The 1,153,433-nt window shown below is 38.2% G+C and overlaps 4 protein-coding genes and 3 pseudogenes across 10 annotated transcripts; 5 read left to right on the top strand and 2 right to left on the bottom strand.

Moving 5' to 3' along the window:
* Positions 1 to 14,685: 14,685 nt before the first annotated feature.
* On the bottom strand, positions 14,686 to 76,184 carry KMO (kynurenine 3-monooxygenase). Its single transcript, XM_065879563.1, is given in 16 exon segments — positions 14,686 to 14,748; positions 14,751 to 14,888; positions 16,391 to 16,450; positions 16,541 to 16,642; positions 17,833 to 17,915; positions 20,105 to 20,162; positions 27,920 to 28,067; positions 29,629 to 29,750; positions 30,673 to 30,744; positions 33,570 to 33,735; positions 35,122 to 35,209; positions 38,916 to 38,964; positions 45,280 to 45,369; positions 46,577 to 46,674; positions 48,224 to 48,293; positions 76,110 to 76,184. Coding segments are annotated over 16 exon segments (1,482 nt in total).
* Positions 76,185 to 99,774: 23,590 nt separating this feature from the next.
* On the top strand, positions 99,775 to 138,432 carry FH (fumarate hydratase). Its single transcript, XM_065876951.1, has 10 exons — positions 99,775 to 99,928; positions 111,768 to 111,902; positions 119,841 to 119,951; positions 121,780 to 121,956; positions 124,825 to 125,007; positions 127,191 to 127,356; positions 128,486 to 128,689; positions 130,270 to 130,397; positions 135,376 to 135,529; positions 138,061 to 138,432. The coding sequence occupies exons 1-10, from the start codon at positions 99,797 to 99,799 to the stop codon at positions 138,201 to 138,203; spliced, it is 1,533 nt and encodes a 510-aa protein (XP_065733023.1). The 5' UTR covers positions 99,775 to 99,796; the 3' UTR covers positions 138,204 to 138,432.
* Positions 138,433 to 296,408: 157,976 nt separating this feature from the next.
* Positions 296,409 to 922,224, top strand: RGS7 (regulator of G protein signaling 7). Of its 7 annotated transcripts, none has more exons than XM_065880139.1 (17): positions 296,409 to 296,549; positions 297,740 to 297,866; positions 600,498 to 600,594; positions 738,435 to 738,485; positions 780,761 to 780,867; positions 785,528 to 785,579; positions 838,039 to 838,103; positions 838,960 to 839,036; positions 839,143 to 839,224; positions 884,778 to 884,852; positions 890,094 to 890,192; positions 891,401 to 891,462; positions 892,463 to 892,573; positions 893,817 to 893,942; positions 899,236 to 899,422; positions 902,265 to 902,354; positions 921,535 to 922,224. In XM_065880139.1, the coding sequence occupies exons 2-17, from the start codon at positions 297,789 to 297,791 to the stop codon at positions 921,583 to 921,585; spliced, it is 1,410 nt and encodes a 469-aa protein (XP_065736211.1). In that variant the 5' UTR covers positions 296,409 to 296,549; positions 297,740 to 297,788; the 3' UTR covers positions 921,586 to 922,224. The 7 variants fall into 7 exon arrangements, with proteins under 7 accessions (XP_065736211.1, XP_065736203.1, XP_065736208.1 ...); XM_065880131.1 differs by lacking the exons at positions 296,409 to 296,549; positions 921,535 to 922,224 and adding exons at positions 903,921 to 903,974; positions 904,709 to 904,783 and having other exon boundaries at positions 297,789 to 297,866; XM_065880136.1 differs by lacking the exons at positions 296,409 to 296,549; positions 921,535 to 922,224 and adding an exon at positions 904,709 to 904,783 and having other exon boundaries at positions 297,789 to 297,866.
* A 64,782-nt stretch (positions 922,225 to 987,006) lies between these two features.
* LOC136118306 (centrosomal protein of 78 kDa-like) lies at positions 987,007 to 1,002,667 on the top strand. The gene is given in 14 exon segments (XM_065871613.1): positions 987,007 to 987,117; positions 987,200 to 987,341; positions 987,344 to 987,391; positions 987,394 to 987,447; positions 991,139 to 991,155; positions 991,195 to 991,362; positions 991,454 to 991,526; positions 992,581 to 992,684; positions 995,078 to 995,252; positions 997,477 to 997,590; positions 999,333 to 999,397; positions 999,688 to 999,881; positions 1,001,415 to 1,001,607; positions 1,002,443 to 1,002,667. Coding segments are annotated over 14 exon segments (1,683 nt in total).
* Positions 1,002,668 to 1,005,182: 2,515 nt separating this feature from the next.
* Positions 1,005,183 to 1,008,233, top strand: LOC136118298 (UDP-N-acetylglucosamine--peptide N-acetylglucosaminyltransferase 110 kDa subunit pseudogene; annotated as a pseudogene).
* A 56,472-nt stretch (positions 1,008,234 to 1,064,705) lies between these two features.
* LOC136128227 (UDP-N-acetylglucosamine--peptide N-acetylglucosaminyltransferase 110 kDa subunit pseudogene) lies at positions 1,064,706 to 1,067,824 on the bottom strand (annotated as a pseudogene).
* An 81,515-nt stretch (positions 1,067,825 to 1,149,339) lies between these two features.
* On the top strand, positions 1,149,340 to 1,152,480 carry LOC136128475 (UDP-N-acetylglucosamine--peptide N-acetylglucosaminyltransferase 110 kDa subunit pseudogene; annotated as a pseudogene).
* Positions 1,152,481 to 1,153,433: the final 953 nt, after the last annotated feature.

Genomic DNA, 1,153,433 nt, shown 5'->3' with positions numbered 1-1,153,433 from the left:
TTGCATATATTGAAGAATGCTTGCATTCCTGGGATAAACCCCATTTGATCATGGTGCATGATCCCTTTAATGTGCTGTTGGATTTTGTTTGCTAGCATTTTATTCAGGATTTTTGCAACTATGTTCATCAGTGTTATTAGCCTGTAATTTTCTTTCTTTGTGACACCTTTGTCTGGTTTTGGTATCAGAGTGAAGGTGGCCTCATAAAATGAATTTGGGAGTGTTCCTCTCTCTGCTATATTTTGGAAGAGTTTGAGAAGGATAGGTGTTAGCTGTTCTCTAAATGCTTGATAGAATTCACCTGTGAAGCCATCTGGTCCTGGGCTTTTGTTTGATGGAGAATTTTAAATTACAATTTCAATTTCAGTACTTGTGATTGGTATATACATATTTTCTATTTCTTCCTGGTTCAGTCTTGGGAGGTTGTACATTTCTAAGAATTTATCCATTTCTTCCAGGTTGTCCATTTTATTGGCATATAGTTACTTGTAGTAGTCTCTCATGATCCTTTGTATTTCTGTGGTGTCAGTCGTTACTTTTCCTTTTTCACTTCTAATTCTGTTTATTTGAGTCTTCTCCCTTTTTTTCCCATTGAGTCTGGCTAATGGTTTATCAATTTTGTTTATCTTCTCAAAGAACCAGATTTACTATTGTTTCCTTCATTTCTTTTTCATTTAATTTTGATCTGATCTTTATGATTTCTTTCCTTTTGCTAATTTTGTTGTTTTGTTTTGTTTTGTTTTGTTCTTCTTTCTCTAATTCCTTTAGGTGTAAGGTAAGGTTTTTTTATTTGAGATTTTTCTTGTTTCTTGAGGTAGCATTGTATTGCTATAAACTTCCCTCTTAGAACTGCTTTTGCTGCATCCTATAGGGTTTGGGTCGTCATGTTTTTATTGTCATTTGTTTCTAGGTATCTTTTGATTTCCTCAGTCATCTCTTGGTTGTTTAGTAGCATATTGTTTAACCTCTGTATGCTTGTATTTTTTACAGGTTTTTTTTTTTCCTGTAATAGACATCTAGTCTCACAGTACTGCGGTTGGAAAAGATGCTTGATATGATTTCAATTTTCTTAAATTTACTGAGGCTTCATTTTTGACCCAAGATATGATGTCTCCTGGAGAATGTTCCATGTGCACTTGAGTAGAGACTATATTCTGTTAGTTTTGGATGGAATGTCCTATAAATATCAATTAAGTCCATCTGGTCTATTGTGTCATTTAAAGCTTGAGTTTCCTTATTTATTTTGTGTTTGGATGATATGTCCATTGGTGTAGGTGGGATGTTAAAGCTGCCTAGTATTATTGTGTTACTGTTGATTTTCCCTTTTATGGCTGTTAGCATTTGCCTTATGTATTGAGGTGCTCCTATATTGGATGCATAGATATTTACAATTGTTATATCTACTTCATGGATTGATCCCTTGATCATTATATAGTGTCTTTCCTTGTCTCTTGTAATAATCTTTATTTTAAAGTCTATTTTGTCTGATACAAGTCTTGATACTTCAGCTTTCTTTTTTTTTTTTTTTTTTGCTGTATGTGGACCTCTCACTATTGTGGCCTCTCCCATTGTGGAGCACATGCTCCAGACACGCAGGCCCAGCGGCCATGGCTCATGGGCCCAGCCACTCCATGGCATGTGGGATCTTCCCAGACCAGGGCACGAACCCATGTCCCCTGCAACGGCAGGTGGATTCTCAACCACTGCACCACCAGGGAAGCCCTTCAGCTTTCTTTTGATTTGCATTTGCATGGAATGTATTTTTCCATCCCTCACTTTCAGACTGTATGTGTCCCTAGGTCTGAAGTGGGTTTCTTGTAGACAGCCTATATACAAGTCCTGTTTTTGTATCCATTCAGCCAGTCTGTGTCTTTTGGTTGGGGCATTTAATCCATTTACATTTAAGGTAATTATTGATATGTATGTTCCGATTACCATTTTCTTAATTGTTTGGGGTTTGTTTTTGTAAGTCTTTTCCTTCTCTTGTGTTTCCTGCCTAGAGAAGTTCCTTTAGCATTTGTTGTACAGCTGGTTTGGTGGTGCTGAATTCTCTGAACTTTTGCTTTTCCTTAAAGCTTTTGATTTCTCTGTAGAATCTGAGATTCATTTTATTTTGAATTTTATTTTATTTACTTATTATACATCAGGTTCTTATTTGTTATCTATTTTATACATATTATTGTATATATGTCAATCCCTATCTCCCAGTTCATCCTACTCCCCCCACCCCCACCACTTTCCCTGCTTGGTGTCCATACATTTCTTTTCTATCTGTGTCTATTTCTGCCTTGCACACTGGTTCATCTGTAACATTTTCTAGGTTCCACATATATGCATTAATATACAATATTTGTTTTTCTCTTTCTGACTTACGTCACCCTGTATTACAATCTCTAGATCCATCCATGTCTCTACAAATGACCCAATTTCATTCCTTTCTATGTCTGAGTAATCTGAATGAGATTCTTGCTGGGTAAAGTAATCTTGGTTGTAGGTTTTTCCCTTTCACCACTTTAAATATATCTTGCCACTCCCTTCTGACCTGTTGAATTTCTTCTGAAAGATCAGCTGTTAACCTTATGGGGATACCTTTCTATGTTATTTGTTGCTTTTCCCTTGCTGCTTTTAATATTTTTTCTTTGTGTTTAATTTTTGTTAGTTTGATTAATATGTGTTTCAGCATGTTTCTCCTTGGATTTATCTTGTATGGGACTCTCTGCTTCCTGGACTTGATTAACTACTTCCTTTCCCACGTTGGGGAAGTTTTCAACTCTAATCTCTTGGAATATTTTCTCAGACCCTTTCTTTTTTTCTTCTTCTGGGACACCTATAATGTTGGCACACTTAATGTTGTCCTAGAGGTCTCTGAGACTGTCCTCCATTCTTTTCATTCTTTTTCCTTTATTCTGCTCTGTGGCAGTTATTTCTACCATTTTATCTTCCATCTCACTTATCTGTTGTTCTGCCTCAGTTATTCTGCCATTGATTCATTCTAGAGTATTTTAACTTATAGTTATTGTGTTGTTCATTACTGTTTGTTTGCTCTTTAGTTCTTCTAGTTCCTTTTTAAACGTTTCTTGTATTTTCTCTATTCTATTTCTGAGATTTTGGATCATCTTTACTATCATCACTCTGAATTCTTTTTCAGGTAGTTTGCCTATTTCCTCTTCATTCATTTGGTCTTGTGGGTTTTTATCGTGCTCCTTTACCTGTAAGATATTTCTCTGTCTCCTCATTTTGTTTAATTTACAGTATTTAAGGTCTCCTTTCCCTAGACTGCAGGGTTGTAAGTAGTTCCTCTTGCTTCAGTTCTCTGCCCTCGGTAGTGGGGTTGGTCCATTGTCTTGTGCAGGCTTCCTGATGGAAGGGATTGGTGCCTATGTTCTGATGGGTGGAGTTGAGTCTTTTTCCTCTGATGAGCAGGGCCATGTCAGGTGATGTGTTTTTGGTGTGTCTATGAGCTTAGTATGACTTTAGGTAGTCTGTGTGATGATGGGTGGCCTTGTGTTCCTGTCTTGTTTTTTGTTTGGTGTGAGATGTCCATTGCTGGAAGCTGCTGGCAGTTGGTTGGAGCTGAGTCTTGGATTCAGATAGAGGTCTCTGTGAGAGCTCTTGGTAATTAATCTTCCCTGGGACCAGGAATTCTCTAGCGGTCCAGCATCCTGGACTTGGTGCTCCCACCCTAGAGCCTGAGGCCTGACATCTGGTCAAGGGACCAAGACCCCACAAGTCACTCGTCCTGACAATAAAGGTAATTTAAAAGACTAACAAAACCCCAGACAAATGGTGAAAAGTAAAATAAAACAAACAGAAACAAGGAAACACGAACACATGCAAAAGAAACAAAAACAGAACCAAACAAATCAAAAAGCAAGAGAACAAGCAGACAAACAAAAGAACCCAAGCACAAAATGGAGCAATTAAGAAGAAAGCTCACAAAACCAAAACACAAAAGCAAAGCAGAGTGCCAACTGAAGAATGAAGCAAAGAAAGAAAACAAACCAACAAAAATGATTAAAAAATAAAAAGAAATTAAAAGGGGAAAGAAGACAGAACAACAGAAAGGCAACGTAGAAATAGAAATATAAAAAAATAAAATGCAAAATTAAAGAAAAAAAAGACAAACAAAACCCCCGAGAAATGGTAAAAACAAAATCAAATAAACAAAAACAGAGACAAGGAAACGCACACACGTAAAAGAAACAAACACAGAGCCAAATAAAACAGAAAGCAAGAAAACAACCAGACAAATAGAAGAGCTCAAAAATGAAATCAAACAATTAGGATTAAAGCTAACAGAAACACATAACCTAAAAACAAAACCAAAGCAGTGTGCCAACTGAAGAATGAAGGAAGGAAACAGAACAAACCAATAAAAATGATTTTTAAAAAAATAATAAAATGAAATAAAAAGGGAAAAATCACAGGACAACAGAAAAGCAAAGAAGAAATGGAAATATTTAAAATATATATATACATATATATACTGAAGAAAAAAGAAAAAATAAGGGAAAAGAACACAGAACCACAGAAAAGCAAAGTAAAAATAGAAATGTATAAAGAAAATTTTAAAAATATGTTATGAAACATGGAGATCTCAAGAGACTAAATTAAAAAAAGAAAAAAAACCTAAAACTCCACCACCAAATAAACAAAGAAAATCCAAAAAAAAAAAAAAAAACTAGAACCAACAACTTAACAACTCGAAACATAATAAAATTAATAGCAATAATTATGTTTCCCTGGGGTCTCCGCTGTGTCCTTGCACATGCCATGAGCCACACCCACCCCCACCTCCCGAAGAGGCTCTCCTGTGCCTCTGGGCTGGTCTCTGGACCTGCTGTGGGCCCTGTGGGGACTACTCAGACTCTGATCTGGCCCAATTCTTGCATGTGCTTACCCCAAAAGTCCACAGCTACAAGAGCTAGACCGTTTTCACTTGTCGGAACACTCACTGTCTACTCAGATATTCCATAGATGCAGGGTCTACCTAGCTGATCATGGGTATTTAATCTGCAGCTTGCACAGCTGATAGAAAGATTTTTGATCTTCTTCCTTAGTCACCCCGTCCAGCTTTGGTTTCATCCCCACCTCTGTGTGTGGTCCACCCACAGGAGTCTGGTCCTGAGGCTGCCTTGGAGCCCTTGGGTCTGTCCTTGTGAGGACCAGGCACAGAGGTGGTATGACTGCTTAGATCACAGGAGCCCCAGTGGTGTCAAATGCCCCCACTCATTTTTATATCCCTCTCTTCAGTTGCAAGGGAATGGGAGAGGTCTCTCAGGACCAAACTGATCCTAGATTCTTGTTTTCTTCCCCATCCCATTCTCTGCCTCAGGGACCTCTCTCAAGTAATAATTTTCTCTTTTACTCATATATTCAATCTCTCCCTCAGTACTGGCTGTTTATCTGTAGCATACAACCATGCTAATTTAATTCAAAAGCAAAATATACTCTCAACTCCCTCTAGTTATCACTTTATTTCTCTCCACATCACTGCTAACTCAAAGAAACATTGGTGGCTTTTGGTGCTACATCGTCACTCAATAAGCATTCATTTGACCAATATTTATTGAGCATCTAAAATGTACCAATTATTTACTGTTATGGGCTGAATATTTGTTGTCTCCCCAACACTCAATGTGATGGTATAGGAGATGGGGCCTTTGGTAGTTAATTAGGGATATATGAGAATGGAATCACGAAGGTGGGGCCCTCATGATGGGATTAGCACCCTTATAAGAAGAGAAAGAGAGAGCAGAGCTCTCACTCTCTCTCTCCACTGATAGGAGAACATGGAGAGAATTTGGCTATCTACAAGCCAAGAAAAAAGGCCTCACAATGAAACCTACCTTACTGGCACCTTGATCTTAGACGTCCCAGTCTCCAAGTCTGTGAGAAATAAGTTTCTATTGTTTAAGCCACTCAGTATTTTGTTATGGAAGTCCAAACAAAGGCAATTACTAATCTCTAAGGATACACAGTGAATAAGATATAGCCACTGCCTCAGAGAGTCTGTAGTTTAGTAAATTCACATATTTATTCCTTAACCCATTGCAAATTGGTGATTCCTTCTTCTACCACACTCTCACAGAAACAGCCTCATTAAGGTCATTGATGATCTCCCAAATGTTAGAGCCAATGGACAAACTTCAGTCTCTTTTTTTTCTGGCATCTGTGGCATTGAGACTTGTGGCATTGTTGACAGCTCCTACTTAATTGTGAGTTTCTGCTCTCAGTGTTTCTAGGACCCCATTCTCTTTTATCTGTGTTGCTGACTCTCTGGGCCCCATCGTCTCATGTCTCCTTCACAGGCTTCTTTTCCTTGGGCCTCCCCAGCATTCTATGCTTAGCTCTCATCTCATCCTGTCACTGACCATGGTTCTTGGCCTTCCTTAATCAATAGAAATTGATAAGAGGTCAGACAAGAAATTCAAGCAAGGCTTTATTGGGGTCCCTGCTACAGCAGGGAGGAGCAAAAACAAGTAACAAGTTCCCTTGCTCGCTCCTTGAGGCGGGGTCAGCTGGTTCTTTATATGGGGTGAGGGTAGGAGTGGGCCCAGAGACGGGCCAAAGGGGTGGCTTAGGTGGTTTGCCCACCCCTTTGGTGGTGTTGTGTGCAGGGGGCACGCTTTTGCTCTTGACACCCTGCTTTTGCTCCAGGCTTTTCAGAAGTAGCAGTTGGGTTTTTGGTCTTTTTGTATCTCATTGTCCATAATTTGCCCCAACTGCACATGCATGCAGTTAATTTTAGTCCCTTACAGTTTCTTTGTATTTTGTTGCTTGAGGAGACATGTGTCCAGGTGCAAGCACTGCAGCAAAGGGTCCCGGGTCCCGGGTCCCAGCCTGTCTCAATACTACACAATAGACATGGGCAATCTCATATATTGGCAGTATTTTCCTTCTAACAATAGCATGGTGACTTTGAAATCTCTACTTCTGATCCAGGTTGTTCTTATGACCTCTATCAGATCCTCATAGTCAGTTGCCTATTGAATACCTCCGTGTGGATAGTCCACAGACTTGTCAAATTCAACATGCGTGAAGATGAATTGGTCATCTTTCCCCCCAAGTCTCTACTCCTCCATTCCCTTTCTTAGTGAATGGTCATCACTCTTATCTACCTAAACCAGAAACTAAGGGGTAATCTTTGACTATTCTTCATCCATGTCTCCCTCACACCCAAACAATTATCAATTTTTATCTATCGAACCTCAAATATATTTCCATATATCTATTTTGTCCTCTCAATTTTTTTGCCTGCCAGACTCAATTCAAAAGGATCTTAGTTTTCCTTTCTTTATTCTTGCCTTCCTCTAATCCATTCTCTTCATACTGCCACCAGATTAATTGTCCTCAAATGAAAATTTTCTTATGTCACTACTCAGCCTAAAATCCTTTAAGGGTTCTATTGCCTTCATGATTAAAAGTAAGGTCCCTGAGCTGACCATGAGGTCCTGTGTGGCCATCTGTCATCTGCCTGTCCAGTCTCATTTTATTACATTCCCTCCCTCTTGCCACCTCAAGCTTCAGTCAACTACAGTATTTCTTGTCCCCAGAAATTGACATGTTCTTTTACCTCTTTGCCTTAACCCTGGAACATTCTGTCTCTCCTCCTTGTCTAAACTCCTCCTCACCTCAGAAGGCTGAGATCAGGATCTGTTTGCTCTTATCTACCTCTGAATTTGTTACCCCTACTGCGTATTCCCATAGCCCTCTCCGGTCACCTCCGTCATGGTATGTTATCACCTACGGAAATGGTGCTTGTCACCCTCACCAAATAGTGAATTCCTCAAGAGAAGAGACCCACTCTTATTTATTTTTTCACCTATAGCTGGAACAGTACCTACATGCAATAGGGACCAGTGACTATTTTTGGAAAAAATTTACAGAGGGCTTAGGAAAGGGGAGTGGTGAAAGTGCAAAGAGATTTGACTACTGACTGTGCTATAAACTCAACACAAAGCTTGGTGCAAGGAATTGCTTCTATTTCCTTATCCAGAGAGGTTATTTGTAATAGCAATAGAGACATAGCTACTCCCTTGAGAAGGACTCACAGTAAAGTCTTTGAAAAACCTACAGGTGTCTGAATCACCAAGCACTAGGCGTTGGTAATTCTGGGGAATTTGTCTTAAGTTGTTCCTCCTTTAGGACAAATTTGTGTATGTATCAATACTTTTGCTTTATTCATAACAATTCTGAAAAATATCCCCAAATGATTGGATAAAAGGGGGCAAGACATAAAGTAGAGCTCTTTATTTGGAAAATGTTGAATGAGCAGAGTAAAGGAATAGAGAGTGATGAAACAAAGAAGCCAAAGACAGATAAATGAAAAATAATCATGGAAACGTCACATATACAAACCCAAATAATCTGAAACTTTAGTCAGATCTTTTCCTTATACCAGAGGAACTGGGAAAGCATAAACCAATATTTTCTTCAATTAATTTCTCCAGTATGCATGTAATTCCAGAATGATAAATGAATTCTCTGCTTTGATAAGTGGTGAGAAATTATGGGGACTGACATTGCCCAGAAAGTGGTACAGATAAAATTGTTGGGCCCTAGATAGTGGGGACTTGAGGCACAGATCATTGACATGTGGTGTATTACTAGTTAATTGAAACTCCAAGGAGTCATAAATCATGATTCCTAATATCCTATATTATCATAAAAGTACATATGAATAAGTATGGTTGTTTCAAATATAAATACATAATCTCAAAAACAATCCCACAAAGTCATACGTGTGGAACTGGGACTCAACTTCTGTTTAATAAGTTACACATTTTAACCTCCTTTAATTGTTACTCTTAGAGAAGGTCATTGAATTGCTCAACATCACACAAGGAGCAAAAGTGGTGAATCTGGAATATGAACCCAGATCTTTTAATTCCACATCTAAAGTTTTTACTAGAACTCCACAACCTTCTTAAAATCTCTAGGGAAAAATCCTCCCCCCACCAAAATCCTGTTTTGAAAATAGAATAATATCCTATCACTTTAAATAAAATAGTTTCTTTTAAAATAGAATAGCACACACAGATAATAATAGCACCAGAAATTTAACACTCACTACCATACACACATTTCCTCTACTCTAGAAAAATAATCAACCATTTTAATTATCTATGTTTTCTTCTATTCTCTGTCAATATGAATACACAATTTAATAAGAATATAGTTTCTTAAATAAAGTTTAGATGACATCAGTGATTTAGATATATCAATTCAAATATATTTTTAAATACTATAAGCACATGTTTTAACAGATTTCTTCAGAAAATTTTTCCTTAACTTTTATGATGATGCTAGAAATAAAAGGAACACTTATAGTTTGTCGAAATGCAATAAATTTCCCAGGTTAAAATTATATATTAAGTATCAGTGGTATGCCAGATACCTTTTCTTATATCAATATATAAAGCATTTGTATTTTTGTAGCAAAATTAGCTTCTTAAGATGTCAGAAATATCCATTTAATTTACAAATATACTTTTTTTTTTTTTGCAGTACACGGGCCTCTCACTGTTGCGGCCTCTCTCGTTGCGGAGCACAGGCTCTGGACGCGCAGGCTCAGCGGCCATGGCTAATGGGTCCAGCCGATCCGCAGCACGTGGGAATGAATATACTTTTGATGTACAGGAATATTCTCTCCCTCTTCTTAATAACACGTTTATCACAATAATAGGAGGAACTTCTGTTACCAAGTCCAAGATTGTTCTGCCAGCCACATGACAGGCCAATAAATTGGGAGACAAGGCTTTGGGGCAAGGAATTAATGGCTTTATTTGGAAAGCCAGGAGTCTGAGAAGATGGCAGACTAATGTCCTAGAGAACGATCTTGTTTCTGGGGTCTGGATGCTAGTTTATTTTATAGAACAAAGAGTGGGGAGGTGAGGAGGTAAAGTTAAAAGGCCATAAGTTGTTGCAATTATTTCCTGATTTCAGCCAGACTCTGGGAAAGGATGTGTTAATTTCTTCTTTCCTGCAGCCATTTGACAGGTGGGCTGCATCAGGATGTTGTGAGCAGAACAAAGGTATTTTGGTTTAACATTCAGGCATGGGAGCAGGGTTCTGGATATGGACCATTATGTATATTTTCAGCTATTGGCAGCATCCCTTTAGTGATTAACTTGTAGCAAAAGCAGTAGAATACAAAGGTTAAAGTAAAAGAAACAGGTCTAATATGAAGTCAGATTTCTTATTCCCTGTTATACTTCTAAAGAGTTTTTTATCTGAGAAAGTCAAAGAACCTTCAGACTATAGGCCATTATGCCTAAATACTGTTAGTGGGGACAAACTAGGAGTAAAACTAGGAGTAAAAAGTTCTCTAAAATGCTGATTTTAGAGAAAATGGGCTATCTGGGCTTTACCGCGCTCTATCCTCTGCAGCTGAGCCACTGATGAAACAAACCCAAGCAAATTGCTCATCAAAACTCTACTTTATAGTCATTAGCTGTAAAGTGGAAGTCACAGTAGTTTCCAGAAAGAATTTATTTAGGAATTAAGTTTTCATCAAGACCAGCTGTAGGCTTTAACATGTAGAACTACTGACATCACATTTGCTGCCTGGTTTGAGAATTTGAGGATTATGCTCTGGATAAAAGAAATTCTAGGATTATGGAGAATTTTTTTCCAATTTATCGTGACTCTTTTTATATATTTATTTATTTGGCTGTGTTGGGTCTTAGTTGTGGCACACGGAATCTTCATTGCAGCATGGAGAATATTTCATTGTGGTATGCAGCCTCTCTCTAGTTGTGGTGCTTGGGCTCTACAGCACACAGACTCAGCAGTTGCAGTGTGAGGGCTTAGTTGCCCGGTGGCATGAGGGATCTTAGTTCCCCAATCAGGGATCGAACTCATGTCCCCTGCATTGGAAGGTGGATTCTTAACCACTGGACCACCAGGGAAGTCACTATCATGGCTCTTTCAGGCTGTCTTTTAGCGACTTGAAGATCTAGGCAAAAGAGTTCATTTTCTTCTTCTTTAAGCCAATTAGAAAACATTAAAAACCATTGAAGGATCTAAGAGGCTATTTAGTTCAATATATTATGTTAAGGTGAGGAGACTGAGGCCCAGAGAGTTTAAGGGCTGGGCCCAGCTGCAGGTCCTGGATCAGATGCCAGCCTCCCAAGGTCCTATTCAGTTCTCTTTCCATTAAGGTGGGGCCAAGAATGGTGCCTGAATATTTATTATGAAAACAACAAACAAAAATGATTTTTTCATTTTCACCCCTTTATTTTCCTTCTCTTTTCTGCAGCTCCGTTTTGTTGAAGATCTTCAGACAATTCAAACGTTCAAGATTTAAAGATATGAAAAGAAACTGGCCAAAATGTGCTTTTTCATGATATTTGCCTTTCTGATCTTTTGGATGCCTTGTGATTTGTTTCTTGGTGTTTAATGGTTATGGACACCTGTTCACTCCTACAATAATATCTACTGTTTGATATCTCTTTGCTAAATCAAGCACTGTGTATAATCCAGTTATCTATATCTTCATGATCAGAAAGGTAAGCTTTGTAATTAACTGATCATTTTCACCATGTTGGTGGGGTTGTTGGAAAATATAATACTTTTATAGAGATTATTCATAGCAGCTTCAATGATAAAAACCTAAATCAAGCATTTTATAGGAAAGTAGAGGGTTTAAGAAGAAATGTAGAATATTCCCAGAGAAAATAATAACAATTCTAAGACCTACCAATGGAGATTTGCACTTGTTAGGTAAAATTGTATTAAAATCAGTATTTAATACATCAGAAAACATTTTATGTTTAATAATAATAATTACAATCAAAGTTAATAATTTATTTAAAATTGTTACTGCACTATGCAGATTGTATCAATTATCTTTCCAAAACTCCATGGAATAGGCACTAATAGTATCTTATTTATGGATTATGAGATAGGTTCAGAGAAGTAAAAGAAGTTGTTTGCTTCAGGACGTGTTGGTGCTCGGATTTGAACCTGGTTTGCTGTTGTATATTTTCACCAACTGATTTGTAATCTTGATCCAAAAAAAAAAAAATCTTAACCTAATTAAAGGAACATTAGTGAGTACACCAAGCTGTAAACTCTACCAGGAAGGGCCTTGTCTGTCTCTGCTGCCCACAATATCCCCAGATTGTAGCACAAATTGCCTCACCTCATAGGGGCTCATTGAATATTTATGGAATGAATTAATGTTCAAAATCCCTTAAGGAAACACATCTAGCTGCCTGCATGGAAGATTCATGCAACTTGAATCTATGGCTATTATAAGGTATTGAAAGAGACCTATGTGGTAAAGTTAATAAGAATTATAATAAATAAAAGACGTTAAACTCCAGGCTTAAGTAGATCTGAGCATTACCACCTAACTCCACATCAGCTAACAAATAAAAAAGAACAACCCAAATTAAATTTACCTAATTTTCTTGAATGTCAATCCAAACTTTTACTTAATATTCAACTTTATTTCCTCCCTGCCCAGTTTCGAAGAGCCCTTTTGCAGCTCCTATGTTTCAGACTGCAGAGATGCCAGTGACCAGCTAAAGACCTACCAGCAGTTGGGAGTGAAATGCAAATCCAACTCATTGTGATGCCACAGAAAGATAGGGACAGACCAAAGAAAAAAGTGACTTTTATCTCTTCTTCCATCATTTTTGTCATCACTAATGATGAATCACTATCAGTTGATGGTGACAGAACCAGTGGGTCATAGGTCGATGTAATCCAAGTTTGTCCTTTATAGGAAAGAATAATGGTAATGAAAGATGGGGCTTTAAATCAGATACCACTTTTAGACTACCATTAAAAGAACTGTTTTGGAATCCCCATTCTATGTAATATCAACAGAACTTTTGTGGTCCAACAGGAAATCTGAATTGCTCTCTGGCCTCAAGGAGTAACTGAGCAAGACAAATTCTTTTAATTCAGCGGGTGCTCTGTATAATGAAAAACCACTTGCACAAGGTGGGCATCGGGCACCATCAACTTCTAACATATTAGAAGTTTTCACTTCAAATATATATTTTTAAAAGACTGTATTTTCCAAGGCACATAACATATTTCTCAAAAATACTTAGATCTTAAAATAACTTTGTCTCATATACTTGTGTGAAATAGCTAGAAAATCTTTAATTTTTTGTAGTGTTGGGTCCTATTCAGTGTCATGTCAAATGGTTGCTCAATCAAATTTATCAAAGAGACAATTCTTAGGATGAAAAAGAATTCCTTAACTTTATGTGAAACAAAAGACTATTGCTCTATGTATAATATGATAAAGAGGAGCTTCAGACCAATGTGCTACTGAGCAAGCTCTAGAAGATACCATTAAAAAGAAACAGAGGAAAGAAAATAGAATGTCAAGGTGGTCAAGGTTTATTGGTAATCATACATTAGCAGATGATGTACATGGTGAAGCTGATGTTAATAGGTGTCTCCATCTATTTCATTTCAAATATGAACATGGCAGGCTTAGCCCCTCCTTCTAGTAATTTCCCACAATTTTGCCAAGAATTCTATTGATAGATTTAGAAAAGGAGTTCCAGCAAAAACCAAACAAACTTACATTTGAAGAGGGATGAAAATAAGTGTAAAACTGTATTCACAAAATGTGAATATTAAATAAAAATATATAATCTTTATTGATCTTCAATCAATACACTGGATAAATAGTGGTCAGTGTTAGTGAAGAGACCATTTTTCCATGAGTCATTATTTAGTTTAAACATGGATTATTAGGACTCAAGAGTTTCCTTGACAATATAGGCAAGAAAGTGAATCATTTTATTTCCTAATTTTTATTTCTTACATGACTGTTCTACTAGTGTTGCATCTTCATAATTAATCACATTTGAAAGACTTCTAAATGATTCAGTTGGCCTATTGAAGAAGGAAGAAGCAAGAAAAAAGTTTCACTAAATGATCATTTAAACATCAAGTTTGTTGCTAGTTTTGCAGCATATAGTTCAAGAATGTTAGTAAATTGCTTCTGAAACGGAGTAAAATATGGCTTCATATTTCTATGAAAATTGTCTCCCCTTGTTTCCTTTCCACTCTTTTATGTATATAGATATTTAGTTTATAAATAAAGCTCTTCCTATCCTTCACTTAGTGTGGCTTTAATAGCCTTTTAAAAAAATCCTTAGAAGGTAATATTGCCTTTTGAAGACTGAGAAATAAAATCAATTCATTTTGAACTCTCTCGAAAGTCCCCCAATCCCTCATTTACACTTCTAGTTTTAGCAAGAAAATCTGAGCACTGTGCTTAGGTAAGTTCCATCCAGGTAATGAAAAGTGCAGTTAATATATTAGGCAAATTGCGACTTTTAGTCCCAGGTGTTAAGTCAACCCTATCATGACTTCTATTATGTCCTTTAAAGAAAAGGGTGATCAGTGACTTCATTGAGGTCTCTAGGGCCTTACTTTTTGAGGAGTGAAAGAGATCTTAGTCACTGCACTTTTATATTTAGAATGATCTGACCTAAGCATAGTGCTGTGGGGAAGCTGAGTTTTACTTAAAGTGGTGGGTTATTTTTTCAATAATTTCAGTGAGCTCACAGAGAAATTCTACATTGAATTTAACTATAAGCTGATAAATATCTTCTATTCGTGAATTAAATATGATGATGGAAACATGATTTTAATCCTGTTTTGGTTACAGAGAAATCTAATATTTGCTACTTCAGGATCTTTTTATCACTTGCTAATGACATTGGGAATTTGTTCTAGTGACTCCAGGGAGTTTACAGGGAGACATGCCCTGTGTTCTGGAAGTAAGTGACCCAGTCCCATGGTCTTCTCAAGTAGTCCAGGGGTCTCAGTGACTTGGAACGCATAAGTAGGTAAGTACCACTGACAGCTATCAGTGTTCCAAAGAAAAAGAGTCCTTTGTTTATCACCTGTAAAAAAGAGCAAGAACTTTCACTTTATTTGTGCAGTGATTAAAATCTTTCAAGTAGACTTCATTTTTAAATGACGTTTTATACAATTTCCTCTTTGTTCTTTAAACTGAAACAGTGATGTAATTGCATGACCACTAGGTGAAGTCCTGAAATATCTGGCAAGGTCAAGAATTTGGAGCTTCCTGCCTCCCTCTCTCCCTCCTCTCTCTCTTCCCAGAAACTCCTGAATCTATGTGTCTGTACAAAGAATTCTTAACAGTTAGCCTTTGTCCAGCCATAAAAAAAATTCACAGTTGAAAAAAAAAAGAACTGTTAACTCTGTCTTGAAAGAAGCCACAAATGATTCAGTCATTGCTCAGACCCTGCACAAAGTGTCCCTGAGAAGAGTGATGGGTTCATTGGCCTCTGTGACTTGGAAGACACACATTCAAAGACTTAAACATGCACCCTCACCACCTACAGTCTATCAACCGCACGAGCTGAGGCTCAGTCTAGTCTGGGTTGTGTGCACTCTCGTATCATCCTGGTCTCTTTCACTGCACTTATTGTCCTGCATTCTAACTGCCCGTCACTGTCTCTTTCCCCTTTGGACTTTTAGTTCCTTGAGGGCAGGGACCTTATTTTATTCACCTCTGTATGAATAAATCTTTATTCATTCCAATCTAGCCTCTAAATCTTTCTAAAATCCACACCTGAGACTATGAGCTGCCTTTGTCTTCCTGTTTCCCTCAAAATAATATTCAAGATGTTTCAGGTCCTACTTACTGTTGCAGCTCCACCTCTAGCCATTTTCACACATATGTGCTTCTTCCAGGTCCACTGAAATACTTGCCATTCCCATTCTGAATGTGTGAGAGGTTTCTTCAACCTCCGCACCCCCCTCCCTATGCCCATGTCCATTCCCCACCAGGGCAGTGTCTCTTCGCTGCAGATGTCCATTTCCCCCACTAGTCTCTGAGCTATGCAAAGGGTAGGGGCTGCTTTATGTTCATCACTATGCCCAGCTCAATGTTTACATACTATTTGTTTAGTGAGTGAAGTTGTAAAGTTTCCACAGTGGAAGATCAGGAATCTGAATCTCCATTTAATGGCATCTGTGAGTCAACTGCCCAAAATTAATGTGGAATAGCATCACACTGGAATTAGACTGTGTTTTATAAGTCATTTGCTCTGTCCAGTTTTGTAAATTAAACCCATAGGAGTATTGCATGAAGCAAAAGTCAATTGCTAAATAAAAGGTCGCATTGATAAAATAAAGTAGAAAGTTTAGAAATATTAGCATCAATTTCTTTTTTGAATTTCTTCTCCTCAGGGATTGCCTCTTTTTGTAATTTTGTTCATTAGGCATTCTGCCACCTGTGTATCCAGGACATTTTTTAATTTGAAAGGCAAACACCTAGTGTCTGTCACATTATTTCCATATTTGCCTGAGGTAAACATAACCATAACACTGTGAACCTCAACACATCAGATTAAAAATAAGTATAATCTGTTCCAACCTTTTTTTGCCAATGCCAGCGCAGCACTGCCTCATGGTATCTTATTCTGGAAAAGGTGACCTGTAAGAAAGTTTAAAAAGTATTCTTGTGTATTCTTTAACGGCTAAACAGAAGATTAAAATGAGGAAAAGTCTTAAATCCAGACCTTACCATGGTGTAAAGAGGGATAAAAGTAGATGGCATAATAGCATGAAGAAATCTCTCTATGTTCTTTTGGAAGAGGAACCACCTTGAGTTGACGTGTGCTCGCATCTGCAATAATGTAAGGAGTCTCAAAGAATACCTTGAACAAAGTACCTTTAATTGTTTTCTGCAACTTTATCCCTCTTTATTCCCATTCACCACAAAGCCAGACTGAAGGTAGTCAAATAAATTCTTATTTCCAATCCTTTTCAGTCAATGTCAGAGAACAATAACTTGAAAAGGTAGAGCAATTATGCAAAACCTGTTAGAGAACTCTATTTTGCATGGGGGCCAACTCTATTTCAGTAAGAGTCTGTTTGTATGGATCTGTGAGTAGTCTGTGAGCCCAAAGACTTGACTAATTTCTGTTACTTCCTGGTCAGTTTGGAACATTATTTATGGCAAGAAGAGATCTGTTTAAAACTAGGCCTGTCTTGATATACTCCATATTCAGGATAAACATTACATCGTAGTTGTCTTGTTTTCAAAGACAAGGCAAAATACATCAGTGAGACTTCCAGTATCTTATAGAACTTCCTTCACCACATATGAAACAATTCTGCTTGAGTTGAATTCTATTTTATTTCTTTCTGTCTTCAGGAGAGATGGAAAACAACTATACTCTTTTTAAAATTTTTATCTTGTAAATTTTTTCATTTGATTATTTAAAAACTATAACCACAACCATTTACTGTGAGCTTTTCATGTGACTGGCTTAAAATGGAATTGTGTTTTTCTTCTGAGTAGTAATCTACTGACTATGAATTTCTTTGGTATTACATATTTCTTTCAGTGCAAAAAACCCCAAAGGATATTCAGTGCTAATTTAAGTTTGCAGCTTATAATGTTAAGAATGGAAAGGTTATTTAATGTCTCTTAAATTTTCCAAATATGTTAACTCATATCAAAAATAATTTTTCATTAAAATAGCATATTAGTACCTCTACTAAATGTCTAAGCCTTGAGTCTATGAATTATCAGATATTGAAACCAGACATTTTGTCTTTTTTGTTACCTCCTAAATGTCCCTGAAATGTAGATGGAGGTGATGTGTGTGGGTCATTATCACTGTCTTTATAGTCAAAGTTCAGCTATGTTAAAGGAATGCTCTGTGTGTGTGTGTGTGTGCATGTTTTCTCTTGGCACCTATTCTTATGCAGCATGCATGAGACGGGGATCAAAGAAACATTAAAGCAAAGAATGTTTATTAGAATGTCAGTGCATGATCTCATTGAATAGAACCAAACATTCTCACTTGCCTCTATGTAATTGTACATGGATAGGTCTGAAATTGCATGGTCATCTGGAATTCTTAATCTTGAGAATTCAGGAAGGCACATACCTAGAAACCAAGTTAAATAATATATCTTTTCCAAAACAGTCTGTAAACAATGTGCTTGACTCTACACAGTTCAAATGAAATGGTGTATTCTCTATCAGTGGTCTCTACTAACCTTTTAAAACTCTGGACAACAAGACTGTATGACCAACAATCTATGAATACTGAGCAATAACACAGGGACATTTCCCATTACCTATGATTTAATAAAACTTATGATAAAGTTTTTATAATATATACTAGATTAGTGAATCATTATTTTTATTTCACACATGGAAAGCAGTTCATATAAATGACTGTAAATGACCCCAAATCCTTAGAATTTGCTTCTCTCCTTTTTGTTCTTCTTTGCTACACCATATACATTTGTTTCATTTTACCTAAGCCACCTTATTAGCTTAAACATACTCTGTTATTCTGTTATCTCCCAGAGGCAGGACTCATGTTATATTCATGTTTGAAAACTTAACCTGGTATATGGTAAACACTGAATAAATATTTGATAAATTAATAACTAACTAATATAACTTCACAGGGCCAAACAACTCTAGTTCTGAGGAAGCCATTTCTAAAGTCAGAGAACATGGGTGCAAGTCCCAGCTTCACCAGTTCTAGCTACTTGACTTTGGGCAAGTTACTTAACCATCTCTAAGCTTAAATTTCCTCAGTTGTAAAATAGGGACAAGAATAGTACCTATGCCCCATGTTTTTCATGAGATAATGTGATAAAAATCAGCAAGATACCTAACACATATTACATGTTCAGTGATGTTAGCTATTATTGTGATAATTTTTGTTCTATCTTCATTCTCTTGTAACTAAAACCAGTATTGACAGTATGTTCTGTTATATGAGCCCTCCATCTGTCTCCACCATTGTCATTACATGCTAACCAATCACACAAGGGCTAAGAAGGGAGGAAACAAAATACTTCTGGATCCTGAGCATCTGAGTGAGATAACTGGGAAAGAAAGGAAGAAAACCAGAAGAAATTTACCCTGGAATCTATAATCTCTTCAGATTCAGACAGCACAGTGTTCACTGACTCCCTATAACACTATAAAAAAAATCGTCACTGTGAACTTACTTTGTTCCAGGCTTTTTTTTTCTTGATGTATAGTTGATGTACAATATTATATGAGTTATGGGTGTACAACATAGTGATTCACAATTTTTAAAGGTTATACTCCATTTATAGTTATTATAAAATATTGGCTATATTCCCTGTGTTGTACAATATATCCTTGTAGCTTATTTATTTTATACCTCATAGTTTGTAACTCTTAATCCCCTTCCTCTATCTTGCCCCTCCCCCTACCCTTTTACCCACTGGCAACCACTAGTTTGTAATCTGTGGGTTAGGCTTTTTTTAAAAAAAGCTTTCCACAAATTATTGATTTAACCTTCACAACTCTCTGAAGTGGTATTATCCCCATTTTATTGATGGAAAAAATATCTGAGACTTTAAAAAGATAAAGTGACTTGTTCAAGGTCAAAGGGCTAATAAGTCAGCAAGTCAAGACTGGAATCTGGGTGTAGATTCAAAGCTGGTTCTTTAAGTCTACCCCTTACCTGAAACAGGTTTAAATTCAGAGGTGACCTTTGAGGACATGTAATGCTGAGAAGCAATAAAAGTTATCCAGTTCTCAGGCTATTATTTGCAATTTCTTTTACAGGTGAAAGTTATGTACGCTTAAATTAACTTACTTTCAGAATTATACATAAAGTTTAAAACTTCAATACTTGTAAAATTAATATATTTCTGGAATTAATTTTAATCAAAAGGCAAATGGAAGTATCAGATGCAAGCTTTGATAAGGCAAAAAGCAAGAAAATTCTGGAGCTTCTAAAAGTGTTTCTGAGGGCATGCTGTAGGGATTATAGGCATGGAGGTTAACTAGGCTGAGAGGGAGGGAAAGGAGTATATCTCTGCCAAACTTTGGTGCTCGGAACTTTTATCTTTGTATTGATCGATGCATAGACCTCCATGTAAAACTTAAAATAAACTATTTTTTCCTCTCTGGGTGTTCCTTGTCTGATATGGGCAACAACAGTGGCATAGACTGTTAATAGAAAAATTTATAATCCTGAACAGGAAATATGCATCATGGTTTGTAATCTTCCAGGATCAGAAATAGGTATACAATTAATCAGCAAGGCTAGTCTGTGCCCAGTTGAGAAATTTTACTTACTAAGGTCGTTATTGAATTTATCCATTAATTCATCAAATACCAAGCAGTCTTCAAATCCCTAAAACAAGAAAAAATAAACTGTAAATAATAAATACTTCTTAGCAATTTTGAATAGACTTTTCATTGGTGAGTATAATTCACAGGATGTTTACTCTCAACCAGCACATAACAGCTTAGCATTGAATTCTGATTAAAAAGAGAATTGACTGCATGTTTGATGGTTTTATCTTTGCCCGATTTACTCATATATATATAATTTAGAATATGATCAAAATTTTAAATTACTTGTAATTTTGACAAATCCATTGCTTCTTCAAGAAGCAAAAATAATTATATTGTTCTACCATGAGCATTAGAATAATATTTAAACTCTTCAGGGCTTTAAGATTCACATTTAGAGCAATTTAATGACAGGATAGAACTTTCATATTAACTTACTTTCTATAAGCCAAGATTAAAGCAAATTTCCAATCAACAAATCTACAAAATTAGTAAGGTACTATGCTAAATGAAGTAGGGAGAAGAAAAAAAAAGCTATGTTTCCCTGCATCCTAGGAATTCAAACTATAGTTTTAAGACAATATAAAAATATGTAAAGGTTAAGAAATAAAATATTTCTATATCAATTATACATATCATACCTGAAGCAAATAAATTTGTCAATTATATAGGCTGTTAATGCTATAGGAATTTAGAAATGAGAGATACCATATAGAGATGAGATAACACTCTTAAATTCTTTAATTAATTCATTTATTCCTGGAGAATTCCTATGAGATAGGTATATTAAAATCCGAATTTTACAGATAAGGAAGTAGAGATAAGTTAGTTGCATGAGAACATATTCTAATAAATCATGAAGCCAGACTTTGAACCAGGGAGTTCTAATTATCCACTATGCTAAAATTGATGTTTCCTTACTTTTTTAAAAATTTAAGTACAGTTGACTTACAATATTATATTTATTTCAGGTATACAACATAGTGATTTGATATTTTTATAGATTATACTCCATATAAAGGTATTATAAAATATAGACTATATATTCTGTGCTGTATATTACATCCTTGCATCTTATTTATTTTATGCCTCATAGTTTGTACCTCTTAATCCCCTTCCTCTATCTTGCCCCTCCCCCTACCCTTCTACCCACTGGTAACCACTAGTTTGTTCTCTATATCTGTGAGTCTGTTTCTGCTTTGTTATATTTGTTCATTTGCTTTATTTTTTAGATTCCACATATAAGTGAAAACGTACAGTATTTGTCTTTCTTTGTCTGACTTATTTCACTAACCATAATACCATCCAGGTCCATCCACGTTGTTGCAAATGGCAAAATTTTGTTCTTTTTTATGGTTGAGTAATATTCTGTTGTATATATATAGCACTTCTTTATCCATCCATTGTTAATGGACAGTTAGGTTGCTTCCATATCTTGGCTATTGTAAATAATGCTGATATGAACATGGGGTGTATATATCTTTTCAAATTAGCATTTTAATTTTCTTTGTATACATACCATGAGTGGAATTTCTGGACCATATGGTAGTTCTATTTTTAATTTTTTGAGGAACCTCCATACTGTTTTCCTTAGTGGCTGAACCAATTTACATTCCCAACACTACTAGAATTCCCTTTTCTCCACATCCTTGACAACACTTGTTCTTTGTTGTCTTTTTGATGATAGCCATTCTGACAACTATGAGATGATATCTCACGGTGGTTTTGATTTGTACTTCCTTGATGATTAGTGATGTTGAGCATCTTTTCATATGCCTGTTGGCCATCTGTATGTCTTCTTTGGAAAAATGCCTATTCAGGTCTTCTGCCCATTTTTTAAATTGGGTTGTTTGTTTTCTTGACATTGAGTTCCATGAGTTTTTATATATTTTTGATATTAACCCCTTATGAGACATTACATTTGCAAAGATCTCCCATTCAGTAGGTTGCCTTTTCCTTTTGTTGATGGTTTCCTACACTGTGCAAAACTTTTAAGTTTGATTAGGTTTCACTTGTTTGTTTTGCTTTTGTTTCTTTTGCTTGAGGAGACAGATCCAAAAAAGTATTACTAAGACCTATGTGAAAGCATTTCTTTTCTTCTAATAGTTTTATGGTTTCATATCCTACACTTAAATCTTTAATCCATTTTGAGTGTATTTTTGGGTATAATAGGAGAAAATATTCTAATTTCATTCTTTTACATGTAGCTGTCCAGTTTTCCCAATACCACTTATTGAAGAGACTGTCTTTTCCCCATTGTATATTTTTGCCTCCTTGGCTGTAGACTAACTGACCATATCTGCATGGGTTTATTTCTGGGTTTGGTGTTCCATTGACCTATGTGTCTGTTTTTGTGTCATTACCATACTGTTTTGATGATTATAACTTTGTAGCATAGTTTGAATTTAGGGTCCATGATACCTCCAGCTTTGTTCTCTTTTCTCAAGATTGCTTTGTCTACTGAGGGTCTTTTGTAGTTCCTTACAAATTTTAGGATTTTTTTCTAGTTCTGTGAAAACTGTCGTAAATATTTTGATAAGAATTGCATTAAGTTTGTAGATTGCTTTGGGTAGTATGGACATTTTAACAATATTAATTCTTCCAATCTATGAATACAGGATATCTTTCCATTTATTTTTATCATCTTTAATTATCTTTATCAATGTCTTATAGTTTTCAGAGTATAAGTCTTTCACCTCCTTGGTTAAATTTATTTTTATGTGTTTTATTATTTTTGGTGCAATTCTAATATTGTTTTCTTGCTTTCACTTTCTAATATTTCATTATTAGTTCATAGAAAAGCAACCGGTTTCTGTATATTAATCTTGCATCCTGCCACTTTACTGAATTCATTTATTAGTTCTAATATTTTTTTGGTGAAGACTTTAGGGTTTTCTATATATGTCATCAGCAAATAGTGACAGTTTTACTTCTTCCTTTCCAATTTGGATGGCTTTTACCTCTTTTACTTGTCTGATTGTTATGACTAGGACCTCCAGTACTATATTAAATAGAAATGATGAGAGTGGACATCCTTATCTTGTTCCTGATCTTAGAGAAAAAGCTTTCAGCTTTTCACTGCTGAGTATGATGTTATCTGTGGGTTTGTCATAAATGACCTTTATTATGTTGAGATATGTCCCCTCTGTACAAATTTTGTTCAGGGTTTTTATCAGAATGGATGTTGAATTTTGTCAAATGCCTTTTCTACATCTATTGAGATGGTCATGTGATTTTTATCTTTTGTTTTGATAATGTGATTTATCACACTGGTTGATTTGCAGATATTGAACCATACTTGTACTGCAGGGATTAATCCCAGTTTATCATAGTTTATGATTCTTTTAATTTATTGTTAAATTTATTTGCTAATATTTTGTTGAGAATTTTTATATCTATATTCATCAGAAAAATTGTCTGTAATATTCTTTTATTTTTTTGTAGTGTCTTTGTATATTTTAGTATCAGGGTAATGCTGAACTCAGAATGAATTTGGGAGTGTTCCCTCCTCTACAATTTTTGGAAAATGTTTGGTAGAATACATCTGGGAAGTTATTAGTCCTGGTTTTGTTTGTTGAGTGTTTTTGATTATTAACTTAGTTTCAATACTAATAATCAGTCAGTTCAGATAATCTATTTCCTCCTGATTCAGTCTTGGAAGATTGTATGTTTCTAGAAATCTATCTGTTTCTCTCAGGTTGTCCAGTTTGTTGGCATATTCATAGTATTCTCCTATGATTGTTTGTGTTTCTGTGATAATGGTTATATTTTCTCCTCTTTCATTTATTATTTTGTTTATTTGGATCCTCTCTCTTTTTTTCTTAGTGAGCCTGGGTAAAGGTTTATCTGTTTTTTGTTTATCTTTTTAAAAAACCAGCCCTTGATTTCATTGATCTTTTCTATTTTTTTTTTGAGGGGGTTCTCTATTTTATTTATTTCCACTCTGATCTTTATTATTTCCTTCCTTCTGCTGACTTTGGGCCTTGTTTTTTCTTCTTTTTCTAATTTCTTCAGATAAGATAGGTTGTTTACTTGAGACTTTTCTATTTTCTTGAGGTAGGCCTGAAATGCTATAAACTTCCCTTTTAAAACTGCTTTTGCCATCCTGTAAATAACAATTAAGTCCACCTGGTCTAATGTGTCATTTAAGGCAACTGTTTCCTTTTAGATTTTCTGTCTGGATGATTTATCCATTAAGGCAAGTGGAGTGTTAAAGTCCTCTACTATTATTGTATTACTGTCAATTTCTCCCTTTATGTCTGTCAATATTCACTTTATATATTTAAGTACTCCTATATTCGATGCATATATGTTTACAGTTTTTATATCCTCTTCCTGTATTGACCCCTTTATCATTATATAATGTCCTTCTTTTTCTTTTATTATAGACTTTGTTTTAAAATTTAATTTGTCTGATATGAGTATTGCTACCCAGCTTTCCTTTTGTTTCTATTTGCATGGAATATCTTTTTCCATCCCTTTACTTTCAATCTGTGTGTGTGTATTTAGCTCTGAAGTGAGTTTCTTGTAGGCAGCAGACAGATGGATCTTATTTTTTAATCCAATCAGCCACCCTATGTCTTTTGACTGGAGCATTTAATCCAATGACATTTAATGTGGTTATTAATAGGTATGTACTTATTGCCATTTTATTATTTTTTTTCTGGTAGTTCTTCTTTGTTCTTTTCTTTTTCTTTTAGTCTCTTCTTTTGTTGTTTGATGTTTTTCTTTAGTGTTATGTTTGTGTTCCTATCTTTCTAAATTTTGTGTATCTATTCTAGGTTTTTGATTTGTGGTTACCATGGAGTTCATATATGTTGACCTAAACTATACCTACTTGTTTTAAACTGATAGACATTTAAGTTCAAAAACATTCTAAAAGACCTACTTTTTTTACTCCTCCCCCATGGTTTGTGTTTTTTATGTCATATTTTACATTTTCAGGCCTATCCTTTAACTGTTTATTGTAATTATACTTGATTTTACAGTTTTTGTCTTTTAACCTTTGTTCTAGCTTATTTAAGTGGTTGATCCACAGCTCTTACCATATATTTGCCTTTACCAGTGGGATTTTTCCCTTCTTATTTTTCTTATTTCTTGTTACAGCCTTTTCTTTTTTACTTAAAGAAGACACTTTAACATTTCTTGTAAGGTCGATTTAGTAATGATGAACTCTTTTACTTTTTGCTTGTCTGGGAAACTATCTCTCCTTCAATTCTGAACAATAACCTTGCTGGGTAAAGTATTCTTAGTTGTAGGTTTTTTCCTTTCAGCACTTTAAACATATCATTCCATTCCCTTCTGGACTGCAAAGCTGCTGCTGAAAAATCAGCTAATATGATTGCCTATGGGCGTTCCCTTGTTTGTGATTCTTTGTTTTGTTCTTGCTGCCTTTAAAATTCTTTCTTTAATTTTGCCATTTTCATTGTCTTGGTGTGGGTATTTTGGGGTTCATCTTGTTTGGAACTCTTTTTGTTTCCTGTACCTGGATATCTGTTTCCTTCTTCAGGTTAGGGAAGTTTTCAGCCACAATTTCATCAAATACATTTTCTACCTCTTTCTCTCTCTTCTTATCCTGAGACCCCTATAATGTGAATGTTAGTATGTTTGATTGTCTCAGAGGTCTCATTTTTAAGAATTTGTTTTTCTTTTTGCTGTTCTGATTTTGTGATTTCCACTATTCCTTCTTTCAGATCACATATGCATTCTTCTATATCACCTAATCTGCTGTTGAATCCCCCTAGTGTATTTTTCATTTCAGTTATTATATTCTTTAGCTCTGATTGGTTTTTTCTCATATTTTCTAAATCTCTGTTGAAGTTTTCAGTGAGTGCTTTCATTCTACTCCCAAGTTTGGTGAGCATCTTTATGACCATCGCTTCTAACCCTTTATTAGTTTAATTATTTATCTCTATTTCATTAGGGTATTTTTCAAGGGTTTTACTTTGTTCTTTTGTTTGAAACATATTCCTCCATTTTCTCATTTTGTTTAACTTTCTATGTTTGTCTCTATGAAATTATGTGAAAGTTACCTGTCCTGGTCTTGAAGGCATGTCTTATGATATCCTATTCAGTCTGCATGTGCTCACTGGCTTTGGTGGGAGAGCTGCATCTGAAGTGAGCATGGGCCACACTTTCCTCTAGGGTATGCTGGCAGCCACCACTTTGGTGGGAAATAGGGCTGGATTCAGAGGGGCTAGAGCCAGATCCAGGTGCAGCCAGGGCTTCTCCTAGACTCAGTGGCAATCACTGCCCTATGGGGTAGGGTTTGAGGCTCCCAGGGCCTGGAGTAGAAGCCCCGAGGGTGGTGGGTTTCTGCTGAGTGTGATGACAATCTCTGCCTTGGTTGGGGGCATGGCCAGGTTCCTGAGGGCTTGGAGCCACACTTCTAAACTGGTTCTGCTTTTTCCCCAGGTGTACACACCTTGGTTAGAGGCAGGGTGGAGGCTGGAGGGGCTGGAGCCACACTGCTGAGCTGGTTGCATTTCTTCCCTGGTGTGTGCATGCTCATTAGCAATAGCAGCCTCCACCTTAGTGGGGAACAGCGTCAGAGTAGGAGGTGCTGGAGCAGGAGCCCAGTGCATGTTGTGGGGTACACTGGGGAAGCCCTGGCAGGCCATCCAGAGCAACCAGCACTTGTCAGTCTGCTGCCTCCATGATGGGATTGGGAGCAAGCAAGTCTGTGTACATGCTCTTCAGGAGCAGAGTATCAGTTTCTTACTGCCCCCTAGTAAGCCACAGCTAAGGAGTCTCATTTTCCTGGCCTTGAACCCCAGACCTGGGGTGTCTAATATGTGGCTCAAACTCCTTGCTCCCCAGGGAGGATCCCCAAATCTGTGATAGCCCCCTCCTCTTCTGGGTCACACACTAGGGGTGTGTGTCTTGACTAGATCAATTCTCCTCCCCTCCTACCAGACTCCATGTGGTTCTTTCTTTACAGCCTTGGTTGTAGAAGAGCTATTCTGCTAGTCTTCAGGTTGTTCACAGTGAGTTTCTCTATGTGTAGCTGTAGTTTTGATGTGTTCGTGGGAGGAGGGGAACTCAGGGTCCTCCCACTCTGCCAACTTGATCCCACCTCTCTTGTTATGTTTTTGTAAAACAAAATGTTTTTGACTACTTTGCTCAAAATATAATTGATTAGATTCATAAGCTCTTTATTCTTGGACTATATCCCATTCACCAAAACAATATAAGACTATGGTTATAAAACTATTAGTAATCAAACACACATGCACATAAAATAATTGTTTGTCTAGACAATTATTTTAGAATTCCTTAAAATTAATGTTCAATATTTGAACACTATTCATTTTCTGAAATATTTTTTAGCCAGAATGGTAAAATTTCCATGAAAGCAGCTAGTATTCAACATCTAGTCTGTTTCATCATTTTATTTAACTCTATCAATTGTGTTTTCTTTTCTTTTGGAATGAAAAAGCAGAGGGAAAAAAAAGATAATTTGGGATATTTTTCTTTTCTGATACTAACATTATAATCTCTAGAAAAAATACACTTTAAAAGTTAAGTCTTGAATTGCTGATAGTCAAGTTTCCAAATTTCAAGTCATCAATACATTTTCTAACTGAACAGAAAACTATCTTATGCTTTTTTATACACTAAATTACTGCATCAAGTAATCCAAGAGTTGACTATATTTAGAGATCAATCTAGTTAAATAGCTGGTATGGTTTTTGAGTTGACTGTTTTCTCAGAGATTATGTGAGGATAGTTTTAAGCATATTTTTTATTTAAGACTTTTTAGTTGAGACTGACCCAGAGAAATTTAAGGGACTTACCTATGGAAAAAGAACTTACCGCATTCATTCCCTGCCCAAAAAAGGGCACTATGGCATGAGCTGCATCTCCCATCAACACACAGTGTGATTTAAAGTGAAAAGAAGAGCACTTAACGGATATCATGGGCTGGGCGGGCAACAGAAAGAAATCTTGTGCCAGGGTTTGCCTTTAGAGGAAAACAATAAAAATGTAAAAATGTTAAGCTGGGTATTAAATATTGTGTAATTCTTTCAGATTTACTGGCTTTGCTAACATAATACTTCATTGAAAAGTACGTGAGAATGCCAGGAAGAAAACAGGAGAGGGAGAACTGAAGTTTCTTCTAGTTCCCAAATTCCACTGTTCTATTTATATTCTTAATTTGCAACAGTTTTAATCACATCCAAAAGGAACAAGTTTAGCTGCATTTGAATAACTTGAAATATGTCTGTGTTATATGTCATGAAAATTTTATTATCAAGCACACAGATCACACAATTTTCAACTACGTTGGAATGTTTTAGGTTTCCTTGGAGAAACTTGAGATGCAGTTGTGCATTTGATTAGCACACAACAAACCAAAATTAAGTTAATGTGAATCCATGTGTATTTGGAAATGAACAACTGTAATCAAGCTAGTATCTGTTCAAGCATCTACAGAGGTTTTGTGGAAGCTATAGGTAGAGAAGTAGTACATACATTAGAGGATCTTAAATCTAGTTGGAGAGGCAAGAAAGAGCCACAGAACAAGTTCTGAAGTAGCTAAGGGCTAAATTTTGGTGTGCAGAGATTTCCCTTCAAAGTCAGAGAAGGAGAAGCCAACACAGGCAATTGAATTTTTCTGCAGGAAAGGATGAGAACTGACAATTTTTAATAGATCTGCTATGGGTGGGCAGTGGGCTATCCCTTTTACATAATTAGCTCATTCAATTTTCAAAATAGCCCTAAAAGTTAGGTAACCTGATGTCTATTTTAATGATAAAAAATCTGAGATTCAGGGAAGTCAGGGACAAGAGCAGTATTCAAATCTTGCTCTTTCTGCAGTATTGTGCTGCCTCCATGAAGACATCGCTGGAGATAGAAAGTGAGCTGGATTCCAGGACGGAGTGACAGTGGGAGAGAGGCACTGAGTGAGACCAAATGACAAGGTCCATATGAAGGGGAAGTTGATATGGGCCAGAGGAGCTGAGACTGATAATCCAGACAGCTAATACAATTAGCTATCAATTTGGGGGAACTTTATATGTGCCTGGCCCTGTGCTGAATGATTTATAGGCATGATCCCATTTACTCCTCACAACAACCCTTTGGTGCAGGTATTACTATTATCACCATTTTACTGTGAGGGGCGTGAGACATAGGAAAGCTTATACAGCTAGCAACTGGTGGACTTGAGACTTGAGGTTGCAAGCTATTTCTGCCTTGATATAGATTTGTGTTCCCACCAGCAGAAGGAAGCACAGACAAGCCCTAAGGGGCCTGAGCGCCTGCTCAGGGTACATAGAAGGTCCAGGGACATTGGTGATTTGTCTTTCCCAGGGAAACTGGCCTGGCCTGGATTTTTTCAGAATTCCTGTTCACAGCACAAGATCCTCTTGGACTTTTGCTGTAATCTAGGCTTCCTGTCTAGGTCACTGCATGATGGTCATGTTTAACAAAAACGGAAATAAGTGCATTAGCCTTTATTTGAACTTTGAATAACTCAAACCAGTGGGGCAAAAGGCACCATTGCACATCTTGAGACTTACTTTCCAATTAGAGGGATAGAATCCGGAAAGTACTTCTGGAAGAAATTCAGCACATCACTACTAGTTTGCAGTTTTTCAAACTCTTCAAAGGGCATGAACAAAGTACACGTGAAAGATTTGTTCTGTAAGAAGAAGAGGAACAGTGTGAGAGAGATCAGGGGGCCAGGCAATGCTGGCACTAAGGCAGACCCCTAAATCACAGACTGCTTGCTGTGGCTCAGGGGCCTCTGGGAAGAATGTCCAAGCAGACAGGAAAGGCAGCCTCTCTTTCTTCCCTCACTCCCAAGGAAAAGCTCCGTCAAGTCCCAAGGTGCTCCCCAGCTTCTTGGTTATCAGGAGAATTTTATACTGTAAACTCAAGATATTTTCACCAAGCAAACATTACACTTCTTAGATTATTAATAGGTTGGTTGGATTTGATTTCTCGTCTTTTTTTTTCTTTATTGTTGTTCCATTTAAGATGTCATGATATTAAGGCATTAGACCCTAGGACTGTTAATAAGTGAAGAAAAAAAAAAGAAAGTAAAAGACCAACCAGAGAAATATCAATAGGTATACCTGTGTATATTATCTATATAGATAATATAGATAATAATAACTATATATGTATATATTATATATTAACATAGCAAAAAAAGTTTCTTTCTAATGAAAGAACAGCCATGCTCTTTTGAGATAATGTATATTCCAATGTTGTCCTACAGATATTAAGGATGAAAAATACTTCCTAATATATAACCTAAATCTCTTTGGCTTTATTTCGGGACCATTTCTTCCTGTGCTGTCTTGGGGAAGATGGCAGTCAGGTACCACCACACATAAACCCCCATTAGTCATTCATATATGTTAAATATCCTCTCCAAAGTAAATAGTTTGGATTCCTTCAGGTTTTTCCTCAGTATCCCCAGAGTTTCAGATATAATCACTAAATAGACTAAGCAATGATGAAGTTGATTACATTCATGCATACAGAGTATAAAAGTAAGTAACAAAAAACATTAATTATATATGCAAAATGACAGTTGATAAGAAATTTTACACTACCATGTTAGGAAGTGCAATCATCATAAAGGTATCTCTAGGCCAAATATGTAGATAATTAGGTTCCATGGCATACTGCAGGGAAAAAAGGTATATATAATTAGTGTATTAATGTAGCACATCTGCATTAACAAATTAAATACGATGATTCTGTTTATGTTATAATTGTTTCCACAGCAATTTAAATCGATGTCATATGCATGGTGATGTGCACATCCATTGCTACGTAAAGCAGAAGTTTTCTTAGAAAAGACTTTGTGTTCTGTCTTTATAAACTCAGGCTTAGGTGAGTTTTTGATACCATGTATAATTGAAGATTTGAGAACATGCTATAAGATTCATTTTCTCTCTCTCCTCTGTTTCCATGGACACACGCGCATATATACACATACACAAATATGTATACATACATATATAAAATATATATTATATACACACATAAGCTGTGGATGTGTGTATATATGTGTAATGTTTTTCTACTTTATTTTTTACCTTATTTGGGTACTTATTTGTATAAACAGAAAGATCCTAAGTTTAAATTTCATGGACAAAACAAAATTTTACAAACAAGCCTCTTATTGCTTGTTTACTACAACATAAATAATAGAGAGAAATGCTCCCTCTTTAGCAAAGCCACTACAGGGCAATAGCTGCCTGAGTAGGTATGTATGGCTTGGGCACATGAATTGACCCAAAGACCCAAGTGACCCAAACCACTGAGGTTCCCAGGGGTATTACATATATAAGTATATGCCATCCGTTTCCCAACTATTTTAAGTTTGTATTATTTTCTATAAATGTTTAGAGAGCACCTACCATGTATATGTCTTATGGTAGTAAAAAGATGACAGAAAGTACATCTTAGTCTCCTAGCTAACATTTTCACACTTTTTTATAGCTATTTGTGTCTTAGGAGATGAGACTGCTTCTTCCCGGCTTTTTTATCCCCAGAGCCACAAAGAAAGCCCAATACACAGACAAAGAGATGAATAAGTGAATAACACTTTGACACCAAAGATCTCACAAAGCAGTTGAATAGGCAAGATATATACATATGAAAAGCTCCCAAAAACTTATCTTTAACAACAACTCAAGTGGTAGACAAAATGATTTGGTGCCTAGGTAGAAGTTTAGGAAAGAAAAACTGGAAAGGTAAGAGGATTGTGGGTCTGGGATGGCTGAAACAAGGGACTGGTAGATTAGATAGCGGTGAAGGACAGTGGCTGCTGGTGAGGGTGAGCACACTGAGCAACGTGGAGGGGGCACAAATGAGCATGGTGCCTTACTGGTAATAGGACACCAGCCTGGATGAGGTGAGCCTCCTTGCTTCCCTCTTGCTATCTTTTGACCTATTCTACATGGTGTCGATAAAGCAAATATGATACCAAAAACATTTTGATATTCATACATATCTGATGACCCTAGAAAACAACTCTTTAAATTTTCAGGTTCTTTATTCCAAGTCACGCTCTCAATAGATATCCTTATGCAACAGCGGTCCCAAGGTCAGATTTGTCATAATTCCCATGGGTCTTCTTACTACAAGTCCCTCCACACATAAAGTCTAAGCGAGACAGTTTGCTTGCTGTGCAAAAACAGCTTTAAGATAAGCTCCCACATAATTCCCAAAAGCACTCCCTTAATATTCACCCAACTCTGTCACTCATCCAATCTCTCCCTCCTACTCCACCTGTCAGAGACGGAGTGAAAATGTCTGCTACATTAGAAAAAGAAAAAAGGAAGGAAGAAAAGGAAAAAGAAAAGAAAGGAAGGAAGAAAGAAAGAAGTGGAGAAAAAGTTTCATAGAATTGTTTTCAGGCCATGTCAAAATATTCCCATGTCTGGTCACATTACTATGTCAAAACAGCATTTCTTAAAAGAGTAAAAACTTTCTATAAACCACCAATCATTACTATTAAATAGGAACACCTTGTAAATAAATGGCTATCTTAAATCTACATTAGTAGGCATGATCTCACTCAAACTGGGGACAATTTTTCAACAAAATCCTATAATCCAGAATTATCAGATCCTGGGCCATTAGAATATGACCCACCTGAAGACCATAAAATATCATTGAAGAATTAGTAAATCCATGTTTAACCAGGAGGAAGAAATAGAAAGACAACGAAATGTTAAAATATGGATTTAACTGGCTGAGAGTTTAGTATATAAGTGGTATATAATACCACTATCCCAAACTGACAAACTATTTCATAGATGTCTGAATTTCAAATAGTATAGATTAAATCAGTACCTTAAAAATATATGTTTTATATGCAAATCAAGTATTTAACTAATGCTGTTTACTTTTCATTACTGATAAGCCAAGATCCTCATTGCTTCTGTTGGTGTTTTAATTTTCCTTATTAAATTCCTACATTTATTTGCTTATGACAATACACAATATACATACTACATATTTCCCTCCGGCCACATATGGTTTAACGTGGGAAGCAGGGAATGAGAAACATGCAATGCAAATCTCTTTGAAACAACTTGCTGTTCACTTTATTTAATAACTTTTGCATTTAATCATGAGTATAAGAACTCTGGATTGTCAGTATACATAGTTGATTCCCAACCCAATTTTTTTCTCCCAAGAGATAATAGAAAAATGATATTATTTTGTAAGACAAATCCCCTGTGTGTTTCCAATAAGGCAGTTGTAATTCCTCTCCTTCCTTCCATTCAAGAAAACATATCAAAAGGTAAGGGAGTGAGAGTGATATTATTAAAGAGATACCTGTACATCCAATTTATTATTAATTACAAAATACTTGTGGCCTTGATCAAGATATGCTATGAGAACAACTGCACTAGAATATGCTTCTATACTAATATGGGGCAGGGGGAGGAGGAGAGTTGTAGAAAGAAGAAAAGAAAGGGAAAGGACTTACATCCCCATTCTTAGGTGGAATATTCAATTCCATGAACCCATGAGGAATGTATTGTTGACTGTAATCAAAGCGGGGTTTCTTCATGAGGTGAGTTCTGACAGTGGAATAGGCTCCATCACATCCTACAATGAGGTCACAGGTGACATCTTTGGCAACGTTCTCATGTCTGAAAAGTAAAATAAATCATCAAAAAAAAAAAAAGCCTAGTGGTGAAAATGATGAAGTACCTCTATTGGGTATAAAAAGTAGTGACTTAATGGGGCCACTACTCACTTTTACCTATCTGATTTAGAGCTTTGAGTAGATAGCTATAAAATGAAGATAACAATTGTCCCAGTCATGGGTTTGCTTATGAGAATGAGGATAACACAAAACCATACTGATTAATAAAGACATGCTAGGCCACAGAAGCATGACTAAGAGTTGAGTTCCCTGCATGAAGGAAGAGAAACTTGAAAAGAAAGAAAAGTGTTTCAAATGGAGGGAATGTATGAACAACCACAGGATGTGACCAGAATCTTCTAGGAGCAACACATTTGTCTTGAACAGAGGGGATCAGAAGATGGATTTAAGAAAAGAATACAATTGGGAAGGGAGGAGAAGAGAATGAATGTTAAGACAAAAGGTTTAAATACATTATTCTGGCAAATGGGAGAAAACAATTTTTTTCCATTGGGGAGATGGTGTATAAAGAGTGGTAATTTAAGATAACTTACTTAGGAGTGGAAACATTGCAGTGGAGCCAGAGTGCAGATGGGAAAGAAATGGGGACAAGGTGACTGTAGTAGCCTGCATGTGTGGGGATGAGAGCCCAAGGATTGTGGCACTCAGGAAGAAGGAAGACATAGGCTCTGAGGCAAACAGAAAGTATGAATGATTGGTACATGTTTATAGGTCTAGTGGGAGAAAATATGGAAAGGGCTACATCAAGGATGATTTTAATTATTTGGGTAATAGTACTAGGGAAGTCAGGAATGGGAGATGCTTGGTGACAAATAGAGGATCAAGGTTTTAGATGTGTTTGAGATTATGGCAAGTAGTTGTGAAGGTGTTTAATGGGAAATTAATATTGATTAAGATTGAAATAAGGATTGAGAATGAAGAAAAAGCCCTGGCCTGGAGATGTTAATCATAGAAATGTGAATTTACAAGTAGTTGTTGAATGAACTGTGAATCTCCCACGAGTGGGATGTGAGGTTTAGAACTCTAGAGGAAATGGAGTCGGCCAAGGGGAGGCAGACAAATAGTATTCAGAAAGAGGCGAGGAGAAACAGGGCAGCGGAGGGTCATCTGTTTCAAGGGAGGAGAGTGTTTGAAGCAGAGTATGGCTACTAGTGTAGTAGTGTAGAATCAGGAAGAATCACCGGTGCTAGTATTCAGAAGGCATCTAAGACCTATTTTCAATATAAAATTACTTGATTCTAGAAACTGTTTGAATTACCCTGTTAGTAATCATTTAATTCTTTCAAAAGAGCCAGAGAACAAAGTTTACAGGTACAATTCTCCATGTCAACCCTTCACCTCTGAAGTCAAAAGGCTAACTGGTGATTACCCAAGCACTGTGATCATTCCTTCTTCAGGATTACATTTCAACAGCCTGTGGCCAAAGTGCACCTTTGCATTGGGATATTTCTCAACAGCTGAGGAAACAAAGAAAGACAACTAATAGAAATGAAATTCCAATTCTTATTTCACTTAATCAAATTGAAATATTAATCATTTTCTGAGAACAGTGTGATAGAGATACTTATTCTTACCAATGTAAAAACGAGTTAGTTAAAAGGTAATTTGACAACTATTTGGCAAATGTTCCAGGATAATTTGGTAGCAAAAGAGATAAATAAAAATCAACTATCCTCATCTCAAAAAAAAAAAAACTAATTCCATTATGCAAATTCTTATATCACTGTAATTGTTGGTACCCTAGGAAAGAAGCTGTCATCACATATTTTAAAAGTTTTCCCCAATTTAAGGCTTAATTTGTGATCGGAAATATTCAATCAAACTTCCTTTTTCATACTATGTCTGACTTTATATTTCTTTTTAGCAAGTCCTCTAGACTTCTAGCTCAATTTGTCATAAATATAGATTATTGATACTAATTCTTTTTGTAATCAAACACTGCAACAGTTAGGGGAAAATGAGTAAGAAGATTTGAAACTTAATAAGTAGAATCAAATTATTTTAGTGCTTTCTTTGCCTGCTAACAATCTATAGTGTATTTCGTTTTCTGAATTATTAAGTATGTTCTTATCATAGTAGTAAATTTATTTTTGTTCCTATTAATTCTCATGGGCAGGAGATCTATAATTAGTGGTTATTTATTATTCTTAAAGCGACAAATCAGAATGCAGATGTTAGAGCTGGAATAGACCTCAGAGATGATTTATTTCAAAACTCTTCATCTTATAAATGGAATAAACAAGATCCTGGAGGGAAAGACAATTTGCCTGAGGTCATACAAAGTTAAAAAAATTAGGAAAAATAATCCAGAGGTCTGACTTCTGTACTTATCTCTCCTTTTCATCTCAGGTTTTGTCTTTTTTTTTGTTCTGCTTTGCTTGAGTTTGATTTGGGATCTGAAGACTTTAAGATTCTTGGACATGAGATTAGAAGCTTTAGAATATTGAAATCTGAGATAAGCCTAAGACTGATCTATGTTTAAGAAACCTTTTGACAAATAACTTGGAGAAGTCAGAGTTTACCTGAACCACTCTGGGTGTCTTTTATTAATACAAACACAAAATGTGTTGGTGGAATCAACCTTTTTGTAAATTAAATTTTATTTTATTTTCAAATTAGATGTATAGTAATACATCCCAAAGAATTTTCCATGGAATACTAGTCCTGTGATATGCTCCCCAAAATAGTTGTTCTGTGGTCAGTCATTAGAGAAATGCTCATACTTTGACCCTCCTGGCTGTGCTGTCCTGGTCCCCAGATACATGTGGCTCTAGAGTGCTTGAAATGCAGCTGGTCTGAATGGAGATGTGATGTACCCACTGGGTTTTGACAACTTAGTACCAAAAAATGAAAAGAATAAAATGTCTCATGAGTAGGTTTCTTACATTGATTGTACATTGAAATGACAATATTTTGGATATATTAGGTTAAATATACATTAAAATTAATTTCACCTTTTTCTTTTTAGGTTTTCTAATGTGGTTAATATAAAGTTTTAAATTATACATGTGGCTGGCATTTGTGGTCACATCTTAGACAGCATTGCTCTAGAAAATCCACACTGCAGACTAGTAGAATAAAGGCCCTGAGAAGTACTGTAAGAAAAGACTTAAAACTAAGTTGATGCAGGGTTTATCAAATTTACCTGACCACATATACTTTTTCTGTTTGTTTTACTTAACAATTATTAATAGCCCACCAAATAGTAAACTATGAAACAATCCTACATGAAAAGCTGATTCAGGGAAATGATTTAGTTACAGTACTTTCAGAGGTGAGCCTCTTCTATTAGAAGGAATGAGCATTTATCTGTGGAATGGGTGGCTCACACATCTGATGCCATGTAAAGGAATAAGAGCTGTGTAAAAGAACTTTATATGTCAAACAAACTTCAGGAGTCAAGAGACTCAGCATTCTTTTTATCAACGTATTTATGTCATTTATGAAATTGCATGCTGTGCAGTGCACCCCTAATGAAAAACAGGTGAGCATGCAAGATTGGAGCTCCTTATTATTAGCAGGTGTTTCATATATTATATATAATACTGGAGGCAGTGACTGTAATAGTTAAAAGCATGGACTTTGGAATAGACAAACTCAAGTTCATATCCAGATTCTACTACTTATTAGCAGTGTAATCTGCTGCTCTGTGGAGCTCTCCAAGCCTCCTTTACCATCTATAAAACTGAGGTAAAAATAATTCCCACTTCACAGAGTTGTTTGGAGGGTTTTACAAATTGATGCAATATAAAGCAGTTAACATAGTGCCTGGTGCATCAGTGAATCTTTTCTATTATTTTTATCAATAAATTCATAGGATACTGTTAAGAGATTATCTTAGGTCCACTATGCTACTTTTTCAAAAATCTGTTTTGTAGTTTCTTTTCTTAAGATCAACATGAATATATCAAGCAACCTAGCCCACCCCCACCTATCTACTCATCCAAAAGTCAGTCTTACAACTACAAGTAAAGAAGTAGAAATAAGAAGAATACTAAGCCCTATTTCTTAAGTACCTGGTGAATCAGCTAGAGTGACCTTCCCTATCACTCCTCCTCCCAGTTGAATTCAATTCAACAGATATGTTGCAAACTCACCCTGGGTAGGGGACTGAGGAGAAACACAGATAAATCATTGGAACCTGTGCTCTCCAAAAATCCAAGGCTGCTGGAACGCATTGAGGGATTGATTGATTTAAAAGAAAGTAGAAATACTAATGGCATGCTTTGCATGGAATGAATCTGTTTAGTACAAATGCTGAAGAAGAGAAAAAAGTATGATAAAGGGCTACATGGAATGTGATTGGATTGATTATCCAAGCTACAAATTTAATTTGCAATCCAGGGACTTTTCAATTAATAGGTAGGTCTCTTTAGTTACATGAGCATCTTCAGGCTTATACACACCTTCCTCTTTCTCAACCTCCTAAACCCTGAATCTGTTTTGTCTCCTACAAATATCTTGAATCTATACCTCCCCCCAACCACTTGGCTATAGCTTTAGTCCAGGGCCTTGTTTTTGCACACAGGGATTATCATAATACTCTAAAATCTGCAGCCCTCTATCAGCCTTCACACTATTGCTTTTCATCTTTCTGATAAGAAAATCTAGTTGTCTCTTTGAAAATTGTTACATCTGTATATCTGTGTTCCACTAGACCATGAGTTCTTCACTGAGGAGTGAGCACTCATTCAATCCAGTGCCTAGAAAACAATAGGAATTCAATACATGCTGAACAAATGATTTTTATTTAGACCACTGATAAAATGAAAAAGAGATGCTGGAAGATGCATCACCACTACTTTTTTTTTTTTTTGCGGTACGCGGGCCTCTCACTGTTGTGGCCTCTCCCGTTGCAGAGCACAGGCTCCGGACGCGCAGGCTCAGCGTCCATGGCTCATGGGCCTAGCCGCTCCGCGGCATGTGAGACTTCCTGGACCGGGGCACGAACCTGTGTCTCCTCCATCGGCAGGCGGACTCTCAACCACTGCGCCACCAGGGAAGCCCTCTACTTTTAAAGAAACACTTTGTATTGTACATAGTCTTGCTCTTAATAACCCCCCCAAAAGGAATAGTAAACAAATCTCAGTAAATCATGTGACAATCATTAGTCTCATGTGCTTTACAGAAAGTGAAAACTGGTGAATAAAGCACTAGACTTACCAGTCAATAGATCCTTGTTTAGATTTTCTCTGCTTATAGAAAGAATATACTGCAAGAAAAATATAATAGATACTGTTTGTTTCTGAAGAATGGACAAATATGCTTCTATTTTATTCACTCAGCAATATAGGAAATATTAATCATTTAGCAGAAGGTTGCAAGCTCAGTTTTATAACCATTTAACTAAGTAACTTTTTTCTATAAACACTTTAATCAAATACATGTTATACAATGTTCACGTTTAAACTTAGGTTCGATACTATAAAAAACAAACCTTTTTCTGGTACAAAAACGTTATTTTCACTAAGAAAGATAGTTTTAACAACCAAACATAAATCTCATATATTCATCTTAAGTCTCCAAATCGAGCTGCGTAAAAAACTTCAGAAATGACAGCACTACTAGAATAAATGTACTATTTCCCAAAGAAACTACTTTGAAAGCCTTCATTTCGGTGTGAAAGGCTGTGTGTGTGTGTGGTGTGGTTGTGGTGGGGTGAGGGTTGCTAGGAGTAGGTGGAACCCAGCTGAGACATGTGTTGGTTGTTTCTGACTTCATAGGACCAACTGTTCCATGAGGCACGGTCAGAACAGTGCATAGGGCCCATGATATTTTCAGAGATTCATGAAAATATTTTAATTTTAGTTTATTTTAAAATCAGAAGAAAAAAATATAATGAGTATATATAAGAATGAATCCAGTCTGGATTATATTCAAGATTAATATAATCTTTATATCAATGCACTCATACAATCTAATTTTCAATATTTACTGTTTTATAGAGAAAGGGTCTCACAAAGGCAAAAGTGCCTATCTAGAGCTCATGAAAGTCATAATGCAGTCTTGCAATTCAGGGCAAGTCTATTGCTTTAAAATTTTAAAGCATATAATTTTCCAAATTATGGGACATTACAACATTTAACACAAATATGGTAATTTATTAATCTTCACCTCATTCAAATATAGGCATTTAAAATTAACAGCTAAATCTATACATGGTGTAAAAATAACTTGGTCATGATACAGAAGCAGTGACTGAGGAGGAGCTTCCTGTGTCTTTGCTATAAATTAAAATTAACAGGGATGTCTTCATTCTCTGCCTCATGGTTGTTTTCTAGTCTTCTACATTATTAATCATTGCATTTCCATAGAAACCACACTTGTTATTCAAAGTATATTAGGAAACATTCAAATTATAAAGGCTTATTAATGTGAGGAAAATATTCTTTCCCTTTCAGTTGATTCCTATCAGGCTTAGTTGAGATAATCTGGGAACTAATAATCTGGGAACCAACAGACATGTCGGTCCTGCAGGAAGGCCAGGGAGAGTCCCGGTCTAATCTACTCCATATCTTTGAGCAGTATCTTATTATAACCAAAAGTTAGAGTCACTCACATCAAGCTTCACTTCTCCAATACATATTCTAAAAGGCTTATCTTGTGAAGAATAAGTAAGAATAAGAACAAACAAGTCAAGAGCTATAAAGTGGCCCTTGTAACCAAACCTAAAAGAAGTAGGATAATCTCCTTTGGAGATTCGTAAGACAATAGTTGCAGTGCTGACTTTTTCAAATATGCTAGGAAAAAATGTTTACATTCTAGTCCTGAAAGCCTTCAAATGAGAATGTTTTCTAGTAAGGGGGCACCATTTCTGTATTTTGGGTATAGGAGTTTAGCAAGAAGAATTGGGGGAACTCTGACCGGCTCTGTATATTAGAGAGTATTTTGATATTTTGCAACTGGGGAGGGAAATGGGAGGAACCAGTAAGACAGTTGCCACAAGGGAGAAAGGGCAGAGAAATAACAGCTGGGGGAGGTAGGCTCAGAGAAGGGGGTACAGAAAGGATTTCAGAGGTCAAACTGTACACACTAGAAATTTATAAATTGTTTGCTGTGTCCTGTGCAAGGTGGACCTTCCATGACCCCCAAGTCTTCAGCATATTCATGTGTATTTTGAGTGAGTGCTTTTTGTATGGAAAATGGTGAAAATGGTGAGTTTCATGTGTGGCCATCATGGTACACAGCCAATACTAGAGGAGAGGGAGTGGACACCAAGAAGTCCATAGGACAGTAGGTAGGCTCCCTGAGCATTCAAAGAAATCCTGGGGTCATGGGGATGGCTTTGCACTTCCACAGTCTGTGGAATCGACCAATTCAAAGCAATTTTATATAGTTCTTAAAAGATAAGGAGACCCCATGTTCAACTCCAGTATAAAGACAGTGATGCAAAGCTATAAATTTAGCATTAACTCAATTGTTAAGAATTGAGAAATGGCAAGATTGATGGGGAAGGATCATTTCCTCCTTCCATATTGAAGGCCCCGAAATGAGAACTCCCACCAACACTTTCAACTTCCTGGGGAGTCATTGGTGATGAAACTGCTCCTCTCTCTCTCTCTCTCTCTCTCTCTCTCTCTCTCTCTCTTTCTCTCTCTGTGAGGGTAAGGAAGTCAATTTTAGCCTCAAGTCCAAGTCACTCTTTTCATCTAGCTTCCCTGTTATTTTTGAACCATATCTTACTCTTTGACCTATTCATACTTTATTGGTTCAATCTCTGGGGAAGGGATGGATATGCTGAATTGGACCTCCTCAGCACAATGTTAATCCAAGAGAAAGGTGGGATGACTATTACGAGTCGCTCTCATTTTAGCAAAAAGAAACAGTGCAACTAAGCAGTACTACCAGCACTCCTCTGAGGGCCTCCTACACCATGCTCGCTGGCTGTTGTCTGTAAGGAAACCTGTCTTGTTTCTCCCTTGCTGCTGACCTCATGTGATCATGCAGCCTGTTTCTTTCTCCAAGGTGGTTGGAGTCAATGCATCTAAAGCTGCTGATCGCTGTGAGATTCTTTGCAAGTTTTCTCATCACTGGACACACGTGACACTTAAAAATTTACATTGTTTAGAAATTTGGTCTCACCCAACGTCCCTCCATAGATAGACTGTCATTTGATTGGAACAGTGCTATTTCGCTGCCAATCTAAGATTTAAACAAAATGTCTGTTTCAAGCCTCACCTTCTCTTCTCTGAAAATGAAAGCTTTCCTCCCTCTCTGAACCATATAGCTGAGTGCCCCTGCCATCACTCAGGTGAGTTCTTTTCACAAGAACTTGATTACTATCTGTCCTCCCCAGGTTGCAAGCTCCTCTCCTGTTGCTCAGCAACTAGCACAGGGCATGGCTAGCATAGCACAGGAGGACAATTATTGCTTCCAGAAAAGATACATTTAGTTAGTATAGTTTATACTTGACTTGCATGTGTAAATCTTACTTGCCTATCAAGAAGAGGCAATTCTTTTCTTTCTTATAGCATCAAGTTCAATTTGGGGCCAATTAAACAGGACATATTAATTATCTGAAGACATTTATCTGACTATGGATGGTCAGTGGACTGTCTTTCCCTTCCTTCCCCTGCCAGGCTCATGTATTAAGACTCTGTACCTAAGTTTTCATAATGCCAAAATAAGCAGGTTATTATTTCTAAAAAGTCATTAAATAGAAAATTTTAGTCCTTCCCCACTACCCCCTCATTCCCACTTAGTCGTTGGAATGTTTTACTTTTCAATTACTGTTTTTTTTTTTGCGGTACGCGGGCCTCTCACTGCTGTAGCCTCTCCCGTTGCGGAGCACAGGCTCTGGACGCGCAGGCTCAGCGGCCATGGATCACGGGCCCAGCCACTCTGCAGCATGTGGGATCTTCCCGGACCGGGGCACGAACCCGTGTCCCCTGCATCGGCAGGCAGACTCTCAACCACTGCGCCACCAGGGAAGCCCTTCAATTACTTTTTAAACGCACACAAAATTTACCATCTTAACCATTTTTAAATATACAGTTCGATGGCATTAAATACATTTACATTGTTGCGCTACTATCAGAACCATCCATCCACAGAACTCTTCATCTTGTAAACCTGAAACTCTGTCCCCATTAAATAATAGCTCCCCATTCCTCCCTTCCTCCAGGTCCTGTCAACCACCATTCTACTTTCTCTTTCTATGAATATAACTACTCTAGATACCTTACATAAGCAGAATTATATAGTACTTAACATTTTGTGACTGGCTTATTTAGCTTAGTTTATCTAAGGTTTATCTATGTTGTAGAGTATCAGAACTTCCTTCTTTTTGAAGGCTGAATGGTATTCCTTTTTATGTTGTATAGAAAACCTACACCTCTGCTGTGTGTCTCTCCTTTACTCTCATACTATTACCACACTCACCACACTTCTGACACCATATACATGTGGGAGTTTTCCTCAAACCAGCAATTCTCTGCAACTCCAGCTGGGCACCCTATAGTTTATTCTGACACTACTAACTTGGAGATGGCGTCAGATTCCACAGGTTAAAAGCTCAGCCCTACAAGACCATTCCTCTCCTTCACACGCCAATTGCAAATGCAGTTTGTCACCTGTGCTTCTGACTAATCAGCTATAAATCAGAAGTTGCCATGGTCCCCTCTTCAAGGTCAATCAATTTGCTAGAGTGGCTCACAGAATTCAGGGAAACAGGTTACTTACATTTACCAGTTTATTATAAAAGAATATGATAAAGGATACAGATGAACATCTAGGTGGAAGAGATGCATAGGATAAAGTACGTATTTGCCATCTCTGGGTGTGCCACTCTCCCAGTACCTCCATGTGTTCATGAACCTGGAAGCTGTCTGGACCCCATACTTTTGGAATTTTTATGGAGGCTTTATCATGTAGGCATGATGGATAATTAACTCCATTTCCAGCCCATCTCCCCCCTCTGCAGAATGGGGGTTGTGTCCGAAAGTTCCAAGCTTCTAATCATGAGTTGGTCTTTCTGGTGACCAGCCCCCATCTAGGAGTCCATCCAGAGTTACCTGGAAAGACACTGCTGTCACCCAGGAAATTCCAAGGGATTTAGGAACTCTGTGTAAGGAACCAAAGACCAAATATTAGAACAAAAGATGCTCCTAGTGTTTTTATCACTTAGAAGATTACAAGGGTTTTAGGAGCCCTATGTCAGGAACAAGTGCAGAGACCTGTATGTATTTTTTCTATTATCTCACATAAGTATATACCACATTTTGTTTATCCATCCATCAATGGACATTTTGGTTGCTTTTACTTGTTGACTACTGAGAATAATGCTGCTATGATCATGGGTGTTCAAATATCTCTGCCAGACCCTGTTTTCAGTTCTTTTGAATATATACCTAGAAGTGGAATTGCTGAATCATATGGTAGTTCTATTTTTAATTTTCTGAGGAACCACCACACTGTTTTCCACAGTAGATGCACCAATTTACATTCTCACCCACAGGGTACAAGGTTCCTATTTCTCCACACCCTCACCAACACTTATTTTTTGATAGCAGCCACCGTAATGAGTATGAGGTGCTTCAGCTTCTTTAATCAGCACAAGATCCACAAAGACCTTACTCCCATGAGCATATGTGCTTTATTTCTTGCTACCCAAAGTGTGGTCTGTGGACCTGCAACATGGACACCACCTGGGTGAATTTGGTTTGCAGAACCTCAGCCTCCACCCCAGCCCTACAGAATCAGACTGTGTATTTTAACAAGATCCCAGGTGAGTCTGAGAAGTGCTGATCTACCTACAATGGATGCTCTGCAGAGGATCAGAGACTCAGAAGAATATGAACCTCACTTGGGCTCTGCAAAATGAGGCATTGCTGGATAAAGTAAGCTGGGGTTTTTCTATGGTTGATAGGTTTATGGTACATTCATTCTGTCTCTCAAAGAAATAAACATAGAAAGAAACTGTAATCAGATAAAAATACTTTGCCCAACTCTGTACATTACTATTTCAAAGATAAGAAGAAAAACACAAAGTAGGATAATGGATTTTCCTTCTTAAACACTACATCATCATCTGGCCTCTGTTTGAGAAATTATACAATGCTGAAAGCATTTCCAGTTCATTCTATAAATTCTATTATAACTATTACAACTAGAATAATAATAATTTGAGGCAAGAGAGTCGGGGGAGGCAATAGCATCATAAAACTTAAGTTTGCATAGCGCTGTTCTTGCATAGTATGCTTAACAATAAATACATGGTAATCTCTATCTAGTTGAAAGGAGATGGGAGGGAAAGGGCATCCCAGGCCAGTATGAGTGAAGCATAGAGGCATAAAACAGCCTAATAGCAATAACAATAATAACCATTATTGAATGGTTATTAGGCACTGGGCCCTTTCTAAGCATCTCATATGAATTAACTAGTATATGTTCTTGCATTCTAAACAGGCAAGCAATGTCAAAGATAGGGTTAGAGAAGAAAAGCAGGGCCAACAAGAAAGTAGCAGGTTCCAGACATTAGACTCAGTTATTACCATTTTACAAAAAAGGAATCTCCAGGTAAACCTACCTGTGACTTTGTCCCATAGGGAATTGCAGACTTTTTTCCTGAAAGAGAGTGAATCATTCTTGCTCTCATGGGGATACCTTGGGCTACAATCTGAAATAAAATCAGAAATATCAATTTCAATTTCCATAATGTGGCATCATGCAAATAAGATAGATATCAATTTTAAAATGTGATTATTCAAGTATTTTCCAAAAATCAAAAAATGTAAAGGTCCATGAGAACACAGTATGGTAGAAAATCAATAAAAACTATGTTCCTGCAAATTTTACTTTTTAGGTTTTTTTTAACCTTTAGATTTTAGAATAGATGTCAAGTTTATTTGGTCTAAAGCAAATATTACAAGCGAAGAAATGGTTCATTGTCAGAGAGATTAAGTTATTTTTCTCATGATCACAAAAGAGAGTAATGCATGAGGAGTAAATCCCAGGATTCCTGAAATCCAGTGCAATGTGCTTTCCTACACATGCCTAAGAAAAATGTGGAAATGCAAATGGCAGTTATATTGACTTATATATCATTTCAAAGACACACTGTTGCAAAAGTGCTATCAATAAAAATATATTTCTCTTCACATTTCCAAGAGACATGATAGTGAGAAGTTTGGCAACATTGAATCCATATAAGGAAAATCTGCAACAGGCACACAATCCAAACACTGAGAGCTCATTGGTTTCAGAATTCAGAAGTTTTCAAATTTTAGATAGGCAATGTAGTGCATATGTGGTTATTATATGACACACAGAGGAGTCTAGGGCAACCGCCCTATAACACAATATTTCTTTAGTAAAACACATTCACACGAAATGAGATTTTTTTTAAAAGGCTATAAAAAGCCTCACATCAGGTCAAATTTGCTGCTGAGCGGGTGATGAAAAAGCTTTCTAGTCCCAGAACTTCTGGAGTACAGAGTTGTGGATAAGAGATTATGGACCTAAGTAGTCAAAAGAACGGAGTTCGCCCGCCTCCTCTCACCCTGGATGCCATCTCAGATCACACTTCTGTAGGCAGAGGTTCACGATACTGTTGAGAGCCCAGTGTCAGAAGTGATAATCAAATTCCCATCTGATACAGTATCTGCCTGCCCCACAACCTGCTCTGGTCCCCCCAGGTGCCTCAAGTGTGAAATGTTCACCCTGTTGTGAAATTTAGAAGTTTGATAAACCTTTGTAAAATGAGCTCTCATGCAGAGGTTTTTTTGGCATTAAGTGGTGCTTTGAACTAGGAGAAATCAAGACCGTGCAGTTGTTGAAAAACAGCAGATGTTATTTTCTATAAAGAAAATGCATTAACAAGGTACCTGATCTTCCAGGCCAATGGATTTCAAGGCTTGTCGTCCTCTATAAGAAAGGGCCAAATTAATGCTTCTTCCCCGTGCAAATGTAGTCACTCGGATATCTAAGATATTGGAAGTAAACCCCATGTTACACACACTTTCTTATATCCTAATACAGGATGAGCATAGAGCACCTGAAAAACTGGTGCCATCTGGACCAAATTAAAAGACCGTGTTAACTCTTTTAAAGAAAACACGGATAGTAATATATTTGCATTAAATTAAATTTAGATAGTTGAGGTTTTTAACGAAATCTAACAGTGCATCTTTTAAATTTTTTTTCTTTTTAAAATCTAAGGAGTTGCCAACAAACAAATGAAAGGATGCTCAACATCACTAATCATTAGAGAAATGCAAATCAAAACTACAATGAGGTATCACCTCACACTGGTCAGAATGGCCATCATCAAAAAATCTATAAACAGTAAATGCTGGAGAGGGTGTGGAGAAAAGGGAACCCTCTTGCACTGTTGGTAGGAATGTAAATTGATATAGCCACTATGGAAAACAGTATGCAGGTTCTTTAAAAAACTAAAAATAGAACTACTATATGACCCAGCAATCCCACTACTGGGCATATACACTGAGAAAACCATAATTCAAAAAGAGACATGTAGGGGCTTCTTTGGTGGTGCAGTGGTTGGGAGTCCGCCTGCCAATGCAGGGGACACAGGTTTGAGCCCTGGTCTGGGAAGATCCCACATGCCGCGGAGCAACTGGGCCCATGAGCCACAACTACTGAGCCTGCGCGTCTGAAGCCTGTGCTCCGCAACAAGAGAGGCCACGATAGTGAGAGGCCTGTGCACTGCAATGAAGAGTGGCACTCGCTTGCCACAACTAGAGAAGGCCCTTGCACAGAAACGAAGACCCAACCCAGCCATAAAATAAATAAATAAATAATTAAAAAGAGAAAGAGAGAGAGAGATGTACCATAATGTTCACTGTAGCTCTATTTACAATAGCCAGGACATGGAAGCAACCTAAGTGTCCATTGACAGATGAATGGATAAAGAAGATGTGGTACATGTATGCAATGGAATATTACTCAGCCATAAAAAGAAATGAAGTTGAGTTATTTGCAGTGAGGTGGATGGACCTAGAGACTCTCATACAGAGTGAAGTAAGTCAGAAAGAAAAACAAATACCATATGCAAACACATATATATGGAATCTAAAAAAAAAATGGTTCTGAAGAACCTAGGGGCAGGACAGGAGTAAAGATGCAGATGTAGAGAATGGACTTGAGGACACAGGGAGGGGGAAGGGTAAGCTGGGAAGAAGTGAGAGAGTGGCATGGACATATATACACTACCAAATGTAAAATAGATAGCTAGTGGGAAGCAGCTGCATAGCACAGGGAGATCAGCTCGGTGCTTTGTGACCACCTAGAGGCATGGGATAGGGAGGGTGGGAGGGAGATGCAAGAGGGAGGGGATATGGGGATATATGTATATGTAAAGCTGATTCACTTTGTTATAAAGCAGAAACTAACACACCATTGTAAAGCAATTATACTCCAATAACGATGTTAAAAAAAAAAGAAAAAGAAATGTAAGGAGGAAGAAGTCAAAGAATCAGAACAACATCTCACATTATTCAGTATTGTCTTACCTTCTCTAGCTTCATATACATTAACTTGGAAATTCCTCTTGGCAAGGAAGCATGCATTTAATGATCCCACCTAGGAATCAAAGCAATTTTTTTCAAATTTTTATCTGATTCCACAAATACAGGGAATTTTTGCTTGCTAAATGCAACATCATGTGTGGTCATAGCCTCAGTCATTACACTGATTTACTCAATCACTACAGGAAAATACCATTTGCAAAAATAATGGGATTAACTCAACATTAAGTGGTATAATTTTCAAGGAAGTTTTGGTTTTTCTTTTTTTTTTACTTTTGTATGATGAGATATAACTTTCATACAGAACAATCATAAACCATGTGTACTGTTTACAGAATAATTAGAAAGCGAACACCCATATAGCCACTCTGATCAAAAAGTAGAACATTGCCAATCTCCTATATGTCCCCCAAACTCCTCCCCGGTTACAATCCCCAAACTTTCACCTAGAGGTAAACGTTCTGACTTTTGTGATAACCAATCTTTGTTTCTTTATATTTTTACCACTTAGGTATACCCCCCTAGGCAATATAATTTAATTTTGTCTGCTTTTGAATCAGATAATTAGAATCACACTTGTGTATTTTTTTGTAGATGTTTCTTTAACTCAATAATATGCTGATGAGATCCATCCATATGATCTCGCATAAAATCCATTTTCATTACTATATGATTCTTCATTATGTGAAATCTCACAGACTATTTAACCATTTTACTGTTGAAGGACATTTGAGTTGTTTCTGTCCTGAGAATATTATTTTTTCCAGTTTTATTGAGATCTAATCGATATATAAATTGTATAAATTTAAGGTATACAGCGTAATGGTTTGATATATGTGTACATTGTGAATTGATGGCCTGGGTTAATTAACAATGCTGCAAAGAACATTTCTGTACATGTGTCCTGGCACACATGTGCATGATTTTTCTCTAGGGTTTTATGCACAGAAGTGGAATCCCTGGTCAAAGGTTTATGTATCTTCACCTTTATTATGCCAAACTGTTGCAAAATTTTATACTAATGTGTTTTCCTACCAGCAGCTTCTGAGAGTTCGTCTTTGCTGCCAGCATTTGGTGTTCTCAAACTTTTAAACATAGTAGTGGTTGGGTAAGGTGAGGAGGAGTATAGGTTTAATTTACATAAATAAATAGTTATTAATAAAGAGATTGAACACTTTTTCATATATTGATTACCTATTTGCATCTCCTCTCTTGTAAAGTGTCTGTCTTGCCCATTTTCGGTTGAGTTGTCTATTTTTTCTTCTACCGATCATTTGAGCTATTCAGAGATCTGAGTACAGGGTCTGTCATTTTTAAATGTTGCAAATATCTTCTTCCATTCTGTGGCTTGTTTTTTAAACTATATAGTATCTTTAATGATGAGAATCTATTTTAATGTAGTCACATTTAAGAATCTTTTACATTATCGTTAATGCATTTGGTATCCTGCTTAAGAAATCTTTCCCTACTTTGAGATTATAACAACGTTTTTGTATATTGTCTTCTCAAAGCTTTATAGCGTTGCCCTCCTAAATAGCTTTATATAGGTTGCAGTGATTAATGCCTCACCACTAGCAACTTAAATTTAAGAATGCCATCTATATTTAATTATCACACTCGAATTTTCAGCAGCATTCAATACTGTTAACTAACCTTTCTTCTTGAAACACTAAATTTCCTTCATTTTCTGTTTTTTTCCATACATCTCTGGCCATTGCCTCTGTCTTTCACCCTTGCAAAGAAGGACAATCAAATGTTGGGGCTTCTTAAGCCTCCATCCTGGTCTATCTTCCACATCCATGGTGATGCAAAAACTTACATCTCCCACTCAGATCTCTTTTTTGAGCTCGTGTATATAGATGTTTAATTGATGTACATTTTAAATGTCTCAAAGCACCTCAGAATCAACAGATACAAATTGAAACTTGTGATCCTTGCCCCAAATTGTGTCAGTTCTCTTCACATGGGATGGATGGGATGTCTCAATGAATGACATCTCATCCATCCAGTTGCTCAAGCTAGAAATCTAAGAGTCGTCTGTGGCACCTCTCTCTCTCTCTCATTCTCCACGTCCAATCCATTCCAAGTTCTGCCAATTCTACCCTGTAATGTTTCTCCATCTATCCATCTCTTTTCATTTTCACCATTCTGCTGCTAGTTATCATAATCATTGTGCTCGATTAATGTCAAGTTTCCTTTTTATTCTACCAGCATTCATCTGACTTCTTGACCATTGATTCTCCACAAGCAGCCATTTGGTGTAATAGTGAAACAGGTCTGCTAAGAGAAAAAGAAAGCCCAGGAAGGTGAACTTGGCATTTGGAGCCACACCTAGGGTTATCTACTGATTACAGGGGAGGCAAAGAATTTCAACAGAATTTTTGATAGATTCATGAAGTTAGAGGGACAAAATCTGGAGTTTAGGACGTGTACCCCAACCTCCTGTTCAGGAGGGTTTAATAAATGCCCAGGGAGGTTGATTGGAAGACGGCGGAAGAGTAAGACGCGGAGATCGCCTTCCTCCCCACGGATACACCAGAAATACATCTACACGTGGAACAACTCCTACAGAACACCTACTGAAGGCTGGCAGAAGACCTCGGACCTCCCAAAAGGCAAGAAACTCCCCACGTAACTGGGTAGGGCAAAAGAAAAAACAGAGACAAAAGAATAAGGACGGCACCTGCACCAGTGGGAGGGAGCTGTGAAGGAGGAAAAGTTTCCACACACTAGGAAGCCCCTCCGCGGGCGGAGACTGCGGGAGGCGGAGTGGGGAGCTTCGGGACCGCGGAGTAGTGCACAGCGACGGGTGCGGAGGGCAAAGCGGGGAGATTCCTGCACAGACGATCGGTGCCGACCGGCACTCACCAACCCGAGAGGCTTGTCTGCTCACCCGCCGGGGCGGGTGGGGCTGCGAGCTGAGGCTCGGGTTTCGGTTTTGGACAGAGCGCAGGGAGAGGACTGGGGTTGGCGGCTTGAACATAGCCTGAAGGGGTTAGTGCACCACGACTAGCCGGGAGGGAGTTCGGGGAAAAGCCTGCACCTGCCGAAGAGGCACTTTTTCTTCCCTCTTTGTTTCCTGGTGCGCAGGGAGAGGGGTTTAAGAGCGCTGCTTAAAGGAACTCCAGAGATGGGCGCGAGCCGCGGCTAAAACCGCGGACCCCAGAGACGGGCGCGAGACGCTAAGGCTGCTGCTGCCGCCACCAAGGGGCCTGTGTGTGAGCACAGGTCACTCTCCACACACCTCTTCCGCGGAGCCTGTGCAGCCCGCCACTGCCAGGTTCCCGGGATCCAGGGACAACTTCCCCGGGAGAACGCACGGCGGGCCTCAGGCTGCTGCAACGTCATGCCGGCCTCTGCCGCAACGTCACGCCGCCTCTGCCGCTGCAGGCCCGCCCCGCACGCAGTGCCCCTCCTTCCCCCATCCCCCAACCCCCGGCCTGAGTGAGCTGGAGCCCCTGAATCAGCGGCTCCTTTAACCCCGTCCTGTCTGAGCAAAAAACAGACGCCCTCCAGCGACCTACACGCAGAGGCAGGGCCAAATCCAAAGCTGAGCTCCTGTGAGCTGTGAGAACAAAGAAGAGAAAGGGAAATCTCTCCCAGCAGCCACAGAAGCAGCGGATTAAAGCCCCACAATCAACTTGATATACCCTGCATCTGTGGAATACCTGAATAGACAAGGAATGATCCCAAATTGAAGAGGTGGAATTTAGGAGCGAGATCTATGATTTTGTTCCCTTTTCCTCTTTTTGTGAATGTGTACGTGTATGCTTCTGTGTGAGATCTTGTCTGTATACTCTTGCTTCCACCATTTGTCCTAGGGCTCTATCCGTCCATGGTTTAAAAAAAATTTTTTTTTCTTAATAAGTAATTTTAATTGTAATAACTTTATTATACTTTACCTTCGTTCTTTCTTTCTTCCTTTCCTTCCTTCCTTCCCTCCTTTAGACAACGAATCACCCCAAATTGAGGAGGTGGTCTCTGAGAGCAAGATTTATGATTTTTTCCCCCTTTACCTCTTTTTGTGAAGGTGTATGTGTATGCTTCTGTGTAAGATTTTCTCTGTATAGCTTTGCTTCCAACATTTGTCCTAAGGTTCTATCCGTCCCTTTTTATTTTTCTAAATATTTTTAAATTCAATAACTATATTATACTTTATTTTATTTTTACTGTATCTTCTTTCTTTCTGTCTTTTGTCCTTCTTTCCCTCCTTCCTTCCTTCCTTCCTCCCTCCCTCCCTCCCTCCTTTCTTTCCTTCTTTGCTTCTTTCTTCCTTCCTTCCTTCCTTTCCTTCCCTTCTTTCTTTCCTCATACTTCTACTAATTCTCTCTACTTTTTCTCCATTTTATTCTGAGCCGTGTGGATGAAAGGCTCTTGGTGCTCCAGCCCAGGAGTCAGGGCTCTGCCTCTGAGGTAGGAGAGCCAACTTCAGGACACTGGTCAACAAGAGACCTCCCAGCTCCACATAATATTAAACAGTGGAAATCTCCCAGAGACCTCCTTCTTAACACCAGCACCCAGCTTCACTCAACGACCAGCAAGCCACAGTGCTGGACAACCTATGCCAAACAACTAGCAAAACAGGAACACAACCCCACCCATTAGCAGAGAGGCTGCCTAAAATCATAATAAGGCCACAGACACCCCAAAACACACCACCAGACGTGAACCTGCCCACTAGAGAGACAAGAGCCAGCCTCATCCAGCACAACACAGGCACTAGTCCCCTCCACCAGGAAGCCTACACAACCCACTGAAACAACCTTAGCCACTGGAGACAGACATCAAAAACAACGGGAACTACAAACCTGCAACCTGCAAAAAGGAGACCCCAAACACAGTAAGATAAGCAAAATGAGAAGACAGAAAAACACACAGCAGATGAAGGAGCAAGATAAAAACCCACCAGACCTAACAAATGAAGAGGAAATAGGCAACCTACCTGAAAAAGAATTCAGAATAATGATAGTAAGGATGATCCAAAATCGTGGAAGTAGAATGGACAAAATGCAAGAAACAGTTAACAAGGACCTAGAAGAAATAAAGATGAAACAAGCAACGATGAACAATGCAATAAATGAAATTAAAAGTACTCTAGATAGGATCAATAGCAGAATAACTGAGGCAGAAGAACGGATAAGTGACCTGGAAGATAAAGTAGTGGAAATAACTACTGCAGAGCAGAATAAAGAAAAAAGAATGAAAAGAACTGAGGACAGTCTCAGAGACCTCTGGGACAACAGTAAACGCACCAACATTCGAATTATAGGGGTTCCAGAAGAAGAAGAGAAAAAGAAAGGGACTGAGAAAATATTTGAAGAGATTATAGTTGAAAACTTCCCTAATATGGGAAAGGAAATAGTTAATCAAGTCCAGGAAGCACAGAGAGTCCCATACAGGATAAATACAAGGAGAAACACGCCAAGACACATATTAATCAAACTGTCAAAAATTAAATACAAAGAAAGCATATTAAAAGCAGCAAGGGAAAAACAACAAATAACACACAAGGGAATCCCCATAAGGTTAACAGCTGATCTCTCAGCAGAAACCCTACAAGCCAGAAGGGAGTGGCAGGACATACTGAAAGTGATGAAGGAGAAAAACCTGCAACCAAGACTACTGTACCCAGCAAGGATCTCATTCAGATTTGATGGAGAAATTAAAACCTTTACAGACAAGCAAAAGCTGAGAGAGTTCAGCACCACCAAACCAGCTTTACAACAAATGCTAAAGGAACTTCTCTAGACAAGAAACACGAGAGAAGGAAACGACCTATAATAACGAACCCAAAACAATATAGAAAATGGGAATAGGAACATACATATTGATAATTACCTTAAATGTAAATGGACTAAATGCTCCCACCAAAAGACACAGATTGGCTGAATGGATACAAAAACAAGACCCTTATATATGCTGTCTACAAGAGACCCACTTCAGACCTAGAGACACATACAGACTGAAAGTAAGGGGATGGAAAAAGATATTCCATGCAAATGGAAACCAAAAGAAAGCTGGAGTAGCAATTCTCATATCAGACAAAATAGACTTTAAAATAAGGACTATTAAAAGGGACAAATAAGGACACTACATAATGATCAAGGGATCGATCCAAGAAGAAGATATAACAATTGTAAATATTTATGCACCCAACATAGGAGCACCTCAAGACATAAGGCAAATACTAACAGCCATAAAAGGGGAGATCGACAGTAACACATTCATAGTAGGGGACTTTAACACCCCACTTTCACCCATGGACAGATCATCCAAAATGAAAATAAATAAGGAAACACAAGCTTTAAATGATACATTAAACAAGATGGACTTAATTGATATTTATAGGACACTCCATCCAAAAACAACAGAATACACATTTTTCTCAAGTGCTCATGGAACATTCTCCAGGATAGATCATATCTTGGGTCACAAATCAAGCCTTGGTAAATTTAAGAAAACTGAAATTGTATCAAGTATCTTTTCCGACCACAACGCCATGAGACTAGATATCAATTACAGGAAAAGATCTGTAAAAAATACAAGCACATGGAGGCTAAACAATACACTACTTAATAATGAAGTGATCACTGAAGAAATCAAAGAGGAAATAAAAAAATACCTAGAAACAAATGACAATGGAGACACAACGACCCAAAACCTATGGGATGCAGCAAAAGCAGTTCTAAGGGGGAAGTTTATAGCAATACAAGCCCACCTTAAGAAGCAGGAAACATCTCGAATAAACAACCTAACCTTGCACCTCAAGCAATTAGAGAAAGAAGAACAAGAAAACCCCAAAGCTAGCAGAAGGAAAGAAATCATAAAAATCAGATCAGAAATAAATGAAAAAGAAATGAAGGAAACGATAGCAAAGATCAATAAAACTAAAAGCTGGTTCTTTGAGAAGATAAAGAAAATAGATAAACCACTAGCCAGACTCATCAAGAAAAAAAGGGAGAAGACTCAAATCAATAGAATTAGAAATGAAAAAGGAGAAGTAACAACTGACACTGCAGAAATAAAAAAAATCATGAGAGATTACTACAAGCAACTCTATGCCAATAAAATGGACAATCTGGAAGAAATGGACAAATTCTTAGAAATGCACAACCTGCCAAGACTGAATCAGGAAGAAAGAGAAAATATGAACAGACAAATCACAAGCACTGAAATTGAAACTGTGATTAAAAATCTTCCAACAAACAAAAGCCCAGGACCAGATGGCTTCACAGGTGAATTCTATCAAACGTTTAGAGAAGAGCTAACACCTATCCTTCTCGAAGTCTTCCAAAATATAGCAGAGGGAGGAACACACCCAAATTCCTTCTACGAAGCCACCATCACCTTGATACCAAAACCAGACAAGGATGTCACAAAGAAAGAAAACTACAGGCCAATATCGCTGATGAACATAGATGCAAAAATCCTCAACAAAATACTAGCAAACAGAATCCAACAGCACATTAAAAGGATCATACACCATGATCAAGTGGGGTTTATTCCAGGAATGCAAGGACTCTTCAATATACGCAAATCTATCAATGTGATAAACGATATTAACAAATTGAAGGAGAAAAACCATATGATCATCTCAATAGATGCAGAGAAAGCTTTCGACAAAATTCAACACCCATTTATGATAAAAACCCTCCAGAAAGTAGGCATAGAGGGAACTTTCCTCAACATAATAAAGGCCATATATGACAAGCCCACAGCAAACATCATCCTCAATGGTGAAAAACTGAAAGCATTTCCACTAAGATCAGGAACAAGACAAGGTTGCCCACTCTCGCCACTCTTATTCAACATAGTTTTGGAAGTTTTAGCCACAGCAATCAGAGAAGAAAAGGAAATAAAAGGAATCCAAATCGGAAAAGAAGAAGTAAAGCTGTCACTGTTTGCAGATGACATGATACTATACATAGAGAATCCTAAAGATGCTACCAGAAAACTACTAGAGCTAATCAATGAATTTGGTAAAGTAGCAGGATACAAAATTAATGCACAGAAATCTCTGGCATTCCTATATACTAATGATGAAAAATCTGAAAGTGAAATCAAGAAAACACTCCCATTTACCATTGCAACAAAAAGAATAAAATATCTAGGAATAAACCTACCTAAGGAGATGAAAGACCTGTATGCAGAAAATTATAAGACACTGATGAAAGAAATTAAAGATGATACAAATAGATGGAGAGCTATACCATGTTCTTGGATGGGAAGAATCAACATTGTGAAAATGACTCTACTACCCAAAGCAATCTACAGATTCAATGCAATCCCTATCAAACTACCACTGGCATTTTTCACAGAACTAGAACAAAAAATTTCGCAATTTGTATGGAAACACAAAAGACCCCGAATAGCCAAAGCAATCTTGAGAACGAAAAAAAGAGCTGGAGAAATCTGGCTCCCTGACTTCAGACTATACTACAAAGCAAGGGTAATCAAGACAGTATGGTACTGGCACAAAAACAGAAAGATAGATCAGTGGAACAGGATAGAAAGCCCAGAGATAAACCCACGCACATATGGACACCTTATCTTTGATAAAGGAGGCAGGAATGTACAGTGGAGAAAGGACAGCCTCTTCAATAAATGGTGCTGGGAAAACTGGACAGGTACATGTAAAAGTATGAGATTAGATCACTCCCTAACACCATACACAAAAATAAGCTCAAAATGGATTAAAGACCTAAATGTAAGGCCAAAAACTATCAAACTCTTAGAGGAAAACATAGGAAGAACACTCTATGACATAAATCACAGCAAGATCCTTTCTGACCCACCTCCTAGAGTAATGGAAATAAAAACAAAAATAAACAAATGGGACCTAATGAAACTTCAAAGCTTTTGCACAGCAAAGGAAACCATAACCAAGACCAAAAGACAACCCTCAGAATGGGAGAAAACATTTGCAAATGAAGCAACTGACAAAGGATTAATCTCCAAAATTTACAAGCAGCTCATGCAGCTCAATAACAAAAAAACAAAAAACCCCATCCAAAAATGGGCAGAAGACCTAAATAGACATTTCTCCAAAGAAGATATACAGAATGCCAACAAACACATGAAAGAATGCTCAACATCATTAATGATTAGAGAAATGCAAATCAAAACTACAATGAGATATCACCTCACACCAGTCAGAATGGCCATCATCAAAAAATCTAGAAACAATAAATGCTGGAGAGGGTGTGGAGAAAAGGGGACACTCTTGCACTGCTGGTGGGAATGTGAATTGGTTCAGCCACTATGGAGAACAGTATGGAGGTTCCTTAAAAAACTACAAATAGATTTACCATATGACCCAGCAATCCCACTACTGGGCATATACCCTGAGAAAACCAAAATTCAAAAAGAGTCATGTACCAAAACGTTCATTGCAGCTCTATTTACAATAGCCCAGAGATGGAAACAACCTAAGCGCCCATCATCGGATGAATGGATAAAGAAGATGTGGCACATATACACAATGGAATATTACTCAGCCTTAAAAAGAAATGAAATTGAGCTATTTGTAATGAGATGGATAGACCTAGAGTCTGTCATACAGAGTGAAGTAAGTCAGAAAGAAAAAGGCAAATACCGTATGCTAACACATATATATGGAATTTAAGGGAAAAAAATGTCATGAAGAACCCAGGGGTAAGACAGGAATAAAGACGCAGACCTACTGGAGAACGGACTTGAGGATATGGGGAGGGGGAAGGGTGAGATTTGACAGGGCGAGAGAGAGTCATGGACATATACACACTAACAAACGTAGTAAGGTAGATAGCTAGGGGGAAGCAGCCGCAAGGCACAGGGATATTAGCTCGGTGCTTTGTGACAGCCTGGAGGGGTGGGATGGGGAGAGTGGGACGGAGGGAGACGCAAGAGGGAAGACATATGGGAACATATGTATATGTATAGCTGATTCACTTTGTTATAAAGCAGAAACTAACACACCATTGTAAAGCAATTATACCCCAATAAAGATGTTTAAAAATAAAATAAAATAAAATAAATGCCCAGGCTTTGGGTTAGGAACCTAAACAGGTATATCTTAGAAGTAGGGTAAACTGGAAATAAATCAATGATCAAAAGGACCAAAGTAGGCTTAGGAATCATGTCTAGCCCTGATTGGATTATGTTCATCTGGGATTGTTGGTAACCACAGCCACCTGACAGAAGTAAACATAATCTTCTCAGAGAAAAATGACATCATTGTAGGCCTAAGATTTTCTCCATAATATTTTTACATTATGGAGATCACATCACTGTTCTGCCCCAGCTTTGCTAGCCTTCTTTCAGCTGCCTGTACTCAACATGCTCTCCCTCACCAAAAGATTTCTGTGGCTAACAATCTTCTTCTCTTTCTTCTTTTTCTAGTAAATGCCCATTCATTCTCAGGTCTCCACTCAGCTTTACTTCCTTAAGGAAGCCTTCCTCAGCCACTCTACCTCAAACCCCTTCTTATGAGTTCTCATAGTGCTACAGACTTTTCCTTTGAGAAATGTTAAGGGTTGAATTGTGACACCCCCAAATTCATATGATGAAGTCTTAACTCCAGTAACTCAGTGTGACCTTATTTGGAGACAAGGTATTTACAGAAGTAATTAAGTTAAAATGGGGTCACTAGGGTGCCCCCAAATCCAATATGATAGGAGTCCTTATAAAAAGGGTGATTTGGATACTGAAACACTCATAGAGGGAAGATGATGTGAAGAGACACAGGGAGAAGACGTCCATCTACAAGCCAAGGAGAGAGACCCGGAACAGATCTTTCTCTCACATCCCTCAGAAGGAGCCAACCCTCCTGACATCTTGATTTTAGGCTTCTAGCCTCCAGAACTGTGAAACAATAAATATTTATTTTTTAAACCACTTGTTTGTGGTATTCTGTTACAGCAGCCCTAGGAAACTAATACAAAGTGCTTATCACAATTGAAAGTTTACATCCTTAGGGTGATTCTGTAATCAATATCTGCCTATCCCACTAAGCTGCAAACTGTTTTTGCTCACCATTTTATCCCTGCCCAAAACCATTGTGTTTGCAACATAATCAGTACCTGATCAATATTTGTTGAATGTATAAATGAATGGTAGAGATTACATTTTAAAATAAAATTTGTAACCAAACCAAACCACATTATATTGAGCGTCTGTTATGCATGATTTAATCTGCTAGATTTTAGGGATCTAAAGATTGTCAAGCTAAGTGCTCAGGCCCACTGACACCTAATTTAGTTCAGGTGTCAATCTAGTTCAATCTAGTTTAACCTAGTTCAAGAAGAGAAAAACATATAAACGAATCAATGTTTAGTAGATTTTATATAAAAATTTTGCAGATCCCCCACAGTATCTGGATTTCATATATGGGTTGGTTAAAAAAATATATAATAAATTTAATCATAAAACATTTATATATAATTTTTAAATAATAATATGTTTTAGTCATATAATTTTATTCCATTTACCCAATGTTTCGTGCATATAGATTGAGATACCTTTCCCTGCAAAATAATTCTCAGCCCAGAGGTGGAAATCAATGTTAAAAGAAAGAAAAAAAAAAGGACTAAAGGAAATCTTACAGAACATACAAGAAAGGGATTAATTTTGCCTTAAGGGATCTAGCAGATTGTATTTTTCAAAGATGGTCATAACAATACCTCTTCTGTTATTTGATCTCAACACTCCTTCAGCAAGAAGTGGAGTTTATTTCTTCACTTTCTTGAATCCAGGAGGGCCTGTGATAGCCTTGATCAATAAAATGCAGTAGAAGCGACACCTGAGCCATTTCCAGGCATAGTCCTTAGCTGGCCTGGAAGCTTCTGCTTCCTGCCTTTTGGAAGCCAGTGATCATATAAGAAGAGTACCTATCTGGAGGCTGTTATGTGTGAGAAACCCAAGACACATGGACAGTACCCATGCAGTTGCTCTCGTTAAGAGCCTCAGCTGAGCATTTCACTCATCAACAACCAACACAAACTGCCAGCCATGGGAGTGCGCCATCTTGGACATGCAGCTTAGTCAAGCCTTCAGATGACTGCAGCCCCAGGTACATGGCAGAACACCCACAGAACTGTGAGGCGTAATAATAGACTGTTGTTTTAGGCCACTAAGTTTTGGGGTAGTTTGTTACACAGCAATAGATAGCCAGAACAAAGGGATTGGTAAAAGCTTACTGGAGAAGACTATGTTTCAGTTGAGTTGAAGAATGAAACTATTTTGACATGTAGAGAAGAAGCAAATTGATAAAGAGTATGAATCCTTTGGAATTTTAAAAACAACTTTCAAGAGATATAGAAAAATAATTATTTGAAAAATATTTATTGATTCCTAAGTATTACAAGAATCTTTGTTAGGCATTAAAAGTGATCCAAAGATAATACATAATGGCTGCCCCAAGGGAGTTCACAGTCTTGGCTGGATCTTCATTTTTTCAAATATTATTCACATATTTATTTAGCACATATATATTGATTTTTTTCCTATGTGCCAGCTCTGTGCTAGATGCTAAGGATACAACCAAGAGCAAGATATATCTAGATCTCTCAAGGGGATTACAGTCGATTATAACACAGTGATAAATAGCATGGTGGGGGAAGTACAGCTATGAGAGTACGGAGAAAGGACCCTTAACCCAAATGTAGGGTTACAGAGTAAGATAGGGTATGACTTCTCAGAAAAAAATGAAATCTAACCTGAGACTGAAAGATTGAGCAGGAGTCAGCCAAATAAGTGGGGGTGGGTCAGGAGGAAGAGGGTTCTAAGTAGAAGGAACACATGATAAAGGTTAAAAATAATACTAGAAAGAATAAAACAGAAATCCAATTAAAGAAACAATAATAATAGTGTACAAACCCAACAAGAAGTTGTTATGTATCATTCATTCATTGCTCTAACTCATTTAATCTTCTCTGCAGCCATATGAAGTAGATACTTTATTATCTTGTTTTACAGATATGGAAATTGAGGCACAGAGAAGTTAAGTGGCTCACCTAAGGTAACACAGCTAGTGAGTGCTGGAGTTGGTATCAAGATTCAAATGGATCCAATCTGTCTCCAGAACACAGGCTCTTAATCAATAAAGTAGAAGTATGGGTGAATAGCATACAGTTGAAGATTGAGACCATGAATTAAGAGTGGCCCCAAGATTTGAGGTTTTGTTATATTTTTTTCATTGTAGCACTGAACAGCTTGGATTCTATGGAGAGGAAGAAAACCACTGGAATCAAGCAGAGTGGGATCCATCCATTTGGATGGAATAGAAAGCAAGGAGTTGAAGTATTATTTGGATTGATGAACAGTAACAAGTTGGATGGGATGAAAGGAAAACAGAGAGGACTGATAAATGGGGGGAGTCGGAGTTCCCTGTGAAGAATAGATGTAGGAGAAGCAACTGAATGAGAGAGCTAGTAAGTTAGGAGGCTTTGAACAGAGAGTCCTAAATCCAACACTATTATCGTAGATGAGGCACTTCTGTGGAATGACAAGGTCGAGGTCCAAGATGTGGTCATGGGACTTGGAGACTGAAGTACGGTGGAGGTGGAAGGGATTGAAAGCACAGAATTCTAGGAACTAACAGGCTAGGGAATTGGTTGGGTCAGCAATGTAAACTTTGATAGTCACTCAGTGTGATGTCAAGGCCGGGGTATAGAAAAAAGATTATGAAGTCTTCAATGTTGGGTAGAAGTGGCCTAGAGGTTGATTGATGACAACAGTGAGGGGACAGAGGTGATATAAGTAGTATAAGTAACCTCAAATGATTTGCACATAAAAATGGAGAGAGGGCTGGAAGTTTCAGTGTAGAGTAAGGGTACCATGGCAACTCCCAATCTTGAGATACTTGAGCTGTGGGAGAAGGTTGCAAGAGAGCTGCTGTCCTCAGGTTTAAGCTAAGGCCAGGAGTCTGAGGCGAAATGCAATAAGTAAAGCGAAAACACTGGAAATTTTGCCTACCAAAAAACAGATCCAGTGGGCTCTGTGGAAGATTTTGGAAGGGAAGGGAGAAAAGAGAAGTTCAGCAGGGAGACAGGAATCACAGATATGGATGAGGGTACACCTGCGAGGACACACTTAACTAGAGGAGCTCTGAGATGTGAGGCTGCTGGGTTCTCAGCAGCCCCCAGTGGATGTGGGGATTAAGGAGAGGGGCTTGCACCTGGGCAGTGTTTAGGGGACCTATTAGTAAAATTGTAGGCACAGGAGGACCTGAGTCTTCTTCTACTATTTACTCCACATGAGTTTTTTTTTCCTCCGCTCCAAGGCAACTTAGTATCTAAGCACTTAGATATTCTTTTTCTTAATAATCTGATGGTTCAGGGCTTGTGTCTCCTCTCACCATGGATACTGCAGCCACCTAAATTTCTTCATGTTATTCAATTTCTGTAGACTGTGATGGTTATTTTGTAGTCAGTCCCTATTTAAACCATTAAGTGTGTGGAAAGTTTAAAAATTTAATTTTGCAAAGCAATTCACATATTTAATATCCTGAAAGGCCAACCAAGAAATCCATGTTGAATTATTTTGTTAAATAAATATACCAGAGGTAAGGGGTGGTAAGTAGGCAGAACATAGAGGATTTTTAGGACATTGAAAATACTCTGTATGATACCCTAATTTTATACATTTATCCAAACCCAGAGAATGTACAACACCAAGAGTGAACAAGGTAAACTATGAAATTCGAGTGATAATGATGTATCAATGTAGGTTCATCAACTGCAACAAATATACCATTCTGGTGGGGGTGGTTGATAATGGGGCCAGAGGTATATGGGAAATCTCTGTATTCCCCTTAATTTTGCTGTGAACCTTAAACTGTTCTCAAAAATACAGTCATAATAAGTAAGTAAGGACTTCCCTGGTGGTCCAGTGGTGAAGAATCTGCCTGCCAATGCAGGGGACACAGGTTCGATCCCTGGTCCAGGAAGATCCCACATGCTGCAGGGCAACTAAGCCCACGCACCACAACTACTGAAGCCTGCGCCCTCTAGAGTCCGTGCTCCGCAACAAGAGAAGCCACCACAATGAGAAGCCCGGGAGCCGCAACAAAGAGTAGCCCTCACTCACCACAACTGGAGATAGCCCGTGCGCAGCAACGAAGAGCCAGTGCAGCCAAACAAAAAAAAAGTAAGTAAATAAATAAATAAGCAAACCATTTTTTCCTGTGTAGCCACTACTTAAATTGAGAACACATTACTTGCTAACATTTGGTGTGTCTGAAGAGATCATTACAAATTGCTTCCCTCTTAATCCCTCAGTCTGAAGTGACTTCACCTTGTATTGTCATCATTTTCTCATCAGTGATCAAGCTATCTCAGCTGACAGTATGACTTGGTGCTTGGCATAAAAAACTGTGTGTCTTAATATCTTTTTCATGCCTTTCTTCACACCTTTCCAGCAAGGCCCTGGACTCTTGTGTTTCACTAATCACAGCTCCTTTGATCTTCTTTTTTTTTTTCTCGGTACGCGGGCCTCTGACTGTTGTGGCCTCTCCCATTGTGGAGCACAGGCTCCAGACGCGCAGGCTCAGTGGCCATGGCTCATGGACCCAGCCGCTCCGTGGCATGTGGGATCTTCCCGGACCGGGGCACGAACCCGTGTCCCCTGCATCGGTAGGCGGACTCTCAACCACTGCGCCACCAGGGAAGCCCTCCTTTGATCTTCTTAATTCCCTTTTTTCCTCCCCTGATTTCTTCCAGCTTATGAAAAGTTGCCTGCCTATCTTCCTTTCACGTGTGTGTTAAAGAATATCTAGTAAGGGCAATAGTAGTAAGTTGTATCAAGGAAAAGAAAAACTGTAAGCTAACTAAAGTTCATACAATAAAATAAATTTCTTCCAAAGGCTAAATTGCTCTATAACATTAGGGAAAAAAACAGAAAGGCTAGATAGAATAAGTCTCACTGAAGGAAAAGAGAAAGGTTTGTGAAACTCCTCTTTCTTTCACAGTATTATAATCATAACTGCTTCTTTTATGTTTGTGGAAAGCAGGACAGGGGAAGGATATTGATCAGGAGACCAACTGGGTCAGGAAAGTTGGAATGAGGCTAGAGGAAGTACTTTAGAAATGAGTTTTTCTTACTGGGAAAACAGACCAGGGAGAAGGACAGTAGGATACACAAGCCACGATCTAAACAATGAAAGATCAGTGAACCTAATATAGGGAAATGGTGTAACCGAGCAGGACCCTTTAGGGCCTTCCCAGGGCATGCCCTTCCGCCATGTCCTCTGCTTTAGCTGTTCTCTGAAGTACCTAGATAATAGTATCTGATGCACATTTCCTGAGTTGTTTTACAGATGTGAACCCCTCCCCCCCACCAAATGGAAGGTTAACTACTTGGTGACCATGAGCACATAGCCCCCACAACTCCTGAAGCCTATGGATTGATAATGTTAACCCCTGTGACACTGCTCTGTTACCTCACTATCAACGAACCAGAGAATTATGCATGAGCTGATCACATACCCTGCGATACCCACCCCTCACCTGGCCTTTAAAAATGCTTTGCTGAAACCCTTCAGGGAGTTCTGGGTTTTCTGGGCACGAGCCACCGTCTCCTGGCATGGCCCTGCAATAAATCTTCCTCTGCTCCAAACTCCAACATTTTGGTTCGTTTGGCCTCACTGTGTGTCAGGCAGACGAACTTGCCTTTGGTGACAATGACAGAAAAGTGGAGAAACTGAGACTCAGAAGCAAAAACTCCATTCATCTGTTTCCTGGGAATTCAACTTGAATTATAGAGTAAATGAGCTGTAACAAATGACGTACAAACAAGAGTCTCAGTGACTGGGTTCAGAACAGGCTCAGTTCCAAGCCAATGGTGGGCCAATGGTCTACTTTCATGGGTTTGTTATGTTACTTTTCTTTGACCAAAATTTGATTCCAGGATCTTGGGAGATGAAGCTGACTCAGGTGGAGATTCTCCTTCAATCCTTTCTAAGGTTGGAAGTGTTGATCCCTACCTCTCTAACACTTCTTGTGTTTACCAATTGAGCGTGTATAAATGGTTCCTCATGAGGTAGAAGGAAAAGAAGGAACCTCAGGTGCTATGGACACAATAGGGTTAAATATAATCTTGGTTCATGAAAATATCAAGGGCTAGAGAGGATGAGGGCCAATAGGATCTCTTATGCATTGCTTGCAATGATCTCAAGTTGAGTATTCACATAACTGACAAATCAGCAATTCCTCTTCAAGGCATATACCCAAAAGAAACTCCAGGAGACACATGCCAGGATATCCAGAGCCACAGTTTTCATAACTAAAAATAAACAAAATACTGGAAGCAGCCTAAATAGCCATCACAGAGGTATGGACAAATAAATTATGGTATATTTACACAATAAAATACTACAATATGAATGTATTAGTAACACTACAAGTAAAAAGAACATGTCCCAGATGACTTCATACTGCGTGATGCTCATATAATAAAGACAACCACAACTAAACCACAGATACATGTATATAACAATTTTTAGAAGTATATATTTTATAGAATTTTTTTTTTTTTTTTGCAGTACATGGGCCTCTTAATGTTGTGGCCTCTCCCATTGCAGAGCACAGGCTCTGGACGCGCAGGCCCAGCAGCCACGGCCCACAGGCCCAGCCGCTCCGCGGCACGTGGGATCCTCCCGGACCAGGGCACGAACCCGCGCCCCCCGCATTGGCAGGCGGACTCTCAACCACTGTGCCACCAGGGAAGCACCAGAAGTATATATTTTTAGGAGCATATTATTTATGTGTGTATATATATATGATCAGCATATATCATATATACATAAAACTTTTATATGTATGAAATCAAGAGAATGATAAACACGAGATTCAGGCCCATGTAATGGGTGGGAGAGAAGCTCAGAGGCTGTTATAAGTCATTCAATGTATCAATTCCAGGTTAAGTGGTGAGTTCAAAAGTACTGCTGCTTATTATTATTAATAAACACACAAAAGAATAAACAAAAATGCCTTCTCCAAGACCAGTCATAATAAGGTGTCCAATTCTGTATAACTAAGGTTTGAATAAAATTAAAAGAAAAAATATTGGTAGATGTTACATAAATTCAACTAGAAGGATTAGTAACATGGATAATAAAGTACTTTTCAGACTCTAACTTTATTTCTCCTTCTTACTTTGTATAAAATGCACTTAATCAGGAATGAAATGCCTTCTTTAGTTGTTACACAGGCAAAAAGGCTAGCAAAACATAAAGATATAAATGCAAAGGAAAATGTGTGTACATCATTCTGAGCACACCACAAACTCTCGGTTAGGGCACAGCTGGTTCCTGTAAATCAATAGGGGAGGAGGGTGGTGAGAGGAGAGAAGAAACTAGGCAGGGTTAGACTCCTGGGAGCAATCAGCAGTTTTCATGCCAGTTCTTAGAGTTAAGCCTGGACAGAGCTAAGACAGTTCTATTAATGACATGGACAATTATGAAAAATCTCTATATTTCTTTTGAAACACCAATAGTCCACAATAGTAAACAGTTTCGATCATAAAATAATTTGTAAATTAAATGTTTTATTAACAACTGGTCTAGCCTGTTTGCTTAAACAGAGCTCTGATGAGATTCCTGGGTTATGTAATTATGGATTTACCCAATTTATTGTTCTTCCATTTCTCTACTTCCTCTTGTCTTACTTCCTTCTTTAAAGGTCATATGCTTTGACTCACCCTGGCCCATTATATTGATGCCTAACTTACCAATTTAAAAGATAATTTGAAAATTTCTTTTATATAAATGTGAGTGAGATAAGCTTCTCAGCATTCAGCAGGTGTGGCTTTTTGTAATAGGATTCATTAACTTTCTGCTGATTCCCATGTGACCTCTTCAGCAATGATTGTTCAAGTGTCCAATGATCATGAGAAAACTGTACCTTTTAATTTATAAATGCTGACTTTGACAGGAAGAGGCAACATGATTATAAACATGTCATACCTTTTATGCCTTTTAATATAATGTGTTTGAAATTAATCTGATAATATAATGTTAAACATGTGTCAACTATGTTGACACATAGTGTCAACATAATGAAGCATATAAAACTCTCTCTAAGAGTCACAGAGTTTGTTTGTTTATGAGTCTGTCACCAAACAGGCTTTAGTAAAGTCTGTTACTACCTCCTACTCATGAAACTATAGCTTGATCTCTGAAGAATTTGATCTTTGAACACAGCAATGTAATGAGAAGAACAAGACTGTTAACTGTACTTACTCTGAAATAAGCAAATAAAAGTGTCTTCAGGGACTTCCCTGGTGGTCCAGTGGGTACGACTCTGAGCTCCCAAAGCAGGGGGCCTGTGTTCGATCCCTGGTTGGGGAACTAGATCCCACATGCATGCCTCAACTAAGAGTTTGCATGCCACAACTAAGAAGTCCACATGCTGCAACTAAAAATCGCACGTGCCGCAACTAAAGATCCCACATGCCGCAACAAAACGTCCCATGTGCCACAACGAAGATCCCTCATGCCACAGCTAAGACCCGGTGCAGCCTAAATAAATAAATAATGAATAAATGTATTTTTAAAAAAGGTCTTCATACTTTGTAACAATTCCATCTGCTAGAATTGTGTATGTTATGCCATTACCCTTCACTGGGACTACTACAAGTTTTCTAATAACTCTCCCTCCCCACCAGTCTCTACCTATTTAAGCCATACTTCCACCAGAGCTAGTTATCTTCTAAAACAGAAATCAAATGATGCATTTTCTTTCTTAAAATCCTTTAATGGCTCCTTAGGAAAAAGTCCCAAATTTTCAACATGGCATAAAAGACTTTTATATGGGAACCCAGCCTCTCTCTCCAGCTCATTTTTTGCTATTCCCTTGTACTATCTGTAAGAGGTATACCAAAGTCACTGTATATTTCCTGAATATGCCATGTACTTTTATACTTATGTGCCTTTGAATCTAATGTTCCCTTTGCCTGGACTATTTTTTTCTGCTTTAGCCTTCATTCAAGACTCATGTCCTCTGTGCAATTTCTCTCAGTATCTCTCCTACTCCAAAAGACTTGTCTTTTCTTCTTTAATTCCATGGATGTATATATATGTGTGTGTGTGTGTTTGTGTGTGTGTGTGTGTGTGTGTGTGTGTATGTGTGTTTTAACATCTCTCATAATTAACTAAATTATTTATTTACATTCCTGTCTGACTTTCCCACCAGGCTGTGAGTGCCCAGGGAATAATAATATGTGGTGTATGGCTTATACTTTATCAATCTTTCTATTTCTGGTACAGACCTGATACTTAGTAAAAAACTTAACATTTTTCAATAAAAAATTAGAAAATACAGATAAACATGAAGAAAAATGTAATCTCCTACAATCTTACCATTAGGGAGAACCGGTGTTAAGATTTTCTATGAATGTAAAGCAAATGATATTTCTTTTAAAAATGGTAGCAGGATATATATTTTATTTCATAATTTCCTTTAAAAAATGAATTGTATACTGTGAATATATTTCCAAGTCATAAAATATTTTAAATCATAATACTTGATAGTTGCATTACATTTCATTGTATGCAATGCCCTTATATTTGTACATTTGAGTTATTTTAATTTTTTAGGATTATAAATGATTGCATGGTGCTCACTGAGTTCTTTTGATAAAATCACAGTAATGAAATGGTCCATCAAAGCACAAGTCTTAGTGGCAGGGACCAAACTCTCAGAAACTTCTGAGATCTACACCCTCTTTCTGTCTGCCCCATTGGTTCTTAGGCCTTAGTACCAGGGAGGAATGGAATAAATATAACAGGGTAACAAGAAAGGAGGGAGAAGAAAATCTGAGATAAGTGGAGGAGATGATTTTGATTGCCTGGAGTGTGGGAGGAGTTTGCTGTATTTTCTTTGGTTTTGTTTTTGGAATAGCTGCAAAGTACATGAAAGAGATTGAGAGTGAGTGAGATTTTTAGAAGGTTTTGTTACAGGTTTTGAACATACTCCAGATTTGGTGTTTTGGGGAGACCACGTTAAAGATTCTAATGCTTTTAATTCCCCTCAGGTTGAAGGACGATCGTTCCTCTAAATGCAGTGCCTCGCTGAGGCTGACTTCGAGAGAGCTGATGCTGCTTTCCGCAATTCCCCCCTATTTTTAAGACAATCAGCATGTATTTTTTCAAATTGTCTTCCAGAAAAAAGTACCAATTTAGATTATCATCAACAGTGGAGGAGTGCTCTTTTCTCTTTGAGTAGACAGATAGATAAATAGGTGGATGGATAGATGTTTATGGACAGATGGACAAACAGAGTATTTCGGAACCAATGAAAAGGAAAGCAAAACACGTTCCTTGCAGGGAGTTAATAATACTTTGATCTGTCTAGAGTTACTGGTTCCATTCCAGGTACTGCTCATCAGGTAGCAAATGAAATAAACTCTGAGCAAGGAATTCTGTTTTATGTAGGTGAGAACAGGATTTATGAGGCACCTTAGAAGTCCATCAGGATAGCAAAACAAAAAAAAATCTCAAAATGTTAGTCTGGTGTGTTAGAGAAATATAGATACTTGAGCGAGATAGCTGAAAGAAAACTTGTTCGGTGGGAGGAAATGAAGCACAAGCAAAATTACAAAAGAGATTGGGGAAAGCTGGTAGAGTGAGATGAAAACTTGTCCCTAGCCATTGAGCAACCGCAGGATGAGGTCTGTGGTCACAAAAAAAATCCACTCTACTTCTGTTTGTAGAAGTTGCTAGATATCAGGGCAGTAATAAAGGTTTTTCATACACACATTTTAGTGCCTGAAGAGCAGAAAATAAGAGTGGAGTGAATAGAGTTTTGTTTATTTTAATATTAATAGAACAATAATAATAATAAAGGTAATTAAGTTATTTACATGGTTTGTCTCATCAATATTTGCATAAAATAAAAAGTAGACACTTGAACCAACTATATATAGACCTATATATGGAATTATATATAGACCTTGACCAAAGATTATGAAACATTTGATGGTTTATATGTGTCTAGAATATTTATTTTATAGAAAGTAAAAATTCTGGGTGACATTTGATTTCTGTTTTTACGAAGACTACATTGAGAACAAAGCTAGCGATCTGGGAGTGAGGAAGTATGAAAAAGAAGCAGCATAATGGTAGAATTAAAAGACCTAGGGACCGGCACATATATACAATGGAATATTTCTCAGCCATGAAAGAAACGAAACTGAGTTATTTGTAGTGAGGTGGATGGATCTAGCGACTGTCATACAGAGTGAAGTAAGTCAGAAAGAGAAAAACAAATACCGTATGCTAACAAATACCGTATGGAATCTAAAAAAAAAAAAAAAGATGGTCCTGAAGAACCTAGGGGCAGGATAGGAATAAAGACGCAGACGTAGAGAATGGACTTGAGGACACGGGGAGCAGTAAGTATAAGCTGGAGAGAAGTGAGAGAGAGGCATGGACTTATATACACTACCAAATGTAAAATAGATAGCTAGTGGGAAGCAGCTGCATAGCACAGGGGGATCAGCTCGGGGCTTTGTGACCTCCTAGAGGGGTGGGATAGGGAGGGTGGGAGGGAAATGCAAGAGGGAGGGGATATGGGGATATCTGTATACATATAGCTGATTCACTTTGTTATATGGCAGAAACTAACACAACATTGTAAAGCAATTATACTCCAATAAAGATGTTAATAAATAAATAAATAATAAAAATAAAACAAGTAGAAAAAAAAAAAGATCTAGGGACCTAGTTTTAGCCCATGATGAAGCAAGCGAGATGCAGAGAGGGTAAGATTTCTTGGGCTTCCAGCTGGTTGCAGCCTCTCCTCCTCCTCTGCACTGTCTTCTGCTCTTTCTGTCCAACTGAGCTGAGTGAAGAGTGAGCTCTGAGGGGAAAGATCCTAGGGAGAAAGGGCAGAAAGCACCATCTAGAGCCAATTTGGTATCAGGACTATATTGAGCCTATAAATCTGTGACAGAATTATCATCTATAGAAGTGAGACACAACCTGTCATAGAATCAAGGTCAAGCAGCTTCAAAGGCAATGACTTGAATACTAGGGGAGAGGGCACAATTAATAACAGTAAGTCATAAAATGCACAAGTCTCCTTACCCTGATGTTTTGAATGACTTTACCCTCTAAATAGCTCTTAATGGAGAAGTTTGCTGGGTCAAACATAGGGAGAATGGAGTGGGGTTGCTTGTCAGCAGGGGAGACAAAAGAAATGCTTCAATATTGCCCTAAAATACATCTTCAAAGTGTGTGCCAGAACAATGCACACATACTCCAACAGAAGGCTGCAGCTAAGGCTGGAATGCTTAATAGTCCTTTCAGCTAAAACTCTTAAACTTCAGCCAAAAAGTGAGGGCTCAGTAGCTGTAGTTGTCACTGAAATCTCTGGTCATTTTCATCATACCTGTAAACGTTGAAAATAGTCACCTCAGAAGCAGCATTTCTGAATACCAAGGATCTGAATACCTACGTATCTTAAGGACACATGTGCAGGATAGATGGCCTTTCTTTTGACTTCTCTGGCTTGTCACTTTGGGAAGAAAACACACCTCACTCTAACACAAAGTAAGGCAGCTGGTGTGGCAGTTTTTTCCGCTAGGTCAACTTGTTAGAATTGGAAAACTGTAAAACTCCTTCCAGCCTGAAAAGTAGAGATTGTTTTTCAAATTAGTCCTTCAAAGGACTGCTTTCCTTATGATTCCATTCTGATGAAAAATATTGTCTTTCTTTTAATTGCCCATAACTTCTAAGAGCATGATCCCCCATTTTGTTCTGAAAGCAAACTCATGCACACAAAATATTTTAGTGTGTTTGACAGTATAAGGCACTGGGATAACCTTCATAAAAGGAAAGGGAGCAGGACCCAAAGATAAGAAAATCTTTAGACTCATGAAGTTAAAAACCTTCTATGGGGAATACACTCTGCATATCTATAACTTTCACAGAATGCAGTCTGTGAGAAAGGCAAGCAAAGCTCTGTGTGTGTTGCAGGGGAAGGGGAGGTAATCACCATTGCAGGGGAAGGGGTTGGGAGCAGTGTTTCCCACGAGAAGGAAGATAACTAAGCCAATACAGTCATTTTGCTAAATATCCAGATTAACGCTCTTGAAAAACTGTTTTAACATCTTTTTCCACTTTTCAATAGCTCAACTTGCACCAATTTATGACCATGGTTTACAGTTTCTTTCACCTTTAGTTGCTGAGTAAGATTCTTTCATTGATCTATTGGCTCCTTCTGACCTTTTGAACTTGACATGTCTTCAAAGAACAGAAATCAACTGGTTAATCACAGAATCAGATGATCACTATACTAGAGCAAAGACAAATTCTAAGGGTAATCTTTCACTAGACAAGGCACCATTGGGAAAAAAATACGTTCACTATATTCTTTGGACTTCTGAGTAAAGGTTCTCAGCTCCGTTGCATTTTTTCCCCTGGGGCCCAGAGAGAGTCTTTAATGTAGTAGACAGTATAAAGGATTAGGATCAGTCCATGGGGAGGAAGAGTATGGGAAAGGTGGGGGAAAAAATGCAAGGGGGCTTCCCTGGTGGAGCAGTGGTTGAGAGTCCGCCTGCCGATGCAGGGGACACGGGTTCGTGCCCCGGTCCGGGAAGATCCCACATGCCGCGGAGCGGCTAGGCCCGTGAGCCATGGCCACTGAGCCTGCGCGTCCGGAGCCTGTGCTCCGCAACAGGAGAGGCCGCAACAGTGAGATGCAAGGAAGTAGATGGGTAAGAAAATAATTTTGTCCTTTATGTATTGAATTTAACCTTCTTGAATTGCTCTATTTAATCAATGTTTTTTTTCGTAATTTCCTCAATATTCAGACTTCCATCCAATATGAAATTTCTTTTACCTTCATATCATTAAGAAGAGTTTTTCATTCCTCTCATTCATTCATCCATCAAATACTAACTAAATAATGACATTAAGCAATGTTAGGCATGGTTCCAGCCATAAGAGTATATATCCTAGTTGGAGTAGATAGTTAATAAAGAGTTTACCTTTATTTACCAAAAACAAATAAAGTGTATAAGTTCAGATACTGATAAATAATACAAAAAAACAAAAACAGGGAAAAGATGAGGCCAGGCAGGTAGACAGGCTCAGTTCCTGTAGGGCCTTTGGTAAGGAGTTTGGATTTTATTTTTTTTGTAATGGGAAACCACTGGAAGGTTTTAAGCAAACAGTGATAATTCTCACACTAATGATTTAAAAGTGGCTGCTGTGTAACTGCCTGTGGATAAGAGTAGAAGCTGGGAGACCACTTAGGAGGAAATCAGGACTATGGATGAAGGATGATGGTGGCCTGGACTAGGATGTTAGCAATGGCCAGAATTGAAATATATCTTGGATATAGAGCCACCAAGGCTTACTGGTAGAGTGAAAGAGGAATGGGGTTTGCATAAAATGAAAAAAAGAACATGATTCCTAGGCATGGACCTGAGCAATAAGGTAAATAGAATTCCTTTGCAGAGGAATTTTCGTTGCTTGTTAATACACGTGTATTAATTCATGTCTTCTATTTTCTAGCACATGTATGTATGCATGCACAGATAATGACATGTTTACATGATGAAGAGTTCAAGTGTTATTCGGGGAGAAATCTGTGGATGATACCCACATTTTTATGCCTTCCAAAATCATATATCCAATCACATATTTGTTATTTCCCCTTGGACTTCTAAGACATTTTAAGATATATCACTGCTGTCACCCTAGTCCAAGTCTTGGACAAACACAACAGCCTCTTAACTGGTGTATCTGGTCTTCTTACAATTTTCCCAACTCTTCTCTACATAACAGCCTAAGGAATCTTAAAATCGCAGCTTGCTTTCCTACCTAAAATCTTCCAATGGTTTTCCATCGTGTCTAGGATAAAATCTGTCTGCCTTGCCCTCTAAGATCCTAGGATCTCTGGCTATTTCATTCTCCCCAGCCTCAGCAGCTACTCTTCTCCACTCTCATTCTTTCTGCCTTTCTGTCTGCTCCAAGAAAGTGCCCAGCCCATTGTCTATCGCCTCAGTGTTTCTCTTTGGACAGTCGTTCATCTACCCAATATGCTCTTTCCGTAGCCCTTCGCATGGTTCCTTCCTTCTCATTATTCAGGTCATATGCCTCCCCCTCAGAAAGGCTGCCCCTGAGCACACTCTAAATGGACACTAAGACACTACCGCATTACCCTGCTTGCATTTCTTTCATGGTGCTTAGGTCTCACCGAATTTATTTATTCGTTTTCTTCTCCATTGTCTTTCTCCTCCCTGAATGTTCACCACTGTATCCCTAGTACCTAAAATAATGTTAGCACATAGCTGGCACCCAATAAGATTTTGTTGAATACATGAATTCTCCTTTTATGTAAAATTTAGAAAGGAAAAAACTGGACTGAAGCCTGGTATGAAGTAATAAGAAATGACGACACATGTCACATGTATTGGCCAACATGGCATGTGGTAGCCTTCCTTAGCATTTTGAAATTTAGAACCAGAAAAGTTAGAACTGTCGTCGTACTTTGGGGAAAACACAAGAAGAAGGCAAAACAAAAGTCAGAATTAGTACAAACTGTATAACTCTATGTGCGATATAAAATATACTGATCTATATACAACCCAGAACAGTGTCTGGCACATATTAGGCCCTTAATAAATTTTTGTTGAGTAAATGAATGAATGAGCTAAAGGCCTGCAAATCATTAGACCAAAAGCAAAACCAAAATGATTAAACTTTAACTAATTGGGATATTTTTACTCCAAAATAGGAGTTCTGCTAAGGGAGGGGAAATACAGTTTAGCTGAGGCAGTCCCACGTTAAGCAGAGCTAGCTTTCATATAATAATGACAGAGCAGAGGAGAGCCCCCTCCTACATCTTGCTAAATGTGGGCCATCTCAGCCCCTTCATCTCACCGGCTCTGTGAGAGAGGAGGCCTAACTTCACCACCCTAGGACCAGCTCCACTGCACCAGCTAAATAAGGTGACTAAACAGGTTTTACTCCCAAGTACTCAGATAACTAGTGAACATTCAACATGATAGTTTTGCATTAACTTCATGTTTCTTGACCCTTTTATTCTTATTAGACAGTATAAACTGAGTTATTAACCAAAGTGGGGCAAATGTTTTGATTAAAATGACTATTTACACTAATAATCTGTTTTTAAAGAGTAGCCAATTTGGGGATTAATCAAATTCAATTTGCTTTATTTTCTATTTTTAAAAATGCTGTACTGAAAAAGCAGGGGAAAACAGACACTTTTGTATTTAATGGAAATAAAATCGCTTTTCTAGAAAAGAGCAAACTAAACTAATACCACATTTTAAAAGGTGTATTTAAATATCAGAAAAGTTTCAAAAGAAAGTGAACAATCCTTACAAATGATTAGTAATAATCATTAAAATACGTGAAATAGGTAAGGAAGATTAGAGGTACAAACTTCCACTTACAAGATAAATGAACTGTACATCGTGGGGAATATAGTCAATAATTATATAGTATCTCTGTATGACAACAAACGTGGTCAAAAAGTACAAACTTACAGTTATAATGTAAATAAGCACTAAGGGTGTAATGTACAACATGTAATTAATACTGCTATATATTATATATGAAAGTTAAGAAAGTAAATCCTAAGAGTCCTCATCACAGGAGAAGATCTTTTTCTTTTATTTTGTATCTGTATGAGATGAGGGATAATGTTCACTAAACTTATTGCAGCAATCATCTCATGATGTATATAAGTCAAATCATTATGCCGTACACTTTAAACTTATACAGTGTTGTATGTCAATTATACCTCAATAAAACTGGAAGAAAAAAATTAAAGAAGTTAATCTCTGATAAACAAATAAAAAAGAGTAATGATAATTAATATAATACTGCTAACAGGAATAATATATCCAAAGAGATTCTTACCAAGCCACCACCAATGACAGCTATAGTTTTCCTTTGAATATCAGAAGAATCCATCACTGCCAAAGTGGTTTCCATAATTTTTGCTGGTCTTGTCACGGAGAAGACTGTCTCCGGCACACTGATTTCCTCCCGGTCTTTACTCTGCCCAAAGCCCTGCATTTGTGAGCCAGCAGCATTATTTGAGCAAGGCTAATCTTCCTTGAACTTAGAAGGTAGCATTTAACCCGTTAGTTGCCCAAAGGACAATCAGCTCAACTTTAGGAAAAAAGGGAATTCATTGCAATAATCAAAATTTGAAAAATCCAGACAAGTTAAGCTACTCACTATCTTATGTGTAAAACAGAATTTTTAAAGCACAGTTTTACAGCTTTTCTTCTTCCTTTTCTAAACTGTGTATTCTTACTTTCATTTTCATCTATGACTAACCATGAATGATACTTCCCTGGTCTCATGTCCCAGAGCATCTTACACTTTTCTTAGGAAGATGGCATGGTTTCATAATTGATCTGTGGATTATTCTTGTTATTAAGACTGGTCAGGGATTTCAGCTAAATGGTCCTCATGGATTGTCTTTTTTTGCATCAAATGCTAGAAACGTTAGAATCTAATTTGTGCATTAACACTAGGGGAGATGGTTAATATTATGCTTTTTATAAATTCATTCATGGCTTCATATTATCTTTCCACTTCTTTGTCTTCTTTCACCCCATTTTAAAAGCATATTTTAAATTTTTGTGCATATTTTTGAATTGAGGGTTTCTTAAAAATGGAGCATGATGTGCAAAATAAAGTAAGAACGTAAATGAAGATGCTTTCTCCCTGGTGAGGGCAGACAGACTTCAGAACGGTTTTTCCCTGGTAAAGAACTAGAGTTAGACATCATTCAATAGTGACCCTTGTGGATAAGTATGGTTAGAGTTGCTAGAAGAAGTTGTTGTTAGGAATTTTTATTTATATATTTACAATAGGTAATATTACATTCACATGGTATGAAATACAAGAGGCACAAAAGGGTATACAGTGAATAGTCATTTTTCTTCTAATCCTGTCCCTTGGCCACCTATTTCTCCTGCCCAGAGACATCCACTGTTTTGGTGTCTGGGTTTCCCTACTCTTCTGTAAACAACACTCTCTCTCTCTCTCTCTCTCTCTCTCCCTCCCTCCTTCCCTCCTCCTCCCTTCCTTTTCATAAATAGTGGCCAATTTTACATACTTTTCCACTCTCTATTTTTTCATTTACAACATAAACTCAAGAATTCAAACATACAGAGAACAGTTTCATTTGTTTTTTAAAATTGTGGACTGTAACACAAAAAACTAAAGTACATAAAACACAAGTATAGAGTACAATAACTTATTGTAAAGCAAGCACCCATGTATTCACCACTCAGGCTACAAAAAATCATTGCCAGAACCCCAAAAGTCTACATGTGTTCGCTGCTGATCACCACCTCCTTCACAGAGGTAACCACCATTCATACAAGTATCCTTAAAATACTTTAGGTTTGCACTTTTGCCTCATTTTAAACTTTACTGTAAATGAATTTAGGTTGGGTTTTTTCTTTGAAATTTGCTTTTTTTCTCAATATTATGCTTCTTAAGATCCATCTGTGTTATTCCATGGAGTTCTAGTTCACTCGTTTTCATGTATCCATTCTACTGCTGATGGATATTTGGGTGTTTCCAATTTTTTAATATTTTGCATAATGCTGCTGCTTGACCAACCTTGTATATACGATGTAGTGCACACACATATGAGTATGTATAGGAATTACATACTGGTTATGCATATTTTTAACTTTCCAAAATAAACCACAGTTATGTTCCAAAGTATTATACTAACTTTTACTTAACACAGTGTATAGAAATTTCTCTTCTGCTACATCCTCATCAGCATGTACTTCGTTAGTACATCTAGTTTTTGCTGGTCTGGTGGGTGTGTACTGTATCTCACTGTCATTTTAATTTGCATTCTTTGATTATTAATGAAGTTGGGCATCTTTTCTCCTGTTCATTCACATTTGCTTTTTTTCCTCTGTATAGTGTTCATTTTTCTTTTGGGTAGTCTTTTTTCTTTTAACTGACACTGGATATGAGTTTTATTCTTTTTATATATTGCAAATAACTTCTTCTACTCTGTAGCTTGCCTTTTTGCTTTCTTAATGATGTGTTTTGATGGAAAGATATGCTGAATTTTAACATATCAAATGTTATCAACCTTTTCCCTTATGAGTTTGTTTTGATGGTTATTTATTTGGGGGGAGTAGGTACTCATGTTATCTAATTTCCATACAAGCATTTTAAACTGAGTGCTCAAAATTCTTTTTGAAAATTAAAAAAAAACAAAACTGCAGGAGGGAGATCAAGATGGCAGAATAGAAGGATGTGGAACTCACCTCCTCCCACAAATACATCAGAAATACATCTACATGTGGAACAATTCTCACAGAATACCTACTGAATGTTGACAGAAGATCTCATACAACCAAAGCTTCAAGACAGATTACCATGTAATCAAGTATAATGAAAGGGGGAAAAAAAGGAATTGGTAGGGGACCCGCATCCCTGGGAGGGAGCTGTGAAAGAGGAAAATTTCCCAGGAACACCCTTCAACAGCTGAGATAACAGCCAGGATACATAGGGAGCTTCAGAGGCTCAGAGGAGAGTGCAGCAGCAGAATTGTGGCAGGCAGAACAGAGCGAGACCAGCACAGACAGTCCTGGTCACCTCCCGGCACTCCCCAGACTGAAATGCATGTCTGCTGGTGTGCGGGAGCTGGCTACTGAAATTTGGGCTTTAGCAGACAGACTTGGGGAGGGGATTGGGGTTGGCTCCATGGAGACAGCCTGAGGGGGCTGGAGTGTGGTCTGAGCAGCAACAACAGGTGTACACAGGACTGGCCCTGGTCCACCATAGAAGCCCCATTGTTAACACAAGCATGAAGCAGGGACACTGCCCTGCCATAGCAGTCTCATTCTCAGCATGCTCACAGTGGGCATGGCTCCACCTCTACAAACTCTAGGAGTATGCAAGCAACAGTGGGTTGTCCTCATGCAGAGGCAGAGCTGAAATCTGAGCCAATCCCTAGGGGCTGCGTGACTTAGAAAGAAGGGTTGAAATCTGAGCCATGTGTCAGCAGCTGTGTGATCCACAGATTTATGCCACCAGTGGCAGCTTTGTGAACTCAGTGCCTGCTGGACATCCAAGTGGATTACTGGTGCTCCCGTGACTGGGGTGGGTCCAGTGATAGCAGCTGCAGTCTTTGCAAGTGGGCACATGGAGAGGCAGAGCTGGGGACTGGACTGATTCCATAGCTCCCATGGCAGGTATAAGTGCACAAGTGTGGTGGTCCCAATGCCTAACTTCAGCAAATCTGCACTGATGAATCTGCACTGGTGGCTTTGTGAGCACAGTGTCTGAAGAACACCCAGGCCAATCACCTGCATTCCCACGGTTGAGGTGGGGCTGAGGGCAGTGTCAAAAACCATGTACTTTGTGAGCCCGCACAATGGGTGACAGACACCACAGAGTGCACAGAGTGCACTTCCTAGTGGACGGCTCCTAGGGAGGAATACTCAGTGGCTCCTCTTCAGGCAAAAGTGCTCCAGTCCCACCTACCTCACACTGCAGCTGAGAAACAGATATGGGATCTTCTGCTCCAACAACTGGGGAGCAGACCCTACCCCCAACAGGGCTGTGACAACCACAGACAAAAAGGAGGCCCCACTCAACATCCAGTGCAGGCTGTGTTCACCACAACACCAATCACACAACCTATCAAAGGGATAAAGAGCAGCACACACTGAGGAAAGATATGGCAGGCATTCATACTAAAAATAGCTCTTACACAAAAAATATTAGACTCATGCATGCTACACAGGGATGCTCCCACGTAAAAACAGCCTTTCAAGAACATAGTAGATAACTGCTTCTCCTAAATTCATAGCGAAACATAAGTAAAATGAAGAAGCAGAGTAACCAGTCTTAGTTAAACAATCAAGAGAATTCCCCTGAAAGAACAAACAATGAAACAGAACTCTCTAGTCTATTAGATCCTGAGTTCAAAAAAGAGGAAACAGAAATACTGAAGGAATTAAGAAAGGCTATCAATAGAAATGCAGATCACTGTAAAAAAGAACTAGAAACTATAAAGAGAAGACAATTAAAATTAGAAAATTCATTTGCCAAAATGAAAGCTGCAATAAAGGCAATAAATACAAAACTAAATAATGCAGAAGAATGAATAAATGATCTGCAAGATAAAAAAACAGAAAACATGTAATAAGAACAGAAGACACAAAGACATATGAAAAAAAAATGAAAGCACTATACAAGACCCATGGGATAATATAGTGTCCCAATCTACACATAATAGGGATCCCAGAAGGAGAAGAAAGAGAAGAAGGGATTAAAACTGCATTTGAATAACTTATGCCTGAAAACTTCTCAAACTTAAAGAAGGAAACAGATACAGGAAGCACACAGGGTCCCAAACAAGATGAGCCCAAACAGACCTACACCAAGATGCATTGTAATTAAAATGGCAAAAGTCAAATATAAAGAGAGGATTCTAAAGGCAGCAAGAGAAAAACAAAGAGTTAGTTACAAGAGAAGCCCCATAAGGCTATCAGCTAATTTCTCTACAGAAAGTTTGCAGGCCAGAAGGGAATAGCAAGATATATTCAAAGCACTGAAAGGGAAACACTTGCAACATAGGATACTCTAACCAATGATAATCTTATCATTTAGAATAGAAGAGATAAAAATTTCTCAAATAAGCAAAAACTAAAAGAATACAGCAATACTAAACCTATCCTAAAAGAAATATTGAAAGTTCTTCTCTAAATAGAAAAGAAGCAAGAAACTACAGGAAAGAGAAAATAACAGTTGGAATGTAAATCACTCAAATAAGCCAGTACACAGATTAAAAAAAAAAAAGCAAAAAAATTCTTATGAAAGAGCAGATAACTAGAATGAACAGCAAAAGGATAAACATGAAGATGTGAAAGGGGACATCAAAATCATCAAATGTGGGGTTGGGGAGCTAAGAAAAGGTAGATTTATTTTTTAGAATGTGTTTGAGCCTATATGACTACCAGTCTAAAGCAAGTAGATATAGTAATGGGTTAACATACTTGAAAAACAGGCTAACTACAAATCAAAAACATACAATAGATTTACAGAAATCAAAAAGCAGAGAACACAATCATAATGCAAAAGAAATCCATCAAACCACAAAAGGAAAAACGAAAAGAAAAATAAAGGAAGAAAGAAAAAATACAAAATCAACTGGAAAATAAGGTTTAGAAAGGGAAGAAATACATATCTAATCAAATTTACCTTAAATGTTAATGGATTAAATGTTCCAATCAAAAAAGAGAATGGCAGATTGGATAATAAAACAAGAGCCTACAACTTGCTGTCCTTATGGCGAATGACACACAGATTGAAAGTGAGCAGATGGAAAAAGATATTTCATGAAATGGAAATGACAAGAAAGTGGGGGTAGCAAAAGTGATGTCAGACAAAATAGACTTTAAAACAAAGGACATAAAGAAAGATAAAGAAGGACACTACATAATGATAAAGGGATCAATAAGAGGCTATTACACTCATTAACATATATGCAGCCGATATAGGAACACCTAAATACATAAAACAAATACTAAGAGACATAAAGGGAGAAATTGAATGGAATATTATCATATTAGGAGAGTTTTACACCCCACTAACATCAGTGGACAGATCTTCAAGAAAAAATCAGTAAGGCAACAGAGATCCTAAAAGACACAATAGAACAGTTAGACTTGATATTTTCAGGACATTACATGCAAAAAAGACCAGAGACTCCATTTTGTGAGAGCACCAAAATCACAACTAACTGCTGAACAATCATCAACAAGAAGGCACTGGAACTTACCAAAAAAGACACCCACATCCAAAGACAAAGGAGAAGCTGCAATGAGACGGTAGGAGGGGTACAATCACAATAAAATCAAATCCCATAACCACTGGATGGGTGACTCACAAACTGGAGAACAATTATACCACAGAAGTCCACCCACTAGAGTTAAGGTTCTAAGCCCCACATCAGGCTTCCCAACCTGGGGGTCTGGCAACGGGAGGAGGAATTCCCAGAAAACTGGGTTTTGAAGGCTAGCGGGATTTGATTGCAGGACTTCAACAGGACTGGGGAAAACAGAGACTCCATGCTTGGAGGGCACACACAAAACAATGTGTGCATGAGGCCCCAAGGGAAAGGAGCAGTGACCCCGTAGGAGACTGAATGAGACCTAGCTGCTAGTGTTGGAGGGTCTCCTGCAGAGGCGGGGGGTGGCTGTGACTCACTGAAGGGACAAGGACAGTGGCAGCAGAAGTTCTGGGAAGTACTCCTTGGCATGAACCCTCCTGGAGTCCACCATTAGCCCCACCAAAGAGCCTGTAGCCTCCAGTGATGGGTCACCTCAGGCCAAACAACCAACAAGGAGGGAACCTAGCCCCACCCATCAGCAGGCAAGTGGATTAAAGATTTCCTGAGCTCTGCCAACCAGAGCAACAGCCAGCTCTACCCACTACCAGTCCCTCCCATCAGGAAGCTTGCACAAGCCTCTTAGATAGCCTCATCTACCAGAGGGCAAACAGCAGAAGCAAGAAGAACTACAATTCTGCAGCCTGTGAAAAGAAAACCACATTCACAGAAAGATAGACAAAATGAAAAGGCAGAGGACTGTGTACCAGATGAAGCAATAAGATAAAACCCCAGAAAAATAGCTAAATAAAGTAGAGATAGGCAACCTTCCAGAAAAAGAATTCAGAATAATGATAATGAAGATGATCCAAGAACTTGGAAAAAGAATGGAGGCAAATATCGAGAAGATGCAACAAATGTTTAACAAAGACTTAGAAGAATTAAACAGCAAATAAACAGAGATGAACAATACAATAACTGAAATGAAAATGAAAAACACTAGAAGGAATCAATAGCAGAACAACTAAGGCAGAGAGTGGATAAGTGACCTGGAAAAGAGAACGGAGGGAAATCAATGCCATGGAACAGAATAAAGGAAAAAGAATGAAAAGAAATGAAGACAGCCTAAGAAATCTCTGGTATAACATTAAATGCACCAACATTCACATTAGAGGGGTCCCAGAAGGAGAAGAGAGACAAAAAGGACCTGAGAAAATATTTGAAGAGATTATAGTTGAAAACATCCTTAACATGGGAAAGGAAATATCCACCAAAGTCCAGGAAGTGCAGAGAGTTCCAGGCAGGATAAACCCAAGGAGAAACATGCCGAGACACATAGCAATCAAATTGACAAACATTAAAGACAAAGAAAAATTATTAAAAGCAACAAGGGAAAAATAACATACAAGGGAACTCGCATAAGGTTAATAGCTGATTTTTCAGCAGAAACTCTACAAGCCAGAAGGGAATGGCATGATATATTTAAAGTGATGAAAAGGAAGAAGCTACAACCAAGATTACGGCACCCAACAAGGATCTCATTCAGATTCGACAGAGAAATGAAAAGCTTTACAGACAAGCAAAAGCTAAGAGAATTCAGCACCACCAAACCAGCTCTACAACAAATGCTAAAGGAACTTCTCTAAGTGGGAAACACAAGAGAAGAAAAGGGCCTACAAAAACAAACTCAAAACAATTAAGAAAATGGTAATAGGAACATACATATCAATAATTACCTTAAAAGTGAATGGATTAAATGCTCCAACCAAAAGACACAGGCTTGCTGAATGGATACAAAAACAAGACCCGTATATATGCTGCCAACAATAGACCCACTTCAGATCTAGGGACACAAACAGACTGAAAGTGAGGGGATAGGAAAAGATATTCCACGCAAATACAAGTCAAAAAAAGCTGGAGTAGCAATACTCATATCAGATAAAATAGACTTTAAAATAATGTTACAAGACAAAGGAAGGACCCTACATAATGATCAAGGGATCAATCCAAGAAGAAGATATAACAACTGTAAATATCTATGCACCCAAAATAGGAGCACCTCAATACATAAGGCAAATGCCAACAGCCAAAAGAGGAAATAGACAGTAACAAACAAACAAGGAAACAAAATTATCGACAAATAATTCTTGGGGACTTTAACACCTCATCTCAGAATAAAAGCAATATGATCATCCCAATAGATGCAGAAAAAGCTTTTGACAAAATTCAACACACATTTATGATAAAAACTCCAGAAAGTGGGCATAGAGGGAAACTACCTCAACATAATAAAGGCCATATATGACAAACCCACAGCAAATATCATTCTCAATGGTGAAAAACTGAAAGAATTTCTTCTAAAATTTGGAACGAGACAAGGATGTCCACTCTCACCACTATTATTCAACATAGTTTTGGAAGTCCTAGTCATGGCAATCAGAGAAGAAAAAGAAATAAAAGGAACACAAATTGGAAAAGAAGTAAAACTGTCACTGTTTGCAAATGACATGATACTATACATAAAAAACCCTAAAGATGCCACCAGAAAACTACTAGAGCTAATCAGGAATTTGGTAAAGTTGCAGCATACAAAATGAATGCACATAAATCTCTTGCATTCCTATACACTAACAATGAAAGATCAGAAAGAGAAATTAAGGAAACAATCCCATTCACCACTGCAACAAAAAGAATAAAATACTTAGGAATAAACCAACATAATGAGGTAAAAGACCTATACTCAGAAAACTATAAGGCACTGATGAAAGAAATCAGAGATGACACAAACAGATGGAGAGATATACCATGTTTTTGGATTGGAAGAATCAGTGTTGTGAAAATGACTATACTCCACAAAGGAATCTACATATTCAATGCAATCCCTGTCAAATTACCAATGGCATTTTTAACATAACTAGAACAAAAAATCTTAAAATTTGTATGGAGGTACAAAAGATCCCATATAGCCAAAGCAATCTTGAGGGAAAAAAGTGGAGCTGGAGGAATCAGACTCCCTGACTTCAGACTATACTACAAAGCAACAATAATCAAGACAATATCGTACTGGCACAAAAACAGAAATATAGATCAATGGAACAGGATAGAAAGCCCGGAGATAAACTGACATACCTATGGTCAACTAATCTATGACAAAGGAGGCAAGGAGACACAATGGAGAAAAGACAGGCTCTTCAATAAGTGGTGATGGGTAAACTGGACAGCTACATGTAAAAGAATGAAATTAGAACACTCCCTAACACCATACACAAAAATAAACTCCAAATGGATTAAAGACCTAAATGTAAGACTGGACACTATAAAACTTTTAGAGGAAAACACAGGAAGAACACTCTTTGACATTAATCACAGCAAGATTTTTTTTGACCCACCTCCTAGAGTAATGGAAATTAAAACAAAAATAAACAAACGGGACCTAAGTAACTGAAAACCTTTTGCACAGCAAAGGAAATGATAATATGAAAAGACAACCCTTGGAATGGGAGAAAATATTTGCAAATGAATCAATGGACAAAGGATTAATCTCCAAAATTTACAAGCAGCTCATGCAGCTCAATATCAAAAAAGCAAACAATCCAATCCAAAAATGGGCAGAAGACCTAAATAGACATTTCTCCAAAGAAGATATACAGATGGCCAAGAGATACACAAAAAGATGCTCAACATCACTAAGCATTAGAGAAATGCAAATCAAAACTACAATGAGGTATCACCTCACACCAGTTAGCATGAGCATCATCAGAAAATCTACAAACAACAAATTCTGGAGAGGATGTGGGGAAAAGGGAACCGTCTTGCACTGTTGGTGGGAATATAACTTGATATAGCCACTATGGAGAACAGTATGGAGATTCCTTAAGAAACTAAAAATAGAATTACCATATGACCCAGCAATCCCACTACTTGGTATATACCCAGAGGAAAACATAATTCAAAAAGACACATGCACCCCAATATTCATTGCAGCACTATTTACAATAGCCAGGTCATGGAAGCAATCTAAATGCCCACTGACAGATTAATGGATAAAGAAGATGTGGTACATATATACAATGGAATATTAGTCAGCCATAAAAAGGAATGAAATTGGGTCATTTGTAGAGACATGGATGGATCTAGAGACTGTCATACAGAGTGAAGTTAGTCAGAAAGAGGAAAACAAATATCGTATATTACCACATATATGGGGAATCTAGAAAAAGGGCACAGACAAACCAATTTGCATGGCAGAAATAAAGACACAGATGTAGAGAACAAACATATGGACACCAAGGGGCGAAAGCAGGGGGTGGGGGTTGTGGTGGTAGGATGAATTGGGAGATTGGGATTGACATATATATACTAATATGTATAAAATAGATAACTAATAAGAACCTGCTGTATAAAAATAAATAAACAAACAAACAAATAAAATGAAATTTAGAAAAATAAAAAAAATATCAGAAAGAAAAAAGCCCAGAATACACATTCTTTTCAAGTGCCCATGGAACATTCTCTCAAATAGACCACAAACTAGGACAAAAAATAAGCCTCAACAAATTTAAGAGGATAGAAATTATTTCAAGCATCCTTTCTGACCACACTGGCATGAAACTAGAAATCAATCACAGAAAGAGAAAAGAGGGGGAAAAAAACCAAATTACACAGGGACTAAAAAACACGGTACTAAAAAAAACAATGGGTCAACAATAAAATAAAAGAGTAAATTTAAAAATACTTCAAGACAAATGACAATGAAAATACAACCATACAAAATCTATGGGATGCAGCAAAAGCAGTCCTAAGAGGGAGGTTCACAGTGATAGAGGCTTTCCTCAAAAAACAAGAAAAATCTCTAATAAACAATCTAAACTACCACCTGAAAGAATTTAGAAAAAGAACAAATAAAACCTAGAGTCAGCAAATGGAAGGACCTAATAAAGTTCAGAGAGGAAATAAGTAAAATAGAGATTTAAAAAAATGGAAAAAAATCAATAAAACCAAGACCTGGTCTTGAAAGGGTAAAAAAATTAACAAACCATCTAGCCAGGCTCACCAAGAAGAAAACAGGACCCAGATAAACAAAATAAGAAATGAAAGAGGAGAAATAACAACAGGTACTGAAGAAATACAATAAAACCCACAAGAGAACACTATTAACAATTATATGCCAACAAATTGGACAACCATTACTTCATGGACAATTTTCTAGAAACATACAGCCCACCAAAACTGAATCAAGAAGGAAGAGATAATTTGAACAGACCAATCACTAGAAGGGAAATAGAATATGTTAAAAACAAAACAAAACAAAACAAAAACTCCCTGCAAACAAAAGTCTAGGACCAGATGGCTTCACTGAGGAATTCTACCAAGCATACAAAGAAGAAATTATACTGACCCTTCTCATACTCTACCAAAAGATTGAAGAAGAGGGAACACTCCCAAAGTCATTCTATGAAGCCACCATCACCCTGATACCAAAACCTGACAAAGACAATACCAAATAATATAATTACAGGCCAATATCTTTGATTAATACAGATGTAAAATTCCTCAATAAAATATTATCAAACCAAATCCAATGACACATAAAAGGAGTTATACACCATGATCAAGTTGGATTCATCCCAGGGTCACAAGGATGGTTCAACATATGCAAATCAATCAACATAATATACCACATCAACAAAAGAAAAGGCAAAAACCACATGATTATCTCAATAGATGCAGAGAAAGCACTTGATAAAACTCAACATCCATCATGATAAAAACTCTTACTAAAGTGGGTATAAGAGGGAACATATCTCAATATAATAAAAGCTATTTATGACAAACCCACAGCCAACATAATACTCAATGGTGAAAAGTTGAAAGTGTTCCCCCTAAAATCTGGAACAAGACAAGGTTGCCCACTCTCACCACTTCTATTCAACATGGTATTGGAAGTCCCAGCCACAGCAATTGGACAAGAAAAAGAAAGAAAATGTATCCAAATTGGAAGGGAAGCAGTAGAATTGTCATTATATGCAGATGACATGATTCTATATATAGAAAACCCTAAAAAGTCTGCACAAAAACTAATAGAACTGATAAAAAGATTCAGCAAGGTAGCAGGATACAAGATTAACATACAGAAGTCAGTTGCATTTCTTTACACTAACAATGAAATATCAGAAAGAGAATGTAAAAAAGATCCTTTTTAAAATCGCATCAAAAAAATAAAATACATAGGAATAAACCTGACCAAGGAGGTGAAAGACTTATATGCTGAGAAGTATAAAACATTGATAAAGGAAATTGAAGATGATTCAAAGAAATGGAAAGATATCCCATGCTTTTGAATTGGAAGAATTAACATTGTTAAAATGACCATGCTACCCAAAGCAATCTACAGACTTAATGTTATCCCTATCAAATTACCCAAAACATTTTTCACAGAACTAGAAAAAGTAATCCTAAAATTTTTATGGAAACATAAAAGACCCAGAATTTTCAAAGCACGGAAAGGACAAACCTGAGGAAAAAGAACAAACCTGGAGGTGTAACCCTCCCAAGACTTCAGACAACACTACAAGCTACAGTAAACAAAGCAATGTGGTATTGGCACAAAAACACACATACGGATCAATGGAACATAATAGGAGCCCAGAAATAAACCTACGGTCAATTGATCTATGACAAAGGAAGCAAGAGTATACAATGGAGAAAAGACAATCTCTTCAGCAAGTGGTGCTGGGAAACCTGGACAGCCACAAATAAATCAATGAAATTAGAACACTCTTTCATACCAGGCACAAAAATAAAGTCAAAATGGCTTAAAGACTTAAATATAAGACATGACACCATAAAACTCCTAGAAGAGAATATAGGCAAAACATTCTCTGACATAAATCATAGCAATGTTTTCTTAGGTCAGTCTCCCAAGGCAATAGAAAAAAAATGAAAATAAACAAATGTGATCAAATCAAACTTTAAAGCTTTTGCACAGCAAAGGAAACAAAACGATAAGACAACCTATGGAATATGAGAAAATATTTGCAAACAATGTGACAAACCAGGGCTTAATTTCAAAAATATACAAACAACTCATACAACTCATTACTAAATAAACAAACAAACCAATTTTTAAAAATGGGAATAAGACCCAAATAGACATTTCTCCAAACATACAGGTGGCCAACCAGCACATGAAAAGATGTTGAACATCACTAATTATTAGAGAAATGTAAAACAAAACTACAATGAGATATCACCTCACTTCTACTGTATAGCACAGGGAACTATATTGAATATCCTGTAATAAACAGTAAAGGAAAAGAATATGAAAAATAATATATATGTATAACTGAATCACTTTGCTGTACAGCAGAAATCACTCCAATCAGAATGGCCATCATTAAAAATCTACAAATAATAAATGCTGGAGAGGGTACGGAGAAAACGGAACTCGCCTACACTGTTGGTGGGAATGTAAATTGCTGCAGCCACTATAGAAGACAGTATGGAGGTTCCTCAAAAAACTAGAGTTGCCATATGATCCAGCAATCCCACTCCTGGGTATATATGCAGAGAAGACCATAGTTCAAAAAGATACATGCACCCTAATATTTATAGCAGCACTATTTACAATATCCAAGACATGGAAGCAACCTAAATGTCCATCAACAGATGAATGGATATATATATATATATATATATATATATATATATATATATATATATATAGTACTCAGCCATAATAAAGAACGAACAATGCCATTTGCAGCAACATGAATGGGCCTTGAGATTATCATACTAAGTGAAGTAAGTCAGAAAGAGAAAGACAAATACCATATGATATCACTTATATGTGGGATCTAAAATATGATACAAATGAACTTATTTACAAAACAGAAACATACTCACAGACATAGAAAACAAATTTATGGTTACCAAAGGGGAAAGGGGGTGCGGGAGGGATAAATTAGGAGTTTGGGATTAGCAGATACAAACTACTATACAACAAGGTCCTACTGTATAGCACAGGGAACTATATTCAATATCCTGTAATAAACAGTAAAGGAAAAGACTATGAAAAATAATATATATGTATAACTGAATCACTTTGCTGTACAGCAGAAATTAACACTACACTGTAAATGAATTATACTTTAATAAAAAAAAATGATGACTTAAAAAAAGAAAAAGGGCTGCAGTAGTTCGAAGCTTCAGATATCAGTATATTGCCTTAGTATTTCTGCTTCTGCCGAGTGCCTGTGGGTGATTTCCCACTCATTTGATGTGTAGAATTAGCGAGGTCTGTTTCTGAAATAGGTGTTCCCTTGATGTCTATATGTCCCTTACGAGACTAAACTAGTTATCTTCAACTATTTGCTCTCTTTCAGCCTAGGAGTTTTTTTCCACAACACTTGATGTGCCCATTTTGAACGTTATTCATCTGAAAGACAAATTCTTATGGAAGTACTCATTGGCAGATCAGTAACAAATAAGATAGCCTGAAGTTTACATATAATTCTCTGCTTGGTAACTGTAAACTTTCTCTTCTACTCAAAAAGCACATCTGGTAGTATATTATTACCTGAGTAACATTCTGACTGCTTTAATTATTTAAAAAAATAATTTAAAAATTTCAAAACCTAACTCTTCTGTATGACGTATTGTTGACCCACTTCACAAATGATCTAGTTAAAACAATGTTTTGTGACATTGAGATTAACTATGAGGATGCTGATAACTGTTATTCTATGATGTTTCTAGATCATTAATGAGGTGGATCAAGTAACTTTCCAGGTCTGAGCCAAAGAAACACACATCAAGCAAGTAGATAAGAGATTAATAATGAATCATGTGGTTCTATGCAGCCTATAAGCAACATGCTAGTGGACTGATAGGTAATGATCATTATTACTTTGGTAGCAAGTGCCAGCTCTTGTCTCAGTTCACTCTCAGTAGAACAAGTAAAATTGCTTTGTATTATTGTCTCCCAGGAATTTCCCCAGTCCCTGTAACAGGGAGAGTCAGTATTATTTGACTGTTTCTCCAGTTAGGTGACAATTTTCAAGTCTCATCTTGCCTTTTCCTTTTTTTCTCTTTTTGAAAATACAAAACTAAATGAAATTTGAATTATAAAGTAGCTACATTTCATAACACCTGAATACTGTGGATTTGATGTTCTTTGGTTTGGAGGAGAACGAAAGAGATAACTTTTTGCTTGAGGTTGGGCAGGAGGAAACAGATCTGAGTAGAGTAACATAGTCAATAACTTTATAAATTGAAGGATGGCATGAGGGCCTTGGGTGTCTGATAAGAGAAAGGGCATCAAAAGCTTGAACAAAGTTTAACTATTACAAAGCTACAATTTCGACCACGGCTACTTGTCTTTCTATTCTTCCTAAATGTCAGGTAGAAAGAGTTGCCTCAGAGGGGCCTCAGGAAACTTAAAGATGACCACACCCTTTTTCTATGGAAGGTTTTCTTGAGGGAAAGAAGGAATTAATGAATTTGTTTTCTCCCTCCTCTGAGCCTGAAGAATATGAGGCTGTGGGACAAGCTAGGGATTTATGGGGTAACTGTTGTGTCAGGAGCAGCAGCATTTCATCCTCATTGGGATTTGATTATTTGTTAATCCCTAAATCAGGTCCTTCTCCAACAGAATGACCCAAGTGGAGCATACTTTACAGTATGCTTTACTTTACAGAAGACACTGAATGTTTCCACTTTTCTCTACATATATTTATAAGTTTTAAAAATCTGCATTGTTGGGAACAATAAAAGTTTATTAAAAATTAAAATTTAGAAGAGATTAATTAATACAATATTTGCTCTGTTGTTTTCATCATTGTTATACTGTTGAAGTTGAGATGAACTCAGCTTGCTCAATAATTATTTATTCATTTCACCAGGTCTTTGGCACTTACAGCTCTATGTCTTCTTCTGTCTTTGCAGGGCTGGCTCTGCGTGTTTAGGTCTGAAAAGAAAAAAGGTGTAGTGGATGAATAGAAAAGGAAATAAATATTAAAATAAATTAATAATGTACCTTATACTCTATAATGTGCCATAAAGTTAGGAGTGTGGTTAACTTAACCCTCTCTACTTGAGGTCCACTAAAAAAATTTTTTTAACAGAAGAAAAAGGAAAGATAATCTAAGACTGAGCCCTGAGGCACTTCCTCATCTTCAAGTGAGGAGCTAGCAAAGAATAGCATGAAGGACTAGCCAATTAGATAAGGGAAGAGGGGGACATTCAATACTGCAAAGATCAGGAAAGAGATATTTCCAAATGGAAGGAGTGTCAATTGCATCACTGCTGCTGAAAATATCGGACACTGTCCATTGGATTTGCAACTTGATGGTCATTGGTGAACTTGACAAAGCAGCATCAGTGGAGTGATGTGAACTGAAGGCAGTCTCTAGTAAACTGAAGAGAGAATCAGAGGCGAAGTGTAGATGGTGAGCAAATATGCCCTAGAAATGGAGAGGTAGTTGAAGTGGGATGCAAGTTGAGGCAGTTTTGTTTGGTTTTGCTTTTAAACATGGGAGATAATACAGCAAGTTTACAGTATTAGTTTATGGCAGTGGTCCAATAAAGAGAAATAAACTGATGATGTAGGAAGAAGAGTGGAAAATTAAAGGTGCAATGTCCTTGATGGGGTGTGGAATCCAGCACATTAGTAGATTTTTTTTCTTTATTTTTCTTAGGGAATGGAGAGAGAGTTGCTTAGTTTTATATTTATTTATTTATTTTTGGTTGTTAATTTTAGTGTTTTTCAAAGTTACTGTACATCCACATAGTTTTAAAAATCAAAAAATTCTACAAGATAGCCAACATAAACGGTCATCATCCTCTTTATCTCTCTGCCATTTGTCCCTGCACAGAACCATCACTTCCAACTCCAGGGTATATATATCCGTATCTCTAAATAACATGCAATGTTATGACTTTTTGGTTGTTTTAATTTCTGGTTTTAGGTATTAGATCATGACTTCCTATCATTGAAGATGAGGATTAATGTTTTTCACCACCTTTTCTTTTCTCCCAGCACCTATACTCTTTCCATTTCTCTATCAGTATTGTTACATCAACAGTTTGGTTAGATTGATATTTAACATTTAATTTATTATAACTATGGCCTGTCAAATTTAATAATGATTATGTTTACTTTCCTGAAAAATACAACTATTTTTATTTCTCAATTTAAAAAGGTATCTTTTTCTTTGCTGAATTTTCAAGGACATCATAAATTCAATCTCCAAAATCTCCCCCATTTATCTAAATCTCTTATGAATACATTCAAGGGTTTTAGATATTTTATATTCTTGAAGAAATAGCTCCTGGATGCTCTAATTTGCTTCAATCTGGGATGGTTGCTCTCTGTGTTAAGTGCAAGCTGTCATACCCTCATCTAGGGATTTTAAATATCTATCAGATATGTTGGGGACTCTACTTCTTGAAGCCCATGACTTCCCCTTTCTTGGTTTACTCCCTATTTTTGGTGAAGCCCTTTCTCCAAGGATTTTCTGAAAAAGAGTAAGTGGTAAGTAAGTTTTTTGAGACCTTGTCTATGTGAAAATATTTTTATTCCATCCTCACATTTGATTTGGCTAGATATAGAATATTAAGTTGGAAATGATTTTCCTCCAACAATTTGAAGACATCAGTCAGCTATTCTCTAATTTCCAATGTTGCTGTTGAGAAGTCATGAAGATTCCTAATCCTTCAATCGTGACTTATTTTTCTCTCCAGAAGCCCTTCTCTCTGCTCCCAGTGTTGTTACATTTATTGATGACATGACAGATTCTGGCCTGTGTTCCCCATTGTTCTGGCACTAGTGGACTTTGTTAAACTAATTACACAAGGCAACCATTAGACCTAAGTGGCTCTAATGCTTTTGTGGCCTATATAAGCAAACCAAAACCTAAGCCTGTAAGTGCTTCAAGGTTAAGAAAGTGAAACCTAAGAATAAGCAATCACAAACAGCCAACTGGCTTTAAGCTATAGCTAATCAGATCATTTCCTTTGCTTCTGCACTTTCTCTATGTAAGTCTTTGTCCTGGCTTCTACCGGCAGATTGCTCCTAACCACTTCTGGTTTGATGCTGCCCTGTTATAATCGAGTTTTTCTCAAACAAAAATTTTAACCTGCCTCCACTTCTATTTTAACAGCTTTACTCTGAAAACTCATTTCTGCTCGTTCTAAAATATTTTCTTGAATTTGTTTAATAGTTTCTTCCTCTTTGTTTTCCAACATTATTCAGATGTTGGACATACTGAACTGTTCCTCTAATTAACTTCTCTCTCACATTTTCCTTCTCTTTGAATATTTGCTCTACTTTCTGTAGACTTTTACAGCCATATATTCCAACCTTTCTACTAAATTTTTTCTAAGAAATACCCTAGTAATCTCCCAGGTTGGGAGGTATCTTAAATTAGAATCTTCAGAGTTTTTATTTATTATACATTATTATATATAGTCCTCTATTATTATTATAGGATAATGAGAATATTTTAACTGATAAGCATAGAAACTTACTATAAATTTTGTCAACAAGGTGTTTAGATTTAGAACAAAGGAAAGAGAAAACCACTGCATTGTTCATTTGGCCTTCATGGCAGGACATCAAGTTCCATAACTTGAACAGAAAGCAAAGTCAAAGAGAAACTCAAACAAACCATGCAAATATCAACAAGAATAAAGCAGGTCAATATTGTCATCAGACAAAGTTCAAGGTAAAAAAAGAAAAAAAAGAATTAAAAAACCATGCACACAAATCTCTAAGCAAAATAAAAACGTATTTTGCATAGATAAAAGCTTGCATCCTAAAATGAAGATGTATAGTGTCAACTATTAATTTAAAGGCACTTACATTACATTTTCATTATTAAGTAACAAAAATAAATTAACTAAGTCAATGTTTCCCAAATTTCAGTCATTTGTATAGCACCTTCACAATATACTTAAAGTTTTGTTTCATCTTATGTACATTTTATTTATATAAAATGTAACATTATACTGCTGCTGGAGAGGGGAAATCAGGTTCATTGATAAATAGAAGGGGAAAATACAAATAAATTCTAAATTGTAGCTGAATTCTTCACCTGTGGATGAACTTTAGCCAAAGGCTTTCCCTCTGTTTTTACAAAAGATATTAGCAAGTGTTGGAGAAGTGTAAAATAAACATTTGCACGTACACCTAAAAGACTCTTTTTACAAAATAGAGATCGAAAATGGGATAATGGCCAATGTTACTTAATGTTGCATTCCTGGGCCATGTACAGGTGGCAATATTGGTTTATATCACACCCTTGCAGAAACTCTGAACTAGACTTAAGTCAGGAAGTTGTGGTGAAAAAAAGGAAATACAAAATAAACCAAAAGAAAATAGGAAGAAATTAATAATCAAAAAAGCACTTTCAAACTAACAAGGAAAAAAGGAGTTGACATATATTGAGCCATTATTTGATCTCTAGAAAACACAAATTGTCATGGGAAATGTGAAATGAAGTGGGCCCCTTCCCTGACAAACTCCTTGAAATGACTACCTTTTCTATACTTTGAGAAGTAGGCTCACCAGAAGTCACAGGAAATTAATAAGGTGAGAAAGATGGGTCCAAGAGGGCTAGAGCAACTAGTTGCAACTTTTTAAAAATTAATTTTATAAGTTCTATAAAGCCAGTGTGCAATATCCCCAGAAATTAAGAGGAACAGCAAACAAGGTAGAGCTGGTTCATTGGGCTTAGTGACACAGTGTGCCAACCCAGTAAAAGGCAACCAAATACCCCTGGGATAAATTGTAAACAGGGTTAAAGTGAGCAGGGAGCTACACATATGACTCCTTATATAAAGAATAAATGTAAATTGGTCTTGCTCTTCCTGAAGTAGGCAGAGACTTTGAATGGAAATGAAAATGAAGAATAAATGTAAAGTACTCCTCTCTTAGTAACATAGTACAACTATAACCACATTAGCAACCTTAAGTCTAGCCTGAATTTAAACCTAAGCAAGTCCCTTGAGTGTGGCAGTCAAAATCAGCTGAAATTCTGAAAATGGGACATAATGCTATGAATGTTGAACAAAAGATTTAATTTATAATCTAAGTTTTATACCATTTAATATTTCTGTTGCAGAAAGCTAAGAAAGAATACTGAAGAAAAGAACAAGAGCTAAAAAATATAGGAAGAGAAGGTTGCTAAAGTCTTCTGGGAAAGTTCTTTCTTATTTTTTGGGGACTGTTTCTGGAGAGACCCTCTTTCACTGAAAGTTATTACATGCAGATTCAAGGTTTGGAATTGCTGTAGCCATCTTGTCAAAATCTGAAGATGAAGCCTACACAAAGAAAAGGGCAGAATGAAGATAAGATAAGAGAGATAAAACTACAACAGTGAGATCATCTAGTCTGGAAACTGTTCTATCTGTGGATTTGTAACCAAGCAGGACCCTATGTGACCTTCCTGAGACAGAAGCGCTACCAATGTTCTCCACCTGCCTCTTGTTTTAGAAAAGCTCTAGTGTCCCAGGTTCCCCTGAGTTGCAAAAGTCTGGTTCAAGAATTAATGATTGAAAGAATGTGAACATGTAGTAACAAAAAATAGTAGTTGAGCTAGGACAACTGGTGACAATTTCAACAATAAATCAGGCATATAGCAGAATCTTTAGTTCTTCTCTGAAGGGTATAGATAGCAGTATCTGATGCACATTCCTGAGTTGTTTTACAGATACTAAAACCACCACCAGATGGAAGAAGCTAATGGCATGATGACCATGAGCATGTAGTTCCAAGACATGCTGGAGCCTGAGGATTGATAATGTTAATCCCTGTGACACTACCCTGTTACCTCACCATCAGTCAATCAGGGAATTGTGCATGAGCTGATCATGCACAATTCTCTGTGACTCTTCTCCCTCAGCTCCCCTTTAAAACCCCTTCCCTGAAACCCATCAGGGAGTTCGGGGGGTTTGAGCATTAGCTGCCCATACTCTTTGCTTGCTTGGTGCCTGCAATAAATGCTGCACTTCCCTTCACCACAACCCGTTGTCAGTAGATTGGCTTTACTGTGCACAGGTAAGCAGACACAAGTCCAGTTGGGTAACAGTTTTAGTTATGTGAGTCCATCTGGGCTGGATATCCAAGACAGCTCACTCACATGGCTGAGAATTGATGCTGGGTGCCAGCTGTGAGCTCAGCTAAGCTGTTGACTAGAATGCCTGCCTGTGGCCTCTCCAGCACAACTGTCTTAGGGCAGTCAAACTTTTTACATGGTGGCTGACTTAGCACAGGGTAAGTGTCTCAAAAGACTCATGGGGAAGTAGCACAGCCTTTTCTGACCTATCTTCAGCAGCACTCAGATTCTATTTGTTATCAGTGAGTCATAAGACCAGCCTAAATTAAAGGGGAAGATACTATTTAGACTCACCTGTGAAAAAGTCACACTGTAGAAAAGCAGATGGGATGGGAGATATTGCTGTTGGAAAATAAATTTTGCCACACCCATTTATTTATTTTTTTTAATTATTTTTAATCATTCTGCAGTGCCAAGCTCCATTTCCTGAGAAATATTAATAATGATACAAAAAAAATCCCACTATGTGCCTGCAAAATAGTTAAGATTGTGGGTTAGTTGGATGATACTGGGCATCAATTTTCTTTTCTATAAATAGGAATAATAATAGGACCTACCTCATAGGGTTGTTCTCAGTGTTAAAAGAATTAATACATATAAGTGCTAGAAAATTTTCTAGATCATAATACGTATCAATAGGTGATTGTTAAAAGGGATTAAAATAGCCCATTTATAAAACATCTGTCAGTTAACATTTTAAGTTAAAATGTATGGTGGAAACAGAAGATACACTGAAAATAAAATGAAACAGAATTATCTAAAATAAAATGAGAAACATACATCAGGCAAATAACCACTATAAAACTGGCATAGAAAACAATATTTAAAAGAATTTAAAATAACAAGTAACAGAAATAAAGAGTGATGTTCCCAATGAAGAGAGACTACCTATAAAGAAATCATTGGAGCATTGTGTATAACAGCAAAAAATTACCTTTCATTAAAAACTGTATAAATAAAAAGTTTTACATTCATTCAATGAAATACTGTTAAGTTAAAAGATTATTAAGAAAATGACATAAATAAAATGTGCTAAATTCATGTGATGGAATACTATTAAGTAAAAACATCATGGCTAGGTGTTAAAAACAGAATCCGGTTATAGAACAGTAAAACTGTAAATTTTTAAAAACTGTTGTTTGCATACCAATATGCAAACTAAAAAATACACTGGTGAATATTATATCAAAATAATGACAGTTTCTGGGAAGATGGGGAAGAAAATGCAACTCCATTATTAGTAATTTATTTTATTTTACAAAGGGTATGAAGCAAATATATCAAAATGCTAGCATTTCCTAGGAAATGAGAGTAATTATTAGTAAGTGCTTGTTTCTGTAGTTTTCTGTCAAACCGATGACAACGCTAACAATACTACCTTCACACTAAACTTTGGTGTGCTGTCTTATTCAGTGTTGTCTGTCTTTTAATGGTGGAAAGCATAACCATATGGGATGGACAGTTCATTGTTTTCTAAAACCATTCCACTGTCTTTTACTCTGAATTTTTTTTATTCTGAGCTTCTATCTTCTAAATAAATCTTGGTTTGTTTGACAGAGGGAGGAGATACTGAGATACAAAGAGGTGAGGGGGGTGGTTCTGGAATGTTTAGATGGTAGTTCAACTATTATGCTCTTTCATTTAAATTTTCAAATTTTATATATATACGAGTCAAGTTCGTAAGCCACAAAATAACAAACAGTGTTACCTAGAGGTTTTACAGAGACTAACTCTAAGAAGCTTGGCTCTGCAGGTCCTGGACTTTTGACTTCTGGACATCATCCAATGGTTCTCTTTCTTGATTAACTGTCATGTGGTTCCAAGCAGTTCAAAGAAGAAACAAGAGAAAAAATTGTGGTTCCTATGCAATTTTATATCTGTTCCTGCTTTCCTATCATCATCTATAAAAACAACATGCCTTTAATCTGAAAACATGTTATCAATGCAAAAGACTTGGAGAACCTGTATGCAAAAAATTAAAATTCCGAAATCACCTATGATTATGGACATCTTCCCCATTACATTTAAAAAGAGTTCCTAGAGTACCTACTAAGAAGAGAAAGGAAACTGTACAGACCTCAAAACAACAAGTTAAACGAACTGAGTAATTAGTGTTGGCTTTTTATGGATAATTATGATTTCATTCTCTATACTTTGTTTTCTAAAATGTCTGTACTTAAGAGGTAATCTGGAACAGATGAAAAAAGCAAATAGAAAATGTAATGTTTACATGGTAGATAAATGAATAAGTAAATTCTCCTCCCTAGGCTACACCACCAACCAAATACTGACTCATTAGCTAATACCTCTCTGTTAGGCACTGTAACACAGTAAAACCAAACCAAACCAAATAAACACTGGTTCAACGACGCCACGAACCCCCTTTCGCATCATTCGTTTCCCAGGAATCCCAGGGCTCCACAGTGAGGAAGTTAAGCCCGCCCCTCACGCTTCATTGGCCATTGGCCACTGGTCCCGCCCCACAAGCTCGTCTTTGAAGCCGTTGATTGGATATGAGTGAGGACCGTGGAGGGGACTGGTACTGACAGCCGGTGCGGAGGCGTGGCCATATCCCCCGGAAGTTCTACCCGGACCGCCGCGCTATGGATCGCGCGCTACGGCTCCTCGCGCGTTCGCGTTTCCTCTCACGCGCTCCAGCTTCCGACCCCCGCCCTGGCCCCGGCCCGGCTGGCGCGGCACTCTTGCTGCTTCGGCCTCCGAACGTCGTTCGAATGGTGAGCTCGTGCCGCCCAACCGCCGTGGCCGCCCCGCGATGACCTTGAGGCCTCCCGCCTGCCGGCCCTAAGGTCCCGATACTCGGCTGCGTGTTGGAACTTCGCTGCCGGCCCGGGGCGCCTCCTCCCCCGGGGGAGCGCCCGGGAGGGGCGGCAGCAATTGGCGAGAGCCCTGTCGGGACTCCCCGACCCCGCCCCAGCCGCACTCACTGCTTTGCCCCTGCCCACGGCGGCTGTCCTCGGAACGGTGCAGGGGTGGACGGTGTGAATTGGGGGCGGCGCCGGAATGGGACGGTGTCCGGAGGGGGCTGCTCCGCTTCTGCTTTTGATGGGCCCAGCTGGATCCAGCCCCTCTGAGCTAGCTTCTGGGGTCACAGCTCTGCAGGGAACTGTTCTTAGGCCTCCAGGCGGGTTGAAAGGTCTTGTGAACCTAAGAGATTTTACTTTTCATGAAATTGGCCATTTAGTTTGTTAGGCTGGTTTTCCCCACTTAACTTTTGTATAAACCCTGAAATGTGAAACAGGGGCAGAGTGTCCTGAAGTACGTTGGAGGAAATTACATGGACCATAACATAACTACAGCTGAATCAGCACTTTTTATTGAGAAAGACCTGCAAGGAACTTAAAGGTCCAATTTCAGGTTATGACACCCTGACTTACATGAGCCCTTTTGCGCTTTAGAGTGTCACCTTCGGTAATTTGGGCTTCAACAAGCATTAAATACGTATGCTCATATGTGTATTATCAGGAAAAGTTTGAGAAATAAATGCTAGTTTAGGAAGACTTACATTCTGCACTCTTCACTGCTGTATGAGCTTTCATTGAGAGAGATGTGATTTCAGACCCTAGTCTGCTACTCAGAGTTGGGATTTGTAGCAGGTAATATTTGTCCTCAGTGTCTGCCGGTAAAATGAAAATAATTACACATACTCATCAAGATTGCCCCTGTGAAAGTACTTTGAGTTTGGGATATGGTGAGTGCTTATTAAATGAATGCTTCCATCTAAGGTATTTCAAAGGCCCAAGACATTTTTCTGGGCTGTAAACTGTAAGATAATTTGATGACATCACTGTACTTGAAACTGCGAAATCGGGGGTGCTTTATATTTCTGCAACTCCCTGCTTGAATAATTTTAGTGCACTTTAGAGCCTTTTAAAAATTTGTTTTTCACTTATTTAGTGTTTTGTAAAAGGGAATAGAAGGCTGGAGAACTGACTCTATCCCGCTGTCAATGTCAAAAAAATAGCATTGCGTTGCATTTAATGTTGTAATGTTAGCTAACATCAGATGAGGATAGATTTTTTTTTTTATATAATCCTAAATACATCTTTTGCCCTCTGATCTTCTCAGCTCCAAAATCTCTGAGTTGATTTTATTAAAAGTTTTTCTTGTTGCTAGTGTTAAGAAATAAACTATATTCAATATCCTGTGACAAACCATAATGTAGAAGATTATGAAAAAGAATATATATGTATAACTGAGTCACTTTGCTGTATAGAAGAAATTAACACAATATTATAAATCAACTATACTTCAATAAAATTTTTTTAACAAAAACAAAGAAATTCACATAACCCTAAATGCCCTGTTACCTTTTATCTCAATTAGGAACACAAGGAAGTTCATCCAACAGGAAGATTACATTGAATGCTCCCTGTGTGTAAAACAGTCACTATGGACACAGAGTTTAGAGACTACTGAGGCATATTAAATAAGCAAAGAAGTCATGCACAGTTAATAACACTGTGGTACCGAGGAGAAAAAGTACAGTGAGAGTGAGAATATATAATGGAGACCTGCTGTGAAACTGCCTTGGTAGCATGGTGGACAAGGAAGTCCTACATTTTTTAAAGTTACTTTATTTTATGATCTTCAGGATGGCTATAAAGTCTGGAAACATAGATAATATTCTGTTACAATGCAATATCAATAAACCATTTATTACATATTTGTCAGTATTTCAAGACTTAGTGGTCACCCTATATTTTAAGAACAGAAAGACTTTTTAAAAAGTCTGTTTAAAGGAACTGAAAGCCCAAACACAATGAAGTCAAATTTTGGATTTTTATCTCTTGAGATAGTCTTTTTGCCTAGGAAATGATTTGGATTTTCTTGAACACTGAAATATTCTTTTAAACCACCTTAGGATAAGAATCTGAAAGGCATTTTATATTTTCTTTAGGAGATACCATGGTTTAGTTAATGGTTATCTTACACATGCGTGGGGATATACTATAGGCCTGAAGCCTATATTTTTTTGGCTGGCCTTTCTGATTTAGACTGGCATGCAAATTTGGAGACCACGTCATCAATTCCTGAGGTTACCGGAATTAGTGGTTGGTAATAGCACTTGGTATTTCTAGGGCTAAATAGCAATCATACTATGGTGAACACTGGACACACTATTCATTCATGCTTCTCCAGGAGGGGAAGTGATTGTGAATAAACATGCATCTCCCAGGACATCAGGAAATTGCACATTTGTGCCTGCCCCATGCCTAGCTGGTTAACTCTTTAAACTTCTCCTAGAAATTCTGCTCTCTGAATTACAGGTTATAAAGAAATGGTTTTCAAAAACACTAGTTTTTTGTGACAATGGATTATATTATATGAATTAAAAACATTTAACAGATACCATCATGACATCATTTTTCATCAAAAGCACTGATAATTTTCCCATTAATTTAGGTGAGCAGCCCTCCTCTTCTTGCCCAAGCCACTGGGAAGAGGTGACATACATTATAATGTGGGAAGGTTTTGAAAATCATACATATGTTTTTCAGACTTCAGGTGGACTTATTAGTGGGTGGAGAAATCAATGTAGCGGGCAGTTAACAGCATTGGGTTTTTGACAGAATAGCATAGAATAGAAAATAGGCGTACAGGACAGATTTTTTCATGGAATTTTTATTTCAGGTTTGTGTGCATGTACATGTGTGTTTATGTACAATATAAAGGTTTTTTCTTCTGTAGGTCATTGGGAAGAACGTTTGAAGAGATTTGGCAGTTACCTGTTTCATTGTTCCTCTATCTGTGTATATGTGCTTGTCTAACAGACACCAGCCATAGGCATTGCCTCCACTGACAGAGCCTGGAGCCTTTCAGAGTATTTTACAGCATTGCTTCAGTTTCTGATCTACAGATTTGTGCAACCTATATATTTCCTGGGTTAAAAAAAGGGAGAACTTTCTGGTTTTTTGGAATACTTTATTAGCTGGCTAAGCTGCTACAATGTTTGTTGTTGGAAATTTGGGATGTTTATTTTTATTGCTGTAAGGACAAGAAGTATATTTTTTGAAGTGTTTACTGAGATTGTGATTTCAGCCACAATTGACATCTGCCATTTTTTAACGGTCAGTGTCAAGATCTAGAATTTGATGTAGACTGTTGTTTCTTGAGTTAGAATTTAAATTTTTCTGAAGTTTAAGCTTGAAGAACATAGGTAAAATTTATTCACTTAAATCTTTACAAAATACTTTGGATATGAGTTTTATCATTGCAACCTGTTATTTAGGTGACAACATTATTCCTGTTTTATGATGAAAATTTAATAATTTTGAACACAAAAAATGATGTAAATTTAAGGAATCGAACTTGATTTCACAAATGACTGATGGAAACCAATATCCTTTCTTTGGAGCCAGTAACTATTTGCTGTCTTATAACAAGGTGATGGAGAGGAAGAAGAACCTAGCTCATGTGTCCAGTGCCACTGTTGTCATTGCTAATGTTATTGCACCAAAGTATATTTTAACATACAAGGATATTTACTTAGGATATTTAAAACAAAGATCATTATGCAAAATTTTTTTGTGCATTTGAGATATAAAACCCCAGCTGCAAGTTGGCATACGGTGGTGTCAGTGTAAGCACACTCTATTAGAGAAAAATCTAACTGTACATCTTCAGATCCTACAGGGTAGTGGTTGTTGTGGGCCAATCTGGAGTTACTTCCTCCATTTCTTGGTTTATGGAAGTGATAAAAAAGGGAATCCAAACAGCTTTTAGAATACGAAAGTCCAGGGTTTGAGTGTTTCAGGCCCTCCCTCTTGCTGTCTGGGTGATCTGCTGAGATTATTTAATCTTGTGCAGCCTCAGTGTCTCCTTCTTTAACATGGGGATGACGATAGTAAAATCTCCTAGGGTGGTTGTGAAATTCAAATAAGGTGATACCTAAAAAGTGTTTGCTACATAGCACAGTAAATGATTATTTTTATTGGCTTCTCCTTATTGGCTTCGACCAATCCTTTGCAGACTTTTTTTTTCCATTTTTATTGAAATGTAATTGACATACAACACTGTATAAGCTTAAGGTGTACAGCATAATTTGACTCACGTACATCATGAAATGATTGACACAATAAGTTTAGTAAACATGCATGATATCATATAGAGAATTACAGAAATAGAACAAATTTTTTCTTTGTGATGAGAACTCCTAGGATTTACTCTTTTAACAACTTTCATATATAACGTACAGCAGTGATAATTATATTTATAATGTTGTACATTACATCCCTAGTACTTATTTATCTTGTAACTGGGAGTCTGTAACTCTTGACTGCTTTCATCCAATTCTGCCTAACCCCACCCTCTGCTTCTGGTAACCACAAATCTGATCTCTTTTTCTATGAGTTTGTTTGTTTGCTTGTTCGTTTTTGAAGTATAATTGACCTACAACACTATGTTAATTCCTGTTAAACAACATAGTGATTTTTTAAAGTTATTTATTTTATTGAAGTATAGTTGGTGTACAATATTATATAAATTACAGGTGTATAGTATAGTGACTCACAATTTTTTGTTATGCTCTATTTGTAGTTATTATAAAATATTGGCTATGTTCCCTGTTTTGTAAAATATAGCCTTGTACCTTATTTTACACATAATCGTTTGTACCTCTTAATTCCCTACCCCTGTATTGCCCCTTCCCTCTCTCCACTGGTAACTACTAGTTTGTTCTCTATATCTGTGAGTCTCCTTCCTTTCTTTTTTTTATATTTACTCATTTGTTGTATTTTTTAGATTCCATATGTAAGTCACATTTGTCTTTCTCTGTCTGATTTATTTCACTTAGCATAATACCCTCCAAGTCCATCCATGGTGTTGTAAATGGCAAAATTTCATTCTTTTTTACAGCTGAATAGTTTTCCTTTGTGTATATATACCATATCTTTATCCATTCATCTGTTGATGGACACTAAGGTTACTTCTGTATCTTGGCAATTGTAAATAATAGTGCTGTGAACATTGGTGTGCATGTATCTTTTTGAATTAGTGTTTTTGGTTTTTTCAGGTTTATACCCAGGAGTGGTATTGCTATGTAATATGGTAGTTCTATTTTTAGTTTTTTGAGAAACTTTTTTTCTACAGTGGGTGTACCAATTTACATTCCCACCAACAGTACATGAGGGTTCCCTTTTCTCCTCATCTTCACCAAAACTTGTTATTTGTTGTCTTTTTGATAATAGCCATTCTCACGGGTGTGAGGTGATAACTCTTGGTGGTTTGGATTTGCATTTCTCTGTTGATTAGTGATGTTGAGATCTTTTCATGTGCCTATTGGCCATCTGTATGTCTCCCTGGAAAAATGTCTATCTGGGTCCTCTACCCATTTTTTTAATTGGGTTTTTTGTTCTTTTGATGTTGAGTTATATGAGTCTTTCTATATTTTGGATATTAACCCCTTATCAGATATATTGTTTGCAAATATATTCTTCCATTCAGTAGATGGCCTTTTTGTTTTGTTGATAGTTTCCTTCACTGTGCAAAAGCTTTTTACTTTGATGTAGTCCCATTTGTTTATTTTTGCTTTTGTGTCTTTTGTTTCCCTTGCCCAAGGAGTCATATACTAAAAAATTTTACCAAGACCCATGTCAAAGAACTTATTGCCTATGTTTTCTTCTGGAAGTTTTATGTAAGTTTTGGGTATTACATTTAAGTCTTTAATCGATTTTTTAATTTATTTTTGTGCATAGTGTGAGAGAGTAGTCCAGTTGGATTTTTTGCATGTAGCTGTCCAGTTTTTCCAGCACCATTTATTGAACAGGCTGTCTTTTCACCATTGTATATTTTACCTCCTTTGTCATGGATTAATTGCCCATATAAGTGTGGGTTCATTTCTGATCTCTATTCTGTTTCATTGACCTATATGTCTGTTTTTGTGCCAGTGCCATACTGTTTTGATTACTATAGCTTTGTAGTATAGTCTGAAATCAGGGAGCATGATACCCCCAGCTTTGGTCTTCTTTCTCAAGATTGTTTCAGCTGTTCAGGGTCTATTGTGTTTCCATACGAATTTTAAAATTATTTTTCTAGTTCTGTGGAAAATGCCATTGGTATTTTGATGGGGATTGCATTTAATCTGTAGATTGCCTTGGGTAGTATGGGCATTTTAAAATTATTAATTCTTCCAATCCATTTCTGTGTCATCTTTAGTTTCTTTCATCAGCGTCTTATAGTTTTTTGAGTACAGATCTTTTACCTCCTTAGTTAGATTTATTCCTAGGTATTTTATTCTTTCTTTATGAGATTGTACATGGGATTGTTTCCTTTTTCTCTTTCTAGTAGTTCATTGTTAGTGTATAGAAATGCAACAGATTTCTGTATATTAATTTTGTACCCTGCAACTTTACTGAATTCATTGATGAGCTCTAATAGTATTTTGGTGGTGTCTTTAGAGTTTTTATGTATAGTATCATGTCCTCTGCAAACAGTGACAGTTTTACTTCTTCCTTTCCCACTTGGATTCCTTTTCTTTTTCTTGTCTGATTGCTGTGGCTAGGACTTCCAATACTATCTTGATTAAATGTGATGACAGTGGGCATCCTTGTCTTGTTCCTGATCTTAGAGGAAATGCTTTCAGCTTTTCACTGTTGAGTATAATGTTAGCTGTGGGTTTGTGATATACAGCCTTTATTATGTTGAGGTATGTTCACTCTATACCCACTTTGTTAAGAATTTTTATCATAAATGGGTCTTGAATTTTGTCAGAAGCTTTTTCTGTATCTGTCAAGATGACTCTATGATTTTTGTTTTTCAGTTTGTTAATGTGGTATATCACATTGACTGATTTGTGGATATTGAACCATCCTTATATCCCTGGAATAAATCCTACTTGATCATGGTGTATGGTCCTTTTAATGTGTTGTCGAATTTTGTTTGCTACTATTTTGTCAAGGATTTTTGCATCTGTGTTCATGAGAGAGATTGGCCTGTAATTTTCTTTTTTTGTGCTTTGTCTGGTTTTGATGTCTGGGTGATGCTGGCCTTGTAGAATGAGTTCAAAAGCATTCCTTCCTCTGCAGTTTTTTGTAAAGATTTGAGAAGGATAGTTGCTACTCTTCTCTAAATGTTTGGTAGAATTTTTCTTGTGAAGACAGTTGGTCCTAGATTTTCGTTTGTTGTTGTTGTTAATTACTGATTTAATTTCATTACAGGTAATTGGTCTGTTCATATTTTCTATTTTTTCCTGGTTCAGTCTTGGGAGATTGTACATTTTAAGGAATTTGTCCATTTCTTAATGGCCATTTTATTGGTATATAATTGTTGGTAGTAATCTCTCATGTTTCTTTGTATTTCTGTGGTGTCAGTTGTAACTTCCTTTTCATTTCTGATTTTATTGATTTGAGCCCTCTCTCTTTTTCCTTTGAGTCTGGCTAAAGGTTTATCAATTTTGTTTATCTTTTCAAAGCACCAGTTCTTAGTTTCATTTATCTTTCATAATTTTTTGTCTCTATTTTATTTACTTCTGCTCTGATCTTTATGATTTCTTTCCATCTGTTGACTTTTGGGTTTTGTTCTTTTTCAGGTTCCTTTAGGTGTAAGGTTAGGTTGATTTTTGATTTTTCTTGTTTCCTGAGGTAGGTGTGTATTGCTATAAACTTCCCTCTTAGAACTGCTTTTCCTCTGTCCCATAAATTTTGCATCATTGTGTTTTCATTTCCATTTGTCTCTAGGTATTCTTTTATTTCATTAATGATCTGTTGGTTATTCAACTGCGTATTGTTTATCCTTCATGTGTTTGTGTTTTTTGCAATTTTTTTTCTTGTCATTGATTTCTAGACTCATGGCATTGTGGTCAGAAAAGTTGCTTGATATGATACCAGTTTTCTTATATTTACTAAGACTTGTTTTGTGGCCTAGCTTGTGATCTGTCCTGGAGAATGTTCCATGTGCATTTGAAAAGAATGTGTATTCTGCTGCTTTTGGATGGAATGTTCTATATAGAGCTATTAAGTCCATTTGGTCTAATGTGTCATTTAAGGCCAGTGTTTCCCTGTTAATTTTTTGTCTGGTGGATGATCTGTCCATTGATGTAAGTAGAATGTTAAAATCCCCTACTGTTATTGTGTTCCTGTCATTTTCTCCCCTCGTGTTTGTTAATATTTGCTTTATATTTGTAGGTGATTCTGTGTTGGGTACATACATATTTACAATTGTTATATCTGCTTAGATTTATCCCATGCTCATTATGTAATAGGCTTCTTTGTTTGTTGTTGCAGTCTTTGTTATAAAATCTATTTTGTCTAATGTAAGTATTACTACCATGGCTTTCTTTTCATTTCCATTTGCATAGAATACCTTTTTTCATCCTGTCACTTTTAGTCTGTGTGTGTCTCAGGATCTGAAGTGAGTCTCTTGTAGGCAGTATATATATGAGTCTTGTTTCCATAACCATTCAGCCACTCTATATCTTTTGATTGGAGCATTTAGGCCATTTACATTTAAAGTAATTCTTGATATATATGTACTTACTGCCATTTTGTCCTTTGTTTTGGGGTTGTTTTTATAGTTCTTTTTGTTCCTTTTTTCTTACTTTGCTCTCTTCTCTTGTTATTTGATGACTGTCTTTAAATTACATTTGGATTCCTTTCTCTTTTTTGTGTATCGATTATTGATTTTGGTTTGTGGTTACCATGTGGTTTATATATTGCAGTGTGTGTGTGTGTGTGTGTGTGTGTGTGTGTGTGTGTGTGTATGATTATTTTCAGCTCCTGATCTTTTAAGTGCAAAAGCACTTTAAGAACCCTGCATTTTTATTTCCCCACACACACTTTTTCTGTTTCTGACATTGTATTTTACATCTTTTTGTCTTGTGTGCCCCTTAACTTCTTATTGTGGATATAGACAATTTTACTGGTTTTGCGTTTCAGCCTTCCTACTAGCTTTGTACATGACTGATTTACTACCTTTACTATATTTAGCCTTACCAATGAGATGTTTTTTTCATAATTTTCATACATCTAGTTGTGGCCTTTTTCTCTTAGAGAAACCCATTTAAAGGTGGTTTGGTAGTGCTGAACTCTTAGCTTTTTCTTGTCTGTAAAACTTTTGATCAGTCCATTTAAATCATAATGAAAGCCTTGCCTGTTGGAGTCTTCTGATTTAGGTTTCTCCCTTTCACCACTTTAAATATATCATGCACTCCTTTCAGGCCTGCAGAGTTTCTGCTGAAAACTCAGCTGAAATCCTTAAGTTAAGTACAATTACCTTGTACTTAACTTGTTGCTTTTCCCTTGCTGCTTTTAGTATTCTCTCTTTATCTTTAATTTTTGCCATTAATTAAAGTGTGTCTTGGTGTGGTCCTCTTTGGGTTGATCGTGTTTGGAACTCTGTGTGCTTCCCAGACCTGGATGTCCTTTCCCTTTCCCAGGTTAGGGACATTTTCAGCTATTATGTCTTCAAATATGTTCTCTGCCCCTTTCTCTCTGTCTTCTCCTTCTCTGGCTCCTGTAATGTGAATGCCAGTACACTTGATGTTGTCTCTGAGGTCTCTTACACTGCCCATGTTTCTTTTCATCCTTTTTTCTTTTTCCTGTTCAATTTCAGTAATTTCCACTATTCTTTCAGCCCACTGAGCTGTTCCTCTCTGTCATCTAATCTACTGTTGATTCCTTCTAATGTACTTTTTATTTCAGTTGTTGTATTCTTTAGCTCTCTTTGGTTGTTGGCTCAGGAGGTCTTAAGGCAGCTGGCCTGCTGGTGGGTGGAGCTGTGTCCCTGCGCTAATAAGCTGTATTCCAAAATGGTGCTTTCAAGAACTGATGTCCTTGTGGTAGAACAAGCTCCCATTAGTGGCTGCCCCCAGTGTGTAGGTTCCCAGTGTGAGCTCCAGTTGCCTCCTACCTCTCCGGGAGGCTCTCCAAGATCAGCAGGTATTCTGACCCAGGTTCCTTTCAAGTTACTGCTTCTTCCCTGGGTCCCAGAGTGTGTGAAATTTTGTGTGCACCCTTTAAGAGTGGAGTTTCTATTTCCCACAGCCCTCTGGCCAAAAATGAGCCCTGCTAGCCTCCAAAGCCAAACTTTCAAGGGGCTCTTCTTCGCCCTGCTGGGGAGCCTGACATGGGGCCTGGACCCCTCGCTTCTTGGGGAGAACCTCAGCAATTGTAATAATCCTCCAGTTTGTGGGTCACCCCTCCTCTGGGGGTGGGGGGCAGTGGTAATAGGTTTTGACTTTATTGTGTCTTCCTCCCTCCTACCTGTTTTGCCGTGGTTCCTTTATATCTTTAGTTGTAGAAGGTCTTCTCTCTAATTTTCTAGCCTTACTCATCAATCATTGCTCTGTAGATGATTGTAGTTTTGGTGTGCCCATGAGAGGAGATGAGCTCAGAGTCTTCCTACTCTGCCATCTTGGCCACTCCCCTCCTCTGCAGACTTTTAGGCATAGAAAAAAAATGTACCTCATTGGATATACACCTGTATTTCTAACTAGGTACAAGGACACTTTTCTTTTCATGCAATCTAAAAGGCTTTATAATATATAAAGGGTTTTTAAATCTTTCTAGTCCCAGGGGATAACTACAAAATTAATTTTTTCTTATTCAGAGGACTGTTTACTAAAATAGGGTTACTTGGCTGGGTGTTTTTAAATCTTTTGAATCATCTGACCATGTTTATTTTATAATTAATGCAAGATGAACATTAATTAAAGTTCTGAGTATCTCTGATACTCTTAATCTCTTTAATGTAAAGTATCATATGTAAACTCTAGATTTGTATATTTTTTTTAAATTAGTGTAAGTTGATGTATTTAGTAGAGTCCTAGGTTCTCCATAAAAGGGATTTGGGGTCATGGGTTCCTATCCTGGGGAGTGGATTGGTTTCAAGATATAAACTCCTTAAAATCATATGTAAGATTTTACATATATGTATTTATGTTCATTCTTCTAGAGAGAAGATCCATAGTTTTCCTCATATTCTTAAAAGGTTCCAACACCCTGAAAAGGTTAAGAACTGATCTAGCCCATGTCCCCTTGTCTGTACATTTACTGTAACTTATAGATGAGAAAAGCTGACTTGCTGAAGGTGACACAGCTACCAGATGGTGGGCTGTCTCACTGCAAAGCCTGGACTGTTTTGTATGGCACTAAGCTATCTCTCATGCATAATATTTGTAGACCATAGTTGAGCTTTGTTTAAATATATAATTATAATATATATATATATAATACTTTCAAATTTTAAAGTATCATTCTTAACGTCATTTTCCAAAGTTCCCAGTAAAATACGCATTAACCTAAGTACATCAAAGCTTGACCAATAATAGGCATACTCCTGAATTGGAAAAGATTATTATTTTTATTTATCATTTGCATAGTGTATGAATTCTACAATCTGTCTTTAACACATGTATTAATAAATTTGTGTGACAAAAATTTCTCAAGAAAAAAGCTGGAAGTGGGGGTAGTAGAATGAGAATCAAAATGGAATTTTTTTGTCTTTTTGGTACTTATTAAGGTTTCTTTACCTGTACATGATGTATCGTTTATATAATGTTATTGTTCTTGATACTTGGTTTCTTTTCAAGCTATAACAGTGTCTTGTCTTTATCTTTAGGCAAGCCAAAGTTCTTTTCGGATAGAATATGATACCTTTGGTGAACTCAAGGTCCCAAATGATAAGTATTATGGCGCCCAGACTGTGAGATCAACAATGAACTTTAAGATTGGAGGGGTGACAGAACGCATGCCAGTAAGTGGCTTTTTTGGAAATGTTGGCTTATTTTGGATGAACTAGGCATTATTCAGTGAGTCACCTTACCTTATAAATAAGTATTTTACAGAGTTAAAATGTAGAGTTATTAGAGAACTGGCTTTGTGAATAATAAGATGTTTCTCTCTCAGTAAAGTGTCAGAACTTTTTGAAGTTTAGTATACTAATATCTTGAGCTATGTATGACTTTGAGTATTTTGGATTTTTGATAGAACTAAGTGATTTGTCTTTCATTCTTGTTTGGATTTTTCATATTTTTACTAGAATTTTGCAGTTTGTAAGCATTTTTAATTTTGATACTTAATTTTTTAACTGATTATTTAAATGATTTAAAAGAAAACCAATTTTTCTTTAATATTATACTTTATCTATCTTGGCTTCAGTTTGTAGAAAAGTATACACAAATTCATAAAAATACTATTTGTCATGATGTCTGGCATATAATAGGTAATATATAAGTATTTGTTCACTGTTAACATGAATGATTTAATGATTAGAAAACTTTCTACCATATTTCATTAAATCCTTAGATTATAACTGATCCTCAATTAGAACTGATATGTACTACTAAGAAAGAAAAAGTCTGCCAATTAAAGTTGTGACATGTCATTGATTGTAGGATGCATCTTGATTTCAGGGATGTTAAAGTGTGAAAAGAATTGATGGAATATATTACATATCCTACTGGAGCCTAACTAGGGTATGAAAAATAGTCAGTGTAGGAATACAGGATAGGCTAGTAAGCCTAGAAGGAACCAGGCTTCATCTGGTGAGATACTGTTTAACATTTATCTTCTAAATATACTTTTTATCTTACAATAAATTTAACTTCCGTAGTTTAGCTAATTACTAAGGCTTCAAGACTGAATCTTGACAGGTTCATACAATTTCCCAAGAGGCAGCTGAATCTTCTTAGAAGAATCTCTCTGTTTTTGCCACCCACAGCCAGTTTAATGGTGAGGTAAACATAGGCTCAGACTACATGGTTGGGAGACAGAGGGTAGCAGATCCTAAAGTATTCTCATATAGTTCAACTCCTGGGATTAAAGAGATTAGTCTTAACCAGTATTGACTGGAGTAAGCATGGCTCATGTTTTGAATTTCCTGCTTCAACCAGCAAGGTGTGTGGTTCTGGGAGTGCATGATTGCTGCCACTGCTGCTGTCCCGGAGATAGAGAAGTTGTTTGGATTTGGACAGGTGTCTGTGAAACATGGATACGTGGGTTATCGATTTTTCACATTTGGCTTCATCTGGATTAATTTCCTGAACTATGTTAAATGTAAAGCAGACTGTGTGCCTTAAACTAAGTAGTATGATTAAACCCAACCCTTTGTACCTCAGGTCCATAGGAAAATAAAACCAAAAAAGATTATGAACTGCTATGTGAGTAAATGAAGAATAATGAGACCCTTCTTTCATCTCCAATAATACATTTACTATTTTGTTTTAATAGTGTCCAGTGAAACTTTCTGCTGTGACCTTTGTTCATTTTCATGAGTCCACAAGCACTGTGGGATCAGTCACTCCATTCTAGTAGCCTGAGTTGATTGGCATTTGGTTGTGACTGTGGCTTGGTTGTGACTTTGGCAGTAGTTTAACCCACTGCAGTGTTCCTGTAGAAAATTAAATTCCCATTTTTTTTCATATGTAAAGTTTTAAAGCTTCTAATCTTTTGTGCCATATATCTCCATTTCATTTGGGTAAAACACTTGTAATGTTTTAATTTTGATTTCTTAAAATTCGAAGTAAAAATGTTCTGTTTTTCTTTCCTTTTGTTTGCCCTTCAGTTTATCCTCTGTGTGACCCAGGTTCAGTGTGTCTTACTCATTACTTTTTGTTGTTTTTCCACTTTTATTTTCCTCTAAGGACTATAGCTTCTCTTTTACAAATTTATCACTCTCTTCTTCACCCTTCCTTTCTTCCTTCTTTCTCATTCAAACCTGGTATGGTATCTAAATCACAGTCTATATTATTTACTTTGACAAGAACACATAATTTATTTATCTTGCGGAAAGTTACAGTACCCCAAGCCCAGTGTAGCCCTGCTTCCTGACCCAAGACTCATTTATCTTGTATTTCATTGAAACCTCATCAGATTTACTCAATTTATCCTTTTAAATTTTATGAGGTGCTTTGGAGTAGAAAGTGAAAAGATCTGAAAACTAAAAGGGTTTGATATGTGGTTATATATATCAGAAGCTATCACCTTTAAGTCTGTAGAACTCTGGGTTTTTAAAAAAAAATTATTCTGAGAGAAATGTCCAGTGATTTATTGAGTGTCAAGGCTTCACTGACTAAATAAAATATCATGTTTTTTGGCTTTGGGATGAAATGATACCCATTCAGTAACTGGGTATTTCATACTAATTAGCAGTTAAATATATTATTTCTTTTTATTATTTGTTTATCTAGTTGAGGTATAATTTACATATAACATTAGTTTCAGGTGTACAGCATAATGATTCGATATTTGTATACATTGCAGAATGATCACCACAGTAAGTCTAGTTACTAGTTACTAGTTACATGCCTAGTAACATCCATCACTATACGTAGTTACAAGAAAATTTTTTTTCTTGTGATGAGGACTTTTAAAATCTCTTTGCAACTTTCAAATATGCAATACAGTATTGTTAACTATAGTTACCATGCAATACATTGCATCCCCATGATTTATTTATTTTATAACTGGAAGTTTGTACCTATTGACCTCCTTTATACATGTTGTCCACCCCCTGCCCCTGGCAACCACCAGTGTGTTCTGTCTATGCGCTTGGTTTTCTGATTGTTGTTTGTTTTGCTTTTTAAATTCTACATATAAGTGGGATCATGTGGTATTTGTGTTTACCTGTCTGACTTATTTCACTTGGCGTAATGCCCTCAAGGTCCATCCATGTTGTCACAAATGACAAGATTTCATTCTTTTTTATGGCCAAGTAACATTACATTGTATTTTTTACCACATCTTCTTTATCCATTCATTCATTGATGGATACAGGTTATTTCCATATCATGGCTATTGTAAATAATGCTGCTATGAACATGGGGATGCATATATCTTTTCGAATTAGTGTTTTCATTTTCAAGTAAATACCCAGTAAATACCTGGAATTGCTGGATCAGACAGCAGACGTACTTCAGTTTTTTGAGGAACCTCCATACTGTTTTCCAAAGTGGCTGCACCAATTTACATTCCTCCCAACAGCGTACAATATTTGCCTTTTCTCCACATCCTCGCAAACACTTATTTGTTGTCTTTTTTTTTTTTAATTTTGGGAGTAGGAGTTTATTAATTTATTTATTTATATTTGCTGTGTTGGGTCTTCGTTTCTGTGAAAGGGCTTTCTCTAGTTGTGGCAAGCGGGGGCCACTCTTCATTACGGTGCGCCGGCCTCTCACTATCGCAGCCTCTCTTGTTGCGGAGCACAGGCTCAGTAGTTGTGGCTCACGGGCCTAGTTGCTCCACAGCGTGTGGGATCCTCCCAGACCAGGGCTCGAACCCGTGTCCCCTGCATTGGCAGGTGGACTCCCAACCACTGCGCCACCAGGGAAGCCCCTGTTGTCTTTTTGATAATAGCCATTCTAACAGCTGTGAGGTGGTATCTCATTGTGGTTTTGATTTGCATTTTTCTGGTGATTAGTGATGTTGAGCATCATTTCATGTATCTGTCAGCCATCTGTATATCTTCTTTGGAAAAATGTCTGTTTTCATCATCTGCCCATTTTTTAATCAGTTTGTTTTTTGCTACTGGGTAGTATGAGTTCTTTATATATTTTGAATGTTAACCCCTTATCAGATATATGATTTGCAATATTTTCGTTCAGTAGGTTGCATTTTCTTTCTTTTTTTTTTTTTTAAAGGCAGCAGACTCTTTATTTGATGTGGTTTTAAAATACATCAAAATCAAGTCCCTGGCTGTTCTGTATACCAAAAAGTTTTCAGCACACCTTCAAACAAATCTGGGCGGCCAGTTTGGGCCATAAGGGAAGCAGTTACAGGGACAGAAGGCAGCACCCCTCCTGGGGTTACCTCCTCTGTGCTGTGCAAGGTAATAGGGCTAGAGCACCAACTCAGCAGGCCTCGCCCTCCCCCATAGACACTAGGGCAGCTCCACTGGCCTTCTGGTCAGCCTTCCACAGGGCCACCATGATGGGGGTAGAGGAGGGGAAATAACCATCTTTACAGGCATAACATTCTCTTACAGAAAGTGCCTGAGCTCAGCCCATGGTCCAAAAACCTCACAGAAAACAAATTTTAAAAAGTACTGCTGACACCTCGTAGAATCTGGTGTACACAAAGCTCTCAGCTGGACAAGACCCTGAACGCAAATTACTGTCAGCAGATCCTCACCTGCTGTGGTCTCCTGCAGGAAAAGCTAGCAATCTAAGAACCCAATACACAACTCTTGGTCCTAAAACTGGGGCATAAGACCTGCCCCAGTGAGGAAGGAACTGGCCTTCACTCATGGATAGGCCACCTCTTCATCTGGCCCAGGACCCTGGCTGATGTGGGCAGCACCCAGGAGCCTGGGCTGAATTTGGAAAGCAGAGCACCTGTAGTGGTTGATAAGATTTGGTCAATGGAGAGGAAGAAGAAGGGGATCCCCATCCATAGCCTGGCCTGGATGCCTAGAGACAGATGGCTGGAGGTGAGAGCAGAGGTTGTACCTTGCACAGCTGGGACCACCTTGCTCACTGTAGCTCCATAGCAGCTAGACTTGGATTCTGAGCATTGCTGTCCTGTGCGGCTGTGATTTCCCACACCACACTGGACTCCAACAGTCCCCTCCCTGCCAACATTAGGACTTTAAGAGGTAACTGAAGTGGGGCAGGCAATCATGTGGGCTACTGCAAGCCTTTCTGCTGGGGGCAGGCAGAAACTTATGCCTCTTCCCTGTGCTTCGTTAGCCCAGCAAACCCTGTATGGGATTGGCAGCTCTTATGTTCCTCAGCAGAGTAGAGTAGTATCCCCTCAGCCAGGGATGGCAGATAGGTCTCAACACTTATACTGGCTGCTGGGAGAATCTTGAGAAATGAGAATATATACCAGGGATTTAGCAGGAAATACTCTGAAGCAGATTAGTGGTACCTACCATGGGGGAAGAGGGGAAGTCATGTGCCATTCATTTGCCATCTCTGGTCTAAGTCCGAACATAATTCAGGAGTACTCTTCATGAACTTAATTATCTGAAGGATTTAAGTTAAGGGCTGAAAGAGTAGGCTATTTGTAAGATAATGAATCGACTTCAAGGAAATACAGGAAGAAGCAAAAACTCAAGCATCTGATTCATCTTGGTCTGTGGCTCCCTCAGGTACACTGAAGCTGAGCCCCAGATGGAGATGGAGTTACAGTACCCCAAGCCCAGTGTAGCCCTGCTTCCTGACCCAAGACTCATTCTGCTGTTCCAGAACATTGTTCTGTACAAAGATTGGCTAATACTCTGGCAAGTTTGCAGTTAGCAGGACTTTCAGAGTATAGGGTATCATGTATAAGGGGTGGGAGAGGGGGTAGAGAAGGAACAGACATAACTGTCTGCAGCCATTTTTGTGGATTTCTGAGGCTTAGTCAATGGCTGAGTCTCATTCTTATCCATAAGCTGTCAGACAAGACCTGGGGGCTCCCACATAAGAAGAAGTAAGATGTCAAGGAGGACATAGCTCTTATTATTTGGGCAACAAGATCAGAGCAAATCTCAAAAGATTGTACACTGCGGGTATGGGTATAGGAAGCAGAAACAGACTCATAAAGCCAAGGGGACAGTTGGGCCCAGGGCCCAGTAACCGCTGCATGGAGATAGTGGTGATGGCATCGGCAGTGGCCTCCCAAGATTGAAACCACAGGTAAGCTTGTGGCAAAGCCATCAGAAGCCCTTTCCTTTTTCTTACTCTAAACAATCTGATTTCATCAAGCAGGAAACCTCAGCCCCAACATGGCAAAGGTACCAGGTGGGGTGCTGAGGGGAGTGGGGCACTAGAGGCCAGGAACCCTGGCACCACCCCTAAAACACCCCTTCTTCCTCAGAAGATCCTCAATACAAACACTGTCACGTGCAAAACAAAAACAAAGGAAACAAAACAAAACCCAAAAACCTTTAGAAAAAATCCTTTGGGTGATCTCTTGTCAATCATTTGTGCAGGCTAGAGAGGCACCTGTGAATGATAAGGCTACTGCGAAACGTCATTGGCATGTTTGTCACTACCAGAGGGCAGAGGAAGTGGTGCCTGAGGGGCTCCCTAACAGCACATCATCCCACACAGAACATTCTCCAGGTCCCTTGTCCTAGGCAGGGAAGCAGTTTCATCGCTGGCTTTGAGCGCCCAATCAACACTCTGCCTGGCAACCCCTTTTCTAAGTCAAGAGAAGCAAAGGAGCTTCCAGGGAAGCTAGGAGAGCCAGAGCTGCCCAAGTCCTGCTAACAGGAGAAACACAGTCAAGGCCTGGGTGTGTCACCTGTCGCGAGCCCTGAAGGGCAGGGAAGGAGGGACTGAGCCTCAAATCGGGCAGCGAATCGCTCAAGTCGCTTGTCCTGCCAGCATACTGTGACAGCAGCTGCAGATGACAGCTCCGCTTTAAGACTCTTCAGCTCACAGAAGAGCCACTGACTTCATGTGTACACACCCCCATCTCCAAGGCAAGCCCATTTTACACTTACAGATATGAGTGTATGAGGTCTTGCCCATATGCTATATGTATGTAAAATTGACCCACAAAATCCAAAACTGCAGAGTCAGATGCCAGCTAGGTCAGAGCACCCTGGGCCTCAGTAGTGAGAGCCTCGCACAGGCCAGGCCTGGCTGGGCTGCTCGCTCCCTTCCCAGCATGCCCCTGGTGCAGGCTCCCTCAGCGGTGGTGAAGGTAGGCTCCTGAAGCCCCGTTTGGCCTGATGCTTCCGTGCTCAGTGCTCCAGGACAGCAAGGAGCTTCTGTGGCCCTTGGGGAGCTAGGTGCTTGGACCCTAGGCCCCTCAGCACCCTGTTCCTTGGAGGCATTGGCAGCCTCTGGCCTCCACACAGGGCCACTGTCAATGAGGGGGCCCTGGCTTCCAGCACTCAGGTCCTGCACCCTCCAGCTGCTGCATTTTCATTTTTTTGACGTTTGCTTTGCTGTGAAGAGGCTTTCTAGTTTGATGTAGTCCCATTTGTTTATTTTTGCTTTTGTTGCTTTTTCTTTTGGACTCCTCCAGAAAATCATTGCCAAGACTGATGTCAAGGAGCTTACTGCCTATATTTTCTTCTAGGAGTTTTATGGTTTCAGATCTTAATGTTCAAGTCTTTAATCCATTTTGAGTTCATTTTTATGTATGGTATAAGATAGTGGTCCAGTTTCATTCTTTTGCATGTGGCCAGTTTTCCCAGCACCATTTTGCTACCTTTATTTTATTTGCTACTTTTAGTTTTTTCTAAAGAGAAGGAAAATTTATAATGTAGCACGGGATCCAGTGAGGGGAAATAATGGTGTAGGCTGGTGAAATGGTTATCATTTGTTTTTAAATATATGAAATAAAAACATATACATTATAATGTCTTATAATAAATAGGACGAATGGTATATATGTGTGAATGTGTGTATATGTGTGTGTGAGGCATACATATATATCTATGAAAAGTCATTGTATTTGCTTTTGTTTGGTTCCCTAAACAAATAGATAAATGATGATTCTTGGTTTTTATATATCTATTTTTAATCTTTCTCTAGATCCTAAACATTTTAGGGTCATAATGTTACTTAAGTTATTGTTTTATGTACCTGCATAAGATAGTAATCTTAAACTTTCATGCCTTTTTTTGTACCTGCATTTTTTTTGTACCTGCATAAGATAGTAATCTTAAATTTTTGTACCTGCATAAGATGGTAATCTTAAACTTTCATGCTTAACTAAAATTGCAAATTTGAGATATTTTTCTGATTAACTCTAGATCCCAGTTATTAAAGCATTTGGCATCTTGAAGCGAGCAGCTGCTGAAGTAAACCAGGATTATGGTCTTGATCCAAAGATTGCTAATGCAATAATGAAGGCAGCAGATGAGGTAAGAGGTAATAAGTGTGTTTACTTAATGGCATCAGACCCATATTAACTGCTGGATAATGATAAGTGCTGACACGAGGAAAGGGGCACTGTGAATTCTTTAGTTAATGAGTTTCAGCATAGGATGGCAGCATTATTATTTGGTGAGGGTATTAATATGGTGCTTAAAATACTGTGGCAAATTTTCTGGGTGATTTTATACCTTTTATTTTTAATTTTCTTTACTTTTCCTTTTAATTTATATAGTTTAAAGAAAACTTGGAAGAGATACCCTTTGAACTTATATATTTGATTTCTTGTTTTATGTATAGATGATTCCTTTGAAAGCTAGTTGGTTATTTGATACTATGTGTGGAGAATGTAATTTCACTATGTCACTAATAACATAATTAATTGCTTACGCAATTAAAGATAAGCAGTCAGAGATAACAGTTTAAAAGCCCTGAATATAATGTTGTTCATTGCAGTACTATTTATTATAACAGCTGCTTATGTAAGTTATATTGTGAAGCCATGGAAATTTAGTTTTTTAAAGAATGTCATAGAACAAACCCTACCATATAAGAAGTGGGGAGGAAAGATTGCAAAATGCATGTATTTTATGATCCTAATTTTATTTAGAAAAAATGAACAGAAAAATATGTTTTTCTACATCTACATATATACTCCCATTGCTGAAAGTAGAGACTAGAAGGTGATGCCAAAATGCTAATCATCTTTATTTCTGAGGGTAGAACTGTGATGACTATTATACTTTTCTTAGTTCTCAGAATTTTTTACACTGATCACCTGTTATTTTTATACAACTAGGAAAAAAGTTTTACTTTAAAATGAATCAGTTGTTTAAGGTAATAGATTTCTAAAGTGCATGCTGATTTTTTTTAAGCTAAAATCATTCCAGAAGGTGAAGTTAAGCACCCACTCTCTTAGAAAGCTTATAATCCAAAAATTAACAAATTTACTAAAAGGACAAAAATATGACAAAAATAAGGACAAATCTAGACCATATTTATGTCTATGCTTGGAGGTTGCTACTCATAGGACATGTGTGGGATGCAGTAGCTATTAGTGAGCTCACAGTGTTAAGTCACTCGTTCATTATCATGCTGACTCTGGCTGTAACATCTGTTGGATATTCCTGCTGAGTACCAACAGTAAATTTATCTAGACTTAACACATTTGCCAGCCTTAATGGGTGGGTGGGTCTGTCTGTATATTATTAGAGGGCAGTTGAGAAAAAGGAGAAAGATATCTTTGATTCAGTTTTCATTTGGAATCAGTGAAATTGTTATACCATTCACAATAGATAATCTTTCATCTTTTTTTTTTTTTAAATGTTGGGGGTAGGAGTTTATTAATTTTATTTATTTATTTTTGCTGTGTTGGGTCTTTGTTTCTGTGCGAGGGCTTTCTCCAGTTGTGGCAAGCGGGGGCCACTCGCTATCGCGACCTCTCTTGTTGCGGAGCATAGGCTCCAGATGCGCAGGCTCAGTAGTTGTGGCTCACAGGCCCAGTTGCTCCGCGGCACGTGGGATCCTCCCAGACCAGGGCTCGAACCCGTGTCCCATGCATTAGCAGGCAGACTCCCAACCACTGTGCCACCAGGGATGCCCCAATCTTTCACCTTTTAAAGTAGCAGTGGTTAGACTGCAGGAGCTTCAATTTGCTGGACAACCATGAACTATTTGGCACCATCACTAGCATATGAAAAAAGTGAATACCTTTAAAATAGTACTATAAATAGTACCAACTTAATCATATTTGATTTAAATAGCTAAATGAATATTTCTTATTTTTTAAAATTCATTTTGTAACATTTTGCTCTGCAGGTAGCTGAAGGTAAATTAAATGATCATTTTCCTCTCGTGGTATGGCAGACTGGATCAGGAACCCAGACAAATATGAATGTAAATGAAGTCATTAGCAATAGAGCAATTGAAATGCTAGGAGGTCAACTTGGCAGCAAGAAACCCGTGCATCCCAATGATCATGTTAATAAAAGCCAGGTCGGTATACGATCTTTTCTTTGTTATAACTTGAAAAGAATCCTGAGATTTTCCTTGTAAAATGGGCATTAACTTTTTTTTTATGAGGTTTTTTTTCTTTTTAAATTTATTTATTTTTGGCTGCATTGGGTCTTCATTACTATGCATGGGCTTCTCATTGCGGTGGCTTCTCTTGTTGCAGAGCACGGCTCTAGGGCGCAAAGGCTTCAGTAGTTGTGGCTCACGGGTTCTAGAGCACAGGCTCAGTAGTTGTGGTGCACGGGCTTAGTTGCTCCGCGGCATGTGGGATCTTCCCAGACCAGGGCTCGAACCTGTGTCCCCTGCATTGGCAGGAGGATTCTTAACCACTGTTCCACCAGGGAAGCCCCAGGCATTGACTTTTGACAGGGAGTGTTTATTCTGCTTATATTCTTTAATGGAAAGGACTTCTTCTCCTTATTTCTTTTAGGAATCTTGAGTCTGTGTCTTAAATTTTCATAAAAAGCACCTTTAGGGAAAAAAATCACTTTTAGGACACCTGAATTTAGTATATATGTATATTTTCGCTGTTTGATTTATATTTTAAAAACTCTTTCTTTTGAAATATAAAATTATTTATAAGAATTGCAAAGATACTTCAGAGTTCCTGTATACCCTTCAGCCAGCTACCCGTAATATTAAATATTTTACATAACCCTAGTACATTTGTCACACTAAGAAATTAACATTGGTACAATACTCTTAATTAAACAGGCTTTATTAGGATTTCCCTAGTTTTCTATTGATCTCCTTTTTCTCTTAACCAGGATCCAGTCCATGCTCCACATTGTATTTAGTCATCAGATCCCCTTAGTCTCCTCTAATCTATGAAAGCTTGTCTTTTGTCTTTGTGACTCTTGAAAGCAGTGGCCAGGTATTTTATAGAATGTCCCTCAATATGGGTTTGTCTGTTGTTTTCTCATGATTAGACTGAGACTGTGGATTTTTGGAAAGACTTATAGAAATGAAGGGCTCTTCTTGCATCGTATCAGGGGTACATGATAGCAACATGACTTGGTACTGGTGATGTTAACTTGAATCACTTGGTTAAGATGGTGTCTCCCTGGTTTCTCCATCTTCTATTCTCTATTTGGTAGAAGTAAGCCACTGTGTCCAGCCTATACTCCAGCTACTACACTTAAGCTCCACTTCCTAAACGGAAGAGTATCAAGACATTTTTGGACATGTGTTAAGATTACCACAGAATTAATAGAGAACTTTGAGGCTATTCAAATAGCCTCTTTCTCCTTAAACTTTTGCCTATTCATTTTAACATTCATCAGTGGATCTTGCCAATAACAACTACATTAGTGTTTCAGTAGTGATTTTCTGTTTCCCTCATTCTTTCTACATTTATTAATTGAAATTTTTCTGTAAGGAATACTGTCTTCTCTCTCCCCTGACATTTATTTATTTAATCATTTATGTATATCAGTATGAATTCATTAATATTTTTTTCTTAAGGTTATAATCTAATATTTTTGATACTTATATTGCTACTCGTATTGTTGCCACAGAGCCACAGCTTGTTGGCTCCTGTGTCCTTTGGACATGCCACCATCCTTTTTCTTTTTTAAGGCACTGATTAATTTTTTGCACTATAAGATGCTCCAGGCTTCTCATCTTGTATTTTTCCTGCCCTAGCCCTCATAAGCACTTATTTTTCCAAAGAGCTCTTGGAGGATCTTATAACTTATTGGGAAGTGATATTTAAAAATCAAGATCTGGGTTCTGAGTATAATTTAATGTATTTTTAAGTAGTGAGGAAGTTTTTTCACATAAGTCCATTGTATGAAGGATTTTGCAAACCCAAGTCTCGCCTTTAAATGTGAGTTTATCTTTTTTTTTTTTTTTTTTGTGGGCGGTACGCGGGCCTCTCACTGTTGTGGCCTCTCCCGTTGCGGAGCACAGGCTCCGGACGCGCAGGCTCAGCGGCCATGGCTCACGGGCCCAGCCGCTCCGCGGCACGTGGGATCTTCCCAGACCAGGGCACGAACCCACGTCCCCTGCATCGGCAGGCAGACTCTCAACCACTGCGCCACCAGGGAAGCCCGAGTTTATCTTTTACATACACTGAAGTCTGAAATCTACTTCAGAATAATCTAGTGTGTATGGTCAGATGGAGGAGTGAGGTGGAGTTATAGATGAAACAAGATTGGCTGTATGCTAATTGTTTGAATTCAGGTGGTAGATACATGAGTGTTCATTATACCATTCATCCTACTTTTGTAAGTAGTTTGATAATGTCCATAATACAAAGTTTAACAAATGAGTAATGAATATATTTTTTTAAATAGCATCGTAATTTAAAAGTATGGGTTTACAGTTGAGGAAAGAGCATGGAGTTTAGACTACCTGGTCAGGTCCCAGTTCTGCCAACCATAAAAATTTTGGCAAGTCACATAATTTCTTTGACAGTTTAGCTTTTCTATTTTTAAAGTGGTGACCTACCTCACAGAATTTTCCTCAAGTTTAGTAAAGGAAGAAGTGTTTGTGAAAGACTGTATGTGCTATTTAACTGTAAGATATTTGATTATTGCTATCCTTACATACATTTGCTAGTTGTACTTCTCTATGTCTTGCTGTCATTTCTTAGCAAGCAGATAGAGTAACGTATAATACATTCATTGTAGGTGGTATATGTAATACAGTCCTAAATACCTTCCACAAAGGAAATCAGGTTGCTTCTTATTTGATCCTAAGTGATTTGCCACAGGTAAATGTAATTGAGTACTAAATAGCCAAGTTTTGAGTAGTCATTTAGTGAGATTTTTAATTGAGGCATTCAAGTTTGGTTTATTTTTGCCTCTGATTTAACATTTTACATTTCTTTTGAAAATTTTCCAACAGAGCTCAAATGATACTTTTCCCACAGCAATGCATATTGCTGCTGCAGTAGAAGTTCATGAAGTACTGCTACCAGGACTACAGAAGCTACATGATGCCCTTGATGCAAAATCCAAAGAATTTGCCCAGATCATCAAAATTGGGCGTACTCATACACAGGATGCTGTTCCACTTACTCTTGGGCAGGTATATTGCATGCAATTAGATTTGGTTCAATTGCGAGCTTGGTACAAATGGCCAGCATATTACCCTCTAAATCACACTGGTTTAAAAGACCAAATTTATAACAATTCAGTTCAGTGACAGATGATTCTGCATTAACCAGTCAGTAGTTTTTATTGGTATCCACTCAGAAGAGCAGAGCATACAGGCTATGAGCCAGACTCCACATCAGTCTACTTGAGTTCAAATCTTACTTTGCTATGTGCAAACTATTGGACCTTAGGAAAATTATTTAGCCTTTCTGTGCATCAGTTTTCTGAGCTGTAGAATGAGGAAAATATCTCTTTCATAGGATAGTTATGATGTTCAAATAAGCTGATTCATGTAGAGTGCTTAGAACCGTCCCTGACACATTATAAGCACATGTTGGTGTTAGCTGTCATCATCGTCTTCATCAGTATCATTATCATAATTTCTTCCATTGTCTCTCTTACTCAAAATTAGTAAGTTCTTTAAAAATTAATTTTAAAATGATTAAATGGGGCATATCTTACTCTTTACAGTTGTTTTGGCCACATGTAAAAGAGGTATTTCTCTCTTTTCCAAAATACCAGAAAGTATTTTTATGTTTCTTTATTGATACTTTAAAGAATGCCTAATAGTATACATTGCAAAGGAAATACAAGGAACAGTTTTTGTCTCAGTTAAGTTCACTCCAGTTTGGGAGGTAGGACATATGCAAATTCTATATCAAGTATCAAAAGATAGGTATCCAATAACAGTATTTTTGTAGAAATTCAGGTGAGGGAGAGAGTTTGGCTGCTGGTTATTTGGAAAGATTTCATTTGTAGTTTTGTTCAGATGACAGCAAACACTGAAAAAAAACTTGATCAATATACCTTAACTTTATCACGGAAGGAATGAGGAAAACTGGAAGTGATTAATTGACATACAGATGATATGACTAAACTGAGCTTGCTAAATTAAGTTGTTCCTTAGGCTGTATCTTATTTCTCTTTACATCATTGGCTCTTAGTACCATGCATAATTTCTAAGGAGATACAGTATATGTTTTTGAAACTTTTGAGTATCCCTCTGGATACTCCTTTTTGTGTGTGTTACATGTAGGAAAACCATTATATGCTAAAGTCTGGTTGGGCCATTTACTCAGCCTCCTATGTAAAATCATCATTCTTCGTATTATGACAGAAAGTTTTTTTTTCTCTTTGATTTTATCTTATCAGAAGCATTTATACTTGCTTTTATTGTAATTGTCTTTTGAGGTTTTTGAGTGCAGTTTTTTTCCTCAATAAAAATATATTCCTGAAGTGAATCCAGCTGGTGTATATGTAAGTGGTGTTAGATCAGATGGATCAGGTCTACCTGAAAGGAGTTGTATCTTCTAAAACATTTTCTTTAGAGCAGTGTGAAATCCTAGTACTAATCAAAATTATTCATGATTTTTCAGTGTTTTTAGGCAGGAAAAAAAGATTTAGTGTAACCCTATATCCCAGCTTGCTCAGTTGAGTTCTAGCTTATGCCTTCTGTCCTTACATAATTCTTGATAGGGCCCTTGCTATGTTCTAAACATGATGAATTCTGTGTTTACTTTACTTAAAGGATGTTATACTGTGGGAACCAGTGTGGCATTAATAGCAGAATTAAAATGCATCTTGAAGCTATAGTCTTAACTCTAACCTGTTACCTTCTTGTGCTGTTCAGTGAGTCACGTAGCTTCTTGAGTCCCTGTAAAACATCCTCAAATTCCATATCAGGTTTTTTAACTGAAATTGTACGGAGGATATTTCTATGTTTGCATTTTTCTTGAGGGGATTCAGTTTTTTTCTTTCTCAGAGTTGTTTGAGATACACCAAAAAGTAAATAATTTACAAATAAACCAATAATTTAATCTAGTAAAGTTTTTTTTTTAATGTCCTGTGTTGTTTTTCTTTGCTTTCTATGGAAAGACTAGTTTATAAATAGGCCACATGTTATCAGTGGCATTGTCTACCTGATAGGTTTATAAATTCTCTTTCTCTCCTATACTTTGTTTATTGTATGAATCAAATAATACAGTTACCACTTGAGTAGCTTCTAATTTTGTACCTGAAACGTGTTTTTTAAAAACTTGAATTTAATGTAGTTAGAGTAACTTGTATGCCATTAGAAAATTATATATTCTCACCTTAATTTCTTTTGCTTTTCAGGAATTTAGTGGTTATGTTCAACAAGTGAAATATGCAACAACAAGAATAAAAGGTGCCATGCCAAGAATCTATGAGCTCGCAGCTGGGGGCACTGCTGTCGGTACTGGTTTAAATACTAGAATTGGCTTTGCAGAAAAGGTTGCCGCAAAAGTGGCTGCACTCACAGGTAGGTGATAACACGGTTTATTACTCATTTCCATTATACTAGTCTGTATTTTTCTGGGTGTTTCTGCTTTGAATTCTTACAAATTTAAAGTTAGAAATAATATTTTCCCATCAAACATGTACTTTGTGTCTATTTCAGAAGTTGTAATGTTAACCTTTTGCTTTTTTAAAGTTTTCCATCTGTAAGTTCATACAGCATTAAAATCTGTCAGTGCTAATTTGCTTACTATCTGGTAGTATTCAATTATTTTCCATTTAAAGCTGTTTTGAATACTCATTTTCAAAGCAGGAGGAATCAACTGATGGTTGAGAAATTCATTTGAATGACAAATATGTTAGAGATTGACAGGCTTAATTTCTTTTTTTCCTATGGCATGCTGTGACATTTCTTTGAATTAATGACCTTTTTGAATTTTCTTTCCTTTAGTAGAGTACTGTGCTCTTGATAATGATAACTGTTATTAGAGCTATTATCTCCAGAAAACTCTTATTAAGATGCAGATATTACCAGAGAGTTAGGATACAGATAATTATACAATGCTTATTATTGCTTACTAGCAGAGATTTTTTTAAATCAAATTTTAATCAAGAAGAACTGTATTATGGGGTTTAGAATATGTAGATTTTTAAAAATTTGAACATGGGAGAGATTGAGAATGTCTAACTCATTCTGGCTCCCTAATCTCTCAGAGGACCTTGTGGGTCCTGGCTAGAGAAGAGAATAGAGCACCTAAAATAGGGGCAAAATTGTACTAGGAAAGGAGTGTGGAATAAAGCAGAGTGAATTTTACCTACTTTTCCTCTTTACTCAAGCGTAGTCAGGCATCAACACAGGTGTTTGCAGTAGGATAATGTTTTTTCTTTTAATATTTTATATTTCTTTCAACATTTATTGTACTTGTTCTTTTTATCTTTTAAGTGTGCTAACATCATCAGATTTTCTACCCCTTTAGGACTTCTTGAAGAAATGTAGACAAAGCTTGAGTCTTAAGCATTTTTTTCTGAAGTAAGATTTTTATTCTGTTCTTTTTTTGCTTTTCATATACTGGCACTTTCTGTTTAACTTGCTGATATTAGAAAAATGTTGAATTTTACCTGTTAACTCATATAGGTTATTATTTTTTCTTCAGGCTTGCCTTTCGTCACAGCTCCAAATAAATTTGAAGCTTTGGCTGCTCATGATGCTTTGGTTGAACTCAGTGGAGCCATGAACACGGCCGCTTGCAGTCTGATGAAGATTGCAAATGATATTCGTTTTCTGGGTTCTGGTCCTCGCTCAGGTCTGGGAGAACTGATTTTGCCTGAAAATGAACCAGGAAGCAGTATCATGCCAGGTAATCACATAGCTGGTAAATGTCAGAACTGGAACTTGACTAGAACCCAGGCATTCTCATCTACAAAGCATATCTGCTTTTGTTTTAACGTGATCTCAAAGTGGATAGGGACATGTGTGGTGCCCTTGTTTCACAATGTCTTTGTGGGCTGCTTTTGATCAGGACTTCTGGGGACATCACCCAACAATATAGGAGAAAAGAATTTTAGTTAGCAGCATGTATTTTGATTTCCACCTTAGAAAATATGTAATAGTTTTATCTTTCACAATCCAAAGCAAATAGAATTCTAAAACAGGCTGTTAAAGTGATCTGCATGGGATGAATAAAGATGAATTATATCAAATGCCTCTTATTTCATTTTTTGCTTTAGGTTTTGGCCAGTTAGGTAAGGGAGGCTCCACAAATATGGTTGGGGCCTTGCTTTATTATATGTCTTACTTTATTTAATGAAGTTGGATTTCCTTCTTTTCTTGATGTCTGGATTCCAGTAAGTCATTTGGTGGACTCACTTGATATTCATGGAATCCAGTGGAGAAGTGTGGGCAGTACTGTTAGATGAATGTAGCTGGGTGAACAGTGACATTTAAGGAGTGCCTAATGAGTTGACTTCAGACTGGAGGGATATCTTGGCAGCAAGCTGAAGGGCTGTGCCCTTTCACCACTTTACTGGTGACTGAGGGTGAAGGTAGAGAATATGTGTTGATCATATTAGCAGATAAAGTTGAAATAGCAGTACATCAGATGACAGAGTCTAGATTCATAAAGGACTCTGTAGTTGGACTAAAACTGACAGGAGTGAAAAAGAAAGACCTGACTACAGATTCTTTTAGATCTAGGCATGTGTAGAATGAGAAAAGATCTGATTTTAAAGTATGTCATGTTGAAAAATGACATGAGTTCAGTTGATTGCAAATTCAAGGTGATTACCTAAAAAAGAGAAATGCAGAGTCACAGATAAAGAACTAATCTTCCCACTGTGTTGCTTTGTACTTGTCAGAGGAATCAGGGATGTTCGGTTCAAACTTGAGCTTGTCAGAGGAGTGTTACAGGGTGGTAGGGTTCTGGAAACACAAATAGGAAAATTCCAGCTTAACATCAGTTTCCTCTGGGAAGCCTCTCAGATGTTGGTGAGGTGCTTCTTTTATAAGTATTCCCATAGCAGTCTGCACTTCTCTGTATTGACCCCTTATCTATTATAATTGTCAGTTCTCTCTCCCTCGCCTCCGAGTTCTGTGAGGGCAGGGGCTGCATCCTTCTTCCTCACTGTTGTATATTCAGTGCCTGGCTCCATAAATATTTCTAGAGTGCATGTAAGCCATGAAGGTGAAAAGAGCTATATTTACTGTGTAGTTGTAGGTACTCTACTTATTAGCCATTGCATGATTCAGAGTTTCTGGCTACATGGTTTGTTTCATTAAACAGCACTGATGGTTGGGACATTGCTTTATTATATGTCTTTATTTAATGAAGTTAGTTTTCCTTCTTCTCTTGGTTATTTGATATAAAACCTAATCTTAAACTCATATTTGAAGCCACAAGTGTGTTTGATGTGATTTCTCTCTTTGGCGGTTTTCTTGAAGGCAAGGTGAACCCCACCCAGTGTGAGGCACTGACCATGGTTGCAGCCCAGGTCATGGGCAATCATGTCGCCATTACCATTGGAGGCAGCAGTGGACATTTTGAGTTGAATGTTTTCAAGCCATTGATGGTAAGCTTTAAATTTGATTTTTAATGTCTTTAACCAAAAGCTAGTTGTCTTGGTTTCTGTCTTTCATTAAGGTTTCCTACAGTTCTTTAGGTACTTGGATAATATACCTAGCAGTTGGAAGTTAAACATATGTTAATGTTAGAAGACTAATCCTGTATATTTAATTAGGTGACTTTTAGCTTAAGTAATTGGTGGTTTGCTTTTATAATAGGAAGAAAAATTCTGGAAGTAGGGTATAGGTTTCTTTCTTTTCCCTCACCACTGGGGATGCCAATTGTTAGAAATAAGTTCCAGTCTCCTCAGTTAAAAAAAAAAAAGAAACTCTCCTTCCAGCCTGTCTCCTTCTCATGCTGCTGCTTTCTTCCTCTCTCTGAATTCAGCCTTTTTAAAGAAATACCCACTCTCACTCTCATTTGCACTGCAGTCTGGCTTCCACCCCTGCACTTATGTTTGAATTGTTCTTGTAGCACTTGTGACCTCTTGAGTCCAGCAGACATGCCATGGCTCTCAACTAACATCTGACCTTGACTTGTTGCTCTTTGAAACACTCTTTGTCCTTGGTTTCTTCAGCACTTTCTCTCCAGTTCTCTTCCCTTTCTCAAGGCTTTCTTCCATTGGTTTTACTCTTCCACATACCTTGAAAACATTGTGTCCACTCAATCTATTCTTTTTCCTTCATCTTTCTGAAGACAGAACAAAATGGCATCATCTTTTATCCAGTTTCCCCAACTTCAGATAATGGAGCTATTATCATTTACAGTCCTTTATTTGTGTGAAGTGTTATATCTAAGTATATATTAGAGGCTTATTTCCAGTTTGTGTCTGGTGTAAAGTCTGATTTTAATTTAATAAGAATATGCAAATAACAAATATTAAGTGTATTCATTCAGTGTATTCATCAACTATTTATTGAGTACTAGTCTGTGTCAGGCACTGTACTCATTGCTAGTGATAGAACAATGAACAAGACAGATTTTTTTTTTTGCCCTTATGGAATGTACATTCTGGTGGAAAATAGAAAGAAGACAGACCAAAGCACAACTCAGACTGATAAAATTTTTTTTTAATTAATTAATTTATTTTTGGCTGCATTGGGTCTTTGTTGCTGTGCATGGGCTTTTTCTCTAGTTGTGGTGAGCAGGGGCTGCTCTTCATTGCAGGGTGCAGGCTCTAGGTGCACGGGCTTCAGTAATTGTGGCACATGGGCTTAGTAGTTGTGGCTTGCAGGCTCAGTAGTTGTGGTGCATGGGCTTAGTTGCTCCACAGCATGTGGGATCTTCCCGGACCAGGGCTTGAACTCGTGTCCCCTGCGTTGGCAGGCAGATTCTTAACCACTACGCCACCAGGGAAGCCCCAGACCGATAAGCATTTGCTTTCAGGTCAAATTCCAAACAGTTAACACCAGCTGCCTGGCAAATATATGTGCATAACAATAAGTGTCTTGCCAAATTTTTTTAAACAAAGGTCTGTTTTGTTTTTAATAGAAAATAAGTCAAGATAATCAACATTTGCCATATAATAAAGTCATTAATATCAAATTAAACCTTGAAGTTCTGTGTCTTCTACTAGAGGCCATTGTTGGGAGTCTGGTTTTCAGACCCTGGGATTTTAGACCACAGAGATTAGGATGTGGATATATATCTTAATATATATTGGAAATGTTAGCAGAAAGAAAAAAAACTGCTAAAACAAACTAATTGACTTTATACTGTTTTAAAATACTGTGTGAAAGGTTATTTTCAAGGGATTATGGAATATTTGTTTTGTTAAGCATAAAAAATGTGATCATTAAGAACTGAGAAGCCCTGATTTCACTGATTGCCTCAAGCTCACGCTAAACTTTTTTCTTTTTGAATTTTATTTTTTTCTACAGCAGCTTCTTATTAGTCATCCATTTTATACACATCAGTGTATACATGTCAATCCCAATCTCCCAATTCATCACACCACTACCACAACCCACTGCTGCTTTCCACCCTTGGTGTCCATACGTGTGGTCTCTACATCTGTGTCTCTATTTCTGCCCTGCAAACAGGTTCATCTGTACCATTTTTCTAGATTCCACATATATGCGTTAAAATATGATATTTGTTTTTCTCTTTCTGACTGACTTCACTCTGTAAGACAGTCTCTAGATTCATCCACGTCTCTACAAATAACCCAATTTCGTTCCTTTTTATGGATGAGTGATATTGCATTGTATATATGTACCACCTCTTCTTTATCCATTTGTCTGTCGATGGGCATTTAGGTTGCTTCCATGACCTGGCTATTGTAAATAGCGCAGCAATGAACATTGGGGTGCATGTGTCTTTTTGAATTATGGTTTTCTCAGGATATATGCCCAGTGGTAGGATTGCTGGGTCACATGGTAATTCTATTTTTAGATTTTTAAGGACCCTCCATACTGTTCTCCATAGTGGCTGTATCAATTAACATTCCCACCAACAGTGCAAGAGGATTCCCTTTTCTCCACACCCTTTCCAGCATTTGTTGTTTGTAGATTTTCTGATGATGCCCCTTCTAACTGGTGTGAGGTGATACCTCATTGTAGTTTGACTTGCATTTCTGTAATAATTAGTGATGTTGAGCAGCTTTTAATGTGCTTCTTGGCCATCTGTATGTACTCTGGAGAAATGTCTGTTTAGGTCTTCTGCCCGTTTTTTGATTGGGTTGTTTTTTTTAATATTGAGCTGCATGAGCTGTTTATATATTTTGGAGATTAATCCTTTGTTGATTCATTTGCAGATATTTTTTTCCCATTCTGAGGGTTGTCTCTTTGTCTTGTTTGTAGTTTCCTTTGCTTTGCAAAAGCTTTTAAGTTTCATTAGGTCCCATTTGCTTACTTTTGTTTTTATTTCCATTACTCTAGGAGGTGGATCAAAAAAGATCTTGCTGTGATTTATGTCAAAGAGTGTTCTTCCTATGTTTTCCTCTAAGAGTTTTATAGTGTCCGGTCTTACATTTAGGTCTCTAATCCATTTTGAGTTTATTTTTGTGTATGGTGTTACGGAGTGTTCTAATTTCATTCTTTTATATGTAGCTGTCCAGTTTTCCCAGCACCACTTATTGAAGAGACTGTCTTTTCTCCATTGTATATCCTTGCCTCCTTTGTCATAGATTAGTTGACCATAGGTGCGTGGGTTTATCTCTGGGCTTTCTATCCTGTTCCATTGATCTATATTTCTATTTTTGTGCCAGTACCATATTGTCTTGATTACTGTAGCTTTGTAGTATAGTTTGAAGTCAGGGAGTCTGATTCCTCCAGCTCCTTTTTATTCCCTCAAGACTGCTTTGGCTTTTCGGGGGTCTTTTGTGTCTCCATACAAATTTTAAGATTTTTTATTCTAGTTCTGTAAAAAATGCCATTGGTAATTTGATAGGGATTGCATTGAACCTGTAGATTGCTTTGGGTGGTATACTCATTTTCACAATATTGATTGTTGTTCTTTAACTTTTCTAGATCCTTGTTAAACATTTCTTGCATCTTCTCGATCTTTGCCTCCATTCTTTTTCCAAGGTCCTGGATCATCTTCACTATCATTATTCTGAATTCTTTTTCTGGAAGGTTGCCTCTCTCCACTTCATTTAGTTGTTTTTCTGGGGTTTTATCTTGTTCCTTCATCTGGTACATAGCCCTATGCCTTTTCATCTTGTGTATCTTTCTGTGAATGTGGTATTTGTTCCACAGGCTGCAGGATTGTAGTTCTTCTTGCTTCTGCTGTCTGCCTTCTGGTGGATGAGGCTGTCTAAGAGGCTTGTGCAAGTTTCCTGATAGGAGGGACTGGCGGTGGATAGAGCTGGCTGTTGCTTTGGTGCGCAGAGCTCAGTAAAACTTTATTCCACTTGCCTGCTGATGGGTGGGGCTGGGTTCCCTCCTTGTTGGTTGTTTGGCCTGAGGTGACCCAACACTTGAGCCTACCCAGGCTCTTTGGTGGGTGGGGCTAATGTTAGACTCTGGGAGGGCTCACTCCAAGGAGTACTTCCCAGACTTTCTGCCGCCAGTGTCCTTGTCCTCACAGTGACACACAGCCATCCCCCGCCTCTGCAGGGGACCCTCCAACACTAGCAGGTAGGTCTGGTTCAGTCTCTTATGGGGTCACTGCTCCTTCCCCTGAGTCCCAATGAGCACACTACTTTGTGTGTGCCCTCCAAGAGTGGAGTCTCTGTTTACCCCAGTCCTGTCAAAGTCCTACAATCAAATCCCGCTAGCCTTCAAAGTCTGATTCTCTAGAAATTCCTCCTCCTGTTGCCAGACCCCCAGGTTGGGAAGCCTGATGCGGGGCTCAGAACCTTCACTCCAGTGGGTGGACTTCTGTGGTATAAGTGTTCTCTAGTTTGTGAGTCACACACCAGCAGTTACGGGATTTGATTTTATTGTGATTGCACCCCTCCTACCGTCTCATTGTGGCTTCTCCTTTGTCTTTGGATGTGGAGTATCTTTCTTGGTGAGCTCCAGTGTCTTCCTGTCGATGACTGTTCAGCAGTTAGTTGTGATTCTGGTGTTCTTGCAAGAGGGACTGAGAGCACGTCCTTCTACTCTGCCATCTTGAACCAATCTCCTCATGCTGAATTTCTAACCTCTGCATCTTTGTTTCTCTTCCTTCTGCATAGAAGATTCTTTTTCCGTCTCTGGCTATTTAAGTGTTCTCCATCAAATAAAACTTTATCAACTCCTACAACTGGAATTTATTTCTCCCTCTATGCTCTTTAACATTCCATACTTGTATTTTATAACACCACAGACTATCTTGTGTTTTATTTATTTGTATTCATGCCTTTATACCTCTTAAAAGGGCACTTCGGTGCCCTCAGATGTTTATAATTTCTTTCATATTTGTTTTCTTGGGTATGGTGCCTTACAGGTTGTAAGAGTGCTATATGTTAATTGTATTACATACTCATTTATGAATCGCAAATAATGTGTTATTGAACAAAGAAAAAAGTTAGGCTTAATAAGTTTGTCTCTCTCTCTTAGATTAAAAATGTGTTGCACTCAGCCAGACTGTTGGGGGATGCATCAGTTTCCTTCACAGAAAACTGTGTGGTGGGAATCCAGGCCAACACAGAAAGGATCAACAAGCTAATGAATGAGTCTCTAATGTTGGTGACAGCTCTTAATCCTCATATAGGTATGTGTTTAAAGAATAATAGTGTCATTTTGAATACAGTTAAAGGCTGAAAATTTTTTAAGAGACTACTGGATCAGTGTTTGTGAACGACAGATGTCTTTTGGACAATCTCTTAAGACATTTCACATTGTGTTGAAAGACGCTATATATATATAACCTTTATGGTATCATATTGCTTCCAAAATCTTGATTGATTATGCTTCATTTTACTTGAAATGTGCTATGTTCAGAAGTAGAACTTTAAACTTATTTTAATCTTAATGGAATTCAGATACTGTGGGACGCTAAATTCAGATATTAAGTGTCCTCTCAGTTTTTAATGTCACTAGGTGGCACTGGCTGATTAACAACACTGAATGAATTCGTTTTTCTACCTTCTCTAGATGCTATACTATACTTTGTTTTTGTTGTTTTATTCAACTCAGAAATGGATTAAATTAAAAGAAAAAGGGTTATGTATGCATAGCTTATAGGGAAAGGGGGGAAATACAAATATTTTGTCTAAAACCATGGCTTTTGTGTTGCAAGCCTTTTCCAGATTTATAAATATTTCATTATGTAGATTCAAAAATGTTAGCTTGGATTATAGATTGACTAGTGATCCCCATTAAATACACTGTTTTGTCATGGATTTTGAGGCATTCATTGCATTGTTATAATGTGTTAAAAGCCTTTTCCCACCTTCTCCTTACTGCTGAGCTGAGGTTATTAACATATTCTTTGATTTTCTACATTAGAACAAGTTATGATGCAGTCATTTGGTGGGATATGATTACTGTTTTAAAACAGTCTTACTTCAATAATCCTGAACTTTCAAGGCTGATTTTATATTCTTGGCTTCATGTCAAGCTGTAATTTCAAGTCTTATAAAGTTAGAGCTCATATAACTGCTTCAGGTAGCTCTGAGCCCAATATGCTATCTGCTCTTTGGAATAGTATTAAGATTGACAGTAATACTGGGTTCTTTTGGAATAATTGTACATCAGCATTCAACTGGAGAGATATACAGAGGAACCCAAAGGCGTATGTGAGAAATGTTTCATCACATATATACTTCAGAATTTGTTACAGAAACATTTGGAGGTACTCCTAAAGCAGAATGATTGATGTCTTTCTTAGACAATTTAATGTGAGGTAAAGGCCATACAAGGATAAGTAGGCAAACCACACCTTACTGGTTGACAAAGCATGAGCCTTACAACTCCACATCATGGGTTCTGTTTGTGCTTATATATAACAGGCTGATTGGTAATCATGTTTTGTGGGGCTTGAAGAAGAGAACTGAAAGGGTTAGCATAATGCATAGACTTTAATGTCATTATTAACATAAAAGTACAGAATGTCTAATATTAACCCCAAAGGTTTGACATGAGAATTCTTTCTCTCAAAGTTAGTCTGACCAGTAAATGCCCTTTTCAACATGCTTAGCATTCACAAATTAATTTTATTAACTATGTCCATAATATGTTTATAGGTAGATTAATTGCATACTACACATAACATCTTGTAGGTGGTTGATAATTGCACATGACACATAACGTGTTGCTTGGTCAATAATCATATTGCTTCAGCAGGCTTCTTCTCTCTGATCATAGTCCTCTAATCCTGGGTTGGTTTTTTCTGTTTTTTTTTTTTTCTCTTTCACTGGTTTCATTTTTGTTTTTTCCCTTCTTTCTGGTTTTTGCCTTCTTTTTTTGTTGTTGTTAACATTAAACCGAGATAACTTGCAGAATTGCCCTGCCCCTATCTTTATTAACTGTAAAAGCAAGTAACTTTGAAGTAAACAGTAGACCTGTGATCTCTTGCACAAGTATATATTTATACTAAAACTTGTACCCTTGTAATGTCTGGAAGGAGGCCAGGGCATGGAGTGCTGAACCAGAGAGAGATGTTGGAAGCAGCCCTGAAGGCTCATCTCTCAGAGCCCTGCCAGCCCTTCCCTCATTGTGAGAGGACTCTCCTCTCTTTTCCCTCTTAGAGCCCTTTACCATATAGTTCCTGGTTGTGCAGTCCTGTATTTTCTGTAGTGCTGCAGCACTGAGCTTGTTAATGCTTTGTTAGAAAGATAATTTTTCTGGTTAAGCATGCTATTGAAACAGCACATTTATACTAGTCAGATGTATACTTTTATCTCTTGGTGCCATTATATATGTGTGTGTGTGTGTGTGTGTGTGTGTGTGTGTGCGTGCGTGCGCGTGCGTGTTTGTGTATGTGTATACATATATATCGAGAGAGAGATGCATCTATGTGGATATATTTTCCGCCTTATGAAAATATCTGGGTTAGTGGGCAATTTTAATTTAGGGACAAATCTTGTAGAAAGGGAAGTATGTATTACTTCAGAAAAGTAAAGGTTTTAGTCCATGTAAGAAATGACAACTATCAAGATAATCCACTGCTAAATATTTTTAAGATTAAAAAATGTTTACTTAAGAGACCAGTAGCATTAAGTAAATAATAACGATTACCTTTTGCTTTAGAAAACCAAGTTTCACTATTAACTCCTACATCGCCTTTAATTTTTTCTTTAGGGTATGACAAAGCAGCCAAGATTGCTAAGACCGCACACAAAAATGGATCGACCTTAAAGGCAACTGCTATTGAACTTGGCTATCTCACAGCAGAGCAGTTTGATGAGTGGGTAAAACCTAAGGACATGCTGGGTCCAAAGTGATTTAAATAAATTCATAATAAAAATTATTGTCATATAAAATAAAAAGTGAAACAGACTCCTTATATTTCTTAAACAAAAATGGATAAATGTGAAAGGAAACTGCTATTGAACTTGACTGTCTCTAGCAGAGCAGTTTGGTCAGTGTATAAAATGCCAGGACATGCTAGGTCCAAAATGAATTTTAAAAGTGTAAAATAAAATAATTAAATGTATAAAATCAAAAGGAAAACAGACTTATTTTTCTTTTATGTTAATTGACTCATATTATATAGTTGAATCTGTGAGTTTTGTGTATGGGTGTTTACCATTTCAAATGTTTTAAAAGAGCCATATCAGTTTTTAAAGAGTTGTAATTTTTTGGGGTGGTTTTTGTTTTAAAAAAATTCCCCTATAGTAAAAAAGTACTTGTTAGCTCATTCCCAAGTTAAGTCTTCAGACATCTTTTATTTTCCTGTGATTTGGGAGCATAAGCTGACCAAGCATTTGCCCTCCTAAGTGGGGTTGTGAGTGGTTTGTATGTGTGTACGCGTCATGCATACATGCATGCATATATATGGAATATATATATGTACACATATATAAGGAAATAGGATAGATTAACAAAATTAAAACATATATATCCTATGTGCTAATTACACAGACACACACACCTGATCTTATTTAAATTATCCTAGGAAGACTGAGTTAAGAATTATAGGACATGGATTAAAAAGGATAAGGGGTGCAAGCAGGAAGCTTGGAAAGAAAGGGAGGGTGTCACGGGAGTGAGTCTTGCCCATCATCTCTCTGTGCACCTCTCAGTGCGAGGATTTTTCAGCAGGAGTTCATTTGACACAACCTCAGGGAATTTTGAATTAGCAGTTCTAGGGAGATCCAGGTTAAGTTGATTTAAACCTGGAACTGAAGGCTTTGTTTAAAATAGACCCAACCTCAATTATGTAGGGAGTTGGAACAATTTGTTCTTTTTTCCCCTCCCACATGTATAATAAATAACAGGATTATGAAGAGAGTGATTCCCACTGGCTAAAGCATCTCATCTGTAAGTAGTACTCTATCAAGTGTGTTTAAAAAGAAAAAAAAAGGAATACTTACTCCTGATACTTATTCTTGGAAAATTAGGCTCATTAACACCAACTCTGCTGTGGTATTTAGAAGATAGCATATATAGCATTTTTAAAAAATAATTAAAATTCTAATATAATGTTCTATGTCAATTGTACCTCAATTTTTAAAAGTTGTGTGAGTATTGTGATGAAAAATGAAATTATATTCTTACAAATAATCTCTTAAGCTTGAGTGGATATTCTTTTTTTATTGTAAAAGGGATTTCAAACCTTTTAATGGAGCCCATAGGATCTACTTTTAACCCATGCAGTATTGTTTTTGGCAGTGTTTTTCACATGGTGATGATGTGATGCTTGTGCAGTTTGATTTCCTGTAGCCTATTTTGTTTAAAAAAAAATTATTGGAAAAAATCATAAAACAAAATCAGATTGTGCCTGGAACTCAATAACCAAACTGGCAACTGTTCTATAGTTGTGGACCTGAATGATGTTTTGCCTGAGCAGGCATCCTCAATCTAAACAAGCTGTCATTGGAGGGCTCAACTAGAAACATAACCACTTATGTAATAAAGATAATAGCAGATCAGGTTTGTAGCCTCAAACAGTCTTTGTACAGCTATCTGCTATATCCTAGCATATTATGAGCCATCATTGAATCCTTTGAGCTGACAGTCATCTTTGTGTGATGTTAGTGAAGTAAAACACTGGGCTTTATGGTGAAATCCTACATAAGCGTTTTAGGATTCCCTGTGAGAGGGTTGTACTGAAAATCAACTTCAGTATTTGTACACTGAGGACAGTGTTGTCTCATGGGACGTTTGGCAATGTCCAGAGACATTTTTGGTAGCACTGAGGAAGGAGTGCTGCTGGCATCTAGTGGGTGAAAGAGATGATGCTGAACATCCTATAATGCACAGGACAACCCCCAACAACAAAGAATTGTCCACCTCCACATATCAATAGTGGTGAGACAGAAACGTAAACCCCAAAGCTACTATCTCTGGAAATGCTCACTGTTTAGTTAGGCTTCACTGTTTGCTTGTGTGTATTTATATCCTGGCATTGCAGAGACTTTATTAATTGAAACTATGAGGTATCTTAGATGTGAGCATGAACAGAAAAGTGTTAATGAAACATTAAGTGATCACAGTGCTCATGGCTTGGAATGACCTACACCCAGCAGGGTATGCAAGGATTTGTGCTGGATAAACATAATGGGGGTGAGGGGCTGTCAAGTACTTGTGAAAACGCCAGGTAAATATGTTTCAAGATGGAGACGAAAACAATCCATTGATCCTTAGCAAACATGTAGAATGCCAAGGGGCTTACTTGAGCAAACACATTTCAGAGGAGGAAAGTCATGGGACTTACGAACAGATCAGTCTAGAACTACACCAAACTTGCCACACAGACGCAGCAGGGAAGTTCATAGAAAGCCACGGGCTAAATTTACTCATTTAACTGTTTCATTTGGTTGACAGCAAAAGTATATATTCACAAAAATTTATGAGAATATTTCATACTCAAGTATATTTTAAAGATCATATGCTTGAATATGGCTGTTATATCTCTTCAACTGTCCTATTGGTCTATAACTACAGCAGCAAGAAATCTTGGAGAGACAAATTTAATGTTTTTTTAAAAAGACAAGATTAAAACTGGTAAGCTAAAATGAATTAGTTTATTTTTAAGCAAATTCATTAAATTGGCCATTTAGCAACTGACTTTTTGAGCAACTAACCTAGAGCTGCTTCCATCTGCAAGCTGGGTGAGATGAAAGAAGCTGCTGATCATTGTCTGCCATCTGTTTTGTCAAGAAGCAGAGCATCAAGATCACAGAACAACTGTGTGAAGCCAGGCAGATGAGGACATTGTCTTGGTATCTTCAGATTACCCTGGAGATAACCTGCTGACACTTTACCCTGCTCTTCAGGGCTTTCCACAAAAGACGTAACTATGGCTACCCAGCCACAGGCCAAGATGCTGAGTACCAAAGGAGCTCATTAAAATCTATTTGCTGTATTAGCATCAAACATATTCATAAGCCTATGGAATCCGGGATTGAGAAGACCTCTGTCCCTAGGATTAAGGGGTGGGAGATAATGAAATATGTTTCCTATATAAAACACCATACTCTAATAGACAATACTCCTCTCTAGGAACTTGTGGTCTGGGACTTCCCTGGCAGTCCAGTGGTTAAGACTTCACCTTCCAGTGCAGGGGGTGCAAGTTTGATCCCTGGTCAGGGAGCAAAGATCCCACATGGCTTACAGCCAAAAAAAACAAAACAGAAGCAATATTGTAACAAATTCAATAAAGACTTTAAAAATGGTCCACATAAAAAAAATCTTTAAAAAACAAAACTTGTGGTCAAGTGTGCATCATCTTGCCTCAGTCAGGTGAGAAAGGGGTTTAGAATGAAGAGTTTTTGATGAAAGCTACACATTGTCATCAGTAACTTGGGGCTAACTGTCATATCAAGACATTTAAACAAAGGTGAAATTTGAAGCTGTAAAAGAGAATGGCCAAGGAAAAGGCAAAAGGAAAATGAGAGGTAACCACTGAATGAGATAGATGTGGCCATGGAGGTTAAATTAGAATGGTTCAGTCTAGATGCTAAGGCAGGAGAAGGGGGAAGCTGGTAAATCCAGTGGAGTTCAATTTCACCTCAGCTGCTTACTAGTCATGTTCCTGGCCACCACTTTATGTCTATAAACCCATTTCCTTATCCCTAAAATGGAGTTATTGATAACATATTTCATACTTACAAAGTACCAAGCGCAATCCCTGCCTCAATTAGCTTTCTCGGTTTCCTTCCCTGAAGAGAATGGACAAAATTACTAAGTGTTAAACAGATTTTAAAAGGTAAAATTGGATTAGCCATTTTTTCCTTCAAGAAGACTGTTCAGCCATATAATTTATCATCCAAACTGGAACACTTTGTGTTCCAGAACAAAAGGAGGTGCTAAGCTAATTTAAATCGTATAATATTTTAAAAATTTATTGACCAAAAAATTTTTATCATATTGGTGGACCTATAAATAATGCTACTCAAAAGTTAAGTTTAAAAATAGATTTTTCTCCAAAATACTAAAAACATTTATGAGTATGTGTGTACATTAAAAGGCAAAAATTTTAAACGATTATCTGAACAATAAAAATTAGAGAAGCAGGACTTCCCTGGTGGCGCAGTGGTTGGGAGTCCGCCTGCCGATGCAGTGGACCCGGTTCGTGCCCCGGTCCGGGAAGATCCCACATGCCGCGGAGCGGCTGGGCCCGTGAACCATGCCCGCTGAGCCTGCGCGTCTGGAGCCTGTGCGTCTGGAGCCTGTGCTCCACAACGGCAGAGGCCGCGGCAGTGAGAGGCCCGCGTACCGAAAAAAAAAAAAAAAGTTAGAGAAGCAGAGTGACATCAACATCATGACTGGGTGAGATGCTCTCTTTATCTCTTCCCCTTCAATCTACAACCAGTAAAACATTAACAACTCAACAAAGATTCCTCTGCCCAACACACTGGGACACTGGAGAATTCCACATATCTGTACATCTAAAGGTGGCTAAACTGGAACACATAGAGGAGGTGGAACTGGAGGAATAGCAGAGGTGGTGCCTGCAATTGGGGCCCTCCGATTGCAGCAGCTGAGCCTACAGCCCCAGAAAACCTGGTAGCAGCAGGGGAGGCTGCACACACAACTCTGGCCTCCCAGCCACAGCAGTGCCCACAGTCACAGATAACTTGGCAGCAGTGGAAGCAAAACCTGTGCTCCCATCCCTCCAGCCGAGGAGGCACCCGAGAATCTGGTACCCCGCTCCCTGACCACACTAGTGCAGCCCATGAACCTGACAACACTGGACATGGCAGAAGTGCCCACAACCCAGGCAACCCCCCAACCCTCCACTCCTCCCTATAATGGTGGAGCCTGTGGCTCAGGAAATTCCAGATGCGACATAAGCGCCCACCATCCTGGTACCCCAGGCAGTGATGCCAGAGACAACAGCAAGGCACAAATGACCCTGGAGCACAGCAACGACAATGAGGGCACTGAGCATCAACTCTGGCAAAGGCAGTGCGTGGAAAGTGCTGGCTCTCAAATATAGCCAGAAGTAGCTCAAGCAAGAGAAACCAAAAACTTGTGCTATAGCACCACCTTCTGGAAAACAAAAGAAAAGCCTCTAATTTCTAACCTGTTGAATCCTTAGACTCAAGGGGTTTTTTTGGTTTTGGGGGTTATTTTTGCGGTACGCGGGCCTTTCACTGCTGTGGCCTCTCCCGTTGTGGAGCACAGGCTCTGGACGCGTAGGCTCAGCGGCCATGCGTCACGGGCCTAGCCGCTCCGCGGCATGTGGGGTCTTCCCGGACCAGGACACAAACCCGCGTCCCCTGCATCGACAGGCGGACTCTCAACCACTGCGCCACCAGGGAGGCCCTAGACTCAAGTTTTAAAAAGCTTTGTGTAAAGGTGTTCACTACTTCAAATGTGCCTGGGGGAGGGGGGCAAGATGGCGGAGGAGTAGGAGGACATGGAGTTCATCTCTCCCCACAGATGCATCAAGAATACATCTACAGGGCTTCCCTGATGGCGCAATGGTTGAGAGTCCGCCTGCCAATGCAGGGAACACGGGTTCGTGCCCCGGTCCGGGAAGATCCCACATGCCGCAGAGTGGCTGGGCCCGTGATCCATGGCCGCTGAGCCTGCGCGTCCAGAGCCTGTGCTCCTCAATGGGAGAGGCTACAGCAGTGAGAGGCCCGCGTACCACACACACAAAAAAAGAATACATCTGCAAATGGAACAAGTCTCATAGAGCACTGGCTGAACACTAGCAGAGGACCTCAGACACCTAAACGGACAAGAAAGATCCCCGCATAACTGGGTAGGATGAGAGAAAGAAGGGAAAAAGAGGAGAGGAAGTGGGACGGGAACGGCAGCCCTTTGGGGGGCAGCAGAAGGAAAGGAGAGGTTCCTGCATCCGGGGAGACCCCTCACCGGCGGCGAGATCAGATGGGACAGAAGGGGAGCTTTGGGGGCTCTTGCAAGACAATGCAGCACCAGGTCTGTGGCAGGACAGAATGAGACCTACACAGACAGTCCGTGCCCCAGCCTGAGATGTGTGTCCCCAGTGCAGACGGGGGCTGGGCGCTGGAACGAGGGGTTTGGGGAGCAAGCCCAGGGAGAGGACTGCTCTTGGTTTCGAGGAGACAGCCTGAGGGGATAGGAGTGAGGAAATCCGCAACCAGAGAGTGTGGAAGAAACCCGACTGCCGTGGAAGTAAAGCGGCATCGTTAAGTGACACGCAAGGGGCAGAGCTGCCATTACAGTCTTTCTCCCCATGCACTGGCCCCTGCCTCCCTGGCCACTAGGAGGGGCCCCCACCAAGGCGGCTTTCTCGCGCCTGTGACCTGACGCTAGGAAGGGCCCCTGCTGGGGCCTCTCTCTCACACCCACAACTGGGTGCTAGGAAGGGCTCCTGCTGAGGACAACTCTCTCATGCCAGTGGCCACTGGCTCCACCACATACCAGTCACTGCCAGGGCTCCAGCGACCCCAGCCACCATGGTGCCTCTGCACCCCCTCCTCACCGGGGTGGACTCCTGTGCTCCAAGGAAGCCTCAGGAGCAAACCCCTGTGGGTGGCCCACAGGTGGAGGTGGGACTGAAAACACAGCTGAGCCCCAGGGACCATGCAACTAAGGAAGAAAGTTTGAAATCTCTCCTCACAGCTGCACAAACTGCAAATTGGCACCTGTTCAACCGGCCTTGTAAACTTAGCACCTACAGAACACCTAAACAGACAACAAGTGCTCCTGCAGCCAAGACAGGCTTAGCTTTAGCAGCTATAGACTTTGTGAGCACATACACATGGGGGTTGGGCCAGGCTGGAGTTGAAGCTGCCCCATAGCATGCACAGCAGGTCCAGATCCATGATTACTGCAATTCTGGGACCTGACTTAGGTGGATCTATGCTGGTGGCCTGGTGAAAACAACATCTGAGAGACACCAGAGTCAATTGCTGGCATACCCACAGTTAAGGTGGGGCCTAGAGCAGTGCCAACAACAGTGTAATCTGAGAGCTCACACAACAGGTGAAAGGCACAGCCACAGGTGAACAGGTCCAGAGAAGGAATACTCAGTGGCTTCCCTCCCAGTGGGGGTGCTCCAATCCCACCTACCTCATACCGCAGATCAGATACACAGCTGAGAAACAGATCTGGGGGCATACTCCAACAAATAAGGAACAGATCCTACCTCTGACAGGGCAGCAATAACCACAGAGCAAAGGGTAGGCCGTGCTCAATATCCAGTGCTGGCTCTGTTCACCGCAACATCAGTCACACCTCCTATAAAGGAGATAACGGCCAGCATACACTGAGGAAAGAGGTGGCAGACATCTATGGTTAAAAACAACCCTCACACCAAAAACTATTAAACCCAAACAGGCTACACAGGGAAGTTCCCACATAAAATAGCCCTCCAAGACAGTCTGAGGGTCTGGCATTGGGCAGAAGAAGCCCCAGAGCATTTAGCCTTGAAGGCCATCAGGGCTTGAGTGCATGAGCTCCACAGGGCAGGAGAAACAGAGACTCCACTCTTGGAGGGCACACATAAGATCTCATGTGCACTGGGATCTGGCACAAAGCAATAGTGCCATAGGAACCTGGGCTACACTTACCTAGGGGTCTTAAAGTGTCTCCTGGGAAGGTGAAGGTCGACTATTGCTCACTGTGAGCGCAAGGACACTGGTAGCAGAAGTCCCAGGGAATATTGATCAGAGTGAGATCTCCTGGAGGTCCACACTTCTCCACCAAGACCTGGCCCCACCCAACAAACTGCAGGCTCCAGAGCTGGAATGCCTCAATCCAGACAACCACCAAGATAGGAACACAGGCCCACCCATCAGAAGACAGGCTGCCTAAAGTGATACTGAGCTCACAGCCACCTCAAAACACACCCTTTGACATGGCCCTGCCCATCAGAGGGACAAGACCCAGCTCCACCCAAGAGACGGCAGGCACAAGTCCCTCCCACCAGGAGCCTGCACAAGCCCCTGGACCAACCTCATCTACCAGGGGACAGACACCAGAAGCAAGAGGAATTATGATCCTGCAGCCTGTGGAAAGGAGACCACAAACATAGAAAGTTAGACAAAATGAGATGACAGAGAAATATGTTGTAAATGAAGAAACAAGATAAAAACCCACAAGAACAACTAGATGAAGAAGAGATAGACAATCTATCTGAAAAAAGAATTCAGAGTAATGATAGTAAAGATGATCCAAAATCTCAGAAAAAGAGTGGAGGCACAGATGGAGAAGATACAAGAAATGTTTAACAAGGACCTAGAAGATTTAAAGAACAAACAAATAGAGATGAACAATACAATAACTGAAATGAAAAATACACTAGAAGGGATCAGTAACAGAATAACTGAGGCAGAAAAAGGAATAAGTGAGCTGGAAGACAGAGTGGTGCAAATCACTGCCACAACAGAATAAAGAAAAAGAAATGAGAGTCTCAGAGAATTTGGGACAATATTAAATGCACCAACGTTTGCATTATAGGGGTCCCCAAAGGAGAAGAGAAAGAGAAAGGGCCTGAGAAAATATTTGAAGATATTATAGCCAAAACCTTTCCCAAAATGAGAAAAGAAACATTCACTCAAGTCCAGGAAGTGCAGAGAATCCAATGCAGGATGAACCCAAGGAGGAACACACCGAGACACATATTAATCAAACTGACAAAAATTAAAGACAAAGGAAAAAATAGTAAAAGCAACAAGGGAAAAGCAACAAATAAAATACAAGGGAATCTCCATAAGGTTATCAGCTGATTTTTCAGCAGGTCAGAAGGGAGTGGCACAATGTATTTCGAGTGATGAAATGGAAAAACGTACAACCAAGAATACTCTACCCAGCAAGGCTCTCATTCGGATTCAAAGGAGAAACTGAAAGCTTTACAGAGAAGCAAAAGCTAAAAGAATGCAGCACCACCAAACCAGATTTACAACAAATGCTAAAAGAACTTCTCTAGGTGGGAAAGAGACCAGCAACGTAAAAAACATTGTACATACATAGACTGCTAAATCAAAACCTCATGAGATATGCAAACCCAAAAACTGCAATAGATACACACAAAGAAAGGAAAAGCAACCCAGACACAACACTAAAGATGGTCATTAAACCACAAGAGAAGAGAACAAAAGAGGAAGGGAAGAAAAAAGACCTACAAAAGCAAACACAAAACAATTAAGAAAATGGCAATAAGAACACACATATTGATAATTACCTTAAATGTAAATGGTTTGCTCCAACCAAAAGACACGGACTGGCTGAATGGGTACAAAAACAAGACCCATATATATGCTGTCTACAAGAGACCCACTTCAGACCTAGGGACACATACAGACTGACAGTGAGGGGATGGAGAAATATATTCCATGCAAATGAAAATCAAAAGAAAGCTAGAGTAGCCATTCTCATATCAGACAAAATAGACTTTAAAATAAAGACTGTTACAAGAGACAAGGAAGGACACTACATAATGATCAAGGGATCAATCCAAGAAGAAGATATAACAATTGTGAATATATATGCACCCAACATAGGAGCAGCTCAATATATGAGGCAAATGCTAACAGCCGTAAAAGGGGAAATTGACAGTAACACAATAATAGTGGGGGACTTTAATACACCACTTACACCAATGGACAGATCATCCAGACAGAAAGTTAATAAGGAAACAAATCCTTAAATGACACAGACCAGACAGACTAAACTGATATCTATAGGATATTCCATCCAAAAGCAGTGGAATACACTTTCTTCTCAAGTGCACACAGAATATTCTCCAGGATAGATCACATCATGGCCCACAAATCAAGCCTCAGTAAACTTAAGAAAATTGAAATCATATCAAGCATCTTTTCCAACCACAAAGCTGTGAGATTAGAAATAAATTGCAGCATTATTTACAATAGCTAAGCTATGGAAACAACCTATGTGTCCATCAACAAATGAATGGATAAAAAAGGAGTAATACATAAATATACAATGAAATATTACTCAGCATAAACAAAGATGAAATCTTGCCATTTACATCAACATGGATGGACCTTGAAGATTAATACTCAGTGAATGCTTCACTAATGCTAAATGAAATAAATCAGACAGAGAAAGGCAAATACTGTGTGATTTCCCTCATATGTTGAATATTAAAAAATAATAATAAATAAAATAAATGAACAAACCAAAACAAACATGTAGATACAGAGAACACATTAGAGGTAGCCAGAGGGAAAGGGTCAGGGGAAGGGTGAAATGGTGATGGATGGAAACTAAATTTTTGGGTGAACATGCTGTACAGTATACAGAAGTAGAAATATAATGTTGCATACATGAAACATATAATATTATAAACCAGTTACTTCAATAACAAATTTTTAAAATAACAGAAGCAGAACTATTATTCATGGTACATATTAAAGTAATTTGATCAGTGTCTTATTATCTGTCTCTAATAAAGCATCACTTGTGTTTTCTAAAGAATGTATTTTTTTCCAATAGGGTCTCATTATTTTGAATTTTTCCACAAAATTGGCTATAATCTTTAAAGCTACATTTGTGGTGAAAAATTATAAACCTTTTACATTTTCAATTGACTCTTTGTAGACTACAATATTTTTAATTGAGCAACTAGTCGTTCTACAGCTGCTGATGTACCTGATAAGTTCAGAGCAAATTCTAAATGAAAGATACTTTAAGTACTATATTTTGTTTGTTTTGTTTTTCTTTTTTTTTAACATCTTTATTGGAGTATAATTGTTTTACAATGGTGTGTTAGTTTCTGCTTTATAACAATGTGAATCAGTTATACATATACATATATCCCCATATCTCTTCCCTCTTGTGTCTCCCTCCCTCCCGCCCTCCCTATCCAACCCATCTAGATGGTCACAAATCACCGAACTGATGTCCCTGTGCTATGCAGCTGCTTCCCACTAGCTATCTATTTTACATTTGGTAGTGTATATATGTCCATGCCACTGTCTCACTTTGTCCCAGCTTACCCTTCCCCCTCCCCATATCCTCAAGTCCATTCTCTAGTAGGTCTGCATCTTTATTCCCATCTTGCCCCTAGGTTCTTCATGACCATTTCTTTTTTGTTTTTTAGATTCCATATATATGTGCTAACATATGGTATTTGTTTTTCTCTTTCTGACTTACTTCACTCTGTATGACAGACTCTAGGCCCAACCACCGCAATACAAATAACTCAATTTCGTTTCTTTTTATGGCTGAGTAATATTCCATTGTATATATGTGCCACATCTTCTTTATCCATTCATTTGTTGAAGGACACTTAGGTTGTTTCCATGTCCTGGCTATTGTAAATAGAGCTGCAATGAACATTGTGGTACATGACTCTTTTTGAATTATGGTTTTCTCAGGGTATATGCCCAGTAGTGGGATTGCTGGGTCATATGGTAGTTCTATTTTTAGTTTTTTAAGGAACCTCCATACTGTTCTCCATAGTGGCTGTATCAATATACATTCCCACCAACAGTACAAGAGGGTTCCCTTTTCTCCACACTCTCTCCAGCATTTATTGTTTGTAGATTTTTTGATGATGGCCATTCTGAGCGGTGTGAGATGATATCTCATTGTACTTTGGATTTGCATTTCTCTAATGATTAATGATATTGAGCATTCTTTCATGTGTTTGTTGGCAATCTGTATATCTTCTTTGGAGAAATGACTATTTAGGTCTCCTGCCCATTTTTGGATTGGGTTATCTTCTCAAAGTACCAGCTTTTAGTTTTATTGATCTTTGCTATCATTTCCTTCATTTCTTTTTCATTTATATCTAATCTGATCCTTATGATTTCTTTCCTTATGCAACCTTTGGGGGATTTTTTTTGTTCTTCTTTCTCTAATTGCTTTAGGTGTAAGGTTAGGTTGTTTATTTGAGATGTTTCTTGTTTCTAAAGGTAGGATTGTATTGCTATAAACTTCCCTCTTAGAACTGCTTTTGCTGCATCCCACAGGTTTTGGGTCATCGTGATTTCGTTGTCATTTGTTTCTAGGAAATTTTTGATTTCCACTTTGATTTCTTCAGTGATCTCTTGGTTATTAAGTAGTATATTGTTTAGCATCCATGTGCTTGTATTTTTTACACATTTTTTCCTGTAATTGATATCTAGTCTCATAGTGTTGTGGTTGGAAAAGATACTTGATATGATTTCAATTTTCTTAAATTTACCAAGGCTTGATTTGTGACCCAAGATATGATCTATCCTGGAGAATGTTCCATGAGCACTTGAAAAGAAAGTATATTCTGTTGTTTTTGTATGGAATGTCATATAAATATCAATTAAGTCCATCTTGTTTAATGTATCATTTAAAGCTTGTACTTCCTTATTTATTTTTATTTTGGATGATCTGTCCATTGGTGAAAGTGGGGTGTTAAAGTTCCCTACTATTATTGTGTTACTGTCGATTTCCCCTTTTATGGCTGTTAGTATTTGCCTTATGTCTTGAGGTGCTCCTATGTTGGGTGCATAAAGATCTACAATTGTTATATCTTCTTCTTGGATTGATCCCTTGATCATTAGGTAGTGTCCTTCTTTAACTCTTGTGACAATCTTTATTTTAAAGTCTATTTTGTCTTCTATGAGAATGGCTACTCCAGCTTTCTTTTGGTTTCCATTTGCATGGAATATCTTTTTCCATCCCCTTACTTTCAGTCTGTATGTGTCCCTAGGTCTGAGGTGGGTCTCTTGTAGACAGCATATATACAGGTCTTGTTTTTGTATCCATTCAGCCAATCTGTGTCTTTTGGTGGGAGCATTTAGTCCATTTACATTTAAGGTAATTATCGATATGTACGTTCCTATTCCCATTTTCTTAATTGTTTTGGGTTCGTTATTGCTCTTCTGCAGGACTGGTTCCTTCTGGGGGGCCCTAAGGAAGCCCGTGTTGCCTTGCCTTTTCCAGCTTCAGAGGCTGCCTTGCATTTCTTGGCTCACTGGCTCTTCCTTGCAATGCTCCATTGTCTTGCTTCTGTCCTCACATTTTCTACTACTCATTCTGGCAGGAATGACTACATCAAACACATCTTCCCTCTACCACTGAGTATTTTAAATTATTATTACAACACTGTCATGAACTACTGCATACTCTAAATTTTGGCCACTCTTTTACTTTTTTTCTTACATAAAGCAGTAGGGGAGAATTTGGAGGCAAAAGGGCAAGAACTTTTAGATATATACAGTTGATTCTCATTATTTGTGGCAGTTATGTTCTACAAAAGTCACAGCAAAGACTGATTTAGTGAATACTAAAGCACTGCTCCCATGAGAAATAGAAAGTTAGGATCTCACAAGCCCCTGGGCAACATATTTTCGTCAACTAATTAATATATAACCTTGTTTTATGTGTGTTTCTGTTTGAAAATCTCTTATTTAATGTATATAAGTTTGATTCATATATATATGAATATATGTATATATACATATGAATATATATGTGTATCTATGGTTGATTCATTAACACTGAACTCATGCCAACAGAGCTGTAACTCATGCCTGAACCAAGCTTATCTCATGCACATGCTTTCTCAGGAAGCCAAGTCACAGCCTTCTTGTGCTTGGGAATACTGGACAGCACTGTATTTGGGGGGCATTTTAAACAGCAAAGTGACCAACAAAAAGCATAAAAATGAGAAAAACATAGCACTAAATAGACCAAGAAAAGGACACTTGTTTACAGAATGAGAGCTAAAACAAGAAGACCAAGCTTACCTTATTTGAACTCAGCTAGGAGCATGTGTGTCAAGCAACCCAAATTTTTCACCACTCTGCACATGTTCACAAATGGACCACAAAAGCACTATCAGTATAAATTTGGGGTTACAAATAAATTTTAGTGAGTAGGTGAACTACTCACTACTACTATTTGAACTACTACTATTCTATGGAATCTGTAAATAATTAAGATTGACTGTACTACAAAACACTTTTCTAGAAAAGTTGTACAAATTTTTACAACTAGTAATAATTGTATAGGGATAATATTTCAGCAAACAATGAGGGTTTTCATTTTAAAAATTGCCCAACTAACAGTTTCTTTTTTTGACGGTATCTCATCGTTGGTTTAAATTTCTTCTGTTACTACTGTAGTCAATTTTTTAACCCATTTACTAATTTGGTTTTTTGTTCCTGAACTTTGTTAATTTTTCTAATGGGTTTTAGTGTTTTTGTACAAATTTGAATGAGCTTTGTATGTATCTAGTTTATCAAGCTTTGATATAATGAATGTAAATATTTTTCCAGTTTTTCTGTTTGCCTGATAGCTGAATTTGTAGTATATTTTGACATGCAGGGATTTTTGCATTTTTTATGGAGCACTCAAATCTGTCAACTTTTCCCTTTGGCTGTTTCAAGATATTTGGAAGCAAAAGAAAGAGACAGGGGTATAATTTGAGGGACAAGGAGAATCCAGGGAAGTTTTATTTCAGTGTCTTTGCTCTTCTTCTTTCTCTCCTTCTCTCTTGCCCTCCCTCCCTCCATTTCTCCCTCCCTCCATCCCTCTCTCCCTCCATTCCTTCTTTCCTTCCCTCCTTCCTTTCCTTCTTTTTTTTAAAATGCTAAAACTTAAACTTTTTATTGACATAGAAGTAGATTTGAAAAGACACCAAAGATACAAGAGAAAAAGTGTTGGATGGAGTAAAGTCCCAGAAGAAACAAGAATGAATGTCATGGATAGTTTAGATTTGGCAAGAAATAGGACAGAGTTTATATTTTAAACTGGGGATACAGAAGTGAGGAGCAATTAAGGAGACCCAAGGAAAGGGATCTTATTCTTTTCTGGTGTCTCTATTCTTCAGAGGGCCTGGCACATGGTTGGTGAGTGCTCAACAAATCCTTCAGGGGTTGAAGGTTTAATGTGTTAGCCGGGTTATAATCAAGGACTCTCTCCTAAACCACATTTATAAAAAGATTGCAGCTTTACTGAGGTATAACACAATTTTTTTGTACTACAATGAGTCTTTTGTTTCTTTGAATACCATGCCTGCCAAGTAAATATTTGAAAGAGTATTTTATTGACTGAAGCAATACAATAGATGGGTGCATCCTCAGCTCATTGAGATGAAAAGTCTCAATCATTATGCCCTAAAATTTTCTTTAGAAACCAAGAATGAAAGGAAAAGACTGCTATTTAGTCTGTTCCTGCTCAATAAAAGATGGATAACTGCCTTTCCAGTCAAAAAACCTCACTTATAGGACTTTACTACTGTCCTGCAGACTGAATTGCTGAGAAAACCATCACCCAGAATTCTGTGGATCAAGCCAGATTGATTTATCACATCAACCATGTCCTGTACAGTATGCAAGGAGGATGGCAAAGGCTAGTTTAAATAAAACGTGTATGTCCTTGCAATTGTCAAACCAACCAGAAAAGATGATGAAAATAGTCACTTCCTCACAACAGTAGCAAAAGATGTGTTAATTTTCATTTTAATTTAAGCTATTCCTAATGTATTTCACAGTTTTGACAAGATGAGAAGTGCTTTGCACTTTGTCTTTTATTTTAATCATTAATCATGAAAATTATCAATATAACTTATGAATTTTGATTTTGGATTATGTATTTATATATGGTTATATTTGATGTATGAATAAACACACAAAACAAAACTATGGATTTAGATTTATACTCTGTAGTTATTTTTTGGGAAGGGGGGGTTGGAATTTAAACTGATCACTTTTTATTTTTAATTGAAGTATACTTGATTTACTATATTGTGTTAGTTTCAAGTGTAAGAAAAGGGATTCATTTATATATTTTTTTCAGATTATTTTGCATTATAGGTTATTATAAGATATTAAATATAGTTCCCTTTGCTAGACAATAAATCCTTGCTGCTTATCTATTTTTATGTGTAATAGTTTATATCTGTTAATCTCATACTCCCAATTTATCTGCTCCTCTCCCTTTCCCCTTTGTTAACCATAAGTTTGTTTTCTATGTGTGGGGGTCTGTTTCTGTTTTGTATTATTTTTAGATTCCACATATAAATGACATCATATAATATTTGTCTTTCTCTGTCTTACTTCACTAAGTATAATATTCTTTAGGTCCATCTCTGTTGCTACAAATGGCAATACTTCATTCTTTATGGCTAATATTCCATTATATATATTTATATGCCATATTATATATATATGCCACGTCTTCTTAAGCCAGTCATCTGTTGATGGGCACTTGGGTTTTTTCCATGTCTTGGCTATCGTGAATAGTGCTGCTGTGAACATTGGGGTGCATGTGTCTTTTCAAATTAGAATTTTCATCTTTTCTGGACATATACCCAGGAGTGGGATTGCTGGGTCATATGGTAGTTCTATTTTTAGTTTTTTTAAGCAACATACCTACTGTTTTCCACAGTGACTGCACCAATTTACTTTCCCACCAACAGTGTAGGAGAGTTCCCTTTTCTCCACACCCTCTCTAGCATTTATTATTTGTAGACATTTTGCTGATAGCCTCTCTGACCCATGTGAGGTGATACTTCATTGTGGTTTTGATTTGTATTTCTCTAATTAGTGATGTTGAATATCTTTTCATGTGCCTATTGACAATCTGTTATGTCTTCTTTGGAGAAGTGTCTATTTAGGTCTGCCCATTTTTTGATTGGGTTATTTGTTTTTTGATACTGAATTGTATGTGTCGTTTGTATATTTTGGATATTAATTCCTTGTCAGTCACATTTTTGCAAATATTTTATCCCATTCAGTAGTTTGTGTTTTTGTTTTTGTTGATGGTTTCCTTTGCTGTGCAAAAGCTTTTAAGACCCATTTGTTTATTTTTGCTTTTATTTATTTTGCCTTGGGAGACTGATCTAAGAAAATATTGCTGTGATTTACATCAGAGAATGTTATATCTATGTTCATTTCTAGGAGTTTTATGGTGTCATGTCTTATATTTAGGTCTTTAAACCATTTTGAGTTTATTTTTGAATATGATGTGAGAGAGTGTGCTAACTTCATTGATTTACATGCAGCTGTCCAGCTTTCCCAACACCACTTGTTAAAGAGACAGTCTTTTCTCCATTGTATATTCTTGCCTCCTTTGTCACAGATTGGTTGCCCATAAAATTGTGGGTTTATTTCTGGGCTCTCTATTCTGTTCCATTGATCTATATGTCTGTTTCTGTGCCAATACCATGCTCTTTCGATTACTGTAGCTTTGTAGTATTGTCTGAAGTCTGGGAAGATTATGTCTCCAGCTTTGTTCTTTTCCCTCAGGATTGCTTTGGCAATTCTGGGTCTTTTCTGGTTCCATATAAATTTTAGAATTATTTGTTCTGTGAAAAATGTCATGGGTATTTTGATAGGGATTGTATTAAATCTATAAATTGCTGTTGGTAGTATGGCCATTACAATCCAAAAGCATGGGTTATCTTTCCATTTCTTTGAACTATCTTCAATTTCCTTTATCAAAGTTTTATAGTTCTCAGCATATAGGTTTTTCACTTCATTGGTTAAGTTTATTTCTAGGTATTTTATTTTTTGACTCAATTTTATTTATTTATTTATTTATTTATTTATTTATTTATTTATTTATTATTATTATTTGTGGTACACGGGCCTCTCACTGTTGTGGTCTCTCCCGTTGCGGAGCACAGGCTCCAGACATGCAGGCTCAGCGGCGATGGCTCATGGGCCTAGCCACTCCATGGCATGTGGGATCTTCCCAGACCAGGGCAGGAACCCATGTCCCCTGCAACGGCAAGCGGACTCTCAACCACTGCGCCACCAGGGAAGCCCTGACTCAATTTTAAATGGGAGTTTTTTTTACATTCTCTTTCTGATATTTCATTGTTAGTGTAAAGAAATGGATTTCTGTATGTTAATCTTGTATTCTGCTACATTGCTGAATTCATTTACTAGTTTTAATAGTATCTGTGTGGAGATTTTAGGGGTCTCTATATAAAGTATCATTAAACTAACCACATTTTTTATACCAAAATAATCTTAAATGAAATAGGATGAATTTCCATTCTACTGGGATGAGATGATAATAAACTAAATTCTGATTTTAATTATCTTTTGGTCATGTTTATAATTATTTAGATTCAATTTATTTAGCATATTTCTGCCTCGTTTTCTATTACATTGCTTCTAGGAATAAATTATTGTATATTTGCCAAAATGTAATTTTTGACTATAGTATTTATCTTGTATATCAAATTACAGACATATTTGAGCAAAAAGCAACTGTAACAGTGATCCTTACCCCAGTTGGTAGTGGGAGTGACACATTAGAATCTTTGGGGGAAGTTTAAAAAGTAAATCAATGTCTTACTCCATCCTCATGAATTAAATCAGTTTCTGAGGGAGGGCCCCAGGCATTGCCATTTTTGTAGAAAGCGTCCCAGGTGATTTTTATGTCTAGCCAGGATTGGTAACCACCAACCTATATAACACAATGGTATTTTTTTCCATATATAAATAAGCAATTCACTACATCCCAGATAAAATGTAGTCATTTTTAGTATGTCTAATGAATGCACATTGTGTAGTTCTTGTTATGACACTGTTTAAATCATCTGGGCAGGATTTCACATTATCAATTACTTATGTTATTTTAAATCCTCTAGTTATTTCTCCTTTATTTCCTTGAAGTCTTAAAGGGCCTTGATTATATGGGAGAAATTTTTCATTGCCATTTTATTTTATAACCAAACATTTTTCAAAAGTAATTTTTCTGTATTACTAACAGCCTTTTGGAGAGAATAGTAAAGTCACAGTTTCTTGGAATGTTGTGATACTTTCCCAAAATAAAAATTCCCCCTGCCCACCCACACACACACATGCACACACACACATAGCACATATTGTCTACTGCTATTCTTATTTTAACATAAGCAATATGTGACTTTATAAATTCATAATTGTTAGATGTAATTTTATTGAGATTCCTCACTGCCTATTTCAATACTCCCCAATCATAAATGAACATGCATTCCAAAAAATCATCCTAACTTTGTGAATACAATAAGTATATCACATAACATTTTCTCATTCTATATAACTCTACTTGTCATAGGATAGTAATAGTCAAACCTGAGCTGAAGACCAAGGTATTTGTGTCTAGTTTGCTGTGCTTAAGTCATGGAACTTCTCTATTTCTCAATTATTTACACTGAAAAAATTGGATTAAAATCTTCCCATCATCTAATTTTTCCAGCTGTTTGAATGGCATCCTAGTGTTTTCCTCACTGACTACCCACTATTTATATTTTACCTTATTTTATTGAGCTATTCATTTAGAACTATTTTAGACTTATAGAAAAGTTGAAAAAATAATACAAAAAGTTCCTTTATAGCTCTCATCCTCCTTCCCCTAATATTATCATCTTACGTAGTAGTACAATGATCAAGAACAGGAAATAAGCATTCATACAGTATTATTAACTAAACTATAACCTTTCTCACAAATTTCAGCAATTTTCCCATTATTATTCCTTCTCTGTTCCAGGATTCTATCTGATGTCCCAAACTGCACTTAGTTGTTAATTCCCTTTAGTTGCTTCCAGTCTTTAACAGTTTCTCAGTCTTTCCTTATCTTTTATGACCTTGACACTTTTAAAGTGTATTGACTATTTAAATTATAGAATATTCCTCAATTTGTATTCCTCTAATATTTTCTCATTTGGGGGATGAAATTATACAATTTTGACAAGAGTAACAAAGAATGATATGGTGTTCTTCTCAGTAACATCATATCAAGAGTTTCATGGTGTCTTTACTTATTTTTTTTAACATCTTTATTGGAGTATAATTACTTTACAATGGTGTGTTTGTTTCTGCTTTATAACAAAGTGAATCAGCTATATACATATACATATACCCCGATATCTCCTCCCTCTTGTGTCTCCCTCCCACCTTCCCGATCCTACCCATCTAGGTGGTCACAAAGCACCGAGCTGATCTCCCTGTGCTATGCAGATGCTTCCCACTAGCTACCTATTTTACATTTTGTAGCATATATATGTCAATGCCAGCTTACCTTTACTTCGTCTCAGCTTACCTTTCCCCTCCCCATGTCCTCAAGTCCATTCTCTTTGTCTGCGTCTTTATTCCTGTCCTGTTCCTAGGTTCCTCAGAAAGTTTGTTTTTTTTTTTTTATGATGCCATATGTGTTAGGATACAGTATTTGTTTTCCTCTTTCTGACTTACTTCACTCTATATGACAGACTCTGTCTATCCACCTCACTACAAATAACTCAATTTCATTTCTGTTTATGGCTGAGTAATATTCCATTGTATATATGTGTCAATTCTTCTTTATTCATCTGTCGATGGACACTTAGATTGCTTCCAGTCCTGGCTATTTATTGTAAATAGAGCTGCAATGAACATTGTGGTACATGACTGTTTTTGAATGATGGTTTTCTCAGGGTATATGCCCAGTAGTGGGATTGCTGGGTCGTATGGTAATTCTATTTTTAGTTTTTAAAGAACCTCTATACTGTTCTCCACAGTGACTGTATCAATATACATTCCCACCAACAGTGCAACAGGGTACCCTTTTCTCCACACCTTCTCCAGCATTTATTGTTTGCAGATTTTTTGATGATGGTCATTCTAACTGGTGTGAGGTGATACCTCATTGTGGTTTTGATTTGCATTTCTCTAATGATTAGTAATGTTGAGCATCTTTTCATGTGTTTGCTGGCAATCTGTATATCTTCTTTGGAGAAATGTCTATTTAGGTCTTCTTCTTATTTTTTAATTCCGTTTTTTGTTTTTATGATATCAAGCTGCATGAGCTACTTGTAAATTTTGGAGATTAATCCTTTGTCAGTTGCTACATTTGCAAATATTTTCATCACTGTGAGGGTTGTCTTTTCGTCTTGTTTATGGTTTCCTTCACTGTGCAAAAGCTTTTAAGTTTCATTAGGTCCCATTTGTTTATTTTTGTTCTTATTTCCATATCTTTAGGAGGTGGGTCAAAAAGGGTCTTGCTGTTATTTATGTCATAGAGTGTTCTGCCTATGCTTTCCTCTAAGAGTTTTATAGTATCTAGCCTTATATTTAGGTCTTTAATGTATTTTGAGTTTATTTTTGTGTATGGTGTTAGGGAGTGTTCTAATTTCATTCTTTTACATGTAGCTTTCCAGTTTTCCATGCACCACTTATTGAAGAGGCTGTCTTTTCTCTACTGTATATCCTTGCCTCTTTATCAAAAATAAGGTAACCATATGTATGTGGGTTTATCTCTGGGCTTTCTATCCTGTTCCATTCATCTATATTTCTGTTTTTGTGCCAGTGTCATACTGTCTTGATTACTGTAACATTGTAGTATAGTCTGAAGTCAGGGAGCCTGATCCCTCCAGCTCCGTTTTTCTTTCTCAAGATTGCTTTGGCTATTCGGGGTCTTTTGTGTTTCCATGCAAATTGTGAGATTTTTTTGTTCTAGCTCTGTGAAAAATGTCAGTGGTAGTTTGATAAGGATTGCATTGAATCTGTAGATTGCTTTGGGTAGTAGAGTCATTTTCACAATGTTGATTCTTCCAATCCAAGAACATGGTATATCTCTCCATCTGTTTGTATTATCTTTTATTTCTTTAATCAGTCTTATAATTTTCGGCATACAGGTCTTTAGTCTTCTTAGGTAGTTTTATTCCTAGATATTTTATTCTTTTTGTTGCAATGGTAAATGGGAGTTTTTTCTTAATTTCACTTTCAGAGTTTTCATCATTAATGTATAGGAATGCAAGAGATTGTGCATTAATTTTGTATCCTGCTACATTACCAAATTCATTGATTAGCTCTAGTAGTTTTCTGGTGGCATCTTTAGGATTCTCTATGTATAGTATCATGTCATCTGCAAAACAGTGACAGATTTACTTCTTCTTTTCTGATTTGGATTCCTTTTATTTCTTTTTCTTCGCTGATTGCTGTGGCTAATACTTCCAAAACTATGTTGGAAAATAGTGGTGAGAGTAGGCTACCTTGTCTTTTCCTGATCTTAGTGGAAATGGTTTCAGTTTTTCACCATTGAGGACAAAGCTGACTGTGGGTTTGTCATATATGGCCTTTATTATGTTGAGGTAAGTTCCCTCTATGCCTGCTTTCTGGAGGGTTTTTATCATAAATGGGTGTTGAATTTTGTCAAAAACTTTCCCAGCATCTATTGAGATGATCATATGGTTTTTCTCCTTCAATTTATTAATATGGTGTATCACATTGATTTATTTGCGTATATTGAAGAATCCTTACATTCCTGGAGTAAACTCCACTTGATCATGGTGTGTGATCCTTTTAATGTACTTTTGGATTCTGTTTGCTAGTATTTTGTTGAGGATTTTTGCATCTATGTTCATCAGTGATATTGGCCTGTAGTTTTCTTTCTTTGTGACATCTTTGTGTGGTTTTGGTATCAGGGTGATGGTGGCCTCACAGAATGAGTTTGGGAGTGTTCCTCTCTCTGCTTTATTTTGGAAGAGTTTGAGAAGGATAGGTATTATCTCTTCTCTAAACGTTTGATAGAATTCGGCTGTGAAGCCATCTCGTCCTGGGCTTTTGTTTCTTGGAAGATTTTTAATCACAGTTTCAATGTCAGTGCTTGTGATTGGTCTGTTCATATTTTCTATTTCTTCCTGGTTCAGTCCCAGAAGGTTGAGCTTTTCTAAGAATTTGTCCATGTCTTCGATATTGTCCATTCTATTGGTATATAGTTGCTTGTAGTAATCTCTCATGATCTTTTGTATTTCTGCAGTGTCAGTTGTTACTTCTCCGTTTTCCTTTCTAATTCTATTTATTTGAGTCTTCTCCCTTTTTTTCTTGATTAGTCCAGCTAATGGTTTATCAATTTTGTTTATCTTCTCAAAGACCAGTTTTTCTGTTTGTTTGTTTTTTTAAAAATTAATTAACTAATTAATTTTTGGCTGTGTTTGGTCTTCGTTTCTGTGCAAGGGCTTTCTCTAGTTGCAGCGAGTGGGGGTCACTCTTCATCATGGTGCACGGGTCTCTCACTATTGCAGCCTTTCTTGCTGTGGAGCACAAGATCTAGATGCGCAGGCTCAGTAGTTGTGGCTCACGGGCCTAGTTGCTACGCGGCATGTGGGATCTTCCCAGACCAGGGATCGAACCTGTGTCCCCTGCATTGGCAGGTTGATTCTCAACCACTGCACCACCAGGGAAGCCCAAGAACCAGTTTTTAGTCTTATTCATATTTGCTATTGTTTCCTTCATCTCTTTTTCATTTATTTCTGATGGATCTCTATGATTTCTTTCTTTCTCCTAACTTTGGGGGGTTTTTGTTCTTTCTCTAATTGCTTTGGGTGTAAGATTAGGTTGTTTATTTGAGATGTTTCTTGTTTCTTGAGGTAGGATTGTATTGCTATAAAATTCCCTCTTAGAACTGCTCTTGCTCCATCCCATAGGTTTTGGGTCGTCATTGTCATATGTTTCTAGGTATTTTTTGATTTCCACTTGATTTCTTCAGTGATCTCTTGGTTACTTAATAGTGTATTGTTTAGCCTCCGTGTGTTTGTAATTTTTACAGATTGTTTCCTGTAAGTGATATCTAGTCTTATAGCATTGTGGTCAGAAAAGATACTTGATACGATTTCAATTTTCTTAAATTTACCAAGGCTTGATTGGTGGACCAAGATATGATCTATCCTGGAGAATGTTCCATGAGCACTTGAGAAGAAAGTGTGTTTTGTTGTTTTTGGATGGAATGTCCTATAAATATCAATTAACTTCATCTTGTTTAATGTATCATTTAAAGCTTGTGTTTCCTTTTTATTTTCATTTTGGATGATGTGTCCATTAGTAAAGTGTGGTGTTAAACTCCCTTACTATGATTGTGTTACTGTCGATTTCCCCTTTTATGGCTGTTAGCATTTGCCTTATGCATTGAGGTGCTTCTATGTTGAGTGCATAAATATTTACAATTGTTATATCTTCTTCTTGAATTGATCTCTTGATCATTATGTAGTGTCCTTCTTTGCCTCTTGTAATAGTCTTTATTTTAAAGTCTATTTTGTCTGATATGAGAATTGCTACTCCAGCCTTCTTTTGATTTCCATTTGCATGGAGTATCTTTTTCCTTCCCCTCACTTTCATTCTGTATGTGTCCCTAGGTCTGAAGCAGGTCTTTTGTAGACAGCATATATATGGGTCTTGTTTTTGTATCCATTTAGCCAGTCTATGTATTTTGGTGAGAGCCTTTAATCCATTTACATTTAAGGTAATTATTAATAGGTATGTTCCTATTATCATTTTCTTAATTGTTTTGAGTTTTTATTGTAGGTCTTTTCCTTCTCTTGTGTTTCCTGCCTAGAGAATTTCCTTTAGCATTTGTTGTAAAGCTGGTTTGGTGGTGCTGAATTCTCTTAGCTTTTGCTTGTTCTTAACTTTTGCTTGTCTGTAAAGGTTTTAATTTCTCCATTGAATCTGAATGAGATCCTTGCTGGGTAGAGTAATCTTGACTGTAGGTTTTTCCCTCTCATGTCTTTAAATATGTCGTGCCACTCCCTTCTGGCTTGCAGAGTTTCTGCTGAAAGATCAGCTGTTAACCTTATGGGGATTCCCTTGTATGTTATTTGTTGCTTTTCCCTTGCTGCTTTTAATATTTTGTGTATGTGTTTAATTTTTGATAATTTTATTCATATGTGTCTTGGTGTGTTTCTCCTTGGATTTATCCTCTATGGGACTCTCTGTACTTCCTGGACTTGATTGACTATCTCCTTTCCCATATTAGGGAAGTTTTCAACTATAATCTCTTCAAATATTTTCTCAGTCCCTTTCTTTTTCTCTTCTTCCTCTGGGACCCCTATAATTCGAATGTTGGTGCATTTAATATTGTCCCAGAGGTCTCTGAGACTGTCCTCAGTTCTTTTCATTCCTTCTTCTTTATTCTGCACTACTGTAGTTATTTCCACTATTTTATTGTCCAGGTCACTTATCCTTTCTTCTGCCTCAGTTATTCTGCTATTGATTCTTTTTAGAGAATTTTTAATTTTATTTATTTTGTTGTTCATCATTGTTTCTTTACTCTTTCGTTCTTCTAGGTCCTTGTTAAACATTTCTTGTATTTTCTCCATTCTACTTCCTAATGGGTGGGGTGGTGTTCCCGTCTTGCTAGCTGTGTGGCATAGGGTGTCCAGCACTGTAACTTGCTGGTCTTTGAGTGTAACTGGGCCTTAGCATTGAGATGGAGATCTCTGGGACAGCTTTTGCCATTTGGTATTATGTGGAGCCAGGAGGTCTCTGGTGAATCAATGTCCTAAACTTGGCTCTCCCACCTCAGAGGCCTGACACCCGACCAGAGCACCAAGACCCTATCAGCCACACAGCTCAGAAGAAAAAGGAGAAAAACAGAAAGAAAGAAAGAAGAAAATAAAAAGAAATTATTAAAATAAAAAATTATTAAAAGTAATAAAAAAAGAAAGAAAGAAGAGAGCAACCTAACAAAAAGCAAACCCACCAAATATAACCAGTGCTAAAAACTATACTTAAAAAATAAATAAATAAATAAACAGGCAGCCAGAATCCTAGGACAAATGGTAAAAGCAAAATCAGACAAAATCACAAAGAAGCATACACATACACACTCACAAAAAGAGAAAAAGAAATATATACACACATATATATATATATATATATATATAATAAAGAAAGAGAGCAACCAAATCAATAAACAAATCTACTAATGGTAATAAACTCTAAATACTAAACTAAGATAAACATAAAACCAAAAACAAATTAGATGCAGAAAGAAAACCCCAAGTCTGCAGTTGTTCCTAAAGTCCGCAGCCTCAATTTTGGGATGATTCATTGTCTATTCAGGTATTCCAGAGATGCTTGGTACATCAAGTTGATTGGGGAAATTTAATCCATTGTTCCTGAGGCTACTGGGAGAAATTTCCCTTTCTCTTCTTTGTTTGCACAGCTCCTGGGGTTCAGCTTTGGATTTGGCCCTGCCTCTGTGTGTAGGTCGCCTGAGGGCGTCTGTTCTTCACTCAGACAGGACAGGGTTAAAGTAGCAGCTGATTAGGAGGCTCTGGTTCACTCAGGCCTGGGGGAGGGAGCGGTATGGAATGTGGGGGGAGCCTGAGGTGGCAGAGGCCGCTTTGATGTTGCAACAGCCTGAGTCATGCTGTGTGTTCTCCCAGGGAAGTGGTCCCTGGAACACGGTATCCTGGCAGTGGTGGGTTGCACAGGTTCCTGGGAGGTGAGTTGTGGATAGTGACCTGTGCTTGCACACAGGCTTCTTGGTGGCTGCAACAGCCTTAACATTTCATGCCCGACTCTGGTGTCTGCACTGATAACCACAGTTCGCACCGGTCTCTGGAGCTCGGTTAGGTGGTACTCTGAATCCCCTCTCCTCGGGCATCCTGAAACAATAGTCTTTTGCTTCTTAGGCAGTTCCAGACTTTTTCCCAGACTCTTTCCCGGCTAGCTGTGGTGCACTAGTCCCCTTCAGGCTGCGTTCAAGCATCCAACCCCAGTCCTCTCCCTGGGATCTGACCTCCAAAGCAGGAGCCTCAGCTCCAGTCCCTGCCTGCCCCAGTGGGTGAGCAGACAAGCCTCACAGGCTGGTGAGTGCTGGTCGGCACCGATCCTCTGTGCAGGAATCTCTCTGCTTTGCCCTCTGCACCCTGTTGCTGCACTCTCCTCTGTGGCTCCAAAGCTTCCCCTCCCCCACCGCCACCCATCGTCTTTGCCAGTGAAGTGACTTCCTAGTGTGCGGCAACTTTTCCTCCTTCACAGCTCCCTCCAAACATTTCAGGTCCTGTCCCTATTCTTTTGTCTCTGTTTTTTCCTTTTTCTTCTGCCCTACCCACATACATGGGGAGTTTCTTGCCTTTTGAGAAGTCTGAGGTCTTCTGCCAGCATTCAGTAGGTGTTCTGTAGGAGTTGTTCCACATGTACATGTATTTCTGATGTATTTGTCGGGAGGAAAGTGGTCTCCATGTCTTACTCCTCTGCCATCTTGAAGGTCTCTATCTTTACCTTATTACCAATGTTGTTTACCTTGATGTCTTGGTTAAGCTGGTGCCTTCCATGTTTCTCTAATGTAAAGTTACTATCGCTCCCTTTGTAGTTAATAAATATCTCAAGGAAGTATGTTGAAAGTATGCAAGTCCTATTTCTCTCATGAATTTTTGCATCCGCGGGTAGATCTTTTCTGCATCAATTATTATTGTGGTATTTGCTTAATGGTGGTGATTCTCTTTTTTTTTCTTTGCTTAAAGAAGAGCTGTTCTTTTCATCATTTATTACTTATTTTATTATTTATTTATATCAGTATGAAACTGTGGAAAATTACTTTTATTCTCTATGTTAAAACCAATAAAAACATTATTAATTTTGTGACTCAATTTGCTCTAAATTTGGCTATTCAGGTTAGGCTACCCCTTATGTTCTTTTGACAAGCCCTCTTATTTCAAGTGCATTTTAACTTTCCTGGTACTAAAAGATTTTCATCATTTGTAACTACATGATCTCCAAACATTTCTATGATGATCTTACCTGTGCAAAGTGTTCACTTTGAAGTAGAAAACTGATGAGTTAATGTGACTGGTAATTATCTTCTCTATTAATTAGTTCATTTTTATGTTATAACCAACACAATTGTAAAATTGAGAATTGCCTGCACCTCAGTGATACCAATGTCACATAAAGTGGGTAGATGAGTATTACCAAATACCACACATAAATGAAAAATAATAAACTGAAATCACATCTAACTTACAAAATTGTTTGTTGATGTGCATACCTCCAAATGAACTTAAGTATACTTCAGATTATTGTAGGGGTTTCAAGGGATTTGGGGGTTGTCCAAGATAAAGCATGACCATAAGATGGAAGTAGTACACCCAAGCTTTGACACTTTTTGACACTTTGATAGATGTGAATGAGGGCAAAATCGCTCATAGTATTTGACCTCCTAGAGTCTAAAGATTAGGGGGTCATCACTCACAAGGGTAGGAAGGCAAGGGAACTCTTAGGGTAGAGGGACATCAGAGATGGGATTTATGTGGACACAAGAGTGAAGTCATCTAGAAGCATGGTGGGAGTCTTTCAGTCAGAGAGTGCCAAAAGGAAACAGCATCTTGGGGTCTTTATGGCCTGGATCTTATCCTATCTATAGTTAGCATATGTTGGGTACAGTTTTTCATGAGGTACACAAAACAGGCAAGCTCTAATGGTTAAAAATCTGCTTTTTTGGACCATGTTTAAAATAGCTGGATGTGTAAAAATTTGTTTGTCTCTGGTAGGCTTTTGAGCCAAGAGGTCTTTGAAGCAGTGAAGAAATAAATAAGCTAGGGTCCATTACAAAGAAGCCATCTTTGACTCATTTATATAATAAACATAAAGTTGTACCACACTTTTCTCATGCCACATCAACTCTCAGTGCCATCAATATAATGAATGATTATTGAGGGTGAGCTGGAGGGCTAAGCCATTGTCAATCATCTGACAGAAGAGGAGGGTGAGTAATGGATAACAGTTTGTGCCTAGAGATAAAATATTCAATACCAGACAGAAAAAGATCAATTGGACTCAACCTCCAATGCCATACTAACACTTTGGGGGAAGACATAGGAATAGAATGAGTTCATACATATAAAAATTAATGAAGTAAAGGGCAAAGAGGGTGCTAGCTGGATGACTCTTGTCAGCATACTTTATGCAGCAAGAACGTTATTAGCATGGGACTGTTGAAATAGCAGTAGTTTAAAACCTGCATTACAGCTCTGTCTCTCTGGTGGGAGAAAATGGTATGCATTCAATGAGAAGCTGAAGATGGCATGCAATTCCTGAGTATCTACTTACCACATATCCAAGGGGCCCTTGGGAAGGATTTGAAGTGACTTCTGTGGTAGAGTGGACAATTCTGGACTTGGATGTCAAAGTCCTCTCCAGATCTTGAGATTGCAACTTGCTTGTCCTGATACCCTAAGTAGAGGACTTAGCTTTGTAAAACCAACTTTCTTTGCAAAACAGGAGTAGAACTTTCTAATTCACACGGTTGTTGTTTGTACTGCCATAAGTCCCAGAATGTAACTACTACCAAGGATGAACTTCTAAACGTTGTCTGGCCTGTGGTGACAGAGTAGGTGGTCGCCATACCAGACATTATTTAAATGGTCTGGAAACAGTCCCTCTCAATGCTGGCTTGAAGACCCACTACAGTATAGGGCTCCATGAATATAGTGACCATATGTATTTTGTCTACCTCTGAATATCCAACATCTTACACAGTACTTGACACATAGTAAGTACTTCATAAATATTTGTTGATCAAATAAAGGCATTATTCAAACTCCTTCTTTGAGAAAACCTTGACTCTAGGCAACAATCCCTGATAAACCAAACATTATTAAATCATTAACATTGGCTTAATCAATCAAATTAACTTCAGCCATGTAGTAATATCCTTGGGGAATGGAGCATGGTTTTCATAAATGAGGTCTAGACCGTGGGATATTATTGAGTAAGGAAGGTAAAACTATGGTGTTGGGGCAGGTGGTTGCTGAGCAGTAGGGAGCTAGAGGAAGTTAAATGTATTGAAAGAGGAACACTCAAAATTAAGAGAAGGTTTCCAAAAACAGACACTTAAAGCAAATGTGAAAAACTTCCTGGGAATAAGTTCTATGCCTATACAAATTTTAATGAGTTTGAGTCTCTATCTTACTGAGGATAAGACATTATGGAATTAATCATATCTTGAATATGGTTAGTATTTCCTAGAAGAAAGCAGAAAGGGATAGACACCCATTTTTGCAGGTCCCACAACCCAGTTATCTCTGAAGTATAGATCACATAAGGCCAATATGTACAGAGAGAACCACAGGAAAAGGAGGACAGAGGAGAGGGAGTAGGAGAAGAGAAGTGACAGGAGCATGGATTGAGTGAAGGAAGGAAGAAGCAGGGAAAAATAAGGGCTAGAAAGGAAAAATGAGATGCTAACAGTCTGAGAGCTGCCTGTCATTAGTTACCTGAACTGTGTTTCAGAGTTCCTGCTCTACTCAACCATTTCTTGGCATAGGCCAGAGCCCTCAGATAACTTTTTTCTATCATTCTCACCCACAATTTCAAGTACAATTGCCTTTGAAAGGTGTTCACCTGCTTCTCAAATGTTCCTACAGAAAGAAGTCTTTAGACTCTGAGTACTATTGTGTATCTCAGCCACCAAAAAGAACATTTATGGAGAGTAATTGGGCAAGTTGAGGGTATAAACCCCAGAAGAAACAATGTATTTGGACCAGAAAAATTGGTTGGCAAATGTTAAGGTTTTTATGAGTCATCATGATGATTTTTAAAGTAATTATAATTTGTTCCATACTTTGTCACAGTTGTTTTGATTTGTGGCTTTTATCAGTGTATAAAGTTATTTTGTTATCCTTATTTTTAGGAAGATATTCACAGTGTTGAAATATTTCAAATGCCAATGATGTTAGATTTCTTGAATATTTTCCCTTGCTAGTGCCTGATGAGTCATTGTACTATCATTCTGTCCCAAGAACATTATGGTGACACCAGTCTTAGTCATAAATCTATTACCATTGTGGAGGCGGGGTGGTAGGTTATGGGAAGAAATCTACACAATGAGAATAATCTGTTTTAATCTTAAAGTTGGAGTTTTTACTCACATTTTAAAAGCAAATTTATTTTAAAGTAGATTTCCAAGCCTACAATTGCTCAGCTAGCTGCCCTATTATCATGCTATCACCAGCTGCATGAAGTCTTGGGTTTCAAAGGTATGCCATTTGGATGCTATAGTTCATAATTCAATTTTCTTTTCACCAGCATGATGAATGGAGTTTGGGCAGATAATCCTACAGAAAGACTACATTCAACTACTAAATAGAATGTAAACCATGATGTGTCCTGTTACATCGCCTAAGGAAAAAGCTGGAACACACCTACAGATTATCTGTTTCAGTTCCTTATTAAGTATGAAACTCATAGTAACAATGCTCTGATAAACTTTCATACAGAGGAGATGAACACCAAATGTTGGTTGATTAGCAAAGCATGGCATACTATAGAAAAATCTAAACAGAAGAGCTGTTTTCAAACATGATAAATAGATCAAATAGTTCTGCAAGAATTAAAACTGGCAGCTTTCCTAGTTATGTTATAACACATCAAAATACAACACAGTATTGAGCCTTTCAGGTTTTGAGGGGGAAATGAATGCCTTTAGTTTCATTTTATAACCAAGAAATATGTGTAAAACTAAACCTTACCTCATCCCTTACCTCCATCCACATCTACAGGTATGACAGCAGGAGGGAGAAGATATATGTACCATACGGGTTCAGTTTTCTCCGTAAAATAGAAGGTTGACTTTCCCAACTTCATATCTCCAGATTGGTTAGGTCAGATCACTCGGGGAACATTATATTTGACAGATCACTCAGGGAACATTATATTTGAAATAATCTTATTTTGGGTACTATTTTGTTGTAACATTTTAGGAAGTGGATTAAGAAGTATGGTCTCTGTTCTTCAGGAATTGATTTACTTCGGTTTTTCTATTTCATCATAATTAACTAACACTTTAAATCGCTAAAGAGTTTTAGAAACAAAATAAGTTCTCATAGAAGCTCCATTAAAAATACTGTTAATCTTATTTTACATAACTTTCATACAAAGAGATTGAAAAAGATCCCTAAACATGGGATATCTAGAAAGAATGGACCATTTGATCTGTCCACAGTTCTTTCTGACAATCGGAACTAATGTTATTGTTTTTCAAGAAATTGACCAAACTTGCAAATTGTTTTGGCCTTTTGTAAATACAATGATGATATATAAAATGAGACTTTCTAACTGCTTATCTGTATGTACTTCTGTAATTCCTTCCTTTGTGTAAATTGATTGTTGAATGAGTGAAAATTATTTTACTTGGTTCTATTAACCAATAGTCAATCTTTCACTATTCATCAAAGTTGGAAGGAGGAAAATTATTTATCTGACTTTAACGACTTAACATTATAAGAAGTTTTTTGGTGCTTAAAAAATCTTATCAAAACAACATATTTTATGTGGATAGAACTGAAATTTATTGTCTTACTTAGAGGTTACTTTTATTTTTATTGCTAATGGAAATTTCTGATTCTGATGAAAATTACTTACACTATTTTATTTGTAAATTATTTAAATCATTTTACTTGTGAATTATGTAAAATGTTTCATTTTGAAAAATTTAAAAAGTAAAATATACAAAGAACTGTTAAAATTTAACAATAAACAAACAACCCAATTAAAAAGTGGGCAAAGGATCTGAGCAGACACCTTAACAAAAAGGATATACAAATGGAAAATGAGTATATGAAAAGATGCTCAACATCATTGTCATTAGGTAATTGCAATTACAACAATGATGACATACCATTACCACCTATTAGAATGGTGAAAATCCCAAACACTGACAACACCAAATACAATTGAGGATGTGGAGCACCAGGAACTCTCATTCATTGCTGGTGGGAATGCAAAATGGTACAGCCACTTTGGAAGGCAATTTGACAGTTTCTTACAAATCTAACATACACTTACCATAAAACCAGAAATTGCTCTGGTTTTATGGTGTTTATACAAATGAGTTGAAAACTTATGTCCACACAAAAACATGCACTACTTTACTCATAGTTTCCAAAAATTAGGAAAAAAAAATTCTCTCAATGAGTGAATGAACAAACAAACTCTGGTATATCCATACAGTGGAATACTATTCAGTGATAAAAAAAAATGACCTATCAAGCCATGACAAGACATGGAAGAAACTTAAATCCACCTTTAGTGAAAGGTGCTAAATGAAAGTGAAAGAAGCCAGTCTAAAAAGACTACATACCATATGAATTCAACTATATGACATTCTGGAAAAGATAAAACTATGGAGACAGTAAAAAAAAGTAGTGGTTACAAGAGGTAACAAGCATTTTTAGAGCAGTGAAACTACTCTGTGTGAAACTGTAATGATATATACATGGCATTATGCATTTGTCAAAACCTGCAGAACTATACAACACAACAAATAAACCCCAATGCAAAATATGGATTTCAGTTTATAATAATGCATCCATATTGGTTTATCAATTGTAACAAGTATACTTTCTGCTCAATTAATTAAAAATATGCAAAAGTGTACAGAATATAAATGGATTTTTACAAAACAAATACTATAGAATCACCAACTATAGAATAAGCTTACCATAGAGGACTTACAATAGACTAAGCAACTAACTAAACTAGTCGAAGCTATTGAGTGTGGCACTATGGTTGGTTTTCATCTGAGAAGTAAGAGTAGAATATGCTACCTTGATAAGCTTCCAATTTGGAGGAAACACCAGAGATTTATATTATCATATTTTAATAATTCTAAGATGCTTTAAAAAAAAGTTTTAGAGATGCATCTCTAAAACTGGATGCACCTTACAATTGATGGCATTTTATAATTGGTTAACTTTTCTTTTTCTTAGTGAAACATAAAATTTATGAGAGCTTGGAATTCAATAAAATATGGTAGCTGCTCCTTTGTAGTCTCTTAACTTACTTTCTTACTTTCTCTCTAAATTTAAAGAGAGCTAGTTCAAAGTTCTAGGAGAGCAGGTTCTAGTATGTCCATTAATTTTTCTGATCCCTGGTTTCATCATCTATAAAATGGTAGAAGTTAAAAGATCCTTAAGGTTCCTGCTAGCTCAACATTTGAATCTAGGTCACTTTGTAGTAAGGCAGGAGATACATGGGCTCCAGGCTAGACATTTACAACTAGCCTCCTGTTTATATTTCCTGAGGCAGGAAATAGAGAGACTCCAGGTTAGACGTTTACAGCCAGCCTCCTCTTTACACTTCCAGATAGAAATAACAACAGGAACAAAGTAAATAGCTGGCCTTTGTCTCCAGTGGACATGCTAAGGTAACAGTAATGGCAGGGGCAGAAAGGGACTAAACCCTGCTTGGGTAAAAGATCAAGAGGTCACATATTTCTCATCCTTGGGGTCAGGGAAACCTCGACTGCACATGCACAGAAAGACTCCTCAGAGGTCAAAAATGAATGGTCCTGAGTCAAAGAACAAAAGACGATTGACCAGAGGAAAACAAAGATTCAGAAGACTACCCCCTTATAAATGATTTAAACTTCCCAAAGGCATGACTTTTGTCCGAGTTCACCGTGTGTCTGTCGGCATGTACTCTGCTTTTGAAATACACACCTTAGACTTTCTACCTTCTATCTCCTTGTCAAAAAAAATTTTTTTTCAAGGCAGACAAGAACTGAGGCCCAGACTTTAGCCACGGACCCTCATGGTCTAGTGGCTAGGATTTGGACACTCTCACTGCTGCAACCAGGGTTTAATCCCAGTCTTGCTTCCAGCGGCTGCTCACTGCTGTCATTCCAAAACCAGTAGAACAGGACAGTCAAATTGCAAGGTAATACAAATGAAATTGAATTGTTCTTCTCTCCCTGTGAAGCACCTGGGTTGTTTCCAAATAGAAAATGCAGCTTAGTAATAGTTGTGAGCAAGAAATGTCTTAGCCAAGCTTAGTGAGGAAATAGCAGCAGAATCACAGGACTTAGAGTATGTGATCACACATTTTATATATTTGGCACCACCTTGGACTTTCATATGAATAAAAATGAAGAAGTTTTTAGTTTTTGAAAATAAAATGTTTCAGATTTGATTTGCCTCTGAATTATACTTAGAAGTAAGGGGAAATTAGCTAAATCTATAAGGAACCCTCCAACTCTCCATCTGTCTGCTCACCCCATGCATTCCCAACATCCCTCTACACTCCTAGCCCACCACCAGTGCCACCAAGTATTGTTCCCATGACCACTTCTCCAGGCATCTCCCAAGGTTCTAATTTCTGCATATAAGCCTATACTCTGCAATCTACCTTCACTACCTAAGGCCACTCTAGATTGTGGACTTTATCCTTCCAAACATTTCCCAGCAAGTCCATGAATAATACTCCAAATGTCTTAGCTAATATCAAAAGCTAGAGAGCCTCTTTTAGGTTGATTATGAAACCGTGGATTTTATGTTTATTATAGTTGTGATTTGAGAGCAAATTAACAAACCCAGAAAAGCTGCTAATATCTGCTACTTGCCTGCATGAACATGGTGTTAATAACATAATTATATGTTAATTATAATGTTTTATTATGGTAATGAACTATTGTTCTTTCAAATTATCCCCACAATGGCATTAGTTCAGCCTTTAGTCTTGCTTAAATCTATTAATTAAATGGCCAGAGGTATCTATGTAAATCTACCACTGCATTCACCACTGAAACCTGACAGCTGTTTATGTGACACAGAACTGCTGATCACTTCCTTGAGAATCTGTCTCCTGACAGTTCTGGTAAGAAAGTAAGATGAGTAATGTAATGAATAGACATCAGAAGGGAAAGTTTAGGGCAATTAACATTAAATCATTTCTGTTTTGCTGAATTGCCCACATAAAATGTGATAGAAAAATTAATACATGATTTTAAATACAGGAGACATGAAATCCTACTATTTGCTTTTTAATCAGAACTTGAGATTAGATATACAAATTTGTCTTCTTCTTCAGCTTATTGATATTTATTATTTTCATACATCTCATACTTATTGGTATCTTGGTTTTTGGAGGATAATAAATATTGAGAAAAGCCATTATTTCTCTTTTCACATCTCCCAACCTCCCTTCACAGTAGAATAAAAAAATGATCACTCACTTCTCCCTAATTTTCCTTCTTTCTTCTTCATCACCTAGTTTATATCAATAATTACTTCCTAGATTTGGATAATTATAGAGATTGTGATATATGTGAGTTCACACAATCAAAATTGATTTGATAACAGCATTCAATAAATAAGCTGACTAGTAGAGGGAGTCAAGATGGCGGTGTGGGAAGACGTGGAGTTAGCATCTCCCAGCAGCTAGAGCACCTGCCAACCACTGATGGGGGACTCTGATGCCCAAGGAGATGGAAGGAACCCCAAAGTGAACCGGTGGCTTGCAAGACCTTGGTTCATGAGCCCAGGGTCAGCCTGAAGCTCCTGCAGTGGGAGCTCTGAGTCCAAACCACTGGACTGAGAACCTCAGACCCCAGGGAATACTCATCAGAGTGAGGTCTCACGGAATTCCTCATCTCAGCACCAAGACCCAGCTCTACCCAATAGCCTACAAACCCCGGTGTTGGAAGCCTCAGGCCAAACAACCAGTGAGACAAGAACACAATCCCAATCATAAAAAAAAAAAAAAGAGATGGCAAAAAAAGTCACAGATGAAGGAACAAGGTTAAAACCTACAAGGCCAAATAAGTGAAGAGGATATAGGCAGTCTACCTGAAAAAGAATTCAGAGTAATGATATTAAAGATGATCCAGAATCTCGGAAATAGAATGGAGGCACTGATTGAGAAAATACAAGAAATGTTTAACAAAGATCTAGAAGAACAAAAGAACAAACAAACAGAAATGAACAACACAATAACTGAAATGAAAAATGCACTAGAAGCTATCAATAACAGAATAACGGAGGCAAAAGAATGAATAAGTGAGCTGGAAGACAAAATGGTGGAAATAACTGCTGAGGAGCAGAATAAAGAAAAAAGAATGAAAGGAATTGAAGACAATCTCAGAGATACCTGGGACAAGACTAAACACAGCAACATTCAAATTATAGGGGTCCCAGAAGAAGAAGAGAAAAAGAAAGGGTCTGAGAAAACATTTGAAGAGATAGGAAGAAGGAGAAGAAGGAAGCTGAAAACTTCCCTAACATGGGAAAGGAAATAGTTACTCAAATCCAGGAAATGTAGAGCCCCATACAGGATAAACCCTAGGAAAAACATACCAAGACACATATTAAACAAACTAACAAAAATTAAATTCTAAGAAAAATATTAAAAGCAGCAAGAGAAAAACAAAAAATAACATACAAAGGAATCCCCATAAGGTTATCAGCTGATTTTCAGTGGAAACTCTGCAGGCCAGAAGGGAGTGGCAGGGTATACTTAAGGTGATGAAAGAGAAAAACCTATAACCAAGATTACTCTACCCAGCAAGGATCTCATTCAGATTCAATGGAGAAGTCAAAAGCTTTTCAGACAAGCAAAAGCTAAGAGAATTCAGCACCACCAAACCAGCTTTACAACAAATGCTAAAGAAACTTCTCTAGGTGGGAAACACAAGAGAAGAAAAAGACTCACAAAAACAAACCCAAATCAATTAAGAAAATGGTAATAGGAACATACGTATTGATAATACCTTGAATGTAAATGGATTAAATGCCCCAACAAAAAGACACAGGTGGGCTGAATGAATGCAAAAAGAAGACCCATATATATGTTGTCTACAAGAGACCCATTTCAGACCTAGGGACACATACAGACTGAAAGTGAGGGAATGGAAAAAGATATTCCATGCAAATGGAAATCAAAAGAAAGCTAGAGTAGCAGTACTCGTATCAGATAAAATAGACTTTAAAATAAAGAATGTTACAAGAGACAAGGAGGGAGACTACATAATGATCAAAGGATCAATCCAAGAAGAAGATATAATAATTATAAATACTTATGCACCCAACATAGGAACACATCAATACATAAGTCAAATGGTGACAACCATGAAAGGAGAAATCGACAGTAACACAATAATACTAGGGGACTTTAACACCCCACTTACATCAATAGACAGATCATCCAAACAGAAAATAAATAAGGAAACACAAGCTTTAAATGACACAATAGACCAGATAGATCTAATTGACATTTATAGAATATTCCACCCAAAAGTGGCAGAATACACTTCCTTCTCAAGTGCACATGGAACATTCTCCAGGATAGATCACATTTTGGGTCACAAATCAAGCCTCGGAAAATTTTTAAAAATTGAAATCATATCAAGCATCTTTTCTGAATATGATGCTATGAGATTGGAAATCAATTACAGGGGAAAAAAAACTAAAATACACAAATACATGGAGGCTAAACAGTGCACTGCTAAATAACCAAGAGATCATTGAAGAAATCAAAGAAGAAATTTTAAAAATACATAGAAACAAATGACAATGAAAACATAATGACCCAAAACCTATGAGATACAGCAAAAACAGTTCTAAGAGGGAAGTTTATAGCTACAAAATCTCACCTCAAGAAACAAGAAAAATCTCAAATAAACAATCTAACCCTACACTAAAAACAACTAGAGAAAGAAGGACAAAGAAAACCCAAGGTCAGTAGAAGGAAAGAAATCATAAAGATCAGAGAAGAAATAAATGAAATAGAAATGAAGAAAACAACAGCAAAGTTCAATAAAGCTAAAAGTTGGTTCTTTGAGAAGGTAGACAAAACTGATAAACCCTTAGACAGACTCACCATGAAAAAAAAGGGAGAAGACTCAAATCAATAAAATTAGAAATGAAAAAGAAGAAATCACAACAGACAGTGAGGAAATACAAAAGATTGTAAGAGACTCCTACAAATAGTGATATGCCAATAAAATGGACAACCACGAAGAAATGGACAGATTCTTGGAAAGGTACAATTTTCCAAAACTGAACTAGGAAGAATTAGAAAATATAAACAGATCTATCACAAGTAATGAAATTGAAACCATAATTTAAAATCTTCCAATAAACAAAAGTCCAGGACCAGATGACTTCACAGGTGAATTCTAACAGACATTTAGAGAAGAACTAACACCCATCCTTCTCAAAGTCTTCCAAAAAATCGCAGAGGGAGAAACATTCCCAAATTCATTCTACGAAGCCACCATCATCCTGATACCAAAACCAGAAAAATATATCACAAGAAAAGAAAATTATAGACCAATATCACAGATGAACATAGATGCAAAAATCCTGAACAAAATACTAGTAAACAGAATCCAACAGCACATTAAGAGGATCATATACCATGATCAAGTGGGATTTATCCCAGGGATGCAAGGATTCTTCAATATACACAAATCAATCAATATGATACACCACATGAACAAGTTAAGAAATAAAAACCATATGATCATCTCAATAGATGCAGAAAAAGCTTTTGACAAAATTCAACACCATTTATGATAAAAACTCTACAGAAAGTGGGCATAGAGGGAATCTACCTCAACATAATAAAGGCCATATATGACAAACCCACAGCAAGCATCATACTCAATGGTGAAAAAATGGAAACATTTACCCTAAGATAAGGAACAAGACAAGGATGTCCACTCTTACCACTCTTATTCAACATAGTTTTGGAAGCCCTAGCCACAACAATCAGAGAAGAAAAGGAAATAAAATAATACAAATTGGAAAAGAATTAAAACTGTCACTGTTTGCCAATGACATGATACTACACACAGAAAATCCTAAAGATGCCACCAGAAAAATACTAGAACTAATCAATGAATTTGGTAAGGTTGCAGGATACAAAATTAATGCACAGATATCTCTGATATTCCTATACACCAACAATGAAAAATCAGAAAGAGAAATTAAGGAAACACTCCTATTTATCATTGCAAAAAAAAGAATAAAATACCTAGGAATAAACCTGCCTAAGGAGGCAAAATACTTGTACTCAGAAAACTATAAAATACTGATGAAAGAAATCAAAGATGACATAAACAGGTGAAATATACCATGTTCTTGGATTGGAAGAATCAATATTGTGAAAATGACTATACTACCCAAAGCAATCTACAGATTCAATGCAATGCCTGTCAAACTACCAATGGCATTCTTCACAGAATTAGAACAAAAAATTTTACAATTCATATGGAAACACAAAATACCCTAAATAGCCAATGCAACTTTGAGAAAGAAAAATGTAGTTGGAGAAATAAAGCTCCCAGACTTCAAATTATACCACAAAGCTCCAGTAATCAAGACAGTATGTTACTGGTACAAAAATAGAAATATAGATCGGTGGTACAGGATAGAATGCCCAGAGATAAACCCACGCACATTTGGGCACCTAATTTATGACAAAAGAGGCAAGAACATACAAATGGAGAAAAAACAGCCTCTTCAATAAGTGGTGCTGGCAAGACTGGACAGCCACATGTAAAAGAATGAAATTAGAACACTACCAAACACCATACACAAAAATGAACTCAAAGTGAATTAAAGACTTAGTTGTAAGACCAGATACTATAAAACTCTTAGAGAAAAACTTAGGAAAAACACTCTTTGATATAAACCCCAGCAAGATCTTTTTTGACCCACCCCCTAAAGTAATGGAAATAAAAACAAAAATAAACAAATGAGACTTAATTAAACTTAAAAGCTTTTGCACAGCTAAGGAAACCATAAACAAGACAAAAAGGCAACCCTCAGAATGAGAAAAAAATATTTGAAAATGAAACAACAGACAAAGGATTAATCTCCAAAATAATACAAACAGCTCATGGAGCTTAATATCAAAAAACAAACAATCCAGTTAAAAAGTGGGCAGAAGACCTAAATAGATGTTTCACAAAGAAGATATACAGATGACCAAGAGGCACATGAAAAGATGCTCAACATCACTAATTATTAGAGAAATACAAATCAGTACTGCAATGAGATACCTCATGCCAGTCAGAATGGCCATTATCAAAAAATCTAGAAACAATAAATGCTGGAAAGGGTGTGGTGAAAAGGGAACTCTCCTGCACTTTTGGTGGGAACATAAATTGACAAAACCACTATGGAAAACTGTATGGAGGTTCCTTAAAAAACTAAAAATAGAACTACCATATGACCCAGCACTCCCACTACTGGGCATATACCCTGAGAAAATCATACTTCAAAAAGAGACATGTGCAATGTTCATTGCAGCAATATTTATAATAGCCAGGATATGGAACCAACCTAAAGGTCCACTGACAGGTGAATGGATAAAGAAGATGTGACACATATATACAATGGAATATTACTCAGCCATGAAAAGGAACGAAATTGAGTTATTTGTAGTGAGGTGGATGGACCTAGAGTCTGTCATGCAGAGTGAAGTAAGTCAGAAAGAGAAAAACAAATACCATATGCTAACACATATATATGGAATCTAAAAAAATAAATGGTACTGATGAACCTAGTTGCAGGGCAGGAATAAAGAGGTATACATAGAAAATGGACTTGAGGACATGGAGTGGCAGGGCAAAGCTGGGCGAAGTGAGAGTAGCATTGACATATATACACTACCAAATGTAAAATAGTTCACTGGTAGGAAGCAACAGCATAGCACAGGGAGATCGGCTCGGTGCTTTGTGATGACCTAGAGAGTCATGGGAGGGAAGCTCAAGAGGTAGGGGACATGGGGACATGTGTATGCAAATGGCTGATTCACTTTGTTGTGCAACAGAAACTAACACAGTGTTGTGAAGCAATTGTACTCCAATAAAGTTTTATTTTAAAAATATATGAATAAATAAATAAGCTGACCATCTAGTAAGCTGGCTACCAGAACTGTTTCTCAGACTTTTCCTAGCATGCTTGCTACTAAGTAAATACAAAGAAAATGCTTTTGAGCAAGACGGTGGCATGAGAAGAAGGTATTTTTATTCTTGCTCCCAAATTCCTATTTAAATGAACAGTAAAATATACAAATATATTTTTAAATAACTAAAAACTAGACATGAATATTATCCACACATTAGAGGAAGTGAATACAAAACCCTAGAAGAGCTCTTCTGACAAGCTATAAATTTCAAGAACTGAAGCAAAAATAGGCCCTGGAGCTATAACTCCCACCTGCCTCTTCCCACCAATAGGATTTGTGTTCCACTAGTAAACTCATAGGTCCCTGTGTTCATTCTTGTTTCAGTCTAGAAAGTAGAGAATTAGAGTTCAGCTAAGGTTTGCTCTTTACTCTTGTGAGACTGAGGAGAAAAGTGGCTGGAGACTTCTCTCTAGTGAACTGACAGTATTAGTGGCATAGATGAATATTCATTAAGTGAAAATCTATGATTTATGTTCCGTCTCCATGTCCCAGACTGTTAGATCATGATAGTGGTTTATAACTGTAAACTTTTCTTTAAAATGTGTGGACTGAGATCAAAGGTATTCAACCTATTTCTTGCTTGCCTCAAAAGCTCACCATGAGAAGACTTCCCTGGTAACACAGTGGTTAAGAATCCACCTGCCAATGCAGGGGACATGGGTTTGATCCCTGGTCTGGGAAGATCCAACATGCCACAGAGCAACTAAGCCCATGTACCACAACTACTGAGCCTGCAATCTAGAGCCCATGAGCCACAACTACTGAGCCCGTGTACCACAGTTACTGAAACCCGTGTGCCCTAGAGCCCATGTGCCACAACTACTGAGCCTGTGTGCTGCAACTACTGAAGCCCGCATGCCTAGAGCCCATGCTCTGCAACAAGAGAAGACACTGCAATGAGAAGCCAGCACACCACAACAAAGAGTAGCCCTCACTCACTGCAACTAGAGAAAGCCCACACACAGCAACAAAGATCCAACACAGCCAAAAGAAAGAAAGAAAGAAAGAGAGAAAGAAAGAAAGAAAGGAGAAATCTCTGTTAAAAAAAAGTTCACTATGAGATGAGTTAACTGAAATATTGTAGGATGTATGAAAATATACTGCAGTACACATAAAATGGATCACTCAAAAATAATTACTTCTATTGCCTTCTTCAGAAATGGATTTTCTGCCTGATTAAGAAGGAAATTCTAACTTCTAGCAAAATCGTTAGTCCATTGTATACATATGATTTTATAATAAGTATTTGTGAAATTAAGATAATTTTAGGACAGAAAGATTACATGGAGATGAAAAATATATTTTTCGAAAACAAAAAGATGGTTAGGAGAGGACATAGGGAAAGTAAAAATTACTAATTAATAATTATAAATGAAAGGATGGTTGGGAGAAATCAAAAGTTAGTCTTTTACTCCCTGATGCGAGAATTAGAGAAAACTATACAACACTTGAAAGAAAGGTAATTTTCCAAATACAGTCCATACAGCAGAATAGGAAAAAGCAAGAAGAGAATGGATTTGAAAGAAGGAAAGAAAGAAAGAAAGAAAAGAAATTTGACATGAGTTAAACATATCAATATGTCTGACAATGTAAATGGATTAAATTCCCTTATTAAAGTGAAAAACTTTCAGATTGGTTTAAAAAAAAACAAAACAACACCAAATACCATAATATATTGTTGGGGCTCAGAGTAGGCCACACCAAAATGAGACTCAATAGCATATTGAGTATTCTGAATTAAACTTACTTAAGAAATGGCCAATGCAATGGGGACACTCTGAGTCTCCTTTCTGTTTCCCTGTAAAGCATGAAATAAATATCCCAAGTGAAAGATGCACTCCTTGCATCTGGAGGTAGAAGGGCATGCTTATCACTAAAGATATGAAGTTCAGGCTCAGAAGACTGTATAAACAAAACTTGTTACTTCTTTAAGTTACTACCTCAAGTCCAAACTCTGCTTAGATTCTTCACTAACTGAACACCCAAAACCTAAGTTTCTTTGTCCTATCAATTCCTCACAAATTTATTGTTTCTTTGTCTAAAAAGTATAAAAGCTGCCTGCTTTGGCCACTTCTGAGGTCCTATTTCTATGGAGCCTCCAGGTACATGTATTAAAATTTATTTCTGGAGTCAAGATGGCAGAATAGGAGGACATGGAGTTCACTTCTCCTCACAAGTAGATCAAGAATACATCTATAAATGGAACAAATCACACAGAGCACCTGCAGAACACTAGTGGAGGACCTTAAACCTAAAAGTACAAGAAAAATCTCCATGCAACTGGGTAAGACTAAAGAAAGAACAAAAGAAAAGGGGAAATAGGAAGGGACAAGCACCCCTGGCAGGGAGCTGAAAGAGAGGAGAGTTTCCCACACTCAGAGAAGCCCCCTCACAGCAGGGAACTCAGCTGGGACAGAGAGGGAACTTCAGGGTATCAAAGGGGAATGCAGCAACTGGTCAGTGGAAGGCAGGACAGAGTAAGATCTGCGTGCATGGTCCATGCTGCAGCCCTGAGCACCCCAGCCTGAGTTGTGCGTCTCCTGGTGTGGAGGGGGTCTGGGTGCTGGAAAGTGGGGTTTGGGGAGTGGGCAGCTGTTGGCTGTGAAGAGACAGCCTGAAGGGACAGGAGTAAGGAATTCCATGACCAGGAAAGTTTGTGGAAGAAGCCTGGGCCACCATAGAAGCAAGGCACCATTGTTGAGTAGTATGCAAGGGGTGGGTCTGCCATTGCACCCTCCTTCTCCAGCTGCTGGACCCTGCCTCCACGGGCAATGGGAGAGGTACCCATCTGAGCAGGCTCACCCACCCCTCAAGCCAAGGACTCCACGAACTGCACAGACTCCGGGGACCCACGTGCCACACCTGCCAAAGCCTCCTTGGGAGTCAGCTCTGGGCACCCCAGCCTAAGATGGGTGTCCGCCAATGCTGGTGGGGGCTGGGTGTTAAAGTATGGGGTTAGGAGAGCAGACCTGGGGAGAGGACTGCTGTTAGCTGTGCAGATATGACTTGAGTGGATGGGATTGAGGAGCTCCGCTGCCAGGAATGCTCCCAGACTAAGTGGGTTCTGCCTTGGAAATGAGACACCATCGTTGAGTGGCATGCAAAGGGTAAGACCACCATAACGGACTCTCTCCGTACATTCCAGTCCCTGCCTCCGCAGGCAGTGGGAGGAACTCCCACCAGAGTGAGCATGCCCTAATCCGTCACAGCTTCCTGCCAGCTCCTGCCTCCATAGGCTCTAGAGGGGGATCCCATCAGAATAAGCATGTGAGCCCCAGTCATGGCCACCTTATCCCTCTCCTGCCTGAGTGAGAAATCTTGCCATCTCCCCCTTTTGCCTGGGTAAGGAACAGATGCCTGAGGGTGGCCCACACACAGAGGTGGAGCCAAAACCAAAGTTGAGCCCCAGGGACTATGGGACTAAGGAAGAGTAACTGAAATCTCTCTGTGGAGCTGCACAAGCCACAGATCAAACCCCTGTGATTGGCTTGGTAAACCCTGCATCTGTGGAATATCTGAATGGACAAAAAGTGCTCTCACAACTGAGACCAGTCTAGCTTTACCAGTTGTGGAATTTGGGGGCAAGAACATGTGGGAACTGGGCCAGGTCAGAGTCTGAAGTGCCCCCACAGTGCCCACAGTGGATACAAGAGACATACCCAGAGGTCTTGGAGGGCCCCCTGGGGAAGTGGGGGTTGGCTGTGGCTCACGGTAGCTGCAAGCACACTGATAGCGAAGACCCCAGGAAAGTTTTGTTTTGTTTTGTTTTGTGGTCATTTTATTTTTTTTATTTTTTTATATTTCAAATTTTCAAAACTTTTAATTTATTTTTTGAAATTTTTAAATATATTTTTTATTTTTCTACTTTTATTTTACTTTTTTGAAGGTCCATTTATTTTTGTTTGTTTGGTTTTGTTTACTTTTGGTTTTTTGATTTTTGTTTTTTTAATTTTTTTCTGATTTTATCTTTTTTTGGGTCATTTTTGTGTGTTTTCTTTGCTTTTTTTACATTGCTTTCTGTTTTTGTTTTGTTTTTTGTTTGTTCTTTTCTTGTTTGTTTTGGGGTTCTTTGGTTGGTTTCTTGTTTCTTCTCATAGTGTTTGTTTCTTTAGTTAGTTTTTTGTTTGTTTTTATTACTTGTCTTGGGTTTTGTTTGTTTTCTTTTCTTTTTCATTGTTGCTTGTTAGTTTTGTTTTTGTTATTTGTCTTGGGTTTTGTTTGACTGTTTATTTTCTTTTCCTTTTTCATTTGTTTCTTTTTGGTTTTGTTTGTTTGGTTTTGTTTTTATTACTTGTCTTGGGTTTTGTGTGTTTCTTTTCATTTTCTTTTGTTTTTCTTTTTGTTATTTTTCTTGGGTTTTGTTTCATTGTTTGTTTCCTTGTCTTTTTTTTTTTTTTGGCTGCACCACGTGGCTTGCAGGGTCTTGGTCCCCCAGCCAGGGGTCAGGCCTGTGCCCACAACAGGGGGAAGCACTGAATTCAGGATGCTGGACCACCAGAGAATTCCTGGCCTGAAGGAATATTAATCAGTGTGATCTCACCTGGAGGTTCCCATCCCAGCACCAAGACCCAGCTCCACCCAACTGCCTGCAAGTTTCTGTGCTGGATGCCTCAGGCCAAACAACCAGCAAGACAGGAACACATCCCCAACCATCAACAGAAAGGCTGCCTAAAGTTGTATTAAGCTCACAAACACCCCAAAACACACCACCTGGCACAGCCCTATCCATCAGAGGGACAAGACTCAGCTCCACCCACCAGAGCACAAGCACCAGTCCCTCCCACCAGGAAGCCTACACAAGTGCTTGGACCAACAGGGGAAAACATCAGAAGCAAGAGGAACTACGACCCTGCGCCCTGTGGAAAGGAGACCATAAACACAGTAAGTTAGACAAAATGAGATGACAGAAGTATATGTTGCAGATGAAAGAGGAAGATAAAAACTCACAAAACCAAATACATGAAGAGGAAATAGGCAATCTACCTGAAAAAGAATTCAGATATGATCCACGATCTCGGAAATAGAATGGAGGCACCAATTGAGAAGATACAAGAAATATTTAACAAGGACCTAGAAGAACTAAAGAACAAATAAACAGTGATGAACAACACAATAACTGAATGAAAAATACACTAGAAGGAATCAATAGCAGAATAACTGAGGCAGAAGAACGAATAAGTGAGCTGGAAGATAGAATGGTGTAAATAACTGCCGTAGAGCCAAATAAAGAAGAGAATGGAAAGAAATGAGGACAGTTTCAGAGACTTCTGGGACAATGTTAAATGCACCAACATTCGAATTATAGGGGTCTCAGAAGAAGAAGAGACAGAGAAAGGGACTGAGAAAATATTTGCAGAGACTATAGTTGAAAATTTCCAGAACATGGGAAAGGAAATAGTCACCCAAGCCCAGGAAGCACAGAGAGTCCCATACTGTATAAACACAAGGAGAAATATGCTGAAACACATATTAATCTAACTAACAAAAATTAAAGGCAAAGAAAAATATTAAAAGCAGCAAGAGAAAAGCAACAAATAACATACAGGGGAATCCTCATAAGGTTATCAGCTAGTTTTTCAACAGAAACTCTGCAGGCCAGAAGGGAGTGGCAGGATATATTTTAAGTGATAAAAGGGAAAAACCTACAACAAAGATTACTTTACCCAGCAAGGATCTCATTCAGATTTGATGGAGAAATTAAAACCTTTACAGACAAGCAAAAGTTAAGAGAATTCAGCACCACCAAACCAGCTTTACAACAAATGCTAAAGGAATTTTTCTAGGTGGGAAATACAAGAGAAGAAAAAGACTTACAAAAACAAACCCAAAACAATTAAGAAAATGGCAATAGGAATATACATATTGATAATTACCTTAAATGTAAATGGATTAAATGTTCCAACCAAAAGACACAGACTGGATGAATGGATACAAAAACAAAATGCATATATACACTGTATACAAGAGACCCACTTCAGACCTAGGGACACAAACTAACTGAAAGTGAGAGGATGGAAAAAGATATTCCATGCAAATAGAAATCAAAAGGAAACTGGAGTAGCAATTCTCATATCAGACAAATAGACTCTAAAATAAAGACTGTTACAAGAGACAAGGAAGGACACTACATAATGATCAAGGGATGAGTCCAAGAAGAAGACATAGCAATTGTAAATATATATGCATCCAACATAGGAGCACCTCAAATATAAGGAAAATGCTAACAGCCATAAAATGGGAAATTGACAGTAATACAAGAGTAGTGGGGGATTTTAACACTGCACTTTTACCAATGGAGACAGACAGAAAATTAATAAGGAAACACAAGCCTTAAATAGCACATTAGACCAATAGACTTAATTTATTAGTTAAGACTTAATTTATTAATTAAGACATAATTTATAGGAAATACGACCCCAAAGCAGCAGAATACATTTTCTTCTCAAGTGCAGACAGAACATTCTCCAGAACAGATCACATCTTGGGTCAAAAATCCAGCCTTGGTAAATTTAATATCATAACAAGCATCTTTTCCAACCACAACACTATGAGAATTAGAAATCAATTACTGGGGGAAAAAACCCTGTAAAAACACAAACACATGGAGGCTAAACAATGCATTACTAAATTATCAAGGATCACTGAAGAAATCAAAGAGGAAATCAGAAAATTCCTAGAGATAAATGACAATGAAAACACAACAGTCCAAAACATATGGGACACAGCAAAAGCAGTTCTGAGAGGGAAGTTTATAGCAATAAAATCCTAAAATCAAGAAACAAGAAAAATCTCAAATAAACAACCTATTCTTATATCTAAAGCAATTAGAGAAAGAAAAACAAACAAAACCCAAAGTTAGTGGAAGGAAAGAAATCATAAACATCAGAGCAGAAATAAATGAAATAGAGACAAAAAAATAGCAAAGATCAATGAAACTAAATCCTGATTCTTTGAGAAAAACAAAACTGTAAAACCTTTAGCCAGACTCATCAAGAAAAAAAGGGAGAGGACTCAAATCAATAAAATTAGAAATGAAAAAGGAGAAATGCAAAGGACCATAAGAGATTACTATAAGCAACTATAAGCCAGTAAATTGGATGACCTAGAAGAAATGGACAAATTCTTAGAAAGTTAAAACCTTCCAAGGCTGAACCAGGAAGAAATACAAAATATGAACTGACCAATCACAAGTACTGAAATTCAAACTGTGTTTAAAAATCTTTCAACAAACAAAAGTCCAGGACCAGATGGCTTCACAGGTAAATTCTATCAAAAATTTAGAGAAGAGTTAACATCTATCCTTCTCAAACTCTTCCAAAAAATTTCAGAGGAAGGAACACTCCTAAGCTCATTCTATGAGGTCTCCATCACCCTGATACCAAAACCAGAAAAAGATATCACAAAAAAAGAAAAGTGCAGGCCAATATCAGTGATGAACATAGACACAAAAATCCTCAACAAAATACTCACAAACCAAATCAACAACACATTAAAAGGGTCATACACCTTGACCAAGTGGGATTTATCCCAGGGATGCAAGGATTCTTCAATATGTGCAAATCAATAAATGTGATACACCACATTAACAAACTGAAGAATAAAAACCATATGATCTTCTCAATAGATGCAGAAAAAGCTTTTGACAAAGTTCAACATCCATTTATGATAAAAACTCTCCAAAAGTAGACTTAGAGGGTACCTACCTCAACATAATAAAGGCCATATATGACAAACCTACAACTAACATCATACTCAATGGTGAAAACCTGAAAGGATTTCCTCTAAGATCAAGACAAAACAAGGATGTCCATTCTCTCCACTTTTGTTAAACATAGTTTTGGAAGTCCTAGCCATGGCAGTCAGAGAAGAAAAAGATAAAAGGAATACAAATTGGAAAAGAAGAAGTAAAACTGTCACTGTTTGCAAATGACATGATACTATACATAGAAAATCCTAAACATGCTACCAGAAAACTAGTAGAACTCATCAGTGAATTTGGTAAAGTTGCAGGATACAAAATTAATACACAGAAATCCCTTGCATGCTTATACACTAACAATGAAAGACCGGAAAGAGAGATTAAGGAAACAATCCCATTTACCATCACATCAAAAAGAATAAAACACTTAGGAATAAGTGTTTAGGAATAAACTTACCTAAGGAAGCATGAGTGACAAATGCAGTTCTATAAAGGGACCATTTCTCAGTGAAGGATCAGAGCTGAAGATTTCTAGAGCTGGGTCTTTGGATGAAACTATCCAAGTGAGGAGAAACCTAAACCTAAGGCTAAGGCATGGATACATTTTTAACTTCCAAGACTGTCTTAGTCAGCTGGGGCTCCTCTAACAAAGTACCACAGACTGGGTGGCTTATAAACAACAGAAATTTACTTCTTACAGCTCTGGAGGCTGGAAGTCTGAGATCAGGGTGCTAACATGGTCTGGTTCTGGAGAGAGCACTCTTCCAGGTTGCAGACTGCCAGCTTCTCTCTGTGACCTCACAGGGAGGACAGCAGAGAGGAGAAGCAAGCTCTTTGGAGATACTTGTAAGGGCACTAATCCCATTGATGAGAATGGAGCCCCCATCACTTCATCTAATCCTAATCACTTTCCAAAGGTCCCACCTCCTCATACCATCACGTTGGAGGTAGGGTTTCAACAGAAAAATTTGGGAGGGACACAAACATTTAGTCCATAACAAGGACTGAAATGCTATCGTGTCACATTTGTTATTTCTCCAGAGCATTTTCTTCAACATGGGAGAGGTGCCAGGCCTGGAGATGGCAGCCTTACCTGGAGATACCTAAATGCTTATACCCACCCCACCTAGGGAAAGCCTGCAGTCACTGACTGAGACAGTGATGTTGGGGAATAGAAGATTGGCACTGCTGCTTCAAGTCAGGACATCACTGCTGCCATTCATGCTCCTGAGCTCCCTGAGGGACCAGATGAAGCTGTGTCTTTTCTTAGCTTCTTCCTCTGCCCACTCCAATATCTCTTTGCTTTAAACGTCCTTATTGGAGTATAATTGCTTTACAATGTTGTGTTATTTTCTGGTGTATAACAAAGTGAATAAGCTATATGTATACATATATCCCAATATCCCTGCCCACTTGTGTCTCCCTCCAACCCTCCCTATCCCACCCCTCTAGGTGGTCACAAAGCACTGAGCTTATCTCCCTGTGCTATGCATCTTCTTCCCACTAGTTATCTATTTTACATTTGGTCGTGTACATATGTCAATGCTACTCTCTCACTTTGTTGCATCTTACCCTTCCCCCTCCTGGTGTCCTCAAGTCCATGCTCCATGTCTGTGTCTTTATTTCTGTCCTGCCCCTAGGTTTTTGAGAACCATTTCTCATTTTTTTTTTTTTAGATTCCATATATATGTGTTAGCATACAGTATTTGTTTTTTCTTTCTGAATTACTTCACTCTGTATGACAGACTCTATGTCCATCCATATCACTACAAATAACTCAATTTCATTTCTTTTCATGGCTGAATAATATTCCATGGTTTATATGTGCCACATCTTCTTTACCAATTCATCTGTTGATGGACACTTAGGTTGCTTCCAAGTCCTGGCTATTGTAAATGGTGCTGCCATGAACATTGTGGTACATGACTCTATTTGAGTTATGGTTTTCTCAGGGTATATGCCCAGCAGTGGGATTGCTGGGTCATATGGTAGTTCTACTTTTAGTTTTTTAAGGAACCTCCATATTGTTCTCCATAGTGGTTGTATCAGTTTACATTCCCACCAACAGTGCAGGAGGGTTCTGTTTTCTCCACACCCTCTCGGCATTCATTGTTTGTAGATATTTTAGTGATGGCCATTCTGACTGGTGTGAGGTGATACCTCATTGTAGTTTTGATTTGCATTTCTCTAATGATTGGTGATGTTGAGCATCCTTTCATGTATTTGTTGGCAATCTGTATATCTTCTTTGGAAAAATGTCTTTTTAGGTCATCCACCCATTTTTGGATGGGTTGTTTGTTTTTTTGATATTGAGCTGCATGAGCTGCTTGTATATTTTGAAGATTAATCCTTTGTAAGTTGCTTCACTTGCAAATATTTTCTCCCATTCTGAGAGTTGTCTTTTCATCTTGTGTATGGTTTCCTTTGCTGTGCAAAAGGTCTTAAGTTTAATTACATCTCATTTGTTTCTTTCTTTTTTATTCCCATTTCTCTAGGAGGTGAGTCAAAAAGGATCTTGCTGTGATTTATGTCATAGAGTGTTCTGTCTATCTTTTCCTCTGAGAGTTTGATAGTTTCTGGCCTTACATTTAGGTCTTTAATGCATTTTGAGTTTATTTTTGTGTATGGTGTTAGGGAGTGTTCTAATTTCATTCTTTTACATGTAGCTGTCCAGTTTTCCCAGCACCATTTATTGAAGAGGCTGTCTTTTCTCCATTGTATATTCTTGCCTCCTTTACCAAAACTAAAGTGACCCTATGTGCATTGGTTTATCTCTGTGCTTTCTATCCTGTCCCATTGGTCTATATTTCTGTTTTTGTGCCAGTACCATACTGTCTTGATTACTGTAGCTTTGTAGTATAGTCTGGGAGCCTGAGTCCTCCAGCTCTGTTTTTCTTTCTTAAGATTGCTTTGGCTATTTGCGGTCTTTTGTGTTTTCATACAAATTGTGAAATTTTTTGTTCTAGTTCTGTGAAAAATGCCAGTGGTAGTTTGATAGGGATTGCATTGAATCTGTAGATTGCTTTGCATAGTATAGTCATTTTCACAATGTTTATTCTTCCAATCCAAGAACATAGTATATCTCTCCATCTGTTTGTATCACCTTTAATTATTTTCATCACCGTCTTATAATTTTCTGCATACAGGTCTTTTGTCTCCTTAGGTAGGTTTATTCCTAGGTGTTTTATTCTTTTTGTTGCAATGGTAAATAAGAGTGTTTCCTTAATTTCTCTTTTGGATTTTTCATCAGTAGTGTATAGGAATGCAAGAGATTTTGGTGCATTAATTTTGTATCCTGCTAGTTTACCCAATTCATTAATTACCTCTAGTAGTTTTCTGGTAGCATCTTTAGCATTCTCTATGCATAGTATCATGTCATCTGCAAACAGCGACAGTTTTTGTTCTTCTTTTCCAATTTGAATTCCTTTTATTTCATTTTCTTCTCTGATTGCTGTGGCTTAAAGTTTCAAAACTATGTTGAATAATAGTGGTGAGATTGGGCAACCTTGTCTTTTTCCTGATCTTAGAGTAAATGGTTTCAATATTTCCCCATTGAGGACGATGTTCACTGTGGTTTTGTCATATGTGACCCCTTATCAGGTTAAGGTAGGTTCCCTCTATGTCTACTTTCTGGAGAGTTTTTATCATAAATGAATATATGAATTTTGTCAAAAGATTTTCTACATCTATTGAGATTATCATATGGTTTTTCTCCTCAATTTGTTAATATGGTGTATCACATTGATTAGTTTGCATATATTGAAGAATCCTTGCATTCCTGGGATAAACCCGATTTGATCATGGTATATGATCCTTTTAATGTGCTGTTGGATTCTGTTTGCTACTATTTTGTTGAGCATTTTTGAATCCATGTTCATCAGTGATACTGGTCTGTAGTTTTGTTTATTTTTTTCAGAAATCTTTTTCTGGTTTTGGTATTAGGGTGATGGTGGTCTTGTAGAATGAGTTTGGGAGTGTTCCTCCCTCTGCTATATTTGGAAGAGTTTGAGAAGAATAAGTGTTACCTCTTCTCTAAATGTTTGATAGAATTCTCCTGCCAGTCCATTTGGTCCTGGGCTTTTTGTTTGAAGATTTTTAATCACAGTCTCAATTTCAGTGCTTGTTATTTGTCTGTTTATATTTTCTATTTCTTCCTGGTTCTGTCTTGGAAGGTTGTGCTTTTCTAAGAATTTGTCCATTTCTATGTGGTTGTCCATTTTACTGGCATATAGTTGCGTGTAGTTATCTCTCATGATCCTTTGTATTTCTGCAGTGTCAGTTGTTATTTCTGTTTCATTTCTAATTCTATTGATTTGAGTCTTCTGCCTTTTTTTCTTGATGAGTCTGGCTAATGGTTTATCAATTTTGATTATCTTCTCAAAGAAACAGCTTTTAGTTTTATTGATCTTTGCTATTGTTTCCTTCATTTCTTTTTCATTATTTCTGATCTGATCTTTATGATTTCTTTCCTTCTGTTAACTTTAGGGGTTCTTTTGTTCTTCTTTCTGTAATTGCTTTAGGTGTAAGGTTAGGTTGTTTATTTGAGATGTTTCTTGAGGTAGGATTGTATTGTTATAAACTTCCCTCTTAGAACTGCTTTTGCTGCATCCCATAGGTTTTGGGTCATCATGTTTTCATTGTCATTTGTTTTCAGGTATTTTTTTATTTCCTCTTTGATTTCTTCAGTGTTATCTTGGTTATTTAGTAGCGTATTTTTTAGCCTCCATATGTTTGCGTTTTTTACAATTTTTTCCAGTAATTGATATCTAGTCTCATAATGTTGTGGTCGGATAAGATACTTGATATGATTTGAATTTTCTTAAATTTACCAAGGCTTGATTTCTGACCCAAGATATGATCTATCCAGGAGAATTTTCCATGAGTACTTGAGAAGCAAGTGTATTTTGTTGTTTTTGGATGGAATGTCCTATCAATTAAGTCCATCTTGTCTAATGTATCATTTAAACCTTGTTTTTTCTTATTTATTTTTACTTTGGATGACCTGTCCATTGGTGAAAGTGAGATGTTAAAATCCCCTGCTATTATTGTGTTACTGTCGATTTCCCATTTTATCGCTGTTAGCATTTGCCTTATGTATTGAGTTGCTCCTGTGTTGGATGCATATATATTTACAATTGTAATATCTTCTTCTTGGATTAATCCCTTGATATTTAGGTATTGTCCTTCTTTGTCTCTTGTGATAGTCTTTAAAGTCTATTTCTCTGATGTGAGTATTGCTATTCCAGCTTTCTTTTGATTTCCATTTGCATGGAATATCTTCTTCCATTCCTTTACTTTCAGTCTGTATGTGCCCCTGGGTCTGAACTTGGCCTCTTGTAGACAACATATATATGGGTCTTCTTTTTGTATCCATTCAGCCAGTCTGTGTCTTTTGGTTGGAGCATTTACCTTTAAGGTAATTATCAGTATGTGTGTTCCCATTACCACGTTATTAATTGTTTTGGGTTTGTTTTTGTAAGTCTTTTCCTTCTCTTGTGTTTCCTGCCTAGATAAGTCCTTTAGCATTTGTTGTAAAGCTGATTTGGTGGTGAATTCTCTTAACTTTTGCTTGTCTGTAAAGGTTTTAATTTCTCCATGGAATATGAATGAGATCCTTGCTGAATAGAGTAATCTTGGCTGTAGCTTTTTCTCTTTCATCACTTTAAATATGTCCTGCCACTCCCTTGTGGCTTGCAGAGTTTCTGCTGAAAGATCAGCTTATGGGGATTCCTTTGTATGTTATTCGTTGCTTTTCCCTTGCTGCTTTTAATATTTTTTCTTTGTATTTAATTTTTTATAGTTTGATTAATATGTATCTTGGCATGTTTCTCCTTTTTATCCAGTATGGAACTCTCTGCACTTCCTAGTTTGATTGACTATTTCCTTTCCTATTTTAAGGAAGTTTTCAACTATAATCTCTTCAAGTATTTTCTCAGTCCCTTTCTTTTTCTCTTCTTCTGAGACCTCTATAATTTAAATATTGGTGCGTTTAATGTTGTCCCAGAAGTCTCTGAGATTGTCCTCAATTCTTTTCATTCTTTTTCCTTTATCCTGCTCCGAGGTAGTTATTTCCACTATTTTATCATCCAGGTCACTTATCTGTTCTTCTGCCTCAGTTTTTCTGCTATTGACTGCTTCTAGAGAATTTTTAATTTCATTTATTGTGTTGTTCATCATTGTTTGTTTGCTCTTTAGTTCTTCTAGGTCCTTGTTAAATGTTTCTTGTATTTTCTCTATTCTATTTCCAAGATTTTGGATCATCCTTACTATCATTACTCTGAATTCTTTTTCAGGTAGACTGCCTATTTCCTCTTCATTTCTTTGGTTTAGTGGGTTTTTACGTTGCTTCTTCATCTGCTGCATATTTCTCTGTCTTATTTTGTTAAATTACTTTGTTTGGGATCTCCTTTTCACAGGCTGCATGTTCATATTTCCCATTGTTTTCGGTGTCTGCCCCAAATGGGTAAGGTTGGTTCAGTGGGTTTTGTAGGCTTCCTTGTGGAGGGGACTGGTGCCTGTGTTCTTGTGGATGAGGTTGGATCTTGTCTTTCTGGTGGAAGGACCATGTCTGGTGATGTTTTTGGGGTGTCTCTGACCTTATTATGATTTTAGGCAGCCTCTCTGCTAATGGGTAGGGTCGTGCTCCTGTCTTGCTAGTTGTTTGGGATGGGGTGTCCAGCACGGGAGTTTGCTGGACATTGAGTGGAGCTGGGTCTTAGCATTAAGACAGAGATCTCTGGGAGAGCTCTTGCTGACTGATATTACATGGGACTGGGAGGTCTCTGGTGCTCCAATGTCCTGAACTCGGCTCTCCCACTTTGGAGGTCAGGCCTGACACCAGGCCACAGCACCAAGACCCTGTCAGTCCCATGGCTCTAAAGAGAAAAAGGAAAGAAAAAATTAATTAAAATAAATCATTATTAAAAATAAATAAAATAAGAGAGCAACCAAACCAATAAACAAATCCACTAATGATAACTAGCGCTAAAACCTGAACTAGATAAACATAAAAATCAGAAACAAATCAGTCACAGACAGCAAAGCCCAAGTCTACCATTGCTCCCAAAGTCCAGCACCTCAATTTTCGGATGCTTCATTGTCTATTCAGGTATTCCATAGATGCAGGTTACATCACGTTGATTGTGGGGATTTAATCCACTGCTCCTGTGGCTGCACAGAGAAATTTCCCTTTCTCTTCTTAGTTCACACAGCTCCTGGATTCACCTTCGGTTTTGGTCCCACCTCAACGTGTAGATCACCCTCAGGCATCTGTTCCTGCTCAGACAGGAGAGGGTTAAAGCAGCAGCTGATTAGGGTGCTTTGGCTCACTCAGGCCGGGGATAGGGAGGGGTACGGTTGTCATAATTGGAATATGAGGCAAGCTTGCAGTGGCAGAGGCCGCTGTGACATTGCAACAGCCTTAGGAGTGCTGTGTGTTCTCCCAGGGAAGTTGTCTCTGGATCACAGGACCATGGTAGTGGTGGGATGAACAGGCTCCCGGGGCGGGTGGTATGTGCATAGTGATCTGTGCCTGCACATAGGATTCTTGGTGGCAGCAGCAGCGTTAGCATTTCATGCCCATCTCTGGGGTCTGGGCTACTAGCTGCAGCTCATGCCCATCTCTGGAGCTTGCTTAGGCAGTGCTCTGCCTTCTGTGGGCACATGGGAAAGGAATCCCCTCTCCTTGTGCACCCCCAAACAATGGTCCCTTGCCTCTTCTACAGACTTTTTCCTGGACTCCTTTCCAGCTAGCTGTGGTGCACTAGCCCCCTTCAGGCTGTCTTCACACTGCCAACCCCAGTCCTCTCCCTGTGGTCTGACTTCCAAAGCCCAAGCGTCAACTCCCAGGCCCCACCCGCCCTGGCAGGTGAGCAGACAAGCCTCTCAGGCTGGTGAGTGCCGGTTGGCACTGATCCTCTGTGCGGGAATCTCTCCACTTTGCCCTCTACACCCCTGTTGCTGTGCTCTCCTGTGTGGCTCTGAAGATTCCCCCCACCCCCACCGTCCATCTCTGCCACTGAAGGGGCTTCCTAGTGTGTGGAAACTTTTCCTCCTTCACAGCTCCCTCCCAGAGGTGCAGGTCTTGTCCCTGTTCTTTTGTCTCTGTTTTTCCTTTTTTGTTTTGTCCTACTCAGGAACATGGGGATTTTCTTGCCTTTTGGGCAGTCTGACGTCTTCTGCTAGCATTCAGTAGGTGTTCTGTAGGAGTTGTTCCACATGTAGATGTATTTTTGATGTATTTGTGGGGAGGAAGGTGATCTCTACATCTTACTCCTCTGCCATTTTGAAGCTTCCCTCCCCGCCCTTCATTTTTTTTTAACAGGCTCTTTCTTTCTTTTTTTTTTCTTTTTACAGGCTCCTTTTGAGAGTACTCCCACAAAAAATCACTGTGCAAGACTCACCTTCTGAGACTTCTGGGAGACCCAAATAAGACATTTGCCATGGTGTAAGTAGGGTGATGAAGTGGTCTGTTGGGCAGTTCATGGCTGGTCAGTGATATCACAACATCCAAGCCTCTGTGTAGCTGTGGTTTCATCATCATCATAATGGCTATATGTGGTAGATTACAAAAATGACCACCACTTTCCCCCCTCACTTCAAGCAGTGGAATCTCTTTGCCTAATCCCTGAATCTGTTTGGCCATGTGGTTTGTTTTGGCTAACAGGATATTAGCAAACTTGATGCAAAGACTAGGAAAGTATATGCATATTGGGCTTGCTAGTTTGCTGTTCTTGGATCCCTGGGCTACTACGTGAGTGAGCCCAGGCCAACCTGCTTGGTGATGAAATGCATGTGTCTCAGTTACCCACATTTTCCCAGAAGCAAAGCTGCCTAGCTAACCAGAATTGTACCTTAGATACATGAGTGATCCCAGCTGAGATAAGCAGTAGAACCACACAACCCAAATTGCTGATGCACAGAATCATAAACTAAATAAATGTTTATTATTTTAAACCACTAAATTTTGTTTATTTTATAGCAAATACTAACTGATACAGTGTCATAAACTATGATGGCTCATATTTATTTATACATTTTTGCTGTTTTAGGCTCAAATCGCAGTCCTACAAATGCATATGGCATGATATATGCATATAAAAATATAAAAACACAAATATATATGTTGCAAAAATATCTTTTTAAATTAATGACTTTCTTGAAATTTAGACAGGTAAATGTTGTAGTTATCAGTAATTTACATTTTGGGTAGGCAATTTATACAGTACAATGAAGGAAAAGATTCTTAACATTTATTGAGTGCCTTCCATGTGTTGGGAGCTTTCATATTTACTATCTCATTAATCCTCACAATTACATGGTTAATGCACTGTATTTATTTTTACAAGAGAAAACAACCCTTAATGCTCAGAGAGGGAATGTAACTTGCCCATGGTGAGTTGATTAGCAGATAGATTTGAAGATTAGTTTTCCTGACTTCAAAGATGCTATAATCAGGGAATTCCCTGAGAGTTCAGTGGTTAGGACTTCACACTTTCTCTGCCGAGGGCCCAGGTTTGATCCCTGGCCAGGCAGCTAAGATCCCGCAAGCCATGCACTGCAGCCAAAAAAAAAAAAAAAAAAAGATGCTATAATCAGGTACCTCCTGCAAGCCTAGGAATTTTCTTTAAGTGGTTAATTAGAAATTGGAAATGCAGGGCTTCTCAATGCAATATGTATCTTTCATAACAGTGTAAGTATAACTGGATGAATCTGTGGACCCTATTTACCACCCTTTCAATGTTGGCCTCCATGGCTTATATATAGCTCAGATTTGCAAGAAATTTTCAAGCAATTGTTATTTCCATGTTTCAGTTTAGAACAGAATTTCCCAATTTTCAGAGTAGGAGATACACCTCTAAACTTTAAAATAAACCCTTCCAGTCATCTGTCATCTAAAACATCTCCTCAAGCATAATATATATTTTATATTCAATGCAAATGTTTATTATGCACATTTTCTTTTTCAGTACGTGGGCCTCTCACTGTTGTGACCTCTCCCGTTGTGGAGCACAGGCTCTGGGCGCACAGGCTCAGCGGCCATGGCTCACGGGCCCAGCCGCTCCGCGGCATGTGGGATCTTCCCGGACCGGGGCACGAACCCACGTCCCCTGTATCGGCCGGCGGACTCTCAACCACTGCACCACCAGGGAAGCCCCTATTATGCACTTTTATGTGTCAGTCTTTGCCCTAGGCTCTGGAGAGGCAAGAAAGAGTAAAACATAATCCATTCTCTCAAGAAGCTCAAATTCTAGTGAAGGCAAAAAATACACACATAATTATAAAACAATCTAGTAAATGAAATGTAAGAGTGTTACATTGCACATTTGTGAGTCTGGGGGCTGGAGAGGTGGAGTGGTCAGGGTGAATTTCTTAAAGGAGATGATATCTAAGTCTCAGAGGAGTCCACATGGCTAGGGGTGGGAGTGGGTAGGCACATTATTAGTTAAGGGGATAGTAACTGCTGGAATGAATAAACCCCCAAATTTCAGTAGCCTAATACAATAAAGGTTAGTTTCTTATTCACATTTCAGTCTAATGCAGATGTTCCTGTTGGGGGTGGGTGTGGATGTGGATGGGGCTCAGTCCCTAAAGTCATTCAGGAATCGAGGTTGACAGAGGCTCTGACATTTTCAACACACAACCTCTGATGTCTCATTGGCATCCAGAAGAGAGAAAAGACAGGGTGTAGAAGGCACTTCTGCATCTTCTCCACTTCAATATACTTCACTTCTATAAATACTGCATGGGTCTGCATTCATGGAGTAGTCACATGGCCCAGTCACATGGCCCAGCCAAAAGGACCAGTACTTTGTTTTGTTAACTGCTGTGTACCCTGCACTGGGAGCAGTCCCTAACACATATTAAGGGCACAGCAATACTTCTTGGACTTTTTTGTGATTGAATGAATCTTTATAGCATCCAGCACACAGTGCCATTTCATGTATATTTGTAGAAATAAAATGCAGTTTCCCATCCTCCTGTTTTCCCTACCTTAAATGTAGTCAAAATGTAGTGAAAAACCTAAAGCATCAGAATATGTGGACTTCTTAGTAATGAACCTAAGCGCTGTGACAAGTTGGCAAAATTCTAGGAAATGTTTGTTTGTTGCGCATCAAAGAGGTACCATATCTCTCTAGTCAGACTCTCTCTTAGCTGGAGATTTTTTTCCTTCTGCCCTCCTTCTCTCCCTTTCTTCCATTTCCACAGGCATGAGCATATTCTACAGTGCTGCTGTCCCATATGCTTGGGGGAATACAGAGATTTATTAGACATACTTTTTCTTTGCAAAAGAAGCCCAGATACATCACCAAGAACAAGAATACAAGGCAAACAGCGACAAGCACCACATTAGAGCCATTTATAGAACTGCTCTCTTCCCTGTTCTCTGAGGCCAGGGAGGGGCTGGTTCTAGAATACTTCCCATCATCTAGATGGTTCTAGGATTTCAGCTTTACCTTTTCCCTATCTGGAGACTCTGGTACACCTAACATTCAGATGCCATCTCCCACTTCCTAGTTCTAGTGAGAGGAAAGTGGAGAAAAGATGACTGGGTGAAAACCTTCTACTGTCAAAGCCATAATTTTCATGTTAAACATCTGATGTCTCCCAAGAGAATGTTCTTGTCGTACATGTGTGCCTGAAAGTGATTCTTCCCATGAAGAATCTTTTGGTTGTCAGGCCCAAGGATTAGAATTGCACATGTCAGAAGGACAGTTTTTACCCTCTTTAAGAAGTAAGTTAACTAAAATGCATATAAATAGCTATTTCCACAGATGCAGCTGAGTTTGGAGGACACCCTAACCAGCAGAAGTTAGTGATTTTTTATGCAATCAGGAGAATTAGCTTTAAAAAATACTGCTTCCCAGTGAGACATTCATCAGCCAGTACATCAAGTCAAGCTCCAAGTTCTCAAGCACCTTATATTAAATGGATCATGAGGTTCCTCAGTAGCTTGAGGAATGTGATGAATTTGTAGCCCTAGGGATTCATACTCTGTTACAAATGTTACATGGCCCACTGATAATTCCCAAGGGCAGCAGGGTTAATGCCAAGTTAATGTCATTAGAGGAAGAATCAAAGATCTCACCACATTTCTTCTTCATGAAGAAAATTTCAGTAATGAGGCAATAAGGACATAAAATACTGTGTCTTGTTGGGATATCAGCTAAATGCTTGTTTATGTTTTCAATTTCAAAAAAAGTCATGAAGAATATGGAACATTCTCAGTTCTGGTCATATCACTAACATCTACATTGTGTGCATTTTACCAGATTTTCTAATTTCCAACTGACGACCTCACCAACTCTAGCCCTTTCTTACTCTTCCAACTGGTTGTTTGACTTCTATTTTTATGACTTTGTCTTATTAACTACATGAGCCAAATTATTGGTGTCAATCATGAAAAGTCATCTAAATGGAATTTATTTTCTTTAATATTTACAGGGAAGAAAACTAGTACCCTGTGTAGACAGACATGTTTCTAGTTCCCTGAAAACTGATACCTAAGAACCTAAAATGGTCAGTCTGGAGATCATGGGCAAACTGTAATTGCTCTGTCAAGAAAGCCAAACTGCCTTCTGCAGACCTATTAGGCAAAAGCAATAAGATATGTTAATGTCTTTAATCTTTGGCTTTACGTTACTCTTAGACCATTCTTCCTTGAACTTGTTTTTAGGTCGTAATCAAATCCAGAATTCTGTTGAGGTGGCCCTGCAAGGTCCTTAATGAATAGTCTATAAAGTATATATTTCATTAGGATTAGAAAGTAAAGCTATATTTTAGGAACAAGCATAAGTAACGGCAAACATCCAGAATCATTCATTTATTAAAATAACACTTCAGGGCTTCCCTGGTGGTGCAGTGGTTGAGAGTCCGCCTGCCGATGCAGGGGACACAGGTTCGTGCCCCGGTCCGGGAAGATCTCACATGCCGCGGAGCGGCTGGGCCCGTGAGCCATGGCCACTGAGCCTGCGCGTCCGGAGCCTGTGCTCCGCAACGGGAGAGGCCACAACAGTGAGAGGCCCGCGTACTGCAAAAAAATAATAATAATAAAATAAAATAACACTTATGTGATGATTCAGAGGCCTGAATCTGAATTACCATTCTGCCACTTACTAGCTCTCTGACATTGGACATCTCTCTTAACCATTTTGAGCTTCATTCAGTTGCTGATGCTTAAAGTGAAGATAATAATGTTTTATCATCTGACTTCAAAGTTTTTTTTTTTTTACAGTAAAAAGATTTTGAAAATACCACTTGAGATATAAAAGTTATAAACTATTATTAAAATAATCCAACAAGTAGGCCTCACACACTATTGCTTATGGGTAAGTCCTTTCTGCTTTGCATTTTAAAAAATACCTAAAGCCAGATAAAATGAACCAGAAGACCTTTTTGTTCCTATTATTTTCAGCTCAGAAGGTGTATTGAGATGGAGGAAAACTACCTTAGAGCTTATTAGATTAGTGAACAACTGCATACTGTGTTAAATGGGTTTGGACTAAACTTGAATTAATACTACTGCTAGATGTAGGAGTTTTTTAGATTCCACATGTAAGTATTTGCCTTTTTTTATCTGACTTCTTTCACTTAGAATAATGCTCTCTAGATTTATCCATGTTGTTGTAGATGGCAGAACTTCCTTTGGTTTTTTATGGTTGAATAATATTTCATTGTTTATATAGATCATATTTTTTAAATCTATCCATCCATGGAAGAACATTTAGGTTGTTTCCATATCTTGGCTATTATGAAAAATGCTGTAATGAACATGGGTATGCAGATATCTCTTCGAGATACTGATTTCAATTACTTTGGATATATACCCAGAAGTAGGATTGCTGGATCATAAGGTAGTTCAATTTTTAAATTTTTGAGGAGCCCCCATACAGTTTTCCATAATGGTGATGTAGGCCAAAGGCACAAATTTCTAGTTATGAGAATAAGTAGTGAGGATCTAATGTACAACAAGATAACTATAGTTAATAATATGGTGTTGTATAACAAAGTTGTTGAGAACAGATCTTGAACAATCTTAGCACAAGAAGAAAAAGACTTAAGTATGTGAGGTGATAGATGTGTTAATTATTTCAATCTTGGTAAACATTCTACAATGTATATGTATATCACAAGTTGTGCACTTTAAATATATACAATTATATTTGTCAATCATTCCTCAATAAAGTTATTTTGAAAATAATACTAGACAGAATAAGTGATTTGAAGAAAATATCCTGCCTTTTTATTAAAAGCTTGGACAGAATTTTCATAGACTCATAGTGTCAAGGAATACAGATGCTTGACTTTACTATCTTTAAAGTTATGAGGGCAAATCACTGCTGTTCACTAAGTTGAAGGATCTTAAAGTTAATTTCTAGATCCCTAAATGAGACCAATACAACTGATTTTCTAAAACATAAGAAGAGTAGACTTTGGTATATAATATTCTAAATGATGAATTTCACTAACTTTTAGTCACTGAGGTGACTAGTTTTGGGGTATCAGATATCTGACTTCAGTCAGAATATGAATTTGGTTGATCATAGATCAGGCTCTTGATAAAATAGAATAAACAGAAGATACAAGCCCTTTAAAAGAAAATGTTTAATCCCAAATACCAATTCTACAACTGCACATTTCCTCTGCTGTAAAGGTGAAAGTTGAGGGACTATAGAAACAAATGCTAACATGGGAAGAATCTTTGATGTATTTTAAGTTTGGGTTAGTGCTGAGTTGTGTTTTGACACTTTGAGGAGAATGTGATAGTGAACACTTCCTATGGCTTCTCTCATTTTGGAGCCAAGAACTTCATCAGCAACCTCTAATGTATGAATGACAATTGATGATTAGTTTTCTATGTGGCAGACATATCTTGATTGATCCTGGAAGGAAATATCCTCTTAACATTTGGGGAATTTGTTGATGCATTGTATTTCGTCTTAACCCATGTCAAATCATAAAAAAAAATAGATATTTTCATGGCAGCTACTTTCTTTTAAATGCAACAAAAACTTTTATTAGAACATTGAAATTATTTCATTTAATCCTTGCAAAAACTCTGTGAGCTTTCACATTTATTAGCTCCCAGCTCTCATTGAAAGGTGTGAAAACTGAGGCACAGAAATTACAAGAGAACAGTCAAAGCATTTATTGTTATATATTTGTAAGAGGAAGTTAACAAGTACCCAAGTACATGCAAGTAGTGAGCTGGCCCTGTCTGGATACATGTACAAGTGTAAGCTTCAAAAATATATGTGCAAATAACAATAGAATTCAAAAATCCATGAAGCAAAAATTTTAAAGATTAAAAGGAGAAGTATACAATTTAACAATAATAGTTGGAGACTTGAATATTCCACACTCAATAATTGATAGAGTGCAGAAAAACAGCAAGGAGTCACAAGACTTGAACAAAACTGTCAACCAACTTGTACTAATCAATATTTATAGAATACTTCAAATGATAGCAGAATATACAGTCTTTTCAGAAGCACATGCAACATTATTCAGAATAGATCATATGCCAGGTCATAAAACAAATTTCAATAGATTTTAAAGGATTAGAATCATGTAAAGTATGTAAATTAGAAATTAACAGTAGGATGAAATTTGGGAAATCCTCAAATATTTGGATATTAAAAAAAAACACTTTTAAACAACCCATTGGTTGAAGAAAAATTCACAAGGGTAGTTATGAAATATTTAAACTGAATGTAAACATTTATGGCCATGAGTGGCCATAAAATGGTACAACTACTTTGGAAAACAGTTTGGTCATTTCTTAAAAAGTTAAATGTAATCTTACCATATGACCGAGCAATTCACTCTAGGTGTTTAGAAGAGAAATAAAAGCCTATGCCCATAAAAAGACTTATACATGAATTTTTATACAGCCACTATTCATAACAGTTCCAAACTAGAAACAATCAAATGTGCACAATAGATGAACCTCAAAAATATTATGCTAAGTGAGAAAAGCCAGATGTCACATACTACATATTATATGATTCCATTTATATAAAATATCTAGAAAAGGCAAATCTACAGAGACAGAAACCAGATCAGTGTTTGCCTAGGTCTGAGTTGGAAGGGAGATTGACTCCAAATGAACACAAGGGAACTTTTGGGAGGTGATAGAAATGTTCTCAAACTAGTTTTGTGTAACGGTGCACAACTTTATAAATTTACTAAAAATCATTGTAGTGTGCAGTATGATGGGTGAATTTTATGCTATGTAAATTATATCTCAATGAAGCTGTGAAAAATCATAAGCAGCAAGGAGTAATTGGTGGACAAGTAGAGATGAAAGAAGATTGACAATGTGTTTACAATTGATTAAGCTAGTTGATTCATAATGGGTCTCATTATACTATTTCTTCTACTTTTATATATGCTTGTATATTTTTAAAATAAAAAGTATTTTGAAAGTTAATATTAAATCAAAATTAACAAAACAAACACTTGGTTTCCCACTCCTCTGGTGTCTAAAGTATATCTATCTCTTTTAAACAGTATCAATCTGGGACTTCCCTGGTGGTCCAGTGGTAAAGAATCCACCTTCCAATGCAGGGGACACAGGTTTGATCCCTGGTCAGGGAACTAATATCCCCATGCCACAGAGCAACTAAGCCCATGTGCCACAACTACTGAGCTAGTGTGCCTCAAGGAGAGAGCCAGTGTGCTGCAACTACAGAGCCCACGCACCCTGGAGTCCATGCACCACAACTAGAGAGAGGAAATCCGCATGCCACAACTAGAGAGAAGCCCATGCACCACAATGAAAGATCCCATATGCTGCAACTAAGACCCAACGCAGCCAAAAAAAAAAAAAAAAAAAGAAAAGAAATATATAAATATTAAGAACAGTATCAATCTTCAAGTGTCTCTCCAGATAATTAAAACCACAAATTAACTTAAGCCAATTTAATTTAACAAATTTTGACTGTACATCAGTTATATGCAGGATTTCATGTTGATGCTTACGGCATTTTTTTTTCTCCCAGCCAGTTCCTGATTGATTGAAGCAGATAGTCATGTCATTGTTTTTAAATTTGGTGTTTTCTGTTCCTTTTCACTGAATTTTTATTACTGTCAAGAGTATGAACTTAGAAACATTCTTTTCTATATCTCTCCCTAGATCGCCTTCCTTTCCCATATTTTATCTATAGATAATAGAGGTTTCTTATAGATAATGGAGTTTTTACCCTCACAATTCAAAACATGTAATCATAGAAGCAAAATACTTTGCAATGTGGTAAGATAATTAGGTTTTGGAAAAAGTAATTTACCCCCTCAGATGACATCCAGCAGAGACAGTAATTCAATGCCATGCTCCAAGTGACAACAAAGTCTCACTTTGTAAAACTGATTTACTTCATATAGAGATGAAATGGGTGAATTCCTCCCATCAAAGGGTAATGTACTCAGCTGAAGTAGCCAGTCCATAATTCTAGCTTTACCTATTTGAAAAATCTCAGAAGGAAGAGAGAGAATGAAGAACAGTTTTAGAATGTTTTTCATTCCCTGCTTCCCCTTAAAACAGAATCACCTATAACGGGACATTTGAGATATTGCATTCACAAACTTTATTAAGATATTTATTTTGGGACAATTGTTAGAGCCAAAGGAAGATTGATGTCCCTAGGTATGATCAGGCCCTGAACTGTCTTAACTTCTAGAATTTGGGTACAATGTCAGGAACGTCAGCACAAATTAAACAGACTAACTATGCATAGAGGTAACTTTGTGTAGCAAACATAAGAGATAAGATTATGGAAGGTTTCAAAAGCTCATCAAAGACATGGGAGAATGTCTAAAACATTTATCAAAAAAAAACTCAGGTTTTCTGAAATCTCCACACCTGTTATTGGGCCTGTAAAAAGCAGGAGCTCAGTAAAAAAGAACTGAACTGAATGTTATTTATCAGCATTGACAATGACTAATGTAAGATAAATTGTAAAACTATTAATGATGTTATGCCTCAAGTGGTAACAATATATACATATTGTGGTATACATACTCAAGGACAAAGAAAATTAAAGATATATGTATACTCTATAACATTATATATATATACTCATATATAAAGTATACATGCACACATATACATACTCTTTTAATTTTAATTTTTTTAACATGTATATATTGTGGCTAAGAAAAAAAGACACCATCTCTGAGAGATACAAGAATTTCTGTCACTACAAAAGGTGACTACAAAATAAAATAGGAAAAAATGTTCAGATTACACCACAATCTAAATGAAATGTTTTTACTGTTTCAGTCATCTGATTATTTACTCTGGAAACACTTTCCAACTTGAAAGGCATCAGGCAACAAATACAAGTATCTTGGCCCTTGAAAAAATAGCTTCCAGTGGAAACTGGAATTTTGTTTTGTAAATCAGTGTTTAGTCTTAATGTAGCTAGTATTAATTGTGTGACCTTCAGAAAATCAATTTACTTTTCTGGGTTTCATTTTCTTCACTTATACAATATAACATGAGATTAGGTGAGCATTTCCCCAATTGTCTCCCTCAGAATGAAAGTCCTAGAAAATTGCTCAATCTGCTAGAACAACTGGACATCCTCATTTATTGACTTGCCATTGATTGTTCATTGAGTCCATGAGCATTGGTTAAAGTGTATTCTATTTTATAAAAAACATATTTTCACTTTAATTTTCCTTCTGACTTCAGAGTATGAAGTACTACTCCCTCTGACCTGAGGAAGGGGAATGGTATTCCCCAGTACTGCCTCTTTTTCCAATTTCCTGAAGGTGAAATCCTTCTTTAGAAATGTCAGATGAGTATCAGTGAAGACAGATCCCCAGACTGTCAAAAAAACGTTGCTGTCCATTCTGTGCAGGACTTTCTAAAGGACTTGTGGCATCACACATCCTTATGCATCCAGGTCTCTCAATCTAGCTGCAGGACATGGCCATTTGCAATGACTTCACTGAGTCCATATTCCCTCTAGACAATTTCAACCTTCTTATTATTTTTTTGTATTTTATTGAAGTATAGTTGATTTACCATGTTGTGTTTAATTTCTGCTGTACAGCAAAGTGACTCAGTTACACATATACATACTCTTTTTCATATTCTTCTCCATTATGGTTTATCACAAGACATTGAATATAGTTCCCTGTGCTATACAGTAGGACCTTGTTTTTTATCCATCCTATTAACATATATAATAGTTCGCATCTGCTAATCCAAAATTTGCAGTCCTTCCCTCACCCACCCCCTACCATTGGCAACCACAAGCCTGTTCTCTATATCTGTAAGTCTGCTTTTGTTTCTAGATATGTTTATTTGTGTCATATTTTAGATTCCACATATATGTAATATCATATTGTATTTGTCTTTCTCTTTCTGACTTACTTCACTTAGTATGATAATCTCTAAGCCCATCCATGTTGCTGCAAACAGCATTATCTTATTCTTTTTAATGGTTGAGTAGTATTCCGTTGTATACATTTACCACATCCTCTCTATCCACTCATCTGTCGATGGACATTTAGATTGCTTCCATGTCTTGGCTATTGTGAATAGTGTTGCTATGAACACAGGGCTGTATAGCAGTTTTGAATTATAGTTTTTGAAATATACTTGAATTATAGTTTTGAAATTTTTGAATTATACTTTTTCTGAATTATAGTTTTGTCTGGGTATATGCCTAAGAGTGCGATTGCTGGATCATATGACAGCTCTATTTTTAGTTTTTTGAGGAAGCTCCATACTGTTTTCCATACTGGCTGCACCAACTTACATTCCCATCAACAGTGTAGGAGGGTTCCATTTTCTCCACACCATCTCCAGCATTTGTTATTTGTAGACTTTTTAATGATGACTGGTGTGAGGTGATACCTCATTGTAGTTTTTATTTGCATTTCCCTAATAATTAGCAATGGTGAGAATCTTTTCATGGGCCTATTGGCTATCTGTATGTCTTCTTTGGAGAAACGTCTATTCAACTTTCATATTCTTGACCTCTTTACCTCTCTCATCCCTTGGCTTAGCACTTGGTCTGTGACTATTTTGCTTTGATTATATGTTTGGTCAGGTTTTTTTGGCTCTGCATGACCAGCACTTTCAACCACAATTTTGTCCACATTAGGTCTCCAGTTCCTTCCACCACAGTCATGGGTAAGATGTGATCTTGTCTATCTTCATTCTCAGTATCCCCATTGGCCAGGCCCTCCATTAAAGAAGGACTAGAAAAGATCTGAAAGCTGCCTTTTCACCATTCTCCCAATCTCCTGCACAGTTGCTTATGACGGGAGGTTTGGGGACACACTGTGTATCTCTGCAAGTGACTTAGATTTCTCTTTTGCCCCCTACCATGTGGGGTCTCCTGTGAAGTTAGAGGGAGAAAAATGGAGAAACTCACATTTACCATGTGCCTCCTACATCAGGAACTGTGCTAGTTGTTCACTTAATATCTACATCACTGCCATTTCACAAAGGGGATAACTAAAGTTCACAGAAATTTACTTAACTTTTCCATAGCTGGTAAAGGGCAGAATTATGATTTGATCCCTATGCCTTTTTCTTTCCTCTCCGTATCAGTGCCTCACTTGAACATCTATTTATGGACATATAGCCCAATGTCTAGAGAATCAGATATAATGAAATTTGAGTTTCATATTATTTTTCCAATACCACTTAATAAATGATAATGAATATTGAACATATTCCTCTATTTATTCAAAAAACATTTATTGAATAAGTTCTATATCAGTCACTGTTCTAAGCATTTGGGATACATCAATGAAATAAAATGACAAAAATCCTTGCTTCTCGTACAGTTCACATTCTAGTGGGTCAGGGATAGAAAATAACCAATAAGCACAATAATAAATAAGTAAATTGTATAGTATATTCAAAAGTGTAAATAAACAGGAGAAAAGAAATAAAGCAAGATCAGGGGAATCACACTGTATGTGGTTTAGACAGAGGTTTATATTTTGAAATGGAGTGGTGATTGAGAAGATGACATTTGAGCTAAGACATGAAGGAGTCAAGAGGGCAACTGGATGGTAGAAGACTTTCCAAAGGCTCTGATGTGACTGAAGCAGAGTGAGCAGTATTGGGAGTCAGGGAGAGAGGAGGGAAGGAGAGGAATACAGAGACACTTGCACACAAAGGATTTTGGAAGGGTTTTTCTTTTACCTTTTTTGAAATAGGGACCCCTTGAGGGTGTCTGAGTAAAAAAGTGATTGATTAAGTTTAAAAGAGTGCTGTGTTGAGAATAGACTGAGATAGCTTAAATGTCTAATTTATCATTGTGCATTTACTATGTCTCATGCAGATTAAGACTGGATCTTAACAAGATCAAAATCATGGCAAATGTTCATTTCATTAGACTAAGATGAGCAGCTGAGAAGAGGTGGCTGTAGTCAAGCCTAGAATGTTAACAGTAATGGAGTGTAGGAAACATGGGGGCAAGTAATAACCAGAAAAGGAAAGTGTGGTCTCTGATTTAAGAATCTCGATTTATAACCCCAGGCTTACTTCCAGGATTGATCTCTTTAATGTTCATCTTTCTTTTCTCCGTTTTGTGAAAAGATTTCAGTTTCATAAATTGAATTTTCCCTGAACGATCCTATTTTCAGTTATACATAAAACTTTAAATTTCAATGTATGTGACAAAGAAAACACAAGACTTTGGGCATAATTCTTTTTTTTTTTTTTTTTTTGTATTTTTTGAGCATATGCCAGTAGCTACATGAAATTCTTTTAATACCTGTTAATTGATTCTTTTATATTCTCTGTTTTTCTTTCTTTTTTACCTACATAGTTCCCTTAAAGAATCCAAGACAAGGGACTTCCTTGGTGGCACAGGGGTTAAGAATCCACCTGCCAATGCAGGGAACACGGGTTTGAGCCCTGGTGCGGGAACATCCCACATGCCGCAGAGAAACTAAGCCCGTGTGCCACAACTACTGAGCCTGCTCTAGAGCCCGCGAGCCACAACTACTGAGCCCATGTGCCACAACTACTGAAGCCCATGCACCTAGAGCCTGTGCTCCACAACAATAGGAGACACCACAATGAGAAGCCTTTGCACCACACTGAAGAGTAGCCCCTGCTTGCCTCACCTACAGAAAAACCTGCACGCAGCAACAAAGACCCAACGCAGCCAAAAATTAATTAATTAAAAAAGAATCCAAGATAAGATGAATAGAAGAGCTTTCCAAATAAATGTGAGAATCTTCTCTCTCATCCTCTTTTGTTTTTACGAGTTCTCTCTTACTGAACTTAGAATTTAGAATGTGAAACAGATGTTCCTACTCTCAAATAGCAATTTGTATTTCTTTGATACTCTTTTCCCTCTCGTCTGAAACATGAATCATATTTATATGTATTAAATATAAGTTACAAAACATTTACCAAGCACCATTTAAATTCAAAGCACCAGTAACCCTCAAAGACTTCAGACAATACTACAAAGCTATAGTAATCAAAACAGTGTGGTACTGGCACAAAAACAGACATATGGATCAATGGCAAAGAATAGAGAGTCTAGAAATAAACCCACGCAGCTATGGTCAATTATTCTTTGACAAGGGAGGCAAGAATATACAATGGGAGAAAGACAGTCTCTCAGCAAGTGGTACTGGGAAAGTTGGACAGCTGCATATAAATCAATGAAGTTGGAACACACCCTCACACTATAGATAAAAATAAACTAAAAATTGCTTAAAGACTTAAATATAAGACATGATACCATAAAATTCCTAGAAGATAACATAGGCAAAATATTCTCGGACATAAATGGTACCAGTGTTTTCTTAGGTCAGTCTCCAAAGACAATAGAAATAAAATTTAAAAGTAAACAAATGGGACCTAATCAAACTTACAGGCTTTTACACAGCAAAGGAAACCATAAGCAAAATGAAAAAACAACCTACAGAATGAGAGAAAATATTTGCAAATGATGTAACCAACAAGGGCTTAATTTCCAAAATATACAAACAACTCATACAACTCAACAACAGAAAACAAACAATCCAATCAAATAATGGGCAGAAGGCCTAAATAGACATTTCTCCAAAGAAAACATACAGATGGAAAATAGGCACATGAAAAGATGCTCAACATCACTAATTATTAGAGAAATACAAATCAAAACTACAATGAGGTACCACTTCACACCAGTCAGAATGGCCATCATTAAAAAGTCTACAAGTAACAAATGCTGGAGACGGTGTGGAGAAAGGGAACCCTCCTACATTGTTGATGGGAATGTAAATTGGTGCAGCCAGTATGGAAAACAGTATGGAGGTTCCTTAGAAAACTAAAAATCAAATTATGCTATGATCCAGCAATTCACTCCTGGGCATATATCCAGACAAAACTATAATTCAAAAAGATACATGCACCCCTATGTTCATAGCAGCACTATTCATAATAGCCAAGACATGGAAGCAATGTAACTGTCCATTGACAAACAGATGGATAAAGAAGATGTGGTGTGTATATACAATGGAATACTACTCAGCCATAAAAAAAGAATGAAATAATGCCATTTGCAGCAACATGGAAGCAACTAGAGATTATCAGACTAAGTGAAGTAAGTCAGAAAGAGAAAAAGACAAATACCATATGACATCACTTATATATGGAATCTAAAATATGACACAAATGAACCTATCTATGATGCAGAAACAGACGCACAGACATAGAGAACAAATTTGTGGTTGCCAAGGGGGAGGGAGGGTGGGAGAGAGATTGACTGAGAGTTTGGGGTTAATAGAGGCAAACTATTACATATAGAATGGATGGACAACAAGGTCCTACTCTATAGCACAGGGAACTATATTCAATGTCCTGGGATAAACCATAATGGAAAGGAATATAAAAAAGAAGAAAAATTCAAAGTACCAGGCTGGAAATTGAAATATGAACATGGACAGGCAAACCCTCTGAGCTCCAGGAGCTCAAAATGTAGTGGCTGTCATTCCGGTGGGAACTTTGTTATGGGACCATTATTAAAAGCATCATCTAATATTTCTGCATGGCCATCTCGTGCATAGTCACACGAGATGTTAGAAATTCTTGCTAGCCACATTATAGCCCAGTCAACTTACACTTTTGGTGACTTTCTCTGCTCATTCTGGTCTTGTAAAATCACTATTGGGATTCAGAGTTGCAGGAGTACCTTATATATCTGAAAGATTTGTAAATAAATCCAGTATGCACAGATCTAGATTTAAACAATAGGTCAATTACTGATTATTCATTTTACCAAAAGATTCATAGCTAATTCCTTTAAGAAGCAAGCTCCTCTTATGTATTTAAAACTTTGATAAAATCCATTAAATATTCACAGTTGACATATTACTCTTTAGGGGTACAAGTATTAAATAGAGAGAGAGGTATATTTGTACCTTGGCAGTAGTAATAACTCCTATTAATTCCGTGAAGTGAAAAGATAACAGTATTGGAATTGGAGATTCCCTGAAGATAAAAATCTGTATCACAGAAACTGAAGGCAGTTACTTATACCAAAGGGAGAAAGGGAAGGAAGGAGGGAGGGAGGAATTCATTTGTCATTTCCTCAAGGACAGACCAAGTAGAAGAAAAAGGAAATGTACTTTTCCAGTTCCCTACTAATACAGGGAAAGCTTTTAGATGATATTTTATTTTTTAAATGCCTTTTCTATTTTCTGTTTGTGTTCATGTTGTATATGTATATTTTAAAAACTCATACTTTTGGTAAATATCACTATGTAATATATATTGTACTACTATATTCTATCTATCACATTTACCAGATCTATCTATCATCTACCTACCTATCACCTATTTATATAGCCATCTATCCTTCTACTCATCCAGCATAAAAATCTCTGCTCAAGATAACTACATTTTACAAGAAAATCTTTCCATTTCTAATTCTAGTCCACTCTGGAATCTAGAGTGATAAAAAATAGTTTCAAGAGGGAAAGATTATTGTGAGATTTTTCCTCTCTTCAATATATCACATTTCAGGGCATTCAACAAATCAAATGACAAAGTAGTCATTGCTACCTTAGAAGCTATGGAGAACAACCACACACATGCATACACATACCCCTGTCTTCTTAGAGTTTATCAACTACTGAAGAGACAGAAACCCAACATGTGATCCAATCACTGAAAATCAGCTTCTGCTACCAGCAACAGAGCACCCAGGGCAGGCAGGGGAGCTTGTGCCTAGAAGGTTCTGCAACCTTTACATGCAAGCTGAGGAGCACACCCCAAAATCATTTATTCAGTAGAGTCAAGATGTGAACATTCCTCACTCTTTTTCATGTTTTTACTTCATTTTGAAGAAAACAGCCCTGCCTAGTTCTCTTTTGAAAGAGCTGTGGTCAGGCCCAGTTTACAGGGGGCTTGTGCCCTTCACAGTCTGGCTCTTTAGCACACTTGGCTCCAGGCCACTGGTAACCAGTATAGCTCATAACCAAATGTCCTTCCCATTGCCAGGTTGTGGGAGGCCATGAAATGCTCACAGTGTGTCAATGGAATTCATCCAATGTGTGCCATACACTACCTTTCAAAAAAAATTGAAGTACAGTTGAATTACAATGTTCTGTTAATTTCTGCTGTACAGCAAAGTGATTCAGTTAAACATATATATACACTTTTTTAAAATATTCTCTTCCATTATGGTTTATCACAGGATATTGAATATAATTCCCTGTGCTGTACAGTAGGACCTTGTTTTTTATCCATCCTATGTATAATAGTTTGCATCTACTAACCCCAAACTCTCAATCCATCTCTCTCCAACCCTCCCTCCCCCTTGGCAACCACAAGTCTGTTCTCTATGTCTGTGAGTCTGTTTCTGCATCATAGATAGGTTCATTTGTGTCATATTTTAGATTTCACATATAAGTGATATGGTGTTTGTCTTACTCTTTCTGACTTACTTCACTTAGTACTATAATCTCTAGTTGCATCTATGTTGTTACAAATGGCATTATTTCATGATTTTTTTATAGCTGAGTTGTATTCCACTGTATATGTGCTTCCTGTACCTGGATTTCTGTTTCTTTCTTTAGGTTTGGGAAGTTTTCAGCCATAATTTCTTCAGATACCTTTTTGATCCCCTTTTCTCTTTCTTCCCCTTCTGGGATTGCTATTATGCGTAGATTGGCATGTTTTATATTATCCCATAGGTCTCTTATATTGCTTTTATTTTTTTTTCATTTGACTTTTTCTTGCTGTTCTGATTGGGTGATTTCCTTTATTCTATCTTCCAGATTGCTTATGCATTGTTCTGCATTATTCATTCTGCAATTCATTGCCTTTAGCTCAACTTTCTCTCTGCAAATGTGTTTTCTAATTTTTCTTGGCTCTTCTTTATAGCTTCTAGATCCTTTTTACAATAACTTTGCATTTCTGTCAATAGCCTTTCTTAATTCCTTCAGCATTTTTATTACCTCCTTTTTGAACTCGGGATCTAATAGACTGGAGAGGTCTGTTTCATTGTTTGTTCTTTAAGGGGAATTCTCCTGGTCTTTTAACTAGGAGTGGTTCCTCTGCTTCTACATTTTATTTATATTTCTCTTACTCTGTGAGTTTAGGAGAAACAGTTATTGACTGTGGTCGTAGGGGGCTATTTATAGGTGGGACTGTCCCTGTGTAGCTTGTGTGGGTTTAATATTTTTGGTGCAAGGGCTGTTTTTAATATGGATGCCTGCTGCCTCTTTCCTCAGCATGGACTGGCCATTATCCCCTTGGTAGGGGCTGTGTAGATGCAGCTGCTGGTTCTTGGCAGCAATGGCAGGTTTTGAGCTCCCCTGTAGCCCTTGAGTGCGGCTCACAACTGCTCCTGGAGGCCGGGAAGGAAGGGGCTGCCATACACTACCTTTTGATCAAAGGGATCTGTAGGAGAGAAGCAGTAACAACAATTCAAACCAAGAAAACATATCCCATTTCCCAAGGGAGAAAGAGTCACAGCTTGAGAGGACTCTTTCTTTCAGGTCCCCACAGAAAGCATTGCCGGATGGCCCCCAAAAGTGGTGGGGAAAGTGAGCAAACACACAGGGTCTACTCCTGGAGACTGCCTCAGGCAAGCGTGTGATTCATGTGCCTGGGTACTGTACTCTGAAGCTGGGGTCTTATCTTGGTGATTTAGTGGCCTGAAGGAGCTTTGGCAGCGATTACATACACTTGACTCAGGAATGAAGCGTATGCTTGGCAGAACATGACTCATTATTTTCTGATAATGTTTACATCCTGATCAGTGTCCTCAGATTAAAACTACTGTCCATTGTGCGGTGATGTCCGTGTGTGACTACAGCTCAGCACAGGGGTGCAGGCACTGTCCTGAGCTTTCACAAAGTGCCTGCTGAGCTACAGCCTCATGCGGCTACAGGCACACTGACTTGCTCTGTAGTTTTCCTCTTCTTCTTCTGTGATGCATTTTTACCCTAAACACAGATTCAGTGATTAAAATGATCAAATGATAAGAAGCACCAGTTTTTTCGTCACTCAAATCTGGATTCAAATCCTCTTTCCACTAGTTAGCAAATGGGTGAAACTGAGCAAGTCATCTAGGCTCTGAGGCTCAATTTACTCATCAGTGAAATGGGGATATTAGCATACCACTCACTGCCTTACTTTGAGGAATAAATTAGATGATGTATTTAAGCTTCTCTTCAAGGAAATTGGCATGACTAGAGTGTAAGAAACACTATTTATTACTATCGGCAAATCTGTCTCCAAAGCTGCTTCTGTGAACTGGGTGGTAGGCGACCATATTCCTGCTGATTTATTCAGTAGCTGCAGCTGAACTCAGTCCACCTGAAATAGAATTTTCTATCTGGAAGGGGATGCTGCAAGTAAGATTCTAAAATCTGGAATTGGCTGAGTGAAAGAGGTGGGACTTTGGACAGTTAGGACTCAGATATTTCAGGCTACAAATCTGGTGACCCTTATTATGTGATGGAAAAACATTTGGTCAGATTGCCACCTGCTGTTCTTTGGAATACAGACCATGTGCTATGGCAGCTTTGCTATTAGCATAAGTAGTAGGAAAAATCCAGAACCCCGGCATGAGGTTATAGACTTTTTTTCTGAAGGAGAGCTCTGTACTCAGCCTAGAGTTTGCTAATCTGTAAGCAGGGATGGGAGAGGTATTCTTTACCTGTGGCCTGCATTCTAAATTCACTGCAAAGCCTATATTTTGCATACATGCAGAATTTTAAAAATAAACGTATTCTTACCAAGCTCAGTATCTGAGTTTCTTATACACAGTCTCCTAAGTGTTCTTTAGACAAATGCCAATTAACTAAGATCATATTATGCTTGATATCTCCCCACTAATGCCTATTATATTTTAAACTACCTCAAAACATGGCCATTAAGCTATGGAATAGAGGACTTGGAAGAGCCCAGAGATCAGCAGGTGAGGGAAAGGAATCTTCAAGCTAAATATCATGTCTAGATGAAATATTTGTCTGTGGTTATTCACACATGGAATTAACTGACCAAGAGCAAAAAGATTGGAAATCTAAATTTTTTATGGAACTATATTGCCAAAGGCCATAATTATTAAACCTCTAAGTCCATTCCTGTATCCCAAATTCAAACCAAAAGAAGTGGGCCCAAAAAATCTGTGACCCCCTAAGGGAAGTTATCCTCTACAAAGCCTACTTCATATGTAGTCTTGTATGACAATGGTCAAGAGATGGTCTCCCAGGGAGTAGAATGTGAGGCTGTTGGATTGAGTAAACCCAGGAATGTATCCTAGTGATAGAGCACAGAAGTTCTGAGCTTTCCTGCCTGGCAATGTTTGGTATTTACTCTGGTAATATCTCTGCTATGTGCTTTCCATGGTTCTCTTTCCCAAATAGGAGTTAATATTGCCCTTAACCTGTTCCTCTTTTTAACCATTAAATATTGAGTGTTCTGGGGAAAGATAGCTTGTCTTTCAGTTTACCAGTAATTAGACTATGTGAAGTCCCATATAGATCTGATGGAAAGGTTGCACCCAGAGACTTTGAAGAGCTAAATGAAGCAAATAAATTAGGCTTTGAGGTTGATGCCTTTGAGGAGCAATGCTAACATATTCTGCCTTGGAAGGAAGGGTGTGTGTGAATGTTGGGTATCCGAAGGAGTTGACTATGACAGATATAACTAATTGTCTCAATAGCCATTCTCCCCTTACTTACTAAAGAAACTCTAATTTTATCTGAAGTGGCAAACAAACAATCCCACTTACCAATCAATCACCCACTTATCAATCACCTTCCACTTACCTATAACCTCCCCAGACTTCCTTGAATAGTCATCTGACCCACTTGGACTAATGAGATACAAGCAGAAATCTATTGGCTAGGTCTCCAGAGTTTTTATTTTCCTGATTAAAAAAGAATAAAGCTGTTTAGCATTTACTATTTGCCCCTCATCTTCCTCTCTTCTTTTACTTTTGGCTGGAATTAAGACTCAGAGCCTGAAGGTGGAGGAGTCACCTTGAGACCATTAAGACAGAAGCTGCATGCTGAGAATGGTGGAGCAGGTAGCTAGCAGGAAGCTAGCTCCTGGTGACTTCCTTGAGCAGTTGCACCATCTATGGATTGACTGTCAATTTCTAGATTCCTTCTTATGTTAGAAAGTCCCTTACTTGTTTAAATCCCTGCAGTTGAGTTTTTGTGTAAATACACGTATACGGCCACGTTTTACTAAACTGTGGCTTGGTTGCCAAGATAAATAAGAGATCATGGAAAAGAGAGGAAGGTCAAACATTCTTAGTTTTGGGAAGTCCATAGAAGCAATACCTGAAATGATGTAAATGGCAATGGGGTTGTGAAGGAGGCAACTGTGAGCTTTATATAGTGAGGGTGATGGTACCTAAGGAAGTTGAGGAGGCAGAAGAGTGCGACTGTGCCAGAGGTCAAAAGGAGAGGTGAGGCCAAGAGGGGGCAGTGGTACTCTCTTAGGTAAAAGACCTTGGGACAGATGAAGGCCCATGTCAAACAGAGTTACCCTGCCTGGGCCCAGGAATATAGTAGCAAGCTTCGCTAGGAATGGACATGTTGGGACTCAGAGGTGGAAGAATCAGCAGAATGATCTCCCCATCTTCTGGACATTCTATGAAGAGTCATGTTTGGGTTGTAACATGGGTCTTCTTTTCTTCCGTCATTTTCTTCTGAATGAGGACAGTCATTCAGGGGACTAAAAAGGCTGGGTTTAGGTTTTGTGCTGGCTGTTCAGGGGAGTTGTCTGGGTATGCCGCTTTCTAGCATCTGATATGCCTGAGGGAAGTTGGGGATAGATAGGCAAGGCGAGCTATCATTTAGGCCTTCAAATCACCCTCAGTTACTCCTGTTTGACTCGTAATAGCCTGGGAAGACATTTATTTGCCTTTAATATACTTTTTACCTACTAATTCCATGAGATGTGATATTAGGCATAGAGTCTCCTTGTCTAATGAATATATAACAGAATTCTAGTCAAGAAAAGTGATTACATCTTAGTTACCTGTATTATAAACATCTGAATAATTTCAGTGGTCTCTCTGATTTTTCCTGATTTCTGTTCCTGCATTTTAAGAAAATACAAAGGAAAAGGCCCTCTAAGATACAGCAGGCTTCCAAGCTTCAAGCAGACCTCAACTTGGAAGGCCTGAAATTGAAAGCACTGGTAATGGATTTGCTCAAATCAAGCAGAATAAAGTCATCCCTCCTGGCATGTATAAAAACAATCATAATCTTCAAGTAGCATGTACTACATAGATGTCGTGACCATGCCTCTCTTTTTAACATACTGATAAAGAAAACAAGAAATGGAATAAAACAATGAGGAAATCTGTCCATCCCTGCTTTTGCTTCCATTATTAGTTTTAACAGAGATTATAAGGTCATAGTGGTTTGCCCATCAGACCTGGCTCATAGGCCAGCTATGTTTGGCCCAGTGTTTTAAGAGATTTTCTAAGTACTTGTTGTTAAGCCAATGGATCAGAGACTATTAAGAACACATCTGTAGTTAAGGACATTAGGTTTCTTTATATTGTTGCCATAGGGGTGATCTCACTCTGGGGAAATTTCTGGTAAAGGGCTGTTGAAAGGGTCTTCTTTTAGAGGTTGGGCTTGTGTTCGATTTTGAGGAGGAATTGGGAAGCAGATACCAGTTCTGGATTTCAGACTACCAAGAAACTAGGAAAATTCAGGCATTGAGTATCTTAATAATTTGTACCTACAAGGTGGGATCATTATATGAGTCTAGATATACGATTGTTAAAGAAGCAGTATCCACTCAGAAATAAGAGATGTTAGCCAGAAGAGGAGTTTTAGCCATTTTTGTGTCATGGGGTGACCTCATCTATGTCTTGTTCTGAACATGGTCATGGAGTGACCTTATTTGTCTTGCTTTGAGTATTATAATTTGGGGGTAACATTGTGGTCTGGTTGTCAGTAGGGCCATTTTTTTACTTTCTCATTATCAACATTTTAAAAATCAAGAGATTTTCACCTAATCTGAATTTGTCTATTTGGGGAAAAAAATGGAAATATTGGACAATGCTGGGCTTTTATTTCCAGATGACACTAATTGGCTATTTTATCTCCAGTTTGCCACAGTCTCCACCCACTTATTGTTTGCTAACAGGCATACTTTATTCTTTCATGTTATTTTCCTGACCTTTATAGACGTGTGCATTTTAAACCTCTGGTCTAGATAATTAGCTAACCTCTGTTTTGCAATGGCCTAGGTCTTTTCAGTTATTGAAAATGTTTAATTCTCAAACTTTCTTCACAGTTATTAAAATGAAAGTATTTACCATCATTTAACTAAATCTCTATGCATTAAATTTTGGTCTATATAGGACCAAAATTCTATAGGAAAATAAAATGAAATCCTCAAAGAATATATTACTTTTCAACTGATTGATGAGTCTCTAAATGACTCAGCTGATTTATGTTGGATTTTAAAGGTAGTAAGCTAGAACACATCTTTCAAGGTAAATCCCATAGGATGCTTGTAATTTGTCCATCAGTAGGACTCTTGAATACAAGTGACAGAATAATCTCACTCAGAGTGGCTTAAACAAAAATAATTTATTGACTCACATAACTAAAAAGGCAAGGGGAATATTTGTCCATACTGCTCGATCTAGGCACATAAATAGAGCCATCTATTTACATCTTTTTAGAGTCTTTTCCATTTCTCATCTGGTCTTCTTTTGTTGGCTTCCTTCTCAAGCTCTGCATGAAAATGGCAGATATATATTAAACTATACAAATATAGTTTAATGTTTGACTCTCTTCTCTTTTTGAAAGCTGCACATTCATTTTTTTTAAGTTCTCAATTCGATTATTCCATTTCATCCCCTAGGTGAATAAATTAACAAACTTAATAAAAAAAAATCATTACTGAATGCTCTATGCCAGACACTGCTGAGTGATAGGAATGCAAAGGCAAACATAACACATTTCCTTCGTTCAAAGAGCTCAGAGTTCATTAAGGGATTCAGACAAATGGGCAAATAATCACAATCTAATGGGATGAATGCTATTATACCCATATGTACATGGTGCTAAGAGACCATAGCTATCAGATCCAACTCGGCCTGAGTAGGGAGTGGGTGGTCAGGGAAGCTTGCATACAATAAATACCCCTTGATCACTTACCATGTTCAGATAGTATGCTGAGGGATGGGGTTACAGTGGAGATAAGAAAGCCCTCACAGGTCTTACCATCCTTAAAAGAGGAGGAGGAATTTGTCAGATGGAAGATTGTTAGTGACATTCCTAACAATGTTAGTGACATTCTCTTTGACCTAGAAGTTGTCCTTCTACTGCCCCTCCCCTGAGCAACTCAAATAAACTAAAAACAATACTCACCATAGCCCTGCTGCTAATTTCATTATTGGCAACCCTAATGATCCTAAATTCACACTTCACCTTGGCCAGCATAATGCCAATCATCCTATTAGTGCTCACATTCTGAGAGGCCACACTCAGACTATCCTTACTAGTGATAGTATCAAACATATATGGCACCGACTGCATACAAAATCTTAACCTCCTCCAATGCTAAAATTTATTGTTCCTATGATTATATTAATACCCCTGACTTGGCTATCAAAAAGTAATATAATTTGAATTAATGCTACTGCCCATAGCCTGCTAACTAGCCTCACAAGCCTGCTCCTCCTTAATCACTTTAATGATAATAGGCTTAATTTCTCATTAATGGAATAATAAATAATTAGTGCTAAGACATGACTTGTTTAGAGAACTCCAAGAAGTTCAATGTGCCTGGGAGAGGGGCAGAAAGTCAAAATGAAGAGAAAGAAAAACTAAATCACAAAAAACCCTGAATGAATGAATTGTATATTGTAAAAATGAGGAGCATTTGAAGTCTTTTCATTGGGGTAGTAATGTAATCAAATTCTTATCTTATGAAGATAATTCTAGCATTGGTGTGGAAATGGATTAGAGCAGTGGCCCCAACCTTTTTGGCACCAGGGACGGGTTTCATGGAAGACAATTTTTCCATGGACAGGGTGGGGTGGGGGGCAGGGATGGTTCAGGCGGCAATGTGAGTGATGGGGAGCTATGGGGAGCGGCAGATGAAGCTTCTCTCACTCACCCACCACTCACCTCCTGCTGTGCGGTCCAGTTCCTAACAGGCTGCAGACCGGTATGGGTCTGCAGCCTGGGGGTTGGGGACCCCTGGATTAGAGAAAGCTGAGATAAGAGGAAGGAGACCAATTAGAGATATATGATAACTTTTGAGCTGAGGATTTGGATTAAAGGATGTGCAGTGGAGGGAAATTTTAAGAGACAGTCTAGAAGTAGAATTAATGAGATTTTGTGACCAAAATATAGGAACAGTCCACAAATGAAGGCTGAAGATGACTCTTGGACTTTTGCCTTAGGCATCTTGGTGATTAGTGGTGATATTAACAAAGGCAATGGAAGGAGCAGAAGATTGGTGGATGGTGTGAGGAGGGGAAGATAATGAATTCCACTTTGAAGATATTAAGTTTGAAGTAGTGGCCTGATATTAAAAATGCCAGAAAGCAATTGAATGAGTGGGTCTGCAACTCAGGAAACAGGAACTAAGATATATAGATTTATTTAGAACACATCAACCAGGGGATCGAAGACAAGAAGTTAGGATTACTCAGGGAGAATGTTTAGAAATTTTAGAGGAAGACTAGGTTGGTGCCTGGGCAAATTTGGAATGTAGTTGAGCAAAGAGAACCCATGGAAGCAGAGTGACAGGTAAAAAGATAGGTAAAAGATTTTTTTAAAGAAAGGAAAGAAAGTATTTCTGAAAGGAAAGTGTAGACAATAATGCCAACAGTTGCAGAAGTGAAGTAAAATAAAAATGAGGAGTAGATTTTAGATTTGGCACCTTGATGTCTGTAATAGTTTTGGGTATAGGTGAGGAGATAAGTATAAAAAGCCAGGAGGGTGGAGGAAAGAATGGAAGATGAAGAAATAGTGGATGTATGTTGCTTTTTCCAAAAGTTTGGCTATTAAGGAGAAAAGAATGATAGCTAGAGGAATTCTCAGAACAGAGGTTAACTTTTGTTTGTTTGCTTAATTATTGTTTATTTTATTCCAGGTGGGGAAGAACTGAATATATTTACTTATAGACAAGGTACAGCCATGGAGAATAAGTTCCTACGGGGTTGTGAGAGGATTCATGGAGCAAGAACAAACTGGAGGCAGGAGATGATGAAATTTAAAGAACAGCCAGAGGGATTAGCTCACTGGCTTTCAGACTTGTCTGTGCCTTAAATTCACCTGGAAAGCTCGAATGCAATGCCAATGCTGAGACTCTGTTCTGAATTTCTGAGACTGGGGCCAGGGAATGGATACTTTTTAATAGCTTTGCAGATAACTTCAACATATAGTCAGCATTTCCTAAAACAAATAAGACGTATCCAAGCTCATCAAAGTGTTAAAGGGTGAGGAATATTTCCAAGGCTAGAACATCATGAAGGGAGTTTGAGATGATCCTCTCTCAATTCTAGGCACTAATCAGGACTTTATTTTTTTTCTGGCATCTGACAAGTTACAGAAATAAGATATGGAGGCCATGAAAGAGGTCCAGAGAAGCACAAAAGAATAACAAAGTTGAAGTACTTGTCCTCCAGGGCCCAGGGGTGTCAAGGAATTTCTCTGGTCATATGAATGGCTTTGAGATGATGAAAACTATGTTTGAAGAGGATACTCTTTTTAGAAAATATAGAGAAAATAGATATAGAAAGGGAGTAAATGAATTCTAGGGATCTTTTTGATCCTTGGGAAAACTTCTATATTGAATAAGCCCCATAAAGTTCCTCTCATTTCTGAAAGGAAACAATAAGACAGAGCTCTAACTCCAAAACATTCCCTCAACACACACACACACACACACACACACACACACACACACACACGTACACACGTACACATGGAGAAAGGGAGCTAAACCTAAAACAAAAAACCAATATTGGGGATTTTTATGAATATGTTTGTCTACAGGCAGCAGAAAATATGACTTCACTGACTTAGCAAATAGGAACTGCTTATGTAATATGACTATCAAAGTAGCTGTTAGTGTTGGTTCAATGACTTGATAAGACACCTCATGATTCACTTGCTTTGCCTTTTGTTTTTTCATCCCACGCTCAACACCTTATGTTGTAAGATAAGCACTCCTCTTCCTGGCACCAACACACATTCAAGGCTAGGAAAGGAAGGAAGGGCAGGAGGTTATGCAGGCTGTGACTTTTCTATTTTATCAGAAAAGAAAAATCTCCCTCAGGAACTTCTGCTCCCTGGCAGAGAATGCTAGCTGCTTATCCAACATTTGTCCTCCCATAGTCCTCAATAACAGAACCCAATTTTATTTTGGGTGTCACTGTGCTCAGCTAAAAGACTATATGTCCCAGCTTTCCTTGCAGCTAGGTCTAGTCAATAAGACAACAGGGGGCTTCCCTGGTGGTGCAGTAGTTGAGAGTCCGCCTGCCGATGCAGGGGACGCGGGATCGTGCCCCGGTCCGGGAAGATCCCACATGCCATGCCGTGGAGCGGCTGGGCCCGTGAGCCATGGCCGCTGAGCCTGCGCGTCCGGAGCCTGTGCTCCGCAACGGGAGAGGCCACAGCAGTGAGAGGCCCGCGTACACACAAAAAAAAAGAGTAGCGGGGAGGTCAGCATATACGTGATTTTGGTGAAGGGGGATAAGTGTAATCAAGCACCCATTTTGGCAAAAGGTTGCTGCTAGTCATGAGGAGCAGACGTCACCATTAATGATTTTAGTGCTTTTCTAGATATGAGAAGATGCAAGAAACTGGGGTCATAAAATTGTCTTCTGAAAATACCTATCTGAAGACCTATTCAGCTGGTTTTCCCAGAGCACAGAGTGTCTCATTCCTGATCTCAGCCTTGAACTTCTTTCAGGGTGTGTTGAAGGTCAGCGACTGCAGTGGCGATTTCTTTCTTCCATAACCAAATGGCGAGCAACAATTTTTAGCTGGCAGGCTTTTTTTTTGCGGTACGCGGGCCTCTCACTGTTGTGGCCTCTCCCGCTGGGGAGCACAGGCTCCGGACGCGCAGGCTCAGCGTCCATGGCTCACGGGCCCAGCCGCTCCGCGGCACGTGGGATCCTCCCGGACCGGGGCACGAACCCGTGTCCCCTGCATTGGCAGGTGGACTCCCAACCACTGTGCCACCAGGGAAGCCCTGGCAGGCTTTTTATACATATCAATTTATTAGAGAAATTACCTACCAAGTGGTTAATTTTGGCACAATGCACATACTCTGATTGGGTTGTGGCAAGAAGTCCCTCATGAATGCCATGTTTTTCTCCCAGAGAGAGTAGCATTTGAGGGCATTGCTACATTTATGCAAAGTTGAGCAGTTTGTCAGGGTGACTGCCAAGTGACAGATCTTATCTGAGGTGCTTTTAACTATTCAGCATACTCCATGTGTCTTCATTTTAATTTAATCTTGGAAGTCCTTGTTTCTGGACAGAATGCTAAGCTGAGGGTGGGCTCTGCCCAGTGGCCTCCATTGTCACTTTGGGGTGTCTTTTCGTCATGTCACATGGCTACTGCCACTCCTCTTTCTATGGAACTATTTAAGCCTGTGAAACCCACCTCCTGTGGAACAGCTGTTTCTCTTCCCCACTTTTGTCTCCACTGAAGAGTCACTCAGCAGCTTCTGTTGATGTTTTTGAAGCTTTGGAGCCCAGTGAGGACTGAATTTTTCTCATGTTGCCTCAATCTTTTAGACTCTAAGCACAATTCCTTCTGCTCCACCTTTTCTGCAGGTGTGGGATACAGCTCTGCCATTACACTTTTCTTTTTAGAACTTCTAAGTTGTGTTTAATTTGCTGATTTTATTCATTCCTTTCTTTCTCTAAAACTGCAGGACCCTCCTGGCACAGGCTGAGATACCTACATGTCCCTGAAGTTCATTCAGCTACTCTTCAAGTGTTTAAAAACATTCAGCCTGGGCTTCCCTGGTGGCGCAGTGGTTGAGAGTCCGCCTGCCGATGCAGGGGACATGGTTCGTGCCCCGGTCCAGGAAGGTCCCACATGCAAAAATTCAGCCTTTGGATGAGCTACCTCTATTCAAGGCTATCCATTCACAATTTGCTCCTTCGCCCTGAGAACAGAATGGAATTTGGGCAGTGACTCTAGCACTTTCCACCTAAGCTTTAAATTAATAATTTAAAGGTAAATTCTCCTTAGTGTCAACATTCCAATACCTGGAATGCTGTTCATTACCTTGAAATTTAAAATAAAAAATTTCTGCTCAACAATGCCTAAAAGACCTGTATATGGAGAAATTCTCTTTGTCTTAAAGTTGAATCCTTACCTCAGCTACAAGTACTTAGAGAAATTATGCCTTCTAGTCCAAGGTCAGGCTGTGGAGATACTGCATGCTGATACTTGGCACTGTTTTCCAGAATGCTGGTACCTTCAGCTTTGTCTCCATAGAAACAGCAGTTTACTGTGGCAAAGTTGCCATAAACTCGTGTGAACCACTAAGGTGAAAAATCCAACATGGCTGAGCCTGACACCCAAAGCTGCGTACCTTGGTGATGACAGCTAAAAACTAAACAAAGGCGCAGTTGTTAAGACACAGCCACATGGCTCTGAATGGCCTCTCTAGGTTTTCAGGGTCCAAGCTGTGTACTTACTGAAGCCCACACCTAAATTCCCATGCCTTGGCCTCAGCTAAAGACTCACCATGTCTTATTTTGGTCTGGTTCTCAGATTTCTGGCCCAATCCAATAGATGTTGTACACATCTATTTTTTCCCCCCTGCCCAAGTATTGAACCACTTGAAAAAAGAAAAAAACAATAAGTTATAGACTGGATGTCTGTGTCCCCCTGAAACCTAATGCCTGAAGGGATGGTCCTAGGATATGGGACCTTTGGGAGGTGATTAGGTCATGACAGTGGAGCCCTCATTAATGGGATTAGTACCTTCATACGAAAGAGAGCCCAGAGAGCTCATAGGATTATCACAGTAGCATAACAATGAACTCTATTGTGTGGGATTTTTGGTAAATTTACATTGCATTTCTCTTGGGTAAACACTTGGAAAGTGAAATCTTGGCTAATAGGGTAGGCACATGTTCAGCTTTAGAATGTATGACCAGTTTTCTAAAGGGATTTATAATTTATTTTATTTACAATTTATCCAAAGGGATTTACCAATTTATATTCCCATCACCAGTGTAGGAGAGCTCTGGTTGCTTTACATCCACATGAACATGTTTTTTTCAGTCTTTTTAATTTGGGTCATTCTGGTGGTTGTGTAGTCATATCTCTTTGTGCTTTTGATTTCCATTTTCATGATGACTAATGATTATAAACATATTTTCATATTCTTACCAGCCCTTAAATATCCTTTTTTGTGAAGTACATTCTCAAGCATCTCCTCCAATTTTCTGGGCTAGTTTGATGTTTCTGGGTTGTTTGATGTTTGCTTATTCATTTGTAGGAGTTCTCTATACATTTTGTATTTGCATCCAGACCCAGGACATCTCTCTCAGTACCACAATGAGTCCATACATAAGCATCCTGGAGGTACAGGGAGTTATACCACCTTTTAGGGTAAAAATTTTGACCAGCAGCTGACAAGAGTTAATAGGTTAATGTGTTCCCTTTTTATCTTACTTGGACAAGCATCCTGAAAGCATGCTGTATAGTCTTAGTCAGTCCCATGGAATTGAGACACCAGTTGCCTGCATCAGAGGCCAAGTCAATAATTTACCCTTAAACTCCAATATCAAAAGCATTCTTCCAAGACTTTTTTAAGAGCTGCCTCCCCTCGGACAATTTATCCTTTTGTTGAATTTCTTTAAATATCACATAGTATTTTTTTAATGAACAGTTCAAATTTATTCACCCTTAACTTCCACACAGCAATTAATATGTTTGAAAAGGCATTTGCTATATTTACAGCACTGTGCTCAGCCCTTTATATGTATATCAGCAAATTCTCACACACACACAAAATAATTACTGGTACTAGCTCTATTTTACAGATAAGAACTTTGTAAGTAGCAGTTTAGTAACTTACTCAAGGTTGTGTAGCTAGTATGAACTGAAACAGGAAACCAAACTCAGATCTTTTTTCAAAACTCCTGTTTGAGGGACTTCCCTGGTAGTCCAGTGGTTGAGAATCCACCTTCCAATGCAGAAGATGCAGTTTCGGTCCCTGGTCGGGGAACTAGGACCCCACATGCCACGAGGCAGCCCGAGTGCCACAACTGGAGAGAGGCCTGTGGGCTGCAACAAAAAATTTCTCATGCTGTGTCTGGGACCCGATGCACCCAAATAAACAAATAAGTAAATATTTTTTAAAAATAAAGCTTTTGAAAATAAAATCCTGTTTGATTAATTACAATGTTCTGCTGCTTTACTATGATTGTAGTTCTACATCCAAACATGATAAATTTGCTGCTGATATCACATGACATAATTTTCAGTGTGTTCCCTAAGACTTCTTCTCATTATTTTCATATGTTAATGAGGAGGAGGAGAAGGATAAAGATGAGGATGATGACAATGAATCACTTAGTCTGATATCCCTTATAAAAGAAAAAGTAGGGAAATCTCTGGGGGAAAATGTCATTCACCTCAAGAGGAACAGATGGCTCAAGCTTACAAGGAGCTACGCAAACACAACTAGGAAACTGGAGCCTTTTCTAAGCATACAGTGGGCTAATAAAGAAAACAAACATTTACTAACCAGTGTTGAATGAGATAACAGGAAAAAGAACTGCAGCCATAATCATAGGGCTTTGGGCAAGCCAGGGAGAGCATAAAGGGAATCTTATCCTATAGCAACATGGTTAGTTTCCCATTTGCCCATCCTGAGAATGTTTAATCTCTATTTTACTACTGTTGGCTCACTGAAGACAGAGATTGGAGTGAAAGGATCAAAGATTTTGGGGCTGCACGTGCTTGGGTTTAATACCCGGACTTGGCCACTTACCAGCTATATGTCTTTGCGGAAGCTGCTTGATGTCTCTATGGTTCAATTTTCTCATCTGAAAAATGAAACTAATAAAAGCCTGGCTTTGCTGGGATTTTGCGGAGGTAGGTGTCTGGAATTGTTTCCTTGGCAAACATAATGAAATGATAATTTGCATGCAAGAGTTTTATTGGGCTGTTTTCAGGATCACCACCTGTGGGGAAGCAAGGGAAGCAAGTTTGGGCTGAGCAAGAAGCTGACGGCCTGGGCAGTTGCAACAGAAACCTCAGCTGATCCTGTAGGAGCTCTAGAGCTGAGATGACCCTTACGAGTTGTCCTGCCTGAGGCAAAAGGTCAGGTTTTTATACCCCACCTCTCCCTGTGGACCAGACGTTGGATGTGGGTTGTGTCCAGTGGGGAGTTTCTGACCTTGGGCTAGGTGGCTCTCTTTAGCTAAAGCAGATTACCCAAGAGCTGACACTCTCAAGGGATGGCCGAATGAGTGCTTCCGTTGTGAAGGGGGTTCTAAGTATTGGCCCACAGTATCCACTAGAGTAGGTAAAGCCCCAATCCCATGACTCAGTAGGTGCCTCTTCACCCTAACTCTCCTTCCCAGAGTCTCACTGTGCTTTTCCTTAAGACACTGTTAATTGAACTTTGAGCTGCCACCGTTGGCGTCTACCCTAGGGATCGTCCATCTTCCTGGCCCCATCCCAGCTTCCTTTCCTGAGGTGACAGCATGCCTTTGAGGCAAGACCCAGTCACTCAATTCAGAGACTGTCTTTCAGAAGTTCCTGAGAGCTACCACCTTTTAAAGCCTACATCCTGGAGCTGTTTATCTTGAGAGTCTTTGCACATTTCTGTTCAGCTCTTCTTTACTTCAGATACGAGAGTTCGATTTCCAAACATTGAACCTGGCACAAGTCAGACAGCACAAAAAAACTGCCAATAGCCAGACACTAGCCAGAAAATCAGGTAAAAATCAACAAAACAAGCCCCACTGAATGTATCTGCACAGAGGTCAGGCCATTTCCCATAATAGAGTAAGAAGAATAAGTGAACTGGCTGGGAATAGCTAGCTAGCTGACAGATGGTACACTTCTCACATGGCCCCAGGGCTGAATGAGTCTTATTTTGTATATTATGTGAACACTTCCAAAGCATCAGTGCTGGTTTGATTAGTGACAGCTAATATTTATCAAGCCCTTCCCATGGGTCCTGTGGGTTATCTCATTTTCTCCTCACTGTAACTGGGTGGGGTTCCTGTGAGGAGGGGAATACTAGTTTCTCCATTTTGTACCTGAGGAAATTGAGGCTTAGAATGAATTTAGTTTTCTAGGGTCAATGAGATTTGAATCTAGGTAATCTGACTCTTAACATCTATGTGGGAATTATGGCCTAAAACAATAGGAGAGGTGCAGAGTCCAGTAGCTGCTCCCTCAGATCCAGGAATGATCTCGTTGTGTCAAGGAGGAACACATGGTATATAGTGGGTTGAATAGTGTCCCCACCAAAATTCAAGTCTAGCCAAAACTTCAGAATGTAATCTTATTTGGAAACAGGGTTAAAATTAGCTAAGGATCTAAGATAAAATAATCCTGGATTTAGGGTGGGCCCCAAATCCAATGACTGGTGTCATTAGAAGATGAGCAGAGGACACAGAGAGACACACAGAAGGAAAGTCCATGTGAAAACAGAGGCAGAGATTGGATTGATGTGATCACAAGCCAAGGAATGCTCGGGGCCACCAGAAGCCAGAAGAGGCAAGGAAGGATTCTTCCCTAAAGTCTCCAGAGAAAACATGGCTCTGCTGATACTTTGATTTCAGATATCTATGCTCCAGAGCTGTGCAAAATAAATTACTGTGGTCTTCAACCAGCAAATTTATGTAATTTGTTATGCCAGCCCTAGGAAACTGGTACGTGGTATAATAGAAACAGACCTAAACTGGAAACCATTCTTGTTCTTCTGTAAAATGAGGAGTGTGGTTTAAATGACCTCTAAAATCCCCCTCATCTTTGTCAGTGTATGATCCTAAATCATGCCCTTCCCCAAAATAATCTTTGCACCAGCCATTTAATATCACAGTTACTCAGATCCTTCAATACACCTTTTAAAATGGCGTTTCTTCTACAAATCTCTTAAGTAAAATGTAATCTAAAATGACTTCAGTTTTGAAAATACTCTTCATTTGTTCTTGCCATCTCTTCACTTCCTAATACAGGCACTTATAGCACAGATGACAGCATCAAAAATTAATGCAAGCATTTGAATTTGCCTGAGTTTGTCGCTTTTCAATGGGTTCTGTCAGTAATGATTAGATTCTAGAGAGAAATTGACTCTCAGAAGTAATCACACCAATAACCTACAAAAGGCTGAAGGCTATGAAATGCAGGACTTTTCACAGTACAGATAATGTCCATGTAAATGTTCTTCCTTACTTAAACTTCTGCAAGATAAGACTGTGACCAACACTTCCTCATTATGGGGGCAGCAAAACTAAAACAATGCAAAAGTAGATTTCTACCCCTAAAACACTTTGCTTCTCAGTGGCCCCACAACTAAATCTAGATATGGATCGTACTCCTTCACTTTAGAGATCCTGTTTACATGCCATTGGCTGAATGCTAAAAGCAACAGGGAGCTGAAGAAAAGAAAAGTTAACTTGTCCAAGGTCACCCAGTCAATAAGTAAAGGAACCAGATTCAAAGTTAAGACAGTCTGACTCCAGAGTGTGTGCGCTTAATTCCTACTGTACTTCCACAACATCCCCGTACTATGATTTGGAGAATGGATTTGATGGAATCAAGAATGAAGAAAATGAGACCAGTTAGGAGACTGATGTCATTTTCCAGGCAAGAAGTGTTACACACTTGAATTAAAATAGAAGTAATACTGTAGAGGGAGTAGATTGCAACATTAAGGAGGTAGAAGTTAGATAGACTGATTTGCAGGAGAGAGAGGGTTGAGATATATGACATCCTTGTTTGCTTCTTGGTAAGTGAATAAATGGTGGTGTTATTCACTTAGGTAGGAAGCACAAGAGGAGAAGAGATAAGCTTGAGTACAGATAATGTGTTCAGTTTTGGACACACCAATTGTATCTCCATTCCTGTGGAGAAGTTCAGTAGATGTCTAAATGGCATATATCTTACTCCCAATTTTTACACGTCTCCAGATTTTCTTGGCTTCTCCTGCTTCCCAAGCACTTGGCCACTTTCTCAGTGGAGAACCTGAACTGCTTGCTACCTTGTCTCTCAACACTGCTGGCAGTTCCAGTCACTGTTTGTGAAGGCCAGGCTCTGGCAGTCTCCATTGTCCCCAGAACAGTGGGATCCACTGCAGCTCTGGCCTCCAAACCTGGCCTGAATGCATCCGGAGGTGATGGTTTCTCTACCACTCTGGACTCAGATGAAGTACTATCCTGGGAGATTGGCTTCCCCAACAGCTTCCCATAACCTGGAAGTATAGGAAGTAAATGGTCCAGGTGGCAAAACTTGACTAATAAAAGACAAAAAATGGAGAGAGCCATCAGATACCTTATTCTTTCTGCTTTCCCATGACAACTGTTTCATGGCACAATGGTTCCAACATCTTATCTGGAGACATCCCCTGGAGAACAAGCAAAAGAACAGTGCTTTTTTGGAGGCTGTACCAACCTGGCCATGTTAAAAATTGTATTTGTTTTCCCTTTTTTTCTTTTCCCCTCATTCTTGATTTCCTGGATTGTACCTCCTCCCTGAATAAAATATTAGCTTGTAAGCTTTGTCTTTGCCTCTGTTTTCCAGGGAGCTTTGGTTATAACAATTGGTACAAGAAGTGGCTCTGGAAAGCAGACACTTAGCATGAGGTTTTGACAATGTTCTTTCCACCTCTATAAAGTCAATAAGAAGTTACTGCTGGAGTAAGTGTGATGGCAAAACTCCTCTGGCATGTAGAACATAACAAATACTAAAGCTTTCACATGTATTTAATTGGGACAAGATGCAGGTGGAAAGGAAGGAGAAAAGAGATCAAGTACATGCTACACTATGTTGGTATAAGGGCAAGAATAATTACAAGTTGTGCTGTGAAGTAAGTACTTTTTTTCCCCCTAACTTCCAGGGCTTTATTATTTTATTTGAATTTTATTTTAACATCTTAATTGAAGTATAATTGCTTTACAATGGTGTGTTAGTTTCTGCTGTATAACAAAGTGAATCAGCTATACATATACACATATCCACATATCTCCTCCCTCTTGCATCTCCCTCCCACCCTCCCTATCCCATCCCTCTAGGTGGTCACAAAGCACCGAGCTTACCTCCCTGTGCTGTGCAGCTGCTTCCCACTAGCTATCTATTTTACATCTGGTAGTATATATAAGTCCATGCCACTCTCTCACTTCGTCCCAGCTTACTCTTCTCCCTCCCCGTGTCCTCAAGTCCATTCTCTATGTCTGCATCTTTATTCCTGTCCTGTCCCTAGGTTTTTCAGAATCTTTTTTTTTTAATTCCATATTTATGTGTTAGCATACAGTACTTGTTTTTCTCTTTCTGACTTTGAAGTAAGTACTTCTGAGAGCACTGAAGATCTTGCAAAAAATATAAACAATAAGTCCGGAGTAGTTAATTTCCATCTTAAGGAATACTGTGAATGTTAGGGTACCTTTGTGGCAATTTTAAAGGGGATGCCTGTCAACTGCAGCCTCAGGGCATGCTCTGCTGAAATATCAAGTCTAGGATCAAATTATAAGTTTGGCTGTGTTACAAACAAGGCTTAATGCATAGATTGACAGGTTTTCTATGTCAAAGTCAAGGCCCTCACAGGGAAACAGTATACCTTGAGACATGGGATGACAACATTTGGGTTGGACTAATCTGAGCATCTTATACTTGTAAACTCCCCAAGATCCTTCTAGCAAGGAATACGGCCTTCTTTCCCTTGCCAGAGAAGAATAAATTTTACTTTTCTGGAAACTGTAGAAAACATCATCTGAATGAGGTTACCTGTAATATAATGTTAGCTTCCAAGTTTCACCTCTCTACTCCTCTTTGGCTTCAGGCCAATAAACAGGGCCTTATGTCAGCACAGCCTGAGCAGGGAAACATAGCCTCTGTTTCATGAAAGATAGCCAAAGCATGTCAAAATAATCAAGTGGCATGACTACTATGTACCAGTAGGAAAGGGGAGAATATTTCTGAAAGAAGATATTTAGGGTATTATATCGTGGTATGGAGAAAGCTTGAGCAGGATGAATAGAAAAGAATTTATTGACATGGGGAGAATTCTCTCATGACTTGGGATTTAATATTCTTTCCTGGAAAAATACATGTGTGCCAATTTCATGGGGCTGGCATGTTGGTGAAGTTTTCAAGCAAAGACATTTGCTTAAACCTGGTTCTTATATTTTGTTGGGATGACTCCTTGAAGCTAGGCATGACAATGACCTTCAATAGATGAAATAGAGATGACAGAATCTCCTTGGCCCAAGATTGAGGAAGGAGTCAGAACGTTCAGGGGTATAGAGTATGAAGATGGGTTTGCATGTAAAACCCCAAATCCATCACTTGACAGTGTTGCCACAGGAGTAGTCAGAAGATGGTTGCTTCACCAAGGCAATCAAGAAGGACCAGAATCATAGGACTTCCCTGGTGGTCCAGTGGTTAACACTCCACACTCCCAATACAGGGGGCCTGGGTTCGATCCCTGGTCAGGGAACTAGATCCTGCATACCACAACTAAGAGGGTGCATGCTGCAACTAAAAGATCCAGGATGCCACAACTAAAAAAGATTCCACATGCTGCAATGAAGACCCCACGTGCTGCAACTAAGACCCAGCACAGCCAAATAACAACTAACTAACTAAATAAATAAATAATTTTTTTTTAAATGAAGGAAGGACCAGAATCTTTAAAAGGCTTGGTAGCATTCTCTTCTCTTAGTGAGGGTTGACAAAAGGGTAATTCTGCCATGGAACTGGACTTCCTTTTAACAATGAGTATGATGGGTTTCTGGAAAGTCAGAGGCCAGAAGTAATATTAAATTTCAGAAGGCAAGTAGACATATGTGTTATTTATATATTGCTAAGTGCATTTATTAATTCTAACAGTTTATCTTCAGATTCTATATATAAAATAATCTTTTCTGTACAAAATGAGAGTCATATTACTTCCTTCCCAGTCCTCATTATCTTTTATTTCCTTTTGTTGCCCTATTGCTTAGGCTTGAAACTTTACCTTTCTTACAATGCTAACATCTTTATCTCGTCCTTGAGCATGGGGGAAAATATTTCAATGTTTCACAATTAAATGTGATGTTTGCTGTTAATTTTTTGTAGATATCTATATCTAGGTTAAGAAAGTTCCCTTTTCTCCCAAGTTTGCTAAGAGTTTTTATTATTATTATCATTATTATTAATCAATGTTAAATTTTAAATCTTTTTTCTGAATTTATCACAATGATTTTCACCTTCTGTTAATGTGGTGAATTACCTTCATTGTTCTTAAATGTTAAAATATCTTTACAGGGCTTCCCTGGTGGCGCAGTGATTGAGAGTCCGCCTGCCGATGCAGGGGACACGGGTTCGTGCCCCGGTCCGGGAAGATCCCACATGCCGCGGAGCGCCTGGGCCCGTGAGCCATGGCCTCTGGGCCTGCACGTCCGGAGCCTGTGCTCCGCAACGGGAGAGGCCACAACAGTGAGAGGCCCGCATACCGCAAAAAAAAAAAAAAAAAAAAAAAATATCTTTACATTCTTGGGTTAAAATCAGTATTTTTGTGATGTATTTCTGTTTTGTATCTATGGGTTTTATTTGCTTTTTTTGTTTAAGATTTGACATCTTTCCATGAGAAACCCTGACCTTAACTTTCCTTTCTAGTACTGTCTTTGTCACATTTTGGTATTGTGTTAATACTGGCTTCAAAACAAATTGGGTAGAAGAATCAATATTGTTAAAATGACCATACTACCCAAGGCAATCTACAGATTCAATGCAATCCCTATCAAATTACCAATGGCATTTTTCACAGAACAAAAAAATTTTAATTTGTATAGAAACACAAAAGACCCCAAATAGCCAAAACAGTCTTCAGAAAGAAGAAGGAGCTGGAGGAATTGTGCTCCTTGACTCCAGACTATACTACAAAGCTACAGCCATCAAAACAGTATGGTTCTGGCACAAAAACAGACATGTAGATTAATGGCACAGGATAGAAGGCCCAGAAATAAAACTACATTCTTACGGGCAACAAAAAAAGCAGGAATATACAATGGAGAAAATACAGACTTTTCAAAAAGTGGTGAGGGAAAAAGTGGTGCTGGGAAAACTGGACAGCTACCTGTAAAAGAATGAAATTAGAACATTCTCTAACACCATATACAAAAATAAACTCAAAATAGATTAAAGGGCTCCCCTGGTGGCGCAGTGGTTGAGAGTCCACCTGCCGATGCAGGGGATGCAGGTTCGTGCCCCGGTCTGGGAGGATCCCACATGCCACAGGGTGGCTGGGCCCGTGAGCCACGGCCACTGAGCCTGCGTGTCCAGAGCCTGTGCTTCGCAACGGGAGAGGCCACAACAGTGGAGGCCCGCGTACTGCAAAAATAAATAAATAAACAAATAAATTAAATTAAATCGATTAAAGACCTAAATGTAAGACAAGATACTAGAAAAATTCCAGAGGAAACTATAGGCAGAACACTCTTTGAAAAAAATCACAGCAACTTTTTTTTTTAATCCATCTCCTAGAGTAATGGAAACAAAAGCAAAAAAAAAAAAAAAAGGTGACCTAATTAAATTTAAAAGTTTTGCACAGCAAAGGAAACCATCAACAAAATGAAAAGACAACCTATGGAATGGGAGAAAATATCTTCAAATGATACAACAAAGAGATTAATTTCCAAAATATATGAACAGCTTATACAGCTCAATAAAAAAAAAAAATTGAATCAAAAAATGGACAGAAGAGCTAAATAGACGTTTATCCAAAGAAAACATACACATGGCCAATAGGCACATGAAAAGATGTTCAACAATGCTAACTTTCAGAGAAATGCAAATCAAACCTACAATGAAATATCACCTCACACTGCTCAGAATGGTCATGATTAAAACGTCTATAAATAATAAATTCTAGAGAGGGTGTAGAGAAAAAGGAGCCTGCCTATGCTATTAATGGGACTGTAAATTGGTGCAGCCACTATGGAGAACAGTATGGAGGTTCCTTAATAAACTAAAAATAGAGTTGCCATATGATTCAGCAATCCCACTCTTGGGCATATATCTGGAAAAGAAAAAAACTCTAATTTGAAAAGATACAGGCACCCTAATGTTCACAGCAGCACTATTTACAGTAGCCAAGACATGGAAGCAACCTAAATGTTCATCGACAGATGAATGGATAAAGAAGATGTGGTATATATACGCAATGAACTATTTCTCAGCCATAGAAAGAATGAAATAATGCCTTTTGCAGCAACATGGATGGACCTAGAGATTATCATACTAAGTGAAGTGAGTCAGACAGAGAAAGACATTATTTTAGACTCCACATATATTATTTATATGTAATATAAGTAATTTATTACTTATAATATAAGTAATATATTACTTATAAGTAATATATTACATGTGGAATCTAAAATAATGATGCAAATGAACTTATTTATAAAACAGAAAAGACTCACAGACATAGAAAACAAACTTATGGTTTCCAAAGGGGAAAAGGGGGAGGGATAAATTAGGGATTTGAGATTAACAGATACACACTACTATATATAAAATAGATAAACAACAAGGTTCACTGTATAGCACAGAGAACTATATACAATATCCTGTAATAAAACATAATGGAAAAATATGCATAAGGATATATATTCTTTTACATATATTCTCTCTATATATATATGTATATGTGTAACTGAATCACTTTGCTGTACAGCTGAAACATTGTGTTGTATGCCTGAATCAACTATACTTCAATTTAAAAAATAATCAATAGCAAAAAAATAAAAACATCAAAAAGAAGCAAACTCTTTCCCTTTCTAATCTCTGAAAAATTTTGTGTGACATTGGTATTACTTCCTCTTTAAATATTTGGAACAATTCATCAATGAGACCACCTAGATCTGGATATTTCTTCATGACAAAAACTCTAATAGCGGGTTCAGTTTTGATCATTGTTTTATGACTGTGGCTATGTTCTTTTCCAATGGATATTTCCAATTCATAGTGAAAAGTTTTAGCATTAAGTTCTTGATAATATATTATTATTTTTTATTGTCTGTGGGGACTGTAGTGATTTCTCCTTTATATTCCTGAAATTAGTAGTTTATGCATTCTCTTTTTTTTCTTGATCAGTCTTGCTCAAGCCTGTTTAATTGCATTATTCATTTTGTAGACCCTGATTTTGAATTTTTTCTGTTGAACATTTTATTTCACTTAATTGATTTTGACATATATTTATTAATTTTTCTTTGATTTGATATTATCTTCCTATTTATTTTGATGAAATGTTGGATCATTTATTTTATGTCTTTTTTCTTCACTAATATATGTATTTACATCTATAAATTCTTCATTTCTAAACACTGTTTCTGCTTTATGCCATATTTTGGCATGATATATTTTCATTGAAATTAAGTTAAAAATACTTTCAAATATTTATTTCAATTCTTCTTTTGAATTATTTGTTACTTAAAAGCTTACTGATTAATATTCTTAACATTTGTAAATTTTCTGGTTGTATTTTTGTTGATGAATTTAAGCTTAATTGCACTACAATTTAAGAATGCACTTTCAGTTATTTTAATTCTTGGATATGTATTGAGGCTTGCTTTCTGATGCAACATATGAAGAGTTTTGGCAAATGCTCATGTGCATTCTGTAATTCTTGACCATAGTGTTATCTTTAGGCAAAGTATGTAATGTTCACATTTTATATATTGTTACTATTATTCTATCTCTTGGTTCTTGCACCTTTTGTAAGATATGTGTTAAAATCCCCCAAATTGATTAAGATTTATGTATTTATTTTATTCTTCCTTTCTCATAATCTCTTTGTCTGGTTTTGGTATTAGGATAATGCTGGTCTCATAGAATGAGTTATGAAGTATTCCCTCTGTTTTTATTTTTGGAAGAGATTGTAGAAAATTGGTATAATTTCTTCCTTAAATGTTAGGTAGAATTCACTAGTGGAACCATCTGTGCCTGTTACTTTCTATTTTGGAAGATTATTAATTGTAGATTCAATTTTGTTAATAAACATCAGCCAATTCAAATTATCTATTTCTTCTTGTGTGAGTTTGGTAGATTGTATCTTTCAAGGAATTGGTTCTTCTTTTAAGTTATTAAAATTGTGGATATAAGATTTCATATATTTGAAGACGCTCATAGTATTTTTTTATTATTCTTTTCCCTTTCAATGTCTATGGCATCAGTAGTGATGACCCCTTTTCATTTCAAATATTAATAATGTCTACTTTAAAATAAAACATCCAGTTATCTCACCAGCAAAGTTAGTTTATTCAGGAACAGCCAGAGAAATTGCAATTTGTGAAGCACTAGCTATGGCAAGCCATGGGTAAATACAGAGAAAAAAGGAGGGGAACTTGCTTTTATAGGGAAAAGAAGGAGATGGGAAGGTCTGTTCAAAATGAAAGTTCATTAGAGGAATGTAAGTATTCAGGGTGGCAATGGCTTCCCATTGGCTGAGTTGTGTCATTTTTCATTGGCTGAACTTGTTGCTGGGAGAGATGAAAATCTTCCTTCCTCTTCCTAGAGAAGTAGAAGCACCTTCATGTTAAAGGTGCAAGGTGCGTCTCTTCCTGTTTGAGGAAATTGACACCAAACAAAAGAGGTAGAACATGAGAACTCCTTCAACAGACTTTCCTGACCAACTTTAATTGAGGTTTAATTTATTAATTTTCACAGTCATTTGTGTCTCCTTTGTTATCTTGATTATAGTGGCTAGAGATATAACAATTTTATTGAACTTTTCAAGGAATTAGCTTTTGGATTTGTTGATTTTCTCTATTAATATCTTAGTCTTGATTGTATTTATTTCTGCTCTGATTTTCACAATTTCTTTTCTTCTTTCTACTTTGAATTTATTTACCTATTTATATTGAAGTATAGTTGATTTACAATGTTCTGTTCATTTCTGATTTACAGCATAGTGATTCAGTTATATATATATATATATATATATATATATATATATATATTCTTATGGATATTTTTTCCATTATGGTTTATTATAGAATATTGAATATAGTTCCCTGTGCTATACAGTAGAATCTTGTTATATGTATCTAATTTATACATATTAGTGTGTAACTGTTCATCTCAAATCACCAATTTATCCTTTCTCCCACACCCTTTCCCCTTTGGGAAACAACCAACCATACTGTTCTCCATAGCAGTTACATCAATTTACAATCCCATTAATAGCATAGGCAGGTCCCCTTTATTCTACACCCTCTCCAACATTTATTATTTATAGACTTTTTAATGATGGCCATTCTGAGCAGTGTGAGGTGATACCTCATTGTAGGTTTGATTTGCATTTCTCTGAAAGTTAGCAATGTTGAGCATTTTTCATGTGCCTATTGGCCATGTGTATGTTTTCTTTGGATAAACGTCTATTTAGGTCTTCTGTCCAGTTTTTGATTGGATTGTTTTGTTGTTGCTGTTTTTGTTGTTATTGAGTTGTATGAGCTGTTTGTGTATTTTGGATTTTAAGCCCTTGTCAGCTGCATCATTTGCAAATACTTTTCTCATATTCCATAGGCTGTCTTTTCATTTTGTTGATGGTTTCCCTTGCTGGGCAAAGTCTTTTAAGTTTGATTTGGTCCTGTTTGTTTATTTTTGCTTTTATTTCTGTTGTCTTAGGACAGCAACCAAAGAAAACATTGCTACAATGTGTGTCAGAGAATGTTTTGCCTATATTCTCTTTTAGGAGTTTTATGGTGTCCTGTCTTATATTTAAGTCTTTAAGCCATTTTGAATTTATTTTTGGGTATAGTGTGAGGTAGTGTTCTAACTCCATTGATTTACATGCAGCTGCCCAGGTTTCCCAGCACCACTTGTTAAAGACATGGTCTTTTCTCCATTGTATATTCTTGCCTCCTCTGTCATAGATTAATTGACTGTAGATGTGTGGGTTTATTGGGGGACTCTCTATTCTGTTGCGTTGGCCTATATGTCTGTTTTTGTGCCACTACCATGCTGTTTTGTTTACTGTAGCTTTGTAGTATTGTCTGAAGTCTGAGAGGGTTATTCTTCCAGCTTTGTTCTTTTTCTTCAAGATATCTTTGGCAATTCTGGGCCTTTTATGGTTCAAAATAAAATTTAGGATTATTTGTTCTAGTTCTGTGAAAAATGTCATGGGTAATTTGATTGGGGTCCATTAAACCTGTAGATTGCTTTGGATAGTATGACCATTTTAACAATATTAATTCTTGCAATGCAAGAGCATGGGATATATTTAAATTATTTTGAATCATCTTCAGTTTTCTTTATCAATGTTTTATAGTTATCAGTATATAAGTCTTTCAGCTCCTTGGTCAGGTTTATTCCTAAGTATTTTTTATGTGATTTTTAAATCTTTATTTATTTATGTATTTATTTTTGGCCATGCTGCATGGCTTGTGGGATCTTAATTCCCTGACCAGGGATTGAATCCAGGCCCTAGGAGTGAAATCACTGTGTCCTAAGCACTGGACCATCAGGGAATTTCCTTAATTCTTTTTTTGGCTATGTTGGGTCTTCATTGCTGTGTGTGGGCTTTCTCTAGCTGTGGTGAGCTGGGACTACTCTTCATTGAAGTACACTGGCTTCTCATTATGGTGACTTCTCTTGTTGTGGCATGTGGGCCCTAGAATGTGTGGGCTTCAGTACTTTACAAGTGGTGCACAGGCTCAGTAGTTGTGGTTCATGGGCTCTAGAGCACAGGTTCAGTATTTGTGGCACTTGGGCTTAGTTGCTTCATGGCATGTGGGATCTTCCCAGAGCAGGGATCAAACACATGTCCCCTGCATTGGCAGGTGGATTCTTAACCACTGTGCCACCAGGGAAGTCTCCCTTGATGTGATTTTAAAAGGGTGTTTTTTTTTTACATTCTCTTTCTGATGTTTCATTGTTAGTACAAAGAAATGCAATGGATTTCTGTATGTTAATTTTGTACCTTGCTACCTTACTTAATAATTTTGTCAGTTCTAGTAGTTTTTATGTGGAGTCTTTAAGATTTTCTATATATAGTATCATGTCATCTGCATATAATGACAGTTTTACCTCTTCCCTTCCAATTTGGATACACTTTCTTTTTCTTGTCTGATTGCTGTGGCTAAGACTTCCAAAACAATGTTGAGTAGAAGTGGTGAGAGTGAGCATTCTTGTCTTGTTCCAGATTTTAGTGGGAAGGCTTTCAGCTTTTCCCTGTTGAGTATTTGTTGGCTGTGGGTTTGTCATAAATAGCTTTTATTATATTGAGATATTTTCCCTCTAAATCCACTTTGGCAAGAGTTTTTAATCATTAATGGATGTTGAATTTTATTAAATGCTTTTCCTGCATCTGTTAAGACATCATGTACTTTTTGTCTTTTCTTTTGTTGATGTGGTATATCATGTTGATTGATTTGCATATTCAACCTTGTGACCCTAGAATGAACCCAACTTGATCATGGTGTATGATCTTTTTCATGTGTTGTTGGATTCAGTTTGCTAATATTTTGTTGAGGACTTTTGCACCTATATTCATCAAACTTATTGGCCTGTAATTTTCTTTTTTGGTAGTGTCTTGTCTGGTTTTAGTACCAGGGTGATGATGGCTTCATAGAATGACTTTGGGAGTGTTTCCTCCTCTTCAATCTTTGGGAAGAGTTTGAGAAGAATTGGTTTAAGTTCTTCTTTTTATGTTTGGTAGAATTCTCCAGTGAAACTGTATGGTCCTGGACTTTTGTTTGCAGGGAGTTTTTTAAATTACATATTCTATTTCACTTGTAGTGATCAGTCTGTTCAAATTATCTGTTTCCTCTTGATTCAGTTTTGGTGGGCTGTATGTTTCTAGAAACTTGTCCATTTCTTCTAGGTTGTAAAATTTGTTGGCATATAATTGTTCATAGTATTCACTTTTTTTTGTATTTATGTGGTATCAGTTTTTATTTCTCCTCTTTCATTTCTTATTTTGTTTAATTGGGTCATCTCTTTTCTTCTTGTTGAGCCTGGCCAGAGGTTGTCTATTTCATTAACCCTTTCAAGGAACCAGCTCTTGGATTTATTGATTTTTTCTATTGATTTTTATCTCTATTTTATTTATGTCCTCTCTGATCTTTATTATTTCCTTCCTTCTGCTGAATTTAGGTTTTCATTTCTTCCCTTTATAATTCATTTAGGTGGTAGGCTGGGATGTTTATTTGAGATTTTTCTTGTTTTTTGAAGAAGGCCTGTATCACTATGATCTTCCCTCTAAGGACTTCTTTTGGTACATCCAATAGATTTTGTATGGTTGTGTTTTCATTGTCACTTGTCTCAAGGTATTTTTAAATTTCCTCTTTGATTTTATCATTGAACCTTTGGTTTTTTAATAGCATGTTGTTTAGTCTCCATGTAATTGTTTTTTGTTTCTTTTCCTTTTTTACATTTCTCTTTCTGTGGTTGATTTCTAGTTTCTTGTTGTTGTGGTCAGAAATGGTGCTTAAAATAATTTCTATCCTCTTAAAGTTGTTGAGGCTTATTTTATGTCCTAGTATGTGGTCTATCCTAGAGAATGTGCACTTGAAAAGAATGTGTATTCTGTATTTTTGGATATAACGTCCTGAAAATATCAAAAGTCTAACTGCTCTATTTTATCATTTAGGATTTCTGTTGCCTTACTGATTTTTTTCCAGAAAGATCTGTCCATTGTTATCAGTGAGGTGTTAAAGTCTCCTATTATTGTATTTCCATCAATTTCTCTTTTTCTGTCTGTTAGGATTTGTTTTATGTATTTAGGTGCTCCTATATTGGATTTACATATGTTAACAGGTGAAATAACCTCTTCTTGTATTGATCCTTTTATCATTATATATCGTCCTTTTTATGGGTAGTTTTTAAAAATTTATTTTATTGAAGTATAATTGACTTACACTGTTGTGTTAATTTCTGCTGTACAGCAAAGTGATTAAGTTATACACATATATATTCTTTTTCATATGCATTTCCCTTATGGTTTATCATGGGATATTGAATTAAAGTGTTGTTCTTTATCTTTCTTTATGGCCTTTGTTTTAAAGTATACTTTTTCTGATATGAGTATTGCTACCTCCTCTTTCTTGTCACTTACTCTCACATGAAATATCTTTTTCCTTCCCCTCCATTTTAATCTTTGTGTGTCCTTCATCCTAAATTGGGTCTCTTGTAGGCAGTGTATTGTAAGTTCTTTATTATACAATACACCACTCTATGTCTTTTGATTGGCACATTTAGTCCATTGACAATTTAAGGCAATTATTGATATGTATTTATAGCCATTTTAAATGTTGTTTTCTATTTGATTTTGTATTTTTTCATTTTTCCTTTCTTTTTCCTTTTGTTTTCCTTTTGTGATTTGATGGTTTTCTTTGTATTATTCTTGTGTTCTCTTCTTTTTGGTGTTTGTAAATCTATTGTATGTTTTTCATTTGTGGTTACCCTGCTTTTCAAGTATTTTATCCCCTTACTATACCTACTTGCTTTAGACTGGTAGTCATATAAGTGCAAACACATTCTAAAAAATACCCCTATATTTTCTTACTCCCCTCCCCTACATTTTATGATTTTGATGTCCTCTTTTACATCTTCATGCTTATCCTTTTGCTGCTCATTGTAGGTATCATTGCTTTCACAAGAGTTTTTTGGGTTTTTTTTTTTGCTTTTGTTGTATTTTTTAATCTGTGTACTGGAGTGATTTACTTCCCAATTGTGATGTTCTCTTTCCTATAGTTTCTTGCTTCTTTTCTATTTGGAGAAGACCTTTCAATATTTCTTGGAGTTTTTGCTTTTCTGTGAAATTCTTTATCTCTCCTTCGATTCCAAATGATAATCTTGCTGCATAGAGAATTCTAGTTTGCAGTTTTTTCCCTTGCAGGACTTTGAATATACCTTGCTACTCCCCTCTGGCCTGCAACCTTTCTGTAGAGAAGTAAGCTGATAGCAGTATGGGGGGATTCCCTTGTAATTAACTTTTTGTTTTTCTCTTGCTAACTTTAGAATCCTCTCTTTACCTTTAACTTTTTTCATTTTATTTATAATATGTCTTGGTGTATGTCAGTTTGGGTTCATCTTCTTTGGGATCCTCTGTGCTTCCTGTACCTGGATGTCTGATTCCTTCTCTAAGTTTGGGAATTTTTCAGCCATAATTTATTCAAATGCATTTTCAATCCCCTTTTCTCTTTCTTCTCCTTCTGGGATCCCTATTATGTGTAGATATGGATGCTGTATATTATCCCATAGGTCTCATATATTGCTTTCATTTTTTTGCTTTTGTTTTTCTGTCTGCTATTCGGATTGGGTGATTTCCATTATTCTATCTTGCAGATCACTTATTCATTCTTCTGCAATATTCACTTTGCTATTTATTGCCTTTAGCTCACCTTTTGTCTTGGCAAATGAGTTTGCTCTATCGTTGTCACAGTCACGTCAGGTCAGGAGTCTTCCCCAGTTGTTGTAGTAGAAGCCCCCAGATCCATTTCTGAGCTGTGGTGTGAGGTGGGTGGGACTGGAGCACTTCTTCTGGGAGAGGAGCCACTGAGTATTCCTCCATAGGAGCTGTCCATTGGGAATTGTGCTCTGTGGTGTTGCTTGTCACCTATTGTGCAGGTTCACACAGTACACGTTGATGGCATGCCCTTGGCCCCAGCTCAAGTGTGGGGATGCAGGCAATTGGCCTGGGTGTCCCAGGCTCTGTGCTAACAAAGCCAATAGCACAGGTCTCTTGGTGCAGATCTGCTGAAGTCTGGCACTGGGACCGCAGTAGCCATGCACCTGCGTCCACCAAGGGAGGTTTGGAATCAGCACAGACCCTGACCTGCCTCCAGGTGTGTTCACCAGCAAAACCCACAGCCACTAAAACTGGACCTGCCCCAGCAGTGGGAGCACCAGTAATCTACTCAGATGTCCAGCTGGTGCTGCTCATGGAGTAAATCCATGGATCAACAGCCCTGGAACACTGCTCAGATTTCAGCCCTGGTTATGAAGTCACATGTCACCTGGGGATCAGCTCAGATTTCAGCCCAGCCTCTTTGTGTGTGGGCAACCTGCTCATGCTTGCGTACTCCCAGAGTTCATAGAGGTGGAGCTGGACCTGCTGTGAGCATACCAAGAATGAAGTTGCTATGGCTGCATCCTGCCCCTCCCTTTGTTTACAATGGGCCTTCTGTGGTGGACATGGGCTCCATCCTCTACACACACCCAGTTGCACCTCAGACCACACTCCAGCCCCCTCAGGCTGTCTCCTTGCAGCCAACCCCAGTCTTCTCACCAGGTCTGTCTACTGAAGCCCGAGTTTCAGCTCTCAGCCCTTGTAAGCACCAACAGTTGTGTCTCTTGGTCTGGGAAGTGCAGGGAGGTGGCCAGGACTGCCTGTGCTGGTTTCTTTCTGTTCTGCCTGACAGAATCCAGGCAGATTCTTCTCTGCATTCTTCTCTGAGTCTCTGAAGCTCCCTTTGTGTCCTGGCTGATCTCCCATCAGTAAAAAGCTTTCCCAGGCTGAGAGTCCCATTCCTCTTTCACAGCTCCATCCCATGGGCACCAATCCCATCCAGATTCCTCTTTTTTTGTTTTTTTTCTTTTGTCCTACCTGGTTATCTAGTGATCTTTCATGCAACTTTGGTTATATGAAATATTCTGCCAGTGTTCTGTAGGTATTCTGTAAGAATTGTTCCACCTGTAGATGCATTTTTGATGTATTTGTGAGAGGAGGTGAGCTCCATGTCCTTCTAGTCCACCATTTTCATCTTCTCTTCTTTACTTTGGATTTAATTTTCTCCTTTGTTTTCTTGTTTCTTAGAATGGAAGTTTAGATAATTGATTTTAGATCTTTTTTTCTAATGTATGCATTTAACATTATAAATTAATATTTTAGCATGGTTTTTACTGCATTCTACAAATTTTGATAAGTTGTATTTTCATTTTCATTTAGTCCAAAATATTTTTAGCTTCTCTTGAGACTTATTCTTTGACCACGTGTTATTTAGAAGTGTGTTGTTTAATCTTCAAATATTTTTGTATTTTCTAGCTCTCTTTCTGTCATTGATTTCCAATTTGATTCTATTGTAGTCTGAAAGCATACTTTGTATGATTTCTACTTTAAAAAATTTGCCGAGGTGTGTTTTCTGCCCCAGGATGCAGTCTATCTTGGTGAATGTTCCACGTGGGCATGAGAAGTATGTGTATTTTATTATTGTTGGATGAATTATTCTATAAATGTCAGTCAGATCCAGTTGATTGATGGTGTTGTTTGATTCAACTATATCCTTATTGATTCTTTTTGCCTGCTGGACCTGTTAAGTACCGATAGAGGGGAGCTGAGGTCTCCAACTATAATAGTGGAATTTTCTATTTCTCCTTGCAATTCTGCCAATTTTTCTTTCATGTATCTTGATGCTATCTTGCTAGATTTATGCATGTTAAGAATTGTTATAATTTCTTGGAGACGTGACCTCTTTAATATTACATAATATACTCTTAATCACTGATACTTTTCCTTGCTCTTGATTCTACTGGTCTGCAATTAATACAGCCATTCTCTTTTCTTTTTGTGTGCATTAATGTAGTATATCTTTCACCATCCCTTTCTTTTCTCTTATTTTTTTTATTGGAGTAAAATTGCTTTACAAAGTTGTGTTAGTTTCTGCTGTACAATGAAATGAATCAGTTATATGTATATTTATATCCCCTTCCTCCTGGAGCTCCCTCCCACCCCCCAACCCCCATCCAACCCATCTAGGTCATCACACAGCACCAAGCTGGGCTCCCTGTGTCCCACAGCAGGTTCCCACTAGCTATCTATTTTACACATGGTAGTGTATTTATATCAAACCTAATCTCCCAGTTCGTCCCACCCTCCGATTACCCCCACCCTGGGGTCCACATGTCCATTCTCTATGTCTACATGTCTATTCCTGCCCTACAAATAGGTTAATCTGTACCATTTTTCCAGAGTCCACATATATGCGATAATATACAATATTTGTTTTTCTCATTCTGGCTTACTTCACTCTGTATGACAGACACTGTGTCCATCCACATCTCTACAAATGACCCAATTTTGTTCCTTTTTATGGCAGAGTAATATTCCATTGCATATATGTACCACACCTTCTTTATCCATGCCTCTGTTGATGGACATTAGGGTGTTTCCATATCCTGACTATTGTAAATAGTGCTAAAATGAATATTTGAGTGCATGTGTCCTTTTGAATGATGGTTTTCTCAGGGTATATACCCAGTAGTGGGATTGCTGGGTCATATGGTAGTTCTATTTTTCGTTTTTTAAGGAACGTCCATACTGTAGTCCATAGTGGCTGTATCAATTTACAATCCCACCAACAGAGCAAGAGGGTTCCCTTTTCTCCACACTCTCTCCAGCATTTATTGTTTGTAGATTTTTTGATGGTGGCCATTCTGACCAGTGTGAGGTGATACCTCATTGTCCTTTTGATTTGCATTTCTCTAATAATTAGTGTTGTTGAGCACCTTTCATGTGCCTCTTGGCCACCTGTAAGTCTTCTTTGGTGAAATGTCTATTTAGGTGTTCCAACCATTTTTTAATTGGGTTGTTTGTTTTTTTGATATTGAGCTCCATGAGCTGTTTGTATATTTTGGAGATTAACCCTTTGTCAGTTGCTTCATTTGCAAATAATTTCTCCCATTCTGAGGCTTGTGTTTTTGTCTTGTTTATGGTTTCCTTTGCTATGCAAAACCTTTGAAGTTTCATTAGGTACCATTTATTTTTGTTTTTATTCTCATTACTCTAGGAGATGGGTCAAAAAGACTCTTCCTGTGGTTTATGTCAAAGAGTGTTTTCCTATGTTTTCCTCTAAGAGTTTTATAGTGTCTGGTCTTACATTTAGGTCTTCAATTCATTTTGAGTTTATTTTTGTGTATGGTGTTAGGGAGTGTTCTAACTTCATTCTTTTACATGTAGATGTCCAGTTTTCCTAGGACCACTTATGGAAGAGATTATCTTTTCTCCATTGTATGTTCTTACCTCCCTTGTCATAAATTGGTGACCATATGTGTATGGGTTTATCTCTGGTTTTCTGTCCTTTACCATTGATCTATATTTCTGTTTGTCTGCCAATGCCATACTGTCTTGAGTATTCTAGCTTTACAGTATAGTTTGAAGTCCGGTAGCCTTATTCCTCCAGCTCTGTTTTTCTTTCTCAAAATTGCTTTGGCTCTTGGGAGTCTTGTGTGTTTCCACACAAATTATAAAGTTTTTTGTTCTAGTTCTGTGAAAAATGCCTTAGGTAGTTTGATAGGGATTGCACTGAACCTGTAGATTTCTTTGTGTAGTACAGTCATCTTCACAGTGTTTATTCTTCCAATCCAATAGCATGGTGTATCTCTCCATCTGTTTGTATCATCTTTGATTTCTTTGATCAGTGTCTTATAGCTTTCTGCATACAGAACTTTTGTCTCCTTTGGTAGGTTTATTCCTAGGTATTTTATTCTTTTTTGTTGCAATGGTAAATGTGAGTGTTTCCTTAATTTCTCTTTCAGAATTTTCATCCTTAGTGTATAGGAATGCAAGAGATTTCTGTGCATTAATTTTGTATCCTGTTACTTTGCCAAATTCATTGATTAACTCTAGTAGTTGTCTGGTAGCATCTTTAGGATTCTTTATGTATAATATCATGTTATCTGTAAATAGTGACAGTTTTACTTCTTCTTTTCTGATTTGAATTTCTTTTATTTCTTTTTCTTCTCTGATTGCCAGTGCTAAATCTTCCAAAACTATGTTGAATAATAGTGGTGAGAGTGGGCAACCTTGTCTTTTTCCTGATCTTAGAGGAAATGGTTTCAGTTTTTCACCACTGAGAATGATGTTGGCTGTGGATTTGTCATATATGGCCTTTATAAGGATGAGGTAGGATCACTCTATGCCCACTTTCTGGAGAATTTTTATCATAAATTGGTGTTGAATTTTATCAAAAGCTTTTCCTGCATCTACTGAGATGATCATATGGTTTTCATCCTTCAATTCCTTAATATGGTTTATCACATTGATTGATTTGCATATATTGAAGAATCCTTGCATTCCTGGGATAAACCCCACTTGATCATGGTGTATGATCCTTTTAATGTGCTGTTGGATTCTGCTTACTAGTGATATTGGCCTGTAATTTCCTTTTTTGACGTCTTTATCTGGTTTTGGTATCAGGGTAATGGTGGCCTCATAGAATGCGTTTGGGAGTGTTCCTCCCTCTGCTATATTTTGGAAGAGTTTGAGACGGATAGGTGTTAGCTCTTCTCTAAATGTTTGATAGAATTCACTGGTGATGCCATCTGGTCCTGGACTTTTGTTTGTTGGAAGATTATTAATCACAGTTTCGATTTCAGTGCTTGTATTTGTTCATATTTTCTATTTTTTCCTGGTTCAGTCTTAGAGGGTTGTACTTTTCTAACAATTTGTCAATTTCTTCCAGATTGTCAATTTTATTGGCATAGAGTTGCTTGTAGTAGTCTCTTATGTTGCTTTCTGCAGTGTCAGTTGTTACTTCTTTTTCATTTTTTAATTCTGTCTTCTCCCTTTTTTTCTTGATGAGTCTGGTTAATGGTTTATCAATTTTGTTTATCTTCTCAAAGAACCACCTTTTAGTTTTATTGATCTTTGCTATTATTTCCTTTATTTCTTTTTCATTTATTTCTGATCTGATCTTTCTGATTTCTTTCCTTCTGCTAACTTTGGGTTTTTTTGTTCTTCTTTCTCTAATTGCTTTAGGTGTAAGTTTAGGCTGTTTATTTGAGATGTTTCTTGTTTCCTGAGGTAGGATTTTATTGCTATAAGCTGCCCTCTTGGAACTGTTTTTGCAGCATCCTGTAGGCTTTGGGTCATCATGTTTTCATTGTCATTTGTTTCTAGGTATTTTTTGATTTGCTTTTTTATTTCTTCAGTGATATCTTGGTTACTTAGTAGTGTATTGTTTAGCCTCCATGTGTTTGTATTTTTTACAGTTTTTTTCCTGTTATTGATATCTAGTCTCACAGCATTGTGGTTGGAAAAGATACTTGATACAATTTCAATTTTCTTAAATTTACCAAGGCTTGATTTGTGACCCAAGATGTGATCTATCCTGGGGAATGTTCCACGTGCACTTGAGAAGAAAGTGTATTTTGCCACTTTCAGATGCAATGTCCTATAATTATCAATTAAATCTATCTGGTCTATGGTGTCATTTAAAATTTGTGTTTCCTTATTTATTTTCTGTTTGGATGATCTGTCCATTGGTGTAAGTAGGGTGTTGAAGTCCCCTGCTATTTTTGTATTGCTGTCAATTTCCCCTTTTATGGCTATTAGCATTTGTCTGATGTATTGAGGGTGTATAAATATTTATCACTGTTATATCTTCTTCTTGGAGGGATCCCTTGATCATTACATAGTCTCCTTCCTTATCTCTTGTAAAAGTCTTTATTTTACAGTCTATTTTGTCTGATATGAGTATTGTTACTCCAGATTTCCTTTGATTTCCATTTGCATGGAATATCTTTTTCCATTCCTTTACTTTCAGTCTTATGTGTCCCTAGGTCTGAAGTGGGTCTCTTGTAGAGAACATATATATGGGTCTTTTTTTTTGTATCCATTCAGCCAGTCTGTGTCTTTTGGTTGGAGCATTTAATCCATTTAAATTCAAGGTTATTATCGATATGTATGTTCCTATTACCATTTTCTTAATTGTTTTGGGTTTGTTTTTGTGGGTCTTTTTCTTCTTTTGTGTTTCCCACCTAGAGAAGTTCCTTTAGCATAAAGGTAAAACTGGTTTGGTGGTACTGAATTGTCTTAGCTTTTGCTTGTCTGTAAAGCTTTTGATTTCTCTGTTGAATCTGAATGAGATCCTTGCTGGGTAGAGTAGTCTTGGTTGTAGGTTTTTCTCTTTTATCACTTTAAGTATATCCTGCCACTCTCTTCTGTCCTGCAGAGTTTCTGCTGAAAAATCAGCTGATAACCTTATGGGGATTCCTTTGTATGTTATTTTTTGCTTTTCCCTTGCTGCTCTTAATATTTTTTCTTTGAGTTAAATTTTTGTTAGTTTAATTAATATGTGTCTTGGTGTGTTTCTCCTAGGGTTTCTCCTAGGGTTTATCCTGTATGTGACTCTCAGTGCTTCTTGGACTTGCATGATTATTTCCTTTCTCATGTTAGGGAAGTTTTCCACTATAATCTCTTTGAATTTTTTTTTAAAACTCTTTTTCTCTTCTTCTTCTGGGACCCCTTTAATTCGACCGTTTGTACATTTAGTGTTGTCCCAGAGGTCTCTGAGATTGCCTTCAATTCTTTTCATTCTTTTTTCTTTATTCTGCTCCTCGGCAGTTATTTCCACCAATCTGTCTTTCAGCTCATTTATTCGTTCTTCTGCTTCAGTTATTCTGTTATTGATTCCTTTTAGTGTATTTTTCATTTCAGTTATTGTGTTGTTCACCTCTGTTTTTTCTTCAGTTCTTCTAGATCTTTGTCAAACATTTCTTGTATTTTCTCAATCCATGCCTCCATTCTATTTCTGAGATTATGGATCATCTTTACTATCATTACCCTTAATACTTTTTCAGGTAAGATGCCTATTTTCTCTATTTATTTGGTCTTGTAGGTTTTTACTTTGCTCCTTCATCTGTGACATATTTTTTGTTGTCTCTTTTTTCTTTTTTTTAGTGTGTGGGATTGTGTTCCTGTCTTACTGGTTGTTTGGCCTGAGGATTCCGGCACTGGAGTTGGGTAGAGCTGGGTCTTTCTGCTGAGGTGACAACCTCTGGGAGACCTCACTCCCTGGGGTCTGAGGTTCTCTGTTTGTCCAGTGGTTCAGAGTCAGAGGTCCCATTGCAGGAGCTCTGGCCCAACTCCCAGCTCATGAACCAAGATCCTGTAAACAGCATGGGGCAGCAAAAAGAAGAAAAGCAAAAAAAGAGGGACTTCCCTGTTGGCACAGTGGTTAAGAATCAGCCTGCCAATGCCAGGGACATGGGTTCGAGCCATGGTCCAGGAAGATCCCACATCCCACAGAGCAACTAAGCCCATGCACCACAATGTCTGACCCTGCTCTCTAGAGCCTGCAAAGCCACAACTGCTGAGCCTGTGTGCTACAACTACTGAAGCCCGCATGCCTAGAGCCTGTGTTCTGCAACAAGAGAAGCCACTGCAATGAGAAGCTCACGCAGTGCAACAAAGAGTAGCGCCCACTTGTTGCAACTAGAGAAAGTCCACGCACAGCAACGAAGACCCAATGGAGCCAAAAAAAAGAAAAAAGATAAGCAGAACAATAAGAAAGGGTAAAAAATAAAATTAGAAAATGAAAAGATATGTTAGAAAGAATAAAAAAATAAAAATATAGATGAAACAACAACCAGAAGGTAAAACAGAATCACAGTAGTAAAAAAGAGAAGAAAAGGAAAACAAAAAAAGCTGGAAAAGGTCTTGGTTGTGGAGGGCGGCACTTAGGCTGGGGCGGGGTTTAGGTGGTGGGCAGGGTCTATGTTTAGGCCCCAGAGGGCCAGTAAAGGCCCTCAGGAGGCTGGGAGGGGGCTTAGGCTCAATGCAGCAGGAGGGGCCCAGGCATGCCTCTGGCCTTGGAGGGTGGAGGACCAGGTCCAGAACCCAAACAGGCTCACTGGGCCCAAGTGGGCATGGGAAATGTTAGGCATGTTCCCCCCTGATCGTCCAATCCCAGAGATCCCCTCCTCATGGTCTCTCTTTTTCTTCTGCCTCCTCCCTCCTATGACCCTCAGACCCATTCAGCCAGTGGGGACCCTGGAAGGCAAGGGACAAGACCCAGAAACCCAACAGGCTCCCCAGGGTCTAGTGCATGGGGGAAACACCTACAGTGCCACCTCTGATCCCCCAGCCCTGGATATTCCTCCCATCTGCCTCTGCTCCTCTTCTCCCTTCCTCCCTTCCTCCTACTTCCCTAGGACCCCTGCATCCAGAGGGAGCCTCAGAGGGCAGAGGACCAGGCCCAGGTGTCCTGCAGGCTTCCTGGGCCCCAACTGGGCAGGAGAGATGCTAAGTGCACTCCTCCCGATCCTTCAAGCCCCCGAGGGTCCCTCCAGGCATGGGAAACCCTCCCCCTTCCCAGATACATCCTAGAGGTGCTGGTCCTGTCCAGCCTTCACTACTCTTCCCCCGTCACTCTCCCCTCATCCTACCCAGTTGCTCGGGAGTTCCTCCTGTCTCCTTGGGCGTTGAAGTCTCCCACCAGCATCCAGCAGGCACCCTCGTTGTGGGGAGACATGAACTCCGTGTCTTCCCCAGCCACCATCTTAACACAGAGTATTCCTTTACTTTTAATCTATTTGTGTTTTTATATTTAAAATGGGTTTCCCATAGAAAACATAGTGCTGGGTCTTGTTGTTGGTGGTGGTTTTTTTAACCCATTCTGATAGTCTTTTAATTGTTGTATTTAGACCATTCTAATTTAAAGCAATTGTTCATATTGCTGGATTAGTATCCACCACTTCTGTAACTGGGTCCTACTCATTGCCCTTGTCTTTTTCCCTTTTATTTGTCTTCCACATCTTTTTCTGTCTTTTGGTTTTAATTGAACATTTTATAGGATTCCATTTCCTCTTCTCTCTTAGCATATCTATTATAATTCTTTAAAAATATGTTTAAGTGGCAGACCTAGATTTTTCCACTATCTCAGTCCACTTTCAAATAATACTATACCGCTTTATGGGTAATGCAGGTAACATAACAGAGTATTACCAATTTCTCCCTCCCCTACTTTATAACATTACTGTCATATATTTCACTTATCTGTAAGCTATAATCATCGTTACTATTTTTTTAACAAACTGCTATTTGTTAGATCAGTTAAAAATAAGAAAAGTAAAAGATGTTATTTTAAGTTCATTTGCTCTTTCTCTAATATTCCTTTATTCATATAAATCTGATTTTCTGACCTATATCATTTTCCTTCTCTCTGAAGAACTTCTTGTTAGCATTTCTTGCTAGCCAGATTTATTGGTGGGCAATTCCTTCATTGTTGTTTACCTGAGAAAGTCTTTGTTTCTCTTTCACATTTGAAGAATAATTTTACTGGGTACAGAATTCTACGTTGATTGGTTTGTTTGTTTTTGTTCTTTCAACACTTTAAATATTTCACTCCATTCTCTTTTTCCTTGCATGGCTTCTAAAAGAAGTCTAACATAATTATTTTTTTTTTTTTTTTTTTTTTTTTTTTTTTTGCGGTACGCGGGCCTCTCACTGTTGTGGCCTCTCCCGTTGCGGAGCAACAGGCTCCGGACGCGCAGGCTCAGCGGCCATGGCTCACGGGCCCAGCCGCTCCGCGTCATGTGGGATCCTCCCAGACTGGGGCACGAACCCGTGTCCCCTGCATCGGCAGGCGGACTCTCAACCACTGCGCCACCAGGGAAGCCCTAACATAATTATTTTATTTAGTTAATTTTTATATTATTAATATTTATTATGAAATGTACATCTTTATCTCTAGTAATGCCTTTTGCTTAAAGTGTACATTTTTGGCATTAATATAGATATTCCACCTTTTTTTGGGGGGAGAGTTACTGGGATATACTTTTCTACCCCTTTATTTTTAACCTTTTGTGTGTTTATATTTAAAGTGTGTCTCTAATAAATAACATGTAGTTATATTTTCTTTTTAACTCATCCATAGTCTTAGTATTTAGCACATTTATGTTTTTGTTATTACTGATGTATATAGACTTATTTATATCTTTATATTATATTTTTCCTATTTAGCACCTCTTTTTGTTTTTATCCCTTTCTGGTGTCTTTTATTAATTATAAATAAATTAATACCATTAATATCTTAGTGAGATATTTTTCTTGTTCCATTTCCCTCTCTATTTATTTGACATATATTTATTCTTTTACTATTCTTTTAATGGTTACCCCAGAGATTACAATATGTACCCTTGACTTATTATAGTTCAATAATAACTATTATTTTTATTATATGTTAGAAGTTAGTGATATTTTAGTTCCCTTTCAATATTTTGTTACTCTTGCCATGAATTTTACTTATATTTTAACTCTCACATAATATTGTGTTTTTATTAAAGTCAATATTTATTTATTTTTACACACATATTTGCCCTTTCTAGTGCACTTTATTTCTTCATTCATTTCTATCTTTCCTGGCAACAAATTTCTTAGTTTTTTTTTTCTTTCTGGAAATGACTTTTATGATTTTTTTTTTGGTATGGATATTTTCACTCGTTAAAGAATTCTAAGTTGGCAGTTATTTTTTTTAACACCTTAAAAATATCATTCTGTTATTTCTTGGCCTCCATCATTTTTGTTGAGAATTCAGTTGTCATTTTAAAGTCATGTGTCATTTTTCTCTTTTATTCATTTTAAAGTTTTTTGTTATATTGGTGCTGAAAGGCTTTACTATTATTTGCTTACATCTTACTTGACTTATTTAGCTTGTGGTTTGCAGTGCTTCTTCTATATCATTTTGCTTCTCTCTAAAGAACTTATTTCAACATTTCTTGCAAGTCAGGTCTACTGGTGAGAAATTTCCCCAATTATCATTTATCTGAGAATGTATTTCTCCTTCACTTTTGTAGGATAATTTTGGTGGATCAGAATTCTAGGTTGGTGGTTGATCTGTGGGTTGATGGCTTTGATTAGTTTTGAAAATTTCTCATATAGTTTTTCTCCAAATATTGTTTTTACTCTTTTCTTTCTTTCATCTGTACATTACAATTCTTCATTTTACCCCACAATATCTTCCACTTTTTTTCTGTATTTCCTATTCTCAGTGGTTCTGTTTTTTAATCTCAGTGCTGCTGTTTGATTATTTTCTGTTAACATTTCTTCCAGTTCACTAATCCTGTCTTCAGCTGTGTCAAAACTGCTGCCAAAGACCTGTTTGATTCTTAATTTCAGTTACTATATTTTTATGTTATAGAATTTAAATATTAAATGAATTACAACACTTTGGTGAAGGTCTTTATCTTTTAACCTATTTTCTCCATCTTTGCCTCTATGTTCTTGAACATGCCAATCATAGTTACTTTGAAATTCTTAATTTTCAACTTATTATCTTGATTACCTTTGAGCCTGTTTCTTGTCTTCTTCCCTCTTGGCTTACAATCATATGTTCCTGTTTCTCGGCATGATTAGTAATTTTTAATTGAAAGGTAGATATTGAATAGAAAAAAATAATGATAGAGCCTCCAGTTTATATTTCTCCATAGAGATTTTACCTTTTCCTCTGCTGGGCATATAGAGAAAGGGCTTATAACTTTATTTCAGTCAGAGACTGTGTTGAGTCAAGGCTATATTTTGTTTTTGGAAAGGCTTTGTCTAGTTCTGGTTAATTTAAATGCTAGGTTGTAAATTTTCAGTGCCTTTTTGTGTTAACCTAAACAAGTAGACTGCCAAATATTCCTCCAGCAAAGATGGGTTTATTCAGGACCTGCTGAGAATTGAAATTTGGGGTCTGCAACCTTGGTGAGTCCCAGGCAACTTCCCCCATGGCAAGGGAAGGAGAGGAAAAGGAAGTAGGGAGGGCTACATTAGAGAGTCCATGGCTTTCCATTGGTTGAGTCCTTGCCAGAAAAGAAAAGGAGTCTTCCTTTTTCCTGTTGGACTGTTATCATTACAGGGTGTGAGAACTCCCCATTCTGGTCTCCCACTCTATTTAATTGAGGTTTCTGTTGATTAATTTTTTACATTTCCCCCTTTTAATCAAGACCATTCTCTGAAAGCATCTCTGATCAAGTATCAGGTTTCCTATTTTCAGCAGCTTTTTGTCCCTCAACATCAGGAAGGAACTTACCTGGGCGTCATGTGTCTTATCAACAGGAAAGTTCACAGATTGAAAACCTATTAAGGTCACAGTGAACTAACAAGTTAAGGGTAGGAGGGAGAACTGTCAGGCACTTTTTATCTAAATCCATATCTTATCAAGTTCATAGACATTGGAGATCATGTGAAACATTACATCATCAAAGGTTTGGCAATAAACTTCCAAAAGACCTGGTCCAGATATCTTAGGAAAGCTGTCTCATCAGATGTCATCTGCTTCAATTCTGGGAAATCTTTACTTTCAAGTCACCAGATGAAGTGTATGTCCGGTCAGGGTTCAGTGTTTTCTTTAGGTGTGTAACATGAATCCAAAAGTCTATTCCTTGGAGTTTGATGGCACAGGGTTGGTTAGCAGTACTTGATAGGGGCTTTTCCAGCAAGGTTGAAGAGAGTTCTTGTGGCAGTGTCTTTTCCAATAGATAAAATTTCCAGGTTGCAAAATGTGATGCTTAAGGTCTTCATCTCTAGAGAGTACACTGTGAAAAGATGGCTCTACCAAAACATGGTTATTTTAATAGAAGCAATTAGGCCTTTGCAATATTAGAGTATCTCTCCTTCTATCAGTTGTGGATCAAAAGAAGCAGGTGCCAATTGTATTGGATGTCCTGTGACCATTTAAAAGGGTGAGAGTTTATAGCTCCAAGAGGGATGAGTCTGAGATATAGAAGGACCAACAGCAATGCTTTTGACCAAGGTATTTGGAGGGCCTCTACAAATTTTGTCAACTGAGTGTTAATAATGCTGTTAGTGCATTAGAAGATTGAGCACAGTGAAAGTGTTGTAAAACCAGACACACAGCACAGACTTGTTAAAACACCTGGCCAAGAAAACAGGTTCCTTGGTCACTATGAAGTTTTAATAATCTTTCCCAAAAGGACTTTAGCCACAAAAAAGGTAGTAGACTGTCTGCAAGGGAAGGCTTCAGTCCAGTCTGAAAATGTACAGATCATGACTAAACATATTTATATTCATTAGACAAAGGAAGTTGTATGAAATCCATTTGCTAGTTTTTAAAAATTATCATTTGGGAAAACATCTCTTTGGACCATGACAAAGGTTTAGTTTCTGTTGTTCCCCTTAAAGGCACCATTCTTTGAAGGATTATCAGCAAGATGATTTCCCCTAACTTCCAGAGAGTCAAGTTTATAAAGCCCTGGAATCTTAATAATAGCTAAAATGACAGGTAAAACTATTTCATCAAATAATTCTTAAATATAGCGACCATTTAAATTTTTATTCCCACTGGAAGTAAGGAAACCAACATTCTTTCCACAACATTCCAAAATTATGAACTACCAAAAGCATATCTACTATCAGTATAAATATTGGCAGCTTTGTCCTTGGCTAAAGTTCAAGCCTGTGTAACAGCATATAATTCAGCCTGTTGGGCCAAAGTAGCCATGGGTAAAAATGCTGCCTCGACATCAAAGTAGGTATGATAGCATACTCAGCGCAGTATTTGCCATTGTCACCTTTAAAATAAGAACCATCAGTGAACCATGAGAAGTAAATATTATCCAATGGGATTTTCTGTAGATCATCATGAGGAGTCAGGAGGTGGCCCATCAGTGTTAAGCAGTCATGAGGGACTTTGTCAGTGATGGAGGGAAGAAGAGTAGCTGGGTTAAGTTTATTACAATATAAAGAGTTATGTGCATGGCAGTTAACAAAAGGACTTCATAGGAGGTGAGGCAGCTGGCTGAGAAATACTGAGTGTGATGACAATTCAGGAGAGCTTCTACTGCATGAAGTACAAAAATAGTTAAAGGGGATTCCACAATAATTTTGTCTTTGGCCTTAGCCAAAAGGGAAGTGGCCATAATGGCTCTAAGACCAGAGTGTTATCCCCATGCCACAGGGTCCAGTTGCTGACTATAATTCTCCATAGGTCCATGGTAGTCCCTGTGTTTTGGGGTGAGTACACCAAGGGCATTCCCTTTTCATATATATAAGGGGGGATATGATAATTAGGGAGCCCAAGGGGAGATGAGTTCACCAAATTCTCCTTTAAGGCTTTTAAAGCTACATTGCCCCATAAAATTGGACTGGGTTTTTTAATGTTGAGTAAAACCTATAATGGTTTGCACATAAGAGAAGTTTGGAATTCAATTTCAGCAATAACCAAGTAGCCCAAGAAAACCTCACAGCTGGTGCTTTGTTTTGCGTTTTGGGAAACATAGGACACCATGAAGTCTATCTGGAACTAGGTGTAACCCTTGTTCTAATATCAGATGCTCTAAATACCGAACCTGGATTTGGGAAAATAGTAATTTTTCTTTGACGACCTTGTGTCCCTTTAAGGCTAAAAGTTTTTAGATGCTGTCTTCCTATGAGGAGGTTTCAGAAGTAGAGCAAAGAAGGAAATGGTCCACATATTCCAACAAAGTAGAACCTCTAGGGAACTTTATGACATCCAGACCAGCCTTTAGGATTTGAGAGAAATAAGAAGGACTCTTACTATTACCCTGAGACATTGCTGTCCAGGTGAATTATTCTTCCCAAGTGAAGGCAAAAAGGTTAAGGCAAAAAGCTTCATTAAATGGAATACTAAAGAATGCACTGCATAAATCAATTACAGTAAAGAGTTTACTTCCAATGGGAATGGATGTTAGTAGTGTATGGGAGTTAGAAACAACAGGCGTTGAAGGATAACAATGCTGTTTATTGCTCAGAGGTCCGGGACAAACCTCCACCCTCAGCCTTTAGGTTTTCTCAACAATAATATGGGAGTGTTATAGGGGTTAGTACAAGGAATAATGACACCTTGAGCATTGTAATCTTCTATTATGGGCTTTATGCTTTGGAGGGCTTCTTATAGGGTATTGATTAATTCTGAGAAGACGTTTTGAGAGGTCTATTTGCATCTTGATAGGAGTTGTGCTGTGAATTTTGCCAACATCAGTTGGAGATTTTACCCATAAGGAAAGTGGTAGCTGATTCAATAAGGATGAATTATTAGTGTGTCCAGAATCACCTCTAGTACCATCAGAGATGGAACAAATAAAAGATGTCAAGGGTCATTTAATTCACTTGGTGGGTTCCTTTGATTACTACTGCTAATTTTTAGAATCATTTCTGTCTTTGGGAAGAAAGACATACTGGTATGATACTACTCTAAGAAGAAGTCTCAACCTAATAAATAGATGGGGTTGGAGGAACTGAGGAGAAAAGTGTCAGTATCTCTCAAAGAGCCTAAACAAAAGAGAATAAGTTTAGAGAGAGGAACCTTTTGAGGTTTATTAGAGATGTCTACTATTTGAACTGTTTTAGTACTTTGAGGTAGGGGCTGCTTTATGGTAATGGGGTTGAGCACCAAGAGTGTGGCTCTGGTGTCAATTAGGATTGGAAGCAAGTCATCCCCAGCCTGGAGAAATGTTTCTGAAAGCCAATTGAAAGGGAAGAGTGGGAATAGCCCCTGCACTTCCTTGGAGCCCCATCATTGAGAATTGGGAGAAAGTTGGAAAGGCTGGTTAGAGGGCTGTAGGCACCTAAAGCACTTCAATTTGTAATGATCTCTTTTCCAATGTCCTGGGTCTTTGCAATAACAGCAGAAATCAGGAAGATTTTGTTTTTGTTTAGGAACTTTCATTTGGTGGAGTTGAAGATTAAGAGCTGATTGCCAGATTAACGAAATCAGGAGTGGACATAGTTTCCATTCCATCCTGGTCTTTCTTACTAGAAGGAAAAGGTCCCAGTTCAGCAAATTAATAAACATAGAGTTAAAAGCTACCCAGGTGGAATCAATATCTGAAGACTAGAATTTTCTTTAAAGACAACCTGAAGTCGATTGTAATAATCAAGAACAGGTTCTTCAGATTTTTGTGTGCAAGACTGAATTTTGTTTCAATCAACAGTCTTCAGAAAAGTCCTAGGAACTGTTAGGTTGATAAGTCTGAACGATTATATTAAATTCCTTAGCAAATCTGAGGAATTCAGTTACTTTGGGAAACTTTTTGACTATGGCTTGCAGTTCAGCTTTAGTCCAGGGAGTATAAGAAATTAAGGGTTTAACCTCTGGATCCTCAGATGGCTTAACTTTAAAGGGACAGGTTCTGACAAGTTCAGAGGAAAAGAGAGTGAAAAGATTTTCAGAGAAAGGGAGAAGTTTGGAGAGACACTTGGGGGAACTGAGGCTGTAGTGGAGGCATAGGCAGCACAGAAGGCAAGGAGGAATATCTGACCACAAGGAGTTGAAAGAGACAAGACAAGGCTCTGCTGGAGGCAGAGCCTGAGACAGAGAAGCCAAGAAAAAAGAGCCTGAGGTGCCGGGAGCCATTTTATCTCTCTTTGGTAATTTGTTTGCCTCAGTTAATCTTAAAATCTTATTCTTTACTGAGGCAATTTTAGATTCCTAACAGCATTGGGAAGCTTCAAAATACCAATCGGAATAAGCATTCCACACAGTTCTGAAAAATTCTGAGCTATTGTAGTCCAATTCTGTTTTAAGGGAATTAAGTTTGGGGATTCCAAAATTCCCCATAAAGGCCACTGATCTTCTAAATTGCTTTTGGTCAGGTCAGTCTATTTAATTAGAAATGCACAGGAGGAAGGACTGTGTTTTGTTGCTGTGCTGCCCAGCTTGCGGGATCTTAGTTCCTTGACCAAGGATTGAACATGGGCCACGGCAGTGTAAGCACCACATATTAACCACTGGACCACCAAGGAATTCCCAGGTTATGATTTTTAAAAATAAAATCAGCTGGAGTTCCTGTGAGGGGGGCACCCTCAAAATACTTAGATAACTGGGATCCCATTTCCTACAGGTCTTTTATCCTCTAGAATAAAGAACAATTTTCAAACAACTTAAAGAGCTTACAGAACAAATGGCTCAATTCGAACAGCTTGCAAGCTAATCTCAGGCAATACTTAAAAGATAACTTTGTCTGGGAGGAGCCAGGTCTCCAGAAGACAGCTCTTCTAAAGGAATGGGCTATGGGCTGAAAAACCAGCACAGTTTCATTTATTTTTTCTTAATCATCTTTACTGGAGTATAATTGCTTTAAAATGGTGTGTTAGTTTCTGCTGTATAAAAAAGTGAATCAGCTATACATATACATATATAACCCTATGTCCTCCCTCTTGCATATCCCTCCCATTCTCCCTATCCCACCCTTCTAGGTGGTCACAAAACACGGAGCCGACTTCCCTGCGCTATGCTGTTGCTTCCCCACTAGCTATCGGTTTTACATTTGGTAGTGTATATATGTCCGTGCCACTCTCTCACTTCATCCCAGTTTACCTTTCCCCTTCCCCATGTCCTCAAGTCCATTCTCTATGTCTGCATCTTTATTCCTGTCCTGCCCCTAGGTTTTTCAGAATCCTTTTTTTTTTTTTTGGATTCCATATATATGTGTTGGCATATGGTATTTGTTTTTCTCTCTCTGACTTACTTCACTCTGTATGACAGTCTCTAGGTCCATCCACCTCATGAAAAATAACTCAATTTCATTTCTTTTTATGGCTCAGTAATATTCCATTGTATATATGTGCCACATCTTCTTTATCCATTCATCTGTCAATGGACACTTATGTTGCTTCTATGTCCTAGCGATTGTAAACAGAGCTGCAATGATCATTGTGGTACATGACTCTTTTTGAATTATGGTTTTCTCAGGGTATATGCCCAGTAGTGGGATTGCTGGGTTGTATGGTAGTTTTATTTTTAGTTTTTTAAGGAACCTCCATACTGTTCTCCATAGTAGCTGTATCAATTTACATTCCTACCAACAGTGCAAGAGGGTTCCCTTTTTTCCACAGCCTCTCCAGCATTTACTGTTTGTAGATTTTTTGATGATGGCCATTCTGACTGGTGTGAGGTGATACCTCATTGTAGTTTTGATTTTCATTTCTCTAATGATTAGTGATGAGCATTCTTTCATGTTTTTCTTGGCAATCTGTATATCTGCTTTGGAGAAATGTCTATTTACATCTGCCCATTTTTGCATTGGGTTGTTTGTTTTCTTGATATTGAACTACATGAGCTGCTGGTAAATTTTGCAGATTAATCTTTTTTCAGTTGCTTCATTTGCAAATATTTCCCCCCCATTCTGAGGGCTGCCTTTTCATCTTATTTACGTTTTCTTTTGCTGTGCAAAAGCTTTTAAGTATCATTAGGTCCCATTTGTTTATTTTTGCTTTATATCCATTTCTCTAGGAGGTGTGTCAAAAAGAATCTCGCTGTGATTTATGTCATAGAGTGTTCTGCCTATGTTTTCCTCTAAGAGTTTTATCGTGTCTAGCCTTACATTTAGGTCTTTAATCCATTTTGAGCTTATTTTGTGTATGGGGTTGGGAGTATTCTAATTTCATTCTTTTACATGTAGCTGTCCAGTTTTCCAAGCACCACTTATTGAAGAGGCTGTCTTTTCTCCATTGTATACTCTTGCCTCCTTTATCAAAGTTAAGGTGACCATAGGTGCGTGGGTTTATCTCTGTGCTTTCTATCCTGTTCCATTGATCTATATTTCTGTTTTTGTGCCAGTACCATACTATCTTGATGACTGCAGCTTTGTAGTATAGTCTGAAGTCCGGGAGCCTGATTCCTCCAGCTCTGTTTTTCTTTCTCAAGATTGCTTTGGCTATTTGGGGTCTTTTGTGTTTCCATACAAATTGTGAAATTTTTTGTTCTAGTTCTGTGAAAAATGCCAGTGGTAGTTTGATAGGGATTGCATTGAATCTGTAGATTGCTTTGGGTAGTAGAGTCATTTGCACAGCATTGATTCTTCCAATCCAAGAACATGGTATATCTCTCCATCTCTTGTATCATCTTTAATTTCTTTCATCAGTGCATTATAGTTTTCTGCATACAGGTCTTTTGTCTCCTTTGGTAGGTTTATTCCTAGGTATTTTATTTGGTTTTTTTTGCCATGGTAAATGAGAGTATTTCCTTAATTTCTCTTTCAGATTTTTCATCATTAGTGTATAGGAATGTAAGAGATTTCTGTGCATTAATCTTGTATCCTGCTGCTTTACCAACTCATTGATTAGTTCTAGTAGTTTTCTGGTAGCATATTTAAGATTCTCTATGTCTAGTATCAGGTCATCTGCAAACAGTGACACCTTAATTCTTCTTTTCTGATTTGGATTCATTTTATTTCATTTTATTCTCTGATTGCTGTGGCTAAAAATTCCAAAACTATGTTGAATAATAGTGGTGAGAGTGGGCAACCTTGTCTTGTTCCTGATCTTAGTGGAAATGGTTTCAGTTTTTCACCACTGAGAACAATGTTGGCTGTGGGTTTGTCATATATGACCTTTATTATGTTGAGGTAAGTTCCCTCTATGCCTCCATTAAGAGGGAAGTTTCTAGCAATACAATCCTGTATCAAGAAACAAGAAAACTCTCAAATAAACAATCTTACACCTAAAGCAATCAGAGAAAGAAGAACAAAAAACCCCCAAAGTTAGTGGAAGGAAAGAAATCACAAAGATTAGATCAGAAACAAGTGAAAAAAGAATGAAGGAAACTATAGCAAAGATCAGTAAAACTAAAAGCTTGTTCTTTGAGAAGATAAACTTAACTGATAAACCACTAACCAGACTCATCAACAAAAAAAGGGAGAAGACTCAAATCAATGGGATTAGAAATGAAAAAGAAGTAACTCCTGACACTGCAGAATACAAAGGATCATGAGAGATTACTACAAGCAACTATATGCCAATAAAATGGACAACCTGGAAGAAATGGACACATTATTAGAAAAGAACAACCTTCCAAGAGTGAACCAGGAAGAAATAGATAATATAAACAGACCAATCACAAGCACTGAAATTGAAACTGTGATTAAAAATCTTCCAACAAACAAAAGCCCAGGACCAGATGGTCTCACAGACGAATTCTATCAAATATTTAGAGAAGAGCTAACACATATCCTTCTCAAACTCTTCCAAAATATAGCAGAGGGAGGAACACTCCGAAACTCATTCTATGAGACCACCATCACCCTGATACCAAAATCAGAAAAAGATGTCATAAACATAGAAAATTACAGGGCAATATCACTGATGAATATAGATGCAAAAATCCTCAACAAAATACTAGTAAGCAGAATCCAACAGCACATTAAAAGGATCATACACCATGATGAAGTGAGGTTTACCCAGAAATGCAAGGATTCTTCAATATATGCAAATCAATCAATGTGATACACCATATTAACAAATTAAAGGATGAAACCATATGGTCATCTCAATAGATGCAGAAAAAGCTTTTGACAAATTTCAACATCCATTTATGATTTAAAAAAACGCTACAGTTTCATTTAAAGCAGCCTCTTCCCAATAGAATTGGACTGAAGGCATTCTTAGCCAGCTTCAGTTGAAACAGTCTGATCTCAAGATAAGATCAAAGTGCCAAACAAGTACTTCGTACAGAACAAGGCCTTAACCACAAGGATGAAACCTTTATATAGATCCCAAGTAAAAACTAGAGAGCTTCAAATGCAGAGAGTATGAACCTGGATCCAGGAGAAAGATGTACCTTCAAACGCCAGGGTCAGGCAGAAAAGCAGTGAGTGACAATGGCCTCCACTGTGGATGCCCCACCTATTTGCTCACCAGCCACAGAGCTGCAGGGGTCTTCTCTGGTCCCCATACATGCCACCAAAATGTTGATCTGAAATAAATAGACTGCTAGATATTTCTCCAGCCAAGATGGGTTTATTCAGGATAAACAAAGAATTGCAATTTGGGATCTGCAACAAAGGCAAACCATGTGCAAGTCCCCACGTGACAAGGTAATAAGAATGCTTTTATGGAGACGACAGTAAAAAAGTTGGAAGGGCTACAGTAAGCAAAGAGTACATGGCTTTTCATTGGCTTAGTCCTTGCCAGGGAAGAAGAAGAATCTTTTCCCGTTGAGCTCTGCCTTCATCCCAGGACATGAGAGCTCCCCTTTCTGGTCTTCGAGCTCTATTAATTTTTCACATTTCTGATAGACTGATATGTTCACTGGGAGCCCTTCCCCTAGCAAATCCTGAACTCTAATTTTTATGTCAATATCACAGTGATACTGCAATAAAGCACGGCTCTGAATTTCAGGAGATTTCGGCTCAGGTTTATATCTTCCAAAGACATTCAGCTATAGAAATAGGCAAATTCCTAGAGAGCAAAATGTTTCCCCACCAGATTCAGTTTCACTCTTCTCTACTCACTGGAATGTTGCCTCCTTATTTCCAATGTTGTCTCTCTAGCCTTGTGAGATTTACATAGTCTCTTCTGGTTTCTGTCCTCCAGCTATGGCCCCCTGCCTGGGAAAAGCCCAGATTATCAGCCTCTTGCCTTGGAACTGGAATTAATAATTGCTCTCAGTAACAAAGTAGCTACCATTGTGGTTTCAAGTTGCATTTCCCTGTTGACTAATGATGTTGAGCATTTTTCATGTGCTTATCAGTCATAGATATATCTTCTTGGCAAAAATCTTTTGTCCACTTTTAAACTGGGTTTTTGCCTTTTTATTGTTGAATTTTAAGAGTTGTTTATAAATTCTGGACACAAGCTCTTTATCAGATATATGATATCAAAATACTTTCTTCCCTTCTATAGGTTGTCTTTTCACTTTCTTGATGGTGTCCTTTGAAGCACAAAGGTTTAATGAAGTGTATTATATCATTGTTTTCCTTTTGTTTTTTGTGCTTTTGCTGTCATACCTGAAATTGTTCCCTAAGCCAAGGACATGAAGATATACTCGTAAGTTATTCTTAGCGTTTTAGAGTTCTGACATTTAGGTCTATGATCCATTTTGAGTTATTTTGGGTAAGTGGTGTGAGTAGAGATCCACTTTCATTCTTTTGTGTGTGGGTGCTAGTTGTCCCAGCACATTTGTGGAAAAGCTATACTTTCCCCATTGAATGACCTTGGCACCCTTAACAAAGATCAATTGGCCATAGATATCCATAGATATATGGATTTTATTTTGGACTCTTAAATATATTTCTTTGATCTATGTGTCTATCTTTATGCCAGTGCCAAACTGTCTTGATTTCCATAGCTTTGTAGTAAGTTTGGAAGCAAGGAAGTGTGATTCTCCGATTTTATTCTCCTTTTTCAAGATTGTTTTGGATATTCTGGATATCTTGAATTTTTATATGATTTTTAGGATCAGCTTATATATTTCTCAAAAAAAGGCAGATATTTCAATAGGGTTTGCATTGAATGCACTGTCAGTATAGTTTAAAATTACATTTATCTTATGAATCAGAAGAACATATTTTTCGTATTTTAAAGCCCATTTGCGTTTCTTTTTCTGAAATAAGAACTCATGTCTTTGACTCTTTTCTTGTTTGGGTATCTGTTCCAGTTCTATTCTTATAACACTCAAATTATGTTTGAGAACAAGACTAGAGGGATGGACCTGTTTCATAGTTACACTAGAATATAGACTCATATATACTCTTCATGCTCCACTTGTATTGTGGTATAGGATATTTCTGATTAAAATAACCAGACCCACATTTAAATTCAACAAAGGAAAAACCTGTTCTTTTTTCCTCTTTCCTCAGAAGACAAAGTATATTTATTATTATGTCCATGGATTGAAAATTCCAAAATGACTTTCATCAAAATAGCCAGACAACTCATACTTGGAAGAAAGTTGTTTCACAAGACACATCAATTTATTATTAATTTTTAAAAATCAGTTTCTTTTTCTTCACATGTTTTTTTTCTTTGTTCTCCATGGGGAGAATTTATAGAATTCTTGCTCTCTGTTTTGAAGGAATTTCCCCTTAGTTATGTTATTTCTCTCTTATCCTTCCCTTACCTGGTATGGGCTAACAATTATTTATGTTTCTCTTGTATTTTTCAGTTTTCTAACTACAATTTATAGGTCTTAAATTTAGCCTAGTCATGCTCCTTGAAAGAAAAAGGCTTAGGTATATAGCTATGTCTTGGTTAGTGAGAAAAATAGCTCCCAGATGTGTCAAGGTCAGAAAACCAGTGTCACCATGAGGTGCACAATGACAGAGGGATAGGGAATATCAACCTCCATACTGATCAAGGGTGAGTGATGGGTAGTTTTGCTGTTCTCTCCACTATGCTAAGAATTAACTTATAAGTACAGGTGTTTGACAGCTTTTGTTTCAAATATGAAGACCTCTTATTCTATTCCCCTGGAGTACTGAAAGTGTGCATTTTCATTCACTCCAAACAGACTGTCAGTGCCAATGGGTATTAATCAATTCTAGATCACTAAAGGGCTGTGTGAATACCTAAATGGCTCTGCCTGTTCTTGATAACACATTAGAGAAACGAATAAGGCAGTGAAATTATAACATAATTAATTTCAAATCATGAGCAAAGTAAGATGACCATGCATTTTAAGCAAGTTTTCTCTAAGGGCTCAGTGCTGTCTCTTTTCAAATTTGTTTCTGGGAGCAGCTAATGTTCTCTATCTGTCCAGTCTCCCTCACTTCTTTATTTTAAATTGTCCTGTATGCTATTTCATCATTCTTCTTGGTGACGGACACATATTTTTGAAATATTGACTTGGGTACATAGCATGGAAAGAAAAAGACTATGTTATAGAGTTTGAATGTGGTTAAGTGTGGCATTTCCACTGAAGAATGATATGAACAGAATTTTGCTTGTATTTATTTAACATATTTCTACTAAGGAGGTCAAAGAACTTTATAAATGTGGCTGTGAATCATCTTTGCATTACTTGCAAGTGGTGCCAAATTCACAGGATTTTTCATGGCACTAGTATTAGCAGAAAACACTGATATTTGCCAGTTTCGGTTAACCATGTTCTCTAGGTTTTTTCACTTTAGTTGTTTCATAGGACAAGATTTTCTTCAGGTATGGCTAAAGCTATTTTATCAAGAAATTGTTGAAAGAAAGGGACTAACTTCTATGTAGGTCTTCCTGTGCCAGAGGCCATGCTAAAAGACCAAAGGTGTTATCACATTTGATTCTATGGCAGGCTTATGAGGTAGCTTTTATTATCTCCACCTATTTCAGATGAGGAAACTGAGGGTTCTCACATTGCAGAAGAGAGCTCTGAATCCTAGTCTACCTCCAAAGCCTGAACTTCCTCTTCCATATTCACTATCCCACCCCCAAGGAGATTGCATGAGAGTCCTGTGCTCAGGATGCAAAAGAAGTAGACTTGGGTTTCCTTGGCCTACAATTACATTTCCGTTAAATTCCAAAGTGTGTGTTTTTTCATATAAAGTTTTAGAAAATATTTTCAATTCCTTGATTTTTTTCTAGAATAGGGGCTATACCTCACACTCCCAGCCAAGTTCACTGAAAATGGGACTTTTGTCAGAAGAGGCTAAGCATGACAGAAGCTTATTGCAAGTCAGCTTTATTAAGGATCATTTATGAATGGCATTTTTGGGCCACTTCACTCTTTACAAATGAATTCAAAATCAGAATGTTCACTTATGGAAGCAACAAGTATGTACTGTATGGTACAGAGAAATATAACCATTATTTTGTAATAACTTTAAATGTAGTATAACCTATAAAATATTGAATGACTATGTTATACACCTGAAACTAATATAATATTGTAAATCAACTATACTTCAATTAAAAGAAAGAAAAGAAGGTTCACTTGTGGAGAAGCCATGCTTTCTGCTACTATGTATGTGTGGCCAGAAAATGGGAAGAAAAGGAATATGGAAGTAGCTTAGATCAAAATAGAATAAATAAATAAACTAAGTGTGCCTGGAAATACATGGCCATATCATGTCAGCTCCACTGTTGGTGCTAAGGCTGATCTCTCAGAGGTGTCAGAGCTGTAAGAAAGCTCAAAGATCATAAAGTCTAATCGACCCATTTTTTCAGATGAAAACATTGAGCCACATGTGGCAGCGGCGGGGGAAGTCAGATTCCACAACTGCAGTAGCAGGTTCATGGCAAGAATCATAGCTTGCAGGCTGCCCTGTGTGGCCTCATCTTCCTACAGCTTGTAGACCCTCAGGATTAGTGGAGCTGCTGCAGAGGCAGTGGTCACCCAGAGCAGCAAGAGTACCACCACCAAGCTCCTTCCCCTGGAACTACACTTATCATTGCAACATCAAGATGCTATATGTCTGGTCTTGGTGCTCTGGCCGGGTGTCAGGCCTGAGCCTCTAGGGTAGGACAGCCAAGTTCAGGACATTGGTCCACCATAGACTGCCTGGCTCCTCATAATATCAGTCTGTGAGAGATCTCCCAGAGATCTCCATTTCAATGCTAAGACCCAGCTCCACTCAACGACCAGTGCTGGACACCCCATGCCAAACAACTAGCAAGACAGGAACACAACTCCACCCATAAGCAGAGGCTACCTATAATCATAAGGTCACAGACACCTCAAAATACACCACCGTACGTGGTCCTGCCCACCAGAAGACAAGATGCAGCCTCATCCACCAGAAGACAAGTACCAGTCCCCCCCACCAGGAAGCCTACACAACCCACTGAAGCAACCTTACCCACTGGGGGCACACACCAAAAACAGCAGGAACTACGAACATACAGCCTGTGAAAAGGAGACCCCAAACATAGTAAGTTAAGCAAAATGAGAAGACAGAGAAATACACAGCAGATGAAGGAGCAAAGTAAAAACCCACCAGAACAAACAAATGAAGAGGAAATAGGGAGTGTACCTGAAAAAGAATTCAGAGTAACAATAGCAAAGATGATCCAAAATTGTGGAAATAGATGGAGAAAATACAAGAAACGTTTAATAAGGGCCTAGAAGAATGAAAGCGCAAACAAAAAATGATGAACAACACAATCATGGAATTAAAAATTCTCTAGAAGGAATCAATAGTGGAATAACTGAGGCAGAAGAATGGATAAGTGACCTGGAAGATAAAATAGTGGAAATAACTACCACAGAGCAGAATAAAGAAAAGAAGAATGAAAACAAATGAGGACAGTCTCAGAGACCACTAGGACAACATTAAACGAACCAACATGTGAATTATAGGGTCCCAGAAGAAGAGAAAAAGAAAGGGACTGAGAAAATATTTCAAGAGATTATAGTAGAAAACCTCCCTAATATGGGAAAGGAAAGAGCCATTCAAGTCCAGGAAGAACAGAGAGTCCCATACAGGATAAATTCAAGGAGAAACATGCCAAGACACATATTAATCAAACTATCAAAAATTAAATACAAAGAAAGAATATTAAAAGCAGCATGGGAAAAACAACAAATAACATATGAGGGAATCCCCATAAGGTTAACAGCTGATCTTTCAGCAGAAACTCTGCAAGCCAGAAGGGTGTGGCAGAACATATTTAAAGTGATGAAATGGAAAAACGTATAACCAAGATTACTCTACCCAGCAAGGATCTCACTCAGATTCGACAGAGAAATTAAAACCTTTACAGAAAAACAAAAGCAAAAAGAATTCAGCACCACCAAAATAGCTTTACAACAAATGCTAAAGGAACTTCTCTTGGCAGGAATCACAACAGAAGGAAAAGACCTACAATAAGAAACCCCCAAAATTAGGAAAATGGTAATAGGAACATACATATTGACAATTACCTTAAAGGTAAATGGATTAATGCTCCAACCAAAAGATATGGACTGGCTGAATGGATACAAAAACAAGACCTGTATATATGCTGCCTACAAGAGACCCACTTCAGACTTACGGACAAGTACAGACTGAAAGTGAGGGGTTGGAAAAAGATATTCCATGCAAAAGGAAATCAAAAGAAAGCTGGAGCAGCAATTCTCATATCAGACAAAATAGACTTTAAAATAAAGACTATTACAATAGACAAAGAAGGACACTACATAATGATCAAGGGATCAATCCAAGAAGAAGATATGACAATCGTAAATATTTATGCACCCAACATAGGAGCATCTCAATACGTAAGGCAAATGCTAACAGCCATAATATGGGAAATTGACAGTAACACAATCATAGTAGGGGACTTTAACGCCCCACTTTCACCAATGGACATACCATGCAAAATGAAAATAAATAAGGAAACACCAGTTTTAAATGACACACACATTAAACAAGTTGGATTTAATTGATATTTGTACAACATTCCATCCAAAAAAACAGAATACACTTTCTTCTCAAGTGCTTATGGAACATTCTCCAGGATAGATCACATCCTGGGTCACAAATCAAGCCTTGCTAAATTTAAGAAAATTGAAAACATATCAAGTATCTTTTCTGACCACAATGCTATAATATCAATTACTGGAAAAAAACTGTAACAAATACAAGCACATGGAGGCTAAACAATACACTACTAAATAACCAAGAGATCACTGAAGAAATCAAAGAAGAAATCAAAAAATACTTAGAAACAAATGACAATGAAAACATGACTACCCAAAACTATGTGATGCAGCAAAAGCAGTTTTAACAGGGAAGTTTATAGAAATACAACCCTACCTCAAGAAACAAGAAACATCTCAAATAAACAACCTAACCTTACACCTAAAGCAATTAGAGAAAGAAGAAAATAAAACACCCCAAAGTTAGCAGAAGGAAAGAAATCATAAGGATCAGATCAGAGATAAATGAAAAAGAAATGAAGGAAATGGTAGAAAAGATCAACAAAACTAAAAGTTGGTTCTGTGAGAAGATAAACAAAATTGATAAAACATTAGCCAGACTCATCAAGAAAAAGGGGAAAAGACTCAAATCAATAGAATTAGAAATGAAAATGGAGAAGGAACAACGGACACTGCAGAAATACAAAGGATCATGAGAAATTACTAAAAGCAACTATATGCCAATAAAATGGACAACCTGGAAGAAATGAACACATTCTTAGAAAAGCACAACCTTCTGAGACTGAACCAGGAAAAAATGGAAAATATAAACAGACCAATCACAAGCACTGACATTGAAACTGTGATTTAAAATCTTCAAACGGGGCTTCCCTGGTGGCGCAATGGTTGAGAGTCCGCCTGCCGAGGCATGGGGCATGGGTTCATGCCCAGGTCCAGGAAGATCCCACGTGCTGCGGAGTGGCTGGGCCCATAAGCCATGGCCACTGAGCCTGCGCATCCAGAGCCTGTGCTCCACAACCGGAGAGGCCAAAACAGTGAGAGGCCCACGTACCACAAAAAAACCCAAAAAGAATCTTCCAACAAAAAAAAGCCTAGGTCCAGATGGCTTCACAGGTGAATACTATCAAACAATTAGGGAAGCACTAACACCTAACCTTCTCAAACTCTTACAAAACATAGCAGAGGGAGGAACACTGCCAAATTCATTCTATGAGGCCACCATCACCCTGACACCAAAACCAGACAAAGGTGTCACAGTAAAAGTAAACTACAGACCAATATCACTGATGAACATAGATGTAAAAACCCTCAACAAAATACTAGCGAACAGAAATCAACAGCACATCAAAAGCGTCATACACCATGATCAAGTGGGGTTTATCCCAGGAATCCAAAGATTCTTCAATATTTGCAAGTCACTCAATGTGATAAACCATATTAACAAATTGAAGGAGAAAAGCCATATGGTCATCTCAATACATGCACAGAAAGCTTTTGACAAAATTCAACACCCATTTATGATAAAAAAAAAAAACACCCTCCAGAAAGTAGGCATAGAGGGTACTTACCTCAACATAATAAAGTTCATATATGACAAACCCACAGCCAACATCATTCTCCATTGTGAAAAACTGAAACGATTTCCTGTTAGATCAGGAACACGACAAGGTTGTCCACTCTCACCATTATTATTCAACATAGTTTTGGAAGTTTTAGCCACAGCAATCAGAGAAGAAAAAGGATTCAAATCAAAAAAGAAGTAAAGCTGTCACTGTTTGCAAATGACATGATACTATACCTAGATAACCCTAAAGATTCTACCAGAAAACTACTGGAGCTAATCAATGAATGTGATACAGTAGTAGTATACAAAATTAATGCACAGAAATCTCTTGCATTCCTATACACTAAGGATGAAAATTCTGAAAGAGAAATTAAGGAAACACTCCCATTTGCCATTGCAACAAAAAGAATAAAATACCTAGGAATAAACTTACCTAAGGAGACAAAAGACCTGTATACAGAAGACTATAAGACACTGATGAAAGAAATTAAAGATGATACAAAGAGATGGAGAGATATACCATGTTCTTGGATTGGAAGAATCAACACTGTGAAAATGACTATACTACCTAAAGCAATCTACAGACTCAATGCAATCCCTATCAAACTACCACTGGCATTTTTCACAGAACTAGAACAAAAAATTTCACAATTTGTATGGAAACGCAGAAGACCCCAAATAGCCAAAGCAATCTTGAGAAAGAAAAACAGAGCAAGAGGAATCAGGCTCCTGGACTTCAAACTATACTACAAAGCTACAGTCATCAAGACAGTATGGTACTGGCACAGAAACAGAAATATAGATCAATGGAACAGGATAGAAAGCACAGAGATAAACCAATGCACATAGGGTCACTTTAGTTTTGGTAAAGGAGGCAAGAATATACAATGGAGAAAAGACAGCCTCTTCAATAAGTGGTGCTGGGAAAACTGGACAGCTACATGTAAAAGAATGAAATTAGAACACTCCCTAACACCATACACAAAAATAAGCTCAAAATGGATTAAAGACCTAAATGTAAGGCTAGACACGATAAAACTCTTAGAGGAAAACATAGGCAGAACACTCTGACATAAATCACAGCAAGATCCTTTTTGACCCACCTCTTAGAGAAATGGAAAAAAAACAAAAATAAACAAATGGGACCTAATGAAACTTAAAAGCTTTTGCAAAGCCAAGGAAACCATAAACAAGACCAAAAGACAACCCTCAGAATGGGAGAAAATATTTGCAAATGAAGCAACTGACAAAGGATTAATCTCCAAAATTTACAAGCAGCACATGCAGGTCAGTATCAAAAAAGCAAACAACTCAATGCAAAAATGGGCAGAAAACCTAATTAGACATTTCTCCAAAGAAGATATACAGATTGTCAACAAACACATGAATGAATGCTCAACATCATTAATCATTAGAGAAATATAAATCAAAACTATAATGAAGTATCACCTCACACCAGTCTGAATGGCCATCATCAAAAAATCTACAAACAATACATGCTGGAGAGGGTTTGGAAAAAAGGAAAGTCTCTTGTACTGTTGGTGGGAATGTAAATTGATACAGCCACTATGGAGAACAGTGTGGAGGTTCCTTAAAAAACTAAAAATAGAACTACCATGCAACCCAGCAATCCCACTACTAGGCATATACCCTGATAAAACCATAATTCAAAAAGAGTCATGTACTACAATGTTCATTGCAGCTCTGTTTACAATAGGCGGGACATGGAAGCAACCTGTGTCCATCAACAGATAAATGGATAAAGAAGATGTGGCACATATATACAATGGAATATTACTGAGCCATAAAAAGAAATGAAATTGAGTTATTTCTAGTGAGGTGGGTGAACCCTGTCATACAGGGTGAAGTTAGTCAGAAAGAGAAAAACAAATACTGTATGCTAACACATATATGTGGAATCTAAAAAAAAAGGAGGTTCTGAAGAACCTATGGACAAGACAGGAATAAAGGCACAGATGTAGAGAATGGACTTGAGGATACAGGGAGTGGGAAGGGTAAGCTGGGAGCAAGTGAGAGAGTGGCATGGACACATATATACTACCAAATGTAAAGCATATATTGGGAAGCAGCCACATAGCACAGGGAGATCAGCTCAGTGCTTTGTGACCACCTAGAGAGTGGTATAGGGAGGGTGGGAGGGAGATGCAAGAGGGAGAGGATATGGGGATATATGTATACATATAGCTGGTTCACTTTCTTATACAGCAGAAACTAACACACCATTGTAAAGCAATTATAATCCAATAAAGATGTTTAAAAAAAATTGAGCTACATGGCTATTAAATGACTTGCCCAAAGTTAAACTTTTCCACTCTTAACACCTACTCCAATACCCATCCCATGACACCACAATTACTTGAAGGCCGTGAAATAATACATGGCTTATGATTTTTCTATAGTTAATCTGATGTATATGTTTTATAGAGAGTACATTTAATTTACTAAGCTGGACTTTTCTTGAGAAAGAAATAACCCCCTCTTATTTTAAGCCATAGAGATTTGGGGGCTTACCACAGCATAGCCTTCCTGTCCTGAATAATATATTCCTCTACTGAGCTGATTGATCATACTTTTTTCTCCCTTAATGTATTTATTGAAATGTTACATTAAAAGATTTTTTGATGTTGACTTATCCTTGCATTCTTGAGGTAATTCCTAGAATATGATATAGTATGTTGGCATGGCCTATTTGATATATACTACATTTAATAATATTATTTTATTTATCTCTTACTCTAGGATCACAAGTGAGATGGGTCTATCATGTGTTCTTCTTACCCTATCCTTTTCCAGTTTTGACATTAGGTTTCACTAGGTTCATACATTGGCTGACTTTTCCTCTTTTTCTATTCCCTGAAATAGCTTGTGTAAGATAAAGATGATCATCTCTTGAGTTTTGAGCAAGAGGGAATGTAGCATCAGATGAACCTGGAGAAGTGATGCGGGGTCAGATGATTTAAGATTTTGTAGGCCATAAAATCTTTGTAAGAAGCTTGAATTTTATTCTAAGGGAATTGGGAAGCTATTGAAGGATTTAAGCTCCCAAATATCATCATGATCTATCACGTATTTTAAATATATCACTCTGGCTTTATTTGGAGAATATATTAATGTGGCTAAGCAGGGAAGCAGAAACAGTAGTTAGGAGGCTACTTAAGTAGTCTGTGTAAGACATAATGGTGTCTTAGTCTAGGAGGACGCAGATGAAGTGGGAGAATAGAATTATCTTGATGTGATATTTATTTTGATATACATTGACAAGACATTAATGGATTGTATAAAGGAATGAGAAAAAGGGAAGGACTATGGCTTCTTTGAATAATTCTTAGATTTTTGTTTGTATTATTGGGAAAAGAGTGTTCTACATACTCACATGGGGAATTCTGGGAAAGGAATAACTTGGGATGTAAGTTGGGAAAATATAATCTCTGTCTTGGACCTCTTTAAATAGAAAAGGCTAGTATGTATCCCAGTGAAGATGTAAACAGTTGGAATTGTGAGTTTGGAGTTCTGGGTGATGGGGTAGAATTCAGGATAGGGGATGTAAATTAGGATGTCATCAGCATAATAATGGCATTTAAAGTCACTGAGCCGGATGAGGTCACCAGAAGAGAGAGTATCTGGGGGCAGGCAAAGAAGTTGGGCCAGGAAGAGACATTCTCCAGGGTACTTTAGTAGCTCTCTTGTATTTCTAATTTGGGTCTGGATGATTCTCCATCTACTTGGGCTGTGATATTCATTTAGAAATTTGTCAGCTACTGTGTAGGTGCTTAATGAATAAAGATTTAATGATTCAGAAAAGACAGTTATTTGTGGGCGAGGTGCTTGGGAATCCACAGGAGTTCTTACAGTGGCTTCCCGGGCCTCCCTCCACCTGTAGTGGCTTGATAGAGAATTTCAGGTTCTCCCTCAAAGATCTTCTAGCATAAATGTCCTGCTTTCAGTCAGCATAGAATTGTGTCAGCCAGAGACTTGAATTGAATCTGGCACATTTCAACAATGGGTCTCAGAAGGGAGGGAGAGCTTTAAACCAGGATCACTCCTGAAGGCCTGGAATGTCACACCCTTGGCCCAGGGCAGGATTTTTAATCAGTCATGGCATTCTTTCTGCTGATCCCACAAATGATGACCTCTTTCTCAACATGCAGAGCTCAAGGCATCTAAACAAAAATGAAAGTAAAAGCTTCATTGCCAATCAAGGAATAGACAGATGCTCAATTTAAGAGCTATAGTATTTGGATAGCTCAAGAACATGTGTTTAGCAGCTCAAGAGGACCAAAAGAGATGGCTTCAGGGCCTTAATCTGCTCTTGAGGGAGAGTTTCTCTCCCAGGTGGCCATACGCTACACTGGGAAACTTGGAAAAACCTTGTTTTCCAAATATGGACTCTATTAGTCAAGGGCAAATAACATTGATTTTCGTACCTTGAAAATTTATTCCTGGAGTAACCAACGGCAAGAAAGAAAAGTAATTCTTTCTAGGGATCTAATATTTAAGGAGAATTGGAAAATACCACCCTGTGTCAAGTAGATTGAAAGCTGCAGATTCGATGATTTAAGTACCATAAATTACACAGCACAGGGAGAATCTTAATCCTGGTGCTAAGCTCTTTGCCATAGACTGCTTTGCCATCTTTCAATTACAGCATTATTCTTTGTATAGTATTTGAAGTTGGTAAACAAAAACTAATTTAGGGTCTATTTTCTAAATGTTTTTCTATAAATTACAGAAGTGTATTAAGTAATTTAAGTAAGTCTTCAGTTCACTCTTTTTTGGTTTTCTTTTGCTGTTTCTTATTAAAAACAAGTTAGGTTTGTAGAAATTCAGTAGTGCTAATGTTTGGCTAGTTGGAAGAACTAGGAAGTATTTATAAGTAGAGATAATGGAGAATCAAAGAAAAGGATAATAAGAGAATTACAAGAGAGGTTCTGACTTGGGGTGAGCAGTTGCCCTTTACCCTGAACATGATAAAATTAGCAACTTCTGAGCAAATACAAGCTGCTGGCAGGAAGACACATATAAGACAACCATGTGGTGAAGACCAACTTCATGATATCAGATAGCAAATGTTTCTAGGTGTGCAGCTTCTCTCACAGTCACACGTCAGCAACAACCAGCCCACCCTTTCTGTATGCAATGTTTAAAACTAAGTCCCCTCTCCTGCATGAGGTCTTCCTTGACACCAAGAAAGCCCTAAATGAAATCAAAGAGATATTTTATTATTGGTATCCTTCATCTGTCATTTTTAATATTTCAGGTCAATCTTGTCTCAATTTAGATGAAAATTACTTTAAGTCTTCATAGGAAAATGGTGTTCAGTTTTCAGGGTCCAGTTTCAAATCATTTCCTCCTATGCCATCTCATTTTGTAGTCAGACAACATGGATTAGAAGCAACCATTGTAGTCACCTAGTCCATGTAGCAATACATGTAACAATAATCCCTAACGACCATTCATCATGCCCTCGGACACCTCCAGGAACATGCAACTCACCTCCTCAGTAAGGCCATTCTGAACAGCCCTAATTGTTAGAAATTACTTCCTTGCATTGAACTGAAATCCATCTGCCTGAAACTTCTACCTTTTAAACTTAAATTTGTCCTCTGGGGCTTGAAAGATTATGCTTGATTCTTTTTCCTCAAGAGAATCCTTTAATGTTTTAAGATAATCATCGCAAATCACCCAAGCCTTTTCCTTTACTGACAAAGTATCTCTATTTCTTCCTATCGTCAGAGTGGCTTTGAGCACCTTCACATCCTTATTGCTTTCCTCCAGATTCATTTCATCACTCCTTCCACCTGTTGTGCCCTGCTTGTGCCTGGCATGGTTGTAGGGACTGGGTGTACAATAGGGTGCAATAAGTAGTGAGAACAGAACAAAATCTCTGTGCTCATGGATCTTAAATAGCAGAGGTAGAGGCAGAGTTTTAACAAACGATTGAATGTGGAGGTCTATGTCTTTGGTATGTGGAATCCAGAATATTTTAGATGTGTCTGCACAGAGCAGTGCTGTGCCAGGCCCAGTTTCTAATAGCTCCATTCATCTGGTCTATACTTCTCCATCACTGTATTTCTAGCAATGCAGTCTGAGATTACATTATTTGGGGGGGGCAGATGTGCACTCTTTTTGAACAATACTGAGTTTGCTTTCAATGACAAACAAAACCCAAGTATTTTTTTCATTTGAACTGATATTCAGTCATATTTTGTCCATCCTGTACTTAGTGTTAATCTAACTCTCTCCCATCTAGGTATAAGGCTTAATATTAATCCTTCCTAAATTTCATCTTACTTGGTTACAAGTTCATCTTTCCAGCCTGCCTTGATCTCCGTGGTTTCTGCCACCATTAACCGGTGCATTAGCTATTCTTCATAGCTTTGTGGCATTCATAAATTTGATAAGTGGACTACTTACACCCTTACTTGAGCCATTGCACAAGCCCAGTTAGAACAGGGAAATTCTAAGGTCAGAACTCTGAATCCTCCCCATGAAGTCCTCTTTTCTGGTGTGTCCCGGTCAATTAATCAGCTCTTTTTTCTGACTTTATTCAGTTTGCTGTGAATCCAATGAACTGTTCTTAGAGCTCTCACTTTATCTTCATGTTTACAAAGCTCTCACAAAAGAAACTGTCAAATGCCTTGTTGAATAGTATATATTGCCTTCATATGGTCCTCATTTGCCAGTCAGAGACCACACCTACAGAGGAAATGTGGCTGGTTTGCACAATGTTGTGGTGGGTGCACCCTCATTTGTCTCTTTGTGAACCCCATTCTTCTCTTCAAATTTTCAAAGCCCATCCACTTTCTGATTGCTTAAATCGCAGACTTCCCAGCATGGGCTGTAGGTTCTTTGCAATCTGGCCCCAATTTATATACTATCTTCATCTCCATCAAAGTCATTCCTTCTCTTTGAAACAATCCACATCAAACTTCTTGCTGTTCATTAAATATTTGTCTCTTATTTATGTTTCTGTAATTCAGCATATGTTATTCCACCCACCTGAGATGCTGCTGTGCTCTTCTTCCCCTTTGTCCATCTGGAAGACTCCTATCAATTTTAGAGAGTCTGATAAAATGTCCTTGACTTTCATTTCTGTGCTTTCCTAACACTTTGTCAACACCTGCACTGAATACATCACACCATAGTGATTTACCCATCTTTCTACTGAACTCTGTCTTGGGAAAGGTCTATTCATCATCAGAGACTACCATAATGTCTGGTATGTTGTAAAGGACTTAATAGACATGTGTTGAATTCTATTGTAGAACTTTCCTATGGGCAGGCTCTAGGTACCAATCCAGTATGTGCATCTTCTCCCTTATTCCCGGCAAACTGGCTCAATTTTGCTATCATCTTTTCTCTACCATGCTTTAAAAGTTCCTGAGAATTTCATTTCCAAATTCTCTCATTGCCAATGCCTGGAACTTCTCTGACTTTGGAGATAAATTCTTTAAGACGGTTGAGTGCTTTTTTTTTTTTTTTGGCTGTGCCGTGCGGCATGCAGGATCTTTGTTCCCTGACCAGGGATCGAACCCACACCCCCTGCATTGTAAGCACGGCGTCTTAACCACTGGACCGCCAGGGAAGTCCCTGAGTGTCCTTCTTTTTTTTTTTTTCTCTTATCCTGAGCCTCAGTTGCCTCTTAGAGGTGTTATCACATAATGTAAGAATCATTAGATTTGGAATCTTAAGACTGCGGTTTAAGTCCTGACTCTAATTCTGCCAACTTGGGTGACCTTGAGAAAGTAAGTACACTTTATTGAAGCCCAGTTTCTTTATTTGAAGGTTATTGCTTCCATTTTTATTATTTTAATATTCTAATCATGTGTTCTATCATTTCTAATTTGAAGACTGCTCTTGGCTAAGAATTTGGAAACTAAATAGGAAATGAGTTCTTCTGTGTTTTCCTATCTTCTGGGGTCATGACCCCACTTACCCCTGTCCAGCTGCTGGACTCTGCACCCATGCATCCCAATACGAGCCCCGCTGAAAACTCCAAACATGGCCTGTTCTTGCCATGCTTAGCCCTCCTGCAGGGGCTTTACCTTCTAGCTCTCATTATACCATTCTGATGCTGTCACCTGGTTTTCACTATATTTTAGACACCATACACTGCCTGTTGGATGGACTGTTTTCAATTACTGTAGCTACAGCTGCCCCTGGTGTCTGACCAACAGAAATGACTGTCTATTTCTAGGCCACTGCTTCTGATCTAATCAATATGACTGCTATCAGACTGCCTTTCTAAATACTTTACTTGCCTTGCAATAAAAAGAATTTCACACAGAACAAAGCAGATAATATGAGTTTTGTTTTATTGTTAAGGACACTGAGGCTTAAAATAGTCAAGCCACTTGCCCACTGTGACCTAGATTTTAAGCAGTGAAGTCAGCTAAAACTCAGATGTTCTAACGCCCTCTCTAGTCCTACTCCAACATTCCAAAAGGGCAGGAACAAGGTTGCAACACTTTCTGTATTCCTTCCCAAACATTATACAGCATCTCACTCATAATATGTGTTCAACGAATTTGCAAACTAATTGAAGAGTGTATATAATATTTAAAAATTGTGTCATTTTGGGGCTTCCCTGGTGGCGCAGTGGTTGAGAGTCCGCCTGCTGATGCAGGGGACCCGGGTTCGTGCCCCGGTCTGGGAAGATCCCACATGCCGCGGAGCGGCTGGGCCCGTGAGCCATGGCCGCTGAGCCTGCGCGTGAGAGGCCCACGTACGGCAAAAAAAAAAAAAAAAATTGTGTCACTTTGGAAGTAATCTATATCAGAATTTAAACATTTTAACAGGAAGGAGTGTTATGATGTGACTTATTTTGTGTTATGATATCTAGTCATCTTGTGTGAAAGTTATAGGATTTATGCTATGTTAAGCTATGCTAAGTAGTTCAAATGGGGTCACAGTGGCCAATGTGAACTTTCATATTAGTTGTTTTGAAATGTCTGCTGTAGGATTGCAAGTGTCTTTGAGTAAAAAACTAAGAGTGCTAATTTCGATAAGGGATTTATTAGGCAAATTAGGATTTATGTCACTGGAACTGAAGGAGTAACTGATAGAGACAAGATCCCCTGGGGTATAACTGTTGCTCCTACTGACAGACAGACTTCTTAAAATGAGACCACTGAGCTGCATGACTGGAAGGATCTTTGCTGGAAGAGCCAACTCTGAGCTGCTGAGAGCTATTCCAGGAAACTGCTGGGGGCTCCCTCAGAACAACAGATGTCTTCCCACACATACTTGTCGCTTGTCATGAGCCCTGCTGCTGGACCTGAGATGACTCCTTCCCATGCTTTTCCTTGGAGCGTCTTGTCACCCTCTTGCTATTTCCCCACTTTGACGAACTCATGTTGTGTGCTAATTGTGTGCAATGTACCTAGTGATTTGTGAATTGAATTGGCTACATTTCATAAGTCTATAATTCTGTGATTCTTTTCTCTTTTTTTAAACTTTATTGGAGTATAATTGCTTTACAATGTTGTGTTAGTTTCTGCTTTATAACAAAGTGAATCAGCTACACATATACATATATACCCATATCTCCTCCTTCTTGTATCTCCCTCCCGCCCTCCCCATCCCACCCCTCTAGGTGGTCACAAAGCACGGAGCAGATCTCCCTGTGCTATGTAGCTGCTTCCCACTAGCTATCTATTTTACATTTGGTAGTGTATATGTGTCTATGCCACTCTCTCACTTTGTCCCAAGTTACCCTTCCCCTTCCTCATGTCCTCAAGTCCATTCTCTATGTCTGCAGCATTATTCCTGTCCTGTCCCTAGGTTTTTCAGAACCTTTTTTTATTTGTTTTAGATTCCATATATATGCGTTAGCATATAGTATTTGTTTTTCTCTTTCTGACTTACTTCACTCTGTATGACAGTATCTAGGTCCATCCACCTCACTACAAATAACTCAATTTCGTTTCTTTTTATGGCTGAGTAATATTCCATTGTATATATGTGCCACATCTTCTTTATCCACCCATCTGTTGATGGACACTTAGGTTGCTTCCATGTCCTAGCTATTGTAAATAGAGCTGCAATGAACATTGTGGAAATGGCTATTTTTGAATTATGGTTTTCTCAAGGTATATGCCCAGTAGTGGGATTGTTGGGTTGTATGGTAGTTCTGCTTTTAGTTTTTTAAGGAACCTCCATACTGTTCTCCATAGTGGCTTTATCAATTTACATTCCCACCAGCAGTGCAAGAGGGTTCCCTTTTCTCCACAGCCTCTCCAGCATTTATTGTTTGCAGATTTTTTGATGATGGCCATTCTGACAGGTGTGAAGTGATACCTCATTGTAGTTTTGATTTGCATTTGATTAGTGATGTTGAGCATTCTTTCATGTTTTCTTCTTGGCCATCGGTATACCCTCTTTGGAGAAATGTCTATTTAGGTTTTCCACCTATTTTTGGATTGGGTTTTTGTTGTTTTGATATTGAGCTGCATGAGCTGCTTGTAAATTTTGGAGATTAATCCTCTGTCAGTTGCTTCATTTGCAAATATTTTCTCCTGTTCTGAGGGTTGCCTTTCTGTCTTGTTTATGTTTTCCTTTGTGGTGCAAAAGCTTTTAAGTTTCATTAGGTCCCATTTGTTTATTTTTATTTTTTTTCCATTTCTCTAGGAGGTGGGTCAAAAAGGATCTTGCTGTGATTTATGTCAGAGGGTTCTGCCCATGTTTTCCTATACGAGTTTTATAGTATCTGATCTTATATTTAGGTCTTTAATCCATTTTGAGTTTATTTTTGTGTATGGTGTTAGGGAGTGTTCTAATTTCATTATTTTACTTGTAGTTGTCCGCTTTTCCCAGCACCACTTATTGAAGAGGCTGTCTTTTCTCCATTGTATATTCTTGCTTCCTTTATCAAAGGTAAGGTGACCGTAGGTGCGTGAGTTTATCTCTGTGCTTTCTATCCTGTTCCATTGATCTATATTTCTGTTTTTGTGCCAGTACCATACTATCTTGATTACTGTAGCTTTGTAGTATAGTCTGAAGTCTGGGAGCCTGAGTCCTCCAGCTCCATTTTTCTTTCTCAAGATTGTTTTGGCTATTCAGGGTCTTTTGTGTTTCCATATAAATTGTGAAATTTTTTGTTCTAGTTCTGTGAAAAATGCCCTTGGTAGTTTGATAGGGATTGCATTGAATCTGTAGATTGCTTTAGGTAGTATAGTCATTCGCACAGTGTTGATTCTTCTGATCCAAGAACATGGTATCTCTCTATCTGTTTGTATTATCTTTAATTTCTTTCATTAGTGTCTTTTAGTTTTCTGCATACAGGTCTTCTGTCTCCTTAGGTGGGTTTATTCCTACGTATTTTATTCTTTTTGTTGCAATGGTAATTGGGAGTGTTTCCTTAATTTCTCTTTCAGATTTTTCATGATTAGTGTATAGGAATACAAGAGATTTCTGTGCATTAATTTTGTATCCTGCTACTTTACCAAATTCATTGATTAGCTCTAGTAGTTTTCTGGTAGTATCTTTAGGGTTACCTAGGTATACTATCATGCCATTTGCAAACAGTGACAGCTTTATTTCTTCTTTTCTGATTTGATTCCTTTTATTTCTTTTTCTTCTCTGATTGAGGTGGCTAAAACTTCCAAAACTATGCTGAATAATAGTCATGAGAGTGGACAACCTTGTCTTGTTCCTGATCTTACAGGACATGGTTTCAATTTTTCACCATTGGAGAATGACGTTGTCTGTTGGTTTGTCATATATGGTCTTTTTTATGTTGAGGTAAGTTCTCTCTATGCCTACTTTCGGGAGGGTTTTTATCATAAATGGTGTTGAATTTTTTCAAAATCGTTTTCTGCATGTATTGAGATGACCATATGGTTTTTCTCCTTCAGTTTGTTCATATGGTTTATCACATTGATTGATTTGCATACATTGAAGAATCCTTGCATTCCTGGGATAAACCCTACTTGATCACGCTGTATGATCCTTTTAATATGCTGTTTGAGTCTGTTTGCTAGTATTTTGTTGAGGATTTTTGCATCTATGTTCATCAGTGATATTGGCCTGTAGTTTTCTTTCTTTGTGACATCTTTGTCTAGGTTTGGTATCAGGGTGATAGTGGCCTCGTAGAATGAATTTGGGAATGTTCCTCCCTCTTCTATATTTTGGAAGAGTTTGAGAAGGATAGTTGTTAGCTCTTCTCTAAATGTTTGACAGAATTCGTCTGCGAAGCCATCTGGTCCTGGGCTTTTGTTTGTTGGAAGATTTTAAATCACAGTTTCAATTTCAGTGCTTGTGATTGGTCTGTTTATATTTTCTATTTCTTCCTGGTTCAGTTTCAGAAGGTTGTGCTTTTCTAAGAATGTGTCCATTTCTTCCAGGTTGTCCATTTTATTGGCATATAGTTGCTTGTTGTAATCTCTCATGATCCTTTGTATTTCTGTAGTGTCAGTTGTTACTTTTCCTTTTTCATTTCTAATTCTATTGATTTGAGTCTTCTCCCTTTTTTTCTTGATGACTCTGCCTAATGGTTTATCAGTTTTGTTTATCTTCTCAAAGAACCAGTTTTCAGTTTTATTCATCTTTGCTATTGTTTCCTTCATTTCTTTTTCACTTATTTCTGATCTGATCTTTATGATTTCTTTCCTCCTGCTAACTTTGGGTTTTTTTGGTTCTTCTTTCTCTAATTGCTTTAGGTGTAAGTTAGGTTGTTTATGAGATGTTTCTTGTTTCTTGAGGTAGGATTGTATTTCTATAAACTTCTCTCTTAGAACTGCTCTTGCTGCATCCCATAGGTTTTGGGTAGTCGTGCTTTCATTGTCATTTGTTTCTAGGTATTTTTTGATTTCCCCTTTGATTTCTTCAGTGTTCTCTCAGTTATTTAACATTTTATTGCTTAACCTCAACGTGTTTGTATTTTTTACAGATTTCTTCCTGTAATTGATATCTAGTCTCATAGTATTGTGGTCAGAAAAGATACTTGATATGATTTCAATTTTCTTAAATTTATGAAGTCTTGATTTGTGACCCAAGATATGGTCCATCCAGGAGAATGTTCCATGAACACTTGAGAAGAAAGTGTATTCTGTTGTTTTTAGATGGAATGTCCTATAACTATCAATTAAGTCCATCTTGTTTAATTTATCATTTAAGGCTTGTGTTTCCTTATTTTCATTTTGGATGATATATCCATTGGTGAAAGTGGGGGGTTAAAGTCGATTTTTACTATGATTTTTGATTTTTTTCCTGTCGATTTCCCCTTTTATGGCTGTTGTATGCCTTATGTATTGAGGTGCTCTTATGTTGGGTGCATAAATATTTACAATTGTTATATCTTCTTGGATTTATTGCTTGATAATTATGTAGTGTCCTTCTTTGTCTCTTGTAATAGTCTTTATTTTAAAGTCTGTTTTGTCTGATATAAGAATTGCTACGCCAGCTTTCTTTTGATTTCCATTTGCATGGAATATCTTTTTCCATCCCCTCACTTTCAGTCTGTATGTGTCCCTAGGTCTGAAGTGGGTCTCTTGTGGACAGCATATATACAGGTCTTGTTTTTGTATCCATTCAGCCAGTCTTTGTCTTTTGGTTGGAACATTTAATCCATTTACATTTAAGGTAGTTGTCAATATGTATGTTCCTGTGACCATTTTCTTAATTGTTTTGGGTTTGTTATTGTAGGTCTTTTCCTTCCCTTGTGTTTCTTGCCTAGAGAAGTTCCTTTAGCATTTGTTGTAAAGGTATTTTGGTGGTGCTATATTCTCTTAGGTTTTGCTTGTCTGTAAAGGTTTTAATTTCTCCGTCGAATCTGAATGAGATCCTTGCTTGGCAGAGTAATCTTGGTTTTAGGTTTTTCCCTTTCATCACTTTAAATATGTCCTGCCACTCCCTTCTGGCTTTCAGAGTTTCTGCTGAGAGATCAGCTGTTAACCTTATGGTGATTCCTTTGTATGTTATTGTTGTTTTTCACTTCCTGCTTTTAATATTTTTTCTTTGTATTCAGTTTTATATAGTTTGATTAATACGTGTCTTTGCATGTTTCTCCTTGGATTTATCCTATATGGGAGTCTCTGCACTTGCTGGACTTGACTGAGTATTTCCTTTCCCATATTAGTGAAGTTTTCAACTATAATCTCTTGAAATATTTTCTCAGTCCCTTTCTTTATCTCCTCTTCTTCTGGGACCCCTATAATTCGAATGTTGGCTTGTTTAGTGTTTTCCCAGAAGTCTTTGAGACTGTCTTCAATTCTTTCATTCTTTTTTCTTTATTCTGCACTGCGGTAGTTATTTCCACTATTTTATCTTCCAGGTCACTTATCCACTTCCCACCCCCCCCAGTTAATCTGCTATTGATTTCTTCTAGATAATTTTTAATTTCATTTATTGCATTGTTCATCATTGTTTGTTTGCTCTTTAGTTCTTCTTAGTCCTTGTTAAACGTTTCTTATATTTTCTCCATTCTATATCCAAGATTTTGGACCATCTTTATTATCATTACTCTTGAATTCTTTTTCAGGGAGACTGCCTATTTCCTCTTCATTTGTTTGGTCTGTTGGGTTTTTACCATGCTCCTTCATCTGCTTTGTGTTTCTCTGTCTTCTCATTTTGCTTAACTTACTGTGTTTGGGATCTCCTTTTTGCAGGCTGCATGTTCATAGTTTCTGTTGTTTTCGGTGTCTGCTCCCAGTGGCTAAGGTTCGTTCAATGGGTTTTTTAGGCTTCCTGTAGGAGGGGACTGGTGTCTGTGTTCTGGTTGATGAGGCTGGATCTTGTCTTTCTGGTGGGCAAGACTGTGCCCGTTGGTGTGTTTTGGGGTGTCTCTGAGCTTATTATGATTTTAGGCAGCCTCTCTTCTAATGTGTGGTGACGTGTTTCTGTCTTGCTAGTTGTTTCGCATAGGGTGTCCAGCACTGAAGCTTGCTGGTCGTTTAGTGGAGCTGTGTCTTAGCATTAAGATGGAGATCTCTGGGAGAGCTTTTGCCGTTTGATATTATTTGGAGCTGGGAGGTCTCTGGTGGACCAATGTCCTGAACTCAGTTCTCCCACCTCAGAAGCACAGGCCTGATGTCTGGCCAGAGCACGAAGACCCTCTTAGCCACACAGCTCAGAAGGAAAAGGAGAAAAAAAGAAAGTAAGAAAAAATAAATAAAGTTATTAAAATAAAAAGCAATAAAAATTATTTAAAATAAAAAAATTAAAAAGTAATAAGAAAGAAAGAAGAGGGCAACTTAGCAAAACAGCAAATCCACTAGTGATAACCAGCACTAAAAATTATACTAAAACAAAACAAAACAAAAAAACAGACAGCGAGAATGCTAGGACAAATGGTAAAAGGAAAGCTATGCAGACAAAATCACACAAAGAAGCATACACATACACACTCACAAAAGGAGAAAAAGAAAAAAATATATATCTCTATATAAAATAAAAGAAAGAGAGCAACCAAATCAATAAACAAATCTACCAATGATAATAAACTCTAAATACTAAACTATGATGAACATAAAACCCAAAACAAATTAGATGCAGAAAGCAAACCCCAAGTCTACAGTTGCTCCCTAAGTCCACTGCCTCAATTTTGGGGTGATTTGTTGTCTATTCAGGTATTCCAGAGAAGCAGGGTACATCACGTTGATTGTGGGGATTTAATCTGCTGCTCCTGAGGCTGCTGGGAGAAATTTCCCTTTGTATTCTTTGTTCGCACAGCCCCCAGGGTTCAGCTTTGGATTTGGCCCCTCCTCTGCATGTAGGTCACCTGAGGGTGTCTGTTCTTCCCTCAGACAGGATGGGGTTAAAGTAGCAGATGATTAGGGGGCTCTGGCTCACTCAGACTGGGGGGAGGGGAGGGTATGGAATACAGGGCGAGACTGTGGCGGCAGAGGCCGGCATGACATTGCAACAGCATGAGGCACGCCATGTGTTCTACTGAGGAAGTTGTCCCTTAATCACAGGACCCTGGCAGTGGCGGGCTGCACAGGCTCCAGGGAGGGGAGGTGTGGATAGTGACCTGTGCTTGCATACAGGCTTCTTGGTGGCTGCAGCAGCAGCCTTAGTGTTTCATGCCTATCTCTGGTGTCCGCACTGGTAGCTGTGGCTCACACCTGTCTCTGGAGCTCGTTTAGGTGGTGCTCTGAATCCCCTCTCCTTGTGCACCCAGAAACAATGGTCTCTTGCCTTTTAGGTAGTTCCAGACTTTTTCCTGGATTCCCTCCCGGCTAGCTGTGGCACACTAGCCCCTTTCAGGCTGTGTTCACGCAGCCAACCCCAGTCCTCTCCCTGTAGTCTGACCTCTGAAGCCCGAGCCTCAGCTCCCAGCCCCCACCCATCCCGGCGGGTGAGCAGACAAGCCTCTCAGGCTGGTGAGTGCCGGTCGGCACTGATCCTCTGTGTGGGAATCTCTCTGCTTTGTCTTCTGCACTCCTGTTGCTGTGTTCTCCTCTGTGGCTCTGAAGTTTCTCCCCTGCCACACCCGTCTCCACCAGTGAAGGGGCTTCCTAGTGCGTGGAAAATTCCTCCTTCACAGCTCCCTCCCAGAGGTGCAGGTCCTGTCCCTATTCTTTTGTCTGTTTTTTCTTTTGCCCTACCCAGGTACTTGGGGAGTTTCTTGCCTTTTGGGAAGTCTGAGGTCTTCTGCCAGCATTCAGCAGGTGTTCTGTAGGAGTTGTTCCACATGTAGGTGTGTTCCTGATGTATTTGTGGGGAGGAAGGTGATCTGTATGTCTTACTCCTCCGCCATCTTGAAGGTCTCTCTAATTCCGTGATCTTTAACCTGGCCTCACCGCTGGGCCCTGACAAACAAGGAGAGAGGAATAAACTCCTGATAAGGACAAAGTTTAGTTTTCATTTTTTTCCTCTTTGCCAGCCCCCTGACATTGGTATGGGAGTTCTAATTAGCAAGAAAGTGGCTGTAAAATAGACAAAAGGATGGTAAAAGTGGAGAATAATTCATTAATGTGAGTATTGTGCCATAAATAATTGAGAGTTGACTACAAAGAAGAAAGTATTTCTTAAAAGTCTGTCATTTGGGTTAAGATTTCTTAAACCACTCTGCTTTTTTCACCCTGCCTATATCAATCTCAAATCAATTATCCCATAAAATGCCAATGTAATATTGTGACCAGCATTATCCATTTAACATGTCCTCATCTTTGTACTTGCCCCTGTGTCACTTGCAGTTCTTTCACACAATAAAAGCCTCAAATCAGTAAAGTGCTTTCTTCTAGAAATTCAAAGTGCTTTCTCTATGTTAATGTTTAATTAATTCTCAAAGCATTTCTCTGTGGAGTGGGCATGTAGTAGGAAAAGGAATTATTCGTTCCCTTTATGACACACAGGAAACAGGTTTGAAGAGCATACCATTTCCATCTATTGTGGAACGTGATGTTAATTCAGTTTTGTTTAAAGTCATAGACCATGTTCTTTTCAAACAGAATCATGTTCATTGATTTATTCACTCAATAAATCAGCAAACAATTACTGGGTGCTCTCTATATGTCAAGTCCTGTTCTAGACCCTGGGGATATAGCAGTGAACAGGAGAGGAAAAATGTTTGACCTCGCAGAACTTAAATTCTTTCAGAGGGAGACAGACAACAAACATCATCAATAAGTAAATTGTATTGTATGTTTGAAGGTGATAAATGCTCTGAAAAAGAAAACAAATCAGTGTAAAAAGGAAAGGGTGTGACAGGAGGGGGCATAACTTCAAATAAGTTATTTAGAGTAGGCTTCACTGAGAGGGTCCCTCAGCAATATCTGAGGGAAGAGCTGTCAGGGCAGACACCCTGGCCGACACCCTGATTTTGGACATCGAACCTCCAGAGCTGTGAAAGAATACATTTCTGTTGTTTAAGCCACTCAGTTTGTGATGCTTTGTTACAACAGTTAGCAAACAAATAAACTATTTCCAATATTTCAAAAATATTAATCAAATTCTATTTTTTTCCAAGGTAAGACTGAAGCTAAAGACAAAGACAACAACAAAAACCTTAAATGTCATTGTTTGGGGTGGAATTACATTTATTGGGTGAAGTAACAGGACTTTTACCTGATGCTTAGGAGTTCTATATAGCATGAAAAAATGGATGCATTATTACATTTTACAATTTAATTTGTTTGACAAAAATATCTCAAAATATAGGGTCCATGAGGAAAATGATAAGTGATTTTGAGCAATGATATCTGAGACTCACATATTTACATGGTTTTGGAAAGAAAGAAACAGAAAAACATCCCAAAATATCCATGTTGTTTTGCTGTTTGCAACATAAAAAGTCATTACAGAGGCCAAAAATACAAAAAAGGACATATTAAAGCTTTATGTTCTAAGATCCAGACAGGCTTTGAGAGGTGATCTAGTCTAATTTCCACAGTTTATATATGAAAAATGTGAGTCCTAGAAATGTTAAGGTGATGGACATAATATTTTTCCAATATACTGTAACACAAATTATGAATTGTTTAATGAGGCTTAATAATAACAATAGAAGAAATGGTGAAATGTGTTATTCCTTGAATCTTCCTCCTTGATATTTGCCTTGCAAGGGTAAGTAGTCAGAAGCATTCTTGAGTCATAAATGCACAGAGAGAAAGGTGTAAGTTAGGTATGTGGAGGGATGACAGTGGGATGAGAGATGAGACAGACAATAGAATGAAAGTCATCTTGGTGGGAAACCCCTGGATTTTTTTAAACTCATGCTGTTGCTAGAGGCACTTTTGCACATTTTTTTTCATAGGGCTTTGGAGACACACAGAGGCATGTTTGAATCCAAGCTCTGATAGTTAGAAGGTATATGACCATGGTCAAGTTTCTTAACTTGAACCTCAGTTTCTTTACATAGCTTTTGGGGTAAATTTTGTCAGAAATTGTGAGAATTAAAAAAATGTATAGGACGAATTAGATATAAATTATGTCTATATATAAATATGGTAGGAATCCTGTAAATGGTGGTCTTATTAATTTCCTAATGCATTTCAGAATTTCTTGCCTTTGTGTCTTACTGAAAACCCTTTTTGTCATCATCTCTACATGGAGATATCCTATCAGTCCTTGAAGAGTCCAGTTTGAATGTCAACCCCTTCCCTTCAGTCAGTTCACATACTTTCTATCATTCAGTTTTGCACTTTCATGTAGTTATTGGTTTCAAGGTTTTAGCTCCCTAACTTGGATTTCTCTTAGAAGAGTGAAAAGCACCAGGAAGACTTGGATATGAACTCTGCCAGCCACTCAGTCAGGGAAGTAGAACCACTATTAGTATAATGGAATAAGAGGTGTATTTTAGGAACAATAGTTTACACAATTGAAATATCTGAGAAAAGTCACTACCAGACCCTCTGAGGCCTTTGTGTCGGTGGGCAAGTTGAAGCTTACAGGGATATCTCGGAAGCCAGACATAGCCGGGTGCTGGAGGGGACCATTACAGGAAGCTGGTAGAAAGTCAGCGGAAAGCTATGGTCTTTGCATGGCTACTGCTCCTTTAGGTCCACATTCAGACTCTTGGTATGTGTGTGGTTGCTCATAAGGGTTGGGAATTAGGAATGTCTGAATGTGAAGTGAGGGAGAGCAAGGACATGCTAGAACGCTCTGGGACTCTGTGTGCGTCACAGTGTCAAACTACAAAGTCCTTCAGAGAGGAATAGGTGCTATCTCACTTTGTTTTCCTTATTTTGCACAAATTCCTCCTTTGGCAAACTCTGCTCACGTGCACACAGGGAAGGGGATCTTGGGAAATGTAGTTTTGGCTAACCAAGTTGACACAGTAACAACCAGCACAGCCACTTATTGGTTATGTGGGCTGTATCTGGACAGTTTATGTAAGCTTTATAATCTTCCCCTTTCCCATTGGTGTATCAGTGCAAAAGACATGACAATTATAACTACCTCTGCAGGGTTTTAGTGAGGGTTAAATGAGATAATAATGTAAAGAATGTGTTACTAAATATAAAAATTACTTATCATATTATTATTATTAGATACATCTATTCATTTAGCTAATGTGCATCTACTGTGTGCCAGAAACTGTACTATACCTGAGATGTTATATAGCAGTGAGATAAACAGACATTATTCCTGTTATCATGAAGCTGATCAGACACCAATTAGATATTCAAATAGAGGTGTTAAGCAAGCAGATGAACGACTAGATTTCAGAGCATGGGTCTACACTAAAGGTATATATTTGGGAGTTATTAGTATTTAGGAAGCATTTGAAGGTCTGAGTCTGATTTAGCTCACCTAGGGAGTGCTCGTAAATTGAGAGAAGTAGAAGCCCAATGACTGAGATATGAGGCATACCAAAATTTAGAAGTGAAAAAGATAAAGAGGAACAAGCAATGAGGCTGAGAAACAGCAGCCAGAAATGTAGAAAAGAAATAAAAGGGGTGACGGGATGAGAGAAATAGGTGAGGGAGATTAAGAGGCACATACTTACAGATACAAAATATATGAGTCACAGGTATGAAATGTACAGTGTGGGGCATATAGTCAATAATTATGTACTATCTTCATATGGTGACAGTAACTAGACTGACTGTGGTGATCATTTTGAAATGTACAGAAATATTGAATGCTGCGCAACAGGAACTAACATAGCCTCATAGGTCAATTAAACCTCAAAAACAAACAAACTCAAAGAAAACCTGATCAGATTTGCAGTTACCAGAAGTAGGGGTGGGGGGGAGGTAGAATTGGATGAAGGTAGCCAAAAGGTACAAACTACCAGTCACAACTTAAATAAGTACTAGGGAACGTACTGTACAACATGATAAGTATAATTAAATATAATTAACACTGTGGCATGTTACATATGAAAGTTGTTAAGAGGAAATCCTAAGAGTTCCCATCACAAGGAAAAAACACATGTTTTTCTTTTCTTTTGTATCTATATGAGATGGCGGATCTTCATTCACTAAATTTATTGTGGTAATCATTTTATGATATATGTAAGTCAAATCATTATGGTGTACACCCTTAACTTATACAGTGCTGTATGTCAATTATGTCTCAATAAAACTAGAAGAAAAAGAAAGAAATAACAGCGGTGTCCTGATAACCAAATGTAGAAAGTTTTTGAGAAGGTGAGAGGGATCAACTTTAACTTCTGAAAAGTTGATTCACATGATAATTGAACTGACCATTGATTTAGTAACAAGGAGGTCACTGTCAGAATAGAATGGGTTCAAGACAGAGTTCGGGTGAGGAAGTTTTTGGTGTAAAAGGAAGCAGAAAAATAGGACAGGAGTAAGTGGGAAGTGTGTCAAGGGAGATTTTACACGTTATCTGTAACTGTATCTACATATAGATATCTTATGTACATATCTTACCTAAGATAATCTACACATAGATATAGATATCATAATCTATATGATGGGTGGATAGATGGATGGGGTATATTTTACACCTCATTCATAAAATATGAAATGTTAGCTCTATTCTGTTAGTTTGTTGACTGATGGGAATGTTCCATCAGTGCTGAGCTTGGGTATCCCCTATAGGGACAGAACCTCTACCTCGACATGTGAAGGAGAATGACTGCTTGTTTCAGGTAGTTCCACCTTAAGAGAAAAATGTTCAAACTGAGTGAATATGCCGTTATTCTTTCCAAACTTATTAATCCAGTTCATGACAACTTCCCAGAGTTGACTGAGTGAAGGGGAAGAGAGAGGGGCTGAAGGGGAAGAGGTAGTTTTTGGCTATGGTAAGAAGGTTAAGGACATATATAGAGAATTTGAAAAAATGGCAATTTTGCTGAAAAGGATCACAATTTCCAGAGCACACCATGGAAACAGTTTGGGAATTGGGGAAGAGTGGGAGATGGGTCAGACTAGGGTGTGTGTAAATGTAGTTTGGGCTAGTAATCTTTGCCCTGTAGTATTTAGAACAGAGGATAGGTTGAATAAATATTTGTTCCCTGAGTGAAACCTGACAGGACCTGGGTGGGACGGGGGAAATGCACTGGTGCACATGGCCCCTGGGTTTGCTTTGAACAGTTGTCCTGACCAGGGGTAAGTTCTATTCTTACCTAGGATGTTAGGAGGGGCTGGCTTGATTATTTTCTGTCTCTCCACCACACCTGGCCCAGCTGTGCAAGGAAAACTTCAGGTATTTATAACTTCACAACCCTGCCCCTGAAAGCCAGACACACAAATTCCTTTTACTATAACTGGGACACAAGTGATTTTTCTTCTTAATGTGGCTCTAATCCTTACAGAAGAATTAGTGACAGCAACCTGAAGAATAATTATGGAGGATCGGCACCCCACACCTTCTTTGAAAACTGCTGGAGGTTGAGAGTAAGTGGGTGAAAGTTCCTCTGAGCACCATCTGTCAGAGAGAGAAACCAGATATTGGGGATGTGCCTTCATTTTAACAGGTGGCAAGATGTTCCCCTCGAGTTGGCAGCCTCCAGATCATTTCCCGTTTCTCTAACTTAGGAGGAAGCTGTGAAAGTCGCAGGCAAACGGGCTGAATGACTCATTTGATCCTGGACATTTCCTTCACTCCTAGGATGTCTCAATCTCTCTCTACTCTCGTTATTTAAGCTTAACGATGAACAATCATCTGCTTCGCTCGCACAGTCAGCGAAGTCATCAGGCACGTGACGAAACTGCCGGCTGCAAGGGGTTCCATCCGTTCCTGCATGCCTCCATCCATCCACCCACCTACCCATCGCCCTTCCTGTTCTCCGGCTTACACTCCCATCGCCAGGCCTTCAGCGGCGCGCACACCGCCGGGCCGGGTGTGCAAGGGCCCGGGCTGCGCGCGCTGGGGGCAGGGCGGCAGCTTCCCACAGAGGAGACTGTGGGGCGGCGGGGCCGGAGGGGCCGCGAGGCCGCGCGGAGCCGAGCCCCGCCCCCTAGCCAGCACCTACGGACGCCGGGTCCCACGTGACAGTCCCCTCCTCCCTCCCCAGTCGCGCGCACGGGCCGGGCGTCTCGGGCCCGCGCGCGCTCGTGGTCCGAGAGCCCGGGAGCAAAGCGAAGCTAAGGAGGGAGCGGCGGAGCGCGGGCCGTCAGAGCCCTGTGCCCGCGCGGAGGTGATGAAGCTGGCCGCGCGCTGACACCGCCGCACCCAGCCGCTGGGAAGAAGGCGCCTCGGGCCGCGACCTTCAGGAGAAGGTACGTGGCTGGGGGTGGGGGTTGGCGGGAGGCGGCGCCCCGGAGCCCCGCGACCCGGTCTTCGGGGCTGACACTGCCGCTGGCCCGGCTCCCGCGCGCGGCTTGGGCTCGCCTGCCATTTGCTGCCGCCGTGAGAGCCAAGCAGGCGAGCTGGGCTTGCTTGTTTTCCCCTCAGTGCCTGGTCACTCTGAGGCTTCCGCAGTTAGGTGCTGCTCACGGTGACCCAGGTAATTGCCTAAAGGGCCGACCTCCCACCTGGTCTTGTTTCCGGGACACCTTCTGATGCCTTCTTGCAAAGGTTGGGCAGGGTTACGCCGTGACTTCCGAAGCCGAGCGGGCCGAGGGGAAAGGAGCCAGTGGCCGGCAGTGCAGGCAGGTGAAAGTCGGAGAAGCTCCCAGACTCTGTGCGGGAGACCTAGGGGAATGAAGGCGAAACACATGACTGGAGAATGGCTCGGGGAATGGGCCTCTCTGATGCGCCTGCATGCGGGAAACTAGCCAGACACCTGGGAGAAAGTGTGCTGCCACAGGGTGTTGCCTTTCTGCCCATTCGGGGAAAACACCGAAGATACTGTGGAGATGCAGTATTGGGAGAGAAGAGAACTCATAGGATGGAAATGGTAACGGTGGTTTTTTTTTTTTTTTTTCAGTGAGCCTTAAACACTTTAAAAAATGAGTACCCAGAAAATCAAGTCAATTAAAACCATAGTCAAATGACTATTTTAACTAAAAGATTGTCATTCATTTCTTACTTATAATTCCCTGGGAGTACTGTAGGTGTAAATTCAGTTTTTTTTTTTTTTTTTTTTTAATCTATTTCTGTGCTATTTCTTGCAAGCCAGCCCCAGCATTTAAGCATGCTCCATTGTGGGATGGGTGCTGTGGATGGGGAAGATGAATCAAGAGTCAACCTTCTTAAGGGCTTCCCTGGTGGTGCAGTGGTTGAGAGTCCGCCTGCCGATGTACGGGACATGAGTTCGTGCCCCGGTCCGGGAAGATCCCACATGCCGCGGGAGCGGCTGGGTCCGTGAGCCATGGCCATTGAGCCTGCGCGTCTGGAGCCCGTGCCCCTCAACACAGGCTCCGGACCACAACAGTGAGAGGCCCGCGTATCGCAAAAAAAAAAAAAAAAGTCAACTTTCTTAATTACTACCATTAGGATCTCACTGATGTCTCTCTGACTCTTGCAGGGAGGAGTGATAATTCTTGTATCTAAGAGTGGACCACGTGTGTGGTGACATGGCCCAGGGGAATAATTATGGGCAGACCAGCAATGGGGTGGCAGATGAATCACCCAACATGCTGGTGTACAGAAAGGTAAGGATTTCTTCACTTTCGTGGAAAAAGGGAAACTTCTGGCTTCCTTGAATTTTTTTTCCCTCAGATCAATTTTGTGGTCTTATGGATTCTCCAAATCCCCAGTGACTGCACATTATACTTGAGGATGATCTGACATTCTCAAGTAATGCATATGTGTAGAGACACAGTGAAGTAAATGAGGCTACTCATACTGTGTTCTCACACTTTCCCTGGTGATCTTACATAGATTAATCCACAGTCAGCAATAGCAGCAAGTTTGGACATCCCACATATTTTGTTTGTTACATACATGATTTTATAGCATCTGTAATAGATTTTAGAAGCTTTTTCTTATACTCCTTCTAAGCATTTAGGTTATAATGATTATATAAATGTATAACATTTTAGAAATGAAAATAGACTACTTTGCAATTCTGGGGCAAGAGTGAATGTGGCTATGAATGTATGGGTGGTTTAATGATTTTACTTTTAACTAAACAATTCCAGTTTTTTTTGGTTAAATCTTAGCTTTAAAGCCACCATAATAAAGGTGTATTTGAATATTGTATATGCTTCAGAGTGGTTGCTTAGGTAAGTTCATTCTGGTTATAGTCAACAATCTTCCTAAAATTAAGGAAGCAGTATTTTTTAATTAACTTCTGTACCATTTGTTTCTATTGCTTTTTATGCTGGGATTATTTTTCTTTAGCATATTATCTATAGTGCTTATGGGGCAAGATTTCTTTAGTTAACACTAGCAATTGTAAAAAGGAAACCAGACCTCGAAATGAAGGAAATTGTTAAAGATTTTGATTAGTGTGAGCACATTGAAGAGTCTAGGATGAGTTTGCTAGAGGATCAGAACTGGTTATGAATAAAGATGAAAAGCTTTCCACCTTGACCTATACTAAATGAAAACTCTCCTTCTGTGTGAGCCAGGATGATTAAGAGGTGGTGATGATATGTGTTTGAGGAAATCTTGTTATTGCTTTGATGTGAATATGCATGGACATCCTGTCAATGCTAGCCTTGTAGACCATAGTGTATTGTGTACCTATGAATGCACTTTTGTGGGTCTGGGATAGCACAATAAAACTTTTTTCCCACAGGGAAAAAAAATTGCCTATTTTAGTCTTAAAGCATCCCAACTGGATAAATCAAGAAAATAATCCACTTGGGCCTAAGTTATTACTATTATTTTCCTACACTGATTTAAATTACTGGATATTGCCCATTCTGTATAGATGTGGTTCTGAGAAGAACTATCTTAGGGGCAGTTATGTGTTTTTTAAAGAAGTTATAATATTCTTTATTGTTTTGTATGACTGAATATTGTAATATGCAGGATGTGAGAATTGTAAATTCTACCTTATAGGTTTGTGCAATGTCGAAAGTTGGACTTCTGTAAAATTATCAGTAGTTAGCTATTTTTGTTAGGTCAAACACTATATTCTCTGTTTCCCTATTAAAAGATCAGGGGTTGAATTGATTGGACACCTAACAGTTAATCTTGATTAGAAATAAACTTAATATGACATCAGTCTGTGTCTCATTTAGTCAGTTATCATGAGAATATGTGAAAAATGAGGCTAGGAGTTTTATAGATAGTTATTGGATTATTTAGTGTACCTAAGCTTCATACTGCTAATTTTGAAACACTCTATAAATTGTTGTTTAGCATCAAATTGCCGTTAGGGCTACTTATAAATTAACAGGTTATGATAACTTCAGGGAGAGAATGTAATGCCTCATTTCTTTTAAGCATTTGTATTCTGTTGGGTAAGGTTGGAACTGCTTGTGCTACTTCTTTGCCCTCCTTTTCCTAGCTTTTTGTTTAGGGTAATGACACATACAATTTATTTCTAGAAAAGATTTCCCTGATAAATCATTGTTGGAAAAAAGTTGACACCAGTAAATTTTACTCATAATGCTTACTTATGCATTGCCTGTCTATCCTTTTATTCTCTGAACATATATCTTTTTGTTTGTGATATAAATAATAATATATAAAGAAATACCAGATAATCTGTATAAAGAAACACAGTTGTTCTTGGTTAGCATTTGCTGGTTACCAAGTCAAATGGTCCATGTCTGTAGGCAGACATACAACATGATTTTATGTGACCATTTTACCTCTGTTTTTTGTATCTTATGTGGGCTTTGACATTTAATATCTTCTCAGTAGAGGCCAGATTTTAATGTGAAGAACAGCAGAATAGTTGGAGAGGGGTAAAAAGGAAAGGAGTAGGTTGACTCCATATGTCAACTGCTCAACCTGCATGAAAGAATAAGTGACTTGTTACAAATGCTTATTAATCATGAAGTCAGTCAAAGGTTAGGAAAGAGCTTCAGCCTCACGGTGCATTGCTTAGTATCAGTGAAGAGAATAGTTAGAGAGATTGCTGTTTTATTGATTCATGCCAATTTTCTACTTCTAGCTCACTGTTGAAACACAGTTCTTAAAGTGGGTTCTGTGTTCTCACCACTTCCCCTCCCTGCAAGCCACCTCTTGTTTACTGCCCAGGATTCTGATGGTTTATACCTACTAAAGATATGCATGTGCTGTTTCCATTTTTTCTTGGTAGATTATGAATGAGGTTTAGGAATATTCTTGTGCGGCAGAGAAAACAGTGAATGGTTGTCAAAGTGTGATGCACAGAAAAGAGCTGGAATTTGTGAATTTCTTGTGTTCATCTGATGTCTCTCCATTATGATTATCCTCATATGGGTTATTGGAATTCCTCAAAATATGGGAAAGTTCCAGGGATCTTTCTTCCATGGAGAATTCCTTAGCGATGTTCAGGAAAAATGTATTTTCAGTGGGTAGAACTATGATCCTCCAGGCAGAGTGAGTGCTGCCATAGTGAGGGCTACAGGCATTAGTAACACTGTTACCGACCAGGGTTCTTGGACTCCTTAATCAGTAGAAATTGATAAGAGGCCAGATGAGAAATTCAGGCAAGGGTTTATTGGGATGCCCACTGCAGCACAGCGGTTGAAAACAAGGAACAGTTCCCCTTGCTTGCTGCCTGAGTGGAGGGTGAGCTGGTCCCTTAAATGGGGTGAGGGTAGGGGCGGGTCCAGGAGGCTGGACTGGAGGTATGGCTTGGGTGGTCTGCCCACTCCCTTGGTGGTGCTGGGTGCAGGGATCATGCACAGCACCCTGCTTTTGCTCTGAACGCCTCATAAGTGGCAGTTGGGTTTTTGGTCTTTTTGTATCTTGTTCATAATTTGCCCCAGCTGCACATGCACACAGTTATTTTTAGTCCCTTATAGTTTCTTTGTATTCTGTTGCTGCAGGAGACGTTCATCCAGGTGCAAGCACTGCAGCAAAGGGTCCCAGGTCCCAGCCTGTCTCACACTGCCTCACAATCAGGGTTGGTACCTGCAAATCAGTCTCGGATATTTGCCAGTACCTTTTTGGCTTAATGTGAGGGCTCTCTGTAGGCTTCACTTGATATAAGAGGTACATTAAAAAAATCCATATGGACAAAATATTTTCCTTACAAATTTTTCAATTTATAATGCTGCTTTTTTTTTTATAAGCAAGTGATTAAGTTAGTGTGGTTATGTCATTTTATGTATTTGAAAATATTCAAAAGTTTATAAAATGTGAAGCTTAACCACTTTTATTTCTGGGGTTTCCTAAGCTCCCTTCAGATAGACCTTAACTAGAATGGAATAGAAATAATCAACTTCTTTAAGAAGAGACCCACCTAGCTCCAACTCACCTTGGATTCAGACTAGCTTCTTGAAATGTAGTGAGGTGAAATGTATGTAGAGGTGAAAACTCAGAACTCAAACACTACTGTCATTCTTGGTCTGCTTTGGGTAAAACTCTCATTCCTGGGGGTGGTACTGGCTGTAAAGGATCGCTGAGCTAGAACCCAGGGTTACAAGGAGACACATTCTAAATTTGGTGTCTGGCCAGCATGCTGCCCACTAGACAGTATACATCACTTTTTGTCCAGAAGCTGACGTTCCTGCATTTGAAAAACAAAATTTCTAGGGCACCTTGGGGCCAATATTTCATATTGGCTGGAATGCTGGCTTCTTACTAGCAAGAATGCTCAAAATGACCAATACTTTCTGTTATTATTGCAGCAACAGTTTATCTTCCAGTTGTCAGAAAAGAAAATGAAAATATTTTCCTCATTCACTGTTTTAGTGGAATGAACACATATTTTGGAAATAGCAAACCTATAAAGTTCACTATGCCTCTCCCCTCCCCCCCACCTTTTCCCTTACCCATTCTCTCTTCCCCTCCTCTCTCTTCATTTTTCATCTAGTCACTCTCATTCCGTTTGCTTCTTCTTTTCACTTTTCAAAAACGACTTAAGTGGGGACTTCCCTGGTGGCCCAGTGGTTAAGACTCTGTACTCCCAATGCAGAGGGCCCAGGTTTGATCCCTGGTCAGAGAACTAGGTACCGCATGCCGCAACTAAAGATCCCGTGTGCCGCAACTGAGACCCCATGCAGCCAAATAAATAAATAAATATTTAAAAAAAAGACCTAGGGTGAAGATGTAATTTTCCCTGAGATGCTGCTCATTTTAGTTGTGAAAGAGAAAATGATGTCTTTTGGAGATGAGAGCAGGTACCATCTTGTTTGAGTACCTGTTATACACAGACATTCAGGTGCTTTTAAACTCGGTATTATATTGTGGTAGTGGCAAAAGGTTAGTCTTGAAAGATTAAGACTGCTGTTTTTTGCAGAGTAAGATGGGACCACTGGCCTTTCTTACATAAAGGTGTAATGGGAGCTATCAGCCCAGTAGGAAGATGACCTCTGCTGATTGGCTTGACCTAGACATTGCCTTTGAAAGCTTTTTCTGAAGTAAGTCTGTTCTGTGAAAACAGATATATCTGCAAGAGAGGGGAGTGACTAGTTTTCTTCTTTGGAAAAGATTTAGTCACAGACATCACTAGTTTCTTAGGGGTGAGTTAGCTGACATTTTTGGCACTAACTCAGTGCATCTGTCACTTCAGGATTGTCCAGTGTGGTCAACCTTGAAGGTGTCACGTTCCTCCCTCCTCGAACTCCATTATGAAAAATAGCCTTTGACATTTTTGAACCTTAGTTATCTTGATCTGTCTGGGTATAGGGTGCAGCTACATGTTAGTACAGTAAAGAATATTTCTAAGTGATGACCAGAGAAAGGGCTGTTGGAAAAGGAAGGAATGTTTGCAAATGGATAATCACAGAAGGCATTTAGGCCCCTCAGATTTCTAAATTAGGGGCTCAGATGGGAGGCGGGCATCAGAAAGATTCCATTTCTAAAAAGTTCCAAAATGGAGTTTCTTCTATATGCATTATTTGAAAGCACCTTCCTAGACTAAAGGATGTTGTCTACTATAAATATGAATTTAATCTGTTTGAATCAAATGCAGACCTGTTTTTCCCTCAGTGACACAAATGCGTCCTGAGATAGGATAGGACCACCATCTATGATACTTCTGAGAAGTAGATAGAGACATTTTATGAGTAATAATTTAATGTTGAATTTTGGGTAATAATTAACTTGAGTTCAGAGCAAGAAAGCCTTTCATGGTGGAGCTTTTTCACCAGTTGTTGCTTATCAGTACTATTTGTGGGATTAAGATAAGAATTTGTGGCCTGAATTTTATTTCCGTTTCTCACCTCCAACCTCCCCAAATCTAATGGATCAGAGGAAAGTGCAGATGTAGAAAGGAGAAGCTGTGAAGGAATTTTATTGCCTTATAATAGCCTTTGTGGCTCTATTGAGTGATGGAAAGCAGGGTATATTTCAGTAGTATGGTTGATGGAATGTGATCACTGCAGAGAATATGAAAATATTTTGGATTTGGATAGTTTAGTGACTTAATAAATATTAAGTCTCCTTGAAAACGATATTGTGGAAAACAAGCAACACAAGTAGTTGGCCCTTGCTCCCCCTTTCATAGCTGTGAAAAGGAGGCATTTGAATGTCAGAGTTACAGAGGCTTCTATCTTACAAGATATCAATCTAATTATAAAATAATTGTAAATGTGAATGTGGGTATGCAGTTCCTTAGGGAAAAAAAGACCCACTTCTCTGCCATTTGCCCAAGGCAATATGAAAATTTAACTTTCCCTCTTTTTAATTCCCTTTGTCTTGTGTCTAATTCAATTAACAAAGGTCTCAGGACATTGGAACTCTAATAGACAATCATGAAGGTTATTTCAGCTCCATTAAAATTGCCACCTGGCCTAGGCTAGAAAAAATTTTGACTGAGGGGCCTATCCAGGGAGAGAAGTTGTTCTGTCTTCCGGAAAAATATGTAGGAAAATGGCAGCTTTGTTCTAGCTGGGTTCTTAAGAATAGTCTAGAAGCCTTCTTATGTTAGGTCCTTTCTGGTGATTAGCAAGTAAAATTTTCTTAAGGAGTCAGTGTGCTGAAGTAGAAGCATGTGCATTGCAGTTGGGCGGTTTTGGTTTTAAGTCATGGCTCTGCCATTGTTTAGCTCTGCAGTTGTGGTTTAGCAACCTAACTCCTTTCATTTCAGTTTCCTTATGTATAAAATGACAAAAAATAAGGAAACATTTCCTTCATAGAGCTGTTTGATGATAAAATGAGGTAGCCTATGTTAGACCCTCAGTGAATGTCTCAAAAATGCTATAATAATAATTATACAATTATAATTATAACATAATTTATAATATGTAATAGTTACATTATATATAATTCTAATAACTATTCTTTTCTTATTACTATTTATTTAATGAAGCACCTTGTATGTTCCATGGGGTCCAATATGTTGCTATATTTTTTGATAAAGGTGAAAATATGAACATTTTAACCACTTCCAGTCATGTCTTTCTGGTAGTTAAAAAGGCAGATTCTGTAAGATGATTTGGTAATACCATTTTATGACACAATGAGCGTCCTGTCTTATGTTATTAGTTCAATATAGCTAGCTTCTTCTATTTTTAATAAGCCCTTTGAATTATTATCTAATATATCTTTGAAGTCTGCATAGTTACTTAGGTATTATGTAAACTCAATAAAGCCTTTGCATTCTGGAATTTCAGAGGTAAAAGGAAACTAAGAATTTATCTACTTTTTAATTTTGCAGATTATGAAATTTAAGATCAGAGAAGTCAGTAACATGATTTGTCTAAGGTCACACAGGTTGAATTGAGGTCTTTATTTGTCTTTCTGTGATGTGTGTGTGTCTCTCTCTTAAAATAAATGCAGTAAGTCTTGTGTTTGTAGTTCAGTTTCAGTAAGAAATCAGCATCCTGGTTACTCTGTGGCATCTATGGATTATTCCAGGATATTTAATCACCCATTATAAATAGATTACTAGATTCCCTTTTCCCTTCAACTATAGTTGAGCATTTGGAGCGCCAGGAATGATAAGATTGGGAACTAGACTGACTGACCTACCCTGGTAGTAGTTCTGTCTTTGATTTGATCCTCACTGGAAGTTCTAGGCTGATGAACACCCAGAATTTGATGCTCTGTGGCAACACTGTCCAATAGAGCTTTCTATCTTGATGGAAATATTCTGTGTACTGTCCAGTATAGTAGGTACTAGCCACAGAGGGTAGTTGAACGCTTGAAATGTGGCTGATGTGACCAAGGACTTGAATTATAAATTATATTTAATTTTAATTAATTATAATTTAAATTTAAATAGCCCCCTGTGGCTAGTGGCTATTATATTTGATAGCATAGTGATTATGGAATAAAGACCTTTGGAAAAACAGCATCAAAGCCAAGAGAAGAGATAAAAGAAAATGCTAGACTTAGCTTGAGACTTGGCCTGCAGTGCTTGCAACAAAGTAGGGCCCAACAAACAACTTTTTAAAATAATAATACAGATGTAAGGTTTTAAAGGAGGACCATGGTTTGCTAAGGAGATATTAGGAGATATTATAATAAATGACACCAAGGGTTGATGTTTTGTTATTTTTCATCCTACGGAGACTTTAAGTTGTCTGCAGAGGCTGGCCCTCCAGAGGTCAGATGATAGGGGCTGTCTTTCAGTAAGACTAAAGTCTGCATATGCCATGAATATTCCAGGAAGTGCACTCGCAGCATCTCAGATGATTTGCTGATGTTGAAAGTATTCCAGTTAATTTCTATCTTATGGTGTCTCAAACATGCATCATAGCCATTCCAATTCCTAATAAGACTGAGGGAAAACCAGAAGCCCTGGGTAAAAGGGATTTAAAGTGGTTGGAATCCTTGTTCAGAGTTTAACATTGGGTTATAAAGAAATCCATTGTTTTTAAGCTCACTTCTCTTTCATATGTCTCAGAATGTTGAAAGGAAGGCAGCAGTCTAGGGAAAGTAGTAGTTCATGACGGAGTGACAGAGTCTCCAAGTCAGAAGGGCTAGATGTGAATTCCTGCTCTGCCCCCAACTGGCTGTGTAAGTTTGGGCAAGTGTGTTAACTTCTCCTGGAGACTACTTTACAGAATCATTGGAAAGATGAAGTATAAGTGAGAATGTTTGACTGAGAGTGATTGACAGGTAATACAGACTCTTTTTGGGAATTGTGGAAGTTACTGAGGTTCCTTGCAAGAATAAACTTTGCAAAACTCTCCTTGCCAAGTCTTCCCTGCTTGCTGAGTGTCCCCATGGCTGTAGGTCCTGTAGAAGTCCAGCTAACACGCTTTCCCCCATTTGGTCATTGCTGGAAGACGTCAAGACCAATATAAATCTACATAACCATCTTTGGCCACACAGAAGCTTTTGAACGTTAGGCAAACTGGTTCAGTAGAAAGTTTTTCTCTAGTACAGAAATCTAGGGAAAATTTTCACCTTTAATATTTAAAATGATGTATACCAAAGCATTTTGAAGAAAATTAAGTACACATAGAACATATTATTAATAATATTTCTCTTGCTGAACTTTTTTTAGTTGCATTTCCTCTGGAAATTAATGCCATTTGTCACTTGCTCTGTTTTATACTTAGTATTTTGGGTTTTGACTTTTGGTTTATTGTTCATTAGAATAGTTGTTATTTATTGAGTGTCAAGGCTTTTATCTGTATTACCTGATTTCCTTAAAGTATGTTGCACTTTGATTATTAGCATTCTGTTTTTCTAATAAGAAAGCTGAAAGTGACTTATGCAGACTAAGTGACTGCCCAAGATCGCTCAGGAATTAGTAACAGAGCTGGTGAGCTCCACGAGGGTGGAGACTCCTATTTTTCAGTGCTGTGTTCCCAGCACCTAGAAAAATGGCACATAATAGGTGTTTCTGAATATTGAGTGCCTAAGCACATGAATCAGTGGGTGAATAGATGAATGAATGCTTGATCCAAAGACCGTATTCTTGCCTCTTCACTGTGTTGCTTCCATTTAAGTTAGTGAATGGACAGCGCACTCAAAATTCAGTTCTGTACACCATACATACATTGAGCCTCAGCTCTGATTGAGCCTTGTGTGGGCATTGGGGATAGAGTTGTGGTCTAGATAGATAGGGTTTGAGCCCTCACTGAGCTTATTTTACAGTGGTGAGGACAGATGTCAGACAACTTATCGTAGAGTGATTACTGCTGTGAAAAGGGAAGAACTGGGTGTTAGGAAAATTTATTTATATTGGGTCATCTGGTTTCTGAAATAAATATGTTGATATGTATCTTCTGTTTGCAGTTCTGAGTGCTTAGCACAGTGCCCAAAGTGCCCAGCTTCTGACACTTAGTAAGTACTCAATAAATGAACTAAATTGAGCTAAGCTAATGTTGAAAGTCTTCAGAGATTTATGGAGACAGAGGAGGCAAGAGTGTTGATCTTATCCCTTAGAAAACCAAATGTCTCCTTCCATAGACTTAAAATTTACTTAATACTTGTACACTTGAATGAAATTACTTTGCCTCTTTGAGTCCCAGTTTCCTCCTCTGAAAAATGGAGATAGTAATAATAATAATGATAAGTTATTATAAATAGTGCATGTAAAGCTTGGATAAGTAGGAAACATTTAATATATGTTAACTATTACCTATAAATGCTGCCCCCAAAGGATTTCTCTGTAAGTGGAAGTGATGACACATAAGGAGGATTTCCCTTTAAAATTTGTCTTTCTTATACATATTTTAGAATTTAGAATTTGCTGCTCTTCATTGGCTCTTGATGGTTTTGTTTAAAGCTGTTTCATATGGTAAATGTACAATAAATATTAAAAATTTTTCATCATACACAATTCAAACAAATACAAAAGTAGAGAAAAATAATATAAAGAATCTTCATGTACCCATCACATCGTGTCAACAATTCTTAACTGCTGGTAGATCTGGTTTCATTTATGCTTCCTCACTTCGGATTTCCCCCAGTTGGTTATTTTGAAGCAAATCTCAGAAAGTATATCATTTAAGATATAAATTCTTTAGTGTGTATAAGTACTTTTAAGGAAGATAAAGGTAAAATAAAGGTAAATAAAATGATAATTTGTCCTAGGTCCTTAAAATAATGGCATATTTTACTCCATGAGCTTTATCATTTTTTTCATATTGCTCAAATGGGTCTATCATTCTTTCTTTTTCTTTTTTCTTTGTGGTAAAATACATCTAACATAAAATTTACCATTTTAAACATTTTTACATGTATAGTTCAGTGGCATAAAGTACATTCACAGTGTTCTGCAACTCTCACCACCATCCATCTCCAGAACTTTTTTCATCTTCCCAAGCTGAAACTGTACCCATTAAACAGCAGTTCCCCATTCTCCTCTCCCTCAACCCCTGACAATCACCCTTCTACTCTCTGTCTCTATGAATTTCACTACTCTTTGTACCTCATATCAGTGGAATTATACAGTATTTGTTCTTTTGTGACTGGCTTATTTCACTTAGTATAATTTCCTCAAGGTGCACCCATGTTATAGCATGTGTCAGAATTTTCTTCCTTTTTAAGGCTGAAAAATACTCCATTGGATGTATATACCACATTTTGTTTATCCTTTCATCATTGGATGGGCATTTGGGTTACTTCCACCTTTGACTGTTGTGCTAATGCTGCAATGAACATTGGTGTATAAATATCTGTTCTAGTCCATGCTTTTAATTCCCAGAATCGGAATTGCTGGATCATATGGTTATCGTATTTCTAATTTTTTGAGGAACCACCATGTTGTTTTTCATAGTGGCTACACTATTTTACATTCGTACCAGCAGTGCACAAAGGTTACGACTTCTTCACATTCTCACCAACACTTGTTATTTTTGATAGTAGTTATACTAATGGGTATGAAGTGACATCTCTTTGTGGTTTTGATTTGCATTTCCAAAATGATTGAGCATCTTTTGCTTATTGGCTATTTTCATATCTTCTTTGGAGATTTTGTGAACTTTTAAAGAGATTTGATTGCAGTTAGGAATGGTTTGACCTATGAACTACATGACCACTTAGATTTATGTCTAACCAAAATTCTGTTATTTTTGTTTGGATTTCTGAGCTACCTTTTTAATAATGGGGAGGTCTTTAAAGTCCTTTCTATCCTTAGCTTCCAAGTTTACAGTTAAAGTGAAACCTCCATAATTGACTCTTTTGGGTGATGGTAGTGATGAAGCTTAATGACTAAAAAAAATTAAAAATAATAGCACATTTAAAAATGAATTCAGTTTTATTTGTTTTGAATCTATGAAGTAACTGCTTTTGGGGCTACTGGGATGGGACAGGCAGTCCACATCTCTTAAAGAATCTTGTAAATGTTTTAAAGAATATTCCAGACTCTCTCAAATTAGAATATTTATTGTCTTTCCTTGACTTTTATTTAGTCTTTCCATTCTTTTATTTTTAGTACATTTATGTTTGGTAAATGTTAGTGAATATAGAGCACTCATTCTATTCTTAAGGTAAGAATAGAGATATAATTGATTTTAACCAGAAAAGTTACTATTCATTTAGATTAGTATAGAAAGATAATTTCAAATGAATTTCTCTTTTCATCTTAAATCTTGTTTTTATGCAGTTGTATATTCTTTTCATAACATTTCTTTTAACTGATTTGAACTGATTAACTGATTTGAAGATGTCTTAGTATAGGTCATTTGGGATGAGACTTTCAATGGCTTCAATCAAAAGGACTTTACTTTTGGAAATGTGTTCTAGCATTCCTCATTGCTGTCTTACTCTGAAAGTTTACTAGAAACTAATTAACTTACTTGTACACTATGATTTGTTTGACTTGTACCCTATTGATTTGCTTGACTCAAAGCTCATTATCACTTTATAAAACTGTGGTAAACCCCTCTGTCCTTGATATTTCTTTTCCTCTTCTTCTGTAGTAATAGCACTCTGCATTTTCATCTAGGCACATGGCCACTAGAATAAAGATTGCATTTCTCAGGCTTCCAGGCAGCTAGGCATGGCCATTTGATATATTCTGGCCAATGAGATGTAAACAGAAGAGGTGTATATAGTATCTGGGAAGTGCCCTCAAAGAAAGGGAGTATACCTTTCTTTTTTCCTTTTCTTACTCTTCCTGGCTAGAATGCAGTCATCTTGGCCAGGAGGTAGAAGCTGAGAGTTATGGATGGCAGAACAACAAAAGGGAATGAACCTGGGTCCCTGATGATTATAGAGTCAGCATACAAACCTGACCTGCCTACATAATTCTATGTTAGAGAAAAATTAAAAATTAAGAATTCTTCTTCTATATTTTTTAAAGATTTTTTTAGAGCAGTTTTAGGTTTTCAACAAAATTGAGAGGAAGGTACAGAGATTTCCCATATAATCCCTACCCTACATAACCAACCTTATTATCAACATTACTCATCAGAGTGGTAGATTTTTACCAAAGATAGACCTATACTGATGCATCATAATCACCCAAAGTTCATAGGTTACCTTAGGGTTCACTGTTGACGTTGTACCTTCTGTGGTTTGAACAAATACATAACGACATGTATCCATCATTATAATATCATACAGAGTAGTTTTATTGCCATCTTTATGTCTTCTTTAAGATACTATGATTTGGATTTTCTGTTACTTGCGACCAAATCAAATTCTAACCAACTTAACAACGACATCCAAAACCTTTTATTTTTAATCTGTAAGATAGTAATAGGGAAAAAATTTTTTTTTTTCTTTTGAAATATACGTTTCTTGTTTTATTTTAAAAGCAGCCTATTTGCTTTCTAGGAATAAATCTAGTTTCTTTTAAATAATATAATTGAGAAATTCTGCTGCATTAATTATGTAAATAGTTCAATTTAATTTAGTAAATATTTACTGAACAATTGTTTTGTGCTAGGTAATTTTGCTAGAAGTGTCAGGGGGTAAAGAATCAGTGATGACAATCATATATTCTTTATCAGAGCACTTTACAATCCCAAGATTGGAGGATCAACAGTTTTACAGTTAATTTCTTGTGTGTATATATATATATATATATATATATATATATATATATATGTAAAACCTCATAAAATTGATGGTGCACTTATTAAATTTCTTCTTATTTATTATTTTTAAATATTTGTTTATTATTTATTTATTTATTTAATTTATTTTGGGTCGCATTGGGTCTTTTTTTTTTTTTTTTTTTTTTTTTTTTAAACATCTTTATTGGGGTATAATTGCTTTACAATGGTGTGTTAGTTTCTGCTTTATAACAAAGTGAATCAGCTATACATATACATATGTTCCCATATGTCTTCCCTCTTGCGTCTCCCTCCCTCCCACTCTCCCCATCCCACCCTTCCAGGCTGTCACAAAGCACCGAGCTAATATCCCTGTGCCTTGCGGCTGCTTCCCCCCAGCTATCTACCTTACTACGTTTGTTAGTGTGTATATGTCCATGACTCTCTCTCGCCCTGTCAAAACTCACCCCTCCCCCTCCCCATACCCTCAAGTCCGTTCTCCAGTAGGTCTGCGTCTTTATTCCTATCTTACCCCTAGGTTCTTCATGACATTTTTTTCCCTTAAATTCCATATATATGTGTTAGCATACGGTATTTGTCTTTTTCTTTCTGACTTACTTCACTCTGTATGACAGACTCTAGGTCTGTCCATCTCATTACAAATAGCTCAATTTCATTTCTTTTTAAGGCTGAGTAGTATTCCATTGTGTATATGTGCCACATCTTCTTTATCCATTCATCCGATGATGGGCGCTTAGGTTGTTTCCATGTCCTGGCTATTGTAAATAGAGCTGCAATGAACATTTTGGTACATGACTCTTTTTGAATTTTGGTTTTCTCAGGGTATATGCCAAGTAGTGGGATTGCTGGGTCATATGGTAATTCTATTTGTAGTTTTTTAAGGAACCTCCATACTGTTCTCCACAGTGGCTGAACCAATTCACATTCCCACCAGCAGTGCAAGAGTGTCCCCTTTTCTCCACACCCTCTCCAGCATTTATTGTTTCTAGATTTTTTGATGATGGCCATTCTGACTGGTGTGAGATGATATCTCATTGTAGTTTTGATTTGCATTTCTCTAATGATTAATGATGTTGAGCATTCTTTCATGTGTTTGTTGGCATTCTGTATATCTTCTTTGGAGAAATGTCTATTTAGGTCTTCTGCCCATTTTTGGATGGGGTTGTTTGTTTTTTCGTTATTGAGCTGCATGAGCTGCTTGTAAATTTTGGAGATTAATCCTTTGTCAGTTGCTTCATTTGCAAATGTTTTCTCCCATTCTGAGGGTTGTCTTTTGGTCTTGGTTATGGTTTCCTTTGCTGTGCAAAAGCTTTGAAGTTTCATTAGGTCCCATTTGTTTATTTTTGTTTTTATTTCCATTACTCTAGGAGGTGGGTCAGAAAGGATCTTGCTGTGATTTATGTCATTGAGTGTTCTTCCTATGTTTTCTTCTAAGAGTTTGATAGTTTCTGGCCTTACATTTAGGTCTTTAATCCATTTTGAGCTTATTTTTGTGTATGGTGTTAGGCAGTGATCTAATCTCATACTTTTACATGTACCTGTCCAGTTTTCCCAGCACCACTCATTGAAGAGGCTGTCCTTTCTCCACTGTACATTCCTGCCTCCTTTATCAAAGATAAGGTGTCCATATGTGCGTGGGTTTATCTCTGGGCTTTCTATCCTGTTCCACTGATCTTTCTGTTTTTGTGCCAGTACCATACTGTCTTGATTACTGTTGCTTTGTAATATAGTCTGAAGTCAGGGAGCCTTATTCCTCCAGCTCCTTTTTTCGTTCTCAAGATTGCTTTGGCTATTCGGGGTCTTTTGTGTTTCCATACAAATTGCGAAATTTTTTGTTCTAGTTCTGTGAAAAATGCCAGTGGTAGTTTGATAGGGATTGCATTGAATCTGTAGATTGCTTTGGGTAGTAGAGTCATTTTCACAATGTTGATTCTTCCCATCCAAGAACATGGTATATCTCTCCATCTATTTGTATCATCTTTAATTTCTTTCATCAGTGTCTTATAATTTTCTGCATACAGGTCTTTCGTATCCTTAGGTAGGTTTATTCCTAGATATTTTATTCTTTTTGTTGCAATGGTAAATGGGAGTGTTTTCTTGATTTCACTTTCAGATTTTTCATCATTAGTATATAGGAATGCCAGAGATTTCTGTGCATTAATTTTGTATCCTGCTACTTTACCAAATTCATTGATTAGCTCTAGTAGTTTTCTGGTAGCATCTTTAGGATTCTCTATGTATAGTATCATGTCATCTGCAAACAGTGACAGCTTTACTTCTTCTTTTCCGATTTGGATTCCTTTTATTTCCTTTTCTTCTCTGATTGCTGTGGCTAAAACTTCCAAAACTATGTTGAATAAGAGTGGTGAGAGTGGGCAACCTTGTCTTGTTCCTGATCTTAGTGGAAATGCTTTCAGTTTTTCACCATTGAGGATGATGTTTGCTGTGGGCTTGTCATATATGGCTTTTATTATGTTGAGGAAAGTTCCCTCTATGCCTACTTTCTGGAGGGTTTTTATCATAAATGGGTGTTGAATTTTGTCGAAAGCTTTCTCTGCATCTATTGAGATGATCATATGGTTTTTCTCCTTCAATTTGTTAATATGGTTTATCACATTGATAGATTTGCGTATATTGAAGAATCCTTGCATTCCTGGAATAAACCCCACTTGATCATGGTGTATGATCCTTTTAATGTGCTGTTGGATTCTGTTTGCTAGTATTTTGTTGAGGATTTTTGCATCTATGTTCATCAGTGATATTGGCCTGTAGTTTTCTTTCTTTGTGACATCCTTGTCTGGTTTTGGTATCAAGGTGATGATGGCCTCGTAGAAGGAATTTGGGAGTGTTCCTCCCTCTGCTATATTTTGGAAGACTTCGAGAAGGATAGGTGTTAGCTCTTCTCTAAACGTTTGATAGAATTCACCTGTGAAGCCATCTGGTCCTGGGCTTTTGTTTGTTGGAAGGTTTTTAATCACAGTTTCAATTTCAGTGCTTGTGATTGGTCTGTTCATATTTTCTATTTCTTCCTGATTCAGTCTTGGCAGGTTGTGCATTTCTAAGAATTTGTCCATTTCTTCCAGATTGTCCATTTTATTGGCATAGAGTTGCTTGTAGTAATCTCTCATGATTTTTTTTATTTCTGCAGTGTCAGTTGTTACTTCTCCTTTTTCATTTCTAATTCTATTGATTTGAGTCTTCTCCCTTTTTTTATTGATGAGTCTGGCTAGTGGTTTATCTATTTTGTTTATCTTCTCAAAGAACCAGCTTTTAGTTTTATTGATCTTTGCTATTGTTTCCTTCATTTCTTTTTCATTTATTTCTGATCTGATTTTTATGATTTCTTTCCTTCTGCTAGCTTTGGGGTTTTTTTGTTCTTCTTTCTCTAATTGCTTGAGGTGCAAGGTTAGGTTGTTTATTCGAGATGTTTCCTGCTTCTTAAGGTGGGCTTGTATTGCTATAAACTTCCCCCTTAGAACTGCTTTTGCTGCATCCCATAGGTTTTGGGTCATTGTGTCTCCACTGTCATTTGTTTCTAGGTATTTTTTTATTTCCTCTTTGATTTCTTCAGTGATCACTTCATTATTAAGTAGTGTATTGTTTAGCCTCCATGTGCTTGTATTTTTTAAAGATCTTTTCCTGTAATTGATATCTAGTCTCATGGCGTTGTGGTCGGAAAAGATACTTGATACAATTTCAGTTTTCTTAAATTTACCAAGGCTTGATTTGTGACCCAAGATATGATCTATCCTGGAGAATGTTCCATGAGCACTTGAGAAAAATGTGTATTCTGTTGTTTTTGGATGGAGTGTCCTATAAATATCAATTAAGTCCATCTTGTTTAATGTATCATTTAAAGCTTGTGTTTCCTTATTTATTTTCATTTTGGATGATCTGTCCATGAGTGAAAGTGGGGTGTTAAAGTCCCCTACTATGAATGTGTTACTGTTGATCTCCCCTTTTATGGTTGTTAGTATTTGCCTTATGTATTGAGGTGCTCCTATGTTGGGTGCATAAATATTTACAATTGTTATATCTTCTTCTTGGATCGATCCCTTGATCATTATGTAGTGTCCTTCTTTGTCCCTTTTAATAGTCCTTATTTTAAAGTCTATTTTGTCTGATATGAGAATTGCTACTCCAGCTTTCTTTTGGTTTCCATTTGCATGGAATATCTTTTTCCATCCCCTTACTTTCAGTCTGTATGTGTCTCTAGGTCTGAAGTGGGTCTCTTGTAGACAGCATATATAAGGGTCTTGTTTTTGTATCCATTCAGCCAATCTGTGTCTTTTGGTGGGAGCATTTAGTCCATTTACATTTAAGGTAATTATCGATATGTATGTTCCTATTTCCATTTTATATATTGTTTTGGGTTCGCTACTATAGGTCATTTCCTTCTCTTGTGTTTCGTGTCTAGAGAAGTTCCTTTAGCATTTGTTGTAAAGCTGGTTTGGTGGTGCTGAACTCTCTCAGCTTTTGCTTGTCTGTAAAGGTTTTAATTTCTCCATCAAATGTGAATGAGATCCTTGCTGGGTAGAGTAGTCTTGGTTGCAGGCTATTCTCCTTCATCACTTTCAGTATGTCCTGCCACTCCCTTCTGGCTTGTAGGGTTTCTGCTGAGAGATCAGCTGTTAACCTTATGGGGATTCCCTTGTGTGTTATTTGTTGTTTTTCCCTTGCTGCTTTTAATATGCTTTCTTTGTATTTAATTTTTGACAGTTTGATTAATATGTGTCTTGGCGTGTTTCTCCTTGTATTTATCCTGTATGGGACCCTCTGTGCTTCCTGGACTTGATTAACTATTTCCTTTCCCATATTAGGGAAGTTTTCAACTATAATCTCTTCAAATATTTTCTCAGTCCCTTTCTTTCTTTCTTCTTCTTCTGGAACCCCTATAATTCGAATGTTGGTGCGTTTCATGTTGTCCCAGAGGTCTCTGAGACTGTCCTCAGTTCTTTTCATTCTTTTTTCTTTATTCTGCTCTGCAGTAGTTATTTCCACTACTTTATCTTCCAGGTCACTTATCCGTTCTTCTGCCTCAGTTATTCTGCTATTGATCCTATCTAGAGTGATTTTAATTTCATTTATTGCATTGTTCATCGTTGCTTGTTTCATCTTTAGTTCTTGTAGGTCCTTGTTAACTGTTTCTTGCATTTTGTCCATTCTACTTCCAAGATTTCGGATCATCCTTACTATCATTATTCTGAATTCTTTTTCAGGTAGATTGCCTATTTCCTCTTCATTTGTTAGGTCTGGTGGGTTTTTATCTTGCTCCTTCATCTGCTGTGTGTTTTTCTGTCTTCTCATTTTGCTTATCTTACTGTGTTTGGGGTCTCCTTTTTGCAGGCTGCACGTTCGTAGTTCCCGTTGTTTTTGATGTCTGTCTCCAGTGGCTAAGGTTGTTTCAGTGGGTTGTGTAGGCTTCCTGGTGGAGGGGACTAGTGCCTGTGTTGTGCTGGATGAGGCTGGATCTTGTCTCTCTAGTGGGCAGGTTCACGTCTGGTGGTGTGTTTTGGGGTGTCTGTGGCCTTATTATGACTTTAGGCAGCCTCTCTGCTAATGGGTGGGGTTGTGTTCCTGTTTTGCTAGTTGTTTGGCATAGGTTGTCCAGCACTGTGGCTTGCTGGTCGTTGAGTGAAGCTGGGTGCTGGTGTTAAGATGGAGGTCTCTGGGATATTTCCACCGTTTAATATTATGTGGAGCTGGGAGGTCTCTTGTTGACCAGTGTCCTGAAGTTGGCTCTCCTACCTCAGAGGCAGAGCCCTGACTCCTGGCTGGAGCACCAAGAGCCTTTCATCCACACAGCTCAGAATAAAAGGGAGAAAAAGTAGGGAGAATTAGTAGAAGTATGAGTAAAGAAAGAAGGAAAGGAGGAAAGGAAGGAAGGAAGAAAGAAGCAAAGAAGGAAAGAAAGGAGGGAGGGAGGGAGGGAGGGAGGAAGGAAGGAAGGAGGGAAAGAAGGAAAAAAGACAGAAAGAAAGATGATACAGTAAAAATAAAATAAAGTATAATATAGTTATTGAATTAAAAAATATTTAGAAAAAAAAAAAAAAAAGGGACGGATAGAACCTTAGGACAAATGTTGGAAGCAAAGCTATACAGAGAAAATCTTACACAGAAGCATACACATACACCTTCACAAAAAGAGGTAAAGGGGGAAAAATCATAAATCCTGCTCCCTGAGACCACCTCCTCAATTTGGGGTGATTCGTTGTCTAAAGGAGGGAAGGAAGGAAGGAAAGAAAGAAAGAACGAAGGTAAAGTATAATAAAGTTATTACAATTAAACTTAATTATTAAGAAAAAGAATTTTTAAAAAAAAGTCATGGACGGATAGAGCCCTAGGACAAATGGTGGAAGCAAGAGTATACAGACAGGATCTCACACAGAAGGATACACGTACACATTCACAAAAAGAGGAAAAGGGAAAAAAATCATAGATCTCGCTCCTAAATTCCACCTCTTCAATTTGGGATCATTCCTTGTCTATTCAGGTATTCCACAGATGCAGGGTATATCAAGTTGATTGTGGAGCTTTAATCCGCTGCTTCTGTGGCTGCTGGGAGAGATTTCCCTTTCTCTTCTTTGTTCTCACAGCTCACAGGAGCTCAGCTTTGGATTTGGCCCTGCCTCTGCGTGTAGGTCGCTGGAGGGCGTCTGTTTTTTCGCTCAGACAGGACGGGGTTAAAGGAGCCGCTGATTCGGGGCCTCCGGCTCACTCAGGCCGGGGGTTGGGGGAATGGGGGTAGGAGGGGCACTACGTGCGGGGCGGGCCTGCGGCTGCAGAGGCAGCGTGACGTTGCGGCAGAGGCCGGCGTGATGTTGCACCAGCCTGAGACCCGCCGTGCGTACTCCCGGGGAAGTTGTCCCTGGATCCCGGGAACCTGGCAGTGGCGGGCTGCACAGGCTCCGCGGAAGAGGGGTGTGGAGAGTGACCTGTGCTCCCACATAGGCCCCTTGGTGGCGGCAGCAGCAGCCTTAGCGTCTCCCGCCCGTCTCTGGGGTCCGCGGTTTTAGCCGCGGCTCGCGCCCGTCTCTGGGGTTTGCGCTTTCAGCCGCGGCTCGCGCCCGTCTCGGGGGCTCGCGCCCTCAGCCGCGGCTCGCGCCCGTCTCTGGGGTTCGCGCTTTTAGCCGCGGCTCGCGCCCGTCTCTGGAGTTCCTTTAAGCAGCGCTCTTAAACCCCTCTCCTCGCGCACCAGGAAACAAAGAGGGAAGAAAAAGTCTCTTGCCTCTTCGGCCGGTGCAGGCTTTTCCCCGAACTCCCTCCCGGCTAGTCGTGGTGCACTAACCCCTTCAGGCTATGTTCAAGCCGCCAACCCCAGTCCTCTCCCTGAGCTCCGTCCAAAACCAAAACCCGAGCCTCAGCTCGCAGCCCCGCCCGCCCCGGCGGGTGAGCAGACAAGCCACTCGGGCTGGTGAGTGCCGGTCAGCACCGATCGTCTGTGCAGGAATCTCCCCGCTTTGCCCTCCGCACCCGTCGCTGTGCACTACTCCGCGGTCCCGAAACTCCCCCCTCTGCCTCCCGCAGTCTCCGCCCGCGGAGGGGCTTCCTAGTGTGTGGAAACTTTTCCTCCTTCACAGCTCCCTCCCACTGGTGCAGGTGCCGTCCTTATTCTTTTGTCTCTGTTTTTTCTTTTGCCCTACCCAGTTACGTGGGGAGTTTCTTGCCTTTTGGGAGGTCTGAGGTCTTCTGCCAGCCTTCAGTAGGAGTTCTGTAGGAGTTGTTCCACGTGTGGATGTATTTCTGGTGTATCCGTGGGGAGGAAGGCGATCTCCGCGTCTTACTCTTCCGCCATCTTCAAGGTCCCCCCCGAGACTCCTTTAGTGTGGTGGCCAGGGAAGTCTTCTCTTTGATAAAGGAGGCAAGAATGTACAATGGAGAAAAGACAGCCTCTTCAATAAGTGGTGCTGGGAAAACTGGACAGCTACCGAGATAAACGCCATGAAGAAAATGAGAGGTTTCTCGAAGGAAGAGACGTCCCAACAGGCAAAAGAGGCGGGAAACGCATTCCACTAGAGGGATGCGTTAACTACGGCCCCATATTTCATTTGATGAGTCTCCCTAGCGAGGATGGCAAGAAAAACTAATCAATCATTTAAAAAATTAACAGGCAGCCACCTGGAACGGCCTGAGAGCCCCGCGTAACACGGGGAAAAGCGCATTGGGTCTTAGTTGGGGCACACCGGATCTTCATTGAGGCATGCAGAATCTTTCGTTGTGGCAGGCGAGCTTCTCCTTATTTGTGGTGTGCAGGTTTTTCTCTTCTCTATTTGTGGCGTGTGGGTTTTCTCCTCTGTAGTTACGGCTTGCAGGCTCCAGGGCACATGGGCTCTTGTAGTTGTGGCGCACAGGTTCCAGAGCGTGTGGGCTCTGTAGTTTGCAGCACTCAGGCTCTCTAGCTCAGTAGTTGTGGCGTGCGGGCTTAGTTGCCCTGCGGCATGTGGGACTTAGTTCCCTGACCAGGGATCGAACCCGTATCCCCTGCATTGTAAGGTTGATTCTTTAACACAGGATCACCAGGGAGGTCCCTTACTCAATTTTTAAAAAATTCTTGTTTTCCTATGAGGAAACCAAGGCCTGGAAAGATTATTTTCCCATGTCAAAAAATAAATGCACATTAAAACCATATGTTTGGGCTTCCCTGGTGGTGCAGTGGTTAAGAATTTGCCTGCCAATGCAGGGGACAGGGGTTCGATCCCTGGTCTGGGAAGATCCCATATGCTGCGGAGCAACAAAGCCCGCGAACCTCAACTACTGAAGCCTGCACGCCTAGAACTTGTGCCCTGCAACAAGAGAAGCCACCACTGTGAGAAGCCCGCACACTGCAACGAGGAGTAGCCCCCGCTCGCCGCAACTAGAGAAAGCCCACGCACAGCAACGAAGACCCAATGCAGCCAAAAATAAATAAATAAAATTTAAAAAACAAACATAAAACCCCATATGTTTCATTTTATTGCCAATTAAGTATGCTAGGTATACTTAAAAATTTTGAATTTATTTCTTTACCTTAGAAATTACTCATATGACAGATTTTATAGCTGAAGATGCTCTTCTTGCAATGTCTTTTTAGCTGATTTGAAAATTGAATCATTTTACATACTAAAACACAAGCTACTTAAAGTTGTGGAGCTAGGCCAGTACTGCCTAAATTTATTTGAACATTATATATGAGCCTTATTTTATGCTTATAAAAAATTTTATAAGCATTTTGTTGAGCATATTTATGAAAAAGAATTACCTTTCTTGGTAGCATCTTCGTGGGAAATTGTACATTCTTAACCATGCAGATGAGGTGCTGAGTTGAATTTTAACAAAGAGAGTCAAGTAAGTGCAATGAAAACAATTTATTTATACCATCTATTCCATCAATCTGTGGTGCCTGAGTATATCAGAAATACCCACACAACAAAGCAAAATATGGACATTTCTGCTGTGGCATAATAAGTTCCACTAAAAAAGCCCCACACTCTGCAAAATCACACACTAAAAATAACTGGCATTTTGAAGGAAATAGAATTGGAATAGATCACTCAAAGTGTTTTAACCACCAAAACATTTAATGTTATAATTAAGCAATAACCAAAAAAATCTTATTAAAACTTCTAGCATGTCTATAAAAACATGCTAACTTCCCTATAAGTAAAGAAATAACACAGTAATACAAGACTTTACCTTTAGAAAATACAGGCGAGGGTGGCTTGATGGAAGAGTATATAAGGAAGTATTGTCTGCTGAATTATGAAAACAAGGACAGAGGGACGTTAGCAGCAGAATTTGCAGGTAGAGGAGCAGTGACAGGCTTACCATGAAATGGTTCTGGCTCCTTATCTAGTGTTTGCGTGTTTGTTTTGTACAAATATACGAGAGAAATGTGCAATAAACCCTTTTGAAACCCAGCATTTAGCCAGACTGAGCCAAGAGGAAGAATGGGTCATGTGAGCAGTGCTACATTCCTCCAGTGCTTGCTGCACCCACTATGTGTATACTTTGTGTTTGGCTGTTGTATTGTGGTGGCACAAAACGTAGTGTGCTAAGAAATATTGTGCATGAACCTATGGGGCTTCTGTGTTGGTCTGACATAATTCCCTCATTTACCTATGGGCTAATTCTTGCTATGGGAATACACTCTGTGTGAAACACACTACATCAAATGATTGTTAAACTCCTCACCATTGAGCAAGGGAGACCTGCCCAGTCCAGGCAAGAAAAAAAGCAAGTGTGTTTGAACTAAGGGTGGTGCAAGGAAAGGAGGCAGAGGAGGTGAACAATGGGTAGATAAAGGCAGACAAGGGAAGGTGAATGCTTTGAGAACACACTGTTTCCCATGTGTGATTTTATTTGATTTTCGTAACAGTCCTCTGAGGGGGTACTGTTCGCTCATTCTACATATTAGGGGAATGAGGCCCAGAGAGGGTAAAGACTTGGCCCAAGATCGCACAGATAGAAAATGGTGGTGTCAGGATTTGAAATCAAGTCTGTGTAACCCCAAATCCTGTGTTTTACAAACTATAGCAGGTGACTTCCCTACTGGGTTGGAATATGGGCCTTGTAGCCCGTGTCTTCAAGGCAGTGGGCCACACTTCTGTGGCTTTGTGAACTTAGGGAATCTTTTAAACTCCCTGAGCCTCTTTTTCCTCACATATGGAGGTGCTAGGAATAGCCACTTCAGAGGATTATTGTGACAATTGTATATGATTACACACGTAGAAGTGTTTTACAAATGTGTAAACATTATGCAAGCAATAAAGCATCTTATTTTCTCTCCACGAAACTTCCAGCTCTTTACATTAAAAATGATTATAAATGTTTTTTTTAAGATTACAGGCTTAGTAGTTTATATAGTCACAAGTTAAAAAGCAGAAAGAGGAAAGTCCCTGGGAAGTTTGGTTCCAAAGCAAAACGCTTCTCTGTATGTTAAGTAAACTGAAGGAGGGAACCATTGATTCCAGCTGCAGATACTGCTTGCATGTGTGCTTATTTTTTTTTTTTTTTTTTTTTTTTATCTTTTTGGCTCTGTAAGAAGAGGATCTGATTCTGGTTTCCCTTGTGTCCCTAGAGAAACTAACGTATCACCTGGCAGATTTAGTGGATATTTAATAACTGACAGATTTAGGACTGTGTGAAGGAAGAAAGAGAATTGTGGTTAAAATTTTTACAACAGATTCAAAATATTTGTTTCTACTATTTTATTAAAAAGTAGTTCCACAAACTAAGACAAAAATGGCAGTTTCTCAGTTTGCTTTGTAAGTTGTTAAAAGCAGTGGCATTTGCTGCAATCTCAAGAGTGTTTAAATAGCCACTTAAACCCTTACAGAGTAAAAAGTACATTGGACTAATCCGAAGTCCCCGGTTCCGACTTTGCTTATCATTACTAGCTGGTTGGTTTGGACAGTCTGTCTGCGTCTTAATTCTTTGCCTTGTGAAACGTGCGTGTGTTTGTGCATGTGGGAAGGGCATAGTTGATGTAAAGATGCTCTCCAAGCAGTGCTAAGGTTTCAAGGTATGATTCAAGGTGCTGGAATAACTTCCCATACTCCCCCGGTAACCTGAGAGATATAATCCATCTCTCAAGGTTATAGACCACCCCATTACAAGTGGGCTCAGTCTTTAGTTTCTTGCTGTGCTGTTTCATTTTATTTGGTTTAGCCCTTCTTATTAGTGTGGAGATTGGAATAATCAATGTGCAGGAAATTGTCTCGTGGATATTATTTTTGATTGTTTGGAGCATTTGACTAGCAAAACCCAGTGCCCCTTCCTGCTAATTGTTAATGACTCCTAATGTGTCGTAATTTAATAATGCTTGTGGAAATAAATGTTTGCTTTCTTTTGTATTTGCATGTATTAGAGCTTTTGCATAAATCAACTGATGATTCTGGAAGTGATTGTATAGCTAGAACTACTGATATGGATTTTTGCCAAGACATGGCCTTTTTCATTGCAGTTCCCTCTTTTTATAAAAATACAAAATGGTCATAGTATTCAAAGGAAACTGAAAAATCCATGGACTTTCTTAATGCTACTTTTTAAAAACTACATTAGAGAAGGAAACTTTTATCAGTTGAGTGGCTATTGCTGTTTGGGAGGAATGCTCTGTTTGCCCCTCCTCACTGTATTGCCCTATGATATACAAAAGAACTTTCTAACAGCCATTCAACTGTAGAATGAATCCCTTCAGGATAGGAAGTTCCTTTTTTTAAGAGGTGCATCAGTTCAGTGAGACTGAGTGTCATTGAGCTTATTAAAGCATTCCATGGCCTAGAATGATCTTAATGATCTATATGACCCATATAACCTCTGACTGAGAACAGATTCTGCTATTTCAACCATTGCCCTTGTATTTAGTGGAAACCTTAATTATTCTTTCAAGGGAAAAAGATTTTAAACCACCAATTAACCACCATCTTCATAACGTCAGTCTAGAAGCCGAGAATTCTGAAAAGCTTTTACTTTTCTCATCCATCATCTGCTTATTCTAGATGATTGTATTTCTGGTTTACCTCGTTTTTATTAGAAGGGAATAAGACACTTTTTTTTTTTTTTTTTTTTTGGTGGTACGCGGGCCTCTTACTGTTGTGGCCTCTCCCGTTGCGGAGCACAGGCTCCGGAAGCGCAGGCCCAGTGGCTATGGCTCACGGGCCCAGCCGCTTCACGGCATGTGGGATCTTCCCGGACCGGGGCACGAACCCGTGTCCCCTGCATCGGCAGGTGGACTCTCAACCACTGCGCCACCAGGGAAGCCCAAAAACACTTTTTGATATATATTGCATTGACTTATTCTACTAATAGATTTCTGAGCAAGTTCCTTTGTGGTTATGGTTTTGTTTTACTTAAACATTATAGAACCAAACAATGTTCATGAAACTATAATATTATACTTGCTATTAATGTAGAACTTTCACAGAAACTTATTAAAACAGAGAAATACAAAGGACTATTTTTTCTACGAAAAAGAGAAAACTGAGATGCAAAATAAATAGAACATTTTTGTATTACTAAAGAGATCTAATAAAACTCAAAATGGCCTTTTGATCTTGCTAATAGATCATAATGCCTATACAAATAGTTTTGATATTCTTAAAAAAATAAGAAAATACAGTGTATTCCTTTAAATCATTGTTAAATTATTGAGATTTAAGGAGTTAAATCATGACTGTCAGGCTCAGTAAAAGATTGCCATAGCCTAACATTTAAGCAGTGTTTTGACCTTTACAGAGTGCTTTTAGAGATGCTATTTCTTTTTAGCCCTCATAGTTATCCTGTGGGAGTTATTATCCTTACTGAGTATGGCAGATGAGAAACCTCAGTCGTAGACTTAGCCAAGATTATAGATCTGAGGACACAAACCCAGGTTTTCTAACTCACAAAGTAGTTCTCATTCTTCCAACCTAAGTCTTTCCTTAGTCGTCTAGATACCATTTTGAATACACCTGTTATAATGGCCTCAAAGTAAAGACTGGAATGATCCAGTTGAGATATATCCAGTCACTACTGGATTACTCATGGCAAATTCTCACATGTGACTAAACAAACTTTGTGAAGTTGCTGTCACCTCAGTAACCTCATCTCACCAACTGAGTGTTTTTCTATCAATACCAGTAGCCCAGCAGGCCTTGAGGAGTAAGTGGTGGAGAAAGCTAGGCGAGGCAAATGACAATATTGTAGTGGTTGATGCCTTTAAGGAGAGCCTAGGTCTGCCTCTCTGTTGGTCTGTTTGGAGATTTTTTCTAAACTCCACCTACTGAATTTCCTCTCTGTGAGAGACTCTTCAAAACAAAATAAAACCTTGTATTTGTTACCCTTCTCCCCCCAGGCGACAGTGAATTGAGACCAACTCAGTTATGACTGTTCACCATTTTGGAAAAAAACTCTCCATCCCTTGCAGGCGGCAGTGAAAACAAAGGCTGGTGGGGAAATAGGACTGTCTGTTGCATTCCTATAATGTCAGAACCCGTATTATATGGTTCAGAAGTTGAAATTTTAATTTTTTTCTTCCTCCTGTTTGTGTCAATTTGTGGGGAGCGTTCAGAGGCTTTATTTTATCAGTATTCCAACTAAATTCTCTAGGGAGGGTCAAGCTGCCAATAAGTTTCTGCTTCTCATTTGTTTACAGGTATGCAACTAGGAGATACACCACAATCAGGTTTTCAAAACAGTTTGCACAGTTAATTAGGCTTTATCTAAAAGGGAAGTGTTTTGTTGTTTTTGATATTTCATTGGCAGTGTATGAAGTAAAAAATTACTTTTTAAAATTGAATGGTACTATTTGGAATAAATGTTTAAATGAAAGGACTGGAGTGGAGGCTGAGGGTACAGTGGGTGAGAGGGAGAATCAGTGTGAAAGTACCCCAAGAACAATTTTGGAAACTAGACTGTGCTCTCAGTCTATTACAATCTATTACAATTTTAACCTTCCTGGACCAACAAAATTCCTCCTCTGTCTGTCGAACTCTCCCAACATTTGATTGATGTTTCTTTTATGATACGAATCACTTTTCATCTCTGCCTTACCATATGTCTTTGTATTGTGTGTGTATGAATGAATACTTGTGACCCCCTAACTGGAAATATCTGAATATAAGCTGTAATTCTCATTTCGTATTTCTATAAAACATTCCTGGGCAAACTACTAGCTGGCTAGTAAAATTGCCCAGAGTTCTACCCATGAGTAGATTTAAATCACTGCTGTTTTAGAGAGTCTATGGATTGAGTGAAACTAGTAAGTAAATGCAGAAATAAAATAGCAAAAATGATTCCTAGATTCCAGGTCTAAAACAGTCTCACAGTATGTAAAAGTGAATAAGTAATAGTAATAATAGTGACTCTAATAAGAATATCAAAAACAACAATGTAATAGTTAAAATATATTATTTCTTTACCGTATGTGAGGCATTGTGCTAAGCACTTTACATATGCTATATAATTTAATCCTTAAACTAGTTACAGATTTGGAGAATTTAAGGAAGATGCCAAGGCTAAGCTGCATTGACAGAGCCAGGATTCAAACCCAGATTTTTTTTTAAAGCTTGTTCTCTCCACCATTATATTATAATGCAATAGATTCTCAATCGGGTTTCATTAACAGTTTTTCACCCTCAAAGTGAAGCTAAGAGGTTTTGCAATCTTAGTGGTGACTTTCAGTTAAATAAACAACAGCACAATGGGTAAGTGATAATACCCTCTTTCTAAAATTAGACTGTTTCTCTCATTTTTGATAGACAGGATTAGGAGTTGACAATAAAATAGTATGTATATTTTAAATGTCTCTTTAGTTGGTTTTTGACATCTGCTGGAGCAAACAGTTTAAAAAAATAGAAGGAAAAATCCACTGAAGAAGAATGCATTTAATATAGGAATTATGAAAAAGCTGTACTAAATAGAGATAAAATGATGACTGATGAAAACATTTGTTGCATCCAAATAGAAACAGGGTTTTATTTTGCTTTGTAGTGTGGAAGATTATGCCTTTAGATTCTAGGGTGTATAAATAGTTTCCATAAGAAAATTCAACCACAGAGTGGCTTGACTAGTATAGTGGAACTTCTACCACCTATTTTCTGGACATTATAATTCTGTTTTTGCATAAATGGTTTCAATAGCTTTTTTTTTTTTTTCTTTTTGTTTTTCTTTGCCATACGCGGGCCTCTCACTGTTGTGGCCTCTCCCGTTGCGGAGCACAGGCTCCGGACGCGCAGGCTCAGCGGCCATGGCTCACGGGCCCAACGGCTCCGCGGCATGTGGGATCTTCCTGGACCGGGACACGAACCCGTGTCCCCTGCATCGGCAGGCGGACTCTCAACCACTGCGCCGCCAGGGAAGCCCTCAATCACTTTTTGTTTTATCAACCCTCTTACACTTCAGATCACATTGAGCTTGCAATCAAAGGAAGTATTTTTCAGAGAAGCTACTGTATAGCAAGGCCCTCTTCAAGTTCTGTTGATACTTTCGTGATTGATTATTTAAACCTAAACACTGGCTTTATGTTGAAATCTTTCTAATTACATTTTATTAAATTGCATTCAGTTTTTCATCATGTTGGGTTTTTTTGTCTGACAGATTATACGTTCTATTCCATTTCACTCTCAGATGTGTGACATGGGCCACTTAAAGCTGATCACGTCAGAAGACAGAGCCATGAGCCCTCACTTTAGTTAAAAACTTGCCACCAAATTTTCATTGACTTTTTAACCAGTATTTTCTGTAAAATCTAATTTGAAAACATCATTTTCAATTCTAATTTCTAATCATTGAAATTTAATGTATCTTTATAATTGACCTTAAATATATTTTAAAAATAAGATATTACATAAATAATAATATAGATAAGCTTCAAATACATTTTTTAAAGAACAAGATGAAGTACAAACAATAAACATATACAAAATTTGGTAAGAGCTGTTGCGGGCAGGCCTATTGATACTGTTGGTTCGAAACCTCAGGAGCTTCCTGGGTGAAACCTGAAACCCGCTCCATACATGGAAGGCAAGGGGAGATGGAAGAGGCAGACACTCCAGTTTGGTAGGTGGCAGGTGGAATAAGCAGGAAACTCACATATGAGACTTGCCTTGGGCAGCTAAAATAGGTCTCCACATCTGCCCGCCAGAAACTTAAAAGGTTATCTAGTTACATCAACTATATACCTCAATGAAAAATAGTAATAGTGCTAAGGTTGAGAAACCCTGGAAAAAAAAAAGTTTATCTAGAGGCCTTTAACTGGGTTCAGTCACATATTCAGTTCAGATGGTCTTAACACCACATTGCTCTCGGAAGTCTGCGTTCTTCAGAACGGCTTCTGCTGGGAGAACCTTGCCTGAAATGTGTAATCCAAGGACTGGAGAGGGGTGAGGAGCCTCTGACTGCCCAGGTGCAGCTCAGGGGTCAACCTGCAGTCACGTCCTTTCCATGCCTTCTTCCAACATATACATAGCGAAGGGAAGTGAAGGGACTTCACTTACTATTATTATTATTATTTTTATTATTATGACTTATTATTTATGTCATATCTTATTATTTATGTCATATCTTCACTTCTCATAGGGAAGTGAAGAAGGGGAGGTGATAGCAGAAGGATTCTCTACATTTAATAAGCGAAGGTGCAAATGAGGAGGCCAGATATGCCCAGCAGACAGTCTATGGTGATAAGCCTTACTTCCTGGAGTGTCCTGAGAGAAAGACAGACTAAGAGTGGAGTTTCTTTGCCCCTCACTCAGGAGTTGATGTAATAACACAGCTGGGGTCCCATAAGTTGGATGTTGAGGGATTGCTTCTTTCCCTCAGTCTTTTTTCTTTAGAGGTGACTGGAGATGAAGCTCCTGGAGGTACCTCTGTCTGCATAGGAATCCTAGGGAGGAAAACCGAAGTTACCGGTGGTGTTTGAACAGCTTATGACTTTCCTAAGGAAGCTAATAGCCCTGGGGAAGCTGACCTTTGCTGGGGGATTTGGCAAAGGGATTACACTGTTTTATGGGTAGATCCTGTTACCGTGTACTTAAGTTTATTTAACAGTGTAGTCTCTAGAGTAGAGGCTACTTGTGACATAGTAAAAAAAGAATAAAAAAAAAACTAATGGTTGTTCGAAGTCATCCTGTTTACCTGGAGAAGTGAGAAAAATTACATTTTCCTCTAATCAGCGTACAGATATTCTCTCTTTCTCTCTCTCTCTGTCCCCCCACCTTTCTCCCTCTTTCTTTCCCTCCCTCTGTGTCTCAATACTTTTTCCCCTTTTATTTTTTCCAGTTTTATTGAGCTATAATTGACATATTACATTGTTTCAAGTGTATAACATAATGATTTGGTATTTCTCTATATTGTGAGATGATCACCGCAGTAAGTCGAGTTAACATGCATCACATCACATAGTTACACATTTTTTTCCTTTTGATGAGAACTTTTAAGATGTACTTTTTGGCAACTCTCAGATATCCAATATTGTTAACTTTAATTATCATGCCGTATATTATATCCCCAGAACTCACTTATCTTATAACTAGAAGTTTGTACCTTTTGACCACCTTCACTTACTCCATCCCCCTCTCTGGCCCCTGGAAACTGTAAATGTTATTTCTGTTTCTATGAGTTTTTTTCTTTTGGATTCCACATGTAAGTGAGATCATACAGTATTTATCTTTCTCTGTCTGACCCGCTTCACCTAGCACAATGCCCTCATGGTCTACCAATGTCATTGCAAATGGCAGGACCTTTCTCCCTTTATGACTAAACAGTATTCCACCACATACACGCACCACACCCTCTCCATCCATACATCTGCTGATGGATACCCAGTCTGCCTCTGTGTCCTCGGCACCATAGCCAACACACACCACAATGAATGTGGAGGTGCAGACATCCTCTGGGGATAGTGATCCTGTTTCCTTCAGACATATCCAGAAGTGGAACTGCTTGACCATATGGAAGATCCATTCCTAGTTTTTTGAGGAACCTCTGTTCTATTCTCCTCAGTGGCTGCATCAGTCCATACTCTCACCAACAGTGAATGAGGCCCACCCTCATCCCTGCCAGCACTAGCCATCCCTCATCCCCCGGATAACAGCCATTCCAACAGTTGTGAGGTGACATCTCACCGTAGCCCTGCTCTGACCTTCTTAATAATTCCATACACTTGCTGGACACCTGAATATCTTCTTTGGAAAAAGATCCATTCAGTATTGTATGGCTTCTGTGTAACTAGTAGGTACAAGGATCCCCTGCTAGTTTGGATCACAGTCATCACTCACTAAGAATTGATTGAAGAAGGCCGCATAGGTCCCTTGCATCTAGTTTCACATTGTTGTACTTAACAGCACCAGGAAGGCCTGCCATTGTAGTGAGTAAAAAGTTTGTCACATTGAAATAGAGAAAATCTTTGTTGTGTAAATAATTGTTTTTTCTTAGTTACTAGAATCCTTTAAATCTCCTTAGAGTCAGGTTGTTGATGGGGACGAGTGGACATTGAAATATATATGACGTTGACTAGTTTCAGATGTGTTTACCAGTCTTTTTCTCACATCAAGATTACCTTGTTTGTGAACTTTACATTCATTTCTTTTCATTCCTCTTCATTTAAAATGTAGCTATGACTATAAAGTCATAACTTTATAGTAGAATGTGAAGTGTTATAGATTACTCTGAGCACAGAACATTTTTCATTCTGAATAGAAGTATTAAATATATTTCTTAAAGAAAGAGCAATGAGCTGAGCCTTATGAAAGAGGTCAGATTTTGACTTAAACATGTAAGTTAGAAGAGGCGTCTAGCCGGGGAAAAATAGCCAGAGAAAATTAATAGATATGAGAATAAGCCATGGAAAGTTGGTGGGCAACAGTAGGGAATGATGCCAAGAAGTGAGATCGGATTCTGAAAGGTCGTGATGATCATGATAAAAGAATTTAGCCTTTATTCAGCAGACAGTGGTGCTCTATAGAAGAGTTTTTAATTGGGGATGACTATGAATTAGGAGCTCTTCTGAAGCAATACAAAGATTGCACACGTGAGAAGGCAGAAGGCTCAATGATAAGGCCCTCATAAAATCCCCAGGAGGGTGGTGAGGGCGTAAGTTATACTATTTGCAGAGAAAATGGAAAAAAGGCATTGGTTATATATGAGACGTAGCATCACTAGGTGGTAATAGAAAAGCAACCATCATCTGTGTCATAAGGCAAAAAATGTTCTGGGTTTCTGCTTCCATATCTATTCTTTTCCATTCCAAATTGTCTCCAGGGCAATGCATCCTGTGTTTAAAATATTCACTATAATAGTCTGTTTTAAGTGAACAAGCTAGTGATAAGTAGCTAGAGAGTTAGTTTAAATTTAAAGCTCATTTATTCCTTCCTCTATTGAGTAGAAAAGAAAATCGTCATCATTATTGTCATCCTCACAATCAGGACCATCATCTAACAACACCGAAGGCTATACCGCTATTGTTCATAATCTCACTTATTGCTCATAATAGCCCCTTGAGGCACTCTTACTATACCCATTTTACACATGAGATAGATGAGGCTTAGAGAGAATAAATAGCTTGCCTAGGGCCACATGGGTAGTAAATGGCAGAGCTGGCTTTGGGCTCAGGCAGCCTGGGCTTTAAAAAATGACACTGTTTGCCTATGCCGCTTTGCTAAAGCAGTATATCAAGAATAGATTAAATTCTTTTACTATGAACTTCCAGAATTTACCCTAATTATTTGGGTATGTTACGAATCTGTCATATTGGGGTTTGGCGTATATTTCAGAATAGTTGTGACCCAGCGGGTTGGGTTGACTGGAATCAGATTCTCAGCGTGTCAGGACCTCAGACAACTCTCAGGCTTGTTCTCTAACGGGAACTGCTTCTGTCTGGCATTTTCATTTGTCCTATTTTCTACTAGTTAGCCTTCTTCCTATACTTCACCTTTTGTCCTCCCTCATAACATTAAATTATGTTGGCTCACTCTTCTGATTTCTAATTCCAAAATTTTGAGATTAGAATCTCATTGCCTGGTTTATCTTCTGATGCTTGGGCATAGGTTTGCCACTGCCTGGGTTCTGGGTTCTTCAATGAGAACCCAGTTTCTCTTCTTAAAACTGGATTTGGGGGAAGGAGAAGACTGTACTCCCCTAGGCCTGCCCCTTCAGCGAGAGTGATGGGTGACACAGGCTCTGACAGGTACCTCTTTGGTTTAGAAGAAGTAGATGGTATATGTTACAAATGCATCACTATTTGAGTAAAATAAATTGTCACATCATCTATTGGTAAACACTGTGTATTAGCCAGAACTTGGTGTGTTCATTGGCACTTAATATAGCCACAGAAACTTATTATCAGGAAATTTTCTATTATCACAGAATCAAACACTTCACCTTTTATTTTTTTTTAATTTCCAAATAAAAATAGCACAGTAGTTTGTAGTGTATGAGAATAACTATGATATTTAAATGATTAACTCAGTTAATCAAAATCCCTTGGTTTTTGTTTTCTACTTTGATAAAATTTACATGTTTGTTTCTTACCGTCAGAAGAATTTAGAAATCATTTTATTTCCCAGCTCTATCAAATTGATTTCTGTCCTTTGGAGTATTCTAAGACTGCAGCATAAAATTCAAGGTCTGGGCAATATTTGTGTGATTCTGTTTTCATTTGTTCCTCATGTGGGAATTCATGAATTATGATATTTTTATCTTACATTTCATAGACTATTTGCTAGGAAAAGGTAGGGCCATTGACACTGTGACTGTATGGAACTGATACTTGCTACTCTACAGCCCAATAGGATTTCTGAAACTAGCACCTTCAGTAGTAATCATGTTGGTATTTATTATTTAATGCCATAAAGGTCTTCAGGTTTTCTGAGGTTGGAATTTAAAGAACACCTGAGGGGCTGCCTGGCATCAAGGCTCAGTTCACCCTTAAAGGGCAATTCATGCAGCTGATAATTTAATTCAGGGTAAACTGTTTCTGTACTTGAATTTTTTACATGTAGGTTATTCAACCATCAGATTTTTTTCATTAACTTTCTTTATATGAGAAACAAATGGCATATAAGCTGCTATATATATATTTGTTAAAACAACTTCTGATGTCAGCTAGAGGGTGAACATAGAGTCATTAATATCTTACAACACCTGAACCTATTAAATAATGGTAGCAGATATGTGTGGATTAAGTGGAGAAATAAAATAATCCTGGAATGTCTTCTGAATAATTATTTTAAGAGATCCAGTCATTCACTTATAGTTCTGCAGTTGTATACCTACTACGTCCTCACTGCTGTAGGAGGCTATGAAAATGAATAAGATGTGTTAGAGGTGGCAAGAGAGATATAAACCAGAAGACTGAGAGTATAGAGGACAGAGATGTTACCCTCATATGGCATAATTTGGGCAGATTAATAGAGGAGGGGTTTGGATGAGTTGGGTTTGAATACGTGGAATGGGAGGTATGTTAGTCCAGTTGAAAAAGAGAGGAGAGAACAGACATGGAGCAGGGGTGAGTTCTCTGAATGCTAAGAGAATAGCACAAGGTCTTTTGGAGATGAAGTGTAGATTTTACAAAGGATATGTGGCTTACCAGTGAAGGAGGCAGGTTGGAGACAGCTTGTGAAGAGCTTGAATTCCAGACCAGAGGTTTGTACTTTATTCTACAAATAACAAGCAAGAATTATACAGTTTAAATCAGGACACATACACATATACACATTTTTGAGCTGTGTTTTAAGAAGTCTAATCTGTCTACTATGTGTGGGATATACTAGAGAAGATTATTTAGGATTATGGTTATTAGTTCTAGGTATATTTTATTCTTTAAATTGGGCAGTAAATATCTGATATATGTGGTAATTCTGACAGAACCGAAGCAACCACAACCTCCTATCCTCATGTTGTTAGGTATAAATGACAGTATTCTTTGGTTTGAAGTAATAATTTTAGGAAGAAGTTTGGAAGAGTCTGACATTGAAGTAGTTAAAAATCTGACTTGTGATTCTGAATCAAGTGGAATAGTTTTCACTATGCTTTTGGAAAGTGAATCTGATGTGTCCACCCAACTTCATATTTGGAAGGTCATGGAGGCATGTTGGCCGAGCTGAAAGGGAGATAGGGTTCACATCCAGCTGGAGACTCTGACTTGCTTAGAAGCAGAAAGCATTGGAGAGAAAAAGACTACTCATGCTTACTACGTTTTTAATATAGAAACAGCTTCATTTCTTTGGGAGATAGAAAGGGCAATAATGCTCAAAGATGAGATGGCCAAAAGTGACTCTTTTATTCTGCAACAGTTTGATCTGAAAGAATTTCTTCCTGTGGTGGTACAGTTTAAGGAGAAGTTTATTATCTCCTCCCCACCACGCTGCCCAAGTTTGGACCTAGGAATTGGATTTGGGAAAGAATAAATTGACACCAGGTTTAAATATTTATAAAATCTTTATGAAACTCCCTCTTTCAGATCTAGACTTCCTGTACTGAGTGGCAGTCTGCATGTCTTCCAGTCATTCACTGTGGGCCAGTGCTTATAACAGTGGGTTTTGCTGTTTCCTCTGTCCATTCAAGTTATATAACATAGAGTGTTTACACTGATATATTAGGAAATTGTCCAGTCCAATTTCTATTTTGCGTTGTATTGTAGACGCAGCTGCATTTTAATTTTCTATGTTATTGGAACAGAGAAGGCTTGTGCCCACAACCCAACCACCCCTTTTTTGCTACTGCTACAGAAAGTGCTTGCCTCACTACAACACTCAGCACCCTCTACCGTAACTGTATATTTACCTTGTGTCTCCACTAGTCTCTGTTGAGAGAAGAGGCAGTGTCTCTCCTTTCTAGTTCCAGTGCCTAACACAGTGCCATCAATTAATGTTTACTCAATAAATACTGTTAATTAAATTAATGGATTGTTTACATAAATAATTGTAACCTTTTCTAAGGCATCACATCACCTAGTTTGGTTTAACTACTCTAGTCAAAGGGCCAATCGCTTAAGTGAGAGAAAGAACAAAGGTCAACCATTTGTTTAAGTTATGGAAATGTCAAAGTTATCAATTCACTCATCTCTTTATTCAGTAGGTGCTGTGCTAGGTCATTTGGGAATAACACACTTTCTGCAGTTATTTCAGTGTGATAAGTGCTTACTGTTGATGAATGCATGGAGGGTTCTGTCCAAAGGATAAACATTTATGTTGCACTAGAGAGCCTGAAAAGGCTTCCTGGAGAAGGTGATGCTGAGTTTTGAAGGAAAACCAGGAGTTAATTACTTTAAGAACACAGGGAACGGTACTTACGATATCAGGAAGAGCATCTATAAGGGCGCAGAGTTGGAGTCAGCATGATGCTTCAGTGAACTACAAGTACTTCAGCATGGATGGGAGAAAGCCTGGGAGAGTCGTTAGCTTCTTTTGGACATTTTAAAACTTTAAAACAGAAATTATAAAATATTTTCTTAAAGATATTTAATAAGTGAAATGAGATGGTAATGTTCTTTCTCTTTTCATTTATCCTTATTAAAAATAAAACTTTCGGGGCTTCCCTGGTGGTGCAGTGGTTGAGAGTCCGCCTGCCGATCGATGCAGGGGACACGTACGGGTTCGTGCCCCGGTCCGGGAAGATCCCACATGCCGTGGAGCGGCTGGGCCTGTGAGCCATGGCCGCTGAGCCTGCGTGTCCGGAGCCTGTGCTCCGCAACGGGAGAGGCCACAGCAGTGAGAGGCCCGCGTACTGCAAAAAATAAATAAATAAATAAAACTTTCTTCAACCCAATAGTAATACATGATTATTATGGTAACTTGGACTACATGGAAAAGATAAAATAAAATAAAACTCCTCCTTTAATCCCTCCATTCAGAGATACTACTGCCATTAATATTTTGGTGTATTTTCTTACTGATTTTTAAAATATCAACATTTTACAGATACCATTAACAGTAATAATTGATGTGTTTTTGTAGGTTTTTTTCTTTTATATCAGTATTCCATATCTAATTCCATAGATGTAGAACATGGGAAAAATGAAAGTCAAGCAATAAATCATTAAATGGCCTTTATTTTAGAAAGGGAGAAGAAAGTTACCATTTATAGACAAAATGTTAGGTTTTTCATATTAAATATTATCAGTCAACCAAGTTAACGTTGCCAGAGGAATTCAGACTCTAATCTCTAGAAGATAAGAAGTGCCTATGGGTTGCTACCATGTCTGCATGGATTTCCTGCTACAGTTCTGGTTGTTCACTTAATCATTTAAACAGTCATGAATCACTTGAAAAATCACAGATAACCCAGATGTCTTACTTGAGGAGTAATTTATGGATCAGTGCCCTTCGTTTGATCTTCTCTTTCTACCCTCTGTTTTTTAAAAAAAGTCAAATGCCATGCATGTTTAAAGGGTTAAGTCTATGCAGCCTTTTCTAAATGAATCAGAGAGTTGAATTATTTTATTATTTTATTCAGTAATAAAAATTGAATAATTTTTTATTGCTTTATAATGATTAAAAAATAGTATGAATGTTGACTCCTTTTACTTGTAAAACAACACTCCTATGTTGAAAGTCCTCACAGTAGAAGCACTTAAATGCTGGCAATTCCATACATGTACCTAAGAATACTTTAAAATACTATCACATATAAGAACTGACTTTTAAAAGTGGCGAGCTCTTGGGCTTCCCTGGTGGTGCAGTGGTTGAGAGTCCGCCTGCCGATGCGGGGGACACGGGTTCGTGACCCGGTCTGGGAGGGTCCCGCATGCCGTGGAGCAGCTGGGCCCGTGAGCTATGGCCGCTGAGCTTGTGCGTCTGGAGCCTGTGCTCCGCAACGGGAGGGGCCACAGCAGTGAGAGGCCTGCGTACTGCAAAAAAAAAAAAAAAGTGGCGAGCCCTTTGAGACCACCTACTTGCTACATTTCAGCCAAGTCTTATTTTATAGTTAATGTGAAATACTGTAGATGTGTACAATTTTGTTATTTTATTATTAAAACTGAGATACTTCCATTAGTGTTTGATGTTTGGATTCCCATATTGACTTAATAACTTTAACTTACTGTCCATTTATATGTATTTATTATTTTCGCTTTTCTATCAGAATGTTTACTCTTTGGTTATAAACTCCTGGGTAGCAGGGGATATGTCTGTGATACATAGACAAATATATTAAACAAGGAATAAATATTATGCTCAGACTCTCCATTGAGAAGGTGAAGTGGGTCAGGAGCATCAAGTTCGCAGGAGATGGCTTTCCTGTGGAATACACAAGAAAGGATTTGGTTTATGTAAGGAAGCCAAGGCCTTGAAAAGGAATCTCAGAATAACTTGTATGGCATATGAATCACTGTTTACTGCCCAATGTTATCTTCTGCTTTGGCAAAGGAGATGATGATATTATTGTCCTTGGAAGATATATTCAGAACCCAAAATATATCCAACAACAGCAGCTGAGGAATGGCTTCAAAGCAGATGCATGAAATCTCGGTAATCCAAAGAGATACATCTATAATGTAAACAATTGAGATGTTTATTCCATGATGTTTTGTAAAGGGCGCATACTTTGGTATGTGGGGACCACATTGGTCTCTCCTCTCAAAACTCGTCATCAGAATCCTGGGTGGCTGGGCATGTGGTCCTTAGTATAGTGGGTTCTTGGGTGAGGTCTTAAAAAGCCTGGCTCGAGGTTCAGGGTTTGATTCAGCTGAAGGGTTGATAGCAGCTTCTCTCAGGCACATTGAGAGACCCACGAAAAGGTAAATGCAGAAAGCAAGACAATGGTCTTTTCCCCATATTCGGCTCCAGGTCATCTTAACAGCTTGCTTACTGGAGACCAAGCTGAAGTTCTAGACCTGACTTGTGTTGTTTCATAATAGTCAGTTGTTAAACATACAGATGACCAATAGGCACATGAAAAGAAGCTGAACATCGCTAATTATTAGAGAAATGAAAATCAAAACTACAGTGAGGTACCACCTCACACAGATCAGAATGGCCATCATCAAAAAAGTCTACAACTAACAAATGCTGGATGGAGAGGGTATGGAGAAAAGGGAACCTGCCTACACTGTTGGTGGGAATGTAAATTGCTGCAGCCAATATGCAGAACAGTATGGAGGCCCTTCACAAAACTAAAAAGAGAGTTGCCATCCAGCAGTCTCACTCCTGAGCGTATATCCAGACAAAACTCTAAGTTGAAAAGATCCATGCACCTCTATGTTGATAGCAGCACTATTTACAATAGCCAAGACATGGAAGCAACCTAAATGTCCATTGACAGATGAATGGATAAGAAGATGTGGTATATATACCCAGTGGGATATTACTCAGCCATAAAAAAGAATGAAATAATGCCATTTGTAGTAACATGGATGGACCTAGAGATTACCATACTAAGTGAAGTAAGTCAGAAGACAAAGACAAATGCCATATGATATCACATATATGTGGAATCTAAAATATGACACAAATGAACTTATCTACAAAACAGAAACAGACTCACAGACATAGGGAACAGACTTGTGGTTGCCAAGGGGGAGGGGGTGGGGGAGGGATGGATTGGGAGTTTGGGATTAGCAGATGTAAACTATTATATATAGAATGGATAAAGAACAAGGTTCTACTGTATAGCACAGGGAACTGTATTCAATATCCTGTAGTAAACCGTAATGGAAAAGAATATGAAAAATAATTTGTGTATGTATAACTGAATCACTTTGCTGTACAGCAGAAATTAACACAATATTGTAAATCAACTATGCTTCAATAAAATAAATTTAAAAAGAAGAGCCAACTGTTAAATTCTCAGGAAGTCTCTGTGTTGGTTTTTAAACACAGCCATTATTTAGTATTAAGTAACATAAACTTACAATTCAGTAAATTATATTAAAAGGAGGTAATAAATACTCAAAACTCATCACTTCCTAATTATTTTTTCCAAATTTTATTATTTTCTGTGCTTTTAAAACTGTTTACATCTTGTAAATAAACTGCTTGTCTCTTCCCAACTCTAGGTTCCATATCATACACTGGAAGCTTGAAATCAGCCACATTGGGATAGTTACACCACAGAAATCAGCTAACAGTACAAATGAATTGCTTACTTGATTGTTTTATTGAATTCAAGATCTGAGAAAGTGATGGCAAAAACATTGACAATGCAGATATAAACTTAAAATACATCGTGTTTAGAGCTGTTACATTGTGAACAGCCAAGAAAAAAAAAAAAAGAAAATGTTCTCCTGATATTTGAAAACTGTTATCTGACTCAACAAAGTTGCTCACGTCATTGATAAACAAGAAAAGTTTTGACATTCATCTTCACTGTTTTACTCGTTAAAATAAAAATCTCAACCAGCATTCATGCCACATATAAAATTATAACAAAAACTATTTGGAAAGGAGTTATGGATTGAGATGCAACTCCATTTGTCAAATTACGGTTGAATTGCAACCACAGTTGGCTATGGATAAAACAGTTGGGTAGAAACCAATGAAAGCATCCTGTGAGAATCAATTGGCTGTGTGGGATTTACAATAAGAAGTATGTATATTGTATTCTTGGTAAACTGTGTGGTACTCATTCTATCAGTATAATTTATAATAAACTTATGTTTATACTTACAGTTTTGGAGGGCCAGGTGCTGTCATTCATTAGCATAGTGCTGCCAGACTAGAAGCTGACAGCAATACCACCTACCCCTTAACCTTAAAAGTTTGGGCCTGTTTATGGGGCTATGATTATGAGGCTGTGGAAAAGCCCTTTCTCCTCCTTCCTTTGATGAGTAGAAATTTATTTCATAGATTCAAGGCTTCCTGTTTGTTTAAAATGTTAACATTCTTGGGAGAAGTGGCACATTATTCTTTATTAATCATTTGTATTATAGTGTGCTTGAATTTGTTATATTGATTCATTGATTAGAGAGCCAGGGATATTGTGGAAGTGAAAAAGCTCAGAATGGAGAGTCAGAAATCAAAGAGGAATTTTACACACTTCGTTATTTTGTTCAATGGCAGCAAGGAATTTAGAATTATTTATGAATATTGGTCACAGGAGAGTTTAACATCCATTGTGGGGTTTAAATAGTTTGTTTGCTTCTTTTATCAGGGTCTTTTCTGGTTAGCTGGCGCTATGTGACATTCCACAGCTCAGGGGCAGGAAAGTTAATAAGGGAGAATTGTTGGTATTGTTCAAAACATAATTTAGTCGAAATTATCAAAAAGAAATCATACTAGAGAATGCATTCAAATCTTTGGTACAACCAGAAAGTGACTCGGTTATTGATACATTTTTTAAGCCATTAAATTCCTGAAATTTATTTTCTCCTAGTCTGAAATTTTAAGGCAATAAGGCATAGCAATTTTCAGACAATAGAGAGTTAGCAGGATAACTATGCTTGAGGAAATACAGGACTCAAGAGAAACACTTTAAGTTAATTATTAAAAAATATGAAGTCAAAACAATAAAATACCCCTGGTAAACAAAATGAAGTGGCTGATTGTGAGATTGATCATTATTCAATTTAAAATAATTCTGTATGAGGCTTCTCTTTTTCTTACGTTGAACTCACTACTGTTAAGTAGATCTTCATTTCTGGCACTCCTCCACTCCCTGGGGCCAAACTTATTTCTGCCATCATCTGCACCTCAAAAAACGGTACTACCATTCATTCCATTATTTAAGTAAAGAAATTTAGAAGCTATTCCTGATTCTGTCCTTTTTCTCACGTTGTGTTCTATCCATCAACAAGTTTCCTTGGCTCTACCTTTAAAATACATCATGACTTCATCCACATTAAATCATTTCATAGTTACCACTATCATCTCTTACATAGACTACTGCTATTTTTTTCTCCACAGTACAGACAAAATGGTCTATTAAACATTTCAGTTAGCTTATGCCACAGCATACTCAAAAACTCAGTGCACTGTAGGTCCTTGCCTTAGTCTACAAATCCCTATGGGGCTTGGGCCTGGCCATTGCTCTGACTGCTTCTCTCACCAAATCTCCCGCAAGGGTCTCTCTCTGGCCCTTTGCTACAACTGCTTTGGTCTCTGGATAGGTTCTGAAGGCGCCAAGCTCATCCTACCTCAAGCAGTTCACAGCTGCTGTTCTTCTGTCTGAAATTCTCCTTCCTCAGATATTCACGAGTCACGATTTCTCTTAGCTCATACATCAACTTTCTTGAACTCCCTGCATTACTCTCTTTGTTTCACCCTGCTTTATTCTTCTTAGCATTAATCATTCCATGATATTATATTACATATGATTACATATGATTTTTAGTGTTTATTGTCTGCTTTTCAATGAGGACTTCCTTGACCACATAATTTAATAATGCTCAGTCTGTTTCCTTGATATTCCTAATTCCCTTTACCCTCTACTAGTACATTGCATTTATCACTTTCTAACATTGTATGTAATATTATGCTATTGTTCCTAGTGTATTTCCCTCACTAGAATGTAAGCTCCATGAGAGTAGGTACCTTTGTAGGTTTTGTTCACTGGTGCATCCCCAGTGCCTAGAATAGTAGGTGCTCAATAAATAGTAACTGAGTGAATAAAGGTGAGGAATGAAAAATTTGTTGAGTGATTGGAAAAGGTAAGGAAAAGCTCCTTATGGTTTGTAACCTAGTGATATTAATTCCCTAATCAAATGTCCTTTGGGAGGCTCAAAGTTAGTAATACGCTAAGAAAATCCCAGTTGTGGTGAAGTTCACTTTTGAAAGCTTTAATTTTTCAAAGTATCAAATATTCATCTATTTACTGATGAAAAGAGAGGCTCAGAGCAATGCCCTGTTGCTCTTCCTGTGTATGTACTCGTCTCTTAAGTATCAGGGGCAGAAAGAATCAGCTTAAATTATTTTGGGGCTTTATTTTCCATTTGGGGAACACATTCCACGATACAGTCAGTTCTGCTATAACACTCATTTGAAATCACAAATTTGTTCCAACGCAATTGATATATTAGGGAGCAATTTGCATATAATGCAAATTCACTTGTGAGTGAATGAAGAAAACTGCACCCAGCTGAATTGAGCCACATACAATAGAAATACACAAAACGCACATTTCTCAAACATCTACCAACTACCTCACAGTTTAGACCTATGCTATGAGCCACACCCACCTTCATATGGTGTCACCACTTTGCAATTTCAGACAACCCTTTTTCTATCACTTCACAGTAACACAAGTTGTAACCCTTGCCATGCCCACATCTGTTAGCCAACATCAGGTCTTTTCAAGATGGAGATTATGCATTATCTTGAAAAAACTTAAATACTGTAGAAGTTACGTATTTATTAACCAATTAACATGTGAAAAACTGCTGCCCTTTTTAATAGGTTTGTGTCTTTTTTTCATGTGTCAGAGATGAAGTTTTTTTTAATTAATTTTTATTGGAGTATAGTTACTTTACAATGTTGTGTTAGTTTCTGCTGTACAGCAAAGTAAATCAGCTATATGTATAAATACATCCCCTCTTTTTTGGATTTCCTTCCCATTTAGGTCACCACAGAGCACTGAGTAGAGTTCCCTGTGCTATACAGTAGGTTCTCATTAGTTATCTATTTTATACATAGTAGTGTATATATGTCAATCCCAATCTCCCAGTTCATCCCATCCCCCCTTCACCCCCAGTATCTATAAATCCATTCTCTTCGTCTGTGTCTCTGTTTCTGCTTTGCAGATAAGTTCATTTGTATCATTTTTCTAGATTCCACATATAAGCGATACTATACTATATTTGTTTTACTCTTTCTGACTTCACTCTGTATGACAAACTCTTGGTCCATCCACGCCTCTGCAAATTGCACAATTTCATTCCTTTTTATGGCTGAGCATTATTCCATTGTATATATGTACCACATCTTCTTTATCCATTCTTCTCCTCATGGAAATTTAGGTTGCTTCCATGTCCTGGCTATTGTAAATAGTGCTGCAGTGAAATTGAGAGGCATGTATCTTTTTGAATTATGGTTTTCTCTGGGTATATGCCCAGTAGTGGGATTGCTGGGTCATATGGTAGTTCTCTTTTCAGTTTTTTAAGGAACCTCCATACTGTTCTCCATAGTGGCTGTATCAGTTTACATTCCCACAGATGAAGTTTTGAGTGTTGTGTCTCTAACTACATTTTCCCCCCATAAGCTCTGTGATTTATTATTTATTTATTTTTATTTAATTTTTAAATTAATTAATTTTATTTTTGGCTGCGTTGGGTCTTCCTTGCTGCGTGCGGGCTTTCTCTAGTTGCAGTGAGCGGGGGCTACTCTTTGCTGCAGTGTTTGGGCTTCTCTTGTTGTGGAGCATGGGCTGTAGGCATGCGGGCTTCAGTAGTTGTGGGTCGCGGGCTCTAGAGCGCAGGCTCCGTCGTTGTGGCGCATGGGCTTAGTTGGTCTGCGGCATGTGGGATCTTCCCAGAGCAAGGCTTGAACCCGTGTCCCCTACATTGGCAGGTGGATTCTTAACCACTGCGCCACCAGGGAAGCCCCTATCGCCCAATTTTTTGTAGTGCATAATTTTTAGGAACACCTATGTTGTGTTATAGCTGAACTAGCTGTGTTTTCAAAAGGGGCTAGCAAAATGTCTAGTAATAATAATACCTTAAAATTGTGTTACACTTTGCAATCTATAGGTTCCATTTTTGTTATCCAATTTTTTATTTTAATAATGATTCTTAGAGTAAGATACTTTATAAATGAAGAATCAAAACATGAGAGAGGGTTGAGAACCTTGTCAGGGGTCAAAAATCAATGTCAGAACTATAGTCAAATCCAAGCCTCTGTCTATAAGTGCAGTTCTCTGCCTCAGCAACTACAAGGACCAAGATGAGAGGATACTGGCTTATTTCTTTGATCTCTGTCTTGCAGATATGCATTTCATATCCCTCTGTGGGAAAAATATTTCTGATAGTCAAATGAATACCTTTATTTATTTATTTATTTATTTTTGTGGTGTGCGGGCCTCTCACTGCTGTGGCCTCTCCTGCTGCAGAGCACAGGCTCCGGATGCGCAGGCTCAGCAGCCATGGCTCACGGGCCCAGCCACTCCGTGGCATGTGGGATCTTCCCGGACCGGGGCACAAACCCGTGTCTCCTGCATCGGCAGGTGGACTCTCAACCGCTGTGCCACCAGGGAAGCCCGAATACCTTTGATTGAACAGTGGATTTTAAAAAGCAATACAAGAATATTAAGTTAAGAATTTTAAAATTTCACATAACAGCAGAATGGGAAAGAGAGCAATTCTGAATTGAGTGAGGGAGGCATTTAAAGGCTAAGGGAGGATGATTCACCCATCATTTGCTCCTGTAAGCTCCTTTTCATGGATAGTCATTAGCTCCCTGGGAATTTTATGATGTCATGATTTTGTCCTGGTTTTTCTTGACTGCAGGGGATAGTATATTGGTGAAAAGAACATATTCCTGTCTTCCTGTGTTGATTGTCTCTTTGTCTTTCATCACACACACACATGCACACACACAACACACATACACACACACACGGCTTCTTCATCCAGGTCTTAATTTACACTGTTTCTTAAGATAGATATACTTAATGGAAAATGGTTGACTTGACTAAATTAGAAGATGTATTTGCTGCCACGAGTCAATTTCTCAAGTTATTGACTTTTTTCATAAAGGAAAGAATGACTGCAAGTATTGGTTTCTTGTTCCCTTAAGATGAAAGTTCTTTGAAAAAATCCACCTTCAGGAAGAAGCAAACATGTTGTGTGCCTTGGAAATATGACTTATTAACTTGTAATGGAATTACTCACAAGACAGCATTAATGGCATTTTTGGGCTGATGCATCTCTTATCTTGCTCTGGAATGCTAGCATATTTTTGTGAGTTAGCAGAGACTGTGGCATTAAAACTCCTCTCACTAGGATTCTCAAGGATACTTGTGCCAGTGTGACAAATGGATTATTTTATACACTACCAAACGTAAAATAGATAGCTAGTGGGAAGCAGCTGCATAGCACAGGGAGATCAGCTCGGTGGTTTGTGACCACCTAGAGGGGTGGGACAGGGAGGGTGGGAGGGAGGGAGACGCAAGAGGGAAGTGATATGGGAACATATGTATATGTATAACTGATTCACTTTGTTATAAAGCAGAAACTAACACACCATTGTAAAGCAATTATACTCCAATAAAGACGTTTAAAATAAAAAATAAATAATCTGAGCGCTGTATGGTGAGCTGTCAGACTGATGCAGTCATGGAGACTCATGAATCATGTGCTATTTTAATTATCACATTAAGCACAATATTGTAATTTGAGATTAATTCTAACATTTGCATTTTGCCTTGCCTCCTATGCCAGAGAATCAAATGTCACAATCTGTATTGTTTTCCTAAGTTTTCAGTGAATCAGGAAACTTCTATAGGAAAAGACACTGTAACGTATAACATTGTAACACAGCGTTCCTCAGATCTTTGGTATTATATTGACCTTGTCACTTTTGCATTCTAGTAATGCTTCTAAGTATGAGTTTATTGCTGAAATCTTCTGTTTCCAGTGGCAAATGTCAGATGTCTATAATTTTAATGCCAGATGCTGTGACTTTTGAATAATTTCTTTTGATAATGAACTTTCGTTTTCTTTTTTCTTCTTTTTGCGGTTCACGGGCCTCTCACTGCTGTGGCCTCTCCCGCTGGGGAGCACAGGCTCCGGATGCGCAGGCTCAGCAGCCATGGCTCACGGGCCCAGCCGCTCCGCGGCCTGTGGGATCTTCCCGGACCGGGGCACGAACCCGCGTCCCCTTCATCAGCAGGCGGACTCTCAACCACTGCACCACCAGGGAAGCCCGATAATGAACTTTAATTACAACAGGCTGCAATATGACCAAGATGATTGGGTGATTCCTGTTCCTTATGGACTCCTTGGGTTGTTTATTCTTGTCATTTTCATTTCGGTGCTTGCATGCCTTGAAATTTATAGGAGAGATTATTGAAAGATAAGCAAGTGAAATAAAATGAACAGTTTTGAGCCCACTCTTTGTCCATGTACTCATTAATGCCACTCTGACATAGGTGATGGCTGTCGTCAGTTTAGAGAGGATGATGGAGAGTAAAACAAAGGAGACCTGATGTTATAAGAACCAGTATATAAGTAATTCCAAACATTTTTAGTTTAAAAACCTGCATTAGCTAGCTTTCTTTTAATAAATCCGGCTTTCTTTCTCTTGCTGACTATTTCCGTGTGCATTAAGCTCGGAGGACACCCACACAGTGTGCTCATTGTAAGTATCCGTGGTGTGAACCAATGTATAAGTCTGGAGAGCATGCTGTAAAAAGCAGCCAGGAGTCATGGTCAAATCTACTAGATTACGGATACTTATATCCAGGCTATGTTAGAAACTTTAAAAATACTTAGCAACTGTCTAGCCCAAGCCCTTAGAAGTACTTACACAGATGAGCACAATCCTTTCTAGGTCTCTCAGGAAATAGACCAGCTGATAAAAGTAATTTGCTCTGACCCCCTAACAGGGCTTGTTGCTGTTATCTTACAGGGCAAATGTTTAAAGTGTGATACTTTATCCAGTTGCTTGATCCACATCAGTGTAAAAATACAAAGTTGGTTTGTTTTTGGTTAAACAGAACTGGAATATTAGAATATAGCTAAGTTTTAAGCTGTTATTTTGATGGTCCTATTTTAAATACCAAAATGGGAACACAGTTCCTTCTATATTCAGTAGACTGTAAGGGATTTGATTGGGAGGCTGGACTGGAATTGTTTTTCTATTCTGGTCAGTGTGCCCTGGGCTGCAGGCTAAAGAAAGCACTCAGTGCCTCCCCACCTCATTATTCTCATCTCCCTAGCAACTGCAATGGCATCAGTGCCTGAAACAGCCCTTGAAAAAGGATAAAGATCATTGTGTCGAAAGTTATTCCTAATTTTGCAGAGATAAAGATGTGTGTGCATCCATCTGCACATTTTAAGCGTAAAATCACAAGAGTGAAAAAAATTATTGGAGTGAGGCGAAAAGCTGAGTATCAACATACAGCTGTAATTCTCACTGAACACATATTCTTATTGCCATCTATATCTGTACCCTGAGGTCAAGGGAAGATAAGACTTTCACCAAGGACCCCCGTTGAGTGCTCTGGAGCTTTGCGTCAGCAACTTCTTTGGTAAGCCATCCCATTCATTCAGTGATTCATTTAAGAATATTAACTGAGCATCTATGTGTGTCAGACACTGCAGATGCTGGGAGACGCAACAGAAACACAAAACGCAACACAAAACACAAAACACAAAACAAAAATGTCTTGATATGACTTATGAAAAGGGCCTGGAAAAAGGCCTGCCACATTATGAGTAATCAATGACCAGCATCCTCTTCTTATCTTCTCCTTACCTGAATTTTACTTTTCTAAAGGAAACCTATTTCTTTTAGTTGGTTTGAATGAATAACTAAATCTCTTAGCAGTTTGTTGAGATCTATTGGTGAGTCAATAGAAATGTATTTGAAAGCCCTGATCACTGCCCTTACTCAATGGGAAGTACCAAGATAATTGATGCACTCAAAAGTCTTGTTTATTTTTATATAATGTGCGTTTGTTATTTATCTCTTTTCGCAGTTGGTTACGCCAGTTTCTATTAGAATCTTTCTCAGTGTGGCCTTATTAGCAGGTCAGTGAATTTAGTAAGTTTTCCTTTAACCACGTTTAAATTTATTAGGATGGAGTGGAGAGTATGCACTTCCAGGGTCCACTCATAGTGTTTGGGATGTTCTCAAAATGTTCCTATAAATGACTCATCCAATAGATTGCATATAGAGATTGGACAGGAAGAAGAGCATTTTTCTATGGTCACATTTATAGTGAAGATGAAAAAATAATACCTAAACCCCAAGAAGCACAGTAGAATCTTTCAATAAAAATCTGTTTTAGCAAAAAACACTCAATAGGTGACCAAATACTAATTTGCCTGCCAAGGGCTTTGATTTCATTTTTACAGCCTTTCTCCCTTACAAACCATCTCATTACCTTCTTACCTTGTTGTTAGTATGCTATGAAAGGAAACACTGGATAATCAGTCATATGACACTATTTTGCCAGTTAACCTCTTCTTTTCCAAAGTAGGCTTCTAGAGGTAGGTGTGTGTGTGTGTGTGTATGTGTGTGTGTGTGTGTATGAGAGAGAGAGAGAGAGAGAGAGAGAGAGAGAGAGAGAGAGAGAGAGAGAATGAGTAGGAGGTCTTCTTGTAGTTACTTAGAAAATATACTAATATATCTTTTCTTTATTCTGATCTGAATTCCATGCTCCAAGACCATAACTATTCCAACTTCATTTCTACTGGTTAGTTACAGGTTAGTTAGACCTTGGAGGAAGTTACTTCACCTCTTTACATCTTTTTCCTTCTACAAAGAAGAGAGTGGGGAGAGTGAAGTTTTTGAGAAGGCCTTTGAAGTCCATCCAGTTATAAGATTACTCTGTTCTTTTAACAAATGTCTCTGAGGACAGTGCCCACTCTGGGTTCTTTGAACACACCCTCTAATATCCTGACACACTCATTAGCAAGAATGGCTGTTATCTGAGCTTGTGAGAGCATGGCAATCACTTTGGTGGAACTCGGTCTAGAAAAACTGAGATCGAAAATGATGTAGGATTGAGCATCAGCTTCATATTAATGCCTGTTTCTCTAGTTATGTGTTTTTGTTTTTGTTTTTTTAATAAGAGAAAGCTAGCCACTGGGGTAGAAATGCTGGGAAAAAATATATTTGTAAATTACTTCATTAAAACTTGGAAAAGGATATGAGCCAGCGAAAATAGTTTAAAATTCCTAAAAAGAATCTACCAGAGAAAACACAGAATACCTTTAGAGAAATTAGGCAGTTGTACCACTCATAAACAGAAGATCTGAAAAATTTAAACCTTTAAATAATATAGTAGATCAGGTTTATTGTAAAGTTTTGTTGTTAGATATTGGGACAACTTTTTTTTGACAGACCAAGAGGGTTACAACATATTACAATTAGTCACTGTGTTTTAATTCATGACATAGCTAAATACAGGTAATAATAAAAGATACTGATAACAATGTGCAGCTAAATAAATCTTTGACACTACATTCCCAGGACCTTCTCAAACCTCACACATGGCAGATACATGATTTCTTACTTTATTCTCAAGCCAGCACCGTAACTATCTTTGATGTCCCCTACCATCTTTCAAAAGTAAATAACTATATATTTTAAACTAACTCCTTATTTAGCAGTATGTATACAACCCGAACTTTGTTAATATAGGAAAACTGAATGGTCAGTTCTTTTCTCCATGTGCACTTCTCCCAATCCCCTCTCAACCCCTTGCTGAGTCATTTGCTTTTCTATCCAGCTTGTAGCACCTAGAACTCAAATTCCTGCCTCAGCCGGATTACAAACTTTTAATCATCAGGCACCTCCTGGGCCACTTGGAAATAGCAAAAACAACAACTCCAATCCATTGAGAACTTTTGTTGGATGTACTTAAAGACAGATCTAGGATCTGATGCTTCTCATCACTTCCAGGGTTACACCCTGGCCTTAACCATGACTGTGGCTCTCCTGGGTGGGTGAAACACCTAACTCATATCTCTGCTTCCACACTTGCCTCTATGGTCTTTTCTCTGCACAGCAATCAGAGTGACCTTGTTAAAATGTAAATTCACCAAATGGTTGACAAATGGAAATTTCTCTTATAGATATAGTCAAATAATAAGGATAAGTGACAGAATGTAAACTGTTATCATTTTGAAAGGATTATCAGTAGGCTGTTACCACCACAAAATAAAATTTAACCTGCATTACTATTCCTCCTGATAAAAGTATTTTTCCTTCACCTATGAAGGAGTTTTGTACAAAAAATAGAACCTGAGTCTGAACAAGCCACTTGATCTTACTGCCAATTTATAGGAGACAGAGGAACATGTTACATGAAGCCATAGGCCTGCAATCAACAAAATCCATACTGTGGCAAATTCTGCAGAATAAACAACCCAGTTTTTTCAATAACAGCAAAAATAAATGCAAGAAAAAAAGAGATGTTGGAGGGCTTCCCTGGTGGCACAGTGGTTGAGAGTCTGCCTGCCGATGCAGGGGACACGGGTTCGTGCCCCGGTCCGGGAAGATCCCACATGCCGCGGAGTGGCTGGGCCCGTGAGCCATGACCGCTGAGCCTGCACGTCCGGAGCCTGTGCTCCGCAACGGGAGAGGCCACAACAGTGAGAGGCCCACATACCGCAAAAAAAAAAAAAGGGATGTTGGAGACCCTATAGATTAAAAGAGACTTAAGAGATAGCAACAATTACAAAGTGTGGATCTTATTTTGATTCTTATTCAAACACACAAACTAAAAAATTGTAAGTTTACCAAGGAACTATGACCACTCACTGGACATCTGATGATATTAATAAAGCATTGTTAATTTTTCAAGTTTGAATCAGAGGTGTGATGGTAAGTATTTAACAGTTGGATCTCCAGAAATAAAAGCCCTGATTTTCATGTTTGTTGATTTCCGTGAAGTATATACTCCCCCTATGGTCGATTTCAAGGTCAGAGATCCCTGAATGAGAAGAGATGCACACACGGGTGCTTTTAGGCTAAGCCAATATATGAACTGCTCCAGGCCACACTGGGGGTGATAATTATATTGCAGTGGTGTTAAAAAAAAAAAAGAAAAGTGCCTATATTTTGGAGGTGCCTACTAAAATATATATAGTTGAAATGACATGTTGTCTGAGGTTTTCCTCAAAATGATCTGGGGTAGGGGTGTGTAGGGAGTATAAATGAAAAAGTATTTTAGTCATAAATATACTGGGGTTTCTTATACATTTTCCTCTACTTTACATATGATTTACATTTTCTAAAATAGAAAGATTTTAAAAAGTAAGTCACATCTTCTACTGAAAATCCTCCAGGGACTACCTTTCTGAGTAGATGCCAAGGTCCTGAATATAACTTGAGAGGCCTACACTTGGCCTTCTCCTTTCACTCTGCTCCACTGGTGTTGATCTCCCTGCTGGCCTTTCAGTATGCTAAGCCTGCTTTCTCCTTTGGGCCTTTGTACTGGCTGCTGTCTCTGCCCAGAATACTTTCCCCCAGATGACCACAGAACTCACACCTTCACTTTCTTTCAAGCCTTTGCTTAGATGCCATCTTCTTAACAAGGGCCCCATTGAATGCTCCATTCTGCCCACAGCCCCAGCCTAGTACTCGTGATGCCTAGTACTTACCATCTTCTAACACATAATATTATTTACATATTTAAATCAATATAAACTACATATTTAAGTAGTTAGAATAGTGCCTGGAATGTAGTGGTTACTCTAAATAATTTTTTATTGAACAAAATGAGTGGAGGCAGGTGACATCTGTGAATGTCACAGAATTTTTCTTCTCTTGTTTGATACTACTGATTATATTACCTGCACTGACTACAACATTTAAATTATATTTTTGGAAGATGGTACTGCTGGAAACACTTTTTAATATTGATAAAAATAGTACAGATTATCTTAGATTCTCTTCAAAAGCTCAATATAAATTTGTTTCTACACCAGAAGTGCAGAGGTAGAAACCTTTTAAGAGACTATAATGAGTATCTTAAAAACAGAATCAGTAAGCTTCCAGAGGAAAAAGAATGACAATTTGATTAGTTTACTTCCAAAATGTCTTGGCCATTGTTTTAGGGAGTTTACAATTTTTTGTTAGGAGCTGAAACAATTTTTAGTTAGAATCTTTTAGATTCTAGAATATTTGCTTGAACCAGAATTCCCCCACCTCCACTATTCCCCCATTATCTTTCAGCATATACTTAGATATATGCTTTTTTCAGTACTTGTTCATCTAGGTAGATTAACTTTGACACTCCTTAACCATCATCCCCAAATATTCAGGGGAACATCTTGTAAGAACTTCAAGGAAGAACAAATCTCCTCACTTTTTGGACTTTCAAGCAAACACTGTTAATTCTAGATGAACTTCCTAATGCCATGGTCCAAACAGAGAGCTCAAAAACTTGTCTGATGTTTTTTTTGTACATGTAGTTAGGGTACATGGACCTAAATGCTATATTGAATTGTGTAGTCCTTTTAGTACTCTTCATTTCTGCACCGATTTCTTTGCTCTAGCAAACAAAATTAGCTATTTCAGTGACCCAGGAATAGGAGCGCTCCAGTATAGAATCTGAGAACCATGGTTGGTTTTTTGCTTAAATCACAGCCAACTAATGACTAAAGGGCTTGGTTTTCATTCTGTTGCACAGCATTCAGTGGGACACTCAGGTCTTGAGTAAAAGGAGAAAGGCTTATTAGAAAATAAGCATATGAAAAGATGGGGAAATGCAAATTAAAACAACAATGAGATACTACTACAGGCCTGTCAGAATGATTGAAATCCAGAACACTGACAACACCAAATGGTGGTGGGGATGTGGAGTAACAGGAACTCTCATTCATTGCTGGTGGGAATGCAAAATGGTGTAGTCACTTTGGAAGACGGTTTGGCAGTTTCTCAAGAAATTATACGTACTCTTTCCTACAATCCAGCAATCACTCTTTGTTATTAATCCAAATACATTGGAACTGTGTCCACACAAAAACCTTCGCATGGATATTTATAGCAACATTACTTAAAATTGTCAAAAGTTGGAGGCAACCACGGTATCCTCCGGTAGGCGAATAGATAAATAAACTGTGGTATAACCAGACAGTGCAGTATTATTCAGCACTGAAAAGAAATGAGATGTCAAACATAAAAAGACATGGAAGAACCTTAAATGCATGTTATAAAGTGAAGGAAGCCAATCTGCAAAGGCTATGTACCGTATGATTCCAACTATATGACATTCTGGGAAAAGCAAAACTATGGAAACAGTAAAAAGACAAGTGGTTGGCGGGGATTAGCAGCGAGGAAGGGATAAATAAGTGGAGCACAGTGGATACTTAGGGCAGTGAAATTACTCTATATGATCCTATAATGGTATTTACGTGTCACTATACATTTGTCAGGACTCATAGAATATACAATACCAAAAGTGTACCCCTAATGTAGACTTTGGGTGATTATGATGTGTCCGTGTAGTTTATTGGATTGTGACAAATGTACCACTCTGATGGGGGATTGATAATAGGGGAGGCTCTGTGTGTGTTGCGGGGGCAGCAGGATATGAGAACTCTGTATCTTCAGCTCCGTTTTGCTGTAAAAAATAAAGTCTGTTTAAAAAAAAGATAGGCAGGCCTAATAAAACTGAGAAGAGAAGTACCTAAGTGATGCCTTAATGTGACTAGTTAAGGAATAAAATGAAAGGCTGCTCCATAATGAACTAGATTGTTATTTATTGATTTGCAAATATGAGCATAAATAGATTTTAGGAATGAAAATCAAAGCTGTGTTTCGAAATTAGAGTGGATTAGATCTCATAGTCTTTTCTGTTTTCCTGCAAAAGATGCAGTATGTGTAGTGATGCTGGTTTCAGATCATTTCCTAAATATTCCAGTTGCCATAGCAGCCAAAGCTGATGATGGAATTTATATACAAAGTCCTCAGAAAAGAGATTTGCCAAAAAAGTCTTTGGAGTTGCTCAAGATAGTTGGCTTTTTCATATCTCATCTTCAGAACATTTCTTTGCTTATAAGTTTTCAGCATTTATTCTAGTAAGTTAAGATAGTAGTATTTTTTTTTTTGATATGTACCTATCATCTAAGTGACATACATGAAATGGTCAGTGTAGTAACTAGACAGAATAATTGAAACACTGACTTTCCTGGAAAATATGGAGACTATTAACAAGCCTAGGAGTGTCAGAGGTTAGAAAGGGAAGCTCCAAGAGTCTTCAGAACTGTATTAGCTCATGTTAGTTAGCCCTTCTTTCTCTTTAAACATATTATCATTTCTTGGGGACTAATCCTAGATTTAAGGTTGTATACGCTAGGGACTTCCCTGGTGGGGCAGTGGTTAAGAATCCACCTGCCAATGCAGGGGACACGGGTTCAAGCCCTGGTCTGGGAAGATCCCACATGCCACGGAGCAGCTAAGCCTGTGTGCCACAGCTACTGAGCCTGCGCTCTAGAGCCCGCGAGCTACACTATTGAGCCCCTGTGCTACAACTACTGAAGCCTGTGCGCCTAGAGCCTGGGCTCTGCAACAAGAGAAGCCACTGCAATGAGAAGCCTGCACACCGCAACGAAGAGTAGCCCCCACTCGCCACAGCTAGAGAAAGCCCACACACAGCAACGAAGACCCAACACAGCCAAAAAAAAAGGTTGTACACACTAGAATTAAAATTAAAGGGTGAGAAGTACTTGTCATGTCTGCAGAGATCACTGAACCAGCTCTGGACTCCCCTGGAGATGCAATTTTGTAGCCTCTTGTTCTTTATCTGCTGAATTATGTGATGGTAAACATGCCCCAGCCTTGGGCACAGCTCAGTTGACCTTATTACATTTGTTTTTCTTTTCTAGAAGGTTATCCTAAGGTCACCAGAATGTTGTGAACGGAATCAAAACAATGGACACTAAATTCTTTCTCCATGGCTATGTGATCTCCTCAGAAGATTAGATGATGGGAGTCCTGGAGACTTTGAGAGAACTGACCTTTACCAGTATTGCTACCACCAATTAACATGGTTTCCCTGTTGACTGGTGCAACCAAGTATTTGCTTAGTATTTAACATACATAGAAGAGAACAAGCCTTATTTGGGGAAAACTATTTGTGAGATACTTCTTCTGGTCTACCAGAATTTTCTCTAAAGTTGGGTCTTGGTTTCCACTTAGCCTAAGCATAATAATACACAACGGTGTAGATGACTGTGCTGAGTGCTATGAAGAAACAATAGAAGGTGCCATTAGGGAATATGGAAAAACCTGATTTAGTCGGAGGGGTGAGATGAGCCAAGATCTTCCTGAAGCGGTAACATTTAAGCTGGGACCAAAAGAACGAGTAGGTGTCAGTAAGGCAAACAACTCTACTTGGATTAACTGACCTTATTTCAACTTTTCAAAAATAAAGCAAGCTCCCTGATCAGGGTATTCACACAGGCTACTTAACATTGCCTTGAAATGCTGGTCCTCTCCTGGTTTGTGATTATTTTTGTAATTATCCATTTAATATTAGCCTTCCCTAGTAATCTGCAATCAGGAATCATATTTCTTTCTTTATCATCAGGATTTGAGTAATATTGAATTACTTTGTGATTCCTCTTCTTTGTCCTATTAGTCACTGTCCATCCAACATCTCCTTTGAAGGGAGTGAGTTAATGTACTGGTAGCAGATCCAGTGGCAAATGAATGAGATTTGGCTTGAATATTCTTCTGTGGTGCCCAAGTTCCCTTTAATAAAATAATTTTGGTGGTTTTCTGGTTGACTATCTTTAATATATTGCTTTACCATTTATAGTAATAGCACACTTGTGTTTCAGTGTTTGATTTAGGTCTTGTAGTACTTAAACTTTGCAACATATTACAGTTGTTCCTTCACCATTTCATCGGACACCTTCAGACGGAAGTAGATGCTACTTCGAGTCACTTTGATTTTACTTTCTTTGATACTGTTCATTAGAAAAGGATTCTTGAGGACTTCCCTGGTGGTCCAGTGGTAAAGAATCCGCCCTCCAATGCAGGGGATGTGGGTTAGATCCCTGGTCAGGGAACTAAGATCCCACGTGCCGCAGGGCAACAAAGCCTGCACGCCACAACTACTGAGCTTGCGTGCTTCAACTAGAGATCCTGCGTGCCACAGACAACAGAGCCTGCGCACCTCAATTGGAGAGGCTGCATGCCACAAACTACAGAGAGTGCCCTGGAGCCTGCGTGCAACAACTATAGAGCCCATGTGCCCTGGATCCTGCGCCACAACTGGAGAGAAGCCCACGTGCCACAACGAAAAGATCCCACATGCTGCAACGAAGATCCTGCGTGCTGCAACTAAGACCAGATGCAGCCAAAAAAAAAAAAAAAAAAAATATATATATATATATATATAATTATATAAAAAAAGAAAAGGATTCTCATTACTTCGTACACTTATATCTCAGGATTAGGACACTGAAAATCTGCAACTCCTTAAATCAACCCATTATTGAAGTCCAGGTTAATGGGGGATTTAAGGATTTATGAGGTCAAAAGCTGTGTGTGGCTTAGTACTGTAATTATTTACATGTCAAGAATTCAGCCATGCCTTTTTTTTTTTTTTTTTTTTTTTGTGGTACGCGGGCCTCTCACTGTTGTGGCCTCTCCCGTTGTGGAGCACAGGCTCTGGACGCGCAGGCTCAGCGGCCATGGCTCACGGGCCCAGCCGCTCCGCGGCATGTGGGATCCTCGCAGACCGGGGCACGAACCCGCGTCCCCTGCATCGGCAGGCGGACTCTCAACCACTGCGCCACCAGGGAAGCCCCAAGCCATGCCTTTTATAGACTTCATAGCAGCTCAAGCTTTGCCATGTAGTTCTTCCTAGTATTGGCCAATTATACTGTTGAATTTTCACCTGGTGGTGATGCCCCTGGTGACAGGATCATTCTTACTTGCTAATGAATTCCTAAATTTCTGAAATGAGGTTTTTAGGATCACAGAGTTTGTTACTGACTTTTCTCCTAGTAGAGCTGAATAATCAAAGCCACATTCAAACCAGATATGAAGAAAGCTGACTGTCTATTCCTATACCTCATTACAAAAATTCACATATTGGTAGGGCATTCTTGTTGTATTCTTTCTGAATTTAATCCACTCATCTTAATCTGGTTCTGAAATGGTGCTGCTATCCTTCTAAGGATTGATTCTCATAATTTATCTGTCCTTTCCATCCTTCTCTTTACAAATTAATTCCATAAATATTCATTGAACACATTCTATGGGCCAGACAGTTTTCTAGGTTCTGGGGCTAGTGCAGTCCATTAAAGACACAAAAAATCGCTTTCTTAATGGAGTTCACATTCTAAAGGCATGAGACAATGAGTAAGAGAAATAAGTAAAATATAGCATTTTAGTTGGTGATGAGTGCCGTAGAAGAAATAAGGGAGAGAGATGGAGTGTTGGTGGGCAAATTGAACATTTAAATCAGGTGGCCAAGGGAAAACCTAGCTGAGAAGCTAACCTTTGAGAACAGATGTAAAGGAAATGAGATGGCACTATTGGGGGAAGAATGTCCAAACAGGAAGAGCAGCAAGAGGGAAGATCCTAGAAGAGAAAAGATGCCTGGAATGGTCAGGGAATGATGAGTAGACCAGAGGGGTAGGACCAGTAGGGAGAGGAAAGAAGATAAGGTCAAATATGTGACAGGGATCAGGCCATGTGGGGCTGTGTGGGCTACCTCAAGGACACTGTGGCTTAGTTACTGCGAGGGAGATGGAAAGCCCCTGGAGTTTTGAGGAGAGGAATGAAACGATCTGATTTACACATAAGCAGATTTACTCTGGCTGTTGTGTAATAGGCTGAAAGGGATACAGTTGGAAGCGGGGAGACCAGTTAGGAGGTTGTTACAATAATCCATGCAGGAGGTAAAGGTGCTTTGGATCGTAGTGGTGGCTGTGGAGGTGGTGAGAAGGAGAAGGATTCTGGCTATATTTGTAAGGTAGATCTAAGGGAATTTGTTGATAGATGGGCATGTGAAGGAAAGCAACAAGTCAAGGATGACTCAGAGTTTTTTGGCCCAAGCAACTGGAGGTGTGTAGTTGCTATTAAGAGAGATGCGGGGGCGGGGCTTCCCTGGTGGCGCAGTGGTTGAGAGTCTGCCTGTCGATGCAAGGGACACGGGTTCGTGCCCCAGTCCGGGAAGATCCCACATGCCGTGGAGCGGCTGGGCCCGTGAGCCATGGCTGCTGGGCCTGCGCGTCTGGAGCCCGTGCTCCACAACGGGAGAGGCCACAACAGTGAGAGGCCCACGTACCGCAAAAAAAAAAGAAAAAAAAAAAGGGAGAGATGGGGAAGACTGGAGGAGTGCAGGTTTGGTAGAAGATGGGAAGTTTGACAGAAGGCCTCCTCGTTCCTCCCTTTCTCAAGACCCATGGCTATTCTCAGGCCTTCCTCAGTCCTGACACATACACACTCACTCATTCCCCACTGAAAGTGGTTGACAGGTTCCTGGGAGCTAGAGTCTCATTTAGTGCTGAACAAAGGGGCTGAGGGAGGGGAGAGGATATGTGTAGAGAGAGTTGCCTTTTTAACATCTGAATTTTGGATGGAGTCCTGGAGGGCCAGGGACTTGAAGAAAAATACAAATTGTGCTAGAATTCATGTTTCATTTTAAAGTAACATAATCTACAAGGAGTGAAATAAAGAACTTTGGTTGTAGCTCTTCTGATACGCTGGTCTGTATTTTCCTCTTTCATGTCAGAGTTGAGACCTCAAGCTAGAAGCCATTCCTCTGGGATTCACATTTTTTAGTTCCCTCACGCCATCCTTCACCTCCTGGGCCCCTCCTGCCTGGTTTTAGGTCTTGCTCCCAGCCTGTTGGGTAGGGTCCATATTTGCTTCTTCACAGCTGAATTTGTTGAATGAATGGCGTTTAGCTCTATGATGTGACTTGTGCCTTAAAAAACTCTCTGGTTATAACAGATCATCCTATTATTTGTAATTGATTTTCCTTTACATAAGTGTTTCACATTGAGATTGGGCTTCATTGGGAAGGGGTTCATTGAGATATGGGTACATAAGCTATTTGAATGATAGCAAAGAAATAATGTGCTACAAAATTTTAAAGCTGAAAATGGAATAAACCTTTGAGATTCAGAATTCTTAGAGGTATTAGCATGTCAGTTTTTTTGTAAACTCTGTTTTATCTGGTAGTGTTTACATGTTTATACTATAAGGCCAATTGTGTTATTACTTTGAAAGAGGCTCACCTAAAAAGTGTTGATTTAAGGAAAACTTAAGTAATAGTACAAGAGGGTCATAGTTATAGCAAAAATTGTAAAGGTTGGGATGCACATATAAGCTTGGGAAACACAGGTCTAATCTAAACAACCAGTTGACACTTGGAAGTATTCCTCCATAGCTCTGCTCGGTGGTCATTCAGCCTATCATTGTGTATGTTGAAGACTGGAGATTTTGCATGCCATAAGGTCATATTCAGACAGTTGGGATTTATGGGAATTCTCCACTGCATTGATGGTACTTTTCTTCTAAATCTGTCTAATAATTGTAAGAAATATAGTACATGGATCTTCAACTCTCAGTTACCCTGGGCTGCTTCTCAAGCATGTTTTGTTTGTTATTTTAGTACTATTATTAACAATAATTAGATAGGTAACATAGATTCAAATAATTTTAAATATTATCTACCTTGGCTCATAGAAATGAATAAAAGAAGAATCAATTTATGTGAAAAAGAGAATAGACTGAACAGCTGATTCTTGTCCTTTTCCCAAGCTGGCCCTTGGGGGCAAGGAGAGACATAAGCAAGACCCAGCTTTTGGTTTGCTTTTGCAGGGATGTATTAGGTGTAAAAAATTGCCTCTTCAATATTAAGGAAAAGTGTCAGTTTGATTAAGGAACTGCTAAAACTGTGTCTTAAAAAACAACTAATTAAAGCCAATTTGAATTGATAAATATATATATATTTTAGTCCACAAAGCTAGGAGTTAATTTGTCTCTCCTGTCTGCTACCAAACTGCATGGCAGATTTTATCATTTACAGTTATTAAAGAAAATATCCTAAGTCAGGCAGTGTTCACAGACACCTGCAACCAGGCTAAGTCCCATGCAACAGTGTCTGAAAGAACAACTTCATTTCTATGCATTTCAAAAGCTGGTATGTAGTTAGTGATGGGCAGAGTTAAAAAACAACAGTTATTCTGTTGGTTGCTGTGGTGATGGCCTCAAGCTGGTAGCACTTCAGAGATGAATGTCTCCAGCTCATTTGCATGAGGCAGAAATGACGTGATGCTTAGGGTATGGCACTCCAGGTGTGTTTTTAACATGACAGTTACTGCGGAGAAATGTCTATTCTGAGACAAGTTGATTTTATTTTTAATTTTTCACTTGAAAACATTTTTATGTCACTTGACCCCCTAATCATCATTTCCAGCAGCCATTTCTCAGAGTTCAGTCTGATGGAACTTTGTACAGCGCTTACCATTGAGGGTGACTCAGCATTCTCAGCTCCTTTCCCGTGGTACTGAAATAAGGGATCACCTTTCTGTTTGTTTTTCCTGGCTCTGTCAGTGCCTCCTTCTCCTCTTAGCTTCCGAAGTGTGATCCTCCAACGTTGTTGCCTATCTCCTCTGTCTGACTCTTTCTGTGTCCCTTCTCCCTTCTCCTCTCTCTCCTTCTGCTCTTCATCTCCCTGTCTCCTCCTCTATTATCCGACCACCTCTCATGTCTATACAGATGATTCCTGAACCCTCATTACAAGCCCAGGATTCTCTCTCCAGTTGCAAATTCACATTTCTAACTCCCAGTTAGAATCTTCTCAAGATACTCTGTGGACACTTTAAGCTCAACTTGTTCAAAATAAACTCATACTCCTACCTCAATTTTTGTGAATAATATGGATCTCTAAGTAACCACCCAGAATTGAGTCTTTGAGGCTATCTTCAGTCCTCCCCTCTCCCAGGCCATTTGTATCCAAGCATTGGTTGAGTAGTTTTATCACCCGACACTTGGATCTACCTCATCCTCACCTTTGTCACTGAGGCCACAGCTGTCACTGCCTGACACTTGGACTCCTAGCAGTCTTTCACCTCTGATTGATTCAGGATGTTACTTGCTGGAGTTCCACAAACACAGCTCCAACTTAGCCTTTCCTGATATTCAAAATATGCCCTGTGGACGGAAGAAAATCTCTATTCATAAATGTGGTGGTCTGACCCTATTCCCTGTTTTCTGCCTCAACACAGCTGTTTGCACCCACACACCACTGCTCTGGCTGCGTAGGAAATGTGTTATGTTTTCTTACTGACTTGTCCTTGCTGACATTTCCCCTTTGCTTTGAAGACTCTTTCCCTCAACCTTTGTTACCTTTACATTTGTAAATGTAACTATTTTTCTTACTATATAACAAATTTTAAATCATGAAAGTAACCTCACAGAAATTTTGGAAGACAGTAGGAAAATATTAGAAAGGAATTAAAATTCTTGCATAGTCACATCACTCAGATGTAAGAACTATTATATTATTTAACTTTATTTTCATTGATATACATTTACCACACATTTAGTTTAGTGATATTGATAAACACTGTATGTACAGGTTTTACATCAGCTCTTTTTACTTCGAATTACATTCTAAGCATTTTCTGGTGCATTAAATGTTATTTGAGAACGTGTAATGTCTGCAAAATATTTTATCATATGGATGTACTGTAACTTATTCAAAATCTACTGGTTTGTGTAGTAAATAATTTTAAAGAGGCATAGTTTTCTGTTGAATTTTTAAGATGATTATCCCTATACTGTTTCTTTAGGACACATGGTTTATTTCCTTCTGCCCTCCCTTTCTTCTCTCTGTTGCCCTTTATTTTCCCTGGGGTGAGGAGTGTTCAGGGTAGATTAAGCATTTGGCTGTAAGCAGAGGCAATGGCTTGTACATAATCCACCCACTCTTGGCTTGATTGCTGATAGCATCTTCTCAGACCCATAACCTGGACTGGTTGTGATATGAGCAGTTTCTAAGTCCTGTACTGTTCCGTTGGATTAATGGGATCCTCTTCTATCCTCACTATTTGTCTCTCTGATGGACTAATAAATGGACAAAGTACATGAAAATCCACAGCCCTGTTGTCCCTTTGCTACTAGGGCTCTTCAAACTTCACTATACAAGTAGCATTTTACCAGGATGGTGAAGTGGCTCTTCACCATCCTGTAGCATTTTACTTTTTGGGGTCATACCCGTTTCCAGGGAGTACTTTATTTCTTTCTTTATTTTATTTTTTCTTTTTTTTTGCGGTACGCGGGCCTCTCACTGTTGTGGCCTCTCCCGTTGTGGAGCACAGGCTCCGGACGCGCAGGCTCAGCGGCCATGGCTCACGGGTGCAGCCGCTCCGCGGCATGTGGGATCTTCCCGGACCAGGGCAAGAACCCACGTCCCCTGCATCAGCAGGCGGAATCTCAACCACTGCGCCACCAGGGAAGCCCTATTTCTTAAATGATCCCTTTTACACCCTCTCTTCTTGTTTTAAGGAATTGGTTTGTATAGAAAGCTGTGGAAAAAATAGTATGGATTAAAGTAGAGGCCAAGACATAATTTATCTCACTGATTGCACTGTAGAAGGAGTGCTCCTTGTGCTTTGGTTGGGACACTGAGTATTCTCTGGGCTGGAATTAGAAGAATAAGGAATGTCTGATCTCCCCTTAGCCTGGTAGCACTGTCCCATTTTAGGTGGTAAACCATGTTCTGGCTAGTAGCAATCCTCAGGTCACCTCTCTACAAGTTAGTGACCAGTGGAAATTCCTCAGGGTTCTTTATCAGACAGCCATCTGCTTAAGCTTCTTTTTCTGTGTTAACATGTTATTTCAGTTGCTAGATTTACGAACTATAAGCCACACATCAAAAGCACCCACAATTCTATGAGGCCCATCTAAAATGGCCTTTACATGAACTGATCCTGATGTCCAGGGAACCTTGGCTCACTGTCTTCCTCCCTTGTGTTCTCATAATACTTGGATTATTCTGCTCTCAAAGTGTATATCTCATTTGACATAATCTGTGTACATTTTATCCCCTTTACCAGTCTAAGTTCGTTAAGGACAGAGAGGCGCTTTATTTACCTTGCCATGTTCTCAATAGAAATCTGGGAAGGAGGTGGGGTGAGTGGAAACCAAACATGAGTGCTTGTGGCTCACTAAGTCAGACGCATGATACTTTACCTGTGCCATTTTATACTTCCATTATACTGATTAATTGCATGCAGATATCCTTTAAGTGCCAATGTCACATTAGAAAGTAGTGTTCACATATACATGTGTTTGTAAGTAAGTTTATAATCCATCTAGTCAATCCATGAAATGTCTACACTCATTCTCCATTGACAGTTGAGAAAACCGAGCTTTGGAGAATTTATATAATTTATCCAGACTCACACAACTATAAAGTGACAAAGCTGGTATCCAAATCCAGATCAAATCAATTGTATAGCCTCTTTGTCACCCTTCCACACCCCCTACTTTTTATAAACGTGTGCTGAGGTGTTTAGTTAATGTGCAATTGAGTACAGAGTTCATTGTTTTTTTTTTTATCAATCAATCAACCTAACTTGAAATGAGCATAGGCCAAAATTTCCTTTCTACTTTGCATAAATAAAAAAATGAAACAAAGGGTTTTTATTTTGCACCCTGAGATAGTAGATGATTAGAGATATTTGGAGTTCACGTAACCATGCTAATTTTCTAAGTCAGTGCTACCTTTTAGTAAGCTTTTGTTAGAGAAGTTATTCATGTATCTTAAAAATTTTATCTGTTGGCTAGTGGATTGTGTCTGAGGGAAATTTGCACACGTTCTTTGGAATGCCACTTTATTTTCAAATCATGTAAATCGCACATTTGGCATCAGCTAGTGCTATTTTCCTTTTGATCATCTTGCCTATAGCAGCTCTGGGTGAGACATTATTACATATGCACTCCCTAAAATACATACTTCTCATTTACAAACACTTGTACATGTGAACCCTACTTTCTGCTGTGGCATTTGATTTTAAAGGGAGATTTTCACATGTGTATGCAACTAACTAGAACATAAAAACACTGAGATGGAAAATACAGGGCTCTTTTAACTTTTGCGTATATTCTAATGATATCTCCCTTGGTGAGATAAGAAATTTCTCAACAAAGGATTCCTGCTGAGCTTGTATAAGTGATAGCACCACCTGCTTTCAATTTGAGTGCACTGGGCAGAGCCGTGGAGAGCGCCCCTGTGCTCTACCTTGCCTCCATTGCTCCTCTTCTCACTTCAGTAGCAGCAGGCACAGTCATGACCCAACTCCGTCCTCCTCCCCCACACCATTCCCTGTCTACCCCCAGGCAGATTGTTTGAGAGTCTGTTTGATCTCTGATGCACCTGAGACAGTGAGGTGTGATGAAAGATTCCTTAATTTAGAATAAGTGCTCAGGAACCCAGGTGCTTTCTACATATGCTTTGTGGTTACTACATAAATATTTGTTCAGTCAATGAATGAGATAAGTGCACCTTTTACTAGGCACTTAACAACTACTGTGTCATGGAATCTGGAACTATAAAATTGAATGAGAAAAACTGAATGAGTTATTGCATAGAATCTAATTGTTGAGGAGGGTTACTAGATGTTACTATGCAACATGGTGAGTATTATGATGGAAGCCTGGAAAGGCTATTAGGGGAATATAGAGGACAAATAAATCAAGCTTGTAAATCAGGGAGTATTTCCTGACAACTGGACAATGGGACTAAATTTTGAAGTATGAGTGGACATTTACTAGATGAAGAAGGTCCACAGGGCAGAAAGAGGAAAAAATTTATGCAAAGAAAAGTGCATAGTTAAGGAAAGGATGATGTATTTAGGGACCTGCAATTAGTTTGAATTGACTGGAGAAGGAGACTTAGATGCTGAGGCTGATAGAGGGGCAGGAGCCAGACCATGAAGGGCTTATGTGCTTAGTATCTCATGGAAAGTTTGACTTGCATTGTCTTGGATATGGGGCTGCTCTGAGACCAGCACCCCTTACTGAGGGAAGAATTGGTGTCATTACTTGCCTTGCATATTAAGCCTTATACAACAAAAACAACAACAAAGAATGGTCTGGGCATTTGCAGAAGTTGAGTGGATTTATACAGTTACTAAGCAGGCAGGTTGCTTTGGTTTTGGCTGGCGTCTAATGTCAGAACAGTGCAGTCACTGGAAGGCATCCTTGTGGTAGTGGTAATTGTGCTCCAGAAAGGTGTATTTCCTGCTGAGTAGCTAGAGGTTAGGATGGAGAGGCTACAGGGACCAGAACCACCAATCAGACGTGGAACCTGAGTTCCAGAGGTTGGGGAGGAATCCTATCCTGCAGGTCCTCAATTTCTTGAGAGAGGCTTTGGGCAGGGTGCCATGAAGAGAATTCTCAGGACTTTCCAGAAATGGATTTATTCCTTTACAGGATGTTGTAATTGTTAGGAGCCCTCAGTTTGAAAATGGAAGTAGGCCTTTTTACTTATCTTACTCCTCTTGATGGCAGATAACCTTGATGTCTGCAGCAATGCAGTTTCCCATCTGAGGAGTCTACAGGTCAGAGAGAAGTTTCCCTTCCTTTACGTCACTGCCCCACAGGCACTTCAGCACATTCATAACAGATTCAGATGGAGTTGGAAGGAGGATCCACTGTACACTTCGTAAGGCTTCCTGAAAAGCCTTCTCAGAGGATAAGTAACTGGCATGCTTGTCTCCTCACCTGCTCAGAGATGAAGCCTGAACTAGATACATGAACGAGAACAGGAGCTTTGGAGCAGAACAAACCTGGACTCAAATCCTGAATCTTCTCATCTCTAGCCATGTGATCTCAAGCATGTTACTTTACCTCTCTTAGCCCAGTTTTCACATGTGTGAAAACTTCACGGGTAATAAAATATCAGGTGCTTGGTCACATAAACTGTATGATCTGTTGATGTTCATTTTTTCTCATTGCCAAAACTTCACAATTTCTGTGCTGTGGAAATTTTCATTATTTCTCATAAGTTTCTACATCAAGTAAAATGTTAATTGATCTGCAACGAGGTGCCCCTAGTTTTCTAGAAGAGTTCGACTTTCAAATGACTTGTCCTATGTCATGTACCTTGATTTTTTTTTCAATCAGAAAATCTGGCCACCACAGATGTCCAAGCCTAACTGTTACTTCCTTTAGAACAGGGCAGAAACCTGATTTCTGGCAATGCATGTGATGTTTATACGGGAGAAGTTCATCTGTCATATGTATAGTAGATGTTTATAGGTATCTATAGAAATGAGGAGAACCAGAAGAATCTTCCTTTGCCTAAGATCATTATATGATGCAGAACACTTCTGTATTACAGAAAAATAGAACTGGAAAAACTAGAGCCCGTGACTTACAGGTCATACACTGTACTAGTGACCTCATTGCCATGTATCCTTTGTGCCCAGAGAGAAAGGGTTCTATCTTCACTGTAATCTTTATGTTAATGGGCAGAAACCACTCCTTTTGTGCTAAGTCCCTGGACACATTATGACTTCTCTTAGCATTGATCAGAATAATTTTGTTTAGAATAATTTAGTGATGTCTACTGTGTGTGTCACCATCCAGTGGCTTTAAAAAAATACTGTAGTCAGATGTATTTTGAGCTTTAAGGTCAGGTTATTTTATCATGACATACAGGGATCTATATTTTGAAGGCTCTCCAATGGTTGGAGTCTTTGCAGGAATTAAGCACTGAAATCTAGATGCCATTTGTCAGTTGTGGTGGGTGGTGTATAGGTTACCAAACAGAAGAAGAGGGCTTCAAGTGGCATGTTTATGGGACTGTGAAGTCACTTTAATGATATTACTCTTTCTTGAACAATGTGGCATAACTAGAGACTTCTGGAAGATAGCAATAGTCAGGCTGGTAGCAGCAAGCTGCAGGGGGCTGGCTTTTATTAGCAAGCTGAAAAGACCTGATAGAAGGATCTCTCTTTGGACTAGATGGAGAGAAGGAGAAGAAACTCAGAGGTTGAATCAGACTGACTCCTGGTGAGGCAGGTTTGATATACTCTCTGTTCGATTGAACCAGCAGATAGTCTGTATATTCAGACTTGCTAATAGATTAGATAATACCATCATCTCTTCATCCCCCCTTTTAAAATTACAGTGGGAATTCTTCCTGATGGTGTTTCGGAATTAGGTTTGGATGGGAGGAAAGGAAGCATCATATATAAAATAATAGGAAACAATTTAATTCTCCTGTATTAGAGCTGATGAAGGGAGTCAGTGTAAAACAAACTGGACTGAATGGAGAATCTGTATTCTGATCTTAGTTTTACCACTAAGAAGTAGCATAACATTGTCCAAGTCACTTCATTGCCTTATCACCTCTGAAAAGATCCCTAAGGCTCTTTCTATCTCAGCACTGCCATGACCTTAGGTATGGGCGAAGGTAATAGAATTGTTGAGGTTTTCTGGGATGGAATGGGTATGACTGGAGATGAAGGTAGAGAGAATGGAAGTGACCTCAAAAAGGGACTTGGAAAGAATGATTTCCTTAAAGATAATGCAGCAAAAAGTTGGTAGAAAACAAAAAGTTTTGAATTCAAAAGGATATGATCAATAAACAAAAGGATTATGATTACATTTACAATGATCATTTTCAGGTTATTATTAACTCTTATGATAGAGTTTCAAAAATAAGGAATATAATTGATAATCTTTATTCTAAGAGACTTGAACCTTTTAGATTTGGTGTATGTTTGTGGGTGAGGGCTGGGGAAAGGTTGGGGCATGTAACCTTGAGGACCACATTCCACAGAGGGCACTCCTAGCTACTGTGAAATAGTCAGGAGTCCAGCCCGGCAGGAAGAGGTCAATCAAGACCAATAAGGAGCTTCCTTATTGGTAAGAAAATTTATTACCTGAGAGGAGTTTTAGTACACTGTTTGAAAGCACTGACTCTGGAGACACACTTCTTGGGTGTGAAACCTGGCTCTGCCACTTTTAGCTGTGTGACCTTAGACAGGCTACTTAATATCTTTTTGAATCAGTTTCTTTGTGTGTAAAATGGAGATGATAATAACTTTAGAGGATATTATGAAGATTAGATGTAAAATACCTAGGACAGACTTCTGTCTCCAAGAAGGTGAAGTAGACATACTTTTCCCTACTGGATCCTCTAAGTACAATGAAAAGTCCTAGACACTACATACAAACAAATGTAAGAAGACTATGAAAGGAGGAGATAAGAAGTTAGACTAGCTAGGGACTTTGGAACATGAGGAATGGTACCGCTAATGAGTTCTCTGGGTAATCTTTTTGCTTCATATCCCAGACTTGGAGTAGAAGAAGACAGCAACCCAGAAATTCCAATGGCACAGACCAGAAAAAAACGCCACAAAAACCTGATCTCTCTAGTTGAGGGACCAGGAAAAGGGCAACTCAGAAAGACAGATACTTTTAGATAATAACAGCTCCACTCTAGCCAAACACCACAGAAAAAACTGTGGCCCCACCACCACCCATACCAGCAAAGGCTCGGTGGGGAGACTAGACATTTTCTCTCACAAAGCTGTAATGAGGTACCCAACACCTTCATCACGATGGTGCCAGAGAAGACCAAGTAGGGGTCAGGACTTTCATTCCTTGTTGTTAGTATCAAGACTCTCTCCCCCATCCCCCATACCTGGACAGTAATGAGGTAAACCCTCTCTTTTCCTCTGAGGTGGTGTCAGAGGAGGCTTAATGGAGAGTCAGGACTTTCACCATTGCCCAGGGTTAATGAGAATATCCTCACTGTGGTATCAGAGCTAGAAATACCACCCATGACAAAGAGTGACAGGGAGTGCCCTCCACTTCCAGGTGTCAGTGGAAGCCAAGTAACAAAACTGAACTTCATCTGGCAATAATGAGGTCGCACCCTCCCCAATACCCTGCCAGAGCAGTGTCAGAGAACATAAGATCCAGAGTCTCCTAACATGTGACAAAAATGCCTGTGTTTCAGTTGAAAATCATGAACCATACTGAGGACCAGGAAGATCCCAAACTAAATGAAAAGAAAAAAATCAATAGCTACTATCATCAAGATGACAGAAATGTTAGAATCTGGCAAAGATTTTAAAGCAGCCATAAGAATGATAAGAATACTTCCGCGAGCAATATGAGCACACTTGAAACAAATGGAAAAAATGAAAAGCCTCAGCAGAGAAATAGAAGATATTAAAGAAAAAAACTAACTGGAAAATTTAGAACTGAAAAATATAATAACTAAAATAGAAAGCTTAGTGAAGGGGCTCAACAGCGGAATGCAGGTGATAGATGAAAGAGTCAATGAACTGGAAGATAGAAAAACAGAAATGACACAATCTGAAAAACAGAAAATAGACTGAAACAGAATGAACAGACTCAGGACCTGTAGAATTATACCAAAAGATTTAATATTTGGGTCGTCAAAGTTCTGAAGGGAGAGGAGAACGAGGGTGGGCTGAAAAGGTGAAATGAAAACTTCCCAAATTTGGCAAAAGATATACACCTATAGATTCAAGAAACTGTGAATGAACTCTACCCAGAATAAACCCAAAGAAATTCATGCAGGGACACACCATAATTAAACTTCTGAAAATTAAACTAAAAGAAAAAAATCTTAAAAGCTGCCAGAAAAAATGTCATTTTAATCTCTGGGGCAAAAAAAAAAATAAAAATTTTCATCAGAAACATTGGAAGCTAGAAGGAAGTGACATATTATTTTTCAAGTGCTGAAAGAAAATAATTGTCAACCCAGAACCCACTATCCAGCAAAAATATCCTTCAGGAATGAAGGGGAAGTCAAGTCATTCTCAGATAAAGGAAAACAGAATTTATTGCTAGCAGACCTACCCTAAAAGAATGGCTAAAGGAAGATCTCTAAACAGAAAATAAATTATAAAAGAAGGAACCTTGGAACATCAGGAAGGAACAAAGAACATGGTAAGTGAAAGTATGGGTAAATATGTAGTTTTTTCTTCTCCTTTTGAGCTTTCTATGTTATGTTTGACGGTTGAAGTGAAAACTACAACACTGTCTGATGTGACTTTAAATGTATGTGAATAAAGTATTTAAGGCAATTATATTATAAAGAAGAGAGGGTAAAGGTACATAAAGGGAGTTAAGTTTTCTATATATCACTCAATTGGTAAAATAATGACACCCAAGTGTCAACAACCACCCAAGTAGGTTTTGATAAGTTATGTATCTGTAATGTAAAACCTTAAAGCAACAAATAAAAAAGTTATACATGGAAATTCACTTAAAAAGATATCAAAATGAAATTCTATAAAATGTTCAAATAATCCACAGGAAGGCAGGAAAAAGAAAACATGAAAAACAGAGGGAATAGAAAAAATTACAAAGGCAGACTTAAGACCTAACATATCAATCATTACATTAAAAATAAATGGCATAGTACACCAATAAAATTAGAGAGATTGGCAGAGTGGATTTAAAAACATGACTGAGCTATATGCTGTCTATAAGGAACTGACTTCAAACATAATAATTAACAGAAAGTGAAAGATAGAAAAATAAATTTATACAAATACTAATTAAAGGAAACAATGAGTGACTATATTAATATCACATAAATTAGGCTTCAAGGTCAAAAAAATTACTAGAAACAAAGAAAGACATTATATAATGCTAAAAATGTCAATCCAGCAAAAAGACATAGAAATGTGTATACATCAAAAAATAGTTGCAAAATATTTGAAGCACAGCTCCTAGAATTGAAAGAAGTAGACAGATTGACAGTTTAGCTGGAGACTTCAGCACTCCTCTCTCAAAAATAGATTAGAACAACTGGCCAGAAAGGCAGCAAGGATATAGAACTCAGCAACATCTTCAACCACCAGGATCTAATCAATATTTAAAGAACACTCTAGAAGTAAGATATATATATATATATATATATATATATATATATATATATATATATATATCCCCAAATGGTTATGGAACACATGCCAGATAGACCACATCCTGGGACATAAAACTCACCTCAGTAAACTTAAAAGAATCGAACCCATAAATAATATGTTTTTTGACCACAGAGGAAACAAATTAGAAATTAATAACAGAAAGGTAACAGGAAAATCTCCAAACGCTTGGCCACTAAACAATACATTTCCAAATAAATCGTGAGTCAAAGGGGAAGACAAGCAGGAAATAGTTTAAAAATATTGAACTGAATGAAAATGAAAATAGAATATATCAAAATTTGTGGGGCCTAGTTAAGTAGAACTGAGAAATTTAGAGCATTAAAAACATATATTAGAAAATAAGAAAAGCATCAAATCAATAAGAGGAGCAAAGCAGGAAGAAATAAGGAAGTAATAAAGATAACATATAGAAATGAAATTGAAAATAAAAAAATAGAGAAAGCAATGAAGCAACAGGCTGGTTCTTTGAAAAGATCAAATAAAGTAGCAAACCTCTGGCAAGACCAACAAACAAAAAAGAAAGAAGACATATATTACCAATCTCAAGTATGTAGCAGGAGTTATCACTATAGACTGCAGATAATAAGGATAATAAGGAAATACTCTACACACATAAATTCGATAACTTAGATGAAAGGACCACTTTTTCAAAAAACACAAATTACTACAATCTACCCAATATAAACTTGATAATTTGAATAGCCCTATAACAAATGTTTAAAGAGTTGATACCAATTCCACACAATTCCTTCCAGAAAATAGAGTAGGAGACAACATTTCCCCAATCATTTTAGGAGCCTCATATTACCCTTATACCATAACCAAACAAAGACTGTACAAAAAGAGAAAAGCTCACATCAGTATCTCATTAATATAGTGCAAAAATTCTTAACAAAACAATCACAAGTAGAATTCAGTAGGATAAAAAGAATTATACACTATGCCTACCTGGAGTTGATTTCAGTGATCCAAGGCTGATATAGTAGTTGAAAATCAATCATAAATCTCTGTATTAGAAGGCTAAAGAAGAAAATTCTCATGATCATATCAATCAGTGCAGAAAAACCATTTGACAAAATCCAACACCCTTTTATGGTAAAAACTCTCGGAAACCTAGGAATAGAAGAGAACTTCTTCAGTTTAAGGACACCTACAAAAAACCTACAGCCAGTGTTATTCTTAATGGTGAAGAACTGAGTGCTTTCTCCCTAAAACTGTGAACACTGCGGGGATATTTACCCTCTCCACTCTCATTCAACACAATGCTTAAAGTTTTAGCCAGTACAGTAACTCATGAAGAGGAAAGGACATTCAGATTAGAAAGGAAGAGGTCTCTTTGCAGATGACATGACTATGTAGAAAATTCCAAGGAATCTATGAAAAAACTCCTAGAACTGTTGAGTTCAGTAAGATCATAGGATACGTATGATACGTAAGATACAATTGGATACATAAGATACAATTGATCTTAAAATCAATTGTATTTCTATATCATAGCAATGAAAATTTTGACACCAAAATTAAAAATATAATACCATTTACAATTGCTAAAGATAAAATTGAAATATGTGTAAACCTTGTGAAACAAGACGTATGCTGAAAACTGTGCAATGCTGATCTAATAAATCAAAGATTTAAATAAATGGAGAGACATACCATGTTCATGGATTAGAAAACTCAAAATATTAATGATGTCAATTCTCCCCAAATTGATATATAGGTCTAACATAATTCCTATAAAAATTCCAGCAAGATTTTTTTGTAAATATAGGCAAGAATACTCTAAAATTTATAATGAAAAGCAGAAGAACTAGATTAGGTAAAACAATCTCAGAAAAGAAGAATAAAGTTGGAAGAATCAGTCTTTTCAATTTTCAAAACTTATTGTATAGCTACAGTAATCAAGACTGTGTGGTATTGGTAAGAGGGACATATACATAGATTAATGGAACAGAATAAAGTAACCAGAAACAGATCCACACAAATATGACCAACTGATTTTTGGCAAAGTTGCACAGCTTGAAGGAGGAAAGGCAGCATTTTCAATAAAAGGTAATGGGATAATTGGACACTCATGGGGAAAAATGAACCTCAACCTCTTATGTTTCACATTTTATACTAAAATTAACTGAAACTAGATTATGGACTTAAATATAAAGTCAAACTGATAAAGCTTTGATGAAAAACATAGGAGAAAACCTTTGAAATGAAGAGTTAGGGAAAGAGTTTGAATATATGATACTAAAAGCATAATCCATAAAAGGAAAAAAATCACTAAAGTGGACATGATCAAAATTAAAAACTTTTGCTCTCTGAAATACCCTGTTAAGAGGATGAAAAGACAAGCTATAGACTGGAAAAGAATATTTGCAAACCATGTATTTGACAAAGGGCTAGTATTGAGAGTGTATAAAGAGCTCTCATGACCCATCTGTAAAAAACCAAACAATCCAATTAAAAAATGGCAAAAGAAACGAGGAGACATTTCACAAAAGAGGACAGATGACAAATACGTATGTAAAAATATGTTCAACATCATTACCCATAAGGGAAATGAAATTTAAAACCAACAATAAGAAATAACTACACAGCTATCAGAATGACCAAAATAAGAAAATAGTGACAACAGCAAAAACTGGGGAAGATTCAAAGAAACTGGATCACTCATGCATTGCTGGCGGGAATGTAAAGTGCAGTAGGCACTCTGGAAAATAATTTGGCAGTTTCTTAAAAAAGTAAACCTGCAACTACTATTCTATTTTCCCAGAGTTTGCAATCCTGGACATTTTTATCCCAGATAATTGAAGATTTATATTCACACAAAAACCTGTATATGAATGATTGCAGCAGTTTTATTGATAGTAGCCCTGACTTCATTTGCTAGGGCTGTCATAACAAAGCACTGAAACTTTGGTGGTTTAAACAACAGATAATTGTTGTCTCACATTCCTGGAGACTAGACATCTGAGATCAAGGTATAGACAGGGTTGGGTCTTTCTAAGGGCTCTGAGGGAGAATCTGTTCTAAACCTCTCTCCTATCTTCTGGTGGTTTTCTGGCAGTCATTGGTGTTCCTTGGTCTGATCTCTGCCTTCATGTTCACACAGAGTTCTCCCTGTGTTTATGCCTGGGTACAAATTTCCTCTTTTAATGCTGACATAAGTCACATGGATTAGGGGCCCACCCTACTCCAGTATGACATCATCTTATTATTTATCTGCAAGAACCCTGTTTCTAAATAAGATCATATTCTGAGATACTGGGGGTTAGGACCTCAACATATGAATCAACAAACCCCAAACTGGAAACAACCTAGAAATCTTTCAACAGGTGAATGGGTCAACTGTGACATATACTGTAGAAAACTACCCAGCAATAAAAGAGGGACAAACTATTGATACATGCAATACCCTGGATGAATCTCTAGAAAATTATAATGAGTGAAGAAAGCCAATCCCCAAAGTTTACATGTGGTATAATTCCATTTGTATAATATTCCTGAAATGACAAAGTATAGAAATAAATAACTGATTAGTGGTTGCCAGGAGTAACGGAGGGGGTGGAGTAGAGGGATGTGGGTGTGGCAGGCAGTATGAGAGATTCCTGTGGTAATGGACAGGGTCTGTGTTTTTTACTGATATCAATATCCTGGTTGTGATACTGTACTATATTTTTGCAAGATGTTACCATTGGCAGATATTGACTAAAGGTTTCAAGTGGTCTCTCTGTATTATTTCCTGCAACTGCATGTCAATCTGCAGTTATCTCGAAATAAATTTGTAATACCAAAAATAGCTAAGACGTAAGTGTGTGGTACATAGCTAATTGTTCAGTAAGTGAGCATTTGACTCAGTAAATGAATAAATTAGCACTAAATGCTGTTATTATCTTTGATAAAAGACCATTTTTTTTCATATAACTTCAGCACTGAGTGTGTCTACACATAATACATTTAGCTTTTGCCTTCCCTCAAAGAACAAATGTAGAAATAATAAGAAAATCAGTAGGTACCAACACCCATTCTTCACAGTAACTGGACTGTGTCCTTCCTCTTGAGTCCTAAATGGAGCTCTCTTGAGCTTTCTTGGGTACTGCGTACTGAAGGAAGTAACATCTTTGTCCTAATTATCTTCCATGTACTCCAGTGTATTTCTTTGTTCAGCTATATTATAAAGAAGTTCTGGGATATTGCTGCCTTCCACGTTGCCCATGATTTCTTGTGGTCTTCATTGGGGAAGGAACCAACCAGAGCATGTACTGATTGTGTCCCACTATGGGAAAGATGTGTATGTTGATGGAGGCCCCCATGTGGATAGCTGTTGGTATGTGTTCCTTTTGTGGTGGAGTGAAGAGAGTGCTTCTCCCACTTTCTCTCAGAAAATGAGAATGGATAATGGAAACAGGAAACGTACAATCCATTTTCAATGGATTTAGAAAACATCTGCTACCCTAAACCACAATGTATGAGGAAGGGTGGACAAGTACACTAGAGGTCAAGGAGAAATGTGCAGAGACATTGAGTCAGCATGCTCAAAGTGACAGTTTATAGACAAAGCCGACAGAGTACAAATCTTCAAAGTGGGTGGAACAACCTGAGGGGCAAGACAACCATCCACTGTTGAGAACAGTGATAACAAGGTGCATGGGCTGGTAAGGGAAGGATGAGTAGTTGTGGGTGAATGAGAAATGACACTGACGTGCTATAGTTGTGAGCTGCAGGCAGCAATGGAGGGTCTGCACTGGGCAGCCTACAGCTACTGAAGAACCCTCACCCACCCTGTGTCAGAGAGAACCTCTCCAACAAGTTGTACATACCTGCTCCAGGAAGAGCTCACATTTTTCAAAAACAAGTGATAAATTAATAAGGGGGGTGGGTAAGGAGAAGAGCCAAGAATAAATTTTGTACAAAAGTAATGTAGAAAAGATTAGAAAAAACAAATACAAATGGCAGATGGAGAATGTGCACTCTAAAAATGTTCTCTGAACAGAATGATATTTGTGTTTTTAAAAAATTAAAGCAATAAGTTCCATAGAATAAACATTTCAACCATGCATATGAGGTCATGGAAGATGTGGTGAGGCAACAGAAGAATGTGAAACATGAGCTGCTCGAGGTCAAGAAATAACGTGAAAGAAAAAAAAATCATCAAATATGAAGTCCTGCTTGGAAGCAACACAAAGAAAATTAGAGATTATTGAAAATAAGGCAGGCAAAATGGCGAGGTATTAGGCAAAGGATGCAAATTCTCATTATACAAGATGAATAAGTCCTGGAGATCCACTTTACAGCATTGTATCTATAGTTAACAATACTCTATTGTATACTTCAAATTTTATTAAGAGTGTAGATCTTAAGTGTTTTTTATCATAAAAAATAATAAATAGAGAGGGCAGTAAAAGACTTTTGGAGATGATGAATGTTTATGGCATAGATTGTGGTGATGGTTCCATGAGTTTATACTTATCTCCAAACTCATGAGTTGAATACTTAAATGTGTACAACTTTTGTATGTCAGTCATACATCAATAATGTCATTTGAAAACTATGGTTACAAATATGAGTGTGACAGCATTGAGGAAAGCAAGCAAAATGATGACATGAGCAAAGGATAAAATGATTTTAAAAAATGATAAATATGGAAGAGAAAGTGAATCAACATACATATATTTACTATTCCTGAAGAAAAGAATAAATTAATGAAATGGAAAAAAAATCTAAAGATGCAATTTAAGAAAACTTTTCATAACCAAAAGAAGCCTTGAGGCCAGGATTCAAGGGCCAAGAAATGTTGACACATAATAATCAAAATAGATATATATCCTAGTAACTTTACTAGACCTCAGAATTGTAAAAATAATTTGGGTATAATAAGATGAAAAAACTGAGCCCAGCTTTAGACTTTTCCACAAAATTATCTAGAGGAGAAATAGAGGAAATTGGAGCAATGCCCTGCACTCTTCTATACACCCCCCACAAATTGAAGCAGTGTTTTTAACAGCAAAAGAATCAAAGCAATCTGTAAATGTCAATCATTAGGGAACAATTTAAATGAATTATAATATTAAATTATAGTATATGCATGCAATGGAAGATTATATAGCTATTAAAAGAATATAGTATCTCTAGTAATAATATTTGGAATGATTTCCAAGGTATATTTTAAGCAGAAAACCCAGTGACATTCTACTCTATATTATTTTAAGATATATTTTTAAAAACTGATAATAGAGATTGTCATTGAGCAGAGGTAAGAGGGATACCTTTCTCTGTCCCTTTTTTCTTCCTCTGTGCACATGCTATTAAGATAAAGAACTGAAACAAAAAGAAATGGACTTGTTTACTCAAAATATCTTCTCTACTAGAGCCTGAAAATTGACCATTAGAGTCACCTTTCCGTTTTATTCATTGATTTCCATTTTAAGGTGCAGATATTCATAGGTCAGATAGCACATTGTGATTCCCTTGGGAGAAATGGACCATTAAAATTCCTTTGTTTTTCTTCAGAACACTTTTATCAGAGAAGATGCTCAACAAACACTGATTGTCTGGACATTCACTAAGCTAAAATGAAGCAACAAAATAGGATCCTTAAGATGATTCATATTGTTGCTTGAGTATGAAAGTATTACCAGATTGTCAGCATTGCTCCTTAAACCCATTTATCCAAATGAAACATGGAATTGAGAATTAGAAATAAAATTAGCACTTTGAAGCCATTTTTTACTCTGCTTTAAGAACTGTATTTTTCCTTTTTGACCTGTCAGTAGAATTGTATTACCTTTCAGGCTTTAATCAAGAGCTAAATGTACTAACGGCAAGAGTTGCCCCAAGTTAATTGTGTTTAGTCTAAACTGTTTATAGAATATTTTTGAAGTCCCTAGAGTATTCTGTGCTGTGATCCATTCTGAGCTGATCTTAAAGTCACCTACTTCATTTCCAAGTTCTGTAGGACAAATCTCACTGTAACCCCTGTGGTTCCCACTACTGACACAAGAGTTATGACAGACAAAGGCTTTAAATACGGGAAGGTGATAAAATAATTGGATTATCTCCATATCTCACATACAACCACATCAATATTTCTCAGCCATTAGCATGGCTCATTTTGGTCATGATTTAACCCACACAAGCCTGTATAAGGCACCTATCTAGATTCATTAAAAGCTTCAAATGATTAAGTCTCCATTTGAGTTGTTGCTACCCCTACTAAACAAATAGGTTTTTCTTTTACTCATTTGATTTTGTTTCCTACTGTAACTTTTTGAGAAATGTATATTCAACTGACAGAACTGAGTGAAAAGAGCTGAGTGAAAAGTAACTGAGTGAAAAGTAGCTGAAATGCTATCTGGAATGGCAGTGCTTGGGCCCTGGCTCGTTTAAAGCATAGAAGCTTGATTCTTTCCCTTTTGTCCTCACGTAGGGCTCTTTGAGATCCCTGGGAGAAGGAAGTCCCTGGAAAGCTTTTATAGATGAATACCCTGCCTACTCTTAACTCTGTGTTTCTAACTGGGCCATTAATAAAAATCTACCAGCTGATCTTAATTGCTACAAGGGAGAGAAAGATGCTCTCAATGTTGGCTAACATTTCCTACCACAGAGGGTTTTAAAGAATTAAGACAATGCCTTAAGCTACCGTAAGATGCAAATAGGGAAACACAAAGCTCAAGATGGCGGAATAGGAAGTGCACTCCATCTTACGAGAACAACAAAATCACAACTAAGTGCTGAACAACCACTGACAAAGAAAACACTGGAACCTACCAAAAAAGATACCCTGCATCCAAAGACAAAGAAGAAGCCACAACAAGACGGCAGGAGGGGCGCAATCATGATAAAATCAAATCCCATACCTACCAGGTAGGAAACCTATAAACTGGAAAACAGTTATACCACAGAAGTTCTCCCACTGGAGTGAAAGTTTTGAGCCCCACGTCAGGATTCCCAGCCTGGGGGTCTGGCAAAGGGAGGAAGAGCTGCCAAACAATCTGGCTTTGGATGCCAGTGGGGTTTGATCACAGGAATTACACAGGACTGGGGGAAGCAGAAACTCCACCCTTGGAGGCCATGCGGAAGGACCCATGTGCACCAAGACCCAGGGGAAAAGAGCAGTGACGCTGTAAGAGACTGGTCCAGACCTATGTGCTGGTATTGAAGAGTCTCCTGCAGAGGTGGGGGTGGTTGTGACTCATGCGGGAACAGAGACACTGGCAGCAGAATTCTGGGAGTACTCATTAGCGTGAGCCCTCCTGGAGGCCGCCATTAGCCCCACCCAACAGCCTATAGGTTCCAGTGCTGGGAAGCCTCAGGCCAAACAACCAACAGGGTGGGAACACAGCCCCACTGGTCAGCAGAAAAGCACAACCTTCCTGAACATGGCCCTGCCCACCAGAGGAACAAGACCCAGCTCCACCCACCACCAATCCCACCCATCAGGAAGCCAGCATAAGCCTCTTAGATAGCCTCCATCCACCAGAGGGCAGACAGAAAAAGCAAGAAGAACTACAATCTTGCAGCCTGTGGAATGGAAACCACAATCACAGAAAGTTGGACAAAATGAAATGGCAGAATATGCCCAGAAGAAGGAACAAGATAAAAGCCCAGAACAACTATGTGAAGTGGAGATAGGCAACCTTCTGGAAAAAGAATTCAGAATTATGATAGTGAAGATGATCCAGGATGTTGGAATAAGAATGGAGGTAATGATCAAGAAGATGCAAGAAATGTTTAAGAAAGACCTAGAAGAACTAAAGAATAAACAGAGATGAACAGTACAATATCTAAAGTGAAAAATACACTAGAAGGAATCAATAGTAGAATAACTGAGGCAAAAGAATGGATAAGTTATCTGGAAGACAGAATGATGGTAATCACTGCAGCAGAACAGAATAAAGAAAAAAGAATGAAAAGAAATGAAGACAGTCTAAGAGACCTCTGGGACAACATTAAATGCACCAACATTCGTATTATAAGGGTCCCAGAAGGAGAAAAGAGAGAGAAAGATCCTGAGAAAATACATGAAGAGATAATAGCTGAAAACTTCCCTTACATTAGAAAGGAACCAGTCACCCAAGTCCAGGAAGCACAGAGAGTCCCAGGCAGGATAAACCCAAGGAGGAAAATGCTGAGACACATAGAAATCAAATTGATAAAAATTAAAAACAAAGAAATAATATTAAAAAGAAGGGAAAAGCAGCAATAGCATATAAGAGAACTCCCATAAGGTTATCAGCTGATTTCTCAGCAGAAACTCTGCAGGCCTGAAGGGAGTGGCACAATATATTTAAAGTGATGAAAGGGAAAAATCTACATCCAAGAATACTCTACCCAGCAAGGCTCTAATTCAGATGTGACAGAGAAATCAAAAGCTTTACAGGCAAGCAAAAGCTAAGAGAATTTGGCACTATCAGACTATCTTTGCAGCAAATGCTAAAGGAACTTCTCTAAGTGGAAAAGAAAAGGCCACAGCTAGAAACAAGATCACTGGTAAAGGTAAACACACAGTAAAGGTACGAAATCATCCACACACAAATATGATATCAAAACCAGCAGTTGTGAGAAGGGGAGAACACAAGGCAGGATATTGGAAATGCATTTTTAATTAAAAGACCAGTAACTTAAAACAATCTTGTTTGTATATAGACTGCTATATCAAAACCTCATGGTAACTGCAAACTGAAAATCTACATTGGGTACACACACACAAAAGAAAAAGGAATCAAAACACAACACTAAACTTAGTCATCAAATCATAAGAGAAGAGAACAAAAGACAAAGGGAAGAAAAAAGACCTACAAAAACAAATCCAAAACAATTAACAAAATGGTAATAAGAACATACTATATCAATAATTACCTTAAACATAAATGGATTAAATGATCCAACCGAAAGACACAGACTGGCTGAATGGATACAAAAACAAAACCTGAATATACACTGTCTACAAGAGACCCAACTTCAGACCTAGGGACACATATAGACTGAAAGTGAGGGGATGGAAAAAGGTATTCCATGCAAATGGAAATCAGAAGAAAGCTGGAGTAGCAATACTCAAATCAGGCAAGATATACTTTGAAATAAAGACTCTTACAAGACACAAAGAAGGACACTATGTAATAATCAAGGGGTCAATCAAAGAAGAAGATATAACATTGTAAATATATATGGACCCAAAATAGGAGCACCTCAATATATAAGGCAAATACTAACAGTCATAAAGGGAGAAATCGAAATAACACCCCACTTTCATCAATGGATGGATCATCCAGACAGAAAATCAATAAGGAAACATAGGCCTTAAATGTCACATTAGACCAGATGGACTTAACTGATATTTATAGAGCATTCCATCCAAAAGCATCAGAATACACATTCTCCTCAAGTGCACATGGAACATTCTCCAGGATTCGTGCTGGACCACAAATCAAGCCTCAGTAAATTTAAGAAAATTAAAATCATATCAAGCATCATTTTGGACCACAATGCTGTGAGATTAGAAATCAATTACAGGAAAAAAAACTGTGAAACACCACAAACACGTGGAGGCTAAACAATATGCTACTAAATAACCAATGGATCACTGAAGAAATGAAAGAGGAAATCAAGAAATACTTAGAGACAAATGAAAATGAGAGCACAACGATCCAAAACCTATGGGATGCAGCAAAAGCAGTTCTAAGAAGGACTTTTATAGCAGTACAATCTTACCTCAGGAAACAAGCAAACAAAAAATCACAAATAAATGACCTAACTTTACACCTAAAGCAACTAGAGAAAGGAGAACAAACAAAACCCAAAATTAACAGAAGGAAAGGAATCATAAAGATCAGAGCAGAAATAAATGAAATAGAAACAAAGAAAACAATAGAAAAGATCAAGGAAACTAAAAGCTGGTTCTTTGAAAAAATAAACAAAATTGACAAACCTTTAACCAGACTCATAAAGAAAAAAAGGGAGAGGGCTCAAATCAGTAAAATTAGAAATGAAAAAGAAGTTACAGTGGACACCACAGAAATACAAAGAATCATAAGAGACTACTACAATCAACTATATGCCAATAAAATGGACAATCTAGAAGAAATGGACAAATTCTTACAAAGGTACAATCTCCCAAGACTCAACTAGGAAGAACTGGAAAATATGAACAGACTAATCACAAGTACTGAAATCAAAAGTGTGATTAAAAAACTTCCAACAAACAAAAGTCCAGGACCAGGTGGCTTCACAGGCAAATTCTGTCAAATATTTAGAGAAGGGTTAACACCCATCCTTCTGAAACTATGCAGAGGAATACTCCCAAACTCATTCTATGAGGCCACCATTACCCTGATACCAAAACCGGACAAAGATACCACAAAAGAGAAAATTACAGGCCAATATCACTGATGAACACAGATGCAAAAATTCTCAACAAAGTACTAGCAGACCATATCCAACAATACATTGAAAGGATCTTAAACAGTGATCAAGTGGGCTTTATCCCAGGGATGCAAGGATTTTTCAGTATCCACAAATCAATCACTGTGATACACCCCATCAACAAACTGAAGAATAAAAACTATATGATCATATCAATAGATGCAGAAAAAGCTTTTGACAAAACTCAACACCCATTTATTGTAAAAACCCTCCAGAAAGTGGGCATGGAAGGAACATAACATAATAAGGTCCACATATGACAGACCTACAGCTAACATCATTCTTTTTTTTTTTTTTTCTTTTTTTTTTTTTTTAAAATTGTTTTTATTTATTTATTTTTATTAATTAATTTATTTCTGGCTGTGTTGGGTCTTCATTGCTGCGTACGGGCTGCTCTTCATTGTGGTGCGCGGGCTTCTCATTGCAGTGGCTCCTCTTGTTGCAGAGCACAGGCTCTAGGTGCATGGGCTTCAGTAGTTGTGGCTCGCGGGCTGTAGAGTGCAGGCTCAGTAGTTGTGGCACATGGTCTCAGTGGCATGTGGGATCTTCCCGGACCAGGGCTCGAACCCGTGTCCCCTGCATTGGCAGGCAGATTCTTAACCACTGCGCCACCAGAGAAGTCCCTAACATCATTCTTAACAGTGAAAAGCGGAAAGCATTTCCTCTGAGGTCAGGAACAAGACAAAGATGTCTACTCTCGCCACTTTTATTCAACATAGTTTTAGAAGTCCTAGCCATGGCAATCAGAGAAGAAAAAGAAATAAAGAGTCCAAATTGGAAAGGAAGAAGTAAAACTATCACTGTTTGTAGACAACATGATACTATACATAGAAAATCCTGAAGATGCTACTGGAAAACTGTTAGAGCTCATCAGTGAATTTGGTAAATTGGTGGGATACAAAATTAATATACAGAAGTCTGTTTCATTTCTATACACTAACAACAAAAGATTAGAAGGAGAAATTAAAGAAACAATCTCATTTACCGCTGCATCAAAAAGAATAAAATACCTAGGAATAAACCTACCTAAGAATACAAAACACCTATACTCTGAATACTATAAGATGCTGATGAAAGAAATCACAGATGACACAAAAAGATGGAAAGATATAACACGTTCTTGGATTGGCAGAATCAGTACTGTCAAATTGACTGTACTACAGAAGACAATCTACAGATTCAATGCAATCCCTATCAAATCACCAATGGCATTTTTCATAGAACTAGAACCAAAAATCTTACAATTTGTATGGAGACACAAAAGAACCCGAGTAGCTAAAGGGACCTTTTTTTTTCTTTTTAAATTTTTTTTAGATTTTTTGATGTGGACCATTTTAAAAGTCTTTATTGAATTTCTTACAGTATTGCTTCTGTTTTATGTTTTGGTTTTTGGCCACAAGGCATGTGGGATATTAACTCCCTGACCAGGGATTGAACCCACACCCCCTGCATTGGAAGGTGAAGTCTTAACCACTGTACTGCCAGGGAAGTCCCAAGGCAATCTTGAGAAAGAATAGTGGAGCTGGAGGAATCAGGCTCCCTGACTTCAGACTATACTACAAAGCAACAGTAATCAAAACAATATGGTACTGGCACAAAAACAGTAATATAGGTCAGTGAAACAGGATAGAAAGCCCAGAAATGAACCCACTCACCTATGGTCAATTTATCTACAACAAAAGAGGCAAGACTATGCAATGGAGAAAAGACAGTCTCTTCAATAAATGGTTCTGGGAAAACTGGACAGCTACATGTCAAAAAGTGAAATTAGAACACTTCAATACCACAGACAAAAATAAACTCAAAATGGACTAAAGACCTAAATGTAAGATCAGATACTATAAAAGTCTTAGAGGAAAACATAGAACACTGACATAAATTGCAGCAATATCTTTTCTGATCAGTCTCTCAGAGTAATGGAAATAAAAACAAAAGTAAACAAATGAGACCTAATTAAACTCAAAAGATTTTGCACAGTAAAGGAAACCATAAACAAAATGAAAAGACAACCCAGAAAATGGGAGAAAATATTTGCAAATGATGTGACTGACAAAGAAGTAGTCTCCAAAATTTACAAACAGCTCATGTGGCTCAATACCTTAAAAACAAACAACCCAATCAAAAAATGGGCAGAAGACCTAAACTGACATTTCTCCAAAGAAGACATACAGATGGGCAATAGGCACATAAAAAGATGTTCAGCATTGCTAATTATTAGAGAAATACAAATCAAAACTACAATGAGATATCACCTCACACCAGGCAGGATGACCATGGTCAAAAAATCTATAAACAAATGCTGGAGAGAATGTGGAGAAAGGGAACTCACCTACACGGTTGGTGGCAATGAAAGTTGGTACAGCCACTATGGAGAATGGTATGGAGGTTCCTTAAAAAACTAAAAATAGAGCTATCATATGATACAGCAGTCCCATTCCTGGGCATATATCCAGAGAAAAACTTGGTTTGAAAGTATACTTTCACCCCAATGTTCATTGAAGTACTGTTTACGATAGTTGAGACGTGGAAGCAACCTAAATGTTCATCGACAGATGAATGGATAAAGAAGATGTGGTACACATACAATGGAATATTACTTAGCAATTAAAAGAATGAAGTAATACCATTTGCAGCAACATGGATGTACCTGGATATTATCATACTAAGTGAAGTAAGTCAGACAGAGAAAGGCAAATATATGATATCGCCTATATGCAGAATCTAAAAAAATGATATAAATGAACTTATATACAAAACAGAAACAGACTCACAGACCTAGAGAATGAACTTCTGGTTACCAGGGTGTAAGGGTGGCGGGGAGGGATAGATTGGGTGTTTGGGATTGACATGCATGCACTGCTATATTTAAAATAGAAAACCAACAAGGGCCTATTGTATAGCACAGGGAACTCTGCTCAACATTCTGTAATAACCTACATTGGGAAACGAATTTGAAAAAGAATAGATACATGTATATGTATAACTGAATCACTTTGCTGTCCACCTGAGACTAACACAACATTGTTAATCAACTATACTCCAATGTAAAATAAAAATTAAAAAAATTATCCTCAAAAAATTAAGTTGTGGGCTTCCCTGGTGGCGCAGTGGTTGAGAGTCCGCCTGCCGATGCAGGGGACACGAGTTCATGCCCCAGTCTGGGAGGATCCCACATGCCGTGGAGCAGCTGGGCCCGTGAGCCATGGCCGCTGAGCCTGTGCGTCCGGAGCCTGTGCTCTGCAACAGGAGAGGCCACAACAGTGAGAGGCCCGCGTACCGCAAAGAAAGAAAAAAAAAATTAAGTTGCAAATAGGAAGCTAGCATACTCCCAAGGTGACCGAGCCTAAGAATGTATAAACAAGTATCCTGTTAGGGGTTTGTTATAACGTGTTTTTAAGGAAGCAAATAACTAATTGCATAAACTCTTCCTACTGAATATCACCTTTCCTCAAATTGAAAAAATAGACAACTTCCTTGGGTCATCATATGAATTAGTAGGTACTGAACAAAGTCTTGTCTGTCCTGGGTCAAAGCACAGTCCAGGACTGTGGCTTTAATGTATGACTGTGGCCACTTCTGAAATGTCTTTCTAATAATCCATTCTGTTTCTTCAACCAGAGCTGAATTTTCAGCTATACTCAGTCTTTATGGTGAGGGAGGTCTAAAAAACTGTTCTGCTGAGCCAGCTCTGCCTTGCCTATGGTAATCAGATACCATAAGTACACTCATAGTATACTGTTCTTACCCTTACTTCTCACTTCTGTTGGTAAAATGAAGTTGCTATCCAGATAAAACAGGAGCACATCTACTTTGCCAGAGTTAACTTGAATGATCAGTACATCCTGTATAAGGTAAGGTCTTCTCAGTGCTCTGGTTGTGATACGATCTGAAAGAACATATTTAGAAGGTCAATGATACAGATAATTTAGTATAATTTCTCAGCTTAATATAAACCAGGGGAAACCTAGGCTTGCAATTTTCCATTGTCAGTCATGAGATTGGGAGGAAATACTGAATGTAACCACAGGGCATTTCCATGGGCAGTAATGAGGTTTTATTAGTAATATAACTGTATTCATTTTAAACCTGTAAAAGTCATGAGTAATAAGTTCAAACCATCCATTAAAAAATTTCTAACTTAATTTCTATATTTTCCACTTAAATACATTAGAGTTTCTTGAGCCTTCTCAGTTAATGTCATAATCATATCTGCATAGATTACATTGATGTTTCTTCATCTGTAAAATTTCTTCAGATATCCATGTTACAAAATCATAATAAATAATATTAGTTCTGGGTACAAAGTTGCCTTAGAATGGCATCATTACTAAAAATTATTTAAATAGTTCTGTTATTTGTGTAGTCTTTGCCGCTTCAAAAAATTCAGGGGAAGTTTAGTTTAATTAATCTTTGTCCAGTTAGGTGTCTGGTTAATACAACCAATTTGGTGTCTAATACCACTCTCCTCATTTTACACATTCAATAAAAGTTTGAGCGGCTACCAAGTATCAGCACCAGTCCAGATGCTGAAAATATAAAGATGAAGGAGATTTCTGGATGCATGTAGGAAGTTACAAGAGACTATCACTCCCACACTAACTTTGACATTATCACTCCCACACTAACTTTGACATCAAGTCAAAGTTGATACTCTATAGTATTATAACCTTCCAAATCCATCAGAGCTGAGTATGAAGAGAAAGCCAAATTAACTAAATTTCAGAAAATGACAAGCTGTTTCTGTGAGAGGGGAGACCCATAATTGCTTTCTTTCTTGGTTGATTAGTAGGAGAGGAAAAATCTACCATAGACAGAAGGATAAAGAGAAACCAGCTTAACTTTTGACAGTTGCATGTGAGTAGGCATGAAGGATTAGAATTCCAAAGAGCTCCAGACACAGCATATCTGTTGCCATCTGCCAACTCTTTTCCAGGGACCTTCACCAAATGTGCAGAGGTACAGTGCCAAATAGTGGCATCAGAACAAGTTTGCTGAACTAATTTATCCCTGAGATATGAGAGGTCTTTCTTAAATACAAGGTGGAGGACTATTGAAGGCTAGGGATAGGGCAGGAGATAAGACAAATTTCTCTCAGGCATTTTAGACCATCGTCAAGTATACTATAGTAGCCCCCTAACAACTGGGAGTGGGGCAGGAAAGCTGAGATTGTCTCACTAGAGTAATTAGGGACTTCACAGAATGTACTGTAAAAGCCTTCTGAAGGCTAGGGGTCAGATATTAGTGCTAAGAGGGATATCTTGAGGTGCAGAAAGCTATAAGTGGGACTGGAGAAGAAAGATAACTCCCTAGAGACCAAAAAACAAACAGACAAACAAACAAACTGGAAGATGTACTGAAAAGTAGGTAGAGATTTCTCAGAGCTTGAAAATTTGGTGGCTGAGTGCCAAAGCAGAACAGTATTTCTAGAGACTTGCCAATGGCCTAGTCTTGCTGAAGGGAAAGTCCTGATTATGTCTTTGAACTTTTGAAGCTGGTGCATAACTAAATCTGACTAAAGCAAAACTTTAGCCCAGATACATCTCAACTACAGATTATCCTAACTAAGCACTGACAGAAGAAGGAGTGTATCCTTTCTTGGGAAGTACTATTATTTACTTTAGTCTCTAATATTACTTTACTTACAATGTTTCAACCACAGTAAAAATACATGAAGTATGCAAAGATGTAAGGAATATGGCTCGAAGTCAAGAGAGAGGATATAGTCAATAGAAGCGGAGTAAGGGTTGGACTGGATGATGGAATTATCAGGCAGACTTTAAAAAGCCCATGATATGTATGTTAAAGGATCAGTGGAAATGTGGACAAAATATGTAAACATACAGGAAATTTCAGCAGAGAGATAGAAGCTATAAAAAAAAGAGCCAAAGAATATGCTAGAAATGAAAACTACAAAAATCAAAAATAAAAAAAATTACTTGATGAACTTAATAGATAGAGGAAAGGATCAGGAAACCTGAACATGTGAAAAGTGAACAAATGATCCAAACTGTAAAATAAAGAGAAAAAAGAGGAAAAAATGAAACAAGCTACTTGAAACATGGGGACATTTTCAAAGTGGTCTAATCATAGGCAATTAGAACCTATGGAAAAAGAGGAGAAGAGCAGAGAGAAAAGAAATATCTGAAGAGAGAGTAGGTGAGAATTTTTCAAAATTGATTAAAGGCCTCAACCTTGACGAAAGATCTGGAGAAAGACTGGTTATATGGATGGGGTTAGGAACTTCTTTTCAGATTGGGTATTCAAGGAGTGCTTATATGAGATTAGCGTAATTTGAGCAGAAATCGTTAGCCATGGTAAAATACAGTTGAGAGCATTCTAGGGTGAAGAAACAAACAAAAGCCCTAAATTGGTAGTAATCCTGGTGTGTTTGAGGGTGGCAGGAAGCCAGTGAGGGGAAAGCTGTGGGAAATAATGTGTAGAGGTCAGCAGGAGTGAGATCACATGACCTTGTGTAGGCCATTGCAAGAGGTGATGGGCAAATTCTGCTATGGGAAGATATTGGCAAGTCTTAATGCATTTGATGGGAATTATTTGGACTATGGGAATACCCAGACAGATTTCTACATCTGATTTCCTTTTTTTTTTTAACATTTTGAGATGCAAAAATGTTAATTCAGGGAAGATTCTTTACTTGTCTCTCTAATCAAGCTCATCAGGAAGCTCTGAGGTCATCTTTGGGTAAGGATCAAAATAATTTTAAAGGTTATAAAATCTATTTACAATTTTGGACTTTTAAATTTACATTTTAAAAGAAACATTTTAGCCAGGTTAGTTTCCACCAGCAGAAAAGATACAGGTTAATTTTCCACATAGGTCAGAAGTGAAATGATGAATGTTTCAGCCACTGTAGTGATATTTAAAATAGGAGCCATGCAGAATGCAAAAGGGACGTTAAATGTCTGAACAGGGAGTTTTATTTCTATGAATGTTACTTCTGAACTGAATGTTACTTCTGAATGTCAGGTCTTCTGTAGTTCTCATGACCTAGGCCAGTAACCTACCTGACTAGTGAAAAGCAGATTCACTAGAGCTTCAATTGGAGTTTTCTTTAAACTGTGTTAAAGTTTCTTTAAACTACATTAAAACTTGAAAGTTTTCTTTACTCAGACAGGTACTTGATCTTCGAGCTATCAGTACACTTTCCAAGGCCACCAGGTTGGAAAAAATTGCTTTAGGTTTCATGTAAGCCATGGGAATATGGCTTAAATTTTGTCTGTTAAAGTAAAGAAGTTTAAGTAGATTTAGGATTAAGATTGTAAGACTTGCAATACAAAAAACAAATGACCCCAAGATCATTAAAAGAGGAATATTTCTGCACCCTGAGATAGATGGAAGGAATGCAGTTCTGTTGTTCCATGTGTCCAGTTTTAAATATGGTGCTAGTTAGGCCAAGGGCACAAATTTGCTTGTGCCATAGGAGTGTCCTTAGCCTTATTCTACTCTGCCCACCGAAATGGAGAATTTCAATGGGAATTGGCCCTGTGGGAGAGGGACTGCCATTTTAAAGCTAGGACCCTTGAGAGTACTCAAGCAGACAGGGGCAGGCATTCGTCAGTGGAGTCAGGCAGGGCTGGCACAGTAAGCCTCCCAGAGAAGGTGAGGCTTAAACCAGTTCTGAAGGAATTGAGATGAATTAACTAAGATTTCATAATATTCAAGGTCTTCGAGTTTATTTTAAAAAAAAATATCTGTTCCTATGTGCTATCTAAGTCATTTCGCTTGCTGATAAATGCACTGCTGGAAGTAACAATGTTCAGAAAGAATGAGCTGTTTTTAATTCAGCTTCATAACGACCTAAGTTTGCCAACTACTTTTGAGTCCATGGCCCTAAATGGCTAGAATGATTTACAATGCAGGATTTGTTCTTGTATTGTTCAGGCAGTAGTGTAAATTTCTACTGGAAAATCCGTAGATTAAGTGTTGAAAACGGGACAGGTCTCATTTGGGATACCTATGTTGCATTTAGATAGAGGAAGTGTACTTATGGTTCAAAGAATAGCAGATCTCCCCTTTGTTGTCAGAATCACTTTTTGTTCTTTTTAAATTTCTTTCCCTTTTATTTTTCTTTCTTTTTCAATTACTCTCACTCAATCTTTTCTTTTCCCTTTTCCTTACTTTCTAAATCTGACCAGAGGCATATAAACAGACAAGCTGAATACATATTTCTGGCAATTATTCTTGGAAAAAACTTTGGAAAATTATGTGACTGTTGTATTACCATTCCCACCTAGTAGAATCTATCAAGATAAAAATACATGACTCGGCAGGAGCCCTTGCTTGAGGACCCCTGGGAATGAAATGTGTGGTTGAACCCAGTCTTCTTTCAGGTTTATTTTTACTTGCTGGCATCCTCAGTCATTGTGTTTGTTCACTAGGCGGTGTCTACCCATGTTTCCACAAAAAGCATCACTGGACTAGAGTGTCACCTCCATAATCCTCCTACCATGTTCAGCTGGGGCTTTTAGGCTGGTTACAAAAGAGAATTTTTAAAAAAGAGGCCCGAGATTCTGTCAACTCTTCCATTTTCCTTAAAGTATTAAAGCTAATCTCCTGGAAACATGAGATAGTTGATTTGAGTTAGGAACAAAAATGACAGGGATGGTAAGTATCACTCTATATAATTAGTCTATATAATCTCTAGAATAACTACTGAAGAAATTTCTTATATATTTATCTAAACAAAGCATTAAAGTTTTAAAATAATAGTACAGGTTTCTAGTTGAGCATGGAGCTTTGAACACCTGTTTTACCTCAGCTCCCTTTTAAAAGTCCACTTAAATGCTAGTGTAAGGCATAAAAATCAAGTTCAACAGTGAAGAGGAAGGAGGGAAATCAGGAGTGGGCTAGAGGTGTCCACACATTTTTGGAATATGTAAAGAGGTTGGAGGAGTGGAGACTGATTTAGCAGTGAGATAAAGCTGTTAGTAACTTATGCCTGTAGGTGTCATCAAGCAACACCACAGATTCCCAGAAAGGCAACATGATTGGAGGCTTCAGGTACCACAGACAGCAAGGATAAAGTACAGGGCAAGACTACAGGAAAATCAATCCACATGTAGCATTTGAACCTCCACTTTCCTTCCTATACCCCACAGTGTCAGGAAACGACCCCTACCCTTGCTTCTATAGAAGTCTACAGCTGGAAAAACAGACTGGAGAAACTGTTACCTCAGGGAGCTCAGGCACATTGCAGGTGTGTGTTCTCAAGCAGGGACTGTTTTGCTCCCCACCCTCTAGGGGATGTTTGTCAATATCAAGAGACATTTTTAGTTGTCACAACTTGAGGAGTCTTCTGGCATCTAGTGGTTAGAGGCTAAACAGTCTAGCAGTGCACGGCATGGCCTTCCATAGCAAAGGATTGTCTAGCCCCAGATGTCCTCAGTGCTGAGGTTGAGAAACCCTGCTCAGGGGTAAGGAGAGGCACAGGGCTTGATGGGAATTAAGCCAGAGTCTGCACATTGAACATTGGGAAACCCAGCTCCTTTCCTTACTCTGGTCTTGGAATGCCAAATGGCAGGCGGGAACTCTGATGAATCTCTTCTGCAAGATAGAAGAAAAGGCCACCAGGCAGTGACTTTTGGGGAGGGGAGGTGCCAATAAAAATGCCTCTCACTGCCACCAACTGGCAAGACCACCGATACACAGGTCCAATCAATGTGTTAACATTTTATCTTTAAATATGAATGACAGGAAATAATCTTAGAAATATTTCAGACTCAGAAAAAAAAGCACACACTTAAACTGAAATTAAAATTGTAAAAAGTGTAAACAGAGAAAACCAAAAAAAAAAAAGTGTAGAAAAAAGAACACTTCAAAAAAATCTCATAATATCCTCAGAGAGATAATAGAAGTTTCAATGTATTCTATACTTAAAAGAGAAGTCAGAGAGCAGGAAAGAGCTTTTTGAAATTAAAAATATGTGGGGCTAAAAAAATAGAAGAGTTAAATGAAAGTTGAACTTTTCTAGGAAGTAAAATAAGAAGCAAATTGACAATTGGAGAGAAAAGATATGAAAGCTGGGGCTTTGACATGTGTCTACTAGAAGTTCTATAGAGAGAGAATAATAGGCAAAGAAATGTGAGAATAATTCCCCAAACCAAGGAATATGAGTCTCCAGAGGGGAAGAACTGCCAAGCAGCCAGCACCAGAAATTGAAAGAGAACAATCAAGACAAATCACTGTGAATTTGTAGAACACCAAAGAGAAAAAATAGGTCCAAACAAAGGACTGGGAATAGGAATTGCATCAGTCTTCTTAGCAGCAACCTGACCCGCTAGAAGTTAATGGAACAATTCCTTCAGAGTTATGAAGAACAATGGTGTGACCTGGTCACAGTCATCTAACTAGAATTCTAAACCCAGTCACACCCTCCGTGAAAGGTTGAGGAAGGAATAAAGGCATTTTCAGACAGGCAAGAGGCCACAAATCTACCTTTTATGCATCCTTTTTTGAGGAAGATACTGGAAAGGGGGGGAACCTGGGATCCTGGAAGGTTCCCAAGGGGTGAACCTGGGATCCTGGAAGCAAGGTCCCAACCTCAGAGAGTGTCTGAAGACAGGTGCAGAACAGCTGTGCAGGTGGTCTGGTGAGCACCCAGTCCAGCCTGGAGACAGGCAGAAGCTCTTGGGCAGAGTCTCCAGGTAAAGAAAAATGAAACAATGATTTCCTGTTTTGTTGGATTAGTGGAGCACAGACTTGACTTTATCATGGCACATACAGAGAGCAGAGGTTTGAATTATTGGGCTGTTCTCATAAATACAATGCTATATCTGAGATCTGAGGAGGTTTGAGGAAAAGGAGGAAAGAATTTGTCTGATTTTGTTGTCACATTTTATTGGATTGGCCAAAATTTCACTTGGGTTTTTCCATAAGGTGGTACCAAAAACCCGAATGAACTTTTTGGCCAACCCGATATATCCAAAAGACTTGCTTACACTCCTTAAAATAAAACTCTGTTTTTCACTATGTCCCTGAAGTTTCTACCCAATGTTTAAAAAATGTTAGGAGTTCCACCAATAAATATTAGTTGAATGAATGTTTCAGATATGGACCTTGGTTCCACAAATTGTGGAAGAGTACAGAAGACTGCACAGAAGTTCTCTATTCTGTCTTGAGGGAAGGTAACATTCAGGTGAAAGAGGCCTGACTCCAAATGAGAAGGCTCGAGAAATGGGGTGTTCATCAGTGACTAAGAACTGGAGAGAGTTTTTAAATAAAGGAAAAGGAATGGAGAGATTTAGCCAATTATGGAGCCAAGATAATCCCGATAAAAACCACTTTCAAAAATCAGATAATGGAGTCAGTGTGTGATCTTGACAACATGCAATTCCCCAGTCCTTGGGGTTTAGTTAACAAACTTAATGAGGCACTTCCAATTATTCTGAAATCATGGAGACCTGGCATGAAACCAGATCTATGCATAGAAGTCGCATAATAGTTTCTAAAATAGGTGAATAACAGTCTTAAAAATTTGGTGTTAATCCTCAGAACAACAATGATTTAAATGAGATAAAGGCAGAAGAATGGCAAGCGGCTCTGAGGCTCTGAGGCTCTGGAATCCTAGGTAGAGAATTCTGAATTTTGTGGTTCACAAAACCTTGAGCTCTCCACAAACACCCTCTACAGATCACCTCTATTCCAGCCCCTGGAAACCAGGCTGTCTTGTACATTGAAAGGCATGGAGGATCAAGAGGGAGGTGAATATAAATTGCTCTTGTCTAGTACTCAGATGACTCAGGATTTGTGTGACCTGGATGCTAATGTCACACATTAATTGAATGTTGAATCATTTTACCCCATGATTCAATCTGAGTAGTCACAGTTCTGTTTTTTTTTCCTGAGACTAAATGTCCATCTCATGTGTGCCGTTGACTCTTTTATATTTGTTACGCTATGCTTTGGTCCTTGTAACTCATCCAAATCCTTCCTTTCTTTTGCTTGTCCAATCCATTCAGGCTCTTCTTGGAGCCCTGCCCCCTACCCCACCCTCTTGCCCTGACTCTGCATCCTGAGGATAGATATTGATCTTGTAGGACTGCTTCTGGGAACACCACCCATGGCTGTTCTCCACCTGCCTATGGAAAATTTCTCTGCATCTTCTTGGCCTCTGCTGGCTTCCTGGATACCCTATAGCAAACCACCTTCTGGGTACTCAGAATCAACTGTATGCTTTAACTTTGCCCATGGGTCTATTTTGATTACCTTCTCTTCACCTATTGGTGAGGGAGGGATTACCATCCTAAGATTATGGGATAACTGAATACATGGCACCTGAAACTGGACAGATGAGATCAAAAGCAGTTTATTAAGCATATACACTCACAGCCTGGCAGAGGAGAACAGACTACCACACAGAACATGTGAAGGCTGCACTTTGGAACAGAGTGAACAAGAAGGCAATGTGGTTGGTAGCCTTTGTAGTAATAAGAGGTTGGGGTGATATCTGGTTCCTATAGGAGGATGTGATTGGCTTGTTTGAATAATTTCAGGGGCTGGCAAGGAACTGAAGCACACTATTCAGGGATAAGCAGGTACTGTGTCTGCTCTCCTTGATAAGGAGGGCTGTTTGTTTAGCTAGGGGACATTACCTGTGGGAACTTGCAGTTGGGCCATTCCAGGCCCCTCCTGGTTTGCTGCAGACTGTCAAGACATGTATAATATTAGGCCTTGATAACCTTAGGGTCTTTCCTTTATCTCCTGATCTATTTGTGTGTTTATGTCTACTTAATCCTTTGCTGCCCCAAACACTGCATTTACCTTTCCATCTCTTGTGACATCATGGGAGAAAGTCAATCCACACCCACTGCATTGATCTACTTAGTGTTATGAGATAAAATAGCTTGGTGGAAACTTCAAGATTGTCTGCCTGGATAACTTCATTTCGTAGCTGAGGGAATGGAGGCTATGGCATGCCTTGATCATAATCCCACAGTTAGTATTGCTGCCGGGGCATGAAGTTATTAAGATAAAATATTCGTTTATTTGATTGACAGTGAGATGCTTTGGAGTTTCCATCCAGGAGCCATAGAATGCCTGGGTCCTCATCAGCTGAACAGGGACCTTAAATATTTTAAGAATTCTAGCAATGGGTCGTTAGCTGTAGACACACGTGTCTCTCCTGTGGCGTCTACAGTACTTGGGATCCATCCAGGGAGGCTTCCTTCTCTTTTTCTTCCCTAGCATAGTGTGAATGACCAAGGCATTGCAAGGGGGAATGATGAATGGAGTAGGGAAGTGGGCTGTAACCCTGTATATGAAGGGCTGAAATTCAGACTTTGAGGATATATAAATGTGCCCTAGCATTGCTAAATTTATCTCACTTGAAAATTCCTTTTTTCCACTTGTCCTTTGAAAATAACTGTTATTTTCCCTGGCCCATCCACATAGTATATATGCAATATGTACTATTTTTATTTCAATCTGAAAATTACCTTCATTTTTTTCTTTTTTAGTGTGCAAACACACTGTAAAAATCAGGGAAAATAGCATTTTTTATTTCCTGCATTCTTAGCCATCATACTTTTCTATAGGTCTAGTATTATTAAATGGTTTTTTTTCTTTCTTTGGTTACAATTAACATCATGACTGCTGGTCCTTATTTAGCAGCTGTCTTCCCGGTATAAAGGGTAGAATAGAATTCTGGAGCTGGAAAGGATTTTTGTGACCACCTCAATTGTTGCCCTTATTTTTTATTATCCAACATTTTTATTGGAGTATAATTGCTCTACAGTGATGCGTTAGCTTCTGCTGTATAACAAAGTGAATCAGCCATATGTATACACATATCCCCATATCCCCTCCCTCTTGCAGCTCCCTTCCACCCTCCCTATCCCACCCTTCTAGGTGGTCACAAAACACCGAGCTGATCTCCCTGTGCTATGCAGCTGCTTCCCACTAGCCATCCATTCTACATTTGGTAGTGTATATATGTCCATGCCACTCTCTCACCTCGTCGCAGCCCACTCCTTCCCCTCCTTGTGTCCTCAAGTCCACTCTCCACGTCTGCCTCTTTATTCCTGTCCTGTCCGTAGGTTCTTCAGAACCTTGTTTTTTTTTTTTTTTTTCAGATCACATATATATGTGTTAGCATATGGTATTTATTTTTATCTTTCTAACTTCACTCTGTATGACAGACTCTAGGTCCATCCACCTCACTACAAATAACTCAACTTTGTTTCTTTTTATGGCTGAGTAATATTCCACTGTATATATGTGCCAAATCTTCTTTATCCGTTCATCTGTTGATGGACACTTAGGTTGCTTCCATGTCCTGGCTATTGTAAATAGAACTGCAGTGAACATTGTGGTACATGACTCTTTTTGAGTTATGGTTTTCTCAGGGTATATGCCCAGTAGTGGGATTGCTGGGTCATATGGTAGCTCTATTTTTAGTTTTTTAAGGAACCTCCATAGTGGCTGTATCAATTTACATTCCCACCAACAGTGCAAGAGGGTTGTGTTTTCTCCACACCCTCTCCAGTATTTATTGTTTGTAGACTTTTTGATAATGCCCATCCTGACCAGTGTGAGGTGATACCTTATTGTAGTTTTGATTTGCATTTCTCTAATGATTTGTGATGTTGAGCATCCTTTCATATGTTTGTTGGAAATCTGTATATCTTCTTTGAGAAATGTCTATTTAGGTCTTCTGACTATTTTTGGGTTGGGTTGTTTGTTTTTTTGATATTGAGCTTCATGAGCTGCTTATAAATTTTGGAGATTAATCCTTTGTCAGTTGCTTCATTGGCAAATATTTTCTTCCATTCTGAAGGTTGTCTTTTTGTCTTGTTTATGGTTTCCTTTGCTGTGCAAAACCTTCGAAGTTTCATTAGGTCCCATTTGTTTATATTTGTTTTTATTTCCATTTCTCTAGGAGGTGGGTCAAAAGGGATCTTGCTGTGATATATGTCATAGAGTTTTCTGCCTATGTTTTCCTCTAAGAGTTTTATAGTATCTGATCTTACATTTAGGTCTTTAATGCATTTTGAGTTTATTTTTCTGTATGGTATTAAGAAGTGGTCTAATTTCATTCTTTTAGATGTAGCTGTCTAGTTTTCCCAGCACCACTTATTGAAGAGGCTGTCTTTTCTCCATTGTATATTCTTGCCTCCTTTATCAAAGATAAGGTGACCATATGTGCATGGGTTTACCTCTGGGCTTTTTATCCTGTTCCATTGATCTATATTTCTGTTTCTGTGCCAGTACCATACTGTCTTGATGACTGTAGCTTTGTAGTATAGTATGAAGTCCAAGAGCCTGATTCCTCCAGCTCCGTTTTTCTTTCTCAAGATTGCTTTGGCTCTTCAGGGTATTTAGCGTTTCCATACAAATTGTGAATTTTTTTGTTCTAGTTCTGTGAAAAAAGCCATTGGTAGCTTGATAGGGGTTGCATTGAATCTATAGATTGCCTTGGGTAGTATAGTGATTTTCACAATGTTGATTCTTTCAGTCCAAGAACATGGTATCTCTCTCCATCTGTTTGTATCATCTTTAATTTCTTTCATCAGTTCCTTATAGTTTTCTGCATACAGGTCTTCTGTCTCCTTAGGTACGTTTATTCCTAAGTATTTATTTTTTGTTGTTGCAGTGGTAAATGGGAGTGTTTCCTTAATTTCTCTTTCAGATTTTTCATCATTAATGTATAAGAATGGAAGAGATTTTTGTGCACTAATTTTGTATCCTGCTACTTTACCACATTCATTGCTTAGCTCTAGTAGTTTTCTGGTAACATATTTAGGATTCTCTATGTATAGTATCATGTCATCTGCAAACAGTGACAGTTTTACTTCTTCTTTTCCTATTTGGATTCCTTTTATTTATTTTTCTTTTCTGATTGCTGTGGCTAAAACTTCCAAAACTATGTTGTATAATAGTGGTGAGAGTGGACCACATTGTCTTATTCCTGATCTTAGTGGAAATGTTTTGAGTTTTTCACCATTGAGAACAATGTTGGCTGTGGGTTTGTCATATACGGCCTTTATTATGTTGAGGAAAGTTCCCTCTATTCCTACTTTCCGGAGGGTTTTTATCATAAATGGGTGTTGAATTTTGTCGAAAGTTTTTTCTGTGTCTATTGAGATGATCATATTGTTTTTCTCCTTCGGTTTGTTAATATGGTTTATCACACTGATTTGCGTATATTGAAGAATCCTTGCATTCCTAGGATAAACCCCACTTGATCAGGGTGTATGATCCTTTTAACCTGCTGTTGGATTCTTTTTGCTAGCATTTTGTTGAGGGTTTTTGCTTCTATGTTCATCATTGATATTGGCCTGTAGTTTTCATTTTTTGTTACATCTTTGCCTGGTTTTGGTATCAGGGTGATGGTGGCCTCGTAGAAAGAGTCTGGGAGTGTTCCTCCCTCTGCTATATTTTGGAAGAGTTTGAGAAGGATAGGTTTTAGTTCTTCTGTAAATGTTTGACAGAATTCGTCTGTGAAGTCATCTTGTCCTCGGCTTTTGTTTGTTGGAAGATTTTAAATCACAGTCTCAATATCAGTGTTTGTGATTGGTCTGTTTATATTTCCTATTTCTTCCTGGTTCAGTCTCAGAAGGTTGTGCTTTTCTAAGAATTTGTCCATTTCTTCCAGGTTGTCCATTTTATTGGCATATAGTTGCTTGTAGTAACCTCTCATGATCCTTGGTATTTCTGTAGTGTCAGTTGTTACTTTTCTTTTTTATTTCTACTTCTATTGATTTGAGTCTTCTCCCTGTTTTTCTTGATGAGTCTGGCTAATGGTTTATCAAATTTGTTTATCTTCTCAAAGAACAAACTTTTAGTTTTATTGACCTTTGTTATCTTTTTCTTCATATCTGTTTCATTTATTTCTGATCTGAGCTTCATGATTTCTTTCCTTATGCTAACTTTGGGTTTCCTTTGTTCATCTTTCTCTAATTGCTTTAGGTGTAAGGTTAGGTTGTTTATTTGAGATTTTTCCTGTTTCTTGAGGTAGGATTGTTTTGCTCTAAACTTCCCTCTTAGAACTGCTTTTGCTGCATCCCATAGGTTTTGGGTAGTCGTGTTTTCATTGTCATTTGTTTCTAGGTATTTTTTTATTTCCTCTTTGATTTCTTTAGTGATCTCTTGGTTATTTAGTAGCATATTGTTTAGCCTCCGTGTGTTTGTATTGTTTACAGTTTTTTCCCTGTAATTGATATCTAGTCTTATAGCGTTGTTGTTGGAAAAGATCCTAGATACGATTACAGATTTTTAAAATTTACCAAGGCTTGATTTCTGACCCAAGATATGATTTATCCGGGAGAATGTTCCATGAGCACTTAAGAAGAAAATGTATTCTGTTGTTTTTGGATGGAATGTCCTATAAACATCAATCAAGTCCATCTTGTTTAATGTGTCACTTAAAGCTTGTATTTCCTTATTTATTTTCATTTTGGATGATCTGTCCATTGGTGAAAGTGGGGTGTTAAAGTCCCCTACTATGATTTTGTTACTTTTGATTTCCCCTTTTATGGCTGTTAGCATTTGCCTTATATTTTGAGGTGCTGCTATGTTGGGTGCATAAATATTTACAATTGTTATATCTTCTTCTTGGATTGATCCCTTGATCATCAGGTAGTGTCCTTATTTGTCTCTTGTAATAGTCTTTCTTTTAAAGTCTATATTGTCTGCTATGAAAATTGCTACTCCAGCTTTCTTTTGATATCCATTTGCAGGGAATATCTTTTTCTATCCCCTCACTTTCAGTTTGTATGTGTCCCTAAGTCTGAAGTGGATCTTTTGTAGACAGCATATGTACGGGTCTTGTTTTTGTGTCCATTCAGTTGGTCTGCGTCTTTTGGTTGTAGCATGTAATCCATTTGCCTGTAAAGTAATTATCGATATGTATGTTCCTATTACCATTTTCTTAATTGTTTTGGGTTGGGTTTTGTAGGTCTTTTCCTTCTCTTGTGTTTCCTGCCTAGAGTAGTTTCTTTAGCATTTGTTGTAAAGCTGGTTTGGTGGTGCTGAATTCTCTTAACTTTTGCTTGTCTGTAAAGATTTTAATTTCTCCATTGAATCTGAATGAGATCCTTGCTGGGTAGAGTAATCTTGGTTTTAGGTTTTTCCCTTCCATCACTTTAAATATATCCTGCCACACCCTTCTGGCTTGCAGAATTTCTGCTGAAAGATCAGCTGTTAACCTTACGGGGATTCCCTTGTATGTTATTTTTTGCTTTTCCCTTGCTGCTTTTAATATTTGTTCTTTGTATTTAATTTTTGATAGTTTGATTAATATGTGTCTTGGCACGTTTCTCCTTGGATTTCTCCTGTATGGGACTCTCTGTGCCTCCTGAAGTTGATTGACTATTTCCTTTCCCATATTAGGGAATTTTTCAACTTTAATCTCTTCAAATATTTTCTCAGTCCCTTTCTTTTTCTCTTCTTCTTCTGAGACCCCTATAATTCGAATGTTGCTGCATTTAATTTTGTCCCAGAGGTCTCTGAGTCTGTCCTCAATTCTTTTCATTCTTTTTTCTGTATTCTGGTCTGTGGTAGTTATTTCCATTGTTTTATCTTCCAGGTCACTTACTGTTCTTGTGCCTCAGTTATTCCACTATTGATTCCTTCTAGAGAAATTTTAATATCATTTATTGTGTTGTTCATCATTGTTTGTTTGCTCTTGTTCTTGTAGGTTCTTGTTAAACGTTTCTTATATTTTCTCCATTCTGTTTCCAAGGTTTTGGATCATCTTTACTATCATTACTCTGAATTCTTTTTCAGGGAGACTGCCTATTTCCTCTTCATTTGTTTGGTCTGGTGCATTTTTACCTTGCTCCTTCATCTGCTGTGTATTTCTCTGTCTTCTCATTTTGCTTAACTTGCTGTGTTTGGGGTCTCCTTGTCTCAGGCTGCAGGTTCGTAGTTCCCATTGTTTTTGGTGTCTTCCCCCAGTGGGTAAGGTTGGTTTAGTGGGTTGTGTAGGTTTCCTGAGAGGGTACTAGTGCCTTTGTTCTGGTTGATGAGGCTGGATCTTGTCTTTCTGGTGGGCAGGACTGTGTCTGGTAGTGTGTTTTGGGCTGTCTGTGACCTTAGTATGATTTTAGACAGCCTCTCTGATAATGGGTGGGGTTGTGTTCCTGTCTTGCTAGTTGTTTGGCATGGGGTGTTCATCCCTGGATCTTGCTGGTTGTTGAGTGGAGCTGGGTCTTTGCATTGAGATGGGTATCTCTGGGAGAGCTCCCACTGATTGATATTATGTGGGGCCGGGAGGTCTCTGGTGTACCAAAGTCTTGAATTTGGCTCTTCCACCTCAGAAGCTCAGGGCTGACAGCCGGCCGGAGCACCAAGACCCTGTCAGCTCCGCGGCTGGAGAAGATCAGCTATGAGTTGGGTGTCAGCCACTGCCCTGTTGTAGCTCTGTCTCAGCTGTCTCCAAAGGTCACCCAGATACATTGGGTTATTCCACCATTCCTCAGAACTTGCACATGGCAGTCTAGGAGTTTTAGACGTCCTCCTAATTCTCTTTATTGAAATACCTTTCATTCATGGTAGTGAGAGATATGCTAATCGTGTTGGTTCTCTTTTGTTCAGAGACTGGAACAGTCTGAGCCTTCATGTGACCAAGTCAGGATCAGCTGGCCAATGGTCCCAAAGTGATAACATGTCAGATTCCAAGAACGCTTTCTGCAGCACATGAGCCGTAGTCCCAAGCAGCCGCTCTGCTCAGCTGCAACACTCTTACCGGGGAACTTGGTGGGACCCTCAGATGAGGATTTCTGCCATCCCTAGTGCCTGACTTGCCCACCCAGGCAAGGAGCTGAGGAGAGCGTCTCCCAGCCCTGTCTCACCAGAGGAGTGGACACCTGCTGTTGCCCTCATTTTTGAGAGGAGCACCTTGAAAACCAGGTAGAGCTGGAACTGGAATATGGTGCATGAGAAACCAGACAATTTGAGGCTGCTGCTTGTGTGGCATGGCTTGAGGAGTGCCAGCAGGGCTCCCTTGCTAAACGCCTGCTCCACTGTCTGTCATCTATGAGGACATTGGAGCCATTGAGGCTTGAAGAAGTTTTACATTAGAAGTCTTCTGTTGAAACCAGATGTCTTAAGGAAGAGTCCCACGTTTAGCCCATTTTAGCCAAACCTTTGGATATTTGCTGGAACTGTACAAGGAATTAGCAGAATGAGACACAGCGTTGATCTGGAATTAGGGAACAGTGGGATATGGAGGGAAAGGGCATTCCAATGCTTTGTTACTGACTTTCATGACAATATTGTCTACATATAAGGTAGATAATATTATCCCCATATTAGAGATGAGGGGCCCAAGATTCAGAGACATTAAGTGTTTTAGGTCTACCTATGGAACAAAAACAAATCCTCCCAAAATAAATGATATAACACTTTATTCTTTTGCCTTATCTAAACCCAAGTTGAATGTCTTTTGACTTTAGAAGCATGAATGCTTGGATTGGTTACCCTGTGAAAAATCAGGTGTTACTTTGAAGTCTGGCTTTTTCAGGCAATATAGGTAATTGATATACTCAACATAGGTGGACAGAAACAATTAGGTTACATTTAATGATGATTCAACCTCTGAACAGGTATTTAGAGCTGCTTTTTCTGTGCCCAGTAGAAGCCAGGAACAGAAGAGCAGTACCAAGTAATCAGTGCCTACCCTCCAGTCATCTGTAGCATGCTTGTGAGAGTTTCCTAGGAGAAACTATTGAATGTCTGTTAGGACAGCTGTGTGGCTTAGCCTGCTAGTGTTGTAGGTGCTCAAAGAAGACTGAGGCTAGTAGAGCCACGGTGGTTAGAGGAGCTCCACAGTGAAGGTGGAGCTTTTAGTGGACAAGCAATGAGAATTTGGGCAGATATAGGACAAATCTCATATGAATAGTAGGCAGTATGGTGCAGCTGAGCAAACATAGGGAGTCAGATGACTTTGCATTCATTTTGGTCTTTGCTATTCAATAAATTGATTATGGGATTATGATTATAATTTTAATCTCTAGACTAAGTCTTAAAATGAGAGAATAAGACTACATGATCTCTAAGGTCCCTTCTAGTGCTAATATTTTATAATTTTAAATGGTACACATTAAATAGAGTGATATTAGTTGAGGTTTGAGTACTATGTCATGAGGCCCAATGATGCCTACAAGTGGGGATGGCAAAAGTGTCCTTGTCCTAGACCTTTTCATTCTTGGGTCTCATAAACAATTGTTGTTGCTATTAGATTAGTATTTTAGTGGTATATAATTTGCTCCTGACTTCATTCTTTGTGGTTTCTTTTTAGTCTTTATACTTACAGTACCTTTATATGTCATCCCAGTGAGTACATTGTGATAAGCTCCTTGAAAACAGGGTCATGCCTAATTTTTGTTTTTTGGCTGCATTGGGTCTTTGTTGCTGTGCATGGACTTTCTCTAGTGGTGAGTGGGGGCTACTCTTCGTTCTGGTGTGCAGCCTTCTCATTGCGGTGGCTTCTCTTGTGGAGCACAGGCTCTATGTGCGTAGGCTTCAGTAGTTGCAGCACATGGGCCTAGTAGTTGCGGCACACGGACCCTAGAGTGTGCAGGCTTCAGTAGTTGCTGCACGTGGGCTCAGTAGTTGCGGCACATGGGCTCTAGGGTGCGTGGGCTCAGTAGTTGTGGCTCACAGGTTCTAGAGTGTAGCATACCTAATTAATACTTGCCTAGTACAATGTATGCCACATATTTGCTGCTAAATATTTGCCAGATAGAGTTAAATAGAACATTTAAAGTGCTTTTCAACTTTCTGTAACATGAGAGAAGTTTCATTGGTCCTTAGAATTGTGCTAGAAACTGAGATGAGGGAGAGTGGGAAAAGAAGGGAGAAGTGACCTTGGTTATGTGGGCCAAAAAAAAAAAAAAAATGGAATTGGGGCTAATATCTCTATCTTTGTATAATTTCCTGCTGTGGAGCCTGGTCCCCTGATGCAATTGACATTGCCTGTATTATTGGAAAATTATCATTTCTATTTAGATGCAGAAATAAAAGAATAATGGTGTAGATTTAGACTAATTGTTTTCTTTGAGGTACTGTAGGATAGTAGTATGGAAATGTGAATTATCATGTTGCTAGGCAAAGTTAATGGGTGTAGAAAATTTTCTGTATATCTTGCCTCTGATAGATCATTTGAGTAATCCTCTCCCTACTTCCCCCCTGAATTTTTGCTTGTTAAAATTCAGACTTTGGTGATGTTCACAGAATTTCTAGCCTATATCAGTTCAATTAGAACCTCCCTAGGGTTGTCTGTTCCTTGTTAGGACTGTAAGTTGTTTGACTTGCATGACCTTGGCCTTTCCTAATGTAGGCATGGACTGAGAAGAACCTGTGGTTGCTGGGGAAAATAAAAACATGGCGTTTTATGATTTCCTCATTTCATCTACTTAATTTTGTTCCTTAAAAGACATGGCATGCATGAATGAGTACTGAAAGGCTGCTGTAGCTCTCACTAAATATTTAAGTAAATTAATTGCCTTAGAAAAGGTCATCAAAATCTTTAGATGTTATAAATTATGTGATTCAATGAAACTAAATTCTGCCACTCAAATTCTTCTATTACTTCTTGTGTCTGAAACATATAAGACTTTTAGTCTAGAATAGTTTTCTCATTTCTTTCCCACCCACATTCCCTGTCAATTTGCTTTCTCTACTTTGAGTTCAGGCTTTTCCCTAATTCTTGCAGGGGAAATGGGGTTCACTGTGTGATTATTGAAGCGCTACAGTTAATTCCTTTTCTGGAAGAAAGGGGAAGTCTTTCTCCCTTCCATAAATCAAAATGAATAGGATGAAATGAAAAAAAAGGATTAAACCTCTTGCCAACCCAGTATATGAGATCTCATTAGATCAATTATATCCAACGATTCCAGATCTAAGTTTTTAAGAGGCCATGATATATGTCTTTAATTCACTGTTTAAGTCCTCCTACCTGCGTGGTGTTATAGACTGTTAATTTTCAATGATGAAAATAATTTAATTAATTTTCTCTCTACTTATTTAAGGATTGGTCTAATAGAGTAAAAGCTGATACTAATTCTAACAAACACTTTCTGCGTGAAATTTGGCAAGCCATTTCAATTCTCTGCATCTCTGGTTCCTTATCTGTGAGGCAAGGCACATAGTTTTTCTTTTCTTTCCTTTGTGTGAGCCTGCAAGGGGAGTTAGAGAATGAGAGGTGGGGAGAAAGAAAGTGGGGAAAGTCGCGATACTGTTGTCCTACTGAATTAAAAATGATGTTTTCCTCACACTTTAGACAGAATTTTAATTCCCAGAGGGAAATGTATTGTTTTCTCTTAAATTAGAATATAAGCATTTTAAAGACAGGAACTTGTGCCTTCTCCATATTAATTTAGACTGTACAGGGCAGACCCAAATATTGCAAATATTTATTTCATAGATTTGTGCCTTTAGGCACAATCTTGGTTGTTTTAACTTTTTTTTGCAAAGTCTTCCAAAGTTTTCAGTACAGTAATGTATACATATATTATTCTAATAGCAGTTTAAAAATAATCGGCATCTTGGCCTATGGGAGAAGTTTGAGAAAGTCCTTGCTGTGGACTGAATGCTTCTATTCCCCAAAGTCACATGTTGAAATCTTAACCCCCAAAGTGATGGTATTTGGAGGTGGGGCTTTGGGAGGTCTTATCTTAGGTCATCAGGTTATAGTTCATGATTGAGATTGTAAGGAGAGACGAGAGCGCTTGCTCTAGCACTTTCTGCTCTCTGCCATATGAAGATACAACAAGAAGATGTCCATCTACAAACCAAGAAGCAGGCTTTCACCAGACACTGAATATGCCAGCACCTTGATCTTGGACTTCCAGCCTCTGTAACTGTGAAAAGTAAATTTGTGTTGTATAAGCCACCCAATCTATGGTATTTTTGTTATAGCAGCCTGAGCTAAGATAGTCCTTTGAGGAAATAGTGTAAAATGTAAATAAGTGACAGCAAGACTACCTCACAATTACAATGTATCCTCATCCTCAACTGTTGACCATTATGTGTTTCAGCAGAGACCAGTTGTTTAATACTTCTCTGTGCTGGAAGACTTTTTGAAATTATGTCAGGTGTTGGACAGACATTTTGTTCAGAGAATAAAGTCATTTTTAATAATTTCTGTCTCTTTGGAGAATGAATCTAAATTTTTCCAAACACCTAGAGCCATTCTAGAGATGTATAACTTTTAAGATCTTGACACCCTACTTTCCTAAGTCATCTTACACAAACCACATGGAGTGATGGTTCAGGCTTGCTGAAGTAAATTTTTTGGGGGTGGGCTATAGGATTACAGAACAGGGGTTACCAACTGGTGAAGATCTTCAAAGATCTTTAAACTTTACCTGGGACTTCTCTGGTGGTGCAGTGGTTAAGAATGCAGGGGACACGGGTTCAATCCCTAGTCCAGGAAGATCCCACATGCCGCGGAGCATCTAAACCCGTGTGCCACAACTACTTAGCCTGCACTCTAGAGCCTGCAAGCCACAACTACTGAGCTTGTGTGCCACAACTACTGAAGCCCGTGTGCCTAGAGCCTGTGCTCCACAACAAGAGAAGCCACTGCAATGAGAATCCCATGCACCACAACAAAGAGTAGCCCCTGCTCGACACAACTAGAGAAAGCCCACGTGCAGCAACGAAGACCCAATGCAGCCAAAAATAAATTAAAAAAAAAAACTTCACCTCATCCATGTCTACTTGTATTCAATAGTATTGTTTCCAACTTCTCCACTTTTAGTTTCTGTTGTTGTTCAGGGACTTCTCAGTCTATTTCTTTTTCCACCTCTGGTATCTCAAAATTTCAAGAAATACAAAGTAGATTATTTTCATAAAAATATTTTTGAATTCCAGCCATAACTTCTGGTTTCTCTCATTAATGGAATTTCCCACATTCTGTTTTGCAGTGAGTGTTTATGTCGTTAAGCACCCACTTGAGAGTTTTAGTGAAGGGCATAAAGCTAGGGAATGCCTTCCTTCCAGTCAAACCCAAATTCAGAGCCCTCTCTGCTCCATATCTATCTGAAGAAAGAAGCACGTTGCAAATCCTCCAGGAATCGAGCCCTGTCTACTTACATTTGGACAGTAGGCCCCCTAAATGCTGTTGACAGTTACTCTTCACCTCCCTCACCCAGTTTAAACACGGAATATTTTTGTTGCTGTTCCCTCACATTCAGTGTCTGCTCATTTTTCTGTCTGTCCTTAGAGTGCTTTTTGTGTTAGTGTTTCCTGTCATAGGCAGTTAGTTCCTGGAATTTCTTTGATTCAGGTTGAATGACACTCTGTTCAAGTTATGGGCATTACTAACTGCATCTGTCAATGACATGGTGGAAAGAAGGTTTTTAGGTGGTGATTAATGCCAGTCTCTCTACAAAACCTGGCTTCAGGAGTAAAATAATAGAGTTATTTCTCATTCCCAGTAGAAGCTTAGAATACCTTTATTTATGCCTCATAAAATTGGACATGACTGATTCAGAACTAGTGATCTCTGCTTGCTGTGTTTCATGTTTATCACCCAAATAAATTGAAAATCAGTAGTTGCTAACTAATAATTATATAAACAGGATCAGTGTAAGGTATTGTTCACTTATTTAGAATTGTGAGAACTTTAGCAAACTAGTTCCTAAGATTATATATCCTCAGGGTTAGAAAAGATCTCAACAGTCACCTTCAGTCCTCTGTGTGGCCTAGTTTCTTCATCTTCAAAAGGAATGAAGACAGAATAATTAGACAAGATGATCTACCAGCTGTGAAATTCTGTGATGCTATGTTGTGGGTATTTCAGCACTTGAGTTGGTGAATCAGGATCAGTCTCAGGAATAAATTGAACATTTTGGGGGGAATATCAGAAATGTTGGTTGCTAGTACTCTCCAGGTGTTAAAGTGCCAGGCAATATAATTCTTAGTATATAATTATTGCTTTGCAATTTATTCAGTTATTTTTCTGAGAACATTCGGAGATTAGTCAATATTATTTTGAGAATAGTCAGCATCTTACAACTAATTTATAAACATACAACTAAATCCTGAAAACCCAGCATCCTATGGACTAAATGTTTGTGTTCCCCAGATACCTATGTTGAAGTCCTTAATTTGTAATGTGATGGTATCTGGAGGTGAAGATTTGGTGAAGTAATTCGGTTTGGTTGACGGTGGAGGCTTCATGATGGAATTGGTACCCTTATGAGAGGATGAACAGGCCGGAGTTTTCTCTCTCTACCATGTGAGGGCACAGTAAAAAGGCTGTCTGTAAACCAGGAAGAAGAAGAGGGCCCTCACCAGAACCCAGTCATGCTGGCACCCTGAGTTCAGCCTTCCCAGCCTTCAGAACTGTGAGAAATAAATTTTTGTTGTTTAAACCACTTACGCTATGGAATTCTTTTAATAGCATCTTGAACAGACTAAGACACATCTCAAAAACAAAACAAAACAAAACAAAACTCCCTTTCTTTGGATTTCATTTCCTACAAACATGATTTTATTACCTCCTTGAATGACTCCCATGTCCTGCCAGACCAAAATCACTCTCCTAACTTGCACGCTTGCATTTCTTAACCTGTCTTGTAGTGAGAAGAAATTTGAAGAGAATAGCACCAGAATCTATTGTTTATTTCTTACTAATAGTGTGTTACATGTAGATAAATCTAGCAAACGATAATAGTTCTCATCCAGAGTTTTTATCAACAATATTGTTTGTCTTCATAAATTTGGGAGTTAAATTGAGTTACCATAGAGATGAGAATAGGTCAAAAACCAACTCAGATTCGGAAGAAAATAAGTAACCACTATAGAATTCTGTGTGAAGGCTTATTTCTGACTTAGGTTACTACACATGACATAGGTTTTCCTCAAGTTTCTATGAAACTCTGGAATTTCAGGGAATGAATACTGCTTATTTCTCACAAAGACAGTGAATCCTGAGGAACAAAAGACAGTGTGTTTAGGGCAAGGCATAGTGGACTTGATTTTCTGCCTCAAGGCCCATGCAGAATAACCTTTATCTTCCTTGAGAATGCACAATGTTGGTGTAGAGGTAGGAGAAAAGAAGTAGCGGAAGATGGGCTCTTGTTAGTCTGGAGGTCGTGTTGTGGAGATAGCTCTTGTTAGTCTGGAGGCCGTGTTGTGGAGATAGCTATGTGCAGGAAATGATAGGCACACTCTAGGGGCCGAGGGCCTTGCTCCTACAACCACAAGAAATAAATTTTGTCAACAAACGGTGAGGTTGGAAGAAGACCCTGAGCCTCAAACAGGATGCAGATTTAGCCAGTGCCTTGACTGCAGCCTTGTTAGACCCTGAACACAGAGGGCTGATGTAAATTGTGCCCAGATTCATGACCTATGGAAACTGTGAGGTATTAAATATATGTTGTTCTAAGATACTGAAAAAAGGAATGCACCATGTCAAACATCAGCTAGAGAAGGTGAAAATGCCGTAACATCTACCCTTGAAGGATTTAAAATGTATTTATTTGTAGAACTAATAATTTGTAGAACTAACTAAGTGGATGTGTGTGGGTGGGGGGAGTTGTGAGGCTTAGCAAAACTCAGGTGAGAGGCGACCAAGTATGGTCTCAAGGCCTCCTGTCCCTCTAAATTCTTTGATCCTCACGGAAAAGAGGCATCATATTACAGAATTTCTCTATAAGATCTCTTGGGAAATAGCTACTAAATGAACTGAGAAAGCACTGAACTGTGTGTAACATGTTCCCCAAGTATTGAGACTTGACTTTGTGATGTTTCCCAAAGAAAGAAAACCACAGTGCATTGTTCAGGGTGGGTGTCTGCTCGGGGGCATGATGAGAACTTGGTCTTCACCTCCTGGTAATAAGCTCACCTTTCAGTTCCATTTGCTTTCAGAGTCATCAAGAAAGAAGGACAAGAGCTAACCTTTTCTTGACCTGTGCTTATGAAGGACTACATCATGCCTGCAGTGCCATTCTCTGCAGCCTTGCCATGTAAATCTGGGTGTGGCTGGTGAGGGTTCTTTTGCTCTTAACAGAGCTCCCAAATAATTTGCTTCTTCCTGTGGCAAAAGGATTGCCTTACTATGATTTAAATGTTTAGCTTAGTATTTGGAACTTGAACATACATTCTTGAAAAATTCAGGGCTTCCTGTGAATTGGAGAGCCCTTTGACTGGAAAGACCTTCACTCCAGTCAAACTTCATGTGCTTTATTCCTTAGACTATTTACTTTCTTTTCTTTCTTCCTCACAGTCATATACTCTCTACAGTGAGAGCATGATAGTAAAACATTTCAGCAGAGGTTCTTGTCTTGCTAAGCTACAATGATAAAGGTAAGATATCTGAGTAATAATTAGTGTCTTTGAAGCCCAAGGTGGTTGTTGAAGGCTTCAGGTACTTTTTTATTAGCACCAAACACAAAAATTAATTAAAAGCAACCAGGGATTAATTTTAAATCTGTGTCACTGGTAATATCTTCTCAGTATCAAATAGTTACTTGAATAATGTCTCCAAAATGTTGTAAAAGTGTATTTACATTTTCAGAGGATTCAGTATTTGATGCAAAAACCAAGATTTGAAAATATACAATGAAAGAGGCTTTAGCATGTTATTATTTTAAAGAGTGATCAATAGGTAAATGTCAGAGTATCAGTCAAGGACACTTATTGAAAGCCAATACTAAGTATAAGGGATTCAAAGATGAGCAAGGCTGAGCCCTGCCTTTGAGCTGAGCAGAGGAGGCAGACATGAAAATAACAAATACAGCAGAACAATTCACTATTCAAAGGGCCTTTCAGAAATCCACTGGGCTCAGCCTCCTTGTTTATTGAACTTCCTGATGCTACCAATATTTCTTGGTTTGAATGAGTTATTATTTCCTCTTGAGTTATAGTTTTATATTTGTTACTTGACAAATAACAGACATCATCTGACAAATGTCCAAACACTCCTGTAATAGCCATTTATCAAAGTGACTAGTGCTTTAAAGGCACAGTGCTTACCGCTAAGTACAGACGGTTTGTGCACTAGAGAGACCTGAAAGACAACAGAGAGGCAGAGAGAAAGGCATTGCCTGCTTTATCTTCTGTGGTGTTTGGTGTTTTTATCCAAACATTAATTCTCACATTTTAAAGTGCTTTAAGTTACTTTGTAGGAGGTGAATGTCAAAAACCACAGCACTAAAATGTTTACAATGGTGACTCCAGATATTATTTAGAGCATCATTTTGTAGTTCATAGGTCAAAAGTAGAAAGGTAGGGATAATCAGTTACACAATTTTAAAAGAAAAAGAACCGTAAGTGCTTGTTATAGACTGAATGTTTGTGTACCCCCCCAAATTTGTATGTTGAAATCCTAACCCTCAATGTGATAGTATTTGGAGGCTAGAACTTTGGGAGGTGATTAGGACATAAAGCTAGAGCTCTCACGAATGGTATTAGTACCCTTGTAAAAGAGATCCCAGAGAGTTCCCTCCCCACTTTTGCCATGTGAGGATGCAGTGTGACATCAATGTACTAGGAAGTGGGCTCATGAATATCCCAGTGCCTTGATCTTGGACTCCCAGCTTCCAGAACTATGAGAAATAAGTTTCCATTGTTTATAAGTCCACCAGTGTATGGTAATCTGTTATAGCAGCCTGAACAAACTAAGGTGGTGCTTTTGACCTGTTTCACTAACATAAGATTTAATTTACCCTTATTCCCTCCTCCAACAAAATTGTTTGCTCTTTCTTTTAAAAATGAATTTTTATTAAATATGAAATATAAAAAGGTAGTGTAAAATATAATGTATGCCATAGAGAATAACACTTAAATGTGTAATGTACTCATCATTTTCCTTCCACAAAAAAATTACCCGTATCCTGATTCTTCTATTTATCATTCTCTAATTCTTTACAGTTTTCCTGTATATGTTTGCATTCTGAAACAACATCTCTGGCTTTTCATATTCTTAATGTAATATTAATAGAATCATATTGTATATATTCTTTAAAAATTTAACCATTATGAGTCAATTCATTGTTAACTGCCATATAATATCACATAATTTATTTATGTACAAATACACTACCATGTATTTATCCTTTAAACTGCTGAAGGAAATTTTCAGTATCTTTCTGTGGTACAAGCAGTGATACTAGAGGCATCCTTGCATATGTCTCCTGGCAAATTGTCTAAAAGTTTCTAAGATGTATACCTAGGAAGAGATTGCTGGGTCATAAGGTCTGCATATGTTCAGAAGACACAATGTTATTAGTATGTCAGTTCTCCCACAAAAGATTTATAGATTTAATGTAATGTCAGTCAAAATCCCAGCAAGCGTTTTAGGCAGAAACTGACAAGTTCATTCCAAATTTATATGGAAATGCAAAAAGCCTAGAACTGCCAAAACAATTGGGAAAAGGAGGTCAAAACTGAAAATTTTACACTACTGATTTCAGGACTTACTATAGGAAAGTAAGCAAAATAATCATCTTATTTGTGTAAAGATATACAATTAGAACAACAGAACAGAATAGTAGTCTATAAATAGATCACACGCATATGGTCGAAGAGTTTTGATAAAAATGCTAGGACAATTCTATGGGTACAATAATCTCTACAACAAACTGTGCAATAACAATTATGTAGTCATATGAGAAAAAAAATGAACCTTGACTTTTACCTTGTACCATGTGCAAAAGTTGACTCGAAATGAATCATATACTAAAATATCAAAATCTAAAACTTCTAGAAGAAAATCTTAGTGTCCTTAAATTTGACAGAGTTTTCTTATGTGCGATACAGAGCTATAAAAGGAAGGTCAGTAAGTTAGACTTAATGAAAGTTAAAAACAGGGATGAATAGACAAGCTACAGACAAAGCACATGTTTAATAAAGAACTTGTACCTAGGCTATATTAAGAATTCTTACAACTCAATATAGTCCAACTAAAAACAGGGAGAAATGTTAATATCCAATGTTAATATCCCTAAAAGAAGGAGTGCTTATAATAAGAAAATGCTTTTCAATAAGAAAAAGTATACCGTGATAGAAAAATGTGGATGGTATGTGAATAGACAGTAAACAAAACAACAAAAATACTAATTTAACCCCATTAATAATTAAATATGCAAATAAAAGTAACTCAATATTTTTCATTTACCAAGATTTCAGAAATTAAAAAAATCTAAGCAAATCAGGTGTAAAGCAAAACAGGCAATTTCAAGTACTTCTGATGGTGTATATTCACAGAAATTTTTTGGAGGGCATTGTGCTAAATGTGTCTGAGTATCCCAACTTAATTCTTGTGGACTGGGCAATCATACACTTAGAAAATAATTGTATATTTTTAAATATATATTTACTGTAGCACTATTTATATTAGTAAAATTATAGAAACAACCTAAATGCTCATTAGCAGAGAAGTAGTTACATAAATTATAATATATGCATAGTATGGAATATATAGCTATAAAAAGTGATGATTGACCAGTTTTTCCCATTTCCATCCATCCACATATTTATCTCTTCGTGTGTGTGTGTGTGTGTGTGTGTGTGCGTGCGTATGTGTGTGTGTAACTAGGTGGAGTTACTCCTGAATTAAATGTTACATGTTCTGAGGCAGAAAATGAGAGTTTTTCAATCGGAGAGAAAAGTGCTTCCCCTGCTTGAGGTGGTAGGGAGTTTAGGAGAGAGGGATGGGTCTAGGAAAAGCTGAGAAAATACATATGGACAAGTGAAAATAATGAGATGGTGGCTCTAAATCATGATAGAATATTTTGCACTGCTCAAGAAGACTATACTCCTTGTGGTAATGTCTACATTTGCCCCATGGACTGAATTAGCCTCCCTCCAATGATGTTATTATCTCCAGAGAAAGAACTTAGGGAGAGAAGAAAGCTTTTTATGCAGGATGAGATTCAGATTCAGAGTTAATACCTAACTTGAATATTAAAAGAAATGTAATATCATTTAATTCCCTAACTGCTGGAGCAAAACACACCTATTATTGTACATCAGGGTATGCTTATAAGAAGAGATGTCTTGAATACAGTCACTTAAAAGCTTATGGTGCTCATCTTTGGGTAGTGAGATTTCTACTGACTATAACTTTCTTCTTCTAACTTTTCTATGTTGTTTGATCTTTTCCAAACAACCAAGTATTATTTTTACAAAATCCAAAAGATTATTTAAATAAAATGCCATTAAATTTTGCATGTGATCATTTCATTAGGGAAATGAAGCTGACTAATTTTAAATATGTTTAACTAATTTTTGAACTTTGAAAATGTTTTCATCTACCTACAGATACTCCTGTACAAACTTCCTGTAAAAATTAAAACATTGAACTCTGTAAAGAAAATTCCTCTTTCTTTGACTTAGGAATGTTATAATTTTGAAGATAACCTGTATATTTTCAAGAGTCCCTCTTTTGTTCTTATGCCTTTTCTATTTAATTTTCACCTCTCTACAGATTGTCATAAGTAAGTTCAGCAGAGTTACCAGGATTTCTGAAGGTGGTGTGTGTTTTATAAAAATTCCTCTTATAAGCTCAGAGATTAGAGCAGATATGGCCAAACAGTCGTTTTTAATCTACTTAAAGATTATCTTGAAGTAAATTTTGTAGTGGAGTCCATATAATAACGCTCACTCTGGCAAACAATTTGAAGTACTTCTCATTATATATACATATGTATATATTGGGCTGGCCAAAAGATTCGTTCATTTTTTTCCATAAGATGGCTCTAGTAAACTTAGTTGTCTTTAGCTTCATTCAAAGCAATTTTAATAGGTTGTATGTGACAGCTGTCATATCAGCATGCATTTTAAAAAAAGACTTATCAAAATTGGTGAATTTTGGGACTTCCCTGGTGGCGCAGTGGTTAAGAATCTGCCTGCCAATGCAGGGGACATGGGTTCGATCCCTGGTCCAGGAAGATACCACGTCGCGGAGCAACTAAAAGCCTGTGAACCACAACTACTGAGCCCGTGAGCCACAACTACTGAAGCCCACGTGCCTAGAGCCTGCGCTCTGCAACAAGAGAAGCCACCGCAATGAGAAGCCTGCGCACCTCAACAAAGACCCAACGTGGCAAAAATAAATAAATAAAATGGTTAACTTAAAAAAAAAAAAGGCTGAATTTTTGTGTATTTTAATATTGAAGATGGAAGAAAAAAGCAACATTTTCAGCATATTATGAAAGGTAAAAACGCAACTGAAACGCAAAGAAAAAAGATTTGTGCAGTGTATGAAGAAGGTGCTGTGACTGATCAAACGTTTCAAAAGTAGTTTGTGAAGTTTCATGCTGGAGATTTCTCACTGGGCAATGCTCCATGGTTGGGTAGACCAGTTGAAGTTGATAGCGATCAAATCGAGACATTATTTGAGAACAATCAATGTTATACCACGTGGGAGATAGCCAACATACTCAGAATATCCAAATCAAGCATTGAAAATCGTTTGCACCAGCTTGGTTATGTGAATCGCTTTGATGTTTGGGTTCCACGTAAGTTAAGTGAAAAAAACCTTCTTGACCATATTTCCGCATGTGATTCTCTACTTAAACCTAACGAAAACGTTCCATTTTTAAAACAAATTGTGATGGATAATGAAAAGTGGATAATGTACAATAATATGGAACAGAAGAGTTCGTGGGGCAAGCAAAATGAACCACCACCAACCACACCGAAGGCCGGTCTTCATCCAAAGGTGATGTGTATATAGTGGGATTGGAAGGGAGCCCTCTATTATGAGCTCCTTCCAGAAGACCAAATGATAAATTCCAAGTGCTGCTCCTAGTTAGACCAACTGAAAGCAGCCCTCGGTGAAAAGCGTCTGGAATTAGTCAACAGAAAATGCATAATCTTCCATCAGGATAACGTAAGACCTCATGTTTCTTTGATGACCAGGCAAAAACTGTTATGGGTTGGCTGGGAAGTTCTGATTAATCCACTGTATTCACCAGACATTGCACCTTCGATTTCCATTGATTTTGGTCTTTACAAAATTCTCTTAATGGAAAAAGTTTCAATTTCCTGGAAGACTGCAAAAGGCACGTGGGACAGTTCTTTGCTCAAAAAGATGAAAAGTTTTAGGAAGATGGAATTATGAAGTTGCCTGAAAAATGGCAGAAGGTAGTGGAACAAAAGGGTGAATACATTGTTCAATAAAGTTCTTGGTGAAAATGAAAAATGTGTCTGTCATTTTTACTTAAAAACTGAAGGCACTTTCTGGTCAACCCAATATATTATATATATAATTATATCTCAGATATAGTATAGTTTGAAAACACTGCCTTAATAAATTATTCTCCTGGTCTGACATCCAGTAAGGGGGCTCCTTGTTATAAGTAGAGGAAAATCAAAGAATAATAAGATCAACTTCCTGGCCCTGGAGAGCTTAGGCTATGACTGTGTGGGCCTCTGTTTCGGGGAACATAATCTTCCCATTAAGTTGACTTAAGTTTTTGTAATACTGTGATTAGTTGTTGTGAAAAGTCTTTGTAAGTGTTTGTTATCTAAAACAAAATAAATCAGAATAGGTTTCTCTGATGCTACAGTCTTAAACTCATCAGAATATAATACTCCTGAGATGAGGTACGTTCTAGAGCTCAACTCCTAATTTTCTAAAACTCACCGTGTATTCTTAAACCAGTCATTTAAATTTTCCAATTTCCATTTTGGTCATCTGTAAACTATAAATAAAACTGGCCTCATTGACTTCTTTGGTAAGTATTCTAAAATTGTAGACAACATTAGAATAAGATTTACTTATCCTGAACTCACAGGGAATTAGTAGTCATTAATTGCTGGGGATTTAAAGTAGGTAGGGATGGATTAGATGCTAGCGTTCCAATTGTTTCAGATTAAAAATTGAATAAGATATGGTGTATGACACCTGGTTAGATTTGCACTTCAGAATTGCCCTATAATATTGGAGCAACTAGGTAATCCACACACACCCGGGCCTTGAGGTTTTCATTTATTAAATGGATGTAAGAGTAGGACTTGCTCTATTTAATAAGCTTAGTATGAGTCATATGAGATAATATATGAAAAAACTTTATGCATTAGAGTGGCCTGTGAGTATAGATGACTAATGTATCAGATTTTTCCATAATATAAATAGAATACACTGGATTATCATCTAGGTTTTTATTTTCTATGTATATTATATGCATATAATTTAAGGAAGTCATTATGAATATTCTTGCATTTTCTATGCCAAAATACAGCTGTAAATATAAATGCAGTTGTGGTACATAAAAATGTTTACTACGCTACACAACAGATGCACATATCCCACATACCCCACCCTACCCAAATCCTGAGATGGACTTTAGAGGTTGTAACCCTTGTAGCATCAAACACTGACACGCAAAGTACTACTGGATTGCTGGTAGCTTTTGGCCAGAGTTTCCTGCAGAAATTTTTACCTATCTCACAACAAATATATATAACAATTTTTTTCTACTTCATTTTCTTCAGACACTGCAATACTGAAGTTCAGGTTGATTTTTAGCCCCCACATATCTCTTCCCCTCAGAGCGTCAGAAATATTTTTTTCTTGTTATTTTTTTCTTTATATTTTATTTTTTTTCTTCTACCATTTTCTGCATGTACTATTTGGCCTATTACAGGCATTTTTGGCCAATCAGAAACTTTGTTTCTTCCAAGCCAATAAATTACTCTGTGATCTAGGCCAATCAGAGTGTCTTACCTTAATTCACTTTTTACTAGCAGCCCAGGGTCATCATTTTGGCTGTGAAAGTGAGTGCATGTATGATTAAAAACAAGCCAAAGATTCAGGAATCTGAGAAAATCCCAAGCCAGGTTAATAAAGAAGAAAAGAAAAGCACACCTATGAACATCATTATAAAACTTCTGGAAAACAAAAGTAAAGAAAAACAGAAATCTAAACACGGAGACCAAAAAGAGACATATTAAGTAAATGGGAATGTTGATAAGAATGGCAGCTAACTACTCCCTAATAACAACCATAGACAAAAAAAGAAAAAGAAAAAAAAAGGAACAGCATTTTTTAGTGCTAAAGGAAAAAACCCTGCCAACCTAGAATTCTATATTCAGTGAAGCCTTTGTGGAAGTCCAAGTTCCAGCAAAGAAATTTTAGCACACTGTTGGATACACTGGAGAGGGTAAGAAGAATATTTTGACTTTTACCCCTGTCACACTTTTCTCAGCTCAGTGCAACGAGAACACATCTTGAGCCATAATTTCTGCTGTGGAGGAAAGTGAAACTATGTTAGTGAGCACTTCCCTAGCTATGATGGACACTGTCAAAGAGGCTCATTTCTCTCTTTCCCCATCCAAAGTACTGATTGTGAGAGGCATGATTTGGCAGGGGTGGTGGTGGTGGCAGTGAGTGGCTTGGAGAAGAGCAGCCAGAGCTCAGAATGGAATGTATCAGAACATGGATTCTACCATGTCATGGACTCTACTGGGAGGCCTGCCCATGAGCTGCTGGGGATGCCTTGCCTGCAGATAACTCCAGTTGGCCCATGGGCACCCCTAATGCTCCATGGGCCTCACTCACATATCCCCCACTCCATGCCTGGCTCATCGGTATGCTCTTGATGGCAGCGAGAGCAAGCTATTGTAGATGGCGAGTGAGTACATACAGAAAGCCAACCAGGGTCTGCAGGCCTGGGAGAGACCACAAAGTTGAGCATTTAGCACTGCCCTTGTGAAAGCAAAAGGGAAGCTGTCAGCATCCAGCCTGGCTTGGCAGGATGGAGAGAAGGCATACAGGCTTAAGAATTCTGCCACGAGAGAGTAAGAAATGTGGAGCAGGCAAATCCATAGAAGGTCTGAGTGAGCCTTAGGATCCCTAGTAGGGCTAACAGAAGGCATTTTTCTCCTGAAATCAGTCACTAAAAGATGGTGGAGGTGACTGCTACTTCAGATGTGAAGACAGCAGTGCAAGACATGAAGGAACGTGAAAAATCAAGGAAACATAACATCAACGAAGAAATCAAATATTTTTTTAAGTAACATCCCTAATACATGGAGGTCTACAATTTACGTGTTAAAAATTCAAAATAGTTGCTTCAAGGAAGCCTAATGAGCTACAAGAAAGCACAGAAACAGAATTGAATGAAACTAGGAAAGCCATACATTAGTAAAATCAAAAGTTAACGAAGAGGTAAAATCATTACAAAGAACCAAACAGAAATTCTAGAGTTGAAGAATAGAGTTAATGAAATGAAAAATGCAGTAAAGAGCATCAATAGTAGAACAGATCAAGCAAAAGAAAGAATTTGTGAAGTAGAAGACAGGACTTTTGTAATTGTCCAGTCAGAGAAGAATGAAAATAAAGAGTGAAGAGAGCCTGTGTTAACTATGGGATATCTTGAAGAGAAACAATCTGCAAATTATTGGATTCCAGAAGGAGAATTATGGTTAACAACCATAATTATGGTTTTCTGTGGATGTATGCCCAGGAGTGGGATTACACTCTCTCCAGCATTTATTGTTTGTAGACTTTTTGATGATGGCCATTCTGACTGGTGAGAAGTGATACCTCATTATAGTTTTGATTTTTATTTCTTAAATAATTAGCAATGTTGAGCATGTTTTCATGTGCTTTTTGGCTATCTGTAGGTCTTCTTTGGAGAAATGTCTATTTAGATCTTCTGCCCATTTTTTGATTGGCATGTTTATTTTTTTCAAATTGAGCTGCATGTGATGTTTTGTATATTTTGGAGATTAATCTCTTGTTGGTTGCATCATTTGTAAATATTTTCTGCCATTCTGTTGGTTGTCCTTTCATTTTGTTTATAGTTTCCTTTGCTGTACAAAGGATTTAAGTTTAATTAGGTTCCATTTTTTAATTTTTGTGTTTATTTTCATTACTCTCAGAGGTGGATCCAAAAAGACATTGCTGCAGTTTATGTCAAAGAATGTTCTCCCTGTGTTTTCCTCTAAGAGTTTTAGAGTATCCGATATTACATTTAGGTTTATTTTTGTGTATGGTGCTAGAGAATGTTATAATTACATTCTTTTACATGTAGCTATCCAGTTTTACCAGCTCCACTTATTGTAGAGACCGTTTTCTGCATTGTATATTCTTGCTTCCTTTTTCATAGATTAATTGACCATAGTTGCATGGGTTTATTTCTGGCTTTCTATCCTGTTCCACTGCTCTATATTGCTGTTTTTGTGCCAATACCATACTGTTTTGATTACCATTGCTTTGTAGTATAGTCTGAAGTTGTGGAGCCTGATTTCACCAGTGCTGCTATTCTTTCTCAAGATTCCTTTGGCTATTCAGGGTCTTTTGTGTTTCCATACAAATTGAAAATTTTTTTGTTCGAGTCCTGTGAAAAATGCATTGGTAATTTGATAAGGATTGCATTGAATCTGTAGATTGCCTTGGGTAGTATAGTCATTTTGACAATATTGTTTCTGCCAGTCTAAGAACATGGTATATCTTTCCATCTGTTTGTGTCAATTTTGATTTCTTTCAACAGCATCTGACAGTTTTTGGAATACAGGTCTTTCACCTCCTTAGGTAGGTTTATTCCTAGGTATTTTATTTTTTTGATGTGATGGTAAATGGGGTTGCTTCCTTAATTTCTCTTTTTGATCTTCCATTGTTAGTGTATAGAAACACAACAGATTTCTGTGTGTTAATTTTGTATTCTGCAGCTTTACTGAATTTTTGATGAACTCTAGTAGTTTTCTGGTGGCATCTTTAGGATTTTCTGTGAGTAGTATCATATCTGCAAACAATGATAGTTTTACTTTTCCAATTTGGATTCCTTTTATTACTTTTTCTTCTCTGATTTCTATGGCTAGGTCTTCCAAAAGTATGTTGAATAAAAGTGGTGGGAGTGGACATTCTTGTCTTATTCCTGTTCTTAGAGGAAATGCTTTCAGCTTTTCACCATTGAGTGTGATGTTAACTGTGGGTTTGTCACATATGGACTTTAGTATGTTGAGGTATGTTTCCTCTATGCCTACTTTCTGGAGAGTTTTTTTTATCATAAGTGGGTGTTGAATTTTGTCAAAAGCTCTTTCTGCATCTATTGAGATGATCATATGGTTTTTATTCTTCAATTTGTTAATGTGGTATATCACACTGATTAATTTGCAGATATTGAAAAATCCTTGCATTCCTGGGGTAAATCCCACTTGATCATGGTGTTTGATCCTTTTAATGTTTTGTTGGTTTTGGTTTGCTTGTGTTTTTGCGTCTGTGTTCATCAGTGATATTGGGCTGTAGTTTTCTTTTTTTGTGGTATGTTGTCTGGTTTTGGTATCAGAGTGATTGTGGCCTTATAGAATGAGTTTGGGAGTGTTCCTTCCTCTGCAATTTTTTGGAATAGTTTCAGAAGGGTAGGTGTCAACTCTTCTCTGAATGGTTGATAGAATTCGCCTGTGAAGCCACCTGGTTCTGAACTTCGTTTGTTGGGAGTTTTTCTTTAATCACAGTTTCAATTTCAGTATTTGTGACTGATCTGTTCATATTTTTTACTTCTTCCTGGTTCAGTCTTGGGGGATTGTACCTTTCTATGAATTTGTTCATTTTTTCTAGGTTGTCCTCTTTATTGGCGTAGAGTTGCTTGTAGTAATCTCTTATGATTATTTGTAGTTCTGTGGTATCAACTGTAACTTCTTTTTCATTTCTAATTTAATTGATTTGAACTCTCTCCCTTTTTTTCTTGATGAGTCTGGCAAAAGGTTTATCAATTTTGTTTAAGTTTTCAAAGCTTCAGTTTCATTGATCTTTTCTTCGTCTCTACATCAGTTATTTCTCCTCCAATCTTTATGATTTCTCTCCTTTTACTAAGTTTGGGTTTTGTTTGTTCTTGTTTCTCTAGTTCCTTTAGGTGTAAGGTTAGGTTGTTTATTTGTGATGTTTCACGCTTTTTGAGGGAAGCTTGTATTGCTATAAGCTTCCCTCATAGAACTTCTTTTGCTGCATCCCATAGGCTTTGGATTTTTATGTTTCATTTTATTTTTCTCTAGATATTTTTTGATTTCTTCTTTGATTTCTTCAGTGGCCCATTGGTTGTGTAGTAGTATATCGTTTAGCCTCTTCGTATTTGTGTTTTTTTACAGGTTTTTCTTGTTGTTGTTGATTTATAATCTCATAATGTTTTGGTCAGCAAAGATGCTTGATATGATTTCATTTTTCTTAAATTTACTGAGGCTTGATTTGTGACCCAAGGTGTGATCTATCTTGAAGAATGTTCCATGTGCTCTTGAAAAGAATGTGTATTCTGCTGGTTTTGGATGGAATGCTCTGTAGTTATCAATTAAGTCCATTTGGTGTAATGTGTCATTTAAAGCCTGTGTTTCCTTATTGATTTTCTGTCTGGATGATCTGTCCTTTGATATAAGTGGGATGTTATTGTCTCCCACTCTCATAGTGTTACTGTCAATTTCTCCTTTTATGGCTGTTATATTTGCCTTATATATTCCAGTGAACCTATTTTTGGTGCATATATATTTACAATGTTATATCTTCTTCTTGAATAGATCCCTTGATCATAATGTAGAGTCCTTCTTTATCTATTATATCAGTCTTTATTTTAAAGTCTATTTTGTCTGATATGAGTACTGCTACTCCAGCTTTCTTTTCATTTCCATTAGCATGGAATACCTTTTCCTGTACCCTCACTTTCAGTCTGTATGTGTCCCTAGATCTGAAGTGGGTCTTTTGTAGACAGCATATATACGGGTCTTGTTTTTGTATCCATTCAGCCAGTCCGTGCCTTTTGGTTGAACCATTTAATCTATTTACATTTAATGTAATTTTTGATGGGTATGTTTTTATTGCCATTTTGTTAATTGTTTTGGATTAGTTTTTGTAGGGTTTTTTCTTTCCTTCCTCTTATGTTTTCTTCTCTTGTGATTTGATAACTAACTTTAGTGTTGTGTTTGGATTTCTTTTCTTTGTGTGTATCTATTGTTGATTTTCAATTTGTGGTTCCCATAAGGTTTTGATTGAGCAGTTTATATATGTACAAGATTGTTTTAAGTTGCTGGTTTCTTAATTTAAAATTCATTTCAAATATCCTGCATTCGTACTGTCCTCCTCTCAAGGTTACTGGTTTTGATATTATATTTGTGTTTGTACGTGTTTCTCCCTTTACTGTATGTTTGCCTTTACCAGTGAATGTTCACATTTTGTAATTTTCTTCTTTCTGGTGGAGGCCTTTTCTTTTCTGCCTAGAAAATTTTCTTTAGCTTATCTTGTAAAGCTGGTTTGGTGGTATTGAACTCTCTTAGCTTCTGCTTGTCTGTAAAGCTTTAGATTTCTCCGTCAAATCTGGATGAGAGCCTTGATAGGTAGAGAACAGTAAGTCCCCTACATACGAACCTTCAAGTTGTGAACATTCATAGATGCAAACGTGTGTTCTCTTAGCGTCAGGTGTGAGTGAAATTGCAGCTTTCCCTTTGTCTTCTGTTGCTGAGGATCCTTCAGCTTTATCATCTCCCACCTCCTCTTCCTTCTCCAGTCAGTAACTCTTCTTGCCTGTTCACTCAATGCTAGCCCCTGTATGACAGCTGTTGTACTGTACTGCTATACTTTTCAAGGTACTGTATTGTAAGATTTAAAATGTTTTTTTAAATTTTTGTGTGTTTGTTTTTTATGTATTATTTGTGTGAAAAATATTATAAACCTATTACAGTACAGTACTATATAGCCTATTTTGTTCGTTGGATACCTAGACTAGGTATCCAACTTTGTTGGACATACAGACAAATTGGACTTACAGACACACTCTTGGGATGGAACTCGTTCATACTTCGGGGACTTACTGTATTCTTGGTTGTAGGTTTTTCCCTTTCATCACTTTAAATATATCATGCCATTCCCTTTTGGCCTGCAGAGTTTTTGCTGAAAAATCAGCTGATAACCTTATGGGGATTCCCTTGTATGTTACTTGTTGCTTTTCTCTTGTTACTTTCAATATTTCCCCTTTGTCTTTAATTTTTGTCAATCTGATTAACATGTGTCTTGGTGTGTTTATCCTTGGGTTTATCCTGTATGGGACTCTGCACTTTGTGGACTTGGGTGACTGGTTCCTTTCTAATGTTAAGAAAGTTTTCAGCTATTATCTCTTCATGTATTTTCTCAGATCCTTTCTCCCTCTCTTCTCCTTCTTGGACCCCTATATTGTGAATGTTGGTGCATTTAATATTGTCCTGTAGGTCTCTTAGACTGTCTTCATTTCTTTTCATTCTTTTATCTTTATTCTGTTCTGCAGCAGTGATTTCCACCATTCTCTCTTCCTGCTTACTTATTTGTTCTTCTGCCTGATTTATTCTGCTCTTGATTCTTTCCAGTGTATTTTTCATCTGTATTGCTCATCTCTGTTCTTTATATTTTCCAGCTTTTTGTTAAACCTTTTTTGTAACTTCTCAGTCTCTGCCTCCATTCCTTTTCCTATATCTTGTATCATCTATGCTGTTGTTCCTCTGAATTCTTTTTCAAGTACATTGCTTAATCTCCACTTCACATAGTTGTTCTTCTGGGGTTTTATCTTGTTCCTTCCTCTGGAACATATTCCTCTGCCATCTCATTTTGTCTAACTTTCTGTGTTGTGGTTTCCATTCTGTAGGCTGCAGGATTATAGTTTGTTTTGCTACTGGTGTCTGCCCCCTGGTGGGTGACGCTGGTCTAGACACTTGTGCAGGCTTTCTGGTGGGAGGGACTGGTGCCTGCTCACTGTTGGGTGGAGCTGGGCCTTGTCCCTCTGGTGGACAGGGCCACGTCAAGGGGTGTGTTTAGAGGTGGCTCTGGGCTCAGGAAGATTTTCGGCAGCCTGTTTGCTAATGGTTGGTGTTGTGTTCCTGCCCTGTTGGTTGTTTGGTCTGAGACATTACAGCACTGGAGCCTACATGCTGTTAGGTGGGGCCAGGTCTTAGTGTCTAAAGGGTGGTCTCCAGGAGAGCTTAAGCCAGTGAGAACTCTCTGGTACCTCCACCACCAGTGTTCTTGTCCCTGCAGTGAGTCACATTTCCCCTGCATCCCCAGAAGACCTCTCGAACTAGCAGATATGTCTGGCCCAGGCTCCTGTGAACTCACTGCTTTTTTCCTGGTTCCTAGTGTGCAGGAGAACTTGTGTGCAACCTCCAAGAGTGGAGTTTCTGGTTCTCCCAGTCATGTGGAGTTCCTGCGATCAAGCCCTGGCCAAATGCTCTGGGGCTCCTCCTCCTGATGCAAGACCTGTGGACTGGGGAGCCTGACATGGGGCTCAGAACTCTCACTCCTCTGGGGGAACATCTGCGATACAATTTTCCATTTTGTGGGTTACCCACCCAGTGGGTATAGGGTTTGATTTTATCACGAATGTGCCACTCCTACCAACTCATTGTTTCTTCTTGGTCATTGGATGTAGAATATCTTTTTTAGTAGCTTCTGGGGTTTTTTGTCAATGGTTGTTTCGCAGTTAGTCATGATTTTGGTCTTTTCATGAGAGGAGGTGAGCTCAGGTCCTCCTAATCCACCACGTTGTCTCCAGCTCTGGGAACACATTTCAAAAAATAGCACTTACCCCAAAAGAATACACGAAATGTTTAGGAAATGAGGGACAAAGCAACAAACGCAGTATGGTGGGAGACTGAAATACAACCATGTCATTATTTACATTAAATTTAGATGGGGTAAACTCTTTATCTAAAAGACAGATATTTTGAATATTGAAAAAAAACCAGGACCTAAGTATATGATGTCTACATGTATATACTTTAAATAGAAAGGCACACATCAATTGAAAGTAGATGAATAGAAAAATATATACCATTGCAAACATATTATAAGACTTGGTTGGTTTTATTACTATCAAAGTAAATTTCAAGGTAAGGAATAATACCATAGATAAGGTAAAATAAGGATTAAAAGGTCAATTCATAAAAAATTCATAACAATTCTAAATGTTCATGTACCTAAAAATGTAACTTCAATATATATAAAGCAAAAATTGTCAAAAATAGAGAGAGAAACATATTTAGACATTTTAACATTCCTCTCTCTTTAATTGATAGAAAAAGGAGTCGGAAAATCAGTGAGGATACAGAAGACTTGATCAACACCATCCATCAACTTGACCATATTGACAGTTACACCATAATCAGTTAATGTAGGCTACACATTCATTACAAGTGTACATGTAATATTTATCAAGAAATTGTATTTTGGGTCATAAAACAAATGTATTGATACAAGACATTAATTCTGTCTCTATTTCTTCCAAAAGACAAATATTTTAAAATTATTTTATTAATCTAAAATCACGATCCCTATTTTTCTCAGTTGGGAAAAGGAAGCTCATTTACTCCCAACTTACTCTAATTAAATCCAGTTTGATTCTTGCTCTTGGTGGCCACACAGACCAATTACATGATCGTATTATTTAAGAAAGCTATCACAAAGCCTTGCCCTCTGGGCCTCCTAGGCTGGCTGTCCCTGGCACTATTGGTAAAGAACAATAGCATGTGGATTTTTCTTTCAACTAAATGATTTATGCACATAGATTCTCTTTCTTCCTATTATTGCAATTTCAGATTCATGCAAAAGTACTTACCTTGTAATATTAATCACAGTGGAATTCATGATAACCAAATTCAAGAAATATGACTTGGTGGTACTTTAAAATAAACTGAACTATTTGAATTAAAAGATTTAATTCAAGTATAGCTTTATTCTTTCATTCAGAAATAATTATTGAATCTTTCTTACAAGATGGGGCTTGTTTTGAGAGAGCTTACAACTTAGAAAAGGATACAGTGAAATGTTCCAAGTGTGTCTCATTTTGTAGACAAAATGAGGATATATTCTCTTTTAAAGACCAGGTGTATGATGACTTCAGCCTCCCTCCTGCTTTAGTGCAGTAATTCTAGTCTTTTGCCATGTCTCTTTTCATGTATTTCTGGGAGTCCCAAGGGGATGGTTACTAATACATGAATTTATTCTGGTTGTTGCTGTGTTTTCACCAGTCAGCCAGTCATGTCAGTTCTGCCCTAGGGCCACTGCTGGGTTCCTTCTGTGCCCCCACTTCCTGGAAATGGCTCCCTTTGGGCCACTGCTGCTGTCCTTTGTGTTGCTTCATCCAAGCATCGGTGCTTAATTTTATGAGATTTACAATATGTTCAGGAATAACAGAAGAAAATAACAACAAAGAGAACAATTTAGAATGGCTACTAGGAAGGCCCTTTTAAAGCTCACAGGCCCAGACCCCTCAGATTCTAGCCTAGTACCATGTTGCAGAAGCCAGTTTACCTACCTGTAAAGGACTGCTCAAAACCCAGAGCCGGGGCTTCCCTGGTGGCGCAGTGGTTGAGAGTCTGCCTGCCAATGCAGGGGACACGGGTTCGTACCCCGGTCTGGGAGGATCCCACATGCTGCGGAGCGGCTGGGTCCGGGAGCCATGGCCGCTGAGCCTGCGCGTCCGGAGCCTGTGCTCTGCAACAGGAGAGGCCACAACAGTGAGAACCCCGCCTACCGCAAAAAAAAAAAAAAAACCCAGAGCCATGCATCCTTCAAGTCTGAGCAAGAGGGAGATTTGTTCTTCTCATATCCATTCCTTTTAGTTTAAGACATGCCTTCCTAAACCTTGTATTGGTACTGGAATTAATCTCTGCATTGGAACATGGACAGTGAAAATATCTACTTCCTTCAAAAGAAATTTCACCTTCTACTTCTGTAGGGACATAGTCTGTTCCTAGAGTTAAAAGCACACTGTCATGCTAGACCACAATAGTGAAGAATCAGTATATTTCCCTAAGTTTGAATTATTGTCTAGAAATACACAAGTTGAAAAATATAGTCAAATTTAAGTGAACCAGGTTCCATTCCTTTTTATAGTCATGTCTGACTTTCAAGCAGACCCGTGGCCTGCATATCCTTCCTGCTTATTTTTGGGGTATCCATTTCTGATCTCTGAGATAGCCACCCCAGTCTTAATCCATACCCAATCACCAAAGACATTCAAACATTTTTAAAGAAAATAATGTACAATTGCATAGGTCAGTCTTAATCCATACTTGGGAAAGGAAATTGCTCTAAAGGAAATAATCTGGAGACATTCAACTCTGCCTACCACAAAGGGGCACTTTTACATCATAATGCTGTATTATTTTTGGCTTCTAACACTCTGTATCCAGAAAAATCTCTGCTGTACATTTGTATATCTCATGGTCCTTCTGAAAAAAAAAGTTCTCTGAATGATGAGATCGCTGCCTCCAAAACAAAGTCAACTGTTTACCTCTTGTCATAGAAGGTGTCTTTGCTGGATGCTCCAATAGCATGGTGTTTTCAGGTTTTTGCCTTTCCAATGAAACAGGTGACTTTCTTCATTTCTCTTTGCATGTTTAATAGGCACCTGGAGCATGATGTAGCGAAAACAGAACTCTTGATTTCCTCCTCCCCCCAAATTTCTCCTGTCCCTCTGTACCCCATTTCATAAAGGCCAACTCCAGCAATTTGGTTGCTGAAGTAAAAACCTACATTTTTTTTGGATTCATCCCTTTTCCTCATCTTTCCCATTCTCTCTTTCTTCCAAGCTGTTAACTATAGTCTTGTTGGCACTGCATAAAATATATTCCAAATTCATCTATTTCTCTCCCTTCTAGTCAAGTGACCCTGTGATTATTGTAGTAAACAACTGGTCTTTCTGCTTCTATTCTTATATATTCTAGGAGCTAGTGATTTTTTTGAAGTGAAAACCAAGTGGGAGGGAAAATATTTGCAAATGATATGACTGCTGAGATTAATTTCCAAGATATATAAATAGCTCATACAACTATCAAAAAATCAAACAACCCAGTCAAAAAATTGGCAAAAGACCTGAATAGACATTTTTCCAAAAAGACATAGAAATGGCTGATAGACACATGAAAAGATGCTCAGCATCGCTAATTACTAGCAAAATGCAAATTAAAACTTCAATGAGACACCACCTCGCGTCTGTCAGAATGGCTATCATCAAAAAGATATAGCTCTGGCTATACAAATAGCAAATGTTGGCAAGGATGTGGAGAAAAGGGGACCCTTGTACACAGTTTGTGGGAAAGTAAATTGGTACAGACACTATGAGAAACAGTATGGAAATTCCTCACATACTAAAAATAGAACTACCATAGGATTTGACCACTCCATTCCTGGGTATATATCTGAAAAGAAATGAAAACACTAATTTGAAAAGATACAAGCATCTCCATATTCATAGCAGCATTAGTTGCAGGAGCCAAGATAGGGAAGTAACCTAAGTGTCCATCAACAGATGAATGGATAAAGAAGATGTGGCACATATATACAATGGAATATTACTCAGCCCTATAAAGAAATGAAATTGAGTTTTTTTGTAATGAGGTGGATGGACCTAGAGACTGTCATATAGAGTGAAGTAAGTCAGAAAGAGAAAAATAAATACTGTATGCTAGCACATATACATGGAATCTTAAAAAAAAAAAAGAGTTCTGAAGAACCTAGGAGCAAGACAGGAATAAAAATGCAGATGTAGAGAATGGACTTGAGGAAACGGGGAAGGGTAAGGGTAAGCTGGACGAAGTGAGAGAGTGGCATGGACATATATACACTACCAAATGTAAAGTGAATAGTTAGTGGAAAGCAGCCACATAGCACAGGGAGATCAGCTTGTTGCTTTGTGTCCACCTAGAGGGGTGGGATATGGAGGGTGGGAGGGCGACGCAAGAGGGAGGAGATAATGGGGATATATGTTTATGTATAGCTGATTCACTTTGTTATACAGCAGGAACTAACATACCATTGTAAAGCAATTATACTCCAATAAAGATGTTAAAAAAAAAAGTTGTGGTATATATACAGTGGAATATTACTCAGCCATAAAAACAGAATGAAACTCTATTATTTGCAACAACATGGATGGACCTAGAAGGTATTATGCTTAGTGAAATAAATGAGAGAAAGACAAATACTCCATGTTATCACTTATATGTGGAATCTGAAAAATAAAGCGAATGAATGTATGTAGCAAAACAGAAACAGGCTCACAGATATAGGAAACAAACTAGTGGCTACCAGCGGGGAGAGGGAAGGGGGAAGGGACAAGATGGGGTAAGGGATTAAGAGATACAAATTACTATTTATAAAATACATAAGAAACAAGGATATTTTTTACAACACAGGGAATATAGCCATTATTTTGTAATAACTTTAAATGGAGTATAACCTATAAAAATATTGAATCACTATGCTGTATACCTGAAACTAATATAATACTGTAAATCAACTATACTTCAATTAAAAAAATAAAGAATATAATTTTGCAACCTAAAAAAAAATAAAGTGAAAACCAAATGCCACTTTCCTGCTGAAAGACTCAACTATATTTCCCTACTGCACTTAAAATAATATTCAGATTTCTTTCCATGACTTATGAAATCCTATGTGATGAAGTGAGAATCCTTGATTCTTGGTGGCTTATTGGCTATGAAGGCAGTGGGAGCGATATCAGCTTTGCTTCTTCAGTGCAAATGCTTGGCATAGGTTTCTGATTAAATCACCTTCTCTAGGATAAAGAGAGAAAACAGGATTGGGTTGGAGAATGGGAATGGGAGACACAGAAGACACAAAGGAGAATGAAAGAGTGACAAGATTTTACAAATGTTTAAAAAAGAAATTTCAAAAAGCAAACGTGTTGTTTGTTACCTGTGAAAAAAGAAAATAGCTTCACTCTAGGTTGCTGCTTCTCACTTGATAACCGTGTGAAAGAAGAGGCTTCTGAGAAACATGGACAGTAGGGGTCTGTTTAGGTTCACAGACGTGTATGAGTTTGCTCTGGTATCTGAGTCACTGTTAGCAGAGTAGGGGCTGTAGGAGTCTTAGGTATCTCATGCACCCTGAAAGGTGAAGAGGGTTCTTTAAGCTCACCAGGCTCTCCAAGGTATTTTTCTAAGTGTTGCATTATTTTTTCTGCTTTTCCATGAGGTTGCCAATCACTTCGAGGAGGCAGAGGGGTGAAGGTCAAAGTAGCCCCGTTAGAAAGCAAGCAGTTCCACAGACATGTGCTCCCCCTTCTCTGTGACCTTTAAGCCCATGGAATATTGAGATGAAAATAGAAAACAGCTCTGGAAAATTTATGCCTCAAGAAATATTGAGCCAAATTTATTTGCTAAGGCATTGCTAATCGGTTTTATAGAAAAGTAAAATGACTCAGAATCAGTTGTGGGGCAAGGTGTCAGAGGACTGTTTCCTTTACTTGAATTGTCAAGTGGAAGGCGTTTCCTCTGTAAGGCCAATAAGGCTGTCTTGAGGTCCCAAGTCTCCTACTTTCTTCTCTCTCACTGGAGAGAAGCAGAGGGCTCTTCCTGGAGAAGACCAAGAGGGAAGCAAGCAGACTGTTCCAGCTGATGAGGAATGCTGGAAGGTGAGCTGAGGTTATCCTCCTAATTATTGCTGACCCCCTCAGGAGGGCAGATGGACTACATGTGATGAAGATGAAGAAGTGATGGCATCTGTTGGAAGGAACTTAAAGGCATTTGGATGCCAGGTTTTCCTGAAGCCCAGTAGGCCAGCATGTGTTGTCAGAAGAGTGCTTAATATGAACAGAAGTGGCTCAGGGAGCAGGGCAGTGATTTGTTTACCTTAATCTATGTCCCCGAACAATATAGTATTTATCTTTGTTTTTCATTTTGTAATTTTAAATGTTATTAAAGCATTATAATGTTTTAATGTTATAATTAACATATCATAATTTCATATTTTGGATAATTATATTTCTAATATATATATATAATTCCTAACCATTAATATATAAAATTCTTAACTATATAATAGGAATATAATATGTATGTGAAGCTATATATAAAACTATATATATAACTTAACTATATCTAAAATATATAGTTACAGACTTATTTATGGTTATATTGATATATTTCTCATATATGTATGTTATATATTTATACTCATTATTTATATAAACACACGTTTAGCAGACCCATGTTTCAGTGAGATCTACTTTTTTATATGGTTACTACCTTAAAAGTGGCAACCCAGTTTGAATTTAATACGTTTTGTTTTCTTACAAGCAATGTTTACACACACGCACATGTGTAGTATTTGTGACCATGTTTAAAGAGCAAATTCTCTAGCTCCATCAGGCTTACTCCTTGAGTCTGATATTAGTCAGAATCATGTAAGCCTGATGAGGCATCACTTCTGTGGTGGCAGGTGTCTAAACTGCAGGATCAGTGCATTGAATCATTAAGAGTAGCAGATGACACTGTTCTCGTTCTGCCGGGGTGTTCACTCAGGCACTTGCCTGTGTCAGTGGCAATTAGATGACTCAACTGTTTCGCCATGCAGCCTTTTCCCCCTGCAACACTTTCGCTTCAGTGTTGAAAGTGTTGCAGGGGGAAAGTCTGAAAGTCTGAAGTATAGAAAGTCTCTGTTTCTATGTTTATCTGACTCCTCAAGCCATGCGGCCCTGGATCATTATTCATTTACTTTACTTGAGCCACTTCTGTTTCAGCTTCAATAAGTGGCCTTGGTGGGCTTCACTCCTGCCATATGTGTGTGCTAAACTGTGGACAGTGTAGTAATTGATGACATGCTGGTTGCTTGTGTATTTTCTATCTTCTCTGATAAAAGCACAACAGATGCAGGTGTAAGATATACTGTACTTATTTACAGATTTCTGGCCCCATTCCCAGAATTTCTTTTTTTTCCCCCACTTACCATGAAAGTGGATTTTCTTTTAATTTTTTTTAAAACCAAGGTATAATTTATATACAACAAATGCACAGATTTTCAATGTACAGTTCAATAATTTTTAACAAATGAATTATACCCACGTAACTGTGCACCAAACTGTTGAGCATTTCCATCACCCTGGAAAGTTCACTTGTACACCTTTGCAATCAGTCCCTTTCCGTGAAACAATCTCTTTTCTTACTTCTTTCATCATAGGTCATATCTACCTGCTCTAGCACTTTCTATATGGCACCATACAGTAGGTACTGTTTTTGTTCCTGACTTGCTTAAAATGTCTTTGAGATTCATGAAGAAATTTATTCCTTTCAAGTACCAAGTAGTGTTCCACTGTATGAAGATACTACTGTTTATATATTTACTTGTTGATGCTCAGTTGTTTCCATTTTGGGATTATTGGGTTGTCTATTTATTATTGATTCATAGAAGTTTTATATATTCAAGATAACAAGTTCTTTGCCAGAAGTTGGCTTTGCAGATATCTCTCCCAGTCTGTGTTTTATCTTTTCATCTTCTTAATGGTGTCATTTGATGAGCAGAAATTTAAAATTTTGATTATGTTCGTTTTATGATTTTTTTTATGCCTAGTGCTTTTTGTATCCTGTTAAAGAACTCTTTGCCAACCACAAGATCATTCTCCTGTGTTTCCTTTTTGAAAACATTGAAGCTTTCTAGTTTCAGATTGTGCATGAAGCCTTCCTATCTAAATCTAATTCTTGTGTATGGTGCGAGGTAGGGGTCGAGGTTCTTTTTTTTTAATATGGATATACAATTGATCTAGCATCATTTGTTGCAAAAACTTTCCTTTCCCTACTGGCTCTGTGTGTGTGTGTGTGTGTGTGTGTGTGTGTGTGTGTGTGTGTATTTCAGGACTTTATTCTGTTTCACTGACTTGTTTATCTACCTTTATGCAAGTGTCTTAATTATTGTGGTTTTATGGTAAGTCTTAAAAACAGGTAGTATAAGTCTTCCAAATTTGTTCCTCTTTTTAAGGTTATTTTTACTATTCCTCATCTTTTGCATTTTCATACACATATACAATCAGCTTGTTAATTTCTACTACAAGCCTCAAGGAATTTTGATTGGGTTGCACTAAATTTATAGATCAATTAGGGGAGAACTGACACTTTAGCAATATTAATGTTTCCAATTCCTAAGCATGTTATATGGTTTAACTTTTTATTTAATAACTTTCTGCAATATGTAGCAGTTTTCAGAATACAAGTCTTACCTATCTTAAATTCATTTTTGAGTATTTTATGTTTTTCCTACAATTGTAAATGAATTGCTTTTTAGTTTCATTTTCTAATAGTTCACTGATAAAATATTGAAATGTAATTAAATTTTGTATATTGATCTTAATTCCTATGACTTTGCTAAATTCACTTTTCAGTTCCAGTAGTTTTGGGGGGGTAGATTCCTTAGAATGTTTTGTATGTACAATCATGTCAACCTCAAAAAAGACTGTTTTGCTTCTTTCTTTTTAATTTTTATACCTTTATTTTTTTCTTACATTGTTGTCTTACATAGAACTACCAGTATATTTTTGAATAGATGTGGAGACAGTGGAAATCTTGTTCCTAAACTAAGAAGCATTCAATATTCACCATTAAGTATGACATTAACTGTTTGTTTCTTCATATATGCCCACTATCAGGTTGATGAAATTCCTTTCTTTTCCTAGTGTTTTGAGAGTTTTTTTTTTTCATGAATGGGTGTGACATTTTGTCAAAAATGTTTTTGAATCAGTTGAAATTTTTATTTCTCTTTGATTCTGTTAATGTGATGAGTTACCACCATTGATTTCATAATGTAAAACCAACCTTTAATTCTGGCATAAGCTCCGTGTATTAATGAAATTTATCCTTTTTGTATAGTGCTGAATTTGATTTGTTAATATTTTATTGAGGACTTTGTATATTTATTCATGTAGGTTATTGGTCTATAATTTTCTTTTTTTATAATGTCTTTGTGAGGTTTTGGTAACAGGGTTATGCTGGCTTCATTAAACTACCTGAAAAGTATTTCCTTCTGTTTTCTCAAAGAGTTTGTATAACACTGGTATTCATTTTGTCCTTAAACCTTTGATAGAATTTGTGAGTAAAGATATGGGCCTGGGGTTTTCTTTGTTAAAAAGTTTTAAATTATGAATTCAATTTTGAAAATGGATATAAAGCTCTTTGAATTTTTCTGTTTCTTCTTGTGCTAATTTTGGTAAGATGTGCTTTTCAAGGAATTCTTCCACTTGCTCTAAGCTGTTGAAGTTATAGGCATAAAATCGTTAATGTTTTTGTCTTCTTGGAGAATTGAATCCTTTTTCATAATGTAATAAGCCTGTCTATCACTAGTAATATTTCTTTTCTGAGGCCTACTTTGAGATTAATAAAACTACTTTAGCTTTCTTTTGAGTAGTATCTGAATGGAATATCTTTTTTCATTCTTTTACTTTTAATCCATTTATGCCTTTATATTTAAAGTGGTATTCTTATAGGCAGTATATAGTGGGATCTTGCTTTTATCTAATCTAACAGTCTATATTTGAATTAGTGTGGCTTACATTTAATGTGATTATTGACATGGCTGAATTAAAATCTACCATCTAACCAGTTGTTTCCTTTTGTAAATTTATTATTAATTTTTAATTTTATTTTTTAAATTTTATTGGAGTAGATTTACAATGTTGTGTTAGTTTCAGGTGTACAGCAAAGTGATTCAGTTATATATATATATTCATTCTTTTTTAGATTCTTTTCTTATATAGGTTATCGCAGAATATTGAGTGGTGTTCCCTGTAGTATACAGTAGGTCCTTGTTGGTTCTCTATCTCATATATAGTGGTGTGTGTGTGTTCATTCCAAGCTTCATCCCTCCCCCCACATTTCCCCTTTGGTAACCATAAGTTTGTTTGCGATATCTGTGAGTCTCTTTCTGTTTTGTAAATAAGTTCATTTGTTTCCATTTTTAATTAGATTCCACATATGAGTGATATCATATGATATTTGTCTTTCTTTGTCTGACTTAATTCACTTAGTATGATAATCTCTAGGTCCACCCATGTTGCTGTAAATGGCATTATTTTATTCTTTTTTATGGCTGAGTAATATTCAATTGTATATATCGATATGTACCACATCTTCTTTATTCATTGCTCTGTTGATGGACATTTAGATTGCTTGCATGTCTTGGCTGTTTTGCTCTGTGGTGACTTGGCTACTGTAAATAGTGCTGCAATGAACATTGGGGTGCATGTATCCTTTTGGATTATGGTTTTCTCCAGATATATGCCCAGGAGTGGGATTGCTGGATCATGTGGCAGCTCTATGACCAAAATCATATTGCTTCTTTAGTGAATGTAACGTGAATGTAATGATAATAATGCTGGGACCTTCCACTTGAATTTTCTTAGTCCTATACTGTTCATATTCTCTCAAATCTAAACAAGCTCAGCATAAGTCTGACTGAGGTTGTGGCTTATTGGCAGATAATGTACACAGTTTAATAACATAGGTCTTCCTTATCTGTAAATAATGTGTTAACTAGAAGCATAATATCAAAAAATTAACACCATTTTCTATATGTGATGGATGTTCAGAAGTCCTTATTTTGGGTCAAATGACAAGGTGTTAACAAGAGAAATTAGCATCTGTGGGAGGTTTAACTGGGTCATTTGGTGTCTGTAAATTTGCTTCATGACTAACTCTATACACTGAGGAAAAATAAAAATCTTGAACTCCAAAATTGCATGTTACATAATATAATATCCTGAATACATTTCACTTTTTATTAGTTTCCAGATTAAAAAAAACAGGTGAGTGGTTCCTTTCTAAGTGTTTAAATATGTACATTCATGCACTAGACAGTTTGCTTTGTGCTAGTCATGCATTCAATTATGTTTCTAAAATGTCAGCGATATAGAATATATATATTAGGGACATTTGTCATCTTGGGTGTTCTGCCTTCTCTTCCTCTTTCTGACAGTATCTCGGTAGGAAGCAAATCAAGGTGCTTGGCTTCATACCAATAAAACTGGAGGGTCCCAGAGGTTCCTTCCACAGGATTGTTCCTCTCACTGCCACATTTCCACTCAGAGGCAGACACAAAATCCAAAGGTGACTAGTCAGACCCTTTGTCCATGTACTTAAAATCCCGAGTGACAGATAAGTTGGAATGCTTTGTGGCTGAAAGCATGAGATGAGCCAGCTTACAGTGGCTTAAGCAATAATTGTATGATCTCATATAGCAAGAGATCTGGAGGGAAACATTTGGTAGCGCGAGGGTTCATAAGCTTAGAAACAGCATGAAGACTCAACAGCTTCCCTTTCCTCAGAGGGCTGGTTTTTCATTCTCACATTTGTCATATCGTGGTCCCAAACTACAGACGTTATATATTCACACAGGCACACAGGAGCATATTAAAACAGAACTGAGGGGTAATCAGGAAGCCAGAAAACACACACACTCTCTTTCTCTCAGAAAACAAACACTTCCCAGGTCACCTTCAAGAGACTTCCTCTTATGTTTCATTTCCCTATGCCTAGTTAAGGGAAACAGGGAAAATGGATACCTGGGAAGCAGGTTTCAGTCAGCAGGGAAGAAAGGAAGGGAGGAATGGGTACAAAAACAAAACAAACAAAAAAAACTCCCACAATCAGGATGAAAATACAAACAGTAAGTATTGCTGGAGTTTATAAATTCATTTCATTGGCCACATCCGCATGAGCCGTGGAGCTAATATTGCGATGGAAATCTTATAGAGCTGCCTGATTTGTTTGTTCCAAGTTTTGATCTTATACATCCCCAGATATAAAAAATATTTCCCTTTTTGCTTATGTTGCCAGTTTGCTCTTTACCAAAGGAACGCTAACTTTTTCAGAGACTAAGAAGCCAGGGTTCTGACATCAGCTCTGCCATTCAGTGTTTGTGGGACCTTCTGAAATTAATCATGCTACCTCTCTGAACTTCAGACTCTCATCTATGGAATCGAATTATTTAACAGCTTTGCATGTTATTGTCACTAACACCTATGATTTTGTAAGATCTATTATTATATTCAATTACAGGCCTTCTCTCTCTTGAATATTCCCAGAATGGTTGAATAAATTTGCTTTTTTTCTGCTACATCAAAAAAACAAAGAGCTTATTAGTATCATGATGAATACATTAAAATAAAAATTAGATTTAAAAATCTGAGAGGGGGCTTCCCTGGTGGCACAGTGGTTGAGAGTGTGCCTGCCGATGTAGAGGACATGGGTTCATGCCTCGGTTCGGGAAGATCCCACATGCTGCGGAGCGGCTGGGCCCGTGAGCCATGGCCGCTGAGCCTGCGCATCCGGAGCCTGTGCTCCGCAACGGGAGAGGCCCCAACCGTGAGAGGCCCGCGTACCGCAAAGAAAAAAAAAAATATGAGAGGCTTCTGAAGGCCAAATTGTATACCTAAAATATTAGGAATTTAGATTTATTACCCTGGAAATAGCATGGAATTCAAAGTTGATATTCCATGAAGTTTTTTTTTCTACTTTTGCTACTCCTTTGCAGGAAACCAGCTAATATCAACTAAACACCTACAATGTGTTGACACTACTCTAGTTACTGAGGATGCAGTAAAGTGTGGTGTATATGTTTGGATTAAGTTTGACAATAGGGAACAGAGACCTAGAGACACAACAGCTTAAATCAGGGAGCACTGTATGTCTTTCTCATGGAAAGCCCAGAAGTAGGTGACCAGAGTGGTATATGGAGATGCAGGCTCTTCTCATACTGTTGCTTTGCTATGTGTGATCCCCCATTCCTAAGATCACCTCATGGTCAGGATGGCTGCTCCTGACCTGCTGGTCAGGTCAGATTCTAGCTGTCAAGAAGGAGAAAAAAATTATATTTAAAGACTAAATATAAATATATATGAATATAAAGAAGGAAAAGATATACACTGGCTGTTTTGGGGGGAAGATTTCTGGAAGCTGCCTCATGATCTCCTGCTCACTGACCACAGCATATTCATGCTGGAAGGCTGGGAGATATAGTCTTTAATTTTTTGCTGTGCTTTCTGAAAACTTAAGGGCTCTGTTACTTTGGAAGGAGAAGATGAATACTGATGAACAACTAGCAGACTTTCTTATACATGGTGATTCAGTTTTTTTGAGATGAGTATATAAGTATTTAGTTAAAATGAAATATAGAAAAAACAATGATAGACCTCCAGTTTTAGCATTTTGGAAGCACGTAAGAGGAGCTCCATGTGTATGTGTGTATGTGTGTGTGCGCACTGTGTACGTGCATTTCACAGTGGAAGATAAGGCAGGTGGAGAGAAATCAAGAGAGGTTCCTAGGATAGGGTAATGGATAAACTAGACGTGAGATATAAATTAAAATTTAAGCAAGAAACATAGGATTGCAGGGTGCTACCAAAAGTTCAGTACTAAAGAAACAAACACTCTGAGTTATGGATGATGGGAAATGATGTTAAGTAGCAGGCAGAGATTGTGTCATGGAAATCTTCTCATACCATCATATGAATTCTGTAAAAAGATTATAAGATTTTATTTTATAAAAACCAGTGGTCTACAAAACGAATTTTATTTATGTATACTGGCAGTGACCAATTTAACAATGAAAATAAAAGCACAATTTCATTCATAATAGCATCAAAAAGGCCAAAGCACTTAGGATTACATGTAACAAAAGAAGTGCAAGGCATGGACATTGAAAATTACAAAACGTGGTTGAGAGAAATTACATGTTCATGGATTGGAAGACTGAATATAGTCAAGATGGTAATTCTCTAGTTGATCTGTATGTTCAACACAATCGCTAAGTCCCCATAGGCTTTTGTTTTTTTCTAGAAACTGATGAGATAGTTCTAAAACTTACATGGAAATGTAAAAGACCCAGAATATCCAAAGCAATTGAAAGAAGAAATTAGACCACTAGTTGGACCGCTCAATTCAAAACTTATTATGAGCTTACATAAGTTAGACAGTGTGGTATTGGTTTAAGAATACACATATAGATCAGTGGAACAGAATTATGAGATCCAAAAATAAATCCTGTATTTATGGTCAACTAATTTTCAACAAAGGTGTCAAGATGATTAAAAGGGGGTAAGGACAGCTTTTTTGTACAGTAGTAGTGAGACAATTAGATATCCACAGGTAAAGTGGTGAATTTAGATCCTTACCTTCTATCACACACAAAATCAACATAAGATATATCATAGACCTAAATATGAGCTAAAATTTTAAAACTTCTAAAAGAAAAAACATAGTAGAAAATCTTTGTGGTCATGGGTTAGTCAGCATGTTTTTAGATATGATACCAGCAGCACAATCATGAAAGAAAAATTAATAAATTGGATTTTGTCAAAATTAAAACCTTTTGTTCTAAAGACACCATTAAGAAACTGAAAAGACAAGGCTTAGCCTGAGAGAAAATATTTGCAAATAATTTATTTGATAAAGATATGTGCTATAGAATATGTAGAGAAATCTTACAAATCAGTAATAAGACAATTTATTTAAAAATGGGAAAAAAGCTGAATAGCTATTTCGTCAAAGAAGATATATCATATTAATAGCCCTTAAGCACATGAAAAGATGCTCAACAGCTTTTGTCATTAGGGAATTACAAATTAAAACCACAATGGAGTACCACTTCTCACCCAGTAGAAAATGTCTATTATCAAAAAGGCAATTACCAGTGTTGGTGAGGATGTGGAGAAAATGAAACTCTCATGCATTACTAGTGGGAATGTCAAGTAATTCAACCACTTTGGAAAACAGTTTGGCATTTTTTTTGAAGAGTTAAATATGAACTTACAATACAACTCAACAATTTTACACTTCACTATTTACCCAAGGGAATTGAAAATATATGTCCACACAATAATATGTACCCACATGTTCATAGCAGAACTATTCATAGTAGCCAAAGATGCACACAATTCAAATATACATCAAATGGTGAATGACTAAAAAAATGAGTATATGCATGTAGTAGAATATTTATAGCAATTAAAAGGAACGAACTACTGATACAAGTTGTAACATGTAGGAACCTCCAAAACATTATGCCAAGTGAAAGAACCCAGACTTAACAGATTACATTTATGTGAAATGGGTAGTACAGGCAAATCTATAGATATAAAAAGCAGATAGTGGTTTCCTTGGGGCTGGGTTGGAAGCAGGCTTTGCTGCACATGGACAAAAAAGCTTTTAGGGGTTATAGAAATGTTCAAACACTGAATTGTGGTTGGGGTTGCCAAACTTAGTAAATTTACTAAAAGTCATTGAATTATACACTTAAAAATGGGTGAATTTTGTAGTATGTAAGTTATACCTCGATAACACTCTCAAAACAAAACACAATGATCTGAATTAGAGTGGTCTATGTTCTGAATTAGAGACATATGGCAGAAATCCTGAGAAGACTTATAAGTATATACATGTTCAGAGTCCCCCCACCCTCCCGCCCCAAGGCTGTTCTGATCCTCTAGGTTTGGAGTGGGCTTAGGCATTTATTTTATGGAAATGATCCCAGGTGATTTTTTTTTTTTTTCTTTTTTGCGGTATGTGGGCCTCTCACTGCTGTGGCCTCTCGCGTTGCGGAGCACCGGCTCCTGACGTGCAGGCTCAGCAGCCACGGCTCACGGGCCCAGCCGCTCCGCGGCATGTGGGATCTTCCTGGACTGGGGCGCGAACCCGTGTCCCCTGCATCGGCAGGCGGACTCTCAACCACTGCGCCACCAGGGAAGCCCTCCCAGGTGATTTTGATGTGTACCTTTAGATGATACTGTAAGAGGGAGGCACTTGAAGGCTTGTAATCAGGAGAGGCCTAGGGTTACATTTATCCGTTAGCTATAGAACAATGACAATTTAGAGGAGGGTGGGTTTGAAGATAATTTGACTGTAAGGCAGAGATATGTTAGGAGCTTATTGTACTTGTTCAGGGAAAAAAAGATAAGGACCGAAACTGAGGTAAGCTAAAGCACCTGTTTCCTTATCTATAAAATGGGGATAATAGACTCATTTTATTAGACCTTACTTCATAGAGTTGTTGTGAGGATTAAATGAGTTTATATGTATAATGTGCTTAGAACAGCTCCTGGCACAGAGCATTATATGAATATTTGCAATTACTATTATGATTATTATCACTAGCAGCAGCTTGGGACATGTCTGAGAATCAGGAACGTAGATTTGGATGATCAGGTGAACATGGTAATACTGACTCTATAAGAGAAGGAAAATTCAACAGGACAAGGAATCAAGATGACACAGGAGAGAAGTGGGCAAGCAGGGGGTGGGACTGGGCATACCTCACCCTCTGTGACTGGGGGAACACAAGTATGGATGTGGTGGTAGGGGCACTTGCAAGTGGGGAGGAGATGGGGAGCTGAGCTTGGAAACAGGCACTTTAGTTCTGCCTACATTGGGGCTGACACCTCGCTGTGCCTACGGCTGAGAGGGCCATAGTTGTGGACCTGGAGAAGCAACATAGTGCCCAATACATTCTTGTTTCCTCATCTTCTCAAATTTTACCTCTGAGCATTAATACTTTTACTAGCTCTTAGTACCCTCTCCTGTTTCCCTCAGTAAACCTTCTAGGAGTCTCTGCTCCTTAAGTTCGCTACACTGTTGTCTTTATCCTTAGGTCAAAACTTTCTCATGTTGGCTTTGATGAAACTAGGTCTGAAATGGCTTCTATTTTATTGCTTTGTTCATAAAATAAATGTATGACTGGGCAGGAGGGTGACGTAAATGCCCTTTGAGGCCAGACAGGGAAGATTCTGCCAATATTTGTGCATTTTACAAAGCCAAAGAGCATCTATTTATTTATCCCTTTTGAAGATGTAAAACATAACAGGCTATTTGATGGAAATTAATAGTACCCTCTTTAGTTCTAATAAAAATTCCTTTATTACCATAATATCTTTATAGATATGAAGTGTCTTCCTGTTAATGATTTCCTAGAACTCCAGTGGTAGAATCACATTTTGCTTCATACTAACTCTGGGAGAGAGTTGGGGATGAGAACAAAGCAGCCTGATCAAGTGACTGTTTGTAGTACAGATCAAGAACTATGGCTTCTAGGAGTTATTTGACATCTTATGGAAATAATAAGATGTGAACTAATTTCATAAATAGTGAAGTAATTGAAGAAGGAAGAAAGAGAAGTAATTTCTCCCTGAATATAAAGAAGTAAAAATGAGCAGGAATAGATAATGTTTGTATAATGAGCTACTTTATCTAGTCTGGTTGGAGAACAGTGCATTCTAGTTTTGTATGATTCTGACAGAGTTTTCTGTACAAACCTAAGGACAACTAATTTTCAAGGAATCATAATAAAACAAACCATATTTGACCCTATGGCTTTATTAAGCATAATTCAACTTTACTTAATGATTCAGAAAATGCTCTCAGGCATTGTACAGGCTTTGGGGTCAATATTATTGCTCACTAAGTGAGTACCAGACTGTAAGAATCAAAGATGGCCCATAGTTTGTCTCTGTGACATGCTCTGCAATTCTTCCCAGAAAAATGAGTCTCTGTGCCCCCAAATTAAATGTGTTTTCTTACTCCATTGACACACATTGAGTAGGAATTTCCAAGAATGATAAGGCAAGGACTTCAGGTAGAAAGTCAGCCTGATGTTAGAGAGACAGTATAGTACAGTAAAAAGAACCTTGAATATGGATGGTGGAGGTTATTGGTTTTAGGAACTGATGAAGATTTATCATCCAGTAGCCAAAATTCTGAATGTTGGGCAGTAGCCCTTTACGCTGAACTGTAGAGGTTATCTGTTTTCTGTTATAGATCTACAACCATATGTTTTAGAACAATCAATTCCTTTGGTTTTGAGATAGGAGGCCAAGCCCATTGCTATTCTGTTTGGTATCTTTATGTTCATAGATAAATTTTATGAATGTTCCCAGGATTTGAAGATCGGTGTTGGCAAAATTATTTTTAAATGATTCTGATAATTTCCCCCAAATGTATCCTTCACTCTCCCCTTTGTCGTATGGCAGAGTTCCCAGACCAATCAAGTTCAATTCTGAGTGTAAACTGATAAAATGAATGTTTTCTTGAGGAGGAGTAGAGAAGGAAGTGGCCTACTACACCATTTGTAAAAAGCTCTTTAAATATTTTACTCAGCATTCTTTGGTGCAACCGCATTTCTGTCTCTTCATATATTTAGAGCAGCTCAGTTAGCTTTGGAAGGCAGTTACAGAGAGCTTTCAGCTAGCTTTTGGCCACAGACAGATGGCATCAGATGACTAGTGCGGAGGATGTCTCACCTGTAAATGAGGGCAAGGAGAAGTGGAAGCTGCAGGCATGAGGACTCTTGGCTAGAACAGAGCGTGTGGCTGCCAAGAATTCAAAGACCAGAGAAGAGGTTTAAAGATTTCACTACTGTGGGAAGTTTCCTATCATCTACTTCCTAAGTCAATTTTCTCAAAAACGCTTTGTCTGCAACGTGCTTGAGTATAGCTACAGTATATTAGGATACTGCCTCGGAAAGCAAGGCCTGAACTGCGAGTCAGTAGACCATCTGTTCTTGCTTTATTAGCAAGTTGTGATGGGGGTAGCAAACGGAAATTGAATACTTTCTAATTACCAAGAATGGCATTTTTCTCTGAGTGTATGCCCAGTAGTGGGATTGCTGGGTCATATGGCAATTCTATTTTTAGTTTTTTAAGGAACCTCCAGACTGTTCTCCACAGTGGCTGTATCAATTTACATTCCCACCAACAGTGCAAGAGGGTTCCCTTTTCTCCACACCCTCTCCAGCATTTATTCTAGACATCACCCCTTAATAGGGAAATGACAAGGTCATACCGGAGAAGAACACGTGGGCTGAGAGATATGTGGGGAACATATCTGGAAAACACAGTATGCCACCACATTAAATAAAGTAATGATAATAAAGAGTTCTAAGCTAAGTAGAAGTACCCTCAGGGTATCTAGTTAATCAAATCACTATTGCTTGTTAAAGCTCTGAGTATCTTTAATTTGACAGATGTCTTTTATTGACCCTGAAATCTGGCCTTTTGCATACTGAAACCAAATAAAACTCTGTCCTGAGCTTTCAGGCTCCATACCAGTTACCTGCTACCTGATTACAGCTTACCTTTTCCCTCTATGAACAATTTTTGCCACAGAGTTTATTTTGCCCTCAGCTGGATTTCATCACAGTCAAATGTATCCTCAGCCATTGTCACTTGCTGGCTGGGCAACCTGAGCAGTTTCTTTCATCTCTATGAGCCCCTAATTTGAGGTGTGAGGAGTTTAGGATATATGGTTCCTACATTCCCCTACAGCTGTCATATTCTCTCATTGCATGTGTGCACATGGATATAGCCCTATACATGGGTTTTATTTTGCTATAGTAGATCCCACCTTAGAACACTTTTCCCTAGCTGACATAAGTGAATTTTAACCACCTTGGAATTCCTCACCAGAGCTGACCTTTGTATTGGCAGTTCACAGTCTTTACTGCATCAGATCCCAGCTTGCCTTCTGAAAGCAAAAGTGACACACTTTTTTTTTTGTGGTACCCGGGCCTCTCACTGTTGTGGCCTCTCCCATTGCGGAGCACAGACTCCGACCGCGCAGGCTCAGCGGCCATGGCTCACGGGCCTAGCCGCTCAGTGGCATTTGGGATCTTCCCAGACTGGGGCACGAACCCACGTCCCCTGCATCTCTTCCCACCAGGGAAGCCCGACACACGTTCTTACACATTTGAATGTTTGACCTAAGAAGATCATGACCATTTTTCATGAAGTTATCTGGGAAAGTAAAACCTATTTTGTATTACAGTGTGGTTTATTAAACTTTTGAAACTTCAGAATTTAAAAAAGCAAAGAAAACAAAACAAAAACTACATGCAGAATAAATTGTTAATATATTGAGTTTTGAAAAATAATTATTTGCTATTCTTATCAAGGGTGATGGCTGCTTTCTCTGATCAATTCCTGCTTATCCTTCAGTGTTCAGCTGAAATGTCATCTGGAAGTAATCAGTCAATTTTCCCTATTATATAAATTCCTAATATCTTATTTATCTCCTTCATAACACTTGTCACAAGTGTTATGTAATTGAATAATTATTATGCAATGAATAATATATTGTTTTTCCCATTGTCTTTATTCTTTTTTTATATTTTATATTGGAGTATAGTTGATTTACAATGTTGTGTTAGTTTCAGGTGTACAGCAAAGTGATTCAGTTATACATATACATATATTCTATTCTTTTTCAGATTCTTTTCCCATATAGGTTATTACAGACTATTGAGTAGAGTGCTGTACAGTAGATCCTTGTTGATTATCTACTTCATACATAGCAGTGTGTATATGTTAATCCCAAACTCCCAATTTATTCCTCCCCTCACCTTTCCCCTTTGTTTTCAAAGTCTGTGAGTCTGTTTCTGTTTTGTAAATAAGTTCATTTGTGTCAGTTCTTTAGACTGTATTTACATTTAGAATCTGTTATTGTTTGCCTCCACTTTTGTATAAGCTCCATTGTGGTCTAACTCATTATTTCCCCCACTGCTTGGTCATTAATAGGTGCTCAGCAGAGTTTCACTGTATGCAGGAATGAAGAATAGGATATACTCTCAACCCTGTATACTGAAAGAGATCATCTAATCATCTTAACCACCAGACTCTGTGCGACTTGCTCATCCTGAACATGACTGGAGCAAGTGGTCACAGAAAAGGATGCTAGCCTTCCTCCAGCCCCCTCTCAAGGGTACTTGCATACTGTGATGGTAGCCAGCTTATTGTTCCTTACATTTTGTAGGAGCATTTACTATTTAATAAAACATTTTGTTTTCCTCACCTAGAGGGTAAAATAGATTTTCTCGTTCTCTCTTCTTTACTCAGGGAGCGTCTTTATTTGGCTAATGCCATTGTCTTCTTTAACAGATGAGTGTGTTAGGGAATTTTAAGGGACTTGGGGTGCTCTCACCTCCAGCACTCTTGGTTTGAGATGTAGCTGCTGAACTGCCCTTGTGGATGAATCAGTACCCTCTTGATCCCATGAATTTCTCCTGGCTTCTAGCCCAAGGTTCGAGTGGTATTGCAAACGTCAGCACCCTTGAAGAGGTTTCAAATATTTAGTCCAATAAATCAATTTTTCCTCACTCCTACCACTGCTAAATGGCACTCTTTTCTCAGTGGCAGCAAAGAAAAGGCAACTTAACATGAAAACTGCAGTTGGGAAGTTGGCATACAGCTCCTGTTTATGTCTCGCTCAGGCTGGACTGTTATCACTGTTGATTTCTGTACCTAACAAGTCAGAAATAACTGAGCTCAAGAAAGTATTCATACTTTCACCCTCTCCGTCAACATGAACTTTAAGATGCTAAATAAGTCATATGTTCAAAGAGAAGCTTGGTAGAAATATCACAGTCACTCAAAGGCCTTGTAATATCTCTCTAAAAGGCACATTAAACATTTCACATCCAAAGCCTGCTCATTCATTCATTCAGCCAATATTTGTGGAGCAGACACTATGTGCCTGGTGCTGGGGATACAGCAGTGAATATGAGAAGAATCCTTCCTGCCTTCAGGTGTCCTACCCCATTTTATAAGAGAGGAAGCTGAGCATAGAATATGAAGATTTATTGCAGTTCTTATGGTATCAGCAATGAAGTCAGGTATATTATACCTTAAGACAGTATATTTACTATATATGTCTTTCTTGGAGATTGCATGAATTATTTAGGTAATTTAAGCCCAATTCTTTTACTTTTCCTTGAATTATAGGGACCTGTCTAAAATGCATATTTCCTAAATTGCACATTTTCCTCAGTTCTCCACTATGCTCTGAGTGAAGCACCACAAACAACGTTTTTTTTTTTTTTGGTCTAGGTCATTTCCAAATCAAACTTTTGTGGAAAACATTCTATGCTGCACTCACTCTTCTATACACTGTTGGGGAACCAAAATTGTAGTGGGCCTGTTTAGAAAAGCTTGCTGTGGAGAAGATGAGACAAGGCACAGACTCAAGAAACTAAATGGAATGATTGCCCATGGTAGTTGCTAAAGAGGAGAAACATGGGCCTCCATTCTTTCTCAGGAAGCATTTTATCCACTGATGTATTTGGTGGTGTTTATATTTAAATACAGTGAACATTTCACAGTTAGCCTCCTATTAAGTCTTCATCAAGCTACATCTGACCAAATTATTGTCATGAATTTTTGTCTAATTTTAGTGATGGGAAGAAAGAGACTGAGTATTCTAATAAATAAATTTGGAATCAATATACTATATAAATATAGAGTGTGTATTTTGTTTACCAGTCATTAGACAAGGCATTTCACAAAACACCTTTTCTTGGAAACTCACGATATGTAAAGATAGAGTCTTAGGACTGTCATGGGCCATGTCTTCTTATTCCCTTCTAGTGCAGAGTGACAATTTTAGTATCAACTTGAACATTTCAATGGATGGGACCTCACAATGTGATAATAGAAACAAAAATATCCAGTGTTTTATATTCTTTTACAAAACATATTTTCTTATTAAATTCTCCTAGCAGCCTTGCTTGTTATTTTTAGAACAGCACTAATTTTTGGAAAGTCTTCTTTATATCAACCAGAACTTTCTGTTTTGCAAACTCTAACTTATGATCCTGATTTAACTTTCTAGAGTTAAGTAGAACATGCTTATTTTATCTGGGTGAACATAATAACCTCTTTTAGAGGACAACTTTAACAATATTTGAAGGTACTACCAATGTTCTCTTTTTCCAATCATCTTTTCTCACCACTCATCAACTTAATTTTGCCTTTTTTGGGGTCAAACTCTGCCATACTATTTAAACCTATTCCTTGTGGAAATTGCTTGCAGACTCTCCAACAACCTGGTCACCCCTCTCTGGACACAAATTTACTATCATCTTTAAACTGGGGTGCTGGGAATAGAATGCAGATACCTGACTGTGTGTGGCACAGTGAGATTCTTATCTTCTTATCTTGATCAAGGCATTTTCTTCAGGTGAATGGGAGGTGTCATAGCGTAGAGTTCAGAGTGTGGACTGTGGAGTCAGCAAAGCCATTGGTTAAATTGTGGCTGTCTGCCTGTGGCTGTAAGCCTTGAGCAGTTTACCTAGCCTCTCAGTTTGAGCTTTGGTTTCCTCAGCTAAAACATGCAAAGCATAATATTTACAAAGCAGTTTTGTTGTAAGATATGTGTGTAATCTTCTTGTTACTATTAATAACAATAATAATATAGCTCAAAACTTGGATGTGAGGCAAGTGCATCACCCTGTTCATTTATATTAAGCTTTTCACTAACAGACTCTTGGTTTCTCTTACACATTACTTTTATTATTATTATTATTTTTGGTACGCGGGCCTCTCACTGTTGTGGCCTCTTCCATTGCGGAGCACAGGCTCCGGATGCGCAGGCTCAGCGTCCATGGCTCACGGGCCCAGCCGCTCCACGGCATGTGGGATCCTCCCAGACCGGGGCATGAGCCCGCATCCCCTGCATTGGCAGGCGGACTCTCAACCACTGAGCCACCAGGGAAGCCCCACATTACTTTTAAAATCTGGTTTCTGTCATCCTGTAGACCTGTGGTTCTCCAACTTATCACCTGGAGAGCATTTAGAAATTCCAGTGCCCAGGCTGTACTTCAGAAACCAATTAAATAATACTTTCTGAGAGTAAAGACCAAGCACCAGTATTTTTTAAGGGCTTACAATTTTTCATACACAGCTAACTTTGAGAACCACTGCTGTAGAATGCTGAGAATAAAGATAGCTTAAATACTATCTAATTCAACATTTACCATGTTATTCAGATTAAGTAATGCTAACAGGTATAATAAATCCACAAATCTTAGTAACTGAGCACCGTGAAAGTTCATTTCTCACTTACACTATGTCCAATATGGATGATCCTAGTCATCCATACAGACTTCTGATGCAGAAACCCGAGCTCCTTCCATTTTGTCTCTGATCTCCTCTAATTCTTAGAGTTTTTCCTAAAAAGTCATTGTCTTGATCAGGGCTCTCCAGAGAAACAGAACCAATAGGATATGTACACACACACACACACACACACACACACACACACACACACACATACTCATATATATGTACATATTCATGTATATACATGAATATAACTATATTTATTTAAAAATTTGTTTTAAGGAATTTGCTTACACAGTAATGAAGGGTGTCAAGTCTAAAATCTGCAGGTTGGGCTAGTAGGCTGACCCTGAGAGGAGCTGATGCAGTAGTGCAAATCCAAAGGCCCTCTACTGCAGAATTGTCTCCTGCTCAGGCAACATCACCCTTTTGTTCTTGTCAGACTTTCAACTGATTGGATGAGGTTCACCACATTATGGAGGGCAATCTGCTTTATGCAGAGTGCACTAAATGTGATTTATTCCCAAAACGTCCTCACAGAAACATCCAGAATAATGTTTGACCATCTATCTAGGCACCCCATGGTCCAGCCAAGTTAACACATAAAATTAGCCATCACAGTTAAGCCTGAATAGTTTTCATTAGCCAAGTCTGGATGTGGCATTTATTACATCTGTTCATGTTTCACTGGCTAGAACTCAGTCACATCACTACAACCAAGCACAAGAGAAGCTGGAAAATATAGTTTAGGTGTGCACTCAAGAAGAGAGGAAATGGGTGAACATCTAGCCAGTATATGCCACATCTGCATTTAAAAAGCAGAGAAATAAGTATTAGCTCTTATCAACTAATAGAGGGTTTTGTTCTTGTTTCTTCTTATTTAACCGAAGTGAAGAACCTTATTTTTGTCTCCCTTTATTTTTAAGCTTTGCTTCATTCCTTCTTTTTATTTCAGTAGAATCTAAATCCCTAATATACTTGTAGAGTATTAGCAATATTAATAATATTAACACTTACACTGTCACTACAGGAAGAGTCTTCCTGCCCTAAGATTAGAATGATCTTTATGAGAACCCAATAGGGTTCATGAAAAACTATAACCATCCCACATAATTTGAACATCTGTCTTCTAGTACTTTCTCTCCCTTATTTGAGAAGAATTTGCCCCCTTTCCTACTTTAAAAAAAAGGGGGGGAGGATAAGGGAGTATGAGAGGAAAGAAAAATAATTTTCTCTCAGGAATAGACTCTACTTTCAAAGGTTCTTAACCCTGGCTACACATTAGAAATATCTGGGGAGTTTCAAGTATATTCTGTGTTGGACCCTGTCTCCAGACATTTTAAATTAATTGGTCTGCAGTATGGCACAGGCATTGATATTTCTAAAGAGGTTCCTAGGTGAATATGACCAGGGGTAAGAATTACTTCCAAAATTACTTTTATTGGCAGTGTTAAAATCTAGAATTAGGGCTTCCCTGGTGGTGCAATGGTTGAGAGTCCACCTGCCGATATAGGGGACACGGGTTCGTACCCCGGTCTGGGAAGATCCCACATGCCACGGAGCGGCTGGGCCCGTGAGCCATGGACGCTGAGCCTGCGCGTCCGGAGCCTGTGCTCCACAACGGGAGAGTCCACAACAGTGAGAGGCCCGTGTACTGCAAAAAAAAAAAAAAAAAAAAAAAATCTAGAATTGCAAAATTGGATATTTATTTAAATACTAAATAATATAAAGTTATATATATATATGTATGTATGTATGTGTGTGTGTGTATATATACATGTATAAAGTTTTATGTATAAAACTTTTTCAAGCAGGCAACATAACAGAATGAAGCAGACCATAATAGCAATCATATTACATATATATGACATCAAATATATATGACAGAAGAGCCGAAAGTAGAAATTTACTTCTTATTTATAAATCAGATTAGAGATTAGCAAGTATTCTTGGTATGGAATTTAAAGACTGCCCTTATGTGGAAGTTTTGTGATATCACATACAACAGATTAAAAAAATGTGCATTGTCATATGAATGGCAATTTAGAATCCAGATGATTTTTATGAGGAAGCCCAAAGCAAACCACCTCTTCTTCTGTTGGCATGATCATTCCAACTCTAGGTTTTGAGATTCAGTTAAACCGAGGATGAAAAAATGAGGAAATTTTGGACATAATTTAGTTTTTATTTTTATTCACCTTTTAATATAGGAGTATAATATGAATTAAGATATGTATGTAGTGTGCAAAGAGTGAGCAAAATAATCCTTTCCTCTTTGGCTTTCACTTATCTTCCTAGTTCTGTTTTCCTGTAGACATATAAAGATGGCTTGGGTCAATTTTGTTACGAGGCTGCATTGTGAAATTGACCCTTGATTGGTACTGTACCTGGACTGGGAGACCTATAAATGCCTGATAGGAAGCCATAATTTTGGTCCCAGACTGACTTGAATAATCAACATGTCCCTTTTGGGGTTCCTGAAAGGTATGTCTATGGAGTTATTCAAAAAAGATGTGAGGCATGTGTTTTCTAAACCAAGATGCCCCTCATACCTGCCAGATGTGAATCTGGTAGCTCCTGACAACTGGGTAAGCTACTATAAGGACTCCCCCAGAAAGAGGAACACTTGGTGCTTTCCTGCTGGCATGCTGTGTCTACTGTCCTATAGCATCTTATTAGTGGTTATCAAAGGGTGGTTCTTCAGTCCAGCATCATCATTATCTCCAGGAAACTTCTTGAAAGTTCAGATTCTGGGACCTCATCTCAGGACCACTGAATCAGAAAGCCAGGTGAAAGGGGAGGGTTGGGGAGCAGCAGTCTGTGTCTTAACAGTCCCTTGAGGCAATTCTGACACATACTCAAGATTGAGAACCATTGCTCTGAGTGATCTTGATGCCAAGTGTGGCCTATGGTAGTCTTGTGTGTCTGAGTGTTTAATTGAACCTATGACAGTGATCTTCTCTGGTATGCATAGTGCATTAACTATGTTCAAAAATGTGTCAGGGAAATGCACGTGTTTTCCCAATGAGTTAGAATTGGTTTTAGCATTTAATGAGGATAGTTTGACATATATTTTGTGGATCATAACATAAGATAAAGTTCCTATTTGTGGTGAAACTCACCAAGAGTCAATTTCACCTATTAAATTCCATTTCCCCTAAAGCAAAAGTTCTCACCTGAATAAGGGATAGGGAGGGAGGGTGAAAGGATATTTGAATCTTTTGTGAGAAACACATTTGTGCCCTTCCTCATTAGAGTTAACAAAATTTGAGGGCGAGGAAACGTGTCATTCAAGGACACATACCCACACCCACACACATGCACACACATACACACAAATTTCCCTCCCTGTTTCTTTTTCTTCCCTTCCCTTCCCTTTTCTCCCTCCCTCTTCATTTTTAAATTGTTTTCTTTTTTCACCAACTATTTAATTCTCTTATAAATCTTTCTTTTTATTAATGCCTCAAAAGATAGAAAGGAATATACCAGTTAAATGGTTAGCTTTGTTCTTTTGAGTTTTGGAACTTTCAAAATTGATTAAAAACCATCTGAAAGCATATCCTGTAGTAGAGAATTCTTTATTACCATTTTCAGTGTTATCCTCTTGGGTCAAGTTGAGATAATCCTGAATGGCTTATGTGAAATGGCTCTTGTTTGAGGAAAATGTAATTAGTCAAGGCTTAACACATACATAGTTAAGTGAATAATTGGTGGCAATCTTGTGATTGGAAAGCTCTTTAGTTTAAGTGGAACCCTGATCTTTGCCAGTGAACCACTTGGGAAGGTAAAAGAAAAATTTTTAAAGTGTATTTAAAAGGCTTTTGTTGGTACAGTGGATTTTTAGTTTTAGTGGGGTCTCTTGCTGATTGCATATGGGTTTTACCTGAAGGGAAGTTTCATCAGTGGAGTAAATGGGCATAATAGGTTGTAACACAAATCTGCCTATGGAACCCTAACTTGCTGTATTACACAGTACTCATAGTTTTAAGTGACTCCAACTGTATTAGTCTACTCAGGCTACCATGACAAAATACCACAGACTGGGTGGCTTAAACAGCAGACATTTATTTTCTCACAGTTCTGGAGGCTGGTAGTCCATTATTAAGGTTCCAGAAGATTTGGTTTCTGGTGAGGAACTCCCTTCCTGGCTGGTAGACAGCCACCTTCTCACTGTGTCCTCACATGGCTTTTCCTCAGTGTGCTCATGGGATTGGATGAGTAGGAGAAAGAGAAAGAGCTTTCTGATGTTTCTTCTTATAAGGATACTAATCCTGTTGGATCAGGGTTCCACCCTTATGACCTCATTTAACCTTGATTACTTCCTTAGAGTCTCCATTTCCAAATACAGTCACACTGGGGGATTAAGGCTTCAACATATAAATTTTGGAATGACACAAACATTCAGTCTATAACACCAACTTAACTGAAAATGTCTTAAGGGCAATTAAAATGTTCATATAACTGAAAGTTCAATAACTGAAAGTTCAGGTTATCTATCAGAGTTGCTGGATGCAGGCTTAAATGAAGTTGTTGGGACTCTGTTCTTCTATATTTCTTAGCATTGATTTTTATTCTCGGCCAGACTCTCTCCAAGAGATGGCAAGATGACCACTACCAAATTCCAAGTTTATATCCTGTCATCTAACTCAGTGAAAGAAAACTTCACTTTACCAACTGTTTTGTTCAGATTGCTATGACTGTACCTCTTTTAGTTTATTTGAGCCACAAATTCATTCCTAAATCAATTACATTGATCAGGAGGCCAATTGGTCAGACCTGGGTTATGTGTCCAGATCAAGGATTGGGGCAGATATGTCCAAAAATATGTGTCAGGAATAAAGGAGAAGTTACACAAAGGAAACTATAAATGCTGTTGATGAAAGGAGAACCCATTCTTGGCAGGCAGAAGTAACATAGGCACCATACTTCCTAAGCAGAGTGGACCTTCCTTCAGAAAACTGCATTTATCTTCCTACAAATACGGCTGGTATTGATAGGATCCTGTCTTAGTTGGTATATATTTTTTCTAAGAGTGAGCTGGATTTAGAGTGACTTCATGAACACCATTTGAAGGTTTAAGTGTAAAAAGTCATAATCTAACCAGGTATATTTTAAATATATAGAATTAAGCTGGCCATGCTTTTTTTCTTTCTTCTCCTTCTTCTTTTATTTTTTTTTGATGTGGACCATTTTTCAAGTCTTTATTGAATTTGTTACAGTATTGCTTGTTTTTTTTTATAGTTTGATTTTTTTGGCCCCAAGGCATGTGTGATCTTAGCTCCCCAACCAGGGATCGAACCCTCACCCCCTGCAGTGGACGCCAGGGAAGTCCTTTCTTTCTCCTTTTTAAAAGCTCAGTGAAGTTCCTGCTCTTCAAATGACATGGGTCATTGCTACTTTTAATTAGTATAATTTTCTAATATTCTTTTCAAAATTTCTATATGTATATGATATATAAACAGCAGTGTTTTTCCTTTCGAGTAATTTTAGATAGAAGTGAAGTTCAGTTATTTTATGAATTTTATTTTCCTTGTATTATCTTCACTTAATTTATAAATTATATAGTGATTTGTCCTTGCAGGTAGATGAGCTGAAAGATGAGGTATTTAATAATGCCAATTTTTGGAATGTACTTTTTTCTGTTGGGGATTTTGAAGACATTATCTTCCTTACTCATATGGGTTATAAAAGGCTTAGGCATTGGATGTTTGCCAGCTGATATGAAAGGCATAGCAGTGGTTATGACTGTACTATGTATGCTGGTGAATAAAAGACATAAGTAAGGTATCCCCATGAAGGAGTTTACAGGCCAATCTGGGAGACAGTCCACTCAACAGAAATGCAAAGCCATCTCAATTTTCTGGAAAAAAAGGGGAGGCTAGTGCTGAAATCATGAGCCCTGAAGTAATTCCATTAATTATTAGCTCTGTGAACTTACACAAGTTACCTAAAATTTCTGGGCCTTAGTTTTCTTATTTGTAAACTAAACGTAATAGACTCTATCTCACAGCGTTGTTAGGAGAATTTAAAAAGTTAAGATATGTTAAACATTTATAAAAAGAAACTGGGTAGAGAGTAAATACAGGCACATGGCCTATTTTTTTCTGTTTATTTTAAGATAATTTTGTTGAACATACTATAACACATAGTTGGAAATTCAACTGAGGGAGACACTCTGGTCTTGGTAATATCAGAAGAAGCTGTGTAAAACTAACCCTTCTGCTTAAAAGGATGATAAATTTTGAGGAAAAAATTTTTAAATTCTCAAGTCATTGGAAAGCAATCAAAAGCAGACAGAAGTTAGAGGGCATCCAACCCTCCAACAAGAAAACTACACTGGTTAAGATTCACATTTGTAAGTCTTTTCCCCCAAGAACACCTCCTAAATGACATCTTATGGGGGGCTAGAACTGAGGCAGAAAGTTGAAGTCCTATCAGCCTGAGGAGTCGTAAAAAGAAAGAGTTTGGAATAGCCAGAGTAGCTGGAAATTGAGGGAAGTAATACCAGAAAAGAGAGAGAGATAGAAGGGGCTGCAAAATATAATGTAAACTCTCCTCAAATCCTTGCTTGACCCGTGAACTTCACATGTGTTACACATGTGCTTGGAAAATCTCCAAAGGATCTAAGGAGAAAAATAGTAGCTGGAGGCTTGAAAGAGCTTAGCAGGGATGTCAGCCACTACCTATTACTAGGAGATAGAGTTTGAAATTTGAATCCGGTCAAGTTAAGAGAATGTTGGTAAACATGTTGTTGGACTTTTCATTGAAAACCTAGAAGGGCCACTGTTTAGGATTAAATACTATGTATCCAGACTAAAAGCATAACCAATATAGGGCATATCCTCATGAAACATGACATTAAATCTCAACTTGGTCAAGGCGATTCACCAGTGATTTAACTGCCTGCTAGTACAAATCTCAGTACTCTTCAAAGGAAGACAACAGATTCTCAAATTTTACAATGAAATATCCACAATATCACTATACAATAAAAAATCACTAGACCCACTGGAAAAAATAATGTTAAAGAAATAGACCCACGAAGAATACTTATATGGAATAAGCAGACAAGTACTTTATCATAAATATATAGTCTACAGGAAAAATAGGTATATTAAAAAAGGCATGAGGAATTTGAGGAAAAATAAGAAAAATGTAAAACAAAACAAACTGAATAGAAATGCAAGAACTGAAAAATATGAAAGTTGAAATGAGATGAGATTAATAGCAGACTAGACACAACAGAAGAAGCAATATATTTGGTGATAAATCAATAGAAGTCATCTAAAAGGAGGCACAAAATGAAAAGATTTTAAAAATGAACAAACACAATGATCTGAGGGACAGTATCAAATGGTACAATACACTTTTTAATTGTAGTCCTTGGCAGAGAGAAGAGAGAAAATGAAGAAGGAAAAATAGTTGAAGAAACTTTGGCTAAAAAATTTCTAAATTTGGTCTAAAACAGTAATTCACAGATCCAAGCATCTCAGTCAATGAATGTAAAGAAAACTGTACCTAGGCACATCTGCTGAGGTCTTAAGATTAAAAAAAAAATCTTAAGGTCAACCAGAGAAAAAAGGAACATTATATATTAGATAAAAATGCTAAGAATTTTTAAAGATAGCTGACACGTCATTGGAAATAATTGAGGCCAGACAAAAATGGAATGATATCTTTTAAGTTCTGGGAAAAAACTTGTTAATCTAGAATTCTGTATTAAAACAAAATCATATTTTTTTAAATGAAGGCACAATAAAGACATTTTCAGGTAAATAACAACTGAGAGAAATTGTTGCTGGCAGGTCTGCAGTCCTAGGTATGCTAAAATAGAGTTCTTCAGGCTGAAGGAAAATGATCCAAGATGGAAACTTAAAAATACAGGAAAGAAAAGCAAAGGACATTATTGATATGTAGATAAATATAATGAATATTTTAGTTTCTTTCTAAAATTATTTAAAGTCAACTGAATGTTTATACCTAAACTAATGACAGTGTATTTATTGAGTTTATAACGTGGGTAAGGGTACTTTAAACAATAGCAAAAGGATTGGGAGGTCTGTAATGGAGCTATACACACATTATGTATCGTGGTATAATATTAATACTACATTAATATTATTAATATTCAGGGTAAACTGTGCTAAGTTCAGAATGCATGTCCTAATCATGATGGTAGCAACTAAAAGATTACTACAAAGAGGAGTACCGAAAAATTCAGTAATGATGTTGAGTGTGACCATGAGGAGGGAGGTGGATGTTGACTAGTCTTTTTTTTTTATACTCTTCTGTAATGTGATTTTTATTTATTTATTTATTATTTTTTGTTGTGTTGGGTCTTCGTTTCTGTGCGAGGGCTTTCTCCAGTTGTGGCAAGCGGGGGCCACTCTTCATCGCGGTGCGCGGGCCTCTCACTATCGCGGCCTCTCTTTTTGCGGAGCACAGGCTCCAGACGCGCAGGCTCAGTAGTTGTGGCTCATGGGCCTAGTTGCTCTGCGGCATGTGGGATCTTCCCAGACGAGGGCTCGAACCCGTGTCCCCTGCATTAGCAGGCAGATTCTCAACCACTGCGCCACCAGGGAAGCCCTTGACTAGTCTTTATACAGACTTCAAGTAAGTTTTCCTGTTTCCATTACTATGGCTGACTTTCACCTCTTGTCATATATGGTCCATTTTCACATGAGTTGTGACAGCCTCAGTCAGATAACTTGATGTGCATTCAGGATTCATTCTGATTTGTATGCGATGAACATAAAGTAATGTTTGGAGCAGAGATATTTCGGTGCTTTGCCACTGCAAGTGAGATTTATGGTCAGTAATGAAAGTGCAGTGTCTGATACCCAAGGGCATGCTTACAAACAAGACATTATCTATTAATGAGTCCTCATCCTTCAGAAGCAGTTTAATTAAAAGATATATAACCCAGAATCCCGAATGCATTCCAAGTCAGCAGCATCAAAGCAGAGCCCACAGTATGTGGCTGAAGGTCATCCTCAGGTATACTTCATCAGGAGGCTGACAACAATTAAGGGTAAATAGGAAAAAGAAAAAAAAACACTTGGATTAATATAAGGATTGGCCCATTTTCACAGGAACTGATTTCAGGAGCTTTGGGAAAATGTGAGAGAGTTACCAAATAAATGCAGCTCTGACCAAGGAGCAGTAGGAGAGGTGTTGATTATGGAAGCAACATCTGTGACCTGGGACACAAAACTGGTCCTGCAACATCTGCTTATGTTCCTGGGCAAGTCATTCATTAGACAGAATTCAGAGAGCATACCACTGATGAGCTGGGGACCTTGGGAAAGTCACCAAAATTCTGGAGGCCTCAATTTTTTCAACTGAAATGCGAGGGTGGGACTGAATGATATCTGAGGTCCCTAAGATTCTGATTCAGTGCTGCAGTCAGATACAACTGAGGCCCTTTCCAGCACAACCAAGAGCATCCTCCACTAAGCCCTCCTTCTCCTACCCCCCCAACCCTGGTACCTTCAGATTCAGCTTTTATCCTCACTGGCAGGACCAGCTACATAATTTGTGAGGTCTAGTGCAAAATGAAAATGCAAGGCACCTTGTTCAGATACTAATTAGAATTCAGGATGGAGAGAGCAGAGCATGTCTTAGAAGCACAGGGCCTTCTAAATGTGGTACCCTGTGTGACTGCCCAGGTCACATGTCTATGAAGCCACCTCTGCTCCCTGGACTTTGAATATGGAAACTTAGTAGTGACACAGATTATCCCAAATGACAAATATGCAAATATTACATATTGATGGTGGAATATTTATAAACCGTAATTGTATAAACCTGCCTCCTCATAGTACAAATTTGACATCTGACATGGTAGAGAAATGGTGATAATGGTTAACCATAATTTTACTGACTTAGTTAATTTAATTACTAGTAATGATATTTATTTTCTAATAGACCTTATTTTTTAGAGCTGTTTTAGATACATAGTGAAACTGAGTGGAAAGTACATATATATATATGGAATATGTATTATATGTATCCTATATACCACTCACCCACCACCACACACATGCATAGCCTCCACTATTATCAACATCACTTACCAGAGTGGTATCTTTGCTACAACTGATGAGCCTACATTGACATATCATTGTCACCCAAAGTCCACAGTGTACATTAGGGTTCACTCTTCGTGTCGTATATTTTATGGGTTTAGACAAATTTAATGACATGTATCATATAGAGTAGTTTCATTGACCTAAAAATTCTTTGTGCCCCGCTTACGTGTCCTTCCCTTCCCCTTAACCCCTGGCAACTACTGATCTTTCTACTGTCTCATAGTTTTGCCTTTTCCAGAATGTCATATAGTTGGAATCATACAATATGCAACCTTTTCAGATTGGCTTCTTTCATTTAGTAATATGCATTTAATTTTCTCCAGGTCTTTTTATGACTTGATAGCTCATTTTAGTGCTGAATAATACTCCATTGTCTGGATGCACCACAGTTTATTTATCCATTCACCTACTGAAGGGCATCTTGGTTTCTTCCAAGTTTTGGCAACTATGAATAAAGCTGCTGTATACATCAGTGTGTAAGTTTTGTGTGAACATAGTTTTAAATTCTTTTGTATAAATTCCCAGGTGTACAGTTGCTGGCTTGTATATAGTAAGAGTATGTTTAATTTTGTAAGAAACTGCCAAACTGTCTTCCAAAGTGGCTGTACCATTTTTTTATTCTCACTAGCAATGAATGAGAGTTCCTGTTGCTCCACATCCTCCCCAACATTAGGAGCTGTCAGTTTTCTGAACTTTGGTCATTTTAAAAGGGGTGTAGTGGTACATCTTTTCAAATGCTTATTTGCTATTTGCCTATATTCTTTGATGAGGTGTTTGTTCAGCTCTTTGGCCCATTTTAAAAATCAGGTTATTTTCCTATTGTTGAGTTTTAAGAGTTATTTGTATATTTGGGGTAACAATCCTTTATGAGATTTTTTTTTTCCAAATATTTTCTCCCAGTCTTTGGCTTGTCTTCAAATTCTCTTGACTTGCTCTCTTGCAGAGCAGAAAACTTTCATTTTAATGAAGTTCAGCTGATCAATTCTTTTGTTCATGGATTGTGCCTTTGGTCTTGTATCTAAAAAGTGTCATTGCCAGACTGAAGGTCATCTAGATTTTCTCCTATTTTTTCTTCTAGGAGTTTTATAGTGATACTGGCTTTCTTTTAACCTGTATAACTTGTCACCATACACACAGTGTTTCTCACCTAACACAATTATATTGGATTCTTAGAATCCAATGAAAAATACAGTTATTTTCCAGGTTAAGAAAATGAGGCATTGAGACAGAACAATGATTCAGAGCCATCTCTTTTTACTCTTGGTCCAGTTTTCTTTCTTTGAGACCATGATATCCCACTACATCACCTCCCTGAAATAAAACTTGATGGAACACAAAGACACTTTTATTTAGAAAGTTCAAACGTCTCTAGGTGCAATTCCTTATGGAAGATTGATTTGGCTGTTTTGTATAAATAGAACTGGTACAGCAGATACCATTCAAAAGAACCTTTATGAATACCAACCATATGCTAGAATAGCCTTGGCTGCAAGGTCTTTTGTGATTTCTTTTTTTTCTTTTGTTGAGTACAGAGGACACTTACCTCTGCTGTGAATGGCTTTCATCCCCACACTTTGCATTTCTTGCTATTGAACTAGAGTAATGGGGTCTTTAGTTATGAAAACCAGGGGTTTCTAAACCTTACAATAAAGTTGCTGTTTCAAGAATAAGATGCATTTTTCCCAAATAATATTGAAACTGTTATCTGCTTGATACTATACTCTGCCTGTCTCTCATTTTATGTTGGGGGTTGGGGTAGGTAGAGGAGGATAGACTGATGAATTAATACACGGGGTTAGGAGTTCAAATTCTAGCTCCATACTTACTAACTGTGTGATCTTTGGCAACTTACTTAATCATCCTGTGCCACTAAAATACTGGAAAATATTTGTACCAACAAAAAAGGATTGTTGTGCTGAGTAAAAGAAATATAAACCACATAGTTTGCTCCATAAAAATTAGATAATAACAATTTATTATTTTAGGAAGTAAAGTGAAGAGTTGATAGAACAGTGTTTTATGAGTGATTTTATTAGCAACTTGGTGACACACTCCAGGAACTAGCATGAACAGTATGCAAATTGGGGATATAGTGAGATAGCAAAAATGGAATGAAAATGACAAAAACAGAATTTAGGGGAAAATGTTAATAGTAAGGGAACTAACAAGAAACAACAAGCACACAAAAACAAAAAGCTCAATCAAAACAAAAAATATCTGAACTAAGCTTCAGAAAAGTAAAATTAGCCAAATCAGATTATATAAGAAAATAAAAAATACAACCTTTAATTCAATTACTTTATTTACCCAGAATATGCATTATACTGAAAGGCAGATTAAAACTAATGTAAAATGGGTTTAGAAACTGTTGAAAACAATTAAGGTTAAGGTAATTTGTAGCCAAGTTCAAATTTGTATGGTTACAGTTTTGCTTTATGTCAGTGCACTCTTAAAATATCTATTTGTAGCATGTTGCAAAATAGTAGATGACAATTCTCTTAAAATAGTTATTTAGTTCAGGAGAAAGTAAGCTATAAGCTTATGAATAAGGTATGATCCCTGCCTCTGGGTGGTCAGGCATATAAAAGTCAATAAATATTTATTGAATTTAATTGAAACATGTAGAGGTACAGATAGAGGCCTTCTCAGAGGACTTTTGGTTTGGTGACCATAATATACTGTTACCCTTGAATTTACTTATGTTGCTATGTTACCAAAATAGTGTCTATAATTTATTCCTTTTATAATCACAGGGTAAAGATCCTTAGCAATCACTTGGTCCTGTGTCATCTCGTGTCCAAAGCTTGTTCATCCTCCGCAAGGTTTGATTCCCACTAGAAATCTATGTATTGAGTCCATGCTTATTCTCCTTCACATCTAATCCTTGTTGTTTGTAATTTGGGAAACTGAAACACTGTGGAATGTGCCTGCTATGATTTCCATGACTACCCTCTGCAGCAGTGCAGACAGCAGGCGGACAGAGAGGCTTGAGGACCCCTGCAAGCTGTCATGTTCTCCTCTTTCTGTTATTTAGGTGTAAATTCACCAATATTTTCCATTCTTCTTTTTTTAAAGTGGTGGCATAGCCTGTCTCTTCAAGGCCTCATTTTTCCTAGAACAGAATACAGTATTTTCAGTGCAGTCTGATGTGGACAAACTATAGAAGCATTATTAATTCTCTCATTCTGGGCATTATTCTTTAACAGCACCTAAGATCACATTAATATTTTTGACAAGCGCATTACATTATTGATTTATTTTAAGTTACTGTATATCTTTGTGCCTCAGTTTCTTCACCTGTAGAATGGGAATGCCAATAAATTTACTTTAAGGGTTTTATCCAGAGTGAATGAGTTAATGCTTTTAAATGATTAGATACTTTAAATGATTAGAGCAGTGCCCAGTACATGGTAGACCCTTCATATATGTTAGCTGCTATTATTTTATGATTTTTATTATTATTCTTATTAATGGTCAGTTAAAATTCCTAAGTCTTAATCATATTGATGTTCAATCACATTCTTCTCATCCATTCTAATGGGGTTTTTGTTTTTATCTTTAAGGGAAAGATTTGGATTTACTAAATATAATCTTGTTAAAATTCCATTATGCCATGTTATCTAAATCAGGATACTCTTATCCAATTCATGCTGTGTTCTTCTAGGCTGTGCATTATTTCACATGTGATAAGTGCATCATCTGTGGGTCCCAGGCTGTTAAATCATTGTTAAAAGTGTCAGATTTGTCCCTGCAGTGGACCACTAGAGACGTTGCTCCAGGTTGACACTGATTTAATAATTAGTTTTCTTTGGAGATAGGTGCCCAATCAGTAAAAAGCTGACTGGAATTTATACCATTCAGCCTGTATTCCATGCACAATAGATCCTTCATCCAGGAACATGGTGTTGATGAAGGAAGAGCCCCTGCCTTCAGAGGAGCTCCGCTTCTGCCTGAGTGCTCACAGGTTTTCAACTGTGGCTCTGTGATATCTTTGGCAAGTTCTTTCAGTACCTGATAATGTAGTTAGAACAACAAAGATCCTCTTACCTCACCTGAATATTTCTCTGTTAATTGTGTTTTTAAATCTCTCAGGGTTTCCTCCCCTGTTTCCCAGACCACACAGGCAGATTGGAAAGAACAAAACTATTGCTTGAACACACAGCTTCTGCAGTGTTGTGAGCATGTTTGGGATCTTGTTTCTCATTCTGGTGTAGGGCTGGGGTGGGACAGATGGGTGAAATAGGGAAACTGTAGTATACTTTTCGCCTGGGATGTTCCTCTTTGCTATGGCAGAGGAAATTGCATAGGGGCAGGGCTAACTGGGAAGGGCTAAGGATTGAAATTAGATCAGTTCATTGAGGGGCTCATTATCACTGCCTTCCCTCCATCTTCCAAAAAGAGAATCCCGGTGTGGTTCTGGAAATGCCTCCTCGTCTGTGGACATCACTAAGCCTGTCACAGTAACCCCATTCCTGTGATCAGTGATTGGCTCAGACATGAGCATGAGATGCATAGGTGGGACAAAGACCAAGTGAGAAGAATTGTGTCCTAAACAAATGTAAGAATTACTACTATTTTCATTTTGGAGAAAAAACAGATGGCAAAGATATCAGTGTTTCTACTCAAAATCCCACAACAAGTAAAGCAGAAAGGATCAGTCTACACTTTAATCTTGAGTATTGAGCCATTATTTTCTTTTCCAGTGGCAGCAATTCAGTGAACCTTCCATTTGAGTGTAGTTTTATGGACAATTAACTGCTTCTGTTAATTGATCTAGGGGAAAGAGATATAAAAAAATTGCAAAGCAGTTTTACTTGAACACTTCACTTGATTTTTTTTTTTTTTTTTTTTTTTGCGGTACATGGGCCTCTCACTGTTGTGGCCTCTCCCGCTGCGGAGCACAGGCTCCGGACGCGCAGGCTCAGCGGCCATTGCTCACGGGCCCTGCCGCTCCGCGGCACGTGGGATCCTCCCAGACCAGGACATGAACCCGTGTCCCCCCTGCATCGGCAGGCGGACTCTCAACCACTGCGCCACCAGGGAAGCCCTTCACTTGATTTTTTTGGTGGGTTTGGTTAATGAACCCTTTTGAACAAGCCCATTGTAATTCTCTTTGCTAGTACCTTTTATTTCATCCCCAGCAGTTATCACAGCCTGAAATTTTCTTGCTTGTTTGTTCTCTGTCTCCTCCAGCTAAATGTGGGCTGCATGAAGACAATGGTATTGTCTGTCTCATATTCCAATGCCTGGAATAGGTAGTTGCTTAATAAATATTCACTGAATGAACAATCAGATTTTCTAGCCATCTCTATTACATCAACATGTAAGCTATGCAAAACACATTTTTTAAGTGCATTCTCTATTCCTGGCATAGTGGTAAACAAAATAGCCCTATGTAATTCTTAATTTTTAGAAGGGAAAAGCAGAAAAGGAAGGAAGGAAGAGAGAGAGAGAGATGGAAAGATGGAGAGATGGAGGGAGGGAGGAAGGATGAAGGAAAGAAAGGGAAAGGAAAGGAAAAAGAAAGAAAGAAAAGAAGGAAGAAGGAGGGAAGGAAGGAAGAAAGGAATGACTATGACAGTTCTGGAGGCTTGGAAGTGCAAGATCAAGATGCCAGCCAATTTGTTTCCCGGTGAGAGCGTTCTTCCTGGCTTGCAAATGGCTTCCTTCTCCTTGAGTTCTCACATTGCCTTTTCTTGCAGTGTGCACATGGAGATCTCTGTCTGTCTCTCTCACTCTTCCTTTTCTTATAAAACCACTAATCCCATCATAAGGACTGTACCCTTTTGACCTTATATAACCTTAATTACCTCTCAAAAGTCTTATTTCCAAGTACCATCATATTAGGGGTTTGGGCTGCAACATATAAATTGGGGGTGAGGGACGCATTCAGCTCACAAAGGAAGGAAGGAAAGAAAGAAAGAAAAGGAGGAAAGGGAGAGAGAATATGAAGGAAGGAAGGAAGAGGTAATTTGAGAAAGCATTAAGTGCTATGGAGAAAAATAAGACTGAGCCATGTAATGTGCCTGGAGAATTATGTTAAATTGGGTGGTCACACGGCCTCTTCAAAGAGGTGACATTTATTTAAGATTGATATGTAAAAGTGAGCAAGAAGAGAGTTCCAGGCAGAGCGGTAGGTAGTCCAATGGTTCCGAGGAGGAAACGGCTCACAGTGTTTGAAGAACTGAATGCCAGTGGGGTGAGCATGGTAGGTGAAAAGATGGTGACGAGGAATAAGGTTAGTCACATTGATGGGAGCTCCATAAAACAAAGATTTGTAAGTCATGGTTAAGAAGTTCTAATTTATGCTGAGAGTATGGGAAGCCAATGAGAAATTTTTAGAAGAGGAGTGAAACCATCTGATTAGGTTTTTTAAACTTCACTCTTTTGGTCATGAGGCAAATGGATTGTAACTCGGTAAGAGTGGCATCAGGAGACCAGTTTAGAAGCTATTTTATTAGTTCATGACTAGTAATGATGTGTGGCACCAAGGTGGTTGTAGTGAGGATGGGGAGAAATAGATGTATAACAGATGCCTTTTGAAGGGTGAGTCAATTGAATTTGCTAATAGATAGACATGGGGCTTAAATGTAAAAAAGGGACATTACTGCTTAGATTTTTGGCTTGAGCAAAGAGCTTCAAAGCTGTGAGAAAAGTCAGGTGTCTTGATAACTTCCTCTGCAGTTCTATTCATCCAGGCTATGAATTATCAAGACCCATTACCTCTTGCAATCATTACTGGTACCTTATAATGCTTTTTTAAGGAGTTTCTTCTAAGTTAGAGTCAGGAAGTATTCAAGATAGGACATTCTATGAATACTAATTGATTTTTTTCTCCATTAGTTAATTATTTCATGAATTAGCAAAAAAGTTCAAAAATAGTGATTAACATAAATTTAGGGGCCTATCTGTGGATTCTGTTATTGATTCTTGAATTTCATGACCATGGATAAAAAGAGATAAATCTATTAATAAATAATTTTACTTTTGTGTATCTATATGTATACATACTGTATGCATATATATGTATGTGAATATTATTTTAAACTCAACAGTTCTGATAGCAAGATGTTCAAATATGAATTTTTAGTATAAAGCACTTAAAAGCCCTCAAATGGAGTATTTCATTATTGATACAATTTAACTGTATTATCTATATTATAGCTTATGTATTGTCACTCTGTGAAAAGCCAGTTTAAATCATTAATGAAAACTCCAGAGTTTTCCACCATTAACATTTCTTTCAATATACTCATTCTTTTTTTGTTTGTTTTTTGTAGGGGTAAGAAGAACAAAAACAGAACAAAAAGGCAGTTGAGACAATAGTCTTTTCTCTTTTGTTCATAAATCTAGCTGACTTTTTTTTTTTTTTTTTTTTTTGCGGTACGCGGGCCTCTCACTGTTGTGGCCTCTCCCGTTGCGGAGCACAGGCTCCGGACGTGCAGACTCAGCAGCCACGGCTCACGGGCCCAGCCGCTCCGCGGTATGTGGAATCTTCCCAGACCGGGGCACGAACCCGTGTCCCCTGCATCGGCAGGCGGACTCTCAACCACTGCGCCACCAGGGAAGCCCAATCTAGCTGACTTTTAAAGTGAGTGCTCTAAATTGGATTCTTTCATTTTCAAATATTTCTATTCTAAATTGGCAGACACCACGATTATTAGCTTTTTACAGAGAAAGAGTGCTATAATTACTTAATTTTATTTTTTTGCCAAATGAATTTCTACTTTATTCACTAAGAAAATTGTACAGCACCCACCTCAAATTTATTATGTGTGCTATGTGTTTTAAGACCGTGCACATCACACCTCACCCATCCCGACCTCTCCCCATGTCCTACAGGATAGAGAACACTCTGGAGCTTGGCAGGCAGTCACAATGCTTGACCTTTTGTTCTTCAACTTTCTGTTCCTCTGGGATCCTTTTCATTTCAACCAATTATCCTCTTTGCTGTGTGTTGACTCTGATTCTTGAGCTCCCTTTTTTGTGTGGTTTCTAAGAGTATTTCACCACATATGGTTCTGTCCCTCCCCCTTCACACATATCTAAGTTCTTTTCATCATTTAGGGCTCATTCTTTCTAAAGTTTTTCTTGAACTTTGGTCAACTGAACTTTCCCCCTTAATTTACTTTTGGTAAATTCATACTCCCTTCACCCATTATTCCCACCCCCCCATTTATTAAAAACAAAATAAAATAAATCATAACAAGCATCAGTAAGTAAACAGCTAGTAGCTTAATGGCAAAGAGGCATTTTTTTCCCCAAAAATACAAATTTGGTAATATTGGCATTTAGTCTATGTATCTAGATGGTTGGCCATTTGAAAGGGCAATAGAGTTCCTATTAGGTTTGACCCTCAGATGATGGCTTCAGGAAGATAAATTCTGTTTTCAAATAATGTCATCATCTGGACTGCATGTGTCATATCTTCTGGTTGCCAACAACAAAAATATCAAAGGAATTGTAAATTTCATGAAGGTTAGTACTATTTTTATCCTGCCACTACTGCACCTTAATTGTTTAGAAATGTACCTGCCATGAATGAATGAAAAATAGCAAAGGGAATTTATTATATTTTAACAGAAAAAAATAGCATTGCAGGGGTTAGTGTACTTGTTTTGTGATTGCCCTCAATGTGTCAATCAAGAGATTGGGATTATATCAGGCCGGATTGTTGCTTTCAAGTCATAGAACCTTCCTTTGATTGATTTAAGCAGAAAGAAATTTGGTGAAAGGATATTGTTTGGGGTATTCAGTGCTCACAGAGTCAATGAGAAACTGGAGGACCCAGCTTGAAAAGGAGCGGGAACCAAGATACCTCTAGATGGCCATGGCAGCCAAAAATGCAGATGCCTTCTAAAGACAGGAAAGTAGAGCAGAATGGATACATGGCCTGGGTTTGAATGAGAAAAGTCACAGCTGAAAGGTACAGAATCTGCCCAGGATCTGCCAAGCAGCAAGATTACATGCTAAGTGTTGAGGACAAAGCATTTCAGGATGTATCCCTCTCTTTGCTAGATTCCTTCCAGTTTTGGTGCTGTGGCCCAAATTAATTGTCCTTATTATTCTTATAAAGAGGCCTATTTTCTTATTATGGAAAAAGTATGTTTGCCTCATAGATGAGCTACTTCTAGGCTAATAAACTATGCAAGCTGATGATATTTTATTGTTGTTTACTATGTTTGTAAGTTCCACAGGCATGGGGAAACAGATATCATGAATATCTATCATAAGAACTGAGTAGATATTTATGAATGAATCTTGATAATGTAGGATGTGAATTTTGCAGTTTTAACACCTATCCCTTTGGGGTTTCCTATTCTGATGCCAGAAGAGACAAGTTCTCTCATTTTGGGAGCCTCACTATCTGGGATGATGTAAGCCAAAAATCTCTATAGCCATGGCCAGACTTCTCCTGCCCTCACCTATAGGATGAGTGTCCATAATGCCAGAAGAGAACCGTGTAAAGACATAGAAACAGAAAAAGGGGAGAGAGAGAGAGCTGCTATGAAAGTTATAATTATGGGATTACCTAAAATTTTAATGTTTTTTAAATGTTTCCTTATGTTAGTTTGGTTAGCTTTTTGTTTTTTAGGAATTTGTGCATTTTATCTAAATTTTAAAATGCATTGGCACACAGTTGTTCAAAATAGCCTCCTCTTAATCTGTTTTAAATTTTTATTTTTCTAATTTAAAAATTTTATCCACTCTGCTTTAGATCCTAGTCCCACATAGGTCATTACAGAGTGTTGACTGGAGTTCCCTGTGCTATTCAGTAGGTTCTTATTAGTTACCTATTCTATATATAGTAGTGTGTATGTGTCAATCCTCATCTTCCAGTTTATCCCCCCCGTCCCCATTACCCTCTGGTAACTACAACTTTGTTTTCTACATCTGTGACTCAACTTCTGTTTTGTAAATAAGTTCATTTGTACCATTTCTTTAGATTTCACATATAAGCAGTATCATATGATATTTGTCTTTCTGTCTGACTTACTTCACTCAGTATGACAGTCTCTAGGTTCATCCATGTTGCTGCAGATGGCATTATTTCATTCTTTTTTATGGCTGAGTATTGTTCCATTGTATACATGTACCACATCTTCTTTATCTGTTCCTCCATTGATGGACATTTAGGTTGCTTCCGGTCCTGGCTATTGTAAATAATGCTGCAATGGACATTGGGGTGCATGTATCCTTTTGAATTATGGTTTTCTCCAGATATACACCCAGCAGTAGGATTGCTGCATCATATGGTAGCTCAATTTTTAGTTTTTTTAAGGAATCTCCATACTGTTCTCCATAGTGCCTATACAACAGGAACCTCCATACTGTTCTCCATAGTGGCTGTATCAGTTTACATTCCTGTCAACAGTGTAGAAGGGTTCCCTTTTCTCCACACCCTCTCCAGCATTTATTCTTTGTAGATTTGGTTGATGATGGCCATTCTAACTGGTGTGAAGTGATACCTCATTGTAGTTTTGATTTGCTTTTCTCTAATAATTAGTGATGTTGAGCATCTTTTCATGTGCCTCTTGGCCATCTGTATGACTTCTTTGGAGAAGTGTCTATTTAGATCTTCCACCCATCTTTTGATTGGATTGTTTGTTTTTTGATATTGAGCAGCATGAGCTGTTTGTATATTTTGGAAATTAAGCCCTTGTCAGTCGCTTCATTTGCAAATATTTTCTCCCATTCTGTGGGTTTTCTTTTAGTTTTGTTGCTGGTTTCCTTTGCTGTGCAAAAGCTTTTAATTTTAATTATGTCCCATTTGTTTACTTTTGTTTTTATTTTCATTACTCTCAGAGGTGGATCAGAAAAGATCTTGCTGCGATTTATGTCATAGAGTTTTCTGCCTATGTGTTCCTCTGAGATTTATAGTATCCAGTCTTACATTTAGATCTTTAATCCATTTTGAGTTTATTTTTGTGTATGATGTTAGAGAATGTTCTAATTTCATTCTTTTACATGTAGCTGTCCAGTTTCCCCAGCACCACATATTGAAGAGACTATCTTTTCTCCATTATATATTCTTGCTTCCTTTGTCATAGATTGACCATAGGTACATGGATTTATTTCTGGGCTTTATATCATGTTCCATTGATTTATAAGTCTGTATTTGTGCCAGTACCATACTGTTTTGATTACTGTAGCTTTATAGTATAGTCTGAAGTCAGGGAACCTGATTCCTCCAGCTACATTTTTCTTTCTCAAGATTGCTTTAGCTATTCACAGTCTTTTGTGTTTCCTTACAAATTTTAAGATTTTTTTTGTTCTAGATCTGTAAAAAATGCCATTGGTAATTTGATAGGGATTGCATTGAATCTGTAGATTGCCATGGGTAGTATAGTCATTTTGACAATATTGATTTTTCCAATCCAAGAACATGGCGTATATTCCCAGCTTTTTGTGTCATATTCTTTTTCTTTCATCAGCTTCTTATAGTCTTTGGAGTACAGATCTTTTGGTTCCTGTGGTAGGTTTATTCCTAGATATTTCATTCTTTTTGATGTGATGATAAATGAGATTGTGTCCTTAATTTCTCTTTCTGATCTTTCATTATTACTATTTAGGAATGGAAGAGACTTCTGTGTATCAAGTTTTTATACTGCAACTTTACTGAATTCATTGATGAGCTCTAGTAGTTTTCTGGGAGTATCTTTAGGAATTTCTATGTATAGTATCATGTCATCTGCAAACAGTGACAGTTTTACTTCTTCTTTTCCTGTTTGGATTCCTTTTCTTTTTCTTGTCTGATTGCTGTGGTTAGGACTTCAACAGTATGTTGAATAAAAGTGGCTATAGGGGACATCCTTGTTTTGTTCCTGATCTTAGAGGAAATGCTCTCAGCTTTTCACCATTGAATATGGTGTTAGATGTGGGTTTGTCATATATGGCCTTTATTATGTTGAGGTATGTTACCTCATTACACAATTTCTGGAGAGTTTTTATAATAAATGGATGTTGAATTTTGTCAAAAGCTTTTTCTGCATCTATTGAAATGATCATATGTTTTTTCTTCAGTTTGTTAATGTGGAATATCACACTGATTGATCTGCAGATATTGAAAAATCGTTGCATCCCTGGGATAATTCCCATTTGATCATGGTTTATGATCTTTGTAATGTATTTTGAAATTCAGTTTGCTAGTATTTGTTGAGGACTTTTGCAGTGATGTTGGCCTGTAGTTTTCTTTTTTGTAGTATCTTGTCTGGTTTTGGTATTGGGGTGATAGTGGCCTCATAGAATAATTTTGGGAGTATTTCTTCCTCTGCAATTTTTTGGAATAGTTTTAGAAAGATAGGTGTTAACTCCTCTCTAAATGTTTGATAGAATTTGCCTGTGAAGCCATTTGTTCCTGGACTTTTGTTTGTTGGGAGTTTTTTACCCACAGTTTCAATTTCAGTACATGTGATTGGTCGGTTCATATTTTCCATCTCTTCCTGGTTCAGTCTTGGGAGATTGTACCTTCTAAGAATTTGTCCATTTCTTCTAGGTTATCCATTTTATTGGCATATGGTTTCTTGTAGTAGTCTCTTATGATCCCTTGTATTTCTGTAATGTCAGTTGTAACTTCTCCTTTTTAATTTCTAATTTAATTGATTTCAGCCCTCTCCCTTTTTTTCTTGATGAGTCTGGCTAAAGGTTTATCAATTTTGTTTATCTTTTCAAAGAACCAGCTTTTAGTTTCATAGATCTTTTCTATTGTTTTCTTTGTCTCTATCTCATTTATGTCTGCTCTGATCTTTATGACTTCTTTCCTTCTACTAAATTTGGTTTTGTTTTTCTTCTTTCTCTAGTTCCTTTAGGTATAAGTTTAGCTTGTTTATTTGAGATTGTTTTGTGGTGTTTCCTGAGGTAAGCTTGTGTTGCTATAAACTTCCTTCTTAGAACTGCTTTTGCTGCATCCCATAGGCTTTGGATCATCGTGTTTCCATTGTCATTTGTCTCTAGGTATTTTTGGATTTTCTCTTTGATTTCATCAGTGAGCCATTGGTTATTTAGCAGCATATTGTTTAGCCTGCACGTGTCTGTGCTTTTCACAGTTTTTTTTACTTGTAGTTGATTTCTAATCTCATAACATTGTGCTCGGAGAAGATGCTTGATATGATTTCAATTTTCTTTAATTTACTAAGGCTTGCTTTGTGGCCCAGCATGTGATCTATCCTGGAGAATGTCCCACGTGCACTTGAAGAAAATGTATATTCTACTGCTTTTGGATGGAATGTTCTATAACTATCAATTAAGTCCCTTTGTTCTAATGTTTTATTTAAGGCCTGTGTTTCTGTGTTGATTTTCTTTCTGGATGATCTGTCCATTGATGTAAGTGGGATGTTAAAGTCCCCCAGTATTATTGTGTTACTGTTGATTTCCCCTTTTATGGCTGTTAGCATTTGCCATATATATAGAGGTGCTCCTCTGTTGGGTGCATACATATTTACAATTGTTATGTCTTCTTCTTGGATTGATCCCTTGATCATTATGTAGTATCCTTCTTTGTCTCTTGTAACAGTCTTCATTTTAAAGTCTATTTTGTCTGATATGAGTATTGGTAATCCAGCATTCTTTTGATTTCATTTGCATGGAATACTTATTTCCATCTCTTCACTTTCATTTTGTATGTGTCCCTAGATCTGAAGTGGGTCTCTTGTAGACAGCGTATATATGAGTCTTGTTTTTGTATCCATTAAGCCACTCTATGCCTTTTGGTTGGAGCATTTAATCCGTTTACATTTAAGGTAATTGTCTATATGTATGTTCTTATTGGCATTTTGTTAATTGTTTTGGATTTATTTTTGTAGGTGCTTTCTCTTCCCTTCCTGTTTTGTTCTTTTCTCTTGCTATGTGATGACTGTCTTTAGTGTTGTGTTTGGATTCCTTTTCCTTTTTTGTGTGTATGTGTATTGTAGATTTTCCCATTAGGTTTTGATATAGCAGTCTATATATGTACAAGATTGTTTTAAGTTGCTGTTCTCATAATTTAAAATTCATTTCAAATATCTTGCATTTGTACTCTCTTCCTCTCAAGATTACTGGTTTTGATATTATATTTGTGTGTACATGAGTTCCTACCTTTACTGTATGTTTGTCTTTACTGGTGAGCTTTCCCATTTTGTAATTTTTTTTGTTTCTGGTGGTGGCTTTTTCTTTTATGCCTAGAGAATTTCCTTTAGCTTTTGTTGTAAAGCTGGTTTGGTGGTGCTGAATTCTCTTAGCCTTTGCTTGTCTGTAAAGCTTTTTATTTCTCTGTCAAATTTGAGTGAGAGCCTTGCTGGGTGGAGTATTCTTGGTTGTAGGTTTTACCCTTTCATCACTTTAAATATATCATGCCACTCCCTTCTGGCCTGCAGAGTTTCGGCTGAAAAATCACCCAGTAATCTCAGGGGCATTCCCTTTTATGTTATTTGTTGCTTTTCCCTTGTTGCTTTTAATATTTTCTGTATGTCTTTAATTTTTTTCAATTCAATTTATATGTGTATCAGCGTGTTCCTCCCTGTGTTAATCCTACCTGGGACTCTGTGCTTCCTGGACTTGGGTGACTATTTCCTTTCTCATGTTAGGGAAGTTTTCAGCTATTATCCCTTCATATATGTTCTCAGGCCCTTTCTCACTCTTTTCTCCTTCTGGGACCCCTATAATGTGAATGCTGGTGCATTTAATATTGTCCCATAGGTCTCTTAAACTGTCCTCATTTGTTTACATTCTTTTTTTCTTTATTCTAATCCACAGCAGTGATTTCCCCTATTCTGTCTTCCTGCTCACTTAGCTGTTCTTACACCTCATGTGTTCTGCCAGTGATTTCTTCTAGTATGTTTTTCATTTCAGTTATTGTATTCTTCAACTCTGATTGTTCTTTATATTTTCTATTTCTTTGTTAAAATTTTGTTTTAACTTCTTGCACTGTGCATTCATTCTTTTTCTGAGATCTTGGATCATCTTTATGATCATTACTCTGAAGTCTTTCTCTGTTAGATTGCCAATCTCCACTCCACTAGTTGTTCTTTGGTGTTTTATCTTTTTTCTTCATCTGGAACATATTCCTCTGATGTCTTATTTTATTTAAATTATTAAACCAACTGTTTTCCCAGTTGGTTCCACAGGCTGCTGGATCATACATAGTTTTCCTGCTTCTGTTGTCTGCCCCCTAGTAGGTGAAGCTGGTCTAGAGGCTTGTGCAGTCTTCTTGATGTGAGGGGTCGGTTCCTGCCCACTGCTGAGTGGAGCTTGGTCTTGGCCCTCTGGTGGGCAGTGCCATGTCAAAGGTTGTGTGTAGAGGTAGTTGTGGGCTCAGGAGCTCTTCAGGCTGCCCGTCTGTTGATTGGTGGGGTTGTGCTTATGCCCTTTTTGTTGTTTGGCCTGAGGCATCTCAGTACTGAAGCCTACAGGCTGTTGGGTGGGGCCCTGTTTTGGTGCTGATGACCCGAGCAAGATGTCTGCCTTCTCGAGGGTTCATGTGTCTGAACAGTACCCGAAATTTCCACCACCAGTGTCCATGTTTCCAGGGAGCACCACAGCCATACCTCACCTCCCCACGAACCCCTCCAAGACCAGTGGGTAGTTTTGGCCTAGGCTCCTGTGAAGACACTACCTTTGACCTGGGCTCTGGTACGTGTGAGACCTTGTGTGTCTCCTCAAAGAGTGAAGTCTCTATTTTTCCCAGTCCTGTGAGCTCCTGCAGTCAAGCCCTGCTGGCTTTCAAAACTAAATGCTTTGGGAGCTCCTGCCCCTGATGCCAGATACTCAGGCTGGGGAGCCTGATGTGGGGCTCAGAACTGTCATGCCTGTGGGAGAACTTCTTCAGTATAATTATTCTCCAGTTCGTAGATGGCCCACCCATTGGGTGTGGTATTTGATTATATTGCGAGTGCACCCCTCCTACTGTCTTGCCGTGGTTTCTTCTTTATATTCTTGGATATAGAATATCTTTTTTTGCAGGTTCCAGTCTTTTTTATTAATGGCTGTTCAGCAGTTGGTTGTGTTTTTCGTGTATTCGTGGGAGGAGGTGAGCCCATGGTACTTCTATTCTGCCATCTTTTTTTCCTCCAGAGATTTATGTGAACTTTGCCAAACAGTAGCTTCTGGGGCTGAAGGTGACGGCCAGGAGGACACTCAGCAAATGGTTGGTACAAATGGAAAGGCTCCTCATTAACCACACAGCTGCTAGTTTGCATTACCACCAGCAACTCGAAACTACAGCCAAGTAGTTGGCTGACTTAACATGGAGGCTGAGAAGCTTTTTCTTGCAGTACTGATGAAGAGATTAATAAAAAGGATATGGCCCTTGTAGCTGAGTACAGTGAGTTTTCATCCAAGTGGCCTTGTCTTCTTCTCATAAGTTTGTTTAAGATATTCTCTCCTACAGGGACAGAGCCTGTCCCTAGGCCTGCTACTGCTCTGTCTCTATAAGTTTTCCCCTCAATCAACGGCTGGTCCCAGTTGGTGTGTGTGCTTTCAGGGCATTCACTCTTGATTACTTGACATTAGATGATCTTGGACAAGTTATTAATTCTCTGTGAGCCTCAGTATTCTCTTCATTAAATAGGGATAATGACAGTAAACACTTCATTTGGTTTCTTCTTTATGGATCCTCAAAGTTCATCAGAAAATTTAAAAATCCTCTAGCTTATCTTGCACTACTCTATTTTCTCTTCTTCTATTTTTAAAGTCACACAGGAGAAAAATAATCAGTTTTCAAAGTTCCATTGATCTGATCTCCCTGCACCAGCAAAAATGTGTCCAAGTGATTCTGCCAAAAAGTAAGCCAAAAACTCATCAAAGGTAAAACGAAGAAGTGAGGAGTGGAGAAGGAAGGGGATGGTGAAAGCTGGGGGTCTTTGGACTGGGAGCCCAAGTAGCCAGAGAATATTTTCATGCTGTTGAAATCTACAGTACTTTATACCCGCTTTGGTTGTCATACAAACAAGCACACTCGCGGACACACACTTTCTCTTTCTCACAAAAGCAGGCACACATTCATACTCACACAAACCCGTGTGAAGAATCTATCAATAGTAACCTCTAATAGCTGTTGCGTGCTGCAAATGGTTCAGCTCACTTACCTTTTGATTGGTGTAGGGTCAAAAGAATATACAAAATCAAGGGGGGGCCCCACAACCATGTAGATTCCAGATCCCTCTCCCCCAGGCAGATTCATGATTTTACTACTTTTATCTTTTAATTTCTCTACTACCTTTGTGTGGGAATGATATCCTACATTTACTCTATGTTGCCTTTAGCAGTGAGTTTTTACTTTGTAACTTTCTTGTTTCTAGTTACCGCCTTTTTGTTTTGTGTTTCTTTTTATAAGTTCCTTTTACATTTGTTGTAAAACTGGTTTGGTGGTACTGAATTCTTTTAGATTCTGCTTGTCTGTAAAGCTTTTGCTTTCTCCATCAAATGTGAATGACAGACTTGCTGGGTAGAGTATTCTTGGTTGTAGGTTTTTCCCATGCATCACTTTATATCATGCCACTCCCTTCTGGTCTGCAGAGTTTCTGCTGAAAAATCAGCTGATATCCTTATGGGAGTTCCCTTTTATTTTATTTGTTGCTTTTCCCTTGCTGCTTTTAATATTTTCTCTTTATATTTAATTTTTGTGATTTTGATTACAGTTTGTATTGATGTGTTCCTCTTTGGGTTAATCCTGTGTTGGACTCTCTATGCTTCCTGGACTTGGGTGACTGTTTTCTTTCCCAGTTTAGGGAAGTTTTCTGCTATTATATCTTCAAATTTTTTCTCAGGCCCTTTCTCTCTCTCTCTTCTCTTTTTGGGACCACTGTAATGTGAATATTAGTGTGCATGATGTTGTCTCAGAGGTCTCTTAAATTATCCTTATTTCTTTTCATTCTTTTTTCTTTTTTCTGTCTAGTGGCAGTGATTTCCACTACTCTGTCTTCCAGCTTAGTGATTCGCTCTTCTGTATCACTGAGTCTACTATTGATTCCTTCTAGTATATTTTTCATTTCAGTTATTGTGTTCTCTATCTCTGTTTCGTTGTTCTTTAAATTTTCTAACTGTGTTAAAAACTTCTAACTTCTCACTCTGTGCATCCATTCTCCTCCTGAGTTCTTTGAACATCTTTAGGATCATTACTCTGAACACTTTCTCAGGTAGCTTGCCAATCTCCACTTCAGTTAGTTCTACTTGTGGGGTTTTATCTTTTTTCCTTCGTCTGGAGCATATTCCTCTGCCTTCTCATTTTGTCTAAATTGCTATTTGTATTTTTATGTATGTGGTAAGTTAGTTATGTTTCTTGAGCTTGGAGAAGTGGCCTTCTATAGAAGACATCCTGTGTGTTCCAGTAGTGCACTCCCTTCTCATCACCCAAGCTTTATGCTTTAGGGTTTCCCCTTAAGATGGCTGTGTGGGTCCTTCTGTTGTAGAAGCCTGATTGTGTGGATGGTCTGGTAGGCTTGATTGGCCCCTAGTCCTGTTGGTTGCCAGACCCTGCCTTGTATGGATGCTGTTAGCTGCTCTTTAGCAGGGCCTGGTCACAAGGCCTGGTTGCAGAACCCTAGGGGACCCCAGGAGTAGCGCTGGCTCACTAGTGGGTGGAGTCAGGGTCCAAAAAACTCTGGGGCTGTTGCCCACCACTGGCATGTGAAGCCAGAGCCTGGGGTTAGTTCCACACTACTGACAGGCACAGCTGTTTCCTGGAGTCTGGCTGCAGGACCTGGGGTTCCCAGAGCTTGTTTCAGATCATGGAGGGGGTGCTTGTTCCTGACACAGTTGCATATGGGGTCCAGGGTGTCCTGAAGGTTGTGTTGGCCTGCAAGTGGACAGGGCTAGGGCCCAGTTGTTCCTAGGGTGCTTTCTGGCATCCTGTTCATGAATTTGGTCTGCCGGTTGGGGATCATAGTTTTCCTCCTTCTGATGACTGCCTCTGGTGGGTTAGGCTAGTCTAGAGGCTAATGGAGGCTTCCTGTTGGGAAGAGCTGGTGCCCACTCAATGGTGGGTGGAGCTGGTTCTTGGCCTTTCTGCAGTCCTATGGGACACTTGTAAGTATGTCCCACTGGCCTTCAAAGCCAACTGTCTAGGGGCTTGTCTTCCTGGTACTGGACCCCCAGGCTGGAGTGCCTGATATGGAGCTCAGAACTCTCACTTCTGTGGGAGAACCTCTGCAATATAAATATTCTCCAGTTTGTGGATCACCTACCCAGGGGGATATAGGGTTTGACTGTATCATGAGTCTGCCCCTACTGTCAGTCTCATGGTTCCTTCTGTATGCCTTTATTTGTAGAAGGTCTTTCCTGGTAGGTTCTAGTCTTTTTTCATTGATGGTTGTTCTGCAGATAGTTGTGAGTTTGGTGTGCTAGTGAGAGGAGGTGAGCTCAGGGTCATTCTACTTCACCATCTTGGCTGCTCTCTTCATGGTCTTTTCTTAATTTTCTATCATTATTTTCTTATTCTTCTGGCCTTAATTTTTTCTTCTGACTCATCTTCCAAATCACTGGTTTCTTTTCTTTGGTTCTGTATAGCCTACTGTTCTATCTATCCACAAAGTTTTAAATTTCAGTTCTAGAGTTTAAATTTTCTTTGTTTTCAGAGTTTTTGGCTCTTTGCTAAGTTTTTTCACCTTATTTTATTCTTTAATCACAGTTATTTTGAAGTTCCTATCAGATGAATACAATAACTGGATTTCTCATGGGTCTTTGAGTACTGTCTGTTTTTTTTCCCTCTTGCTATTTGGCCACATCTTTTTTTTTTTAAATTTATTTTATTTATTTATTTTTGGCTGCATTGGGTCTTCCCTGCTGCGTGCATGCTTTCTCCAGTTGCGGTGAGCGGGGGCTACTCTTCATTGCAGTGCGTGGGCTTCTCATTGTGGTGGCTTCTCTTGTTGCAGAGCACAGCCTCTAGGCACGCAGGCTTCAGTAGTTGGGGCACGAGGACTCAGTAGTTGTGGCTTTTGGGCTCTAGAGCGCAGGTTCAGTAGTTGTGGCGCACGGGCTTCATTGCTCCGTGGCGTGTGGGAACTTCCTGGACCAGGGCTTGAACCCGTGTCCCCTGCATTGGCAGGTGGATTCTTAACCACTGCGCCACCAGGGAAGCTCTGGCCACATCTTTTAATATGGTTATTTTTAATTGAATATCATATGTTGTAGATGAAAACTTGTAAGATATTTTGAAGCTTGAATGAATGTTCTTTTTCCAGGTAGGAGTTAGATTTATTTCTTGAAAGCAGCTTGGTGAAATGGCAGTCCCCTTAACCCTTTAAGGGGTTGAGCTGAACTGAAGCTTTTCTTAAGTTTTTATGAGGGCTGATCTGTTTTCTCTTTACCTTACTTTCAGTCTGAAGCCCTCTGGGGTCCCTAATGGCATCTTATGTCTTCACCCGAGGCTATTCATCCCTTAACGGCTGTGAAGTCAAATTTTTTTGCCCTTCCTTGTGGAACTTTTAAATACTTCATTCAGTCTCATTCAGTCTCTGAGCCTTTCAGCACCTGCTTTGGAGGTATACTCCCTCGAGGCTTCCCTTATCTCAGAATTTTGGCTTTGAAAATCCTCTTTATCTTCATGACTCTCTGATGAGTTCAAACATAAGGGTTTTATAATTTTTTTTCAGCTTTTATATTATTTTCTGCAGGAAATCGGTGAGAAACAAAATGACCTCCATTGCCAGAGCAGAAGTCCGCTTCATTTTTGAAGAACAAAAACCTTGTCTTTGAAGTTTTATTATGCTACCCATTTTCTGAAACTCACCAGCTAGAGAGACATGATGGTTAGAAATCACATTAGTTAATTTTCAGGATCCAGGATGTTAGGAGTTATCATCGTAGGAGACCTGACTAAAGACGGCAGGAGCCAAGCTCTTCTTCCAGTATAGGAGGGTGGTAGAGAGTGTCTGAGACTCAGATCCACAGGGCTACCCAGGACCATCCTCTGGGGCAGCAAGGGATGAAGAAGGTTCTGAGGGAAGTGGCTAGCATTCTTGGATTAGCTGTCTGATTTGGGGCTTAAAGAGGATGAATTATTTCTCACTTGGTATACTTCCACCCTCAGTCAGAATTGGCTTAAGAACTGACTTAAGTCTGATTTTGTAGGTGATATATTTGGCTATAAGGAATGCGAAATCCATAGAAAAAGAAAAACTTGTGGTTCCCAATACAAACATTTGTGTCTCTACAATTAAAGACAAGGCAAAGATGGCTGCTCTCAACACCTTCATTTAACATCATGCTTGAAGTCCTCACAGATGCAGTATATCAAGAAAAGGATATAAAAAGTATACAGACAAAGAAGAAAGAAATAAAACTGCCACTATTGTCAGATGGAATGACTGTCTACATAGAAAATCCTAATGCATCTACAAAAAAATTCCTAGAACTAATTAGTGAGTTCAGCAAAGTCACAAGATCTAAGATAAACATACAAAAACCTATTGTATTTCTCTATCAGAGTAGTGAACACATGGATATCAGAACTAAAAAGATATTACCATTTATAATCATTCAAAATAAAAAAGTAAGTACAGGACAAGATATACAGGACTTCTTATGCTAAAAACTACACAATGCTGATCAAAGAAAATCTAAAGAAATGGAGAGAAATATCTTTTTTATTACTCAAAACAATAGAAATTTATTCTCACGCTGTTTCAGAGGCTCGAATCTGAGATCAACATGTCAACACTGTTGATTCCTTTTTGTTGGTTCTGAGGGAGAATCTATTCCTTTTCCTCTTCCTAGCTTCTGGTCCTTACTGGCAATCCTTGGCATCTTTGGCTTGTAGACTCAGTACTCCAGTCTATGCTTCTGTTGTCACGTGGCATTCTACTTGTGTGTCTCTGTCTTCACATGGCATTCCTGTATCCAAATTTTCTTTATTTTATAAAGACACCAGACCAGTCACTGGGTTAGGACCCACTCTTCCTAATCCACTATGACCTAATTTTAACTTGATTATTTATATCTGGAAAGACCCTATTTCCAAATAAGTCACATTCACAGGTCCCAGGGTTGGGCGTCAATATATATTTTTTGAGGGACACAATTCACCCTATAGCAATATGCCTTATTTTAAATTATATTTTTGTGGATTGGAAGACTCAGTGTAGTAAAGATGTCAATTCCCTTCAAAACCGACTTACTGATTCAACACAATTTCTCGCAAAATTCCAGCAAGATTTTTGTAGATATAGAGAAGATTATTCTAAAATTCACATGGAATTCAGAGGAACTAGAGGAGCTAAAACAATTTGAAAAAGAAGAATAAAGTGGGAAGAATCAGACTACCTGATTTTGCTATCAAGACTGTAGAATTAACAGTGGAATAAATGCATAGATCAATGGAACAGAATAGAAAATTGGAAATATACCTGCACAAATATCACCAATTGAGTTTTGATAAAGCTTCAAAAGCAAGTCAGTGGAGAAAAGATAGCCTTTAGCCTTTTCAATAAATGCTGTTGATGCAGTAGTAGGATGTCCAAAGGGCAAAAAATTGAACCTCAATCAGTCTCACAGCTTATACAAAACTACCACGTATATTAACACAGAATGGATCACAGACTTAAATATAAAATGTAAAAGCATATAAGTTAAGAGAAAAGAGAAGAAACTTTGCAGTATCTATGCCAGGGCAAATAGCTCTAAGACTTGATACCAAAAGCATGATTTATAAAACAAAAAATTGATAAATTAGACTTTATCAAAGTTAAAAACTTTTGTTCTGTGAAAGACCTTGTTAAGAGGATAAAAAGACAAGCTATAGACTGGGAGAAAATAATTGCAAACCCTATATATGAAAAAGGCCTAGTATCTAGAAGGAATTTTCAAAATTCAACAGTGAAACAAGCAAACAATACAATTAGAACATGTGCAAAGATAGGTCAGCAAGTGGCAGTCTCAGTCCAGGTATTTGTGGGTTTAATTTTTTTCCTCCTATGATTATTACATTTTAATGAGAATTTTTATTTTGAAATAATTATAGAATCATATGCAGCTGTAAGAAATGATACAGAAAGATCCCATGTACCCTTTACTCAGTTTCCCCCAATGGTAACATCTTGCAAAACTATACTATAATCTCATAACCAGAATATTGACATCGATACAGTCATCTTCATCACCGCAAGGATCCCACATGCTGTCCTTTTACAGCCGAACTTACTTCCCCTTCCACCACATGCCCTCCTTAACTTCTGGCAACCACTGATTTGTTCTCCAACTCTATAGTTTTGTCATTTTAAGAATGTTATGTAAATGCAATCATATATAACCTTTTGGAATTGGCTTTCTTCACTCCACATAATTTTCTGGAGAGTCATACATGTTGTTGCATGTATCAATCATTTGTTTCATTTTATAGCTGAGTAGTGTTCCATGGTATGGATATACCATACCATGTAATATTACTTAAGTTTGCTTAACCAGTCACCCATTGAAGAACATCTGAACTGTTCCCATTTGGGACTATTATGAATAAAGCTTCTAAATATTTGTATATAGGTTTTTATGTGAACATAAGTTATCATTTCTCTGCAATAAATGTCCAGGAGTGCAAGTACTGTGTAGTATGGTAGCTGCATGTTTAGTTTTTAAGAAACTGCCAAACTGCTTTCCGAAATGGCTAAATCATTTAAATAACCACAAACAATATACGAACATTTCAGTTCCTCCACATTCTCACCAGCAATTAGTGTTGGCACTATTTTTTATTTTACCATTCTGATAGATGTGTTTAATTGTGGTTTTAACCTAATGGATAATATCATATGTATTTTCATGTGCTTATTTGCCATCTGTATATCTTTGGTAAAAATTCTTATTAAAATGTAATAATCATAGGAGGAAAAAAATTAAACCCACGAATACCTTGACTGAGACTACCACTTGCTGACCTAATTCCTTGATTTTATCTGATTCCTGTTTCATTATCACAGACCATTTCTTTTTCTTTATGTGTGTTGTTTTAGCCTCCTCAGGTAGACTGTGGGCCACTTGGGCACAGAGATATGTCTTTCATATGCCCTTTTTCCACATGCTCCACAATTCCTGCACCAATACTGAGCATGTGGAAGTGAACCTCACTTAATGTGTTTGGCAGTTGGGTAAATAACTGACGTAAGTGGTGTTATCACAAAACCCTGTTACTTCATTGAGTTGGAAATGTAAAATGAAGAATAAAATGGTATTTTCGTTTTGTTTCTTTACCCTCAAGAAGACATATGAAATAGATAAGCATAAGATTTGTATAGCAGGTACATTTTGTATTTTTTGGTTGATAGTTTGAATTTCTGCTGAATTGCTAAACATTAGAAGTATTTTTTGTATTTCCTCATATACTTTTAAAACATTTTTTTGAGGTAATGATAGGAAGGGTCTCTTAGTACTTCTCTTTCTAAATAAGTAAACAAATTTATGGAGGGGTTAATTTACTACCCGAGATCACAAAATAATGTCACAGAAACATAGAAGGCAGTCAATATTAGTCCTAGGGCTTTTCCTTGGTTTTCCAAGGTGATTCTTACTATTTCTGTTACTGATTTGTAATTTTAAGTATGGTTTCTTTGTAAAACGTGTGAGGAGGATTAAGAGCCTATAATCATAAAATTCCTCAAATAAAATTTCCATGGATTGAAAGATGAAGAGCATATTTTTTGTTACCACGTTATAACAGTTTGCTATAAAGAAAAATGTCTTATAATTGAGGTTCTCTTTTGATTCTTATACGTATTTCGTATTTATTATAAAGTTCTTTTTTTCTGAAGACCTACTCAACTATTTAAAAAGTAGATTGGTTATATAAGTAATTAACATATTCACTTGTGAAAAACTTTCTACATGATTGCTCAAGGCCTGCCTGTGCTTTTGGGAGAGTGGAATGAAAAGACTATAATGGCAGTTAGAGAAGAGTCTAATTCTCCTTTTACCTTTAGATGATGTTTTAATGCAGTCAGTGTAGTGGATGTTTGTTAGTTCATATCATTTGATCGAACACCAAATTGAATAATGGAATTGAAATAAGCAATCCCCTTGCTAGATGAAGAGAAACAAACAGATACTTAAAGGTGAAGATAGCTATAGGGAGTAACTTATAGTTTGCGTTTTTTAGAAGTGAAGTAAGGTAAATGGCAGTATGCACTAGGTTAATGTTAATTTCTTTATAAAAAGATTCTCAGTCCTTGAAGTGGGGCAACCCTGTGAGCCTAAAAATTTGATCTTTGGCATTCCAGTTTTATTGAGCTGTATGACATAGAGAACTGACGATGAAAAGAGCCTTCAATTAGTATTCCGAACAATAGAATTGCCTTCTCTAAAAATCTTCTCTCCCTGAAATAATTTTATACTGGTATTTAATGATTTTTTCCTCCTGAAAGTGACAGTTGAAAAAAAGTATAAAATCTCAAATTTGAGTTCAAATCTTAGCTACTTCACTTACTAACAGTATAGCCTTGGACAATTCATTTATCACTCCAAACTTAGTTCTCTTCATCTATGCATAGGGAACTGTTATCTACCTCACAGGATTGTCAGGAGGATGAAATGAGGTGACAGTACTGTGACTGCTGTCCAGTAGGATCTTAGTAGATGCAGAACCTAAATTGAGATCTTATGTAATACTGTTAACTCCCCTGTTTATTCTTTATTTTTCCTTCATTCCTTCACAACATCTACCCTTTCTTTTTTTCTTTATTAAAAAAATAATCACAGAGGTTTGTATTGGGTCCTTTCCCCTCTGCTATAACCTTTCCATACTTGAAAAACAAGTTTATCACAATTTTCTCATCTCTACAATAGGCAATCTCTTCTCCTTCAGCATGCTGAGAAGTCTGTGGGATTCAATATTAAAGGAACTTAAGTTTATATGAGGATAATATGCCTGTATCATTCTTGGCAAATGAGTTGACACAAAAGACCACAGGGTTCTTCATCTGTCTACATTTCTATTTCATTCAGTGTGGAGTTCCTTGTCGTAGACATATGCTAATGTTAGATAAGAAGTATGATCAGGAAATAGAATTTCAGGGGAAAGAGGTTTGAGAAGAGCTGTAAGAATCAGATGAAAATGCTTGGAAGGGCTTCCCTGGTGGCGCAGTGGTTGAGAGTCCGCCTGCCGATGCAGGGGACGCGGGTTCGTGCCCCGGTCCGGGAGGATCCCACATGCTGCGGAGCAGCTGGGCCCGTGAGCCATGGCCGCTGAGCCTGCGCGTCCAGAGCCTGTGCTCCGCAATGGGAGAGGCCACAACAGTGAGAGGCCCGCTTACCGAAAAAAAAAAAAAAAATGCTAGGGAAAACCATCTTAAATGAGGGATCTTGTGATCTTCTGCATCAGTTGATAAATTAGACTTAATCAAAGTTGAAACCTTTTCCATTTCAAAAGAAATCATTAAGAAAATTAAAAGTCAAGCTACAGATTGGGAGAAAATGCACACAAAACATATATATCTGATAACTGACTTGTATCTAGAATATTTAAAACATTCTTACAACTTAATAAATGAAAGAAAAACAGCCCCATAAAATGTACAAAAGCTTTGAGTAGACATTTTCACAGGGAAGATATACAAATGGCAAATATGCTCCTGAAGGATGTTTAAAGTGATTAGTCATTAGGGAGATTGAATTAAAAGTACAGTGAGATACCACTGTACACGCAGTAGAATTTTTGCATATTTTTGGCTATAACGAAAAATAATGACAACAGTAAATGTTGATGAGAATGCGGAGAAGCTGTAACTTTCATTCTTTGCTGGGTGGAAATGTAAACTATATAGACACTGTGGAGAACAGTTTGGCACTTTAAAAGTTCACAATAACTAACCATGTGGTGCAGTAATTCTACTCCTAAGTATTTACTCAAAAGAAGAGAAATGAAGAAACTATACCTACACGAAGATTATATGTGAATATTCACAGCAGCATTATTCATGAGAGAGTCAAATTTTGGAAACAATTTGGATGTCCATCAGTTCGTAATAGATAAACAAAATGTGGTATATTGATGCAAAAGCATGCTATTTGAAAAAAAAAGAAAAGAAAAAGGAAACAGTCCACTGATATTTGTTACAACATGGGCAAACCTCAGAAAAGTTACGCAAAATGGAAGAAATCAGACATAGCAGATCATATAATGTATGATTTCATTTGCATGAAACATCTATAAAAGGCAAATTTTATAGACACAGAAGGCACATCAGCAGTGGCCAGGGACTGGGTGAGGAGCAGTGATTGATTGCAAATAAGCACAAGGCAATCTTTTGGGGTGATGGAAATGCTCTAAAAGTAGATTGTGGTGATGGTGACTAATGCACTATATATTTTCTTAAAATAATTGAATTGTACATTTTTATGAGGTGAATTTTAAATTACATTTCAACACTAAAATTTTTAAAAATATGCTGTCAACTTTTTAAAATTTAACAGTTTTTAATGTCTGTCTGAAATGCATGCAATTATTTCTGTTGATCATCTTCCCTTTCCCTTACATCGTAGAATTGCCTAATACCTGCATTGAACTTATGACTGACTTTGGAACCTTTGCTACGATGCAACTCCATCATTTTATTTAATCTCAAAGCAGAGACAAATCACAAAACATACATTAAGGTCATAGAAATTGTTTTATTCTTTTAAAAAATAAACAGTAAAATTCACTTTTTTTTTGCATTACAGTCCTATGAGTTTGGTCAAACATTTACAGTCATATAACCACCAATCAAGAACTGTTCCATCACTACCCTCCCTCCCCCAGACTCCCTCATGCTATCATGTTATAGTCAATACTTTTCCCTGCTTCCAATCCCTGGAAACCTTTTACTGTTTTCTGTCCCTACATTTTTACCTTTTCCAGAATGTTTTATACATAGAATAATATAGTATGAAGCCTTTTGAATCTGGCTTATTACACTTAATATAACATTTGAAATTCAGCTGTGGTGTTGCCAGGTATCAGTATTCTGTCCATTTTTATTGCCAAGTCATATTCTATTTCATGGATGTATCATTGTTTATCTATTCACCAGATGAAGGGTATTTGGGTTGAAATTATGAATAAATCCTCCATGAACTTCATGAACAGGTTTTTGGGTGAGCATAAAAATTTGGGGGGTAGGTAGGAGTGGTTTAATATCTGGTTTGTGACAGTTTTTAATATTTGTAAGGTTTATAATGATGGTTGCTTTTTTTATCCCTGTTACTGGTAACCTTCTCTCTTTTTCTCTTAATCAAACTGGCTGAAGGTTTATCAATTTCTTAGATTTTTTTTCATGAACCAGCCTTTGATTTTATCTATGTTTTTCTGCTTTCAATTCCATTGATTTCTTTTCATAACTGCTGTTTTCTTCCTTTGTTTATTTTGGGTTTAGTTTGCTCTCCTTTCCCTAATTTTTTAAGTTGGAAACTTAGTTATTCTGTTTAAATTTTAGTGTTTAATGCTATGAATTTTCCTCTAAGCAGTCTTGAATGCATCCCACCATGTTCGATATGTTGTGTTTTCATTTTCATTCAATTCAAAATATTTTCTAATTTTCCTTGTGTCTTCTTTTTTTGGTTCATGGTTATTTAGAGGCATGTTTTTAAGTTTCAAAGCATTTGGGGATTTTCCAGTTATCTTTTTGTTTGTTAAGCTCTAGTTTAATTCTATTATGATCAGAGAATTTATGTGATTTTAATTTTTATGATTTCTTTTTTTTTTTTTTTTTTTTTTTTACTTTTTTTTTTTTTTTTATGGTACGCGGGCCTCTCACCGCTGTGGCCCCTCCCGCCGCGGAGCACAGGCTCCGGACGCGCAGGCTCAGCAGCCATGGCTCACGGGCCCAGCCGCTCCGCGGCATGTGGGATCTTCCCAGACCGGGGCACGAACCCGTGTCCCCTGCATGGGCAGGCGGACTCTCAACCACTGCGCCACCAGGGAAGCCCTTTATGATTTCTTAAGGTTTATTTTATGGCTCAGATTATGGTTCCGCTTGGTGGATGTCCCAAATGCACTTTAAAGAATGTGTATTCTGCTGTTGGGTGGACTGTCCTATAAATGTCAGTTGGTAAAGTTGGTTGGTACCATTCTCAGGTCTTCTGTATCTTTACCTATTTTCTATTTGTTCTATTGATTACAAAGAGAAAAGTACTGAAATATTCGGCTATAATTGTAATTTTTCTTCGTTCAGTTCTATCAGTTTTTGCTTCATGAATTTTGAAGCTCTGTTTTTATTTATTTATTTATTGTGATTAATCCATATTTTATTGTATTTTATTTTTTTAACATCTTTATTGGAGTATAATTGCTTTACAATGGTGTGTTAGTTTCTGGTGTATAATAAAGTGAATCAGCTGTATGTATACATATATCCCCATATCTCCTCCCTCTTGCATTTCCCTCCCACACTCCCTATCCCACTCCCCGAGGTGGACAAAAAGCACAGAGCTGATCTCCCTGTGCTATGTGGCTGCTTCCCACTAGCTATCTATTTTACATTTGGTGTATATATGTCCATACCACTCTCTCACTTTGTCCCAGCTTACCCCTCCCCCTCCCTGTGTCTTCAAATCAATTCTCTACGTATGCATCTTTATTCCTGTCCTGCCCCTAGATTCTTCAGAACCATTTTTTTTTTTTTTAGATTCCATATATATGTGTTAGCATACAGTATTTGTTTTTCTCTTTCTGACTTACTTCACTCTGTATGACAGTCTTTAGGTCCATCCACCTCACTACAAATAACTCAGTTTCGTTTCTTTTTATGGCTGAGTAATATTCCATTGTATATATGTGCCACATCTTCTTTATCCATTCATCTGTCGATGGACACTTAGGTTGCTTCCATGTCCTGGCTATTGTAAATAGAGCTGCAATGAACATTGTAGTACATGACTCTTTTTGAAATATGGTTTTCTCAGGGTATATGCCCAGTAGTGGGATTGCTGGGTCGTATGGTAGTTCTATTTGTAGTTTTTTAAGGAACCTCCATACTGTTCTCCATAGTGGCTTATCAATTTACCTTTCCACCAACAGTACAAGAAGGTTCACTTTTCTCCACACCCTCTCCAGCATTTATTGGTTGTAGATTTTTTGACTATGGCCATTCTGACTGGTGTGAGGTGATACCTCATTGTAGTTTTGATTTGCATTTCTCTAATGATTAGTGATGTTGTGAAGGTCTGTTTTTAAGTGATCATAGGGATTTCATATTAAAATAGGATAGACGAGTAGAAACAATAGAATTCTGTATTTCTCTTTAAGAAGTTACTTTAAAAGGAGAATCATCTTCATGCATAGACCATGTGGGCACAGTTTCTTTTGTTCTGTCCCTTAGACTACTTAGTGGTTCTCAGACTTTAAAGTTAAAGATCCTACATGATTGTAGACCAAAATCCATGTGTACTTCATGGATAATTTCAGGAATGTACAAAGATAAATTTAACTTTATCTGATTTTTCCTAATGTACTTACTTTAGAGCCCAACTTCCTATAAAAGTGCACCTCCACAATATCTTCTTTATTCTACTGAGAATGTTCAAATCAAAGGTTACAGTCTCAGCTAAATTCTATGAGCTACTTTTTTCCTTAGTAGACTAATTTGAGCTTCCATATCTCTTCAATTATGTCTGTATCATGGCAGTTGAAATTCCATTATATTTGATATATCTATGAGCTGCCTTCCAAGAATAACTTAGCCATCTGCTTATCCAGTGCTTGTCATAGCAACCTGACATGTGGTTAGGCCATTAGGGGTTATTTTAAAATAAATAGGTATAAAAATGAGTGTAAATTTTCTGTCATCTTCAACAAAGTAGCTAGGTAATTTATGTTTTTATTGGCTCCTGACCTCACGTAATAATTGTGGACTCATGATCCTTAGTAGACTACTTCACTCAATACGTTTTTTTTTTAGTCAATACATTTTTTGATTAACCAGAGCCGTTTATGATCATGGAGTGCACAAATAATCTAGTTAGCTACTAAGTGACTTTGCTTTTTCTAATGTAACCCTCTCTGATGCAGAGTTGCATGGAGGTGCATCATCCTTACTTGTAATACCCAGAGGTGAGCTGCTGTCAGTTTGTAGCTCTCTAATCCCACCCTCTTCTGCTCTGTCCACCTGGCTTCTACCAGGTAACACTATCACTGCTTTTAGCTACTGCTTTTTCCTGACAATGATGTCACAGATGTGTTTTGGTCTGAAGATGCCTAAGGGATGTCAGGTTCTCTGATATCCTTCTTGTGCCAAGGCCATATAGAAGTGAGGGAGAATGCTCCTCTCTTATTACTGTTCCATTTTTTCCACATGGTTCCCATGTGGTTCGCAAATGTTTTTCTGTATATAAAACCTCTCTTTCCCAATCCCTTACTAGAATTCAGGCAGGAATATATGGGAAGACTGGGCTGGAGGACAGATTTGAACTTGTAGAATTATTCTTCCTCTTTACAAATTATCTTTGCACTTGACCCAGCTTGACTTCTTCCTGAGAGTGAATTTTTTCCCCAGGAAACTTCAGTACCATAGATAGATAGACTACCTACAGGCCTGACCCACCTATCTACCACACATACCTAGATTGCTTAATTCCAGGTGTCATCACAGTTGTGATAAATGAAGGATGATTTATTGTGCTTTGAGTATCTACAGGGCCTATTTAGCTTTTTACAACAGGATGGGCCAGACTAGAAAGGTCCTACACCTGTCTGGTGAGATGGAGCAGATAGCTGTCGGCTGAGCTGAGCCTTTTTTGCATGTCCTAATAGTAGAAATCAAGTACCACAGATAGGCACACACCCAAATCATACTGTAGAGAAACAATTGCAATAGGTTGCAGAGAAACATTTAGCAATAGAGGTTTCCAGAAAAGGTAGTGTAATAGGCACATGTATGAAGTCCAAGGACTGAGAAGCTGAGACATGGTCTACTTCTATGTCCAAGCAGGAAGGCAAGTGGTATTTGGGTGATCACTAATAGGGAGAAGGGCCCAGCCATCAGACTCAGTTCTGAGTCTAGGCTTCAGGTTTTAGATAAGGGATTAGTGAGTACATGGCAGGGACCCAGTGCCAGGAGAGGGTTATCAAAATGAAACAAATAAATGGGGGTCGGAGCATGTATGAATGCATTTATTCATTCTTTCTTTTAAAAGACATTTATGGAAACCTAAATGTGCCTGGTGCTATGTTAGAAAGAAGCTTGTTCATAAGACCTAGAGAAACTAAAGCTCAGGAATGGGATGCAAACTCAATTTTCAGAACAGAGGTACAATACCAAGGTCAGAAGAGCAGCAAATGTTGCTCTGTGCTGACACCTGAAAGTATGAGCTATCATTTAGAAAGCATTCATAGCCATACTAACATTGATGTAGCACCTATTATACGCTGAGAGTTGTGTGTGCTAAATGCTTTATTTGCATCATTTCATTCAGTTCTCTCAACTGCCTTGTAAGGTACACATTATCTCCATTTTTAGAGGTGAAGAAATTGATCATTAATCACAGCTGTGACAAATGGAGTATGATTTATTGTTCTTTGGGTTTCTGTGGGGCCTGCTTAGTTATTTACAACAAGATGGCTCAGGCCAATAAGGTCCTAATCCTGTCTGCTGAGATGGAGCAGATAGTAGCTGAGCTGAGTCTATTGCAGGTGCTGATGGTAGAGACCCAATTCAGGAAAATGAAATGACTTAGGCAAGGTACCAAAATTATGGGACTGAAGGAGAGTCAGAATTTCCAACCCTGCTTTTCTTGCATCACAGTGCCATCGATTGTAATACGGTAATATATTAGTCTTCCTGGTCTGTTAAGATACAGAACATTATTTGTTCCCCCACTGTATGGTCTCAGAACAAAAACTCTTTCAGAATTCTTACGCTTCCTTCCTATTTTTCTTCTGTATTCCCCTATGCATCTTGCCACCATCAGTAGGGCTTCTTGTCACAGTTCTGGCTTTTCATTCCAATCAGCAGCTTTTGATCTGTTGTAGGCTAAGAAACAAATAAGAAGACCTGGAGAAACTAAGGCTCAGGAATGGGATGCAAACTCAAATTTCAGAACAGAGACACAATACCAAGGTCCCAAATAATTAGCAGACGTAGCTCTTTGTTGACACCTGAAAGTGTGAGCTATCATTTAGAAAGCATTCACAACCGTACTAATATTGATGTAGCACCTATTATATGCTAGGAGCTGTGTAAATACCTGCCACTTATTGAACCTTGTCTGTCTGGCAGGTTCTGTGCTAAATCCTTTACAAGTTTTATCTCATTTAATTCTTACTACTCTATGGTAGAAATACTATTCTTTGTTTTAAATAGACTAATTTTAGAGCAGTTGTAAATGCCACAGCCAAATTCAGAGGAAGTACAGAGATTTCTCATATATTCCCTGCCCCTACGCATGCATAGCCTCCCCAACTATCGACATCCCCCACTAGAATGGTACATCTGTTATAGCTGATAAACCTACATTGACATATCATTATCACCCAAAATCCATAGTTTACAGTAGAGTTCACTCTTGCTGCTCTACGTTCCATGAGTTTGGACAAATGTATGATGACATGTATCTACCATTATAGCATCATATAGAATAATTTCATTGCCCTAAAAAATCCTCTGTGCTTTGCTTATTCTTCCCTCTCCCCTCTAACCTCTGGAAACCACTGATCATTTTCCTCTTTCCATAGTTTTCCCTTTTCCAGAATGTCATACAGTTGGAATCATACTGTATGTATCCTTTTCAGATTGGCTTCTTTCACTTAGTAACAAACATTTAAGGTTCCAGAGGTACTAGTCTTCCCAATTTACAGATGAGAAAAATACAGTCTGTGAAAGCTGAATGATTAGGATTACACAAAGAGTGAGTGGCAGGGCTTCCCTGGTGGCACAGTGGTTGAGAGTCCGCCTGCCAGTGTAGGGGACGCGGGTTCGTGCCCCGGTCCGGGAAGATCCCACATGCCATGGAGTGGCTGGGCCCCTGAGCCATGGCCGCTGAGCCTGCGCGTCCGGAGCCTGTGCTCCGCAACGGGAGAGGCCACAACAGTGAGAGGCCCGTGTACCACACAAAAAAAAAAAAAAAAAAAGAAAAAGAACGAGTGAGTGGCAGATGTGTTTGACTTCAGAACTGGAGAGAGCTCTAGACTCCCCTCCTCCCGCTGACCTTTGTTGGTAGCAGAGTCAGGAACCTTCAAGCCCCTTGACTCCTGATCTGTTGCTCTTTCTACAATGCCATTTTGCTTCTCAAATAAGGTCCTGCTATAATAGAAGAGTAATTATAAGGATGGAAACCTTATTCTCTGCTTGGAAACATTGTCCCACATGTAAGCCATGTCCTAGAGATCTGTTTCTCAACATTACACTTCCTTATGGTTGCCATGCAACAAGAAATGTGTGTCAAGGTGTGTTTCTTATATATGATGCTCTAGACTGATCATTTTATCTTAAGGGAGAACAACACACACACACACACACCTTATATTATTGTGTCCCTCTGTTTACCAAAAATTCCACTAAAGATTCTTGTCCACCTTATATCTGAATCACACCGATGGATGGATGACTGTTAATTATATAGGACATCACAACATTAAAATTTTTTTATTATTGCAATATTAGATTTTAATTTAGCATTTCATAAAGGGAAAGGCATCTACCCAACTAGATTTTAGGACCCCTAAAGGGCAGGAAGTGTATTCTGTATTCCTTTGTGTCCCTCATAGTGCCTATCAGAGTGCCTCATGTGAGTATGATTTAATATTGATTTGCCAATTAACTTGTCACTAAAACCAAACTCTGGTAATCACACCATATTAACAGAAACTCTTGGTGAATTTTTTCTTGGGCATCCACAGACTGTGATGTTATATTATTCTGGAATTTGGTGCAGAATTGGACTAACATGCTTTTTAGATCAACTGTAAGTCATTAGACTTTCTTTCTGTAATTATTGTGTTGAGGGAAACTGTGGGTCACATGTCCATCTGAATCTGTGTGGCAATGAATCATGTGCTTGTGGAGATTTATTATGCACCAGTATTATGAATAATGAAAGGCCTTTAGAGCTAGATTGGGATTTACCTGCCTACAGGACTTTGCTTAGTTGTGGCTCCCTCATTCCAGTGTGTCAAATGGGAGTGCTAACTGTCTTTTCGTTGCTCTGATTTGGTGCTGCAGTGACTCAGAATGATAATTGATGATTAAGATACCCCATCAACCAGAGTTTTTGAGAATCTACCAAATATTAGACACTTGTTAAATTCTAGGACTTCAACTGTCAACATATCAGGCATTTTCCCACCCTCAACAGAGCTTATGGTTCAGTAGAAATGTAGCCAGTGATGCACCATGATGGAAGGTAATTAGCATGTGTCTTTAGGCTGAGCTACAACATAGTAGGCATCTTTAGAATTCTACACAGTGAGCACTAAAGATATATAGCACAGTTTGGTATATATCTTGGTATATAGCACAGATTGATATATATCAATCTTACAGTAGAATCTAAAACTGATGCACAAGAGATAAATGGAAATGATAATGAATAAAAAGTTTATTTCTTTATTCCAAACATCTGGTATGAATAAATGGATTAAATTTTAACTGGATTCTGGTATCATATCAGTAAAACCTAGGATGTAGTACTTAGAAACTATATCCACAAGGAAAATGATATGTTTGGAGGGGTTTGAATCTTATGCAACATATCAACCTCATTATACACTGTTGACCACATCCTCGTTGGAATACTCTCTTCTGTTGGCTTCTTTTGGTTTTCCTCTCTTTTGGTTTTCCTCCTATTGAAGTGGCCCTTGATGGCTATTCACCTTCTACCGACCTCCAAATGGTCAACTCCCAGGGTTTGATCTTGGGCACTCTTCTTGTCTCTACGCTTAGTCTCTCCCTAAGTGATCACAGCTAGTCCTATGGCTTTAAATCCATCCAAATGCTGATGATTCCCAAATTTATATCTCTTACTCTCAATAATATCCTGGACTCCTGACTTACATATACAACTACCTTTTTCACAGCTCCATCTTATTACCGGTAGGTGTCTCAAGCATACTGCAACTAAATTGAACCTCTGGGTTTCCCCCACCCTTCCCTTCCTCCCCAGTTTTCCCAGTCTCAGTAAATGACACATCCATCCAGTCAGTTGCTTAGGCTCTTAAGAATAAGACCTAGGAATTGGCTTTGATTACTCTCTTTTTCTCTCCATTCCTACCCCATTCCCACAGGAAGTCCTGTTGCCTCTCCAAAATATGTCCTAACTCTGTTCATTCCTCTACCTCCCCACTGCCACCCTCAGTCCAAGCTATTATTAATTTTCACCTGAACTTCTGCAGTAACCTCTTAACTATTCTGTCTCAAAGTTTGCTTTCCTGCAGTCCATTCTGCACTCAGCATTCAGAGTGCATAAAGTTACTTGAATAAGTTTAATACTATTAGTCCTATAAAGACATTCTCCTGTTTAAACCTTTTCAGTGGCTTCCTGTATTTACAATAAAACTCAAATTCATAAATATGGCCAGTATGAACCTCTCTGACCCCATTTTCCAGTGTGTTCCCCGTCCCTTTCTGTGCTGTAGGATCACTGGCATTCTTTGTTTTGAACATGCCAAATGCGTTCCTGTCTGAAGACCATCATATCTGCTATTCCCTCTGCATTGGATGCTCTTGTCTGGCCCCTGACTTCTTACCACTCTGGTGTCTGTTTCTTCAGACAGGTTTTCCTTGGCCAGCTCTATGAAGTAGCTTTTCACTCACTTTGTGACATGATCTGATTTTATTTCTTTCACAGCCTTTTTCATGATCTCTTTATTGACTGTTACAGGCATCTTTATCCCTACACAAGAATGTAAGCTCCTTGAAGGCATGTGCTTTTCCATATTCATTGTTCTCTCCTAGTCAGCCAAACAGGGTACCTATCAGGCACTCAGGAAATACTGCTTGCATAAATCACTTAGCTCTGTGCATAGCCTCGAAATCCTTTTCAGTTTGGTGAGACGGTACCGTGTCAACTTTACACATCACCATTTTAGAACTTGAAAGGCCGAGTTGCATAGAGTCCTATTGCTGGAGAGTGCCTCATGCCTAATTCAGCATTTCTCAGAGGAGGGAATGAGCACACTAGACTACCAGAGGATCCTGCCATGGGACTTCACTCTCTTGGGTTTCCCTCAAGTAGTAAGTATTCAGAGTAGAGTCTGTTTTTCCTCATAAGGTTAGTATTATTGTTAGTCATATCCAAAGCTCACAATGGCCTCTAATAGGGAGACTGCAGAGTGTGTGACTCTTGATTACCCAAAATGCAGCTGCTTTGTGCCTTTATCTAAAATATAAGCCCCAGTCCCTTGTTTTCTGTCCCATTGGTTGCGTATAAATCCCAGACCCTCATTTACTACTCCTGGGTTTAGCCAATTAGAAAAGTTCATCTGGCTTCTAGGTAACTGATGTTCTCCTGGAGGTGGTAGAGGGTAAGATGAGCACTTGAAAGATACCGACTCAGAGATAGCTAAGCACTTTTTCCTCCGTCCTTCAGATGAGTGTGCAAACAAGTAAACAAACTAATAACCCAGATCTTAAAACAGTATCCCGGGCAGCTTTGGTCTTTCCAAAGCTCAACTCTGAACTAACCCTGATAAAAACCTTTCAAAGCTTTCTATTGCTTACATATCCTATTTTAGGATAATGCTCAAGGGCTCCTGATTTCAGCCTATGACTCCCCTTCACAACCTTATCTCTCATGTCTTTACTTCAAAGGATGGCAGAATAACAAAGGGGAGCTGGGGTAAGGCTGCCTGGGTTTCTGCTTTGCCTCAGCTCTTGTTACTTTCTAGTGATTAGGCATCTGATCTTTCCTTGTTTAAATTTATTGACAGCTCAATCCTCTTTCCCTCCTCTGTCATGGACTCCTCCCACCATACAGCCTGACCCACTTCTCTCTTTGAATTCTCATATTTCTCAACTGCCCTCTTACGGTATTATACTTACCACATTCTGGCTAACGTTCTGGCATTGATGCAGACATCCACGTCCTTTCCTAGTCTACAAGCACCTTGCAGTCTTGCAGGTCTGTGAAAACTTGTAAACCTTGGACCAAAGCCTGGTCTTCCCTCTGGAGAAGACCTCTTCCACACATGTGGCATCCTGGGGGTTATTCATGGAGCAGGGAGTGAGAAAGTGACACTCAGAGAGCTAGATGAGTCCCCACCAAACTGGTGATGACTGAAGTGACTGCTGTGATAACTAATCTCCCACCCCTCTCTCCTCTCTCCTACTTGTAGTGATGGTATAAAAGAATCTTACATGCCACTCATGTGTAACAGGAGACAAGGATGCCTTCTTCTTCTCATGTATCTTCTGGTATTTTCTGTGAATTGGAGTCTAGAAACACATGGGAGATATTTTCCCTTTCAAATACACTAAAAAAGAACTCCATTATTTGCTTTTCGTTGTTCACAGAACTACCACAGACAGGAGTGCTCTTCCTACTAATCACAAAGTATGGAGGAGAAGGAAGGAGTTGTCCCAGTATAACCAGTTTTTCACTTAATTTTTGAAAATAGCTCAAGATTGTAATGTGTTCTGGCTTTGGGAACACAAAGTTCCCAAACTAGCTGTTTCCTGATGTGTAAAATGGGAGTTAGTAATAGCCTCACCCATTACTGGACTGAATGTCAATATTATGACATAGTATGAGTGTGTTTCGTGTTTGGTCATTGCAATCGTTGTTGCTTTTGTTGTGGTCATCCATTTACAATGCTTGGTGTCAGTCTATTTATCTCTTGTAAAAATAAAATACAGTGTGTGTGAAGAAAAAAAAAGAGGGAGGAGATATGGGGATATATGTATAAAAAAAAAAGAGCCTCACCCAATAGAGTTTTAAGGATTAATTAAAATACTTCATATAAAGCTCTCAGCCCAGTGCCTGGTGAAGAGGATGATTGGAATATAAAAATAAAAGTTTCCCTTGGGTGTGCCATGCAATACATTGAATTTTCATTAGCATTAACGGCTCACTGTAATTCTGTGGATCTGAACAAATCCATTTCTTATCTGGTATTGGGAACAGAAGAATTAACCTCTTAAAAATTTGTCGGGCAAAGTAAAGATTTAGATTTCTAAAGTTGCTTCGTCCTTTCTGACTCTGGTTTTAACACATAGAAACTGCTTTTATGGACTATAATTAAAGTGGTGGAATGCTTCCATGTCCGATTTTCAATTTTCTCAACATGGTACTTCAAGCAATGCCCCAAGTTAACCATTGTATTTAAAAATTGAGTCGTGTTGTATTAATTTCTTAGGATCACTAAAATTGTTGGGATCCTAAAATCCTCAGGATTAATGAACAAGGGTTGTGAGCTCCAATTTTTTTTTGCTTTCCCTTCAGCAGACCTCAAGGTGGGTAGCAAGTGAACATATGAAGTCAGTGCACTTGGAAATAATTTGTATCTTTAAACAGTTAAACTCTGTATACCATGGTGTTAGGGTAAACTGATTCAGAAACATGAACAATATTTCCTCACTTGTCCTTCCTCCAGGGTAAGTATGAATAAGTGTGTTCTGAGTAACCTGGAAGGATGGGACTGTGGACCCCTGTTTCTCAGTACTGCCTCAAGCTGCATGGCTTACTGTAAAACTGCAGTATCATCTGGCTTGACCAGTAGGAGAGCAGTGGTGGTGGTTGGGTGGATGCGGGGTTGGGAGGCAAAAACTGGTAATTATCGGATTACCATAAAAGTAGCTAACCTAAAGCCAGATAGACACTTTTCTCTCAGACTAATCAACCATACTTTCTATATGCTTTGAAATAAAAACTTCTGGCTATTAAATTCCTAAAATATGTTTATATACATTATGATATTTGATATTCATAACAACCCTGTGACCTAGGTAACTCAGGCATCTTTATTTATCTATACAAAAAAGGAAAAGAAGAGTCAGGCAATCAAAGTATAAAAATCCGCTGGAAGAAGTAAGCTAGAATAGAGGCCCAATTGTGGAGGCCAGAGGCTGTGGTTCAAATCCTAGACCTGCCCCATATAATGGTGACTTTGCCAAAGGATTTAAAACCTCTGAGCCTCAGCTTATGAATTTGAAAAATGAAGATTGTAATAGTCATTATGTAGGATTTATTACAAGGGACATAATTTGGAAGCTGTATGTAAGATATGAAGATTGTCTAATAATCTCTAAGGAAAAAATTTGCAATGGCCTATTTATGCTTCTCTTTCTAGGACCAAAAAGTTATGCCAAGAAAATTCCTTGGCTCCCTTTTACTGCAAAACTTTGACAGAAAGAAGGCCCGATTGACATGTATACTTAAAGTTGCTTGCCTTTTGCTCTTTAAAAGAGCATTGCGAATTCTTACAAAACATGTAATGCAGTTATGGGTAAATAATCTTCACTGTTTATTGCATTCTTTCTGAACTTTGAAAGTAAAATTTCCTTTCCTGCTCATTCTGCTCATTTCCACTTGACAAACAGATGACTCATTTCTCAAGGTTTGAAGATGGCAACGATTTAAAGTTTTCAAAGTCACCAGCAAATAAACTGACTTCAGGCTGAGTTTAGACACAAAACCAGATTTATTTATTTATTTTTTATTATTAGTTTTTAAGATGTTGGGGGTAGGAGTTTATTAATTAATTTATTTATATTTGTTGTGTTGGGCCTTAGTTTCTGTGCGAGGGCTTTCTCTAGTTGTGGCAAGGGGGGGCCACTCTTCATCGCGGTGCGCGGGCCTCTCACTATCGCGGCCTCTCCTGTTGCGGAGCACAGGCTCTAGAGGCGCAGTCTCAGTAGTTGTGGCTCACGGGCCCAGTCTCTCCGCGGCATGTGGGATCCTCCCAGACCAGGGCTCGAACCTGTGTCCCTTGCATTAGCAGGCAGACTCTCAACCACTGCGCCACCAGGGAAGCCCAAAACCAGATTTATTTTGTCCTTGGGTTGTCAGTTCAAAGTCTGGTGAATTCTGTCTCATGTGAGTCCAACTTGCTGTCCACAAAGCATTAAACTGCATTAAAATTAAGGATAATACCTTAATTTTATTCAGTGATTTATAAACGTACAAAGTCCAGCAACCATGTCCTATTCTTTGCCATATTCTTCTGATTAAGTATTGGATTTTAAGATACTTTTTTTTTTTTTTTTTCTGTGAGTGAATGTAATTATTTCAAATCCTGGATGTAATACCTGTTTCTATTTTACCATTTTAACTTTATATTTTGCAGTTTCCTTATCAAAGTCAGTGTGCTCATTCACCCAAAATAATAGCCAGTGATGCCAGGAAAGACCTTGGTATCCAGATTGCCACATAAGCTCTGCTTCTTAAAAAATAACTTAGCAGAATCAGAAAGCAGAAGACATAACCAACAAGTATCTTGGCAGCACAGAAGTGATTGTATAAACAATAGGATCAATTGAAAAGCAGTTTTTAGAACACGCTGAGTCCCGGTGGAGAAATCCTAGTTTGCTAAAGGTTGATCTGAGCATAATGAGTTCAGTTAACCTTTCTATCTCATAATTTTCCACTTGTTAAATTGTGAAGATGATGCAGTTTTTTCTGGGTTGATAAACGGGATATTTCAAGAGTAGCACAAGCACTAAATTTTCACAATATCAAAAGGAATCAACTGAAAAAAAACCATCTAGTCAATCCATTTGCTACAGATGCATTAACTTTGACTGATTTTTTTTCATCTACTGAACTGAATGATTAAGAAAACATTACAAAGTTGTTTAAATTAACAAATTATCTGATGAATGTAGGGAAAGCTGGAATCCTTTCCATTTAATGTACCTATGTCACTCATGGATTAGGTACAGAAATAATCCGTTTCTCAAAATACCTAAGATATTCCCATGTGTTAACTCAATGACAGGTACTATAAAGTGATTTAAAAACCTCTAGAACTCACTTATGATTATAAAATTGAACTTCAGAAGATTTTTGTATAATAGAGTACTATGTAAGAGTAGAGGTACATAGATATTTAAATTTCTGACATTTTATTTCATGGAACTGTGGGTCATATAAATGATCTATAAGTATGTGTTAAATGAATGAATAAATGGATAAGTGAAAGAACATTTATAGGAGTTAAAAGAACTGAGTTGATGACTAAGATTGTGTGGCTATGTCTCAGCTGAACCATCACCACAATGGGACTGCTGTCTGATTTATGGGATTATAGTGAGAAATGAAGAAAAAGAAAACTTTGGAAACCACTAATAACCATTTAAATGTAATATGATGCTCTATTTAGTATGGTAACATTTAATTTTTCCAACATTATGAGAAAATGACATGTTTGATGAATGAAATTTCTAGGCATTCACCAATTTAGGTAGTATTAAGATAACCAGTTTGACAGAAATTTTCTAAAATATGGTATATATTTCTTTCCTTTATTAAACAGAACATAATGAACATAATTTAACCTTGCTCTAATGACTCATACTCATCGTTACAAAGTGGGCTGCAAAGTAATAATTTTTTCTTGATTATTAAGTTTGTAGGACTGATGGCTCCTGCATCAAATGGCCCCTGACTGCTTTGCTTGTCTAATTAGCTTATTCCTATCATCTGTCACTTCTGACTATCCTAAGAAGATGACTTTATTGCTTCTAGTCTTTAGTTCTCTGTAGGCCTGGATGAGGTAGGATTGACAGGAGAAAATGGGGATCTAATGCAAAGCAAGTAATTTTCACCCTGGAACTGGATTCTCTTTCTGTGCTACAGTAGCAGAGTGAAATCTTCCCTGTTGCACAGGCAAAGTCACTTTCTGCTCTCTGCTCTGATTTCCATCTACCCTTTGCACATTGACCCATATTTGTAATGGCCAATTGCTCTGCCAGCCTGCCTATTCCTTGACAGCCTGGTAAACTTGGGCGGAAATCATCAATTGTATACCTCCTGTCATTATACCTGACATACATAGTAAGTTTATAATAAATATTTGTAGAAATAAACGCATAAGAGATTTACCAGCTCTCTTTGTCTCTGTCTCTCCAAATAGGGCTGTTGTGTGTCTTTTCAGGCTGCTTGCAAAGTTGTCTAGAATCAAAACATATTAAAGGGTAATTGTTTCTGATTATAATATCCAGGGGTAATTCATTGTTTTCACTTCTTTTAAAAATTTTTTAAATTTTTTATTGGAGTATAGTTGCTTTACAATATTCTGTTAGTTTATACTGTATAGCAAAGTGAATGAGCTATACTTATAGATATATATCCCCTCTTTGTTGGATTTCCTTTTCATTTAGGTCACCACAGGGCATTGAGTAGAGGTCCCTGTGCTATACAGTAGGTCCTCATTAGTTATCTATTTTATACATAGTATCAATAGTGTATATATGGCAATCCCAATCTCCTAATTCATCCCACCCCCCCTTCTCCCGTGGTATCCTTATGTTTGTTCTATGTTTGTGTCTCTATTTCTGCTTTGTAAATAAGATCGTCTATACCAATTTTTTCAGATTCCACATATGTATGTTAATATACAATATTTGTTTTTCTGACTTACTTCACTCTGTATGACAGTCTCTAGGTCCATCCATGTCTCTACAAATGACCCAATTTTGTTCCCTTTTATGGCTGAGTAATATTCCATATATATGGAATATATATATATATATATATATATATATATATATATGTTTGTATATATGTACAAACATAAATATATATATTTACAAACATATAAATATATATATATATATGTTTGTATATATGTACAAACATCTTTATCCATTCATCTGTTGATGGACATTTAGGTTGCTTCCATGTCCTGGCTATTGTAAATAGTGCTGCAGTGAACATTGGGGTACATGTGTCTTTTTTGAATTATGGTTTTCTCTGGGTATATGCCCAGTAGTGGGATTGCTGGGTCATATGGTAGTTCTATTTTTAGTTTTTTAAGGAATCTCCATACTGTTCTCCATAGTGGCAGTATCAGTTTACATTCCCACCAACAATGCATGTGGGTTCCCCTTTCTCCACACACTCTCCGAGCATTTATTGTTTGTAGATTTTTTGATGATGGCCATTCTGACCGGTGTGAGGTGATACCTCATTGTAGTTTTGATTTGCATTTCTCTAATGATTAGTTATGTTGAGCATCCTTTCATGTGTTTGTTGGCAATCTGTATATCTTCTTTGGAGAAATGTCTGTTTAGGTCTTCTGCCCATTTTTGGATTGGGTTGTTTGTTTTTTTGATATTGAGCTGCATGAGCTGCTTGTAAATTTTGGAGATTAATCGTTTGTCAGTTGCTTCATTTGCAAATGTTTTGTCCCATTCTGAGGGTTGTCTTTTCATCTTGTTTATGGTTTCCTTTGCCATGCAAAAGCTTTTAGGTTTCATTAGGTCCCATTTGTTTATTTTTGTTTTTATTTCCATTTGTTCTAGGAGGTGGGTCAAAAAGGATCTTTCTGTGATTTATGTCATATAGTGTTCTGCCTATGTTTTCCTCTAAGAGTTTTATATTGTCTGGCCTTACATTTAGCTCTTTAATCCATTCTGAGTTTATTTTTGTGTATGGTGTTAGGGAGTGCTCTAATTTCATTCTTTTACATGTAGCTATCCAATTTTCCCAACACCACTTTTGAAGAGGCTATCTTTGCTCCATTGTGTATTCTGCTACTTTTGGATGGAATGTCCTATAAATATCAATTAAGTCTATCTAATCTAATGTGTCATTTAAGGCTTCTGTTTCCTTATTAATTTTCTGTCTGGGTGATCTATCCATTGGTGTAAGTGGAATGTTTAAGTCCCCCACTATTATTGTGTTACTGTTGATTTCCCCTTTTATGGCTGTTAGCATTTTCCTTATGTATTGAAGTGCTCTTATGTTGGGTGCATACATGTTTACAGTTGTTCTAACTGCTTCTTGGATCGATCCCTTGATCATTATGTAGTGTCCTTCCTTGTCTCTTGTGACAGTCTTATTTTAAAGTCTATTTTGTCTGTTATGAGTATTGCGACTCCCTCTTTCCTTTGATTTCCATTTGCATGGGATATCTTTTTCCTTCCCCTCACTTTTAGTCCGTATATGTCCCTGGGTCTGAAGTGGGTCTCTTGTAGACAACGTATAAATGGCTCTTGTTTTTGTAACCGTTCAGTCAGTCTCTGTCTTTTGGTTGGAGCATTTAATCCATTTACATTTAAGGTAATTATTGATATGTATGTTTCTATTACCATTTTTTAATTGTGTTGGGTTTGTTTTTATACGTCTTCTTCTTCTCTTGTGTTTCCTGCCTAGAGAAGTTCTTTCAGAATTTGTTGTAAATATGGTCTGGTGGTGCTGAATTCTCTTAGCTTTTGCTTGTCTGTAAAGCTTTTGATTTCTCTGTTGAATCTGAATGAGATCCTTGCTGGGTAGAGTATTCTTGGTTGTAGGCTCTTCCCTTTCATCACTTTAAATATATTATGCCACTCCCTTCTGGCCTGCGGAGTTTCTGCTGAAAGATTGGCTGATAACCTTATGGGGATTCCCTTGTATATTATTTGTTACTTTTCCCTTGCTGCTTTTAATATTTTTTCTTTGTATTTAATTTTTGTTAGTATGATTAATACATGTCTTGGTGTGTTTCTCCTTGAGTTTATCCTTTATTGGAATCTCAGCACTTCCTGGACTTGATTGACTATTTCCTTTCCCATGTTAGGGAAATTTTCGCCTATATTCTTTTCAAATATTTTTTCAGACCCTTTCTCTTTCTCTTCTTCTCCTGGTACCCCTATAATTCAAATGTTGGAATGTTTAATGTTGTCCCGAGATCTCTGAGACCGTCCTCAATTCTTTTCATTCTTTTTTCTTTACTCTGGTCCGTGGCAGTTATTTCCACCATTCTGTCTTCCAGCTCACTTATATGTTGTTCTGCCTCAGTTATTCTGCTATTGATTCTTTCTACTGTATTTTTAATTTCAGTTAGTGTGTTGTTCATCACTGTTCTTTAGTTCTTCTAGGTCCTTGTTAAACGTTTCTTATATTTTGTCCATTGAATTTCCGAGATTTTGGATATCTTTACTATCATTACTCTGAATTATTTTTCAGGTAGATTGCCTATTTCCTCTTCATTTATTTGGTTTTGTGGATTTTTATCTTTCTCCTTTGTCTGCAACATATTTCTTGGTCTTCTCATTTTGTCTAACTTTCTGTGTTTGAGGTCTCCTTCCTGCAGGCTGGCTGCAGGATTGTAGTTCCTCTTGCTTCTGGTGTCTGCCCCCAGTGGGTGAGGTTGGTCCAGTGGCTTATGTACGCTTCCTGATGGGAGGGACTGGTGCCTGCATTCTGGGGTTTGGAGCTGGATTAGTCCCTCTGATGGGTTGTGCTACATCAGGTGGTGTGTTTTAGAGTGTCTGTGGGCTTAGTATGACTTTAGGCAGCCTATCTGCTGATGGGTGGGTTTGTGTTCCTGTCTTGCTTGTTTGGTGTGGGACATTCAGCACTGGAGCATGTGGTCAGTTGGGTACAGCCAGGTCTTTGAATTGAGATGGAGACCTCCGTGAGAGCTCTTGCTGTTTAGTATTCCCAGGGACCAGGAATTCTCTGGAGTTCCAGCATCCTGGAGTTAGCACTCGCACCCCAGAGGCTCAGGCCTGACCCCCCCCAGCTTGGGAACCAAGACCCTGCAAGCCACACAGCTTGGCAATAAAAGGAAAAAGCAAAGAAAAAAAAAAAAAGAGCAGATAGAAAACAGATAAAAACAAAGAGGCAAAAAACCCCAAGACAGATAACAAAGACAAAAACAAGCAAACAGCAACAACAACAATTAAGAACAAACAAACAAACAAATGAACAGACAGACAAAACCCCAGATGGGTGGTTAAAGCAGAACCAAACAAAAACTAAGAACATACAAAAAAAGGAGAAAAAGAGAAACGGGGAAAATAAAAAGCAAGAGAACAACCAGACAAAGAAAAGAACCCCAAAATGTTATCAAACAATTAAAACAAAATTGACAAAAACAAAGAATAAAAAACAAAATAAAAGCAGAATGCAAACTGAATGAAAAAGCAAATAGAACAAAACAAACACAAAAGATGATTTTAAAAAGATAAGAACAAAGGAAAAAATATGTAAACAAAATAGAACAAAGGAAAGAAAAAACAGAACAAAAAAGTAACGTAGAAATAGAAATATAAAAAACAATAAAAATATGTATAAAAAACTATAGTATAATAAAAATAAAGCAAGTAAGAAGACAACAACAGAAAAATCAAAACTTAAAAAAATAGTATTTTCCTGGGGTCTCATCTCTCAGTGTCCTTGCCCCCACCGTGAGTCACAGCCAACCTCTGCCTCCCCAGGAGGCCCTCCAAAACCTCTAGATAGGTCTTTGGTCCCCCTGTGGGCACTGCGGCAGCAGCTTAGACTCTGACTTGGGCAGACTTCTGTGGGTACTAGTCCCCAGTGTCACAGCTGCTAGAGCTAGAGCAGTTTCATTAGTGGGAACACTTGTTGTCCATTCAGATATTACATAGATGCAGGGTTTACCTAGCTGATCATGGTGATTTATATCTATGGCATTTAAAATTTTTTTTAATGACATTTTTAAAAAGATATTATCCACTTGATAAATAAAAGTGAGGGAGGTGTGAGGTAAAGAATATAAATGAAAATTAAGTTTATTCATTATTTCAAACCTTTGGAAATTAATTGAAAGCAAAAACCTGTATGGTTATTGGAATGCCTTGCATAGAAAATCTAAATGGTGCCCCAACACACTTTGTGATGAACAATTGGCATGTCAAGGAAATTCCAGCACACTTGTATATGAGAATACTACTATTATCTGCATGACTCAGCTGCTATAGTGGTTACCCACCATGCTGATAGTAACTGAAAGGAGAGCCACATGGTAACTGTCTAACAGAGTCATTTTAGGATTCCATTAGGGATGTCACTAGGAGATCAGTTGAGATTTGGATATGTTCTTTATTGCTGCAACTACCTATTCTCAGCTGAGTTAATGTGGGAAATAAGCTGGTTGAAAACCATCCTAACCATTGAGGATATCAATTATAAACACACTAACACACATGCATATGAACATATACAAGAAAAAAACCAAACCAATTTCTTATAAACTACATATAAGAATTTCACTCAAATTTGCTTCTGTTTAATAAGTAAATTCCTCATTTACTAACTAAAAAGTGATCAAGTCATCTTGCATTAGCCATCAGTAAAGTGTATTTACTGGACTCAAGTTAACAATATGTTGTTTTCAATTAATGACTAAAGAAGCACACATACATATATGCATACACACATTGTCACAGTCACATACACATTCGGATGAAGACGACTCTTGATTTTCTTAAGGACCGTAAACGTAAGGAGCATATTCATATATACATACACATATATATATATATATATATATATGTGCTTTTCTATATCTATTTATATATGACCATACATAACATATATATGTGTGTATATACTTATAGTTTCTTATAGCTGCAGAAAAAATTACCATAAACTTCCTAGTGACTTAAAACAGCACCCATTTATGAACTCAGAGTATGTATGGATCAAAGGTCAGGAGTCTGGAGACAGCCTAACTGGGTCCTCTGTTCAGGGGCTCAAAAGACTGAAATCAAGATGTCAACCAGGCTACATTCTTATCCGAGGGCTCAACTAAGGGAGGAATCCACTTCTATGTTTCCTCAGGTTATTTGCACAATTCATTTCCTTTTGGCTGTAGAATTCATGGTGGTTTTCTTCTTCCAACTTAACAATGGAGAAATGGAGAGAGAGCGTTTGCTGCTGTCACACAGCATTTTCATATATGTCATATTGGATAGAATCCAGTTATATGGTCTTATTACCAAGGTTGGTGTCTTTATTACATTGAAAGACAGAGAGAACAGATACTGAAGGAAATCTTACCATCTTTGCTTTGGTGTGCCCCTAGCCACCCAACTATTTGTATGTGTTCTTTACTCCACACCTCTGACATAGTTCCTCCTTCCCAAAGGAGGCAAGCCCAGTGTTCTATATCTGAACCAAAGTCCAAGATATCTGCTTCAATCTCCTGCTTTCTCCCATGTATGGGTAGTATTTTTCTTATTTTGGTGACCTATAAACTAAATGACATGTTATTTGCCCCTCCCAGCTTATGCCATTTCAGTGGACCAATGGAAACTCTCATTCAGACAAGAGGAGAATGGGGGACATAGGCACTGTTCCATAGCATTGGGTTGGCCAAAAAGTTCCTTCGGTTTTTCAGTAAAAAGAAACATTTTTCATTTTCATCAAGAACTTTATTGAACAATGTAACAACACAACAACATAATCATTGTTTTGTTCCACTACCTTCTGCCATTTTCCAGGCAACTTCATAATTCCATATTCCCAAAACTTTTAATCTTTTTGAGCAAAGAACGGTTCCAGGTGCCTTTTACAGTCTTCTAGGGAATTGAAATTTTTTCCATTAAGAGAATTTTGTAAAGACCAAAATAAATGGAAATCCAAGGGTGCAATGTCTGGTGAATACAGCGGATGAATCAGAACTTCCCAGCCAAGCTGTAACAGTTTTTGCCTGGTCATCAAAAACCATGCGGTTTTGCATTATCCTGATGGAAGATTATGCATTTTCTGTTGACTAATTCTGGACACTTTTCGTTGAGTGCTGCTTTCAGTTGGTCTAATTGGGAGCAGTGCTTGTTGGAATTAATCATTTGGTTTTCTGGAGGAGCTCATAATAGAGGACTCCCTTCCAGTCCCACCATATTCACAACATCACCTTCTTTGGATGAAGACCAGCCTTTGATGTGGTTGGTGGTGGTTCATTTCTCTTGCCCCACAATCTCTTCCATTCCACATTATTGTACAGTATCCACTTTTCATTTCCCATCACAATTTGTTTTAAAAATGGAACGTTTTCATTATGGGAAGTAGAGAATCACATGCGGAAATATGATCAAGAAGGTGTTTTTCACTTAACTTATGTAGAACCCAAACATCAAAGCGATTCACATACCCAAGCTGGTGCAAATGATTTTCAGTGTTTGATTTGGATATTTTGAGTATGTCAGCTATCTCTCCTATGGTATAATGTTGATTGTTCTCAGTTAATGTCTTGATTTGATCACTATCAACCTCAACTGGTCTACCCGACCGCGGAACATACTCCAGTTAGAAATCTCCAGCACGAACCTTCGCAAACCACTCTTGACGTTTGACACTTACAGCACCTTCTGCATACACTGCACAAATCTTTTTGCTTTTCAGTTGCGTTTTACCTTTCTTGAAATAATAAAGCATAATATGCCGAAAATGTTGCTTCTTTTCTTCCATCTTCAATGTTAAAATGGCTACACAAAAATTCATCTATTTTGTTTGTTTTTTTTTTTTTAATGCACTCTGATATGGCCGTTGTCACAATACAGTCTAACAAAATTGTTTCAAATGAAGTTGAAGACAACTAAGTGATACTAGAGCCATCTTATGGAAAAAAGCTGAACGAACTTTTTGGCCAACCCAATAATTACCAATCTGACTGGTTAGGAATAGCAAAGATTTCCTTCCCTGGTAGTAGAGCATTTTCCTTACTGAACTTGTCCTACAGGCCCTGGTTCTGCCCTCCATTGTTCACTGTCTTTGTGCCCTCTGGCTCAGCCTTCCAAAAGACTGTTCTTAGTGCATTATCATACATGACCTTTCTATGGGAGGGTATTGGGGAGCATGCCATGCTTGAGGTTGCTCAGTTGGTGTTAGTTTTGGGGCCAGGGTTCTCATGGAGTCTGAACATTGATGGGCTTTTTCAGGCTGGGAGTGTGGATTATTTGGCAATAGTCTTTCAAAAACTTAAAAGGCTTCTGATCTATTTAATCATAATAATCTTATCTGCAAAAAACTATAGCCAAAGGCACTGTCTATGAAATTTTTCAATCCAAAATCTCTGGCTCTACTCATCGCAGCCTATGTCAACTACAGGGTGACTTCCTTGCGATCTTCTAAAATAATAGCTTAAGCTTTTCCCTGTCCTCAGTTTCAGGGCTTTTGTAAGACAGGATTATCATTTCATTCCTGTTGTGGCTGCACCTTGGAGCTAATATAGACTAGCTGATATAATCTCATTTTATATTCTATGTCTTCCCATTCGTTAGGCTCCAACTACAGTGTCTTCTTTCAGTTCTTCAGATAGCTGAACTTTTTTTCCTGCTCAGGGCCATTGCCATATGCTGCTTCTCCTTGAAATGTTTTTCCCCCCGCATAGCCTCTTGTTCTTCCTCCTATCCGTCAATGACTGACTAACTCCATCGCATGCTCAGTTCCCAAGTTCAAATGTCACCTATTAAGAGAGACTTTTCTGACCACTATATGTACATAAAGTCCCCCATTTTTATTCTCTATTTTGTCTTCATGTTTCCTTCATGATGTTTACCCAATGGATGATTTTAAAATTTGCTTTCTGTAATGGGTTGAGTAGTGTTGCCCCCCCCTCAATTAATATCCACCTAGAATCTCATAATATGACCTTGTTTGGAAATTGAATCTTTGCATATATATCAGTTAAGGATCTTGAGATAGAATTATCCTGGATTTAGGGTGGGCCCCAGACCCAATGACTGGTGTCTTTGCAAGAAGAGGAGAGGACGCAGAAAGACTCATGGGGAAGAATGCCATGTGAAGAAGGAGACAGAAATGGGAGTGATATTGTCACAAGCCAAGGAATGTGAGAGGCCACCAGGAGTGGAATAGGCAAAGAATATTCCTCTTGAGCCTTTGGAGGGAGCATGGCCCTGTTAATATCTTGATTTCAGACTTCTGGACTCTGGAAATGAGAGAGAATAATTTTTTTTGTTTTATGCTATGCAGTTTGTGATAGTTTGTTATGACAGCCCTAGGAAACTAATATACTTTTATTTTTATTTGATTTTTTTCCTGACTGTTCTGTAGAATGCTGCTTCTCAGATATGAACTTGCATCAGAGTCACCATGAAGGATTGTTAAAACAGACTTGCTGGGCTCCAGCCCCAACACTTCAGATTCAGTAGGTCTGAGGTTCTAAGATGAGGCCTAAGAATTTACATTCCTAACAGTTTTTTCAGGTCATGATGATGCTTCTGGACTGTGGGGTCAAACTTTGAGGACCACTGCTCTCAGGTATAAACTTCTGAGGTTTGGGACCAGATTTGCCATTTTCAACATTGTACACTAGAGCCCTGGCATGGAGTCCGACACATGGTGTGCGATCATTACATATTTGTTAAGTGAATTATTAAGTTGGTAGGTTAAGAAACTCATATTTGTATAGGTTACTCATTCAACATATTCTAGACCTAGCATGAATGCTGGTTACAAATATAAACTGCTGTGCCCAACAATAAAGTTGTATACAAGTTTAGTACCTACCTCCTTCTGTGGTGTTAATAGCTAAGTATCCTGGCAGTTCACCAAAATAAGTCCATCAAATGGTGAGACTTCATATACAGAAGGAGTGAACCCTTTACAAAGAGGCAGCTGAGGATTTGAATACAGGGGAATGGAAATTTGACCTATATGATTGTATGTGAATATTACTGTTCAGTACTATGGTTATGATTATAGACATTTCAGTTAAATTTTTTCCAGTGATGTTCAGATTATATAAAACCTTATTGGCAACTCTGAGAATAGTTCCTTGCATTCAGACTACTGAGGAAAAACGTTTCCTCAATATTGGGATTTATTGATCCCAAGTACATATTAGCATATGTCGGTTGCAAACTGGTGGCCCATGGGCAAAATCTGCCTAGTTGATGTGTTTTGTTTGGTTTGCACAGTATTTTTTAAATGTGGGAAACTTCACATACATATTTAGATATCTACCTTCTTGATAAAAGCCCTTAAAGCAACAGTCTGCCAGATCTAATTAGAAGCTACCACATTTAGATGGGTCAGGGGCTCCTCAGAGAGACAGTACCCCACTGCTTATCTTACACCTGACTTTCATTCCGTTACTTCCTTGGCCTTCCTGTAGACACATGAGTTTTCAACCTGTCGTGTTATATAACAAACATTAGTGAACATGTGCTGTGTATCAGGAACTGAAATTGGATGTGAAGAGATGATTAAGACAGCCCTCGGCCTCCAAGCACACATGGTCTATTGGGAGAGATAGGCACTGAAGCAAATAATTATAATGGTGAAAGTGATATCTATAATGGAGGTTTGCATAAAGTATTAGAGGAATTACTACTAATTATTGCAAAGAAGCGAGAGAGAGGGAAAAAAGATCCAAGTTTTTTGTTCTTTCACAGATGAAATGCCATAGATGTGGGGAAGATTTTTTTAAAATGCAGAATGATTCTTGGCAAAGTGCATGATTTCCACTGGGCTTGTCATTTGCTTTTTTCCCTTTTTATATGTAACTATTTTGTTTATTGAAAACATTTAGTTTGTGCTCCTCTTTGCCACTGAGGATAGCAATATGGTAACAAGTTTATTGATTTTGTCTTTTTCTTTCTTCATGCTGTCATGCACATGATAAAATATTTCATTTCAGATTACTGCTTTTTCAGTGTCACCAGAAACAAATGATAATAAAAATAATTAAGTAAACAAAGTACTACCAACCACCGCTACCAATATGTTTTGTATTTGGCCAATACTGTTTCGGTTTTAGCTAACTCTGGCGTATAAGACACTTTTCATCAATGACTTGTTTTACTTTTCATCAGAATCATCATTTTTAACCTGGATGTATGAAGCATGATAATTGCCTGGGTAATTATGACAGAAGTATAAGGTTGGACAAAAAATTTGTTCGAGTTTTTCTGTATAGTGTTGCAGAAAAAACCCGAATGAACTTTTTGGCCAACCCAATATGATTTCATGTAGGATATAGCATAGGAACACTGGAGAAATTCCTCCTTATAATTTGTAATGGCATCATGCTTGTTTCTGCTTGTGACCTCTGCCTAAAAGAATTTTTTTTTACTCCCAGGAATATGCACCTGATTATCTGTGTTAATTACTGGTGGAAAAGGAATGGAGCACCAGGATCACCTAGAGAAAAGAGATTCTCAGGCTTAAAGTCTAAAGATTTTTGTACATGAGACTATCTTGAACAATATAATAAGGTCTACCAAAAAAGAATTTTAGCCAAAATGAAAGTGAGATATTAAGTGTAATACTAGATCCATTAAGAATTTCAAAGTGTTCTTAATGTGACAGTCAGTGCAAATCATTTGACTTTCTATGAGTCTTATTTTTTTATTATATGTGTTCCATCCCCCCTATACTAATGCCTCTCTTCTACTCTCTCTCTTTTTCCCTACAGTCCTACTCAGTACTTCTACTTTCTTCCAGTGTATTGTCTTGGCCAAGGATGTTAAATTATCTTTGCTTTATGTCTCTTCTTTTTAATATAAAAATAAATATTTTTGTCTGTTATGTTAAAAGGTAATAAGAATTAACCTGATAAAATCTAGGAAAGAATTAAATATATATTGTTATCAGGTTGTTGCAACCAAATAAAAATCATCCTTAAAATTTCACTGAAGTATGGCAAGTATTTCTTGAGAGTCTAGCTCCTGAAACATGAAGAGTCCTGAGCATTATTTTGTGCTTAACATGTTTAGAACAGTATGAATTCATATGGTGTGAAAGATTTCGTTTAAAGTTAGTGTCATCTGGTGTGTCTGGCTGCACTGAAAACTTGGAGTTGTGTCAGTCTGATTAGCATATTCTACTGAGTGTTGTTAAAAACCCAGCTGTGCTTTTCATTTTTTTACCTTTCCTTGGTCCTGGCTTGAGGATCAGCACATGGTTATGACTAGAATTGACCACCATGTTTAAATTTCCAACTGAGCTAGTTTTCTCTGATTTTCTGCTGGCCAATCCATGTGTTACTTGTTCCTGACCAATATGGCATTTTATTTAGAGAGTAGAAAGCCTCAGGCAAAATCTAGAATGATAATAGAAAGTAGTTAATGAAAATCATTGACCCTCAAGGTAACTATTCTAGTGTGTTAGAATAAAGGTTACAATTTGATTTGATTTGGCTTTAGGAGTTGTGAATAGGAGGCAAGAGGGAAGCCTTTGGTGTTGCCCAGGCCTGCCTTTGTCCTGTTCCCAAGAAGTCCCTGAGCATGGTTTTGATAAGGTCAACCCACTGTGATCCAGAGGTTGGCCTGGACCTACAGACTCAGAGATCTGACTGGTTAACACAATTGAAGTCAACCTGTCCCTCAGCATGCAATTACATATCATCCCCGTTCATAAAGTTGGACATAAAGCAGAGCAGAATGTATTAATTTCCAGTAAAATTGGCCAGAGTGCTGAAATCTTGTGTCCTCTAGTCAACCCAAATGCTCTCTACAGTCAAAATACATAAGAAGCCAAATTAAAAATGGAAAACTAGTTGTGAACATGTATTTGAAAAGAGGGATGTTACACCGTTATCTCCGCAAAGCCACATTTAGCCCTAGTACTGAAGGAGTTGAGCTAAATCACCCTGTTTTCACTGAAAGGGTTGGAAGGTCACTACAGTTGCTTGCTTCAGGCACCTTCTTTTCCTGGCTTCTGATTAAGCCCCTATTCATCCCCTTGGCTGAGTTCAGCCAGAAGTGATCATGCTTTCCTACCCATGGAGCTAGTCTTTCTTTAAGGAGACATTGCATATAACTATTCCTATCATATAGTTTTCAAAGTGGTAAAACCAGGACAACTTAACTTACATCTTTTACAATTTCTTGGAACATAATGCTGTCATTTCCAATATACTAACTATAGGTCTACATTCTACACTTTTTAAAAAATATGTTTATTTATTTGGCTGTGTTGGGTCTTCCTTGCGGCACATGGGGTCTTCGTTGTGGCACTCATTGCGGGCGCACGGACTCCTATAGTTGTGGCGTGTGGGCTTTCAGAGCACGTGGGCTCTGTAGTTGTGACACATGGGCTCTCTAGTTGCAGCGCACAAGCTCAGTAGTTGTGGCGCGCGGCTTACTTGCCCCATGGCATGTGGGATCTTAGTTCCCCTGACCAGGGCTTGAACCCTTGTCCCCTGCATTGAAAGGTGGATTCTTTACCATGGACCACCAGGGAAATCCCTAGGTCTACATTCTAAAGGTATAACAGGCTTAATGAAGGCAACGATTATCAAAGGACTGGAAGCTATGGTTTAAAAACAGTTGCAGACTGCCTTAATTGTAATAAGCGCTCTGCTATTTACTGGTTATGTAGACTTGGCAAAGAAACTTACAACTTTAAGTCTCAGTTTTCCCATCTGAAAGATGGGAAATAATAATGTTGCCTGCTTCATAGAATAGTTAGGATTAAACGACATGATATATACATAAGGTTAAGCAAATTTCCAGGCATTTATTGAAGTAAGCATTAAGTTGAATGTTAGTTATTACTATTTATAGTATTATAATACATGCTCTTTTTAATCATGCCTTAAAAGCACCAATCAGGTGAAGTGGGCTGATCAGGTTTGAATGGAGATTTTGATTCTCTTGGTGCAATGAGTTCTCTGTGCCTATGGCAAAACTTCCAAGATCCTTCTAACTGCTACTTTTGGATACATTGAAAGCTATAGTCCCTTCTTATGACTAAATCCCATCAAAAATTATATTTCAGTTATTCCAATACCTCTGCATATGCAGATACAACCTGGGAATGATGTAGTTTCTATTTTGGAACTTCTCAAAGAGGGTGTTTTATTTTATGAAGATTTCTTAGTCATTTCTACAGATGATTTGGATGTCTAACCAAATTCAAAATGCATTAGCTACCATATTCCTTCTGATTTCAAACCAGCAAAATGTGGTAGGCAAAATGAATACACTTTGAAAAGTCCTGCTATAGATAACATGGCCTGGATGGTTTGATAGGTCAGGAAAAGAGAAATCAAATTTCAATTAAAATATTTAATAAGCTGGAATGGTGCAACAAAATATGCGACTCCTCCATAATTTCAGGACAGTTTGACTATCAAATTGACTCATCACCATTTTAATTCTGAGTTGATTTGTTATTATTATGAAACAGCTCTTATTTTGCAGGTATAATTGATAATACAAATAAAGAGCCAATACATAAAACTCACATTGAATTTTGTGAGCATGAAAGCTATAACAACTCTCTATTTTAAATTCAAATATACATTCCACATCCCAGTTCTTCATTGCTACTTATCTCACCTGTCCACATATCATTCAGGTGATGAGTCACTCAGTCTTTCTTACTTGGAAGAGGAACAAAGTAGTATCTTTCATTTTAACGTCTGTCTAGAATTTTATAAAGAGGGTGAGATCTTACCCAGAACTCTTTGCACTGTTCAGAAGAAAGGAATACCCTCTCTTGATCTTGAGGGCTGAGTCATTGTCTGTATCATAAGATAAGAAGTCAAGGATGATGGAACGTTGCTTTTTCAAATTCCCTTCCATGATAATGACTAGCCCCCAATTTTTCCACATTGAAATCATACATCTGACATGTTGTAAAAGGAAGAGCTAACATAGGGATCTCAGGTCCATATTACTTAATGATAATAAGAAGTTCTAAGTGTTCTATCAAAAATATGACAAAATGGCCCTAGGAAAAGGTTTTCTTCCTGCCATATTAACTTAACCTTTTCCAGAGGTGCTCCAGTTTCTCATCACCTGCTTTACCTTTGGCCCAGAACACCTTCTGCCCTTCCCACCCTTCATCCATCTGGCTTCATGCTGCTTGTCCTGCATGGACTTAACTCAACATGACCTCCTCTTAAAGATGCTGTCTACATTGGCCCCCTTCCACTCTGACTTAGGTGTTGTTCTTCTGTATTCTTTGACCCCATAGCACTCTGCTCATACCTCAATGCTCTTATTAACTAAGTAGAAATATCTCATTTTCTTGTCAATTTTTTTAGTATATAGTAGATACCCTATATGTTTGTTTAATAAGGAATAAATGAAGGGATGAATGGAAGAAATGTTTATTTTTGCCTGGGGCAGTTGGAAAGTTCCTACATTTGGATTGTCTAGAAGGATGGGTAGGTGTTTGTCAATAAAGGAACAAAGAAGGGGATTCTAGGTAGAAAGAACTGTGCATGACAAAGACAAGAAATGAAAACACTTGGTGAGTAGAGGGAGGAGTTAATGTTTTGCTGTATAGTGAGACAAGTGGATGAGATAAAGTGGAATCGGGTGGGTAATAGAACAGTGTTGGACAGGTCAGGTGAGATTAAATTATGAAAGGCTTTTGAAGCTGGAGTAAGCAGAAAAGAAAGCATTGTTACTTCTTAGGTAAGCAACAGATGTAATTGAAATGGATGATGTGTTTACAAACAATAGAAAAGATAAACACATGTATCATTTCTTTGTGAACTCTGACTCCAAAAAGCTCAGTATACTTTGAAAAGTAAGAATAGGCATAAACTCTTGGGTACTCTTTTGAGAAATATTGCATAAATAAATTGATGGATAGAGATAAAGATAGAAGGCTCATGGGTAGATTTGTAGCAAAATTTTTATGATTTGCATGTGCCTATGGGAACCCCAGACATGTTAGTATTCAATTGGCCATTAATGTGCCCTTTGGGATTAAAAATTTTATTTCTAATCTTCTGATATCTTTGATAATAAAGTTTCAGGCATCTGGAGACTAAGTGCTATTGTATCAAAGCCACTGACTCCCAGGGATAAATTAAAATTCTGGAACTTTTAGGAATAGTCCAGGGAAAACATTTTCTACCTTAGTTTGGGAGGCAGATCATAAATATTCTTTACACTTAAACAGATATCATCATTGCTGGTACATTTCCCTGTTGCTTACATGTTTGAAGATGTATCCATTCATTTATCTAGGCAACATTAAAATGGCTCCCATTTATTTGACAAATACTATTTTTCCAGCTCCATATTTAATACAGATATTTTGACCTAAAATTATGTGAAGGATTGAGTCTGAATTGGGGTCTATAAGTCATTATGCATTTCTGTATAAGATGTTTAGTGTTTTGTGAGAGGTGAGATAATTATAGACAGGTGTATATGTAGCAAGTCTATCTATGTGAATACCCAAATTGGGGTATTCATCAGTAATCAAATGTATGATATTTTGCCCATCGAACCATAAGTCATATAGCTCAAGAGTTGGCAATTTTTCTAAAAAGGGCCAGATGGTATACATATTGGGCTTTGTGGGCTATATGATACCTGTAACAACTTCTCACTTCTGTCATTCCAGGGTAAGCAGCTATGTAAAACATGTAAATGAATAAGCATGGCTGTGCTCTAATAAAGCTTTATTTATGGATACTGAAATTTGAATTTTGTAGGATTTTCACATATCATGAAATATTATGCTTTTTATTCTTTTCAACCATTAAAAGACCTAAAAAACATTATTAGCTCATGAGCCATACAAAAACAGGTGGCAAGCCAGATTTGGCCCATGAGCCAATGTTTGCTGATTCCAGACAAAGATGATCATCTTTGCCTCTAGAATCATCTTCTGGATCTGCCTGATGGATCTACTTCCAAGTTGCCTGGATGAGAAGCATCCCTTCCTCGGAAACCAGTTTTTACTTAAGTATTGATTAGAATGATTCTCACACCAACTGCTAATTACCTTTTACAGCAGGTGGTTTTCCATGTGGTGCAAACCAAGGAATGCATTGTGAATCACAGAGGGAAGGTGGTGTGGGGAATCCTTACTTTCAAAGCTTTCCTAGCCTCAACTGCTTCCTCTCCCTCTTCACTGACTCATGTTAGAGCATCAGACTTTTCAGGAACTGATGCCAGCCAGGGCTCCTGGAAGCAGGTAGAAGCAATGGAAAGTAACATTTAGCAGGAAAAGGGTGACCCCTGTATCCAGGTTATATCTTGAAATAGATATTTTCCTTTTTTTCCCAAGAACTGCCAGTAAGCTAGGAATGCAAGTTGCACTGATGGAAATGCCAGTCCTAGCAGCTGTGACCAACAGCATACTTACCTTTGGTAGAGATTTTTAAAATATATATGTACATTCACACATAAGTATGTATACATGTACTCATGTACAGGAGGCAGGCTGTAGTCAGAGTCTAGGATATAAAATTATAATTAGGCAGTATCCTTGGGACCAGTATCTGGAAGGGAGGAAAAAGAAGCAATAGGGAGTAGAGGGAGAAGTTGAGCTGCTGTGCAGGCCCAAAGACAAAGACCCTGTGGGGAGCTCTGTAATTAGAATTGACCATCAGAGTTGTCCCAGGTTGGGCCAGGATAGGCACATCTTTATGCTCTCATACTAATTATGTCATTAGATTGAGAGCCACCCAGGAAGGGGTATGACCTTATGTGAGGCTGTTCTCTGCAGTTGGCTGACAGCTGAAGGCTCTCTACTGACTGTACTCACAGACTAGGCTACAAGTCCTTTAATGAAAAATTCTGTTTCTCTATCCCTTAACTCTCTGTCCATCTGTCCATCAATCCATCCATTCATTTATCTATGTATCAGTCAGTCTACTGTGTGCGTGTGTGTGTGTCCTAGCATAGTGCCTAGCTCTTGAAATAATTTGCTGGAAGGATTAACTATAATTAATGTTTGACGAGGCATCATAGCTAGTTATAAGTATTTGTTTTGTTTTTATTACTTAGCATGAAATTTATCTTTTGGCAGTTTATCTTGAGATTAGTGAGTTTGTGATAAAGTTCTTTCTTATTGCCTTTATTGATTTTCTTTTTCATATCTGGACTACACTATTTTTTTGAAAAACACATGGCTGTTTTGACAATATTTTTTGTTTGTTTACAAGTTACTGTCATTGTTGACTACATCTTCGCTTGGAGTGATCATTTATTAGATGCCCTCATGTCCCATCTCTGCTATCACTGACAATGAAATCAGGTAGCTCACCCTGAATTGTCCATTATTTTGCTCTCCTCTTTGCCCCTGTCATCCAATATGTCTCCAGACTCTGCCAACTTTACCTTAGTATGAGTTTTCAGATTTTGGCATCTGCAATATCTGCCTAAGGCTAGGTTCTACTTATCTTACACTTAAAATGTTTTAATGGCCTCTAGCTTGTTTTCTTGGCATTTGTGGAGACACCTTACATCCAGCAACAGATTCATTTTCAAGAGGTTCTAATAGTTTTACTTTCTCTGGGTGCTGCCCTGGCTCTCACTGGCCTTTTCTTAAGGTCCCCCTCCTGTCACTGCTGCCTGTTATTCTTATGTCCTGGGCTCACCCCTTCTCTTCAGCCAGAGCCATACTGGCCTCCTAGGAAGACACACTGGTTTTCCCTTGAGTTCTGTACAGTTGCTGTTCCCTCAGTTTGAGATTCTGCTCTCCCTGTATCTCCGCGGGGCTCTTTCCCTCCCTACACTTAGGACTCTGATAAAATTCTATTTTCGCAGACCAGCGTTAACCATCTGCCCAAAGAAGCCAGACCCATTTTTTTTTTATTTTTTAAATTAATTAATTAATTTTATTTATTTTTGGCTGTGTTGGGTCTTTGTTTCTGTGCGAGGGCTTTCTCTAGTTGGAGCAAGCGGGAGCCACTCTTCATTGCGGTGCGCGGGCCTCTCACTGTCGTGGCCTCTCTTGTTGCAGAGTACAGGCTCCAGACGCACAGGCTCAGTAGTTGTGGCGCACGGACTTAGTTGCTCCGCTGCATGTGGGATCTTCTCACACCAGGGCTCCAACCTGTGTCCCCTGCATTGGCAGGCAGATTCTCAACCATCGCGCTACCAGGGAAGCCCAGACCCATTCTTCTCTATTCTCTTACCCTTCCTTATTTTTCTCCATGGTATTTATTAGTATCTAAAAATATTTTATATACTTATCACTTGATTTTTTTCATCTTCCCTCATTACAATGTCACCCACAAAAACAGGACTATCTTTGTCTATCTCCTTCGCTGTTTATCCTGTGTCCTTGCACTGACAAAGGTCAAAGATCAAAAGGGCAAAGATCCTTACACTGACCCTCTAGGAAATTATACATTTTGATAAAATTATACATTAAAATTTTTTATTGAAGTATATTTGATTTACAGTGTTAGTTCCTGGTATACAGCAAAATGATTTGGTTTATATATATATATATATATATATTTTATCATATTCTTTTGCCTTATGGTTTATTACAAGGTATTGAATATAGTTCCTTGTGCTATACAGTAGGACCTTGTTACCTTTTTATATATAGTAAGATTGTATCTGCTAATCACAGACCCCTAACTTATCCCTCCGCCAGCTCCTTCCCCTTTGGTAATCATGTTTGTTTTCTATGTCTGTGAGTCTGTTCTGTTTTGTAAATAAGTTCATTTGTGTCATATTTTAGATTCCACATATAAGTGGTATCATATGGTATTTGTCTTTCTCTCTGTGACTTACTTCACTTAGTGTGATAATGTCTAGGTCCATCCATGTTGCTGCAAATGGCATTATTTCATTCTTTTTTATGGCTGAGTTATATTCCATTGTATATATGTACCATATCTTCTTTACCCATTCCTCTGATGATGGACATTTGGGTTGCTTCCATGTTTGGCTATTGTGTAAATAGTGTTGCTATGAACATTGGGGTGCATGTATCTTTTGAAATTATAGTTTTCTCTGGGTATATGCCTGGGAGTGGGATTGCCGGATCATATGGCAACTCTGTTTTCAGTTTTTTAGGAACCCCATACTATTTTTCATAGTGGCTGCAGCAATTTACATTCCCACCAACAGTGTAGGAGGGTTCCCTTTTCTCCACACCCTCTCCAACATTTCTTATTTGCAGACTTTTTAATATTGGCCATTCTGACCAGTGTGAGGTGTTACCCCATTATAGTTTTGATTTGCATAAAGTTAAACATTTTAATAATGTATGTAAAAGCACTTCAGAGCATTTAAAGTATACCCAAATAAGAATATTAGTCCTTGATTTTGTGTAGTAGTACTGTACCCTGGAATACTTCTCACCCTCCTCACTTCCAAGCCATGTATCTTCCTTCCGTCCAAGCTCAGCCTAAGGCTAGGCTGTTCTCCATTAGACCTTTCTGTTGCTGTATTTGAGGAGCCCAATAAATAGTGCCTGCTTCCCTGCCCATATTCTGGGCAGGTGGAGACACAAAACATAGCAGTCAGACTGCTGAGACCACATTACCACCATTATTACTGGTGAAGGCTATGCTGGAAGATGGGGTTAGGTCTGCAGGCGAATGTGCTACCCAGTGCGGAGCACTCAAAGTAGACACGCTCACCTGCGTGGCCATAGGCAGCACTTGACTGGGCCAGACTCCTCCTCTGTTGTGAACAGCTTACCTTGGCAGCACAGTGGAGAATATTTCCCCTAACATATTTTTCCATATAAGCCCATATTTTTACTTTTAAAGTGGATTGAGCTGAATTGCATACAGCTTGAAGGCAATGGTTGGGTCTTCTGGTACCTTCAGGGATGCTATGCTGTCATTGCAGTTGTCAGCAGTTCTGATAGTATTGTTTACAATACTACCACTCTGTTATCAGCCTGGCAAATGTATCTCATTTTTGTCTTACAAAATGAACATAATCCGTTTGTGGGTTTATGTGTAAATCCACAATGACTACTCGTTATCAGTTGATGTTTATTCTGAGTGACACAAATGGGGAATGTATTACCTAAATCTCTGAGTTCCAATTACACAACTCATAGATCTTCATAAATAAAAATATGCACTGATTTGCAGTCCAGGCATATTTAGTGAGTGATCTGATTAGCAAATATCATTAAAGAGATAGGCAATAAGACATTTGTTTCAGTCAGAATCAGTTAGGGTATGGAAACTAATAACCTCCAAATCTCAGTGGCTTAAAACAAAGTTTTCTTTCTCACTTTTGTCCTCACCCACTGAAACACTGCTGGCTCCTGTGATAGGAGGAAGAAAGTGATCTCCTAGCAGCAAACGTGCAAAATGCTTGTCATACCTTCCACTCACAGCACAGTGCCAGAGCTAGCCACATAGCTCTACTCAACACAGGGGTCCGACTCGCATCCTCCTAACATGTCCCCAGGTAGTGGACAGCTAGAAATACTTGGTAAAGGGCATTAAGGACTACATCAGCATTGTAGCGTATGTAGCATGTGAAGCATATGGCTACATTGAGTCAGAGACTAAAGCAGACTATATTGTGGCTAAAAGCGTCTGGACCGTTCACCAAGCTTAGTGAAAGAGTTTCATTCAATGACAAAAAAAATAGCAATTGCTATTGGGTAAAGTTCTCAATATGTCTGAATAACTTAAAAGAGCTTTTACTAGGGAACCGCTGCTCTATCTTCAATGAATAATAGTATTTTCAATAATGATGCAAAAAGACACTACCTGGGACCTGTATTTACCTATTTTTAAGTAACATACATTCTGCAATTAAGGCATATTTTATTGATATTTTTAAACTGGGAGGTTTTTTGTTCCAGAGTTAGAGTTAAATTATCAAGAAAACTATCAAAACATATATGGCACTGATATCCAGCTCTACATTTTCCATTCCCCTTAGGACTCCTTAGGACTTAGGCGTGTCCTAAAATTCCATTTTCTTGAATCTCAGTGAGACAGAGTCACCTTTCTTCCTCATTTTCCATTAAGTCACTCATTAAATTTCTCATTTGAATCAATAAGAATGCTACTTACAGGGGCAAACGTTAGGTTATGAAGGCAAATAAGAAGTAAGTAAGTGGAATATTCTAGAGTAGCTTTGTTGATAAAGTGAATGTACGATGAGCATAGTTTGCAAAGATGGATCACTTCACAGCCCAAGGTAGAGTAAATGTTTTTATAGACAACCATATGGCAACAAGAGTTGGTATCACATTCACAATACCTAAAGATGCTAACATGAAAATGTCTTTCCCTCTGAGATAAAGTTCTTTAATATAATTTAAGAGAAATTCTACTTGATATTTTTCTGGTTCTTCTAACAAACATGTTATGTTTTATAGTGCATTTTCTTACCATAATAGCAAGCCAATGGAAATGGAGTCATCTTATTAGATGTAACCCAAGTGTTTTGTCAGCCTGGAGTCCAGACCCAAAAGAGTTCCTAGTCCACTATTCCCTCTATACACTTGATAACTCCCATCTGTACTGCCTGTGACAGAACTGGGTGTTTCTCCTCTGGTCATTGTTTACAATCCCTTCCTCAGTCCCACATGCCAAGTGAATGCTTCCGTTTCCTTCTGCTGGAGTCTCTACACATGTCTGGGCTGCCTTCATGGACATTGCCTAAGGAGCTCAGGCTTTCTTTGCTCTGACACTTTGGGGGCACAAGTTGTAGTACCTGCTCTTCAGGGCACGGGCACAAATGCTTGCCAGCACCATCTCTATTCCTACAGATTTTCAGGCATGACATCAAGGGCCAAGCCCCAGGGGATATAGATCAAGCTTCTAAATCCTTTCTCTAGGATGGAGGTGAGGGGCAAACTCTTCAGCATTCCCTGTGGAGTGGGGCATATGGCACAGTTTATCCAAAAAACCCTTTGTTAATCTCCAAACCTACGATTTTGAACCTCAGTATGGGAATCAATTTTATATCTTCAGTATGACTGAGGGACCAAGTCATCATTTTTCCCCATGGTCTTGTTTTCTTATCCTGGAAGGTAAGGAATTAAGGCTTCAGGCAAAACTGAGACTGAAATAATTACATTTTGATATCTTTACTGTGCTGACATTTATTCTCAAATCTGTCTACAAGTGAACATAGAGTGAAAACATGCATCTCTATAAATGGGTTACATATTGCACTAAGTGTAATTTTATTGGTTACTACAGTTGCTCATATTCCCAAACAAGTTGCAATCATGTTACCACCTGTCTTCATTTTATGATCCACATTATTTTTTTTTTGCTCATCTGTACTGATATATATGTAATTCAGTGACAAGGGATGGCAGCCTCCCTTTAACACATGAGCATTGTACCCTTGGTCTGTACATTCCCCATGTGCAGGGAAGACGAGTAGAGTGGTTTAGAAGAAATGCCCATCATTCCCTCCCCCACTGTCAATCTCTATTGGACATACAGCAGATGTCCACACTGGTCTCTTTGTTCATCCCCCAACACATTTATTGCTATTATACTATGGTATGGATATAGGTATGGATATGGTTAACTGAGAGTTAACAACTACTGCTGGTTAATAAGATAAGACCTAGCCAGTCTGTTTGTCTATAGAACTTATTCAGGAGAACAGGGCCATGTGAGTATAGTACTGGTAGGATGACACAACAAAACAGCAAGTCATGTCAGTAGTTTTGTAAAAAAGGAAATGCTCACGTTAGCTACTTATGAAGTTAATTGGTTACATTTTCCACTTTTCACTTGGCTGTTTGCTGTTTGTTTGCTGTGTGTATAGCCAAAGTAAGCACCTGAGGAATATTTTCTGCTTTTTGTTCAGTTAGAACCACAGATATTTGTGCTAGACTGTACACTAAAGATCATCAATCCAGTGATGCCCTGTTGAAGCATGAAGACCTTTTAAAATGTCAACAGAGTTGCTACTGTATTTTTTGTATGTGCAACAAAATTAAAAATAAGCAATTAGGATTACATCAAACTAAAAAGCTACTGCACAGCAAAGGAAACAATCAACAGATTGAAAAGGTAACCTACAGAATGGGAGAAAATATTTGCAAACCATATATCTGATAAAGAGTTAATATCCAAAATATATAAGGAACTCCTACAAATAAATAGCAAAAACCAAATAAACTGATTTAAAAATGGGCAAAGAAGCTGAATAAACATTTCTCCAAAGAATGGTTCCAAGGGATGGCTATTTAACAACAAATAAAATAAATGTTAGTGAGGACGTGGAGAAAAGAGCACCCTAGTGCAATCTAGATGGGAATGTAAATGGTACAGTCACTATGGGAAACAGTATGGAGGTTTCTCAAAAAACTAAAAATAGAGATACCATATGATCCAGCAATCCCACTTTTGAGTATATATCCGAAAAATTGAAATCAAGATCTTGCAGAGATATCTGAACTCCCATGTTTACTGCATCATTATTCACAATAGCCAAGACCTGGAAACAATCTAAACGTCCATCAACAGATGAATAGATAAAGAAAATGTAGTGTGTGTGTGTGTGTGTGTGTGTGTGTGTGTGTGTGTGTGTATATATACACACACACACACACACATATATATACATACACACACATATATGTATACAAAGAAATATTAATCAGCCTTAAAAAAGAAGGAATTTCTGCCATTTGTGACAACAAGGATGAATGAAGCTGGAAGGATATTATGCTAAACGAAATAAGCCAGACACAGAAGATCATGGTACCTGGCCATGGTCAAATACTACATGGTACCACTTACATGAGGAATCTAAAATAGTCAAGTTCACAGAAGTGGAGAGTAGAATGATGGTTGTGAGGGGCTGTGGGAAGGGGGAAATGGGAAGGTATTAGTCAGAGGGCACAAAGTTTTATTTTAGTTATTTATTTATTTTTATACGTCATACTTGAATTTTATTTTTTAACAATTTTTATTGGAGTTGATTTACAATGTAAATAGTTGATTTACAGTGTTGTGTTAGTTTCAGGTGTACAGCAAAGTGAATCAGTTATACATATATCCACTCTTTTTCTTTTTTTTCAATTCTTTTCCAGAGGGCACAAAGTTTTAGTTATACAAGATGCATAAGTCCTAGAGAAATCTGTTGAACAGTGTAGAGCCCATAATTAACAAAACTTTATTGTATACTTAAGAAGTTGATAAGAAGGTAGATCTTAGGTTGTATTCCTATCACACACAAAAAGAATCATTTAAAAAATTTTTTTAAAATTAGGACAACCTTAAGAAAGGTATAAAGATAAAATAAAAAGTCTTTTTTAAAAAAATATTTACGGACCAAAGCTACTATAATTTCAGTAATGCTTTTGAATGATACTGGTTTTCTTAGGCACAAAAAACTACATATATGTGAAACTGTTATTTTGTTATTGTGTGTGTATGCATGTGTGTTCAGTCTTTACGTAGCCTTAGACTATATGTGGGTTTTCAGATCCTTATAGTAACTCCCGACTTGACCCAACTGGTTGGGAACCACCTGTCTGTATCTATCTGTATTATTTTATGGGTGAGGAAAACATCAGGTGAAGTGACCTGCTTTAGGCCACACATAGTGGAAGGAGTGTTGTCATTTAGTATTATGATTATTATATTTCAACTGACACTCATAGTTGTACTGGGCTAAGTGCTGGGAATAAAGTATTGAGACATAGTCCATGAGAAGTTAAGACATACGTAGAAAACAAAAGGGCTTCTGACTTATACTGACCAATATTACCAGCAGACCCTGTTCATTACCATCTGGCTAAATGACGTGAAGTGAATAGAACATTTGAAACTACCACGTAGTACCAGTAAAGTTGTCTTGTCACTGGGCATATAGATGCAGTTCCAGCCTCTGAGGCTTAACATACTTCCTGGAAAATAGTAGTCATTCAATGAATATTTGTTGAACAAACGAATGAATGAGAAGAAAGTAAAGAAATAAAACAGCATATTTTTTTTAGTCGCTTTATGGTATTGTGTTGATTCCTTACATATGTAATACTTAATCTAGATGGAATATTTAACCTGCCAAAAAAATGTAAAAAGTAAAAATTTAATTACTTTGTGGACTGATTCTCAAAATGCTTTAAAGATGCATTTTACTGGTACCCTGCATAGAAATTACTTGTTAAAACTGTGTGATTTACTGGTAGTATTGGAATTATTGTCTGAGTCATTTATGCCTGTCATTATTGAATCTTTTTTTTGTTTTTTCCTTAATCATAAAATATGGAGAAGTAAAATTCATAATAATTTATATTTTACAGACAGTAGAAGACCAAGACAGGTAATGTGGCTTACCCAAGGTCATATAGCAGTAAATTCATCCAAAACTGAGAAGAGAATCCTCCTTCTAGGTTAAGGCTCTAGGTTAAGGTTTGCTAACCAGATCAAACAGTAATGGTGGTGTAACCTTACAACAGACTGAAATTAACTTAGATTTTGCACTTTTGGCATATAGGGAATGATCGTATTGGATGCAAATGAGTGGGGAAGGAAAAGAACCCGGGACATTGAATTTCTTTGCATTAGTCAGTGTGTCTCCCTGTTTTTTATAATAATCTCTACACCTTTCTCTGACTAGCCAGAGAGTAATTTCTTTCTGGAGGTTGACTTTGCTGGAAAATGGAATCTTGTGTACATGTGTTATTTAGTTCCATGAGGCAGGCTGGATGGAGGTGGTGATTGTCAACCCAAGGGTTGCTTCAAGTATGAAATAGATGTGCAAGTAGAGTCACAAAACGTAGCTATCAATGAAGCAAAACAAACAAAGAAACAAAAAAACCCAACCTTCTTGGGAAAGGCAATGAGTGACCTCTGGGGAGAAAGAAGAGAATATCTTATTTTCTTGCTTTGGTGTATAGTTTAGGTTGGGAATCTTGTCCCTAAATTATTTATGTTCAGAGCTCAGCTATTGTGATAGGATCAGGTTTTCCAGATGTTTCTTCTGATGCTGACATTTTACTGAGTAAGGATAAGGGAGCAATTGTGTGACTTTTGCTGCATCAGTGGCTTCTGGAAGTGCTTCAGCCCAGAGCATACTTGCCTTCCCTTCCTCAGCCTTCTTTATCTGCCAACCCCACCCACAACAGAGCAGAGCTGTTGTTACCTCTTTGTCCTCAACCAACAGACAAAAACACCTTATCCTTTCCAAACTGTGACTTTTCCCTTTGAGGGTAAACTTAAGTGATAGTATAACTTGCCGTCTTCTGCAAAACAATGATTAGTATCAGGAAATTTGCAAGGTTGAAAAACACTCAAAGAAAATGCAAATTTCACTCTAATTATCACCACTAGAACTGCTAATTAAACTGGGGATAAGACCATGGAATATAGAATTTAAAAAGAGCAGAGGACCTTGAAGTCTATCTAGTTCAACCTTGAATCCAAAGTACAAATCTCTTGTCAAAAATCCTGCTTGATGCTTTCTCTCAGGACAACATACTCCCTTTTTATTGAGCTCTAATTGGTGTGAGATTCTTCCTGGAGCAAGCAGGCATCTAAAACATTTTATAAATGACACCAAAGCCTGAGGTGGGGAAGCAGGAGCAGAAAGGAAGAAAGGGCCAACTCCTCCCGACTCACTAAGCTGCCCCTTCTTGGGAGGGTGAGATTTTAAGGAAGAAGAAGAGGCAGGTGAGCTAACAGAAGAGGAAAAATGATAGTGCTTCTCATGCTGTCCTGCAACATTGACTAGTTCAAGGGTTTCCTGCCCCACTGGCAGCTCTGGGGTTGACTGGCTGGATGTCAACCCTGTGCTGCAGGCTTGTTGCTGCTATGGGGGATGGAAGATTCCAAATACCAGGTTTAGCATCCCTCCGCTTCTGTCTTGCAAATGCAGCCAGATGCTTACCTGGCAGCACTTATCTAGGCAGGCCCAGGACAGCACAATGACAGAGATGATTAGGTTTCTGCTGAGGAGTGCCAGCACTTTGAAAGCACTTGCCTGGCGGGTTAATATTCTGCCTCAGTGCAGATCAGTGAAAGATTACATTTATGGCTTCCCAGGGAAGATGGGGTATTTTGAAGGTTTACAAAGCTGCTTCTGTGATTAATCCTCTGTGCCTCAGTAAATGATAATAGTGTCTAGAAGTTCTTACTGATAAGACCTTTTGCCAAACATCCTGTGAGACCCACAGAGGGTATTGGGCCATACCTACTGTCTGTGTGTCTGTGTGCACACGTGCGCAAGTACGTGTGGTAGATGCATTTACAAGAAAGGTTTGGTATAAAGACCAGTGGAATAAATAGCACATGCCCCGGCACATGGGTATCAGTTTGAATGAGAATTTGGTCTGTCCTCCTGAAGCAGTCCGTCTGAAACATGCTTTTATTTTTCTGTGTATTATTGGAACAAATTTGGAAAGTCAGTAAAATCTGTACATTATTATTTCAGCTAAGTAAGTGGTTTAATTCTTTGGAAAATACATCCCTCCCTTGCTTGCCTTAAATATTCCATTCAGAGCTGCCTGCGTATAGCAGTGGTTCTTACCTCTAGAGGGAATAGCCATCTCCCTGAGGGCTGTCAAGAATGCAGATTTCCGGTCCTGCCCACAGAGAGTCCAGCTCAGTGTATCTGGGACGCCAGGGACCCGCATTTGAGGCACTGGGGATTCTCAGCCCCTTGACCAGGCCTCATAGCTGCTCGTTCCTGGGCTGCTCCTCCTGGGGGCTTTGGCTGGGGCTTTGTTCTTCTCTTGCCCTCACTCCGCATCAGTAGAGAAGTTCAGTAGTCAGCAATCCATATCTCCAATTTGGGTAGAGAACATCTATTATAAAAGCACACTGGCTCTTAGGGTAATTACATACCTTTGGGTTGGAGAAAGCTGCTCTGGTAACTTTAGGGAAACTGAAGAAGTATGCCTTTCCTATTTTTATGCTGAGTAGGGTGGAGGTGGTGGGAATGTCTTCTACTGTGAGTGACTACAAAGCAAGATAGGGAGGTGACAGTGCTCATAAGAAACCCAAATGCTGTGAAATCAGGGGGGAATGGACACTAATGGGTAAATTGTGTCAAAATATGTCTGAATCCATGACTTCAAGATAACTATTAGTATTATCCTTCCATTTTATGCATATAAGTATTGGTCTTTGTTTTAAATAAGGAGTTTTGCTTATTCTCTGTCAGTCAGTGAGCCAACAGGAAGGAGGATGCACACTTGAAAGGAGCTATTTGAAGAGAATGAAAGATACTCTGTCCAGAGGGTGGGCAAGGTTAAGGAAACCATCAGAGAATGGAGAAAAATAAGGGACCAGTCACGGCAAGGAGCCCTTCACTCCTCTGGGCTGATGGTACAAGGGGAGGGGGCTCTTGGTGGGAGTTGTCAAGAGTGTCCAGCCACAGGTCTTGGTGGGAGTTGTCAAGAGTATCCAGTCCTGCCTGCCTGGCAGGACTATTCAATAGGAAAGGAAAGGCATTATCCACTGCCAAACTGCAGCCCGCAGGGAGAGGGCAGAGGAAGAATGTTCTCCAATCATGCTCTCCTGCCTGTGTCCCAGTCATAAGCCAGACACAAGCAGCTTGGTGTGGAGGACAGCCTGCAGGGCAGAGAGTAGAGGAGGGAAAAGAGCAGAGCACATGTGGAGAGCCAACAAGAATATCCAGCAGGGTCTCTCTCTGCAGGGTAGTTCATGTAAGGAGCAGTAACAGAAACAGGATGGTTATTGGGTATGGTTCTCTAAAAGAATCTCCGTGGGCTAGAAGTAAATTACAGTCTTAATCTTGGGGTAGAATCAAGATTATGACTGTAAATATTAGTTGAGGCAAAGCTTTTAAGGAGAGTTACTTCTAAATTGGGGAATTATAATGACAAGAAAAAAATTAGTTGAGAATAGTCAAATGAAAGTATTTTGAAATGAACACTTTATAAGAAAGCATGGCATAAGCACATGAAAAGATGCTGAACATCAATAGTCATTAGGGAAATGCAAATTAAAAGCACTATGAGGTCCAGCTACACACCCAGTACAGTGGCTGTCATCAAAAAAGACAGACAATAATATGCTGGTTACGATGTGGAGAAATGGGAGCCTTCAGACTTGTTGGTGGGAATGAAGAATGGTGCAGCCACTTTGGGAAACAGTTTGGCATTCCCTTAAAAAGCTACACATAAGCTAATCATCTAACCCAGCAATTCCCCTCCTAAGTATCCATTACCTACCCAAGGGAAAGAAAAACGTATTTTCATCCAAACGTAGTACATTAATGTTAATTGCAGCATTATTCATAATAGACCCAAAGTGGAAGCAACCCAAACGGTCATCACAACTGGTGAATGGATAAACAAAATATAGTACATTCATACAGTGGAATGCTATCTGGAAAAAAAGAAGGAAGAAAGGAAGGTAGGAAGGAAAGAAGGAAGGACACAATCTACTAATAAATGAAGCATCAGGGATGAACCTAAAAAAATATTTTGCTAAATAAAATAAGTCAGACATATTTTATATGATTCCATTTATATGAAATATCCAGCAAAGATGAATCTGTGGAGACAAGAGTTTTGGAGCATTTTTAATCTTTGCCGATATTTTACCTCTCTTCATTCCTGGAGCTGAGTGTTATTGATTGATGATTTTGTATAAAATATTACAAAAAGGCCTAGAGTTGGTACTTAGCTTAATGTCAGGGGCGTTTGTTCAGCCCTAATCTGGATTATGAAGATATGTTATTCTTTTAAAGCATATTATGGGGGAGACCTCCACTAAGCTGTTTAAGAGAAATGGAAATAATCCTCAAAGCTTTTGAAGAAATATAAAAGAAATATTTATGCAGAGAACTTCAAGTAGTAAGTGGAAAGGATGGAGATGAGTTTTTTTGGACATGATCTTTTAAAATGGGGGATATAGATAAGTGAAGTAACTGAAATAAAGAGGAGGCACAGGGTATGAAATTATATTAATTATCAAATTCTAAGCATCTATGGCTATCACTGGATCAAGACAATAGATGAGATACTTTTAACAACCAAATTCTACAGGAGCCAGGTGTGCCTGATGGGGGCCGTCCCTCACAGCGGGCATGCTGTGCTTCTTGTTGGCCTCCTATTCACATGTGGGGTATTTAGCTCCAGTTGCCCAATTGTGCTCAGCCTGTTCAGTATCCTTAAATCTCCTCTTCCTACTCTCTCCTCCTCTCTCTACACTTGTTCTCTAATGCCTCTCTCTTAATTTTGGTTCACTGTGATACCTCCCTTTTTGGTTGCCCATAGCATTTATTACTAGTGTTACAAATTTTGGCTCTTGATTAAATTTAGGAATTGTTTATATATTTTATTTTGTTATTCTCTAATAGCTTTGTGTTGATTCATATCATCTTCTCAAATGATAGCATTCAAGTTCCTCTTAGGTAGCATATAAATACACTTTGTGATTCCGTAAAAATAGTGATATACTGGTAAACCAGCTCTCTGGGGAAAAAAAGGCCGTGATTTGTAACATTTGCTAAATTCTGTGGTTTAAACATTCTCGCCATGGCCAATTTCAAGCTAGCTATTGTTTAACAATCTCTCACACAATTCCTGAAAATTTAACCACTGGGTCCTGCAAATAGGTGTGTGACAATTCCAGCTCACACTGCAACCAGTGTAGAGACTAATGATGTCCAGCAGCCTGCTTGGACAGTCTGAATTGGCTCACAATGGAAGTTATGGAAGTTGAATTTTTAGGTTCTTATAATGAATATTAAATTTGGGAGCTCAAAGTCATAAAAGACCCCTTTGTAAGCCCTTGTATATTCATACTCCCTAAAACAACAAGAAAGAAAAAACAGTAAAAAAAGATACCAGTAACATACATATATTAAAAAGACTCAGTGTTTTTAATTCAGATATAATTCATTAAAGTTACTTATTTGACATAGACTCTGTGCCACTCTCTGACTTAAGCCCCAGATACTTGAAGACCAAAGAAACATAACTACTCCCCTCAAGGAGTTCACAGTAGGAAAGGGAGAAAAGTAAAAAGAGATGCCTATAAAATATAGTTTTTGCTGGTGGAAGTCAAGGAATATCTATACCAGACTTGAAGGGAGGAGTGTATATAATAAACATTGTTTAAATATAATATATTTAAATATAATAAACATTGTTTTAATAATGAAGTTTATAATAGAATTTTACATTTGCTTAAATGGACATCAAGATGATCTAGGAAACTAGCAGATTAACAGAAGGCACATCTTCATGGCTTCTTTGGGCCCCTCCTAACTCTAACATATGAAAATTACACGTTTTTAATACAAAGGAAGAGAAAATAGATGACAAATCATTGTGAAAACAAAATAAGCATAGTATAATTCCCATTTGTAATTTTTAAACCGATGAATTTACAAATGCACTTGAGCTGAGACCATGAGCAGTCCCCAAACCAATTGAAAATGAAAATAAGGTAGAACAAATTAGCTATTTTGGGGTGCTCTTTAAAAATAAAGAGTATAACCATTTTCAGGTAATCAGGTAGTTTTGTTGCTTCTTCACCCCAAGTTTCCCAGTTGCTGCCTAGGGGCTTTGTGCCTGGAGCTCCTTACCAGATGCCCAATGCTCCACAGGGCCACTCACTGTGTGATTTCGTGGCAGCTGTGTGAGCAGGAGAGAACTCTGGGGTGACACACACCTTTATACTGTGGATGTCTCCACTCACCTCTAAACCATTAGGAAATGTTTCACAAGGTGCTATCCAAGAAAACTCTTCATCATGACTACCTGTGGAGACAGTGGAAACTTGTGTTTACTTTTTATTTTTTTGACTTTTTCTACTCAGTCTTTTTTTTTTAATTGAAGTATATTAGATTTACAATGTTTTGTTAGTTTCTCGTGTAGAGCAAAGTGATTCCTTTATATATATATGTATATATATACACGTATATACATGTGTATATTATTTTCCATATTCTTTTCCATTATACGTTATTACAAGATACTCAATATAGTTTCCTGTGCTATACAGTAGTACCTTGTCTATCTATTTTTTTTTCTGATTTCTTTTCTTTGTTAACATCTTTATTGGAGTATAATTGCTTTACAATGGTGCGTTAGTTTCTGCTTTATAACAAAGTGAGTCAGCTATACATATACATATATCCCCATATCTCTTCCCTCTTGTGTCTCCCTCCCTCCCACCCTCTATCCCACCCCTCTAGGTGGTCACCAAGCACCGAGCTGATCTCCCTGAGCTATGTGGCTGCTTCCCACTAGCTATCTATTTCACGTTTGGTAGTGTATATATGTCCATGCCACTCTCACTTCGTCGCAGCTTACCCTTCGCCCTCCCCGTGTCCACAAGTCCATTCTCTACGTCTGCGTCTTTATTCCTGTCCTGCCCCTAGGTTTTTCAGAACCATTTTTCTTTCTCTTTTTTTTTTAGATTCCATATATATGTGTTAGCATACGGTATTTGTTTTTCTCTTTCTGACTTCACTCTGTATGACAGATTCTAGGTCCATCCACCTCACTACAAATAACTCAATTTCGTTTCTTTTTATGGCTGAGTAATATACCATTATATATATGTGCCACATCTTCTTTATCCATTCATCTGTCAATGGACACTTAGGTTGCTTCCATGTCCTGGCTATTGTAAATAGAGCTGCAATGAACATTGTGGTACATGACTCTTTTTGAATTATGGTTTTCTCAGGGTATATGCCCAGCAGTAGGATTGCTCTGTCGTATGGTATTTCTATTTTTAGTTTTTTAAGGAACCTCCATACTGTTCTCCATAGTGGCTGTATCAGTTTACATTCCCACCAATAGTGCAAGAGGGTTCCCTTTTCTCCACACCCTCTCCAGCATTTATTGTTTCTAGATTTTTTGATGATGGCCGTTCTGACTGGTGTGAGATGATATCTCATTGTAGTTTTGATTTGCATTTCTCTAATGATTAGTGATGTTGAACATCCTTTCATGTATTTGTTGGCAATTTGTATATATTCTTTACAGAAATGTCTATTTAGGTCTTCTGCCCATTTTTGGATGGGTTCTTTGTTTTTTGATATTGAGCTGTATGAGCTGCTTGTCAATTTTGGAGATTAATCCTTTGTCAGTTGCTTCATTTGCAAATATTTTCTCCCATTCTCAGGGCTGTCTTTTCATCTTTTTTATGGTTTCCTTTGCTGTGCAAAAGCTGTTAAGTTTCATTAGGTCCCATTTGTTTATTTTTGTTTTTATTTCCATTAGTCTAGGAGGTGGGTCAAAAAGGATCTTGCTGTGATTTATGTCATAGAGTGTTCTGCCTATGTTTTCCTCTGAGAATTTTATAGTGTCTGGCCTTACATTTAGGTCTTTAATCCATTTTGAGTTTATTTTTCTGTATGGTGTTAGGGAGTGCTCTAATTTCATTCTTTTACATGTAGCTGTCCAGTTTTCCCGGCACCACTGTTGAAGAGGCTATCCTTTCTCCATTGTACATTCTTGCCTCCTTTATCAAAGATAATGTGACCATATGTTCGTGGGTTTACCTCTGGGCTTTCTGTCCTGTTCCATTGATCTGTATTTCTGTTTTTGTGCCAGTACCTTACTGTCTTGATTACTGTAGCTTTGTAGTATACTCTGAAGTCAGGGAGCCTGATTCTTCCAGTTCCATTTTGCTTTCTCAAGATTGCTTTGGCTATTCGGGGTCTTTTGTGTTTCCATACAAATTGTGAAATTTTTTGTTCTAATTCTGTGAAAAATGCCACTGGTAGTTTGATAGGGATTGCGTTGAACCTGTAGATGGCTTTGGGTAATATAGTCATTTTCACAGTTTGATTCTTCCAATCCAAGAACATGAAATATCTCTCCATCTGTTTGTATCATCTTTAACTTCTTTCATCATGTCTTATAATTTTCTGCATACGGGTCTTTGTCACCGTAGGGAGGTTTATTCGTAGTTATTTTATACTTTTTGTTGCAATGGTAAATGTGAGTGTTTCCTTAATTTTCAGATTTTTCATCATCAGTGTATAGGAATGCAAGAGATTTCTGTGCATTAATTTTGGATCCTGCTACTTTACCAAATTCATTGAATAGTTCTAATAGTTTTCTAGTCGCATCTTTAGGACTCTCTATGTATAGTATCATGTCATCTACAAACAGTGACAGCTTTACTTCTTCTTTTCCAATTAGGATTCCTTTTATTTCTTTTTCTACTCTGATTACTGTGGCTAAAACTTCCAAAACTATGTTGAATAATGGTGGTGAGAGTGGACAACCTTCTCTTGTTCCTAATCTTAGAGGAAATGGTTTCAGTTTTTCACCATTGAGAATGATGTTGGCTGTGGGTTTGTCATATATGGCCTTTATTATGTTGAGGTGAGTTCCCTCAATGCCTACATTCTGGAAGGTTTTTATTATAAATGGGTGTTGAATTTTGTCAAAAGCTTTTTCTGCATCTATTGAGATGATCATATGGTTTTTCTCCAATTTGTTAATATAGTTTATCACATTGACTGATTTACGTGTATTGAAGAATCTTTGCATTCCTGGGATAACCCCCACTTGATCATAGTGTATGATCCTTTTAATGTGTGGTTGGATTATGTTTGCTAGTATTTGATTGAGGATTTTTGCATGTATGTTCATCAGTGATATTGGCTTGTAGTTTTCTTTCTTTGTGAGATCTTTGTCTGGTTTTGGTATCATGGTTATGGTGGCCTCATAGAATGAATTTGGGAGTGTTCCTTCCTCTGCTATATTTTGGAAGAGTTTGAGAAGGATAGGTGTTAGTTCTTCTCTAAATGTTTGATAGAATTCGCCTGTGAAGCCATCTGGTCCCGGGCTTTTGTTTGTTGGAAGATTTTAAATCACAGTCTCAATTTCCATGCTTGTGAGTGGTCTGTTTATATTTCCTGTTTCTTCCTGGTTCAGTCTCGGAAGGTTGTGCTTTTCTAAGAATTTGTCCATGTCTTCCAGGTTGTCCATTTTATTGGTATATAGTTGCTTGTAGTAATCTCTCATGATCCTTTGTATTTCTGCAGTGTCAGTTGTTACTTCTCCTTTTTCATTTCTAATATTATTGATTTTCATCTTCTCCCTTTTTTTCTTGATGAGTCTGGCTAATGGTTTATCAATTTTGTTTATCTTCTCAAAGAACCAGCTTTTAGTTTTATTGATCTTTGCTATTGTTTCCTTCATTTCTTTTTCATTTATTTCTGATCTGATCTTTATGAATTCTTTCCTTCTGCTAACTTGGGTTTTTTTGTTCTTCCTTCTCTAATTGCTTTAGGTGTAAGGTTAAGTTGTTTACTTGTGATGTTTCATGTTTCTTGATTTATGATTGTATTGCTATAAACTTCCCTCTTAGAACTGGTTTTGCTGCATCCCATAGGTTTTTGGTCATCTTGTTTACATTGTCATTTGTTTCTAGGTATTTTTTGATTTCCTCTTTGATTTCTTCAGTCATCTCTTGGTTATTTAGTCGTGTATTGCTTAGCCTCGATGTGTTGGTATTTTTTACAGGTTTTTTCCTGTAATTGATAATCTAGTCTCATAGTGTTGTGGTTGGAAAAGATACTTGATACGATTTCAGTTTTTCTAAATTTACCAAGGCTTGATTTTTGACCCAAGATATGCTCTATCCTGTAGAATGATCCATGAGCACTTGAGAAGAAAGTGTATTCTGTTGTTTTTGGATGGAATGTCCCATAAATATCAATTAAGTCCATCTTGTTTAATGTATCATTTAAAGCTTGTGTTTCCTTATTTATTTTCATTTTGGATGCTCTATTCATTGATGAAAGTTTGGTGTTAAAGTCCCCTACTATTGTTACGTTCCTGTCGATTTCCCCTTTTATGGCTATTAGTATTTGCCTTATGTATTGAGGTGCTCCTATGTTGGGTGCATAAATATTTACAATTGTTATATCTTCTTCTTGGATTGATCCCTTGATCATTATGAAGTGTCCTTCTTTGTCTCTTGTAATAGTCTTTATTTTAAAGTCTATATTGTGATATGAAAATTGCTACTCCAGCTTTCTTTTGATTTCCATTTGCATGGAAAACCTTTTTCTATCCCCTCACTTGCAGTGTGTACATGTCCCTAGGTCTGTAGTGGGTATCTTGTAGACAGCATATATACGGGTCTTGTTTTTGTATCCATTCAGCCAGTCTGTGCCTTTTGGTTGAACCATTTAATCTATTTAAATTTAATGTAATTTTTGATGGGTATGTTTTTATTGCCATTTTGTTAATTGTTTTGGATTAGTTTTTGCTTAACTTAGTGTGTTTGGCATCTCCTTTTTGCAGGCTGCAAGTTCATAGTTCCCCTTGTTTTTGATGTCTGACCCCAGTGACTAAAGTTGGTTCAGTGCGTTGTGTAGGCTTCCTGGTGGAGGGGACTGGTCCCTGTGTTCTGGTGGCTGAGGCTGGATCTTGTGTTTCTGGTGGGCAGGATCACATCTGGTGGTGTGTTTTGGGGTCTCTGTGACCTTATTATGATTTTAGACAGCCTCTGTGCTAATGGGTGTGGTTGTCTTCCTGTCTTGGTAGTTGTTTGGCATAGGGTGTCCAGCACTGTAGCTTGCTGGTCGTTTAGTGGAGGTGGGTCTTAGCATTGAGATGAAGGTCTCCAGGAGAGGGTCTGCCGTTTGATATTATGTGAAGCCAGGAGGTCTCTGGTGGACCAATTTTCTGAACTCAACTCTCCCTCCTCACAGGCACAGGCCTCACACCCGGCTGGAGTACCGAGACCCTGTCAGCCACATGGCTCAGAAGAAGAGGGAGAAAAAAAGAAAGAAAGAAAGAAAAAATAAAAGAAAATAAAGTTATTAAAATAAAAAGAATTAAAAAGTAATAAAAAAAGAAAAAGGAAAGAAAGAAAGAAGAGAGCAACCAAACGAACAGACTAACCCACCAATGATAACCAGTGCTAAAACCTATACTAAAAAAAAAAAAAAGAAAGAAAAGAAAAATGGACAGACAGAACCCTAGGATAAATGGTAAAAGCAAAGCTATACAGACAAAATCACACAGAGAAGCATGCACATAGACACTCACAAATAGAGAAAAATATCTATATATCTATATGTCTATATCTATATCTATATATATTAGAAAAGGAGGTGAGCAGCCAAATCAATAAACAAATCTACCAAAGATAATAAACTCTAAATACCAAACGAAATAAACCTAAAATCAAAAGCAGATTAGAAGCAGAAAGCAATCCCCAAGTCTATCGTTGCTCCCAAAGTCCACCGCCTCAATTTTGGGATGATTTGTTGTCTATTCAGGTATTCCAGAGATGCAGGGTGCATCAAGTTGATTGTGGGGATTTAATCCACTGCTCCTGAGGCTGCTGGGAGAAATTTCCCTTTCTCTTCTTTGTTCACACAGCTCCTGGGGGTCAGCTTTAGATTTGGCCCAGCCTATGTGTATAAGTCGCCTGAGCACGTCTGTTCTTTGGTCAGACAGGAGGGGGTTAAAGGAGCAGCTGCTTAGGGCGCTCTGGCTCATTGAGGCTAGGTGATGGGAGGGGTACAGAATGCGGGGAGATCCTGGGGCGGCAGAGGCCAATGTGATGTTGCAACAGCCTGAGGCGCACCGTGTGTTCTCCCGGGGAAGTTGTCCCTGGATCATGGGACCCTGGCAGTGGTGGGCTGCACAGGCTCCCTGGGAGCGGAGGTAATGGATAGTGACCTGTACTTGCACACAGGCTTCTTGGTGGCTGCAGCAGCAGCCTTAGCATTTTATGCCCATCTCTTGTGTCCACACTGATAGCCGCAGCTTGCACCCACCTCTGGAGCTTGTTTAGGTGGTGTTCTGAATCCCCTCTCCTCGTGAACCCTGAAACAGTGGTCTCTTGCCTCTTCAGCGGTTCCAGACTTTTTCCCGGACTCCCTCCCAGCGAGCTGTGGGGCACTAGCCCCCTTCAGGCTGTGTTCATTCAGCTAACCGTAGTCGTCTCTCTGGGACCTGACCTCCAAAGCTGGAGCCTTAGCTCCCATCCCCCACCCGCCCCGGCGGGTGAGCAGACAAGCCTCTCAGGCTGGTGAGTGTGGTCGGCACCAATCCTCTGTGCAGGAATCTTTTCTCTTTGCCCTCTGCACCCCTATTACTGCACTCTCCTCTGTGGCTCTGAAGCTTCCCCCCCCACCACACCCGTCTCTTCCAGTGAGGGGGCTTCCTAGTGTGTGGAAACATTTCCTCCTTCACAGCTCCCTCCCAGAGGTGCAGGTCCTCTCCCTATTCTTTTGTCTCTGTTTTTTCTTTTTTCTTTTGCCCTACCCAGGTACGTGGGGAATTTCTTGCCATTTGGGAAGTCTGAGGTCTTTTGCTAGCATTCAGTAGATGTTTTGTAGGAGTTGTTCCACATGTAGATGTATTTCTGATGTATTTGTGGGGAGGAAGGTGATCTCCACGTCTTACTCCTCTGCCATCTTGAAAGTTTGTCCTTTTTATCTATTTTCTATATAGTAGCTTGTATCCGTTAATCCCTAACTCCTAATTTATCCCTCCCCACCCTTTTCCACTTTGGTAACCATAAGTTTGTTTGCTGTGTCTGTGAGTTTGTTTCTGTTTTGTAAATAAGTTCATTTGTATCATATTTTAGATTCCATATATAAGTGATATCATATGATGTTTGTCTTTCTCTGTCTGCCATACTTCACTTAGTATGATAATCTCTAGGTCCATCCACACTGCTGCAAATGGCATTCTTTCATTCTCCTTATGGCTAATTAGCATTCCATTGTATATATATATACCACATATTTTTTATGCATTCATCTGACGATGGACATAGTGATTGATTTCATGTCTTAGTTATTGTAAATAGTGCTGCAGTGAATATTAGGGTGCATGTATCTTTTCCAACTATAGGTTTCTCTGGATATATACCCAGGAGTGCGATTGCTGGATCATATGGCAACTCTACTTTTAGTTTTTTGCCGAATGTCCATACTGTTTTCCATAGTGGCTGCAGCAACTTACATTCCCACCAATAGTGTAGGAGTGTTCCCTTTTCTCCACACCCTCTCAAACATTAATTATTTGTAGACATTTTTATGATGGCCTTCCTGACCAGTGTGAGGTGGTACCTCATTGTAGTTTTGATTTATATTTCTCTAATAGTTGGTGATGTTGAGCAGCTTTTCATGTTCCTATTGGCCATCTGTATATTCTTTGGAGAAATGTCTATTTAGGGCTTCTGTTCATTTTTTGATTGGCTTGTTTGTGTTTTGTATTATTGAGTTGTATGAGCTGTTAGTGTATTTTGGAAATTAAGCCCTGTTGGCTGCATCATTTGCAAATATTTCCCCCCATTCTGTAAGTTGTCTTTTCATTTTGTTTATGGTTTTCTTTACTGTACAAAAGCTTTTAAGCTTTTGATTAGGTCCCATTTGTTTATTTTTGCTTTTATTTCTTTTGCCTTTGTAGACTGACCTAAGAAAACATTGCTATGATTTATGTCAGAGAATGTCCTCTTCTAAGAGTTTTATGGTGTCCATTTTATATTTAAGTCTTTAACCCATTTTGAGTTTACAGTAGTTTTGCATATGGTGTGAGGGAGTGTTCTAACTTTATTGATTTACATGCAACTGTCCAGCTTTCCCAACACCACTTGCCAAAGATACTGTCTTTTCTCTATTGTATATTCTTACCTTCTTTGTCATTGATTAATTGAATATATGTGTGTGGCTTTATTTTGGGGCTCTCTATTCTGTTCCATTGATCCATATATCTGTGTTTGTGCCAATACCATGCTGTTTTGATTACTGTAGCTTTGTAGTATTGTCTGAAGTGTGGGAGAGTTATGATTCCAGCTTTGTCCTTTTCTCTCAGGATTTCTGTGGCAATTCTGGGTCATTTATGGTTCCATGTACATTTTAGGATTATTTGTCCTGTTTCTGTGAAAAATGTCATGGGTAGTTTGATGGGGATCACATTAAATCTGTAGATTGCTTTGGGTAGTATGGCCATTTTAACAATATTAATTCTTCCTATCTAAGAGCATGGGATATATTTTCATATCTTTAAATCATCTTTAGTGTCCTTTATCAGTGTTTTATAGTTCTCAATGTGTACATCTTTCACTTCCTTGGTCAGGTTTATTCTTAAGTGTTTTATTCTTTATGATGTGATTTTAAATGGGATTTTTTTTTTCTTTCCCTTTCTGAGATTTTATTGCTACTGTAAAGAAATGCAACCAATTTCTCTATGTTAATCTTGTATCCTTCTACCTTGCTGAATTCTTTTATCAGTTCTAGTAGTTTTTGTGTAGAGTCTTTACAATTTTCTGTATAATATCATGTCATCTTCATATAATGACAGTTTTACCTCTTCCTTTCCAATTTGGATACATTTTATTTCTTTTTCTTGTCTGATTGCTGTGGCTAGCGCTTCCAATACTATGTTGAATAGAAGTGGTGAGAGTGGGCATCCTTGTTTTATTCCAGACTTTAGCAGGAAGGCTTTCAGATTTTCGCCATTGAGTATTATGTTGGCTGTAGGTTTGTAATAAATAGCTTTTATTATGTAGAGATGTTTTCCCTTTATACCCACTTTGGTAAGAGTTTTTATCATGAACGGATGTTGAATTTTGTTAAATGCTTTTTCTGCATCTATTGAGATGATCATGTGTTTTTTGTCTTTTCTTTTGTTGATGTGGTGTATCACATTGATTTGTGCATGTTGAACCATCCTTGTGAACTTGGGATGAACCCCACTTGGTCATGGTGTATGATCTTTTTTGTGTGTTGTTGGATTTGGTTTGCTAATATTTTGTTGAGACATTTTGCATCCATATTCATCAAAGACATTGGCCTGTAATTTTCTGGTGGTGTCTTTGTCTGGTTTTGATATCAGGTTGATGAAGGCTTCATAGAATGTCTTGGGAGTGTTCCCTCTTCAGTTTTTTGGAAGATTTTGAGAAGGATCAGTATAATTCTTTATGTGTTAGGTATAATTCGCCTGTGAAGCCATCTGGTCCTGGACTTTTGTTTGTAGGGAGTTTTTAAATTACAGATTCCATTTCACATCTAGTGATCAGTCTGTTCAAATTATCTCTTTCTTCTTGATTCAGTTTTGACAGGCTGTATGTTTTGAGAAACTTGTCCATTTCTTCTAGGTTGTCGAATTTGTTAGCATAGAATTGTTCACAGTTTTCTTTTATGGTTTTTTGTATTTCTGTGGTACTGGTTGTTATTTTCCTCTTTCATTTCTTATTTTGTTTATTTGGATCCTCTCTCTTTTCTTCTTGGTGAAGAAAAGATGGCCAATAGGCACATGAAAATATGTTCTACTTCTACTTTTCTTTTATATTTATATCTCTTCTCCCTTAAAGTAAACATCATGGTTCCTAATATCATCAATACATCTACTTATTTTCTCTATTGTACAATAAAATGCACCAAGCAGTCTCAAAACTAGAATACCAACACTACTACAAACAGTAAACACACTAATAAAATATAGGATATGTTTTCAGACTTTTTTTTTTGCTCTTAAACTCATATATCACTAAAACTGGACAGCTAATTACAAAAGTCATCTGAAATAATTTTATTCTGTGTGGTTATCAATTTGAAATATACTTAATCTCATTTATTTCTATTTAGTTTTATATAAAAAGGGGTTTTCTTTTTTCTTTTATAATTACTTTCATAACTGTATTTCTTCACTTTACCAATGTAAATAAACAGTATTTCCATTTGTATTACCATTGTTTTATTGAAGTATAATTGACTTACAATATTATATTAGTTTCAGATGTACAACATAGTAATTTGATAATTTTATACACTACAAAATGATCACCATGGTAAGTGTAGTTACCATCTGCCACCATGCTGTTATTATAATATGATTGACTATATTACATATGCTGTATATTACATACTGTGACTTATTTATTTTATAACTGAAAGTTTATGCCTCTTAATCTTCCTTACCCATGTCACTCATTCCCTGACTTACCTCCCTTATGACAACCATTATTTTGTTATGTGTGTTTATAAGTCGGTTTCCCTTTTGTTATATCAATATTTGTTTATTTTTTTTAGATTCCCCATATAGGTGAAATCATACAGTATTTGTCTTTCTTTGTTAGACTTATTTCACTTAACATAATAACCTCTAGGTCCACCCGTTTTTGTCACAAAGGTAAGATTTCACTCTTTTTCATGGCTGAGTATATATATATATACACACACACACACACACACACACACATACACACACACACACACACACACTACATCTTCTCTATCCATTTATCCATCGATGGACACTTAGGTTACTTCCATATATTTGCTGTTGCAAATAACACTGCAATGAACATGTGGGTATGTGTATCTTTTTGAATGAGTGTTTTTGTTTTCTTTGAAAAAATACCCAGAAGTGGAATTCTGGATCATATGGTAGTTCTATTCTCAATTTTTTGGGGAAACTCCATACTGTTTTCCATAGTGGCAGGACTAACTTACAATCCTACCAATAGTGCCCAAGTGTTCCCTTTTCTCCACATACTCGCCAAAACTTTTTGTTTGTTATGTTTTTATTAGCAGGCATTCTCACAGGTATGAGGTAAAATCTCATTGTTGTTTTGATTTGCATTTCCCTGATAATTAGTGATGTTTAGCATCATTTCATGTTCCTGTTGGCCATCTGTCTTCTCTGGAAAAATGTCTTTTCAAGTCTTCTGCCCATTTTTTAATCAGATTTACAAAAAAAAATTTGAGTAGTATGAGTTCTTTGTATATTTTAGATATTAACCCCTTTTTGAGTATGTCATTTGCAAACATCTTATTCCATAAGCTGTCTTTAGTTTAGCTGATAGTTTCCTTTACTGTACAAACCCTTTTTAGTTTATGCAATCCCATTTGTTTATTTTTGCTTTGGTTTGCCTTTGCCTGAGGAGACATATTCAAATAAACATTGCTAAGACTGATTCCAAAGAGCATACTGCCTGTGTTTTCCTCTAGAAGTTTTATGGTTTCAGGTCTTACATTTAAGGCTGCAATCCATTCTGAGTTTACTTTTGGATATGGTGTGAGAAAGTATAGTTCAGTTTGATTCTTTTGCATGTAGGTTTCCAGTTTTCCTAGCACAAATTATTGAAGAGGCTGTTTTTTCCCCATTGTATATTCTTGTCTCCTTTATCATAGATTAATCGACCATATAATCATGGGTTTATTTCTGGGTTTTCTATTCTGTTCTATTGATCTTTGTGTCTGTTTTTGTGAGTAATATATGGTTTTGATTACTGTAGCTTTGTAGTATAGTTTGGAGTCAGGGAGCATGATGCCTAAAGCATTGTTTTTCTTCCTCAAGATTGTTTTGGATGTGTGGGGCCTCTTTTGTCTCCAAACAAATTTTAGACTTAGTTGTTCTAGTCCTGTGAAAAATACGATTGGTATTTTGATAGGAATTGCAATGATTCTATAGATTGCTTTGTTGAATATAGTCATTGTACAATATTAATTCTTATAATCCATTAGCAAGGCATATTTTTCCATTTTCTTGTGACATCTTCTGTTTCTTTCATAAATGTCTTATAGTTTACCAAGTACAGAACTTTTATCTCCTTGATTAAGTTTATTTCTATTATTTTTGCTGCAAAGATAAATCAGATTGTTTTTTTAATTTCTCTTTCTGATAGCTTACTTTTAGTATACAGAAACATACAGATTTCTGTATATTAATTTTGTATCCTGTAACTTATTGAATTCATTTATTGTTTCTAATAGTTTTTGTTTTGTGGCTTCTTTAGGCCTTTCTATATATGGTATCAGGTCACCTGCAAACAGTGACAGTGTCAGTTGTTCCTTTCCAATTTGGCTTCCATGTATTTTTTTTTTTTCTTGTCTGATTGCTGTGGCTAGGATGTCTAGTACTATGGTGAATAAAAATTGTTGAGAATGGGCATTCTTTTCTTGTCCTTGATCTTAGAACAAGTGATTTCGGAGTTTCCCTGTTGAATACGATGCTAGCTGTAGGTTTGTCATATATGGTTTTCATATGCTGAGGTAAGTTCCCTCTGTACCCACTTTGTCTGGATAGCTATTTTTTTTAATTTAATTTTATTTTTTTATACAGCAGGTTCTTGTTAGTTATCAATTTTGTACACATCAGTGTATACATGTCAATCCCAATTGCCGAATTCAGCACGCCACCATCCCACCCCCCACTACAGCTTTCCCCACTTGGTGTCCATACGTTTGTTCTCTACATCTGTGTCTCAACTTCTGCCCTGCAAACTGGTTCATCTGTACCATTTTTCTAGGTTCCACATACATGCGTTAATATACTGTATTTGTTTTTCTCTTTCTGACTTACTTCACTCCGTATGACAGTCTCTAGATCCATCCACGTCTCAACAAATGACTCAATTTTGTTCCTTTTTATGGCTGAGTAATATTCCATTGTATATATGTACCATATCTTCTTTATCCATTCGTCTGTCAATGGGCATTTAGGTTGCTTCCATGACCTGACTATTGTAAATAGTGCTGCAGTGAACATTGGGGTACATGTGTCTTTTTGAATTATGGTTTTCTCTGGGTATATGCCCAGTAGTGGGATTGCTGGATCATATGGTAATTCTATATTTAGTTTTTAAAGGAACCCTCATACTGTTCTCCATAGTGGCTGTATCAATTTACATTCCCACCAACAGTACAAGAGGGCTCCCTTTCTCCACACCCTCTCCAGCATTTGTTGTTTGTAGATTTTCTGATGATGCCCATTCTAACTGGTGTGAGGTGATACCTCATTGTAGTTTTGATTTGCATTTCTCTAATACTTAGTGATGTTGAGCAGCTTTTCGTGTGCTTCCTGGCCATCTGTATGTCTTCTTTGGAGAAATGTCTATTTAGGTCTTCTGCTCATTTTTGGATTGGGCTGTTTGTTTTTTTAATATTGAGCTGCATGAGCTGTTTATATATTTTGGAGATTAATCCTTTGTTGATTCATTTGCACATATTTTTTCCCATTCTGAGGATTGTCTTTTCATCTTGTTTAGGGTTTTCTTTGCTGTGCAAAAGTTTTTAAGTTTCATTAGGTCCCATTTGCTTATTTTTGTTTTTATTTCCATTACTCTAGAAGGTGGATCAAAAAAGATCTTGCTGTGATTTATGTCAAAGAGTGTTCTTCCTATGTTTTCCTCTAAGAGTTTTATAGTGTCCTGTCTTGCATTTAGGTCTTAAATCCATTTTGAGTTTATTTTTGTGTATGGTGTTAGGGAGTATTCTAGCTTCATTCTTTTACATGTAGCTGTCCAGTTTTCCTAGCACCACTTATTGAAGAGACTGTCTTTTCTCCATTGTATATCCTTGTCTCCTTTGTCATAGATTCGTTGACCATAGGTGCGTGGGTTTATCTCTGGGCTTTCTATCTTGTTCCATTGATCTATGGTTCTGTTTTTGTGCCAGTACCTTATTGTCTTGATTACTGTAACTTTGTAGTATAGTCTGAAGTCAGGGAGTCTGATTTCTCCAGCTCCGTTTTTTTACCTCAAGACTGCTTTGGCTATTTGGGGTCTTTTGTGTCTCCATACAAATTTTAAGATTGTTTGTTCTAGTTCTGTAAAAAATGGCATTGGTAATTTGATAGGGATTGAATTGAATCTGTAGATTGCTTTGGATAGTATAGTCATTTTCACAATATTGACTCTTCCAATCCAAGAACATGGTATATCTCTCCATCTGTTGGTATCATCTTGAATTTCTTTCATCAGTGTCTTATAGTTTTCTGTATACAGGTTTTTTGTCTCCCTAGGTAGGTTTATTCCTAGGTATTATTTTTTAGACTATTTTATTTATTTCTCCTCTGACAATTACTGTTCCTTTTCTTCTACTGACTTTGAGTTTTGATTGTTCTTTTTCTAGTTCCTTTAGGTACAAGTTAGATGGTTTATTTGAGATTTTTCTTATTTCATGTGGTAGACTTGTATCAGTATCAACTTCACTCCTAGAACTGCTTTTGGTGCATCCCATAGATTTTGGATCATCGTGTTTTCATTACAGTCTTCAGGTATTTTTAATTTCCTCTTTGATATCTCCAATGACCCATGTTTTGTTTAGTAGCATATTATTGTTTTTCACATTTTTTTCTTATAGTTGATTTTTACTCTCACAGCATTGTGTTCAGAAAAGGTGCTTGATATGATTTCAACCTTCTTAAATTTATTGAGAATTGTTTTATGGCCTAACATGTGATCTATCCTGAAGAATGTTACATATGTACTTGAAAAGAATGTGTATTCTGCTTTTGGATGAAATATTCTTTATTTTTCTATTAACTCTGTCTCATCTAAGGTGTCATTTAAGGCCAGTGTTTCCTTATTGATTTTTCTGTCTGGGTAAACTGTCCATTGATGTAAGCAGGGGGTGTTAAGATCCTCTACTATTATTTTATTACTGTAAATTTCTCCCTTTTTGCCTGTTAATATTTGCTTTATGTATTTAGGTGCTCCTGTGGTAGGTGCATATATATTTACAGTTTTATGTCTTCTTGGATTGATCCCTTTATCATTATGTAATGTCCTTCTTTGTCTATTGTTACAGTCTTTGTTTTAAAGTTTGTTTTCTCTGATATATGTATTGCTAACCCAGCTTTCTTTTTCTTTCCATCTGCATGGAATACCTTTTTCTATCCCTTCACTTTTTCTGTGTGTGTCATTAGATCTGAAATGTAGGCAGCATATCTATGGGTCTTGTTTTTAATCCAGTCAGCCACCTTGTCTCTTTTCTATTGGAGCATTTAGTCCATTTACATTTAAATAATTACCAATAGGTTTGCACTTATTGCCATTTTCTTAATTGTTTTTGTAGTTCTTTTTTGTTCTTCTCTTCTTCTTTTGCTCTCTTCCATTTTGATTTGATGACTTTATCTTTAGTGTAATGTTTTGATATCTTTCTTTTTTTTTTTTAAGCCAAGCCACGCGGCATGCGGGGTCTTAGTTTCCCCAACCGGGGGTCTAACCCACAGCCCCTGCAGTGGAAGCGTGGGGTCTTAACCACTGAACCACCAGGGAAGTCCCTTCTTTCTCTTTTTTGTGCTGTATCTATTATACATATTTTTTGCATTTATGACAGGAGTATATTAAAAAACATACATTTTTACATTGCTTATCACTTAAGTTCAAATGCATTCTAACAACCCTGTACTTCCCCCCGTCATACCCCTGCCATTCAGTGGTTTTGACATCATCTTTTACATGTCTTTTTCTCGTGTATCTCTTCGCAACTTATTGTTGATATAGATGATTTTAGTACTTTTGTCTTTTAACTTTTCTACTAGCTTTATAAATGATACATCTCCTACCTTTACTGAATGTTTGCCTTTACCAATGAGATCTTTCCTTTCATAATTTTCACATTTCTAGTAGTTGTCTTTTCTTTTCCTCTTAGAAAAGTCCCTTTAAGATTTCTTATAGAGCCAGTTTAGTAGTTCTTTTACTCTTGTAGCTTTTGCTTGCCTGTAAAAGTCTTTATCTCTCCTTCAAATCTGAATAGTAGCCTTCCAAGTAAAGTATTCTTGGTTGTAGGTTTTTTTCTTTCTTCCCCTTGAATATATTGTGCCACTCCCTTCTTGACCTGCAAAGTTTCTGCTGAAAAGTCAGCTGATGGTCTTATGTGAGTTCCTGTGTATGTAACTAGTTGCTTTTCTCTTGCTGCTTTTAAAATTCTGTCTTTATCCTTTATTTCTTACATTTTAATTATAATGTGTCTTGAAGTGGAACTCTTTGTGTTGTTCCAGACCCTGTGCTTCCTGTATCTGGATGCCTATTTCCTTTCCCAGGTTAGGGACGTTTTCAGCTATTATTTCTTCAAATAAGTTCCCTGCCTCTTTCTCTCTTTCTTCTCCTTATGAGACACTTATAGTGCAAATGTAGTACACTTCATGTTGTTCCAGAGGCCTCTTAAACTATCCTAATTTTTTAATATTGTTTTTACTTTTATTCCCTTCAGTTTGGGCTATTTCCGCTACTCTGTTTTTCAGTTCACTGATTCATTCTTCTGTATCATCTAATCCATTGTTCATTCCTTATAATGGCTTTTTTATTTCAGTTATTTTATTCTTCAGCTCCTTTTTTCTTCTTTATATTTTCTAGCTGTTTGTTAAACTTCACTGTTTTCATGTATTCTTCTCTCAAGTTCATTAAGCATCTTTATGATCATCATTTAAACTCTTTGTGTAGATTCCTTATCTCCACTTTGTTTAGTTTTTCCTCTGAGGTTTTGTCTTCTTTATTTGGAATGTATTCCCCTGTCTCCTCATTTTGCCTAATTCTCTGTGACTGTTTCTATGTATTATATAGGGTGGTTACATTTCCTGTACTTGGAGAAGTGGCCTTACATAGGAAGCCTCCTATAGGGCTCAGCAGCACACTGTCCTCTAGTCAGAGCTATATGCTCTAGTGTTGCCCAATATGTGAGTGTGTGAGCCCTTCTGCTGTGGCATGGTGAACTACTTTGTGCACACTGGTAGGTGGTGCTTGCCCCCAGCCTGGTTGGCTGCCAGCCCTTGCCTCTAGTGGTGGCTGTTAGCCTGCTGGTGGGTGAGGTTGGATCCTGGGGTGGCTGGCTGCGGTGCATGCAGGGGCCCAGGGCTGGTGCTGACCTGCTGGTGGGCAGGTCCAGGTCCCAGGGCAGTTGGATGCAGAGCCTGGGGGCCAGGTCTGTTGCTGGCCTGTTAGTGGAAGAGGCTGGTCCTGGGGCAGCTGGCTGCATGGCCTGAGGGATCGTGGAGCTGATGCTGGCCCACTGGTGGGCGGGTAACCCCCCTGGCACTAATAGATTAGTGGGAGGACTCCTAATGGTACTTGCCAGCACCAGTGTCCTCGTGGTAGAAGGAGCTCTTCAAATGGCTGCTACCAGCACCTATATCCTCAGGGGGATTCCCAGTTACCTCCTGCCTCTCAAGGAGGCCCTCTAAGAGCCTCACATGGGTCTGACAGAGGCTCCTTTTAATTTACTGCCTCTGTGCTGGGATTCAACGTATCTGTGATTTTTGTGTGCATCCTTTTAGAGCAATCTGTTTCCTGTAACCCTCCCATTCTCCTGTGTGCAAGCCCCACTGGCCTTCAGAGCTGGATATTCTGGTGGCTTGTCTTCTTGGTGCAGGACCCCAGGCTGTAGAGCCTGACATGGGGCTTGGACTCCTCACTCCTTGGGGAGAACCTCTGCAATTGTGATTATCCTCCTGTTTGTGGGTTGCCTATTCATGGTGAATGAGTCTTGACTATACTGCATCTTCAGCCCTCCTACCTATCCTATTGTGGTTCCTTCATTGCACCTTTCGTTGTGGCAAATTCTGTTCTGTTAATCTTCATGTTGTGCTTATCAGTAGTTGCTGTGTAAGTAGTTGCAATTTTGGTGGGCCTGTGGGAGGAGGTGAGCTCAGGGTCTCCCTACTCCACCATCTTGACCACTCCTCCTCTGTATTACAATTTTTACAATCTGTTACATTGCTGCAGTGTATTACAATGTATTTACAGTGTTTCACTTACATTTTTCAGAGCCCTTTTTAAATAGAAAATCCATTCTTGTAAGTTGAGTTATTGAAAAATTTTAACAATAAATCTGATTCTTAACTTTGAGATTCCTTGTATTCTGTAGAATTTTGAGGTAATGTACCACCCCCCCCAGGAAATGCAAGTATCTCATATAAATTTGTGCCAATGGATCCCATAGTCCTATACTCATGACAGTTATACTTATTATTTAGTTGCTTGATTATTTTTTACTTCGATTAAAAATAACATTGCTTGAGACTTTTCTCTTTGCTAGGTGTTGCATTTTTGTTCATAGCTGATAGGCTGTCAAAATTAATGAAGACAGGGATCTTTTTCCCTACCCAAAGCACAGACTTGACCCTGTGTTTTCCATAAACGATTATTGAACGGATACATAATGAACACTTCTCTGGGCTTCACGCTACATGTGGAGATGCGGGAACCATTCAATGAAGTCCTTGTGATATTGTAACAAAATATTTATGGATTTCTGTCTGAAAAATATTAGTCCCCCCAAATTATCCTACTTTTTAATTATTTTTGTGTATGACACATAACAAGTAGAATATTTTCCATTGTCTTCAGGCTTTCAAAAAGGTTTACATTGTATTCATGGGAGTTTCTTATTAGTGAGAAAAGGAGCAGAATCCCTGGCTTGTGAAGACTGACAGTCCTTCAAGAGGTCCATCACTAATAGACTGCCACTTCTTTCTTTCCTTTTATTAAACCTAATACATCACATTTTCCAGTTAGGATGGATGCTGCTGCTGCGTTTAGTTTGCTGTATTTTAAAGCATCATCTATTAACAGGGTATGTAATGTGTTTCAAGCTGGTTTAATGAGCCAGACAAGTGAAAACAAATGTCCTTCATTCTCTGCTTGGTTAATAAATATTTCTTCTGCATTTTCTTATGGGATAGCTAGCAAAGAAGCCAACGTTTTTTGTTTCTTTGAAAGAAAAAACATCAGTGAAGTAGCATTGGCTGTTGGGTTTAATCAGCTGCAGCTTGTACATTTGTACTGCTTAGATTTGGAATCATAAGTAAGATACAGAAAAAATGAGATCTGTGATGTTATGAGAGAAATTCTGGTAGATCCTTAACAGTTTAGGTGTCTTTTTTTCTTTTAAAATATATTCCTATTCTCTGCCCAATTCCCACACATATGTCTAAAGAGACAGTCTCTTCCTCACTCTCACCAAATTTAACCCATCTTCTAGAACAGTAATTCTGAACAGTGGTCCCGATATCATCAACACCAGCCAGCTTATCCAGGAAAAATGTTAAAAATGCAAAATTTCAGGCCCTACTTCAGATCTACTGACTAATAAACTAATAAATCTCTGTAAGCCTTCGCTTTGATTCTGATGCAGGCTCAAGTTTGAGAACTTCTATTTTAGAAAGAGTGAGATAATGTCTTTATTTTGGTGATTAGATTCTTGCGAATGAGCAGAGATCCAAATTCCTTTACTTTTCCAAATAAACATTTGGTTTCTTTCCCTGTGTGCTGAGTGTTTAGTTTAATTCAAGAATGACTGTGATTCATGCGTGACTCTGGAAAGGTGTTTTTATTTTTAAGGTACAGAGAGTAAAGTCTAAAGGAGAAAAACATATATTGCTCAATTTTTTTAAAAAAGTGAATCATGTCATCGGCATAAACACATCATTCTTCAGACTGGCATTAATTCAGTTAATATTACTTCCTAAATTGCTGCCATCAATATCATGTTACCACCACCTCTCCTTTCAGAGCAGAATTATGCTGGCCTCTTGTTTTCTTTCACTTTGTAATTAAATCTTTTTTCCTATTAATTTGCATTTAATTGCTATTAACACCTATCTCCAAAGATGAATGGGACAGAGTAAGGAGTTGTCACATTTAGTTTACATCTGAAAGGAATATTAAAAAGCAAAAACACTCAATCCAAACCCTTAATGGTTCAGGAAAGGAAATGGTATTCAAGAAAGTTAAGTGGCTTGCAAATTTAGGATCTCTCTTGCTTTAGCAGAGAATGTTTATCACTGTTTGTTGTTAGCAATTCGGCATAGTTAGGAAAAAGATTTTAGACTTACTGACTAAGAAATATGTATTTTTTGGCATGAAGTCATTACTGATTTCATCTTTGCCTTTTTCTTATTGTCTCTCTTCTTATTAATAGACATGAATACTTGAAAGCTTCCTGCAGGATTTATAGAAGTAATTACTTGCTCAAATATGCAGAGCAGACAGGAGATTCATTCCAGGACTTTTTTTGTGTGTCAAAATGATTCTAGTTTTTAAAAATGAGAATGAACAATGGTCCATGGTACAATTAAAAGCATAAGTACAGAGCTTAGTTCTTTTTATTTTCTTTGTCGTTGTTAATCACTTAAAATGGGTAATTAATTCTCAAATTAATCCCTGGAAAATTAAAGGAACATCTGGTGAAGTGCATTATTTTGGATTATTTTACAAAGAAGTGGTTACCAAGTGAGTGCTTGCTGGGCTAGAAAAATTGTAACCTTAACCTGTTTTTTTTCTCCTTTTGAAAGTCAGCCAAACAATGCTCATTCTCAATAGAAGTAATAGCTCCATCTATGGTCTATAGTAACACTGACAATTTGAAGACTTTGCTGAGCAGTGATAGCAACTTTCTGACTTATATTCTTGCCCTAGATTCAAAGAGATGGATCAGTGATTATACTAATCAAAAGCTTGCAATTCTAAAATACCCGGAAGAAATTCAGTTACATCATTAATTTGATATAAAAGTAATTACTTGAAAAACAGTTTTAATAATATAAGAGATTTGAGATGAACTTAGGTTGACTGTGTAAGAGTCATTCCCCCTACCTCTTGGCACACCTCCAATTTTTTTTTTTTTTTTTTTTTTTTTTTTTTGCGCTACGCGGGCCTCTCACTGTTGTGGCCTCTCCCGTTGCAGAGCACAGGCTCCGGACGCGCAGGCTCAGCGGCCACGGCTCACGGGCGTAGCCATTCCGCGGCATGTGGGATCTTCCCGCACCGGGGCACGAACCCATGTCCCCTGCATCGGCAGGTGGACTCTCAACCACTGCGCCACCAGGGAAGCCCACACTCCCAATTTTATATAGGCATTCATACTCCCACATGCTTTAGACCAATCCTTAGAAGGACTAACATCACCTGGGAGCTTGTTGGAAATGCAAACTCATGGGCCCTACCTTAGAACTACTGACTTTGATGTGGATCCCAGAAATCTGTGTTTTAATAAGCTCTCCAGAAAACTCCAGTGCACACTCAAGTTTGAAAACCACCGCTTTTTGGGGGGTTGATTATATGTATCCCATTCTCTTGGCCAGTGATTGGCGTATCAAGCACACTTAACCAAATTCTGGCTGACTTGACCTAAAGAGATTTCTTCTGTGGGGCTGCCAGGAATACTTTTTTGCTATTTGAAGGAAGCAAAAGTAATTGGTAGACCCATTATGTTTGTTTTTAAACATTGGTATGTGAAATGTGTTGCCTGGGACTGTTGCAGCCATCTTATGATTATGAATGTCACAAATAGGGAACCAAATCTTAAGTCGCCCTTCCTCAGGACTTCTCGTTTTGTGAGATTTTAAAACAAACAAAAAACCTATTACTGCTTAAAGCCTTTTAGTTCAGTTTTTTGTTTCTTTATTTGCTTGTTTGTTTCTGATGGCCAATAGCCAAGTACACTTGAGCACACAGGCCATTTATGGCATTTTGAAAATAAATCTTATGGTTGATTTGAGTGTTAAGACTGAGGGTGAAAAGCTCACCTCTTTTTATATCACATCTGCTTTGAAAATCCTTTTTCAAAATGTTAGAAAAGTTTGAGATTTTTTTTTAAAGTTATGTTTCCCCCTTCTCTACAGTGCTAATTGGTGTATAAATAGAAGCTGTCCTTCTGTCAATATTTCTGGGTAGAAATATCAATTATAATTATTTAGCTGTTTAACTGTTATTTAATTTGCCTTCTTTCTGGGCTTAAGACAGGATATAGCATAGAGGAGGAAAATGTGAACCATATCCAAGGCTGAAAAATCTTAAAAGAGTTCCCACCCCTTTCTATAAAATTCCCTACCTACTCCTCTCATGAACTGCTTTTTTTGCTTATTATTCTGTGTGTTCAAATAGCATTTAAGTGACCAGTTTCTCAGTAATTCCTTTGCAAAATAATTTTTTTTTTTTTTTTTTTTTTTGCGGTTCGCGGGCCTCTCACTGTTGTGGTCTCTCCCATTGCGGAGCACAGGCTCCGGATGCGCAGGCTCAGCGGCCATGGCTCACGGGCCCAGCCGCTCTGCGGCATGTGGGATCCTCCCGGACCGGGGCACGAACCCATGTCCCCTGCATCGGCAAGCGGACTCCCAACACTGCGCCACCAGGGAAGCCCTGCAAAATAATTTTGTAGAGCTGTCGATCATTCAAGTATACTTACATATATACATGTATTCTACAGTTTAAACTTTTTGGTATCGTGAAATCTTTTCTGAACTTTTATGTAACATATCTCTCTATATTTCCCCTTTAACTCTATTTAGCTACATTTTTGAAAGTTCAGTTTTGTTATTTTCAGTTAAAATTTGTTTATCCTTATATATTTATGAAATATGTTAAACTTTTTGCAGAGAGCAATCTCTAAAACTATGTTTTTACATCTAAGTATATACACCTAGATACATGTTAGTACCACTGTTTGTAGTCTACCCTGTTTAAATATTTACCTCTATTTTAATTTTAATTGATAAAATAGTATGGAAATTTATTATTTTTTCCTAGCTTAATAGAATTGTACTCTCTGTATGATTCAGTCCTTGAAATATGTTGAGATACACTTTATGATCTAGTATATGGTCATTTTTTTATAACTGTCACATGTAAGTTTAAAAAACTATTATGTATTTTGAGAAGATATTTCACAAATATTACAAATATTCTTTATTTGATAAATCCCTAATTATCCTTCAAAGATTCCAATCTAGTGTCACCTCCTCAGGGGGGCTCTTCTGATAGCTTAAGGCAGATCCTTCATCTGGTTTCCCCCAATAATATTACTTTGACATTGAAATTTATACACTTACGTGCATATCCACCTTAGACCATAAGATCCTAGGTCAAAAGAAACTTCTAACTGATCTTTACTACTGTACCTAATTTAATACTGTACCATAGTACACATAGTAGGCACTCAGGAAATATTTCTGGAGGGAGGGAAGGAAGGAAGGAAATAAAGAAGGAAGTAAGGGAGGAAAGAAAGAAAAAGAAAGAAAGGAAGAAAAGAAGAAAGAAAGAAAGGAGGGAAGTGAACAATAGAATGGTAATATGTTGAACTTAATCATATGCTTAGGATTCTTCAAGGTTGGTTTCTGTATTTAGATAATGCCATCACCAAGACAAAAAAAAAATATCAACTCAGGGTTGCTAAATAAAGAATGAGCAATTTGAAGAGAAGATGCAATTATAGCCAACACTTACGTGGTGTTTTTCTGTACCAAAAAATTTCCTAAGCTCTGCAGTAGGTGTATGGGGGCTAGGGGTAGGAGGGTGTAAACTCATTTAATGCTCACAACAGCTCTGTGAGGTGGGTACTATTATTTATCAATTCTATTTTTCAGATGCTGAGATTGAGGCACTAAAATGTTGACTAACTTTCCCAAGATCAGAAGATGGAGAATAGCAGAACTGTGGTTTTTATCCAAGCATTATTGCTCTAGAGCCTGTGGTTTGAACCTCATGCCATACATACTACCTTAATAAGTACAAATGGGAAGAACCTCAGATTTTAGCAATTTTGAGAGAAAGAGCAAAATTTGAAAACTTTTTTTGTGGAGGTCCTCTTGAATGGAGTTGTCTTCTGACCCTTGAATGGGCTTTCCAAAACTCCAGGTCCCAGCTGTGGTTCTGCCCTCTGCTGCCTGAGGGTCAGTTCTGGAGTCATTTAAACAGCTTACATCTATCTCCCTCTGTTCCCTCTGCACATTGGAAATAAGAGCATTTTTCCTTTGTTAGAGGGCAGCTGTGAGATAATGTCTGAAATGCACATTCCTAAGAGGGAATAAGATCTATGTAGTAAAGGGGAGTTAATATATGCCATAAATTAGATGGGGAATGTAAAACTCTCCATCAGCTCAGGCTGTTTCCATGCCAGGTCACAGTGAAGAGGACCTCCCTACTCAGAGCAATAAATATGTATGTACCTATTACATTCTAAACCCACCTACTATGTGTCTAAATTAATTCTGAAAAGTAGGAAGATTGCTTTATCCTTTTAACAGCTGGCATGAGAACTTTTCTTAAATAGAGAACTGGCTTTGTTGGGAAAGCATACTTGGAATAGAAACTGAAGGCTGAGTGTGGGGGAGGAAGCTGATGTGCAGGAGAGCAGAGGAGGAACCCGTGGCTTTTCTGCAGAGGAAGGGAGGCTGAAGTCAGTGTATGTGTGTGTGCGTCGGAAGTATCTGGATGAGGGAGAAGGGAGGACAGAGACCTAGAGAAATTCGAACATTGCAGTGGGATGTAGCCCTCTCCTTGTTATCCCCTCAAATACTGAGTGAATTCTAGAAAACCTTGAATTGAAGTGAGTAGCATTCTTGTGGAGAGCTATGTAAGAGCTGATTTTGAGCTCACTATATGCAGGCACAGAATAATGACCTTGTGTCTGGATAAAGCTGAGCCAGGAAAGGTATTAGCAGAAATCTCAGGACAGCTTAAGATTTCCTCATATTGTTCATTGGAGGGTCAAAGAAATTCTACGTAAACTCCAAGGACATAGAATCCCAGCTGATATCTAGGTTGTGGTTCATGAAGCAAAAAGGCAAGACAATGCCAAAAATACTTAAGATACCAAGAAGCATTTTCTGCCTAATGTCTTGGGAGAAGACAAATGCTTTAGTCTCTGAAGAAGACCTCCCACGTCTTTATATAATCAAGTTTCTTTAGGCCTTACCAGTCTGATGGTACAGAGAGAGTCAATTGATCAGTAGCAATCCAGTTTCACTGGTTCTTGCCTCTATCTGCAGCTGCGTGCTGTTTCCCATCAATTTTCCCCAAACACCCCTAGGAGGGCCCAAAGTGTGTTTCATATGTCCACATGATCAGGTCAGCTCCCAGGGACCATTGGTGGTTTAGTTGGGGGTCACATGGCTCTGCCCTGTCCACTAGGCACAGTCTAGCTCCCACAGTTTGGGACACTTCACTGCAGGAAGCTGAGATTGGTTCCAAAGCATTAGTACTGGTTCCCACCTAGTGTTACTCTTTTAATGGAACAGCTTTTTATTATTTTGTTTTCCTTTGAGTGCTACTCCTACCCACCCCCCACCTCTGCCTTCCATAGTAATAAGACAAAAATCTAAAGAGAAAAACAGATGTCCTCAAAACCTGTCTCCCCATCTGCTAACTAATGATTTTATAAAGCTTGGTGGTAGAAGGCACCTTTTGGCTCTTATTAAGAGGCATTTTTTTTTTTTGCGGTACGTGGGCCTCTCACTGTTGTGGCCTCTCCGGTTGCGGAGCGCAGGCTCAGCGGTCATGGCTCACGGGCCCAGCCTCTCCGCAGCATGTGGGATCTTCCCGGACCGGGACACGAACCCGCATCCCCTGCATCGGCAGGTGGACTCTCAACCACTGCGCCACCAGGGAAGCCCACCACCCCGATTTTTATGCTGGAAAGTCAAACTAGTTGGTTACATTTTATGTATGGCTGCATCAGTTATGGGGTTTATTTCCAAACAGATTTTCAAATGACAGTTTTATTGTTGCTGCTTTTTATGGACTTGTTTTTTTTGTTCCTCTTTTCGTTGTTGTTCTTTCATTACCTTAACCTAGACCCATACATACCTTCCAAGTGTCTTGTACTGAGCATTAGCCTCTGAAATCTCCCTACAAAATAAGGTTCTACAGCTCCACTGTTTGGAAGTACTGCATACCACAGTCCTGTCTTAGAAATCTTTGGTGCAAGTTAGAAGAGTAAGACCTCTGGAAGCCTTATATTGGAGACATATGTTTAAAACTTTTTTTCCCACCAATATTGCACAATTTGGTCACTGAATCCCTTTACCTGATATCATCTATAAACTGTCCAAATTACTAGTGTTCTGCTCTCTGGGTATCCTTCACAGTCCCAAGAAACACACAGGGGCCTCGGCAAGGGTATTTAATGGAATAAGAAATACCATCTACAGTGGAATGGTAATTGAGAGAGCAGTGTTCATGGGAACACATTTTCCTGGGATCAAAGCCTTCTACTGGGACCTAAGTATGTGTATAAAATCCTTGCCTCTAGTCTTTCTTCACAATCCAAAATGTGGTGTGAAACAGGCTTACTTAATCTATTTAAAATGTGCCTAACATTTACCTTTACTCTAATCCTCCATTCCCTATTTCCTGAACTATGGGCAAACTTCATTACTGGCTGCTGTGGTACCATGAATAGCCCCTTTCTTGCTTGGTCCACTTTCTTTTTTTGCCTCTATCTCTAGGCCCAGGTATTTCTAGGTCTGAGACCAGCTCTGTCCATGAACAGGAAACATAAGGAAACTCAGGGGATCTCTGGCCCACTTGCTCATTAATTCAACAAGTATATCAATATTTTGGACATATATATGTACCAGGTAAAAACATTTCTGTGCAAGACATGGTTTCTACCCATAAGTTGACAGTATAAAGGAAGAGACAGATAAATAAAATACAAATACAATATCAGGCAATAAGGACTATGTTAGAGGTATGCAGAGAGCAGGGTGTGTGAGAGAAGGTGACTCAGAGCCATGGACTCTGTGTAGAATCTTGCAGGATAAGCTGAATTTTACCAGGTCGGCTGGTCAGGCCAAGGCTCAGAGGCATGACAGCTCTCTTGAGAGAAATGACTCAAAACTTCAATGTGGGAAGGAAACGAGGGGATGAGGATTGTGTTGTGGATGGGTGAGGGCCTCTTATGCAAAGCCAAGCTCTTTGAGCTTTATCCTAAAGACAAATAAGAAACACCAAAGTATCTTCAACAAGAGAGCAAAATAATTAGATTGACTCACAACACACTACTCTGACCACAGGGTGGAGGGTAGCCTTTAGAGATCAGGACTGCACACCAGAGTGCAATGGTTGTGTCCAGGATAAGTCCTATGCGATCCTTTGAGTTGCAAGCAGAGCTAGTCTTCCTTTGCATGGAACACCATTGTTAGTTGAAAGAACGACGAAACTTGTTTCAGACATGGGTGTTTGGCAGACTTATTTATTTGTTTGAACAAAATGATCCTGTCACTTCAAGGAAAAAAAACCTGACTATTAATTGCCAATAACAAAGTTCTGTCTTCGGAATAAAAGTTAGAATTTCGGAAAACTTGTAATTGTCATAGTGGACCTGGCAGCTTCCTAATAGTTAAAGACGTTTATCATTAGATTGGTGGTGATATTAACAAATGTCATGTTTGCTCTTATATAATGAAATGTGTCAGGATTTGAGAGATCTACATAATTCAGTGACTCAGTTTTCAGATGACCAATGCACAATATCCCTGGGTAAAAGATTCATTCAAAGTGAAAAATAGACCAATAGATTTTAATATTAATAGAAGATGAAAAGTTCATTGATAAGGTGTCAGATTCTACAGCTCAACTAACCATTGATAACCTATAGTGTTTTAGTGTAGTATCGAAGAGGAATATCCTCAGCTGTCTGAAATAGCTATTAAAATACCTCTTCCTTTTCAACCAAAGAACATACTGCAACAGATTGAATGCACAATAGATATAAGAATCCAGCTGTCTTCTCCTAAGCCAAACATTGAAGAGATTTGCAAAACTGTACAATAATGACACTTCTTACTAAGTATGACTTGGGAAATATAGTTATTTTGTGATAAAAATTATGTTAACATGTAATGGATTTATTATAATTTTAATGAAATGTGTATATGTATATTTATATTGCTTACTTTTGATTTCAAAAATGGTAAATATTAATAGGTATAACGCATCTGAACAGAAACTCTTTAGGGTTCCCAATAACTTTTAACAATGTGAAGGGGTTCTGAGATCAAAAAATTTGAGGAGCTGGGTTAGATGTCTCTTTCTAGAGACCAGGACTTTCACTTTAAATGAAATGAGGTTTTTTTCGTTGTTTGTTTAATTGTTTGGGTGGATCTTAAGGATTGGAACTACTTGCTTACATTTATTTCCTCATGGAATGCACCCAACAGAGTAGTATTTTACAAACTCTAGTTAATTATGTTCTATTAGGTTATGGAAGCAATTGAGAAGGTTGTAACTAGTGTTTTTATTATAATATAATGGGGATATAATGGAAAATGCCAGACTTCACTACCCAGACTAAGTGCAACTATTGTTTCATGAAACTGTTTATTTTTCAATTAAATCTATATATGTATATAGGAATATGCATGTTTGAACTGGGTCATCATGGAAAATGTTTATGTCACTGTACATTGCTGTAAAAAGTCTGAAAGCCTTTGCAAGAGAGATCTTACAATGCTCTTACAAGTGGTTGTATTAACCCAGCCTCTGCTTGGGTTGACCTCATGCTGTTTTTTATTTAACATCTTTATTGGAGTATAATTGCTTTACAATGGTGTGTTAGTTGCTGTATAACAAAATGAATCAGCTATACACATACATGTATCCCCATATCCCCTCCCTCTTGCATCTCACTCCCACCCTCCCAATCCCACCCCTCTAGGTGGATACAAAACACCCAGCTGGTGGGAAGCAGCCACAAAGCAGAGGGAGATCAGCTCGGAGCTCATGCTGTTTTGATTCTTTGCAGCACTGGCTCTGGTTCCCAAAGCCATTCCTTGATTTCTTACCCAAGGTCCTTTTTGTCTTTGTTGGCTTCCCCATAACAACCTTAGGATTGAATTACATTGCAGCTTTTCTTTTTCCTCTATTTCCTCTTTTGCCCCTGCCCTACTTCTACTCAGGCCTGTGCCTAACACTCTTTCACTTTCTCTTACAAATACCTGCTCCACAAACTATCTGTTCTAGTCAAATTAATCCAAAGCTTTCTTACTGCCTTAGTTTTGCTTACATCCGTCCACTCAGTTTATCTGATTTGTACTCAGTGTTCAAAGCACAACCCAAAAGATCTCTCCTCTGGGAAGTCATTCCTCACCTCCTTTCCTGTCACAAACCCCAGACTACAGTGTAGGCATTTGACATTTCTACATTATAGATTTCACAGTAACTATAATACTAGCAACTTTAGTGAAGCATTTAGAGAGAATTATTAAACAGTTGGTTCAACCACTGACATATGGACTGAATGACATAGTTTCTGTATAGTTTCAAAAATTCTATAACTCTTAGCAGCTATTCCCAGGGAATGCATGAAGACAAGCAGAACTTGAAGTGAGAGTATTTCAAAGTCTTGGTTGAAATTCAAAGGATTGTTAGTACTGTATGCAATCAAATGGAAAATTTTCAAGGTGGTATAAGTCTTTTCCTCAAATTTCCCCTAATAGGAGACTAGACTGTGTTCTAGGGACGTTTATATTGTATTTTAAGAGGAAAATTGATGTTCTTTTTTTGATGGCAGTATGTTTTTTGGAATATTATTCTCCATTGCCATGCTTTGCAGGTGGGCTCACTAGAGTGTTCACGTCTTACCAACTGTGTAACCTTGAATCTATCACTTTAATTTTCAGACCCTTAGTTCTGTCATCTGTAAAAAGATGTTAATAGTAATAACACTATCTATATTACATGGTTATTAGGAGCAAATTAAAAAACGTATATAAAAGTACAGTGCAAATTTTTAGTATATGAACTATTTTGCTCATGAAAAAAGGTCAGATCTAGTGCCAAAAGTATCCATAGTGGCAGGAGGCTAGCACCCAAAGCCTACTAGATGAGCCCAGTCACTTTTTATGTGAGAAATTCACACTAATTGAAAACTTAGTATATGTTTTCTTAAAATAATACCTTTTGTAGAGGGAATTTATATTCCTTTTAAAAAGTAAGTTGGCATAATAACTTGATGGTTTTTATAGCTGAGTGATGAGTACATAGGGGCCCAATGTATTCTGTTTATCTGTGTCTATTTAAATTTTTCTACAATAAAAGTTTAAAAATTACACATATAATGCAAATTTTAGAGAGGTCTAATTATAGATCACATAAGATTTGGTTTCACATGACTCCCTCCTTTCTAGGCACAGATTTCCTAAGATGGATATATTCATTGTCTTCCATGTCAGTCAATACCTAGCACCAATGGAAGGACACAGCGTGGCCCTTTAGAAAGCAGGGTAAAGAACGTTTATACTCCCCAAAAGGAAACTAATCCAAATGACAGGGCTGGCAAGAAGAAAGGAGAAGCCATCCTGTCACATTTCACAAATGCACTGAGGAAAGATGATTCCCCACTAGGGCCTGAATCCAATGATCCTCCATTTGAGAATTCTTAGTGTGCATGACCCTCAAGGGTACATAAGCAGAATTTTGAAAAAGTTAATTGATAAGTATTTAATAGAAGAATAAATGTCTCCTGGAAGAAATCATTTAGGTTTATACCCATGGCTCTTAACTGAGCAGTACAGCATTGCTGGGGTTGGAGTGGTTGGGATTTACTTTGGTCTTTTAGAACTTTTAAGGTAGCAACATTTAAACCAACAACTGTCCAAAGATTCAGAGCAAATCATTCTTTCACATAAGAATAATCTATTTCTGATCAGTTGCTCAACTATCTACTAAATCAGTGTTTTATTTGACCTCAACACCTCTCTATTAGTCATAGAATGTTAGAACTGGAGAGGGATTTTGGTTCTATAAAAGGCGTTGTTTGGACAAGAATTTACTCCAAATTTTTCTCTGGAATTCTACTACATATAATTGTGTATGTTTAAAAGTGTGGAAATATAGACCACCCAAATGAGAACAAAAGATATTCAGAGCTTGCATAGCTACGGAGTCAGCCACCATCACTAGCATTTGGCAGATATTCAAAAGCGGCAAGGGAGTTGGAAAGCTTTATACTGAAAAAGAGAAGGCTTCAGATCGGCCCTGATTGCACGTTGTTGGCATGGGGAAGTTGGAGGTGGATATCTTATTGGCTTGGGGACCATATTTAGCTTTCTCTGGTTGGTCCTGAGTTGGAAGCAGGGGCAAAATTAGGGAAGCTACTGTTCATTGCCAAGGTCCTTACTCTTCTAGGCTCACTGCTGCAGAGCTTGTGATTTGGCTTCTTGGGCTGGTTGCAGAGTTTGTGGGTCAGAGTTCTTTTGTCATTTGTGGTCTGGCTGTTGTCTCTTTGTGTATTCAGCCTCTCAGAGGGTACTGTTCAGGATATACATACAGGTGTAATTAAACCAGTATTTATTCTCAAGAAACTTGCAGTAAAAGAGGGCAGAAAAAATATTGTACATAGATGATTATAGTAATACAGAGTGTGTCATTAAGAAGGGAATAAAGAAAGTCGTAATAGTCACTCTGAAAATAGGGCAGTTTCACTTCATAGTAGTGCACTTTTGGAAATACTGTCATCCCAGGGTCTGTGAAGGGGAACAAATGTTGACAAGCACATGTTCCATCAAAGAAGTAGCATTCTCGTTCTATAGAGAAAAAGACTAAGGTTCAGAGACGTTAAATTACTTTCCTAAAATCATTCAGCAAATGACAGAGCTGAGATTTCCACCTGGTTCTCTTGGACAAGAAAGGTCATTTACTTCACTTCTAGTTCCCAAAAGTGCATACTTATGAGGGTGTCAAAATGTTAAGGGAGCAGATGCAGTTATAAAATATATTTAATATTTTAATGTTTTAAGACCATAAAAAAAAAGCTATTGTTTTCATTATTCGAACTACAGAAAATAAATCTCCACAAGTTTCTCTTGACTGGTGGAGACCTGCAGAAATTGATGACTGTCAATGGAGGTGTTTCAAATTGTCTAGGAGTCTGTGGAATTTGCATTTGTCAAAGGGGAAATAGTTTTAATGATTCAACGTCACTGCACTTTAGTGTAATTATGTAGAACTAAATTTGCTGATTTTTTTTTTACTTATCACATTTTTTTATTGAAGTATAGTTGATTTACAATATTGTGTCAATCTCTGCTGTACAGCAAAGTGACTCAGTTATACACATACATTATTTTTTATATTCTTTTCCATTATGGTTTATCACAGGATATTGAGTATAGTTCCCTGTGCTATACATTAGGACCTTGTTGTTTATCCATTCTAAATGTAATAGTTTGCATCTACTAACCCCAAACTCCCAATCCTTCCCTCCCTTCCCCCCATCGCCCTTGGCAACCACAAGTCTGTTCTCTGTGTCTATGAATCTGTTTCTTGTTTGTAGGTTCATTTGTGCCATATTTTAGGTTCCACATATAAGTGATATCATATGGTATTTGTCTTCCTCTTTCTGACTTACTTCACTTAGTATGATAATCTCTAGTTGCATCCATGTTGCTGCAAAAAGTCATTATTTTGTTCTTTTTTATGGCTGAGTAGTATTTTATTGTATATATGTACCATATCTTCTTTATCCATTCATCTGTCAATGGACATTTAGGTTGTTTCCACATTTCGGCTATTGTGAACAGCACTGCTATGAACATAGGGGTCCATGTATCTTTTTGAATTATAGTTTTGTCCGGATATATTCCCAGGAGTGGGATTGCTGGATCATATGGTAATTCTATTTTTAGTTTTCTGAGGAACCTCCATACTGTTTTCCACAGTGGCTGTACCAACTTACGTTCCCACCAACAATGTAGGAGGTTCCCTTTTCTTCACACCCTCTCCATTTGTTATTTGTAGACTTTCTAATGATGGCCATTATGACTGGTGTGAGGTGATACCTCATTGTAGTTTTGATTTGCATTTCTCTAATAATTATTGATGTTGAGCATCTTTTCATGTGCCTCCTGGCTATCTGTATGTCTTCTTTGGAGAAATGTCTATTAAGGTCTTCTGCCCATTTTTCGATTGGGTTGTTTGTTTTGTCATTGTTGAGTTGTATGAGCTGTTTGTATATTTTGGAGATTAAGCCCTTGTCTGTTGCATCATTTTCAAATGTTTTCTCCCATTCCGTAGGTTGTCTTTTCATTTTTTTTTTTTTATGGTTTCCTTTGCAGTGCAAAAGCTTGTAAGTTTGGTTAGGTCCCATTTGTTTATTTTTGTTTTTATTTCTATTGCCTTGGGAGACTGACCTAGAAAACATTGGTATGATTTATGTCAGAGAATGTTTTGCCTATGCTCTCTTCTAGGAGTTTTGTGGTGACATGTCTTATGTTTAAGTCTTTAGGCCATTTTGAGTTTATTTTTGTGCATGGTGTGAGGGTGTGTTCTAACTTCCTTAATTTACATGCAGCTGTCCAACTTTCCCAGCACCACTTGCTGAAGAGACTGTCTTTTTCCCATTTTATATTCTTGCCTCCTTTGTCGAAGATTAATTGACCATAGGTGTGTGGGTTTATCTCTGGGCTCTGTATTCTGTTCCATTGATCCATATGTCTATTTTTGTTCCGGTACCACACTGTTTTGATTACTGTAGGTTTGTAGTATTATCTGAAGGTTGGGAGAGTTATGCCTCCTGCTTTTTTTTTTTTTTTTTCCCCTCAGGATTTCTCTGGCAATTCTGGGTCTTTTGTGGTTCCATATAAAGTTTTGGATTATTTGTTCTAGTACTGTGAAAAATGTCATGGGTAATTTGATAGGGATTGCATTAAATCTAGCTTCGGGTAGTATTGCTATTTTAACAGTATTAATTCTTCCAATCCAAGAGCATGGAATATCTTTCCATTTCTTTTAATCCTCTTTTATTTCCTTTTTTAATATTTTGTAGTTCTCAGTGTATAAGTCTTTCACCTCCTTGGTTGGGTTTATTCCTAGGTGTTTTTTTTGTTTGTTTGTTTTTTTGGTATGATTTTAAAAGGTATTGTCTTTTTGCATTCCCTTTCTGATATTTCATTGTTAGTGTAAAGGAATCCAACCGATTTCTGAATGTTAATCTTGTATCCTGCTACTTTGCTGAATTCATTTGTTAGATCTAGTAGCTTTTGTGTGGAGTCCTTAGCGTTTTCTATATTTTGTATCATGTCATCTGCATATAATGACAGTTTCACCTCTTCCCTTCCAGTTTGGATACCTTTTATTTCTTTTTCTTGTCTGATTGCTGTGGCTAGGACTTCCAATACTATGTTTCTAGAAAGTTGTCCATTTCTTCTAGGTTGTCAAATTTGTTGGCATATAATTGTTCTAGTATTCTCTTATGGTATTTTTTTTTTTTTTTTTTTTTGGTTTTCTTTTCTTCTTGGTGAGCCTGGCCAGAGGTTTGTCAATTTTGTTTACCCTTTCAAAGAACCAGCTCTTGGTTTTGTTGATTTTTTTCTGTGTTTTTAGTCTCTATTTTATTTATTTCCTTCCTTCTGCTGACTTCAGGTTTAGTTTCTTCTTCTTTTTCTAATTCTTTTAGGTGATAGGTTAGATTGTTTACTTGAGATTTTCTTGTTTTTTGATGAAAGCCTGTATCGCTATGAACTTCCCTCTAAGAACTGCCTTTGATGCATCCCATAGATTTTGTATGGTTGTATTTTCAATTGTCGTTTGCCTCAAGGTATTTTTTAATTTCATTTTTGATTTCTGTGTTGACCCATTGGTTTCTTAGTAGCATGTTATTTAGTCTCCATGTAATCGTTTTTTTCTCATTTCTTTTCCTGTTGTTGGTTTCTAATTTCATGCCATTGTGGTCATTGAAGATACTTGAAATAATTTCTATACTCTTAAATTTGTTGAGGTTAATTTTTTGCCCTAGGGTGTGGTCAATCCTAGAGAATGTTCTGTGTGAGCTTAAAAAGAATGTATATTCTGGGTTTTTTTGGATGTAGTGTCCTGAAAATATCAACTAAGTCTATCTGTTCTATTGTATCATTTAGGACCTCTGTTGCCTTATTGATTCTCTGTGTGGAAGATCTGTCCATTTATGTGAGTGGAATGTTAAAGTCTCCAATATTATTATATTCCTATCAATTTCTCCCTTTATGTCTGTTAGTATGTGTTTTATGTATTTGGGTGCTCCTATATTAGGTGCATATATGTTGATGATGTAAAATCCTCTTCTTGTATTGATCCTTTTATCATTATGTAGTGTCCTTCTTTATCTTTCTTTATAGACTTTGCTTTAAATTCTATTTTCTTGTTATGAGTACTACAACTCCTGCTCTTTCTTGTCATTTCTGTTTGCATGAAATATCTTTTTCCATCCCCTCACTTTCAATCTATGTGTGTCCTTTGCCCTAAGGTTGGTCTCTTGCAGGCAGCATATTGTAGGTTCTTGTTTTTTATATCCAGTCTGCCACTCTGTGTCTTTTGATTGGAGCATTTAGTCCATTGACATTTAAGGTAATTATTGATACATATGTATTTATTGCTATTTCAAACCTTGTTTTCCAGTTGGTTCTTTGTTCTTTGTTCCTTTCTTTTTCCTTCTTTTTTTTTTGTTTGTAGTTTGATGATTTCCTCTTATTTTATCCTTGTGTTCTCTTCTTTTAGGTTTTTGTGAATCTATTGTATGTTTTTGATTTGCTGTTGCCCTGTTTTTCAGTTATGTTAACCCCTTTCTATATCCTCTTGCTTTAGACTGATCATCATATAATAGACTCAAACACATTCTTAAAAAAAGAAAAAGAATCTGCATTTTCTTACTCACCTTCCTTACATTTTATGATTTTGATGTCCCTTTTTACATCTTCATCTTTATCCTTCTGCTGTTCCTTATGTTTATCATTGCTTTCAGAAATAGGTTTTTATTTTCTTTTTGATTTGTATACTGGCTAATTTAAGTGATTTATTTTCCAATTGTGATTTCCTCCTTCCCGTTTATTCTTGCTTTATTTCTTTAGAGATGACCTTTCAATATTTCTTTTAGAATAGGATTCATATTGCTGTATTCTCTTAATTTTTGCTGGTCTGAGAAATTATTTCTGCTCTTATTCTAAATGATAATCTTGCTGGGTAGAGTATTCTAGGTTGCAGACTTTTCTCTTTCAAGACTTTGAGTATATTTTGCCACTCCTTTCTGGCCTGCAGTGTTTCTGTAGAGAAATCAGCTGATATTCTTATGGGGGTTCCCTTGTAAAGAAATCTTTGTTTTTCTCTTGCTGCCTTTAGAATCCTCTCATTATCTTTTACTTTTGCCATTTTTATTATAATATGTCTTGGTGTAGGTCTGTTTGGGTTCATCTTGTTTGGGACCCTCTGTGCTTTCTGTATCTGGATATCTGTTTCCTTCTTTAGGTTTGGGAAGTTTTCAGCCATAATTCTTTAAAATACGTTTTCATTCCCCTTTTCTCTTTCTTCTCCTTCTGGGATACTATTATGCATAGATTGTTCCACTTTATATTATTCCATAGGTCTCATATTGCTTTCAGTTTTTCTTTTTTTAATTTGGCTTTCTCTCTTCTGTTTTGATAGGGTAATTTCCATTAGTCTATCTTCCAGGTCACTTATTCTTTCTTCGGCATTATTCATTCTGCTGTTCATTGCCTTGAGCTCAGCTTTCATCTCGGCAAATGAATTTTCTAATTTTTCTTGACTCATCCTTATAGTTTCTAGTTCCTTTAACAGTAATCTGAATTTCTGTCAATAGCCTTTCTTAATTCCCTCAGTATTTTCATTACCTCCTTTTTGAACTTGGTGTCTGTTAGACAGAAGAGGTCTGTTTCATTGATTGTTCTTTCAGAGGAATTTTCTTGGTTTTTTAAACTGAGAGTGGTTCCTATGCTTCTTCATTTTGCTTGTATTTCTCTTAGTCTGTGAGTTTAGGAGAAATAATTATCTACTGTAGACTTGGAGGGCTATTTATAAGTGGGATTGTCCCTGTGTGGCTTGTGTGGGTTTAATATTTTTTTGGCCTGAGAGCAGTTTTTGGTTTGGATGCTTTCCATCTCTTTTCTCAGCGTGTGCTGGCTGTTATCCCCTTGATAGGGGGTGTGCAGGTGTGCAGGTGCATGGCTTGCACAGGTTCCCAGGATGGCATGGGCAGAGGTTGGCTCCTGGTTGCAGGTCCCTCCTCAACAGAGCTGGCAGGTCACGTGACCCTAGGGAAGTTGGCCCCGGATCATAGGACCCTAGGTGGCAGTGGGTCATGCACCCCCATGGAGGTGGGGGCAGTGGTTGGCACTGGGTCTCAGGACCCTCAGCAGAGACGGGCCTCACGTGTTCCTGGGGAAGTTTGCCCCAGATTGCAGAGCCCTTAGCAGTGGCCGTGGTGGGTTGTGCACACTGGGGGTGGTGGGGTAGGTGGTCGGCACTAGGTTGCAGGGTCCTCGGCAGTGGTGGCAGGCCACACGTGCCCCCGGGAAGTGGGCCCCAGATCGCAGGACCCTCAGCAGTGGCAGGCCATGCAGGCTCCTGGGAAGGTGGGGGCAATGACCTGCACCCACTGACAGGACCCGCAGCAGTGGCGGCAGCACTCCACGCCTACCTCTGGAGTCCAAGATGGCAGCCGAGGCTTGCACCTGCCCCTGGAGCTCATGGAGGCAGTGCCTTGTCACCTGCGAGTGCACAGAGAAAGAAGCTCCTATGGCAGGCCCACTTCCTCCACTCACGTCTCCCCCAACAGTGGTCCCTTGCCTCTCTGGCAGGCCCAGGCTTCTTCCTGGACTCCCTCCGTTGTGGCACACTAAACCCTAGCCCCCTCAGGCTGTCTTCACACAGCCAACCCCAGACCCCTCCCCGGCGTCTGAGCTCTGAAGCCCAAGCCTCAGTACCCAGCCCCCACCTCCCCCAGCGGGCGAGTGAACAAGCTTCTCAGGCTAGAGAGTGCCAGTTGGCACCAGCCCTCTGTTCAGGTCTCTCTCTGCTTTGCCCTCTGCACACCTGTTGCTGTGCTCTCCTCTGAGGCTCTGAAGTGCCCCCTCTGTCCCTGCCAGTGAGAGGACTTCCCAGTGTGCAGAAGCCTGCCTTTCCTCTCTCACAGATCCCTCGCAGAGGTGCAGGTCCCATCCACATTCCTTCCTCTCTCTCTCTTGCAAATTTAGATATCAGATCAAGATGACAGAAGAGTAGGACGTGGAACTCACCTTCTCTCCACAGATACATCAACAATAAATCTACCTGTGGAACGACTCTCACAAAACATCTACCTAACACTGGCAGTAGAACTCAGACTCCCAAAAGGGCAGGAATATCTCCATGTAACTGTGTAGGGCAAAAGAAAAAAGAAAAAAGAAAAAAACGAGAGAGAGGAAGGAACGTGGATGGGACCTGCACCTCTGTGAGGGCTGTGAAAGAGGAAAGGCTTCCGCATACTGGGAAGTCCTCTCACTGACAGGGACAGAGGGGGTGCTTCAGAGCCTCAGAGGAGAGCACAGCAACAAGTGTGCAGAGAGCAAAGCAGAGAGAGACCTGCACAGAGGGTTGGTGCCAACTGGCACTCCGTAGCCTGAGATGCTTGTTCACTCGCCCGCTGGGGGAGGTGGGGACTGGGTACTGAGGCTCGGGCTTCAGAGGTCAGATGCCGGGGAGGGGTCTGGGGTTGGCTGTGTGAAGACAGCCTGAGGGGGCTAGGGTGTAGTGCGCCACAACGGAGGGAGTCCAGGAAGAAGCCTGGGCCTGCCAGAGAGGCAAGGGACTACTGCTGGGGGGGTGTGAGAGGAGGAGGTGGGCCTGCCATAGGAGCTTCTTTCTCTGTGCACTCGCAGGTGACAAGGCACTGCCTCCATGAGCTCCAGGGGCAGGTGCAAGCCTCGGCTGCCATCTTGGACTCCAGAGGTAGGCGTGGAGTGCTGCCGCCACTGCTGCGGGTCCTGTCAGTGGGTGCAGGTCATTGCCCCCACCTTCCCAGGAGCCTGCATGGCCTGCCACTGCTGAGGGTCCTGCGATCTGGGGCCCACTTCCCGGGGGCACGTGTGGCCTGCCACCACTGCTGAGGACCCTGCAACCTGGTGCCGACCACCTACCCCACCACCCCCAGTGCGCACAACCCACCATGGCCACTGCTAAGGGCCCCGCGGTCTGGGGAAAACTTCCCTGGGAGCATGTGAGGCCCGCCTCTGCTGAGGGTCCTGAGACCCAGTGCCAACCACTGCCCCCACCTCCATGGGGGTGCACGACCCACTGCCACCTAGGGTCCTATGATCCGGGGCCAACTTCCCTAGGGTCACGTGACCTGCCAGCTCTGTTGCGGAGGGACCTGCAACCTCTGTCCATGCCATCCTGGGAACCTGTGCAAGCCATGCACCTGCACACCTGCACACCCCGTATCAAGGGGATAACAGCCAGCACACGCTGAGGAAAGAGATGGAAAGCATCCAAACCAAAAACTGCTCTCAGGCCAAAAAAATATTAAACCCACACAAGCCACACAGGGACAATCCCACTTATAAATAGCCCTCCAAGTCTACAGTAGATAATTATTTCTCCTATACTCACAGACTAAGAGAATTTGACTATTTGCTAGAACAGGGAAACACTTATGTTTACTGGCTTACTTTTATGATAAATTATGTTTGTGGTAAAGGCTACAGATGAATATCCAGATGAAGAAATACATGGGATGAGGCCTGGGAGGGTACTAAGTGCCAGAGCTTCTGTCCCCATGAAGTTAGGATGTGTCAGACTCCCTGCATGTTGATCTGTTCACCAATCTGGAAGCTCCCTGAACCCCATATTATTGAGATTTTTTTATGGAGGCTTCATCAACTATGCAGGATTGAAAATTTACTCCATTTCTAGCTCCTCTCCCCTCTCTGGTGAATTGGGGTCGGTGTGGGGGCTGACGATCCCAAGCTTCTAAACATGGTTTGGTTTTTCTGGTGACCAGCCCCCATCGTGGAGCCTATTAAGAGTTACCTCATTAGAACAAAAGACACTCTTATCACCCAAGAAATTCCAAGGGATTTAGGAACTCTCTCAGGAGCCAGGATCAAAGATCAAATATCAGAATGAAAAATGGTCCTGGTACCCTTATCACTTAGGAAATTACAAGGATTTTAAGAGTTCTATACCAGGAATCAGGGGCAGAGACCAATATATATACATTTTCTATTATTTTGCACTTATGCTTTACAAACATACTGCATATTCCATTAATCCCTCCCCCTGCAAAGGGATTCATACAAATTCCTATATATATAAAATGTGGAGTAAGATCTTTTTCTCCAGCATAACTGTAATTCCCTGTTCATCCTAGCTACCTCTCTCTATGCTTAATGACACCTTCACTATGATTTCCTTCACCTGGATTCTTTTTTCCATTCAGCCACTGTGTGTTAGATAAGTTATGCTGTGTCATATTTTACCTTCCTTCTTTGTAATGCTAGGTAATTTTCTGTGGTTAATCTCTATTTTTAATGCTTGGTGTATATCTCTGCTGTTGCCTTGATAACATATGTATTATATAGCATGTGATACTATACTTTGTAATAAGGAAATTTGGCCTACAGGAGAAAAGTGCTGTTTAATGGAAGATGTATCCTGGCAAGGGTTTAAACACGCATAAATGATGCCTAGATGTATCCCAGCCTTTTAGGTGAATGGATGCTTTTAGCATTTATGTCTGTTTCCTCAGTATTTTCTGTCTACACTTTAGCACACTCATTGGAAGGAATGGAGTACATTTAGAAACTGAATAAGTTAGTAGACATGAATGGAAAAAAAGAATGATTTAATTACAAATTTTATATTCAATAAATCATGTTACATTCAATCAATCATGTTTCCCTAGGGATACAACTTAAGTTTTTGCATTACACAGTGTTACATTACATATTTGCATAACATTCAAGGAAGCACTTTATAGATAATAGAATACAGACAATTTTTGCTTTTGAGACACTATTATAATGTGATTCCTTTTTGCACATAAGTGCACACATGGCAGGTCCAGTTAGACCTCTGAGACCTAATAGTTGTAAAACTCATGACTCTTATAGAACCTGGAGGGGAAATATAGTTGATGTAAGGACTATTCCTTCAAACCAGTATTAAAAAGTGATTACAGGGCTTCCCTGGTGGCGCAGTGGTTGAGAGTCCTCCTGCCGATGCAGGGGACGCGGGTTCGTGCCCCGGTCCGGGAGGATCCCACATGCCGCAGAGTGGCTGGGCCCGTGAGCCATGGCCACTGAGCCTGCGCGTCTGGAGCCTGTGCTCCGCAACAGGAGAGGCCACAACAGTGAGAGGCCTGCGTACCACAAAAAAAAAAAAAAAAAAAAAAAGTGATTACATCTCATAATTATGTTAGATGCACAGACACATTAATATAACATAATAATATATTGTTATAACATTACTATATTTGAACTATTTTTAGGGCAGTGCCTGAGCTTTGTGCAGTAGCAGAACAAAATTAGGATTTCAGATCAGTATTTCTAGCTAGAGCAGTGACTAGCCCAAGCCAATCTTGATTATGGTACTGAGTCTCCCATGACCTTCTGATGTCCATGGTTTTATTTTTTTTCTTCCAGTTTTATTGAGATATAATTGGCATACTTCTAATACTGTGTCAAATAGAAATGGCAAAAATGGACATCCTTGTCTATTCCTGATTTTAGAGTAAAGGCTTTCAGTTTTTCACAGTTGTTTATGATGTTAACTATGGGTTTGTCATAAATGGCATTTATTACATTGCAATATGTTCTCTCTATACCAGCTGTGATAAGAGTTTTTATCATGACTGGATATTGAATTTTGTCAAGGGTTTTTTCTATGTCTACTGACGTGATCTTGTAATTTTTATTTTTCCTTTTGTTAATGTGGTGAATCACATTGATTGATTTGCAAATATTGAAATATTCTTGTGATTGTGGAATAAATCCAACTTGATCCTGGTGTATGATCCTTTTTTATATACTATTGGATTCACTTTGCTAATATTTTGTTGAGGATTTTTGCATCTATTTTCATCAAAGATATGGGCCTGCAATTTTCTTTTTTCGTAGTGTCTTTGTCTGGTTTTGGTATTAGGGTAATGGGGGCCTCAAAGAATGAGTTTGGTAGTGTTCCATCCTCTTTAATTCTTTGGAATAGTTTGAGAAGGATAGGTATTATCTCTTCTTTATATGTTTGGTAGAATTCCCCTGTGAAGCCATCAGTCCCGGAGTTTTGTTTGCTGGTAGTTTTTTTTAAATTACAAATTCAATTTCACTACTAGTGATTGGTCTGCTCAAATTGTGTTTCCTTCTGATTCAGTCTTCGAAGTTTCTATGTTTCTAAAACTCTGTCCCTTTCTTTTACGGTGTCCAATTTGTTGGTATATAACTTTTTAAATTTTATTTATTTATTTTTGGCTGCATTGGGTCTTCATTGCTGCATGCGGGCTTTAGTTGTAGTACGCAGGCTTTCTCTAGTTGCGGTGAGTGGGGGCTACTCTTCATTGTGGTGTGTAGGCTTCTCATTGTGGGGGCTTCTCATTGCAGAGCACGGGCTCTAGGTGTGTGGGCTTCAGTAGGTGTGGCACATGGGCTCAGTAATTGTGGCTCACGGGCTCTAGAGCGCAGGCTCAGTAGTTGTGGCACATGGGCTTAGTTTTTCCGCGGCATGTGGGATCTTCCCAGACCAGGGCTTGGACCCATTTCCCCTGCATTGGCAGGCGGATTCTTAACCACTGTGCAACCAGGGATGTCCCAGTTGGTATGTAATTGCTTGTAGTATTCTCTTGTGATTTTTTTAGTATCTCTGTGATATTCGTTGTTATCTCTCCTCTTTCATTTCTTATTTGGTTTATTTGGGTCCTTTTTTTTTTTTCCTGATAAACCTGGCTAACGGCTTATAAGTTTCATTTATCTATTCAAAAAACCAACTCTTGGTTTCACTGATCTTTTCTATTGCGTTTTTTGTCTTTATTTTATTTATTTCCTGCCTTATCTCTGTTATTTCCTTTCTTCTGCTGACTTTGGGCTTTGTTTATCCTTATTCTGATTCCTTGAGGTGATAGTTTAGGTTGTTTATATGAGATTTTTCTTGTTTCTTGAGTAAGGCCTGTGTTGCTACACACTTCCCTCTTAGAACTGCTTTTGCCGCATCTCATAGATTTTGGTGTGTTGTGTTTCTATTTTAGTTAGTCTCAAGGTATTTTCTGATTTCCTCTTTGATTTCTCCATTGACCCATTGGATTTTAGTAGCATGTTGTTTAGTCTCCATGTGTTTGTGTTTTCCCCATTTTTCTTCCTGTGATTGATTTCTAGTTTCATACTATGGTGGTTGGAAAAAATGCTTGATGTAGTTTCTAATCTCTTAAATTTGTTGATGCCTGTTTTGTGGCCTAGCATGTGATCTATCTTGCAGAATTTTTACATGTGCACTCTAAAATAATGTGTAGTATGCTGTTTTTTGGATCAGGGTCGTATAGATAGCTGTTAAGTCCAGCTGTTATATTGTGTCATTTAAGATCACAGTTGACTTGTGATTTTCTGTCCACTGATGTAAGTGGGGTGTTAAAGTCCCCTACTATTATTGTATTACTGTCTGTTAATATTTGTTTTTAATATATTTGGGTACTCCTGTATGGGGTGCTTATATGTTAATGAACATAATATCCTCTTTTTGTATTGATCCTTTTATCATTATGTATAATGCCTCTCTTTGTCTTTTGTTTGTAGCCTTTGTTTTAAAGTCAAGTCTAGTATGAGAATTGCTACCTCTGCTTGTTTGTTTTTTCTGTTTGCATGCAATATCTTTTTCCATCCCCTTACTTTCAGTCTGTGTCTCTAGCTCTGAAGTGAGTCTTCTGTAGGCAGTATATAGGTGGATCTTGTTTTATTATCCAGTCAGCCACCTTATGTCTTTTGATTGCAACATTTAGTTCATTGACATTTTAAGTAATTATTGATAAGTATGTACTTATTGCCATTTTCTTACTTGATTTCTGTTTGTTTTTATATTTCTTTTTTGTTCTTTTTCTTTTTGTTTCTTCCCTTCAATTTGATGATTTTTCTCTAATAGTATTTTTGTGTATTTTCTTTTTAGTTTTTGTGTATCTATTGTAGGTTTTTGATTTGTGGTTACCATGAGGTTCACATATGTTGACCTACACCTAAATCTACAAGTTTTAAACTGATAGTCTTTTAAGTTCAGACACATTCTAAAAGTTCTACATTCCCCCCCAATATTGTGTTTTTAATGTCATATTTTACATCTTCATGTTTATCCCTAAACTATTTATTGTAGGTATAGTTGCTTTTACAATTTTTTTCTGTTCATCTTCCTACTGGCTTATTTAAGTGGTTGGTCCTTAGCCCTTGCTATATATTTGTCTTTCATAGTTGGATTTTCCCTTTCCCATAACTTCTTCTATCTTTTCCACTTAGAGAAGACCTTTTAACATTTATTTTAGGCTAGGCTTAGTATTGATGAACACGTTTAGGTTTTGATATATATATATATATATATATATATATATATATATATATATATATATATATATATATATAGTGCCACTCCCTTCTTGTCTGCAAGAAGTTTTTGTGAGAAATCAGCTGATATCCTTATAAGGATTCCCTTGTATGTGATTCTTTGTTTTTCTCTTACTCATTTTAGATTCTGTCTTTAACTTCTGCCTTTTAAATTATGGTATGTCGTGGTGTGGGTCTGTTTGAGTTCATCTTTTTGGGACCCTCTGTACTTCCTGTGGTTGGATATCTGTTTCCTTCTTCACATTTGGGAAGTTTTCAGCCATAATTTTCTCAAATATAATTTCTATCCATTCTCTCTCTCTTCTCCTTCTCAGAGCCCTATAAAATGAATGTTGGTATGCTTAATGTTATCTTGGAGATCTCTTAAACTGTTTTGATTTTTAAAAATTTGCTTTTCTCTTTGCTGTTCTGTTTGGATGATTTCCATAATCCTATCTTCCAGATCACTTATGTGTTCTTTTATGTCACTTAGTCTGCTGTTCATTCCTTCTAGTGTTTTGTTTGTTTGTTGTTGTTTTTGTTTTTTTTAATTTCAGCTATTGAATTCTTCATTTCTGATGGGTCTTTTTTATATTTTCTCCTTCCTTGTTAATGTTATCACTGTGTAGATCTATTATTTTACCTAATTCAGTTAACATTTTTATAACCAGTGCTTTGAATTGTTTACCTAGTAAATTGTTTATTTCTATTTCACTATTTTTTCAGTGGTTTTCTCTTTCTCTTGAGAAGAGAGCAGTTGAGATCACTTCCTCTGCTTTTACATTTTGCTTAACTGTCTGTGCTTCTATGAATTTAGGTAAAACAGTTGCCTATTGCAGTTTTGGAGGGGTGTTCTTATGTGGGAGCATTCCCATATAGACTGTTTGTAACCATTGCCTTTGTGGGAGAGCTGGATTTGATGTGGACGCAAGTTATGTCTTTCCTCAGGGTGTACTGGCAACTATCATTTTGGTAGGAGGTGGGGCTGGAGATGGGAGGGATAGAGCTGGACTCAGTTGTGAGGTGGAAATTGTCCTCTGCTCAGTGGCTGTCACTGCTATATCCAGTGTGGGATCTGATCCCAAGTTGCTGGAGCAGGAGTCCTGAGGATTGGGACTGAGCTGGCTTTGTTCCCTTTAAGTGGATTTTCCCCTCTTCCTGCACTGGGACCCTTGCCCCAGAGAGGGTAGTACCAAAGCAAGAGGGGCCATGCAGGCTCTCAGCTTGTGGTTGGCTGTAGACAGAGATTTGAGCTGTTTCCAATGTGCTGCCTTATGCAGGCATTCGTATTTGTATCACTCACTCCACTCAGACGCAGCCTTGGGTGCAACTCTCCTTTATCCCTCACAACTGATCACTGCCCCCCCCAGCCTCTGCCTCCCCCAGCTTGTTGTGGGGTCACACCACAGAGCTGGCAGGGTCAGCGTGGACTTTTGGCATGCATCGGGATGTGAGCTCTGGTTGAGCAGTGCTGTCAGAGATCTGGGCTGCTTCTGATGTGCTGCTTTGAGCAAGCGCCCCAAATGGGTGCCACAGCCCTGCCCAGTCTCTGCTCCTAGACTGGGTTGTTTGTGCATCCTGGGGTTGAATCTTCTCATCTCCAGATTCAGGGCCACGTTGTAAGATACAGTAAGTAAGGCAGGAGTGTTTACTTGCCTGGGGCTGAGGTGCAAACCGAGGCAGTGGCAGGATATTTTGGCAGTTGCTAGAGCAGACCCCCCAAAATATTGCATGCTCTTTATGAGCAGAGTCCAGGCTTCCTAATGCCCCATTGTCCCAGCAGTCCTCCATATAGCCAGTGGGGCTCATCTCCCCCACATAGGACCCCAGGACTAGGGTGTCTAATCTGTAGCTCTCACTGCTCACTCCCCAAGGTGAATGTCTATGTATTCTCCCTTTTCCTCTGAGCCCCCTCCCATGAGCACAGGTCCCAACCTGATCACTTTTCTTCCCTTTCTGCCTGATTATGTATCTTTCTTACAGCCTTGGTTGTAGTGGAGTCCTTCTGCTACTTTTCTGGTTAGTGAGAATTGTTCCACATGTAGGTGTATTTTTGATATATTTTGGGGGAGAAGTGAGCTTTATGTCCTCTTACTAGGCCATCTTGGTTGATCTCCTACAACATCATTTTTTTGACATATATACATATGAAACGATTGTCACAATCAGTTTAGTAAACATCTATCATCTCCTATAGATAGAAAATTAAAGACAAAAAGAATTTCTTCTTGATGAAAGCTCTTAGGATTTACTCACTTAACAACTTCATTAAAGGAGTTTTAATTATATTTATTGTGTTGTACATCACATTCGTAGCTCTTATTTTTCTTATAACTGGAAGTTTGTGCCTTTTGACTGCCTCCATTCAGTCCCCCCTCTCCCTACCCCGCTTTGGTAACCACAAATCTGATCTCTGTTTCTATGAGTTTGTTTTCACAATAAAATTGCCCTAGAACACTTTTAATTCCTGTTACACAACATGATTCAATATTACTATACATTTCAAAATGATCACCATGGTAAGCCTAGTTATGATATGTCACTGTGCAAAAATATTATATAGTTATTGACTATATGTCCCACACTGTACATTTCATACCCATGACTCATTTGTTTTGCAACTGGAAGTTTTTAAGTTTTTATCCTCTCACCTATTTCTTTTTTCCCTCTACCCCCCTCCACTCTAGCAACCACCTATTTGTTCTCTGTACCTACAATTCTATTTCTGTTTTGTTATGTTTGTTGATTTGTTTTGTTTTTTAAATTCCACATATAAGTGAAATTATACCTGACATCCATGTTTTAACTGTAAAATAATAGATATAGGTGTTCTAGCAGTAAGTAAGGCAAACTCCTTATTTGACTTTATTTTTTTCTCATAAAATTATTGAGTATTGTTGTCAAGAAGAAGGCAGCCAAGGGTTCTGATTTCCTTGGCATGAGAATTTTGTTTTCATGAGGAAAACAAAATTGTGGGGGAGATAAAAGGCACAGTTATTGGATGAGACGTTATACATTTGTATGTCTAGGTTTGGACCTACTTTGCTTAGGGATTTTGTATAAACTCAATCATTATGCATCCTAATTTCTCTTTTCACTTAGAGAATGAGTGAATAGTTGTACTAAACTTGGTGCAGAGAAGTTTTTTGTAGGTAGATCAGTAAGAGGGAGGTGATTTTTGCCAAATCCCCATCTCCAGCCTTCTGCATGTAAAGGGTGAATCAGAAAAGTCACAATGAATTTTTCCTTATTTATAGCTAACTGTTCAGTAGGTTGGAAAGATCAATATGGCTGTTCAAATGCTTTTGAAAAAATAAAATAGATATTAGCTTTGTAGTGCCTTGAACTGTCAGCACCAGGAAAGGTAGAGTTAAAGGAGGAGTTTCTTTTTTCCCTTTTGCCTTCTACAATTTACTCATTGATCTCAAAAGAATTCTAAGAAATTGAAATTTAAAAATCAAGCTGTGAAATAAGGAAACCAAAGAACTTCCCATAGAAAAAAAGGTCAGAATCAGCAGCAGCAAAAACCAAGTTATAACTCTGAAAAACATGAAGCATAAGGCAGATAGCCAAATCATCGTATCTTTATTTTTAGTGTGTGTATCTGAAGTAGGTAAACCTTCATCATCGGCATGATTATACTTTTGTCCTTTTAAAGTGCTTTTGCCTTGTCTTCAGGTTATAATCCTTTAAAAAATTGTTTTAAATGGGAGTCACAGACAGGGTATTAATTCTTACACTAAGCAGGCTGGATTAACCTAGGCTAAGCAGTAATCATATATACGGTGGTGATGACCACAGCTCATTATTTTGATTACACTTGTTAAAACAATATTGAAATCACTCCAGAGATATCTCTGAGCATCCATTTTACAAAAGAAGTTGTCATAAAGTAGATTACTTAAGTAATATATATTGATACCACATCATTAAAATGGGAATCTTTAGCCCTTCTGCCCACACTTAATCCAAAACCCTCATGTTTCCTCTCAGTGGAAGCAGAATACAGCTATTGCTTGTGGCCCCAAAAGTAACACTCCATGCACTGACAATTAGGTCCTGTCTGGACCAGCACTCTCAACCAGGATTTTCTGAGAATATTAAACCCTAATTGACTGAGGGTTCCATTTTATGTGATAAATTAACTTCCGAATACCACTAGTCCACTACCAACTTTGAGAGAATTGAGAAGATAATCACTAACATCATATTCTGAAGGGCTTAATTCTCTTATGGAATCCTTTATGGAAAAGGAGGCTGGGCAGGGTATTACTTCATTTGGCATTGTCCTTTGCATTTTTATGAAAGAATAGTCCAACCTAGGGGAACCTATACATCAATGAAACCACTGGACAAACCTCTTTTTCTAGTCCTTGGAAGGGATCTCACACCTCTGACTCCTGGGCCCTGGCAAGAATGTTCAAATTCTAGGTCTTCAAGCATACAGATGGGCAAAGAGCTGTCTGGTGCTTCCAGGTTGGGAAACAGTGCAACACAGGGTGAACACAGATCTTTTCTTGTCTCCCTAACTCAGAAAGTTTTTCTACCTTGATCAATGCTGCAAGGACACTTGTCTCTTAAATTTCTTACTCAGTGCACCTTCCCTTCTGGTCTTAAATCTCTTGACTGTTTTCTGTATCTGAAGCCTTCCTGATAGTGATGGGACTCAGAGAACTTAACCTTATATTTATTAGCTCTAGCCAGGCTAAGGGGACAGAAAGAACAAAGAAAGTTAGTGTGAGATTGATCAAAAAGACCAGCTCTTGTTATCTTAACTACTTGTTCCTTTACCACATAATGCTTAATATTCTGAAATCAGGATTCAACTTCACTTAAGAAGACCCTGGGAAGTATGACTTAAGGGCAATATTCATAATAGTACTTAATAGTTTTTGAAACATTGTTTTACATGTATATCTCATTGAATGTGAGAGGTAAGTAACATTATCTCCATTTAATGAATAAGGACACAGAGGCTTAAAAATAGGTGACTTGATCAGGGTTATTTAACTAATATTCCACCTAGCTGAGTATTAAACTTAGCCCCGTTTTGTTATTTCGCACTTGGCCCAGACTGAATAGCATCCTCTCTTACCTCTAGACACTTTGCTAACTCTGGGTCTTTATATGTTCAAATTAATTGGGATAGTGTTGCCTGACTTTTTGCCTCCTTTGTTCAGTTCCACTGTTCCTGATTTTGTTTCCACATTATGCCAAACGTTGTTACGGAAATTTTGTAATGATGAGACCTTTTAAGAAGAACTTTTAGAACATTCTTTAAGAATCTCTGTAAATTCTTAAAGTAGAAATAATGAATGCATGATGATATCTTTCATTAAATGATAAAACATGGCATCAGTTTTCCTGTGTTTACTTTTATTAGGTGGATTTCTGTACTGCTACCCACCTTAATCCCTAGTCAAAGATATGACTTATCTAGGCTTGATGATATAAGAAATTTTTAATTAGGCTGAGAGGAAGGAAGGAAGGAGTAAAATAAATTCAAGATTTTATTGTCTTTTTTTCTATTTAAACATGAATGTTAAACTTCAGTACAATATATTAATGACAGTCTTGGTCACAAATACAGCTGTTTATGAGATGTGGATGGATAGACAAGTGCATTTTATAGTTTTTAAGTAACTTTGTGGTGAAAGTAAATTATAACTTAAATAACATTTATATTTTAACATGCACTCCAAAATGAATCTGATGTCTCCTGAATTATATTCCATCTTCCCTCTGTAGCCATTTTTATCTCTGTCATTCATAAATTCACCCAGATCTTTTTTTAATGGAAGTGTAGTTCATTTACATCATATTAGTTTCAGGTGCACAACATGGCACTTCTAAATTTTTATAGATTATACTCTATTTAAATTCACCACAAAATAATGGCTATATTTCCTTGTAGACTATCCATTTTAAACATAGTAGTTTTTACTTCCTTGTCCCCTACACCAACCTGCCTCTTCCCTCCTACCTCTCCCAAATAGTAACTGTCTTTTTTCTATACCAGTGAGCCTGTTTCTGTTTTACTATATTCATTTGTTTGTTTTAATATGTAGATTCCACATATAAGTGATAATATAACAGTATTTGTCCCTGTCTGTCTGAATCATTTCACTAAGCATAATACCTTCCAGGTCTATCCACGTTGTTGCAAATGGTGGAATTTCATTCTTTTTTATGGCTGAGTAGTATTCCATTGTGTTGATTTTTTTTTTGTTTTTGGGTGTGTATGTGTGTGTGTGTATCTCACATCTTCTTTTATTACTCATTTTTTGATGGACTCTTAGATGGCTTCAATTTCTTGGTTTTATAAATAAGGCTGCTATGTGTATTGCAGTGTGTGTATCTTTTTAAATTTGTGTTTTTTTGATATACACCCAGGAGTGGATATGCTGGATCATATGGTAGCTCTATTTTTAGTGTTTTGAAGCACCTCCAGACTTTTATGCATAGTGACTGCCTCATTTACAATCCCACCAACAGTGTACAAAGATTCCCTTTTCTTTACATCCTGGCCAACATTTGTTATTTGTAGTCTTTTTGATGATATACATTCTAAAAGTGTGAGGTGATATAATCATCATGGTTTTAATTTGCATTTCTCTGATGATTAACAATGTTGAGCATCTTTTCATATGCCACCTGTATGTCTGCTTTGGAAAAATGTCTATTCAGGTTCTCTACCCATTTTTTAAAATGGGTTGTTTATTTTATTTTTATTAATTAATTAGCACCAGGTCTTAGTAGCAGCAGGCAGGCTCTTTAATTGCAGTTTACAGGCTCCTCTGTTGCAGCCCTCCAGCTCCTTAGTTGCAGCACATGGGCTCCTTAGTTGCGACTCCAGGGCTCCTTAGTTGTGGCTTGCCAGCTTCTTAGTTGTGGCACTTGGGCTCCTTAGTTGTGGGACACAAACTTTTAGTTGCAGCATGCGTGTGGGACCCAGTTCCCTGACCAGGGATCCAGGCCCCCTGCACTGGCAGCGCAGACTCTTATCCACTGTGCTGCCAAGGAAGTCCCAAGTGGGTTGTTTATTTTTTTGATGTTGAAATGTATGAGTTCTTTTTATATTTTTTATATTAACTCCTTATCAGATATATCATTTCAAATGCATTCTCCCATTAAGTAGGTGGACTTTTTGTTTTGTTAATAATTTCTTTGCTGTGCAAAAGGTGTTTACTTTGATGTAGTCCCATTTGTTTATTTTTGCTTTTGTTTCCCTTGCCAGATAAGACATATTTAATAAAAATATAACTAAGACTGATGGCAAAGAGCTTATTGCCTGTGTTTTCCTCTAGAACTACTATGGTTTTAGGTGTTTCATTTAAATTTTTAATCCATTTTGGATTTATTTTTGTGCTTCATGTGAGAGAGTAATCCAGTTTGATTCTTTTGCATTTAACTGTCCAGTTTTCCCAACACCATTTGTTAAAGAGGCTGTCTTTTCCTCACTGTATATTCTTGCATCCCATTCCATAGATTAATTGCCCATATAAGTTAGGGTTCATTTCTATGCTCTCTATTCTGTTCTAGTGATCTATATGACTGGTGTTGTGCCAGCACCATACTGTTTCGATGCCTGTAATTATGTAGTATAGTTTGAAATCAGGAAATGTGTGCTACCTTCAGCTTTGTTCTTTCTAAAGCTTGCTTTGGCTTTTGGGGGTTTTTTGTGTTTCCATACAAATGTGAGAATTATTTTTTCTAGTTCTGTGAAAAATGCAATCTGTCCACCAGGGGGCAGACAGCAGAAGCAAGAAGAACTACAGTCCTGCAGCCTGTGGAACAAAAACCACATTCATAGAAAGATACACAAGATGAAAAGGCAGAGGGCAATGTACCAGATGCAGGAGCAATATAAAACCCCAGAAAAACAACTAAATGAAGTGAAGATAGGCAACCTTCCAGAAAAAGAATTCAGAATAATGACAGTGAAGATGATCCAGGACCTCAGAAAAAGAATGGAGGCAAAGATCAAGAAGATGCAAGAAATGTCTAAGAAAGACCTACAAGAATTAAAGAACAAACAAACAGACATGAACAATACAATAACTGAAATGAAAATTACACTAGAAGGAATCAATAGCAGAGTAACTGAGGCAGAAGAACAGATAAGTGACTTGGAAGACAGAATGGTGGAATTCACTTTTGTGGAACAGAATAAAGAAAAAAGAATGAAAAGAAATGAAGACAGTCTAAGAGACCTCTGGGACAACATTAAATGCAACATTTGCATTATGGGGGTCCCAGAAGGAGAGGAGAGAGAGAAAGGACTCAAGAAAATATTTGAGGAGATTATAGTAAAAAACTTCCCTAACATGGGAAAGGAAATAGCCATCCAAGTCCAGGAAGCACAGAGAGTCCCATACAGGATAAACCCAAGGAGAAACACGCCGAGACACATAGTAATCATATTGGCAAAAATTAAAGACAGAGAAAAATTATAGAAAGCAGCAAGGGAAAAGCAGCAAGTAACATACAAGGGAACTCCCATAAGGTTAACAGCTGATGTCTCAGCAGAAACTCCACAAGTCAGAAGGGAGTGGCATGATATACTTAAAGTGATGAAAGGGAAGAGGCTACAACCAAGATTACTCAACCCAGCAAGGATCTCATTCAGATTTGATGGAGAAATCAAAAGCTTTACAGACAAGCAAAAGCTAAGAGAATTCACACCACCGAACCAGCTCTAAAACAAATGCTAAAGGAACTTCTCTAAGTGGGAAACACAAGAGAAGAAAAGGGCCTACGAAAACAAACCCAAAACAATTAAGAAAATGGTAATAGGAATATACACATCGATAATTACCTTAAATGTAAATGGATTAAATCCTCCAACCAAAAGACACAGACTTCCTAAATGAATACAAAAACAAGACCCATATATATGCTGTCTACAAGAGACCCACTTCAGACCTAGGGGCACATACAGACTGAAAGTGAAGGGATGGAAAAATATATTCCATGCAAACGGAAATCAAAAGAAAGGTGGAGTAGCAATACTCATATCAGGTAAAATAGATTTTAAAGAATGTTACAAGAGACAAGGAAGGACACTACATAATGATCAATCAAGAAGAAGATATAACAATTCTAAATATATATGCACCCAACATAAGAGCACCTCAATACATAAGGCAACAGCTAACAGCTCTAAAAGAGGAAATCAACAGTAACACAGTAATAGTGGGGGACTTTAACACCTCACTTACACCAATGGACAGATCATCCAAACAGAAAATTAATAAGGAAACACAAGCTTTAAATGACACAATAGACCAGTTAGATTTAATTGAAATTTACAGGACATTCCATCCAAAAACAGCAGATTACACTTTCTTCTCAAGTGCGCATGGAACATTCTCCAGGATAGATCACATCTTGGGTCACAAATCAAAACTTAGTAAATTTAAGAAAATTGAAATCATATCAAGCATCTTTTCTGACCACTATGCTGTGAGATTAGAAATGAATTACAGGGAAATAAATGTAAAAAACAAAAACAAGTGGAGACTAAACCATATGTTACTAAATAACCAAAAGATCACTGAAGAAATCAAAGAGGAAATCAAAAAAATACCTATAGACAAATGACAATGAAAACACAACAATCCAAAACCTATGGGATGCAGCAAAAGCTGTTTATAGCTTTACAAGCCTACCTCAAGAAACAAGCTATACAAGCCTACCTCAAGAAACAAGAAAAATCTCAAGTAAACAATCTAACCTTACACCTAAAGGAACTAGAGAAAGAAGAACAAACAAAACCCAAAGTTAGGAGAAGGAAAGAAATCATAAAGATCAGAGCAGAAATAAATGAAATAGAAACAAAGGAAACAATAGCAAAGATCAATAATACTAAAAGCTGGTTCTTTGAGAAGATAAACAAAATTGATAAACCATTAGCCAGACTCATCAAGAAAAAGAGGGAGAGGACTCAAATCAAGAAAATTAGAAATGAAAAAGGAGAAGTTACAACAGACATTGCAGAAATACAAAGCATCCTAAGAGACTACTACAAGCAACTCTACGCCAATAAAATAGACAACCTGGAAGAAATGGACAAATTCTTAGAAAGGTATAACTGTCCAAGACTGAACCAGGAAGAAATAAAAAATATGAACAGATCAATCACAAGTAATGAAATTGAAACTGTGATTAAAAATCTTCCAACAAAGAAAAGTCCAGGACCAGATGACTTCACAGGTGAATTCTATCAAACATTTAGAGAAGAGCTAACATCCATCCATCTCAAAGTCTTCCAAAAAATTTCAGAGGAAGGAACACTCCCAAACTCATTCTATGAGGCCACCATCACCCTGATACCAAAACGAGACAAAGATACTACAAAAAAAGAAAATTACTCTCTGATGAATATAGATGCAAAAATCCTCAACAAAATACTAGCAAACAGAATTCAACAACACATTAAAAGTATCATACAGCATGATCACGTGGGATTTATCCCAGGGATGCAAGGATTCTTCAATATATGCAAATCAATCAGTGTGATACACCATATTAACAAATTGAAGAATAAAAACCATATGATCATCTCAATAAAGGCAGAAAAAGCTTTTGACAAAAATTCAACACCCATTTATGATAAAAGTTCTCCAGAAAGTGGGGATAGAGCAAACCTACCTCAATATAATAAAGGCCATATATACGACAATCCCACAGCAAACATCATTCTCAATGGTGAAAAACTGAAAGCATTTCCTCTAAGATCAGGAAAAAGACAAGGATATCCACTGTCACCACTATTATTCAACATAGTTTTGGAAGTCCTAACCATGGCAATCAGAGAAGAAAAAGAAATAAAAGGAATCCAAATTGGAAAAGAAAAAGTAAAAGTGTCATTGTTTGCAGATGACATGATACTATACTTAGAGAATCCTAAAGATGCCACCAGAGAACTACTAGAGCTCGTCAATAAATTTGATACAGTTGCAGGATACAAAATTAATGCACAGAAATTTCTTGCATTCCGATATACTAGTGATGAAAAATCTGAAAGAGAAATTAAGGAAACACTTCCATTTACCATTGTAACAAAGAGAATAAAATACCTTGAAATAGGGCTTCCCTGGTGGTGCAGTGGTTGAGAGTCCACCTGCCAATGCAGGGGACACAGGTTCGTGGCCCGGTCCAGGAAGATCCCACATGCCGCGGAGTGGCTGGGCCTGTGAGCCATGGCCGCTGAGCCTGCACACACGGAGCCTGTGCTCCACAATGGGAGAGGCCACAATGGTGAGAGGCCCGCATACCGCAAAAAAAATAATACCTTGGAATAAACCTGCCTAGGGAGACAAAAGATCTGTATGCAGAAAACTGTAAGACACTGATGAAAGAAATTAAAGATGATACCAAAAGATGGAGAAATATATGCCATGTTCTTGGATTGGAAGAATCAATATTGTGAAAATGACTATACTACCCAAAGCAATCTACAGATTCAATGCAATCCCTGTCAAATTACCAATGGCATTTTTTACAGAACTAGAACAAAAAACGTTAAAATTTGTATGGAGACACAGAAGACCCAAAATAGCCAAAGCAGTCTTGAGGGAAAAAAGCGGAGCTGGAGGAATCAGAATCCCTGACTTCAGACTATGCTACAAAGCTACAGTCATTAAGACAATATGGTACTGGCACAAAAACAGAAATACACATCAATGAAACAAGATAGAAAGCCCAGAGATAAACCCATGCACCTATGGTCAACTAATCTATGACAAAGGAGGCAGAGTTATACAATGGAGAATGGACAGTCTCTTTAATAAGTGGTGCTGGGAAAACTGGACAGCTACATGTAAAAGAATGAAATTAGAGCACTCCCTAACACCATACACAAAAAAAAAACTCAAAATTGATTAAATACCTAAATGTAAGACCAGACACTATAAAACTCTTAAAGGAAAACATAGGAAGAACACTCTTTGGCATAAATCACAGCAAGATCTTTTTTGATCCACCTCCTAAAATAATGGAAATAAAAACCAAAATAAACAAATGGGACCTAATGAAACTTAAAAGCTTTTGCACAGCAAGAGAAACCATAAAAAAGATGAAAAGACAACCCTCAGAATGGGAGAAAATATTTGCAAATGAGTCAACGGACAAAGGATTAATCTCCAAAGTATATAAACAGCTCATGCTGTTCAATATTAAAAAAACAAACAATCCAATCCAAAAATGGGCAGAAGACCTAAATAGACATTTCTCCAAAGAAGATATACAGATTGCCAACAAACACATGAAAGGATGCTCATCATCACTAATTATTTGAGAAATGCAAATCAAAACTACAATGAGATATCACCCATTAGAATGGCCATCATCAGAAAATCTACATACATCAAATGCTGGAGAGGGTGTGGAGAAAAGGGAACCCTCTTGCACTGTTGGTGGGAATGTAAATTCATACAGCCACTATGGAGAACTGTGTGGAGGTTCTTTAAAAAAATAAAAATAGAATTACCATATGACCCAGCAATCCCACTACTGGGCATATACCCAGAGAAAACCATAATTCAAAAAGACACATGCACCCCAGTGTTCACTGCAGCACTTTTTACAATAGCCAGGTCATGGAAGCAACCTAAACGCCCGTCGACAGGCGAATGGATAAAGAAGATTTGGTACATATATACAATGGAATATTACTCAGCCATAAATAGGAACGAAATTGAGTCATTTGTTGAGACAAGTGGATGGATTTAGAGACTGTCATACAGAGTGAAGTAAGTCAGAAAGAGAAAGACAAATATCGTGTATTAACACATGTATGTGGAACCTAGAAAAATGGTAGAGATGAACCAGTTTGCAGGGCAGAAATTGAGACACAGATGTAGAGAACAAACTTATGGACACCAAGGGGTGAAAGTGGCGGGGGTGGGTGTGGGGGTGGGATGAATTGGGAGTTTGGGATTGACATGTATACCCTGATGTGTATAAAATTGATGACAAAAAAAAACAAGCAGATGAAAACATTCAGACCTCTAGGCAGAGACTGCTTCAGAACAAAGATCTTGGGGGAAAAATGCAACATGTATTTTGATAGGGGTTGCATTGAAGCTGTAGATTGATTAGATAGTATAGTCATTTTAGCAATATTAGTTCTTCCAATCTAAGACCATGGTATATCTTTCCATCTGTTTGTGTTTTATTTTCTTTCATCAGCATCTTACAGTTTTATGATTACAGGTCTTTTACGTTCTTAGATTTATTGTATTTTTTTTTTCTGCTGCAATTGTAAATGGGGTAGTTTTCTTAATTTCTCTCTCTGATAGTTTGTTGTAAATTTATAGGAATGCAATAGATTTCTATATATTTATTTTAAATTCTGCAATTTTACTCAATTCATTGATGAGTTCTAATTGGTTTTTAGTGGCATCCTTAGGATTTTCTATATATAGTATCCTGTTCTCTGAAAACAATAACAGTTTTACTTCTTTTCCAATTAGAATTCCTCTTTTTTCTTGTCTGACTGCTGTGGCTAGGACTTCCAATACTATGGTGAATAAAATTGGTGAGAGTTCTCATTCTTTTCTTCTTTGTGATCTTACAGGAAAGAAGTTCATGTTTTCACCCTTGAGTATGATGTTAGCTGTGGGTTTGTCATATATGGTTTTTATTATGTTGAGGTTTGTTCCCTCTATACCCACTTTGTTGAGTGTTTTTTTTTTTATCATAAAGGAATATTGAATTTTGTCAAAAGCTTTTTCTGCATCTGTTGAGATAATCATATAATTTTTATTCTTTAATTTGTTAATGTGGTATATCACATTGATTAATTTTCAGATTTTGTACCATTCTTGATACCGTGGGATATATTTCACTTGATCATGATTTATGATGTTGTTAATGTATTATTGAATTGAATTCTGTTTCTTAATATATTGTGGCTTTTTGCATATGTGTTTTATCAGTGATACTGGCCTGTAATTTTATTTTTTTGTGGTATGTTTTTCTGGTTTTGTTATCAGAGCGATGGTGGTCTCAGAGAATGATTTTTGAAGCATTTCTTCCTCTGCAGTTTTTTGGAGTAGTTGGAGAAGGATAGGTGTTAACTCTTCTTTAAATGTTTGGTAGAATTCACTTTTGAAGCCATCTTGTCCTGAACTTTTTTGTTTTTTGGGATTTTTTAGATTACTGATTCAATTTCATTACTAGTATTTGGTCAGCTTATATTTTCTATTTATTCCAGACTCGGTCTTGTGAGATTGCACACTTCTAGGAATTTGTGCATTCCTTCTAGGTTGTCCATTTATTGGCATATAATTTTTCATAGTTTTCTCTTATGATCATTTTATTTCCCTGTGGTGTCAGTTATAATAACTTCTTTTTCATTTATGATTTTATTTATTTGGGCCCTCTTTTTTTTTCTCATGAGTCTGGCTAAAGTTTTATTGATTTTGTTTCTCTTTTCAAAGGACCAGTGCTTAGTTTCATCAATTTTTCTCTACCTTTTATTTTCTTAGTCTCTATTTCATTTATTTCCACTCTGAACTTTATTATTTCTTTTCTTTTATTAACTTTGGGTTTTGTTTTCTTCTTTTTCCAGTTCCTTTAGGTATAAGGTTATGTTGTTTATTCCAGATTTTTCTTGTTTCCTGAGGTAGGCTTTTATTACTATAAATTTCCCTCTTAGAACTTCTCCTAACCATAGATTTTGGATCATTGTGTTTTTATTTTATTTTTTTGTCTCCAGGTATTTTTAAAATTTCCCCTTTGATTTCTTAAGTGACTCATTGGTTGTTCAGTAGCATATTGTTTAGCTTCTATGTATTCATTTTTTTTTGCAGTCTTAACTTTTTTATTTGATTGGTTTTTTGTAGTTGATATCTAGTATCATAATGGTGTGGTCAGAAAAAAATGCTTGGTATGATTTTAATATTCGTAAACTTACTGAGACTTGTTCTGTGGCCCAGCATGTGATCTGTCCTGGAGAATGTTTCATATATGCTTGAAAAATTGTACATTATGCTGCCTCTGGACGGAATTTTCTTTATTTATCTATTAACTCTATTTTGTCTAAGGTGCCATTTAAGGCCAGTGTTTCCTTCTTGATTTTTTGTCTGGATAAACTGTCCATTGATGTAAGTGGGGTTTAAAGTCCCCTAATATTATTGTGTTACTGTCAATTTCTTCCTTTATGTCTGTTACTATTTGCCTTATGTATTTAGGAGGTCCTATGTTGGGAACATACACATTTACAGTTGTTATATCTTCTTGGACTGATGCCTTTATCATTATGCAATGTCCTTCTTTGTCTCTTGTTACAGTGTTTGTTTTAAAGTCTATTTTGTCTAATGTAAGCACTGCTACCCCAACTTTCTTTACCTTTCTGTTTTCGTGGAATACCTTTTTCCATCCTCCCACTTTCATTCTGTCTATGTCTTTAGATCTGATGTGAGTTTCTTATAGGCAATGTATATGTACGTATGTATATGGGTCTTGTTTTGTATCCATTCAGCCACTCTATGTCTTTTGAATGGAGTATTTAGTTCATTTACATTTAAAGTAATTATTTTTAGAGGTGTACTTATTACCATTTTGTCAATTGTTATTGGGTTGTTTTTGTAGTCTTTTTTTCCCTTTCTTCTTCTGCTGTCTTCCCTTCTGATTTAATTACTATGTTTAGTGTTATGTTTGGAATCCTTTCTCTTATTGTACGTGTGTATCTATTATAGATTTTTGGTTTGTCTTTACCAGATCATTTGTATATAGCAATCTGTTCATATATGTGATTGAGTTGATGACCTCTTAAGGTCAAACACATTTTACCAACCTTGAGTTTTTACACATTTAATGATTTTTGAGATCCTATTTTACAATACTTTTGTTTTATGTATCCTTTAACTACTTATTGTGGACATAGATGATTTTACTTTCACCTTCCTGCTGGCTTTATAATGGTTGATCTACCACCTGTATTGAATATTTCCTTTTACCAATGAAAATTTTCTTTTCATAATTTTCATGCTTTTAGTTGTAGTCTTTTATTTCCTGCTTAGATGTATTCCTTTAACATTTCTTTTCCAGTCGGTTTAGTGGGGCTAAACTCATTTAGCTTTTGCTTGTCTGTAAAACACTTTATTTCTCCTTAAAATCAGAATGATAGCCTTTCTGGGTAGATGTTTCTGTTATAGGTCTTTTCCTTTCATCACTTTAAATATATCATGTCATCACTTCTGGCCTGCAGAGTTTCCACTGCAAAGTCAGCTGATTGTCTTATGGCAGTTCCCTTGTATGTAACTGGTTGGTTTTTCCTTGCTGTTTTTAATATTCTCTCTTTAATTTTTGCTCTTTTAATTACTGTGTGTCTTGGTATGGTCCTCTTTGGGTTGATTTTGTTTTAGACTCTGTGTTTCCTGGTAATGGATTTCTGTTTTCTTTCCGAGATTAATGAATTTTCAGCTATCATGTCTTCAAATATGTTCTCTGCTCCTTTCTCTCTCTTTTTTCTCCTTCTGAGATCCCTATAATGCTAATATCAGTATGCTTGATTTTTGCCAGTGGTTTCTTAAGCTGTGCTATTTTTTTTTTCTTTTCCTTTCAGCTTAGGTGATTTGCACTACTCTCTTCCTGTTCACGGACCCATTCCTCTGTGTCATCTGGTCTACTTTTGATTCCTTCTAGTGTATTTTTTACTTTAGTTATTGTATTCTTTAGCTTTGTTTTGTTCTTATTTATATTTTCGAAATCTTTGTTAAACTTCTCACTGTGTTTACCCATTTTTCTCCCAAGTTTTCTGAGCATCTTTATGATTATTATCATGAACTCTTTATTGGGTAGATTACTTATCTCCACTTTGCTTAACTCTCCTTCTGGGCTTTATGTTGTTTTTTTGTTTCAAAAATATTCTTCTGTCTGTCATTTCATTTTGCCTGATTCCCAGTTTTTATTTCTGTGTATTAGGAAGGTCAGTTACATTTCTCAATCTTGGAAATGTGGCCTTATGCTTGAGATGTCATATGGGGTCCAGCAGCACACTCTCCTTTGTTCACCAGAACTGTATGCTGTAGAGGTGCCTTGTATGTGGGCTTCATGGGCCCTTCTGTTGTGGCAGGGCCAACTAGTGTGGGCATACTTGTAAGCATGACTGGCTCCAGGCTAGTTGGTTGCCTGGCCCTGCATAGCCCAGAGACTGTCAACTGCTGCTGGGTGGGGCCAGGATATGAGGTGGCTGACTTTGTGGTCCTGGGAGTCAGAGGTTGCTGTTGGCCCCTGGGGTTGGGGCCAGATCCCTGGACTGCTGGTTGCATGGCTCATTGTGCCTTGGAGCTGGTGTTCACTTGGGGTTGGGCTGGGGCCCAGGGTGTCTAGAGACTGGTGCTGTCTCACTGGTGGGTAAGGTCGGCTCCTGGGGCTAGTGCCCAGTCCACTGCTGGGCAGGGCCAAGTATTGAGCCTCCTCGGGAGTGGGACCAGTTCCTGGGTCTGCAGGGGTTGTTCATGGGGGCCTATGGCTGCTGCCTGCCTTCTGGTGGGTGACGCTGTGTCCCCTGCTGGGCCTGGGGCAGTCCCAGGACTAGTGCCGACCAGCTGGCTGGAGGGTCTGGTCCTGGTGCTAATAAGGTAGAGGGAGGACTCCAAAATGGCACTTGCCAGCTCCAGTGTCCTTGTGGTAGAACAAGTTCCCCAAAATAGCTGCCGCTGGTGTCTGTTTCCCCAGGATGAGTCCTACTTTCCTCCTGCCTCTCTGGGAGGCTCTCTAAGATCAGCAAGTGGGTCTGACCCAGGCTACTTTCAAATTACTGCTTCTGCTCTGAGTCTCAGAACATGTGAGATTTTGTGTGTGACCTTTAAGAGTGGGGTCTGTATTTCCCACAGCCCTTTGGCTCTCCTGAAAACAAGCCCCATTGGCCTTCAAAGATGAATTCTGGGAGCTCATCTTCCTGGTGCAGGACCCCCGGCCAGGGAGCCTGATATGGGGCTTGGACCCCTAGCTTCTTGAGGAGAACCTGTGCAATTTTAAGTATCCTCTCATTTGAGGTTCTCTTCCTTGGGAGTTTTGGTAGCTTACCTGAGAGTATGAGTCTTGACTATACTACACCTCCACCTCTCCTACCATTCTCATTGTGATTCCTTCTTTATATCGATAGCTGTGGAAGATCTTTTCTGCTAGTCTTCAGGTTGTTCTCATCAATAGCTGCTCTGTAAATAGTTGTAATTTTGGTGTGCCCATTGGAGGGGGTGGGCTCAGGGTCTTCCTACTCCTCCATCTTGGCCACACTTTTAGGCAGTCAGTACTGACTTTTGATTGAGTAACTAGTTCTCCTACATATTGCCTGCCATCCTATAGTATTCATGGCTGGCTTGTGAAATGGTGATTTGTAGAGCTCCAAACTGTAAAATCTCTAAAAATAAGAAATGGATGTTTGAGCATTAGCAAGCCTCCATGGTGTCTCATGGCAGCATTATGATAAACATTTAAGTAGTATTGTTTCATTACTCTTCACCCCTGATAATATGTATACTATTATCTTTTTTTCCATTAAAAAATGAGAAAGCTAAGTCTTAGGGTAACAAAGTAACTTACCTGTTCATACAGCTTGCAGGTAGCACAGCCAGGACCAAACTTAGATCTGACAGTCCTAAGTGCATGTTCATAATCACTCTGCTGTTTGGATTGAAACTGAAATGTGTTGACAGCTGGAAGTAAATGCATTTGTAAAAGGTCTGGTCAATTTAATCAGCTCATCGGTTTTTGACTGAGATTTGACTCTTTGACTTAAGTAAGAAAACTTACCCAGTTCCGAACACTGATGATTATTTCCAGATTAAGTAATTTTGTAGCTAGAAGAAATCTTACAAATCACCTGCTTCTAACTTTTTATTTTAAGGGTTAATTAAATAAGACTGTGAGAGAACCTCCGTGACCAAAGGCATGCCCCGTTTTACTGCCCATAGTCTACTGTTATGTTATCCCATGCTCAAAGTCTCCTCACCTTCAGAAACAGGCTCATGAGTGTGAAAACACATTCTGACCCTGTATAACTCAATATCATCCTTATGAAGATAGATAGATAGATAGATAGATAGATAGATAGATAGAGAGATAGAGATAGATATGTAGATAGATAGGTAGGTAGATAGATAATCTTCTTTTGGGATGCTCGTGATATCTGAGTCTTTTGGCCTTAAATTAAATCGCCCTAAAGAGTTTTAATATTTATTAGAGTTACTTTTTTAGTATCTTGCTGTGTAGCTTGCTTTTTAGTTTGTCTGCTTTTAGCATTCTCCTCATCCATTTTCCATTGCTTATAGTCGGAAAGCAGATGATAAAGCATGTTAAAACCTGCTTATTATAAAAATAGTCTCTGAGTGAATGCTTAAATGAGTTTAGGATGATGTGTTTTTTATATGTGGCCTTTGTGACTGATTTTAGCTTTTAAAAACTAGATTATATTGGGTCTTTGTTTTTGTTTTGTTGTTTTGTTTGCTTATTCTATGTCATGATAAGGTTCATGTGTAAATCGTATCTGAATTAAGATAAAAACAGCTGAATACATTTTGATGATCACATTTTCAATCTAGAACACAAATCCTATTTTTACATGGAGTCTAAAATTTTTTTCTGCTGTGGAACTTATGGCTCAGGAACATTGAAGATTTTAAAATACAACCACAGAGGTCACTTTTAATTCCCAGATTCCTAACCTTGCTACTTTGGGATCCAGTGAACTGAGAGATGGACCTTAATTCAGCACCCAGCCAGAGGTGATGATTGTCACATCCAGGGAGCTTAGGTGATTAAAGTGGGAGTCAGAGAGGTTTCCATGTCCATCTAAGCTGGCCTAGTTTAAACCATTAAGCTGATGATAAAAGGGTTTACAGGCTGATACTAGGCAAGGCAAAGCAGCTTATTCCTCATTTCTCAGCATTGTGTCAAGTAAATGAAGGACAAGCAACAACAAAATAAAGCCATAAACATGTATATTTTTTCATGTTTCTATAATTGGATGAAATATTTTATTACATGTGAAGAACTGAATATTGTTGGGGTCTTTGGGGGGTCTGATTAAAAAAAAACAGACTTCCTTTCCTAGCTGAATTCTGAACCCACTGAATATCACAACCAAAGAGTAAAGCAGTTAGAGGTCACGGTATCACCTTGATCACTGACAAAGCTATTATATTGAAGAGTGTTTGTGAACACAGGAGACTTAATCCTAAAACCCAGTCCTTAACAGACTACTCACCCACTGGGGTAGGCCTCTCCACATCAGCAGATTTGGATATGGGCTTCCCTACAGGAAAGGGATGGGCTCTGTAGGCCAATTTCTCATTCCCAACTCTTTTACCTGATAAGTCAGCGCAGCTCCCCAGAGTGGAGTGAGTTAGGGAACAGAGGCAGGAGAATTAGGCTAATGGTGCTCCCTCCACATGGAAAAGGAACATAAGGAGTGGAGAATATGCAGCTCAAAGTATCAGGGGTGTGGTGTGTGTAGACATCTGAAGTCCAATATTTATTGTCTGTGTGTGGTATTTTATATATGCTGTATCATTTAATAAAATACTGTACTCCTCCCACCCCAACCCAACCCTACAAAGGTTGTGGAATAGTTGTTATAAATATTATTATATAGATTTTACACATGAGGAAACGAAACCTTAGAGAAGTTGCTTAGCTTGCTCAAAGTGTCATGAATGATAATGAGAAGATCTGAAACCCATTTTCCCACATCTTAGTTTCTCATGTTAATAAATCTGAAAATACTTATCCAGGCAAATAAGATCTCTTCATTGAAAACTGTTCTGAAGCCGTGTTGATTGATGATTACTTGATACAACATTTAGACTGTGATTTTTTAAAACTTTTTATTTTGAAATAATTTCAGATTTACAGAAAAGATGCAACAATCTTACAGAGAAGTCCCTGTATGCCCTTTATTCAGCTTCCTCTAATTTCATCATCTTATATAATGATAACATAATTTTCAAAAATGGGAAATTGATATTGGTACTACACTATTAACTAACTACAAACCTTACTCAAATTTCACTACTCACCCATTGTTTTCAATATTGACTGAATTTTTTGAAGGCAGCAAGTGTATTATATTCATATTCACATCCGTAGTGCCCTCTGTAAGTCTGGTCTAGAATCAGTCATAAGTAACTGCTTGTGAGATGAGTAAATAATAGATTTTGAGTTTCATACTATCGATACAACTTGTGTATATTTGTGTGTATATATGTGCCACAGACTTAGAAGCACATACAAAAGTCTGAAGCTGTGATTTGAATGAATGTTATTCAGAACTAAGTTCCACATTAGACTTGGTAAAGCAAAGCCATTTAAAACTGAAAACTTTTCAAAAAAAAAGAGAATGTACTAATCGGATTGAAAGAAAGATACATACATTGGAAGGTACTAAATTAGCAAAAGGCTATGGTGTGACATTCATTTTATTACTTTTGTACATGTGTGTGCATGCATGTAGATTTCATATGTCAGTTTAGTAAATGCCTGGGCAAGAGAAGAAGCAGTTGCTGGCAGTCAGTCCTGTTTTTTTTTTTTGTGGTACGCGGGCCTCTCACTGTTGTGGCCTCTCCCGTTGTGGAGCACAGGCTCCGGACAAGCAGGCTCAGCGGCCATGGCTCACGGGCCCAGCCACTCTGCGGCATGTGGGATCCTCCTGGACTGGGGCGCGAACCCGTGTCCCCTGCATCAGCAGGCGGACTCTCAACCACTGCGCCACCAGGGAAGCCCCAAATTGATGCTTGTAAGTCTTCTATTTTCTTTTGCACTGACTTCAGTAGAGATAGCATTAATGAAATGTGGATCTTGTTATCACAATGTTTTCTGATCACTTATAACCAAAGAATGTGAAACCAGGAGAGAGGCAATATTCCAAGCACAAAATTCTTCTTAAGCTTAATGAACTCTGAAATAGCCACCTTTCTTTCTGTTTTCTCAATCGTCTTTTAACCAAACTGAAAATATTAATGTGACAAAATATAGAAAGACAAGAATATGGCATTATTCTTAGGGAAAACAGGTATACAAAATTCTTATGAGGACTGATTTTTCTCAAAAAGTTCAACTTTTAAAACGTTTTAATTATTTTATTATTGTTATTTAGATGGAAGACGTCATAGCACGCATGCAAGATGAAAAAAATGGAATTCCTATTCGTACCGTCAAAAGCTTTCTTTCCAAGATACCTAGTGTCTTCTCTGGTAAGTTTGCATTCAATGTAACACTATTTTCTCCAGCACTCTTCATATAACTATGTAAAATCTATTCTAGTCATTTACTATTGACGCTCTCTCTAACTCATTATTCAATAATTATTTATAAAAATTTGTCATGTTCAACATCATGTTGGATACTTGACTTGATAGTAAAACAAATCAAAACAGCAAAAAAAAGAAAAAATCATGACCTTACCCAAAAGTAGTTGCAAAGACATAATGAACAAATGTGAAATAACAGAAAAAAAATATATATATATATTAAAATATAGATGTATGAAACAGTGTGCTGTAGATTATATACAAAAGTTAGGAAGGTGTCAAAAATCAATGAAGAGGCAAGAAAGGGTTCCTGAAGAGCAGTGATAAGCTGAGTTTGAAAAATGAGGAATTATATCAGCCTCAAGACTACTACCTCAACCAATTCTTCATGCAAAACTGGGAGTGACCAAACTGCTAAGAACAGGGTGGATAGATGGGAACAAATAGAGTTGGGTCAAATAAGGAGGGTCTAGGGTCTTTGAAAGCCAACCAAAGAATCTAGGTCTGATATAACAGAAAATATGGAGATACCTACAATTTTTGCAGAGAATGTTATGATGAAAGTGCTTGGGGTGAATTGATATTCAGTAAGGGTCCTTGTCGCTGTGATAGGTGTAAGGCTCTTGTAGGAATAGTTTGAATGCTAAGGATCTGATAGCCAGGGAGTGGAGGAATAGAGAGGAAAAAGCATGAGGATTTCGTGAATAACTAGGTATATAGGACATAAGATGACATGAACCAATGGTTTTTGTTTTTTAATTGGGTGATTGTGAGATATAGGAATTATTATTAGAAATAGGGAAATGCCACAGATTTGGTTGAAAGTGACTAGAGAAGCCCTAGAGAAAATAATAATAAGTTAGAAATAGGTGCTCTGGCTCCAGGAGACAGTGAATGGCCAAGCTCTGGGGACTCGGGTGTGCTCTGTCCTTGGATGGCATGACTTAGAGAAGAGACAGAATCAGAAAGACCAAAGCCTTCGCAGCCAGTAAGGAGAGTAAGGAGGCTGGTGCTGAGCATGTGGAGGGGAGGGTGCTTGATGGAATTTATGAACAAGAGTTGTGTGATGCTTTCTTGTGAACAAGGATCAAAAGAAGACCAATGACCAGGAATCCTTCAGCCTTGGTACGATGGTAATAATTAGGGCCAGAACACAAATAAGTAGGCCCAGATGTTGATGTTTAATAGCTGCATTGCTCTCAGATGAAAGAGAGAAAGCAATGGAGCAGATAAGAGCTGCAGTGGCCTGACATTTTGCTCTAATAAAACGTATTCTCTTTTTCCTGTTACTGCCTTTCAGTCCCACTTTGTTCCAGTTTCTTGTTCTTCCTTGATGATGCCTTATATTTTCCCATATCTGGGACTTTATCTCTTCCTTCCTCAGTATTCTACTTCCAGACTTCGAGGTCATTCTGACCATTAAATTCTGTCCATTCTTCAGCAGCTAGCTCAGAGAGCTCTTTGGAGAAAACTATCCTGAGTTTTGTTCTCTGTTCTCTCAAAAGACCTGTTGTTATTGTTGTTTTGCCTCCCTGTTAGTAATTATTATGCCCCACCTTGCCTTATAGTTATTTTTTTATATGTCCTGTATCCTCGAGTAAGTATTAAGCTCCTTGCCATCAATAACTCAGAGAGTTAACTTTACCTCTAAACACAAGTATGAAAACTACTTGTATTTTGTCAACCAATGAAAAAGAGAACTTACCTCTTTAAAATACTTCAATATTGGGGTTGTAAACTGAAATGCATTCACAATCCAGGCAAATAAATTCACTAAGTTGCCCTTCTGAACTGGGAGCTGTGGTCAATTAAATAGTGCATAGCCGATACAGAGGCGTTTTAATTCAGGAATTTAATGGCTGAACGCAAAAGGATTGCCCATCAGTTTAAGCTGAGCTTCAAGTTAGAGTTACCTGCTCTAATGGTAAATCTAAAATTTTGGTTGAGTTCTTCAAGTAATAATACCTCCAATACAATTCCAATATAGCATTGTATTGGAAGAACTCTTGATTGACAATATTAAGGTCTTAATTAAAAAGTAAGAATGAGATTGAACCATGAAGTGCCTGTTATTATTTTAATGTTCATTAACATAAACCAACAATGTTAGCTGTGAAATAAAGAGAATATCAATGATAATTTTCATATTACTGTAATTAGTTTCTAATTATCATTCAGTGTTTTCTAGAAAGTTTTAGGAGCTCTCTGCCTCACAGGTTCAATTAGATGCTTTGCTGTAGATTTAATTTGTATGTCTAGTATTATGTCTAGTATTTCACCAACCTATTTGTATTAATATTCCCAAATTATAATGGTCTGAATCTCCATCTACTTTACTAGCAGTTTTTGGTCTTTTTTAGTAATTTTCTTCTCCTGCTATTTCTTATGGTGATTTGGGATTAATCCCTGTATTCTTTTGTGGCCTGACTTGCTACCCACTGCTTACTTTCCTGCCTCTTTCTGCTTCTTCTTTCTCTTTTTCATGTTCTACTTCAGAGCTGCTAATGAAACAAGGGATCTACTAACTTTAGGCCCTTACTTCAATCAGAAACCAACTGTGATGAGTGATGTAATGTGTGAGAGGAAGGTAGTGAGATTGTTGGGGAAAGGAGTCTATTTTGTTATGGACCATTTCACAAGGGAAAAACTGTCTCAAATACTAGCTCTTTCAGGTTACCCATTTATGCTCCCTAAAGCCTTGATGAACAAAGCATGGTCCATGAACCAAGAATATCAACATCACCTGGGAATTTATTAGAAATACAGTATCTGGGCCCACTCCAGACCTACTAAATCTGGATCACAATTTTAACTCTAAAGTTTAAGAGGTACTGCCTTAAGTAGGGCAGCAGGGCCAGACTGGGTTCCAGGCCAGCACTCAATTTTTACTGGGTGCAGTGGCCGACGTGTTTGTGCAGAGCTTTCTGTTTCCCTTCAAGGGCCCTGATTATTTCTTCTGCAGTCTGGCCTCAATCAAGCCCACCCCAGTTTGTCTAATGGTTTTTTCTTGTTTTGGTTTTGTTTTGATTTGTTTGTTTCTCTTGTGGGAGGGAGAAGGGATTATAAAGAAGAATCTAGTTCCTTCTAGCTCCTTTACTCCAAGCCAAGAGCCTCTTCAGCCTCTAAGATTGAGGGATGTTAACAGTTATGTGGAGAGATGGAAACTATCCAGCTCTACCAGGCAGCACCCATATATAATACACATGTCATGGTGGCCAAGTAATGTTCATATCTACCTCAGGGGAAAACAGCTGTATTAAGAACATGATGATGCAATTCCACCCTCTCACAACATCTGAGATCCAAACCCAGTATCATGGCTATTACATAGATAATATAACTAACAGTGGTTTGGGCTTTGGAAATTTTTTGTTTGTTTATTTTTCCCCACCTCCTGATAAATGCTTTCTTCCAGCTAAACATCCAAGACTTCTCTAATTATTTTGGTTTTGGAGTTGTTAATTTTAGCCTCCTGGTTTCCATGGTCCCAACATCAGATGAAAAATCTTTGGATGAACACTCCATGTTGATCTCTTGAACTATGGGATAGGAGATGTCCTTGGGTAGGACAATGTCCAATCACAACCTTGTTTTCCCCCAGAATTGCCTTCTCAACTTGTGAGATAGCTTAGGCAGTTCCATTGGTTTTATATGACTGAACCCCCTCAAGTTCAAGAAATGAAATCAGTGGTGGGCATTTGAATGTTTTCATATTCTGGACATTCAGTATTTCACTTATTCTAGATCATGGTGAAATAAGCCTTTACCCATTGTGTGAGGTTAATTTTCTTCAGTGGATTGACTGGGAAGTTACTGTGTTTCCAGATAAGCCACCGCAGGAAATAAATCTGACCGCTCTTCTCAGTTCTTTATAAATGGTGTAGGTTTTCATTAAAATGGTCAGAAATAAATTGGGGGTTGTAAGTCAGCCATTCCTGCATTTCATATATTTCTGTCTTTTGTCTTAATAGCTTGAGGACATTCTCCATCACGAGCACATCGATACTTAAGGAGTTGCATCTTTTTGTTACTGTTCTTTTGCAACTTATTTCCATTCTTCATCTGAACTGATCACTTTTAACATGCTCTTATAAAAATGGCTTGCCACCAATTGGCAAGAGCAAAATTTATAGTCAGAAGAGTTATTTAATAGTCCTTATGATGTGTGGGTTTGGCTAGCCTTAAGTCTTTTTTTCTAAAACTACTTTATTGAGGTATGATTAAAATAAAAACCTCTATACATTTAATGTATTCAACTTGATGAGTTTGGAGATAAGTATAAACAGGTGAAATCATCACCACTATCCATGCCATGAGCATATCCATCATCCCGTAAAATTTGCTTCTGCCTTAATTAATTAATTTTGGGTAAGAACATTTAACATAAGAGCTACCATTTTAGCAGATTTTAAAGTATGCAATACAGTTTGTTAACTATAGGCACTATGCTGTACAGGAGATCTCTATAACTTTTACATCTTGTGTAACTGAAAGTTGTACCCTTTGACTAATATGTCCCCACTTCCCCATCTCCCAGCGCTTGGCAACCACTATTCTACTCTCTGCTTTTATGAGTTTGACTGTTTTATATTCCTCATATCTATGGTGTCATGCAGTATTTGTCCTTCTGTGTCTGGCTTACATTAGTTGGCATAAGGTCCTCCAGATTCACCCATGTTGTCACAAAAGGCAGGATTTCCTTCTTTTTTAAGGCTAAATAGTACTCTGTTGAGACTTTAGCCTCAAGTCTTAGGCTCAAGAAAGCATCTTTAATTCTCTAGAATCCACTCAGGCCATTTTTTCCCTCTGTGTTCTATTCTTACTCTCAGCAAGTTTAATAACAAAGGAAGCCCTAACCAGTAACATGCTGAGCTACTCCAATTACATGGAAATAGGAATTATTATATTTCATATTACTGGATAATGAATCATTATTCATATTTTATTATTATTTTGGTCCTCTAACAGGGTATACAGTTCTCTGTGAGGCCTTGTTCTTTTCAGGCATGTATGTGAAACTCAGCAGTATATATGAGCTTAAAAATTAAGTTGCTTTTAAATGAAATAATTTGAATATGTCCTGCCTCTTATCTTTTATTCTTCCAAAGGTTGTATGAATGTTTATTAGTGTCATGGAGAAATGATCTGTATAGGCTTAAAGTTATCTTGTGGGTAGCTGCACCGGTAAGAAAGAAAAGGAGAAAGCTTGGTGATATGGACTGGCTGAATGCAAGTTTAATAAGTACATATTTTGCATCTAAAGTTTTTGAGAACAGCTTTCAGGATGCCTTATGACTTAAACCTGATTACATCTGGAGTTAAGGACAATAAAATTAGAAATAAATATTATGGAATATTTTTCTCTGGAGACTGTAAGACTGTCTAAGTAATTCTAAGATATTTCTAAGAGTCTAAGATGCTCTTTTCTGAAACTGACATCTTACTGTGAAATATTTTTCATCTGTCATTGGAATGGCTAGCATGGGTTCTACAGAAATTCAGAGAGAAATAGATTGCTTTTAAAACAATTGTAAAATATTTTGGCATGAATCATGCTTGTAATATTTTGCTTTTATAATATCCCATTGGTAATTCAAGAATCTAAAGAGGAAATTTATAAGCAATAAATAAGAAAGAAAAAATATCTAAAAATATTGGCAGTTCTTAAAGTTCAATTCTGAAAAAATAAATTCTTGGAGAAAACAAAAAATTTAAACTAGATTTGCAAGAAACATAAACATTTGCCAAAAGCCAGTCCTTTCTTTGTCATCTTCTTGACATACCTCTCTGACAAAGTCACAAAACAACTGGCACATGGTAACTACACAATCAGCCAAACTGAGGAACAGAGGGGAAGCTGAACTGTCACATAATCAAACAGGTATTTAAATTATCTTGGCTGTGAAAGGTTCTTCACCCCATTTTGGTTGTCACTCTTATTGTAAAATAGCACCATGAAGTGATTAGAAATAGTAAAGAATTCTAAGCTACTTGGACTCTCTGGCATTTGTTCTAGATAATTCTTTTTCTATAGCTAAATACTACTGGGAAAATGATAAGGTTAGCTATGTATTGGGCTTTCACTGTATTTGTAGATAAATGACTTATTTTAAAATGTGGTTGAATCAATTTGATTTGACCAAGATAAAAAGCAAGCTCTTGTTTTCACCAGAATGTTAGAAGAAATGGTAAAAATTCAGGAATACCTTAATGCTTTGATTTCACCTTTAGTTTTCTTTGTAGCCACGCCAGTTAGACTCAGAAACTATTTTTCTCTTTCAGGGTAACTGTAGATGGTGGTGCTGTTTCTCTGGAGTGCTTTTTGGACATCTGAATTTGCTATTTTGTATTTTAAGTGAATATTATTGGGATTGGATTGGATTTTGTCCTCCAAATAACTTCATTCCAGAGAGGGAAAGTCTGTTCAAATACATAAATATGTCTGTCAAAATTCTACAGATAAGAGTCCTCTCTGACTACCAACTGTGTTGGTTTTCTAGAGTAGTTCTATTACCTTATCCTTTACTCAGAACATGGTTTCTCCCTATATGTTCTTGCTAGGGCAAAGACTCTTTCCAACACAACTGAATCATTTTATTGTTGTATGACCAACAGCTGTAAATAAATCTCTGGAGATGGGCCTTTTTACTTAAGATTATGAACACAACTCAAGAGTAAATCATTATCAATAGCCGAAATATGTAATTTACTTGACAAAAATCATTGTGCCTACAGAATAGCAGATTTCTATCCTTAAGGAGCTCTCTGGAAAAGACTCTAAGAACTATGATGAACTTCCAGTTCTCTCATTCCTACCTGGGAATCTGACAGGGTTCATAGATAAACACAGGGTGAATGCACAAACATGTAGCCAAGGTTCTACGGAGAAATATTGAGGCTCACTAATATTGTAGCTTATTTTTTGGACTTGGGGAAAAAGGGCAATTGATGTACTTTTTTTAGAATGTCCAAAAAGCACTACTACATTTTTACAAAGAAGAACTGTACATGGCAGTGTTGAGAGTATTTTGGCATGGTTAAGGAACAATATATTGATAAAAGGCAGAAAACAGAGTGCAGTCATAAACAAACAACTGTCTGTAAGTCTGGGGAATCCCAACTTGTGTTGAATTTTATCTTAGAATTTAAATATTATCTTTAGGCATCTGGACTCTTCAGATTTACAGATGATGCCAAATTGTTCCAAAAAGTAAAAACCCAAACCATGAAAGAAAACAAAAATCAAAGATGAGAACACCAGGATATGTGAAGAACTTTCTGGAAAGTTATCAAGAGAGAGAAAATTTAGCCAAATAGAAAATGATACATTTATAAAAAATAATGCGGGCTTCCCTGGTGGCGCAGTGGTTGAGAGTCCGCCTGCCGATGCAGGGGACACGGGTTCGTGCCCCAGTCTGGGAAGATCCCACATGCCGCGGAGCGGCTGGGCCCGTGAGCCATGGCCGCTGAGCCTGCGCGTCCGGAGCCTGTCCTCCGCAACGGGAGAGGCCACAACAGTGAGAGGCCCGCGTAACGCATAAAAAAAAAAAAAATAATAATGCAAAGTCAAGTCTGGGGCAGGTTCAGCACTAATATTTAAGACCCATGAAAGGAGCTAGAGGGTCACCAATAGCCTAGTCCCTAAAGTTGCTGCTCTGTTGTGCTCCTGTGATCAAGAAGACCCCACTGAGGTCTTGAATAAGGTGTTGAGTATAACATAGGAGGAAATTGGACAGAAATAGGAAACTATCCTACCCATATTTAGAACCGTATGAATATCAGCTCCTCAAAATTAGAGCTATTTCATGCCATTTTTTAATCTAACCTCAAGGCAGATTTAACAGTTTGAAAAAATTCGATTGAAAATTTGACTGATTGAAAAGGAAGCCTAGGTAATGAAAAGTAGAAGTTGTTACTGGTCATGTGTTAAAAATATAAACAGTTCAAAAGGGTTAGATAAATATAGATAATGCATGCACAAGAGATGAGCAAGAAAAAATGGGATACTTGGGGTTTATTCTTATTTTTTGATGTTGATGTTACTGGGAGATTCAATATATCTGTGTGTGGCACACAGGAAATTAGCAATAAATGGAAAAATTACTGTAGTTAATACCAATAATATTATCACTTTTATTACCACCTTCAGAGGCCTGGATTAGGCCCAGGTTTATACGTTCTCTTTCCTCCTAGATAGTTAATCTGTTGCAAGACCAGGGGTAATTACCTGTGCTGGAGGCTCTGTAGCATCTGGCACAAGGTTATTTTAGTATCTCCTTAAAAGGTATTTGTTGAATACCTATTACTTTCATTAATTGATGATCATTTCCCACATTCTTAAGGTGCCTTATAGATTTTAACACTCTTTAATGTGTCCTATCTTTCATTCCTCACAAGTAACTAAACATATGAAATTGAAATCTTCTAGAGAGATGAATGCATGTTAATTGTTCTTTTCATATAATACCATTGGAACTTAAGATCATTACACATTGATATTGATTTTTTTCCTTTAATAAATCACGTTTTGACTTTCTTAACTAGTTTCTTTATTATCATAATGTCAATACCCAGCTAATTGTGTCATCTGGACTCTTAGTGAATGAATAAAATAGTGATAGAGGCAATCTTGCAAATTTGTTTTGGGAGATTTAAATGATGCAGACATATTAACTTTTCATTTATTAGTTACCTACTCTGAAAATTTTCACAAATATTGACTTCTCTTTAAAGCAACAGGCCTGAAAAGCTTAATTTTGCTCATTGGTGAGTTTTTTCCTAAAATCATAGAAATGATAGGTTGCTAAAGAAAAGCCTATCAAAGTGGAGCTTTACTTCTTTAAATTAATGAATTAGCATTGCTTTCTTTTGGGAGGAGATCAAAATTGACTGTAGAGATAGACGTTTATTTGGGATGATACTAAAGCCTTCATTCTCTCCAAGAATGAATAAATCTTGATGACTGAATTGCTGGTCTGTATGTGTTTTGTGAAATGATGAATCAGTGCACGATGTTCGAGTTATACCATTTTGCTCTGCCTTTTTATCCTGATGATACCATCTGGATTTGTCTTCATTTCCCTCTCTCTCTGAACATACTTTGGAGGGCTTCCATTTTTCACCTCCTAGAAATTCTAGGATAGAGAGCTATCCTGTCCTTACCCTCATCCTACCCTATTGGCATCCCCGAGCCAGCCTGTATTAATCATTCCTTTCTTTAGGTTTTTCTAGCACTATGTTCGTCTTCATGGAGTTTATTTTACCTGACATTTTGTCCTCAGTGAGCATGTGCTATGATTCTTACCAGTGGCTGTAAGCACTTGGAGAACAAGAATAATTTCTCATTTCAATTTGAATCCTCTGTAGATTCAGTGTCTGGAAGATAGTAGATACTCAGCAAATGTAATGACTTCTCATAGGACAGCTGATGTCCCAGGCATTCAGGTACATCCACAACAAATTCCACTTTTCGATTCATTGGCAGTGGAAAGAACACTCAGTGTAATTACTTTGCTGTCATTTACTAGCTTAGATGGGTTTCAGCATGGAGACTCAGCATGGATTCCAGAGTCCAAGACACTCTCAATTTAAATTTTATTTGGTTTAAAGTGAATATTTGCAACATCAGACATTCCCATATTTAAATGTAAATATTCTTCAACCCTGTCTAGAATAGTGCAAAAAGTATATATATTCTGGTAGTAAAGAGACCTGGATTTTAGTCCTGTATCTCATGTTGCAAAGGAGAACATTATGTGTTAAGTGACAGCTCCAGCTCCAACGCTTATAAGAATATCAATGTTTTGGTCATAACCACTATCATAGGAACTACCGGCATTTATTGAGTGCTTACAATATACTTGATATTCAGTAAATATTTACTTTTTAGGTGTATTCTTTTATATATTATTGTCCTTACAAAGATAAGTAAAGTTCAGAGAAGTTAAATAACTTGGCTAAGGAGAGACTGTTAGAAAGGTTCTAGGTATTTTCATCATAAACACCTTTGCCACAAGTAGTTTCACAGCACAACTAACTGGCTGTAAAGCCATTTTGCTATAAAAGAAAAAAATAACTGGTTGATTGACAGTTTTGTTTTGATTACAGTAGAAAATAATAAAATACCAGTTTCTGCAAATCCTTTGGTGAGCAGTCATCCCTCCCACCTGTCAGAATCAGAAGTTTTCCCGAGTTAAGCAAATAGAAGAGGCGGCTAGTAATTCCCAACAGCTTTTGAAGGCATTAATGATCGATTCTTTAGCTAATTTAGTTACAACGGCTTGTTCTCTCTTGCTGTGTTTTCCAAATTTATGACCTAATACTAGAAGTTGGAGGCAAAAGGAGAATCAACCTCCTCCTATCCTCCTGGCCCCCAAATGGTTACATGATTCCTGATGAGTATAAGTCTCTTGAAAACGTTGAAAATTTTAACAGAATATGGCTTAGGTTAGCTCACCAAAGGATTTGCAAAAACTGATGTTATCATTTTCTAGTGTGATGTCAACCATATATTTTATCTTTTACAGCAAAATGGCCTCACGGCCAGTTAGTTGTAGGCGAAACTGCTTGCAGGGAAGGTATTTATAGGAACATAGTGGACACATGTTAGGTAAGCTGTAGAGCTGACATTTAAATCTAGGATAATCTAGTGTGTGTGTGTGTGTGTGTGTGTGTGTGTGTGTGTGTGGGTGGGTGTGGGTGTACATATATACAAATTATCATAATACATTATCATATAGTGTGATAAATATCATATATATATCATAATCTGATCCCATTAAATAATTTGAATCCTTCCTGTTTCATTCTGCATTCAGCTTGTAAATGCCCTTTTCTCTTTTACAAAGAAATCAGTCAAGTAAGAGACTTCTCAGGGTAAGGTGACATGGGTAGTAATCGAGGGGCTTTTCTTTTGAGACTTGATTACTTTACAAGCATCAGTCCATTCACCACAGTACTTGGGTATCTTATCCAGTGAAAAAGTGCCATGTTTATTTAGGAGATATGCACAGTCAATGAAGGAGAAGAAAACAGCATGCTGAGAACTTGTAGTGGAAAGAAACAGAACAAAGCAGAGCAAAAACAGAACAATAGCTGGAGGGCTAAACAAGGGACCATGCTTATGTAAACTTCCCTGGAACAAACCATGAATGTTCCCAGAACTGGGGCACATCCAGAATTCCACAGCACTATGTCCATCACTTTTATCCAAATACCAGGACTGTCACATTACATAATTTTCACATTTGTTCTTATTTTTGATGACCGCAGAACAGACTTGTGTCCCAGTTAGCCATTTTGTCCCTTTCATTTATTCTTTGGGTCAGATTTCTGCTAACTCACGTCATTTGCATAACTGCTCAGATCTGTTTCCAGGGAAACGGTTTTACTTTCCGTGTAAATATAAGATATTTGTCCTAACTCCCCTCTGTCACATTTTGTTACAAAGAGACATTTTGGGTAGTTGTTTATTCTTAAATTTTTCTTTGAAACAATTTCTTGTGGAAATCATGTACAAAATTACTTATCCCTTTTGCTATATGCAGGACTCTATTGAGAAAGGAGAAGGTTAACTTAAAAGGGTTTGTTTGGAGCAGGGAGAGTCAGAACTAAGTTGTGAGATTAGACTTTTAGGTTTGTCTCTAGCCTGTGATGTGGAATTAATTTAGAGTGTGATTTCTGTCATTAGCTGGAGATTTGGGGAATCATTTACACACGGTCAAATTTCACATGTGAACAAAATGACAGTTTTGGAAACTACACCCTTTCTTCTGCAGCGTTGGAGTTCTTCACTGAGCAAAATTTCCCCCATTGTTTACTGCTGAGTGCTGAGTGTTCCTTGTCTGTGGGGGTTCCTGGTGGAAGGAAGCCATTGGGAGGTCTGGGGGCTGGTCAGGGAAAGCTCATCAGTTAAAGGGAGAGGGATATGGAGGCAGATGAAGCACATTGTAGAAGAGGCTCAGTCTGAGAAACATGGCACTCGAATCAAATAGCGTCATCTTTTCCACACGTCATGGCAGATATGGATCACTCTCTGGGGAGTCCTCCAGGTGGGCTGCTCAGTATAACCTTAGGGTGGCTTTGAATGTTAAGCCATTGCAAGTTGATACCTGAAAACTGCCAATTTCAAATGATCTTGGAACAGAATTTGACGATGGATGCATCATTCCACGTGTCAATCTAGAAGATACAATCAACGGAGTTGCACTGATGATGTAAAATGTTTGGAAAGCAAAGCCTGATGTAAGCTTCATGTGAAAAATCATTGGTCACTTGGTCATTCTCACCCCACAAATAGTGGTATCTTAAGGTGACAAACTAATTTGGTAGTTCTTTTCAGAAGGACAGTTTTTGGGACCCATACATCTTCATGAGATCATGTGCTTTTTAGTGATCTTTCTTCCTCAGAACAAATTTCATGTTAGAAATCTTCCAGGGCCCATCTGTGGAAGATACTGAGAATATAGAGGACTGGATTGCCTGGGAAGACTTGCTTTCTCTCTTTCTCTCCCTTATCAAAGACATGTTAATAAAGGGTTAATGAGTTCTACGTATAAAATCTTTGGTTTTTAAAGCTTTTTGCTACCTGAGCTCTTTGTTAGACTAAGCCTTAGAGAACCCAAAAAGGAAGTTCAAAATAGAACTAACATTTTCTTTAAAAATTTAAGGATCTTCCTCTTTCAGATGAGAGCAAGGAGGTTTCTTTTAATGTTTGACTTTTTCCCCCTTCTCTTTTTTGGCAGCCTTCACATGTACAAATCTCACTGAAGTCATTCCAGGCTGAAAGCATTTATGATCAAATACCAGAAAGCTAAAAATAAGTATTCTACCCTTTCTCTAGAGGTTACTGAATATTTATTTCTCTTAACCTTTCTGTTCAGGTGGCAAGAGATGGATTTTAATGGTTGCTGGGGGCAAATGTGTTGGAAGATCAGTAAATAATTCAAGATAACTGCACTCAAAACCACCCTTCAGTGCCAAGCAGTCTGGCTTGTTTCACAACTTAGATAGTTTTGGAAAATGGTGATACAGCCAAAACTCCAAGGCCAGTATTAGATTACACCAATTTGTAGCTATTGTATTTGATGGCTTCAAAGCCATCCTCCCTTTTCCTGGCACTATCTCCTTGGATTTCCTTTGGGTGACTATCTCATCCCACTCTCAGTCCAAGTGGTTTGAGTGCGGCCACCCAATCTCTGGATCAAGGCTAGGGGAAGGAATGTGACTCAGCCTTGGCCAATCAGATAATCATGGCCAGTACTTTTGCTGGAACAGTTGAGGAAAGATACCCTTTCTTTCTGCATGTTGTTAAGCTAGTAGGTATAAACCTAAGGTAAAATTTGTCTGAAAGTGAAACTAGTACAGAGGAGAGCAGAGCCATAGATTAGAATGAAATTTGGTCTTGAGAACAACTTTTGAGCACCTGTATCTGGCTATACTTGAAGCTTTTCAGCTACTGAGCCAATAAATTTCCATTTTACTTAAGTTAGCTTAACCTTGTCTTCTGGTAATGAGTTCTGAATTATACATTCCTCTTAATTATCTTCAATCCTCATTTTTTCCCAAGGGATTCTTTGCATCTGACACCAAACTTAGTTATTTTGATTTTTTTTGGGGGGGAGGGTTGGGTAATTTTAAAGTTGCCTGTTTTTATTTCTTTGAATTGCAAAACTAAAATAATGCATCATTTTTCCTGCTTAAAGATAGAGCAGTATAAGACCAAAGACAGTTAATTTTTGTCTACTTTTATCACTGAGGTCTACGGCCTAGACTTTACTTGCCACAGTTACAGAGATTCAAAGAAAGAAGATGGCATTTATAAATGATGTTAAAGGATGAATTAATTTTACCAGGTATTGCCCATTAACTTCTTAATTATATTACTATAATCAAGTTTCTGTGGCTTTTTCTTCCTCCTAGATGCTTAACACTAGAAAGAAGCCTGGTAATGCATACTCTTGTGCCCACTGCAATTTTTCAGACTCACCCCTTTCTGAGGGAGTTTTACCACAATATGGACCACAAGAAGTAAAAGCTGTGTTTTATTTACTCTCAGATCATGTGTCAATGGCCCTGGTATGGAATACATGATCAGAAAATATTTGCTCAACCAACTAGTTTATCTAACTTTGTAGTCCCAGTGTATATTAATTCTATGTAGTCACCTCTTCAGTAATGCTTTCTCATTGAGTATCTTCTACAGTCAGATTTTGTGAAATACATTGATGATACAAAAATGAGAAGGTATATTCTACCCAATTGCACTGGGAGTTTTTCATCAACATGGAAGAATGACCAACAGAGTTTATCATCTCCTATTCTTCCCCAAACCCACAGAAGTGACAATAAAGGACTGTTTGAAAGGTATTAACCCACAGGGACAATGAGAGAATGAAGCAACGGATGAAAGATGCAATTTTTTTTTTTGAATAAGGAAAGTGATGGAGGAGAAGTAAGTGTTCACACTTAGCAGAATGGACAGAGCTATATAACCCAACTTACAACCCAGTGAGAAATGAGCCAGTTTGCCCCACAGAACTCAGTTCTGTGAAAGACTTAGATGAGAAACAAGGCTGGAAAGAGATTTATTGAAACAATAGATCTAGAGCAGCTGGATCCCCAGGACCCTCCCCCACTCCATGCAACCTTCCAGAAAAGTCACAGAGTTTTATTTTCTGGAAATATTGTGCAGCTCCTAATTTGAGAATCCCAAATGCAGCAGGGAGAGCTGGGGTGGAAAAGGTAAATAAGTGAAAATCTGAATTACTGACTTTGTTCTTCTTTCCCCAGTCTGCCTGCAGGGTGCCAACATACTGCCTAGCTGCGAGCTTAGGGAATTCCCCTCTGGAGGATGTCACTGGCCCCAGAGAATGGCCATGATGTACTGACATTTGTTTCCATCCTAAATTTCTTTTGAAGTGTAAAGTAATGACATTATACAGGAAGACAGGTACAAACATACACACACCTGGAGAAAGGCGTTGATTCAGCTTCAGGAATTCAGCAAATATTTCTTTAAGTTGACAACAGCCAAGGCCCTGTGCAATCAAGGGTATCAGTAGGTAAGAGAGCTTCCAAGACTGGCTAGTGAGAGAGGTATACTCTTTCTGAATTTACAGAGCAAGTGATGGAACTTAAAATCTGTTTACCTGTGTATTCCCAGTAATTTTAAACTTAAAATTTTTATTCTGGGCTTTTAATTGATAGGCACTAAAGTTTTCATTGAAAGAAAAGGTTCTGTGTTAACATAATTCAGAGGTAACTTAAGATTTGTATACTTTTTCCTGTCTCTAAAACGTTTTTTATGCATTACACTTTTCTTAATAGTTTTGGAAATCATGGTCAGTTTCTTACATTAATGATCATCTTTTCTAAGATTTTTTTTTTTTTTTTTTTGGTCTGGTACCTCATTTCTATTTCATTAGTTTTGGTCTGTAAGTTCCTCGAGATCAGGACTCTGTCTCATCCACTTCTATATCCCCACACACAGAGATGCTAAATAAATGCTTGTTATCTTTTTTGTGTGTCTATTGTTGAGTAGTACAGCTGTCCTTAAGCAACAGCGCAGTGTCATCTCCTTGAACAATGTATCAGTCATAATTTTATTTTATATATTTTCTGATGCTTTGACATCTTGGGTCCTTGCTTACCCATGAGATACTGCCACTTCCAGGGCTGACCAATTTCTATAGAAAGTAAAGGATTGGCATGCAAGTGCGCCTTTCATATGCAAGCCAAATAATCCAAAGCCCACATCCCCACCACCTCCTCTCTCTGGCCCCTATTCCTCAGAGCCCTCTGAAATTATTCAAACTAGGCAATCCTAATTCTGCTTACCCTGTCTTACGTTGCCTTTCCCATGAAAATGACAATGAGGCTCTTGTCCATGCTTTTCCCCATCTCTCTCTGCCTCCTGACTGACCCTGGTGCTTCCCCATGTGGCCCCACATGTCATGCCATTCCTCCTGCTATAGGGAACTTTGAATAAAACTTCTTCCTTCATGACTATCATTTCTGTGTCTGTATGTCTTACCATACCTGATTAAGAGAAATCCCGGATACATTTTAAAACAGTTGACTTATTCATAGACTTGGCTGGTAAGGAAACATTGCTGTGCCCAAATGTATTCAGTGTTTTCACTTACACACTAACATCGGCATGGTGTTAGTTCGCCATGTCCCTGTTCGCACAGGACACCACCAAACCCAAAGGGACCAGATGACACATGACACAAGTGGTGGGTCACTCTGTAGCTGAGAAGTCAATTCCACACTGTAGTTAAGCGGCATTATGGTCTGCAGCTATGCTCAAAGAAGGACAAAGTGGAAAATTCCATGCTTCCCTGGAACCAGGGAGGTGGATGGGAAACCGCCTCATGGCAGCCTTCTGCAAAATGGAGAGCCTCCTGCAAGATAGTCTGTGCAACAGCTCCTCACAGAACATCTGTCTTGCCATGCTCCTGGAAGAATGGCAGAGAACATTCTGCACAGACATGGTCAGACTGCAGTTGAGCCTTGCCTGCATGGTCTCTGTGGGCATATGCAAGGTCACAGGGCACTCTGGCAGAACTGTCCCCTACATTTGTCACTTCTCAAGGTCTTCTGGTATTTCTAGCACTGTGATAGTTGAATGAAAACTTTAGTTTTTAAGTCTACCCAGCTTAACTCATCAGATGTGCTGTATGTGTATCAGATGTCTTTCAAAATATCTTTACCACTTAGATTACTAGATTGTGGATCTATTCTGAGAGATGTCAGAAATACTGCCATCTAGTTCTATCCATTTCTTTAATTATTTCAACTTCTACGCTTTTTGTGTAATTTGAAAGTGGTAAAACATCTTTCAGTAAAAGGAAAAGACTAAGTGTCACATAGCACTTCATGTTTAAAGTGAAGATCCTCCTTCCTTCCCCTTTTCTTTCTCCTTTCTATTCTTCCCTCCCTCTTTCGTTTTTGCCTTAATTGAGGTAGGTAGTGTAGTCCCATGTTCATCTGTGGGTGGAGGTGATTGGAAATGTGATTTAATTAATATTAGAGAGTGAGTGAAAGTCAGGATGTAGACCTGAACATTCATCTAGATTTCTTGATTGGACCTTTGATTGTTAATTGTTCTTTGTATTTGTCTAGTGAGATTAATCATATAACTAAATTAAGGAATGTATAAAAATTTAGCACAGCATACTTTCATATATAATATTCTTAGTAAAAATTTACCTTAAAAGTAATTTAGCATCTAAGGATTAGCAAAGCTTTTACAGGACATTTTATTTGAGCTTCTCAGTACCCTGTGAGGTAAGCACAACTGCTTTTTCACCATTTATAGCAAAGTAACTGAAGATCAGAGAGCAAAAATGTCTTGACCAGAATCACACTGCTAATAAATATGGAACTAAGATTTGAACCCAGGCCTGGCATACTTTTACATAGTTATAATTGTCTTTAATCTCATGCATGTTCTCTAAGGCACTGTTATGTCCTGAATTTTGTCCCCTCCAAATTCATATGTTAAAGCCCTAACCCCTTATACTTCAGAATGTGACTGTTTTGAGGTATAGGGCCTTTAAAGCAGTAGTTAAGTTAAAATGAGGCCCATGGGGTGGGTCCCAATCTAATCTGACTGGTATCCTTATAAAAAGAGGAGATTAGGGCACACAGAGAGACACCATGGATGGGTGTATACAGAGAAAAAGCCACATGAGCACACAGTGAGAAAGGTGGCCATCTGTAAGCTAAAGACAGAGGCCTCAGGAAAAACCAAACCTGCTGACACCTTGATCTTAGCCTTCCAGCCTCCAGAGCTGTGAGAAAATGAACTTCTGTTGTTTCAGCCATCCAGTCTATAGTATTTTGTTATGACAGCCCTAGCAAACTAGCATAGGGACAAAACAGAAACTGAGGAATTCATTAATTAAACCACATTCTTAAACCAACCCAGCCTTCTGTTCAGGAGCAGTTCTTAGCAGAAACCATGGAATGTCTACTAAACGAGTGCTGTGAAAGGTGAATGGATATCTTTTTATTTGGTGATGTTTAAAATATCTGGCAAGGCATGCTGGCTCTGGGAAATACCCTATTACCTAAGATATAATCAGTCCAGTCCAAAACCTCCTACCTAGAAAGTGAGTTAGAAAACTAAAATTGCAGAGTATGCTCCTCCAGCTATAAACTAAAGTGAAATACCTACAGAAATAGGAAAAAATTAAAGTAGTCATGAAATACAAAGTTTTTATAGAAAATGCCACATGCCACCAAGATAACTAGAGAATACATGTTTAGTAAATATCAGAAAAAGGAAGACAATCAACCTTTTTTGATTCAGTTTTTACAAAATGTGCACATAATGGAAACCCAATGTTCTTGTCCAGCTTTCTGAAGAGAAATGGGCATTTTTTAAGTCCCCATCATTCATTGCTCTGAGTTATGTGAATATAATGAATTTTGTCTCATTTTCTCTTCTAAACAGGGAACATCCCACATTGTACCCGATAGCTGGTTACCCAAACATGGCCTCCTATTGGTTTGTTCTCACAATATTTTCCTGTAATGGCTTGCTAAATTCCATGCCTAAGAAAATTATTACCCATTCCAGGCATGCCCGCACATCCTCTGGGTTTGTCCTTGTGCCTGCTTCGCAGTGGGGCAGCTCTGTTCACAGTGTGGACATCCTCCTATGGGGGCTTGCTTTGTCCCTAATCAAGCCCTGAAGAGGCATCTCCTTATGGCACTCACAGATGGCTGTGTGGAAAACATTTTCTCATCTTGGTAAAGCTTTTTTTAAGGTCATCTTTCGGTCAAGGTGAACTTTAAAAATAGTTTTACAAAGAGGCTAGAAAACAGTTGCTTGACTATAATTGGAAAACCTCTAATTCCCCAGCTTATAGAAGTGACAGATCATAAATAAATTGATTTTCTTTAGCCTACCCTAATGACTTCTTGGCTGGAGGCTTCTTTACATTTCTACCAAGCTGTGGAGAATCCCACAAGTTTATTCGGATTACTGAGCTGTATGGAATAGAATGGCAAATTATCAATGAACTGATCAACTTATGTGTCATAAAAGTGACCAGTTCAGCTGCTTCCTTTCTTCCCCTACTTACCTTTCCAGATGTTACATTTACAGTCCCTCTTCATGTGTCCTTTCCACATCTGTCCACTTTCTCCCTCACCTTGGTTCAGGGAGCAGACGTGCATATAGTCTCCTTGTCAGGAGAAAGAATGCTGCCCTTCTTTGGATGGCCCTGTGTTATCATAGACAGAGGCTTTGTCATCTGATCCTCTTTGAACCTGCCTAACTTCTATGTGCCACTGGGCAAAGTGCTTAGTGTAGTGTATTTGAGACTCCATTTTCTCAGTAACATGAGTATAACCATGCCTTCCTTTTTCTTAAGAGTGTCGGAACATTAAATGTACTTTATATGCATATATGTCTCATATCTATACATGCATATATGCACACACCCAGTAAATATAAGGCATTTATGATATATGAATTCCTCCTAGTACAGGTTCTGTTTATTTTTTCCTTCTGTCATTTAGTTTTGTTTCAATGTAATTTTTTCCAGTAGCATGTTGCTGTCAAGGGCACTTTTGATTATTACATTAGTATATTTTCGTATGGGTCAGAAATAAGTCAGCAATAAAGTAAACTGTGTTTCTTTTACATTTTCATGAATCTCTCACCATTTCAGTAGCACAAAAAGCCATATATGAAAACTTGAGTAAAGGCGAAAGGTGTTGTACTATCCCTTCCTCCCCAAAGTGGTCTGAAATCATTGCATAATTTCTTCTCCTCATTAGGATTGTCATTCATGCAATGTTTAAATTTTTCTCTTACTGACTTATGTAGAAATTGTGTTAGCAAATTTGTACCTGTTATTCTTTATTGCTCTGAGGTATTGGAATTTTACTAATAGGTGCTAAAGCTTTTAAATTAGGCATAGTCAAATTTCTCCATTTCTCTGGAGAAACGGAACATGGAGGAATCAGAGTTATCATTGTATTAACTATACAAAAGTACACTACTAATTTTAAAGTATCTATATATATGTCTGGTAATATAAAGATGGTGATATTGAGCAAAGTTGAAAAAATATCTACTCCTATTTTGCTTCTTGTGTTTTAAACATCTTTCTCCCTGATGTCACGACTATACTGCTTTCCTGCACCTTCCATTTACAACATCCTCAGAGGAGAGGCACTGTGAGGTAATGATTATGCATGACCCTGAAGCCACACTCCCCAGTTAAAACCAGCCCTTCCATTCATGAACTTTGTGACCTTAGACTCTATTGTGCTTCTGTTTCTTCATCTGTGGAAAAAGAGTGATAGTGATTGTTGTGAAAATTAAATGAGTTAATATATGTAATATATTACTATAGTAGCTGGGTGCTGGTAAATGCTCAGGAAGTTTTTAGCTATGGTTGTTAGCTGTCATAGAGCAGAATAAGGAAGAAAAGCTAAAGGAAATCCAGAGTGTCCATATATCTTTAGCATTGGTTACAGTATGGGTCTTTCCCAAATTAGATTTACCAATAGTATTTTAGATAGATGGACAGAAAGAAAGAAATGAAGGGAGGGAGGAAGGAAGGAAGGAAAGAAGGGAGGGAGAAAGGAAGAAAGAAAGAAAGAGGGAGGGAGGGAAGCGTGGGGAGGGAGGGAGGGAGGAAGGAAGATAAAGAACCCAAAAGCTGAAAGTAAACTTTATTTTCTCTGGTCTAAATACCTACCCATTGAATTAATACAATGCATTCTGTATAGCTTATTAGCTTCATCCCACTGTTGGCTGGTGGGGTAGCTTATGGTCAACAACAACAAATCTCATATAAGTTGCTGTCAATTCTGCTCCATTCTATATTGTTGCTTTTTTAAAAACCTCAATGTATGGCTTTACTTTATATTCCATTTTGGACTTAGCCCATCAACTCTACTCTCTGTCCAGATCATTTAGATGGGAGCAGTTACCTATGCATCTTAACTATTAGGTAAGAAACCAACCATAGGAAACATAATAATTTATTGTTCTGATTATAATGATTTCTGTAATTATTTATTTTCAGATCTTGTACTTAGAAAAAGTTCACATTTCTGAGTAGGTTTCTGTTTTTTCATGAATGTTTACTAACTGTATGTATAGGTATCCAAAGTCCTGGAGAGAGAGTTCTCAGTGGTCCTCACTCAGTCCCTGTTTACTTAACATTGATAAGTGTCTGCTAAGTGTCAAGCTAGTATCATGGAATACAGAGTTAAATCAGGGACAATCCTTATACTTAAGGAGTTTCCAGCCTAGTGGAAGAGGAAGATACATACACAATGATCTTCATAACACCACGTTGTAAATATTATAATACAACGGAGGGCACAGCTAAGTCAAGCTGCAACACGTAATAGACATCATTACTTTAGCTTCATTTAACTATTGTGGTATTTCACCAGAATGGGTACATTAAGGCTTAACAGCATTCATCTGGCAACTTCATTCACACAGCTAATTAGCAGTTAAGCCCTTTGGGAAATTCAAACCTCCTGATCCTAAACAATGTAAAGTAGGACAGGCTGTATTTTAGTGCAGGAAGGAAACATTTCTTGTCTTTCCACCAAATCAACACATTAGTTTCTTATTTGTGCCAATGATCTCAGAAGCTCTGTAACAACCAAGTTTGCCTGAAGATTCTTTCTTATTTCTTCCTACAGCAAGGTAAAGGGCAAGCAGTTCAGTTTCACCTTAACAGGAAGAAGTCTTACAATAATGGTTCACATAATGCCTCTGATAGATTTCAGTTTTGCTGTTCTTGTTCCTAAGTCAATCAAGTACCTTAATTTAAAAGCTTCAGTGAATATCTCTGAATGGGTCTTAGAAGTGATGGTAATTATTATTTGAGGAGCTAGAGATCAGAGGTAGACAATTGGGCTCATCTAAAGAGATGAGGCTCTTAGGAAATAAAGAAAGAGGCCTGTAAGAACTATGTGTTGAGGTCACAGTGTTGCCCACTGTAAATATTTAATCAAGATCTCATAGTTTTATTTTTAATAGTAATGAACTTGGCGCATGGGTAGAGAGAAGGAGACAGAAGTGATTTGTTCAACTCGCAGGAGTCCTGCGAGTGTAGTTCCTTCATTTGCAGTGTTTATGCTTAAGGAGACCAGAGCAAAGCAGAGCTGAAAGTGTCTTTTTTTGTCAGCATGATTGTTTGAGTGGGCCATCCTAGAAGGGACTAGGTGTTTCAAAGTTATACTGCTCTTCATAACACGGATCAATGGAACTTGGATCAATGCATGTACATTTCTGATTGCTCATCCATTCACTCATACAGATAATCTTGAGGGTAAATGAGGAATGCCTTTATGGGTAATAGGTTAGAGTTAGGAGTGAAATAAAGATCAAAATTTCATAAAGGTAGTAGTTGATTTTTCTTGCATGAGATAAATGAGAATATCATTTACTACATTATTAATTTATAATGTATGCTTTGTATGCACTTACATGCTGTTTTATTGTCAATAACTACTCTCTGTGTGGTGAATAATACTAAATAGCATCATTAGAGTGCATACCAAATGCCAGATATTGTTCTAAGAGCTACATACGATTTATCTTATTTAACTCCCACAACAATTCTATGAAAGAAGTTTTAGCCTAGTTTAACACCTGGGAAGTTTGAGGCTAAGAAATAGTTCATCTAACATCACTCAGCTAATTAGTAAATGAAGTTTATTTATACCCAGGTAGTCAGATTCTGGCTCTTCCACTTGACAGTTTATGCTCCCAATAAATCAATTGGATGGATAAGAAAAATTGGTGAATAAATAAGAAAGAGATACTTTAAAAAATAAATATAAGCAATATAGAGAGAGTAATAAGTGTTTCTGTTATTGAACATTAATAACATTACCAGTAACTTAAACTAAACTATGGTGGTGTGTATAATTCCCATTGAGCTTTTTTTTTTTTTTTTGCGGTACGCAAGCATGTGGGATCTTCTTGGACCGGGGCACGAACCCGTGTCCCCTGCATCGGCAGGCGGACTCTCAATCACTGCGCCACCAGGGAAGCCCAATTCCCATTGATATTAAATAGAAACATAATATTTTAACCAAAAAACAGTGAACTTGATCCTGGTGCCACATTCTAAAGGGAATTTAACATCTGACATCTTGTACAACAGAAAGGTTAATGTCTTCAGGAACAGCATTTCAGCAAAGAGTTTTTGTATGGCTACTCTGTAAAAACTGACGAAATTGGGGAGTGGGGAGGATGTTTAAAACTCAGAGAGCACCCATCTGAGCCAACTCTTTTGCCAGGTGTTTTATCTGTGAATCTTTCAATCTGAACAACTACCTTGTCATTATTCCTTGGTATTGTCCCAGTTTTATAGAAGAAAAAACCAAGACTCACACAGATTAACTAGCTGTCAAGCTTATGCAACTAGAAGTGGTGAAGGTTTATCTTTCTAATTCCAAAATCCATGCTTTCTTCACTACACCATGTTTAAAATATAATGATAGTTCAAGCTAGAGTCTCATATATTTGACTTTATAGTGAAGTTACACTTAAAGGAAGGGATTTTCAAAGAAACTCTAGCACTGGAATCTATTTTTTTTTCTGGATACACCACACAGGGACCCCAGTAAATTAAAAACTTAAAAGTGAAGATGTTCCTGTCGAAGGGACTGTGTGCAGAGCTCCTTTCTACTCCCTCTTCCATAAGATTCCTATGGCACTTTAGCTGCACAAGGAATACCTGGAGACTGGTTTAAAAATGCAGATTCCTGGGCCATGGCCCCAGATAATCTGATTTGGGGCTATGAATCTGCATTTTAAATAAGCACTTCAAGTGTTTCTAATACAGATGTCTTAGAAAAACATTGACCTGCAAAATGCACAGCCTGCCCCTTATCTGATTTCTCTCAAGTATCATGTGCCTAGGTTTTTGGACAAGATCTCTAAGATTCTTAAATTTGGTAAATTTACTTGGATTGTAAAAGTAAATGCTGATTTCATTCATTATAATAATACCATCATTTGTAAATGTAATAAAAAAACAGCAGTGCCTGACACACAATGGGTTGTCAATAATATTTGCCAAATTAATGAATAGATGAATGAATGAATAATGTAATTTCAAGAATTGCTCCAAGTTGGGAAATAGGAAGAGACACAGTATATCGGTCCAGTGCAAAAAGATAATTTAATTGAGTTGAGTAAAATAATTGTTATGAAAAATAATGGTGTCATGGATCAACATCTCAGTTTTTATGCCAATGATTTCTTCTTAGTGATTGTTTTTCTATTTTGAATAATTTGCATTAATTTACAGAAAAATTAACCAGCTTTACAGAAACCCAGTAAAGCACTAAATTAGAATCCTATTAATTCTCTAGACGTTTGTTACTTCAGAGCATCTTCTGGTAATAGAGGATGGCATCTACAGAAAGAAAGGCAGGTGACAGCAGAAAGTTTTAAATGACTATCAATTAGATAAATCCCATACTTTTAAAGAGAACAGGTCCTCTGTTTAAAATGTCTGTTTGGGGGCCTAAATTACTTGCTTTCTGAGATTTCCATGCTGAGAAGCTGTAATTCTGCTCTGAATCTCTGTGTGAGAGCCTGCAGTTCTTTGGCAATTGATCAGGCCCTAATCCAAGCCAGAAACAAAACTCTTACTGCCTTTTTTAAGAGGAGAATATGGAGTGATCCCCATATGAAATACTCGAATTCTTCAAAACTATTAACGTCCACTAAAAGATTTAGTAATCTGTGGCTTTCCTACATCACTCACTCTGATCAGATTTTCATCAATCATCTAATGTTAGTGAGGAATTGTGAAGGAATAAGGCTGAATAAAAACTAGGTGGGGTAGGGGAAACCTTCAAGATGGCAGAGGAGTAAGACTTGGAGATCACCTTCCTCCCCACAAATACATCAAAAATACATCTACATGTGGAACAACTCCTACAGAACACCTACTGAACGCTGGCAGAAGACCTCAGACCTCCCAAAAGGCAAGAAACTCCCCACGTACCTGGGTAGGGCAAAAGAAAAAACAATAAACAGAGACAAAAGAATAGGGATGGGACCTGCATCTCTGGGAGGGAGCTGTGAAGGAGGAAAAGTTTCCACACACTAGGAAGCCCCTACACTGGTGGAGTTTGGGGGTGGGCAGGGGGGGAAGCTTTGGAGCCACAGAGGAGAGCACAGCAACAGGGTTGCAGAGGGCAAAGCAGAGAGATTCCCGCAAAGAGGATCACTGCCGACCAGCACTCACCAGCCTGAGAGGCTTGTCTACTCACCCACCGGGGCAGGTGGGGGCTCGGAGCTAAGGCTCAGGCTTCGGAGGTCAGACCCCAGGGAGAGGACTGGGGTTGGCTGTGTGAACACTGCCTGAAGGGGGCTAGTACACCACAGCAAGCAAGGAGGGAGTACGGGAAAAATTCTGGACCTGTAGAAGAGGCAAGAGACCGTTGTTTTGGGGTGCACGAGGAAAGGGGATTCCTTCCCTGTCTGCCCACAGAAGGCAGAGGACTGCCAAAACAAGCTCCAGAGATGGGTGTGAACCACAGCTATCAGCTCGGACCCCAGAGATGGGCATGAAATGCTAACGCTGCTGCTGCAGCCACCAAGAATCCTGTGTGCAAGCACAGGTCACTATCCACACACCACCCCCCCGGGAGACTGTGCAGCCTGCCACTGCCAGGGTCCTGTGATCCAGGGACAAGTTCCCAGGAGAACACATTATGCGCCTCAGGTTGTTGCAAGTCACACCGGCCTCTGCCGCCGTAGGCTTGCCCAGCATTCCAAATATAACTACTGTACCCCTCCCTCCCCCTGGCATGAGTGAGCCAGAGCCCCCTAATCAGCAGCTGCTTTAACCTTCCTCCTGTCTGGGTGGGAACAGATGCCTGAGGGCGACCTACACGCAGAGATGGGGCCAAAACCAAAGCTGAACCCCAGGAGCTGTGCGAAGAAGAGAAAGGGAAATTTCTCTGTGCAGCCTCAGGAGCAATAGATTAAATCCTCACAATCAACTTGATGAACGCTGCATCTGTGGAATGCCTGAATAGACAATGAATCGTCCCAAAATTCAGGCGGTGGACTTTGGGAGCTGGTGTAGACTTGGGGTCTGCTGTCCGTGACTGATTTGTTTCTGGTTTTTGTGTGTGTGTGTGTGGTACATGGACCTCTCACTGTTGTGGCATCTCCTGTTGCAGAGCACAGGCTCCAGACGCGCAAGCTCAGCGGCCATGGCTCACGGGCCCAGCCTCTCCGCGGCATGTGGGATCTTCCCGCACTGGGGCACGAACCCGCGTCCCCTGCATCGGCAGGCAGACTCTCAACCACTGCGCCACCAGGGAACCCCCTTGTTTCTGGTTTTTAAGTTTATCTTAGTATAGTTGTTAGTGCATGTTACCATTGGTGCATTTGTTTATTGTTAGGGTTGCTCTCTTCATTTTTTATTATTATTATTTTTTATTTTAATAACTTTTTTTTCTTTTCTTCTCCCTTTTCTTCTGAGCCATGTGGCTGACAGGGTTTTGGGGCTCCAGCCTGGTGTCAGGCCTGAGCCTCTGAGGTGGGAGAGCCGAGTTCAGGACATTGGACCACCAGAGACCTCCCAGCCCCATGTAATATCAATCGGCGAGAGCTCTTCCCAAAATCTCTATCTCAATGCTAAGACCCAGCTCCACCCAACAGCCAGCAACCTCCAGTGCTGGACGCCCCATGCCAAACAGCTAGCAAGACAGGAACACACCCTCACCCATTAGCAGAGAGGCTGCCTAAAATCATACTAAGTTCACAAACACCCCAAAACACACTACTGGACATGGTCCTGCCCACCAGAAAGACAAGATCCAGCCCCACCCACCAGAACACAGGCACCAGTCCCCTCTATCAGGAACCCTACACAAGCCACCAAACCAACCTTAGCAACTGGGGGCAGACACCAAAAACAACGGGAACTACAGCCTATTGCAGCCTGTGAAAAGGAGAACCAAAACACAGTAAGTTACACAAAATGAGAAGACAGAGAAATATGCAGCAGATGAAGGAGCAAGGTAAAATCCCATCAGACCAAACAAACGAAGGGGAAATAGGAAGTCTACCTGAAAAAGAATTCAGAATAATGATAGTAAAGATGATCCAAAATCTAGGACATAGAATGGAGAAAATACAAGAAACGTTTAACAAGGACCTAGAAGAAGTGAAAAGCGAACAAACAGTGATGAGCAACACAATAAATGAAACAAAAATTTCTCTAGAAGGAATCAGTACCACAATAACTGAGGCAGAAGAGTGGATAAGTGACCTGGAAGATAAAATACTGAAAATAACTACCACAGAGCAGAAAAAAGAAAAAAGAATTGAGGATAGTCTCAGAGACCTCTGAGTTCGTGCATTAAATGCACAAACATTCGAATTATCTGGGTCCTAGAAGAAGAAGAGAAAAAGAAAGGGTCTGAGAAAATATTTGAAGAGATTATAGTTGAAAACTTCCCTAACGTGGGAAAAGAAATAGACAATCAAGTCCAGGAAGCGCAAAGTCCCATACAGGATAAATCCAAGGAGAAACAAGCCAAGACACCTATTAATCAAACTATCAAAAGTAAAATACAAAGAAAAGATATTAAAAGCAGCAAAAGAAAAGCAACAAATAACATAAAAGGGAATCCCCATAAAGTTAACAGCCTATCTTTCAGCAGAATCTCTGTAAGCCAGAAAGGAGTGGCAGGACATATTTAAAGTGATGAAAGGGGAAAACCTACAACCAAGAATACTCTAACCAGCAAGGATCTCATTCAGATTTGACAGAGAAATTAAAACTTTTACAGACAAGCAAAAGTTAAGAGAATTCAGCACCACCAAACCAGCTTTACAACAAATGCTAAAGGAACTTCTCTAGGCAGGAAACACAAGAGAAGGAAAAGACCTACAATAACAAACCCAAAACAATTAAGAAAATGGTAATAAGGACATGCATATTGATAACTACCTTAAATGTAAATGGATTATATGCTCCAACCAAAAGACATAGACTGGCTGAATTGATACAAAAATAAGACCCACATATATGCTGTCTACAAGAGACCCACTTCAGACCTAAGGACACATACAGACTGAGAGTGAGGGGATGGAAAAAGATATTCCATGCAAATGGAACTCAAAAGAAAGCTGGCATAGCAATTCTCATATCAGACGAAATTGACTTTCAAATAAAGACTATTACAAGAGAGAAGAAGGACACTACATAATGATTGAAGGATCAATTCAAGAAGAAGATATAACAGTTGTAAGTATTTATGAACCCAACATAGGAGCACCTCAACACATAAGGCAAATGCTAACAGCCATAAAAGGGGAAATTGACAGTAACACAATCATAGTAGAGGAACTTAACAGCCCACTTTCACCAATGGACAGATCATCTAAAATAAAAATAAATAAGGAAACACAAGCTTTAAATGATACATTAAACAAGATGGACTTAATTGATATTTATAGGACATTTCATCCAAAAAGAACAGGGTACATTTTCTTTTCTAGTGCTCATGGAACATTCTCCAGGATAGATCTTATGTTGGGTCAAAAATCAAGCCTTGGTAAATTTAAGAAAATTGAAATCGTATCAAGTATCTTTTCCACAATGCTATGAGACTAGATATCAATTACAAGGAAAAAGCTGTAAACAGTACAAACACACAGAGGTTAAACAGTACGCTACTAAATAACCAAGAGATCACTGAAGAAATCAAAGAGGAAATCAAAAAATTCCTAGAAACAAATGACAATGAAAACACGATGACAGAAAACCTGTGGGATGCAGCAAAAGCAGTTCTAAGAGGGAAATTTATAGCAATACAATCCTACCTCAAGAAACAAGAAACATCTCAAATAACCAACCTTACACCTAAATCAATTAGAGAAAGAAGTCCAAAAAAAACACCCCAAAATCCCAAAGGTAGCAAAAGGAAAGAAATCATAAAGATCAGATCAGAAATAAATGAAAAAGAAATGAAGGAAATAATAACAAAGATCAATAAAACTAAAAGCTTGTTCTTTGAGAAGATAAACAAAACTGATATATCATCAGCCAGACTCCTCAAGAAAGACAGGGAAAAGACTCAAATCAACAGAATAAGAAAAGAAAACGAAGTAACAACTGACACTGCAGAAATACAAAGGATCATGAGAGATTACTACAAGCAGCTAGATGCCAATAAATGGACAACCTGGAAGAAATTGACAAATTCTTAGAAAAGCACAACCTTCTGCGACTGAACCAGGAAGAAATAGAAAATGTAAACAGACCAATCACAAGCACTAAAATTGAGACTGTGATTAAAAATCTTCCAACAAACAAAAGCCCAGGAACAGATGGCTTCACAGGCGAATTCTGTCAAACATTTAGAGAAGAGCTAACACCTATCCTTCTCAAACTCTTCCAAAATATAGCAGAGAGAGGAACACTCCCAAACTCATTCTACGAGGCCATCATCACCCTGATTCCAAAACCAGACAAAGATGTCACAAAAAAAGAAAACTATAGTCCAACATCACTGATGAACATAGATGCAAATATCCTCAGCAAAATACTAGCAAACAGAATCCAACAGCACATTAAAAGGATCATACACCATGATTAAGTGGGGTTAATCCCAGGAATGCAAGGATTCTACAATATACACAAATCAGTCAATGTGATACACCATATTAACAAATTGAGGGATTAAAAAACATTTGATAATCTGAATAGATACAGAAAAAGCTTTCAACAAAATTCAACACCCATTTATGAAGAAAACTCTCAAGAAAGTAGGTATAGAGAGAACCTACCTCAACATAATAAAGGCCATACATGACAAACCCACAGTCAACAACATTCTCAATGGTGAAAAGCTGAAACCTTTTCCTCTGATACAACCTTGAACAAGACAAGGTTGACAACTTTCACCACTATTATTCAACATAGTTTTGGAAGTTTTAGGCACAACAATCAGAGAAGAAATCTTGAAATAAAAGGAATCCAAATTGGAAACGAAGAAGTAAACTATCACTGTTTGCAGATAACATGATACTGTACATAGAGAATCCCAAAGATGCTAGCAGATACCTACTAGAGCTAATCAATGAATTTGGTAAAGTAGCAGGATGCAAAATTAATGCACAGAAAACTCTTGCATTCCTATACACTAATGATGAAAAATCAGAAAGAGAAATTAAGGAAACACTCCCATTTACCATTGCAACAAAAAGAATAAAATACCTAGGATTAAATCTACCTAAGGAGACAAAAGACCTGTATGTAGAAAAGCATAAGAAACTAATGAAAGAAATTACTGACAATAGAGACAGATGGAGAGATATGCCATGTTCTTGGATTGGAAGAATCAACATTGTGAAAATGACTATACTACCCAAAGCAATCTACAGATTCATTGCAATCCCTATCAAACTACCAATGGCATTTTTCACAGAAGTAGAACAAAAAATTTGAAAACTTATACGGAAACATAAAAGACCCTGAATAGCCAAAGCGATCTTGAGAAACAAAAACAGAGCTGGAGGAATCAGGCTCCCTGACTTCAGACTATACTACAAAACTACAGTAATCAAGACAGTATGGTACTGGCTCAGAAATAGAAATATTGATCAGTGGAACAGGATAGAAAGCCCCTAGATAAACCCACACACACATGTTCACCTTATCTTTGATAAAGAAGGCAAGAATATACAATGGAGAAAAGACAGCCTCTTCAATAAGTGGTTCTGGGAAAACTGGACAGCTACATGTAAAAGAATGAAAATAGAACACTCCCTAACTCTGTATACAAAAATAAACTCAAAATGGCTTAGAAACCTAAGTGTAAGGCAGATAGTATAAAATTCTTAGAGGAAAACAGGCAGAACCCTCTATGACATAAATCACAGCAAGATCCTTTTTGACCCACCTTCTAGAGTAATGGAAATAAAAACCAAAATAAACAAATGGGACCTAATGAAACTTAAAAGCTTTTGCACAGCAAAGGAAACCATAAAGAAGATGAAAAGACAACCCTCAAAATGGGAGAAAATATTTTCAAACAAAGCAACTGACAAAGGATCAATCTCCAAAATATACAAGCAGGTCATACAGCTCAATATCAAAAAAACAAACAACCCAATCCAAAAATGGGCAGGAGACCTAAATAGACATTTCTCCAAAGAAGATATACAGATTGCCAACAAACACATGAAAGGATGCTCAACATCGCTAATCATTAGAGAAATGCAAATCAAAACTACGAGGTATCACCTCACACCTGTTAGAATGGCCATCATCAAAAAATCTACAAACAATAAATGCTGGAGAGGATGTGGAGAAAAGCGAATCCTCTTCTATTGTTGTTGGGAATGTAAATTGATATAGCCACTATGGAGAACAGTATGGAGGTTCCTTAAAAAACTAAAAATAGAACTACCATACGACCCATGAATTCCACTACTGGGTATATATCCTGAGAAAACCATAATTCAAAAGGACACATGTACCACAATATTCATTGCTGCACTATTTACAATAGCCAGGACATGGAAGCAACATAAGTGTTCATTCATCAACAGATGAATGGATAAAGAAGATGTGGCACATATATACAATGGAATATTACTCAGCCATAAAAGTAAATGAAATTGAATTATTTGTAGTGAGGTGGATGGACCTAGAGTCTGTCATACAGAGTGAAGTAAGTCAGAAAGAAAAAAGCAAATACTGTATGCTAACACATATATATGGAATCCAGAAAAAAATGGTTCTGATGAACCTAGGAGCAGGACAGGAATAAAGACGAAATCGTAGAGAATAGACTTGAGGACACGGGGAGGGGAAGGGTAAGCTGGGACAAAGTGAGAGAGAGGCATGGACATATACACACTACCAAATGTTAATTAGATAGCTAGTGGGAAGCAGCCACATAGCACAGGGAGATCAGCTCAGTGCTTTGTGACCACCTAGAGGGGTGGGATAGGTAGGGCGGGAGGGAAACACAAGAGGGAGGGGATATTGGGATATATGTATACATATAGCTGATTCACTTTGTTAGAAAGCAGAAACTAACACAACATTGTAAAGCAATTATACTCCAATAAAGATGCTTAAAGAAAAAAAAAAAAACAACTAGGTGAGGATTCAATGAACCATTGTGACTCTACAGTGTTGGTGTTGTTCCACTAGGCATTTGAGATGATGACAGGACAATGTGAAGCAAGGAGAGATTGGATACATTCAGCTGAAAAACTTACAGTCTTGGCTAAATGTCATTAGTTATGCTTAGCCATACAGATTTCTGTACTTTGGATATATAAGTATAAATACTGAATTCTAAACAATTGGTCACTTTTCATTAGAAGGTAGCCCTTTATATGCATACTTCTCTATTCACTGTGAAAGACTTCCTATAAAAGATAATTTCTAATAAGGCTTTGAAGGGTAGTGATTATGCTAACTGACAATTTTTTTTTTTTTTTTTTTTTTTTTGTGGTGTGTGGGCCTCTCACTGTTGTGGCCTCTCCTGTTGCAGAGCACAGGCTCCGGATGCACAGGCTCAGCGGCCATGGCTCACAGGCCTAGCCGCTCCACGGCATGTGGGATCTTCCCGGACCGGCTACCCGACATTTTTTTAATGATTAAGAAGTGCAGGTGATCACTGAAGGAAAAACAAAAATAGAAACTGTGAGCAAGCTAGCCTTATTGGGATGGAATAAATGATCTATGATTCCTGACTGTTGGGATGCAGCCAAGCATGGGTCTTGAAGCTAGATATACCTTTTAGGTGGTAGATAGTGAACATTCAGTGTGGCAGATTTAATAGGTTACAGAGAGAAACAGATAATGATCTAGGCCCGCAGGAAATATTGAAAGCTGTAACTCAGGGTGGTGAAAGAATCACGCCAAAGGGGTTTGTATGTTTCACCTTGCTTCCCAAGCCTTCACCTGGTGAGTTTGTTTCTCAATACCTAGTTCAAGCATCACTTCTTCTAAAGTCCTGTCTGCTACCCTCCCCTTTCTTAACTGATTTAATTGTCTTCCTGTATGCTCCCATAACATCCTGTTTATGTCTCTATCTTAGCACTGATTAGGAATGGATTAAGAATTTTATAGGCCCTTGTACTGAGAAGACAAAACTATTGTGTAACCCAACAATGTAATAAAATTAAGGTAATATTAAATGATAATGAAAGGTTAATGAAATCCACAAAGCTCTGAATTTGTCCACTGGTGCTTGTTCTGTTTCTTTTTTATACCAACTATATCAAACTCCTCTAAATTTTTTCTCAACATCCTTTGTTCCCTGTTATGCTAGTATCCTAAGTATGAGTTTAGTCCTTCTGTTGGATAATTTTTTTTTAATTAAATGACCCATTTTTGTGTTTATTTTCACCAATATACAGTGAGCTCTTAAAGAGAAAGAAAGTGTGATTCATTTATTATCATATTATAAGAGTTTGTCAATAAATATTTGTTGAACCGGACTTAACTGAACCTTGGTAGACAATAGAGAATTTGGTTGTACTATGTCCAGGATATCAGTCAACATGCGTTAGTGAAACTTCTCAGTCTCTAGGTTTGGGGCATACTCCAGTCCTTAAGAAGCAAACCTGGGGGGTGGAAGTGAAGAGGGAGGGGAGGAAAGGGAATCACTCCCTTTCCTAAGGGGACAAGAGAATGATAGAGTAAGATATGAATGTGGGATTCAATATCAGGGCTAGAAAAGCAGCAAGAGTGATTTAATTTTAGTGAGCTTAAAGTCTTAGATCACTATTTCTTAAATCCACACTACTTCCCACCCTCAGGGTAGGTTAAGAATTGGTTCTAGAAACCAAGATGCTGGACACCATGTTGAAAATATTGCCTTATTTGATTTATTGAAGTATCTCTTCATTGATATTTTTTCATTTGTTCAGCAACAGGCTACTGTATGTCAAGTTAGGTGCTAAGGATACCAGGGTTAACACTGACATACCTAATCTACAGCATAACAGAGTTTGCAGACTAGCAGGGGTTATAACTGCATGAATAACCTAGCTTGTCCAAAATGGTGTTTATAATAGTTTCTCATTGTAAATAGCTTGGTATTTGCTCTGACTGGTTGGTGCATATACTATTAACAGTTATATATTTTGAATATCACCCTTTTTTTACAGTAAGTAGCTACAATGTAATTAGAATACAGATTTCCATTTTATAAGAGTTCCTTTGGCTGATGGGTAGAACATAAAGTAGAAGGGTCAAGACTAGAGACAGAAAAACAGTGAGAAAGTCATTGTAGTGACCTAGGAAAGGTGGGAGGGTGCTGGCAGCCTAGATTTTGGATGTGCCAGTGGAGATGGAGAGAAGCAGATGGATTTGAAAATTATTTAGGTGATAGAGCTAAGGGAGCTTGGTAACTGATTGAATGTGGGAAACAGTCAGCTTATAGGGTCGAGTTAGTTAGATGACAACAGAGTTCTTTGTAAATTGAGAAGGTATAGATCCATCAAGGCTAGTCTCCCTTAGTGATGCTTCAAAGGAATGGTCTGCTCGGCGTACTGGATCTTGACCCCTTCTTTGTATACATCACTCATTTCACAAATAAAAATTTATTTCTAACACTATTATTTAATTAAATCCTCTGGGAGACACTGTGATAACATTATATGAAGCAGTTTTGAAGCCGCCTCTGGAGTGTAGATCCCTGATCAGCTCCAAATGTTAGCTGTCCATCCCTGGAGTGTGGATTCCTTATTTGGCTGCTTCAAATGCTAACTAACCTACTCCACACATACATCACACTATTCATATTGAAATATTTTTAAAATGAATTATGACTTTTGACCATTTTACTGGGTCTGAAGCTCATGAGAGAGATAGGGGCTAGAGGTATAGATTTAAAAATCATCAGCATGTAGATGGTAGAGCAAAGCCAAGGGAGCAAATGTGATATTCAGAGGATAGTGTGTAAAGTGATAAGAGAAGGGTCTCTGCCAGCTTTGGGAGATACCAACATTGTAGGTATAGGCCAAGCATGCAGATCCTGAAATAAAGATAGCACCCTGAGAGTTGGGAGAGAATCCAGGATAATGATTTGTCACTCAATTCAAGGGAGGTGACGAAGTAGCAACAGTATCAGATGTTCTCAGATGTCTTTTGAAGTTTGCTGCTGACTTTGGCAAGAGCAGTTTCAATGGCGTGATGGGGTGAAAACCAGATTACAGTAGGTTGAGGAATAAGTCAGATGTGAATTCATGCAGACACAGCCAAGTTCCCTCAAGAAGAATGTTTAATACCTGAATCATAGACTCTAGAGTGGACCTTAGATTTCATCTTGTTTATCAAAGAACTGTCACATGAATCCATCTTGACTCCCACCCACTTTAAAAGTAAATACTGAATAACTACTACATGCAAGACACTAAGCTAATTGTCCTAAGTAGTTTACAATCTGCTAGAAGAATGAGACTAAGTATACAGTTAAGCTAACATAAGATCCAAGGATTCAAAACTTGTAAATTTAATTCTTAGAGAGGGACAAGAACACAGATCTTATAGTAAGATAGGTGAATAAGTGTATGAATTTTGAAGTCAGTCTAACTAAATTCAGACCATCTACACCATTTAACTGTGTTTTTTTTCTCTCTCTCTCTGCCTCCTCCTCATATGTAAAAATGGGATAAATAATATAACTATTTCATAAGGTTTTTGTGAGGATTAACTGATGATTAATTTAAAATATGTCTTTAATATAATATAGTAAATCCCAATAAATAGTGGGGATTTTTACCTAAACTAGCCCTCTTATTGTACAAATGAGAATACTGAGACTCAAGGAATTTAAATGACTTATCCAAATATATCAGCTAGTTAAGGTTAGAGCTGGAACCAAGACACCAAATAACTGAAGTCTCGTCTAGGTTTCTATGTTTTTAATAAACCATGTTCCATCTACTTGCAATGAAAATTCAGAGAAAACAATACTTACAGAGTACATATTATATAAGATTATCAATTTGGTTAAATCTCCACAATTAGTTTAAAAACTACTTAGTGTCTAAAATAATGTTAACTAAATCAGTAATGCCAGCGAAATTCACTGTCTTGAAAGTGAATTTCTATAAATAGATTAAAGTTACTTTGATCATAGCAATGGTGCGCATGTTTGCATGGGCTAGGAAATCAATTGGGAGGAAGAGCAAACAAGGACTCTTCTTATTCCAAGAAGCAGTACACATGATAGTGAATAGAAGATAAATGGAAACTATTAAGTCAGTCTGTCTTAATTTTAAATAAATGACTTTAGGTATGTATCTGTACAATTTTAATAATGATTGCCCTGAAAGAAATCTCAACCTGTTAAATGACTAATAATAACTATTTATCCTGTATACATAAAGAAAGGAGAAGCCAGACCCCACAATTAACAGTAATATGCTGAAATGAATATTAAATGGTTCTTGGACTGAATACAAAGCCAAAGGGAGGAGTTGTGAGTCCTAATCCCACTGCATCATCTTCTCTAAATGGAGCCCTGAGAAGCCAAAAGAGAGACCACAGAGCTCCCCAGCTATGCCTCCACAGGATAATTGTCTTCGAGTTCCTTTATTTGTTCAACAAGTATGTATTGAAAAACTATTGTGTGATAAACAGTATACTTTGCACTGTTAAAGTAGTAAATCAGATGTGATCCCTGAACTCATAGAGGTTTACATTCTAAAAAAGAGATGGAGAAAATAAAGACAAACAGGCTTCCCTGGTGGTGCAGTGGTTGAGAGTCCACCTGCCGATGCAGGGGACACGGATTCGTGCCCCGGTCCGGGAAGATCCCACATGCCGCGGAGCGGCTGGGCCTGTGAGCTATGGCCGCTGAGCCTGCGCATCCAGAGTCTGTGCTCCACAACGGGAGAGGCCACAACAGTGAGAGGCCTATGTACCACAAAAAAAAAAAGAAAGAAAGAAAGAAAGAAAGACAAACAAGTAAATGAATGACATGAGATGGCTACAATGTTAAGAGGAATGTTAAATAGGGTGATGGTATAGCCATAGGAGGCAACACAGGAAGGAAGATACTGCTTTAGATACAATGCCTGTTAGGAGGTGACACTTGAATTGAGATCAATAATAAGAAGGAATCAGCCACTTAAAAATCTAAAGATAAATCATTCCAAGCAGAGGTAATATTGAATAGTATGTGCAAAGATCCTGAAGCAGGGATGTCTTGCCTGATTGAGAGCTAGAATGAAGGTCAGTAAGGCTGCAGCACAGTAAACAAGGTAGAGTATGGTGTGAGAAAAGATTGGAGAGGTGACCTACATGATCTGTAGATCAGAGGTTTGCAAACATTTTTTAAAAGCATAACTTGTATTAAGACATACGTTTTGCATTGCAAACAAATACACAGCCTATATAGATAAAACTGAAAAACAAAACAAAAAAGACTTACCCCACTACATATGATTCACTATGGTATTTATTCCGCTGTATTTTTTTTTAATGTAGGTCATAATCTGCCAAACTGATATGATTAATGGTTCATGATTTACTGGCATGGGATCTTGTAAAGCATAGTAAGAAAATTTGTAATGAAATTACTAATTTCATTAGTAATAGAAAACCATTGGAGCATTTTAAGTAGAGTACTGACTAGGAATTAAAAAGCAACTCTACTTGTTGAACAGTAGACATGCAAAAGTGGGGACCAGTTAAACAAAAGATTGGATGATGGCTTGGACGAAGTGATGGTGAAGAGGGTGAGAGTGATTGGATGAATTTGATATGAGTGCTAATGCATCTGCTGATGAATTGGATATGGGCAGTAAAGAAAAGAGAACAATCAAGGATGATTTTTAGGTTTTGGTCCAAGTAACTGGCAGGATGTTGGCATTCTTAATGAATTTTGGGGCTATTGTGGAAGTAGCAGGTCAGGAAGTGTAATTTAAAAGTTCTGTTTTAAACACATTGTACATTTGGACTGCCTGTTAGACATGCAAGTGGAGCTGTCAAGTAGATGGTTGGATCTTCAAATCAGGTATTCAAAGGGGAAGTTGGTGTCAGAGATATTGAGTGGAACTCACTGGTATGTGCTCCATGGAATTGGATGTTTTCATCTAGGGAAACAACGCAGATGGAGGTGAAAAGAAGGATAAAGACTAAACCCAGGGAAACACCAGTATTTAAAGGAAGGAGTTTCCCAGGAGTTTGGCAGCTTTGTGCATCTTAAACAAACTTATTCCTTTGTGTAGCTCTCACTGATTCTTCTGTTGTGCCCTGGTCTCCCGTTGCTGGACTACATCATGAAATCACAGTTTAGCACTTAGCTGCATTTGATATTGTTCTGGACTATTTATTTATTAATCTTTAGTTTTATATATTCTCTTCCTAACTTTATGGTAGGTCTAATAAGATCAAGGACTCTCTTATACCTCTTTTATGTCTGTCAAATCCATTAATTCAATGCATATTTATTGAGTATGACAGCCATAGGTCATAGAACATTTCTGAGCACAGAAGAGTAGATGCTTTTTGCATGCAAAAAAAACTCATGATGACAATAGTGAGTCAGCATCGAGAATCTTATTGTTAGGGAGAATCCCCAAATGCAGACTTATTTAAATGTATTCACAGTCAATCTAGAAATAATAGGTGACCAAAGAGTACATTGGAATATCATTGGAATTTGCTGTATTCTTTGTTGACAAATAGTGATGGAAATTTTGTTTTTAAATTCCCAAAATTAACTATAACTTTTCTACTTCCCAGGGGAAACCTAGGAAAAGTCTCCAACATTTAGGGCCAGTGTAGGCAATATTCAGTAAAGCAAATTAAGCAGAGATCTACAAAGCCATGTTGGGAAGTGTCCTGCAGGTCACTGAGCAGGAGTCTGCCTGTTCTGTGGGGTGTGCATAGTGTGGACTTTTTTTTTTTTTTTGATAGAACACTGATTCCTGAAAATAAGTAGAAAGCATCTATACAGCTGAGCTTAAATATAGCCTAATCATGTCATTAGTCTGCCAGAACAAGATAATTTTTTCACTAATTAGGGTGAAAATCTAATCTCTTGAAAGATACCTGCACATATTTGACTAAATTCCAGGTGTCTCCAAAACATATACTCTTTCTTCCTAAAGGCATGTTTATTTGGAAGAGAAATTCATTATCATAAAGCAATAACACTGAAAATACCTCTTGAAAAATAGTCTCAAGAATAAAATGAAGATTGATGTCATACAGTGAGGTGGTTCACCAGAACTCAGTGAAAATTGGGGCTAAGTAAACTTTCCAACCAAAAAAGAGTATCCTCTCCTTCCTGTTCTACACATAGTAGTTGCATTTTTTTTCTTCTCTCCCACTCAAGTGTGGCTGATTTGTCAATACCAGCCTTTTTTTTTAGTAGAGGGGCCTCATTTCCTAATGAATAATAATAATTTTAAAATCCTAGTTTTTGAGGACTAGCAGCTTTATTTGAAAATATGTTAGCTGGATTAATTCCAAAACCTCTTTGGCAAAACATTTCCAAGTTTCTGGTAATAGACAAAAAAGGAGATTCAATATATGAATATATTTCTTAGGTTTACTGTATTTTTCCCAATGTTTCAAAATCTAACAGTGCTTTCTAGACTCTAAAAATAATTTTTGAAATTTTCTTTTTTTTATTTTCCATTAATGTCACATTTGTACAAATGTTAGTGAATGTTGGCTGGGGGTATTTAAATTACCTCAACATGAAAGGGCATCACTCTATCTAGATGAATTTGGATCTTATAACATTTAATCTCTCAGTCTTAATCTGTCACTAGTACAAAAAAAAGCATCATCAAAATAAAAATAGGAAAAAAAGAATAAAGGGATTCAATGCAAGCAACCAGATAAGAAAAACCAAGTTTTGTCTTTCTTAAAATGCCTGTTTTCTTCGTGATCCCAACCAATTCAAATTCAAAGCAAAGCCTCCAGTAAAAAAGCAGGTATCTAAAGCACACACTGCCCTTAGAGGGTGCAGCTGCTCTGAGGCAGAGGCATCTGTGGAAGTCCTTGTCTCATGGCAGCTTGGGAGGCATGGTGGGGTGGGGGTGTCTCTGGATGGTCCTGTCAGGACTTCCCTCAAAAGTCAGAACACTGTCAGTGAAAAGGGAATAGTTGGAGCTCCGTGGCAGTGCGACTGGTTTGTGTGAATTGTGTGGTGGTTAAGATAAATGGAAGTGACAATCATTTTTCCAAAGTAATTTAATAAAACTTATTATGAAAGGGACACTAGATATGTGAATATTATTAACAGCAGCTGTTTTCTAATATAAACAATGACTAGCAGTACCGTGAAATTGAGGAGACAATGTGAACACAATGAGGAGAAAGAATGCCATTAATTCCCCCCAAAGTCAGCACAATGTCAATGGAAAGGGTTATAGGATTCTCCTACACATTTCAGAGGGAGCTTAGCCCTTCTGACGTTTTGATTTCAAACTTTTAGTCTCTGAACTGTGAGACAATACATTTCTCTTGTTGGAAGCCACCAGGTTTGTGGTCCTTTGTTATGGCAGCCCTATAAAGCAGACACAGTGCCTAAGAATTGGGTGAAAAGACCAGAGAAACAGAGCACTTTGTACATGCAATTATCTTAGAGGCATAAGACATTATATCAGAGAGAGAGTATCAATAATTTCCCCAGACTTCTTGATTGATTTGTGAGGACACTGTAGCCCCAAGAGAGTAGGTGGCTCATCCAGGTGATGAACTCAGTGTATCAGACAGAATGCTGGAATTCAGGTGTCCTGACCCACAACTGTTGTGTACTTTTACACTTGGACAGGTGGCCTCTCCACTTAATGTTATTAAATAATCCTGAGTGACAAGTATGGAGTTATGCAGGTGCAGAGATTTGACAAATGTTATTTGACATGGATGTGATTTTTTTCCCAATGAAATTAGGCATATATTTAGTAGCAAACTTTCTAGCTGCATCCAAGATGTTATGTACAATGTATCATTATTTGGCAAATTTAGAAAATAAATTTTAGCACATTTATTTAATATCTTCCAGAGAGTTTAAATCAAAAAAGGTACCACGTGGTATTAATAATAATACTGTCACAGTGACACCATGAACTGTGAGTGAGAGGCTGGGAGGCCATGCCCTACTGGTGGGCTTCTCTCCTTGGATTTATGCAGGCATCAACTGGAGGTAAAGGGGAGAGTATGAGGAAAGCAGATTCATATGTTCCTCAAGAAAATTCTCTAAAAGTTTTTTAAAAGGCTTAATAATTTTTATGAGAGTATAATTGTTGATGCTGAACTTTATGTTTTGTTTTAAGGAGGCTAAGCCAGGTTTCCAGATTACTGACCCTGTCCTGGGGTTATGAACAGAGATGGATCTAAAGCAGAGACATGGTAATACCATGGGAACACTTTGTCATGAGACAAGGGAACACCCTTAGACTCTTTCTCCTCAAATTTGGTAGTGACTCCCCCACATGCACACACATATACCATGATGGTTTATAGAGGCCATTAGCAGGCCATTGAGAATTGTGAACAATTATTTCATTGAGAAGATTTGAATGGTGTATATTTCTCATTTGCCTGAATATTCAAGTGTAATGAGTTAATTTGCTCATTTGAAAGTGTTTCTTGTCTTCCATTAAGTGGTAAGTACTAATAGTGATGTTTGAGTAAAGAGTTCCCTGTTTGAAGTACATTAAAAAGTGTAATAAAGGAAATAATTTAGGGCTGCCCTGGTGGTGCAGTGGTTAAGAATCCGCCTTCCAACGCAGGGGACATGGGTTCGAGCCCTGGTCCGGGAAGATCCCACATGCTGAGGAGCAACTTAGCCCATGAGCCACAACTACTGAGCCCACGCACCACAACTATTGAAGCCCACACACCTAGAGCCCGTGCTCCACAACAAGAGAAGCCTGCGCACTGCAACGAAGAGTAACCTCCACTCATTGCAACTGGAGAAAGACCATGCACAGCAACGAAGACCCAACGCAGCCAAAAATTAATTAATTAATTAAAAAAAGGAAATAATTTAAACCTTTGAACGATTTGAATTCTATTGTTGTAAAAATATGTTTGCCAGAGGAAGGAAGAGAAGAAAGAAAGAGAAGGGAAGAGAGAGGTGGAGGGAGGAAGGAAGGAAGGAAAGGGAAGGAGGGAAAGGAAGGGAAGGAAGGAAAGGAAGGAAGGGAAAGAAAGTAAAAGGATGGGCGAGGGAAAGAAGGTTGACTGAAAGTGTCTTAGTCTCCAGTGCAGTTCTAGGAAAAGTTCAGCAGTGCCATCTGGAAGTTCTCAAGCTAAAATCACAAGCAGTGTCCTGTGTCCCTCAGGAATGGGCCATTTTAGTAAACGTATTGTGCTCAATCATTGATTGGTAGCAACCTGGGAGAGGTGTGGCCTCAGTGCAATCCTCAAAGTGACTTGTTCTCTCTATAACATTTCTCTTTGCCCTGACCTAAAGGTAATCAAGACCATAAATACAGGCTTTAAGTTCCTGCAGTCCTCTGCAACTTGGCAGATCTGAGACTGAGCCTCAGATGTGGGCGCATGTGGCTGCTCAGACAATTGTTGCTGCTGGAACAAGCCATTGGAGGAACTCTAGCGTTTCCTTTCATCCTGTTCCTTCTGAGCATGTGTGGGGATCTGGGGGCAGTGAAATTTAAACTTGTGTGAGTTTCAATCACACTGCTGGCTACTGCTCATCCATTTTATAGGTAATTGCTAGATTGAGGAGGATAAAGAGGAAGTGACAAGGCTAGTGGCTAGGGAGAAGCATGAAAACCTTCTGTCTACAGATTTGGGGAAGAGCTCATTCGAGTTACTCTGCAAGGGAGAATTAATCTTCACACATAGCTCCTGGAAAATCAGTAGAGTGTGGTCCTATCATGAGTAAGAGTTACAGTTTAGTGACAGACAGACATATATTCAGATAATTTCAAATAATTAGTGAGTGCTGAGACAAATTATGCTGAGGTGCCTGGGTGCCTGAAGCCTCAGGAAAAGTTTCTTATAGGAAATGACCTCTCAGCTAAGTCTTCAAGGAGCTCAGTATTTTATATTTTTACTCAGTATTTTAGTACTGCTACTGCTGCTGCTGCTGCTACTACTACTACTACTATTACTACTACTACTACTACTTTTTCTCCTTCTTCCTCCTCCCGCTCTCCTCCTTCTTCTTATTTACTCAGTAATTACTGTTTCTGGAAAATATTTGTACATCTTTCCCTTTGTAAAGCCCAAAGCTCCTTAAGCATCTTCTTGCAGTGAATTTTAAATATTCACTAAAATATGTTACAAGTCTATTTTGGAGATTGGAAACCACTACATGGCCCTTACATGACCTGACCTTTCCTGTGATGGTAAAATTATTATTAAATTAATAAACTGAGAATGGTGAGATGAGTACTTTAAAAGATAGCTGCTGCTCTTTAGAGAAGCAAATTTCCTGCAAAGTATTTGTGGATAATAAAACAAGATAAGATGTTGTCTCCATCCATAAGGCCTGCAATTTGTAAGAGATAAAAGAACATAAAGAAAATAAGCATAATACACAAAAGTGCCCAATTGTAAATATATTTTATTTCAAAAGGTTTTTTAAAATCAGTCTTTTGGATATAATGCATTTTCCTATAATGACAGTGTTATTAACAAAATTTTATTTTTTAGGCCAGTCCAGAAAATGATATAAGGTAGCTTAAATGTGGCACTAAGAACCCTGATTAGTAATTATTCCACAATCATCAGGCTCTAACTGTGACCCCATGGATATTGGTGCTTGTGGATAGGGTGTGGCGAACTTAGGGTCTGGAAGAAAGAATTAGCCAGAGGAAGTGCTGTGGCTTGTAGGCTACTCACTTTAAGAATGATACCAAGTTTACGAAAAGGCCTATCAGCATGGACAGTTGAAGTCTGATGAGACACTTCAGGAGAGGAAGGGTAGTAAGTCCATAAATAGAGTTGCTGGGGGTTGGGGATAGAATATGCTAGAAGTAGTTCAACTTCTTACAACAACTCCGAGAACCACTCTTGAAAACTTCAGGCCTCAATGAAGCTTGTCCTCATCTGATATACCTAATTGTCTCCCTCTCATTTGTAAAACTTTCTGAGTATTAAGAAATCTAAGCAAAGCTTCCAGAAAAAAATTATGATTTTATACCTGACCTCTTGTTGTCCCTCTCTTAATATGACATGAGAAAGGATAGAAAGAAGTAATGCAATACATTTTTTAAAATGCACATTCCTCCTAAAGGAGGTACTCAATAACATATCACATGCTTTCATTATCCTAAGCTATAGAACACTTTGTATCAAACTAAAAGAAAGGCCTGAGCATTTGAGAGGTAGTTTCCATTGTGAGAGATCACTGCAGCAAGATCTTTCAGGAAAGAATTCTAAAAATGGTGTCACGGGTAGTCTCAGATTTTGACAGATCAAGAATATGGGTGTAGGCAGTTCAAGGAAGACATGAAGTAATTTACTTGAAGTTCTTTCTCTCCATTAAAGATACATGGTTTTTCAAGGTTTTCATTTGAATGACAGCACAAAATTGATGATTCCTTCCTTTGGCCAATTAAGGAAAGAGACAAATATTTAAAGATCAAATGGCTCTGCCTAAAATAACAACAGAAAATGAAATGTTGAGGGAAACTGAAAAATTCTAAACTCATAAACCACAAGGATCTCATAAAAAGTTTGCCTGCCCTTCCCCAAGTAATGAAACAAGTTAAAATCCCAAAGGTACCTTTTATACACCAGAGCACATTTTCAATTTTGTAGAGCTGGCCCAGGTTGCTGGGTGTTCAGATGAATTGTTGGAGGAGATAGAAAATACAGAATCCCTTGACTCCCAAGGGTCCCTTTTTCTTCTTTGACTATATCCCTTTTGAAAGACTTTTTTAAAAGTAGAAACATGGATTCTAGCCTTCTTGGTCATGTTCCAAAGATATTTTTCGAACAATAAACAGGAAAACAAGGATAAGTTTCAAGGGGAAGGCATCCATTCTAGTTTTGGGCAAAGCAGGCCTGCATGGAATACCCTTATTATTCAAACCTACCTAGAGTAACATAACTTACCTGTTCTAAATTTATGTAAAATGTGGCCAAAAAGTAAAAGAAAGGAGTCTACCATGTAAAATACTGATTTAAGAACACATTTGAGAAGAAAGCACACTCAAGGAAATAGAAGAAAATTTAGACAAGTATTTTACAACATGAAGGAATTTAATAAAATTTAAAACATACCATCTAATGTCCTGAATGAAAAAAATCAAAGATGAGATGAACACACAAGAGAATTTGATGTAAAGGGAACTAGCCACGTTAAGGAAAGAAACTAAAGAGAAAGTAATTACCATTGCAGAAATTAAAAACTCATTAAAACTCAAAGAATCAACACTTCAAAGCTGAGGCAGTGATAAAGCTGCCTGAATTTAGAGAAAAAGAAGAGGTTAAAACAATTAATTATATTAATAATTAATATTTTGAGCATTTACTCTGTGAAAGAAACTGCTCTAAATTCTTTACGTGTGTTAACTTATTTAGAGAGAGGATTATAGATACGGAGGCAAGAAATGAATACCAAATACCAAATGAATACCAAACCCATGAATTTTTAGAATACCTGAAGATTATATAAGAACTGAAAAAAATCATTTTTTAATTGAAGTAGAGTTGATTTATATTAGTTTCAGGTGTACATCATAGTAATTCCATATTTTTATAGATTATCATTTTTTAATTGAAGTAGAGTTGATTTATATTAGTTTCAGGTATAAATCATAGTAATTCCATATTTTTATAGATTATACTCAATTTAAATTGTTATAAAATAATGGCTATATTTCCCTGTGCTGTACAATATATCATAGCTGCTTATTTATTTTATACATAGTAGTTTGTATCTCTTAATCCCCTACTCCTATCTAGTCCCTCCTCCCTTTCCCCACACCAATGGTAAACACTGGTTTGTTCTCTATATCTGTGAGTCTGTTTCTATTTTGTTGTATTCATTCATTTTTATTTTTATTTTTTAGATTCCAAATGTAACATAGAGTATTTGTCTTTTTCTGACTTATTTCACTAAGCATAATTCTCTCTAGGTCCATCCATGTTGTTGCAAATGGCAGAATTTTGTTTTTTATGTCTGAGTAATATTCCATTTTGTGTATGGAGATACATATATATATGTATATCACATCTTCTTTATCCATTTATGTGTTGATGGACACAGGTTGCTTCCATATCTTGGCTATTGTAAATAATGAACATAGAGGTGCATGTATCTTTTTAATGAATTAGTGTTTTCATTTTCTTTGGATATATACCCAAGAGTGGAATTGCTGGACCATATGGTAGTTCTATTTTTAGTATTTTGCAGAACCTCCATACAGTTTTCCATAGTGGTTGTACCAATTTACATTTCTACCAACAGTGTACTAGGGTTCTCTTTTCTCCACACTTTCACCAACATTTGTTTTTTTGTAGACTTTTTGATGATAACCATTTTGACAGGTGTGAGGAAATATCTCATTATGGTTTTGATTTTCATTTCTCTGATTGTTAGTGATGGTGAACATATTTTCATGTGCCTGTTAGCCATCTATATACCTTCTTTGGAAAAATGTCTATTCAGGTCTTCTGCCTACTTTTTAATTGGGTTGTTTGGTTTTTGTCTTTTTGTTTTGATATTGAGTTCCATGAGCTGTCTAAATATTTTGTATATTAACTCCTTATCTGTAATATCATTTGGAAATATTTTCTTCCATTTAGTAGGTTGTCTTTTTCTTTTGTCAATGGTTTCCTTTGCTTTGCAAAAGCTTTTAAGTTCAAATAGGTCCCATTTGTTTATTTTTGCTTTTGTTTCTTTTGTCTTAGGAGAGAGATCCATAAAAAATATTGCTGTGGCTTATGTCAAAGTGTGTTCTGCCTATGTTTTCTTCTGGGAGTATAGTTTCAGCTCTTACATTTAGGTCTTTAATCCATTTTGAGCTTATTTTTGTATATGGTGTGAGAAAATGTTCTAATTTCATTCTCTTACATGTGGCTGTCCAGTTTTTCCAGCACCACTTATTGAAGAGACTTTTTCACCATGTACAGTCTTGCTTCCTTTGTCATAGATTAATGACCATAAGTGCATGGGTTAATTTCTGGGCTCTCTATTTTGTTCCACTTTTTTGTGTGTTTGTTTGTTTTGTTTGTTTTTTTTGTTTTGGTTTTGTGCCTGTACCATGCCTTTATGATTACAGTAGCTTTGTGATGTAGTCTGAAGTTAGGGAGTGTGATACCTCCAGCTTCATTCTTTTTTCTCAAGATTGCTTTGACAATTGGGGGAATTTTGTAGATCTGTAGAAATTTTAGGATTATTTGTTCTAGTTCTGTGAAAATGTCAAGGGTATTTTGATAGGGATTGCATTAAATCTGTAGATTGCTTTTGGTAGTATAGACATTTTAACAAAATTAATTCTTCTAATCCATGAACACAGGATACCATTCCATTTCTTTGTATCATCTTTAATTTCCTTCATCTATGTATTACAGTTTTCAGAAAATAGGTCTTTCACCTTCTCAATTAAGTTTATTCCTAGGTATTTTATTCTTTTTGATGTGATTTTAAAAGGGACTATTTTCTTGGTTTCTCTTTCTGATAGTTCTTTAAGAATGTACAGAAAAGAAGCAGATTTCTAGATATTAATCTTGTATCCTACAACTTTATGAATTCATTTATTAGTTCTCATAGTTTTTTGGTGGAGACTTTAGGATTTTCTGTATATAGTTTCATGTCATCTGCAAATACTGAGAATTTTACTTCTTCCTTTCCAGTGTGGATGCCTTTTATTTCTTTTTCTTGTCTGAGTGCCATGGCTAGGCCTTCCAATACTATGTTAAATAGTACGCTGAGAATGGCCAACCTTTTCTTGTTCTAATTTTAGAGGGAGAGTTTTTCACTGTTGAATGTGATGTTAGCTATGGGTTTGTCATAAGTGGTCTTTATTATGTTGATATATGTTCCCTCTATACAAACTTTGAAGAGAGTTTTTATCATGAATGGGTGTTGAATTTTGTCTAATGCACTTACTGCATCTATTGAGATGATCATGTGATTTTTACTCTTCCTTTAATGTGGTATATCACATTGATTGATTTGTGGATATTGAAACATCCTTGGATTCCTGGAGTAAATCCCACTTGATCATGGTGTATGATCCTTTTTATATATCCTTGAATTCAGTTTGCTAATCTTTTCTTGAGGATTTTTGCATCTACTGCAATATATTCATGAGATATATTGCCCTGTAATTTTCTTCCTTCTTTTTTTTTTTAGTAGGGTGTTTCTCTCATTTTGGTATCAGGGTAATTGTGGCCTTGTAGAATGAATTTGGGAGTATTTCTTCCTCTTCAATTTTTCGGAATAGTTTCAGTAGGATTAGTATTAGCTCTTCTTTATATGTTTGGTAGATTTCCCCTGTGAAGCTGTCTGGTCCTGGCCTTTAGTTTGCTGGGAGTTTTAAAATTACAAATTCTATTGCACTATTAGTGATCAGTTTGTTCAGATGGTCTGTTTCTTCTTTGATTCAGTCTTGGAATGTCATATGTTTCTAAAACTTTGTCCATTCCTTCTAAGTTGTCCAATTTGTTGGCCTATAACTGTTTGTAGTATTCTTTTATTATTTGTGTGTGTGTGTCTCTATGATATTGGTTGTTGTTTCTCCTGTTTCATTTCTTATTTGGTTTGTTTGGGTCCTGTCTCTTTTTTTCTTAATGAACCTGGCTTATCAGTTTTGTTTATCTTTTCAAACAACAGTTTTTGATTTCACTTATGTTTTTTATTAGTTTTTTGAGGGAGAATGTCTATTTTATTGATGTCCTTTCCATTCTTTATTATTAACTTCCTTCTGCTGACTTTGGGTTTTGTTTGTTCTTCTGTTTCTAATTCCTTTAGATTATAATTTAGGGTGCTTATTGGAGATTTTTCTTGTTTCCTGAGGTAGGTGTGTATACCTCTAACTTCCCACTTAGAACTGCTTTTGCTGCATTCCATAGATTTTGGAAAGTTGTGTTTCCATTTTCATTTGCCTCAAGGTATTTTCTGATTTCCTCTTGGATTTCTTCACTGACCCATTGGTTTTTTGGTTTTTTTTTAACATCTTTATTGGGGTATAATTACTTTACAATGGTGTGTTAGTTTCTGCTTTATAACAAAGTGAATCAGCTATACATATACATATGTTCCCATATCTCTTCCCTCTTGCATCTCCCTCCCTCCCACCCTCCCTATCCCACCCCTCCAGGCAGTCACAAAGCACCAAGCTGCTCGGTGCTTTGTGACCCATTGGTTTTTTAGTCTTTAGTCTCTGCATGTTTGTGATTTTCCCATTTTTCTTCCTGTAATTGAGTTCTAGTTTCACATCATTCTGGTTGGAAAAAATGCTTCAGATAATTTCTGTCATATTAAGGTTGTTGACACTTGTTTAGTAGCCTAGCATGCGATCTATCCTGGAGGATGCTTCAAGTGCACTAGAAAAGAATGTTTATTCTGCTGTTTTTTGATGGAATATCCTGTATATATCTATTAAGTTCAGTAGGTCTAATGTGTCATTTAAGACCACAGTTTCCTTATTGATTTTCTGTTTGCATGATCTGTCCATTTGTGTAAGTGGGTGTTAAAATCCCCTACTATAATTGCATCATTGTCAATTTCTCATTTTACGTCTGTTAATATTTGATTTATATATTTATGTGCTCCTACATTAGGTGCATATATGTTAATGAGCATTATATGCCCTTCTTGTATTGACCATTTTATCATTATTTCATACCTTTCTTTGTCTTTTGTTATAGACTTTGTTTTAAAGACTATGTTGTCTGACATGATTATTGCCACGCTGGCTTTCTTTTCATTTCCATTTGCAGCAAATATCTTTTTCTCTATCCTCACTTGCAGTCTGTGTATGTCTTTTCCTCTGAAGTGAGTCTCTCATAAGCAGCATAAAGATGGGTCTTGTTTTTTACCCAATCACCCACACTTTGTCTTTTGATTAGAGCATTTAGTCCATTGACCTTTAAAGTGATTACTGATAAGTATGTACTTACTCTCAATTTGCTACTTATTTTCTTATCATTTTTGTAGTTCTTCTCTGTTCTTTTCTTCTTCTTTTAGTTTCTTCCTTTGTGGTTTTCTTTAGTGGTATGCTTGTTTTCCTTTCTCTCTAGTTTTTGTGTATCTTGTTTTCTCTCTAGTTTTTGTGTAAGTTTTCGATTTGTGGTTTCCATGGGGCTCATATGTGATGACTTATAACTATATCTATTTCTTTGAAACTAGTAGTCATTTAAATTCAAACACATTCTAAAATATCTACATTTTAACACCCCTCCCCATATTTTATGTTTTTCATGTCATATTTTATATCTCCATGTTCATGCCTTCACTGTTTATTGTAGTTATATTTGACCTTACAATTTTTGTCTTTTAATCTTCATACTAGCTTATTTAAGTGGTGGATCCTCAGGCTTTATCTATATGTTTGTCTTTCTAGTGGGACTTTTCTTTTCCTATAGATACTTCTTGTTGTAGCTTTTTTTTTTCCTCATAGAGAAGACCCTTTAAAAATTCTTTTAATGTAGGTTTAGTATTGATGAACACTTAGTTTTTGCTTGTTTGAAAAGTTCTTCATCTCTCCTTCAATTCGGAATGATAATCTTACTGGGTAGAGTATCCTAGGCTGCACATATTTCCCTTTGAGCACTTTAAATATATGATGCCACTCCCTTCTGGCCTGCAAATTTTCTGTAGAAAAATCAGTTGATAGCCTTATGGGGGTTACCTTGTATATCACTCTTTGTTTGTTTGTTTTTTGCTTCCTTTAGAATTCTCTCTTTATCTTTAACTTTTACCATTTTAATTATGATGTGTCTTGGTTTTGGTCTGTTTCAGTTCATCTCTGTGCTTCCTGTACCTGGATATCTCTTTCCTTCTTAATGTTCTGGAAGTTTTTGGCCATAAGTTCATCACATCCATTATCGATCCTTTTGTCTCTCTCTTCTAATTCTGAGACCCCTATAATGTGAATGTTGATATGCTTTATGTTGTCCCAGAGGACCTTAAATGGTTCATATTTTTTAAAAATATGTTTTCCTTTTTGCTGTTCTGATTGGGTGATTCCCATTATTCTTTCTTCCATTTCACTTATTTGTTTTTTTGCACCACCTAGTCTGCTGTTCATTCCCTTTAGTATGTTTTCCATTTCAGTTACTGTATTCTTTATTTCCAACTGGTTCTCTTTTATATTTTCTAGTTCCTTGTTAAAATTCTCACTTTTATATTTTCTAGTTCCTTGTTAAAATTCTCACTGTGTTCCTCTATTCTTTTCTGTAATTCAGTTAGCATTCTTATTACTAATGCTTTGAACTCTTTATCTGGTAGATTATTTATTTCTGTTTCAGTAGTTGGTTTCTCTTGTTATTTCAACTGAAACAAATTCATCTGTCTTCTCATTTTGATTATCTTTCTCTGTCTCTTTGAAATTAGGTGAAACCATTACCTATTCCAATATTGAAGGGGTGTCCTTTTGTGGGAGCATCCCTATACAGTCTGTGTGTGCCCAGTGTCTTTTGTAGGAGAGCTTGATCTGACATGAGCATGGGTCACATCTTCCCCCTGGGTGTGCTGTCAGCTATCACTTAGTAGGTGTTGAGGCTGGATATGGGAGTCCTTCAGCCAGAGCCAGGTGTGAGCCAGGCTTCTTCCATGCTGAGTGACCAATATTACCCTATTGGCATTAGGGTTCAAACCCAAATTGCTGAAGTAGAAGCCTTGAGATTTGGGTGCAAGCTGGCTCCTTTCTGTCTAAGTATGCTCTGTCCACTCTGGCACCTTTGCCTCCAGTTGGAGCAGTGCTGGAGCAGACACTCGGCATGAGTCTAGGTACAGGTTGTGGTGATGATCCCAGCCCCAGTTAGCATCCCGCACCACTTCTGATGCATTGCCTCCATAGGCACCAGTAACGGCATCCCTACCTCATTCAGATGCCCTTCTGGGCTGGGCTTCTTGCTCTGTCCCTCACAGATGAGAACCCCTTTGGCCATGGAAGCAATAGGGTGCTATTGTGGAGCTACAGGCATGAGGCATACCCAGCCACAGCTGGCACTTATCTCAGGTTGGGATGTATGTAAGAGTGGTGGCAGGAAACTGGCCAGAGTCTCATGCAGTTTTTTTCTGCTTTCTCCACCTTGTTTCAAGAGAGTGGAGTCTGGGTTTCTTATAGCCCTTCTGTTAGTCCCAGTGGTTTTCTAACTAGCTAAGGGGAGTCATCTTCTCAGGGTCCAACTCCAGGGTGTGGTGCCCAATATGTGGCTCAGACCACTCACTCTACAGTTAGGTTCTTTGCCTGTGTAATTCTCCTTCTTTTTTATGTCCTCTCCCAGGGACACAGGTCCCAATTTGAGCACCTAACTTCCCTTACTACCTGAGTATGTGTGAATCTTTCTTAAAGCCTTGGGTGTACAAGAGTCATTCTGTCAGTCTCCAGTTAGTTTTCAGTGGTAAATGCACCACATGTAGATGTGTTTTTCTCCCTTTTATTTATTTATTTTATTTTAAATTTTATTTTATATTGGAGTATAGTTGATTAAAAATGTGTTAGTTTCAGATGTACAGCAAAGTGATTCAGTATACATATACATGTATCTATAAATGAACTTATTTACGAAAGAGAAACAGACTCACAGACTTAGAGAATGAACTTATGGTTACCAGGGTGGAAGTGTGGAGGGGGGGATAGATTGGGAGTTTGGGATTGACATGTACACACTGATATATTTAAAATAGATAAGCAACAATGACCTACTGTATAGCACAGGGAACTCTGCTCAATATTCTGTAATAACCTAAACGGGAAAAAGAATTTGAAAAAGAATAGATACACGTAGATGTGTTTTTGATATGTTCTTTGGGGATATCCACGCCTTCCTACTTCCACCATCTTAATCTGAATCTCAACAAAAATCTCTTTTTAAAACCTTTTATTGAGGTATAGTTGATTTACAATACTATGTTAGTTTCTGCTGTACAACAAAGTGATTCAGTTATATATATTCTTTTCCATGTTCTTTTCCATTACGGTTTATTACAGGACATTGAATATAATTCCCTGTGCTATACAGTAGGACCTTGTTGTATCTACTAATCCCAAATTCCTAATTTATCCCTCCCCCACCCTCTTTACCTTTGCCATGAGTTTGTTTTCTGTGTCTGTCTGTTTTGTAAACAAGTTCATTTGTATCATATTTTAGATTCTGTATATGGGATATCATATAAGAGATATGATATCATATTAGATTCTCTTTCTGACTTAGTTCACTTAGTATGATAACCTCTAGGTCCATCTATGTTGCTGCAAATGGTATTATTTCATACTTTTTTATGGCTGAGTGGTATTCCATTGTGTGTTTGTGTGTATATACACACAGCACATCTTCTTTATCCATTCATCAGTCAATAGACATTTATGTTGCTTCCATGTCTTGGCTATTGTAAATAGTGCTGCTATGTACATCAGGGTGCATGTATCTTTTTGAATTAGAGTTTTCTCCTGATATACGCCTAGGATTGGTATTGCTGGATCATATGGTAAGGCTATTTTTAGTTTTTTAAGAAACCTCCCTACTGTTTTCCATAGTGACTGAAGCAATTTACATTTCCACCAAGTGTAGGAGAGGTCTCTTTTCTCCAAACCCTCTGCAGCATTTGTTATTTTTATACTGTTTAATGATGGCCATTCTTACTGTTGTGAGGTGATACCTCATTGTAGTTTTGATTTGCATTTCTCTTAACAATAAGCAAAGTTGATCATCTTTTCATGTGCCTAATGGCCATCTGTATGTCTTCTTTGGAGAAGTGTCTATTTAGGTCTTCTGCCCAATTTTTGATTGAGCTGTATGTTTTTGTGTTACTGAGTTGTATGAGCTGTTTGTATATTTTGGAAATTAAACCCTTGTTGGTCACATCAATTACAAATATTTTCTCCCAGTCCAGATCACTTATTTATTCATTCTTCTGCATCATTCAGTTTGCTGTTTATTACCTTTAGCTCAGCTTTTGTCTCAGTAAATAAGTTTTCTAATTTTATTTTGCTTCTTTTTACAGTTTCTAGTTCCTTTTTATAGTAATCTGCCTTTTTATTGATAGCCTTTCTTAATTCAGGATTTTTATTACCTCCTTTTTGAACTCAGGGTCTAGTAGTCTGGAGGGGTCTGTTTCATTGTTTATTCTTTCAGGTCAATTCTCTTCATCTTTTAATTAGGAGTGGTTCCTCTGCTTCTTCATTTTACTTATATTTCTCTGAGTCTTTGAGTTTAGGAGAAAGTTATCTACTGTGCTTGAAGGGCTATTTTTATGTGGGAGTGTCCCTGTGTAGCCTGTGTGACTCTGATATTTTTGGTGCAAGGGCTGTTTTTAGTGTGTGGGTGCCTGCCATATCTTTCCCTAGTGTGTGCTGGCTGTTAACCTCTTGATAAGAAGTGTGATTGGTGTTGTGGTTAACAGAGCCTGCCGTGGATGTTGAGCAGGGCCTCCTCTTTGCTCTGCAGTTTTCACAGCCCTGTCAGAGGCAGGGTTTGTTCCCCAGTAGTTGGAGTAGAAACCCCTAGATCCGTTTCCAAGCTGCAGTGTGAGATAGGTGAGAGTGGAGCGCTTCCACTGGGAGAGGAGCCACTGAGTATTCCTCCATGGGAGCTGTCCACTGGGAAGTGCACTCTATGGTGTCACCTGTCACCCATGTGTGTCTCACAAAGTATACTGTTGGCATTGCCCTCGGCACCACCACACCTGTGGGAATGCAGGCAATTGGCCTGGGTGTCCCTCAGGCACTGTGCTCAGAAAGCCACTAGCACAGATCCTTTGGTGCAGATCTGCTGAAGTCAGGCACCAGCACTGCCATAGTTGCACACCTGGACCTGCTGTAGGAACTACAGTAGCAGCTCAGACCACAGGGCCTCCTCCATGTGCGCACGCTGGCAATGTCTACAGCCATTAATGCTGGAGGCGCTGAGCCACGAGTAATCTGCTCGGATGTCCTGCAGGCACTGAGCTTACAAAGCTTCTGGTGGTGGCATAAATTTGTGGATCACACAGCCACTGGGACACTGCTCAGATTTCAGGCCTGCCTCCTCATGATCACCATGCCTGTCAGTGGCTTGAAACAGGAAAATGTCTGGAGATTCATACATGGAAGGTTTTTATGGGCCAGACCTGGAAATTTCTGCTCACCTTACACGTGGCCAGAACTACAAGAAAAGCTGGGCGTGTGTGCTATGTGTCCAGGATGATTTGGTTAGCTAGTCTCTACTACAATGTACTTGGGCAAATTATTTGATCCTGTTCCCAAATATTCATATTTTTTAAAATGGAAGCAGTAAATAACTTACCAAGTAACTTAACAGCCTTCTTAGGGAAACTCTGTTGATTGCTCACATTGCACAGAGCAAAGGCATTTTTAGAATGAAAGTGTACTAACTTTGTAAGTATGGGTTTTAGAGTAAGACAGATTTTCGATGTAATAAATGTTGCTAAATGCAACAACCACCACACGGCAACAACCAAACAACTACAGCAAAACTATCTTCTATATGACATTTCTCTGCCCTTTACACCTTCAATGACATAACTTATGTATAAAAATTTGTTGCAAATCAAGAATATATCATACAAATATCCAATAGCACAATTATCCTGTGTTTCGATGTTCTATGTACCTATACTCACTTCTCCATACTTGTGTTTCATTCAGTGTGCCAATAATCAGCTCATACTTTGGTATTACCATTAAATTAAAGTTTGTATGTAACTTGTTCTTTATTTTCTGGGAATTTTAGAGACATACAGTTTGTTATAGATGCATGAAGGTAATTAATTGACCTCTTACATCTGTATTACAATGCAGAATAATATTCTTTTCCAGTAAAGAACTGAGTTTACAGAGGAAGAAAAAAGGGTCATATTCAGGGGGAAATGGCATTTCAGCTGGAATTTTGAAGAAAGATTACATTTAAAGAATTAATTTATGTTAAAGGTTTAGAATAACAATGATAAGTACACAGTAAGTAGTCTATAAATATAGCTATAATGATGGTGATGGTGATGGCGGTGGTAATATGGTGAAAATGCTGATGGTTATATTGATGCGGGTGCTGATAGTGCTGGCGGTTGTGGTGGTGGTGATGTTGCTATATGTGGTTGTATGAGTTGATTTGGGTATAGCTTTTGGTAAAAAAAAAAATGTTACTAATCCTTAGAACTTTCAGTCACTGATACATGTCATTGAGAAAGCAGATTAAAAAATTATTTTGAGTGTATATTGAACTGTGTCTCCCAGTTCTGAAGTTTTTCCTAATCATTCCTACCAGAAATGATGTAACTAAATGTACCTAAATGATGTACTCTAAATTATTCTTTGGATGCTTCTTTGAAGTGATCTTACAGTTTTGTTTTTAAATATCCTCTATCTATCTGATTTCTGTAGAAATATTTCAAAGGACTGTCTGGCTTGGAAATTCTAGGGGTGAAGTTAGACATTTCCTTTCCATCACCTCACTTGATTTGAGAGCGAGTACTGAGCTGCACGTTACCTGATAACTGTATGCTGTGACCTAGTCTTGATATTCTAGTTCCCTGCCACCAAACACTATGCCCCAAAGAAATGATGCCTTTCCTCCTTTTATCTTCAGATCTTCAGCAACTCTAGCATCTTTAGTCCACTGCATATCCCCCAATTCCTCTGAAAACAGGCTTCATTCTACCCTGAGTATCTATTAATATTAAGCACGAGAAGAACTGGAGAGCTAGAAGAAGGAAATAGGATGGATATCCCTAACCTCTAAAATATTTTGTATTGATAATATAAATGTCTATTAACTGATCCATCTTTGTGCTGGTTTTAGTTCTTTGCCCCTTGTTCAATATATTTAACATTAGTTTATTGGCTCCCTCTCCATATAGCCTCAATAAATTCTATCTGAATGAATAAATAAGAATCCCTTTTACCAACCCTTGCATGACACAGAATAAGACATCTATAAATAAATGTTAATTATAAAACTGCTTGCTTTCTGTTATGCAACCAGCATAATTTTACAGAAAGAAGCATAATGTTACTTGGTATTTTTAAAAGTATTTATTTATTGTTTCCTTTTGGAGAGGAACTGTATGACTTTATCATGACTTTCTGTCACCAGTTGGACCTTGTTAGCTCTAGTATACAGGTACATGAGCAATAGCTTTGTAACATCCAGTTTCATCATGTTTCAAAGCCTCTTGCTTTATTCAGTACTTAATACCTGAAGAGATATTTTTCTGTCATCCCATGCCTGGTGGTATTTGATAGTTATTCTGGCAACAGTAATACAACTTTAGTAAAGGTCTAAAGATGCATTTCAAATCATACAATGGCTTGACATTTCATTTGGGAAAGTATAAGTATGTGAATGGGGATTATTTTTCATAGATGTGCAGACCAAGCTAAGAGAATAATATTTTAAAAATAATGAGATTGTAGTCAAGAATGACATGACACAATGTTTGAATTTACATCTTCATTTCATTTGTGTCTCTTGGTTTCCTCTTTCTGTGAAAAGTGTAATGATGCATTTATATTTACCAGCCAACATCACATATATGGTGAAGTGTTTCATGAGTTTCTAGACTAGCAGTTCCCAGGATAAGTCTCTCAAGGTGATTCTTTATGAGAGAAGTACTTGATCAAATAATTGTGGGATGTGCTATATACTATAACTTCTTTTTGGAGCTATGCAATATTCATTAGCATTTTTAAGGTTCTGAAATATAATAAGGATACTTTTTTTTTTTTTTTTTTTTTTTTGCGGTACGCGGGCCTCTCACTGTTGTGGCCTCTCCCGCTGCGGAGCACAGGCTCCGGACACGCAGGCTCAGCGGCCATGGCTCACGGGCCCAGCAGCTCCGTGGCATGCGGGATCCTCCCAGACCGGGGCACGAACCCGTGTCCCCTGCATCGGCAGGCAGACTCCCAACCACTGCGTCACCAGGGAAGCCCTGGGTTCTGTAGTTTAGTAGCTCCATCAGGTAACTGAATTCATTGAAAATGATCCCTGTGATAGTTATGTTCTTATTATGAAGTGTAGTAGCCTCCATTCAAATAAAACCTTTTTTATTATAATTTCCCTTTTTTATACATGCTTCATCTCTGTGGTTCTCCAGGCACAGATAAAGGAAAAAGACAATACTCCCTCGCAGAAGTTTGGTTTTAGTGATTTTCAGCAATGCAGAATATGAAAAGCTCCCTGCCACAGCCTCAAGAGCCCTGGGCACTCTAAGTGGTTAAGAGCATGAACCTGGTATTGGACTGAGGGTTTGAACCTCAGCTTACTAGCTGTGTAACCTTGGGAAAATATCTGAACTTCTCTGTTTTACTTTTATTAGCTGTGAACCTGGATAAAGATAGCATCTAAAGGGTTGTTGTGAGGATTAAAGTGCCTAATACATAGAAGGGCTTTGAATCAGTCATAGGCACTTTGTAAGTGTTCAATAAAGCATAGATAGCACTACTACCTATTAACCACTGACCTGTCTTCTTCAAATATTGTGTATTTTAACTTTCCTTGAAAGCCCATATCCTCAACTATTTGTGTGCATTTGCGAGTACATCACTTGCCTTCAAATACTTGGCATTTCATGGATTGAAGTATTTTTTCTCTGATACCAAGAGATGGCATTCACTCTTCCTGAGAATACTTTAGACTTCCTCACAATAGAGCCTGAAACCAGTTGCCCCCTGAGGCTGATTCCTGGGTACTCAATAGAATGAAATCTATTGCAGCCCTTCAAAGTTTCTAAAATCATCAGTAGCTCTCAATAGGAATTTATCAAAAAGTAACATGGGTAGAAAGTAACATTTTAATTTGCAATCAGCGGTTGCTTTGACCTACTCTATTCTTGCTATAGGGATGAGGGCATCACATTTGCTTTTTTAATATGAGCACAATAGCTGGCCTAAATTACCCACCTAATTAACACATAATCTTTTCAAATTAGTGAGCTGCATGGTTTTTTTTTTTTAATTTCAATTTATATTGGAGTATAGTTGATTTACAATTTTGTATTACTTGCAGATATACAGCAAAGTGATTCAGTTATACATATACATATACTCATTCTTTTTCATATTCTTCTCCCATATAGGATATTAAAGAATATTGAGTAGAGTTCCCTGTGATATATGGTAGGGCCTTGTTGAATATATATTTTATATATAGTAGTGTGTATAGGTTAATTCCAAAGTCCTAATATATCCCTGCATCACTGTTTGAGATTCCACATATAAGTGATGTACACTTCTCACGATTGCTGGTTTTGATATCATATTTGTGTGTGGATGATTTCCTACCTTTACTGTATGTTTGCCTTTACTGGTGAGCTTTCCCATCCATAATTTTCATGTTTCTAGTTGTGTCCTTTTCTTTTCCACCCAGAGAAGTTCCTTTAGGATTTGTTGTAAGCTGGTTTGGTGGTGATGAATTCCCGTAGCTTTTGCTTTTCTGTAAAGCTTTCGATTTCGCTGTAGAATTTGAATGGGAGCCTCACTAGGTATTCTTCATTTGTAGGATTTTCCCTTTAATCACTTTATTTTCTTTTAATTAAAAAAAAATTTATTGGAATATAGTTGATTTATAATGTTGTGTTAGTTACAGCTGTAGAGTAAAGCGAATCATTTATACATATACAAATATCCACTCGTTTTTTCCCATAGAGGCAATTACAGAGTATTGAGTAGAGTTCCCTGTGCTATAAAATAGGTCTTTATTATTTATCTATTTTCTATATACTAGTGTGTATATGTCAATCCCAATTTCCCAATTTATCCCTCCTCCGCTTTGCCCCCTGTAACCATAAGTTTGTTTGCGACATCTGTGACTCTATTTCTGTTTTGTAAATAAGTTTACTTATACCGTTTTTTAGATTCCACATATAAGTGTTGTCATATTTGTCTTTTGGTGTCTGACTTACTTCACTCAATGTGACAATCTCTAGGTCCATCCATGTTGCTGCAAATGGCATTATTTCGTTCTTTTTTCTGGCTAATATTCCATTGCATATATGTACCACATCTTCTTTATCCATTCCTCTGTTGATAGACATTTAGGTTGCTTCCATGTTGAGGCTATTGTAAATACTGCTGCAATGAATGTTGGGGTGCACGTATCTTTTTGAAGTATGGTTTTCTCCAGATATATGACAAGGATTGGGAATGCTGGATCATATTGTAACTTTATGCTTAGTTTTTTTAAAGAACCTCCATACTGTTCTCCATAGTGGCTGTACTAATTTACATTCCCACCAACAGTGTGGGAGGGTTCCGTTTTTTCCACACCCTCACCAGGATTTATTGTTTCTAGATTTTTTGATGATGGCCATTCTGACTGGTGTGAGGTGATACCTCATTGTAGTTTTGATTTACATTTCTCTAATAAATAGTGATGTTGATCATCTTTTCACGTGCCTGTTGGCCATCTGTATGTCTTCTTTGGATAAATGTCTATTTAGATCTTCTGCCCATTTTTTGATTGGGTTGTTTGTTTTTTGATAGTGAGCTACATGAGCTATTTGTATATTTTGGAGATTAATCCCTTGTTGGTTGTTTCATTTGCAAATATTTTCTCCTATTCTGAGGGTTGTCTTTTTGTTTTGTTTTTTGTTTCCTTTGCTGTGCAAAAGCTTTTAAGTTTAATTGGATCCATTTGTTTATTTTTGTCTTTATTTTCATTACTCTGGGAGGTGGATCAAAAAAGATCTTGCTGTGATTTATGTAAAAGAGTGTCCGGCCTATGTTTTCCTCTAAGAGTTTTATAGTGTGCAGTCTTACATTTAGGTCTTTAATCCATTATGAATTTATTTTTGTGTATGGTGTTAGAGAGCGATCTAATTCCATTTTTTTTACATGTAACTGTCCAGTTTTCTGAGCACCACTTACTGAAGAGACTGTGTTTTCTCCATTGTATATTCTTTCCTCCTTTGTCATAGATTAGGTGACCACAGATGTGTGGGATTACCTCTGGACTTTCTATCCTGTTCCATTGATCTATATTTCTGTTTTTGTGCCAGTACCATAGTGTTTTGATGACTGTAGTTTTGTAGTGTAGTCTGTAATCAGGAAGCCTTATTCCTCCAGTTCTGTTTTTCTTCCTCAAGATTGCTTTGACTATTCAGGGTCCTTGGTGTTTCCATGCAAATTGTAAAATATTTTGTTCTAATTCTGTGAAAAATGGCATTGGTAATTTAATAGGAATTGCATTGAATTTGTAGATTGCTTTGGGTAGTATTGTCAATTTGAAAATACTGACTCTTCCAACCCAAGAACATGTGATATCTCTCCATCTGTTTGTGTCATCTTTGATTTGTTTTCATCAGTATCTTATAGTTTTCTGGCTTCAGGTCTTTTGCTTCCTTGAGTAGGTTTATTACTAGGTATTTTATTATTTTTGATGTGATGATAAATGGGATTGTTTCCTTAATTTTTCTTTCTGACGTTCCATTGTTAGTGTATAGGAACTCAAGAGATTTCTGGATGTTAATTTTGTATCCTGCAACTTTACCAGATTCATTGATGAGCTCTAGTAGTTTCTGGTAGCATTTTCTATGTATAGTATCATGTCATCTGCAAACAGTGACAGTTTTATTTCTTCTTTACCAGTTTGGATTCCGTTTATTTCTTTTTCTTCTCTGATTGCCGTGGCTAGGACTTCCAAAACTATGTTCAATAAAAGTGGTGAGAGTGGACATCCTTGTCTTGTTCCTGATCTTAGAGGAAATGATTTCAGTTTTTCACCTTTGAGAATGATGTTAGTTGTGGGTTTGTCATATATGGCCTTTATTATACTGAAGTATGTTCCCTCTGTGCCCACTTTCTGGTGAGTTTTTATCATAAATCAGTGTTGAATTTTTGTCAAAAGCTTTTCTGCATCTATTGAGATAATCATGTGGTTTTCATTCTTTGCTTTGTTGATGTGGTGTATCACACTGATTGATTTGCGGATATTGAAAAATCCTTGCAGCCCTGGTATAAATCCCACTTGATCATGGTGTATGATCCTTTTAATGTGTTGTTGGATTCAGTTTGCTGGTATTTTGTTGAGGATTTTTGTGTCTAGTTCATTAGTGATATTGGCCTATAATTTTCTTTTTCTGTGATATCATTGTCTGGTTTTGGTATCAGGGTGATGGTGGCCTCATAGAACACTTTTGGGAGTGTTCCTCCTTCTGCAGTTGTTTGGGAGAGTTTGAGAAGGATAGGCGCTAGCTGTTCTAAATGTTTGATAGAAGTCGCCTGTGCAGCCATCTAGTTTCAATTTCAGTACTTGTGATTGGTCTGTTCATATTTTCTGTTTCTTCCTGGTTCAGTCTTGGAAGGTTGTACCTCTCTAAAAATGTGTCCATTTCTTCTAGGTTGTCCATTTTATTGGCATATAATTGCTTGTAGTAGTCTCTTATGATCCCCTGAATTTCTATGTTTTGAATTGTAACTTCTTTTTCATTTCTAATTTTATTGATTTGAGTCCTCTCCCTTTTTTTCTTGATGAGTCTGGCTAAGGGTTTATGAATTTTGTTTATCTTCTCAAAGAATAAACTTTTAGTTTTATTGATCGTTGCTATTGTTTTCTTCATTTCTGTTTCATTTATTTCTTCTCTGATCCTTCTGATTTCTTTCATTTTACTTTTTTACTAACCTTATTCTTTCATTCTTTTAGGTGTAAGGTTAGATTTTTAATTTGAGATTTTTCTTGTTTCTTGAGGTGAGATCAAATTGCTATAAACTTCCCTCTTAGAACTGCTATTGCTTAATCTTACAGATTTTGGGTCATCATGTTTTCATTGTCATTTGTTTCTATGTATTTTTTAATTTCCCCTTTGATTTCTTTAGTGATCTCTTGGTTATTTAGCAGCACTGTTTAGCCTCCATATGTCTGTGGTTTTTACAGTCTTTTTCCTGTAACTGATTTCTAATTTCATAGCATTGTGTTTGGAAAAGATGCTTGATACAATTTCAATTTTCTCAAGTTTTCTGAGGCTTGATTTGTGACCCCAGATGTGATGTATCCTGGAGAATATTCTGTGTGCACTTGAGAAGAAAGTGTATTCTGCTGCTTTTGGATGGAATGTCCTACAAATATCAATAAAGTCTATCTGGTCTAATGTGTCATTTAAGGCTTGTGTTTCCTTATTAATTTTCTGTCTGGATGATCTGTCCATTTGTGTAAGTAGGGTATTAAAGTCCCCCACTATTATTGTGTTACTGTTGATTTCCCCTTTTATGGCTGATATCATTTGCCTTATATATTGAGGTGCTCCTGTGTTGGGTGCATATATATTTACATATGTTATATCTTCTTCTTGGATTGATCCCTTGATCATTATGTAGTGTCCTTCCATGTCTCTTCTGACAGTCTTTATTTTAAAGTCCACTTTGTCTGATATGAGTATTACTACTCCTTCTTTCTTTGGACTTTCATTTGCATATAATATCTTTTTCCATCCCCTCACTTTCAGTCTGTATGTTTCCCTAGGTCTGAAATGGGTCTCTTGTAGGCAGCATATATATGGGTCTTATTTTTGTATCCATTCAGACAGTCTTAGTCTTTTAGTTGAAGCATTTAATTCATTTATGTTTAATATAATTACCATATGTGTGTTCCTATTGACATTTTCTTAATTATTTTGGGTTTGTTTTTGTAGGTCTTTTTTCTTCCCTTCCTCTTTTGTTCTGTTCTCTTGTGGTTTGATGACCATCTTTAGTGTTCTGTCTAGGAAGCTTTTTCTTTTTGTGTACATCTATTGTAGTTTTTTGGTTTGCATTTCCCATGAAGTTTTGATATAGCAGTGTGTGTGTGTGTGTCTGTGTGTGTGTGTGTATATATAATGTTTTTTTAAGTTGCTGGTCTCTTAATTTCAAATGCAATTCCCATTTCCTGCATTCGTACTCTTTTCTTCTCATGGTTGCTGGTTTTGTTATCATATTTATGTATTGATGAGTTCCTGATTGTACCATCTGCCTTTACCACCAAGCTTTTCCATTTGTGATTTTCTTGTTTCTCATGGTGACCTCCTTTTTTCCCCTGCCTAGAGAAGTTTCTTTAGTATTTGTTGTAAAGCTGGTTTGTTGGTGCTGAATTCTCTTAGCTTTTGTTTGTCTGTAAAGCTTTTTACTTCTCCATTGAATCTGATGAGAGCCTTGCCAGGTAGAGTATTCTTGGTTGTAATTTTTTCCTTTCATCACTTTAAATATATCATGCCACTCCCTTCTGGCCTTCAGAGTTTCTGCTGAAAAAATCAGCTGATAACCTTATGGGGATTCCTTTGTATGTTATTTGTTGCTTTTTCCTTGTTGCTCTTAATTTTTTTTTATTTAATGTTTTTTAGTTTGATTAATATGTATCTCAGTGTTTTCCTCCTTGGGTTTATCCTGTATGAGATTCTTCACTTCTTGGACTTGGGTGACTATTTCCTTTCCCATGTTAGGGAAGTTTTCAATTATGATCTTTTCAAATATTTTCTCAGGCCCTTTCTCTTCCTCTTCTTTTTCTGGGACCCCTGTAATTCAAATGTTCATGCATTTAATATTGTCCCAGAGGTCTTTAAGATGGACCTCATTTCTTTTCTTTGTTGTTTATTCTGTTCCACAGCAGTGATTTCCACCATTCTGTCTTCCAGCTCACTTATCCGTTCTCCTGCCTCAGTTTTTCTGCTATTGATTCCTCCTAGTGTATTTTTCATTTTAGTTATTGTATTGTTCATCTGTTTGTTTGTTCTTTAGTTCTTCTAGGTCTTTGTTAAACATTTCTTGTATCTTCTTGATCCACACCTCCATTCTTTTTCTGAGATCTTGGATCATCTTTACTGTGATTGCTCTGAATTCTTTTTCAGGTAGATTGCCTATCTCCTCTTCATTTAGTTGTTCTTGTAGACTTTTATCTTTCTCCTTTGTCTGCAACATATTTCTTTGTCATCTCATTTGTCTACCTTACTGTGTTTGTGTTTTCCTTTCCATAGTCTGCAGGATCATAGATTCTATTGCTTCTTGTGTCTGCCCCTTTTGTTTTGTGCATGAGAGACCTTGTGTGCTCCCTCCAAGAGTGGAGTCTCTATTTCCCCCAGCCTTGTGGAGCTCCTGCACTTAAGCTCCACTTGCCTTCAAGACTAATTGCTCTGGGGTTCTTCCTCTCAATGCCAGACCCTCAGAATTTCTTGGAAGGCTTTTGTTTGTGTGAGAACATCCCTTTGTAGCCTGCGTGGTTTTAATTTTTTTTTTTTTTTTTTTTTTTTTTTTTTTTTTGGTGCAAGGACTGTTTATAGTATGAATGACTGCCACCTCTTTCTTCAGTGTATGCTGGCTGTTTTCCCCTTGATAGTGGGTTTGACTGGTGTTGTGGTGACCAGAGCCTGCCCTGGATATTGAGTGGGGCCTCCCCTCTGATCTGTGCTTGTCACTGCCCTGTCTGGGGTGGAATCTGCTCCATAGTTGTTGGAGTAGAGACCCAAGATCTGTTTCTTAGTTGTGTTTCTGATCTGAGTTGTGAGGGAGGCAGTATTGGAGCACTCCTACTGGGAGAAACCACTGTTCCTCCCCTCTAGCTGTTCACCTGTGAATGTGCTCTGTTGTGTCCCCTTTCGCCCACTGTGCTGGATCACAAAGTACACTGTTGGGTGCACTGCTCTTGTTCCCACCTTAATCGTGGGTATGCTGGCAGTTAGCCCTGGTGTCCCTCAGGCATTGTTTTCACCAGGCCACTGGTGCAGATCCACTGAGTTCAGGTCCCAGGACTGCAGTAATCGTGTCCTTGGACCTGCTGTGAGAGTTATGGAGGCAGCTCAGACTCTGACCTGGCCCAACCCCCAAATGTATGTGCCCAGAAAGCCCACAGCTCCTAAAGCTAGACCCATCTCAGCTGCAGGAGCACTTATTGTACGTTTGGATGTTCCGCAGGCGCTGAACTTAGGAAGCCATCAGCAGAGGTGTAACTCCATTGTTCATGAAGCCACGAGGAGAGATTTCAGCTCTTCTTCCTTAGTCACATGGCCCCTGGGGCTCAACTGTAGTTTCAGCCCCAGCTCTACATGTGTTCCTCTCACATGCAGAGCCCCACCTCTGCACGTCTGCTCCTGAGGATGCTGGAGCACATGAGCCCATGAGGTGGGTGGGAGCCAAGGTGACGATCAGGGAAAGCAGGTGGCCCAGGCTGGAGGGTGCAGAAGAAACAATTGATCAGGGTGAGCATGCCACCCAGATAGGGAGGGGGTGGGGGAAGCGATTGCCATGGGTGCATGAACCAGCTCTGGCAGAAGCCCTCCGTAGTGCCCATGGAGGCAGGGAATGGTAAGTGAGGAGAGAAGCTGCAATGGCAGCCCTGCCATTTGCTTGTCACTCAAAATGGCCCTTTGCTTCTGTGGTAGTCTGGGCTTCCTCCACAAGCATTCCTGGTTGTGGACCTCCTCACTCCTGTCCCCTCAGGCTGTCTCCTCTCAGCCAGCAGTAGTCCCCTCCCTGGATCTGCTCTCCAAGCTCCACGTTCCAGCACCCAGTCCCTGTGTGCACTGTGTCTCAGGATGGTGCATACAGGCCCATGGCACAAACCATCTTTGGAGTTCTCACTCTGTCCTGCCTGCCACAGACTGGTTGCTGCACTCTCCTCTGAGCCCCTGAATCTCCCCTTCTGTCCCATCTGATCTCCCTGTGGTGAGGGGTTTCCCCAGATGCTGGAACCTCTTCTCACCTTCAGCTCACCCCCTAGGGGCACAGGTCCCATCTTGCTTCCTCTCCTCTTTCTTTTCCCTTTCTTTGTTCCATCCTACCCAGTTATGTGGGGATCTTTTTGTCCTTTTAGGTGTCCAAGGTCCTCTGATATTTCAGCAGGTGCTCTGTGAGAACTGTTCCATTTTTAAGGGTATTCTTTTTTTTTTTTTTTGCGGTATGCGGGCCTCTCACTGTTGTGGCCTCTCCCGTTGCGGAGCACAGGCTCCGGACGCACAGTCTCAGCAGCCATGGCTCACGGGCCCCCAGCCGCTCCACAGCATGTGGGATCTTCCCAGACTGGGGCATGAACCCATGTCCCCTGCATCGGCAGGCGGACTCTCAACCACTGCACCACCAGGGAAGCCCTTTAAGGGTATTCTTGATGTGTTTGTAGAGAGAGATGAACTCCATGTCCTCCTACTCCTCTGCTATCTTGCGAGACCCCTTACATCACTTTAAATATATCATGCCACTCCCTTCTGGCCTGCAGAGTTTGTGCTGAAAAATCAGCTGACATCCTTATAGAGATTCACTTGTATGTTATTTGTTGCTTTTCCTTTGTTGCTTTTAATATTTTCTCTTTTTTCCTTTAATTTTTGTCAGTTTGATTAATATGTGTCTCATCATATCCCTCCTCGTGTTTGTCCTATATAGCACTCTCTGTGTTTCCTGGACTTGAGTGAGTGTTTCCTTTCCCATTAGGGAAGTTTTTGACTATAATCTCCTCAAATATTTTCTCAGTCCCTTTCTCTCTCTCTTCTCCTTCTGGGACCCATATAATGAGAATTTTGATGCATTTGATGTTGTCCCAGAAGTCTCTGAAACCATGCTTATTTCCTTCATGCTTTTTTCTTTATCTGTTTCACAGCAGTGATATACATCACTCTGTCTTCCTGCTCACTTATTCGTTCTTCTGCCTCATTTATTCTGCTATTGATTTCTTCTCTTGCAGTTATTGTTTTGTTCATCTCTGTCCTTTAGTTCTTCTAGCTCCTTGTTAAACTTTTTTTGTGTCTTCTGGATCTGTGCCTCCATCCTTTTCCCAAGATCTTGGATCATCTTTACTATCATTATTCTGAATTCTTTTTCAGGAAGATTGCCTATCTCCTCTCCACTTAGTTGTTCTTCTGGGGTTTTATCTCATTCTTTCGTCTTGAACATATTTCTTCACCATCTCATTTTGTCTTGTTTGTGGTCTACTTTCTGCAGGCTGCTGGGTCATAGTTCCTCTTGCTTCTGGTGTCTTGCCGCTGGTGGGTGAGGTTGGTACAGGGACTTATGTAGGCTTCCTTGCGGGAGAGACTGGTGCCTGCCCACTTGCGGATGGAGCTAGGTCTTTTCCCTCTGGTGGACAGGGCTGTGTCAAGGGGTGTGTTTAGTGGTGGCTGTGAGCTCAGTACAACTTTAGGCAGCCTGTTTGCACATGGGTGGAGCTGTGTTCCCACCTTGCCTGTTGTTTGGTCTGAGGCATCCCAGCACTAGAGCCTGCAGGCTGTTGGGTCTGGCCACATCTCGATGCCAAAAGGGCTACCTCCAGGAGAGTTCACACTGGTCAGTATTTCCTGGAGCCTCTGCCACCAGTGCCCTTGCCCTCACAGTGAGCCACTGCTGAGCCCCATCTCCCTAGGAGACCCTCCAAACCCACCCGTAGGTCTAGCACAGGCTCCTATGGAGTCACTGCTTTGTGTTTGGTTCCAGTGAAGGTGAAACCTTGTTTGTGCCCTCCAAGAGTGAAGTCTCTGTTTCTCCCAGTCCTCTGGAGCTCCTGCACTCTAGCCCAGCTGGTCTTCATAGCCAAATGCTCTGTTGGCTTCTCTTCTTGATGCCAGACCCTCAGGCTGGGGAGACTAGCATGGAGCTCAGAACTCTCACTCCTGTGGGAGAACCTCTGTGACATAATTATTTTTAAGTTTGCGTGTATGGGATTTCATTATATCGCAAAAACGCCCCTCCTACCGTCTTGCTGTGGCTTCTTCTTTGTCTTTGGATGTAGAATATCTTTTCTGGTGGGTTCCAGTCTTCTTCACTGATGGTCGTTCTGCAGATAGTTGTGATTTTGGTGTTTTCATGATAGGAGGAGAGCTCGAGGCCTTCTACTCTGCCATCTTGTCTGGAATTGAGGGGATGTTTTTAGTTTGGATGCTTCCAGCCTCTTTTCTTAGTGTGTGTTGCCTGTTACCCCCTTGGTATGGAGTGTGCAGGTGCGGCAGCCTGTGTGCACTCCCGGGACAGAGAGGGCAGCCATCAGTGCCCACTCATGCATCTCACAGTGGCAATGGTAGCTCACATATCCCCGGGACAGTGGAGGCAGTGATTGGCACCTGCTCCTGGTCTGTTAATGGTGACAGTGGCCCATGTCCACCTCTGGAGCCCAGTATGGTGGCAACGGCTCACGCCCACCCCCAGAGCTCATGTAGGTGGTGTCCTATTGCCTGAGAGCATGCACAGGTAAAGAAGCTTTAATGGCGACTCCACCCCTCTCCTCGTGCACCCCGCCCCCACCAATGATGGCACCTTGCCCGTCTGGCAGGCCCAGGCTTCTTCCAAGTATGCACTCAGTTGCTACACTCCAGCCTCTTCAGGCTTTCTCCACACAGCCAACCCTGGTCCTTTCCCTTGGTCTGACCTCTGAAGCCAGCACCCAGCTGTTGCCCACACCGGCGGATAAATGTCTCAGGCTGGGGAGCGCATGGCGGCAGTACTGACTGTCTGTGCACATCACCTTCCACTTGCCTACTGCAAACCAGGTGCGGCACTCTCCTCCGAGGCTCCAATGCTCCCCCTCTGTCCAGGCTGATTGCCCTGCTGGTGCAGGAATATTTCCTCATTCACGGCTCCCTCCCTGGGGCCCAAGTCCCATCCTGATTCCTTTCTCTCTCTTTTTTTTTTTTTTTTTTTTTTCATTTTTCTTTTGTCCTACCCAGCTACATGGAGGTTTTCTTGCCCTTTTGGAAATCTGAGGTCTTCTGCCAGCATTTAGTAGATGTTCTTTATGAATTGTTCTACTTGTAGATGTATTTTTGATGTATTTGTGGGAGGAGGTGGGCTCCACATCCTACTCCTCCACCATCTTGATTGCTCCCTGCTCTCTTTGAGAATAATAAATACACATCTCTCTCCACAATTTCTTTTGTTCTTTGTGTACATGTGTTAGTTTCTTGACTAAATTTGACCTTGCACTTCATAATTTAGGCTTCCATGAGGCATTGTTCAACCTATCACATGACATTGAGATTTGATTAGATTGACACTGAGATTTGATTAGATTGTCTTTAAAACGGTCAATTTGCATTTCTTTCTTGACCTTAGTAGTAATATAGTGAGATATCACTCAAAAATGTCACAGACACCCTAGCCCATCATTCCTCAGTGGTGTTTGTGCTTCCCGCTGGATGGTCAAGAGTGGCAGTAAAACCAGTTTAAGCAATGAGAGCACTGTGGTATTCAGCCATAAGGCATCAGAATAAGCACAAAACTCTGAAACTATTTACTGTGATCACCCAAGTCTGCAAGGTTGCTAAGAGGTACTTCCTGGATCCGAACCAGATTTGCTTGACTTGAGCCATATTTTCCTTCTTCCCCTCTATAAGCACAGCTTTCAGCTTTTGAGCATCTATTACGTACAGGTGCCGGGCTTCACAAACTTCCCCATAGCCCTGTGAATATTCTATTTCCCTTTGTAGTATAATGATTCAGACATGGCCTCTAAAACTAGAAACCCATGCTTCTAGTCCTGTCCATCGGTAGTGTAGCCTTGGGTAAATCACTTCGTGTTTGCACATTGGTATTCTTATCTTTAAAATGGAGATAGAAAGCATTGTCAAAGCAAAAATTGCACTGGACAAACTCAAACAGGCAAGGAAGACATTTTTCAAGGCTATTGCACTAGGGGAGAGAAACCAGAAAGCAATCTGAACTCAACTTCACTGAAACAAAGGGTGGGAGAATTTCTTTGAGACGTGGGTGGGGGAGATCATAGGCCATCTGTGTTTTCCAGTTGGCCTTACTCAAAGAGCAAGTAATCTTTCCGGTATCTTTGTGACAGGAGGTAATTTTACAACTTGTAGCAAGGTACCCACTGAGGTTAGGCTCCTTTCCTCCTACAGATACTGGGATTTAGGGGTGCTATCCTTCATGATGATTTCTTTTCAAGGGGATGGCTCCCAGCTCCTTGAAAAAGAGTCCTAGGTTGTAAAACAGGCAAGAGGTGTTTTTAAAATGCACCTCAGAGGAGCAGAAAAGGAATTTCAATTACAAATTTTCTAAAGTAAATGCTTTAAGAAAAGGGAGGTCGGGGCCAAGAGTCAGGAAAAAGCCTGTCTACAGTTTATTCAAGCTGAGGAGAATATTATGGCCATCTTGATCATCACCTACATCCTTTTAGGTTACAATCATTAACTAAGTAAAACCAAATGAGTAAAATGTAAAGTACTAAAAACAATGCCATAAATGCTCAAAGAGTATTAGTTATTATTCACGATAGGTAGGATATCCATGGTTTAGAGAATAGGATTTGGAGTCAAACAGACCTGCCCATAAATTCCTACTTATTGAGGGCATGGGCAAGTTACTTAACCTTTTAAACCTCACTTTTACCATATATTGTATGAGGTTGAAAACGTGTATCTAATAGGGCTATTGTGAGGATTAATGAGGTTGAGTATTACAAGCCTTGCATATAGTCAGTTCTCAATAAATGATAGCTAATATAGTTCTCTTAGGTCCCTGTTCTGCATCAAAAACTGCTGTCTTAAACAGTGCAGCGTAACATGCAGTGTTCAGAGAGAACCCAAGAGGTAACTGGCCACATTTATCATCACTTACTGTCACCCATCCCTACCTTAGGAATGCCAGGTGTGCAGTTGCTTATCCTTTCCCACTATTTTTCTCAGGTTGAACAGAGCATATGCTTGTGTATCAAAAAGTAAACTAGGGTGATGGAGGTGGGACACCAAGTGGTTAATGATTATTTGATAATGGAAACTAATTAGATTTTTCTAAGACACAAAACTGGAACATTATCATATCCATTAGGAATGTTTCCACATAGATTTTTAACAGTAAAGAAAAAGACATTCAATCCCAGTTAATAGTCTACCTCCCATCCCCTTTTTTCTCTATATAATTTTAAAATTTACAGATAGAGAATCTAAAACTGTCCACACATCACTGAGTCAGCTAATACCTAGTTCTTATTTTGCAATTGGGTAAATGGTCTTGGAATCCATCCTGCCAGTAAGCTGTGCAGTTTTGCATTGCTCTGCACCAGTCAGAGGTATGTTTGCTGTCCAAATGATATGTATATGCTCAGAAGTGAGGCTAAAGCATTATATCCAAGAGTATATTTAAACATTTTGAAAACAAATTGCAGACCTTGAAAATTAAGATAATACACTGTATTTTGAAATAACCTTTTTTGTTTATTTAGAAATGGAATGTTATTGTGTCTTTGCTCTCCTATTTACTCAATTCTGTGCCTCACCCCTGGCATGTGCACTGAACCAATGAGAAATAAAATAGCAAACCTGCTTATCACAGTAGAATGAGGACTTCCAAGCAGCTGCTGTAGTGTTACAGAGGAGGATAGATAAGTGTAAATTGTTTATTGCTACTGATGCATGCATAATAGAATTTCTTTGGTTCTGGAGCCCAGATTGAAATTTGAGAAAGAAAATAATATGAGGCAATGCAGCTATTTCACAGTACTAATAGGGAGGTCTACCAACACTGCAAGTCTTTCTGTCCGCATTTCTAATTAAATTGTAAACATTAACTGAATTACCCTTCTGTCTAAATTTCCCATTTACAACATAAGAACCATATTATTTGCTTCTTCTCTATTCAAAGGAATGATCCAAAATTGCTTCTGAAGATAAAATATTGTGATCCACTTTGGGGAAAAAACTATAATTTGATATGGTTGATCATGTTTCCTTGAGTATTTAGCCCTGATGATTGTATCGTGGAATCTATTATATTGGACAAGGAAATAAAAATATTCCACTATGTTCTTCTAGGGAAATCTAGAACTTTACAGAAAAATTTAAGATTGATCCTTTGACCAAACTGATGGATTGCTTCAGTGCAACGGCCAGTTTAGCTAATGCATTTTAGTGGGTTGAATGGTGACCCCTCAAAAATATGTCCACACCCTAACTTCCAGAACCTGTGAATGTCAACTTATTTGGAAAAAATAAAGGCCTTTGCAGATGTGCTAAAGTTAAAAATCTTGAGATTAGATCACCCTGGTTTATCTAGGTGGGCCATAAATCCGACGATGAGTGTTCTCATAAGAGACAAGAAAGGAGAAGAAATAGAGGAGAAGGCCAAGTGAAGATGGAGGCAGAGACTGGAGTGATGCCACTACAAGGAATACCTGGAGCCACCAGAAGCAGTAAGAAGCAAAGAAGCATTTTTCCCAAGGCCCTTCAGAGGAAGCATGGCCATACCAACACCCTGATTTTGTGCTTATGGCCCCCAGAACTATAAGAATAAATTCCTGTTTATTTAAGCCACCAAGATTGTGGTAATTTTGATGGCAGCTCTAGGAAAGCATACAAGCATATTTTCTTGACTAGAGAGGCCACGTCCATGGAATGAGCAATTCATTGGATTATTTTGTTTTGTTTAGATATAGCTTGTGAGACAACTAGTAGATGAACTATTATAAAACAAAACCCACTTAACTATACAAATATGCCATGTTTATATAACTCTATATCAAGTGAGCAAATCAAGTATTCATTCCTTTTAATTGAGTCAGACTTGTCACTTGGCATATGAGAGATGGAATCAGCATTGACTGAGCACCAGATTTAAAAAAAACCTCAAAAATAGGTTTAGTAATTTGGTAAGATTTTCACAGATAAGAAGAAGTGTGACTTCCACTTTCACCTCCAATATACAAAGAGCTTGTGATTCATCACTCCCATCCTTACAATAAGAAAAGCCTGGACAAACTGAAAATCAATGACCTATCTTAGACCCATCAGAGAACTGAGGTCATAGGTCTACTTGCCACCCTGAAACCTATAGAGATAGATTCATCCAGGGACATACCGCATGAGAGCAGGAAGGGATGGGCAGAATTGCTTATGGGTAATGGAAGATGCTAGATATTGTCAATTAGTAGGAACTCTTAAATAGTAACAATGATGAATTGCTGGAGACTGAGGGCAGAGTAGCATGAGCGTGAGAGACTCATAGTCATAGTAAGGCCCTCATACATTGTGGACTTTCACTTCAGAAAGCACACCAGGTTCTCAGGGTTAAGTTCTAAGAAAAATCTCCTCAGAGCCTTGGCAGGGGGAATGGAAGGGTAACTGTCCCAGTCTCTTTTTTGCAACAAAGGCCTTCTCTCCAGGGAAAAGGAATTTTTCAGAGGGAATTCTGGAACTTTATCATAGCTAGGATAAGGGAATTATGCCCCACTCAAGCACTATCTACCCTGAGGAAAAAAGAACAACCATGGTCATCAGGGGCAGCCCTTCAAGGAAATAGAAACACCCAGAGAAGGGAGCAGGGAAAGTGGGAAAAACCCCACAAATCTATATCCCTTGAGGAGGGTGGGGCAGAAACACACATGAAGGCCACAGCCCCACTAAATGACTGAGAAGTAATCAGAAAATTATAGAATGTTCCTATCTGCTATTCCCTACCACCACACCAATAAGCCTCCAGTATAATAACACTGTATTACAGTTTGAAGACCAGTAAGGCACAGATCTTCTTGAAACTAGTACCCCTCAAATCAAGAGAGAAGACAAAACACAAAAGCAAAAATAAACAAACAAAATGGACCCTAGAGGAATTGGATGCCTCTGATCCTATAGCTGCAACTAACATTAAACACAGCTGAACTCCTAGATATATTAATAGAAGTTCTCACATTAAAGCCTAATTTACCTTAGTCTCTATTACCTGATACAACATTTCTGGCTTTCAACAAAAAATTTCAACAAAAATTACAAGGCATGCAAAAAGGCAAGAAAAAAATGCAGTAGTCATCAGGACAGACAAAGTAATCATCAGAACCAGACTAAGACATAACACAGATACTGGAATTATCAGACAGAGAATTTAGCATAGCAGTAATTAAAATATAAAGGACCCTAATAGGAAAATATAGAAAACATAAAAGAAGGTGAAGTAGGATTTTTTTAAAGGAAAACGAACAAAAACCTAATATATTATACTCAAACTGTAGAAAACTAAAGACAAAGAGAAAATCTTGACAGAAGACAGACAAGGATAAAAATCATCTGTAGGAAAATGCACAAGGATCAGAGCAGACTTCTCATCAGAAACTATGCAGTCAAGAAGAGAAAGGAGTGAACTCTTTGAAATATTGAAAGAAAATCTGCCTTCCTAGAATTCTGTGTTTAGCTAACTTGTCCTTGAAAGGTGACATAGAAATAAAGCCTTTCTCAGACAAATAAAAACTGAAAGAGCTCACCACCAGCAGACTCTCCCTGCAAGAAATTCTTCAGGCAGAAGTAAAATGACATGAGTCAGAAACTTGCGTGTAGACGAAGAAAGAGTGAGCATCAGAGAAGAAATAAATGAAGGTAAAACAAAATCTTTTATTTTCTTATTCTTAACTGATCTAAAATACAACTTTTTAAAGCAATAATATTAATAACATTAGGGAATTAGAGCACATGGATAAATGATCTAAATGATAGCAATGTCATCAGGGATGAGAGGAATTAGGAATTCTCTGTTATAAGGTACCTGCACTTCTGATGAAGTAGTGTAGTGTTATTTGAAAGTGGACTTAATTTTTTTTAAGATATATATTGTTTATCCCAGGGCAACTTTTAAATAGTTTTTAGATTAAATAGAAATTTTTTAATTAAAAAATAAGCATAAAAAGGGGAGGTAAAATAGAATGATATAAAATACTCAGTAAGAGAAAGCAGTAAAAGAGGTGAAAAGAAAAAAGAACACATGCAGTGGGTAGAAAACAGGTATAAAGATGGTAGATTTTAATCCAAATATATAAATAATCACTTTAAATGTGAATAGTATAAAAGTACTAGGCAGGGCTTCCCTGGTGGCGCAGTGGTTGAGAGTCCACCTGCCGATGCGGGGGACATGGGTTCGTGCCCCGGTCCGGGAGGATCCCACATGCCGCGGAGCGGCTAGGCCCGTGAGCCATGGCCACTGAACCTGTGCGTCCGGAGCCTGTGCTCCGCAACAGGAGAGGCCACAACAGTGGGAGGCCCGCGTACCACAAAAAAAAAAAAAAAAAAAAGTACCAAGTAAAGACAGAGATCGTCAGATTGGATTAAAAAAAAAAATACCCAAGAATATGTTGTGTATAAAAAGCCCACTTTGAATATAAAGACTCAGATAAATGCTACATAGATGGAAAAAGGAGATTCTAGTCCCAATCCATTGATATGTATTACAAAGTCACTTAAACTTTCTGGACCTCATTTCCTTATCTGTATTTGTTTTCATGTTGTTATGAGTTTTCACGTAAAACTTTTGCTAAGGAGTTTAAACCTTCTTTGGTATGATATAGGCTCCAACTTTTCATCATTTTCTATGCACCATGTTATCCTGTCCTGCCTTGTACCCTGTAAGTGATTTCTGCTATAGTCTTATGAGGTAGGTCTGCCAAATTCCAGGTTAATCATTTTTAGATGTACATTTTTCTAGTGACCTTATAAATTAAATAATAAATTCAGACCCAGTTATGGACTGAACAAACAGCTTGACAAAATTGCATACTGGGTTTTAAAATTTTGTGAATTTGTTTATATGGGAGTTCGTATAGTACAAGCCACAGAACTCGGTTATTTTTTAACTGGAAGAGACAAGTAAAACATGGAGAATCAGGACACGTCTATGTCTTATTCTGATCTGACTTGATACTTATAACAGATTGGAAAGAAAGAAAATGCATGTTTTTAAAAGGATGAAAGATCTAAGTGAAATTATCCCAAATATGTAATTGCCATTTATTTAATTTAATTAATTGAAATAAATTCAGTTGATGGTGATGGTAATCTACCAAAACTTTGAGGACACTAACATAAAAAGAATAGAGGTTGACTTTACTTAGTGCTGTCAATCAGTATAAGATTAATCAATTAATCTATAATTTACAAGGCCATAATAACCTTCTGGGAAGCACATTCATCTCAAAGCATGTGCTTTGGTTTGAAATATCTCTATGAAATCAAGCCATTATGGTCAATTTGTTAAAGTCTTGTGCATTGGATATTTTTAATTGTTCAAGTTAACATTAAGCTAATCGAATATAGTTTACTTCATTAGCAACCAAGAAAAAGTGGTAAAAATCCTAACTCTGAAAATGAGAAGTTTTATTGGATAGTTTTTGCATCATATTTTGTCTTCTAAGCTGTAGCAGAACAATGAGCCTAGAAAGTATGGGGCAGATGGACATAATGAAACTTAAAATTTTAGATAAAATGAAAATGTAACATTAAAAGTCATGACTTTTCCATCAATCTCCCAAGAGATTGATTTAGAAAATCTTGCACTTTCTCTGAGAGCCTGGAGATGAAAAATGCAAAGCTTTTTGAAACTGTGGTTCTTTAAATTTATAGGTATCTTAATCATGAGTTATGAACATGGGAGAATTTTTCAATTCATGCTTCAGTGCTCATAAGCATGCAGAAGAGTGAAGGGGTCTTCTGAGATCTGGCGACTCTTTTAGTTTTATCTTACTGTATTTACCTATGTCCCATCTGAACTAGACTGCAATGTTGTTTCCATTAAAATTCCTGCCTTTTGTATAAGCTGTGGAGCCTATTTATCTCCACATGAGGATCTCATCTTTCAGTCTGGTGAAGACTTACCCATTCTTCATTGTATTCTTCAATGTGTCGGCTGAAATGCCTTTTCGACTCACTAAAGCCTGGAATGACTAATTTCTTTTCAAGATTTTCAGTTATTTCTATCACTCATATGGAAACTTTCATACTGTAGTTATTTGTGGGAATGTTTTACTTTCTTCATATGATTTTAGGCATCATAGTATCATGGTGCTTCCTGGAACGTGATAAATATTCAAAGAATACTAATGAATAAACAATTGAGTTGAGCAGTCTCCATGTTTAGGAAATGATGATACAGTTACATGGTTGGCCCAGTAATTTCTGCTATCTTAACAGTCCTATGATATCCTTTGGGCTATAGCCAAAAACAACTGGAGAAAGCTTGTAAAAGTTTAATTCTGAAGATACCTGTAGACAAGTAATATAGAGTGCATCTGTTCAATGGATTTAAAATTAAAGTGCTGTGTGACCCATTAATGTTTAAAATTTTATCCTTATGTAAGATTGCATAAAAGGCTAATATCATAAATATATATAAATACTATCTAGACAATGCTATCTGATTATTGGATAGATTCAAATTTTACACTGAGGGGTGGATGTAAATGGAGGGTATGCACAGAATGAAATAATTTTGATTTTCTGTGTTAGGTACTGTCATGCCATCTAGTTTTTGCATTTTGAGACAAAAATCTCAATAAATGTAGAAAATGGAAGATTGTGGGGAAAAAAGAGATCTCATTTCACAAAAAATGGAAGCAAGGAGATGTAGGCTTGGTGGTGTGAATCTCATATTTGATAGCTAAGACCTTTTTAGAAATAGTGCTTTTAAGTCTTTCATCTAGAATAGACCATCACCATCATTTCTCAAGTTAACGTCCTAATCCTAGTGAGGTTCCCTGAGAAGGGTGTTCTCTTTGTAGCTCTCATTCCCTGGAATTTTACTGAGAGTAGGATTTAACAAGATTCATTTACATTATTAGGCTGAAAGTTCCCATTAATATGCTGACTCTCAAGAGTGGCATCACGTCTCTTTGTCCTCTCCTACCCTATGTCTTTCACTAATATGATATGGTAGAGACACTTTAATTATGCACTGTAGCACTAGGTAACATCTCTATTTTCCATTTTAAGGTATAGTTCTTAAATCCATTGACTAGGTTCGTTTCCTTTTGCTCTGCATGAGTGGAAAGATGCACATTTATTGAGCTGGATTTCTCACCATCAGGGAGAAAGCAATAGACAAGCCTTCTGAGCTATTAAATGGAAAGAAATTTCCCTTTCAAACCCCTAGTTCAGCTTTTTAAAATTAACCACCACAACACGACATCAATAGGCACATACATATACATATACATACATATATATACACATTCTTTTTATTTCTCACTAACTGACCTGAACTTCCTCATGAGCCCTATTTCTATTAATTCATTTCCAGTTTCTTGAAATATGGCTTAATTTTTCCTATTACATATAACCGAATCACTTTCTGTTTATTCTGTCACTTCCCAGTGACTTCCTGTCATTTAGGTAAAGTTTCTTCCCAAGTCCCCTTACCTTCTCCTTTCCTTTTCTTGGACAGCATTCCAGTGCAGAGGGGTAGGTTAATATGACGTCGTGTTTTGCAAGAGGAGCCTTGGACCACTTGCTGGCTTCAGGTCCTTATTTGCTCCTTGGGCTCTCACTGACCTTCACTGAGGTGTCTTGCCAAACTAATGTCTTTGAGTCTTGCCCTCTGGCCTGGCTGTATCCATGTTCAATTTTCCAGCGTTGATGCAGCTCATGGTCTGTTCTTGTCAATGTTAGAGACTCCCTTCCCCACCACGACCATCAGCACTGTTGTCTATAACTGGCTACCCTTATCTACAGGTTCCTCGTTCCACACTGTAGAGAACCTCAGTAGGCAACATATTTCTTAATTCTCATCTGGCTTCCATGCCCAGCACTCAAGGGCCTCAAGAACTTTTGGATCTCTTCTACCTCTCACAGGTCCTTCTTGAGCAAACAGGGCCAGATTCCACTGTTTCTCTCCTGAGTCTCCTCCACTGTGCTATCAGCCATTCAATGAGGCCGACCCCTCCCATGGTGCTAGGAAGGAAGTGGCACATGAATCATTCTGCCTTTGGATCACCAAACCTATCTGATAGGTTCTGTCCTTCTGTGGCAGTCAACCAGTACTTTCTGCTGAATGTTGCATTAAAAGAACTCAAAACATATAAATGAAAAACCAAAATCTTTGTATGTTTCTTAGACTAATCCAAAAGGATTAGCACTCCCAGGGAGCATACTTCCCCAGAACTCTTTTATAGGCTTTTCTCTGCTTGAGACAAAATTAAATTTCTTTTATATCACTAGAGTTATGTATTTCGTTTTAGTTAAAATAAAATACATATAAAAATACATATAGTTCTTGTTACATACCAAAACAGTCTGTGTGCAGCATTTCTGATGAGAGGATCAAACATCTGATGGAGTTCATCACCTCTTGCACAGGAGCCAGTCAGCATATTCTCCCCATTATGCCATCCTAGATGCTCATATTCTCAGATGAGACCCATTGATAGGATCAGCAAGAAATTGGAACATTGGCCATGAAAGATGTTAACTTGAAAGTCACAAAATTAGTTATGAATGTTAAGTAATGTGTAAATGCATTTCTAGAAGAGAAGTTAAGCTTTCGATCTATGAGTTTTAATTTAATTTCTTCCTCTTGGCCTTCTCTGCTAGGTTGGAGAGCAGAATAAAATATCCAAAAATGCAGTTTCATTCTTGGCATATTACAAATGATCAGCAGTTGTTCCTTTCCAGGTGTTGAACCTGCCAGTGAGAGATCATCACAGAGCACGGTTCTTAATCCTTTTGGGACTTTCTCCTGATGTGTTTGGTTAGGAACAGGAAAGCACATGTTGCCAAATGTTTCACTTTAAGTGTTTACATCTATGTATATTCTGTTGCTAATATTAATCCATAGAGGGATCCAATTTCTTTGGCTTTACAAGCACCCAGACTTTGAACTATTAACATCATTAGATATTCATTCACAGCACCAACAGGGTAATCACTTTAGAGCAAAGTGCCCTTCAGATACTCAAACCCAGATAGTCATACCAAGTCTCTTATCTTTTTATTCTAGGCACTACCCAAATGCCATCTCATTTAATCTACTACTTGGCTAGGGCTGCCATAACAAAGTATCACAGACTGGCTGGTTTAAACAAAAGAAATTTATTGTCTCACTGTTCTGGAGATGTGCGTCTGAGATCAAGGTAACAGCAAGGTTGGTTTCAGGTGAGGCCTCTCTCCTTAGCTTATAGAGGTCTTCATATGGTCTTCCCTCTGTGTATCTATGTCCTAATTTTCTCTTCTTATAAGTACACCCGTCATATTGGATTAGGGCCCAGTCTAATTTAACCTTATTTAACCTTAATTACATTTTAAAATACTCTGTGTCCAAATATAGTCACATTCTAGGATACTGGGAGTTAGGAATTCAACATAGGAATTTGGGGGACACAACTCAGCCTATAACATTCACTTAACTCTACAGTGTACACTTTCACCTGACTTAATCCTTCCCTCATTGCTGGCTCTCCTTTCAACAGTTTGCAGTATGCCTTCCAACATCGCTATTCAAAGATAAAGATGACAGAGGTATTCACTTCCATTTCTGGATATACCGTTGGATGCCAAATGATGCTGCCAGGATGCCAGCTGATGCCAATGATCCTGCCAGTTCTCAATTCAGTGACTGGGGAAATATGTGAATGGCACCTCCTATTGGAACTATAACCTCCAAAGCTATTGAATAGTCTTGGAATTCAGATCAGTGTAGACTTCTTCACCATAGAGACCCAAGGGTCCTTCTGTGTTTCTTTTGCTCTTTCTCTGAGGTCTGGCAACTTCTTTTCCTATATTCTCCAACACTAAGTCACTCAGAATTGATTTACATTCCTCAGGGCCGGCAGCAGCAACATCACCTGGGAGCTTGTTAGAAATGGAGACTATCAGGCCCCAATCCAGTTTTACTGAATCACAGTCTGCATTTTAACAAGATTTAAACAATGTGATTCATATGCACATTAATATTTGAGAAGTGCTTCTTTCTGGCATCTCTGTCATTCAAGAGGAGAAAAACTAAAGAGTTTTATTTCAGTTACTAAGTCTTACTTATATATAGAAACTCCCTTATAGGTCTCTTTATAGAAATTATTTTAGATTCCTGACCTTAATAGAAACTTGGTCTTTCCCGTAAGACACTGCTTTCTTTGCAGCCATGTATAGCAGTGGTTGAACATGCACCACATATCCATGTGTTTGATGTGGGGCAGGAGAAAAGATAGGTTTTTAAACTTTATTGTCACTTTAAGACTCTCGAATATTTTCTAATTCTTTCAATAGTTTTTCTAAACCCCCTAGATCATTGAATGTCCTCCAGGGCCTATCCTTGCGCTAGACACACCTTGAAAACCTCCTGCTTCCTCTGTGAGCTTGTATCTGTACAGCTGACTGCTGGTGGTGGAAGCCTCTCTGCCCAGAACACCATGCTTCCCAGCCTCACTTGGACCCTTAGGGCCTCTTGTCAAACCTTTGTCAGCAGCCGCTCCCACTTCTCATAGCAGCACTTACATTTCCTCACTTCTTCCTTCAAATTCTTAAATAATAACCACAACTGACTCAAAAGATTGCCATGTGCCTGGTTCATAGGAAAATTTGTGATATAAACATACCAGTTTCCATACTTTGGGAGTACTTTCAATTTCTAGTCCCATCTTTCTTTCCATCTCAGAAAAAGTGTTTTGATTCATATCCTGCATGTACTTTGTCCTGTACTTTGATTTTAATTCTATCCTATCTCTTCTAGGACCTTCCTTTTCTGTAATTCTCTCTCATACATAGGTTCAATCGTTTCCATCCAAGTGTTTAGAGAAGGCTCTCAAGCTTCCAAACTAAACCAGGATCATTTGTTTTAATCTTTCATTGTTCCCTTTAGTTTCGGTCACAGTATTTGCCACTCTAGTTATATATTTAATTTGGGATTATATGTACAGTATTTTCTCACTTGCTAGAGTCTGAGTGCCATACTGTTGTGTATGAAGCTTCATTTTTTTTCTTAATATTAAAAAAAACTTGAGGGTAAAGTACAGTTAAGCCCTTGAGGAGATGGAATAAAATGAGATAAAAAGGGATTTGCTCTGGACAGAAAAATAGAACTGTCTTCTTCAGAAACTGGGGAAAATAGGAGGGAGGAGATATAAAGACAAACAAATTTATACATGTGGATGTAGTAAGTTGATGGAGTTAATCTTTGTTAACCTCCATTTTTAAATTGAAGTGAGAGGCAAAGGGGGTCATTTGAATATTAGGTTGAGATTTATTGACCCACTGATACCACTGGGTTTTTTTTTATCCCCACCTTCTAACTTTTAAGGTTCAGAAAGACTACATTCTGTTTGTCAAAAGCAGGTGGAAGGTATTTACATAAAATAACGAAAACATAAGTCCATAATAATAAATGACAGGAGTGTTCATAGCAGTTTTATTTATAATGACCATAAACTAGAAACAACCCAAAGGTCTATAAACAAACTGTAGTATCTTCATACAATGAAAAGAACTCAGCAGTTAGAAGGAACACTGATACATGCAATAATATGAATGATTATCAAAACAGTATGTTGAGCAAAAGAAGCCAGGCACCAGTAAGTGCATATTGTAAAATTTTGTTTTATAAAATTCTGGGACAGGCAAAACTAAAACATCGTGATAGAAATGAGAATCCTAGTTTTCTCTGGGGAAGGGGTTATCTTGTCCAAAAGTGATCATGAGGACATTTCAATTACTATGATGATGAAAATGTTCTGTATCTTAATTGAAGTAGTACAGACATCTGTCAGGACTTAGCAAATTTTATACTTGAAATATGTGCATTTTGGTGTATATAAATTGTACCTCAGTAAAGTAGGGCTATAAGTTTTAGTTAACTTAAGCGTCTCTGTTTTACATTCATTTTAGCAACCTCATAGCAGTTGAGAAATTTGAACCAGTAGTGGAAGATTGGAACAGTCACCATAAAGAACAGGAGAGAAACTATGAATGCCAGTTCCTGATGTCCCGTCTCCTTCCTTCTCTCACTCTATGTTAGGTACCCTGTGTACTCGCTCCTATAGTGGACTGTTCTTAGGTCTGTCCTAGCACTTACCACATCTGTTTCCTTGCTTCAGCTGCCATTCAGTGAGTTCTTTGAGAATGATCATCATACTCTTTTAACCTTTCCTCTCCAGTGTGCCAGTGTCCCCATAATTACACAGCATGTATTCATGACTGTGGTGTGAATGGGTGGAAGATAAATTACTGAGTACCAGTGAGAAAGGCTGAGGTAGGAGACTAAGTTCCTAATGGAGGTCTGTGAGTTGTGCAGATTCTTCAGGATTTTCAGTCTTGGTATTGGAGTAAGGGCACAGGGTCAGAATGGTCCAACTTTCTCCTCTTTATGCCACTACCTTCCCTGACTAGGCAGTAAGTTCCTCTAGGTAGAAGTCATGCTTCTCTTGTGTTTTCTTTCAGTGCCCAAGAGAGTGCTAAGTGAATTTGGCTTAATGACCAGGTGTGTGGTTTCTTGTGATGCTTTGATGGAGACAGGTGCAGGGGTAGGAGGGAGAACGCCTTCATGAATTAGAATTGGGTTTTTGTAGTAATTATGTTTTGATGCAAACTCAGAATCCCTTGTTAAAACAAAACACTTTATGGGATTCTGTTATCCTCGTCACTAAAGTTCTTTTATAAGAGTGAGGTTGACACTCAGGAAAGTGGACTTACTTGCTCAAAACACCAGAATACCAGGTTGTAGAGACACTTTATTTGGGGAGGTTGGGGTAATTGAAAACAATGCTGAAATGAGTATATTTGTGTGTGAATATCTTTATGTGTGTTTATATCTTTATGCCCTTGTATAGTAATAGGGCACATTTTTTTAAATAGCAGATTTTCTGAGCTATTAAGGTGATAGCTAGCTATAATTTAATAAATTTTACAAAATTATCCTGCAAAGGGACTGAACTCTAACTAGTGTATAAAAGTTCTGGTTCCCTATCCTTTCATCAAAATGGTGTATTATGAAACGTTTTTTTCATTTTGCCAATGTATTGAGTATAAATTTTATGTATATATTGTTTTATTATTTAATATGGACTATTTCCATTTAATATTTAATGAATGTCTTATTCATATATCTGCCTGCTTTGCTGTTGGGTTACTGGTCTCTAATTGTTATTTTCTCAAAGTTTTAAATTTATATTCATCCATTCATCAACCATTTATTGAATTCTTATCATATGCCCAAACCACTTGAGACACTGAAGATACAGTCATGAACAAGGCAGATCACGTGCTTGTCTTCATGGGGGATGAAAACAAATACCCATAAAATCTAGTGTTAATAAATATAAAATGTAACATCAAGATGATGAGTGCTGAGAAGAAGAGATGGAAGAAATACTTCCTTTTCCAAATTCATTACAAAAATTTCACAATTGTTCTTTTTTTTAAATTTTGTTTATATGCCTTTCCTTTTTTCTGTATAGAATTATTTAATTTTAAAACTTCATATCAGTCATTTATTAATTTTTTTAGCTTCTTGCTTTTGTATCTTATTTAGAAAACTTTCATCCTTACTCATCTACCTTTAAAATTATCTGATTTTCTTCTTCTGCTCTAAGCTAATTTGAACTTCTGTCTCTTGTTTTCAGTTTGGAGCACTTTTTTTAATTCCCTTGATTTTCTTCTTACTCTTACTTCATGGAAATGTTCTTTCCAAGTTGAGTGGAAGAGATACTAACACATTTTTGTTGTTGCTGTATGTCTATATTGTGTTAGGTCCTGTGCTATTTACTTTTACATGTTAATTTCATTTTGAAAAAGTAAAGATTAACCTGTGAAAACACATACATATTCAGAGAATTGTTCGTGTAGTACTGTAGTATGTGGACAAGTGCTGTCCATTAGACTTTTCTGCAATAATGTAAATGTTCTGTATCTGCAGTTCCAATACAGTAGCCACTAGCCAAATGAGGGTATTAAGCACTTGAAGTGTGGCTAGTGTGACTGCAGCTGAATTTTCTTTTAATTTTTATTGGAATATAGTTGATTTACAATGTTGTGTTAGTTTCAGGTATAGAGTAAAGTGAATCAGTTATACATATACACTCTTTTTTTAGATTATTTTCCCATATAGGCCATTACAGAATATTGAGTAGATCTCCCTTTGCTATCAAATAAGTCTGTATTAGTTATCTATTTCATATATAGTAGTGTGTATATGGCAATCCCAATCTCCCAGTTTATCCCTCCCCCTTTTTTCCCATGGTAATCATTTGTTTGCTACATCTGTGACTCTATTTCTGTTTTGTAAATAAGCTCATTTGTACCAATTTTTTTTTTAGATTCCATGTATAAGGGATAACATATGATATTTGTCTTTCTCTGTCTGACTTACTTTCCTCAGTATTACAATCTCTAGGTCTATCCAAGTTGCTGCAAATGGCATTATTTCATTCTTTTTTATGGTTGAGTAATATTCCACTGTATATATGTACTTCATCTTCTTTATCCACTCCTCTGTTGATGCACATTTAGCTTGCTTACATGTTTTGGCTATTGCAAATACTGCTGCAATGAATATTGGAGTGCATGTACCTTTTTGAATTATGGTTTTGTCCAAATATATGCCCAGGAGTGGGATTGCTGGATTATATGGTAATTCTATTTTTAGTTTTTAAAGGAACCTCCATACTGTTCTCCATAAGGGTTCTCCCAATTTACATTCCCACCAACAGTGTAGGAGGGTTCCCTTTTCTCCACACCCTCTCCAGTATTTACTGTTTGTCAACTTTTTGATGATGGCCATTCTGATTGATATGAGGTGATACCTCACTGTAGTTTTGATTTGCATTTCTCTAATAATTAGCACTGTGGAGCATCTTTCAAGTTCTTTTTTTAACATCTTTATTGGAGTATAATTGCTTTAAAATGGTGTGTTAGTTTCTGCTTTATAACTAAGTGAATCAGTTATACATATACATATATCCCCATATATCTTCCCTCTTGCGTCTCTCTCCCTTCCACCCTCCCTTTTTGACCCCTCTAGGTGGTCACAAAGCACTGAGCTGATCTCCCTATGCTATGTGGCTGCTTCCCACTAGCTAACAATTTTATATTTGGTAGTGTTTATATGTCCATGCCACTCTCTCACTTTGTCCCAGCTTCCCCTACCCTCTCCCCATGTCCTCAAGTCTATTCTCTAGTGGGTCTGTGTCTTTATTCCCATCCTGCCCCTATGTTCTTCATAACCATTTTAATTTTTTTTAGATTCCACATATATGTGTTAGCATACAGTATTTGTTTTCTCTTTCTGACTTACTTCACTCAGTATGACAGACTCTAGGTCCATCCACCTCACTACAAATAACTCAATTTTGTTTCCTTTTATGGCTGAGTAATAGTCAATTGTATACTTGTGCCACATCTTCTCTATCCATTCATCTGTTAATGGGAAACTTAGGTTGCTTCCATGTCTTGGCTATTGTAAATAGAGCTGCAATGAACATTGTGGTACATGACTCTTTTTGAATTATGGTTTTCCCAGGGTATATGCCCAGTAGTGGAATTCATGGGTCGTATGGTAGTTCTATTTTTAGTTTTTTAAGGAACCTCCATACTGTTCTCCATAGTAGCTGTATCAATTTACATTCCCATCAACAGTGCAAGAGGGTTCCCTTTTCTCCACACCCTCTCCAGCATTTATTGTTTGTAGATTTTTTGATGATGGCTATTCTGACTGGTGTGAGATGATATCTCATTGTAGTTTTGATTTGCATTTCTCTCATGATTAGTGATGTTGAGCATCCTTTCATGTGTTTGTTGGCAATCTGTATATCTTCTTTGGAGAAATGTCTATTTAGGTCTTCTGCCCATTCTTAGATTGGGTTTTTAGTTTTTTTGATATTGAGCTGCATGAGCTGCTTGTAAATTTTGGAAATTAATCCTTTGTCAGTTGCTTCATTTGCAAATATTTTCTCCCATTCTGAAGGTTGTCTTTTTCTCTTGTTTATGTTTTCCTTTGCTGTGTAAAACCTTTTAACCTTCATTAGGTCCCATTTGTCTAGGAGGTGGGTCAAAAATGATCTTGCTGTGATTTATGTCAAAGAGTGTTCTTCCTATATTTTACTCTTAAGAGTTTTTACAGTGCCCGGTCTTACATTTAGGTCTCTAATCCATTTTGAGCTTACTTTTGTGTATGGTGTTAGGGAGTGTTCTAATTTCATTCTTTTACATGTAGCTGTCCAGTTTTCCCAGCACCACTTATTGAAGAAGCTGTCTTTTCTCCATTGTATAGTCTTGCCTCCTTTATCAAAAATAAGGTGACCATATGTGCATGGGTTTATCTCTGGGCTTTCTGTCCTGTTCCATTGATCTATATTTCTGTTTTTGTGCCAGTACCATACTGTCTTGATTACTGTAGCTTTGTAGTAGAGTCTGAAGTCAGGGAGCCTGATTCTTCCAGCTCCATTTTCTTTCTCAAGATTGCTTTGGCTATTCAGGGTCTTTTGTGTCTCCATTCAAACTGTGAAAATTTTGGTTCTAGTTCTGTGAAAAATGCCAGTGGTAGTTTCATAGGGATTGCATTGAATCTGTAGATTGCTTTGGGTGATATAGTCATTTTCACTTGATTCTTGATTGTTGATTCTTGAATGTTGATTCTTCCAATCCAAGAACATGGTATATCTCTCCATCTGTTTGTATCATCTTTAATTTCTTTTATCAGTGTCCTATACTTGTCTACATACAGGTCTTTTGACTCCTTAGGTAGGTTATTCCTAGGTATTTCATTCTTTTTTGTTGCAATGATAAATTGGTGTGTTTCCTTAATTTCTCTTTCACATTTTTCATCATTAGTGTATACGAACACAAGAGATTTCTGTGCATTAATTTTGTATCCTGCTACTTTACCAAATTCATTGATTAGCTCTAGTAGTTTTCTGGTAGCATCTTTAGGATTCGCTACGTATAGTGTCATGTCATCTGCAAACAGTGACAGCTTTATTTCTTATCTGATTTGGATTCCTTTTATTTTTTTCTTCTCTGTTTGCTGTGGCTAAAACTTACAATACAATGTTGAATAATAGTGGTGAGAGTGAGCAACCTTGTCTTGTTCTTAGTGGAAATGATTTCAGTTTTTCACCACTGAAAACAATGTTGGCTGTGGGTTTGTCATATATGGCCATTATTATGTTGAGGAAAGTTCCCTCTATGCCATTTCTGGAGGGTTTTTATCATAAATGGGTGTTGAATTTTGTCAAAAGATTTTTCTGTATCTATTGGATGATCATATGATTTTTATTCTTCAGTTGTTAATATGGTTTATCACATTGATTGATTTGCATATATTGAAGAATCCTTTCATTCCTGGGATAAACCCCACTTGATCAAGTTGTATGATGCTTTTAATGTGCTGTTGGATTCTGTTTGCTAGTATTTTGTTGAGGCTTTTTGCATCTTTGTTCATCAGTGATATTGGCCTGTAGTTTTCTTTCTTTGTGACATCTTTGTCTGGTTTTGGTATCAGGGTGATGGTGGCCTTGTAGAATGAGTTTGGGAGTATTCCTCCCTCTGGTACATTTTGGAAGAGTTTGAGAAGGATAGGTGTTCTTCTCTAAATTTTAGATAGAATTCACCTGTGAAGCTATCTGATCCTGGGCTTTTGTTTCTTGGAAGATTTTTAATCACAGTTTCAATTTCAGTGCTTGTGATTGGTCTGTTTATATTTTCTACTTCTTTCTGGTTCAGTCTCCAAAGGTTGTGCTTTTCTAAGAATTTGTCCATTTCTTTCAGGTTATCCATTTATTGGCATATAATTTCTTGTAGTAATCTCTCATGAGCCTTTGTATTTCTGCAGTTTCAGTTCTTACTTCTCTCTTTTCACTTCTAATTCTATTGATTTGAGTCCTCTCCCTCTTTTTCTTGATGAGTCTGGCCAATGGTTTATCAATTTTATCTTCTCAAAGAACCAGCTTTTAGTTTTATTGAACTTTGCTATTGTTTCCTTCATTTTTTTTCATTTATTTCTGATCTGATCTTTATGATTTCTTTCCTTCTGCTAACTTTGGGGTTTTTTTGTTTCTTTCTGCAATTGCTTTAGGTGTTTATTTGAGTTGTTTCTTCTTTCTTAATGTAGGATTGTATTGCTATAAACTTCCCTCTTAGAACTGCTTTTGCTGCATCCTATAGGTTTTCTGTCGTCATGTTTTCATTGTCCTTTGATTCTAGGTATTTTTTTATTTCCTTTTTGATTTCTTCAGTGATTGCTTGGTTATGAAGTAAGTGTATTGTTTACCTCCATGTGTTTGTATTTTTTACACATTTTTTCCCGGAATTGATATCTAGTCTCATAGCATTGTGGTCGGGAAAGATATTTGATACGATTTCAATTTCTTTAAATTTACCAAGGCTTGATTTGTGACCCAAGATATGATCTGTCATGGAGAATGTTCCATGAGCACTTGAGAAGAAAGTGTATTCTTTTGTTTTTGAATGGATTGTGCTATAAATATCTATTAAGTCCATCTTGTTTATCATTTAAAGCTTGTGTTTCCTTATTTATTTTCATTTTGGATGATCTGTCCATTGGTGAAAGTGGGGTGCTAAAGTCCCCTACTATGATTGTGTTACTGTCCACTTCCCCTTTTATGGCTGTTAGCATTTCCCTTATGTATTGAGGTACTCCTCTGTTGTGTGCATAAATATTTACCATTTTTATATATTCTTCTGGATTGACCCCTTGATTATTATGTAGTGTCCTTCTTTGTCTCTTGTAATAGTAGTATATTTTAAAAACTATTTTGTCTGATATGAGAATTGCTACTCCAGCTTTCTTTTGAGTTCCATTTGCATGGAATAATTTTTTCCATCCCCTCACTTTCAGTCTGTATGTGTCCCTAGGTCTGAAGTGGGTCTCTTGTAGACAGCATATGTACAGGTCTTGTTTTTGTATCCATTCAACCAGTCTGTGTCTTCTGGTTGGAGCACTTAATCCATTTACATTTAAGGTAATTATTGATATGTGTGTTCCTATTACCATTTTCTTTATTGTTTGGGGTTTGTTATTATAGGTCTTTTCTGTCTCTTGTGTTTCCTGCCTTGAGAAATTCCTTTAGCATTTGTTATAAAGCTGGTTTGGTGGTGTCGAATTCTCTTAGGTTTTGTTTTTCTGTAAAGGTTTTAATTTCACCATCGATTCTGAATGAGATCCTTGCTGGGTAGAGTAATCTTGGTTGTAGGTTTTTCCTTTTCATCACTTTAAATATGTCCTGCAACACCCTTCTGACTTACAGAGTTCCTGCTGAAAGGTCAGCTGTTAACCTTATGGGGATCCCCTTGTATGTTATTTTTCCCTTGCTCCTTTTAATATTGTTTCTTTGAATTTAATTTTTGATAGTTTGATTAATTTGTGTCTTGGCATGTTTCTCCTTGGGTTTATCCTGTATGGGACTCTCTGTGCTTCCTGGACTTGATTAACTATTTCCTTTCCCATATTAGGGAAGTTTTCAACTATAATCTCTTCAAATATTTTCTCAGTCCCTTTCTTTCTCTCTTCTTCTTCTGAGACCCATATAATTTGAATATTGGTGCATTTAATGTTGTCTCAGAAGTCTCTGAGACTGTCCTCAATTCTTTTCATTATTTTTTCTTTATGCTGCTCTGCGGTAGTTATTTCCACTACTTTATCTTCCAGGTCACTTATCCATTCTTCTGCCTCAGTTATTCTGCTATTGATTCCTTGTAGAGAATTTTTAATTTCATTTATTGTGTAGTTCATCATTGTTTGTTTGCTCTCTAGTTTTTCTAGGTCCTTGTTAAACATTTCTTGTATTTTCTCCATTCTATTTCCAATATTTTGGATCATCTTTACTATCATTACTCTGAATTCTTTTTCAGGTAGACTGCCTATTTCCTCTTCATTTGTTTCATCTGGTGGGTGTTTGCTCCTTCATCTGCTGTGTGTTTCTCTCTCTTCTCATTTTGCTTAACTTACCGTGTTTGGGGTCTCCTTTTTGCAGACTGCAGGTTCGTAGTTCCCATTGTTTCTGGTGTCTGCACCAAGTGGCTAATGTTGGTTCAGTGGGTTGTGTAGGCTTCCTAGTGGAGGGGACTAGTGCCTGTGTTCTGGTGGATAAGGCTGGATCTTGTCTTGCTGGTGGGCACGTCTGCATCCATTGGTGTCTTTTGGGGCGTCTGTGACGTTTTTATGATTTTAGGCAGCCTTTCCACTAGTGGGTAGGGTTGTGTTCCTGTCTCTCTAGTTGTTTTGCATAGGGTATCTAGCACTGTAACTTGCTGGTCATTGAGTGGAGCTGGGTCCTGGTGTTGAGTTGGAGATCTCTGGGAGATTTTTGCCATTTGATATTACATGGAGCTAGAAGGTCTCTGGTTTACCAATGTCCTGAACTTGGCTCTCCCACCTCAGAGGCACAGGCCTGACACCTGGCCAGAGCACCAAGATCCTGTCATCCACACGGCTCAGAATAAAAGGGAGAAAATAAAGAAGAAAGAAAGAAAAATATAATAATAATAAAATAAAGTTATTAAAATAAAAAATAATTATTACAAGTAAAAAAAAAATGAAAAGTAATTAAAAACAAGAAAGAAAGAAGAGAGCAACCAAACCAAAAAACATATCCACCAATGATAAGAAGTGCTAAAAACTATACTAAAAAATAAAACAAAGAAAACGGGGAGACAGAACCCTAGGACAAATGGTAAAAGCAAAGCTATACAGGCAAAATTACACACAGAAGCATACACATACACACTCACAAAAAGAGAAAAAGGAAAAATGTATATATACTGTTGCTCCCAAAGTCCACTGCCTCAATTTCAGATGATTCGTTTTCTATTCAGGTATTCCACAGATGCAGGGTACCTCAAGTTAATTGTGGAGATTTAATCCACTGCTCCTGAGGTTGCTGGGAGAGATTTCCCTTTCTCTTCTTTGTTCACACAGCTCCCGGGGTTCAGCTTTGAATTTGGCCCCACCTTTGCGTATAGGTTGCCTGAGAGCATATGTTCTTTGTTCAGACAGGACGGGGTTAGAGGAGCAGCTGATTAGGGGGCTCTGGCTCACTCAGGCTGGGGGGAGGGTGGGGTATGGAATATGGGGCAAGCCTGCGGCGGAAGAGGCCATAATGACGTTGCAACACCCTGAGGCACGCCGTGTGTTCTCCTGGGGACATTGTCCCTGGATCATGGGACCCTGGCAGTGGCATGCTGCACAGGCTCCTGGGAAGAGAGGTGTGGATAGTGACCTATGCTTGCACACAGGCTTCTTTGTGGCTGCAGCAGCAGCCTTAGAGTCTCATGCCCATCTCTCAGGTCCACACAGATAGCTGCGGCACGCACCAGTCTCTGGAGCTCGTTTAGATGGTGCTCTTAATCCCCTCTCCTCATGCACTGCGAAACAAAGAGGCAAGAAGTCTCTTGTCTTTTCGGCAGTTCCATACTTTTTCCTGGACTCCCTCCTGGCTAGCTGTGGCACACTAGCCCCCTTCAGGCTGTGTTTATGCAGCCAACCCCCATCCTCTCCCTGGTATCTGAGCCTCAACTCCCATCCCCCACCCACCCTGGCAGGTGAGCAGACAAGCCTCTCGGGCTGGTGAGTGCTGGTTGGCACCTATCCTCTGTGCGGGAATCTCTCCACTTTGCCCTCTGCACACGCTGCTCTCTCCTTCGTGGCTCCAAAGCTTCCCCCACACCAGCCCTGTCTCCACCAGTAAAGGGGCTTCCTAGTGTGTGGAAACTTTTCCTCCTTCACAGCTCCCGCCCCATGGTGCAGGTCCTGTCCCTATTCTTTTGTCTCTGTTTTTTCTTTTTTCTTTTGTCCTACCCAGGTACGTGGGGAGTTTCTTGCCTTTTGGGAGGTCTGAGGTCTTCTGCTAGCAGTTAGTAGGTGTTCTCTAGGAGTTGTTCCATATGTAGATGTATTTTTCATGTATTTGTGGGGAGGAAGGTGATCTCCACGTCTTATTTTTCCGGCATCTTGAAGGTCTCCCTCTTTCATGTGCTTTTTGGCCATCTGTATGTCTTATTTGGAGAAATGTCTATTTAGATCTTCAGCCCATTTTTGAATGGTTGTTTGTTTCTTTTTGATATTGAGTTGCATGCGCTGTTTATATATTTTAGAGATTAATCCCTTGTCAGTCGCTTCTTTTACAAATATTTTCTCCCATTCTGAGGGTTGTCCTTTCATTTTGTTTATGGTTTCCTTTGCTATGCAAAAGCTTTTAAGTTTAATTAGATTCCATTTGTTTATTTTTTATTTTTATTTTCATTACTCTAGGAGGTGGCTCAAACAAGATCTTGCTGTGATTTTTGTCAGAGTGTTTAGCCTATGTTTTCCTCTAAGAGTTTTATAATCTTACATTTAGGTCTTTAATCCAGTTTTGAGTTTATTTTTGTGTATGGTGTTAAAAGAATGTTCTTATTTCATTCATTTACATGTAGCTGTCCAGTTTTCCCAGCATCACTTATTGAAGGGCTTGTGTTTTCTCCACTGTATATTTTTGCCTCTTTTGTCATAGATTAGGTGAACATAGGTGTGTGGGTTTATCTCTGGACTTTCTGTCCTGTTCCATTGATCTATATTTCTGTTTTTGTGCCAATACCAAACTGTTTTGATTACTGTAGCTTCGTCATTTAGTATGAAGTTGGGGACGCTGAATTTTCCAGCTCCATTTTTCTTTCTCAAGATTGCTTTGGCTATTCAGGGTCCTTTGTGTTTCCGTACAAATTGTAAAATTTTTTGTTCTAGTTCTGTGGAAAATGCCATTAGTAATTTGATTGCTATTGCATTGAATTTGTAGATTGCTTTGGGTAGTGTAGTCATTTTGACAGTATTGATTCTTCCAATCCAAAACAATCAGGTATCTCTCCATCTGTTTGTGTCATCTTTGATTTCTTTCATCAGCACCTTATATAGTTTTCTAAGTACAGGTCTTTTGTCTCCTTAGGTAGATTTACGCCTAGGTGTTTTATTCTTTTTGAATGTTCATAAATGGGATTGTTTCCTTAATTTCTCTTTCTAACCTTTCGTTGTTGGTGAATAGGGATGCAAGAGATTTCTGTGTATTAATTTTGTAACCTGTAACCTTGCCAAATTCATTGATAAACTCTAGTAGTTTTCTGGTAGCATCTTTAGGATTTTCTATGTATATTATCATGTCATCTCCAAACAATGATAGTTTTACTTCTTCTTTTCCAACTTGGATTTCTTTTATTTCTTTTTCTTCTCTGATTGCTATGGCTAGGACTTCCAAAACTATGTTGAATAAAAGTGGTGAGATTGGACATCTTTTTCTTGTACCTGATCTTAGAGGAAGTGTTTTTCACCATTGAGAATATTGTTAGCTGTGGGTTAATCGTATATAGCCTTTATTATGTTGAGTTAGGTTCTCTTTATGCCCACTTTCTGGTGAGCTTTTATCATTAATGAGTGTTGAATTTTGTCAGAAGCTTTTTCTGCATCTATTGAGATAATCATATGGTTTTTATTCTTCAGTTTGTTAATGTGGTGAATCACATTGATTGATTTGCATATATTGAAGAGTCCTTGCATTCCTGGGATAAACCCCACTTGATCATGGTGTATGATCCTTTTAATGTGTTGTTGGCTGAACTTTTAACTTAATTTAATTTTAATAGCTACATGTGGCTAGGGGATAACATATTGGACAGCAGAGTTCTGGACCATTTGATGGTAAAAAAAGAAAATATTTTCATCTTACCACTTGAATCACATTAAAGACATGAGTAGGGCCGTTTAAAATTTCTCCCTCCCTTCCCTCCTTTTCTTCCTCCCTCCCACCCTCTCCTTCCTTCCTTCCTTCCCTCCCTCCTTCCTTATTTCCTTTCTTCCTTCCTTCCTTGCCCCTTTCTTTCTCTTCTTCTTTCTTTCTCTTTCGTTCTTTTCTTTCTTTCTTTCTTTCTTCCTTTCTTCCTTTCTTCCATTCTTTCTTTCCAGTTTTATTGAGCTTTATATGTGTTGAGATATAATTATAGTAACCTGGATAGTTTTAGAGTATAAAATTTGATGAATTCTGACATATGAATACCTTCCTAAAACCATCACCACAATCAAGATAATAAACATTTCCATAACCCCCAAAAGTTTCCTTGTTCCCCTTTGAAATCCACCCTCCTTATCTCCCCAGCCCTACCTACCCCAGACCCAGTCACCACTGCTCTGGTTTTTGTCAATCTAGAGTAATCTGCATTTCATATAATTTTATGTAAATAGAATCATACAATATGAACTCTTATTTTTCATTCAGTATAATTATTTTATAAATAAAATGTCTGCCTTCTAACATATTAAAATATAATTAAAAGTTCAGTAATTTTTTTGTTTTTCCATTACAAAACAAAATAAATTTTCTAAAAGTGATTTTAACAACATGTGGACATAATTAGTGAAACAGTTCCCAAAAAGAGAAAGAGCAAAGTAGGAGCCTGAATTATGATCACTTGGGTTATTTGATGGAAAACACTACCATTTTTTATTGAAATCTCTAGATGAGTTTTTTGAGGTAAGGCTGTCTTTGTCTCCTTATTAGTAAAAATAAAAGCATCTATGAGGCCATTTAATCAAAGTTAGCAAATATGTTTGTGTTAGAACATTCATTTTCAAACTTGATAACACATTAAATTCACTTGAGAAGAGTTTTCACAATGCCTATGCACAGACCCTTCTCCTGACATGTTGAATCAGATTTGTTGTGGGTTGTGCCTAGGCATTCATAGTTTAAAATTATCCCAAAGTGATTATAAAGAGGAATAAGGGTTGAGAATCATTGGGATTAGACCATTCAACAGAGAAAATTCCACATTCTGCATTTTATCTTTACTAATATAATCAGTGAGCCAGTAACCTATTTCTTAAAGCATACCTGCTAATTGAAAGTATTAACATATAGAAAGAGAAAATGCAAGTGAGAGATAAAGAGACCCTTAATAAAAAGAGCAAGGACACTTTCAGTAGAGTCTCTTCATTTTGAAAGGGAAGCAACTGGGTTTGAGGGGTAGAGCTAGGACTTCATATCCAGTAGGAGATAATTGCATAACTCAACCTCCAATACCCAAACATTTGAATGATCAATATACCATACATAAAAGTAAATTAGAATACTCTTAATTGTGTAGGTCTTTGCTTAGGAGAAGCATTCTGTTAATCATTCATTTAAGAAATACTTAACAAATATCAATATTTATGTGATGGTAACTTCTAGTGCTGGTTTCAAGGAAGCATTTTATATCAGGTTCCAAATCTGTGAATCATGTACCACCATCTGCTGCAGAAGCAGGTCTCCTTGGGGTACTTATGGCAAGGAAGAGGAACACCTTATTACTCCCTAGGATTTGGCATCTATCACTACACAATCTGTTATGGTGGCCAAGTGGTCTGACTTCCTTTTATTCTCTAGCTGAAAGCTCTTCATTTCCCAGGCCACATCCTATCACCTGCTTTGCTCTCTCAAGGACAAAGAGAGCATGCTCTTTACACAGAGGACGTGGGCCTGGGTCCGCACCTCAGGCATGGTTCACACAGGTAAAGCCATGTAAAGAGGAAAAGTACCACTGTCAACAGAAGACAGAGATTTATACTTTTTTTTTTTTTTTTTTTTTTTTTTTTTTTGCGGTATGCAGGCCTCTCACTGTTGTGGCCTCTCCCGTTGCGGAGCACAGGCTCCGGATGCGCAGGCTCAGCAGTCTTGGCTCACGGGCCTAGCCGCTCCGGGCATGTGGGATCTTCCCGGACCGGGACAGGAACCCGTGTCCCCTGAATTGGCAGGCGGACTCTCAACCACTGCGCTACCAGGGAAGCCCAGAGATTTACACTTTTATTCCTTCCCTTAGAACTCTACCTCCTATACGCCATCTCCTAGTGATTTTGAGCATCCTAAATTCACACCAAAGGTTAGTTTGTATCATTAACATTTTTCTACAATTCACTTTCTGCTGTAAACACAGTGGGCTTAATAAGAAAGCTTATGATCAACCAGAGAGGACAGTCGTTTGGGGAAAACAAAGAGGAGTCAGGGGAGAAGTGATCTAAAGAGCTAGAAATTCCAAATTTTTTTAAAAAGTCTATTTCATCATCATCATATTATTATTTTATATTTTATACCACCTGTGGCACCTATAGTCTACCTTTGACACAGTCAGATTGAGTATGCAAATACTGCCTCTTCTCAACTCATTCAGAGTAAATTCCAAAGTCCTTAAATGGCTTTCAACCCTCTATGTGATCTGCACCCATGCACTCTTTTTTTTTTTGAGGTCTAGAGATTTTATTTTATTTTATTTTTTATTGAAGTATAGTGATTTACAATATATTAGTTTCAGGTGTACAATAGTGACTTAATAGTTTTACAGATTATACTCCATTTAAAACTATTATAAAATGTTGGCTATGTTTCCTGTACTGTACAATGTATCCTTGTAGCTTATTTATTGTATACCTAGTAATTTGTACCTCTTAATCCTCTATGCCTATCTTGCCCCTCCCCACTGGTTACCACTAGTTTGTTTTCTATATCTGTAAGTCTGTTTCTGTTTTATGTTCATTTACTTCTTTCAGTTTTTTAGATTCAATATGTGACAACATAGAGTACTTGTCTTTGTCTGACTTATTTCACTAAGCATAATACCCTGCAGGTCCATCCATGTTGATGCAAATGGCAAGACTTTATTCTTTTTATGGCTGAGTAGTATTCCATTGTATATGTATGTATATACCATATCTTCTTTGTCCACTCCTCTGTTGATGGATGTTTATGTTGCTTCCATATCTTTCTTGATTATTGTAAATAATGCTGCTGTGACCATTGGGGTGCATGTATCTTTTTGAATTAGTGTTTTTGTTTTCGTCAAATGTATACCGAGGAGTGGAATCCCTGGATCATATATGTAGTTCTATTTTTAGTTTTCGGGGAACCTCCGTACTGTTTTCTGAAGTGGCTGCACCAATATACATTCCCATCTACAGCATACTATGGCTCCCTTTTCTCCACATCCTGTCCAACATTTGTTATTTGTGGTCTTTTTGATGATAACCATTCTAACAGGTGTGAGGGGATATCTCACTGTGGTTTTGATTTTCATTTCTCTGATGATTAGTGATGTTGCATCTTTTCATGTGCCTGTTAGCCATCTGTATACCTTCTTTGGAAAAAAATCTCTTCAGGTCTTCTGCCAATTTTTAAATCAGGTTGTTTGCTTTTTTGAGTTCTATGAGCTTTCTATGTATTTTGGATATTAACCCCTGATTGGACATATCATTTGGAAATATTTTCTCCCATTTAATAGGTTGTCTTTTTGTTTTGTTGACGGTTTCCTTTGCTGTGAAAAAACCTTTTAAGTTCAAACAGGTCCCATTTGTTTATTTTTGCTTTTTTTTCTTTTGCCTTAGAAGACAGATCCATAAAAAATATTGCTGCAATTTATGTCAAAGAGAGTTCTGTCTATATTTTCTTCTAGGAGTTTTATGGTTTCAGCCCTTATATTTAGGTATTTAATTCATTTTGAGCTTATTTGTGTATATGGTATGAGAAAAATATTCTAACTCATTCTTTCACCTGTAGTTGTTCAGTTTTTCTAGCACCGTTTATTGAAGAAACTGTCTTTTACCCATTGTAATTTCTTGCCTCCTTTGCTGTAGATTGATTGACTATAAGTGTGTGTTTATTTCTGGGCTCTGTATTCTGTTCCAGTGCTCTACGTGTCTGTTTTTGTGCCAGTTTCAATTACTGTAGCTTTGTAGTACTGTGCCATGTTATCTCCATTTTGTTCATTTTTCTCAAGATTGCTTTAGCTATTCAGGTCCTTATTTAGTTTCATATAAATTTTAGGATTATTTGTTCTAGTTCTGTGAAAAATGTTATGGGTGTTTTGATAAGGATTGCATTAAATCTGTATTTTTCTTTGGTAATATGGACATTTTAACAATATTAATTCTCCAACCCATGAACACAGAGTATGTTTCCATTTCTTTGTGTCATTTTCAATTTCCTTTATCTATGTATTATAGTTTTCAGTGTATTGGTCTTTAACCTCCTTGGTTAAGTTTATTCCTAGGTATTTAACTCTTTGTAATGTGATTTTAAATCGGACTGTTTTCTTGCTTTCTCTTTCTGATAGTTCATTATTAGTGTACAGAGAAACAAGATTTCAGTATATTAATTTTGTATCCTGCAACTTTACCGAATTCATGTATTAGTTCTAATAGTCTTTTGGTGGAGACTTTAGGGTTTTCTATGTATAGTATCATTTCATCTGCAAATACTGACAGTTTTATTTCTTCCTTTCCAATATGGATGCCTTTTATTTCCTTTTGTTGTCTGAGTGTTGTGACTAATAAGACTTCCAAAACTATGTTAAATAGAAGCGGTGAGAGTGGACACCCTTGTCCTGTTCCTGATTTTAGAGGAAAAGCTTTCAGCTTTTCACTGTTGAGTATGATATTACTCATGGGTTTGTCATAAATGGCCTTTATTATGTTGAGATATGTTCCCTCTATACCAATTTTGATGAGAGTTTTTATTATGAATGGATGTTAAATTTTGTCAAATGATCTTTCTATGTCTATTGAGATTATTATGTGATTTTTACCCTTCCTTTTGTTAATGTGTTATATCACATGGATTGATTAGTGGATATTAGACTATATTTACATGCCTGGAAAAAAAAACCACTTCATGGTGTATGATCCTTTTTATATATTGTTGAATTTGATATGCTAATATTTTGTTGAGGATTTTTTCATGTATATTCATCAGATCTGTTGACCTGAAATTTTCTTTTTTTTAGGGTCTTTGTCTGGTTTTGGTATCAGGGTAATGGTGGCCTTGTAGAGTGCATTTGGGAGTAGTCCCTTCTCTTCAATTTTCTGGAATAGCTTGAGAAGGATGCATATTAACACTTCTTTATATGTTTGGTAGAATTCCCAAGTCCCGGACTTTTGTTTGCTGGAATTTTTTTGATTGCTAATTAAATTTTACTACTACTGATTAGTCTGTTCAGATTGTTTATTTCTCTGTCATTCAGTCTTAGAAGATTTAATGTTTCTAGAAATTAACCCACGACCTCTTTGTCTTCATATCCTCTTGCTTTTGACTTTACTGACTCTGTTCAGCTCTACTTACCTCCTTGCTCCTTCTCTTATATGCCAAGCAGGATTCTACCTTTGGGCCTTGGAATTAGTTTTCTCTGCCTGGAATATTTTGCCCCAGATATCTACATAATTTATCCCATTAGTTCCTTCAAATCTATGCTAAAATCTTACTTTACCAGAGATGTCTTCACTGACCACTCTATAAAAGATAGTAACATGCCCCCCACCCCCAGCTCCAGGCTTCTTGCCTCATTACTCTTATTTTTCTCCACTGCAGTTATCACCACCTGACATATTTACATGTTTATTTGCTTATTTTCTGTCTATCCTCTTCAGAGTATAAGAGCCAGGAATGTTGTTCATTGCTACTTTCCCTATTCCTAGAATAGGACCTGGCCCACTGTAGGCACTACAGTCTTTCAGAAACTACCATTTATGGAGTGGCCATCATGGCTGGACTGTGCAAGATGCTTAAAATGTATTTTCTCTTTACATCATACTGAGACTTTGAGAGAGAACTATTTTTTTTAACAGAAGTAAACAATTGAACTATAGACATGATACATATAAATTAAGTAGCAGTGTTTGAATAATATGCAGCCAAATTTTAAACTGCAAGAGAAGAGATGAATGGACCTTTTTAGAAAGGTGAAAGACAGTCTTCTAAAGGAATGAATCATGAGTAAATCTATTAAATGAACTGTAGAAAATTTGTTATGTCAAAGTTTGTAAAGTGAGTATCAGTGAAAAGCTGAAATAGGAAGAGAAGACAAGGATTCATTTGCCAATTAGGTATCACTTCCCTTTCCTTTGTTTTGCTTCATAATATGATTTTATGTCAAGAAAATGAAGCAGAAAACCAATAACACTCTGACCATCTGAGGGCTCGTAATAGAAATTCTAAGTTAAAAAGGATCTTCAAGATGAGTATAATTAATATATCTATGAACAGATTTTTCATTGAAATACGTGAACTTGCCAAAAAATTATGTTATTATATGTCTTTTAAAAAATTTATATCTAGCCTGTATCACAACTTACTAGCCTACATCACAACAAGTTGTGAAATGTGAAAGTGAACTATAATAAAACAGGAGATAGGTTGAGGAGCACTTATATTCTCATGATTCAAATACAAAATATTATGTTCAAAAATAAGGATAATGAAAAATTCTTATTTTTAAAACTAATTTCATGGGGTAAAGTGCTTTAATATTATTGCTTAAATTTAGATGAACACTATAATAAAGAATGCTATATAGTAAACTATGGCGAGCTAAGGTTTGACAGTTGGTTTTTTCCTCAAGAGAATGCTTTGGTGGGAATGGTAAAATTAAAAGTGCCTGCATTCTAGGAAAGTTCCATTCATAATGTAACCATTCAACACATGTATCTATTAAAAATAGATGTTGAAGTGTTTACTTTCAGGAAGATGGAGTACATTTATTTCTACTTATTCTTCCTGGTAAAGACAACTTAAAACCCTTGTCACTATATATGAAAAAAATGTTAGACTCTGAAAGGTAGAAAGAACAAGTGAGGCTACAAGACCTGAGAAACCAAAGAATGGCATAGTTATGAGTTTCCTGGCAGTTATATATTTGCTTCATATATTCCAGACTTGAAGTGAAAAAGGCCAACAACCCAGAAATGTTAATGGGTGTAGACAAAAAAAGAGAAAAACCCCAATTAAGCTCATGCTCTCAAACCAAAGGATTAGGAAAAGACAGCCTAGCAAGTAGATAACTTTTATATAATAATTGCTGCACTCCAGCCAAACGCCACAGAAAAAGCTATAGCCCCCATCCCAACCACACCATCAAAGGCCAGGTGGGGAGCCTAGATTTCTATCCATTTATAATGAAGTAATCTCATACTGACACTGGAGTGGTGTCAGAGAAGGCCAAGCAGGGAACCAGAAATTTCATCTCCACTGGCCAGTAAAGAGGTCCCTTCCTCCAGCCCTGATGTCACTGGTTAGCCACGCCCACCTGGTAGTAACAAGGCATCCTACATCTCCCCACTGGAGTGGTATCAGAAGAAACCTAGTGGAGGGCCAGGACTTTGACCATCACCCAGTGGCAACCAGGCCACCCCCATTGCAGTGTCATATTTCTACCTCCACCTGGCATTAATGAAACAACCCCTCTTCCCTTGAAGAAGAACTGTCAAAGAAGGCCAACAGAAGGTTTAAATAAAATCCAGAGTCTCATAACATAGTATAAAAAGGTTCAGATTTCAATTAAAAATCACTTATTATACCTAGAGTCAGAAATATCTCAAGCTTAATGAAAAACAATCAGTAATGCCAACACTGAGATGACAGAGATGTTAGATTATCTTACAAAGATTTTGAAGCAGCTATGATAAAAATTTTTCAATAAATAACCTTGAACACTTTTAAAACAAAACACTGAAAAGACAGAAAACAAATAGAAATTCTCAGCAAAGAAGTGTAAGATATGAAGAACCACCAAGTAGAAATTTTAAAACTGAAAAATACAATAACCAAATGAAAAGCTCAGTGGATGGGCTTGACTAAAGAATGGACGAAACAGCGGAAAGAATCAGTAAAATGGAAGGTAAAACAATAGAAATTACCTAATCTGGACAGCAGATACACAGTAGACTGACAAAAATGAACACAGCCTCTGGGACTTGTGAGACTATAACAAAAGACCTAACATTTGTGTCATCAGAGTCCTGAAAGAAGAGGAAAAACAAGGTGAGGATTAAAAAAACACTCAAAGAAATAGGCTGAAAATTTTCCACTTAGTCTAAAATAGGATATATAAAAATCAATGAAATCCACACTAAGACATATAATAATTAAAGTACAGACAACAAAAAGAATTTTTGAAAGCTGTCAAGGAAAAATGACACTTTAACTATAATAGAAAAATAATTCAAATGAGAACAGATTTCTCATCAGGAAACAAAAAAAAATGGCATGACATTTTTCAGATGCTGTAAGAAAAGAATTGTCAACACAGAATCCTATACCCAGCAAACATTTCCTTGAGGAATAACGTGAAAATAAAACATTCTCAGATGAATTAAGACTAAGAGAATTTGTCACTAGCTGACCTACTCTAACAGAATGGCTAAAGGAAGTTTTCTAAATTAAAAGGAAACAATAAAGGAAGGAAACTTGAAACAACAGAAAAAAAAAACATGGTAAACAAATAAGTAGGTGAATGCAATAGGTTTTCCTTCTACTCTTTAATTTTCTAAATTGTTTCATTGTTAAAGAAAAACATAACAAAGTCTGATATGCTTCTAAATGTAGATAGAATAATTACTTAATAAATATAACAAACTGGAGATTAAAGGGACATAAAGGAAAATAAGGTTTCTATCCTTTACTCAAACTGGTAAAGTGGTAACACCAGTAAGTTGTGATGTTATGTATATATACTGTAATTTTGGCATCAACTATGAAATGCTCTACAAAGTGATACCCTCAAAAACACTTAGATAACTCAAAATGAAATTCTTTTTTTTTTTTTTTTCACTAACTGGTCTCTCTGCTTTTCAATTTAAGTGAGTCTCTGCAATTTACCACTTACTCAGAATGACCTTAAAGCTCCAATACGATCGTGTCATTTCCTCATTTAATATCTTTCAAAGGCTTCTTGTCAACTAAGAATAAGGGGTACACAGCTTTTGGCTTACACAGCTTTTTGTGACCTGTGTCTGTTCAACTCACCAGGCTCAATCCCACCACTTTCCTTCCCCACCACCCCAACTCAGATCCAGCTGCACTAGTGATCCTAAGACTTTGGAAAAAACAGAGACTTTAGTGATGCTTTGGACTTAGTTTCAAACTAGGCTTTGACATGTCAGACATTTTGTAGGTTACTCAAAACTTTCCTGAGCTCCATCTTGTCTTCTATAAGATGAATGTAATATCACCTACTTCATTAGATTGTTATGAGAACCATATAAGTTCTGTTAATTTGATAGTTATATACTTTTGCATCAAATATCTAACACATAATAAATGCTTTAAATTATAGCTGTTATTTTGATTACTCACCCTTTGCCTAAAATATTCTTTCTCCAATGTTCACCTCTTCTTAAAACAGGCTTAATTCTTTCTTTAGAATTCAGCACTGATATAACTTTCTCTGAAATTCAATACTTTGGTTAAACTTACAAGAATTAAAAAAACAAAAAACTTACAAGAATTAAGTTCGAGTTTGTTACAACTGGGTTCAATCTTAGTTCCATTATATTCTATTTGTATAACTTCCATCAATTAACAATTTCTCAGATCTTAAGTTTCCTCATTTGTTCAATGAGGATGAAAATCCCTATCTTATGGGTTTCTGTGAGTATTAAATCATTTTTGGAAAGGACAAATAAATCTATGCCTTCTTTTCCAACACACAAAAGTTCTCTCACTTCCACTTTTTCTCTCTATCTCTCAAAATGAAATTGTTAAAAAATGTTAATACAATCCATAGGATGGCAGAAAAAAAGAACATGGAGAGAAGAAAAACGTAGAAAAACCAGAAAACAAAAAATAAATGGCATGCTTAAGCCTTAACATATCAATAGTTACATTAAATGTAAACTTGATAACACCAATTAAAAGACAAAAGTTGGCACAGTGGACAAAAAAACATGACCCAACTACATGCTCTCTACCAGAAACTAACTTTAAACATATTGATATAGGCAGGTATATAGTAAAAGGGTAGAAAAAGATACATTATGCAAACTTTAATCAATGGAAAGCTGGAGTAGGTATATAAATTTCACACAAAACAGACTTCCTTACGAGGAAACACATAAGAAATAAAGAAAGATAGTAAATAGAAAGTTTAATTCTCTAAGAAGACATAACAAACTTAAATGCGTATATACCTAAAAAGAGAGCATCAAAATACACAAACCAAAAATGGGTAGAACTGAAAATAGAAATAGACATCTCCATTATTACGATTGGAGATTTTGAAACTCTTCTAACTGATAAATCAAGCAGCATTTCCCGCACTTACTCTCACCGTCCCAAACAAGAGACACTATGGTTTTCTCAGAACACGATTTGGAAAAAGCTGCTCTGATTGGTCAGTAATCATCTTGAGCTCTGGGAGAGGGTGAGAAACAATCCTTAGGGTCATCTCAATTTCCTTTTATCCCTTCATTATAGTCATTTTTACTGCCTTCTTGTTTTTGCAGCCTATCTTTAAAGATTCTTAGGCTTTGAAAAGACACAAAATCCTTGCTTTGTGTCTAAAGAGATCTTTTTATGGTTTATGGAATTTACACAGCAAACTTTAAAAATCCAGATAAATTCCCATGGTCTTCATTAAATATCTGCTTAAAAAACAACTAGGAGCTCTACCCAACAAATCTAACTTATTTTCACTGTGCTTCACTAAAAGGTATGGAAATGTATTTTTACTCTATCTTCAGTGCACATTAGTAGTAATTGCTGTGAATATTTGGGCTTTTGCCTCTGTATTTTTTCTTTTTTTTCATTTACATTTAGGTAATATATTTTAGTGTAGAAGGTGATATATTTTAGTGTAGGATGTCACCTTTATTTTTACATTTTAATATACATTTTAAATGATCTTATTGTCATAATACACTTCATATATGGTAGTATTACCTCTCATTTCTCTACTCTTTCAAAAATATCCTGTGGTTTTTGGCCTCGGTGCATGACTCAGCTCAGTCCACTTCAAGATGCTGACAAACAGGTCTAGCCACACAGCCTGTTGAGCTCTACCCTACATGACCATGGGCACTGGCAGCTGTGTTGGGCCATCTTGCCTGTAGGATGAAGCAGTGCCTTCAGATGCCTGCCTTCTTGTACTTCCAAGAGATTAGTTCAAGATGGCAGAGTAGAAGGACATGCGCTCACTCCCTCTTTCAAGAACACCAGAATCACAACTAAATGCTGAACAATCATCAACAGGAAGACACTGGAACTCACCAAAAAAGATACCCCACATGCAAAAACAAAGGAGAAGCCGCAATGAGATGGTAGGAGGGGTGCTATCACAATAAAATCAAATACCATAACTGCTAGGTAGGTGACTCACAAACTGGAGAACACTTACACCACAGAAGTCCACCCACTGAAGAGAAGATTCTGAGTCCCACGTCAGGCTTCCCAAACTGGGGGTCCAGCAATGGGAGGAGGAATTTCTAGAGAATCAAACTTTGAAAACTAGCAGGATTTGATTGCAGGACTTCAGCAGGATTGGGGGAAACAGAGACTCCACTCTTGGAGGGCACACACAAAGTAGTGTGCACACAGGGGAAGGAGCAGTGACCCCATAGGAGACTGAACCAGACCTACCTGCTAGTGTTGGAGGGTCTCCTGCAGAGGCAGGGGGACAGCTGTGTCTCACCAAGGGACAAGGACACTGTCAGCAGAAATTCTGGGAAGTACTCCTTGGCATGAGCCATCCCAGAGTCCGCCATTAGCTCCACCAAAGAGCCCAGGGAGGCTCCAGTGTTGGGTCACCTCAGGCCAAACAACCAACAGGGAGGGAACCTAGCCCCACCCATCAGCAGACAAGTGGATTAAAGTTTTACAGAGCTCTGCACAACAGGGCAACAGCCAGCTCTACCCACCACCAGTCCCTCCCATCAGGTAACTTACACAAGCCTCTTAGTTAGCCTCATCCACCAGAGGGCAGACAGCAGAAGCAAGAAGGACTACAATCCTGCAGCCTGTGGAACAAAAACCACATTCACAGAAAGATAGACAAGACAAAAAGGCAGAGGGCTGTGTACCAGATGAAGAAACAAGATAAAACCCCAGAAAAACAGCTAAGTGAAGTGGAGATAGGCAATCTTCCAGAAAAAGAATTCAGAATAATCATAGTGAAGATGATCCAGGACCTCAGAAAAAGAATGGAGGCAAAGATTGAGAAGATGCAAGAAATGTTTAACAAAGATCTAGAAGAATTAAAGAAAAAGCAAACAGACATGAACAATACAATAACTGAAATGAAAACTGATACACTAGAAGGAATTAATAGTAGAATAACCGAGGCAAAAGAACAGATAAGTGACTTGGAAGACAGAATGGTGGAATTCACTGCTGTGGAACAGAATAAAGAAAAAAGAATGAAAAGAAATGAAGACAGCCTAAGAGACCTCTGGGACAACATTAAATGCAACAACATTCGCATTATAGGGGTCCCAGAAGGACAAGAAAGAGAGAAAGGACCAGAGAAAATATTTGAAGAGATTTCAGTCAAAAACTTCCCTAACATGGGACAGGAAATGGCCACCCAAGTCCAGGAAGTGCAGAGAGTCCCATACAGGATAAACCCAAGGAGAAGCATGCCAAGACACATAGTAATCAAATTAACAAAAATTAAAGACAAAGAAAAATTATTGAAAGCAGCAAGGAAAAAACAACAAATAATATACAAGGGAACTCCCATAAGGTTAACAGCTGATTTCTCAGCAGAAATTCTACAAGCCAGAAGGGAGTGGCATGATATGCTTAAAGTGACGAAAGGGAGGAACATACAACCAAGGTTACTCTACCCCGCAAAGATCTCATTCAGATTCGATGGAGAAACCAAAAGCTTTAGACAAGCAAAAGCTAAGAGAATTCAGCACCACCAAACCAGCTCTACAACAAATTCTAAAGGACCTTCTCTAAGTGGGAAACACAAGAGAAGAAAAGGACTTACAAAAACAAACCCAAAACAATTAAGAAAATGGTAATAGGAACGTACATATCGATAATTACCTTAAACATGAATATATTAAATGCTCCAACCAAAAGATACAGGCTTGCTGAATGGATACAAAAACAAGACCCATATATATGCTGTCTACAAGAGACCCACTTCAGACAGAGGGACACATACAGACTGAAAGTGAGGGGATGGAAAAGATATTCCATGCAAATAGAAATCAAAAGAAAGCTGGAGTAGGAATATTCATATCAGGTAAAATAGACTTTAAAATAAACAATGTTACAAGAGACAAGGAAGGACAATATATAATGATCAAGGGATCAATCCAAGAAAAAAATATAACAATTATAAATATATATGCACCCAACACAGGAGCACCTCAATACCTAAGGCAACAGCTAACAGCTCTAAAACAGGAAATCGACAGTAGCACAGTAATAGTGGAGGACTTTAACACCTCATTTACACAAATCGACAGATCATCGAAACAGAAAATTAATAAGGAAATACAAGCTTTAAATGACACAATAGACCAGATAGATTTAATTGATATTTATAGGACATTCCATCCAAAAACAGCAGATTACACTTTCTTCTCAAGTGCACATGGAACATTCTCCAGGATAGATCACATCTTGGGTCACAAATCAAGCCTCAGTAAATTTCAGAAAATTGAAATCATATCAAGCACCTTTTCTAACCACAATGCTATGAGATTAGAAATGAATTACAGGGAAAAACATGTAAAAAACGCAAACACACGGAGGCTAAACAATATGTTACTAAATAACCAAGAGATCACTGAAGAAATCAAAGAGGAAATCAAAAAATACCTAGAGACAAATGACAATGGAAACATGACAATCCAAAACCTATGGGATGCAGCAAAAGCAGTTACAAGAGGGAAGTTTATAGCTATACAGGCCTACCTCAAGAAAAAAGAAAAATCTCTAACAATCTAACCTTACACATAAAGGAACCAGAGAAAGAAGAACAAACAAAACCCAAAGTTAGGAGAAGGAAAGAAATCATAAAGATCAGAGCAGAAATAAATGAAATAGAAACAAAGAAAACAGTAGCAAAGATCAATAAAACTAAAAGCTGGGTATTTGAGAAGATAAACAAAATTGATAAACCATTAGCCAGATTCATCAAGAAAAAGAGAGGACTCAAATCAAGAAAATTAGAAATGAAAAAGAAGTTACAACAGACACTGCAGAAATACAAAGTATCCTAAGAGACTACTACAAGCAACTTTATGCCAATAAAATGGACAACCTGAAAGATACGGACAAATTCTTAGAAAGGTATAACCTTCCAAGACTGAACCGGGAAGAAATATAAAATATGAACAGACCAATTGCAAGTAATGAAATTGAAACTGTGATTTAAAACCTTCCAACAGGGCTTCCCTGGTGGCGCAGTGGTTGAGAGTCCGCCTGTCGATGCAGGGGACACGGGGTCGTGCCTGGTCCGGGAAGATCCCACATGCTGCGGATATGCGGCTGGGTCCATGAGCCATGGCCGCTGAGCCTGCGGGTCCAGAGCCTGTGCTCCGCAACAGGAGAGGCCACGACAGTGAGAGGCCTGCGTACCGCAAAAAAAAAAAAAAAAAAAAAACCTTCCAAGAAACAAAAGTCCAGGAGCATATAGCTCCACAGGTGAATTCTATCAAGCATTTAGAAAACCAGTCATTCTCAAACTTCGAAAAAATTGCAGAGGAAGGAAAACTCCCAAACTCATTCTATGAGGCCACAATCACCCTGATACCAAAACCAGACAAGGATACTACAAAAAAAGAAAATTACAGACCAAATCACTGATGAATAAAGATGCAAAAATCAACAAAATACTAGCAAACAATCCAGCAACACATTAAAAGGATCATACACCATGATCAAGAGGGATTTATCCCAGAGATGCAAGAATTCAATATACACAAATCAGTCAATGTGATACACCATATTAACAATTTGAAGAATAAAAACCATATGATCATCTCAATAGATGCAGAAAAAGCTTTTGACAAAATTCAACACCAATTTATGATAAAAACTCTCCAGAAAGTGGGCACAGAGGGAACCTATTTCAACATAATAAAGGCCATATATGACAAAACCATAGCAAACATCATTCTCGATGGTGAAAAACTGAAAGCATTTCCTCTAAGACCAGGAACAAGACAAGGATATCTTCTGTCACTACTATTATTCAACATAGTTTTGGAAGTCCTAGCCATGGCAATCAGAGAAGAAAAAGAAATAAAAGGAATCCAAATTGGAAAAGAAAAAGTAAAAGTGTCATTGTTTGCAGATGACATGATACTATACATAGAGAATCCTAAAGATGCCACCAGAAAACTACTAGAACTAATCAATGAATTTGGTAAAGTTGCAGGATACAAAATTAATGCATGGAAATCTCTTGCCTTCCTGTACACTAATGATCAAAAATCTGAAAGAGAAATTAAGGAAAAACTCCCATTTACCATTGCAACATAAAGAATGAAATACCTAGGAATAAACCTACCTATGGATACAAAGACCTGTATGCAGAAAACTATAACACACTGATGAAAGAAATTAAAGATGATACCAACAGATGGAGATATATACCATGTTCTTGGATTGGAAAAATCAATATCGTGAAAATGACTACACTACCCAAAGCAATCTACAGATTCAGTGCAATCCCTATCAAATTACCAGTGGCATTTTTTTACAGGACTAGAAAAAAAATCTTAAAGTTTGTATGGAGACACAAAAGACTCAGAATAGCAAAAGCAGTCTTAAGGGAAAAAAACGGAGCTGGAGGAAACAGGCTCCCTAACTTCAGAATATAGTATAAAGCTACTGTAATCAAGACAATATGGTACTGACACAAAAACAGAAATATACATCAATGGAACAATATAGAAAGCCCAGAGATAAACCCACACACCTATGGTCAACTAATCTATGACAAAGGAGGCAAGGATATACAATGGAGAAAAGGCAGTCTCTTCAGTAAGTGGTGCTGAGAAAACTGGACAGCTACATGTAAAAGAATGAAATTAGAATACTCCCTAACACCATACACAGAAATAAACTCAAAATGGATTAGAAACCTAAATGTAAGACTGAGCACTGTAAAAACTCTTAGAGGAAAACATAGGAAGAACAATCTTTGACATAAATCACAGCAAGATATTTTTTGATCCACCTCCTAGAGTAATGGAAATAAAAATAAACAAATGGGACCTAATGAAACTTAAAAGCTTTTGCACAGCAAAGGAAACCATAAACAAGACGAAAAGACAACCCTCAGAATGGGAGAAAATATTTGCAAATGAATCAATGGACAAAGGATTAATCTCCAAAATACATAAACACCTCATGCAACTCAATATTAAAGAAACAAACAACCCAATCCAAAAATGGGCAGAAGACCTAAATAGGCATTTCTCCAGAGATGACATACAGGTGGCCAAGAAGCCATACAGATGGCTAAGAAGTACATGAAAAGCTGCTCAATATCACTAATTATTAGGGAAATGCAAATCAAAACTACAGTGAGGTATCACCTCACAGCAGTTAGAATGGGCATCATCAGAAAATCTACAAACAACAAATGCTGGAGAGGGTGTGGAGAAAAGGTAACCCTCTTGCACTGTTGGTGGGAATGTAAATTGATACAAGCCACTATGGAGAACAGTATGGAGGTTCCTTAAAAACCTAAAAATAGAATTACCATATGACCCAGCAATCCCACTCCTGGGCATATACCCAGAGAAATCCATAGTTCAAAAGACACATGCACCCCAATGTTCATTGCAGCACTATTTACAATAGCCAGGTCATGGAAGCAACCTAAATGCCCATCGACAGTCAAATGGGTAAAGAAGATGTGGTGCATATATATACAGTGGAATATTACTCAGCCATAAAAAGGAACGAAACTGGGTCATTTGTAGAGACGTGGATGCATCTAGAGACTGTCATACAGAGTGAAGTTAGTCAGAAAGAGAAAAAAAAAATCGTATATTAACGCATATATGTGGAACCTAGAAAATGGTACAGATGAACCGGTATGCAGAGCAGAAATTGAGACACAGAAGTAGAGAAAAAACGTATGGACACCAAGGTGGGGGAAAGTGGCAGGGGGTGGGGGTTGTGGTGGTGGGATGAATTGGGAGGTTGGGATTGACATATATACACTGATGTGTATAAAATGGATGACTAATAAGAAAAGTAAAAAATAAACTTACAAAAAAAAAGATAAGACAAAAATCAATGAAAATGAAACCAGAAAAACAATAAACAACAACAAAACAATGTATCTACAATCATTTGTATTATTTTTTAGAATCCACAGATAATAGAAAATAAAACTTGTGGTTACCAAAGGGGAGAAGGAAGTTGGAAGGGACAAATTAGGGTTATGGGATTAACAGATACAAGTTGCTATATATAACATAGCTAAGCAACAAGGATATGTTGTATAGCACAGGAAATTATACCCATTATCTTATAATAACCTAGAGTGGAATAAAATATACAAAAATACTGAGTCACTATGCTATATACCTGGACCTAACACAATACTATAAATCAACTATACTTCAATAAAAAAGAATGTACATAACCACTAAAAAAAAATGTACAGTCTCAGTTTTATATTGATTACAAGTTAATTGATAATATTTTAGAAATATATTATTAAAATTAAAAAAGTATTCTGTGTATTTTGCATGTCTAGTTTTCTATGTGAACATTAGAAACAGCTACTATAATTATAAAACCAAAATTCCATTCATATTATTAAGTTCTACATTATTGTAATTTATATAGATTTAACTTTTTATAATAGTCCCCTTGAAAAACTGACATTCTTTGAAGTCTTATTTGAGTTGTTGGATACTTTATTTATTTATTAACATCTTTATTGGAGTATAATTGATATACACTGTTGTGTTAGTTTCTGCTTTATAACAAAGTGAATCAGCTATATATATATACATATTTACCCATATCTCCTCCCTCTTGCGTCACCCTCCGACCCTCCCTACCCCACCTCTCTATGTGGTCCCAAAACACCAAGCTTATCTCCCTGTGCTATGTGGCTGTTTCCCACTAGCTATCAGTTTTACATTTAGTAGTGTGTATATGTCCATGCCACTCTCTCACTTCGTCCCAGTTTACCCTTCCCCTCCCCATGTCCTCAAGTCCATTCGCCATGTCTCTGTCTTTATTTGCTGTCCTGCCCTTATGTTCTTCAGAACCTTTTTTTTTTTTTTTAGATATCATATATATGTGTTAGCATATGGTATTTGTTTTTCTCTTTCTGACTTACTTCACTCTATATGACCGTATCTGTGTCCACCCACCTCACTACAAATAACTCAATTTTGTTTCTTTTTATGGGTAATATTCAATTGTATATATGTGCCACATCTTCTTTATCCATTAATCTGTCGATGGACACTTAGGTTGCTTCCATATCCTGGCTATCATAAATAGACCTGCAAGGAACATTTTGGTACATGACTCTTTCTGAATTATGGTTTTTTCAGGGTATATGCCCAGTAGTGGAATTCGTGGGTCGTATGGTAGTTCTATTTTTAGTTTTTTAAAGAACCTCCATACTGTTCTCCATAGTGGCTGTATCAATTTACATTCCCACCAACAGTGAAAGAGGGTTCCCTTTTCTCCACACCCTCTCCAGCATTTATTGTTTGTAGATTTTTTGATGATGGCCGTGCTGAATGGTGTGAGGTGATACCTCATTGTAGTTTTGATTTGCATTTCTCTAATGACTAGTGATGTTGAGCATCCTTTCATGTGTTTGTTGGCAATCTGTATACCTTCTTTGGAGAAATGTCTATTTAGGTCTTCTGCCCATTTTTGGATTGGGTTGTTTGTTTTTTTGATATTGAGCTGCATGAGTTGCTTGTATATTTTGGAGATTAATCCTATATCAGTTGTTTCTTTTGCAAACATATTCTCCCATTCTGCAGGTTAGCTTTTCATCTTGTTTATGGTTTCCTTTGCTGTGCAAAAGCTTTTAAGTTTCATTAGGTCCCATTTGTTTATTTTTGTTTTAACTTCCATTTCTCTAGGAGGTGAGTCAAAAAGGATCTTGCTGTGATTTATGTCATAGAGTGTTCTACCTATGTTTTCCTCTAAGAGTTTTATAGTCTCTGGCCTTACATTTAGGTCTTTAATCCAGTTTGAGTTAATTTTTGTGTATGGTGTTAGGGAGTGTTCTAATTTCAGTTTTTTAAATGTAGCTGTCCAGTTTTCCTGGAACCACTGTTGAAGAGGCTGTCTTTTCTCCATTATATATCCTTGCCTCCTTTATCAAAGAAAATGTGACCATCTGTTTGTAGGTTTATCTCTGGGCATTCTATCCTGTCCATTGATCTGTATTGCTGTTTTTGTGCCAGTACCATCCTGTCTTTTATTTATTTTTTTTTTTAAACATCTTTATTGGGGTATAATTGCTTTACAATGGTGTGTTAGTTTCTGCTTTATAACAAAGTGAATCAGCTATACATATACATATGTTCCCATATGTCTTCCCTCTTGCGTCTCCCTCCCTCCCACTCTCCCCATCCCACACTTCCAGGCTGTCACAAAGCACCGAGCTAATATCCCTGTGCCTTGCGGCTGCTTCCCCCCAGCTATCTACCTTACTACGTTTGTTAGTGTGTATATGTCCATGACTCTCTCTCGCCCTGTCAAAACTCACCCTTCCCCCTCCCCATATCCTCAAGTCCGTTCTCCAGTAGGTCTGCGTCTTTATTCCTATCTTACCCCTAGGTTCTTCATGACATTTTTTTCCCTTAAATTCCATATATATGTGTTAGCATACGGTATTTGTCTTTTTCTTTCTGACTTACTTCACTCTGTATGACAGATTCTAGGTCTATCCATCTCATTACAAATAGCTCAATTTCATTTCTTTTTAAGGCTGAGTAATATTCCATTGTGTATATGTGCCACATCTTCTTTATCCATTCATCCGATGATGGGCGCTTAGGTTGTTTCCATGTCCTGGCTATTGTAAATAGAGCTGCAATGAACATTTTGGTACATGACTCTTTTTGAATTTTGGTTTTCTCAGGGTATATGCCAAGTAGTGGGATTGCTGGGTCATATGGTAATTCTATTTGTAGTTTTTTAAGGAACCTCCATACTGTTCTCCACAGTGGCTGAACCAATTCACATTCCCACCAGCAGTGCAAGAGTGTCCCCTTTTCTCCACACCCTCTCCAGCATTTATTGTTTGTAGATTTTTTGATGATGGCCATTCTGACTGGTGTGAGATGATATCTCATTGTAGTTTTGATTTGCATTTCTCTAATGATTAATGATGTTGAGCATTCTTTCATGTGTTTGTTGGCATTCTGTATATCTTCTTTGGAGAAATGTCTATTTAGGTCTTCTGCCCATTTTTGGATGGGGTTGTTTGTTTTTTTGTTATTGAGCTGCATGAGCTGCTTGTAAATTTTGGAGATTAATCCTTTGTCAGTTGCTTCATTTGCAAATGTTTTCTCCCATTCTGAGGGTTGTCTTTTGGTCTTGGTTATGGTTTCCTTTGCTGTGCAAAAGCTTTGAAGTTTCATTAGGTCCCATTTGTTTATTTTTGTTTTTATTTCCATTACTCTAGGAGGTGGGTCAGAAAGGATCTTGCTGTGATTTATGTCATAGAGTGTTCTTCCTATGTTTTCTTCTAAGAGTTTGATAGTTTCTGGCCTTACATTTAGGTCTTTAATCCATTTTGAGCTTATTTTTGTGTATGGTGTTAGGGAGTGATCTAATCTCATACTTTTAAATGTACCTGTCCAGTTTTCCCAGCACCATTTATTGAAGAGGCTGTCCTTTCTCCACTGTACATTCCTGCCTCCTTTATCAAAGATAAGGTGTCCATATGTGCGTGGGTTTATCTCTGGGCTTTCTATCCTGTTCCACTGATCTATCTTTCTGTTTTTGTGCCAGTACCATACTGTCTTGATTACTGTTGCTTTGTAATATAGTCTAAAGTCAGGGAGCCTTATTCCTCCAGCTCCTTTTTTCGTTCTCAAGATTGCTTTGGCTATTCGGGGTCTTTTGTGTTTCCATACAAATTGCGAAATTTTTGGTTCTAGTTCTGTGAAAAATGCCAGTGGTAGTTTGATAGGGATTGCATTGAATCTGTAGATTGCTTTGGGTAGTAGAGTCATTTTCGCAATGTTGATTCTTCCCATCCAAGAACATGGTATATCTCTCCATCTATTTGTATCATCTTTAATTTCTTTCATCAGTGTCTTATAATTTTCTGCATACAGGTCTTTCGTATCCTTAGGTAGGTTTATTCCTAGATATTTTATTCTTTTTGTTGCAATGGTAAATGGGAGTGTTTTCTTGATTTCACTTTCAGATTTTTCATCATTAGTATATAGGAATGCCAGAGATTTCTGTGCATTAATTTTGTATCCTGCTACTTTACCAAATTCATTGATTAGCTCTAGTAGTTTTCTGGTAGCATCTTTAGGATTCTCTATGTATAGTATCATGTCATCTGCAAACAGTGACAGCTTTACTTCTTCTTTTCCGATTTGGATTCCTTTTATTTCCTTTTCTTCTCTGATTGCTGTGGCTAAAACTTCCAAAACTATGTTGAATAAGAGTGGTGAGAGTGGGCAACCTTGTCTTGTTCCTGATCTTAGTGGAAATGCTTTCAGTTTTTCACCATTGAGGATGATGTTTGCTGTGGGCTTGTCATATATGGCTTTTATTATGTTTAGGAAAGTTCCCTCTATGCCTACTTTCTGGAGGGTTTTTATCATAAATGGGTGTTGAATTTTGTCGAAAGCTTTCTCTGCATCTATTGAGATGATCATATGGTTTTTCTCCTTCAATTTGTTAATATGGTTTATCACATTGATAGATTTGCATATATTGAAGAATCCTTGCATTCCTGGAATAAACCCCACTTGATCATGGTGTATGATCCTTTGAATGTGCTGTTGGATTCTGTTTGCTAGTATTTTGTTGAGGATTTTTGCATCTATGTTCATCAGTGATATTGGCCTGTAGTTTTCTTTCTTTGTGACATCCTTGTCTGGTTTTGGTATCAAGGTGATGGTGGCTTCGTAGAAGTAATTTGGGAGTGTTCCTCCCTCTGCTATATTTTGGAAGAGTTCGAGAAGGATAGGTGTTAGCTCTTCTCTAAACGTTTGATAGAATTCACCTGTGAAGCCATCTGGTCCTGGGCTTTTGTTTGTTGGAAGGTTTTTAATCACAGTTTCAATTTCAGTGCTTGTGATTGGTCTGTTCATATTTTCTATTTCTTCCTGATTCAGTCTTGGCAGGTTGTGCATTTCTAAGAATTTGTCCATTTCTTCCAGATTGTCCATTTTATTGGCATAGAGTTGCTTGTAGTAATCTCTCATGATTTTTTTTATTTCTGCAGTGTCAGTTGTTACTTCTCCTTTTTCATTTCTAATTCTATTGATTTGAGTCTTCTCCCTTTTTTTCTTGATGAGTCTGGCTAGTGGTTTATCTATTTTGTTTATCTTCTCAAAGAACCAGCTTTTAGTTTTATTGATCTTTGCTATTGTTTCCTTCATTTCTTTTTCATTTATTTCTGATCTGATTTTTATGATTTCTTTCCTTCTGCTAGCTTTGGGGTTTTTTTGTTCTTCTTTCTCTAATTGCTTGAGGTGCAAGGTTAGGTTGCTTATTCGAGATGTTTCCTGCTTCTTAAGGTGGGCTTGTATTGCTATAAACTTCCCCCTTAGAACTGCTTTTGCTGCATCCCATAGGTTTTGGGTCGTTGTGTCTCCATTGTCATTTGTTTCTAGGTATTTTTTTATTTCCTCTTTGATTTCTTCAGTGATCACTTCATTATTAAGTAGTGTATTGTTTAGCCTCCATGTGTTTGTATTTTTTACAGATCTTTTCCTGTAATTGATATCTAGTCTCATGGCGTTGTGGTCGGAAAAGATACTTGATACAATTTCAGTTTTCTTAAATTTACCAAGGCTTGATTTGTGACCCAAGATATGATCTATCCTGGAGAATGTTCCATGAGCACTTGAGAAAAATGTGTATTCTGTTGTTTTTGGATGGAGTGTCCTATAAATATCAATTAAGTCCATCTTGTTTAATGTATCATTTAAAGCTTGTGTTTCCTTATTTATTTTCATTTTGGATGATCTGTCCATGGGTGAAAGTGGGGTGTTAAAGTCCCCTACTATGAATGTGTTACTGTTGATCTCCCCTTTTATGGTTGTTAGTATTTGCCTTATGTATTGAGGTGCTCCTATGTTGGGTGCATAAATATTTACAATTGTTATATCTTCTTCTTGGATCGATCCCTTGATCATTATGTAGTGTCCTTCTTTGTCCCTTTTAATAGTCCTTATTTTAAAGTCTATTTTGTCTGATATGAGAATTGCTACTCCAGCTTTCTTTTGGTTTCCATTTGCATGGAATATCTTTTTCCATCCCCTTACTTTCAGTCTGTATGTGTCTCTAGTTCTGAAGTGGGTCTCTTGTAGACAGCATATATAAGGGTCTTGTTTTTGTATCCATTCAGCCAATCTGTGTCTTTTGGTGGGAGCATTTAGTCCATTTACATTTAAGGTAATTATCGATATGTATGTTCCTATTTCCATTTTATATATTGTTTTGGGTTCGCTACTATAGGTCATTTCCTTCTCTTGTGTTACGTGTCTAGAGAAGTTCCTTTAGCATTTGTTGTAAAGCTGGTTTGGTGGTGCTGAACTCTCTCAGCTTTTGCTTGTCTGTAAAGGTTTTAATTTCTCCATCAAATGTGAATGAGATCCTTGCTGGGTAGAGTAGTCTTGGTTGCAGGCTATTCTCCTTCATCACTTTCAGTATGTCCTGCCACTCCCTTCTGGCTTGTAGGGTTTCTGCTGAGCGATCAGCTGTTAACCTTATGGGGATTCCCTTGTGTGTTATTTGTTGTTTTTCCCTTGCTGCTTTTAATATGCTTTCTTTGTATTTAATTTTTGACAGTTTGATTAATATGTGTCTTGGCGTGTTTCTCCTTGTATTTATCCTGTATGGGACCCTCTGTGCTTCCTGGACGTGATTAACTATTTCCTTTCCCATATTAGGGACGTTTTCAACTATAATCTCTTCAAATATTTTCTCAGTCCCTTTCTTTCTTTCTTCTTCTTCTGGAACCCCTATAATTCGAATGTTGGTGCGTTTCATGTTGTCCCAGAGGTCTCTGAGACTGTCCTCAGTTCTTTTCATTCTTTTTTCTTTATTCTGCTCTGCAGTAGTTATTTCCACTACTTTATCTTCCAGGTCACTTATCCGTTCTTCTGCCTCAGTTATTCTGCTATTGATCCTATCTAGAGTGATTTTAATTTCATTTATTGCATTGTTCATCGTTGCTTGTTTCATCTTTAGTTCTTGTAGGTCCTTGTTAACTGTTTCTTGCATTTTGTCCATTCTACTTCCAAGATTTCGGATCATCCTTACTATCATTATTCTGAATTCTTTTTCAGGTAGATTGCCTATTTCCTCTTCATTTGTTAGGTCTGGCGGGTTTTTATCTTGCTCCTTCATCTGCTGTGTGTTTTTCTGTCTTCTCATTTTGCTTATCTTACTGTGTTTGGGGTCTCCTTTTTGCAGGCTGCACGTTCGTAGTTCCCGTTGTTTTTGATGTCTGTCTCCCGTGGCTAAGGTTGTTTCAGTGGGTTGTGTAGGCTTCCTGGTGGAGGGGACTAGTGCCTGTGTTGTGCTGGATGAGGCTGGATCTTGTCTCTCTAGTGGGCAGGTTCACGTCTGGTGGTGTGTTTTGGGGTGTCTGTGGCCTTATTATGATTTTAGGCAGCCTCTCTGCTAATGGGTGGGGTTGTGTTCCTGTTTTGCTAGTTATTTGGCATAGGTTGTCCAGCACTGTGGCTTGCTGGTCGTTGAGTGAAGCTGGGTGCTGGTGTTAAGATGGAGGTCTCTGGGATATTTCCACCGTTTAATATTATGTGGAGCTGGGAGGTCTCTTGTTGACCAGTGTCCTGAAGTTGGCTCTCCTACCTCAGAGGCAGAGCCCTGACTCCTGGCTGGAGCACCAAGAGCCTTTCATCCACACAGCTCAGAATAAAAGGGAGAAAAAGTAGGGAGAATTAGTAGAAGTATGAGTAAAGAAAGAAGGAAAGGAGGAAAGGAAGGAAGGAAGAAAGAAGCAAAGAAGGAAAGAAAGGAGGGAGGGAGGGAGGGAGGGAGGAAGGAAGGAAGGAGGGAAAGAAGGAAAAAAGACAGAAAGAAAGATGATACAGTAAAAATAAAATAAAGTATAATATAGTTATTGAATTTAAAAGTATTTAGAAAAAAAAAAAAAAAGGGACGGATAGAACCTTAGGACAAATGTTGGAAGCAAAGCTATACAGAGAAAATCTTACACAGAAGCATACACATACACCTTCACAAAAAGAGGTAAAGGGGGAAAAATCATAAATCCTGCTCCCTGAGACCACCTCCTCAATTTGGGGTGATTCGTTGTCTAAAGGAGGGAAGGAAGGAAGGAAAGAAAGAAAGAAAGAAGGTAAAGTATAATAAAGTTATTACAATTAAACTTAATTATTAAGAAAAAGAATTTTTAAAAAAAAGTCATGGACGGAAAGAGCCCTAGGACAAATGGTGGAAGCTAGAGTATACAGACTAGATGTCACACAGAAGCATACACGTACACATTCACAAAAAGAGGAAAAGGGAAAAAAATCATAGATCTCGCTCCTAAATTCCACCTCTTCAATTTGGGATCATTCCTTGTCTATTCAGGTATTCCACAGATGCAGGGTATATCAAGTTGATTGTGGAGCTTTAATCCGCTGCTTCTGTGGCTGCTGGGAGAGATTTCCCTTTCTCTTCTTTGTTCTCACAGCTCACCGGAGCTCAGCTTTGGATTTGGCCCTGCCTCTGCGTGTAGGTCGCTGGAGGGCGTCTGTTTTTTCGCTCAGACAGGACGGGGTTAAAGGAGCTGCTGATTCGGGGCCTCCGGCTCACTCAGGCCGGGGGTTGGGGGATGGGGGAAGGAGGGGCACTGCGTGCGGGGCCGGCCTGCGGCGGCAGAGGCAGCGTGACGTTGCGGCAGAGGCCGGCGTGACGTTGCACCAGCCTGAGGCCCGCCGTGCGTTGTCCCGGGGAAGTTGTCCCTGGATCCCGGGAACCTGGCAGTGGCGGGCTGCACAGGCTCCGCGGAAGAGGGGTGTGGAGAGTGACCTGTGCTTGCACACAGGCCCCTTGGTGGCGGCAGCAGCAGCCTTAGCGTCTCCCGCCCGTCTCTGGGGTCCGCGGTTTTAGCCGCGGCTCGCGCCCGTCTCTGGGGTTTGCGCTTTCAGCCACGGCTCGCGCCCGTCTCGGGGGCTCGCGCCCTCAGCCGCGGCTCGCGCCCGTCTCTGGGGTTCGCGCTTTTAGCCGCGGCTCGCGCCCGTCTCTGGAGTTCCTTTAAGCAGTGCTCTTAAACCCCTCTCCTCGCGCACCAGGAAACAAAGAGGGAAGAAAAAGTCTCTTGCCTCTTCGGCCGGTGCAGGCTTTTCCCCGAACTCCCTCCCGGCTAGTCGTGGTGCACTAACCCCTTCAGGCTATGTTCAAGCTGCCAACCCCAGTCCTCTCCCTGAGCTCCGTCCAAAACCAAAACCGGAGCCTCAGCTCGCAGCCCCGCCCGCCCCGGCGGGTGAGCAGACAAGCCTCTCGGGTTGGTGAGTGCCGGTCGGCACCGATCGTCTGTGCAGGAATCTCCCCGCTTTGCCCTCCGCACCCGTCGCTGTGCACTACTCCGCGGTCCCGAAACTCCCCCCTCTGCCTCCCGCAGTCTCCGCCCGCGGAGGGGCTTCCTAGTGTGTGGAAACTTTTCCTCCTTCACAGCTCCCTCCCACTGGTGCAGGTGCCGTCCTTATTCTTTTGTCTCTGTTTTTTCTTTTGCCCTACCCAGTTACGTGGGGAGTTTCTTGCCTTTTGGGAGGTCTGAGGTCTTCTGCCAGCCTTCAGTAGGAGTTCTGTAGGAGTTGTTCCACGTGTGGATGTATTTCTGGTGTATCCGTGGGGAGGAAGGCGATCTCCGCGTCTTACTCTTCCGCCATCTTCAAGGTCCCCCCATCCTGTCTTTTTTACTGTAGTTTGTAGTATACTCTGAAGTCAGGGAGCCTGATTCTTCAAGCTCCATTTTTCTTTCTCAAGATTGCTTTTGCTATTTGGGGTGTCTTGTGTTTCCATACAAATTGTGAAATTTTTTGTTCTAGTTCAGTGAAAAATGCTAGTGGTAGTTTAATAGGGATTGTCTTGAATATGTAGATTGCTTTAGGTAATATATTCATTTTCACAATGTTGATTCTTCCAATCCAAGAACACGGTGAATCTCCCCATCTGTTTGTATCACCTTTAATTCCCTTCGTTAGTGTCTTATAGTTTTCTGCACACAGGTCTTTTGTCTCCCTAGGTAGGTTTATTCCTAGGTATTTTATTCTTTTTTTTGCAGTAGTAAATGGAAGTGTTTCTTTAATTTCTCTTTCAGATTTTTCATCATTAGTGTATAGGAAGGCATGAGATTTCAGTGCATTAATTTTATATCATGCAACTTTACCAAATTCATTGATTAGCTCTAGTAGTTTTCTGATAGCATCTTTAGGATTCTCTATGTATAGTACCATGTCATCTGCAAACAGTGACAGTTTTACTTATTCTTTCTGATTTAGATTCCTTTTATTTCTTTTTTGTCTCTGATTGCTGTGGCTAAAACTTCAAACACTAAGTTGAATAATAGTGGTGAGAGTGGGCAACCTTGTCTTGTTCCTGATCTTAGTGGAAATGGTTTCACTTTTTCACCATTGAGAACAATGTTGGCTGTGGGTTTGTCATATGTGGCCTTTATTATGTTAAGCTCCCTTTATGCCTCTTTCTGGAGGGTTTTTATCGTAAATCGGTGTTGACTTTTGTCAAAAGCTTTTTCTTCATCTATTTAGATGACCATATGGTTTTTCTCCTTCCATTTGTTAATTTGGTTTATCACATTGATTGATTTGCATATATTGAAGAAACCTTGCATTCCTGGGATAAACCCCACTTGATTATGTTGTATGATCCTTTTAATGTGCTGTTGGATTCTCTTTGCTAGTATGTTGTTGCATCTATGTTCTTGCATCTATGTTCATCAGTGATATTGGCCTTTAGATTTCTTTCTTAGTGACATCTTTGTCTGGTCGAATCTGAATGAGATCCTTTCTGGGTATAATCTTAGTTGTAGGTTTTTCTCTTTCATCACTTTAAATATGTCCTGCCCCTCCCTTCTGGCTTGTAGTGTTTCTGCTGAACGTTCAGCTGTTAATCTTATGAGGATTCCCTTGTATGTTATTTGTTGCTTTTCCCTTGCTGCTTTTAATATTGTTTCTTTGTATTTAATTTTTATAGTTTGATTAATATGTGTCTTGGCATGTTTCTCCTTGGGTTTATCCTATATGGGCCTCTCTGTGCTTCCTGGACTTGATTAACTATTTCCTTTCCCATATCAGGGAAGTTTTCAACTATAATCTCTTCAAATATTTTCTCAGTACCTTTCTTTTTCTCTTCTTCTTCTGGGACCCATATAATTCAAGCGTTGGTATGTTTAATGTTGTCCAAGAGGTCTCTGAGACTGTCCTCAATTCTTTTCATTATTTTTTCTTTATGCTGCTCTGTGGTAGTTATTTGCACTATTTTATCTTCCAGGTCAATCATCCGTTCTTCTGCCTCAGTTATTCTGCTATTGATTCCTTCTGGAGAATGTTTAATTTCATTTATTGTGTTGTTCATCATTGTTTGTTTGCTCTTTAGTTCTTCTAGGTCCTTGTTAAACGTTTCTTGTATCTTCCCCATTCTATTTCCAATATTTTGGATCATCTTTACTATCATTACTCTGAATTCTTCTTCAGGTATACTGCCTATTTCCTCTTCATTTATTTGGTCTTGTGGGTTTTACCTTGCTCCTTCATCTGCTGTGTATTTCTCTGTCTTCTCATTTTGCTTAACTTACTGTGTTTGGGGTCTCCTTTTTTCTGGCTGCTGGTTTGTAGTTCCCATTGCTTTTGGTGTTTGCCCCCAGTGGGTAAGGTTCTTTCACTGGGTTGTGGAGGCTTCCTTGTGGAGGGGAGTGGTGCCTGTGTTCTGGTGGATGAGGCTCGATCTTGTCTTTGGTGGGCAGGACCATGTCCTGTGGTGTGTTTGGGGGTGTCCGTGAACTTTCTATGATTTTAGGCAGCTTCTCTGCTTACGGGTGTGGTTGTGTTCCTGTCTTGCCAGTTGTTTGGCATAGGGTGTCCAGCACTATAGCTTGCTGGTTGTTGAGTGGAGCTGTGTCTTTGCGTTGAGATGGGGATCTCTGAGAGAGCTTTCGCCATTTGATATTATGTCGAGCCAGGAGGTCTCTGGTGGACCAATGTCCTGAACTCGGCTCTCCCACCTCAGAAGCTTAGGCCTGACACCCAGTTGGACCACCAAGACCCTGTCAGCTACACAGCTCAGAAGAAAAGGGAGGGAAAAAAAGAAAAATTTAATTAATTAATTAATTAAAGTTATTAAAATAAAATACTTTTTTAAATTATTAAAATAAGAAAGTAATAAAAGCAAGCAAGAAAGAAGAGAGCAACCAAACCAAAAACAAATCTACCAATTCTAACAAGGGCTAAAAACTATACTAAAAGGAAAAAAAAGGACACACAGAACCCTAGGACAAATGGTAAAAGCAAATCTATGCAGAGAAAATCACACAAAGAAGCATACACATACACACTCACAAAAGGAGAAAAAGGAAATATATATATATATATATATATAAAAGAAAAAAAGGAAGAGAGTAACCAAATCAATAAACAAATCTACCAATGATCATAAGTGCTAAATACTAAACTAAGGTGAAGATAAAACCAGAAACAAATTAGATGCAGAAAGCAAACTCCAAGTCTACAATTGGTTCCAGCCTCCACTGCCTCAGTTTCAGGATGATTCGTTGTCTATTCCGGTATTCCACAGATGCAGGGTACACCAAGTTGATTGTGGAGCTTTAATCCGCTGCTCCTGAGGCTGCTGGGAGAGATTTCCCTTTCTCTTCTTTGTTCTCACAGCTCCTGCGGCTCAGCTTTCGATTTGGCCCCGCCTCTGCATGTAGGTCACCTGAGGCCATCTGTTCCCTGCCCAGACAGGATGGGGTTAAAGTATCAGCTGATTAGGGGCTCTGGCTCACTCAGGCCAGGGGGAGGGAGGGGTACAGAATGTAGGTCGAGCCCGCAGTGGCAGAGGCTGGCATGATGTTGCAACAGCTGAGGCGTGCCGTGTGTTCTCCTGGGGAAGTTGTCCCTGGATCACAGGACCCTGGCAGTGGTGGGCCGCACAGGCTCCCTGGTGGGGAGGTGTAGATAGTGACCTGTGCTTGCACACAGGCTTCTTGGTAGCTGCAGCAGCAGCCTTAGTGTTTCATGCCCATCTCTGGTGTTCACGCTGATAGCCACGGCTCGCGCCCATCTCTGGAGCTCGTTTAGGTGGTGCTCTGAATCCCCTCTCCTTGTGCACCCCAAAACAATGGTCTCTTACCTCTTAGGCAGGTCCAGACCATTTCCCGGACTCCCTCCTGGCTAGCTGTGGCTCACTAGCCCCCTTCAGGCTGTATTCACACAGCCAACCCCAGTCCTCTCCCTGGGATCTGACCTCCGAAGCCCAAGCCTCAGCTCCCAGCCCCCACACAACCCAGCGGGTGAGCAGACAAGCCTCTCAGGCTGGTGAGTGCTGGTCGGCAGCCATCCTCTGTGTGGAAATCTCTCCACTTTGCCCTCTGCAGCCCTGGTGCTGTGCTCTCCTCCGTGGCTCTGAAGCTTCCCCCCGCCCAACTCCGGTCTCCACCAGTGAAGGGGCTTCCTAGTGTGTGGAAACTTTTCCTCCTTCACAGCTCCCTCCCAGAGGTGCAGGTCCTGTCCTATTCTTTTATCTCTGTTTTTTTCTTTTTTCTTTTGTCCTACCCAGGTATGTGGGGAGTTTCTTGCCTTTTTGGTCTTCTGCCAGCATTCAATAGGTGTTCTGTAGGAGTTGTTCCACATGTAGGTGTATTTTTGATGTATTTGTGGGGAGGAAGGTGATTTCCACGTCTTACTCCTCCACCATCTTGAAGGCCCCTCCTGTCTCTTTAATTTTCAGATTCAGGTTATGTTTACAAAGGCCAGTATTTTCTGTGATTCTACTTTTGGTTTAGGGCCATAACACTCTGAGTAAGAACCTAGAAAGAAAATGTAATCAACCACATAATTTGCTTTTGCCATCATATCTACAAATGCATTTAAATGTCCTCTTTTCTTTAAAGTGTTGTAGACCAAGACTTAAAATGTGTTCCAGGTTTAGCAAAAGGAATAATATCTGTTTTAATTATTACTCTGGATTTCAGGGATGTTATTAGCTATGGAAGATTGTAAGACATGCTTTTACATTATAACTTTGACCCAGTTTCAATCTGTGACCAGAAGATAATTTTAATTCTATGAAAACTGGATAATCTTTTCTAAATAAAGCTGATATATAAAAATCCAGGCATAACAATAATCAATTGGATGTTATTCATTTTAGAAAATAAATTCTTCCCTTAAAAAGATACAAACTCATATAAAAACACCCAATTGCATATACACCATGAGGTTCTTTTGCATAGCTCTTTTACTACACATGAAGTGTATCTTTATTCACACACAAAAAAATGTATTCACAGTCTTCCAGGAATATAATAATTTCATAGAACAAAACATTTATATTTATAACAAAGCAGAATAGCATGCTCATTTCATTCACAATTTGACATGCTTTTGAGCTCCACCTCCTCCCTCTTTTCTGCTTTTTTTTCTGGTAGAAATATAAAAGCTAAAGAACTCGAGGAAGCTGTGGTTTAACCTGTTGGTTTGTCTGCCAAGTAATCATTCTTTCTGGAAACTCTTTCCATCTATGCCTCCCACCAGCACAGCTGTGTTTATGATCCCACCTTTCTTACCACAGTTGACTGAAATAGAAATGAGTACCTTCCCCAAACTAAGGCCCTCCATCAGAAATTAGGAACTGTGACTACAAAATTTTAGCCTCAAACTACCTGCTTCCTTCAGTGAAGGAGATGTAAACCCAGGAAGTATGAGCCCTTAGGACCCACTTTGTGGATGAGAAACAGCAGAGACTGTTTTTTAGAGAGAAATACATCCAGAGAGGAACCACAAGGAACTCTTATGTCATCAGAGTCCTGCTTCCGTTTTTCCTTGAGGCCCAAATGTATCCTTTCCCTTTGGTCCAGGATACCTTTTAGCAAATTCCTTAATTAATTTGTGTATTTTTTATACTTCCCTCAAAGACTGTTCTTTGTAATCATAAGTGTCCTAATGAAAGAACTCAAATTTTATTGTTATTGATATATTAATTTGAGATATTAGCAAGAAAGTGTCAATGGAGACTCTTCAAAACACTGAGAATAGAAGTACCGTATGATCCAGTGATTCCACTTCTGGGTATTTATTTGAAGGAAACAAAAACACTTACTTGAAAAGATATCTGCACCCTCAAGTTCACTGCAGCATTATTTATAATAGCCAAGGTATGGAAACAACCTAAGTGTCCATAGATGGATGAATGGATAGAGAAAATGTGGTATGAGATATTATTCAACCATAAAAAAGAAGGAAATCTTGCCATTTGCAACAACATGGATGGACCTTGAGGGTGTTCTGCTAAGGGAAATAAGTCAGACAGAAAAAGACAAACACCAGATAATGTCACTTACAAGTGGAATCTAAAACAACAGCAACAAAAACCTGAACTCATAGATTCAGAGAACAAATGGGTGGTTGCCAGAGGCGGGGTTTGGGAGGGTGGGAGAAATGGTGTGAAGTGAGTGAAAGGTACAGACTTCAGTTATAAAAGAAGTAAGTCCAGGGGATGTAATGTACAATATATTGAATATAGTTAATAATACTGTATTGTATAATTAAAAGTTGCTAAGAGAGTAGATTGTAAAGGTCCTTGCCACAAGAAAAAAAAAAAAACAACTTTGCAGCTATATGAGATGATGGTTGTTAATTGGACTTATTATGGTGATCATTTCATGGTATATACAAATACTGAATCATTATGTTGTACACCTGAAACTAATATAATGTTATATGTCAGTTAAAAAAAAGAATCAATGCTCTCCAGCCAAAGACCACCAGGAACACACCTATGATTGAACAACTTGAGTTTATTACTCTTAAGCGAGAGAGAACACACACCCTAGGGAAGCCAAAGGGTGTCTCAGTAACAAAGTGTTAGAAATAATCTATTACAGGATTTAGACTTTGGATGTCCTATTGGATCCTCAGACCTGACGATGGTTGTGCAGTTGCATTCAAGATGGGACAGGATACGTCAGCAAGCAGGAACACAAGTAATCATCAGAAACAAAACGTTGTTTTTAGATATTAGCAATTACTTATTCTAAAGATTAAGGAAAGATTCAGTTCATTCTTTCAGCTTTACAAATGGGTAATATGTCAGCTTACAAAAAAAACCTTTATTTTTTTTAAATCTTAAAGAAATACTGCAGTAAAAATTAAACTGAATTAAATTTTTTTTGCACCAAGAATCTTAAAAATTATGACAGCGATACACAAGGGTGTCATTAAATGTTGGATGGGAATAACTGTTAGGGCTGATTTTTCAGTGTTTGGGGTCCTTTGTGCATAAAGTACATGTCTATAAACATTGAAGCTATACCTACAGTAAATGTTTAACAGTGATCTGTGTTAGAGCACTTTGAAAAGAATGAGGGAAATGTGATTAGTAAGACATCATTTCTTCCCTCAAAGGACTCACAGAAGAGTAAATCTGCTTCACTCCACACTCTTTCCTACTTGTCCCTAAAACTATAGGTCTACAGCAAGATTTTCATAGAAACTCAATAAATGTGCATTATATACTATTTAATGATGATGATGATAAACACTTATTGTTCCTATTTCAAGGAACCAAGAATAATGTTGGAAAAATACTTTCCAGATATACAGGATGTTATATTTAGTGAGAGATGCTGAGAATACATAACCCATAAAAAACAGGGACTATTTGTGGTGGTATTCATTAAATAAAATACATTCATATTGCCAGGACCATGTCTATGTGGTTCTGAGGGTTCAGCAAAGTATTTAGGCAGTGCAAAGAGCCTACTACTCATTTTCCTGAAAGAGAAATATTACAAAGGTCAATGTCTTTGCCTCAGGAATATTTGGAACCCTTCCATTGTGATTAAGAGCTAAAGGTTTTCATTAAAAGCTCTAACAGAAATTACAAAAAGAAGGTTTTTTGTTAAAGATACAAATCAAAATTGTAACATTTTGGTTGCTTACAAAGTCCTCATATATTATATTTGCAAACATTTCACAATATTTTTCTTTTGGTGAACCTCAGTTTCAGGTTCAGAGTGTGGATAGCTATAGTTGTCACTTGTAGGTGAGGATGTGCTCTAACTTGTAGAGGGTATATGGCCTGCAATGGAAGTATAGTAGGCTCTGCCCAGAGCATAGTCCAAGCCTTGTCACTCGGCATCAGAGCAGACTTGGGGAAGCCCCTTTACTACTCAGGTCCATGGCATGGGTGAGGAAATAATATTGATGTCTAAATGTCTTTGATTCCTTTGCTTTAATTATGGATGGAGTGGTGAATTGATAGCCTTGAAAAGGGAACATTATCACCGTGAAGGGTGATTACGGTAGCTGAAAATTACAGGCCAGTCAAATGTTCTTTGTATGACCAATGCCATCATTTTGTAAATTCTCTTAGAGTAGCATATGAGGAGGGGAATCTTGCTGTTTGTTCATCTAGTCTTTTAACATTTACTCATCACCTTTTATATGCCAGGCACTGGTCTGGGTGCTTGAGATCCAAAGATGAATAACACACACCCTTACCTCCAAGGAACTCATGATGCAATGGGAAAGACAGACAAAAATTAACAAAAGATGATAAAACCATTGACAAGTGTAATGAATGATGAGGATATTAATAGGTCTTAGCGGAGAAAGACTTTACCTGGCAAGGTGAGATAGGGATGAGCAGAGTAGGCTTCCTGGAGTAGTTAATATATGAACTGAACTTTATGAAATCAGTTGGGATTAACCAAAGGAAAAAGAGGCAGAGACAGAATAGCGTGAGCAAAGTCATGGAAATAAGAAACAATATGGCATGTGCAGAACTATGAGCAGTACGTAAGGAACATTTTTGCTTTGCTTGTTTTGCTTGTTTTCATTGTAAATCATAGATTATGGGATTATACAATAATAAAGCTTTCACTGCTCCTGCTAAGTAGAGAGAACACATAATTTTGTAACTCTAAAAGTGTTAGATGCCTCTAAGATTTCAAGACAAGAGTATGGGCACTGATCAGGGCTCAACTTTCCAGAAGTTGCAATCACAGAGACAAATTTACCTCTTAGGGCTGTGGTCCCCAACCTTTCTGGCACCAGGGACCGGTTTCATGGAAGACAGTTTTTCCATGGACCAGGGTGCAGGGGGATGGTTTCGGGATGATTCAAGAGCATTACATTTATTGTGCACTTTATTTCTATTATTATTACATTGTAATATATAATGAAATAATTATACAACTCACCATAATGCAGAATCAGTGGGAGCCCTGAGCTTGTTTTCCTGCAAATAGATAGTCCCACCTGGGGGTGATGGGAGACAGTGACACTCAAAGTGTGTTGCTTATGTTCAGTCTACTCCCCAACCTCATTTTGGTCGCTGTCACTGCAGAAAACCCTGCTTCACAGAGATAGGGCATTGGGAATGGAAGCAGGCTTTTCAGTGCTTTTGTGGCAATCTCAGGATATTCCGCCTTGACTTTAGTCCAGAACATATGGAGATTTGAAGTTGTCTCAAACATACTTTTAAGGCCACCGTCATTTGTGATCTCAAGCAGTTGATCCTCTTCTAGCACAGACAAAGTCAATTTCACCTGGCTTATTCACAAATGGGTTGTGGATCCATTCCTTCCCAGTTCGGGGGTCTTTTGTGGTTAGGAAGTAATGCTCAAACTCTTCTGAAAGCTGAGATAGGTGATCATGCACCAGCTGGGAGAAAGAAGGCCCTGGCTCAGCCTCTTTCAAAATCTTTGCTAATGTTTGAAACACGTCAAAAATCCCAATGTTCACTTGTCACCCCCATAATTCCAGTTTGGATTGAATGCAGCCACTTTATCTGTTGACTTGAACACCGTTGTTCTTCTCCCCTGAAGTGACAGATTGAGTTTGTTGAGCAGGTTGAATATGTCACACAAGTAAGCAAGTTTTGTGACCCATTCTGTGTCACTGAAATGTGCTGCCAGTGGTGACTGTTTTTTTTAAGAAATCTCTGGAGTGGCTCTTGTAGCTCACAAACTCTGGCCAGTGATCTTCCTTTAGAAAGCCATCTCACTTCTGTGTGTAAGAGAAGATGTGTTGCTCTGCGTCTGTCTCCTCACAGAGCTGCACAAACAGACGTGAGTTAAGGGCGTGTACCTTAATGTGGTTGATAATTTTAATCACATCCTGCGAAATGTTGTTAAGTTCAGGTGACATTTTTTGACTAGCCAACATTTCTCTATGGATGACACAGTGCATAGACTCACATTCAGAAACAACCTCTTTGACCCGAGTAGTGAAACCAGAAAGCTATCCAGTCGTGGCAGCCGCTCCATCTGTGCATATACCAACACAAAATGACCAATTCAGTTTTCCTGATATGTAACCATTCAAAGACTTGAATAGCTCTGCACCTGTGGTGTTAGTTGGCAACAAAAGTGCATGAAACACATCCTCATGCACATCCTCCTGAAAAATATGTCACAATAAAGCAAGCATTGTTGCCTTGTTGTCAACATCGGTAGACTCATCAACTTAGATTGCATATCACGGTGACTCATTAATCCTCTCTAACAATTGTGCCTCAATATTCTCTGCTGTTTCATCAATTCATTTAGTTATGGTGCTAGCTGAAAGAGGAACATGTGCCACCTTTTGAACCGCAACCTCTCCTAAAAGTTCACGACAAATGTCCTTAGCAGCAGGCAGGATCAACTCTTCACTAATAGTAAAGGGCTTCTTAGCTTTAGCAATGTGATTAGCCACTAAGAATGATGCTCTCAGTGCAGACACATTAGATGAAGTGGTGGCCTTCAGCAATTGCTTCTGTTCTTCCTGTTCACGTTTTTTTCTTTTGAAAAATTCCAAAGGCTTGTCTTTTAATGCAGGGTACTTGGTCTCCATGTGGTGAAGCGGTTTTCAAGGTTTCATGGCTTTGTTGGATAGCCGGTTGCTGCATATTATACAAAGTGGGCTTGGAGAATGTGAATCACCTGTGGCAATGAACCTGTAATTTAAGTAGGACTCTTGATATTTTCTTTTAAATGCAGCTTTCTTTTTGTTGGCAGTCTTAGAGTCTTCTATTCTTTCACCATTGGGTCTTTCCCCTTTCCAAAGAAGCTCTCTAACGACGTTTGTTTTTTACTCTTTTTGGCTAGGGTTAGCTTGTGGGCTAACTGTGACTGAGACAGGTGTGCAGTGAGGGAAAGAGAGGCAGAGAGAAGTGGTAAATAAAATAATGGGAGGGCCATGCGCAGACTAAAGTAAGTGTCGGATTCTGACTTATACCCTGCCACCAGATGCAGCTGTACAATTGAAGTACATCAAGTCACTTGCCACTATAAAGCCTGCCACCAGATGCAGCTTAATTGTCACTTGCCACTCACTGATAGGGTTTTTTTTTTGGCTATGTTGGGTCTTTGTTGCTGTGTGCAGGCTTTCTCTAGTTGCGGTGAGTGGGGGCTACTCTTCATTGTGGTGCACGAGCTTCTCATTGTGGAGGCTTCTCTTGTTGTGGAGCATGGGCTCTAGGCGTGCAGGCTTCAGTAGTTGTGGCTCATGGACTCTCTAGAGCGCAGGCTCAGTAGTTGTGGTGCATGGGCTTAGTTGCTCCGTGGCACGTGAGATCTTCCCACACCAGGGTTCAAACACGTGTCCCCTGCATTGGCAGGCAGATTCTTAACCACTGCACCACCAGGGAAGTCCCACAGATAGGGTTTTGACATGAGTCTGCAAGCAACTGATTTATTATGGTCTCTGTGCAGTCAAACCTCTCTGCTAATGATAATCTGTATTTGCAGCCGCTCCGCAGCGCTAGCACCACCACTTCAGCTCTACCTCAGATCATCAGGCATTAGATTCTCATAATGAGTGCACAACCTAGATCCCTGGCATGCGCAGTTCACAGTAGGGTTCGCGCTCCTATGAGAATCTAATGCCACCGCTGATCGGACAGGAGGCGGAGCTCAGGCAGTAATGCGAGCGATGGGAAGCGGCTGTAAATAACGATGAAGCTTTGCTCGCCTGCTGCTCACCTCCTGCTGTGTGGCGCAGTTCCTAACAGGCCATGGACCGGTATTGGTCTGTGGCCCAGGGTTGGGGGATCCCTGTCTTAGGGTATAAGATACTGTTGCACCTCTTAACTAGTTTCACATTTTTTTAAAGAAATAAACAAAGCCAAACAAAACATCCTGCTTGTTACTCTGATGTCCTCAGTATAAAGATAAATGAAATTAGAACACACCATAACACCATACACAAAAATAAACTCAAAATGGATTAAAGACCTAAATGTAAAGCCAGACACTATTAAACTCTTAGAGGAAGACATAGGCAGAAAACTCCATGATATAAATCACAGCAAGATCCTTTTTGACTCACCTCCTAGAGAAATGGAAATAAAAACAAAAGTAAACAAATGGGACCTAATGAAACTTAAAAGCTTTTGCACAGCAAAGGAGACCATAAACAAGATGAAAAGACAACCCTCAGAATGGGAGAAAATATTTTCAAATGAAGCAACTGACAAAGGATTAATCTCCAAAATTTACAAGCAGCTCATGCAGCTCAATATCAGAAAAACAAACAACCCAATCCAAAAATGGGCAGAAGACCTAAATAGACATTTCTCCAAAGAAGATATACAGATTGCCAACAAGCACATGAAAGAATGCTCAACATCATAATCATTAGAGAAATGCAAATCAAAACTACAATGAGATATCATCTCACACCGGTCAGAATGGCCATCATCAAAAAATCTACAAACAATAAATGCTGGAGAGGGTGTGGAGAAAAGGGAGCTCTCTTGCAGTGTTGGTGGGAATGTAAATTGATACAGCCACTATGGAGAACAGTATGGAGGTTCCTTAAAAAACTAAAAATAGAACTACCATACGACCCATGAATTCCACTACTGGGCATATACCCTGAGAAAACCATAATTCAAAAAGAGTCATGTACCACAATGTTCATTGCAGCTCTATTTACAATAGCCAGGACATGGAAGCAACCTAAGTGACCATCAACAGATGAATGGATAAAGAAGATGTGGTGCATATATACAATGGAATATTACTCATGCATAAAAAGAAATGAAATTGAGTTTTTTGTAGTGAGGTGGATGGACCTAGAGTCTGTCATACAGAGTGAAGTAAGTCAGAAAGAGAAAAACAAATACTGTATGCTAACACATATATATGGAATCTAAGAAAAAAAAATAGTCATGAAGAACCTAGGGGCAAGACAGGAATAAAGACGCAGACGTACTAGAGAATGGAGTTGAGGATATGGGGAGGGGGAAGGGTAAGCTGGGGCAAAGTGAGAGAGTGGCATGAACATATATATACACCACCAAATGTAAAATAGATAGCTAGTGGGAAGCAGCCGCATAGCACAGGGAGATCAGCTCAGTGCTTTGTGACCACCTAGAGTGCTGAGATAGGGAGGGTGGGAGGGAGGGAGACACAAGAGGGAAGAGATATGGGGATATATGTATATGTATAACTGATTCACTTTGTTAAAAGCAGAAACTAACCACCATTGTAAAGCAATTATACCCCAATAAAGATGTTAAAAAAAAAAGATAAATGGAACTCTAAAGTGTTCTGGATATGTACATTTGTACACGAAAATTTTAGCAGATCTGCCACTTATTTATTAAAGATAAAGCTGAGAAATTGGGAGAAGGGGCAATTCCTTTCTACACCCCTCCTGGCCATTTTTTTTTTTTGGCTATGTAAAAAGCCATTTGAATCAGTTTTCAACATTACTATGATAGCATTTCTCTTTCAATCTTTTGGTTCCATAAGATGCTGGAATTTTTTTTCTCCCTTTCTCTGTCTCTACCTCTCTCAACTGAGAGTTAAGGTCTTGCTGTCATAGATGCATAATAGATGAGTATGGTGAACTGGATGTACATTTGACAATAAAATAATTCATAATGTGTTGAAACCATACATACATTGGGTGATCACACAACAATAAAACCACTATAATGATAATGACAGGCAATCACATTAGTTCTTTTACAGTGAACTGAGACCACCACTGTGACAGAAATACCCAAAACTAGGCCAGGAAAATAAGTTTCTTGTTTCCTGAATTAAATGTAATTTCAAATTAGACTGCTTTGTATTTCTTTCTGTTCGGGAAAGGGTGGGGGGAGAGGGAGAAAGAGGGAGAGAGAAGAAAATTTTTTTAAAATAACACTTTTCTGAAGGTATTTTAAAATCACTTTTCACATTAAGAAAAAATTATAGTCCTGGAACCAATATTTGGCTCTCTTCAAGAGTAGAAATTTTCCAGTGGCTGCTCATATATTTTCCCCAAATAGATGCTCAAATGTGAAAAATGAGCAGGGCGCCTGGAGATAGCTAATAATATTTAGGTACCTGGAATTCTACATTGGTCAAGTAACACTACATACACATTTGAAAAACTGAGTTTCCCCTTTTATAAAAGGGAAGGCCATGCCTCAAGACAACTTAGGCTGTAAGTAATAAGTTAAGCACAACATTCTGCAACATCTGTGTTCTAATGAATGGTTTCTCCTCCTTCCATCCCTCAGAGCTTCCTTAGGATCTAGTTGAAGTCATCCTCTCAAATGCAGTTAAATCAACGGCAGTTGTCAAGGAACAGTTATAAAAGAATACAAGTTAGATTCAATACTTGATGTTAATATTTTTTAAATGCATGCATATTGAAATTGATGTTGGGTGTAACTGTTTTCATAAGTTTTAGGACATTATTGTCAAGCTTGATGATCAAGTTTATTTTGAAATTAATTTTGAACTATTCTGCTTTAAGCAACTAGAATGATTTGGCCATTGTTAATATCACTCATTTGCCAGGTCTCAGGTGGGTAGGCTACAACTGTACCCAGCCTCCAAGAGAGGTAGAAATGGAATTTAAGTTCACACAAAATTTCATTCATGCAGCCCTGATACAGCTTACTAAGTATATGTAACTATTTACATTACATATTTTTTGCAGTTTTATGTAGAAATGAATTATGCTGAGAGCCAAATTAAACAGAAATGAACATCTCAGGTAAATCAACACCTCTTCCTGAATCTCCCATTTCTGCTCATATTTTCACCATTCTGTTCATTCCTAATGCTCCTGGACTATAAACTTTGAGTCCTCTTAATTTTCCCACTTGCCAACCCAGACCTAGTCACAAGGTCCTAGAACAAGTCTAATTTTGTTCTAATTCACTTGTACACTGAACTAGCTCAGGGCCTTATCCTTTCAATCTTGGATCACAACCCACTAGAAATGTTGGCTGCCCTGCTTTCCTTTTGACCAGCCTACGGCTCTCCACACACATTGCCAAAGGTGATGGTCAAGGGAAGTTCTGTTGTGTAAATGAATCTTGAGTGTCTTGAAAATAGTGGAAAGACCTTTCAGTCAAAGAAAATAGTATTATAAAGACACAATACTATAACAACACAAATTTGTTGCCAAAAACTGACAACCAATTTGGGTTGGCTTGAGAGTAGATACAGGGACTGGATGGGGAAAACCAGAAATGAGACAGGTATCATCTTATAAAGTATTGGTTATGCCATGCTAAGAATTGTGCTTGAAACATGGCACTCAATAAACATTCATTAAATGAATAAATCAATGAATCACTTTATCCACTACTAGTATATTAAATCTTTATGTTTAAACATTTCATATTTAATAATTGACTAGTTTGCACCTTGGCTCACTGAAGAAAAACAATGTATTCACTCTCTGTTTTCAATACTTCATATGTGGCTGATCTTTAATCTGTTATTATAACAATTAGAAACATTCCTACTCTTATGAGTGCTAAATGTTGAGTTCTTAAGGTTAACATATATAAATAGATGTTCATATATATGTATATATATGTGTGTTTCTTTTTCTCTTTTTTCAGGGTCAGACATTGTTCAATGGTTAATAAAGAACTTAACCATAGAAGATCCAGGTAAATAAATAATTTTCCCATCGATAAAAGTATTTTCTTTGTGGTTTTAAGAAATATGTTTTTTCAGGGCTAACATGACAAGCAAGCAAACCTGAAAAATTATAATTACATTTTAACTATGTTTTTCCCATTTATACAGATTTTATGGTAGTCAATGTATATTTAACTAAATTTTATTTAGTTTACTTTAAAATTTTTCAATATATAATGTCCTACTTTATAACATTTGATTCAGGTGATTAGCGACTGTTAGAATGGATGAGCAGTATACATGTCCATAAATAATTATACATATAATTTATAGCAAGTGATTATGAAATAATGAAATTTCTCTTCTGAAAACACATAGAACTAAATCTCATTAATTTATAATTTTGCCTTGACTCCATTTTTGCATGAGGTTTGAAAACAATGTTATTTGTAATTCCAATTTTTTATCACGCCTACATTATGTTTTTAATACCCTTATTGCAGCCATGGACTCATTTATTGTGGTGGACATTTTGTGTATTCTGCAACGCAAAACGAATGTCCACAATTTGAGAACAGTTTCTACCAGCACACATCTTCATTGCCTAGAACATATTCTGAATTGTGAGGAATTTAATGACTTTAAAGAAATATCATGTAAAAGCCTGCATGTGTGGCAAATATTTCACATCACTGAAATAAAAGTGAGATTATTTTGTTTAGAGAAGATGCTGAAAGAAAACAAAATAACATAAAAATTGGGATTACAGTGACAGAATGACATAATAGAGAAAGATGGCAATACACTAACTACACAGACACTATTCCTTCAATTAAAAAAAAAATTGATACGGCTTTTACTCCTGCTCCTGGTGATTACCACCTTAGAATGATTTAGAAATAATAGTACATAGAGATGCAAAGTTTTTATTTTTACTCATTTTGAGCTAACTTTATAAGGCCGTGCCACCAGAAAATATACTTCTAATTCTGTAAAAAATGTCTGTGTACATCCCCTGATCACTTGGTATATGATCTTTTAAAATACTTATTCTATCAAGTTAAACAGGAATAAAACAAGTAAGTAAAGATGAAGCAGCTACTGCCAGCATCAAATTATTATTAGGTGAAAAAATGAGATAATTATTGAGAAAGGAAGCCACGGTCTTGACAGTTTTACCTTTCAGCCTCAGCTCAGTGCCATTCCTGACTTTATAAACTGTAGCACCAGACAAAAGACTCCAGTGCTAAGAAAACACTGGCACAGTCACAGAAAACCAGGGAACTACTGATTTGCAAAGAATATCATTTCTCAAAAGGTGAAGTAGATACAAAAGAGTAGTTCTTTTGCAAATTAAGACTGAAAGTGTACTTCAGTAATAGTCTGAGAAGCAGGGAAAATATACAGGCATAATATGCTAGTAAGAAACACTCGTTTATAATTTATATAAGAAATATCATTTTAGCTATAATGTATATGAAAAACTGATTTTATTTGCTTGTTCAACCGTTTAAGGAAGTTGTAACGCTTCATTAGAAGGTATATAAAAAGATAAAATCAATTATATCTGGGAAATAACATTCATGATTTTCAGTCATATTTATGACAGGCTGAAAAATTAGTTTTTGGTTGGTTGGTATGGAGTGAAAAATTCTGTGCTGGATTTTAAGAAGCACTGATGATTGTTCTGAAGATATAACAGATTTTGCACACAGAGAATGAATCAATCTGGGAGATGATTCTAGTTAAATACGATCAAGAATGTAGCTGACATCTACTTTGGTGGTTGCATGATTAATTTAATCATACCATTTTAGAACTGCTCATGAAGAGATAAGTAGTTATTGCAAAGCTAGGTCTAATTTTAACTTCATAAATTATCTGAAGATATTTAAATATAAAAGAGAAACCCATGCCAGGCTTCTATGTTGTGCTTATTTGGTGGTCAAGTGGTTGTTTGAAGAACTCTAGGGATCATTTGAAGTTCTAGATCAATAACTTGTTGAAAGAGAATTTTGTGGCAAGTTGGAAGAAAAAACTAACGCTTTGGTATGGGAGCAGGTTCTGGTGATCCATTTAGAGATGGGGAGAGGATTGCATGATCTTCAGGGACTTCTGAGGGAAAGGGTTGCATAATCCAACACCAGTATATATTTACGTATACATACCAAATTTTCCTTTTACATTCATTCAACGATGGACAGTTAGGTTGCTTCCATATCCTGGCTATTGTAAATGATGCTGCAATGAACATTGGGGTGCAAATATCTTTTTGAGTTAGTGTTTTTGTTTCCTTTGGATAAATTCCCACAAGGGGAATTGCTGAATCATATGGTAGTAAAATTTTTTATATTATTTTTTTTTTTGTGCGGTGTGCGGGCCACTCACTGTTGTGGCCTCTCCCGTTGTGGAGCACAGGCTCCGGACGCACAGGCTCAGCGGCCATGGCTCACGGGCCCAGCCTCTCCGCGGCATGTGGGATCTTCCCGGACCGGGGCATGAACCTGTGTCCTCTGCATCGGCAGGCGGACTCTCAACCACTGCGCCACCAGGGAAGCCCTATTTTTAATTTTTTGAGGAACTTCCATAATGTTTTTCATAGTGTCTGCATCAGTTAACACCAACAGTGCACAATGGTTTCCTTTTCTCCACAACCTTGCCAACATTTCTTATTTATTATCTTTTTGCTAATAGCCATTCTGACAGGTGTGAGGTGATATCTCATTGTGTTTTTGATTTACATTTCCCTAATGATTGGTGATGTTGAGCATCTTTTTCAAGTACCTATTGTGGACATCTGTATGTCTTCTTGGAAAACTGACTATTCAGATCATCTGCCCGTTTTTAATCAGATTTTTTGTTATTGAATCCTTTATATATTTTGACTATTAACACTTACCAGATATATGATTTGCAAATATCTTCTCCCATTCAGTAGGTTGCCTTTTCATTTTGATGATGGTTTCCTTCACTGAGCAAAAGATTTTTAGTTTGATCTAGTCCCATTTGTTTATTTTTACTTTTGTGTCCCTTACCTTTGGGGTCAGGTCCACCAAAACATCACTGAGATCTATGTCAGTGAGTTTACCACCTATGTTTTCTTCTAGGAATTTTATGATTTCTGGTCTTACACTCAAGTCTTTAATCCATTTTGAATTAGTTTTTATGTATGGTATAAGACAGTAATCTAGTTTTGCTCTTTCACATGTGGCTGTCTAGTTTCTCCAACACCATTTATGACATTTCATGACACCAAAATAATGTCATTTCTTTCTTTTATGTGTTTGGCTCCTTGGTAGTAAATTAATTGACCATATATTTGTGGGTTTATTTATGGACTGTCAATTCTGTTCCATTGATCTGTGTGTCTGTTTTTGTGTCAATACCATACTGTTTTGATTAATATGGCTTTGTGGTATAGTTTGAAATTAGGACGCTCAATACCTAAGGTTTTGTTCATTGTTCTCAAGCTTGTTTTTGCTATTTGGGATCCTTTGTGGTTCCATACAAATTTTAGAAGTATTTGTTCTAGTTCTACAAAATATGTCTTTGGAATTTTTATAAGGATTTCATTGAATCTGTAGATTGCTTTGGCTATTAGGGGCATTTTAACAATATTAATTCTTCCAATTCATGAGCATGGAATATCTTTCCATTTATTTGTGTCTTTAGTTTCTTTCCTCAGTGTCTTATAGTTCTCAGTGTACAGGTATTTCACTTCCTTGGTTAAATTTATTCCTACGTATTTTAATTTTTTTGATGCAATTGAAAATGGGATTGTTTTCTTCATTTATCTTTCTGATAGTTTGTTAGTAGTGTATAGAAACACAACAGATTTCTGTATATTAATTCTTTATCCTGAAACTTTACAGAATTCATTTATTAGTTCTAATTGTTTTTTGGTGTAGTCTTAGGATTTTCTATATATAGTATCATGTAAACTGAAAACAGTGACAGTTTTACTTCTTCCTATCCAATTTGGATGCCTTTTATTTATTTTTCTTGCCTAACTGCTGTGGCTAGGACTTCAATACAATGTTGAATAAAAGTGGCAAGAGTAGACATCCTTGTCTTGTTCCTGGTCTTAGAGGAAAAGTTTTCAGCTTTTCTCTGTTCAGTATGATGTTAATTGTGGGTTTGTCATATATGACCTTTATTATGTTGAGGTATATTCCCTCAATATGCCCTTTCTTGAGCATTTTTGCATAAATTGATGTTGAATTTTGTCAAATGTTTTTCTGCAACTATCAGGATGATCATATGATTTTCTATGTTCACCAAGGATTTTGGATTGTAACTTTCTTTCTTGTGATGACCTCGTCTGATTTTGGTATCAGAGTAATGCCAGCTTTATGAAATGTGTTTGGAAGGTTTCCTTTCTCTTCAATTTTTTGGAAGAATTTAAGAAGGATTGATATTAAATTTTTGAATGTTTTGTAGAATTCACCAGTAAAAGCTACTGGTCATGGGCTTTTGTTTGTTGGGAGATTTTTAAATTACTGTTTTAATTTCCCTACTAGTAATCAGTCTATTAAGATTTTCTATTTCTTCATGATTCAGTCTTAGAAGATTGTATATTTCTAAAAATTTATCCATTTCTTCTAGACTGTCCAATTTGTTTACATATACTTTTTGTAGCAGTCCTTATGATTCTTTATTTTTCTGTGGTATCAGTTTTAAATTCTCCTTTTTAATCTCTGATTTTGTTTGAGTCCTCTCTCTTTTTTTCGTGGTTAGTCTAGCTACTTTGTTGATTTTATCTTTTCAAAAACCAGCTCCTTGTTTCATTGGTGTTTTCTATGGTTTTCTTTAATCTCTACTTCACTTATTTCCACTCTGATCTTTATTATTTCATGTATTCTACTAATTTTACCTTTGTTCTTTTTATAGTTCCTTTAGGTGTAAAGTCAGATTGTTTATTTGAGATATTGTTATGAGGTAGGAGTGTATTGCTATGAAATTCTCTCTTTGAACTGATTTTCTGCATCCCATAGACTTTGCTATGTCATATTTATGTTCTCATTTCTCTTTAGGTATTTTTTTTTCCTCTTTTGATTTCTTTGATTATCCATTGATACTTTGGTATCAATTTTATTTAATTAGATTTAATTATAGATTTTATTTAATCATCATTTTTTGTGTTTTTTCTCTATTTCCTTGTGATTGTTTTCTAGTTTCATACAATTATGGTAAAAGAAAATACTTGACATAATTTCAATCTTCTTGAATTACTTGAGACTTGCTTTGCAATCTAACATGTGATCTATCCTGGATATTGTTCCATATGCACTTGAGAAGAATATGTATTCTGCTGCTTTGAGATGAAACATATGTATCAGAATGTATATATCTCTTAAGTATATGATGTAAATGTGTCATTTACGTCCACTGTTTCCTTATTTTGTCTAGATGATCTATGCATTGATTTAAGTAGGGTGTTAAAGTCCCCTACTATTGTTGTATTGCTTTCGATTTTTCAACTTAAGTCCATTAATATTTGCTTTATATATCTTGGTGCTCCTCTGTTGGGTTCATATACGTTTATAAAGGTTATATCTTCTTGCTGAATTGACCTCTTTATCATTATGAATATTCTTCTTTGTCTTTTATTATAGTTTTTGTTTAAAGCCTATTTTGTCTGATATGAGTATAGCTACTCTTGCTTTCTTTTCATTTCCATATGCATGGAATATCTTTTTCCATCCCTTCACTGTAAGTCCATGTGTGTCCTTTCTTCTGAAGTGAGTCTCTTGTAGGCAACATATAGATGGGTCTTGTGTTTTAATCCATTCAGCTAGTCTGTGTCTTTTGATTATTGAATTTAGTCCATTTACATTAAAGTAAGTAGTGATAATCATGTATTTTGCCATTTTGTTTATTGTTTACTGGCTGTTCTTATAGTTACTCTCAGTTCTTTTCTTTTCCTCTTTATCTCTTCCCTTGTGTTTTGTTGATTTTCTTTAGTATTATGTTGAGATTCTTTTTCTCATTTTCTTTTGTGTATTTACTACAAGTTTTTTTCTTATGGTTATTATGAGGTTCACATATGACAGCCTATTTAAATGGTAGACTGTTTTAAGTTGGTAGCAACTTAAATGTGAACACATTCCAAACTTTTATCTTTTTACTCTTCCACCCTCCTACCCTGGACAAACGTTTTACTCATGATAACACATTTTACATTATTTATTTTATGCATCCTTTAATTAATTATTATAATTTTAGTTATTTTTACTTGTCTTTTAACCACTATGCTTGCTTTATAAATGCTTGATCCACTTCCTGTAGTATATATTTATCTATACCGGTGAAATTTTTATTTTCATATGTTTCTTATTATTAATTAGTGCCTTTTCTTTTCACCTTAAATAAGTCTTTATAATATTTCTTGTAGGGATGGTTTAGTGGTGATGAACTCCTTTTGTTTTTGTCTATCTGGGGAAATATTGACTTCTTTTTCAATTCTGTGTGATATTCTTGGTTGGAAGTATTTTCCCTTAAGCACTCTGAATATGTCATCCACCCCCTTCTGGCCTGTAGTTTCTGCTGAAAAATCTGTGATAGCCTTATGTGGTTTCTTTTCATATGTAACAAGTTGTTATTCTCTTGCTGCTTTTAGGATACTATTTTTATCCTTAAACTTTACAATTTTAAGTATAATGTGTCTTAATGTGTGTCTCTTTGAGTTCATCTTATTTGGAACTCTCTGGGCTTCCTGGACCTGGATGTCTATTTCTTTTCCCAGATTAGGGAAGTTTTCAGATACTGTTTCTTCAAATAATTTTTCTGGCTCTTTCTCTCTTCTCATTCTAGGACCCCTATAATGCATATATTTCATTTGATGTTGTTCCAAAGCTCTATTAAGATTTCTTCACTTTTTAAAATTCTTTTTTCATTTTTCTACTCTTGTCTGTGTTAGTTCCATTGTTTTGTCTTTCAGCTCACCAAATTGTTCTTCTACATCATGCAGTCTGCTGTTGATCCCATCTAGTGTATTTTTAATTATGTCATTACTTCTATTTGGTACTTTTTAATATTTTCTGTCTCTTTGTTGAACTTCTCGCTGTGTGTATTTATTCTGCTTCCAGGTTCAGTGAGCATCTTTATCTTGCTCTTTCAATTGGGACATACTCCAATATCTCTTTATTTTGCCTAGTTTTCTTTGTTTGTTTGTATCTAATAGGTATATCAGCTATCTCTCCCAGTCTTGAAGGAGTGGCCTTATTTAGGTGATGTCTCCTGGGACTCAGAAGTACAATTCTGCCTGGCCACTAGATCCAGGAGTTCAAGAGGTCTCCCCTATGTGTGCTGCATGCACCCTACTGTTGTGGTGGAATCCTGGCTGCTGTGTGGCACTGGTGGATGAGTCTGGATCCCAGGTTAGCTGCTGGGAGCAGCTGCCAAAGGGCACTGGTAGATGGGGCTATTGCTAATCCAGCAGGGCTCTTAGTGAGGCATGCCCACTGGTGCTAACAGATGGACAATTCCAAAATGGCACCCTCTAGTGCCAGTATTAGCAAGGTAACCAGCGATCACATAAATGGCTCAAATCAGTGATTCATTTCCAGGGGGGTATTTCACCTGGTTCCTGTCTCTCTGGCAGATGCTTCAAGGTTAGTAAGTGGGTATCCTATACCTATGATCTGTGTACTTTATTTTAAATTGAAGTATAGTTGATTTACAATGTTGAGTTAGTTTCAGGTATACAGCAAAGTGATTGAGTTATATATATATATATACATATATTCTTCTGCAGATTCGTTTTCATTATATATTATTACAAGATATCAAATATAGTTCCCCGTGCAATACAGTAAGTCCTTGTTGTTTATCAATTTTATATATAGTAGTGGGCATCTGTTAAGCCCAAACACCTAATTTATCCCTTCCTCCCCCTGCCTTCCCCTTTGGTAACCATAAGTTTATTTTCTATGTCTGTGAATGATTTCCTGTTTTGTAAATAAGTTCAGTTATATCATTTTTTTAGATTCCATGTATAAGTGATATCCTATGATATTTGTCTTTCTCTGTCTAACTTATTGGGATAATCTCTAGTTCCATCCAAGTTACTGCGAATGACATTTTATTCATTTTTATGACTAATATTCCATTGTATAAATACCACCTATTCTTTATCCATTTATTTATCTGTCAATGGACACTTAGGTTGCTCCATGTCTTGGCTGTTGTAAATAGTACTTCTATGAACATTAGAGTGCTTGTATCTTTTCAAATTAGAGTTTTCATCTTTTCCGGATATATCCCCAGGAGTCAGATTGCTGGATCATATGGTAGCTCTATTTTTAGTTATTTTAAGGAACCTCCATACTGTTCTCTATAGTGGATGCACCAGTTTACATTCCCCCAAAGAGTGTAGGAGGACTCCCTTATCTACAACCCCCCTCTAGCATTAGTTTGTAGACTTTTGATGTTGGCCATTGTGACTGGTGTGAGGTAATTTTGATCATTGTAGTTTGATCATCATTGTAGTTTTGATTTGCATTTCTCTAATAACTAGAGATGTTGAACATCTTTAGATGTGCCTGCTGGCCATCTGTATGTCCTCTTTGGAGAAATGTCTATTTAGGTCTTCTGCCCATTTTTTGATTGGATTGTTCTATTTTTTAATATTGAGCTATATGAGCTATTTGTATATTTTGGAAATTAATCTCTTGCCAGTTGCATCATTTACAGATATTTTCTCCCATTCCATAGGTTCTCTTTTCATTTTGTGTATGGTTTCTTGGCTGTGCAAAAGCTTTTAAGTTTAATTAGATTTCGTTTGTTTATTTTTGCTTTTATTTCCATTACTCGAGGAGATGGATCAAAAAAAATATTGCTGCTTTATGTCAAAGAGTGTTCTGTGTTTTCCTCCAGGAATTTTATAGTATCCAAACTTACATTTAGGTCTTTAATCCATTTTTTGTTTATATTTTTGTATATGGTGTTAGCTAATGTTCTAATTTCATTCTTTTACATCCAGCTTCCCAGTTTTCCCAGCACCACTTATTCAAGAGACTTTTTTCCATTGTTTGTTCTTGCCTCCTTTTTCATAGATTAATTGACCATAGCTGCATGGGTTTATTTCTGGGCTTTCTATCCTGTTCCATTGATCTGTGTGTCTGTTTTTGTGTCAGTACCATACTCTTGAATACTGTAGCTTTGTAGTAGATTCTGAAGTCAGGGAACATGATTCCTCCATTTCCATTCTGCTTTCTCAAGATTTTTGGCTATCCGAGGTCTTTTGTGTTTCCATACAAATTTTAAAATTATTTTTCTAGTTCTGTGAAAATTCCCATTGGTAACTTGATAGGGATTGCCTTGAATTTGTAGATTGCCTTGGGTAGTATGGTCATTTTAACAATATCGATTCTCCCACTCCAAGAAAACCACCATATATCATTCCACCTGTTTGTGTTGTCTTCAGCTTCTTTCATCAGCATCTTCTAGTTTTCAGAGTACAAGTCTTTTTCCTCCTTAGATAGGTTTATTCCTATGTATTTTATTCTTTTGGATGTGATGATAAATGGGATTGTTTCCCTAATTTCTCTTTCTCATATTTCATTGTTGGTGTATAGAAATGGAAGAGATTTCTGTATATTGATTTTGTATCGTGCAACTTTATTGAATTCATTGATGAGCTCTAGTAGTTTTGGTGGCATCTATAGGCTTTTCAATGTATAGTATCATGTCATCTGCAAACAGTGACAGTTTAACTTCTTCCTTTCAAATTTGGATTCCTTTTATTTCTTTTTCTTGTCTGCTTGCTGCGGCTAGGACTTCCAAAATTATGTTGAGTAAAAGTGGTGGAAGCAGGCATCCTTGTCTTGTACCTGACCTTAGAAGAAATGCTTTCAGATTTTCACCATTGAGTATGATGTTAGGTATGGGTTGTCATATGTGGCCTTTATTATGTTGAGGTGCATTCCTTCTTTGCCCACTTTCTGGAAAGTGTTTATCATAGATGCTGTTGAATTTTGTCAGAAGCTTTTCCTGCAGCTATAGAGATGACCATACGGTTTTAATTCTTCAATTTGTTAATGTGATGTATCTCATTGACTGATTTGCAGATATTGAAAAATCCTTACATCTTTGGTATAAATCCCACTTGACCATGTTGTATGACCATTTTAATGTATTGTTGGATTGAGTTTGCTAGTATTTTGTTGAGGAGTTTTGCATCTATGTTCGTCAGTGATATTGGCCTGTAATTTTCCTTTTTTTGCAATATCTTTGTCTGGTTTTGCTATCAGGGTTATGCTGGCTTCATAGAATGAGTTTGGAAGTGTTCTCTCCTCTGCAATTTTTTGAAATACTTTCATAAGGATAGGTGTTAACTCTTCTTTAAATGTTTTGTAGAATTCACCTGTGAAACCATCTGGTCCTGGACTTCTGTTTGTTGAAAATTTTTAAATTACTGATTCAATTTTAGTACTGGTAATTTGTCAGTTAATATTTTCTATTTCTTCCTGGTTCAGTCTTAAGAGATTGTCCCTTTTTAAGAATTTGTCCATTTCTTCTTGGTTGTCCATTTTATTGGCATATAGTTGCTCATAGTAGTCTCATGATCCTTTATATTTCTGTGATGTCACTTGTAACTTCTTTTTTATTTCTGATTTTATTGATTTGCACCCTCTTCTATTTTTTCTTGTTGAGTCTGGCTAAAGGATTATCAATTTTGTTTATCTGGTTAAAGAACTAAAGCTTTTAGTTTCATTGATCTTTTCTATTGTTTTCTTCATCTCTATTTCATTTATTTCTGCTCTGATCTTTATTTCTTTCCTTCTACTAACTTTGGGTTATGTTTGTTCTCCTTTCTCTGCTTGCTTTAGGTATAAGGTTAAGTTGTTTGAGATTTTTTCTTGTTACCTGATGTAAAACTGTATTGATCTAAAATTCCCTCTTAGAACTGCCTTTGCTATGTCCCATAGGTTTTGGATCATCGTGTTTTCGTTTCCATTTGTCTCTAGGTATTTTTTGATTTCCTCTTTGACTTCTCCAGTGATTCCTTGGTTGGTTAGTAGCACATTGTTTAGCCTCCACACGTTTGTGTTTTCTGCCTTTTTTTCCTTGTGGTTGATTTTTAGTCTCATAGCATTTTGGTCAGAAAATATGATTGATATAATTTCAATTTTCTAAGGCTTGTTTTGTGGCCTGGCATTTAATCTACTCTAGAGAATGTTCCATGTGCACTTGAAAACAATGTGTATTCTCTGCTTTTGGGTGGAAATCTCTCTATATATCAATTAAGTTCATTTGGTCTAATGTGTCATTTACAGCCTGTATTTCCTTATTGATTTTCCACCTGGATTTCCAGTCCATTGTTGTAAGTGGGATGTTAAAGTCCCCTAAAACAGTAAGCTTTACTGTTGTTTTATGTCTGTTACTTTTTGCCTTATATATTGAGGTGCTCCCATGTTGGGTGCATATATATTTACAATTTTTATATCTCCTTCTTGCATTGATCACTTGATCATTATATAGTATCCTTTTTTGTCTCTTGTAACAGTCTTTATTTTAAAGTCTATTTTATTCAAAATAAATATCACTACTCTGGCTTTCTTTTCACTTCCACTTGTGTGGAATACCTTTTTCCATATCCTCACTTTCAGTCTGTATGTATCTCTAGTTCTGAAGTAAGTCTTTTGGAGGCAGCATATATATGGGTCTTTTTTCTTCATTCAACCACTCTATGTCTTTTGGTTGGAACATTTATTTAATTTACATTTATGGTAATTATTGGTATTCCCTCCCACTTTTTTTTCTTCCCTTATGATGTGATGACTATCTTAGTGTTATGTTGGGATTCATTTTTTTTTTTTTTTTTTTGGGATTCATTTTTCTTTTTTGTTTATATATCTGTTATAGATTTTTTGGTTTGCAGTTACTGTGAGGTTTTTGTATAGCAGTCTCCCTCTTTCTCCCTCTGTCTGTCTCATGCTCTCTCTCTCTCTCTCTCTCTATATATATATATATATATACTATATATATATATATGTATGTGTGTGTACATATATTATATTATATATATAGGAATTATTGTTTTAAGTTGCTGATCTCTTAATTTCAAATGCATTTTAAAAAGCCTGCATTTGTACTCTCTTCCCCTCACAATTTCTGTTTTTAATATAATATTTTACCTCTAATTGTTTTCTATATCCCTTAACTGCTTATTGTGGTTACAGATGATTTTACTACTTTCATCTGTTAACTTCCCTACTAGTTTTGTTTGTGGATGATTTATTACTTTTCCTGTATGTTTGCCTTTGTCAGTGAGCTCTTTCATTTTGTAATTTTATTGTTTCTAGTTGTGGCCTTTTCTTTTTCACCTAGAGAAGTTCCTTTAACATTCGTTGTAATGCCAGTTTGGTGGTGCTGAATTCTTTTAGCTTTTGCTTGTTTGTAATGCTTTGATTTCTCCCTCAAATCTGAATGAGAGCCTTGCTTGGTAGAGTATTCTTGGTTATCGTTTTTTTCCTTTCACCACATTAAATATATCATACTACTCCTTCCTGGCCTGTAGAGTTTCTGTTGAAAAATCAGTACATAGCTTTATGTGAGTTCCCTATTATGTTATTTGTTGCTTTTCTCTTGTTACCTCTAATATGCTCTCTTTATCTTTAATTTTTGTCATTTTGATTACAATGTGTCTTTGTGTGTTCCTTTTTGGATGAATTCTGTATGGGACTCTATGCACTTCCTGTACTTGGGTGACTGTTTCCTTTCCCATGTTGGGGAGGTTTTCAGCTATTATCTCTTCAAATGTTTTCTAGTGCCCTTTCTCTCTTCTCCCTCTGAGACCCCTATAATGTGAATATAAGTGTGCTTGATGTTGTCCCAGAGGTCTCTTAAACTGTCCTTGTTTGTTTTCATTCTTAATTCTTTTTTTCTGTTCAATGGCAGTGATTTCAACTAGTCTGTCTTCCAGGTTACTGATCTGTGCTTTTATATCATTTAGTCTACTATTGATTCCTTCTAGCATATTTTTCATTTCAGTTATTGTATTCTTCATCTCTGTTTGGCTCTTCTTTAAATTTTATAACTCTTTGTTAAAAATTCTGACTCTTTGCTCTGTGCATCCATTCTCCTCCCTAGTTTTTTGCTCATCTTACAATCATGACTCTCAAGTCTTTCTCAGGTAGATTGCCTGTCTTCACTTCACTTAGTTCTTCTGGGGTTTTATCTTGTTCCTTTGTCTGGAACATATTCCTCTGCTGCCTCATTTTGTCTAAGTCCCTATTTGTATTTTTATGTTTTAGGTTATTTCTGTTTCTCAACCTTGGAGAAGTGGCCTTCTCTAGGAGACATCCTATGTGTCCCAGCAGTGCACTTCCCTCTTGTCACCCCAGCTGTATGCTCTAGGGCTTCCCCCAAAGAGGGCTGCATGGGTTCTTCTGTTGTGGTGGGCTGACTTATATGGGTGGTCTGGTAGGCTTTACTGGCCCCTAGTCCAGTTGGTTGGAAAGGTCCTACCTTGTGTGGATGTTGCTGGCTGCTGTTTAATGTTGCCTTTTCATGAGGCGGCTGGTTGCAGAACCCTAAGGCACCCCGGGGCTAGTGCTGGCTCACTGGTGGGTGGAGTCTAGGTTGTGCAGGGGCTGTTGCCCACACACTGGCATGTGAAGCCAGATCCTGGGGTTAGTGCAGGACTACTAGCAGGCAGAGTTGTTTCTTGGAGCCTGGCTGCATGGCCCATGGATCCCATAGCTCATTTTAGATTGTTGGTGAGGGAAGGCTAGTTCCTGACACAGTTATGTATGTGGTGCAAGGTGTCGTGAAAATTGTGTTGGCCTACTAGTGGGCAGGGCCAGGGCCCAGCCACAGTGTAGGGTCTGGCTTGCTGTTGGCGGTCTTATTCCACAGGCTGTGGGATACTGGTTTTCCTGGTTCTGGCATCTGCCCCCTAGTGAATAAGGCTGGTCTAGAGGCTAGTGCAAGCTTCCTGGAGGGCAGGGCCGGTGCCTACTCACTATTGTGTGGAGGTGGGTCTTGGCCCTCTAGTGGGTAGGGCTGTGTCTAGGCGCATGTCTAGAGGTGACTCTGGGCTCAGGAAGTCTTTAGGCAGCCTGTTTGCTGATGGGTCCATACCAGGTTAGTTGTTTGGCCTGAGGCATCCCAACATTGGAGCCTACAGGGTTTGGGTGGGGCCAGGTCTTGGTGCTAATGATCCAGCAGTGTTCACATATTTGGATGTTTCTCAATATGCCTGCCACTAGTGTCTTTGTTCCCAAGATTCCCCACCTCTCCAAGAGACTCTCCGAGTCCAGAAGGTAAGTCTGGCCCAGGCTCCTACCAGGTTACTGCTTTTGCCTTTGCTCCCGGTGTGGGTAGGGTTTTGTGTGCTCCCTTTTAAGAGTGAAGACTCTATTTCCCCTAGTCATGTGGGGCTCTGTAATTAAGCCCTGCTGGCCTTCAGAGCCAAATACTGTGTGGTTTCTACTTCTTGGTTCTGGAACCCCAAGCTGGGGAGTCTCATGTGAGGTTTAGTACTCTCACTCCTGTGGAACAGCCTCAGCAATATAATTATTCTACAGTTTGTGGGTCTCCCCCCTCCCTAGGGGATATGGGATTTAATTATATTGTGAGTCCATCCCTCCTACCTGTATCATTGTGGTTCCTTCTTTATGTCTTAGTTGTAGAAGATCTTTTCTGGTAGGTTCCAGTGTTCTTCATTGATGGCTGTTCTACAGATAGTTGTGATTTTGTTGTGCTCATGAGAGGAGTGAACTCAGGGTCTTTCTAGTCTGCTGTCTTGGCCAGTCCCCCTGTGTACTTTTTGTTCTGTTCTTTTTGTGCTGGTTTTGGGTTGAATGAGTCTGTACATAAGATGTTTAAGAACAGGTTTTATGCCCCCTGCAGTTATGTAGTTTTCCTGGGCATATTCCCCATTGGTTTTCAAAGCTAAGCATTTGGGGGGCTTGTCTCTTCTGTTCAGGATCAAAGGGTTAGAGTGCCTGATGTGTAACTTGAAGCCCTTTCGCCTCAGAGAGAATTCCATACCTTTGTGATCCCTCCTAATTGTGGATTGCTGTGGCTGAGATGTGGGTTTTTCCTTGACAAGCCAGTATCTCTGCCTTTTCTTCCTGTCTTGAAGCTCTCCTTTTCCCTTTGTTGAGGAGGGTCTGTTCATTCAGTTTTCAGGTCCTTTTCCAAAAGAATTATTTCATATGTAGTTGTAGCTTTGTTGTGTCCATGGGAGGATGTGAGTTCAGGTCTTCAGTACTGCCATCTTGAACCCACATTTCTCTGAATGCTGCTTATTAGGCATATTCCTAGTTATTTTATTTTGTGTAACTATTATACGTGGGTTCTCCCTTCCATTATATTTACTAACTGATTATTGTTTGTACATATGAAAATTATTAATTTATATATTGCTAATTGTATGTATCACTACATTACTAACTTTTACTTTTGTTAATATTTTTGTATTTGTAATTTATTTTAAAACTAGAATACTTCTTCCAGCAGGTTTTCCGGATTATATGTGGTTGCGGTTGAGTACCTGAGCCCTTGCATATGTGTCAGTAACTTTTGTTGCCTGTGTGTATGCTGACAACATGGCTAGATATAGAGTACATGAGATAAACTTTCATTTTTAAAACACTGTAGATATTAATTCATTGCTGTTATGCATTCAATATGCTGTTTTTCCCCTGCCAGTATTCTTACCATAATGTCTTCCCTCTCTTTGAAACTCAAAATACAGGTAGACAGTTCCTAGTTGTTTATACTTTTCTTTTCTTTTCTTTTCTTTTTTGGTGTATTTATATTATGTGCTGAATCATTTAAGTTGGTTTAGGTTTTCTTAAGATGAAGAAAATTGTTTTTTCCTTTTCTGTTATTAAACTTCATATTTTTAGTTTTTAAAATGTGACTACTATTTTGTGCTTTTCTGAGAATTGAAATATATACATACAAATAAATTAAGCAGTTAACACTGCATCTAGTTGCTCAGAACATGTTAACAATTATAGTTAGTTTTATATTCATTGTTGTTGTTATATCTAATTATTTTCCTGTTTATTTGTTCTGGCTTATTCTTTTGAAATATTTACTGGTATATTTCACTCCATTCTATACTGCAATTTTTTTCATTATTTTCCTAGCTTTTCACCTTTCTTCTCCATCTAGCTTAACTTATTTTGTACATTACACGATTTCTTTTAATTTTCTTCACTGGCAATTCAGCTCTTTATTGCTGCTAATAGAAAATAAATATATTATGGTACTTTACATTTTTATTATTTTTCTTATTTTCTCCAGTTCTTTATTTATTTTTACCTGCCCTTTTGCAAGTTCCCTACTAATCACAGTGTGCTGTCTTATTAGTTATCTTTTATCTCTTCTTATATTACATCAGTGCTGTTCACTTTTTACATTATAATTGCATAGAAAATACTGTCATAATTTTACTTCTTGTCATTTTATGTCTTAGAAGTGTTTGTGGGTTTGTTTCTTGAATTGTTTTCCCATTTATTCTCCTCAAGCATAAAATATTCTACATAGGACTGACATTTAGTTATTGATAGGGTGGATGGATTGTCCTTAGAAAACTCAGTGCCATAGTTTCCCTTTTTTTCAGCTGGAGCTTCAGTGCTGGTAATATTAATTTGCCTTAATAGGTTAGCTTTCTTTTGATAGACTGAGTCATGTGGTGAAGGAGCTGGAACTGTGGAAACCCTTATATCAGGACTTCATCATGATATTATAACTGTCTCTTAGTGTGATGAACCCATTTCACTGGGTTATATTCTCTCCCTATATTCTGCTTTGTCAATTGCCCAGCTGCCTGCAAGCTGTGGCCTTTCCAGATTTCTGTGGTATTTGTTCTCCACTGTGGTAGAGAAAAGCAGTCCAAACATTTTACTGTTGTTATAGCCCCACTTTGGCTGCTTTTGGGTACTGTTGATCTACTTGAATGAACAGGATCCAAAATAGTGTGCTCTGTTCTCTTCTGTGTTCTGCCCTTCCCATGCAGATTTTGGGGTTTTATTAGTGATCTTCCAAAGTCTTCTCAGTGCTGTGGTGCTTTCTTAGGAGGTGTTGCAATCTGGTCCAATATACATTATATTCTTAGACTTTGGGGGTGTATGTTTTGCCACCCTTCCCTAATTTTTAATGCTGATGCAGGTTTCTATTTTTGTAGTTTTCTGCTGCTGAGTTGATAGTTATAAACTTTGCTTATGTTGCCATGGTGCTGGAAGTTAATGATTTTATTAATACTTTTCAACTCTATTTCTTAGAACATAGAATATATATGCAAATGCAAAGCACAGAATAAATTGCATTAGCCTTAGAGTTAGAGCTTAGCTGATAGACTAAATGAAATGGTACTTTGATTTCATAGAAAGAGAAATTGATAGGGTAGGAGTGTGAGAGGAAGAATTTAGCCCTTGGTGAACATATTTTCTCACTGGCATCCACTGGAAAGCATATTGTACACTACCAATGTCTTCAGTTGGTGATTCAGTCAGTGGCTTGCATGTTGTTTCTTATTCCCATTGACAAGGTCTCTTCCTTTCTTTGACAATATTTGCTTTACCAGGCTTAGTTCGGGATCACAAGAAGTGATCCTGCCTCAAACTGGGAAAGTGTGTTGTGCTTCCTAAGGCCTTGTGGCATATTTCTGTTTTACTGCCAGCTGCATGAGAATAATTCTGCTGCTCTCCTACCATTCTGAAGTATGGGGTTCTTTGAGTTGTCTGAGGTCCTCTCTGCCTGGACAAACCATACAGTCCTTGCAGTATGATCCTTCTGCGTCACCAGGTCTTTATTTAGGAAAAGAAACAGGTGGTCTCTGCTCTTGGGTAAAGGTATTAACCTTGTGCTTGTTCTTTTCCCCATTGTTTTAAATAGTATTCTATCATGTCAATTAGGTTTTGCTGTGTATCAAACCACCCCAAAATTTAGTGGCTTAGAACAAACAGCTATTTTATTTAGCTCATGATTCTGTGGACTGGCTGGACCAGAGTTTACTTGGTTGATTCCTGCTGGACTTTCTGATGGACTGTAGCTAGCTGGTGGGTGGATGATCTAGGATTTTGGGCATATTTGGTATTTGGTAGGCTGTCAGCCAGGTGCCTCTCATTCTCTCATCCTTCAACCTGCTAGCACTGGCTTTTTACCATGGTGTTTTCTGGGTTCCAAATACAACACAAGCTTCTGCTAGTGTCACATTTTCTATTGCTTCATTTGCCAAGCAAGTGCCATGGCCAAGAACAGAGCCAGTGTAGGAAGGTACATTCAAAAACGGATGCAGAAGAGTGCAAGCAAATTGGGGCAATTACTACAAAAATCTTCCACATCTGTATTTCTTCTGCCTTTCAGGTCTGCCCTCCTATGGTATGTCCTACTAGCTTTTGACTTGGAGTTGCAAAATTCATCCTCCAGAACCTGTTCATTTTTTCTTAGTAAATATGCTTTATGTCCAATATCATATCATACTAATTATAGATGTGATTTGAGTGAATTTGTCTAAGACAAAGCTTTGGTGAAGTTTGCATCCTTCACAAAATGATTGACAGACATCAATAACTTCTTGATATCACCTTGCTCATTTGTGATCCTTGCTGCCTCTCCCTGGAAGGGTCACTCTTACCAAACTCTTGAAGTGATAATGACCAAGGTGAGTAGTACTTCAGACTAATGAGTAGCTAGGATTTGACATGAGTCTCACTGTGACCCGTGGATATCAAAGAACATTAAATATTTCTATGTTCCCTGAGTGGCAACCTGCTTGCTCTACCTTTCTCCTTCTCTTTGTCAGCCCATGCTTCTTGAGATCCCAGTATTCCTTGAGAGGCATCCTAGAAATGAAGATGGGTAATGGGCTTTGCAGACATGCTTGAGCTTGAATCTGTATCTGTACTTACTGTCTATGGAGCATTGGGCAAGTTACTTAATTTCTCTCTTTATTTTTTTCTTTTCTTCTTCTTCAGTAAGATGCTTTTATTACAATGTTTTGTGAAGCTCAAATGAGTCAACATACAAGTGTGCCAAAATCCTGATTTTATTTTTAAATAGGCCAGATTCTTTTAAACTCTGAACATTTGCAAGCACATTTAACTAAATTGAATTCTTTAAAAACATATGCAATTTTTATACTAGCCTTCAAACACAACCTATTCCTTCTCTTCATCATTCAGCTCCCGTTGGCTTTCCTTTACAATGAATATTTTCTGAGCATATTTACATTTGATAGCACTCAAGTTTTTGCTTAATTTTATTAGCTTTTATTTTTTATTTTACATGTTGGTCTTGTCGCTTCATTCAAATCTAGAGAACATAATGGCAGAGAACATATATCCCCTCCAATCATTGACTGAAGTGCCAAGATCAATCAGTTCCCAATTATCACTTGATTTTTTTTTTACTAATGGGAATCCACTGAAGTGATATCAAGTTTATGGTAACTACTGATTTAGTTTGTGATCTCCTAAATAGATGAGAAGTGAGGAGGAAGAAATTTCAAATGAACTTTTCTTCATCTAAACCAAACCCAATATAAAAGAAATGGTTAGGGGGCTTCCCTGGTGGCGCAGTGGTTGAGAGTCCGCCTGCCAATGCAGGGGACACGGGTTCATGCCCCGGTCTGGGAGGATCCCACATGCTGTGGAGTGGCTGGGCCTGTGGGCCTTGGCCGCTGAGCCTGTGCCTCCGGAGCCTGTGCTCCACAGCAGGAGAGGCCACAATGGTGAGAGACCCGCCTACCGCCAAAATATAAATAAATAAACAAATGGTTTAAAATGCAGACAGAAGAATAAGATTAAGGATAAATATAGATTTATCCAGGATAAAAACTTAATTTTGAATAGTTGCAAAATTTCTTCCTTTAGAAGTATCATCTGTTGTAAAAAAAAAAAAAAAAAAAACCTGTGAAGATTGAGATTCAGACAAAATTGAGATTCAACCAGATGTTTTGCTTACATATTATCAAACTGGATTGAATATCTTGTCACTGAATTAATTGAATCAACCTATTATGTTCACCATTATACCATCTGTCATCTGCCTCTAAATCCTGCCACAAGTTCTCTAGAAAAAGTGATATAAATTCTGTTAAATATAATAAAACTCTGTTACAAGTGGCCTTAGTATTCTATGGATTTGGTTAGCTTGCCAGTGAAATCAGAATGTATCAGAATTGAGAAAGTATATAGTATCTCTGTTATCCTTGATAACGTTTACTTGCAAAGCATTTCATGCTTTTTCCATATAGTTTTTAAATAGATCATTTCATTTGAATACCACAAAAATGTCAAGAAGTAGTCATTCAGACATAGTTATTTTACAAATGGAGAATCCAATTGGAGAATCTCCAATTTTACAATTGGAGAATCAACTGAGAGGAAATTATGACAAAAACCTGTTTAAATACATAGAAACATGTCTTCCAATCTCTACCCTGTGTGTATGCTCCTTTTTGCACAATTATTTCAGACCTAGATTCTACTTTTCCTTAAATGGTTGGCAACCATGAGAGGTACATAGATCCACCTGACCAGATGTTTCATTATATAGTGTCTTTTGGAATAAAGAAATTGATTTTCTCGGATTTGTTATTGTACTTACCTATTGCATCCTGGCCATACCCTTTGTTAGAGCTATTTCCTATATATTTCAACTCATATGTATTATAGGCAAAATAAAAAGAGATCTTTTCTGTATGCTCTTGTTTCAAACAATAGTCTTACTTGGGTAGTGGGAGGAAAGAAGCATTTCAAACACTCTGCACCTATAAAAATACATATTTTATTGTCCAGTCTACAAGTTTTCATGTCAATATGAAATAGATAAAAGTGACCCCTTTATTATTTATTGTTTCAGTGCTAATGAACCAGTATAGGAAAATATTCTTTCTTTCTACGGCATAATTTTAAATTTTGATGATAATATGCAAGAAATCATAGATTGGAGCCATCACACACACCTCTAACAAGATTGATTACTTTGACCTTGTTCAGAATGATAGATATTACCCAAGCATACATCTTGCAAATGTGCCTTTTCTGTTTTAAATAATGCTTAAAGAAAGCACTAATAAATTCCTCATATCTTTGAGTACCTGCTCCCAACCCATGTCCCTGCTACTGCAGCCAGAGCTTCATAGTTATTCATATGTACATAGGGAATACTATACATTGTTCTAATTATTTTCATGTGAGATGAGCAAGAGCCATAGTTTCCTATATGTATTCATTTTAGTGACTTATTAACTTCTCCTGAGAAGAGAGCAGTAATTCCTTTTTTCATATATTCTATTGGTATCCCAGTTCTTTAAAATACAAATCACGGTATCTTTATATGGAATATAATCAGGAGCCTGTCTTTTGGTGGCCTTTGCCCCTTGGGAATACTCTAGCAAGGCAGAAAGTAAAAAAGTCTGCAAATGTTTACTCTATGATATCTTCCAATCAAAGTAATCCATACCAACAAGTAAAGCCCAGTCATATCTAGCCTATTGGGATCAACTCTTTCATTTAACTTATATCCTAGCCACACTTCCTTCTCCTCCTCTCCCCCATTTTTCTAACTATTTATTTATGTTTTGCATTTGCATTTAAATACCATATTTCATAATGGAGAAAGTGAGTTCTATTGTCATTTTATTAATATAATAATGCAGTTGCTGTACATAATTAGAACTCAAAACCCAGAATGTACTGCAAAATGTTCATAAAGTCCATAAATCAAAGTTTTGATTGCCAGAATGGAGGCTATTACTCCCAGCTTGTCTGCCATGGTTTTAGCCACAGGCAGGCCATTTTTCCTGCTGATAGATGCTTTTTCTGGTTTGGGCTCTGGCTGTCTTCATCTCCCAGCTTGATTACTATATTGCAGTAACAGTAGAAAAAAATTATAATACATTAGCATTAATGAATTGGGTGTCCCCAGGTACCATACTGTATGTTTTCTTCCTATTTAAATCATTATAAATAGGAAGGAGACAAAAAAGTTCACATGTATTGAACACCAACTGTATGCCAAGCACCTGTTGAAAACTTGGTATACAGTTGACCCTTGAAAAACACAGGTTTGAACTGCACAGGTCCACTTATTTACAGATTTTTTCAATTGTAAATACTACAGTACTACACAATCTGAAGTTTTTGAATCTGAACATGCAGAACCCTGGATATGGAGTGGACTGACTGTAAAATTATACTCAGATTTTCAACTGTGTAGAGGGTCGGCACTGTGCACGGGTCAACTGTATGTTATTCAATCTTAAAGAAAAAAGAGAGAGAAACTTCATAAAGTAGGTGGTAGACCAGAAAACTAAGTCTCAGATCGTGAAACTACTAAGAGAGAGAGAACCAGTATTCAAATCCAGATACATTTGATATCAAAAAATGAACTCTTTCAGGTCCAGACAAGGAATATCAATTTCACTTTACAGATGAGGTTCCTAAGACTCAGAACAGACCTGAGATGTGGAGCTGGGATTCACACCTGCTGTGTCAGACATGATGCCAACACAATGCATTTGTTAGAGATTCAGCAGGTACCCTCTAGCTATGTTAGTTCCGTCATTTGATTTGTACTGGCTAGCACATGCATCTATAAATGTCAGTCCCAGAGTTTTGTAACCTCTCTCAAGTTTACCTGAGTGGATGATTTTCTGTATTTTATTTATAGTTGTCAACTATTTATTAAGGAATATACTAAAAGTAGCTGGGAATGTAATTAGAATTGCAGTCTTTTCGTTTGTAAAACTTGAACAAGCATAATGATAGCATCATTCAGTGTACTTTTAACTAGGTTATTAATTCCACTTGGGAGCATTTTCTGTCTCAGCAGAGCTTGATATTTCTATCTTATCCACTAGAAAAACCAAAAATAAAGATTACTCCACAGACCAAACTGCCCTGTGGTGTTGTCTAAATTCTTCTAGTAGCTGGTTGGCCTATTTGCTGTCTTCTTCTTTTTAGGTCTTCACTTTCTTTATTATTAACCTTTTTATGTACACATGTTCCTTTTATAAGCCAAGTTGAATATTTTTGTTTTGAAGAAGAAATAGGGCATGTACAACCTTTTAAAAATAAAAGGAGAGCTTCCCTGGTGGCGCAGTGGTTGAGAGTCCGCCTGCGGATGCAGGGGACGCGGGTTCGTGCCCCGGTCCGGGAAGATCCCACATGCCGCAGAGCGGCTGGGCCCGTGAGCCATGGCCTCTGAACCTGCGCATCCGGAGCCTGTGCTCCGCAACGGGAGAGGCCACAACAGTGAGAGGCCCACGTACCGCAAAAAAATAAAAATAAATAAAGAAAGAAAAGAAAAGAAAGGAAAGTAGGAAAAATTTTTAAAAATTAGAAAGAAGGAAAGAAAAGTAGAAAGGACTGGTAAAGCTAATAAGGCCTAGAGCATAAGATATTGAAAATATATCTATTCATCAAGGTAGGCTACTCAGAAAAAGAAGGGAAATGTAAGTGATTATATCTGTTATCCAGAAGGAGCCATAGACAGTTGTGTAAAAGCTATCTAAAAAGTCAGGCCCCTTTATCTTTTATTAAATATAACAGTAGTTTTTATCTCCTAGCTGAAGAATGAGTTAGGTTTTTTTCCCCCTCTGTATTTGAGTTGAGGGCAATACTACTTGCTCTATTCCTATGTCATAATTGTGAAGCCTTTCCTTTTATTACAACTAAGAATGCTAGGAAATGCTAGCTACAGTAGTACAGAAAACATGATGAGTGCTGATAGAAGCTTTGTAACCTAAATACAATCCTACTATGGCATGAATATACCGGTCTGTTCACTATCACTTGGTCACAAACCATACATAAAGATTACTTCTTTCACAGTAAAAAGATTATGCTTTATAAAATAACGAGTCTGAGAAATTCAATGTAACATATAATATGATTTTTAAATTTTGAAAATTCCCATGTAAATGAGAAAGTTGTGGGTCTAATAAAACTAAAATGCTTTTTTAAATTTTGCAGTTATATTAAAATGTAAGTGATTGGACCTCTTGAATTATCCAGAATTCCTCCTTCCTAATACCTGGGCACCAAGGCCCATTAGAGTACATACTGTAGAATTCTGGTTAACTACATTTCACCTGAGGCACACACTCAGAATATGGTTTGTGTCATTTTTCTATAAATAACGGCTCTTTTGATTTAATCTAAATTTTTGGAAGGGGATCTTCCAGGTGTCACTAGCACTTTGACCCTTTTGAATGGCCAAAAGGAAGTGTCAGATTTTCAGACTCTGGAGGGTTACTTGTCTGTTTCAGCAAACCTGACATTTGATTCTTCCTTTGCTGAGTTTCATCCATTAAAATATCTGTGGTTTGGGTAATTGGGAGCTGCTGTGTAAGCAATGATAAACATACCACTTCTTTAATCTTCTTCTGACTGTTTCACCAGTGAAGCCTTGGCCTTCATTTAACGATCTGCCAGGTTTTCCTTGGGTATTTCCTCAAGTGTGCCTTCTGCTTTGTAGGTGGTTCAGTATATCTTTTTGGGGGATAGATGTCAGATGTCACACATAGTACCCTATAATGCGCACATTTTTCTTAAAACATTTTGGATTATTAAAAAGCAATGTAAGTCCACCATATGTAATTTGGGAAATGTGGAAAAATATAAAGAGGAGAATAAAAAGTTCTCATAAAAAGCAGTCAGATAACCACTAAAATTCTGGCACATTTTTTTAGTCTTCTTTGAAGGCCTGAGTTTTTTCATTGGAACTTGTCTCACTCAGTGTCTTTCCCTCCCCACATCTGGGAGTTTTCCTGGGCCACTCAGGAACCAGTATCTCATGTCCCTTTGCCCTCATCTGTTTGTGATACCCACATCCTTGCCACAGCTTCAATTGCCCTTATAAGTTTGCTGTGTCCCAGCACGATGACCCCCTGCCACCATCGCCTGACCCCAGCTACGAGCACCATTCCTTCCTGGAAGCTACGAAGCCTGCACTTCTTCCCAGACTTCTACCTTCATCTCCCAGACTCTGACTCTACACAAGATTTGTTTGAGCCTTATGGAGAGTAGAAGGAAAATACATCAGGAAGCGTAACTATTATCCCTTCACAGTCCAGATCTGTCTTTGAGTCCTTTAGAAGCAGATTCCCTCTTGCCCTCCTCATGTCTAGTGACAGTGGCCAACATCCCCAACACTGACAATCTTCCAGGCATATTCAGGCCCAGCATCTGGGCTAAATTAACTCCTAGCCAATGAGAAAAGATGAAATTTGCCTTCATCCTACTCTTAGCCACAGTTTCTAAATTCTCATAGCTGACTCTAGGATTGGACTTTTCCAAGGACATCTGAGGACTGACCTTTTCTAAGGATATGTTTTTGGATTGACCTCTTCCAAGGGCTTGTTGACATAACACCACCCCTGTTGACAGGCCTGGATTGTCCTTCTGTTGTCACATCATGGTCTGATTTCAGGACATTTTCCAAAGTCTGGGACAGATATTCACTAGACTGTGAACTTTGTAAATAGAAGGACTTTGTTTTGTTCTTTGCTCCGTATCTAGCATCTTTACTATGCCTGGCATAGCTATTGGGCATTTAAATATTATTTAATTGAATATTTTTAACAAAGAGAATATTAACATAAAAAATAGACTGTTTTTTATCTTTCATATTTCACTTAACGTTATATTGAGAGCATTTTCATATTTATGACTCAAGCTCTAGATAAAGGTTTATCTTGAAGTGAAAAGCCCTAGGTTCCCATTACCCTACATCACAAAGAAAGCATTTAGTTATAGAACAGAAAATGAAACATCCTGGGGTTATCAATCCATAGGTTTCATATAATCTATTTTTCTCTAAGTAAAGGCAAGGATAAATGTTATCCAACTGCAGGAAAATTTTCTGAAACAGCCTAAGGAAGTTGTTTTTATTGCATGGAAAATGAGTTTTATGAGCAAATAGTAGCTCCTGTTAGAAATAAAACATGATTTACGTGTTGAAATATTGCAGCACTCTGAAAACCCAAGCAAAAGCTTAGCAATGACATAATGACAGTCTCATAAAAATCATAAAAAGACAACATAGTTTGGAAGTTTATCTTTAGGCCTCAAATAATATCATATTAAGTGAAATCACTGCTTTAGGTTATACTTTATTTTTCTGAGAATTTTTCAAAAACTATAAAGCTATTAGAAAGTATCCTGAAACCCAGCAGGAATTCTTTTTTAAACATGATTCAAGGGCTCTCCACATGCTTCCAGCTTAGAAAAGTAGCAGTTGTAGACATTTCTTTTCATACAGTTCAGGAGAGTGAGTAAGTAGAACAGCGTTTCTGGAATGACACATTTATACCAACAAGTATCAGGAGATAAGATGATATTGTGGGTTGGATCACACGACTACTGAATTACTTACTCTTCTGGAACCTTTCTACTCGATCTGGTGTGTAGTGAACAGCTATTAAGGAAGGAGAGCGTCTTGTCCCTGTACAATAGGCAAATTCCCATCGCCTCACTTTTTTACAAACATGCACTCTTAGTTTTATTAATGCCTTCTAGCTCCCAACTGGCCTCCTAACTTTAATAAGTATGCCTAATTTACTAACAGAGGTTTAGATTATTTGGTATTTATTCTTTTTGGTGTTCTCTGAGCTTCCTGGGTTTAGATTTGGTGTCTGACATTAATTTTGCGAAGTTCCTCACCATTATTATTTCAATATTTCTTCTGCTGAATTATTTTCTCCTGGTATTCTATATACACATACTAAACACATATACACATACTAAACATACATATACACATACTAAACCTTTTTATATTGTCTCACAATTCTTGGATACTCTGTTTTGTTCTTTTTTATTATTTTTTTTCTCTGAATTTGAGTTTGGTGGATTTCTGTCTCCGAGCTCACCGATTCTTTTCTCAGTCTTATGAAGTCTACTAATGAGTCCAGTAAGACATTTTTCATTTCTGTTACAATGTTTTTGATTTCTAGCATTTCCTTTTGACTCTTTCTTAGAATCTCTCTGCTTACATTACCCATCTATTTTTGCATATTTTCCACTTTTTCCATTAGAGCCCTTACCAGAATAATCATAGTTATTTGTAATTTCCGCTCTGATAATTTCCACTTCTATGTCATATCTGATTTGGTTCTGATGATTGTTTTGTTCCTTTACACTATATTTGTCTTGCATTTTGCACGCCTTGTAATTTCATTGAAAGCTGGGCATCCTCTTCCTTATAATAGGAACTAAGGCCTTTAATGTACTGAATTTTAGTAATCTGGCAAGTAGTTGGGCTGTGTTTAATGTTTGCTATAGTGATCAATGACAGAGGCTTCACATTCCTCTAATGCTTTCATTTTTGTCCCTGCGCTTGACTTTGGGCTTCTCTAAGCACTCCACCTCAGAGAACATCTGTTTATTACAGCTTTGAGGTGTAATGTCCTGATATTATACTGGATCCTTCAGGTGTTATGGTTAGGTATTGAGGAGTGGGGGAATTCTATAATCTCCAACTAAATCCCAGTGTGTTAATATGCCTGTGTCTTGGAGCTGTGACCTTCACAAATATTCTCCAGTTGTATAGATCTTCCATCTGTTTACAACTACCTTTATTCCCTGGCTGTAGCTTTCCTAAACTATTTTCTTGAAATACTTTCCTATCAGCTATGTTTTCTTTCCTCTTGGCTAGGTGAGATAGGAAGTCTAGGGAGGGCTGGCATGGAAGAAATGCCCTTTCTCCAGTGGGAATAAGTCTGGAAAAGTTTTTTCCCCTGCAGTATAGTCCTGTGTGTGGAGAAAGCTCTGAGAATATTTCACAATGACTATTCTTTCTCTCCTCCTTTGAGAGCCATGAGGGGTCTTTCTTGGGTCTTCATTATAGGGATCTAGTGGGATCCTAGAATTATAGCCCATGAAGGTGTGGTGCCTCCCCAGGACAAGCCCCTGGTGTTTCTCACTCTTCTGCTAGTCTATACTTAGCCCCAAGGTCTTTGTCAAAATTGTTATTTTAGTGTTTTACTAGCTAATGGATCTAACAGCTCTCCTCAAAGTAAGTAAATCTTGGCTGTGACCCTGGATGAGTCTGTCTCTGCAGACTTTGGGGTGGAGGTTTGTCCTTCAACTTCAGTTCTTTGGTCGAAAAAATTTAGTTGATTTTCAGCTTGTCCAGCTTTTCCTTGTTGTAAGGATGAGAGTAACAACTTCTAAGCACTTTACTTGTCTCAGCTGAAACCAGAAGTCACTGTTTGAATTTTTAAGCACAGCATATTCCACTGCATTGTGAGTCTCTTGAGGATGGACCTAGAGACAACATCATATTCACTTTTGTATCCATGGGATGAAACTAAGCATACAGTGAATAATTGTATGGATAACAGGATGGATATATGGACGTATAGATGGGTGAAGAAATGAAGACTCATAAATTGCTAAAACCTGGTATGAATCAATAATGGAGAAAAAGTTTAAAGGAAATAAGAAGGAGATATAATTTTATTAATTAATTATATAAGATAAGCCTAGGAAACAAATCCAGAATGAATAGTGACAAAAATTAGAAGGGAGAGCACATTTAGGCAAATTGGAGATAAATTAAAGGACCTTTCTCTTCACCATGAGTCTAATATCATTCCATGACTAGTCTACACCAGGCTTTCTCAAAGCTTTCATTGGAAACTGGTGGATGTCTTTTTTTTTTTTTCACTCATGCCCTATATAATAAGACTATTCATTTTATCTAAAATTCAATATAATGCAGCACACCTCAAATTAATGCAAATTAAAGCAAGACACCATTTATTCCATCAAATGAAGAATGAGGAAATAAATAGTAATGCCAAGTGGTTCACAAGTTTGCAGGGATACCAACACATTTACAACCTCCTGGTGAGAATTTAAATTGTATGCATTTCTGGAAATTAATTTTGTAGTATACAGAAACACTTTAAAAATATGTGTAACTAAAAAAGAAAAGAAAAAATGGGCTTCCCTGGTGGCGCAGTGGTTGAGAGTCTGCCTGCCGATGCAGGGGACACGGGTTCGTGCCCAGTCCAGGAGGATCCCACATGCCACAGAGCGGCTAGGCCTGTGAGCCATGGCCGCTGAGCCTGTGCGTCCAGAGCCTGTGCTTTGCAACGGGAGAGGCCACAACAGTAAGAGGCCCGCATACCGAAAAGAAAAAAAAAAAAAAATATGTGTGTAACTTTTGACTTCATTACTTATTTCTAAGAATTTGTTCTATGAAATAATGTAGGATTCATTTATCTGTTTTTGCTAGTATACCTTTTAGTTGTTTGTAATATTCTGGAAAGTTAAGGCACTAATAAGAGAGCAGGCCAAAAAAATAAACAAACCAAAAATAAAAAAGTTCCAACTCACATAGAACTTAAATGTTTATTGGAAAAGATTAATACTAAATAACAAATAGATAAACATGTAAAATTATAAGTGGTAATGAGTGATATGCATATAATTAAAGCAAAATAAAATGGTATGTAGTGAGTAAATCCTATGTTATTCTGTGTAGTCAGGTTATAGTACCCTGATGTGGTAGATTTCACCAGACATCAATCGGGGAAGAAAGGAGGATGTTCAGCTCTCTGGAGGAAGAGTGCTGAGCGTCTCAGGCAGAGAGAGCAGCAATTGCAAAACCTCAAGGCATGAATATGCGTGGTAAGTTTGAGGAAGAGTGAGGAGCTCTGTGTACTAGAGCAGGATATGTGAAGGGGAGGAAGACAGAGAAGTAACTAGTGGCTAGATCATGTAGGATTTTTTTTTAAGGCCAAAGCAAGCACTTTGAACTCTATCCTGAGAAATATGAAAAATTATTGGAGGATTTTAGTAAGAGTGACATGACCTGATTTACATTTTTAAATAATCACTGTGGAAAAGAGCAGGGCATGAATGGAAACTCATTGAAATGTTGTTGCAGTGATTCAGCCAAAAGATGATACCAGATTGGACTGAGGTGGTGATGGCAGAAGTGGGTATTAAATAGGTAGATTCTGAGCTCATCAGGTAGAATCATCAGAATGTTCTCACGGACTGGATGTGATGAATGGGAGAAAGACAGGTATCAAATACTGAAAATTACAGGCCAATATCATTGATGAAGAGAGATGGAAAAATCTCCCTCACCTATTTCTCTCCTTCTCTGCGCACCTCCCCTGTGGCAATCACCTGTTTGTTCTCTGTATCTGTAACTCTGTTTCTGTTTTGTTAAGTTTGTTCTTTTATTCCATTGTGATGTCTTTGTCTGGTTTTGGTATCAGGATGATGCTTGCCTTGTAGGATGAGTTTTGAAGCCTCTGAAATTTTTGGAAATAGTTTGAGAAGGATAGGGGTTAACTCTTCTCTACGTGTTTGGTAGAATTCACCTGTAAAGCTGTCTGGTCCGGAACTTTTGTTTTGGGGGAGTTTTTGTTTGTTCGTTTTGTTTTGTTTTGTTTTCCTGATTTAATTTCATTACTGGTAATTAGTCTGTTCATATGTTCTGTTTCTTCCTGATAAGTCTTGGGAGATTTTACATTTTGAGGATGTTTTGTATTTTTGTGGTGTTGAGTGTAACTTCTTTTTCACCATTTCTGATTTTATTGATTCGGGCCCTCTTCTTTTCTTGATGAGTCTGCTAAAGGTTTATCAATTTTGTTTATCGTTTCAAAGAATCATTAATCTTTTCTATTGTTGTGGCCTCTATTTCATTTATTTCTGCTCTGATCTTTATGATTTATTTCCTTCTACTAATGTAGGGGGTTTTTTGTTTGTTTTTTTCTAGTTCTTTAGGTGTAAGGTTAGGTTGTTTGAGATTTTTCTTGTTTCATGAGGTAGGTTTGTATTACTATACACTTCCCTCTCATAACTGCTTTTGCTGTGTTCCATAGATTTTGGATCATTGTGTTTTTTATTTCATTTATCTCCAGGTATTTTTCTTATTTCTTCTTTGATTTCTTCAGTGATCCATTGGTTGTTAAATAGCATATTTTTTAGCATCCATGTTTCTGTTTTTTGCAGTTTTTCTCTTATAGCTGACTTCTACTCTCATAGTGTTATGGTCGCAAAAGATGCTTGATATGATTTCAATTTTCTTAAATTTACTGAGACTTGTTTGATGGCCTAGTATGTTATCTACCTTGGAGAATGTTCCATGTGCACTTGAAAAGAGTGTGTATTCTGCTGCTTTTGGATGGAATGTTCTATATAGATCTATTAAGTCCTTTTATTCTAATGTGTCATTTTAGGCCTTATTGATTTTCTGTCTGGATTATCTGTCCATTGATGCGCCTGGAGTGTTAAAGTCCCCTAATTTTATTGTGTTCGTGTTAATTTCTCCTTTTGTGTCTGTTAATATTTGTTTTATGTATTTAGGTTCTCTTATGTTGGGTACATATATATTTCCAATTGTTACATTTTCTTGGATCACTCCCTTGATCATTATGTAACATCCTTCTTTGTCTCTTGTTACAGTCTTTATTTTAAAGACTATTTTGTCTGAAATAACTGTTGCTACCCTAGCTTTCTTTTGATACGCATTTGCATGGGGTAACTTTTTCCATCCCTTCACTTTCTGACTGTGTGTGTCTGAAGTGAGTTTAGATCTGAAGTGAGTTTGCTTGTAGGTAGCATATATATGCACGTGTATTCATTCAGCCACTCTATGTCTTTTGATTACAGCATTTAGTCCACTTACATTTAAAGTAATTATTGATATGTATGTTTTTATTGCCATTATGTTCATTGTTTTGATGTTGGGGGTGCCATTCCCTTCTGGCCTGCAGAATTTCTGCTACAAATTCAGCTGATAGCCTTGCAGGAGTTCCCCTTGTGGGAGTTCCCTTGTATGTAACTTGTTGTTTTTCCCTTGCTACTTTTAGTTATTTTCTCTTTATCTTTAACTTTTGCCATTTTAATTACAATGTGCCTTAGTGTGGTCCTCTTTGGCTTGATCCTGTTGGGAGTCTCTGTGCTTCTGGACATGGATGTCTGCTTCCTTTTACAGGTTAGGGAAGTTTTCAGCTATTATGACTCTAAATCTGTTCTCTGCTCCTTTCTCTCTCTCTTCTCCCCCTTGAGACCCCTATAATGAGAATGTCAGTATGCTAGATGTTGTCTCAGAGGTCTTTTAAACTGACCTCATTTCTATATTTTTTTTCTTTTTTCTGTTCAGCTTGAATATCTGTCTTCCAGCTTGCTGATCTGTTCTTTCATATTATCTATCTACTGTTGATTCCTTCTAGTGTATTTTGCCTTGCAGTTATTGTATTCTTCATCTCTGGGTCTTCTTCATATTTTCTAACTCTGTTAAAAAGTTTTGACTTCTCAGTCTATTCATTTAATCTTTTCTCAAGTTCTTTGAAAGTCTTTACAATCACTACCTTGAACTTTTTATCTGCTAGATTGCCTATTTCCACTTCACTTAGTTCTTCTGGGGTTTTATCTTGTTCCTTCGTTTGGAACATATTCCTCTGTCACCTCATTTTGCCTAATTTATTATTTTTGTGTATTTGGTAGGTTGGTTATATTTGCCAACCTCATAGAAGTCACGTTTTGTAGGAGACATCCTGTGCATCCCAGCAACGCTCTCCTCTCTTATCACCAGCTCTATATGCTCTAGGGGTACCCCCTATTTGGGCTGCATGGGTCCTTCTGTTGTAATGGGCTGACTACTGTGGGTTGTCTGGTGAGCATGGCTGGCACTGGTCTGGTTGGTTGCCAGGGCCTGCCTTGTGCACAGGCTGCCAGCCACTGGTTGGAGGGGAGAGGTCACAAGGCTGCTGGCTCTGGGGCCCCAGTTGTGTACCAGGGCTAGTGTTGGCCAACTGGTAGATGGAACCAGGTTTTAGAGTTGATAGTCGCATGGCTGGGGGTCCTGGATCTAGTGCTGATCTGCTTGAGGGTGGGGCCAGTTCCTGATACAGCTGACTGTGGGGTTCAGGGTGTCCCAAAGCTGGTGTTGGCCCATTGGTGAAAGGGTCTGGATCCCAATATGGCTGGGGTTCCAAGATGTCTTGGAACTGGTCTTGGCCTGCTGTTGACTACAGCCAGGACCCAAGGAGTCTCGAGGCTGATGCCCTCCCACTGGTAGGTAAAATCAGGTCCTTGGGATAGTGCCAGCCCACTAGGGAGTGAAGCTGGGTCCTGGGGTCTTGGACTGTAGGACACTGGGGTCCTGGAGTTTTTTGGCCCACTGGTTGGTGGGGCTGGGCCCCAGGGGGTCCTGGGTCTGGTGCCCACCCACTGTGAATGACGGTGGTCCTAGGACTAGTGCCAGCCCACTGGTGGACAGAGCCAGGTCCCAATGTCTCTGGCTGCAGGGCCCTGGGGGTCCAGAGGCTAGTGCTAGTGCATTGATGTGAGGGGCCTGGTCCTGGGACCTCTGGTCAACATTGCTGGGTCTCAGGGCAGTCGTGGAGTTAGGAGGTCTTAAGGAAGCAAGCCTGCTTCTTTGGTGGGGCTGTGTCTCTGCCTAGCTAGTTGCTTGGACTGAGTTGTCCCAGTTCTGGTGCAGACAGGCTGGTGGGAGGGGTTGGGGCTGGTACTAATTAGCTAGACGGAAGATTCTAAAATGGGGCTTACCAGCACCAGTGTCCATATGATCAAACAAGTTCCCCACAATGGCCGCCACCATTGTCTGTGTCCCCAGGGTGAGCTCTAGTTGCCTCCTGCCTCTCCGGGAGGCTCTCCAAGATCAGCAGGTGGGTCTGCCCCAGGCTCCTGTCAAATTACTGCTTCTGCCTTGGGTCTAGAGCATGTGAGATTTTGTGTGTACCCTTTAAGAGTGATTCCCTATTTCCCACAGTCCTCTGGCTCTCGCAAAAGTAAGCCCCACTGGCCTTCAAAGCCAAATGCTCTGGGGGCTTGTCTTCCCGGTGCAGAACCCCTGCACTGGGGAACCCAATGTGGGACTCAGTCCACTAGCTCCTTGGGGAGAACCTCTGCAACTGTAATTATCATGCCATTTATGAGTAGCCCACCCAGGGGTGTGGGTCTTGACTATACTGGGTCTCTGCCCCTCCTACCCATCTGTTGTTGTTCCTTCTTTATATCTTTAGTTGTAGAAGATGTTTTCTGCTAGCCTTCCAGTTTTTTCTCATCAATAGTTTCTCTGTAAATAGTTGTAATTTGGGTGTGCCCATGGGAGGACGTGAGCTCAGGGTCCTTCTACTCCTACCATCTTGGCCACTCCTCTAGAATTTCTTGATTTGAATTCTGGCAATAGAGTCTTCTACTCTATATATTTTATTAGAAGAATCTTATGAAACCATATACTTTTTAGAGGCTGATTGATTTTAATCCTTTAAAAATATCTGGTGTTTATAAATTCTGGCTTATTGTGCAAAAATAGAAAATAATTTTGTGGAGGGGTGTTAATCCTTTTATTAGCTCATCCATATTTCTTCTTTATGTTTCTGAACCTGCCTTATTGTAGTATTATGCAATAATCATAGTTTCAATATTTAAAATGAAAATTGTTGATGGAAATTTGTGCTGATTTTAAAACAGCAAAAAGAAAAATTATTTTAATACATCTCATTTTAATAAATTTACTTCCTCTAGTCTCCAAACTTTTTCTTTGCAAAAGAGTATCTCTATTGATTAGATCCATGGGATATATTGTGTATTAGAATTCTAGACGTCACTTGTTTGCAGGTTAACTTGTTTCCAACACACACATAAACCAGTATATAAACACAGAGAGAAGAAAAGAAAACTAATAAGTACATGAACTTACGCAAACTGGAATTTTTTCACTTTGAATGTTGTAATGATTATTTAAACAGTTGCTGACATCAGTCCTGATATCCCACACTACACCCCCAGTTGAAGCAATGATTTCTGCAAAATAGAGATGAAAGGAAATTTTATCTTGTTTTGCTTAGAAATTTCATAAAAACTATTTCCATGATCCAAGGGTATAGCTTTGAAATTAGCTTTATACTTCATTATGGTTTAAATATCGTTAAGGAATAGTGATTTTAAAAACGTAGTACCATGAGCAGGTAATATCAGAAGACTATGTGGCTTATTCTTTTTGTATGTGTGTGTGTGTTAGTTTCCGCTTGATAACAAAGTGAATTGGCTATACATATACATATATTCCCATATCTCCTCCCTCTTGCATCTCCCTCCCACCCTCCGTATCCCACCCCTTTAGGTGGACACAAAGCACCAAGCTGATCTCCCTGTGCTATGCAGCTGCTTCCCACTAGCTATCTATTTTACATTTGGTAGTATATGTATGTCCATTCCACTCTCTCACTTTGTCCCAGCTTACCCTTCTCCCTCCCCATGTCCTCAAGTCCATTCTCTACATCTGCATCTTTATTCATGTCCTGCCCTTAGGTTCTTCAGACCTTTTTTTTTTTTAAGATTCCATATAGATGTGTTAGCATACAGTATTTGTTTTTCTCTTTCTGACTTACTTCACTCTGTATGACAGACTCTAGGTCCATCCACCACACTACAAATAACTCAATTTCATTTCTTTTTATGGCTGAGTAATATTCCATTGTATATATGTGCCACATCTTCTTTATCCATTCATCTGTCAATGGACACTTAGGTTGCTTCCATGTCCTGGCTATTGTAAATAGAGCTGCAACGAACATTGTGGTACATGACTCTTTTTGAAGTATGGTTTTCTCAGGGTTGGTGGGAATGTAAACTGATACAGCCACTATGGAGAACAGTATGGAGGTTCCTTAAAAAACTAAAAATAGAACTACCATACGACCCAGCAATCCCACTATGTGGCTTATTCTTTAGGAGTGACATTTGATTTTCAAACCAAATGCATTTAGGGCATTCTGTCACATGGCATGAGTTACTGGGTATTTGTGTGCATTTTTACAACTAGCTTTTGAAAATATATAGATAGAACATACATCAATCCAGTTTTTATCTATGTGGAATAAGTATTACATTTGCTCTGTGCACAAATCACTCTTAATTTACCATAGGATTGAGTTTTAAGCAACTGAAACTCAAATCTGCTATTGTATTTCATATTGTACATTTAAATTTATTGTTTGTGTTATTGGGGCAGGCACAATGGCAAGAGTATCTGAGGAAGAAAGAAAAATATCTATTTCCATTTGATACAAAGAGGCAAAATAAATGTGGCAGCATCTCTGCCACAACTTCCAGCATGGGTGTTGATTGCACACCATGTCATAGAATCAGAGTTGGAAACAGTTTAGTGATCCACCCCTGCATTTCCAGATGCCTACTTTAAGGTCCAGAGAAATGAGATAACTTAAGATACGCAGTCACAGAAACTAGACTATGATTGGCATTCAAATCCCATGACTTGCAGTTGAGCGTGTTTTTCCATGATATGCACGCATTCTTGTTAAGTAGCATGTGCTGTCTTTGATTTGAAGCAACATAAGCTGCAGAAGCTCCCTGTCTTTTGAAAAATTGAACTGTAGTGGATTTACAGTGTTTTATTAGTTTCAGGTGTACAGCAAGGTGATTCCATTTTATATATATATACTTTTTCAGATTCTTTTCCTTTATAGGTTATCACAAAGAATTGAGTATAGTTTTCTGTGCTATACAGTAGGTCCTTTCTGGTTATCTTTTTTTATATATAGTAGTCCCTGTCTATTAAAGTTAGCTCAGTGTCTTACTTTCCTTCCAACTCATTCAACCAGACTAACTGGTGGAAACTTTGCAGAATATATACTGGATTTTAGAGGGAATGTTGCTTTCCACTTTCATTTATTATTGCCTTGCTCTTGTGATTGTTGTAGATTGCTTACACTATTCTTGAATAAACTCAGTGTGAGTTTTCTCTCATCTGAATACTATTCTAGCACCTAATCACACATATAAATAAAATAGAATCTTGTTGAAGTGCAGCTGATTTTACACAATGATGGAACTACCATTTATACAGAAGGATATACTATATCAGTGAAATGAACGTGCTGATATCCTATAGTTACCAGATAACATAGATCTTAAACCAGTTCTCCACACCAATATCACATAGGTCTTTCTCTCTCTTTTTAAAAATTTCAGCATTATTCTTCATATTGAAATAATCTCTTAAGGTGTCATACTTACTGATACTAGGCAACTAGACTTTTCTACCCTAAGTGTGTGATAAGGGCCATTGATGTTTGATCCTGTTACTTTCAGTACCAATTTCTTAATGAGTTAATTTTTTTGAGTCCTGGGAAAATATTATGCTTCCTTAAGAAATCCTCTCCATTCTGACTGCTGTTCCTGTGCTTCCTCTGTCACTGTTGTTTATTAGCATTGCCATTCTTGGTGTGTCCTCATATCATTCCTCCCCGCCCCCAGCTCCTGAACTGTGGGAGTTCTGACTGATCTGTTGCACTTTCATGTTTCAGATTGTAAACCTGGTGTGCAGAATATGTTACCTTTGGAAATCTTTTCCTATAACTATGATACCAAATCTTTGGGATTTGGGTAGTGTTCTTTGCTGCCTAGGAATAAGTGTAAGTGCATTCCAGAGCAGATTCATCATCTGTACACTAAATATCCCAGTTTGATCACCTGGAAGACTTTAAATAGTGTTCAGTTGGAAGTGTTTAACATGATCTAGAAGCCTGGATCAATACCAGCTACTAGTTTCCCCACTGCCTTTTGCAGTAGACTAAGTGCTACTGAATGTGTCCTTTCATAATATGAACTAACCGATAATAACTCACATTTTTGGAGCACTTCTATGTGGCTGGCCTTATTTTACATGCATTGCACATTTATCTCAATTGTTCCTCACAACAGACTTTTAACATCAGCATTTTATTATCTTTGTTTTACAGATGAGGACACAGGCCCAGAGAATGTGAGCCTTCTGCCCCAGTCATACAGCTAGCACATGAGGGAGTCAGAGTTTGAACCCAAGTGGCTGGCTTGTACATCCTAGCTGCTTCACCCAACACTGTGCTCCTTTGTTTGGAAATATTATTCGCTTGCATTAATTACCTAGTGTAAGCTTCAAAGCTGGTATAAATTATGCTTCTGTTTTTATTTCTCCCAAATAGAATCTATTTTATCTTATTTAATCTATTTCACCATATTGTACACTTCTAAATCCTGATTTTTGATTGCTAAAAGGCAAGTGGCACTTCATTTTTCTATGTGGAAATGATTTTTTTTTTTTAACAAAAAGGAGAAAAGCCCCAATACTTACTTCTTTCACTAACTCTTACTATTGAGAAGATAGACCTACCTCAGAAATCCCTAACTGTAGTAATAGTTCACTTTTATTTGGCCTTGTTGGAGAAAAAAAGTCTTCTGCGTATGTGATTTTTCTACATGATTAATCTTACCTTGCAAATGCCTATTCTAAAAAAAGTATAATATTTTGAAATATTTCTCTAATGACCACTTCCCTGTCTTCTTAGAGAATAACAAGTTTAACAAAGTCTTTCCTTTATGACTCAGAATCATCATGATAAATGTCTGTTATTTTACTATTTAATAACTTACCTCTGTCTACTTTTTAGTTTTTCTTTCCTTGATCTCATATCATCGGCTGTCATTTTTTTTCTATTTTGAGTGGATTTCCTTCTAAAATACTTCTCCCCATAACACTAATCATATTTGCTACATCATGTATGCTGTGTTGATAATGAAACAATCACATTTTCTAATATATACACATAAAAGTAAAAATGCATGACAGGAATAAAAATAGAAGATTTAGTGAAATTTTTTATTATTATTTCTTCACTCAGAGGCATTGTTCCATCACTGTGAAATTATAGGGTATATTTGGGAGATGCTGAGATTACCCGCTGTGGGATCCCTGGATAAAGAAGATATTACTGAGTTCTGAAAATATGTTATAAATACAGAACTGAATATAGAAATATATATTTCTACATATGGAAATATAGAACTGAACACACAAGTCTCTTTTATAGTATGCTTTTTATCCTATTAACTTTCTGAAGTAGTTGTGATTCAAAAGCAAATTACACCATGCAGAATTCGTTTTACTTTTAAAGGATTTTGATAATTCTGTTGTTTAAGGCTTTGAGGTGAAGTAATGCGATGAGCACGTCAGGCTTAACAAAGCTACACTACGCTGTTCACATAGTAACAGTTGTTTAGAGATGCATTTTTACTTCTCGGTTTGTTCATGGCTTGAACATCCAAATGAAAAATAAACTGGAATCTTAATGGTAAGTTTATTGTTGAAGTTTATCCAGTTGTGTGGGTGACGTGGATAACACATGTGCAAGACGATTTATTAGTAATTATTTTGCTAAGAAGCATAATGTTGTGGGGCTATCTGGTGCGCCATTATTGGGAGGGTGATCTTGATAGACTACCCATTAGATTCTTTCAACACTTAGTTCCAAGACTGCCAGTGGTCCTCCAGCTTCTTATTAGATTAAGGCTGTGCTGAGATTCAGGGGCAGCTGGATCATGGGGAAATGTAGCTCCATGCTTATTACTCACAATAAACAATTCAACCTTGAGAAAACTATCCCAAGCCCACCCTAAGATCTCTTAGTGGCATTTGTGCCATTTATATCACTATTATCTTTTCCCATATAAAACACTTAGAAGAGTCCCACCTCAAAAGCTTTAAAAGTATTTTGAAAAGATATTATGAACATCTAAATTATCTTGGCAAAGCGTAATCTGCTTATCATCACGACACTAGATAACTAGTATTTTTTGTGCAGTATATGTTTTTCATATTCCATATGTCATTTATTCATAAATTTACTTATTCACTCATTCAGTAAATACTGATTCAATAGCTACTTTTGCTATTGCTATGCTACATGTCAAACTTATAGCCTTAAATGAGACAGAAAATTCACCCGATGCCCTGATTTTCATCTAGCCATTCATCCTGTCTTGGTCATGTTCTCTGGAGGTCCTGTGATAGAGCATGTAACTTGTCCAATCTCAATCTCTCTAGGTTACTGTTTGACCAATGACCCTGAAATCATTTTATAAGGTTTGTTAGAAGTTCAGTCCTCTTATATATTAAGTTAAATAGTTTGATTTGACCTCTACATAGAACTATGTGTGGGCCATGCAGAAACTAAATTTTGATCTTATTGATACCGCCACAAATGTACATCTGTTGAATTCAAGGCATTTAAAAAACCTATCAAAACCAATTTTCCTTATTAATAAAATTATGGAGCATGAGAATCTGTTGGAGGGTTGCAAAATGAGAATATATATCATTAAACCAAACAAAAACGGAGTATTGTACCTCGAAAAAAAGAGGTCGAGATTACTTGCTAATTCACTATTATTCTCTTCAGCAAACATTTATGCAGGCCTAATTATGGTAGTGTTATGTGAAGAAAACCTGCAGACATTCATCTTGCCCTCTAGAAATGTATGATTTATCATATAATTAGTATCTATTGAATACAGAAAGGTAAGAACTTGCGTATGTTCATTTGCTTCTGATTTTCTTTTCTGCAGCTTCCCTATATTTACTTACACTATGTTTTTCTAATCCTCATCAACACATTAGCACCTGTTTTTTGATGTTTCTTTGTTTTATTTTAGTCACACTCTTCCCTGTGCTTAGAGTTTAGAAACTTTACTATTAATCTTTCTGGGCATCTGTTCTCCTTTCTTGTATCTATACTCTGAAAATTTCCCCATGTGCCATAATTCAATTTACCTTTCTGGAAAGTAGTGCTAATAATATTTTCCTAGGCCACAGACTGCTGGAATAAAATGAATAAAGATGGTTGTAACAAGATAGGTGGACCACCTGACTTTGAAATCCCCAAACAGATGTAATATATTGCTCTGCCCAGGGCTACCAGACAGGAACACCCAGGGATTCTGAACATGACCAAGGCTGTAAGCACCTGCTCATTATTATAGGCCAGCATTCTTCACAGATCCTCTTGCCATTTTAATTTTATAAATAATCCACAAAAAGAAGACATAACTGGCTGATGCTATTTAGGACTGCCAGCTCCCCCACTCAGCCTGGTTGAAGGCAAATTTATGGAAGTGGATTTCCTGAAAGTACTTTAAAGAAAAGTAAAAATCATTCAGTGTGTAAATAAAGAAGCACAATAGCTACCACCTGTTGAGTATCTACTATAGCACAGGGTACTATTCCATCTTCTTCTTTATATATATTCTTATTTGATTTTTATACCAGCTCTGCAAGGTGGGTTTATTACCTCTATTAATGGATAGGAGAGTTACAGAGAATTTAAGTAACAAAAGCTAGTGAGTATCTCCAAAGGTTTTGTTCTTCCCACAATATCACACTACCTCCTGAGCTTTAATAAGAATCACAGAATATGTGGGTATATACTTACAAGCAGCTTAGACTTTGAGAAGACCTTGACTTTGAACTAAAAGGATGCATAAGTGATGAAAAAATCCTCCTTTGTAGAAAAAGAACATTCTATGCAGGGAGAGACTTGATTGGTAGTGTGAAAAGATGACTGGGACACTTAATAACAGTCTCTGGACACATGACAAAGAGGCTGATTGGCAGTTGTTCTTTATTATTGACAAGATCAGTGGAGTGGAGGCCGGAGATAGAAGAAGTTACCAATTAAAATATTTGCAAGATGCTAGATAATAATTAAAAGGGGCACTGTAGTAGCCCATTACAGGTAAAATTTAACAATTATCTTATTATTAGCCAATATAGGCATGGAAGTGAGGAGAGTAATTTACTGCATAAATTAAAGTATTATGTTCCAACTATTTCCCAGACTACTGGGAAAATATAATGTTTTCATTGTCATATAAACCTCTACATAGTCCATATGTAGAATACTGTATACAGAGTAGTAAAAGCTAGAACAGTCTGGCCAACCACAGACTGCAGGCTCACTTAGTGCAGCATAAATTTTTCTAGATACCTTAACATTACCTGTTAACATTGCCTCTAGTAATGGTTCATATCATTAGAAAAATTGCTGATAGTATTGGATATTCATATTACAGGGCAGGGGGTGATGCAAGCAAGAACACTTTTTAAAGTTTAAAGTGCTATATAAATGCCAAGTAGAATTGTTTGTGTAAGGTTATTAACATATAGCAAAATATGTCCCATCTATAAAATGAAGAAACCAGATTCTGTGATTTCAGGAAAAACCTTCAGTTTCAATGTTCCATAACTTTATGTTCTCATGGGCTGGTCGCCATGCACTGTTGGTCATTGCACAGTCACTACCAGGAAGCAGAGCCATCTTAGTACCTTATGTGGAAGAGCTGAAAGAAGAAGTACAAAGACAGGCTTTTCAGGATGATGAGAATTCCAATGCAAGAATGTGTTCAAATGGAACAAGATAAAATTCTACATGGCTATAAGTCAACAGTTTTAAAGAGAGCTTTTATATGTGTTTTTTGGTTTGTTTATTTTCATGAAACAGTTGAGGCACTCCATTTGGGAACACTAATGGCTGCCCATGGCTACTTCTTTCCAATCTCGGATCATGTCCTCACACTCAAGGATGATGGCACCTTTTACCGGTTCCAAGTAAGTTTAATAAAAATATTCTTTAACAGTAAAAACAAGTCTGCATTTTCATTGTTTTACAAAAATTTTGAAAATTATGACTTATTTTACTTTGACTTAAGCTAGTTAGAATCTAATGATTTGTGAAAGCTAAATTGTGTGATGATTTAAATTATATTTTATATAAAATGTTTGAGAAAAATTCAGAGAGTGACAATGGAATTCACGAAGATGAGAGAGTTCATCTGTAAGTAACATTTATTTGCTAGGAAGGAAGTTGAGAGATTAACTAAATTTGTTACACTCTAGACCCTGCATGATCCAGAGCCATCTACAGTCCAAGCAAATAGTCATGGGAATGCTTGAAGCTCCAGGGTAGAATTTAGCTAATAAATACATATCCTCTGCATGTCTGAGACCTACAAGTCTATGAAGACTGACATGCATGATGCTTTGCATGCATATACTCATCTGAGACAGGAAGCCACCTTAGATAACTTATAAACTGACAAGAGTCATTCTAAGGTCATTTTTCAAATGAGATACCTATAAAGAATAATCTTTCAGGAAATGATTGTGGACTCTAATTTCAGTTATTGAGCATTCAGTTGACACTTGAGTTTACAGTGGTTTACCTGAAGTGTATTCTACATTTCATTAGACATTATGGTTCATTAGTAACTGACTGGAAGATTCCAGCCTAAAAAAATTAAGGCATATATGCCAGAGTTCAAACTCTAGCTCTAGGTATTTTCAGAGGATTCTCCCCATCGTCCAACTTTTAGACATTGGAGCATTCTTCTCACTAGCCCTGAATGATTAGATGTTCTATATCTAAATAAAGTGACTTGGATGCCTAAGAACTTGCTTGGACTTTGCAGTTGAAAACAGAGAGAATATGTTTTAAAAAATTGTTCTCAAAGATCATTGTCCTCCTAGAAAACTCTCACTGCCACTTCCTTAGGGCATGTCTATCGAAGGCAAATAATCATAGGACTTTCTGCACTGAATAGCTAGTAAATAAAGCAGTCTCCTGAAACTGTGATACTGACCTAAGTATTCAAGCAATTTAAATTAGTTGAATCACTTAATTTTAAAAGGCTTTAAAATAATGAAGCTTTATCCTTTATAGAGTTAAATTTAAAGTAATGGTAGCTTAAAACAGCTTATTATTAAGTTAGAGTAACTTGTGGTCCTAAAGTTAGCATTTTAATAAATAGAAATTATTAGTGATTAGCAAACAAATTATGTATGTGTTACTAACACTTTTTGATTTTTTAAAAGGAGTTACTTTGCTATTGCAGGATTACATTTTCCATAAAATTTTATTTTCTTATACAAGTTTTTCATATGCAGACTCTAAGTAAACATTAGGCCTAAAAATTTCTTACAAATTCTAAGTGAAATGTATTTTTTTAACAAAAATACCAACTTTTATCCATCTTTGCTACGAATATTACAAGTAAAATCATCTGTGTATAATATAATATGTTTATAAGGGAAACATTGAATATAGTCTATCTGTTAACAATTATCTAATTCAAAAATTTCCCTCAAAACAAACTAGCTGAGACATGGCCTAAAATTAGTGGTGATGTCTTGAATTAGTATAATTTACAACCTTTAACTCTGCTGTTGTCATTCCCAGACTGAAGTTAGTAGGCAGACAAGGTGTTCTTTTCTTTTTTGCGGTACGCGGGCCTCTCACTGCGGTGGCCTCTCCCGTCGCGGAGCACAGGCTCCGGACGCGCAGGCTCAGCGGCCATGGCTCACGGGCCTAGCCGCTCCACGGCATGTGGGATCCTCCCGGACCAAGCACGAACCCGTGTCCCCTGCATCAGCAGGCGGACTCTCAACCACTGCGCCACCAGGGAGGCCCCAGACAAGGTTTTATTGTCATGCTCATGGGTCAAAGATGAGCAAAGCTGGGAATGGATCACCCTGCATTCTGCAGAAAAGGAGAGACTGTTTTTAAAGAACTTTACAGCAAAGCAAGGGAATGAGTACAAATGATAAACTAATTACATCACTACTAGGTATAGGCAGAAGATTATCAAGTTCAATATGCCTAAATAGATGATAGATGATAGATAATCTTTTAAATTACATGAATTAATGTTAAATATTAAATGTTAAATATTTTAATGACACATCCACATTCAAAATAGGATAGAAACATATTTGTAAATCTAATAACCATACAATCTAAAAACCAAGGGTTTAAAAACAAAAGAAACCCCAGAAAAATCAGGGATAATTTAATTCCTGCTACAGTGTCTACCAAGGCATTAATTAGTTTATATTTGAACAGCTCTAATAACAGAAAATACATTATTGTTCAAAGTGTTTACTTCCATTTTTGTGTTGGTTCCAAGCAGCATTAAGTTCTTTATTACATTGAATTGAAATTCAACTCCATGGAAGGATTTTAAAAATCATGGGTTAAAATAGGAAACTTGCAATATTGTGTTTACAATTGCTCCAGTGAATGATTGAGATTCTAACCATCATTAGGAATATGAAAAAGCTTTGGGGCATGAGTTTGAGGCAAACAGAAATCTTACTTTAATTTCACTGGTATGCCGCAGTAAATGTGTCTCAATTTTTCAATCATATGATTTTTGTATTTACTGTAAACTTGCAATTGTCTAATTTATCCTCCTTAGCTAACTGAAATTGAGTTCTGACATGATTATCCAGGTCACTTTCATGACTTTCATCACATTAGTATAGGTGCCAAAGATTACTGAGCAATGGCTAGACAGTTTTGGATCTGTTTTATTATGGCTAAAGAAGCAAACTCTGAAAAGCAGAGAAACTCATACATTAAAATGTCCTAAAGCCTAGTTTGACTGTGAAAGTAAATTTTAAAATTCCAACAAACTATAGGAGTTTGTTATTTAAATTTTCTTTTACTATAAATCAAAATATTTTTCCTAGAAAAAATATCTTGCAATATTAGTGAAGAGTGTTGGTTTTGTGCCTTTTCCACATAATATCACAGGATAAAATAGCTTCATTCATTTATTTTTACAGTCAGGAAATTTTCACTAAAGTAAATGATAGAAAAATAAAGAAAAATTATAAGAATGCTATTGAAAACATTCCTTGTGGTTTTGAGAAAAACGTATGTGTCTGACCAGTCTGACTAGAGTATATATTTTTAGAGTTAGATAAACAGGTATGCATACGCATGCGTGCACGTACACACACACACACACACACACACACACCCCTCCCAAAATAAAGAAGCAACCCAAAGGGAATAATGCATTCTATGCGAAGTATCTCAAAAGCTAGCAGCCCACATGAAAGGAAGATTTTTAACTACTTTGTTTCTCTATGGTTCTCCTAGAGTAGTGACCCAGTTTTCCTCTCAAACTAGGTTAAGTGGATTCATTTGCCAAGGAGGGGGTGCTGTATAAAGGCTTGATATCCCCCTTTATCTAGTGCTTCAACTTTTTTACCCTCTAAATGTATTCTGTCACTTTGTTCATATATATACAAAATTAGTATTAGTGGCCTTCTTTATGATACTGGAGCAATTCCCAAGAAAGCATAGAGGGTAAATCAAATCCCCTAGGAGTCCTAAACTGTTTGGAAGGGCTCTCTCCCAGAGATTCAAACAGTTCTCCCAATTACCCTTTTCCCCCCTTGAGATTCCCTCTTCTAGAAGGCAGAATTATCAAACAGGTAATCAGAGATTACCCTAAATATGCTTGTTACACACAGATTGTTAATATAATTGACTAATAAATATAATTAAGCCCACAAGGCTGACATCTGTAGTCACTGTTCCATTGAATCCCAGAGCCATCATCATCCAAGGAAACAGTTTGAAAGAGTAGACTGGTGGTGATGGAGTATCCTCGGGGTCTGGAGCCAAGCATGTCCAGCCATGAGGGCTAGAAAAGCCCTATCAGAAAATATAATATGCTGATGATAATAATTCGGTTTTCTCGATCAGACATTTTCTTTGTAGTTTCATCAATCAGTTTCCAGAATTTCACAGAATCATGTATCTGTCTATTGTTAAGCAATCAACTAAGATATTAGTTTAAAAAAATCATCTCTGACTTGTGCAGTTTAAAAATTTAGAGTAATAAGTGTCTCAATACAGAAATATTTTTTAAAGTGAGGGGGAAAAGTTGTTTTAATCTAGCTGGATAATGTTGAGAGCTGCATTATGTAATTAATAGAACCAAGCAAATGATTGCCAGATCTTAAGGAAAGATTCTGACGGTTGAACTTTTGGATCTACTGAGGGCAATGCTGAAATACATAAATCATAAAAAACAATTTGCTAAATTTAAACATAGCTCATCATGAGTCTTCCTGAATATAATACTTTGCTTTCAGTCTTTGTGTATTAACACTTTTTATTTGAATAATGCAATCAGTCCTTTTACCTTTTTGTCAGATGACATACAATTGTAGCAAATGTACACTGTCTTAAATACCTGCTGGTGCTGCACCTATTTGGAAGCTGAACAACTTCTTAGCAAAGTAAATGTCAAAGAAAAACCTTGCAATGCCTCTCTGAGTACTTTTTCTGGGTAATAAAACATACATTGTTAGCAAAATTCTAGGTAATTGCTGAAGGTAAACACAGCTCATAAACCAGGAACCCCACTAATTCTTTATGTGCCTAACCTAAGTTCCACTTCTTTTCATTCCACAGACACCCTATTTTTGGCCATCAAATTGTTGGGAGCCAGAAAACACAGACTATGGTCAGTGCAATATCTCCTCATTTTATTATTGACAACTAGTGTGTATGGATGAACCCATGCTTGCATTTTATTATTTGTCACTGAGAAAAGAAAAGCACAGTTTTCAGTATGGGACTAATATTTCTAACATTGAATTTATGAATGGCCTTGTTTGGAAGGTCACCAAACCTGGTGGCAGCTTATTCCATGTTATAGTGCCCCCTGTGACTATTAAAAAAAATACTTTCTTCTGAATAGATGAAAGAGCTATAAACAAGCTTAAAAGGATTTTTTTTTTTCTGTACCACCTTGGTCTACTAGAAAGAGTAACAAAGGGGCTCAGAGAGCCAGAGTTTTAGTTCACCTCTCCTATTTAGCTATGATTTGTGGTAAATCCCTTGCCTTTCCCAGACTCCATTTTTCTATTATTTGAGGCATCCTATGATTCTACAAGCAGAAGGTTTTGTTAAACATGAAAGACCAAATGCAAGCAAAAGAAAAGATACAATAGGAAATTTAATCATAGTGAATCAACTTCAGTCAACTTAGAATGAACTCAGTTCAACAACCATGATTTTAGTTAAGCTCTTCAAGGAAATAGGCCCTTAATAAGTGCTCATCTTCTTACATCTTCCTGAAGGCTACAGTTTTCAAAAATAATATTGTATGTATGGTTTTTAAATGTCATTTCTACAAGTATTCATTCAGGATTTGTTCCAATGCAAAGTGTTATAGTAGGTGCTAGGATAACAAGGAGACTCTGACTTTATCTACACTGTTGAGTAACTCATAGGCTAGACGAGAAAAGGGAATTATACAGAAGGAGTTGCTGTGAAGTGCTGAGGGAATATGATAGTGGTATGTGTAAAATATATGGAAGTTTAAAAGAATAAGAGAGTGACTTTGAGGGTTTCTAGAGTGATTTCACAAAAGAACTGAGGGCATCTGAGTTGGATTTTAAAGGAGGGTAGATTTTTCGGGAAACAAGGCAGAGAAGGCATTTGAGGAAGAGTGCCAGCATGTTCAAAGACAGAAACTTCACAGCAATCTGGCTTTTGTTGGCTCCTGGAGAGACGTTTTGTAAGAAAACCATAGGAAATCCCATGGAGTCATCCCTCATATTTGTCATTTCAGAAAGTTGAATTTCATAATCCATCCAAGGGTGGTCAGGTGCCAACCAAAGATTCAAACTAACATAATTTATGGAAGACAATCTGAAAACCAGAATACTGAACCATTAATAGAGAGAATAGATGATTCCTTTCCAGTAGTGGGAATGTTGATTTTTTTTCATCCAGGGTACACATTCTTCAAAACTGATGCCCTTGGAGAAAGAAGTTAATTAAAACAAACAAACAAAAAAAAAAAAACTGCCGATTTGTGGATCTGAGTTGGAGAACTTTGTGATGTATTTTGTCCAACCTGGGATGATACCTGGGAATTATTTCACCAAAGAGTATGAAGTTCTAGTGGAGAAAATACTTGCACACCTGAGAAGGAGCTCATGGAGAAAAACCCAGGTGTTGGAGGCAGACAGACCTGACCACAGATACTGCCACAACGATGTACCACATACTAACTGTGTGACTTGGGCAAGCATGTAACATCTCTGAGCCTCAGTCTGCTCACTTTTCAAGCAGAAATAATAATATTGACTTTCTAAAGTTGTTGAAATAACCCAAATTAATATGCCTAAAAAAACTGGTATTGCTCCTATCATACTTAATAAATCAAAATTGTTTTCGGTCGTCATCGTTATTGCCTGACAGATAAACTGCCTCTGTTCCTTACAGAAAAGCAAATTCTTATTCTTAATGTTCTCTCAGTCCATATTTTGTGTTTTTCATAAATATGTTAGTGTTCCCAATTGCAGTTCATGTTTCAGCACTTCACAGTAGATTAATGTTTCTGTGGTAAGGCCAAGGAAATGGCATGGCTTACACAGAAAATCATTTACAGAACATCCCTCAAAGTCAGTCATCTCAAAATTATTAATGTCATTCAGTTTAACATTAGCTCTTATTGGTGTCCATTTCAAAGGGAATCATCTTCTAAACTTTCTCCCGAAACCTGGAGAGCCTGCAATTTTTAACTAAAAATAAGCATAGTCTTTATTATTCTATTTGTTTCCCCCCCTGAATAAACATATACCTGTTTATGTCTCATTTGCTTGGATTATATACAAGTGAAGAATAAAATAATTATTCAATAAAAAGTTATAGAAAAAATGAGAGGAAGTGAAATGATAATGATCTCAGACACTGTTCCACTCCTACAGGCAATGATGCTTTGTCTTCTATGATTTTTCTTTTTAGGTACAAGTATAGAAGCAATTCAAATTATCCAACTTCGAATTTTATACCACCATTTATTTAAAGAACATTTATAAAGTATGAACACTTGCTTATAAAGAGGATGTTGATACTGTGATGTAGTTGGGTGTGAGGCCCAATAGAAATAATAGTGATTACTTAGGCTGTTTATTCTGAGACAGTTGGGGCAGACAGGAGTTTATTGCTTAAAGCAGGTTTAAAGAATGGTTTCTTATATTCTATTAGTATCTAATGTCTATTTCCATCACCAATTCAAACTTACTAGGAAGCCTCTGCAAAACATAAACCTCTTAGGTCAGTTTATGTGGAGAAACACTTTTCCATGGTTACCTTAGTTTTGTAGAAAAATAGAATATGTTCATCATGTTTAATGACTAAGTCAAGGCAATATGGACTAAAGGGCTATGAAAAAACACAGTACTTTGAAAATCAAGTTGTGTGAGATTTCTGGTATTTTTTCACCCAAGTACAAAATTATTCCAATCCAAGCCAATTAAAATGGAGTCTGGAATGGACTTCCCAGGTGTATTTGCATAAGAATCATCTAGCATAAAAGGATTGCAATGAGGGCTGGAGGCCAAGACATGAGGAAGTTTAAGAGAACTATGATAAGAAGTAGAGACAGTAGTGGTGGTAGCAAACTAAAACAGAAGCGAGAGACAGGAAGTTCGCTGATATCTCTAAGCACACACATTGCACATTGAAGTTCCTACAGATGATCACACATTGACCAATACCTTTCGTCTGGCTCCTTTTGAGGGTTAAATCTCCAATGTTCATAAAGGACTTGAACCCCAAGAAATCAAAATTTCCAATAAAGACAGGAGCTGACCCTATACTTGTATGGCTCACGTCACTCACTTTACCCAAATCCTAGCCCTGTTGGAGCATATCTTTATTGAATACTTTTATATTTTGTTCATTGTAGATTTTTTTGCAGTTTTATTTTTTCATATATTACATTAAAGTATTATTTTTCTTGATTAGTGAGTTTTTTGGCACTCCCTTGACTTTCGCCCCCTAGGCAAGTGCCATTCTCATCTCATCCTAGGGCCAACTGAGACCAACATATGACAATTGCAGAAAGGCAGAGGAGTTCTCAACATAAGGACCTTTTAACAGTGAAAATTGTCCGGAACTTGCATTATCTTGTAGGATGATGGTTGTGCCTCAGAAAACATTCAGCCAAAGGCCTGTATTTTCTCCAGGATGTTGTGAGGTCTTTCAAGCCTAGGGAGAGAGACTCCACTTACTGACCCTAAGAACTAGACATCACTAAGTTCCACCTGTGAAAACCATGCTGAAATAATATTAGAGTTCTGGTTGGCCAATCATAGCAATTGTATGCTGACATTAAATAATCACAGCAGCTTTGAGATAAATAGTAATTTTTTTCCTTCAGGGACAGATTTTAAGTTGGTTAGTTAACATCGGTATAAAGATTGCTATAACCAAATACTGCATTTTGGGGATGGATGACAAGGAATTTATGATTAATTAGAGAGATTGAATACACAATAAATCGGTGAACTTTAAAATAAATGCATGAGCAAAATCAAATTAATAGCATATATAACTTCATGTCTGTGTCTTAAATCTTAGTTGACAAAATACCAATGCCTTAAATCTTTGTATATTAATAATTCCATGATATATAATATTGAAAAACTTAGAATTCAAGATTTGGGGGAAAATAGAAGAACTTCACTTTTCTAAAAATTAGTTTGTTTCTTGACCTAAGACACTGAAATGCTTTCCAAAATATTCATCCCGTTAATAAAATTGTGTGGTGGAGTGCGGTTCCTGCTTCATTCTCTTTGGCACTTAAGTTTTAAGTTGTTTGTTTCATAAGACCTTTAATAGAGCCTCTACAGTTCTATGTAATAGTCCTACATAGAACACCTAAAACCTTTGCCGTTCACTTTTGATGACTCTGTCCCTGCTATGTCTATTTTTGAAGTACATGTTAGTGGTTCCTAAAACCATGTTTTAGAGAAGAATTTTTTAAATTTCTATTTTTGGTACAGTTTTAAGTATACAAAAAATTGAACAGACAGTAGGAGAATTCCCCTAAACCACCTCAATACCACCCACACTCTTTCCTATTATTAATATGTCACATTAGTGTAGTAAATTTGCTACAATTGATGATCCAATATTGAAACATTATTATTAACTAAAGTTCATAGTTTACATGAGAGTTCACTCTTTGTATTGTGCATTCTGTGGGTTTTGACAAATGTATAATGACATGTATCTACCATTGCCCTAAAATTTCCCAGCGTTTTACCTGTTCATCTCTTCCTCTCTCCTCCTGAACCCCTGTCAACCACAGCTATTTTTACTATATCCTTAGCTTTCCCTTTTTCAGAATGTTATTTAGTTGGAATCACACAGAATGGAGGCTTTTCAGATTAGCTTTATTCACTTTAGTTCCTTCTGAGTCTTTGAATGAAGTTGAAGAACATCTTGGATGTCCATTTGTTCCAGCATCATTTGTTGAAAGCACTATCCTTTCTCCATTGAATTGCCTTTGATCCTTTGTCAAATATTGGTTGACTATATTTATGTGGGGCTATTTCTATTCTGTTCCATTGATCTATTTGTTCTTTCTCTAATACAGCACTTTCCTGATTACTATAGATTTATACTGTGTCTTGAAATTGGATACTGTCAGTCCTCTAAATTTGTACTTCTCCTTCAGTATTATGTTATATATTCTGGGTATTTTGCTTTCCAAAAACTGTAGGATCAGTTTTTCAATACCCACAAAATAACCTGCTGGAATTTCGGATTGCAGGTCAAATTAGAAATAAGTGATATCTTGACAATATTGAGTCTTCCTATCCATGAACATGGATTATCTTTCCATTTATTTCTTCTTTGATATTTTTCATCAGAATTTGGACTTTTAATAAAGCTCTAGTACTCATTTTGTTAAATTTATACCTAAGTACTTTTTCTTTTTATTTAGCACACTATTTACAGTTGTGTGCTAATGTAAATGGCATCATATTTTTTATTTCAAATTCAAATTACTCATTACTGATTTATAGAAAAGCAAATTTTATAACATTAACTTGCTATAATCACTTTTTAGTTCTAAGAGTTTTTTAGTTGTTTCTTTGGATTTTCTATACAGACAAGTATCTGTCATCTGTGAACAAAGATAGTTTTCTATTTTCCTTTTCAAACTATATACTTTTAATTCCTTTTTTCTTATGGCATTAGCTAGAATGTCTGGTAAGATGTTGAATAGGAGTGGTGCAAGGGGACATCCTTGCTTTGTTCCTCACCTTAACAGTAATGCATCTAGTTTCTAACCATTTATTATCATGTTAGCTCTAGGTTTTTTGTAGATGTTCTTTATCAAGTTGAGGAAGTTTCCTGTCCAATCCTAGTTTTTCAAGAGTTTTATTTACTTATGTGTTTTTGTTTGTTTATAATCAGTACTATATTTCATCAAATACTTTATTTGCATTTATTGACATGATCATATGGTTTTTCTTCTTTATTCTGTTGATATGACGGGTTACCTTAATTGACTTTTAGTCAGCCAGTCTTTCATAACAAGAATAAATCTCACTTGGCTATGATGTATAATTCTTTTTATACGTTGTTGGATGTGATTTGCTAATATTTTATTGGGGATCTTTTAAAAATTGAAGTATAGATGTTTTACAGTGTTTTCATGTGTACAGCAAAGTGATTCAGTTACATACACATAAATATATACACATATATTCTTTTTCAGATTCTTTTCCATATTAGGTTATTACAAGATATTGAATGTGGTTCCCAGTACTATACAGTAACACTTGTTGTTTTTCTGTTTTATATATAGTAATGTGCATCTGTTAATCCTCAATTCCTAATTTATCCCCCCCCATTGGAGATCTTTGCATTTATGTTCATGAGAACATTGATATGTAGTTTTCCATTCTTTTTTTTTTTTTCGGTACACAGGCCTCTCACTGTTGTGGCTTCTCCCGTTGCGGAGCACAGGCTCCGGACGCACAGGCTCAGCGGCCATGGCTCACAGGCCTAGCCGCTCCGCGGTATCTGGGATCTTCCCAGACCAGGGCACGAACCCGTGTCCCCTGCATCGGCAGGCAGACTCTCAACCACTGCGCCACCAGGGAAGCCCTGTAGTTTTCCATTCTTGTAATGCCTTTTTAGGTTTTGGTATTAGGATAATACTGGCCTCAAAGAGTAAGTTAGGAAGTATTCCTTCTCCTTCTGTTTTCTGGGAGCAATTGTGGAGAATTGGTATTATTTCTTCCATTTTAATGTTTGGTAGAATTCACCAATGAAACCATATTAGCTTTGTGCTTTCTGTTTTGGTAGGTTATCAATTACTGATTAAATTTCTTTAACTGATGTAAGCCTATTCATATTATCTTTTTCTCCTTGTGTCAGTATTGGTAGATTTTGTCTTTCAAAAAATTGGTCTGTTCTATCTAGGTTTATCTGTTTATCAAACCTGTGAGCTAGAGTTGTTTATAATATCCCTTTATTATCTTTTTTAAATCAATGGAATCAGTAGTGAGCGCCCCTCTTTTATTTCTTATGTCAGTAATTTGTGTCTTATCTTGTTTCTTTTAGTTTGGCTAGAGGTTTATTAATATTGATCTCTTCAAAGAACCAGCTTTTGGTTTTGTTGAATTACTTTATTGGTTTCCTGTTTTCAAGTTCATGACTTCTTTCTTTTTTTTTTAGTTCATTGATTTCTGCTCTAAAATTTTAGTATTTCTTTTCTTCAGCTTACCTTGGATTTAATATTTTCTTTTCCTTTTTTTGTTTCCTATGCTGGAAGCTTAGGTTATTGATTTTAGATCTCTATTCTTTTCTAATATAGGTATTCAATGCTATAAGTTTCCCTCTAAGCACAGCTTTCACTGCATCACATATTTTGATTAAGTTGTATTTTTATTTTCATTTAGTCAAAAATATTTTTCAATTTCTCTTGGGATTTCTTTGACTATATGTTATTTACAAGTGTGTTGTTTAATAACAGGCATTTGAGGGCTTTCTAGCTGTGTTTCTGTTATTAATTTCTGGCTTAATTCCATTGATGTCTGAGAGTACACTTCGTATGATTTCTACTTTTAATAATTTGTTAAAGTGTGTTTTATGGCCTAGAATGTGGTCCATTTTGGTGCATTACCTGGGAACTTGTATATTCAGCTTTTGTTGGATGAAGTATTTTATAAATTTCAATTAGATCCAGTTGATTGATGGTGCTATTCTGTTCAACTATGTCTTCACTGATTTTTCTGCCCAGTGGATCTGTCAACTACAGATAGATGTGTGTTGAAGTCTTCAGTTATAATACTTGTCTATTTTTCCTTAAGTCTCTCAGTTTTTGCCTCCAGTATTTTAATGCTCTATTGTTAAGAGCATAAACATTAAGGATTTTTATGTCTTCATGAGAATTAACTCCTTTATCATGTAATGCCCCTATTTATTCCTAATAACTTTTTTCTGCAGTCTACTTTGTCTGAAATTAATTTATCTACACTTGTTTTCTCTTTATTAGTGTTAACATGGAATGTCTTTCCTCCCCTTTATTTGTAATCTATCTGTGTCTTTATATTTAAAGTGGGTTTATTATAGACAGCACATAATTAGATCCAGTTTTTAGTACACTCTGACAATCTTTGTCTTTTAATTATTATATTTAGACCATTCCCACTAGAAGTGATTATTAGTATTGTTGGATTAACATAGATCATATTTGTAACTGTTTTCTATTCATTTCCCTTTTTCTTTGTCTTGCTTTATTTTTCTTTTTTCTTCCATCCTTTTTCTGCCTTCCCTGATTTTAATTGAGCATTTTATATGATTCAATTTTCTCTCATATCTAAGTATATCAATTATACTTCTTTTTAAATTTTTAAGATTGCCCTAGAGTTTTAAATGAAAATTTGATGTAATTCTTAGCCTTTGTCCTCTATATGTAAGGTGTTCCCTCCTACTCCCACCCCAGCTTTGTTCAAGGTTTTCACTTTGTCTTTGGTTTTCTGCATTTAGCATATGATATATATAGGTATAGTGTTTTTGGTATTAATCATGCCTGGTGTTATATATGAGTTTCCTGGATCTGTGGTTTTAATGTCTATTGGTTTCCTAGGGCTGTCATAACAAAATACCACTGACTACATGGCTTAAACAACAACAAAAATTTTTTTTCTCACAGTTCTGGAAGAATTGTTGGTTTTTATTTTGCTCAGCAGTAACAATTTCCAAGCTACTTATAGGATGGACCAACCGAGAGCATTTTTTTAAGGGAATTCCTTTATTTTTATATTTTATTTATTTATTTTTGGCTGTGTTGGGTCTTCGTTTCTGTGCAAGGACTTTCTCTAGTTGCGGCAAGCGGGGGCCCCTCTTCATCGCGGTGCGCGGGCCTCTCACTATCATGGCCTCTCCTGTTGCAGAGCACAGGCTCCAGACGTGCAGGCTTAGTAATTGTGGCTCACGGGCCTTGTTGCTTCGCGGCATGTGGGATCTTCCCAGGCCAGGGCTCGAACCCGTGTCCCCTGCATTGGCAGGCAGATTCTCAACCACTGCGCCACCAGGGAAGCCCCCAGAGAGCATATTTTTATAGGGGGAAAAATGAACAGATCATGACCAAGCTTGTTGTTTTTGTTTACTTTGTATCTGCTTTTCTTTAATTTTTTTTTTTTCTTCAGTATTGAATCCTGGGATGGTCTCTGAGCCAACATCTAAGAGAAATGGAAAACATAAAGTCGCTTCTTTCTGCTCTATGTGTTCTCCCTTCCCACTGGGCTTTGGAGAGTATCTGAAAAGCAACCATTAGTGTCTTTTGAGGTTGTTGTTTTCCCCTTGATTTCCCTGTAGGCAGCTTTGGAGCTGCTCTAGAATGGAAAGGGAGAGAAACGTGGCACTCTCGATTGGAAAAGCATGATATAAGGGCAGATAAACAAGATAAAAGTGTGTTTAAGCAGAATTCTAGTAAGCCTTTCATATTCTTAAATTTTATATATGTTCTACTATAAACCTGTAAAGAACATAATTTACATGTTACGTTCCAACATTTTTTCCCAAAAGCTATCATGATCAGTGGTCATTTCTAAATTGATGTGCCTGGATCAAAATCAGAGGTGGATTCAGAAAGAAGAATAAAATGTCACATCTTACCAGAAATGTCCCATCATGATTCAAAATTACAGATTATCTGGAATAGTTAAAAGTTTAAACCACAAAATGAAAATCTTCACTGATCCAGCCACTTTGCAGTAATCTAATTTGTGGAAATGATGGACTCCCATACATCTCTCTTAATAAAAATGAAAATCTATATTTAATATTTTATTACTGTAGTTATAAAGGGTAGTATTGGTAATATAATCTATTTTATAAACTAAATATTCACCATGAACTAGTTTTAGCAAAAACAACAACAAATTACGTCTTAAAAACAAAATACATTTCTCAATAAACAGAACTACTTTATTGTTTAAGACTTTTTAATTTTAGAGCTAAAGCATTTATGACATCTTAAAAATACAAATATCGGCACAAATTGTTCTCCTTTATAAAATGTCCCAAGTTTTTGTCATTTCAAGACACAAAACATACTGATAAAAATGTTATTGAATGAATTGGGTCCTGCTTACAAAATCAATTACATACTTACAAATGTCAGGAGAAAGGAAAGTTGCCTTTAATGAGAGTGCCAGCAATCTGGGGAGATGTTGGACTCAGCACTCCCCAAAAACCACCTCCAAAAATTCTGCTCAGCCATAAACACTCTTAAAGGCAAACAGAGAAGTAATCTCAGGTAATTATTGAGATGGGGGTCAGAATCATTGCAGTCCCCCACTGTGTGCAGGCTTGTGGACTCCTCATGATCTTCCTCTAGATGTTATCTTTTCACACAATTTGGTCACAGAGTTAGATCAGATGATTACTGAAAGGGAAGCAGGGAAGAGATATGGTCATCTGTTAATTATGTATTCTTCACTTCTACTTCTTTGATCTATGGAACTGACAAGTTAGGCAAGGTATTGTGTGATTAAAGTTGCAGGACACAAAATTAATACACAGAAATCTGTTTCACTTCTATACACTAACAACAAAAGATCAGAAAGAGAAATTAAAGAAACAATCCCATTTACCATCACATCAAATAAATAAATAAATTAATTAAATACCTAGAAATAAACCTAACTAAGGAAGCAAAAGACCTATAGTCAGAAAACTATAACATACTGATGAAAGAAATCAAAAACGACATAAACAGATGGAGAGATATACCATGTTCTTTGATTGGGAGAATCAATATTGTCAAAATGACTATACTACCCAAAGTAATATACAGATTCAACGCAATCTCTATCAAATTACCAATAGCATTTTTCACAGAATTAGAACAAAAGAATTTACAACTTGTATGGAAACACAGAAGACACCAAATAGCCAAGGCAATCTTGAAAAAGAAAAAAAAATGACTTGGAGGGGTCAGGATCCCTGACTTCCATCTATACTACAAAGCTACAGTCATTAAAACAGTATGGTACTGGCACAAAACACATATAGATCAATGGAACAAGATAGAAAATTCAGAGATAAACCCACACACTTATGGTCACCTAATCTATGACAAAGGAGGCAAGAATGTACAATGGAGAAAACACAGCCTCTTCAATAAGTGGTGCTGGAGAAACTGAACAGCTACATGTAAAAGAATGAAATTAGAACACTCCCTAACCCCAGAAACAAAAATAAACTCAAAATGGATTAAAGACCTAAATGTAACATCGGATGCTATAAAACTCTTAGAGGAAAACATAGGCTCTCTGACATAAATCGCATCAAGAACCTTTTTGATCTACCTCTGAGCATAATGAAAATAAATAAATAAATAAACAAATGGGACCTAATTAATCTTAAAAATTTTTGCACAGCAAAGGAAACCAGCAACAAAATGAAAAGAAGACCTACAGAATGGGAGAAAATATTTGCAAACAAAGCAACCAACAAGGGATTAATCTCCAAAATATACACATAGTTCATGCAGCTCAATATCAAAAGAAACAAACAACCCAATCAAAAAATGGGCAGAAGATCTAAATAGACATTCTCCAAAGAAGACATACAGATGGCCAAGTGTCACATGAAAATATGCTCAACATCACTAATTATTAGAGAAATCACCTCACACTGGTCAGAATGGCCATCATCAAAAAATCTCCAAGCAATAAATGCTGGAGAGGGCATGGAGAAAAGGGAACCCTCCTATACTGTTTGTGGGAATGTAGATTGGTACAGCCACTATGAAGAACAGTATGGAGATTCCTTAAAAAACTAAAAATAGAGCTGCCATATGATCCTGCAATCCCACTTCTGGGCATGTATCTGGAGAAAACCATATTTGAAAGGATACATGCACCCCAATGTTCATTGCAGTACTATTTACAACAGCCAGGACATGGAAGCAACCTAAATGGCCATCAAAAGAGGAATGGATAAAGAATATGTGATACATATATACAATGGAATATTACTCAGCCATTAAAATGAATGAAATAATGTCATTCACAGCAACATAGATGGATGGACCTAGAGATGATCATACTAAGTGAAGTAAGTCAGACAGAGAAAGACAAATGTCATATGGTATCACTTGTATGTGGAATCTAAAGAAATGGTACAAATGAACCTATTTATAAAACAGAAGTTTAGTCACAGATGTAGAAAAGAAAATTTTACTAGGGGAAAGGGGAGGGAGGGATAAATTGGGAGATTGTTGTTGACATATACACACTACTATATATAGAATAAATAAATAATTAAGTACCTACTGAATAGCACAGGGAACTATATTCAATACTCTGTAATGACCTATATGGGAATAGAACCTAAAAAAAGAGTGGATATATGTATATGTATAACTGACTCACTTTGCCATACAGCAGAAACTAACACACTGTTAATCAACTATATTCCAATTAAAAAAAAAAAAGATTTGAAAGGTGTGCTTGTGCCAGAGATGAGTAGAGCATGGGGGTGCCTGGTTTAAAAGTTAATTAAAATATAGCTTTCCTAAAGTGACAAGAAAAGAGGCTTCCTCCTGAGGGCAGTTTTCTGCAAGAGCTGCTTACAAAAGGAATAAACCATTAAATGGCTTGGTTTTTACCTGACTTATGCAAAGATTAAGACACCTTATTTACTCTCTTTCATGAATATTATATGCTTTTACATATGCATATGAATATTGCACACACATTTATTTATTTAAGATAAATAGATCATCTCTAATAGTTAAATAGTTCCAGTATCCATAGTTATGTGTGATTGATTGAAGCAGTGCTTTCTTCAAATGCCATTGGTAAATACATATTAATAATGCTGTTTGGTTTGGGAGTTTGCTAACATCATTCTATGGACTTTACACATAAACTTAGAATTTTTAGTTAAGGATGATACATATTTTAGTGAGTTAGAAAATATAATATTACAATGATTTAGTTATGACTTGTTACATCCCTCTCTAAATTTGAACTTTTTTTTTTAACATCTTCATTGGAGTATAATTGCTTTACAATGTTGTGTTAGTTTCTGCTTTATAACAAAGTGAATCAGCTATACATATATACCCATATCTCCTCCTTGCGTCTCCCTCCCACTCTCCCTATCCCACCCCTCTAGGTGGTCACAAAGCACAGAGCTGATCTCCCCATGCGATACAGCTGCTTCCCACTAGCTATCTATTTTACATTTGGTGTGTATATATGTCAATGCTACTCTCTCACTTCGTCGCAGCTTACTCTTTCCCCTACTGGTGTCCTCAAGTCCATTCTCTACGCCTGCATCTTTATTCCTGTCCTGCCCCTGGGTTCATCAGAACGATTTTTTTTTTTTTTTTTTTTTTAGGTTTTGGGTCATATGGTAGTTCTATTTTTAGTTTTTTAAAGAACCTCCATACTGTTCTCCATAGTGGCTGTATCAATTTACATTCCCACCAACAGTGCAAGAGAGCTCCCTTTTCTCCACACCCTCTCCAGCATTTATTGTTTGTAGATTTTTTGATGATCGCCATTCTGACAGGTATGAGGTGATACCTCATTGTAGTTTTGATTTGCATTTCTCTAATGATTAGTGATGTTGAGCATCCTTTCATGTGTTTGTTGGCAATCTGTATATCTTCTTTGGAGAAATGTCTATTTAGATCTTCTGCTAACTTTTGGATTGGGTTGTTTGTTTTTTGATATTGAGCTGCATGAGCTGCTTGTATATTTTGGAGATTAATCCTTTGTCAGTTGCTTCTTTTGCAAATATTTCTCCCATTCTGAAGGTTGTCTTTTTGTATTGTTTATGGTTTCCTTTGCTGTGCAAAAGCCTTGAAGTTTCATTAGGTCCCATTTGTTTATTTTTGTTTTTATTTCCATATCTCTAGGAGGTGGATCAAAAAAGATCTTGCTGTGTTTTATGTCAGAGTGTTCTTCCTATGTTTTCCTCTAAGAGTTTTATAGTGTCTGGTCTTACATTTAGGTCTTTAATCCATTTTGAGTTTATTTTTGTGTATGGTGTTAGGAAGTGTTCTAATTTCATTCTTTTACATGTAGCTGTCCAGTTTTCCCAGCACCACTTATTGAAGAGGCTGTCTTTTCTCCATTGTATATTCTTGCCTCCTTTATCAAAGATAAGGTGACCATATGTTTGTGGGTTTATCTCTGGGCTTTCTATCCTGCACAAACATTTAAATGTATTGTGTGTGTCGACTGAAATAAAAAACACACAATGTAAGAGCAGTGAGTTTCAGTTTTATCCAGGGACCTTACTGAGGACTAGAGCCCAGGAGACAGCCTCTCAGATAGCTCTGAGAAACTACTCTGAGGTAGGGGAGGAGCCAGTATATATATGAATTTCTGGCTGGGAAATGCATGTAGTCAAGCATAAAATGATTACTGCTAATCACAAAGAGCAGATATCTCAAGCTAATTATTTTAGTGCTTTTCTATGTATAGGAAGATGCAAGAATCTGGGGTCATTGAAATTCTTCCTTAAACATGCATCTTAACCATCCAGGAGCCTGTATGTTCCAAGCACAGAATGCTTCATCCTCTTTTTCCATCTTGAATTCCCCTCAGGGCACACTGTCTGTGGGCAACTGCAGTGGGCTGCCACTTAACCCTTTGTGTAAGGGGATAATGAATGACACTCTTTGTTCTTTTTGTTTACAAATGTATACTTGCATCATGCCTACATAAAATACACATATAGTTATCCAGATGGAAAATTAAAATAAGTCCTAAACATAGTATCTATAAAATAAAATTAAGGCTATATTAATATTTTTGAAATACCAGCCTAGTTTATAACCTCAATCTCTAGAAATGCTGTCTGTTGTACTGAAAATAACTGCAGTTAACCAAGCCACCAGCTTGGAAGTATCATGTCGCTTATCTCTCCAAGTGGTGAAACAAGCCTATTGAGAAGATTCATACCTAATGATTTGTGCTACTTATTGGCTTCTGGTTTGGCTCCATCCTTACATTTCCTTATGAGTCTTTTCTTCCTGTCAGCTACCAATAATGATATGAAAAAAGAGAAACATATTTGATATATTTGATATTTTATAGCAAAAGATATTCAATTCTTAACTGCCTAATGTCAGCATTGTTATTTTGTATCTTTACATTATTATTTATTCATATATTAAGCAGGGAAAAGTTTTCCATTAACTGTGCTATGTATGATATACATATGTAAAGATATTGTGTTCATGTTTGTGTATGTGTATTGGAGGTGGATGAGGGATGATTTTTTTGTATGGAAAGACCAATTTTGGAAGGATTGAAATACATTACAATTTTAAATAAGCAAAATCAGCAACATGCTTCCCAACAAGGAACTAATTCTGTGTCTTTGCAAGTCACGAGAATGGAATTTTTAGGACCTGCTATCTCTCAAGTGCTTTATATTTCACTGTTTCTTGAAGTGTGGCCCTGATTTGTCTGCATCAGCTCTGATGATTTTAAAATGCAGATTCCTGGTCTCTTTCCTGACCAATTGAATCTGAGACTTCAACCTGAGAATTAGCATTATTAATTAACTCTTCCAGATGTACACTATAGTTTGAAAAACAGGCAGTCATTATTTATTTAGTTTACCAAGTCTGATTAACTTGATATTTGTATTTCTGGTGTCTCTACATTTTCTCTCATTTTGAATGATCATTCCTGTTTGTTCAACTACATTTTAAATAATGGTATATCAGAAATTTGAATAACACTTAACAGCTTATATTATAACTTTACATACATTATTTGCTTTAATCCCTCTCAGGAAGTCTTCAGAGTATTATTAGCCATACTCTACAGATGAAAAAAAACAAAACAAAACAAACAAAAAAACAAAACCAAGAAAAAACAAAGGACTAGAGAGGTAAAGAATCTACCCTGCTGCTAAAAACGACAGAGCCAGGATTGGAACTCAGGACTTCTGACTGAGTTTTATGCTATTCCCATTCTACTATACTTGCCTTTCTTTCATGGTCCACTGGGCATGGGTGTTTCTCAGTTATGCCATACCATGGTGGCATTTATAAGACATAGCTAGCTGGGTGTTTAGCTACATGTGGCCAGCTGCCTATGCAATGATATTATAGTTAAAGGCATTGTTATGCACAAGATAATTCAGGAAGGACCTGCACAATGAGTCAAATAGAGGACCCAGGTTGAAACCTAGATTATATCAACATTTACAGACAAATTACCAGAAGAGGAACCAGCAAAAGAGAATGAGTAAGAGATGTGGAGATCAGATTTCAGTGAAGGGATGGGAAGTTAGGAAACAAAGGCAGTAATAAGCTGATAAGCTCGGACTGTTTTCTCAACTATTTGACAATGAAATGAGAAGATAGAAAAGGATGGATGGGTGGATGGATGAATGAATGAATGGGATAGAGAGAAAAAAATGGAAAAAGCAAGCTTGCTCAGTAGATGGAAATGATGATGCAGGGTTAGTGGTATGTCGTTCAATATGGAAGAAAGATGGATTTATTTGGAAAATAAAGGGACGTTTTAATGAAGGGATAGAGACTAGAAAAAGTAGGATGAACAATGCATCTTCTACAGATGTTTGCCCAGGATACAGTAAGAAAGAGCAGAAGATTCCTAATTCAGTCCAGAATCTAGCACTTCTTTCTCTCTCTAGTGTGCTGATTCCTAACAGGCAATACCCTTTGGAATAATAATTTCCCATCCATCCGTGCTATCATTTAGAACTGAATTTCAAACTGATTATGGCACATTTTAGTTGGGTAAAAGACTCTATGGCTCCATTATCTTACCCTAAGTAAGTTTTAGGTAGAAAAAAAAACCTCAATAACAATAAAGTGGCACTGTATAGGAAAAACTGTGGAATAGATATGTTTGTTTCAAACAAAGGAATATGGATAACTCATATGTGAACTGTAATGTATGCATGTTTTTTGTGAAATTATTGGAAACCTATTGTCTTGGAATGCCATTGATGTAAATATGCATCATGACACACCGTGGGATTAACTAAATAATTTATAGCAATTTGAATAGTGGTGATAATATAAAATAAACATTAATTTTCAATTTAAAGTCACTGAAAATTATGACCAACTCAGAACAACACTGCAGATGCTATAATATCCTCTTCAAAAATTACTGGAATCCCAATGATCCATGGATACATGTGTTCAAAACTTTGTGACATTGCCAAGTGTCATGTGACAGACTTCCCAGGAAAATCTTAATTAGAGACCACAGTAAATTCTATTAACGGGCCAATTTTAGTTTATGAATTTCAAATTTTAGTGTAACCTTTTTGGTTGTCATATCCTGATGCAGACTGAAGGAAACACTTGCAGCATTGGGTCATTTCACAGCCCTTCAGAAAGAGCCTTAGAGCAGTGGGCTGTGGGCCTAGTTCTGAGAATCATGGATTTGGGGATTTGTTTGGATTAACAAGCTCTCCCAGTACCAATTCCTTGGATATACCAAGTACGCCTTCTAGCTTTGTTGTGAATTAATTGAATCACATAATCAGGTGCCTTTCTTCAAGTGACAATACAGTAGAAGTACTTAGAAAACTGTAGTTGTGGTTATTCACTTGTAATTTGGTTATTGTCATTACAATTTTGTAATTACAATTTTGTAATTACAATTTCATGTATTAAAAATTGTAACTGTGGTTTATTTGGGACCTGGATCAGGATAGAAATATTCTGGCTTAGGTGGAACTTTTTTTTTTACCTGGTGGGGTTGGAATAAAAAGGGTGTAAGGGGCTTTGACAGTATCAGTGTACAACCAAAACTTCCCATTTTGCTTAGGCTTAATAATTACAGGAAGCACATTATTTCATTTAAAGTTTTACTAAAGAAAAATAGTTAATCATGGTAACCATGAGAAAAAAAAAACACATTCACACTCCTTATGGAGACTTTTTTGAAGATCAAAGAATGGAAGGGAAAATTTAAAAATAACAAAGATCATTGGTGAGATCATTTATAATTTAAGTAAATACTAATAGGCAATGCATTTTACAAACTAGCAATACTATTTCATGAAGACTCAGTTTTCTCAAGTCTAGCAATTAAAGCAGCATTATTTTTTCATTGTTTTAATATAGAGTGGCTGGGGGCGTGCAGACTACTGTTCACTCAGTTTTTGGTCCTTGAAATTTTCTCAGCCTGGGAAGTTAGAGGTAGAACCTTCACATCCTGGATGGTAAATATTCTATATCCTATGACTCTCTGGTTAGGTAACAGAAATTTTTGTGGCATAAAGCTGAAATAAGACTACTTCTAAATCCAAGTGATTTTCAAAAAATAATTTGTTTTCTTTAATTAAAACCTGCTTAAAGGGAAATTTGCATATCTGATTTCATATTTTCCTTGAGCAAGGAGAGGGTAGGGGGACTTAATATTTTGTTTCTACATTCTCTTAATAGAAGGGAGATTTAGATTGTTTTAAATCACACTAGAAAAAGGTCCTCATAGGAACCATGGACAAAGTGAAGCAAGAGAGTAAACTTGAGCACCTGGCTAGGTTCTGAATTTTCTGTTGGCATAGCAATTGCATGCAGCGCTACAACTCTTCTTGCCTCAGAATGTCAATGTCAGGATTAAAACATGACTTTCCCCAGTAATGGAATTTCAGAGCTGCAGGGAACCTGAGATCATCCAATTCGACCATCTCAGCTAAAGAGGAGGCAGCTGAGTTCCAGAGAGTGATAGGATTTGCCAAGCCAAGGTCACAAGTTATTGGCCAAGTTTAGAACACACTAAAGGTTAGATAAGTAGAAGACTGCTGAATTCTTACTTAGCAGAGCATTCAATAAAGACTTTCAATAGCTTATTGAATAGTTGCTACTTTTCTCAGGCTATTAAGGACATATACCAAATGTGCTATGCCTTTGCATTTCTATCATTGTTATGGAACAAATTCTGGCAAGATAAGTTTTCTGTGACTGACCTGGGCTATGCTTTCATGCTAAGTTTGAGGTGTCAGGTTCTTGTTAAGTTTCTCTGCAAGCCTAGAAATATTATCCTAAGGCTGCCCAGTCTCCTACTGTTGCTTCCTGGTTTCTTTGTAAATTGTTGGCCAGCTTCCAGCTATTATAATAAAAGTAACAGTGATAACACACTGTACTCCCAGATTACCGTGCTATTTGTCAAGTTCTTGTACTATTCATCAGTCTGATTTCCTGGAGGGAGAGGCAAAGGGCAAGAACTGCAAAGCCATCTTAAACATATTTCCGTTTTAGATATAGTTTACCAGCTGGGGAAAAACCATATCTCTGCTTAATTTATAGGAACTAGAATTCTTCTGCCCAGCTGACTGACTATTCAATTCAAACCACCAAATGAAATACCTTGGAGTTAAAATGTGTCAAGTGTGACTTCACAAAATGGAATCACTGGGACATGACTTAGCAATTGCTGAGTGCTTTTTGAAGGTTAAATCCTGTCCAAAGGCGGTGCAGTACCCTGAGAGGACTTTTAATGATATACCTGGCAGCCTGTCTAGGGCACAGTTACATGAGAAGTTATCAAAGTGAATAGTTCCACAGCCTCTTTCCAAAGTGACTGGCACAGCCTTGGGTGAACTTTATAAAAATTTGCTTAGAGATCCTGGTCTCCATCTAGCATTTCTATGCCTTAGGCCACTGTAGTTAACATAGACATAGATGACTTCCCTACTGAAATCTGTGTCACAATATGAGTAACCAGAGCATACTGTCTGGTTACTAAGTGTCAGATGGCCCAAGAACACTCTGACTCACCTACTTATAATTTGTATGGCCCTGGGAGTGGACTTAGACTCTTTGGGTTTCACTGTTAGCATCAGTACCTCCTTTCTGAGACAGTTGACTTAAGGGTCTGAATAAGATAATATATGTAAATGCCTTAAGATAGAGCAAGGCTCATGGAAGCATGATTAGATGACATTTCCTTTTCCTTGAGGAGACAGAAGTCCACAGCTTTAATTATTTTCATATTTATAGTTCTTGGCTTTTATTCCAGAGATGTCCTAAAGGAATTCTGTCTCCTTAAAACTAGACCTTCAAGGTAAGTATTTGAAGATTTTAAAAGTCCAAGTGTTCAATTACCATAGCAGATCTCCCTATTTTAAATAGAAGTATAGTTGATTTACAGTGTTTCATGTGTATGGCAAAGTGATTCAAATATATATATATATATATATATATATATATATATATATATATTCTTTTTCACATTCTTTTCCATTATAGGTTATTACAAGATATTGAATATAGTTACATGTGCTATACAGTAGGTTCTTGTTGTTTACCTATTTTACATATAGTAGTGTGTATCTTTTAATCTCAAATCCCTAATTTATCTACCCCCTCCTTTCCCCTTTGGTAACCATAAGTTGTTATCTATGTCGGTGAGTCTGTTTCTGTTTTGTAAATAAGTTCATTTGCATCATTTTTTTAGATTCCACATATAAGTGATATCATATGATATTTGTCTTTCTCTGTCTGACTTACTTCACTTAGTATGGTAATCTCTAGGTCCATCCATGTTGATATTATTGACATTATTTCATTCTTTTTATGACTAACATTCCATTGTCTGTATATATATATATATATATATATATATATATATATATACCACATCTTTTTTATACACTCACCTGACAATGGACATTTAGGTTGCTTCCATGTCCTAGCTACTGTAAATAGTGCTACAAAGAACATGGGGGTGCATGTGTCCTTTCAAATTATGGTTTTCTCCAGATATAAGCCCAGGAGTGGGACTGCAGTATCATATGGTAGCTGTATTTTCAGTTTTTTTGAGGAACCGCCATATTGTTCTCCATAGTGGCTGTACCAGTTTACATTCCCACCAACAGTGTGGGAGGTTTCCCTTTTCCTCACACCCTCTCCAGCATTTATTGCTTGTAGACTTTTTGATGATGTCCATTCTGACTGGTGAGAGGTGATATCTCATTGTAGTTTTGATTTGCATTTCTCTAATAATGAGTGATGTTGAGCTTCTTTTCATGTGCCTCTTGGCCATCTGTATGTCTTCTTTGGAGAAATGTCTGTTTAGGGCTTCCACCCATTTTTTAATTGGGTTGTTTGTTTCTTTGATATTGAGCTGCATGAGCTGTTTGTATACTTTGGAGATTAATCCCTTGTCAGTCGCTTCGTTTGCAAATGTTTTCTCCCATTTTGTGGTTTTCTTTTAGTTTTGTTGATGGTTCCTTTGCTATGCAAAAGCTTTTAAGTTTAATTAGGTCCCATTTGTTTATTTTTGCTTTTATTTCCATTATTCTAGGAGATGGATCCAAAAAGATATTGCTGCAATTTATGTCAAAGAGTGTCCTGCCTATGTTTTCCTCTAGGATTTTTATAGTATCCGGTCTTCCATTTAGGTCTTTCATCCATTTTGAGAATGTTCTAATTTCATTCTTTTACATGGGACTTTCCAGTTTTCCCAGCAGCACTTATTGAAGAAACTGTCTATTCACCATTGTATATTCTTGCCTCCTTTGTCATAGATAAATTGACCATAGGTGCGTGGGTTTATTTCTGGGCTTTCTATTCTGTTCCATTGATCTATATTTCTGTTTTTCTTCCAGTACAATACTGTTTTGATGACTGTAACTTTGTAGTTTAGTCTGAAGGCAGGGAGGGTTATGCCTCCAGCTTTGTTCTTTTTCCTCAGGATTGCTTTGGCAATTCTGGGTCTTTCATGGTTCCATTTAAATTTTTGGATTATTTGTTTATTTCTGTGAAAAATGTCATGGGTAATTTAATAGGGATTGCATTGATTCTGTAGCTTGCCTTGGGTAGTATAGTCATTTTGTCAATATTGATTCTTCCAATCCAAGAACATGGTATATCTTTCAATCAGTTTATGTCATCTTCAATTTCTTTCATCAGATCTTAAAGTTTTCTGAGTACAGGTCTTTTGCCTCCTTAGGTAGGTTTAACCTAGGTATTTTATTCTTTTTGATGCAATGGTAAATGGGATTGTTTCCCTAATTTCTCTTTCTGATATGTTAGTGTATAGAAATGCAACAGATTTCTGCATATTAATCTTGTACCCTGAAACTTTGCCGAATTCATTGATGAGCTCTAGTAGTTTTTGGTGACATCTTTAGGATTTTCTCTGTATAGTATCATGTCATCTGCAAACAGTGACAGTTTTAGTTCTTCCTATCCAATTTGGATTCCTTTTATTTCTTTTTCTTGTCTGATTGCTGTGGCTAAGACCTCCAGAACTATGTTGAATAAGTGGCAAGAGGGCTTCCCTGGTGGTGCAGTGGCTGAGAGTCCGCCTGCTGATGCAGGGGACACAGGATCGTGCCCCAGTCCAGGAAGATCCCACATGCCACGGAGCAGCTGGGCTCGTGAGCCATGGCCGCTGAGCCTGCACATCCGGAGCCCGTGCTCCACAACGGGAAAGGCCACAACAGTGAGAGGCCCGTGTACCACAAAAAAAAAAAAAAAAAAAAAGTGGCAAGAGTGGGCCTCCTTATCTTCGTCCTGATCTTAGAGGAAATGCTTTCAGCTTTTCACCATTGAGTATGATGTTAGCTGTAGGTTCGTTATATATAGCCTTTATTATGTTGATGTAGGTTTCCTCTAAGCCCACATTTTGGAGAGTCTTATCATAAATTCGTGTTGAATTTTTTCAAAAGATATATGCATCTATTAAGATGATCGTATGGTTTTTATTCTTCGATTGGTAATGTGGTGTATCACACTGATTGATTTGTAGATACTGAAAAATCTTTGTATCCCTGGGACAGATCCCACTTGATCATGGTGTATGATCCTTTTATTATATTGTTGGTTATTATGTTTGAAGATTTTTGTGTCTATGTTCATCAGTGATATTGGCTTAATAGAATGTATTTGGGAGTGTTGCCTCCTATTCAGTTTTTTGGAAGAGTTTGAGAAGGATCAGTATAAGTTCTTCTTTATATATTTTGCCTGTGAAACCATGCGGTCCTAGAATTTTGTTTGTAGGGAGATTTCAAATTATAGATTCTATTTCACTTTTAGTTATTGGTTTGTTCAAATTATCTATTTCTTCTTGATTCATTTTGGTGGGCTGTATGTTTCTAAAAACTTGTCCATTCCTTCAAGGTTGTTGAATTTGTTGGCATATAATTTTTCATAGTATTCCCTTGTTGGGGTTTCTTTTGGGATTTCTGTGGTATCAGTTGTTACGTCTCCTTTTTCATTTCTTATTTTGTTTATTTGGGTTCTCTCTCTTTTCTTTTTGGTAAGCCTGACCAGAGGTTTGTCAATCTTCTTTACCCTTTCAGAGAACCAGCTCTTGGTTTTATTGATCTTTTCTATTGTTTTTTAATTTCTTTTTTATTAATTCCTCTCTGATCTTTATTATTTCCTTCCTTCTGCTGACTTTAAGTTTTGCTTATTCTTCTTTTCCTAATTCTTTTTGGTGATAGGTTAGGTTGTTTATTTAAGGCTTTTCTTGTTTTTTTGAGGAAATCTGTATTGCTATGAACTTCCCTCTGAGAACAGCTTTCACTGTATCCCACAGATTTTGTATAGTTGTGTTTTTATTGTCATTTGTCTTAAGGTATTTTTAAATTTCCTCTTTGATTTCATTGTTGACCCATTTGTTTTTTTAGTAGAATTTTGTTTAATGTCCACATCTTTCTGCTTTTCCCATTTTTTTTCCTGTAATTAATTTCTAGTTTCATACTGTTGTTGTTGGATAAAAATGCTTGATATAATGCCTATCTCTTAAATGTGTTGAGACTTGTTTTGTGACCAAACATGTGATCTATTCTGGAGAATCTTCCTTGTTCACTTGAAAAGAATGTGTATTTTGCTATTTTTGGATGGAGTGTCCTTTAGATATCTATTAAGTCCAACTGGTCTACTGTATCATTTAAAATCACTGTTGCCTTATTAATTTTCTATTTGTATGATCTGTCCATTGATGTGAGTGGGGTGTTAAAGTCTACTACTATTATTGTTTTTCTGTCAGTTTCTCCCTTTATGTCTGTTAGTATTTGTTTTATGTATTTGGGTGCTGTATATTAGGTGCTTATATGTTGATGAGTGTGAAACCCTCTTCTTGTATTGTTACTTTTACCATCGTACAGTGTCCTTTATCTTTCTTTACGGCCTTTGTTCTAAAGTCTGTTTTGCCTGATAGGAGTATTTTGACCCCTGTTTTCCTATCATTTCTATTTGTATGAAACATCTTTTTCCATCCCCTCACTTTTAATCTATGTGTGTCCTTTGCCCTAAAATGGATCTCTTGTAGGCAGCATATTCTAGACTCTTGTTTTTCTATCCAATCTACCACTCTGTCTTTTGACTGGTGCATTTAGTCCATTGACATTTAAGGTAATTATTGATAGGTATGTATTTATTGCCATTTTAAACCTTGTTTTCCTCTTGATTTTATATTCCTTCTTTGTCCCTTTCTTTTTCTTTCTGTTTTTCCTTCTGTGGTTTGATGAATTTCTTTTGTATTATCCTTATGTTCTCTTCTTTTTATTTTTGGTGAAACTATTGTATATTTTTGATCTGTGGTTACCCTGTTTTTCAAGTATGTTAACCCCTTCCTATATCTACTTGCCTTAGACTGGTAGTCATATAAGCTCAAACACATTCTAGGAAATGAAAAAAAAATCTACATTTTCTTACTGTGGTTCCCCACATTTTATGATTTTTATGTCCTCTTTTACATCTTCATGTTCATCCTTCTGCTCTTCATTGTGGTTATCAAAAAAATTTTTTTTTAATATGCGTACTGGCTTATTTAGGTGACTTCCTTTCCAATTGTGATTTTCTCTTTCCTATAGATTCTTACCTCTTTTCTATTTAGAGAAGACCTTTCAATATTTCCTTTAGGATAGGTTTAGTGTTGCTGTATTCTTTTAGTTTTTGCTTGTGTGAGGTATTCTTTACCTCTCCCTCTATTCTAAATGATGATCTTACTGGGTAGAATATCCTAGGTTGCAGATTTTTCCCTTTCAAGACTTTGAATATATCTCACCACCCCTTCTGGCTGCAACATTTCTGTAGAGAAACCAGATGATAGCCTTATGGGGGTTCCCTTGTTATTTACTCTTTGTTTTTCTCTTGCTGCCTTTAGAATCCTCTCTTTACCTTTAACTTTTGCCATTTTTATTATAATACATCTTGGTATAGGTCTGTTGGGTTTATCTTGTTTGGGACTCTCTGTGCTTCCTGTACCTGGATATCTTTTTACTTCTTTAGGTTTGGGAAATTTTCAGCCATAATTTCTTCAAATACGTTTTTGATCACCTTCTCTCTTTCTTCCCCTTCTGGAATCTCTATTATGCATAGATTGGCATGCTTTATATTATCCCATAGGTCTCTTATATTGCTTTCAATTTTTTCATTTGGCTTTCTGTCTGCTGTCCTGATTGGGTAATTTCCATTATTCTATCTTCCAGATCACTTATTCACTCTTCTGCATTATTCATTCTGCTATTCATTGCTCAGCTTTCATCTCAGCAAATGAGTTTTCTATTTTTTCTTGGTTCCTCTTTATAGTTTCTAATTCAGTTTTACATTACTCTGCATTTCTGTCAATAGCTTTTCTTAATTCCTTCAGTATTTTCATTGTCTCCTTTTTGAAATTGGTGTCTATTAGATTGACGAGGTCTATTTCATTGTTTGTTCTTTCAGGAGAATTCTCTTGGTCTTTTAATTGGGAGTGGTTCCTCTGCTTCTTCATTTTACTCATATTTCTCTTATTCTGTGAGTTTAGGAGAAACAATTATCTACTGTTGTCTTGGAGGGCTATTTAGATGTGGGAGCATCCCTGTGTAGCTTGATGTGGGTTTAATATTTTTGGTGCAAGGGATGTTTTTAGAATGGATGCCTGTCACCTCTTTCCTCACTGTATGCTGGCCATTATCCCCTTGTTAGGGGGTGTGCAGATGCAGTGGCTGGAGCCCAGTCCTGGGATTCTCAGCAGTGGTGGCAGCTCATGTGCACCCCTGGAGCACACGATGGGAGCAGAGGTGGCTCACGACCATTCCCAGAGCCCTAAAGGGCAGTGGTGATGGCTTCTGACTGATCCTGAAGCCCAGGGGTGTGGTGAGGGGGGGCTTGTGACTGTTCCTTAAGCCCAGGGCGGGGGGTGATGGGGTGGTGGTGGCAGCTTGCAACTGCTCCTGGATTCCGTAAGGGTGGCAGTGCTGGCTTGCAACCACTGCTGTAGCCTCAGGGGGTGTGGCAGCAGTGGCTAGCGATCACTCCTGTACCTCGTGTAGGTGGTGTTCTGCCATCTGAGAGTGCATGCAAGGGAAAAGCCTGCAATGGCGGGTCTCCCCACTGCCCTCATGCATCCCCCAAACAATGGCACCTGGCCTTTAAGGTGGGCCAGGCTTCCCCTGCATACACCCTCAGTGGCAGTTGCACCAGACTCCAGCCCCTTCAGTCTGTTTCCACTAATCCCATACCAGTCTTCTCCCTGGGGTTGATCTCCAAAGCCCAGCTTCAGCACCCAGCCCATGCCCACACCAGCAGACACTCATCTCAGTATGTGGAGTGCAGGGCAGTGGCACTGACCATCTGTGCAGGTCTCTCTCTGTTCTACCTGCTGCAAACCGGTTACTGCAATCTCCTCCAAGGCTATGAAGCTCCCCCTTCTGTCCTGACTGATTTCCCTGCCAGTGAGGGGACTTCCCAGGTTGCTTCCTCCCAGGGGCACAGGTCCTGTCCAGATTCCTTTCTCATTTTCTTTTTTTTTTTTCTTTTTTCTTTTGTCCTACCCAGTTACATGGAGATTTTCTTACCCTTTCAGAAGTCTGAGTTCTTCTGACAGAGTTCAGATACTCTGTGAGAATCGTTCCACCTGTGGATGTATTTTTGATGTATTTGTGGGAGGAAGTGAACTTCACATCCTACTCTTCCGCAACTTGATTGCTTCTCCCCTACAATTATTATTATTATTATTTTTTTTTTTGCGGTATGCAGGCCTCTCACTGTTGTGGCCTCTCCCGTTGCGGAGCACAGGCTCCAGACGTGCAGGCTCAGTGGCCATGGCTCACGGGCCTAGCCACTCCATGGCATGTGGGATCCTTCCGGACCAGGGCACGAACCCATGTCCCCTGCATCAGCAGGCGGACTCTTAACCACTGAGCCACCAGGGAAGCCCCCCACAATTAGTTTTTGATAGCATATTTTATATCTAATTGTTTTGTGTACCCCTTAACTGCTTATTGCTGAAGTGGATGATTTCATTACTTTTGTCTTTTAACCTCCCTACTAGCTTTGTTTGTGGATGATTTCATACCTTTAATCTATGTTTTCCTTTACCAGTGAGCTTTTTCATGCCATATTTTTTTGTTTGTTTGTTTCTAGTTCTGACCTTTTCTTTTTTGCCTAGAGAAGTTCCTTTAAGATTGCTGTAAAGCTGGTTTTGTGGTGCTGAATTATTTTAGCTTCTGCTTATTTGTAAAGCTTTTGATTTTTCCATCAAATCTGAATGAGAACCATGTTGGGTAGAGTATTTTGGTTGTAAGTTTTTCCCTTTCATCACTTTAAATATATCATGCCACTCCTTTCTGGCCTGCAGAGTTTCTGCTGAAAATCACCTGACAGCCTTATGGGAGTTCCTTTTTATGTTATTTGCTGCTTTCCCCTTGCTGCTTTTAATATTCTCTATCTTTAATTTTTGTCATTTTGATTACAATGTGTTTTGGTGTGTTCCTCTTTGGGTCAATCCTGTATGGGACTCTCTGGGCTTCCTGGACTTGGGTGACTGTCTCGTTTCCCAAGTTAGGGAGGTTTTCAGCTATTATTCTTCAAATATTTTCTAGGTCCCTTTCTCTCTCTCATCTCCTTCTAGGACCCCTATAATGTGAGTATTAGTGCAACTGATGTTGTCCCAGAGGTCTCTTAAACTGTCCTCATTTCTTTTAATTCTTTTTTCTTTTTTCTGTAGCAGCGGTGATTTCCATTACCCTATCTTCCAGCTCACTGATCCCTTCTTCTGAATCATTTAGTCTACTATTGATTCCTTCTAGTGTATTCTTTTTTTTTTTTTAAACATCTTTATTGGGGTATAATTGCTTTACAATGGTGTGTTAGTTTCTGCTTTATAACAAAGTGAATCAGCTATACATATACATATGTTCCCATATGTCTTCCCTCTTGCGTCTCCCTCCCTCCCACTCTCCCCATCCCACCCCTCCAGGCTGTCACAAAGCACCGAGCTAATATTCCTGTGCCTTGCGGCTGCTTCCCCCTAGCTACCTACCTTACTACGTTTGTTAGTGTGTATATGTCCAGGACTCTCTCTCGCCCTGTCAAAACTCACCCTTCCCCCTCCCCATATCCTCAAGTCCATTCTCCAGTAGGTCTGCGTCTTTATTCCTGTCTTACCCCTAGGTTCTTCATGACATTTTTTTCCCTTAAATTCCATATATATGTGTTAGCATACGGTATTTGTCTTTTTCTTTCTGGCGTACTTCACTCTGAATGACAGACTCTAGGTCTATCCATCTCATTACAAATAGCTCAATTTCATTTCTTTTTAAGGCTGAGTAATATTCCATTGTGTATATGTGCCACATCTTCTTTATCCATTCATCCGATGATGGGCGCTTAGGTTGTTTCCATCTCCAGGCTATTGTAAATAGAGCTGCATTGAACATTTTGGTACATGACTCTTTTTGAATTTCGGTTTTCTCAGGGTATATGCCCAGTAGTGGGATTGCTGGGTCATATGGTAATTCTATTTGTAGTTTTTTAAGGAACCTCCATACTGTTCTCCATAGTGGCTGAACCAATTCACATTCCCACCAGCAGTGCAAGAGTGTCTCCTTGTCTCCACACCCTTTCCAGCATTTATTGTTTCTAGATTTTTTGATGATGGCCATTCTGACCGGTGTGAGATGATATCTCATTGTAGTTTTGATTTGCATTTCTCTAATGATTAATGATGTTGAGCATTCTTTCATGTGTTTGTTGGCATTCTGTATATCTTCTTTGGAGAAATGTCTTCTGCCCATTTTTGGATTGGGTTGTTTGTTTTTTTGTTATTGAGCTGCATGAGCTGCTTGTAAATTTTGGAGATTAATCCTTTGTCAGTTGCTTCATTTGCAAATGTTTTCTCCCATTCTGAGGGTTGTCTTTTGGTCTTGATTATGGTTTCCTTTGCTGTGCAAAAGCTTTGAAGTTTCATTAGGTCCCATTTGTTTATTTTTGTTTTTATTTCCATTACTCTAGGAGGTGGGTCAGAAAGGATCTTGCTGTGATTTATGTCATAGAGTGTTCTTCCTATGTTTTCCTCTAAGAGTTTGATAGTTTCTGGCCTTACATTTAGGTCTTTAATCCATTTTGAGCTTATTTTTGTGTATGGTGTTAGGGAGCGATCTAATCTCATACTTTTACATGTACCTGTCCAGTTTTCCCAGCACCATTTATTGAAGAGGCTGTCCTTTCTCCACTGTACATTCCTGCCTCCTTTATCAAAGATAAGGTGTCCATATGTGCATGGGTTTATCTCTGGGCTTTCTATCCTGTTCCACTGATCTTTCTGTTTTTGTGCCAGTACCATACTGTCTTGATTACTGTTGCTTTGTAATATAGTCTGAAGTCAGGGAGCCTGATTCCTCCAGCTCCTTTCTTCGTTCTCAAGATTGCTTTGGCTATTCGGGGTCTTTTGTGTTTCCATACAAATTGCGAAATTTTTGGTTCTAGTTCTGTGAAAAATGCCAGTGGTAGTTTGATAGGGATTGCATTGAATCTGTAGATTGCTTTGGGTAGTAGAGTCATTTTCACAATGTTGATTCTTCCCATCCAAGAACATGGTATATCTCTCCATCTATTTGTATCATCTTTAATTTCTTTCATCAGTGTCTTATAATTTTCTGCATACAGGTCTTTCGTATCCTTAGGTAGGTTTATTCCTAGATATTTTATTCTTTTTGTTGCAATGGTAAATGGGAGTACTTTCTTGATTTCACTTTCAGATTTTTCATCATTAGTATATAGGAATGCCAGAGATTTCTGTGCATTAATTTTGTATCCTGCTACTTTACCAAATTCATTGATTAGCTCTAGTAGTTTTCTGGTAGCATCTTTAGGATTCTCTATGTATAGTATCATGTCATCTGCAAACAGTGACAGCTTTACTTCTTCTTTTCCGATTTGGATTCCTTTTATTTCCTTTTCTTCTCTGATTGCTGTGGCTAAAACTTCCAAAACTATGTTGAATAAGAGTGGTGAGAGTGGGCAACCTTGTCTTGTTCCTGATCTTAGTGGAAATGCTTTCAGTTTTTCACCATTGAGGATGATGTTTGCTGTGGGCTTGTCATATATGGCTTTTATTATGTTGAGGAAAGTTCCCTCTATGCCTACTTTCTGGAGGGTTTTTATCATAAATGGGTGTTGAATTTTGTCGAAAGCTTTCTCTGCATCTATTGAGATGATCATATGGTTTTTCTCCTTCAATTTGTTAATATGGTTTATCACATTGATAGATTTGCGTATATTGAAGAATCCTTGCATTCCTGGAATAAACCCCACTTGATCATGGTGTATGATCCTTTTAATGTGCTGTTGGATTCTGTTTGCTAGTATTTTGTTGAGGATTTTTGCATCTATGTTCATCAGTGATATTGGCCTGTAGTTTTCTTTCTTTGTGACATCCTTGTCTGGTTTTGGTATCAAGGTGATGGTGGCCTCGTAGAAGGAATTTGGGAGTGTTCCTCCCTCTGCTATATTTTGGAAGAGTTCGAGGAGGATAGGTGTTAGCTCTTCTCTAAACGTTTGATAGAATTCACCTGTGAAGCCATCTGGTCCTGGGCTTTTGTTTGTTGGAAGATTTTTAATCACAGTTTCAATTTCAGTGCTTGTGATTGGTCTGTTCATATTTTCTATTTCTTCCTGATTCAGTCTTGGCAGGTTGTGCATTTCTAAGAATTTGTCCATTTCTTCCAGATTGTCCATTTTATTGGCGTAGAGTTGCTTGTAGTAATCTCTCATGATTTTTTTTATTTCTGCAGTGTCAGTTGTTACTTCTTCTTTTTCATTTCTAATTCTATTGATTTGAGTCTTTTCCCTTTTTTTTCTTGATGAGTCTGGCTAGTGGTTTATCTATTTTGTTTATCTTCTCAAAGAACCAGCTTTTAGTTGTATTGATCTTTGCTATCGTTTCCTTCATTTCTTTTTCATTTATTTCTGATCTGATTTTTATGATTTCTTTCCTTCTGCTAGCTTTTGGGTTTTTTTGTTCTTCTTTCTCTAATTGCTTGAGGTGCAAGGTTAGGTTGTTTATTCGAGATGTTTCCTGCTTCTTAAGGTGGGCTTGTATTGCTATAAACTTCCCCCTTAGAACTGCTTTTGCTGCATCCCATAGGTTTTGGGTCATTGTGTCTCCATTGTCAATTGTTTCTAGGTATTTTTTTATTTCCTCTTTGATTTCTTCAGTGATCACTTCATTATTAAGTAGTGTATTGTTCAGCCTCCATGTGTTTGTATTTTTTACAGATCTTTTCCTGTAATTGATATCTAGTCTCATGGTGTTGTGGTCAGAAAAGATACTTGATACAATTTCAGTTTTCTTAAATTTACCAAGGCTTGATTTGTGACCCAAGATATGATCTATCCTGGAGAATGTTCCATGAGCACTTGAGAAATATGTGTATTCTGTTGTTTTTGGATGGAGTGTCCTATAAATATCAATTAAGTCCATCTTGTTTAATGTATCAATTAAAGCTTGTGTTTCCTTATTTATTTTCATTTTGGGTGATCTGTCCATGGGTGAAAGTGGGGTGTTAAAGTCCCCTACTATGAATGTGGTACTGTCGATCTCCCCTTTTATGGCTGTTAGTATTTGCCTTATGTATTGAGGTGCTCCTATGTTGCGTGCATAAATATTTACAATTGTTATATCTTCTTCTTGGATCGATCCCTTGATCATTATGTAGTGTCCTTCTTTGTCCTTTTTAATAGTCCTTATTTTAAAGTCTATTTTGTCTGATATGAGAATTGCTACTCCAGCTTTCTTTTGGTTTCCATTTGCATGGAATATCTTTTTCCATCCCCTTACTTTCAGTCTGTATGTGTCTCTAGGTCTGAAGTGGATCTCTTGTAGACAGCATATATAAGGGTCTTGTTTTTGTATCCATTCAGCCAATCTGTGTCTTTTGGTGGGAGCATTTAGTCCATTTACATTTAAGGTAATTATCGATATGTATGTTCCTATTCCCATTTTCTATATTGTTTTGGGTTCGTTATTATAGGTCGTTTCCTTCTCTTGTGTTTCTTGTCTAGAGAAGTTCCTTTAGCATTTGTTGTAAAGCTGGTTTGGTGGTGCTGAACTCTCTCAGCTTTTGCTTGTCTGTAAAGGTTTTAATTTCTCCATCAAATCTGAATGAGATCCTTGCTGGGTAGAGTAGTCTTGGTTGCAGGTTTTTCTCCTTCATCACTTTCAGTATGTCCTGCCACTCCCTTCTGGCTTGTAGGGTTTCTGCTGAGAGATCAGCTGTTAACCTTATGGGGATTCCCTTGTGTGTTATTTGTTGTTTTTCCCTTGCTGCTTTTAATATGCTTTCTTTGTATTTAATTTTTGACAGTTTGATTAATATGTGTCTTGGCGTATTTCTCCTTGTATTTATCCTGTATGGGACTCTCTGTGCTTCCTGGACTTGATTAACTATTTCCTTTCCCATATTAGGGAAGTTTTCAACTGTAATCTCTTCAAATATTTTCTCAGTCCCTTTCTTTTTTTCTTCTTCTTCTGGAACCCCTATAATTCGAATGTTGGTGCATTTAATGTTGTCCCAGAGGTCTCTGAGACTGTCCTCAGTTCTTTTCATTATTTTTTCTTTATTCTGCTCTGTAGTAGTTATTCCCACTACTTTATCTTCCAGGTCACTTATCCGTTCTTCTGCCTCAGTTATTCTGCTATTGATCCTATCTAGAGTACTTTTAATTTCATTTATTGCATTGTTCATCGTTGCTTGTTTCATCTTTAGTTCTTGTAGGTCCTTGTTAACTGTTTCTTGCATTTTGTCCATTCTACTTCCAAGATTTCGGATCATCCTTACTATCATTATTCTGAATTCTTTCTCAGGTAGATTGCCTATTTCCTCTTCATTTGTTAGGTCTGGTGGGTTTTTATCTTGCTCCTTCATCTGCTGTGTGTTTTTCTGTCTTCTCATTTTGCTTATCTTACTGTGTTTGGGGTCTCCTTTTTGCAGGCTGCACGTTCGTAGTTCCCGTTGTTTTTGATGTCTGTCTCCAGTGGCTAAGGTTGTTTCAGTGGGTTGTGTAGGCTTCCTGGTGGAGGGGACTAGTGCCTGTGTTGTGCTGGATGAGGCTGGATCTTGTCTCTCTAGTGGGCAGGTTCACGTCTGGTGGTGTGTTTTGGGGTGTCTGTGGCCTTATTATGATTTTAGGCAGCCTCTCTGCTAATGGGTGGGGTTGTGTTCCTGTTTTGCTAGTTGTTTGGCATAGGTTGTCCAGCACTGTGGCTTGCTGGTCATTGAGTGAAGCTGGGTGCTGGTGTTAAGATGGAGGTCTCTGGGAGATTTCCACCATTTAATATTATGTGGAGCTGGGAGGTCTCTTGTTGACCAGTGTCCTGAAGTTGGCTCTCCTACCTCAGAGGCAGAGCCCTGACTCCTGGGCTGGAGCACCAAGAGCCTTTCATCCACACGGCTCAGAATAAAAGGGAGAAAAAGTAGAGAGAATTGGTAGAAGTATGAGGAAAGAAAGAGGGAAAGGAGGAAAGGAAGGAAGGAAGAAAGAAGCAAAGAAGGAAAGAAAGGAGGGAGGGAGGGAGGGAGGAAGGAAGGAAGGAGGGAAAAAAGGAAAAAAGACAGAAAGAAAGAAGATACAGTAAAAATAAAATAAAGTATAATATAGTTATTGAATTAAAAAAATATTTAGAAAAAAAAAAGGGACGGATAGAACCTTAGGACAAATGTTGGAAGCAAAGCTATACAGAGAAAATCTTACACAGAAGCATACACATACACGTTCACAAAAAGAGGTAAAGGGGGAAAAATCATAAATCTTGCTCTCAGAGACCACCTCCTCAATTTGGGGTGATTCGTTGTCTAAAGGAGGGAAGGAAGGAAGGAAATAAAGAAAAAGAACGATGGTAAAGTATAATAAAGTTATTACAATTAAAATTAATTATTAAGAAAAAAAAAATTTTTTTTAAACCATGGACGGATAGAGCCCTAGGACAAATGGTGGAAGCAAGAGTATACAGACAAGATCTCACACAGAAGCATACACGTACACATTCACAAAAAGAGGAAAAGGGAAAAAAATCATAGATCTCGCTCCTAAATTCCACCTCTTCAATTTGGGATCACTCCCTGTCTATTCAGGTATTCCACAGATGCAGGGTATATCAAGTTGATTGTGGAGCTTTAATCCGCTGCTTCTGTGGCTGCTGGGAGAGATTTCCCTTTCTCTTCTTTGTTCTCACAGCTCACAGGAGCTCAGCTTTGGATTTGGCCCTGCCTCTGCGTGTAGGTCACTGGAGGGCGTCTGTTTTTTGCTCAGGCAGGACGGGGTTAAAGGAGCCGCTGATTCGGGGTCTCCGGCTCACTCAGGCCGGGGGTTGGGGGATGGGGGAAGGAGGGGCACTGCGTGCGGGGCCGGCCTGCGGCGGCAGAGGCGGCGTGACGTTGCGGCAGAGGCCGTGCGTACGTACTCCCGTGGTAGTTGTCCCTGGATCCCGGGAACTTGGCAGTGGCGGGCTGCACAGGCTCCGCGGAAGAGGGGTGTGGAGAGTGACCTGTGGTCGCACACAGGCCCCTTGGTGGTGGCAGCAGCAGCCTTAGCGTCTCCCGCCCGTCTCTGGGGTCCGCTGTTTTAGCCGCGGTTCGCGCCCGTCTCTGGGGTTCGTGCTTTTAGCCGCGGCTCGCGCCCGTCTCTGGGGTCCGCGGTTTTAGCCACAGCTCGCGCCCGTCTCTGGGGTTCGCGCTTCTAGCCGCGGCTCGCGCCCGTCTCTGGGGTTCGCGCTTTTAGCCGCGGCTCGCGCCCGTCTCTGGATTTCCTTTAAGCAGCGCTCTTAAAGCCCTCTCCTCGCGCACCAGGAAACAAAGAGGGAAGAAAAAGTCTGTTGCCTCTTCGGCAGGTGCAGGCTTTTCCCCGAACTCCCTCCCGGCTAGTCGTGGTGCACCAACCCCTTCAGGCTATGTTCAAGCCGCCAATCCCAGTCCTCTCCCTGTGCTCCGTCCAAAACCGAAACCCGAGCCTCAGCTCGCAGCCCCGCCTGCCCCGGCGGGTGAGCAGACAAGCCTCTCGGGTTGGTGAGTGCCGGTCGGCACTGATCGTCTGTGCAGGAATCTCCCCGCTTTGCCCTCCGCACCCGTCGCTGTGCACTACTCCATGGTCCCGAAGCTCCCCCCTCCGCCTCCCGCAGTCTCCGCCCGCGGAGGGGCTTCCTAGTGTGTGGAAACTTTTCCTCCTTCACAGCTCCCTCCCACTGGTGCAGGTGCCGTCCTTATTCTTTTGTCTCTGTTTTTTCTTTTTTTCTTTTGCCCTACCCAGTTACGTGGGGAGTTTCTTGCCTTTTGGGAGGTCTGAGGTCTTCTGCCAGCCTTCAGTAGGTGTTCTGTAGGAGTTGTTCCACGTGTAGATGTATTTCTGGTGTATCTGTGGGGAGGAAGGCGATCTCCGCATCTTACTCTTCTGCCATCTTCCTAAAAACTCTTTCTAGTGTATTCTTCATCTCTGTTTGGTTGTTCTTTAAATTTTCTAACTCTTTGTTAAAAACTTCTGACTTCTCGCTCTGTGCATCCATTATTTTCCTGTGTTTTGTGCATCCATTATTTTCCTGAGTTTTTTGATCATCTTTAAGATCATTATTCTGAACTCTTTCTCAAGTAGACTGCCTATCTTCACTTCGCTTAGTTTTTCTTCTGGGTTTTTATCTTGATAAATCTTCTCTAATAAAGGCATTTGATCCCATACAGTAACAAATTCATACTCCTATTTTATAATAACATAGTCTTCATTATTAACATAGTCAGAAAATTAAATAATTTTAAAATAATTTGTATAATATATTCTCCTGGTTAGTTTTCTTTTAAGATTTAATTTATCTTGCTGTTAATGTTTGAGTTGCTGTAGAGTCATAAATTTAAAAAAAATAAAATTACCTTAATTACTGTTATTTCTTACCTTTTCATTCCTCTAAGTGCATTCCTAATGACTAAATAGTTAAATGATTCCTAGATTTTATAGTACTGTATTAACAGCAAATTTAAAGTACTTCCAAGGAATTACTTTGGAAATTATGTTTTTAAAGAAGATAATTATCTCTTTTTTCAGAGTGAAATTAAGATTAATTTCACTTTGTTTTTAAAAGGTCCAAAAATTATTGAGGTTTTAAATATATGTCCATTCAGCATAGATATAATTACAATATATATTTGCATCTTTGGGTAGGTGTAAGAAGAGCTGACTGACACAGCATACTTCCCAGAAATTTTCCCATATTGCTCCCCCTCACCCCTGAATGGAATAAAAAACAAAGATAGAAAATCTAGACTAGAATGTATCATTAGAACAGTGAAAATTAGAGAGTGATGCCACACATCACTCACTTGAAAGACGTATCTCTTTTCTGGAATCAATGGAATTTAGTCAAGACAGGAAGATGGTGATATCATTTCTTTTCTCAAGAAATTAGGGCAGCTTTGTAGAATGAAATTGGATGAAATTCTGACCAACCCATTAATGATTTCCAATATCTATACATGAGAGCTAGAGAGGTAAGTCTTGGATGGCAGAGAAAGACTTGCTCCATCTTGGATCAAGGTTTCTTAGGCTTAAACACAGCATTGGAAAAGACAGCATTGCCTGATGTTTTGTCCCTGACCTAGATTTCATAAAGCATTTCAGGTTCTCTCAGACATTTGGGAAGCAAGCTTAAGAGTAGAGGGGAGAGACTGAGAGAAGAGCAATGAAGTACCTTGAAGGGTAGTTGCTGCTGGCCAACAGCTACCACAGAGAACCGAGGATTATCAACATCTTTTCCAGCTCACCTTCATCAGTGTAGTGGCCTCACTCAAAAATGAGTGAGCAAACACCAAAAGAAACCAGAAATAAGAAGGGTCACCATAACGGGTGATATCTCTCCTTTCCTGGGTAAATATACATCCCATCAAATTTAGATTTTTAAAAAATTGTGCAAAAACAAAACTTCCTTTCTTTAATTATCCAAGACAATAGCTTTCTCTTCCTGGCCTCCAGGATTCAATAACTGTGATTAAAAATAGTTTACAAATGGAATGTGAATACTGTAAGTAATTTTATAAAACTATAACAGAGCATAGGATAAATTCTGGGTCACTAAAAGAATTACGAAGATAGGAGGAAGTGAAGATAGGTTAATTTATTCATCATTTATGAAGGTAAGCATTAGACAGTGTTTAATTTCTGAGGTTAACTTTCAAGAAATATGTATTTAAGCATTTACTTAAATATATGAGTGCCACTAAAGGAACAGTAACAAGTTTTATTACTTCTAAATTATTAAAGTAGGAGTGAGAACACTCCATGTAACAAAAGGCAGAAAACGGAATTTCAATCAGAGAGAGAGAGGGAGATGATAACAAGAAAAGGAATAACAAACATTAACTTACACAAATGAATATAAATATTTGTCTATTAAAAGAACAAGTATCTTTATGTTAGGTCATGAATAAAATCCAACAATATCTTTCTACAAGGAAGACAAGTGAAACAAACTGACTCTTTCAGTTAGCATAAATGGTGAAAATAACAGTGGAAAATGAAATTAGGGGTTGCAATATACACCAGATGAAAAATAGTTCAAGGGACAAAGTATTAAATGGAGCCAAATCAGTGAAGAAAACAATCCATAAAAATTTTTATATTAAAATCTATGATATGAAAACTGTTGGAAATATTAGAAAACACATAAAGAAACATGATGAAAGTGTTGCACTTAACATACCTCTTTCAAGCCAGAATGGCAAAAATTCAAGTCTGGCATTTAGGAGAGGATATTAACATATTTCTGAAAAGGTATAATGAGTAGAAATTTGGCAGTGTCTTATAAAATTCAGAATGTGCCTGTCCCTCAAACTCCTGATACCAATTCCAGGAGTATATGCTGTAATAATTCACTGGATAATTATTTATAATAGCTTTATTTTTTTAAGATTTTGTATGATGTGGACCAATTTTAAAGTCTTTATTGAATTTGTTACTATATTGCTTCTGTTTTATGTTTTGGTTTTTTGGCCGTGAGGCATGTAGGATCTTAGATCCCCAACCAGGGATTGAAACCTCACCTGCTGCATTGGAAAGCAAAGTCTTAACCACTGGACCACCAGGGAAATCCCCTGTAATAGCTTTAGAAAAAAGAAAGAAAGAAAAAAACTAGAAAACATCTAAGTATTTAAATATATGGATAGGCTAAATAATATGTGATACAGTCATAGGATAGACTACAGCAGTCAAGAGAAACAAGCTATATCTATAGAAAACAGCCTGAGTAAATCTCAATGATGTTGTGCTGAGTTTAAAAAAAAAAGCAGGTTTCTGAACATGTACTGCAGATGCCATATGTCTGTATCATTATTAAATTTCTCTCCAAAAGCCTGGGAGGTCTAATAAATAAAAATTCAAATCCCCCAATAGAAAAACTAACAAAGTCATGAATAGCTAACTCACAAATGGAAAATGTACTCAAATAGTCAGTAAACATTCATTGATGTTTTCACTCAGCAAATCTGTTTTGAACATCTACTATGTGCCAAATACTATTGTAGGCAGGGGGATACTTGGGAAAACAAAATAAGCAAAAATCTCTGTCCTCTTGGAGCTGACATTCTAGTGAGGGCAGTAGGGGGGAAAATTAAGCTAATAAGCAATCTACATAAATGAATACATAAATTGTATATTAGGAGGTAAAATATTGAGCGGAGGAAGGCAATAGGAAAGGGGCTAGTAAGGGGTGGGGAGGGGAGATGTTGGTGAGAGAATACCAGTTCAGCCCTGAGGGCAGAGTGCAAGCTTTCCAGAAATAGGTAAAGGAGCAAAGGCCAGAAGCAGAACATCTGTTATGCAGCTCAAACACAGCTAGAGAGCAGCAGGAAAGGAGGTCAGAGGACAACTTAATGGAGAAGCAAGGACTTTGGCTTTTAGAGTGAGATGAGATGGGAAGCAGTTGGAAAAATGGAGAGTTTCAACACAGTGGCAATCTGATTTATTTTAACAGAATAATTCTGATTGCTTTGCTGAAAATAGACTCTCCAGAGTTGGAGAGGGTATGAGTCACACTCATGTCTAAACTTTACAGAATTTGTTTTTAAGGATCAAAATGCTTGAAAGGTGCTTAGTCCCTAATGAGCAATAACACTTTCAGGAAATAAACAATTTCTAAAAAGTAAAACACATGCATGTATACATACATGCAGAAATATTAGATATATAATAGCAAAACTATGGATATAACCCAAGTGCCCAGCAATAAGGGATCATTTAAATAAATTATAGTACATCTTGGGACTTCCCTGGTGGTGCAGTGGTTAAGACTTCGCCTTTCAGTCCAGGGAGTGTGGGTTCGATCCCTGGTTGGGGAGCTAAGATCCCACATGCCTCAAGGCCAAAAAACCAAAACATAAAACAGAAGCATTATTGTAACAAATTCAATAAAGACTTTAAAAATGGTCCACATCAAAACAATCTTTAAAAAAAATTATAGTACATCTCGACACAGGACTGTCGTAAATAATTTTTTAAATATAAAGAGCAACACTTATTGATATGAAAATTTAGCCACAATATAATATTAAAGAAAAAAGTTTCTAAGACAGCATTTGTAGTACAGTTTGAGTACATTGTAAATAAATATATGCAGATAGATTTTTATATAAATATACATATTCATGTGTATATTAGTGGATGTATATAGAAGGAGAAAACCCAGAATATATACCAAAATAGTGGCAGTGAGATGATACTTGACAATGATTTTTTACTTTAATATTTATATTTTTTCTACATCGTCTGAACTTTTACAATGAGGGATTAAGGATTTTAAATTTTAAACTACTTCAACTTTGAGGTAAAACAATTTGCACACACTTTGAATGGCAATATAATATCTCATTGAACAAATATGCATGCTTTCTTTGCCTATTCCCCATTGTCATTCCTGTATCCACATCGTGGATGCTTAAGTCTCTGTGCCTCTTGTGTTATTTCCTTGGGTTATAGTCTCAGAAGAGCACGTACTGGAACAATGGCCATGAATGTTTTAAGGCTTTATTACGCATTGTCAAAACCCTTTCCAAGGGCTTCCCTGGTGGTGCAGTGGTTGAGAGTCCACCCGCTGATGCAGGGGACACGGGTTCGTGCCCCGGTCCAGGAAGATCCCACATGCCGCGGAGCGGCTAGGCCCGTGAGCCATGGCCACTGAGCCTGTGCATCCGGAAAAAAAAAACCCTTTCCAAGCAGATTTTCCCTGTTTACCTGCTCACCAGCAGTGCTATTTCACTCTTCTGTTGCCAGGATAGTTTATTCTCACTCTGTATCTGTCTTTGTTGTTTCGATGTGTAGAGTGATTTTTGTAACATGATGTTAAAAGGGAAATCCAGCTAAAGTGTGAAGTAGATCAAGAGTAGACATGGGGCTTCCCTGGTGGCACAGTGGTTGAGAGTCCGCCTGCCGATGCAGGGGACACGGGTTCGTGCCCTGGTCCAGGAAGATCCCACTTGCCGCGGAGTGGCTGGGCACGGCCGCTGAGCCTGCGCGTCCGGAGCCTGTGCTCCGCAACGGGAGAGGCCACAGCAGTGAGAGGCCCGCGTACCACAAAAAAAAAAAAAAAAAGTAGACATGAACACACCATGCAACACTGACACACAGAGTACCATAGTAGTTGCCATCAACTCACATTGAGATTATTTAAGGGTAAGACATTGGCTTGAGGCTCATTTCGTGGCTGTTAGGTGCTGGGAGTCATTGCCCCCACCAGCCCAAGTGGGTGGGGAGTGCCTCCACTTCAGGCCCAGAGACAGAGAGTTCAATGGGCTTCTGAGAGTGCTTGACAGCAGTCACCTACCCCGGGGGACACACTGGAGCATGAACTTCCAGGCCTCAGAATTACAAAGGGCAAGAGACAGGCCATCTAGCTATGGATGGGACATTGAAAGGGAGGTGGCTATGTTCTGTGGCCTACTTTCAGGGCAAAGAGTGCATGAATGTTTCTAAGCCATGTGTGAGAGGTAGTCCTGTCTTAGAAAGCAGCCTGGAGGGACAAACAGCATTGCAAAGAGAAGCTAAAGGTACAAATCAAGGGCTATGGCATTTGCCAGCCCCAGCAAAAGGGTGCTGCAGGTGAGAGATCCCCACAGGAGATCTTGCAGGGGAGAGATTCTCCAAAGCATCCACAAAAGTACCTGAGAAATACAGTAAACTTTAAACCCCTGCCAAGTCCAGAGAATGGCAACACTAGATCATCACGGTGGTACCAGTAGGGTAAGAATGTCAGCACTCACCTTTCCGCTCTTTCCTTGCTGTACTCCAATCCCAGAAGACAAGAAGCCTTGGTTACAATACTTTGAGGCGGACACAGAAAAACAAGGTGGAGAAAGAAGGCACTCACACTTATTTCACAGAAGCTGGGGGAAAGGGGAAGCCTTCAAGACCTTAAACCAAGCTTGGAGTTTCGACTATTACTTGGATGCACATTCTTATTAATAAACTGGGACTTTTTGAATTACCCAAGAGTGACCAACAAGACTGTGAAACTTGCCTGAATTTTTATTATTATACCACAAAGTAAACTTTAAAAGATAAAAAAGAGTTGCATTATGGCACTATGTGTTACATTTGTATTACTTTGGTTGAAAGTTGGATATTTTTCCAGTATTTACTTGGCAATTGTTTTTCTAGTCTTTATGAATTATATTTATGTCCTGTCCGTATTTAGATATTAGGATCTCAGTGATTTTTCACTGACCTCTGTGATACAATTCTGTACCCTTTTGTCATGAGTATCAGTGTTTGCTCAACAGGCTACTCTACATTTAGAGCTTTATGAAATTAAATGGAAAAACTGATGTCAGATTTTACTTTCTATTCAATTAGACATGTGATCTAGAAACTTCAACTTTTCCATCTAAATTCTAAGTTGTATTTAAGCCAAATTCTATGCCTTTACTACACAACTATTTTAGCCAGAGTAACACTTCAGGGTTTCTCAAACTTTCTTCCACTTAGTGGCAGAGCTTCCTATTAAACTACTTGTTTGTTGACCCTTTAAGTCCTCAAAACTATCTCATTATAGTCTCCCAGAAAACTACTGCAAAGAGATATATTTACATTTTAAATTGAAGTTAAACCCTTGATAATGGGAAACATCTTAAATAGAACTGCAGAAATGGGTTTTTTCATTGTATTTTCAATAATTTGGCAGTACAGAAAAAAATTCAAGCATTGTATTAAAAAGTATTCATACTTTGTACCAGGGCCTAGGTCCATACACAACATCATAGGGCACTTTTAGTGCCTAAATAATTAGAGATCAGTACAAAAAGAATTGAACTGAGCCATAGTTTTGACTATGCCCAAGTACTCCCATTTTTTCAATCTTTGATAAATTGAATTAATTTGAAACTCTTTTTCATCTGCTTGATCCTCCTTCCTCATCCATATCAGCCCAATGCTGATACTCTCTGCTGATAAAGAATAAAAGTATCATCTGTTCCTGTCAACATGCTGTGCTGTGTCTAGACTAGATTGGTGAGGTTTGGGCCATTCCGGTCATGACCATATTTGGTCTATTTTCAACAGAATTTCAGAGTGTTCCCTACTCTGCTAATACAGCCTTCACCTTTTCCCTTCTTTCTCTTTACCAAAGAGTCTAGTAGAAATTACTTGAATTAATTCAACTTCTCAATAGCTTCTTCTGAAAATATCCTGTACATTCACTTATTCATTCATTCACTCATTCAACAAATACATATGAAACATCTACTCTATAACTGGCACTGCCTGTCCATACCTTCATTTTGTTTCCTAGACAGTTAAAGAAAATTGCATTTACCTATAATAAAGGATGCATAAATTCTTAGTGAACATTCATCTTAAAAATATCACTCTGCTCCTGCTTTATTTGTTAGTTTACCTAATGAGGTTAGAAATATGTTTCCCAAAAGGGGTCTTATTTTGAAAAGAACAAAGTTTAGATGACCACAATCAATAAAACAAGTAGAGGCTGATGCAGCCTTCTGCATATATAGAGAGGAGGGCTGACTGATGGGGCTTGAAATTTGATTAAAGGTGACTCCATAGGAAATCTGAAATTATTTAATTGGGTATTTAAGAAAATTCAATCTTTCTCTCATGAAGAGATACCCTCAGGAATGTTGCACATACATTACAATCTCTTTCACCAACTGCTGAAAACATTTTAGATATTTTGTTAAAATCACGGTGGCCTGTACATTAAGAGTTTCTTCAGGAGAGAGTGTAAATTATATCCAATTAGGAAATTACATCATATCAATTTTGTTTTTCAATTTTCAATTTTGTAAATTTTGAAAATTAATAATTTTAAAAATCAGTGATTTTGTAATCTACATATGAAAATTACTAATATTAATAGAAAAATAAAATTACCATAGTAGATTATAGAGAGATGTGTTCTAAAATCTATCCTAGGTTTTTAGTGTTTGTAGTAATATTAGCAACATTCCAAGGTTGGTCTCTCCTTTCCCATGACTTTCATACAGGAAATCTTAGAGGGCAGAAATTGAATAAATAGCATCAGTGTTTTCAGTGGCCTCAGATTTTTTGTATAAGTTATTTCCTCACTGATATCAGCTGGATTTCATTATCAAAAACTGAAGGTGGTACAGATTAGTGCAAAAGTTGTATTTATAAGAGATCCCCCAGGGCTAGCCTTACAAAAAGTGATATTTGACACTCTTTATCCAATGGATTTATCCATTGGCATCTAGAATTGATAGAGTTTATCTTGAATTTTATGAGACTCAAATACCATATGTTATGGAAAATTACAAAAATATTCTGGAAATGAGACTTTCCAGAGGGCTCTGAATAACTTTTTGGTTTTGGTTGGTCATATTTTGTTTATTTTAATTTAATGTTTATTGTATATTGCAGTACAGTTGATTTACAATATTGTCTTAGTTTCAGGTGTACAGTAAAGTGATTCAGTTGTACACATACAAATATCCATTCTTTTTCAGATTCTTTTCCATATAGGTTATTACAGAATATTGAGTAGAGTTCCCTGGCTATACAGTAGGCCCTTGTTGATTATCTATTTTATATATAGTAGTGTGTATATGTTAATCCCAAACTCCTAATTTATCCCTCCCCACCACCCTTCCCCCTGGTAACCATAAGTTTGTTTTCAAAGTCTGTGAGTCTGTTTTGTAAATAAGTTCATTTGTATCATTTTTTTTGATTCCACATATAAGTGGTATCATGTGATATTTGTCTTCCTCTGTATGACTTATTTCCCTTAGTATGATAATCACTAGGTCCATCCATGTTGCTGCAGATGGCATTATTTCATTCTTTATTATGGCTGAGTAGTATTCCATTGTATATATGTACAAAATCTTTTTTATCCATTCTGCCTTCGATGGGCATTTAGGTTGCTTGCATGTCTTAACTATTGTAAATAGTGCTGCAGTGAACATTGGGGTGCATGTATCTTTTCGAATTATGGTCTTCTCTGGGTATATGCCCAGAAGTGGGATTGCTGGATCATATGGTAGTTCAATTTTTAGTTTTTTAAAGAACCACCATACTGTTCTCCATAGGGAGTATCCCAATTTACATTCCCACCAACAGTGTAGGAATGTTCTGTTTTCTTCATACCCTCTCCCGCATTTATTGTTTTTGGACTTTTTGATGATGGCCATTCTGACTGTTGTGAGGTGTTACATCATTGTAGTTTTGATTTGCATTTCTTTAATAATTAGCTATGTGGAGCACCTTTTCATGTGCTTTTTGGCCATCTGTATGTCTTCTTTGGAGAAATGTCTATTTAGGTCTTCTGCCCATTTTGTTTGTTTGTTTGTTTTCTGTTTTTTTTAATTGGAGTATACTTTTTTTACACTGCTGTGTCAGTTTCTGCTGTACAGCAAAGCGACTCAGCCATACATATACATATATCCCCTATTTTTTGGATTTCCTTCCCATTTAGGTCACCACAGAGCACCAAGTAGAGTTCCTTGTGCTACACCGTAGGTTCTCATTAGTCATCTATTTTATACATAGTAGTGTATATATGTCAATCCTAATCTCCCAATTCATCCCCCCCCCTTCACCCTTGGTTTGTGTCTCTGATTTCCGCTTTGCAAGTAAGATCATCATTACCATTTTTCTTGATTCCACATATATGTGTTAATATACGATATTTGTTTTTCTCTTTCTGACTTCACTCTGTATGACAGTCTCTGGGTCCATTTATGTCTCTGCAAATGATACAGTTTTGTTCCTTTTTATTGCTGAGTAATATTCCATTGTATATATGTGCCACATCTTCTATATCCATTCCTCTGCTGATGGACATTTATGTTGCATCCATGTCCTGGCTATTGTAAATAGTGCTGCAGTGAATATTGGAGTGCATGTGTCTTTTTGAATTATGATTTTTTCAGGGTATATGCCCAATAGTGGGATTGCTGGGTCATATGGTAGTTCTATTTTTAGTTTTTTAAGGAACCTCCATACTGTTCTACATAGTGGCTGTATCAATTTACATTCCCACTAACAGTGCAAGAGGATTCCCTTTACTCTACACCATCTCCAGCATTTATTCTTTGTAGATTTTTTGATGATGGCTACTCTGAATAGTGTGAGGTGATGCCTTGTTATAGTTTTGATTTGTACTTCTCTAATAATTAATGATGTTGAGCATTTTTTCATGTGTTTTTGACCATCTGTATGTCTTCTTTGGAGAAATGTCTATTTAGGTCTTCTGCCCATTTTTTGATTGGGTTCTTTGTTTTTTTGATGTTGAGCTGCATGAGCTGTTTGTATATTTTGGAGATTAGCCCATTGTCAGTCACTTCATTTGCAAATATTGTTTCCCATCCTCTGGGTTGTCTTTTCATCTTGTTTATGGTTTCCTTTGCTGTGCAAAAGCTTGTAAGATTATTAGGTCCCATTTGTTTATTTTTGCTTTTATTTTCAGTACTTTAAGAGGTGGATCCAAAAAGATATTGCTGTGATTTATGTCAAAAATTGTCCTACCTATTACTTCCTCTAGGAGTTTTATAGTATTCAGTATTCCATTTAGATCTCTAATGGATTTGTGTCTTGGATTTCTTTTATTTCTTTTTCTTCTCTGATTGCTGTGGCTCAGACTTCCAAAACTATGTTGAATAAATGTGTGGAAATCTTTGTCTTGTTCCTGATCTTAGAGGAAATGCTTTCAGTTTTTCACCATTGGCTATGATGTTACCTGTTGGTTTGTCATATATGGCCTTTATTATGTTGAGGTACATTCCCTCTATGCCCATTTTATGGAGAGTTTTTATCATAAATGGGTGTTGAATTTTGTCAAAAGAATTTTCTGCATCTATTAAAATGATCATTTGTTTATTTTTGGTTTTATTGCCATTAGTCTAGGAGATGGCTCGAAAAAGATATTGCTGTGATTTATATCAAAGAGTGTTCTACCTATGTTTTCCTCTAATAGTTTTATAGTATTCAGTCTTACATTTAAGTCTTTAATCCATTTTGAGTTTGTTTTTTGTATGATGTTAAAGAAATTTCTGATTTCTTTTTTTACATGTAGCCGTCTAGTTTTCCCAGCACCACTTATTGAAGAGACTGTCTTTTCTCCATTGTATGTTCTTGCCTCCTTTGTCATAGATTAATTGACCATAGGTTCATGGGTTTATTTCTGGGCTTGCTATCATGGTTCATTGATCTATATTTCTGTTTTTGTGCCAGTACCATACTGTTTTGATTGCTGTAGCTTTGCAGTATAGTCAGAAGTCAGGGAGCCTGTTTCCTCCAGCTCCGCTTTTCTTTCTCAAGATTGCTTTGGCTATTCAGGGTCTTTTGTGTTTCAATACAAATTTTAAGATTTTTGTTCTAGTTCTGTGGAAAATGCCATTGGTAATTTGACAGGGATTGATTGAATCTGTAGATTGCCTTGTGTAGTACAGTCATTTTGACAATACTGATTCTTCCAATTCAAGAACATGGTATATCTTTACATCTGTTTGTGTCATCTTCAATTTCTTTCATCAGCATCTCATAGTTTGGGGAGTACAGGTATTTTGTCTTCTTAGGTAGATTTATTCCTAAGTATTTGATTATTTTTCATGCAATGGTAAATGTGATTGTTTCTTTAATTTCTCTTTCTGATCTTTTGTTGTTGTTGTATAAAAGTGGAACAGATTTCTGTGTATTAATTTTGTATCCTGCAACTTTACTGAATTCATTGATTACCTCTAGCAGTTTTCTGGTAGTATCTTTAGGATTTTCTATGTATAGTATCATGTCACCTGCAAACAGTGACAATTTTCCTTATTCTTTTCCAATTTGGATTCCTTTCATTTCTTTTTCTTCTCTGATTGCCATGGCTAGGACTTCCAAAACTATGTTGAAGAAAAGTGGTGTGAGTGGAAATCCTTGTCTTGTTCCTGATCGTAGAGGAAATGCTTTCAGCTTTTCACCATTGAATATGATGTTACCTGTAGGTTTGTCATATATCGCCTTTATTATGTTGAGGTATGTTCCCTCTATGCCCACTTTCTGGAGAGTTTTTATCATAAATGGCTGTTGAATTTTGTCAAAAGCTTTTTCTGCATCTATTGAGATGATCATATGGTTTTTGTTCTTCAAATTGTTAATGTACTGTATCACACTGGTTGATTTGTGGATATTAAAAAACACTTGCACACCTGAAATAAATCCCATTTGATCATGGTTTATGATCCTTATAAGGTATTGTTGGATTCAGATGGCTAGTATTTTGTTGAGGATTTTTGTGTATATGTTCATCAGTGATATTGGCCTATAGTTTTCTTTTTTTGTGATATCTTTGTCTGGTATCAGGGTGATGGTGGACTCATAGAATGAGTTTGGGTGTTTTCCTTTCTCTGCAATTTTTTGGAATAGTTTCAGAAGGATAGATGTTAGCCCCTCTCTAAATGTTTGATAGAATTTGCCTGTGAAGCCATTTGTTCCTGGCCTTTTGTTTGTTGTGATTCACAGTTTCAATTTCAGTGCTTGTGATTGGTCTATTCATATTTTCCATTTCTTCCTGATTCAGTCTTGGGAGATTGTACTTTCTACAACATTGTCCTTTTCTTCTAGGTTGTCCATTTTATTGGTGTATAGTTGCTTGTAGTAGTGTATTATGGTCCTTTGTATTTCTGTGGTGTCTGTTGTAACTTCTCCTTTTTCATTTCTAATGTTATTGATTTCAGTCCTCTCCCATTTTTTCTTGATGAGTCTGGCTAAAGGTTTATCAGTTTTGTTTATCTTTTCAAAGAACCATCTTTTAGTTTCATAGATGTTTTCTATTGTTTTCTTAGTCTGTATTTAATTTATTTCTGCTCTCATCTTTATGTTTTCTTTCTTCTACTAACTTTGGGTTTTTTTAGTTCTTCTTTCTCTAGTTGATTTGGTATAGGTTTAGGTTGTTGATTTAAGATTTCCCTTGTTTCCTGAGGTAAGATTGTATTGCTATAAACTTCCCTTTTAGAACTGCTTTTGCTGCACCCCATAGGTTTTGGATTGTCATGTTTTCCTTGTCATTTGTCTCTAGGTATTTTTTAATTTTCTCTTTGATTTCTTCAGTGATCCATTGATTGTTTAGTGACATATTTCACCTCCACGTGTTTCTGTTTTTTTTCTTCTGGTTGATTTCTAATGTCATAGCCATGTGGTCAGAAAAGATATTTGATATGATTTCAATTTTCTTACATTTATAGAGGCTTGCTTTGTGGTCCAACATGTGTTCTATCTTAGAGAATGTTCCATGTGTACTTGAGAAGAATGTGTATTCTGCTGCTTTTGGATGGAATGTTTTATAAATATCAATTAAGGCCATCTAGTCTAATGTGTCATTTAAGGCCTTATTGTGTTTCCTTATTGATTTTCTGTCTGCATGTTCTCTCCATTGATGTAAGTGAGGTGTTAAAGTCCCCCACTGTTATTCTGTTACTGTTGATTTTTCCTTTAATACTGTTAGCATTTGCCTTATATATTGAGATCCTCCTATGTTGGGTGAACATAAATTTGCAATTGTTTTGTCATCTTCTTGGACTCATCTCTTGATCATTATGTGGTGTCCTTCTTTGCCTCTTATAACAGTCTTTATTTTTAAGTCTATTTTGTCTGATATGAGTATTGCTACTCCAGCTTTTTTTTTAAATTCCATTTGCATGGAATATCTTTTTCCATCCCCTCACTTTCAGTCTGTATGTTTCCCTAGATCTGAAGTGGGTCACTTTTACACAGCATATATACAGGTCTTGTTTTTGTATCCATTCAGCCAGTCTATGCCTTTCTTTGTAGTATTTAATCCATTTACATTTAAGGTAATTATCAATATGTATGTTCTATTGGCATTTTGTTAATTGTTTTTGATTTCTTTAGGTAGGTCTTTTTTCTTCCCTTCCTATTTTGTTCTCTTCTCTTGTGATTTGATGAGTATCTTTGGTGTTGTGTTTTATTATGTTTTTTCTTTTGTGTGTGTATCTATTGTAGATTTTTATGTGAGGTTACCATGTGGTTTTTATTTAGCTATATATATATACACATATACACATATATATGTGTATATATATATATATGATTTTTTCAAGTTGCTTGTCTCTTCAAATGCATTTTGAACATCCTGGATTTGTGCTCTCCTCATGATTGCTGGTTTTAATATCATATTTGCACGTGGATGAGTTCCAACCTTTACTGTATGTTTGCCTTTACTGGTGAACTTTCCCATTCGTAATTTTGTTTGTTTCTTTCTTTCTAGTTGTTGCCTCTTCTTTTCTGCCTAGAGAAATTCCTTTAGCATTTGTTGTAAAGCTGGTTTGGTGGTGCTGAATTCTCTTAGCTTTTGCTTGTCAGTAAAGCTTTTCATTTCTCCTCAAGTCTGAACGAGAGCCTTGCTAAGTAGAGTATTCTTAGTTATAGTTTTTTTCCTTTCATCATTTAAATATATCATGTCATTCCCTTCTGGCCTGCAGAGTTTCTGCTGAAAAATCAGCTGATAGCCTTATTGGGATTCCATTGCATGTTATTTGTTGCTTTTCCCTTGTTGCTTTTAGTATTTTCTCTTTGCTTTTAATTTTTGTTAGTTTGGTTAATATGTGTCTTTGCATATTCCTCCTTGGTTTTATCCTGTATGGGACTCTCTGTGCTTCCTGGACTTGAGTGAGTGTTTCCTTTTCCATGTTAAGGAAGTTTTCTCCTATTATCTGTTCAAGTGTTTTCCCAGGTCCTTTCCTCTCTCTCTTCTCCTTCTGAGACCCCTATAATGCAAATGTTGGTACATTTAATGTTGTCCCAGAGCTCTCTATGACTGTCTTCATTCATTTTCATTCTTTTTTCTTTATTCTGTTCCATGGCAGTGATTTCCACCAATCTGCCTTCCAGCTCACTTGTCTCTTCTTATGCCTCATTTATTCTGCTAATTATTCCTTCTAGTATATTTTTCATTTCAGTTATTTTATTGTTCATCTCTGTTTTTTGTTCTTTGAATTATCTACCTCTTTGTTAAACGTTTCTTTTATCTTCTTGGTCTGTGCCTTCATTCTTTTTCTGAGATCTTGGATCATCTTTAGGATCATTACTCCAAATTCTTTTACAGGTAGATTGCCTATCTATACACTTCACCTACTTGTTCTTCTGGGATTTTATCTTGTTCCTTCATCTGGAACATATTTCTCTGCCATCTCATTTTGTCTAGCTTTCTGTTTGTGGTCTCTGTTCTGCAGGCTGCAGGATCATACTTCCTCTTGCTCCTGGTGTTTGCCCCCTGGTGGTTAGGTTCTTCCAGGGACTTGTGCAGGCTTCCTGGTAGGAGAGACTGGTGCCTGCCCACTGGTGGGGGGAGCTGGGTGTTGTCCCTATGGTGGGCAGGGCCATGTCAACAGGTGTGTTCAGAGGAGGCTGTGAGCTCAGGACAACTTTTAGCAGCCTGTCTGCTGATGGGTGGGGCTGTGTTCTCACCTTGTTGGTTGTTTGGCCTGAGGCGTCCCAGTACTGGAGTCTGCAAGCTGCTGGGTGGGGTTGGGTCTCAGTGCCAAAATGGCAGCCTCCTGGAGAGCTCACACTGATGAATATTCCCTGGCCCTCCACTACCAGTGTCCTTGCCCTCACCATGTGCCACAGCCCACCCGTGCCTCCCCAGGAGACCCTCTAAGACTCGCAGGTAGATCTGGCGCAGGCTCCTGTGGAGTCACTGCTTTGTCCTGGATGCCAGGGCACATGAAACCTTGTGTGCACCCTTCAAGAGTGGCGTGTCTGTTTCCCCCAGTCCTGTGGAGCTCCTGCACTCAAGTCCCCTGGCCTTCAAAGCCCAATTCTCTGGTGGTTCCTCCTCCCGATGCCAGACCCTCAGACTGGGGAGCCTGATGTCTGGCTCAGAAGTCTCACTACTGTGGGAGAACTTCTGAGATATAATTGTTTTCCAGTTTGTGGGTTGCCCACCTGGTGGGTATGAGATTTGATTATATTGTGAAAATGCCCCTTCTCATTGTGGCTTCCTGTTTGTCTTTGGATGTAGAATATCTTCTTTGGTAGGTTACAGTCTTTTTTTTGTCAGTGGTTGTTCTGAAGACAGTTGTGATTTTGGTATTTTGTGAGAGAGCTCCAGTCCTCCTTCTTCAACATCCTGTCTCCTCCCTTCTGAATGTCTTGATATTAACATGAGAGTCACTAATATTCCTGAAATCACTGAAGAAATTTGACTGTTCGATGGCAATGCTGCTGTCAACGTCCTCTTTCTATCTGCCATTTATCCTGTAAATCTTCTGCCCAGATGGACTTTGCCTGGTAATGGAGAAGACAGAGTTCTCAAGGAAAATGGAATTAAAAGGTTATTGGATTATAGTTAGGTCAGATATATACTCTCCTCTCTCCTAGTGACAAAATGACTGATTGATGATTGATCCTTGTGGATTGCAGCAAAGAAGATGCTAAGAAGCCTTCGGTTTACATTAATAAATTATTTCAGTTGACAATAGAATACGGAAATAATTGAACGTGCAAATAGTGATTCCCTCTTCGTGCAATTCTTTTTTTAAAAATCGTTTTATTTGTATATCCAGATTTTAACATTCATTTGATCTTTTATTGAAAAGGCTTTATTTTTCCCCTTATATTTTGAGGAAGCTAAAATTGTGACAACTATTTAATGAAATAAAGGAAATGGTTACCAAATTTCTAAACATATCTATTTTCTTATAACGCCTTTTTATATTACCGCTATGTTTGAATTTCAGTAATGATGTTACAGATTACTTATTTTGTCCAAAAAAAGTTAAAAAGAGAAAATTACAACTTGTGGAAAAATGACAAAGACCAACATGTCTTGGTTTATAATGCTCTGTTTTTATTTTTAGTGTCTCAATGTAAATAAGCAGGTGAGAGATGATTGATTTTTTTTCCTTTACAGCGGTTTACCTCTGCAAAAGAACAATGCAAAACAAAGCAAGGCTGGAACTAGCTGACTATGAAGCTGTAAGTACCAAGGACTTCCTGACAAAGAAAGGTATAAAATGAGCAAGAATAAGGCCTACGGTCATTTCTGGGCACTCTTAACTTTCTACATTCATGGATTTTAGGGATCAGATTTCCAGGGAAGGGCAGCATAATGATTTAACATATCCCTTACTTGCTTACTTCCTCTCATCATTCACACTGAGGATGGTGAAATTCTAAATACACAAACTCAGAGAAGAAGGAGGAAGCATATCTTATTTGCTAAAATTGACTTAAATGTAAAAACTTATATATATGTATATATATATACTATATATAATGAAGATATCCAAACTTAGAGAATTATAGAGCATTTACACTGGGAAAATGGTTTTTGCATAACCTTTATGTTGGTCACCATCAGCAGATTAGTCTCATGTAGTTTGTTCAGATGGTTGCTATGTTCTGATTTACTAAACTTGAAGCACTGTCCACAACTGGGTAGTAGGGGGCTGAAGGTTTAAATTTTTCTCAGGAACTGGATAGACTGGTTGAATCAGTAGTAGAGAGTATTGCTTTCCTGTTCCTCAGTAAAATGAGCACAGGAAAATCCAATGGATTAGTCTTGAGCACTTTTTTTATATAAAGTAAGTTGAGTATTTTTGATATTTAGTTATATTCTCCAATATTAATACTCATAATAGGTTTTCCTGTGTCCTCTATGACTGTTAATATGAGTATTAGCTGCGTTCAGTGAGCATGACTTATCATTCCAAGTACACTTACTCCTTTAGAAATTCTGATTTGTTTTTTTGGTAAGTACATATGGTAGATAAACTAGAAGGGAGGAGTAAACCTGAGGACCAGAATGTCTTCACCGTGGTATATTTTTCAGGAGAGCTTGGCCAGGCTGCAGAGGGCATTTGCTCGGAAGTGGGAGTTCATTTTTATGCAAGCAGAAGCACAAGCAAAGTGAGTCCTTGTGAGTCTTTTGGAAGATTTGTCCAAGTTGTGGCCTTTTGTCCAGAGAGGCACTACAATTAACACTACTTATTATTCATTGTTATGATATTAACAGAGTGGACAAGAAGAGAGACAAGATTGAAAGAAAGATCCTTGATAGTCAGGAGAGAGCATTCTGGGACGTACACAGACCCGTGGTAAGCAAGCGCACCAACGTTGTCTAACTTCATAATCTCAGCCTTTGGAAAGTAAAGGAAGAATGCAGAATGCAGTAACTCCATCACTTGTCCCAAAGTCTTGGTGAATTATTTAAGAAAAGATTGCCACTTTTGTAAGATGCCACTTGTGTAAGATGACTAGAGTTCAATAGTATAATATTTTTTAAAACGATGCATTTTTCTAACATGACATCACTTGCTTGTTCATTCTTTGTTTTTGAGGTGCTTGATACTTTCATACACTTGAAAGAAAGAAGACTGCCACAAAGCAGTTTTGCATGGCTTATGATCTACATTTTTCTGGATTGATAGTAAAAGTATTAGTCAAAATGTTGTTCCCCCACTAATTTTTCTTTTTAAAACTTACTAACAACCTGCTTTGAATGTCAACTTTCATGGAAACATTTTAGGTGGCTCAGTTTCAGATCAGCTCATACTTCTAATGATGTAACTGGTCATTGAATCTACATACAGTAACTTAGCTGGTTTTCTTAAATAGTAATGTTAAACCATGTGAGTCAGAGTAACAAATAACAAATGTCCTTGATTAATACCAGAAAACTTTGTGTAAGGAATTAAACAATGGTTATGAGCATTCATAAGAAAGCATGTCTACTCTCATATAGCATATTTTGATGCTAGGTCTTTGTTTTCTATGTATTTCTTTAAACACAGACCTAGAGAATAATATTTACATACTATTATTAAATAACAGGATCACAGCATGAGACAAATCAAGATTCTTTGAGAATATCTTAAAATTTTCCTCTCAACTACCTTTAGAAACAGACCAAAATAGGTCTGTTTTCCAAAGGTTTGTATATATATCTGTATCTATACCTATATATATATAGTTATGGATATATATTGATATATATTTAAATGTTAGATAGTAATGCAGTTGTTAAATTTCATATGGAATTTTTTGAATTCAAAAAAATTACAATTGAGATTTAACTGTCTTTCCTACTCAAAATTCAGCTTGAGTTTTATTACTCATGGTATAAAGGATTGTGAGGCCACATGCATACGTATTGCAAGGATATGAAGTAGGATTTTTCCTTGCTTGTTTTTTTGTTTTAAGCCATCTCTAGAAACTGGTTAATACATTATGTTCTCATGTTTCTCCACTTTATGCCCCTGGACATCTGGTGGCCCATCTCTAGCCTAGTTTAACTTTGATGGCCTATATCCTCCTGGCAACCCAAGAGGACTCACTCCATGCCGGTTCCCCTACACTGCCCACATCCATTCTACAGCAAAAACTCATGTTCTCCCAGCATGTCGATTGATCTCACCTCAACACACTCCCCTGCTCCATCCCCCAAGAATTGCTCAGCCAATCCCTTGCCTTCTATGTGCCCTGTTGGAAGCAGAACCTGTTCACAGTTGTTTTTTGCTCTAACCAGTGTAAGTCAGGCTCCAGTCCTCTGTGTCTCCACAGAGCAAGAAGCACATATGAGTGCTCTCCAAGGGGTCCCCTGCTTACCCCTCATTAGGCTTTCAATTAGAAAGTCATCCAAAGGAGCACCTGGAGGCAGAAACCACCCTGAAGCCATTAGTTCCATGTCCCTTATTCAATTTGTGGATGCTTATGAGGGGCTTTATATCACTTAAAATGAACATGTTATGCAATACTTGGTTATTGTTTATTTTCTAGAGGGAAAAAAATAGAGTTTTGGGTTATCTGTATGCCTCTGAGAATGGAATGCACCTAATCCAACCCTACCTTCAACTATTTATTTTTTACATTACAACTCTATCCCATTTAAAAAGAAAAAAATTTTTTTACAGTGGTCCCAGGTGCATGTGAAGTGATGACACTTGTCTGGAGGCCATGTCAGACACACAGGTCCTGCCTCATATCTGGTTTTTAGAGTTCTGGGTCCTTAGTGAGAGTTAATACAGAGATGATGCTGGCAAGGACATTAGCAGCAGGACGCTCCTATAAGAGCTTTTAATAGCTATTTCCCCAACAAAATGCATAAGCTCTATCTCTATTCATTGGCTGTAGTGTTAAATAAACAATGATAAGAAGAGCTTTCTACCTCCAAAAAGTGTCCTTATTTTTATTTTGGTTTTGAAAAAGTCTTATTACGAAAATACGAACACACTACTACAAGTTTTTAAACTGTAGAAATTAATATTCTCATTAGAATAAAAATCTCTACTCAGATTTAATAGATTCATAACACAATTTATATTTTCCTGGACTGCTTTAGCTTTATTCCTATATAAAGTATCTTTATTTTCAAAAAACAGAAATGAAGTTATCCTATCAGTACTATTCGTTGAATTTTTTTCATTTTGTTTCTTCTTGCATAATCCTACTGTTAAACCTTTCCAAAAAATGTAGCAGAGAGCAATTAATCCTTATAAAGCTTTTACTAATTCAAGTAAAGGTGATGTGCTACATTGCATTTTGTTTGGTTTGCTTTGATTTGATCTGGCTTGATGCTGCCATTTATTTAGTTTAAATAGGTTGGAAACCATTAGCCAGAAGTGTAGTAGGGAAGAGGAAATCTCAAAAAGAAGCTCAGAATCTTTAAAGTATACTTAAATTTAATGTAAAATACTATATTACATGAACTTAGAGATGTAGAAAATATATGGAGTGAGATTTAGTTTTTTTAAATGCCGTCACTTAACGCAGTATACTCATTTTATTGCATTTAATACCTTTATGAAATAAATTTAGCTTCTTTAAGCATGTCCGTGTTTACTCCAGAAAAAAAAATTAAGGTCTTAACACTGAAAAGGACTCTTCAGTTATCAAGAACTCCAGACAGAATTGCCACACACTAACTACTCAAGATGATAGTAGGGGAAATGCACCAAATTATAGCAAATGTCAAAGGTAATTTGGGATTTGGGTTAACTTGTGTATTTAGTGTTTTGGTACTTTTATGAAGCCTCTTCAAGGGCTAATGGATTCTTAGTCTATATTAATTGAATTTGAGCAACTAGTTAAATTGAAGTAAAAATTCTGTTTGTCACACTGCTGAAGGGTTTCATTTATACTAACTTCCTAGTCCTTGTTTTAATATTATCAGATCATGGTCTTTTGAAGAGCAGGAGTTTGTCTGAAATTTTATATACATTTCTGTAAATTTTTCTTTGAATAAATTAGTTTGGAGCAGTCTGGTGAAGCGTGTGTGTGTGTTGTGTGTGTGTGCACACGCACACAAAAATACATTAAAATTTGGAGTTTAAAAGTGTCTGAAGAAGAGGTTATAGATTTGCATAAGAAGTTTAAGGATTTCCATAAGATTCAAAGTTTTTGTAACCTATTGAGTTATATCAGAGTGATTCTGAGGCCCAATAATAGAAAGGAGCAATGAGATTCTTAAAATACAATCATCATGGAGCAAAAAAAAGAAGTCCAGTGGACTGGCCTTTCAAAATATAGTGGTGCTGATGCTCTGGGTCTGAGGGGTGAAGAGCAACCAAACTTGTTCCACACAGCCCTGCTATGGAGCCAGTTTATATCCTTTGCACAGACTTTGTTTTTGTTTTGTTTGTCTGTTACATTTTTTTGGCTTTATTGAGGTGTAATTGACAAACTAAATTGTAAGATATTTAAATTGTACAATAATTTGGTTTTTTATACGTATTCATTTGGTTTTTTAATTTGACTTTTTATACATATTCATTGTGAAAGGTTTCCCACCATTGAGTTAACACCGACTGAGAGTTGATCTAAAGAGATGTAGTATAGGGAATTTAGGCCAATTTAATTCTGGGCACATTCAGATGTGTGCATTGCAAGGTGGAGTCAATATAGAATGAATCACCTTTCTTCTCACCTTGGAAATCCACAGTGACCTGGTGGGAGCACTGAGACAGTACTTTGAGAGAGTACTGTGGGGGTACATTATTTATACCACAAACTATAAAGCACAAGACCACAATTATAAATATTCTTGCAGATACACTATGATAGGCACCACCTTGAAACATTTTTTATTTTTCAAAGAAGATGTTGGGGGTAGGAGTTTATTAATTAATTAATTTATTTTTGCTGTGTTGGGTCTTCGTTTCTGTGCGAGGGCTTTCTCTAGTTGTGGCAAGCGGGGGCCACTCTTCATTGTGGTGCGTGGGCCTCTCACTATCACGGCATCTCTTGTTGCGGAGCACAGGCTCCAGATGCACAGGCTCAGTAGTTGTGGCTCACGGGCCTAGTTGCTCCGCGGCATGTGGGATCCTCCCAGACCAGGGCTGGAACCCGTGTCCCCTGCATTAGCAGGCAGATTCTCAACCACTACACCACCAGGGAAGCCCTTGACACATTTTTTATTGGTGGTTGGAGGGAACCTGGTATTTGGTCAAGGTACAGGTCTTTTTAAATTTTTTATTGAAGTATAACATACATACTAGAAATGCAAACCAAAATCACAATGAAATAGCACCTCACACCAGTTAGAATGGCTGTTCTAAAAAGAGAAGAAGTAACAAGTGTTGGTGAGGATGGGAAGCAAAAGTAATTCTTGTGCACTGGGAATTCTTGGTGGGAATGTAAATTGGTACAACCACTATGGAAACAGTATGGAGGTTTCTCAAAAAATTAAAAATAGAATTCCACTTCTGGGTATTTATCCAAAGTAAATAAAACACGAACTTCAAAAGATATATGCACCCTCATGTTCAGTGCAGCATTATTTACAATAGCCAAGACATAGATGTGACCTAAGTGTCCATTGATGGATGAGTGAATTAAAAAAATGTGTGACACAGGCATACCTCAGTGATATTGTAGGTTCAGTTCCCGACCACCTACAAAATTTTGGTGGTGTATATAAAAGTTGTGTTTACATGATACTGTAGTCTATTAAGTGTTCAGTAGCATTAAGTCTAAAAAACAATGCCTTAATTTTAAAATACTTGGTTGCTAAAAAATGCTAACCATCATTAGAACCTTCAGCAAGTCATAGTAATAACATCAAAGATCACAGATCACCATAACAAATATAATAATAACGAAAAAGTTTGAAATATTGTGAGAATTACCAAACTGTGACTCAGAGACACAGAGGGAGCAAATGCTGCTGGAAGAATGGTGCTGACAGACTTACTTGGGTTGCCACAAATCCCTTCGATTTGTAAAATGATGTAATATCTGCAAAGCACAATAAAGAGAAGTGCGATAAAATGAGGTGTGCCTGTATGTATGTGTTTGTGTATATATTTGTACATACATATACACATATATAATGGAATATTATTCAGCTGTAAAACGAATGAAATCTTGCCATTTGTGACAATGTAGGTGGAACTTGAGGACGTTATGCTAAGTGAAATAAGTTAGACAGAGGATGACAAATACCTTATGAGGTCACTTACATGTAGAATCTGAAAAACAAACTCATAGATACAGAAACAAACAAACTCATACAAACCGATTTGTGGTTGCCAGAGCCACGGGGTTGGGAGGGTGGGAGAAATGGTGTGAAGGGGGTGAAAAGGTACAGACTTCCAGTTATAAAAGAAGTAAGTCCTGGGGATGTAATGTACAGCATGTTAACTATAGTTAATAATACTGAAGTGTATATTGGAAAGTTGCTAAGACAGTCGATTTAAAAAATATGCATCACAAGGAAAAAAATTTGTAACTCTGTGGTGATGGATGTTATCTAGACTTATTGTGGTGATCATTTTACAATATATACAAATATTGAATCATTATATTGTACACCTGAAATGAATATAATGTTATATGTCAATTATATCTCAATAATACTTTTTTTTAATTTTTAGATTTTATTTTGGGTCTTTGTTGCTGTGCATGGGCTTTTTCTCTCTAGTTGTGGTGAGCGGGGACTACTCGTCATTGTGGTGCACGGGCTCCTCATTGCAGTGGCTTCTCTTGTTGCAGAGCACAGGCTCTAGGCACGCGGGCTTCAATAGTTGCTGCACACAGGCTTCAGTAGTTGTGGCACATGGGCTTAGTTACTTACAGGCATATGGGATCTTCCCGGACCAGGGATCAAACCTGTATCCCCTGCACTGGCAGGTGGATTCTTAACCACTGCACCACCAGGGAAGTCCTGCTCAACAATAATTTTTTAAAGTATAACATACATACAGAAAACTACACAAAGCATAAGTGCACAATGAATTTTCATGAAATGAACACAGCCAAATCACCAGGATCCCAGAGCCCTACTAGTGACCATTCCAGTCACTACTCCCTAGGTCAATGGTAACTTCTCATACCATAGATAAATTTGCCTACTTTTAATCTTTATATAAATGAAATTATTAATATCACTCTTTTTATATTCAACATCTTTTGAGATTCTTTCATATTATTGCATGTAGTTGTAGTTTGTTTATTCTCATTACTGTATTAGTATTCTATTATGTGAGAGTAGAGGATTTTATTATATACTGATGTTAAATTAACTTCCACAGTGTTACTACTCCATTATTTTATCCATAATTTTGATATTCAATTTATTGTTTTCACTAACTTGTTATGTTCATGATTCAACTTAAGTTACTCCAGACTTTTGTTTATCACACAAAACCATCAACTCAATCTCTTTAATTTAGGTTCAAAAGCAATGCAGACCTCAAAATAAAATAGAAAAATAAGGTGAATGATAGTGTATCATATGGTATTATATATAATAAAAGAGTAATCTTTTGTTATATATAGAACTCATACATCAATGAGAAAATGTCAAAGAAGTAAAAAATGTAATGGAAAACACTTATATTTTTACCTATTAAGTTTGCAAAGAATTTTTAAAAGGTAATATCATAACCATATATTTGCATACAATCTTACCATCTTAGGTCCAAAGGCCCATTTTAATTCTTTGTTTGTTGGGAGAGGCATAAGTAATTAGATAGGTAGGTAGCTGGATAGATAGGTAGATAGATAGATGATAGATGATGATAGATAGCTAGATAGATAGATGATAGAAAGATAGAGGAATAGGCAGACATGTGCAGAAAAAAGACTGAAAAGATATATACACAAATATCAACAATAGTTATTTACGAATGTTGAAATTCTGTTGATTTTCTTCCTTTTGCTAATCTGTTTTAAAATTAAAATTTAATGAATGTTTAGATATAGAGCAAGAAAAATCAATAATAGTTTTAAAAAGTGAATCAGGACTTCCATTCCAGCATATAAAGAACTTGGAAGTTGTCACTCCCATTCTCACAATAAGAAAAAAAGCTGAATAAACTGAAAATCAACAATTTTTCTTAGATTCATCTCAGAATGAGGTCGCTGGGCAAAATACTGTTAGTCCCCAAACTGGAGAGACAGACAGGCAAATACAACTTACCAGAACAGAAGCCCAAGAGCAGAAACCTCTGAGGAACCAATGCTGGGGTAAGAAATCCTAAACTGTAATCGACAAATTGCTGGAAGTTCAGAGTAGACAGACTTGAGCTGAAGGATCTTAAGGGGACACCACACATTTTTGTGAGTTTTACCTCCAGGAACCCTACCAGATTCTCACAGTGAAGTTTGAAGAAAAATCCCTTTGTACATCTCTCAGGGGAAGGGGAAGAGAAACTATTTTGAAATACACTCAGGATATTCTCTTCTTCTTAACAAGACCTGTCTTTAAGAGAAACTGATCAGGGTTGTACCAAAGCCACAACATGAGGGAAGGGAAATACCCAACTTCAACCCTGGTCTTACCAAAATGAGGGGAAAAAAATATGAGAGTAATTTGTAAAGGTCACAGCCCTGGGGCACAGGCTCACTAAAAGATTGAGACCTAATCACAGGACTATAGGATGCTTCCCTTCTCCCTACACCTTACCACAACCTTAACAGAGCCTAAATAACAAGAGGGAATTGCAAAGGAAAGAACTGCACATCTCAGGCCTTATTTAAGAAGCCTCAGGGAAACCCAGAGACAACTGGGAAGACAAAAACAAGGAAACCAGATGAAAGTTTAGCCTCTGATACAGCAAAAGAAAACAATAAATACATCCTACCTCTAGCCAGATATACATAAAACCACACAATAAACACCTATTTATCTCAGTTTCTTTTACCCAGTACGTCATGTCTGGCTTTCAATTAAAAACTGCACATACAGTAAAAGAAAATAAAAACAGCTCAGAGACACATTAAGCATCAGAATCAGACTCAAATATGGAAGAAATGTTGAAATTATCAAACCAAGGACTTGAAACAAGTAAGTATGATGAATGTGCTAATGGAGGAAGTGAACAGCATAAAAGAATAAAGAATAGAGGTACAATATAAGCAGAAGCACAGAAACTCTAAGAAAGAATCAAAAGGAAATGTTAGAATAAAAAAATACCATAACATAAATGAAGAATGCCTTTGATGTGCTCATCAATAGACTGGACATGGCCAAGCAGATGGTCAGTGAGCTTGAAGAAATATCAGTGGAAATTTTGAAAACTCAAGTGCAAAGAGGAAAAAGAGATTGAAAAAGACAGAATATCCAAGAGCTGTGAAATAATTACTAAAGGTGTAACATACATGTAATAGGAATACCAGAAAGAGAAAGGAAGAGAAGAAATATCTGAAGCAGTGATGACCAATAGTTTCCAAAAATTAATACCAAACTGAGAACCGGAAGCTTAGAGAATACCAACCAGAGTAAATATCAAAAAATCTAAACCTAAGCATATCACATTCAAACTGCAGAAAATGAAGACAAAGTGAAAATCTTGAAAGAAGCCAGAGGAGCAAGATTAACAATTGCATCAGACTTCTCTTTAGAAATCATGCAAGCAAGAGAGAAGAGTGAAATATTTTCTGTTGAAAGAAAGAAAAAAAAACACCTTAGAATTCTATATCCAGCAAAATTATCCTCTATAAGTGCAAGAGAAATGAAGACTTTCTCAGACAAACAAAAAATGAGGGAATTTGTCATCAGGAGACCTATCTTGCAAGAAATGCAGAAGGAATGTCTTCAGAAAGAAAGAAATGACATAGGTCAGAAACTCAGATCTAGTTTTTATTCTTAATTTAAAATAGTTCAAATAATAATAGCAACAGTGTATTCTGTGATTATAGATTAAGGGTAAGTGGAATGAATGACAGCAGTGTTATAAGGTACAGAAGGGAGAAGGAATTGGGAATAATCTATTATAAGGTACTTGAATGGAGTAGTATTGTGTGATTTGAAAGAGTAGTTGGATTAGATGTAAATGTATATTGAAAACCCTAGGGCAACCACTTAGAAAAGTTTAAAATGAAGTAGAATTGCTATGTTAAGAGAGGAGGAAAAAAATGGAATTGTAAAAATTCTCAATCGAAAACATAGAGGGCAGAAAACTAAAGAAAAGAAAAAGAAACTGAGCAATGGTGATAAATATCAATAGAAAACAATAAAAAATATGGTAGATATTAATCCAGCTATAAAAACTATCACTTTAAACAGCAGTGGCCTAAATATACCAATTAAAAGGCAGAGATTGTCAGAGTGAATAAAAAAGACCTAATTATATATTAAGAAACTCACCTTAAATATAAGGACAGAGGTACAAACTAAAAGTAAAGTAAAGCAATGGAGAAAGTAAAGGGATGCTAACACTAGTCAAAAGATAGGTGGAGTAGCTATATTAATTTCAGATGAAGCCAGCTCCAGAGCAAGGAGAATTATCAAAGATGAGGAGCAACATTATGTAATGATAAAGAGATCAATTATTCATGAAGACATAATGTGTCAAATTATGACATAATGTGTGTGCACAACAGAACATCAAAATTTGAGACAAAAACTGATAAGAACTGCAAGGAGACATAGATGAATACACCATTATAGCTGTAGTCTTCAACACACCTCTGTCAGCAGTTGACCAATCTAGCAGGCAGAAAATCAGTAAGGACATAATTGAAATGAAGAGCACCATCAATCAACTGGATTTAATTGACATCATAAAATACTTCATCCAATACAGCAGAATACACCTTCTCCTCAAATTCCCATGGAACACACTAAGAGAGACCACATTCTGGGCCACAAAACACACCTTACTAAATTTAAAAGTTTTTAAATAGAAATTATATGAAGTATTCCCAGACCACAGTGGAATTAAACTAGATATCAATAACAGAAACATAGATGGAAAACCACAAAATACTTAGAGTTAAGCAACACACTTCTAAATAACGTATGGGTCAAAAAGAAGTTTCAAGAATAATTTTAAAATATTTCAAACTAAATAAAAATACGTGTTATCTAAATTTGTGGATGCAGTGAAAGCTGTGCTTGGAAATTTATACATATATGCATTGATGCATATGTTAGAAAACTCTAAAATCAATAATCTAAACTTTTACGTTAGAAAACTAGATAACCAAGGGCAAATTAAACCCAATTAAGCAGAAGAAAAGAAATAAGAATTAGAGAAGAAATTAATGAAATTGAAAACAGAAAACTGATAGAGAAATACAATCTGATAGAGAGCTGGTTGTTGGAAAAAATCAGTAAAGTTGATGAGCCTCTAGTCAGAGAGCAGACACAAGTTACTAATATCAGAAATAAAAGAGGGACAATTACTACTGATCCCATGGACATTAAAATAAGAAAGGAATATTATAAACAACTCTATGCCCACAAATATGAAAACCTACATGAAATGGACAAACTCTTTGAAAGGCACAATCTACCAAAACTCACCAAGAAAACAGTTAATATAAATATGCCTACATGTATAAATGAATAAGCCTGTATCTGTTATTAAAGATAACAGTCTATTCAACTAAATAAATTGAATCTATAAGAAATAACCTTTCAAAATAGAAAGCAACAGCCCAGATTAGTTCACTGATGAATTCTAGCAAACATTTACAGGAGAAATTATACCAATTCTTTACAATTTTTCCTGAAAATAGCAGAGAGGCTACTTCCTAACTCAATCTAGGAATCCAGCATTACCTTAATACTCAAACCTAACAAAGTCACTGCAAGAAAGGCAAACAATTTCTCTCATGAACATAGGTGCAAAATTTTTCAATGAAGTATGAGTATATCACATCCAACAATGTATAAAAAGAAGTATATGCCACAACCAAGTGGGATTTATTCCAGGTATACAAGGCTAGTTCAGCATTCCATAGGCAACAGGCTAAAAATCATATGCTTATATCAATTTGACAAAATCCAACACCCATTCAAAGATTAAAATTTTCAGCAAATTAGGAATAGAGGGGAACTTCCTCAACTTGATAAAGCACATTTACCAAGACCCTACAGCTAACATCATACTTAATTGTGAAATACTAGATGATTTCCCTCTGAGTTTAGGAACAAGGCAAGGTGTTCCCTCTCACCACTCCTATTCAACATCTTACTGAAGGTCCTAGCTAATATAATAACAAGAAAAGGAAACTGAACATACATAGATTGGGAAGGAAGAAATAAAACTGTCTTTATTCACAGATGACATGATGGTCTATGTAGAAAATCCCAAGGAATCAACAACCACAGCAACAAAACTCCTAGAATTAATAAGTAATAATAATAAAGTTGCAGGATATAAGGTTAATACACAAAAGTCAACTGATTTCTTATATATTAGCAATGAACAATTGGAATTTGAATTTAAAAACACAATACCATTTCATTAGCATTTAACAAAATGTTAAATGCTGTTAGATACAGATATAAGGCTAACAAAATATGCACAAGATTTATATGGGGGGAAATACTGAAAGAATTTCAATATTTGCTGAAAAAAATTTTAAAAATCAAAATAAATGGAGGGATGTTCCATGGAGATAGGAAGACTTAATATTGTCAAGATGTTAGTTCTGCAATATTAGATCTATAGATTTAACACAATCCGAATCAAAATCCCAGCAAATTATTTTGTGGATATTGACAAACTTGTTCTAAAGTTTATGGAAAAGACAAATGACACAGAATAACACAATACTGAAACAGAATAACAAAGTAAGAGGACTAATACTATCTGACTTCAAGACTTACTATAAAAGCTACTGTAATCAAAACAGTATAGTACTGTTAATAGGCAAATACATCAGTTGAATAGAATAGAGAGCCCAGAAATAGACCCACACAAATATAGTCAACTTATATTTGACAAAGTAGCAAAACAGCTCAATGGAGAAAGGATAGTCTTCCCAACAAATAGTGCTGGAACAACTGAAGATCCACATTCAAAAAAAGAGGAAGAAAATGAACCTAGACACAGACCTTACACCTTTTAAAAATATTACCTCAAAATGGATCATTCACCTAAATGTAAAATGTTAAACTAAAAATTATTAGAAAATAACATAGGAGAAAATCTAGATGACTTTTGGTTTGGTGATATGTTTTTAGATTCAACACCACAGGCATGAAAGAAAAAAAATGATGTCAGTTTATTAAAATTAAAACTTTTGGCTCTGTGAAAGACACTGTTAAGAAAATGAGAAGACAAACCACAGACTGGGAGCATAATATCAAAACAAACAAATAACTGAAAATGGACTAGTATCCAGAATACAACAAAGAATTCTTAAAGCTCAACAATGAGAAACAACCAATTAAGAACTGACAAAAATAACTGATTCACTTTGTTATAAAGCAGAAACTAACACACCATTGCAAAGCAATTATACCCCAATAAAGATGTTAAAAAAAAAAAGAACTGACAAAAGATCTGAATAGACACCTCACCAAATAAGATATACAGATGACAAATAAGTATATGAAAAGATGTTCAACATCATATATCATTAGGACATTTCAAAGTAAAACAATGAAGACACCACAACCCGCCTATTAGAACAGTCAAAATCCAAAACACAGACAACACCAAATGCTGGTGAGAATGTAGAGCAAAAGGAACTCTCATTCATTGCTGGTGGGAATGCAAAATGGTACAGCCACTTTGGAAGACAGTTTAGCAGTTTCCTACAAAACTAAACATACTCTTACCATGTGATACAGCATTCATACTCCATGATATTTACCCAAATGAGTTGAAAACTATTGTCTATACACAAACCTGCACATTAATGCTTATAGAAGCTTCATTCATAATTGTCAAGACTTAGAAGCAACCAAGATGTTCTTCAATAGGAAACTGTGCTACATTTATACAGTTAAATATTTTTTCAGCAATAAAAAGAAATGAGCTATCAAGCCACAAAAAGACATGGAGGAACCTTAAATTCATAGTGCAAAGCTAAAGAAGCCAATCTGAAAAGGCTATACAATTCCAACTCTATGACACCCTAGAAAAGGCAAAATTATAGAGACAGGAAAAATATCAGTGGTTTTTAGATTTTGAGAGAGGCAAGGTAGAGCATAGGACATTTTAGGGGCAGTGAAACTATTCTATAGGATACTGTAATGGTAGATACATATCATTATACATATGTCAAAGCTCATAGAATTTACAACACAAAAAGTGAACCCTAATGTTAACTGTGTACTTTAGTTAATAATAATGTATCAATATTGGCTCATCAATTATAACAAATGTGACTTAGCTGAAACTTCCACTTTCAAAATCCTACTACATTTGGAAGTTACTGAGAGCATATCTATTTAGATCAAGTTAAAATTTTGCTTTCATTAATTCTGCAAATTAAAAAAGTAAACTATAGCTATATTCTATAAATACAAAAAAAGTATATCATGTGTATTATCCAGGCAGGAAAAAAAAGGTTAGCTACATGCAATCAAAATTTAGTCTATGCCACAAGACAGTGAAACAGCATGTATATAATTTAAGGAAGTAGAGAATGTACTTAGGCAACTTGTCTTCCATGTACAGTGGAAATATAGAAACTCTCAGGTATAATTTAAACTATTACTCTATTACCCAAATCATTTTATTAAGGAAAAAGAATCTTACTTGAGAACTTCCTCCAACTGACCAAAGGTAAATCCAATAAATAATTAAAATATGTGAAAGTCATAATCCAAAAGACTGGTGGTAAACAATGGAAATCATTTACATTTTTATTAAGTATGCAATAAATAAAACCTCATGATAGTGGTAGAATAGATAGCTCTGAAATGAATAGAGATATATTTATATTCTTGGTATATAATAAAAGCTTTTGGTAGAAAACATCACACATTAGTGAGGATGAGATAGATTAGTCAACAAATGCTCTCAAAAGAAGTTATTCTGAGGAAAAAACAATGTCTTGCCCTATTCTCCACATTAAAACACATTGAAAATTGATTTAAAAGCCATTCTTTTTTATAAAGGAAAAGGAAGCAAAGAAAGAAATATATAGAAAAAGAGAAAAAATCCTATTCAAAAATAGAGGTTTAGGGACTTCCTTGGTGGCACAGTGGTTGAGAATCTGCCTGCCACTGCAGGAGATGCCAGTTTGATCCCTGGTCCAGGAAGATCCCACATACCGCTGTGCACCTAAGCTTGTGTGCCACAACTACTGAGCCTGTGCTCTAGAGCCCACGTGCCACAACTATTAAGCCCTTGCACTGCAACTGCTGAAGCCCACATGCCTAGAGCCCATGCTCCACCGCAAGAAAAGCCACCGCAATGAGAAGCCCACGCATCACAATGAAGAGTAGCCCCCGCTCACCGCAACTAGAGAGAAAGCCCGTGCGCAGCAATGAAGACCGAACACAGCCAAAACAAACAAACAAACAAACAAACAAACAAAAGAAAGAGCAAAAATAGAGGTTTACATTTAGCTAATGTTAGGATAGGGGAAACTTTTCATGCCTAAAGACAGCAGAAGAAATCATGAAGATAAATGTCAAATAAATTTAACTTAAAAATTAGTTTTTATGTTTAAAAATATAATTAAAAGGAAAATAGACAATCTTTGAAAACTATCAGTATTAGCAATGTATAAAATAACTATACAATTCAGGCTTAACCTGACAATTTACAATAGAAAATATATAACTGGCTATTAAAAAAAATTTTTTTTAAGTTTAACCTTTCTAGTCATAAAAATGCAAATTAAAATAAAGAGGTGCCACTTGTCTTCAATCCATTTCATTTAAAATTTTTAAAATAAATCATATGTAATCCTGGCAAAAGTAGTAGTGAGATAAGTGCTCCTAAAGCTGTGGTAGATGGGTGCATTGGTATTACCTTCTGAAAATAATTCAACAATATGAATACAAAGTTAAAATATTTTGCACAAGTAAGTTATCTGAAGTCATGCAGAGAAAGTGGAGTGGTTAAACATACAAGGATAGATAATAATTGAAACTATGAATATTACACTTACGTTATAATAAATATTTAACAAGAAGGAATGGTTAAATAAGATGTGCCCACAAGGTGAGATACATAACTGTTCACAATGAGAGTTTCAAAGAGTTTTAAAGATGTGGAAAAAGCCTATGCTGAAATATGAAATGAAATTCTCTGTATATAAAATTATATGTAATATGATCCCAATTTTGTTAAAAAATAGACACCTAGAGAAACGGGTAGAGAAAGAATATTCCAAATATTGATTGTAGTTATTCTGGGATATTTGATATCATAGGTAATTTTAATTTCTACAGGGAGTGTGTCACATTTATACTCTGAAAAATTATAAAAGATAAAATATTCTTAGACCCTGTTAACTGACCCCTATCATCCAGGTGAAAGGAAGGCATGTTTCTGCCATGCTCTGAAATGGCCAAGACACACCTGGAGTATGGTATCCCGTCCCAGATACTGCATTCTCAAGGGTAATGTGTAGAAATGCTGACTATCTTTTGAACAGGGTGAGCAGAAAAATGAGGGTAGTGGGTAAGGCGCGGTGATAAGATGTATGAGAATAAGTGAGAGGATCTGAGAACTTTAGCTTAGGACAGAGAAGCTAAATGCTATTACTCATCTGTTTTCAAGTGTTTGAGCAGCTGTTATCAGAAAAAGGTGTGGCATTGTCTTACTGTGATTTGGATAAAGGAGGCAGATTTTGTCGAAATGAAGAATGTTCCCATCCATTTAATTGTCCCGTGATGACATCACAGAGCAGAGAGGTCTCTGTCTTTTGAATAGTCCAGTGTTGTGGCATAAGGGTCATCCCTCCTGGGTCACTGCTTGGGCCTCCATGCCTAAGATTCAGTGTTCCTCATTAGGAGAAGGTACAATGGGAGAGTTATTGATGAAAGGACTTCAGACTGAAATTGGAAAGCGTCACATTCCAACAAACTTAATGAAAAGAGACAGAACATAAAGTCCTTTCATCAATTCAGATTTTAAATTTGGCATATATTAGATTATATATGATAGTAAGCTCACTAAGAATAAAGGAGCAAGAGAGAGGAAAAGAGCTTGAGGTTTAAATTCTTGTTGTTGTATTATCAACAGTGATTGATAATTGATTGCACATTTCACCCGTGACCAAAGTTTGTTATTTTGCATGTGAAATTAGTATCTGATATTCTTTCAGCGAATGATTTGGAATTTAGTAAGACCAGGGTGTGGTTTTCACCCTTGTGAAAGCAGTCATCTAAACTGTCTCTATTCTGTTTAACCTCAAAGACAGAGATGTGATGTTTCTCTGAAGTAACTCCAGAAAGAAGGTTAGATGCATTCCCACAGAGAATATGATTGAATTTTTTAATATGCTCCATAATGAGCATGGATTGTCACATATTTTCCATTTCTAAAATAGATAAAGTGCTTTGAAATTTGATGTACATTAAGAGACTGCTCCCTTTTCCTATCAGTTTAAAAATGGAATTGATTTTTGCAAACATACTGTTTTCTGGCTGTGAGGAGTGGTGTTAAATTTTCAAATAATTCCCATCATTGGCTTTATTAACTTAGATAGTGGGGATGTTGATAGTTTTAGTATTAATGTGGACCAAGAGGTTGCATCTTGTGTTTGAGAGAGTGTTTTCATCATAAAAATAATACAGTTTTTGTTATAATTATTTCATGTTTGGCTATCTTGAGGAAAACAATCCTCTAAAAATATCTCTATTCCACCATGGTAATTTCTGATGAGACTATTTTTTATTTGCTACATTAAGAGAAGTGATGGCAAATTGGATACAGATATATTCTCCAAGGCAGACAATATTTTCTCCAGAGAAAATATATTTAGTATCATTTTTCTGAGAAATCCTGGTCTAGAAACCTCTTAAAACATACAAGTTGTTATATTATCTTATTTATTCATATGATGTCTTACACTTTATCTCTTCTTTTTAAAATACCTAAAAACATGCTAGAAAAAAAATTATGTGATTGTGAGGTTACTCTCAGCAACCTTCATTCATGTTTGATATTTAAGCACACTTACAAGGGTAACTACTTATAATCTAGGTAACCTAAAATTGGTCTTTTTTTCCTTCATCAAATCTCAAGTTCCTGAAAAGTGTCACTGAAAGCAATAAAAACCCCCAGAGATCCCTAAGACCGAATGATTTTTTTGTGTGCCTTAGAGACAGGGGAAGGTGATGTTTACATTGATGATACCCCTTTTTGTCTTGGTTGGTTCTTTAGATTCCTTTGATTGTGAGGAAGGAGAGTGAGGTCCTGCATACTTAGGCACCGTCCCCATCACCCCCCAACACACACACAGGCAGCACTGGGAGAACAAATACCTCAGTCTTCCCAATGTTGGGAAAGAAGATGGCTATAGATAACAACAGCACCCAGAGAGCATTCACTGGGTGTCAGGCACTGTTCTCAGTACTTTACATAAATTTGTTCACCCAGCCTTCACAACAACCACAGGAAGCATTGTTATTTTCTCTTTGCCAATGAGGACTCTCAGGCACAAAACGCTTAAGTTGCACAAAGTCCCACAAGTGGTAAGTGGGGAGCCAGTATTGAACAGGTGATTTGCTCCAGGGCTCATCCTCTTCATCATGACACCTTACAAAGGGCCCCTCTACAAAGCTAGTATTGGCATGTAATATGATTGCTTATAAATTTTCTTTTTAATCCTTATATTACTCTTGTACAGGAGGAAGAATAATTTTCTCCCTACTCTCTGAGTTCCTAGCTGAACCCTCTGATAAAAGACAGATTAACAAGAAGAAAAAAACAAACAGAAATCTATTAACATGTGTACCTCATATATACATGGAAGATACCCAGGAAAAATGTGTAGCTCCCATGAGTTACACAGAGGTGGCTTAGAATTCAGGATTAAATACCATCTTAATAGGGAAAGGGGAGAGGGATGTAGGCCTGTGAGAGAAGAATCAATGGTTTTTAGGAAAGATGACTGGTCCCTTAGAAGAACAGTTGGGGGAGGTATGACAGAGTTTGTCTGGGTTTGGTGTTGACTTCTAGTCTCTTCTCTCATAAGAATCAATCTTCCTCAGTTGAATCCCAGGGAGGGAATTAGTGGCAATTGAGTTTCTTTTGGAGGATCTATCTTTAGACAAATAAGGCGAGTTGAGAGAAAGCTGCTTTAAATGCTATATCTCAAAATAATCAATATGCCAAAGCAACATATTTTGGGGTGGCCTGTTCTACTATCCTTCACTCCTTTAGGTTTGCATTAATTTTTAGCCCCATTTCATAGATAAGGCAACTGAAGTTCAGATACTGAGTTTTCTTTTGTTTTCCCCTGGGACATGTTCTCCTTTAGGAGGAGCCAGGAATGAACCTTGGTCTTCTGAATTACATTCCATTGCTTCTTCCCCTAACTCGGCTGCCTGTCAAAGCCAGGCCCTGAGGCTAACATGACAGTTCCTGAAGGAAAGCAATTAGGGTGAGTTAGGACTTATAATAAACCAAGGAAAAAGAAAGGTATAACTGTTTCAATGAAACAATCTTAATTAAAGGCAAAGTAGATTAAATCTTTTAAACAGACATGCCTGTCTAGAAATCTCACATCACCGAGTATAATTATACTGGCAAAATCTAGAGTGAAGGAGAAGAGAGAAAAGAAGGAGTATTATCTTTGGATACTAGAGAGTCCCAGCACAGCAAGGAAATGGATGATGAGATAACACAGATTTTAAAAATGGGACGAAGGCATCATCCAGGTTGGAGATCTCACCTTCTACACCAGGATGTTTTGACTTTAGTATGTTTTAATATCTAGTAAGTCTCATCTCCCCAACCCCCATTGTGCTCCTCACTCAATGCTCTTCATTTTAGGTTTTTCCTAGTTATTTTTCCATTTGAATTTTGGAACCAATTGTCTAACATCAGAAAAACAAAAAACTTTTTGGCGTTTTAATTGGATTTGCTAAATTTATGTAAAACTTGGGAGAATTGACTTCTTTATGGAGTTAAGTTATCCTATCCATTTGACATATTTACTTTTGTGTCTTTCAGGAGCATCTTTAATTTTCCTCATGCAACCTTTTACACATTTCTTGTTAGATTTCTTTCTTTTTATTTTGTTTTTAATTTTTTATTGATGTAACATTATTATAACATTATATGTTTCATGTGTACATTATATTTCAACTTCTGTATACATTATAGTACTCACCACCCCCCAAAGTTTAGTTTTCATCTGTCACTGTACAGTTGACCCCCTTTACAATTTTGCCCTCCCCCCGCCCCTTCCCCTCTAATACCTGCTATTCTGTTCACTGTAGCTACATGTTTGTTTTTATTTGGTTTGGTTTGTCCATTTATTTTGTTTTTTTCTGTTTTGTGTTTTAGATTCTACATATGAGTGAAGTCATATGGTATTTGTCTTTCTCTGTTGGACTTATTTCACTTAGCATAATACTTTCAAGGTCAATCCATGTTGTCTCTAACAGCAAGATTTTTAATCTTTTTTATGGCTTCTTCATTCATTCATTCATGGGTACTTGGCTTATTTCCATATCTTAGCTGTTTTAAATAATGCTGCAATAAGCACTAGGGGGCAAATTTCTTTTCGAATTACTGTTTTCGTATTCTTTGGATAAATACACAGAGGTAGAATAACTAGACCATATGGCAGTTCTATTCTGAATTTTTTGAGGAATCTCCATGATGGTTTCCATAGTGGCTGCACCAATTTACATTCCCACCAATAATGTATGAAGGTTCTATTTTCTCCACATGCTCTTCAACACTTGTTATTTTTTACGTTCTCTATAATAAATATTCTAATGAGTGTGAGGTGATATCCTATTGTGGTTTTGATTTGCATTTCCCTAATAATGAGTGATGTTGAATATTCTTTCATGAACCTGTTGGCCATCTGTATGTCTTCTTTGGAAAAAATGTCTATTCAAATCCTCTGTCCATTTTTTAATCAAGTTGTTAGGTTTTTTTTTTTTGATGTTGAATTGTATGAACTCTGTATGTTTTGAATATTAACTTCTTATTGGATATAAAATTTGCAAATATCTCCCATTTGGTAGGTTGTCTTCTTGTTTGGTTGATGGTTTACTTTGCTGTACAGAAACTTTTTAATTTGATATAGTTTCATTTTTTATTTTTGCTATTGTTTACTTTGCCTGAGGGGACATATGTAGAAAGTTTCTAAGTCAAATGTTTTCTTCCAGGAGTTTTATACTTTCATGTCTTACTTTCAAGTATTTCATCAATTTTCAGTTGACTTTTGTGTATAGTGTAAGAGAATAGTCTACTTTCATTCTCTTGCCTGTGGCTGTCCAGTTTTCCCAACACCATTATTAAAGAGACTGGCCTTTCTCCATTGTATGTTCTTTGCTCCTTCATATATGAATTAACTGTTCATATATGTGCGGGTTTATTTCTGGGTTCTTGATTCTGTCTCATTGGTTTGTGTGTCCATTTTTCTGCCAATACAATGCTGTTTTGATTACTATGGCTTTGTAGTATAATTTGAAATCAAGGTGTGTGATCCTTGTAGCTTTACTCAGGATTGCTCTGGCTATTGGGAAGCTTTTGTAATTCCATGTAAATTTAAATAATTTTTTGGTTCTTTTTCTGTGAAAAATTGTCATTGGGATTTTGATAGCATTTACATTGAATCTGTAGATTGCTTTAGGTAATATGGACATTTTAACAATGCTAATTCTTCTAACACATAAGCATGGAATATTTTTCCATTTCTTTGTGTCTTAAATTTCTTTCAGCAATGGTTTTATAGTTTTCAGTGTAGAGGTCTCCTTGATTAAATTTATTCCTAGGTATTTTGTTCTTTTTGCTGCTACTGTAAATAAGATTGTTTTCTTAATTTCTTTTTCTGCTTGTTAGTTGTTAGTGTATAGAAGTGCAGCAGACTTTGTATATTGATTTTGTACCCAGAAATACTTGTTTATTGTTTCTAATAGGCTTGTGGTAGAATCTCTAGGGTTTTCTGTATCTAAAATCATGTCATCCACAAATAGTGACAGTTTACTTCTTCCTATCTATCTATCTATCTATCGATCATCTATTGATTTATTTATTTTTGTGCCTAAGTGCTCTGGCTAGGACTTATATTACTGTGTTGAATAAGAGTGGTAAGAGTGGGCATCCTTGTCTTGTTCCTGATCTTAGAGGGATAGTTTTCAGTTTTTCACCACTGAGTATAAAGTTAACTGTGGGTTCATCATATATGGTCTTTATTATGTTTAGGAAAGTTCCTTCTATCCCCATTTTTTTGAGAGTTTTTATCATAAATGGTTGTCAAATGATTTTTCTACATCTATTGAGATGATCAAATTATTTTTATCTTTCATTTTGTTAATATGGTGTTTAACATTGATTGATTTGCAGATATTGATTCATTCTTTCATTGCTGGGATAAATCCCACTTGATCATGGTATGTGATCCTTTTAATTTACTGTTGTATTTCTTTGCTAATATATTGAGGACTTTTGCATCTGTGTTCATCAGACATATTGGCCTGTAATTTTCTTTCTTTGTGTTGTCCTTTGCCTGGGTTTGGTATCAGGGTAATGTTGGCCTTGTAAAATATTATGAAGTATTCCTTCCTCTTCAGTTTTTTTGGAAGAATTTTAGAAGGATAAGCATTAAATCTTTGAATATTTGCTAGAATTCACCTGTGAAGCCATCTGGTCCTGGGCTTTTGTTTTTTGGGAGATCTTTGATTACTGATTCAATCTCCTTACTAGTGATCAGTTTACTCAGATTTTCTCTTTCCTCATGATTCAGTCTTGGAAGGTTGTATGAGGCTAAAATTTTCTATTTCTTCTAGGTTGTCTAATTTGTTGGCATATAGCTGTCCATAGTATTGTGTTGGCCAAAAAGTTCATTTGGGTTTTTCCATAACATCTTACCTGAACGAACTTTTTGGCCAATCTAATATTTTCTTACAATCCTGTGTATTTCTTTGGTATCTGTTAATTCTCCTCCGTCATTTCATTTTTTTTTTTTTTTGGCTGTGTTGGGTCTTCATTGCTGTGTGTAGGCTTTCTCTAGTTGTGGCAAGTGGGAGCTACTCTTCATTGCAGTATGTGGGCTTCTTGTTGCAGAGCACAGCCTCCAGGTGCGTGGTCTTCAGTAGTTGTGGCACATGGGCTCAGTAGTCATGGGGCATGGCTCTAGAATGCAGGCTCAGCAGCTGTGGCATGCAGGCTTATTAGTAGATCCATGGTATCTTCTAGGACCAGGGATCGAACCTGTGTCCCCTGTATTGGCAGGTGGATTCTTAACCACTGTGCACCAGGGAAGTCCCTCCTCTTTCATTTCTGATTTTATTCATCTGAACTTTCTCTCTCTCTCTTTTTTTTTAGTGAGTCTAACTAAAAGTTGGTCAGTTTATCTTTTCAAAGAACCAGCTTAGTTTCATTGATCTTTTTCTATTGTCTTTTTAGTCTCTTTTTAATTTATTTCCACTCCGATTCTTTTTTTAGTTCCTTCATCCTGTTGAGGCTTCATTTATTCTTCTTTTTAATAGCTTCTTTAGATATAAAATTAGGTTGTTTATTTGAGATTTTTCTTTTTTCTTGAGGTTGGCATGTATTGGTATACACTTCCCTCTTAGTATTGCTTTTGCTGCATCACATACATATTGGTATGTTGTATTTTCATTTGTCTTCACATATTTTTTAAATTTCTTTTTTGATTTCTTCATTGACCCAATAGTTATTCAGTAGTATGTTGTTTTGTCTCCACATATTTGTGACTTTCCCAGCTTTCTTCTTTTGGTTGATTTCTAGTTTCATACCACTGTGGTCAGAAAAGAGGTTTGATAGGATTTCAGTCTTCATAAATTTATCGAGATTTGTTTTATGTCCCAACATATGGTCTATCCTTGAGAGCATCCATGTGCACTTGAGAAGAATGTGTATTCTGCTGCACTTGGATGGAATCCTCTGTATAAATCTATAAAAGTTCTTTTGATCTAATGTTCCATTTAAAGCTGCTCTTTCTTTGTTGACTTTCTTTCTGGATGACCTATCCACTGGTATAAGTGAGGTTTTAAAGTCCCCTAATATTATTGTGTTGCTGTCAGTTTCCCCCGTGAGGTCTATTAATAATTGCTTTATATATTTTGGTGCTCTTTTGATAGGTTCATATATATTAATAACTATTATGTCTTCTTGATGAATTGTCTCCTTTATTATTATATACTGTTCAGTTTTGTCTCTTGTAACCTTTTCTGACTTGAAACCTATTTTGTCTGATATGAGTATGGCTACACCCACTTTCTTTTGGCTGCCATTTGCTTGTCTTATTATCCATCCTTCACTTTGAGCCTATATTTGCCTTTAGAGCTGAGATGAGTCTCCTGGAGGCAGCATATAGTTGAGTCTTATTTTTTAATCCATCCAGCCACTCTATTTTTTGATTGGTGAATTCAATCTGTTTACATTTTGGGTGATTATTGATATATCAGGACTTAGTACTGCTATTTTAGCTTTTGTTTTCTGGTTGCTCTATATCTCTATTATTTCTTTTTCCTTGTGTTTCTATCTGTCATTTTGGTTTGGTAGTTTTCTATGATATTTTTCTCAGTTTCCTCTTTTTCTGTGTGTCATGTTTCTGCTCTGGATTTATGTTTTGTGGTTGTCATGATGTTTGTATAAAACATCTCATAAATAAAATAACCCTTTCTCTGCTGATAACATCTTATCTTCATTTGCCTATATGGGTTCCATTCTTTTCATCTTCCTCTTTTATGTTTTTGTTGTCTCAAATTATCCCTTTTTATGTTGTAAGTTCATTACCAAATTGAAGTAGTTATAGTTATTTTTACTGCTTTTTTTCCCTTTAACATTTATGCTTTAATTAAGCATAAATATTATGCTTAATTAAGCATAAACTCTATCCCTGTATAGAGTTGCAATTTTCTGATTTTATTTTTCACCTTACTCAATGTTTTGTGTACTTTTACCTTTCATTTCAGGTAGACTGTGGCTGTTTTCAGCATTTCTTGTAAGCCAGGTCTAGTGGTAGTTAACTCCCTCAGCTTTTGTTTATCTGGGAAAGCTTTTAGTTTTGCTTCATATCTGAAGGGTAAATTTGCCAGATTTTTGGCTGACAGCTTTTAATCTTTCAATTTTTTTTTTTTTTTTTTTTTTTTTGCGGTACATGGGCCTCTCACTGTTGTGGCCTCTCCCGTTGTGGAGCACAGGCTCTGGACGCGCAGGCTTAGTGGCCATGGCTCACGGGCCCAGCCGCTCCACGGCATGTGGGATCTTCCCAGACCAGGGCACAAACCCGTGTCCCCTGCATCGGCAGTCGGACTCTCAACCACTGCACCACCAGGGAAGCCCTAATCTTTCAATATTTTGAGTACGTTATTTCACTGTCTCCTGACCTGTAGAGTTTCTGCTGAGAAATCTGCTAATAACCTATTCAAGATTCCTTTGTAGGTTACTGTCCTTTTTCCCTGGTTGCCTTTAAAATTCTTTTTTGTCATTGACTTGGCAATTTAGTATTGGAGAAAGTCTTTTTGTGGTGAGGTAGTTAGGTATTCTCTTAGCTTTATGGACTTGTATATCCAATTCCTTTCCCACCTTTGGGAAGTTCTCAGCTATTATTTCTTTAAATAAACTCCCCATTCCCTACTCCTCCCTTCTCCTTCTGGGGTACCCATTATCCTTATGTTGCCCTTCCTAATGGAATTGGATAGCTCTCATAGAATTTCTTCATTATTTTTTTAGATCGTAGTTCTCTCTTCTTTTCTACCTGTATCTTTTGTAGATTTCTTTCTTAGAGCTTACTAATTCTCTCTTACATATGTTTTGTTCTGTTTCCAATGCTTTCTAATGCATTTTTTTTTTTTTTTTTTTTTTGCTGTATGCGGGCCTCTCACCGTCGTGGCCTCTCCTGCTGTGGAGCCCAGGCTCCAGACACACAGGCTCAGCGGCTCAGCGGCCATGGCTCACTGGCCCAGCCGCTCCGCGGCATGTGGGATCTTCCCGGACCGGGGCACGAACCCGCGTCTCCTGCATCGGCAGGCGGACTCTCAACCACTGTGCCACCAGGGAAGCCCCTCTAATGCATTTTTATCTCACTTTTTGAGTTCTTCAGCTACAGAATTTCTGTTTGGTTCTTTTTTAGAGTTTCAATCTCTTTGGTAAAGTGTTGCTTCAGTTCATTCATTTTAATCATGAGCACATTACCCTGCCTTTCTGAGTGTTCTTGTAGCTCACTGAGTTTCTTCATGACAGCTATTTTTTTTTTGGCCACACTGTGCAGCTTGTAGGATCTTAGTTCCCGACCAGGGACTGAACCTGGGCTCTCGGCAGTGAGAGCATGGAGCATGACAGCTAGTTGAATTCTCTATCAGTTACTTTAAGTTTGGTTCCTGGAAAATTGTCGTTTTCTTTTTATGATATTGTGTTACCATGGTTCTTCATGGTGTTCAATGAGTTGTTCCTCTGTTAGCGTATTTGAACTAGTGAAACCTTTCTTCTTTAGGTAAAGCTTTTTTTTTTTTTAACTTGATTTTAACTTAACAGATCAGTAATTGGAGGCCTTTCTTTGGTTTTTCAGTAGGTGGCACTATAGAACAAGGTTTAAGTTTCTGTTGCCTGAACTGCCTCTGGTTATGGAGTAGGCACTTTCCACCCTATACAGTCTCTGCCAGAAGTGTCCTCTGGTGGCCTTGTTGTCACTGCTTGTGCTTCCAGGGTCACTGGCACCTTGCTGCTGCTGTTGTTGCTACTGTCACTGGTGTTGCTGCCTGGGGCTCTCGAATGGCAGGCACCTCCACCGTGTCCAGTGTCGCCTGGGTTGTCAGCTCTGCTGCTGCAGGGAGGGTGGGGGTCAGAGTCACAGGCACCTCCACTGCTAGAGGGATGGGGTCTCAGGCCCTCCTGCTGCTGCTGCTTGATTACCTGTGCAGCTGTGGCTAGGTTGTGGAGGAAGCTGTGCACCATCTCCCCTGCTACTATTAGGTTCTCTGGAGTTGCAGGTCAGCCTCTGTGGTCAGGGGGCCTGGATCAGCACCTCTTCTGCTGTTCCTCACGTTCTGCCTCCTCTATGTGTTCCAGTCTACCCACCTTTTGATGTACACATGTATGAATTCTCTGGTGTCTTGATATGTTGGGCAGAGGAACATTTGTTGTGCTATGCATGTTTTGCTGGTTGTAGATTGAAGGGGAGAGACAAAGGGAACATTTCATGCCACCATGATGCTGATATCACCAAAATGTGCTTTTTATTTTTTTTAATTTTTTGTTGTTGTTATAAATGGGGTTTTCTTTTCTATTGCTCTTTTTTTAAAAAAAAACTATATAATTAAGAAAGTGTGCATTAACTGGTATCTTATATAGGTGAGATTTTCAAACATTTTTGTCTTATTACTACTTTTCACTCCTAAAAACTATTGTGTACCCCAAAGCGTTTTTGTTTATATGATTTTTATCTGTTGGTATTTACTACATTAAAAATTAAAACTGAGGAATTTTTAAAATATGTATTTGTTGACTCATTTAAAAAACAAGAAGCCAATTGCATAATAAACTATTAGCACAATTTTAATGGAAAAAATTGGCATATTTTAAATACCAAAGGGAAAATTAGTGAGAAGAGTGGCACTATTTTAAACTTTTGCAAATCATTTTCATCTTTAGCTAAATAGAAGACAGCTGTATTCTCATGTCTGCTTCTTCAGTCAATCCATTGCTAGGTCACATATCATATCATCTCTGGGACACTCTACTGTACACTACTGAGAGAATGACAGTGAGAAAAACACATAATGTCATAGTATTTTTATGATAATAATTTTGACCTTGCAATACCCTTGAAAGAAGACTGCTGGTGTAGAGTATTGTTGTTTTTGGTTTTTTATAAATTTATTTATTTTTTAAAATTTTTGGCTGTGTTGGGTCTTCATTGCTGAGCGTCAGCTTTTCTCTAGTTGTGGTGAGTGGGGTCTACTCTTCATTGCAGTGCACGGGCTTCTCATTGCAGTGGCTTCTTTTGTTGCAGAGCACAGGCTCTAGGCATGTGGGCTTCAGCAGTTGTGGCACATGGGCTCAGTAACTGTGGCTGGTGGGCTCTAGGGCGCCGGCTCAGTAGTTGTGGCGCATGGGCCTAGGTGCTCTGCGGCATGTGGGATCTTCCCGGGCCAGGGCTCAAACCCGTGTCCCCTGCATTGGCAGGCGGATTCTTTTTTCTCCTTATATCTGTTAATAATATGTGAATTTTCTTAATGTGTTGTTTTCTTAATGTGATATTGAATTTTTTTTGTTTTTATCTATTTAGGACTTTTTCATGGACATTCAAAAGTAAAATTGGCTAGTATTAGATTTATTTTTTATTTCTGTAATGAAATATTTACTGTAAAGTATCACAATGGTATTAATTTTGGCATTAATATTTCCATGTTTCAGAAAAGCCTCGTACATAATTATGTAATTTCTCTAATGTAGATATCTATGATGCGAGGTAGGGTAAAGCAACATTTTATCATGAGCCCAAATGATGGATTACACAAAGCTTGACAGAGAGAAACATTTTGCTCACTTCTATTCCCAATCCTCCAACCATGCATAAGCTCTACACACTGTGGCTTCTCTTCATTTATATTTTCCCCTCTCTCAAATGCAAAGGACTAGGGGGAAGCTAATGCAGCCACAAAGTTCGATGTAGTGCATCAAAAGAGTAACAGCAGCTAAAAAAGACGTAGCTCAAATACCAGCTTATCCCCTAAGTGTGTGATTTTACTAAATGTCTTCAAGTCTCATTTGTTAAATGTGGATAATAATACCTACCTCATAGGTCCAGTGAGAACACATTGAAATAATATGTGTAAATTGCTTTTATGTACCTGGCACATAGTCATTGTTTAATAATTGGTGGTTGAAGTTTTTTTAGTAACCATGCTTTTAAAGGGAGACGAAAAATGCAGGAGTAAATGAGTGTAGAATAGTTGGCATTGTACCTTTGACCTGGTTTAATCAGGAAAGACTTTTGGGGATCAGAAAAGCTTGAATTAAGGTTTGAAGCTTGAGTAAATGCATTAGTATCTATTGTCGCATAACAAATTGCCCCCAAGCTTCACAGCATAAAATAACAAATTGTTTGTTTTTTTGTTTGTTCTGAGGGTCAGGAATCTGGGAGTTGGTTTCCTGAGTAGTTCTGACTTAAGGTCTCTCGTGAGATTGCAGTCAAGTTGTTGGCCTGGGCTGCAGTCATCTGAAGGGACTGGAGAATCTGCTTCACTCAAATGGTGGGCAGGAGGAGATGCTTCAGTTCCTTACAACATAGACCTCTACATAAGGATACTCAAGACATGGCTTCCCCATGACACCCCAAGATAGAAAGAGCCCAGTCAGAAACTTCATCTGAACTAATCTCAGAAGTATCATACCATCACTTGCACACTGGTCTATTTGTTCACACAGACTAACTCTGGTACAACATGGGGACTATACAGGGTGTAGACACCAGGAGGAGGAGGTCATTAGGAACCATCTTGGAGGGTGAGTATCACAGTAGAATTTGGGCAATGGAAAGAAACAAAACTGGGAGGAAAAGAGAAAACTAGGTCAGACCCTAGCATGAACATCCCTGTCCTTGACATGGGTGACCCATGCAGATGCTGATGGAGCTATCTTATGGTAACCTCTAAGCAAGAGGTGGAGACAACAGAGCCCTGGATCAATGGAGAAGGGCTAACCCTATACACTTCTCCCAGTTGAACAAGGTGATTTCCTTGCCAAACTGCCAGAGGAAGAACATGAAAGAGTAATTCCTAAACTAAAGAATGCCTCTTGCTACCCATATTAACCTTTAGGCAAGTTATGTATATGTTCTCAACTTTAATTTCCACATTCTCTAAGCAGAGCTATATATAATCTCTCTCACAATATTGAGCAAAGCAAGCTTTGAAAGTCGAGTGACCGGCATGAGGTGGTAATCAGCCCCTTATAAGAAGATGGAGTCCTAACACATATAGTCTGCTTGCTCCTAACTATATTCAGCCAGTGCCAGGCATATAGCAACCTAATGTTGTATCATAGATGTATTTTGGATTCACCAGTGAATTAATAATACCTGCTCTCTCCCCTGCACACATCTTTTGAATGACACTCATTGGAATAGTTTAAAAGGCACACAGGTTTTTTCTGTCACTGGGCTCTATTTGAGCCAATCAAGGGATCGATGGTCAGGTTCAAATTAATAGAACTTTGTCAGCTATCACAAACCTCAGTGATTTCTGGCATTGGCCATGCACTAAAGGTACTTAGCTTTCAAGCTGTGCCTCTGTTCAGATGTACGTTTTTCAACTGAAACACGTGTTTAATGTGTACCACATGGACATAAGAGTATAATAATACATGTGGATTTCTGTTGATGATGATAAGAATATTGATTAGTACCTTTATGGAAGTATCTGATTACAAAAGCTTTTTGCATTCATTATGTCACTCATACTTTACAGGGACCTTGTAGGGTGGGTAATTATTGTCCTTAATTTACAAACAAGAGAAGCAAAACTCTGTGGAGTTTTGTTGACGATCATACAGCTAAGTCTCAATCTTTACTTATGACTAAAAGATGGGCATTTGCTCCAAAACTCCATGTAATCGCTATTAAATAGTATGTAATCTTTCTTTGTCAATTCATAGTGTATATCAGGATATTTTATTGCATGAAGGTCAGCTTTGTGCACATTAACTAGTTTTTATTTTGTATTACTGAAATGATTAATTGAGCTGTTCATTTGTTTGGTGGTCTAATGTGTCTTGCATATCTGCTTGCTCTCTGAGGAAGGCATAGGACAGTATATGTCCATTGTCACAGCATCTCTGAGAGGAAGCTAAATATTATCAGCCATGCTAGGCTGCTGGGGAAAAAGCCACAACATGGAATGTGCCTTATAAGTACAACAGGTATAAAACCTAGAAACCCCCAGGTCTGATTCTGGGCTGGAACCAGCAGGTATAGTATTCTATAGATTGTAAGGGAGATGACTTTTAATTTTGTACCACATGTAATTTACATATGCATAATTTAATGTGTTCATTTGATACTTAAACAGTAGCAGAACTTTAATATATTTCCTAATATCTCCCTTGAAAGGTATCAGTGATAATCCTATTGCAACTTTTGGCATTGTCAGTTTTGTGGTGTCCATGAGAAACAAATTATGTCAAAGTCAGTAAGAATGATGCAATTTTCTGTCCTTAATCCTCAAATCAGCCCATGTTCCTGATGCTGCCTTCTCTATCAATAGTCTGTGATCTTGTTACTGATTCTTTTAACTGTTTTAGAAAATCCAAATTGTGTTAATCCAAATTTAACTCTTTACTTTGTGCTATGAAAAAATAATAGTGTTTCTCTCTCTTACTCTAACCTGTATCTTTGGATTGAAAAATATTTTGACAATGTGGCTATCATGAGCCTCTATGAATGAAATTACTCTTTTTTGCTCCCTGGTTATATCTTTTATCCTCTGTTTGCTCTTTCCATCCTTAAATAGACTTGGAGATACAGTGTCCTATTATTATGTAATATCTGATGCTTTTTACATGAGCCAAGTGTAGAATAAAAACTGCTTTCCCTATTATTAAGTCAGTCCTTCTATAGCCAGTGGGTTGACAACTCTTCAAAATATTGTGCCTAGATTTCTGACCTATGTCTTCTGAAATGGTGAGAATGTGGATAATTGTTGGGGTGATGCTTAGAGCAAAGCCCTGTGGACCAACAGCCAACACTCAAAGAGGTGGGAAGAGTATAGTATTGATCTCAAGTACTGATAGTATGTATCCTTGGCAAGTGTCAGGAGGGAAGGACAACCTCTAGCTCCAATGAGCTACTGGGAAGCCAGCCTCTTGGACTATTCCTACTATAGCTGAACTAAAATTCAGTTTGCCAGTGGGAAAAGGTCAATAGGTAAGCTTTTAAGTATACAGAGAGAAAGACAATAAATCAGGCAAGATGTTAACAACTGAAGAATATAAAAAAAAGAGTTGATATAGTCCTTTGAACCATTCTTGAAATTCTTTCAGTAGGTTTAAAATCATATGAAAGTTAAAATGTGCATACAGACACACACACATACACACACACACGTGTACACAGTCTGTAAGGGGATGACTGGGCAAACAAATGGGCTCAACCTGCCAATATCCTGACAGGGCCAGTATGAGTTCTGATGTCAGAGAGAGAAGTTATTATTTAGGCTCTGTTTTGTTCTTTTCATTTACTTTTCCCCAGATACACAAATTGTACTGAAAAAAAAAAGAAAAGGAAGGCTGTGTTCTCTTAAACTGACACCAAGTATCTGTTTCAAATGAACTTTTTCTTGAGAAAAATAATTAAATTAAAATTTAAAACAATCTAAATTCATAGAAAAAAAGTAAATCCTCTTTAAAACCCAGAAAGTTCTAGAAAATTTCTCCTCTACTCTGCTGTTTTCCCTTTTTACAATTGTATATGCTTCCTCACAGTCAAAAACTGGATTTTCAAAACCAGTTAACTTTCATTATCAGAAACTCCAACATAAAGACATTTATCATTGCACATTTTCAAATGTAGCAGTTAGCCCTTGAGAAATGAAAAATTGAAGCTACCATTAATGAAATGAAATTCAAAGATATGAATCTGGTGCCTGACTTGATGTATCTGAAGAATTTTGAACTGAACGTAGTTCTACACCCTTGTCTCCATCCCCACCATATAATAAGTCCCCCAATAGTACTTACTCATCTATTTATTAAATATGATATCTGGCCTTAAATTTGCTAAAGTTTGTTTGTTGCTTTTCAGTAGAGTTCAACTGGTTTGTTTTTAATTAGCAGTTTTCTCAGATCCTAATAAACCATCTGAAAGCATGGGAGAAAGACTTGCTGTACGATTGTTTTCTTTATGTCAAGATATACTGCTAATAATAATAACAGCTAATGTGCTTCCTGTGCTCTGTGTCAGGAGCCATGATGAACCCGTGCCACACTATTTCATGCAGCATTGAATCTGGTGCTGTTACTATTGCCCTCTCTGTGTAGGTGGAGACTCCAAGACTTGGAGCAGTTGCTTAACTCTTTTGAGACTATATACCCCATGATGTTAACTCTTTTGTAGCTGTGTTGTTTTGTTCTTTTTATATATTAGTATCATTTTTAAAAGTGGCATAACCCTTTAAATAAGTGACTTATTCAAAGATTTTCTACATTCTACAATGAATGATTCTTTTCATTGGGGGTCTTAATCTTTAATTTCTTAATAAAGAGCAATGGGGAACAATGATACCACAGTGAGTCTTTTGGAAATTTAGCTCTTTTACTCTAGGTCTATAACTCACTTTTTATGTATTTTTTATTGTAGTAAAAAACCCTTAACCTGAGATCTAGCCTCATAAAAAATTTAAGTGTACAATACGTTATTGTTGACCACAGGTATAATGTTGTACAGCAGCTTTCTAGAGCTTATTCATCTTCCTTAACTCAAGTGTTATGTTCATTGATTAGCAACTTCCTATTTCTCCTTCCCCCCAGCTCCTGGAAACAACCTTTTGATTCCGTGAATTGAACAATTTTTAGATACCTCATAAAAGTGGAATCATGTAGTATTTGTCTTCCTGTGACAGGTTTACTTCACATAGCATAATGTTCTTAGGGTTCATCTGGGTTGTCACATGTTGCAGGATTCCCTTCATTTTTTAAGCTGAATAATATTCCATTGTATGAGTATACCATGTTTTATTTATCTCTTCTTCTGCCAGTGGACACCACAATTTATTTATGTATTCTTTTGTCAATGGATACTTAGGTTGTTTCCACACTTTGGCTATTATGAACATGGCTACAGTGAACATAGGATTGTTAATATCTCTTTGAGATTCTGATTTCAATTATTTGGGGGGTTTTATGTTTTTCTTTATTTGCGCTGACCTCATCCCAATAAACCATTCCCAAAGTAATCACGACTCCTGAGTGAGTTTTTTTTTAAAATAAACTTTATTTCCTAGAGCAGTTCTAGGTCCACAGGAAAACTGAGCAGAAACTATAGATAGTTCCCATATCCCCCCTGCTCCCCACACACACAGCCACCCCCATTATCAACATCACCAGAGTGGTACATTTGTTATAATTGATGAACCTACATTGAAATATCATTGTCACCCAGAATCCATAGTTTACACTAGGGTTCACTCTCGGTATTGTACATTTTATGGGTTTGAATAAATGTATAATGACGTGTATCCACCATTATAGTATGATACAGAGTAGTTTCACTGCTCCCCAAAATCTTCTGTGCTCCACCAGTTCTTCCCTCCCTCTCCCCAACCCCTGGCAGCCACTGATTTTTTTACTCTCTCCTTAGTTATGCCTTTTCCAGAATGTCATATAGTTGGAATCTTACAATGTGTAGACTTTTCAGATTGGCTTCTTTCACTAAGTAAGATGCATATCAGTTTCTTCATGGCTTTTTATGTTTAACAGCTCATTTCTTTTTAGTGCTAAAAAATATTCCATTGCGTACCTGTACCACATTTAGCTACTGAAGGACATCTTGTTTTTAAAATTTTTATTGGAATATAGTTGCTTTACAATATTGTGTTAGTTTCTACTGTACAGCAAAGTGAATCAGATATACATATACATATATCCCCTCTTTTTTTGGATTTCCTTCCCACTTAGGTTACCACAGACCACTGAGTAGAGTTCCCTGTGCTATACAGTAGGTTCTCATTAGTTATCTATTTTATACATAGTATCAATAGTGTATATATATCAGTCCCAATCTCCCAATTTATGCCACCCCCCTCCTTGATATCCACATGTTTGTTCTCTACGTCTGTGTCTCTATTTCTGCTTTGTAACTAAGATCGTCTATACCAATTTTTTCAGATTCCACATATATACATTAATATACGATATTTGTTTTTCTCTTTCTGACTTACTTCACTCTGTATGACAGTCTCTAGGTCCATCCACGTCTCTACAAATGACCCAATTTCATTCCCTTTTATGGCTGACTAATATTCCATTGTATATATGTACCACATCTTCTTTATCCATTCCTCTGTTGATGGACATTTAGGTTGTTTCCGTGTCCTGGCTATTGTAAATATTGCTGCAGTGAACACTGGGGTGCATGTGTATTTTTGAATTATGGTTTTCTCTAGGTAGTGGGATTGCTGGGCCACATGGTAGTTCTACTTTTAGTTTTTTAAGGAACCTTCATACTGTTCTCCACAGTGGCTGTATCAATCTAAATTCCCACCAACAGTGCAAGAGGGTTCCCTTTTCTCCACACCCTCTCCAGCATTTATTATTTGTAGATTTTGTGATGATGGCCATTCTGACCTGTGTAAGGTGATACCTCATTGTAGTTTTGATTTGTATTTCTCTAATAATTAGTGATGTTGAGCATCTTTTCATGTGCTTTTGGGCCATCTGTATGTCTTCTTTGGAGAAATGTCTATTTAAATCTTCTGCCCATTTTTTTGATTGGGTTGTTTGTTTTTTTGATATTGAGCTGCATGAGCTGTTTGTATATTTTGGAGATTAATCCTTTCTCCGTTGATTCATTTGCATATATTTTCTCCCATTCTGAGGGTTGTCTTTTCATCTTGTTTATGGTTTCCTTTGCTGTGCAAAAGCTTTTAAGTTTAATTAGGTCCCATTTGTATATTTTTGGTTTTATTCTCATTACTCTAGGAAGTGGGTCAAGAAAGATCTTATGCTGTGGTTTACGGCAAAGAGCATTCTGCCTGTCTTCCTCTAAGAGTTTTATAATGTCTGGCCTTACATTTAGGTCTTTAATCCATTTTGAATTTATTTTTGTGTATGGTGTTAGGAAGTGTTCTAATTTCATTCTTTTACATGTAGCTGTCCAGATTTTCCAGCACCACTTATTGAAGAGGCTGTCTTTTCTCCATTAGGTAGGTTTATTCCTATGTCTTTTTGTTATTATTGTTGCAATAGGAAATGGGACTGTTTCCTTAATTTCTGTTTCTGATCTTTTGTTGTTAGTGAATAGGAATGCAAGAGATTTCTCTGCATTAATTTAGTATCCTGCAACTTTCCAAATTCATTGATTAGCTCTAGTATTTTTCTGGTGGCATCTTTAGGATTTTCTATGTATAGTATCATGTCATCTGCAAATAGTGACAGTTTTACTTCTTCTTTTCCAATTTGGATTCCTTTTATTTCTGTTTCTTCTCTGATTGCCATGACTAGGACTTCCAAAACTATGTTGCATAACAGTGGTGAGAGTGGACATCCTTGTCTTGTTCCTGATCTTAGAGGAAATGCTTTCAGTTTTTCACCATTGAGGATGATGTTTGCTGTGGGTTTGTCATTTACAGACTTTATTATGTTGATGTAGGTTCCCTCTATGCCCACTTTCTGGAGAGTTATTTTCATAAATTGGTGTTGAATTTTATCAAAAGCTTTTTCTGCATCTATTTAGATGATCATATGGTTTTTATTCTTTAATTTGTTAATATGGTGTATCACATTGATTGGTTTGCATATATTGAAGAATCTTGCATTCCTGGGACAAATACCACTTGATCATGTTGTATGATCCTTTTAATGTGTTGTTGCATTCAGTTTGCTAGTATTTTGTTGAGGATATTTGCTTCTATGTTCATCAGGGATATTGTTCTGTAATTTTTTTGTGTGATATCTTTGGTTTTCATATCAGGAAGATGGTGGCCTTGTAGAACGAGTTTGGGAGTATTCCTCCATCTGCAAGTTTTTGGAAGAATTTGAGAAGGATAGGTATTAGCTCTTCTCTAAATGTTTGATAGAATTCACCTGTGAAGCCATCTGGTCCTGGACTTTTGTTTGTTGGAAGATTTTTAATTACAGTTTCAATTTCACTATTTATGATTGGTCTGTTTATATTTCTAATTCTTCCTGGTTCAGTCTTGGAATGTTGTACCTTTCCAAGAATTTGTCCATTTCTACCAGGTTGTGCATTTTATTGGCATATAGTTGCTTGTAGTAGTCTCTTTTGAACCTTTGTATTTCTGTGAAGTCAGTTGTAATTTCTCCTTTTTCATTTCTAATTTTATCGATTTGAGTTCTCTCCCTTTTTTTCTTGATGAGTCTGGCAAAAGGTTTATCAATTTTGTTTTTCTTCTCAAAGAACCAACTTTTAGTTTTATTGATCTTTGCTATTGTTTTCTTTGTTTCTATCTCATTTATTTCTGCTCTGATCTTTATTGTTTCTTTCCTTTTACTAACTTTGTGTTTTCTTTCTTCTTTCTCTAGTTGCTTTACATGTAAGTTTAGATTGTTTACTTGAGATTTTTCTTGAGGTGATATTGTATTGCTGTAAACTTCCCTCTTAGAACTGCTCTTGCTGCATCCCACAGGTTTTGGGTCACAATATTTTTATTATTATTTGTTTCTATGTATTTTTTAATTTCCTCTTTGATTTCTTCAGTGATCTCTTGGTTATTTAGCAGTGCACTGTTTAACCTCCATGTGTTTGTGTTTTTTATAGTTTTTTTTTTCCTGTAATTGATTTCTAATTCCATAGCATGTGGTCGGAAAAGATGCTTGATATGATTTCAAATTTCTTAAATTTTCTGAGGCTTGATTTGTGACCCAAAATGTGATCTGTCCTGGAGAATGTTCTGTATGCATTTGAGAGGAAAGTGTATTCTTCCACTTTCCGGTGCTATGTCCTATGACTATCAAATCTGTCTGGTTTATTTCATCATATATTTATTTGTTTTAATAAATTTAATTAATTATTTATTTATTTTTTGGCTGCTTTGCTGAATGTGGGCTTTCTCTAGTTGCGGCAAGTTGGGGCTACTCTTTGTGCGGTACACAGGCTCTAGGTGGCTTCTCTTGTTGCAGAGCACGGGCTCTACCACACATACTTCAGTAGTTGTGGCATATGGTCTCAGTAGTTGTGGCTCATGGGCTCTAGAGTGGAGACTCAGTAGTTGTGTCGCACAAGCTTAGTTGCTCCGTGGCATGTGGGATCTTCCCAGATCAGGGCTCAAACCTGTGGATTCTTAACCACTGTGCCACGAGGGAAGTCTCTATTGTGTCATTTAAAGCTTGTGTTTCCTTATTTATTTACCATCTAGATGAACTGTCCATTGGTGTAATTGGGGTATTAAAGTGCCCCACTATTATTGTGTTACTGTTGATTTCCCCCTTTATGGTTGTTAGCATTTGCCTTATGTATTGAGGTGCTCCTATTTTGGGTGCATAAACATTTATAACTGTTATATCTTCTTCTGGGATTGATCCCTTGATCATTACATAGTGTCCTTCCTTATCTCTTGTAGCAGATTTTATTTTAAAGTGTACTTTATCTGATATGAGTATTGCTACTCCAGCTTTCTTTTGATTTCCATTTTCATGAAATATCTTTTTACATCCCTTTACTTTCAGTCTTATGTGTCCCTAGGTCTGAAGTGGGTCTCTTGTAGACAGCATATATATGGGCCTTGTTTTTGTATCCATTCAACTAGTCTTTGTCTTTTGGTTGGAGCATTTAATCCATTTACATTCAGAGTAATTATCAATATGTATGTTCCTATTACCATTTTCTTAATTGTTTTGGGTTTGTTATTGTAGGTCTTTTCCTTCTCCTGTGCTTCCTGCCTAGAGAAGTTCCTTTAGCATTTGTTGTAAAGCTGGTTTGTTGGTGCTGAATTCTCTTAGCTTTTACTTCTCTGTGAAGCTTTTGATCTTTCTGTTGTATATGAATGAGAACCTTGCTGGGTAATCTTTGTTGTAGGTTTTTCCCTTTCAACTCTTTAAATATACCCTGCCACTTCCTCTAGCCTGCAGAGTTTCTGCTGAAAGATCGGCTGATAACCTTATGGGGATTTCCCTTGTTTGTTATTTGTTGCTTTTCCCTTGCTGCTTTTAATATTTTTTCTTTGAATTTAATTTTTGTTAGTTTGATTAATATGTGTCTTGGTGTGGTTCTCCTTGGGTTTATCCTGTATGGGACTCTCTGTACTTCTTGGACTTGGGTGGCTATTTCCTTTCCCAAGTTAGGGAATTTTTCAACTATGACTTCTTCAAATATTTTTTCATGCCATTTCTCTTTCTCTTCTTCTGGGACCCCTATAATTTGAATGTTGATGTTTTATGTTGTCCCACATGTCTCTGAAGCTGTCCTCAATTCTTTTCATTCTTTTTTCTTTATTCTGTTCCTCAGCAGTTATTTCACCAATGTATCTTCTGGCTCACTTATTCGTTCTTCTGCCTCAGTTATTCTACTATTGATTCCTTCTAGTGTACTTTTCATTTTAGTTATTGTGTTGTTCATCTCTGTTTGTTTGTTATTTAGTTCTTCTAGATCTTTGTCAACATTTCTTATATTTTCTTGATCCGTGCCTGCATTCTATTTCCAAGATTTTGGATCATCTTTACTATCATTACTCTGAATTCTTTTTCAGGTAGCTTGTCTATTTCCTCTTCATTTATTTGGTCTTTTGGGTTTTTACCTTGCTTCTTCATCTGTAACATATGTTTTTGTCATCTCATTTTCTTTGATGGGTGGGGCTGTGTTCCTGTCTTACTGGTTGTTTGGCCTGAGGCTTCCAGCACTGGAGTTTACCAGCAGTTGGGTAGAGCCAGGTCTTGGTGCTGAGATGGTGACTTCCAAGAGACCTCACTTTGATTAATATTCCCTGGGGTCTGAGGTTCTTTGTTAGTCCAGTGGTTTGGACTTGGTGCTCCCACCACAGGAGCTCAGGCTTGACCCCCAGCTTCTGAACCACGATCCCACAAGCCACATGGCACAGCCAAAAAAAAAAAAAAGGAGCATAACAGTAACAAAGAATTAAAAATAAAATTAATAAGTAAAAAATATATTAGAAAAATATATATAAATGAAACAACAGCAAGGTAAAACAGAACCACAATAGAAAAAAAGAAACCAGAAAAGGCCTTGGCTGTGGGGGTGGGGCTTAGGCAGGGGAGGGGCCTAGGCTCAGGACACTCACAGTTGGAAAATGCCCTGGGGGTGGGGCTGGGGCAGGGAGGGGCTTAGTCTGGGGGTGGCGGCAGGCCTAGGCTCAGGACCCCGAAAATCCCTGGGGGTGTTGGGTGGTAGATTTTAGGCTCTGCTTGGCCAGAAAGGCCTCAGAGTGTGGAGGATCAGACCCAGTACCCAAGCAGGCTCCATGGGGCCCAATTGGGCATGGGAAACACTGGCCATGTTCCCTTCCAATCCTCTGATCCCCCAAGGTTTTCTCTCCATCCCTGTTGATTCCCTCGTGGTGAGTGGGCCCCTCTGAGTGTGGAAACCCCTCCCCTTCCCCAGCCACCTCCCAGGGCATTTTCCAACTGTCCAACTTTCCATTCCTCCTCCACTTCTCCTTCCCCCTTGCTCTCCCCCATGTCCTACCTGGTCACTTGGGGGTTCCTTGTGTTCTCTTAGGTGTCTGAGGTCCCCAACCAGTGCCTGGTATGTGCCCTAGTGGTGAGGAGATGCAAACTCCATGTACTCCTACTCTGCCATCTTAACTGCACCCCCAGAAATTTTTAATTTTATTGAAGTTCAATTGATCAGTTATTTCTTTCATGGATTGTGCCTTTGCTGTTGTATTTATAAAGTCATCACCAAACTCAACGTTACCTAGATTTTCTTCTATGTTATCTTCTAAGAGTTTTATAGTTTAGCATTTTACATTTAGGTCCATTTTTGTGAAAGACATAAAGCTTGAGTGAGCTTTTAAAAATCTAAAGCATACCAAGTCACTTTCATGTTTAAAACCCTCCAATGACTTCCACTTGTGTTTAGAACTGAACCAAAGATTTTACCATGGTCTATAATTTCTACCTAACTTAACCACTTTCCACGACTCCAAAGTGTCATGGTACATTTCCCTCCCCTCTGCTACAGCAGACTTCCTCGTGACTCTTGACATGTGGAATTCATTCATAAAATACATTGAAGTAGGATTACTTACTTAAGAATCTATAGCCAACAAATAAGATTGAGTAGGAATCAAATGAGTAAGTATTATAGAGGAATGTGAATGGAAGGAATTCCAGGGTAATTGCCACAAACAACTTCTTTCAGTCTGTGTTTAACGTTTAGTAAATTGGTGGGTCAGCAAGGCTGAAAGAACCAGAAGCTAAATCAATTGGCAAGTGCCCAAAAAAGAAAGAAAACCTTGAATTGGCTCTTTAAAAAAATATCCTGAGGTTGAACACTTCAAAAATCTAGAATTACTTTGTATAAGAGTAAGGGATCATTTTAATTGAGGTACAATATACTGCAAATTGTGTTTTTAAAACTGGTACAGTGTTACAGAAAGACAAATCATTTTCAATAATTTAATTGTGTTTGAACCAATAATTAAATATATTCAAAATTTTAATTTTCCCAGAGTCATGTCTGATTTTTAAATTTCCAGGAATATGTGTATCCCTTACTGTCAGCTCTATATGCCACCTCATTCTTAAATCTCCACTTATTTGTCACTTAGAACATTGTTTTGCCCAGTTACACATCAGCTACAGTTGATTGAATTTAAAGAGAGTTGTTCTCCATTACTATTAATAGTGCTGCTCTTCACCAAGGATCCTTAAGATATCCTAAGTTATCCTGAAAACAAGTGTGCCTTCCACTACAACTAATAAAAATGCATTATGTCATGAGAGGAAATAAATGATTTTTAGATGCTTTTAAATAAAATATCAATAATGAAAGCAAGGGAGCGTAGGAGGGAAGGAGACGCAAGAGGGAAGAGATATGGGGACATATGTATATGTATAACTGATTCACTTTGTTATGAAGCAGAAACTAACACACCATTGTAAAGCAATTATACTCCAATAAAGATGTAAAAAATAAATAATAATAATAATAATGAAAGCAAGAATCCCAGCTTCTGTTTTGCAACTCATTAAGACACTTAAATGAATGCTATGGCAGTAATATTTCTCAATATTATGATCATTTTGCCCCTTCAGGAATGGATTCCAAGACATTAAATTCTGTTTAAAATAAATTCATCCTTGAATTACTAGAAATAATGTATGCTTCTTTTCCAGGTCAATGTAAATACAACTTTATTATTCCTTAAATCCAACAATACTGTGTACTTAACATTATATATGTAAAATAGTACATATTTGAGCATTTTTACTGAGTGCCTACTTGATAATGGTAATGTTATTTATATCTTATTGGGAAGATATGTTTTGTATTTCAGAAAAACAATTTATGCATAACATTTCAAGCAGATCTGCTAGCAGCTAGTGGTATATATTATATATGCTTCAAAAAGATAACTGCCTTTTTAAAATACCAAGGCCAACAAGGTCTTATTGGGATTAAAATTGCTTAAAAGCAAAATTTTTAAAAATATTTGTCTGCCATATTGGTGAGGACAAACAGAATGTACATAAGAATGGATGTCTGAAATGTTCTGTTGTTGTGTAATGCCCTCTGCCAACTTCTGTCCAGTCCTTATGCTCCTACATTGCAATGATTCATCTGTCTGGCATCCTTATTATATTAACAGAATATTGAGGTATGGTCATACCTTCCTTTTTTTTTATTTTTAGTTTTTTTTTGCTGTACGCGGGCCTCTCACTGTTGTGGCCTCTCCCGTTGCGGAGCACAGGCTCCGGACGTGCAGGCTCAGTGGCCATGGCTCATGGGCCCAGCCGCTCCATGGCATGTGGGATCTTCCCGGGCCGGGGCACGAACCCATGTCCCCTGCATCGGCAGGCAGACTCCCAACCACTGCGCCAGCAGGGAAGCCTCATACCTTCATTTTTATATCTTACCATTTATCACTAGATCTGACAATTAGATACAGAAATAAATTTTCTTAAAATTATCTTAAAATTCCCCCCAAAATGTATTGCTGTAATTCATTCACCACAGTGCCTGATGTCTGAAAGCAGTTATTTTGCAAGTATCAACACTAGGTCATGACCTTAATTATTCAGAAATATACTAGATGACTTTGGCCATCTAAGCTTTTTTAATATTCAAGAATCCCCTATTTAACTTAGGTACCAGAGATCTGTCTAAGCATTAGCTGTCCTAAGAGGCTCTTTAGAAATGAAAGGAAGTTGGAAGGTCACTGAGACATGCATCCCAGGTCCAGTTTATTATTTTAACCATTTTGCCATTAGCAAAAAATTTTGAACTGGCATATTTCATTAGCCTGGAATGGGAGCAGAGTTATGGGACATTACCTCAGGGTTCAGTCTTCTAATAATGTTTACTTTTAGGATCAATGCCTTCTTATTAATTTGCTGATTAATGGTGTTAAGAATTGGTTCAAATAGAATTTTAGATGTCTGCTAATGGCTCATTAACTAAATTTGAAAGGCCATACTCTTTTAACTCTGAAAATGAAAATTCTAATTCTTTTTGAGACTGCAGTCAGATACATTCTTATGCAAGGAGAAAAAAATCTTTCCTCTTCATGCCTTCAGTGGTTGACACAATTTCTGGGGCCATTTGTCAATACCCATACAGTATGACTTGGTATGAAGTATGATTGATTTAGAATTCTAGCTTATAACAGAAGGAGTTTTCAAGTTCTATTAGTTCAGACTTCTCATGTGCATAAAGAAAATATATTTTCTGTATTTTTTATAATTGGCCAATTTTTCTCAGAAACCCATTTGAAAGATAGTTTTCAACGTGTGTGCTCTGCATGATACAATCATTTAAATCATCTGCTAGGAAACTTTTGGATAAGTGATCACACTTTCAATTTTTTTTCTACCTCTCCCTGCTGCTATGCAAGGTTGTTTTTGATAGCAGTTTGGGGTACAAATGTTTTATTTTTATATGATCTTCTGGCTTCTTTCTGATTTCTGCTTTAGCTAGGTCAGTGGAGTCTGTTCCTAGGACTGCTATCATGGGGGTACCATCTCATGTCTGGGCACTCACTGCTGGAGTTTGTGTTCCAGGCATTTGCTCCCAGTGTAAAACCCCTGCACACCTCGGCCTTGGTCTCAACCTTAGGCTCCCATCCATCTGTTAATCTTGTCAGAACTTCTGCCTCCTTTACTACTGAGGCATGCAACAAACTCTGGGTCTCTTGCTTGCTGTATACAAGCCTCGGGAAACACTATTTCAGGCTCATCTCTCTTGCCAACTCCAATTGTAAAGATTCATGTTGGCTGTGATGGCATCTGGTGATTCTTCTAGGTATATAAATGGGACTAGCTATACCACCCACACATTACAGGCTCCCTCATAATTGTCTGACCATTTCTATCACTCTTTTCTTTCCCCCTGGGGTTTCTTCTCTAGAGGAGGAAAACGAGGACACCTGTTGAGTGCTGCCTCTTACCTTTATTTTTCTTTTTCCCCTGGTCAGAGAGGGACATGCTTTCCTTTTCCTGTATATCATATCCACATTTATCCCACTCCTTAACGTATAGAAGAAAATCTCCTATGATCTATCTTGCCATGCTTGGCTCTTGATATATCGATGAGAGCTTAAAGAATTTCACTGCCTACACTTCCCTAATGAGCTTAGGGGTGGAAGGCTGCAAGGAAATGGAAATTGAATAGGAAATGAACACATATTGTTCATGTTTTAAAACATTATCTTTGTTACTTCTAGATCAATGGTTATGACTCCTGGCTGCATATTAAAATCACCAGGTGGGGAGTAGTTGGTGGGGAGGCTAAAACATACTTATGCCTAGACCAGCCACAGAAAATTAAATCAGAATATCATATATTCATCAGCCTCATGCTGATAAAGTTTAGGTGAATTGCTCAGTGTCAGTTAGTAATAAGTCTCACCCAGGAGGGTGCTCTTCCTTCCTCCTACACTTGCAAGCAGACCATGGTGCTAAACCAGCTATTTCTATTCTTAAATAGATATGCAAACCAAGTTTATAGTTTATTTAATGTTTATAGGGCAGAGTATTACAGTATATCTATATATTTCACATATAACCTACAAAGAAAAAAATGATTTACTTCTTTATCACTTACAACATTATGGTGGAGTTTTGTCACAATAGTTGTACTATCAGGGGAGGGTTTTTTAAGGAAAATGTCCTATGTCCTCATTATACAAAGAGCTAATCCCTATTGCTTACCAGCGCTTGTGGAGAACTTCTTATTTCCCTAATCACATCAGTGCTGCCTTTTGCCTTTCCCACCACCCCATCCCAACTCCTCAAAAGGGTTGTTTCCACGTTCATATTTTCTCTGGAGTCACTTTCAAGGATAACTGATGTTCTAATGATCTTTCAATCTGTGGGGGGAAAATAGAGAAATTGAACAGAGATGTGCAATGTAATAAGTTTTACTAGTACTGGAGATCCCTACATCCTGTATCAAAACTTGAAAGTAAAGGAAACACAACCATGTAACTGATAACTTCCAATCACTTCTAAAGGATAAGTGATGTCTGAGGACCTTTCTAGATTTAAGATCCCAAGTATTTTTAAGTCTCCTTTCTTCTGTTTCCTGATTCATATTTTCTCTCCCCTACCTCCTCTCTCTTTCTATTCCTCTTCCCTTTCTCCTCCTCCCTCTTCCTTTTTCTCTCTCTTTCTCTTTTCTTCCTCCCTCCCTCTTCCTCTCTTCTTCTCCAAATAAAAAAGAAGCTTTACAGCTCTTTGTTTCTTTGCAACAGAATGATAAATCTGGCAAAATGACACTTCTGTGGTTGTCAAAAAACAAGGAGCAGGCTGTCCACCCTTTTCCTCCAATCCACCCTGTTTTAAAGGGGTTCACCTGCCTGTGGGAAACAAAAAAGAGAGTCAGGAATTCCTGAGAAGAAGCATGGTATATTCATTCCCAGTTGCTTTCTTCATCTTCCTCATTTTAACCATTAACTCCATTGCACATTCTGTCAATAGAAAACAAATATTCCAAGTCACTGGATTTCATGAATCATTGTAGAAAAATTACCCTGGGATATGAGCTGGTTCAACTGAATGCCATTGGATTTCTAACTTAGGAGAAGCAAGCAACCATCAGTGTCTTTGTCATCAGAGAGGGTACACTCTGAGTGATGTTGAATGCAGGTATCAGCTGGGGGTATCACCCCATTTAGTCTCTGGACACCCTTGCTCTAAATCTGTTGGGTTAGCAGCTACTAATAATACTAACACCCACTTTCACATGCAAATCTCTTGTATTTCTTTTTCCTGTTTCTCTGGGAGTTATTCTAGAATGGTATCTGAAGGCTTTTAAACTTGAGGAGTAAAAGAGTGCAAAGCATTTCATCACTGGCTACTGCTGAGAGAAGTGGCTGTGGCCATTTGAAAAGGGCGGCCAGGGACTTGTGTCATCACAGCATTTGCTCAGGTTCTGGAGAGTGAGTGCACTGATCAAAAACTTTGCACCCAAAGATTCCTTTGTCTTTCTGTTTTCCATTTCCAGCCTGGATGCGTAAATACCACTGAAGTGGACATTAAGAAGTCATCCAGAATGAGAAATCCACACAAAACACGAAAGGTAAAATTGACATTTGTTGGGCTGATCTTGGTAATGTGTTGGACTGTTTAGAGGATGTCAAACACACAAAGAGACCCTTTTATTCCATTTCATGAGTGCCTTCTAGTATCTTCCCTGCTCTTCCTTGTTTCTTGACTGGAAGAAAATCTGGAAGTTCAAGCCCTGGACTTCTGTCAGTTCCTCTGTCCCCAGGAAATAGCCCCCGTCCTGATTCTCAAGTGTGTCAAGGTCCCAAAGTGTGTGTGTGTGGGGGGGGTGGCTGTTGAAGGAAAAGGATGCTGAGAGAAGAGCAATTAACAGAAAAATGTATCTCTTTTGGAGCCCAGGAAATGAGGAAAAGTAGGTAGAGATTATCTGAGAAAAAGTGGTACTCATGAGAGAAGGGCCTTGTTAGAGAAAAACATGAAGAAAAAAAGACATCATCATAAAGATGTTTAATTATAGATATCGTATGAGGACCATGTTTTAACATCAGAATTTAATTTATAGTGACACAACTATAGAATAGTGGTTATAGGTTCAGGATCTCTTATGTGAGGAAGTATGTAACAAAAACAAAATGCTGTTCTGAATTCAGTGACATTGAATATAATTGCTTGAAAACACATAGCAGAAGTATCTACATTTTTTTAAAGTAACACATACAGGTAGAAGACATTTTTATTTATTCCATTAAAAAATGGTTGATGCACATAAGAATGTCTGGCCTATAGCAATCACTCTGAGGACACAGCCGAAGGTCAGTGCCACTAGATCAAAACATCCCACAAACTTCAAGACCTTCTCTTCCGTAGCTTTTTACTTATGCAGCATTTTCCAGGATATGTGTCCCAGCAGCAGGTACTAAACATTTTTTTTGTAGTCTTATTTCTTAATGTCTTCTTCTTCCATCCCTATAAACATAGCATTACGTTCAAAGGCCCCAGTACCGTCCAAGTACCTTTTCTTTCTTGTAAGACAGTTTATCTTGATGTTAGGATAAAGAAGCCACAGGAAAAGTGCCATAAAATCCATTCAGATGAGGTGCTCAAAAGCTTTTGCCCCTAGCATATCTCTGAGAAAAAGAGGCAAAGCCAGACCAAAGCAAGCCTATTGGCCCCTCTCTCTTATGATCAGCCCTACTCAGTTCCTCTCATCCTCTGCTCACAGCATGGCCTGAGTGTACCGGGACGAGCTTTGTGGAACCAAATTCAAAAATCTATCAGCTCTCCCAAAGTACATTAAGCCACTTCTCTCCACTTATGAATTTTGAAGAGTTCGGAATACATTACGTTGTGTCAAGTTTCCCCCAACAGACACCAAGTGAGCTATGCTCTGATTCAGAAGAAAAAGTATATGGATTGATGAGATAGAACTTAAAGATTAATAAAGTAATTGTTTACACTCTCCCTTTAGCACTATACTCAGTGATGATATCTTACCAGTGCATCACATTGCATCATTCTTTTTGAAAATTTGGGAAGCATTAGTTTGCAGTGTTTATACATGAAAATATTGGTATTTCTTTACTTCCATATGCAAAATGTGGAAATTTAAATTTTAATGTGTTATAAAATGGGATAAATTATTCATATCTTAGAGCAGCACAAAAGTGTTTTAAGTAAGAAGTACAATAAACTTGCAGGCAAGAGAAACTCTGCTCAAAATAGATAAAAGAGTGGAATAGTCTAAAACCTTGGGAGTAGGCCAGGGCAGTTAGCCCTGGATATTACTGGATGCAGGGACTCAGACACAGGCAGAGCTCTCTCTCTCATTCTTCTCTAGTCTCCTTTCTCTGCCCTCAGTCTGCACTGGCTTCCTCCACATGGCATCAGACATGGTCACAATCATTCTCCAGTTGAGCTGAGAATCCAAAGGAAAGAGAAATATTCCCTCCCTCATCACCAGTTAGAAAAATCCCAGAAATTCCACTCCACATAGAAAGGCATAGAAGCTTCCTGCACACTTTAGTTCTTATTTTAAAATCCCCTCCCCTTGACAAAAAAAAAAAAAGTTGGAGAGAATTTTCTTAGATCTCTTCTGAAATGTAAAGTGAAATCACATATGAACAGATTTAAGTAGAAAGTCAAATCTGTTTCATTCAATGAATAACCTATTCAGTATTCATTTGGATGATACTACATATGAAAAGTGCTCATCCAGGCACCCTGGGGAATAAAAGCTGTGTTAATCAAGTCAAAGCATCTTGGTTTAGTAATTATCTTTGCTATTAAAATTCAAAATGGATCCCAATTAGTTAATTTGATTTCCCCGCATCTGCAAATATTAAGACACTGAGAAAATTTTATTTATCTTTCTCTCTAGCCTTACCCACCCTGTGCCAAGATTTCTAATACATTTAATTTTTCTAAAAAATGCAAATCCTTTTACATTGTAAATGATCCTCATAACTTGTCAGCCAAAATAGGATCAATTTTCTTACCTCCTTTACCCGTAAATTAAGCCCTGAACATAAAATTGCATTATTCATGGCTATTTTCACTCTAGCCAAGAATCAAAGTTAAAAGCTATCACTGATCCCCAGAAAATGAAGCTATCTGGGTCCAGCTATCACTGGTCCCTGAATCTTGAAAGGGAGAATTCATGATATTTACTTACATGTAAGGCTAAAAAGGAAACTTCCCAGTAACCTCAGAGCCAGTGGCCAGGCTGCTGGAAGACTACTTTAAACAACACTGCCCAATGACTTGGGTCTTATATAGAACTTCATGAAGACGACATGAAATGCATGCATATTGAAATAATCTTAGAAATGTAGAGCTAGAAGATAATTTATGGATCATTTTACTTCTATGACACCATAAATTGTGTGTTTTTCTAGAAATTTTCTAGAATTTTTCTATAAATCTTGGCCTCTCCTGTTGCGGAGCACAGGCTCCGGACGCGCAGGCTCAGCGGTCATGGCTCACGGGCCTAGCCGCTCCGTGGCATGTGGGATCTTCCCGGACTGGGGCATGAACCCGTGTCCCCTGCATTGGCAGGCGGACTCTCAACCACTGCGCCACCAGGGAAGCCCTAGAAATCTTTTAAATTATTTTAAATCTTAACCAAAAAACTTACTGTTAGAACTGTCAGCTATCTTGTCTTAAAAACATTTTTTTACATGAACTAGAGATTCTTATTAAAGAACTTTAAGTAATTAAACCAATGTAAGCAAGAATGGAAAGTTCACACCTTAGAATCTTTTTTATTTTCTTTATCAAAAATTAGCATGAGACAACTGAAAAAATAGCAGACATTGGAAAGTACGATTGTTTCATTATTAGTGATCTTTCACTTGCCTAATTTTGTTTGTTTGTTTGTTTGTTTGCGGTATATGGGCCTCTCACTGCTGTGGCCTCTCCCATTGCGGAGCACAGGCTCCGGACGCACAGGCTCAGCGGCCATGGCTCACGGGCCCAGCCGCTCTGCGGCATGTGGGATCCTCCTGGACCAGGACACAAACCCGCGTCCCCTGCATCGGCAGGCGGACTCTCAACCACTGCGCCACCAGGGAAGCCCCACTTGCCTAATTTTTAAATAGCCACCTCAGCCGTTATTTCAGAGTTCAGAGGGTTATGGTATTTAATCAGACTCAAAAGCAAGTAGCAGTAGTTCATGCAGGGCTTTTCTGTTTCTTCAGTGGAAATTAAGTCTCCTTTTGTTCTAGGCACTATGCTTTTGTCATTCTTTTCTTTCATGATACTTATCACAGTTTTAATCATGTTTATTTGTGTGATTCTTGTGTAACCTTTAGGTTGTGAGTTCCAATGAAAGAGGAAGCATACCTATTTTTGTTTATCTCTATATCCCTAATGCTTAGCATTATATCCAGCATATAGTAGGTGTTCAATAAACGTTGAATAAATGCCAAAAGGAAAGAAAAAGAAACAGTCCAATCCATTTAGTTCAGTCCTGTTAATAATTAATTCACAGCATATGTGCTACTCCTTGGGTTGAAATGTATGCCCAGTAACAAGAATTGAGTTTCAGTAGACTGGGGCTATGGCAAAGGAGGGAAGATTGAAGGACCTACCAAAGATAGTCTGAAAACCAAGTCAAATATGTTAAAGATGGGCTAAGAGCCAAATAACAGGGAGTCACAAGGAAAAGGGGCCCAGGTATAGAGCCAAAAGGTTAACATTAAGAAGAGGTGGAGTCCAAGTGAAAACAGGTCAGTTAACAAAACACATTTGAATTTAGAGTTACTGGTAAGGTTGGTGATGTGCCTGGAAATTGGCTTGGTTAAGCATCTACCCTCTGCTGATTTCAACAGTTTCTTTCCACTATTTGGTAACTTTAATTCTGTGGGGCTCATGAAACTTTATCATGTCCTCATCCTTCATCCTCATGTCCAAAGAAAAAGTGCTCAGTAGCTACATTAAGTTCTTTATTTTAAAGTAATAATACTTTGAATTTAAACAAAAATTAATTTGGCCTCTTCCTTGAGTTGACATGTGAGATGTCTCACCTTCAGTTGGGAATGAATTTTTGTCCCTTTAAGTCCCCAGATCTTTATTTATATATACTATGGGTCTTTCTCAAAATAGAGCATTCCTAAATAGCGGGTTTGACCTTTTGACAAAATAGTAAAGAAACACTGGGACATTAAGAATTTCAAAGATGTGCAAAACCTTAGGGGTCACTGATGTTTGCAAATGGCATCCAGTGGAACCAAGTGACAAGGCCAGTATTGTAAGGTAAATAACCCAGTTTTGAGATGGGAAAGTAGGAGCACCCTGGAGTGTCTTTATCATAACCATCAGAGACCAAATCAGCAATGGAATTCTTAACTTAGTTTCTCTCCTTAGTACTCCATTCCTTTCCCATGTAAAACAACTCAGATTATTTTTACGCTGGCTTATTACATTTTTATTCTATTCTATATCCACCTCTATTTTATTCTGAAATCATTATGTATTAGATGTTGTGTTGTGTTGTGTTGTCATTCCCCAACTTAGTACTCTCAGCCCACCCCCACACTTTATCACACTAAGCTAGTTTTTTTTCATATAATCAATTATTCTGTCAGTTAATCTAACCACGTATTTTTTCCAAAAAGCTGTGCTTCTATTTTACATCCATATTTGTGATAGCATTTACGATAGCAGTGCCTTTTGAATTTTGATAAGAAGCTTAATCCAATATGCAGCAAAGCTTTGAGTTACCTTACTGGATATATAACACAAAACTACCTTTTAGAAAGTCTGTGACTATAAATGGTATTTTGTCCTAACATATTTTGTTTTTATTTTAATATAGTCTGTCTATGGTCTTCAAAATGATATTAGAAGTCACAGTCCTACCCACACACCCACACCAGAAACTAAACCTCCAACAGAAGATGAGTTACAACAACAGGTGAGTCAACCTATAATAATGGTTTACAGGGTACATGGGTTACAGAGTAGCAGGTATGAAGACCAGATGTTGATGTTAATAGTAGGTATTTTTAAAACTGATTTTTAGGATTGACTGTTTCATATAGATTTGTAGTGAAAAGGTGATTTTAAGATACATAGTCACTTGAAAATGTATCAGCATATGGAGATAGTTTTCAAAACTCTTCACTCTTTAATTCCCCAAATCCTTTTCCCTCTAACCAATTTTTAAAAATTACACACACTGATTTATCGGTGCCTCCATTATTAAGAGTTATTTTATACTCCAGAACTCTGTCTTAAAGAATGAGAAGACAAGAGGTTGGTGACATTAGGTCATGTGTTTTCCACCTCCAGTCATGTGGCATGATCTTCACAAAAGAGTGCTTAATCTTGTTTCTGCAGTACTGATATCTATAAGCCTCTTGAAGTTTTCCTTCATTAGCACTGACGAACATGGTATGTATTGTTTCTTGTTTCACACATTGATCAATAGCGTTGGCTCCAAGTAATATTTCAAAGCGAACACCAAGGGTCTCATATCAAATCACAGTTAAATATCTTGGTTAGTTAAGTCATGGGACTTTTTCTCCTTTTGCTTATTTTCCCCTAATATTTTATTGTAACATGGTTTATCAATTGTGTAATACATACTTTTTCTACTATATTTATAGTCACCATGAAGGAAAAGTAATTCAGAGAGTTTTAAATTTTCCACGTGTTATTATGTCCATGTGAGAATTTGTCCTGAAATGTTGATACAATTATTCTTAAAACAAATATAACTGATGCTTTTGTTGGGTTAGTATTAGGAAGTAGGGATTATTTTGAAATTATAGTAACGAATAATAAACACATTTATTTTCTGAATTTAATGTTTGAGGGAGAAATGATTCTGATTTGGATAAATGCTAAAATTTCTACAACACTTTTAAAATAAAGTCACATTTTGTTAAAGCAGGCAGAATGTTCAAATTCAGTGCTGTTCCAAAGCAATACTTGTTATGTTTACATTCAAACAGAGTTTAATTTTTTGTTAACTCTTTTAAAGCCCTCATGTCTGATTTTTTCTACAGACTTTGAAATTTTACTGGTTGAGAACATATTCTTGTTTAGAATTGCTCAGTCTATCAGAATTTAGAGCTGAAAATTGTGCGAATGTAACTACTTCTTTATCTCTTTTTTCAGATAAAGTATTGGCAAATACAGTTAGATAGACATCGGTTAAAAATGTCAAAAGTTGCTGATAGGTAAGTATTGCAAGACACCCATATAAATAAAAAATTTTTCATATAACAATTAAATGTGCTCAATATGGTAAGAGAACTGGTGGGAGGAGAAGTTATAAATAATTGGAGCCCTATAAGAAATATTATTTTCCTTTTCCTTTTTGAACATGGAAAACTTTCAAAGAGCTCTTTTGTTGTACTTCGAATGGCAGAATAATCATTATTATCTTAGGTCTCTAGAGGTCCAGTCTTTGTGCAACCAGAATCAAATACAGAAGATAATTCCAAGGAGTTGAATCTTTTCACTCCTGCTAGGAGAAATGAAACTTTCAATTTATTAAGTTACCTTTTGGCAACTTAGAAGCTCTTTGTAAATTCATCTTAACATTCACACTACTCAGTTATTTTATGACTTCAGAATTTGAATGAAACTCAGATTTTATATATTTTCCTATTTTTCATTTAAATCTGTTTTTAAGGCATTCACGTTCTTCATTTTGGGGCATTGCCAGATCTTACCTCTCCAACTTTTTTCCTCTCCTTTTTCCCTTTAGGTTTTTTTTAGATACAGATTTTTTTTCAAAAACTTGCTGTCAGTGATTCCCCCTTTACCTAATTCCTGTAAATACTTTTGACAAAAAATTTCCATTTAACCCCTTCTCCAAGTTGAGCTAAACTCTGTTGTGCTGTGGGTGGGCTAGTTGACCAAGGATTGGAACTGACCTTTAGCACCTCCTTTTACACAGTGACCTCTTCCATTTTGCCTCATTTTAATGGAGGGATATTAATTCATATTGCTTAGGCATGGGGAGAGATGGAATCCTTAGCCATATTTGTCTTCCAAGAAGCACAATAAGTTGATGCATTAAAGTTATTGAAAGATGAAAACTGCTATTGGATTTCATTCTATAAGCAAGCAAGGATTCCTTGGCCAGATGTTTTTGTATTGTGTCCCTTACAAAGATCAGATAAAACCTCAGACAGAAAACTAAGGAAAATGAAAATGTTTCTTTCTCTCGAGTCTGCTAAGTTACACGGAACAGTATGTAGAATATGACCCATTTCTTGTGCCACCTGACCCTTCTAACCCATGGTTGTCTGATGACACTACCTTCTGGGAACTTGAAGCAAGGTAAGTGACATTTTCTCTTCCTTCCAAATATTTCACTTATTTCAGGGTTTGATTGAAATAGGAAGAATCTTATGGCTGACTAATTGTAAAAGTAATTTTACTCTGTGTCTACATTAGCCATGATATAAAGCTCTTGTTCAAGGAAATGGTTTTTGAACATTAGATATTTGCATTTATATTAGATTTGCATTTCCAGAAAGAATGGCACAAAAAATTAGAGGTGCAAGCGGTTCAAGGAAGACTAGTCAGAGTTAGGGTCTTTAGTTCTTAAAATTTAGCTCATGGTTTTTAGCTTCCTTGAAAATCTGCATAGCCACAAAAGCCCATCTATTCAAGTAAAATGAATGCTACATCCATAGTTACTTAAGCCCAATACAAGTATGCCTTTATAAATTCAATTTTAAAGCAAAACGAATTTACCGTAAACACTCTAAGAGAAACTGACAAGAGACTGACTTCTTAAGAAAACCAAAGCACAGTTTAAGACTCCCTGGTTTCTTTCATCAGCTATATAAGGGAAGAATTATATCATCAATCTTGATGGAGTCATAAAAAGATCATTGCATACCCCTTTACAGAGTGAGGATTTAGTATTCTGTAGCACTCCTCTAGAATGCATTTATGGACCTTCTCTTCCATCCAGTGGTTCTTAAATGCTTGACAAGTACAGATCTCTTCATCCGTTAAATTCTAGATTTTATACATGTGAAAGTTGGAACCCCAAAATGTTGTGACTCAACCAGGACAAGGTCACACATTTAATCAACAACAGAGTCATAAACCAGGATTTAAGTCTTTTGAGTCTCAATGTATTTTCCTCCAATACAACCTGCCACCATGAGACTTCATTGTGTAGTGGTTAAGAAATTGAGCTCTGGGGTCAGAATGTCTGGAATATCACCTGTTCAACATTGTCAAGTTATAACCCTCTTTCTGTCTCGATTTCTTCATTTCTAAAATAAGAATTATAATAGGATCTGTCTCATAAAGTTGCTGAAAAAAATCTAAAAGAGAGAATCCATCTCTTTATATCTAATGCTTAATAAACATTAAACTTTATTATTAATGCCCAACTTTCATCTCATGATAATTTCATGCAGATCCATCAATCAGATTTTTTTTTCTGAAAAATATGCTAAAGGTGGGAAATTAAAATCATACATGATTTTGAGGGGAAATATAATAGCAGAAGATAAAATTTGTAATGAAAGGAATATATTTGGCTTTGTTTTATCTCCTATAGCAAAGAACCAAGCCAGCAGAGGGTAAAACGATGGGGTTTTGGCATGGATGAAGCATTGAAAGATCCAGTTGGGAGAGAACAGTTCCTTAAATTTCTAGAGTCAGAATTCAGCTCAGAAAACTTAAGGTAAACCCTGTTGTTTGACTCTTATACTATATGCAAGAGAGACCTACCTGTGATGAGTCTGGTTATTTTGCACTTGATAGACCAGTTACTATCCCACCAACATCATGATGATGATACGGGCCCATTGAATTTCTGCCTCCTGATGGAAGAAGAGAAGGTAATGAAGGCAAAGCACTTTGTCCAACATTATCACTTCCTCATAACGGTTTATTTTACACTGTCTCCTGACCTTTTACCTATGTAAATCTGATGCATTTGAAATGGCCTGCATAAAGAAGTGTAACACTTAGACTAGTATTTGGCAAAGTGTGGAATCATTGATAATATTTATGCAGTTTAATTAAAATATCACCTATTTATCAATATTGGTCTTTGTATATTGCATCTCAAGTAAGATCTAGAAAAAGAGATTGAGTGCTTCTGTAAAACTTGAAACAAGACTATGGAGTACATTTACTTTGTACACTTAAATACAGCCTCAGGGCAGTTGAGAGCAGCACCTCACTGAGCCCTGCTGGAGGGGTGCGCATCCTTCCCATCTGTTGTAAACAGCATCTTTACGTATTTTTGAAACTTTTCTGACTTGAGGCACCTGGAAATTGAAATTTTAAATGTGAGACATTGGAATAGATTTTAATGGCTCTAAGATCACTGAAGTGAGTGATAACTTTCCACTACATAAAATGGTTTTTCTACAAGTTCTTTCATTCATTATTCTTTTGAAACTTAACACCCTAATTTACTTTCCCATGACTTATGCAGTCCTGGGAAATTCATTTACAGAAAGGCATCAGCATTCATTTGTTTTCACTGGAACTAAGCAGCTCCAGAAATGTCACACTCTTTTCAGGACATTTAACAGATACCAATACCAAACCATTCAGAAATACATAAAGTTTTGACAGATGTCCCATGGATTAAGCAAGTTGACCACAGACAGAGTCTGGAGGAATTTAATTATATGTGCATGCCTGTCATGGATGGTTGGGATGCAACTTCCTATTCTCTTTCAAGTTTATGAGAACACTTGTTTGACAGGGCTTTCACAAGGTCTTCAGTTGCTAAGGATTTTTATTGGACCTACTAAATAATATTTTCTATCCTGAGGTCACATTATCAATTATTGAGTACAAGAATGAATAAAAATAAAGCAGAGATAAAGTCTATTTTTAGCCTTTTAGTGGATGGGGAGGTGGAGTTTCCTCTAATTCTCTAAGTTTTTGAAAAAATGCTGACATCATGGGCTTCATGATGAAGAAATAAATAAGCAGTGCCCCACCAGTATCACCTAATCAAATAAACGTCCTTCCTGCTCTTAATAAAAGTACAGCCTAGTGGTGAATACAGAGAAGAAAACAGATCACAACACAAAATCATGGGTATTAGATCAGAGAAATACAGAGGAATGGCAAACCCAGAGGTGGAGATCAGTAAAGGCACCCTAAGGGAAACAGCTTCTAGGCTTGGATGATAAGGAGATAACCAGGCAAAAAAGGAAGAGGGAAGAAGTTTGGGGCAAAAGGAATAGCGTGTGCAAACTCTGTTTCATGAATGAAATTGAATCACTGCTGTTTTCTTAATCCATGCCTTAACTATTTCTTATCTCAATAATTCTATGCCACACTAGATTGCCTGATAAGTAATTGCATATAAGAAATATTACATATTTCATTGTGTGAAAATGTATAAATATCATCCAAAAGGCTTTCTGTCCTAAATTTTAAAAATACAGAATAGTTAATTTGAAGTAGTCCCGGCCCTAGTTCTATAGGGCTTAGATATTTAATATTTTTATGGAAGAAGTGTTTAGTTCTGGAAAAGGTAAATGCTTGCATATATTTTTGCAGTCTAGGATCTCCCTTACTCCATTTCTTCCTTTAATTTAAATGGCCACATGTATATGTCTTTTCCTGCTGTGTTAGGAAAACAGGGGCTGGATATCCCAAGAATCAGAGGTTATATAAAAATATTGCACATAGACAGCAGACATAAATATCTACCAAATGCTATCTTAAATTTTGGGCTAGGGCTTCCCTGGTGGCGCAGTGGTTGGGAGTCCGCTTGCCGATGCAGGGGACACGGGTTCGTGCCCCGGTCCAGGAGGATCCCACGTGCCGCGGAGCGGCTGGGCCCGTGAGCCATGGCCGCTGAGCCTGCGCGTCTGGAGCCTGTGCTCTGCAACGGGAGAGGCCACAACAGTGAGAAGCCCGAGTATTGCAAAAAAAAAAAAAAAAAAAAAAAAAATTTTGGGCTAAACTGATCATTTGGAAATAGATTTATTATAAGTGTTTAATTAGAGCAATTTCTTAAATCTGAACTAAATTGCTTTTAGAGTCCTTTTTCTTTGTAAGCATTGTAAATGCTAATAAATCCTGTTAATTTTTTTTACTGCATGTTATGTTGAAATAAAAACAAAGTAAAATTAAAAATGAAATATATTTCATATATAGTCACATATATATTTCTTGAGTATATACCATAAGCTTGTTATATGTTTCCATACTAAGGATTGATAAATACAGATATAATTCTTGAATACCTTCTATATGCCATAATATGCTTCATATTCACTACTTTTATAAGTATGCCATGCTGTATTTTGTATTTATTATTTCTGATTATCATTCATCTAATCATAACTTCAGAAATGAAATGTAAATATTCTTGCCCCATTTTACAGGCAAGCAAAATATGACTGGAAGAATTTAAGCATCTTTCAGAATCAGATTACTAATAATTGGCATCCTAGGCTTTCTATAATCCAATACCAAGCTACTGTCCACTGCTTCCCCAACCTGAACCCCCTGCTTCTGCCTAGGTATCTGGTGTCACAGACCGAGGGAGACAAAATAGTCAAGTTAGCCAGCAGGGCTAATTACACCTAAATAAGTCAATGCATCTTATTTAGCATCTGCTATTTAGGGAAGTGTGACACTCATATGAGCATTTTCTTCTAGTATTGAGACAGAAACAATAGTCAAGAAAAACTGCTTATTGATAAGTACTTATACCTCAAATATAACTTCTGCTCTCGCTTGGTGTATTTTCGCTCATTCCTTTTTCAGGTAAAGCAGAGTAAGTACTAAGTAAATGTAATAATATGAATGTTATATGAGTGCCTAAAAATATGTCAAGCACTTCAAAAGTGCCCTTTACATAATTTATCTCATTTAATCTAATGGAAACCCAGTGAGATAGGCATTAGCATTCCATTTTACTGATGACAAAATCAAGGCTCAAAGACATTAAGATAATTCCTCATAGTCCAGCTACCATATAATAAGGGGCTATAATAAATAGCCAGTGCCCTTTACATTCTACTAAATTATTATAATGACTATGCTGAGGATAAGAAATGCAGTGATACTTTTAAGGAGGCATTCAAGAGAGTGGTTTTGAGCATGTCATCTGCTGCAGATCTGGGGGCAAACCGTAGCTGTGGCACTCACAGTGGATAACTTAAATAAGTGACTTATCCTTCATATCTTCAGTTTTCTCTAAAGTGGGGGAAATACTAACGCATACTCTATAAAGTTGTAGGGATTGCATGAATTAATATAGCTAAATCACTTAGAATAGTGCCTGCACTTACTTGTCAGTATAGATGCTGTTAGTATTACCTCCTCAACCCTTTGATATTTCACCCGTAATTTCAAGTCTATTTAAGATGTCACTGCATCTGTACAGCCTTCCTAGAACTCCCTTTTCCAACCCAGTACTTGCCCCAGCAGAGGGGCTCCTTCCTGCTCTGCATTCCCAGACTATCTGGTTTGTGCTATTTCTTGAGAATCTCTCATGTGCTTCCTTGTATTATGGCCATTTGAGTGGTGTATCTTTGCTAGTTCAAGGACAAAGACATTCTTTTTATCTATGTGTTCAAAGAGTGCTGAAATGAACCTGAATGAGCATGAATTATAACACTTATGCTCCCTCAGATTGCACCTAGCCTTCCTATTAGATTGCACAGTGTCAGAATCTGTATTTTAAAAGGAAATGGTCTTGACCTTTCCTTTCTGAAAGCAACCCATGGTAGTTTTATGTTTAAAGCATTGTTCATGTTGGATTATCTACTGTTATCTATCTACAGGAAAATGGTATTTAGAAACTGGAAAATTACTAGGTTGAGTAATATTTGATATTCTAATTGTAGCTGAACTACTTTATTACTTATTTTTGAACTTTCATTAATCTGCAAGTTAAAACGTAATAGTTATGAAGGTACTGCTTATCCCCTTCTACCTTTCTTAAGACTCTGTAGCCTATAGTGACCTTCACCTCTGTCGTCATCTTTTCCATTTCATGATCACATCTGGCCCCTGTTGAGGATAACATAGATCTAGTACTTCCTTTTTCAAGTATCTTTTTTAAATTTAAAAACACTATATGATGTGTTATATACATATTCATTTTGTCATCATTTCTCGGTCTAACCAAAAAGACATAATATAGAGCAAAATTTAAAAAATGAAACCCATTAATAGAATGTGACTTCTTATTAGACTTTGCTATTTGCTTTTATCAAGCAAAACATGTTCTGGTGTTCTTTCCTTTCAGAATATACTATATTCTATATAGAAGCATATCAAATATATTTTTATGTTTAGCAGTGAGTCAGTATTATTTTTTTCCAGAACTTCTGAATTGTCATAATGCCTCTGCAAATTTAAGCCTTTTGAACAATTACATGTGAAAGCTTGCTGCTTCTGTCATTTCATAACTCCCTGAATTAAATCGCCTAAAATTAGTTACTTGCCCTGATTTCTCCAGCTAGGGCATTTTCTAATCTGTGTCCAGGCCTCTTTTAATTCCAGTAAAGCTTCACTGTAATTCCCTTACCTGGTAGAGCAGAAAATCCTCTCCATACTAACCCTCATTGCTCAAATGGACAAAAGATCCAAAAGATAGAGTATGTGGCATACTTTATCCCCCCCAATCAGATGATCCGCGTCACTCACCTTAATGCCCTTCAAACTCCTCTTCCTTTCTAATAAATGGTTCTTTAGCAGTGCTCCTTTGTTTCAGTAAAATTTAAGGTTGTACAGAATCAGGACCCTGGCAGATCTGTTTTTAACAGAGAACATCTAAAAGAGATAGTTTTCAAGATTTCCTTTCCCTAAATGTAATATCTTTGAATACGACTAATTAAAAAAATCGGTAAAGGCCTGTTTCTGAGCCTTCAGAGAAAATGAGTTCATTATTATGCTTCATTGTGAATTGAATGATAGGTCAATAATTTAAGAATTTTCAGATTATGAGGCATTGGAGTAAATGCTTGGTGTCACATTTTGCATAGATTCTGGCTAGCAGTGGAGGACTTGAAGAAAAGGCCTATTAGAGAAGTCCCCTCTCGAGTTCAGGAAATATGGCAAGAATTTCTGGCTCCAGGAGCCCCCAGTGCTATTAACTTGGATTCTAAGAGCTATGACAAAACCACACAGAATGTGAAGGAGCCCGGGCGATACACATTCGAAGATGCTCAGGTTGGTACATGGATGGGCCTCACATTGCGTCACAAATGTTCTCCTGAGAAGTTGAAAGTTGGAATACTTTTGTTTTATTTTCATTGTAATTGGTGGCTATATCTAATATTTTCAATTTAGGTAACTGTATGTAAAATAACTAATTGATCTAAAAGAGAACAGAGATGCTTTAAAATGAGTTTTTAAAGCCTGGGAATTTTTGTAAATTTGAATGATTTTACATGAAAATTTCTTGAAGGGAAATATTTTAACTATTTGAAAACTTTTTACTTTATTTTCTACTTTGTCACCTCAGTAACATGTATTTGAACTCTTTAACTTGTCTTCCAATGAGGAGATTCTAAGATTCTGACATTCCTAAATAATTTATTATTATGGATAGTCAGAACTAAACTAAATTAGCTTGAAGTTATGTAAAACTCAAACCACTTTTGTCTCTGATGATAAAATGAAATAGTAAATTTAGGCATTTATTATTTTTTCAAGTTACTTTTTTAGTCTTCAAAAAGAAGAGAAAAGGAAATTGATATTAATATTAACATCCTAAGACAAATTTTTATGTGTTTTTTCTTTTTTTCTCAAACTGGGTGTAATTGCCTCCTGAGAAGCAATTTGAATTTCTACTTTTTCTAAAAAAATATTGTGCTCAATAGGAAAAATAAACAAGAAATGAGAGGATATTATTTCCTAATGATGTGTTGAAATTGGCTTTTAAACCAGAACATGCATGCTTCATAATTTCTTAAAACCTCTTTTAGAGAAGAATGTTAGCTCTAGAAAGTATCTTGTTTTTTAAATAACTACATTACTAAAACAAAATATAGAAGATGAAGAATAAGGTACACAAATTTCCTTTCTTATTTTTACTCTCGGTAGAAAATATATTTATCCTTTGCTTTGGTTTAAAAAGAAATGAGCCACTGTGCAGAAAACTAACACAAGTTGAAACAGCCAACCAAAAACCCATTCATTCGCCCTGGCTCTGCTATGGTCTTCTATGTGGAAATAATTACATTCTATGGAGACACATGAGAGAGAGCAGGATGAAAATTCTGGCTCTGTTGCTTATTTCTCTGCTGGTTTTTCTTTCTTGCAGTTCAAGATAAACTTTCAAGCATTTTTCTGGAGCCAACAGCGTGTAAAATATTTGAAATTACCTTCCCCAAATCTTAATATTAAAAAGAACATTTCTTTGTTATCTTTGTCATTGAAGAATATTCTTGCTTATTGGGTCTTCAATAAAAGGAAAAGGCATGATTTTCTATAGAAAACACTACTACCTGACCGTAGGCTTCTTTTTTCAATCAACCTCAGATATTTAATTCCAGCTTTTTGTAGGCTTTTAAACCATATATTCAAAAATATAATAATAGAAATTCCTGCTGCTGTTTAAGAAGAGATGCAATGTAATAAGAAAGCAGATTCTGGAGCCAAATTGCCTGGGTTTTAGTCTGAGCTTTGCTCTGTGACCTATTGCAAGTACTTCACTTCTTCATGCTTCAGTTTCTTCATATTTAAAATAGATATAAAAATGGTTACCAACCTTGTTGAGGTTTTGTGAGGATATAATTAACTAATATAGGCAAGCACTTAGAAGTGTACCTGGCATATACTCAAGCATATTTGAGCACTTACTATGCATACCCTTATACTTTGCTAAACATTTGTCATTCCTCTAATCCTGACAATAACTCTATTTTATAGATTAGAAAATTTAGACTCAGAGAAATGAATAAAGTGGTCAAAATTTACATTTTATAAGTGGTAGATCTTGAGCAACATAACATCTGAATCCCAAAATGACTGACTTCTAAATAAGACATTGCCTCACTTTTCCAACAACAAATTCTGATGCAGTTCCAAATGTACCATATTTTTGGAGATGAACCTTAGACTAGATATTGAGACTTAATCCAGAACGTCTTTAAGTGGATTCACAGTAACTACAAATTATCGCTGGTGTGTTTAAGACCAGGGAAACTGAGTCATTTCTTAAAATATATATTTTCTCCAAACAAGAAGAGACTGGGACATTCTGGATACTCTCAAGTGGTTCAAAACTCCATGTCTAACAGACTGGAATGAACAAGGAGCATTTATGCTCCCCTAGAGTGCAATAAGCCAAAGCAGAATCTCCCTAGATTGGGCCAACACTGAATTGGATGGATACATTTTTTTCTTCTTTGTCTACCAATATTCATCATCAAAACAGAACATTGCAGACTGATTAGGATTATCAGATATTTACCTAATCTATCTATGAATAAGTCAAAACATGCACACAAATTGGGAGGTTTAGCAATTAAATATCACAAAATTTATTTTTGGACTTGTGCTCTGGCCTAAAGTGGATGTAGATGACAGTTTTCACCAAACAAATGATTCATTTGGGAAGTCTGCACCCTCCAACTACATATAAATGCCAAAGGCTTCTAGAATGATTATTGAATCTTGACTTCACATCATTGTCTTTTGGCCTGGAGTAATCTTAAGAGACAGCAGATTTATTGATATTCTTAAATGATCTATGTAAATCAACAACTTGATTTGAAATTACTTCATGACAATCTGCTAACTAAATTCCCTTTTTTTTTTTAAGGACTGGTTGTGGTTTACCTCCTCCATAGCTCCCAAACCAGTTTAAACATTGATCCTTGAATAAAATAATAAATTTGAAAGTCTAAATGTTCTATAAGCATATAAAATATTCTCATCAGCATTATCATTATTATTTTTAGCTGCTTCCAGATTTGTTTTTGAACCAAATGTTGTATTCTTATCACAGTACTTGATTTTTCCTGAGAAATAATAAGGAAGCACCTCAACCATTATTTCTTTTTAGGAGCACATTTACAAACTGATGAAAAGTGATTCATACCCACGTTTTATAAGATCCAGTGCCTATCAAGAGCTTCTACAGGCAAAGAAAAAGGTATTGGTTCTTTGTGAATTTTTTTGACCTAGTTCTCAGTTGTAGTTATTTGGAGTAGTTACCTCTGCTGGGCCCACAGTATTGGACAAATGGTAAGTGAATATACTCCAAGACCCTCCCCCAAACCTTTGCATTTTATAAGGGCCATTTAAGTTGTATGGGTTTCTGTTTGTTGATTGCTTATTTTCTTCTTTGTTTGTTTGTTTCTGCAGATGTTCATGCTTTACAAAGTTGTTTAGACACCGTTTTCATGTTTCATGTTAGTCTTCTGTATGCCAGTTTAAGGAAATAAAAAATTACAATAAAGAAAGGAAAAGAACAATGTCATCAGACCAAAAACTTAAAGAGGGTTTTCCTTGTCCAGTAAGCTAGAATGTATGTTTTGGGCCAAATGCTCCGTAACTCATTGTTTTCAATGATAGTTGCCAAAATGCAGTAATGTTTGCTTTCACATATTTTCATTTGGCATTTATTCTGAGTCACTTAGTATCCCTACGATGAGGTTCCATACCTAAGATGATAGCCAAGCACATTTTTGAAGAGCTGCAATAGGCTACATTGTTCAATTAATGTTTATAATCAAAGTCTCACTGTAAATAACACCTTATATAACCAGTATAACAGGGAATGGAAAATCTGGATGTAAACATCAACATCATTCATTATTTTGTAATGTTAAAATAGTCCATAGCTTCTTGAAATTCTGAGATGAAATTATAATTTGTGTAATTCATGATCATCATTTAAGCTAATGGTATTTTTCAAAGTCCATTGACTTTGCAATGGGAAATAGATACTCTGTAGTTGCACTGTCCAGTACAGCAACCACTAGCCACATGGAGCTGTTTAAATTTAAATTAGTTAAGGTTACATAAAATTCTACTCAAATTTCTAATACTCAATGGCCACAGCTAAAGACTTCTGAAATATTAGTTAGTATAGAATGAAATTTCCATGCTTTCAGAAAGTTCTACTGGACAGCAATGCTCTACAGAATTAATGATGTTATCAACAGAAATTTAGTACCAGTAGAAAATTATGAGGAAATTCTGAAGTTAAGCCACTAGATTTTCAAACATTTAGGCTTTGAAAATGTTGGCATAAAACCTTAACATATCTACTTCATTTTAGTGTAATTTGATTTTGCTTGAAATCACACTATTTTGTTTGCACAAGAAGAGTTTTGGTGTTAAAAGTAAAAGCACTAATGCAAACAGAGCCCATGTCCTGTGACAAGAGGCCTTCTGTGGCAACTCTCCTGTCTTCCTGATCCCTATGATTTAGAACATGAATTTGGTGTTGTATCATTTCATCATCCTGTCTTTTTCTGCTGTTTTTCTTTCTTTCTTTTTTTCTCTCTTTCTTCCTTCCTTCCTTCTTCTCATTATTTCTTTTGTTCTTTTCTTCTTTCTTTCTTCCTTCCTTCCTTCCTCTCTTTATTTCTTTCATTCTTTCTTTTTGTTCTTCCTTCCTTTCTTTCTTTCTTCCTTCCTTCCTCTCTTTCTTTCTTTCTTTCTTCTCTCTCTCTCTTTGTTCCTTTGCCCCACCCAACCCCACACATGTAAGTCGGAATACTCAATGGATCGCAGAACATCTTTTGAAAACTTTGCACAGAATGTGGTAAGTTTTAATTTTTAAGGAATTACAAATCATTAAGTCCAATTGGGAAACATTCCCAGTTTCAAGCCCCATCTTTCACCTTGCATCCTTTGATGTAACAGCAAAGGTATTTATTGCCTTTATTCAAATTCAGCATTTCCTGCTTCCTACTTATCTTTCTGTCCCAGCACTTTCTGGAGTAGATAAGATATCACACGTGAAAATCTATATGTATCAAACTAAGGCTTGGAAAGAAATGTGTATTATGATACATAAAATGAAGAAACTGTTCTTTATATTTTAATTTTTATTCTATGTATCTCTTTCTTTATTAAAGATAGTGCATGCATTTCTATACTCTTTCCCTTAGCTCTTCCTAAGGCTTAAAAGGTTAAGAACAATGAGGGTTCTGTTCTTTCTACTTTTGCAGGGAGAAAATGACTTATTGAACAGTTTAAAGCCAGACTCAGTATGAATGGGGGTCGGTAACAATATATGCCCCACCAAAGACCCACTAGCATGCCTTTCTTATTCTTTATTTTTCAGGAAGGTATTGAAAACTATTGCATAAATCATCCAGGAAACCAGTAGTTTCCCTACCAGTGTTTTCTTAGCATCTTTCCATGTGCATAAGTGATATATTTGTTTGTGGGATTCTTTTTTTTTTTCTTTTTTTGATATTGTGCCAGTGCCTTTGGAACTTTCTAACATTGTGTAAGCTCAAACTAAAGCCTTCAACACATTTATTTTTATAGGGCAGAAACATCCCTATTTTCCCATGCCATAAAAACTGTACACCAACACTGAGGGCCAGCACTAACCTGTTATGAAAAGAGGTAGAAAAATCTTGGTTTATACTCAAGTTTGTCTGCATTGTCTGTTGAGTTGTGTGGTCAGCTCCATGCTGCTGCTGCTGTGGGTGTGTGTTGTGGCTTTTGCTGTGATGGCCAGTTAAGTGGAGTTATGTGTGTTGAAATGTAAGCAAATTGGATTCAGCAAAAATATGTTTTTTGTTTTTAGTTTCCTTCAAGGATCCTTTCGGTGGGGAATGTTAATCAGTTCTTTTTATGAATTCCTAGTTGTGGCTGTGCCCAGAGTATTTGAAAGATTTTTAAAAGCAGTGTATACTTTGAACACTCAATGTGATTGCACAAATTAAAGGGCTAGAAAATGAAGGACTCCAGGAATTAATCACACTATAAACTTCCCAAAATTTTGGCTGGATCTTTTGGAGTCTCTGACCTTTAATATAAAATTTTCTTAAGCATGCCTCATAAGTCACCATGGGAAGATAAAGACAATGCTAAAGAAATGCCTCGAGATTTTGCTGGAGGAAGTCGCCACAGGATGTTGCACAGTGTTCTGTGTATTGTTTAAGAATTGTTTCAAATTCATTCTTTTCTAACGTAACGCTGACAGAATATTGTTCTTGAGATTGGATTGGAAATTTCTGTAATATAATTAAAAACATATAATGCAAATTAAGGAATATGGAAAGGGGAAGCAAAATGGTTGTCTTTCCTCCAACACCATCCCCAAATCTCACCAACTTCCCCAATTCTTAAAGTAGGACCACATTGTAACTCATTGCAAACTTTAAGAAAGGATCAGTAGGAAATAAGGAAAGAGAGAATTAATCATCTACACCTTCAACCAAAATTTATATGCCAAGTGCCAACTATACTGCAGACATTGCTATGTCTTAGGAAAAAGACCTCAATTGCTAAGGTACATAATGATATAGACAAAATGTTATGTTGTGCAGGAGAAAGATAAACTATTTCAACTTGTATTAGGGTGGATAGGGAGGGTCCATGGGTAATGTGAGAATTCCCAGAAGAAGTTACATTTAACTGGATAAATAGGATTTCATTAGGCCAAGAAAGGCAACCATCCTTTTAAGAAGAAGGGGGAAAAAAGGCTGGGATTACTGAAGAAAGAGAAGTTGAGTAACATTCATACCATAACACATATATACACACAACATACTGATAAATTTCAGATAACCTTCAGACACAATTGTTTAGGGTTAATCCTTTTCCATCCAGGAAAATAAAAAGTAATGTTTTTATTGAATATTTTGTTTTGGTAGTACTCTAAAGAAATGGAGTAAGAAAATTAGAAAGACTCTCTGATTTCCTCTCTGATTATGAATGATAACATTTATTTAATTAGTTATGAGCAATAAATTTCCATCCTGAAAATTATTTATATACAAAAATTTTAAATATTAACTCTATACCATTGTCTTATGATGGTTAATTTCTATTTAAAGTTCCCTTTAACTTTCTATTTTCATTTATTTTTTTATTTCCCCTTGGTTCAGTGTTCCTCCATAATATGGTTACTTTTAGGGTCAAAAGTTGTGTTAGCCATCCTAAGTACTTAACATCATATATTTTATGGAATACCTTTATAGGATCAATAAAATGATTTTAACACAAGATAAAGAATGAGTGATTTTATTATCAGATAGACATAATGGAGGAAAGACACAGTTTAAATAAACATTTTAAAAGAGTTCTATGTGCAGGTTGCTCTGGTAAATACGGGGAGGCTACAACATAGAGTATCCAAGAAAGAAATGGACTTGGGGAATTACAGGTAAATAAGTGTGTAGACTGTAAAAGGAACTAGGCAAAGTGAGATAATGATAACTCACATTCACTGAGTGCCTGCCATGTGCCAGGCTCTGTACTAGGCACTTTATGTTATCTAATTTAATCTGAACATACAAGTTAGGTAATATAATACTCATTATTTTACCCATTTTACAGGTGAGAACACTGAAAGGTCAGAGGAGTTACTTAATTTTCCCAGAATCATACAGTTAGTTAAGGAGCTAGCACTAACCCCAAATTTATTTTGTTCCCAAATTCTTTCTTTCTACACTGATCACCTTGCTCTTCCAACGGTAGAAGACAGATAAATCTTTCCACTTGATGATAACCTCCTCTGGAATCTGAGTCCATTTCCGTTAGTGTTTATTTGTAGAAGTTTATTTACATTTCAGCATAGTTATTTTTATAACCTGGCTTATAAAAATGGCATCACTGTTTTGTTTCACACAAGAGTCAAAAACGTTTTGCTTGACAGCTCTTCCTAATACCATTGGAAATCCCATTGGTTACTGAGGTTAATAAATTCTTGCAGGCACTTTAGAGAATAATTATAGTAAACAGCTAACAGCTGTATAGCATTTTACAATGTTCCAAGGACAGTCATTACTTTTTGTTTGTATTTTTGTTGTTGTTATTTACAAACACAACTATCGTGGGAGGTGGTCAGGTAGGTGTTACCATCATTTCACACATAAGCAAACTGAGGACTAATGGGGTGAAGTCATTTCACCAATATTAATCAATTGTTGAGTGTTAGGGCCAGGCCTAGAAGCAATGTTTTCTGACTTTAAATTCATTACTTTGTAGACTACTCCTTTTCTTCTCATTATACCCAACACTGGAGGGATAAAAATAACTCACATTTGTGTAATACCTTCACCTTGGCTTGTTGTCCAAGAAATCTCATTTCTTATCATTTACTTTTTTATTATTTTCCTTGCCATCAGAGAATTTTCTTCAGGTTTTTCAAGGGTTGCTGTGTCCTCTCATGCCTTTAAATGTTATTCTTATTAAGTTGATTTCATTCTCTTTTGACAAAGTTCATGTAACGGTTATTTTCTTTCCAACCATTAAATTATCAAAGTATCTGTCTGCCATATAAACCTTAAGGGAGAACAGATAGGAAATAAGGGGAGAAACAAAGTAAGAGGATTGATCATCTACACCTTCAATCAAAAATTCATAAATCAAGTGCCAAATGCCAATTGTATTACTTATTACCTCTTCTCCTTAATTTGCCTTTGGGCTACAGAAGTAGAAATGATAATTAAAGAATGTTAACGTTGAACTTCCAGGAACTCACCTAATCTAACCTCTTTTGGAGAAAAATTTTACCCTATCTCAGTGAAGACAATTTACTGCAGAGCCTTAAAAGAATCAACATACAAGATATAATGACCACTTTGCTCTCCCACCCCCTCTCCTCCAGTGTACTGATGCTAGTGCATTGGGCTTGTAAGGTACCCTCTCAAGACTGAAATTACCAGAAGTTTTGGAAACTGTGTGAGAGAATTTCAACAAAAGGACTGAGTTGGCGCTGAAATCAGTTGATTGATTTTTGCAATCAAATCTGTATTTAACTCTATAAATCATTAGTATACGTATTGATAAGAACAAATGTAAATATAAATCCTATAACTTGTTTGGAGTGTTAAAAGTGAGAAAGATACAATATGCTTAGTTCTTTTAGAATGTTCTTTTTGTTTAAATCTAGGTAAACTATTTTTCTAAGCCCATCATGGAGTTCCTAGTTAATACACCTTATGCAGATTTTATACAAGCAGCAAAGTGTGGTTTAAAAAAAAGCCCAGACCTGGAAGCCCGACATGTTAATATTAGGTTTGAAACCCAGTCTTACACTTCTCTTGCTGTATGAATTTTTAGAAATCAGTTAAACTGCTGAACCTTAATTTCTTCATCTACAATATCTCTAGCCAGAAATAGCTCTAATCAGTACTTGTGCAAAATAAATAAATAAATAGATAGATAGATAAATAAATAAATAAAATAAAATAAACTTAAGAAATACTTTAATTATGCTTTTGAAACATGCTTTATTTACTTAATTTGCATCAGAAATATCTTCCAGGTCATTTCATATTCTTCTACATGATTATATTTATTGACTGCATGAAATTCTTCTGAATGAATATACCTATAATGCATTTTTCCATTCCTCTGTTGGTGGACATTTATGTTGTTCCTTATTTATTTATTTCTTTATTCATTGTCATTGCAGCTCAAAGTGTGGTAAACATTCTTCAAGTTAAATACTGATTTTTTTTCTCATACTCATAAAAAATTGAGTTGCTTGGTTAAATGGAATGCAAAATTATGAAAGAAGAGATGTCTATTTATTTTTCTCTCTCTTATCTTTACTTTTGCCCTAATGCAAGAGATACACTAGAGGGAAAAATAACTTATCACAGAAGACAGAAATCCAAGTTCATATTCTTGATTTCCAAAACCACTTGTGTTACACATTAATAACAGGCTTCCTTATCAATTAGTCCTCAATCTCTGAAGAATTATAGTGTTTTCTGGGAGCCTTACACTTTTTTTTCAAGACGCTGTCAAAAACACTATGGATTATTTCTAGTCCCTGGTCAAATGATTTTTAACTTGGTTTTATTAAATGTGAAATCTAGCATGAAACTTCCTCTGCATACCCTAACAATCACTGTGATTGTACACTGAGACTGCCCTCTCCACCCAGTATAACCCTATGAATAATACAGATTCCAGGTTTTGGAAATACAGCCTCACACCAGCTATGGAGCAATACTGTAAGAGTGCAATGCTGTGTCAAATCTACTCATGCAGACCCCTCAACTGTGCAGTTGAGCTGGACATTGGTTCTCCTTAAGATTGAAACATGGCATTCCTGGTTGAGTGCTCTAGACTTTGCTGTATGGGCACATTAGTGTAGATAAGCTGTTGGAAAAGGATCCTAGAGCCCCTAAAAATAAAATTTATAAACTTGTCACTGGGTTTGCTCACCATGAATAATACCAATATAGAAAATTGATTGACCTGGTGATCTATGTTCCACTCATATGCTACATTTTTATCATTGTTTTCATATATTATGTTACTAGTTCCTAGATTATTCATTCATTCAACATATATTGAGTTTTGACTATATGACAGGTGTCAGGGAAGAAGAAATTTTCTTCTACCCTTCTAGGTTCTTCTGGCTGGTCTAAGAATTAAATTGACATGAGACAGATTAATAAGAGAAAAATCAAAAGTTTAATAATATGTATACATGGGAGAGACCCAGGAAAACTAACTCATCAAAATGTCTGAAACTTTTAACTTAAATATCTTCAGCTAAAGACAAAAGAGGATGTTGAGGGTAGTGGTTTGGGACCTCAAATGTGAAGAAGGCAACTGACATGGAGATGGGAAAGCAAATGCTTGGTAGGACATGCAGAAACAATGGGACACAAAGAGGAATTTTAACAGACTTTCCTAGGTTTCTCCCTATCTCCTTGCCTAGTTCATATTATAGTTATCTATGGTGATTACTCCCTTCCTGGAACAGGTTCTCTATCTACATTCTTTAGGCAGTCAGGGGGAAGGTCAAAATTTCTTCCTGAGTGTTTTGGGCCTTGGTTATTTTCAGTTTGAAATAATCCACATGCCAAAGAGACATTTTGGGGTGGCAAATCTTGCTCCCCTACACAGGTTATGTGCTACTCCTTTGTGGTTAAAAAGGCATCCTGGGCTTCCCTGGTGGCGCAGTGGTTGAGAGTCCGCCTGCCGATGCAGGGGACGCGGGTTTGTGCCCCGGTCCGGGAAGATCCCACATGCCCGGAGCAGCTGGGCCCGTGAGCCACGGCCGCTGAGCCTGCGCATCCGCCTGTGCTCCCCAGCGCGAGAGGCCACAGCAGTGAGAGGCCCGCGTACCGCCAAAAAAAAAAAAAAGACATCCTGTTCTTACTTTCACTTCCCTTGATATCAATTTCTACCACAATGAAGTCAGAAAGGGCATTCTCTAGATTGTATTTATACTAATGAAGTTACACTATAGTTAGACCTCCATGGAGTTAATGAGATCCTCGATTCACATAAACATCCCTCATAATGAAGCAGATCATCTGCTTCACATAAACATCCATCATGATATAAAAGCAGTTTAGAAACTGTGAGAGGGAAGGTTTTGATTTTATATTTGTGCACCTGTGAATCTACCCTAAGGAGAACTTTGTGCATATTCTTTTCTGATTGAGTGCTATAGTTATTGCTTGAGGTTATAGGTATATTCATATAGAAAACTATGTTAGAAAACTCCTAGAGCACCCTAAGTAAATATAATTTATAAACTTGGCATTGGGTTTCCCTACCATAGATATTAAACACATAAAGTGGGTCTGGTCAAGAATGAACTACATTCTCCTCTTTCTTCTCTAGTGGACCTGAAACTCATCTCATTTATCATTTTGTAGTTGACATATATGGCTATCCATCTTCTTTTACTGAAACTGCTTTGTCGTGATAACTTGCCTGAGAAAGCAGTTTTAGGTTCCCTGCAGCATGATGTAAATTGATTGGTGTGAAATGTATCAAACTATGTAGGCTGTTTAGTTTCGCCAATATATCTTTATTTTCCCCTAGTGGCATCATTAGTTCTTAAGTTGCCACTCAGGTTCTATAAACTATAAATTGTATAGTGGTTTTTGGCCAAAGAGCATCCAGTACAACTCTGGAGGCTCCTAAGGAATGTTTTGAGGCTGCTGAGTAGACAACCCCCAGTGGTAAACTTCCCCCTTCGCTGCTATATATGCCAGAGGCAGAAGTTTCAATAGTATTTCCCAAAGCACTGCTCTGATGTACCTAAGGCCTTGGGTTGAAGCCAGTGATCATGAGGCCCCAGCTACCTGCATAATTGGAGACCACCCTGGGGGCTCTATTTAACAATTTTATAACCCAGTAGTACCCATGTGTCCAAGCATTATTGCATTCTTTTATCCAACAACAAAAAAAATACTTATTGAGCACCTATTGTGGGTCAGGCACCTTCTTCCTAGTTAAGAATACATAAATAATAAAAATAGGAAGCTAGTAGGTAATAATAATAAGTTAATAATAGTAGTAATGACAAATATAAATAATAATAATAGTTAAGAAGAAGAAGAAATAATAGTCACTAACATGTATACCTTAGTTGGTTCATTCTTCTTATGAAAGTTAACTGTTCAATGAACAGAACTAGTTTCCTACCAGCTTCCCATTAGCTTACTTCATGTAAATCATGAAAGTTTTCCTTAAAGCAACACAGAGTAGGCAGGAAGAAGAGTTAAGCTTAAGCAAGAGATCTACTTATTAAATAGTTGGGGTAAGCAGCCCTGAAGGAGGGAGAGAACAAAGGTAGAACCAGAAAGAGGGTCTAAGGACTTGACAAATTGTGTTCCAGGCAAGACTGCCATGGAGATTTCCAGTTAGAGGAATATAGTACAGAATAAGGTAATCAAAAAGATAGCTCATAATCTGGATCCAAACAATGGGCCATTTTATATATGCAGAAGATGAAGGTGGAAGGCAAGTTAAGAGAACCTAAAGATAAGAGGACATGATAGGATCAGTAGCTACTATATTAATTCATATTTGATGATAATGCCAAGAACTTGGTTAATGAGATAGAGGAAGTAAAGGAGGAAGAGTACAACTTTTAGCACCAGTATATTTGCATATAGGCTACAGTATTTTTGAGCTAAGTTTACTGGAAGAGTTGATAGTAGAAAAATAAACTTCAGACTGTCTCAATTAGGAATTGAAAGTTATATAATAGTTAATAAATTATTTTACATTATCACTTCTATTTTATTTGACAGTATATGAAATGGAAGTTTTACTCAACTATGACGAAAAATTGTAGCTGAGTAAAGCAAGAAGATGGGGAATATTTGTGTATGCTTGTGTACGTTACAATATTTGTCAAGTACTTGAAGACAGTCAACTATCAGTCTCAGTATTGATCTCAATTACCTCCCTGAGTTAAATAGAATTTCATAGTATTACATACAGTTAAATAGAATTTCATCAATAGCCTGAGGACAATACGTTTGCATATTCTTTTTATAAATGTGTTTTACATAGCTAGGAAAAATATAAATGGAACTTAAATTGATAAAGATTGGGATTATGTCTAAATGTAATTTCCACTAAAAATACATTCATATGTTTAATTATATCTAGATATGAAATCACTTACTAAGCAGCCCCATATCATCATCAAGCCATCTCATTTGCTGTTATCCATTCTAAACCCACATGTCCCATTGTATGTGTTCATTAGCATTCCTTTATGAAACACTTTTCAGAAAAGAAAGCCATTTTTATATTTATGACCAGCTATGGGAGTGAATTTTACTTTTCCATAATTTATGCTAGTACTTGGAGACAATAACTCTAAAATGAGTGACTTAAAATAGCTAGACAATAGACATCTTTATCTAAATTGCATACACGTTTATAGACTTAGATATATTTTGTTTATAAACAAACACCCTGCTGTGTTTTCTCAAGTGTTTGGCAGGTACCATAAGGCAAGCCCAGACTGGGCAAAATCCCATATCCTCTGCATTGTGCATCACATTTTGATTGCTGTTTTTGTCACTGTTGTTTTCCGACGTCCAGAAGTTACCATTATGAAAATAAGCTTGTGGTCATTACTGGAAGTTTAAAACACCATTTCTAAATTGCACTGACTATTATTTCTGGAGAATAAAAGATCAGCCGTCATTTTTTTGGTTCATCAATTCATTCCAATTTACTTATTTTGATGTTAAAGATTTTTCTTTCTATTTCATCAGCAATAGAAAAATTACTCGATAGACATGGCTGATGTAAACAGGGATAGCAAGCACCCATTATCAAGACTGTTCACTTGAAATATGCATATTAATATCTAGGAGGAACATACTTCCAAAACCAGAAAGAAAAGACTATTGGGAAGTCTTTATCTTTTCTAATTCTAAAAGTCTTCAAAGGACTTTTGGGAGACATTGAAAATGATGAATTTTTGGAGTCTCAAAATTGAAAAGGGATTTAGAGGCATCAATTTCCCCAGGTCCAATCCCCAGCCATTGCATGAATCTCCACTGTAGACTCAATGACAAGTATGCATCCAGCATTTGCTGGCCTATAAGTTCCAGAGACGTGGTACCTTTAGAACGCAGGGGTAGTTAATTTCATTTTTTAGAATTTCATTCCTTGTTTTTAGAATAATCTACTTTTTGGTAACTTCGGAGTATTGATCCTAGTTCTGTCTCCTGAAGCTAGGCAGAATAATACAAACATTCCAGTAGATCTAGACATCTGTTGAATTATTTGAAGGTGTAATTATATCTCCTCTCAAGTTTTGTTTTTATTTCCATTAGTTAAAATCTAGTTCACCGTTTTTCTGTATGGTTCAACTATCCATATCCCATATCTCAAAATAACCAGGGGCTTGGAAAATGCAGATTCCTTGACCTTATCCCAGATAAACTGTGTTAGAATCTCTCTCTCTCTCTCTCACTGTTTACAAGCGCTTCAGAATTCAGTTTAAGAACCATGATCTAGGTAGCAGCCGGACTTCTCCTTACCAAAGATCAGTGGTTCTTACTTCTTCACTTTAGCTGCAGCAGAATCATTTGGAGAACTTCTCATAACACAGATAGCTAGACCTCACCTCTCAGAAAGGCTAATCAAGTAGTTTTCTGGTAAGATCCAAGAATTTTAATTTTTTAATAATTCTCAAGTGATACTGATACTACCAGTTTGGAGACCACACTTCGAAAACCACTGCCCTAGCCTAACAGATTCCCTCCACTCTCCCCACTGATAGGTGCCAAGGGCACACCTAGTGTCACATCTGAGAGGCTACTCTCCAGTTGTGCTCACACATTTTTGCAAGCAGCATTTGAATTACATGGATGAGTCAATTGTGTTTGTTCCCATAGCTGTTTACCATAATTGAACTTATAGTAATTACATAATTTATGTAAATGTCATATAAGCTGCTGAAATTTGAGTATGAAAAGAAAAAGATATTTCTATGAAAACTAAGCTGAACACTTAACAAGACTTAATAAACTTGCCTTAAAATTGCAATCAAATTAAATCTGAGTGAGCCTTGCATTGGGAAAGTGGGCTTCTAATGTTTTCTCATTCAATAATCTCATGTTCTTTCACCACCTTAATTGCTCACCTCCTATATCCACCCCAGTTAATCAGTAGTCCTCCAAAACTGATAACGGAACACAATACTTGAGAAGTAACCAAACCAGCATAGATTGGAAATATTATCTGCCCAACAGGAAAGAAAGAACATATGTAACTTTTACAATCCAGTCCAAGCATTGTATCAGCTTCCCCACCCCAGCTCCCAGTCACAGCAGCCATATCAAATTGTAGGGTTATTTGGGGCTTAAAATTTTTTTTAATCTAGAATTTTTTTTCTTGTGAGCTCAGATTACATCTCCCCAATCTTCTCTTTTACTGCTAGATTGGTTTATTGTTTGTTTATTAATTTTCATGTAAGTTTGGTTCTTTATCCTTCTTTCCATTAAGTTTTATCTTGTAAGTTATAGCCTTACATAATTTTTTGGAATATCTCTTTGTTACCCTGTCTTTTAACTAAGATTAGCAAATTGGCATCATACATTCATTTTAGCAGAATCCCATCAGTTTAATAATGCAAATTATTGATTAAAATGTGGAATCAAGACAGAGTTCCACTACTCCAAAAATTAGCACACCTTGAAGGTAGTTGTTTATTTAGTTATGAACCTCACCTTTTTCTGTGTCATCCACAGAGATACCATGAAAGACTGCTAAATGCCTTACTTAGTCCAAGAACCTTTGTTTAAAGCAACTTCCTGTCCTCAAGTCTGGTAAACTCTTTTTTAAAATGAGTAAATGAGCGTGTATATGACAAAGATCTAATATGGTTTATATGGGGAGTTCTTATCAAAAAAATAATCAGAAGAGCACTATGTCATTAGAAAAATGAGCAAAGGTCTTCAACAGTTTTTTTTTTTTTTTTCGGTATGCGGTCCTCTCACTGTTGTGGCCTCTCCCGCTGCGGAGCACAGGCTCCGGACACGCAGGCTCAGCGGCCATGGCTCACGGGCCCAGCCGCTCCGCGGCATGTGGGATCTTCCCCGACCGGGGCACGAACCTACGTCCCCTGCATCGGCAGGCTGACTCTCAACCACTGCGCCACCAGGGAAACCCTATACAAACTGTACTTCTGTACATTTATATGTGTGTAGGACGAAAATAACATTTCAGAAACAATACATTCCCTTATTATGTGCAACACACCCTGATATACTTTGATCTATTCTATGATATGTAATTTTTTCCTTAATGTTGGTAGCATCTTTCTAAATTGATTTCCTTTCCCACTAATGTCATGAATTTCAACAAAACATTGTTTTTGAAGAAATATATGTTACATGGTTAATTGATCACAATAGGATCATTTTAATAAGCATGTTAATCATAAGCCATAATACTATTCACAGTATAATATCAGTTTTGTAAAAAAAAAATAAAATAAAATAGCATTTTTGTATTAAAAAGTAAAATGATATATTAGCATGTAAATAACTGTATTTTGGGTAAAGTTTATTTCTCTTTATATTTTTCTATGTTTTCCTCATTTTCTCTAATGGATAGACACTTTTTATATCAGGAAACTATTCTTAACTAAGGAAATGAAAGTATTTGGCTTTACTTTTTCTATCTCAAACCACACAGGGAGCTAGTAATAAGTGCTTACATATAAATGTATTCATAAACCATCTCTTTTAAGTACATAATAACAGAATTTTTTCCAGCATTCAACATTAAATATACCAGCCTCCAAACTAGCTACAGAACCCCCTTCCTTTCTTTCTTCCTCCTTTCCTTCCTTTCTTTCTTAAATCTCAATAATTGAGCTTTCTTTAATTGTATTGAAACTCACACTTTGCAGTTTTGCTAAAATTATTCACTGGTGATTCAGTAAACTCACCTGCAAATTAACCTAGGAGGCTTGGTTTCATTTAAAGCAGGGAAGGTCTTTCCAAACTCCTAGCCTAGTTCATTTCCTTCTTAACACATTCCCGGTTAGTTTCATTGATATGAACAACCAGGGCAAAATAGGAGTTGAAAAGACCCAAATTCCGCCACTTAATTATTTAATAGGGTGTGACCAAGTGCTCCCATTTCTCATCCTACCTTGCCTCTCCTCCCCCAAGATAAAAGTTACTTGTCCCAATACATTTGAATCTCGTTACCCTGGTTTCTAGAAGCTTATTCTTAAAATGTGATTTCCAGCCAAGGAACTCAGCTCATGCAAAGCAAGCACATATTTGGGGACTTCTATAATATTAATATTGCTTAACAGGTATCAATTGCTTCACCAAGCCAGGTAACTTAGAGAATTGTACAAAATAGCATGTACAAAAAATGTACAAGTACTGGCAAAGAGTCCAGAGAGGGAAACTGCAGAAGAACTTAAGGGGCAATTAGAAGACTTCAGCCAAAACCTGAGTAAGAAGTTTAACTGAAGACTGAGTAGAACCTGAGCTGAGAGAGTAACAAGTGCAAAAGCCAGCCAAAGAACCATTCTGTGAAGTGACAGTAGGTAGTTTGAAAGGCCAGGGAAACCAGGTTATGAAGGATTTTGAAACCCAGGCAAAGACATTTATATTTTTTAAGTGAAACCAGGGCAATTTTCAGTATGAGAGTAAGAGTAAACAGATAACATCCTTTAGTTCAACCTGTTTTAAGAGCATACATGTCCTATCTCTAGTCCAACAGCATCTCATTACCACCAAACAGTCAGCTCTTTTTATTACACAGCTGTGGGGCTGAGCACAGGTTAGACAACTGGGTCATATACACCAGTAGAAAGTCAATGACAAGATTTGCCCTCTCTTGGTCTCAGCCTCTTACTGTGGCCTCTGGAGCCTACATGGCATTCTAGAATATACTTTTAAGTCTACAGCAACATATGGGAAAGACTAGGAGGCAGTGATAAGAAACACACAAGTAGGAATTATAAGAGTTAAGATGTTAACATCTTTTTTAATCCAAAAGATGCTGATAATTTCCTATTCTTCTCTTTAAGCTCTTTCATGCCTATCTTCTAAAAATCCATCCCTTCATTTACCGTTGGTTTGTTTAGTGTCCTGTAGACTCAGAAAGACTGCTGTATGTTTTTATGACAGTAATAAAACAAATAGTTGGTCACTCAAGCAAATATAGCTTCTCTCTACTTCCTTTATGGATTAGTGTCTGCAGGAAAGGAGTGTGGAAATTTGCCTCCATCTCAAGGCTCTCAGACTGGAGCTAAGAGCCTGACCTTTATGTCCATTTCTACTGGCTCACAGCTCTTTGTCAACTTTATGTTATCACTTTAAGACCAAGAAAGATGTTAAAAATCAGGTGAAATTCATAACTTTTGATAGTTAACTTGAGAAGGCAAAGAACCGGCAATAGGTAGTTTTGTTTAGGGGAGTTTTATATTCCTAATTATATCAAAATCTCTCTGCAACATTTAAGATAGGAAGGAATTGGTTTGGTGGAGATGAAATTTTATTGAGACACTAGAAAACCTTCTTTGTTTATGTGGTAGCTGTATTGTAGATTAGCCAGAGGCTCTGTCTTCACTTAAGTGCCAGTTAAAGTCAGGTTAATTTTGTCCTGAAATTGATCATGTGCTTCTTTTGCTAGCATACTGTCCATTAACTAGATATTACAAAATCTCATAGGATCTTGAGTTTTTATTTTGTTTTGTTTTGAGTTTCTGTCTTTGTCTTTCTCTATGGATTTCCATTTACAATATAATCTATTTCCTTTATTATTTTTAATTTTTATTTTATATTGGAGTATAGTTGATTAACAATGTTCTGTTAGTCTCAGGTGTACAGCAAAGTGATTCAGTTATACATTATATGTATCTATTCTTTTTCAAATTCTTTTCCTTTAGAAAAGAAAGGGTATAAATCATATAACACAAATGTAGTCATTTGGTTAAAAATAATTATTATTCATATGGAATTCAGTTGTAAGCAATCTGGTAAAAGCTGCTATTGGTAAGGGATTTTTAGCCCTTTTAGTTTCTAGAATTAAGATTTTAGAACTTAACTATGAAAATTTCCAAAAAAAAAAAAAAGAAAAGAAAATTTCCCAGATTCTTCAACTTAGAAAAATTATGAAAAGATAATTAGCAGAATTATCTTTTAAGGTGATTTCATACAGCCTCCAAGGAACCTCACTGTAAAGGATTGTTACAAAATATCTGATGTGCAATTATATTATTTCCTACCCTCAAGAAAGGATTAGTGTTCTTTTTAAGATTTTCCAGTAGAGTGAGCAACTGGTATTTCTTTGTGCACTAGAGAGCACCTAGGTATTTTTCTTTCCAGTATGTGAAAAAGGCAAGATTTGCACAGGGCTTACAGATAGATCCAAGTAATCTAGGTCTTCAAATCTAGATGACTCACTTGGGTGTCCATGCTATTTACTTTGACCCCTGAGTGGGGCACTTAAGTTCTTTTTACTATTAGTTACACCCAAATTTGCCTTTTAATTGCCTCAATACACAGAACAAATACCCTTATTACATATTTGGTGAGTCCATATCTCATAAGTGTTTCATTGTGTGGCTATGTTAAGACGTATACATGTGTTCTCCCATTTCTGTTCATCTGTTTTCCTATAATCACAAATCCGAGGTTTACTGTAGGCCTCATTCCATGAATGAGTGTTTTTAAATTATCTCCTGGGACAACAGCTTATCAAGCTAAACTTTTACCTCCCCCCCTTTTAATGAAGCCTATACCAGGACAAATACTAATAGCTTCAAGGATATTTGGGGGGAAAAAGTAGAAAGAGAACAATGTTACTATTTGTTACATTTACAAAGATGACACAGTTTCCACCCATCCAAATGAAAAATGACTCTGAGTTGCAAATGGCTTCCTATTTCAATGTAACTATGCTATTCATCTTCTCAATAGTTTGAACCAAATTACATTAATCTGTAGTTTTAAAATAAATAGTTTTATATTAACATCTTTATCCTCCTCCTCAACTGTATAAGAATTCACTCTTATGCTTCAACCAGTATATGGTTCTCGCCATCTCACAAATGGCACTAGAAACAGTAAGCACTTTTTAAAAATACGTTAGCCTCAGAATGAATATATATGCACACATGTTAATAACATAAAACAGTAGTAAATATATGAAATAATATAGTCTTCAAGTATAGAAAAGTAGTTTTTCTATTCCAACATTATTTGATTAACCTATTGCTCAGGTTTGGAGTGTTAAAAGTAGTATAATTTCAGCTTCCAATGCATGAGAAATTTTCTGCTCTTCTCAGAGTCAGAATTGTGACTTTGGGGCTCAGTGTCCTAATGAGAAAGAATAATAATAATAGTAATAATATAATAAGGTAATAGGTAACATAAACTGAGTACACAGAATGTTCTGAGAACAGTTTTAAGTAATTTACTTGTATTATTCTTCACAACAAGCTTTAAAAATAGGTACTACTATTATCCCCATTGAATGAATGAGGAAACAGGCACAGAAGTGGTGGCAAGAAGAAACAAAGCATATTTTGTTTATAAGGCCAATGTAAAGTAGGGTGTACTATTAAAAATCTTTGTTTTCTTTCATATTTTTCTTCCCATAGAGTGATTAGAGCATAGCTAAGTGGGAAAGATCTTTTCTAAACTTTGGATCTTTTACTATCAGTTGCTAAAAACTAAGTTTTGAACCCTTTCTCCAATTAAAAGAGAATGATGCTTCGTTTTCATCACTGCTGTTCAAGTATACAAAAAGGCCTTGTCAGTTACTGTACAGTATGTAAGGAAAGCTTGATTTTGGAATTATTAACAATTTCTTAAATATATCATTCTTTTCCCAAAATATGGTCATGAATGCTGATTCCTCTCCCCAAACCATACCACCCATTTATCAAACTCTGAGCCACATTAGGTGGTAAATCAAGACTATTGCTATGACTAAGTTATTACTAAATATTATATTTCTTAAAACATCTTTTGATTTTTCCATTATTATTTTATCCTCTGAGAAGTACAAATTCCACCTGTTTTTATACTAGAACATACAATGAGGGATAAAACAGAAATAACCAATTAATGATCTGCTATTCTGATCAGAAATTTAAAATTTCTTACCTCTCTAGAGTATTTGTAATTTACAGGGACAGTTTTGATTATCAAGGTTTTCAAAAAGTGAATATGTATAGTAGGTATTAACATAAAATGTAGAATCAGAATATATGGGATTTCTCTGGGATTAGGGTTGGAAGAAATCAAGTGGAAAAGGAAGGTGTCCACAGTTTGAAGTACAGAACAAATAGACTTTTATCTTTAGATGTATAATTGGCACTGGTTGTTTGTTTTTCCATTACCATATAGGTTAGGGGATAGACTCAATCTTGAGTTTCCAGCAATCTCACCCTCAAAAATCATTTTATTTAATTAAATCATACCCTCTGCATACCTAGATATTTATAAATGCAACACTAATTTCAGCAGTGGAACAAGAATGCATTCACATTGCAGAGCAGCTTCCTAAGGTTTGTTGTAACATGTTTATAACCAGTTGCAAACCTAGGTGTTGCATCATCGCTAAGCCTCAGTGGAACATTTTGGACATGTTTTATGATTTGCTGATTTGTGCTGTGAACCCATCAGTCTGTTTGCAGTGGGGAGGAAGTGGGTGGGAGGGGTGGGAAGATGGAAGAACGGAGGATCATTTTGTTTGATGTGTCGGTGGAGGGAGGGAGGGAACTTGGTCATGAAGTTTGAACTAAGATGCACCTAAAGGGTTCCATTTTGACCCTTGCACAAAATCAGCTGCAATAAATAGATGCTACTCATAAGCAGGTTTTCAGTGATCATATTGTTTTTTTTTTCTTGTTTATATTTTTTTCTCAGGGGAAATCTCTCACGTCAAAGAGGTTAACAAGCCTCGTTCAGTCTTATTAAAAGGATCATCTTGTAGCATGAAAGTGAACTGGAGTCATTGCATATACTTTGTAGTTCTTTGTTGTTACCTGCAGCAGAGGACATTAGACCAAGATGTTGCATGAGCAAAGGACCTGAATTGTTCTTTCTTTGTGTACATTAAGGCACTGCCATCTCCAAGGGACTCTACCATCTCGATGCCTCCATTTCAAAATGTCTGCTAACTTCCTCCTTGTACTAAGCTGGATCTGTGTCTTTTCCTTTTTTAACAATTCAAGTGAAGTAAATCTTTTTCCCCCCTTTCTCTCTATCTTAAAGCTTCTTCTAGACACACAGTTCACTAAAAATTCAGTCACAAACTGGAAGAATTGTAAAAGGAAAAAAAGCATATATCAATAAGTATACATACAGCTTCACATTTATTAAATAAATTAGCACAGAAAGTTTCATTTCACCAATATATCACAGTCAGAAACAAGCTTATGTCTTTGTCTGTATATTCTTGGTTAATGTTTCTCGCATTTATTTTTATACCATATTTAAATGAAACACCTTTTACTCGAAATGTATTAAAGTTGATCCCTTCTCTGTAAATTTGTGAATGTTTATATTGTTGTTTTATCTTTCATTAAAAGATGCATAATCTCGTTGCTTTTGTAACTTTTGACTTCTGTGCTAATTGAAAATGAAAATGCTGAGAAAGCATCAACAAATGTAGTCACAATGTAAGCTCTCACCCTGGAAGTTCATTTCAGGGTTTCAAGACAAGCTTGGATGGTGCAGCAGCCAGGAGCAGAATGAAAGTGATTCATCTGGGAGCTCACCCAGGATCAGGGAGATGCTTTTGCTCCCCTGGAAAACAACACAAATTGGCCTTCCACATTTTCAGAGCTATTTATGAGGTCTTTCTAATTATGAATATGCATCGCTATGTTTTACAAATGCATATTTCATTAGAATTATGTTTTAGTGTGACTTTTCAACTCAGGAACAGATTCTTTTCTTTAAGTATAACTCTAAACTGCCTAGATTGGTGGCTTTTAACTCTGGTGGTTACAAATTCCTTTGAGAACATGATGGTAATTACTAACATTTAGGGAGTGCTTACTAAGTACCTACCACTGTATTATGGGCTTCACATGCCCATAAAATCCTCACATTTAATCCACACAGCAGGCCTATAAGATTATTTCTGCAATTTTGAGAATATTGAAGCAGAGAAAGGTTAAGTAACTTGTTCAGAGTCACACAGCCTACTGGTGGGTTGGGATACAAATCCAGATGAAGGACTCTAGAGCCCACTGTACTACGCTGATCCACTATACCACACAAATTCTTTTGGTAAAAGTTAAGTGAAAATCCATACACACTCTCACATAGGAAATATTTGCACTGAATTTTAAGACATTCATAGAATACCCTCTGAAATTCATCCAAGGACCCCAGGTAAGAAATCTGACTGCCTTTAAGGGTTGGATCAGTGACACAGAAGGTCACCCAGCCAAGAGACAGGCCTAATCTGTTTGCTTTTGCATCCACCAAAGGATTGCAGAATCTGGTTATTTAAAAAAGAAAAATAGATCGAGTTATTAATGGCTATTAATTACTATGAGTAAATTTAAATTCCAAAAAAGTTTACCAATATTGATGCAAAATCAATAGTGGAGCTTGTTGGCTACTTTATAAACTGCCGCAAGATGGAAGAGACTTATATGTAGGCTATAATCTGAACACTGTGAATAATTTAAGACAGATTTAATTATATGCCCATATGGTTTTTTAAGAACAATACTTAAAATGCAAATAAACCTAAGTTTATAGATGTTCTCCCTTAAAAACACTTAAGTCAGGACAACTTTGAGCACTGAAGCTAAATTGAAACCCTATCTAAAGGAAACATTGTTTGAAAGAAAACAGTAACCCTTTTAGAAGAACATGATGCATAAACAATAAGCCTTGCACAAATATGATTGGTCATTTTGGAAACTATTTTTCAAAAACCATTCTTACTAATTCCAAATCATAGAATTGGATTTATACAGAAATGAAAGGCATATGAATGATAATAGAGGGCAAAGAAGTGAAACCCTCAGGCAAGTATCCCTAAGTCAGGAGCTCCCAGTAAAATTTCTAGGTTCAAGTACATAAAAGTTTTAAGTGGCCTAATGACTCATTTTAATGTGGTTTAGACAAGACTCAGAATACAAAACAGTGGTATTTCAGGAAAAGCACTTGGAAAAGTTATGGAATTCCTTGCACCTAACTCAAGCATAGGGCAACTGTCTCCCACCCCACCTTGGGACAATTTTATCTATAAGGCATAGAATAAAAATCTCTCTAGTTTCTAATGAATAAAATGGTTTCTAAGAAGTCTTTTTCTACCTTAAAGCAATTTAAAAAGTTATTCACCAAAGCAGTGACCCAGAGTTCCTACACTTACACCGCAAAACTATGTAATATAGCCTCTAAATTGCATCAACTGCTTCTTTCCTTTGCTGTGTATGTTACAGTAATGTTTTTGGTGGATCTCCAAAGGAATTTCTGCTTGAATCAGAGTAATATAAAAGTAGTCAGCAACCTTAACTAAGCCATCTCCTGTCAGATGCCAGGAAAATAAATGAAGGCAGAAACCTTCCCTCTTCATTATTGCAAGTGTGTGAGTTGATCTTGCGACTTAGGAGTAAAGTTCTCAATTCTCTTTGTAGATATACGATGGTTTATTAATAATTTTGGTCTATGGGGAAAGGCAAGTCTTGGCTACTAGCATGAATTTAGTCCAGCTACATGCACTGATCATCTCACATATGATTTTTGTGTTCTTAGATACATACTTGAAAGAGCACATTGAAATATTCCATGGTTATACTATTCCCCGTGACTATCTCTCCTAGCTGGACAGGAGACCAAAGCCAAGTGCTGAATCAGGATACCAGAGACCAAGGGAAAAGTATAGAGAACAGTGAGGTGTGATGGTGGGTTGAGAACCAACCAGATAAAGTCAATGAAGAATTAGGACCAAATGGGTGACCAAAAACTGAAATTGATAAGTCAAGGAGACTATGTCTTGAACAAGTGGATTCTGGAAATTATAGCTCTGCAATATAGAAATGGGACTTTTCAGAGACCATCAATGGCCTCACCTGTGTATAGAAAAGAAACTTTTGCGGGAACCTAGCCAGTATGAGCTAGAGGTGGTTGATGGCTATTATAATGTAGCAGAGATGAAATTACCCAACTTTCCCAGTTCAGGGTATTCAAAGGAATCTTTGGCCCCAAAGTACAAGAATAAAAACTTCTCCCTCTCTCACACTCTAAATTTCCAGAGGTCTCCTGGGATAACACAGGGAAGTGGGTATTTAGTAACTAAAATATTCAGTTTTGTTATTATTATTTTATAGAAAATACACATTTAGTTAACTAATTTTTAATAATTTCTTTGCTTACCATTAATTCTTCTTTTTTGCATATATTCTTCACACTTCTTTTTTTTCTCTTGATAGAGACCATTCTCTATCAAGAAGTAAACTTGGAAGTTGAAAAGTAGAAGGGAGTAGAAGGAAACAAAATATTTTAACTTTGTCTTATTTTTGAGAACTGAAGTACAGAATAGCTTTATATTTAGCTAGAAAAAAATACATTTAAAATTTTAACTATGTACTTATACAATATACAATATGAATATTGAAATGAAAAATACCACTTCTAAAATATATGTTAGGGAAATGAGAAAAGAATACTAGATCTATACAGTTGGAAATATGAAAGGGGAAGGGAAGTAAGAGCATATTAAATGGCAAACACAAATTAACGTGGAAGAAATAAATTCAGATATTTTAGTAATTAAAATGCAGGAGATGATTTAAAATCATCTTTTAGAAATTCTCAGATTAGACTAAAAGTGCATCTGGGCATAGTTTATAAGAGACACCTAAAACAATACTACCCAAAGTTCTAATCCAAGGTGGCAGTGTGGGAAGATTCTGAACTCACCTTTTCTCATGGATGCAACATATCAACATCTGCATGTAAATAAATTTCTCCTAAAGAAGAACTGACAGCTAATTGAACAGCATCTGTACAACAAAAATGATAGAGACGTTTGTAGGAGGGGTGTACCCATAGAGATGGGTAAGAGAAATGGAGACACAGTATGTTTTGCCAAAAGTTTTACTTTCGTTTTAGGTTCGAAGGATTCGTTTACAAGAAGACACCACTCGTCACACAAATGACAATTTCAACTTAATTTTAATAGAAAATCATTAAAAATAAAGAAACAGAAATAAAAAGGGAAAGAAAAGTAAAAGCATGTATACCACCAAATTGGGCCAATACCTACACCCAGACTCCAACAGAGCTGGCAAGTCCCAAAAACAGTAATCTGGAGTCCCAACTGGGCAAAGTCCCAGGCAGTGTGTCCACTCTGCAGGTGAGACTTCAAATTGCAGTTTAGAGGAGTCCCGCTTATAATACCAGGCTGCAAAGTGATATCATCAGTTTGCATGCAAATATGCAGCTCTGAGTTTCTTCAGCAATGCTGTTTATCTCATTTTGTGTATTATAAGAAGTTCTAGACCCCCGGAAACTTGCCAGGTCCCCAAGGCTCAAGAAATTCCATGATCCACTCCCATCTTTTTTTTTTTTTTTTAATTTATTTATTTTTGGCTGCTTTGGGTCTTCATTGCTGTGCGGGCTTTCTCTAGTTGTGGAGAGTGGGGGCTACTATTCATTGCAGAGTGTGTGCTTCTCATTGTGGTGGCTTCTCTTGTTGCAGAGCACAGGCTCTAGACATGCGGGCTTCAGTAGTTGTGGCACGCAGGCTCAGTAGTTGAGGCACATGGGCTCAGTTGCTCTGAGGCATGTGGGATATTCCCAAACAAGGGATTGAACCCATGTCTCCTGCATTGGCAGGCAGATTCCCAACCACTGCACCACCAGGGAAGTCCCCCTTCTTTATCTTAAGTACCTCCAGACTTGCTGGCGGCAGCTCACAAGCAGGCACGGAGTCCAGGCAAGGTCACTAATCAGTTAGAGGCCTAATGTTGCCTCTGAAGCATGAACAAGTCTACTTCCATTTCAAACCTCCTAACACAGTATTGACAGGAACCCCACCCCCAACACTGTGACATGCAATAGGGAAGCATATCACTGAAGGGCAAGCGCATAGACTTACTTGCCCTGGGGCACAACGAAAAAACACTGGCTTAAAGGGCACCTAGACTATATGTGAGGGAAATTCATTTACCAACCCTAGAACTTCTGCCACACGGGAAGGACACTGCTGAAACTCTCTCCAAGGTCAGAGGTGCAAGACAGCAAGATTTTTTGTATTCCCTTTTCACCTTGATATCACAGGTGGGAATGTGATCCAGGGCTCTAAGTCAGCCTGCCAAGGAGCTCAGTGTGCCCCAGACCCCAGTCCACACTATCTCAAGCCATCCCCCCAAGGCAGTGCTGGTGCACTGCATCTCAGGTTCCCCTGACTGTATGCACTCCAGCTCCAGCTGTCCCACCAAAGTGGTCTTGGTGAAGCCCCAGGAACCCCCCTGGCCTATGCCTGCTCCAGTTGTCTGCCAAGGCAGCTCCTGCATGGCATGCCCCAGTGCCTCCACCCCCCTGGCCCATGCCCACTTCAGCTGCAGATGGCCTGCCAAAGCCACTCAGTACATGAAGTCTACACAGGAGATCCAGAGGAATATGTTCCAAACAAAAGAACAAGATAAAACCCCAGGGGAAAAAAAAAAAAACCTAATGAAACAAAATAAGCAATTGACAACATAAAGAGTGAAAAGTAATAGTCATGAAGATGCTCACTGAACTCAGGAGAAGAATGCAGAATCACAGTGAGAGTGAGAACATCAACAAAGAGAAAATATGAGAAGAACAATCAGAGCTGAAGAACACAAGAACTAAGATGAAAAATATACTAGAGGGAATAAACAGTGGATTAGATGATACAGCAGAAAACCAGTGATCTGGAGGACAGAATAGTGGAAATCATGAAATCAGAACAGCAAAAAGAAAAACAAATTTAAAAAATGAAAACAGTTTAAGGAATCTTTAAGACAACATTAAACATACTAACATTTGCATTATAGCAGTCCCAGAAGGAGAAGAGAGATAAAAGGGGGCAGAAAAAATATTTGAAGAAATAATAGCTGAAAAATTCCCCAACCTGGAAAAGGAAACATATCTAGGTCCAGGAAACACAGAGAGTCCCACACAAGATGAATCCAAAGAGATCCACACAAAGACATATCATAATTAAAATGGAAAAAGTGAAAGATAAAGAGAAAATCTTAAAGGAAGCAAGAGAAAAACAATTAGTCACATACAAGGAAACCTCCATAAGACTATCAGCTAAGTTTTCAGCAGAAACTTTGCAGGCCAGAAGAGAGTGGCATGATATATTTAAAGTACGAAAAATAAAAAACTTACACCCAAGAATACCCAGTAAGGTTATCATTCAGAATTGAAGGAGAGATAGTTTCTCAGACAAGCAAAAGCTAAAAGACTTCATCACCACTAAACCAGCCTTATAATAAAAGTTAAAGTGTCTTCTCTAAGGAGAAAAGAAAAAGCCATGACTAGAGATAAGAAAATATATAGGAGAAAAGTCTCATTGGTAAAGGCAGTCGATAAGCCACTTTAAAGGCTAGTATGAAGGCTAAAAGGCAAAAATAACTATAGCTACAAAAAGTAGGTAAGGGATACACAAAATTTTTAAATGCAAAATATGACATCAAAAACATAAAATATAGACAGTAAGGGATTAAAAATGTAGTGCTTTTAAAGTGTGCTTGAACCTAAGCAACTATCAGCTTTAAATAAGCCACTATACATATAGGACAATATATATGAACCTTATGGTAATCACAAACCAAAAACCTACATTAGATACAGGAACAAAGGAGAAAGCACTCAAGCATGGCACTAAAGAAAATCATCAAACCACAAGAGAAGGGTTCAAGAAAAGAAGAAAGGAACAGAAAAGAACTACAAAAAAAAAAACAAAAAACAGAAAACAAGTAACAAAATGGCAATAAGTACATACTTACTAATAATTGCTCTAAATGTGAATGGACTAAATGCTCCAATAAAAAGACATATCTAAAGACACACAGACTGAAAGTAAAGGGATGGAAAAAAGATATTATATGCAAATGGGAACAGAAAGCAAGGGTAGCAATGTGTATATTAGACAAAATAGACTTTAAAATAAAAACTCTAACAAAAGAAAAAGTTGGCCATTACATATGCAAGAAGAGGACATAACATTCATAAATATTTAGCACCCAACAATAGAAACATATAAATATATAAAGTAAATATAAACAGACATAAAGGGAGAAATTGACAGCAATATAAAATAGGAGGGGACTAACACCCACTTACATCAAGGGACAGATCATCCAGACAGAAAGTCAATAAGGAAATATTGGCCTTAAACAACATGTTAGATCAGATAGAATTAATAGATATATACAGAAACTATTTGCAAATGGTATGACAAATAATGGGTTAATATCCAAAACATTTAAACAGCTCACACAACTGTATCAAGAAAGCAAAAACAAAGCAAAAACCAAAAAAACCTGATCTTTTAAAAATAGAGAACCTGAATAGATATTTTTCCAAAGAAGACATAGAGACGGCCAACAGGCACATGAAAAGATACTCAACATCTCTAATCACCAGGGAAATGCAAGTTAAAACCACAGTGAGATATCACCTCACATCTGTCAGGCTATATCAAAAAGATAACAAATATCAAGTGTTGACAAGGATGTAGAGAAAAGGGAACCCCTGTGCACTGCTGCAGGAATTGTTACAGCCACTCTGAAAAATAGTATGGAGTTTCCTCAAAAAATTAATAATAGAACTACTATATGATCCAGCAGTTCCACACTGGGTATTTACCTGAAGAAAATGAAAACACTAATTTGAAAAGATATATGCACCCCAATGTTTATTGCAGCATTATTTAAAATAGCCAAGAAATGGAAGCAACCTATCAATATATGAGTGGATAGAGAAGACGTGGTATATATCTATAATGGAATATTACTCAGCGATACAAATAATTAAATATTGCCATCTGTGACAACATAGATAGATCTAAAGGATATTATACTAAGTGCAGTAAGTCAGAGAAAGACAAATACCATGTGATTTCACTTATATGTGTGAAATCTAAAAAACAAATGAACAAACAAAACAGAAACAGACCAATAGATACAGAGAACAAACTAGTGTTTACCAGAGGGGAGGAGTATGGTCCCCTTCAAGGAGGGATGGTTAAAATAGGTGAAGGGCTTTAAGAGTTGCAAACTTCCAATTGTAAAATATATGTCATGGGGATGTAATGTGTAGCATAGGGAATATAGTCAATAATATTTTAATAACTTTGTATGATTACTAGACTTTTTGTGGTGATAACTAATGTATAAAAATATCAAATCACTATGTTGTACATCTGAAACTAATATATTATGTCAATTATGTGTCAGTGAAAAAAATACTACCCCAAAAAATGGAACATAAAATTTTTGAGAATATATATCCAAAAAAACAATTCAATGTGAAAAGCATTAACTGAAATCAAGAAGCACATTCATATGGATAAATAATCAATAATCCATAAAGAATTTAAAACAATCATAAACCTACATTCACCTAATAATACAGCCTCAAAATTTAAACAAAACTGCCAAATTGGACAAATACATAATCATAGTGGGAAACTAAAATACTGCTTGCAAAAACTAAGTGTAACAGTTTTTAAAGATATAGAATATTTGAGTAATATAACTAACACACATGCATTTGCACACACAGACAAACACACACAACAGAGAGGGTACTGACTTGGTTTTCCAATACTTTCAAAACATTTAGAAATACTGACCAGATATTATGTGCAAAATAGGCTCAATAAATTATTGAAATAGGCTCAATAAATGATTTGTATTATTTGCTAAGATACAATAAAAATAGAAATCAACAATAAAATGATAAACTTTCTTTAATACAAGTAGAATATAAAAAGCAAACTACAATATTCTTGAATTAAAAAGGAAATCTAAATAATACTGGGAAAATAGATCTATCTGATCAAGAAACTAAAGCTGTTACTCACTCTAAAAAAACAAATAATATGGTAAGATCTCCAGATTAACCATGAAAATAAAAGATGTAGCAAAATTAATAATATTCAAATTAACGTCTTCAATATTCTTTTCTTCTCCCTCTTCTTTTTCCTTTCCTTCTCCAACTATTCAAAGCCCACATCATTAGGTGGGGCTTAGCAAGGTGAGTGGCTATGCAATGTGGGTGCTTGGGGAGAGTCATAGAGGCTCAACATAAGGAGACAGAGACCAAGCAGGGAGATGAGGTGGTCCTCACAGGGAAGGCAACCTAATATGGCCTATGAAAGACTGGGCAGGGTGAAGAGAGTGTTCATAAGGAAAGCACACAAAGCAACAGCCCAGGGACAACCAGGGTATCAGAAACCAAGCAAAGTGAGGGGGGCATCCCCAGACCTGAGGGTATAGGTTTTTGGAGATTGAGAAGAGGGAAGAGGACCTCTGTATAGGGGGACATCCAGAGTGGGTGGGGCCCACAGGAGGCCAGAGGGCATCCACCTGGGGGGTAGAGGGTAGTTGGCCCAGCAGCATGGGATGTTAGATCTGCCATATGCTGAGGAAGGAATCCTTGCATAGAGAGGGCAGCGGCAGCAGCAGCTAAGAGCAGGGCATTGGAACCTGAGCAGGGTAAGGAGGATGTTCACAGGAGGCCAGCACAAGATGTCAGAGCCAGAAAAAGTTGAGAATGTGTCTATCTAGAAGGAAGGCTCAGCACAGGATCCAGAGGCTTAAGCATATTATAGTCCACATGGTGAGTGGACTGGTACAGCATGTCAGAGCCCAAAAGGATAGAAGAGAGCTACCATGCGGGGAGTGACTCAGCCCAAGGAGGATGAATAGGGCATTCAATTGGAATGGGGAGAGGTAGGTGCAATGTTGGAGCCCAAAAGAGGCAAAGAAGGCATTCTTACACAGTACCAAGTATGGGAGAGGAGGTAAGGAGGAAAAAGGCAATGGCAGTCAAGAGAGGAATAATGGCAGCCAGCCTTCTAACTGTTGGAGAAGGGGTTTAGAAATATGAAAAGGGAAACAACTAGAAAGAACCCTAAGATGTTTGATTAGCATTAGAGATGCCACTGTGAACTTGTTTTCATTATATAGCAATGGATATAGATATAATGTGCACATACATGCATACACATAGGTCAAATAAATAGATGTAATGTGTACATACATACACATAGGTCAAACAAATTCCCTATGTCCACTGAGAGAGCCTAGGAGCAGCTGCATCTCAATGACTAGAAGCAATCCAAGCTCCCAGATCACAGCTTCTAAGTGATGCTCCTGGGAAAAAGGAACTATAGCTTCTTGGAGAAAACAGAAAATTCCAGGACTGGGGCAGGGATGGCAATATATGAGGATAAAATGTCTGGATAAAACACCCGAAACTAAGGAAGTACACAGAGACTGATGGGGAAATGTCTAAAGGACATAGAAGTCAACTTGAAGGAGCTCTCACTGGCCAGTTTGAGTATCAAAATAAGTAATGAAATGAACAGATTATCTAATTAAATAATAATCTAGTGAATAAAATAGTAATCACTGAATCTGAATTATTAATACAAATGAATGAGTGAATGAACTGAATATTTGATTAGGATGGGGTATTTACATAGTTTCAGAGTAGCTCCCCATAAATCATATCCATTACGAAAGAGGAATGAGTAACTTTACAAGGAAGAAGCCTGGAAGGCACCACGTTAATCAAGTTCCAGTAACGGGACAAATCCAAATTAAGCACCCACTTTCAAGGATGCAATGAGAAGAATAAGCATCATTTCAGTGATATTCCTGCCAAAGATGCACAACTTTAATCATGTGGAAACATCAAACTCAAATTGAGGAACACTCTGCAAATTACTGACAATGTTCAAAACTGTCAGCATCAAAAAATAAGTCAAGGTGGGGGCTTCCCTGGTGGCGCAGTGGTTGGGAGTCCGCCTGCCGATGCAGGGGACACGGGTTCATGCCCCAGTCTGGGAAGATCCCACATGCCGCGGAGCGGCTGGGCCCGTGAGCCCTGGCCGCTGAGCCTGTGCGTCCGGGGCCTGTACTCCTCAATGGGAGAAGCCACAATAGTGAGAGGCCCGCGTACCGCAAAAGAAAAAAAAGTCAAGGTGGGACTGAGGAAGTATTCCAAATGGAAGAAGACTAAAGCAACATAGCAACTAAATGCAATGCATGGCTCTGGACTGGATCCTTTTGCTATAAAGCATATTTATGGGCAATTGGCAAAGCTTGAACTGGCTTTGTTGAATAGACTGCAGTAATAAGTCAGTGATAATTTCCTAATGTTGATAGTTGGATTGTTGATACATAGAAGAATGTCCTTGTTTGCAGGAAATACACACTAAGGATTTGGGGGGTGTCAAGATGGTGGAGTGGGAGGACACGGAGTTCATGTCTCCCCATGACTAGGGTACCTACCAGATGCTGGTGGGGGACCTCGACACCCAAGGAGACGGGAGGAACCCCCAAGCAATCAGGTAGGACATGGGGGGGAGTGAGCGGGGAAGAGAAGTGGAGGCCAGACAGGACCAGTGCCCCTAAGGGGTGGCTGGGAGAGCGGAGGGGTTTCCACACCTGGAGGGACCCTCGGGGGCTTAGAGGATCAAGGGGGAACACGACTAGTGTTTCCCCTCCCCACTTGGCCCTGAGGAGCCTGCTGGGGTCCCAGGCTGGATCCTTGGCCTTCCAAGACCCACTTTGACCACATTGGTCCTAGGGGCTTAGGAGGGAAGGGGGGCAAGAAGAGGAGACGTGGATGAGGAAGGGCCCTCCAGGATCAGAGGATCAGGGGGGAGCGTGCCTAGTGTTTCCCCTGCCCACTCAGCCCTGGAGAGCCTGCTGGGCTCCCAGGGCTGGTCCTCTGCCCTCTGAGGGCCCCTATGGCTGCATGGGTCCTAGGGGAATAGGAAAGAGAGAGGAAGAGGAGGAGAGGCAGACAGGGTGACCTTCCAGGACCAGAAGATCAGGGGAAGTGCAGCTGGCATTTCCCCCACCCACTTGAGCCCTGGGAAGCCTGTTGGACTTCCAGACCAGATCCTCCACCTTCCAAGGCCTCCTCTGGTCGTGTGGGTCCTAGGGGTGTAGGAGGGAGGGATGAGGGGGAGAAGAGGAGAAGTGGATGGGGAGGGGCCCTCTGGGATCAGAGGATCAGGGGGAATGTGCCTACCATTTCCCCTGCCCACCTGGGCCCCAGGCAGCCTGCTGGGCTCCCAGGCCTGGTCTTCTGCCCTCCAAGGCCCCCTCTGGCTGCATAGGTCATAGGGGCATAGGAGGGCGGGAGGAGGGGGAAGAGTAGGAGAGACAGACAGAGGGGGGGACCCTCTGAGCCCAGAGGATAAGGGAAGGTGTGACTGGGGCTTCCACCACCTACTCAGACTCTGGGAAGCATGGTGAGTCCCAGGCTGGGGCCTCCACCCTCCAAGGCCCCCTCCAGACACATGGGTACTAAAGGCGTGGGAAGGAGGGAGGAGAGGGGAGGAGGAGGAGAGGCAGACAGTGGCGGGAGGAGACTCCAGGATCGGCATATCAGGGGAGATGTGGCTAGTTTCCCACCTGCTCAAGCCCCAGGAAGCCTGCTGGGCTTCCGGGCCTTGTCCCCTGCCTTCTGGGACCCCCTCTGTCCATATGGGTCCTAGGGGCCTAGTGGGGGGGAAGAAGAGGAGAGGTGAACAGGGAAGGACCCTCCAGGATCAGGGGTTCAGGGGGAATGCCCCTAATATTTCTCCTGACAACTCAGGCCCTGGGGAGCCTGCTGGGGTCCCGGGCCTGGTCCTCCACCCTCTGAGGCCACAGGCAATCCTGGGCCCCACCAGCTGCACTGAGCCTAAGTCCCCTGCTGCCCGCCCCCGACTGTGGGCCCTTTCCAGCTGCATGGGTCCTAAGCCTAGGTCCTGGACCCCACCTAAACCATGTCCCTGCCTAAGCCCCACCTCCTATAGCCAAGGCCTTTTCCAGTTTTTTTTTTTTCCTCTTTTTTGCTATTGTGGTTCTGTTATACCTTACAGTTATAGTTTCACTTATATATTTTATTTTTTCTAATATATCTGTTAGTTTTCTAATCTTATTTTACTTTTTACTCTATCTTATTGTCCTGCTCCTTTTTTTCTTTTTCTTTCTTTTTTGTTTTTTTGCCACCCCATGCAGCTTGTGGGATTTTGGTTCATGAACCAGATGTCGGGCCTGAGTTCCTTTGATGGGAGATCCAAGACCGAACCACTGGACTAACAGAGAACCTCAGACACCAGGGAATATTCATCGGTGTGAGGTCTCCCAGAGGTGCTCATCTCAGCACCAAGAACCAGCTCTACCTAATAGCCTACAAACTCCAGTGCTAGAAGCCTCAGGCCAGACAGGAAGATAGGAACACAACTGTATGCTAACACATATATATGGAATCTAAAAATATATGGTTCTGATGAAGTAAGGGCAGGACAAGAATAAAGACGCAGATGTAGAGAATGGACTTGAGGAGACGGGGAGGGGGAAGGGTAAGCTGGGACAAAGTGAGAGAATAACACTGACATATATACACTACTAAATGTAAAATAGATAGCTAGTGGGAAGCAGCTGCATAGCACAGAGAAATCAGTTTGGTGCTTTGTGACCACCTAAAGGGGTATGATAGGGAGTGTGGAAGGGAGGCGCAAGAGGGAAGGGATATGGGGTAAAGACCTACAAGACCAAATAAATGAAGAGGAAATAGGCAATCTACCTAAAAAGGAACTAAGAGTAATGATAGTAAAGATGATCCAAAATCTTGGAAATAGAATGGAGACATGGATTACAAAATTACAAGAAATGTTTAACAAAGATCTCGAAGAAGTAAAGAACAAACAAACAGAGATGAACTACACAATAACTGGAATGAATAATACACTAGAAGGAATCAATAACAGAAATAACTGAGGCAGAAGAATGAATAAGTGAGCTAGACAGAATGGTGGAAATAACTGTCAAGGAGCAGAATAAAGAAAGAAGAATGAAAAGAATTGAAGACAATTTCAGAGACCTCTGGGACAACACTAAATGCACCAACATTCGAATTATAGGGGTCCCAGAAGAAGATGAGAAAAAGAAAGGGTATGAGAATATATTCAAAGAGATTAGAGTCAAAAACTTCCCTAACATGGGACAGGAAATAGCCACCCAAGCCCAGGAAGCACAGAAAGTCCCATACAGGGTAAACCCTAGGAGAAACACACCAAGACACATATTAATCAAACTAACAAAAATTAAGTTCAGAGAAAAAAAATAAAAGCAGCAAGGGAAAAACAAAAAATAACATACAAGGGAAGCTGATTCCTCTTGCAGGACATACTTAAAGTGATGAAAGGGAAAAAACTACAACCAAGATTACCCAGCAAGGATCTCATTCATATTTAACAGAGAAATCAAAAGCTTTATAGACAAGCAAAAGCTAACAGAATTCAGGACCACCAAACCAACTTTACAACAAATGCTAAAGGAACTTCTCTAGGCAGGAAACACAACAGAAGAAAAAGACCCACAAACCCAAAACAATTAAGAAAATGGTAATAGGAACATACATATTGATAATTACCTTGAATGTAAATGGATTAAATGTTCCAACCAAATGACACAGACTGGCTGAATGGATACAAAAACAAGACCCATATATGTGCTGTCTACAAGAGACCCACTTACAAGAGACCCACTTCAGACCTAGGGATACATACAGACTGAAAGTGAAGGGATGGAAAAAGATATTCCATGCGAACAGAAATCAAAAGAAAGCTGAAGTAGCAATACTTGTATCAGATAAAAGAGACTTTAAAATAAAGACTGTTACAAGAGACAAAGAAGGACACTACATAATGATCAAGGGATCAATCCAAGAAGAAGATATAACAATTATAAATATTTATGCATCCAACATAGGAGCACCTCAATACATAAGACAAATGCTAACAACCATGAAAGGGGAAATTGACAGTAACACAGTAATAGTGGGGGACTTTAACACCACACTTACACCAATAGATCATCCAAGCAGAAAATAAATAAACACAATCTTTAAATGACACAATAAACCAGATGTATTTAACTGATATTTATAGGACATTCCACCTGAAAGTGGCAGAATACACTTTCTTCTCAAGTGCACACAGAACATTCTCCAGGGCAGATCACATCTTGGGTCACAAATAAAGCCTCAGAAAATTAAAGAAAATTGAAATCATATCAAGCATCTTTTCTCACCACAATGTTATGAGATTAGAAATCAATTACAGGAAAAAAACTGTAAAAAACACAAATACATGGAGGCTAAACAGTGTGCCACTAAATAAACAAGAGATCACTGAAGATATCAAGGAGGAAAAAGAAATACATAGAAACAAATGACAATGAAAACACAATGACACAAAACCTATGGGATGCAGCAACAGCAGTTCCATGAGGGAAGTTTATAGCAATTCAATCTCACCTCAAGAAACAAGAAAAATCTCAAATAAACAATCTAACCTTACGTGTAAAGCAACTAGAGAGAGAAAAACAAGCAGAACCCAAAGTTAGTAGAAGGAAAGAAATCATAAAGATCATAGCAAAAATGAAATAGAAATGAAAACAACAGTAGCAAACATCAATACAACTAAAAGCTGGTTCTCTGAGAAAATAAACAAAACTGATAAACCTTTAGAGAGGCTCATGAAGAAAAAAAGGCAGAGAACTCAAATCACTAAAATTAGGAATGAAAATGGAGAAATTACAACTGACTCCACAGAAATACATAGGATCATAAGTGACGACTACAAGCAACTATATGCCAAAAAATGGACAACCTGGAAGAAAGGGACAAATTATTGGAAAGTTACAACTTTCCAAGACTGAACCAAGAAGAATTAGAAAATATAAACAGACCAATCATAAATAATGAAATTGAAACTGTAATTAAAAATCTTCCAACAATCAAAAGTCCAGGACCAGATGGCTTCACAGGTGAATTCTATCAAACATTTAGAAAAGAGCTAATAATTATCCTTCTCAAACTCTTCCCAAAAAATTGCAGAGGGATGAACTGTCCCAAATTCGTTCTACAAGGCCACCATCACCCTGATATGAAAACCAGACAAATATATCACCAAAAAAGAAAATTACAGGGCTTCCCTGGTGGCGCAGTGGTTGAGAGTCCGCCTGCCGATGCAGGGGACACGGGTTCGTGCCCCGGTCCGGGAGGATCCCACGTGCCGCGGAGCGGCTGGGCCCGTGAGCCATGGCCGCTGAGCCTGCATGTCCGGAGCCTGTGCTCCGCAACGGGAGAGGCCACAACAGTGAGAGGCCCACGTACCGCAAAAAAAAAAAAAAAAAAAATAGAAAATTACAGACCAGTATCACTGATGAACATAGAAGCAAAAAACCTCAACAAAATACTAGCAAACAGAATCCAATAACACATTAAAAGGATCATACACCATGATGAAGTGAGATTTATGCAAGGATTCTTTTTTTTTAAGTTTATTTATTTATTTATGGCTGCATTGGGCATTTGTTGCTGTGCACGGGCTTTCTCTAGTTGAGGCGAGAGGGAGTTACTCTTCATTGCAGTGTGCAAGCTTCTCACTGTAGTGGCTTCTTTTGTTGTGGAGCATGGGCTCTAGGTGCATGGGCCTCAGTAGCTGTGGCACGCAGGCTCAGTAGTTGTGGCTCACATGCTCTACAGTATAGGCTCAGTAGTTGTGGCACATGGGGTAGTTGCTTCACAGCATGTGGGATCTTCCTGAACCAGGGCTTGAACCTGTGTCCTGTGCATTAGCAGGTGGATTCTTAACAACTGCACCACTAGGGAAGCCCCAGGATTCTTCAATATATGCAAATCAATCAATGTGATACACCATATTAACAAAAGAATTAAAGAATAAAAACCATATGATCATCTCAATAGATGCAGAAAAAGCTTTTGACAAAATTCAACACCAATTTATGATAAAAACTCTTCAGAAAGTGAGCGTAGAGGAAACATACTTCAACATAATAAAGGCCATATATGACAAACCCACAGCTAACATCATTCTCAATGGTGAAAAACTGAAAGCATTTCCTCTAAGATCAAGAACAAAACAAGGAGGTCCACTCTCACCAGTTTTATTTAACATGGATTTGGAAGTCCTAGCCAAGGCAATCAGCGAAGAAAAGAAATAAATGGAATCCAAATTGGAAAAGAAGATATAAAACTGTCACTGTTTGCAGATGACATGATACTATAAAAAGAAAATCCTAAAGATGTTACCAGAAACTACTAGAGCTCATCAATTAATTTGGTAAAGTTGCAAGATACAAAATTAACACAGAGAAATCTCTTGCATTCCTATTCACTAACAAAAAAAGATCAGAAAGAGAAATTAAGGAAACAATCTAATTTATCATCCCATCAAAAAGAACAAAATACCTAGAAATAAACCTACGCAAGGAGGCAAAAGACCTGAACCCAGAAAACTATAAGATACTGATGAAAGAAATCAAAGGTGACAAAAACAGATGGAAAGATATCCCATGTTCTTGGACTGGAAGAATCAATATTGTGAAAATGACTCTACTACCCAAAGCAATCTACAGATTCAATGCAATCCCTATCAAATTACCAGTGACATTCTTCACAGAATTAGAATAAAATTTTACAATTTGTATGGAAACATAAAGGGCCCTGAATAGCTAAAGATATCGTGAGAAAGAAAAATAGAGCTGGTGGAATCAGGCTCCGATTTCAAACTATATTACAAAGCTATAGTAATCAAAACAGTATGGTACTGGCACAAAAACAGCAATATAGATAAATGGTAGAGGATAGAAAGCCCAGAGATAAATCCATGCACCTATGGTCACCTAATTTATGACAAGGAGGCAAGAACACACAGTGGAGCAAAGACAGCCTCTTCAATAAGTGGTGCTGGGAAAACTGGACAGCTACATGTAAAAGAATGCAATTAGAACACTCCCTGACACCATAAATAAAAATACAGTCAAAATGGATTAAAGACCTAAATGTAAGGCCAGACACTATAAAACTTTTAGAGAAAAACATAGGCAGAACACTTTTCGACATAAATCACAGCAAGATCTTTTTTGACCCACCTGCTAGAGTAATGAAAATAAAAATAAACAAATGGCACCTAATGAAACTTAAAAGCTTTTACACAGCAAAGGAAACCATAAACAAGATGAAAAGACAACCCTCAGAATGGAAGAAAATATTTGCAAATGAAGCAACAAAGTATTAATCTCCAAAATATGCAAACAGCTCATGGAGCTCAATATCAAAAAAACAAACAACCCAATTAAAAATGGGCAGAAGACCTAAATAGACATTTCACCAAAGAAGACATACAGATGGTCAAGAGGCACGTGAAAAGCTGCTCAACATCACTAATTATCAGAGAAATGCAAATCAAAACTACAGTGAGCTATTACCTCGCACTGGTTAGAATGGCCATCATCAAAAAATCTACAAACAGTAAATGCTGGAGAGGGTGTGGAGAAAAGGAAACCCTCTTGCACTGTTGGTGGGAATGTAAATTGCTACAGCCACTGTGGAGAATAGTATGGAGGTTCCTTGAAAAACTAAAATTAGAACTACCATATGACCTAGCAATCCCACTGCTGGGCATATACCCTGAGAAAAGCATAATTCAAAAGGACACATGTACCCCAATGTTCATTGCAGCACTATTTACAATAGCCAGGACATGGAAAGAACCTAAATGTCCATTGACAGATGAATGGATAAAGAAGATGTGGTACATATATACAATAGAATATTAGCCATAAAAAGAATGAAATTGGGTCATTTGTAGAGATGTGGGTGGACCTAGAGTCTGTCATACTGAGTGAAGCCAGAAAGAGGAAAACAAATATCGTATATTAATGTATATATGTGGAATCTAGAAAAATGATACAGATGAACCTATTTGCAGGGCAGGAATAGAGACGTAGATGTAGACAATGGACGTGTGGACACAGTGGGGGAAGGGGAGGGTCGGATGAATTGGGAGATTAAGACTGACATATATACACTACCACGCATAAAACAGCTAGAGGGAACATGTTATAAAGCACAGGAAGCTCAGCTTGGTGCTCTGTGACGACCTAGATGCATGGGATGGGGGCGGGGCATGGAAGGGAGGTCCAAGAGGGAGGGGATATAGGTATACATATAGCTGATTCACTTCGTTGCACAGCAGAAACTATTAACTCCAATAAAAAATAAATAAATAAGGATTTGGGGGTGTTGGGGCCTTATGTCAGTACCTTACTATCAAATTATTCTTGTGGGGGAAAATATTTTGTACTTATTTGCAACAGTTTGAAGTTTGCTTCAAAAAGAAAAAGTTTAAAGATAATTGTTTCAAACAGAGATAAATGTTTTATTTCACTTTTAGAAAAATATGGGAAATGCCTGAGTAACTTTACTCTAATACCTGGATGAAGTGGATAAATCTCTAGAATATAATTTAGAGCATTCAGGTAGGTCATATAATACCAAACTCTCCTATAATGGAGCACCTAAAAATACTGGACAACATTTTAAAAAATTATTTTAAATGCATAACTAAGTTCACAAAAAGGTGGATTATCCTCAGAGGAAAAAGAAAGTAGAAATACAATATAGGGTTAGCATAAGATTGTAAGCATAAGAACATTCAAAAATGTCGATGAACAAACTATCATAATAGATTTCAGCAAGTTTCTCATATGTATGTTAGATACATTGCTGATGGAAGGATCCACATGTGAAACACAACATATTCTAAATAACAGTAATGACTAATAAGAAAAAATTAGGTGAAATACTCCATTCAAAATGATTTTTAAATAAAAAGCAGTTAAGAATAATTTTAACAAAGTGGATGAACCTCATAAAGAAAATAATACATTTTGTTGAAGAACATAAAACATCTAAAAAATGGAGAATGAGAATTTTCAATAATATTACACACATATCGATTTTTTCAAATAATTTAGAAATTCAGTGCAGTCTCAATCAAATGTAAATAGAACTATTTGTGGAACTTTTCAAATTAATTATAAATTTATACAGAAGCATAAATGAGCAAGAATAAATGAGGCAAAAAATAAAATGAACAAGGTAAGACCACTTAATCTACAATTTAGCAAGAAATTCTATAAAGTTATAGTAATTTTAGAATAGTGAAATTGGCCCAGGAATAAATCTATAGATAAATGCAATAGAAAAGAGCCCCCTTAGAAGCATACACAGAATAATTGTATGAGGGGAGGCATCATGAATCAGTGGGGGAGAATTTGGGCTATTTAACACATCTTGCTGAAACAATTACATATCTCTGTGTAAATAATAAAATTGTGAAATACAAAATAAAGTCCAGATGGATCAGAAACATAAATATTTTAAAAACTGAACTATTTGAGTCAAAAAGAAGACTAACTTTATGACCTTAGGTTAGAAAGGTATTAATTAAATTATCCCAATAACACACATAGAACAGAAAAACATTAACAAATGTGGCTATAATCAGAATTTTAAACTTCTTCTTAATGAGAAATAACATTTACAAGGATAAGACAAACAACATATAAGTAGAAGAACACATAAAACCAAGAATTATTTTTAAAGCTATGTAACCAAGAGAACTCCAAAATTTAAGAAGACAACAGAAAATGTGTGCAAAATGCATCAATAGACAATTTGTGGAATCCAAATAGCCAACAAGCATATGAAAAGATGGTAAAAATCACCCATTATTAGGAAAGTGTAAATTAAAATCATGACATTATTTTTCATCTATCAGGCCAAAGTTTTAGGATCTAACATTATTGCATATTGATGACTGTATGAAAAACAAGTTCTCAGACACATCACTGATGAGAGTAAAAATAACTACAACCATTCTGGAAGGGAATTTGATGCATCTATTAAATATGAAAATGTACATACCCAATTTCTCCACAATTCTACTTTCAGGTCTCTGGGTTAAATAAATATATATGGACAAGCAGATAGATACAAAGGTAAGTACTGCACCCGCTTAATTATAGAAAAGTAAAAGAAAGTATGCACATGATGCAATAGGGGAATGAAATGAAGTGAAATGAAATATCATGGATTATTATTTAGTTGTTATGAGAATGAATTATATTTGTATTTATCAATATAGATAGCTCTCAAAAATATGGTTGAATAAACAAGTAAGCTCTTAAATAATATGTACAACTAGTTAATGTTTTAAAAACTCAGGGGCTTCCCTGGTGGCGCAGTGGTTGGGGGTCCACCTGCCGATGCGGGGGACGCAGGTTCGTGCCCCGGTCCTGGAGGGTCCCGCGTGTCACGGAGTGGCTGAGCCCATGAGCCATGACCGCTGAGCCTGCGCATCCGGAGCCTGTGCTCCGCAGCGGGAGAGGCTGCGGCGGTGAGAGGCCCGTGTACCGCAAAAAAAAAAACAAAAAAAATGCTCAGAACAATAACATTTGTGTGTGTGCGTGTGTCTAAATGTACGTAAGAGAACTCCAATAAAAATAATTGTCTGCTTGGAGGTTTAGTCAATATGGGTCATGATAGACGTCAAGGTCAAAATGGAAGTTTATTTCCAAACATAACATTGTAATTTTTAAAGAAATGATCATATGTTCATATATAACTTGTGTACTTTTTCAAAACTTGAGAAAAATAAAGGCCAGAAGTGTATATAATATATGATATCCAGGCAACAAAATAAATTGAACAGAGACTAGAAGATGTGATGCTTGCTGGGAGAATATGTGCTGGCAATTATCTTATGGGCTTCTTAGGTCTTACTAATATGAAATCTACAAGGGAGAAAAAATACATATTCTTTCTATACTGTATTTAGAAAGACTTCATTTTCCCCTTGTATCTATCATTAACACCCACCATTTATTTAAGAACAAGTTTCTAATCTTGTCAGAAAATGAGGACCATTAAATCGCCTGATGCACATGAATTGCTACATGCCCTCAGCATGAACAGAACTTTATCAATTTGCTGACTTTAAGATGACTTCAAGATTCAAAGCTCTGATCCATAGTCTCCGCTATCAAAGATGCCTCAAGGAGAAAGACAAGCTACATCATCCATACTAACCAATCTGTGGCTTACTTGGTCTTGTCTGTCTCAGAGAGGCTTATTCCCATCTCAAGTTCACTGACTGTTTCCATTACATAGGTTCTTTTGAGGTTCTGACCTGAAGCAAGTACAAGTGGAAAGGCTCAACTATTTAAAGGTGAAGTGGAAGTTCGGTCTTTAACTCCTAGGTCCAAAATTTTCTTCTGTGACCACACATGAGGGTATCGCAAATTTAAAACCTGACTACATGCCTCTCTGTCATTCAGGCCACTGTAAGATTAAATGTGACACAATTGACTCAGAGAAATATTAATAACTGGATTTTTTTCACCTTAGCTTCCTAAGCTCCCAAAGAAGTTTCATCAGAAGACTCATTCTCCCCTCCAGAGCTTTGAAAAACATAGATTGTATATATGCAAATGGAAAGCTTTCTGTTAAGAATTAATGACTAATACAAGAAGAAGCTCCTATCAATTCTCTAGAATCACAGTTTTCAGAAGAATGATAGAATAGAGAAAATGGCTAAAGTCCCAAGTTAGAGTACAGACAATCTAAGTCCAAACCCAAACCGTGGGACTTACATACTCCACATGGCTATAGGGAGAGTTGGGTCTGCAAAGCAGACTCTGGGATTTCTTCTCTAGCCAGGCTCTAAGACCTTAGATTACACAATCTAAGTCCAAACCCAAACCGTGGGACTTACATACTCCACATGGCTATAGGGAGAGTTGGGTCTGCAAAGCAGACTCTGGGATTTCTTCTCTAGCCAGGCTCTAAGACCTTAGATTACTTCCCACAGTAGATAAAACAGAAACAACGAAGCTCTTATTTCCTGAGAAGAGGATATGCCCATATGAGCTTATCACAGGTGTATAGAAAGGACAGGAGGAGCCCTGGTCCTTGTTTTTGAGCCAAAGTAATGTCTGCCAAGACTTCCAGTCTCTCTCGTTACCCTGAAACTTTTCTTCCCAGAGGACAAGAAGAAGCTAACAAGATCTGTCAGAAGCTGAAATTAATTGGTCCTTTTGGAGCAATTGAATCTACAAAAAAATTGACTGGTACTGGTAAGTGAATTTATAGATAAAAGATCTATACATAAAAACCAATTGAATTGAAAGCATTTTCAGAATGGTAAAGACTTCCAGAAGTCTGATCCTCCATAAAAGCAATGAGAATGCTAGCAAAAATGATCAAAATCAGTTTTTTTTTCAGAAATCTAGAAATTAACTAAAGGCTTGTAATAATTGGAAAAGCATTTATTCAAGAAAGCCAGATGAATTTTGGTAAGAACAGTGAGTCTTTGGTGTTTTAACTCATCTTTTTCCCATCCCCCTTTCCCTAGCTTCATGGTCACTTTGAAAGCCAAAAGCCTCACAACTACAGTGAAAGCCATCAACCTCACAGCCAGCGGAGAGAAGAAAGTGTGTTTAGATCTCCACAACAGCCCCACCCCAAAAGATTCATCACTCTTGGATCTGTCTGGCAGCTTCCTGAAAAGCTCTATTCTCAGGTCTTCTCTTCATTTGACCTGACTTAGAACTTGCACTGTGAGAAGAGCCCTATCACTAGGGTGTTGGCTAAAAAAACAATCAGTAGCAATTATTTAACATCACAGCTACCTGAGGCAATGATACCAGTTGGAGATTATAGGAGGCTGACTTAAAAATATAAAAGGAAAAACTGAGGAATGATAAAGCTATGATATATTCCAAGGAATCTAGAAGGTCACACACAGGTACAGTTCTGGGCATATGACCAAGAAAACCCTGAGAAGGCCCTACTCTTTCACCTCTGACTAATCTTAAGCCTCTATGAAAACAGGAAGTGAAGGCTAAGGAAGAATTGTAAACTCCCTGCTGGAGTATTGAAAATATGAGCAATCTACATACAGAGCCTCTCAGTGAATGTTTGGAAATTTATTGATTCAAGGTATTTAAAGAAATCTCTGTCTAATTTTTAGCTGACCACTAAGGTACCTGAGCAGACAATTAAGTGATTGCACATGACAAAAATTAGACTTAACAGGATTAGTCCAGGGAAGTCTTGAAACAAAGAGCAAAAACAATGACAAGAACAAACAACAATAACAAACATTTGGGGAAGGGAGGGTGGCACCAATCTAATTTCTAGAATTACCACATTGTATTATCTAAAATGTACAGTTTTCACCAACAAATTACAAGAAGTGCACCCAGGCAGGAAAGTATGGCCCATACTCAGGGGGAAAAAAGCAATCAATAAAAACTGTTCCTGCAGAAGCCCAGATGTTGAATTTACTGAACAAAGATTTTAAATCAGCTATTATAAATATGGCCAACAATGAAAGGAAATCAGGTCTAAACAACTAGAAGAGAATATGAGATATTATCTCACCAAATAAAGGAAGAAATATCCAAAATTAAAAAATACATAGAGACAGAAATTAGATTACTGGTTGCCATGGGCTAGAGGAAAGGGGGAATATTGAGTTACCAGTAATTTGTTTCTTTTCTGAGTGATGAAATGTTTTAAAATTAGATAGCAGTAATGGGTGTACAACTCTGTTAATATTCTAAAAACCACTAATTTGTACAATTTAAAAGGATAAATGTTATGATGTGTGAATTATATCTCAATAAAGATGTAATAATAAATCAATTGTGTTTCTATATAGTAGCAACAAACAATCAGAAATTAAACTTAAAAAATACTATATGCAATGGCATCATAAACATGAAATACTTAGGGATAAATTTAACAAGATGTTTGAAAGATCAGTACATTGAAACTTCAAGCATTACTGAGGGAAGTTAAGGAAGACCTAATTTAATGGTGAAGTACATTCTGTCCATGGATTGGAAAAAATCAACTCACATATATTGACAAGTGAGTTTTGACAAAGGTAACAAGATAATTCAGGGGAGAAAAGATCATCTTTTCAACAAATGATGCTGGTACAATTAGATATCCATAGGGAAAAAATTGAACTTCATTCCATACACAAAAATTAACTCAAAGTGGTCATAAACCTAAATATAAAACTAACACAATAAAACTTCTATACCTAAACATATGGGAAAATTTTTGTGACTTTGAGTTAGTCAAAGATTTCTAAGATATGACACCAAAAACATGATCCATAAAAAGAGAAATTAATTAATAAATTAGACCTCATCAAAATTTTAAAGTTTTGTTCTTCAGAAGAAACTGTTAAGAGAATGAAAAGTCACAGATTGGGAGAAAATATTGTTAGTTTTATTAGCTACTTGGTAAATCCATCTTCACAGCTAGCAGTTGGTAGAATCTGGAATTTAAAGTCAAGAGTGTCTCACTGCAAAGTCCATGTTCTTCACCAAATCAGATAGGTCTCCTCCTACAGCAGTAACACTGTATCTGGCCCATGGTATATGCTTAGTAGATAATTGTGGCATGAATGATACCAATTAAGTAGGTGGGAACTCACTTGTATGTGTATTGTCAAATGAAAAAAATTCACAACCTATAAGCTGAGAATTATGTTTTTATTCGGTGAACAAAACTGAGGACTTAAGCCCAAGACACAGCATCTCAGATAACTCTGAGAGATGGCTCTGAAGAGGTAGAGGAGCCAGGATACATAGGAATTTTTGCAACAAAGACCAGGTAGTCGGAACTTTAAAAGATTACTGTTAATTAAAGAAAATCAGATATCTCAAGTTAAGGAATTTAGCACTTTCTGTGTATGGGAAGATGCAAGAGTCTGGGCTCACTGGAATCATTCCTTTGATATGTACCTCAGCTATCTGGGGCCAGTATCCTATGCTTTCTCATGGTGAGGCTCCTCAGGGTGCACTGTTGGGGGTGGCTGCAGTGGTTGACTGCTAGATAGCTGGCATCCTGTTTCTATCCTGAGTTCCCTCAAGTCTTATTGTCAGGGCAGCTGTAATGTGATGACTTGATGGCTGCAACATCCTTTGTTTACTGATATGGCAGGCAACATTTTTTTTCATTGATAGTCCCTCCCTTTGGTCATAAATTCATCCAACGTTTGGGAGACATTTCATGACCAATTTTTGTACCATGTTGCTAGGAAGGCTCATTCCTAAATCAGGCAAAGATTCTGTTGATATGCCACTCAGCGTGCTAATTTCTGGATAAGTCCTGTTGATAATTTAAAATTCTGTGAATCCCCTGTCTTACTACTTTTTTATGATCCAGAAAATGTTTTCCCTTATTGCTTCTTCCCATACCTATCACACTATTACAATTATTCTATGTGTAGTTATGAATTTAATCTATTTCCTCAAGATGTTTAGCTATCACTAATTTTGTTGGAGGCCAGGTTACACTTTGGGTAATATAAGAGACAAGAATCCTATAAAATAGGGCTTCCCTGGTGGCACAGTGGTTGAGAGTCTGCCTGCTGATGCAGGGGACACAGGTTCGTGCCCTGGTCCGGGAAGATCCCACATGCCACGGAGCAGCTGGGCCCGTGAGCCATGGCTGCTGAGCCTGCACGTCCGGAGCCTGTGCTCCACAACGGGAGAGGCCACAACAATGAGAGGCCCACGTACCTCAAAAAAAAAAAAAAAAAAAAAAAAAAAAAACAGGATCCTATAAAATAGACAGGATATAAGTAATACAACTAATAACATTGACAAAGTCACAGTGTAGCAGGGAGACACAAAGCATAAGTAATTTGGAAATAAAGAACAAATTAAAACAATGATTAGTATAACTAGTTGTAATCTAGTTGCAATAAATCATCAAGTCCACCAGACAGCCAGCTGGAGAAGCCAAATTCTGAAAGGATCAGATAGAGAGAAAAGATGCATGTTTCATCTTTGTTTACAAAGGTATACTTTATCAACTTGTTGCAGTTCATAGCATAAAAAGAAAGGTTTCTGGAAAAGATTAAAAGCCAGTATATTTCAAAAGAAGTCATAAAGTTATAAATCATATTTATCAGTTCCTCAGTTCCACATAATTAATTAATTCCTGTTGATTTGGATGAAGTCATCACTTTCCCTATTTAAGTGATATGATCTAAAAATTATCAGAAACTTATATCTGTCAAAAAAGTCCTTTTATGAATTTTGTTGAAGATCTCCATTTTATAAAAGCATCAGTGCAAAATAATGATTGTCTATAAAGGACAAAACTTAAAATGGCATGGTTAAAGATTTGATTACAGTGCAGTTGGCAAGAAACTTGGACTTTTCTGTGACATATAACACTTTAAGATAATAACTAGAATTAGAACCAATAACATTATACCAGGACATATCAGACTTTCAGGAATTCTATATAAAGTTTGGAATATTTATACTAATGACATTTATTCATACAGTACAACCTAAGGTTTATGTCCAACCACTTAATAATGTTTCTTAAGTAATTTAACCTACCAAATAAGGCTACTTGGTTTAATATTACTCTCTGAGGGCTTCCCTGGTGGTGCAGTGGTTGAGAGTCCACCTGCCGATACAGGGGACACGGGTTCGTGCCCAGGTCCGGGAAGATCCTACATGCTGTGGAGCGGCTAGGCCCGTGAGCCATGGCTGCTGAGCCTGCGCGCCCAGAGCCTGTGCTCTGCAACGGGAGAGCCCACAATAGTGAGAGGCCCGCGTACCACAAAAACAAAACAAAACAAAAAAGCAGACCTCCAAGAAAATTTGTTCTCTTAACAGAGAGAAAATCAAACTCCAGTCTTGTACTAGCTTACTTTTAACAACAAAATCCATTTACTTAATTAAATTCAACCTAACTTTAGCTAATCCTGATCATGCATCAAACTCTTTTCTTGGGGTTCCTTTTCCGCAACCTCTCATCACTTTCTGTCTCCATATTAGTTTGTGCCTTATGTTTCCATCCAAAAACAACCAGCTCTAAGACAAAATTAATTTTTTCCCCTTAACAAAATATGTTGCTACTCCTCATACGTTCTTTTGCTGAAAACACACATTCTACTTTTCTTGCGTACTGAAAGATTTCCTTTATTATTTCTAGTAGCTTTAATTACATATTACAAATTTAACCTTTAAAAAACTTAATCCCAGGACTTCCGTGGTGCGCAGTGGTTAAGAATCTGCCTGCCAATGCAGGGGACATGGGTTCGATCCCTGGTCCAGGAAGATCCCACATGCTGTGGAGCAACTAAGCCCATACACCACAACTACTGAGCCTGCGTGCTGCAACTGCTGAAGCCCGTGTGCCTAGAGCCCATGCTCAGCAACAAGAGAAGCCACTGCAATGAAAATCCCATGCACCACAATGAAGAGTAGCCCCTGCTCACTGCAACTAGAGAAAGCCTGTGCCCAGCAACGAAGACCCAACACAGCCAAAAATAAATAAAATTATTTTTAAAAAAACCCAACTTAATCCCTAGCAAAAACTGACAATCAGTAAGTGATTGTGAACTGTCTGTCATACCAGAATTTCCTGATTGGAATATCCCATAGCCTCATGAAACATATAACAATTGATTCAATGTGGTACAAGACATGTCTAATAAACCCAAACATCTTTAGTTTCCCTCTCATAAGTAAGTAAATTTAGACCTGTTTAGCAATTTAATGTCCTAGCATCTTATTTTCTTTGGAAATGACCTAGCTATTCAATAAACTTCCATCATTTAACTTAATTTAGCACAACTCTAGAATTTCCAGTTAACAAATAACTGGAGAGGTAATTTTAAGTAGACATTTAAAAAAAATAATTGTTTTTAAGGAGTTCACCCAAAAGCTCTTATCTCATTTGCATTCCATTTACTTATAAGAATTTCATCATACCAAGTTATTTATTTTTCTTGCTGACAAATTTGCAACAGATGTAACAAGATCTTATTTGACTTCTATTAAACTGAGGTACAATAAAAGTATTATACTTAATGTTGATGACTCTAAAGACGTGTATAAATTAGATCAACAAACTTGAACTAACCTTAATACCAGATGTCAATTTAATATTGAATATTTCCCAGTTCAAGTGAACCTGAAAGTCATTTGGGTTGGGTTTTTTTATATTTAGAAATATTCAGTTTGTAAGCACTTACTTTTAAGTCAATTAAATAGAGCTCTTTTATAAATTTAATTTTGATAATATTTTCCAGAGATAGAGACATCTCATATGTATAAAGTATACACAGACATATAAACAGAGAAAACTAGAGATCTCAAGGCTTCTTTTTAAAAAAAAGTCGTGAATCAGGTATTACAATATAAACTTACTAGTTTATATATAACCGTTGGGATAAATTAAAGCTGACTAAGGCTTTAGTATTTGTGGAAAAGACTTTTAAGATTTGTATTTGTCCTTGATAAAATTCTTAGGACACTAGATTTTCAGCTGAGGGAGGCTTCCCAGCAGTTTGAGTTTAAAGCTGCCACTTTTCCCCCCCTTGGTTTCAGGTTTTACCTGATTAAGAAATTAGGCTCAGTCTCAGATCCTTGTAGCTAGTTTGTATTTCTGATTTGTAGAGCTATGCAAGACAAAAACAGTTGTTTTTAGCTCTCCCAAAGAACAGGTCTGTCACCTAAATGATATTAAAAGATTGATTTGCCCAACTATATTTTCTATATTGGTGAAAATATTTCTAACTAAACTGAAATTTAAGTGTTCTATTATCTAGAACTTCAGGGTTTAACTTATCAGGCCTTCAAAATTTGTATAAGGCATTCAACAAAGAACCTCTTTCTGAGTTCACAAGTTAAACCTGAAGCAAAATCACTAATTTTATTGTTATTAACCCCTGAATATTAGTTTCCAGTTTTACTTTATATTGTATGGTTCAGGTAACCCTATTGGTTTTCTTTGGTATGTGTAATTAATATTTTCTGAGGGACAGATTTATACGCCTTATCTTATAATACCATGTAAGGCAAGCATTTCCCCATGAAACATGCTTATCTCACAATAAAAATAATCAAAAGAGATGTAACCATCTCATAAAAAGCCCATATACATATATATACACACACACACACACACACACACACACACACACACATAAATTTTTGTAAACTTTATCTTGATCCTATCAACTTTTATACCTTTGACTTCAGTTTTCATTAGGACTCAGTCAACAAGCTTTGATCTTACAGGAGGAGTCCTAGAAGTTTTTCTTTTTATTTCCTGTCCAGTTTATCTATTTTTAAATAAAAGGCTCTGGGATCCCCAGAGAGGGGTTGAGCCAAGGAACTCAGGTCCTTTTGTCAATCTTGATTAATTGGCCTGTTGTCCCAAGTAATTAGTAACTAGTAATTAGTAATTATTGGTCAGGTATCTCAGTGTAATTTTTTCAGCCCTTTAAATCTATCTATCTATCTATCTATCGATTGATTGATATAGATAGATAGATAGATAGGTTTTAAACTGGGGTAAATAGAGTGGATTTGTTTGGCCTTTAATGTTGGGGACCAGTAGGGGATCCCTTCTGGTCCATTTAACCTTAGGTAGTGTTATATCAAAACCTTGTGTTTTAATCTCATAAATGTCTGTTTTGCTTATCCCATTTTAAATAACCATCTAAAGATTTCTTTATCCATTTGGGATAAGTCCCTTTAAAATTTCTACCTTGTTGGGAAAAATCTCTAGACTTTCCTCGCAGTTTTTTTCCTGTTAATCAACTTAGTTAACATTAATTATTCTAATGTTTTTGTTAGAATCTGTAAGACCCACTGAGGGGAAGCAGAGAATAATATAAGCCTTCCCAAACTGGTTTTTCTGGTTTGTTTTAAACTAAGCAAGTTCCCACATATTTTTGCCCTTGGGGATCCTTCCCCATGAATCCTGTGCATTCTTTCATCTTAGCACCAGAGACAGATTATATCAGTGTCATTTATTTTGAGTACCTGTCTCTCTATTTGGAGTGCTTATAACCTGCCCTTATCCATCCAACAATAAGCAGAGTACCTGGAATATAGAAAAGTTGGATGGAAGTATTTTAAACCTACTGATGAGCTGCAGAAGTCCTATATGCCTTTAAAATGAAACAGTCAAGTGTTGAGAGTATGTCTGTGCTCCCTTCTTCTTAGGATCTAAAGCTAACTGTAACTTCCAAGTATACAAGCCTTCTTTACGTCCATTGAAAGCAATCCTACATACTCATTCATGTCTGCCAGACTCAGTGACTTGCTGAAACCTAGCCCTGGCTAATAAGTAAAAAAATCTCTAAGTAATCTTGATCTGCATTTAAATGTGTAAGATTAATTGTTCATGGGTTCATAATATATATTTTAGTCATTTGTTTAATATGCTAATCTGGATCTTGTATTCTGATCCCCAGTTTTCTTTTAAGGCAAAAAATATATAAAATAAAAATACATACATATAAAATGTAAAATATAAAAATAGGGTGCAGCAGTTTGGTATGATGAAGAATAGACTGACTTGTTGGAACACTACTATATTTCATTACTTTAAAGATTCACCAATTATAAAATGAACAATTATATTATGTATCACTATAAAAGGGGAAAAAATAGCCCACAAACCACTGTCAATTAAACCAACACAATGCTTTTGTACCACTAAGAATTTTATTTTAAACTTATTGAAAGAGTTTTTAAAGAACTTATTCAAACATTCAGTCATATATCACTCTTGTATATCCATAAAGAGAAAAAATATGAGAGAAATATATTGTTAAAGGATTCCAAAAGTTTCTTCTCATTCAGACCAGAATCTGGTTATTCAGAATGACTTTGCATCCCAGTTATTGATACCCTCATCCTTCCACAAAGTATTTTCATCTGTGTCATCAAGAGAACAGTGGTGAAGGACTTCTTAGGAGAGGACTACATCAGGAGCAACCTGCTGTACATTTTGATGCTGGCCTTTTCTTGATCTTACCAGAAGATGTCAGTGGAAGTTTTTTCAGACAACAACCAAATCGATTATTCTGTTAGACCCAAGCGGTCTACGAGGGATTCCAACTCGCCCAAGAACCGCCAAGAGTCGAGAGCCGTTGCAACACGCAAGAGGTTTATTAGGAGCCGATGCACCGGGGTTCCCTGAACCTCACGCAGGAGGCCGATGGGGAACCCCTAAAAGCGGAATCACATACTTTTTATAGGTTTATTTACTCATAGGGCGGGTATATTCTCACAATGATTGGGTAAATGTGGTGACTTTTGAATTCATTGGCTTAGGAACTTTTGTCCCACCTTCTGGCCGTTATAGTTGTCTGTTCATTGTGGCGGTTAGGGCGTATACCTGTTACGGGCAACTGGAAAATTACCCGCTGTCTGGCAAGTCCCCGTCAACTGAAAAACTCCAAGAATTGGTTTCGATAGGGAGAAGGAGTGGCGCACGATAGGGAGAAGAATTGGTTTCGATAGGGAGAAGGAGTGGCGCACGATAGGGAGAAGAATTGGTTTACGGGAACAAGTGAGGGGGTGGAAAGTCCCTAAAGGCCCCACATTCCCCCCCTTTTTTTTGTAACTAATTTCAATCATGGAATTTCAGTTTCTTTTTGCGAGTTTTGGTATTGTTGCCTTAGCATTAAAACTTGTACCGTACTAATGCGTTCTCTAATAAAGGCTATCAGGCGATTCAGAATGCATGGTCCAAAAGTTAAAAGCAACAATAAAATAATGAGGGGCCCTAACAAGGTGGAAACTAAAGTAGTAAGCCAGGGAGATTTATCAAACCATGATTGAAACCATCCTTTTTGATTTTCCCTTTCCTGTTGTCTTTTGTTCAGGCGCTCCCTAAGTTTGTCCATAGTTTTGGTAATAGCCCCAGAATGATCAATATAAAAACAGCATTCTTCTTTTAGTGCAGCACATAGTCCGCCCTCCTTAAGGAACAGCAGATCTAATCCCCTCCTGTTTTGCATTACCACCTCTGAAAGCGAGGTGAGGGATTCTTTTAACTGAGTTATGGAACTTTCTAATGCCCGGAGGTCAACATCTACAGCTTGTCTTAAGGCATCATAATAGTGGGGTTGTTGGATGAGGGCTGTTGTACCCGTTCCTACCCCGGCTGCCATTCCTAGTCCTAGGAGTACAGCCAGGGTGAGTGTTATGGGTTCCCTCTTAAACCTTCCTCTGCCCTCATATTCATCTAGAAAGGATGAATCTGAATGATAAATGAGTCTGGGGACCAGCTGAACTAACACACAAAAATCGGTTGAAGCTTTAAGGACCTCTAAAGAAATGCAGGGGGTCAATCCTGTGTTACCTGCCCACCATCCATCCGGAGGAGGGAGGAGATACCCTGAGCCCTGTGGGAGGCTTAAATTGGCACAAAGATGTCGGTGGGACGAGGGGGGCGTTCCTACACATGTACCGTTTCCTAATACTGAGGCCAGGGTCAATTTACTATTTCCTTCTTGTTTCCATCGACATTGATCTGGAGTGTTAACATTACTATAATTAGAATTATATCCTATAGCATCATAATAAGGGGGAGGAGCAGCATAGCAAAGCCAACATGATTTGGTAGCCTCCGGGTGTGTGGCATTTAAAGCCTCAAAAGCCGCCTGGACCAATGAGAGCATTCGGTCCCGGGGGGTCTTGGGCTTGATTGTTATTCCTTTTGGCTCAGAAGTTTGGTTTCTTATCTCTGGTAACGCTGTGGGAGGGGCCAAAGGTAGCGAAGAGTGCCCTATCTCAGGGTTGGGGCTTATAGGAACTGGAGTAGGGGTTTCAATTTTTACTTTGATGGTCATTAGTAATCCATCATTATATCCTTCTTTATAAAACCTGATTCCCCATGAATGGCCATTTATCCAGTTTTTATCCTTTTTTCCTGGTTCACTAAAAGAGATCTTAAGGGGGTGGCACCAATTCGAGCATTCAGGTAGGGGAGTGCCCTGGCCTGAGAAACTTGATCCCCCTGTTGAATGGGAGTAATTGGCCATTACTTTAATAAAATCCCAGCTGGAGGAGGGCTTCCAATAGGTATCTCCTGTGGTTTCACATCCCCAGCTTCGACAATAAAAGTTTTCTGTTCCCCCACATTTATAACTTAGGGATCGAGGACGATGGAATCCAGGGCATACATAGAGGGGAAGAGCCCTGAGCCTACTTCTCCGACCTAGGTCAGAACATCCTTCCCCCCATGGGTCCCAAAAATCAGGTTGGTTCGGAACTGTGTTTTGGTCATAATGACTTAGTAAGTCTCCATTGAACCCAGGTGCCCCTATAGCTAATTTACAGACATCGGGGAAAAGGTCTGGCCACCAGGTCCAAGGAGCGGCAGTATGGCTAACAGACCATATTACATCTCCAGTCTGGGAAATTACCTGCCAGGTTAAACGCTGGGGCAGGTGAGGACTAAAATTACTCACAGTCAGTAGGGGTAACAAAGTTAAAGTTATAAGTCTGATGATCGCAGGAGCTTGAGCTTGAGCGGGTTGCTGGTCTTTTGGGCTCGCCATTCCGATGTTGCAGATGCTGGTGCGGCCTTCACGTGTGAAGCGTGGATCCACGCAGCGATGCCGTCTACCTTTATAGCCGTGGGGGTGGTGAGCAGGACGATGTATGGTCCTTTCCACCGAGGCTCTAGAGTCTGGGTTCGGTGCTGATGGACGTACACGGAATCTCCAACTTGGAAGGGATGAGCCTCTGCTGGTGTTCCTGGTCGGTAAGCCTCTGCCAGCTGGGACCACACCTCCTTTTGGACCAACTGGAGTCCCAACAGCCTAGCATATAAGTCAGTGTTATTCTGGCAGTCAGGACTTAATTTCTCCCTTAGCATAAAAAGAGGAGGTGGGGCCCCGTATAGTATTTCAAATGGAGTAAGATAATAGCGGGAGGGGGTATTTCTAGCCCGGAACAGGGCTAAGGGAAGGAGCACCGTCCAATCTGTACCGCCAGTCTCTATGGACAATTTAGTTAGGGTCTCTTTTAGAGTTCTATTCATTCTCTCTACCTGTCCTGAACTCTGGGGTCTATAGGCACAATGTAATTTCCAATCAGTCCCCAGGTATTTGGCCACACCCTGACTTACCTGGGCGACGAAGGCGGGACCATTATCTGATCCTATTACCTTTGGTGCCCCGAACCGGGGGAAAATTTCTTCTAAGATCTTTTTGGCCACCACACTAGCTGTCTCCTTCTTCGTCGGGAAAGCTTCTACCCATCCTGAGAAGGTATCTATAAAAACTAAAAGATACCTGTTACCGTACCTTCCAGGGCGTATTTCAGTGAAGTCGACCTCCCAATAGGCTCCTGGGCGGTCTCCTCTGAGCCTTTTTCCGACCTCAAGTTTTCCTTTATGGGAGTTTACCTGTTGGCATGGAATGCACTCTCGTGCAATCTGCTCAGCTAATTTAGTTAGTCCAGGGGTATCATAACCTGTCTTGTGTAGTAGGGACACCATCTTTTTGGTTCCCAAATGTGTCCGTCTGTGAATCTGTTGTAGCATGGATTTTGCTTGTTGAGGAGATAATGTTCCTTTGGTTATGGCTGGGGTAATTGTTCCCCTATCATTTGGTTTCCCAGGACTCTCACCTGATAGTTCTAGTATGATTTCCCGTAGAGCCACTTCTCGTGCCACCCTATCTGCCATGTTGTTGCCTCTTGTCACCGGGGTATTGTCCTTCTGGTGTCCGGGGCAATGAATGATGCTGACTTTAGTGGGGAGCATGAGGGCAGCTAGCAGTGCCACTATTTCTTCTTTGTTTTTAATTTCTTTGCCCGCCGAGGTGAGCAACCCTCTTTGTTGGTAAATGGCCCCATGGACATGGGCGGTAGCAAATGCGTACCTACTGTCCGTATAGATGTTTACTTTTTTGTTTTCTGCTAGTTCCAATGCTCTAGTCATGGCGATTAGTTCAGCCCGTTGGGCCGATGTCCCTTGCGGTAATGCGGCTGCCCAGATGACCTCTTTCCCGTCTACCACGACAGCTCCCGCCCGACGCTTACCTTCCTCTAGGAAACTGCTTCCGTCAGTAAACCAGGTAACGTCGGCGTTGGGGAGGGGCTGATCCATCAAGTCTGGTCTGCTACGGTGTGCTGCAGCCAGTACTTCCTGACAATCATGGATGACGGTAGTGCTTTCCAGGTCAGGGTCGGGTAGCAAGGTGGCCGGGTTGAGTCCTGTGGCTGAGGTAAACTTAATACGATCTGAGTTTAACAGCAGGGCTTGGTAATGAGTCATCCTGGCATTTGTTAGCCATCTGTCGGGTGGCTGGCGAATTACACTTTCTAATGCATGGGGGGCTGTTATCGTTAGGTTCTGCCCCAAAGTCAGTTTGTCAGCATCTTTGACCAAAGCGGCCACCGCGGCGATTATTTTTAAACAGGCGGGCCATCCTGCTGCCACAGGATCCAATTTCTTTGATAGGTACGCAACCGGGCGATTCCAGGGGCCCAGTTTCTGAGTTAGTACTCCCTTTGCGATGCCTTTATTCTCGGCCACGTACAGATGAAAAGGCTTAGTAACATCTGGTAGCCCCAGAGCCGGGGCTGATAGTAGGGCTCGTTTAATTCGGTCAAAAGCCCGTTGTTCTTTATCACCCCAAGCAAAAGGGATGCCATTTTTGGTCAGGGGATATAAAGGGGCTGCTAATTCAGCAAACCCCGGAATCCATAGCCTACAAAATCCGGCCGTCCCCAAAAATTCCCTAACTTGTTTGGGACTCTTGGGGGCCGGTATCCGGGCAACAGTGTCTTTCCTGCTTTCCGAAAGCCATCTCTGTCCTCCTTTTAACAAGTACCCCAGGTAACTAACCTGTCGTTGACATATTTGTGCTTTCTTTGCTGAAGCCCGATATCCCAATGTTCCCAGTTCTGTTAACAGCCTCTCAGTTCCCTTGATGCAGTCCTCTTGGGTTTCAGCAGCTAAAAGAATATCATCGACATATTGAAGTAGAGTTACCTGGGGATTGGATTCTCTATAAGATGCCAAATCCTGGTGGAGAGCCTCATCAAAAATGGTGGGGGAGTTCTTGAATCCTTGTGGCAGGCGAGTCCATGTCAGCTGGCCTGACATCCCAGAGGCTGGATCCTTCCACTCGAAGGCAAAGTAAGGCTGACTGAGAGAAGAAAGTCTCAGGCAGAAGAAAGCATCTTTAAGATCCAAAACAGTGTACCAAGTGTGCTGAGGTGGAAGAGTACTTAAGAGATTGTAGGGGTTGGGTACCGTGGGGTGGAGGTCCATCACCCGCTTATTTACCTCTCGTAGGTCTTGTACCGGTCGGTAATTATTAGCTCCTGGCTTTTTAACTGGCAAAAGAGGGGTATTCCATGCAGATTGGCACCTTACCAGGATCCCTAATTCCAGCAACCTTTGTATTTGAGGACGGATGCCATCTCGGGCTTCTTTACTCATGGGGTATTGGCCGACCGTCACCGGGGTGGCGGTTGTTTTAAGTTCTACCACCACAGGGGGCCGATATTTTGCCATTCCCATACCGGCAGTTTCTGCCCAAGCCTGTGGAAACCTAGTCATCCAATCCTGCATGTCAGCTTGTGGAGGCGAGGGTGTTTCATATATCCTGTGTTCATCTTCCAGTTTCATGGTCAAGATTTGGAGTAATCTCCCTTGGTTGTCAGTTATGGTGGGCCCTTCTGGTTGAAAGTGGATTTGGGCCCCCACCTTAGAGAGTAAGTCTCTACCTAGCAGAGGGTATGGGCACTCAGGTATGACCAAGAATGAGTGGGTTACTCGTCCCACCCCAAGATCTACTGTCCTTCGGGTGGTCCATGAGTACTGCTTATTTCCAGTGGCCCCCTGGACCCATGACCTTTTAGTTGAAAGGGGGCCCTTTGAATGAAGGAGGACTGAGTGCTGGGCTCCGGTGTCCACCAAGAACTGGACGGGTTCCCCCTCCACTTTAAGAGTTACCCTGGGCTCGGGGAGAGGGTCCGAGCCCTGACTTCCCTAATCTTCCTCTTCCAATGTTAAGATTTTATCTCTGGTTGGCCTTCCCCCGTTCCTTTTTTAGGGCATTCTCTTGCCCAATGACCTTTTTCTTTACAGTAGGCACATTGGTCCTTGTCTAATGGCCGCCTTCTATCCGTTGTTCGCCCTTCCTGTCTATTTCTGTCTCTACTGTTTCCTCCTCTGACTACAGTGGCCAGTATCTTACTCAAATGTCTTTCTTGCCTCTTATCTCGTCTTACCTCACGAGCCTCTTGTTCCTTCTGCTTTCTTTCTTCCCTTTCTTCCTCTGTCTCCCTCTTATTATATACCTTATCTGCCTCTTTTACTAAGTCCTGAAGGGAGAAACCTTGTAGGCCATCCAGCCTTTGTAACTTCTTTCTAATATCAGGGGCCGCCTGGTCAATAAAGGCCATTGCTATGGTGGCCTTATGTTCCTCAGAGGTTGGATCATAAGGAGTGAATCGTCTAAAAGCCTCCATTAAGCGTTCTAGGAACACGGTTGGCGATTCCTGGGGCCCCTGAGTTACCTCTCTTACCTTAGCCAAATTCGTGGGGCGCCTGGCCGCTCCATGGAGACCCGCCACCAGAGCCTGGCGATACATTTTCAGGTGCGCCTTACCTTCCAGGGTATTAAAGTCCCAATTCGGCCTGACGAGTGGAAAACCGGCATCAATCTCATTAGGCAACTGGGTAGGTTGTCCATTGGCACCTAACACATTCTTTCTAGCCTCCAGGAGAACCCGTTGCCTCTCCTCAGTTGTGAGGAGAGTCTGGAGGAGCTGTTGACAATCATCCCAGGTGGGTTGGTGGGAGAAGACAAGAGACTCTATTAGAGCAGTAAGAGCCTGTGGGTTTTCAGAGAAAGTAGGGTTATGCATCTTCCAATTATAAAGATCTGCAGAGGAAAAGGGCCAGTATTGAAGGGGCCTATTCCCGTGGTTATCGGGGGGGCCATATTCTCTAAGGGGTAAAGCAGTAGAATCCGGGGAAACAGCCCTCCGGCTTCTGGTGCCCGCCGAGGGACCCCCCCTTTCCGCCATAACAGGTGGCCCTACTGGTGCGGAGGGTTGTGAAGTTGGGGGTCCTAGGGGCGACATGGGATTTAGGGCCGGAGGATAAGGAGGTGGGGAATCTAGAAGAAGCAAATCAGACTGCAGGTCAGGATATATCGCCTTTGGCGGGTCCGGGGCAACAGATGACTTTTCCGTGTCTGGGGTTTTCTTCAGGGCCAATATCTCCGATTGTGCTGGAGCGCATGCAGACGTGCCTGTTGAGGAAACAAAGGGCCGGACCCACGGAGGCGGGGAGAGAACTAGATCTTCCCAGACCAAGATATATGGTATCTGGTCTGGGTGTCCGTGGGGTCCTGTGTTAAAGACCCTAGACTTGACTAGCCCAACCTTATCTAACAAAAAAGATCCTTCGGGTGGCCACCCTGTCTGAAATGTAGGCCACTCAGAGGTACACAGCGTTTGCCATTTTCCTTTCCTTACTTCTACCGAAAGGTTGTGGGCCCTAGCCCTAACTTCGGTCCAGTGGCTTAGGGTAAGAGAAAGAGGAGTCGTCATAGTTTGTCCCATTGTCGTCCGTCAAAAGAAAGATAATAGTACAGAAAAACAATAAAATTTCAAAAGACACACATTGATATTGTCGCCGCGAACTTAAACCCGAAACCAACTCAAATTCAGATGGCAGCTTATATAACCTGCCAGAACCAGCCGCCGCGAACTTAAACCCGAAACCAACTCAAATTCAGATGGCAGCTTATATAACCTGCCAGAACCAGATGAAGGGGAGACAAAATTTGTTTCTCCTTCCAGATGGACCACCAGGGCGTCCCCCGGGGCCCGTGGACACCAGCTTTCGGCACGTCTGCCTAGCCAGGAGTCCAATACAGATTCCACAGCAAGCCGGTTCGCACGGCTTTTTCCTAATGGCGGCTAGCAACAAACAAACGACAAACAAACAGACAATTGGGCTCGAGCCTACCTGATACCTCCGACTCCCGATGTTCTTGTGACCCGGGGGCGAGTGGGGATCCCGGACGAGCCCCCAAATGTTAGACCCAAGCGGTCTACGAGGGATTCCAACTCGCCCAAGAACCGCCAAGAGTCGAGAGCCGTTGCAACACGCAAGAGGTTTATTAGGAGCCGATGCACCGGGGTTCCCTGAACCTCACGCAGGAGGCCGATGGGGAACCCCTAAAAGCGGAATCACATACTTTTTATAGGTTTATTTACTCATAGGGCGGGTATATTCTCACAATGATTGGGTAAATGTGGTGACTTTTGAATTCATTGGCTTAGGAACTTTTGTCCCACCTTCTGGCCGTTATAGTTGTCTGTTCATTGTGGCGGTTAGGGCGTATACCTGTTACGGGCAACTGGAAAATTACCCGCTGTCTGGCAAGTCCCCGTCAACTGAAAAACTCCAAGAATTGGTTTCGATAGGGAGAAGGAGTGGCGCACGATAGGGAGAAGAATTGGTTTCGATAGGGAGAAGGAGTGGCGCACGATAGGGAGAAGAATTGGTTTACGGGAACAAGTGAGGGGGTGGAAAGTCCCTAAAGGCCCCACAATTCCTTCCTCAAATGGTCCTTAAATGGTCTGTTGGCGAAAGTATTGAAGGCTATAGTTGCCCAGTCCTGCACCAGAAATAGCAACCAAGGGCTGCATACATAGGTAGTAACAGCTAAGACATGAGACAGTGACTGCGGGATGCTGTTGATTATAAGATGTATCCCAGTTTCAGAGAAGTAAAATGTGCAAAAAAAAGTATGTCTTAGAGTCTTTGGATCTGTCACTTGCTATTTGTGCCATCTTGGGCAACAGGAAAAATGTTTAGAGCCCAGGATTTGGAGTGTTCTTAGAAGAACATTGTACTAGAACAGTTTCATCTTTAAAAGTACATCCTAGGGCTTCCCTGGTGGTGCAGTGGCTGAGAGTCCGCCTGCCGATGCAAGGGACACGGGTTCGTACCCCGGTCTGGGAAGATCCCACATGCCGTGGAGCGGCTGGGCCCGTGAGCCATGGCCGCTGAGCCTGTGTGTCCAGAGCCTGTGCTCCGCAACGGGAGAGGCCACAGCAGTGAGAGGCCCGTGTACCGCAAAAAAAAAAAAAAAAAAGTACATATTAATCTCATCCACTTGAATGTTAAAATACAGCCTATTATGGAATATTGAAAAGTTAGAATATGGAAATTCTTTCTGTCCCTTTTTACACTATACTAGTGTTAGAATATCAGGACACATTAAAATGCTGTAAGGAATGGGTAGTTATATTATTATCATTACTTACCCATGTTAATGATATATCTCTTCATAAGATGATCAGACTTTTGAGAGTTTTACTTTCTAAACTGATGGAGGAAACACAATTTAAATATACTTTGACAATAAAATTTAATTTCTGTTCACTTCAGTAGATAGGAATTTTGGAATATTGGGGAGTATTGGGAGGGAACATCTCCCCCATTATGCTAGCTGAAATCGAGGTTGATATTCAGAGTAATTTTCTGTCTAAAACAGATAAAACACAGCTATATATATATATATATATATATATATATATATATATATATATATATCACTTAGTAATGTGCATGAAATAATATGAACATTCATTGTTATATTTAAACAATGTCCTAAAATTTCAAGTAACTTAGAACATCAGTTCAGATTCTTCATTTGCAAACAACAGAAAGCCAGTTTAGTTAACTAGCTAAAAAAGGAGGTTCTGGAGGCCTGTTGGGACTTACACAAGCTGGTGGGAAGCTGGAGCATCAGGCTTGGAAATGAAATACCTGGAAGTGGGAACCTTGGCCATGCTGCTTGGGCCCACAGGACAAGGAGAGAACTCTAGGCATTTTCCAACTCTCTGCCCCTCTGAGTCATGATCCTGGTGGAAAATTTCCAATTGCTTGAGTGGAAGTCACAAGATTTCTGGGTGACAATTTGGGGGCTACTGAGAAGAAGTACTTATTTGGTATAATAGACTCGGATTAGTGTTTTTTGGAAATAAAGAGATAAATCCCCTGGAGTGAGTGGCCCAGTTGAAGCTCTTGTACCAATCAGTCAAGGCTTTCCCAACTCTTCCCCAGCTGGGCTCCCCATACTGCTTCTGGGTCATCTCCTCTGATTGACATAGCCGAATAAGTGTGGATGGGAGACTTGAAACACCTGATCTGACTATATGACGCTACTAAGAAAAACTTCTTGCTGGCTTTTAGTTGCCTTCTGAGTAAAAATCCAAACTTTTTATCTGGCTCTTCATAGTCTCTGGAGTCAGAATGTCTACGGCTCAAGTCCAGGTTCCACCAGTTTCCATCTCAATTTCTGTACCTCACTTTCATTGTTTGTGAAATGGACATAAGAGTTGCTGTGTGGGCTTCCCTGATGGCGCAGTGGTTGGGAGCCCGCCTACCGATGCAGGGGACACGGGTTCGTGCCCCGGTCCGGGAAGATCCCACTTGCCGCGGAGCGGCTAGGCCCGTGAGCCATGGCCGCTGAGCCTGCGCGTCCGGGGCCTGTGCTCCGCAACGGGAGGGGTCGCAACAGTGAGAGGCCCGCGTATCACAAAAACAAAACAAAACAAAACAAAACAAAACAAAACAAAAAAGAGTTGCTGTGTGATGAAAAGAGTTTATACACATAATACAATTAGAGCAGCATCTGGCACAGAGTAAGGGCTTTGTAGGCATGATTATTAATCTTGTCAATATTATCTTTATCATCTTGTCAATTTTTATCTTTATTATTGTCTAGTGAATAAGGTATCCAGCTTATTCTTGTTAATAGAATTGCAGGCACCTAAAGTCCCACTGTGAAACATTGTGTATGTAATGTGTATGCATTGTGAGGGAAATAATTCCCAAGGAGGGAGACTGGGATGCTGTTAAGAAGGAAAACTAAATGTTGGATGGTGTATTAGTTCTCCAGAGAAATAGAACCAATAGGAGATCTATCTATCTATCTATCATTTATCTATCTATCATCTTATGTGTACATATATATATATATACACATATATATGGGAAGAGAGAGAGAGAGAGAGATTATAAGGAATTGGTGGAGGATAGTGGCTAATCCCAAGACCTACAGGGTACATCAGCAAGCTGGAGACCCAGAAGAGGTGATGGTTTAGTTCCAGTGTGAAGGCCAGCAGGCTCGAGACTCAAGAATAACAAATGTTTCAGTTGATATTTCAGTTCAAGTTTGAAGACAGGGGGAAAATGGTGTGCTGGTGGCTGGTATTCAGTCAGGAAAGAATTTTCTTACTTGGGGAAGGGTCAGACTTTTTGTTCTATTCAGGCCTTCAACAGATTGGTTGAGGGCATATTAGGGAGTGGTCTTCTGATTTACTTAGTCTACCAATTAAAATGTTAATCTCATCCAAAAACATCCTTTCAGAAACACCCCAAATAATGTTTGACCAAATATCTGGGCACTCCGTGGTCCAATCAAATTGACACCTAAAGTTAACCATCACAGATGGCAAATCAATAAATAAACATACAGTGATTTGACTATAGTTACTTTAACAGAATATTGAAATTTATTTATATAACTCAAATTCATAAGCAGCATATAAGCATTGAAATGTCATTGTTTAAGTAAATGGGTAGGGGAATGGAATTAAAAATACTAGCTGTATCAACAACCTAGTATTTGGGTAGATCATGGTTAGTGTCTCTTTGAGCTGCAATGCATACCAGTTTAAAGTTTATTTATTAGACAATTAGGGTCAGAAATCTTGTAGATCTTAATATGCATTATTATGCATAGGGTTAATGAAGAGCACATTCCAAACTAAATTAGTAATGATGAAATTAACTAAATTAATAATTATGAAATTAATAAAAGAATAACAAAAAGCCAAAAGTGCCTGGGACACTGATAAACCATATCTTTGTCCTGAATATTGCAGGGTCTCATAGGAAATGGTGCATAGTGAAGCAGAGGTTTGTAGGATTGCCAAGAGGTAAATATAAACAAAACTCTCAGCTCTACCAATATGATTATCTAAATCTAGTGGATTTTCAGTAACAGTGCTTAGTGCACAAAAAAATAAAAATCTGTGTAACTTTATTTCCAACAAGAAACAAGGAGAGAACTTGCATTTTGGCATCAGTTTGAAGCTCATCAGAGATATTTTTATCCACCAATGGGCAAAACAGATCTTCCACAAGCCTTTTACAGAGATTTGGGGAAGAGGTTATGAGTGGCTGAGTTGAACACACTTTATGTTTCAATATATCATTAGGGTAATTAGTTCAAGTAACGGATAATTAGTTTGAGGACTTTTGATCCATTTATACTTTCCCCGGTATTTGCTGTTTTCGTTGGTCATTAGCAAATCAAACCTCAAAGTGTGGGGGAGGTAGGTATGGGGGTAAAAGAAGGAAAAGAAAAAATTGAAAACTGAAAAGGAAATAAGAAAATGAAAGGAAAGAGCAGGGGAGGAGAGGGAAAGAGAGAAGTGGAAAGGGGAGAGGAGGAAAAGGCGGGAAGGGCAGGAGAGCAGGGGGATTTATATAACTGCATTTATATCACTGACATTATGAAGATGTCATGTAGGAATCCTAATATTGCTGCTCCCCTAAGGAAGAATCTAAGTAGGACAGGCAAGAATCACCATAGTATCCACATAGGGCAGCTCCCAGACCTTTTCCATAGGGAGCCATCTGGCGGGGGCGGGTGGTGGTAGGAAGTGGCCCACAGGTGTTTATGAGGATGCCTCCAGGCTCCCTGAAAGACTCACCCATTTACATCTTTTAGTGCAGGCCCAGCTCTGCTGGCTCCATGGAGCCCTTCTTGATTTCCTTCACTGAAATAATCATTTCCTCAGAACACTAAAGCACATTTTTGTTCTTCTACTCTTAGACATATCATGAGTATATTTTTAGAAATAAAACATAACCCAGAAATTTTTCCAGCATATAAATGTGTTTATATGCAAATACATGCTGGATAATACAGTTAATTTTATTTTACTTGTGACTGACTTGCTCCTATAAGCCATTTCAAATCCCTTAGGAAATGAGGTTTGTATAAATAAAAATTAATCTACATACAAAAGAAATCTTACAGAGGTATAATAACACTTTACATAAAGTTACTCATTTAATACATTTTGTTACCTGAAATGTGAGACTGTCCTGAAAAAAACAGAACGTGATTCCCCAAATTATCTATGTTGCCACATTTTATACTGCATGAGTTGTATTCAGGTCTATTTTTCCCTTCCAGATTCTCAGGAAACTACCTTTAATTCTGACCATTATAATAGGAGGTTAAATGGGCAGTTTTGACCTTAACAATTGACTTGCCTGACACTCAGAGAATTAGCTCAAGGCTAATTGACAAGTCAGGTAGGATTTTAACCCAAGCCATCTATCCCAAGCCCTGTGTTTATTCCACTAACCTACAAAGTTTTGCTTGAGTGACTTTGAGAAGGTATAAAGTTAAGAGCCTCCTTTGTCACCAGTGAAGGTATTAACCTTTGAGTGAGAGCATGGTCTTGGGGAACTAAGTCTGCCAACTGTTTTCAAATTCTGAGGATGTCCCCTTGGCCATTGTGATTAAGATATATTGTGCTATATCATACCAGGAAAGTCTCCCTCTTCTGCCTGCTTTGCAAAACATTGAAGAATGCTTGTCTTGTCTGATCAAACTGTTCATAAGACATAAAGGGACCCCCAAAATTATCTTGCCCTGACTAGACATAGGATCTTGCGCAGTTAATTACCTACAAGTATGTATTTCCTTCTCTTGAAAATGTAGGTAATTGAAATAGATACTTTTTAAGATTCTTTCATCAGAACACAAGAAAAGTGTTTCCTAGGATTACTTTCTGGAGTTTTGAGAACAAGGGTCAAATATGAAGATAGAATCATCAGAATAATATTGCCTTTTAAGAGACAACGGTATAGCTGCTTTGAAATGTACTATGGAGGGTTCATAGCGTAATGGCTGGCTCTGGACTATTAATTTGGGTATGACTGTCCAAAAATAAAAGTAAGTCATATTTTTAATTCACAGATTATAAACCTATGTAGGGAAGAAAATGAAATAAAATGAATAAATTTCACATCAAATTTATTTTCTTTGTCTTGCTATACACTCTTTTAGACCCTAGGAACTTAATTTATAAAAAATAATGTTCTGTGTGCCTTGGTACATTTATTCTTGCCACAGAGGTCTCTCCTCTATAGTTCACTCTCCTTTTTCTCTCTCATCAGTCTTGTTATAGCTTATGTCTATTGTTATGTTCAGACCACATTTAGATGACTTTTTGAACTAAGCACTAATGTCACTAAGCACTTATGTAGGCTATCCTGTGAGCCAGTTCTTTAAACAGCCCCTCCAAGATTGCAAACTCACATGCCCACTGCTCTGGTTCAGGATCCCAGTGCAATTAAAGAAAAAGAAGAGACCTTTTATTCCAAAAGGCTTGATGTCTTTTGATGACGTTTTTTGATGGCTGTTTTCTTTCGTATCATAATAGATATTTTCTTTTAGATGTAGCTTCTAACTGTCACTGTCATCAGACCGTTCTCTGAATCTGGTCTTTCATTGCCATTTGATTTATTTAGGGCTTTGCAGTTGTCTTTATTCCTCAGCGTAACTTGGGTCCATGGACAAGTGTGTGTCAGCCACTCCATCACGTGGAGTGCAAAGATAGCAGAATCTGTGCTTAAGTTTTATCTTTGAAGAAAACAAATTATACTGGCATGAAACATAGACTTTCAAACTCAAATAAAATTGATTCCTGATGGAAATGTGACCTTCATGAAACGGTTGTTAAGAACCGTTTGTGAAGAACCGGTTGTGAAGAAATAAATGTGGTTTCTGAGCAAGTCTGACATCTAGTGGTCAATTGATATTTCTAAGCTAGCTAAAGGAGCCAGCTCTGTTCAAGTGAATTGTGATGGAACTGCTGTACAAATATGGTAAGCCTACAGACTGATGGAGTCAGTGCAATCAAGTTAAAAGGTAAGGAATGGAAAATTATGAAGGTTACTCAGATATTTGTTATACCTGTCTATGATCAGACAACTTAAGTGACTATGGACTCAGAGACATGAGTCCAAGCAATCACTTCACAAGGAAAAGAGGGACAGAGAAAGGAAAATGTGCATGGGATTGTATGTGTTTATTGATAAAAATAATAACTACTTTACATGATACCATATGACAAGTCTTATACAAACTGCTGCAAACATCACCGTCTTCCCGGAAACCTTGAAAAGTAAGTAATATGATACTTATGGCGGATGAAATTGAGAGGTTCAGTGACTTGCTGAGTTGCCCAAATTCTTATAACAAAAGTTAGTAGAGATAAATCCTTTGTCTAGGATTTAGCTCTAGGATTTCCAGCTAGGCTATAATAGCCCAGTACATCGTAACAGGCAGAGGAGATTAAGGGGTAATTATGGGGTAATAATATCATACTATTACTAAATATAAATAATACTGTTAATATTGTTAAAATAAATAATAATAAACTATTATTATTATCCATAAATTGAAGACAAGTAAAAGAAAAAATAAACCTCTGCCTTAATACAGTGTTTTAAATTTTATTTATAATCAATTAGCACATGTGTGTGAATTATTTTTAAGATTTGAACCTTTCTTCCCCAGTTTTATTTTTTGTGAGATATGAATGATGTATAACATTGGATTAGTTTTAGTTGTACAACATGATGCTTTGATGTAAATATACAGCGAAGTAATCACCACATGTGTTTTCCTTTAGGGTGTCATAATTTGCAGCTGGAGACTATGTTAGAAGAGAAAAGACAAGCAAAGAAATCCTTACTCGCTCCACATCTCCAGTTTTCTGCCCAGAGAGCAACTTTCAACATGACATGACTGCTTAGCCTTTGAGTATCACCAACGCTTCACCCTTTTAGAAGCCTTGGGTGGCTTCTTGCCATGCAATACGGTTGCCAAATAGGACGGTACTCTAGATATTTTTCTGACCTAAGCCCAGCACTCAGGAAGCTCAGTGAACCCCGAAGATTTAAATTAAAAAGTTACGAGGCCTAGTCAGTAACTATGGTTGGGCCTTAAATTGCTTTGCAGGCTGACTTTTTAGTCATTCTAAAAGACTTATGACATTATTCAGTTTTCAGCTCATAATTTCTAGAAGAACTCCTCTGAATCCCATGACATCTAAGAACCCTAACCATGGCATAGAGCTCTTGTCTGAGTCAGAAAACCCTAGTCTAAATAAGCTAGAGTGAGGCTTCTAGGGGCAACGTAATTCAAAAAGACATTGAGCAAATAACTTAGAACATGTTCGTAAGTGTGTAACAAAGGAGGGGTAGGTGGTGATGTGCAGAAAGGGGCTGGGGGTGGATGCCCAGACTCATTAAGCTGGCACTGCCACTGCTCACAAGTTATTTGTTGTTTAATGGTGGGCTGCTTGCTGTGGAAAGAAATGTCAAGGCAGGAAACTGGCAGGCCTGGGATCAGGAGGAGAAATTTTCTCTCATCTCAAGCCAAGATGTTTCTTCATGAGAGAGGCTGACTCTGGGCTCTGGTCAACTACCTGACTTGGGGTGGTTCCTTGTGGATGACTGTGAAGCCTGTATGTTCAAAGAGGTGTGTGATCTGAAACCATGAGTGTCGAAGCCAGCCTGTTGCCAACAAACTAGTGAATACAACAAAAATGAAGCAGACTCACAGATACAGAGAAAAAAATAGTGGTTACAAGTGGGGAGAGGGAAAGGGGAGGGTCAATATAAGGGGTAGGGGAAGAAAAGGGGTTATTATGGGATTATATGAAATTATCTGTGTGAAACTTTTTTTTAACAACTTTATTGGAGTATAATTGCTTTACAATGGTGTGTTAGTTTCTGCTTTATAACAAAGTGAATCAGCTATACATATATCCCTATATCTCCTCTCTCTTGCATCTCCCTCCCATCCTCTCTATCCCACCCCTCTAGGTGGTCAGAAAGCCCTGAGCTGATCTCCCTGTGCTATGCAGCTGCTTCCCACTATCTATTTTACATTTGGTAGTGTATATAGGTCCATGCCACTCTCTCACTTCGTCCCAACTTCCCCTTCCCCTTCCTCCATCCCCAAGTCCATTCTCTACGTCTGCATCATTATTCCTGTCCTTTCCCTAGGTTCTTCATAACCATTTTTTTTAAGATTCCATATATATGTGTTAGCATATGGTATTTGTTTTTCTCTTTCTGACTTACTTCACTCTGTATTACAGACTCTAGCTCCATCCACCTCACTACAAATAACTCAGTTTCATTTCTTTTTATGGTTGAGTAATATTTGATTGTATATATGTGCCACATCTTTACTCATTCATCTGTCGATGGACACTTAGGTTGCTTCCATGTCCTGGCTATTGTAAATAGAGCTGCAATGAACATTGTGGTACATGACTCTTTTTGAATTATGGTTTTTTCAGGGTATATGCCCAGTAGTGGAACACCTGGGTCGTGTGGTAGTTCTATTTTTGGTTTTTTAAGGAACCTCCTCACTGTTCTCCATAGTGGCTGTATCAATTTACATTCCCAACAACAGTACAAGAGGGTTCCCTTTTCTCCACACCCTCTCCAGCATTTATCGTTTGTAGACTTTTTGGTGATGGCCATTCTGACTAGTGTGAGGTGATACCTCATTGTAGTTTTGATTTGCATTTCTCTAATGATTAGTGATGTTGAGAATTCTTCCATGTGTTTGTGGGCAGCACCTTGGATGCTGGGTGGCTGGTTGGGGGCAGGACTGCAGACCGCAGAGGGCCCTGCAGACACGCTCTCCTGGGAACTGGAACTGGATCGATCAGATCCTGGAGCAACGAGGAGCAATCAGGTCTGCACAACAAGGAGTTCTGCGTTGTAAAAGAAGCACTAGGACATAGGGGCTGGAGGGTGGGGACACTGCGGGAGAGCCCTGCTAGAAAGCTCCCACAAAGAACTTTCTAGGTCAACAGAATTAGGGCTCGTGACCAAGACAGGGACACTGGGGAGTTTCAAGCATGGGCAGTAAATGCAAATGCCAATAGGGACCCAACGGTCATATAAATGAGTATAACAGGCCCAACATGACAGACTCAGCACAAACTCCCTATGTTACCTGTTAACTGTGAGGGCCTGTTCTTTACTTCCACAGAGAAACAGTCTCTCTTTTGCTTGAAACATATGGCCCTCCCAGTCTGTTTCTCCCACTTTCAGAGACACGGGGATTATGAAATAAGACATCTGGATTTAAATCATCTTCCCATGTTCCAGTAAGGGCTCATATTGTGTGTTTTAAACCCTGTGAGCCACGCCGCCGAGCACTGCCGTGGGCTGTGCTGGGCCACCGCTCCCAGGCGTTATCACTAAATCCCAGAGTAAGGGCAGGGCATGTGGCCTGAATGAGTTGGGGGGCAGAGAGAAGGTGCCAGGCTGACAGAGCACTAGCAGGGGGCTGGGAGGGTGTGGAAGCAGTGGGTAATCCTGGGACTGCAAAGCTTCCAGACAGAGTCTGAGCAGCGCTACCCAGGGAGTCTATGACGGAAGCTGATAAGGATGGTTGTGACTGGAAAAGCGGTGCCACAGTCAGTCACAGAAATTTAGGAAATCCTGAATTAACAGGGCTACAAGGGTTTCTTGACTCAACTTCCTAGAGCGTCTCAAGAGCTCCAGTGAATCGTGAACTCCCAAGAGGATAATTCATACAGGAACAGGGTTTTCCCCAAATGCATGTGGCTGAAAAACCCACTGCATCTCTGGGATGAGTATTCTAGAATGCCCACTGAGAAACCCCGGGACTTCCCAAGGTATAAGAGGGGTGTGTGTGAGGGGAAAGGCACCACCTCAGTGCGAAACAGCATCTCACAAAGGTGGTGAGGGTTAGGAGGGCGCAAGAAAACCGCAGGCAGTTGGCAAGGAATGACAAGACGCTCGTTTCAGTGGTGTCTGCTCCAAAAGACAAACCAGAAACAACAAGGGCACGACGAGTGCATCCTGAGGTGAGAGAAGCCCACAAAAGAGTCACTAGGCCTCTCCTGACTGCCTTACTTTTAAATAAAAAATTAACTCTAAATTTGCACACGATTAGGAAAACTAGAGTAAAAGTATAAAGATCTATTCCCTTCCATAGAGGTGGTTGCCATTAACAGTCTTTTGTGCATTTTCAGGATCGGATACACAAATGTGTATACGTGTATATATGCGTGTTTCCATATGTACATATATAGTATATACAAATACAAACACTGTGGGTTTCTAAGTGGAATAATAGACATGTCCTTTTCTACACCTGCTCTTTTTCCTTTTGATCTGATGACGTATCAGGTCATCTTCCCAGTTTGCTCACAGACCTTCCCCGTTCTCCACACACACGTTACTCCATACCACGGATGGATCCTAATTTCCTTCATCAGACCCCTCCTGAAGGACATTCGGGTTGTCTCTAGATTTTCCCCATTACTTAAGTATCGCTCATTGGACCTGCGGGTGCCTGATTTTATGCACACTTTTGTGTAAGGCAGAGTACTGGCAGAGGGCAGGTGCCTAGAAGTAAAAGTCTTTGGTCAAAGAGCAAGAGAGTTTTGAACTTTGATGGACGCTGCAAACCTCGCTCCAAAATTGAACACATTTATTATACTTAACATAGGCAAAGTGTACTTGTTCCCTCGTCTACACCAGATGTTATCAGTCTTTAGAATTTCTGCCTATCAGAGGGGAAGAAAATCCCATGGTTTTCATCTGCATTTCCTAAAGAAGTTGGCCCCTCTTCATTTGTCTAGTAGCCAGCTGTGTTTCTTCTGAGTTGTTTGCTCATACGGGTAGAAACCACCCCCTGCCTTTTTAAAATTTGGTTATCCTTTTTCATTTATTTGTGGGTTATTCTCTGTATCAACAGTAACCTTTATATGTTAATACACTACCAAACTTTTGTGTCTGTCATTTTGTTTTGTTTATGTCTTGAACTGTAGGAATGTTTTAAATTTTCATGTAATTAAATATCTTTTACTTTATGGCTTCTGAGTTTTATGGCTTACTTAGGAAGGCTTCTGTACTCCCATACACTTACACAGAAATTCTCTCCTGTGTTTTATATCTGCTTCTTGCATTTAGTTGCATTTACATCTTTTCGACTGACTAGAATTTGTGTATGCTGTGATGCAAATATATAATTTCTGTTTAAATGAATTATCAATGCTTCAATCAGTCAATTAGACAAAAAGTCAAGTTAGACTTTAAAATTGTCTAAGTCAAAATCCAATTCTCAAGTAAACAGGGACCAGTTTCTGGACTTTTCCACCAATCTGTGTTTCCTTCAGCCAGTGGCTTTATATGTTAATAGATCATATGTTAACATCACATTTTATTAATGTTAACATATATGTTCAAAATGTTTCATCTATCCTTTTGCACTAACTTTTTCAGGCGAACACTGAAGTGACATCTAGATATTTACTAATTTTTGTGACTATTGCGAATGGGATCATTCCTTGTTTTTTAGTGTTATATTTGGTTTATGGGAAAGTAACTGACTTTTACATATTTAGACATAACTGATCACAATTCTGAACATGGTCATTTCTAGTTTTTCCACTGATTCCTGCATTTGGAAAAAGCCGTCATCATCTGTGATTTTTGTTCTTTCCTTAGTAAAGGCTCCAGAACCGGCCCACCCCCCAACCCCGAGTCTCCACATGTTCTTATCCTGCCTGATCCCACTTCCCCGCTGCACCTGACCCTAACCTGTCTGCGCTGCTGTAAAACACTGTCTGTTCACAGGGTTGTGATGACAATAAAAGGTATTCATATCTGTAAAGCGCCAAGGGCTCTGCCTACTTTATTTTATTTTGGGGTTGTCACTAGACACATCACATGCGTCCCTCTCTTTCCTAAGGCCTGGACCCCACATGAAAGGGTGACCTCGTATCTGGATATGGATTTTGTCACTTCAAGAGCTTTATCATATTAAAATTAATATCTAATACATATTAAACACTATTTGTCAGGAACATCCTAGGTGCGTTCCATAAGAACCACAAATAATATTGACAGCTAACCGTTAAGGAAATAATTAACTATTAAGGAATAACTATTAAGGCTGTTTTAATTTTAGCACACTGGATATATAAGGGGTATAAGTTCTAGTAGCATTAAAAAAAAGAAAGAATTACCAATTGTAATAGTAGCTTTTCCTTTTCAACCACTTTCCAAAATTATAGTTCTCCTTTTCTGTCTAGCAGCTTTGTATGGTTCCTTCACCGATGGAGAAGTTATCCACTGGTACTGAGAGAGAAATGATAAATATGCCATTTAAGTTCCAGGTAATTTAGGAGGGTTTGATCTTCATTGGAGATTAAGATATTTTAAGTTAATAAAAGGTCTTCAATCTGCATTTCTGGGAAGCTAAATTAAAGCATCACACAACATTTTCAAAAACAGAAAAGCCATTTCATTTGACTAAAAAATTAGTTTTAAGATGGCAGAAAGTACCTTGATAATTTTCTTTTAAGAAGGAAAGAAAAGCCATTAAAGAGAAATTCTTCCGAGAGAATTAAAACATGTTATATACCTCTGACTTGGCACTCCTTCCATTCTGGAGACCTTTTTTGATAACTGTTTTCATCACAGAATAATTTAAAGTAAAATAAATTGAAATTAGACTATTTCCCAATGAGTGGCTATTTCCATTTAAAACCAAAAGCCAACTAATTATTGCTTTTCCCATAAAATTAAATATGAAATCTACATTATGTAATTGTACACTTATTTCCCCCTTTGTGAATTCTAATTTCTTCCTCAGAAACCTAAGATGCCATCTTGCAGACTGCCCACAGTGGCTACGATTTTGGCAGCAGCAAAGGGCAACTTTAAACATTTTGCATCTAAAGTGGCTTTGGATACCTTTGGATAAAAAGTACAGTATGAGCCATTTTACAAAGTGTGTGGCCATTTTACAAAACAGCTTGACAGTTCCTGCAAGTGTTAAACATAGAGTTACCCTATGACCCAGCAGTTCCACTACTAAATATATACCTAAGGGAAATAAAAACTTATGTCTGCACAAAAGCTTGCACGTGAATGTTCATAGAAGCATATTTCTGAAAACAAAAGGTGGAAAAAATTCAAATGTCAATCTGGCAAATGAATAAACAAAATGTGGAATATCCGTACAATAGAATAGCATTCAGCTATAGAAAGGAATGATCTATTGATCCATGTTACAACATGGATGAACCATGAAAGCATTATATAAAGAAAAGCAGCCACTGTCAAAAGATCACATATTGCATGGTCCCATTTATATGAAATGCCCATAATAGCAAATCTGTAGAGACAGAAAGGAGATTAGTGGTTGCCTAGAGCTGAGAGTGTTGAGAGAATCAAAAAACATTGTTAATGTGTAATGGGTTTCTTTGTGGGGGGACAGAAATCTAAAGTTGGATTGTTGTGATGGTTACACATGTCTTTTAGTGGTTACACTAAGAACCACTGAATTGTATACATTAAAGGGTTAAATTATGGTATGTAAATTACATCCTAATAAAGCTGTTAAAATTATAATTTTATATTTATAAATTCATCCAAAATGACAAATTCTTAAAACATGCAACCTAACAAGAATAACCCAAGAAAAGAAATATCTAAAAAATCTATATCTACTTAAAAAGTTGTATGTATAATGAAGTACCTTTACAGAAAATGATTTCCAGGGATAAATGGCTTTCCAAGTAAATTCTTCCAAATATTTAGGGAAGAAATATTGGTAATCTTACATAAATCCTTCCAGGAAACAGAAAATAATATATTGCTCAAAAATTTTATAAGGCCAACATAAGCTTCAGATCAAAACTAAAAAGAATATTACAAGAATAAAATCATAGGCCAGTTTCTCTTTTGAACATGTATGCAAAATTTGTAAACAAAAGCACAAACTGTATCCATGGTATGTAAAACAGTAATATATCACAATCAAAGTAGCTTTATTCTAGTAATGCAAGGTTGGTTTAATGTTCCCACATGAAACCGATCCCAGAAATGAATTAGAATGGGAAAAAAATTCATTTAAAAAAGAAGTCTTGGGAATTCCCTGGTGGCCCAGTGGTTAGGACTTGGTGCTTTCACTGCTGGGGGCCTGGGATTCAATCCCTGGTCAGGGAACTAAGATCCTGCAAGGCATGAGGCAGGGCACCCCCCCCCGCCAAAAAAAAAGAAAAAAAGAAGTTTCAACCAGGAGAAGCACAAGAGTGAATAAAAATAACAGATAACACCTTATGAAAAGTGGGTGAAGATTATGGAATACTTGAAACTTTTAAAACAAACAGAAATTGCTAAAGATTCAAGAGGATGTGACAAATGTTATACATAGGCAAAAAATAAAATAAAATAAAATAAAATATACAAATGATGGGAGCCCAAAAATCCAGATACCCAAATCCCGTCTCTGAAAATCCTCATTCAATGGGTTCTGGATTTCCTCTATGTTTCAAAACCTACAGGTGATTCTGATAAGATTCACAGACACAATGTAAAGCTTCTGCTTTACAGGGAATAATACCATATTATTTTGTTATTTTATAGTTATAGTAACAGGTTGTACTATTGACCAGTAAGTCTGATGTCAAAATGCACTCCCCACTAGGGATATAAAAGGAACTAATAGTCTCTACGGCTACTTGGTGGCAGCATGCATGTATTGCAAGGGCAATTATTGTAGGAATCCAAATGAGTGGAACATTTTAGAATTGGAAGACTACATACAGATCATCTAGTCAAGCTTCCAACTATTATAGTTGTGAAAACTAAGGCCTATATAAATGAAATGATTTATCTCCAAAGAGGGTTAGTGAAAGAGTACAAAATAAAATATACCTCTGAACTTTTAATTTAGTTCTATTTTTATTAATCTCAATATTAGCTCAAACTTCAGTGTGACACATTTGGGATTGAAGTCTTGCTTGAATTTAGTGGTTGCGTGCCTTTTAGTAAGTTACTAAAACACTTTTTTTTTTTTTTTTTATGCGTTACGCGGGCCTCTCACTGTTGTGGCCTCTCCCGTTGCGGAGGACAGGCTCCGGACGCGCAGGCTCAGCGGCCATGGCTCACGGGCCCAGCCGCTCCGCGGCATGTGGGATCTTCCCAGACCGGGGCACGAACCCGTGTCCCCTGCATCGGCAGGCGGACTCTCAACCACTGCGCCACCAGGGAAGCCCTAAAACACTTTTAACTTCGCTTCTCACATATGCAAAATGGTGAGCCTTGACTGATATAGAGTATGAGATAGCCTAGCACTGTTTTCAACACAAACAAGTACTTAAAATTTTTTGCCTCTCATCCCTCTTAGACAACCTCTATTCTCTTAACAATAAAAGTGTCTTTCAGCTAGCAAAGCACCCCAGAGCTGACCACATTCTGGCAAGAGATATAGGATTCTTTTCCTTACTGAGGGGTTCTTTATACATGATATTTGAACTGCACTGAAACATGAACTTCTCTTGTTTATACTGTATTAATGGACTTGATAGATGAATTTTAAAAAGTAATATGCAGGAATTAAGCTGCATTACTCTCAAGAAATATTATTCGATAGTGGTGGCTAGAATGATAAACAGTGTTTGGACAGGGAGTCCATATTGGATATGAACAACCTGTACTCCAATTCGTCTATTAAGAATAAATAGAATCTTTTCAAAATCTGTTTTAAAGGGCAGTTACTTTCTTCTGCCTCATTTAAGTTACCTCAAGAAAAAGACAATCTCCTGAATCCTTGTTTAAAAGGCTTTTAATATAAACCAAATAATGTTTTGCAACATTTCCCAAACTTTTCATTATCAAATTAGCTGAGGCTTCTCAACGATGATCATTTCACAACAATATCTCTATTTTCACCTTCTTTAAATGAATTGGCCTCATAGATGTGCCATTAAAACAGAGCTTCACCCTCAACGTATTTTAAAGTTTGTATTCAAACAGTATGAAGAAAACAGGATCAGGGAATTCAGCCATAAAAGTGAATGGATTACTGATACATGCTACATCATGGATGCAACTAAGTGAAAGGAATCAGACACGAAAGGCCACATATTGTATGGTTCCATTTATACGAAATGTCCAGCAATGGCAAATCCATACACATGGAAAATATTATACATTAGTGATTGCCAGGGATTTGGATGAGACGGAAATAGGGAATGACTGCTTAAAATGGGTGTAGGTTTCCTTTTGGGGTGATGAAAATGTTTTGCAACTAGGCAGTGGTGACAGTTTCACAGCATTGTGACAGTACTAATTTCCACTGAATGGTACAGTGAATTGTAAAATGATCAAAATGGTGAATTTTACGTTATGTTCATTTTATTACAATAAAAAAGGAGAAAGAAACAGGGAAAGACTTTGAGTTTGGGAAACTAAGGTGAACTGGTCAAGAAAAACACAGCTCTACTGTTCAGTGTTCTCTCAGCTCTCCCAGTGCATTAATCCTCAGCAAAAAGTAGCCTGAACTTGTCGATGATAGTCATTCAACACAGTCCAGGGAAAAGTAAATAAAATAAAACCCAACTATTCTTATTTAGCACATCTGTGACAGGTTAACTTCCTGCTCAGCCACATGGACATTCATGAGGACGTTTCACTTTAGGTGTCCTCTACTTCAGCACTTTACTCACAGCTCATTCACACATGTATGCAACAGCATTTCTTAATTTAATGGACTCTGCAGTGCTGGTTGTGATCAGTCTCATGAAAAGAAAAGGGAAGGAGGAAAAAGCCTCCACATTGACTTGGTGGTCTTGGGATGAAATGGATGCAGAAGACAGCTTGATTGTCAAACTGGAAACTTTTATTTTCCTTTTCCTCTTCTTTTTATCTTTCCTATCAGGTCTTCTGTCCACTTCCCACCACCTTCTTTCAAACAGGAAAGACACTAATTAGCTGCTGGATTTTTTTTTTTTTTGTTAAAACAACTATTGTTTTAGATTTCTTGCTGTCCGCTGAATGTTATTGTTTTTACTGCCAAATGAGCTTCGGTGGTTGATGTAGGGGGTCTCTTGGGAACTTAACTTTTTCAAGTTTAAGTGGAAAAGCTGTTTTGTTTGAATTGGCTTTTACTGGGTGCTTCAAGATTTGCTCTTAGCTCTTTGATGGGGGACTGAATAGCACAATGTTTCCTTTGAGATCCCAGTAAATATAGGATCCCATGTCCTCCTGGGCACTTTATTGTGATTTTGCTGTGTGTGCTCTCCAATAGCCAGATGCAGATTCCAGGAAAATGACATATAAATGAATATAAATAATCTAATAGTTTTAGAATTTGCTTTGGCCATACTCCTGGTCTCATTCTACTTCTTGTAGCAGTTGGCTTGAAAGAGCATTAGCTATGTATATATTAAATATAATATATATATACCAATATTAAATATTATATTGGTGTATAAATGTAATATATTACTGTTTAAATTAATGTATAACAATTATGTTTTATATTAACATGTATTTTTGCATAGCATATATTGTACACAAAATATATGACTAATGCAATGTATTTATATGTTTAATATGTTCACAATACTAATATGATATATCATGTAATATTGATTATAAAACAATTACATCATAATATATAAATATATAATTATTATTATCTGATATATTATACTTAAAGTATTCTATATAACACAATACATAATGTATTATTATAAGACAAGTATATTATATAATATATAGTATATATTTTTAAATTATACATTACACATACAAGTATGTATAACTATTTATAATTTTATTTACATAGGAATCTGTTCATAACAATTGATGTAAAAATATGCAATATTTTAAATCAAGTGGGCCATAATCTCACTACCTACGCATAACTACTTTTAAAATCTTGAACCCTGTCTAACTCATGCTTCCATATCTCTCAACCGGCTTTTCTACACATGCACGTAGACACACATTTATACACGATATACATGTATACTACCAGTTTCCAGTTCAATGTATATAAATATATGATATATATAATTATATTCCTGTATATGTATAGAAATATAAATCAAAGGTATGTGTAGGGCTTCCCTGGTGGCGCAGTGGTTGAGAGTCCGCCTGCCGATGCAGGGGACACGGGATCGTGCGCTGGTCCGGGAAGATCCCACATGCCGCAGAGTGGTTGGTCCCGTGAGACATGGCCACTGAGCCTGCGCGTCTGGAGCCTGTGCTCCGCAACGGGAGAGGCCACAACAGTGAGAGGCCCGTGTATAGCAAAAAAAAAAAAAAAAAAAAAGTATGTGTATAGGTATGTATTTCACATATTTATATAAATATATCATATAAATAATGTATGTGTATATAAATACATGATTATATACATACATACACACAAATAGACTTATTTAAACAAAAGAGACCTAAATAAACATAGTTCTCGAAAAATAAAACTAGTTATGTTTCACTGTTTCAATAACAGATTATAGTTTTCTACTGTATGTGCTTCTGTAATCGTTATGAACAATTCCCATTTGTTGAATGTTAAGTTGTTTTAATTTTTTGCCATTATTAATGAAGCTCTGAAGAATATGGTGGGCAAGATTACTTGAAAAACTCTCCTGAAAGAAAAGAGTTAGGTATGCTAGGTTAAATGTAAACAGCTTATTTTTAAGTGCAAGTCTGATTTTTGAAGTGTGCAGTAGAAATTTCCAGGACCCATGAAGGAAGGGTGGTACATGTGTGAGAGTTATAGCTATATTAAGAGTGGATTGAAGATCTTGACAGCTTAGAACAGAAGCTGGCAATCCTGTTTTTATGAAGCGAAATAGCAAATATTTTAGGCTTTGTAGACCAAAGAGGCAAAATTGAGGATATTATATAGGTACTTAGGTAACCATTTAAAATGTTACCAGTTAAAACGTGAAAATTATTCATAGCTCATAGGCCATAAAAAATAGGCAGCTGTCTGGATTTGGAATACAGGCCGTAGTTGAATGACACACCTGGTATAGAGACTTGTTTTTAAATGGCCATGACCACATGGGAGGCAGGAGGTAAGACTCCATCCCTACTAGATGGGAAGTTAGAACTAAACCTATCTATCCCTAGCTTCACCTTTAATGAAAGGGTGTGCCAGTAAAAAAAATATCTGCTGGCAAAGGGAGACTAAGACCAAATTCTCTTGGCCTCTGCTCTGGGTAGGAAACAGGTAGGAAATCTTGAGAATTCTGAACCGCCGATCTGTGTTCACAGTGTTTGGGTTGCAAATTTATTTGCGGTCTTGCAAACAGAAGCTAAGAAATTACCTTAAAATGCTCCCAGATCGGTGGTATTCCAAACACAGAACTAAACACTCTCTGGAGAGGTAGACCTTCAACCCAGGCCTATAGCGTTCCCACAGATAAAGTTTAACTAAACATGAGCTCATGATCTAAATGTATGCAATAATGAAGAAATCAGCTACAATGGGAGAGAATCAGCAAAAACGATCAATACCAGAATTAGATTCCCAAGGCCATCCATTGAATGTTGGAATGATCAGGTGCAAGGCAGAAAATATACATAAAACTAGAACTGAAACAAGGAGCAAGGATGTTTTAAAAGACTGGGTAGGATCTTTCAAACATTTTTAAAGTACATGTCATTGATAAAGCTAAAAACTCGAAGGTCGTGTAATACAGCAGATTAATCGTGGAGAAGAGTGAAATTATGCTGTTTTTAAAAATATGGCAAATCAGATTTTCTGCCTAATTATATAAGTAGATTTCTCTTAAAAAATACACATATTTTAAAGACTTATTGGCTGTAAAATAACTAAAGGATATTTCAGAGGGCTTCTCTCCAAAGAAAAGTGTGAAGTAGCAAAACACAGAAAGTGGAGGGGAAAAAATGTCAATATATACATTACTATAGGGTGAACTAAGCCTTAGGCCAGCAACTATGAGGAGGAGCTGACCCTTAGATACGTACAACTAAGCTGGAATCTTCAAAAAGTTCAACTATTTATAACTAAAAAGATTTCTTAAAATTAATAACCAAGTGTTTTTATTGACATCAGAAGAGCAAAACAATAAACCCTCAGAACATAGAAAAATTAGATAATAAAGATATGAGCAGAACTTAATAAAACAGAAAAAAGTATAAAATTGAGGTGATTTAGTAAGTCAAAAAATATTCTTTGAAAATATTTTAAAAACACACTTTGATTAAGCAAAACAAAAACAAAAGTAAATAATACACAGAAAGAATCAGGACAATGTCATAGCAGAGAGTAAAAACAGAGAATATATGAAATGCCAGTAAATTTGAACATTTATGTAAAGTGGACAGTTTCCTAGCTCCTAGAGTTTACCAAAACTGACACAAGAAGAAATATATAGCTGGAGTTCTTTCACCAGTAAAGGAATTAAGTCAATAGTTTACAATCTTTCACCAAGAAGATACCAGACCCAGCCAGATCTTTTGGGTGGGGAATTCTATCAAACTTCTATTAAACAGATAACATCAGTATTAATAAAGAAAAACTTCTAGAGAGTGGCAAAGGAAGAATGCTCCTTTATTCATCTTATGAAGTCTATATAATCCTAATACTGAAAACAGATTAGGACTGTAAGGAAAAAGAAATTTACAGGTCAAATTTACTTGTAAGTATAAAAGCAAAAATTTTGATCTACGATATTAGCTACCCAAATTCCCTAGAGTAAGAAAAAGCATGAGCAAGTTAGGTCATCCAATGAATGAAAAGGTAGTTTAATGTCAAGAATATATATCAATAGATTGAAATCACCACATTTTATTTCTTTCATCTGTCTCTTTAAAAAATTGGTAAGTACTTATATTGATCTCTCTTGTAGTAGGCACTGTGCCAAGTCACTTACATATTTACTCCTTTAAACCTTCTATCATCCCTGGGGGAAAGTTCTATTTTGCTTCCATTTCTTAGCTAAGACTCTAACCCCCAGGAAAGTGAAGCAACATTTATAAGTTTTTGTGGATGGTCAGTGACGGGACCAGTACAGGAACATCCAAAGTCTGTGCTTGGCAACAGTGCCCCATGTTGACACTCACATTACAGATGAAAGGAAAGGAACCATGCACTTACCATATAGATTAAATGTCACATTACACGTTAAAGGAAGGGAACCACGCACTTACATTATAGATTAATACCCACATAACAGGTTAAAGGAAAAAGAAACATGTGCTTCTCTCAAAAGTTGTAAAGAAAGCATATCTAATTGGCTCGGTGCTTTATGACAGCCTGGAGGGGTGGGACAGGGAGGGTGGGAGGGAGGGAAACGCAAGAGGGAAGACATATGGGAACATATGTGTATGTATAACTGATTCACTTTGTTATAAAGCAGAAACTAACACACCATTGTGAAGCAATTATACCCCAATAAAGATGTTAAAGAAAAAAAAGAAAGCATATCTATTTCTAAATACATTTCCCAATTTCTTTTGCTTGTTTTCTGACCTTTGTAGTGCATTCTGCCATGAGGAAAATTTTAATTCTTATATAATTAAATGTATCCTTTTTTTCTTTGAATCTTAGAAAGGTGTTCCTCATGAATAATTTATTTCAAGTCTCCCAGGTTTCTGATACTTTTACAGTTTCATTATTTTTTTACTTTTAACTAGTTGCTGTATCTAGAATTTAGTAATGATAGCCATATTTTCCCACTTTTGTTGAAGAAGTTTTGCTACTGACCCAAAATGTGAATTTTATTTTAATCTCAAATCCCTTATGCTCTTGCATCTAATTTTAAGATGTTTCTTATCCCACTGGTTGTTTTGTCTATCTGAAACAAAATGCTACCTTAATTATAGTGTAATTATAATATAATAAATGTAATTAGTAAACATAATACCATATATAATAAATAGCATAATATAAAATAACAAAATATAATTTACCATATAACAAGGTCAAAAGAGAACAAAACTATACAATCACTTGAAATATCCTCCAAAGATATTTTATAAAATTAAATATTCATTTCTAATTTAAAACAAAGAGTAAAATAGGGATTGATGAATGCTTCCACAGTAAGATGAAATTATATATCTAAAAGAGAAAGAAGTAAATGATAAACTTTAGTAACACTGGCAATAAATACAGGACAAGATGAAGATGCCTGATATAATGTTAAAGAAAAAGAATTATGTAACATTGTCTTTGCAGCACTGATGAGTTCAGTGAAAAGATAATCTCATAGAAAAGAGTATCTCGTTCTTCTTAACGTATGTACACTTGTCCATTGCATGAACATAACAGCTTATTTAACCAATATGTTACTGATCTGCATCTGGATTTCTAGGTTTCCATGGAATTTTATTATGCACAATTGTTACAAACTCTAGGACTTCCTCTTATGTTTATATCTTTTGAAAGAAACAATATCTCCACAGATGATTTATCTGTGCTGGCTGCTAGCAGACTATGGCTACTTCTCAGTTCTTCCCTTTACATTCCTAGTCAATATGAAAATGGAAGGCAAGAAGGTCTTCTGTTTAGAGACTCTAAATATACGTCTTGGTAATAAAGTCTTGGTGGTAAAGCCTAAAAATATCAACCCAGAACAAGTGTTTTTCCAGCTGTAACTATGTGTGATTCCCTTGGTTTTATTACTGTAGAGGGTGTAATAAGACAAGACTGTAGGGTCTGCCCTCAAAGTGCTTCCAGTAAGATGAGCTAAGTCAAGTATCGTGGCATAGCTAATTCAAGACAAAATATAATGGCTCCTTTTCTCTCATAGCAAAACTTCGTGGAGTGAATATCGAAGTCACTGTAGGCTCTTAATTAAAGGAACACAATAAATCTTGTATTGGAAGGTGGTTATTCTGGTCTCTTTGCAGAGATGAACTGGAAATTGTCTAGAAGAAGGAAAATTAGCTTAACCAAAGTTAAACTCATAAATAATTGAGCATTAATTAAATATCTGTGGTCTATGTTTCTCTTTGATCATAATTTCTCCCAATTTATACACCTCTTTGATACCCGATTAATCATTGTCAAAGATGCAGTTAACAATGATTATTACTGTGTATTAGGTTTTGCCTGGGCCCTGAAGAAACTATCCTAAATCACCAGCTATGATTGTCACTTGATTTTCTCACAAAGAACAATCAGAACTCCTTGTCTTAAGTGGCTTGGGATGTGAAACTAGTTAGTCTCTTAGATACTGTTAGAGGACCCTACAGAGCCCATTGGTGAAAGTTTGGAAAACACTGGGCTTCTTAAAATTGATTCTTGTAGTGTGTTACGAAAGATGACTGAACCAAAAGAATAACAGTGTTTCTGGTTCTGTTGTTAGTGTTCTCCATGGAAACGTTGCTGAAGCTTCTGGACTCAATTTCCTTCCCCATGTGTGAATGTCACTGAAAAGATCCAACTCCATTCTATCCCCATATAACTTCAGAAACTAAGCAAAATGAAGACTCAAAATTCATTTCAAATAATGAAATGAATATATAACGTAGAATGGAACTGGGAAAATACCTGGTTTAAATTCTGGAAAGTACCAACTATGCAATTCTGGATAAGTTGCTTAATCTTGCTTAGTCTAATTTAATGCCCATCTCACAGGATGTTATGATGATTAATTTAATATCTTTGTACAACATACAGTGTTATGTAATTTCTTCTTGTTCTTCTTGAGTAAATTCATATCTTTAAGCAACTCACTTTAAAAAATAGTTACTTACTTGCTTAGATTACTCTTACCTTCTATTATCAGCAGAATTGTGTCCTGCTCAAGTTAATATGTGTTAAGTCTTAACCCCCAATACCTCGTAATATGACTGTATTTAGAGATAAGGCCCTTAAATAGGTAATTGAGGTAAAATGAGGTCAGATGGGTGGGCTCTATTCCAATATGACTGGTGTTCTTATCAAAATAAAATATTAGGACACAGACATGCAGAGAGAACAAAGTAATTATTAGTAACCACGATCATGTCGTGAATGCATGGAATATGTCACCATTTGCCAACCACCGTGTCAAGTCAGCAGAAACTACAGAAATTAAGAGCTCACCGCAGAAATTCACACACCCGTGCACCAGGTAAGGGACCACAGGCAGAAGTTCACTCACCCTTTCATGTGCCCCTCAGGGAGTGCACGCTCTCTCCTGGGCAGGACGAGCACAGACACTTATCGGGAGTTGTACTACTTTTAAAATGCGTTGATACAACCATGTCTCACTGGTTGAGTCAGCATACGCTTTTTGTAAACCCCAAATTCTCCACACCTCCTACCTTTGGCGCTGCCCTAGTCTCAAAGCTCCTGCCCCTGCTCCTCAGGCCGCGTCCCCATGTGAGGCGGGGCTGCGTGCGGACGCACGGCGAGCGCGCAGTCGTCCTCGAGCCCCGCCCCCACGGAGCCGCCTGCTGGTTTGAACCGCATCCCAGCGCGCGGAGGACGATGGGGCTGGCGCCAAGGGCGGGCGATTCGCCATGGGAGGTGGCGCGGAAGCGCGACATGGAGGTGCTGGCCTAGCTGGGGCCCTAAGTAGTCTGACTGCGACGCGGATCCTGCGCACACTACAGGGCCGCAGCTGCCGGTCGGTGAGCGCCCGAGGGGCTGGGAGGCGAGCCGGGGACCCCCAGGCGGGTGTGGGCATCGTGTCCACAGCTTGTGTCCCATAAGCCGCGCTCGGGCCATGATCACTCCGTGAAGCTGCAATGCGACCCCGCGGCCGACTTCTTCCTGCGCTGTGAGGACCTGTGCGCGCTGCAGGACTCAGTGCCTCTGCCCGCCTTGCGCGCTTCCCTGCGGGAGGGCCTGCTGGACTTAATGCCGACCGCCTCCTTAGGGTGGACTGGGCGCCGCTCCTGAGCACCCTCTGCCCCTGATCTGTATCCAGAGCTTCTTCCAGACACGGCTGGGCGAGACAGGTTTGTAGTTCCCGCTTCCAGGGGCTCTCGTGTGGGCGCTGCGAAGCGGGGTTTTAGATGGTGCAAGGTGGAGGGTGGGCACTAGAATCGGTGCCCAGTGCCCCGGTGTGCGAGCACTAGACGGGGCGTGCGGCCTAGCACTCCTGCCAGCTCGGTGACCCCGGCCGAGTGCCTTAAGGCTTCTAGGTCTCAGTGTTTTCATCCGTATCATGGGCTTAACAGGACCCACTCTCTGTGGCGGTTACAAGGACTCACTCTGTTAATGCTTGTAGACTCTGCAATGTAGAACACTTAGCACAGTTTGGAGCATCGTTAATTGTTCCACTGATGTAACCTGGTCTGTTGAATGACTTTGCCTGGTACAGACCAAAGCGATCAGGAAATAGATATATCCCAGCTTCATTTCCTTTCCATTAAAACAGGGCTCAGGATAAAAAAATCTTTTTTTTAAATAAATTCATTTAATTAATTAATTCATTTATTTGGTTGTGTTGGGTCTTCGTTTCTGTGCGAGGGCTTTCTCTGGTTGCGGCGAGCAGGGGCCATTCTTCATCGCGGTGCACGGGCCTCTCACTGTCGCGACCTCTCCTGTTGCGGAGCATAGGCTCCAGATGCACAGGCTCCAGATGCTCAGGCTCAATGGGCCCAGTTGCTCCGCGGCTTGTGGGATCTTCCCAGACCAGGGCTCGAACCGGTGTCCCTTGTATTGGCAGGCAGATTCTCAACCACTGCACCACCCGGGAAGCCCAATAAAGTCTTTTTTTCAATAGTCGTATCATATAGTGGAAAGAGCACCAGTGTGAAGCCAGCTTAGGGTTTGAATTCCAGGGCTTATGCTGTCTGTGGCCTGCGCAGGTTACTTTTGAACTGCAATCCCCACACTTGTAAAATGACATTAAAAACCACTCTTTCTGAGGGTTCTTACAATTAATTAAGCACCTTATGTGTGTAAAGTATCCTGGCACTTGAATGAGTTGTCAGAACCAAGGGCTGCTGGAGACGATGCTTCTGCCCTAGGTAATCTCCCCTTCTACTGGGCAGCAGGTAAACACAAGCACAGGAGTCAGTGCTCTGGAAGAAGTGAGTTCTGGTGCTGCAGAGCACAGAATCTTTCTGTTTTTTAATTTAATTTTTATTTTATATTGGAGTATAGTTGATTTACAGTATTGTGCTTGTTTTAGGTGTACAGTAAAGTGATTCAGTTATACATATATCCATTCCTTTTCAGATTCTTTTCCCGTGCACGTTATTATAGGATATGGAGTAGAGTTCCTTGTGCTATGGAGTAGGTCCTTGTTGATTACCTATTTTATATATAGCCGTGTGTATATGTTAATCCCAAAGTCCTAATTTATCCCTCCCCCCTACCTTTCCCCTTTGCAGAGCACAGAATCTTAAAAGGGAAAGTTCAGGGTAGGCTTCTTGGAGGAGGTGCCATCCTTTCTAAGGATAGTAGAACCTCCTGGGGTGGCAGGAGGGAGCAGTGTGTCAAAGGTTGAGAAATATAAGAAAATATGGCAAAGCTAATGTACAGGACTGGAACTCAGGGTTTGGGAAAGAAATGAGAGTTGATACTGGAAACCTAGTGGGGACAAACAGAAAGCGACCTTGTTTGTCCTGTCAGAAGTTTGGATGTTTATCCTGAAGGCTGTGGGAAACCCTAATAAACAATAAGATGGACTTCTGGTTTAGAGGCTCGCTCGGACCTCCATGTGGAAGGCAGTTGATTGGGTGCGGTGTGAATTGTAATCTAAAGGTCCCACTTAAGTTATAAAAGGTTGGACTGCGTTTTGGAGATCCGAGAGAGAATGGGTGGGGCCTGGTGACCAGTTAGAAAAGGAAGGGCAGCAAGCGTGGGTGACAGTTTACAGCTGCATCTTTTTGTGAGATACAGAGCACAGTAGAGAGGGATTGGGGGTGGCAAGAGGCTCTTACTTGATCTTCAGTGCTTTAGAGGGGCCTGGTAGACGGGTCTGGGCCCAAGGTTCAGATCTGGGCTTTTTGGGAGGACAGGTGTTTGAAGGCATGGGAGATACTTAGGTTACCCACAAGACGATACAAAGAATCATAGGTCTGAGAGTTTTTTAAGTGAGTATATATATATATACATTTTAAAATTTTATTTATTTATTTATGGCTGTGTTGGATCTTCGTTTCTGTGCGAGGGCTTTCTCTAGTTGTGGCAAGTGTGGGCCACTCTTTATCGCGGTGCGTGGGCCTCTCTTAAGTGAGTATATTTGAGGATGTTTATAAGCTGAGAGAAAGTAGTTATTTGTTTTCAAAAAGCTGAATACTTATCGTGTGCCTGGCCTTTTTCTAGGATCTGGGGTTCACACCATCTGTTATCTCTTCTGCAAGGACAGTTTAACTCATCCCCTGGTGAAGAGAAGTCTGCATCCCATTCAGGTGTAGGAACTGTTCTGTACCTCTGAAGGGACTTTACTTAACCAGAGTAATAATGTAGAAATCAAAAGAAATTATAGCTGGAAGGGACCTTAAAGGCCACTGTACTTAATTTTGCCGAATATTTTACATTGAATTTAAGAAAAATTTATTGCAGAGCCCATTCTCTTCAGAGTTCCTTCACTGAACTTTCTTTATGTCTTGCATCCAGTGGGTCCAGCTTGTAGATTTTGGCCTCCTCCTAAATTTGCTTCTTCATCCATATTACATTTTGCCCGAACAATGGCAGAAACTCCTGGGTGGTTTTGCGGCCCCTGGGTTCAGTTCCTCTAAGTTCATCTGCCTACTCATGTTGAGTGATCTTCTACCATAAAAAGATGTGCTTAAAATAATGCTGCTAATGGCTTGCCCACACAGAGTTAGTGCATACTAGCCGCCCAGCGTGTGCTCTGCCCAGAGGCGTGTACTCTGAACTGTGCTCGGCCAAGCCTCATGGGGCTCTTTGGCCCTGAGGAAGGGGAGCTTTTTGGGATCACTCCCTTTATCTAATCGGTCCTTCAGCAGCGGGGTGCCTTTTTCTAATCAGTGGAGGCACCCTTACTCAGCCAGCGGTAGCCCCAGGCCTCATCACCTGTGGGATACAAGCCATGATCTCTCCCAGGCTTGCTTTGGCCAGCATCTCTATTTTCCTTTCTGTCTCTTCTCACACTTGGACCCCTGGCGTTTAGTCATCCCCACCTGCAGTATTTAAATTGCCCAGCAGGTGTCAGGCTTGAGTGTCTTTGCACAGATACTCCCTGTGCAGTTAATGCACCTCGTACTCCAACTCTGCAAACTCTCATGAAGCCGTCACTTACATATAACTTTTTGCCTCCATAGGAACCTCTGTGCATAAAGGTTATGGTTCTTTATCTCATGTGATTGAAAGTTTGAGCTTATACATCTCCCTCCTTAATGAAGGCTTTAAGGGCAGGAGTCGTTTGTAATCCTTAGCACAGAATAGATGCTTTTTTTTTTTTTTTTTTTCCGGTACGCGGGCCTCTCATTGCTGTGGCCTCTCCCGCCGCGGAGCACAGGCTTCGGACGCGCAGGCTCGGCGGCCATGGCTCACGGGCACAGCCGCTCCGTGGCATGTGGGATCCTCCCGAACCGGGGCATAGATCCCGTGTCCCCTGCATCGGCAGGCGGACTCTCAACCACTGCACCACCAGGGAAGCCCTTTAGATGCTTTTTAATGATGATAAAATATATGGTTAAAATCACTCATTTTACGATAATTTTGGTTTAGGTTGTGACAGAAATAAAGTTTACTTTATTTCTTATCTTACTTTAAACTTATTAAAGTTTACTTTATTTACGACAGGTAGTCGTGTTCCTGCCATAAGAAATAAAGATGTGACATTCTAGTTGTGTAAAGTTCTTAAATGCTGTGTAAGTGCGTCAGGTGCGCTAAGGAAACTGGAGCTAAGTGGGCTAGTTGTGAGAGAGAGAGAGTTAACTATGTTAACAAAGGTAAGCCTTCATTGGGTCCTGCCAACCTTTGATAGTTGCTTTTGGGGCAAACTAAACCAATAAAATTTTAAACTTGTTCTCCCCATTAAATGGATTGAATAAATCGGCCACTTTGGTGCACCTGTGTCTTGCGAGTTGTCCACTTGGAGATGAAGGTTTAGAAAGTGAGTTTCAGTCTTGTTTAAGTCTCTTCCGTCAGACTGGTCTCGTGATTTCTTACACACCACGTTACTTCCTGTCTACCTTTTCTTGGTGTTGTTCATGCCTGGATTGTCTCCTGTGCCTGCTCAAACCTTGGTCCATTCTCATTTGTACCATAGAAGTTTGTCATGCTGGATACTGTCAGAACTAATTTTACTTAAGTTTGTGTTAAGCCACAAACCACACATTTTGTATATTTTCTGTTTTTTGTGTTTGTCTGTATTTTAATGTTTCTCTTCAAGAAATATTATGGGAAGGGAAATAGCAAGATGTAAAGAGCAAAAAAGTCATCATGATCTTTAAATTGTTAGAACATGTATCTGCAATCATAATTATAATGCACTGTGGTATGTGTTAAAATAGGAAATATATGTCATGTCCCATAAGAGCAGCAAACACAGTGGTGTTAGTGGGGGTGTGTCATGGAAGTAATCACAAAGCAGGTGACTCTTGATTAGGGTCCTGAAACATTAGTGTGCCTTCCCTGTGTCCAGTAGTGGTCTGAAGGGGTAAGGAAGCCTGCCTTTCAATTTGAGGGAACAGAGGGTTTGAGGTCCTCCCTCTTCTATTGCTCTGTATACTGCATAGCAGCTAATAAAATACTGGGTTTATAGTTGACATTTACATTGCTGATTGATCATCAAGATTGGCATGTATCATTGGAAATGAAAATCGGAAGTCTTACGCTCTTTAGGTTTTTCTTTTTTTTCCTTTGTCTCAAAAGTATGTAGTACTTTACTGAGTGGTTGGGAAGAAAGTTTGCAGTATCCAGTGCATTCAGTTTTAGTACTGAATAGAATTAAACTGTTGCTGTAAACTGGAATAACACTTTGTTACTGACAAGTTTTAGAATGCATCAGTTCATCAATTACCTGTTTGGGAAGATTGTAGTTAATGATTTTAAGAAAGTGGCTGTAAACCTCCAATTGACTCAAGAAAAGCAAATAAGTCAAGATTGACAAATGTATAGGCTCTTCATCTTATTGTGTGTGTGTGTGTGTGTGTGTTTTCTGTTAGTTATTTGTCAAGGTGTAAAGAACTCTATCACTCTTAAAACAGTAAACTTCACGGGGTGTAATCTGACATGGCAGGGAGCAGATCACATGGCCAAGATCTTAAAGGTGATTTTTTTATGTTTAAACTTTCATGAAAATGTATGTGATTGAAGCACATTAATATATTGGTACAAATGGTAGTTAATTTTTTTCTTTTGATACCTGTGAGTGCAGATTTCATTTTATTGAAAGAATATGACCAGTTTTCAGTTTGGGATTCTAACATTTAGTAAAGATAGTCCACTTAATTTTAGAAATAAGAGATTTAATATATAATACATAATAATATTTTTATGTAGTTTTAGTTACTGAAAACATTGATTGTGATACTGTGAAAAAACTATGCCATTATAGTCTTCAAGACTTAAATGAATCAAGTGTCTATTAGCTGCTGTAGTTTATAAACTAATAAAAATCACTACATCAGCAATTTGTAAATACAGTTTTTAAAATAATGCCTTACCAACTTTACAGTGGTTATAATGACTGTATTTAGCCCTAAAGTTATTTAATAATTTGACATGAAGCCTTTTTAATAGTTTGATGGTGCAGATCAGGGATAGGTAAACTGTGGCTGGTGGGCCAGATCCAGCCCATCGCCTGGTAAAGAAAGTTTTTTTGGAACATAGTCGCACCCATTGTTTAGAAAGTTTTTTTGGAACATAGTCACACCCATTGTTCACATGGTACCTATGGCTACTCTCACTCTACGCCAGTGGAGTTGAGTAGTTGCAACAGAAACTGTATAGCCCACAAAGCTGGAAATGTTTGGGCTTCCCTGGTGGTGCAGGGGTTGAGAATCTGCCTGTTAATGCAGGGGACTAGGGGTTCGAGCCCTGGTCTGGGGAGATCCCACATGTCGCGGAGCAACTAGGCCCTTGAGCCACAACTACTGAGCCTGCGCGTCTGGAGCCTGTGCTCCGCAAAAAGAGAGGCTGCAATAGTGAGAGGCCCATGCACCGCGATGAAGAGTGGCCCCCGCTTGCCACAACTAGAGAAAGCCCTCGCACAGAAACGAAGACCCAACACAGTCAAAAATAAATAAACAAATGTGGGGTTTAAAGAAAAAAAATATTATATATTAAAAAAAGCTGGAAATGTTTAAATTTAGATTTTAAAAATTGAAAAATTCTTTGAGCCTATACAGGGCAAGTGCATTGACCCCTGTGATTGAAAACAGTCAAGAAGTTGGGTGCCGAAGCCAAATGGCCTAGGTTCAAATTCCCTTTCTCCCATTTCATAGCTAGTGACCATGGACAAATCACTTAACCTCTATGCCTCATTATGAGGTTTAAATGAACTCATTTGTATAAATAGTGCCTGGCACATACTAAGCACTGTGTAAGTGATTGCTGTTATTTCTGCTTGGAGCTTTTATAAGTTATTGTTAATAGAAAAATGACACTAATGATTTTTGTTTTAGGGTGTCAAAGGCACTTTGAGTCTTTTATTTTTTCAAGAATGTAATAAGACTTCTTTCATTTAACGTCAGTGTTCCCTATTACCATAATTTATTTTATGAATATAAAGAATGGAATGTCTTTAAGACAGTACTTGTGCTTAGATGTCAAACCATTATCTTCCCAAGGCACATCAAACTGGCTTTGCCTAGTCCAGGCCTCTGAAGTTTGTGTGCACACCCTAGGTAGCATGTGAGATCCAGTTTGTAAATATAGTTTTTAAAATAATGCTTGGGACTTCCCTGGCGGTCCAGCAGTTAAGACTATGCACTCCCAATGCAGGGGGCTTGGGTTCGATCCCTGCTCAAGGAACTAGATCCCATGTGCCTGCCGTAACTAAGAGCCCACATGCCAAAACTAAATGATCCAGCATGCCACAACTAAAGACCCAGCACAGCCAAACAAACAAACAAACAAATAAATAAATAAATATTTTTTTTAAAATAAGTAAAATAAAATAATGCCTTAGGAGTTAGGAAAAGAAAATATTAGAACGTTTTTACCTTTGTATTATTTTTAAAAATCTGTGTAGTTTATCGTGTACATAAATTATATATATGGAACTTTGTGTATATAATTTGTTAATAAATAAGATGCATATTAAAAAGTTTTCTTATGTTTTGCCCAGTCAGGTGTTTGGAGGCCATTGGAGGACAGAATGATGAAATATAGAACCTCAGCAAAGATAGAATTTAGAACCAATTCCCTGACTTAGAAGATAAGGAAAATAATTCATAGACTGTTAATTGAGTTGTCCAACTTTACATAAGTGTTCAGAAACAGGAAATCCAGTGGCTAGAATCTAATCACTGAATGACTAGAATCTGGGTCACTGGACTCATAAACCAGAAGTGACTGTTTAATTTCTCAGGTTGATGCTCCTGGCATATATGCTTGATATGTGTGTGTGTGAATCTCTGACATAATAAGCCATACACAGTAGGCACACCCTGTTTCCTTATTCAAGCATCATAATTTCATCCCATTAAATATCTGAAGTATCAGACTACCAGAAGGCATGAAGAAACCTGGGCTGAGCGTCTTCGTTCCAGGAGACCTGATCTTGACTGTATGGCTGGTTGGCGGCACATCACTCTGAACTGCAACACGCTCATTGGTGACCTGGGTGCAAGTGCTTTGGCAGAATCTCTTAGTGAGGATTTATGGCTTAGAGGTAAATTCTAAAATTGAAAATATTGAATTTTTAATGTGATATATGCTTAGCTTTTGGCATGATACTGTTGTGATAGGATTTTTTTAAGCCTGATTTTACTGATAGCTTTTATTTTGCTTTTAAACTTTCCCTAAGAGTTGCATATATCCTTTATAGAAAATACAGAGTAACAAGAGAACAATTACCTATAATTTTAATACCCAGATATAATCACTGTTCATTTTGGTGTATATACTTTCAGTCTTTTATTTTTCTATAAATATATTTGTACACTTAGGGATTACAAAAATAGAATTGTAGTATACTTGCTATTTCATATTCCTGCTTTTTTCACTTAATGATGTATCACGTAGTATTGTGTCATATTGATGTCCCATAGTTTAATCAATTCTTTGCAATTAGATTTAGACAGTTTGCTTTTCCCTATCAGAAACAATGTGAATGCGTTATATACACATCTCTGTGTCCATCGGGCTTACTTCTGTAGAGTAAGGTACTACAAGTGGAATGACTAAGTGTGACATATTTTTAAGACTTTTGATACACACGGCCAAATTACCACCCAGAAATGCTATGGCAATTTGTAGTCCACCCCAACAGTAGATGTGAAGCCTGCCTCTCACAAACACTGGCTTGTAGCGCTTGTAAAAGAATGTAAAACTACAAAAATGAGTACCTCTCCATTTTCTATGCAAGTGGGATTACTCCAAATTTTATAACATTTTTCAATTAATTTAGTATGAGCATTTTAGCAAGTCAGTAAATTTGCATCTCCTGCATGATTTTTTTGTGATTGTTCAGTATTCCATTGTATGAATATGCCACAGTGCACATAGCTTATCCATTCTTGTGTATAAGCTATGTCCAGTTTTTCAGTTACAAATAGTACTCTGATATATATATATCCTTACCTATATCTCTGACTATTTCTTTTAGTTAAATTAGAAAGAGAGTTGTTGGATCAAAAGGGTATAGACATTATTTAAAGGCTTTTCTTACAGAATCTTGGCTTAATCTGATAGGAGAATAACCACATTTAGTTTTATTTTGTATTCATTTGATTTACTGGTGAGGTTTACTGACTGTTTGTATTAATTTGACTATTTGGTTAATTATACCCTGTGTCCATTCTTCTGTAGTGAGAGTTTGTAAGGGTTGTATCATATTCTGTCAGATCCTTATGTCTGACTTGCTATTTCTATGTGTCATGGGGGTGTTGAAAGACTCCAGTTATTTTAATGTGATGGTCCATACAACACTTAAAAAAAAGACTCATGGGCTTCCCTGTAGGCACAGTGGTTGGGAGTCCGCCTGCTGATGCAGCAGACACGGGTTCGTGCCCCGGTCTGGGAAGATCCCACATGCCGCGGAGCGGCTAGGCCCGTGAGCCATGGCCGCTGAGCCTACGCGTCCGGAGCCTGTGCTCCGCAATGGTAGAGGCCACAACAGTGAGAGGCCCGCGTACTGTTAAAAAAAAAAAAAAGACTCATCATAGTTTCCTTTTATGTAATATTTTTTAATACCTGTGCTTTGGTGATGATCCCTTTGGTTTAAATGAATAGGTTGTTCAGTCCCAGAACTACTAGAATTCATGATCAGTTTTTCTGGTTTTTGTCTGACTTTTCATGGAGAGAGTTCTTGACCATCATACTTTCATGATAGGTTTTTAGTATGTATTCTCTATTCACACATTGTTTGAATTTGTTATTATTTGTAACCTCTTAGACCTGTCTTTTTTTCCTCTAAAACTAACAGTTATTACATTTCTTCTAGTTTGTTTTCCCCTTTTAACTAGTTTCATGTGTGATTTGGAGCTGAAGATCATGATCAAAAGAATGCAGTGCATTTCTGAGCTCCACCAGGTTTTGCTTGTGAGGTTTACATGCCACTGCCGCCCTTGCTAATTATGAACTGAGATTCATTTTGTGATGCTTTTTGCTCATAGGTTATATACAGTTATTCTTCAGTTCTGTAATAGTAAAATATGTTGGATGATTTATTGGGACTAAAGGCAGGGTTATCATTGCACATCCAAGAAGAGGTTTTTAAATTGGATTATGCATTATGTGTGTGCGTATACATTTCTGTTTTTTTCCATACCCAAAATTACAAACCTGCCATGACTTGTCTTGTGCAGGACTCTTCCACACGTGAGAAAATGGGAGTTGTCTATATGTTAAATCTGTAGAGACTTCACAAATGACCTTTTGTCTTTCATCGAAAGCACTGGACCTGCAGCAGTGTGGCCTCACCAGTGAAGGAGCAAAGGCTTTACTAAAGGCCCTTGAAACCAACAGAACTCTGCTCGTTCTGGATATAAGAAAAAATCCACTTGTTGGTATGTGGTCACTTTTTTTTAATTGATAAACACATAGGAAAACAAAAAGAATTTGTTCACGTATTGACAGTTTTTAAAACTTAATGTGTTTAACTTTCCTCATCATATACAGCTGGCCCTTGAACAACTTGGGGCTAGGGGTGCCGACCTCTACGCAGTTGAAAATCTGGGTATAAGTTTATAGTCAGTGGTTCCGCATCTGTGGATTCAACCAACCTTGGATCGTATAGGATGATAGTACGTATTTATTGAAAAATATCCATGTGTCAATGGACCTGCGAGGTTCTAACCCATGTTGTTCAAGCTTCAACTGTACTTTTCTAGTGTTGCACTTCCCTTATGTCTTTAGCAGATAATGTACTAATTAAAGTGAGTTATACTTGTAAATTTTTCTTATCTCTATTCTGAATAGAGGTGAACCTAGATACTAAGCCTGCTTCCACGAAGAGCATTATTTCTTTCCTGTGCAACCTCTGAATTCTTGCCAGAAGTACTTTATTCATTTGTCAGATTCACAAGTAATTTTTTTACTATCTTCTGTGTGCCAGATATGGGTTTAGGCACTAGGGATAAAGCAGTGAACCAGACAGACAAAAGTCTTGCCCTCATGGAGCTTACATTCTAGTGAAGGAGTTCAGATAGAAATGAGTAAAGAGATAAGTCATATAATTTTAGACAGTAGGAAGTGCAAAAATATCTTAATGTAAGGAGAGTGAGGGAGAGCAGGTAGGACTCCATTGGATAGGTTTGTTAGGGGACGGCTTCACAGGAGAAGTGGCATTTCAACGGAGACCTGAATGAAGAGAGGAGCAAGCCATGGAAGAACTGAAGTAAGCACATTCCAGGACAAGGAGGCAATGAGTATGCAGGCATGTAGGTGGGTGGATTATTTAAGGAAAAGCAAGGAGGCCAATATGGCCAGAGTACTGAGTGAAGAAGAGTGTGGTATGACCTGAGGTCAAGGAGCTAGCCAGGGGTCTGCTCTTGTAAAGTCTTGAAGGCCAGAGTAAAGATGTGGATTCTTCTAAAAGAGTAGAGGGTTTTGAATTGGGACAAGGCATGATCTAAATAGTATCTGAATAAGATGACCTGGTATAGAGAATAGAGTTGGGGGGATAAAGAAGAGAAACAGGGAGACGAGTTAGGTTACTATCACGGTGGTCCAAATAAGGAGATGTTTATGGCCTAGCTTAGGTTGGAAGTTTGGACCAAGTCAAAAGCAGTTTAATGCAGGTTGTGTTTTGAAGGTGTAGCTAACAAGGCTTGCCGATAGATTAGATGTGGGGTATGAAGGAGATAGTAACAAGGAGACAAGTCATTGATGATTATGTGTGCAACTGGATGGTATCACTTAGAAGAAGGGGGCTGATGGGAGGAGCAGCTTTTGAGGGAATATCAGGACTTTGGTTTGTTATCTTAGATGCCCTTTAGGTATCTAAGTGTCTGGATGGTGCTCAGACTGTACTTTCTATCCAAAGGTATCCAAAGCCACTTTAGATGCAAAACGTTTAAAGCTGACCTTTGCTGCTGCCAAAATAGTAGCCACTGTGAGCAGTCTGCAAGATGGCATCTTAGGATTTTGAGGAAGAAATTAGAATACACAAAGCAGGAAATAAGTGTATAATTACATAGTGTAGATTTCATATTTAATTTTATGGGAAAAGCAATAATTATTTGGCTTTAAATGGAAATAGCCACTCATTGGGAAATAATTACTCTAATTTCAATTTATTATACTTTAAATCATTCTGTGATGAAAGCAGTTACTGAAAAATGTCTCCAGAATAGAAGGAGTGCCAAGTCAGAGGTATACAACATGTTTTAATTCTCTCGGAAGAATTTCTCTTTAATGGCTTGTTTTTCTTTCCTTTTTAAAAGAAAATCATCAAGGTACTTTCTGCCATCTTAAAACTAAGTGTTTAGTCAAATGAAATGGCTTTTCTGTTTTTGAAAATGTTGTGTGATGCTTTAATTTAGCTTCCCAGAAATGCAGATTGAAGACCTTTTATTAACTTAAAATATCTTAATCTCCAATGAAGATCAAACCCTCCTAAATTACCTGGAACTTAAATGGCATATTTATCATTTCTCTCTCAGTACCAGTGGATAACTTCTCCATCGGTGAAGGAACCATGCAAAGCTGCTAGACAGAAAAGGAGACCTATAATTTTGGAAAGTGGTCGAAAAGGAAAAGCTACTATTACAATTGGTAACTCTTTCTTTATTTTAATGCTACTAGAACTTATACCCCTTATATTTTCCGGTGTGCTAAAATTAAAACAGCCTGAATGGTTATTCCTTAATGGTTAATTACTTCCTTAACGGTTAGCTGTCAATATTATTTGTGTTTTTTATGGAATGCACCTAGGATGTTCCTGACAAATAGTGTTTAATATGTATTAGATATTAATTTTAATATGATAAAGCTCTTGAAGTGACAAAATCCATATCCAGATACAAGGTCACCTTTTCTCCCTTTCATGTGGGGTCCAGGCCTTAGGAAAGAGAGGGAAGCATGTGATGTGTCTAGTGACAACCCCAAGATAAAATAAAGTAGGCAGAGCCCTTGGCACTTTACAGATATGAATACCTTTTATTGTCATCACCACCCTGTGAACAGACAGTGTTTTACAGCAGCGCAGACAGGTTAGAGTCAGGTGCAGCGGGGAAGTGGGATCAGGCAGGATAAGAACATGGGGAGAGTCGGGGGGGTGGGCTGGTTCCAGAGCCTTTACTAAGGAAACAACAAAAATCACAGATAATGACTTTTTTCAAAATGCAGCAATCAGTGGAAGAACTAGAAATGACCATGTTCAGAATTGTGATCAGTTATGTATGTAAAAGTCAGTTACTTTCCCATAAGCCAGAAATAACAATAAAAAACAAGGAAAGATCCCATTCGCAATAGTCACAAAAATTGGTAAGTATCTAGAAGTCAGTTCAGTGTTCACCTGAAAAAGTTAGTGCAAAAGGATAGATGAAACATTTTGAACATATATGTTAACATTAATAAAATGTGATGTTAACATATGATCTATTAACATATAAAGCCACTGGCTGAAGGAAACACAGATTGGTGGAAAAGTCCAGAAACTGGTCCCTGTTTACTTGAGAATTGGATTTTGACTTAGACAATTTTAAAGTCTAACTTGACTTTTTGTCTAATTGACTGATTGAAGCATTGATAATTCATTTAAACAGAAATTATATATTTGCATCACAGCATACACAAATTCTAGTCAGTCGAAAAGATGTAAATGCAACTAAATGCAAGAAGCAGATATAAAACACAGGAGAGAATTTCTGTGTAAGTGTATGGGAGTACAGAAGCCTTCCTAAGTAAGCCATAAAACTCAGAAGCCATAAAGTAAAAGATATTTAATTACATGAAAATTTAAAACATTCCTACAGTTCAAGACATAAACAAAACAAAATGACAGACACAAAAGTTTGGTAGTGTATTAACATATAAAGGTTACTGTTGATACAGAGAATAACCCACAAATAAATGAAAAAGGATAACCAAATTTTAAAAAGGCAGGGGGTGGTTTCTACCCGTATGAGCAAACAACTCAGAAGAAACACAGCTGGCTACTAGACAAAGGGGCCAACTTCTTTAGGAAATGCAGATGAAAACCATGGGATTTTCTTCCCCTCTGATAGGCAGAAATTCTAAAGACTGATAACATCTGGTGTAGACGAGGGAACAAGCACACTTTGCCTATGTTAAGTATAATAAATGTGTTCAATTTTGGAGCGAGGTTTGCAGCGTCCATCAAAGTTCAAAACTCTCTTGCTTTTTGACCAAAGACTTTTACTTCTAGGCACCTGCCCTCTGCCAGTACTCTGCCTTACACAAAAGTGTGCATAAAATCAGGCACCCGCAGGTCCAATGAGCGATACTTAAGTAATGGGGAAAATCTAGAGACAACCCGGATGTCCTTCAGGAGGGGTCTGATGAAGGAAATTAGGATCCATCCGTGGTATGGAGTAACGTGTGTGTGGAGAACGGGGAAGGTCTGTGAGCAAACTGGGAAGATGACCTGATACGTCATCAGGTCAAAAGGAAAAAGAGCAGGTGTAGAAAAGGACATGTCTATTATTCCACTTAGAAACCCACAGTGTTTGTATTTGTATATACTATATATGTATATATGTACATATGGAAACACGCATATATACACGTATAAACATTTGTGTATCTGATCCTGAAAATGCACAAAAGACTGTTAATGGCAACCACCTCTATGGAAGGGAATAGATCTTTACATTTTTACTCTAGTTTTCCTAATCGTGTGCAAATTTAGAGTTAATTTTTTATTTAAAAGTTAGGCAGTCAGGAGAGGCCTAGTGACTCTTTTGTGGGCTTCTCTCACCTCAGGATGCACTCGTCGCGCCCTTGTTGTTTCTGGTTTGTCTTTTGGAGCAGACACCACTGAAACGAGCGTCTTGTCATTCCTTGCCAACTGCCTGCGGTTTTCTTGCGCCCTCCTAACCCTCACCACCTTTGTGAGATGCTGTTTCGCACTGAAGTGGTGCCTTTCCCCTCACACACACCCTCTTATATCTTGGGAAGTCCCGGGGTTTCTCAGTGGGCATTCTAGAATACTCATCCCAGAGATGCAGTGGGTTTTTCAGCCACATGCATTTGGGGAAAACCCTGTTCCTGTATGAATTATCCTCTTGGGAGTTCACGATTCACCAGAGCTCTTGAGACGCTCTAGGAAGTTGAGTCAAGAAACCCTTGTAGCCCTGTTAATTCAGGATTTCCTAAATTTCTATGACTGACTGTGGCACCGCTTTTCCAGTCACAACCATCCTTATCAGCTTCCGTCATAGACTCCCTGGGTAGCGCTGCTCAGACTCTGTCCTGGAAGCTTTGCAGTCCCAGGATTACCCACTGCTTCCACACCCTCCCAGCCCCCTGCTAGCGCTCTGTCGGCCTGGCACCTTCTCCCTGCCCCCCAACTCATTCAGGCCACAGGCCCTGCCCTCGCTCTGGGATTTAGTGATAATGCCTGGGAGCGGTGGCCCAGCACAGCCCACAGCAGTGCCCGGCGTGGCTCACAGGGTTTAAAACACACAATATGAGCCCTTACTGGAACATGGGAAGATGATTTAAATCCAGATGTCTTATTTCATAATCCCCGTGTCTCTGAAAGTGGGAGAAACAGACTGGGAGGGCCATATGTTTCAAGCAAAGAGAGACTGTTTCTCTGTGGAAGTAAAGAACAGGCCCTCACAGTTAACAGGTAACGTAGGGAGTTTGTGCTGAGTCTGCCATGTTGGGCCTGTTATACTCATTTATATGACCGTTGGGTCCCTATTGGCATTTGCATTTACTGCCCATGCTTGAAACTCCCCAGTGTCCCTGTCTTGGTCACGAGCCCCTCAATAAAACTAGTTTCTTCTCCAGGTTGAGCTTTTCCAACTCTTAGAGGTCTAAAGTGAAGGATAGGAAACATACTATATTTGCATCTATTTTTATTTAAGAGTTATCTAAGGAGATTTATCTAATTAAATAGGAATTTCCTAACAGATGCCAAAATAAACAATCAACAAGTTTTCTTTAAAGATCATATATATAACAAGATCCACCTAAGAGTTAAAATATAAGTAGGTATACAATTTAACTATTTGAAGATAATTTTTCTTCTTACCACTGAAGCAATAAGCAGGTAGTAGTACAATTTGGGGAAAACAATATTTCTGGCTTTTGTTTGTTTTATTTTAATTTGTGATATTCATGAGATCTTTTGTGAAGCCTTTGGGTATATAGTAAAATTCATGGGTTTTTAACTTTGTATTGACTCGTATTTTTGTAGGTTTTAAATTTTTCTTCTGGCTTTAATTTATACTATCTCCTTTCACTTCTTCATTTAGAAATAATGTATTTTTCTCAGGATTGCAATCTCAGTGCAGTTCTCTACTTTTCTATTTGTTGGACATTCTCTTAGACATCTACATTTTTATCTAGTTAGTACATTTCTAGTTTTTTATACAATTGATAAGAACTCTTTAATCTTATGAATTCTTTATATTTTCTCTTTGGAGACAAGATTTATAGGGATTTCCTTGGGCTTAAACTAGAAAGAAAAACGAATTTGCATATGAAATGTTGAAGGCTTTGTTACAAAGTGGACTAACATTATATGTATGTTTGAAATAAACTGCTTCAACCAGAGCACCTAGCTGTTAACCTCCAGATTAATATCTATCATAAAATATGTGCGTGCTTCCAACACATGGCATTGCCTCCTATTACTGCATGTCCAGGAGAAATTGTTTTGTCTTGTAGCAAAAGACATTAGCTCTTTGCACTTTTTTTTTTTTTTTTAATGACAGCTATCCAAAGATCAAGCGTTCCCTTGTATGTGAGGACAGAAAAGGACAATTTTTAGACAGGTCTAATATCCAGTTGTACATTTCAGTCACTTAGAAAGAAGGCTTAGACCCCTGAAGCCCAAAGCCACAGGTTTTTTAGGATTATGGTGGTATACACCTCCAGTTTATAGGAAAAAAATGCGTTGTAGAAAATCCAAGTTAAATTAGGACTAAAATCCAAGTTAAATCTAGAACTAAAGTTTTACTGCCCCCAATACTTGTAAACTCTAGGTTACTGCTCTGTTGTCCATTTCATCAGTTGCAGAATATTCAAGTTAGTCTTTCAGTGCTAACAAGAACATAAAAATGCATTATGTCTAAAAGCAGAACATGATTGCCAAGCCAGATCTGCGCATTACCTGAGAGTTTGGGGGGCCACCCAAGCGGCATCTACTTGTTTGCTACTGACCTTCAGTTAGACTTGCTCAAGAATTGTTACAATGTAATAACATACACCCTTATGTACTCTTGAGTTTATTGAAAACACACAGCAAATGTGCACACACACACACATACACAACAGCACACCAGCACACACCTACTCTAGAGCCTAGAATTTTAAGAGTCAGAACTTTTTACTTGCTTCTGGATTAAGATGGACCCTGTATTTCCTCAGCATGCTAATTAGAAACTCTATAAACAATTCAAAACCAGCTTCTTAAAATTCTGCTTTACAAAAAAAAATTGATGTTAAATGTTATCCTCAGAGAGTTCTCCTCTGACTTTTCAAATTGTTTTTTTCTCCCTTCATGGGATAAACAGTTAGGGTTTCTTTTTCTTTGTTTTTTTATCTCTCATTGTAAAAAATTCTATCTTGAAAGCTGATTTATTATTTCTTCCTTAGCATGGATGACATGGGAACAAAGATGATATTTCATCAGTCTTGTTTTTATTTAAGTTGAAAGGTTATATATTTCTACTATCTACTGCAATACTGCTAAATATTTTTATAGTGCTTGTAAATCTTATGACATTATTTTTGTAGTTTGTATTTAAGGCATTTACTCAAAAGGGACCATATGCCTCAGTTCATGTCACTCTATCATCAGTGTGTATGGTCACTCTATTTTCTAATACTTTTAAGATTGGTTTTGGCCCCAACGTTCCTCTGCCAGATTTATTTCCTTTATTTTCCCCTATATAGCACCATTTGGGCCATTTAATATGTAATCTCCCAACTCACCTTTATAGTTATTTTAAACATATGTATGTATTTGAAATACCGAATTGTTTTGTATTTTCTAATTTTTGCAAAAGTAGTAACGACTAAAAATCACATCCTATTCTTTTATTTTCTACTTTCATCTCTACACTTCCAGTGTCAAAGGCTGGACAGATCTGCCCACTTTAGTACTCTGGCAATTAAACAGAACCCTCTTCTGGCAGAAGCCTATTCGAATTTGGGGAATGTGTACAAGGAATGAGGGCAGTTGCAGGAAGCAATTGAGCATTACCAGCACGCATTACGTCTCAAACCAGATTTCATCGATGGTTATATTAACCTGGCAGCCGCTTTGGTAGCAGCAGGCGACATGGAAGGGGCAGTACAAGCTTACGTCTCTGCTCTTCAATACAATCCTGATTTGTACTGTGTTCGCAGTGACCTGGGGAACCTGCTCAAAGCCCTGGGTCGCTTGGAAGGAGCCAAGGCATGTTATTTGAAAGCAGTGGAGACGCAACCGAACTTTGCAGTAGCTTGGAGTAATCTTGGCTGTGTTTTCAATGGACTAGGGGAGGTTTGGCTTGCAATTCATCACTTTGAAAAGGCTGTCACCCTTGACCCCAATTTTCTGGATGCTTATATCAATTTAGGAAATGTCTTGAAAGAGGCACGGATATTTGACAGAGCTGTGGCAGCTTACCTTTGTGCCCTAAGCTTGAGTCCAAATCATGCAGTGGTACGTGCCAAACTGGCTGGTGTATACTATGAGCAAGGCCTGATGGATCTGGCAATAGACACCTACAGGCGAGCTATTGAATTGCAACCACATTTCCCTGATGCTTACAGCAACCTAGCCAACGCTCTGGAAGAGAAGGGCCGTGTTGCCGAAGCAGAAGGTTGTTATAACACAGCTCTGCGGCTGTGCCCCACCCATGCAGACTCTCTGAATAACCTAGCCAATATCAAAGGAGACCAGGGAAACATTGAAGAGGCAGTTCGCTTGTATCGTAAAGCATTAGAAGTCTTCCCAGAGTTTGCTGTTGCCCATTCAAATTTAGCAAGTGTATTGCAGCAGCAGGGGAAACTGCAGGAAGCTCTGATGCATTATAAGGAAGCTATTCGAATCAGTCCTACCTCTGCTGAGGCCTACTGTAATATGGGAAACACTCTAAAGGAGATGCAGGATGTTCAGGGAGCCTTGCCGTGTTATACTCGTGCCATTCAGATTAACCCTGCGCTTGCGGATGCCCACAGCAATCTGGCTTCCATTCACAAGTGTTCAGGGAATATTCCAGAAGCAATTGCTTCTTATCGCGCTGCTCTGAAGCTTGAACCTGATTTTCCTGACGCTTATTGTGATTTGGCTCATTGCCTGCAGATTGTCTGTGATTGGACAGACTATGATGAGCGAATGAAGAAGTTGGTCAGCATTGTGGCTGACCAGCTGGAGAAGAATAGGTTGCCTTCTGTGCAGCCTCATCATAGTATGCTCTATCCTCTTTCTCATGGCTTCAGGAAGGCTATTGCTGAGAGCCATGGGAACCTCTGCTTGGATGAGATCAGTGTCCTTCATAAACCACCGTACGAACATCCAAAAGACTTGAAGCTCAGTGATGGTCGACTGCGTGTAGGGTACGTGAGTTCTGACTTTGGGAATCATCCTACTTCTCATCTTATGCAGTCTATTCCAGGCACGCACAATCCTGATAAATTTGAGGTCTTCTGTTATGCCCTGAGCCCAGATGACGGCACAAACTTCCGAGCGAAGGTGATGGCAGAAGCCCATCATTTCACTGATTTTTCTCAGATTCCATGCAGTGGGAAAGCAGCTGATCGCATCCATCAAGATGGTATACACATCCTTGTAAATCTGAATGGTTATACCAGGGGTGCTCGAAATGAACTCTTTGCTCTCAGGCCAGCTCCTATTCAGGCAATGTGGCTGGGCTACCCTGGGACCAGTGGCGTGCTTTTCATGGATTATATCATCACTGATCAGGAAACTTCACCTGCTGAAGTTGCTGAGCAGTATTCTGAGAAACTGGCTTATATGCCCCATACTTTCTTTATTGGTGATCATGCTAATATGTTCCCTCACCTGAAGAAGAAAGCAGTCATCGATTTTAAGTCCAATGGGCACATTTATGACAGTCGGATTGTACTGAATGGCATCGACCTCAAAGCATTTCTTGATAGTCTCCCAGATGTGCAAATTGTCCAGATGAAATGTCCTGGTGGAAGAGACAACGCAGACAGCAGCAATACAGCTCTTAATATGCCTGTCATTCCTATGAATACTACTGCAGAGGCAGTTATTGAAATGATTAACAGAGGACAAATTCAGATAACAATTAATGGATTCAGTCTTAGCAATGGACTGGCAACTACCCAGATCAACGTTAAGGCTGCCACTGGAGAGGAGGTTCCCCGTACCATTATTGTAACCACACGTTCTCAGTACGGGTTACCGGAAGATGCCATCGTGTACTGTAACTTCAATCAGTTATATAAAATTGACCCATCTACTTTGCAGATGTGGGCAAATATTCTGAAGCGTGTTCCCAATAGTGTACTGTGGCTGTTGCATTTTCTAGCAGTAGGAGAACCTAATATTCAACAGTATGCACAAAATATGGGCCTTCCCCAGAACCGTATCATTTTTTCACCTGTTGCTCCTAAAGAGGAACATGTTCGGAGAGGCCAGCTGGCTGATGTCTGCTTGGACACTCCACTCTGTAATGGACACACCACAGGGATGGATGTCCTTTGGTCCGGGACACCCATGGTGACTATGCCAGGAGAGACTCTTGCTTCCCAAGTTGCATCTTCCCAGCTCACTTGTTTAGGCTGTCTTGAGCTTATTGCTAAAAATAGACAAGAATATGAAGACATAGCTGTGAAACTGGGAACTGATCTAGAATACCTGAAGAAAATTCTTGGCAAAGTCTGGAAGCAGAGAACATCTAGCCCTCTGTTCAACACCAAACAATACACGATGGACCTAGAGCGGCTCTATCTACAGATGTGGGAGCATTACACAGCTGGCAACAAACCTGATCACATGATTAAGCCTGTTGAAGTCACTGAGTCGGCCTAAATAATGACTGTGTGCACAGGAGAATTACCCCTGTACCTGAGCCTCAACCTTCTGGGGGAAAGGCAACTACTTTCTCCTTATCTGTACAATACCATGTTGCAGATGGGTGACAGACAATGATAAGAAATAGCACAGCCAGACTTGCTTCCTGCATGATCATGATCACGATCACGACAGGGAGAGACACAAGAGATGGGAAACTGCTGTTCCACAAGGAGTCTCCATAGAATTTTGCAGCAGCCAGGTGTCTGGAAGGTCTGGAAGGTAAGTCTGGAAGGTCTGATCTCCCTTGGTCTTCCATGGGATGCATGGTTAATGTGGAAGGGAGATAGAGATTGCCCAGCCGTTTTGTGATTATCATGGATTGGTTGAGTCTTCTGGATTAATATTTTTCTTTATATTTTGGGTATTGGAGCTTTTAAAAATGTTTGGTTTCAGGTATTTTTATTCATGTGAAGTGTATATGATTCTCTTGAGATAAGGTTTTAACCTAAAATATTCCTTGTTTTAGTGTCTGAACTCTACAGATAAAAGGGGACTGCTGGTGTAGTCTTTTTATAGGTTTGATAAACCACTTGAGCCTATATGAGTCATTTTAGTTTCTGACATAATATTTGGAACTATCAGTGCTTTGTTGTTTTATAGAAGATGACTTAAATTCTCTTTCTGGTCCGCTTCCTTCTTCCCTTCCCCCCACTTGAAAAATTCTCCTGTAACTTGGCTAACAAAAAACCAAGTCTGATTCAAAACCTCCCAGAGTGTTTCTCTTAAACACATCTTCTGATGCCAAATGAAGTTTCTTAGGAGTGATTATTAATTCTGAAGGGCACAGTTGTGGTACTGTCACTGATGATAATGATAATGGATTTTGGCCCAGAGTTTTGACCTATTTCACCAGTGTTTTACCGTTGACTGCCCCTCTATGCTGCTTCCAAAAGTGATAGTGTGTGATAAGATATTTACTTTCATTTATAAAGTTTGTTTTTTTTTTTTAGTGAGTCCTGTTCTTCCTTTTTCTTTCAGCAGAAATGAAATCCCAGGTAAGTATAAGTATTCAAATATTTGATCAGTAAGTCACAGTTATCTCCAGTACATTAAATAACTTTCATCGAAAAACATGTTATAGGTAAAAAGCTCTGAAGGACCAGCTATGTATATGATAATTATGTTTCAGACCTTCTAGGGTATTAAGTATAATAACTTGTCTTCTGGGCGTGGTCTTGAAGTCTTTATGGATTCAGCCTCAGTAGTAGCGAACTGCACTGCTACTTGGTTTGGAGTAAAAATTAGACTTTAGCCCTCCTGGAGGTTGAGTTTTTGGTATTGAAAACCATAGAAATGAAATTATTGTATTTCAACAAAGGATCGAGGGCTTGAGGCTTAAACAAGGCAACATATGTGTGGGAAGCAGTCAGCCTTGAGAGCAGGCTATGGACATGCCAGACATGCTGCTCGAAGGGACTGTCCCTACTTGTTCCCCTCCTTGTTCCATTCCATGGGAGATAAATCACCAGGGCCCAGAAATCAGAAAGAATGTAAAATAAGACAAGCAAAGGTGTCTCCCCCCTGCACATGCAGGTTATTTTTGACGCTTCTGGGTTTATGGGTTTTCTCCCAGGGAAGTTAACCTTGAGCCGAGACAGCCTGTAGATAATGTAAACCACCATCTGGCAACCTTCCTTTTTCCAGTCTATATAATCTGCAACTGTAGCAGGAAGGTGTGAGTCTTCCTTTGGTTCCGGAGTGAAATGCGAGTTGGAGTTGGAGTTGGAAAAGAGGCCCACAGCCAAGTGTTAGAGAAAGAAATGTGAAGTCATTAGTGAAAAACCATGTTAAAGTTAAGGTGAAGAGGCATGAGGAAATGGGCAACTGTTACAGTATTACAAAGATCATCAAGAAGCATATCCATGAATGTGGTTTGTATTGCAATCTGCTGAAAAAGAGACAAGTGTCCTGGCCTGGCCTTCATGGAGATTATGTTTTATTGATTCTTATAATAGATTATTGTTGAAAAGGGCCTCCTATAAATTATAACCATGCAAAGGCAGCAAGATAATTTTTTTTCTTTATGTATGTGTTTCTCATTCCTACTCACTTCCCTCTTAGGGGAAGAGAAAATCACACACAAAAAAATGTCAACTCTCAGCTATTCATTTTCAAAATAATTTTTTTCCAAATTGTGGTGGAGGCAATAGGTTAACTGTTAAGATTTGTAAGGCTCAAAAAGCTAGATTTTTACAAAGTGTAGCCAAATTTTATTCTATAAATAATAGCTTTGGAAAGAATGTGTCATGATGCAAAGTTGGAAAAAGCTGGTTTTTCTTCCGTGAATGACTTCAATGTGTTGGGAGAAGAGGCAGAGAAGAAATCAAAGTAATTAAACATGGGGTGAGTTTTCCTGATAGGGGACTCTAGTGCTTTAAAATAGACTAGATAACCCTAGGGATAAGCTGAGGGTAGAACAGACCAATGCCTCATTTCCAATCTGGTACCCTGGAAGAAAACAGTGTATTTCCTTTGAGGTCTTGAGAGGTTTTTCTTCTGCTTTGTTTTGTTTTTGGTTCATTTTGTAATCAACGTTATAAAGGTATCATTTACATACAATAAAATGCAGACATTTTTAGTCAACGGTTCAGTGACTTTTAATTAATGTATACCTTTGTATAGCTACCACCCCCATAAAGATAGATAACAATTCTAAAATCCTAGAAAGTTTCCTCCTAGGCTTTTGCAAAAGTATCCCCATCTCCCACCCAAAGGCAACCACCGATCTGTTTTTTATTTTTAGAGATGACTTGCCCAGTTTAGAATTTCATGTAAGTTGAATAATACAGTAGGTGCCCTTTTGATCTGGCTTCACTTGCTCAGCATATAGTTTTTGAGATTCATTCATGTTGGGATGTTTTACACCAGGACTTTAGCCTGGGTGGCTGATGTTGTCTGAAGGCACCTATAGGTACATCTGAGTCTCTGGCATTGTCACTGTCTGTTCTTGGCTCTGTACTTTCAACTTTACTAAGAAGCACAAGGTTGAAGTAAGGAAGATCATTGTCAGTATAATGGAGGCGAAGTGGGTTCTGTTATATAATATTCTCAGCATAAATTGACCTGCTTGGAATCATTGGGTTGATAATTGACAAGGATACTCTTCCTCCAAAAACCTTGATACTATAAAACTTCTAAAGGACGCTGTCCTAGGACTCTTTTAGTTTTCATTTTTTGGAAACATTTCTGGAAAATTCAAATGCTCACAACCTGAAAGAAGCAATTATTCACCTGAAGGCTGACTCTGCTAAAGTTGAGTTGTCCGACCTTTACATGCTGATAGAAACCAAAAAGCCTTGCAAAACAATGCTCTCTTATTGGATATAAGCATATAGATTGTTTAAGATGGACGTGTATATGCAGTAAAGTGAAAAAACAGAGAATCTTTGAGTTTCCCTTGCTGGGTTTTTTTTACTTTTTCATTTAAGTTTCTATAGCGTATGCTAATAATTCAGGGTAACCTCAGGTTAGTTTTAGTTCCACTCTTTACATAAATGTTGAAGTACTCCATACCCACCTTTTTTCTACCTTCCTTCTTTTCTTCCATCTTTCCTTTCTAACTTCTTATAATCCATTATACTTAATCCTGCATTTGCTGAGGTGACAATTAGTGTAGGAAAATACTGTGAAATTTTGCTGTTCAGAATGCATGTTGACCAAATTCTATATTGAGAAAAGGTCTGAATTTACCCAGAGTAACCCTTTCTCAGCGTCTTTGAATAAAGGCCATAGAAAATGGGCTATATATAGTATCCTGACAGGTATGTAGATTTCATAGCAATTGCCCTCAGAGAGCTTACCTATTGTAGATGCATATGAATGCATTTAATGATTGCTTTGTTGGCAGCAGTGCCATCATACACGGTCTGTTTGGTTTTATATCATTCTCATTACCTGCTGATTACCACTGTATACATTGCAAATGGAGTGGTTTCTATGGCTTGTGAATTTCACGGCCAAATAATATGTAATTTATTGCACACTTTAGTGTAGAAGATGGAGACTCCATAACTTTTCGTGTGTTCTTTACCCCTTTGGAAATGTATTACCCTGAGATCAGGCAAAGTAATAAATTTATTTCAAATGTGCGTGATAGCTAAACATCAATTAAGAATGGTGGGCAATATTTCTGCTTCCAGCAACATCACAGTGTTTAAAGACTAAGCCATTGAACGTGGAGTCACTGAACATGGGACTCAGTTCACTGGGATCCTTCTTAGAAAAATAAAGGACAACTTGAATTGGATTTGTGTGGCTTATTCAAGTAGTAACTAATCAGCTACATCTTGGTGAACTTAATTTGTCACAAACGTTTGGTATTTTATTAACTCTCTTCCCCTTCTTCCCCCGACTCTCACAAGAATGGATCATGAGTATCTTAAAACATACTAAGTTGTCTTCCATCCCTGTTAATCTAACTACAAAAGCACACTTTCCTTATCCAATGCAACTTACTGTCTTTTAGAGTAGCTGTGCTTTTAATTCTGTACAAAATTACAACCAGCAAAGAGAAACATTTTCAAGGAGCCACCACATTGTAGAGCTTTAGAAAGAAGACTTTAGGATTAAGGGCAAATATATCAATTTATAGCTAAAGCAGCTGAGGCCTAAAGTAGGCAGGTTACCATCGAGGTCAGGGAAAGTGGTGGAAGATCAGGTTTCAAGCTGAGGAAGAGTCTACAGGAACTCAATCTGAGCAGGTCAAACACTGAAAGGAGACCACGAATGTTCTGGGAAGGCTGGCATGTGGCCTCAAGTGTGGGATTCAGACACGGAGTGGGCCCGGGGGGAACTGAGCTTCTGCAGTAGGCAGAGAAGTCCACCTCCTCTCCAGAAAGTGCCGATGACATCAGGGAGTTGAGGGGAAAGAGCAATGAGTTCCAGTCCACCTGAGAAAGCAGGCCAGTCTGATTAACTCTGAATTTAGGCTTATTTCAGATACTTCTTGAGAAAGAACTTGGACAAGAGCAAGTCCCACGCAGCCTCTTTTAAATCCATGCCCAGTATTTTCTGGTGGAGATGCTTAAACCCTCCAAGTGACTCCAGCATTTTAATTTCACTCTGTAAATAATTCCGACAGTTCTATTATTGATTATTTAATGGGTAAATAAGTAGGGTCACAAAAGAGTGTGAATGCATTTTACAGAATGAGGATGGGCGGAGTGGAGCAGTCTGGAATAGCACACCAATAAAAAGGGATCTTGGTAAAGAAGAATGTCTATTAGAAATGGAGAGGAATTCGCGATGAAATTAGTGCCTGACTCCACGCCCTTCTCTCTGCATGTTTAAAAGCTAGTTTCTAATTTTATTTTCATAGGAGATGTCTCTGTGATGAATTGTCTTTTACCTCCACACTATTTATCACATGGACATATTGTGAAGTTTGTGTGAGAGAAAGCAAGTATTAGAATTTGTCTTGCAAGCAGCTATAAGCACTGCCTGGAACAATGTAGAAGGAAAAGGGAAGGAAGGTGGAAACAAAGGAGAAAGACAGCTGATGATGCTGGAGTCTCTCGCTGGGATTTGTGGTGTCTCTTTCTGAAAGTAAGTACAGAAAGTCAGAATTCGACTGATTGTTTCTTGATCACGGTTTGTTTTCATTTTTGCTTTATTCGTGCTCTCTCATCAGTTATTTCAGCCAGTGCCATGTCATTTTCAGTTTCAGTAAGCATGCCTGTCTTGTTTCCATTTGCATTATTCATGCAAACGTTGATTGAACTGATGACCCCGAGTTATCACGGAAACATTAAATACACCAGTGGATGCATTTCTTAATTGTAGAAAAAAATTACCGAGTGAAGGTTAAAATAACTCCTCTTCATTTTGTCATTTTAAAAAAACTCCTAACATACAATACCTCATTGCCTAACAATGCCAGATAAATGAAGAATTCCTATGTATTCATGAATGCAGGCTAGTCTGTATATTTTTTGGCAGGTATGACCGTTACCGAGGGTAATGGCCTGGTTTGCTGGCCATGTCCTGTCTCCTAGAAAGTTGTACTTTCTGTTGTCTTTCAGTTGGTCCATTGGATATCAGAGGTGAATTTATAAAACTATACTTCCCTTTACACTTACTTTGTTTTGTTTTGTTTCCCTTGAAGTATAGTTGATTGACAATGTTGTGTTTCAGGTGTACAGCCAAGTGATTCAGATATATATATATTTCTTTTTCAGATCCTTTTCCTTTATAGGTTATTACAAGGTATTGAATATAGTTGCCTGTGCTATACAGCAGGACCTCGTAGTTTATCTACTTTATATATAGTATACACTTACTTTGTGTGATCCACGCTGGTCAGACCACATAATTATTTTCACTTCTGATATAATTTTTTCCGGTCCAACCTCAAATCTTTGATAAGAAGATATTTTAAAATAAGTTTAGCATGTGTGTGCTCTAAATCTAACAGTAGTTATTAGAGATATGATTTTGCACTAGGTATTCCTCCCTTTTTTGTTCTTGGCCAACCAATTGAAAATTAGTTTTTATTTTCTGGTTGATTTGCTAGATGTTTATGACTATAATAAAAGTCTTAAATTTTGTCTCATATCTTAAAACACAATCTGAATTAGCAATGGATATTGTGCTATAAATAGGGGCTGTGATATAAATATTGTTTCTAATTTCAAAAACATATAACCTAGAAGGGAACACAGACACATATGCAGCAATTATGGTAACTGCATTTGTTTACTAAGTGAAATGGATAAAGTGCTAGCGAGCCTTGAACAGGCAAATCAGCTGCAAAAATAGATGCACAGTTCTTTAAAAATATTTTTAACATTTTTCCAGGTACATGTAGAATATAACTTAGCATAAAAACGGTATGGGTTTGAGGATATGGGGAGGGGGAAGGTTAAGCTGTGACAAAGAGAGTGGCATGGACATATATACACTACCAAATGGAAAATAGATAGCTAGTGGGAAGCAGCCACTTAGCACAGGGAGATCAGCTAGGTGCTTGGTGACCACCTGGATGGGTGGGATAGGGAGGGTGGGTGGGAGACAAAAGAGGGAGGGGTTATGGGGATGTATGTATATGTATAGGTGATTCACTTTGTTATAAAGCAGAAACTAACACACCATTGTAAAGCAATTATACTCCAATAAAGACGTTAAAAATAAATAAGTAAAAGAAGACTGACTCATCCAATTAAAAAAAAAAAGAAATTCTCTCATCCTGGATTCAAGAGAAGGGATGAAGTAAAAGGACGAGGAAGAACAAGAGGAGGAAATGTGAGCGTGGAGAGGGTAGGAGGAAGAGCAGAAGGCAAATAAGTGTATGTGCTTCCCTTGCCATCCCTGACTTTTTTTTTTTTTTTTTTGGCGCTTCAGGAAAACCCAAAAGCCAGAGAAGAGCACAGAGGTGCTCACCACTGCATGTGAACAAAAAGGTGAAGAGAAGAGAATGGTGGTAATCTGCGCAGGCAACTGGAGGATGACCTGAGTGCATCTCGCCAGGGAACGGTCCACGTTCCATAGAATCCCTGAATATGCCAGGCTTTTATGTTTAGATGGGGGGCCGAAGGTGTCTGTGGGGTCCCCACATACATCACTCCTGGAGGTGTTGTTCCCATTGTGTTCTTTGTAAAGAGTGTCCCTGGTGAGGTTCAACATCTCCCTCTGCAGGACCCAGCCTTGCCCTCCCAACCCGCCAAGGTCAGCAGGCAACATCCCCAGTTAATCACCAGGTGTAGTGAGATATCTGGAGTGGCCCTGGTACCCCCCAGTTCAGGCCTCCTGGGGTAAGGGTGAGGAGGACAGAGGCACCGGGGCTTCTTCTCAAGCAAGCAGACAGCTCACCTGGCCCAGCGCTGCTGCATCCCTGTGGGCACGCAGTAGCCCTGGCATCCGGTAGGGGACACTGCAGGATCCACACCTGCCTGGGATTTGCCCAACCCCTGGGGACCCCTCAGCCTCTGTGGAGCCCCCCTGAAGGGCCTGGGTCACCTCATGGCACCATTTCTCAACCTGAGGTTCTATAGCTTTTTCATAGATGTGTAAAAATTGAATACAACACACACACAAAATGAAGGCAATTCAAAGCAATGCTAATTTAGGATGAGTTAAAGGGCCAGGATTCCAAATTAATTATGACCTTATAATTAGATAACAAATACATCTGGTTTTATTACACGCTGAAAAGCAGTGTCTTCTACAACTTTTCATGTTGGGATACAGCAAAGCTATAGAATTTATGATTCTATGACCACAGCATCAGGATATTTTTAAATTAAAAAGCACAGGCAAGTTTGGCTGGGGTGTTAAAGAAAGAAAAACGATTATTAGGGGGAAAGGGAACATTGTGGTTCTCTGCCCACTTCCACTGTGCTGGTCTCATGATGGGCCGTGTTGCATGTAGGCTGGAGGGACAGGGTCACTACTGCCACCTGTGTCATCAGACCTCCCATTCCTCACAGCGCCCAGGTGGGAGGGACCCACACTTTTCACCCTGGAGCCCCAGAGCCTCCCCTTTCCTCTGCATCACTTTCACTGTCCAGGGGACCAGTCGCTTGAACGCCGCCCGGCCAAATGCCCAGGTTAAATCGCCCCTGTAGGACAGGTCTCTCTGCTACCAGAACACACTTGGCAAAGAGCAGCAAACAGGCCCCAGTGCCCTAGGGATGTGAGCCCTGGGGATGTCAGGGCCCAAAGTCACTTGCAGGGTCTGAGTAGCCCCCTGGGTCCCAAACACCGATCCCAGGGAGCCTACCTCCCCACTGACTCCAGTCCCTGCCTTTGTGTGGCATGTTTTGGTCTGACACCTGTGAAGACTGTGACCTGGAGGCTTCAGCCTGAGACTCAGAGGGGATGGAGCTTGTGCAGCGTCTGGCAGCTTAAATGAGACACGAGGCCAAGGAAGCAGGGCCGCCTCTCTGCTCCCCCTCCGCTCCTGAGTCAGCTAGTGAGTGCTGCCCTTCCTGTCGGAGCTGTACAGATTTAGCATAAATTTTAGATATATGTCTTATTTTTAACAATGAAAGGCTGTTACATCAAGCAAAATTGATCTACTCTTTTTTTTTTTTTAAACATTTCTATGTAAAATAACACACAAGTCTAGAAAAGCACCCTCCGCAAAGGGAGGGCTCAGTGAATTACAATGGGCGCTCCACTCTGGGGAGCAGTAGTTTTTCCCTCTGTGAAAGCCCAGGTGCTTCAGAGAAGCTCCTCTCAGCTTCCTTCCTCTGGCCCGACCTCCACAGTGGAAATCCCAAAGGGACTGGGTTCTCCCAGCCCTCCAGCATCCTCCACTACTTTCTGATTGTGCTGCCACACTCATTTTGAGTTGTCTGTGTGTAAATCACTGCACTTGGAATATACATGGAGTAACTGATTTCATTCTTATAACCGAATAAGTTAGCACTTATTCTTCTCCCCTTCTACAGGGGGCAGCCAGGGTGCTTGGGGGCGTCCTGTATATTGAACTGGGTGTTGGTAACAGATGTGTTTATATTTACAAGAAACCCTAAAGCTCTATGCTTAAGACCTGTGCCCTGTACAATACACCAAGTAAACTTCAATTAGAAAGAGATGCCAAAAAAATTTCCCCACAAAACAAACTTCAGGGCCAGGTGGCTTCCTCTGATTTCTACCAAACATTTAAGACAGAAACGATGCCCGTCTCCTACACACTCTTCCAGAGAACAGATACAGAGGGAACACACCCGCACTGCTTTCATCGGACCAGAATACTGATGTCATACCAGCAGCAGATATTACAGGACAGGAGAAATGACAGGCTAAACACTTCTGAATGTCGATGTCAAAATCTAAAAGCAAATATTAGCAGTCTAAATCTAGAGGTTTTCAGAAAGGAAGGAAAGTGGGACTTCGTGGCGGTATTTGCAGGGGTTGATGTGGACAGGATCACTGGGTGTTTGGGCGCTGCCTGGGAACGTGGAGAGAAGGGACAATGCCATCGGGTTAGTGGAATGAACATTTGGTGACAGAGATTAGGAGGGCCTGGGTCATCCTCAGAGCCAGTCCTGGGATGGGGTCTCTAGGCTGTGGCTATGGAGGGGTCCCTCTAGAAAGGCATGAGCCTCTCTCCTGTGCCACTGCAGGGTCTAGGGATGGATGAGGAGTTTGTAGGGGCTGGATTTTGATGAGGAAGGATGAGCAGGGAAGGTGCGCCCTCAGAGCCAGTGCAGCCACGGCCCCTCCCCAGCCAGGCCGTAGCCCAGGCTACTCAGACAGTTGCTCACATCAATAGTCAGGCGACAGCGGGGCACGCCAGCTTCACCCACTAAACCACCAAGCACAGCCCAGCAGGCCACTGTCCTCATTAATCAGCACTAACTGTGCATCCAGGGCTGGTTGTTGAAGACCAAGCTAATTTGTTAGAGACGTGCCATGTGGGCAACTGACTTGGAGAGACCAGGGCTCTGAGCCACGTGGAGACAAGCCGACCACTGGTCAGACCACCAGGAGGCTCACCCAGTGTGTGAAGACGCTGAGGGAGGAGGGACGTAGATGGGACCCCCTGATCCTTCAAGGGACCTTCTTTCAGGGATGTTTAAGAGCTGTGGGGTCAGGGATCAACATGTAAGGGAGGCAGCAGGTCAGGCATAGGCCCTCCTGTTGGCTCAGACCCCTCCTGTCCTTGGAGCAACCATGGGGCAGGCAGGAGGATTGGGGGGATGGAGGGAGGGGAGCCCTGGGCTCAGGAGTCCAGAGCACCATCTAGAGGATTCAGGGGTTCAGGGATTTCTGTCCCAGGGAACCAACTACATTCCTGTCCCACATGCATCTGTCATCAGCTTTGCGACTCCGGGAAAGTCACTTAAAATCCCAACATTTTAGTGCCATGTACCATAAAATATGGCTCACAGCACCTGCCATGAGTTCCCCACGGGGCTGATGTGGGGATCACAGGAGATGATGACAGATATTCTTCACAAGCTCTAAAGCATCACACCCATAACTTTCCCCACTCCCCTGCCCTGTGGCATCCAGGTCCCCTCTCTGGAGGCAGCACTACCACATTTCTTGCTTATTCTTCCAGACATTTAATGTTTGAACACTTAGGTAGCACTTATGAAGTAACCATCATTTTTCATCAGGGTCTACCTGATTTGCTGGATTAAGCTTCATCATGTAATACTAATAAGTGGACCCTATTAACATTTCCACTATCACAGAACAAGGAACTGAGGACAGAGGGTCTGCATAACTTTCCCAGGTTCATGTGGCTTCTGGTATGATTTGAATCCAGACCATCAGGCACCAGCCCCCACTCTGTCAGTCACTGTGCTGTGCTCCCTTTCTATATTATCTCACTAAATAAACTCATGTCCCCGTGCAGTCAGCCTGCTGGCTATTTTAAGGGCACACCACATTACAACACCCTCTTCTCAGCCCATCTTCGATTCACTTGACTCCCCTAGACTCCCCTAGGAGGCTGGTGAACAAAGAGAACAGACGTGTGACCTGGGAATGAATTGACACCTCTGCATGGTCTTCTCCCAGCAACATATCAATAGTTCTCTCAGTTTTTGTTGTGTTTTCCAGGATCATGACTCGGGTACCAAGAAGAAAAGGAAGATTATAAAGGAATCAAACACAGGATGTACGAGAATGTCATCTGTGATCAAGATAATCTGCTGGCCATCTGCAGCGGTGGTTCAGGCACATCAGAATCAGCATCTGGCCAAACAACAGGGTAGGGACACAAATAGCACCCCCACTAACCACTCCATTGAAGGTACTGTGGAACTAATACCAGCAAGTAGATTCAGGAGCAATGGCTGTAGTTTGTACAGCAGAGCCTGGATCTGGCTGAGGGAGGATTGGGCAGGGAAGGTGCCCACTCAGAGCCTGTGCAGCCACTGCCCGCTCTTAGCCAGGCCTTAGTCCAAGCTGCTCAGACGATTGGTCAGTCTCAAGTCAGTGAGACCCTGGGGGCCTGTAACCTTCATCTGTTAAGCCACCAAAACACCAGCCCAGTAGACCCTGTTCCCAGCTAATGAATATTAACTGCTCATCATCCGGGTTTGATCAGTTGAAGATGATGCTAATTCTCTGTGCAACTGTCATGTGGGCAGTTGGTTTGGAATGTCCTGGGTTTTGAGTCAGGGAGTCAAGTAGACTACTGGTCATTCAGGGTGGTCACCTGACCACCAGGAAGTCTCACTGCAAATCAGCTGCTAGAATCAAGTGCTGAGGGGGAAGGGAGGGGAGATGCACACATATTTGGATACCCCGGTCCATCAGGTGGTCTGCATTTGGGGGAAAGACACTGTATTTGGGGTCAGGGATTGAAACGTAGAGCCAGGAGGTGGGTCCAGATTTGAGCCATTCTCTTGGGCCAGGCACCTCCTCCGAGTACCAGCTGTCTCCCTGCAGCATCCTTGGGGCAGGAGGATGTGGGAAAGGGAGTGAGGAGAACTCTTGGTTTGTGTATCCAGGGCATGATCTCATGTCCATGTGTTCAGGAATCTCTATCCCTCCCCTGCCTCAGACCCATCACTCATCAGTGTTGTGACGCTGGACAAGTTACTCAATCTATCTAAATTTCAGTGCCCTGAACCATAAAATATGGGTCACAGCCCCTACTCTGCCCACCCCACGGTGCATCACAAGAAATAATATTCTTTCCATGAGCTCTAAAACTTCTTACTCATGTCATCAATGTGAAAAAGTAGGCTCTATCCTCCTATTTGTAGCCTCCTAGGTGCCCTTTCTGGAGACAACCTACTTATTCTTCCAGGCATTTAATACTTGAACATTTATGTAGGTAGCACTTATGAAGTACCCATCATTTTTCTTCAGGCTTTGTATTTACTAATTTTTCGCCTCAGAACATAATACGAATAAGCAGGTCCTACTAATATTTCCGTATCCCTGGCCAGGGAACTGAGAAACAGAAGGGCTAAGTAATAACCTTCCCAGGTACACATGGCGTTCAAATAGGATTTGATTTCAGGCCATCAGGCACCAGCACCCATACTCTCCCTCATTGTGTTGTGCTGACTTTGTACTTGTCTCATGTAAATAAAGTTATTTTCCCCATGTGATCAGCCTGTTGGGTATTTTAAGTGCACGCTAAAATGCAAGGTCCATCTTCATAAGCCCCACTTTGATTCAGGGGACTCCCCGGGCAGCTAGTAATAAGGAGATCTGAAGTTTCACCTGTGAATAAGTTAAGACTTTTGCCAGGAAGATGTCAACACCTCTCACTATTGTGAATGTATTTCCTAGGAACTTGTTTCAGGACTATGAAGAGAAAAAGACAAGGATTCAAACCAAGGATACATATGGGGATTGATCCTCCGTGAAGAAAATATACTGGCTGGCCCTCACCGTCATTCAACAGCTCAAAATGAACATCTAGTCCCAAAGGGTTGAGCCTCAAATATCATCCCATACAAGCCACTCCATTGAAGTCACTGTGAGAATTCCATCCTGAAACTGATCAAGAGTAATGACTATAAAAATGTTGTCATATTATCTTTTGATTGAGATATAATTCACAGTCCATCAATTCACATTTTTTTTTTAACTGTGTGATTCAGCTGCTTTTAGTATACTCAGGTTTTGCAATCAACATCTCTAATTCCAGTACATTTTCATCATCCCCAAGAGAAACCTCATACCTAGTATCAGTCATTCTCATTCTGTCCTCCCCTTCCACCCCAGCCCTGGGTCTTTCTGTCTCTATTGATTTTCCTATGCTGGACCTTTCATATGAATAGAACCACACAATGTGCGGACTTCTGTGTCTGACTTTTGCAGTAAGCAAAATGTATTCAAGGTGCATCCAGGTTGTAGCATGTATCTGTCCTTCACCCTTTTAATGGCTGAATAGTATTCATTGTATGGATATAACACATTTTATTTTTCCATTCCTCAGTTGGCGAATAGTTGGGTTGTTTCCACTCTTTGGCTATTATGAATAATGATACGACAATATAACACTCACGTACAAGTTTTTGTGTGAACATATGTTTTTTATTTCTCCTGGACATATACCTGGGAGTGGAGTTCCTGGGCCATATTGTATCTCTGTGTTGAACTTTTTGAGGAACGGCCAAACTATTTTGTTTTTCATATTTGCACCAGCAATGCTTGAAAGTGCCAGTTTCCCCACATCATTGCCAACCCTTGTTTTTAAAAAAATTATATGGCACAATAGTGGGTATGAAGTGGTATCTCACTGTGGTTTCAGTTTGCATAATTTTGACTAATAATTTTGGACATGTTTTCATGTGCTTATTGGCAATTTGTGTCTTCTTTGGAGCAGTATCTATGCAGATTCTTTTTCTCATTTTTAAAATTTGGTTATTTGACATTTTATTGTTGAGTTGCCAGTGTTCTTTACATATTCTGAATACTAGGCTTTATCAGATATATGACTTGCAAACATTTTGCTTCATTCTGAAGGTTGTATTATGTCTTTCTTGATGGTGTTCTTTGAAACACAAAGGATTTTAATTTTGATAAAGTCCAATTTCTTTTTCCTTTTGTTGCCTGTGCTTTTGCTATCATATTTAAGAGTTCATTGCCAAATCCAAGACTATGAAGATTTATCCCTTTTTTTCTTCAGAAATTTGTATAGTTTAGCTCTTATATTTAACTCTTTGATCCATTTTAAATTCAAAGTCTATTTTGTCTGATATTGGTATAGACACTCCTGCTCTCTTGGTTGCTATTTGAGTTTTCTCACTGAGTTTGGAATTCCCTTTTCTGTCCTTTAACTTTCAACCTACTTGAGTCTTTTGATCTCAAGTAAGTCTCTTGTAGAGAGCATATAGTTGGATCATGTTTTTACCTATTCCGCCAATCTCTGTATTTTGATTGGAGAGTTTAATGCATTTACATTTAAAGTAATTGCTGATCAAAAAAAGACTTATTTCTGCTATTGTGCTGTTTCTTTTCCATCTGCCCAAAGCTTTTTTGCCCCTCATTTCCTGCATTCCTCTCTTTCGTTGTGTGTGTTTAGCTGATTTCTTACAATAAAATATTTAAATTACTTTCTCACTTCCTTTTGGGAATATTCTATAGCTATTTTCTTTGTGTTTACCATGGGGATTACCTTTAACATCCTAAAATTAAAACACTGTAATTTGAACTTACACCAGGTTAAACTCAACAACATCCAAGTTCTTGAAGCTAAAAGAGCATCCTACTGTCTCAATGCAAAAGACCTTCTCCAAGACACACTGCAGTTTCTGCCTGGCTGGGACATTGCCCCAGAGTGGCGTTAAGTTGAAGGAGTCGAAGGAGGCATACATTTCCATCCTCTGGGTCACTGCTCACCAAAAAATACATAATGCCAGGCACATATGTAATTTTGAATTTTCTAATGAACACACCAGGAAAATGAAAATGGTGAAGTCAATGTAAATAATAGATTTTTAATTCAGTATCTGCAAAGTGTTAGAATGTTTACATGTGGCACGAGAAATGTGGTCATATTACGAGGGCTTGAGAGCCGCATGGGGCAAGATAGAGGACAAACAGCATGCACTTGAAACTCTAAGAAGTGAACGCTAACAGGCAGATGGGGCCTGGAAGTCCAAAGTTGAATAACAGCTCCTAACAGGGTGATTATGGTGGGTTTTTTCCTGCCTCTGTCTCCCAGCTTACGCAAGGCACGCAAAGTCCAGCAGCAGCTGAAAGTTAAAACCATGGGATCAACCGTTTATTTCTAGCTAGACAAGTGAGAAAGTGGGGGGCTTGCATGTTGAGGAGTGAGGGGGTCACCCCCATTGGTCTTTTTCTCCCCAGTTACCACATCTCTCCTGCAACCTCCGTGATGGCAGAGGCCTTCACTGAGAAATGGCCTGTGTCTCTGGACAAAGGAACAGGTTAAGAGGCTCCTATTGTCTGAAGAGTGTGGGGGCATGCCCGTTATTTTCCTTTCTTTTCTCTTGCTATTTCACCTGAAAGGTCTACCTGGTCATAGGGAACTGCATGACAGCATGGCGGCTTAAACACTTTAAGGAACATGTAGGAGGGGCCCCTGAAGCCTGAGAATGTGGGTAGAATTCCAAAGAGGAGAGAGCTAAAGGAGGAGACTATTTAGGTCTGTGTATGAGCCCACATAAGGCCTGGGATCCCCCTGAGCCTCATGCACAGACAGAGCCAACGAGGCAGAGTAGAGGCTTGCAGAAGTGAACTACAGTATAAACTGCCACTCAATTCCGAGATGAACCCCTGAGTGGTACGTGCACCTTGTGGACACAAACAGCACAGCAGTGTCCTGAAAACTGCACCAAGACTGGAACAACTCAGAAGACAAGGCACAATACCTATTTGACCATAGGTTCATGAATTGCTTAATAAAAACCACAGAAAAAGAAAAAGTATCGATCTCCTGAGGATTTTAATAGGAACCAGAGTCTCGAAACATAATAAGCAAACTTTCCAGGATACCACCCAAAATCACACAACGGAGCATACAAAGAACTAGGAAAATGTGACAAATTCTCAAGAGAAAAATGCAATCAACAGACCCAGCCCTGAAATAACCCACATGGAGGAATTAGCAGACAAAGCATCCATTACAACCATGCTCAATGAGTTAAAGGGAAATCCTCTTGAAATTAATGGAAAGAAGTTCTTCACTGAGAAGTACAAACTATGAAAAAGAAGCAAATGGAAAGTTTAGAACTTAACATGCAATATCCAAAAGCAAACATTCACTGGATGGGCTGAATAACAGAACAGAGAAAACAGAAGAAAGATTCAGAAAACTTATGGATCAATAGAAATGGCACAATCTGAAAAACAAAGAGGATACATGACTGAACAAAAATTAAGTCTCAGAGACATGTGAAACAATATTGCAAGTTCTACCTTTTGTGCCGTTGGAGGGTTTGAAGGAAAGGTGCAGAAGAAAATATATGAGGAAAAGAATAGTTGAAAACATCACTGATTTCGAGACACAGACCTAAGCTCAGAAAGCCTCACCCTGACACACAATCTGATAAAAAAGCCAAGGTGAAGAATAATCTTGAAAGCAGTCAAGGAAACCGACCTGTTATACATCACAGAATGTCAACTTGAAGGACTGTGATTTCTCATCAGAAAACAGAGACCAGAAAAGAATGGAATAACATCTTTAAAGTATTAAAGGAAAAGACCAAACCAGAATATGATATCCTTAAAGCAAGGATATCCTTAAAGACTGAAAGCCAAACAAAAGCCAAAATGAAGTCTGATGGAGATGAGAGAAAACGAAGAGAATTCATCACCAGACAATTTGCTATAAAAATATTACATGAAAGGAACTTCTTCAGGCTGAAGTGAAATGACACAAGAAAGAAGTAAGCTTGCAACTTCAGGAACAAAGGAAGGGCAACAAAAATGGCAAGTATCTGGGAAAATTATCCTCTTACATTATTTTATATATGTATGACTTTTTTTTTTTTTTTTTGGGGCCACGCCTGCGTGGGCTGCGGGATCTTAGTTCCTACCTACCAGGGACTGAACCCGGGGCCCCAGCAGTGAAAGGGCTGAGTCCTAACCACTGGACCGCCAGGGAATTCCCTGTATATGTGTGAAAAAAGGATACCACAGTCTCAGAGGGTGGCGTTGAAGTCATATAAAGGTGACACATATGACAGCTATAACAAAGAGTGGAAGGTAAAAGAATCTATATGGATGTAAGCCTTCTGAATTTTATTTAATTGGTAAAATATTAACTCTAGACTGTGAAACAATACGTATACATAGTGTTATTCCAAGAACAATTAAAAAATGACAAACTCAAGAAAATTGGATAACCTCAATAGTCCTATATTTAGGAATTGTGGACAAGATAGCTAAAACATTCACATATGTGTTTTGTGAAAAGTTTTTCTCTTGGTTAACTGCCTAGGAGTGGGTTTTGGGGTCATATGGTAAGTATGGCCCTCTCAGCCAGCCCTGGCCACCACTTCAGGTGTCACCCCAGCAGGATCTGGATGGTGTGGGCACTTCCGTTCTTAGCGGCTCTCCCCTCCAGTGGCGCCAGGGGAACGCAGAGGCGCTGCTGCCAAAGCTGCCGCCTCTTGTGGGAGCTGCACAGCCAGCAACCTTGCTCCACGTTGCTGGGCGGGGATCCCATCCAGTACAGTTAGTTACCCCGACAGCACTGGGGCGCGGCCAGGGGAGAAGGGCCAGCTGTCCTGCCAAGAAGCTCATCACCCTCAAGGCAAACACCTCCAGCCCTCAGACCCCCGGGAGATTCGGAAGCGGTAGACGGTTCAGGGGTGCGCATCCTCACCTGTGCGCCCCAGGGCCTGACGTGTACTCTGCGCATGCACCACCCCTCCCTAAATTGTTGCGCCCTGCCAACGCACGCCCATTGTTCGCTCACAGGTTTCAGAGTATAAAAAGGCAATAGGCCAAAGAGAGCGCACTCCGCTTTTGGCCAAGTTGGCAGCTGAAGGAGAGTGCTCAGAGCCCAGCTCTCTATCCACGGACCGACCTCACCCAAGTTCTCTAGGAGCAGTTACTTAGGTAGGCCCTGCCCCTCACCCCCGCCCCGGGCACTGGGGGACCAGCAACCTGCCAGGAGGGCTCGGCTGCCCCCAGCACGCTCCCCGCGCCCACCGACTTCCCGTGGCCGGCCCGGGTCACCCAGCTGTCTATGGCCGGCTATCCACTCGCAGGCCAGCCCACAAGTGTCCAGTGACTCTGCATCTGCGCTTTGCCACAGAGTCTCTGAGACCCCATTCTACCATCCCGCAGACGCTGCACTCCTTATGGGGATCCTTATCTCCATCTTCAGGCGAGACCATCAGAAGAAGGCAGTGATGGGTGCTCGCACCTCCACGGCGTCCCGCTGCTCAGTGTCCGCAGTGGACACAGTCACTGTCAGTGTGGCGCGGGGGCAGCCAGTGCCGGCCACGACACCCAGCTGTGTCCCGAACTACAGCACCGAGAAGACAGTGTTTAGGGCCCTGGGAGAGCGCGGGCAAGGGATGGCCAAGCAGGAGGAAGTCCCCACAGTCACAGGGAGGAACGATGAACAGAGAAGCGGCCCCAATGACACCGGGGACGCACGATCTGCATTTAGGCCCCTGGGGGGCTCTTTCTTCGTGCCCAGGCCTGGACCTCTGCAGAGAGACCTCCACGCCAAGAGGGCAGAGGACAGATCTGCCAGGAAACAGCAGACCTCTTGTATGAGCTCCTGCCCCCGAAGAAACGCCATCACGAGCTCATATAGCTCCACCCGAGGTTTCCTGCCAGTGGAAAGAAGGAGGGGTCCCGCCATACCGCAAGGGCTGCCCCAGAAGTCTGCAAAGACAGGGGGCGAGGAGGGCCCTCCATCGCCCTCTGCAGCTCCACTCGTTTACCGGAGGAAAAGCCAGCCTGACAAAAATGCAGAGACAGCAAGAGGGCAGAAAGGGCCCTGGAGGACGGGCTCCCGCACATCTGACAGTCCCAGGCCCCGAAAACGCAGGATTCCTCTGCTGCCGCACAGGCGAGGGGAGCCTCTGAGGCTGCCCCCAGCCCCTGAGCCGGGTTTCCGGGTCACCGCCGAAGACCTAGACTCGGAGAAGCAAGCGGCCTTCCGGCGCATCAACAGTGCCCTGCGGGGTGAGACCTATGCCATCGGGGACCTGGGCAGCTCTCCCCAGAATAGGAAACCCATGTGTGTGGACTCTCCTGTCTTCACCCCAGAGAACCTCCCTCCCGTCGCCAGCCCTACTGCCCCCTCCCCAAGCCTGCCCATTACGTGTACTGTCAGTTCCAGACCCTCACCCGACACATCTGCGGGCCTGGCACCCCAGGCCGCTTCTGACCCTGAGGTCAACCCCATGGACACCACTCCACCCTCCCATCCTCTCCTCTTGGGGTCCGCCCCTGGCTCCAGTGGGAGCCTCTTCTCCTCGACCCAGGCCCGGCAGACGCCCCCCAGTGACGACAGCACATCCTCAGTCACAGTCACCACCAGCTTGCTTGCACTCAGGTTCTGCACCCAAACTCTGAGCTTTCCTCTTCAGCCTGGAGCCACTACCCAGCCCATCTCTGGGGTCCCTGATTGGCAGCAGCGAGGAACCACCGCCTGTGGCAGCTCTCCCCAGCGCAGGAAACGGAAAGCTCCAGGCTTTGCCTCTGCTCCAGGCCCCCCAGCTTCGGGCGGCCCCGCACAAGCAGCTTCTGGGGGTTCACCCTCCACCAATTCCACCGTGGGCACCCATGCCAGCGCACAGCTGGGTTTTGGGAGCAGAGCGGCTGCCCGAGATCTGAGCTGCATGTTTGCAGCTCTCAACATTACAACACGAAAGAGGGGGCCCCCGAGCACCACACACAGCAATGAGGGCAGCGTGGGCCTGAACTCCTGGGGCCCTCCTCACCAGAGCCAACCCATGGTGACCAGGGACCCAGCTCTATGAAGAATCCTAGGTTTGGAGGCACTACTGCCTCCACCTTAAGTCACATCCCCGTGGGCGCACCCAGGCAGGGCCCCCCTACTTCCAGCAGAGGGCGCCGCCCATGCCCAGCCAAGGCTGACTTTAGGCGTGTGTCGGTTCCGGCCTCTACTCCTCTCAGCCTCAGCTCCGCAGTGGGCAGAGCAAGGTGCAGCCTTGCTGTTAGGGCCCCCTCATCACCTGCCCAGGGCTTGGCTGGACAAAAAACCACTGGGCCATCGACCAAGTCATTCTCCTCCAGGTCGCGATTCATTACCTTGGGGTTTAAGAGGAGGAAGTTGGCCTGAGCCAATAATTTTGGGGCGAGGCCATCAGTGTCCACCTCCTCCCAGGCTGGGCCTCGTGTGGACCCTGTTTCGATGTGAAACTTATAATAAAGCTTTGTTCTTTTGCATAATCCTCACGTGTCTGTGATCTGTAGATCAAGTGTGGAAAAGCACTGGCTTGTATGAGTGGTAACATGGAAAGCCAGACCTGTTTACAGTTTCCTGTGACCCTGCTCATGGGTTGTGAAGAGTAGCACAACAAGATGGCTACAAGGGCCCTATATTAAAAGTGTGTTTTGAGTTTAAACGATGCAGCCCGGAATAAAATGGGCCCAGAGGGAGGGGTAAACAGCGAGGGTCATCCTTGTCTGTTGTAATTGCTGCTTCCCACCCACCTCTCTGGCCTGGAGGGGGCTGGGTCATCCCGAGCACACACCAGCCGCCCCATACTCTACACGTTTAGTATTTTCTAATGTAGCAGTTTCTTTGACTTTTTTTGTTTTGCTTTAATAAGTCTTAGGCAAATCATTTACATGCACATCTCACTCAGAGAGTAGATGTCCATACAACCTAAAGCAATCTACAGATCCAGTGCAATCCCTATCAAAATTCCAATGACATTTTTTACATAAATAGGAAAAACAATCCTAAGATTCGTATGGAACTGCAATAGACTTCAAAAGCCACAGCAATCCTGAGAAAGAAGAACAAAGCTGGAGGCAACACTTTTCCCGATTTCAAATTATACTACAAAGCTAGAGTAATCAAAATAGTATGGTACTGGCATGAAAACAGACACATACACCAATGCAACAGAATCAAGAGCCGAGAAATAAATCCACACACATACAGGCAACTAATTGACAGGGATCCAAGAATTACTCAACAGGGAAAAGATAGTCTCTTCAGTAAATGGTGTTGGGAAAACTGGATACCCACATGCAAAACAAAGAAAGTGGACCCCTATCTTACACCACTTGTAAAAATTAACTTGAAATGGATTAGACTTAAATGTAAGACCTGAAACTGTAAAACTCCTAGAAGAGAACATAAAGAGAAAGCTCTTTAACATTGGTCTTGGTGATGATTTTTTGGGTATGACAACAAAACCACAAGCAACAAAAACAAAAAGCAACCAATGGGACTACATCAAACTAAAAAGCTCCTGGAGAGCAAAAGAAACAATCAACAAAATGAAAAGGCAACCTAGGAATGGGAAAAAATATTTGCAAACCACATGTATGATAAGAGGTTAATATCCAAAATCTATAAGGAATTCAAACAACTCCATAGCAACAAACAAACAAACAAACAAACCAAAACAAATAATCTGACTCTAAAATTGGCAAAGCAGGGGACTTCCCTGGTGGTCCAGTGGTTAAGACTCCACACTTCCACTGCAGGGGGCATGGGTTTGATCCCTGGTCAGGGAATTAAGGCCCGCATGTCATGCAGTGTGTGTAAAAAAATAAAATAAAATAGGTAAATCAAGACTAGGAAACAACTAAGTGTCCAACAGGTGAATGGATAAAGAAAATGTGACATATAGATATAGATAGATAGATAGATAGATATAGATAGATAGATGGATAATGGAATTTTATTCAGCCACATGAAAAGAAGGAAATCTGCCATTTGTGACAACACAGATAGACCTTGAGGGCATTATGCTAAGTGCATTAAGTCAGAGGGCGAAACATAAATACTGTATGAGATCACTTATATGTGGAATCTTTAAAAGCAAAGAAGAAACAAATCACAGATACATAGAATAGATTGGTTGCCAGAGGTGGGAGGTGGGTGAAATAGCTGAAAGTGGTCCAAAGGTACAAACTTCAAGTTATAAGATACATAAGTCCTGGGGATGTCATGTATAGTGTAGTGACTATAGCTAACAATATTGTTGTGTGTTTGAAAGTTGCTAAGAGAGTAGATCTTAAAAGCTCTCATCACAAGAAAAAAATAATTTGTTACTGTGAGTGGTGATGTATGAAAAGCCACGGAAGAAGCTTAAATGCATATTGCTAGTTGAAAGAAACCAGTCTGAAAAGACTACACACTGGATGATTCCAACCATATGACATTCTGGGAAAGGCAAAACTATGAAAACAAGAGGATATGTGGCCCCAGTGGACACCACTGTCTCTCCTTTCAGGAGCCTCCAGGTGCTGGAGACCTTCCCCCCTGAGATCCAGGTCTTCATGAAGGACTCCAGTGGCCAGGGCAAGCCTTACACCATTGACCCTGATGACTCCATCCACGACTTGAAAGAGAAGATTGAAGAGGCTGGAGGACCTTACATGGAGGATCAGATCCTCAGGTTCCGGGGCCAGAAACTGTGGAATCAATAGCTTCTCAGACTGCACATCAAGGATTGTGACACCATCATGCTCGTTAAGAGAGGCCCCACATCCCCACGAGTGCCAAGATCTGGCTGTTCATTTTGTAGACTTCTATGGTCATATGTCCCCCTAGCTCACCCCTTTCTACCCAGACCACTGTGCTCTTTCTGAAGCGTAAATAGAAACAGAATCCTCCCCTGCTTAAAATTCTCCAATGGCTCCTATTACCTTGGGTCCTATTACCTCAAGTTCAAGTTCCTTTGCTTGGCATTCAGGGTTCTTGACCATTTAGCTCTTGCTGACCTCTCAGTCCCTCCTCGTCACTCTCAAAACATACCAGACGTGGCCAAACACTTGCAATTCCAGAACACTGAATGCTGGCTCACAACTCCATGACTTTGAGTCAACTTTCCTTCTCCCCCATGTTGTCACCTTTCAAAGCTCAAACCTCTAAGTTATTGATTCTCAAAAGTAAGGACCCCAGACCAGCAGAATCAACATCATCTGGGAACCTCTTGGAAATAAAAATTCTCAGCAACTAGCCCAGAATTACCTGAGTTCGGTTCTCTGGAAGTGGGACTCAGCAATCTGTGTCTTAACAAGCCTTCCAAGTAATTCTGAGCAAATATGGAAGTTCCAGGGAGTCACCACCCCAGGGGGTAAGCCTTGGCGCATTGAAAGACAGGAACCAGCGAGTGCAGCGAGTGCACACTCCCCTCCTCCACCTCTCAGGGAGATAATTTTGAGGCATGTTCTGCATTGCTCCTTAGAGGGTCCCCAGTGGGATCAAAGCTCAGCTGCCCACAGTAGTGATCAATTTCATGATATTTCTTGGACTGTTTTTTCCTCCTTCTCAATCCCCCACACCTGTCCCTTGGGATCATTTTCCAAAACAAGTCTCATGCAGCTCCTTGTCTCAGGCTCTGCATTTGGAGGAACACAAGCTAAGAGAAAACCCATCTTTATGTATCTTCCTCTTCCTAAAACCCAGCCCACACCCTTCCTAACTACTAGCTCTTCCCCCACCGCCATAGAAATGTGCCCAACTACGTGGCATTTCTACAAACCATAAAACCAATACACAATCGACTGCATGTTCCCTTTTTTTTTTTTTTTGCGGTACGCGGGCCTCTCACTGTTGTGGCCTCTCCTGTTGCAGAGCACAGGCTCCGGACGCGCAGTCTCAGCGGCCATGGCTCACGGGCCTAGCCACTCAGCGGCGTGTAGGGTCTTCCCAGACCGGGGCACGAACCCATGTCCCCTGCATCAGGGGACATGGTTTTATTTTTTTTTCTTTTTTTGGCCACTCTGCGAGGCCTGCAGGTTCCTAAATACCAGACCAGGGATTGAACCCTGGTCCCTGGCAGTGAAAGCCCAGAGTCCCAACCGCTGGACTGCCAGGGAATTCCCCCTTTCGAAATCTTGAAAGCTGCTGAACTCCCAGATATCTCATGAAAATGAATAATGAAATGAATCAAAACTAATATGTAAAGTCTATTGAGCAAAGTGGTGGCTACCAGTGGGGAGAGACAAAATAGGAGGACGGGATTAAGAGGTACAAACTACTGTGTATAAAATAGATAAGCTACAAGGACATATTGTACAGCACAGGGAATAGAGCCCTTATGTTATAATAACTTTAGTTTTTCAAAGGTTTATTATTTATTTAATTTATTTTTGGCTGCATTGGGTCTTAGCTGCGAGACGCAGGATCTTCACTGAGGCGTGCAGGATCTTTCATTGCAGGACGTGGGCTCTTCGTTGTGGTGTGGAGGTTTCTCTCTAGTTGTGGCCTGCATGCTCCAGGGCACATGGGCTCAGTAGTTGTGGCATGCGGGCTTAGTTGCCCTGCCGCCTGTAGGATCTTAGTTCCCCGACCAGGGATCAGACCTGTGTCCCCTGAATTGGAAGGCAGATTCTTTACCACTGGATCACCAGGGAAGTGCCTATAATAACTTCAAATGGAGTATAACCTGTAAAAATATTGAATAACTATGTTGTATACCTGAAACCGATATAGTGTTGTAAATCAATTATACTTCAAAAAAAGTTTTAAACTAAGATGTAAGGTCTGAATGTTTGAATAACTTTTGTGTGAATAACTTTTATATTGCCTTGAAGCTCATTATCTGTCATTATAAATATAGGACAAATGTTTGGAATCTCACTTTATTGTTGACTATGGTTTGCGAAATTGCCACTGCTCTTTAAACAGTTATAATATAGGACTGTCTAAGGACCAGGCACTACCAAACTTTGAAAATATGGAGACTTTTAGAATTTATGTAATTAAAAATGTGATTCTTTCCGTTTGGGGTTAGCCAGTTGGAAAGTTTAAATTGAAACGTGTCATGATTGAGGGTTTGTTTTTTCCCCCAAATGGTATTTAAGACAACAAACACCCTCCACCCCACCACTTCCTCCAGCTAACACTTGGTCTTTCTCCTCCCTTTCACGACAAAGTTCTTGAAAGTGTTATCTACACTCCTGGTCTCCATCCTCCTCACCCAACTTACTCTTCAACCCTGCACCTAAAATCTGGCTTCTGCTCCCAGCTCTCCCTTACATTTCACCCACAATGATCACCAGTAGCCTCTTGGGTGCTTCTCAGACCTATATTCCTGAACTTATCGGAAGCATCAGGCAATGTGGACAACTTTTTTAAGCTCTCTGGCTTAAACAGCTACCCTTGTAGACCTCCCCACTTCCCACTCCTCCTTTTATCTTCCTCCCTTTGTTAACAGTACCCTCCATCCATTACCCAGGTACCCAAGCCAGAGAGCTGACAGCCATCCTGTCTTTTCCCTCACCTCCTACCTGTAGTCCCCAAGTCCTGTTCACCCTTCCCCCAAGGTAGACCTAGAATCCCATCCCTTCTCTGGCCAAGTCCGGGTCACCTTCCCTCTCACCTGGATCACTGTACAGTGTCCTGACATGTCTCCCTACATATCTACCCCTGGCCCCTGCAATCCATCCTCCCCACAGAAGCAGCCAGACCAATCTTTCCAGAATGGTCATTTCACCTCTGGTCACTCCTCTGATTTGCCACTGCCCTCAGGACAAAGTCAGCGCAGATTCACCTGATATGTGACCCAGTGGATCACTTTCTCTTTCCTAGAACAATGTTTCCACTTGGTTATCAAAACACACTCCTGATTTTTCTTCCACCTCCCTGGCTACTCCTTCGCTTCTTGTTTGCCGGATGCTTGCCTCTCCCCAGTCACTTAATACTATTAAGTGTTTCAGGGCCCAGTCACTGGTCTTTTTCTTGCCTTGCTCTATACTCACTCCCTTGGTGAACCCATCCAGCCTCATGGCTTTAAATATATCTATGCTGGTAATTTGTATCTCAACCCCAGACTTCGTCCCTGAAATCCAGACTCAAATATGCAACCCCCTAGCCAACTTGGATCTCACTAGACACTCAAGTTCGCTTCCAAAGCCGAGCTCCCGACCTTCATGCCTACACTGTGCCCTGGCCCAGTCTTTCCCTTCTCAGTTAAGGACAATTCCATCCTTCCAGTGCTAAGGCCAAAAGCCTTACAGTGGTCCTTGACTCTAATTTTTCTCTCACATCACACTCTATCTTTTAGCAAGACCTGTTTATACTCAAAATATAGCCAGTGAAATGATATGAGGTCTGGAATTCACTTCCAAATAATACAGGAGGGGAGATGTGGATGGAGATATCATTGAAACAAGATTGTCTGTAGGTTGGGACTTCCCTGGTGGTCCAGTGGTTAGGACTCTGTGCTTCTACTCCAGGGGGCGTGGGTTCAATCCCTGGTTGGGGAACTAAGATCCCGCGTGCCGGGTGGCCAATAAAAATAAAAATGGGCAGAAGACCTGAATAAACATTTAAAACACTGTCTACAGGTTGATAATTGCTGAAGATGGGGAATGGTACATGGAGGTTCATTGTATTATTCTACTTTTGTTCATGTTTGAAATTTTCCATAATAAGAAAGTTGAATCATACCACTTCTCCCTACCTTTCAATGCTACCATTCTGATCCAAGGCGCCACATCTCTTGCCTGGACTGTTGTAGTAGCTTCTTAACTGAATTCCTGCTTCTGCTCTCACCTCCACTCCCCACCCTCTGCTTTTAATCCAATCTTCCCACGAACAGCCAGTGTGATACCGTTAAAATGAAAGTCCATCCATGTCCCTCTCCTGCTTGGAACTCCCCAGTGGCTCCCCATTTCAATCAGAGTAAAAGCCAAAGTCTTAGTAGTCTTCAAGATCCTACACAATTTGCCCCCTACACTTGTACTCAAACCTCATCCCCTCCCACTCTCCCCCTTTGATCATTCCATTCCAGTCACACTGCTATTCCTCAATCCCACCAGGCATACTGCCGCCACAGGGCCTTTGTACTTGCTGTTCCTTCTCCCATTCTTCTTTAATTTTTTAAATTTATTTTTAATTTTTGGCTGAGCCGGGTCTCAGTCGCGGCACACGGGATCTTTCGTTGGGGCGTGTGGACTTCTTAGTTGCCGCATACAGACTCTTAGCTGCGGCATGCATGTGGAATTTAGTTCCCCGATCGGGGATCGAACCTGGGCCCCCTGCATTGGGAGAGTGGAGTCTTACCCACTGGACCACCAGGGAAGTCCCACTTTCTCTCATTCTTCCCTCTGACATACGTACCGCTCACTCTTCGCCTCCTTCATGTCTTTGCTCAAATGTCTCCTTTTCAAACCTTCCCTAGCCACCTTTCTTGAGACTGAACCCCAGAACATTGCCACTTCTCACCACCCCCCACACACGTAGTCAGTATCTTTTAACCTCTTTCCCTGCTTTATTTTCCTGATTAGCACTTATCACCGTCTTAATGATTATAATGTTACTTATTTATCCTGTTTATTATCTGTCTCCACCATTAGAGTGTTAGCTCTCTGCAGTCTGAGAATTTTGCCTATTCACGGCTGTATCCCCAGGACACCTGCCTGGCACATAGCGGGCACTCAACAAATGTCTGTTGAATGAATGAATGAATGGCATTCCGAGTTTCAATCCCTGCCCACCTGTCCAGGCACAGCTCTCACCTCTCCCCTCCCTGCCCTCCATGCCAACGTGGATCTGACAGCCGAGTCCTGGCACATACCAGGATGATTCACACTTCTCAGCCTTATCCTGTCTTGTGCCATCTGTCTCCTGGCCGCATTCCCAGTCTTTGAAGACTCATCTCAAGCAGGTGTTCACTGACACCACAGGTGACCCCAAAGAAACTCTTCTGCCTGAATTTCCACCAAGTTTCTGTGCCCTCTTTTCTCCTAGTACACAGGACACTGGACTGTCTGTGTCTCCTCCGTCTCCCCCACTGCTCTGGGAGCCCCTGGGGCAGGAACCACGTCTTACATTGTCTTCTTAGCACAATGTCTGGCACCCAGCCAGCACTCAATAGATGTACAGTGAACGAATAACAATACTTGCATTTACTGAATGTTTTCTCTGCTAAATGTTCTCTTGCTTAATCCACACAACCTATGGGGTAGGTATTATTCTTAAACCCATTTTAAGGATTATTTCTGTGAGGGTCAGAGAGGTTAAGAGTCTGGCAAAGGGCAGACTGGAATTCCAGAGTTTGTTCTGCGGAACCCTAGAATTCCCACTGTTCAGCCCAACCTCCAGCGAGTGCCTGCTCTTACTGAGCCTGTTTTGGGTGACAAGGTTGTGGGGATGGGATTGGTGGATACCATCCAAGTCCCATCTCCTGGGGGAGTTGCCTTTCCCAGGGCCATCCTCAAGCCAGTTTCAGTTTCCAAATTGTAAAAGGGAAACTAAGAGGTGAGAAAGGAAACCTACAGCAGAAAGGGTGACTAAAAGCCCCGCCTGTTAAGGTGGTTTCACCAAGTGCCCCTCGGCACCCCAGCTGCAGTGAATGGCCTCCAGGAAGAGGATCCCCTGGTCAGCCAGACACCCCTTGTTTCCCCTCCACTCTGGTCCTTTATTCCACAGGGTGCTGGAGGTCAGCTGAGGAGGAGTCCCCTTAAAGAAGAGTGTGTGTGCCAGGAGCTGGGTAGGTGTGTGGGTATATATCTAGCCGCCAGTGGTACTCTCAAGACAGAGATGGCAGTGCCCCCGAAGCTCTTTGTCTCCCCAGCTTCCAGGCTGAACTCCTTCGTGGCTCACTGCCTGCATCCCAGCCAGAAGTGGAAAAAAGAGGTGTTGGCGACTGTGCAGACTGTGGAGCAGTTCCTGAGGGAGCAGAGCTTCCAGGGGGAGCATGGGCTGGACCAGGAATCGGGGGTGCTGAAGGTGGTCAAGGTGAGACTGGTTCCCTCCATCCCCAGGCCAGGGCTGGGCAAAATGCAGCTTGTGGGTCTACATCCCTGAGGTTGCTGGGACCTGTTGCCTCATTATCTCTAGCCCATGCTACTGACCTCTCAAGACACTCCATCCCAATGCACTGCTGCCTTGAGCAGAGCAAGTCCAGTAAGGAAGCTAATAATAATAGTGTACTTGTTTGGATGCACGAGCCTAACCCCTTAACATGTATTATGTCTAATTTGTGTACCCTGTGAGGTATGTATTATTCTTTTCCCATTTTACAGATGAGCAGAATGGAAACTCAGTGATTTAAGATCCACAATGACCAAAAGCAATGCAAGGTCTCTGATTGGATCTTGGTGTGAATGGACCATCTGTAAAATATAATTTGGGGACAATTGGGGAAATTTCAATATGGCCAGAATATTAAATAATATATATATATAAGGGAATTGTTTTTTTAATATTTATTTATTTAATTTATTTATTTTCTTGGCTGTGTCAGGTCTTAGTTGTGGCAATGCGGGATCTTTTGCTGCAGCGTGCGGGCTCGGGCTTCTCTCTAGTTGTGGCGTGCGGATTTTCTCTCCCTAGTTGTGGCGCGTGGGTTCCAGGGTGTGTGGGTTTTGTAGTTTGCGGCACACGGGCTCTCTAGTTGAGGCGTGGGAGCTCAGTAGTTGTGGCACGTGGGCTTAGTTGTCCTGCAGCATGTGGGATCTTTGTTCACTGACCAGGGATCGAACCCGAGTCCCCTGCATTGGAAGGTGGATTCTTTACCACCGGACCACCGGGGAAGTCCCAGGGAACTGTTTTATTGAGGCGTAATAGTTTTGTGGTTATGGGGGAAAATGTTCTCTTTTGTTGGACACAAATGCTAAAGTATTTAGGGACGATGGTCCGTAGCGTTTGTAATTTACTTTAAAGTGGCTTAGTTGAAGCAAATATGGCAGAGTTTAGACTTGTTGAATCTGGGCGGATGTATAAGTGTTCATTGTATTCTCTTTCTATTTTTCTGCTTAAAATTTTTGATAATGGAAATTTTTTTTTAATGGAAGTTCAGAGAGGTGAGGTCCCTTGCCCAAGGTCACACAGCTAGTGGTGAAGCTGGGATTTCGCCCAGGATCTACCTTACTCCACTCCAGGCTGCCCTCACTGGGCTTTTTCCCCAAGCCCTTCCTGCTGTCGCATCATGTCACCTGCTGTCCTAGCGGGATCATAATGCAAGAGGGTCAAAACTAGAAAGGGGTGATGAGAGAAACAACTTTGAGGGAAACGATTTTGTTTTTCTGAGTGGCTGCCAAGGCATTTTACAGTATGGTGACCCTACTAACACCAAAGTTCAGAGTCTGGACTTTTAGATAGGTTTAGGGTATCCCCACAGGTTCCTGCTTTGCCTTTCCCGGTGGAACCTTTTAATATAACCACTGAGTGGGCTTCCCTGGTGGTCCAGTGGTCCAGTGGTAATAAATCTTATGACTCTACTCCCTTTGTATGGGTGTGTTGAAACTGCACCTTTCCTCCAAATGACCCCGGGGGTTTCATTTCCCCACAGACGGAGTTTGGATGCTATGGGAGCTACCTGCCCACACTGTGTGGGTGGCTTGTGGCCCCGGCCAACGAGAAATTAACACTTTATTTGGGCTTTAAACTCTCCCCCAACCCCTGAAAATCTGGTAAGCTGTGCTGGTCCACAAGAGTGAAGGCTTGTCCTTGGGTTTGAATAGGTTTGAACTGAAGCAAGTCATGAAGCCTGTTCTAGAACGCTCTTCCCTCTCTGCCTATATCTTACCACTGGAAAAGGTGGGAAGGGCAGCACAGGCACAGCCTTCAGCGGGATGTGCTCTATGCCATTCCCAGCCCTCTCACATAGGGCAGAAACGCCCCGCCCCCGCCAATTCCTGAGTTAAAGCCCTCACCTCTAATGTGACTGTATTAGGAAATCGGGTCTTTAAGGAGGTAATTAAGGTTAAATAAAGTCATAATGGTGACTGGACTCGTGTCCTTATAAGAAGATAGAGACATCAGCGGCCTCTCTCTGTCCATGCACACACACAGGTAAGACCATGTGAGGACTCAGTGAGAAGGCAGCTGTCTGCAAGCCAGGAAGAGAGGCCTCAGAAGAAAGCAACTCTGCTGGCATCTTGATTTTAGACTGTAGAATTCCAGACCTGCGAGGAAGGAAATTGCTGTTGTTTAAGCATCCAGTCTCTAGTATTCTATTATGGCAGTCCAAACAGACTAATGCACCGTTGTATGTTGGCTTTTTTCCCCAGGAGAACAGTACCTAGAACAGTAGACTAGCATCCTGGTCCCCAGGTCATTTTGGTTCAGTTAAATTCTTAAAGTAGCACTTACATCTTACCTCACATTGAAATAAATCCTTTTGTAGCACGTGAGTGGCACAGAGTGGAGCTTAAAAGATTTAGCGGGCCATCATGCTCTCTCTAACCCACCCCTCGAACCTGCCTTATAGCATCCTCTTTACTTCCCAGTCCAAACCCTGTGTTCCAGTCTTTTCCCTGTCCCCCATTTATAGTGCCCACTCCTTCCTTGCCCAGTTGGAATTTTCTCTAGCTTCCATGCCGATTGCCCAAACCCCATCTGTTCTTCAGGGTCATCCTAAGCCTTACATCTTTGGGGCCTCTTCTCAACCTTCCAGCCAACCTCTGCATCACTCTGGTACTTCCTGCCTTTGCAGAAATTTAACAGAAAGAGAGGAGGGGATTGGAGGCACTGTGCCTAAGATCTCAGGTGGATGAGATTCTTCCCTGCAAGCCAAGTGTCCGGCTGTAAACAATACCTTCAGGGCCTAAACAGTGAATAGAGGGATAGAAAGTGACTTGACTTTGGTGCATGTATGTGTTTATACCCATATATGTGAAGTCTGTGTTCTTGGAGTAGAGCCCCATTCATTTAGAGAAAAAAGAGCCTGCTCTAAATTCCCCATCTGGAACTAGAAATTTGTCCTTAATGAGGCACATGTATAACACAGGTCATAGATTAAGACTGACCTGAAGAGAGCACACTGACTTTTGTCTAAGCACGTCACACGTCAAGGACAGCTAGACGTGGAAGAAACCAAGAAATCAAGTGTAGGATTTCCCAAACTGCAGTCAGTTACTAACCACATTAATACCTTTTTTAAACCTTCTTCACATTGCATCAAAGGGATGCTTTGATGCACTGCTGAGGTCTTCTCAGCAAAGCTCATGGGAATTTGGTATATGAGGATCCACAATAGCGATCCATTTCATCGGTGTCAATCTTTCTGGACAGTTTGGGTGGAAAGGACAACTCCTGAAGGTGCGATACCTTCACCGCATGTACTAGCATTGGGTCTTGCTTGTGTGTGTGTGTCACCGACTTCAGCCTTGCTGTAGCAATAATAGCTAAGATACTGTAGAGCTGAGAGGCTATTTAAGTATTTATAGATATATACATAAGATAAAAGCACCTAACTTTTTTCTACCTATTGCTTACTTTCCACAGCGGTGTACACACCACACTTTAGGAAACAGTGATGTTGTCCAATTTGTCTTCTCATTTGAAGATGAGAAATGAAGGTCTGGAGACCTTTCATTGCTCAAGGTCATTCGAGTGTTTAAGGGCAGGGTGCTGGGGTTCCTGACTTCCAGAGAACCTAACTTTTCTCTGAAATTACACTGCCCCTTAATCTCTTAGCAGTACATAAAACAAATATTGGCGACCTCGTGACCTGCCAGCCCTCGGGTGAAAGGGAGATCTGTGGCTGGCTCTCCTCTTAAACGTTTAAGAAATGGGAGTCTAGGGGAAAAAACCCAAAACAGTCATGCAAAGACTGACTCACGGAAGGGGAGCCCGTGGTCATCTAGCTCAGCACTGGGCTGAACCCTGGATCGTCCAAGGAGGGTCTTGGAGGCCTCTCTGCAGACCAAGAAGTCAAGGCATAAGGGGGAATAAGGCAGGTTTGCTTCTGTGTCTTCATGTTATTTTCATGTAAGATAGCACTGAAAATTTCAAAAGTAACACTGGAAATGTGCTGTGCTTGTCCACTTTGACATGAAGGCTCAAAGGGGGATCGTGTTTTGCTAGTTAATAAGAGACAACATTCCTCATCCAGCATTCCTAGAGCTTGAAAAAGCAATAGAGGCAAGTGAGTCCATGAACGTGGGTTTTGTGGTCATGCAGATTTGAACTTGCATCCCAGCAGGGCTTGAATGGAGTTCTTCTCTCCAAATTAGGCAAATTGTTTCTCCAAGGCTCATGGAGTGGTCAGTGTTGTTATAGGGGAGTGAGGTAAAAGCATTTTCCTCACCATATCCTTCCCCAGACATGTTATCTGAAAGGAAGGAAGGAATGAAAAATGGGAGGGATATATGGAGAAAGAGGGAGGAAACTAAGGTGGCAGAGAACATTCCTAAAAGTCCTCCATGTTACTTCTGCTGTGCTTCCACACGCTCCTTGGGACCTTGCTTGCCAACAGAAATGTTGATTAAGCACTCTGGTTCTTATGTACTTTCTGCATTGGGAACACTCATAGTTAGGTTTCAGGGCTCTGAACTCCCCAAACTGGGGAACTTGTCATTAAAAGGTCCTTTTAAAAAGCGCAAGTGCCCCAAAGTTTAATGGCATTAGATTTTGGCAATGATTTCTTGAATATGACACCGAAGGCACAGGCAACAAAAGGAAAATAGAGAAATTGACTTCATGAAAATTTTTAAAAATCTGTGCATCCAGACCCTATCAACAGAGGAAAAGGGCAATCGCAGAATGAGAGGAGATGTTTGGAAATCACATATCTGATAAGGGATTAATATCTAGAGTGTACAGAGAACTCCTAAAACTCAACCACAAAGCAAACAACCTGGCTAAAAAATGGGCAAAGGACTTGATTAGACATTTCTGCTAAGAAGATACATAAATGGCCCATAAACACCTCAAAAGATGCTCAGCATCAGCGATCATTAGGAGAATACAAGTCAAGACTACAGTGAGATACCACCTTACACACATTAGGGTGGCTACTGTGAAAACAAAAAATAACAAGGGTTGATGAGGATGTAGCAAATTGGAACCCTGTGCACTACTGGTGAGAATGTAAAATGGTACGGCCATTGTGCAAAATATCATGGTGGTTCCTCAAAATTAAAAGTAGGATTACCATATGGTCCAGTTCCACTTCTGGGTATATACCCAACATAACTGAAAGCAGGTTTTCCAAGATACTTTGTATACCTATGTTCATAGCAGCATTGTTCACAATAACTAAACTGTGGAAGCAAACCAACTGCCCACTGACAGATGAATAGATAAGCAAAACGGGGTGTATACACAACAGAATATTATTCAGCCTTAAAGAGGAAGTTCTGACACAGGCTACAACATGGATGAATCTTGAGGACATGATGCTAACCTACCACTCACAGAAAGACAAATGCTCTCGATTCCACTTGTATGAGGCACCTAGAGTGGTCAAGTTCGTACAGACAGAAAGTCGAATGGTGGGTGCCAGGGGCTGGGGGTAGCGTTTGCTGGAGGGCAGAGAGTTCCAGTTTCTCCAGAAGAAAAGAGTTCTGGAGTTTGGCTGCCGCACAACGTGAATCTCCTGAACGTGTCTAAACTCTACACTCATAAGTGATACGATGATACAATTTTTTTTTTTTGTTTTGTTTTTGTTTTTGTTTTTGTTTTTGTTTTTGTTTTTTTTTGTGGTACGCGGGCCTCTCACTGCTGTGGCCTCTCCCGTTGCGGAGCACAGGTTCTGGACGCACAGGCTCAGCGGCCATGGCTCACGGGACCAGCCGCTCCGCGGCATGTGGGATCTTCCCGGACCGGGGCACGAACCCGTGTCCCCTGCATCGGCAGGCAGACTCTCAACCACTGCGCCACCAGGGAAGCCCGATGATACAATTTTATGTGCATTTCACTACAATTAAAAACCAAACATGGACTTCCCTGGTGGCGCAGTGGTTCAGAATCCGCCTGCCAATGCAGAGGACACGGGTTCGAGCCCTGGTCCGGGAAGATCCCACATGCCGCGGAACAACTAAGCCCGTGCACCACAACTACTGAGCCTGCACTCTAGAGCCTGCGAGCCACAGCTACTGAAGCCCGTGTGCCACAACTACTGAAGTTCATGCACCTAGAGCCTGTGCTCCGCAACAAGAGAAGCCACCACTGTGAGAAGCCCGCACACCGCATCGAGGAGTAGCCCCCGCTCGCCGCAACTAGAGAAAGCCCGCGCACAGCAATGAACACCCAATGCAGCCAAAAATAAATAAATTTAAAAATTAATTTAAAAAATAAAATACCAAACACACGTGCCCCTCGGAGACACAGTAAATATTTTTGTCGTTCACAGTTTAGAGCTGCCTCATTGTCAGGGTGCTAGTCTTCATTCAACTAGCTGAGAACTGGTACGGAGGGGATGGGAACTTCCATGAAAGAGCTTCTGAAGCTAAGTAGCCTGGTCCATTTCCGAATTTCTTTAGCGAATATCTGAGTGCTTGCTGGAGCCGGGCAGTGTACTTGGTCCTCGAGATAGACAGCTGTGAAAAAATTATACAGAGATCCTTGCAATCTGGGAGTGAGAGGTGGCGTAGGGAAGGACACGCAAATAAAAGCATGGAAGTTTTTAGCATGTTACCAGATGATGTAGGTTACGGGAACACTAAAGCATCAAAGGGAAAGGGGGCTACCCTAATTTGAAGGGGACATGTGGAGAGACCGGAGACAGCAGCCCCTGTAGTTATGGAGAGAAAGAACATTCTAGGCAGAGAGAATAGTAAGTGCAAGAGGCTATGGGGAGGGAGCTGCTAGGAACAGCCAGGGACAGCGTGCCAGTGTGTCTGGAAGGGCTTGAGGGAAGGGGAGGGATGGTGTGTGTGTGTGTGTGTGTGTGTGTGTCAGAGACAGACACAGAGAGAGACAGAGAGAGACAGAGAGACAGAGACAGAAAGAGAGAGGAATGGGGAGGGGGGGAGGGGGAGAAGACTGCTTTTGTTCGAATCCAGATGGGAGCCTCTGAAGGGTTTTGAGCTCTGAGCAACAAGATCTGACTTGGGACTTACCGGGATCACCGTGACTGCGGTACCTAGAACGGATTGAATGGGAGGGGGCAAAGCAGAAAAACGTACTTGAAAGGGGTGCACAGAATGGGAGAGCAGGGCTGGTGGGACCTGAGGGGAGAGGTTTTCTGTCTCTTGCAGGGTGCCAGCTAGGGTTTAGTCTGGGTGTGGCCGCCCCGCTCCCTGTCTGCAGCACTCTGCCCTCCTCACCTCCTGTAAATGGAGGCTAAGTACATCCTTGAGGCTCTCCCAGAGAGTTGATGGCCTGCCTGGGACAGTCCTGAGGCACAGCCCGTGGGCTGTCACCAGCTCCAGGGATGCTCCTGTCCTGAGCATTAACCTCCCTCAGGGGGAGTCGTCATTCTCCAGGGAGGAAATGGATATCTCACTGCTGCGGGATCTTAACTCCGGTAAAGCTGCAGGACAAATGACTTCCCTGAACATGCTTCATGCAGGGAAGAATGGGTAATCTCAGAGAAGGGAATAAAACGTCTCAAAACTCCGAACCAGGGGATTGCAGAGAAGCTCGCTGTCTTCTCTTTGCTGTGTGTGTGTGAATCCGAGAAGGAGAGGGCGGGCACCGACTTGGGTCTCGGTTCGCCCCCGCGGACCATCCTTCCAGGGCAAATTTTTCTTAGTGTCACTCGATTTCCTGAAGTGGGAGAATGAATACCCAGTGTAGAAAAGGGGGAAGAAAAGCGTGTTAGTTAGCATGAAATATGGTCATCTGATGACTCGTCCATTATGTATTTGAGGAAGCGGAGATTCTGAAGACCTTCACCTACTCAAGGAGAGGAAATTGCCTCTGTATAGACCAGGACCTCTTACTTTTGCCACTGGTGACATTTTGTGTCCGATAATTCTTTGCTGTGGGCTGCCCTGGGCATTGTGGGATGCTCCTACAGTATCCCTGGCCTCTGCCCAGCGGACGCCAGCAGTCCTTCCCCAGCTGTGACAGCAGAAATGCCTCCTGAACTTGTCAATTGTCCCGGGGGCGGGGAGCTGAGGGGAGGGCGGCAGAGTTGCTCTAGGTTGAGAGCCCCTGACCCAGGCTCAGCAGGCACATGTGTATGTCATGTCCTCTCTGACTAACAATAATCGATGGAGTTAAAACTAGTAGTGGCTTCTGCTTGGTCACTGGGACAGCAGAGCATTCACTGTTCTGCCTTGAGAGAACAATTTTCCTGTGTTTTAACTAATAAGGCCCTTGTGATGGCTGGATTTTGGGCACCCCAACTAATAAGCGTGCCTATAAGGCAAAGAAACCAAAACCAACGTCCTCCCTGATTGCCAGGGAGGGGGCATGTTTTCTTTCCCCTCCCTCTCCTGGATCCATGCAGTAATTAGCCAAAGTAAAATGAATTTTAGCTCAAGCTTAATTGCCTTTACAGCGTACTCGCCAGCACGGATGCGGTAGTGCTAAACTAATTTTTAAAATAAATTTTTAAAAAATTATTTATTTTTATTTTTGCCTGCCTTAGGTCTTTGTTGCGCGCGGGCTTTCTCTAGTTGCGGTGAGCGGGGGCTACTCTTCATTGCGGTTCGCGGGCTTCTCACTGGGTGGTTTCTCTTGTTGCAGAGCATGGGCTTTAGGCGCGTGGACTTCAGTAGTTGTGGCACTTGGGCTCAGTAGTTGTAGCTCGCGGGCTCTAGAGTGCAGGCTCGGTAGTTGTGGCGCACGGGCTTAGTTGCTCCGTGGCATGTGGGATCTTCCCGGACCAGGGCTCGAACCCATGTCCCCTGCACTGGCAGGTGGATTCTTAACCACTGCACCACCAGGGGAGTCCCTAAACCAATTATTTTTTTAACTTTATGGCTTTAAATAATCCTTGGCTCTGAAATTCCCTGTACCCCTCATCTATGTAACCACAGGCACCTCTGCCCTAAATCCTTTTCTTATAGTTTTGTAGCTTTTTAAGCAAGCCCCCTCTTTAGGAAGACATAATCCCTTCTCTGTAGAAAACATGAAAGACGTGAACAAATCAAGATTTCTCCATGGAGAATTCAGCTAGTCCTTTGCTTAGCTCCAAACAAGGAAATCCATCTCTCTACCAAGCATGCCATTACCCGGACTAATGCCTGACTTGAATAACAAGCAAATTGTTGTGCTTCTAATTGTACCCTGCTGGGTCACACAGCACGTGTGAGAGAGGAATGTGCCCAGCTTCTCCAGGAGAAACAGGTCAGGCCTCTAATCCTCCTTTTCTGTCACCTTCCCCTCCCCCTTTCCAATCCTTTCTCTTCCCAGCAGAGCAGAGGGACAAAAAAGAGACAGCTAAATTATGTTTAAAATGGTAGAGTCAAAAAGAAGAAAAACGGTGGTCAGTACTGACTTGGGAGAGGATGAATTTTCTATCCACAGCCTCTGCAGTGTGGCCCATTTGAGGACAATCAGTGCTCTCACCGGCTTGCTGGAGGGTGATATCTGAGAGCCTAAACCAGGCTTTCTCAGCCTCAGCAAGACTGCTGGGTGGGGTTGGATGCTTCTTTGCTGTGGGCCTGTCCTGTGATGGAAGGACATTTAGCCTCACGTAAGCTGTGACCATCCAAAGTGTCCCAAGACACTTTCAAATGTCTCTTGGGTGCAAAATTGCCCCTGGTAGAGAACCACGGCCCCAAGCCCTTCCATATTGGGATGTACTTGCTCTCTCTCCCAATCTCTCCCCCCCCTCCCCAGTACACAAAACCCAAGAAAATCATGGTTCCTGTGTTAAAACTGGGGAGATCAACGTGCTCTTCGTGTACGTAGAATGAGTGGAAAGGAAAAAGACACTGACTTGTGTGTAGACAGCGGACAGAGTAGGAACCCCCTCAACACCAAGAGTGAAAAGAGTCTTAGGATGTGGGTGTGTTTGTGGCTCCCTCTGGGAAGTGGCAATGCCCCTGGTTGAACAAGCCAACTTTCGAACGCCTCTACCCTGTGCACTTTGGAATCAGGCTTGCTGTGGGCGAGATGAGGAGTGATGGCGAGGCTGCAGAGATGAAGGCGCCTCTGAAGGTGCTGTCTCCTCCCACACATACTTGGGACAGGGGAGAACTACCCAGCTTCACAGAGATACCCATTGCTCAGACAATGACGATCCTGTCTTGGACCTAAACATCGGGATGAAAGAGGGCTACTGACAAGACAGACGTTGTGCAAAAATGGGGTTGCACTTTCATTACAGACATTGAGGCAAACATTTCACTCCTGGTGATATAATGAGACCTCCCTATTTTTAGGAATTTACAGGAAGCATTATTGCTTGTCCTTACCGGCCAGAAGGAAAGGCGGGAGAGCGAGCACACTGCAGTGAGCCCCAAAATCCACTAGATGGCGGTGTACATCTTCCTCAGAAGCCAGGCGGGCAGCGCTCCGGGCAGCTCCTTGGCCTAAGCAAGACAAGGGCCACTCTTCTTTTGGGAAACAGGCGTCTCCTGTCATTGTGGGCACAAACAGCCCCAAACAATTGCACTGACCACACAGCTCTAAGCCATGTTCCAGGGCACTGCCGTCTGTTCAGGAGTGAATGCTGGGAAAATGAACCACGCTGCTAATTTGCTTGATTGGGGGCAAAAATAAGATCTCAAGTGACACTGGGTGTGATTTATTTTTCCAACAAGAATAGGGGCAAAGCCATTTCATCCCCCCCCCCAACTGCTACCATAAATGAAAGCAATCACCTAATTAGTCCTGAATTACTAACTGGCAGGGTAAAGATCTGCTGAAATTCAAGTTGAAGTGGGGAGTCTGGAGAAAGGGATGTGATTTCTTCAGGGGAGGAGGGGAGGGGTAGGGCAGGGTGGGAGGGGCGGGAGGGGAGGGGAAGGCCTGAAGCCCATTGTGAGGTCCTGCGCCCCTGTGGTCTGGGAGCCCTGCTGGCCCTGACCCTAGGAGAAAAAGAGGCTCAGTGATGTCTTCAGGCCGTTCATTTTGTGCAGGAGAATGACTTTATAAAGTGAAGGAAAAAGAACCTGTTGGAGAAAACCTATCCGAGAGTTTCTCTGAAAATGCTACAGATGGAGATGAACTGGCTTGGGAAGGAGAGCACAGCCCTGTGGCGCCTGGCCACCCCGCTGCTGGTGGACCCCCCAGGAAGGTTCTGTCACGGAAACGACAGGCAGATCTGAAACCAAGTTGGGCTTTACATCATTAAGAAATCCCCCAAAGGAATGGAATAAAGGCCTCCTTTCACACTTTGGGTTTTGCATGTGTCCTGAGGAAGCGCCTCTTCCCCAGCTGAGACAGCGCGCTGTCCCCGCGACCCAGTGAGCGGCCCTCGTCCTGCGGGGAAAGCAAAACAGCAGCGGGGTGGGTGAGCGCCCAGAGCTGCCCCTCTCCCAATTGATTTGTTCAGGGGTGACTTCTTGCGTTCTATTTAGATGTGACTTTAATCGAAGTGCTTTCCTAAGGAGATTTATCACAACTGTGAACCGTCAGTTTGCACAGCTGCTGCTCTTTTAGGGAAACGCACAGGCTCGGGAGGCGGAGGGGCCGGCGCGGGCTCCCCTCTTTCCCACGGACCGGCCCGCGTGGCCCTCGCCCACCAGAAACATGTGCGCCGCGTCCTCAGAGGCCGCCGCTTCGGTGCTCGGGCTCCTCTGCTGTTTCCGCCTGCTGAACAGCCATCTCCTCTCTCCTGGGAGGGGCAGCTGGTTTCCTTTTGGGGCGCTCCCCTTCTCCCCGTCTCAGCTCCTGCAGCGGAGACGAGGCTGCCCCTCTCTCCCTGCACGCTGTGGGCTGGATGTGCAACCCGGCTCTGGCCACAGTCGTTCCCCCGCCCCCCCCCGCGTCCCCGCCGACCCCGCTCGGCGCCCACCACAGCCGGCAAAGCCCACACAGGGCGCTCAGTTAAAGATGAACCTTAGGTGAAAACCACGACTTTTTAGGGTGTCTTCAACATTGCATGCAACATACTTCTACTAAAAAACTTACCGTTTATCTGAAGTTCAGGTTTAACGAGGCGGGCATCCTGTATTTTGTCTGGCAGCCTTCCTGGTTCAAAAGAAAATGTTTGTCCAGAGCAGGTCAAATTGGAATCAGCCTAGGACTTTTAACTGGAGCTTTGGGGAAAAAATACTTAAAAGGTATCTGTTGGGACTGCTAGGCTGGTAGGATTCATGCTTGCAACCGCTGGGAGCCAGCTTTGCTATCATGTGGGGAGAGCTGCTTGAACTAGAAGCCAGCACCACAGAGAGCAGACCTGTTTCATTTGAACAGGTGGATCCAGCTGTTCTTGAAGCTGGCCCGGTGGGTGATAAAGGTCAGGGTGCTGATGGCCAGGAGGGATAATAATTTCCTACCCCTCAAATCTGGGAAGTGAAAACAGCAGGGCTGAATGTGCCCACGGGGCATGGCTTCTGTTCAACTGGAAGAGTGGTGAATGGCTATTGGGTGACCAAAATAGTCGGTCTACTATATTCTTACTTTGCTTGCTAATTGTTTTGCTGCATGTAAACTCTTTGTTGCATTAGCTCTTGTTCATGACATCATGTATGGAGACAGGGTCTGATAGACTTACATGTGGAATTGGAGACTTAAATTTCAAATCTGCCTCTGCCTGGTTGAGTGGCTTTAGGGTCCTCGTAACCTCTACAAAGTTGAGTTTCTGGGTCTGAAACCTAAGAACAGAGGTTATCATAATCCATTTGGGCTGCTATAACAAAATACCAGAGCCTGGGTAGCTTATGAACAACAGAAATTTATTTCTCATAGTTCTGGAGGTTGGAAGTCTAAGGTCTGTGGGTGCGAGCAGATTCACAGTCTGGTGAGTATCCTCTTCCTGGGTCACAGTTGGCGTGTTTTCTCTGTAACCTCCCATGGCAGAAAGGTCGAGGGACCTCTGCGGGGTCTCTTTTATGAGGGCACTAATTTTGTTCATGAGGGCTCTACCCTCATGACCTTATCACCTCCCAAATGCCACACCTCCTGATATCATCAGTTTGGGGGTTAGGATTTCAACGTATGAATTTTGGGGGAGGCAAATGTTAAATCTATAGCAAAGGTACTTTCTCCATAGGATGGGGGAGAGGGAAAGTATGTAAGCACCTGTCATAGGGCCTGGTGTGGAGCAGGTGCCCCATACAGATGTTATTACAAAATAGTGAGTATAGTTCCCTGTGCCATAGAGGAGATCCTTCTATCTATTCTATGCCTTCTTTGAATGACCGTAGCACTTGTTGTCTGTATCATTTTTATGTCTGTTGTTGCTTTGTGACTGAAAGTGGAAAATTTCTATTTGTCCATGTCCTGGCCCTTACATAAAAATGTGTTCATTTATCTATTTCATATTTATTGACTAAATCTCAGACACCGTGTTAACTGCTGGTTCTAGATGTTAGTAAAATATACACCTTCCTGCTCAAAGGGTCACAGTATTTGTGGGAAAACCAAAAAATGAACAACCTATGTCTCTAAGAGCTTTGTACTTCCCAAAGAGAACACACCTCGTAGGTACAATGAATCCATGTATCATACGTAAATGTATAACTAGTTAATGGGATTATACACCTGAGATAACTGCTTTTCGCTTCTGACGAAATGATGATTATATTTCACCAGGAGCTCAATACCACTCTGAGAATGAGGGCTTAACCCCCGACTGGACTCACTGCATCGCTTTCCTATATAAAAGTACACAAGTCTGTACATACGCTCTAGAAAAAGGCTTATCTGGCATGAATTTCAGATAACAAGAAGAAAACTTCAAGAGGTTCAGAGAAGCATCCAGAAGCTCAGATGATTGTCTGGCACTAATACAACGTGCCTGACAGGAAAATAGAGCTGTAAATCTCACAAAATTAGATGATCTTTTAAGAATTTCAAAACCTCCTGCTATTAATTGGAAATCCTAGAAGAATAGCTTCTTTTAAAATGTACTCATAATATGCTTTACAGCTTAATATTCAGAAGCCTATGTTTTGGCTAAGTGAGCTTCAGGAAGGAAGGAAATTTGTGGTTTACCTCCACTTACTTTGGAACCGCTGGTTCCAAACATCTACTTCTATGCACAGTCATCTTATCATCTGTAAAATGGAGGCAACTCTAAGACAACAGAGTTACAGAGATGTTGCACAGCTCCATGTGTCATTGTCTTCATTTGTTTCAGAATACCAATGACATCTAAGCTACTACTGAAAGAGTGCTACATTATTTGGGGTCATTTAGTGCAGGTCTGTCAAAGTAAAGAAAAGGGACCTAGAATGACTATAATCTTCCCAAGAGGACACAGTTAATTTTATGGTAAATCTGGGACACGAACCCTGATCTCTTTGATCCCATTCCATTGTTCTTTCATTGGGTTCTGAACAACCCAGAGAAATAAAGAGAAATAGAACTCCTGTGTACTGTGTCACTGGTACAGGACATGGTAAGATTGGGATTGGAGCACTACATATTAAGAGGTATCTGAGAAATTCTTCAAACTAATTGAGATATATACCAGGTACATAGAAAACAGTATGTTTTATGAAGATGATTTTGTGCAATGAACAGAACTGGTAACACACACTGGAAGGTGAATTCTCATTTTCAGGCACCTTGAAAACTCCACCTCAACATACACGTTAAAATAAACATTTGAACTGTGTCATATTTAATTCTGCAAGCTCTTGTAAGTCAGCAAAATATTCCATATATCATTTAAGTTGTCACTCACTTTTTAACTTGACTTTCAATTTCTAAAAGTCTTTCCAAACATAAAACAGCGGTGGGAAAATGGTATATGGGAAGCTGCAGAGATGAAATAAGCTTATTTCACTAGGCATAAAGATGAATATCCAAACAACTTCTTCATGGCTGAAAGTGTCCAAATCTACTGTCTTCATTTTGTAGTCAAGCCTTCCGGAAAAATATGCTAATGGATTCCTTATTACCCAAATGCCCCATATCAGTTTCAGTAGGTATCATTATATATTATGGAAATTTTTCTCAGTGACAGTGAAAGACATCCTGGCTGAACATCCCCCTGCCCATGACACAGAGATGATGGTCTCACGCTATCTTGAAGGCATTGGAGCCCACAGTATCCGTTACTAACATTAATGGAGGATAAAACTTCATATTCTGTTTGCTCTATATTTGTTCAATCACTTCTTCCCTTCATTAAACTGGATGGCCCATAATTGAGTCTGTAGTGTGTCTATCATTGGAAACTGAACAAATTTTTGTTGGTTTTATTAATGTCATACATTTCAAGGGAGGGTCTATTCAATAACTAAGTCTAGTTTCACAGTTACAAATAAATTATGATGTAACTTTGAATAAATTAAGCTCTTCATAAAGGAAGGATACTGAGAGTTGCTACGACCCCTTCCTTGAGGGGCTCTTGTAAAGCACTAAGTAACAGAGGTGTATATGTATGCATATATATTCAATGATATTTGTACAGACTTAAAAAGAACTCTACAGAATGCATTATAAAAACCTTAATGCTGTGTGTCCCTAGTTCCCAGCTCTCTCATTAAAATTACTTAAATGAACACAATCTTATCTGTTAGGATAGCTATCAGAGTACTCCAAATACTACTTCTTGCAGTACCCTGTCCCAACCATTTGCCATCCTCTTCCCAGTAGTCCTCAAGTCAGAAGCCCCAAAGACCTGTTCATTAATTTATGAACACATTTCTTCATCCAGCCAAGAAAACTGATTGATCCCTTACCAAATTTCAGGCACCATTCTTCAGTATGATTTATAGGCATGTTCAGGAAACCCAGCAGTGATTAACACAGATGAATATAGTCTCTCTTGAGCTGAGGGGGGAGACAAAAGTAAATAAGCAAATATAAAATCATAAGTATAGGGCTTCCCTGGTGGCGCAGTGATTGAGAGTCTGCCTGCTGATGCAGGGGACACGGGTTCGTGCCCCCGTCCAGGAAGATCCCACATGCCGCGGAGCGGCTAGGCCTATGAACCATGGCCGCTGGGCCTGCGCTTCCGGAGCCTGTGCTCCACAATGGGAGAGGCCACAACAGTGAAAGGCCTGCGCACCGCAAAAAAAAAAAAAAAAAAAAAAAAAAAATCATAAGTATAAATATGTAAATAAAAATTAAATAAATGGATAGAATAGTATATCAGGTAAGTGTTGGAGAAAAACAGCAAGTAGGGAAGGGAGATGGAGATTGTTAGCTGGTAGGAGGAGGCTGCAATCTGAAACTAAGTGATTGATGAGGGCTTTCTGGGGAAGATAAAATATAAGAGGGAACTTAAGGTTGTAAGAGGGAGCAAGGTGCATATCTGGGAAGTGAATAGTACAAGCAGAGGGAAGTCAGATGGAATGAGGCAAGAGTGGGCTTGGAGTATCCAAGGAGCAGAAAGGATGTCAGTGTGTGGAAAACAGAGGGAGCAAAGTGGAGAGGAGAAGGAAACAGTCAGACGGGAAACAGAGGCCCACATTTCTAGGGCTGTGGACGCACTTTGAGGACTTTGCTTTTCCTGTGAAGGAGCCATTGAAGAGACTTAAGTGACATGATCTCACTTATGTTTTAACAAGATCTCTCTGGATGCCATGTTGATTAGAGACTGTAGGAGAGTAAGGACAAGCTCCAGAAGACCAATAGTTGATTCAAAGAAGTGATTACTCAAACATGGTCCCCCTCCTCTGCATCAGTAAGGATGCAGAGCAGAAATCGGCAAAAATGGCCACAAATCAAATCAGGCTCTCAGCCTGGATCTGTGGGACTGTGAGCTAATAATGGTTCTCACGTTTAGAAAGGCTGTTGAAGAAAAAAGCGTAGGAGAAGTTACAGAAACTGTATATGGCCCACAAAGCCTAACTGCTTAATTCTTTTTTTTTTTTTTTAAGGGCAACTCATTCATTTATTGTTTAAAGATTGCAAGACAACTTCTGAATTTCTGTAGCACAATTTAAATGTTTTACTTTTTTGATAAATCAGAGTATAATAGAAAAAACAATTAGTTTTCAGTAATATCTATATCTTTATTCAGAATTAAGTCTTCCACAGACATGTAACCTGGAAACAAAAGCCTGTTACAACAAGCAAAGCTTCAACAGAGCTGCCACTTTTCGGGCCAGGGAAAGGTTCATCCCTATAGGAGGAGGATGTGCTATGTAAAATGGCTGCAAGGTCACAGCCTTGAGGGCGCTGGAAATCTATTATACTATCCCACATTAAGTAGTTTGGTGAACTTCAAACGTCCGTTCATCTGTAACCAAGCTGGCAAACTTTAACTGATATTTCAAGCAGGTAAAAAATAAATTAAAAGAAATCCTTACACTGATGTTCCTTGATTTACACTGTTAAATGGTTCATTAACATGTAATTCTGGCTAAGAATTACATTTGGGACTCCTTGCTCACATTTTGGTTAACAGTACAAATCTTTCAGAAATTCAAGTTCTTATTAATCAATAATTTGTCAGCTAGGATACATTCAGGCATCAGCTGCAACTACAGAATAGGTGCAGTGCCTCAGCGCTTTGGAAAGACATAATCTAGAACACTACTAGCAGACAAAATATCTGTTACTAGAGAGCATAGGTGCAGTACAGCAAGACAGAAACTTATATTCATGCGTGCCGTGGACCAGCCGGAGAAAGAGGATTTCACCGCCCAGGGTCAGAAGGGAAGGGGTAAGGAACTGAAGTAGCACTGACGAATGGGGTCAGAAGGACCAAGACAACTGATGGTTGCAAGGCAAATTTTATTATGCTACAGTTGCAGATTATCTAGACTAGAAAAAGGAAGGTTGCCAGATGGTGGTTTACATTATCTACAGACTGTCTCGGCTCAAGGTTAACTTCCCTGGGAGGAAACCCATAAACCCAGAAGCCTCAAAAATAACCTGCATGTGCAGGGGGGACACAGTTTTGCTTGTCTCATTTTACATTCTTTCTGATTTCTGGGCCCTGGTGATTTATCTCCCATGGAATGGAACAAGGAGGGGAACAAGTAGGGACAGTCCCTTCGAGCAGCGGCCGCACGCCTGGCATGTCCTTACCTGCTCTCAAGGCTGACTGCTTCCCACAGGTCTCCCTTTTTTATTTTTTAACTTTTGCTGCAAAAGAATTCCATGAAGTTTAGTGCCGAGAGTAGTATACTGTTGCATGAGGACACAAAACAGACATGAGAAGATTAATATCAATAATAGGCAAATTATGGCCAGGGTAATAAATCCTGACAACCTTCCGGTAATCCAAGACTGAGGATTTAACCACTGTAAATGGTCCAGTAAAGTTTGAATTACATCTTCTGGGGAAATGTAATCATGATGTGCATTTTGTATACCCTGAATTTCAGCATTTAATTTCCTAAGATCAAGACTAATATTATTATCTGACCAAACACTCAGCAGATGCATTTTTACTTTTTCCCATTCCCAAATACAGTCATTGTACTTTTAAGGAGTAACAAACATCCATGTATACTTTGCAGGACAAGCTAAACGTATCCTCAATTTTAATGCTGCCATCTGATCTCCAATCCCCAAAATTGTGTTTCTAAATTCATCTAACTTGTTATTAATCTGTAAATCTATGTGACTTTGTAAAGATAAAGCAAGACTGCTATGTTGAGATAACTGATTAGCAAAGTGAGCATGATTAATACTCTGTGAAAGAGCAAGACCGGCAGTAGCCACGGTAGCAGACAGAGCAGCCGAGGCAAGTAAACTTACTATTAGTTACCCAAGAAAGCGTCTCCTTCTCTGCAAGGCTTTAGAGAGTTCCACCCATGCCTGTACTCCAGTATCTTCATACCAAGGTTCTCTTAGATGTACAGGCACCATAACATACATGGGTTGCTTTAGTATAAGCACAGATTGCGTTCCTGCAGAAGGGAACATACAACTGCTAAAAGTACAATTAACACAGCTAATATTATATCCTCCTTTGGAAGAATTAGCAATGTTAACAGAACCACACAAACGTGTATATGGAGGAGCAACACAAGTTATAACATGTGTATTGGAATAAGTTAGAGCTAGTTTCCATATATCCCAGTTCTTTTGAAATGTGATAAACCTATCCATGATGAGAATAGAAGAGATAAGAATTGACATCTTGGTATAATCTACAGTACACCATATTTGGTTATTATTCCAAGATGCATTGCAACGTTCAAAAGTGGATCCAGGAAAGTTAACGGTCATAAAAAGAGGAAATTGATTTTTTGATTTTCTGTTAAGAATAGTAACCTTATATCCAGCTATAAATATCCCTTGTCCTCCAAGTAAACGCTTCATACAGAAATAATTTCCTGAATCTTCACCTGTAACCGTGGCTATAGTAATAGCGGAATCCCTAAGTGGTGAGGCATATGAGATTTGACCTCTAATATTAAGAGGTTGCCCATTTTACACCGAATGATGGTATCCTTAAGATCCTCTCGTCGGCTGGTAGCCGGGCATGTAAGAGTAATGTTGGTTCCTGTAAAACGAAGGATGCCTGGAGAGCCTGACAAACTAATTGATTGATCCGTTCCCTCATCAACATCTGTATGCTCATAACTAATAGCCTTTACACGTCCAGTTTCCAGATGCAATGGGCTAAGACAGACAGGATGGGTACTAAACCAGTTAGTATAATTTACAGACATACTGATTTGTTTTATATTCCCAATAACAGGCCCATAAACAGTTATCATTGTAAAATACAGGAAACTCTGCTTCAGACCAAGATATGGGTTGTAATAGTGGAGGATCAGGTACATAGGCCCAGTAAGTTGCTGCATTAACAGAGGGAACACATGAAATGGTTGCCAACATAACCAAAAATAAAGTTACAGGTGTAACAGGATTATTCTGTTGTTTCACTAACTCTTGAGCTCGTGAAACCAGTTGTTTAATTTGTCCCCAAGTTGGAACATCACTCCTTGGAGTCGTCCTGGCAAGTGGTCTCCTCTTCTTTTTCTTCTTCTGAATCAACACTGTCAAATTTTCGGGAGAGATGCAGAGCTTCTTCATCTTCTGAACTAGTTGTGAGCTGTGGCGAGCCATCTATCTGCTTGACTAAGCGCTCAGGAAACCAGCAAGGTCCAGGCGCTGATCTGGGAAAGATACACACGTGACCACGTCCCCAAATCAACACAGGATCAGGACCACGCCAAGTGCTGGTTAACGGATCTTTCCAGAGGACCTCCGGAGATTGAGAGGCCAATCTTGGCTCAGCCACCAACCTTTCCCCTGCAGAGCAGCCAAATTTGTCAACAGGGAGAACATTTAAAATAAACAGAGCATGATTTATAAGGTTATGTGGCGTTGTTCTAGACAATTCCCCCCTTTTTATTTTTTCAATAGTTAGCTTTAAAGATCTATTTGCAAGTTCTATAATACCTTGTCCTTGAGGGTTATATGGAATGCCTGTAATATGGGTAATTTTGTAATGAATTACAAAATGTTGCAAAAGCAGCGGGCCCATTATCTGTTTTAATAGTTTTGGGAAGGTTCATGAAAGCATAACAGTATAATAAATGAGTGATAACATATTTAGTAGCTTCTCCGGTCTGTGCTGTAGCACAGAGGAAACCAGAATAAGTATCGATAGTGACATGAACAAACTGTAATTTCCCAAAAGACGGGATATGAGTAACATCCATTTGCCATAAATGTCTAGGTAATAATCCACGAGGATTAACAACATAATGTGGAACAGGAAGGTGAGGTAAGCACTGTGGGCATTGCTTAACAATTTGTCGGGCGGCTTCACGAGTAAGGGAAAATTGTGTGTGTAATGTAGCCGCCGACTGACGGTGTAAAGCGTGCAACGGCTGTGCTGCTTGTGAAGCAGTTTGATCATAACTTACCATAATATGAGGGTGTCCAGGACATGGACCATGAGTATCAACAGTATGAAGATAATGAATGCAGTACATTAGCCATCCTTGACAGCATGATGAACGGAAAGGAGGAGTACGGTAAATTGGGACATGTCCTGCTTTAGGGACAAGAGATTGAGGAGGAAGAGTAACTTCAACTCTATTCTTGGGAGGCAAATGTACAGGGTAAAGATCACGTTTAGATCAAGTTAAAACATCTGCAGTTGCATTAAGTTTAGTCAATGGACCAGGCAAGTTAGAATGAGCACGGATATACAGACCTGCAACAGGACCATCGTGGGAACGAATAAGCTGTTGAAACAAACGAAAAGAGGATGAGAATTCAGGGTCATTAGTATGTCCTATGGTCGCAGTCTCCAGAAGAAATCATAAGCTAATAAGATATTTACTCTCAGAAAACAAATTAAAAGATATAGAAGGCAAATGTTTAAAAGCCATAATGACAGCATACAGTTCAACACGTTGAGCTGAAGTCAAGGAAGTCTCTTTAATGAGGTTTGTTTCGTCGTCAATGATTACAGTAGCCACTCCTGAAGAAGAACCGTCCGTAAAAACCAAAGGTACATGAGGAACAGGCTGTTGCCTAATTATAGAAGGAAAGATATGAGTTAAGTTTGCTGAATTGGATCAGTTTATCAGCAGGGTAATGGCATTCCAAGGTACCTGAAAATCCTGCAAGAGCAAGACCCCATTCATTACTATGTTGAAAAAGCCAATTTTGTTGACTAAGTGAATAAGGGATAATAATTTGAGAAGGTTCTATACTTACAGGTTGTAAGCATCTAGTTCTACCTTGCATTATTAAATTACTAATAAGTTCATAATAAGGGTTAATAACTTTAGAGGGTGTAGTTTTCATATGAATCTATTCAATAATTCCAACAGTTTGCCATAAGACGGCAGTAGGCACATGAGGAGTTGGACAAATTATTAAGAAAATTGGAAGGTGAGTATGAGTTCTAGTTAATTGTGTAGAACTGATAGATCTATTGACTATTTGTAAAGCCTGAAATCCTTCTGGAGTCACCGAGCGTGAAGGAGGATCTGAGTCACCTTTAAGAATATCAAACAAAGGCTGTAATTGAGCAGTAGTAAGTTTTAAGGAAGGCCTTAGCCAATTAATATCTCCAAGTAATTTTTGAAAAGCATTTAATGTTTTTAAATTATCAACTCGAATTTGCAGTTTTTGAGGCCTAATAGTAGTGTTATCAATATATTTTCCCAAATATAAAAATGGAGATTGTCTTTGAATTTTTTTTGAGGCAATGACCAAGCCAAATGATTGTAAGGACTGTTGTAAAACTTGAAAAGCAGTCTCTAATAAAGAAATATTATCAGTGGCTAAAAGTATATCATCCATATAATGTATGAGATATAACGATGGAAACCTTTTTCTCACAGGAGTCAAGGCCTGAGCCACATATTTTTGGCATAATGTAGGACTATTTGCCATGCCCTGAGGCAATACTTTCCATTGAAATCTCCTCATGGCTTCCTTAAAATTTAAGGAAGGCAAGCTAAGAGCAAAATGTTTTCTATCTTCAGGAAACAAAGGAATAGTGAAAAAACAATCTTTTAAATCTATAACTAAAAGATGATAATTGTGTGGTATGGCTGTTGGAGAGGGTAGGCCTGGTTGAAGAGCTCCCATTATTAGCATAGTTTTATGAACAGCTCTTAGATCCTGTAATAACCTATATTTTCCAGATTTTTTCTGGATAATAAAAAGAGGAGTATTCCAAGGACTACTGGAAATTTCTAAATGCCCTAATTGTTCCAGTACTAATTGTTCTGCAGCTTCTAATTTCTCCTTTGTGAGGGGCCATTGGTCCACCCATACAGGGTCATCAGTCAGCCAAGTAATTGGATCAGCAGTGAGTGGAGGAGAATCCAAGGCCCCTAAGAAAAACCCAAACCTTGTCTATCATTTTTTATTTTCACATCAATAGGATAGACAGTTCCTTGTTGATTTGTTCCCAGCCCTTTTGTGGGAAGAAATCCTTGATCCAACATCATATTAGACTTGAGAGTTTGGACTATAAAGTAATACTCCCATTTCTTTTAATATACCTCGGCCCCAGAGGTTTAAAGGCAGCCCAGGCAAAACATAAGGCTGGAAGTATCCTGAATGGCCCTCACTATCCTGCCATAATAAAAACTGACTACTTTGCATAGGAGAAGAACTTTGTCCTATTCCGTGAAGTTCTGTAATAGTAGGACTAATGGGCCAACGTTTAGGCCAGTGTATCTGCGTCATAACAGAGACATCAGCTCCAGTGTCTAAGAAACCTGAAAAAACCTTTCCATTAATGGTTCATTTCATTTCTGGACGTTCTTTCCCTATCTTCTGAATCCAGTAGGCAGCATTAGACGATCCAAAAGCCTTTGTTTCTCTCTTTTGATGTTCTCTAATTTGTCCATGAGGTGCAAAGGGCAAAAGTAGCAATTGTGCAGTTTTATCACCAGGAGAAATAGTTATTATATTTTTAATAGCTTGTGCCATGACTTTTACTTCTCCTTCGTAGTCAGAATCTGTGACTCCTGACATAATAGTTAAACCTTTCATGGTGACACTACTTCTTCCCAATAATAGTCCCATCAAACCCTTGGGTAAAGGTCCACAGATGCCCGTAGAGAGGGCCTGAGGTCCCACTTCAGGAGTTAATACATATCGGGCGGAGGTACTGAGCTCCAGTCCTGCGCTTCCTGGTGTTGCTCTGGAGAGCGAGGATATTGTATGTTTTTGTTTTTGGTTAATGTCTGATTGATAATTTGAGGAGGATACACAGACATTGCCCTTATTATTTGTTGGGGCCGGGGAAGGCCCCGGGAGGAGTTCCCCGACAGTGGTGGCCCATCGTTGTGGCCACTGAGCAACAATCTTGTGCCCAATGTTTTTCCCTATTGCATTTAGGGCATAAACCAGGGATTTTCTGACCATCTGGAGGTTTCTGAGTAGGGAAGGAAGGACTAGGGTTAGAATTAAAAGATCTACATTCTCTAGCAAAATGACCTGCCTTTCCGCATTTAAAACAAGTCTTTGTTTTCTTTTGATTGTTTTTAAACCCCACTTTAGTTAATGCTGTAGCCACAGCAGCACCCTGTATATAAGTAGGCCCAATGTCTGAACAAAGGCGAACATAGTCCTCCAATGTTCCCCGTTTTCTCCAAGGTCGAATCGCAGCCTGACGTGCATTATTAGCATTCTCAAAAGCAAGTTGCTTAACTACAGTTGTACCAGTGAGTCCGTCCACAATGAGTCTCCCCACCGCCTGTGACAACCTATCTACAAAATCAGCATATGGTTCGTCAGGTCCCTGTCTAATTGTTGAAAGATCCTCAGTTTTGTGTGTAGAAGGTCATTTCCTCCAGGCTTGTAATGCCAAATGATTTATTTGAGATAAGCAACAAAGGGATAAGTTAATTGATCTTGTAAAGAAAGATATTGTCCTTCCCCATCAGCATATGAGAATCAACTGGAATATTATGGGCAGCATTCTTTTCTGCTTGTTCAGCAGCCCGTTCATAAAAATCAAACTTCCATATTAAATAATCTCCACCATTTAAACAAGCTCGTGCAATAGACTTCCAATCAGCGGGGGGAAGAGCTTCTCCTGTCAAGCATAGCAGTAGGAAAAGGAGCAGTGGACCCATACTGAGCACAGGCAGATTTTCAATCTTTCAAAACTTTAAAAGGGAGAGCCTGATGCTCCCTAGTAGCTTGTTGAGGATTATTAGGATCAGGTCTTTCTATGACGGGACAACAGAAAATAGGATCTTCTCGTTTTATTGCTCCTTGTACAGCGCGCTGCAAGGGACTGAGCATTTTTACAGATGTAGATTTTTGAGGAAGACAGTCCTTATTAACCTGTAGCTTTTTCACTGACTTATCTATCATAGCCATTAGAAACTCATCCTCAGGATATTTCTCTCTTTTATGTTTACAAGCCTCATCTGTTAAGTCAAAATGTTCCTCTTCATCTAAAATATTTAAATTAATTAGCTCTTTCGGTTTAGGAAGTGGCGACACAGTAGCTGATAATACAGTCTCTCCTTCTGTCAGAGGCTTATGTTTTTCTGACTTTATATTCAAATCAACACAATCATGAGAAGAATCTAAACATATTTTTATCAGAGTCCACAAACTATATGTAACAACAGGAGTATGTCATGTCGAGACTCATAACAATTTTTTAAATCTTCTCCAACTTTCTGCCAGATTTCTATGTCAACAGAGCCGCCATCAGGAAACCAGGGAGATACACCATGGATATGCTGTAAAAATTCAGTCAACCGTGAGGTAGAAACTTTATTACCCCGAGCTTTAAGCATCGAAAGTAAAACCTGAGCCCTTCTGCCTCATCTTATTTTACTTCTGACTATTGCCTTATGCCTCTATTAGTTTCACTTTTACTGGTGGCCACACATATTTTGCTTAAGGGTTCTCTTACCTGCACTTTCTTTTTCTTTTAATTGCCTTCACGCTTCAGGTCCCTGTTCCAGTGCCACTTGCCGCGGACCAGCCGGAGAAAGAGGATCTCACCGCCCTGGGTCAGAAGGGAAGGGGTAAGGAACTGAAGTAGCACCGACGAATGGGGTCAGAAGGACCAAGACAACTGATGGTTGCAAGGCAAATTTTATTATGCTACAGTTGCTGATTATCTAGACTAGACAAAGGAAGGCTTCCAGATGGTGGTTTACATTATCTACAGACTGTCTCGGCTCAAGGTTAACTTCCCTGGGAGGAAACCCATAAACCCAGAAGCATCAAAAATAAACTGCATGTGCAGTGGGGAGACAGCTTTGCTTGTCTCATTTTACATTCTTTCTGATCTCTGGGCCCTGGTGATTTATCTCCCATGGAATGGAACAAGGAGGGGAACAAGTAGGGACAGTCCCTTCGAGAGGCGGCCGCATGCCTGGCATGTCCTTACCTGCTCTCAAGGCTGATTGCTTCCCACACATATGTTGCCTTGTTTAAGCCTCAAGCCCTCGATCCTTTGTTGAAATACAATAATTTCATTCCTATGCTTTTCAATACCCAAAACTCAACCTCCAGGAGGGCTAAAGTCTAATTTGTACTCCAAACCAAGTAGCAGTGCACTTCACTACTACTGAGGCTGAATCCATAAAGACTTCAAGACCACGTCCAGAAGACAAGTTATTATATATAATACCCTGGACGGTGTGAAACATAATTATCATATACATAGCTGGTCCTTCAGAGCTTTTTACCTATAACATGTTTTTTGATGAAAGTTATTTAATGTACTGGAGATAACTGTGACTTACTGATCAAATATTTGAATACTTATACTTACCTGGGATTTCATTTCTGCTGAAAGAAAAAGGAAGAACAGGACTCACTAAAAAAAAAAACAAACTTTATAAATGAAAGTAAATATCTTATCACACACTATCACTTTTGGAAGCAGCATAGAGGGGCAGTCAACGGTGAAACACTGGTGAAATAGGTCAAAACTCTGGGCCAAAAATCCATTATTATTATCATCAGTGACAGCACCACAACTGTGCCCTTCAGAATTAATAATCACTCCTAAGAATCTTCATTTGGCACCAGATGATGCGTTTAAGAGAAACACTCTGGGAGGTTTTGAATGACACTTGGTTTTTTGTTAGCCAAGTTACAGGAGAATTTTTAAAGTGGGGGGAAGGGAAGAAGGAAACGGACCAGGCAAAGAATTTAAGCCATCATCTATAAACCAACAAAGCACTGATAGTTCCAAACACTATGTCAGACACTAAAATGACTGATATAGGCTCCAGTGGTTTCTAAAACCTATAAAAAGACTACACCAGCAAAGTCCCCATTTATCTGTAGAGTTCAGAAACTAAAACAAGGAATAGTTTAGCTTAAAACCTTATCTCAAGAGAATCATATACACTTCACATGAATAAAAATACCTGAAACCAAACATTTTTAAAAGCTCCAATACCCAAAATATAAAGAAAAATATTAATTCAGAAGACTCAATCAATCCATGATAATCACAAAACGGCTGGACAATCTCTATCTCCCTTCCACACTAACCATGCATCCCATGGAAGACCAAGGGAGATCAGACCTTCCAGACTTACCTTCCAAACCTTCCAGACACCTGGCTGCTGCAAAATTCTACAGAGACTCCTTGTGGAACAGCAGTTTCCCATCTCTTGTGTCTCTCCCTATCGTGATCATGATCATGCAGGAAGCAAGTCTGGCTGTGCTATTTCTTATCATTGTCTGTCACCCATCTGCAACATGGTATTGTACAGATAAGGAGAAAGTAGTTGCCTTTCCCCCAGAAGGTTGAGGCTCAGGTACAGGGGTAATTCTCCTGTGCACACAGTCATTATTTAGGCCGACTCAGTGACTTCAACAGGCTTAATCATGTGATCAGGTTTGTTGCCAGCTGCGTAATGCTCCCACATCTGTAGATAGAGCCCCTCTAGGTCCATCGTGTATTGTTTGGTGTTGAACAGAGGGCTAGATGTTCTCTGCTTCCAGACTTTGCCACGAATTTTCTTCAGGTATTCTAGATCAGTTCCCAGTTTCACAGCTATGTCTTCATATTCTTGTCTATTTTTAGCAATAAGCTCAAGACAGCCTAAACAAGTGAGCTGGGAAGCTGCAACTCGGGAAGCAAGAGTCTCTCCTGGCATAGTCACCATGGGTGTCCCTGACCAAAGGACATCCATCCCTGTGGTGTGTCCATTACAGAGTGGAGTGTCCAAGCAGACATCAGCCAGCTGGCCTCTCCGAACATGTTCCTCTTTAGGAGCAACAGGTGAAAAAATGATACGGTTCTGGGGAAGGCCCATAGTTTGTGCGTACTGTTGAATATTAGGTTCTCCTACTGCTGGAAAACGCAACAGCCACAGTACACTCTTGGGAACACGCTTCAGAATATTTGCCCACATCTGCAAAGTAGATGGGTCAATTTTATATAACTGATTGAAGTTACAGTACACGATGGCATCTTCTGGTAACCCGTACTGAGAACGTGTGGTTACAATAATGGTACGGGGAACCTCCTCTCCAGTGGCAGCCTTAACGTTGATCTGGGTAGTTGCCAGTCCATTGCTAAGACTGAATCCATTAATTGTTATCTGAATTTGTCCTCTGTTAATCATTTCAATAACTGCCTCTGCAATAGTATTCATAGGAATGACAGGCATATTAAGAGCTGTATTACTGCTGTCTGCACTGTCTCCTCCATCAGGACATTTCATCTTGACAATCTGCACATCTGGGAGACTATCAAGAAATGCTTTGAGGTCGATGCCATTCAGCACAATCCGATTGTCATAAATGTGCCCATTGGACTTAAAATCGATGACTGCTTTCTTCTTCAGGTGAGGGAACATATTGGCATGATCACCAATAAAGAAAGTATGGGGCATATAAGCCAGTTTCTCAGAATACTGCTCAGCAACTTCAGCAGGTGAAGTTTCCTGATCAGTCATGATATAATCCATGAAAAGCACGCCACTGGTCCCAGGGTAGCCCAGCCACATTGCCTGAATAGGAGCTGGCCTGAGAGCAAAGAGTTCATTTCGAGCACCCCTGGTATAACCATTCAGATTTACAAGGATGTGTATACCATCTTGATGGATGCGATCAGCTGCTTTCCCATTGCATGGAATCTGAGAAAGATCAGTGAAATGATGGGCTTCTGCCATCACCTTCGCTCGGAAGTTTGTGCCGTCATCTGGGCTCAGGGCATAACAGAAGACCTCAAAGTTATCAGGATTGTGCGTGCCTGGAATAGACTGCATAAGATGAGAAGTAGGATGATTCCCAAAGTCAGAACTCACGTATCCTACACGCAGTCGACCATCACTGAGCTTCAAGTCTTTTGGATGTTCGTACGGTGGTTTATGAAGGACACTGATCTCGTCCAAGCAGAGGTTCCCATGGCTCTCAGCAATAGCCTTCCTGAAGCCATGAGAAAGAGGATAGAGCATACTATGATGAGGCTGCACAGAAGGCAACCTATTCTTCTCCAGCTGGTCAGCCACAATGCTGACCAACTTCTTCACTCGCTCATCATAGTCTGTCCAATCACAGACAATCTGCAGGCAATGAGCCAAATCACAATAAGCGTCAGGAGAGTCAGGTTCAAGCTTCAGAGCAGTGCGATAAGAAGCAATTGCTTCTGGAATATTCCCTGAATACTTGTGAACGGAAGCCACATTGCTGTGGGCATCCGCAAGTGCAGGGTTAATCTGAATGGCACGAGTATAACACTGCATGGCTCCCTGAACATCCTGCATCTCCTTTAGAGTGTTTCCCATGTTACAGTAGGCGTCAGCAAAGGTAGGACTGATTCGAACAGCCTCCTTATAATGCATCAGAGCTTCCTGCAGTTTTCCCTACTGCTGCAATACACGTGCTAAATTTGAATGGGCAACAGCAAACTCTGGGAAGACTTCTAATGCTTTACGATACAAGCGAACTGCCTCTTCAATGTTTCCCTGGTCTCCTTTGATATTGGCTAGGTTATTCAGAGAGTCTGCATGGGTGGGGCACAGCCGCAGAGCTGTGTTATAACAACCTTCTGCTTCGGCAACACGGCCCTTCTCTTCCAGAGCGTTGGCTAGGTTGCTGTAAGCATCAGGGAAATGTGGTTGCAATTCAATAGCTCGCCTGTAGGTGTCTATTGCCAGATCCATCAGGCCTTGCTCATAGTATACACCAGCCAGGTTGGCACGTACCACTGCATGATTTGGGCTCAAGCTTAGGGCACAAAGGTAAGCTGCCACAGCTCTGTCAAAAATCCGTGCCTCTTTCAAGACATTTCCTAAATTGATATAAGCATCCAGAAAACTGGGGTCAAGGGTGACAGCCTTTTCAAAGTGATGAATTGCAAGCCAAATCTCCCCTTGTGCATTGAAAACACAGCCAAGATTACTCCAAGCTACTGCAAAGTTTGGTTGCGTCTCCACTGCTTTCAAATAACATGCCTTGGCTCCTTCCAAGCGACCCAGGGCTTTGAGCAGGTTCCCCAGGTCACTGCGAACACAGTACAAATCAGGATTGCACTGAAGAGCAGAGACGTAAGCTTGTACTGCCCCTTGCATGTCGCCTGCTGCTACCAAAGCGGCTGCCAGGTTAATATGACCATCGATGAAATCTGGTTTGAGATGCAATGCATGCCGGTAATGCTGAATTGCTTCCTGCAACTGCCCTCTTTCCTTGTACACATTCCCCAAATTCGAATAGGTTTAATTGCCAGAGTACTAAAGTGGGCAGATCTGTCCAGCCTTCGACACTGGAAGTGTAGAGATGAAAGTAATAAAAGTACTCCAGTATTGTCTGGCTCTTGTCTCCACAGCTGCATGCAGTGTCTCTCAGCTGCCTCAAAATCTCCTGCCTGATATTCTCGATGTGCCAACTCAGCTAACCCTTGGAAGGAAAGCATACGTTTCGTTGGTTCTGTGCTGTCGGCCACGTTGCCCACAGAAGACGCCATCTGGAGCTTCTGGAGAGAGCGAGAAAAGGGGGTAATTGAGTCCCGCTGCCGCCACTACTGGCAAGAATGTTTCTAGAGGTAGCAAATACGAGGGCAGCAGCCGTACCACTGCTTTGGCAGGCTTAAGCGGCGGCAACAGTTACAGGCACCGAACCTTAGGAACTCTGGTTGGCCATCTACCTCTCACGCTCTTGAAATCTTAATTCTTAACCCTGCCCTCTTCCACCAGTTTTCTCCTAATCAGGGAATAAAAATTACCTATACACTTGCCTTAGAAGAAATCAAAAGTCAGTAGTCCAAACACTTTAAAAATTTTTGTTTTCTGTCCAGTTGGAAAGGAAATACATGATTGACTTTACTTCATCATTCATATAGTCAATGTGGAAAACATTAGGGCCGTGAATTTCAATACAGTAAGATCAAGAAATTTTTAATTGGCCTTCCCAAACCACTAATAAGTAACCAATGTTGTATATAATGCTAAAATCTTAGAGACTGAGTTTGATATTTTAAAAGTTCTGAAAGGATTAGCTAATTTCTCCTCATCATATTTCTCATGCCTCAAACCTGAGTATTACTTTTCTAAAAATAAATCTTTTATTCTTTATTTATTTATTTTTATTTTGGCTGCGTTGGGCCTTCAATGCTGCGTGCAGACTTTCTCTAGTTGCGGCAAGCGGGGGCTACTCTTTGTTGCGGTGCCCGGGCTTCTCATCACAGCAGCTTCTATTGTTGTTCCACAACTCTATGGGTTCCTTTTGAGGTCCTATGAAGAACCCTAGAAATTAGTTCATGGAATTATAAGTTTTTGCAAAATTGTCAAAAGTGAGATATTTTAACTTCCATCAGGTAAGACCAGCGTCTCTTTCTTTGCCAATTTTCCTTCTATCGTATTCTGCTATGTTGGATCATATTGGAATGGCCACAGGCTTTTTTGAAATCTGGCTAAGGAGATTTTCTTTTTTCTGTGGTACGCGGGCCTCTCACTGTTGTGGCCTCTCCCGTTGTGGAGCACAGGCTCTGGACGCACAGGCTCAGCGGCCATGGCTCACGGGCCTAGCCGCTCCGCGGCATGTGGGATCTTCCCGGACCGGGACACGAACCCGTGTCCCCTGCGTCGGCAGGTGGACTCTCAACCACTGCGCCAGCAGGGAAGCCCTAAGGAGATGTTTTAAGTCAGGCTATTATGTGATTTTCAGACACCGCCCTATGTAATTGACTATATACTATCCCATTACAGGAATAACTTCCAGTACTCATACTGACTACTCTACTGACTTAACCTAGCACAAGACACAGAAGCATAAGGACAAAAACCACCTTACAATATAGCCATGTCTTACACTTCACAGCTCTCAAAGCATGTGCGTTTGAAGAAGAAAAAAAGAACTGAAAAGTACAAAACCAGAAGCTACTCTGTGGAAAATTATTTCAATCATCAGGCATGTGAAAGATAAGTCAAAGATTCAGTTCTCATCAATGCTTAGTCAAAACGGAAATTTGCTTCTGTCAAGAATATACTCCAGGGGCTTCCCTGATGGCGCAGTGGTTAAGAAGCCACCTGCCAATGCAGGGGACAAGGGTTCGAGCCCTGGTCCGGGAAGATCCCACATGCCACGCAGCAACTAAGCCGGTGTGCCACAACTAGGGAACCTGCGCTCTAGAGCCCGTGAGCCACGACTATTGAGCCTGCGAGCCACAACTACTGAAGCCTCCGTGCCTAGCGCCCGTGCTCTGCAACAAGAGAAGCCACCGCAATGAGAAGCCTGTGCACCGCAACGAAGAGTGGCCCCCAGTCCCTGCAAGTAGAGAAAGCCTGCGCACAGCAACGAAGACCCAACACAGCCAAAAATAAATAAATAAATAAACGAATGAATATACTCCATCAACAATGTACGTAATGGAATGGTGTGAATGAGTATTTTATCAGAATCCCTGTAATGCACAAACCTATAGCAGTACTGAAATCAGTAATGCATTTATAATAGTAAATACTTATGAGGAAGTAATCCATAGAGGTTTTCTCAAAGTTAACAATAAAAATTAATATGACATTATCAATAATAAATTGTGAAGATGAAATAAACTTTTCTAAACTATTAATAACTAGAAGCAAATTCTAATCAACCATGTTACAAGAAATCTATGTCTAAAAACTACAAAGTTTATTTCTTAAAATATTATTTCGAAAATACATAAACTGTCGCATGAGGAGGCAGTTAAAGAATATATAGCTAGGGGCTTCCCTGGTGGCGCAGTGGTTGAGAGTCCGCCTGCCGATGCAGGGGACATGGGTTCGTGCCCCGGTCCGGGAAGATCCCACATGCCGCGGAGCGGCTGGGCCCGTGAGCCGTGGCCGCTGAGCCTGCGCGTCCGGAGGCTGTGCTCCGCAACGGGAGAGGCCACAACAGTGAGAGGCCCGCGTACCACAAAAAAAAAAAAAAAAAGAATATATAGCTAAAAGAGTGGGGGAAAAGTTTTATAGAGACACATCTGGCAGTAGTTAATTTTTAAATGTCATTTTTCTAGATTTTGTGACACCTATAGTATTGATATTTGAAAGCATTTAAAAAATTGTAATTTGAACATTTGCTACTTCCAGGTAGAATAAAATATTTTGAAGCAAAACAACGTTTCCACTGAGAGAAACAAAAAAAGCCAAATAAAATAGCCAGCATTCAATCAAAAAGTTCTAGACAAACCAAGAGATAGAATCATATGGCTAAATTTCTAAGAAAAGAACAGATAATACAAAAATATTTATATAAGATATTGTGTATCTTTATCAGGGAAAGTCTTTATCAAGAAAAGACTTTAATATCATCAGAATTAATATTATATTTTATTTATTTGTATATTATATTTATATATAGATATTTATATATTTATATAAAGAACTTCAGGATAAAGCCCTAGTCAAGGCAGTGACAATAGCAGTACCAGTGGGAGTGAAAAGAAATGGTTATATTCAAGCATATTTTGTCAGGAAAAGTCCAAGATCAAATATCTGACTGCATACATGGGATGGATAGACGGAGTGGGAAAAATCAAAGTTAACTATAGAGGTTCTAGTGAAGATGGGGTTGCCATCACCCAACCCAAGGGGCTGCGATCATCCCCAAGGTCTAGGAGACTCAAAGGGAAGGTCATGGTCAGAGGCACAGTTAATTGGTGGGAAAATAAGACTCCCAGTCTCTCCATCTCCTTATACCAGTTTTTTTTTAAACATCTTTATTGGAGTATAATTGCTTTACAATGGTGTGTTAGTTTCTGCTTTATAACAAAGTAAATCAGTTATACATATGTCCCCATATCTCCTCCCTCTTGCATCTCCCTCCCTCCCACCCTCCCTATCCCACCCCTCTAGGTGGTCACAAAGCACCGAGCGCATCTCCCTGTGCTAGGCGGCTGCTTCCCACTAGCTATCTCTTCCTTATACCAGTTTTGTTTTTCTGCTCATATCCGTAGCAGCATTTCATTCAAGGGGAAAGTCATTGATCTGACTGGTCAAATTAAACAACATAGTTCAAGGCACATTTACAGTGGTTAGTTCCTCCACAATTTAGAAAGTCACATTCACAATTTCCCTCTTCCTATGCCGCGGAACACACTGGCCATTCCTCCAAAGTTTCCACTCCACAGAGTGGACCAGAGATGACGTTAGTCCAGAACTGAGAGCTTGGCATGAGATGCTGTCAGCCCCACGTAGAGCTCTGGCATAAGTTATAACCCAACCCAGCTCTACAGAGAGCTCTGCATGGAATCCTGGGAGTAAACTCAGCCATAATAATGTGATTCTGTTTTTCATTTGCTTTTCTTCCTTGCTTAACTTTCCCTGGCCACTCTGACAAACAAACTTTCAGGCATTCCTGGGCCACTCACTAACTTTATTCCATTTAATGTCATCCAGATTCCCAAGAAAATTACTAACTATAAGGAGGGAAATTTGGAACATGGTGAGTTTTAGATGCCTGAAATATGCAGGTCATTGAATCCAGTTAAGTAGCAAATTATCTGGATCTCAAACATGCCAGTAGAATAGCAGACTAAGCTCAATTTAATGTACTCTTACTGGAGACACATGTAAATTCTGGGTCAATTTTGAAAAAGTTAAAAGCACAGAGCTGAGATAAAGAAAGAAAGGAACACCTGCATGTTTCAGAAAGTAACAGAGAAATTAAATCCAGAGAAAGAAGAGCGGACTGATGTCTGTGGGTTCCGTTCCTTAGTATAGCCCTTATGTAAATAGGGGCTGGAGCTAGAAATCTAACATTACCTTGAGGCCAGGAATTTAGACTCAGGATGGAACAATATTGAGAAGTTGGTACAGATATCCTACAGAAATTTCATGAGGAATTGCTTAGTCCATTAAGAGGGCCAAGGGAGGTGGTGAGGAAGATTGATATCTCTTGAAAACCTTCAGGTACAGAAAACATCAACACCTCTGAAAAGTAGGCCTGTCCTTCCCAGCGTTGTGATGGCCAGGTTGTCACTAACCTGTAAGGCCCTGTATGAATCAGAAACTGCAAGGAGAGTAATTCAAAGAAAAACAGATGTGGGATGGGTGTGGCAATAAATCCTAGGACCCTATCAGAAACAAAATTAAAACCACTCTAAAGGGAAATTTTAACAAACCAGAGCAGATAGTATCCTAACCAGAATAGAATAATAATTCTGAGGAAGTTACTTCAGTTATTTAAGTAACATTCAATGCATTTCCATGGCCAGGTCCTTTTGAAGAATTCTAAAACATATACAAACAATTCGTTTACATCTTATATATCCCACCATCCAGAGCAAAATTCACTTAAGTACTGTACTGGTGGAAATTGGGCAGCACTATGGAGACAATAAAAAGGTGTTTACCATCAAAAAACGTCAAGGTAAGAAAGAGAATGTCTAATTTTTAATTACCCTGTGGTTTATTGAAATGTTTTGGAAACCCGAAATAGAGAAAACCTAGGAGGCAATGAAGACTTAAATCTTTAGACATTTATCAACTCATCTATAAAAGCTTTATTAATCTCTTCTTTTAATATCATTCCTGAGAGGTATAAATGTGTCCAGTGACAGGGTTGAAGAAGCCTGAGAGAATTTCAATTGTTTACTATTCTTGGTCAGCTATTAAGACCTTTCAGGAGCATCTTGATTTTCATGGCATCATCCAACAGAAAGCAGGATATTTTACAGAAAGTCCTGGTCCACTTTTTGGCTTGCTTTTGTGTTTATGTTTTTGGTTTTCTCACATTGGGCGGTACATTAGGCTACCTATTGCACACTCCCTCATTCATGCATGCATTCATTCAAACAATATTTACTGAGTTGAGATATTTAATTAACAGCCAATAAATGATGTTTAGATGAATGAATGCGCTTTTTATCAAAGTAAGTGTAAGTACTGAGAAAAAGTACAGAATGTATGATCCCAGCCCCACAAAAGCGTATAATTGTGTTGAGGATATAACATATGCTGGTGTATCATATTGGACAGTTTCTAAGTTCAAAAATGAGTTTTTATAAATAATCAGAGCCTAAGGAGGACAAAGAAGGGACAGTTCATTATGGGTTGAATCTATCAATAAATGTACATTTCAGATGAGATTTGAGATTGACCTTAAAGAAAGAAGAGGACTTAGATATATGAGCAGAGAACAAAAAAGGCATGGTGATAGCATGTGCATAGATAGTGTGGCCAATATTTATGTTCTTCATTAAAGACAGTCAGAGATAACCCAAATGTAACTGTTTCCATGGGTCCATTCTCAGTATCCAAACAAAACGGCAAATCCTATCTTAGTAAAACTAATGAAAAACACAGTCGTTAACAAAGACATTGTGAAGGAAAGGGGGAGAGAAAGGCTTGCATCCCACACCACACAACAAAACTTATTTAATTATTTGTTTCATTTTCTCCCTCTGAAAATTTCCTCTCCCTCTCTCTGTACGTCTCTCTTCTCCCACATCTGGCCACACTCTACCAGCCACCTTTCCAGATCTTTCCACAACTCTCCATCCTAGTTTCATTATGCCACAAGTTGAACATCTCACAGGTCTCCAGGATGCATCCTCATCACTTACTCCACAAAGACAAACAAAGGACACTTCTCAGGATCACGTTTCTTGGAAGGAAGAGGTCACGAGGAGTGATTATAAATAATATAAGGTGGAGAGCAGTGACTTAAAATACCATTTTTTCCTCTTAGAATGTGAATACAGGGAACTTTGGGAAACTAGAAAATCTAGAAAGGATTCATTGATAATTATTTATTTTCAATGAAAAAAATAAAATGTAATGATACGGCTAAACTCTGACAGATTAACTTTTTCAAAAGTTGCTTTCACACACCTTCACTATTGGGATGTTTGATAAACACATCTTTCTTCTTTCTTTGCAGATACTGGCACCAAACTTTCAAACAATAAGAACCTTCCCGTAAGTCCCTTGCCAGGCAAGATTAACGTATAACAATCCAAACAGATTTTTGAAGAAGATAACTGGTTGAAAGCACAGGAAAAGAGCTGGGTTTCTCTTTTTCAACAGTCACATAATGAGTAATGTGGGAATTGGTTTACAAAGTCTCTCTCCATGAGGGGCTAAGGTTAAGATTAGAACTTCTGAGGCCAGAAGAGCAAAATAACTACAACAACCCACATATTTTCAAGAGCCGCCCTTTGGATGTGAGGGATTGATTTTTCCCACGCTTTTTTCAGCAACCCAACTGGTGTCTTTAGTAAATGACATAAAGAGAATACAGTGTGGCCAAGAAGGCTTAGATTTCCTTAGCCCCAAGTCAGATATTCTCAAGTGACTGTCCACTCAAATTAAAAAGAGAGATTAACAAGAGGAAACTGGATACCACTGAGTATACTTTTATTTCAACCCTTTACCTGAATGTTTTGTTTTGTTTTCAGTTCTCCACTGAAGTTGCCTACATTAATATATTTTTAAGAGCATTTCCTTAAGTTGAAGTATTCATTCAGTATATTCATTTACTATGATTGACAAAAGCCAAATGACTTAGGCAAATTCATTTCTATATTGCCACAGCAGTGTACTGTGAACTAAATGACACCTGGCAGTTCTTTACTCAGATACTAACTCAATTAGAAGGCAGAACAAGGATACCTACCCATTCAGGGAAGGAAAGGTCACTTAGCCTCTGTAGCTGTCTTAGGTCTCTTATCATCACAGTAACAAACTGAAGACTAAAAACCATACGATCACCTCAATAGATGCAGAAAAAGCTTTTGAAAAAATTCAATATCCATTCATGGTAAAAACTCTCCAGAAAGTGGGCATAGAGGGAACACACCTCTACATAATAAAGGCCATATATGATGAGCCCATAGCTAACATACTCAATGGTGAAAAGCTGAAAGCATTTCCCCTAAGATCAGGAAGAAGACAAGGATGCCCACTCTCACCACTTTTATTGAACAGAGTTTTGGAAGTCCTAGCCACAGCAATCAGACAGGAAAAAATAAATAAATAAAAGGACTCCAAAATGGAAAGGAAGAAGTAAAACTGTCACTGTTTGCAGATGGCATGATACATAGAAAATCTGAAAGACACCATCAAAAACCTATTCGAGCTCAAACATGAACTTGGTAAATTTGCAGGATACAATAGATTTCTATATATAAATTTTGTATTTCTATACACTCACAGTGAACTATCAGAAAGAGAAATTAAGGAAACAATCCCACTTACAATCGCACAAAAATGAATAAAATACATAAGAATAAACCTGCCTAAGGAGGTAAAAGACCTGTACCCAGGAAACTATATGACACTCATAAAAGAAATGAAAGATGACACAAACAGCTGGAAAGATATACCATGGTCACGGATTGGGAGAATTAATATTGTTAAAATGACCATCATACCCAAGGAAATCTACGGATTCAATGCAGTCTGTATCAACATATCAAGGGCATTTTCCACAGACCTAGAACAAATAATTTTAAAGTTTGTATGGAAACACAAAAGACCCTGAATAGCTAAAACTGTCTTGAGAAAGAAGAACACAACTGGAGGAATCATGCTCCCTGGCTTCAGACTGTGCTACAAAGCTACGGTAATCAAAACAGTATGGTACCGGCACACAAACATCCATCACTGGAACAGAATAGAGAGCCCAGAAAGAAACCCATGCACTTATGGTCAATGAATCTATGACAAAGGAGGCAAGAATATGCAATGGAGAAAAGTCTGGGCTTCCTTAGGGATGGTTTCATCAATTAATTTGTTTTCTTAAATGGACCATACTTTTCCATGTCTTTGTATACCTTGTGAGTTTTTTGGTTGAACATTTGGCTTTCAAATGTTATAATGTGGTGTGTATGGAAATCAGATTCTCCCACTTTCCCAGGGTTTTCTGGGCTTTTGATTGTTGAAGGCTGTAGTAGTCTGTTTGTTTAGGGACCTTTCCAAACTAGCTTTGCAATGACTGTAATGACTTTGACTTTCCAAACTAGCTTTGCAATGACTCCTTATCGTATGTAGGCACTGAAGTCTCTGTTCCTTTAGTTCATGTGTAGCTAATGTTTTGACAGAGATGTCCTTGAATTCCTGCACCTAAGACAAACAAAAACAAATATACACAAGCACATCCACATGCACACTCAAAACCACACACCTCTCCCCATTGTGCAGATTGCTGGATCACTCCTTGAACATTTAGCTGACCTGCACTGAGTTCAGGGCTCAGCCCATGGTAAAAGCTTAGAGACTCCTCTGGTGTTTTCAGAACATGCATCTTATCTTGAGTATGCATGTGGCTTTCTTAATTTCTCTGGACACATGTGTACTTTTTGTATGTTCTCAGTTCCCAAAGAATCTCCCCCAACTTTTGCTCCTGCATCTTATGTGGTCTACTGTATTTCAATGCACAGTCTTCTGCCCCAGCCATCTGTGCTTTGTTAGTTCACCTTGCACTTTTTTTGAGCAATGACCACTGCTTTTCCAGACTGTGTTCCAGGTTAGCTAAGACAGAGATAAGCATCTTGTGTCAGTCCTTCAGGTAGCTCCCAGACAGGTTAGAACAGATACACATAATAATCTGAGAGTACGGTCTCTTCTGCTCCCTCCTGAAGCCATAATCCAAGTATATGCTGTCCGCAAAAAACTCACTTGATTTCAAGAGACACAAGTTGGTTGAAAGTTAAAGCACAGAATAAAATATCCCATGCAAATAGTAACAAAGAGAAAGAAAGAGAGAGAGAGAAAAAGAAAGGAAGGAAGGAAGGAAGGAAGGAAAGAAGGAAGATAGATCTGGGATGGCTACATTAATATCACACAAAATCAACTTTAAATCAAAAACTATCACAAGAGGAAAAGGAGGCCACTATATGTTGATAACAAGTTCAATCTATCAAGAAGATATAACAACTATAAACATATATGTACCAAACATCCCCCAAATATGTGAAGCAGACATTGACAGAATTGAAGGAAGAAATAGATAGTTCTAAAATAATAGTTGGAGACCATACTACGAATGGTCTGCTGCTACTTTAAGACTATCACTGCATTAAGACTCCACCACTTTAAGACCATCTCTACACTAACAGTGGATGGGGCAAGGGCAAGTAAAAATGCCACAAAGCTTTCCTGCCATTTTCCAATTGCCTCTTCCCTGGTTCAGTATGTGTGTGGTTGCTGTAAATCTTTGGCTGATTTCAGGACTAAGAGAAACTCAAGGAACCCCACAACAAGAAACAGTATAATCAAACTCTCAGATGCCAAAAGACAGAGAAAGAATCTTTTCTCCCAAATGAGAAAGAAAAAACAAATTTGTCACAAAGCAGGGATCCTCAAAAAGATTCATAGCTAATTTTCTATCTGAAACCACGGAAGCAAGAGGCCAGACATATTTAAAGTGCTGAAAGAAAGAAACTGTCCACCAAGAATTCTATATTTGGCCAAAATGGTTTCAAAACTTAGGGAGAAATTAACACATTCCCAGATGAACAAAGGCTGAGGGCGTTTGTTTGACAACTTCCTAACACTGCCCTATGACAAATGCTAAATTGAACCTTCAGGTTGACATGAAAGGACACTAGACAGCAACTCGAAGCTGTATAAAGAAATAGAAATCTCCAGTAAAGATAAATACATGGGCAGATACTAAAGCCAGTATTGTGCTACTGGCTTGTAACCCTACTTTTTATTTCTTACATGATTGAAAAAACAAATGCATAAAATAATTATAAGTCCATGTGATTGGGCTCACAAAGTATAAAGGTGTAATTTGTGACAACAATAATGTAAAGAGGAGGAATGGAACTGTAGAGGAACAGAGTTTCTGTGTGCTATTGAAGTTGGTTTCAATTCAAATGATATTGGTTGAACTTTAGAAGGGTAAATGTAATCTTCTTGATTACCACAAAGAAAATATCAATAGACTATATGCAAAAAGAAATGAAAAAGGGATCAAGAGTTCACTACAAGAAAATCGGCGAACCACAGAAGAAGTCAGTAATGGAGTAAATAAGCGGCAAAAAATGCATAAGACATACAGAAAACAACCAGGAAACAGACAGAATTAAGTTCTTCCTCATCAGTAATTTTTGAAAAAGTAAGTGGATTAAGCTCTCCAATAAAAAGATAAATATTGGCAGAATGGACTTTAAAAACAACCATAATCCAAGTATATGCTGTCCGCAAAAAACTCACTTGATTTCAAGAGACACAAGTTGGTTGAAAGTTAAAGCACAGAATAAAATATCCCATGCAAATAGTAACAAAGAGAAAGAAAGAGAGAGAGAGAAAAAGAAAGGAAGGAAGGAAGGAAGGAAGGAAAGAAGGAAGATAGATCTGGGATGGCTACATTAAGATCACACAAAATCAACTTTAAATCAAAAACTATCACAAGAGGAAAAGGAGGCCACTATATGTTGATAACAAGTTCAATCTATCAAGAAGATATAACAACTATAAACATATATGTACCAAACATCCCCCAAATATGTGAAGCAGACATTGACAGAATTGAAGGAAGAAATAGATAGTTCTAAAATAATAGTTGGAGATCAATACCTTGCTTTCAATAATGGATAACACATCTAGACAGAAGATCAGTAGAGAGGTAGGGGGACTGAATAACACATTTAACCAACTAAACCTAACAGCCATATATAGATCACTCCACTCAACAACAGCAGAATATACATTTTTCTCAAGTACACATGGAACATTCTCCAGGAAAGACCATATGTTATGCCACAATACAAGTACCAATACATTTTCAAGAAACTGAAATCATACAAAGTATCTTCTTTAGCCACAGTGAAAGGAAGGTAGAAATCAATAACAGAACCATTGGTAGCCATTTCCCATCATGCCTGCCACACATGATATAAAGCAATGAAGGGAAAAACAGAATTGACCATTTAGAAAAGTGGGAAAGAGGACATATCATTGACACAGAGTGTGTGCTCTTTCCCGTTGTCAGGGATAGAAATAAATTAGCATCATTTATTCATTAGTGTGTTAATTTCTTGGTCAATCATTGGGCAGCCAGTGTTTCTGCCTGATGGGAAGATTTCCTATACTCAGTGTTGAGTGGAGACAACCTTGAAAGGGACATTTAAAAGGATTATACTGTGATGGGCTTAGCAGTACCCTTCCTCCTATGCCAGTATTTAGGCTGGGGTATTTCCATGCAGTGTGTACAATCGTAGGCCCCAGGTCACCAGAATTTAGTTGGATTCGTTTTGTTAATACATTCCCTCAGTACTTTGTCTTTTATTTGACTGTTGCATTTACTTCATTCTTTATTATTACTGCGAAACAACTTTGTTTACTGTTCAGATGCCAAAAAGTGGATATCAATACCTCCTGAGTTTTACACATCACAGATCTGTTTTACATATCAGAGACAGAGACAGCAACTATTTCCAATGACTTTGAGACATACTTTGAACATGTGATTAACATGTTGAGTGTTGAAATGTGTGTCGAGCTCATTATACTTGCTCTAAAAGGTGTCAAACTGCAAAGATTTAAAAATCTTTACGTTTGAATAGTTTTCCTGTGCTGTCCCTTTGTGTCAGACTGTTAATGTGCAGTCTGGCACCTTCAAATCATGTGGCTTTGTAACCAATTATTTACATGTTGTTTTATCCACAGAGAATCTTTTTTTTTAAAATAAATTTATTTATTATTTATTTTTGGCTGTGTTGGGTCTTTGTTGCTGCACATGGGCTTTCTCCAGTTGGGGCGAGTGGGGGCTACTCTACATTGTGGTATGCGGGCTCCTCATTGCTGTGGCTTCTCTCGTTGCAGGGCACGGGCTCTAGGCGCTGGGGTTTCAGTAGTTGTGGCATGCGGGCTTCAGTAGTTGTGGCTCATTGGCCCTAGAGCACAGGCTCAGTAGTTGTGGCGCACGGGCTTAGTTGCTCCGCGGCATGTGGGATCTTCCCAGACCAGGGCTCGAACCCATGTCCCCTGCACTGGCAGGCGGATTCCCAACCACTGTGCCACCAGGGAAGTCCTCACACAGAGAATCTTAAGGTCAAAACATACAACTCGATCAACTACACGTCCTCCTGTTCACATTTCCCTCATCTTTTCTTCATCTTCTGTCTATGTTTCCTTGGCCCTGTTTATATTAAGTGCTTTTGCCATTATATTTGATTGTCTGTATTCCGCTGAGATACCACAATGCTTTATGAGACACGGTAGGATATAAATGCATTTAAGTAATATATATATATATATATATATGTAGTTTGCTTGAGTGCAGTGATTTTTGTTTTCCGTACTGAATTCATTAGCATGGGTCGGTATAAAATTTAGCATAGGTCAATATGTAATTTGTAAACTAATAAGGTCTTAAAAGTGAGGAATTAAGTCTTTTAAATTTAATTATTTATTGTAAAGAGCAGAATAGCATACATAAACAGGTACCTAAGGAAAACTTGTATTCTAATATGGAACGCTCATGAACACCGTGTTTTTTTTTTCTAATGGTATGATAGTAGGCCATTTGATTATTTCTATTTTTATGGCTTTAACTTTAGAACAATGAAATATTCGTAAATTTTAAAAAGTATTTTTCTTTATTTGATGCGGGTGGGATACTGGAGAAATGAAAGGTCAAACACCTATTGAGGAATCCATACTTGTCTATATATTGTGTACTTTTATTTCAATAACTGATTTAAAATTCCTAAAAGGATGCTATAATAAGTTATTATGCCATTTTACAGACTGAATTAAGTGAATTTCAGGGAGGTATGAAACTTGCCTAAGGCTATCCAGCTGCCAAGTGGTAGAAGTGAGAATGAAATCCAGGTATACCTATCGCCGAAGTTTCTGCTCATCTCTTTACAGCATCCACTTTTAATAGCCAATGCTTTCCTGCTTACAAATATGACTGAGGTTTCCAGACAGTCAACAGTCCTTTTTAATCAGATAGAAAAATTACTGTTGATCCTCTAAAGACATATTCCTTTTCCATTAAGTGACTTTAGTTGTTCAAATAATACTTTCAGACAGTAGTAATCATACAGTTGGAGACTAAGAACAGAACTCAGGGATGTGTCTAGCAGTCAGTAAAGACCAACTGGGCTCACTGACGATATTTACGGTCATTTCCTCTAGACTAACATAATCTTATTAATAAGACCCTAATAATTCACAGTACTGCCCTTGCCTGATTGTTTGTTCTTCTCCCTCTATCACTCTCTCTTTCCCCATATTATTATTATTTTTGGTGAATTAAATTCAGGGATTAGTATTCAGGAGTACTCGTCACAAAAGCAGAGAATCTTAGCTCACACCAAAGGAAAAAAATAGAGAAAAAGTATAAATTATATGAATACACACACATACACACATGTGCCAACTATATGTTGCACTTCTCCAAAATCTATTCAGTATCTGCACATTTACTGTATATTAGCAGTAAGACCAGAAATGAGCGTAACGCTCTGTTTACAAGGCACAGAAAACAGACCCAAATATGGAAATTACTAGCAATGAGAATGGGGAAGAAAGACTACAACAAGGAATGTAGATGATATTTTTGTTTCCTAGCTATGATGCCAAATATTGAACTTTCAACTTGAGACAAGGAGGCCATACAAAGTTGTATTACTTTCCTAGAGCTGCCATGACAAAGTACCAGAGACTGAGGAGGTTAAACAACAGAAATTTACTCACTCACAGGTCTAGAGGCTAGAAATCTGACGTAAGGTGTCAGCAGGATTGATTTCTTCTCAAGTATCTCTTCTTAGTTTGTAGATGCCATGTTTTCCTTTTGTCTTCACATGGTCTTCTCTCTGTGCATGTCTGTGTCCTAATATTTTCCTTTTATAAGGACACCAGTCATATTGGAGTAGAGCCCACCCATTTGACCTCAATTACCTATTTAAGGGCCTTATCTCCAAATACAGTCGTATTACGAGGTATTGGGGGTTAAGACTTCCACATATTAACTTGAGCAGGACACAATTCAGCTGATAATAGAAGATAAGAGTAATTTAAGCAAGCAAGTAACTGTTGTTTACAGTGAGTTGCTCAAGCATACGAATTTACTCAAGAAAAACAAGAAGAAATTATATAACACTGTAGGTTATACAAAGATATTAAATTAATCATCATAGCATCCTGTGAGATGGGCATTAAATTACACTAAGCAAGATTAAGCAACTTATCCAGAATTGTATAGTTGGTACTTTCCAGAATTTAAACCAGGTATTTTCCCAGTTCCATTCTACATTATATATTCATTTCATTATTTGAAATGAATTTTGAGTCTTCATTTTGCTTAGTTTCTGAAGTTACATGGGGATAGAATGGAGTTGGGTCTTTTCAGTGACATTCACACATGGGGAAGGAAATTGAGTCCAGAAGCTTCAGCAATGTTTCCATGGAGAGCACTAACAACAGAACCAGAAACACCGTTATCCTTTTGGTTCAGTGATCTTTCCTGAAGCACTACAAGAATCAATTTTTTTTTTTTTTAAACATCTTTATTGGGGTATAATTGCTTTACAATGGTGTGTTAGTTTCTGCTTTATAACAAAGTGAATCAGCTATACATTCAATTTTAAGAAGCCCAGTGTTTTCCAAACTTTCACCAATGGGCTCTGTAGGGCCCTCTAACAGTATCTAAGAGACTAACTAGTTTCTCATCCCAAGCCACTTACGACAAGGAGTTCTGATTGTTCTCTGTGAGGATATCAAGTGACAATCATAGCTGGTGATTTAGGATAGTTTCTTCAGGGCCCAGGCAAAACCTAATACACAGTAATAATCATTGTTAACTGCATCTTTGACAAGGATTAATCAGGTATCAAAGAGGTCTATAAATTGGGAGAAATTATGATCAAAGAGAAACATAGACCACAGATATTTAATTAATGCTCAATTATTTAGGAGTTTAACTTTGGTTAACCTGATTTTCCTTCTTCTAGACAATTTCCAATTCGTCTCCACAAAGAGACCAGAATAACCACCTTCCAATACAAGATTTATTGTGTTGCTTTAATTTAAAGCATACAGTGACTTCTACATTCACTCCACCAAGTTTTGCCAGGAGAGAAAAGGAGACGTTATATTTTGTCTTGAATTAGATATGCCACCATACTTCACTTAGCTCGTCCCACTGGAAGCACTTTGAGGGCAGATTCTACAGTCTTGTCTTACATCCTCTACGGAATCAAGCCAAGGGAATCACACACAGTTACAGCTGGAAAAACATTTGCTCTGGGTTAATACTTTTAGCCTTTACCACCAAGACTTTATCACCAAGACCTATCTTTACAATCTCTAAACAAGAGACCTTCTTGCCTTCCCTTTTCATATTGACTAGGAAGGTAAAGGGAAGAACTGAGAAGTACCCAAAGTCAGCTAGCAGCCAGCACAGATAAATCATCTGTGGAGATATTGTTTCCTTCAAAAGATATACACGTAAGAGGAAGTGCTAGTGTTTGAAACAACTGTGCATAATAAAATTCCATGAAAACCTAGAAATCCAGATGCAGATCAGTAACATATTGGTTAAATAAGCTGTTATGTTCATGCAATGGACAAGTGTATATACATTAAGAAGAACGAGATACTCTTTTCTATGAGATTCTCTTTTCACTGAACTCATCAGTGCTGCAAAAACAATGTTACATAATACTTTTTCTTTAACATTATACCAGGCATCCTCATCTTGTCCTGCATTTATTGCCAGTGTTACTAAAGTCTACCACTTACCTCTTTCTCTTTTAGACATATAATTTCTTCTTATTTTGGAAGCATTCATCAATCCCTATTTTACTCTTTCTTTTAAATTACAAATGAATATTGAATTTTATAAAATATCTTTTGGGGGATATTTCAAGTGATTGTATAGTTTTGCTCTCCTTTGACCTTGTTATATGGTAAATTATATTTGGTTATTTTATATTATGTTATTTATTATATATTGTATTCTGTTTACTAATGACATTTATTATATTATAATTACATTATTTTTAAGGTAGCATTTTGTTTTAGATAGACAAAACAACCAGTGGAATAGGAAGCATCTTAAAATTAGATGCAAGAGCATAAGGGAATTGAGATTAAAATAAAATTCACGTTTTAGATCAGCAAAAATTATTCAACAAAAGTGGGAAAATATAGCTATCACAGAATTACTAAATTCTAGATACAGCAACGAGTTAAAAGTTAAAAAATAATGAAAGTGTAAAAGTATCAGAAACCTGGGAGACTTGAAATAAATTATTCATGAGGAATACCTTTCTAAGATACAAAGAAAAAAGGATACATTTAATTATATAAGAATTAAAATTTTCCTCATGGCAAAATGCACTACAAAGGTCAGAAAACAAGCAAAAGAAATTGGGAAATATATTTAGAAATGGATATGCCTTCTTTACAACTTTTGAGAGAAGCACATGTTTCTTTTTCCTTTAACCTGTTATGTGGGTATTAATCTATTATGTATGTGCATGGTTCCTTTCCTTTAACCTGTAATGTGAGATTTAATCTATATGGTAAGTGCATGGTTCCTTTCCTTTCATCTGTAATGTGAGTGTCAACATGGGGCACTGTTGCCAAGCACAGACTTTGGATGTTCCTGTACTGGTCCTGTCACTGACCATCCACAAAAACTTACAAATGTTGCTTTACTTTCCTGGGGGTTAGAGTCTTAGCTAAGAAATGGAAGCAAAATAGAACTTTCCCCCAGGGATGATAGAAGGTTTAAAGGAGTAAATATGTAAGTGACTTGGCACAGTGCCTACTACAAGAGAGATCAATATAAGTACTCACCAATTTTTTAAAGAGACCGATGAAAGAAATAAAATGTGGTGATTTCAATCTATTGATATATATTCTTGACATTAAACTACCTTTTCATTCATTGGATGACCTAACTTGCTCACGCTTTTTCTTACTCTAGTGAACTTGGGTAGCTAATATCATAGTTTAAAATTTTTCCTTTTATATTTACAAGTAAATTTGACCTGTAAATTTCTTTTTCCTTACAGTCCTAATCTGTTTTCAGTATTAGGATTATATAGACTTCATAAGATGAATAAAGGAGCATTCTTCCTTTGCTACTCTCTAGAAGTTTTTCTTTGTTAATATTGATGTTATCTGTTTAACAGAAGTTTGATAGAATTCACCTCCCAAATGATCTGGCCGGGTCTGGTATCTTCTTGGTGAAAGATTGTAAACTATTGACTTAATTCCTTTACTGGTGCAAGAACTCCAGCTACAAATTGCCTCTTGTGTCAGTTTTGGTAAACTTTAGGAGCTAGGAAATTGTCCACTTTACAGAAATGTTCAAATTTACTGGCATTTCATATATTCTCTGTTTGTACTCTCTGCTATAACATTGTCCTGATTCTTTCCGTATATTATTTACTTACGTTTTTGTTTTGCTTAATCAAGGTTAGTTTTTTTAAATCTTTTCAAAGAATATTCTTTTGACTTACTAAATCACCTCAATTTTACACGTTTTTCTGTTTTATTAAGTTCTGCTCATATCTTTATTGTCTATTTTTCTATGTTCTCAGGGTTTATTGTTTTACTCTTCTGATGTCAATGAAAACACTTGGTTATTCATTTTAATAAATCTTTTTACTTATAAATAGTTGAACTTTTTGAAGGTTCCAGCTTAGTTGTACGTATCTAAGGGTCAGCTGCTCCTCATAGTTGCTGGCCTAAGGCTTAGTTCACCCTATAGCAATGTATATATTGACATTTTTTCCCCTCGACTTTCTGTGTTTTGCTACTTCTCACTTCTCTTTGCAGAGAAGCCCTTTGAAATACCCTTAACTTATTTTACAGCCAATAAGTCTTTAAAATACTGTGTATTTTTTAAGATAAATCAACTTATATAATTAGGCAGGAGATCTGATCTGCCGTATTTTAAAAAACAGCATAATTTCACTCTTCTCCACGATTAATCTGCTGTATTACACGACCTTCGAGTTTTTAGCTTTATCAATGACATGTACTTTAAAAATGTTTGAAAGATCCTACCCAGTCTTTTAAAACATCCTTGCTCCTTGTTTCAGTTCTAGTTTCATGTATATTTTCTGCCTGGCACCTGATTATTCCAACATCTGATGGCTGGCCTTGGGAATTTAATTCTGGTATTGATTGTTTTTGCTGATTCTCTCCACTTGTAGCTGATTTCTTCATTATTGTGTAAATTTAGATCATGAGCTCACGTTTAGCTAAACTTTATCTGTGGGAACGCTATAGGCCTGTGTTGAGGGTCTACCTCTCCAGAAAGGGTTTAGCTTTGTGTTTGGAATACCACCGATTTGGGAGCATTTTAAGTTAATTTCTTGGCTTCTGTTTGCAAGACCGCAACTAAATTTGCCACCCAAACACTGTGAACACAGATCGGCGGTTCAGAATTTTCAAGATTTCCTACCTGTTTCCTACCCAGAGCAGAGGCCAAGAGAATTTGGTCTTAGTCTCCCTTTGCCAGCAGATACTTTTTTCTCCTGGCACACCCTTTCATTAAAGGTGAAGCTAGGCATAGATAGGTTTAGTTCTAACTTCCCATCTAGTAGGGATGGAGTCTTACCTCCTGCCTCCCATGTGGTCATGGCCATTTAAAAACAAGTCTCTATACCAGGTGTGTCATTCAACTACGGCCTGTATTCCAAATCCAGACAGCTGCCTATTTTTTATGGCCTATGAGCTAGGAATAATTTTCACGTTTTAACTGGTAACATTTTAAATGGTTACCTAAGTACCTAAATAATATCCTCAATTTTGCCTCTTTGGTCTACAAAGCCTAAAATATTTGCCATTTGGCTCCATAAAAACAGGATTTCCAGCTTCTGTTCTAAGCTATCAAGATCTTCAATCCACTCTTAATAGAGCTATAACTCTCACACATGTACCACCCTTCCTTCATGGGTCCTGGAAATTTTGACTGCACACTTCCAAAATCAACCACGCACTTAAAAATAAGTTGTGTACATTTAACCTAGCATACCTAACCCATTTCTTTTGGGAGAGTTTTTCAAGTAATCTTGCCCACCGTATTCTTCAGAACTTCATCAATAATGGCAAAAAACTGGGCTTACCTGGTGGCGCAGTGGTTGAGAGTTCGCCTGCCGATGCAGGGGACACGGGTTCGTGCCCCGGTCCGGGAAGATCCCACATGCCGCGGAGCGGCTGGGCCCGTGAGCCATGGCCGCTGAGCCTGTGCGTCCGGAGCCTGTGCTCCGCAACGGGAGAGCCCGCAACAGTGAGAGGCCTACGTACCAAAAAAGAAACAAACAAAAAACAAAAAAAGGCAAAAAATTAAAACAACTTAACATTCAACAAAAATGGGAAATGTTCATAACAATTATAGAAGCACATACAGTAGAAAACTATAAACTGTTATTGAAACAGTGAGACATAACTGTTTATTCTTAGAGAACTATGTTTATTTAGGTCCCTTTTGTTTAAATAAGTATACTTCTGTGTATGTATGTATACAGTCATGTATTTATATACACATACATTATTTGTATGATATATTTATATAAACATATGAAATACATACCTATACACATACCTTTGATTTATATTTGTATACATACACAGGAATATAATTATATATTTATATACATTGAACTGAAAACTGGTAGTATACATATATATTGTGTATAAATGTGTGTCTACGTGCATGTGTAGAAAAGCCGGTTGAGAGATATGGAAGCATGAGTTAGACAGGGTTCAAGATTTTAAAAGTAGTTATGTGCAGGTAGTGAGGTTAAGGCCCATTTGATTGAAAATACTGCATATTTTTACATCAATTGTTATGATGACCAGATTCCTATGTAAATAAAATTATAAATAGCTATACATACTCGTATGTGTAATGTACAACTAAAAGATATATAGTTTTATATATGTATTATATTTATATTATATAATACAATTATACTAATACATTATATATTGTTATATAGAATATATTAACTATAGTGTATTATATCAGATAATAATATATATTTATATATTATGATATAATTGTTTTATAATCAACATTACAGGATATATATTATGAACATATTAACCATAGAAATATATTTCATTACTCATATATTTTGTATATAATATATGCTAGGCAAAAATATATATTAATATAATACATAATTGTTATACACTAATATAAATATTAGTATATTACATTTATACAGCAATATAATATTTAATATTGGTATATTTATTTATTTATTTTTTAATTTTTTTTTTTTGCGATACGCGGGCCTCTCACTGTTGTGGCCTCTCCCGTTGCAGAGCACAGGCTCCAGGCTCCGGACGCGCAGGCTCAGCAGCCATGGCTCACGGGCCCAGCCGCTCCGCGGCATGTGGGATCTTCCCGGACTGGGGCACGAACCCGTGTCCCTTGCATCGGCAAGCGGACTCTCAACCACTGCGCCACCAGGGAAGCCCCTATTTTTAATATATACATAGCTAATGCTCTTTAAAGCCATCTGCTACAAGTAGAATAAGACCAGGAGTATGGCCAAAGCAAATTGTAAAAATATTAGATCAGTTATATTCATTTATATGTCATTTTCCTGGAATCTGCATCTGGCTACTAGAGAGGACACAAAGCAAAATCAACAAAAAGTGCCCAGGACATAGGATCCTTTATTCATTGGAACCTCAAAGGAAACACAGTGCTATTCAGTCCCCCTTCAAAGAGCCAAGAGCAAAGCTTGAAGCACCCAGTAAAAGCCAATTCAAACAAAAAAGCTTTTCCACTTAAACTGGAAAAAGTTAAGTTCCCAAGAGACCCCCTACATCAACCACTGAAGCTCATTTGGCAGTAAAAACAATAATGTTCACCGAACAACAAGAAACGCAAAACAATAGGTGTTTTACCAAAAACACAAAAAAGCAGCTAATTAGCGTCTTTCCTGTTTGAAAGAAGGGCGTGGGAAGTGGGCAGAAGACCTGATAGGAAAGATGAAAAGAAAAGGAAAAGGAAAATAACAGTTTCCAGTTTGACACTCAAGCTGTCTTCTGCATCCATTTCGTCAAGACCACCAAGTCAATGTGGAGGCTTTCTCCTCCTTCCCTTTTCTTTTCATGAGACCGATCACAACCAGCACTGCAGATTCCACCCAATTAAGGAATGCTGTTGCCTACATGTGTGAATGAGCTGTGAGTAAAGTACTGAAGTAGAGGACACCTAAAGTGAAACGTCTTCATGAATGTCCACGTGGCTGAGCAGCAAGTTAACCTTTCACAGATGTGCTAAAGAAGAAGAGTTGGGTTTTATTTTATTTACTTTTCCCTGGACTGTGTTGAATGACTATCATCGACAAGTTCAGGCTACTTTTAGCTGAGGATTAATGCACTGGGAGAGCTGAGAGAACACTGAACAGTAGAGCTGTCTTTTTCTTGACCAGTTCACCTTAGTTTCCCAAACTCTAAGTCTTTCCCTAATTCTTTCTCCTTTTTATTGTAGTAAAATGAACATAACACAAAATTCACCATTTTGATCATTTTACAATTCACTGTTCCATTCCGTGGAATTTACTACTGTCACAATGTTGTGCAACTATCACCACTGTCCAACTACAAAACATTTTCATCACCCCAAGAGGAAACATACACCCATTTTGAGGAGTCATTCCCTATTTCCCTCTCTTCCAAACCCCTGGCAACCACTAATGTATAATATTTTCCGTGTGTATGGATTTGCCACTGCTGGACATTTCATAAATATGGAACCATACAATATAGAGCCTTTCGTGCCTGACTTCTTTCACTTAGTTGCATCCATGATGTAGCATGTATCAGTAATCCATTCACTTTTACGGCTGAATTCCCTGATCCTGTTTTCTTCATACTGTTTGAATACAAAATTTAAAATAAGTTGAGAGTGAAGCTCTGTTTTAAGGGCACATCTACGAGGCCAATTCTTTTTAAAAAGGTGAAAATGGAGATATTGTTGTGAAATGATAATCGTTGAGAAGCCTCAGACAATTTGATAATGAAAAGTCTGGGAAATGTTGCAAAAATTATCTGCTTTATATTAAAAGCCTTTTAAGCAAGGATTCAGGAGATTGTCTTTTTCTTGCAGGTAACTTAAATGAGTCAGAAGGAAATAACTGCCCTTTAAAACAGATTTTGCAAGGATTCTATTTATTCTTAATAGACGAATGGGAGTACAGGTAGTTCACATCCAATATGGACTCCCTGTCCAAACACTGTTTATCGTTTTAGCCACCACTATCGAATTATACTTCTTGAGAGTAAGGCAGCTCAATTCCTGCATATTACGTTTTTTTTCCTGCATATTACTTTTTAAAATTCATCTATCAAATTATCAAATTCATCAATCCATTAATACAGTATAAACAAGAGATGTTCATGTTTCAGTGCAGTTCAAATATCAGGTATAAAGAACCACCAGCAAGAAAAAGAATCCTATATCTCTTGCCAGAATGTGGTCAGCTCTGGGTGCTTTGCTAGCTGAAACACACTTTCATTGTTAAGAGGATAGAGGCTGTTTAAGAGGGATGAGAGCCAAAAAATGTTAACTACGTGTATGTGTTAAGAACAGTGCCAGGTTATCTCATATTCTATATCAGCCAAGGCTCACCATTTTACATATGTGAAAAGTGAAGTTAAAAGTGTTTTAGTAGGGCTTCCCTGGTGGCGCAGTGGTTAAGGATCTGCCTGCCAGGGCAGGGGACGCGGGTTTGAGCCCTGGTCCGGGAAGCTCCCACATGCCACGGAGCAACTAAGAGCATGTGCCACAACTACTGAGCCTGCACTCTAGAGCCCGTGAACCACAACTACTGAAGCCCACACACCTAGACCCCGCGCTCAGCAACAAAGAGAAGCCACCACAGTGAGAAGTCTGCACACCGTAACAAAGAGCAGCCCCCGCTCACCACAACTAGAGAAAGCCCGCGCATAGCAAGGAAGAGCCAACGCAGCCAAAAATAAATCTATTTTTTAAAAAAAAAGAGTTTTAGTAACTTACTAAAAGACACGCAATCAGTAAATTTGAGCAAGAATTTAATTCCAAATCTGTCACACTGAAGTTTAAGCTAATACATGAGATTAATAAAAACAGCACTAAATTAAAAGTTCAGAGATATTTTTAATTTCATACTCTTTCACTAACGCTCTTTGGAGAGAAATCATTTCTTTTATATGGGCCTTAGTTTTCACAACTATAATAGTTGGAAGCTTGACTAGATGATCTGTATGTAGTCTTCCAATTCTAAAATGTTCCACTCATTTGGATTCCTACAATAATTGCCCTTGCAATACATGCATGCTGCCACCAAGTAGCCGTACAGACTATTAGTTCCTTTTATATCCCTAGTGGGGAGTGCATTTTGACATCAGACTTACCGGTCAATAGTACAGCCTGTTACTATAACTATAAAATAACAAAATAATCTGGTACTATTTCCTGTAAAGCAGAAGCTTTACATTGTCTGTGAATCATATCAGAATCACCTGTAGGTTTGTTTTGTTGTGTTTTAACATCTTTATTGGAGTATAATTGCTTTACAATGGTGTGTTAGTTTCTGCTTTATAACACCTGTAGGTTTTTAAACATAGAGGAAATCCATAACCCATTGAATGAGAATCTTCACAGACAGGACATGGGCATCTGGATTTTGGGGCTCCCATCATCCGTATATTTTATTTTATTTTTTGCCTATGTACAATTTTGTCACATCCTCTTGAATCTTTAAATGTTTCTTTTGGTTTCAAAATTTTAGAATATTCCATAATCTTCACCTACTTTGCATAAGGTGTTATCTGTTATGTTTATTTGATCTTGTGCTTCTCCTGGTTAAGTCTTCTTTTTTTCCTTTTTTTTGGGGGTGGGGGCCCTGCCTCATGGCTTGCAGGATCTTAGTTCCCTGACTGGGAATTGGACCCCAGGGCCCCAGCAGTGAAAGCGCCAAGTTCTAACCACTGGACCACCAGGGAAGTCCCAAGACTTCTGTTTTAAATGACTTTTTTTCCCACTCTAATTCATTCCTGGGATCAGTTTCATGTTTGAACATTAAACCAACCTTGCATTACTAGAATAAAGCTACTTTGATTGTGATATATGATTGTTTTACATACCATGGATACAGTTTGTGCTTCTGTTTACACATTTTGCATGCATGTTCAAAAGAGAAATTGGCCTGTGATTCTATTCTTGTAATATTCTTTTTAGTTTCGATCTGAAGCTTATGTTGGCCTTATAAATATTTTGAGCAATATATACTTTTCTGTTTCCTGGAAGATTTTTATGTAAGATTACCAATATTTCTTCCCTAAATATTTGGAAGAATTTACTTGGAAAGCCATTTATCCCTGGAAATCATTTTCTGTAAAGGTACTTAATTATACAAACAACTTTTGCAGTAGATATAGGGTTTTGAGATATTTTTTCTTTCTTGGGTGAGTCTTGTTAGCTTGCATTTTTAAAGAATTTGTCGTTTTCGATGAATTTTCAAATTTATAAATATAACATTATCATAATTTTAACTGCTTTATTGGGATGTAATTTACATACCATAATTTCAACACTTTAATGTATACAATTCAGTGGTTCTCAGTGTAACCACTAAAAGACTTGTGTAAGCATCACAACAATCCAATTGTAGATTTCTGTCCCCCCACAAAAAACCCATTACACATTAACAAGCTTTCTTCAATCTCCTCAACCCTCTCAACCCTAGGCAACCACTCATCTACTTCCTGTCTCTACAGATTTGCTATTCTGGGCATTTCATATAAATGGGACCGTACAATATGTGATCTTTTGTGAGTGGCTGCTTTTACTTTACATAATGCTTTCATGGTTCATCCATGTTGTAACATGGATCAACAGATCATTCCTTTCTCGAGCTGAATGCTATTCTATTGTATGGATATTCCACATTTTGTTTATTCATTTATCCGGTTGTCATTCGAATTATTTCCACCTTTTGTTTTTAGAAATATGCTTCTATGAACATTCACGTACAAGCTTTTGTGCAGACATAAGTTTTTATTTCTCTTAGGTATATATTTAGTAGTGGAACTGCTGGGTCACAGGGTCACTTGCAGGAACTCTCAAGCTGTTTTGTAAAATGGCCGCACCATTTTACATTCCCACCAGCAATGTATGTGGGTTTCAATCTCTTCTCTTACAGCCTAGCATGTCATCTATGCTGGAAAACGTTTCACATGTAGTTGAGCAGGATGAGTATTTTACTGTTTGGTTGAGTGTTCTGTAAACATTTATTAGGTCTTGTTAATTCATAGTCTCGTCCAAGTCTTCTATATCGTTGTTGATCTTCTGCCTAACTGTTCTATCCATTATTGACTGGGGAGTACTGAAGCCTCTACCTAATGTTGTGCAATTATCTACTTCTTCCTTCAATTCTTCATGGATTTTGGTATTTTCTTCTTCATGGATTTTGGTTTTACCTTATTCAGGGCAAATATGTTAAAGATTTTTGTATCTTCCCTTTCTTTATCATAAAATGTCCCTTTTCATATCTAGTAACTTTTTTGTTTGTTTTAAAGTCTATTTTTTCTGGTATTAGTATAGCCACTTCAGCAATGCTTACGGTTGCTATTTGCATGATGTACATATTTTCATCCTTTTACTTTGTACACATTAGACTTTTGAATCCAAGCAGTGTCTCCTATAGAAAACAGTTTTTAATACCCAGTTCGACAATATCTGCCTTTTGCTTGTACTGATTAATTCATTTACATTTAGTTTTTATTATGGATATGGTAGGATTTATTTATGTCTGTCATTTTACCTTTGGTTTTCTACATGTCTCATGTTTTTGATTTTTTGTTATTGTTGTTGTTCCTCCATTTTCCTTCTATAGTAAGTAGATATTTTCTACTGTAACATGTAATTCCTTTAATGATTGTGAACCACATTGTTTGAGTAATGGCTGCACTAGGGCTTAGGTAATACATCTCAGAATCTCTTCAGATTTTTACTAGGTTCATTCCAGATAGAAACAGAAACTATACTGTTATAGAGCTGTATGCCTTCCCCTTTTTTGTTTTTATTACATTTATATATGTTACATACTTAACATATTATAATAATTACTTCTCACAAGCTTGTTTTTTCAAAGAGCTTAGAGAAGAAAGTTGAGCAAATAAATATTTTTGAGTTTGTCGGGTTAATCTATTTACATTTCTGGTTCTCTTCCTTTCTTCCTGCGGATTCAGTTTATGATCTGTCATTTTTATTCTAACACAGCTTTGTTCTCACTGCCTTCGTTGTGCCATATCATCAAATATATGATATTTTTTTATGTTATATAGAGAACAATCCAAATATAGTCATATTGTTTAGGCACTTACTTTTTAAATTAGTTAAGAGAAGAAAGGAGAAGAAATTTGAAATGACAGTATCTTTTATAATTCCCTACACAACTGCTCTAGTCAGCATTCTTTGTTTTGTTTTTATGGCTTGAGTTACTGTCTGCTATCATTTGAAGAACTTCCACTAGTATTGTTTGTGAAGCCCGTCTGCTAACAATGAACTCACTCAGTTTCTTTTTCTGTTTCTGAGTTATGGTGAAGTATTGATGATAAGTTGTGGAGTGGTAGGAAAAACTAAAATGCGATGTGCTGTATGATGTATGTTTCACTGAAGTGTCTTGGTCAGATTCTAATGATTTATGATAGAAATCACATAAAGCAAGCATCACAATTCTCCAGGAATGTTCGGTAGAATGCTAATGTTAATGATGAATATGTGATCCCAAATCGTTCACTTGTATTGACCTTATCTCATTAATTCTTCCCCCAACAATGCCATAACTAGAGTTGAGTTCTAAAGTGTACCTTCCTCTTTTCCAATAGAAATGGTCCCACAATTTCAGAAAGTTCTCAAAGGTGAAAAAGTGCACACGGCGTTTATCACGTTTGCAAATGCCAATGAAAATGCTAAGGTACCACTGTCCAAAATGCAATATTCTTCTGTGAGGGCACCCAACTTTAAACAAATACACATATTCTAAATACAGCTTAGATCTGTGACGTGTTTTGGCCAATGAACTGTGAGCAGACATGATGGCCTTCAATGAGCAGCCGAGGCCTTAAATGGGCTTGTGCAGTTGGGCTCACCCCCTATGTTTCAGTGAACTTTGTGAGAAGACAGGGCCTGGGAGCTGCGGCCTCACAGCTGGGCTCCAGAGGAAGATGTGTGTTACAGACCTCAAACTGACCCAAAACACGGAGCAAAACCAGCCATCTAGAGGTCTAAAAGAGAGCCACTGCAGCTAGCCAATAGGTCCAAGAAAAATAAATTCTTGTTTATGGAACTGAGTTTTGGGTCGATTTGTTCCAAAGCATTATCACAGCAAGAGCTGACTAACACAACATCCTCCAAATCACTGTTATGTAGATGGCTGCCACCATGCCTACAAGTAAGGCAATTGTGTACTCAAATTGTGAGAGTTCTTGAACTCTTGGTGCCTCTCCAACACAATGTACATGGCTAAATTTAAACAAATAAGTTCACTAATATACCATAAAGATCTCCCTAAGCTTTTATTAAATGTAATGCAAAGTTCTTTCTTTTCATTTCCTGCTTCTACATAGTTAAAATGCTCTTTATCAATGTAAAATGGCTCTTACCTTTTGGCTTCTGTCGTGAGAGTCTTTTGAACTGTGAAACACTGTAGGATATCACCTATATATGGAATCTAAAACATACAACAATTGAATGAATATAACAAAAAAGAAGGAGAGTCACCGATATAGAGAACAAACTAATGGCTGCCAGTGTGGAGGGGGAGGAGGGGGCAATACAGGGGTGGGGAAGTGAGAGATGTAAACTACTGGGTGTACGACAGGCTCAAGGATGTATTGTACAACACAGAGAATATAGCCAATATTTTGTAATAACTGTGAAGTAACCTTTAAAAAGTATATACGATTTTTAAAAAAGAAATCATACTTAAAATTTGAAACAATTTAAATGTCCATCAACAGGAAAATGCACATATAAATTATTGTATTTCCCTACATGGGAATCCTACGTAGCGAGGAAAGTACATGAACTAGACAGATCTTTACATGTCAGCATGGATGAACCTAGCAAAGATAACACTAAATAAAGCAAGTAACAAGAGAAAACAAAATAGACTACGATATGCAGTTTAAGAATACTTAAAAACGTAGCCTACATAGAAAGACATCCATGCCAGTGATGGAGACCAAGTTCAGAGGAGTGGTTACCCAGGGTCAGCTGGGGAGTGGCTGTGTTTGGGAAAGTGGTCACACCAGAGACTCTTCAACAGGAATGGTAATGTTTCACTTCACACGCTGGCTGGAGGACGGAGGAGTGTCTGCGATGTTATAATGTGAGCACACTGCATGTAAAAGCCATTGCTGACAACATCTAGGGGAACTGATGCGTGGGAGTTGGTAGTGGGTGGAGGCATCCAGAAGGTGGTGGTAGAAGAGGAACGTTGTACATGTAACGCCTAAGGCCTGACCAGAGGACGACCACTGCTCTAGAAACTGGACACAAATCCAACTTCTACGGCCAATCTTAGAAGACAAACTGAGGCACATTTAAAATTTTAACACTTTATGTGCGCAAAAATAGATTCAATTCACGCACCACAAAGCGGAAGAGGTGAGAAGCACTCCAGCCACAGGAGCTGCAGAGATGTTTATTTTAAAAGGGCAGAAGCAAAGCAAGGAAACGAGTAATTTGCTATGGCTTTAACGCCTAGTTGGTGGTTTGTGACTGGGTGTCCTCAGCGCTGTTCGTCACCCTGAGGCGTTGACAGGCTTAGATTTTGGTTGGTTTAAGTAGGCGGCCGCATCGCTAGAGCCACCGCAGGCTAACGGCCTCCTTGCAGGCTTAATTTACTAACACCAATTGTCTGAGTCCTTCCTCTTACTCAGTCACTTCACTTCCTACGCCTCCGTTTCTCTTCTGTAAAGTGGATATTCAGTAGTAAATTCTCTGTGGAGGTGTCAGTACAAAACAAAGTGATTATTACTAACCACGATCATGTCCTGAATGCACGGAACACGTCACCGTTTGCCAACCACCGTGTCAAGTCAGCAGAAACGGCAGAAATTAAGAGCTCTCCGCAGAAATTCACACACCCGTGCACCAGGTAAGGGACCACAGGCACACGTTCACTCAGCCTTTCCTGCGTCCCTCACGGAGTTCACACTCTCTCCTGGGCGGGGCGAGCACAGACACTTTGCGGGAGTTTGACTCCTTTTAAAATGCACTGACACGACCATGTCTCACTTTTGTTTGGATCAGTCAGCAAACGCTTTTTGGAAACCCCAAATTCTCCACACCTCCTACCTTTCCCGCTGCCGTAGTCTCGAAGCTGCCGACACCGCTCCTCAGGCCGCGTCGTCATGGGAGGCGGGTCTGCGCGCTGCTCCTCAAGCCGCGTCGTCATGGGAGGCGGGTCTGCGTGCGGGCGCACGGGAGCGCGTAGAAGTCCTCGAGCCCCGCCCCCACGGGCCTGCCTGCCCGGAGGCTTAAACCGCAGCCCCGCGGCTCGGGAGGGCGTTGATGCCCGCGCCAACACGAGGCCGCGCGTGGGCTCCGGAGCGCGGCATGGAGGGCCCGGCCTAGCTGGGGCCCGTGGCCCTATGTCTTCTGGCTGCGACGCCGGTCCTGCGCACGATGCGGGGCCGCAGCCGCCGGGCGGTGGGCGCCCGAGGGGCCGGGAGGCGAGCCGGGACCCACAGGCGGGTGTGGGCATCCTGTCTGCAGCCAGCGTCCCCGAGGCCGCGCTCAGGCCGTGAACACTCGGTGAAGCTGCGCCCGGACAGCGCGGCCGACTCCTTCTCGCGCTCTGAGGACCTGTGCGCGCTGCAGGACTCGGTGCCTCTGCCCTCCGTGCGGGCTTCCCTGAGGGAGGACCTGTTGGACTTAACGCCGACCGCCCCCGCGGGGTAGACTGGGCGCCGCTCCTGAGCACCCTCTGCCCCTGATCTGTATCCAGAGCTTCTTCCAGCCACGGCTTGTCGAGACAGGTTTGTACTTCCCGCTTCCAGGGGCCCTCGTGTGGGCGCTGAGAAGCGGGGTTTTTAAATGGTTAAAGGTGGAGGGTGGGCACTAGAAGCGGTGCCCAGTGCCCGGGTGTGCGTGCACTAGACGGGGCGTGCGGCCTAGGACTCCTGCCAGCTTGGTGACCCCGGCCGAGTGCCTTAAGGCTTCAAGGTCTCAGTGTTCTCGTCTGTAGCGTGGGCTTAACAGGACCCAGCCTCCGTGGCGGTTACAAGGATGCACTGTGTTAATGCTTCTAGACTCTACAAAGTAGAACACTTAGCACAGTTTGGAGCATCGTTAATTGTTGCACAGATGTTACCTGGTCTGTTGAATGACTTTGCCTGGTACACACCAAAGCGATTAGGAAATGGATATATCCCAGCTTCATTCCCTTTCCATTCAAACAGGGCTCAGGAAAAAAAAATTTTTTTTCTATAGGTGTATCATATATAGTGGAAAGAGCACCGGTGTCAAGGCAGCTTAGGGTTTGAATTCCAGGGCTTATGCTCTCTGTGGCCTGGACAGGTTTCTTTTGCACTACAATCCCCACACTTGTGAAATGACATTAAAAACCACTCTTTCTGTGGGTTCTTAGAATTAATTAAGCAGGTTATGTGTGTAAAGTATCCTGGCACTTGAATGAGTTGTCAGAACCAAGGGCTGCTGGAGACGATGCTTCTGCCCTAGGTAATCTTCCCTTCTACTGGGCAGCAAGTAAACACAAGCACAGGAGTCAGTGCTCTGGAAGAAGTGACTTCTGCTGCTACAGAGCACAGAATCTCTTTTTTCTTTAATTTAATTTTTACTCTATATTGGAGGATAGTTGATTTACAATATTGCGTTAGTTTCAGGTGTACAGTAAAGTGATTCAGTTATACATATATCCATTCCTTTTCAGATTCTTTTCCCGTACAGTTTGTTACAGGATATGGAGTAGAGGTCCCTGTGCTATGCAGTAGGTCCTTGTTGATTATTTTATATATAGTCGTGTGTATATGTTAATGCCAAACTCCTAATGTATCCCTCCCCGCCATCTTTCCCCTTTGCAGAGCACAGAAACTTGGAAGGGAAAGTTCAGGGTAGGATCCTTGGAGGAAGTGCCATCCTTTCTAAGGATATGTAGCAGCTCCTGGGGTGGCAGGAGAAAGCAGTGTGTGTTGAAGTTTGAGAAATGTAAGAAAATATGGCAAAACTAATGTACAGGACTGGAACTCAGGGTTTGGGAAAGAAATGAGAGTTGATACTGAAAACTTAGTGGGGCCCAACAGAAAGGCGCCTTGTTTGTCCTGTCAGAAGTTTGGATGTTTATCCTGAAGGCTGCGGGAAACACCAAAGAACAGTGAAATGGAATTCTGGTTTAGAGGCTCACTTGGACCTCCATGTGGAAGGCAGTTGATTGGGTGCAGGGTGAATTGTAATCTAAGGGTCCCACTTAAGTTATAAAAGGTGGGACCGGGTTTTGCAGATCTGAGAGAGAATGGGTGAGGCCTGGTGACCAGTTAGAAAAGGGAGGGCAGCAAGCGTGGGTGACAGTTTACAGCTGCATCTTTTTGAGAGACACAGAGCACAGTAGAAAGGGATTGGGGGTGGCGAGAGGATCTTACTTCATCTTCAGTGCCTTAGAGGGGCCTGGTAGACAGGTCTGGGCCCAAGGTACAGATGTGGGCTTTTGGGAGGACAGGTGTTTGAAGGCATGGTAGAGACTTAGGTTATCCACAAGAATATCCAAAGAATCATAGGTCTGAGAGTTTTTTTAAGTGGGTATATTTGAGGATGTTTATAAGCTGCGAGAAAGTAGGCCAACAGAGGAAGGGTGTAAAGATCTAGGAGAGGAAGTGATTGTTCATTTGTTTTTGGAAAGCTGAACACTTATCGTGTGCCTGGCCCGTTTCTAGGATCTGGGGTTCACACCATCTGTTATCTATTCTGCAAGGACAGTTCAGTTCATCCCCTGGTGAACAGAAGTCAGATTATTCTTTGCTTCCCATTCAGGTGTAAGAACTGTTTTGTACCTCTGAAGGGAAGCAAGCTCTATCCTTTGGTCACCTGCTGATGATAATAGCATTGGCTGAGACCTGACCATTTACAACGAAGGCACTTCTGTAGGTAAAAAGTTCCAGGAGGGCCCGAACTGAGTATGTCTGTTTCAGCATTTAGCATGGTTTAGCATCTGAGAGGCCGGTACGTTATTGGCATATAGTAGACTTAAAAATGAATATTTGTGGATTGTCTGAATGAGTGGATGTGTGTGATTCACATCCTATTTGCGGGTCCTGTGCCCTACAATGGATTTTCAGTGTCAGGTTGTGAAAGTATTTATGACGGGGATTGGCATTGTTCCCTATCTAATGGATAAAGATTACACATGAAAGGACTTTACACTGACATCCTAAAAGCCTCATAGGAATTACTTAACAAAAAAATAAAATTGGATTCTGTATAATTTCTAATTTGTAAGCTAGCCAGAACACTGGTATTTCAGCCAGTCCTCTGGTAGTTCCGATGACGTCCCCATGATCACCCAGGCATAATCAGAATGGCTTTAGGATTTGGGAGCCAAAATGTTCCTCAGTATTTACGGCTTTGCTAGTCCATTTAAGAAAATGGACTATTGAAAAAACAGCTTCAGACACAATATGGCATTTTATGATTTAGCATGAAATCTGAGAAATATAGAGGTTATCGGAAGCCTGCAATGGTAAAGTTCCCTCTGCTATTGAAGTTATTGCCTTTAAACAAAGATCGTACATCACTAATGCTATATATATATATTTTATGATATTCAGGTTAATTTCCAATTCTAAGGAAGTAATTGGTTGGTTGGTATGAGAAGGTGTGGCTTCCAAAGGTGAAAAGTATTATTTTGTTGTAATTTCCGGCTATCTAAGGATGGGAGAGGCCCAGGACACTGCAGTCAGTATATTATGTGGAACAGGTTATATTGTGGTTTATTTATGAACTTTTACATGTTTATTTTCTTCTTTGCGGTACGCGGGCCTCTCACTGTTGCGGCCTCTCCCGTTGAGGAGCACAGGCTCCGGACGCGCAGGCTCAGCGGCCATGGCTCACGGGCCTAGCCACTCCGCGGCATGTGGGATCTTCCCGGACTGGGGCACGAACCCGTGTCCCCTGCATCAGCAGGCAGACTCTCAACCACTGCACCACAAGGTAAGCCCACATGTTTATTTTCTATGCAAGTTTGTGTGCTCCTTTTTGAGTTTTGGTAGATAAGTGTTTTGTAACTTTGGAATACTTGGAGTCATATATATAAACTTATATATATATATTAATGTAGTAGTTAAAGCCGTGGAGAGTGTACTAGTCTACCTAGGTTCAAATTCTGGCTTTACCCTATGACTTCCCTGTGGCTTCCTCTGCTCACCTATTAAAAAGGAGGAAAATAAGACTGCTGTGGTGAGTTACATACTAAGTGCTATTTAAGCATTTGCTATAATGATCATGTATACTCGAAGGCAAGGAACTTGCCCCTTGATCGTCTCTGTATTCCTAGTGCTTAAGAATTCCTAGTGCTTTCCTAGTGCATTGTCTTAGGATAGAGATAGCTCAGTATAGTTCTTCTCACTATAAAGTACTGTTACGTTGAAAGTCTTTGCTTGTGTACTAATAATCTATGACATATCTGCTGAGGACAAGGAAAGGAATAGTTTTAAAACTGCAATGGATAACAAAAGATTGTATGATGTAATGCCTTTATTATGTAATTATAAAATTAACAAATGATCATGGTAGAAAATTTGAAAAACTCCTAGACGAAAGAGAGATCAACAACATTTGGAGTAACTTTCAGAGTGTAGAGTTGTCCATGAATATTAGTGCTTTCATATTTTCCAGGACTTTAAGTAGATTCTGCTTCTTAAGAGTCTATTCATGATATTTTACTTTAATGATGTTTTCATCATGGGGGGACACACACACAGAAATCTGTTTAAAAAAAAAAAAGAAAGGCGTGTAAATCACTGATGTTTCAGAGAGCCACATGAAATAAAGTGAGAAAGGTCAACAAGCTGAAAGAATGTGGAGTAGCATCTCCTTAATTGCTTACATAACTCTGATGATTACCTCTTTGTGGATAAAGTAATTAATGGGGAATCTAATTCAAGAAAAATGTATGAACTTCAAGCCTTCTCAAAGCCAAGTATTTCTTTCCACAAACGGTTACTTTCCACGGCCATTCTTCCTTATTACCAGACAGGGAAAGAGTATTGTATGGCAAAGGATCTTCCTGAAGGAGGGTGCTTCCCACACTGATTGTCATAAATGACTTCGGAATTACTGTTGGTGTATTACCAGAATCTTAAACTAGGATATTTTTGGCAAATGCGGTCCTTAGTTAATTTTTAGAGCTACAAACTGTCAGATGGCTCTGAAATAACAATTGTCTGGCTATTCTTCAGGGTGATCACAATATGGTAATGACCTTGAGGTATCACTAAAAAGCAGGAAGGTGTGAGTCTTCCTTTGGTGCCAGAGTGAAATGCGAGTTGGGGTTGGAGTTGGAAAAGAGGCCCACAACCAAGTGATAGAGAAGGAAATGTGAGGTCATTGGTGAAAAACCAGGTTGAAGTTAAGGTGAAGAGGCATGAGGAAATGGGCAACTGTTACAGTATCACAAAGATCATCAAGAAGCATATCCATGAATGTGGTTTGTATTGCAATCTGCTGAAAAAGAGACAAATATCCTGGCCTGGCCTTCATGGAGATTATATTTTACTGATTCTGATAATAGATTATTGTTGAAAAGAGCCTCCTATAAATTATAGCCATGCAAAGGCAGCAAGATAATTTTTTTTTCTTTATGTATGTGTTTCTCATTCCTACTCACTTCTCTCTTAGGGGAAGAAAAAATCACACACACACACAAATGTCAAGTCTCGGCTATTCCTTTTCAAAATAATTTTTTTCCAAATTCCAGTGGAGGCAATAGGTTCACTGTTAAGATTTGTAAGGCTCAAAAAGCTAGATTTTTACAAAGTGTAGCCAAATTTCATTCCATAAATAATAGCTTTGGAAAGAATATGTGGTGATGCAAAGTTGGAAAAAGCTGGTTTTCCTTCCGTGAATGGCTTCACTGTGTTGGGAGAAGAGGCAGAGAAGAAATCAAAGTAATTAAACATGGGGTGAGTTTTCCTGATAGGGGACTCTAGTGCTTTAAAATAGACTAGATAATCCTAGGGATAATCTGAGGGTAGAACAGACCAATGCCTCATTTCCAATCTGGTGCCCTGGAAGAAAACACTGTATTTCCTTTGAGGTCTTGAGAGGTTTTTCTTCTGCTTTGTTTTGGTTTTGGTTCATTTTGTAATCAACGTTATAAAGGTATCATTTACATACCATAAAATGCAGACGTTTTTAGTCAACGGTTCAGTGACTTTTAATTAATGTATACATTTGTATAGCTACCACCCCCATAAAGATAGATAACAATTCTAAAACCCTAGAAAGTTTCCTCCTAGGCTTTTGCAAAAGTATCCCCATCTCCCACCCCAAGGCAACCACGGATCTGTTTTTTTATCTTTAGAGATGACTTTTGCCGAGTTTACAATTTCATGTAAGTTGAATAATACAGTAGGTGCCCTTTTGATCTGGCTTCACTTGCTCAGCATATGGTTTTTGAGATTCATTCATGTTGGGATGTTTTAAACCAGGACTTTAGCCTGGGTGGCTGATGTTGTCTGAAGGCACCTATAGGTACATCTGAGTCTCTGGCATTGTCACCGTCTGTTCTTGGCTCAGTATTTTCAACTTTACTAAGAAGCACAAGGTTGAAGTAAGGAAGATCATTGTCAGTATAATGGAGGTGAAGTGGGTTCTGTTATATAATATTCTCAGCAAAAATTGACCTGCTTGGAATCATTGTGTTGATAATCGACAAGGATTCTCTTCCTCCAAAAGCCTTGATACTATATAAAACTTCTAAAGGATGCTGTCCTAGGACCCTTCTTTTAGTTTTCATATTTTGGGAAACATTTCTGGAAAATTCAAATGCTCGCAACCTGAAAGAAGCAATTATTCACCTGAAGGCTAACTCTGCTAAAGTTGAGTTGTCCGACCTTTACATGATAAACCCAAATAGCCTTGCAAAAACAATGCTCTCTTATTGGATATAAGCATATAGATTGTTTAAGATGGACGTGTATATGCAGTAAAGTGAAATAACAAAGAATCTTTGAGTTTCCCTTGCTGGTTTTTTTTATTTTTTCATTTAAGTTTCATTTAAGTTTTTTCATTTAAGTTTCTATAGCGTATGCTAACAGCTCAGGGAAACCTCAGGTTAGTTTTAGGTCCACTCTTTACATAAATGTTGAAGTACTCCATACCCACCTTTTTTCTACCTTCCTTCTTTTCTTCCATCTTTCCTTTCTAACTTCTTATAATCCATTATACTTAATCCTGCATTTGCTGAGGTGGCAATTAGTGTAGGAAAATACTGTGAAATTTTGCTGTTCAGAATGCATGTTGACCAAATTCTATATTGAGAAAAGGTCTGAATTTACCCAGAGTAACCCTTTCTCAGCGTCTTTGAATAAAGGCCATAGAAACTGGGCTATATATAATATCCTGACAGGTATGTAGAACTCATAGCAATTGCCCTAAAGAGCTTACCTAGCATAGATGCATATGAGTGCATTTAATGATTGTTTTATTGGCAGCAGTGCCAACATACACAGTCTGTTTTGTTTTATATCATTCTCATTACCTGCTGTTTACCACTGTACACATTGCTAATGGCGTGGTTTCTATGGCTTGTGAATTTCACGGCCAAATAGTATGTAATTTATTGCACACTTCAGTGTAGAAGATGGAGACTCCATAACTTTTCGTGTGCTCTTTGCCCCTTTGGAATGTATTACACTGAGATCAGGCAAAGTAATAAATTTATTTCAAATGTGCGTGATAGCTAAACATCCATTAGGACTGATGGGCAATATTTCTGCTTCCAGCAACATAACAGTGTTTAAAGACTAAGCCATTGAACGTGGAGTCACTGAACATGGGACTCAGTTCACTGGGATCCTTCTTAGAAAAATAAAGGACAACTTGAATTGGATTTGTGTGGCTTATTCAAGTAGTAACTAATCAGCTACATCTTGGTGAACTTAATTTGTCGCAATCGTTTGGTATTTTATTAACTCTCTTCCCCTTCTTCCCCCGACTCTCACGAGAACAGATCATGAGTATCTTAAAACATATTAGGTCATCTTCCATCCCTGTTAATCTAACTACAAAAGCACACTTTCCTTATCCAATGTAACTTACTGTCTTTTAGAGTGGCTGGGGTTTTAATTCTCTACAAAATTAAAACCAGCAAAGAGAAACATTTTCAAGGAGCCACCATATTGTAGCGCTTTAGAAAGAAAACTTTAGAATTAAGGGCAACTATATCATTTTATAGCTAAAGCACCTGAGGCCTAAAGTAGGAAGGTAACCATCAAGGTCAGGGAAGGGGTGGAAGATCAGGTTTCAAGCTGAGGAAGAGTCTACAGGGACTCAATCTGAGCAGGTCAAAAACTGAAAGGAGGCCACAAATGTTCTGGGAAGGCTGGCATCTGGCCTCAAGTGTGGGATTCAGACAGGGAGTGGGCCCGGGGGGAACTGCGCTTCTGCAGTAGGCAGAGAAGTCCACCTCCTCTCTGGAAAGTACCACTGACATCAGGGAGTTGAGGGGAAAGAGCAATGAATTCCAGTCCACCTGAGAAAGCAGGCCAGTCTGATTAACTCTGAATTTAGGCTTATTTCAGATACTCGTTGAGAAAGAACTTGGACAAGAGCAAGTCCCACGCAGCCTCTTTTAAATCCATGCCCAGTATTTTCTGGTGGAGCTGCTTACACCCTCCAGGTGACTCCAGTATTTTAATTTCACTCTGTATTTAATTCCGACAGTTCTATGATTGATTATTTAATGGGCAAATAAGTAGGGTCACAAAAGAGTGTGAATGTATTTTACAGGGTGAGGATGGGCGGAGTGGAGCAGTCTGGAATAGGACACCAATAAAAAGGGATCTTGGTAAAGAAGAACGTCTATTAGAAATGGAGAGGAATTCGCAAGGAAATTAGTGCCTGACACCACGCCCTTCTCTCTGCAAGCTAGTTTCTAATCCTATTTTCATAGGAGATGTGCCTGTGATGAATTGTCTTTTACCTCCACACTATTTATCACATGGACATATTGTGAAGTTTGCGTGAGAGAAAGCAAGTATTAGAATTTGTCTTGCAAGGAGCTATAATCACTTCCTGGAACAATCTAGGGTAGAAGGAAAAGGAAAGGAAGGTGGAAACAAAGGAGAAAGACAGCTAATGATGCTGGAGTCTCTCGCTGGGATTTGTGGTATCTCGTTTCGAAACTAAGTACAGAAAATCAGAAGTTGACTGATTGTTTCTTGATCACGGTTTGTTTTCATTTTTGTTTTTTTTCTTGCTCTCTCATCAGTTACTCCAGCCAGTGCCATGTCATTTTCAGTTTCAGTAAGCATGCCTGTCTTGTTTCCATTTGTATTATTCATGCAAACGTTGATTGAACTGATGACCCCGAGTTATCACGGAAATAAGTGGATAAAACTAAATAAAATCTAACAGCACAAAAGAGTAATAATAAAATATATCAAAAATTAGAATGCATTAAAACAAATGGAAGAAGAAAAAGTAGTAAAAGAAATTTAAGATCTCAGCATTGCTTGAGAAGCAGTAAAAGAGCTAATAAGTCATGGTACATGTGTAACTGCTACTTCTGTAAAAGTAACAAGCTAATACAAGGGAAAATGGAATTTGAAGAAATCTCAAAGGAAGAAAGAAGAGCAAAAGGAACATAACAAGGTGGGACAAATAGTAAACAAGGAGTAAACGGTCTATAAGAAAATACATTAACTGTAAATACTCAAATTAAAGGACAAGGATTATTGAAACAAACAAAAATCATAATTCTATGCCACCTACAAGAGACAAGAGTCAGATTGAAAATGAAAGGATTCAAAAGTTATGTCATAACAACAATAAGTAAAATTGAAGAAGATTTTTTAATCTTAACATAGATTTGAAAGCAAAAAGTATCACTGGCGATAAGGCAGGATAATAAAACCCACTGTTACTTTACAAGGAATATATTATAAATCTAAACTTCAATGCAATATACGAAGGGAAATTCCAAAAATCTAAGTAGAAATAGAAAAATCTAAATTACCTAGATCAGTAACATAGAACAACAAATCAGCAGATTATAGAAGATCTGAATACCATCATTAAAAACTTTGGCCTAAATTTACATAAAACACTGCACCAACAATGATGGAATATATATATTACGCAGAAATTTTTAGGTGCACATGGCATATTTACAAAATTGACTATATTCTGGTTATAAAACAAGACTCCGAATAAGCAAGAAATTTAAACCTATATAACCAATATTTTACCAAATAGTTGGATATTAAAAACATACTTCTGATCATTATGTAGGTCAAAGATAAAGTTGCAATGGGAATTAGAATTTTATTAATTCAATGATAATGAAAATATGCCATAACAAAACCTGTGGGTTGCAAATAAAGCTGTGGTCACAGAGAAGTTTATGTATTGCAATTATACTCTCTAAATGTAAAATGGAAAGGAATAAAGCAACTAGAAGAGAACCTATCACCCTGAGGTAGGCAGCTCCTGAACTGTACCTGGTGGGGAAGGCAGGGCAGAACTTCAGGAGGCCAGCTGAGAGCATGGTGAACACCATGTCAGGAGCAGTCTCCAAGAAAGAGAATTTAATGTACAAAGGGATGACTAAAATATATTTAAGAGCTAGCACCCTGACCCCTCTTAAGGATGACTTATGTTGCTGGGGAAAAAATAAGAAGTGCTCGATGTAGAAGGTGAATAGCTTTATAATTCCCAGGAGAATCTTGGTACCGGGACCACACAAGAAAGAACTTGGAGTCCCCGTGGCTAATCCAGCAGAGAGAAAAGGAGAAACAGAGATGCGAGAGAAAATAAAGGGAACTCTTGGTGCAATTTGGTGCTGCTGCAGGCCCAAGTCCAGGTACGTGCTCTCTATCTCCACATCTTAAGTAAAAGCCACCATGTGCCTCAGTCTTTCAGGTACTTAGAATTTCTCTTTAGAACCTGAAAATGGGGTCAGGTTTCCTGACTGCATGGCTACAGTACAAAATAGAGGCAGGATGTTTGAAATAGTTCTCCATCTGGCAGAGGAGGCCTTGAAGCTGTGAGCCACTCGCTGCAAACCAGCAGGACATGAAGGATTCTTGAGAAGATCTGAAGCTACTGGGAGGCCTTTGAGGAGTTAAATCCCATAGTAAATACTGTACCTTCAATGGCCCCTTTCTGTCCAGCCTTCCTCCACTCCCGTGGGGGCCCAAAGGGGTTAAATGAGCACTCTTTGACTTGTACTTGGTGGTCCCAGAACTTGACGTGGGCTTGGAGACTTCCATGAAAAGTCTGCCTTCCATCTACTGGTTTAGGTTTCTTGGGCTCTCTGCTCCAGGCTAATCCCTTCAACCTGCTTTTCCCATTTCTGCCAATAATCCCCCTCTCCAGACCTTCCTGATGCTCTTCTGGGGCGGGGGGAGACTTACTGAGGGCAATGTTTATTTCTAGAGGCAGAGGTGACCACATGACTTCACACTGGTCGTCCCCTTGATTATTCAGTTTCTGTCTAGATTAGTCGTGGGTGTTTGTGCACCCCAGCCTCACCCCCAGGAGGCTTTAGAACACTGTCCTTATCTCAGCACTGAGCCTCTGTCTAGCCTCCTTCCCTCTCTCTCCTTACCCATCTTTACCCACAGACTCGCAGGCTTTCTGCACCTCTGAGGAAGATAAGCACTTCACAGAACCTCTGCTACAGAACCAAACATATTGAAATGACTCTTTACGAAGATACTGAAACAACAGAAAATGAATACATGACGATTGTTTCTCCTGAGGATTCAGTTACATAGGGGGCCTTTAGCAAACTTTGATTGATAAATCTAACCTTTCCTTCCTTGGCAATAGTTGATCACACTGTGAGGAAAACAAGTTAGAGAATGGAAAAATAATATTTGGATTTCAATGAAATAATAAAGATGCAGGGACCATCTTTGACTTTTGCAAGGTGAGAAGACAGTTTACATTTTGATTATTTGATGGCAGGAATCCCTTTTAAAACAGGGCCAATCTGCATGATGCATTTAAAAATCAACCTTTTCAAATATAGCCATAACCCCCACAAGATTTCTTGATTTCTCTGGGGTTAGATAAACCATCACATTTCACAGTGGTGCCCTGTATATGAAAGTGATAAACATAACCTGGAAGCACGGCAGTGGCTAAAAATATGGAGCTGGAAGCCATTCGTTGAAATTATTTTTTGCTTTTAATTCATTGCATAAAATGCTAATGTCCAAATTCAGTCAGGTTGATCTTACCAACCATCAAGAGCTTCAACCCTGCTAACAGCTAAGTATGCACTTTTAAACCCTACTTTGACTGCTCCAGAAACTTACTGGGTTTCGTTAATGCCTCTGTTACTATTTCCTTTGTGTCATTTTGTTTTGTTTTAAAAACATAGCTGTGTGATCTTGGGGAAGTTACATTATTTCCTTGAGACTTGGTTGCCTTCTCTGTACATATCTGGGTATAATTTTAGTATTGCTCAATAGAATTTTTGTTGATAATGAAAATATTCTCTATCTGTACTATGTAAAGCAGTATTCAATAGCTACTTCAATAGCTACATGAAGCTAATAAACATGTTTGAAATATAGCAAATGCAAATGAGGAACTGAATTTTTAATCTTATTTTTAAATTTGTTTAAATATAAATAATGCCACGTGGCTAGCATCTGTTGACAGTACAAATCTACATAATATTTTAAGGACACTCTCCACTCAAAAACTCTACCATTCATTAACTCAACCAAAATATTTTTGCCCTCTGACAAACAAAAAATAATTTATGCTTCCCTTGAAATTATCTGTCAAGACCTTTATCAGTTTGGGGACATTATATTCTTAAAATTCACTTTGCTTTATGAAACTTTAATAATGTTGGAATTCCCTGCCCTTGGTACCACCTTTGTGATGATGGGAAATATTGTGGATAATCAAGGACCATTTCAAGAGATCATGCAGAGAAACCTCCTTCTGGATTTAATTTCATTATGAGGATGTCAAAATGCTAAATTACTTAAAATAAAACCCATACCGTTTTTATGCTAAGTTATATGCTACATGTAGCTGGAAAAATGTTAAGATTTTTAAAGAACTGCGCATCTATTTTTGAAGCTGATTTGAAGCTGATTTGGCTGTTCAAGGCTTGCTAGCACTTTATCCATCTCAGTACTATTTCACTTAGTAAACAAATGCAGTTGCCATAATTGCTGGCCAGCAAACCAGGCCGTTACCCTCGGTAACGGTCATACCTGCCAAAAAATATACAGACTAGCCTGCATTCATGAATACATAGGAATTCTTCATTTATCTGGCATTATTAGGCAATGTATTGTATGTTAGGATAAGTTTTTTTTAAATGACAAATTGAAGAGGAGTTATTTTAACCTTCACTCGGTAACTTTTTTCTAAAATTAAGAAATGTATCCACTGGTGTATCTAATGTTTCCGTGATAACTCGGGGTCATCAGTTCAATCAACGTTTGCATGAATAATGCAAATGGAAACAAGACAGGCATGCTTACTGAAACTGAAAATGACATGGCACTGGCTGGAGTAACTGATGAGAGAGCAAGAAAAAAAACAAAAATGAAAACAAACCGTGATCAAGAAACAATCAGTCAACTTCTGATTTTCTGTACTTAGTTTCGAAACGAGATACCACAAATCCCAGCAAGAGACTCCAGCATCATTAGCTGTCTTTCTCCTTTGTTTCCACCTTCCTTTCCTTTTCCTTCTACCCTAGATTGTTCCAGGAAGTGATTATAGCTCCTTGCAAGACAAATTCTAATACTTGCTTTCTCTCACGCAAACTTCACAATATGTCCATGTGATAAATAGTGTGGAGGTAAAAGACAATTCATCACAGGCACATCTCCTGTGAAAATAGGATTAGAAACTAGCTTGCAGAGAGAAGGGCGTGGTGTCAGGCACTAATTTCCTTGCGAATTCCTCTCCATTTCTAATAGATGTTCTTCTTTACCAAGATCCCTTTTTATTGGTGTCCTATTCCAGACTGCTCCACTCCGCCCATCCTCACCCTGTAAAATACATTCACACTCTTTTGTGACCCTACTTATTTGCCCATTAAATAATCAATCATAGAACTGTCGGAATTAAATACAGAGTGAAATTAAAATACTGGAGTCACTTGGAGGGTTTAAGCAGCTCCACCAGAAAATACTGGGCATGGATTTAAAAGAGGCTGCGTGGGACTTGCTCTTGTCCAAGTTCTTTCTCAACGAGTATCTGAAATAAGCCTAAATTCAGAGTTAATCAGACTGGCCTGCTTTCTCAGGTGGACTGGAATTCATTGCTCTTTCCCCTCAACTCCCTGATGTCAGTGGTACTTTCCAGAGAGGAGGTGGACTTCTCTGCCTACTGCAGAAGCGCAGTTCCCCCCGGGCCCACTCCCTGTCTGAATCCCACACTTGAGGCCAGATGCCAGCCTTCCCAGAACATTCGTGGCCTCCTTTCAGTTTTTGACCTGCTCAGATTGAGTCCCTGTAGACTCTTCCTCAGCTTGAAACCTGATCTTCCACCCCTTCCCTGACCTTGATGGTTACCTTCCTACTTTAGGCCTCAGGTGCGTTAGCTATAAAATGATATAGTTGCCCTTAATTCTAAAGTTTTCTTTCTAAAGCGCTACAATATGGTGGCTCCTTGAAAATGTTTCTCTTGGCTGGTTTTAATTTTGTAGAGAATTAAAACCCCAGCCACTCTAAAAGACAGTAAGTTACATTGGATAAGGAAAGTGTGCTTTTGTAGCTAGATTAACAGGGATGGAAGATGACTTAATATGTTTTAAGATACTCATGATCTGTTCTCGTGAGAGTCGGGGGAAGAAGGGGAAGAGAGTTAATAAAATACCAAACGATTGCGACAAATTAAGTTCACCAAGATGTAGCTGATTAGTTACTACTTGAATAAGCCACACAAATCCAATTCAAGTTGTCCTTTATTTTTCTAAGAAGGATCCCAGTGAACTGAGTCCCATGTTCAGTGACTCCACGTTCAATGGCTTAGTCTTTAAAAACTGTTATGTTGCTGGAAGCAGAAATATTGCCCATCAGTCCTAATGGATGTTTAGCTATCACGCACATTTGAAATAAATTTATTACTTTGCCTGATCTCAGTGTAATACATTCCAAAGGGGCAAAGAGCACACGAAAAGTTATGGAGTCTCCATCTTCTACACTGAAGTGTGCAATAAATTACATATTATTTGGCCGTGAAATTCACAAGCCATAGAAACCACACCATTAGCAATGTGTACAGTGGTAAACAGCAGGTAATGAGAATGATATAAAACCAAACAGACCGTGTATGATGGCACTGCTGCCAATAAAACAATCATTAAATGCACTCATATGCATCTATGCTAGGTAAGCTCTTTAGGGCAATTGCTATGAGTTCTACATACCTGTCAGGATAATATATATAGCCCAGTTTCTATGGCCTTTATTCAAAGACGCTGAGAAAGGGTTACTCTGGGTAAATTCAGACCTTTTCTCAATATAGAATTTGGTCAACATGCATTCTGAACAGCAAAATTTCACGGTATTTTCCTACACTAATTGCCACCTCAGCAAATGCAGGATGAAGTATAATGGATTATAAGAAGTTAGAAAGGAAAGATGGAAGAAAAGAAGGAAGGTAGAAAAAAGGTGGGTATGGAGTACTTCAACATTTATGTAAAGAGTGGACCTAAAACTAACCTGAGGTTTCCCTGAGCTGTTAGCATACGCTATAGAAACTTAAATGAAAAAACTTAAATGAAACTTAAATGAAAAAATAAAAAAAACCAGCAAGGGAAACTCAAAGATTCTTTGTTATTTCACTTTACTGCATATACACGTCCATCTTAAACAATCTATATGCTTATATCCAATAAGAGAGCATTGTTTTTGCAAGGCTATTTGGGTTTATCATGTAAAGGTCGGACAACTCAACTTTAGCAGAGTTAGCCTTCAGGTGAATAATTGCTTCTTTCAGGTTGCGAGCATTTGAATTTTCCAGAAATGTTTCCCAAAATATGAAAACTAAAAGAAGGGTCCTAGGACAGCATCCTTTAGAAGTTTTATATAGTATCAAGGCTTTTGGAGGAAGAGAATCCTTGTCGATTATCAACACAATGATTCCAAGCAGGTCAATTTTTGCTGAGAATATTATATAACAGAACCCACTTCACCTCCATTATACTGACAATGATCTTCCTTACTTCAACCTTGTGCTTCTTAGTAAAGTTGAAAATACTGAGCCAAGAACAGACGGTGACAATGCCAGAGACTCAGATGTACCTATAGGTGCCTTCAGACAACATCAGCCACCCAGGCTAAAGTCCTGGTTTAAAACATCCCAACATGAATGAATCTCAAAAACCATATGCTGAGCAAGTGAAGCCAGATCAAAAGGGCACCTACTGTATTATTCAACTTACATGAAATTGTAAACTCGGCAAAAGTCATCTCTAAAGATAAAAAAACAGATCCGTGGTTGCCTTGGGGTGGGAGATGGGGATACTTTTGCAAAAGCCTAGGAGGAAACTTTCTAGGGTTTTAGAATTGTTATCTATCTTTATGGGGGTGGTAGCTATACAAATGTATACATTAATTAAAAGTCACTGAACCGTTGACTAAAAAACGTCTGCGTTTTATTGTATGTAAATGATACCTTGATAAGGTTGATTACAAAATGAACCAAAACCAAAACAAAGCAGAAGAAAAACCTCTCAAGACCTCAAAGGAAATACAGTGTTTTCTTCCAGGGCACCAGATTGGAAATGAGGCATTGGTCTGTTCTACCCTCAGATTATCCCTAGGATTATCTAGTCTATTTTAAAGCACTAGAGTCCCCTATCAGGAAAACTCACCCCATGTTTAATTACTTTGATTTCTTCTCTGCCTCTTCTCCCAACACAGTGAAGCCATTCACGGAAGGAAAACCAGCTTTTTCCAACTTTGCATCACCACATATTCTTTCCAAAGCTATTATTTATGGAATGAAATTTGGCTACACTTTGTAAAAATCTAGCTTTTTGAGCCTTACAAGTCTTAACAGTGAACCTATTGCCTCCACTGGAATTTGGAAAAAAATTATTTTGAAAAGGAATAGCTGAGACTTGACATTTGTGTGTGTGTGTGATTTTCTCTTCCCCTAAGAGAGAAGTGAGTAGGAATGAGAAACACATACATAAAGAAAATCATCTTGCTGCCTTTGCATGGCTATAATTTATAGGAGGCCCTTTTCAACAATAATCTATTATCAGAATCAATAAAATAGAATCTCCATGAAGGCCAGGCCAGGATATTTGTCTCTTTTTCAGCAGATTACAATACAAACCACATTCATGGATATGCTTCTTGATGATCTTTGTAATACTGTAACAGTTGCCCATTTCCTCATGCCTCTTCACCTTAACTTCAACCTGGTTTTTCACCAATGACCTCACATTTCCTTCTCTATCACTTGGTTGTGGGCCTCTTTTCCAACTCCAACCCCAACTCGCATTTCACTCTGGCACCAAAGGAAGACTCACACCTTCCTGCTTTTTAGTGATACCTCAAGGTCATTACCATACTGTGATCACCCTGAAGAATAGCCAGACAATTGTTATTTCAGAGCCATCTGACAGTTTGTAGCTCTAAAAATTAACCAAGGACCGCATTTGTCAAAAATATCCTAGTTTAAGATTCTGGTAATACACCAACAGTAATTCCGAAGTCATTTATGACAATCAGTGTGGGAAGCACCCTCCTTCAGGAAGATCCTTTGCCATACAATACTCTTTCCCTGTCTGGTAATAAGGAAGAATGGCCGTGGAAAGTAACCTTTTGTGGAAAGAAATACTTGGCTTTGAGAAGGCTTGAAGTTCATACATTTTTCTTGAATTAGATTCCCCATTAATTACTTTATCCACAAAGAGGTAATCATCAGAGTTATGTAAGCAATTAAGGAGATGCTACTCCACATTCTTTCAGCTTGTTGACCTTTCTCACTTTATTTCATGTGGCTCTCTGAAACATCAGTGATTTACACGCCTTTCTTTTTTTTTTTAAACAGATTTCTGTGTGTGTGTGTCCCCATGATGAAAACATCATTAAAGTAAAATATCATGAATAGACTCTTAAGAAGCAGAATCTACTTAAAGTCCTGGAAAATATGAAAGCACTAATATTCATGGACAACTCTACACTCTGAAAGTTACTCCAAATGTTGTTGATCTCTCTTTCGTCTAGGAGTTTTTCAAATTTTCTACCATGATCATTTGTTAGTTTTATAATTACATAATAAAGGCATCACATCATACAATCTTTTGTTATCCATTGCAGTTTTAAAACTATTCCTTTCCTTGTCCTCAGCAGATATGTCATAGATTATTAGTACACAAGCAAAGACTTTCAACGTAACAGTACTTTATAGTGAGAAGAACTATACTGAGCTATCTCTATCCTAAGACAATGCACTAGGAAAGCACTAGGAATTCTTAAGCACTAGGAATACAGAGACGATCAAGGGGCAAGTTCCTTGCCTTCAAGTATACATGATCATTATAGCAAATGCTTAAATAGCACTTAGTATGTAACTCACCACAGCAGTCTTATTTTCCTCCTTTTTAATAGGTGAGCAGAGGAAGCCACAGGGAAGTCATAGGGTGAAGCCAGTATTGGAACCTAGGTAGACTAGTACACTCTCCACGGCTTTAACTACTACATTAAAAAAAAAAAAAAAAAATATATATATATATATATATATGTTATATATATAGCTTTTATATATATATATAAACATATATATATATGACTCCAAGTATTCCAAAGTTACAAAACACTTATCTACCAAAACTCAAAAAGGAGCACACAGACTGGCATAGAAAATAAACATGTGGGCTTACCTTGTGGTGCAGTGGTTGAGAGTGTGCCTGCTGATGCAGGGGACACGGGTTCGTGCCCCAGTCCGGGAAGATCCCACATGCCGCGGAGTGGCTAGGCCCGTGAGCCATGGCCGCTGAGCCTGCGCGTCCGGAGCCTGCGCTCCTCAACGGGAGAGGCCGCAACAGTGAGAGGCCCGCGTACCGCAAAGAAGAAAATAAACATGTAAAAGTTCATAAATAAACCACAATATAACCTGCTCCACGTAATATACTGACTGCAGTGTCCTGGGCCTCTCCCATCCTTAGGTAGCCGGAAATTACAACAAAATAATACTTTTCACCTTTGGAAGCCACACCATCTCATACCAACCAACCAATTACTTCCTTAGAATTGGAAATTAACCTGAATATCATAAAATATATATATATAGCATTAGTGATGTAGAATCTTTGTTTAAAGACAATAACTTCAATAGCAGAGGGAACTTTACCATTGCAGGCTTCCGATAACCTCTATATTTCTCAGATTTCATGCTAAATCATAAAATGCCATATTGTGTCTGAAGCTGTTTTTTCAATAGTCCATTTTCTTAAATGGACTAGCAAAGCCGTAAATACTGAGGAACATTTTGGCTCCCAAATCCTAAAGCCATTCTGATTATGCCTGGGTGATCATGGGGACATCATCGGAACTACCAGAGGACTGGCTGAAATACCAGTGTTCTGGCTAGCTTACAAATCAGAAATTATACAGAATCCAATTTTATTTTTTTGTTAAGTAATTCCTATGAGGCTTTTAGGATGTCAGTGTAAAGTCCTTTCATGTGTAATCTTTATCCATTAGATAGGGAACAATGCCAATCCCCGTCATAAATACTTTCACAACCTGACACTGAAAATCCATTGTAGGGCACAGGACCCGCAAATAGGATGTGAATCACACACATCCACTCATTCAGACAATCCACAAATATTCATTTTTAAGTCTACTATATGCCAATAATGTACCGGCCTCTCAGATGCTAAACCATGCTAAATGCTGAAACAGACATACTCAGTTCGGGCCCTCCTGGAACTTATTACCTACAGAAGTGCCTTCGTTGTAAATGGTCAGGTCTCAGCCAATGCTATTATCATCAGCAGGTGACCGAAGGATAGAGCTTGCTTCCCTTCAGAGGTACAAAACAGTTCTTACACCTGAATGGGATGCAAAGAATAATCTGACTTCTGTTCACCGGGGGATGAACTGAACTGTCCTTGCAGAAGAGATAACAGATGGTGTGAACCCCAGATCCTAGAAACGGGCCAGGCACACGATAAGTGTTCAGCTTTTCAAAAACAAATGAACAATCACTTCCTCTCCTAGATCTTTACACCCTTCCTCTGTTGGCTACTTTCTCGCAGCTTATAAACATCCTCAAATATACCCACTTAAAAAAACTCTCAGACCTATGATTCTTTGGATATTCTTGTGGATAACCTAAGTCTCTACCATGCCTTCAAACACCTGTCCTCCCAAAAGCCCACATCTGTACCTTGGGCCCAGACCTGTCTACCAGGCCCCTCTAAAGCACTGAAGATGAAGTAAGATCCTCTCGCCACCCCCAATCCCTTTCTACTGTGCTCTGTGTCTCTCAAAAAGATGCAGCTGTAAACTGTCACCCACGCTTGCTGCCCTCCCTTTTCTAACGGGTCACCAGGCCTCACCCGTTCTCTCTCAGATCTGCAAAACCCGGTCCCACCTTTTATAACTTAAGTGGGACCCTTAGATTACAATTCACCCTGCACCCAATCAACTGCCTTCCACATGGAGGTCCAAGTGAGCCTCTAAACCAGAATTCCATTTCACTGTTCTTTGGTGTTTCCCGCAGCCTTCAGGATAAACATCCAAACTTCTGACACGACAAACAAGGCGCCTTTCTGTTGGGCCCCACTAAGTTTTCAGTATCAACTCTCATTTCTTTCCCAAACCCTGAGTTCCAGTCCTGTACATTAGTTTTGCCATATTTTCTTACATTTCTCAAACTTCAACACACACTGCTTTCTCCTGCCACCCCAGGAGCTGCTACATATCCTTAGAAAGGATGGCACTTCCTCCAAGGATCCTACCCTGAACTTTCCCTTCCAAGTTTCTGTGCTCTGCAAAGGGGAAAGATGGCGGGGAGGGATACATTAGGAATTTGGCATTAACATATACACACGACTATATATAAAATAATCAACAAGGACCTACTGCATAGCACAGGGACCTCTACTCCATATCCTGTAACAAACTGTACGGGAAAAGAATCTGAAAAGGAATGGATATATGTATAACTGAATCACTTTACTGTATACCTGAAACTAACACAATCTTGTAAATCAACTATCCTCCAATATAGAGTAAAAATTAAATTAAAGAAAAAAGAGATTCTGTGCTCTGTAGCAGCAGAAGTCACTTCTTCCAGAGCACTGACTCCTGTGCTTGTGTTTACTTGCTGCCCAGTAGAAGGGAAGATTACCTAGGGCAGAAGCATCGTCTCCAGCAGCCCTTGGTTCTGACAACTCATTCAAGTGCCAGGATACTTTACACACATAACCTGCTTAATTAATTCTAAGAACCCACAGAAAGAGTGGTTTTTAATGTCATTTTACAAGTGTGGGGATTGTAGTGCAAAAGAAACCTGTCCAGGCCACAGAGAGCATAAGCCCTGGAATTCAAACCCTAAGCTGCCTTGACACCTGTGCTCTTTCCACTCTATATGATACACCTATAGAAAAAAAATTTTTTTTTTCCTGAGCCCTGTTTGAATGGAAAGGAAATGAAGCTGGGATATATCCATTTCCTAATCGCTTCGGTGTGTACCAGGCAGTCATTCAACAGACCAGGTAACATCTGTGCAACAATTAACGATGCTCCAAACTGTGCTAAGTGTTCTACTTTGTAGAGTCTAGAAGCATTAACACAGTGCATCCTTGTAACCGCCACGGAGGCTGGGTCCTGTTAAGCCCACGCTACAGACGAGAACACTGAGACCTTGAAGCCTTAAGGCACTCGGCCGGGGTCACCGAGCTGGCAGGAGTCCTAGGCCGCACGCCCCGTCTAGTGCACGCACGCCCGGGCACTGGGCACCGCTTCTAGTGCCCACCCTCCACCTTTAACCATTTAAAACCCCGCTTCTCAGCGCCCACACGAGGGCCCCCGGAAGCGGGAAGTACAAACCTGTCTCGACAAGCCGTGGCTGGAAGAAGCTCTGGATACAGATCAGGGGCAGAGGGTGCTCAGGAGCGGCGCCCAGTCTACCCCGCGGAGGCGGTCGGCGTTAAGTCCAACAGGTTCTCCCTCAGGGAAGCCCGCACGGAGGGCAGAGGCACCGAGTCCTGCAGCGCGCACAGGTCCTCAGAGCGCGAGAAGGAGTCGGCTGCGCTGTCCGGGCATAGCTTCACCGATTGTTCACGGCCTGAGCTCGGCCTCGGGGACACTGGCTGCAGACAGGATGCCCACACCCGCCTGTGGGTCCCGGCTCGCCTCCCGGCCCCTCGGACGCCCACCGCCCGGCGGCTGCGGCCCCGCATCGTGCGCAGGACCGGCGTCGCAGCCAGAAGACATAGGGCCACGGGCCCCAGCTAGGCCGGGCCCTCCATGCCGCGCTCCGGAGCCCACGCGCGGCCTCGTGTTGGCGCGGGCATCAACGCCCTCCCGAGCCGCGGGGTTGCGGTTTAAGCCTCCGGGCGGGCGGGCCTGTGGGGGCGGGGCTCGAGGACTTCTGCGCGCTCGCCGTGCGTCCGCACGCAGACCCGCCTCCCATGACGACGCGGCCTGAGGAGCGGTGTCCGCAGCTTCGAGACTACGGCAGCGGGAAAGGTAGGAGGTGTGGAGAATTTGGGGTTTCCAAAAAGCGTTTGCTGACTGATCCAAACAAAAGTGAGACATGGTCGTGTCAGTGCATTTTAAAAGGAGTCAAACTCCCGCAAAGTGTCTGTGCTCGCCCCGCCCAGGAGAGAGTGTGAACTCCATGAGGGACGCAGGAAAGGCTGAGTGAACGTCTGCCTGTGGTCCCTTACCTGGTGCACGGGTGTGTGAATTTCTGCGGAGAGCTCTTAATTTCTGCCGTTTCTGCTGACTTGACACGGTGGTTGGCAAACGGTGACATGTTCCGTGCATTCAGGACATGATCGTGGTTAGTAATAATCACTTTGTTTTGTACTGACACCTCCACAGAGAATTTACTACTGAATATCCACTTTACAGAAGAGAAACGGAGGCGTAGGAAGTGAAGTGACTGAGTAAGAGGAAGGACTCAGACAATTGGTGTTAGTAAATTAAGCCTGCAAGGAGGCCGTTAGCCTGCGGTGGCTCTAGCGATGCGGCCGCCTACTTAAACCAACCAAAATCTAAGCCTGTCAACGCCTCAGGGTGACGAACAGCGCTGAGGACACCCAGTCACAAACCACCAGCTAGGCGTTAAAGCCATAGCAAATCACTCGTTTCCTTGCTTTGCTTCTGCCCTTTTAAAATAAACGTCTCTGCAGCTCCTGTGGCTGGAGTGCTCCTCACCTCTTCCGCTTTGTGGTGCGTGAATTGAATCTATTTTTGCGCACATAAAGTGTTAAAATTTTAAATGTGCCTCAGTTTGTCTTCTAAGATTGGCCGTAGAAGTTGGATTTGTGTCCAGTTTCTAGAGCAGTGGTCGTCCTCTGGTCAGGCCTTAGGCGTTACGTGTACAACGTTCCTCTTCTACCACCACCTTCTGGATGCCTCCACCCACTACCAGCTCCCACGCATCAGTTCCCCTAGATGTGGTCAGCAATGGCTTTTACATGCAGCGTGCTCACATTATAACATCGCAGACGCTCCTCCGTCCTCCAGCCAGCGTGTGAAGTGAAACATTACCATTCCTGTTGAAGAGTCTCTGGTGTGACCACTTTCCCAAACACAGCCACTCCCCAGCTGACCCTGGGTAACCACTCCTCTGAACTTGGTCTCCATCACTGGCATGGATGTCTTTCTATGTAGGCTACATGTTTAAGTATTCTTAAACTGCATATCGTATTCTATTTTGTTTTCTCTTGTTACTTGCTTTATTTAGTGTTATCTTTGCTAGGTTCATCCATGCTGACACGTATGGATCTGTCTGGTTCATGTACTTTCCTTGCTACGTAGGATTCCCATGTAGGGAAATACAATAATTTATATGTGCATTTTCCTGTGGATGGACATTTAAATTGTTTCGAATTTTAAGTATGATTTCTTTTTAAAAAAAATTGTATATACTTTTTAAAGGTTACTTCACAGTTATTACAAAATATTGGCTATATTCCCTGTGTTGTACAATACATCCTTGAGCCTGTCGTACACCCAGTAGTTTACATCTCTCACTTCCCCACCTCTGTATTGCCCCCTCCTCCCCCTCCGCACTGGCAACCATTAGTTTGTTCTCTATATCGGTGACTCTCCTTCTTTTTTGTTATATTCATTCAATTGTTGTATGTTTTAGATTCCATATATAGGTGATATCCTACAGTGTTTCAGAGTTCAAAAGACTCTCATGACAGGAGCCAAAAGGTAAGAGCCATTTTACATTGATAAAAAGCATTTTAACTATGTAGAAGCAGAAAATGAAAAGAAAGAACTTTGCATTACATTTAATAAAAGCTTAGGGAGATCTTTGTGGTATATTAGTGAACTTATTTGTGGAAATTTAGCCATGTACATTGTGTTGGAGAGTCACCAAGAGTTCAAGAACTCTCACAATTTGAGTACACAATTGCCTTACTTGTAGGCATGGTGGCAGCCATTTACATAACAATGATTTGGAGGATGTTGTGTTAGTCAGCTCTTGCTGTGATAATGCTTTGGAACAAATCGACCCAAAACTCAGTTCCATAAACAAGAATTTATTTTTCTTGGACCTGTTGGCTAGCTGCAGTGGCTCTCTTTTAGACCTCTAGATGGCTGGTTTTGCTCCGTGTTTTGGGTCAGTGTGAGGTCTGTAACACACATCTTCCTCTGGAGCCCAACTGTGAGGTCGCAGCTCCCAGGCCCTGTCTTCTCACAAAGTTCACTGAAACATAAGAGGTGAGCCCAACTGCACAAGCCCAGTTAAGGCCTCTGCTGCTCATTGAAGGCCATCATGTCTGCTCACACTTCATTGGCCAAAACATGTCACAGATCTAAGCTGTATTTAGAATATATGTATTTGTTTAAAGTTGGGTGCCCTCACAGAAGAATATTGCATTTTGGACAGTGTTACCTTAGCATTTTCATTGGCATTTGCAAACGTGATAAACGCCGTGTGCACTTTTTCACCTTTGAGAACTTTCTGAAATTGTGGGACCATTTCTATTGGAAGAGAGGAAGGTACACTTTAGAACTCAACTCTGGTTATGGCATTGTTGGGGGAAGAATTAATGAGATAAGGTCAATACAAGTGAAAGATTTGGGATCACATATTCATCATTAACATTAGCATTCTACAGAACATTCCTGGAGAATTGTGATGCTTGCTTTATGTGATTTCTATCATAAATCATTAGAATCTGACCAAGACACTTCAGTGAAACATACATCATACAGCACATCGCATTTTAGTTTTTCCTACCACTCCACAACTTATCATCAATACTTCACCGTAACTCAGAAACAGAAAAAGAAACTGAGTGAGTTCATTGTTAGCAGACGGGCTTCACAAACAATACTAGTGGAAGTTCTTCAAATGATAGCAGACAGTAACTCAAGCCATAAAAACAAAACAAAGAATGCTGACTAGAGCAGTTGTGTAGGGAATTATAAAAGATACTGTAATTTCAAATTTCTTCTCCTTTCTTCTCTTAACTAATTTAAAAAGTAAGTGCCTAAACAATATGACTATATTTGGATTGTTCTCTATATAACATAAAAAAATATCATATATTTGATGATATGGCACAACGAAGGCAGTGAGAACAAAGCTGTGTTAGAATGAAAATGACAGTAGATCATAAGCTGAATCCTCAGGAAGAAAGGAAGAGAACCAGAAATGTAAATAGATTAACCCGACAAACTCAAAAATATTTATTTGCTCAACTTTCTTCTCTAAGCTCTTTGAAAAAATAAGCTTGTGAGAAGTAATTATTATAGTATGTTAAGTATGTAACATATATAAATGTAATAAAAACAAAAAAGAGGGGAAGGCATACAGCTCTATAACAGTACAGTTTCTGTTTCTATCTGGAATGAACCTAGTAAAAATCTGAAGAGATTCTGAGATGTATTACATAAGCCCTAGTGCAGCCATTACTCAAACAATGTGGTTCACAATCATTAAAGGAATTACATGTTACAGTAGAAAATATCTACTTACTATAAAAGGAAAATGGAGGAACAACAACAATAACAAAAAATCAAAAACATGAGACATGTAGAAAACCAAAGGTAAAATGACAGACATAAATAAATCCTACCATATCCATAATAAAAACTAAATGTAAATGAATTAAACAGTACAAGCAAAAGGCAGATATTGTTGAACTGGGTATTAAAAACTGTTTTCTATAGGAGACACTGCTTGGATTCAAAAGTCTAATGTGTACAAAGTAAAAGGATGAAAATATATACATCATGCAAATAGCAACCGTAAGCATTGAAGTGGCTATACTAATACCGGAAAAAATAGACTTTAAAACAAACAAAAAAGTTACTAGATATGAAAAGGGACATTTTATGATAAAGAAAGGGAAGATACAAAAATCTTTAACATATTTGCCCTGAATAAGGTAAAACCAAAATCCATGAAGAAGAAAATACCAAATTCCATGAAGAATTGAAGGAAGAAATAGATAATTGCACAACATTAGGTAGAGGCTTCAGTACTCCCCAGTCAATAATGGATAGAACAGTTAGGCAGAAGATCAACAACGATATAGAAGACTTGGACGAGACTATGAATTAACAAGACCTAATAAATGTTTACAGAGCACTCAACTAAACAGTAAAATACGCATCCTGCTCAACTACATGTGAAATGTTTTCCAGCATAGATGACATGCTAGGCTGTAAGAGAAGAGATTGAAACCCACATACATTGCTGGTGGGAATGTAAAATGGTGCGGCCATTTTACAAAACAGCTTGAGAGTTCCTGCAAGTGACCCTGTGACCCAGCAGTTCCACTACTAAATATATACCTAAGAGAAATAAAAACTTATATCTGCACAAAAGCTTCTACGTGAATGTTCATAGAAGCATATTTCTAAAAACAAAAGGTGGAAATAATTCGAATGACAACCGGATAAATGAATAAACAAAATGTGGAATATCCATACAATAGAATAGCATTCAGCTCGAGAAAGGAATGATCTGTTGATCCATGTTACAACATGGATGAACCATGAAAGCATTATGTAAAGTAAAAGTAGCCACTCACAAAAGATCGCATATTGTACGGTCCCGTTTATATGAAATGCCCAGAATAGCAAATCTGTAGAGACAGGAAGTAGATGAGTGGTTGCCTAGGGTTGAGAGGGTTGAGGAGATTGAAGAAAGCTTGTTAATGTGTAATGGGTTTTTTGTGGGGGGACAGAAATCTAAAATTGGATTGTTGTGATGCTTACACAAGTCTTTTAGTGGTTACACTGAGAACCACTGAATTGTATACATTAAAGTGTTGAAATTATGGTATGTAAATTACATCCCAATAAAGCTGTTAAAATTATGATAATTTTATATTTATAAATTTGAAAATTCATCGAAAATGACAAATTCTTTAAAAATGCAAGCTAACAAGACTAACCCAAGAAAGAAAAAATATCTCAAAACCCTATATCTACTGCAAAAGTTGTTTGTATAATTAAGTACCTTTACAGAAAATGATTTCCAGGGATAAATGGCTTTCCAAGTAAATTCTTCCAAATATTTAGGGAAGAAATATTGGTAATCTTACATAAAAATCTTCCAGGAAACAGAAAAGTATATATTGCTCAAAATATTTATAAGGCCAACATAAGCTTCAGATCAAAACTAAAAAGAATATTACAAGAATAGAATCACAGGCCAATTTCTCTTTTGAACATGCATGCAAAATGTGTAAACAGAAGCACAAACTGTAACCATGGTATGTAAAACAATCATATCACAATCAAAGTAGGTTTATTCTAGTAATGCAAGGTTGGTTTAATGTTCAAACATGAAACTGATCCCAGGAATGAATTAGAGTGGGAAAAAAAGTCATTTAAAACAGAAGTCTTGGGACTTCCCTGGTGCTCCAGTGGTTAGAACTTGGCGATTTCACTGCTGGGGCCCTGGGGTCCAATTCCCAGTCAGGGAACTAAGATCCTGCAAGCCATGAGGCAGGGCCCCCACCCCCAAAAAAAAGGAAAAAAAGAAGACTTAACCAGGAGAAGCACAAGATCAAATAAACATAACAGATAACACCTTATGCAAAGTAGGTGAAGATTATGGAATATTCTAAAATTTTGAAACCAAAAGAAACATTTAAAGATTCAAGAGGATGTGACAAAATTGTACATAGGCAAAAAATAAAATAAAATATACGGATGATGGGAGCCCCAAAATCCAGATGCCCATGTCCTGTCTGTGAAGATTCTCATTCAATGGGTTATGGATTTCCTCTATGTTTAAAAACCTACAGGTGTTATAAAGCAGAAACTAACACACCTTTGTAAAGCAATTATACTCCAATAAAGATGTTAAAACACAACAAAACAAACCTACAGGTGATTCTGATATGATTCACAGACAATGTAAAGCTTCTGCTTTACAGGAAATAGTACCAGATTATTTTGTTATTTTATAGTTATAGTAACAGGCTGTACTATTGACCGGTAAGTCTGATGTCAAAATGCACTCCCCACTAGGGATATAAAAGGAACTAATAGTCTGTACGGCTACTTGGTGGCAGCATGCATGTATTGCAAGGGCAATTATTGTAGGAATCCAAATGAGTGGAACATTTTAGAATTGGAAGACTACATACAGATCATCTAGTCAAGCTTCCAACTATTATAGTTGTGAAAACTAAGGCCCATATAAAAGAAATGATTTCTCTCCAAAGAGCGTTAGTGAAAGAGTATGAAATTAAAAATATCTCTGAACTTTTAATTTAGTGCTGTTTTTATTAATCTCATGTATTAGCTTAAACTTCAGTGTGACAGATTTGGAATTAAATTCTTGCTCAAATTTACTGATTGCGTGTCTTTTAGTAAGTTACTAAAACTCTTTTTTTTTAAAAAATAGATTTATTTTTGGCTGCGTTGGCTCTTCCTTGCTATGCGCGGGCTTTCTCTAGTTGTGGTGAGCGGGGGCTGCTCTTTGTTACGGTGTGCAGACTTCTCACTGTGGTGGCTTCTCTTTGTTGCTGAGCGCGGGGTCTAGGTGTGTGGGCTTCAGTAGTTGTGGTTCACGGGCTCTAGAGTGCAGGCTCAGTAGTTGTGGCACATGCTCTTAGTTGCTCCGTGGCATGTGGGAGCTTCCCGGACCAGGGCTCAAACCCGCGTCCCCTGCCCTGGCAGGCAGATCCTTAACCACTGCGCCACCAGGGAAGCCCTACTAAAACACTTTTAACTTCACTTTTCACATATGTAAAATGGTGAGCCTTGGCTGATATAGAATATGAGATAACCTGGCACTGTTCTTAACACATACACGTAGTTAACATTTTTTGGCTCTCATCCCTCTTAAACAGCCTCTATCCTCTTAAACAATGAAAGTGTGTTTCAGCTAGCAAAGCACCCAGAGCTGACCACATTCTGGCAAGAGATATAGGATTCTTTTTCTTGCTGGTGGTTCTTTATACCTGATATTTGAACTGCACTGAAACATGAACATCTCTTGTTTATACTGTATTAATGGATTGATGAATTTGATAATTTGATAGATGAATTTTAAAAAGTAATATGCAGGAAAAAAAACGTAATATGCAGGAATTGAGCTGCCTTACTCTCAAGAAGTATAATTCGATAGTGGTGGCTAAAACGATAAACAGTGTTTGGACAGGGAGTCCATATTGGATGTGAACTACCTGTACTCCCATTCGTCTATTAAGAATAAATAGAATCCTTGCAAAATCTGTTTTAAAGGGCAGTTATTTCCTTCTGACTCATTTAAGTTACCTGCAAGAAAAAGACAGTCTCCTGAATCCTTGCTTAAAAGGCTTTTAATATAAAGCAGATAATTTTTGCAACATTTCCCAGACTTTTCATTATCAAATTGTCTGAGGCTTCTCAACGATTATCATTTCACAACAATATCTCCATTTTCACCTTTTTAAAAAGAATTGGCCTCGTAGATGTGCCCTTAAAACAGAGCTTCACTCTCAACTTATTTTAGATTTTGTATTCAAACAGTATGAAGAAAACAGGATCAGGGAATTCAGCCGTAAAAGTGAATGGATTACTGATACATGCTACATCATGGATGCAACTAAGTGAAAGAAGTCAGGCACGAAAGGCTCTATATTGTATGGTTCCATATTTATGAAATGTCCAGCAGTGGCAAATCCATACACACGGAAAATATTATACATTAGTGGTTGCCAGGGGTTTGGAAGAGAGGGAAATAGGGAATGACTCCTCAAAATGGGTGTATGTTTCCTCTTGGGGTGATGAAAATGTTTTGTAGTTGGACAGTGGTGATAGTTGCACAACATTGTGACAGTAGTAAATTCCACGGAATGGAACAGTGAATTGTAAAATGATCAAAATGGTGAATTTTGTGTTATGTTCATTTTACTACAATAAAAAGGAGAAAGAATTAGGGAAAGACTTAGAGTTTGGGAAACTAAGGTGAACTGGTCAAGAAAAAGACAGCTCTACTGTTCAGTGTTCTCTCAGCTCTCCCAGTGCATTAATCCTCAGCTAAAAGTAGCCTGAACTTGTCGATGATAGTCATTCAACACAGTCCAGGGAAAAGTAAATAAAATAAAACCCAACTCTTCTTCTTTAGCACATCTGTGAAAGGTTAACTTGCTGCTCAGCCACGTGGACATTCATGAAGACGTTTCACTTTAGGTGTCCTCTACTTCAGTACTTTACTCACAGCTCATTCACACATGTAGGCAACAGCATTCCTTAATTGGGTGGAATCTGCAGTGCTGGTTGTGATCGGTCTCATGAAAAGAAAAGGGAAGGAGGAGAAAGCCTCCACATTGACTTGGTGGTCTTGACGAAATGGATGCAGAAGACAGCTTGAGTGTCAAACTGGAAACTGTTATTTTCCTTTTCCTTTTCTTTTCATCTTTCCTATCAGGTCTTCTGCCCACTTCCCACGCCCTTCTTTCAAACAGGAAAGACGCTAATTAGCTGCTTTTTTGTGTTTTTGGTAAAACACCTATTGTTTTGCGTTTCTTGTTGTTCGGTGAACATTATTGTTTTTACTGCCAAATGAGCTTCAGTGGTTGATGTAGGGGGTCTCTTGGGAACTTAACTTTTTCCAGTTTAAGTGGAAAAGCTTTTTTGTTTGAATTGGCTTTTACTGGGTGCTTCAAGCTTTGCTCTTGGCTCTTTGAAGGGGGACTGAATAGCACTGTGTTTCCTTTGAGGTTCCAATGAATAAAGGATCCTATGTCCTGGGCACTTTTTGTTGATTTTGCTTTGTGTCCTCTCTAGTAGCCAGATGCAGATTCCAGGAAAATGACATATAAATGAATATAACTGATCTAATATTTTTACAATTTGCTTTGGCCATACTCCTGGTCTTATTCTACTTGTAGCAGATGGCTTTAAAGAGCATTAGCTATGTATATATTAAAAATAGGGGCTTCCCTGGTGGCGCAGTGGTTGAGAGTCCGCTTGCCGATGCAAGGGACACGGGTTTGTGCCCCAGTCCGGGAAGATCCCACATGCCGCGGAGCGGCTGGGCCCGTGAGCCATGGCTGCTGAGCCTGCGCGTCCGGAGCCTGGAGCCTGTGCTCTGCAACGGGAGAGGCCACAACAGTGAGAGGCCCGCGTATCGCAAAAAAAAAAAATTAAAAAATAAATAAATAAATAAATAAATATACCAATATTAAATATTATATTGCTGTATAAATGTAATATACTAATATTTATATTAGTGTATAACAATTAGGTATTATATTAATATATATTTTTGCCTAGCATATATTATGTACAAAATATATGAGTAATGAAATGTATTTCTATGGTTAATATGTTCATAATATTAATATGATATATCCTGTAATACTGATTATAAAACAATTATATCATAATATATAAAAATATATTATTATCTGATATAATACACTATAGTTAATATATTCTATATAACACAATGTATATTGTATTAGTATAATTGTATTATACAATATAAATATAATACATATATAAAACTATATATCTTTTAGTTATACATTACACATACGAGTATGTATAGCTATTTATAATTTTATTTACATAGGAATCTGGTCATCATAACAATTGATGTAAAAATATGCAGTATTTTCGATCAAATGGGCCTTAACCTCACTACCTGCACATAACTACTTTTAAAATCTTGAACCCTGTCTAACTCATGCTTCCATATCTCTCAACCGGCTTTTCTACACATGCACGTAGACACACATTTATACACAATATATATGTATACTACCAGTTTTCAGTTCAATGTATATAAATATATAATTATATTCCTGTGTATGTATACAAATATAAATCAAAGGTATGTGTATAGGTATGTATTTCATATGTTTATATAAATATATCATACAAATAATGTATGTGTATATAAATACATGACTGTATACATACATACACAGAAGTATACTTATTTAAACAAAAGAGACCTAAATAAACATAGTTCTCTAAGAATAAACAGTTATGTCTCACTGTTTCAATAACAGTTTATAGTTTTCTACTGTATGTGCTTCTATAATTGTTATGAACATTTCCCATTTTTGTTGAATGTTAAGTTGTTTTAATTTTTTGCCTTTTTTTGTTTTTTGTTTGTTTCTTTTTTGGTACGTAGGCCTCTCACTGTTGCGGGCTCTCCCGTTGCGGAGCACAGGCTCCGGACGCACAGGCTCAGCGGCCATGGCTCACGGGCCCAGCCGCTCCGCGGCATGTGGGATCTTCCCGGACCGGGGCACGAACCCGTGTCCCCTGCATCGGCAGGCGAACTCTCAACCACTGCGCCACCAGGTAAGCCTAGTTTTTTGCCATTATTGATGAAGTTCTGAAGAATACGGTGGGCAAGATTACTTGAAAAACTCTCCCAAAAGAAATGGGTTAGGTATGCTAGGTTAAATGTACACAACTTATTTTTAAGTGCGTGGTTGATTTTGGAAGTGTGCAGTCAAAATTTCCAGGACCCATGAAGGAAGGGTGGTACATGTGTGAGAGTTATAGCTCTATTAAGAGTGGATTGAAGATCTTGATAGCTTAGAACAGAAGCTGGAAATCCTGTTTTTATGGAGCCAAATGGCAAATATTTTAGGCTTTGTAGACCAAAGAGGCAAAATTGAGGATATTATTTAGGTACTTAGGTAACCATTTAAAATGTTACCAGTTAAAACGTGAAAATTATTCCTAGCTCATAGGCCATAAAAAATAGGCAGCTGTCTGGATTTGGAATACAGGCCGTAGTTGAATGAGACACCTGGTATAGAGACTTGTTTTTAAATGGCCATGACCACATGGGGGGCAGGAGGTAAGACTCCATCCCTACTAGATGGGAAGTTAGAACTAAACCTATCTATGCCTAGCTTCACTTTTAATGAAAGGGTGTGCCAGGAGAAAAAAGTATCTGCTGGCAAAGGGAGACTAAGACCAAATTCTCTTGGCCTCTGCTCTGGGTAGGAAACAGGTTAGGAAATCTTGAGAATTCTGAACCGCCGATCTGTGTTCACAGTGTTTGGGTTGCAAATTTATTTGCGGTCTTGCAAACAGAAGCCAAGAAATTAACTTAAAATGCTCCCAAATCGGTGGTATTCCAAACACAAAACGAAACCCTTTCTGGAGAGGTAGACCCTCAACACAGGCCTATAGCGTTCCCACAGATAAAGTTTAGCTAAACGTGAGCTCATGATCTAAATTTACACAATAATGAAGAAATCAGCTACAAGTGGAGAGAATCAGCAAAAACAATCAATACCAGAATTAAATTCCCAAGGCCAGCCATCAGATGTTGGAATAATCAGGTGCCAGGCAGAAAATATACATAAAACTAGAACTGAAACAAGGAGCAAGGATGTTTTAAAAGACTGGGTAGGATCTGTCAAACATTTTTAAAGTACATGTCATTGATAAAGCTAAAAACTCGAAGGTCGTGTAATACAGCAGATTAATCGTGGAGAAGAGTGAAATTATGCTGTTTTAAAAAATATGGCAGATCAGATTTCCTGCCTAATTATATAAGTTGATTTATCTTAAAAATACACAGTATTTTAAAGACTTATTGGCTGTAAAATAAGTTAAGGGTATTTCAAAGGGCTTCTCTGCAAAGAGAAGTGAGAAGTAGCAAAACACAGAAAGTCGAGGGGAAAAAATGTCAATATATACATTGCTATAGGGTGAACTAAGCCTTAGGCCAGCAACTATGAGGAGGAGCTGACCCTTAGATACGTACAACTAAGCTGGAACCTTCAAAAAGTTCAACTATTTATAAGTAAAAAGATTTATTAAAATGAATAACCAAGTGTTTTCATTGACATCAGAAGAGTAAAACAATAAACCCTGAGAACATAGAAAAATAGACAATAAAGATATGAGCAGAACTTAATAAAACAGAAAAAAAGTATAAAATTGAGGTGATTTAGTAAGTCAAAAGAATATTCTTTGAAAAGATTTAAAAAAACACACTTTGATTAAGCAAAACAAAAACGTAAGTAAATAATATACAGAAAGAATCAGGACAATGTTATAGCAGAGAGTACAAACAGAGAATATATGAAATGCCAGTAAATTTGAACATTTCTGTAAAGTGGACAATTTCCTAGCTCCTAAAGTTTACCAAAACTGACACAAGAGGAAATTTGTAGCTGGAGTTCTTGCACCAGTAAAGGAATTAAGTCAATAGTTTACAGTCTTTCACCAAGAAAATACCAGACCCGGCCAGATCATTTGGGAGGTGAATTCTATCAAACTTCTGTTAAACAGATAACATCAATATTAACAAAGAAAAACTTCTAGAGTGTAGCAAAGGAAGAATGCTCCTTTATTCATCTTATGAAGTCTATATACTCCTAATACTGAAAACAGATTAGGACTGTAAGGAAATAGAAATTTACAGGTCAAATTTACTTGTAAATATAAAAGGAAAAATTTTAAACTATGATATTAGCTACCCAAGTTCACTAGAGTAAGAAAAAGCATGAGCAAGTTAGGTCATCCAATGAATGAAAAGGTAGTTTAATATATATCAATAGATTGAAATCACCACATTTTATTTCTTTCATCTGTCTCTTTAAAAAATTGGTAAGTACTTATATTGATCTCTCTTGTAGTAGGCACTGTGCCAAGTCACTTACATATTTACTCCTTTAAACCTTCTATCATCCCTGGGGGAAAGTTCTATTTTGCTTCCATTTCTTAGCTAAGACTCTAACCCCCAGGAAAGTGAAGCAACATTTATAAGTTTTTGTGGATGGTCAGTGACGGGACCAGTACAGGAACATCCAAAGTCTGCGCTTGGAACCAGTGCCCCATGTTGACACTCACATTACAGATGAAAGGAAAGGAACCATGCACTTACCATATAGATTAAATCTCACATTACAGGTTAAAGGAAAGGAACCATGCACTTACATTATAGATTAATACCCACATAACAGGTTAAAGGAAAAAGAAACATGTGCTTCTCTCAAAAGTTGTAAAGAAGGCATATCCATTTCTAAATATATTTCCCAGTTTCTTTTGCTTGTTTTCTGACCTTTGTAGTGCATTTTGCCATGAGGAAAATTTTAATTCTTATATAATTAAATGTATCCTTTTTTCTTTGTATCTTAGAAAGGTATTCCTCATGAATAATTTATTTCAAGTCTCCCAGGTTTCTGATACTTTTACACTTTCATTATTTTTTAACTTTTAACTCGTTGCTGTATCTAGAATTTAGTAATTCTGTGATAGCTATATTTTCCCACTTTTGTTGAATAATTTTTGCTGATCCAAAACGTGAATTTTATTTTAATCTCAATTCCCTTATGCTCTTGCATCTAATTTTAAGATGCTTCCTATTCCACTGGTTGTTTTGTCTATCTAAAACAAAATACTACCTTAAAAACAATGTAATTATAATATAATAAATGTCATTAGTAAACAGAATACAATATATAATAAATAACATAATATAAAATAACCAAATATAATTTACCGTGTAACAAGGTCAAAGGAGAGCAAAACTATACAATCACTTGAAATATCCCCCAAAAGATATTTTATAAAATTCAATATTCATTTGTAATTTAAAAGAAAGAGTAAAATAGGGATTGATGAATGCTTCCAAAATAAGAAGAAATTATATGTCTAAAAGAGAAAGAGGTAAGTGGTAGACTTTAGTAACACTGGCAATAAATGCAGGACAAGATGAGGATGCCTGCTATAATGTTAAAGAAAAAGTATTATGTAACATTGTTTTTGCAGCACTGATGAGTTCAGTGAAAAGAGAATCTCATGGAAAAGAGTATCTCGTTCTTCTTAATGTATGTACACTTGTCCATTCCATGAACATAACAGCTTATTTAACCAATATGTTACTGGTCTGCATCTGGGTTTCTAGGTTTTCATGGAATTTTATTATGCACAGTTGTTTCAAACAGTAGGACTTCCTCTTATGTTTATATCTTTTGAAAGAAACAATATCTCCACAGATGATTTATCTGTGCTGGCTGCGAGCTGACTTTGGGTACTTCTCAGTTCTTCCCTTTACCTTCCTAGTCAATATGAAAAGGGAAGGCAAGAAGGTCTCCTGTTTAGAGATTGTAAAGATAGGTCTTGCTGGTAAAGGCTAAAAGTATTAACCCAGAACAAATGTTTTTCCAGCTGTAACTGTGTGTGATTCCCTTGGCTTGATTCCATAGAGGATGTAAGACAAGACTGTAGAATCTGCCCTCAAAGTGCTTCCAGTGGGACGAGCTAAGTGAAGTATGGTGGCATATCTAATTCAAGACAAAATATAACGTCTCCTTTTCTCTCCTGGCAAAACTTGGTGGAGTGAATGTAGAAGTCACTGTATGCTTTAAATTAAAGCAACACAATAAGTCTTGTATTGGAAGGTGCTTATTCTGGTCTCTTTGTGGAGACGAATTGGAAATTGTCTAGAAGAAGGAAAATCAGGTTAACCAAAGTTAAACTCATAAATAATTGAGCATTAATTAAATATCTGTGGTCTATGTTTCTCTTTGATCATAATTTCTCCCAATTTATAGACCTCTTTGATACCTGATTAATCCTTGTCAAAGATGCAGTTAACAATGATTATTACTGTGTATTAGGTTTTGCCTGGGCCCTGAAGAAACTATCCTAAATCACCAGCTGTGATTGTCACTTGATTTCCTCACAGAGAACAGTCAGAACTCCTTGTCTTAAGTGGCTTGGGATGTGAAACTAGTTAGTCTCTTAGATACTGTTAGAGGACCCTACAGAGCCCATTGGTGAAAGTTTGGAAAACACTGGGCTTCTTAAAATTGATTCTTGTCGTGCTTCAGGAAAGATCACTGAACCAAAAGGATAGCGGTGTTTCTGGTTCTGTTGTTACTGTTCTCCATGGAAACATTGCTGAAGCTTCTGGACTCAATTTCCTTCCCCATGTGTGAATGTCACTGAGAAGATCCAACTCCATTCTATCCCCATATAACTTCAGAAACTAAGCACAATGAAGAATCAAAATTCATTTCAAATAATGAAATGAATATATAATGTAGAATGGAACTGGGAAAATACCTGGTTTAAATTCTGGAAAGTACCAACTATACAATTCTGGATAAGTTGCTTCATCTTGCTTAGTCTAATTTAATGCCCATCTCACAGGATGCTATGATGATTGATTTAATATCTTTGTATAACCTACAGTGTTATATAATTTCTTCTTGTTTTTCTTGAGTAAATTCGTATCCTTAAGCAACTCACTGTAAACAACAGTTACTTACTTGCTTAAATTACTCTTATCTTCTATTATCAGCTGAATTGTGTCCTGCTCAAGTTAATATGTGGAAGTCTTAACCCCCAATACCTCGTAATATGACTGTATTTGGTGATAAGGCCCTTACATAGGTAATTGAGGTCAAATGAGGTCAAATCAGTGGGCTCTAATCCAATATGACTGGTGTCCTTATAAAAAGAAAATATTAGGACACAGACATGCACAGAGAGAAGACCATGTGAAGACAAAAGGAAAACATGGCATCTACAAACCAAGAAGAGATACTTGAGAAGAAATCAATCCTGCTGACACCTTATGTCAGATTTCTAGCCTCTAGACCTGTGAGTGAGTAAATTTCTGTTGTTTAACCTCCTCAGTCCCTGGTACTTTGTCATGGCAGCTCTAGGAAACGAATACAACTTTTTATGGCCTCCTTGTCTCAAGTTGAAAGTTCAATATTTGGCATCATAGCTAGGAAACAAAAATATCATCTACATTCCTTGTTGTAGTCTTTCTTCCCCATTCTCATTGCTAGTAATTTCCATATTTGGGTCTGTTTTCTGTGCCTTGTAAACAGAGTGTTACGCTCATTTCTGGTCTTACTGCTAATATACAGTAGATGTGCAGATACTGAATAGAATTTGGAGAAGTGCAACGTATAGTTGGCACATGTGTGTATGTGTGTGTATTCATATAATTTATACTTTTTCTCTATTTTTTTCCTTTGGTGTGAGCTAAGATTCTCTGTTTTTGTGACGAGTACTCCTGAATACTAATCCCTGAATTTAATTCACCAAAAATAATAATAATATGGGGAAAGAGAGAGTGATAGAGGGAGAAGAACAAACAATCAGGCAAGGGCAGTACTGTGAATTATTAGGGCCTTATTAATAAGATTATGTTAGTCTAGAGGAAATGACCGTAAATATCATCAGTGAGCCCAGTTGGTCTTTACTGACTGCTAGACACATCCCTGAGTTCTGTTCTTCGTCTCCAACTGTATGATTACTACTGTCTGGAAGTATTATTCGAACAACTAAAGTCACTTAATGGAAAAGGAATATGTGTTTAGAGGATCAACAGTAATTTTTCTATCTGATTAAAAAGGACTGTTGACTGTCTGGAAACCTCAGTCATATTTGTAAGCAGGAAAGCATTGGCTATTAAAAGTGGATGATGTAAAGAGATGAGCAGAAACTTCGGCGATAGGTATACCTGGATTTAATTCTCACTTCTACCACTTGGCAGCTGGATAGCCTTAGGCAAGTTTCATACCTCCCTGAAATTCACTTAATTCAGTCTGTAAAATGGCATAATAACTTATTATAGCATCCTTTTAGGAATTTTAAATCAGTTATTGAAATAAAAGTACACAATATATAGACAAGTATGGATTCCTCAATAGGTGTTTGACCTTTCATTTCTCCAGTATCCCAGCCGCATCAAATAAAGAAAAATACTTTTTAAAATTTACGAATACTTCATTGTTCTAAAGTTAAAGCCATAAAAATAGAAATAATCAAATGGCCTACTATCATACCATTAGAAGAAAAAAAAAAACGGTGTTCATGAGTGTTCCATATTAGAATACAAGTTTTCCTTAGGTACCTGTTTATGTATGCTATTCTGCTCTTTACAATAAATAATTAAATTTAAAAGACTTAATTCCTCACTTTTAAGACCTTATTAGTTTACAAATTACATATTGACCTATGCTAAATTTTATACCAACCCATGCTAATAAATTCAGTACAGAAAACAAAAAACACTGCACTCAAGCAAACTACATATATATATATATATATATATATATATATATATATATATATATATATATATATAACTTAAATGCATTTATATCCTACCGTGTCTCATAAAGCATTGTGGTATCTCAGCGGAATACAGACAATCAAATATAATGGCAAAAGCACTTAATATAAACAGGGCCAAGGAAACATAGACAGAAGATGAAGAAAAGATGAGGGAAATGTGAACAGGAGGACGTGTAGTTAATCGAGTTGTATGTTTTGACCTTAAGATTCTCTGTGTGGGGACTTCCCTGGTGGCACAGTGGTTGGGAATCCGCCTGCCAGTGCAGGGGACATGGGTTCGAGCCCTGGTCTGGGAAGATCCCACATGCCGCGGAGCAACTAAGCCCGTGCGCCACAACTACTGAGCCTGTGCTCTAGGGCCAATGAGCCACAACTACTGAAGCCCGTGTGCCACAACTACTGAAACCCCAGTGCCTAGAGCCCGTGCTCTGCAACGAGAGAAGCCACAGCAGTGAGGAGCCCGCACACCACCATGTAGAGTAGCCCCCACTCGCCCCAACTGGAGAAAGCCCATGTGCAGCAACAAAGACCCAACACAGCCAAAAATAAATAATAAATAAATTTATTTTTAAAAAAAAGATTCTCTGTGGATAAAACAACATGTAAATAATTGGTTACAAAGCCACATGATTTGAAGGTGCCAGACTGCACATTAACAGTCTGACACAAAGGGACAGCACAGGAAAACTATTCAAATGTAAAGATTTTTAAATCTTTGCAGTTTGAGACCTTTTAGAGCAAGTATAATGAGCTCGACACACATTTCAACACTCAACATGTTAATCACATGTTCAAAGTATGTCTCAAAGTCATTGGAAATAGTTGCTGTCTCTGTCTCTGATATGTAAAACAGATCTGTGATGTGTAAAACTCAGGAGGTATTGATATCCACTTCTTGGCATCTGAACAGGAAACAAAGTTGTTTCGCAGTGATAATAAAGAATGAAGTAAATGCAACAGTCAAATAAAAGACAAAGTACTGAGGGAATGTATTAACAAAAGGAATCCAACTAAATTCTGGTGACCTGGGGCCTACGATTGTACACACTGCATGGAAATACCCCAGCCTAAATACTGGCATAGGAGGAAGGGTACTGCTAAGCCCATCACAGTATAATCCTTTTAAATGTCCCTTTCAAGGTTGTCTCCACTCAACACTGAGTATAGGAAATCTTCCCATCAGGCAGAAACACTGGCTGCCCAATGATTGACCAAGAAATTAACACACTAATGAATAAATGATGCTAATTTATTTCTATCCCTGACAACGGGAAAGAGCACACACTCTGTGTCAATGATATGTCCTCTTTCCCACTTTTCTAAATGGTCAATTCTGTTTTTCCCTTCATTGCTTTATATCATGTGTGGCAGGCATGATGGGAAATGGCTACCAATGGTTCTGTTATTGATTTCTACCTTCCTTTCACTGTGGCTAAAGAAGATACTTTGTATGATTTCAGTCTCTTGAAAATGTATTGGTACTTGTATTGTGGCATAACATATGGTCTTTCCTGGAGAATGTTCCATGTGTACTTGAGAAAAATGTGTATTCTGCTGTTGTTGAGTGGAGTGATCTATATATGGCTATTAGGTTTAGTTGGTTAAATGTGTTATTCAGTCCCCCTACCTCTCTACTGATCTTCTGTCTAGATGTGTTATCCATTATTGAAAGCAAGGTATTGATCTCCAACTATTATTTTAGAACTATCTATTTCTTCCTTCAATTCTGTCAATGTCTGCTTCACATATTTGGGGGATGTTTGGTACATATATGTTTATAGTTGTTATATCTTCTTGATAGATTGAACTTGTTATCAACATATAGTGGCCTCCTTTTCCTCTTGTGATAGTTTTTGATTTATAGTTGATTTTGTGTGATATTAACGTAGCCATCCCAGATCTATCTTCCTTCTTTCCTTCCTTCCTTCCTTCCTTCCTTTCTTTTTCTCTCTCTCTCTTTCTTCCTCTTTGTTACTATTTGCATGGGATATTTTATTCTGTGCTTTAACTTTCAACCAACTTGTGTCTCTTGAAATCAAGTGAGTTTTTGCGGACAGCATATACTTGGATTATGGTTGTTTTTAAAGTCCATTCTGCCAATATTTATCTTTTTATTGGAGAGCTTAATCCACTTACTTTTTCAAAAATTACTGATGAGGAAGAACTTAATTCTGTCTGTTTCCTGGTTGTTTTCTGTATGTCTTATGCATTTTTTGCCGCTTATTTACTCCATTACTGACTTCTTCTGTGGTTCGCCGATTTTCTTGTAATGAACTCTTGATCCCTTTTTCATTTCTTTTTGCATATAGTCTATTGATATTTTCTTTGTGGTCCTCAAGAAGATTACATTTACCCTTCTAAAGTTCAACCAATATCATTTGAATTGAAACCAACTTCAATAGCACACAGAAACTCTGTTCCTCTACAGTTCCATTCCTCCTCTTTACATTATCGTTGTCACAAATTACACCTTTATACATTGTGAGCCCAATCACATGGACTTATAATTATTTTATGCATTTGTTTTTTCAATCATGTAAGAAATAATAAGTAGGGTTACAAGCCAGTAGCACAATACTGGCTTTAGTATCTGCCCATGTATTTATCTTTACTGGAGATTTCTATTTCTTTATACAGCTTCGAGTTGCTGTCTAGTCTCCTTTCATGTCAACCTGAAGGTTCAATTTAGCATTTGTCATAGGGCAGTGTTAGGAAGTTGTCAAACAAACGCCCTCAGCCTTTGTTCATCTGGGAATGTGTTAATTTCTCCCTAAGTTTTGAAACCATTTTGGCCAAATATAGAATTCTTGGTGGACAGTTTCTTTCTTTCAGCACTTTAAATATGTCTGGCCTCTTGCTTCCGTGGTTTCAGATAGAAAATTAGCTATGAATCTTTTTGAGGATCCCTGCTTTGTAACAACTTTGTTTTTTCTTTCTCGTTTGGGAGAAAAGATTCTTTCTCTGTCTTTTGGCATCTGAGAGTTTGATTATACTGTTTCTTGTTGTGGGGTTCCTTGAGTTTCTCTTAGTCCTGAAATCAGCCAAAGATTTACAGCAACCACACACATACTGAACCAGGGAAGAGGCAATTGGAAAATGGCAGGAAAGCTTTGTGGCATTTTTACTTGCCCTTGCCCCATCCACTGTTAGTGTAGAGATGGTCTTAAAGTGGTGGAGTCTTAATGCAGTGATAGTCTTAAAGTAGCAGCAGACCATTCGTAGTATGGGACCCTCAATCCGGCTTCAGGAGGGAGCAGAAGAGACCGTACTCTCAGATTATTATGTGTATCTGTTCTAACCTGTCTGGGAGCTACCTGAAGGACTGACACAAGATGCTTATCTCTGTCTTAGCTAACCTGGAACACAGTCTGGAAAAGCAGCGGTCATTGCTCAAAAAAAGTGCAAGGTGAACTAACAAAGCACAGATGGCTGGGGCAGAAGACTGTGCATTGAAATACAATAGACCACATAAGATGCAGGAGCAAAAGTTGGGGGAGATTCTTTGGGAACTTAGAACATATAAAAAGTACACATGTGTCCAGAGAAATTAAGAAAGCCACATGCATACTCAAGATAAGATGCATGTTCTGAAAACACCAGAGGAGTCTCTAAGCTTTTACCATGGGCTGAGCCCTGAACTCAGTGCAGGTCAGCTAAATGTTGAAGGAGTGATCCAGCAATCTGCACAGTGGGGAGAGGTGTGTGGTTTTGAGTGTGCTTGTGGATGTGCTTGTGAATATTTGTTTTTGTTTGTCTTAGGTGCAGGAATTCAAGGACATCTCTGTCAAAACATTAGCTACACATGAACTAAAGGAACAGAGACTTCAGTGCCTACATACGATAAGGAGTCATTGCAAAGCTAGTTTGGAAAGTCAAAGTCATTACAGTCATTGCAAAGCTAGTTTGGAAAGGTCCCTAAACAAACAGACTACTACAGCCTTCAACAATCAAAAGCCCAGAAAACCCTGGGAAAGTGGGAGAATCTGATTTCCATACACACCACATTATAACATTTGAAAGCCAAATGTTCAACCAAAAAACTCACAAGGTAGACAAAGACATGGAAAAGTATGGTCCATTTAAGAAAACAAATTAATTGATGAAACCATCCCTAAGGAAGCCCAGACTTTTCTCCATTGCATATTCTTGCCTCCTTTGTCATAGATTCATTGACCATAAGTGCATGGGTTTCTTTCTGGGCTCTCTATTCTGTTCCAGTGATGGATGTTTTTGTGCCGGTACCATACTGTTTTGATTACCGTAGGTTTGTAGCACAGTCTGAAGCCAGGGAGCATGATTCCTCCAGTTGTGTTCTTCTTTCTCAAGACTGTTTTAGCTATTCAGGGTCTTTTGTGTTTCCATACAAACTTTAAAATTATTTGTTCTAGGTCTGTGGAAAATGCCCTTGATATGTTGATACAGACTGCATTGAATCCGTAGATTTCCTTGGGTATGATGGTCATTATAACAATATTATTTCTTCCAGTCCGTGACCATGGTATATCTTTCCAGCTGTTTGTGTCATCTTTCATTTCTTTTATGAGTGTCATATAGTTTCCTGGGTACAGGTCTTTTACCTCCTTAGGCAGGTTTATTCTTATGTATTTTATTCATTTTTGTGCGATTGTAAATGGGGTTGTTTCCTTAATTTCTCTTTCTGATAGTTCGCTGTGAGTGTATAGAAATACAAAATTTATATATAGAAATCTATTGTATCCTGCAAATTTACCAAGTTCATGTTTGAGCTCGAATAGGTTTTTGATGGTGTCTTTCAGATTTTCTATGTATCATGCCATCTGGAAACAGTGACAGTTTTACTTTTTCCTTTCCATTTTGGAGTCCTTTTATTTATTTATTTTTTCTTGTCTGATTGCTGTGGCTAGGACTTCCAAAACTCTGTTCAATAAAAGTGGTGAGAGTGGGCATCCTTGTCTTGTTCCTGATCTTAGGGGAAATGCTTTCAGCTTTTCACCATTGAGTATGTTAGCTATGGGCTCGTCATATATGGCCTTTATTATGTTGAGGTATGTTCCCTCTATGCCCACTTTCTGGAGAGTTTTTACCATGAATGGATATTGAATCTTTTCAAAAGCTTTTTCTGCATCTATTGAGGTGATCGTATGGTTTTTAGTCTTCAATTTGTTACTGTGATGATAAGAGACCTAAGACAGCTACAGAGGCTAAGTGACCTTTCCTTCCCTGAATGGGTAGATATCCTTGTTCTGCCTTCTAATTGAGTTAGTATCTGAGTAAAGAACTGCCAGGTGTCATTTAGTTCACAGTACACTGCTGTGGCAATATAGAAATGAATTTGCCTAAGTCATTTGGCTTTTCTCAATTATAGTAAATGAATATACTGAATGAATACTTCAACTTAAGGAAATGTTCTTAAAAATATATTAATGTAGGCAACTTCAGTGGAGAACTGAAAACAAAACAAAACATTCAGGTAAAGGGTTGAAATAAAAGTACACTCAGTGGTATCCAGTTTCCTCTTGTAAATCTCTCTTTTTAATTTGAGTGGACGGTCACTTGAGAATATCTGACTTGGGGCTAAGGAAATGTAAGCCTTCTTGGCCACACTGTATTCTCTTATGTCATTTACTAAAGACACCAGTTGGGTTGCTGAAAAAAGCGTGGGAAAAATCAATCCCTCACATCCAAAGGGCAGCTCTTGAAAATATGTGGGTTGTTGTAGTTATTTTGCTCTTCTGGCCTCAGAAGTTCTAATCTTAACCTTAGCCCCTCATGGAGAGAGACTTTGTAAACCAATTCCCACATTACTCATTATGTGACTGTTGAAAAAGAGAAACCCAGCTCTTTTCCTGTGCTTTCAACCAGTTATCTTCTTCAAAAATCTGTTTGGATTGTTACACGTTAATCTTGCCTGGCAAGGGACTTACGGGAAGGTTCTTATTGTTTGAAAGTTTGGTGCCAGTATCTGCAAAGAAAGAAGAAAGATGTGTTTATCAAACATCCCAATAGTGAAGGTGTGTGAAAGCAACTTTTGAAAAAGTTAATCTGTCAGAGTTTAGCCGTATCATTACATTTTATTTTTTTCATTGAAAATAAATAATTATCAATGAATCCTTTCTAGATTTTCTAATTTCCCAAAGTTCCCTGTATTCACATTCTAAGAGGAAAAAATGGTATTTTAAGTCACTGCTCTCCACCTTATATTATTCATAACCGCTCCTCGTGACCTCTTCCTTCCAAGAAACGTGATCCTGAGAAGTGTCCTTTGTTTGTCTTTGTGGAGTAAGTGATGAGGATGCATCGTGGAGACCTGTGAGATGTTCAACTTGTGGCATAATGAAACTAGGATGGAGAGTTGTGGAAAGATCTGGAAAGGTGGCTGGTAGAGGGTGGCCAGATGTGGGAGAAGAGAGACGTACAGAGAGAGGGAGAGGAAATTTTCAGAGGGAGAAAATGAAACAAATAATTAAATAAGTTTTGTTGTGTGGTGTGGGATGCAAGCCTTTCTCTCCCCCTTTCCTTCACAATGTCTTTGTTAACGACTGTGTTTTTCATTAGTTTTACTAAGATAGGATTTGCCGTTTTGTTTGGATACTGAGAATGGACCCATGGAAACAGTTACATTTGGGTTATCTCTGACTGTCTTTAATGAAGAACATAAATATTGGCCACACTATCTATGCACATGCTATCACCATGCCTTTTTTGTTCTCTGCTCATATATCTAAGTCCTCTTCTTTCTTTAAGGTCAATCTCAAATCTCATCTGAAATGTACATTTATTGATAGATTCAACCCATAATGAACTGTCCCTTCTTTGTCCTTCTTAGGCTCTGATTATTTATAAAAACTCATTTTTGAACTTAGAAACTGTCCAATATGATATATTAGTTATTTCACCAGCATATGTTATATCCTCAACACAATTATACGCTTTTGTGGGGCTGGGATCATATATTCTGTACTTTTTCTCAGTACTTACACTTACTTTGATAAAAAGCGCATTCATTCATCTAAACATCATTTATTGGCTGTTAATTAAATATCTCAACTCAGTAAATATTGTTTGAATGAATGCATGCATGAATGAGGGAGTGTGCAATAGGTAGCCTAATGTACCGCCCAATGTGATAAAACCAAAAACATAAACACAAAAGCAAGCCAAAAAGTGGACCAGGACTTTCTGTAAAATATCCTGCTTTCTGTTGGACGATGCCATGAAAATCAAGATGCTCCTGAAAGGTCTTAATAGCTGACCAAGAATAGTAAACAATTGAAATTCTCTCAGGTTTCTTCAACCCTGTCGCTGGACACATTTATACCTCTCAGGAATGATATTAAAAGAAGAGATTAATAAAGCTTTTATAGATGAGTTGATAAATGCCTAAAGATTTAAGTCTTCATTGCCTCCTAGGTTTTCTCTATTTTGGGTTTCCAAAAGATTTCAATAAACCACAGGATAATTAAAAATTAGACATTCTCTTTCTTACCTTGACGTTTTTTGATGGTAAACACCTTTTTATTGTCTCCATAGTGCTGCCCAATTTCCACCAGTACAGTACTTAAGTGAATTTTGCTCTGGATGGTGGGATATATAAGATGTAAACGAATTGTTTGTATATGTTTTAGAATTCTTCAAAAGGGCCTGGCCGTGGAAATGCATTGAATGTTACTTAAATAACTAAAGTAACTTCCTCAGAATTATTATTCTATTCTGGTTAGGATACTATCTGCTCTGGTTTGTTAAAATTTCCCTTTAGAGTGGTTTTAATTTTGTTTCTGATAGGGTCCTAGGAATTATTGCCACACCCATCCTACATCTGTTTTTCTTTGAATTACTCTCCTTGCAGTTTCTGATTCATACAGGGCCTTACAGGTTAGTGACAACCTGGCCATCACAACGCTGGGAAGGACAGGCCTACTTTTCAGAGGTGTTGATGTTTTCTGTGCCTGAAGGATTTCAAGAGATATCAATCTTCCTCACCACCTCCCTTGGCCCTCTTAATGGACTAAGCAATTCCTCATGAAATTTCTGTAGGATATCTGTACCAACTTCTCAATATTGTTCCATCCTGAGTCTAAATTCCTGGCCTCAAGGTAATGTTAGATTTCTAGCTCCAGCCCCTATTTACATAAGGCCTATACTAAGGAACGGAACCCACAGACATCAGTCCGCTCTTCTTTCTCTGGATTTAATTTCTCTGTTACTTTCTGAAACATGCAGGTGTTCCTTTCTTTCTTTATCTCAGCTCTGTGCTTTTAACTTTTTCAAAATTGACCCAGAATTTACATGTGTCTCCAGTAAGGGTACATTAAATTGAGCTTAGTCTGCTATTCTACTGGCATGTTTGAGATCCAGATAATTTGCTACTTAACTGGATTCAATGACCTGCATATTTCAGGCATCTAAAACTCACCATGTTCCAAATTTCCCTCCTTATAGTTAGTAATTTTCTTGGGAATCTGGATGACATTAAATGGAATAAAGTTAGTGAGTGGCCCAGGAATGCCTGAAAGTTTGTTTGTCAGAGTGGCCAGGGAAAGTTAAGCAAGGAAGAAAAGCAAATGAAAAACAGAATCACATTATTATGGCTGAGTTTACTCCCAGGATTCCATGCAGAGCTCTCTGTAGAGCTGGGTTGGGTTATAACTTATGCCAGAGCTCTACGTGGGGCTGACAGCATCTCATGCCAAGCTCTCAGTTCTGGACTAACGTCATCTCTGGTCCACTCTGTGGAGTGGAAACTTTGGAGGAATGGCCAGTGTGTTCCGCGGCATAGGAAGAGGGAAATTGTGAATGTGACTTTCTAAATTGTGGAGGAACTAACCACTGTAAATGTGCCTTGAACTATGTTGTTTAATTTGACCAGTCAGATCAATGACTTTCCCCTTGAATGAAATGCTGCTACGGATATGAGCAGAAAAACAAAACTGGTATAAGGAAGAGATAGCTAGTGGGAAGCAGCCGCATAGCACAGGGAGATGCGCTCAGTGCTTTGTGACCACCTAGAGGGGTAGGATAGGGAGCGTGGGAGGGAGGGAGATGCAAGAGGGAGGAGATATGGGGACATATGTATAACTGATTTACTTTGTTATAAAGCAGAAACTAACACACCATTGTAAAGCAATTATACTCCAATAAAGATGTTAAAAAAAACTGGTATAAGGAGATGGAGAGACTGGGAGTCTTATTTTCCCACCAATTAACTGTGCCTCTGACCATGACCTTCCCTTTGAGTCTCCTAGACCTTGGGGATGATCGCAGCCCCTTGGGTTGGGTGATGGCAACCCCATCTTCACTAGAACCTCTATAGTTAACTTTGATTTTTCCCACTCCGTCTATCCATCCCATGTATGCAGTCAGATATTTGATCTTGGACTTTTCCTGACAAAATATGCTTGAATATAACCATTTCTTTTCACTCCCACTGCTACTGCTATTGTCACTGCCTTAACTAGGGCTTTATCCTGAAGTTCTTTATATAAATATATAAATATCTATATATAAATATAATATACAAATAAATAAAATATAATATTAATTCTGATGATTTTAAAGTCTTTTCTTGATAAAGAATTTTCCTGATAAAGATACACAATATCTTATATAAATATTTTTGTATTATCTGTTCTTTTCTTAGAAATTTAGCCATATGATTCTATCTCTTGGTTTGTCTAGAACTTTTTGATTGAATGCTGGCTATTTTATTTGGCTTTTTTTGTTTTTCTCAGTGGAAACGTTGTTTTGCTTCAAAATATTTTATTCTACCCGGAAGTAGCAAATGTTCAAATTACAATTTTTTAAATGCTTTCAAATATCAATACTATAGGTGTCACAAAATCTAGAAAAATGACATTTAAAAATTAACTACTGCCAGATGTGTCTCTATAAAACTTTTCCCCCACTCTTTTAGCTATACATTCTTTAACTGCCTCCTCATGTGACAGTTTATGTATTTTCAAAATAAAATTTTAAGAAATAAACTTTGTAGTTTTTAGACATAGATTTCTTGTAACATGGTTGATTAGAATTTGCTTCTAGTTATTAATAGTTTAGAAAAGTTTATTTCAGCTTCACAATTTATTATTGATAATGTCATTAATTTTTATTGTTAACTTTGAGAAAACCTCTATGGATTACTTCCTCATAAGTATTTACTATTATAAATGCATTACTGATTTCAGTACTGCTATAGGTTTGTGCATTACAGGGATTCTGATAAAATACTCATTCACACCATTCTATTACGTACATTGTTGATGGAGTATATTTATTTATTTATTTATTTATTTATTTTTGGCTGTGTTGGGTCTTCGTTGCTGTGCGCAGGCTTTCTCTACTTGCAGGGACTGGGGGCCACTCTTCGTTGCGGTGCACAGGCTTCTCATTGCGGTGGCTTCTTTTGTTGCAGAGCACGGGCGCTAGGCACGGAGGCTTCAGTAGTTGTGGCTCGCAGGCTCAATAGTCGTGGCTCACGGGCTCTAGAGCGCAGGTTCCCTAGTTGTGGCACACCGGCTTAGTTGCTGCGTGGCATGTGGGATCTTCCCGGACCAGGGCTCGAACCCTTGTCCCCTGCATTGGCAGGTGGCTTCTTAACCACTGCGCCATCAGGGAAGCCCCTGGAGTATATTCTTGACAGAAGAAAATTTCCGTTTTGACTGAGCATTGATGAGAACTGAATCTTTGACTTATCTTTCACATGCCTGATGATTGAAATAATTTTCCACAGAATAGCTTCTGGTTTTGTACTTTTCAGTTCTTTTTTTCTTCTTCAAACGCACATGCTTTGAGAGCTGTGAAGTGCAAGACATGGCTATATTGTAAGGTGGTTTTTGTCCTTATGCTTCTGTGTCTTGTGCTAGGTTAAGTCAGTAGAGTAGTCAGTATGAGTACTGGAAGTTATTCCTGTAATGGGATAGTATATAGTCAATTACATAGGGCAGTGTCTGAAAATCACATAATAGCCTCACTTAAAACATGTCCTTAGGGCTTCCCTGCTGGCGCAGTGGTTGAGAGTCCACCTGCCGACGCAGGGGACACGGGTTTGTGACCCGGTCTGGGAAGATCCCACATGCCGCGGAGCGGCTAGGCCCGTGAGCCATGGCCGCTGAGCCTGTGCGTCCAGAGCCTGTGTTCCACAACGGGAGAGGCCACAACAGTGAGAGGCCCGCGTACCACAGAAAAGAGAAAATCTCCTTAGCCAGATTTTAAAAAAGCCTGTGGCCGTTCCAATATGATCCAACATAGCAGAATACGATAGAAGGAAAATTGGCAAAGAAAGAGACGCTGGTCTTACCTGATGGAAGTTAAAATATCTCACTTTTGACAATTTTGCAAAAACTTATAATTCCATGAACTAATTTCTAGGGTTCTTCATAGGACCTCAAAAGGAACCCATAGAGTTGTGGAACAACAATAGAAGCTGCTGTGATGAGAAGCCCGGGCACCGCAACAAGAGAAAGTCTGCACGCAGCATTGAAGACCCATCGCGGCCAAAATAAAAATAAATAAAGATAAATAGATTTATTTTTTAAAAAGTAATACTCAGGTTTGAGGCATGAGAAATATGATGAGGAGAAATTAGCTAATCCTTTCAGAACTTTTAAAATATCAAACTCAGTCTCTAAGATTTTAGCATTATATACAACATTGGTTACTTATTAGTGGTTTGGGAAGGCCAATTAAAAATTTTCTGATCCTACTGTATTGAAATTCACGGCCCTAATGTTTTCCACATTGACTATATGAATGATGAAGTAAAGTCAATCATGTATTTCCTTTCCAACTGGACAGAAAACAAAAATTTTTAAAGTGTTTGGACTACTGACTTTTGATTTCTTCTAAGGCAAGTGTATAGGTAATTTTTATTCCCTGATTAGGAGAAAACTGGTGGAAGAGGGCAGGGTTAAGAATTAAGATTTCAAGAGCGTGAGAGGTAGATGGCCAACCAGAGTTCCTAAGGTTCGGTGCCTGTAACTGTTGCCGCCGCTTAAGCCTGCCAAAGCAGTGGTACGGCTGCTGCCCTCGTATTTGCTACCTCTAGAAACATTCTTGCCAGTAGTGGCGGCAGCGGGACTCAATTACCCCCTTTTCTTGCTCTCTCCAGAAGCTCCAGATGGCGTCTTCTGTGGGCAACGTGGCCGACAGCACAGAACCAACGAAACGTATGCTTTCCTTCCAAGGGTTAGCTGAGTTGGCACATCGAGAATATCAGGCAGGAGATTTTGAGGCAGCTGAGAGACACTGCATGCAGCTGTGGAGACAAGAGCCAGACAATACTGGAGTACTTTTATTACTTTCATCTCTACACTTCCAGTGTCGAAGGCTGGACAGATCTGCCCACTTTAGTACTCTGGCAATTAAACAGAACCCTCTTCTGGCAGAAGCCTATTCGAATTTGGGGAATGTGTACAAGGAAAGAGGGCAGTTGCAGGAAGCAATGGAGCATTACCGGCATGCATTGCATCTCAAACCAGATTTCATCGATGGTCATATTAACCTGGCAGCCGCTTTGGTAGCAGCAGGCGACATGGAAGGGGCAGTACAAGCTTACGTCTCTGCTCTTCAGTGCAATCCTGATTTGTACTGTGTTCGCAGTGACCTGGGGAACCTGCTCAAAGCCCTGGGTCGCTTGGAAGGAGCCAAGGCATGTTATTTGAAAGCAGTGGAGACGCAACCGAACTTTGCAGTAGCTTGGAGTAATCTTGGCTGTGTTTTCAATGCACAAGGGGAGATTTGGCTTGCAATTCATCACTTTGAAAAGGCTGTCACCCTTGACCCCAATTTTCTGGATGCTTATATCAATTTAGGAAATGTCTTGAAAGAGGCACGGATTTTTGACAGAGCTGTGGCAGCTTACCTTTGTGCCCTAAGCTTGAGCCCAAATCATGCAGTGGTACGTGCCAACCTGGCTGGTGTATACTATGAGCAAGGCCTGATGGATCTGGCAATAGACACCTACAGGCGAGCTATTGAATTGCAACCACATTTCCCTGATGCTTACAGCAACCTAGCCAACGCTCTGGAAGAGAAGGGCCGTGTTGCCGAAGCAGAAGATTGTTATAATACAGCTCTGCGGCTGTGCCCCACCCATGCAGACTCTCTGAATAACCTAGCCAATATCAAAGGAGACCAGGGAAACATTGAAGAGGCAGTTTGCTTGTATCGTAAAGCATTAGAAGTCTTCCCAGAGTTTGCTGTTGCCCATTCAAATTTAGCACGTGTATTGCAGCAGCAGGGAAAACTTCAGGAAGCTCTGATGCATTATAAGGAAGCTGTTCGAATCAGTCCTACCTTTGCTGACGCCTACTGTAACATGGGAAACACTCTAAAGGAGATGCAGGATGTTCAGGGAGCCTTGCCGTGTTATACTCGTGCCATTCAGATTAACCCTGCGCTTGCGGATGCCCACAGCAATCTGGCTTCCATTCACAAGTATTCAGGGAATATTCCAGAAGCAATTGCTTCTTATCGCACTGCTCTGAAGCTTGAACCTGACTCTCCTGACGCTTATTGTGATTTGGCTCATTGCCTGCAGATTGTCTGTGATTGGACAGACTATGATGAGCGAATGAAGAAGTTGGTCAGCATTGTGGCTGACCAGCTGGAGAAGAATAGGTTGCCTTCTGTGCAGCCTCATCATAGTATGCTCTATCCTCTTTCTCATGGCTTCAGGAAGGCTATTGCTGAGAGCCATGGGAACCTCTGCTTGGACGAGATCAGTGTCCTTCATAAACCACCGTACGAACATCCAAAAGACTTGAAGCTCAGTGATGGTCGACTGCGTGTAGGATACGTGAGTTCTGACTTTGGGAATCATCCTACTTCTCATCTTATGCAGTCTATTCCAGGCACGCACAATCCTGATAAATTTGAGGTCTTCTGTTATGCCCTGAGCCCAGATGACGGCACAAACTTCCGAGCGAAGGTGATGGCAGAAGCCCATCATTTCACTGATCTTTCTCAGATTCCATGCAATGGGAAAGCAGCTGATCGCATCCATCAAGATGGTATACACATCCTTGTAAATCTGAATGGTTATACCAGGGGTGCTCGAAATGAACTCTTTGCTCTCAGGCCAGCTCCTATTCAGGCAATGTGGCTGGGCTACCCTGGGACCAGTGGCGTGCTTTTCATGAATTATATCATCACTGATCAAGAAACTTCACCTGCTGAAGTTGCTGAGCAGTATTCTGAGAAACTGGCTTATATGCCCCATACTTTCTTTATTGGTGATCATGCCAATATGTTCCCTCACCTGAAGAAGAAAGCAGTCATCGATTTTAAGTCCAATGGGCACATTTATGACAATCGGATTGTACTGAATGGCATCGACCTCAAAGCATTTCTTGATAGTCTCCCAGATGTGCAGATTGTCAAGATGAAATGTCCTGATGGAGGAGACAGTGCAGACAGCAGTAATACAGCTCTTAATATGCCTGTCATTCCTATGAATACTATTGCAGAGGCAGTTATTGAAATGATTAACAGAGGACAAATTCAGATAACAATTAATGGATTCAGTCTTAGCAATGGACTGGCAACTACCCAGATCAACGTTAAGGCTGCCACTGGAGAGGAGGTTCCCCATACCATTATTGTAACCACACGTTCTCAGTACGGGTTACCGGAAGATGCCATCGTGTACTGTAACTTCAATCAGTTATATAAATTTGACCCATCTACTTTGCAGATGTGGGCAAATATTCTGAAGCGTGTTCCCAATAGTGTACTGTGGCTGTTGCGTTTTCCAGCAGTAGGAGAACCTAATATTCAACAGTACGCACAAACTATGGGCCTTCCCCAGAACCGTATCATTTTTTCACCTGTTGCTCCTAAAGAGGAACATGTTCGGAGAGGCCAGCTGGCTGATGTCTGCTTGGACACTCCACTCTGTAATGGACACACCACAGGGATGGATGTCCTTTGGTCAGGGACACCCATGGTGACTATGCCAGGAGAGACTCTTGCTTCCCGAGTTGCATCTTCCCAGCTCACTTGTTTAGGCTGTCTTGAGCTTATTGCTAAAAACAGGCAAGAATATGAAGACATAGCTGTGAAACTGGGAACTGATCTAGAATACCTGAAGAAAATTCGTGGCAAAGTCTGGAAGCAGAGAACATCTAGCCCTCTGTTCAACACCAAACAATACACGATGGACCTAGAGCGGCTCTATCTACAGATGTGGGAGCATTACGCAGCTGGCAACAAACCTGATCACATGATTAAGCCTGTTGAAGTCACTGAGTCGGCCTAAATAATGACTGTGTGCACAGGAGAATTACCCCTGTACCTGAGCCTCAACCTTATGGGGTAAGGCAACTACTTTCTCCTTATCTGTACAATACCATGTTGCAGATGGGTGACAGACAATGATAAGAAATAGCACAGCCAGACTTGCTTCCTGCATGATCATGATCACGATAGGGAGAGACACAAGAGATGGGAAACTGCTGTTCCACAAGGAGTCTTCGTAGAATTTTGCAGCAACCAGGTGTCTGGAAGGTTTGGAAGGTAAGTCTGGAAGGTCTGATCTCCCTTGGTCTTCCATGGGATGGATGGTTAGTGTGGAAGGGAGATAGAGATTGCCCAGCCGTTTTGTGATTATCATGGATTGATTGAGTCTTCTGAATTAATATTTTTCTTTATATTTTGGGTATTGGAGCTTTTAAAAATGTTTGGTTTCAGGTATTTTTATTCATGTGAAGTGTATATGATTCTCTTGAGATAAGGTTTTAAGCTAAAATATTCCTTGTTTTAGTTTCTGAACTCTACAGATAAATGGGGACTTTGCTGGTGTAGTCTTTTTATAGGTTTTAGAAACCACTGGAGCCTATATCAGTCATTTTAGTGTCTGACATAGTGTTTGGAACTCTCAGTGCTTTGTTGGTTTATAGATGATGGCTTAAATTCTTTTCCTGGTCCATTTCCTTCTTCCCTTCCCCCCACTTTAAAAATTCTCCTGTAACTTGGCTAACAAAAAACCAAGTCTGATTCAAAACCTCCCAGAGTGTTTCTCTTAAGCGCATCATCTGGTGCCAAATGAAGATTCTTAGGAGTGATTATTCATTCTGAAGGGCACAGTTGTGGTGCTCTCACTGATGATAATAATAATGGATTTTTGACCCAGAGTTTTGACCTATTTCACCAGTGTTTCACCGTTGACTGCCCCTCTATGCTGCTTCCAAAAGTGATAGTGTGTGATAAGAT

This window comes from Phocoena phocoena, chromosome 1 (assembly GCF_963924675.1).
Source record: "Phocoena phocoena chromosome 1, mPhoPho1.1, whole genome shotgun sequence".
Classification (NCBI taxonomy): domain Eukaryota; kingdom Metazoa; phylum Chordata; class Mammalia; order Artiodactyla; family Phocoenidae; genus Phocoena; species Phocoena phocoena.
Note: the sequence above shows the minus strand (reverse complement) of the source record. Positions and strands in the feature narration are given on the sequence as shown.

Excerpts from the sequence above, each read along its gene's own strand:
- FH (XM_065876951.1), top strand. The coding sequence starts at position 99,797 with ATGGATCGCGCGCTACGGCTCCTCGCGCGTTCGCGTTTCCTCTCACGC. Across the intron at positions 99,929-111,767 it reads CTCCGAACGTCGTTCGAATG|GCAAGCCAAAGTTCTTTTCG; the intron begins GTGAGCTCGTGC and ends CTTTATCTTTAG. Across the intron at positions 127,357-128,485 it reads AAAAGTGGCTGCACTCACAG|GCTTGCCTTTCGTCACAGCT; the intron begins GTAGGTGATAAC and ends TTTTTTCTTCAG.
- RGS7 (XM_065880131.1), top strand. The coding sequence starts at position 297,789 with ATGGCCCAGGGGAATAATTATGGGCAGACCAGCAATGGGGTGGCAGAT. Across the intron at positions 738,486-780,760 it reads CTTAACCATAGAAGATCCAG|TTGAGGCACTCCATTTGGGA; the intron begins GTAAATAAATAA and ends TTCATGAAACAG. Across the intron at positions 892,574-893,816 it reads TTCTGGGAACTTGAAGCAAG|CAAAGAACCAAGCCAGCAGA; the intron begins GTAAGTGACATT and ends TATCTCCTATAG.